Raw genomic sequence first — 1,115,000 nt, 5'->3', positions numbered from 1 at the left:
TAGCTTGGAGGAAAGACGAGACAGGGAGCTATGATATAGACATTTAAATACATAAAGGGAATCAACACAGTAAAGGAGGAGACTTAATTTAAAAGAAGAAAAACTACCACAACAAGTGGACATTATTAAATTAGAGGGCGCTAAGGATTAAAAATGTTTCAGGAAGTATTACTTTACAGAGAGGATAGTGGACGCATGAAATAGCCTTCCAGCTGAAGTGGTAGAGGTTAACACAGTAAGGGAGTTTAACCCCTTCAGGACGGAGTCAATAGTGCACGTTCTGATCAAAACAAAACGTAAACAAAAACTGGAATTTGCGCTATATGTCTGTTCACCCGTAGTTCCCCTCTTTCAAATTATATGCACCCACACTTATTATATATCATTTTGTTCAGGAGAAACAGGGCTTTAATTTATCATTAACTATTCATATATGGAACATAATTTATTATGAATAAAATAAAAAAAATGTGAGAAAATAAGAAATTTTTTTTAAATTTGCATTTCCGTCTGACATTTTAACTGTGAATGTCATAACACTGTTAGGTTTTACTGCAAAAAAATGCACATATTTGTAATCAGCGATGTCTCACGAGTACAACAGTACCCCCCATTAACAGGTTTTATGTTGTTTTGGAAAGTTACAGGGTCAAATATAGAACCATTTTCAAATTGAAATTTTCCAGATTAGTAATGTTACCTTTGAGACGGTGTGGAAGCCCAGGAATGAGCATTACCCCCATAATGGCATAGCATTTGAAAAAGTAGACAAGCCAAGGTATTGAAAGTGGGGTATGTTTAGTCTTTTTTAGTAGCCACTTAGTCACAAACACTGGCCAAAGTTAGCGTTCATATTTGTTTTTGTGTGAAAAAAGCAAAAAACAAATATTTGGCCAGTGTTTGTGACTAAGTGGCTACTAAGAAAGACTGGACATACCCCACTTGCAATACCTTGGGTTGTCTACTTTTGCAAATGGTATGCCATCATGGGGGTAATTCTCATTCCTGGGCTACCATACGCTCTCAAAGGCAACATAACCAATCTGGCAAATTTCAATGTGAAAAAAATGAAATGCAAGCCTTATATGTGACTCTCTAACTTTCCAAAACACCATAAAACCTGTACATGGGGGGTACTGTTATTCTCGGGAGACTTCACTAAACACAAATATTAGTGTTTTAAAACAGTAAAACATATTACAACAATAATATAGACCATAAAAGTGCCGTTCGCTTGTAAAAAATGCGAAAAACATAACTTTTACTTAAAATATCATCGTTGTAATACAATTTACCAGTTTGAAACACTAATATTTGAGTTCAGCGAAGTCCCCCGAGTAAAACAGTACCCCCTATGTACAGGTTTTATGGTGTCTTGGAGAGTTACAGGGTCAAATATAGTGCTTGCAAATTAAGTTCTCTGCACTTTCTCCCTGTGTTGTCAGGCATGTCAATCAAATTTTAATTAATCAAATCACATAATTACGTTAAAAGATTATTTAAATATACACGTAGAATTTTAATATATATGCATTTATAGGTATTTAAATTCTACGTGTATACTAATGTAATCTTTTATGTAATTATATATATTTATCTATATATATATATTTGCGGTTATTTGTAATTAGATACATATATATATAGATAGATAGGAGGTAAGAATCAGGAGCACTCGCTTGGATTTTTCAACAGTGGATAAAGTGTTTAATCACAACTTCAACATCAACGTTTCGACCCTTCAGGGTCTTTATCAAGATAGTGATAATGCACATAACATACAAATATATACACAAAAGTAAGTAGTTAACTTACCCCACCTGTGGACTAAATATATAGATAGATAGATATATATATATATATATATATAGAATGTCATTCTAAGTGTATTTTGTTACCGATATATATATATTAATAACAAAATACAGTTAGAATGAAATTACATATGCATATATAATTTATATTACATTTTGTTTCAATATTTTATTTATTTATTTTATTTTATTTATTTATTATTTTAATTATACATATTTATATATAATATATATGTACATCTATTATATATATAAAATATATATACATATTATATATATGTAACGTCATTCTAAGTGTAGTTTAATATTAATATATATACTTATATTAATTTGAAAATACACTTTGTATGACGTTACATATATATAATATGTATATATATTATATATATAATATATATATATATATTATATATATATAAAAATATATTTAATTTCTTTTTAAACATGTTTATTTTATTTTTTTTACACCTCCTACCAGCAGGGGGACTGTCTGATATTTTAGACAGTCCCCCTGCTGGCAGATCCATAGCCAGCTATAGGGGGCCATGTGATCGCTCTTTGAGAGCGATCACATGTCCCCCGGGGGCCTCATTTGCCGGAAGGGGGCTGCCTGGGCTCTCAGGCAGCCCCCCAGAAGAGGATCGCGGCGGAGGTAAGTACACCTCTCTTCTTGGGGGCTTAAGCCGTTACGGCGTACCATGCCGTCGCAACGGCTTTAAAGCCCATTTAATGCGTGACGGCATGGTACGTCGTAACGGCGTTAAGGGGTTAAGCATGCGTGGGATAGGCACAAGGCAACCCTAGACTTAAGATACGACCAGGGACTAAAAAGTATTTCGAAAAAAAATTGGGCAGATTAGATGGGCCAAATGGTTCTGATCTGCCGTCTCATTCTATGTTTCTATGTTCCAAGTTCAAACATTTCAAATGGGCAAAGAGGGACACTGTTAATTTATGGGTGTGTGTGAAAGGAAACAGGCGGGGGTTATTAGACATTTTAGGTGACTTACAAATAATAATTGCAACTAAAATGTAATTTAAAACAAGGACTGTGTATCTTATTTACGCAGACTAATTTCTAATCACATTTATTGTAGTTTAAAGGCACATTACTGTAAACCAACAATATAGAACTCCTAGATAAGAGGGGCATTAAGAAAGTCCAAATTAGGGACTGTCCTGCCAAAATAAGGACACTTGGGCGGAATGCAGTTGGGATGAAGAAACCATGAACTACATCATAGAGGACATTGAATATGGACTATACAAATGAAAAAAATATCAGGCACTCACTGCGATATCTTCAAGGCAGTTTTATTGGATCAGCAAAGTTTCGACCTGCAACCAGGCCTTTATCAAGCTAACACCACAGTGACAAGAAAGCTTTTTTATACACACATAAAAATCAATTAATGTGAAATTACAACATTCATTAACATACAAAATAAGAAACAGATGCTTAATTAATTTGATTAATACACTCATAAAATCTATGCATAAATACCTTAAAAAACATGGGAAAGAAATTAGCAAGTACAAGGCATATAAAAGATTTAAGTGAAAGAATGATAGGAGAAGATCCATGTTTTAGAGCAGACCAAACCAGGCATTATAATTAAAACACACCTCTTCTTTGTGATAGGAAGATATAGGTAAGTATCACATCTGTAATAAATCATATCAAGAAAATTAAGTAATTAATGACAAGTGTAAATACCTGGATACAACACCCAAGCTATTATACGGAAGCCTTTAATGGCCAAAAAAATATATAAATGTGCTCGAAATCAAAGCGCATGTGTGAAGAGTGTAAATCTATCAGACAGTTTTGGTATGGTATAGAGACAGTAGATAGTGGTTGTGTGATTTTATCAGATGTGCTCTTGTGATGAAGTTTGGGGATTTATTGTTAGTGGTGGATTCTCTGGGCCGGAGAAATCTGTAAAATGCTAAATAGATGGCAGTTTTGATCACTTGATTCGTATGTGTTTCAAATGGTGAGGTATCTAAAAGGTTTGAAAGTGACTGGAACAGGTGATTGTGAATGGGTAGTCTAGAAGGCGTGAGTGTAGGTGTAGAGTCCTTGATACCTTTAATATGGTTTTCACCTGGTAAGATGATAGGAAGCGTTGCTTATTAGGCCAAGTGGTAAGGATGTGGTGTTGAATACCGGTGATATATAATTTAATAGTGTTGAAGGATAGCTTTAGGTGAAGGTGGCAAAAGGAAATAAACACAATCAAAGTTTCCATAGAGAATTTGTCAATGATGTGGAAGTCAAGCAAAAATCTGTTAAAAATATGAAAAGCCCTCTCATATGCTTTCCTAGTGTTAACAGAAAGACCCAGTTGTGAGAGGTGACGCCTGTGAGTGAGTAGACTATCTAGTCTATAACCATGTCCTGCCACCGTGGTGCCGGGGTAGGTATTAGGGCTGCTGTTGGTAGTGCCGCCTGGAACTCCTGAAATCGAGATCGGGATAAATGATCAGAATGAGGTAAAAAGTATAATCTTGATCATTAACATACAACAATAGATGTGTGTGTGTATGTATATATATATATATATATATGTATATATATATATAAAAGAGTGTGGAAACAGTACAAGTAAGCATGAACTAAATAATAAATGTAATATATAAAAAAACATTGATGGGAGACCTAAAAAAAGTGTGATACTTGTGGAATGTTATAAAGTTCACCGTATCCCTAGGGGAATGAGGATGAACATTCAACCTATTCTCTTTAGAGAAGATGATGACTATTGCACACGCCTTGAATCTATACTCAATAAGTGTTCCATGGATTGGATCCTATTGAACTTGGAATTTTTACAAAAATCAATAAGTAAGACAAAGGAAGAAAGTGACAAATTAGAAAAGGAACTTATTGATTCCTCAGAAGGTATGGGATTCTGTGAAATAAAGAAACAAATTTGCACAAATGTTGATTCACTTAAAAAAAAACATTGAAGAGCGCAAAAGAACCAAATTCCACAGAGATTTACTGGATTACGAAATGGGCAATGTCTACAGATGGCAATCAAAAAGACAGATGAATTTCGGAACTTCGGCACTTCACCCCTTCGGAATTTCGGTAACTTCGGCACGTCGACACTTCGGAACCTCGGCACTTCTGTTTCAGCCGCTTGGTAGATAACTCCCTAATTCCCACGGTATTAGGGAGTTATCTACCAAAAGGCTGAAAGACCTAAATTGGTCTTTCAGCCAAATTTACTAATACGAAGTAAAGATTACTTAGTATTAGTAAATTATGCCCCTACTCGCTATACCGCGAGTAGGGGCATGTCTATTTAAAAATATATTTTTTTTTAAAAAGGGTACCCCTTCCCGAGCCCCCACCCCTGAGCGGCGGGTGGGGGCCCTAAATTAGAATAAGGGGGACCTATTGCCCCCCTGGCCCCCACCCCTGAGCGGCGGGTGGGGGCCCTAAAGTAAAATTATGGGGGGGGACCTATTGTCCTCCCCCCAGGCCCTAAATACTAATTAGGGGGGGAACCTCCCCCCTGCACCCCCCCAAACCTCTAGTCACCCTCCTCCCCTAAAAAATGAACCCCTACCTACCCCCCTCACCCTACAAATAATGAGGGGGGACCATTTAACTAAGTACCTGAAAAAAATAAAACTTACCATTTGATGTTTTCTTTCTTCTAAAATCTTATTTTTTCAGCCCCCAAAAAGGTCGAATAAAAAGCCATAATAACCGACGCACTTAAAAAATAAACAAAACAAAACCAAGCGCAAAAAAAAAAAAAAATCACCCGGCGAGGGCTCTGCGCAGACTGACTTATAAAGCCTTGCCCCGCCCTGCAATTAGGCTCTGAGCACTCTTATTGGTGGGTTTAAGCCATCCAATCAGAGTGTTCTGACAGGTAAATGAAGAGACTGACAGGTAAGTCTCTACATTTACCTGTCACAGCACTCTGATTGGTTGGTTTGAAATCCACCAATCAGAGTGCTCTGTGTCATTTTACACAGCAAGGGAAAGTTCTTTGGAATTTTCCCACGCTGTGTAATTTGACTCATAACTCTCTGATTGGTGGATTAAGTAACCAAAGAGTTATGAGTCAAATTACACAGCGTGGGAAAATGTCCCACTTATACTCCTAATTGAGTTGATATTACTCATTTTTTTTCGTACAGTTAGATTAAGAGTATTCTTTTGTAAAAATGTATTCCCTACATATGAGGAGCCTGTAAGAAATATGGCCATAAAGCTAGAGGATGTTGATCTTAGGAAAAATAGCTAATTTAACCCTTCATGTAATGATCACTCAGTGGAGACATTTGTCAATTTGATACAAAGAGATGTGAATCTTTTGTTCTCTAGATCTAAACACAGACACAACCAAGACTCTTTAAATTTAACAAAATCTGAATTCAAATCGTTGAATTCACTGAAAAATAACAGGGACCTGATGATTAAACTGGCTGATAAGGGTGGTACCATTGTGGTTCAGAATAGAGGTGACTATGTACAGGAAATTTTGAGACTTCGGGATAATGAAACCTATAGGAAGCTTGATTATGATCCTACTAATATGTTACAAGTAAAAATCAAAAGTATCCTTAAATCAGCTCTGGATAAACAAATTATTGATAAAGATGCATATGGGTTTCTATATGAAAAATTGGCAATTGTACCGGTAATCTATGTATTACCTAAATTTCACAAAAGTTTGATACATTGACCTGCTAGACCCATTGTGGCTGGTATTGGCTCGGTACTTTCATCTATTGCACAATTCTTAGATTGTTTATTAAGACCTTTTTTATTGAACATTAAATCGTATGTTAAGGATACCACAGAGGTATTGACTAAGTTAAAGACGGTGAGCAATGTTGAGGTATACACTCTGGTTTCTTTTGATGTGACCAGTTTATATACTTCTATAGAGCATCACTTGGGTCTTTTGTCAGCTAAAAATGCTTTTGAAACACTAGGGTTTGAAGGTGAGACCTTACTCTTTCTTATGCAATTGCTTGAAATGGTAATGGTAATGAGAGATAATTATTTTCTTTTTCAGCAAGATTTTTATTTACAATTAAGGGGGACTTCTATGGGCTCCAATGTGTCACCCACATACGCCGGTATATATATGTCTGAAATTGAAGAAAAACTCATTTACTGCAATGAATTATTTAAAAGACATGTGGATAAATGGATTCGATATATCGATGATATACTGGTGTTGTGGACTGGCACACTGGAGTCCTTAGAACAGTTCTTTTCTTTTTTGAATACCTGCTCCCAAATCATTAAGTTCACTATGACATACAGCGAAAGTTCACTATGACATACAGCGATAGTGAACTTCCATTTTTGGATATATTGATTACAAAAGGTCGTGAGACCAATGTATATAGGAAACCTTTTGACAGAAATACCCTATTACATTTTAACAGTTACCATCCTCCAACGGTAATTAAAGCTTTACCGAAAAGCCAGTTTATGAGGGTTAAAAGATTGGTCTCGGATACAAACAAAGTTGATTTTCAATTAAATAACATGGTAGAGAGATTCCAAAAATGTGGTTATCCTAGAGCTCTCTTGACGGAGCGGTTGGGTCAAGTCAAGAATAAGAGCAGAGACGAGTGTTTACTTTCAAGACAAAAAGATGATAAAGATTGTAGATTAAAATTATCGACCACTCTAAATAAAATTATCTTCAAACATTGGCATGTTCTATCTGAATGCCATCCCGATGTCCCTGAATTCACTACGATACCTATGATTGCCTACAAAAGATGTCCCTCTCTAAAATATAAATTGGTTAGAGCAGAATTACCATCTACCAAACCTAACACTACCAAAAAGGGTAATTTCCCATGTTATTGATGTGCAGCATGTCATTATATGATACAAGGCCAATGGCTTTACCACCCATATAGTGGTAAAAAATACCTCACAAAACGCTTTATGACGTGCAATTCTTCCTATGTAGTTTATATCCTCAAATACCCTTGTGTTTTTTTGTATGTGGGACAGACCTCACAGAAAATGAAAGAGAGCTTCTCTAAACACAAATCTACTAAACGCACCAAAATGACTGATCTGCCTCTACCATTTCACTTCTCTGAGACGCAACACAATATCTCTCAATTAAAATTTCAAATTATAGAACATGTCCCTGAAATGCTCCAGAGGCGGGGTATGGTTCAAAAATTGCTAATGAGGGAAGCTTTTTGGATCAGAGAACTTGATACACTATCACCAAAAGGACTTAATCAGGAATATGATGTATTACCTTAAATCGGAATATTATGTTTTTATTACTTTACTTGTTTTTAACAGTATTTTGTTAATTTTTTTTTCTATTTTTTCACAGGCTATTTGTTGGCTTTGCTGGTTTGGGATATATCTTACAATCACCCTCTTAAGAGACCTTCCTTAGACCATCTGTTGGGTATCATGAATTTCTACATATGCTGATATTCTAATTCACATTCCTTTTCACTTATTATACTATGTGTTTTATATTATATATAGGCAATTAACTGTATACATGTAAGAGATTAATTATTTATAATTTATAGCTTAATAATGTTTGATTTTTACCGTTTTGTAATAGATTGGATGGTAGAAGAATATTCTTCTTCACATACACTAACCCATCCATTGCACTTGATTGTAGCACTTTATTAGAGTACAGCGCTTTGTTATCTTATGCACTTTATTGAATTTATGCACTTTCTTAAATTTATGCACTTTTGTAAATTTTGCACTTTAAGTAGTATGAATATATATAGTATCAATTTTACATGATATTAATATACCACTTAGTGAGAGTCTCCTTACACATTGGCTCTAAAACTAATTTCCTTTCCTTAGGAAATTGTTAAAATTGAGACTTTAGAATAGACATTCACACACGTTACTTTATATTATACACCTGTATCTTTCTCATATATTTTTATATAAGGAATGTTGGAATCTCAAAAAGTAATCTTTGATTCCTTATTTCAGCTTTATTTAATATGAGGAGAGCAAAAAAAAACAGAGCGCAAGAGAATACTGAGAACGGGCAGCAGCTGAAATAGCCTGCCCTTCGGTGGGTCCCCGCTCAGATCTCAAGCTTGTTTTAGCATATATTGTGCCATTACAAAGAGAACATCTCTGAAACATATCAGACTGGTCCCACCCATACGGGCAGTCCAGATCAGAAATGCCAGGAAGTTCCCTCTGCACAAGAGACATAGCAACCCCAGACGATCGTTTCAGCCTTGATAGGCATCATCAGTGAGGCATAGCTGATATCTCTCTAGGCACCATGAGCAAGGGGTCCACATCTGGATTACCCTTTAAACTTGTGAAGAGCAAAAAAAAAACAGGGCGCAAGAGAATCACTGTGCCTAGGGAGATATCAGCTATGCCTCACTGATGATGCCTAACAAGGCTGAAACGATCGTCTGGGGTTTATTTATTATTTTTCTTTATTTTAGTATTTTTTATATTTCATTTTTATTTTTTATTTACATATTTTCATATATATATATTTTATTTATATTTTATATTCATTATTTTTATTTTTTTTATGGATTTTTTCTTTATTTTATTTTTGTACTTTTTTAATTTTTTCATGTTTAGTCTGTTTTATTTTTCTTTTCTTAATTTTTTATTATTTGTATTTCTCTATATTTGAGCATTTTAGTTTGATTTTTGCATTATTTTTTCTATTTTACTCTCCTTATATCTTTGCTCATTCCTTTCTATATGCTCATCCAACTTTCCATTTTTTCTCTCTCTCATTCTTATTTCATTTTTTGTTTCATCGTTTATTTCCCTGCTTTTGCGCCAGACCACTAGTATTGGCATCTATACATGCCTGTGACCCTTGGATTACCGAATGTGTTAAGTGTTCGTTAATTCTAAGGGCTTCTTCACACAATTCTGCCACGGACGCATGCGCACTACAGTGCGCCAGCCGTTTTTCACACATGCGCTGTGTGCACTGTTGAGCGGTGTACACATGTTCGGTCTGATAGATTTACACTCTTCACACATGTGCTCTGATTTTGTGCGCATTTATATTTTGTTTCGGCCATTAACCCCCTAAGGACACATGACATATGTGACATGTCATGATTCCCTTTTATTCCAGAAGTTTGGTCCTTAAGGGATTAAAGGCTTCCGTATAATAGCTTGGGTGTTGTAATCACGCACGTAACGTGCGATAGGTGGTTCAATTTTCTCCGCATTTTTTTTCAAAATGTTAGTGGAGTAGAGTATCCAGGTATTTACACTTGGCATTAATTACTTAATCTTCTTGATATGATTTATTACAGATGTGATACTTACCTATATCTTCCTATCACAAGGAAGAGGTGTGTGTTAATTTTATCACATGACAGGAGGCTTCATATTTTGCATAACTTTCTTTACTTTATGCCTCCAGCAGCACAAGTCAATCAGAAAAAAACTTTAAACCAATCAGTAACAGGCATCACATCCATATATAAAGCCCTGACAGACACATGACTTCCTCTTTCTTTGCTGCTTACCAGCCAAGGCACAGGTCAGAGTATTTTGCTCCAAACAGTTTTTAATTTATATTACATTTATCATTCTATTTGAATGTTTATGGTGTGGTATTTGTCCCCTGCTACCCTCTCCCTTCTCTCCCTGATAATTTGCTAAGCTGCTTTTACATTTTGGTATTAGATTTGCTTTTCTACCCTGATAATTTGCTAGTTGCCTTTACATTTGGTATTAGCTTTGTCTTTCTAACCTGATATTTGCTGTTGCTTTTTTGTTTTTATATTAGACTTGTCTCTGCTGGTACTTTGTTTTATCACGTTCTCTGCTTTAGTCTCGCGCGGATCACAGCGTTTTACCGCAATCGCATTTGGTTTGCTCTGGTGCCAGGACTTCAGGGCAGGTCTCTGGGGGTAGGGGGTTCCGGGGGGGACTCAGTACTGCACCGGCGGGCCACGATCGCTGTAGCGATCTCGGGCCGCACGGCGCATTTGCGCGCGAACGGTGGCCATCTTGAATCTCGCGGCTCTCGCGAGATTCACGTCGGCCATTTTGTTTCAGCCAGTTCGTGATTCCCACGAACTGGCAGCCTGATCTGTACTGTCTAAAATAAGTTTCCTGTTAAATAAAGTTCTCCAAGTCCTTTTCTGGGAGATTATGTATGGAATGTTCACTGCTGAAATCAATACTGGTACATAGCACGGCAGGTGGAATAAAGTTTTACAGGTACTTTGCTGGAGGATTATGCATGGAGTGTCCACTTATGTAGGACTGATCCCTGCTGTGTGCATATAGTGGATGCAGTAATCATGTCTGCTGGCAGTTTGCTCTATAATGTTATATACAAATGTCATGTTGAATAAAAGTTTTCTTGTACATCTAGAGGATTATAAAGACCGTTCCCTGCTGTGGGCATATAGTGGATGCATTACTCTATCTGGGGGCAGGGAGATTAAATAGAGACGCTAATTTACCCAGCTCCTTACTCCCACTGGACCTCACAACCACCGGATACACCCCTTCCCCACAGGGATACACCTCCCAAGGACATAGTAGTGGAGGCGCATAACAGAGTGATTATCAGGGGTGACCCCCCTTATGCTGGGTGAACCCCAAGCGTGGCAGACACCTGTCCAAGGACATTGTGGTACAGGGGTGACCCCCCTTACAATGGATGTACCCATAGCGAATCTGGTCCCTGTCCTAGTGACATACATATACTGGGGTGAACACCCTACGCTGGGTGACCCCCAAGCGAATCTGGTTCCTGTACTACTGACATACATATACTGGAGTGAACCCCCTGCGCTGGGCGAACCCCAAGAGAATCTGGTTCCTGTACTACTGACTTACATATACTGGAGTGAACCCCCTGCGCTGGGCGAACCCCAAGCGAATCCTATTCCGGTACTAGTGATATATATATAATGGGGTTAACCCCCACACCCTAGGATGGGCTCATAACCACAGAGTCCAATCTGTTACTGTATACACAGACCAGAACACACTGGATACATGTATGTCGACAGAACCAGGTAGGAGAGCTCACGGTGCTGTCAAATCTCCACAGTACTATATCCAATAAGGGTGACCCCTTGGATAATTTGGAGGCTACCATACCTCCCCATATACGGGCTACGTCCCGACATTACTGACCGCTCATCCTGGTCTTATTGAGGGTGACCCCCTCCTCAGACCACTCCCAGGAAATCTCTAAGTGGTACTGTTTGAAACAATTCTGGATGACCCCCAGTCATACGTGGAGGTCCACTAGTGGCAATAAATGTGCTACCGTACCTGACACCTGTTCGGTATCCCACAGACCGAAAGAGTGTCCTAACATGCCATAAGAGACACACATACAGGGGTGACCCCCCCTATGCTGGGTGACCCCCAGGCGAGTCTTACTCCGGTGCTAGTGGCACAGGTACGAAGGGGTGACCCCCCGCGCCATTTCTAGGGCTTCTACCTTCAGAGTACGCTCTGTCATAGTATGCACAGACCAGGGCGCACTATATGCATGTATTCCGACACCTCTATGCTTCAACTGGAGGATCCGTACGCCCTTCCTTTAACCGGGAAGGAGAACTCACAGTGCTGCCAAACTCCACAATTCTAGACCATATAAGGATTATACATATTGAGGCTTTTATGTCTCCCATACTCGGGCTACGTCCCGACATTGCAGACCACTCATCCCGGTCTTACTGAGGGTGTCCTCATTCCCAGACCACTCCCTGGATCCTGCGAAAGTGGTACTGATTGATTGAAATTCTGGGTGACCCCAGTCATACACGGAAGCCCACTGAGTGGCAATAAGTGTACTGTTGTACGATCCTGTCCCCCACAGACTGAAGGGTGTGAACCAACAGGTCGGACTTCCCTCAATATCCCCGACCGATTTTCAGGCGAGGATTAAGGTCACCAGGGCAGCTCCGGGGGAAGAAGTCCTCTCCAATATGCTGGCTAACAACCCATACGACAGAGCGGGTGCAACGGCACCAACACCAATGGAAGCGAGAGATACCGACAACGTTAGGTCAGACACCTTATCATCTAAACACCATTGGAAGGGCTCCAACGCGGCTTCCCCAAAGGGGAAAGAACACCCCGACTTAGCGGAACCGTCTCTCAGAACGTCCTGTCCATTAATCATCTCAGGCTCCATCATCAGGGGACGAAAACTTCATCCCTCCCCCTTCTCTGGAGATCATGAGAGAATGGAGAGCAGAAGAGTCTCCATCTGAAGAGGTAAAGTGACAAGACCCGCCTAGCAAGAAAGGTTTTCTTTGGCACACTGGACACTCTCGTTTGACTCACGCTCCATCCGATACCCAGGGTCATCCGAATGGATGCCCACTTCGGGGAAAAGAAGTCCGAGACAAGCTCAGGGTGGAATGCCCACGCCCTCTATGACCGAACAAGATATTCTTCACCAGGGAGCTCGGTATCACTGTGGTGATATTTATGTCCCGATCAGGCCGGGGTCCATGTAAACATGTAGGAGAAGGACTCAAAACTAGTTAGGATGAAATACTGGACATGATCAGCCCCGAGTAAATATTCTATTCTTTGTGGAACTGACCCCACCCAAGACTCACCTCTAGAAGCTCACGATGTGAGGGAATGGGTGCAAAGGGCAATATGTAGGTTGGGGAACGCAAGGCAGACAGGGGCACAGAACGGCGCAAAGCAGCCCAATTAAAGATGGATTTTAAACCATTGAAGTTAGGGACAAAAGAGCGAGGACCTCAGGCGGACGGACTATCGTTTGGAGAAACATTTATCTCAGCAACGGTTTGGTAATAAGGAAGAAGACAGGAGACTATCGCCCATTCATCAACCTATGCCAACCCAATGGTTTTGGGGCGTACCGACAACTCAAGAAGGAAGGTATCCATCTCCTAGGGGACCTACTCCTCGAAAGGGGTACGCAATGTTGGATTTGAAGGACACTTACCTACTGGTTCACATGGCGCCTCATGAAGTTTCTGAAGCCGGGCACGGCGCACTGAAGAGCAAAGGGTATCCGCTGTCGCATACCTAGATGACTTACTGACCTTTTGCAAGTCCAATTCCTGACTACGTTCACAAAACGAGATTTATGTTACAGTTTCGTGAATTGTTGGGATTCATAGTGAACAGAGAGGAGTCGGTTCGATCCCAGTTCTGAGTGACTCTGTTCCTCTACTTCAGAATAGATTCCACCATGGGCGGATTACACCTTCCAACATCATCGATAGCGACAATTCGTGAGAAAATGCGACGGGTACGGCGGAAAGGCACCATAATCCTTTGACTATTGCCCAGGACCACTTCACTACCGGGCCAGACATTGGCTGAAAGCTCACTGCCTGAGATCCGGGCACACCTATGAAATTGGGATCAGAATAGCAAAGACTTCGATAGTACTCATTACCGAGGTAAAGGAGTCAAGCGTGACACCCAGAATGATTGTCCTTAATTGGGATCATCCTCAGCTTCTTCAGTTTTAACTTGCCTTCGGGCATATCCAAAAGGAGAACATCATCCATTGATAATGCAGGAGCGTCTGGAGTTGGTAGATTAGTGTCTTCCAAGGGAGACTGGTATGTCAAGGGACTATCGCAACCAACTAGAGACCTATTACACCTGGAGTTTGCTGGTGTATGGAAAGGGACTGCGATCCTTTTATTACCCCTATCTCCTCGATGTTGAATCTTTTGGAACTAGTCAGATAACATGAACCTATCCCTCCGTCAGCCGTAGTCACGTTACTTTTAGGTTTTTTCGTCGGGTGTCAGATGTACTGGAGTTCGACGTAGACTGTCTTTTCGGTATCACCAGAAGGAATGATTTCTACGGTGTCTCGTAGAACTAAATCTTATTCGCGTCAGTATCTTACCCTGTTCCCGGCGGTTCCCCAGTCTTTGCACAGTTATAGCGGTATTTTGTTATACGGAGATCACAACAACACTTAGATTGTCACATTCAGGACATCTGCTGGTCTTATACCAACCTTACAAGCCAGTTACCATGAACACCACCTAGATGAGTTCATTGGTTGTTATCGCTAGCGGGGGTGGAGACATGTTTTGGGTACTCAATCGGTACGAGGCGCGGCTGCTTCTCTGGCCTTCACGCGTGGGCCTCTATATTTTACAGGCAGCGAATTGGACACGGCAAGGCAACTTCCGTATATTTACAAGTGAAATTTACTTTGCAAGACACATCACAAGCTTTAGTAAGACCTAGATTGACGAGATTTCAGAAAATGTGCCTGAACGAAAGCAGACAAAGCAAGACCTTGTACTCTATTTACAAGCTCCTGCTAGAGTCAGATGGACCTTAACGAGTCACTCACATGTGCAGCAGAAGGCAGAATATACCACTCATAAAGGCAACTCTGCATGCTCCTCTCACATTGAACTCGCAAACTTAATCGAAACGAGCACGATGAAACAGGCACGTTTCATGTGTGGTGGACATGTCATATTATTAAAAAATATTGGGAAGAGGTGCAATCAATAGAAAATAGGACTTTTTGCCTTGATCTGGAGCTGAAACTGTCTATTGTTTATAGGCTTGGATATGGTTCCGAAACTAGATTGCTGTGACGGTAGTCACTATCACTGGGGATGGAAGACAGACACTATGTGTGGGTCCCCAGATTCCTCTTGTGTTTTAGCACCCTGTACTTAGTATTGGCGCGAGGTATGTTGAATGTATTAATTGTCTGTGCCTCTCCCCTTCCCCTTTTTCCTGTCCTATTGTTTCCCCAGCAAGGCATTGTCCCAGGGACACTAACAGACCAGTTTAAACTAGCTGCCCTGTCCCTCCTCAATATCACATTAGACTTTGCTATTGTCTAGCCCCTTTCTTGTACTATAGTGCTCTATGCACCGTATTGTATGTAAATGAGGCTTTTGGGGGCATAACTATGTGTGCTATGTCTATTAAAGCTTAGTTGCCGTTTTAAGCTTAACCAAGTGCTGTCTGGTGTTTGGGGAAAGCGATATTTTCTGCTGATGAAAAGGGTTGCCTGGTACACAGTAGCCTGGTCCAGGATGGAAAAGGCCCTCAGTGATCACAGTCAGCCTCGGTGACTGGGTCTGAAGTGCTCCAGGATCCCTGATGGCTACGAGGAAGCAGATTCGGCAGAGATACCCAGCCGGGGTACAGGCAACTCTGCTACAATTGCAAACTGCTATTTCGCATACTAATAGCAGCTAACACACTGATAGCTTGAGCATGGAAAAACAAGACAGCCGTCTATAAATACAGACATGGAATTATCATTACTATTTTAACCATGCTCATGATTTCTGTTCATTTTACGCATTGTACATAATGAACATACGTATAAATAACTTAAGAATAGCTTTTTGTATATATGAACAAAAGCAAGCACTTTTTCTAATCCTACATTGCAATTAAGTTTTCTCATATATTTAAAGTAAGAGAATTAAATGGTTAAACAATTTATTTTGATACAAAAAGAGAAGTCCTGCGCTCACTCCCATCACTACTGGGCCGGCAGCAATGACTACAGTACACATCAGCCCCAATATATAGTAAAAACCAAAGAAAAGAAAAAGTTACCTGCGCTCTCTCCTTCATCCCTATGTATATTTAGACAAATGAAGGTCATTTAGTTGCTCCAATGGCCATTGGAGGGAATGCCCGCCTGCCAACGTCAAGGCAGACCCCCCCTAAGCAGGTCCTAACACTGACCCTTCAGCCTGCTTCCTTGAGCTTCTGGCAAAGATATCTCTAATGAGACAGAGAGGGGTATTTTTTATATACACCCCTATATACTTATTAACCCTTAATAGGCATAGGGCGTGCAGGCCCAGGGGCACAAAAGTCAGAGTGACCAGCAGAAGGTAATGCCTGTTATTTCTGGTAATGCGGCCGCCTGGCACATGCGCAGGGGGGCCAGGGTAGGAGCTCTGCTCTATGTCTTCTCTTCCTGTATAGCTTCCTTGTGCCTGGGTCTGAATGTGGGAGGGAGCAGCGCACAATGCTCCTCTACTGCCCGTTATTTCTGGGAACGCGGGCGAGCGCCAGTAGCTTGGCTGCCCAGCACTAGACATGTGCACCAGTGAAATTTTCGTTTCGTACGAATGATTCGTACTAAATAAAAATTTAATCAATCCCGAATTTCGTCCACAAACCATTCTTTTTTTAACAAAATTAGTTCAAAAATAATTTGTTTTCGTCAATTAGGACAAAAAAATATCACTGCGCATGCGCAATAAAAAAAAAACAAGGAGGGAGCCGACTTGTAATAAACCATTCCTACCCTCCCCCCTGCAATAAAACCTATGGGGGTCACTATGACACCCTCCCCCCTGCATTAAAACCTATGGGGGTCACTATGACACCTTTAATAATAAAAGGGAGGTTAAATCCTCCTGCATGCCCCTACTCGCAGCAGGCCGCGAGTAGGGGCATGACGCCTAAACAGCGAGCAGCCAGTGACCTGGGGGGCACTAGGTCCCCCCGTTTATATTAATCGCCTCCACCCGCGGGGCACAGGTGAGGGAGTGGGCACTATGCCCCCCCATTTTAGTTATTCGTGTTCTCCACCATGGGGAAACGGGGGGACCTATGCCAGGTCCCCCCTTATTACACTAGTGACTGGGTAGCAATAGCTGCCCAGTCACTAGAAGTTTTAGATTTGTTTAGGCGACATGCCCCTACTCACGGTATGCTGCAAGTAGGGGCATGAGGGAGGAATTAACCTCTCTTTTATGAATATGAGTGTGATAGTGACCCCCATATGGATTTATATCCAGGTTTAAATGCAGCACTTTTAAATGACACTGGCTGCTCGCTGTTTAGGCGACATGCCACTAATCACAGCATGCAGCGAGTAGGGGCATGCGGGAGGATTTAACCTCACTTTTCTTAATATGGGGTCATAGTGACCCCCATAGGTTTTAATAAGGAGGAGGGTAGGAATTGATATTATTACAAGAAAGGAGCTGGTAGAGCTGCCGGCTCTTTGTTTTTTTTTGCGCATGCAGTTATTTTCTCTGTGCTGTGAGGGTTAAAGGACCACTCTAGGCACCCAGAACACTTCAGCTTAATGAAGTGGTCTGGGTGCCAGGTCCAGCTAGGGTTAACTAATTTTTTTATAAAAAATGTTTATCAATTAGTTAAGCCTTCCCCTATTTCCTCTAGTGGCTGTCTCACTGACAGCCGCTAGAGGCGCTTGCGTGATTCTCACTGTGAAAATCACAGTGAGAGCACGCAAGCGTCCATAGGAAAGCATTATGAATGCTTTCCTATGTGACCGGCTGAATGCGCGCGCAGCTCTTGCCGCGCGTGCGCATTCAGCCGACGGGGAGGAACGGAGGCGGAGAGGAGGAGGAGGAGAGCTCCCCACCCAGCGCTGGAAAAAGGTAAGTTTTAACCCTTTTCCCCTTTCCAGAGCCGGGCGGGAGGGGGTCCCTGAGGGTGGGGGCACCCTCAGGGCACTCTAGTGCCAGGAAAACGAGTATGCTTTCCTGGCACTAGAGTGGTCCTTTAATTCCCCTGCAGCATGGAGTCCATTAAAGGAACAAAACAAAATGAAAAAGTAATGCATTCAGCATTTGTCCTTTAGTTTTGTTTATCTTTCGTATGTGGTGCTTTCGTTTACGATTTAGTAAACAAATAAAAAACCAGAAAAAAATATTTTCGGCCAAAGTCGTATTCATACGAAAATGAATGCACATGTCTACCCAGAACAAGCGCAGGGGGGCCAGCATGAGAGCTACACTCTATATCCTCTCTTCCTGTATAGCTTCCTTGCGCACCACACAGTGGTGCCTGGGTCGGAATGTGACATCACATTCTGGCTCCCAGAACCTCTACAGGGCGCAAGAGGGTACAAGAAATGCTGATATACAGCGGAGCTTCCTCGGAGGAGCGCAGTGCTAGCCCTTTGGACTCCAGGATCCACTCCAGTTCTCCAGAAAAGAGAATCTATTATGAACCCCTCCCTGTCATAGGTGCCTCAGGTCCTATTTAGCCTTGTACTGCACAGCGCCCCAGATGAAATTTTTTCCCCAAGTAAGTTGGTTAATCGCACAAAAACAGACATTAGGTTGTTAGAGTAGGACCTGCCAAAGATGGGGTACATTGTCGTTGTGGCAGGCTAATGGAAAGTATGATCATATAATGTAACTAAACCCCATTATTTTTGCCTAGATTAGAGGTTTAAAAAACAAAAAAAAAAAAAAAAAACTAATACAATCTGTCAACATTGAAGTTGCTGTTTAGTGGATAGGTGAGTGTGCTGGATCTGGTGTATTGTATAAATTGGCCCCTAGCAGCACCCCATTTCTGCATGTTCAGGTGAGTGCAGCCGCCTGGTTTCACGTATATATATATATATACTATATCAATATGTAAACTGTTATATATATATATATACACACGTCACAATATCTGTTCCTCTGCACTGTGCAATCACAGAAATTCTATATTGTCTGAGTTCTGATGCACACCAACTCACGCCTAGCTTTCTAGTGCCTCATTATTACATCATTTAATTTAAACCCTCCCATTGGTCTCCTTTTATGCTGTCAGCCTATGTGTCCCTTTTTGATGATGTATACACAATTGTGACATCATGGCCCTCTGTAACCAATCACAACCCAGCATAGGGTATATATACTTCCTGGTTGTCTTTGTTTCTATGCTTGGCTGTCTTATCTGAGAGTGTGTATTGGATGTTTTTGACTCTGACTGTGGTTTGTTTGACTATTCTTGCTCTGTTAGTCTGATTTTAGTCTAGCTATTGAGTCTGTGTATTTCTGTTATCTTGATGTTAACCTGTCACTTGCAAGCATTTATTTTATCTGTCTCAGGCACTAACCCAGCCACTCTAAGGACTGGTATGTGTACCTTTACTGTTTCCTCTAGTTTTGTGTTGGGTTATCCCAATTACTGACCACATACTATGTGCTCACACACACTGTTTATGTCAATATATAAAATGATCATATCATTGCACACAGGCTATGTACAATATTCCCATATATGTATGCACTATATGGCTTTTATTGTCTAACATAATTCAGTAATAGTGCAAGCTTTATTGGTTATCTGTATTGCTTTATTGTCCAAAAAAGGTGGATGCTTGGATGCTTAAGTGTTCTGCCACTTTGTGTCAGTTCCACTGCTCCTGGTAATGGATGTATTATGTAGGCAAGACATTGCACCTCTACTTTCCCAGCTTGAATAACACTGTTACATCCTGGCTCTTGCTAAGGCAGCAGCTCCAGAGTGAGGCGCTCTAAAGGCTATTGGAAAGGTATACCAGGTTCATGCATTTATAGCCGACTGCCATGCTCTACCAGATGGCACTGGCAAACTGTGGACATAGATGGATGTGACAAGCTGTTAGTGTATCGGTGACATATTAACACACAATTTGGGGACAAAAGACACAGAAGCTGGTTGGAAACCAAGCTTGCACTGGAATGTTTTGGGACAAAGTTGGAAATAGAAACCTCTCTGATGGCAAATATTGCTTTCATAAGCTGTCTGAAAATGGATTCAGAGGAAAAGGTGGAACCAAGATTGGGATTGGGGTTGGGGGTGCAGCATAGGTTTAGTCACGGCTTGGGCAGCACAAAATATACCACTGCCTTGGGTAGAGCCTACATTATAGCTTCACTAGCTTGAAACTCCTTTAGTCACCACTGCAAAACCATTCCTTGTCTAAATTAAAGCAATATTACTATAATCTATTAAGAGTGAGAATGTTGAAATCCAAAATACATTGAGAATGTGAGCAATGGAAAACATATGGGTGGGACCCAGGTAAACTGTGAAAACCTTTTTCCCAAAAAAATATTTGGCACTCCTGATGGTGCTTGGAGTGTTATTTTTTATTTTTTTGGCCACTTCTTTTCACCAAGTTTGCCTGTGTTTAAGCCAGCCCTTTAATTTTATTTAATTTGTATATTATGTTGGCTTGTGTTCCGAGCTCCCACAGTCTGCTGAATTATTGATCCTGCCAGTAATATGTAGTATCATACCATTTTTTTTTTTAAACCCTATAAAAGACCACCTGATGCTCTTCTCACTAATGGCTTACTACCCCTTGTAGGATAGGTTGGGTGTATCCACTTCCCACTGAGAATAGTGAATGCACACTTGCAATTACTTCAGTAATGCTCTGCTCGCACTTTATTTAAAAACAAACAAAAAAAAACAAAAAACCTTTTCACTTACTACGTACAGTTTTACACTCTACACAGCTGCACACTGCATTTTTTTTCTTAAGACAACTGGCAATTTGACAGAGCAGGTGAAGAAAACAAACAGTGCCCTATTGGCTTCTTGAAACATCTTCACTACATAACATTTTAGAATACTTGTATATTTCTTAGACCAGGGAGGGGAAAGATCTGACACTTGGTGCAGGGATCAACACACAGCCACTAGATTACCAGGGAAGAAAAGCAGAGGCAGAACAGCTGATGGAGAGAATTTTTTTGGCTAAATATTTATGGGGAAACCAGTAATTTTATTGGATGGTGGTAATACTAATTCTATTTGAATGAAGCATTAATGAAATGCACAAAAACTAAATGATCGTGCATGAAGTTTCATCCATGTACTTCGTTGATTCTGCATTTGGTTAATTACTACAGACTCCCTCCTTGTAATAGAAGCGGCAAAGATTTGGTTTGAGCCACACTGCTTCCTTCTGCCAGTGGGCTACCTCTAACCATGGAATCATAGCCTATGGGGTCAATATGACCCATGTTAGTATACGTGAGCTTTATAACCTGTCATGCTATGGCTAGGGGCACATCTACTAAACAGCAAGCAGCTGCCCAGTTGCTAATACAAAGGCAAGACTATAAAAAACCGAATCGGGTGGGCATAGTGTTCTGTGCCCTAACCATGGCGAATAGGTTGGGGGTGATATTAAATAACATGAATGGGAGACCTAGTGTCCCAGCCCCCACCCATGAGCAGTGGCTGAAAGTGCTCATGGGGTCCCTACAAACTAGAATAGCAGGCAGCCAATGGTCTCCAAAATGTATATTAGTCTCCTTCATCCCCCCCACCCCTCCACTGGCCCAAATCTTGATCACAAATTTAAAATCTCCTGTTCTCCAGCAGCATTGAACTTCAATTGAGTTGCAGGAAGCTGCTGGGCAGTGAAACCACTGATTGGCAAGAGTGGGCAGTTGACGCTCTAAGCGCTTCAGAAGCTCTCCATTCATAAAGGTAAATGTAGATAGTTATGGTGTGCATACAGCTACTTGAACTTGGCACCATCTATGAACAAACACAATTTTGTGTAATAGGTTACAGTAAGTGGGGAAAAAATATAAAGGAATAAATCAAAGGTCAAAGTAAACCGTATTCAAGAGTGTGTGAAATTTGTATCAAACATCAAAGGCACAGTATTACACTGCAGTTTATAATCTCTAATTATTGGAAAAATAATTTCAAATGCCCTATCAACCCACACTCTTCATGGAGTTCATTCATTCCTTGGCTTGTTTTTTTGTAATTGCTTGTTCTTTTCAGGCTGATATACATTTCTTGTATATTTGTGTATTTCTTTTTGGGTAAAAGGCTCGCCAGGCTGAAATACATCTATAGTAACCAAATACTAATATGTAATCTGACTTACGGTTTATTCTTAGTTACTGATACACAATAAAACAGCCTGTTACAGGATAATGGATGTTACAGAAGATGGTAATTGCTGGACTCCTGAAGGGAGTTAGTCTACATAGCTAGAGAAAAACCCCACGCAACAATAAGTGTCCTTATTTTCTATCTTGTACTTCTCATGTTCCTAAAAGTTAAAGATCATTCTTCATATGCTCCAATTTCTGTTGCACTTTTGTATGTCCACAAAAGTGAGCTGTTGTCCTAAATGTTCACTTCCTTTGCACACGATCTCCTGATCCACCTGTTCCTCATCCAATTCAAAAGGAACATGCAATGCTTATTGAATCTTCCTTCTGATTCAGAGGAGCATTCAGAATTCACTAGATTTTGTTGATGAATATTCATCAGTATCCTCATCTTGCTCATGTGGTAATGAAACTTGCTCACCTGAGTCGTCATCTGATGGATTCTCAAGAATTGTATTTAGAAAGCCAGACACCCATTCCAGTTCACACTCAATTCTTCCTTATCAGAATTAATATTTGCAGGAAAAGCAATTCACTTTAATTGTTCCTTGATTCATGTTGACGGGTACTGCTCTACAAAGCAGTCCTCTGGAATATCTCATGTTCAAAACTGGCTCAGTCAAAAATCTCCAAACCCGGTTATGCAGTCTGAAACCATATAAATTCTGTTTCAATATTGTATGGGGCCCAGGCTATAAAGAAGAGAATCTAAGGTGAGAAGACATTGTGGGTGGAGAATCATTAAGGTGTTAAAAACAAAATCAAGGAAAAAGCAGATGAAAGGGAATTTAAATTTAAGGATATGCGGTAATGGCAGTGAACAGATTGGTAAAAGTCACAAATAGGGAACATCATAAATTAATGAAGCTTAGAGTGCAATAACGAACCCTAGCAAAACAAACATGTAACTAAACATAGAAAGAAATACAATTTAAAACAAAGAAAAAAAGGCCAGGTAATCTCCATGTGGCATAATGTAGGAACTGTAAACATTCTCTCAATGAGCTATGCTGTCAGTTTGGCTGAAGTGTCTCCTGTTAGTGATAGGTGTATTGTCTTGCCTAGTGGTGTCCCCCTGATATTTGCTTTGCTTGTATTTGGATGTATTTTCCCTGCACATGGTGTGTTTCTATTGTAAGAACAAAGGATTTGGGGGGCACATGCAGAACTCATTTTACAGGAATGGTGCTGCTGTAGTGACCAAATATCATATGAAGATATAGTGCACACTTTTTAACTTTTTATTTTTATTTTAAATCTTAAGACTAATTAAAAAAAAATCACCTCTTAGCAAACATGTGGATTCAATTCCACCATATGGCCATATTGTGTTAAGCCCACCACTACTTTACAGTACCTCGTGAAAGGGTTATTGCTGTAATGGACTCAACTCCCCTCGGTTCTCGATCCCTCGGTCACCAAAATCAACATTGATGGAGAATCATTGTCAGCATTAAAGACACGGACAACAGGATGCTTTGACAAGATTTCTCGCTCTGTATTACTTCGAAGCTAGCATTTATACACAGTTTCTCACGTAAGCTGTGAAATTTATCGTTTCCTTGTAGTTAATAGTACATACTTGTCTGACATTAAAAGATAAGCATTTGCATAAAGACTGGACAGGAACATCCGGAGGTCAAGCAAGGTCGCACATCCTCTAGAAGGAAGACCTTGGTACAAAATACATCTGCCAAAGTCAGCATAATTATTTCAAACATTATTTTAAAGCATACAAAGCAAGGAGTTTAACTGTTTCATATCCTTTCAGTCAGCAATAATGATTATAAACCTTATCTAAGCATAAAATACATATGAACAAGAAAAGTTAAATACTTCATATTCCTACACCTCGATAATGTTAATATTATATTGGGAAACTAGTGGTGGGCTTAATACAATATGTCTATAAGGTGGAACTGACTCCCTATATTTGTTCAGATAGCAGATTATATGTAGCCTTATAAGATTTAAAGTATCTTTGTGCTATAACTTAATCCGTATGGTCTTATCTCTTTTTTCCATAATAAGCAAGCAAGATCTTACAGCCAGCTCTGCTTCCTTCCATTGCTGTGATATAGTGCGGGATATGACTTTGTTCCATCACCGCTCCCAGCACCAGTCTCTTCTTTAGGGGCAACAGTCGATCACATGCTGCTCAGCCAGACAGCCACCCTGTTAAGCAGGTATTGGGAGAGAGCGAGGCCTGAAGTGTGAGGAAGAGGGAAAATTAAGAAAACTGAAGCTGTGGGTAGAGAATATGGAGAGGGTGAAAATGGGGGGTTTAATATAAAGATAATGGGGTAGAATATAAAGAGTTAGAAGGTGGGTGGACAATATGAAAGGGAATAAAGAGAGCTGTAGGTGTGGAGAGAATATGAAGAGACTGAAGATAAAAGGGGATTATATAGACAAAGTAAGGGATACTATTGAGAGAGAAAGGTGGGGAGAATGTTGAAGGACCCTGTATGGAAATGGGCACATCACTGTGGAAAGGGGTATATGATGAGAAATATGAGGGGCAGATGGAAAGAATTTCCCATGTAGGTTGTTTTTGTGAACCTGCTATGGACTGATACACATTAATGAACCACTGAACAATCACATGCACAGTGGTTTATTCACTAACCTCTAAATTTTAGCAAACTGATATTCAAATTACAAAATAAAAAATTCAGGCCCCCTTTATTTTTAATAAACAGGGAGCTACTGATTGGCTCTAGCTAATCAGTGGTGCCCCTGTGCTGCGGTACTCAGCCCTTCCTCTAACTTCAGAAGACGGATGGCTTCTAGGGAACCTGAAGACTGGTGCTGGAGGCACCCTTTGGTGTGAACACCCCTTAGAGTAAGTGCCTGTGTCTCCTTTCATTAAGATGGCTGTTATGGTGCCTTAATGTATTCTTTAAGGCTAAAGACTAGATATGGCTATATAGTAGTGGAATAAAAAAAATCAACTAAAGACATTAGTCTTAAAATGTCAGTTTAATTTGCTTTGATCTAACACTTGGTTATGGGTGTCCAGTGCCCTTCCCTGTTGCTGGTCTCACATTGAGATTAACAGTATAGACTAATTCTCCAAGAGACACCAGTGCTAGGCTTACAGCATTAGCTGATTCTCTCAGCCCATCACTGGCTAAACCTTCCTTATACTGTAGAAGCAGAGTGGAGGAGGTCATGCGGCAGTAATGTCGGGCGCTAGTAAGGTTGCAATCCAGTGTAACCCATCAAGGGAAGACTGTCTAGACCCTGCAATAACAATTTAAAAGTACTTATGTTACTGGAGTGGGAGTGCTGCTAAAAGTATTTAAACATTAAAAAATAAACTTCATATGAAAACTACTGGATACACATCCTAATATGTGCTGTAAAATGCCTATAATCAAGGAATGGAGATTTACCTCAATGGAGGTTTTACCCAAGTTCATGTTTCATGTGTCTATAGGCTTATGGTGTTGAAATGGGCCTGATGCATGAGGAGGCCTGGTTGTTGGTAGTAACATTCCTGGGTCAGATCTAGAGACTCACTAGCTTGAAATTCCATCAGTCACAACTGCAAAAGAACTGGATTGTCAATACATGCTTACATGGATACTTGCTGTGGGACAGTGCCAGGGCACTCCTGATATGGTTCTTGGAGTGTTCCTTTAACTGTTTTTCTAAATTTCTTCTCGCTGATTTCCTCTGAGCCTGTCCCTTTTCTTTAAATGTGTAAATCATGTTAGCTTGTGTTACAAGCTTCCAACCTCCTACTTGTTTTGCATTATTGTTCCTGCCAGTAATTTGTAGCTATCAATTTTAACCCTATTGATACCGGAGAAACTGACGGAAGCAAAGCACAGAGAGATGGACACGGGTTTCTTCAGGAAGGAAGAGATTCTTTATTCGATTCACCGACTGGGACTCAGAGGGACTAATGTCACCAAAAAAACAGCAAAGTCTGAGCCCTGATCATACAGTGTAGGTCCCTTTTTTTTATATAGGCATGTAGCTCCTCCCATAATCAGTTCAACCTACACATACTCTTATCCATCAACCGAATAGACTACATTCCTGTTTGACCACATGGCTTGCCCAGCACAATGGAGGGAAAATACTCATATATCCTGTATTCCTACACATGCTCCTTACACTACTGATTGTATCTTAGCTATGTGTAACTGACTGATACATCAACATATGCAAGTGCACATAACACGTGGCAATCTCTTCCTAGTAAATTTATTTTTACTGAGATTCCACCACATTCCCCCCTTTGATGCTTCTGATATTTCACAATTCCAGATGCATCACTTAACCATAGTTTGCTTACACCTCAGGTTGCCATGAACCAGACCAGACTTTGCGACTCCCTAAGGACATGAATCTCTCAACATTACTCTTCCTGTACTAGTTCTCCCTGATTTAGAGCATCATACCTATATAAAGCCATTATCTGTGCAGCAGCCTTTCTCTCTGCTATATTCTCTATAATGCTCTGCACAGACCTAACTACCAAAGGAATCAGACATGGTAGGAGAAGGCACAGCATCAAAATTAGCATGACTCCACCTACCAATGCCTTAAGTCCTCCAAACTGCTCATACCAATTACCAAACCAACTACTTGGATTATACCCTTTTCCATACCTGGGTAGGCACATGCGCTAGTTTAACCATATGGCTAGTAAGCTCAGCTATTGCTTGCCCTTCATCTATTTGAAGACAACAATTGCTTAGGTTAAACTTCCCACATACACCTCCCTCTACTGCCAATAGGTAATCCAAAGCTAATCTATTTTGGTAAACGGCTGTCCTCATCCTAGTATTATGTTTCGCTAGAAGATTGAGCGCTTGCGATGTTTCATTGGTAATTATCTCAACCACTGCCTGTAACCTTATAATACGGTTGAGCATATATATTGGGGTTCTATATCCAAAAGTACCATCCTCTGCCCATGTAGCTGGCCCATAATAATCTATAATACGCTGGGGAGGCCATTCATTATCTTCCCAGGTACCTATCTCTAGGGGTCCTCTTTTCTTTCTATGATTCACATCATATACCTTAACTCCCAAAGTCTCTCCTGTTTCAATAGGCAACAAGAAGGATGGTTTGAGCATACCTAACACACATGCCCCTTCCCAGTCCTGTGGTAACTCTGAATAGGCTTTCTTACCACAGATCCAGTACAAATTTGCTGGGGCTTTCCAACTCGATGTAGCAGGTCAAACCACACATCCTTTTAAATTGGTATAACTTGTAAACGGGTTAGGTGGTTCTGAGACATTTGAAGCTGACCACCAAGTTGTATTCTTTGTATCATCATAAGCTTTTTGCCCTAGACAAGTCAATTCTCCTACAGATGTATTAAACATTATTCCTTTCCTTGCTATGCAAACATAACCTATAATGGAGGTCTTTAATCGCCACTCAGATTTACCTCTAACACTCATTTGATAATCGGCTTGAGAAGATGTTATCTGTTCAATTGTCTCAGAACCGGAATACATTACCTCCTTTACTTCCCAGGGCCATTGGTCTCCCATATTAGTACCTCCACACACATAGCAGTTGGTTACATTAAGACTACCAGCAATACTCTCGGCTAGATCAATAAACAAGTTCTTAGCATTATGGGGGATCTTATTCTCTACACTCATCTCCTCGTAGAAAGAATGGAAAACCTTATGAGTCTGGGTTGCCACAGTATCGGTCTCTATCCCTATAAATAATATTGTCCCAGGATCCAAACCGGTCCCATATATCTGGAACCCTAATAAGTTTCCGAACTTATCTATAAACTGTTCAGGATTATTAAGTATATGGACTGGGTTACACTCCATAGACTTACAATATGGTTTGGTAGGCAACTTAGTAACAATCATATCCTTATCTACTGTCTGTCCCCAAGTTGCCCACCCTACACAAGGCCAATATGGACAATAATTATAATTCTTATTTGGGCATTTTGGATCTATATACTTGTTCTTACTACTGGGGCAAATATACTTATCATTAGACCCATACGTTCTTTCCCATTTAAGATCCCCGCATACATTCCACGGTTTTCTACCACTTGATATCGCCTTACATGCATCAAATAGCAGAACACCCAAAGAATGTACGGTTTCTAGTATTCTTATTTATTAGGGTCCCCTGTGAGTCTCCATTCCGGAGGGTCAACCAAATTGTATGGGGTTGATACTCTGGATTGAAGCACTTCTCCTACTCCCAAATGGCATACACTATATTCTATACCTAGGTATCTACACCTAGATACATATCCTTTACACTCATATTGTGAATGCCAAATTAGGGTCTGGGAAATATGATTACCTGTTTTGTAGTCTTAATGCAAACCTCACAGCCAGGTGTGTCTGTACCTCTACCTTCCTGAATAATTAAAAACACAAATATACACATTATCAAATGCATTTCTCCTGACATCTTTATCCTAATTCTTCGTCCGTGCGATGGCACCTCAGCTTCCAGGTGTAAGGGCTGCAAGGAATGGAGTCCTTCAAGTCCTCTCTTCCCTTCACAGAGGTCCCTTCAAGACACTCTGGCTATGTAACGTGGGTAGGTGGTCAGGCTTTATTATGGCCGTCAAAACACCTACTTGCTGATCTCTTTAATTACGCTTGAAGTTCCAATATCTCCTCGTCACTCCGACTGAGTTACACGCTTTTAACCGGATCTTGCAGGGATTCTCTGGATCTGGTGTAGCTTGCCAAGAATCTACTGCTGCTGCTGGTTTAACCCTGGAGTGATGAATCCACGGAGTCACTTCAGCCACCTTTTATAGCTGTAGGGGTAGACAAAAGAACAACATAAGGACCCCTCCACTTTGGCCCCAACGGTACACTGTTCCACTCCTTTATCCAAACTTGATCTACTGGATGATAACAATGGACAGGTGGATAAATATTCACAGGTAATCTATCTTGTACCCATTTCTGTACCTCCTCCATAGTTTTACCCAACTCTACAACCTGTTGCCGGGTAATTCCTTCTCCCAACTGACTCAAATCCCCCCTTAAGTTACCAAGTATGGGAGGTGGTCGCCCATACATGATTTCAAAAGGTGAGACCCATCCTTCTGGTAGGTGTACTACAAATACGTAACAGAGCTATAGGCAAAATAACATTCCACTTAAGTTGAGTTTCTTGACACATCTTTGCCAATTGGTTCTTAATAGTTCTGTTCATCCTTTCCACTTTCCCAGAACTCTGAGGTCTATATGCCGTATGAAGCTTCCACTTAATACCAAGCATATGAGTCAGTTGTTGTAGGCACTGGTGAACAAAGGCTGGACCATTATCCGATCCTATAGAACATGGTAGTCCATATCGGGGTATTATTTCTCGTAGCAGGAATCGCACAACTTATCCTGCTTCCTCTGTACGAGTAGGACATGCTTCTACCCAACCTGAGTAGGTACACACAACTACTAGTAGGTAGCGATGTCCGCTGGATTTAGGCATTACCGTATAGTCTATTTGGAGATCGGACATAGGGAGTCCTCCCATATACTGGACTCCCGGTGGTTTCACTGGACCTTGCTTTGCGTTGTTCTTAGCACATATTACACATCTTCGTACAATGGCTTGAGTCAAGTTGGACAATCTTGGTATGTAGAAATGTTTCCTGAGAGATTCTTCCACTATCTCTTCCGGAATGTGTCCCGTTATGATAATTCTGGACAATTTCTACAGCTAGCGATGCTGGAATAACTATTCTTCCATCTTCTAACTGATACCAATTGTTCTCCAGGTACTTCCCAGTTTTGGTCTTTAACCATCCTCTTCTTGATCTGTATAAACTGGAGTCCATTGAGACAGAGGGGTCGATATGAGAGCAGATATATGTTCCACATACTCCTGTTTTCCTGATTCAGCGGCATGCTTGGCTGCATTATCTGCCATCCGATTTCCTTTTGTTACATCATCACCACCTTTCAGATGCGCTCGACAATGTATGATACCAACTTCTTTCGGTTCCCACACGGCTTCCAGTAGTTGTAATATCTCAGCTGCGTACTTGATTTCTTTACCCTCTGAGTTCAGTAGTCCTCTTTCTTTATACAAGGCTCCGTGGGCATGAGTGGTTAAAAACTCTTTTTTCTTGGAGTCCGTGTAGATGTTCACCCTTAAATCTTCAGCCAATTGTAACGCTCGTGTGAGTGCAATTAGTTCTGCCTTCTGTGCCGATGTTCCTTTTGACAATGGCCGTGCTTCTATCACCTTGTCTATGGTTGTCACTGCATATCCTGCATAGCGAATCCCTTCTTTCACATAACTACTGCCGTCCGTATAGTACTGGACATCAGGGTTCTGGATGGGAAAATCACGAAGGTCTGGTCTACTTAAGAACACTTCATCCATCACCTCCAGGCAATCATGTTGACTCTCAGTAGGTTGTGGCAAAAGGGTAGCTGGATTCAAGGTATTAACAGTCTCTAGATGCACTCTAGGGTTTTCACATAACATAGCTTGATACTTGGTCATGCGGCTATTGCTAAACAAATGATTGCCTTTATAGTCTAGCAACGTCTGTACTGCGTGTGGGACTCGCACGTTCCTGACCCACATTGAGCTTATCAGCTTCGGCTACCAGCAGGGCGGCGGCAGCTACGGCTCTTAGACAAGGTGGAAGACCACTGGCCACTGCATCCAGTTGTTTGGACATATATGCAACAGGTCGTTGCCATGATCCCAAGTACTGTGTCAATACTCCCACAGCCATTCTTCTTTGCTCGTGTACATATAAGTAGAATGGGTGTGTATGATCAGGTAGACCTAATGCTGGAGCGCTCATCAATGCCTTCTTCACATCTTCAAATGCCTCTTGCTGTTCGGGGGTCCACAGGAAGGGATCGTGTTCTGTACCTTTTATAGCCACATAAAGAGGTTTCGCCAATATCGCATAACTGGGAATCCATATCCTACAGAAGCCTGCTGCCCCCAAGAACTCCCGCACTTGTCTTCTATTCTTGGGTATTGGTATTTGGCATACAGCTTCTTTTCTCTCTGGCCCCATTATCCTTAGACCATCAGAGATATAGAATCCCAGATACTTGACAGTTGGCTGACACAACTGGGCTTTCTTCCTGGATACCTTGTATCCTGCCTTCCTAAGAATGTGTGCAGTAGATCATGTGTTGCTTGCTGACATATTTCTCTTGTAACTGCCGCTATCAACAAATCATCTACGTATTGTAATAGTAGACATTCTCCTGGGATGGACTTGAAATCCAGTAAGTCTTGACTTAAAGCTGATCCAAATAGGGTAGGGGAATTTTTAAACCCTTGGGGCAGCCTTGTCCAAGTCATCTGGCGTTTCGAGCCCATTACAGCATTTTCCCATTGGAATGCGAAGATACACTGGCTTTCCGCAGCAATTCGTAGGCAAAAGAAGGCATCTTTGAGATCCAAAACTGTGAAGTAGGTAGCCCCGCCCGGAATTAAAGCAAGCAGGTTATATGGATTGGGCACAACTGGATGTATACTTACAACCGCATCATTGACTGCTCTCAAGTCCTGCACAGGGCAATACTCATCTGTACCGGGCTTTTGAACAGGCAACAATGGGGTGTTCCAGGGGGAAGTACAGAATTTTAGGATACCATACCTTATGAACTTATCCAAATAAGATTGTATATTCTTCTTGGCCTTTTGTGGAATGTGATATTTTCTCAGGCTTACTGGATAAACCCCAAGCTTTAGTTCGATACGAATTGGTGGGATATTACGAGCAAGTCCTGGTGGGTTATTCTCTGCCCACACTCCTGGTATATTGAACAAGGATTCATCACTCTTAGGGTTTTGGCTGGTCAACACTGTATAAAGTCGCCACTCTTGTTCCTTTGGTACAGATATTGTCATTATACCTGAGGGTTCATTGAACTTCAAAGATGTTGTTCCGTTAGGTAGAAATGTTATCTGTGCTTGTAATTTCGACAACAAATCCCGTCCTAGCAGTTGGACTGGACATTCAGGCATATAAAGGAACTGGTGTTTCACTATGTGGCCTCCCAATGTACAGAGTCGACTTTTAAGAACCGGTTTAGCGGCACTCCTTCCAGTTGCTCCTATTACGGTGATAGTTCTTCCTGAAGGAGCGACTAGGTCAGTCACCACCGAATGTTCAGCACCAGTGTCAATCATGAAAGCACTCCTTTTTCCCCCTATTGCTACATCGACCATAGGCTCCTCTCGGCCAAGGGGGATGGAGCCCGGTCGGTATCAATAGTCCTCCATGACTGTGTCAGTCAAACCCACAAAGTCCCTATCCTCTCTCTCGCGGGGTCTCTGCGCTGCTGGGTAGTATCTATCTCCACTATTTCCTCCAGGACCTCCTCTACCTCTCGCTCTACCTCTATAATTACTGCTATATCCTGCCCTAGGTCTGTCTCTCTCATACTGTTCCCTTCGTGGACACTCACTTCTCCAATGCCCTTCTTCCCTACAGTACGGGCACTGATTTCTACTCAGGGGTTCCCCATTCCACTTATTCTCACCTTTATCCGTTCCCCTATATACTTCCTTTTCCCTTCTATCCACGCCTGCGATGGCTACTGCTAGCATATCTGCTTTCCTACGCATCTTTCGCTCTTCCTCTTTCTTATTCTCTGATTCCCTGTTCATGTAAACTTTATTAGCTACCTCCATTAGTTGGGTGATGGACATTCCTACAAACCCTTCTAACTTTTGTAGCTTGCGCTTTATATCTCCGTAGGCTTGGGTGACAAAGGCAGAGTTAACCATTCGGGAATTCTCAGGAGCCTCTGGATTAAAGGGGGTATACAAACGGTATGCCTCCAATAATCGGTCATGAAAGACACTGGGCGATTCATCACATTTCTGTAATACCTCAGCCGTCTTAGACATATTAATCGCCTTTTTTTTCTCCGGCATTCATGCCAACAATAATGGCGTCCCTGTATGCTTTTAAATGGGCCATATCTGCGCCATTGACATTCCACTCCGGATCAGTATTTGGATAATGTGCTGCAGCCCATGCTGCTGGGTTGGCCTGATTTTGTGTACGGGCCACTTCTTCCAGCGCTTTAATTGCCGCTTGGTTTATCCGTGTCCTTTCCTCGTTATTAAATGTCATAAGCAATTGCTGGCAATCAGCCCAAGTGGGATTGTCTGGACTATGGAGGTAAACAAATCCGTCATGGCTTGAGGCTTTTCGGTGTATGAGGAGTTATGGGTCTTCCAGTTAAATAGATCAGTAGTAGTGAACATAGACGAATACAGGATCAGCGTGTTGTAACTGGCCGTCACCGTTAATGTGTGTCGGGCCTGGTGTCAGTCGGAGAGGCATTTGATAATGTCGGGGTTGGAGGGTACCGGTCAGTTGTCGGGTTAGTATGGGGCTTCGTTTAGATACGTCAGTTAGGGGTTCCGGTCGAGGGGTAGTAAGACAAGGGGAAGGGGACGCTTTACTGAGGGGGAGATCAGTGAGTAAAATATTCCGGGCTGGGCTAGGAGGAGCCGGACCAGGAACTAGATATGACGTCAAATCTGGATAGGTGGGGTTAACGGAGGTAGGTACCGGAAGGGGAGGGTTTAAAACAAGAGGGCTGGGCTCTGAGCTAGAGGAGGGGGTAGGTGGGGACAACGGGGCAAGGGGAGTAGCGTTACCAACAGCACCTCCTCTTCCTCTTCCTGTGGAGTAGGAGTGAGGGGGCGGCATGGGGATCTCGGATTCAGGAGGCGTGTCCAAAATGGGCGTAATTACGGCCTTAATGGACAAGCGTTCTGGCCACCATGAGGCGACATTGCTCCTCGTGGCATACCCGGATCCATTTTGGCAAGTCATTTACGGCCTGCTTCCAACAGTCAATATACGGAAACTGGCCGTAAAGTTCAGGCCTACCTGATACAGCCACGTGTACACGCTGTACCAGATTAGGATCCAAACTGCCACGTGGTGGCTATGCAGCCACCAAAGTAGGCCATTCCCTACTACATAAAGTAGTCAGGCGTGTTGGAGACAGTTTTACCCCAAAATCATATACAGTGTAACCCTTTTTAAAGTTTTTTTTCAACATACATCCTAAGGGATCCATAACCGTTGAATCTGACGCACCCATACTAACAATGAAGCGTTGTCTCCAACAGAAACTAAACAAACACACTTCCAACGGTCACACCCGTTCCCTTGGCAACAGCACCACGTGGTAGTTACTAGGTGAAACGCACACAACAAATCATGCAGGGAATTCCCGTACACACAGCTGTTACACCAGTCACTAAATAACTATTACTGCGCCCTTTGGCGAAACTATACAGTCACCCATGCTATAATTCCCTATATCTGAATTACCCGTCTATAACATACCCCAGTAACATCGTCTTTACAAACAGTATTTATAGTATGGTTAGCATTGGTTAGAGTGCAATTTAAAGTCACAGTTCAATTAGTAGTGGATATGGTTTTAAACATACAACATAGACGACAGTTATTAGTAGTTATTTACAGTATCGGTAATTATACATGGTTATGGTACCGTGCGCTATAATACAGTTACACACTATTCACACTCTCGCTAGACGGCAGAGCTCACGCTATCTAGCAAGATATACACGCTACTACAACAATCTTTAACACATATACAATTCCCAACTAATCTATTGGCCAGTACCTCGATGGACTACCTAAAACTATCTACATACGTTTTGGTTAGCCACACTGCCCAATCACCACATATAGCGAACTAGAGGGCGGAATTTACAACAGAACCCTCTTAGTCTATCTACTCTATCAAAAGTCTAGTGGGTTCCAAATTTACACGCCTTCCCACTTAGCCAAGATAGGTTGAGATCTAGCGGACTGAATTTACACAGACGCCGCTTAGTCTCCCGGTCCCTCCGACCTAGCGAATGTAATATACACCCTAGAACGCTAGTCTAGACAAGACACCGGTGTCCGGCTTGGGCTATTTACACAGAACCCAGCCTGACTCCAAACCAAAATTAAACGTGCTGACTACAGGGCGTTTAATTGAGCGGTGCGCCTTCGCTCCTTCCCTCCACTGGAGGGGGCAGATTCCAAATAACCCCTTATGGGCCTACCGCACAATCGGTATCCAATACCCCTAGTGGGTCCACCGTCTAAAACAGCGGTCGTCTTAGCTCCTCGTTCCTGAACCTGAGTTCACACTCATCAACGGGGACACCCCAGCACTTGCTACGTAGAGGCCGATGATCTCCTGGACAACAGACCAGTGGCGCCGAGACGAAGGGAGGTCCACGCAGAAGTTCAGGGGTGCAGCCGTAGGGAACGTGGGCAAAGAGAGACCGTCTCACGCCTCTGCTTCTCAGCTACCGTTGAACGATGAGCTTCCCGGCCAATTGCACCAAATGATACCGGAGAAACTGATGGAAGCCAAGCACAGAGAGATGGACACAGGTTTCTTCAGGAAGGAAGAGATTCTTTATTCGATTCACCGACCGGGACTCAGAGGGACTAATGTCACCAAAAAAAACAGCAAAGTCTGAGCCCTGATCATACAGTGTAGGTCCCTTTTTATATAGGCATGTAGCTCCTCCCATAATCAGTTCAACCTACACATCCTCTTATCTAATCAACCGAATAGAGACTAAATTCCTGTTTGACCACATGGCTTGCCCAGCACAATGGAGGAGGGGAAATACTCATATATCCTGTATTCCTACACATGCTCCTTACACTACTGATTGTATCTTAGCTACGTGTAACTGACTGATACATCAACATATGCAAGTGCACATACCACGTGGCAATCTCTTCCTAGTAAATTTATTTTTACTGAGATTCCACCACACTATGACTCCTCCTAAAGGCGTTTTCTGACCCTCCGAGGTTAGGATGGGTTCATCCCACTTAGACTAGTAAATGCACACGTGCAATTACTTCAGTAATGCTATATTCACACTACTGTGTGGACAACAGGAGTTTTGTGTGTATATAAAATTCAATATTTGTATTAATCCCTGAATGATGAGGGATAGGACTTTCCCTGTCGACTACTGGCACTATCCTCCCCATCCCAGAGCATAAAGTAACCATACCCCTGTACAATTCAGAAGTGCACCGCATGGGAAAACTTGCACACACCACCTCTTGTCCATGCACTTTGTTGATTTGGCTAATTACTACTGACTCCCTCCTTGTAATTAAATCACGTAATAGAAGCGGCAGAGATTTGCTTTGATCCACACTGCTTCCTTATCCCAATGGGATAGCTTCCTAACTAAGCATGGAATCATAGCTTATGGGGATCAAAATTTCCCCCATAAACAGCAAGCAGCTGCCCAGTTGCTAATACAATAAAGGCAAGGCTATAAACAAAATGGGTTCCACCAGTGCCCTACCCATGGCCAATAGGTTGGGGCTATTAAATAAATAAATAGGGAGATCTATTGTCCCAGCCCCTAACATGAGCAATGTGTAAGGGCTTGAATTATAACACTAGGTCCCCACAAGCTATTATAGCTAGCAGCTGATGCTCATGGGTCCCCTAATTTTTATCGGCCCCATCCACTGGCCCAACTCTAGTTCATGACGCAAGTTTACCCTACTCATTTTTTTATTTTTTTTTGCCACTTTGGATGAAGCAATACAAAAGCAAACAGGGAGGTGAGTGTACACTTGCTTTATGAAAAATACTGGGCTGCTGCCTGTTATCTCCAGACTTGTAATTCAGTTGAGTAGCTCCTGAGCCAGAGGTAAAATTGGCAGTGGGACACTCCAGGCACCCAGACCACTTCTGCTCATTGAAGTGGTCTGGGTGCCAACTCCCACTACTCCTAACCCGGCAAGTGTAATAATTGCAGTTTTTTATAAACTACAATAATTACCTTGCAGGGTTAGATAACTCCACCTCTAGTGGCTGTCTACTAGACAGCCACTAGAGGTCACTTCCTGATTTATAGCAAGGATTTTCCCTGCTAGAGCGTCGCTGGACGTTCTCGCGCTGTGTGAGGACCTCCAGCGTCGCTCATTTCCCCATAGGGAAGCATTGAAAATCTTTTTCAATGCTTTCCTATGGGGAGCGCGCATGCGCGGCATTGCCGTGCATGCGCATTAGGTTTCCTCGGCCGGTGGGCGGGATCAGTCTCGCCCACCGGCCGATGGAATCACGGGAGGAGCATCACGGAGGAGGCAGCGACGAGGGACATCGCCGCTGCCTCAGGTAAGTGAGGTTTTCACCCCTTCAGTAACTGGGGATTGGGGGGTGGGAGGGAGAGGGACCCTCCAGTGCCAGGAAAACGGATCGTTTTCCTGGCACTGGAGTTTCCCTTTAAGGGGTTAAAGGAACTGTATGGACACTAACCACTTCATCAAAAGTCCTTGGCACTCTCTTACCGGAAGGTTAAACATTCTCTCATGGTTTAACTCCAAAGGTGGCTCTCCAGCGCCAAATCGGACCTCTTCAATTGAGTTCCATGAAGCTTCCTGGTAGTAAAACCACTGATTGGCTGATGCTCAAAACAAATCTGTGGCTCCCCATTTAAAAGGTAAATGTAGATAAAGTTGTTTGCATACATTTACTTGAACTTGGCACCATCTATGAATAATCATTTTGTGTAATGGGTTACAGTAAGTGGGGAAAATATTAATGAATAAGTCAAGGGAAATAAAATTTTAATCTAACATCAGGCACAGTGTGTGTGTGTATGTATATATATATATATATATATAAAATATTCTAATAGACCATTTCAAATGCACTTTATATCACCCCACTCTTAATGGAGTTCATTTGTTCCTTGGCTTATTTTTCTCAAGTGTCTTTATTTTGTATGTTGTATTTCTCAAATGTTCCTAAAACATTCAAGATGTTTCCTCATAACCTTATGCTAACTTCCTTTGCACTCTTGCATGTCCACAAAGGAGAGCTGTTGTCCTAAATGTTTACTTCCTTTGCACACAATCTCCTGATCCACCTGTTCCTCATCCAATTCAAAAGGAACATGCAACGCTTATTGAATCTTCCTTCTGATTCAGAGGAGCATTCAGAATTCACTAGATTTTGTTGATGAATATTCATCAGTATCCTCATCTTGCTCATGTGGTAATGAAACTTGCTCACCTGAGTCGTCATCTGATGGATTCTCAAGAATTGTATTTAGAAAGCCAGACACCCATTCCAGTTCATACTCAATTCTTCCTTATCAGAATTAATATTTGCAGGAAAAGCAATTCACTTTAATTGTTCCTTGATTCATGTTGACTGGTACTGATCTCCAGCCTTGGCATGTTAATAATATACTACCATGCAGGAGTCATACAGTGATGGTGTAAGAAATTATGACCCTCTTACAAGGATATTCTTTTAGGGAATGTGTGACAAATAAGACACAAACACAAGTGTATAATAAAATGTATTGTTAATATTATTTTAAGGATACTGTTAGATTTTAAAAGGATATACACATTACACATTATAGCCATAGTCAGTCCAAAACCAAGATACATAATAAAAGGGCAATAATTAAACATTTCAATGGAGGTCTTCCCCTTGCGCCTTCATCTTGGGTAATCTGGGACAGACTATCAGTTCACCATGGCCCTGCTTGCTGTGCTGTCCTCTCCAAAGAGACAAAGAGAAAAAAGAGAGCCTTCCTTGGATTCTTGGAGTAATAAACTACAAGTCCCAGAATTCCTTTTCCCTCCCAAAAGTGGTTTATCCCGCCCTCTTTCTCCAGAGAGTTCTGTCTTTCCCTTTGATCTCTTCCCTCCAGCTATACTGTAACAATGTGAAAGAAGTCATTAGTTAGGGTTGGTTTCTGGGTAGGTTAGACAGCTTGGGAAAACACACACAATTCCATGGTTACACCTAGATGTTAATTACTCTGATCTCCTGATAACATACATGGAATACTGGAGGGATGTAAGCTTTTGTTTTAGCTGAATGTTGTACAATGCAATTGAAAGCTTTGATCCTTATCACACTGTTTTTAAGTAGATGACCCCCAAGTTGTGAAACCAGTCACATACACAGAAAGTTAGATACAATATTGCAGTTTGGCATATCAATTTCTTACAGTCCCCACCTAGAGGGCGAATGACTCAAAAAGAAAATGAGCCCTCTCAAAGAAATACAGTATTTTATGTGTGTTTTAAATGATTATGTGTTTAACTGAGACACAAATGACCGGACAACCACAGATATTTATAATTTAGGGTACTGCGAGGCATAATTTAGCCAAATCATTGAGGCACTCAGTTATCATATTTCACCAATAATTTGAACTCCTTCAGCCATATTCTTAAACTTCCATTACCCTCATAGGGTCAGCATCACTGCAGCCATTAGATTTCACTCCCATCACGCTCAGTTACCTGTGCCACCAGCACGGCTTCCACCACACTGTTCCTTTAATCCTGGCCCTGCTTACTTCGGGCTATTAGGCCCCTGACCTCTGCCCACCATGACACCTGGTGTATTTTCACACCAACAGCAGTTAATTTACTGTTCACTTAGTGTATTAAAGAGCCCACAGAAGGGAGAAACAGTTTATTGTTTGGAGTGGGGATCTGAGTGAAGGTGTTTGTGTACGTTTATTGAGAGTTTATTAAAAGTTGTTGTATAGCTGGAGTGGGTTTGAGCCCTTGAGGATTTTAATAATTTTTCGATAGGCCCTTGGCTTCCGGAAATTTATAGATAATTAGCACAGAAAGTGCGCAGTGTTAGATTATGCAAATCACTAGTGGCTTGATTATCATCCTTGTCTCAGTATTACCGTCTGGATTCGCAAGTGGTCATCTAAAACATTGTAAACACAAATATGAGCAAAATTCAACCAGTATTAATGTGTACTAAGGAATACGTCCTCATAACAGTATAACATTATTTACTATAACCTTACTAAAACCATAAATATTTAACCCCTTGTGGATAACCAAATAGAGCAAATAGAAAATGCAAAATCATATACTGTCACTCACCCCACTTTGACCCAAGACAATACAAAATACACAATTTTCTAACTTGCCCATATTCTATACCCCACCTTGAGTATAAATTAAACAAAAACAAAAACAAAAAGCAAACAAAGCATAACCACTATCATTCCATTGTTCACCCCACCTTGACTCAAGGCAATCTACCATATACCCTTTAGAGTGTTAAATACAATAAAAAGCATAATAAAACAAAGTCAAAGGAAATGGAGAGATAAAAAAAAGTAGATTAAATGCTACCATCACCGTAAGTCATTGAACTGTATACAAAGTTTGGCAGCGTGCAATCTAAAGAAAACTGACAATGGTCTGTTGCCTTTTAAAGATAAAAAATCAAAAATCGGCTTGAGGCTATTTTTGTTGGTAACCAAACGAAAAAAGACAAACAAAAATATTTACTGTTGTGAACCAACAGACAGTTACACTATCACATCTCTCCAGTGTGATCAACGTATAAGCCTAACCGTGGCAACAATTCACCTAATCTAGAAATATATAAAATTAGTAATCCAGCATGAAAATACAAAAATAAAACATAGCTGGCAGTGCAGGCGTGCTAAACTAATAAAAACAAAAATAATTTGGAATTTGGACCACCTGACTGTAATGAATGAGTTTAGAGGCTTATCCTTAATATGAAAAAAATATATAAAAATACATATTAAGGTCCTCTATAAACTGGAACTGTATTTTTCCTGAAATAAATAAACATGTTAAATGGTTGGTCTTCTCTCAGGTCTATATTTTTCTTCCTTCACAATTGGCCTCATCTCCACATTTTTCTAAAAAAACTAACTTTAAGAGTTAATATCAAACAAAACAGAATAAGTCATTCAACAGCGGCTATATCTGTCCTACTTGTTTAACAGATTATTTGTTTACCATCTCCTGTAATATACTTAATTGTGCCTTGAGACAATCCAGTTTTTCTATACATTCACTTCGTTCAACTTTTAGAGAAATATTTTCTGCTTTTAGTTGTCTATTCTGTGCTTTAAGCACATGATAGGGAACCCAAGGTTCTGTGGGGGGTTTACTGTTATCTCTTATCTGTGATCTCCATCTAGTATTAATTTGATTATTTTTATTTCCCTGAGTCCATCTATCACACATGGGCCTTTCATGATGAATATGCACATCTGATTTACAGAATTTTTCTATATGTCCCATCCTACCACACCTAAAACATTTAATGTTTTTTATATGTGGGGGCTTTCTCTGATTGATATATCTGTGAGGTTGGGAACTTTGTAACAATGACACTTGTCTTTTATTTACTTTTTCTTGATTTAGTAGAATTGCTTCAGCCCTTTTTAAGCAATTCAGTATATTTACAAAGGTGTCCTGTGGGGACACAGTTAAACCACGAACTCTCGAATATCTGGCAGTGTCCTCTTAAGTAATGCTTTCTTATATGCATATTCATTCTGATCAGCATGTGCTCCAGGTGGAACAGTCAGTTTGAAAAACACAATCTATTTACAAACCCTTGAACAGACTCCCCTCTCTGCTGAGCAAAATTATGATTTTTTTTCCCTCTAGACCAAGAACGTTTAATAACTCTTTGGCAAGTTGTTGCTTGGTTCTAGGTTCTATAAAAATCTCATGTGGCAGACTTGCTCTTAGTGACTGGTCTGTACTTGCAATTATAACATCAAAAATATCCAATTCATTTAAGTTTCTGTGGATTTTCTCAAATTGATCAATGTTTAACATTAAAACTAATGAATCACCATCCAAGCTTATACATCCCAGTTGTTTGCTCAGTGCAATAACCTCTGTACGTTTTAAGGAATGGGTCACAGTAGTTTCATGTAGTACAAGTCCCTGTGCATCCACCATGTGCTCTGTAGAGACTGGTGCCATTTTAGCAGGAATACTGCACTCACAATCGCTTTCCTTATTATTAAACGCCTCCACCTTTGTTGCACACAAATCTCCATAATAGGTTTTCAGCCCATATTTTGTAGCAGCAAAACAATTTCTTTTTCTTAGTTTTAAATAATCAATTTCTTCAAGGCAGGCAGAATGATCAGCCTCTTTCTGGCTTCTGGAAGCAATGATCCTAAAAGCATCCTCTGCATCCTTCAGCCTTTCTACAAGCTGCACATTACTACTGCGCAATTCCTCATTTTCAAGACGCATTTGCTGACTACCTACACACAAAGCAGCAGCATTTTGCGCAGACAGTTTAAATGCTTCCACATCATTCTTTAAACTCAAAACATCTGCCTCTAATTTCTCTTTCTGCCTATTTAAAGATTTATACTTCTCCGCAATCCAACGGGCAGCATAAATCAAAGCAATTTTACCACTAGATTTGGACAATTTATTTTCAATAATTGCCCTGGCCACATAATCCTGAGCATTAAGCCACGGATCTAATGCACCATCCATACATTTAATTATTGCTTCTGGATTAGACTCCTTAGCAATCTTTCAATAAATTCTCCATCATTAACGCACAATTCACTGAAATGTCTATACACAATATCTGAACAGTATCCAAAAGTAAATATACAATCTATACACTTATGAATATGCTTATAACTCACACTAAATCCCTCCTACCTCAGCTCGCCAATTTGTAAGAAATTACAGTTTACCCTTCCACACAGGGTCCTTGTTCTTTGAGGAAGGTGCAACAAATAAAACACACGAACAAGTGTAATAAAAGAAATACCCTGGTAATACATCAGGTTTAATAAAAAAAAGTATTAATTATTGAGGTTTCTATGTTTAACATTCAAGTCACAGTGTATCACAGAAGAATGGAATAATCACAACACTTTCCATAAATACAATATCTCAAATAATCAATTAAAGCAACCACAATATATATTGATTAACTTGCATCAGAATAATAAACAGTTCATATACAAGCTACAAAACAAAGACCACTCATAGATATATAGTAGTAAATGCATTAACGATGTGCTCTAAAGTATAATACACAGCACATATACAGTATATGCAATAATTCAACCTGCTCTATAATAATACACAGCAAATATAGTGAGGTTAAACCAAACACACAATGATATAAAACAATACAGTACCACAACTATCACAGAAAACAACCAAGTATCCCAGTCAAATATAGTTACCAACAGAGTGTAGATCTGTATATTAAAAGAATATACAAAGGAGGACGATCTAGAGAGAGATATGGAACACCTAAACTCAACCCCAGACTGCCCAAGGTAGGAAACCCCTTCCCTTCCTAACTGTAATGCTAAAACTTAACCTTTAATTCGGATATAATAAAACAATGTGAATACTAGTAGAAAAAAAAAAAATAATAACGGTGAAAACTAAAAATAAGGAGTGGAGCCCTAATAAATGTGGTAATGGACAATAACAATGTTAGAAAAATCAAATGGTCGTCCTGAAAAACCACCTATGAGGCGAGATCTAATGTCAGGACTAGTCACAACTAAAGGAGGAAAAGGGGGGAACCAGAATAATACTGAAAAAGCCTTCCAAAAGCTCCTATATGGGAAGGCTAGAAAATCTGGAAGAACTGGTGCTAACAAGCAACAAAGTTGCGTAAATATATAAAGTAGTATCAGTCCTGTAACAAAAAAATCGTATGTCTATAGAGATTCCCATACAGGATAAATGCTGGAGACCACCCACATTCAGCAGAGTGAGTGTATCTAAACTAGGCTAAAATAAAACGCCAAATAGTTCGACTACATACATAATTCCCTCCTAGTACACCTCCAAAAACTCAGGATCTAAAGCTTGTAATCTAACCTGACTAAGATCTCAAAGGCTGTAACCACTCCAGACTAAACTACCTAACCTACCTAACGCGCGTTTCAGCGCTTCTAAATGCGCCTTTGTCAGAGGTAAAGCGTCGTGCTGTCCCCCTGCCTGCTCTTTTATATGATCCGAGCCGGCAACATGCAAAGGGAGTTGCGGACCCGTTCGCGCAAAAAAAACGGCGTTCAAGTCCGTACCGCCCTTCTGAATACGTCACTGGATGATTGACAGGGTATGCTAATGTGTCTCCGGAGTCCCATCACCTAAACACTTGTTCCTCCTGGTTTGCATGACACTTGTAGCATCTCTTTATTGATATTAAAGGTCCAAAGGTCAATCATACAGATCTACATTCTATTTCTTAAACTTGATTTACCTTCTAATTTGATTCTAATTCATCATTTCTTACATATCCCCACCTAGAGGGCAAAAGGAACTTAGTGAATGAGCCCTCTCATTTAGATTTGTCGATAAGCAATGTTCTCAAGAGTTCTTAAGGTTGATCGCATTTTGCAAAACACAAGGAGTCCAAAAACAATAAGGATAGTTTGAAAAACCAACAGCATTTTAAATGTTAGGCGGAGAATTGGATGTTGGGAGACATTGTATACAGAGTCCCACCATGTTGTCTTAGTTAATTCTAATACTGAGTCTCCGGCTATTTGTGTATTGTTTCATCTGAAGAATATGTTCAGTATTTCTTTCCATTAGCATATGTACATCAACAGTCAATGGTGGAATAGGAATGCTAAACTCTGGGATGGATTGTTTAATTTCTTCCTCATATCTAAGTTTTACTTTGACGTTTGAAATGTTATGGAACACTGGAACTGGGAATATAGTGTGACCGTTGATTCTTAAGACTTTGTTAACCATGAGACAAAAATTTGGATATTGACATTGATTATTTCCATACCAAAATATGGAGCCACTTGCTACTATACAGAATCTACCATCTCCCACATAAACTATTTTTGTCATCTCTTCATGCCACTTTGTTAGTTTTACTGCACATGTTTTAGAAGACCCCTTTGTGTTAAGTTTCTGTTATTTGGGATTCCACAGGTTGTAGTCCACATGTAGAATCTGTTGTATCCAAGGCATTACACGTGCAAATATATTGTTCGTTTTGTTTAGTGCAGCAAGACAATTGTGGAGTTATCCATTCTCCTGAGTTTTTGTTAATCATAAGGTGTGGAGGATCCTTGAATTCCTTAAGTATGTGACCCTCTAGGTTACCCAAATAATGTACGTTAACTAGTCTTTTAAATATTTCATCGGTGGGGATAATAGGCAGAGAAATAGTGATTGGTATGTAGAGATTTAATGGATCATCGCATGGAATTGTATGCTGTGTAATCTTTCCAAGATCACGAATTCTGCACATGCTCACTCCTATTTCAGTGTTTTTATACCATTCTCGTATTTGGTCATCTTGGATAAAATCAAAAATACGTTCCAGTTCAATGTCTCTTAATACATCAGTTAGTTTACTGAGTAAATAGTCCCCATAGGCTACACATGCAATAGCTTTGCCCATCTTATTTTCTTGACTTTCCAGATTAAGTGAAGCAATAATATCATTGATCTTGTTTTGTATGTCAGAGAAAATAGTGCCAATTGTATGCATATTGTATACTGTAACAAGTTCTTCATCTTCTAATGCTGACTGGCTGTTAATTATTGGCTTGAGAAGCTTTTGTTGTAGGGTATTTCTAAGTTTCTCAGTGTTATCATATAAGGCCTCTATATCAGCTCGGTTCCATACAGACATCCCTGATCCAAATAATCCAGATATAGTTCCAACCCATCCCTCTACACTCCTTTTTAGAACGTACACTGTTAAGAGAATCTGGTAAAACTCTGGCATTTCGTTTCCAAAAAGGTTATTTTATCCTGCATAAAGGTATTATACACTCTAGTCATTTTGGGGCTGCATAGGTCATTGGGCAATACCCAATCATTAAAATCCAAAATAACGGGTACATGTATATATTTTACATTATATAAAACACCAGGGACTTTTTGTGCAACTAACCCACTTAGGGGCGGGGGTGTAATTTAAGGAAATTTTTCAGAATACTTAATTTCAATTATAATACCTTCCCCCCAGTGGGCTTCAGCCCATGTACTTTCAGGTGCACATGCTGCCATACCATCTTGTACTAATGTAATATTCCTTTCAAGATGTATTCGTAAATGGGGCCCATCTGTGCTATTAACCGTCTCTACTTCTGTGGTCTTGTGAAGTGTACTACCACCTGGGAAAATCCACCTTAGAAATTTGTCAGTGAGATTCATCAAAGGTATCGTTACATTACATTCAATAACTACCCATTCACCTTCTGAGCCACTTACGATATTGTTAGTGGTATTAACAGTGACAGATTTATTTATAATACCCAGATTAATTATAGCAACTGTAGCACTATCAGCACTTCTCTTTTCTCTGTTAGTCTGTTGAATATATGGATTATTGCTTAAATTACCCTCTCGATTTTGACTCAGGAAGATCATCAACCCAGATAACACTGTCAATACCACTGAAAACCAAAATATAGCCTTTTTTTGAACCGGACACTCTTCCAGAATTCTCTGAATGCTGGGTCTTTTCCCAAAAATGTGGAGTTTTATTTCTGTAAAAGAGCAAGCATTTGTAAGTGGAGTTTATGTACTTTTTAGCGGATTGATATACCACTTAAGGAGTGGTTTCCCTTTGTGTCCCGTCATTTTAAGCAAATAAACAGAAGGACTTGCCTTGTCTACTATATTAAATGGCCCTCTCCATACAGGAGTGAAAGAGTGTTCTTTCTTTCCGAAGTCACGTACCATAACAGAATTCCCAACCTCATATTCAAAGGGTCTGACTTTTTTATCAAAATACTTTTTGATCTGCTTTTTACTGCGCCCTGAATTTTGTGCTACAAACATGTTTACTTCCTGAATGTAGTCTGCCATCTTTTTCACCCATGTTTCAGTCACAGCTCCTAACAAATTGGGAGTTATCGTGGGGAGCAGTGAGAGCCCAGGGGTTCGCATAAGTCTCCCAGTCATTGCCTGGTAAGGGCTAACCCCAGTTGTAGAATGAGGCATAGACCGTATTGCCATTAAGCACAATGGTAACATGTCTTTCCAAGATGTAGGTTTTCCTAAACAAAACTTTGTTAACATTGTCTTAAGGGTTCTGTTTCCTCTTTCCACAGCTCCAGAAGATTGAGGATAAGCAATATGAAGTTCATGCTTAATTTCTAGTAATTTCTGTAACTGTGTAAAAACCTGTCCTGTAAATGCAGGACCCCTGTCACTTGCTACTACTTTAGGAATTCCCCACCTGGAAAACAACTCAAAGTAAAATTTTGGCAGCTGTTAGTGCAGTTTGATTTTTTTTTTTTGTAGCAAAAGTTTCTAACCGTTTGGAGAACACCTCAATAACCACTAAGCAGTACATATAACCACCAGGGGTTTTGGGTAGGGGTCCAATAAAATCAATCTGAATATGGGTCCATGGCCGTTCTGGGGGGGGAGCAGATTGCAAAAATGATCGGTTTGTGGAAGCTGGAGGATTTACTTGCAAACAAGGGAGACAGGTGGAACATTTAGATTGGATGTCCTCTTTAATGGAGGGCCACCAGACTGCAGTATCTTTTCCTGTGTTTTTTCAACTGAATAATGACCTCCAATAGGATGGGCATGGAAAATTTTGAAAAATTCATCAGCACAATCAGGGGGAACACACACTACGGGAGAACCCACATCTTTTGTGTACATAAGAACTGTATTTTCAAATGTATCTGACCTTAATTTGGTATACTCAGCCCATGCTGTAGGTGTGGGTAAAGGCTGGCCTGCTTCATGCCATTCCCTTACAACCTCATAAGGGGCATATGTTTTCTGCAAAGAAAGCAAGTCAGGTGGAGTACTCACTTGAAAAGCTGAGACCCCGGGTACTCTAGGAGTACTCCATAGTTCAGCTTGTTTGGCTGCCTTTGTAGATTTATCAGCCAGACTATTTTTCTCTGAATGCACAGTACCTTTTGAATGCCCTTTAACCTTTATAAGTGCACATGGAAATTTCCTTTGCTGCAGCAAATCCCAAATATATTTCATTAAATTTGCATGCACCAATGTTTTACCATCGGAGGACTTAAAACCATTTGAAACATATAAAGGTAGCATAGTTAGAGTGTTTACCACATAGGTGCTGTCACTATAGATATTGATCGCTGTCTCGCGGCATTCCTCTAAGATGCAAGCAATCACAGCAAGTTCTGCATATTGGGAAGAGTGAGGAATACAAGAATGCATTATTATGTGATCAGGTAGGACAATAGCAAATCCTGTGTATGCCATACCCTGGTCATGATAAGAAGAACCATCACAATATACATCTATGCCTTGCACCGGTTTATCTGAGAGAGGATTAGGAGGGAAATTAAGGTTAGAGGGAAGGGGACAATCATGTGGTTCACCTGGGTAGAGCAGTAAGGCAGGTGGAAGAGTGGTCTGCTTTGGTGTGATATTCAAGTCTCTTTGCATTAATGTTAATGTCCATCTTGATAAACGAGCTGAAGAAATGATAGTCTCTCCTGGTTTTAGCAGCAAGTTCAAAGGAGTATGGGGGCTGTGTATTGTCAAGCTTTGAAGTCCAGTGATGTAGGTGAAGTGGTCTATTGCCCAGAATGTTGCTAGAAGATGTCTCTCACAAGCCGGATATTTCTGTTCCACAGAAGTCAGTACACGTGAAGCATATGCAATTGGGCGCAGTTTCCCATATTTCTCTTGGCACAGAACAGCAGCTAAAGCAATATCTGTGGCAGCCGCTTCCATGTGAAAAGTCTTAGAAGGGTCAGGTGACATCAGAGTTGTAGCTTCCATTACAGCTGTTTTTAAGTCAGTGTGACAGCTTTGGTGTGTTTTTCAGTCCATTCCATTCTGATGCTGTCATCGGGTACATCTTTCTTTAAAAGGTCATACAGTGGTCTAGCCATGTCAGCAAATTGTGGAATAAAGTCTTTTTGGTATCCCACAAGTCCCAGAAAGGACCTTAATGTTGTTTTGGATACTGGCATGTTAAGTCTCTGGATAATGTCTACTTTGTGTTTGTCAGGAAGCTTGCCCTCTGGTGTGATTAATACCCCCAGAAAGGTGACTGAGGTTTGCATCAGTTGGCATTTCTTTGGATTTACTTTCAGTCCTGAGGCAGCAAACAGTCCCAGCAGCTCTCTTAGCAAAGTAAGGTGTTCTTCTTCTGTCTCTGTAGCAAGCAAAATATCAACATATTGCAGTATAGCTGAAGGCTTGGAGAAATCTTTCAAAAAGGCTGCCATTCGCTTATGGAAGATGGTGGGCGAGTTATGAAATCCTTGTGGCAGACATGTCCATGTGTACTGGCGATCTTTCCACCTGAAGGCAAATTTGTATTGGGAGTCTTTATCCAATTTGATACTCCAAAAGCCATTACTCACATCCAGCGTTGAATAGAACTTGGCAGAGGGAGGGATAAGGGAAAGAAGGGTAGGGGTTTCTCTGACAACTGGTGCACAAGCAGGGGTTACAGCATTTAATTTTCTATAATCTACACAAAGACGCCATGATTTGTCTGGCTTCTGGACAGGCCATATAGCTGAATTTGTGGTGGATTCACACTCTCTTATAACACCTTGCTCTAATAATGAATCAATAGTTTGCTGAATATGGGGTTCGCTATCCTTTGCAAGGGAATATTGTTTTTGCGCAATATGCGCCCTTCCAGGAATAGTCTCTTCCCCAGCCATTCTACCACAGTCATGTTTATGTCTGGCAAATGCCAACACATGTTTTTGTATTATTTCAGATACCCTGCGGTCTGGGTGAGTCGGAGGAGCAATGTATTCTGGCCTCTTTATAGCATAGACAGCAGCAGAATCAGAAATAATACTATGTTCACCTTTCTCTTTAAACCATATTTTACCATTTGCAAAATCAATAACTGCACCATGTTTTCTTAGAAAGTCAGACCCTAGAATAGAGACAGTCAGGTAAGGCCATCAAATATGTATGAAGATCCAATGCAATATTTGATATCCACAGCTGATTTTTCCTAGCTCGTATCGCTTCTGTTTATGACCCCTGAAAAGCTTCTAAAACCAAACGTTTACCAGTAGACAAAGGATGAGAATTAGGGTGGGAGGTGTGGATGATTGATACCGAGGCACCAGTATTAATTAACATATTCTGCTGTGGACCTCCCTCAACAGCAGCTGTTATCACAGGTCTATTGCATCCATCGCGTCTGAACTCCACAACAGGCGAGAGGGATGCTACAATTTCCTATGCAGAAAAATTAGAGCCAGCAATTTGATTAGTAATTTGGATGGCTTTTAATTTATCAAGCTCTTTCCCAATTTTCACCAATTCTTGCCTCAACTCTGCATAAATTGAAGCAGCAGGCATTGCAGGGGCACTGGCATTTGAAAAATTTAAAATTTTTGGAAAAATGTCCAGTTTGTCCGCATTTAAAGGCTTCTCCCTTTACAAAGGGTCCTTGATTTCTATATGAGGGCTTACTTACATTCTTAATCTCTGGTGGGGGGGGGGGGGGGTCTCCTATTATTTCTAATCTGATCTTTAAGAACTGCTTCAGCCCTCTACAAGCAATTCATGATCAGCAGGAACAGTGCCAGAAGAGAGAGCAGTTAAAGATGTGTGTTAGGGTAGGCACAAGACAAGGGGAGAGAGATCTGATGAGGTGAGATGGGACAGGATCGAGCGGGCAAGTGGTGGGGAGAGAGGAATGGAGAACTGCAGCCACCTCTTGTTCAGTAGCTGGGGATAATTTCTGGAGGGTAGGGAAAGCATGATTTATGTGTGGTTGAGAGAATTGCAAGGAGGGGAGAATTGTTTCCTTAGCTGTTCAATCTTGTCAGTAAAGTAGCATGCAAAGCTTTCACATGTAAAGTTAGTTTGGGGGTGGCCACAGCAGGGCGGAGAAGGGAATTAAAGGTGTCAAAGAGACGTCTGGGATTGCGGGAGCATGAACTAATGAGAGAGGAAAAGTAGGACTGTTTGGCGAGGGCAAGGGCTGCGCTGTGTGAAAGCAACATGAATCTATAATGGAGAAAGTCTGCCTTGGTGCGGGACTTCCTCCAGGAGCGTTCACCACAACAGGAGCAACTCTGCAGATAGCATGTTGACTTAGTTGGGGTTGTGTCCTCTTCGAGGTACATGTTTGGCGTGGGGCTGCAGCGCTCAAGGCAGATGTGAGGGTAGTGTTATATGTGGAGATGGCCAGTGAGGGAAGGGAGAGGGAAGGGATGGATAGCAGTTGTGAATCAATGTCAGCTGACAGCTGCTGTAGATCAATAGAGTTAAGGTTCCTCCTGAGCTGAGGGGGGTTAGGCTGAGGTTGTTGGGTGAGGGGGTAATTAAGAGCAAACGATAAGAGGTGGTGATCAGAGAGAGGAAATGGAATGTTGCAGATATTAGATACTGTATATGAAGAGAAAAAAAGGTTGAGGGTATTGCCAGCTACATGAGTGGGAGAATTAGCCCACTGCAATAGTCCGAGGGAGGAAGTAATTGAAAGTAGTCTAGAGGCTGCTGGGGTTAAAGGTGGGTTAATGGGAATATTGAAGTCTCCAAGAATTAGGGATGGAATGTTAGAAGAGAGGAAGTAGGGAAGCCAGGCAGCAAAGTGGTCAAGAAAGAGGAGAGGGGAACCAGGGGGACGATACATAATGGCAATGTTAGCAGAGAAGGGTTTGAAAAGGCAAACTGAATGAATTTCAAATGATGGGGAAAGAGAGGGAAGGGGGGGAGGGGGGGCAGGGTTTTAAAGGAGCAGTGGGGTGAGAGATGAAAACCTCCACTTTTAATCTCTGCTTGTCTTGGATTGTGGTTAAAGTGAAGACAACCAAAGGACAGTGAGGCAGGGGTAGCAGTATAAGAGGGAGAGAGACATGTTTCTGTTAGTGCAAGTAGGTTTAGGGAGTGTGAGATAAATAGGTCATGGATGGAAGTAGATTTAAAGTTGCTGCACAAAGAGCGTGCATTCCAGAGGGCAGCTTTAAAAGAGGAACTATAGTGAGAATTACATGGGATGGGTTTTAGGTTGTTGTGGTTTCTGGTGTTTGTACTAGGAGGCTGAGTAGTGGAGGGACCAGGGTTGGAGAGACATCACCAGCTGCTAGGAGTAGTAGGATGGAAAGGAAGAGAAGGTGGGAGTAAGATTTGAATGTTGGGGATGAGAGCTTGTATTTAGGAGGGGTGTGTGGAGAAAGGCTGGATAAATATGAGTAAAGTGCGTGTGATGAATACAGAGATGAGGGAGCAATGAAGATGATGTTAGCAGGAACAGGTAAGTAAAATGATAGAGATTCTAATGATGAGGGAAGTGAGCGAGAGTGAAAAATAGAAGTTACATAGTTACATAGCTGAAAAGAGACTTGCGTCCATCAAGTTCAGCCTTCCTCACATATGTTTTTTGCTGTTGATCCAAAAGAAGGCAAAAAAACCCAGTTTGAAGCACTTCCAATTTTGCAACAAGCTAGGAAAAAAATTCTTTCTTGACCCCAGAATGGCAGTCAGATTTATCCTTGGATCAAGCAGTTATTACCCTACATTGAAAGATTATATCCTTGAATATTCTGTTTTTGCAAGTATGCATCTAGTAGCTGTTTGAACATCTGTATGGACTCTGATAAAACCACTTCTTCAGGCAGAGAATTCCACATCCTGATTGTTCTTACAGTAAAAAAACCTTTCCTTTGCCTTAGACGAAATCTTCTTTCTTCTAGTCTAAACGCATGACCTTGTGTCCTATGTAAAGTCCGGTTTGTTAATAGATTTCCACACAATGGTTTGTATTGGCCTCGAATATATTTGTATAATGTAATCATATCCCCTCTCAGGCGACGTTTTTCTAAACTAAATAGGTTTAAATTTGTTAACCTTTCTTCATAGTTATGTTCCATTCCTTTTATTTATTTTGTAGCCCGCCTCTGCACTTTTTCTAGTGCCATAATATCCTTCTTTAGAACAGGTGCCCAAAATTGCACAGCATATTCAATGTGTGGTCTTACCAGTGATTTATAAAGAGGCAAAATTATATTCTTGTCCCGAGAATGAATGCCTTTTTTCATGCATGACAATACCCTACTGGCCTTGGCCACTGCTGATTGCCATTGCACATTGTTACATAGTTTGTCTAGAACAATTCCCAAGTCCTTTTCGTGTGTTATCCCTAATTCGCTTCCATTAAGGGTATACGTTGCTTGTGTATTCTTTACGCCGAAGTGCATAACTTTGCATTTTTCAACATTAAATTTCATCTGCCATTTGAGTGCCCAGTCCTCCAGTCTATCTAAATCCCTCTGCAGCAAAGTAATATCTTGCTCACATTCTATTATTTTACAAAGTTTTGTGTCATCTGCAAACACTGAAACATGACTTTCAATGCGGTCTTCAAGATCATTTATAAAAATGTTAAATAGAAGGGGTCCCAGAACAGACCCCTGAGGGACACCACTTGCCACCTCTGTCCAGCTTGAAAATTTACCATTAACGACAACTCTTTGTACTCTGTTTTTAAGCCAATGTTCTACCCAAGAACGAGCATTTTCTTCTAGACCGATTTCCTTGAGTTTGAACACTAATCTTTTGTGTGGAACTGTATCAAATGCCTTGGCAAAGTCCAAATAGATCACATCCACTGCAACACCCTGATCTATACTTCTACCTACTTCTTTGTAGAATTTGACCTGGGCTTCATAAAACGTGCTGATTTTTTGCCGATAACCATGTTCTTAAGGAATTCTTGAATATAATCCCTTAATAACCTTTCAAATATTTCACCAGCCACAGAAGTTAAGCTCACAGGTCTATAATTTCCAGGCAAGGATTTTGAACCCTTTTTGAATATAGGAACCACATCTGCCAATCCTCCGGAACACTTCCTGAAAGAAAATCTTGAAAGATTAAAAACAGAGGTTCACTTATTTCTACACTTAGTTCCTTAAGTACACGTGGATGGATACCGTCAGGCCCTGGAGCTTTGTTTATATTAACTTTCTTTAGTTCCTGCAGCACCTTGTCTTGAGTTAACCAATTACAATTATTCTGGAGGTTTTTAGTAGCAATCATTTGCACATCTATTGCCATTGGTTCTTCCTTAATATATACAGAGGAGAAATAGTTGTTTTCCTGGTCTTCATTGACTAACACCCTCGTTTCAGTTTTTAGTGTGCCTACACTTTCATTTTATTTTTTTTAGAATTTAGGTACTTAAAAAATGCTTTAGGGTTGGTTTTGCTCTCTTTAGCTATTATTTTTTCATTTTGAAGTTTAGCAAGTCTAATTGCCTTTTTGCACGCATTATTTGCTTCCTTATATCTTTTATAGGATGCATCTGATTTGTCCGATTTGAAATGCCATTTTCTTATTTTAAATCTCTTGTTTTACTTTTCTAGTAAGCCACATTGGTTTTAATTTGTTTCTTTTATATTTATTTCCCAATGGTACATACTGAGGAATGTACCTTTCTAATATTTGTTGGAAGATGCTCCATTTATCCTCAGTGTTCTTTTCACTAAAGAGTTTATGCCAGTCAATATATTGTAAAGCTTCCCTTAACTTATTGAAATTGGCCTTTTTAAAATTATATGTTTTAGTATACCCCATGTGCTTTTGTTTTTTTTGAGTTTATTTCAAAGGACACTATATTGTGATCGCTATTTCCCAAGTGCTCACCTACTTGAATGTTGGTCAAAAGATCAACGTTGTTTGTTAAAACCAGGTCCAGACAAGCATCCATTCTAGTTGGTGCTTGTACTAGTTGTGACATGAAGGTGTCATTTAACAAGTTTAAAAAGCTAATTTCCTTTGCTGAGCTACTAGCCCCTATGTCCCAATTAATGTCCGGGTAATTAAAATCTCCAATAATTAAATTGTTACCCAGATTTGCAGCTTTCTCAATTCGCTCAAACAGCTGTTGTTACTCGTCAATATTAACATTAGGTGGTTTATAACATATCCCAACCAATAGTTGGTTTCTCTTATTTTCCCCCAAGCAGATATTTACCCATAAAGCCTCCACATTTTCCTCATCGCATTCTATTTGCTTAAGATTTGGCTTTAAATCATGGTTGACATACAAACATACCCCACCACCCTTCTTGTTTTTGTTTTTTTTGCCTCTAGTTACCCCATTTTGTTATTTAGGCTCCTTGCATTAGTAAGCATACATTTAATATCATGCATCACTTGTATATTTTGTGAATTATCAACATTACATAGCTTCTCTGTTCTGAGCTTGCCCCTCCCCCGTCTCCACCCTCCTTATACTGTGCTAAAGCCCATCTCCTTTCTGTCCTATCTCCATTTTGTAAATTGCTATGACCCATCTCCTCCAACCTTCTAGCCATCCTATCCCCCAGCACTGCAGACCCTCTCACGTTTAGGTGCAATCCATCACTACTATAAAGGTTGTACCCAATCGCAAAGTCGGCCCAGTGCTCTAAAAACCCCAAACCCTCCTTTCTGCACCAAGACTTCAGCCACGCATTAACCTCTCTAATCTCCCGCTGCCTTTCCACTGTAGCGCGTGGCACAGGTAATATCTCAGAGAATACCACCTTGGAGGTCCTTTTCTTAAGTTTGCTACCTAATTCCCTGAAATCATTCTTTAGGACCTTCCATCTTCCTCTTACTTTGTCATTGGTACCAACATGGACCATGACCGATGGGTCATCCCCAGCCCCTCCCAATAATCCATCCATTGGGGGTGTCTTTTTACTCAGAAGACTTAGCTGAGCATAATTTAGGGGTTTTGAACTTAGTGGCACATATGAAATATACAAAATGCCCAGCAAAAATGCAATCTGTATGTAAAAAAATGCCCAAAATAATTTACCACATACTTTGGCATATATTGGTGGAAAAATGGGGGCATGTTAAGGCACAATATGCACCTTATGAGATACCCTGGAGTGTCTACTTTTACAAATGGTAGGCCTTTGTGGGTTTTTATGAACAGTCAAACTGTTATAATACCCCAAATGGAAGCATAGGCTCATTAAATCCGTCTCTCAAAACTCTACTGTGAATACTGAAAAGGGCAGGTCTCCTGTATGGCACTGTAGCTTCACAAAATAGCGAAATAGTGCCAAAGACATACAATGGGGGTGTCCTTTTACTCAGAAGACTTAGCTGAGCATAATTTGGGGGGTTTGAACTTAGTGGCACATATGAAATATACAAAATGCCCAGCAAAAATGCAATCCATATGTAAAAAATGCACAAAATTATTTTTTACCACATACTTTGGCATATATTGGTGAAATAATAGGGGCATGTTAAGGCACAATATGCACCTTATGAGATACCCTGGAGTGTCTACTTTTACAAATGGTAGGCCTTTGTGGGGTTTTTTTTTTTTTTTGAACAGTCAAACTACTATAATACCCCAAATGGAAGCTTAGGCTCATTAATTCCGTCTCTCATAATTCGACTGTGAATACTGAAAAGGACAGGTCTCCTATACGGCACTGTAGCTTCACAAAATAGTGCCAAAGACATACAAAGGACGGTGTCATTTTACTCAGCAGATGTAACTGAATACAAAATAAAACTTTGTACAGGAATAGCACACACCAACTTTACAAAATACACATGAGAAGTTCTTTGTTATAAGTTTGTGTGCCAAAACCCCCCCAAAAATAAAATTTTACTCCAATATTTAGCAGAGGTTGGCGGTAAAATGGCTACGTAGAAAGTGTCAAAACAACCTTAGGTAAATAGCCTGTGGTGTCTACTTTATATAAATATATACTTTTGTGTGGCAATTTTGTTTTCTTTTATGGCTATTAAGCTTACAAGACAAACATACCAAATTCTAAAATCGCTCCACATTAAAAGTTTATTTTACTCCTTGTGCTTTGTGACCTGTAACTCCCAAAAAAAAAACTGAAAATCACAGACACATTATATATTCTGTAAATCAGAACAACTAAATGAATTTTTTTTAATTACTTTCCTTAACCTGCACTAATTGTGCACACATTATTATTGCAAAAACTTAAAAAAATCAAACTTTAATTTTTCTGTATTTTTTTAATAATAAATAAGCATTTATGTATATATGTTACATCAAATGAAAGCCCATTCTGTCCTTTAAAAAACAGTATATAATATGTGTCGGTGCAATAAATTAGTAAAATGCAATTTGCAGTTGAACGCAAACAGCAAAAAATGCCGTTGTCATTAAGTGAAAGACAAGCTTCAGAAGCTCTGTCCTTAAGGGGTTAAAAAAAATTTTTTTTTAAAAAATTACTTTTTTTTAAAAAAATCTAAAATAAAAAAACACAGCATTACTTTACAGTTTATGATCTCTAAATATTAGAAAATGACCATTTCAAATGCCCTATATTTCACCCCCACACAAACATATTCTTCATGGAGTTCATTCGTTCCTTCGCTTGTTTTTCCAAAATGTCCTTATTGTCTCTCTTGTACTTATCAAAAAAGTTCCTAAAAACCTCAAGGTCTCTCCTCATAACTTCTTCCCAATTTCCATTGCATTCTTGCACATCCACAAAGGTGAGCTGTTGTCCTAAAAGTTCACTTTCCTTACACACAATATCCTGACCCACCAGTTCATCATCCTTTTCACAGGGAACATGCATTTTTTTTATTGTCAAATCTTCCTTCTCTGATTCAGAAGACCATTCATAATCACTAGATTTTTCAGAGGAGTATTCATCATCAGCATCCTCATCTTGCTCTCGTGGTAATGAAACCTGTTCATCTAAATCATCATCTGACGGATCCTCAAGAATTTTATTTAAGAATTCAGACACCCATTGTAGCTCATGGTCAAAGAATTCTTCCATATCAGAGTCGACGATACATGGACAGCAATCCTTCGTTTTGTTAATTGTTCCTTGATCCATTTCTGATTTATGCTGCTTTTCAAAAAGTCCTCTGGACATCTCGTATGTTCAGAACTGGTTAAAATCTCCTAACCTGGTTATGCAGTCTGAAACTCTTTATATTCACCAATATCTAGTCATGTGAATTCATAGGGGTCCAATTGCGGTTGGTTTAAGCCACTAAAAGAAATAAAATAAAACTCTTAGTGATTTTCATTGATCATTTCAAATGTACCAGAATGAGTTTAATCTAAGAAAAACATACATATAAAATGTGTCACTTTATCACTCTGCATCTCAGTCTTCAATAATGCTTAAAATATGTAGATCAATGCAAATGAATGGCTTGTGAACAGAAATGTTGAATAAAGGTTATATTGTTTGATCTAAACTGGACTGTATCATGACTAACAGCGCTCATATACATCAAAATGGACACAATTGACAGAAATTGACTTAAGGACCACTTTAGGCACCCAGACCACTTCAGCTCAATGAAGTGGTCTGGGTGCCAGGTCCATCTAGGGTTAACCCTGCAGCTGCAAACATAGCAGTTTCAGAGAAACTGCTATGTTTACATTAGGGTTAATCCAGCCTCTAGTGGCTGTCTCATTGACAGTCGCTAGAGGTGCTTCCGCGCTTCTCACTGTGAGAAGAAGCTGCCGTCTATAGGAAAGCATTGAGAAATGCTTTCCTATGGACTGATTGAATGCGCGTGCAGTTCTTGCCGCAAATGCGCATTCGGCAGCTGACGTCGGAAGAGGGAGTCGAGTCCACAGCGCCGAGGGAGCCGGCGCTGGAGAAAGGTAAGTGATTAACTCCTTAACCTCTCGAGCCCGGCAGGGGGACCTATTAACACTATAGTGCCAGGAAAACGAGTTTGTTTTCCTGGCACCATAGTGGTCCTTTAAAGGAACACTATAGGGTCTGGAAAACAAAATGTATTTCTGACCCATGGGCCCTCTTGCCTCCCTAAAATCGTAAAATCCTACTTGTATGCAAGTCTGCAGCTACTGCCTCTGTCCCTGATCTGTCTGCTTGGCTGACATCATCAGACGTGATTCTCTGAGCCAATCACAATGCTATCACATGGGATTGGCTGCGACTGGCAACGCCAGCACAGACCAAACATAGCCCTGGCCAATCTGCAACTCCTTATAGAATCAATGCATCTCTAAGAGGAAAGTTCAGTGTCTCTATGCAGAGGGTGGAGACTGCAGCATTGCCCCATGAAGCACCTTTAGCAGCCATCTGAGTAGGGGCCAGTGGAGTTCTCAGTGGGGTACCTCAGGGATCTGTACTTGGACCCATTCTCTTTAATATTTTTATTAGTGATATTGCAGAAGGTCTTGATGGTAAGGTGTGTCTTTTTGCGGATGATACTAAGATATGTAACAGGGTTGATGTTCCAGGAGGGATAAGCCAAATGGAAAATGATTTAGGTAAACTAGAAAAATGGTCAGAGTTGTGGCAACTGACATTTAATGTGGATAAGTGCAAGATAATGCATCTTGGACGTAAAAACCCAAGGGCAGAGTACAGAATATTTGATAGAGTCCTAACCTCAACATCTGAGGAAAGGGATTTAGGGGTGATTATTTCTGATGACTTAAAGGTAGGCAGACAATGTAATAGAGCAGCAGGAAATGCTAGCAGAATGCTTGGTTGTATAGGGAGAGGTATTAGCAGTAGAAAGAGGGAAGTGCTCATGCCATTGTACAGAACACTGGTGAGACCTCACTTGGAGTACTGTACACAGTACTGGAGACCCCATCTTCAGAAGGATATTGATACCTTAGAGAGAGTTCAAAGAAGGGCTACTAAACTGGTTCATGGATTGCAGGATAAAACTTACCAGGAAAGGATAAAGGATCTTAACATGTATAGCATGGAGGAAAGACGAGACAGGGGGGATATGATAGAAACATTTAAATACATAAAGGGAATCAACACAGTAAAGGAGGAGACTATATTTAAAAGAAGAAAAACTACCACAACAAGAGGACATAGTCTTAAATTAGAGGGACAAAGGTTTAAAAATAATATCAGGAAGTATTACTTTACTGAGAGGGTAGTGGATGCATGGAATAGCCTTCCAGCTGAAGTGGTAGAGGTTAACACAGTAAAGGAGTTTAAGCATGTGTGGGATAGGCATAAGGCTATCCTAACTATAAGATAAGGCCAGGGACTAATGAAAGTATTTAGAAAACTGGGCAGACTAGATGGGCCGAATGGTTCTTATCTGCCGTCACATTCTATGTTTCTATGTAAAAAGCATTGCGGTCTACTAACACCTCTAGTGACAGTCACTCAGACGGCCACTAGAGGGGATTCCTAGTCTAGTGCGCAGCACCAACATTCAGCATCTCCACAATCTGCATTGAGGTGCTGAATATTCCCCATAGAGATGCACTGATTCAGTGCATCTCTATGATGCTTATCATATTGTCGCACATATGCAATAGCCTCACAAAGCTTTCATATGGGAAAGCATTGGCTTGGCTGAGATGAAGGAAAAAAAAAAGAGGAAGAAGAGATATATTTATAGATATATATTTATAATGTTGTGCTAAATGTATTTTAAATATATGTATATTAATATCAAAAGTTATAACAAATTAAAACTGGTATATAATTTTTTCAATTTATTTATTGATTATTTGTAATATATATATATATATATATATATATATATATATATATAATTAACGGAATTATGTGTGTATTTTTTTTAATTTAAATATATATGCACAAGCACATGCATAAACCATTAATAAAAGTGTATTTTAATTATATATATATATATATATGTGATCCAAGTACTTTTATTTACTTTATTAAACTTTTTATTAACTTTATAAACATTTTTGCAGGCATTAGGGGGACTGCCTGAGCGCAGGCCCCCTGCAGGCACTGCATAAGCCGGCTATTCTGGCCATGTGATCGCAAGGACCCCACAATCACATGACTGGAGGGGGGGGGGGCAGATCAGGCAGAGGGGGTTTGCCTGAGCTCCCAGGATCGTGACGGTTGTCGGACCCGATAAGTACAAAGGATGGCGGGGACGTCCTATGCCGCCCGCCAGCGTTTAGGACTGCCCCCCAAAAAACGGCATAGAATGCCCGCCGTCCTTAATGAACACTATAATGTTTGAAATAGAAAAACTTATTCCCAACACGACCATGTTCCTCAGCCCCAGCGGGCTTCTTCCCTCCTACCACTCCCCCTTGATTTTACATTTCACTTACCAAAATCCAGTGCACTAGGTTGCATTCCACCTTCTTAAACATCAGGCATTGGAAAGGAGGGAATGCAAGTATTAGGCATTCCCCATAGGAAAGAATTGCCTGATGCAGGAAGCACATCTAATGGCTGTCTGGTAGAGAGCCTCTGGATGCAGTCTTAGCACTGCAATGTAAACAATCCAGTTTCTCTAAAACTGCAATGCTTTACATTACTGGACTAAGGGGGACAGTGCAATTAGATTAAGTGGTCTGGGTGTCTATAATGTCCCTTTAAGAGGGAGTCAAACAATGTCTCCTCATTATACATATAAAAACACAAAATAATTTTTTCCTACACTTTGCAATCGTGACAAAAAAATGGAGTTTATGGCAAGCTTCACCTTTTGTTGGCTTGACAGAGGAAGTGGAGCTTGCCTTGAGTTTCACCCTTCTGTCTCTACTTTGTTTTATAGAGAACTAGATCAGAAATTAAAAAAGAACAGACTCTGAAAGAGGAAACAATTGGACACAGGCAAGTTTGAGGTGACAGAGCATACTTTTTCTTAGTCCATGAAGGTTCAAAATACAGATGTCAGTATAAACCAAAACTACATGGAGCTCTGCTATGTGTACAGACGAGCACAACTAAGTTACTCACAAACTTGTAATGCATAATATCATCACATCCCATTATCTTGCTCCTTTACATTATCTTGCTCCTTCTACATATCAGCTGAGCTGAGCTGATATGTAGAAGAGGTAACCACTCCCTTGGGCTTTGCTCACACCAGGGATGAGGCAACTACCATGTGGTAAGAGCAAGTAAACAGGTTGTGGAGCTCATTGACCGAAAACACACACACACACACACACACTCTCCACAAATCTGTTTCCAAATTTAATGTTGGCCTAAAATGTGCAATTCTTTTGTCAACTCTGCACAGTCCCTGGTTTAAGGAATAGTGGTTTGATTCTCTTTCCAAATGTACAGTATTTCCTTTTTGTAATTTTGACTGTAATGTAAGCTATATGTTGGCTAGCATTAGTACACTTTAAACATGAAGATTTAAAAATTATATATATATATATATATATTTTTTTTTTCAACTGAACTACTAAAATTTTAAAGTGTTTGCAAAATGTATTACATGTTAAATTTATGCCAATAGGTGTGAATGTCCAAACAGTTTAAGGTAAATGAGACTATGCAATGCAATCTCAGAACTAAAATGGTTGAGTCAGTAAGGTGTAAGGTGTTTTCAGCTTAAAATTTACAATTTAATTGTCCTTTTCTGACAATCCTATTTTAGTGGATAACCCTGTGACTTTTTCAGGGTTATTCACTAAACACTCAGAACTAAAATGGTTGAGTCAGTGCATTTGGTTAAACCTCTCTTTACCTACAAGGCGTGGGAGAGGGGGAGGGGATTTACAAAAATAACCAACCATAGAAAGCATATCAGTTAAACGGTAAGCAGGTTTTTATCCCCTACCCCCTTGACTCCTCTCCTGCAACTGTCAAAAATGACTTACTAAGCCCTCAATTAATATTTTTCTAACAACCTACTTTGTACCCCTACTTTTACCCTTTGTGTCACTATACCCCACTCCCTCTAGAATGTAAGCTTATTGAGCAGGGCCCTCAACCCCTCTGTTCCTGTACGTCCAATTGTCTGGTTAAAATTACATGTCTGTTAGTCCACCCAATGCACAGCGCTACGGAATCTGATGGTGCTATATAAATAATAATAACCACCAACACTTGTGTTACCAAGGGACTCTAAATGCCAATGGCCGTAAACAGAATTAACCAACCAACATCAAAATGATAGGTAGGCATATTCAGGGTTTAAAATGGACGCTCTAGGGTTATGAAACTCCACGTTTGGCACAGTTTTCAGCTTACAATTTGCAATTTTATTGTCCTATTCTGACAATGCTATCGTTAGTGCATAACCCTGTGATTTTTTCAGGGTTATTCACTAAACACTGGGAGATTATAGATTTCCTTCCTCATTGTCACTAAAATCAAAATGTGTTGGGAATTTGGTCATTCATACAAAGTACATTGTCTATAAAGGTCAATGATAATACATTTAAAAATGATATATATATATTTTTTTTTTCCAGATTTAGCACTAAAATTTAAAAACAGTTTGCTAAAAATATTTAAATCTTAAATTGATTCCAATAGGTATGAATATCCAAACAGCTGAAGGTAACTAAGATGATGCAGCACAATCTCAGAACTAAAATGGTTGAGTCAGTGAAACTGGAAAAACCTCTCTTTACCTACAAGGCCTGGGGAAGGGGGAGGGGAAATTACAAAAATAACAACTAATACTTGTGTGACTCAATGCTTATTCCATAAACCGAATTAACTACCCAACATCAAAGTGATAGGAAGGCATATTCACCCTCACCATGGCATTGAAATATAGAGAAATTGATTAAATATTATATTGATTTTAAATACTTAAAATAAATGTTTAATATATATATTTTTTTAATACAACGTTAAACAAAAATCTGCATACCAGTCTAGCCATAAGACTTGCTTAACTGGTGTGCAGATTTTTGTTTAACATTGTAATATATATATAGTTCCCGACGGTCACACTTTTCAAGCTTTCGTTTTTTAATCAGATGACATTCTTGGATTTTCTGTAACAAATTATTCAAAGGCACCACAAAGGAAATCTAATGATCAAGGTAGTCAATTCAGAACTTTTCATGTACAGCCCATCAGCTGATAATGATGTCTAGGAGAATATGGTGGATCTGGTAACTCATGTTACAAGTGAAATGTGAAAATAAAGGTCTCCCTCTAACAAACAAATATGTTGTATCTACAATAATATTCTGTGTCCAAGACCTAACGATACATTATCTTAAACAATACCCTCACCAATATACACCTCTTTTTTAAAGGAAGACCATACTCACCCAACTATTTCAGAGACTTTGTTCAACTTTGAGTTCTTCCAGCAATTGTTTATTGGAATGATTCAATCCCACCCTTTGCTCTGCTTCTTTTCAAACTGGACTGACTAACCCTTTGGAGATGGTATTGTTTAACAGACTCAAGGAGGAGTCTCCTTTTGGTGGGGGAGGCCAGGTTGCCATGGGAATTAATGCCTGGGGGAGGTAATTTACCCACTTAGCATTTGAAAGGTTAAGAAAAACAGTAATACATTAGAACTTGTAATTTGCACTAGTAGATTGTCCATAACAGTATGCTATTTTTGGAAAATTAATACATCCTTCATTCCCCCCCCCCCCCCCCATATTTACAAATGCACCTGTGTTACCCAGTATGTTGACCTGGTTGCCTATTTTTATTGTACAATGACATCTCAGGGGTTTATTCAATACACTACAAATTATTGTACATTGAAATCAGAATCGCAAAATAGAGGATAAAAAACATAAAAAAATAAAAAAGGCAAAATCTGCATTGCACATTTTAGTAAATTACAGAATTTCGTCAAAATGACCATTAGAAGGTATTTAATAAATGCAGTTTAATTGCAAATATTGAGATAAACCTAAAGTTTGCTAATCACCTTTAATGTCTGGAGGATGGGGGGCCTCTAAGGTGGCTTGCCAGTGATGCAAGTGTATTACTATTGATGACCAAGAGAGGTTCAGCCTGTTTGAAAATGGGGAATATCAGTCTGACATGAAGGTGGTCCGACAACAGCGCTGGTCCGCCCCACTGATGGCTGCTTATGCGTAGAGTGCTGTTAAAATGCTCTGCATATGGACTTGCAGTTTGCACAGCATGGTTGCTTCTAATGATGTGCTTGTTCTGTGCCTTGTGTGTACACAGAGGATATATATAAAACTACTTTTCAATTTTACGCCACAATTTTTTGAGCACGTCAACTTTTATGTATAAAACCCATTATCACACTTTCCAAATTTAGCTTTTTCTCCCCAGTTCTACCACACTATGGAGTACTAAAATAATGGAGTAAACAAACACCTAATTTGAATACAGGAAAACATTTCTGTCCCACAAAAAGTTGTAAAAATTATAATACTGGTAAATGCGCAAACAGCAAAAAAAGACAAAATAAAAATGCAGCACATTTTTTATACTACTTAGTCTCTGCTGGTCTAATGCGGGACGGTGAGACTGGATCCCGACTATGGGACTTTTGGGAGTTAGGCATTTTCAGCTTAAAATTTACAATTTAATTGTCCTTTTCTGACAATCCTATTTTAGTGGATAACCCTGTGACTTTTTCAGGGTTATTCACTAAACACTCTGAACTAAAATGGTTGAGTCAGTGCATTTGGATAAACCTCTCTTTACCTACAAGGCCTGAGAGAGGGGGGAGGGAAAATTACAAAAATAACCAGCCAACACTTGTGTTACCAAGAGACTCTAAATGCTAATGGCCATTAACATAATCAACCAACATCAAAATGATAGGTAGGCATATTCAGTCTTCAAAATTGACTCTCTATGGCTATGAAATATAGAGAAATGCATTAAAAACGACATTGATGTAATAATAAATAAAAATAATAGCAATATATATATATATATATATATATATAGTTCCTGGAAGTCACACTTTTAAAGCTTTTCTGTGGATCAGATCTGTCATTCTTGGATGTATATCACATTGTTATACTGATGGGCAACACGTGGAAAGCTATATCCCATAGCATAAAGAAGTTCTAGGCACCAGAAAGGAAAACTAACGATCAAGGTGGTCAATTCAGAATTCATTTTTTATTAATAAACTGATTTCCTTTAATGCAACATATGAATAATAGATACTGCAAGGCAGAACTTTTCATGTGCAGCCCATCAGCTGATGTCCAGGATAATATGGTGGATCTGGTAACCCATGTTCCAAGAGAAATGTGAAAATGAATGTCCCCCAATAATAAACCAATACATTAGTCTGTATCTATAATATTCCGTGTTCAAGATCTAAAGACAAATAGTCTTGAACAATTCCTTCACAAATATACACCACTTTTTAATAGCAGACTATACCCACCCAACTACTTTAGTGACTTTGTTCAACTTTGAGTTTTTCCAGTTGTTTGGAATGATTCAATCTCACCCTTTGCTCTGCTTTCTCTAAACTACATTTACAAACCTTTTGAGATGGCATTGTTTAACAGACTCAAGGAGGAGTCTTCTTGTTGTGGGGGAAGCCAAGTTGTCAAGGGAATTAATGCCTGAGGGGTGTGAAACACCCACTAATCATTTGAAAGGTTAAGAAAACAGTAATACATTAGCCCTTGTAAATTGTCACTATAACAGTATACTATTTTTGTAAATCCTTAATTTTTTCGCAAATGTACATTTATTACCCAGTAAGTTGGCCTTACTGATTGCCTGTTTAACTGTACGGTAACAACATTTTGCAGATTTAATCATTAAACTTTAAATTACTGCCACCTTGTATATTTGGTTTGATTGCCACATATTGTTAAAATTTACTGGTATCAGATATTGTCATTTTATATACAAGTGGCTATTTAATATCCCCCTGGTTTATTGAAAGGTTTTAACTTTGTATATTCAATTCTGATTAGTTTTATAATTATTGATTGTTTATCCCTTGGAAAACAAGCATACTCACACCACAAGACTCAGCCAGGCAGAGTGAAACCACTACAATAAAAAGTATTTGCAAATAGGGGAAGGAGCAGCAGGAGTAATTTTTTTTTTTTTTTTTATTGAACCGTTTTTTTTTTCCCAATCCTGAAGAAGAGTCACTAATGCTATGGGCCGATTGTGTGGAAAACCTTTGCTCTTCTTGGAGTGGAATTGACATCCACTCACTTTTTAGTGACTGTGTTGACATCTCTTTTCTCTTGCTCCTGCCTCAAGAGTTAGCCAGGCTTTATACTCAAGTGGAAATGCCTGGCAATACTCCTACAACGATTAAATATGGTTGCCCCCTTTGAATTGCCTTTGGGAATTGCAGAAGCCACTACAAGATGAAAGGTGTGTGCAGAACAGGGGCACACCATCTTCCGGAACTTTAATCAGGTTAACAGTGACCATGAACCCAACGAGAACATTGATTCAACCAATTTGTCATCATTCATCTGATTGCCTGTAAGATTTTTGAAGTGTTATTTTGATCGATCGATTCAGCATGTAGCAGGGAAGACCAATAGTCTTGCTGCCCTACAGATCCACTCCCAGTCTGTCATGCTGCTAAAGTTGAACCTCCACTACCACCACCATTTCTGCGCACCATTGGCTGCCATCAGTGTACTGTCATGGAGAAAAAGGCCTACTGACCAGGAGGTGCACTACAAAATCCTGTGGTAAAGTACTCTGACTGACAAACAGCCATAGCCAGCTATTATACAACCATGCAGAGGCTGTACAGAAATGGGACTATGTTTCTGCTGGAAGTGGATTGCAAAGGAATGACATTGTTGACCAGTGGCCTGTATTAGCCATTAAAGTACTCCCCTTCTATCAATGAATTCCAACAAAATGTTAAAAAGTGGGCTGGTGAACACCTCTCTGAAATATGGAGTTTGACAGTTCCTGTCCAGCCTGCCGCTGTAGATTACTGGCACTATCCTCAACATTCCAGAATCCTGCCACACAATTCTTGGAGACACTGAAAGTGATCCAGAACCTTGCTTCGGTGAAAGCACCCTTCGACTTACAGCTGCTGAATATGCATGTGGATTATCATTGGTGGCAGTGGAAGTTGTCACAACACAAGCATGTTAACTAATACGAATGGAAAGGGTGGTGATGATAACGACAGTGATGAGCTACATGTGGCAGTGGTAGCAGATGAAGTTGCAATTGTCTCCATTGGAGATTCCAAAGCACATTGACTTTGACAAGGTGGAGAAGATACAGGATGAGAGAGCACACCAGTTGGAGACACTCTGCACATCATATTTGGGGGAAATTGCAGAGGCCAACTGACCTAGAGTGCAATGAACTAGCCTCGCTCTGGAAGAGCCAACCAAGGCAGATAGAGAAAAGGGTAGTCCGACAGGCTGGTAGAACATTAACAAGGAGGACACGAAGCAGCCTGGGCAGCACCAGAAGCAGGGTACAGAGATTTCCAGCAGCCCATGTGGACTCAGACTCAAGCCTGCAGCATGAGTGGTCTCGCAATGTGAAAGGAATACAATAGCTACCCAGGCTGGCAGAATCAACAGCAGCCGAAACACTGAGGGAGTGGTGAGTGAGCTGGGGTCTAACCATTTGGCCATATGGGAAGCCCCTGCACAGCCACTCTTTGGTACCTGGAAAAAAAAATAGCATCCAAAAAAAGAAGAACCACAGGTAGACCCAGGGGGCCTAGAAGTAGCTGCAGCTGCCTGCACTAAAGCTGCCATAGCATTTATGGCAAAGAGGGAGAGACTGAAAGAAATCTGCCTTCAGCTGATGATCTTCAGGGGAAATACAGTTTGTGCAGAGATAACTGGAGGCTTAGGGGGGTGCAGGAGAGTTGAGGTCAGTGGTATAAAAAGTATAGTTAGAATAAGTCGATAGAAGGAGTAGATACAGGAGAGGGTAGATTAGATAAGGAAATAGTGGGAGAAGGAGATTAAATAGACGTAGGATCGAAGACAGACATAGAGGAAGAGGATAGAAGAGGGGAATGAATTTGAACAAGAGCAGAAGGGAGAGAGGAGACACACAAGATGAACAGAAATAGTGGAGATAGGGACAGCAAACAGGTTAGAGAGAGGTTTGAATGGATAGACATCAATCCTCTTTTTCCATTCCAGAGCAACAAGGAAGAAATGAAGAGGAGTCCTTGAGGGCAAACTGTTCACCGAGCTTGATTCATGCTGGAAACCTACATAGAGTATCAGGAGACAGATGACATTACAAGCTGGAAGTGTCCTAAGGTAAGAGAAATCCCATCCCCCTTGGCTGCTATGCAAGTATTTAGTATACTTTCCTCCAAGGCGACACCCCCTTAATACATTACTTGCCCACTTTGGGGGCCCTTTACTTCCTGTGCAGCCTTCTGTAGTGCTTATGAAGCCAGAAATGTGCATCCTCACATTTTAAGTAAACCGTTTTGAGACAGTTTGACTTCATGCCTGGAGTCCACACCTCCTTTCTGCAGCCGCTTTGCAGAACCAGCTCTTTGACTGAGAGCTTCGGCTTATCACTCTCAGCCAATGAACTAAGCCCTGCACTGCTGGGCTTAGCTCACACTATTTATATTGGACGGGCACCAGACAAGCCTGGACTTGCCATCGGGCAAATGCTTGATGGGCCGCAATGGCCAAGGCCGACAGGGAGATCAAGGGATCTCCTTGGTCGGCCCCTTGAGGGCTGGTGCTGCCTTACCTCCGGCCCATACAGGGAGCTCTGTGGCCCTTCCTTCATGGCCAGTGAGGAGATGAAAGATCTCTCTCACCAGCCTGCACACACATGCTCCAGCACAGCGTGGGCCCAGTGCACATGGTCTACACCTAACAGGAGCCCCTCGAAGACTGTAGTGGTGGACAAGAAGTTAAGAAGTTAAACCATTCTAAAACAGTTTGCCTACTTACACTGTGAGGGGGTATGCTGTAGTGGTTATGATGCCAGGAGTGACCTGGTGCCCTTCTAATATAAATAGTAAAGCCATATGCCAATGGTATGACACCTTATCTGAGGTATGCCGCACAAAGATCACCACTGCGAGAGGAAGCTCCTGCATGGAGCTTCCGTCACTTCTCCCCTAAGCTAAGCCCTGCTATTTTATTGGCTGAGAGAGTCCCCTAATCATTTTCAGATCATGAGTCTTGCACTATTGGGTTAGCTTAGAGCAGGTGACTGGCACACTCCAGGTAAGTTGTCTAAACAATAGCAACCAGTTTGATTACTTACATTGGGAGGGGCACTCCTGTCACTATAACCACTATAGTGCACTGCAGCAATGGTGGTGCTTAGAATATTTCTTTAAATGCAATGCTCACAATTATTCAAAAAGTGGTAGAAACGAAGGATTGTATTAACCCGTTTAGGACAGAGCTTCAGACGCTTGTCTTGCACTTAATGACAACAGCATTTTTTGCTGTTTACATTCAACTGTAATTTGCATTTTACCAATTTATTGCACCGCCATATTATATACCGTTTTCTAAAGGACAGAAAGGGCTTTCATTTGATGTAACACATACATATACATATACATATACATATATATATATATATATATATATAATATATAATATATATATATATATATATACATACATACATACATACATACATACATACATACATACATACATACATACATACATACATACATACACACTTATTAGTTATAAAAAAATACAGAAAAATGCAAAACAAAATTGTGTTTTTTTTACAGTTTTTGCAATAATAATAATAATGTGTGCATAATTAGTGCAGGTTAAAGAAAGTAATTAAAAATAAATTCATTTAGTTGTTCTGATTTACAAAATATATAATGTGTCTGATTTTCAGGTTTTTTTTGGTAGTTGGAGGTCACAAAGCACAAGGAGTAAAATAAACTTTTAATGTGGAGCGATTTTAGAATTTGGTATGTTTGTCTTGTAAGCTTAATAGCCATAAAATTGCCACACAAGAGTATATATTTATTTATGTAAAGTAGACATCACAGGCTATTGTCCTATGGTTGTTTTGACACTTTCTACGTAGCCATTTCACCGCCAATCTCTGCTAAATATTGGAGTAAAATTGTGTTTTTTTGTGGCACACAAACTTATAACAAAGAACTTCTCATGTGTATTTTGTAAAGTTGGTGTGTGCTATTCCTGTACAAAACTTAATTTTGTGTTTAGCTACATCTGCTGAGTACAACGATACCTTCATTGTATGTCTTTGGCACTATTTTGTGAAGCTACAGTGCCATATAGGAGACCTGTCCTTTTCAGTATTTACAGTAGAATTTTGAGAGACAGATTTAATGGGCTTATGCTTCAATTTGGGGTAGTATAGCAGTTTGACTGTTCAAAAAAAAAAAAACCCACAAAAGGCCTACCATTTCTAAAAGTAGACACTACAGGGTATCTTAAATGGTGCATATTGTGCCTCAACATGCCCCCATTTTTTCACCAATATATGCCAAAGTATGTGGAAAAAAGTCATTTGGGGCATTTTTTACATACACATTACATTTTTGCTGGCCATTTTGTATATGTCATATGTGCCACTAAGTTCAAACCCCCCAAATTAGGAGTAAAACAATATGCCCAATGTATGACCTAGACACTATTTTGTGAAGTTACAGTGCTGTAAAAGAGACGTGACAAGTTCAGGCTTTTAAGTGTGAATTTTCATGGAGGGTTTTGATGCGTCCGTGTTCCACTTTGGAGCACTTGAGCAGGCTACATATTACAACTACACCAACTTAAATCTTATAGAAATTGAACAAACATCTGGACCAGATTACACAGACATGGTTTCACCAGAATCTTTCCGAACTCTCAGACTTAAAAAAAAAATTTTTATACTATACCATGTTTTTTTTAGGCATGGCAAACCTTAGACCGGTCAGTCTCCAATAGCCTTGGTAAAACAGGTAGAAACCTTTGTCCATGATTTCTAATCCAGGCTATATACCACCATTTAAAATAACACATAGTGAGACATGGACACAAGCAGTAGTTATTGTACTGGATCATCTGTAGCAATAAAAAGGTTATTTTACAGCACAAAATAAAGCATGTGTTGGACCACTGAAAATGCAAATGTTGCTCTGTTATTTTCAAACCTAAATCATGTTTACAGTATGGATCCTCTGCAACAAACACACAGGGCAGGGAAGATGTGCCGATTGGTGCTCTATACAATTAATCCCATATGGGGAATTAACTTTCAAATACTAATGAAGTGCCTCTTTTGTCTCAGTATAAAACTACTGAGCTCATCATTTAAACAATGTAACTCATTTACACTTATCCCACTCTCATAGAAAGTGTAGTGGGCTTATGGTATTTTAAAGCAACAATCATACCAGGCACACAGATCCCATGTGAAATAACTTACAATAAAACAGAGTAATAAACTTATACTTCTATGCAACAAAGAATAAAGCAAAAATATTTAAGTAGGTCTATCAGGTACAACCTGTGAGTCAGTTCTTTTCTAATGCAGTACTGCTATCTTGCAGAAAGATGAGTCCTGCAATCACTACTGGGTGGCTGCAAGGACTACAATACACATCAGCCCTAATATATAATAAAAACCAAAGAAAAACAAGTTACCTGCGTTCTCTCCTTAATCCCTATGTATTATTAAAACCTCCATTTGTTTAAAAGTACTGCTATCTTACACACACACACACACACACGTACACATATTGGTCACTCAGGACCTGAACTCACATTTCCCATACTGCTGACTCAGTGGGGACACTACTAACTTACCAAAGTGTGTCCCCAATATAGACAATCACCCACAAGGAACACTTAAGACAAACAAAGGTGACCGGGAGAGAGAAGTTTGGGGTATACTTATAGATCTATAAACTGTGCTCCTCAGAACACCTATAGTCTTAATAAACCGGAGACCTCTTTTGGTCTCAAAAACCTGTATCTATCTTAGATACTAACCTGGGTTACCAAAACCCTATAAATTTAGACCAAATGTCTAATAAACCGGAGACCTTATAGTCTCAATATAAACCGGAGACCTCTCATGGTCTGAATATAATTAAAGTCCTTACACCTTTCCTATCTACTGGATACAGGCTTACTGAACCAAAGGGGGTCATAGACAATCAGCGTCAAATAAGACACAAAAAGGCTACTCACCGCAATGGTTTTGCTGATCCATCCCACTTTTAGACACCAAACTTAAACGGGTTATTGCTGTAATGGACTCAACTCCCCTCGGTTCTCGATCCCTCGGTCACCAAAATCAACATTGATGGAGAATCATTGTCAGCATTAAAGACACGGACAACAGGATGCTTTGACAAGATTTCTTGCTTTGTATTACTTTGAAGCTAGCATTTATACACAGTTTCTCACATAAGCTGTGAAATTTATCGTTTCCTTGTAGTTAATAGTACATACTTGTCTGACATTAAAAGATAAGAATTTGCATAAAGACTGGACAGGAACATCCGGAGGTCAAGCAAGGTCGCACATCCTCTAGAAGGAAGACCTTGGTACAAAATACATCTGCCAAAGTCAGCATAATTATTTCAAACATTATTTTAAAGCATACAAAGCAAGGAGTTTAACTGTTTCATATCCTTTCCGTCAGCAATAATGATTATAAACCTTATCTAAGCATAAAATACATATGAACAAGAAAAGTTAAATACTTCATATCCCTACACCTCGATAATGTTAATATTATATTGGGAAACTAGTCGTGGGCTTAATACAATATGTCTATAAGGTGGAACTGACTCCCTATATTTGTTCAGATAGCAGATTATATGTAGCCTTATAAGATTTAAAGTATCTTTGTGCTATGACTTAATCTGGTCTATTTCTCTTTTTTCCATAATAAGCAAGCAAGATCTTACAGCCAGCTCTGCTTCCTTCCATTGCTGTGATATAGTGCAGGATATGACTTTGTTCCATCACCGCTCCCAGCACCAGTCTCTTCTTTAGGGGCAACAGTCGATCACATGCTGCTCAGCCAGACAGCCACCCTGTTAAGCAGGTATTGGGAGAGAGCGAGGCCTGAAGTGTGAGGAAGAGGGAAAATTAAGAAAACCTGAAGCTGTGGGTAGAGAGTAGTGGGTGAAAATGGGGGGGGGGGGGGTTTAATATAAAGATAATGGGGTAGAATATAAAGAGTTAGAAGGTGGGTGGACAATATGAAAGGGAATAAAGAGAGCTGTAGGTGTGGAGAGAATATGAAGAGACAGAAGATAAAAGGGGATTATATAGACAAAGTAAGGGATACTATTGAGAGAGAAAGGTGGGGAGAATGTTGAAGGACCCTGTATGGAAATAGGCACATCACTGTGGAAAGGGGTATATGATGAGAAATACGAGGGGCAGATGGAAAGTATTTCCCATGTAGGTTGTTTTTGTGAACCTGCTATGGACTGATACACATTAATGAACCACTGAACAATCACATGCACAGTGGTTTATTCACTAACCTCTAAATTTTAGCAAACTGATATTCAAATTACAAAATAAACAATTCAGGCCCCCTTTATTTTTAATAAGCAGGGAGCTACTGATTGGCTCTAGCCAGGGCCGGCCTTAGGCATTTAGACGCCCTGTGTGAAAAATCTTCACAGCGCCCCCCCTCCCCCCCCGTCATTCATGTATGCTGTAATGTTTGTGTTGTCTGTGTATGTGATAGTAGGTGTGATGACTGTGTGTGATATGTATGCTATGTGTGATATTTGTAATGGGTGTATTAACAGTGTGTGATATGCGTGTATTGGTTGTATGTGACACACACACACACACACACACACACAAAGGCAGACAGTCTCACACACACAGGCAGAAAGTCAGTAATACACACAGACACAGACAGTAATACACACAGACACACACAGAGGCAGACAGTAATACACACAGACACACACAGTCACACACACACACACAGGCAGTCATACACACACACAAACACACAGTGGCACAGTCATATACACACACACACAGGCAGACAGTCAGTCATACACACAGACACAGACACAGAGGCAGACAGTAATACACACACAGGCAGACATTCATACACACACACACAGGCAGACAGTAATACACACAGGCAGAGAGTCACACTCACCTGACAATCCCACAGTTACCTGTGGAGTTCATTGTGGAGGCAGTGCAGCTCCTGGTGACTGTTTGGTGGGGAAGCAGGGACTCCTTCCTGCTTCCCCTGCAGCAGTTTTCCGACGCTTTTAGCTCCGCCCCCGCCGCACGGTAAGCTCCGCCCCCGCCGCACGGTAAGCTCCGCCCCTGCCGCACGGTAAGCTCCGCCCCCGCTGCAAATTTGAAGAACAGAGAAATTATTATTATTTTTTTTTAATCCCGGCCGGCTGTGCGGCTGCACGGCGCCCCCTGCTACATGGCGCCCTGTGCGGCCGCACAGCTCGCACACCCCTAAGGCCGGCCCTGGCTCTAGCTAATCAGTGGTGCCCCTGTGCTGCGGTACTCAGCCCTTTCTCTAACTTCAGAAGACGGATGGCTTCTAGGGAACCTGAAGACTGGTGCTGGAGGCAACCTTTGGTGTGAACACCCCTTAGAGTAAGTGCCTGTGTCTCCTTTCATTAAGATGGCTGTTATGGTGCCTTAATGTATTCTTTAAGGCTAAAGACTAGATATGGCTATATAGTAGTGGAATAAAAAAATAATCAACTAAAGACATTAGTCTTAAAATGTCAATTTAATTTGCTTTGATCTAACACTTGGTTATGGGTGTCCAGTGCCCTTCCCTGTTGCTGGTCTCACATTGAGATTAACAGTATAGACTAATTCTCCAAGAGACACCAGTGCTAGGCTTACAGCATTAGCTGATTCTCTCAGCCCATCACTGGCTAAACCTTCCTTATACTGTAGAAGCAGAGTGGAGGAGGTCATGCGGCAGTAATGTCGGGCGCTAGTAAGGTTGCAAACCAGTGTAACCCATCAAGGAAAGACTGTCTAGACCCTGCAATAACAATTTAAAAGTACTTATGTTACTGGATTGGGAGTGCTGCTAAAAGTATTTAAACATTAAAAAATAAACTTCATATGAAAACTACTGGATACACATCCTAATATGTGCTGTAAAATGCCTATAATCAAGGAATGGAGATTTACCTCAATGGAGGTTTTACCCAAGTTCATGTTTCATGTGTCTATAGGCTTATGGTGTTGAAATGGGCCTGATGCATGAGGAGGCCTGGTTGTTGGTAGTAACATTCCTGGGTCAGATCTAGAGACTCACTAGCTTGAAATTCCATCAGTCACAACTGCAAAAGAACTGGATTGTCAATACATGCTTACATGGATACTTGCTGTGGGACAGTGCCAGGGCACTCCTGATATGGTTCTTGGAGTGTTCCTTTAACTGTTTTTCTAAATTTCTTCTCGCATATTTCCTCTGAGCCTGTCCCTTTTCTTTAAATGTGTAGATCATGTTAGCTTGTGTTACAAGCTTCCAACCTCCTACTTGTTTTGCATTATTGTTCCTGCCAGTAATTTGTAGCTATCAATTTTAACCCTATTGATACCGGAGAAACTGACGGAAGCCAAGCACAGAGAGATGGACACGGGTTTCTTCAGGAAGGAAGAGATTCTTTATTCGATTCACCGACTGGGACTCAGAGGGACTAATGTCACCAAAAAAACAGCAAAGTCTGAGCCCTGATCATACAGTGTAGGTCCCTTTTTTATATAGGCATGTAGCTCCTCCCATAATCAGTTCAACCTACACATACTCTTATCTAATCAACCGAATAGAGACTAAATTCCTGTTTGACCACATGGCTTGCCCAGCACAATGGAGGAGGGGAAATACTCATATATCCTGTATTCCTACACATGCTCCTTACACTACTGATTGTATCTTAGCTACGTGTAACTGACTAACTGATACATCAACAAATGCAAGTGCACATACCACGTGGCAATCTTGTCCTAGTAAACTTATTTTTACTGAGATTCCACCACATTCCCCCCTTTGATGCTTCTGATATTTCACAATTCCAGATGCATCACTTAACCATAGTTTGCTTACACCTCAGGTTGCCATGAACCAGACCAGACTTTGCGACTCCCTAAGGACATGAATCTCTCAACATTACTCTTCCTGTACTAGTTCTCCCTGATTTAGAGCATCATACCTATATATAGCCATTATCTGTGCAGCAGCCTTTCTCTCTGCTATATTCTCTATAATGCTCTGCACAGACCTAACTACCAAAGGAATCAGACATGGTAGGAGAAGGCACAGCATCAAAATTAGCAAGACTCCACCTACCAATGCCTTAAGTCCTCCAAACTGCTCATACCAATTACCAAACCAACTACTTGGATTATTCCCTTTCCATACCTGGGTAGGCACATGCACTAGTTTAACCATATGGCTAGTAATGCCCTTCATCTATTTGAAGACAACAATTGCTAAACTTCCCACATACACCTCCCTCTACTGCCAATAGGTAATCCAAGGCTAATCTATTTTGGTAAACGGCTGTCCTCATCTTAGTATTATGTTTCGCTAGGAGATTAAGCGCTTCGATGTTTCATTGGTAATTATCTCAACCACTGCCTGTAACCTTATAATACGGTTGAGCATATAAAAAACAACAAATACAGGGTGCGCTGGATAAAATAAACGAAAACGATAACACAAAAAGGAAAGTCTCTATAGGTACAGTGTAGACCTTGAGTAAATGTTCTTCTGTTCTCGCTTTGGAATCGCAGTGGTTGGATATGAAACACAAAAGCAGAGAAGGGGGGGACCAATAGTGCAAAACCGTATGGTAGAGAGGATCACGAACAACACAGACGTAGAGAAATGCCAACTTACAATTTTTAGAGCTAAGCCCAGCTCTAGGTAAAACAGCTTACAGTGGTATTTGATACTCCCCACATGTAGGATATATTGGAGTCTCCACACGATTCTTTAAAACTTCTGAGACAGACGTCAGCATATAAAATATATAAAAGAAAAAAACCCAATGGTGCAATAACTTAGGTACTACTGCAACAACAGACAACACAGAGGTCCTAAGAGTGCCAACTTACAATTTAGAGAGCTATAACCAGCTCTGAGTAAAACAGCATACAGTGGTATTTAAACTCCCCACGTGTAGGATATTCCTCTAGTGATGCTTGTAGTGCCGGTCTTATGAAAAATAAAATCACAAGAGAGGGCCCATAGTGTTTTCCATATGTAAAAATGACAAAGTGATAAAAAGAAACGTACTTACAGTGTTCAGAGCAGCCACACTGCTCTATGAACCAAGCGTAGGTGGAATAATCCCCACCAGGGATTTCTTTTGCAGTACTGGATCTTGTTAAAAATGATGATAAAAAGATCAGCCAGGATAAAACAGCAGCATATAAAGTAAATGAACTAACCCAAAGTAAAAGGTAGTAACAAAATACTTTAATATAAAACAGAGTAAAAATACACAACGCGTTTCGCTAAACAGTAGGCTTTTTCAGCATATATATTGGGGTTCTATATCCAAAAGTACCATCCTCTGCCCATGTAGCTGGCCCATAATAATCTATAATACGCTGGGGAGGCCAATCATTATCTTCCCAGGTACCTATCTCTAGGGGTCCCCTTTTCTTTCTATGATTCACATCATATACCTTAACTCCCAAAGTCTCTCCTGTTTCAATAGGCAACAAGAAGGATGGTTTGAGCATACCTAACACACATGCCCCTTCCCAGTCCTGTGGTAACTCCGAATAGGCTTTCTTACCACAGATCCAGTACAAATTTGCTGGGGCTTTCCAACTCGATGTAGCAGGTCAAACCACACATCCTTTTAAATTGGTATAACTTGTAAACGGGTTAGGTGGTTCTGAGACATTTGAAGCTGACCACCAAGTTGTATTCTTTGTATCATCATAAGCTTTTTGCCCTAGACAAGTCAATTCTCTTACAGATGTATTAAACATTATTCCTTTCCTTGCTATGCAAACATAACCTATAATGGAGGTCTTTAATCGCCACTCAGATTTACCTCTAACACTCATTTGATAATCGGCTTGAGAAGATGTTATCTGTTCAATTGTCTCAGAACCGGAATACATTACCTCCTTTGCTTCCCAGGGCCATTGGTCTCCTATATTAGTACCTCCACACACATAGCAGTTGGTTACATTAAGACTACCAGCAATACTCTCGGCTAGATCAATAAACAAGTTCTTAGCATTATGGGGGATCTTATTCTCTACACTCATCTCCTCGTAGAAAGAATGGAAAACCTTATGAGTCTGGGTTGCCACAGTATCGTTCTCTATCCCTATAAATAATATTGTCCCAGGATCCAAACCTGTCCCATATATCTGGAACCCTAATAAGTTTCCGAACTTATCTATAAACTGTTCAGGATTATTAAGTATATGGACTGGGTTACACTCCATAGACTTACAATATGGTTTGGTAGGCAACTTAGTAACAATCATATCCTTATCTACTGTCTGTCCCCAAGTTGCCCACCCTACACAAGACCAATATGGACAATAATTATAATTCTTATTTGGGCATTTTGGATCTATATACTTGTTCTTACTACTGGGGCAAATATACTTATCATTAGACCCATACGTTCTTTCCCATTTAAGATCCCCACATACATTCCACGGTTTTCTACCACTTGATATCGCCTTACATGCATCAAATAGCAGAACACCCGAAGAATGTACGGTTTCTAGTATTCTTATTTATTAGGGTCCCCTGTGAGTCTCCATTCCGAAGGGTCAACCAAATTGTACGGGGTTGATACTCTGGATTGAAGCACTTCTCCTTCTCCTAAATGGCATACACTATAATCTATACCTAAGTATCTACACCTAGATACATATCCTTTACACTCATATTGTGAATGCCAAATAAGGGTCTGGGAAATATGATTACCTGTTTTTGTAGTCTTAATGCAAACCTCACAGCCAGGTGTGTCTGTACCTCTACCTTCCTGAATAATTAAATACAAATATACACGTTATCAAATGCATTTCTCCTGACATCTTTATCCTAATTCTTCGTCCGTGCGATGGCACCTCAGCTTCCAGGTGTAAGGGCTGCAAGGAATGGAGTTCTGCTCTTCCCTTCACAGAGGTCCCTTCAAGACACTCTGGCTATGTAACGTGGGTAGGTGGTCAGGCTTTATTATGGCCGTCAAAACATCCACTTGCTGATCTTTGATTACTCTAGACGTCCCAAGAGTTACACACTTTACACACTTTAACCGGATCTTGCAGGGATTCTCTGGATCTGTTGTAACTTGCCAAGAATCTACTGCTGCTGGCTTAACCCTGGAGTGATGAATCCACGGAGTCACTTCAGCCACCTTTTATAGCTGTAGGGGTAGACAAGAGAACAACATAAGGACCCCTCCACTTAGGCCCTAACGGTATATTATTCCACTCTTTAATCCACACTTGGTCTCCTGGATGGTAACTATGTACAGGGGGATAAAAATTCACAGGTAATCTATCTTGTACCCATTTCTGTACCTCCTCCATAGTTCTACCCAACTCTACAACCTGCTTCCGGGTAATTCCTTCTCCCAACTGACTCAAATCCCCCCTTAAGTTACCAAGTACGGGAGGTGGACGCCCATACATGATTTCAAAAGGTGAGAGACCCATCCTTCTGGTAGGTGTACTACGAATGCGTAACAGAGCTATTGGCAAAAGAACATTCCATTTAAGTTGGGTTTCCTGACACATCTTTGCCAATTGGTTCTTAATAGTTCTGTTCATCCTTTCCACTTTCCCAGAACTCTGAGGTCTATATGCCGTATGAAGCTTCCACTTAATACCAAGCATATGAGTCAGTTGTTGTAGGCACTGGTGAACAAAGGCTGGACCATTATCCGATCCTATAGAGCATGGTAGTCCATATCGGGGTATTATTTCTCGCAACAGAAATCGCACAACTTATCCTGCTTTCTCTGTACGAGTAGGACATGCTTCTACCCAACCTGAGTAGGTACACACAACTACTAGTAGGTAGCGATGTCCGCTGGATTTAGGCATTACCGTATAGTCTATTTGGAGATCGGACATAGGGAGTCCTCCCATATACTGGACTCCCGGTGGTTTCACTGGACCTTGCCTTGCGTTGTTCTTGGCACATCACACATCTTCGTACAATGGCTTGAGTCAAGTTGGACAATCTTGGTATGTAGAAATGTTTCCTGAGAGATTCTTCCATACTATCTCTTCCGGAATGTGTCCCGTTATGATAATTCTGGACAATTTCTACAGCTAGCGATGCTGGAATAACTATTGCAATTCCATCTTCTAACTGATACCAATTGTTCTCCAGGTACTTCCCAGTTTCAGTCTTTAACCATCCTCTTCTTGATCTGTATAAACTGGAGTCCATTGAGACAGAGGGGTCGATATGAGAGCAGCTATATGTTCCACATACTCCTGTTTTCCTGATTCAGCGGCACGCTTGGCTGCATTATCTGCCTTCAGATTTTCCTTTTGTTACATCACCATCACCTTTCAGATGCGCTCGACAATGAATGAAACCTTCAGCCAATTGTAACGCTCGTGTGAGTGCGATTAGTTCTGCCTTCTGTGCCGATGTTCCTTTTGACAATGGCCGAGCTTCTATCACCTTGTCTATGGTTGTCACTGCATATCCTGCATAGCAAATCCCTTCTTTCACATAACTACTGCTGTCCGTATAGTACTGGACATCAGGGTTCTGGATGGGAAAATCACGAAGGTCCGGTCTACTTGAAAACACTTCATCCATCACCTCCAGGCAATCATGTTGACTCTCAGTAGGTTGTGGCAAAAGGGTAGCTGGATTCAAGGTATTAACAGTCTCTAGATGCACTCTCGGGTTTTCACATAACATAGCTTGATACTTAGTCATGCGGCTATTGCTAAACCAATGATTGCCTTTATAGTCTAGCAACATCTGTACTGCGTGTGGGACTCGCACGTAGAGTTCCTGACCCAGAGTAAGCTTATCAGCTTTCGGCTACCAGCAGGGCGGCGGCAGCTACAGCTCTTAGACAAGGTGGAAGACCACTGGCCACTGCATCCAGTTGTTTGGACATATATGCAACAGGTCATTGCCATGATCCCAAGTACTGTGTCAATACTCCCACAGCCATTCTTCTTTGCTTGTGTACATATAAGTAGAATGGGCGTGTATGATCAGGTAGACCTAATGCTGGGGCGCTCATCAATGCCTTCTTCACATCTTCAAATGCCTCTTGCTGTTCGGGGGTCCACAGGAAGGGATCGTGTTCTGTACCTTTTATAGCCACATAAAGAGGTTTCGCCAATATCGCATAACTGGGAATCCATATCCTACAGAAGCCTGCTGCCCCCAAGAACTCCCACACTTGTTTTCTATTCTTGGGTATTGGTATTTGGCATACAGCTTCTTTTCTCTCTGGCCCCATCATCCTTTGACCTTCAGAGATATGGAATCCCAGATACTTGACAGTTGGCTGACACAACTGGGCTTTCTTCCTGGACACCTTGTATCCTGCCTTCCAAAGAATGTGCAGTAGATCATGTGTTGCTTGCTGACATATTTCTCTTGTAACTGCCGCTATCAACAAATCATCTACGTATTGTAATAGTAGACATTCTCCTGGGATGGACTTGAAATCCAGTAAGTCTTGACTTAAAGCTGATCCAAATAGGGTAGGGGAATTTTTAAACCCTTGGGGCAGCCTTGTCCAAGTCATCTGGCGTTTCGAGCCCGTTACAGCATTTTCCCATTGGAATGCAAAGACACTGGATTTCCGCAGCAATTCGTAGGCAAAAGAAGGCATCTTTGAGATCCAAAACTGTGAAGTAGGTAGCCCCGCCCGGAATTAAAGCAAGCAGGTTATATGGATTGGGCACAACTGGATGTATACTTACAACCGCATCATTGACTGCTCTCAAGTCCTGCACAGGGCAATACTCATCTGTACCAGGCTTTTGAACAGGCAACAATGGGGTGTTCCAGGGGGAAGTACAGAATTTTAGGATACCATACCTTATGAACTTATCCAAATAAGATTGTATATTCTTCTTGGCCTTTTGTGGAATGTGATATTTTCTCAGGCTTACTGGATAAACCCCAAACTTTAGTTCGATACGAATTGGTGGGATATTACGAGCAAGTCCTGGTGGGTTATTCTCTGCCCACACTCCTGGTATATTGAACAAGGATTCATCACTCTTAGGGTTTTGGCTGGTCAACACTGTATAAAGTCACCACTCTTCTTCCTTTGGTACAGATATTGTCATTATACCTGAGGGTCCATTGAACTTCAAAGATGTTCCGTTAGGTAGAAATGTTATCTGTGCTTGTAATTTCGACAACAAATCACGTCCTAGCAGTTGGACTGGACATTCAGGCATATAAAGGAACTGGTGTTTCACTATGGGGCCTCCCAATGTACAGAGTCGACTTTTAAGAACCGGTTTAGCGGCACTCCTTCCAGTTGCTCCTATTACGGTGATAGTTCTTCCAGATGGAGGAGCAACTAGGTCAGTCACCACCGAATGTTCAGCACCAGTGTCAATCATGAAAGAACTCCTTTTTCCCCCTATTGCTACATCGACCATAGGCTCCGCTCGGCCAAGGGGGATGGAGCCCGGTCGGTATCAATAGTCTTCCATGACTGTGTCAGCCAAACCCACAAAGTCCCTATCCTCTCTCTCGCGGGGTCTCTGCGCTGCTGGGTAATATCTATCTCCACTAACACTTCCTCTATTATTCAGGACCTCCTCTACCTCTCGCTCTACCTCTATAATTACTGCTATATCCTGCCCTAGGTCTCTCTCATACTGTTCCCTTCGTGGACACTCACTTCTCCAATGCCCTTCTTCCCTACAGTACGCGCATTGGTTCCTACTCAAAGGTTCCCCATTCCACTTATTCTCACCTTTATCCGTTCCCCTATATACTTCCTTTTCCCTTCTATCTATGCCTGCGATAGCTACTGCTAGCATATCTGCTTTCCTACGCATCTTTCGCTCTTCCTCCTTCTTCGTCTCTGTCTCCCTATTCATATATACCTTATTTGCTATTTCCATTAGTTGGGTTATAGACATCCCTACGAACCCTTCTAACTTCTGTAGCTTGCGCTTTATATCTCCGTAGGCTTGGCTGACAAAGGCAGAGTTAACCATCCGGGAATTCTCAGGAGCCTCTGGATTAAAGGGGGTATACAAACGGTATGCCTCCAATAATCGGTCATGAAAGACACTGAGCGATTCATCACATTTCTGTAATACCTCAGCCGTCTTAGACATATTAATCGCCTTTTTTTTCTCCGGCATTCATGCCAACAATAATAGCGTCCCTGTATGCTTTTAAATGGGCCATATCTGCGCCATTGACATTCCACTCCGGATCAGTATTTGGATAATGTGCTGCGGCCCATGCTGCTGGGTTGGCCTGATTTTGTGTACGGGCCACTTCTTCCAGCGCTTTAATTGCCGCTTGGTTTATCCGTGTCCTTTCCTCGTTATTAAATAATGTCATAAGCAATTGCTGGCAATCAGCCCAAGTGGGATTGTGTCTGGACTATGGAGGTAAACAAATCCGTCATGGCTTGAGGTTTATCGGTGTATGAAGAGTTATGGGTCTTCCAGTTAAATAGATCAGAATAGTGAACATAGACAAATACAGGATTAGCGTGTTGTAACTGGCCGTCACCGTTAATGTGTGTCGGGCCTGGTGTCAGTCGGAGAGGCATTTGATAATGTCGGGGTTGGAGGGTACCGGTTAGTTGTCGGGTTAGTATGGGGCTTCGTTTAGATACGTCAGTTAGGGGTTCCGGTCGAGGGGTAGTAAGACGAGGGGAAGGGGACGCTTTACTGAGGGGGAGATCAGTGAGTAAAATATTCCGGGCTGGGCTAGGAGGAGCCTGACCAGGAACTAGATATGACGTCAAATCTGGATAGGTGGGGTTAACGGAGGTAGGTACTGGAAGGGGCGGGTTTAAAACAAGAGGGCTGGGCTCTGAGCTAGAGGAGGAAGTAGGTGGGGACCAACAGCACCTCCTCTTCCTCTTCCTGTGGAGGAGGAGTAAGGGGGCGGCATGGGGATCTCGGATTCAGGAGGCGTGTCCAAAATGGGCGTAATTACGGCCTTAGTGGACAAGCGAGTTCTGGCCACCATGAGGCGGCATTGTTCCTCGTGGCATACCCGGATCCATTTTGGCAAGTCATTTATGGCCTGCTTCCAACAGTCAATATATGGAAACTGGCCGTAAAGTTCAGGCCTACCTGATACAGCTACGTGTACACGCTGTACCAGATTAGGATCCAAACTGCCACGTGGTGGCTATTCCCTACTACATAAAGTAGTCAGGCGTGTTGGAGAAATTTTTACCCCAAAATCATACACAGTGTATCCCTTTTTAAAGTTTTTCAACATACATCCTAAGGGATCCATAACCGTTGAATCAGACGCACCCATACTAACAATGAAGCGTCGTCTCCAACAGAAACTAAACACACTTCCAACAGTCACACCCGTTCCCTTGGCAACAGCACCACGTGGTACAGTTACTAGGTGAAACGCACACAACAAATCATACAGGGAATTCCCGTACACACAGCTGTTACACCAGTCACTAAATAACTATTACTGCGCCCTTTGGCGAAACTATACAGTCACCCATGCTATAATTCCCTATATCTGAATTACCCGTCTATAACATACCCCAGTAACATCGTCTTTACAAACAGTAGTTATAGTACGGTTAGCATTGGTTAGAGTACAATTTAAAGTCACAGTTCAATTAGTGGTTATGGTGTTAAACATACAACATAGACGACAGTTATTAGTAGTTATTTACAGTATCAGTAATTATACATGGTTATGGTACCGTGCGCTATAATACAGTTACACACTATTCACACTCTCGCTAGACGGCAGAGCTCACGCTATCTAGCAAGATATACACGCTACTACAACAATCTTTAACACATATACAATTCCCAACTAATCTATTGGCCAGTACCTTGATGGACTACCTAAAACTATCTACATACGTTTTGGTTAGCCACACTGCCCAAGCACCACATATAGCGAACTAGAGGGCGGAATTTACAACAGAACCCTCTTAGTCTATATACTCTATCAAAAGTATAGTGGGTTCCAAATTTACACGCCTTCCCACTTAGCCAAGATAGGTTGAGATCTAGCGGACTGAATTTACACAGACGCCGCTTAGTCTCCCGGTCCCTCCGACCTAGCGAATGTAATATACACCCTAGAACGCTAGTCTAGACAAGACACCGGTGTCCGGCTTGGGCTATTTACACAGAACCCAGCCTGACTCCAAACCAAAATTAAACGGGCTGACTACAGGGCGTTTAATTGAGCGGTGAGCCTTCGCTCCTTCGCTCCACTGGAGGGGGCATATTCCAAATAACCCCTTATGGGCCTACCGCACAATCGGTATCCAATACCCCTAGTGGGTCCACTGTCTAAAACAGTGGTCGTCTTACCTCCTCGTTCCTGAACCGGAGTTCACACTCATCGACGGGGACACCCCAGCACTTACTACGTAGAGGCCGATGATCTCCTGGACAACAGAACAGTGGCGCCGAGACGAAGGGAGGTCCACGCAGAAGTTCAGGGGTGCAGCCGTAGGGAGCGTGGGCAAAGCGAGACCGTCTCACGCCTCTGCTTCTCAGCTACCGTTGAACGATGAGCTTCCCGGCCAATTGCACCAAATGATACCGGAGAAACTGACGGAAGTCAAGCACAGAGGGATGAACATGGGTTTCTTCAGGAAGGAAGAGACTCTTTATTCGATTCACCGACTGGGACTCAGAGGGACTAATGTCACCAAAAAAAACAGCAAAGTCTGAGCCCTGATCATACAGTGTAGGTCCCTTTTTATATAGGCATGTAGCTCCTCCCATAATCAGTTCAACCTACACATACTCTTATATCTATTCTCTCTATTAACTCTATTAACCGAATAGAGACTAAATTCCTGTTTGACCACATGGCTTGCCCAGCACAATGGAGGAGGGGAAATACTCATATATCCTGTATTCCTACACATGCTCCTTACACTACTGATTGTATCTTAGCTACGTGTAACTGACTAACTGAAACATCAACATATGCAAGTGCACATACCACGTGGCAATCTTGTCCTAGTAAATTTATTTTTACTGAGATTCCACCACACTGACTCCTCCTAAAGGAGTTTTCTGACCCTCCGAGGTTAGGATGGGTTTATCCCACTTAGACTAGTAAATGCACACGTGCAATTACTTCAGTAATGCTATATTCACACTACTGTGTGGACAACAGACAAGAGGAGTTTTGTGTGTATATAAAATTCAATATTTGTATTAATCCCTGAATGATGAGGGATAGGACTTTCCCTGTCGACTACTGGCACTACCCTCCCCATCCCAGAGCATAAAGTAACCGTACCCCTGTACAATTCAGCAGTGCACCGCATGGGAAAACGTGCACACACCACCTCTTGTCCATGCACTTTGTTGATTTGGCTAATTACTACTGACTCCCTCCTTGTAATTAAATCACGTAATAGAAGCGGCAGAGATTTGCTTTGATCCACACTGCTTCCTTATCCCAATGGGATAGCTTCCTAACTAAGCATGGAATCATAGCTTATGGGGATCAAAATTTCCCCCATAAACAGCAAGCAGCTGCCCAGTTGCTAATACAATAAAGGCAAGGCTATAAACAAAATGGGTTCCACCAGTGCCCTACCCATGGCCAATAGGTTGGGGCTATTAAATAAATAAATAGGGAGATCTATTGTCCCAGCCCCTAACATGAGCAATGTGTAAGGGCTTGAATTATAACACTAGGTCCCCACAAGCTATTATAGCTAGCAGCTGATGCTCATGGGTCCCCTCATTTTTATCGGCCCCATCCACTGGCCCAACTCTAGTTCATGACGCAAGTTTACCCTACTCATTTTTTTATTTTTTTTTGCCACTTTGGATGAAGCAATACAAAAGCAAACAGGGAGGTGAGTGCACACTTGCTTTATGAAAAATACTGGGCTGCTGCCTGTTAACTCCAGACTTGTAATTCAGTTCAGTTGCTAGCTCCTGAGCCAGAGGTAAAATTGTTGGCAGTGGGACACTCCAGGCACCCAGACCACTTCTGCTCATTGAAGTGGTCTGGGTGCCAACTCCCACTACTCCTAACCCTGCAAGTGTAATTATTGCAGTTTTTTATAAACTGCAATAATTACCTTGCAGGGTTAATTAACTCCACCTCTAGTGGCTGTCTACTAGACAGCCACTAGAGGTCACTTCCTGATTTATAGCAAGGATTTTCCCTGCTAGAGCGTCGCTGGACGTCCTCGCGCTGTGTGAGGACCTCCAGCGTCGCTCATTTTCCCCATAGGAAAGCATTGAAAATCTTTTTCAATGCTTTCCTATGGGGAGCGCAAATGCGCATGCGCGGCATTGCCGTGCATGCGCATTAGGTTTCCTCGGCCGGTGGGCGGGATCAGTCTCGCCCACTGGCCGATGGAATCACAAGGAGGAGCATCACGGAGGAGGCAGCGACGAGGAACATCGCCGCTGCCTCAGGTAAGTGACTGAAGGGGTTTTCACCCCTTCAGTAACTGGGGATTGGGGGGTGAAAGAGGGACCCTCCAGTGCCAGGAAAACTGTTTTCCTGGCACTGGAGTTTCCCTTTAAGGGGTTAAAGGAACTGTATGGACACTAACCACTTCATCAAAAGTCCTTGGCACTCTCTCTTACCTGAAGGTTAAACATTCTCTCATGGTTTAACTCCAAAGGTGGCTCTCCAGCGCCAAATCGGACCTCTTCAATTGAGTTCCATGAAGCTTCCTGGTAGTGAAACCACTGATTGGCTGATGCTCAAAACAAATCTGTGGCTCCCCATTTAAAAGGTAAATGTAGATCAAGTTGTTTGCATACATTTACTTGAACTTGGCACCATCTATGAATAATCATTTTGTGTAATGGATTACAGTAAGTGGGGAAAATATTAATGAATAAGTCAAGGGAAATAAAATTTTAATCTAACATCAGGCACAGTGTTATATATATATATATATATATATATAATATTCTAATAGACCATGTCAAATGCCCTTTATATCACCAACTCTTAATGGAGTTCATTTGTTCCTTTATTGTTCCTTTATTTTCTATGTTGTATTTCTCAAATGTTCCTAAAACATTCTTCAAGACTTTTCCTCATAACCTTATGCTAACTTCCTTTGCACTCTTGCATGTCCACAAAGGAGAGCTGTTGTCCTAAATGTTTACTTCCTTTGCACACAATCTCCTGATCCACCTATTCCTCATCCAGTTCAAAAGGAACATGCAACGCTTATTGAATCTTCCTTCTGATTCAGAGGAGCATTCAGAATTCACTAGATTTTGTTGATGAATATTCATCAGTATCCTCATCTTGCTCATGTGGTAATGAAACTTGCTCACCTGAGTCGTCATCTGATGGATTCTCAAGAATTTTATTTAGAAAGCCAGACACCCATTGCAGTTCATACTCAATTCTTCCTTATCAGAATTAATATTTGCAGGAAAAGCAATTCACTTTAATTGTTCCTTGATTCATGTTGACTGGTACTGCTCTACAAAATACTGACTGATCTCCAGCCTTGGCATGTTAATAATATACTACCATGCAGGAGTCATACAGTGATGGTGTAAGAAATTATGACCCTCTTACAAGGATATTCTTTTAGGGAATGTGTGACAAATAAGACACAAACACAAGTGTATAATAAAATGTATTGTTAATATTAATTTAAGGATACTGTTAGATTTTAAAAGGATATACACATTACACATTATAACCATAGTCAGTCCAAAACCAAGATACATAATAAAAGGGCAATAATTAAACATTTCAATGGAGGTCTTCCCCTTGCGCCTTCATCTTGGGTAATCTGGGACAGACTATCAGTTCACCATGGCCCTGCTTGCTGTGCTGTCCTCTCCAAAGAGACAAAGAGAAAAAAGAGAGCCTTCTTTGGATTCTTGGAGTAATAAACTACAAGTCCCAGAATTCCTTTTCCCTCCCAAAAGTGGTTTATCCCGCCCTCTTTCTCCAGAGAGTTCTGTCTTTCCCTTTGATCTTTTCACTCCAGCTATACTGTAACAATGTGAAAGAAGTCATTAGTTAGGGTTGGTTTCTGGGTAGGTTAGACAGCTTGGGAAAACACACACAATTCCATGGTTACACCTAGATGTTAATTACTCTGATCTCCTGATAACATACATGGAATACTGGAGGGATGTAAGCTTTTGTTTTAGCTGAATGTTGTACAATGCAATTGAAAGCTTTGATCCTTATCACACTGTTTTTAAGTAGATGACCCCCAAGTTGTGAAACCAGTCACATACACAGAAAGTTAGATACAATATTGCAGTTTGGCATATCAATTTCTTACAATGGGACTGTGTCCGTGTTGTAAGTGTATTGTGAGTAACCTATTGATGAGCAAGTGCCTGTTTTTGTTTAAAGGGATCTCTTATCAAATTCAAACAAAATGTTCAAAAGTGGACTGGTGAACACATCTGGAATAATGAGGGTTTTGACTGTTACTGTTCAGCCTGCCACTGTAGATTACTGATGCTATCCTCCACATTCCTACTGCATTCTTATGGTCCTGATGGTTGGTGAGAACTGCACAGAATCTGAAACCTTACAAGTGGACCTGCTATCTGCCTTAGTACTTCCTTATTCTGCTTCTTCTCTCAGTATTACAGACTGTTGGTGTCTACAGATCTAGGTTCATACTAGCACCAGTGGGATGCCTTACCACTCTGCCCCCTTCTCTCTTCCTGTCACACGATTTGTTATTTGCAAATCGTCTATCTTGGAGCCAATGAAAGTGATCCAAAACCTTGCCTCGGTGAAATATATTTGCATTTACCCTTCAACTTACAGATGCTGAATATGCATGTGGATTATCATTGGTGGCAGTGGAAGCGGCCACAATACAAGCATTTACACTGGCGCTTGACAGATGATGGTAAGGGTAATGATGGTGGGAATGACAGTGTGAGCTACATGTGGCCGTGTTTGCAGATGACACTGCAATTGTCTCCACTGGAGATTCCAAAGCTCTCAAAAACTTCATACTTCAAATCACTAAAGCAAACTAGTAAATATACCCAATGAATACATGCATACATGTTTGTTATTAAATTGTAATATGTGTTGGGGAGGTTCTGTGTGTATGTGAGCGGTGCAGTGTGTGAGTGCTGTGGATGATGTGTTTTGTGTGTGTGCTGTGGATGATGTGTTTTGTGTGTGTGCTGTGGATGATTGTGTTTTGTGTGTGCTGTGGATGATGAGTGCTGTGGATGATGAGTGCTGTGTGTAAATGTTAGGGATTGTGTGTTGGGGTAAATAAACAAATAAAAAAATATCTAAGCATGCATTATATCCCCCCTCCCGTCTTACCTTTAGTCTGGGAGAGGGGTCCGGCACGGTGGTACTTGGGAGGTGGGTGGAGAGGCACTCGCACGCAATCCCTGGTGGTCCAGTGGTGAGTGAACTCTAGCCTGCAGGCTAGAGTTCACTCACGCGAGATCTGGTCATTGCCATGGCAACAGTCCCGATCTCACGAGAGGAACCTGGCTGAGCTGAAAGAGCTCTGCCGGGTCCTCTCCCTCCCCAGCCGCAGGTCTATTTAAGTGGGCCGGTGAGGGAGATCTCTGATCTCCCCACCGGCCTGTCATGGCACACAGTGGGGCTGGCGCTAGGACAATGCCGGCCCTGCATAGACCGGCAGGGGAGATCCTGGGACTTTGCCCAGTGTGCCCGATGGCCAGTCGGGGCCTGGTGTTCCGCATCCAGAAGGAGCGCTGGTCTGGGAAGAGGCAGGCATGCTCAAGTAGAGCTTATTATTATTTATATAGCACCAACAGATTCCGTAGCGCTTTACAATATTATGAGGGGGGATGTAACTATAAATAGGACAATTACAAGAAAACTTACAGGAACAATAGGTTGAAGAGGACCCAGCTCAAACGAGCTTACAGACTATAGGAGGTGTGGGGTATTAGAAACGTTAGGACAGGAAATATCAAATAGGGTGTGAGTGAAGCAGAGCCCTGTCCTATAGGAGAGATCAAGAGACATGAGTATGTAAGGTATATTACTCTGGGAGGCCATAAGCTTTCCTGAAGAGATGGGTTTTAAGGCCCTTTTTAAATGATTGAAGACTAGGGGAGCGTCTGATGGCAGTAGGCAGGCTATTCCATAGGAAAGGAGCCGCCCGCGAGAGGTCCTGCAAGTGCGAGTTGGCTGTAAGGGTGCGAGCAGCGGTCAGGAGGTCACGGGCAGAGCGGAGGGAACGAGGAGGGGCATACCTATGGATCAGTGAAGAGATGTAAGAGGCTAGAATTGTTCAGTGCTTTAAATGTATGGGTCAGCACTTTGAATTACAGGGAGCCAATGTAAGGACTGGCAGAGGGGTGAGGTGTGAGAGGACCGACTAGAGAGGAAAATCAGTCTAGCTGCAGCATTCATTACAGACTGTAGCGGGGCAATACGGCTTTTGGGGAGACCAATCAGGAGAGGGTTACAGTAATCCATGTGGGCAATTACTAGAGCATGGACAAGCTCCTTGGTAGCATCTTATGTAAGAAAGGGGCGGATGCGGGCAATGTTTTTGAGTTGGAACCTACAGGACCTGGCAACAAACTGGATGTGAGACTCAAAGGTGAGACCATAGTCAAGTATGACGCCAAGAACACGCGCTTGCAGGGATGGACTTATGTGGATATCACTGACTTGAAGGGAGAGCGAGAGAGGAGGATCAGTATTAGGAGGAGGAAAGACAAGCAGTTCAGTTTTAGAGAGATTGAGTTTCAGAAAGTGTGAGGACATCCAGTCAGAGATGGAAGAAAGGCAAGCAGTGACACGTTGCAAGACGGCAGGGGAGAGGTATATCTGAGTGTCATCAGCGTACAGGTGGTAGTGGAATCCAAAAGAGGCAATAAGTTTACCAAGAGAGGCAGTATAAAGAGAAAAAGGAAGGGGACCAAAGACAGAGCCTTGGGCAACTCCAACCGAGACAGGGCCAGGGGAGGAGGTATCATAAGAAAAGGATACACTGAGCGTTGGGGGAGAGAGAGGAGGAAAACTGAGAGGACAGTCAGAGACCGAGTGATTGAAGATTTTGAAGGAGGAGAGCATGATCAACGGTGTCAAAGGCAGCAGAGAGGTCAAGGAGAATTAATATGGACTAGTGACCTTTTGGATTTAGCAGAGATTCGGTCATTAGTAACTTTGATAAGAGCAGTCTCAGTAGAGTGGAGAGGGCGGAAGCCAGACTGAAGAGGGTCAAGGAGAGAGTTGGAATTAAGGAAGTGAGATACATGGGTAATGACAAGTCTTTCCAAAAGCTTTGAGAAAGGGAGCAGGGATATGGGACGATGGTTAGAGGGGGAGGACGGATCAAGAGGTGTGTGTTTTTTTTTTTTTTTACTTTTTTTCAGGATGGGTACTACAGTGGCATGTTTAAGGTCAGCAGGAACAGTGCCAGAAGAGAGAGCAGTTAAAGATGTGTGTTAGGGTAGGCACAAGACAAGGGGAGAGAGATCTGATGAGGTGAGATGGGACAGGATCGAGCGGGCAAGTGGTGGGGAGAGAGGAATGGAGAACCGCAGCCACCTCTTGTTCAGTAGCTGGGGATAATTTCTGGAGGGTAGGGAAAGCATGATTTATGTGTGGTTGAGAAAGAATTGCAAGGAGGGGAGAATTGTTTCCTTAGCTGTTCAATCTTGTCAGTAAAGTAGCATGCAAAGCTTTCACATGTAAAGTTAGTTTGGGGGTGGCCACAGCAGGGCGGAGAAGGGAATTAAAGGTGTCAAAGAGATGTCTGGGATTGCGGGAGCATGAACTAATGAGAGAGGAAAAGTAGGACTGTTTGGCGAGGGCAAGGGCTGCGCTGTGTGAAAGCAACATGAATCTATAATGGAGAAAGTCTGCCTTGGTGCGGGACTTCCTCCAGGAGCGTTCACCACAACAGGAGCAACTCTGCAGATAGCATGTTGACTTAGTTGGGGTTGTGTCCTCTTCGAGGTACATGTTTGGCGTGGGGCTGCAGCGCTCAAGGCAGATGTGAGGGTAGTGTTATATGTGGAGATGGCCAGTGAGGGAAGGGAGAGGGAAGGGATGGATAGCAGTTGTGAATCAATGTCAGCTGACAGCTGCTGTAGATCAATAGAGTTAAGGTTCCTCCTGAGCTGAGGGGGGTTAGGCTGAGGTTGTTGGGTGAGGGGGTAATTAAGAGCAAACGATAAGAGGTGGTGATCAGAGAGAGGAAATGGAATGTTGCAGATATTAGATACTGTATATGAAGAGAAAAAAAGGTTGAGGGTATTGCCAGCTACATGAGTGGGAGAATTAGCCCACTGCAATAGTCCGAGGGAGGAAGTAATTGAAAGTAGTCTAGAGGCTGCTGGGGTTAAAGGTGGGTTAATGGGAATATTGAAGTCTCCAAGAATTAGGGATGGAATGTTAGAAGAGAGGAAGTAGGGAAGCCAGGCAGCAAAGTGGTCAAGAAAGAGGAGAGGGGAACCAGGGGGACGATACATAATGGCAATGTTAGCAGAGAAGGGTTTGAAAAGGCAAACTGAATGAATTTCAAATGATGGGGAAAGAGAGGGAAGGGGGGGAGGGGGGGCAGGGTTTTAAAGGAGCAGTGGGGTGAGAGATGAAAACCTCCACTTTTAATCTCTGCTTGTCTTGGATTGTGGTTAAAGTGAAGACAACCAAAGGACAGTGAGGCAGGGGTAGCAGTATCAGAGGGAGAGAGACATGTTTCTGTTAGTGCAAGTAGGTTTAGGGAGTGTGAGATAAATAGGTCATGGATGGAAGTAGATTTAAAGTTGCTGCACAAAGTGCGTGCATTCCAGAGGGCAGCTTTAAAAGAGGAACTATAGTGAGAATTACATGGGATGGGTTTTAGGTTGTTGTGGTTTCTGGTGTTTGTACTAGGTGGCTGAGTAGTGGAGGGACCAGGGTTGGAGAGACATCACCAGCTGCTAGGAGTAGTAGGATGGAAAGGAAGAGAAGGTGGGAGTAAGATTTGAATGTTGGGGATGAGAGCTTGTATTTAGGAGGGGTGTGTGGAGAAAGGCTGGATAAATATGAGTAAAGTGCGTGTGATGAATACAGACATGAGGGAGCAATGAAGATGATGTTAGCAGGAACAGGTAAGTAAAATGATAGATTTTAATGATGAGGGAAGTGAGCGAGAGTGAAAAATAGAAGTTACATAGTTACATAGCTGAAAAGAGACTTGCGTCCATCAAGTTCAGCCTTCCTCACATATGTTTTTGCTGTTGATCCAAAAGAAGGCAAAAAAAACCAGTTTGAAGCACTTCCAATTTTGCAACAAGCTAGGAAAAAAAGTCCTTCTTGACCCCAGAATGGCAGTCAGATTTATCCTTGGATCAAGCAGTTATTACCCTACATTGAAAGATTATATCCTTGAATATTCTGTTATTGCAAGTATGCATCTAGTAGCTGTTTGAACATCTGTATGGACTCTGATAAAACCACTTCTTCAGGCAGAGAATTCCACATCCTGATTGTTCTTACAGTAAAAAAACCTTTCCTTTGCCTTAGACGAAATCTTCTTTCTTCTAGTCTAAACGCATGACCTTGTGTCCTATGTAAAGTCCGGTTTGTGAATAGATTTCCACACAATGGTTTGTATTGGCCTCGAATATATTTGTATAATGTTATCATATCCCCTCTCAGGCGACGTTTTTCTAAACTAAATAGGTTTAAATTTGTTAACCTTTCTTCATAGTTGATATGTTCCATTCCTTTTATTTATTTTGTAGCCCGCCTCTGCACTTTTTCTAGTGCCATAATATCCTTCTTTAGAACAGGTGCCCAAAATTGCACAGCATATTCAATGTGTGGTCTTACCAGTGATTTATAAAGAGGCAAAATTATATTCTTGTCCCAAGAATGAATGCCTTTTTTCATGCATGACAATACCCTACTGGCCTTGGCCACTGCTGATTGACATTGCACATTGTTACATAGTTTGTCTAGAACAATTCCCAAGTCCTTTTCGTGTGTTATCCCTAATTCGCTTCCATTAAGGGTATACGTTGCTTGTATATTCTTTACGCCGAAGTGCATAACTTTGCATTTTTCAACATTAAATTTCATCTGCCATTTGAGTGCCCAGTCCTCCAGTCTATCTAAATCCCTCTGCAGCAAAGTAATATCTTGCTCACATTCTATTATTTTACAAAGTTTTGTGTCATCTGCAAACACTGAAACATGACTTTCAATGCTGTCTTCAAGATCATTTATAAAAATGTTAAATAGAAGGGGTCCCAGAACAGACCCCTGAGGGACACCACTTGCCACCTCTGTCCAGCTTGAAAATTTACCATTAACGACAACTCTTTGTACTCTGTTTTTAAGCCAATGTTCTACCCAAGAACGAGCATTTTCTTCTAGACCGATTTCCTTGAGTTTGAACACTAATCTTTTGTGTGGAACTGTATCAAATGCCTTGGCAAAGTCCAAATAGATCACATCCACTGCAACACCCTGATCTATACTTCTACCTACTTCTTCGTAGAATTCGACCTGGGCTTCATAAAACGTGCTGATTTTTTGCTGATAACCATGTTCTTAAGGAATTCTTGAATATAATCCCTTAATAACCTTTCAAATATTTTACCAGCCACAGAAGTTAAGCTCACAGGTCTATAATTTCCAGGCAAGGATTTTGAACCCTTTTTGAATATAGGAACCACATCTGCCTTCCTCCAATCTTCCGGAACACTTCCTGAAAGAAAATCTTGAAAGATTAAAAACAGAGGTTCACTTATTTCTACACTTAGTTCCTTAAGTACACGTGGATGGATACCGTCAGGCCCTGGAGCTTTGTTTATATTAACTTTCTTTAGTTCCTGCAGCACCTTGTCTTGAGTTAACCAATTACAATTATTCTGGAGGTTTTTAGTAGCAATCATTTGCACATCTATTGCCATGGGTTCTTCCTTAATATATACAGAGGAGAAATAGTTGTTTAAAATTCCTGCCTTTTCCTGGTCTTCATTGACTAACACCCCCGTTTCAGTTTTTAGTGTGCCTACACTTTCATTTTATTTTTTTTAGAATTTAGGTACTTAAAAAATGCTTTAGGGTTGGTTTTGCTCTCTTGAGCTATTATTTTTTCATTTTGAAGTTTAGCAAGTCTAATTGCCTTTTTGCACGCATTATTTGCTTCCTTATATCTTTTATAGGATGCATCTGATTTGTCCGATTTGAAATGCCATTTTCTTATTTTAAATCTCTTGTTTTACTTTTCTAGTAAGCCACATTGGTTTTAATTTGTTTCTTTTATATTTATTTCCCAATGGTACATACTGAGGAATGTACCTTTCTAATATTTGTTGGAAGATGCTCCATTCATCCTCAGTGTTCTTTTCACTAAAGAGTTAATGACAGTCAATATATTGTAAAGCTTCCCTTAACTTATTGAAATTGGCCTTTTTAAAATTATATGTTTTAGTATACCCCATGTGCTTTTGTTTTTTTGAGTTTATTTCAAAGGACACTATATTGTGATCGCTATTTCCCAAGTGCTCACCTACTTGAATGTTGGTCAAAAGATCAACGTTGTTTGTTAAAACCAGGTCCAGACAAGCGTCCATTCTAGTTGGTGCTTGTACTAGTTGTGACATGAAGGTGTCATTTAACAAGTTTAAAAACCTAATTTCCTTTGCTGAGCTACTAGCCCCTCTGTCCCAATTTATGTCCGGGTAATTAAAATCTCCAATAATTAAAGTGTTACCCAGATTTGCAGCTTTCTCAATTCGCTCAAACAGCTGTTGTTACTCGTCAATATTAACATTAGGTGGTTTATAACATATCCCAACCAATAGTTGGTTTCTCTTATTTTCCCCCAAGCAGATATTTACCCATAAAGCCTCCACATTTTCCTCATCGCATTCTATTTGCTTAAGATTTGGCTTTAAATCATGGTTGACATACAAACATACCCCACCACCCTTCTTGTTTTTTTTTTTTTTTTTTTTTGTCTCTAGTTACCCCATTTTGTTATTTAGGCTCCTTGCATTAGTAAGCATACATTTAATATCATGCATCACTTGTATATTTTGTGAATTATCAACATTACATAGCTTCTCTGTTCTGAGCTTGCCCCTCCCCCGTCTCCACCCTCCTTATACTGTGCTAAAGCCCATCTCCTTTCTGTCCTATCTCCATTTTGTAAATTGCTATGACCCATCTACTCCAACCTTCTAGCCATCCTATCCCCCAGCACTGCAGACCCTCTCACGTTTAGGTGCAATCCATCACTACTATAAAGGTTGTACCCAATCACAAAGTCGGCCCAGTGCTCTAAAAACCCCAAACCCTCCTTCCTGCACCAAGACTTCAGCCACGCATTAACCTCTCTAATCTCCCGCTGCCTTTCCACTGTAGTGCGTGGCACAGGTAATATCTCAGAGAATACCACCTTGGAGGTCCTTTTCTTAAGTTTGCTACCTAATTCCCTGAAATCATTCTTTAGGACCTTCCATCTTCCTCTTACTTTGTCATTGGTACCAACATGGACCATGACCGATGGGTCATCCCCAGCCCCTCCCAATAATCCATCCATTGGGGGTGTCTTTTTACTCAGAAGACTTAGCTGAGCATAATTTAGGGTTTTTGAACTTAGTGGCACATATGAAATATACAAAATGCCCAGCAAAAATGCAATCCGTATGTAAAAAAATGCACAAAATTATTTTTTACCACATACTTTGGCATATATTGGTGAAATAATAGGGGCATGTTAAGGCACAATATGCACCTCATGAGATACCTTGGAGTGTCTACTTTTACAAATGGTAGGCCTTTGTGGTTTTTTTTTTTTTGAACAGTCAAACTACTATAATACCCCAAATGGAAGCTTAGGCTCATTAAATCCGTCTCTCAAAATTCGACTGTGAATACTGAAAAGGACAGGTCTCCTATACGGCACTGTAGCTTCACAAAATAGTGCCAAAGACATACAATGGGGGTGTCATTTTACTCAGCAGATGTAACTGAATACAAAATAAAACTTTGTACAGGAATAGCACACACCAACTTTACAAAATACACATGAGAAGTTCTTTGTTATAAGTTTGTGTGCCAAAACCCCCCCAAAAATAAAATTTTACTCCAATATTTAGCAGAGGTTGGCGGTAAAATGGCTACGTAGAAAGTGTCAAAACAACCTTAGGTAAATAGCCTGTGGTGTCTACTTTATATAAATATATACTTTTGTGTGGCAATTTTGTTTTCTTTTATGGCTATTAAGCTTACAAGACAAACATACCAAATTCTAAATTCGCTCCACATTAAAAGTTTATTTTACTCCTTGTGCTTTGTGACCTCTAACTACCAAAAAAAACTGAATCACAGACACATTATATATTCTGTAAATCAGAACAACTAAATGAATTTTTTTTAATTACTTTCCTTAACCTGCACTAATTGTGCACACATTATTATTGCAAAAACTTAAAAAAATCAAACTTTAATTTTTCTGTATTTTTTAATAATAAATAAGCATTTATGTATATATGTTACATCAAATGAAAGCCCATTCTGTCCTTTAAAAAACAGTATATAATATGTGTCGGTGCAATAAATTAGTAAAATGCAATTTGCAGTTGAACGCAAACAGCAAAAAATGCCGTTGTCATTAAGTGAAAGACAAGCTTCAGAAGCTCTGTCCTTAAGGGGTTAAAAAAACATGTAAAAAATTACTTTTTTAAAAAAAATCTAAAATAAAAAAACACAGCATTACTTTACAGTTTATGATCTCTAAATATTAGAAAATGACCATTTCAAATGCCCTATATTTCACCCCCACACAAACATATTCTTCATGGAGTTCATTCGTTCCTTCGCTTGTTTTTCCAAAATGTCCTTATTGTCTCTCTTGTACTTATCAAAAAAGTTCCTAAAAACCTCAAGGTCTCTCCTCATAACTTCTTCCCAATTTCCATTGCATTCTTGCACATCCACAAAGGTGAGCTGTTGTCCTAAAAGTTCACTTTCCTTACACACAATATCCTGACCCACCAGTTCATCATCCTTTTCACAGGGAACATGCATTTTTTTTATTGTCAAATCTTCCTTCTCTGATTCAGAAGACCATTCATAATCACTAGATTTTTCAGAGGAGTATTCATCATCAGCATCCTCATCTTGCTCTCGTGGTAATGAAACCTGTTCATCTAAATCATCATCTGACGGATCCTCAAGAATTTTATTTAAGAATTCAGACACCCATTGTAGCTCATGCTCAAAGAATTCTTCCATATCAGAGTCGACGATACATGGAAAGCAATCCTTCGTTTTGTTAATTGTTCCTTGATCCATTTCTGATTTATGCTGCTTTTCAAAAAGTCCTCTGGACATCTCGTATGTTCAGAACTGGTTAAAATCTCCTAACCTGGTTATGCAGTCTGAAACTCTTTATATTCACCAATATCTAGTCATGTGAATTCATAGGGGTCCAATTGCGGTTGGTTTAAGCCACTAAAAGAAATAAAATAAAACTCTTAGTGATTTTCATTGATCATTTCAAATGTACCAGAATGAGTTTAATCTAAGAAAAACATACATATAAAATGTGTCACTTTATCACTCTGCATCTCAGTCTTCAATAATGCTTAAAATATGTAGATCAATGCAAATGAATGGCTTGTGAACAGAAATGTTGAATAAAGGTTATATTGTTTGATCTAAACTGGACTGTATCATGACTAACAGCGCTCATATACATCAAAATGGACACAATTGACAGAAATTGACTTAAGGACCACTTTAGGCACCCAGACCACTTCAGCTCAATGAAGTGGTCTGGGTGCCAGGTCCATCTAGGGTTAACCCTGCAGCTGCAAACATAGCAGTTTCAGAGAAACTGGAGAAAGGTAAGTGATTAACTCCTTAACCTCTCTTGAGCCCGGCAGGGGGACCTATTAACACTATAGTGCCAGGAAAACGAGTTTGTTTTCCTGGCACCATAGTGGTCCTTTAAAGGAACACTATAGGGTCAGGAAAACAAAATATGTATTTCTGACCCATGGGCCCCCTTGCCTCCCTAAAATCGTAAAATCCTACTTGTATGCAAGTCTGCAGCTACTGCCTCTGATCTGTCTGCTTGGCTGACATCATCAGACGTGATTCTCTGAGCCAATCACAATGCTATCACATGGGATTGGCTGAGACTGGCAACGCCAGCACAGACCAAACATAGCCCTGGCCAATCTGCAACTCCTTATAGAATCAATGCATCTCTAAGAGGAAAGTTCAGTGTCTCTATGCAGAGGGTGGAGACTGCAGCATTGCCCCATGAAGCACCTTTAGCAGCCATCTGAGTAGGGGCCAGTGGAGTTCTCAGAGAAAAAGCATTGCGGTCTACTAACACCTCTAGTGACAGTCACTCAGACGGCCACTAGAGGGGATTCCTAGTCTAGTGCGCAGCACCAACATTCAGCATCTCCACAATCTGCATTGAGGTGCTGAATATTCCCCATAGAGATGCAGATTCAGTGCATCTCTATGATGCTTATCATATTGTCGCACATATGCAATAGCCTCACAATGCTTTCATATGGGAAAGCATTGGCTTGGCTGAGATGAAGGAAAAAAAAAAAGAGGAAGAAGAGATATATTTATAGATATATATATTTATAATGTTGTGCTAAATGTATTTTAAATATATGTATATTAATATCAAAAGTTATAACAAATTAAAACTGGTATATATTTTTTTCAATTTATTTATTGATTATTTGTAATATATATATATATATATATATATATATATATTATATATAATATTAACGGAATTATATGTGTATTTTTTTTAATTTAAATATATATGCACAAGCACATGCATAAACCATTAATAAAAGTGTATTTTAATTATATATATATATATATATATATAGATATATATATATATAGATATATATAGATATAGATATATATATTGATATATATATATATATAGATATATATAGATATATATATATAGATATGATCCAAGTACTTTTATTTACTTTATTAAACTTTTTATTAACTTTATAAACATTTTTGCAGGCATTAGGGGGACTGCCTGAGCGCTCAGGCAGGCCCCCTGCAGGCACTGCATAAGCCGGCTATTCTGGCCATGTGATCGCAAGGACCCCACAATCGCATGACGGGGGGGCCGGATCAGGCAGAGGGGGTTTGCCTGAGCTCCCAGGATCGTGCCGGTTGTCGGACCCGATAAGTACAAAGGATGGCGGGGACGTCCTATGCCGCCCGCCAGCGTTTAGGACTGCCCCCCAAAAAACGGCATAGAATGCCCGCCGTCCTTAATGAACACTATAATGTTTGAAATAGAAAAACGTATTCCCAACACGACCATGTTCCTCAGCCCCAGCGGGCTTCTTCCCTCCTACCACTCCCCCTTGATTTTACATTTCACTTACCAAAATCCAGTGCACTAGGTTGCATTCCACCTTCTTAAACATCAGGCATTGGAAAGGAGGGAATGCAAGTATTAGGCATTCCCCATAGGAAAGCATTGCCTGATGCAGGAAGCACATCTAATGGCTGTCTGGTAGAGAGCCTCTGGATGCAGTCTTAGCACTGCAATGTAAACAATCCAGTTTCTCTAAAACTGCAATGCTTTACATTACTGGACTAAGGGGGACAGTGCAATTATATTAAGTGGTCTGGGTGTCTATAATGTCCCTTTAAGAGGGAGTCAAACAATGTCTCCTCATTATACATATAAAAACACTGATTTTTTCCTACACTTTGCAATCGTGACAAAAAAATGGAGTTTATGGCAAGCTTCACCTTTTGTTGGCTTGACAGAGGAAGTGGAGCTTGCCTTGAGTTCCACCCTTCTGTCTCTACTTTGTTTTATAGAGAACTAGATCAGAAATTAAAGAAGAACAGACTCTGAAAGAGGAAACAATTGGACACAAGCAAGTTTGAGGTGACAGAGCATACTTTTTCTTTAGTCCATGAAGGTTCAAAATACAGATGTCAGTATAAACCAAAACTACATGGAGCTCTGCTATGTGTACAGACGAGCACAACTAAGTTACTCACAAACTTGTAATGCATAATATCATCACATCCCATTATCTTGCTCCTTTACATTATCTTGCTCCTTCTACATATCAGCTGAGCTGAGCTGATATGTAGAAGAGGTAACCACTCCCTTGGGCTTTGCTCACACCAGGGATGAGGCAACTACCATGTGGTAAGAGCAAGTAAACAGGTTGTGGAGCTCATTGACCGAAAACACACACACACACACTCTCCACAAATCTGTTTCCAAATTTAATGTTGGCCTAAAATGTGCAATTCTTTTGTCAACTCTGCACAGTCCCTGGTTTAAGGAATAGTGGTTTGATTCTCTTTCCAAATGTACAGTATTTCCTTTTTGTAATTTTGACTGTAATGTAAGCTATATGTTGGCTAGCATTAGTACACTTTAAACATGAAGATTTAAAAATTATATATATATATATATATATATATATATATATATATATATATATATATATTTATTTTTTTTTCAACTGAACTACTAAAATTTTAAAGTGTTTGCAAAATGTATTGCATGTTAAATTTATGCCAATAGGTGTGAATGTCCAAACAGTTTAAGGTAAATGAGACTATGCAATGCAATCTCAGAACTAAAATGGTTGAGTCAGTAAGGTATAAGGTGTTTTCAGCTTAAAATTTACAATTTAATTGTCCTTTTCTGACAATCCTATTTTAGTGGATAACCCTGTGACTTTTTCAGGGTTATTCACTAAACACTGGGAGATTATAGATTTCCTTCCTCATTGTCACTAAAATCAAAATGTGTTTGGAATTTGGTCATTCATACAAAGTACATTGTCTATAAAGGTCAATGATAATACATTTAAAAATAATATATATATATATTTTTTTTTTTCCAGATTTAGCACTAAAATTTAAAAACAGTTTGCTAAAAATATTTAAATCTTAAATTGATTCCAATAGGTATGAATATCCAAACAGTTGAAGGTAACTAAGATGATGCAGCACAATCTCAGAACTAAAATGGTTGAGTCAGTGAAACTGGAAAAACCTCTCTTTACCTACAAGGCCTGGGGAAGGGGGAGGGGAAATTACAAAAATAACAACTAATACTTGTGTGACTCAATGCTTATTCCATAAACCGAATTAACTACCCAACATCAAAGTGATAGGAAGGCATATTCACCCTCACCATGGCATTGAAATATAGAGAAATTGATTAAATATTATATTGATTTTAAATACTTAAAATAAATGTTTAATATATATATTTTTTTAATACAACGTTAAACAAAAATCTGCATACCAGTCTAGCCATAAGACTTGCTTAACTGGTGTGCAGATTTTTGTTTAACATTGTAATATATATATATATATATATATATATATATTAGTTCCTGACGGTCACACTTTTCAAGCTTTCGTTTTTTAATCAGATGACATTCTTGGATTTTCTGTAACAAATTATTCAAAGGCACCACAAAGGAAATCTAATGATCAAGGTAGTCAATTCAGAACTTTTCATGTACAGCCCATCAGCTGATAATGATGTCTAGGAGAATATGGTGGATCTGGTAACTCATGTTACAAGTGAAATGTGAAAATAAAGGTCTCCCTCTAACAAACAAATATGTTGTATCTACAATAATATTCTGTGTCCAAGACCTAAAGATACATTATCTTAAACAATACCCTCACCAATATACACCTCTTTTTTAAAGGAAGACCATACTCACCCAACTATTTCAGAGACTTTGTTCAACTTTGAGTTCTTCCAGCAATTGTTTATTGGAATGATTCAATCCCACCCTTTGCTCTGCTTCTTTTCAAACTGGACTGACTAACCCTTTGGAGATGGTATTGTTTAACAGACTCAAGGAGGAGTCTCCTTGTGGTGGGGGAGGCCAGGTTGCCATGGGAATTAATGCCTGGGGGAGGTAATTTACCCACTTAGCATTTGAAAGGTTAAGAAAAACAGTAATACATTAGAACTTGTAATTTGCACTAGTAGATTGTCCATAACAGAGTGCTATTTTTGGAAAATTAATACATCCTTCATTCCCCCCCCCCCTAAAGTTTGCTAATCACCTTTAATGTCTGGAGGATGGGGGGCCTCTAAGGTGGCTTGCCAGTGATGCAAGTGTATTACTATTGATGACCAAGAGAGGTTCAGCCTGTTTGAAAATGGGGAATATCAGTCTGACATGAAGGTGGTCCGACAACAGCGCTGGTCCGCCCCACTGATGGCTGCTTATGCGTAGAGTGCTGTTAAAATGCTCTGCATATGGACTTGCAGTTTGCACAGCATGGTTGCTTCTAATGATGTGCTTGTTCTGTGCCTTGTGTGTACACAGAGGATATATATAAAACTACTTTTCAATTTTACGCCACAATTTTTTGAGCACGTCAACTTTTATGTATAAAACCCATTATCACACTTTCCAAATTTTGCTTTTTCTCCCCAGTTCTACCACACTATGGAGTACTAAAATAATGGAGTAAACAAACACCTAATTTGAATACAGGAAAACATTTCTGTCCCACAAAAAGTTGTAAAAATTATAATACTGGTAAATGCGCAAACAGCAAAAAAAGACAAAATAAAAATGCAGCACATTTTTTTATACTACTTAGTCTCTGCTGGTCTAATGCGGGACGGTGAGACTGGATCCCGACTATGGGACTTTTGGGAGTTAGGCATTTTCAGCTTAAAATTTACAATTTAATTGTCCTTTTCTGACAATCCTATTTTAGTGGATAACCCTGTGACTTTTTCAGGGTTATTCACTAAACACTCTGAACTAAAATGGTTGAGTCAGTGCATTTGGATAAACCTCTCTTTACCTACAAGGCCTGAGAGAGGGGGGAGGGAAAATTACAAAAATAACCAGCCAACACTTGTGTTACCAAGAGACTCTAAATGCTAATGGCCATTAACATAATCAACCAACATCAAAATGATAGGTAGGCATATTCAGTCTTCAAAATTGACTCTCTATGGCTATGAAATATAGAGAAATGCATTAAAAACGACATTGATGTAATAATAAAAAAAAAAATAGCAATAAAACTATATATATATATAGTTCCTGGAAGTCACACTTTTAAAGCTTTTCTGTGGATCAGATCTGTCATTCTTGGATGTATATCACATTGTTATACTGATGGGCAACACGTGGAAAGCTATATCCCATAGCATAAAGAAGTTCTAGGCACCAGAAAGGAAAACTAACGATCAAGGTGGTCAATTCAGAATTCATTTTTTATTAATAAACTGATTTCCTTTAATGCAACATATGAATAATAGATACTGCAAGGCAGAACTTTTCATGTGCAGCCCATCAGCTGATGTCCAGGATAATATGGTGGATCTGGTAACCCATGTTCCAAGAGAAATGTGAAAATGAATGTCCCCCAATAATAAACCAATACATTAGTCTGTATCTATAATATTCCGTGTTCAAGATCTAAAGACAAATAGTCTTGAACAATTCCTTCACAAATATACACCACTTTTTAATAGCAGACTATACCCACCCAACTACTTTAGTGACTTTGTTCAACTTTGAGTTTTTCCAGTTGTTTGGAATGATTCAATCTCACCCTTTGCTCTGCTTTCTCTAAACTACATTTACAAACCTTTTGAGATGGCATTGTTTAACAGACTCAAGGAGGAGTCTTCTTGTGGTGGGGGAAGCCAAGTTGTCAAGGGAATTAATGCCTGGGGGGGGGGGGGGGGTGAAACACCCACTAATCATTTGAAAGGTTAAGAAAACAGAGTAATACATTAGCCCTTGTAAATTGTCACTATAACAGTATACTATTTTTGTAAATCCTTAATTTTTTCGCAAATGCACATTTATTACCCAGTAAGTTGGCCTTACTGATTGCCTGTTTAACTGTACGGTAACAACATTTTGCAGATTTAATCATTTAACTTTGAATTACTGCCACCTTGTATATTTGGTTTGATTGCCACATATTGTTAAAATTTACTGGTATCAGATGTTGTCATTTTATATACAAGTGGCTATTTAATATCCCCCTGGTTTATTGAAAGGTTTTAACTTTGTATATTCAATTCTGATTAGTTTTATAATTATTGATTGTTTATCCCTTGGAAAACAAGCATACTCACACCACAAGACTCAGCCAGGCAGAGTGAAACCACTACAATAAAAAGTATTTGCAAATACGGGAAGGAGCAGCAGGAGTAATTTTTTTTAATTTTTTTTATTGAACCGTTTTTTTTTCCCAATCCTGAAGAAGAGTCACTAATGCTACGGGCCGATTGTGTGGGAAACCTTTGCTCTTCTTAGAGTGGAATTGACATCCACTCACTATTTCCTGAAAAAAAAAAAAGTAGTGACTGTGTTGACATATCTCTTTTCTCTTGCTCCTGCCTCAAGAGTTAGCCAGGCTTTATACTCAAGTGGAAATGCCTGGCAATACTCCTACAACGATTAAATATGGTTGCCCCCTTTTGAATTGCCTTTGGGAATTGCAGAAGCCACTACAAGATGAAAGGTGTGTGCAGAACAGGGGCACACCATCTTCCGGAACTTTAATCAGGTTAACAGTGACCATGAACCCAACGAGAACATTGATTCAACCAATTTGTCATCATTCATCTGATTGCCTGTAAGATTTTTGAAGTGTTATTTTGATCGATCGATTCAGCATGTAGCAGGGAAGACCAATAGTCTTGCTGCCCTACAGATCCACTCCCAGTCTGTCATGCTGCTAAAGTTGAACCTCCACTACCACCACCATTTCTGCGCACCATTGGCTGCCATCAGTGTACTGTCATGGAGAAAAAGGCCTACTGACCAGGAGGTGCACTACAAAATCCTGTGGTAAAGTACTCTGACTGACAAACAGCCATAGCCAGCTATTATACTACCATGCAGAGGCTGTACAGAAATGGGACTATGTTTCTGCTGGAAGTGGATTGCAAAGGAATGACATTGTTGAGCAGTGGCCTGTATTAGCCATTAAAGTACTCCCCTTCTATCAATGAATTCCAACAAAATGTAAAAAAGTGGGCTGGTGAACACCTCTCTGAAATATGGAGTTTGACAGTTCCTGTCCAGCCTGCCGCTGTAGATTACTGGCACTATCCTCAACATTCCAGAATCCTGCCACACAATTCTTGGAGACACTGAAAGTGATCCAGAACCTTGCTACGGTGAAAGCACCCTTCGACTTACAGCTGCTGAATATGCATGTGGATTATCATTGGTGGCAGTGGAAGTTGTCACAACACAAGCATGTTAACTAATACGAATGGAAAGGGTGGTGATGATAACGACAGTGATGAGCTACATGTTGCAGTGGTAGCAGATGAAGTTGCAATTGTCTCCATTGGAGATTCCAAAGCACATTGACTTTGACAAGGTGGAGAAGATACAGGATGAGAGAGCACACCAGTTGGAGACACTCTGCACATCATATTTGGGGGAAATTGCAGAGGCCAACTGACCTAGAGTGCAATGAACTAGCCTCGCTCTGGAAGAGCCAACCAAGGCAGATAGAGAAAAGGGTAGTCCGACAGGCTGGTAGAACATTAACAAGGAGGACACGAAGCAGCCTGGGCAGCACCAGAAGCAGGGTACAGAGATTTCCAGCAGCCCATGTGGACTCAGACTCAAGCCTGCAGCATGAGTAGCCTCACAATGTGAAAGGAATACAATAGCTACCCAGGCTGGCAGAATCAACAGCAGCCGAAACACTGAGGGAGTGGTGAGTGAGCTGGGGTCTAACCATTTGGCCATATGGGAAGCCCCTGCACAGCCACTCTTTGGTACCTGGAAAAAAAAAATAGCATCCAAAAAAAGAAGAACCACAGGTAGACCCAGGGGGCCTAGAAGTAGCTGCAGCTGCCTGCACTAAAGCTGCCATAGCCTTTATGGCAAAGAGGGAGAGACTGAAAGAAATCTGCCTTCAGCTGATGATCTTCAGGGGAAATACAGTTTGTGCAGAGATAACTGGAGGCTTAGGGGGGTGTAGGAGAGTTGAGGTCAGTGGTATAAAAAGTATAGTTAGAATAAGTCGATAGAAGGAGTAGATACAGGAGAGGGTAGATTAGATAAGGAAATAGTGGGAGAAGGAGATTAAATAGACGTAGGATCGAAGACAGACATAGAGGAAGAGGATAGAAGAGGGGAATGAATTTGAACAAGAGCAGAAGGGAGAGAGGAGACAGACACAAGATGAACAGAAATAGTGGAGATAGGGACAGCAAACAGGTTAGAGAGAGGTTTGAATGGATAGACATCAATCCTCTTTTTCCATTCCAGAGCGACAAGGAAGAAATGAAGAGGAGTCCTTGAGGGCAAACTGTTCACCGAGCTCGATTCATGCTGGAAACCTACATAGAGTATCAGGAGACAGGTGACATTACAAGCTGGAAGTGTCCTAAGGTAAGAGAAATCCCATCCCCCTTGGCTGCTATGCAAGTATTTAGTATACTTTCCTCCAAGGCGACACCCCCTTAATACATTACTTGCCCACTTTGGGGGCCCTTTACTTCCTGTGCAGCCTTCTGTAGTGCTTATGAAGCCAGAAATGTGCATCCTCACATTTTAAGTAAACCGTTTTGAGACAGTTTGACTTCATGCCTGGAGTCCACACCTCCTTTCTGCAGCCGCTTTGCAGAACCAGCTCTTTGACTGAGAGCTTCGGCTTATCACTCTCAGCCAATGAACTAAGCCCTGCACTGCTGGGCTTAGCTCACACTATTTATATTGGACGGGCACCAGACAAGCCTGGACTTGCCATCGGGCAAACGCTTGATGGGCCGCAATGGCCAAGGCCGACGGGGAGATCAAGGGATCTCCTTGGTCGGCCCCTTGAGGGCTGGTGTTGCCTTACCTCCGGCCCATACAGGGAGCTCTGTGGCCCTTCCTTCATGGCCAGTGAGGAGATGAAAGATCTCTCTCACCAGCCTGCACACACATGCTCTAGCACAGCGTGGGCCCAGTGCACATGGTCTACACCTAACAGGAGCCCCTCGAAGACTGTAGTGGTGGACAAGAAGTTAAGAAGTTAAACCATTCTAAAACAGTTTGCCTACTTACACTGTGAGGGGGTATGCTGTAGTGGTTATGATGCCAGGAGTGACCTGGTGCCCTTCTAATATAAATAGTAAAGCCATATGCCAATGGTATGACACCTTATCTGAGGTATGCCGCACAAAGATCACCACTGCGAGAGGAAGCTCCTGCATGGAGCTTCCGTCACTTCTCCCCTAAGCTAAGCCCTGCTATTTTATTGGCTGAGAGAGTCCCCTAATCATTTTCAGATCATGAGTCTTGCACTATAGGGTTAGCTTAGAGCAGGTGACTGGCACACTCCAGGTAAGTTGTCTAAACAATAGCAACCAGTTTGATTACTTACATTGGGAGGGGCACTCCTGTCACTATAACCACTATAGTGCACTGTAGCAATGGTGGTGCTTAGAATATTTCTTTAAATGCAATGCTCACAATTATTCAAAAAGTGGTAGAAACAAAGGATTGTATTAACCCGTTTAGGACAGAGCTTCAGACGCTTGTCTTGCACTTAATGACAACAGCATTTTTTGCTGTTTACATTCAACTGTAATTTGCATTTTACCAATTTATTGCACCGCCATATTATATACCGTTTTCTAAAGGACAGAAAGGGCTTTCATTTGATGTAACACATACATATACATATATACATATACATACATATATATATACACATACATACATACATACATACATACATACATACATACATACATACATACATACACACTTATTAATTATAAAAAAAATACAGAAAAATGCAAAACAAAATTACAGTTTTTGCAATAATAATAATAATGTGTGCATAATTAGTGCAGGTTAAAGAAAGTAATTAAAAATAAATTCATTTAGTTGTTCTGATTTACAAAATATATAATGTGTCTGATTTTCAGTTTTTTTTTGGTAGTTAGAGGTCACAAAGCACAAGGAGTAAAATAAACTTTTAATGTGGAGCGATTTTAGAATTTGGTATGTTTGTCTTGTAAGCTTAATAGCCATAAAATTGCCACACAAGAGTATATATTTATTTATGTAAAGTAGACATCACAGGCTATTGTCCTATGGTTGTTTTGACACTTTCTACGTAGCCATTTCACCGCCAATCTCTGCTAAATATTGGAGTAAAATTGTGTTTTTTTGTGGCACACAAACTTATAACAAAGAACTTCTCATGTGTATTTTGTAAAGTTGGTGTGTGCTATTCCTGTACAAAACTTAATTTTGTGTTTAGCTACATCTGCTGAGTACAACGATACCTTCATTGTATGTCTTTGGCACTATTTTGTGAAGCTACAGTGCCATATAGGAGACCTGTCCTTTTCAGTATTTACAGTAGAATTTTGAGAGACAGATTTAATGGGCTTATGCTTCAATTTGGGGTAGTATAGCAGTTTGACTGTTCAAAAAAAAAAAAAAAACACAAAAGGCCTACCATTTCTAAAAGTAGACACTACAGGGTATCTTAAATGGTGCATATTGTGCCTCAACATGCCCCCATTTTTTCACCAATATATGCCAAAGTATGTGGAAAAAAAGTCATTTGGGGCATTTTTTACATACACATTACATTTTTGCTGGCCATTTTGTATATGTCATATGTGCCACTAAGTTCAAACCCCCCAAATTAGGAGTAAAACAATATGCCCAATGTATGACCTAGACACTATTTTGTGAAGTTACAGTGCTGTAAAAGAGACGTGACAAGTTCAGGCTTTTAAGTGTGAATTTTCATGGAGGGTTTTGATGCGTCCGTGTTCCACTTTGGAGCACTTGAGCAGGCTACATATTACAACTACACCAACTTAAATCTTATAGAAATTGAACAAACATCTGGACCAGATTAAACAGACATGGTTTCACCAGAATCTTTCAGAACTCTCAGACTTAAAAAAAATTTTTTTATACTATACCATGTTTTTTTTAGGCATGGCAAACCTTAGACCGGTCAGTCTCCAATAGCCTTGGTAAAACAGGTAGAAACCTTTGTCCATGATTTCTAATCCAGGCTATATACCACCATTTAAAATAACACATAGTGAGACATGGACACAAGCAGTAGTTATTGTACTGGATCATCTGTAGCAATAAAAAGGTTATTTTACAGCACAAAATAAAGCATGTGTTGGACCACTGAAAATGCAAATGTTGCTCTGTTATTTTCAAACCTAAATCATGTTTACAGTATGGATCCTCTGCAACAAACACACAGGGCAGGGAAGATGTGCCGATTGGTGCTCTATACAATTAATCCCATATGGGGAATTAACTTTCAAATACTAATGAAGTGCCTCTTTTGTCTCAGTATAAAACTACTGAGCTCATCATTTAAACAATGTAACTCATTTACACTTATCCCACTCTCATAGAAAGTGTAGTGGGCTTATGGTATTTTAAAGCAACAATCATACCAGGCACACAGATCCCATGTGAAATAACTTACAATAAAACAGAGTAATAAACTTATACTTCTATGCGACAAAGAATAAAGCAAAAATATTTAAGTAGGTCTATCAGGTACAACCTGTGAGTCAGTTCTTTTCTAATGCAGTACTGCTATCTTGCAGAAAGATGAGTCCTGCAATCACTACTGGGTGGCTGCAAGGACTACAATACACATCAGCCCTAATATATAATAAAAACCAAAGAAAAACAAGTTACCTGCGTTCTCTCCTTAATCCCTATGTATTATTAAAACCTCCATTTGTTTAAAAGTACTGCTATCTTACACACACACACACACACACACACACACACACATATTGGTCACTCAGGACCTGAACTCACATTTCCCATACTGCTGACTCAGTGGGGACACTACTAACTTACCAAAGTGTGTCCCCAATATAGACAATCACCCACAAGGAACACTTAAGACAAACAAAGGTGACCGGGAGAGAGAAGTTTGGGGTATACTTATAGATCTATAAACTGTGCTCCTCAGAACACCTATAGTCTTAATAAACCGGAGACCTCTTTTGGTCTCAAAAACCTGTATCTATCTTAGATACTAACCTGGGTTACCAAAACCCTATAAATTTAGACCAAATGTCTAATAAACCGGAGACCTTATAGTCTCCATATAAACCGGAGACCTCTCATGGTCTCAATATAATTAAAGTCCTTACGCCTTTCCTATCTACTGGATACAGGCTTACTGAACCAAAGGGGGTCATAGACAATCAGCGTCAAATAAGACACAAAAAGGCTACTCACCGCAATGGTTTTGCTGATCCATCCCACTTTTAGACACCAAACTTAAACGGGTTATTGCTGTAATGGACTCAACTCCCCTCGGTTCTCGATCCCTCGGTCACCAAAATCAACATTGATGGAGAATCATTGTCAGCATTAAAGACACGGACAACAGGATGCTTTGACAAGATTTCTCGCTTTGTATTACTTTGAAGCTAGCATTTATACACAGTTTCTCACATAAGCTGTGAAATTTATCGTTTCCTTGTAGTTAATAGTACATACTTGTCTGACATTAAAAGATAAGCATTTGCATAAAGACTGGACAGGAACATCCGGAGGTCAAGCAAGGTCGCACATCCTCTAGAAGGAAGACCTTGGTACAAAATACATCTGCCAAAGTCAGCATAATTATTTCAAACATTATTTTAAAGCATACAAAGCAAAGAGTTTAACTGTTTCATATCCTTTCAGTCAGCAATAATGATTATAAACCTTATCTAAGCATAAAATACATATGAACAAGAAAAGTTAACTACTTCATATTCCTACACCTCGATAATGTTAATATTATATTGGGAAACTAGTGGTGGGCTTAATACAATATGTCTATAAGGTGGAACTGACTCCCTATATTTGTTCAGATAGCAGATTATATGTAGCCTTATAAGATTTAAAGTATCTTTGTGCTATGACTTAATCTGGTCTATTTCTCTTTTTTCCATAATAAGCAAGCAAGATCTTACAGCCAGCTCTGCTTCCTTCCATTGCTGTGATATAGTGCGGGATATGACTTTGTTCCATCACCGCTCCCAGCACCAGTCTCTTCTTTAGGGGCAACAGTCGATCACATGCTGCTCAGCCAGACAGCCACCCTGTTAAGCAGGTATTTGGAGAGAGCGAGGCCTGAAGTGTGAGGAAGAGGGAAAATTAAGAAAACTGAAGCTGTGGGTAGAGAGTAGTGGGTGAAAATGGGGGGGGGGGTTTAATATAAAGATAATGGTGTAGAATATAAAGAGTTAGAAGGTGGGTGGACAATATGAAAGGGAATAAAGAGAGCTGTAGGTGTGGAGAGAATATGAAGAGACAGAAGATAAAAGGGGATTATATAGACAAAGTAAGGGATACTATTGAGAGAGAAAGGTGGGGAGAATGTTGAAGGACCCTGTATGGAAATAGGCACATCACTGTGGAAAGGGGTATATGATGAGAAATACGAGGGGCAGATGGAAAGTATTTCCCATGTAGGTTGTTTTTGTGAACCTGCTATGGACTGATACACATTAATGAACCACTGAACAATCACATGCACAGTGGTTTATTCACTAACCTCTAAATTTTAGCAAACTGATATTCAAATTACAAAATAAACAATTCAGGCCCCCTTTATTTTTAATAAGCAGGGAGCTACTGATTGGCTCTAGCCAGGGCCGGCCTTAGGCATTTAGACGCCCTGTGCGAAAAATCTTCACAGCACCCCCCCCCCCGTCATCCATGTATGCTGTAATGTTTGTGTTGTCTGTGTATGTGATAGTAGGTGTGATGACTGTGTGTGATATGTATGCTATGTGTGATATTTGTAATGGGTGTATTAACAGTGTGTGATATGCGTGTATTGGTTGTATGTGACACACACACACACACACACACACACACAAAGGCAGACAGTCTCACACACACAGGCAGACAGACAGTAATACACACAGAGGCAGACAGTAATACACACAGACACACAGTCACACACACACACACACACGCGCAGACAGTCATACACACACACAGACACACACATGCAAATAGTCATACACACAGACACACAGAGGCAGACAGTCATACACACAGACACACAGTGGCACAGTCATATACACACAGACACACAGTGGCACAGTCATATACACACAGACACACAGTGGCACAGTCATATACACACAGACACACAGTGGCACAGTCATATACACACAGACACACAGTGGCACAGTCATATACACACAGACACACAGTGGCACAGTCATATACACACAGACACACAGTGGCACAGTCATATACACACAGACACACAGTGGCACAGTCATATACACACAGACACACAGTGGCACAGTCATATACACACAGTGGCACAGTCATATACACACACACACACAGTGGCACAGTCATATACACACACACACACACACACACACAGTGGCACAGTCATATACACACACACAGTGGCACAGTCATATACACACACACACACACACACAGTGGCACAGTCATATACACACACACACACACACACAGGCAGACAGTCAGTCATACACACAGACACAGACACAGAGGCAGACAGTAATACACACACAGACAGTAATACACACAGGCAGAGAGTCACACTCACCTGACAATCCCACAGTTACCTGTGGAGTTCATTGTGGAGGCAGTGCAGCTCCTTGTGACTGTTTGGTGGGAAAGCAGGGACTCCTTCCTGCTTCCCCTGCAGCAGTTTTCCGGCGCTTTTAGCTCCGCCCCCGCCGCACGGTAAGCTCCGCCCCCGCCGCACGGTAAGCTCCGCCCCCGCCGCACGGTAAGCTCCGCCCCTGCCGCACGGTAAGCTCCGCCCCCGCTGCAAATTTGAAGAAGAGAGAAAAATTATTATTATTTTTTTTTAATCCCGGCCGGCTGTGCGGCTGCACGGCGCCCCCTGCTACATGGCGCCTGTGCGGCCGCACAGCTCGCACACCCCTAAGGCCGGCCCTGGCTCTAGCTAATCAGTGGTGCCCCTGTGCTGCGGTACTCAGCCCTTCCTCTAACTTCAGAAGACTGATGGCTTCTAGGGAACCTGAAGACTGGTGCTGGAGGCAACCTTTGGTGTGAACACCCCTTAGAGTAAGTGCCTGTGTCTCCTTTCATTAAGATGGCTGTTATGGTGCCTTAATGTATTCTTTAAGGCTAAAGACTAGATATGGCTATATAGTAGTGGAATAAAAAAAATCAACTAAAGACATTAGTCTTAAAATGTCAGTTTAATTTGCTTTGATCTAACACTTGGTTATGGGTGTCCAGTGCCCTTCCCTGTTGCTGGTCTCACATTGAGATTAACAGTATAGACTAATTCTCCAAGAGACACCAGTGCTAGGCTTACAGCATTAGCTGATTCTCTCAGCCCATCACTGGCTAAACCTTCCTTATACTGTAGAAGCAGAGTGGAGGAGGTCATGCGGCAGTAATGTCGGGCGCTAGTAAGGTTGCAAACCAGTGTAACCCATCAAGGAAAGACTGTCTAGACCCTGCAATAACAATTTAAAAGTACTTATGTTACTGGAGTGGGAGTGCTGCTAAAAGTATTTAAACATTAAAAAATAAACTTCATATGAAAACTACTGGATACACATCCTAATATGTGCTGTAAAATGCCTATAATCAAGGAATGGAGATTTACCTCAATGGAGGTTTTACCCAAGTTCATGTTTCATGTGTCTATAGGCTTATGGTGTTGAAATGGGCCTGATGCATGAGGAGGCCTGGTTGTTGGTAGTAACATTCCTGGGTCAGATCTAGAGACTCACTAGCTTGAAATTCCATCAGTCACAACTGCAAAAGAACTGGATTGTCAATACATGCTTACATGGATACTTGCTGTGGGACAGTGCCAGGGCACTCCTGATATGGTTCTTGGAGTGTTCCTTTAACTGTTTTTCTAAATTTCTTCTCGCATATTTCCTCTGAGCCTGTCCCTTTTCTTTAAATGTGTAGATCATGTTAGCTTGTGTTGCAAGCTTCCAACCTCCTACTTGTTTTGCATTATTGTTCCTGCCAGTAATTTGTAGCTATCAATTTTAACCCTATTGATACCAGAGAAACTGACGGAAGCCAAGCACAGAGAGATGGACACGGGTTTCTTCAGGAAGGAAGAGATTCTTTATTCGATTCACCGACTGGGACTCAGAGGGACTAATGTCACCAAAAAAACAGCAAAGTCTGAGCCCTGATCATACAGTGTAGGTCCCTTTTTTATATAGGCATGTAGCTCCTCCCATAATCAGTTCAACCTACACATCCTCTTATCTAATCAACCGAATAGAGACTAAATTCCTGTTTGACCACATGGCTTGCCCAGCACAATGGAGGAGGGGAAATACTCATATATCCTGTATTCCTACACATGCTCCTTACACTACTGATTGTATCTTAGCTACGTGTAACTGACTAACTGATACATCAACAAATGCAAGTGCACATACCACGTGGCAATCTTGTCCTAGTAAACTTATTTTTACTGAGATTCCACCACATTCCCCCCTTTGATGCTTCTGATATTTCACAATTCCAGATGCATCACTTAACCATAGTTTGCTTACACCTCAGGTTGCCATGAACCAGACCAGACTTTGCGACTCCCTAAGGACATGAATCTCTCAACATTACTCTTCCTGTACTAGTTCTCCCTGATTTAGAGCCTCATACCTATATATAGCCATTATCTGTGCAGCAGCCTTTCTCTTTGCTATATTCTCTATAATGCTCTGCACAGACCTAACTACCAAAGGAATCAGACATGGTAGGAGAAGGCACAGCATCAAAATTAGCAAGACTCCACCTACCAATGCCTTAAGTCTTCCAAACTGCTCATACCAATTACCAAACCAACTACTTGGATTATTCCCTTTCCATACCTGGGTAGGCACATGCACTAGTTTAACCATATGGCTAGTAAGCTCAGCTATTGCTTGCCCTTCATCTATTTGAAGACAACAATTGCTAAACTTCCCACATACACCTCCCTCTACTGCCAATAGGTAATCCAAGGCTAATCTATTTTGGTAAACGGCTGTCCTCATCTTAGTATTATGTTTCGCTAGGAGATTAAGCGCTTGCGATGTTTCATTGGTAATTATCTCAACCACTGCCTGTAACCTTATAATACGGTTGAGCATATATATTGGGGTTCTATATCCAAAAGTACCATCCTCTGCCCATGTAGCTGGCCCATAATAATCTATAATACGCTGGGGAGGCCAATCATTATCTTCCAAGGTACCTATCTCTAGGGGTCCCCTTTTCTTTCTATGATTCACATCATATACCTTAACTCCCAAAGTCTCTCCTGTTTCAATAGGCAACAAGAAGGATGGTTTGAGCATACCTAACACACATGCCCCTTCCCAGTCCTGTGGTAACTCCGAATAGGCTTTCTTACCACAGATCCAGTACAAATTTGCTGGGGCTTTCCAACTCGATGTAGCAGGTCAAACCACACATCCTTTTAAATTGGTATAACTTGTAAACGGGTTAGGTGGTTCTGAGACATTTGAAGCTGACCACCAAGTTGTATTCTTTGTATCATCATAAGCTTTTTGCCCTAGACAAGTCAATTCTCTTACAGATGTATTAAACATTATTCATTTCCTTGCTATGCAAACATAACCTATAATGGAGGTCTTTAATCGCCACTCAGATTTACCTCTAACACTCATTTGATAATCGGCTTGAGAAGATGTTATCTGTTCAATTGTCTCAGAACCGGAATACATTACCTCCTTTGCTTCCCAGGGCCATTGGTCTCCCATATTAGTACCTCCACACACATAGCAGTTGGTTACATTAAGACTACCAGCAATACTCTCGGCTAGATCAATAAACAAGTTCTTAGCATTATGGGGGATCTTATTCTCTACACTCATCTCCTCGTAGAAAGAATGGAAAACCTTATGAGTCTGGGTTGCCACAGTATCGTTCTCTATCCCTATAAATAATATTGTCCCAGGATCCAAACCTGTCCCATATATCTGGAACCCTAATAAGTTTCCGAACTTATCTATAAACTGTTCAGGATTATTAAGTATATGGACTGGGTTACACTCCATAGACTTACAATATGGTTTGGTAGGCAACTTAGTGACAATCATATCCTTATCTACTGTCTGTCCCCAAGTTGCCCACCCTACACAAGACCAATATGGACAATAATTATAATTCTTATTTGGGCATTTTGGATCTATATACTTGTTCTTACTACTGGGGCAAATATACTTATCATTAGACCCATACGTTCTTTCCCATTTAAGATCCCCACATACATTCCACGGTTTTCTACCACTTGATATCGCCTTACATGCATCAAATAGCATAACACCCGAAGAATGTACGGTTTCTAGTATTCTTATTTATTAGGGTCCCCTGTGAGTCTCCATTCCGAAGGGTCAACCAAATTGTACGGGGTTGATACTCTGGATTGAAGCACTTCTCCTTCTCCTAAATGGCATACACTATAATCTATACCTAAGTATCTACACCTAGATACATATCCTTTACACTCATATTGTGAATGCCAAATAAGGGTCTGGGAAATATGATTACCTGTTTTTGTAGTCTTAATGCAAACCTCACAGCCAGGTGTGTCTGTACCTCTACCTTCCTGAATAATTAAATACAAATATACACATTATCAAATGCATTTCTCCTGACATCTTTATCCTAATTCTTCGTCCGTGCGATGGCACCTCAGCTTCCAGGTGTAAGGGCTGCAAGGAATGGAGTTCTGCTCTTCCCTTCACAGAGGTCCCTTCAAGACACTCTGGCTATGTAACGTGGGTAGGTTGTCAGGCTTTATTATGGCCGTCAAAACATCCACTTGATGATCTCTTTGATTACTCTAGACGTCCCAAGAGTTACACACTTTACACACTTTAACCGGATCTTGCAGGGATTCTCTGGATCTGTTGTAACTTGCCAAGAATCTACTGCTGCTGGCTTAACCCTGGAGTGATGAATCCACGGAGTCACTTCAGCCACCTTTATAGCTGTAGGGGTAGACAAGAGAACTACATAAGGACCCCTCCACTTAGGCCCTAACGGTATATTATTCCACTCTTTAATCCACACTTGGTCTCCTGGGTGGTAACTATGAACTGGGGGATAAATATTCACAGGTAATCTATCTTGTACCCAATTCTGTACCTCCTCCATAGTTCTACCCAACTCTACAACCTGCTGCTGGGTAATTCCTTCTCCCAACTGACTCAAATCCCCCCTTAAGTTACCAAGTACGGGAGGTGGACGCCCATACATGATTTCAAAAGGTGAGAGACCCATCCTTCTGGTAGGTGTACTACGAATGCGTAACAGAGCTATTGGCAAAAGAACATTCCATTTAAGTTGGGTTTCCTGACACATCTTTGCCAATTGGTTCTTAATAGTTCTGTTCATCCTTTCCACTTTCCCAGAACTCTGAGGTCTATATGCCGTATGAAGCTTCCACTTAATACCAAGCATATGAGTCAGTTGTTGTAGGCACTGGTGAACAAAGGCTGGACCATTATCCGATCCTATAGAGCATGGTAGTCCATATCATGGTATTATTTCTCGCAACAGAAATCGCACAACTTATCCTGCTTTCTCTGTACGAATAGGACATGCTTCTACCCAACCTGAGTAGGTACACACAACTACTAGTAGGTAGCGATGTCTGCTGGATTTAGGCATTACCGTATAGTCTATTTGGAGATCGGACATAGGGAGTCCTCCCATATACTGGACTCCCGGTGGTTTCACTGGACCTTGCCTTGCGTTGTTCTTGGCACATCACACATCTTCGTACAATGGCTTGAGTCAAGTTGGACAATCTTGGTATGTAGAAATGTTTCCTGAGAGATTCTTCCATACTATCTCTTCCGGAATGTGTCCCGTTATGATAATTCTGGACAATTTCTACAGCTAGCGATGCTGGAATAACTATTCTTCCATCTTCTAACTGATACCAATTGTTCTCCAGGTACTTCCCAGTTTCAGTCTTTAACCATCCTCTTCTTGATCTGTATAAACTGGAGTCCATTGAGACAGAGGGGTCGATATGAGAGCAGCTATATGTTCCACATACTCCTGTTTTCCTGATTCAGCGGCACACTTGGCTGCATTATCTGCCATCAGATTTTCCTTTTGTTACATCACCATCACCATCACCTTTCAGATGCGCTCGACAATGAATGAAACCTTCAGCCAATTGTAAGGTCGTGTGAGTGCGATTAGTTCTGCCTTCTGTGCCGATGTTCCTTTTGACAATGGCCGAGCTTCTATCACCTTGTCTATGGTTGTCACTGCATATCCTGCATAGCAAATCCCTTCTTTCACATAACTACTGCTGTCCGTATAGTACTGGACATCAGGGTTCTGGATGGGAAAATCACGAAGGTCCGGTCTACTTGAAAACACTTCATCCATCACCTCCAGGCAATCATGTTGACTCTCAGTAGGTTGTGGCAAAAGGGTAGCTGGATTCAAGGTATTAACAGTCTCTAGATGCACTCTCGGGTTTTCACATAACATAGCTTGATACTTAGTCATGCGGCTATTGCTAAACCAATGATTGCCTTTATAGTCTAGCAACATCTGTACTGCGTGTGGGACTCGCACGTAGAGTTCCTGACCCAGAGTAAGCTTATCAGCTTTCGGCTACCAGCAGGGCGGCGGCAGCTACAGCTCTTAGACAAGGTGGAAGACCACTGGCCACTGCATCCAGTTGTTTGGACATATATGCAACAGGTCATTGCCATGATCCCAAGTACTGTGTCAATACTCCCACAGCCATTCTTCTTTGCTTGTGTACATATAAGTAGAATGGGCGTGTATGATCAGGTAGACCTAATGCTGGGGCGCTCATCAATGCCTTCTTCACATCTTCAAATGCCTCTTGCTGTTCGGGGGTCCACAGGAAGGGATCGTGTTCTGTACCTTTTATAGCCACATAAAGAGGTTTCGCCAATATCGCATAACTGGGAATCCATATCCTACAGAAGCCTGCTGCCCCCAAGAACTCCCGCACTTGTTTTCTATTCTTGGGTATTGGTATTTGGCATACAGCTTCTTTTCTCTCTGGCCCCATTATCCTTTGACCTTCAGAGATATGGAATCCCAGATACTTGACAGTTGGCTGACACAACTGGGCTTTCTTCCTGGACACCTTGTATCCTGCCTTCCAAAGAATGTGCAGTAGATCATGTGTTGCTTGCTGACATAATTCTCTTGTAACTACCGCTATCAACAAATCATCTACGTATTGTAATAGTAGACATTCTCCTGGGATGGACTTGAAATCCAGTAAGTCTTGACTTAAAGCTGATCCAAATAGGGTAGGGGAATTTTTAAACCCTTGGGGCAGCCTTGTCCAAGTCATCTGGCGTTTCGAGCCCGTTACAGCATTTTCCCATTGGAATGCAAAGACACTGGATTTCCGCAGCAATTCGTAGGCAAAAGAAGGCATCTTTGAGATCCAAAACTGTGAAGTAGGTAGCCCCGCCCGGAATTAAAGCAAGCAGGTTATATGGATTGGGCACAACTGGATGTATACTTACAACCGCATCATTGACTGCTCTCAAGTCCTGCACAGGGCAATACTCATCTGTACCGGGCTTTTGAACAGGCAACAATGGGGTGTTCCAGGGGGAAGTACAGAATTTTAGGATACCATACCTTACGAACTTATCCAAATAAGATTGTATATTCTTCTTGGCCTTTTGTGGAATGTGATATTTTCTCAGGCTTACTGGATAAACCCCAAACTTTAGTTCGATACGAATTGGTGGGATATTACGAGCAAGTCCTGGTGGGTTATTCTCTGCCCACACTCCTGGTATATTGAACAAGGATTCATCACTCTTAGGGTTTTGGCTGGTCAACACTGTATAAAGTCACCACTCTTCTTCCTTTGGTACAGATATTGTCATTATACCTGAGGGTCCATTGAACTTCAAAGATGTTCCGTTAGGTAGAAATGTTATCTGTGCTTGTAATTTCGACAACAAATCACGTCCTAGCAGTTGGACTGGACATTCAGGCATATAAAGGAACTGGTGTTTCACTATGGGGCCTCCCAATGTACAGAGTCGACTTTTAAGAACCGGTTTAGCGGCACTCCTTCCAGTTGCTCCTATTACGGTGATAGTTCTTCCAGATGGAGGAGCAACTAGGTCAGTCACCACCGAATGTTCAGCACCAGTGTCAATCATGAAAGAACTCCTTTTTCCCCCTATTGCTACATCGACCATAGGCTCCGCTCGGCCAAGGGGGATGGAGCCCGGTCGGTATCAATAGTCCTCCATGACTGTGTCAGCCAAACCCACAAAGTCCCTATCCTCTCTCTCGCGGGGTCTCTGCGCTGCTGGGTAATATCTATCTCCACTAACACTTCCTCTATTATTCCCACTATTTCCTCCAGGACCTCCTCTACCTCTCGCTCTACCTCTATAATTACTGCTATATCCTGCCCTAGGTCTCTCTCATACTGTTCCCTTCGTGGACACTCACTTCTCCAATGCCCTTCTTCCCTACAGTACGCGCATTGGTTCCTACTCAAAGGTTCCCCATTCCACTTATTCTCACCTTTATCCATTCCCCTATATACTTCCTTTTCCCTTCTATCTACGCCTGCGATAGCTACTGCTAGCATATCTGCTTTCCTACGCATCTTTCGCTCTTCCTACTTCTTCGTCTCTGTCTCCCTATTCATATATACCTTATTTGCTATTTCCATTAGTTGGGTTATAGACATCCCTACGAACCCTTCTAACTTCTGTAGCTTGCGCTTTATATCTCCGTAGGCTTGGCTGACAAAGGCAGAGTTAACCATCCGGGAATTCTCAGGAGCCTCTGGATTAAAGGGGGTATACAAACGGTATGCCTCCAATAATCGGTCATGAAAGACACTGGGCGATTCATCACATTTCTGTAATACCTCAGCCGTCTTAGACATATTAATCGCCTTTTTTTTCTCCGGCATTCATGCCAACAATAATAGCGTCCCTGTATGCTTTTAAATGGGCCATATCTGCGCCATTGACATTCCACTCCGGATCAGTATTTGGATAATGTGCTGCGGCCTATGCTGCTGGGTTGGCCTGATTTTGTGTACGGGCCACTTCTTCCAGCGCTTTAATTGCCGCTTGGTTTATCCGTGTCCTTTCCTCGTTATTAAATAATGTCATAAGCAATTGCTGGCAATCAGCCCAAGTGGGATTGTGTCTGGACTATGGAGGTAAACAAATCCGTCATGGCTTGAGGTTTATCGGTGTATGAAGAGTTATGGGTCTTCCAGTTAAATAGATCAGTAGTAGTGAACATAGACAAATACAGGATCAGCGTGTTGTAACTGGCCGTCACCGTTAATGTGTGTCGGGCCTGGTGTCAGTCGGAGAGGCATTTGATAATGTCGGGGTTGGAGGGTACCGGTTAGTTGTCGGGTTAGTATGGGGCTTCGTTTAGATACGTCAGTTAGGGGTTCCGGTCGAGGGGTAGTAAGACGAGGGGAAGGGGACGCTTTACTGAGGGGGAGATCAGTGAGTAAAATATTCCGGGCTGGGCTAGGAGGAGCCTGACCAGGAACTAGATATGACGTCAAATCTGGATAGGTGGGGTTAACGGAGGTAGGTACTGGAAGGGGCGGGTTTAAAACAAGAGGGCTGGGCTCTGAGCTAGAGGAGGAAGTAGGTGGGGACCAACAGCACCTCCTCTTCCTCTTCCTGTGGAGGAGGAGTAAGGGGGCGGCATGGGGATCTCGGATTCAGGAGGCGTGTCCAAAATGGGCGTAATTACGGCCTTAGTGGACAAGCGAGTTCTGGCCACCATGAGGCGGCATTGTTCCTCGTGGCATACCCGGATCCATTTTGGCAAGTCATTTACGGCCTGCTTCCAACAGTCAATATATGGAAACTGGCCGTAAAGTTCAGGCCTACCTGATACAGCTACGTGTACACGCTGTACCAGATTAGGATCCAAACTGCCACGTGGTGGCCATTCCCTACTACATAAAGTAGTCAGGCGTGTTGGAGACATTTTTACCCCAAAATCATACACAGTGTATCCCTTTTTAAAGTTTTTCAACATACATCCTAAGGGATCCATAACCGTTGAATCATACGCACCCATACTAACAATGAAGCGTCGTCTCCAACAGAAACTAAACACACTTCCAACAGTCACACCCGTTCCCTTGGCAACAGCACCACGTGGTACAGTTACTAGGTGAAACGCACACAACAAATCATACAGGGAATTCCCGTACACACAGCTGTTACACCAGTCACTAAATAACTATTACTGCGCCCTTTGGCGAAACTATACAGTCACCCATGCTAGAATTCCCTATATCTGAATTACCCGTCTATAACATACCCCAGTAACATCGTCTTTACAAACAGTAGTTATAGTACGGGTAGCATTGGTTAGAGTACAATTTAAAGTCACAGTTCAATTAGTGGTTATGGTGTTAAACATACAACATAGACGACAGTTATTAGTAGTTATTTACAGTATCAGTAATTATACATGGTTATGGTACCGTGCGCTATAATACAGTTTCACACTATTCACACTCTCGCTAGACGGCAGAGCTCACGCTATCTAGCAAGATATACACGCTACTACAACAATCTTTAACACATTTACAATTCCCAACTAATCTATTGGCCAGTACCTCGATGGACTACCTAAAACTATCTACATACGTTTTGGTTAGCCACACTGCCCAAGCACCACATATAGCGAACTAGAGGGCGGAATTTACAACAGAACCCTCTTAGTCTATATACTCTATCAAAAGTCTAGTGGGTTCCAAATTTACACGCCTTCCCACTTAGCCAAGATAGGTTGAGATCTAGCGGACTGAGTTTACACAGACGCCGCTTAGTCTCCCGGTCCCTCCGACCTAGCGAATGTAATATACACCCTAGAACGCTAGTCTAGACAAGACACCGGTGTCTGGCTTGGGCTATTTACATAGAACCCAGCCTGACTCCAAACCAAAATTAAATGGGCTGACTACAGGGCGTTTAATTGAGCGGTGAGCCTTCGCTCCTTCGCTCCACTGGAGGGGGCCTACCGCACAATCGGTATCCAATACCCCTAGTGGGTCCACTGTCTAAAACAGTGGTCGTCTTACCTCCTCGTTCCTGAACCGGAGTTCACACTCATCGACGGGGACACCCCAGCACTTACTACGTAGAGGCCGATGATCTCCTGGACAACAGAACAGTGGCGCCGAGACGAAGGGAGGTCCACGCAGAAGTTCAGGGGTGCAGCCGTAGGGAGCGTGGGCAAAGATAGACCGTCTCACGCCTCTGCTTCTCAGCTACTGTTGAACGATGAGCTTCCCGGCCAATTGCACCAAATGATACCGGAGAAACTGACGGAAGTCAAGCACAGAGGGATGGACATGGGTTTCTTCAGGAAGGAAGAGATTCTTTATTCGATTCACCGACTGGGACTCAGAGGGACTAATGTCACCAAAATAACAGCAAAGTCTGAGCCCTGATCATACAGTGTAGGTCCCTTTTTATATAGGCATGTAGCTCCTCCCATAATCAGTTCAACCTACACATACTCTTATCTCTATTCTCTCTATTAACTCTATTAACCGAATAGAGACTAAATTCCTGTTTGACCACATGGCTTGCCCAGCACAATGGAGGAGGGGAAATACTCATATATCCTGTATTCCTACACATGCTCCTTACACTACTGATTGTATCTTAGCTACGTGTAACTGACTAACTGAAACATCAACATATGCAAGTGCACATACCACGTGGCAATCTTGTCCTAGTAAATTTATTTTTACTGAGATTCCACCACACTGACTCCTCCTAAAGGAGTTTTCTGACCCTCCGAGGTTAGGATGGGTTTATCCCACTTAGACTAGTAAATGCACACGTGCAATTACTTCAGTAATGCTATATTCACACTACTGTGTGGACAACAAACAAGAGGAGTTTTGTGTGTGTATAAAATTCAATATTTGTATTAATCCCTGAATGATGAGTGATAGGACTTTCCCTGTCGACTACTGGCACTACCCTCCCCATCCCAGAGCATAAAGTAACCGTACCCCTGTACAATTCAGCAGTGCACCGCATGGGAAAACGTGCACACACCACCTCTTGTCCATGCACTTTGTTGATTTGGCTAATTACTACTGACTCCCTCCTTGTAATTAAATCACGTAATAGAAGCGGCAGAGATTTGCTTTGATCCACACTGCTTCCTTATCCCAATGGGATAGCTTCCTAACTAAGCATGGAATCATAGCTTATGGGGATCAAAATTTCCCCCATAAACAGCAAGCAGCTGCCCAGTTGCTAATACAATAAAGGCAAGGCTATAAACAAAATGGGTTCCACCAGTGCCCTACCCATGGCCAATAGGTTGGGGCTATTAAATAAATAAATAGGGAGATCTATTGTCCCAGCCCCTAACATGAGCAATGTGTAAGGGCTTGAATTATAACACTAGGTCCCCACAAGCTATTATAGCTAGCAGCTGATGCTCATGGGTCCCCTCATTTTTATCGGCCCCATCCACTGGCCCAACTCTAGTTCATGACGCAAGTTTACCCTACTCATTTTTTTAATTTTTTTTGCCACTTTGGATGAAGCAATACAAAAGCAAACAGGGAGGTGAGTGCACACTTGCTTTATGGAAAATACTGGGCTGCTGCCTGTTAACTCCAGACTTGTAATTCAGTTCAGTTGCTAGCTCCTGAGCCAGAGGTAAAATTGTTGGCAGTGGGACACTCCAGGCACCCAGACCACTTCTGCTCATTGAAGTGGTCTGGGTGCCAACTCCCACTACTCCTAACCCTGCAAGTGTAATTATTGCAGTTTTCTTATAAACTGCAATAATTACCTTGCAGGGTTAATTAACTCCACCTCTAGTGGCTGTCTGCTAGACAGCCACTAGAGGTCACTTCCTGATTTATAGCAAGGATTTTCCCTGCTAGAGCGTCGCTGGACGTCCTCGCGCTGTGTGAGGACCTCCAGCGTCGCTCATTTTCCCCATAGGAAAGCATTGAAAATCTTTTTCAATGCTTTCCTATGGGGAGCGCAAATGCGCATGCGCGGCATTGCCGTGCATGCGCATTAGGTTTCCTCGGCCGGTGGGCGGGATCAGTCTCGCCTACTGGCCGATGGAATCACAAGGAGGAGCATCACGGAGGAGGCAGCGACGAGGAACATCGCCGCTGCCTCAGGTAAGTGACTGAAGGGGTTTTCACCCCTTCAGTAACTGGGGATTGGGGGGTGAAAGAGGGACCCTCCAGTGCCAGGAAAACTGTTTTCCTGGCACTGGAGTTTCCCTTTTAGGGGTTAAAGGAACTGTATGGACACTAACCACTTCATCAAAAGTCCTTGGCACTCTCTTACCTGAAGGTTAAACATTCTCTCATGGTTTAACTCCAAAGGTGGCTCTCCAGCGCCAAATCGGACCTCTTCAATTGAGTTCCATGAAGCTTCCTGGTAGTGAAACCACTGATTGGCTGATGCTCAAAACAAATCTGTGGCTCCCCATTTAAAAGGTAAATGTAGATCAAGTTGTTTGCATACATTTACTTGAACTTGGCACCATCTATGAATAATCATTTTGTGTAATGGATTACAGTAAGTGGGGAAAATATTAATGAATAAGTCATGGGAAATAAAATTTTAATCTAACATCAGGCACAGTGTTATATATATATTCTAATAGACCATTTCAAATGCCCTTTATATCACCAACTCTTAATGGAGTTCATTTGTTCCTTGGCTTATTTTTCTAAAGTGTCTTTATTTTCTATGTTGTATTTCTCAAATGTTCCTAAAACATTCAAGACTTTTCCACATAACCTTATGCTAACTTCCTTTGCACTCTTGCATGTCCACAAAGGAGAGCTGTTGTCCTAAATGTTTACTTCCTTTGCACACAATTTCCTGATCCACCTATTCCTCATCCAGTTCAAAAGGAACATGCAACGCTTATTGAATCTTCCTTCTGATTCAGAGGAGCATTCAGAATTCACTAGATTTTGTTGATGAATATTCATCAGTGTCCTCATCTTGCTCATGTGGTAATGAAACTTGCTCACCTGAGTCGTCATCTGATGGATTCTCAAGAATTTTATTTAGAAAGCCAGACACCCATTCCAGTTCATACTCAATTCTTCCTTATCAGAATTAATATTTGCAGGAAAAGCAATTCACTTTAATTGTTCCTTGATTCATGTTGACTGGTACTGCTCTACAAAATACTGACTGATCTCCAGCCTTGGCATGTTAATAATATACTACCATGCAGGAGTCATACAGTGATGGTGTAAGAAATTATGACCCTCTTACAAGGATATTCTTTTAGGGAATGTGTGACAAATAAGACACAAACACAAGTGTATAATAAAATGTATTGTAATTTAAGGATACTGTTGGATTTTAAAAGGATATACACATTACACATTATAACCATAGTCAGTCCAAAACCAAGATACATAATAAAAGGGCAATAATTAAACATTTCAATGGAGGTCTTCCCCTTGCGCCTTCATCTTGGGTAATCTGGGACAGACTATCAGTTCACCATGGCCCTGCTTGCTGTGCTGTCCTCTCCAAAGAGACAAAGAGAAAAAAGAGAGCCTTCCTTGGATTCTTGGAGTAATAAACTACAAGTCCCAGAATTCCTTTTCCCTCCCAAAAGTGGTTTATCCCGCCCTCTTTCTCCAGAGAGTTCTGTCTTTCCCTTTGATCTTTTCACTCCAGCTATACTGTAACAATGTGAAAGAAGTCATTAGTTAGGGTTGGTTTCTGGGTAGGTTAGACAGTTTGGGAAAACACACACAATTCCATGGTTACACCTAGATGTTAATTACTCTGATCTCCTGATAACATACATGGAATACTGGAGGGATGTAAGCTTTTGTTTTAGCTGAATGTTGTACAATGCAATTGAAAGCTTTGATCCTTATCACACTGTTTTTAAGTAGATGACCCCCAAGTTGTGAAACCAGTCACATACACAGAAAGTTAGATACATTATTGCAGTCTGGGAGGGGGGTCCGGCACGGTGGTACTTGGGAGGTGGGTGGAGAGGCACTCGCATGCAATCCCTGGTGGTCCAGTGGTGAGTGAACTCTAGCCTGCAGGCTAGAGTTCACTCACGCGAGATCTGGTCATTGCCATGGCAACAGTCCCGATCTCACGAGAGGAACCCGGCTGAGCTGAAAGAGCTCTGCCGGGTCCTCTCCCTCCCCAGCCGCAGGTCTATTTAAGTGGGCCGGTGAGGGAGATCTCTGATCTCCCCACCGGCCTGTCATGGCACACAGTGGGGCCGGCGCTAGGACAATGCCGGCCCTGCATAGACCGGCAGGGGAGATCCTGGGACCTCCCCTGCCGGCCTCGGCCCATGGCCACCGCGGCCCACCGGGCATTTGCCCAGTGTGCCCGATGGCCAGTCCGGGCCTGGTGTTCCGCATCCTGAAGGAGCGCTGGTCTGGGAAGAGGCAGGCATGCTCAAGTAGAGCTTATTATTATTTATATAGCACCAACAGATTCCGTAGCGCTTTACAATATTATGAGGGGGGATGTAACTATAAATAGGACAATTACAAGAAAACTTACAGGAACAATAGGTTGAAGAGGACCCTGCTCAAACGAGCTTACAGACTATAGGAGGTGGGGTATTAGAAACGTTAGGACAGGAAATATCAAATAGGGTGTGAGTGAAGCAGAGCTGGAGGAGAGAGTAAAGCCCTGTCCTATAGGAGAGATCAAGAGACATGAGTATGTAAGGTATATTACTCTGGGAGGCCATAAGCTTTCCTGAAGAGATGGGTTTTAAGGCCCTTTTTAAATGATTGAAGACTAGGGGAGCGTCTGATGGCAGTAGGCAGGCTATTCCATAGGAAAGGAGCCGCCCGCGAGAGGTCCTGCAAGTGCGAGTTGGCTGTAAGGGTGCGAGCAGCGGTCAGGAGGTCACGGGCAGAGCGGAGGGAACGAGGAGGGGCATACCTATGGATCAGTGAAGAGATGTAAGAGGCTAGAATTGTTCAGTGCTTTAAATGTATGGGTCAGCACTTTGAATTACAGGGAGCCAATGTAAGGACTGGCAGAGGGGTGAGGTGTGAGAGGACCGACTAGAGAGGAAAATCAGTCTAGCTGCAGCATTCATTACAGACTGTAGCGGGGCAATACGGCTTTTGGGGAGACCAATCAGGAGAGGGTTACAGTAATCCATGTGGGAAATTACTAGAGCATGGACAAGCTCCTTGGTAGCATCTTATGTAAGAAAGGGGCGGATGCGGGCAATGTTTTTGAGTTGGAACCTACAGGACCTGGCAACAAACTGGATGTGAGACTCAAAGGTGAGACCATAGTCAAGTATGACGCCAAGAACACGCGCTTGCAGGGATGGACTTATGTGGATATCACTGACTTGAAGGGAGAGCGAGAGAGGAGGATCAGTATTAGGAGGAGGAAAGACAAGCAGTTCAGTTTTAGAGAGATTGAGTTTCAGAAAGTGTGAGGACATCCAGTCAGAGATGGAAGAAAGGCAAGCAGTGACACGTTGCAAGACGGCAGGGGAGAGGTATATCTGAGTGTCATCAGCGTACAGGTGGTAGTGGAATCCAAAAGAGGCAATAAGTTTACCAAGAGAGGCAGTATAAAGAGAAAAAGGAAGGGGACCAAAGACAGAGCCTTGGGCAACTCCAACCGAGACAGGGCCAGGGGAGGAGGTATCATAAGAAAAGGATACACTGAGCGTTGGGGGAGAGAGAGGAGGAAAACTGAGAGGACAGTCAGAGACCGAGTGATTGAAGATTTTGAAGGAGGAGAGCATGATCAACGGTGTCAAAGGCAGCAGAGAGGTCAAGGAGAATTAATAAGGACTAGTGACCTTTTGGATTTAGCAGAGATTTGGTCATTAGTAACTTTGATAAGAGCAGTCTCAGTAGAGTGGAGAGGGCGGAAGCCAGACTGAAGAGGGTCAAGGAGAGAGTTGGAATTAAGGAAGTGAGATACATGGGTAATGACAAGTCTTTCCAAAAGCTTTGAGAAAGGGAGCAGGGATATGGGACGATGGTTAGAGGGGGAGGACGGATCAAGAGGTGTGTGTTGTTTTTTTTTTTTTCTTTTTTCAGGATGGGTACTACAGTGGCATGTTTAAGGTCAGCAGGAACAGTGCCAGAAGAGAGAGCAGTTAAAGATGTGTGTTAGGGTAGGCACAAGACAAGGGGAGAGAGATCTGATGAGGTGAGATGGGACAGGATCGAGCGGGCAAGTGGTGGGGAGAGAGGAATGGAGAACCGCAGCCACCTCTTGTTCAGTAGCTGGGGATAATTTCTGGAGGGTAGGGAAAGCATGATTTATGTGTGGTTGAGAAAGAATTGCAAGGAGGGGAGAATTGTTTCCTTAGCTGTTCAATCTTGTCAGTAAAGTAGCATGCAAAGCTTTCACATGTAAAGTTAGTTTGGGGGTGGCCACAGCAGGGTGGAGAAGGTAATTAAAGGTGTCAAAGAGACGTCTGGGATTGCGGGAGCATGAACTAATGAGAGAGGAAAAGTAGGACTGTTTGGCGAGGGCAAGGGCTGCGCTGTGTGAAAGCAACATGAATCTATAATGGAGAAAGTCTGCCTTGGTGCGGGACTTCCTCCAGGAGCGTTCACCACAACAGGAGCAACTCTGCAGATAGCATGTTGACTTAGTTGGGGTTGTGTCCTCTTCGAGGTACATGTTTGGCGTGGGGCTGCAGCGCTCAAGGCAGATGTGAGGGTAGTGTTATATGTGGAGATGGCCAGTGAGGGAAGGGAGAGGGAAGGGATGGATAGCAGTTGTGAATCAATGTCAGCTGACAGCTGCTGTAGATCAATAGAGTTAAGGTTCCTCCTGAGCTGAGGGGGGTTAGGCTGAGGTTGTTGGGTGAGGGGGTAATTAAGAGCAAACGATAAGAGGTGGTGATCAGAGAGAGGAAATGGAATGTTGCAGATATTAGATACTGTATATGAAGAGAAAAAAAGGTTGAGGGTATTGACAGCTACATGAGTGGGAGAATTAGCCCACTGCAATAGTCCGAGGGAGGAAGTAATTGAAAGTAGTCTAGAGGCTGCTGGGGTTAAAGGTGGGTTAATGGGAATATTGAAGTCTCCAAGAATTAGGGATGGAATGTTAGAAGAGAGGAAGTAGGGAAGCCAGGCAGCAAAGTGGTCAAGAAAGAGGAGAGGGGAACCAGGGGGACGATACATAATGGCAATGTTAGCAGAGAAGGGTTTGAAAAGGCAAACTGAATGAATTTCAAATGATGGGGAAAGAGAGGGAAGGGGGGGGGAGGGGGGCAGGGTTTTAAAGGAGCAGTGGGGTGAGAGATGAAAACCTCCACTTTTAATCTCTGCTTGTCTTGGATTGTGGTTAAAGTGAAGACAACCAAAGGACAGTGAGGCAGGGGTAGCAGTATCAGAGGGAGAGAGACATGTTTCTGTTAGTGCAAGTAGGTTTAGGGAGTGTGAGATAAATAGGTCATGGATGGAAGTAGATTTAAAGTTGCTGCACAAAGAGCGTGCATTCCAGAGGGCAGCTTTAAAAGAGGAACTATAGTGAGAATTACATGGGATGGGTTTTAGGTTGTTGTGGTTTCTGGTGTTTGTACTAGGTGGCTGAGTAGTGGAGGGACCAGGGTTGGAGAGACATCACCAGCTGCTAGGAGTAGTAGGATGGAAAGGAAGAGAAGGTGGGAGTAAGATTTGAATGTTGGGGATGAGAGCTTGTATTTAGGAGGGGTGTGTGGAGAAAGGCTGGATAAATATGAGTAAAGTGCGTGTGATGAATACAGAGATGAGGGAGCAATGAAGATGATGTTAGCAGGAACAGGTAAGTAAAATGATAGAGATTTTAATGATGAGGGAAGTGAGCGAGAGTGAAAAATAGAAGTTACATAGTTACATAGCTGAAAAGAGACTTGCGTCCATCAAGTTCAGCCTTCCTCACATATGTTTTTGCTGTTGATCCAAAAGAAGGCAAAAAAAACCAGTTTGAAGCACTTCCAATTTTGCAACAAGCTAGGAAAAAAATTCCTTCTTGACCCCAGAATGGCTGTCAGATTTATCCTTGGATCAAGCAGTTATTACCCTACATTGAAAGATTATATGCTTGAATATTCTGTTTTTGCAAGTATGCATCTAGTAGCTGTTTGAACATCTGTATGGTCTCTGATAAAACCACTTCTTCAGGCAGAGAATTCCACATCCTGATTGTTCTTACAGTAAAAAAACCTTTCCTTTGCCTTAGACGAAATCTTCTTTCTTCTAGTCTAAACGCATGACCTTGTGTCCTATGTAAAGTCCGGTTTGTGAATAGATTTCCACACAATGGTTTGTATTGGCCTCGAATATATTTGTATAATGTTATCATATCCCCTCTCAGGCGACGTTTTTCTAAACTAAATAGGTTTAAATTTGTTAACCTTTCTTCATAGTTGATATGTTCCAGTCCTTTTATTTATTTTGTAGCCCGCCTCTGCACTTTTTCTAGTGCCATAATATCCTTCTTTAGAACAGGTGCCCAAAATTGCACAGCATATTCAATGTGTGGTCTTACCAGTGATTTATAAAGAGGCAAAATTATATTCTTGTCCCGAGAATGAATGCCTTTTTTCATGCATGACAATACCCTACTGACCTTGGCCACTGCTGATTGCCATTGCACATTGTTACATAGTTTGTCTAGAACAATTCCCAAGTCCTTTTCGTGTGTTATCCCTAATTCGCTTCCATTAAGGGTATACGTTGCTTGTGTATTCTTTACGCCGAAGTGCATAACTTTGCATTTTTCAACATTAAATTTCATCTGCCATTTGAGTGCCCAGTCCTCCAGTCTATCTAAATCCCTCTGCAGCAAAGTAATATCTTGCTCACATTCTATTATTTTACAAAGTTTTGTGTCATCTGCAAACACTGAAACATGACTTTCAATGCGGTCTTCAAGATCATTTATAAAAATGTTAAATAGAAGGGGTCCCAGAACAGACCCCTGAGGGACACCACTTGCCACCTCTGTCCAACTTGAAAATTTACCATTAACGACAACTCTTTGTACTCTGTTTTTAAGCCAATGTTCTACCCAAGAACGAGCATTTTCTTCTAGACCGATTTCCTTGAGTTTGAACACTAATCTTTTGTGTGGAACTGTATCAAATGCCTTGGCAAAGTCCAAATAGATCACATCCACTGCAACACCCTGATCTATACTTCTACCTACTTCCTCGTAGAATTCGACCTGGGCTTCATAAAACGTGCTGACTTTTTGCTGATAACCATGTTCTTAAGGAATTCTTGAATATAATCCCTTAATAACCTTTCAAATATTTTACCAGCCACAGAAGTTAAGCTCACAGGTCTATAATTTCCAGGCAAGGATTTTGAACCCTTTTTGAATATAGGAACCACATCTGCCTTCCTCCAATCCTCCGGAACACTTCCTGAAAGAAAATCTTGAAAGATTAAAAATAGAGGTTCACTTATTTCTACACTTAGTTCCTTAAGTACACGTGGATGGATACCGTCAGGCCCTGGAGCATTGTTTATATTAACTTTCTTTAGTTCCTGCAGCACCTTGTCTTGAGTTAACCAATTACAATTATTCTGGAGGTTTTTAGTAGCAATCATTTGCACATCTATTGCCATGGGTTCTTCCTTAATATATACAGAGGAGAAATAGTTGTTTAAAATTCCTGCCTTTTCCTGGTCTTCATTGACTAACACCCCCGTTTCAGTTTTTAGTGTGCCTACACTTTCATTTTATTTTTTTTAGAATTTAGGTACTTAAAAAATGCTTTAGGGTTGGTTTTGCTCTCTTTAGCTATTATTTTTTCATTTTGAAGTTTAGCAAGTCTAATTGCCTTTTTGCACGCATTATTTGCTTCCTTATATCTTTTATAGGATGCATCTGATTTGTCCGATTTGAAATGCCATTTTCTTATTTTAAATCTCTTGTTTTACTTTTCTAGTAAGCCACATTGGTTTTAATTTGTTTCTTTTATATTTATTTCCCAATGGTACATACTGAGGAATGTACCTTTCTAATATTTGTTGGAAGATGCTCCATTTATCCTCAGTGTTCTTTTCACTAAAGAGTTTATGCCAGTCAATATATTGTAAAGCTTCCCTTAACTTATTGAAATTGGCCTTTTTAAAATTATATGTTTTAGTATACCCCATGTGCTTTTGTTTTTTTGAGTTTATTTCAAAGGACACTATATTGTGATCGCTATTTCCCAAGTGCTCACCTACTTGAATGTTGGTCAAAAGATCAACGTTGTTTGTTAAAACCAGGTCCAGACAAGCGTCCATTCTAGTTGGTGCTTGTACTAGTTGTGACATGAAGGTGTCATTTAACAAGTTTAAAAACCTAATTTCCTTTGCTGAGCTACTAGCCCCTATGTCCCAATTAATGTCCGGGTAATTAAAATCTCCAATAATTAAATTGTTACCCAGATTTGCAGCTTTCTCAATTCGCTCAAACAGCTGTTGTTACTCGTCAATATTAACATTAGGTGGTTTATAACATATCCCAACCAATAGTTGGTTTCTCTTATTTTCCCCCAAGCAGATATTTACCCATAAAGCCTCCACATTTTCCTCATCGCATTCTATTTGCTTAAGATTTGGCTTTAAATCATGGTTGACATACAAACATACCCCACCACCCTTCTTGTTTTTTTTTTTTTTGCCTCTAGTTACCCCATTTTGTTATTTAGGCTCCTTGCATTAGTAAGCATACATTTAATATCATGCATCACTTGTATATTTTGTGAATTATCAACATTACATAGCTTCTCTGTTCTGAGCTTGCCCCTCCCCCGTCTCCACCCTCCTTATACTGTGCTAAAGCCCATCTCCTTTCTGTCCTATCTCCATTTTGTAAATTGCTATGACCCATCTCCTCCAACCTTCTAGCCATCCTATCCCCCAGCACTGCAGACCCTCTCACGTTTAGGTGCAATCCATCACTACTATAAAGGTTGTACCCAATCGCAAAGTCGGCCCAGTGCTCTAAAAACCCCAAACCCTCCTTCCTGCACCAAGACTTCAGCCACGCATTAACCTCTCTAATCTCCCGCTGCCTTTCCACTGTAGCGCGTGGCACAGGTAATATCTCAGAGAATACCACCTTGGAGGTCCTTTTCTTAAGTTTGCTACCTAATTCCCTGAAATCATTCTTTAGGACCTTCCATCTTCCTCTTACTTTGTCATTGGTACCAACATGGACCATGACCGATGGGTCATCCCCAGCCCCTCCCAATAATCCATCCATTGGGGGTGTCTTTTTACTCAGAAGACTTAGCTGAGCATAATTTAGGGTTTTTGAACTTAGTGGCACATATGAAATATACAAAATGCCCAGCAAAAATGCAACCTGTATGTAAAAAAAATGCCCAAAATAATTTACCACATACTTTGGCATATATTGGTGGAAAAATGGGGGCATGCTAAGGCACAATATGCACCTTATGAGATACCCTGGAGTGTCTACTTTTACAAATGGTAGGCCTTTGTGGGTTTTTATGAACAGTCAAACTGTTATAATACCCCAAATGGAAGCATAGGCTCATTAAATCCGTCTCTCAAAACTCTACTGTGAATACTGAAAAGGGCAGGTCTCCTGTATGGCACTGTAGCTTCACAAAATAGCGAAATAGTGCCAAAGACATACAATGGGGGTGTCCTTTTACTCAGAAGACTTAGCTGAGCATAATTTGGGGGGTTTGAACTTAGTGGCACATATGAAATATACAAAATGCCCAGCAAAAATGCAATCCATATGTAAAAAATGCACAAAATTATTTTTTACCACATACTTTGGCATATATTGGTGAAATAATAGGGGCATGTTAAGGCACAATATGCACCTTATGAGATACCTTGGAGTGTCTACTTTTACAAATGGTAGGCCTTTGTGGGTTTTTTTTTTGAACAGTCAAACTACTATAATACCCCAAATGGAAGCTTAGGCTCATTAAATCCGTCTCTCAAAATTCGACTGTGAATACTGAAAAGGACAGGTCTCCTATACGGCACTGTAGCTTCACAAAATAGTGCCAAAGACATACAATGGGGGTGTCATTTTACTCAGCAGATGTAACTGAATACAAAATAAAACTTTGTACAGGAATAGCACACACCAACTTTACAAAATACACATGAGAAGTTCTTTGTTATAAGTTTGTGTGCCAAAACCCCCCCAAAAATAAAATTTTACTCCAATATTTAGCAGAGGTTGGCGGTAAAATGGCTACGTAGAAAGTGTCAAAACAACCTTAGGTAAATAGCCTGTGGTGTCTACTTTATATAAATATATACTTTTGTGTGGCAATTTTGTTTTCTTTTATGGCTATTAAGCTTACAAGACAAACATACCAAATTCTAAAATCGCTCCACATTAAAAGTTTATTTTACTCCTTGTGCTTTGTGACCTGTAACTCCCAAAAAAAAACTGAAAATCACAGACACATTATATATTCTGTAAATCAGAACAACTAAATGAATTTATTTTTAATTACTTTCCTTAACCTGCACTAATTGTGCACACATTATTATTGCAAAAACTTTAAAAAAATCAAACTTTAATTTTTCTGTATTTTTTAATAATAAATAAGCATTTATGTATATATGTTGCATCAAATTAAAGCCCTTTCTGTCCTTTAAAAAACGGTATATAATATGCGTCGGTGCAATAAAATTAGTAAAATGCAATTTGCAGTTGAACGCAAACAGCAAAAAATGCCGTTGTCATTAAGTGAAAGACAAGCTTCAGAAGCTCTGTCCTTAAGGGGTTAAAAAAAATTTTTTTTTAAAAAATTACTTTTTTTTAAAAAAATCTAAAATAAAAAAACACAGCATTACTTTACAGTTTATGATCTCTAAATATTAGAAAATGACCATTTCAAATGCCCTATATTTCACCCCCACACAAACATATTCTTCATGGAGTTCATTCGTTCCTTTGCTTGTTTTTCCAAAATGTCCTTATTGTCTCTCTTGTACTTATCAAAAAAGTTCCTAAAAACCTCAAGGTCTCTCCTCATAACTTCTTCCCAATTTCCATTGCATTCTTGCACATCCACAAAGGTGAGCTGTTGTCCTAAAAGTTCACTTTCCTTACACACAATATCCTGACCCACCAGTTCATCATCCTTTTCACAGGGAACATGCATTTTTTTTATTGTCAAATCTTCCTTCTCTGATTCAGAAGACCATTCATAATCACTAGATTTTTCAGAGGAGTATTCATCATCAGCATCCTCATCTTGCTCTCGTGGTAATGAAACCTGTTCATCTTCTAAATCATCATCATCATCTGACGGATCCTCAAGAATTTTATTTAAGAATTCAGACACCCATTGTAGCTCATGGTCAAAGAATTCTTCCATATCAGAGTCGACGATACATGGAAAGCAATCCTTCGTTTTGTTAATTGTTCCTTGATCCATTTCTGATTTATGCTGCTTTTCAAAAAGTCCTCTGGACATCTCGTATGTTCAGAACTGGTTAAAATCTCCTAACCTGGTTATGCAGTCTGAAACTCTTTTATATTCACCAATATCTAGTCATGTGAATTCATAGGGGTCCAATTGCGGTTGGTTTAAGCCACTAAAAGAAATAAAATAAAACTCTTAGTGATTTTCATTGATCATTTCAAATGTACCAGAATGAGTTTAATCTAAGAAAAACATACATATAAAATGTGTCACTTTATCACTCTGCATCTCAGTCTTCAATAATGCTTAAAATATGTAGATCAATGCAAATGAATGGCTTGTGAACAGAAATGTTGAATAAAGGTTATATTGTTTGATCTAAACTGGACTGTATCATGACTAACAGCGCTCATATACATCAAAATGGACACAATTGACAGAAATTGACTTAAGGACCACTTTAGGCACCCAGACCACTTCAGCTCAATGAAGTGGTCTGGGTGCCAGGTCCATCTAGGGTTAACCCTGCAGCTGCAAACATAGCAGTTTCAGAGAAACTGCTATGTTTACATTAGGGTTAATCCAGCCTCTAGTGGCTGTCTCATTGACAGTCGCTAGAGGTGCTTCCGCGCTTCTCACTGTGAGAAGAAGCTGCCGTCTATAGGAAAGCATTGAGAAATGCTTTCCTATGGACTGATTGAATGCGCGTGCGGTTCTTGCCGCAAATGCGCATTCGGCAGCTGACGTCGGAAGAGGGAGCCGGCGCTGGAGAAAGGTAAGTGATTAACTCCTTAACCTCTCTTGAGCCCGGCAGGGGGACCTATTAACACTATAGTGCCAGGAAAACGAGTTTGTTTTCCTGGCACCATAGTGGTCCTTTAAAGGAACACTATAGGGTCAGGAAAACAAAATGTATTTCTGACCCATGGGCCCCCTTGCCTCCCTAAAATCGTAAAATCCTACTTGTATGCAAGTCTGCAGCTACTGCCTCTGTCCCTGATCTGTCTACTTGGCTGACATCATCAGACGTGATTCTCTGAGCCAATCACAATGCTATCACATGGGATTGGCTGCGACTGGCAACGCCAGCACAGACCAAACATAGCCCTGGCCAATCTGCAACTCCTTATAGAATCAATGCATCTCTAAGAGGAAAGTTCAGTGTCTCTATGCAGAGGGTGGAGACTGCAGCATTGCCCCATGAAGCACCTTTAGCAGCCATCTGAGTAGGGGCCAGTGGAGTTCTCAGAGAAAAAGCATTGCGGTCTACTAACACCTCTAGTGACAGTCACTCAGACGGCCACTAGAGGGGATTCCTAGTCTAGTGCGCAGCACCAACATTCTGCATCTCCACAATCTGCATTGAGGTGCTGAATATTCCCCATAGAGATGCAGATTCAGTGCATCTCTATGATGCTTATCATATTGTCGCACATATGCAATAGCCTCACAAAGCTTTCATATGGGAAAGCATTGGCTTGGCTGAGATGAAGGAAAAAAAAAAAGAGGAAGAAGAGATATATTTATAGATATATATATTTATAATGTTGTGCTAAATGTATTTTAAATATATGTATATTAATATCAAAAGTTATAACAAATTAAAACTGGTATATAATTTTTTCAATTTATTTATTGATTATTTGTAATATATATATATATATATATATATATATATATATATATATATATAATTAACGGAATTATATGTGTATTTTTTTTAATTTAAATATATATGCACAAGCACATGCATAAACCATTAATAAAAGTGTATTTTAATTATATATATATATATATGTGATCCAAGTACTTTTATTTACTTTATTAAACTTTTTATTAACTTTATAAACATTTTTGCAGGCATTAGGGGGACTGCCTGAGCGCAGGCCCCCTGCAGGCACTGCATAAGCCGGCTATTCTGGCCATGTGATCGCAAGGACCCCACAATCACATGACTGGAGGGGGGGGGGGGGGCAGATCAGGCAGAGGGGATTTGCCTGAGCTCCCAGGATCTTGACGGTTGTCGGACCCGATAAGTACAAAGGATGGCGGGGACGTCCTATGCCGCCCGCCAGCGTTTAGGACTGCCCCCCAAAAAACGGCATAGAATGCCCGCCGTCCTTAATGAACACTATAATGTTTGAAATAGAAAAACGTATTCCCAACACGACCATGTTCCTCAGCCCCAGCGGGCTTCTTCCCTCCTACCACTCCCCCTTGATTTTACATTTCACTTACCAAAATCCAGTGCACTAGGTTGCATTCCACCTTCTTAAACATCAGGCATTGGAAAGGAGGGAATGCAAGTATTAGGCATCATTCCCCATAGGAAAGCATTGCCTGATGCAGGAAGCACATCTAATGGCTGTCTGGTAGAGAGCCTCTGGATGCAGTCTTAGCACTGCAATGTAAACAATCCAGTTTCTCTAAAACTGCAATGCTTTACATTACTGGACTAAGGGGGACAGTGCAATTATATTAAGTGGTCTGGGTGTCTATAATGTCCCTTTAAGAGGGAGTCAAACAATGTCTCCTCATTATACATATAAAAACACAAAATAATTTTTTCCTACACTTTGCAATCGTGACAAAAAAATGGAGTTTATGGCAAGCTTCACCTTTTGTTGGCTTGACAGAGGAAGTGGAGCTTGCCTTGAGTTCCACCCTTCTGTCTCTACTTTGTTTTATAGAGAACTAGATCAGAAATTAAAAAAGAACAGACTCTGAAAGAGGAAACAATTGGACACAGGCAAGTTTGAGGTGACAGAGCATACTTTTTCTTAGTCCATGAAGGTTCAAAATACAGATGTCAGTATAAACCAAAACTACATGGAGCTCTGCTATGTGTACAGACGAGCACAACTAAGTTACTCACAAACTTGTAATGCATAATATCATCACATCCCATTATCTTGCTCCTTTACATTATCTTGCTCCTTCTACATATCAGCTGAGCTGAGCTGATATGTAGAAGAGGTAACCACTCCCTTGAGCTTTGCTCACACCAGGGATGAGGCAACTACCATGTGGTAAGAGCAAGTAAACAGGTTGTGGAGCTCATTGACCGAAAACACACACACACACACACACACTCTCCACAAATCTGTTTCCAAATTTAATGTTGGCCTAAAATGTGCAATTCTTTTGTCAACTCTGCACAGTCCCTGGTTTAAGGAATAGTGGTTTGATTCTCTTTCCAAATGTACAGTATTTCCTTTTTGTAATTTTGACTGTAATGTAAGCTATATGTTGGCTAGCATTAGTACACTTTAAACATGAAGATTTAAAAATTATATATATATATATATATATATATATTTTTTTTTTTCAACTGAACTACTAAAATTTTAAAGTGTTTGCAAAATGTATTACATGTTAAATTTATGCCAATAGGTGTGAATGTCCAAACAGTTTAAGGTAAATGAGACTATGCAATGCAATCTCAGAACTAAAATGGTTGAGTCAGTAAGGTGTAAGGTGTTTTCAGCTTAAAATTTACAATTTAATTGTCCTTTTCTGACAATCCTATTTTAGTGGATAACCCTGTGACTTTTTCAGGGTTATTCACTAAACACTCAGAACTAAAATGGTTGAGTCAGTGCATTTGGTTAAACCTCTCTTTACCTACAAGGCGTGGGAGAGGGGGAGGGGATTTACAAAAATAACCAACCATAGAAAGCATATCAGTTAAACGGTAAGCAGGTTTTTATCCCCTACCCCCTTGACTCCTCTCCTGCAACTGTCAAAAATGACTTACTAAGCCCTCAATTAATATTTTTCTAACAACCTACTTCGTACCCCTACTTTTACCCTTTGTGTCACTATACCCCACTCCCTCTAGAATGTAAGCTTATTGAGCAGGGCCCTCAACCCCTCTGTTCCTGTACGTCCAATTGCCTGGTTAAAATTACATGTCTGTTAGTCCACCCAATGCACAGCGCTACGGAATCTGATGGTGCTATATAAATAATAACCACCAACACTTGTGTTACCAAGGGACTCTAAATGCCAATGGCCGTAAACAGAATTAACCAACCAACATCAAAATGATAGGTAGGCATATTCAGGGTTTAAAATGGACGCTCTAGGGTTATGCAACTCCACGTTTGGCACAGTTTTCAGCTTACAATTTGCAATTTTATTGTCCTATTCTGACAATGCTATCGTTAGTGCATAACCCTGTGATTTTTTCAGGGTTATTCACTAAACACTGGGAGATTATAGATTTCCTTCCTCATTGTCACTAAAATCAAAATGTGTTTGGAATTTGGTCATTCATACAAAGTACATTGTCTATAAAGGTCAATGATAATACATTTAAAAATAATATATATATATATTTTTTTTTTTCTCCAGATTTAGCACTAAAATTTAAAAACAGTTTGCTAAAAATATTTAAATCTTAAATTGATTCCAATAGGTATGAATATCCAAACAGTTGAAGGTAACTAAGATGATGCAGCACAATCTCAGAACTAAAATGGTTGAGTCAGTGAAACTGGAAAAACCTCTCTTTACCTACAAGGCCTGGGGAAGGGGGAGGGGAAATTACAAAAATAACAACTAATACTTGTGTGACTCAATGCTTATTCCATAAACCGAATTAACTACCCAACATCAAAGTGATAGGAAGGCATATTCACCCTCACCATGGCATTGAAATATAGAGAAATTGATTAAATATTATATTGATTTTAAATACTTAAAATAAATGTTTAATATATATATTTTTTTAATACAATGTTAAACAAAAATCTGCATACCAGTCTAGCCATAAGACTTGCTTAACTGGTGTGCAGATTTTTGTTTAACATTGTAATATATATATATATATATATATATTAGTTCCTGACGGTCACACTTTTCAAGCTTTCGTTTTTTAATCAGATGACATTCTTGGATTTTCTGTAACAAATTATTCAAAGGCACCACAAAGGAAATCTAATGATCAAGGTAGTCAATTCAGAACTTTTCATGTACAGCCCATCAGCTGATAATGATGTCTAGGAGAATATGGTGGATCTGGTAACTCATGTTACAAGTGAAATGTGAAAATAAAGGTCTCCCTCTAACAAACAAATATGTTGGATCTACAATAATATTCTGTGTCCAAGACCTAAAGATACATTATCTTAAACAATACCCTCACCAATATACACCTCTTTTTTAAAGGAAGACCATACTCACCCAACTATTTCAGAGACTTTGTTCAACTTTGAGTTCTTCCAGCAATTGTTTATTGGAATGATTCAATCCCACCCTTTGCTCTGCTTCTTTTCAAACTGGACTGACTAACCCTTTGGAGATGGTATTGTTTAACAGACTCAAGGAGGAGTCTCCTTGTGGTGGGGGAGGCCAGGTTGCCATGGGAATTAATGCCTGGGGGAGGTAATTTACCCACTTAGCATTTGAAAGGTTAAGAAAAACAGTAATACATTAGAACTTGTAATTTGCACTAGTAGATTGTCCATAACAGAGTGCTATTTTTGGAAAATTAATACATCCTTCATTTCCCCCCCCCCCCTAAAGTTTGCTAATCACCTTTAATGTCTGGAGGATGGGGGGCCTCTAAGGTGGCTTGCCAGTGATGCAAGTGTATTACTATTGATGACCAAGAGAGGTTCAGCCTGTTTGAAAATGGGGAATATCAGTCTGACATGAAGGTGGTCCGACAACAGCGCTGGTCCGCCCCACTGATGGCTGCTTATGCGTAGAGTGCTGTTAAAATGCTCTGCATATGGACTTGCAGTTTGCACAGCATGGTTGCTTCTAATGATGTGCTTGTTCTGTGCCTTGTGTGTAAACAGAGGATATATATAAAACTACTTTTCAATTTTACGCCACAATTTTTGAGCACGTCAACTTTTATGTATAAAACCCATTATCACACTTTCCAAATTTCGCTTTTTCTCCCCAGTTCTACCACACTATGGAGTACTAAAATAATGGAGTAAACAAACACCTAATTTGAATACAGGAAAACATTTCTGTCCCACAAAAAGTTGTAAAAATTATAATACTGGTAAATGCGCAAACAGCAAAAAAAGACAAAATAAAAATGCAGCACATTTTTTTATACTACTTAGTCTCTGCTGGTCTAATGCGGGACGGTGAGACTGGATCCCGACTATGGGACTTTTGGGAGTTAGGCATTTTCAGCTTAAAATTTACAATTTAATTGTCCTTTTCTGACAATCCTATTTTAGTGGATAACCCTGTGACTTTTTCAGGGTTATTCACTAAACACTCTGAACTAAAATGGTTGAGTCAGTGCATTTGGATAAACCTCTCTTTACCTACAAGGCCTGAGAGAGGGGGGAGGGAAAATTACAAAAATAACCAGCCAACACTTGTGTTACCAAGAGACTCTAAATGCTAATGGCCATTAACATAATCAACCAACATCAAAATGATAGGTAGGCATATTCAGTCTTCAAAATTGACTCTCTATGGCTATGAAATATAGAGAAATGCATTAAAAACGACATTGATGTAATAATAAAAAAAAAAAATAGCAATAAAACTATATATATATATAGTTCCTGGAAGTCACACTTTTAAAGCTTTTCTGTGGATCAGATCTGTCATTCTTGGATGTATATCACATTGTTATACTGATGGGCAACACGTGGAAAGCTATATCCCATAGCATAAAGAAGTTCTAGGCACCAGAAAGGAAAACTAACGATCAAGGTGGTCAATTCAGAATTCATTTTTTATTAATAAACTGATTTCCTTTAATGCAACATATGAATAATAGATACTGCAAGGCAGAACTTTTCATGTGCAGCCCATCAGCTGATGTCCAGGATAATATGGTGGATCTGGTAACCCATGTTCCAAGAGAAATGTGAAAATGAATGTCCCCCAATAATAAACCAATACATTAGTCTGTATCTATAATATTCCGTGTTCAAGATCTAAAGACAAATAGTCTTGAACAATTCCTTCACACATATACACCACTTTTTAATAGCAGACTATACCCACCCAACTACTTTAGTGACTTTGTTCAACTTTGAGTTTTTCCAGTTGTTTGGAATGATTCAATCTCACCCTTTGCTCTGCTTTCTCTAAACTACATTTACAAACCTTTTGAGATGGCATTGTTTAACAGACTCAAGGAGGAGTCTTCTTGTGGTGGGGGAAGCCAAGTTGTCAAGGGAATTAATGCCTGGGGGGGGGGGGGGTGGGGTGAAACACCCACTAATCATTTGATAGGTTAAGAAAACAGAGTAATACATTAGCCCTTGTAAATTGTCACTATAACAGTATACTATTTTTGTAAATCCTTAATTTTTTCGCAAATGCACATTTATTACCCAGTAAGTTGGCCTTACTGATTGCCTGTTTAACTGTACGGTAACAACATTTTGCAGATTTAATCATTAAACTTTAAATTACTGCCACCTTGTATATTTGGTTTGATTGCCACATATTGTTAAAATTTACTGGTATCAGATATTGTCATTTTATATACAAGTGGCTATTTAATATCCCCCTGGTTTATTGAAAGGTTTTAACTTTGTATATTCAATTCTGATTAGTTTTATAATTATTGATTGTTTATCCCTTGGAAAACAAGCATACTCACACCACAAGACTCAGCCAGGCAGAGTGAAACCACTACAATAAAAAGTATTTGCAAATAGGGGAAGGAGCAGCAGGAGTAATTTTTTTTTTTTTTTTTTATTGAACCGTTTTTTTTCCCAATCCTGAAGAAGAGTCACTAATGCTAAGGGCCGATTGTGTGGAAAACCTTTGCTCTTCTTAGAGTGGAATTGACATCCACTCACTATTTCCTGAAAAAAAAAAAAGTAGTGACTGTGTTGACATATCTCTTTTCTCTTGCTCCTGCCTCAAGAGTTAGCCAGGCTTTATACTCAAGTGGAAATGCCTGGCAATACTCCTACAACGATTAAATATGGTTGCCCCCTTTGAATTGCCTTTGGGAATTGCAGAAGCCACTACAAGATGAAAGGTGTGTGCAGAACAGGGGCACACCATCTTCCGGAACTTTAATCAGGTTAACAGTGACCATGAACCCAACGAGAACATTGATTCAACCAATTTGTCATCATTCATCTGATTGCCTGTAAGATTTTTGAAGTGTTATTTTGATCGATCGATTCAGCATGTAGCAGGGAAGACCAATAGTCTTGCTGCCCTACAGATCCACTCCCAGTCTGCCATGCTGCTAAAGTTGAACCTCCACTACCACCACCATTTCTGCGCACCATTGGCTGCCATCAGTGTACTGTCATGGAGAAAAAGGCCTACTGACCAGGAGGTGCACTACAAAATCCTGTGGTAAAGTACTCTGACTGACAAACAGCCATAGCCAGCTATTATACTACCATGCAGAGGCTGTACAGAAATGGGACTACGTTTCTGCTGGAAGTGGATTGCAAAGGAATGACATTGTTGAGCAGTGGCCTGTATTAGCCATTAAAGTACTCCCCTTCTATCAATGAATTCCAACAAAATGTTAAAAAGTGGGCTGGTGAACACCTCTCTGAAATATGGAGTTTGACAGTTCCTGTCCAGCCTGCCGCTGTAGATTACTGGCACTATCCTCAACATTCCAGAATCCTGCCACACAATTCTTGGAGACACTGAAAGTGATCCAGAACCTTGCTTCGGTGAAAGCACCCTTCGACTTACAGCTGCTGAATATGCATGTGGATTATCATTGGTGGCAGTGGAAGTTGTCACAACACAAGCATGTTAACTAATACGAATGGAAAGGGTGGTGATGATAACGACAGTGATGAGCTACATGTTGCAGTGGTAGCAGATGAAGTTGCAATTGTCTCCATTGGAGATTCCAAAGCACATTGACTTTGACAAGGTGGAGAAGATACAGGATGAGAGAGCACACCAGTTGGAGACACTCTGCACATCATATTTGGGGGAAATTGCAGAGGCCAACTGACCTAGAGTGCAATGAACTAGCCTCGCTCTGGAAGAGCCAACCAAGGCAGATAGAGAAAAGGGTAGTCCGACAGGCTGGTAGAACATTAACAAGGAGGACACGAAGCAGCCTGGGCAGCACCAGAAGCAGGGTACAGAGATTTCCAGCAGCCCATGTGGACTCAGACTCAAGCCTGCAGCATGAGTGGCCTCGCAATGTGAAAGGAATACAATAGCTACCCAGGCTGGCAGAATCAACAGCAGCCGAAACACTGAGGGAGTGGTGAGTGAGCTGGGGTCTAACCATTTGGCCATATGGGAAGCCCCTGCACAGCCACTCTTTGGTACCTGGAAAAAAAAATAGCATCCAAAAAAAGAAGAACCACAGGTAGACCCAGGGGGCCTAGAAGTAGCTGCAGCTGCCTGCACTAAAGCTGCCATAGCCTTTATGGCAAAGAGGGAGAGACTGAAAGAAATCTGCCTTCAGCTGATGATCTTCAGGGGAAATACAGTTTGTGCAGAGATAACTGGAGGCTTAGGGGGGTGTAGGAGAGTTGAGGTCAGTGGTATAAAAAGTATAGTTAGAATAAGTCGATAGAAGGAGTAGATACAGGAGAGGGTAGATTAGATAAGGAAATAGTGGGAGAAGGAGATTAAATAGACGTAGGATCGAAGACAGACATAGAGGAAGAGGATAGAAGAGGGGAATGAATTTGAACAAGAGCAGAAGGGAGAGAGGAGACAGACACAAGATGAACAGAAATAGTGGAGATAGGGACAGCAAACAGGTTAGAGAGAGGTTTGAATGGATAGACATCAATCCTCTTTTTCCATTCCAGAGCGACAAGGAAGAAATGAAGAGGAGTCCTTGAGGGCAAACTGTTCACCGTGCTCGATTCATGCTGTAAACCTACATAGAGTATCAGGAGACAGATGACATTACAAGCTGGAAGTGTCCTAAGGTAAGAGAAATCCCATCCCCCTTGGCTGCTATGCAAGTATTTAGTATACTTTCCTCCAAGGCGACACCCCCTTAATACATTACTTGCCCACTTTGGGGGCCCTTTACTTCCTGTGCAGCCTTCTGTAGTGCTTATGAAGCCAGAAATGTGCATCCTCACATTTTAAGTAAACCGTTTTGAGACAGTTTGACTTCATGCCTGGAGTCCACACCTCCTTTCTGCAGCCGCTTTGCAGAACCAGCTCTTTGACTGAGAGCTTCGGCTTATCACTCTCAGCCAATGAACTAAGCCCTGCACTGCTGGGCTTAGCTCACACTATTTATATTGGACGGGCACCAGACAAGCCTGGACTTGCCATCGGGCAAACGCTTGATGGGCCGCAATGGCCAAGGCCGACAGGGATATCAAGGGATCTCCTTGGTCGGCCCCTTGAGGGCTGGTGCTGCCTTACCTCCGGCCCATACAGGGAGCTCTGTGGCCCTTCCTTCATGGCCAGTGAGGAGATGAAAGATCTCTCTCACCAGCCTGCACACACATGCTCCAGCACAGCGTGGGCCCAGTGCACATGGTCTACACCTAACAGGAGCCCCTCGAAGACTGTAGTGGTGGACAAGAAGTTAAGAAGTTAAACCATTCTAAAACAGTTTGCCTACTTACACTGTGAGGGGGTATGCTGTAGTGGTTATGATGCCAGGAGTGACCTGGTGCCCTTCTAATATAAATAGTAAAGCCATATGCCAATGGTATGACACCTTATCTGAGGTATGCCGCACAAAGATCACCACTGCGAGAGGAAGCTCCTGCATGGAGCTTCCGTCACTTCTCCCCTAAGCTAAGCCCTGCTATTTTATTGGCTGAGAGAGTCCCCTAATCATTTTCAGATCATGAGTCTTGCACTATTGGGTTAGCTTAGAGCAGGTGACTGGCACACTCCAGGTAAGTTGTCTAAACAATAGCAACCAGTTTGATTACTTACATTGGGAGGGGCACTCCTGTCACTATAACCACTATAGTGCACTGTAGCAATGGTGGTGCTTAGAATATTTCTTTAAATGCAATGCTCACAATTATTCAAAAAGTGGTAGAAACGAAGGATTGTATTAACCCGTTTAGGACAGAGCTTCAGACGCTTGTCTTGCACTTAATGACAACAGCATTTTTTGCTGTTTACATTCAACTGTAATTTTACCAATTTATTGCACCGCCATATTATATACCGTTTTCTAAAGGACAGAAAGGGCTTTCATTTGATGTAACACATACATATACATATATATATACATACACACACACACACACACTTATTAATTATAAAAAAAATACAGAAAAATACAGAAAAATGCAAAACAAAATTGTGTTTTTTTTACAGTTTTTGCAATAATAATAATAATGTGTGCATAATTAGTGCAGGTTAAAGAAAGTAATTAAAAATAAATTCATTTAGTTGTTCTGATTTACAAAATATATAATGTGTCTGATTTTCAGTTTTTTTTTTGGTAGTTAGAGGTCACAAAGCACAAGGAGTAAAATAAACTTTTAATGTGGAGCGATTTTAGAATTTGGTATGTTTGTCTTGTAAGCTTAATAGCCATAAAATTGCCACACAAGAGTATATATTTATTTATGTAAAGTAGACATCACAGGCTATTGTCCTATGGTTGTTTTGACACTTTCTACGTAGCCATTTCACCGCCAATCTCTGCTAAATATTGGAGTAAAATTGTGTTTTTTTGTGGCACACAAACTTATAACAAAGAACTTCTCATGTGTATTTTGTAAAGTTGGTGTGTGCTATTCCTGTACAAAACTTAATTTTGTGTTTAGCTACATCTGCTGAGTACAACGATACCTTCATTGTATGTCTTTGGCACTATTTTGTGAAGCTACAGTGCCATATAGGAGACCTGTCCTTTTCAGTATTTACAGTAGAATTTTGAGAGACAGATTTAATGGGCTTATGCTTCAATTTGGGGTAGTATAGCAGTTTGACTGTTCAAAAAAAAAAACCCACAAAAGGCCTACCATTTCTAAAAGTAGACACTACAGGGTATCTTAAATGGTGCATATTGTGCCTCAACATGCCACCATTTTTTCACCAATATATGCCAAAGTATGTGGAAAAAAGTCATTTGGGGCATTTTTTACATACGCATTACATTTTTGCTGGCCATTTTGTATATGTCATATGTGCCAATAAAACCCATTATCACACTTTCCAAATTTCGCTTTTTCTCCCCAGTTCTACCACACTATGGAGTACTAAAATAATGGAGTAAACAAACACCTAATTTGAATACAGGAAAACATTTCTGTCCCACAAAAAGTTGTAAAAATTATAATACTGGTAAATGCGCAAACAGCAAAAAAAGACAAAATAAAAATGCAGCACATTTTTTTATACTACTTAGTCTCTGCTGGTCTAATGCGGGACGGTGAGACTGGATCCCGACTATGGGACTTTTGGGAGTTAGGCATTTTCAGCTTAAAATTTACAATTTAATTGTCCTTTTCTGACAATCCTATTTTAGTGGATAACCCTGTGACTTTTTCAGGGTTATTCACTAAACACTCTGAACTAAAATGGTTGAGTCAGTGCATTTGGATAAACCTCTCTTTACCTACAAGGCCTGAGAGAGGGGGGAGGGAAAATTACAAAAATAACCAGCCAACACTTGTGTTACCAAGAGACTCTAAATGCTAATGGCCATTAACATAATCAACCAACATCAAAATGATAGGTAGGCATATTCAGTCTTCAAAATTGACTCTCTATGGCTATGAAATATAGAGAAATGCATTAAAAACGACATTGATGTAATAATAAAAAAAAAAAATAGCAATAAAACTATATATATATATAGTTCCTGGAAGTCACACTTTTAAAGCTTTTCTGTGGATCAGATCTGTCATTCTTGGATGTATATCACATTGTTATACTGATGGGCAACACGTGGAAAGCTATATCCCATAGCATAAAGAAGTTCTAGGCACCAGAAAGGAAAACTAACGATCAAGGTGGTCAATTCAGAATTCATTTTTTATTAATAAACTGATTTCCTTTAATGCAACATATGAATAATAGATACTGCAAGGCAGAACTTTTCATGTGCAGCCCATCAGCTGATGTCCAGGATAATATGGTGGATCTGGTAACCCATGTTCCAAGAGAAATGTGAAAATGAATGTCCCCCAATAATAAACCAATACATTAGTCTGTATCTATAATATTCCGTGTTCAAGATCTAAAGACAAATAGTCTTGAACAATTCCTTCACACATATACACCACTTTTTAATAGCAGACTATACCCACCCAACTACTTTAGTGACTTTGTTCAACTTTGAGTTTTTCCAGTTGTTTGGAATGATTCAATCTCACCCTTTGCTCTGCTTTCTCTAAACTACATTTACAAACCTTTTGAGATGGCATTGTTTAACAGACTCAAGGAGGAGTCTTCTTGTGGTGGGGGAAGCCAAGTTGTCAAGGGAATTAATGCCTGGGGGGGGGGGGGGTGGGGTGAAACACCCACTAATCATTTGATAGGTTAAGAAAACAGAGTAATACATTAGCCCTTGTAAATTGTCACTATAACAGTATACTATTTTTGTAAATCCTTAATTTTTTCGCAAATGCACATTTATTACCCAGTAAGTTGGCCTTACTGATTGCCTGTTTAACTGTACGGTAACAACATTTTGCAGATTTAATCATTAAACTTTAAATTACTGCCACCTTGTATATTTGGTTTGATTGCCACATATTGTTAAAATTTACTGGTATCAGATATTGTCATTTTATATACAAGTGGCTATTTAATATCCCCCTGGTTTATTGAAAGGTTTTAACTTTGTATATTCAATTCTGATTAGTTTTATAATTATTGATTGTTTATCCCTTGGAAAACAAGCATACTCACACCACAAGACTCAGCCAGGCAGAGTGAAACCACTACAATAAAAAGTATTTGCAAATAGGGGAAGGAGCAGCAGGAGTAATTTTTTTTTTTTTTTTTTATTGAACCGTTTTTTTTCCCAATCCTGAAGAAGAGTCACTAATGCTAAGGGCCGATTGTGTGGAAAACCTTTGCTCTTCTTAGAGTGGAATTGACATCCACTCACTATTTCCTGAAAAAAAAAAAAGTAGTGACTGTGTTGACATATCTCTTTTCTCTTGCTCCTGCCTCAAGAGTTAGCCAGGCTTTATACTCAAGTGGAAATGCCTGGCAATACTCCTACAACGATTAAATATGGTTGCCCCCTTTGAATTGCCTTTGGGAATTGCAGAAGCCACTACAAGATGAAAGGTGTGTGCAGAACAGGGGCACACCATCTTCCGGAACTTTAATCAGGTTAACAGTGACCATGAACCCAACGAGAACATTGATTCAACCAATTTGTCATCATTCATCTGATTGCCTGTAAGATTTTTGAAGTGTTATTTTGATCGATCGATTCAGCATGTAGCAGGGAAGACCAATAGTCTTGCTGCCCTACAGATCCACTCCCAGTCTGCCATGCTGCTAAAGTTGAACCTCCACTACCACCACCATTTCTGCGCACCATTGGCTGCCATCAGTGTACTGTCATGGAGAAAAAGGCCTACTGACCAGGAGGTGCACTACAAAATCCTGTGGTAAAGTACTCTGACTGACAAACAGCCATAGCCAGCTATTATACTACCATGCAGAGGCTGTACAGAAATGGGACTACGTTTCTGCTGGAAGTGGATTGCAAAGGAATGACATTGTTGAGCAGTGGCCTGTATTAGCCATTAAAGTACTCCCCTTCTATCAATGAATTCCAACAAAATGTTAAAAAGTGGGCTGGTGAACACCTCTCTGAAATATGGAGTTTGACAGTTCCTGTCCAGCCTGCCGCTGTAGATTACTGGCACTATCCTCAACATTCCAGAATCCTGCCACACAATTCTTGGAGACACTGAAAGTGATCCAGAACCTTGCTTCGGTGAAAGCACCCTTCGACTTACAGCTGCTGAATATGCATGTGGATTATCATTGGTGGCAGTGGAAGTTGTCACAACACAAGCATGTTAACTAATACGAATGGAAAGGGTGGTGATGATAACGACAGTGATGAGCTACATGTTGCAGTGGTAGCAGATGAAGTTGCAATTGTCTCCATTGGAGATTCCAAAGCACATTGACTTTGACAAGGTGGAGAAGATACAGGATGAGAGAGCACACCAGTTGGAGACACTCTGCACATCATATTTGGGGGAAATTGCAGAGGCCAACTGACCTAGAGTGCAATGAACTAGCCTCGCTCTGGAAGAGCCAACCAAGGCAGATAGAGAAAAGGGTAGTCCGACAGGCTGGTAGAACATTAACAAGGAGGACACGAAGCAGCCTGGGCAGCACCAGAAGCAGGGTACAGAGATTTCCAGCAGCCCATGTGGACTCAGACTCAAGCCTGCAGCATGAGTGGCCTCGCAATGTGAAAGGAATACAATAGCTACCCAGGCTGGCAGAATCAACAGCAGCCGAAACACTGAGGGAGTGGTGAGTGAGCTGGGGTCTAACCATTTGGCCATATGGGAAGCCCCTGCACAGCCACTCTTTGGTACCTGGAAAAAAAAATAGCATCCAAAAAAAGAAGAACCACAGGTAGACCCAGGGGGCCTAGAAGTAGCTGCAGCTGCCTGCACTAAAGCTGCCATAGCCTTTATGGCAAAGAGGGAGAGACTGAAAGAAATCTGCCTTCAGCTGATGATCTTCAGGGGAAATACAGTTTGTGCAGAGATAACTGGAGGCTTAGGGGGGTGTAGGAGAGTTGAGGTCAGTGGTATAAAAAGTATAGTTAGAATAAGTCGATAGAAGGAGTAGATACAGGAGAGGGTAGATTAGATAAGGAAATAGTGGGAGAAGGAGATTAAATAGACGTAGGATCGAAGACAGACATAGAGGAAGAGGATAGAAGAGGGGAATGAATTTGAACAAGAGCAGAAGGGAGAGAGGAGACAGACACAAGATGAACAGAAATAGTGGAGATAGGGACAGCAAACAGGTTAGAGAGAGGTTTGAATGGATAGACATCAATCCTCTTTTTCCATTCCAGAGCGACAAGGAAGAAATGAAGAGGAGTCCTTGAGGGCAAACTGTTCACCGTGCTCGATTCATGCTGTAAACCTACATAGAGTATCAGGAGACAGATGACATTACAAGCTGGAAGTGTCCTAAGGTAAGAGAAATCCCATCCCCCTTGGCTGCTATGCAAGTATTTAGTATACTTTCCTCCAAGGCGACACCCCCTTAATACATTACTTGCCCACTTTGGGGGCCCTTTACTTCCTGTGCAGCCTTCTGTAGTGCTTATGAAGCCAGAAATGTGCATCCTCACATTTTAAGTAAACCGTTTTGAGACAGTTTGACTTCATGCCTGGAGTCCACACCTCCTTTCTGCAGCCGCTTTGCAGAACCAGCTCTTTGACTGAGAGCTTCGGCTTATCACTCTCAGCCAATGAACTAAGCCCTGCACTGCTGGGCTTAGCTCACACTATTTATATTGGACGGGCACCAGACAAGCCTGGACTTGCCATCGGGCAAACGCTTGATGGGCCGCAATGGCCAAGGCCGACAGGGATATCAAGGGATCTCCTTGGTCGGCCCCTTGAGGGCTGGTGCTGCCTTACCTCCGGCCCATACAGGGAGCTCTGTGGCCCTTCCTTCATGGCCAGTGAGGAGATGAAAGATCTCTCTCACCAGCCTGCACACACATGCTCCAGCACAGCGTGGGCCCAGTGCACATGGTCTACACCTAACAGGAGCCCCTCGAAGACTGTAGTGGTGGACAAGAAGTTAAGAAGTTAAACCATTCTAAAACAGTTTGCCTACTTACACTGTGAGGGGGTATGCTGTAGTGGTTATGATGCCAGGAGTGACCTGGTGCCCTTCTAATATAAATAGTAAAGCCATATGCCAATGGTATGACACCTTATCTGAGGTATGCCGCACAAAGATCACCACTGCGAGAGGAAGCTCCTGCATGGAGCTTCCGTCACTTCTCCCCTAAGCTAAGCCCTGCTATTTTATTGGCTGAGAGAGTCCCCTAATCATTTTCAGATCATGAGTCTTGCACTATTGGGTTAGCTTAGAGCAGGTGACTGGCACACTCCAGGTAAGTTGTCTAAACAATAGCAACCAGTTTGATTACTTACATTGGGAGGGGCACTCCTGTCACTATAACCACTATAGTGCACTGTAGCAATGGTGGTGCTTAGAATATTTCTTTAAATGCAATGCTCACAATTATTCAAAAAGTGGTAGAAACGAAGGATTGTATTAACCCGTTTAGGACAGAGCTTCAGACGCTTGTCTTGCACTTAATGACAACAGCATTTTTTGCTGTTTACATTCAACTGTAATTTTACCAATTTATTGCACCGCCATATTATATACCGTTTTCTAAAGGACAGAAAGGGCTTTCATTTGATGTAACACATACATATACATATATATATACATACACACACACACACACACTTATTAATTATAAAAAAAATACAGAAAAATACAGAAAAATGCAAAACAAAATTGTGTTTTTTTTACAGTTTTTGCAATAATAATAATAATGTGTGCATAATTAGTGCAGGTTAAAGAAAGTAATTAAAAATAAATTCATTTAGTTGTTCTGATTTACAAAATATATAATGTGTCTGATTTTCAGTTTTTTTTTTGGTAGTTAGAGGTCACAAAGCACAAGGAGTAAAATAAACTTTTAATGTGGAGCGATTTTAGAATTTGGTATGTTTGTCTTGTAAGCTTAATAGCCATAAAATTGCCACACAAGAGTATATATTTATTTATGTAAAGTAGACATCACAGGCTATTGTCCTATGGTTGTTTTGACACTTTCTACGTAGCCATTTCACCGCCAATCTCTGCTAAATATTGGAGTAAAATTGTGTTTTTTTGTGGCACACAAACTTATAACAAAGAACTTCTCATGTGTATTTTGTAAAGTTGGTGTGTGCTATTCCTGTACAAAACTTAATTTTGTGTTTAGCTACATCTGCTGAGTACAACGATACCTTCATTGTATGTCTTTGGCACTATTTTGTGAAGCTACAGTGCCATATAGGAGACCTGTCCTTTTCAGTATTTACAGTAGAATTTTGAGAGACAGATTTAATGGGCTTATGCTTCAATTTGGGGTAGTATAGCAGTTTGACTGTTCAAAAAAAAAAACCCACAAAAGGCCTACCATTTCTAAAAGTAGACACTACAGGGTATCTTAAATGGTGCATATTGTGCCTCAACATGCCACCATTTTTTCACCAATATATGCCAAAGTATGTGGAAAAAAGTCATTTGGGGCATTTTTTACATACGCATTACATTTTTGCTGGCCATTTTGTATATGTCATATGTGCCACTAAATTCAAACCCCCCAAATTAGGAGTAAAACAATATGCCCAATGTATGACCTAGACACTATTTTGTGAAGTTACAGTGCTGTAAAAGAGACGTGACAAGTTCAGGCTTTTAAGTGTGAATTTTCATGGAGGGTTTTGATGCATCCGTGTTCCACTTTGGAGCACTTGAGCAGGCTACATATTACAACTACACCATAAAGGCATACCATTTCTTAAATAACACATCCCAGGGTATTTAAAAAAGGCATATTTTGAACCTTAGCGTGGGATAATTTTTCCGCTAGCTTGTACCAAGTGTAGTTGTAATAAGCATTTTTTATGCCTTTTTGACACAGAAAGTGAGTTTGCACAGTATATTTTGCAAATCATATGTGTGCTACGACTGTATAATACTTCATATGTTGCTCAGCTATGTCGGCTGAGTACAGCAATAACCCCGTATGTACCTTTGCCAGTTATATGTGGACATCGGAGGGGCACATTTGGGACACAGCCATTCCATTTTTTTTCAAACTTTAAATTTTTACGCTGTGCCCATGTCCCATTTTAGAGTATTTTACCATGCTATATAATCCAAATACCCCCTAAAGCCATACCATTTCTTAAAGAAGACATCCCAGGGTATTTCAAAAGGCATATTTTGAACCTTAGTGTGGGATAATTTTTCCGCTATTTTTTACTTAAATGTTATCAAAACTTTTTAAAACTTTTTTTAACATTAACCCCTAGTTAGCCTAACACAAAATCCCCCAATTCCCCACTAACTCCCACCCACCCCAGCTAAATATATACATTTAAAAATATTTTAATTAATAAAATAAATTTAAACCCCGGGTTAAAAAAAAATCAAAAAAAAAAAAAAAAAATCAGATGACAGTAAAATGTAATCCCTGCCAATTGATCACTGTAGTCAGTGATCAATTGGCAGGGAAAGGGTTAATTTATTAAAATGGGTAAAGGTGGTGGGATTTTAATTAAACTTTATTTATTTATTTTTTTACACAGGGAAGCGGATCACTGATGATCCGTCTCCCTGCACTTCACAGTGAACCTGGAAGTGCAGGGAGGCAGAAGGTAAGTATACACAGCACATGTGCTTGCTCTGACAGCCCGTCAGAGCAACCACTGCTGTTGGGGCAGCCCGATCGGGTGCTCCCGGTCTGCCTCTAATACAGAGGCAGACCGGAGCACCATTAACCCCGCGATCGCCGCAATCTGGGGTTAATTTTAACGTGTGACAGACGAGGTTCATCACTCGTCGTTAAGGGTCTCCCCTGAGTGACGGACCTGTGTTGTTAAGGGGTTAAACACAGAAAATGAATATTATACTTTTATATACACCCTGTTCCAAATTATTATGCAAATTATATTTTTCATTTACCTAAATAATAGATGTAAATAACAGTCAGCATAATTCTCATGTTATCAACTATTAAGAGTACAATTCAAATTTTATGCCTGTAGCAAGTGTGTTAAAAAATGATAAGCTTAGAGTCATGTCTACAAATGCTCGCAGTTTAGGGAATAAGATCCATGAACTTGTGGCAATAATGGCAACTGATAATGTAGATTTAGTCGCTGTTACTGAGACATGGTATAATGAGAAAAATGACTGGGACATAGCATGACATAGGCACTGTCGTTATTCGGCAGGTGTTATTTTAAATTACCTTTACTAAGACTCGGACACCGGTTATTCTGTTGGAGTATAACGTCCACAGCTTTTATTAACCCCTTCAGGACGGAGTCAATAGTACACGTTCTGATCAAAACAAAACGTAAACAAAAACTGGAATTTGCGCTATATGTCTGTTCACCCGTAGTTCCCCTCTTTCATATTAAATGCACCCACACTTATTATATATCATTTTGTTCAGGAGAAACAGAGCTTTCATTTCATATAAAATATTTGTATATGAAACAATTTATTATGAATAAAATAAAAAAAACTGAGAAATTTATTTTTTTTTTTTAAATTTGTAGTTCCGCCTCACATTTTAGCTGTAAATGTCATAATACTGTTAGGTTTTACTGCAACAAAATGCACATATTTGTAATCAGCGATGTCTCACGAGTACAACAGTACCCCCCATTAACAGGTTTTATGGTGTTTTGGAAAGTTACAGGGTCAAATATAGAACGTTCCATTTTCAAATTGAAATTTGCCAGATTAGTAATGTTACCTTTGAGACGGTGTGGTAGCCCAGGAATGAGAATTACCCCCATAATGGCATACCATTTGAAAAAGTAGACAACCCAAGGTATTGAACGTGGGGTATGTTTAGTTTTTTTTAGTAGCCACTTAGTCACAAACACTGGCCAAAGTTAGCGTTCATATTTGTTTTTGTGTGAAAAAAGCAAAAAACTAATATTTGGCCAGTGTTTGTGACTAAGTGGCTACTAAAAATGACTGGACATACCCCATTTGCAATACCTTGGGTTGTCTACTTTTGCAAATGGTATGCCATCATGGGGGTAATTCTTATTCCTGGGCTACCATACGGTCTCAAAGGCAACATAACTAATCTGGCAAATTTCAATGTCAAAAAAATGAAATGCAAGTCTTATATGTGACTCTCTAACTTTCCAAAACACCATAAAACCTGTACATGGGGGGTACTGTTATTCTCGGGAGATTTCACTAAACACAAATATTAGTGTTTTAAAACAGTAAAACATATTACAACAATAATATAGTCCATAAAAGTGCCGTTTGTTTGTAAAAAATGCAAAAAACGTAACTTTTACTTAAAATATCATCGTTGTAATACAATTTACCAGTTTTAAACACTAATATTTGAGTTCAGCGAAGTCTCCCGAGTAAAACAGTACCCCCCATGTACAGGTTTTATGGTGTCTTGGAGAGTTACAGGCTCTAATATAGTGCTTGCGAATTAAATTCTCTGCACTTTCTCCCTGTGCTGTCAGGCATGTCAATCAAATTTTAATTAATCAAATGACATAATTATGTTAAAAAATTACTTAAATATACGCGTAGAATTTTAATATATATGCATTTATAGGTATATAAATTCTACGTGTATACTAATGTAATCTTTTATGTAATTATATGTATTTATCTCTATATATATATTTGCGGTTATTTGTATTTTATATATAGATAGATATATATAGAATGTCATTCTAAGTGTATTCTGTTTCCAATATATATATATTAATAACAAAATACAGTTAGAATGAAATTACATATGAATATATAATTTATTTTATATTTTGTTTCAATATTTTATTTATTTATTTAATTAATTTATTTATTTATTATTGTAATTATGCGTATATATATATAATATATATATGTAGATCTATTATATATAATATATATACATATTATATATATGTAACGTCATTCTAAGTGTATTTTAATATTAATATATATACTAATATTAATATTAAAATACATTACGTATGACGTTACATATATATAATATGTATATATATTATATATATAATATATATACATATATTATATATATAAAAAGGCATTTAATTTATTTTATAACATTTTAATATTTTTTTTTTTTACACTACCTACCAGCAGGGGGACTGTCTAATATTTTAGACAGTCCCCCTGCTGGCAGATCCATAGCCAGCTATAGGGGGCCATGTGATCGCTCTTTGAGAGCGATCACATGGCCCCCGGGGGCCTCATTTGCCGGAGGGGGGCTGCCTGGGCTCTCAGACAGCCCCCCAGAAGAGGATCGCGGCGGAGGTGAGTACACCTCTGCTCCTGGGGCTGCAAGCCGTTACGGCGTTCTATGCCGCCGCAACGGCTTTAAAGCCCTTTAAAGCCGCGACGGCATAGAACGCCGTAACGGCATTAAGGGGTTAAATCTTAAACAAATTAACAAATTTAGGGTCATTGTCATTTCTGACATTTCGTTACTATCCCCCCATACAATACCCCTGACAATGACCCTAGCACTTAAACAATAAATAACATTTCAATAACATTTAACTTATAACACACGGCCTACCAAAGAGGCCCCAACCAAACGTTACTGTAGGGGTGTACCCAGACACCCCTACCCCCTAGGTTCGTAGCCACCGAAGAGCTTGAACCTACCAACACTCTTATCCACCTGGCCTGCTCCGGCCTAGGCCTTGGCCTATCCACTTCCAATTCCAGCCAACTAACGACTTTACCATGCCCTGTTCCCGCCGCTGTGACCAAACGGGAACACAACCAAACCTAAAGGGAGGGTGGATGGGACAAAGAACAGGTGAGTGAATTTCTGTTAAAATGGCTCCTCTCTAAGATGGCCGCTATTTAACTCGCTCTTAGACCACCCCCACGCTGCATTACCCTAAGCCCATTCCCAAATCTTTACCCTGCCCACTCTCTGGCCCTGTCAAGGCCCACTCCCCCTCTGCGTTGTTCCGTGGGCTTCATGACATAGGCACTGTCGTTATTCGGCAGGTGTTATTTTAAATTACCTTTAATAAGACTCGGACACCGGTTATTCTGTTGGAGTATAACGTCCACAGCTTTTATTAAATCTTAAACAAATTAACAAATTTAGGGTCATTGTCATTTCTGACATTTCGTTACTATCCCCCCATACAATACCCCTGACAATGACCCCAGCACTTAAACAATAAATAACATTTCAATAACATTTTACTTATAACACACGGCCTACCAAAGAGGCCCCAACCAAACTTTACTGTAGGGGTGTACCCAGACACCCCTACCCCCTAGGTTCGTAGCCACCGAAGAGCTTGAACCTACCAACACTCTTATCCACCTGGCCTGCTCCGGCCTAGGCCTTGGCCTATCCACTTCCAATTCCAGCCAACTTCCGACTTTACCATGCCCTGTTCCGCCATAGCACATGCCTTGACCCCTTAAGGACATGCGCGACCCCCACTACACAAAAACAGGGCCCTATCAATACCCTCCTGAAAACCCAGGTTCAGCAAGTCAGTCCCTACATCTGACAAATGAACCCCGTCTCTCCTGAAATAACCGGGCAACATGCCCTCCAACTCCTTGTGTCGGACAACTACTCCCCCCAAACGCCTAATAAATGCTGACATCGCCCTATTCACCTTGCCCCTGCAACGGGCTACCGCATCCAAGTCCCTAGCATGCCTTCACGCAAATCGGGGAACCATCTCCGACCACACCACTACAACGCCAGGGACCAGCCCCACCAGCCGATCCATGTCCCTCTTCATCCACCTCACTAACTCCCTCTGAGGGACAAGCCCCAAATCGTTCCCCCCGCCATGCAACACTACCACATCAGGCCTTGCCCCCCCCATACACTTTCCTGAACAAAACACTGCTCAAACCTTGCCAGCTAAATCCCCTAAAACCAAACCATGAGATCACCACCCGCTCCCGAGGAAAGCCCAGCTGTGTTCCGCTCCTTCTAGCTGCAGCTCTCTTCTGTGCCCAATACACAAACGAATGGCCGATCACCCACACTGTCCAACCTGAAACAAAATAAAAGTTAGTACATCGTCTTCCAAACCACAGTCCCGTCACCAACACCATCACTCAAATTACCTAACTTTCAAAATATTTTTTTTTTTTTTTGAATTTACACCAGCCTGTCGGGCCTCACAAACGATCGGAAACGCAAGGATTCCCACCTACCAATCCTATCGTCACCCAGACCTAACCTCGCCGCCTCTGTCGCGGCCCCAATACGGAATGAATGAGTACCGAACTGCATGGGCTCCAGGCCCATCCTCCCCAGGCCTATCCGGAAGACCCTGGTAAACTGGAAACGTGACAACGCTGACCCGTCAGCGTGTATGAAAAAACAGCCCTTACCCTCCGGCCGGAGCGCTAAATAACTAGCACCCCGCAGCACCGGGCACACCTTGGACCCTGGCAACCCATACAAGACCACCGTGCAGCCTTTTCCAAAAACATCCGTTTTTGACCTGCACAATCTGATACTCACCCTGTCAGCACAGATCACCACGTCTTCTTGTTGCAGACCCCCAACCCCCGCCTTGTTCCCACTCACCAGCTCGCCGACTCTAAAAGCCCCAAAAAAGGCCCACACAAATGCACCTGCGAATAATTCAACCTCGAATGGCGAGCGGCATATCGAGGGTAGCAGCTCCACCAACCGTTGAAGCATCCCGAAAGACACCGGCCGCCTCGAGTCAGCCGTTTTCTTCCCTCTCCTGAAGCCCTTGATAGCCTGCAGAACCAAGAAATGTTTAGTAACATCTTCCCACCCGTTGAACTTAAATAAAAAAGCCAGGGCCGACATATGTCTGTCGACCATGGCCGGAGAGGCCTGCTTAACAAATAATTGGCAAAGAATCCACAACAAAACGTCCAGTCTCCGCTCCGCGGAAAGCTCCCCCCTACCTGATGCACCGTCTCCTCCCATACTTTCCAGACCTTAACATACGCCGACCAGGTGCTTGGCGCCAGCGACTTCCTTATGCACTCCCCAAGCAGGCCATCCCGAGTTGCCACATTTCGACTGGGCACACCCGCCCCACCTTCGCTGCACCAGGAGCCGCTTCCCAAAAACGTTCCCACTGTAAACGAGAGAGAGCGTCAGCCACCACATTCTTACACCCCGGAATGTGCCTAGCCTTAAACACAATGTTAGATGACATACAGAGCAAAACCAACCGCCGCAACAATCGCACCACCGGCGGCGAGCTAGCAGACAGGCTATTAATCGCCTGCACCACTGCCATGTTGTCTGAATGAAATGTGACCCTCTTGTTCGCCAAGCTCCCCGCCCCAGAGCGACACCGCGACCACCACGGGAAACAGTTCCAGAAACGCCAGGTTTCTGATAAGCGGGGATGACAACCACGTTTCCGGCCACCCCTCCGCGCACCATTCTCCCGCCAAATAAGCACCAAAACCAATACTGCCCGACGCGTCCGTAAACAACCCTATAGCCTCAGACGACACAGACAGCTCCCTAAAAAACACCGTTCCATTAAAATTGGTCAGAAAATGATCCCACACCTCTAGATCTTCTCTCATGTCGGCGGCCACTCTAATATAGTGAGACGGCCGCCGCGCCCCGCTGGTTGCCTGAGCCAACCTCCTACAGAATATCCTCCCCATAGGAATGACCCTGCATGCAAAGTTAAGGCTCCCTAGAAGAGATTGCAAGCCCCGTAACGTAACCTTCCTTGCCCTTTTTGCCGCGCCTACCACCTGTTGTAAAGTCTGCAGCTTATCTACTGGCAACCTGCACTCTCCAGCACACGAGTCAATTTCCAGACCCAAGAAACAAATGCACGTAGTGGGGCCCACCGTCTTATCCGCAGCTAAAGGCACCCCGAATGTATGCGACACCCACTGCAGAGTCCCCAGCAGCTGACCGCACCTACCCGAATTTCGAGGGCCGACACATAGAAAATCATCGAGATAGTGCACCACCGATCCCCCCGCCGACTCTTTGCGCACCACCCATTCCAAGAACGTGCTAAACTTCTCGAAATAGGCGCATGACACAGAGCAACCCATAGGCAGGCACAAATCTACAAAGAACCCGTCCTCGAAATGACAACCTAAGAGGTGATGACAATCTGGATGGATGGGGAGCAGCCTAAACACTGCTTCCACATCCACCTTCGCCATTAACGCCCCCCGACCCGCTCTCTGTACCAGCTCGACGGCTTTGTCGAATGATGTATAGGAGACCGAGCACAGGTCCGCGTCAATGTCATCATTCACTGAACCCCCTTTCGGGTGCGACAAATGATGAATCATACGGAATTTACCCGGTTCCTTCTTGGGAACCACACCCAAAGGGGATATCCGCAGATCCGCCAACGGCGGGGCCGCAAACGGACCCGCCATCCTTCCCAAGGAGACTTCCTTCAACAACTTTTCCCCAATCACCCCCGGATGTTCCAGTACAGACTTAAGATTTGCGCTTACCCCACTCGGACCTTTTGCCCTGAAGGGGATCCGGAAGCCCTCCGTGAAACCCTTCCATAAAAACTCTGCATCTTGCTGACTATCGTATTGCCTTATCGTATTGCCTATTGCCAACATCACGTCGACCTTCACCGGGGACCGCCCCAGCGGTAGTCGCTGTAGCAGCAGTTCCTGTCGTACCTCCCCCTGTGCTACTCTTCCCTTTTTTAAAGCATCTACTGACCCCGTGGCTCCCGCCGCAACCGGAACACTCGTGTCTAAACCTACACGAAGCCCCCCATTTACACTGGCCTTCGTTAAACGCCCAGCAAAAACCTTTTTTCGGACCCGCCGACGCAGCGCTCCCAGTGGCCGCGCCGGCTGTCCCTGGAAAGGGAGCAGATTTCTGCGCCATCATCAGCCGCATCCAAAGCGGCAGGTCCATCTGGTCCCACCGCATGGATGCATTCGCTGCTAGCCGCTGACGAAACTGTTCGTCGTACTTCCACCACGCCAGCCCCCCATAAGTCCGGTACGCATCTCCTATCCCGTCGAGATAGCAAAATAGCTGGGAACAGCAATCCGGACGCTTTTTGCCTATAACGCTGGCCAAAATACAAAATGCCCTCAGCCAATTCCCAAAAGTCTTCGGGATCTTCCTATACTTACGCCTCTTTTCCTCCTCCTCTTTCTTGGCGTCTTTTTTGTCCTCATCCTTGAGGTCTAGGAACTCCTCTAGGGGAAGAAGGGAAAAGATTTCTACGAACTCACCTTTCCATATCTTTTCCTTCACCTCCCCTTTTAAATGACAACCAAGGGGACCTGCGAAGGACACGTGCACGTTTTGCCGTGCGGCCTCGGAGATGTCCCCGAACCCTGCCTCCTGTTCCGACGCCCCTTCAGTCGATTCCACCGGCGGAAGCGCGGCACTCGCGTCCCCACCGGCGGAAGCGCGGCACTCGCGTCCCCACCGGCAACCCCCCCGATATCGAACCTCTACTAGTAATTACCTTACCTTGGTCCCCGTCTGTGGCCCATACTCTACCAAACTGCTGTGACTCCCTACCTTCCTCCCACGAGTCCAATAAAGATTTCAAACAGCCTATGAGTGTTCCTGGATGTAATGCAGAGCTCGACTCACCACTGTTGCCCCCGGCCGCCTCAGGCCCAGGGGATGCCGTCCTTCCACCGGCCCTGACAGGCCCCGGAGCTTCCGTAAATCGCCGACTCCTGCTCTCCTGGTCTCTCCTCGGAACCGCGGGCGTGTGACTCCGTGACCTGTAAGGAGTCGACAACCTGGGCAGTCTGTTTGATTGGTCCCCTGCCCGCCTGTGCTCCCTACGCTCTTCCCTTCCGTCCCAATCCCGGCTCTTCCTAGCCGCCCTACCGTCCCTGCTGACAGACCTCCGCCTCCGATCCTGGCCACTCCTATCCGAAGAACCGGATGCACTCAGCCGACTATTCCCCCTCCAATTCCTAGAAACGGACCTCCGCTGCCTAACTCCGCAACCGTGCCTGGAGTCGCTACGCCTGTCCCGTGACGGGCTCCTGCCCTCACTCATCCGACCTCTGTCCACGCACCTGCTTCTGCTGTGCCTGGCGCTAGCGCTGCGCCGCTCTTCGCTCCTTCCCCTCCAAACACTAGGCCTCCCATTCACACCCCCCTGGGAGCTGCCTGCCGGGCCCTCCCGCTCTTCTCTGCCTCGCCTGCTTCCCCCAGCCGTCATGGGCCCCCGCCCATCCCAGCCCGGCTGGCCACTACACGTCGTCTCCTGTCCTCCGCTGACCACTACCGCCTGACTACCAGAAGCATCCCTGGCTGTTGCCGCTTTCTTCGGATTGTGGCTGAGCTCGCAGCGCCCCTTCTCTCCTCCCTCTGTCCTGCTCCCCGACCTGGCCCTCGATAAGGCCGCCCTCTGTCCACTGCTGACCTGATCCCCCTGCTCCTGAGGCGGGACCGCTAGAGAAGATCCAGCAGCAACACTCTCGCCCTGACTCCCCAAACCCCCCCTGGTGTTCGACTCACCGCTTCCTGATAATCCGGCCTCCCTGGCCTCCTGGCCGCTTCCCGACCCACTCTTCTCGACAGCTGTCCTGGACACCGGCTCCGTTCCCGCCTTCCTGCCAACCGCAGATCCGCGGGGCGCCATCGTCCCCCGCGCTCCCTTCGCCGTGGCCTTCCTCGCCTGGCTAGCCGTCCCAGTGACCGGCGCCGCCTGCCTCGACAAACCGCTGCCGGAACCAGTCGCCATCTCCCTATCCTCGACCGACGGGCTCCGACGACGACGAGTTGCGGGTGCCACACCCGGGCTGAGACGCTGTGGTGGCCTCGTCCTCCGTGTAGGCCTCCGCTCCGACTCCTGGGAAGTTGCAGCAGCGCCGAGCTGCTGATGTAGCCACGCCATGCCCCGGTCCCTGACAGCCGCTCGGACTCCCTCCAGGATCTCTTCTAACGACGCCATACCTGCAGAAACGAGAAAACAGAGGAAACCCACAGACCTGACAAAGAACAGGTGAGTGAATTTCTGTTAAAATGGCTCCTCTCTAAGATGGCCGCTATTTAACTCGCTCTTAGACCACCCCCACGCTGCATTACCCTAAGCCCACCCCCAAATCTTTACCCTGCCCACTCTCTGGCCCTGTCAAGGCCCACTCCCCCTCTGCGTTGTTCCGTGGGCTTCAATACCAGGGTACTCTTTATATAGAAAAGACAGGGAAGGCAAGAAAGGGGGAGGGGTGGCCCTGTATGTAAAGGATAGCATAAAATCTAGCCTAATAAAGGTTAGTGAGGCGAACATAGAGTCCGTTTGGGTTACGTTAGAATTTGGTAATCACACAGTAATTCGTGTAGGTGTGATTTATAGGCCCCCAGGACAAATTGAAGAGTTAGATAATCTACTAGTTGAAGAAATAGCTAAAATGACAATGAAGGGGGAAGTTATCATCATGGGTGACTTTAATCTTCCTGATGTGAATTGGAAAACAAAAATAGCTACTTGTGCCAGGAGCACACACATTCTAAACTCCCTACTGGGATTGTCTCTAAAACAAGTCGTTGAGGAGCCAACTCGTAAAGAGGCCATACTAGATTTAGTGTTAACAAATGGAGATTTGGTATCAGATATTACTGTAGGTGAAAGTTTAGGATCCAGTGATCATCAGTCAGTGTGGTTTAATATAAGAACAGCGACTGAGTCACACCACACAAAAACAAAAGTTTTAGACTTTAGAAAAACAGACTTTTCTAAAATTAGAATATGTGTAAAGGAGTCATTATCAGACTGGAGCAATTTATATGGAGTCCAAAAGAAATGGGATTATTTAAAAGTTGCACTACTGAAGGCAACAGAAAATTGCATTAGGCTTGTCAGTAAAAGCAAAAAATTCAAGAAACCACTGTGGTACTGTTATGGTACTTTTTAAAAGTAAACCAAAATGTTTAAATGTCTATCTGTTCCTGTCCGAATTAATAAAATTGAATTGCGTATATACGCTGAAGTAATTAAGTCTGACACACAAGGTTCAGGTTAAAATAACTTCGAGAAAGTTTATTGGCAAGTGATTAAAAAGCGGGCGCGCAGGCCCTTTTAAGAGGCATTTTGCGTCATCATTGATTATTAGAATATCAGCAAATAAACATCATCAATTGGATTAATTGTTAAGTGTCGGGGTTAGTGTCTTACTTATTGGTTCAAAAAATTAAGAGGTTAGTCCCGTGCCCACCCACCAGAGGTGGGATTGTTCTGGACACGGGTGGGGATAAGGGGGTCTTGAGCGTCATTTTACACGGTCAGTGATATCAGGCCTCATGTCCAGGTGCAAGGTCTCTTATGAATAGAACATTTCATTACTACTGTGTTCTCGTGGCCTTCAAACTATACTATCTTACAAGTTTAGGGAGTAGTCAGCAACTCCTGTGTCTTTGCAGGAAATACAGTCTTTGTCTATTATACTAATTGGGTTGGGAAATTCAGTCACGTAAGGTGGTTTTAAAATGAACAAGTTAAGTCATGAGGACAAAATGGAGGATTGAAGAAGTCAGGTTAGGAGGACAAAATGGAGGATTGAAGAAGTATAAAGTTAAAATGGAGTTAGTACAATAATTCAATACAAGTACAATAAAGATTTTTAATAATCCCACATCAGTCCCCCCTATGAAATGTTAGATTCTAAGAGATAAAACTTTATTTGTTAGTATCAGAAGACGTGTTAACCCAAAGGCACAGAAACCCCGTGGCCCCTAGCTAGGTGTTAATGCAAAGTGCAAGTCTGTCCCTAGAGCTGATCCTAATAGGCTAACTCATCCGTCAGTATGGCTCTCGAACACTTCACACCCATGGGTGTCCCATGGCAGCTAACCCACCACTTCTCCACACGGGGCCTTTACCATTCACTGACAGATGCTGTCCCTAAGCTAGTCCCTTCCTAGAATTCCTGCACTTTATCAACAAAAGGGATTGTTTGCAGCGGCAGACAGGGTGAGTTGATGTCTTGGAATTCTTGGTCATCAACTTCGAGATGGGTGAAAGTGGGTGCCGCTTGGTCAACAGTCTTCATGAGGGATTTTCTCAGACATGGGAGGATACAACAAAAGAGAAGAGCAAAGATAAAAAGGAAAATTAGTATAGCCATACCAATATGCATTAAAGCCTTTTGCCATCCTGTCATCCAACCAAACCATCTTTCCCAGGGATCTTTTATCCCAGAATTCCTTTTTAATTCTTCAGACAGGTCATTTAATTTCTCTATGGCTAATGTAACTTTACCATTAGGGCCTGTGTTTTCTGGGATATAGGTACAACATGTCATGGTGTCGGGCAAAATTTTACAAACCCCTCCTTTTTCGGCTAAGATCATATCTAGGGCCATTCTATTCTGGAAAGCCATTTGGGATGTGGCCTGCAGCTGTTCGGCCAACCCCTGGAGGGCGTCTCTGGTATAATTAACAAAACGCTGTTGATTATAATAAATGTAATTTATCCAATTTAAATTCTTGTTTGCGGTAACTATGGTAAAAATTGATTCAAATCCTGCAGCAACTTCATCCCTTGCTTTAAACTCATTGGGCACCCCCCTAGGCACTCCAATGGCATCAATATACACATGAGGATCAAAACTTCCTTTCACTGGGGCGTCACGCTTAACCTTAGTGTGCTTGGACCCATGGGTGTCGAGGTGTGTGTCAGAGATGATATGTATAGGCATAATGGCTTTAGCCAGAGTACACTCCCCCCACCACTGCTTGTCCATTCTGGATCTTAGCTGTAAATCCCCACACAACCAGTAAATATCCCCTAATGACCTGGTGTGAAACTGCAACAAGTCCATAGAGACATTTCTGTAGGTAGCACAATACCCCTTAGAGAAGTTACCCAAGAATTTACCTATTCCATCGTAATTAGCATAACAAGTGTAATTACCTTTATACACGGTAATACCATCTGGGGGTTTGACATCCTGGGTTAGGAGAGGATACTCTTTTGTCCATGCAATACATATGGACCTGTTAAAGTTATAGTGATAGGCAAAAAGGCTTAAAACACATTCTTCTATATCTACTGGTAGGATTAAAGGCACAGTACCCAGGTGAGGCCGGGCACCGCCACACACATAGCATGTGGTCTTATTATGCTTATTAGCATTATATTTCATCCATTCTAACCATAGATTTACATCATTAAAACCTGTTTCAGCGGCCATGGTATCTTCAAAGGTGGGGTTAGCAATGGCCATCATGTCTTGAAAGGTCTGGATATGAGGTTTTAATGGGTTAGGGACCATATGGGTGGCCCCTTGCCACTCAGAAGAGTTGCACATATCTTTGAGGTAGAAATGCCCTAATTTACGGTAGGAACCCTTTTTCCAATACATTCCCATCACATACTGGTCTGCATCTGTTGGGCTTGGATGCTCAATGTTAAAGCGGCACTGTCATGCCGAACTTACCTTTCCTCAATCTCTTCCTCTTCTCCGCCTCTCTCGGGATCTGTTATTCTTTTCTTCCATTCTTCTTTAGTTTTCTTTAAAATTATAAGACAAAGTAGGGACTCTTTGCCTTATGGAGGATTCCTTCGCTTGACCAGCTCTGACCAGCGGAGGAGCAAACTGTGCTTCATTTCCGCTGGTCAGAGCAATTTTCCCATGATCCCTAGCTTTCCTCCCAGTTCCCACAATACTTCCTGTCAGTATTGCCGAAAGTCCTGTCACTTAGACAGAACGCCGGCAAAACTGCCGAATTGCATCCTAACAGAATGAGAAGAGTTTCTCCATTGGTGTTAGGATGCAATTCGGTACTTTGTTCGGATCGGAATTTCATTCTAATGAATGAAACTCCGATCCTATTCATTGCTGTGTATCTACTAAAAGGCTGAAAGACCTGAATTGGTCTTTCAGCCAAATGTACTAATACTAAGTAAAGATTACTTAGTATTAGTAAATAATATGCCCCTACTCGCTATACCGCGAGTAGGGGCATGTCTAGTAAGCAGTGAGCAGCCTGTGGCTGCTCACTGTAAAAAAAAAACAAAAAAAACACCTAATAACCCCCCCCCCCTGCGCGGGGGTTAAAGATGGGGGGGACCTACTGTCCTCCCCCCTGGCCCCCACCCCTGCGCGGTGGGTGGGGGCCCTAATAAAATAATAAGGGGGGGGACCTACTGTCCTCCCCCCCCTGGCCCCCACCCCTGCGCTGTGGGTGGGGGCCCTAATAAAATAATAAGGGGGGGGACCTACTGTCCTCCCTCCCTGGCCCCCACCCCTGCGCTGTGGGTGGGGGCCCTAATAAAATAATAAGGGGGGGGACCTACTGTCCTCCCTCCCTGGCCCCCACCCCTGCGCTGTGGGTGGGGGCCCTAATAAAATAATAAGGGGGGGGGACCTACTGTCCTCCCCCCCTGGCCCCCACCCCTGCGCGGTGGGTGGGGGCCCTAATAAAATAATAAGGGGGGGGGACCTACTGTCCTCCCCCCCTGGCCCCCACCCCTGCGCGGTGGGTGGGGGCCCTAGTAAAATAATAAGGGGGGGGACCTACTGTCCTCCCCCCCTGGCCCCCACCCCTGCGCTGTGGGTGGGGGCCCTAATAAAATAATAAGGGGGGGGGACCTACTGTCCTCCCCCCCCTGGCCCCCACCCCTGAGCGGTGGGTGGGGGCCCTAAATGAACCCCCCCCCCCATTAAGGTGACTAGGGGTCCCAAGCCCCTAGTCACCCCCCCCCCACCCAAAACATTCTATCCCCTACCTACCCCCCTCACCCTAAAAATAGTGAGGGGGGAATAAAATAACTAACCTGTAAAAAAAAAAAAATGAAACTTACCATTTGACGTCTTCTTTTTTCTAAATTCTTCTTTCTTCAGCCCCCAAAAAAGCCAAATAAAAATCCATCATACCCGTCGCACTTTAAAAAAAAAAACGAAAAAAAACCGAGCGCAAAAAAAAATTAATCCATGTTCACCCATGGAGGGCACGCCGCGTACTGAGCTCCGCAGGGCGGGTCAAGGCTTATATAGCCTTGCCCCGCCCTGCAATTAGGCTTAGAACACACTGATTGGTTGGTTTAAGCCAATCAGAGTGCTCTGTGTCATTTTACACAGCGTGGGAAAATTCAAAAGAACTTTCCCACGCTGTGTAAAATGACAGATCACTGTGATTGGATGGTTTTCAAGCCATCCAATCACAGTGCTCTGTGTCATTTTACAAGCGTGGGAAAATTCCAAAGAACTTTCCCACGCTTGTAAAATGACACAGAGCACTGTGATAGGATGGATTTCAAGCCATCCAATCACAGTGCTCTGTGTCATTTTACAAGCGTGGGAAAATTCCAAAGAACTTTCCAAAGCTTGTAAAATTACACAGAGCACTGTGATTGGATGGCTTGAAAACCATCCTATCACAGTGCTCTGTGTCATTTTACAAGCGTGGGAAAGTTCTTTGGAATTTTCCCACGCTTGTAAAATGACACAGAGCACTCTGATTGGCTTAAACCAACCAATCAGTGTGTTCTAAGCCTAATTGCAGGGCGGGGCAAGGCTATATAAGCCTTGACCCGCCCTGCGGAGCTCAGTACGCGGCGTGCCCTCCATGGGTGAACATGGATTAATTTTTTTTTTTGCGCTCGTTTTTTTTTTTTTTTTTTTTTTAAAGTGCGACGGGTATGATGGATTTTTATTTGGCCTTTTTGGGGGCTGAAGAAAGAAGAATTTAGAAAAAAGAAGACGTCAAATGGTAAGTTTAATAATTTTTTTTACAGGTTAGTTATTTTATTCCCCCCTCACTTTTTTTAGGGTGAGGGGGGTAGGTAGGGGTTAGAATGTTTTGGGGTGGGGGGGGGGGGTGACTAGGGGCTTGGGACCCCTAGTCACCTTGATGGGGGGGGGGTTCATTTAGGGCCCCCACCCACTGCTCAGGGGTGGGGGCCAGGGGGGAGGACAGTAGGTCCCCCCCCTTATTATTTTATTAGGGCCCCCACCCACCGCGCAGGGGTGGGGGCCAGGGGGAGGACAGTAGGTCCCCCCCCTATCTTTATTTAGGGCCCCCACCCACCGCGCAGGGGTGGGGGCCAGGGGGGAGGACAGTAGGTCCCTCCCCTTATTATTTTATTAGGGCCCCCACCCACCGCGCAGGGGTGGGGGCCAGGGGGGAGGACAGTAGGTCCCCCCCCTATCTTTATTTAGGGCCCCCACCCACCGCGCAGGGGTGGGGGCCAGGGGGGAGGACAGTAGGTCCCCCCCCCTATCTTTATTTAGGGCCCCCACCCACCGCGCAGGGGTGGGGGCCAGGGGGGAGGACAGTAGGTCCCCCCCCTTATTATTTTATTAGGGCCCCCACCCACCGCGCAGGTGTGGGGGCCAGGGGGGGGAGGACAGTAGGTCCCCCCCTTATTATTTTATTAGGGCCCCCACCCACCGCGCAGGGGTGGGGGCCGGGGGGGAGGACAGTAGGTCCCCCCCCTTATTGTTTTATTAGGGCCCCCACCCACCACGCAGGAGTGGGGGCCAGGGGGAGGACAGTAGGTCCCCCCCCTTATTGTTTTATTAGGGCCCCCACCCACCGCGCAGGGGTGGGGGCCGGGGGGGAGGACAGTAGGTCCCCCCCCCCTTATTACCATTTATGTTTTTACAGTGAGCAGCCACAGGCTGCTCACTGTTTAGTGGACATGCCCCTACTCGCGGTATAGCGAGTAGGGGCATTGGGGAGATTTTAATCTCCCTTGTGCTATTATGGGGGTCATATTGACCCCCATAGAGTGAGGGGGGGACCTGGGGGGCTTATGAAGTGGTGGGGAGCACAGCTCCCCACCGCTTCTGTCTTTACATATTACAAGGAGGGAGCTGCGTGCCGGTAGCTCCCTCCTTGTAATAAACTGAACGAACAAACTAACACTGATACACAGTGTTAGTTTGTTCGTCTGATTTTTTCTATTCATTCATTCGTCTGTCTGATGAATGAATGAATAGATGAAATTCCCGTTCGCATGTCCAGGTGTTTCACTGGGCATGTGCGGGAATCTCACAGTCTGTCTAGTGTGGGTAGATAACGTGTCCCACAGGGACTTCACCTACCCACACAAAGATGGCGGCGCCCTGAATAAAGATCGGGGCAGAAGATACAGATTTAAAAATAGGTAATCTGGGGGGCTTAGGGGCATTTTGGGGTGACTAGGGGGTCAATTGGATGTAGTGGAGGCGGGAGGGGGGTTAAAAAAAAAACGGGATTCGGCATGACAGTGCCGCTTTAAGGATTAATTTCATTGGTGTACTCCCCCCAGGCTTTCTCAAAGTCATTCTCTGGAGAAGGGATCTACCATGATCATCTACTTTAGATACGGCACTTTTTGGTTTGTAACCCCAGGCAGGCCCGGCATTCCATCCCGCCGCCCCCCAATGGTCACAATTGTGCCCCCATTGCTTGTCAACTACACAAACATATGGGTCTTTTGAATGAGGGATATCTCTATAGATGCTCTGGATTTGTGGTGTGGGAAATGGGCATTCTACAATATCACAGTAGTCAAAGGTATAAGTAGCCACCTGGGTGCACGATGAATTATACCAGAAGGTGTACCCACTAACATCTTTGGTAATGGCTACTTGCTGGGCCTTTATGAGGCTAATTAAGGAGAGGGTGTACCAGAGGTACATGCTTGTGCGGTATCCGCTTCCTCTGGGGCAAGAGATTTCTTGCAGTGGGAAGCGTGGATCCAATTTGGCCTACCGGCCAGTTTGACGGAGGTTGCGGTAATCAGGAGAACTTGGAATGGACCGTCAAATCTTGGTTCCAGAGTATTTTTCCGCACAAACTTCTTGACCAGGACCCAATCTCCGGGAAGCAGGTTATGGGTACCTGTATCCAATTCGGGATCTGGAATTGAAGAGAAAACTTGGGCATGTATTTTGTTTAAAGCACTTGCAAGTTCAGTTACATAGTCTACTAAAACATCTGATTGGAGCTGCAACTGCTGCGGATAATAACAACCTAGTCTGGGTGCTGTCCCAAATAGAATCTCATATGGGGACAGTGAATGCTTCCCTCTAGGTGTGTGCCTAACACTAAATAAAGCTATTGGCAGGCTTTCTGGCCAGGGCATCTTTGTTTCTTGTGACATTTTTAACATTCTGGTTTTTAAAGTGCCATTCATACGCTCCACTTTACCACTACTTTGTGGGTGGTAAGGGGTGTGGAAGGCTAGGGTCACCCCTAGAGCAGTCCAAATTTCTTTAGTCACTGTTGCTGTGAAAGCTGGGCCTTGATCACTTTCAATGACTTCTGGGAGTCCGAACCTACATACTATCTCTGTAAGTAGGCGTCTTGCGGTTGTTTTTGCAGTGATATTGGCCACTGGGTAGGCCTCTGGCCATCCTGAGAACATGTCCACTAGGACTAGTGCATATTCATGGGGCCCACTCTTGGGCATTTGGATGTGGTCAATTTGAATTCGCTGGAAGGGGTACATGGGCTTTGCCAGGTGTTTTGCAGGCACCTTGATTGGTTTTCCTGGATTGCATTTTGCACAAATGACACAAGCTTTGCAGAAGCTATTGATCAATGTTGTTACTCCAGGTGCTTCATAATACTTCTGTATGAGGGCGGCCATCAATTCTTTTGACAGGTGTGCAGGCCCATGTGCCCATTGGACAATTGCTGGATACAAATTCCTGGGAAGACAAAATTTGAAGTTGTTGTAATATATTCCGTCCTTTTGGACAGCTCCTTTCTTTTTCCATTTCTGGATTTCTTCAGGAGTGATTGCAGCTTGCTGTTCTCGTAAAATTCGCAAATCAGTAGGAAGAGTTTGCAGAGCAAAAATAGGGACTTCTTCTTCTTCTTGTCCGGACACTTCTTCATCCACTTCCTGCAGATCCCTGGCTGCTAGCTTAGCAGCCTGATCAGCCAAATGGTTGCCCTTTGCTTCATCTGTATCCAATTTCCCATGGGCCTTTACCTTCAAAACGGCCACTTCTTTAGGGAGTAGGAGGGCATCCATTAGCTCCTTGATTGCAGTACTATGTTTGACTGGTGTACCGGCGGTGGTGAGAAATCCTCTTGTCTTCCAAATTAGGCCGAAGTCATGTGCCACGCCCAGAGCATATCTTGAATCTGTATAGATGTTGGCACGTTTTCCTTCGGAAATTTTGCATGCTGAAGTCAGAGCCTGTAATTCAGCTTCTTGCGCAGACATTGCTGGTGGTAAAGATGATGATTTAATAACTTCATCTGTTGTGGTTACGGCATATCCTGTATGGTATTTTCCTTCTTCATCAGCATATCTTGAACCGTCCACAAACAGGGTAAAATCCGGATCTGGTAATGGATTCTCATGCACAGTTGGTAGGTGCACTGTCTCCATTTTCATCTGTTCAAAACAGTCATGAGGTGTTTCAGGGTCATAATCATTCACTATGACCAGATCTTGAAATTCTTTTTCTAGGAAGTGGCGTGGCCATGCTTCCAGAAGGTCAGTTGTTGGGTATTTGACAACACCATTTTCCTGTAACTGTTCTTCATCCATGGTGGCCCATAGCTTTGCCATGGGCCCAAGATCATTCCATGACCTTGTCTTCAACTTGGTAACAGGAATATGTGGGATAGCAGTATCCCAATGGCGGTAGAGGTAGTTGAGTTGTTGAGGTAGTTGGACCAAGACCATGCTATTGCCTTCAGAGTCACAATAGAAGTCTTGAGCAGTGAGCTTTACATCGGTCCAGTGGTAAAGCTCATCTTCATAGCAAGGTTCAGGAGTAATGTTCGGCTTGTACCACATGGTACAGAAGGCGTAATCCGGGCCTTCACAAAGAGGTGTCTCATCTTCATAAAATGACAAATGTGGATGCATGACTTTCTTGATACATCCACAGAGCAGGTAAATGTAGGTTTCATCCGTGATAAATCCATAATAGATACCCCCCTCAGGGAGTGGAAGAAGAGTGGATGGATTAAGCACTTGACATCTCTGGATGGAAATGTTGTCAGGCAAAAGAAGATGACACTGTAGGCGCAGGTGTCTGGCTGGAGACACGTGCTTGAGCTGGACTTGGTTGATGATGGCAGAAATGTCATGAGGGGCCAAAACAACCAGAGGGTGGCCAAGGACCAGGTCTGAGGTTCTTTCTATGAGCTCTCTTGCAGCAAAAACAGCCCTGAGACAGGAAGGGGTCCCTCTGGCCACAATGTCCAGTTGACATGAGAAATATCCAATAGGCCTCTGGCGGCCTCTTAAGTCATTAGTTTGGGTGAGAACTCCTGTTGCATGGCCTTGTCTTTCAGAGACAAATAATTTGAAAGGTTTGGTGTAGTCAGGTAGGCCCAAGGCAGGAGCAGAAGCAATGGCACGTTTGAGAGCATTGAAATTGTCCAAAGCTTCTTTGGTCAGACAGAATGGGTCAGACTTAAGTGCATCATAGAGAGGTTGCATAAGCAGGGAGGCTTCTGGGATCCATGCTCTGCAGTAGGAAATGAGGCCTAGGAAGGCATGAAGAGACTTTGAAGTCCTTGGAGGTGGAATGTCTAGTACAGCTCTTACCCGGTCCCGAGTAAGGTGTCTGGTGCCTTGGGATAGGCAATGTCCAAGGAAAATCACTGAAGATTGGCAGAATTGCAGCTTGATGAGTGAAGCTTTGCATCCCTGTTCTGCCAAATAGGAAAGAAGACTAATTGAACACCTTTCAGTAGTGGGTACATCATCTCCACAGAGCAGTAGATCATCCACATACTGGAGCAAGACAACTTCTGGGTGCTCAGCTTGCCATGGGTCAAGGATGGTACCCATGGCCTTTGCAAATTGACTTGGAGAATTTTGTGCCCCTTGGGGCATGACAGTCCAGGTATACTGTTGCATCTCATGAGTGAAAGCAAACAGGTATTGACAGGATGGGTCCAGTGGGACACTGAAAAGGGCATTGGCCAGGTCAATGACTGTGAAAAATTTTGCAGATGGTGGGACTCCAGAGAGCAGAGTATGGGGATTTGGTACAAGGGGGTGTCCAGGACGGTAGCTTCATTGACAGCACGGAGATCCTGGACCATCCTGTACTTCTCTGGCTCACCTTTTGGAGTTTTCTTTTTCACAGGAAATAATGGGGTGTTGCATTCAGATTTACATTTTACCAGGGCACCCTTCTCTAAGAGTGCCTTGATGTGGATAGAAATGGCAGCAGACTGTGCTGGTTTTAATGGATATTGTGGCTTTCTTGGTAATTTAGCTCCTGGAATAAGCTTTACTACCACAGGGGGAACATTTAGGTGACCTATGTCCTCTGGGCCTGAGGACCATAACTTGGCGGGCACCTGTGTTTTTAATTCCTCTGGGAAATTGGACCTTAATTCTGCTGCTTCCTCGCGGGGCTTTTCTAAATGCAGCATCAGAGGCAAGGAGCACAGGGCTGAGGTGTCTGATACAGATAGAGGTGTAAACATTTCTACCTGTCCATCTGGGGTGAAGGTGATGGATGCTTGCAGGCGTGAGAGGACATCAGCACCTAGCAGGTTAATTGGGCATGTGGAGGATACCACAAAGCGAGCAAGCAGGCTAGAGCCAACTCGTAGTGGAGTTGTTAAAGGGCTATGTCTTGGCTGGCCATCCACTCCAACACAAGAGACATCAATATTTGACAGGAAGGATGGGTCTGGCAGGTCTTGTTCTCGCAGAACACTACGGGCTGCACCTGTGTCAACTAGAAATGTGGTAGGGTGGCCTTCAATGGGTAAAGTCACTGTGGCAAGTGGCCCCCCTTTATCCCCTGTAGACACTGCCATGACAGGGGTTACGGACACAGGCTTGCCAATCTCCTAGTCATCGGGTTCCTCAACTATTGGAACCTGTTTGGTGGATTTGGGAGCCGGGGCAGGCTTGGGTGGCTTTCTGGGTTCCCTTGGCTCCTTTTTTGGTTCTGGACAGTCACTTCTAAAGTGCCCTTTTGCTCCACAATTAAAGCAATGTCCCCCCTCCTCCGGTCTGGTACCTCTTGGGACTGGAGTGGAGCGGGATACCATGAGAGGAGCTGAAGTGGGTCTTCTTGGGGTCTGAACAGATTCCAAACCTCTAGCAACTAAAAGCAGGGTATCCAGGGGAACAACCTTATATTCAGGGCGTGCAGCAATGATTCCCTTGCGTATAGAGTCTTTAACACCTTGGACAAACGCACCTGACAGCATTTGTGAATGAATTTTGTCAGTAAGATCAAACCCCAAATCTGTAAACATTTGATACAGTCTTGCATGAAACCTTTCCACTGATTCTCCTTTATCTTGAATAACATCAGTAAGGCCAGCAGCCTGATCTGCAAGTTTGTCCTTAGCCCATTCTCTTAATTGGGTGCAAAAGGTTACCCCGGAGGGGTAATCAACATCACTGGAAAGCAGATCTGTACTGAGGTGACGGGCCATGCTCGGCCAATATGCATCCCCTGCTTTAATAGCACAAATGCTCAGTAAATCACGCCATGCGGCGGAATAAGTCTTTTGAATTTGAACTATCCCTCGGTAAAAAGGCATAGGCTGTTTTTCTGGGTCAGGGAGCGATTTCATTAATGCACTAGCTTGAGTGGGGTTAAAAGCAACATTCTTAGGAGGGGTCCGTTCTCCCCGACCCTTGTGTCCAAAGGGATCATCGATAGAACGATGAGTTGAGGCCCCTGCAGCGGCTCCTGCAGCCTCCAATGAGTCCTGGGATAGCCTATCCTCCTCTTCCTCATCTAATTCTATGATCTGGGCTCTCTTGCGTGCAGGGCCCGGGTGAGGTGACAGGACCGGAGGATGAGAGGGAGTCCCAGATGCAGGGGTGGCTAGCGAGTCATAACCTGGGGATAGGTAGTCACCGGGGATTACCGGCATCAGGGCTGTACTGGGGGCCGCCATATTGGTGGCCAGAAAAGGTACTGCATTAGGGTTAAGGGAAGAAGTGGTGGCCATGTTGGATGTGGGCACATCCGGGGCAGACTGTGCCGGACTGGGCATGACCGGAACCTGGGGAGTGGCTTGGGGAAGGGGTAGTGGATACCCGGGATAGGGCAGGGCCATGGGATATGGGAAGGGGTAGGGCGTGGGGTATTGGACTGGGATGGAGATGGGAGGGGACGGAGAGGGATTGGTAGAGGTGGGTGTAGAGGGAGGAGCCGGGGCAAGGGGGGAGGAGGTGGTTAGTTGGGCGGATGAAGAGGGGAGGGGATCATTAACGGAGAGAGAATGTAGGGAAGGAATGGCAGATGAGATGTTAGGAGGAGGTACAGCAGGTAGCGTAGGGATGGATGAGGATGATGGGAATGTCAGAGACGGGGAAGGGGAAAAGAAAGATCCATCAGAATTCAGGACCGGGCAGACAGGGGAGGTGATGGGATGGGCGTTAGGAGGATTGGGAGTGGGGAACATAGTCAGCTGGCTATCACTTATTGCTGACTGAACCTTGGGGATAGACATTCCCTGGGCGCCATTTTGGGGCGCTGGCTGAGGGTAAACCCCAGTAACACAATTATTATGATACACAAACAGTTTCCCACCCTTGTGATTTATTTCTTCCTCAACCCAACCTTCTAGCTGAATAGCCTTCGCTACTCTGTACCATGCTTCAGCAGTCTTTAATAAACCATTATCTGTAAGCTTGCCTTTCTTTTCTGTAAGTAACCTACGCCAACTTTCTGGTTGCAATCTTCCACATGTTGGTACAGCAATTTTACATACTTTTGCAATCTTTTCAACACCTTTAACCATCTCCTCGCCCTCTCTGTCCTCAACTAAATCACATGCTAACCAGCCCTTACTGGGCTTGCTTAAATCTTGCCCCATAATCCCTTTCCCCCTATACCAGCGTCCTAGACAGGGAGAGAGAAGGAAAATTGAACAAGAACGTCTACAATGCTCGACTGCCACCCGAGGACCGTAAAACTTTCCTCAGGTGCGTCTTCCCAAAACGTAGACTAGTCACTGGATCCGCCTACCCGGGGTGGTAGACACGGATTGGAGCGAGGTGAGAAGTGTGTGACCAATCACTTCTCTTTTAAGAGAAATGGGAGTGGATAGTATAATAATATAGGAAGTACAGAAAAGATGAAAGGCAAGGAAAAATCCTTAGAGACAGACACAGGAGTTCATGAGACTCCTCATTAAACAAACAAGACAACAATACAGTTGAAATACAGTGCATGCATCACAGTTCAAATGAAATCAACAATAATCCCTTTCCTTTACTCGTGTGCTTACTCCAAAGTCACCTCCCTCAACCCCGTAGTGTCTCCGCTCGGAGAACGACTTTCATAAGTCTCACTACCAGCGGCCACGGAAAACAACTGACACCGGTCCGAATTCCGTCAGCCTCCCTCTACACAGCAGTCCACAAGAATGTGGCCACCTCTATCCTCACTCCCGTAGTGCCCCTATAAAACCCACTTATAAGTCTCACTACTACGTGATGCGGAAAACAAGCAATGCCTACTTGAATCCCCCCAGGAAACAGAGTCCCCTGCCACAAGACTAAGTCCCCTACCACAAATAAACAGAAAACTGGAATTCCACCAGCCCCAGCGCTCGGGGTTGTGGTTACCAAAAGAAAATTGGAATTCCCTCAGCCTCCACACTTGAAGCTGTGGGTTACCACGTGCACAAGGAAGCTAGCTAGGCTCTCAAAGTGAAACAAGAAGGATCACAGGAAATTATGAGTCTACACAAAATCCACAGTTCCAACAATCCCCTTTTTCCTTACAGCCACAGCCACGAGGCTCCTAAAAGAGGTAAACAGGCAAAGAAGACCCCCAGGAACGCATCCACAGGTCAACCCCCCCTTTTCCCTACAACCACAGCACCGTGGTTCCTAAAAGGAGTAAAACAGGCAACAGAAGACCCCCAGGAACGCATCCACAGGTCCACCCCCCTTTATCCCAAAAGGGGTAAAATACAAACAGATAGACAGACAAACTGAAGACCCAGGCAAGTCCCCTCAGGTCCACCCCCATTTATCCCAAAAAGGGGAAAACAAGCAAAACAGAGAACCCCAGGCAAATCCCCTGCAGGTCCACCCCCCTTTATCTCAAAATGGGGAAACAGGCAAACAATTCAAACACACCCAGGCAACAGATAGACTAAAATGCAGGTAAACAAGTGAGTAACGAGACACCGGGCAAGATATTACCTGTCTTTGATGTCCTCCCGGGAAGCAGTCACAGACACGTGGACGGGTCAATCAAAGGGGCCGGAACATACCGGTGGCTCTGCAGAAGTCTCTACCGTGTACCTGGAGGTGATCAATCTCCTTTCCTTCCCCCTGGATTCCTCCGTCCACCCTTGTCTTCCTTAGGACGGCTCACCGGCCGGACATAGCCCGATGCCCCACGTTGGGCGCCAAGTTGTTATGGTACTTTTTAAAAGTAAACCAAAATGTTTAAATGTCTATCTGTTCCTGTCCGAATTAATAAAATTGAATTGCGTATATACGCTGAAGTAATTAAGTCTGACACACAAGGTTCAGGTTAAAATAACTTCGAGAAAGTTTATTGGCAAGTGATTAAAAAGCGGGCGCGCAGGCCCTTTTAAGAGGCATTTTGCGTCATCATTGATTATTAGAATATCAGCAAATAAACATCATCAATTGGATTAATTGTTAAGTGTCGGGGTTAGTGTCTTACTTATTGGTTCAAAAAATTAAGAGGTTAGTCCCGTGCCCACCCACCAGAGGTGGGATTGTTCTGGACACGGGTGGGGATAAGGGGGTCTTGAGCGTCATTTTACACGGTCAGTGATATCAGGCCTCATGTCCAGGTGCAAGGTCTCTTATGAATAGAACATTTCATTACTACTGTGTTCTCGTGGCCTTCAAACTATACTATCTTACAAGTTTAGGGAGCAACTCCTGTGTCTTTGCAGGAAATACAGTCTTTGTCTATTATACTAATTGGGTTGGGAAATTCAGTCACGTAAGGTGGTTTTAAAATGAACAAGTTAAGTCATGAGGACAAAATGGAGGATTGAAGAAGTCAGGTTAGGAGGACAAAATGGAGGATTGAAGAAGTATAAAGTTAAAATGGAGTTAGTACAATAATTCAATACAAGTACAATAAAGATTTTTAATAATCCCACATCAGTACTCCGCAGATGTGGCCAAAATAGTAAAAAACAAAAAGTTAGCATTTAGTAATTATAAAAAAACCCAGAGTGAGGAAGACAGAATGACCTATAAGATTAGGCAGAAAGAGGCTAAGCAAGTTATAAGAGCTTCCAAATCCCACACAGAAGAGAAAATAGCAGAGTCAGTAAAAAAGGGGGACAAAACTTTTTTTAGATACATAAATGAGAAAAGAAAAGTAAAACAAGGATTAGTTAGATTAAAAACAAAAGAAGGAAGGTATGTAGATGAGGATAAAGGTCTAGCTGACTGTCTCAATGAATATTTTTGTTCGGTATTTACAGATGAAAATGAAGGAAAGGGACCTCAGTTAAGAAAAAGGATAAATGAGTCATTTATTACACGTGAGTTTACAGAGGAAGAGGTTCTATTTCAACTGTCAAAAGTAAAGACAAATAAGTCAATGGGACCTGATGGAATACACCCAAAGCTATTAAAAGAGCTTAGTGGTGTACTAGCAAAACCATTAACAGATTTATTTAACCAATCATTGATAACAGGAGTAGTCCCAGAAGATTGGAAGTTAGCGAATGTTGTGCCCATTCACAAGAAAGGTAATAGGGAGGAGTCGGGCAACTATAGGCCAGTAAGCCTTACTTCAGTAGTGGGGAAAGTGATGGAAACCATGTTAAAGGATAGGATTGTTGAACATCTAAAAACACATGGATTTCAAGACCAGAGACAACATGGGTTTACTTCAGGGAGATCATGCCAAACTAATCTTATTGATTTTTTTTGATTGGGTAACTAAAATTATAGATCAGGGTGGTGCAGTAGACATTGCTTACCTAGATTTCAGTAAGGCTATTGACACTGTTGCACATAGAAGGCTTATCAATAAACTACAATCTTTGAGTTTGGATTCCAATATTGTTGAATGGGTAAGGCAGTGGCTGAGTGACAGGCAACAGAGGGTTGTAGTCAATGGAGTATATTCGAATCTTGGGCTTGTCACCAGTGGGGTACCTCAGGGATCTGTACTTGGACCCATTCTCTTTAATATTTTTATTAGTGATATTGCAGAAGGTCTTGATGGTAAGGTGTGTCTTTTTGCGGATGATACGAAGATATGTAACAGGGTTGATGTTCCAGGAGGGATAAGCCAAATGGAAAATGATTTAGGTAAACTAAAAAAATGGTCAGAGTTGTGGCAACTGACATTTAATGTGGATAAGTGCAAGATAATGCATCTTGGACGTAAAAACCCAAGGGTAGAGTACAAAATATTTGATAGAGTCCTAACCTCAACATCTGAGGAAAGGGATTTAGGGGTGATTATTTCTGATGACCTAAAGGTAGGCAGACAATGTAATAGAGCAGCAGGAAATGCTAGCAGAATGCTTGGTTGTATAGGGAGAGGTATTGGCAGTAGAAAGAGGGAAGTGCTCATGCCATTGTACAGAACACTGGTGAGACCTCACTTGGAGTACTGTACACAGTACTGGAGACCCTATCTTCAGAAGGATATTGATACCTTAGAGAGAGTTCAAAGAAGGGCTACTAAACTGGTTCATGGATTGCAGGATAAAACTTACAAGGAAAGGTTAAAGGATCTTAACATGTATAGCTTGGAGGAAAGACGAGACAGGAGGGATATGATAGAAACATTTAAATACATAAAGGGAATCAACACAGTAAAGGAGGAGACTATATTTAAAAGAAGAAAAACTACCACAACAAGAGGACATAGTCTTAAATTAGAGGGACAAAGGTTTAAAAATAATACCAGGAAGTATTACTTTACTGAGAGGGTAGTGGATGCATGGAATAGCCTTCCAGCTGAAGTGGAAGAGGTTAACACAGTAAAGGAGTTTAAGCATGCGTGGGATAGGCATAAGGCTATCCTAACTATAAAGAGTATAAATAGAATAGGATGGCGCAGAAGTATGGAGAAAACAAATTAAACAAATAAATGCAGCAACCTACAAGGGGATCTGATACAATTCACCAAGTAAGACATAAACCATAAAAAGTAGGTGCGCAAAATAAATTTATCACTTCAACAATAAAATGTGCAAAGCATGCAAACTTATCTTACAATAAGCTGTAGAAACGCAGGTATATCCATATATTCGGAAAACACCATATATCAGGTGACCAGCTATAGAATTGCAGGTCTATACATAAATTAGGAAAACCCCATATATTGAGTGATTTGTGCAGAACAATTACACACTGATCAAAAAATAGTGAATAGTAATAAATAATACTTGCACAGGTCAGCTCAGATGGTCCAATCTGAAAATATAAACAGACACAGACCTAGTGCAACACTGTTAAAACGAATAGATATAGCTGAAGAGGAATATTTCAAACTCACAATTGTGGAGTGGTTGTAGTACCACTCCAGACTATCTGGCTCTGGGGGGGATCAGTCCCCTGTGGCATGAGGTGGAAAAGCTAACGCAGAGGGATGTTTTGGAAAAACCTATAAACAGTAGAAAGGACCCCCCAAAAGATTTAATGGTGTTTAATTTTAATTCGGAACATAAAGCAATAAAACGAGTGATTAACAAATCATGGCATATCCTGAAAATGGACAAAGATCTTGGAGATACATTACCTGAGAAACCAAATATCACTTTCAGGGGAGCACCGAGTTTCAAGACTTCATTGGTGAGAAGTTTTTTGAAAGAAAAAATTCCACCGATGACTAATAATGCATTTGGGGACCTAAAAGGTTTTTACAAATGTAGAACATGCCTGGGATGCAGAGATACACGCCGGACTGACAAAGTAGTACACAAATTCCGGTCAACTAAAAACAAAAAGGAATATGACATAAGGGAGCATATTACATGCCGAAGTGCTAATGTAATATACCTCTTAGAATGTCCCTGTGGTCTCCAGTATATTGGGAGAACCACACGGCCTCTCTATGTGAGAATACGTGAACATATATACAACATCCGGAAGGGGGTCACAAGTCATAGTGTCTCAAATCATTTTAAGGAGACACACAATCAAGATCCTTCAGGCCTTTCTTTTACAGGGATAAAAAGAGTGTATAAAGACTGGAGAGGAGGCGATTTCATCAAGAAAATTGGGCAGGAAGAGATGAAATGGGCCTACTATATGGATACATTATTCCCCACAGGACTGAATATCGATTTTGACCTTTTTAACTTCCTCTAGTGCTTAACCCTCTAATTTCCCCTAGTGTTTAACCCTCTCTGGCAGTTATTCGGGACATGCGATCAATATATTTTCCCCTAACTTCCTCTAACGTTTAACCTTCTAACTTCCTTTGGTGTTGAACCCCCTCTGACAGCTATTTTGGACAGAGGATTAATATATTTGGGACATATCAGTATAATTTCCTTTTTTTTCTCTAGTGCTTAACCCTCCATTTTTTTTCTAGAGTATAACCCTTTCTGACGGTTATTCTGGTCATATGATCAGTATGGCTAATGTTCAACATTCATGTAGTTTCTAATAAGGAGATAATAAGGTGTTCAGATGGGTATGTGTTTAGTAGATATCCCCTTCTCTTTTGGTTTTGGGAAATTGGTGATAGCTTAACATTAGTTGGTGAATATATTTTAGGCTGCATTTATTTTCACCCATATCTATGTATATATTTAAATCCCCCCACAGGATGTATTCATTTAACATGTATTCAGACACTATGTTAAGTGATCTTGTTCCAAGAATATTGTTGCTTTTATTTGGTATATATATATTTGCAATATAAATTCTTAAAGCATTAATACATTTTTACTGCACATTTTTTAGATATCGTTCTAACATATGTATGTATCTTCAACTAATTATAACTGGATTAATGGATACATTAGATGCTGGTTTTTTGAAGCACATTTGCACTTTATATGTATGATATGACAGGATCAAGTAATGACACTTATAAAGATGCCAATTTAGCTAATTGGGTAGAGACTATTTAAAGGACATTGGGAGCCACCCACATTTACGCTTGAGAAAGCCCCAAGAGGCGGGGCGAAACGCGTTGCGTGATACCGGAAACCGGAAGCCGGAAGTATCTTCACTGGCTGGGAGAATTCGAAGACAGAGTAAGAGAACTATTGCTTTCGTTTTATGCAGAAAGTGCAACTCTGGACTTGTTGAACTCTCATACTAGCGACAGGAAGACTTATTTTTAACTTTTATGTTATTTTTATACATAATTTTTATGTGGAAATAAAATGGAATTTTAATTGTATACGGACCGGTTACCGAGTGATTGCTTCCAGTTGTCTACCCACCGGATCCCACGATTACAGGGGACTGATCCCCCCCAGAGCCAGATAGTCTGGAGTGGTACTACAACCACTCCACAATTGTGAGTTTGAAATATTCCTCTCCAGCTATATCTATTCGTTTTAACAGTGTTGCACTAGGTCTGTGTCTGTTTATATTTTCAGATTGGACCATCTGAGCTGACCTGTGCAAGTATTATTTATTACTATTCACTATTTTTTGATCAGTGTGTAATTGTTCTGCACAAATCACTCAATATATGGTGTTTTCCTAATTTATGTATAGACCTGCAATTCTATAGCTGGTCACCTGATATATGGTGTTTTCCGAATATATGGATATACCTGCGTTTCTACAGCTTATTGTAAGATAAGTTTGCATGCTTTGCACATTTTATTGTTGAAGTGATAAATTTATTTTGCGCACCTACTTTTTATGGTTTATATCCTAACTATAAGATAAGGCCAGGGACTAATCAAAGTATTTAGAAAACTGGGCAGACTAGATGGGCCGAATGGTTCTTATCTGCCGTCACATTCTATGTTTCTATGTTTCTATGTTTCTAACCTCCAAATGATAACAGTATTTTTTTTTAAACATAAAAAAACTTACAATGCACTGTTCCAAATTATTACGCACAGTAAGTTTCAAAACACTTTATGGGTTGTAAAGAACTGAAAATTGTCATTTGTTGTGTTTGCCGTATGTTTACTGAAATCAAAAGCTATTTCAATCAAACTTATAACAACATTTTAACTTTTAAAACATTTTAACATAGGACCCCTTATTTTATAGCAGCTTCACAAGTCTTGCATCCATTGAACTTGTGTGTTTATGGACAGTTTCTGCTTGAATTTGTTTGCAAGATGTCAGAATAGCCTCCCAGAGCTGCTGTTTGGATGTAAACTGCCTCCCACCCTAATCGAACTTTTGCTTGAGGATGCTCCAAAGGTTCTCAATAGGATTGAGGTCAGGGGAGGATGAAGGCCCCGCCTTGACTTTCTCTCCTTTTATCCCCATAGCAGCCATTGATACAGAGGTATTCTTTGCAGCATGAGATGGTGCATTGTCATGCATGAAGATGATTTTATTACGGAAAGCATACTTCTTCCTTCTGTACCAGGGAAGAAAGTGGTCAGTCAGAAACTCCACGTACTTTGCAGAGGTCATCTTTACACCTTCGGGGACCCAGAGGGGCCGACCAGCTCTCTTCCCATGAGTCCGGCCCAAAACATGACTCCACCAAAGCCTTGCTGACGTCGCAGCCTTGTTGGAACAGGGTGGCCGTCCACCAACCATCCACTACTCCATTCACTCATCAGTGAACTGGACGGTTTGAAAATTAGTCTTCATGTATTTTTCTGCCCAATGCAGCCGTTTCTGCTTGTGAGCATTGGTTAGTGGTGGCCAAATAGAATGTAGCCCATGGAGCAGCGCAGCTAAGGGGAGTGGTCCTTGACATTGCCAGGAGACAGGCAGCTAGTTGTCAGTAGTTGGGGGTTGGTTTAAGGATATGGAGTGGGGAGGAGTTACTAGGGGAGTATAAGTAGCGGCCATTTTAGGTCTAACGGCACTTTTAATCCAAAGTTACACTTACCTGTTCGCTGTAGCAGGATTTGTGTGGCTTTGTTTTCTTTTGTCTCCTCTGCAGGTTGTCAGGAAGATGGAAGATTGACTGGATGGAGTCAGGGCTGCTGTGCAGGAGAGGGGTCTCGAGTGGCTGAGGGACCGTCTTGGAGATGCTCTGCCGTCCGGATCTGGAAGCTCCCAGGGTCAGAGGCCGGTGAGGAGGACGAGGCCCCCGCAGAGACTGAGCCCCAGCGTGGTTCCAGCTTCCCTGCATCCGAGGAGCCCCTCCAGAGGTCATCGGGGCGGCAGTGAGGCTGTTGGCGGGAAGGCCGCAAGTGGAATTGGCCGCGGGCGTCGTCGCAGTGTGGCCGCATGAACCGGCTGTCAGACGAGGCTGGAGTTGCAGGCCTCGGGTTCGGGAACCGAATCGGAGACTGCCGAACGTTCAGGGAGCGAACGTGGAGGTAGGAGTATCGATGTTCGGACGGAAACTGCTGAACGTTCGGGAGACGAAGGTGGAGGTGCTACTACTGCCGAACATTTATTTCCCGGACGGGGAGGTAAGACTACTGCCGAACGTTCGGGAGTTGAGCGTGGAGGTAGCTCTACTGCCGGCCGTTCGGCTGCCGAATGTGGAAGCAGCAAAACTACCGAACGTTCGGTTCTTGTGTCCTCTTTTACAGGAAGGGAAGGAGAAGTTTCTGATGGTGCCAGGAGTTCGAGAAAGCGGCCATTGCAGGCACGGGCCAGCGGACGGAAGAGGAACGGTACGGCAGGCTTGGCAGCAGGTTCTGGGAGCGCTGAAAGTGCTGTTGGAGGAGCAGGAACCACGTCTGCGCATCGCCCGGGTGAGTCGCCCTCCAACGCTACTGCCCCCTCAGTTGCTAGCCCACGGGTTACCCCAGGGGTGGGTCCCAGTACTGGCATGGTTGGTGACGGCAGGGTGGCAGGTGGTAGGCAGGGGACTGCTAGGGCTCGGAGGGGACTGGACGGATTCAGCACTGCGAGACGCCATAGAGAGTCCCCAGTCAGCGGGCGGGAGCGCAGCGCTTCGCCAGGGTCTCCCATGCGACTAGGCCGGGGGCGTAGACAGGCTGGTCGGGAAGTCGAAGACATGTCCGACGGTAGCGCCAGCGAGGGACAGCGCTGGAGATCGGCACCCGCCAAGGGGCTAGCGCGCAAGGCTGGAGCGCAAGTGGATAGGAGACACACGTCTTGGAGCGGCCACCGGAGGGGTACGGAGGCAGACGGCAGGGCCCCCTGCGGGGAGGTCCACACCCGGGGGCGGCGTAGGGTGCCCCCTGTCGGGAATAGGGGACGGATGCAGCGGGACGATAGTTCCATGAGTGGGAGTTCCTCGGAGGGATTGCGGACTGCGGCGCAGGCTCTTACCCCTCGAGGGCGGACGAATAGAGGGGAGTTGGGTGACTGGTCCCAGGAGGAGGAAGGGCAGGGCAGGGTTTCCACGGCCAGCCTACCCAAGATGTCTTCTTCTCCTTGCAGGTATCGCAGACGGTCACCCGCCAAGGGGGTGCGACCCTACGCAGCGAGGACTTCCAGACGGTCGCCGGCGGGCGAGGCGGACCGGGCAGCAGGACAGGAGTCGTCAAGGTCGCCCGCGGACCAGGTGAGACCCAGCACCACAGGCCCATGGCCCGGAGCAGCAGAACGCTTGGGGCAGGACGCACATAGCCGGACGGCAACCCCACGGCCTTCGGCGGCAGGGGGTTCGGAAGGTGAGGCACTGTCATTTCAGCAGTCTGGGGAGCTGTTAGCGGGCATTAGACAGTTGATTGATTCCTGGGGTGAGGGAAAAAGGAAGGAAGGGGATTGTAGTCAGGTTTGGGCTCTGCAAGGGAAGGTCACCGGGTCTAGTCCAGTGGGGGTTTCCGGGGCCGGGGGCGGTGTAGACGGTGACGGGGGCGCGACCCCCGCGGCGGAGACTTCCAGTGTAGGGACCGAGGGGGAGAATTTGCTTGGGGGGGTCCCGGAGGCGGCGAGACAGAACGTCCACGTTTCGTTTGCAGGACCTTTAGGCTGTCACCTCAAGCCCGAGGTGAAGGAGAGGATCTGGAAAGGGGAGTTCGTGGAGCTCTTTTCGCTTCTCCCCCTTGAGGAATACATTGACCTCAAGGAGGAGGATAAAAAAGACGCAAAAAAGGAGGAGGAGGAAAAGAAACGGCGGTACAGGAAGATTCCCAAAACGTTTGGGAACTGGCTCAGGGCTTTTTGCATCTTGGCCAGCGTGATGGGCGAGAAGGTGGCGGAGCGCTGTTTGCAGCTCTTCTGTTACCTGGACGGGGTTTGGGAAGCATATAGGACGTACGGGGGCCTAGCATGGTGGCGGTACGACGAGCAATTTCGTCAGCGACTGCCCGCTAATCCGGGGATGCGGTGGGACCAGATGGACCTACCGCTCTGGATAAAATGGATGATGGCGCAAAAAGCGTCCCCCTTTCAGTCGGGGGCCGGCACGGGCGCTTCTACCGCCGTGTCGGCCAACCAGAAACGGGGCTACTGTTGGTCGTACAATGAGGGGCAGTGCAAGTGGGGGGCCACCTGTCGCTTTAAGCACGAGTGCTCAGGGTGTGGAGGCACTCTCGGCCTCCACAGATGCTTTAAGAAGGGGAAGTCAGCCTCCGCAGCGGGCAGAGGTTCGGCCGCGTCCCCTGCCACTGGGAGCAACGCCAGTGAAGGTCGGCGCGATGCTGCCCTGGCTAAAGCAATACGCTAACAGGGTGGATGCTGGGTTACTGGAAGAGGGGTTTTCCAAGGGGTTTGTAATACCGTTTCGGGACTGGGACGGGGTGCAGCGGCTTCGCAATCTGAAGTCGGCCAAGGAATTTCCGGGGGTGGTTAGGGAGAAGTTGCTTAAGGAGGTACAGTTGGGCAGGGTGGTGGGGCCATTCAGCAAGCCCCCTTACCTAACCTAAGGGTTTCACCGTTGGGGGTGGTTCCTAAGAAGGAGCCCGGCAAGTACCGCCTGATACATCACCTGTCCTACCCCAAGGGGTCGTCGGTTAACGACAATGAAGGGGGAAGTTATCACCATGGGTGACTTTAATCTTCCTGATGTGAATTGGAAAACAAAAATAGCTACTTGTGCCAGGAGCACACATATTCTAAACTCCCTGCTGGGATTGTCTCTAAAACAAGTCGTTGAGGAGCCAACTCGTAAAGAGGCCATACTAGATTTAGTGTTAACAAATGGAGATTTGGTATCAGATATTACTGTAGGTGAAAGTTTAGGATCCAGTGATCATCAGTCAGTGTGGTTTAATATAAGAACAGTGACTGAGTCACACCACACAAAAACAAAAGTTTTAGACTTTAGAAAAACAGACTTTTCTAAAATTAGAATATGTGTAAAGGAGTCATTAACAGACTGGAGCAACTTAAATGGAGTCCAAAAGAAATGGGATTATTTAAAAGCTGCACTACTGAAGGCAACAGAAAATTGCATTAGGCTTGTCAGTAAAAGCAAAAAATTCAAGAAACCACTGTGGTACTCCGCAGATGTGGCCAAAATAGTAAAAAACAAAAAGTTAGCATTTAGTAATTATAAAAAAACCCAGAGTGAGGAAGACAGAATGACCTATAAGATTAGGCAGAAAGAGGCTAAGCAAGTTATAAGAGCTTCCAAATCACACACAGAAGAGAAAATAGCACAGTCAATAAAAAAGGGGGACAAAACTTTTTTTAGATACATAAATGAGAAAAGAAAAGTAAAACAAGGATTAGTTAGATTAAAAACAAAAGAAGGAAGGTATGTAGATGAGGATAAAGGTCTAGCTGACTGCCTCAATGAATGTTTTTGTTCGGTATTTACAGATGAAAATGAAGGAAAGGGACCTCTGTTAAAAAAAAAGGATAAATGAGTCATTTATTACACGTGAGTTTACAGAGGAAGAGGTTCTATTTCAACTGTCAAAAGTAAAGACAAATAAGTCAATGGGACCTGATGGAATACACCCAAAGCTATTAAAAGAGCTTAGTGGTGTACTAGCAAAACCATTAACAGATTTATTTAACCAATCATTGTTAACAGGAGTAGTCCCAGAAGATTGGAAGTTAGCGAATTCACAAGAAAGGTAATAGGGAGGAGTCGGGCAACTATAGGCCAGTAAGCCTTACTTCAGTAGTGGGGAAAGTGATGGAAACCATGTTAAAGGATAGGATTGTTGAACATCTAAAAACACATGGATTTCAAGATCAGAGACAACATGGGTTTACTTCAGGGAGATCATGCCAAACTAATCTTATTGATTTTTTTGATTGGGTAACTAAAATTATAGATCAGGGTGGTGCAGTAGACATTGCTTACCTAGATTTCAGTAAGGCTTTTGACACTGTTGCACATAGAAGGCTTATCAATAAACTGCAATCTTTGAGTTTGGATTCCAATATTGTTGAATGGGTAAGGCAGTGGCTGAGTGACAGGCAACAGAGGGTTGTAGTCAATGGAGTATATTCGAAGCTTGGGCTTGTCACCAGTGGGGTACCTCAGGGATCTGTACTTGGACCCATTCTCTTTAATATTTTTATTAGTGATATTGCAGAAGGTCTTGATGGTAAGGTGTGTCTTTTTACGGATGATACGAAGATATGTAACAGGGTTGATGTTCCAGGAGGGATAAGCCAAATGGCAAATGATTTAGGTAAACTAGAAAAATGGTCAGAGTTGTGGCAACTGACATTTAATGTGGATAAGTGCAAGATAATGCATCTTGGACGTAAAAACCCAAGGGCAGAGTACAGAATATTTGATAGAGTCCTAACCTCAACATCTGAGGAAAGGGATTTAGGGGTGATTATTTCCGAGGACTTAAAGGTAGGCAGACAATGTAATAGAGCAGCAGGAAATGCTAGCAGAATGCTTGGTTGTATAGGGAGAGGTATTAGCAGTAGAAAGAGGGAAGTGCTCATGCCATTGTACAGAACACTGGTAAGACCTCACTTGGAGTACTGTACACAGTACTGGAGACCATATCTTCAGAAGGATATTGATACCTTAGAGAGAGTTCAAAGAAGGGCTACTAAACTGGTTCATGGATTGCAGGATAAAACTTACCAGGAAAGGTTAAAGGATCTTAACATGTATAGCTTGGAGGAAAGACGAGACAGGGGGGATATGATAGAAACATTTAAATACATAAAGGGAATCAACACAGTAAAGGAGGAGACTATATTTAAAAGAAGAAAAACTACCACAACAAGAGGACATAGTCTTAAATTAGAGGGACAAAGGTTTAAAAATAATATCAGGAAGTATTACTTTACTGAGAGGGTAGTGGATGCATGGAATAGCCTTCCAGCTAAAGTGGTAGAGGTTAACACAGTAAAGGAGTTTAAGCATGCGTGGGATAGGCATAAGGCTATCCTAACTATAAGATAATGCCAGGGACTAATGAAAGTATTTAGAAAACTGGGCAGACTAGATGGGCCGAATGGTTCTTATCTGCCGTCACATTCTATGTTTCTATGTCTATGTTTCTATGACATCGACAAGGCCCTCTGTTCGGTTTCGTACGCTTCGTTCGACCAGGCGGTGAGTCTGGTGCAGCGAGCGGGACGGGGGGCGTTGTTGGCTAAGGCGGACATCGAGGCGGCTTTTCGCCTTTTACCAATCCATCCGCAGTGCCATCACCTGCTGGGTTGTCATTTTGAAGGGGCGTACTATGTGGACTTATGTTTACCCATGGGGTGCTCGATATCGTGCGCATACTTTGAGAAGTTTAGCACGTTCCTGGAATGGGTGGTGAAGTTGGAAGCGGGCACTAGGATGGTAGTCCATTACCTGGATGACTTCCTATGCGTCGGGCCTCCCAGATCGGAGGAGTGCAGGAGGGGACTGAGGACTTTGGAATGGGTGGCGCACGTTATTGGAGTCCCCCTGGCGGGTGACAAAACGGTGGGTCCTGCGACGTGCTTGAGCTTCTTGGGCTTGGAGATCGACTCGATTAAAGGGGAGTGTAGGCTTCCGCAGGATAAGTTGGTGGCGCTGCGGCAGGCGGTGGCGGAGGTACGAGGAGCGAAGAAAGTCACGCTCCGGGCACTTCAGTCACTGCTAGGCCGGCTCAACTTCGCTTGTCGGGTGATCCCAGTCGGCAGGGTCTTTAACAGGTTCCTAGCCCGGGCGACAGCGGGGGTGGTGTTCCCGCACCACCTTATTCGGGTCTCGGCGGCCATGAAGGCCGACCTGGAGGTCTGGGGAGAATTCTTGCGGGAGTTTAATGGGAAGGTGTTCTTTCGGGAGCCGATGGCTTCGTCTCAGGAGCTGGAGCTTTTCACGGACGCTTCAGGTAGCGTTGGGTTTGGGGCCTACTTCTCCGGGCAATGGTGCGCGGGGACTTGGCCAGCGGAGTGGAGGGTCAGCCCGCTGATCCGCAACTTGGCATTCCTGGAGTTATTCCCGTTAGTCGTAGCACTGTCACTGTGGGGTCCGCAGTTGAGGGACAAGAAGGTCTTATTCTTTTCGGACAATATGGCAGTAGTTGACGCAGTGAATGGGCTGTCAGCGTCCTCTATCCCGGTGGTACGGCTTCTCCGCCGTTTTGTATTGTTGTGTATGCGTTTTAATATTGTTTTTCGGGCCCGGCATGTGCCTGGTCTGTTGAATGTGATTGCCGATGCGTTATCTCGTTCGCAGTGGGAGAGGTTTCGGCAGGCGGCACCTGGCGCGCAAGAGGAGGGGATGTCTTGCCCGGTCGAGATGTGGCGGCTCGGGACATCATGCTTGGCGGACTGATCAGGGACTCCCTGGCACCCGCTACATGGACGGCTTACAGTAAGGTGTGGGGGGAATGGGAAGAATTGGTGCTACAGTCGGGGGGCCAGCCCTCGCAGGAGGCCCGGTTGGACACGCTGTTGTGGCTCGTGTGTAGGTCGGTTACCACAGGGGCTTCAGCAGCGGTGATAGGGCGAAAGCTGGCAGCGCTAGCTTTCTTGTTTAAATTTAATGGTTGGGAGGACGCCACGAAACACTTTCTGGTGAGGCAGGCGCTAAAAGGGCTAAGGAGGGGGAAAGTGTCAGTGGACTCCAGGAGGCCGGTGTCGTTTGAGTTGCTGCAACGGATAGTGGGGGGCTTGCCCGGTGTGTGTTTTTAAAAGTACGAAGTTAAATTGTTCTCTGTGGTTTTTAGTTTCGCCTTTTTCGGGGCGTTTCGGGTCAGCGAGCTGGTCAGCAGCAACCGCCAAGGGGCGGGGGGGCTTCAGGCAGCGGATGTGGAGGTGTGGAGTGACAAGGTGGTGATCAATCTGAGGCGGTCCAAAACGGACACGATGGGGAAGGGGACCTTGGTTACGCTGGGGGAGCTCCCAGGTGGGGGCACGTGCCTGGTCAAGTGCGCCACGGCCTTCCAGGGAGTCCGGGCGACGGCCGGAGGTTCATATTTTCGGTACGAGGATGGTTCTTCACTGTCGAAGTTCCAGTTCCTCAAGGTTCTGCGGAAGGTTTTGGACAAGTTGGGAGTGGACCCAAGACAGTTTGGGACTCATTCCTTCAGGATTGGCGCGGCTACGGAAGCAGCGAGGCTGGGGTTGGGTGATGACCGGGTGAAAAGGATCGGCAGGTGGGAATCCCTGAGGTTCAGGTCTTACGTTAGGCCAGACAAGTTGGTGTGAGGCCTATGGGTGGTTCAGAGGGGTTTGTTATGTTAATGTTGTGTCGTGGTTGGAATTGTGTTTTTTATGTTTTACAGGTTGGACGGCATGGGTGGTTGGCCACTGATATATATATATACTGGGCACATCGGAGAGCTGCAGTTCGACATCGGGGTCTACAGCTGGGCTTTCCAAGTTCCGTGGTGCAGCTCCGGTGGTTTGGATACCGGGGTTGGGTTTGGAATGCTATCTGTGGGGAGGTATTTCGTAAAATTTTGTTGGGTCAGGTCCCGGACATTGTGGTGCTGCATGCAGGAGGCAATGACGTGGGGTCATTGCCGCAGAAGGTATTGATCGAAAGTATGAAGAGGGATGTGGACAAGTTGCAGGAATTAGTGCCAGGAGTTATAGTGGTGTGGTCGGAAATGGTTCCGAGGTTTTATTGGCGGCACGCGTGGAACCCCTCCGCTGTGGCGAAAATTAAGGGTAAGGTCAACAAAATCATGGCAGCGTATGTGAAGCGAGTGGGGGGGGTTGTAATTAGGCACAGAGAGTTGGAGGATATGCTGCCAGGCTATTTCAGGCGGGATGGGGTTCACCTCTCAGACGTGGGCTTAGATTTTCTCCTGCTAGGTTTCCAGGAGGGCCTCCAGCAGGCAATCTTTTCCCTGGGGGGGGGGGTGTCGCTCAGGAACTCGAGGAGTCGAGCTCTGAGCTGTGGCAGGGGATGGAGAGTAAAGTTGGGGGAGAAAAGAGTGAGAGGGGGGACAGTTTGGAGTTCAGGGCTAATAGGTAGGCCTTTGGACTGGTTTGGTAGGTTCGAGCTCGTAGGTAGCTCCGAACCAGGGTGTGTCATGTAGCCCATGGAGCAGCACAGCTAAGGGGAGTGGGCCTTGACATTGCCAGGAGACAGGCAGCTAGTTGTCAGTAGTTGGGGGTTGGTTTAAGGATATGGAGTGGGGAGGAGTTACTAGGGGAGTATAAGCAGCGGACATTTTAGGTCTAACGGCACTTTTAATCCAAAGTTACACTTACCTGTTCGTTGTCCCACCCACCCTCCCTTTGCTTTCAGGTGTTTCCCGTTTGGTCACGGCGGCGGGGGAGAAAAGAGTGAGAGGGGGGACAGTTTGGAGTTCAGGGCTAATAGGTAGGCCTTTGGACTGGTTTGGTAGGTTCGAGCTCGTAGGTAGCTCCGAACCAGAGTGTGTAGGGGTGTCTCGGTATGCCCCTACACTGGTGGTGCCCTTGGTGGCAATGGTTGATGCCCTTCGGTGGCAATGGTCATGTTTCAGGTTAAGCTAATATGTTACAATGTTGGGGTATTATGTTATAATGTTACGTTGGGGTGGGTCATTGTCAAGGGGTTAAATTGTAAACTAATGTGGTAAACTGTGCAGGCCAACGTGGGCCTGATGTGTGACAATGACCTTTATAATTTATGTTAATAATAAATAAAAGCTGTGATATATTTTTGCCAAAACCCAGGTGTCAGTGTCATTATTATAATTAAGTATTTGGTGGGGGGTTTTGTGCATATGCCGACAAGGACGACTGTGCACGTGTCAGGTTTATGCACAGTTGCAAGACTCTGGAGGACACCTTGATGTCCATGGGGCTCCAGAGGCACCAGCAGCTTCAAATATATGTTTGCTGCTATGTAATGGTATTTTAGCAGCTGCTCTCTTGATCCGATGCATGGATCTGGCAGAAATCTTCCTCAATGTGCCTTTATCTGCACAAACCCATCTGTGCTCTGAATCAGCCACAAATCTCTTAGTGTGATGATCATGCTTAAGTTTTCGTGAAATATCTAATGTTTTCATACTTCGTCCAAGGCATTGAACTATTTCACTCTTTTCAGCAGCAGAGAGATCCTTTTTCTTCCCCATATTGCATGAAAATGGTGCTCTGCTTAATAATGTGGAACGCCCTCCTTTAGTAGTTTTTCCTTAAATTGCGCTCACCTGGCAATCTAATTATCACAGGTGTCAGAGATTGTTTTCAGTGATCAAAAGAGCCCTGAGACACAATGCCATCCACGAGTTAAACTGAAAAACTAAATATTTAATCTTTGCGACACTTAAATAGAATTTGCATAATAATTTGGAACAGGGTGTAGATTAAAAAAAAAAAAAAAAGTTTTAACTCAGGACCAGATACTGAAAAACAGAATAAGAAATATATACATGTTTTATGGTGGATTAAATATAGTGTCATTATACCTGTGTGGTACACTATTTGTGGTGACATTCTGTCATCAAACTAACATGGTGACCAGGGGTCATGTGATCAAGTTCATGTAGATCTTTCTTACAGGGGGATAAGCTTTACCCTTTGATATGTTTAGTAGGTAATTCAATACCTTTACAAGTCAGGAGAGAGATAACCACTCCCCCCACTATCCTCATTCCTCTCTGTTCCTTCTTGGCTGTGCTACTGAGCAGGTGTGCAGACGCCATGTGCTATCTTGGTGAACCATGTTATACTCTATTGCTTCCTTTTCTTCCTTGGTGGATGTGATGTTGGACTTGCAGCAGTGAGCCATTACTAGATGTGAAGGCCTAACCGTGGGTGACATCAAACATGTGGGGAAAGGGATTACTATATAGATATAGATTTAAAAGGGTTTGTCACGTTCACAGTAAATGATGTGGAACACAACTGCAGATTTCTTAGGACTTTGATCTTTTATTAAGACACTTAGATGGAACTGAGACTTCAGTTCCAGAATTACAGGTACTGTTTCTTTAAATAATAAACGGTTTGTTTCATTTAGCAATGACAAGGTTCAGAATTCATTAGAGTCCGTTATTCTTGTTAACAGTTCAAATTATAAGAGATTGTATACATTGGAATTATCAGTAGCAAGACTGGTGCAGCAAAACTTAAATAGTACTTGTTTTGAGGGATGCTGTAGCAGGCTTGCTGGACAACTTGATAGCAGACTTTAGTATGAAGAAATAAGATTATCTGTAGCAAGACAGGTAAAGCTGAACTTGAATAATACTTGATTTGAGGAAAGCTGTAGCAGGCTTGCTGGACAACTTGATAGCAGACTTTAGTAAGTTGAAATGAAGCTTTAGCATTGTTAGCTCTTAACTCAGAGACTGTAAGTTACTTAACTTCCAGAAGTAGAGGGATTGTGTCCCCAGCTCTCCTCTGAGGCGGTTGCTTCAGTGAATGGTTGCAGAGAGTGCTGGCACCTGTCGGTGAAGAGGAGAGATGTTGGGGACTTGAATATTCCTCCAGTCCGGTCCAGTAGCGAGTGGTCGTCTCAGCGAGGTATGTGAGCCGGTGAGTCGGCGCGGTACGCGTTTCAATAATCCAGCGTCTATCAGCTGGTGCGGTCGCATTAAATAGCAGACCGTCAATGGGGGTGTGGCTAAGCTCCATCAAACCCGGAAGCATGAGGAGACATCGGGAGGCTTAAGGCCTGACAGTACCCCGACCTTAATGAGCAACCTCAGGGTGCTATCTCAACATGGTTTAGAAGGGTAGCGTCTGTGAAAAGCGGAAATCAATTTGTCAGCATGGATTCCAGAGGAGTTTTCCCAAGCATCTTCATTAATTCCATATCCCTTCCATCTAATGAGGTATTGTAAAGAGCCACGATGAACCCTTGAATCAAGAATTTTCTGAATCTTGTATTCTTCTTCACCCTGGACTAAAACAGGATCAGGAGAAGTAGTTACAGCTCCATGGAAAGGATGAGGATGATGAGTTTTAAGCAAGGATACATGGAAAACAGGATGAATTTTCAAAGTAGATGGAAGCTTCAATTCAACAACATTACAGTTGATTATTGACTTAATTGGAAATGGACCATGAAAAAGGGAACTTAACTTCTTAGATGGCCAATTTATGAAAATGTCCTTTGAGGAAAGCCAGACAAGATCCCCAATCCCATAATCGGGGGAAGAGTTTTCTTTAATATCAAAATTTTTTCTTTGAGTGGATGATGCAAATTCCAAAAGTTAATGTAAAAATTTGAATAAGGATGACATGTGAGAGATTTGATTCGAAACAGAAGAGTTAGACGAAAGATTTGTTTGAGCAGGAAACAAGGAGGGATGAAATCCATAGTTGGAGAAAAATTGAGTCATCTTGTTATTAGTATGATAGGAGTTGTTGTATACGAATTCTGCCATGGGCAACCAGGTTATCCAATCATCTTGTAAGTGAGAACAATAACATCGAAGATATTGCTCTAAGCATTGGTTGACTCCTTCAGTTTGTCCATCTGTTTGGGGATGATATGCGGATGCCAGTTTACGTTGGATATGAAGTGAAGCACATAATGCGTTCCAGAATTTGGAGGTAAACTGAGTCCCTCGGTCTGAAATGATTTTGTCAGGCAGTCCATGAAGTTTTACAATATTGTCAAGAAATAATTTTGAAAGTTCAGAGGATGATGGTAACATCTTTAAAGGGATAAAATGGGACATTTTCGTGAAGCGGTCCACTACCACTAGAATGGTGGTATGCTGTTGAGAAGGGGGAAGATCCACCAAGAAGTGCATAGAAATGGATTGCCAAGGTTTTCCGAAAATCGGTAGGTTCAATAATTGACTACTTAGGTACGGATGTCCTTGTTTAGATCTTTGGCAGATTGAACAAGTTTTGATGTAAATGATGTGGAACACAACTGCAGATTTCTTAGGATTTCTTAGGACTTTGATCTTTTATTAAGACACTTAGAGGGAACTGAGACTTCAGTTCCAGAATTACAGGTACTGTTTCTTTAAATAATAAATGGTTTGTTTCATTTAGCAATGACAAGGTTCAGAATTCATTAGAGTCCGTTATTCTTGTTAACAGTTCAAATTATAAGAGATTGTATACATTGGAATTATCAGTAGCAAGACTGGTGCAGCAAAACTTAAATAGTACTTGTTTTGAGGGATGCTGTAGCAGGCTTGCTGGACAACTTGATAACAGACTTTAGTATGAAGAAATAAGACTATCTGTAGCAAGACAGGTAAAGCTGAACTTGAATAATACTTGATTTGAGGAAAGCTGTAGCAGGCTTGCTGGAAAACTTGATAGCAGACTTTAGTAAGTTGAAATAAAGCTTTAGCATTGTTAGCTCTTAACTCAGAGACTGTAAGTTACTTAACTCCCAGAAGTAGAGGGATTGTGTCCCCAGCTCTCCTCTGAGGCGGTTGCTTCAGTGAATGGTTGCAGAGAGTGCTGGCACCTGTCGGTGAAGAGGAGAGATGTTGGGGACTTGAATATTCCTCCAGTCCGGTCCAGTAGCGAGTGGTCGTCTCAGCGAGGTATGTGAGCCGGTGAGTCGGCGCGGTACGCGTTTCAATAATCCAGCGTCTCTCAGCTGGTGCGGTCGCATTAAATAGCAGACCGTCAATGGGGGTGTGGCTAAGCTCTGTCAAACCCGGAAGCATGAGGAGACATCGGGAGGCTTAAGGCCTGACAGGGTTGTTGCTCCGTGGGTCTGGGCTGTGTGTTTGTGATACATTTATAGTATTGTGTGTTGCCTTCTAAATAAATACCTTTTAATGTAGACGAACCTTGTGTAATATTTATATTAATTTGGTGATACACCACACTATTCATCCCTTGTTATTAATAAATACATTCTAAAGGAAATCTTTACAATTTTATTATTTTGCCTCAGCAGCAGAGAAAAATTAGAAAATCATCAGTAAAAAACATAACATAGCAACACTGATCCAGGACAGTCCATAAAGTTATGGTACTCCTAGACCCTTCTTTGCTGCTAAGTATTCATTTTTCTAACTGCCATTTGAGAGTGTGTTTTACTGGATTTTATGTGCCATTTGTACAATATTTTATTTATTTGTGTTTTTTCTGTGCTTCTGGGATTGCTGCCTCTACCCGTTTTCTCCCTTTTTGTAATTTAAGGACTTGTTTCCCTGTCATTTCCTTTCTATCTGTATTTGCTGGGTTTCTCCCCCTCTCCCTGGCCGGGCAGCCTCTTACCCGCCCCCCCTGATTGACCACTCACCTTCAGTGTTGGCTTGGCAGTTTGCATCGCAGTGTCCATCTTCTTGGTTTATGTCACCGCGGATGCGCAGTTGTGCTCACAGCGGCCATTTTATTTTGCGCGCACCAGCAAAAGAGCGTGAAAATTATGTTCCTTTTCTCTGAAGCCTCTCCCTGGTGCACTCCCAGATTGAATAGTGGGTTGTTTTGTCAACAGTGAGTAAATTGTGGTATGTGGCTTACTCTATCCTGTCACCACCTTTATTGTTTATTAGTTTATTTCTCTCCTTAAGTCTTTATACTACAGACTTTTGCACAGGGTGACACATTAGCCCTTGTCTACTTACTAGTAGCACTTGCCGAGTACTGTGACTTGTGATCCTGGTTTACCATATAGTAGCACATAAGTATTAGTACTTTATATTAATTAGGTGTTTCTACCTATACTGACTATGCAATTTCAGGGTGATGGGGCTTCTGGCTCCGCTTTTCCGTTGCCTGGGGTTTTCCCATCTGGCGGTCATGTTGGCGATGACACCAGCCTGATGGCATTGGAGAAATTTCAGTCACTCCTCGACTCCACCATGGCACAATCCATTAATAAGGCGCTAGCCTCCGCAATGGGTGTTATGTCATCCTCCATTACACAATCACCCAGGCCTTCATACAGGCACAGGGCAATCAGGCCCCGTTAGCCGCTACTGTAGTGCAACCAGGCCGCAAATCCCAGGCAACATCGTCCAGATCGTGGAAACTGGCACATGCCCACGATAATTCATCCAAATCGGACCAGAGCATGGAGGAGTACTTTAAGGATCCTTATATGGACCACTGTAGTGATGACGGCTCCGACGTTAGCTCGGATTAGAAACTGCCCGCATTAGCACAGAAAGCCAAGGCTTCCATAACGGGGTTATCAAAACCCTTTGGAGCATCGAAGAAATGCCAGGGTCTGGGTTATAAGATTGAATGGAAGAAAGGCGTAATTCCTTCCCGTGGTCCAGTCCTGTAAGAATCCGTATGGACGAGGGCAGCTGTCTCCGGGACCCACAGGCTAATCCCTTGTTTGACCCGGATGATCTGCGCCATCCTCGTTCAGTTGAGTGGGAGCCTCCTGAGCACATTGCTCAATATCTCGCCCAGATGTTGACCTGCAGTTGGTTCAGCTACTGAACAAGTCAGGATATAAACCAAGGAAAGGCCATTATTTCTCACTTAAACTGCCAAGATAAGTTATTGGATACCCTGGGCCCTATTGCTAAGCTTTACGAGCTTCTTGAGTCCACCAAATCAAGTGAGATGGCCTTTGATTTCGAGGTGGCAAAGGGTTGGTTGCAACATTTGGTTTGCATGGTGGGAAACGCGAATACAGCGATGTCCAAGATTTTAGCAGTTATGGCGCATAAGTTTTGGTATTATTGCCTACATCACAACATATCGTGATAGCGGAACATATTCCGGGCCGGGAAAATACTGCAGCGGACTGAAATATTCGATACCTATGAGACGCAGAGGATTGGTCCTACCATCCATCAATTTTTCTATGTCTTTCTCGGCTTTGGGGACCTCTCTACAGAGATCTCTTTGCTTCCCATCTGAATACCCAACTCTTTTGGTTCTTCAGTTGAAGAGCGTACCCGGAAGCACTGGCGACATACGGATTCCTACAGGACTGGACCACGGGAAGGAATTACGCCTTTCCTCCATTCAATCTTATAACCCAGACCCGGGCATTTCTTCGATGCTCCAAAGGGACTCTGGTTTTGATAACCCCGTTATGGAAGTCTCACCCTTGGTTCCCACATCTATTGGAAATGTCAATAGATTTCCGTTCCATAATATCGGACATGCCTTCCCTTCTGACAAATCCATAAGGGATGAGTCATGAATTGATCGACCAGGGCCTGCTTCATCTGATAGTATGACTCATTTCCGGGGACCCTGGGCTGTCGAGGATGTTCCGCAAACAACACTCCATCTCCTGGCGGATGCTTGGGCACCAGTAACTAGACGCTTTTACGATTTGGCTTGGAGAAAGTCGGCTGATTGGTGCGTGGAATGATCATTGGATCCCGTATCGGCTCCTCTTAAAGCAGTTTTACATTTTCTTACTCAGCTCTTTGTACCATAAATCTCTACAGATCAGCGATCTCAGCTGGTCATACAAGCTTGGATGGTGTCTCTATCAGTAGACATTCCTTTGTATGTCCGCTCCTCAAAGGCATTCACTTTTCTTGACCTCCTAAAGCTCGATATTCTTCCTTTTTGGATGTTAACGTGATTTTCAGTTTTTTGGAAGCTTGGTCTTCAAAACTACTGTTTTTTTTGTTTACTTTCATGTTAGCATGTTGCTGATGTCAGATCATTGTTAAATCTGAGTCATGAACTTTCAATATCATCATATTTTTCTTCTCTTTTAGCTTGAATACATCTTATTCACCAGTTTTCGTTGGATTATACAATTCTTAATTAACTTCCAGTTGGTTTTATTTGGTTCCAGTGTTAATGGTGTTAATGGTGTTAATGGTCTTCAGGTGACTACGCAAGAAAGAGGAGTCTAGGAGTACCACACCTTTCTGGACTGTACTGGATCCTGATTGGTTGCAGTGTTGCTAAGCTATATTATGTTTTTTACTGATGATTTTCTCTCATTTTTCTTTGGTGCTGAGGGAAAAATAAAGAAAGAGAAAGCATAATACTCACCTCCGTGTCATTAATAAATTACTTTACATTATACTAATCGTAAAATCTGATAATTTTATTTCAGACAGGAGCCTCACATTATGCTCATTTAAAGCTCATAAATAAAATAAATTATGGCCAACTGGTTATAAAATGCACATTGATCTAAACAATGTTATAAAAATAGAAACAATACACTCACTGCACACCAGTCAAGTCATAAGACTTGCTTTTCCCACAGAAATCACAAATTTGTAGTGATGTTACTACCGCAAAGGATTCTGGGTGGGCATATGCAAATTAGTTAAACAAAGAATCACATTTTTGTCTCATTTCATTTTAAACATTGATTCCTTTGAGTCTATTTGCTGTATACAACAGCTTTGAAACACATATACACAAACAGTACCTCACAAAAGTGAATACACCCATCACATTTTTGTAAATATTTATTATATCTTTTCATGTGACACTGAAGAAATGACACAATGTAATGTAGTAACTGTATAGTCTGTATAACAGTGTAAATGTGCTGTCCCCTCAGAATAACTCAACACAGCCATTAATGTCTAAACCAGGGGTAGGCAACCTTTTAGCAGCACTGTGCCGATATAGGATTGTGATGTCCCGTAGCGTGCTGGTACTATTTTTTCTTTTAATCGAGGTGTGTATGCTGCCGTATTCTGCTTGTGTTATTTTTACTGTAATTGCTTTGTATCGTTGTATTTGTGCGTATATGCAGGGCCGTCTTTAATAGTGACTGGACCCTGGGCAAAGCATTTGCTTGGGGCCCCCTGGAACCTGTCCCCCCTCCCCAGGCATGCAATCACGTCCTCCACCTCAACGCAGTGTCGGACCTAAAGTAGACAGGTGCAAGAATTTTTGGGGGTCTCCCTGTTGCACGGGTGATTAAAAGGTGGGGATCTGTCGTGCAACTCCAGAATGCATTGACAGCTGGGGCTCTACCATTTACCCACGTTTGCAGGTCTGTATTTAGCACTAAGCAGTTTTTGTGTGTTTAAATGTAAACAGGTTTTTGTATGGAATATGTTTGTATGTGGTGTTGGCGTGATTGCAAGCATGTATTTGTGTAGTGTTGGTTTTTGAATGCAGGGGTGTATTTACATATAATTTTGGTGTGTAACACAGACATGTGTTTGTACGTAGTGTTGAAATTTGAATGCAGGGGTGTATTTGTGTGTAGTGTTAGTGTGTGAATGCTGAGATGTATGCACATATATATACACACACACACACAGACATACTGACGCACACACACAGACATACTGACGCACACACACAGATATACTGACGCACACACACAGACATACTGACATACAAACATACTGACACACACACACAGACATACTGACACACATACCGACGTACACAAAGACATACTGACACATACTGAAATACAAACATGCTGACACACACAGACATACTGACCCACAAAGACATACTGACCCACAAAGACATACTGACACACAAACATACTGACACACACAGACTGACACACACAGACTGACAGACATACACTTTAAAACCTACCCTCCAGTTTCCTATCTTTCCTGCTGGTGGCCTAAAGGTGTTGAAAGTTGGGGTCTAGCGCTCTCGACCAGCCCCCCTCCAATCTGCCTACTCTTCTTACCCGCGCGCTCCTCTCTTTGTGGGAGGAAGTGATGCGCGGCCGTCACTTCCTCCCAGCCTGCTGCCGAAAAGCAAGGGGCCCGCTCGCGCTGTTAAAGCGCCTCAGCGTGCGACCGGGTCCCTGCTGACAGAAGCCCACCGGGTGGTCCTTTGTGCATGGGCCACCCGGTGGGCCTCCTTAGTGTGCGGATTACCAGCCAGAGGGTTAGAAATAGTTGAGGCTAGCAGGGCTCACGGTGCAGCTGGCAAGTTTCCCCGCGTTAAAGACGGCCCTGCGTATATGAGCTATTATATTGTATATGTTCATGAGTAGTTTATGTATTGTGTATGATACATATGAATGTGGGCTGTGTATGGGGGCTGCTTGTGGAATTGTGTGTGTGGATGGATATGTCACAGTGTGTGTTTGGAAGTGTATGGGGCTATTTGGGGTATTGCATGTGGGGTTGTGTGCATGTATGTGTTGTTAGTGGTGTTTCATTTATGCGGATTGTGTGCATGTTTGTGTGTGGGCTGTCCGTATTATTTGTATTAGGGGAGGGTTATTCTGCATTTCTGTGTATATCGAGCAGTGTGGGTGGCTTCCAGTAGGGACCCGGCCGGCCAGGTGCATGTCAAGGACAGGAGCTGCAACAGCAACTGCGAGCTGCTCTACTACAGTGTGGATTCCTATTCACAAGTGCTGGGAGGAAGTGATCTGAGATCACTACCTCTATGTGCTGCAATGCATTAATTGAGGATTGTCCTTCACCACCTTTTCGGATTAGCAGATATCTGAAGTTTTACTGGGACTCCTGATAGGCCAGAGCCTGTTTGACTCTAGCAGCCTTGAGTGCCGTGCAAAGACACCTCGAGTGCCGTGCATGGCACTAGTGCCGTAGGTTGCCTATCCCTGGTCTAAACTGTTGGCAACAAATGTAAGTGGAAATGTCCAAATTGAGCCCAATTAGCCGTTTTCCCTCCCCAATGTCATGTGACTCGTTAGTGTTACAAGGTATCAGGTGTGACTCTGGAGCAGGTATGTTATATTTGGTGTTATCCCTCTCACACTCTTTCATACTGGTCCCTGAAGTTCAACATGGCACCTCATGGCAAAGAACTCTCTGAGGATCTGAAAAAAAAAGAATTGTTGCTCTTTATAAAGATTGTCTAGGCTATAAGAAGATTGCCAAGATCCTGAAATTGAGCTGCAGCACGGTGGGCAAGACCATACAGCAGTTGCACAGGACAGGTTCCACTCAGAAAAGGCTCACGCCATGGTTGACCAAAGAAGTTGAGTGTACGTTCTCAGCATCATATCCAGATGTTGTCTTTGAGAAATAGACACATGAGTGCTGCCAGAGGTTGAAGGTGTGGGGGTGTGGGGGGGGGAGGTCAGTCTGTCAGTGCTCAGACCATACACCACACACTGCATCAAATTGGTCTGGATGGCTGTCGTCCCAGAAGGAAGCCTCTTACAATGATGATGCACAAAAAAGCCCGCAAACAGTTTACTGAAGACAAGCAGACTAAGGACATGGATTACTGAAATCATTGTCCTGTGGTCCGGTGAGACCAAGATAAACTTATTTGGTTCAGATGGTGTCAAGCATGTGGGGCGGCAACCAGGTAAGGAGTACAAGTCAAGCATGGTGGTGGGAGTGTCATGGACTGGGCCTGCATGAGTGCTGCGGGCACTGGGGAGCTACAGTTCATTGAGGGAACCATGAATACCAACATGTACTGTGACATACTGAAGCAGAGAATGATCTCCTCCCTTCGGAGACTGGGCCGCAGGGCAGTTTTCCAACATGATAACGACTCCAAACACACCTCCAAGACCACCACTGCCTTGCTAAGGAAGCTGAAGGTAAAGGTGATGGACTGGCCAAGAATGTCTCCATACCTAAACCCTATTGAGCATCTGTGGGGCATTCTCAAATGGAAGGTGGGGGAGCGTAAGGTCTCTAACATCCACCAGCTCTGTGATGTCGTCATGGAGGAGTGGAAGATGACTCCAGTAGAAACCTGTGAGGCTCTGGTGAACTCTATGCCCATGAGGGTTAAGGCAGTGCTGGAAAATAATGGTGGCCACACAAAATGTTGACACTTTGGCCCCAATTTGGACATTTCCACTTCGGGGTATACTCACTTTTGTTGTCAATGGTTTAGACATTAAAGGGACTCTCCAGGCACCCAGGCCACTTCTGCCCATTGGAGTGGTCCGGGTGCCAACTCCCACCACCCTTAACCCTGCAAGTGTAATTATTGCAGGTTTTATAAACTGCAATAATTACCTTGCAGGATTAAGTCCTCCTTTAGTGGCTGTCTATTAGACAGCCACTAGAGGAACTTCCGTGTTCTTAGAACAGGAAAAGTTTTTTTAAACAACGCTGGACATCCTCACGCCATGCATGAGGACCTCCAGCATCGCCGAAATCCTCATGGGAAAGCATTGAATAATGCTTTTCTATGGGGAGGTCTAATTGCCACGCATGCGCATTAGGTCTTCCCCGCCGGCTGACATCGGCAGGGGGAGGAGCGTGGGCGAAGCCTGACCCAGCGCCAAAAGACATCAGCGCTGGATTTATGTAAGTCACTGAAGGGGTTTTAACCCCTTCAGCAACATGGGATGGGGGGTGGGATGTAGAGGGAAATTGCAGGTTCCCTTTAATGGCGTGTTGAGTTATTTTGAGGGGACAGCAAATTTACACTGTTATATAGGCTGTACACTTACTACTTTACATTGTAGCAGAGTGTCATTTCTTTATTGTTGTCACATGAAAAGATATAATAAAATATTTAGTAAAATGTGAGGGCTGTACTCACTTTTGTAAGATACTGTATATATGTATATACCTTATCAAAATATAGTACGTGAACATAAACTAAAGACCTGCCAGAGCTGCTTTTGGCAAAACTTTCTCTTTGAAGTGGCTCTGTCACCTTCTGGGGTTTTTACATTTTTAGGGTGCAGTGCAGGTAGGTTTTACTTAAATGATGCTGTTCCCCCCCAGGTGCCAACATATTCACTGGTGATTGAACGTCTAGGAGCCCACATCAATGCTGTCCTCTTGCTCATGCATTAAACATGCAACTCTAATGTTTACAGAGGACCCCACAGGAGCCCCCATAGAAATTATCTCAGGATGAGTGAGATAATGCCTTATTTCCACAGTTGTCACTAGGAATGACTGGTGGAAACGCGCAACTAGATCCATCAATGTATTCTCTACAGACATCCCAACATCCAGAATCTCATTTCAGGGAGGTGACTGCACCCCCCCCCCTCCCCCCGGCGTGCCTCCACATGCCCCCACCCACACAACATATTACGACTATTTACACACACTATTAAAGGACCATTATAGTGCCAGGAAAACAAACTCGTTTTCCTGGCTCTATAGGGTTTTTAGGTCCCCCCCAACACTCAGGGTCCAACTCCCGCAGGGCTGAAGGGGGAGGAAGGGGTTAATCACTGACCTTTCTCCAGCGCCGGGCTCCCTCGGCGCTGGGGACTCTCCTCCCTCTTCTGATGTCATCAGCCGATGCGCATGCGCAGCAAGAGCCGCGCGCACATTCAATCAGTTCATAGGAAAGCATTTTTCAATGCTTTCCTATGGACGGCAGCGTCTTCTCACTGTGAAAATCACAGCGAGACGCGCCTCTAGTGGCTGTCAATGAGACAGCCACTAGAGGCTGGATTAACCCTAATGTAAACATAGCAGTTTACTAAGCAGAGCTGAAGTGGTCTGGGTGCCTATAGTGGTCCTTTAAGACACACACACACACACACACACACACACTGGTATATACACACACAGATACATGCACTGACACATACACACAAACAGATACCCACACTGGCACATACACACTAGCATATACACAGTAGCACACAGATGCCCACACTAGCACATACACACTGAAATAGAGGTGCACACAATTTGACACACATTGCAGTCACCTAGGACTGTTTCAGTGTCCCCACGTCTCCCAGTTTCCACGTGTCTCAGATGAGTTGCTGTAACTTCCTATCCCTGTCTCTCTCTACACACATGGCCACCTACTGCCCATCGTCTGTATTGCAGTGTAAACTGGTATTACTACAAACCGGCACCGGCCAGGCGGCCTCAAATACACACATTGTATGTTAGATTGTGTGTGTGATTTCCGTGATATTACACATGGTGTGCAGGTGTCAGGGAGTCACATTAAATATGCAGACATCCCAACATGCAAAATTGCATTTCAGGGAGGTGACTTCACAAGATACTGCCCCCCCCCCACACACACATACTGGAACATACAAACACTGACACACAGATATACACATTAAAACACACACTCAAATACAAACACATATTGACATGCACACAATCTGACACTTTACAGATTTGCAGCCACCCTCTTGTTGGCTTACCTTTGTGTCCAGGAAGGTGGCTTGCTTGAAGTTATGGTGCTGGCTGAGGCTGATGGGAGTGAGCATGCAGCAGCAGCTCACCCCAGCCTCTCCTGTACCTCCATGCAGCTCTCGTCTCTTCCCCTCTGCTTCCTGCGGCCACTTCCTGCTCCTTCCAGTCCTCCCGGGCAGCTCTCTGTGAAGCAGGGAGGAAGGCAGCTGATATCACAGGGGCTCAGTCAGCTCTTAAAGGGACAACACCCGACCGGGTACCTGTTTAATGAGTAGTATGGGGGTGTTAGGGGGTGCAAATCATACACAATATAATGGAATTCACACGCACACACATCAGGTTGTGTGTGTGATTTCCAGGATATTGTGTAGGACTTGCGAGTGTCAGGGATCAGCATTCACCATGTGGGAGTCTTCCAAAACTACCGGGAGACTTTGGATGTCTAAATATGCAGGAGTCCCCCGAACCTACCGGGAGAATTGGGATGTCTGTCTCTAATAAGATGGTAGTATAGTATAGCCTCAAATAATGATTGATATCAACAAATCCCTAGATTTCAAAGGTTAGTGGTGTCACTGATAAAAGGTTAAGATGCAAAATCTTATCTATCACATTACTAAAGATTCCACTGATTAGCTACAGAGCTAACTATGCGTGGTGAACGAAATAGAGTTGTCACCTAATTGTCTAACCATAACCAATTCAGAGATTACTATCCGTTAGCCCTGTCAGACACCCACTCCAAGTTTGGCTTATGAGGGACACTCAATTGTTTTTTCAAGCTTTCAAAAGATGAATCCTATATTATTTATACTTTATTAGATAATAGTACATACAGTCTTAGCTAATATGGACCAATAAAAGGTTTAAACCTAAGTGGGTAGAGTTTTAATATATAGCTTACCCAGCAAGACATGTCAATTAAAAGAAAAGAAAAAGGCATTAATTATTGCTAGCTTTCAGTTATAGAACAATTGAAGAAGGGACAGTTCCTATTTAAAGGAACACGCCACGCATCAGCACAGTGTAGTGGTTATGGTTCCAGGAGTCCCTATTATAAGGCATCAAACCGATTTAGAACACTTTGACTGCTTAGCTGGGGTCTGCTCCTCTACAACTTCTTCTCTGGTGCTTTCCAGAGCTAAGCTCTCAAGTGCAGGGCTAGTGCAATGGCTGAGACTGTTAGACTTTCTTTCTCAGCCTATGAATCCCTGCACCAACATGCTTAGCACAGTAATGTAGCCCCATGTAGCTAGAGCGCAGCTAAGCGGAAAAAGGCCTTGACAGGGGTTAGGAGGCGGGCTTAGGAGGAAGTAAGCAAGGGTTGGATTATGGGTAAGTAGGATTGGCTATTTAAATGAGCAGCCATTTTAGGTGAGTCATTCTAACTTTCTACCTGGTTGAGTTTGTGTTCACCTCGGTGTGCGCGGACTTTGCTTGGCGGATTTTCGTTTGTCTCCTCTGCAGGGCCAATGGACGACGTGGAGCGTTTGCTGGAGGGGATCAGGTCGGCAGCACGGCATCAGGGTGTGGACTGGCTACGGGCACAGCTAGGCCCTGCCCTGGCGGAGGCGGCGGATCGGGACGGTGATGGCGCGAGACCGGTCAGGGCCCGGAGGCCCCCGAGGAGGCTAAGCCCGGGCGCGGGGCCCGGTGAAGTTGTCCCCGGAAGCAGTGGGGTTTCGGTTGCGTCCGGCAGCAGGCCCGGGAGCCGCGTGGTCGAGGCCTTGCCTCCCCGCGTGCGGACGGAGCCTCGGACGAGCACTCGGAGGCAGAAGGATGTCGTGGATGGGGGCGCTGCTGCTGTCGGGTCGGAAGTGGCCGGGCGGCCCCCTGGCGTTGCAAGATCCACGGAGGGGAGGTCTGGGCGGGCTTCCCCCCCCATCGGAGAGTACCAAGGATGACGAGGCCGGATCCGGGAGACCGCATGGCCGGCCTGGGAGGCAGCAGGCAAGTGCAGGGGGCTCCGGCCGGGGCCCTCTTGGCGGGAAGGTTGTTAGGGGGAGCTCTGCCACGGAGAGAGGCGGGAGTAGGCCAGCGGGGGGTGCCCAGGCCATAGTCCTAAGGGGGGAGGGTCCCGGGGCCCCTAAGCGTAAACATGGATCGAAAGGTGTGAGTTCCAGGGGCGGGGGGGGTCTCGAGAGGTGGCCAGGTCAGAAAGCGGGTCCCCCGTAGGGGGGGTGGGTAGGTCCGGGCTGTCGGGGTCTAGTCAGAAAGGGGGTAAGGGAAAGGGGGCGGTGGGGATAGGCGCAGGAAAAGGGGTTCTGGAGGCGGTCAGTCGGAAGAATGCAGGAGGTCGGGTATCGGGATCCTCGGTAGTGGTCGGGCGGCGGGAGGGCCCGGATTCTGGGAGTGGTAGCGACAGTCCATCACCCGTTAGATCGCAGGGGTCCCGGGAGGCGCGGGGGAGGTCGGGTCGGCACTGCTCCCCTTCGGACAGCTCGGCAGGGGAATGTGCGGCAGCCCCTAGGTATGGTCGGCAGGGGCGGCCTACTAGTAGAGACGGGAGGAGTCGTAGCCCCAGGGGTTCCAGGGTGCCACGTGGTGGTAGAGGTCAGCGGGAGGCTTCGGTACAGAGCAGGCGCTCCCGGGGTCGTGACGGGAGGGGTATTGATGTCCGTTACACCCTACCCAGGACTTCTTCTCCTTGTCCTAGGTCTCGGAGCCGTTCCGCCTCCTCGCAGGCTGGTCACCGGGTGGGCTCCCCGGTCGGCGAGACAGCAGCGGAAGTTCCTCTTCCTGGATGTCGGGCGATCTGCACTGCAGCCCCCACCGTCCCGGTTTCGGGGGGCTTGGCCGGTGAGTCCAGTGGGTCACTACACTCTAACGCTTTAATTACCACACTTCAGGCACTACTCCACTCATTGGGGGCGGGGGGTGACACTAGCGGCATTGGTCAGGTGTGGGCTCCGGGCGTGGTGGCTTCAGGCTCTCGGGTTGGGAACTCCACAGGGCCTAGTGCGGGCGGGGACATGGTGTTGCCGCAGGACGTAGGGGAGATTGGGAGCGAGAGGGCTGAGTTGATAGGGGGCATTCCCGACGCGGCTAGACAGCACGCGTATGTGTCGTTTGCGGGCCCGTTGGGGGTCCATTTGAAGCAGGAAGTGAAGGATAAGATATGGAAAGGGGAGTTTTGCGAGATCTTCTCCCTCCTACCCTTGGAGGATTTTATAGACCTCAAGGAGGAGGATAAGAAGGACGAGAAGAAGGAGGAGGAGGAGAAGAGGAAGCGGTATCGCAAGATTCCGAAATCCTTTGGGAATTGGCTGAGGGCCTTTTGCGTGCTGGCTAGCGTGCTCGGCGAGAAATCGCCGGGGTTATGCTCCTCGCTGTTTTGTTATTTGGATGGCATTTGGGAAGCGTACCGGACTGGTGTGGTGGCGGTATGATGAGCAGTTTAGGCAGCGGCTGGCGGCTAACCCGGGTATGCGGTGGGACCAAATGGACCTGCCGCTCTGGATGAAGTTAATGATGGCGCAAAAGGCGCAGCCCTTTCAGAACTCGGCCGGCGCTAGGGGGCAGTCCGCCTCGTCGGCCGCCTTACCAAAGGGCTTATGTTGGCTCTATAATGAGGGCCAATGCAAATGGGGGACCACCTGTCGCTTCAAGCACGAGTGCTCCGGCTGCGGAGGCGCTCATGGGCTCAACCGCTGCTTCAAGAAAGGGAAGTCCGGTGGCGCCGGTGCTGCGGCCGCGGCCGGGGGAGGGGGAGCATCCGCTTCCCCTGGGCTTAACCCCAGTGAGGCTAAGCGCGATGGAGCCATGGCTAAGCCGCTACGTTAACAGGGCGGATGCCGCTGTGCTCCGGGCGGGTTTTGAGAAGGGGTTTTTCATTCCGTTTCAGGAGCGGGTGGGGGGATCGGGAAGGCTGCGCAACCTGAAGTCTGTGGCTGACTTCCCGGACGTGGTTAGGGAGAAGCTGGGCAAGGAAGTCGGGCTAGGCCGCATGGCGGGCCCGTTCGCAGTGCCTCCGCTGGAAGGCCTGCGGATTTCCCCACTCGGGGTGGTTCCCAAGAAGGAGCCGGGTAAATTTAGGCTCATTCACCATCTCTCGTACCCGAAAGGAGAGTCGGTGAATGACGGTATTCATAAGGACTTGTGCTCGGTGTCTTATGCGTCTTTCGACCGGGCGGTCGATTTGGTCCGGCGGGCCGGGCGTGGGGCTCTGATGGCGAAGGTGGATATTGAGGCCGCGTTTCGGCTGCTGCCGGTCCACCGGGACTGTCATCACCTGCTGGGGTGTTTCTTCGAAGGGGACTACTTCGTGGACTTGTGCCTGCCCATGGGTTGTTCCATTTCGTGCTCCTATTTTGAGAAATTTAGCACTTTTCTCGAATGGGTGGTACGGGTGGAAGCAGGGAATCGTTTTATTGTACATTATTTAGATGATTTTCTGTGCGTGGGGCCGGCTGATTCCTTGGACTGCCTGCGCCTGCTGCGGACGGTCGAGTGGGTGGCGGGCCACTTCGGGGTTCCGCTGGCGGCGGATAAAACTGAAGGCCCGACCACGTGTCTGAGTTTCCTGGGTCTGGAGATTGACTCCGGGTTGGGTGAATGCCGGCTGCCTCGGGATAAGCTGGACAGGCTTCAAGGGGCGGTGGCTGCTGTGGCGGGGGCGCGCAAGATTACTCTGCGGCAGCTCCAGTCTTTGATTGGGCTGCTCAATTTTGCGTGTCTGGTAATCCCGATGGGAAGGGTCTTCAGTCGCAGCCTGTCGGCTGCTACTGCGGGGGTTCGGTCTTCGCACCATTTCATTCGGGTGTCGGCGGCTATGAAGGAGGATTTGGGCATTTGGGATGCCTTCTTGCGGGATTTTAATGGGACAGTGTTGTTCAGGCAGGAGGGCCAGTCATCGGCCGAGCTTGAGCTTTTCACGGATGCTTCGGGCAGCGTGGGTTTTGGGGCATACTTTGGTGGCTGCTGGTGTGCGGAGAGGTGGCCGGACTCTTGGGGTTCGAGCCCTCTTATGCGCAACTTGGCTTTCCTTGAGTTATTCCCGTTAGTGGTTGCGATGGCACTATGGGGCGACAGGCTACGTGATCGGAAAGTGGTCTTTTTCTCGGATAACATGGCGGTGGTGCACGCGGTGAATCGTCAGTCTGCGGCCTCAAGGCCGGTGGTTAGGCTGCTTAGGCGACTGGTATTGCTGTGTATGTCTCGGAATGTTGTTTTTCGCGCGCGGCATGTTCCCGGTTATTTGAATGAGGTGGCTGATGCTCTGTCTCGTTTTCAGTGGTCCCGATTCTGGCTGGTGGCGCCGGGGGCTTCGAAGGACGGGCAGGCTTGCCCGGACGAGATTTGGCAGCTGGGAACATCCTGCTTGGAGGACTTGTGAAGGCTTCCCTGGCACCGGCCACTTGGGCCTCATACAGTAAGGTTTGGGGCCTGTGGGAGCGGTCGCTGGACGGGCTGGCCACGGACAGCGGGGAAGCCCTGCGGGATGCTTTCCTGTGGTACACTTGTCAGTTGCTGGCAAAAAGGGCGTCGCCTGCCATGGTGGACAGGTCCATGGCGGCGATGGCGTTTTGGTTCAGATGGCATGGGAAGGAGGACTTTACTAAGACCTTCATTATCAGGCAGGCCCTGAAGGGCTATCACAAGGGACGCAGGTCGCCGGATACCAGGCGCCCGGTGTCGGTTCGACTACTGGGGGATTTGGTGGGTTTGTTGCCCGAAATCTGTTTCGATGGGTTCGAGGCTTCACTGTTCAAGGTGGCGTTTATTTTGGTGTTTTTTGGGGCATTCCGAATTGGGGAACTGGTGAGCGCTAATAAGAGGGTGCAGGGGGGCCTGCAGTTTTCGGGGGTTCGCGTCTTGGATGGAAAGGTGGTGGTGCACCTTGGCAGATCCAAAACGGACGTCCGCGGCGTGGGCCGGGACGTGGCACTGGGGGCCTTGCCGGGCTCGGCTTTGTGCCCGTTGGCTGCTACGGCAGGGTACCTGGCGCGGAGGCCAGTGATGGGGGGTTCCTTGTTGGTGCATGCCGACGGATCCTCCCTCTCTCGGTTTCAGTTCACGAAAGTTTTTCGGTTGGGCTTGGGCAAGTTAGGACTTCATGCTGAACGATTTGGAACGCACTCGTTCCGTATTGGGGCTGCCACGGAGGCGGCTCGGTTGGGATTGGGGGACGAGGTGGTGAAGCGGATCGGGAGGTGGGAATCAGTAAGATTCCGTTCCTATGTCCGATTGGGTCTGTTGGAATGATGAGTTTGGGGACCGTTTTATGCAAAAAAAAAAAAAAAAATGTATATATGTTGGGGATGAGAGACTCGTAACTGGCGGTACTGTAACGGTTCACTGTGTTATTTGGGCTGGGGTGGGGGTCTATGTCGGACTTCCCTCATCATTTGTTTTTCCCCCCAGGGCGTGAGGCATGGATCGTGGGCCATTCGTTTGTCTTCTGGGCCGAGAGAAGGGCCGCAGCTCGAGCGCAAGGCCAGCAGCTGGGTTTTCCGAGGGGCCAGTTGGCTGTTCGCTGGTTTGGGTATCGGGGTTTCTGTTGGGGGGATGTTTGTGGTAAACTGTTTGGGATGCTGGCGGCGGGATACACGCCTGACTTACTGGTTCTGCATATTGGGGGTAATGACCTGGGCCTTACGCCGCAACGACGGCTGGTGAAGTGGATGAAGCAGGACATCAATAAGTTGAGGGGCCTGCTTCCGGGGGTCATGTTGGTGTGGTCGGAGATTGTCCCGAGGCGCCGGTGGCGGCACGCTCGGGATCCGTTAGCTATGGACAGGTGCAGGAAGAAGGTGAATAGCTTGATGGCAAGCTTTGTGCGGAAGGTAGGGGGTGTGGTAGTAAGGCACCTTGAGCTGGAGGAAGGGTTGCCAGGATACTACCGCTCGGATGGTGTTCACCTCTCGGAGGTGGGTTGGGACCTGCTCAACTTGGGTTGGCAGGATGGTATACGGATGGCTCTGTTTCTTCGGGGTGGCGGAGCTCAGACAGCTTAAGGGGTCAAGGTCTGAGCTTGTGGCGGGACGGGGAGCCGAAGGAGAGGAAATAGGCTCCCCTGGATGAACGTGAGGTGGAATAAACAGATTGTGGTCATCGGTGGTTGAGAGGTTTCGAGTCCTGGAGGTGACTCAGAACCTGGTGGGGCAGGGGTATCCGGGTATACCCCTGCCGTGGTTAATGGTTGGTTGGCACTTTGGAATGTTGGTGTATGTTATAAATATGTTATAAATATGTATAGGTGTTATTATATGGGGGTCATTGCCTTTTGTATGGTAGCCGAAGGAACAGGATGCGAGGGGGCGGAGTATGGGGGGCAATGACCCATGTTAAAATATGTTAATTTATTATTGTTATTGTTATTATTATTATTATTATTATAATTATTGGTTAATAAAGCTGTGGACAAATTTCCCCATAATACTTAGTGTCCGTGTGTTATTGGGTTAGGTTATGGGGGTGGTTTGTCCTGGATTCCGACTGCCCAAATGGCGACTATACACCTGTCATGTAGCCCCATGTAGCTAGAGCGCAGCTAAGCGGAAAAAGGCCTTGACAGGGGTTAGGAGGCGGGCTTAGGAGGAAGTAAGCAAGGGTTGGATTATGGGTAAGTAGGATTGGCTATTTAAATGAGCAGCCATTTTAGGTGAGTCATTCTAACTTTCTACCTGGTTGAGTTTGTCCCACCCACCCTCCCTTTGTTTGTTATGTGTTTATTTAACCCGTTTCTTTCACAGCGGCGGGACGGGGAGCCGAAGGAGAGGAAATAGGCTCCCCTGGATGAACGTGAGGTGGAATAAACAGATTGTGGTCATCGGTGGTTGAGAGGTTTCGAGTCCTGGAGGTGACTCAGAACCTGGTGGGGCAGGGGTATCCGGGTATACCCCTGCCGTGGTTAATGGTTGGTTGGCACTTTGGAATGTTGGTGTATGTTATAAATATGTTATAAATATGTATAGGTGTTATTATATGGGGGTCATTGCCTTTTGTATGGTAGCCGAAGGAACAGGATGCGAAGGGGCGGAGTATGGGGGGCAATGACCCATGTTAAAATATGTTAATTTATTATTGTTATTGTTATTATTATTATTATTATTATTATTATTATTATTATTATTATTATTATTATAATTATTGGTTAATAAAGCTGTGGACAAATTTCCCCATAATACTTAGTGTCCGTGTGTTATTGGGTTAGGTTATGGGGGTAGTTTTTCCTGGATTCCGACTGCCCAAATGGCGACTATACACCTGTCAAGAGAGCTTTTAACTTCTGCTGAGTCGTAATGGAGTCAGGGAGCAGCATTTATTCCAAAATAGTTGGACTACTAGCAATGGAGGGAGTCACCAAGCCACTCCATGCACCATAGCCACCACAACACACTGGTGCTTGGAGTCTTTTTAGCCATGTTGATCAACCATATTAATTAATAGCCCACCATTATGACCAGCTACACATAAATTAAAAACCTAGACTTGGAGGCAGCTTAGTCCTGTGCATAGGATTGTGTTAGAGGGACAGAAATGCTAACACGTCCTTTTTATTTTATATCACAGAATTCATTAGGGTTGTTCACAAGTGTGAACTATCAGAAACTCAAAAATTCTAATGTATACAAAGCGATGTTACATTTTAGGCCTAAAAAGTCAAGTTGGAAAAATTGTCAGCTATGTTTTCTGTTTGTTTATTTTGGCCTTAAAGCCTCACTTTCAATTTCTTTTAAATTTCATATAATTTACACTTCAGTGGGCAATCTAAATATGTTGTTACAGTGACAAATATATTGTCTTTCCTTTCTGAGATATAATAGTGTAAAACTGTCTTTGATAGGGTATTTTTGGGTGTGATAAATACTATTTGTTAATGAAACATATCTCAGCCAGACCAGTTAAATGAACACAAAACAATTTGTGAAAATTATGTGTGCTATCTACTGACAAAAATCTACTTAGGTAGATAAATAACATATTGCACTCTGGGAAAATGTCTCACGTGCTGATGTCATAATTCACTCAGAATTGTGTGATGTGTATCTGTAGCAACACATAGTTATTTCTTTTCAGCAAGGCTAGAGAGAAAGCGGTAGGAAGAGAAATTCCTGACAAGGGAACAATATGTGATAATTTGGTTTTGGGTGGTAGAAGCTGTCTGGCTGTGTGTTATTGGAGTGGTTAGGTCTGTCAGTGTGTATGTGTTCACCTGTGTTTGAAGGAACACAAGCTAGTTTTGAATACACTTTAAAAGACATTTGTTTGCTACATTATGTTATTGTACACCTGAACGTTTGATCATGTACACAGAGTTCAATGACTTACCTTTCTTAGCTGCATTCAAAATAAACCGTATTATTCACTAAAGTAAGAACTTAATTTGAATTTCAAATTTTAGGACAAATTGGCCAAACTGGACACATTATCACAGTTTGCTATGTTTCAGGTTTGGCTATTTTGGTTTCAAATGTGAATTTCACTTTGAATTGGCTTTGAATTCTCACTTTAGTGATTAACTCTGATAGTGAATAACCCTATCCATACCCATAACCCATGTTATGTTAAAGGAACACTATAGGGTCATTCAGGGGCGGACTGAGAACCCTCAGGGCCCCCGGGCAAAATAAATCAAGGGCCCCCTTACAGGCCCCACGCATACTCCGCAGCAAGCGCCACCCATGTCCTGCCTCCATGCACCGCCTCCAGCCACACCCTACACAATCTTTAGACACAAGGAACAAAAGTGCAATAATCCCTTTAAGGCCCCAGTAGAGACTACAATTGAGGGCTAATGGGCCATGGAAGGGGGTCTTTCTAGCAGAGGCTATCTCAGTGTCCTTTAGAGAGTGTGTTAGAAAGAATCCCCTCCAGGCCCTATTAGAGACTACAATGGAGTCTAATAGGCTTGGAAAGGGGTCTTTCTAACAGAGGCCATCTCAGTGTCCCTGCTGGAAACAGTCACCTCCAGGCCCCAGTAGAGACTACAATTGAGGGCTAATGGGCCATGGAGGGGGGGAGTATTCTAGCAGAGGATATCTTAGTGTCCTTTAGAGAGTGTGTTATAAAGAATTTCCTCCAGGTCCCATTAGAGACTACAATGGAGTCTAATGGGGCCTGGAGGGGGGTCTCTCCAACACTATTCCTATTCACAATATAGCAACACAACATAGCTCGCTGATACCTAGGCCAAGTTGGCTCCTCTTACCTTAATTACTGTTGTTGGCTGGCAGTCTGTGGGCTTGCTGGAAGGCTGTGGGCTTACTGGCTGCGGCTGGCAGGCTGTGGGCTTGCTGGCAGGCTGTGGGCTTGCTGGCTACTGCCGGCAGGCTGTGGGCTTGCTGGCTGCGGCTAGCAGGCTGTTGGCTTGCTGGCTGTGGCTTGCTGGCTGCGGTTGGCAGGCTGTGGGCTTGCTGGCTGTAAGCCTAACTGGTGGCCTGTGGGCTGGCTGGCCACTGGCCAGCCTATGGGCTGGCTGGCCTGTGGGCTGGCTGGCTGGCTGGCCTGTGGGCTGGCTGGCTTACTGGCTACTGGGGCACTTGGAGATTATTTAAAGAAATAATCCATGCACAATAACCACTACTGCTCTGTGTAGTCGTTATGGTGCCAGGAGGGCCGGGCCCCCCTCCCAGAGTAAGTAGTCAAACCGTTTAAGAACAGTTTGACAACTTACCTGGGGTCTGCTGGGATATGAGGCTGTTGTAGGGTATAGGAGCAGTGGTGCAATGTGTAAGGGGTTCAGTGTGTGTGAAAGGTTCAGTGTGTGTGAGGGGGTGTAGTGTGTGAATGTGTAGGGTGTGTGGGGCAATGTGTGTATGAGGGGGCTGTGTATGTGTGTGGCAATGTTAGTATGGGGGGCTGTGTGTGTATGGGTGGGCAGTGTATGTGTGTGTGTGAGGCAATGTGTGTAAATGTGTAAGGTGTGTGTGGGGGCAGTATGTGTGTATGGGCAGTGTGTGAATGTGTATGGTGTGTGGGGGTAGTGTGTTTATGGGGCTAGAGTTCACTCTCACCACTGCAACCACCAGGAATCCCTGGTGGTCACAGTGTTGAGAGTGAACTCTATCCAGTAGCTCCAGGGCTAGAGTTTACTTTCGCCAGAGCCGTAACGTTGCCGTGGTAACCGTGGCAACGATCTGTGCTCGCGCAAGAAGGACCCAGAGGAGCTGCAGGCTGAGCTCCCGGGTCCTCTCTTCCTCCCTCCCTCCCTCCCCTGCCGGCTGCCCGCACGGTGCCTGCGGACAGGGGAGGGGGCAATTGCCCTCCTCTTACTCCCCCCTACCCCTCTTCTTAACCCCCTCCCCCTCTTCTTACTCCTCCCTCCCCCTCTTCTTACTCCCCCCCTCCCCCTCTTCTTACCCCCTTCTTACTCCCGCCCCCTCTCTTCTTACCCCCCTCCCCCTCTTCTTACCCCCTCCCCCTCTTCTTACCCCCCTCCCCCTCTTCTTACTCCCGCCCCCCTCTTCTTACCCCCCTTCCCCCTCTTCTTACCCCCCCCCCTCTTCTTACCCCCTTCCCCCTCTTCTTACCCTCTTCTTACTCCCCCCTCCCCCTCTTCTTACTCCCCCTCTCTTCTTACTCCCCCCTCCCTCTCTTCTTACCCCCCTCCCTCTCTTCTTACCCCCCTCCCTCTCTCTTCTTACCCCCCCTTTCTTTTTACTCCCTCCCCTTCTCTTTTTGCCCCCTTCTCTTTTTGCCCCCCATCCCTTCTCTTTTTGCCCCCCCTCCCCTTCTCTTTTTGCCTCCCCCTCCCCTTCTCTTTTTGCCCCCACTTCTCTTTTTGCCCCCCCTCCCCTTCTCTTTTTCCCCCCTCCCCACCTCTTTTTGCCCCCCCTCCCCTTCTCTTCCCCCCCTTCCCCTTCTCTTCCCCCCCTTCCCTTCTCTTCCCCCCTTCCCTTCTCTTCCCCCCCTTCCCTTCTCTTTCCCCCCCCTCCCCTTCTCTTTTTGCCCCCCCTCCCCTTCTCTTTTTGCCCCCCCTCCCCTTTTTGCCCCCCTCCCCTTCTCTTTTTGCCCCCCTCCCCTTCTCTTCCCCCCTTCTCTTTTTGCCCCCCCCTCCCCTTCTCTTTTTGCCCCCCCCCTTCTCTTTTTGTCCCCCCCTCCCCTTCTCTTTTTGCCCCCCTTCTCTTTTTGTCCCCCCCTCCCTTCTCTTTTTGCCCCCCCTCCCCTTCTCTTTTTGCCCCCCCCTCCCCTTCTCTTTTTGCCCCCCCCTCCCCTTCTCTTTTTGCCCCCCCTCCCCTTCTCTTTTTGCCCCCCCTCCCCTTCTCTTTTTGCCCCCCCCTCCCCTTCTCTTTTTGCCCCCCCCTCCCCTTCTCTTTTTGCCCCCCCCTCCCCTTCTCTTTTTGCCCCCCCTCCCCTTCTCTTTTTGCCCCCCCCCTCCCCTTCTCTTTTTGCCCCCCCCTCCCCTTCTCTTTTTGCCCCCCCTCCCCTTCTCTTTTTGCCCCCCCTCCCCTTCTCTTTTTGCCCCCCCTCCCCTTCTCATTTTGCCCCCCCATCCCTTCTCTTTTTGCCCCCCCCTCCCCTTCTCTTTTTGCCCCCCCCTCCCCTTCTCTTTTTGCCCCCCCCCTCCCCTTCTCTTTTTGCCCCCCCTCCCCTTCTCTTTTTGCCCCCCCTCCCCTTCTCTTTTTGCCCCCCCTCCCCTTCTCTTTTTGCCCCCCCTCCCCTTCTCTTTTTGCCCCCCCCTTCTCTTTTTGCCCCCCCCCTTCTCTTTTTGCCCCCTCCCCTCCCCTCCCCTTCTCTTTTTGCCCCCCCTCCCCTTCTCTTCTTGCCCCCCCTCCCCTTCTCTTCTTGCCCCCCCTCCCCTTCTCTTCTTGCCCCCCCTTCTCTTCTCTTCTTGCCCCCCCTTCTCTTCTTGCCCCCCCCTCCCCTTCTCTTCTTGCCCCCCCCTCCCCTTCTCTTTTTGCCCCCACCACCCCCACCTGTAGCGTGGCCGAGCTGCACTCCGGTCCGCGGTGCCGGCCGGAGTGATAGAAAGGTGCACACTGAGTGTGCACCTTCCTGTCAGTCCAGCCGGGTACAGGAAACAGAAACTCCTGTTCCGCGCGGAACAGAAGTTTCTGTTTCCTGTACCCGGCCGGACTGACAGGAAGGTGCACACTGAGCACCTTCCTATCACTCCGGCCCGCACCGCGGACCGCACAGCTACAGGGGAGGGGAGGTGAGAAGCTGCAGCCGCCTGAGGCTCTTAAGAGAGCGCTCAGGCGGCTGCAGCATTTAAAGGGGCGGCCGGGCCCCCTTATGGCGGGCCCCCCTCCCGGCCGGGCCCTCGGACCATGTCCGAAGTGCCCGACCGGTCAGTCCGCCCCTGGGGTCATTGAATCAATGCATCTCTATGAGGAAAATTCAGTGTCTCCATGCAGAGTGTGGAGACGCTGAATGGAAGTGCTGCCTACTATGCAGCACTGAGCCAGGAAGCACCTCTAGTAGCCATGTGAGGAGTGGCCACTTGGAGGTGTCCCTGGGGACAATGTAAACACTGCCTTTTCTCTGAAAAGGCAGTGTTTGCCTAAAAATGCATAAAAATGCCTGAAGGCAATGTTTATAGTCACCAGAACAAATACATTAAGCTGTAGTTGTTCTGGTGACTATAGTGTCCCTTTAATATTGACCCCCCATATTAATAGAAGTCAACAATCACCTGCTGTTAGTTGCACATAATATAAAATCATAAACCTTGAGACAGTTTATTACAGATTATAGTTCAGTTTCTGCGTTATGGGACAGTTATGCCAAAATAATGCATTCATTAATATATTTAAACAGTCATAACAAGCAGTCTATTAGTGTTATTCAGAAGTGTGAATGATCAGAAATTTTAAACAGTGTACTTAACACAAATTAAAATTTTGAGGCCTAACTAGCCAAATCGGAAATGTTTAAGTTAAATGGGTTTCAAGACTGTTATCTTGACCTAAAATTTGCAACTCACTCTAAATTCTATTTGATTATCTGCTACTCTACAATTTAATGAATGAATATATATATATATATATATATATATATATATATATATATATATATATAAAATAGAAGAAATGAGTGAACTCCGTGGATTCTTCAGAGAAACAAATTGTGTTGTATTGTATAAGATCTTTATAAATACCTGCGGGTCAAAACGTTGATTTTTTTAAAAATACAACACGATTTATTTAATTGGAAAATCCAGGTTGTGCTCTCATTTCTTCTATTTTCTATATTACCTACGCTCTCCAGTACTGTGGTTTATTGGAATTTTATTACATTAAGGTAGAGTGTCAGATTCCCAGTCTTTTTGTTATATATATGTATGTTGGAAGGCCATTTGGCCTGAATTTGTGGGAGGAGTTATGATCCTATATAAACCCTACCCCCTACTTACCTTTGTCGTGCAAGCTGTTTGTCGTCTCCATAGTTACCTGCACTTCCGGTTCGTCGTTCCTGCCAAGTCCTGTCTCCAGCAAGCAGTCCATCGCCAGCAGCTCCTGCCTCCGTCTTCCGTGCCCGTCCACCGGCTTCTACCCGACTCCACCACTTGCTACCCTGCTTCCGGTCACGAGACCCGCACGTCCACGTAAGCATAAACGTGGGAAATGGCGTTTGGCTATTTCCCATGTTCGGGCCTAAAGACGCGGGGATAGGCTCCCTTTATTACTTACCCATTCGTGGTTTTACACCATTCGTGTACTTCTGCATTCGTGCGGCTAACAGCCGACCGCAGAGTACACATTCCTCACGCTTATTTTCGCATAAGCTAACTACCGACCGCACTAAACGAACTTACGTTCGACTATTTCATCCGTTCGTTTGTTCGTTCATCCGACCGCAGGTACAAATGGCTTTCGTTTAAAAATCTGTTTTGTATGCTCCATTTAGCCGAACGCAGGAGTTCTTTCTCGTTACAGTTCTCCTGTTCATTCGTTTACCGCACACAAGAGGCTACAGTGTTTAAATTCACTAATCTACTGTAATAGTATAGTTATGCTTTCAAGTATCTAAGCACTCGCATTATTTATCCTATATGTATTTATGTGTTTTTATTATATGGCTCTTAAAGTCACCACTGGTTAAATAATATGTGTTTCTAATTTTCCGCTATGGTCACATAATTATGGGACACCTATCTTTTACAGGGTAAATCTTCTTAAAGGCACAGTTTGTCCACTTTCTCTTATAAGTTAAGTTATAAAGTCTTCTACGCAACTAAGGTATCCGCTCATAGGTTAAGCCTTACGTTCCTTTTTCACCAGGCTCATTACAGACCATTAGCACGATTTAAAAAAAAAAAAAACTCTGTTCCTTAAAAGTCCTTATATACTGGTTCCTTACACTTAGTCTGCATATGTTTTTTAGTTTTTTTTACTGTATCAGGTAAGAAGGTTTACCAGTTCTCTTTTCCCTCGAGGCCTCATTCTGCCTCCATGGCCTCATTCAGCCTCCCCACCTCCCAAAGTGGGTTCTAAACTTCAAACGGGCCAGATCTGTGTTTCCTCACTGCGATTATTTCATCAATCACACAAACCTACACCACCTTGCTTCTACTTATACTTTTCTTCTAGCAAAGCTCCAAGAAGAGGTTCCTAGTATCCCGCATTTCTGTAACAGGTAAGAAGGTTTACCATTTTACGTTTTCCCTTGAGGCCTCATTCAGCCTCCACGGTCTCATACAGCCCCCCACCTCCCAAAGTGGGTTCTAAACTTCAAAACGTACCTGGTCTAAGATTCCTCACAAATGTCAACAACAATCTCATTATCATAATCCAACGTATTACTACCATATTTAACAGTACATGTTTTTGTCATTCAGTTCTACATATCATTACTCAGACCTGCGTCATTACCACAGCTCGCCAAGTCCTACGCCATCGACAACATACAGGCTACCTTGTTCCCTGCATTACAGTATCAGGTATTGGTAATCTTACTCACTACATTTACGTTTCTTCTTAAGGCCTCACTTCGCCTTCGATTTATTCAAAATATTCACATTTGTGGGAACCCAGGGGCTTGTCTCTAATTTACGGACCTACATTCAGGTCCCTCAGCTTACCCAAGTTCTTACGTTACAGTATCTCTGATACACACCTACCCATACGTTCAAAATTTTTACACTCATTATAATAGTGTCACGCCTCAGGCCCACTAGCATATTTTTCCCCTAAGGTTTCCCGGACCGGGCCCGTTCCCTGCAGAAGCAAGACTATATTGTAATCTTCCTGCGCATTGCCCAAAGAAAGAGGACAAACACTCAAGGTTAAGTATCTACATACGTTATATCACACCATTCTAAGAGACAAGCCCCATCAGGCTAGAGAACTGGCATTGAGGGTTAGGCGCTGGCCTTAGCTATCCTACTACGGTCCCGCGAGGTCTACACCCTCACCTCATACACAGAGGTTCATCCCCACGACCAAATCAAAGTTAGCTACCTCGCTTGCCCTTCTTTAGGGCTACAGTTAGGGCTTCCCAAGTCACGGCCACATGTTTTGAATCTCTTACGGTCACCGAGAGGCCAACACCCTGCCACCACGTTCAAGTGGCCACAAAATTCCCTCAGCCCAAATCATAGGTAGAGCCTCTCCCCGCCACTTGGCACTAGCAGGGCCTCACCTCTCACTTGGTTCTAGAAACATTTTTCGCTTCGGCACTAGCTAGCAGGCCAGTTCTCCGAAGGTCTCATCCACACCTCTAAGACACATTACTTATCCAAATCAGTATTTCTTTTTCATAATGTCACGAGAATCCATCCCAATAATCGATCTGCTGTTGGACGAAATACCCAGCACGCCAGTCAGGCCTGGGTATCCAAAGGAATCCCTCACCCCTTCTACCTTCAGTTACCTGGGATACTGGTACATTCCGAAAATGTCAGCAGAGCTCAGTCACAGGGGTATCCCATCTCCAGCCACTACCAGTAAGGTAGGACTACACAGGCTCACGATGGCTCAGGCCAACATCCCCAGGCCCAGCTCTAGTTCACAAGGGCCATCAGCTTACTCCTCAGATTCCAATCAGGAGACCCTGGTCGCTATCCCGGCCAACCTCCAAACGATCAACAGGACGACAAGTGGAATCGGATATAGCCACACCAGGTGTCTCATTAAGCCCGGCAGGCCCTCACCTGGCGATCTCGGTCATACAGTCTGACTTACCCCTCATTTCCCTCCCCATCCCCCACCATCCACTATCACTACTCCATACGTCTCACCGGCCCACTCTGTTCCAATCACACGGGCCTTATCGCCATTCCCACAGGTACACTCATATGCCCCAACCTATTATCTACATCCATTGACCCTCTTACGGTGGACCACCTTCGGTCCACAGCACTCATACACTGGTTTCACGATCGCCTCTTTTCCGGTCCTCACACTTCTCATCTTGGCGTACCATTCCCATCGAGGTAGCCATTCACAATACCCTTTTATACGCCTGATCATAGTCCCCTTCCGCACCGCACTCTACTTCCATTCCCAGCATCAAAACTCCTCATTCCCGTTAAGGAGTTTTCACTGCACTACACAAATCGACCATGCCATACAAGCTATCACTTCAGCAAGTAGTAAGGCCTGGTTGAGCAAGTCAGACTTATCCAACACCTTTAACCCCTTAAGGACACATGTCATGTGTGTCATGATCCCCTTTTATTCCAAAAGTTTGGTCCTTAAGGGGTTAATCTACTACCTATTCACCCTTCGCAATGGCACCTTGTCTATGTTTTCTCTAGGAGCAGCCCTAAGTATTCAACATCTTTGCACAAACTCTCTGCTGGCCGCTCCTAAAAATATTCAGGTCATCCACTATCTGGATGAATTTTTTGTTGATTTAGCAGGTTCACAAACACCTAACATTGTTCACACCACCACAGCCTCCTTTTCACAACACTCAGGGTCCCTCTGTCACCAGGCAACCTCGGGTTAGGAATGCCTGGCCCACTGTGACGTATGCCTTGCCGGCCTTTAGAGAGACTTCTACTTTGTCAGAGATCTACTCCAAAGTGGTGGCCACCCTCACATGGGGTCATCTTTGGACCGGCAAGGCAGTTAAAAGCTCGCCGACAACTCCGCAGCCTGCGATTTCATTAGCAAGGGCAGTCATACTCGCCGCCACTGTGGCGGATTCGCAGGCTGATTTGACAGGTAGCAACCCCTCAGTTCTTTCTGGTCTACATTTTTATTCCTGGTGTCCACTACACAACTGCTGACACTTTGCATGCTCTCAATTTAAGGTTTTCTTTCAGGCACTCCCTACGATCCACTACATACCATCCAAGATACCACCATTCCATGAGCTAATCTTGGACTAAGCACACAATTTCACCACGTACAGGTGTGCACGCATCATGCAGTTTCACGACTGCTCTATCACTCACGCCAGGGCCTTGTATATTGAACATATCATAATTAGAGTTTGCTTGAATCAAGACTTTTGCAGTTACAATATGTTGTATTTTTTTGCCTCTTTCACCAAACCTACAAATCAAGCATCTTACTTAAACCTCCTATGCTGTCACACTGCTTTATGTCTCTAAGGTCAACCACACACTATCAGTCCTAATCCACTACTCCACGTCTAAACCTTCCATTAAGGTGGAGATACATCATGGCTTCATTCGCTGGTCTTTCTGTCACAAAGTGCTGCATCAGCAGCTTCAAGCTCTTACACCCCAGTCTACATCACTAAGTGATGGGGCCTCGGCTAATCCTCAGCGCAGTTACATATATACCTCAATCAGAGTAAAAGCTCCTTACAAGCTTTCGGTACCCATGCTGTAACTTGCATAAAGTGTGTTTTCTTTAAATCCTCTTTTTTCCCTCTTTTACAGGCCTACTCGTACGTTGGTTTCGGCACACCTCAACCAACTTTGCTTCTCCTTCTACATTCCATTACATATTTAGATAAATTCCGAGCACAATTTGGAAGGCCATTTGGCCTGAATTTGTGGGAGGAGTTATGATCCTATATAAACCCTACCCCCCTACTTGCCTGTTTGTCCCCACTCACCTACACCCATCTATATTAACAATTCACCTTTGTGGGCCCTCTTTTACAGGCCTACTCGTACGTTGGTTTCGGCACACCTCAACCAACTTTGCTTCTCCCATTCCATTACGTATTAGATAAATTCCGAGCACAAATATATATATATATATATATATATATATATATATATATATATATATAGTTAATACATTGCTAAACAAAAATACACACACCAGTCAAGCCATAAGACTTGCTTTTACCCGAGAAATCTTACTTTAACAGTGCTCGCATTAGTGTATGGGATTCTGGGTAGGCATGTGCAAATGAACTCAACAAAGAACAACTTTTTTGCCTCATAATTCCACTTTATTCATGGATTTCTTGGAGTATGTGTCTGCTGTATACAACAGCTTTGAAACACAACTCAGGAAGAGGAGCAAAGCCAGTGAACCACTCATTGACAGCTGTTTCTCATCAGCATGAAGTTGGTTACTGGTTTGCTATGTAGGCTTGACGTTACTTGTAAAGTACAAACCAATAGAGTTGTGGTGGGGAAAAAAGTGTGGATGAAAACCTCTTCCACCTGAAGTAAGTGGATAGTTAATTCATTGCTAAACACAAATACACATACCAGTCAAGCCATAAGACTTCCCCCAGAAATCTCAATTTAACAGTGCTCGCACTACTGCAAGGAATTCTTTGTTGAACTAATTTGCATATACCTACCCAGAACTCCTTGCAGTAATGAGAGCACTGTGTAAAAAGTGAGATTTCTGTGGGTTAAAGTGAGATTTATATGGGAAAAGCAAGTCTTATGGCTTGACTGGTGTGTGTATTTGTGTTTAGCAATGTATTGACTATCCACTTACTTCTGGTGTAAGGGGATTTTTATCCATACTTTTTCCCCACCACAACTGTTCTGGTATGTGTGTATATGTATATGTATATATATATATATATATATATATATATATATATATATATATATATATATATATATATATATATATATATATATATATATATATATATATATATATATATATATATAATGCCAAAATACCAGAGTATTGCAGTATGCAATGATACCTTTTTTATTGGACTAACATAATATTTCAAAGGCAAGCTTTCAAGAGTTTTCCTCTCTTCCTCAGGTCTGAACACTTAAAACAACTGATGTTAGAGAAGGGGAGGGAGAGGGATGAGTGGGGTGTCATCAATAGCAGAACATGTGCCTAAAAGTGAAATGTTCAGGTTGGCTAAGAATAACCAGAAAAGTAAATAAACAGAGAAGAGTCTATAAGCTAGTTAAAAAAAAAAACAACAAAACAAGAAAACACCAGAGCAGGGCATGCAAGTATATAGCTGTATATATGTATGTATATAAATTGATCCAGTAAAGGTGAAACGAGAATATTGAAAAAGAACTATATAAGACATTTAGATGTGTGTTTATAAAAAATTTGGTAGTGTGTGAGAAAGCCAGAGTCTACATTATGTTCATTTCTGGTGTTGAAATGTGTGATCATTTTCATCTCAAATGTCTTTCGTTCATGAGAGTCTTTAAAATTCCCTTTAAGAACTTAAATCCTGAGGTTTTGGATGGAGTGACCAGTCTGGGTGAAGTGATGACCAACAGGGGTACAATATTCATTTTCCTTGTGGTTCTTGATTGACAGTGTAGATTCATTCTGAGATGCAGCTTAAGGCCAGTTTCTCAAATGTAGCAACCTTTGTCACACGCTGTACACTGTATAATGTACACCACATTTGTAGATGTGCACGAATATGATCCCTTAATGTTGTATGATTTGTTATTGTGTCTTGCTGTGTTATTGCCACATATATGTTGACACAGTTTGCAGAGTGATTTGTTGCATCGTACAGTGCCATTCTGTGTGAGCTCCTGTTCTGTGGTAAATTTGCTGCGGACCAATCTCTGTCTCAGGCAGGGCCCGACTGGGAAATAAATTAGGCCCGGGCATTTTTCCAAACACAGCGGCCCCCTGAGAATGGGGTGGGGCCAAAGAGCATGTGTTTTGTCATCACTAATGACAAGCACGCCCCCTCTCAAAGTTAGCATGTTGGTTCAATGCACAGAGCCCCGCTGAAGAGCTCTAGCATGAGAAAAAGTGTGTGTGAGGGGTGCAGTGTGTGTGTAAGAGGGGTGCTGTGTGTGTGAGGGTGTTCTTATCTGCCGTCACATTCTTTGTTTCTAGTTTTCTTTGTCTGTTAACTCAGTGAAGGTTAATATATATATATATATATATATATATATATATATTTTTATATATATGTGTGCGCTGTATGCATGTGTGTGTGTGCGCTGTATGCATGTGTGTGTGTGTGTGCGTGTGCTGTATACATGTGTGTGTGCGTGCGCTGTATACGTGTGTGTGCACCCTGTGTACGTGCGCTGTATGTGTGTCTGCGTGCTGTATGGGCGCTGTCTGTGCCCGGTGTATGGGCGCTGTCTGTGTGTGGGGTACATTGTCTTGTGGCAGGCTTATGTAATGTATGATTGTGGTGGAATCTCGGTAAAAATAAATTTAGTAGGCCGAGATTACCACGTGGCATGTGTACGTGCATATGCTGACGTATCGATCAGTTGGTTGCACGAGGCAAGATACGATCAGTAGTGTACGGAGCATGTGCAAGAATACAGGATATAGTATTCCCCTCCTCCATTGTGCTGGACAAGCCATGCGGTCAAGCAAGAAGTTAATTCTTATTTGTGTTGATTGGTTAAGAGAATGTGCGGGTGGAGCTTAATATGGGAGGAGTTATGTGCCTATATAGGGAGCCTGCACTATTGTCCGGGGCTCAGAACTTGCTGTATTTTGGTGACGTTAGTCCCTCTGAGTCCCGATCGGTGATCCAATAAAGAATCTCTTCCTTCCTGAAGAAACCTGTGTCCATCTCTCTGTGCTTCGCTTCCGTCAGTTTCTCCGGTATCATTTGGTGCATTGGCCGGGAAACTCATCGTTCAACGGTAGCTGAGAGGCAGAGGCGTGAGACGGTCTATCTTTGCCCACGTTCTCTACGGCTGCACCCCTGAACTTCTGCGTAGACCTCCCTTCGTCTCGGCGCCACTGGTCTGTTGTCCAGGAGATCATCGGCCTCTACGTAAGAAGTGCTGGGGTGTCCCCGTCGATGAGTGTGAACTCAGGTTCAGGAACGAGGAGGTAAGACAACTGCTGTTTTAGACGGCAGACCCACTAGGGGTATACCGATTGTGCGGTAGGCCCATAAGGGGTTATTTGTGTATGGAATCTGACCCCTCTGTCGGAGGGAAGGAGCGAAGGCGCACCGCTCGATCGAACGCTCTTTAGTCAGACCGTTTGATTTGGTTAGTCAGGCGGGGTCCTGTGTAAATAGCCCTAGCCGGACACCGGTGTCTTGTCTAGACTAGCGTTCTAGGGTGTATATTACGTTCGCTAGGTCGGAGGGACCGGGAGACTAAGCGGCGCCTGTGTAAATTCGGTTCGCTAGCTCTCAACCTATCTTGGCTAAGTGGGAAGGCGTGTAAATTTGGAACCCACTAGATTTTTGATAGTTATCGACTAAGAGGCGCCTGTGTAAATTCGGTCCTCTAGCTCGCTATATGTGGTGCTTGGGCAGTGTGGCTAACCAAAACGGGTGTACATAGTTTTAGGTAGTCCATTCAAGGTACTGGCCAATAGTTTAGTTGGGAATTGTAAATGTGTTAAAGATTGTTTAGTAAAGTGTATATCTTGTTAGATAGCGCGAGCTCAGCCGTCTAGCGAGAGTGTTAATAGTGTGTTGCTGTATTATAGTGCACGGTACCATAACCCTGTATATTTACTGACACTGTATACAAGTACTAATCACTGTCGTCTATTGCATGTTTAACACCATAACCACTAATAATTGTATTGTGACCTTAAATTGTGCTTTGACCTATGCTAACCGTACTGTAACCGCTATTTGTAAAAGACGATGTTACTGGGGTGTGTTATAGACGGGTAATTCATATATAGAGAATTATAGCGTGGGTGACTGTATAGTTTCGCCAAAGGGCATAATATTGATTATATAGTGACTGGTGTAACTGGTGTAGCTGTGTGTGTACGGGAATTCCCTGAGTGTTTATTGTGTTATTGTGTACATTTCACTTGGTAACCGTACCACGTGGTGCTGTTGCCAGAGGAAACGGGTGTGACTTTTGGATAGTACGCGTGTATAGTATTCGTTGTCAACGACGTTCCATTGATAAGTATGGGCGCGTCGGAGTCAACGATTCCGGATCCCTTAGGTTGTATGGTGAAGAATTTTAAAAAGGGATTTAAAACCTGTGATTTGGGGGTTAAAATGTCTCCTGTACGTTTGGTCACTTTGTGTACTAGGGAGTGGCCTACTTTGGTTGCGGCATGGCCGCCACGTGGCAGTTTGGATCCAACTCTGGTACAGCGCTTACACGTGGCTGTATCAGGTAGGCCTGAACTTTACGGACAGTTTCCTTATATTGATTGTTGGAGACAGGCCGTAAATGACTCGCCAAAATGGATTCAGACATGCCACGAGGAGCAATGTCGCCTCATGGTGGCTAGGACTTGTTTGTCCACTAGGACTGGTGTTAGGCCCATTTTGGACACGCCCCCTGAGTCCGAGATCCCTTTGCCGCCCCATTACTTTCCTTTAAGAGGAAGTGACGTAAATGCAGGAAGTCCTGCACCCCTCCCCTCATTGCCCTCATCCACTTCCGCTTCCTCCTCCAGTACAGAATCCACCCCCTCTCGTACTAAATCTCCCCTTCCGGAACCAGAGCCAACCCCCATTAGATCTGAATATCCTGATTTGGCGCCACTTCAGACTTCCGGTCAAGCTTCTTCTAACTCGGCTCGAAGTGTTTTATTTACTACCTTTTCCCAAAACCAAGCTCCCACACCCTCATGTTTTATTACCCCCCGACCGGAACCTCTAACTGACGCCCCTCCACGTAGCCCCATACTAACCCGACAACTGACCGGTACCCAACAATTAAAACATTATCAGATGCCTCTTCGTCTGAATCCCGGGTCAGCCTATATCGATGCCGCAGGTCAAATGGCACATGCTGACCCAGTCTTCGTATATGTCCCGTTCACAACAACCGATCTCTTAAATTGGAAGACCCACAATTCCTCGTATACTGAGAAACCACAAGCTATGACCGATCTGTTCACCTCAATAGTTCAGACACATAACCCGACATGGGCTGATTGCCAGCAGTTATTAATGACTTTGTTTAACAATGAGGAAAGGACAAGGATTAATCAAGCGGCCATTAACGCGCTAGAGGATAGAGCCCGTGCTTTGAATCAAACCAATCCAGCAGCATGGGCCGCAACACATTATCCTAACACCGATCCCGACTGGAATGTAAATGGTGCTGATATGGTTCAACTCAGAGCCTATAGAGATGCTATAATTGCTGGCATGAAAGCCGGAGGAAATAAAGCCATTAATATGTCGAAGACAGTTGAGGTGATTCAGAAAAGTGATGAAGCGCCCAGTGTCTTTTATGACCGATTATTGGAGGCATACCGCTTGTATACCCCCTTTAATCCGGAGGACGCAGATAATTCCCGAATGGTGAACTCCGCCTTTGTCAGCCAAGCTTACGGAGATATTAAACGCAAGCTACAAAAGTTAGAAGGGTTTGCAGGTATGTCTATCACCCAACTAATGGAGGTAGCGAATAAAGTATATATGAACAGGGAAACAGAAAGTAAGAAAGAGGAAGAGCGCAAGATGCGTAAAAAGGCAGATATGTTAGCGGTAGCGATCGCAGGCGTAGATAGACGGGGCCCAGATAGAGGCGATAGTAGATGGAATAGGGAGCCTTTGAGTAGGAATCAGTGCGCGTATTGCAAGGAAGAAGGGCATTGGAGGAACGAGTGTCCACAAAGAGAGCAGTACGAGAGAGACCAACCCAGGGCAGGTTATGGAAACTTTAGAGGCAGAGCGAGAGGTAGAGGAGGCCCCGGAGGGAGTAATGGTAATAGAGGGAGCAATGGGAACAGAGGAAGTGTTAGGGAAGATAGGTATTTCCCAGCAGCGCAAAGGTCCCGCGATAGAGAAGGCAGGGACTTTGTAGGATTGGCTGACACGGTCATGGAGGACTATTGATACCGACCGGGCTCCATCCCCCTTGGTCGAGCGGAGCCTATGGTCGATGTATCAATAGGGGGAAAAAGGAGTGCGTTCATGATCGACACTGGTGCTGAACATTCGGTGGTGACTGACCTAGTTGCTCCTCCATCTGGAAGGACTATTACTGTGATAGGAGCAACTGGAAGAAGTGCTGAAAAATCGGTTCTTAAAAGTCGACTCTGTACATTGGGAGGCCACGTAGTAAAACATCAATTCCTTTATATGCCTGAATGTCCAGTCCAATTGCTGGGACGTGATATGCTATCTAAATTACAAGCGCAGATTACGTTCCTACCAAATGGAACAACATCCTTAAAGTTTAATGGACCTTCAGGTATTATGACATTATCCGTACCAAAGGAAGAAGAGTGGCGACTTTATACAGCGTTGACTAGCCAAAACCCTAGGAGTGATGAATCCTTATTCAACATACCAGGAGTTTGGGCAGAGAACAACCCACCAGGACTGGCCCGCAATATTCCACCTATTAAAATTGAACTAAAACTTGGGGTTTATCCAGTGAGCCTAAGACAATATCACATCCCGCAGAAGGCTAAGAAGAACATCCAATCTTATCTGGATAAGTTCATACGGTATGGTATCCTAAAATTCTGTACTTCCCCCTGGAACACCCCATTGCTGCCTGTTCAAAAGCCCGGTACAGATGAGTATCGACCTGTGCAGGACTTGAGAGCAGTCAATGATGCGGTTGTTAGTATACATCCAGTTGTACCCAATCCATATAACCTGCTTGCTTTAATTCCGGGTGGGGCTACTTACTTTACAGTCTTAGATCTCAAAGATGCCTTCTTTTGCCTCTGAATTGCCGCAGAAAGTCAATGTATCTTCGCTTTTCAATGGGAAAACGCTGTAACGGGCTCAAAACGCCAAATGACCTGGACAAGACTGCCCCAAGGGTTTAAAAATTCACCTACCCTATTTGGTTCAGCTCTAAGTCAAGATCTACTGGATTTCGAGTCCATCCCAGGAGAGTGTGTATTGTTACAATATGTAGATGACTTGTTGATAGCAGCAGTTACAAAAGAAATATGTCAGCAAGCAACGCACGATCTACTACACATTCTCTGGAAGGCAGGATACAAGGTGTCTAGAAAGAAGGCTCAGTTGTGTTTGCCAACTGTCAAATATCTGGGATTCCATATCTCTGAAGGTCAAAGAATTATGGGGCCAGAGAGAAAAGAAGCTGTGTGCCAAATACCGATACCCAAGAATAGAAGACAAGTGCGAGAATTCTTGGGGGCAGCAGGCTTCTGTAGGATATGGATTCCCAGCTACGCGATACTGGCAAAACCTCTGTATGCAGCTATCAAGGGTACAGAGCACGACCCCTTCTTATGGACTCAAGAACAGCAAACGGCATTTGAAGATGTGAAGAAGGCTTTGATGAGTGCCCCAGCATTAGGTCTGCCTGATCACACACGACCATTCTACCTGTATGTACATGAGCAAAGAAGAATGGCTGTGGGAGTATTGACACAGTACTTGGGATCATGGCAAAGACCTGTTGCCTACATGTCTAAGCAACTGGATGCAGTGGCCAGCGGACTTCCACCTTGTATAAGAGCCGTAGCTGCAGCCGCCCTGCTAGTAGCTGAAGCCGATAAACTCACTCTGGGTCAAGAACTTTATGTACGAGTCCCACATGCGGTACAGACGTTGTTGGATTACAAAGGAAATCATTGGTTTAGTAACAGCCGTATGACCAAGTATCAAGCAATGTTGTGTGAAAACCCAAGAGTGCATTTAGAGACTGTAAACACCTTAAATCCAGCTACCCTTTTGCCACAACCTACTGAAAGTCAAAATGATTGTTTGGAAGTAATGGATGAAGTATTTTCAAGTAGACCAGATCTTCGTGATTTTCCCATCCAGAACCCCGATGTTCAATATTACACCGACGGCAGTAGTTATGTGAAAGAAGGGATCCGCTATGCAGGATATGCAGTAACAACAATAGACAAGGTGATAGAAGCTCGGCCACTGGCGAAAGGAACATCAGCACAAAAGGCAGAATTGATAGCACTGACACGAGCGTTACAATTGGCTGAAGGTTCAAGAGTGAACATCTACACGGACTCCAAGTATGCGTTTTTAACCACTCATGCCCACGGAGCTTTGTATAAAGAAAGAGGACTATTGAATTCAGAAGGCAAAGAAATCAAGTATGCAGCTGAAATCCTACAACTATTGGAAGCAGTGTGGGAGCCGAAAGAAGTCGGTATCATACATTGTCGAGCGCATCTGAGAGGAGATGGTGATGTAACCAAGGGAAATCGGATGGCAGACAGTACAGCTAAGCGTGCCGCTGAATCGGGAAGACAGGAATATGTGGGGCATATAGCTGCTCTTATACCAACTCCACTGTCTCAATGGACTCCAGTTTATACAGCTCAAGAAGAGGAGTGGTTAAAGACTGAACCTGGAAAGTATTTGGAGAACAAATGGTATCAGTTAGAAGATGGAAGAATAGTCATTCCAGCATCACTAGCGGTAGAAATTGTCGGGACACATTCTGGGAGAGACAGCACAGAAGAATCTCTCAGAAAACATTTCTACATACCAAGATTGTCCAACTTGACTCAGGCCATTGTACGAAGATGTGTAACGTGTGCTAAAAATAATGCAAGACAAGGACCAGTAAAGCCACCAGGAGTCCAGTTTATGGGGGGACTCCCCATGTCCGATCTACAAATTGACTATACAGTGATGCCTAAATCGGGTGGACATCGTTACCTGCTGGTAATTGTGTGCACCTATTCAGGCTGGGTAGAAGCATGTCCTACTCGTACAGAGAAAGCAGGAGAAGTTGTGAGATTCCTGTTACAAGAAATAATACCCCGATATGGACTACCCTGCTCTATAGGATCGGACAATGGTCCAGCTTTTGTTCATCAGTGCCTACAACAACTGACTCATATGCTTGGTATAAAGTGGAGGCTTCATACGGCATATAGACCCCAGAGTTCTGGTAAGGTAGAGAGAATGAATAGAACTATTAAGAATCAGTTGGCTAAAATGTGTCAGGAAACCCAACTTAAGTGGAACGTTCTCTTACCCATAGCTCTATTGCGAATCCGCAGTACACCTACCAGAAGGATGGGCCTCTCTCCCTTTGAAATCATGTATGGGCGACCACCTCCCGTACTTGGTAACTTAAGGGGGGATTTGAGTCAGTTGGGAGAAGGAATTACCCGGCAGCAGGTTGTAGAGTTGGGTAAGACTATGGAGGAGGTACAGAAATGGGTACAAGATAGATTACCTGTGAATATTTATCCCCCAGTTCATAGTTACCACCCAGGAGATCAAGTGTGGATTAAAGAGTGGAATAATGTACCGTTAGGGCCCAAGTGGAGAGGTCCTTATGTTGTTCTTTTGTCTACCCCTACAGCGATAAAAGTAGCCGAAGTGACTCCGTGGATACATCACTCCAGGGTTAAACCAGCAGCAGTTGATTCTTGGCAAGTTACAGCAGATCCAGAGAATCCCTGCAAGATCCGGTTAAAACGCACGACTCAGTCGGAGTAACGAGGAACTTTGTGGATTACAAATTTTATTGTTACAGAGATTTGGTGAAGTGAGTGTTTAGACGGCCATAATAAAGCCTGTCCGCTCACCGACGTATAGTGTATAAGCCAGAAAAGTCTCGAAGGGACTCCTGTGAAGACGAGCAGAACTCCATTCCCTGCAGCCCTTACATCCTGGAAGCTGAGGTGCCTTCGCACGGACGAAGACTGAGGATGACGACGAAAGATGTGCTTATAATAATGTTTATTTATGTGTGTTTTTATATTCAGGAAGGTGGAGGTACCGACACTCCTAGTTGTGAGGTATGCATTAAGACTACAAGAACAGGTAACCATATTTCCCAAACCCTAATTTGGCATTCACAATACGAGTGTAAAGGAGATGTATCAAGATGTAGATACCTAAATATAGAATATAGTGTGTGCCATTTAGGAGTAGGAGAACCTAAGTGCTTCAGTCCGGAGTATCAACCTCGTACAATTTGGTTGACTCTCAGGAATGGAGATCCTCAGGGGACCCTAATTAACAAGACGGTGTTAGAATCCGTACATTCTTCGGGTGTTCTGCTATTTGACGCATGTAAGGCGATATCAAGTGGTAGAAAGCCGTGGAATGTATGTGGGGATCTTAGATGGGAGAGGACGTATGGGTCTAACGATAAATATATTTGTCCCAGTAGTAAAAATAAATATGTGAGTCCTAGATGCCCAAATAGAGATTATAACTTTTGCCCATATTGGTCTTGTGTGGGGTGGGCAACTTGGGGACAGACAGTAGACAAGGACATGATAGTGACTAAGTTGCCTACCAGCCCATATTGTAAGTCTATGGAATGCAACCCAGTCCATATACTTATAAATAACCCCGACAAGTTCTTAGATACATATGGTAATTTATTTGGGTTTCAAATATATGGGACGGGTTTAGATCCTGGGACAGTATTGTTTATAGGGATAGAGACTGATACGGTATCCTCCCAAACTCATCAAGTATACCATTCCTTTTATGAAGAGATGAGTATAGATAATAAGATCCCCCATAATGCTAAAAACCTGTTCATTGATTTAGCTGAAAGTATTGCCGGTAGTCTTAATGTTACCAACTGCTATGTGTGTGGAGGTACTAACATGGGAGACCAATGGCCTTGGGAAGCAAAGGAGGTAATGTCCGGTTCTGAGGCAGTTGACCAATTAATATCTACACAAGCCGATTATCATATGAGTGTTAGAGGTAAATCTGAGTGGAGATTAAAGACCTCCATCATAGGTTATGTTTGCATAGCAAGGAAAGGAATGATGTATAATACTTCTGTAGGAGAATTAACTTGTCTAGGGCAAAAAGCTTATGATGATGATACAAAGAATACAACTTGGTGGTCGGCTTCAAATGTCTCAGAACCATCTAACCCGTTTGCTAGATACGCCAATTTAAAGGATGTGTGGTTTGACCTATCCATCACATCTACCTGGAGAGCCCCAGCAAATTTGTACTGGATCTGTGGTAAGAAAGCCTATTCGGAGTTGCCACAGGACTGGGAAGGGGCATGTGTGTTGGGTATGCTCAAACCATCCTTCTTCTTGTTACCTATTGAAACAGGTGAGACTTTAGGTGTTAAAGTGTATGATGTGAATCATAGGAAGAAAAGGGGACCCATAGAGATAGGCGCCTGGGAAGATAATGAATGGCCTCCCCAGCGTATTATAGATTATTATGGGCCAGCCACGTGGGCAGAAGATGGTACCTTTGGTTATAGAACCCCTATTTATATGCTCAACCGTATTATACGATTACAGGCGGTGGTTGAGATTATTACTAACGAGACATCACAAGCGCTCAATCTTCTAGCGAAGCATAATACCAGGATGAGGACAGCAGTCTACCAAAATAGATTAGCCATGGATTACCTTTTGGCAGTAGAGGGATGTGTATGTGGGAAGTTTAACCTGAGCAATTGCTGTCTTCAAATAGATGACGAAGGGCAAGCAATAGCTGAGCTTACTAGCCATATGGTTAAACTAGCGCATGTGCCTACTCAGGTATGGAAAGGGTATAATCCAAGTAGTTGGTTTGGTAGCTGGTATGAGTGGTTTGGAGGGCTTAAGGCAGTGGTAGGTGGAGTCCTACTGATTTTAATGTTGTGTCTACTCCTGCCGTGTCTTATACCCTTAGTAGTTAGGTCTGTGCAAAGCCTGATAGAAAATATAGCAGAGAGGAAGGCTGCTGCACAGATAATGGAAATCTATAAATATGAGGCTCTAGATCAGGGAGAACCAATACAGGAAGATGAGTGTTGAAGATTCACATCATAAGATAAGTCTGGTCTGGTTCAAGGTGACTTGCGGTGTATGCAAACTAAGGTTAAGTGATGCCTCAAGTAATTGTGAAATATCAAGAGGCATCAAAGGGGGGAATGTGGTGGAATCTCGGTAAAAATAAATTTAGTAGGCCGAGATTACCACGTGGCATGTGTACGTGCATATGCTGACGTATCGATCAGTTGGTTGCACGAGGCAAGATACGATCAGTAGTGTACGGAGCATGTGCAAGAATACAGGATATAGTATTCCCCTCCTCCATTGTGCTGGACAAGCCATGCGGTCAAGCAGGAAGTTAATTCTTATTTGTGTTGATTGGTTAAGAGAATGTGCGGGTGGAGCTTAATATGGGAGGAGTTATGTGCCTATATAGGGAGCCTGCACTATTGTCCGGGGCTCAGAACTTGCTGTATTTTGGTGACGTTAGTCCCTCTGAGTCCCGATCGGTGATCCAATAAAGAATCTCTTCCTTCCTGAAGAAACCTGTGTCCATCTCTCTGTGCTTCGCTTCCGTCAGTTTCTCCGGTATCATGATCATATAATGTAACTAAACCCCCATTATTTTTGTCTAGATTAGGTGTTTAAAAAAATAATAATCTGTCAGCATTGAAGTTGCTGTTAAGTGGATAAGTGAGTGCACTGGATCTTGTGTATTGTATGTGTGTGTGTATATATATATATATATATATAATAAACAATACACAAGATCCAGCGCACTCTCCTATCTACTAAACAGCAACTTCAATGTTGACAGATTTTATTAGTTTTTAAAAGGTTTTTTTTTAAAAACACCTTATCTAGGCAAAAAATAATGGGGATTTAGTTACATTATATGATCATACATTGCATAAGCCTGCCACAACGTCAATGTACCCCATCTTTGGCAGGTCCTACTCTCACAGTCTAATGTCTGCTCTTATGAGATTAACCCACTTACTTGGGAAAAAAATTCCATCTGAGGCTCTCTGCAGTACAAGGCTAAATAGGGACCTGAGATGAGGCACCTGTGACAGGGAGGGGTGCAAAACCAAGGAGTTGGCTAGACTCCCAAATATATACATATGGAACATGGGGGGGTGGCTGCACTCACCTGAACATGCTTAAATGGGGTGCTGCTGGGGGCCATATTATACAATAAACAATACACAAGATCCAGCGCACTCTCCTATCTACTAAACAGCAACTTCAATGTTGACAGATTTTATTAGTTTTTTAAAGGTTTTTTTTAAAAACACCTTATCTAGGCAAAAAATAATGGGGATTTAGTTACATTATATGATCATACATTGCATAAGCCTGCCACAACGTCAATGTACCCCATCTTGTGTATTGTTTATTGTATAATATGGCCCCCAGCAGCACCCCATTTAAGCATGTTCAGGTGAGTGCAGCCACCCCCCCATGTTCCATATGTATATATTTGGGAGTCTAGCCAACTCCTTGGTTTTGCACCCCTCCCTGTCACAGGTGCCTCATCTCAGGTCCCTATTTAGCCTTGTACTGCAGAGAGCCTCAGATGGAATTTTTTTCCCAAGTAAGTGGGTTAATCTCATAAGAGCAGACATTAGACTGTGAGAGTAGGACCTGCCAAAGATGGGGTACATTGACGTTGTGGCAGGCTTATGCAATGTATGATCATATAATGTAACTAAATGCCCATTATTTTTTGAGTCACTTCGGCCACTTTTATTGCTGTAGGGGTAGACAAAAGAACAACATAAGGACCCCTCCACTTAGGCCCTAACGGTATATTATTCCACTCTTTAATCCACACTTGGTCTCCTGGATGGTAACTATGAACAGGGGGATAAATATTAACAGGTAATCTATCTTGTACCCATTTCTGTACCTCCTCCATAGTTTTACCCAACTCTACAACCTGCTGCCGGGTAATTCCTTCTCCCAACTGACTCAAATCCCCCCTTAAGTTACCAAGTACGGGAGGTGGACGCCCATACATGATTTCAAAAGGAGAGAGACCCATCCTTCTGGTAGGTGTACTTCGAATACACAACAGAGCTATAGGCAAAAGAACATTCCACTTAAGTTGGGTTTCCTGACACATCTTTGCCAACTGATTCTTAATAGTTCTATTCATTCTTTCTACTTTACCAGAACTCTGAGGTCTATATGCCGTATGAAGTCTCCACTTAATACCAAGCATATGAGTCAGTTGTTGTAGGCACTGGTGAACAAAGGCTGGACCATTGTCCGATCCTATAGAGCAGGGTAGTCCATATCGGGGTATTATTTCTCGTAGCAGGAATCGCACAACTTCTCCTGCTTTCTCTGTACGAGTAGGACATGCTTCTACCCAGCCTGAATAGGTGCACTACTAGTAGGTAGCGATGTCCACCAGATTTAGGCATAACTGTATAGTCAATTTGTAGATCGGACATAGGGAGTCCCCCCATATACTGAACTCCTGGTGGCTTTACTGGTCCTTGCCTTACATTAATTTTAGCACATGTTACACATCTTCGTACAATGGCTTGAGTTAAGTTGGACAATCTTGGTATGTAGAAATGTTTTCTGAGAGATTCTTCTGTACTTTCTCTTCCAGAATGTGTCCCGTTGTGATAATTTTGGACAATTTCTACCGCTAGTGATGCTGGAATAACTATTCTCCCATCTTCTAACTGATACCATTTGTTCTCCAGGTATTTTCCAGGTTCAGTCTTTAACCACTCTTCTTCTTGAGCTGTATAAACTGGAGTCCATTGAGACAGTGGAGTCGGTATAAGAGCAGCTATATGTTCCACATATTCCTGTCTTCCTGATTCAGCGGCACGCTTGGCTGCATTATCTGCCATCCGATTTCCTTTGGTTACATCACCATCGCCTCTCAGATGCGCTCGACAATGTATAATACCAACTTCTTTCGGTTCCCATACTGCTTCCAATAGTTGTAGTATTTCAGCTGCGTACTTGATTTCTTTGCCCTCTGAATTCAATAGTCCTCTTTCTTTATACAAAGCTCCGTGGGCATGAGTGGTTAAAAACGCATACTTGGAGTCTGTGTAGATGTTCACTCTTAAACCTTCAGCCAATTGTAACGCTCGTGTTAGTGCTATCAATTCTGCCTTCTGTGCTGATGTTCCTTTTGACAGTGGCCGAGCTTCTATCACCTTGTCTATCGTTGTTACTGCATATCCTGCATAGCGAATCCCTTCTTTCAAGTAACTACTGCCGTCTGTATAATATTGGACATCAGGGTTCTGGATGGGAAAGTCACGAAGATCTGGTCTACTTGAAAATACTTCATCCATAACCTCCAAACAATCGTGTTGACTTTCAGTAGGTTTCGGCAAAAGGGTAGCTGGATTTAAGGTATTGACAGTCTCTAAATGCACTCTTGGGTTTTCACACAACATTGCTTGATACTTGGTCATACGGCTGTTACTGAACCAATGATTGCCTTTGTAATCCAGCAACGTCTGTACTGCGTGTGGGACTCGCACATAAAGTTCTTGACCCAGAGTGAGTTTATCGGCTTCAGCTACCAGCAGGGCGGCTGCAGCTACGGCTCTTAGACAAGGTGGAAGACCACTGGCCACTGCATCCAGTTGCTTAGACATATAGGCAACAGGTCTTTGCCATGATCCCAAGTACTGTGTCAATACTCCCACAGCCATTCTTCTTTGCTCGTGTACATATAGGTAGAATGGCCGTGTGTGATCAGGTAGACCTAATGCTGGGGCACTCATCAAAGCCTTCTTCACATCTTCAAATGCCTTTTGCTGTTCTGGGGTCCATAAGAAGGGGTCGTGTTCTGTACCCTTGATAGCTGCATACAGAGGTTTTGCCAATATCGCGTAACTGGGAATCCATATCCTACAGAAGCCTGCTGCCCCCAAGAACTCTCGCACTTCTTCTATTCTTGGGTATTGGTATTTGGCACACAGCTTCTTTTCTCTCTGGCCCCATTATTATTTGACCTTCAGAGATATGGAATCCCAGATATTTGACAGTTGGCAGACACAACTGAGCCTTCTTCCTAGACACCTTGTATCCTGCCTTCCAGAGAATGTGTAGTAGATGGTGTGTTGCTTGCTGACATATTTCTCTTGTAACTGCGGCTATCAAGTCATCTACATATTGTAATAACACACACTCTCCTGGGATGGACTTGAAATCCAGTAAGACTTGACTTAAAGCTGAACCAAATAGGGTAGGTGAATTTTTAAACCCTTGGGGCAGTCTTGTCCAAGTCATCTGGCGTTTCGAGCCCGTTACAGCATTTTCCCATTGGAAAGCGAAGATACATTGGCTTTCTGCAGCAATTCGGAGGCAAAAGAAGGCATCTTTGAGGTCTAAGACATTAAAATAGGTAGCCCCACCCGGATTTAAAGCAAGCAGGTTATACGGATTGGGCACAACTGGGTGTATACTTACAACCGCATCATTGACTGCTCTCAAGTCCTGCACAGGGCGATACTCATCTGTACCGGGCTTTTGAACAGGCAGCAATGGGGTGTTCCAGGGGAAGTACAGAATTTTAGGATACCATACCGTATGAACTTATCCAGGTAAGATTGAATATTCTTCTTAGCCTTCTGCAGGATATGATATTGCCGTAGGCTCACTGGATAAACCCCAAGTTTTAGTTCAATTCGAATGGGTGGAATATTGCGGGCCAGTCCTGGTGGGTTGTTCTCTGCCCAAACTCCTGGTATGTTGAATAAGGATTCATCACTCTTAGGGTTTTGGCTAGTCAACACTGTATAAAGTCGCCACTCTTCTTCCTTTGGTACGGATAATGTCATAATACCTGAAGGTCCATTAAACTTTAAGGATGTTGTTCCGTTTGGTAGGAACGTAATCTGCGCTTGTAATTTGGATAGCAAATCACGTCCCAGCAATTGGACTGGACATTCAGGCATGTAAAGGAATTGATGTTTTACTACGTGGCCTCCCAATGTACAGAGTCGACTTTTAAGAACCGGTTTTGCAGCACTCCTTCCAGTTGCTCCTATTACGGTGATAGTTCTTCCAGATGGAGGAGCAACTAGGTCAGTCACCACCGAATGTTCAGCACCAGTATCAATCATGAATACACTCCTTTTTCCCCCTATTGATACATCGACCATAGGCTCCGCTCGACCAAGGGGGATGGAGCCCGGTCGGTATCAATAGTCTTCCATGACCGTGTCAGCCAATCCTACAAAGTCCCTGTCTTCTCTATCGCGGGATCTCTGTGCTGCGGGATAATATCTGTCTTCCCTAACACTACCTCTGTTATTACCATTACTCCCTCCGGGGCCTCCTCTACCTCTCGCTCTACCTCTAAAGTTTCCATATCCTGCCCTGGGTTGGTCTCTCTCATACTGCTCTCTTTTTGGACACTCGCTTCTCCAATGCCCTTCTTCTCTACAGTATGCGCACTGATTCCTACTCAGGGGTTCCCTATTCCACTTGCTATCGCCTCTATCCGGGCCCCGTCTATCTCCGCCTGCGATCGCTACCGCTAGCATATCCGCCTTTTTACGCATCTTGCGCTCTTCCTCTTTCTTACTCTCCGATTCCCTATTCATGTAAACCTTATTAGCTACCTCCATTAGTTGGGTGATGGACATTCCTACAAACCCTTCTAACTTTTGTAGCTTGCGCTTAATATCTCCGTAGGCTTGGCTGACAAAGGCAGAGTTTACCATTCGGGAATTCTCAGGGGCTTCCGGATTAAAGGGGGTATACAAGCGGCATGCCTCCAATAATCGGTCATAAAAGACACTGGGCGGTTCATCACTTTTCTGTAACACCTCAGCCGTCTTAGACATATTTATAGCTTTCTTCCCTCCGGCTTTCATGCCAGCAATTATAGCGTCTCTATAGGCTATTAAATGAACCATATCTCCGCCATTAACATTCCATTCGGGATCAGCGTTAGGATAATGGGCTGTGGCCCATGCTGCTGGATTAGCTTGGTTTAATGTACGGGCTTCTTCTTCCAGCGCTTTAATGGCCGCTTGGTTTATCCTAGTCCTCTCCTCGTTGTTAAACAATGTCATTAGTAATTGCTGGCAATCAGCCCAAGTAGGATTATGCGTCTGGACTATCGAGGTGAACAGGTCGGTCATGGCTTGTGGTTTGTCAGTGTATGAGGAATTATGGGTTTTCCAATTTAAGAGATCGGTAGTTGTGAACGGGACGTATACGAAGATTGAGTCAGCATATACCATTTGACCTTCATCATTAAGGTGTGCTGTGCCGGGAGCCAAACGAAGTGGCATTTGATAATGTTTAGGCTTTAGGGTACCAGTCAGTTGTCGGGTTAGTATAGGGCTTCGTTGAGGTGCGTCGGTTAGGGGTTCCAGTCGAGGGGTAGTAAGGCATGGGGATGTGGAAGCTTTATTGTGGGGAAGGTCGGTGAATAAAATATTCCGGGCCGGGCTAGAGGAAGCCTGACCGGAAGCTTGATATGGCGCCAAATCAGGATATGTGGGTTTAACGGGGGTTGGTACCGGAAGGGGAGGTTTTGTAATAAGGGGATGGACTCTGAACTAGAGGAAGTAGATGGGGACAACGGGGAAAGGGGTGTAGAACTTCCTGTATCACTTCCCCTTCCTCTTCCTGAGGAGGAGTAAGGGGGAGGCATAGGGATTTCGGACTCAGGGTCGTGTCCAAAATGGGCGTAACCATGGCCCTAGTGGACAAACGAGTCCTGGCCACCAAGAGGCGACATTGCTCCTCGTGGCATATTCGGATCCATCTTGGCGAGTCGTTTACGGCCTGCCTCCAACAATCAATGTATGGAAACTGTCCGTAAAGTTCAGGCTTACCTGATACAGCCACGTGTACACGCTGTACCAGATTAGGATCTAAACTGCCACGTGGTGGCCATGCGGCAACCAAAGTAGGCCATTCCCTAGTACACAATGTAATCAAACATGCAGGAGACATTTTAACCCCAAAATCACATTTTGTAAATCCCTTTTTAAAATTCTTTAGCATACATCCTAATGGATCCAAAATCGTCGAGTCCGATGCGCCCATACTTATCAATGGAGCGTCGTTTCCAACGAATACTATACGCGCACTCTATTCAATGATCACACCCGTTCCCTCGGCAACAGCACCACGTGGTACAGTTACCAAGTGAAATGTATACAATAACACAATAAAAACACTCAAGGAATTCCCGTACACACACAGCTGTTACACCAGTCACTAAATAATAGATACTATGCCCTTTGGCGAAACTATACCGTTACCACGCTATAATTCCATATATATGAATTACCCGTCTATAACATACCCCAGTAACATTGTCTTTACAAACAGTAGTTACAGTACGGTTAGCATAGGTCAAGTACAATTTAAGGTCACAGTACAATTAATAGTGGTTATGGTGTTAGACATGCAATAGACGACAATTATTAGTATTCATATACAGTGTCAGTAAATATACAGGGTTATGGTACCGTGCACTATAATACAGCTACAGACTATTAACACTCTAGCTAGACGGCAGAGCTCACGCTATCTAACAAGATATACACGCTACTAAACAATCTTTAACACATATACAATCCCAACTAATCTATTGGCCAGTACCTTGATGGACTACCTAAAACTATCTACATCCGTTTTGGTTAGCCACACTGCCCAAGCACCACATATAGCGAACTAGAGGGCGAAATTTACAACAGAACCCTCTTAGTCTATCTACTCTATCAAAAGTCTAGTGGGTTCCAAATTTACACGCCTTCCCACTTAGCCAAGATAGGTTGAGAGCTAGCGGACCGAATTTACACAGACGCCGCTTAGTCTCCCGGTCCCTCCGACCTAGCGAACAAAATGTACACCCTAGAACGCTAGTCTAGACAAGACACCGGTGTCCGGCTAGGGCTATTTACACAGAACCCCGCCTGACTCCAAACCAAATTAAACGGTCTTACTAAAGAGCGTTCAATTGAGCGGTGCGCCTTCGCTCCTTCCCTCCACTGGAGGGGGCAGATTCCGTACACAATTCAAACCCCTTATGGGCCTACCGCACAATCGGTATACCCCTAGTGGGTCCGCCGTCTAAAACAGCGGTCGTCTTACCTCCTCGTTCCTGAACCTGAGTTCACACTCATCGACGGGGACACCCCAGCACTTACTATGTAGAGGCCGATGATCTCCTGGACAACAGACCAGTGGCGCCGAGACGAAGGGAGGTCCACGCAGAAGTTCAGGGGTGCAGCCGTAGAGAACGTGGGCAAAGATAGACCGTCTCACGCCTCTGCTTCTCAGCTACCGTTGAACGATGAGCTTCCCGGCCAATGCACCAAATGATACCGGAGAAACTGACGGAAGCCAAGCACAGAGAGATGGACACAGGTTTCTTCAGGAAGGAAGAGATTCTTTATTCGGTTCACCGATCGGGACTCAGAGGGACTAGTGTCACCAAAATACAACAAGTTCTGAGCCCCGGACAATAGTGCAGGCTCCTTATATAGGCACATAACTCCTCCCATATTAAGCTCCACCCGCACACTCATAACCAATCAATACGAACAAGAACTAACTTCCTGCTTGACCGCATGGCTTGTCCAGCACAATGGAGGAGGGGAATACTATATCCGGTATTCTCGCACATGCTCCGTACACTACTGATCGTATCTTTGCCACGTGCAACCAACCGACCGATACGTCAGCATATGCACGTACACATGCCACGTGGTAATCTCGGCCTACTAAATTTATTTTTACCGAGATTCCACCACAATTTCATTGTTTTTTTTTGTGACCATGTGCCATGTTTTGTTTTATTATTGTGCCATTCTGTTATAATTTACAGTTAAATATAATCCCATAAGAAATAAAAGAAATGTGTTTTGCCTGCTAACTCATGTTTTCTTTAAAAATTGTACATATATTACCAATTCTCTAAGGGTATGCAAACTTTTCAACACAAGTGTGTGTGTGTTTATGTATGTGTATATGTGTATATATGTACATATACATATACAATCTGGCAAATTTCAATGTGCAAAAATGGAAAAGGTGAAACCCACATAAAACCTGTACATGGGGAGTACTGTTATACCTGTGAGACATTGTTAAATACAAATATGTGTGTCTTATTGCAGTAAAAATTAAATGTTATGACATTCACAGTTAAAATGTCATGCAGAACCTGAAAAATAACATTTCTTAATTTCTCACAATTTTTTTATGTAATATTCAAATAAAATTTGTTTCATAAATAAATATTTGATGTGAAATGAAAGCCCTGTTTCTCCTGAACAAAATTTAATATACGTGTGGGTGCACTTAATATGAAAAAGATGGATTATGCTTGAAAAACATATAAATTCCAGGTTTTGTTTTGATCAGAATTTATACAATTACCTCCTTCCTTAAGGGATTAATGGGGATGCTACCCTAATTTTAGCAGCAGCAGGAGATGATCCATTGGACAACTTTATATGTGCATAACCAAATTTCTTAAAAAATATATACAAATAAAAACTATTAAATTAATGCAATAAAGAAAGTCGTGGTGGTCTTCTTGGTCCAAAACGTGTTTCACCTTGTTAGAACAGCTTTTCAATCGGCAAAGTGCCTGCTGCTCTATGTGCTTTAAATATCCCCATCTGTGTGTTGACCACCAATCACGAATGCAGATTGGAGAGGATGTGCTCGACAGCTGATTGCCCTTAGTAATATGGCCCCAATCTGTGACGTTGCCACGCATTTTTTACAATTACAATATATACATCTCACTGTATTAAACTGTATTACACTATGTGTTTTATTCTTTATAGCATTGCATTGCTGTTTTAACCCCTAGGGACAAGTGTATGTTGTTTTGCACTCTATGTTTGCAACTAGTGGTGAATCTTTTACCACATAGTTTCTATCTTTATCTATTGTATTGTGGTAGGGTTGAGTCCCTATAACTATGTGGTAGCTGCTACTTTATAACTTTATTTGCACTTTATTGTATTTGAAGCACAGAGCACTTTTTCAGTATATGATGTATGTTTTTTTGTTTTTTTAAAGGACTATCCCAAGCACCATAACCACTGCAGTGGTTATGGTGCCTCCCCCCAACCTTTGTAAGTAGTAAATTGTAGATTATGCTAGCTTTAGTGTACCTATAATCTTAATTTTATTAATGACAGGAGGTGAATATTTGCTTAAGTCTCTCTTTACTAGAACTCCACAGCAGCAAAAAAACACAGAGAGTAAACAACCAATCAGAAAATAGTAAGGAGACCATATAACTCCCTTCCCAACATTCCATTTCCTCTTTCGAGCTGCGACAACAAACACAGTCAGGAAAAACATAACACAATATAACAATAACGGTCCATCTTGACAGGAATAACGATTCACGTAGAAACTGTTCAACCGAATCGAAGACCTGAACTTGACCTCATCTTGAGAACTTTACACTGAAACGAGAGAAACAGAGTCGAAAAAAGCGATTAGCCAATGAAATGTACGTCTAAAGTCATGTAGCCACCCAACACAATTTTGTAGGAAACAAACCACCAAGTCTATCGGCCCCGCCCCAGGAATTGAAAATACTGAAATAAATAATCACTAGAGAAACTGACCAGTAGTATAATTCTTTATTCAAATAAACATACAATAACAAAAGAAAAAACAAGGGTCAGGAAACGAAAAGGGTGGGAAATATTCGCCTCCTGTCATTAATAAAATTAAGATTATAGGTACACTAAAGCATAATCTACAATTTTATAACATGACAGGAGGCTTCATATTTGCTGTTTCAACGCTCATTCAGGAGAGCCAACGATGCATGTTCCGCCGGTCTGAAATAGAATCTCCGGAAGGTGTCCTCTCAAGACCAGTCTGCTGAAATTCGAATATTGGATAGGGAAGCACCCGCTATCAGTGCACCTGACGCTGCCGCACCCCTAACCGAGTGAGCACCAAACGATGATTCCACGCCGGACAACGATAGTAGCCATCGGATCCAGCGAGCCAGGGTAACGGTCGAAACTGGTTTGTGTGGGCATACGTAGGATATCAACAGCTGTCCCTATTGAGAGGGTCGAAGCGGTTTGGTAATAGCCACATAACGAGACAGGGTAGAAACTACACAGAGTCTAGAGGCTTCTCGAAAAAAAGGGTAGAAGACTGCAGAAGAGTCAGATTTGGTACGCCTCGAGAAAAAGAGAAGGCGTTAACGTCAAAAGCCCTAACTTCGGAGACCCGACGAAACGACACCAAGCACAACAGAAGTGCAAATTTGGCCGACAGTTGTCGTAGAGAGAGATCCTGATTCTCCGGCCAAGACTCAATGAAATCCAAGACCCGGTGTACGTCCCAGAGCGATGTATATTTAGGAGCTGGAGGACGCAACATTCTGATCCCTCTCAACAATCTACAAACCAAGGGATCCTGTCCAATCGGCGTCCCTTGAAGAGGGACATGAGCCGCCGAAATGGCCGACCTGGCCACGTTCACCGAACTATACGATTTACCTTGGTCAAATAGATGTGAAAGGAAATTCAGTACGTTGGAAACAGGTGCTGTAAAGGGATCAACACTCCGTTCCAAGCACCAACGACACCAAACGTTCCAGGCGGATAGATAACATCTTCTCGTGCCTGGGGCCCACGAGTCCCATAGGAGGTCTCTAGCAGATTCCAATAGTTCATCGACCTTCCAGGTACCCCGGAAAGAGTCCAAGCCACCAAGTGGAGATGGCCCTCTAGAACGAGGGGGTGATGGTTGCCTCGAGTGTCTGATAGGAGCGTCGGCAAGGATGGGAGAAGGAGCGGATCCCGACAAGACAGTTCCAGCAATTCCGGAAACCAGGCCTGGCCCTGCCAAAGAGGTGCCAGCAACACTAACAATACCTGTTGATGCCGTAACTGGAGTAGGACCCTGGAGATCATAGTGAACGGCGGAAAAGCATAGGCTCCCTGTGATGGCCAGTCTTGAAGGAAAGCGTCCACTGCTGTGCACGTCGGGTCCGGGAGCCAGCTGAAGTAATTCGGAACCTGGAAGTTCGTTCTGGATGCGAACAGGTCCACCGTGAATGGGCCCCTTTGCCGTGCCACTTCGAGGAAGACTTGCCGATGTAGTCGCCAATCGCTGGCATCCCTCCAGTGTCTGGAGAACCAGTCTGTCGTCAGGTTCGATACTCCTGGAAGATACTCCGCCTGGAGAGTGATATTGCATTGAAGGCAAAAGTTGGATATCTCCTTCGTGACTTCCGTCAGTGCTCGAGAACGGGCCCCCCCAGGCGGTTGATATACTGCACTGCGAGATATTGTCCATCCTCAGTAAGATGCAGCAATCCGACAGATGACCCGCAAGGCTGCGTATAGCGAACGACCCCGCAATCATCTCTAGGCAGTTGATGTGAAATCCTGCCTCCGTGTTCGACCAGGGGCCTCCCGTGGAGGCGGTCGTGCAAGTCGCACCCCAGCCCCACAGGCTTGCGTCCGACTCTAGGACAAAGTCCGGGGTCGGCCCGAAAATCGCCTTGCCTTTCCAGGCCGACATGTGCAACAGCCACCAGTGGAGCTCGGTCTTGACTTCCTGAGTGAGGGGAATTCGCTGGTCGTATGAGGGTGTCCGGCGCAGGAAGTGTGCTTTCAGGCGCTGCATGGCCCTGTAGTGAAGGGGACCCGGATAGATGGCTTGGATAGAAGCGGACAGGAGGCCCACTACCCGCGCCAAGACCCTGAGGGGGATCATGTCCTGGCGTAGAATTCGTCGAATCTCTTTCCGAATGGCCGTGATCTTCATCTGGGGAAGTCGTAGGATGCACTGAATCGCATCTATCGCGAAAGTCAGAAATTGAACCACCTGCGTCGGCGTCAGGGCCGACTTCTCCTGGTTGACCACAAACCCCAAGGATTCGAACAAGGAGACCGCGAAGGCCGTCTGAGATTTCAGCCTGGAGGCGTCCTCGCAGAAAGGAAGCAAATCGTCCAGGTATATCAGGCATCGAATGCCTCTGGAGCGCATGCATGCGGTCACCTGTTTCAGTAGCTTGGTGAAACAGCACGGAGCCGAGCTGAGGCCGAAGGGGAGGCAGGTGAATTGGCATGGCCTCCCTTTCCAAACGAATCGTAGAAATCGACGATAGTCGGGCGCCACCGGAACGGACAGGTATGCGTCCTTTAGATCCAGTCGAGTGAACCAATCTCCTTGATGTAAGAGGTCCTGTAGGAGATGGATGCCTTCCATCTTGAAGTGGTGGTAAGAAATGAAGGCGTTCAGATTTCTCAGGTTTATAACCGGGCGGAATTCTCCTGTCTTTTTCTTGACTAGAAAAATTGAGCTGAAGAAACCGCCTTCGTCCGGAGCCCACTGAACTGCCCCTTTGTCGAAGAGGGTCTGTATCTCAGCATCCACCAGGGCCTTTGATTCCCTTGATGATACTGGAGTCCGGGGGCGGGACTCCTGAACAGGTGGTGAATGGAAATCTATAACATAACCCCGGACCGTTTGGAGGATCCATGAGATGTCTCTCCACCTGTCGAGACAAAAACATAATCTGCCGGCATGCAAATGCCTTTGATAAACATGTGGTGTCATGTGTCTCACCTGAGGACAATCTGCCTCGACCACGTGCACGGTTTCCTCTGCCACGGTCCGATCTCCAGGAGGTGAAGGACCCCGAGCGGTAGCTGGGGAAGAAGGATGGTGTTCGGGATCGTCGTTGACCCGAAGGTCAGAAGCGGCTGGAGGCACGACCCCTCTGCCTACCAGCCCTGCCAAAAACACGTGCAGACTGAAAACGAAACACCCTTCTCATCGAAGACTGCGCCTTATTCAGGGTAGCATAGAGGTTAACATGCCTCTGGAGCTCCTTGATGAAGGGTTCCCCGAATAACAGGCCCTTGGCCAACGGGCCCAACTCCTTTGAACCCATCTCCGACAACTTAGCGTCCATGCGCATGAGGACCGCTCTTCTCCATTCCGTGCATAAGGCCGAGTTGGAGTTTCCCAGCAGGCAAACTGAGCGCAATGCCCAATCTATGATGGCAGTAGCGTCCAGGGGAGAGCCCTGTGTGACAGCCTCGTCCGCCATGGTAAGGATCCGCCACAGTGGCCCCAGAATGTCCAGCACCTTATTCTGTGCGAGGCGGAGGTTGCGCTCGACCCCTTTCTTGGGATCGCAACCAGTCCGCGTCAAGTAGGTGGAGACCATCAGATCAAATTCGGGTGTCACAGCGACCTTGTCAGGCGAGGTGGGTCTGGGGCATTCCGCCCTCAGCCTCTTTCGAACTGCCCAGTCGAGGGGTCTGCGAACCCAATAATGAACGAACTGGGCCAGATGTTCAGGCAGAGACCACTCGGGAGACCGGGGGTGCCGGATGTTGCGTGGGTCGAAGAGGGGTTCGCCTGTGGCGTCCAAGAACACGTCCTCCCCGAGGGGGGCGTGAAGGTTCTCCTGTCGGTATGCCCATTCCTTCGAATCTTCCCCACCCCACCCGCCTTCGTCCTCCGAGGGGGACTGATCCGCCAGCCATTCATCTAGGACGGACAGAGGCGCGGGGAGGATGAAGGCGGGTGGGGTGGGGAAGATTCTGAGGAATGGGCATACCGACAGGATGCCGGTGAGACCACCTTGGAGAACCTTCACGCCCCCCTCGGGGAGGACGTGTTCTTGGACGCCACAGGCGAACCCCTCTTCGACCCACGCAACATCCGGCACCCCCGGTCTCCCGAGTGGTCTCTCCTCCTCTTCGGGGAAGTATCTTGGGCGTGCTGGAGATGAAGCAGACGCCCGCTTAGGTCGCTTAGCAGGAGCCTTACCCTTCCGGGCAGTAGGCTCAAGGCCTGGCTCCAGTCTGGAGAGTCGGGGTTGGACTCAATCAGCGTGCGCTGAGCCTCCGATATATCCCTATCTTGAGATGACTGGTGTCTAGCGCGTGAGAGCGCTTTCTCCACAGAAGGTGTCAACAGTATGGCCACAGAGGACGCCCGTATAAACACCCCCATAAACAGTTTAGGCCAGCGGCCGTTGGGGGTTAGGCACGGTCAGCGCCGGCTCCGTAATGGGGTATTGACAGGGTGGTCCAATCGTTAATCACAGACAGAGCAGGCCGGTTTAAAAGGCACAGACACAGCAGGACGATCTTATGGGCACAGACAAAGCATTCCAATCTTATGGGCACAGACAAAGCAGGCCAATCTTATGGGCACAGACATAGCAGGCCAGACTTATGGGCACAGACATAGCAGGCCAGAAGTATGGGCACAGACACAGCAGGCCAGTAATATGGGCACTGACACCGCAGGCCAGTAATATGGGCACAGACACAGCAGGCCAGTAATATGGGCGCAGTCTCAACTGGCCAATAATGTGGGCACAGACTCGGCAGGTCACATGTGCACTTGGTGCTATATATGCATGAGCTCTCTCAATAAGATGAAGAGAAAATGAAGAGAAAACCCCCAAACCTAATCCATCAGTAATGATTAAATCCAAAACCATGAGTAAATAGTCATGTATAGGTAAAATTGGTAGAGCAGAAACATATACCTTTAAAAAGGAACCCACAAGGATAAACTGAACTTAGTATATATAGCACAGGGACTGAATACAGCTTTAATTATATGTAGTGTCCTGCACAGTACCAACATAGAAATCCAAAACATAACAGTAAACGAGGGGGGGGGTTCCCAGACCACATGCAGGCCTGCGGTCGCGGTCTATCTGTGTGGGAAACCCCCTCGCCGGAGCACACCAGGGAGCCCGGCATCGAAAGTACTAAACGGGCGGGGGAGGGGGCGAGAGCAATAGGAGCTCCCTTCTCCGCCCGGCGGACACACGCGGCTGCGGATCGAGGTGGCCGCGAGGTGCGGCCACGTGTAGAAAGCTCTGGTCGGCGGGCAGAGCGCTCAAAAGCGAGCGCCCCGCGACCGGGGTAGAAATCACACACAGGACCGCTGGAGACGTACTCCACGGTCCCGGGGGCTCTGGGGGATCGGAGGAGGCAGAATAGACCAGCCTCCAGAAACCCCCGAGCAGGAGAGAAAACCGCACAGAGAAAAAAACGTGCAAGCAGAGGGGACAGTAATAAGGGGAGTGAGATCCCCAGAGAATGCAAGAAAAAGAAACAGAATAGTCCCCAGACAATAATTTACACAATAAGTAAAATGCACAAAATACCAAATACATAAAATATATAGATCCCAAAGCCACCAACTAATAATAGCAGGAGGCAGTGGTGCTGAGGGAGCTGACTGTTCTGTCTCTGCTCCCCCGTAGCGCTTTACAATATTATGAGAGGGGGGGGGATTTGACTATAAATAGGACAATTACAAAAAACGTACAGGAATGAAAGGTTGAAGAGGACCCTGCTCAAACGAGCTTACAGTCTATAGGATTTTTATGAATAATTTTCTAGAAGTCTGTCATAAAAAATGTTTCTCCCCGGTACCTAAAGCTTGCTACCTGTGATGCTAATGTGACAGTGAGGATGTTTCACTTTTATGGTTAAGGGAAATTATTGCCCAAACGGACTTCACTGTGCAAATACAATTAAAAATAATTAATACTTAGGAAACATTCACTGCTTTTTGTAACTTAAGTAAATGTTGGTTTTTTTTTTTGGCTTTTTTTAAGATTGTGTATCAAAATGTATGGACGTGAGCGTCACCCCGGATTTTCAAATGGAGCTGTATTTATACAGGGGTATTTAGACGAACTGCGGACTGAACGGCATCGACTTAAATTATGCCTGGATGATGGGGTAGGTGAAGACTAACGTGTTATAATATGTATATAAAATCTCAAGTTAATTTATTGATACTTGATATATATATATTACGTTATTAAATTCTCCTCAAGTTCTTGCTAAAGTTCCATCATGGGAGAAGCAGATTTTATAACTTATCCTAGACTCTTTCAGTGTGGCATTTTAGTCGTTCGAGAAAGACATGTATGTTATAACACTAATTATAATTCTAGAGGTTAATTATTTGACATAGTTAATAAAAACCCTCTTTCTTTCTGACAGCCAAAAACACCATCTTATTTAAGGCCGCAGTTGTCATCTGCCCGGATAGTTCCTGCAGATCCGTCATTAACTTCTGGTACAGTAGCTCAGCTCCATTAATAATATTTTTCAGTTCACCATATAGGTTTACCACAAGCACCATGACCACTTTAGTGATTTGAATTAGTCATTCATTTATCTTAGCATCAAAAATGTCATCAGATAACAATAATAATAGATAATAGATAAATGAGAACACATTGCACGATTTAAAGAAGAAATAAATATTGATGCTTAATACATGTTGAAGAAAACTTATCTAAAGAATTACGCTATTCACATATTCAAAGAAGTCACTCATTTTAGCTTAAGTTTACCTATAGTTGTTTGTTTTAATGTTATCCTTATTATCATATGATTTCCAGAAAAGATTTGGCCAAGGCCACCTTCCAGAAAGAGAAAGTCTTCACGAAGGGAGATGGTTATTACTATTGACAAGACAAAAGAGCAAATTGAGAGAGAAAGGTAAATTATATAAGTATATATAAAATTGTGTATCATTATGAAAGTATCTGAAAGTATTTTGATAAGTTTTATTGTGTGGGTGCATGGTAAAAACAGGACCAATTTTCTAAAATACAACAAACTGAGAATTGAGTAGTCTTTAATGCAAGGGCAAGTAAGCTACCAGAAGAATTCTAGCAGTTTCATACATTAAAACGATTAGCAAGACTGTTATATTGTTATAAATATATATATATATATATTAAAATAAAAAAAAATATAAATTTGTATATACCGTAACTAATTTTCTCACAATGATAATAAATATATTTTTAAAAATATATATTTCATACAGGTTTTATCCACCACATATGCAAACTCACAAGCAGCCTCCAAATGCCTAGAAAACCACAGGTAGTCTCACCATTCACATGTACATCTCCCAAAGTGGGCATGTCAGTATGATGTCCCTTCAGGCCAGCCCATGCACAGAGCTGTGCTGAAGAGATGTCCCATAGGCAAATTGCCCTATGTTTGTTTAACCCCTTAAGGACACATGACATGTCTGACACGTCATGATTCCCTTTTATTCCAGAAGTTTGGTCCTTAAGGGGTTAATGCAGTGCAAGCAAATATAAGGACATGCTTGCTCTACATTTGCTGGTGACTTGTCTCTGGTGTTCTCATACATGGAATACCATACAAAAGAAGAGGGACAGTGGTGAGGAGAGGATTTTTGGTGTGAGTGTATTTTTGGGGAGGTTGCCTGTGGTTTTGTGTGAGTTTGCAGGATGATTGTGAGGTTGCGTGTAGGTTGGGAGACTGCCTGTGGGGTTGCATGATGATGTTGGCTATGATAGTGTGTGTGTGTGGGGGGGGGGGGGTCTGTTTTTGTGGGGTTGCATGTGTGTGGGGATGCTGCTAGTGGGGTTGTGTGTCTGTGATTGTGGCTGTGTGCGGTGTAATCTGTGTGGAGAGGGTTGTTATTCATGTCATTTTTGTGTATAGAGACTGTAGCATATGGTGTTGGGGATAGCTATTGTAGTGTGTGTGTGTGGGGGGATGGGATTAGGCACTGTACTGTATATGTGAGTTGTTATGGGCTGTGGTGTATGTTTGGAGAACATGTGCTGTAGTGTATGGGGGACTGAGTGTAGTGTGTTTGGAAGGAAAGCAACTGTTTGTGAGAGAGTGGGGCTTTAGTGTGTAGGAGGATAGGGATTGTAGTGTTTGGAGGAGATAGGACTGTAGTATTTGGGTGGGATAGATGCTGTAATGTTTGGGGAGTATAAGGCCTGGTTTATATGGGGGGGGGTAGGGTTGTAGTATGTGTGGAAAATAGAATGCAGTATGTAGGGTAGGGTCTATATTGTGTGGTAATGTAGTAAAAAAAAGCACAAAAACATTTTTTTTATTAATAAAATCAGTTTAAAATGATTTCCTCCTCTCTCTTGCTCACCTAGGACCATGGAGGGGAATGCTGTACCCTGGTTGTACAGTAGGTTATTCAACTTGCCTGCACATCTGAAAAGTGCACAATTCCTATTTCCCCCCCAGCTTGGGGAATATATCAGAGGGTTGCTGTAGAATCCTACAGAGACCCTCTAATACCGCTGACAGAGAACTTGGACTTGGACTAAGCCCAACAAAGGTGCAGTTTCCTGGCACACCTTTCACCCAAGCATTAGATCATTGAGTTTCTCACAAGCTATGCAGCCCCTTCTCTAGGAAGTTACTAATGTAGAGTAAGTCCTGCAGGGACCAGCTAAGGAGAACCTTTAAACTCTCTTGTTGGCCTTCTCCCATGGCCATCATCACCTATTGGGCATTTGCCTGGATTGCCTGATGGTCATTCAGTATCAAGGCAACGCCCCCGCCAGCACACAGCCCCTCCATGACGAGTGCCAGACCAGTCCATCTGTCCCTTTATGTAATTGATAATAATAATTTGCTATTTCAATTTAATAGATAACAAGAGTTTTTAATAATTTGTTTGCAAAGAAAATATAAAAATCCTCTTCACGCACACTAAACTGACAAAGAGAGCAGAACAATAAGCAAACACAATCCAAGCTATCCCTGTCATGATTAAAGGAACATTCGCACCCCCATAACTTGAACTAATTTAAGTGTTTATGGGGGGTAGAGAGCCGGACACTGACTTACCTTCAAGGATTAAAACACTTTGCAACAGTTTAACCCTGAAGTTGTGGCTCCAGTTCCCAACACTATTGCTTTTGGCTACCTAACACGCTATCTCAGCAATACGAGGAAGGTTCAGTCAGGTGGTCAGTGATAGGCCATCAGATAGCTCTCAGACTATCAGTGGCTTGTAATTGAGAGAAATAGAAATATGGTGTCTCTCAGTGGGTGGACAGTGATGGGTTGAGTGCATCAGCTGATGCTCTCAGTTTATCATTTGCTGCCAGGATAAACCTTTCTTATCCTTTGGAGGCAGAGAGTAAGGAAGCCAGGTGGGAAGTATGGTCAGGTGTCAGAGTCCCATCTTCAGGGTTGAACTGTTGCAAAATGGTTTGATTCCTGAAGGTCAGATGAGTTTAAATTGATATGGAGGTGGCACTGTTCCTTTATGGCAGAAAAAGGAATGGCATCCCCAATGTTTTGACATTAAACTGTTGCTTTTATGAAAGGTAAACTGGACTTTATACAAGGCCTTATCTTTGATAAAGGCAAAGTTTGATGCTGAAATATTGGGGAGTCAATTTTTTTCTGTAGTAATCACATGAAGAGCAGGCATTGCTGGTATTGTTTCTTTATCAATTTAATGTATTTTTGTTTAAATAAAGTGAACTTTTACACATTACGCTCCCTTCACAGCTCAAGAATGGGATAATGCATTGCTCTGGCAACATAAGACTTCCACTAGCTCACAATACCAAGAAACAAACTATAAACTGATCGCGCTATGGTATAGGACCCCGACGGTGTTACACAGGATCTTCCCGACAATACCCCCGACATGTTGGAGGAGGAGAGAGGCACGACATTACACATATGGTGGGAGTGTAGCACGATTGTCCCATACTGGGAGATGATTCGGCAGAAAATATCCGAAATCCTGGGGGAGACGCCGAATGGTCGGTGGCCCTGGCGCTCCTACATATCTCAGAGATGTCGATAGCGACATAAAAAAATAGATTTTGCGCCATTTGCTCAACGCGGCAAAAGCCCTGATCCCGGTTTACTGGAAAAAAAAGAGACACCTCGGGTAGAAGAGTGGATCCACAGGGTAGAGGACATTCAGGGGGCGGAGGCGATGCAGGCCTCCTTGCTCGGTAGGGGAGACAAACACATAGAGAGATGGTGACCATGGTTTGTATTTGTGTCCTGCAGCCGTTATGATGGGAGGCGAGCTGTGGGGGGGCACGCGGGAGGGGGCCTGGCCCGCGGGGTGTGACCGGACCTGTGTGCCCTACTTTAACCTATCCATCCCTGACGGGGACCCTAGGGCCATCATGTCCTACCAAAATACATGTGGAACTAGTCTTAGTGCTTTTGCTCTTTCTCTCTTTGCAACCTCACTTAAGACTATAGCTCTTTATCCTTACACATACACGTACATTAAGATTACAAACACGCATATCATGGAGCTGAGCCCACACCCTGACGGGGACCATTATAGGTGTACATAAAAGGAATACACGAAAGCCTCTCACTTATGACAACCACAAACCCTACTCATGTCCCAGGGACACTCACAAACACTCGGAGGACTGAACAACTAGGCGGCAGTGGCCGACGGACACGTAAGCTATAATGCAATTCTCACCCTTATATCTGGGACCGCTTATGCTGGTAGCGAGCGGACCTACCAGGGCCGCAAGGGGTTCGCTGTTAAGCTGGTGTACCCGATCTGGCCAAGACCCTGAAATCACATACCACCAGTCTGGTGGCATATACCAGTGGGTTTGCAGGGATGGATCACACTAGAAGGGTGTGAGGTTCTTCAGAGAGGTCCAATGCCCTATATGTAGGTACCAGTGGGGGATGGGAAAAGCTGTCTTCAACCATATCGAGCTTGTTGATATATGATTGTCTAGGAGAATTAAAATTGCTATGAACATCGGATAGTGCACTTAACATGAATCGGATCTTCATACCTTATATACAAACAGGGCCTGCATGCCCGTAAAATGTTTTTTTGTCTGTATTGACTATTTCTGTTCTTAATCTTCTATAACAATAAAGCAGATTGACAACCAAAAAAAAAAACCTTTATACAGTACACTTTAAATGTTAATCTTATTACTATACACTGCAGGTTTCATAAAGGACTGGCACCCTTATTCATGTTGATATAAATTTAGAAGTAGTGTAATGAGTTGTGTTTATTTTACAAACCTAATATTTCTTTTGAACTTCCTATGTCTTATTTAATTTAGGAGGATTCACAAACTGAATGTTGACGACATGTCTGACAAGCTCCAAGTCACTATACAACTAATAAATGGAGTAACCCGGATGGAAAATAAAGATCTGAACACAACGGTATATTTATATAATATAACTGTGATAATCTGCATGGATGTATACCAGCAATATATGGTCTTTTATAGTGTATACAGTGAACCTGCAATGCCATCTCTGGCTATATATAAATTAATAAGGCCCTGGGGAGTCAGCACAGCTAAACGGACAAGGGCACATGTATGAGTGTGGGGATGGTGCTAGTAATTGGCTATATGTGTTTAGGGGAGTGGTTATGGGTTTATAGTGGGGCAGGGATCATCTTACCTCAGTGCCTTTTGGGATTCTGGCCAGCAAACATCTTCCCTCCCACCCACCCTAATTTTCTGTTTTTGTTCCGTCACAGCTAGCGGGGAGCGTGTCCTTGCCAACAGGGTTGGGGACCAGATGGAATGTCAGGAGATGGACATGGTGGGTCTCAACCTCCCCTGCTCTGTAAGGTAAACTTTTAAGTTACCGAATAGGACGTGCCCACCGAGCAAAAAGCCGGCTGGTGGTAGAGCATTTAAGATGATGGGAATTTTTGGTTTGGACGAGGGGGGAGGCGAGACACCAGTGGGTAAAGTTTTGGTGCATAGGCACCTGGTTAAGTTCGTTGGCAAGGACGGTTATTTAAGTTGGAGGCTGTAGGGCAATAAGTGTAATTTATATGTTAATTATGGTATGTATATGTATATATTTATATGTTTATTTATATTTGAATGAAAGAAAAAGAATAAAGTTCGGATGAGTCCTACAGTTGTAAGTTTAATAAATGCTGTGGCCTGTTTCATCCAATATTCGTTGTTTGTCATTATTGGGGGGAGAATTGGGGTAGTCTCCTTACTCTTAGTCGCACCACATTCCCTGCTACGTACATACATGTGAAATGTATTGTTTTTGAATGTGTCACAGTTCCACAGCACTACAACTCACAGTAATATCCATAGTGTATGAGGATTTAACAGATCTTCACAGCACTAAAACTGTTCTATGCATTGTTTATTAGTATTGCTCATCCCTCCAACTCTTTAACATAAACAAACTTTGGCAATTATGAAGCTGTGCAAAAAACTTAAAGGGACACTATAGTCACCAAAACTACTTTAGCGTAATGAAGCAGTCTTAGTGCATATATCATGCCTCTGAAGTTTTACTGCTCAATTATCTGCCATTTAGGAGTTAAATCACTTTTATTTCTGTTTACACAGTCCTAGCCACACCTCCCCTGACTGTGACTGACACAGCCTGCATGAAAACCAAATGGTTTCATTTTCAATTACACGTAACTTACTTTAAAATGTATTTTTTTTATCTCCTGCTCTGTAAATTGAATTGTAATTACATACAGAAGGCTCCACCAGGGTCTAGATTAGAAAGTTATTAACAGAGCAAGAGATAAGTAATTCAAAATTAAACAGAATTTGCAATAAAGGAAGTGTAAACATTAGATGCCTCTCTTTACAGGAAATGTTTTAGAAGGCTAAGTTACTTGCAGGGAGGTGTGCCTAGGGCTGCATAAACCAAATGATTTACAGTGCTTTGCAAAAGTATTCACCCCCTTGACTTTTTACCAATTTGTCACATTACAGCCTTAAGTTCAGTGTTTTATTAATCTGAATTGTATGTGATGGATCAGAACACAATAGTCTAAGTTGGTGAAGTGAAATGAAAAATATATACATAAAACTATTTTTTAGAAATAGAAAACAGAAAATTGGCATTTACGCATGTATTCAACCCCTTTGTTATGAAGCCCATAAAAAAGCTCTGGTGCAACCAATTACCTTCAGAAGTCACATAATTAGTGAAATGATGTCCACCTGTGTGCAATCTAAGTGTCACATGATCTGTCATTACATATATACACCTTTTTTGAAAGGCCCCAGAGGCTGCAACACCTAAGCAAGAGGCACCACTAACCAAACACTGCCATGAAGACCAAGGAACTCTCAAAACAAGTAAGGGACAATGTTGTTGAGAAGTACAAGTCAAGGTTAGGTTATAAAATAAAATATCCAAATTTTTTATGATCCCCAGGAGCACCATCAAATCTATCATAACCAAATGGAAAGAACATGGCACAACAGCAAACATGCCAAGAGACGGCTACCCACCAAAACTCACGGACTGGGCAAGGAGAGCATTAATCAGAGAGGCAGCACAGAGACCTAAGGTAACCCTGGAGGAGCTGCAGAGTTCCACAGCAGAGACTGAAGTATCTGTACATAGGACGACAATAAGCCGTACGCTCCATAGAGTTGGGTTTTATGGCAGAGTGGGCAGAAAGAAGCCATTACTTTCAGCAAAAAACTAAATGGCACGTTTTGATTTTGCGAAAAGGCATGTGGGAGACTACCAAAATGTATGGAGAAGGTGCTCTGGTCTGATGAGACTAAAATTGAACTATTCAGCCATCAAAGAAAACGCTATGTCTGACACAAACCCAACACATCACATCACCCAAAGAACACCATCCCCACAGTGAAACATGGTGGTGGCAGCATCATGCTGTGAGGATGTTTTTCAGCAGCTCGGACTGGGAAACTGGTCAGAGTTGAGGGAAAGATGGATGGTCCTAAAACATGGATATTCTTGAGCAAAACCTGTACCACTCTGTGCATGATTTGATGCTAGGACGGAGGTTCACCTTCCAGCAGGATAATGATCCCAAACACACTGCTAAAGCAACACTTGAGTGGTTTAAGGAGAAACATGTAAATGTGTTGGAATGGTCTAGTCAAAGCCCAGACCTCAATCCAATAGAAAATCTGTGGTCAGACTTAAAGATTGTTGTTCACAGGCGCAAACCATCCAACTTGAATGAGATGGAGCATATTTGCAAGGAGGAATGGGCAAAAATCCCAGTGTTAAGATGTGGCAAGACTTATTCAAAGTGACTTGGAGCTGTGATTGCCGCAAAAGGTTGCTCTACAAAGTATTGACATTAGGGGGTGAATAGTTGTGCACATTGACTTTTTTCTGTTATTTTGTCCTCTTTGTTGTTTGATTCACAATAAAAAAAAAAAAATCTTCAAAGTTGCGGGCATGTTTTGTAAATTAATTATGCAAATCCTCAAACAATCCATGTTAATTCCAGGTTGTGAGGCAACAAAACACGAAAAATGCCAAGGAGGTGAATACTTTTGCAAGGCACTGTAACTCCTAATTGACAGAGAATTGAGAAGTAACATGCAGGGGAATGATATATATACACCAAAACTGCTTCATTAAGCTAAAGTTGTTTTGGTGACTATAGTGTCTCTCTAAGGGTGTGGACATGCCTCCTGCTGTGGCCTTCATTATAGTGAGTATATAATGCTGAAATCAACCTGGTTGATCATTTATTGATCAGTATTATTTAATAATACCCGTAATTGATGGGCAGGTTTTTGAAAGCGGGACAGATGTTGGAAGAAGAACACAAAAAGTGGGACTGTCCTGCTTAAAATTAGATTGTTGGCCACTGTGCAATAAAACTTTTTTTTTTTTTTTTTTTTTTTTTTTTTAAGTAAATCCTACAGGGTTATTCACTTATGTGAGAATTCAAGGTGAATATCCCAAATGGCAAATTTCTCTAGTCAAATAAGCTTTCAGTTCACAGGAACTCAATAGGTAGAAAAATGCATATCCACTCCCCCCCCACCCCCCCAACAGTAAATGCTTTTCCCCAAAAATAGTGTAAAAATGAGCATTAGAAGAGCCTGTTTTAATCTATACGTTGATCAGATATTCTGCTTCTAGTACTTATCCGTTCCCTGATCTGGCAGGTTAGACACTGTGCCGATGTCAGAAAGGCACCCCCCCTAAGTACCAATTTGGCAAGCAGACTAAGTACCCACATTTTGCGTTCGGTCGAATTCGGGTCTTCGGGTGCTTCAAGGTGACGCCACACAATAGTGTTAGTGCCCTGGCTATATAAATCCAGGGCTTTCTGTAGCAAGCTGCCCTTTTGTGGTTTTTGATTTCTTATTACTGACTTTACCGACTTGTTACTGATGCAAAATTGTACTTTATTGTAGTTTTGGATTTCTTGTTACCGACTTTAAACTGTTTAATTGTCTCTCTGCTTTCTGTGTTCTTGACTTTGGCTTGTTTATCGTTTGTCCTGCTTTCTCCTACACTTTAACTAGGCTTTCTCTCTCACTATTTTATACGTGAAATCCGGCCATTCTAAGACCCAGGAAATACGTGGTTTATATCTCTTAAGCAGATTAAGGGTCTGTGAGTGTTGGGTTCCCCAACATAATCGTGACACTGCTCCTTCTCTGACTGCATGTCATTTCGCCCTTTGCTTTCTCTCTTATTCCTATATTTCAGCTGGACTGTCCACCAGTGGCCATGCTCCTGTGATACTCTGAGAATCAGTAATGACACACCTTGCTGGGAGTGTCTGAGCTTTACTCAGCTCAACACATGCCCACAATGCCTGCTCAAGCCTCCTCAGAGTCCTCAGCATTCATACAGTAGAACTTACATACCACATCACACACAAACATTTCCTCACCACATTAGGTATCATATAGTGTCATATATTTATTATGAATAAATATGAATAGACAGACAAACTCATAAATACCTATAGAGCTTTTTGTTATCTCTCTCTATATATATATCTACCTATCTGTCTCTCTCTCTCCCCTTAGGGAGGTTGATTATCAGAGGCTAGAGGCAGGGCCAGATTAAGAACCCAGTGGGCCTGGTGCTGACAATTATGAGTACAGAATCTTATCGACCAAAAACACTAAAACAGTCATACCTCTCAAGCATCATTATGTATCTAGTGGAGATGTTGCCGGAGGGAAACCCATAGGATGCAGCTATAAAAAAACTCTGATTCTCTTAAAAGATGCTAATCTCTCTCTAATTCATGCTTTCATCTTTCAAGTAAATCCATGCCATCCAACAGCAGTGTCCAGTGAAGCATAAAGTCAATGGGCGGTGTAAAAGGGTGGGCCACTGACGCGGATCATGTAACCAGAACTTCCGAAAGGGACGACCATGCCCAAAAAGGAGTGTCTGCCCAGAGAATTGGAAGGCTAGCCTGGCATGAATGCATGCCAGGCTTCCTGCCAATCATGTAGGCTAGCCACTAAGGGCATACTATGCAGACAGGACCCTGAACTTGGCATTTACACAGGCATTTAAAGATGGGGCTGGTGGATAAAAAGTAAATCTTCTAAGTGTGAATGAAACGTAACATTTTAATATTTAGTTTTTTACTGACATATTCATCTTTTAGAAACGTCTTGATCAAACATACGTGAGAGAACTGATGAGAGACGATCCGTTTGAAAAGAAATTAAGGTATTCATAAACTCTTGTAAAATTGAGGAAGTTACAATTCCAGTGACTGGTTGTTCAGCAGGCATCTGGAGGGCCCCTTTAACTAATATTTTAAATATCTTGATGCATCGCTAAGCTATCTGTATTATTAGATACCATTTAATAACTGCAAGTTATTTGAGGAAGAAATGCCTTCTCAATCATGCCAGTGGTGCCACTGAGGCTTAATTCAGAAAAAGATTTCCCCTGGCGGGTTAAGCCTTCTTTAAGCTGTGTGCCTGTGTAGAGAAGAACCAATGTTTCAGCCCATTCCTTAATATAATTTCTTTATTACAGCTGTAGTGAACAATCAAAAAATAACCAGAAAGAACATTTTCCATCACTTGTGAATTGTGACTCATCAGCTGATTTCACCAAAACCTCAGTCAGCACAAATAAAATACAAGGTAATATGTGCCAGACTAAATAATATCTTGAGAACTGAGAAGGGATTTGACTTCACTTTTCTGTACGCTTCTTTATTTATATAAATTCTAAGTATTTAACTTCAGTTCTGTGCATAAAATGCATTTAGAATTCATAACACTCTGGCAATGGATGTATTGAGCTTCTCCCTTGCAGGCAGAGTGACTGGAAAGGGAAGCTCGCTCACTCTTCCCAGCCTCCATGCGGTCCCTCCCAACTCCCTCAAATAAATAAAGTGTTTTATTTTGTTTTTTAATTTAAAAAGTTTTCCCTCCCTTCGCTGACTATAAGCATGCACATGTGCTCCGAGCCAGCAAAATGGTCCAATCAAAGGCTTCTGGAAGCGCAGAGATTATGTCAGGCGGGGTGTAGAGTTCAAGCAAGGATCTTCACCCAGCACTGGAATTCAGGTAAGTTTTAAAAGTTTTCTTGCAGGTTTTAAAGGTGGGTACAGAGGGGTGCTGAGGTGAGTGCAATGAGGCTGTACGAAAACAAAATGTATAGGGAGCTTACCTGTGCTGTCTGCCAGGCTGCTGCAACACCTTAACTTCCGAGTGCTCTTCAGGCAAGGGCAGGAAGTGATATCACTTCCCGGGTCCGCCTCTTCCTCCTCACACAGCACCGCACAGGGCTGGAGACCTGGCAGCAAGAACTGCAAGAATGCTGCCAGGTTTACCTGAGAAAAGAGAAACTGGTGAACGGGGGAATTACCTACAGAGTGATGTTTCAGGGGGCCTGCAATATATCACTGGAATATGGCAGAAATCATGTTCTGGCTGAGGAGATCTCTGATCTCCTCAGCCAGAGCATGGCTGTGCTGTCAGGCCCTCTGTCCATGACCGATCTGCCCGACTGGTCAGTCCGCTCCTTTTTGCAATGATGACGTGGATCAATCAGTACACAGGAAAGCCTATTTAAGGCTTACTTTGGCCCATATTCTTTGCCCTATCGTGGTTTCTGTTTAGATCCTCATTTAGTGCTCCTAGTGATTCGCTTGTGATTTCCTGTGTTTGACCTCCACTTCGTATTTGACTCGTGATTTCTGGTATCCTGACCCCAGCTTCGTATTTGACTCGTGATTTCTGGTATCCTGACCCCGGCTTTGTTAGACTCTGAGTATTTCTGTTATTCCTGTCCTTGATTTATCTTGACCCTGTTTCTTGTTGTATTAATACGTTAAGTCCGGCTATTCTAAGACTCGGTAATGTGTCTTTCGAATTCAACTTTTGTGGGTTTCCTCTTTCCTGCCTGTTGAGGTACGACTCCCGTGACATGGATACATTCATAAGAATAGAAGGAGATAGTGTATGGTGAGCATAGTTGGATACCAGTTAGAGGTAATGGATTGCAGTTGGCATATTCTATCGCTTTAATGAGTAGAAAGTGAGTAGTGGAAGGATATCATATGAGGACTTGAGAATAGACAAGCCTCAATAAGAACAATGACTCTAGAGCTATTGTCTCTGTGTTCCATGCAGTACTATAAAGGACTGTATCTTGGTGTCTTCTCTCTTTACAATAAAGTTTAATTTTCTGAGTTACACAACTTTGCAGGTTTGACGGGGATGATGTACATTTGCCTTATGCACCATATTATTTCAAAACCAGCCCTGTATTAATTTTCTGTATTTATTTATTAAATTGTCCACAAATGTTTTTTGTTTTTTTTATATGTTCATTTTGTTTAATATGCAATCTGTTTGTTATAGGTTTCAGAAATGGATTAGGCCAACCATCTGAGTAAGTATTAGTTTATAAAATTGTAATGAATTGTTAATGTTAACATTTACTGGTTTGAAATATTTTCATTATGACAATCTTCTATATGTTCATATGTCAATTTGTATATATTGTTGATCATAGAAGTAAGACTCTACAGTGGGAAAGGACTGCACTTTAAAGGGACACTGTAGGCACCCAGACCACTTCAGCTCATTGAAGTGGTCTGGGTGCAATGTCCCATGCCCCTTAACCCTATAGTAGTAATTATTGCAGTTTTTGAGCAACTGCAATAATTACCTCTGCAGGTTAACTCCACCTCTAGTAGCTGTCTACCAGACAGCCACTACAGGGACTTCTTGAATTAAAAACGGACCTTTGTTCCCTTTCTGATGCTGGACGTACTTGCGCTCTGCATGAGGACTTCCAGTGTCAGATTTTTCCCCATAGGAAAGCATTAATTAATGCTTTCCTATGGTAAAATCCTAATGCGAGCGCGGCCATTGCCGTGCATGCGAATTAGGTCTCCCCCACGAATGACGACGGCAGGGAGGAACATGGGTGGGGCCTGACTCAGCACTGAGGGACATCGGCACTGGATTCAGGTAAGTGACTGAGGGGGTTTTAACTTCTTCAGCACCACGAAAGGGAAGGGGGCACTTTAGGATTCTATCGTGCCAGGAAAACGGCTCTCTTTTCCTGGCACTATAGAATTACTTTAATGCATGTTTGCCCTCTTAAACAGCAGATTCCTCCAATAGATAATAAATTAGTTCATTCTTTACATTTAAACATACGGTCACTAAAGATATATCTTTGAGATCAAATTCTGTATTTCAATATAAGAAGAGAATCTAATAATAAAATATATAAATATTGCATTACACATTAAATCAGATAACATAAATATTGTATTAAACTCTGTACTCTATGGTCAGTGCACTCCATTTAATTGTTAAATGTATGCTACATGCCAGACCCCGAGTGGCCATCATACCAGGCAAATGCCCAACTGGCTGACAGAGGGCATCAAAGGATCTCGCAGATTGGCCCCTGCAGGGCTAATGCTGCCTCAGTGCAGGCCTAGAGTGGGTGCTCCGTGGCTGGTGTTATTCTGGAATGGCCGCAAAGGCTATGAATGTGGTTTTCAGGAGCACATGGCGCTCATTGCCCTGATGAGATTATCCATACCAAATCACCTTCCCAGATAGTTTACTCAGTCACAGTTCACATGAAAGAAGATCTGGTGATGTTTATTCGTTGTATGATCTGTATAATGTGCAGTTACAACAGGTAAAAAGAACGATTCTTCCATATAGGTTAGGAGAGATACCACAAGTCACATTGAATGTACAGCATAGAAAACACTAGAACAGGAGAGGGGGAGGGGAATACCTGAAGCAGCATGCAAACTACGGAGTGGCCCAAGAGACAAACTTAGGATGAACATTAGATAAACAGTACATTATAATAAAACAATATCATGTAACATGACAGGTGTGGAGATCAAAAATCTCCCTCACAGGCCAGCCCAAAGTTAAGAAGAGTGTACCTTGCTGCGGTACATTCCACAGTGTTGGCCAAGTGCACACGTGCTGTACCTCTTAGCACAGGACCACCAGGGAAACAAATGCCCACTGTCAAGGCCCAAGGTAAGGCAACGGAAATTATTTTTATTTTTTTGTAATTTATCATTTTATTTTTTAGCTTGCTCCCCCATTCCGCTCACACACTCTGACCCCTCTCACACCTTGTGCCCCACATCACTCTCTCACACCCTGCTGCCTCAAATACCCTGCAAGCCCATATCCCTCTTTCACATCCTCCTATACCCTGCAGCTCCTGTCACTCTCTGACACCCAGCAGCACCTATATCCTACATCTCTGCTTCTTTCCTACTTCAACCTTCAGTAGACATTACATTACATTTTGGATATTACAATACCGTGTTATCCAACTTGGACTGAATTGGGGCTTAACAAACAAATGCTGAAAGTTATCAACTACCACCTAAATGCCACAGATTATTGTACATCAGGCATCTCAAACGATGGCATGCCAGATATTAATGAACTACAACTTTTATGATTTTATATACATTAATTTCCTTCAGATAATTAACAGAGCTCATCATAGGTCATCAATATCAAAGGGGCAATGTTTGAGATCCCTGATACATATCGTGAATTTACTGATTTGGGCCAAAATAGAAAATAAAAATGTGTATAAAAGAGTGCAAAAACTTTTACTATGCAATGTGAAAAAGAAACATTAATTTTAACAGGAGTAATGTTTTACATGTAACTGTACAAAAAGCAGGATTCTCATTGCAGGATAAATCTGCAATATTAATATAGTAACCTGCGGTTAACATGACAGTGTAGGTCTCACATGGAATCGGCATCTATCTAATTAGCAATATAGTGTATTAATATTCTTTGATTTGTGTCTTTAAAATGTCTTTGTCTTGATTTCAGATCTGTGATGTCATTTGACCTGGATTCATGGGCAGCTAAACCAAAAAAGAAGGAAATGTTTTTGGAAGACGATGACCCTCCACCTTGGTTCTTTTGCCTAAAAGAAAAGTGTAAGAAGTCATTGTTGATTTTCAATGGCTACAACCAAGTATTGTCTATTCCTGGCAAATCTGTATCATTACTTTGTGAAAACATTAGCAGCATTCTTGACTAAACTGGCTATTGTGGAGAATTGATCAGGAAATGCGTTTTTTCTTTTAGAAAAACATACCTGAGATTGAAACACAGCTGTGTTGAGGATTTATTTTAAATGTTATCATACATTTATTTTGGTTTAAAATGTGCATATTAATGTGGCCGTTCTCAGAATACTCTTGCGATCCGTTTTTTTCTCTCCATAAGTTTAAAGGGTAATCCAGACGTGGACCCCTTGCTCACGGTGCCTAGAGAGATATCAGCTATGCCTCACTGATGATGCCTAACAAGGCTGAAACGATCGTCTGGGGTTGCTGTATCTCTCGTGCAGAGAGAACTTGCTGGCATTTCAGATCTGGACTGCCCGTATGGGTGGGACCAGTTTGATATGCTTCAGATATGTTCTCTCTGTAATGGCACAAGATGAGCTAAAACCAGCTTGAGTTCTGAGCGGGGACCCACCGAAGGGCAGGCTATCTCAGCTGCTGCCCGTTCTCAGAATACTCTTGCGACCCGTTGTTTTCTCATAATATCCCATGGTTTTCATATTTTAAGGAACACTTCAAGAACCATAACTACTACATATTGTTTCAGTTATTGTGGTGCAGAAGTGTTCTGGCACCCTCCCCCTTCCCCATTGTCACTAGTTTAACCACATTTAACTTCTTATCTGGGTTCTGACTTCTTCTCTGGTTACTTCCTTTAGTCCTTTTGAGCTACATCCATTGGCTCACTGTAGTGGTTGTGGTGCTTGGGGTGTGCCTTTTCCAAATATAGGTTAAATCTACACATATAGGTTCATACAATCATCAATTTATATTTTATTTTCTCTTTCTAGATCTCAAGACCGTGAAAAAACCATCAACGTAAGTAATTAATTATTTTTTATTTATTACAATTGTAATTCTTACCATCTTAACCCTGCTACTTTTTTTTTTATTAATTTTACCTGATAACATTACAGTTCTATATTATTGCATCCCATGACATTGTATGATATTAAAAGGAGATAAAGGGTGATAAACACACAAGTGCTATAATAAGTATTTAGAATTAATATTGGGACAAATTGAGCAAATTCAAATGTGAGAGATCTTTCAGTTGCTTTACAATTATTTAAATTTGCCATTTGAAACCAACAGTCTCTTGTACTACTGTAGGATACCCTTAAAACTGCATATACGTAGTATACAATGCCAACAGTTCCTGGCAGTCCGCAGAGCAGGGAAGATAAAATGTGCAGGTTTTTTCTCTTAAACTGGAAATGTCAGGAACGGACTAGAAAGTTTTCACAAGTTACTTTATGATAGCCGGGTTGAATATTTTATTACCGTAGTTACATAATTTTGGTCAATTTCTGACAAGTTCTAGTTCAGAGCATAACCCTGTGTGTTTGATTGATGCAGAATGCCCAACATTCACTCAGGAAGAGCAGATTAAAACAAAAACTGTTTAGAGAATTTAATATGATCAGCTGAAAATGCTATATGATGATATATAGAACATGTTTTGTACCAGAGCAGTCATAATGGTAAAAGGATTTTTAACATGAAAGCATTACCTTCCATTTTGTGTACTTTTATTATAGTTTAAATGATAGAAGAGCCGTGTTTGATGAACAAAAATCTAATTTTGCAAAGCTGCAAAGGCGATTGGCAAAGAGAACGCAAATGAAAATCCTCGACAAAAAGTCGTATGTATTTTCAGCAGTATCATTTTCATTAAGGCAATGCATAATAATAAAAACATTTAGACCAGGGGTGCCCAAAATGTAAATCCCCAGATGTTGTAGAAGTACAACTCCCTTGATACTTTACATTCCTTTGGAATGATTTTAGAATGACAAAGCATCATAGATGCTGTAGTTTTAAAACCTATACCGTTTGGGCACCCCTGATTTAGACTTCGGCTTAATGCAGTAATTATCTTAACTGTACAATATAACATTTTATCCGGTAGTCGTGCAATAAAATACTTATATGTCTGGGGCCTGCTATTTCAGGTTTTACTTCCCAAACAATTCATAAAATATACTGAAGAACAATAAAAAACAAATGTGAAAATCCACTCAGCAATAAAAGAAACTAAATAATAGCTGCAAAAACTGCCTAAAAACTGTAATTTCCCTACACAGTTATAACAATAGTAAACAACACACGATAGGGGTGCGCATTGAAAAATATGATACTTATTGTTGGGATCCAAAATCTCCCAACAAGTGAGAAGACATGTCAAAATAAAACAAAATACACCACACAGTGCAGATCAAATATGATAATGTGGTATAAAACAAAGCAAAAATAAATCAAATTACTATCATCTGTGACCAGTGGCGTAAGTACCGCGGTCGCAGGGATCACAGCTGTGACCAGGACCATCCTTTCAGAGGGCCCGGCCGTCTTGTAGACCCTGACCGCGCAGTCACTGGGTGACCGGCAAGAGGGAAGCGTCCAGCACAGCTCTCCCCGCCTACCAGTCATTGCACATAGCGCCGCTGGGCAGACCGCGTTCTAACAGGAAGTGCCCCCAGTGAACACTTCTTGGCAGAAAAGGAAGATCCTGTACCAGCAATCCGCTCATTCAGAGGTCAGGAGGGGAGGAGGATGGGAGATGATACATATTGATGTGCTGGGAGAGAGAATGAGAGACATTGAGGGGCTAGGGAGGAGAATGAGGCACATGGAGGGGTTGAGGGGAGGAATGAGGCTCATGGAAGGGTTGTGGGGAGGAATGAGGCACATGGAGGGGCTGTGGGGGGAATGAGGCACATGGAGGGGTTGTGGGGAGGAATTGGGCACATGGAGGGGCTGTGGGGAGGAATGAGGCACGTGGAGGGGCTGTCGGGAGGAATGCGGCACGTGGAGGGGCTGTGGGGGGGAATGATGTACGTGGAGGGGCTGTGGGGAGGAATGAGGTACGTGGAGGGGCTGTGGGGAGGAATGAGGTACGTGGAGGTGCTGTGGGGAGGAATGAGGTACGTGGAGGTGCTGTGGGGAGGAATGAGGTACGTGGAGGTGCTGTGGGGAGGAATGAGGTACGTGGAGGTGCTGTGGGGAGGAATGAGGCACGTGGAGGGGCTGTGGGGGGAATGAGGTACATGGAGGGGCTGTGGGGGGGAATGAGACACATGGAGGAGCTTGGAGGATGAAACACATGGAGGATTTGGGGGGGGGGGTACGGATGAGACACATGGCAAGGCTTGGGAGGATGAGACACATAGAGGGGTTGTGGGGGAGCCAGAATGAGATACATGGGGCGGCCCCATGGCAATTTTCACACGGGAGCACGGTAGTTTCTAGTCACGCCTCTGTGACAATAGATGTAGCAAACACAATTGCCAATTATTTTGTTTTAGCTATATCTTTAAGGAATGCTATTTAAGACTGTGTGATATATTATTAGAATATAAATATCAAATATAGCCAAAAAGATATTTGGTGTGAATAGGTAGGTGGAGGTAATAATTGGCAACAAGATAGAGTATCAGAATAATCTGACACATGATCCAAGATGTTCTGGAGACACTACCTACTTTTGGGAAATAGAGCTGAGACTCCGCTCTAATATATGTGCACACAGCCAAGATTAGCCAGCTTAAAGCTCCTTTATCGCGATCCACCCTGGTGTTCTGTTTCCTACAGCCGATTTCACTGCCAACTCTGTATGAGCTGTGTAAAGTACCAGAGTGAAGGGACAGTAGATGGATCTATTAAGCAATAAAAACATAAACAAATGGTATAAAACCAAATAAAATCCTTAAAATAGCCAGGGGAAAGGAGGGAATTGTGCTACCGCTATATAAATCTAAAATTCGCCTCTTCCTTCCTCCATAGACACTGTGCAATCGAGTGCTTCATTTAGTCGATGCATCATACCGAGTTAACATCGGCAGTAGAAATCAGAATATGATTTGTGATAAATTCGTTTTAAGCCGGCTGATCTTGGCTGTGAATTTCTGTCTGTGCTCTATTTCCCATAAGTGGCTAGTGTCACCAGAACATCTTAGATCATGGGTCATATTATTCCAATTCTTAAAATATGACTGCACAAACAAAGTACAGAAAATAGGCCCAGGACCTTTGAGCTCCACACATATATTAGGTGCAGTGGGTGGTGTCCTAGGAAAACAAATTAAGAGTATTCAGAGATGGCACAAGCATGGCCCTTCTTCTACCTACAGTCCAACTGCAGAGCAATAAAATATGTAATATACATGTAGACGGCCAATGCAATGCCATTGGACCACCCGTTATCCCTTTAACCCCTTAAGGAGCAAACTTCTGGAATAAAAGGGAATCATGACATGTCACACATGTCATGTGTCCTTAAGGGGTTAATCTTGAGTATTTAATTTTAGCTAGAGGGGGCAGAAGATCCCCACATTACTTGACCCATTATGATAGAGACTTGAACATTGAGACTGCAGGGCATGACCTATACACCAAAACCACTCCATTAAGTTAAAGTTATGTTGGTGTTTCTAGTCTACCTTTAACCCCTTAAGGACACATGACATGTGTGACATGTCATGATTCCCTTTTATTCCAGAAGTTTGGTCCTTAAGGGGTTAAATGAATGATGTAGCAAAAAAATATTTTTGTTCTTTTCACTAAAACTGTCAAAAAAAAACATTTCTTTAGCACGCAGTCAACTAGAAAGGACCAGTTCCGTGAGGTTTTGAATGAAAGAACTGGCGATAGGTTACAGTCAATACTGACAGAAATGCGAAAAATAGGCAAATCACTGGAGGCTCCAGAGTATCCAACTGAGTGGTAAATATATGTAGAATGCTAATGCTTGCACTTAAGGATGAGTAGTTGTTTTCTTGCCTTGGTTTTGATTAACGTTTAGATTTGGTTAAATGAAAGCGGAATTGGCTGATGTCACTAATCCCCACTAATATGCAAGGTGTGGGGCTTGGAAGAAAGAAACACTGTGTTTAGATTTCTGCAACTTCCCAGTTTGTCATGACTGGTGTATAGTCACCATATGGGCAGTTGGAACCTTGGACAAAACCCTCCACATACCTATCCCAATAACACGCTGACACTAGGGTATATGGGTCAAATTGTCCACAGCTTTTAATAAACAAATATAATAATCAGGGCCTGACTGGGGATACAAAGCAGCCCTGGATAAAAAATTTATGCCAGCCCCATAAGTCATTGCGCCATATATTGTCGTGTGTAACATGTAAGGCTATGTCTTGCCATGACAGATGATTGAGTAATATATATATGCATGTCCCTACAGGCTTTTCAATGTAAACACTGACTTTTCAGAGAAAAGGCAGTGTTTACATTGCTTCAAAGTGACACCGCTAGTGACAGTCACTCAGACGGTCACTAGGGGTGCTTCCTGTGTCAGTGCACCTACATTCAGGGCCTCCACACTCTGTAGGTGCTGAACGTTCCCCATAGAGATACATTGATTCAACGCATCTCTATGAGGAGAGGCTGACTGGTGTAACGTTTTGCAGCCAATCCAATGGCAAAGCATTGGATTGGCTGAGATCATCAAGCCTGATGATCTCAGCCATAGAGGCAGGGCCAGTCGAGGGGAGACCAGCTCGCTGCGTGGGAAAAAAAAAAGGTGAGAAAAAACACTATTTTTAAACACACATATACACCATGACAGACACAGAAACACACATATACCATGACAGATACACACCCCATGACAGACACACACCATGACAGACCATGACACAGACAGACCATGACACAGACAGACCCACACACACACCATGACACAGACAGACACACACACATATACCATGACACACACACCATGACACAGACAGACACACACCCCATGACAGAGACACACACACCATGACACAGACATACACACCATGACAGACAGACACACACACATATACCATGACACACACACCATGAGACAGACAGACACACACCCCATGACACAGACACACACACACCATGATGGACAGACACACCATGACACAGACAGACACACATGAAACACACACACCATGACACAGACAGACAGACACACACACACACACACACACACACCATACAGACAGACACCATAACACAGACAGACACACACACACCATGACACAGACAGACAGACAGACACACACACACTCACCATACAGACAGACAGACAAACACACCATGACACAGACAGACAGACAGACACACACACACCATACAGACAGACACCATAACACAGACAGACACACACACACACCATACAGATACACACCATGACACAGACAGACAGACACACACACACCATACAGACACACACCATGACACAGACAGACACACACACACCATGACACAGACAGACAGACACACACCATACAGACAGACACCATAACACAGACAGACACACACACCATGACACAGACAGACAGACACACACACACACACACACACACACACCATACAGATACACACCATGACACAGACAGACACACACACCATGACACAGACAGACAGACACACACACACCATACAGACACACACCATGACACAGACAGACACACACACCATGACACAGACAGACAGACAGACACACACACACCATACAGACACACACCATGACACAGACAGACACACACACCATGACACACAGACAAACTCACACTGACACACATTACTCCTACCTGCCAGGGGGTCGTGCAGTGCAGGAGGCTGCTGGGGCAGGGGCACCTGTGCTGGCGGCCGCTGGGAGAGGTCTGCTGGCGGCCGCTGGGGGAGGTCTACTGGCGGCCGCTGGGGAGGTCTGCTGGTGGCCACTGGGGAGCTGCGCTGGCTCTGCTCTCCCGCCCTCGTGCGCTGCTGAATGAGACCGGGGCCGGAATATGACGTCATATTCCGGCCCCGGTCTCATTAAGCTGCATGCTGGGGGAGCAGAGCCAGCGCAGCTCCCCCAGCGGCCACCAGTACAAGTCCCCCAGCGGCCGCCAGCAGACCTCCCCCAGCGGCCGCCAGCAGACCTCTCCCAGCGGCCGCCAGCAGACCCAGGTGTCTGCCCGGCCCCAGGTGCCGACGGCCCACCGGGAAATTTCCCGGTATCCCGGTGGGCCAGTCCGGCCCTGATAATAAAAACGATAATAAATTAATAATAACAATCATAATAATGATAATAATAATTTAACATATAAACATGGGTCATTGCCCCCATACTCCGCCCTTGCATCCGTATCCTTCTTTTAATATAAAAAGCAATGACCCCAACATAACTAACATATATATTTATATATATATATATATATATATATATAACAATTTTCAACCTTACTCCAACATGAACAAATTTAAGTGCCATGCAGAAGTACCCACGGCAGGGGTATACCCGAAGGAAAACAGGGTGTAAATACCCACTCCCCCAACGGAGTCCCCCCAAGGCCCGCACTATTGATCCAATAAGCCCAAACGTACATACGAGCGGAACCAAACCGACTCCCATCTCCCGATCCTCTTGACTAACTCATCCCCCAGACCCAAGCGCGCGGCCTCCGTGGCCGCCCTGATGCAGAAAGAATGTGTCCCGTAGATACCCGTAAACAGCCCCAACCTTCCAGAGGCCCGATCGGAAAACCTTGCCAAATTGGAAGCGAGAGAGCGAAGAGCCGTCCAACTGCACCAATAAAGACCCCCCAATCGCCGGCCTCCGATCCAAGTACTGCGTTACCAACAAGTGAAAGGTGAACCACAGGAAGGCGTCCAGAGGCGGTTCCCCCCTCACCCCTTGGCCCAGCCTGTCCCAAGAACGTTCCCATGAACTCCAGACCTTACTGTAGACGGCCCAAGTGACCGGCGCCCGCGAAGCCTTCACGAGTCCCACAAGCAGGACGCTCCTAGTTGGCACATCTCGTCCGGGCACGCCTGGCCTACGTCCTGCACCTCCAGAGCCACCGTCCGAAATCAGAACCACTGAAAACTAAACAGAGCGTCAGCCACCTCGTTCAAGTACTCTGCCATGTCCTAGGGACATGCACAGCAAGACAAAGCGCCGCAATAGCTTCACCACCGCTCTTGACGCCGCCGACTGGTTATTGACTGCATGCACCACGGACATGTTGTCAGAGAAAAAGACCACCTTCCGGTCCCGCAGTCTATCCCCTCACAGAGCCAACGCCACCATCAACGGGAACAATTCCAGGAAGGCCAGGTTACGCATGAGGGGGCTCTGTCCCCATGCCTCCGGCCTCTGTCCCATGCCTTCCGCACACCATCTCCCACCGAAGTAGGCCCCAAAACCCACGCTATCCGACGCATCGGTGAACAGCTCCAATTCGCGGATGAACACCCTACCCATTGGTATCACTCTGCAGGCGAAATTGAGCATCCCAATCAGCGATTGCAGATGCCGCAGGGTCACCTTGCGCGCCCGCAGCACTGCTGCCACTATGCACCGCAGACCCTCCAACTTAGCCAGCAGCAGCCGGCATTCCCTGAGCACTGAATCTATTTCTAGTCCCAGGAAACTGAGGCACTCGGTCAGCCCTCAGTCTTATCTGCCGCCAGCGGTACCCTAAAATGGCCCGCCACCCATTCGATGGTCCTCAGCAGGTGCAAGCATGCAGGGGAGTCGGCCGGCCCTACGCAGAGGAAGTCGTCCAGGTAGTGCACCACCGCTCTGTCCCCCGCCTAGACCCGCACCACCCATTCGAGAAAATAACAGAATTTCTCAAAGTAGGAGCACAAAATGGAACAGCCCATTGGGAGGCATCAGTCCACAAAGTAGCCTCCTTCGAAAAAGCACCCCAGCAGGTGGTGACATGCCGGGTGAACCGGAAGCAGACGAAAAGCGGCTTCGATATCAACCTTGGCCATCAGAGCCCCACGCCCGGCCCTTTTTACCAGCTCGACCGCCTGGTCAAATGATGCATAAGAGACCGAGCACAAGTCCTTGTCAATATCGTCATTCACGACGCTCCTTTGGGATAGGAGAGGTGGTGAATGAGCCTAAACTTCCCTGGCTCCTTCTTGGGGACCACCCCGAGAGGAGAAGACCGGAGGCCCTCCAATGGCGGTGCCAGGAACGGTCCCGCCATCCTACCCAACAGCACTTCCTTGCCAAGTTTGTCCCGTACCACCCGCGGGAACTCCGCCACCGATTTGAGATTACGCAGACATACCGTACCGCCCCTATCCCGGAAGGGAATAAAGAACGCCTGCCCAAACCCAGCCCTGAGCAGCTCGGCGTCCACCCTATTACCGTAGCAGCTTAGCCAGGGCTCCATCGCGTCTAGTTTCACCGGGGTTAGGCCCCTGGGCAGTGGAAGCCCCCCCCCCCGCCGCCGACCGTGGAAGGAGTTCTGGCTCCCCCCGACTTTCCTTTCTTAAAGCATCGTTGCAGCCCGTGGGCCCCCCCGCAGCCTGAGCACTCGTGCTTAAAGCGACAGGAAGCACCCCACTTGCACTGACCTTCGTTGAAAAGCCAGCATAAGCCCTTCTGCAAGGTGGCCGAGAAGGCGGACTGACCCTTTGCGCCAGCCGTGTGCTGAAAGGGCTGCGCCTTCTGCGCCATCATCAGCTTCATCCAGAGAGGCAGGTCCATTTGGTCCCACCTCATACCCGGATTGTCCGCCAACCGCTGCCGGAACTGCTCATCATACCGCCACCGCCATAGGTGCGGTACGCTTCCCAAATCCCGTCCAAGTAGCAAAACAGGGATGAGCAGGAACTCAGCGATTTCTCCCCTATCACACTGACCAGGATGCAGAACACCCTTAACCAGTTACCAAAGGACTTCGGTATCTTGCGATACCGCCTCCGCTTCGCTTCCTCCTCCTTTTTCTCGTCTTTCTTATCTTCTTCCTTGAGGTCAATAAAGTCCTCCAAAGGGAGAAGGGAAAAGATCTCTTTCCAAATTTTTTCCTTCACCTCCTGCTTGAGGTGAACCCCAAGCGGGCCAGCGAACGACATGTACGCATGCCGTCTCGCCGCGTCCGGCACCCCCCCCCCCCCCAGTTAACTCCGCCCGCTCGCTTCTCGCCTCCGCCACGCTGGGCATCCCCGCTGGAAGCCAACACCACTGAGGTCCCATCACTGGACCCCGCGACCACTGCCCCCTGCACCCATACCTGCCCTACGCCACCCCTTGTACCACCCTCCCGCCTCCAGTGAGTGGAGTAGTGATTGTAGTGTTTGCACTAATGCGCTGGAATGTAGTTATTCGCTGGACTCACCGGCCAAGCCCCTCGATCCGGAAGCACCCGGGGCTGCGCTGTTAACCGCTGCGTGTCCAGGATGAGCGACATCCGCTGATATCCCGCCAACCAGGGAGCCCACCTGGTGCCTTGAGAACACTGATGAGGAGCGGCTCTGAGACCTGAAACGAGGAGAAGAAGTCCTGGGCAGGGTGTGTTGTTCCCCTCCTACCCTCCCATTCTGACCCAGGGAGCGCCTGCCCGCCGCCCTGCTGCTGCGCTCCTGAGGCCTGGACAGCCCCGCCCTGTGGACTACAACTCCTACCATCCCCCCCAGATGCCCGCCCACGTCGACTCTGCCTGGGGGACCCTGACCTAGCCCCAGCCGAACTGCCAGACGTGGACCGGCGGCCAGGGCCGCCACCAGAAATTTTGGGGCCCCTAACTCAGCTCAGGGTCTGGGCCCCCTGGTGCCCGCCTCCAATCCCGCCCACAGGGTCCGCCTCCAAATCCCGCCCACAGGAATACACACACAGACACAAAAACACACACACAAAGATACATACTAACAGACATACATACTGAAACAGACATACACGCATATAGGCATACGTACTGACACACACATACTGAGACATACACACATATACAGACACACAGGCATACATAGTGACAGATAGACACATACTAACATACATACAGACACACATGCATGAGGACTTACACATACATACACCGACATTACATACATACACACAGACAGACATACATTCATTCATACTGGCATACATACATATATACATACATACATACAGACATACTGACAAAAATTCATTCATACAGACACTGACATCCATACACACATACATACACAGACATACATTCATAATGGCATACATTCATACTGGCATACACACATATATACAGACATACTGACAGACATACATACATACATTCATATATACTGACATACACACAGACATACTGACATAGAATACATACATACATTCATATATACTGACATACACACAGACATACTGACATACACACATACATACATACAGACAGACATACTGACATACACACAGACATTCTGACATACACACAGACATACTGACACACATACAGACATACTGACACACATACAGACATACTGACATACACACAGACATACTGACATACATACAGACATTCTGACATACACAGAGACATTCTGACATACATACAGACATTCTGACATACATACAGACATACATACAGACATTCTGACATACACACAGACATACTGACATACACACAGACATACTGACATGCATACAGACATTCTGACATACACACAGACATACTGACATACATACAGACATACTGCCATACATACATTCTGACATAGATACATACTAACATACACAAATACAGCTAATTTTCCTTACCTGTTTTGCAGGTGGAAGGCTGTGGCTGATGGGAGTCGGCGTGGCTCAGGGAGCGCCTGCCCGCCGCCCTGCTGCTACGCTCCTGAGGCCTGGACAGCCCCGCCCTGTGGACTACAACTCCTACCATCCCCCCCCAGATGCCCGCCCCCGTCGACTCTGCCTGGGGGACCCTGACCTAGCCCCTGCCGAACTACCAGACGTGGACCGGCGGCCAGGGCCGCCACCAGAAATTTTGGGGCCCCTAACTCAGCTCAGGGTCTGGGCCCCCTGGTGCCCGCCTCCAATCCCGCCCACAGGGTCCGCCTCCAAATCCCGCCCACAGGAATACACACACAGACACAAAAACACACACACAAAGATACATACTAACAGACATACATACTGAAACAGACATACACGCATATAGGCATACGTACTGACACACACATACTGAGACATACACACATATACAGACACACAGGCATACATAGTGACAGATAGACACATACTAACATACATACAGACACACATGCATGAGGACTTACACATACATACACCGACATTACATACATACACACAGACAGACATACATTCATTCATACTGGCATACATACATATATACATACATACATACAGACATACTGACAAAAATTCATTCATACAGACACTGACATCCATACACACATACATACACAGACATACATTCATAATGGCATACATTCATACTGGCATACACACATATATACAGACATACTGACAGACATACATACATACATTCATATATACTGACATACACACAGACATACTGACATAGAATACATACATACATTCATACATACTGACATACACACAGACATACTGACATACACACATACATACATACAGACAGACATACTGACATACACACAGACATTCTGACATACACACAGACATACTGACATACATACAGACATACTGACACACATACAGACATACTGACACACATACAGACATACTGACATACACACAGACATACTGACATACACACAGACATTCTGACATACACACAGACATTCTGACATACATACAGACATTCTGACATACATACAGACATACATACAGACATTCTGACATACACACAGACATACTGACATACACACAGACCTACTGACATGCATACAGACATTCTGACATACACACAGACATACTGACATACATACAGACATACTGCCATACATACATTCTGACATAGATACATACTAACATACACAAATACAGCTAATTTTCCTTACCTGTTTTGCAGGTGGAAGGCTGTGGCTGATGGGAGTCGGCGTGGCTCCAGCGGCCGGTCTTTCTTCCCTCCCGCGCAGCACGTAGGGGAGGATGGAGCTGGGAGGAAGTGACGGGCACTTCCTCCCAGCAGTACTTTGCGGCTGAGATTATTGCACGCCCGCAGCGCTGACCAGGCCCCTGAAGATACAGGGCCCATCGGGTGGCCCTAAGTGAGTGGGCCACCCGATGGGCCCCATCAGCGGCCCCGGACCTCCTATGAGTCCCACGAGCCCTCGCGTCCCTGACCGGCGAGGGGCTAATGCTGCTAGACCCTGAACCTGACCTACTACCAGGCCTCCCGCCCCCCATACTCGGCCCCCGGACTGACATGGCCCCCCCGCTTCCCCCTCACCGTGCCCAGGGAAGTGGCCCTCACGACCTCCCCAATTTCCTGGCACTGCCTTCTGCACTACCCTCCTATCAGGATCTACTCCTGGCTGGCCGGGACATGGAGCCTTACACCTGTCTCCCCAGCCTTGCCTGTCAGGCCTAAGGACCCTCCCTGCACCCCCTGTGTACCACCTGGCGACCCTTGCCCCCTTGCTGCTGAAATTCGCCCTCCTCCAGCCCTCCCTAAACCCTGAGAGCTACCTGGCGCCCCCTTAGAGACCCCCCCTCCCGCCACTCGCACCCCAGGGTAAACTTGCCCGCTCCCCCTCCTTCCCGCTCGCCAAGAGGGCCCCCTGCACTTGCCTGTCGTGCCTGGGGCCTGCTCCGAGTCATCCTGGCTGTCCATGGCTTCCGGCGACAGGGCGCCCTCCCGGACCGTGACCCCTTCCCGCCAGGCTCCACACAGGGCCGTCCAGCCGGCATCGCGGCCTCCGCTCCAGGCGCCGCCCCATGAGGCACCACGCCGAGGCCCCGGCTGCACGCTGGGAGGCGGGGCCTCGACCATGTGGCCTCCGAGCCTGCCGCGGCCTCCCCCTGCCGCCTCCTGACTGCCAGTGTCGCCGACCTCGGGCCCGGCGCCCAGACTCAAGCGCCTCGGGGGCCTCCTGGCCCATGCCGGGCGTCCACCTCCGCCATCTTGTCCTGCCGCCGCCGTCAGGATCGGTCCCAGCTGGGCCCGCACCCAGTCCGCTCCCTTTTGCCGCACCACCAACCGGATTCCCTCCAGGAGCCTCTCCACGTCGTCCATGGCCCTGCAGAAGGAGACTCAAAAGAAAAAACCCTACCCAGCAAATCTGCGAGCACCGGAGTGCACACAAACTCGACCAGGTAGGAGATTAAAAGTGCTCATTCCAAAATGGCTACCTATTTAAATAGACAAACCCCTTTTCCCACAACCCAGTCCTAGCCGCTTCCTCTTAAGCCCGCCTCCTAACCCCTGTCAAGGCCCTTTTCCGCTAAGCTGTGCTTCGGCTACATTGGGCTACAGTAAAGAGAGAGATATATAATTATTGATGGCAGATGTGAATAGCAGTTGCAGTCTAGAAGTGTGACACCCAAGGCTACCTTTAAAATTTTGGGGCCCCTTACAAACCTAGTGGCTGGGCCTTATTTGACTCTCTCTCTCTCTCTCTCTCTCAGACATGCATGTGCTATCAGACTGCGATACAAACTCACAGTGATACCTGAAGCACATTCATAGATACAGATATAAAAAGATACCAATACAAACTGCCAGATACATACAATCATACCCATGCTACTACACATACACATACATTTGTGCATATAAACACAAACTTGGCCAGTGGCGGACTGGGTCTAAAAATATTATTTGCCAGGAGGCAGGGGGCCCACCCACAACTACAAAAACACAAGTTGAAAAAAGGTACCAATAAAATATATATATTTTTTAGTTGTTACAGTGTTCATATTACTGACAGTATACAGTAGATACTAAATGTAAATACAGATTATTATATTTTAATGAAAATATTTTTTTTTAACATTTTAAATAAATGGTGGTTGTTATTTTTTTATTATAATTTATTTGGCATCTTTATAGCAAATCACAAAAATATAAAAGTACAAAAATTGCCATTTCAAGCTTTTGAAACCTAAATACCAAAGCATTTGAATATTATATTTGACATGTTTACATAACATATGGCCCAATCCTATTTCTATGCCAGCCAATGGAAATTACAGTCTGACAGAAACTAGAAAACCTGGGATGGATATCCTTAATGTGATTTACATAGTAACATAGTAATCTTGGTAAGAAAAACACAAGTGCATCCTTTCTTATGCAAGATGCTACCAAGGAGCTTGTCCATGCTCTAGTAATTTCCCGCATGGATTATTGTAACCCCTCCTAATTGGTCTTCCCAAAAGCCGCATTGCCAGTCTGGGATTTTGATCCCTTCCTCAATAAGGGCTATACATCTACTTTACATCAGACATGCAGCTTGATTTGAAATGAATACAGAAACATAGAAAACAATGGTTCTGCTATTACCACAATAAGCTCATTTGGTACTGGTGGGTGAATACCATCTGGCCACCCATCTTTATTTACATAACTTTAACTTTGCAAGTGCTTTTTCCTTTGTCAGCTGTAGCACTTTTGTAATGGTCATTGGGATATCTACAGCCATTGGTTCTTCCCTTCTGAAGAAAAAATAATAATTAAAGGGGCACTGGCACTGCCCTCCCCCAGCAATATGAGTATTTCATAAAGATAAAATACTGACTGTGGTGGAATTTCACTGAAATTTACTTGAGATCAATTTCAGTTTTCAAAAGTACAACACTTTCAGGGTATATTTATTTTAATCTTTTTGCATTAATGAATTTTGTTTTTGGTATTGGTTTTGCTCTTGTTGGCTGTTATTTTTTAATTTTCTAATTTGTCCACATTTCTGTTTACAACCTCTTTATGTATTTTCTATATGATACATGTGTTTTGTTTATAAGTGATATACATGATATAGACTGATGAATGTGTATAAGAGGCTTAGAAAGAGATTTTAGAAATGTATATACATATTTAGCTGAATATTAATATTCTGTATATCTGCACTTTCCATAAGGTATGACGATCTAGAGGACGAATGTGAGGAGAAATTTGGGAAAACAGGAATCCCTGAAAACATTGCCCAACTTATGAAGACACTGTCCTCCTTTCGTAAACTGGACTTCTTCACCATACCATTTATCAAGGTAAAAGTAAACGTGCAAGAATAATTTGAAAAGCTAAAATATTCTTCTGAGCTGTATGATCTGCAGTATTTCATCCAACGCCATGTTTGTGCTCATACTTTTCCAGGGAAAACTGTGTCTGCTGACTGTGTCTCTCCCAGTCTTTACCCTTTACAAACCAGCAGCACAGAAGGCACTTGAATTTATTCTTGGCAACATACTTCAACAACCCGTCGGCGACATTAGATGCTGGTATGCATACAGAAAAATTCCATCAGTTGCGTTATCATAAGATCCCTCCTTTGGAGACATAATAAAGTCCGAATAGATCAACAAAGTAGTTTTTCAGTTTATTATTTGACAGCTTTGTAATGTTACTGAAACTGTTGGCTTAATAAATAAAGTTTCCTTCTGTGTTGTAAGGGAATAATTAAGAGCACGTGCGTGGTAGAACTTCCAGCCCAGTTATTTTCATTTTTAAGACTTTCTTCCCATCTGTGTATCTGACCAGCGCTGGAACTACCACCGGTGGGACCATCAGGTGCCCTGCGGCCCTTTAACAGTGTGCCCATGCTCCTTTATATTGGCTATGTTAGGAGAAAGTGAGCGAGTTCAGGCTATCCTCACAGCTCTGAGGAGAGCCTGCACTGGTGGAAGAGTTGGCACGCGTAGCAGGGGGTAGAGAAGCAAGAAGGAAGCAGCTCTAGACTCCACACTCTCATCAGCCTCAGACAGAAGAAGAACCCCAAGGAGGCCACCCGTCTGCACATAAAAAATGTGTTAACAGGTTGGCTGCGAATATAAAACTTATAACATGCATGTTTTAGTTTGTGTATATGTCAGTCAGTGTGTGTATATGTCAGTTTGTGCATATGTCAGTCTGTCTGCCAGCTCGTGTATATGCCAGTCAGTTTATCTATGTTAGTCTGTGTTAGTTTGAGTAAATGTCAATCTGTGTGTATATATCAGCCTGCGTATCTGTGTCAGTCTATATCTTTTCAAATAATTTGTATTAAAGTTTTACATATTTGTATAACAACAAGAATATAAACATTGTATTGGGGGTAGGAAGGGAAGGGGAACTTGGAAATTGAAGAGAATAACCATCCAGTATTAAAATAGGCATAACAGTGTATATGGCAAAAAAAAGAAATAAAAAATAATAATATGTTTTTACATCAATGCACTTTAATAACAAATATGTCAAAGACCATATGCTGTTTTGATTTTTTCTTCCCACTTATCCCAATTGTATTTTAATATTGGGAAACCACGCATATTAGCTCTATGTGATAATTCGTGTGCCTTGTTTTCTAGAATCCAATTAAAAACTTCCCTGAGAGATGGCACATCTTGGGACTTCCAATGTCTAGGTAAACAGGATGTAGCAGCGATCAAAATGTGACCTATGATTATTTTGTCTGATCTATTAATGGACTCCGGGAGTTTTTTAAATAAGGCTAGTTCCGAGGTTAAAATGCTAATGGTTCTGTCCACTTTAATAATTAGGTCGTGAATCAATTTCCAATATTTAGTTAATTTAGGACAGAACCACCAAATATGGGCCATATTGCCCACACCCCCACAATCTCTCCAACATCGGTCAGAATACATATTGTTCATGTTGTGCAATCTAGACGGGGCCAGGTACCAACGATATAAAATGTTATAATGATTTTCAAAGTGGTCGGTGCAATACGAAATACCTTTTAAAGCTTTAAAAAAAACGAACCATTCTTCTAGATCGTACTGGGCACCCAACTCCGTCTTCCATGACAACATGTGTTTTAATTTAACTAGGGGCTTGGCGTTATAAAACGAGTAGCATAAGGATATCATGCCTTTACTAGTGGGGCTGCATAAAAAAGCTTTCTCTAATGGAGACATCTCAAGCGTTTTATAGTTTTTATCCGTTTCAGGTACCTTATATAGTTCTTTCAATTTGTCAATGATTACCTTACAATCCAACTCACATACATTCGTTAATCCATACTTAAGTTTCAATTTTTCCAAAGAAAGAATAGCATTGCCGTGAAAAAAATGGTCAAGATTAGTTATAGAGCATTCCTTCAACAGTTCTATTTTTAAGGATGGAATATAATCTTTCAATAACTCAATAGGCATTGCTCTATATAGGCTGGGAGAATGATCATTTTTAAAAACAATATCCCAGGCCTTAAGTGTAGTCTTGGTAGATAAAAATAACTTTGTAATTCCAGGTCTTTTCTTAGAATTTAACTAGGGTAATTCTATTCAATCTAACCGGTAAAATTTTTGATTCTTCTATTTCCATCCATCTGGGTTTATCAACCTGATTATTAAAGCTCACAGCCACTGCAGCGTTAGTGGCGAAATAATATTTGCGGATATCGGGAACACCGATACCGCCATTCGATTTGTGGTGCTGCAAGGAAGTGAGCTTCACTCGAGCAGGCGTATTCCCCCAGATGAACTTCATCATTGTCGAGTGAACTTTATTAAAAAATGATAATGGGATGGACAAAGGGATGGTCCTAAAAAAATATAGAATTTTTGGTAGTATCGTCATTTTAACAGATGCGACCCTCCCCAGCCAGGAAACTTCCATTCCGCCCCATCTCTCCATCTCCTTTTGTAGGTCCGACCATGCTTTCCTCAAGTTGTGATTATGCATATTTACCAAATTTTTGCATAAATTAATGCCAAGGTATTCCATGTAGTCAGCTCTCCAATCAAATAAATATAGTTTCTTAAGGGCAATGGTTTCCGAATTTTTTAAATGAAATGGAAGGGCCTGAGACTTAGACTCGTTTAATTTGTAGTACGATATCTCGCCAAATTGAGTTAAAATGTCTTTGAGGTGGCTCAAAGATTCTTTTGGGTTTTTGACAGCTAGAATTATATCGTCTGCAAACAGGCCAATTTTGTGAGCGGATTCTTTAACAACAATTCCTGCAATTTGTGGGGTTGTTCTAATTAGTTCAGCCAGGGGTTCTATTGCTGAAACAAATAGAATTGGAGATAACGGTCACCCCTGTCTCGTCCCATTGGTTAGAGAAAACGTTTTGGATGTGAAACCGGAAGCTGAGACATAGGCGGAAGGTGCACAATATAGCGCCTTAATTGCTGTGATAAAGGATGATGGTATGTTGAATCTTTCTAACGTTTTCCATAAATATCCCCAATGTATCCTGTCAAACGCCTTCTCTGCGTCTAGAGATAGAAGCAATGAAGGCGTTTTGGTCATATTGATGTGCTGAATCAAGTTTATGAATCTTCTAGTCCCATCGGGCGCCTGTCTATCCTTTACAAAACCCACTTGATCCTTATTTATTAGCAATGGGATTAATTTGGTTAATCTATTTGCGAGAACTTTAGAATAAATCTTTGAGTCATTATTGATTAGAGAAATGGGTCTAAAATTGTGGCATCTATCAGAAGTTTTTCCCGGTTTTGGCAAGGTGACTATTCGTGTGCACAAGGACTCCTCTGGCATCGTTCCCCCGGACTTATAGGAATTGAATAATTTGGTCATGTGGGGAATTAAAATTTCTTGAAAAGTTTTATAGTATAAAATAGTGAATCCATCGGGACCAGGGGCTTTTCCGGATGGCATAAGTGTAATCGCCTCAGCTATCTCTTTTGCTGATATTTCACATTCTAAGCTCTAAGTGTCCTGGAGACAGCCGAGGCAATGTCACTCTGTCTAAAAATTTATCAATGGTTGTTGCAGAAGGCTGGGTAAGGTTCGAATCACATTCTAAATTATAAAGTTTACTATAATACTCTGCAAACATGTCACTGATTTTAGTAGGATGAAACACTTTTCTCCCCTGATCATCAAGTAAATACGCTATTTTTGATTGTGCATTCACATGCCGGAGTTTGGATGCCAAAAGAGTAGAGGCCCTGTTGCCTTTTAAGTAAAATGTTTTCCTGAGACGTCTCACCATAAGAGATGGTACAATCTAAATTAATTTTGTTAATTTTAGCCTTAATTTCTCCTATCATTGCTGATAGGGAAGACGAGGGACCACATTTATTAGCCTGGTTCAAATTGTACAGTTCTTTTTCCAATGTTCTTAAATTATTGCTATTAAGTTTCTTCAGGTGAGACGCTCTAGAAATAAAATGACCTCTTAACACAGCCTTATGCGCATTCCAAGACACCTCGCCAGGAACCTCGGGTGAGGCATTTTCCAAAAAATAATCGCTCAAGGCTTTCTCCGTCAATGATCTGTTCACAACATCGTTTAATAAATAATCGCCTAATTTCCAGGATCTATTCGGGGCTGAAGAAACAATTTCGTCAATATGCATTATGATTGGAGCATGGTCAGACCAGTTAATGTCTAAGATATCAGATTTCAAGATGTGCGGGATTAAAGCGCTCTGGACCATAAACCTGTCCAGCCTGGAATACATATTTTTAGATACAGAATAATACGTAAAATCTCTTTCATTCTCATGCATCAGTCTCCAGGAATCATATAAACCACATTCAATCATGTATCTGGAACATTTGTTTGCTAATCTGTCGCTGTCCCCTCTATGTTGTTGATCATTGTCTTCCCTAGCGTTATCCAATTCACCGTCCATAACAAAATTCGTATCGCCACACATTACCAAGCTGCCTCTCACATTCTCATTCACTAGGTCCATCAATTTCCTAAAGAACTGCAACTGACCGGTGTTGGGAAAATACATGTTCACTATAGTATATTCAATAGTGTTAAGTGAACCTATCCATATTAAATACCTCCCGTCATCATCTGTCATTACTTTGTTCGTCGAACATGCTACATTCCTGTGGAAGAAGATCGATGTACCTCTAGACTTGGATTTATAAGTGCTATGATATTGGACTGGGAAAAGCTTTGACATAATCTTATGTGTTTTATCATTTTTAAAATGCGTTTCCTGTACACAGATGACATCTGATTTGTTGGATTTTGCTTCTTTGAATAGTAAGCGTCTTTTGTGGGCGGTGTTCAGGCCTCTCACATTAAATGACATATATTTTAAAACCATAATTTATGGAACAGCAATGCTTGATAAAGAGTAAAAGAACATTCAACTTTGTGAGAGTCCGAACAACCGCCTTCCAATAAAGAAACATCCAACAATACTGTCACAACAAACTCAAGATGTGTACATGTGTGTACAGGAATAAATAAACAAATTTGTGCAAGTCGCTGATGCCACATAATATGCATTTTTGTATGAGGCATTTGTGTCAGTCTATATCTGTGTGTCAGTTTGTGTATGTGTGTCAAAGTGTACTGTAAGGTGTACTGTAGTGTGTTAGTGTGTGTCAGTGTGTGTATGTATAAGAGTATGTATCTGTGTAGCAGGGTCTGGGCATGTGTCATTGTGTGTATGTTTTTAGTGTGTATCTGAATGTATATTTATATGTGTATCTGTGTCTGTTCATGTGCATGTATATCTGTGTAAGTATGTATCTGACAGTGTTTGTGTGTATATTATTATTATTATTATTATTTTATTATTTATATAGCGCCAACAAATTCCGTAGCGCTGTACAATGGGTGGACTAACAGACACATAATTGAGATCAGACCACTGGACGTACAGGAACAGAGGGGGTTGAGGACCCTGCTCAATGAGCTTACATGCTAGAGGGAGTGGGGTATAGTGACACAAACGGGTTAAAGTAGGGGAATTAAATAGTTTGTTAGAGAAGGGTTTATTGAGTGCTTGGTAGGTCATTTTTGACAGTTGCAGGAAAGGAGTCATGGGGTGGGGGATGAGAAGCCTGCTGACAGTTTAATTGATACGCTTTAACGAAGAAGTGAGTTTTCAAAGATTTTTTGAAGGAGTGGAGGCTGGGTGAAAGTCTGATTGAGGAGGGAAGGGAGTTCCACAGAATAGGTGCAGCCCTAGAGAAGTCTTGAAGGCGAGCGTCAGAGGTGGGGATCCGGGCAGAGGATAGGCGTAGGTCTTGGGATGAGCGCAGGGGTCTCGACGGGACATACTTGTGTATGAGGGAGGATAGGTATGTTGGAGCAGCATTATGTAGGGATTTGTAAGCAAGTGACAGAATTTTGAATTGGGCCCTATATCTAACTGGAAGCCAATGCAGGGACTGACAGAGCGTGGAGGCGTGGGAGGTGCGACCGGACAGGAAAATAAGCCTCACAGCCGCGTTCATTACAGATTGCAGCGGTGCAAGCTGGGAACATGTAAGACCGGTCAGAAGGGGATTGCAGTAGTCGAGGCGAGAGAGAACAACAGCATGAACCAATATCTTAGCCGCGTCCGGCGTTAGATATGGGCGGATGCGCGCTATGTTCTTGAGTTGGAAGCGACAGGATTTGACTATCGATTGGACATGGGGAGTAAAAGAGAGGTCAGAATCGAAAAGAACCCCTAGGCAGCGAGCCTGCGAGGTAGAGGTGATAGTAGCGCCGTTGACTTGGATGGAGACAACAGGAGAAGCAGCACTTGAGGGAGGAAAAACTAGAAGTTCTGTTTTGGACAGGTTGAGTTTAAGGAAGTGAGCCGCCATCCAGTTGGAAATAGCAGAGAGGCAGTCAGAAACACGAGTCAAGGTAGGCGGAGAGAGATCAGGGGAGGACAGGTAGATTTGCGTGTCATCTGCATATAAATGATATTGGAAACCAAAGGAGCTGATGAGTTTACCAAGGGAGGCAGTATAGATGGAGAACAATAGGGGGCCGAGGACAGATGCATACATCTCAGCAATTAAACACCAACGCAAGATGCAAACACACTCCTGCAATCAAACACAATCATTACACCCCTGTATTTAAACTCTAAATTATATAAAAACCCTCCCCTTCATTCAAACACAAATATAACACATAAAAGCGCATCTGCATTTAACCCCTTAAGGACACATGACATGTGTGACATGTCATGATTCCCTTTTATTCCAGAAGTTTGGTCCTTAAGGGGTTAAAAGCCAACACTACATATAAACACACGCCTGCATTTAAATGCAAACACTATACACACGTCCACAACTGCATCCCGATAGAAAACACTACACACAAATACACCCCTGCATGCAGAAACATACTCTATACAAAAACATGCCTACATTGAAACGCACAAACACTGATCACTTAACATAACCCTGCATGGATGGGCAAATGATAGGCCTCCATCTAGCAGAGCATCATGGGAGTTGTATGACAGATGGGGATCTACATTTTGGCCACTTTTGCACTAGAGAGGGGCCCAAAAGAATTTCTTGAACCACGGTATTCTCTCTTCATAAGTTTCTCCATTGTATCTGACTTCTATACTGATGCAATACATTTTAGAGCTGGTTTAAATAAATTAAAAAATCCAGGACTGCTTTTTATTTCCAGTCTGGCCCTGAAAACCACTAAAAGGTTTTTATCACTAAAGTGAGAATTTAAAGTGAATTTCAACTTTAAGGTCATAATAGCCGAACAGGAAAAAAATTCTCAGTCAGCTATGCTGTCAGTTTGGCTGAACGGGCATCTCTAAATGTGAAACCTGTACTTTCTTACCTAGTGGTGTCCCACCGTTTTTATTATTTTGCCTGTATTAGGTTATTTTGCCTGCACATTATTTTGTCTACTGCTTGGTGTATTTCTATTATGTTTTTCCACAATAAATAACCAACTACAAGGATTATCCATGCTCATTACTTTGGAGATGGGAGAGTGCAATATATTACTCATTTTTCATTCATCTGTCAGTTTGGCTACTCTGGCCTTAAATTTGTAATTCAATCTTTAATAAAAAAAAAACATGTGAATCAGCTATGTGACAGGGAGAGACACCAACAACTGAGGGGACAAATATGGAGAACATTTAATGTGTTAAGGAGGATAATATAAAGAGAGAGAAATAGGAAGTGTGAACAAGAGGGAAAATTGAGAAACTTTAAGTTGTGGGGAGAGAATATTGAGTGAGGGAGAAAATGTGATGGAGAATATGGAGAGAGACAGAAGAGGGGAATCAGGGGATAGAATATGAAGAGAGAGATGGTGGGGGAGATGTGGAGAGAGGGACAGGAAATGAGAGGGATAGGGTATATGGAGAATGCTGAAGGTCAGGGGGAGAATGTTGGGAGAGAGACAGAAGATGGGGAGAAAATAGAGAATGGGATAGAAGGTGGAGAGAGGAACAGAGGGTGGAGGGAATATGGGGAGAGGGATAGAAGGTGGGGATACTCTATTGAGAGAGACAAGGAAGAATAAAGAGAACGTGAAAGAAGATGAGGAGCATATGAAGAGAAAGAAGGTGGGAGAGAATATGTAGCCCCATGTAGCCAAAAGCACAGCTTAAGCGGAACAGGGCCTTGACAGGGGTTAGGAGGCGGGCCCAGGAGGAACAGACAGGACAGGTGGGTTATGGGATATGTGGGTTTGGCTATTTAAGGGAGGAGCCATTTTGTGAGGTTCACTTCTAATTTCCTACCCGGTTTAGTTTGTGTGCATCCCGGTGCGCTCTAAACTTGCTGGGTAGGGTTTCTCTCTTTGTCTCCTCTGCAGGGCCATGGATGTCGTGGAGAAGCTTCTGGAGGGGATCAGGACAGCGGCGCGGCAACAAGGAGCGGAATGGGTGCAGGCCCAGCTGGGCCCGGTCCTTGCTGCGGCGGCAGGACATGAGGCCGGAGACTCGCGCCCGGCGCGGGCCAGGAGGCCCCCGAGGCGTTTGAGCCCGGGAGGAGAACCGGAGGTCGGTGGCACGGGAGTGCAGGAGACAGCCAGTGGAAGTCGCAGCAGGCCCAGGAGCTGCCTGGTCGAGGCTCTGCCTCCCAGTGTGCGGCCGGGGCTTCGGCGTGGTGAGTCTAGACGGGCGGCTGCCCTGGACATCGCTGCACCACCCCCTAACACGGATGGGGCCGTGCGCGGAGCAGGATCCAAAATGGCTGCCGGACGGCCTGGTGCGGGGCCTGGCGGGGCGGGGTCTCGGCCCAGGAGGGCACCCCCATCGGTCTTGGCAGTGGACAGCAGCACGCGGACTGGGACGGTCCGCGACGGGCCCAACGTACAGCAGGCAAGTGCAGGTGCCCCTTCCGGGGGTCCCCTTGGCGTGGTGGGCAGGCGGGGAGTGAGGCCCGATTCCAGGGAGCGGGCGGACGGGGGGGCGGGTAGGCGAGCGGCCCAAGGGGAGCAGGGGTCGGGCGGAGGGCCCCTGGGGGGGGTGCGGGATGCTGCAAAGGGGTCTCGCGGAGTGCAGACTGGGCAGGCTTCAGTGGGGGAGGGTGGGGGGTCCCTCGGTAGTTCGCTTGCGGGGCGGAGGGTAGTGCCTGCGGGTTCGGTGGATGTTAGGAGGGCGGTAGAGGGTAAGGGGAAAGGAAAGGCTCCGAGGTCCGGTCGGTCGGGGATAGCTGTCTCGGGGAGCGGGGTGTCACCGTCCGCGTCCGTAGAGGGCCCCGGGGGAGGTGTCCCTGGTCTGGGTTCTGTAGGAGCAGGGGTAGGTCGGGCTGCAGCGGGGTCGGGGCGCGGGGCAGGAAGCGGGGGGGCGGGTCTAGTTCGGAGTCTGGTAGTGCTAGCCCCTCGCCGGTTAGGGCCCCCAGGACGCGCAGACGGAGGCCCCGGCGCAGGCGCGCAACGTCAGGGAGTTCGGCAGGGTCCGGGTCCCCCAGGTTGCATCGACGGGGGTTGGCATCCAAAGGTGACGGTAGGAGTCGTAGTCCACGTGGCAGGGCTCTCAGGGCCTTTGGGGCGCGACGGCGGGAGGATACCCGGCGGGAGGCTTTGGCGGTTGGCAGGCGCTCCCCGGTTCGGGACGGGAAGGTAGTGGGGGAACAGTACGCCTTGCCCAGGACTTCTTCTCCTCTTTCCAGGTCCCGGAGTCGCTCCTCATCTGAGTTTTCCAGGCACCGGGTGGGCTCCCTGGTTGGCGGGACATCGGCGGATGGCGTTCATCCTGGACGGGCAGTGACGGACTGCGCAGCCCCGGGTATCCTCGGCTCCAGGGGCTTGGCCGGTGAGTCTACTGAATCGCTACAGTCCAGTGCACTAGTACAAACACTGCAGTCACTACTCCACTCACTGGGAGCGGGGGGTGGCACACAAGGTAGCGTAGGGCAGGTGTGGACGCAAGGGGGAGGTGAGGCGGTGTCCGGTCTAGGGACCCCGGCGGCAGTTGCGGGCGGGGAAGCTGTGTCGGAGCAGGAGGTGAAAGATAAAATCTGGAAGGGGGAATTTTGCGAGATCTTCTCTCTTCTTCCCTTGGAGGACTTTCTTGACCTCAAGGAGGAGGACAAGAAGGACGAAAAGAAGGAGGAGGAGGAGAAACGGCGGAGGTATCGCAAGATACCGAAGTCTTTTGGTAACTGGCTAAGGGCATTCTGTATCCTGGCCAGCGTAATCGGGGAAAAATCGCCGGGCTCCTGCTCGTCCCTGTTTTGCTACTTGGACGGCATATGGGAGGCATACCGCACCTATGGCGGATTGGCATGGTGGCGGTATGATGAGCAGTTCCGGCAGCGGCTGGCGGCGAATCCGGGCATGCGGTGGGACCAGATGGACCTGCCTCTCTGGATGAAGCTCATGATGGCGCAGAAGGCGCAGCCCTTTCAGCACGCGGCTGGCGCTAAGGGTCAGTCCTCCTCGTCGGCCGCCTCGCAGAAGGGCTTATGCTGGCTCTTTAATGAGGGCCAGTGCAAGTGGGGCTCAGCCTGCCGCTTCAAGCACGAGTGCTCGGGCTGCGGTGGGGCTCATGGGCTCCAACGATGTTTCAAGAAAGGAAAGTCCGGGGGGACGGGAGCCTCTGCCACGGTTGGCGGCGGAGGGTCTCCCACTACCTCGGGGGCTAACCCCGGTGAAACTAGACGCGATGGAGCCCTGGCTAAACCGCTACGGTAACAGGGCAGACGCGGAGCTGCTTCGGGCGGGCTTTGGGCAAGGGTTTGTCATTCCTTTTCGGAAGAGGGGTGGCACTAGGTGCCCTCATAATCTCAAGTCGGTGGTGGAGTTTCCAGAGGTGGTTCGGGAGAAGCTGGACAAGGAGGTGCGGTTGGGTAGGATGGCGGGGCCTTTCTCGGCCCCGCCGCTGGAGGGCCTTCGGGTCTCTCCCCTCGGAGTGGTCCCCAAGAAAGAAACAGGGAAGTTTCGGCTCATTCACCATCTTTCCTATCCTAAAGGGGAGTCGGTGAACGACGACATTGACAGGGACCTATGCTCGGTCTCTTATGCATCATTTGACCAGGCGGTCGAGCTGGTGAAGAGAGCCGGGCGTGGTGCGTTGATGGCCAAGGTGGATATCGAGGCTGCTTTTAGATTGCTTCCGGTACACCCGGCGTGTCACCACCTGTTAGGGTGCTTCTTTGAGGGGGGCTACTTTGTGGATTTGTGCCTTCCCATGGGGTGTTCCATTTCGTGCTCTTACTTTGAGAAGTTTAGTTCATTTCTCGAGTGGGTGGTGCGGATGGAAGCGGGAGATAAAGCGGTGGTGCACTATCTGGATGATTTCCTGTGTGTGGGGCCGGCCGGCTCTCCCGCGTGCCAGCACTTGTTAGGTACTATTCAATGGGTGGCGGGCTGCTTTGGGGTGCCGCTGGCGGCGGATAAAACTGAGGGCCCGACTGAGTGCCTTAGTTTCCTGGGTCTGGAGATCGATTCAGTGCGGGGGGAATGTCGGCTGCCGCTGGCAAAGCTAGAAGGGTTGCGCGGCGTGGTGGCCGAGGTGCGTCGGGCACGGAAGGTGACCCTGCGCCGACTGCAGTCGATGGTCGGTATGCTCAATTTCGCCTGTAGGGTGATACCCATGGGTAGGGTGTTTAGCCGCAGCTTATCGGCGGCTACCGCGGGGATTCGTTCCCCTCAGCATTTCATACGGGTATCTTCATCCATGCGGGCAGACTTGGGGGTGTGGGATACCTTCCTCAGGGACTTTAATGGGACGGTGTTCTTTCGGCAAGGGGGCGTGTCGACAGCCGAGCTGGAGCTGTATACCGACGCGTTGGGTAGCGTGGGTTTTGGGGCCTACTTCAGCGGGAGCTGGTGTGCAGAAAAGTGGCCGGAGGCATGGGGGCGGAGCCCCCTCATGCGTAACCTGGCGTTTCTAGAGCTGTTCCCACTGGTGGTGGCGTTGGCTCTGTGGGGGGACCGGTTGAGGGACAGGAAGGTAGTTTTCTTCTCGGACAACATGTCCGTGGTGCACGCGGTTAATAATCAGTCTGCGGCATCGAGGCCGGTGGTGACTCTGCTGCGTCGCTTTGTTTTGTTGTGCATGTCCCTGAATGTGGTCTTTCGCGCGCGCCATGTGCCAGGGTACTTGAACGAGGTGGCTGACGCTCTGTCTCGTTTTCAGTGGTCCCGGTTTCGAATGATGGCCCCGGAGGCCCAGGACAGGGGTCAGCCGTGCCCGATCGAGATGTGGCAGCTAGGAGCGTCCTGCTTGGCGGACTCGTGAAGGCTTCGCTGGCACCGGCCACATGGGCCGCATACAGTAAGGTCTGGAGTTCATGGGAACGTTCCTGGGGCGGGCTGGGCCGAGGGGTACGAGGGGAGCCGCCTCTGGATGCCTTCTTGTGGTTTACCTTTCAATTACTGGCGGGGGGCGCCTCCCCGGCGGTGATTGACAGGAACATGGCTGCAATGGCGTTCTGGTTCAAGCTCCATGGGGGAGCGGACCTTACCAAGGCGTTTATTGTCCGGCAAGCACTCAAAGGGTATCGGAGGGCTCGGAGGGCCCCCGACGCTAGGCGCCCGGTGTCGGTGCATGTGCTGGAAGGGCTTGTTCAGGTGCTGCCCACCATTTGTTTCAATGCATTTGAGGTGTCGCTATTCCGTGTGGCATTTCTTTTGGCTTTCTTTGGGGCGTTCCGCGTCGGGGAGTTGGTGAGCAACACCCGGGCGGCCACGGGGGGCCTACAGGTGTCCGGGGTACGTATACTGGATGGGAAGCTGGTGGTACACTTGGCTAGGTCCAAGACGGATGTGGAAGGTAAGGGCCGGGACGTTACGCTGGGGGCTCTGCCGGGCTCGGCACTGTGCCCAGTAGCTGCGGTGTCGGAGTATTTGGATCAGAGGCCCGCGGTTGGCGGGTCCCTGTTGGTCCACGCGGATGGCTCGTCGCTCTCTCGCTTCCAATTTCAGAAAGTTTTCAGTCTGGGTCTGGGTCGGATGGGACTGGATGCCGGCACATACGGTACCCACTCCTTTCGTATTGGGGCGGCCACGGAGGCCACACGTCTAGGTTTGGGGGATGAGGTAGTCAAGCGGATTGGGAGATGGGAATCTGTTAGGTTCCGCTCATATGTACGCTTGGGTTTGTTGGAACACTAAGGGGCATTGGGGCGGCCTTGGGGGTACGGGTGGTTTTTATCCTGTGTTTTCTTTCTTCCCCAGGCCGGGTCGCTTGGATCGTGGGCCATTCCTTCGTTTTCTGGGCTGGACGGAGGGCTGCAGCTCGAGCACAAGGCCAGCAGCTGGGCTTTCCGGAGGGCCAGCTCGTAGTGCGCTGGTGGGGGTATCGGGGCTTTTGCTGGGGGGACGTCTGCAGGGCAATATTTGGTATGGTCGCAGGCGGGGCGCGGCCGGATATGCTAGTCTTACATGCAGGCGGTAATGACCTGGGCCTCACCCCGCAGCGGAGGCTGGTTAAATGGATGAAGCAGGATCTTAACCGGTTGGTTGATCTGCTTCCCGGGGTGATGCTGGTATGGTCTGAGATTGTTCCGAGGCGGCGGTGGCGGTACGCACGGGACCCGGTAGCCATTGACAGATGCAGGGGTAAGGTGAACAGCCTGATGGCGAGTTTTGTCAGGAAACTGGGGGGAGTGGTGGTAAGGCACCAGGAGCTGGAGGAGGGGTTGGATGGGTATTACCGCTCGGACGGTGTACACCTTTCGGCAGTGGGTTACGACCTGCTGAACTTGGGTCTGCAGGAAGGGATGCAGAGGGCGTTCCTTCTTCGGGGTGGCGGAGCTCAGACAGCTTAAGGGGTCAAGGTCTGAGCTTGTGGCGGGATAGGGAGCTGAGAGAGAGGACATAGGCTCCCTATGAGGAACGTGAGGAACATGGAGAAATTGGAATTATGGTCAATGGTGGTTTCGAGTCCTGGAGGTGGCTCAGAACCTGGTGGGGCAGGGGTATCCGGGTATACCCCTGCCATGGTTACTTATGGTTGGCACTTGTTCGGTTCAAGTTGGCGAGGTTGGAAAATGTCGTTATATATTTGTATTTGTTATGTTGGGGGTCATTGCCCTCTATTAAAAAGAAGGATACGGATGAGAGGGGCGGAAGGTGGGGGCAATGACCCATGTTTATATGTTAATTTATTTAAAGCAATATTATCGTTATATATTATATAAATTATTTAATAAAGCTGTGGACAAATTTTCCCATATACCAGGTGTCAGTGTGTTATTGGGTTAGGTATGTGGGGGGGTTTTGTCCAAGGTTCCGCCAGCCCATATGGCGACTATACACCGGTCATGGAGAGGAGCACAGAAGGTGGAGAAAATATATTTAGAGAGCGATAAGGTGGGGGAGTATATGTAGAGAGGGAAACAGAAAGTGGGAGAAAATATAGAGAAAGAAAGAGGGAAAAAAACAATACCACCCTGCAGCAGCAAGACAAACCTTTTTAAATTAATTATTTAACTCTGCAACTGCAGAATCATTTGCAATTGTAGACAATGCATCACCAATTGCAGCATTAAAAGAAAGAGAAAAAAAAATCCTTGGTGGTGATTCGGAAATAACAGACATACTTTTTCCAATAATACTGAAGCGGAGTATTACTTATAGTGGTGGTGGCGGTGGCAGCAGTTCTTATGGCCGAGGAAGAAATGTTAAAACTATGACATGCCATGGAACTATTGTTTATGAGGGATTGGGGAGCACGACCCCTACCCTCACTTAATTTCTTCTTGAGATTAGGATGTAACTTTACTGATGGTTGGATTGTTTTCATTATTAAAAAAAAATGGGACATGCATGTGTATTGTGTAAAGTAATACAAATTTATGCCTGTAGTGGTTATGGAGTTTGGAGTGTCATAGCAAGTTTAGAAAAAACTACAAGTCAGAGGTAAACGGGGTTATTCACTAATTTCCAAATGGCACCATACCGAATGGGGCAAAACCATCTGTTGCATACGGCAGGGCAGGATTAAGAGCCCATTGGGCCTGGTGCTGACTCTTACAATGAGCCTAAGTACTGAATCCTATTGACAGAAAACACAAACAGTTATACCTTCCAAGCCTCATTTATCTGATGGAGGTGGTGCTGGAGGGAAACTCACAGGATGAAACACATACCCTCCACGTATGCAGCAGTGTGGGCACAGGAAAGTAAAATACATAGATTATGGTATTGTGGTGGAATCTCGGTAAAAATAAATTTAGTAGGCCGAGATTACCACGTGGCATGTGTACGTGCATATACTGGTGTATCGGTCGGTTGGTTGCACGTGGCAAAGATACGATCAGTAGTGTACGGAGCATGTGCGAGAATACCGGATGTAGTATTCCCCTCCTCCATTGTGCTGGGCAAGCCATGCGGTCAAACAGGAAGTTAGTTCTTATTCGATTGATTGGGTAAGAGAATGTGTGGGTGGAGCTACTTATGGGAGGAGTTACATGCTTATATAAGGAGCCTACACTATTGTCCGGGGCTCAGAACTTGTTGTATTTTGGTGACATTAGTCCCTCTGAGTCCCGATCGGTGAACCGAATAAAGAATCTCTTCCTTCCTGAAGAAACCTGTGTCCATCTCTCTGTGCTTGGCTTCCGTCAGTTTCTCCGGTATCATTTGGTGCATTGGCCGGGAAGCTCATCGTTCAACGGTAGCTGAGAAGCAGAGGCGTGAGACGGTCTATCTTTGCCCACGTTCTCTACGGCTGCACCCCTGAACTTCTGCGTGGACCTCCCTTTGTCTCGGCTCCACTGGTTTGTTGTCCAGGAGATCATCGGCCTCTACGTAGTAAGTGCTGGGTTGTCCCCGTCGATGAGTGTGAACTCAGGTTCAGGAACGAGGAGGTAAGACAACCACTGTTTTAGACGGCGGACCCACTAGGGGTATTGGATACCGATTGTGCGGTAGGCCCATAAGGGGTTATTTGGAATCTGCCCCCTCCAGTGGAGGGAAGGAGCGAAGGCGCACCGCTCAATTAAACGCCCTTTAGTAAGCCCGTTTAATTTTGGTTTGGAGTCAGGCGGGGTTCTGGTGTAAATAGCACTAGCCGGACACCGGTGTCTTGTCTAGACTAGCGTTCTAGGGTGTATATTTTGTTCGCTAGGTCGGAGGGACCGGGAGACAAAGCGGCGCCTGTGTAAATTCGGTTCGCTAGATCTCAACCTATCTTGGCTAAGTGGGAAGGCGTGTAAATTTGGAACCCACTAGACTATTGATAGAGTAGATAGACTAAGAGGGTACTGTTGTAAATTCCGCCCTCTAGTTCGCTATATGTGGTGCTTGGGCAGTGTGGCTAACCAAAACGTATGTAGATAGTTTTAGGTAGTCCATCAAGGTACTGGCCAATAGATTAGTTGGGAATTGTATATGTGTTAAAGATTGTTGTAGTAGCGTGTATATCTTGCTAGATAGCGTGAGCTCTGCCGTCTAGCGAGAGTGTGATAGTGTGTAATTGTAGTATAGCGCACGGTACCATAACCATGTATAATTACTGACACTGTAAATAAGTACTAATAATTGTCGTCTATGTTGCATGTTTAACACCATAACCACTACTAATTGTACTGTGACTTTAAATTGTACTTTAACCTATGCTAACCGTACTGTAACTACTGTTTGTAAAGACAATGTTACTGGGGTATGTTATAGACGGGTAATTCAAATATAGGGAATTATAGCGTGGGTGACCGTATAGTTTCGCCAAAGGGCACAGTATTAGTTACTTAGTGACTGGTGTAACAGCTGTGTGTGTACGGAAATTTCCTGAGTGTTTTGTTGTGTGCGTTTCACTTAGTAACTGTACCACGTGGTGCTGTTGCCGAGGGAACGGGTGTGACCGTTGGTAGAGTGTTTGTATAGTTTCTGTTGGAAACGACGCTCCATTGTTAAGTATGGGCGCGTCAGATTCTACGATTTTGGATCCCTTAGGATGTATGATAAAGAATTTTAAAAAGGGATATAAAGCATGTGATTTTGGGGTAAAGATGTCTCCAGCACGCCTGATTACTTTGTGTAGTAGGGAATGGCCTACTTTGGTTGCCGCATGGCCACCACGTGACAGTTTGGATCCTAATCTGGTACAGCGTGTACACGTGGCTGTATCAGGTAGGCCTGAACTTTACGGCCAGTTTCCCTATATTGATTGTTGGAGGCAGGCCGTAAATGACTCGCCAAAATGGATCCGAGTATGCCACGAGGAACAATGTCGCCTCATGGTGGCCAGGACTCGCTTGTCCACTAAGGCCGTAATTACGCCCATTTTGGACACGCCCCCTGAGCCTGAGATCCCTATGCCGCCCCCTTACTCCTCCTCCTGTCTGCTGGAAACGCTCCTCCCCTTGCCCCGTTATCCCCACCTACTTCCTCCCCTAGCTCAGAGCCCAGCCCCTTTGTTTCAAACCCTCCCCTTCCGATACCTGCTTCCGTTAACTCCACATACCCAGATTTGGCGCCATATCTAGCTTCCGGTCAGGCTCCCCCTAGCCCGGCCCGGAATATTTTACTCACCAACCTTCCCCATAGTAAAGCTTCCCCATCCCCTTGCCTTACTACCCCTCGACCGGAACCCCTAACTGACGCATCAGAGGGTAGTGGATGCATGGAATAGCCTTCCAGCTGAAGTGGTAGAGGTTAACACAGTAAAGGAGTTTAAGCATGCGTGGGATAGGCATAAGGCTATCCTAACTATAAGATAAGGCCAGGGACTAATGAAAGTATTTAGAAAACTGGGCAGACTAGATGGGCCGAATGGTTCTTATCTGCCGTCACATTCTATGTTTCTATGTTTCTATCTCTACGAAGCCCCATATTAACCCGACAACTGACCGGTACTCTCCAACCCCGACATTATCAAATGCCACTTCGACTGACTCCTGGCCCGACACACATTAACGATGACGGCCAGATACAATATGCTTATCCAGTCTACGTCTATGTCCCTTTCACGACCACCGATCTCTTTAATTGGAAGACCCATAACTCCTCTTACACCGAAAAGCCTCAAGCCATGACGGATCTGTTTACTTCAATAGTCCAGACACACAATCCCACTTGGGCTGATTGCCAGCAATTATTAATGACATTGTTTAATAACGATGAAAGGACTAGGATAAATCAAGCGGCAATTAAAGCGCTGGAAGAAGAGGCCCGTACACAAAATCAGGCCAACCCAGCAGCATGGGCCACAGCGCATTATCCAAATGCCGATCCAAATTGGAATGTCAATGGCGCAGACTTGGTTCATTTAAAAGCTTATAGGGACGCTATTATTGCTGGCATGAAAGCTGGAGGAAAGAAGGCGATTAACATGTCTAAGACGGCTGAGGTATTGCAGAAATGTGATGAATCGCCCAGTGTCTTTTATGACCGATTATTGGAGGCATACCGCTTGTATACCCCCTTTAATCCGGAGGCCCCTGAGAATTCCCGGATGGTTAACTCTGCCTTTGTCAGCCAAGCCTACGGAGATATAAAGCGCAATCTACAAAAGTTAGAAGGGTTCGTAGGGATGTCCATAACCCAACTAATGGAGGTAGCGAATAAAGTGTATATGAACAGGGAAACAGAAACGAAGAAAGAGGAAGAGCGCAAGATGCGTAGAAAGGCAGATATGCTAGCGGTAGCGATCGCAGGCGTAGATAGAAGGGAGAAAGAGGTGTATAGGGGAGCAGATAAAGGCGATAGTAAGTGGAATAGGGAACCCCTGAGTAGGAATCAGTGCGCGTACTGTAGGGAAGAAGGGCATTGGAGAAGTGAGTGTCCACAAAGGGAACAGTACGAGAGAGACAGACCTAGGGCAGGATATGGTAATTATAGAGGCAGAGCGAGAGGTAGAGGAGGTCCTGGAGGGAATAATGGTAGCAATAGAGGAAGTGTTAGAGAAGACAGGTATTATCCAGCAGCGCAGAGATCCCGCGATAGAGAAGATAGGGACTTTGTAGGATTGGCTGACACGGTCATGGAGGACTATTGATCTACCAAGGGGGATAGATCTACCGGGCTCTATCCCCCTTGGCCGAGCGGAGCCTATGGTCGATGTATCAATAGGGGGAAAAAGGAGTGCGTTCATGATCGATACTGGTGCTGAACATTCGGTGGTGACTGACCTAGTTGCTCCTCCATCTGGAAGAACCATCACCGTAATAGGAGCAACTGGAAGGAGTGCTGCTAAACCGGTTCTTAAAAGTCGACTCTGTACATTGGGAGGCCACGTAGTAAAACATCAATTCCTTTATATGCCTGAATGTCCAGTCCAATTGCTAGGACGTGATTTGTTGTCAAAACTACAAGCGCAGATAACGTTTCTACCAAATGGAACAACATCTTTAAAGTTCAATGGACTTTCAGGTCTAATGACAATATCTGTACCAAAGGAAGAAGAGTGGCAACTTTATACAGCGTTGACTAGCCAAAACCCAATAGTGCACTTAGAGACTGTTAACACCTTAAATCCAGCTACCCTTTTGCCACAACCTACTGAAAGTCAACATGATTGCCTGGAGGTGATGGATGAAGTATTTTCAAGTAGACCAGATCTTCGTGACTTTCCCATCCAGAACCCTGATGTCCAGTACTATACGGACGGCAGTAGTTATGTGAAAGAATTCGCTATGCAGGATATGCAGTAACAACCATAGACAAGGTGATAGAAGCACGGCCATTGTCAAAAGGAACATCGGCACAGAAGGCAGAACTAATTGCACTAACACGAGCGTTACAATTGGCTGAAGGTTTAAGAGTGAACATCTACACGGACTCCAAGTATGCGTTTTTAACCACTCATGCCCACGGAGCTTTGTATAAAGAAAGAGGACTATTGAATTCAGAGGGTAAAGAAATTAAGTACGCAGCTGAAATATTACAACTACTGGATCCGTGTGGGAACCAAAAGAAGTTGGTATTATACATTGTCGGGAGCATCTGAAAGGAGATGGTGATGTAACCAAAGGAAATCGGATGGCAGATAATGCAGCTAAGCGTGCCGCTGAATCAGGAAGACAGGAATATGTGGAACATATAGCTGCACTTATACCGACTCCACTGTCTCAATGGACTCCAGTTTATACAGCTCAAGAAGAAGAGTGGTTAAAGACTGAAGCTGGGAAGTACCTGGAGAACAAATGGTATCAGTTAGAAGATGGAAGAATAGTTATTCCAGCATCACTAGCTGTAGAAATCGTCCAGAACTATCACAACGGGACACATTCTGGAAGAGATAGTATGGAAGAATCTCTCAGAAAACATTTCTACATACCAAGATTGTCCAACTTGACTCAAGCCATTGTACGAAGATGTGTAATATGTGCTAAGAACAACGCAAGGCAAGGACCAGTGAAACCACCGGGAGTCCAGTATATGGGGGGACTCCCTATGTCCGATCTTCAAATAGACTATACAGTAATGCCTAAATCCGGTGGACATCGCTACCTACTAGTAGTTGTGTGTACCTATTCAGGCTGGGTAGAAGCATGTCCTACTCGTACAGAGAAAGCAGGAGAAGTTGTACGATTCCTGTTACGAGAAATAATACCCCGATATGGACTACCATGCTCTATAGGATCGGATAATGGTCCAGCCTTTGTTCATCAGTGCCTACAACAACTGACTCATATGCTTGGTATTAAGTGGAAGCTTCATACGGCATATAGACCTCAGAGCTCTGCAATAAAGGTGGCTGAAGTGACTCCGTGGACTCATCACTCTAGGGTTAAACCAGCAGCAGTAGATTCTTGGCAAGCTACACCAGATCAAGAGAATCCCTGCAAGATCCGGTTAAAGCGCACGACTCAGTCGGAGTGACAAGGAGATATTGGGATTACAATTGTATTTAAAGAGATCAGTAAGTGAGTGTTTTGACGGCCATAATAAAGCCTGACCACTTACCCACGTGTCATAGCCAGGGTGTCTCGAAGGGACCTCTGTGAAGAGAAGAGCAGAACTCCATTCCTTGCAGCCCTTACATTCTGGAAGCTGAGGTGCCATCGCACGGACGAAGACTGAGGATGAAGAAGTCGAAAGAAGTGTTTTTGATAATGTGTATTTTTATGTTTTTAAATATTCAGGAAGGTAGAGGTACCGACACACCTAGCTGTGAGGTTTGCATTAAGACTACTATAACAGGTAATCATATTTCCCAGACCGTAATTTGGCATTCACAATATGAGTGTAAAGGATATGTGTCTAGGTGTAGATACTTAGGTATAGAATATAGTGTATGGCATTTAGGAGTAGGAGACCCTAAGTGCTTCAATCCAGAGTATCAACCCCGTACGATTTGGTTGACCCTCCGGAATGGAGATCCATAGGGGACCCTAATAAATAAAACAGTATTAGAAACCGTATATTCTTCGGGTGTTCTGCTATTTGATGCATGTAAGGCGATATCAAGTGGTAGAAAGCCGTGGAATGTATGTGGGGATCTTAAATGGGAGAGAACGTATGGGTCTAACGATAAGTATATTTGTCCCAGTAGTAAAAATAAATACGTAAGTCCAAAATGCCCAGATAGGGATTATAATTATTGCCCATATTGGTCTTGTGTGGGGTGGGCAACTTGGGGACAGACAGTAGATAAGGATATGATTGTTACTAAGTTGCCTACCAAACCGTATTGTAAGTCTATGGAGTGTAACCCAGTCCATATACTTATTAATAATCCTGAACAATTTTTAGATAGGTTTGGTAACTTATTTGGGTTCCAGATATATGGGACGGGTTTAGATCCTGGGACAATATTATTTATAGGGATAGAGACCGTTACCGTAGCATCCCAAACTCATCAGGTTTTCCATTCTTTTTATGAAGAGATGAGTGTAGAAAATAAGATCCCCCATAATGCTAAAAACCTGTTTATAGATTTAGCTGAAAGTATTGCTGGTAGTCTTAATGTGACCAACTACTATGTATGTGGAGGTACTAACATGGGAGACCAATGGCCCTGGGAAGCAAAGGAGGTAATGTCCGGTTCTGAGACAATTGAACAAATAATATCTTCTCAAGCCGATTATCAAATGAGTGTTAGAGGTAAATCTGAGTGGCGATTAAAGACCTCCATCATAGGTTATGTTTGCATAGCAAGAAAAGGAATAATGTTTAAGACATCTGTAGGAGAACTAACTTGTCTAGGGCAAAAAGCTTATGATGATACTACAAAGAATACAACCTGGTGGTCGGCTTCAAATGTCTCAGAACCACCTAACCCGTTTGCAAGTTATGCCAATTTAAAGGACGTGTGGTTTGATCTATCTATCACATCTAGTTGGAAAGCCCCAGCAAATTTGTACTGGATCTGTGGTAAGAAGGCCTATTCGAAGTTACCACAGGACTGGTAAGAGGCATGTGTGTTAGGTATGCTCAAACCATCCTTCTTCTTGTTGCCTATTGAAACAGGAGAGACTTTGGGAGTTAAAGTATATGATGTGAATCATAGGAAGAAAAGGGGACCCCTAGAGATAGGTACCTGGGAAGATAATGAATGGCCTCCCCAGCGTATCATAGATTATTATGGGCCAGCCACTTGGGCAGAAGATGGTACTTTCGGATATAGAACCACAATATATATGCTCAACCGCATTATAAGGTTACAGGCAGTGGTTGAGATAATTACCAATGAGACATCACAAGCGCTCAATCTCCTAGCGAAGCATAATACTAGGATGAGGACAGCCGTTTACCAAAATAGATTAGCTTTGGATTATCTATTGGCAGTAGAGGGAGGTGTATGTGGGAAGTTTAACCTAAGCAATTGCTGTCTTCAAATAGATGATGAAGGGCAAGCAATAGCTGAGCTTACAAGCCATATGGTTAAACTAGCGCATGTGCCTACTCAGGTATGGAAAGGGTATAATCCAAGTAGTTGGTTTGGTAATTGGTATGAGCAGTTTGGAGGACTTAAGGCATTGGTAGGTGGAGTCATGCTAATCTTAATGCTGTGTCTTCTCCTACCATGTCTTGTTCCTTTGGTAGTTAGGTCTGTGCAAGGCATTATAGAAAATATAGCATAGAGAAAGGCTGCTGCACAGATAATGGCCATATATAGATATGAGGCTCTAAATCAGGGAGAACTAGTGCAGGAAGAAGAATGTTGAGGGATTAACGTCATTAGTCGCAAAGTCTGGTCTGGTTCATGGCAACCTGAGGTATATGCAAACTAAGGTTAAGTGATGCCTCCGTAATTGTGAAAATATCAGAGGCATCAAAGGGGGGAATGTGGTGGAATCTCGGTAAAAATAAATTTAGTAGGCCGGGATTACCACGTGGCATGTGTATGTGCATATACTGGTGTATCGGTCGGTTGGTTGCACGTGGCAAAGATACGATCAGTAGTGTACGGAGCATGTGCGAGAATACCGGATGTAGTATTCCCCTCCTCCATTGTGCTGGGCAAGCCATGCGGTCAAACAGGAAGTTAGTTCTTATTCGATTGATTGGGTAAGAGAATGTGTGGGTGGAGCTACTTATGGGAGGAGTTACATGCTTATATAAGGAGCCTACACTATTGTCCGGGGCTCAGAACTTGTTGTATTTTGGTGACATTAGTCCCTCTGAGTCCCGATCGGTGAACCGAATAAAGAATCTCTTCCTTCCTGAAGAAACCTGTGTCCATCTCTCTGTGCTTGGCTTCCGTCAGTTTCTCCGGTATCAGTATGACCCCCCATAGGATTTTTTTCCCATTTACAAATGTTATATAGCACATGGATTTTGCACTCCGAATGGCCCTGTACACAGCCGGATGGTTTGCCCCATTTGTTATTGGGCCATTTGGACGTTAGTGAATGACCCTGTTGATCTCTGCCTTTCAGGTTTTTTTCTAAATTTGCTGTGAAATTCATAGTTTGTTAACAAAACACTCCAAGCTCCATAATCATTTAGAACGCCCTGCGATCTTTTGTACTTACCCGATCGCCGGCGATCCCACGCCGACGATCGCGGTATGGGGACTTACCTGGGAGCCCAAGGAGTCCCCCTCCATCCTCTTTGGCCGCCCTGGGCCATGTGATCGCGAGGTCCTTGCGAGGACCCCGCGATCACATGGACAGCATAGCCGTCCAAGGCATTGCCAGCAGGGGGAGTGCCTGTAATGACAGGTACTCCCCCTGCTGCCTGAAAATAAAATTAAAATATGTTAAAACAGTGTAAAATTAAATAATATATACTTAGATCATATATATTTATTCTATATATGATCTAAGTATATATACACACATACATATACACTAAGTGTATTTTAATATTAATATATACATAATTATATATATACGTCCCAGGTCCCAGCACTCAATGCTCCTGGTCTTTTAATTCTCCGGTGCTGTCTCCAACGAAATTGTATACGATACCAGTAGAGAGCACTCAGGAGTCTTTCAAGGTAAATTTCATCTGTTGCTTTATTGAGCAATTACAAATTCACACAACGTTTCAGTCGACGTTTCAGTCTGTAAAAGACTTTTTTCAAGACCATATATATTAATAACAAAATACACGTACAATTATATTGATTAAATATATATATAATTTTCATTATATATATATAGTTATATATAATAAAAAATAAATATATAAATACGTTAAAAAATAAAATAAAAAAGTAATAAAAAATAAATAGATAAAATATATATATACATACGTAATTTCGTTCTAACTGTATTTTAAAATTAATATATATATATTGATATCAAAATACATGTAGAAGAAAATAATATATATCTATATACATAAGTATATACGTATATATCACTATATATATATACCTATATATAAATAATAAAAATATATATATATACACATATATAGATATATACACACACACATATATATATATATATATATATATATAAATAATTCTACGTGTATATTTATATAATAATTTTACATAATTAGGTAATTTTATTAATTACAATTTGCAGGACCTGCCTGACAACCCAAGCCGAAAGTTCAGGGAATTTAATTTAATAGCACTATATTTAACCCTGTAACTTTCCAAGACACCATAAAACCTGTACATGGGGGGTACTGTTTTACTCGTAAGATTTCGCTGAACACAAATATTAGTGTTTCAAAACAGTAAAATTTATTACAACAATGATATCGTCAGTGACAGTGAATTTTTTTTGCATTTTTCACACACAAATGGTACTTACACTGACTATATAATTGTTATGATACGTTTTACTGTTTTTAAACACTTGTGTTCAGTGAAGTCTCCAGATCACAACTTGTACATTTAGCTGCGGTCTTAACCCCTTAAGACCGCAGCCAAATGTACAAGTTGTGAACGAAACAAAAATGTAAACAAAACCTGGCATTTGCGCTATGTCTGTCCAACCGTAATTCACCTCTTTCATATTAAATGCACCCACCCTTATTATATATCATTTTATTCAGGGGAAACAGGGCTTTCATTTAATATCAAATATTTAGCTATGAAACATAATTTAATATGAAAAAAATGGGAGAAAATAAGATTTTTTTTATTTTTTTAGTTCTACATGACATTTTAACTGTCAATGTCATAATACTGTTTGCTTTTACTGCAATAAAATACACATATTTGTATTAAGCGATGTCTTACGTGTAAAACAGTACCCCCTAAGTATAGGTTTTATTGTGTTTTGGGAAGTTACAGGGTCAAATATAGCATGTTACATTTTTCAGTTTTTTCACATTGAAATTCGCCAGATTGGTTACGTTGCCTTTAAGACCGTGTGGTAGCAAATGGCCTAGTCTCACGTGTAAAACAGTACCCCCTATGTACAGGTTTTATGGGGTTTTGGGAAGTTACATGGTCAAATATAGCGTGTTACATTTGAAATTGAAATTCGCCAGATTGGTTACGTTGCCTTTGAGACTGTATAGTAGCCCAGGAAAAAAATTTACCTCCATAATGGCATACCATTTGCAATAGTAGACGACCCAAGGTATTGCAAATGGGGTATGTCCAGTCTTTTTTAGTAGCCATTTGGTCACAAACACTGGCCAAAGTTAGCGTTAGTATTTGTTTGTGTGTGAAAAATGCAAAAAACGCCAATTTTGGCCAGTGTTTGTGACTAAGTGGCTACTAAAAAAGACTGGACATACCCCATTTGCAATACCTTGGGTTGTCTACTATTGCAAATAGTATGCCATCATAGGGGTAATTTTCATTCTTGGGTTACCATAGGGTCATAAAGGCAACGTAAGCAATCTGGTGAATTTTAATGTGAAAAAAATGAAACACAAGCCTTATATTTGATGCTGTAATTTTTTGAAAACACCATAAAACCTGTACATGAGGGGTACAGTTGTACTCGGGAGACTTCGCTGAACACAAATATTTGTGTTTCAAAACAGTAAAAAGTATTGCAGCAATAATATCGTCCGTGTAAGTGCTGTTTGTGCGTGAAAAATGCAAAAAACTTCACTTTTACTGGCGATATCATCGTTGTAATACATTTTACTGTTTTGAAACACTAATATTTGTGTTCAGCGAAGTCTCCCGAGTAAAACGGTACCCCCCATGTACAGGTTTTATGGTGTCTTGGAAAGTTATAGGGTTAAATATAGTGCTAGCAAATTAAATTCCCTATACTTTCGGCATGGGTTGTCAGGCAGGTCCCGCTAATTGTAATTAATTAGGATACCTAATTATGTAAAATTATTACATAAATATATGTGTAGAATTAATATATGTATATATATACATATGTGTATATATACGTATATATATATATATAATTTTTTTTAAATATATATAGTGATATATACGTATATATTTATGTATATAGATATATATATTATTTCGTTCTACGTGTATTTTGATATATATATATATATTAATATCACAATACAGTTAGAACGAAATAAAACATCTATATATTTTTTAATATTTTATTTTTAATTATTTTGTTATTTTATTTTATTTATATTATATATAAATATATATATAACAATAATTACATATATATTTAATCAGTATCAGTCTACGTGTAATTTGATATTAATATATATATATATAATTATATATATATATTAATATTAAAATACACCTAGACAGTGTATGTGTGTGTGTGTGTATATGTGTATATATATACTTAGATCATATATATATAATATATATATATATATGATCTAAGTATATATATATTTTTTTTACACTTTTTTAACTTAATTTAATTTTATTTCTAGCCAGCAGGGGGACCAACTGTCATTACAGTTAGTCCCCCTGCTGGCAATACAGAAGCCAGCTATACCGGCCATGTGATTGTGAGGTCCTCGCAAGGACCTCACTCTCACATGACCGGGGGGGACTGGAGGAGGAAGATCTGCCGCGGGGGGGGGCTCCCCCCAACCGCGATCGCCGGCGACCGGGTAAGTAAAATACAAACGGAGGGCGTACATTTACGTCCTGCGCCGTTTAGAGCCGCTTTAAAAAGGACGTAAATGTACGCCCTCCGGACTTAAAGGGTTAAGGAGTTAACAAGAACCATATGTGGTGATTGTTGATATACAGATGACTAGGATCTCAGTTCTTTGTCTGGTAGTGGTTTGAAATGAAATTAATTTCAACTAATACAAAAATTATATATACATATTACAAAGCTGAAATCCTACATTAAATATATTTCAATGCTCTCATTGATCAGCACAGCGCTCTCAGCCAATGAGAAACACCCTTGACTAGTTACAATAGGAGGGTAAATGCCCTTTAACTGGAATGTAGTTGTTATGGTGCTTGAACCACACAATTTTAAAATATTTGGTATGCTTGTTTAAATGTTCAGTTCTCCATTGATCATTTGTGCATTCACACAGATTATATACAATTTTAGCAAACAAATGCTTCTTTGAACACATTATTGTATTATATAATTAGTCCCATCAGACAACTCTACTGTGGAAAAAGTAAATGTATTCAAAATTACTTTTGTTTAGTTCTTCTAACTCATATGTACCAATTTCCCAGCCGAGCTAGAATTTCATCATGTATTCCTTGACACCAAATTACACATACTAAACAATCTGCCATTTTGTGAAGGGACTAGTTACATGGGTCGTCAACCTGGTCCCTACCGCCCACTAGTGGGCGTTTCAGGATTCCAGGTGGGCGGTAGGGATTTCGGCAGCTAAATCCTCTTTTTGAAAGGATTTCTCCTTTTAAGAGTGGGCGGGTGCGAGCGGCTTGGGGGCGCAAGATTTCAGTGACCGGCAGGAGGGAAGCACTCCCTCCTGCCAGGCCACCTTCTGGACCCCCCGGCGTGGCAGAGTTCTAATCCGAGGTGCAAGGGAGCTCTGACCTCTCTGCTCCCTTGTGCAATGTTTGTGGGAGCCGGAATATGACATCAAATTCCGGCTCCTGGTATCAGTAGACAGCCTGCGAGGAAGCAGAGCAGAGAGGTTAGAGCTCCCTCTCTGCCTCGGATTAGAATTCTGCCGCCCGCTGAAGTTAAGCCCACTGGACCTCAGGGACATTTAATATTAATCATTTGTGTCTGTAAGTGTATATGTGTGTGTCTGTAAGTGTATGTGTGAGTGAGTGTGTGTGTGTCTGTAAGTGTATGTGTGAGTGTGTGTCTGTAAGTGTATGTGTGAGTGTGTGTATGTGTTTGTCTGTGAGCAGAGTACTTGTAGAATAGAAGAAAGAAGGAGCAGAGTATTTGTATAATAGGAGAAAGAAAGAGCAGAGTACTTGTAAAAAGGAGAAAGAAGGAGCAGAGTACTTGTAGAATAGGTGAAAGAATGAGTCATATTTGCAATTTTAACGCCAAATATAAAAGTGCAGACAGCGGGAGGGGGTCACCCTCATTATGGTTATAATGGAACGCTGTAGGTCCAGCAGAGTAGTCCACAGGAGGGGTCACCTTCAGTATTTGCGTCCGGCAGGGCACTGTAAGAACAGTAGGGCAATCAGTGGGAGGGGTACCCTCCTTATGGGTATACTCGGACGCTGCCAGTCCAGCAGTGCAGACTGTAGGAAGGGTTCACCCACGGTATGATAATAATAATAGGACATTGCCAGTGCATTAGTGTAGGAAGCAGGAAGGGGTCACCCTCAGCATTAATACTACAGGGCGCTGTAGGGCCAGCAGGGTACTCATCGGTAGCCAGAGGGAGGGGGTCACCCAGCCCACAATGGTGTCACACGCCCATTATTGGTCCAGTAGAAGGAAGTGCCAGTAGATGGAAGTGCCCCAGAGATATAGTCAGGGGAGGGGGTCACCCCCTGTAAAAACAAGGTTGTATGTGGAGCCAGTTAGCCCCACTGAGGGGTAGAAAGGAGTGCTTCCATACAGATTGAAGCTGACTAAACACATCTACAGACCACTCAGGTGGGGCAAGCAACTAGTAACTTGGTTAATAGTCATTTAACCTCAGCATTTTCCCAGACCACAACCCCACTACTTTGGGGTTGGCTGGCGCACTGAAATCCCAAAGTAACCCAAATGTGGTTGCCCAGTTTTAGGTTTCCTTTGCAGTAACTGCAGGACCACCATCCAAATGGATGGTCCTGGGATTATCAAATGCATACTAAGGAAGTGAGACTAGAAAACGTGGCATCAGAGGTTGCACTTCGCACAGGATATATCCAAGTAAACCTGGTACATGCATCAACACATACAAAAACATATTTATAACCATGAGATGTTGGCAAACTTCCAATCTATAGTAATTCAAAAAGTACGTTGGATATTAATATTTCAATAAACAGTACATCAGTAATGTGGCAATAAGCAAATACTTATGATTACTAAACACATGAATTACAGTATATCCCATATTGGACCATCAATATTCCTTTTCAGGAGTCAGAAGTACATTACCTCTCTCTATAAGAGCTTGTCCTAGCCATGAAAAAGCTTTTAGGGCAAGTCTATCTTTCCTCTATAGGAAGAACAACCAACATATTACCTTCAATGGTAATTATGTAATAAACCCCTCTAAACGATAGGAGTATTTATGCGGATACCAGGTGGATTATTTCTGGATATCCTTGCAAGCATAAACTCTGCATCATGACTGAGAGAAAGGGTATGCTATTTGATCCAGTGACCACAGAAAAGCGTTGGTAGACACATTGCATCAAAATGCCTGTTAATGACCAACTACACGAGGAGAGGGACCATGCTTTGTTATAAGCATGTCCATACACGTATTACAATGCCAGGCTTTCAATTTGTTACCACAAAGCAAAATGCAGTTGTGGATATAAACTCACGACGTATCGTAAGAAAAACAGTTTGAACACCAGACTGAGATTCGAGATCAGTGAGCAGTGGACCAAAATATATAAATGAAATCTTATCAATTGATATACTTTCAATATATTTTCTTTAAATTACTTTATCCTCTGTATTAACTATGAAATATTAAAGTTAAAACAATAACATTCAAAAGCCAACTTTTAGTGTGCATAGGAATTACAAGGCTGTTCATAATGTGAGATAAAGAACAGCTTTTTTAAAATCCGAATAGTCTGTGAACACAATGACCTTGCGCTGAAAATTCACTTGCAGGGGAAAAAAACAATTATTATTTTTTCGTTAGTAAATTAATTAATTAATTAAACGTAGTTAGAACCTCCCTCAAAGTCCCGATGACTTTGCAAGAAACATGTTGTCCTTGAATACTAGGTAAGTCTATTAAACAGTGAAATAGTATTTTTACCCTGTATATAATGTCATAGTTATAATGTGCAGTATAACAAACTATTTTATAAGTGTTGTGCCAACTGTTCACTAAAAGCCAGTGGTCTAGCAAGCTATAGAATATTTATTTATTTATTCTTTAAAGCTCTGACCTCAATCGGCAAAGCAATATTGTAATGGTGTCCATTGCAAACTGCTATCTATACTTGCTGCTCTCAAAAATTCTGAATATGTTCAGAGATTTCTCGGGCAATAATAAATCCCCCACTTTTCATTTATGCTAAACCTGCCTGTTGTAAACGTATTCTGTATATTTCTTGACATAAGTACTTGTACTTACATATGTTTAACAAAGCTGTTTATATTGTGGTGAAAAATATATATATATTCTTTTATTTTTATTTATTTGTTTTAACATTGCTTAATTTTTAAAGATACCTGCATATTTAATTAAATATCCTTTATATGTCTCTAGGGCATAAAATATCTGCAAATTAAGATTATATACAAAAATGCATGTTCTGGATGTTCCCATGATTCCTTTTCTGTAATTTATTTTTCTTAAGTCTGGAATCTGATTCCTTTTAGGATGAGCACCCCTCTCAGCCCCCCAGTTTCAGAGGCTTCTTTGGAGGTGACCACAGAAAAGTATAGATTCTATAAAATAGATGTGAGGGGGCTTTGGACAGTAAAGTTACTTTAATTATACTTTTCATATAGCAGATATATGATATGCAATGTGATTTAATATATCAGAGTATTATCACTTTAATTGACACTGCATTTTTTTATGCATTATTCTTTATGCATTATTATTTTTCTTTTTCTTAAATTTTTATGTCTGTTTATGCATAGAAAATTAAAAACGTTATTGTCCAATACTGGATAAACACATCTAAATATCCCAGACACCAAAAACAAGTGAAAAAATAATAATAATGAAAAAAGGATGATAGTAAGTATAAAAATAGGACCAACTGCTGGAGCTGATGTGTACAAAGTGTACTAATTACGAAATAGCCAGATAGTGATACTGATGAAGTGGAAACCGTATCTAAGGGGAAATATACAGTGTATACATAGGTGGATACAATAAGGTAACCCTAGTCGTACTGGCCAAGTGGCAACAGAATGGGTATATCTTTTAACTAGTCAAGCTCAAAGTAATGTAAATCTGTCTGTGTGGCTCTAAGTACAGCAAGATCAAGTAGGTATATGGCTTGTCAGAGAGTATCTGGGAAGTCCACAGCAGACCCTAGATGAAATAGAGTCATGATTGGGAAAACTATTATGATAGTGTCTGATAGCACCTAAATGTAGGTAACTGAGCACACAGTTGTATCCTGATAGATTCAGGTCATAAGTATCAAAAAGTAGAAAACAAAAAATGGCTTGAATAAACCTATATAGTGTAAAGTATATAAAATCTGAAGTAGATATTTAGTAGATACCTCCCCCAAAAAAACAGGTTCTAGGCTTAATTGGCACGTAAGGGATAGCGGCCAGTATACTACTGCAGATCCCTAAATGGACTCTTAAGATTGATAGTGCACTAATAAATCTCTGGGTCACAGGATAGATTATGCAGTACTGTGCTGGAAGAGTCCCTGGGAAAAAGAGCCCGCTAGAATGGAAAGAGCAACTGAATGCTTATCATATGGTCTGGTATCGCTCAGGTATGCTGTGCTAAGCTTAAGGAGTAGTTAACAACTGAACAACTGAGTGCTTATCATGCTTGTGGTATCCGGTATAGCTCAGGTATGCTGTGTTTCAACTGGAGGAGTAGTGAACTGCCTATCGAGAGCTAGATAAACCATATCTAAGAAAGACCCAGAACCCTAGGCTAAAAGCAGCTGCAGAGCGGTCGAAATCTAAAAACCCACAGAAATGTGGAGTCTACCTCAACCTGTTTCTGCGCTAGGATGCGCCTTTGTCAAGAGTTCGGTGTAGACTGAAAGTGCCGGCTCTTATAACAGGATGTGTACGCCCCTTTGTTTAATGACACTTGTATTGGTAAACCAATTGCATCTTGTTGGGGGCGAGGTATCCATGTAATTGACATGCATAGTTCAGTGTGGGGTGAAGATGTATCGTTAACTCCTTGATCCCCAGAATGTATAGTTTCTCCCCAAATGGGATTGATATTATGTTTCTATTGCAAATGAGTATTTAAACTAAATGTGTTCAACAGAGTATCTGGATGGTACTACCTAAATGATATTGTAAAAATGAATAGATTGCAGAGGTAAGGCAAGTTTTTTATTTTCTATGCATATGTAAATTAGGCACTATATGCCATTTAACTTTTACTCAGTAATTTCCATTAGGGTAATAGGACAAGAATCGGGTATGCCTCTTTGCAGACCTGTTTCAAGCCATCTCTATTATCGTTTCTATTTACCTAATTTATCCTGTGCTGGAAAAAAACCTCCTTGCCAAACCTATTTTCATTTACAAACCGGAGGGCTTGCGTGAAGGTAGTTGGGACTATGTGCCAAATTAACCTTTAACCAAGAACCCTTCCAAATAATTGACACAAGATGGTGGTGAAAATAGGCCACAACAATTATTAAACATTCACCAATAATCCAATTTGTAACTGTATAAAATATAAATAACAGTACATAACTTGTCCTTGCCAATAACTAACAATCCATAAATTATTAACTTAACAGTTCCCCGGGTGCTACCTCTCCCTATCTTCTTACCAATCCTTGACCACACCTCCAGGCTTATAGCCCCCTTAGTGCTGAACACTAGCCGGCTCTTTTAGCTATGTGGGCATGTCTATACCTTATTATTATTATTTGTATTATTATTTTATTATTTATATAGCGCCAACAAATTCCGTAGCGTTGTACAATGGGTGGGTCACACCTCTGGGCTTATCGCCCCTTTAGTGCCTACCACTAACAAGCTCTTTTAGCTCAGTGGGCACGTCCATACCTTAGCCACACCTCAGGGCTTATCCCCCTCCTTGGACCTGACCACTAACCAGACTTGAGCTCAGTGGACACATCCATACCATTTTCAGATTTGGGAGGGGCGAGCACCCCTATACCGTCATACCCATTTAGTTCCTATTCATCCCGATTGGCAAGGGCACACCCCGCCTGCTGTGACAAAACAAATAGTTGGAGACCAACATAACATCATAGATAAACGATTCCAAATCAAAGGGAGGGAGCTGTTGCTGAGCAGATTACGGAAGTAAAATGGTTGAAGTAAGACCTGTAAGACACTGCCTTATATATCCTGAACCTACCTCCCCCTAGCTGTCAGCCATGCACTTAATATTAAGTATTCACGGCCCCACACTCACAAGGACCTAGATCATGCTGTTTGCACAAGCTTTTACATGCTATGTTTACTTATTTGTCAATACTTTATTGGTGATTAATGAAACTCCCCCTTTTTGCGATTTACCTTATAAGCTTTGTTCTTTTTAATAAACTTTGGACATTCTCTGTATTCTACGTCACTGAGTGTCCCCAAGATTTCAGAGGGCGTTCCCTAAGTTTTCAGAGGGCGCACAAGTCTGGATAGACCATAAAGGGACACTATGGTCACCAGAACAACTATAGCTTATCGTATATGTTGTGGTGAGTATAGTCAGTTCCTGTAGGCTTTTTGCAGTAAACACTGTCTTTTCAGGGAAAAGGCAGTATTTACATTACGGCCTAGTGATACTTAACTTTCCTCATAGAGATGTATTGATTTAATGCATCACTATGAGGAGATACTGACTGATCAAGGCTGTGTTTGGCTTTTGCTGGCTCTGCCCCTGATTTGCCTGCTTGACAATCTCAGCCAATCCAATGCTTTCCTATGGCTTTTTGCAAGTCAGTTATTTTATAATTTAGCATTTCTAATTCACTTAATAAACACTCTAAGCGCCATAACCACTACAGCATGCTGTGAGGAGTCAAACAGTTTTAATGTGGTTTGACTTCTAACCGGGAGTCTGCTTGGAGCAGCTCGACTCCTCCACTACTTCTTACCGAGAGTTGGATGCTCTTTATCTCCACTAAACCTGGCTCTGATGCTCTGAAACAATGAGCTAGCCCTGCATTGAAGAGGTTAGCTCCAGACAGCAAACGGAAACCCCAGGTTAGGAACTTTGAGACTTCATAGGAAGTAGTGGAAGCATGGAACGGCACCCAGCAGGCCGATAGTAAGAAGTTAAACCATTCTAAAACAATTTAACTACATACAATATAATAGTGCCAGGGCACGACTGCCACCATAACCACTACAGCAAGCTGAAGTGATGATGGTAACTGTGTTACTTTAAATTTGGAGCTTAGTGAATAAAACTGTCTGTGGGGTTTATTCACAAAACCCAGAATTGTAGTGAATTAAAATCAGAAAGACGAATCAAATCTACATTTAATTAGCAATTTTACATGCATTACATTACTCTAGGCCTCAGCTTTGCTAATAATACATATAACAACATTAATTTACAATGACTGTCCACTAATAGGAGCGTAGTATTAAGATTATCAGGGACACAATTAGTAAAGTTTGTTACTGCTAACACTCAGATAAATCTCTAGTTAATCTGTCCAACAAACTAGGCTAACGCCAGCTCAGCATCGACCAAACCCCCCCAGAGCAGTAAAGATCGACCACTGTATGCTAGATTGTCCCTTCAGCAATTTCCGCATTCCTGCTCTGGGCTGACTTGACTTCCCGTTACTCTGCAAGGCCGCCTAGTTCTAAACTTAGAGCTCCAACTCTTTCAATCCACATTGGTCCAAGTGATGTGGTGGACATATTTTTTGAGACCACGCCTTAGTACGTCGCCAATCAACACCGTCATCAAGATGGCTTCTAATGCGGAAGTAGAATAAAGTATTGTTTAGAACTCCGAGACTGAGCTCTAACGTCATCTTCCGGATCTTCCGGTGTCGTCAGCTTTACGGAGAATACGTCTTCAGCCAGTGCTACGTGTCCCAGTTGTGAGAGACCGCTGTACTGAACGAGTCCACTCAGAGATCGGCAGTGATACCGTAACCGGCAGGTAACTAGCGATGTAGACCCAGTGTTATGTTATATATTACAGTATATACTGATCTGTCATCACTCGAGATTATGGAAATCAATCATTTTAGTGATTTATACTACACATTCATTAGAGGCCATGGTAGGACTGGTTTATGTATCTGTATAATAGGCTAAAATAAGACATTATCAGGGTTTGTACACGTCGTTTTAATCTGTATTCGGTGTTGAACTGTAGTTTGTTATGTTTTATTTTCTGTACATGTATTAGGTTTGAGGTGGCCCATGTGTAATGGAACTAACTTCATAAGAACACAGTTCTATTGTCAGGGTTTTAATTTGTTTTCTTAAATACACTGTTATAAGGCCACCGTAACAATGCTTGTTCAATGTAATGGTTATGGTGCAACAAAGTATTTGGGTACAGTCCCAGTTTATTTTTATTTTTTTGTCTAATTTTGCAACAAAAACGAGGCTCTCCTCTTCCCCTATAGACTGCCTGTTTTTATATAGCATTATCAGTATAAACGTCATCTAGCGATGTGAGAGCGTGTAACTAACCAGCCGCATCTTATATACGCATAATAAATTGAACGGATTAAAATGTTGAATCAATGTATGCATGTTTTATTAATGCATCGTTAGTTTATGCAAACCATGTATTTTATAGTTATTTTAATAGTTGTCTGTCTGTCTTTTTTTTTTTTTTTTTTTTGCAGACATGGACCAGGTAATGCAATTTGTTGAGCCTAGCCGGCAGTTTGTGAAGGATTCTATAAGACTGGTCAAGAGATGTACAAAGCCAGATAGAAAAGGTATGCTCATTTTGAAGCTCTAAACGGCTTATATTCTTCTCAGGTGGATGTTAATACTGTAATAGTTCATTGGTTATATAACTGATTTTGTGTAATGGCTTAGTATATAACTTTAAGCAATTGGTCATTTACTGTACCCACACATCCAGTCTGTATTGTATTTAGAGGTTGCAAATGACCACAAGAAGTGATCTTAATGGAAAATGCACACAAAAAGGAGAATATTTTTCTTCGTTGGGTCAAACTCCTATAAACCAAATGTTATTTTGGAATCTTACGTGTACATTTCTTTGCTATTAGAGGTATTTGAGGTTCCACTAAGGGAAATGATTCACTTGCCCCTCTATTGTGTTTTCTAGTTACCTTTTCCAGTGTATTTAGAAATCACAGAACTCCACTGTGAAACCTATAAAATTTGCATAGTTTTGGGCTTTCCAGGATGTTCTGAAGCAAGTGTCAGACGCTCAAAGCAATCTTTTTAATCTTCATGACTGTGTGTTCCAAAAAAGCATTGAACTGCTTGTGGAAAACAAATTGGGTAACAGTTAAGGGGAGTGCATTCCAAGAACCATAACCCCTACAGCACGTTTGTTCTCATTCCTTTACAGTTGTTATATTTACATTTTATAAATTATGTGAGATTCCGTATGGGATATTTTCAGACCACTTTAACCTCCTTTTTATAAGGGAATATTGAATGGTGACCTCACCAGGGTATCACTGCAGCCTGCACAATGTTCCGCACTAACAGCAGTGTACACTATCAGATCCAAGCTTTGTGAGAGACACCCTTCTTTCTCCCTGTGCTCTTTAACTTGGCTCAATGACAGATTACAGAGCTGCAATAGCTCACAGTGATGGGGTACCAGTCTCAATACTGAGCCCAGTGTCTGATCACACAGTGGCACAGGCACAGGGGATTACTGGTAGACATTGGCAGGGTCTTTTTCAACCAAGTTTCTTCTTTAATATCCTCTACAACAATGGCAATTATATTGAGTGGACATGGCCAGATGCAACTGCACTCGATCAGAGAGATGTAGATGGATTTATTTTTGCGGTCTTCCTCATTCCCTGAAACATATTGTCTATGCAAAACAGATTTAACTTAAAGGTTGTATGCATTTGTTGGGGGGATGTTTGGATTTTCTTTTTGTAAAGTGTGCTGACAAGTCTTAGGTGAACTGTGGAATGTTAACTTATATTACCTATTTTGTAATTCTATTCAAATCAATAATGTGTGTTCTGTAAATTTTGTTTCAGAGTTCCAGAAAATTGCAATGGCAACTGCCATAGGCTTTGCAATTATGGGATTTATTGGGTTCTTTGTAAAACTGATCCATATTCCCATTAACAACATCATAGTGTAAGTGAATATTTTTGTCCTTAACCATAATGTTTAATTTTTATTGTTGTATAACTGTAATTCTACAATAATTGTAACTTTTATTGAAAGGGTAAAAAAAACAACAAAAAAAACCTCACCCGGTTCTAGCATCAATTTCCCTCGACGCTGGGTCTGCACTCTGTCTCCTCAAGTGATTAAGGGGGTGGGCTAATGCGCGACAAGCACTTTAGACCCTCCCCATAGTAAATCATTGCTTCAGTGCTGTCCTATTGGTATTTTACGGATGCTGGGTGTCTTCATGCAGAGTGTGAGCACGACCAAAAGTCAGTTAGCCACCAGGTAGTGCAGTGCATCATATGTGACAGTGATCTGTAATTTATCAGAACAAAAAACACACAGTGGGTTGTTTTGTATAGGAGCTGCATTCTGCTACAGGCCTCCTTACCATGCTGCCTGCTTTTGGAGGCTACTAAAGATGCATTAGTATTACCGAACAATCTGTCCCTGTACACACTCCTTACCTTGAAGGTGATGGTCATTAAAACATTTTTTTGTCAGCTCACACATTGCACCTTTACTTCACAGATCACACACAGCAAACCTCTTGCCATTTCCCACCACATGAGCTGCCCGGTGGTCAGATAGAGCTGTGCAGCACAACTTGTTTATTAAGAATTTAGATTCTCCGCTGTTCGAGGCAAAAGGCAGTTTTGTGGGATTCTTTTTTTTTTTTTTTGTTTACATTTTCCCCACAGACAGAAGGGGACCATTTTTTCCCTTGGGTTACATTAACACTGTTGCCCCTATAACATCAATTTATAGAATATACAACCCTAATGTAATCTGCCCTGCTAGTTGTATAGAAGCAATTATTAGTTGGTTAAGTTTTCAACCAACCCATTCGTTGATGTATTAAACAGATCTAGCTGTTGGGACTTAATTTTTTCTGTGCCTGTGTCAGACTCACTTGATCATTTAGATCAATCATGCATGTCTTACTGATAATTGCCAAATAGTCTGTAAAGATTTAACCCTTTATAATCCAATACCACTTTTGTTTTTAATAGTGGCAGTTAACTTGATCGGTTCCTGTGGAGACCCTGGCTTTGAAGCAATGGCAACTTCTTGGTGGACAAACGCTAGTTTTGTTTTTGTTGTAATGTATATTTTTTATTTGACCCAGTTCATATAATAAAACAAAAAAGTGCTTATTTTGTCTCTTGCTGATTCTTTTTCACAAGCATGTTGCTTTGGTTTAGCCATCTCAATACATTGGATGGAATATAATAATTTTCTAAGGGTAACTGAACTTAGATTACATTTCTTCTTGATAGGAGATTGATATAACTTTAGGCAGATAGAGAGCGATATATATATATATATATATATATTCTCCAGTGTTCCAAAATACAGCTATTTTCCTCCAAATCAAGTACAATTACCATATCACTCACCGTATATGTATATGTTGTGCCTTTTATTTAAATTCCTGGTAAGGGGATTATTCCAGCACCATAACTCCTTATGCTTCTTGTATAGGTTATGGTGCTTTGACTTCTGTAACCCTGTCTCCCTGCTCACATTTTCTTATTCCTGTACATGTTTGCAAAACGTTTTAGACATATACTCTTGTAATAGTTTATAAGTACATTCTACCAAATCAGGTTCTTAATGGCTTTTGCAGGTCTGGGTACAGCTCAGTGTGGCTTGAAACCCAGCACATGCATGAAACAAAATTTCTGCGTGTGTCTGCACATTTTAAATGTACTATCTATATAATGCACTAAACATTGGGCTCACAGCCAGTCTGATTATTTAGGTGACAGGCAGACAGATGCTTTATCAGGATTTACAAGGTGCTCCTACATTTCAATCAACAATATTTAAATGAATGGTGAAATTCTCAGTATTTAGCCACTCAAATCGTCTTCATGTGGCCTTAATTAGGTTCTTTGAGAGAAGCATGACCAACAGATCTCTTAAAATATGGTTCTTGGATGCAGAGTTTCCATCTATTTTACAAGGCATGTATGCAATCCTAATGTTATCCAGCTGACATTGAATGAATAAAACGGAACAGCAGCTAGAAAGCCACATGCATAAAAGCAGGAAATATGGGTCAAGCATATACTTATTACATTTAACTTTATTCAAAAACTTTATTTTTCTTTGTAACTGTTCCTGAATAGACTTTTTCCTTCATTCATCAACTGTATTCTGAATTCCCATTGTCCAGACTAGAGGATTGTCTGTCTCCACTGTGACAACGCCGGTACCATCATAGGTATTTGATGTGCTGACCAAAGTGCCAAACTTCAACACACCTGCAGCTAAAAGGAAAACAAAACTGTTAACATTCAGCTTATCTCTACAACTTTTGTAGTGCCTTATACAGTGAACACTTTAAAAGTTAAATCAAAAAAACCTTTGGTGTATAGCTCATACCCTTGCACTCTCACTGCTCAGTTCTTTGTCATTTAAACTACTTCTACAGCCCTGAGAACACATCCCCTTGGGAGTATGGATGATTTTTCTTAGCTCTCTAGAGCTGTTAAATTATGTGCCCTGTGTCGATGGAGCTTATATGAATTGTGAAGAAAAATTAATTTAGGCAAGAAATTAATTTTCACTAAATTTTAGACAAACACAAAACTGTTAAATGAAAGCTAAAATAGCCAAGCTGTGATTCTAGCCGAGTCCATTTTTTACCAAAATGGCTAATTTTACCCCAATTGGACACTCAAATTTGATTCTTGAAAATTGTAGTTGGTAACCTTGATAATATAAATCTTGTATGTAGACTCCCATGTTTAACCCCTTAAGGACACATGACGTGTGTGACACGTCATGATTCCCTTTTATTCCAGAAGCTTGGTCCTTAAGGGGTTAAGGCAGTGTTTCCCAACCCAGTCCTCAAGGCACACCTACCAGTCCAGGATTTAGGGGTGACCCAGTTGTGTCTAAGGTGTTTTTTCTTTTTTTTTTTTCTAAACACACCTTAGCCACTGCTATGTAATCCCTAAATCCTGGACTGGTAGGTGTGCCTTGAGGACTGGGTTGGGAAACACTGGTTTAAGGTATATATTTGGCCTACAGGCATGTTAGATGGTAATACAGCACTAAACATGGGTAACTGCACAGGCCCTGGGTTTAAGAATAAATGCTTTGTTACACACTATAGTATAAAACTACAAACAAAACAAAAAAGCTCACTGAGCATCTATTACATTCTACACTGTCTGCAGAATCTCCTAAGAATTATATTCTGTGTTTGTCATTCCGCATTATTATTATTGCCATTTATAAGGCACCAACAGATTCCGTAGCACTTTACAATATTATGAGAGGGGGGTTTAACTATAAATAGGACAATTATAATAAAACTTACAGGAACGATAAGTTGAAGAGGACCCTGCCCAAACGAGCTTACAGTCTATAGAACGCAAGAGAGTAAGACCATGAATAGGCTATTTCCAAACAGAACTGATATGACCAGTAACACACAAAAATTGGCTTGTGTTAAACCTTTTATATGCGTTAAAAGATCACATTAAAGTAATTACTAGGGCACATTAAGTTATGTCAAAATATATATGTAAACTCACTGGGGCTAACAATTATGCTTTTGACATGCAAATTCAGTGGACAGTTTGGATTGCTGTTATTGTGATCCAGTTTTAAAGTGTCACAGTGCAACAAAAGCAGGATATACACTAAAGCGAATTAAAAATTTTAAGCCAAAAAAGCTGAGCTGAAAACTGATTACTTGTTTTTGTTTTTTTTAAGTTAGTGTTGCCTAGAATTTGAAATTCACATTGAATTTCTGACAATAGTTTAAATAAACTGTCTTGTGATCTTTTCTGCTATAAAAATGTAGGAGATTAGATTGGGTTAAATTCTGCAAAATGTTTCCCCCCAATATATGTAGACCTGGGCATGTAATATAGCTGCAACAAAAGCTTGCGCCCAGTGTGTCTGTTTACCATGACCTGGGAGGCCGCGCCCTGCTGTGATGCCGGGACATGTCACTTTGAGCCTGGCATCACTAAACCGTGGGTGATGGAGCAGAGTAAGAAGAGCTTGAAGATTACAGCAGCCCCACTGGACCCCAAGGGGAAAAAAAAGTCCAAAGGTAGGGAGGCTAGGAAGATTTAAATTAAAATAAAACAAAACAATGATCTGCGAGTGTGTGTCTCTGAGAGTGTCTGTCTGTCACTGAGTGTCTGTTTAGGTGACCGGCCCCCCTCTGATCACATAAAGCTGTTTTTACAAATTTTTTCCTCACACGGTGCCGGTCTTGCCATGGCTGGCCCCACCTCCCTGGTGGCGGTATTAATCTTGATGATCTCAACCAAGCCAATGCTTTCCTATTGTGTGTGCGCTAATCGTTATCTCTCTGCAGAGTGTGGAGACGCTGAATGTAGGTGCTGCAGACTGTGCAACACTGGACTAGAAATTGCCTCTAGTACCCGTTGTAGTGACTGCCATTAGAGGTGTTACTAGTCAGCACTGTAAACACTGTCTTTTCTTTAAAAAGACAGTGTTTATGTTGAAAAGCCTGCAAGGACAGGCTTCGGACACCAGAAATACTACATTAAGCTATAGGAGTTCTGGGGACTATAGTGTCCCTTTAAGGATTGTATTTTTGCTGTTGCAAATTAAGCTTTGTTAGTTTAAAAAAAAAAAATCTTGGCTCCTAGATTTCAAGCAAATTTCTTAAGCACTGTAGTAAATAAAACCAAAGCTTAAATGTATAACAAATACACAAACCTCCCTATGTAGCCAACTATAATTTATAATTCAGATGTATTTATATGCTTTAGTTTACTGTGAATTCTATTTTCTAACCATTAGGAGGAGCTGTTTACCTTTTTATAACAAATTCAGTTTTCACCTGTAAAAATGCACTCAGCTAGGTGTGTGATATGGAGAAGAAGAAAGACTAAGCTATGTCCAAGATATTTTTAGTCATTGTACCTTGTGGGACCTGACATTGACCTCAGTGGCAGTCTGAGGCTAGTGCAAAAGAGGTACGTGATTAATCATAGTTTGGTACTTTCTTATTCAACATTTAGTCTGGAATTGTTAGATTGTGCATGTATTTGAATTAATAAAATTTGCTACATATCCCTATATAGAAAACTAACTTGCAAACATTATGAAGGAGGATATCACATTTGAAATATATACTACATGTGATATTTTCTAAGCTACTAATCAGTTTATACACTTTAGAGAATAGACGTTTTAGTATAATTTGCTGCCTTCTCATGATCGTGACTTACCTGTGAGGACCTCACGATCACATGGACAAAATAGCCGTCCATGGCAGTGCCAGCAGGGGAAGTGTATTATATATATGATCTAAGTATATATATATATATATATACACACACACACACACACACACACTGTCTAAGTGTATTTTAATATATATATATATATAAATATCAAAATACATGTAGAATGATATTAAATATATAATTCTAAATATATATATATGTAATAAATAATATCAGGTGCCAAGTCCCAATAGTATAAAAAATATAAAAACATTACCGGAACTCTAGTGTTTAGTTCATCCAATTTATTGTTGGTCCATTCAAGCTAGGTCAACGTTTCAGCTCCCGATCGGAGCTTTCATCAGGACACAAATGGGGCATGTCCAGTCTTTTTTTTGTAGCCACTTAGTCACAAACACTGGCCAAAATTGGCATTCAAATCAGTTTTTTGTATTTTATTTTTTTACACACAAACAAATGTTAACTGTAACTTTGGCCAGTGTTTGTGGCTACTAAAAAAGACTGGACATACCCCATTTGTAATGCCTTGGGTTGTCTACTATTGCAAATGGTATGCCTTCATGGGGATAAATCTCATTCCTGGACTACCACACGGTCTTAAAGGCAACGTAACCAATCTGGCGAATTTCAATGTGAAAAAACTGAAAAATGTAACATGCTATATTTGACCCTGTAACTTCCCAAAACACAATAAAACCTATACTTAGGGGGTACTGTTTTACACGTAAGACATCGCTTAATACAAATATGTGTATTTTATTGCAGTAAAAGCTAACAGTATTATGACATTCACAGTTAAAATGTCATGGAAAACTAAAAATAACATTTCTTAATTTCTCCCATTTTTAAAATATTTTATTCATATTAAATTGTATTTCATAGCTTAATATTTGATGTTAAATTAAAGCCTTGTTTCCCCTGAATAAAATGATATATAATAAGTGTGGGTGCTCTTAATATGAAAGAGGTGAATTACGGTTGAACAGACATATAGTCAAATTCCAAGTTTTGTCTAAGTTTTATTTTTATCAAAACGTGCACATTTGGCTCAGTCCTTAAGGGGTTAAAGTTAAGATCAAAATATTCAAATTAGAAAAAAAGTCAACTATGCTTTTGATTCAGCTACTTTGTTCTTAAATTTGAAATTCACTTTAAATTCTCACTTTAGTAAATAACCCCATTATTGCGGCAGCTTTGGAAGGCCAATCTGAGAATAAAGAGAGAGAACAGGCAAGTTTTATTTATCGTAAAGCCAACAAATAGTGTTGTGGATATTTAACCTGTTATGAGAAGCAAGTCTGTTTCCCAAATGGGTATACAGGAGCGGTGTATCTTGCAGCAAGTGTAACACCCACTGAAAACATGATTGATGATCTACAGGGGTAAAGGGAATACATTCAGGTTTAATCTATTACTATTATTAAGAGAAAAAAAAAACACTTCATTGTTTAACATGAGTCAAGCCAGATCATTAGAAAACTGCAAATCTGTATCTGTCATGAAAGGTACACGTTAAATTGAATTTTATATGTTGGGCCAAAATAGCCAAACTGACAGCATAGCTGAGTGGAGGATTTTTCTAATTTGGCTATTCTGGCGTAAAATTCAAAATTTACTCTCTGTTCCTTACAATTTACAGCTTGGGAAATAAACCTGTGTATATTTTCCTAGTGTCCAAAGTTCAGCTAAACAACCTTCAGTGACTTACCTGAAACCACTGCCGATGTCCCTCGGAAGTGGTTTAGGGTCCGCCCACGCTCCTCCCCCGCCGACATCAGCTGGCGGGGGAGACTGATTGTACATGCGCGGCCGCCGGCGGGTTGAGACCTAATAAGACCTCCCCATAGGAAAGCATTGAAAATGCTTTCAATGCTTTCCTATGGGGATTTTAGCGACGCTGGAGGTCCTCACATAGCATGAGGACGTCCAGCGACGCTATAGCACAGAAAACCTGTGCTAGAAACCAGGAAGTGCCCTCTAGTGGCTGTCTAGTAGACAGCCACTAGAGGAGGAGTTAACCCTGCAAGGCCAGGTAATTATTGCAGTTTATAAAAACTGCAATAGTTACACATGCAGGGTTAAGGGTAGTGGGAGTTGGCACCCAGACCACTTCAATATGCAGAAGTGGTCTGGGTGCCTGGAGTGTCCCTTTAAGACTTGATGGTTATAGTATGAAGTGGCTCAGCCTGTTTCTGAGAGGATTCTGTTCTACTAACTTGTGCATGGCCAGGATGACTCCAAAAGATTAGAACATTCAATTGGACTGGGAAACGATTAACAACTTTCTACTGACAGTTTCTCTCTGCCCCCCACATCTGCTTGAAAAAGGTGGCCTAAAGGTAAGTGAGGGAGCTCCTGGCACCATAACAACATAATTTTTTGGGGGGATGATGTTGTTATAGTGCCCAGATTGTTCCTTTAAGTGTTCAGCTTTTTGTGCTGATATTTTTTTCATATGAATAGCAATTCTACAAAAGTAAAGATATCCCCTGGACTGCAAGGAAGGGGAGGCATGACTGCTGCCCTGCAGTAAGGCGGTGGGAATATAAAAGATACATTGTTGCCTATATGGTGGGATATAAGAAGGAGAGCAGAGGGGTGGGACTCACCAGTGCAGAAGGAGCAGTCTGGAACAGTTTCCCGCCCGCCCTCCCCAATTTTCCCATGCTATGTGATGGTTTTTGGCTTGTGGTGTTGTTTGTTTCTGTTCTTGTTTTGTCACAGCTATGGCAGAGTTCCTGGCCAGCGCACGTAATGCACGGAAAGGATTTGGGGAGTCGCAGCCTGCTAGGGCTGATGGCCGAAGGCAGGCTGTTTGAACTCTGGATAAAGACTTGGAGTATCTGTCTGTTTGGTAGTCACCCCAACAGCTGACAGGTGGAAATGATGGCTGTGTTAAATTTTAATAAAGCTGTGGCCATTGCCCTTACCCAACAATCAGGTGTCATGTCGTTATTGAGGTAACGGTTTTGGTATTTGGGTCAGCAGTCATGTACTTTATGAGTTTTTAAAGGGACACTATAGTCACCAGAATAACTACAGCTTAATGTAGTTGCTTTGGTGAGTATAATCATTGCCTTCAGGCATATTCATGCAACACTTTTTACATTGCCCCTAGGGACACCTCCAAGAGGCCACTGGAGGTGTTCCTGGCTCAGTGCTGCACAGTAGGCAGCTCTGCCGTTCAGTGTCCCCATGTGAATTTTCCTCATAGAAATGCATTGATTTAATGCTTCTTTATGAGGAGGTGCTGATTGGCCAAAACAGCATTTGGCCCCGCCCCTTGTAAATTTTAGCCAATCCAATGCTAAAAATCAGCAATTCTGATTATGTCACCAAGGGGTTTGGGCCAGTGCCGGCAGACCCGCACGGCGCTGGAAATAAGGTGAGGTTTTCATGCTTTTATGGGGTGTAAAGGGGTGGAGCAAGTGCAAGTTTTGCACTATAGTGTCAGGAATACATGTTTGTGTTCCTGACCCTATAGTGTTCCTTTAATATTCTTGAGCACAAAAACAACCGAGTCTCTGACTATTCTATGTAAACATAATCACCTTCCCCTCCTTAGAAAAATCAAACATACAATGCACTCATGAAAAGATGAACTAATATCTTTGGAAGGCCATATACATACAATTAAAATGACGATCCTCCCTAACTTACTTTACATTTTTCGCATGTTACCTACTCAGATCATTTTTCAAAACTTCGAGAACATACTTGTTTATTTGGAATAAGAAAAAAAAACAAGGATATCATACAAAATATTGCAACACCATCTCTCATGAGGTGGCATTGGAGTTCCCATGTATATAATTATCTTCGAGTAGCAATGCTGGCACAAACAGTAAGCCTATATGCCCCAATGGGCTGACATGGAAAATTTACAAAATGCCACCCAATCAGTGTGGTGGACGCCTAAATGTCTCATGCCCTACCCACCAATTAATTTTCTATCTCCACATGAGATAATCTAATAGGTAAAATAAGGTCCACCAATCTATTCTCCTCACTGGCATAGTTCATATCTCTTCAAGTGATCAAAAAGTGAGCTGCCAAATCACAGTGGATAGTTACGAGTCTCACCCACATCCATCATCCAATATCTGCTTGTCTTCTTTCAATGGCTAGGTTACCTGTTTTCTGCTGTTATTTACTGAGATGTATCTTCACCTATACAATGTACTCTTATTTGAGATGTTCTATAATTCTGTTGGATTTATTATTCGCCCATTTTGTTACTATTGATTATGAACGCACTACAAACTACAAACGTGTCATATACTGTGTGTACTGCATCTCATCTAATTGCATGTTTTAATTTTGTTATCACTGTCTATGTTTACTTAAATTCCTAATAAAATACAATTTAGAAAAAATAAAATCGTACGCTTTATAAAATGTAAGCCCAGGGTTGCCAATTTAATGGACAGGTGCATTCTCATTAGGAATCAATTCTGCCTTCTGGTTACAAGTTTTTAATTTGGCTTCCTAATGGAAAAACTCAGCTATTCAAACCATTAAATGTTAATAGTGTTTAATGTTCAGCAATATATGAAATGAAAACAATTTACTGAGGATTGTCAAATTGTTGTGCTAGGTTATTAACCCCTTAAGGACACATGACGTGTCTGACACGTCATGATTCCCTTTTATTCCAGAAGTTTGGTCCTTAAGGGGTTAAAGCCTAGCGTAGGGGTGCACAACCTTTTTAGAGAGGGGGGCCAGATGACTGACAAATTCTTACCAGCGACCACTGCTATATAATGTCAATTACATGATTAAGCTTGAGATATAGTGAGCCTACACAATTTTGTGTTTACTAACACTGACACTCTACATAAATTTGTTCCTGCATTCACACATGCACGCACACATACACTGTCTGTGGGAGGAAGATGTACTGGCACTATGTTCCCCTGACGATTTGTGTGGACTGGCTTTACTGCTGCTTTTTGAGAGACCCTCTCACTTCCACCTTCTTATTCTCCTGGCCAGCAACAGCAAGGTTTGTTGTTCAGGATTGAGAGATCATCCTGAACAGCTCAAGTCACATTCCTATTCACGTGGCTTGCACTACATGACTGCACAAGAAGGAGCTTCTCAGGACACCATGCATGTGCCAATCATGAGGCAGCAACTCTCTGAAGCCAGGGAGTCACCAGTGCTGCTTGTTAGCCCTCTCCCCCACCCCTAAGCTGACTATTGCCCAGTGACAAGCCACCCTCCTCCACCGTTGCTATACACATGCAGACCAGTCTTCATGCATTCACAGGACTGGATTTGGCCAGAAGCTTGAGCATGTGCAACCCTAGGATAAGGACATAGATAAGGGAGAGGAGATCGAGATTAGTGGCAAATAAATTTAACTATGAGATTTGGTAAAGCCATACTTAAATGCACATATTACACACAGGCTCTCTATATCAATTTGGTAGAGCTGGTCAGTTTGAATGTAGTATGGCTCCTCATTAAGTGTTAATAGTGCTCATATTGTTTGACAAAACTGGAAGTACTGCCCCTGTTGACTTAGTTATATTAACAGAAGAAACCCAAGTATGATCAAATCCACAATAACTTCTTTCTTAATCATTCAATATTTGAGCAAAGCCAATTCCTAGCAACCTGAAATATGCATAACTATATCTTATAGTATATAGAAAACAAATTATTAACCTCTAGTGATCAGGATACACACTTGAAGAAAACACATCAATGAGCTGAACTTATAGCCTCATTAAAACCTTGCAAAGCGGATTCATGGTTTAAATATGCCAATTCAGCATGGGAACATATTTACTATTTAGATTAATCCATCCTGTGGTCTAATTTATTTAAGGTTTGCAAAGTCAGCAGTAGCAATCTTTGAAGATGTCTTGTGAAGAATGAACCAGGTGCAGGTCCATGCTACAAAACTGCAGTGAAAAGCTACATTACACAGGAGGTTGATAAAAAGTGGTTCTTGCAGAACACATCAGCACTATAAACTGGCTTCAGGTCAGCAAATCAACGCATTACCGCAAGGCTTCATTTAAATTCGATATTTTTTTACAGCTGTAATAGGGATGTATTGCGAAATAAACAGCATAATGACACTCACTAATTTTTGATTCAGAAATGTTTTACTGATTCCTGAACATTTTATAGATACAGAGAAATAGATAGATCGTAATAACTAGAGAGTGTGACTAGAGAGTGGGGAATCATGGTTAATTAGTGCACTGGCAAGTGCATTGTTCTCCAACTATAGTTAATCAAGAAAAGAAAGAAGGAAATATCTTGGGTGTCGAGGCTCTATAGCACATCCAATGTCCACAAGATTATAGATCAGATGTCCAGGTAGAAGAAGGAAGGTCTCTGTTTCCTTATAAATCACTAAGTAAAGAAATGACAAACGAATAATAGCAGCTGAGCCCTTTGACATTTAATGGCCAATTGTAGCTCAATTAAAATTATCTGGTGCTGTGAAGCCGTGAATTAGCCCTAATTTATAAAGCTCCAGATTCAGGAAGAAAGAAACAATAAGCATCTATATTGTATATGAGTTTATGAATTGCACATATACAACTCTGTTTTTTGTTTTTTTTTTAATTCTTTATTTTTGTGGGTTTTCAGCAAAGAACTCAAGATACAACATGTGTATAAAATAATAGGATGTAACAAGTTACATATGCAAGGAACATTACGGCATGTCAAGTTGCACAGGTGCTACGTCAACCCAATTTTAATTTTTAGTCTAGTTAGGTTAAGCCCCTTAGTCTGTGCGGAGCAAGTCTGTATTAATGTCAAGGGGTGTTTAGGTGGGAAGCTGGGTATACCCCGCCAAAGGATATGGAGTGCCACGCATTGCCTAGGGTAGGTGCGTCGGGGAAGTTATAATAATGCGGCTTGTAGATACTCATGACCTTTCGCATGCTTTATGTCCAGTCCCTGGCTGTCTGGTGGTTCGCTTCCCTCGCATTGAGGGCCGTTGTCGGGTAAGCAGGGCCGGTGGGGGGGAGGGGGGGAGATTCGCTTAAGTCTTGTCGTGGGCTGTCCGCTTACGGAGCCAGAATGAGATTATATCTCCTAATCAAAAGCAATATAGGCAATATAACAGTAACTTAGAAGGAACATAAAAGGAAAATAAACATTGTAACATGTGAGTAACATAGCAGAGAGTCCCATAGGTGTGTTTAGGAGTTGGTATATGTTAAGGGCCTGCCCGGCCTTCAACTGGGTATTGTAGTGCATATTTGCAAAGTCCTGTATGATGTGTCTTAGAAGTGGGTATCTGCTCGGTTCATGTCGGTAGGTCTGCAGCCCTCTGCAGCGTTCCTCTGGGCATAAAGGGTGTGATGTCCGCGACGTTCCACTGTGGACGGGAGTCCGTGTTGTTCGCCGGCGCTGAAAGGCCCAGTGTTTGGAAGTAGACTGGAGCTTCTGAAACCCTTGTCAGGAGGTGTATCTTACCAGCACGGTCTACCATCAGCTTGTGGGGACCCCATTTATATGGGATGGAGTTCTCTCGGAGGTGCTGCGTGATTTGGTGGAATGATCTGCGCCACATGATAGTATGTCTTGATAAGTCTCTGTATAGCGTTAAGCTTGCGCCTTCGAAGGAGATCGTGGGGGTGTCTCTTGTGGCAGTCATAAGGGCTCCTCGGTCTGAGTCCCGAACTAGTTTAAGCAGCACATCCCGTGGGGCATCCTGTGGTGCTTTTGCGGCCTTAGGGAGACGGAAGCAAGAGTCTATTCCGACCTGTTTCGCCTGCTTTGGGAGCAGCAGCGTGGCTATAAGCCGTCTGCAGTAATGTGATAATTCTCCTGCATTGATTGTTTCAGGTACCCCCCTTATACGCACATTCCGTGCCTTAGCTTTATCTTCCATGCCTGCTAATTGTGCTGTTAATGTGTTGCACTGTTTCTGTAGGGATCCTATGGTTGTTTCTGTAGCAGTTTGTGCTACCTTGGTGCTTCTGACAGCCTCCTCTGTTGAGGTTACCCTGCCTGCAAGCGTGGTAATGTCTCCCCTAATGAGTGCCATATCGGCATCAAACATTGCCCTGATTTCCTGCATCATAGCTTTAATATCAGCTTTTGTGGATGGTGCCAGGTCGCCTAGTTCTGATGTCTGCGGGGGCTGACACTGTACCTTATGATGTGCAGGCAGGGGGTCTGGCATGCTATCTTCGTCCGAGGACTGCGAGGTGTAGGCCTCAGCCGGCGCCATCTTGGTCGGGCGCATGTAAGCGCCGATATCTTTGGATCCGGAGCCCGGATCAGGTCTGTGCTTCTTAGTTTTTTTCCCCATGGTCTGGGGTGAGTAGTTTTCTCCGGACTCCGACGGTTATTTGCCGCAGATGTGGCCGTTTTATTCGGACGGCGCACGGAGCTACAGGGAGTTGCGACCTTCCCGGTCTGAAGCTGGCTCCGCCCCAGCATATACAACTCTGTTAATACTTGTCCCCTGGATGCATGCTGTCTGACTCCTTGGAGTCCTGTCCTGCAGCCCAGCCCCATCACAGGGCGCCAGCCGCGCTGTGTGGTACATAGGGAGCAGGGATATGATGTCATTCATATCCTCGCCCCCTCCACACAGCCTGCGGCAGACACTAGGGTAGGTGCAGTGGCGTAAACATGACCCATGGGGCCCCAGTGCGCAAATTGATCCGTGCCCCCCCCCCCCTCTCGCGCTTACTCTGCGCGGGCCGGGGCCGCAACACATGGCGGCGGGCACCTGGTCGCAGGGGTTGCAGGGCTGTGCACCCCTGCGACCACGGTATGTACGCCAGTGCATGCAGATGCACACACACTTAAAGGACCACTACAGACACCCAGATCACATCAGCTCAATGAAGTAGTCTGGGTGTCAGGTCCCTCTAGTTTTAACCCTGCAGCTGAAAACATAGCAGTTTCAGAGAAACTGCTATGTTTCACCGAGGGTTAATCCAGCCTCTAGTGGATGTCTCACTGACAGCCGCTAGAGGAGCTTCCGCTATTCTAAAACACTGAATGTCCATAAGAAAGCATTGAGTAATGCTTTCCTATGGGCGGTTTGAATGCGTGCGCGGCAAGAGCATTCGGAGCTGAGAGGCGGAGGGATCCCCAGCGCCAAGGGAGTCCGGCGCTAGAGAAAGGTAAGTGCTGAAGACACACACACACACTCTCACGAACAGATGCATACACACCAGCTAACAGACACACACATTTACTGACAGACACACTCAGCGACAGACAGACATACACACTCACTTACAAAACATACACTCTCACTGACAAACACACACTCACTAACAGACATCAAACAGACTCACTAATACACACACAAACACACTCAGTAAGAGACACACAGTAACACACTCACTGACACTCACTAGCAGACACACTCACTGACACACTAGCAGACACACACACTGACACTCACTAGCAGACACACACACTGACACTAGCAGACACACTCACTGACACTAGCAGACACACTCACTGACACTAGCAGACACACTCACTGACACTAGCAGACACACTCACTGACACTCATTAGCAGACGCACTCACTGACACTAGCAGACACACTCACTGACACTAGCAGACACACACACTGACACTAGCAGACACACACACTGACACTCACTAGCAGACACACACACTGACACTCACTAGCAGACACACTCACTGACACTCACTAGCAGACACACTCACTGACACTCACTAGCAGACACACACACACTGACACTCACACTCACTAGCAGACACACTCACTGACACTCACTAGCAGACACACTCACTGACACTAGCAGACACACACACTGACACTAGCAGACACACACACACACTAACACTCACACTAACACATGTTTTTTTTTTTTATTTAATCCCCCAGCCTCCTTACCTTTTGGAGTGCTGAAGGGATTCCCTGGGGTCCAGTGGTGCTGCTGGGCTCCTGGGCGGGCGGGTAGGCAGGCTGGCCGATCGCCCGGTTCTGCGGGCGCGCGAGGGAGCACTCTCCCATGTGTGCTTCCTCTTCAGCTCCCTCGCGCACCGCGTAGGGATGCCGGCGCCGGAAGATGACGTCGTCTTTTGGCTCCGGTATCAGTATGCGGCGCGCGAGGGAGCTGAAGAGGAAGCACACATGGGAGAGTGCTCCCTCGCGCGCCCGCAGAACCGGGCGCTCGGCCACGCTACTATAGGTCGTCGGTTGGAGGGGAGCGCAGTGCGCTTCCCTCCTTCCGGTCAGCCTGATTTTGCCCCCCCAGGGCCGGTGTGCCCTAAGGCGGCCACCTGGGCCGCCTTATGGTAGCGCCGGCCCTGCCTGGAAGGTAAGTAAAACTAGTTTTACACTTTTTATTATAGTTAGTGCATTCACTAAGCTTAGGACATGGGACATTTAGGGATAATGTTAGGGTTCAAATTAGGGACTTGTTCATATTTAGTGATATTTCACATTAGGAAAATATCACTAAATTGTGCTTTTTCACACTTTATTTTAACCCTTACCCCAAGGGTTAGGGTAAGAATAGTGTGAGTGAGGTTAGAATCACTTACCTAACCCTAATTGAACCCTCACTTAACCCTAAATTTCCCATGTCCTAAGCTTAGTGAATGCACTAACTATAATGAAAGTGTAAAACTAGTTTTACTTACCTACCTGCACCTTGCTGAGGAGTAGCAGGAGTGCTAGCACGTATGTGCAGCACAGGATCCAGCTGATTCCCCTCACCGGAAGTGATGAGGGTAGGGGAATTTGATAGAACAGGCGCAATGTCCAGTTAATAAATACATTATTCTTACTTATATGCCTTCAGGAACCTCCATAGATCTCAATGCAGTACTCTTGTGCATGCAGTACCGCAGTGAAATCGGATCCAGCGGAAGAAGATGGTCGCGCTCATGAGGGACAGATTTAGGTAAGTAGAACTCACCTTTACTTGCACCCATCCTCCTGCGGCGATGTCACTGTCAAAGGTCTTTGCGAATTGTGCAATGTCCTCAGTCGGTGACAGTGCCGCTTTAAGAAATACATATTTCAATCACTTGTAAGCTTAATAATGGGAAAATGCAAAAAAAATTCTTAGCAACACAAGCATTTTTAAGTTGGAGTATACTCAGTTATTCTAAGGTAAATAGCCACAGCTCTGGGTAGTGGTTGTGGTGCTACAAGTCACTTTAACACTAATTATATGTGTATATTTTCTGCAACATAGTAATTATAGTTGAATAAAGCAAAAATACTGAAATATTCTTCACCAATAAATTCAACAATCTGCGAATATTAGAGTATAATGAGCTTGTTATTTACTGTACCTAAACAGTTGATTGACAAAAGAATGGCAATTTTTAGGCCAAACTAGCCAAGCTGGCTAAATTGCAGAATTTTAGAATTGCCATCTGAACCATTTCTCACTTGAGTGCCAAAGCAGTTTTTAGGTTTTTGCAGTTATGTCATTTAAAAACCAGTATCTGTGCTTATTCTGTGAGTTTCCTTTCCAGGTTATTCCTTTTTTTCAGCAGTTCCTACATTTTTTTACTAAATACATTTAATTAGCAAATACATTTTTGTGTGTGATTTTCCTCAGCAATGGTGAGATCACCCAGCGTGTTCAATCTGCAATGAATGGCTTAATGTGAGTTAATTAACATGAAAATCTGCCTCACTCAAAATCCTCAGATTGTAAACTTGTTTGGGCAGGGCTTTCTTCACCACTAAGTATTCCTTTTCTATAACTGAAAAGGCACCGCAAAATATGTTGTAATATGCAATATAATAATAATAATAATATAACTTTGAGTCACTACTCCCTTTCTTTCCCTTGTAACCTGTATGCTGTGTTCATCCAATAAGATATCTTGTCATCAGGAATCGCAGTAAGTAGATATGCCCTCACCTGCGGCAAAATAGGTGGGGGCGTCAACTAGGATAAAAACCTTCCTTAAAGTAATATTGATCCTCATTAGTTTTTTTTTTTTCTATTCACAACTGCCACATGATAAACTCTCTTGCTTCCAGAGGGCAAATAGTACTTCAAATTATCGTTTGCTTCCATCCTGCTGGATGCGTTAATTCTAGGTTTAGTTTCAAACTGATATGTTGTACATATTCTACATCCCATACTTTGAATAGGATTTGGATGCAAAAAGCACTGGTTTTAAACCAGACTTTGAATGCTTATGATCGAATGACACAGATTCGGTTGGATCGCCCTTATTCCAGTCAGTATTGGCATTAGTAAATATGAGAATTGCCAGTCCAGTTGGAAGGCGGCTATTTTCACAGAATATATGTGTGTAACTGTCTTCTTTTAGCAATAGAAGCACAAGTTTATCCTGTACAAGTAGGTGCAGCACAGTCCTGAAATCAGGCAGGGGGAGCGCTTTATTCAAACATAACTAGCAAGCAACATTATAATGTAAGTCTTAAATGTTCAAGCCACGTACTGTAGAGCACAGAATTATTGTCCTGGCTTGTTTAGGCTTGAATAAAGATAAAGAGAAGCTGTAGCATTTCCATTGAATAAAACAGAATCCTTTATCTAAACAGAGACTGCTGAAACCTGGCTTACAATAAGCAGCCTTGCTGTACATTTGACAGCTCTGGAAGCAAATACCCTGGTCTTCAGATGGCCGGTTAAAATGATTATGGCACAACACTTGTTGGGTATATGAATATAACATCAATATTATTAGGCCACTCTTTTAGAATAAAACAGGGAGCCAGTATATATATTAATAGAGCAAGTGGGTATTACTAAATATTTTACAACACTATTTCATTTCCTTTCTTTGTAAGCTTTAAAATGCTGGTTGATCATTATTATTAAAGGCACACTATTGTCACCAGAACCACTGCAGCTTAATGTAGTGGTTCTGGTGTCAATAGCATGTCCCTGGAGTTTTAGCAATGTAAAAACTGCCTTTTCACAATTTGGACAACGTGCTGATTGAAATTTGGACGAAAGAACAAGTCTAATGTTTATTTTACTCTTATAGTGTTCCCTTAACTGAAAATCATCTGTACTTCATAAAAAAATATTTCTGTTTGTCTGTTATCGGCCTTTCGCGGTTTCTTTATTTCTACATCTCAGCCTATTTGTAATTGCTTGTTGATATAAATGTGACCAATGGCAATTCCCCTGATATTTATGCAGATTAATGGTTAGCATATGTTCTTAAAGGGGCACTACTGGCATGAAAACAACTTCAGTGAAATTAAGTTGTTTTGGTGCCAGGAGGCCCCCGGGGGGGACTCTTAACTCAAGGGGTTAAACTGTTCTTGAACTTTTTCAGGGGCGATGTCCACTCCCCCTAGGCGAGAGAGGAGAGCTGACTCTCTCAGTCAATCAGTGACTCCCCATTTGCAAAACTGGCTTGGGAAAGGTATTGTTCTTTTCAAGCCATTTTTGTAAATGGGGAGTCACTGATTAGCTGAGAGGGTCAGCGACCCTACCTGACCGCACCCCGCGCTTCAATAAAGTGACATTTCAGGCGCTGGATGCCGCCTGTGGGGGAGTGGACATCACTGCTGGAGGCGAGAACAGTTTAACACCTTGAAGTTTAATTCCACTGAGGGGCATCCTGGCACTAAACAACTTCATTTAGAAGAAGTGTTTTGGTGCCTAGACTGTCCCTTTAATGCTCTACAAATCAAGCTCTCTCAGCTTAGAAAAAGAAAGCTCCATTAAAGGGACACTGTAGGCACCCAGACCACTTCAGCTAGTTGAAGTGGTCTGGGTGCAAACTCCCATCACCCTTAACCCTGAGCATGTAATTATTGTAGTTATTATAAACTGCAATAATTACCTGCTAGGGTTAACTCCTCTAGTTGCTGTCTACCAGACAGCCAGTAGAGGGACTTCCGGGTGGATAGGCGACTTTTGGTCGCCTAAACAACGCTGGATGTCCTCACGCTATGCAAGAGTACTTCCAGCGGCACCGAAATCCCTATAGGTAAGCATTGACTAATGCTTTCCTATAGGGAAATCCTAATGCGAGGGCAGGCCATTGGCACTCATGACGTCGGCGGGGAAGGAGCATGGGCGGAGCTGAGCCAGCGCCGAGGGACATAGACGCTGGATCCAGGAAAGTGACAGATGGGTACTCAAACCTTCAGTACCACGGGGGAGATGGGCTTGACAGAGGGGGGAGCTATAGTGCCAGGAAAATTTGTTTGTTTTCATGGCACTATAGTTTCCCTTTAACCCCTTAAGGACACATGACGTGTCTGACATGTCATGATTCCCTTTTATTTCAGAAGTTTGGTCTTTAAGGGGTTAAGAAAGTAATGGCAATTAAAAACAAAGTTCAAAAATAAAATACAAAATTTTGTCATCTGAAACATTAGTTCATTCACAAATGTAATCTATTTTAAAAAGAAAAATACAAGCGCCCGAACAGGGACTTGAACCCTGGACCCTCAGATTAAAAGTCTGATGCTCTACCGACTGAGCTATCCGGGCTCATGTTTTCACTTGTGAGGTCACATGACTCACTCAGTGCACAGCGTACGGACTACTTTGTTTCCCCTGAAATTCCACAAATACCACATGCCCACACTCCGTGTTTACCAAAATATGTCCCAGGTTATTACTGAATTACTAACGGAATTAGAAGTACCTTTTAAGAATTTCTTAAACCAAATAATACGAAGTAAATATAGGTTATAAATACATTTATATGGACTACATTGTTACATATGTACAGTATATAGAACTTAATATCCATGAATAACAAGTTAAAAACAACATAACTTAAGTCCACATTGCTACAGAAATAATACAGGTTTTATTTTTTTATTATTATTATTATTATTATTATTATTATTATTATTATTATTATTATGTTTTACTTCTCCTAAATCTGAATGTGTGTATATTTTTATTTCATGAGGTTTAGCTGCATAATGTTTATAAAATAACTTCTGTACAACTGGTACAAAAAACATGGGTTCAAATTATGTTTTTTATTTTCTAGTGTTTTGAAATTAAAGTGTTAATGTGCTTAATTTGTAAAGTGTGAATTATGTTGATATGAAAAATATTGGTCAAAAAGAGAGGGGAAAAGTCGGACTTGTTTTTAATTTCTACAGACAGTGATAGTTGTCAAGTAAGCACAATTCATTACTTTAAAATCAAAAGAACATGTTATGCCTAATTGTCAGCTGTGTTCTTAGGCTAACTTACGGACATCTTGGCTGGTAGGCAGGAATCTGTTAAAGGCAACATTAATTCAATAAACAGAACACATTCACAAACTAACTGTGAGTGAGGTGTAAAAAAGGTATATTTTAAGAGCCCGGATAGCTCAGTCGGTAGAGCATCAGACTTTTAATCTGAGGGTCCAGGGTTCAAGTCCCTGTTCGGGCGAATAATTTTACATATTATACTACATGTAACAAAAATTCTGTGGAAATATATCAACCACTGTGGAATAGCTGATCTTTGTGTAGCAAAGAGGCAGATAATACAACTATGAAATCCTGCTTTTGAAAATAACCCTGCTAAGGAAGAAATTACTCAGAATGTAAACGTGCACAGCCAGATTTCTCTGATCTAAAAAAAATATATTAAGAGCCCGGATAGCTCAAGTAAAAATATACACAAATTCAGATTTAGGAGATCTAAAACATAATAATAATAATAAAAAAATAAAACCTGTATTATTTCTGTAGCAATGTGGACTTAAGATATGTTGTTTTTAACTTGTTATTCATGGATATTAAGTTCTATAGTCCATATAAATGTATTTATAACCTATATTTACTTCGTATTATTTGGTTTAAGAAATTCTTAAAAGGTACTTCTAATTCCGTTAGTAATTCAGTAATAACCTGGGACATATTTTGGTAAACACGGAGTGTGGGCATGTGGTATTTGTGGAATTTCAGGGGAAACAAAGTAGTCTGTACGCTGTGCACTGAGTGAGTCATGTGACCTCACAAGTAAAAACATGAGCCCGGATAGCTCAGTCGGTAGAGCATCAGACTTTTAATCTGAGGGTCCAGGGTTCAAGTCCCTGTTCGGGCGTACATTTTTAAAAGTAAAAACATTAAGTTCTACTTATGAAAAAGGAAGGAATAGCTTGAAGTAGAACTGCCATTTGCCCCTGTACAAGAAATGCATCTTTTGCAATGCAGGAAGCAAAAAAAACAACAACTGTCAATTCATGCTTTATAAAATCACCCTGCTATTGTGATTTACCACAGTCATGTTTGACTGACCAGATAAATGACTGTGGATAGTTAGGACATGTTTTGTTAAGTACTGTGCAAGTGGTAATTTGCATTTTAGTGAAAAAATAAAATAAAGAAATAGTCCATGCAGAGTATACTGCCTGAAACATATGACAATATTTTTGAATGTGTAAGCCCGGATAGCTCAGTCGGTAGAGCATCAGACTTTTAATCTGAGGGTCCAGGGTTCAAGTCCCTGTTCGGGCGTGTTTTTTTTCCCCTTTAATATTAAGTATACAATTCAGGATATTTCAGAAGGCAATAATAGTTTTTTTAAGTGTATTATAAACGTGGAAATTATTATTTTGTTTAGCAAAAAATGCTAGAGGAAAAAACTTCATATATAACTATTTTTTATTATTTTTGAATTCATTTGTCAATTAATCCCTTATAAGGATGAAGCTTATTTTATTTTTTTAACTTAAGAACTAAAACAATTTTTGCTATTTTTCCATGTGTGTGTTCAATAGCAATTTCCCATTGCAGTAAAATACTTTTTTCCAGTCTTTTTTTTATTTTAAATGGCAAATTGAAGATGGGTTTAATATACTACTTAAAAGGACACTTTGCCAATCACAAGAGTTATGTGGTTGCCACTCTAATGCATAAAATGATATGTTAATCGTAAGGAAGCTCTGTGATTCAATTATTTGATATATTAAAGGGACACTTTTGCTTAATGAACAGTTTTGATGTATAGATCATGCACCTGCAGTCTCACTGCTCAATTCTCTGCCATTTAGGAGTTAAATCACTTTGTTTATACAGCCCTATCCACACCTTCTTTCATGTGACTTGCACAACCTTTCTAAACACTTCTTATAAAGAGTCATCTAATGTTCACACTTCCTTATTAGAAATTCTGTTTAATTTAGAATTTATCTCCTGCAGTGTTAATAGCTTGTTAGACCCTGCAGGAGCCTCCCGTATGTGATTAAAGTTCAATTTACAGAGAGGAGATAAAAAGTAAATTACATCTGATTGAAAATAAAACCTTTTTGTTTCCATGCAGTCTGTGTAAGTCACAGCCAGGGGAGGTGTGGCTAGGGCTGCATAAACAGAAACAAAAGTGATTTAACTCCTAAATGGCAGAGAATGGAGTAGTGAGACTGCAGGGGCATGATCTATACACCAAAACTGCTTTATTGAGCTAAAGTTGTTTTGGTGACTATAGTGTCCCTTTAAGCTAAGATTCTAGACAACAATGGTAAGAAATATATATAGAACATTTTTTTTTTATTATTTTTTATTTTTGTTGGGATTGACCTTTTGAAGCAATCAGGTCATTAGCCCTACAAGAACCCAAGAGATCCAAACTTAAATCATTGTAGATAGTTTGTGGTTTTAAAACTTTTAATATTGAACACTGATGATTGAGCATGAGGCGTTTTTCAGCACTAACTGATTTGTAGACAGTGACAGGTGTTCCTGAAAAGCAATGGCCTTACACTGGCAGGAGTTTAAAATATTTATAGTTCTGTAACATATTGACAAAAACTGTAAAATGCTCCAAAAGTTTATAATTTTCTATTCTATTCTAACACTTTTTTAGACTACATTCTGTTATTGGCTTGGAGGTTACACATGAGTTTCTTTTTAACAGGTTCTCTGAAGCAGCTTAAAGGAACACTATAGTCACCAGAACCACTATAGCTTTGTTTTCAGAGAAAAGGCAGAGTTTACATTGCTGTCTAGTTACACCTTTAGTGGCAGTCATTTAGACTGCCATTAAATAAGCTTCCTGTGTCAGTGCTGCACAGGGTGAAGCACTGCTGTTCGTCGTCTTCAAGCTCTGCATGGAGGCGCTGAATGTGCCCCATAGAGATGCAACGATTCAATGCTTCCCTATGAGAAGATGCTGATTGTCCCAGTGCAGCACTGGATTGACTGAGATCATCAAACCTAATAAAACAGTTAGAAATTATATTTATTGTTCTGTAGTTTACATTCCTTTTCTATCTTCATAAAACAGAGCTACAGGGCTCGGGATCATCTTGAGTAATTTGTGGAAAATACTCTGTTTGGGTAAAGACTTACACTTGCTCTGTCTTTTCCTCATTGGAAAACATTGAGAGTCTAGTGCACATGTGCAGCATAATGCCACACTGCGCCAACCAGATGGCTTCTGTGAGCCCATCTGATTAAAAAATTGGGTTGTACTGTGCAATTTGGACAGAAGCACACTGGAGTGACAGCCACTGGAGACATTTAAAGCCTGCACTGTAATGCTTGCAGGGACATGGCACCCATACCACGTCATATAGATGAAGTGATCTGGGTGCCTATAGTGTGTGTGTGGTGAACACCACTAAAACCACTGAAAGACTATAGCACTCCCCTGGTCCTCTGTTCCTCCTCTCCTCCATATGAGCCCAGCAGGTGCTATCTCCTCCTGTTCACAAACTACTTCCCGAACCAGAGCGTACCGAACATGTCAGAGGGACTTATCTAAGTTCACCCTGGAACTCTTGCTCGGCCACCCATACAGCATTGTCCCTGTTTACTTGCCCCTTCGTTTTCACTTCTTTCCCAATACCCCAGGGGAGCGAGCTACAATCTTGGGAGGAACAATCACTACCTATAAGCCAGGTGGAGCACCCCCTTCCAGATCCCATTAAAGGACCGGCAAATACCTATAGTCACCTGGAACTACTTCGACATTAGACCACGCTAGCGGTCGGTCTAAACTTTCACAGCGTGCATTTCTCCAAACCTCTATGTATCAGAGTGCTATTTTGACAGATTGGGGGCTCCACTGAGAGCTATCCAGGGATATATGATTTGTAGGGGTTTACCGTATGTTTTCAGGGTTTTATGTATGCGGCTCTCTGTATCTGGGAGATGATTTACTGACCAAGCTTTGATTTAATTATTCGCAGACACAGAGACGCCTTGGCGGGATCTATGTGTAAGGAATGGAGACCTATTGCCGGGGGTCTGAGCATAAAAGGCTGCATTCTGAGCAATAAATACAGATTACTCCCAGAACTATGTCTCGTCTGGTTACTGGGGGGAACAGAGCTATATTCACCAATGGTTCCAGTCTGGTTGAGAGGAGAGTTTAGCGGAGGTAACCAGTTGGCTTACCGGTGGTCCGCTACAGTGTCCCTTTACCTCTCTTCTTCTATCATCTTCTGCATATTCCCCAACACTGTGTAATAGTACACGCAGACGAGACAACAAAGGATGTGTATGGTCATTTGTAACTTAGAGGTTAATTCACCAAAAGTCCTCTATCAAAAATATACTAATAGCCGCAGGGACCCTCTTCTATAAGCCCTTGTGAAAATCCTGCTTTTTGAGTGTCACTATCTATTGCTTATCTGCCTCATTACTTATTTTAGCACTGGTACAGTGCTTGAACACCCCTATGTCAGAGATTTTAACAGTAGGCATATGGTATGCAAGAGACAGCTCAAATGCAAGCAGAAAGCTTTCTCAAACAGCAAGCTGTGTAGAAATATATGTGACAGAATTGTAATGGGGTTTCATTCCAGAATAGAATCGAAGTGTCACTCAAACTGAACTCAATTACCCACCTCCCACAATAACCCAAGAAGCCCTGCTTTAGTTTAAGCTTGGCTATCTTAAATGCTTAAGAACTTATGATACGCTTTCATACTTAAGTTATCATAAGAAGAAACAATGTCTTTTGGCTGCATTGTATTCATAAAACATGAGTGCATTTAAAATCTGCTTTAAGATGCTCTGAAGAGTTCTTTTTATTGAAATAAAAATAAAACTGTTCAGTTATTTCTAACATGTTATAGTCAAGGTTTTTAACTTTTCAAGTTCAAATCATATTGTACAGATGTCTAAGGGAGTTCTAAAAAAATAGGATATGTAATCGGTATCTAGCAATACAGCAATAATAAGCATGCCTATTATTTGATATAATAGGGCCATACCCAATATCTTATGTACATATTAAACACTGCTGAAAAGTTAATGATTTTAGAGTTTGTAACATACACATTTTTGTTGTCATGTAAAATTACAATTATTTATACATCACTAACATAATATGCAGCCTTACACAATAGGTAAACAAGGTAAACATTTAACCTCTTAAAAGGAAGCTATAGTGCTATAAATACAAAGTTCTATTCCATGAAAAAAGGTTTCCTATAGTGCCCTCTCGCTCTTGCCCCAGCCACGAGCAGAAAGAGTTAAAAACCCTTCTGTCACTTACCTGATTCCAGCGATGACGTCCCTTGGCACTGGGTCGGCACTGCCTCGCTCCTTCTCACCTGACGTCAGCCGATGTCGGGGCCCTAATGCGCATGTGAGGCAACCCCCGCAATCGCATTTGAATCAGTGCTTACCTGTGGGGTTTTAGCTGACGCTGGATGTCCTCATGAAGAGCGTGAGGATGTCCAGCATCAGATAGGCAACCAAAGGTATCTTAATGACCTAAAATAGCCTCTTGTGGCTGTCTGGTAGACAGCCACTAGTGGTGGAGTTAACCCTACAATGTGATTATTGCAGTTTATCCCTGCACCCAGACCACTTCAATGAGCTGAAGTGGTCTTGGTGCCTATAGTGTCCCATTAAGGGTGGAGTCAAATGTATAAGTTCTGAACCAATACAAATGCTTAATGCTAACTGTTAGCCCACACAGTGGGATAAATAAAATAAATTAAACTATTTTCAAAAAAAGACAGTGATTGCAGCCCATTTTTGCTAATTTTTTTCTGTATACATGTACATATTTATATCAAAATACAAAAAGTTGATATTCATTATTTTGATATTGCTATTTCGTTTTATTAATTATATGTTGGGGATCTGTTTGACCCAGGCAGTCCCGCTGCAGTAAATCTAGCAATCCAGACGGTCATGGTCATGTGATTTTGATGTAATTGTGATCAGATGACTTGGATTGCCGGGATTAGCTGCAGGGGGACTGCCTCAGTTGTCAGGCAGTCCCCCTGATCGGATCGTGCATGGTGGTTAAGAATGTGAATCGGAGAGCGGCCCGATCGTTAAGGCATGTAATGCTACCCTAATGGCATTAAAGTTCTGCTTTTGTAGGATGGCATAGCACGCCTTCACATCGGGCTAGGGTTAGTTCAACAAAACATGTATGACACATACGGGAACAGTAGAGTTTACAAGCAATTGAAATCGTTGCTTTTTTTTTTTCTTGATCATTACAACAGGGCTATACAGTATTGCCATACCTAAACAAGCATTCAATGAACATTGGGTAAATAGGGGTAAAACAGCACAACTGGAACACCACCATGTTACTTAATAAAAAGGCAGGGTGTCAGTATTAAATGCTCTGCATTATGAGAAAGAGGTCTACATGCAACTCAATAATGCCTCTGCTTACACTCATTTAAACATTCATTCAAAGTTGTAGCTGAATGAGAATAGAGGTTAGTGATTTTTTTTTTATTGCTTTTATATAACTTAAATGTAAAATGCAATGTTTTAGTATGCATTGGCATTGCGTGAGTTGGCAAATTTGGCTTTGAGCGAGGGTGTCATCAAAAAAAGCTTTTCAAAGGTCCAGAAGAACCTGGACAATATGAGTAAGACAGCCAGTTGTAGCTCAATGAGAATAGAGGTTAGTGAATTTTTTTTGCAGCCTTTAGTTCTATGGTTGCTTTTATATAACTTAAATTCTAAGCATACCTTGACTTTGTTCAAGAGGGCAAGATGGACTGTTGGGAATGTATGGATCACATTTTTTTTATATATTTTAGCATACTACTTTGCTATGATGTGCTTCAGAAGTAGTGCATCTTGCATCCTGGAAAAAACTATTGAACCAAAATATTTTTCATGTTTGAGTCCCAGTTCTACTTCCAAAGGAGTGGGAATGCTATCGGTGCTAAATGTATGCATTCCTTCAAAAACCTATATTTGGTGAGTTGGTGGAAGGATTCCAACATCTTTCAATATAGCCTCGGAATATAGTTTAGTAATCACATATTTTTTTACAAGAGATTTATTGACTGTCTTATTTTATTTCAGTATGGTACTGATACTAGTTGAATCAGTTCATTTCATAGTTAAACAGTAATGACTCCAATATTGTATTTGTCTTCGGTGTAGGAAAAGAGCATTATTTTTTGTGGATTTAATTTAGAGTCATGAAGGTGACCTGATTGTTACTTGTGGTGTCTATAAGAGTGTACAGGGCATTCAGTTCCAGGTGCAAGGTCTAGTCATCCGTGGTATTTAGTTTCAGGAATTCCAACTGAGCAGTTGGTGCATTTACTAAGCTTAAAATATTTCTATAACATTAAAATGAAGAATTAGGGTAAATATCAATGATGCATATAAACTTTGCTTACATTGCTAGGTACTATTTGTAATGCAATAAATGCAATCTCTTGTATTTAGATTTCATGGATTTAAATCACGATTCTAGACACTGATAATGATTATCTAGCTACAAGGAGTGAAAATTCATCTTTTTTATCTACAGGTTTCAAAGTGTTTTAATAAATAAATCAAGTAACTGTACTATATAATTTAAATTTTTTGAATATTGCATTGCTTTTTTCATAAATGAAATGACTTTATAAATAGCACTTGGGCCAGATCCTATTGTATTTGGTAGAAATACATTTTGAATTAAGATGTGTCCAAAATGAATGTCACTTAGTTGCTAGCTTGACATATGAGCTTGTGGTCTTCCTCTGCTACAGCTCTAGTTATTAGTGTCAAGTCATTCTCACTCAGGAAAGTCAACAGCTGAAAAGGTACAAAGTCTAAATTACAATCATTTTAGGACCTGCAGCTTGACTGAAAAAAATAAGCCTTTGCAATCAATATCTAATGATGTTTAACCCAGTCATTGTTTGAAGGGCATCTGAACCAATGATCCAGCCTGACAATTAGTTTTACAGTGAGTGTAGAAAACTCTTTCAGTATTGTTGAAATAACACTGACAGTGCTTGTTACTGTATTATAAATGCAAAGGATATGACAAAATAAGGTAACTTATTAAAACAAAACATAAATATACCACATTAAAAAATAAAATTAAAAAAAATAAAAACACAATTCTGTCTTCTTGACAATCTCAGCCAATCCAATGCTTTTGTACAGGAAATGGCTGAGATCACCAAATCGGATAATGTCAGTCAAGGAGGCAGATCAAGGGCAGAGCCAGCACCAGCTGACTGGAATAAAGCTAAGATTTTATTATATTTAGGGTGGTGTTCCATTACTCATTGTTTTGCACAGGATGCCCAGTTTTCATCAGTGGACAATGATTTATATTTCACTGACCAAGACAGACCGCCAATACTCAGCAGTGGTGAAAGCCTTGATGCTGCTGAAAACATAGTGGTAACTGTATTTCCCTGACTTCTGTGTTTTTTTCTGCTTAATATATGACATTCTAGGCAATTTCATATATTGCAAGATAGGGTTCCAGAGGTCTGGGGCGGCATATGCCAGCACCATGCATTCTCTCCATAGGAATGCCATGGATGATTATGCACCACTTCAAGAAAAGATAGTGAAGTAAAATAACTTGGTTTTTTTTTATTCCTTATTCACTATAGGCACCCAGACCACTTCAGCTTAATGGAGTGGTCTGGGTGCCTGGTCCAGCTAGGTTTAACCCTTTTTGCTGTAAACATAGCAGTTTCATAGGAACTGCTATGTTTATCTATGGGTTAATCCAGCCCCTAGTGGCTGTCTCATTGACAGCCGCTAGAGGCGCTTCCGCGCTTCTCACTGTGATTTTCAGAGAGAAGACGCCAGCGTCCATAGGAGAGCATTGAGAATGCTTTCCAATGGACTGGCTGAATGCGCGCGCGGCTCTTGCCGCGCATGCGCATTCAGCCAGGGACGTCAGAAGAGGGAGGAGAGTACCAGCGCCGAAGGAGACCGGCGCTGGAAAAAAGGTAAGGGATTAAGCCCTTCCTCACCCTTCAGCCCGGCGGGAGGGAGACCCTGAGGGTGGAGGCACCCTCAGGGCAATATAGTGCCAGGAAAACGAGTATGTTTTCCTGGCACTATAGTGGTCCTTTAATGTGGTGAAGAATAGTATGGAGGGAACAATAGGCTACAAGGAGAGAAATCTAGATAAACAGGTTATAGAAAAAGGTTTCAGGGAGAATAAGGAGGTTAGTGCATATCAACCTGGTTCTCCAAGCGGTCTAACAGAATCTGACACTTCATCAAAATGTTAGACATCACATCTCTAAATTACAGCACAATATTTACATACAATATAGTCCATAATATTTCTCACTGCACAGGCTCTTAGTAATGCAGAACTAATGAGATCCAATTCCGATTCATAACTGTTGTTAATGATATGATCAGCGCCCCCCTGTGTATGTTTATATTCAATTGGAGCACATTTATCATTTGACCTTTTTATGGTGTTTGTCAAAAAAGAAAATGTGTCTCTCAGCATACAGCATACATGGGTGCCTGGTAACACATTTCATAAAGTGACTTGGACACAGTGACAGCTGCAATTTATCAACATAAATTACTGTACTTAGCTGAAGAGTTCTTGTCATCTGACTACAGTGAACTCCTAAAATTGGCTGCTGCCCTCTTCAATGAGTATCTTATTTTTTTTAAATTCGATATGTCCATAGATAAAAGACAACCAGCTCAAATAAAGAAGAGGAAATAATCAGGTTCTTTGTAACTGTAGAAAGGCTGGCACACAGCATTGTATTCTATGCACTGCTCTATGGCTGGAATATACTTAAGACCTGTTACAATAATGATTCATTTAGGGAATAGAAAAAAAAAAACCTCTAGTCATAGTAATGCTAGTATCGTACAAATCCTTTAAATTAAAATTCTCCATATATTCTTTTGACAATTCTTTCCTCTAAGTACATGGATGACGGATTCAGAAATTGTGTTTTAGTATTTTGTGTAATTTCTTTAGTATAAGTATCTTTCTAAGATTTCCGTTAACATTGTTTTAATAATGACAATGATGGACAATTTAGCAAGTACTCAAGCATATTTGCATAACTACTGAATGCAGCAAGTATTTAAAGGAATCCTTCCCCCACCAAAAATTGTAAGTGGTTTTCCACTTAAGGACCCATGATGGAACAATTCAGTCATGCAGTATATTACCAGTAGGGACTATTTTCCTCTTGGTAACTGCGAGCCCCAGGTAACATCTGATACATATGGCTCTTCTCTGTCAGCTGGGGCAATTTTTAGTGTCCTCAGACTTCTTGATGAGCTGCATGCAGTGCTGAAAGTCAGCACAGCATGCAGCTCCTTAAATTAAATAGGCATTTAAAAGCCTATAACTAGATCATGATGTGAGCAGGTTAAATTCCTGCTGATACCAAGATGACCCAGGTATTAATCAACACTCCCGCCCCAGCATCATTACAGAGAGTGCGCATGGGAGCAGAGAGAAACTGCAGAAAGATTAGAGAGGAGATCCACTGGACATCAGGGAAAGATCCACTCAGCTCTCCCAAAGGTAGGGAGGCTGGGTGGATTTAAATTAATATAAAAATAGCAATTTGTGAGTGTGTAAGAAAATGTGTGTGTCAACGCTCCAAGGCAAGGCGCCACTATGCTTTGAAGGGACAAGTCTCTCCTTCTATCAGGATCTCACTAGGTCCACACTACAATGTAGAAGATCCCTAAATACAGTAACAAGCCACCTGAGAACATCCGTTGTGGAATACTACTGGAGATCATCCAGGTTCCTAGTGGCCACTCACAATGGGATTGTACATAAAATCTCCTCACTAGCCGAGGCACCTACATTCTTTAAAGCTCTGGGTATTCCGGCCCTGAAGATCCCTCCAGATCGACACCACGTATCGAATAGACGGAACTCTAGAATGGCTGCATCCTGTACATCAAAGGATCATCTGACCCTACACCCAGAAACCTGACTACACAGAGGGACTTAATACCAACCTGCGGCTTGAACTCTTATATTATGTCATGTTTGTTTTAGTTAATCTTTTTACAAGTATTCTTATAAGTTTAATTGGTTGACACATGAACGGAGTACGGTCACCTTAACAATACGCTCCGGCATCCAAATGATAGGGCAACGCCCACAAGCTAAGAGGTGATACCACACACATATCACCACTTAAACTTACACCCCCCACTACCCCCTTGGTTAGGGGGGCCTGACACTATCACCCTGATTGGGATACATTTCTGTTCATAGCCACCATATGGCCGATCTCCCTATGCATTTAGTACCCTCTTGAATAAATGTCGATGTTTAAGTTACTACTGCTGCAACACATACCTCTATCCTGTCAAATGAAGAAGCATGTTTCTCATCTTATTGCAAACCATCCTCTTTATTTCTATATCCCACTGTGCATTGAAATGATAACAAAAACATTTCAATAAAAAGAGATGGACCAAAAAGATGCCATTTTATAAAAATGAAAACATCTAGTCAGAACTATGGAAAGCATACCTCCTCCACTAAACATTATTGTTGCTTATATGCAGCCAAGCAGGTAGAGTTCTATTAAGAGATGTCTTTCAGACTGCCAGATAAAGTCAGTTTTTGGCATGTATGCACGGGGAGAAAAAAATTGGTCCAGTTTTTTTTTTGCAGGTAATTCTGAAATATGTTTTGGCGAAATTCAGTAATTATCAATTTGGAACAAACAGAAATTTCTCTGAAAACTTTCGGAAATTCAGACGTCCATTATTCTCTATAGGGCACTTATTAGTATTTAACTCCTCTAATTTGCCACCCTTCCCGACTTAGCATACCAAATTAGGGTGCTGTCTAGTAGATAGCTAACCTAATTGGATCCTTTAATGTGAGACTGTCTGACATCGGAAACCAAATTAGGGGGCTAAAATGCCAGTTCATATACCTGTGTGCATGTGTACAAATGGTTAAAATGACAATGTATGTGACCTTGTGCATGCATGGGCAACTTAGTGTGCACATGACTTTATGCATGTATGGTTAAATGACATTGTCCACTACTAAACAACACCCTAATTTGATTTGCTATGTTAAGCAGTCCTACATAAATGTACTAAATTAGGGAAGCTATCTACTAATCAGTGCCCTAATTTGGTATCCTAAATAGGGCAATCAAATATAAGTGTATCACACTAGAGAGCTATCTACTAAACAGTTAAAAGAACAAAACGAAGAAAATACATTTTTCTTAAATTTGATAATTATGGAAATACCACATAATGATGCAAATAAGGTAGCTATCTAGTAAACAGCCGACAGATCAAAATTAGAAAACAAAAAAGGACTTTCCTTACTTTTTCGGTTTTAGTTGGTTAATAGATAAGTCTCTCATTTGCTATCCTTTTAGGATTTATTCAGTCAGTTTGCATGTTGCTGAATTCAGAAGCTTCCAAATTGTGGAATTTGATTTGTTCAAATCCGAATGCACATGTCTAGTTTCAACCACTTTTGTCAAAAGAAGGAACCCTCTTCAAGAATTTTAGGACAAGCAAATGTGTTAGGTTTGCTTCTGTGGCTTAAAAACAAATAGTGAATGACAAAGATGGTTCTCTAATTAGGATAGTTAGATGGCAGCCTAAGGTCTGGTATTCTCTGGGGCCTTTCAACCGCCTAACCTAACTTAGGGCAGACTGATAAGTCGGTCCTTGTTCTGTGACTGAGGGCATGGTGGCTTGTCAGACAGAGCCCCTTTACTCAGTACAGAGAGAGAGCCAGCACCCTTCCATTTGCAGCTGCACTGGGCGTAGAGCTCCAGACCACAAACTAGTTGTTCCACGAACTCTGGCAAATCAATCTGCAATCTAACACTTCAAGTGCAGGTGCACTTAAGTCAACTACTTTGTGGTCTGCAACTCTGCATCAAGTGCAGACCGGAGAGCTAGCCTCCTGGACCACCAGGGAGGGAGGGAGACTGGACCACCAGGAAATTGTTTTACTGCAAAACAAAAAAGGTATAGTGTGGGGAAGCTGGACACAGAAAGACACCCATCCTCACCACACACACTATTAACCCCTTAAGGACACATGACATGTGTGACATGTCATGATTCCCTTTTATTCCAGAAGTTTGGTCCTTAAGGGGTTAAGTACCCACACTGTAACCTCCTTCACCCTGTCACACTTACATTAACCCCTCCTAATCTCACCTACTCTCGCACTGTCACATTCAACCCCCAATCTTTTCATACTTATCCCCATCACTCTGTCACACTCACCCTCTTCACCCTGCCACACTCAGCCTATTACATTACACCCCTCCAATCCTGTCACAATCTTCCTGTCACATAATTCACCTTAATGAGCACCCCTCGCCCTGTCACGCTCCCTTTTCCATCCATACCACACTCACCCCTAATCTTGTCACACTCAACCTGTCACTTGAGCACCTCCCAATCATGCCACCTTCACCCTGTCAATTAACACCCCTAATCCTGTCACACATATAACCTCTGCCACACTCGCCCTGTCACATTTATTGTAATCAGGTCCCACTCACCCCCTATTCTCTATGCTTATTTTTTTACATGTTGTTATGGACTGCCAAAGAAGAGAAAAATAGGAAATACAGCAATTATTTTATTCTTGCGGATGTTGGTAAATCTTCAATGTTTTTTCTTTCTGTGCACATTATTTGTTTTACACCCTGGGTGAATACTTTCCCCAGTGCTTATATCCCTGCATTTAAGGTACAGTATTTAACGGAATCAAGGAAAGAATACTTGAAGGAGGTTTTGAATTTTTTATTTTTTATTTGAGTTTATATATTTAGTATTTCATTTATGTTCTGAGATTATATAGATATTCCATAAATAATGGTCCATATTTCTCAGTGTGCACCAGGAATTATTCCAGTCTTTCTTTAATAAATGTGTCTAGATGTTTAAGCATCAAACAAATTATTGCCTTTATCACAGAGTACATTTTCATAGGGGAATAGACATTACAAAAAAAAAGTATATGAAATGAAAAGGTTGAAGAGAAATTAAAAGCAAATTGATGAAGGTTTGCTGGTGATTATCATCTCAGCTGTGAGCAACTGGCTTAGGAATCACTAATTGCTAATGGGAAGGGAGAGAAAATCTGGAGTCATTATTATTAAATGACTGATGGGCCCAGAAAAAAAGCTTTTAATTAATAACAGCAATTCCTACTTGAAGTGCAGTTATGTGTTTTCAAATCTTCTTTAGGTTGCAGATCTGAATGCACCTTAACCAGAGTAGTGTCTTGGATAAACATTTATGAATAACATTCACACATGTACCAAATTACCACAAGTAAAATCCACCCAAATAAACAAAACAAATAACAAAATCAGACACTCTATTGGTGGGTGATTCAAGCTTTATGGTGAGCGGTGGTGGATCTGCAGCACAGGCCTTTATGTGAGCCCTCTCGAGCCGGTGAGGAGATCAGAAATCTCTCTCTCCGGCCTGCTGGCACTTAGTTCCAGCAGAGGGAGGGAAGGACCCGGGAGGCAGTGTGTTCCTCCCGCAAGCAGGTTGGTTGGAGCGTTGCTGCGCATTACCATGGCAACACTCCTCTGCTTGTAATCCAACCAATCAAAGCAATCTAACAGCCAGGGACGTTTTAGCCGCGAGGCAAACAAGGCATTTGCCTTGGGCGGCATTTTCCAGGGGGCGGCAAAAAAATCCGCCCCTAAATGCCCAGGGCAAATGTCTTGTTAGCCTTGCGGCTAACTGACATGCCGGTCGGGCTGATGGGCTGGCTGCTGGGCGGGCGGCACTGGCGGGCGGCTGGCGAGGGAGCACTTCCTCTGAGCTGTCTGCTCAGCTCCCTCGCACGCCGCAGAGTGAGGCTGGGAGCCGGAATATGATGTCATATTCCGGCTCCTGGCTTCACTCTGCAGGCGGCGCACGACGGAGCTGAGCAGAGTGCTCAGGGGAAGTGAGAACCAGGGAGAAAGAGAACCTCCCAGCATTCCCAAAGGTAAGGAGGCTGGGAGGGGGGTTAAATAAAAAATGTGTTAATGTGAGTGTGTGTGTGTGTGTGTGTGTTAGTGTGTCTGTTAGTTTGTGTGTCTGTGAGTGTGTGTCAGTGTGTGTGTATGTCTGTTAGTGAGTGTGTCTGTTAGTGTGTGTGTCTGACTGTGTGTGTGTGTGTGTCTGTTAGTGTGAGTGTGTCTGTCTGTGAGTGTGTGTGTCTGCTAGTGAGTGTGTGTCTGTGTGTGTCTGTTAGTGAGTGTGAGGGTGTTTCTGTTAGCTAGTGTATGCGTATCTGTCAGTGAATGTGTGTGTGTGTATTTAGAAGGTGGGGCGGGCAGAAAGGTTGGGTGGGAGTGGTGCAGGGGGGGAGAGGGGTGCCTGAGTTTTGTCCTGCCTAGGGCAGCACAAAACCAGGATACACCACTGCTAACAGCCATGCCGTGAAAGAAAGTGTGTGTGTGGGGGAGGGACAGGGGACTGGAGGGGGGAGGGGGGGGGGGTGTTGGTTCAGACATTACTCACATTATACTGCTCCACAAAAATCCTGTGACAAGGAACACAATAATTCAAGGAAAGGAGGTGCCAGGCACACAAAAACACATCCAGAAACAATAATTTACAAAGCAATGTTTTGTCCAACAAACTATGTAAATTCATTAACCCTCACTGTGCTGTGCCTGTGCATGGCAATGCAATGAGTGAGAATTTTGAGTGCAACTGGGCATATATGCCCAAGATAAGGTAGGATACGGTCAAATACATGCAATACTGTTAGTGAGAATAATTCCAAACCTGTTTTTTATGAAGGACATAACGCCCAGTCATTAATTGTACTCAGTGCATTTGACATTTTTCACATTTGTCATTGATAGTAGAGTACTCGGATATCATGCCAGTGTGAATTAGACAGCTTCTTTTCATTGTCTTATAAAAGAACTTTCATCTTAGTCAAAGGTATTCAGGCTTTTAAGAAATCTTATCTAGCGTCATGCTAACATTGATAGCTCAAATTGCCTGGAAAACATTACGTTTGAAGTAAAAGGGAAAAAAAAAATTTAAGATGATACATACCAAGGCGTGAATTTGTCCATCAAAAACTCTAAATTCTTTAGTTTTTCGATTTTAAGCATCAGTAAAGCAGCTATTTTATTTGACTTTTTTACAGAATATTACAGAATTTAATAGCAAATATAATCAAACCTTTCCATTTATGATTCCAGGGGTATTTAATAATAAAGTTTTAATTAATAATTTAATAATATAGTTTTGATGCTTACTCTCCCTAAGAGAAACAATAATTTAGTCCCAGGCTCCTTTCTGTTTGCTTGTAAACGCATACAATGTTATTTATAAAACATGTATGTGTACAAATGCATATACAAACATGGATTTTTCTATTCCTGTTTTTTTTTTGTCGGGAAGTTGTAAATGATTGCTAGGTAATTTAATTCATGATCGCACAAGCCACAGCCACATGAGAGAGATAGGGAAAGAGACATAGAGAGATAAGCCAAAGTGTTTTTTTTGAAAATATTATGAAAATTGTATATCACTATTATAAATTAAATATGTTTCGAACTAACATTTTAGTAGAAGGGCAAATCAAATATTCATATATAGATCCAAAGGAAGACAAATATTTGCACAGGTTACTTTCCAACAAATAGTTTAACTATTTCTAAAACTGTTGCAAATGAAATAAAACAAGCAAATATCCATAATTTTTTTTTAAAAAAACTACTTTTTTAAAGCAGAAAATTTTCAATTTATCTACAGTTCTTGGATAGGGGAAATTACTCAAATATGCTGAGTGACTAGAAATTGTTGTTCATAACAGTCTATATTTTCAAGAATGGTCTTACTTTGTAGCATTTATTATTGTAGGAAGTATCAATACAAAAATGTTATTTGATAGATCCATAAATAAGCATTGTTGATGTTTCTTTATGATGTGCATCATAGCTCACAGGCACATCCTGTGGACCAAGTTATTTAAAAGCATATGGTAATTTCTCAAATGCTGGGATGGTATGTTCTATAAATAAAGAGGTTTTTAGTCTGCTCCATCTCAGACATAACCAGCCCCTCTATAATTCTACAGACAAAGTTCAATATGGTTGGACACATACAGTATGTTAAAAGAAACACTATAGGGCCAAGAAAACAAAGCTGATTTCCTGGCACTATAGGTCTCTTACCTGAATTTAGCGCCGATGTCCCAAGTGCTGTGCTCATATAAGGATTCCCTATAGGAAAGCATTGTTTCAATGCTTTACTATGGGAATTTGATTGACGCTGGATGTCCTCATGCAGAAGGACGTACATCATCATTTAGGCAACTTTTGGTCACCTAACCACCCGGAAGTCCCTCTAGTGGCTGTCTGGTGTACGTCAGCACAACCAAATTCACATTGTGAAATCCATCTTCTTGGATAAAAAGGGAAGACTCAGGGTCAATATCATAAATTTGGAGTAGCATTTGTAGGCCTTGAAGACTGCTCAATCCTCATCTCCTGATGATAGAGCTTTTTACCTGCTACGATCCTCCTAAAATAAATTGAGTCAACCAAGACAAAGAAGATTTCTTTGTACTACCATCATCATGAAGGCAGGGTGAAGTTTCCCATAAGTACTGGGAATAGTAAGAAAATCATTGCAAATCAAGTAAAACTTTAGGACAATAGGCTTTTCCTTGGATATCCAGGTTTTTATTGGTGAAGAGCAAAGTACAAAAAAAATCTGAATAACATTTTCATCACATGACCTTCTTCAGACAGGAGTCAAAATATCTACAAGACAGCCATTTCATCACAATACCCGTGTCTCAACCTCCAGTCAGGATTTCCATGCACAGTACTTCTACATCTTGCTAATGCCAGACACATGACTCAACCTTGTTTTGGTGGTGCTGGAGTTATGCGTCATTGGATGCATGGACGTTCCAAATCATAATTTGCACTTTCACATTTTTTGGGACTACTCTTAGACATGGCCACATTATAGGGATCTCTGATTACCCCCTTAGTTGAAAACTCAGTGCCCTATTACGATGTCTTACACCATAGTATGTACCTTGTTACAGCTTGTGTTTATTATCACTTCGGTTTTCTGTAATGCTTGACACTTGTCACTTGACCTTAGCTATTCCTTAACTATATTTATGCAACTGTTCCTTATCTGAGGTTGCTTGTTTTTTCTCAATGAAGTAATCTGAGTGCCATGTCACTCATATTTTAGGTATTCTCTGTACAGTTTCTCCCACATACGGTAATTGTTTTACAAAAAGAATAGGCTAGAGATCCCAAACTGTTCTAATTATTATTATGCCGGTAAGATTGCACAAACAAATTAAATATGACATAAAATTTACCTGTTTTTCTAGTAACAAACCAATTTCTTTGGACTATTTTACTCGTTCACCACTGGATGGCGATATATCCACAGCCATGAACCACAAAAAAACTAAAATAAAAATATATTATTCTGCAACAGCAAAAACAAAAAAAACAAAAACAAAGAACGCAACAAGCAGAATTTACAATGCCAATCATAGCTGTAACTATAATTATTAGGTGATTCATAAAAGATGATCCACTTGTTCTCAGCCTGATAAGGTCAGTCGATAAGATGCTAGACAAGACCTGACAAGACACAGTATCTTCTCACTGTACTTTCCATAACTTTGGCATCTTAGTGTCAACAGCTCAGACTTCTGTATTCATGTATATACATGTTGTCACTTTCAAAAGAATATTGATTTATGAACCATTTGTAGCTTCATGAAGTGTTTTTTTTCCCTTTAAATTAATAAATAACTGAATGAAACATAATTTCAAGGCATATTTTCAGTAATCTTTATTACATTTTTTTTAGCATTTATGTTCTTTTAAATTGTGTCAAAAACATATTTTACTACACTAAGACTATTCAATCAAATGCAACAAAGGGTAGTGTTTTATGTACTAGGGAGATGACATGAGATGACATCCGTTAAGAAAAACTGATAGATATGGGAAAACCGGTCTGTTGAGTCATCCTGAGAAAATTTGAGAGAGTTGAGACTGGTTCTTCATGAAGGTAATTTAAATAATGTTTTAATAAATGTAAATGTCAGCTCATGTAGAAAGCCAACATTTCTGATATTGTAAGTGTTCATATGTGGTTACATGTGTCATGTGTGTGTATATATATATATATATATATATATATATATATATACATACATATGGATATATCTGATATTGTACCCTTACATGTACTAATTCCTACTATTCTAATAATAACTTAACTGACATTTCAAGAAAGGATTTATTTTATTTAATTTAGTCTATATTGATATGTTGGTGAGATAACCAGAGATCTATTATGTATTTTGGCAATTGAGGTAGTAATAAGGTAGCTTTCATTAAGTGTTTTATTTAGTGATTTAATAAAGATATGATGTTATTTTTTGATCTGTTTTAAATTAATATGGAATATTCCCATCCCCATCTTTTTTAATGTGGTACTTCCCTTAATGGACTTATTTATATGAACTGCCAACACAGCTGAAAAAACAGATTGGAATGGATCCATCTTTTCAACGTAACATGATGACATCATCCAAATGAAAGATACCAAAATCTGTAGACGAATGGATCAACCGTGGTGGAACGCATGACGCCACTATGCAGGGGCGTGGTGACGTCAGAAAAGGCGAACCAGGAAATAAAGTCAGACTCCACTGAGAACAGCTGAAAAGACCAAAGGACCTATCGGAAGAAACCTAGAAGCCGGTGAAATTGGTATTTAAGAACTGGGAAAGGGAAATGGTTCATAAGCACTTTGTATTTTGTTTGAACATTGATTTGTCCCTGAAGACGTCCCTGGATGGGACGAAACGCTTAGGACTTAGATTTTTGACCTCATGGTGACAACTACATCTACTTATACTAACTTTGATGTAAGTTAATAAATTTGCATTGTGCACTTTATTTTGGTTGCCTTATAATTGGATTGCACCTTGTCTCTCCTTATTCTGAGATATTCAAAGCTCAAGACTGCGAACTGATCTACATCCGCATCTAATATACTGAAGGCCTTTTTATCTTTTACAAATTGTGAGTGGCCATTTGACACATATTTTGTATAATGTAAACATGCAGTTTTGCACTGTTGCAGTGTTGTGCCATTTCTTCCCTGACAGAATAACCCCTATTTTTACACATTGATAATTCCTGAAGATTCTGTTGAGGAAATCTTCTGGGCTCTCTATTCTTGAAGGGAAGTTTATATATTTATTCATTATAGTAATTGCACTTTGATCACTAAAAGCACTTTATTAATTGTGGAAGTCACTGCTTTATAATACTAGAACTCTTCTGCTATTCACAGATTGTAGCCCCCATCTTTTTTTTTAACAAAATGCTATCCTTTTAGGTTTTGCCACAAAAAAGGTAAAGAAACAAAAACACCATGATCAGCGATTTTGGCTTTTGTTGATGCCTCTGAGAACACTGTGGGGTTTATCCACTAAACACAATATGTAGAGAGTTAAACAACTTTCAAAAAATAATGCAAAATAGTTAACATGGGAAATATGGAAACTTAACATGTGGCTGTTTTGGTATAAATTTTACAATATGGATTTCAAGTCAGTGAAGTTAGTGTTTAAAGGGACACTCCAATGTAAAAAAGAAATGTGTTTCTTTCTAGTGCAGGAGTGTTCTGGTTCTGGTGTAGCTTTAGGGAACCTCACTGTTTCAATAAAAAAAAAATAAGTTACTCACCTTTTATTCAGCATCAAGTCCATCTTCGTAATACAGATGCTCTGCTCTGTCCTCAGGAGTTCATCATTACTGATCCATCTAAGGGCCAATTCAATGCTTCTCAGAGATAAGCATTAGGGTCCTACAATCATGCACGAAAATTGCCATGTTCCGCCAGTAGAAAGCTTTTATTAAATCCACTGCTTCTCTATAAGAAGCCTTCACTACAGCTATGAATTCTCTCGTTTAAAGTGACTAGGAAACCCTCTTAGCTGTCTGATTGATAGATGCAAAGGTAAAACCAAGGATTTTTATAAAAGTGCAGATATCTCTTGAAATCAGACACTTTATAAAATAAGACAAAGGCAACAGCAAGTCAACTCCGAAAGCGCCAAAGCTTTCCTTTACTGTATAGACCCTTGTGAAATTTATTGAGGTGACAAATGACTTGCAAAATGTAAACTTAAATTGGAAAGATGAAGAAAAGTCTCCACCACACTTGATTTTTGACTTGACAATTTTCAAGTCCCTGGTTAGCAAATATACTTCACAGACTATTCTTTCTAAGGCTCCATACCCTTGGAAGCAGTGAAACAGTGTTAAAGCAGACCTTTTTTTTTTATTTATTTTTTCTTTGTGCCACATTTCAGTATCTGGGTGCCTCCATTCTGTTCTCCTCTGTTCTATTTGCAGTCTGCCCTTCTGTGGGATAGATTTACTGATGGATTGTGAATAAACTTGATTGGCTACGGAAACAGACCCTTGTTTTAAGTTCAGGGACAATGATCCGTCAAGCTAACTGCTACTTTTATTTATGTATTTCATGAAAACTAGAGCACTCAGGAAACAAATAAAAGGATATTCAGTCACAGGAAGCTGGACAAAATTGGTACGTTGCGTCATGGTTCTGTTTTGGGACCACTTCTATTTAACATATTTGTAAATAATCTTGAAATGGGCATTGGAATTCATGTTTTAGTGTTTGCAGATAACACAAAACTCTGTAAAGTAATACAATAAGATCAAGATATTACTTTGCTGTAGAGGGACTTAGATTGATTGGTGGACTGGGCACTCAGATGGCAGATGAAATTTAATGTAGATAAATGCAAAGCTATGCACTTTGAGGTAAAGAATGCACAAGCAACCTACACTTTAAATAGTAGTGATTTGGGGATAACATCACACTAGAAAGATTTGGGAATTGTTATAGACAACAAACTAGGCAACAATGTGCTAAGTCAATTGGCAGTTGGTAAGGCCAGTAAGGTATTGTCATACATAAATAGGGGCATTAATTCTTGGGATGAAAATATAGTTTTAATTCTTTATAAATCACTGGTAAGATCACACCTTGAACATACCGTGCAATTTTGGGCATCTGTTCTAAAGAAAGATATCAGGGCACCAGAAAAAGTGTAGAGGCACGCTGCAAAATTTATCATTCCCACTCGGAATAAAATACCGCTCACACTTCAATGCTTTTTGCCCGTGTGACCAGGCTTTCTCAAGATAGTGCTGCAGCCACTAAAAGCGTTCTTATATACGCTTACATAAGTCTGTCTTTAAAGTGCCAGATTGCCTCAAGGAAAGTTTTTACTTTCATCTTTCAATGAAAAGGGCTCTCCCTTACAATACGTATTAAATGGGGGTTTCAAAGGAACATAAGATAAAAAAACTTGTAAACGTATATATGTGATACAAAAACAGTTTTCATGTTTATATATAAATATAACACAGTAAGTTGGTAAAACTTGATAAAACAGACAAAATATAAAAAAAATCATTACATCACTGTAAAAAAGACTTGGCCAAGAATCAAAGACGATAAACAGACTCAATAGACACATAATGTTTGTTTGGAGATGAAATAATTATAATTGAAAAAAAAAAAATATATATATCTGTATATGGATTGTGTGCACCGAATGCTGGTAACGTCTTGGCATCAGATACCAGAGGACACATTCCGATGACTTGTGGAGTCTATACCTCGATGCATTAGAGCTGTTTTGGCAGCAAGAGGGACCTATATGATATTAGGGATGTGGTTGTGGCTCATCAGTGTAATATGAGTTATAATCTGTAACATAGGGATGTGCATTGGCAAAAAATGTGGTTCTGTTCGGCATTTCAGAAATTTGGGACTTCACTGCCCCTAACCCTAACACTACCCCTAACATAACTTCTAATACTACCCCTAACCCTACTAGTGGTAGGGTTAGGGTTAGATTCCTGTCATCATTGCCTTCATTTTCCCTCCCTCTCCTGTTTTGCCACTTTTCAGAAATCGGAAGTACTTCGGCACTTCCGAAATTCGGCAATTCGGGACTTTGGCAATTATGGGGAAATTGGGAAAGATAGGGAAATTGTAGCTCTTGTTTCATAGCACCCTATGTTGGTTGGCCTCAATGACAAGGCTTTACAGAGTGTGTGCTACTGAATTACAAAAACATCACATCAGCATAATGTGTTTAAGAACCAGCTAGTAATAACCCCATACACAGTACATTGGTCTTTAAAGCAGGCTTACCCCCTGCCCAAATGAGTATTTCATAAAGATAGAATATTTATGCAATACTTATAGTGACTGTGTTGTGATTTCATTGACATTCCAACCCAGTCGAGATATTCTGAGACAAAGTAGGGGCTACATTGTCTCAGTATATCTCATACACCTGGCACTTCTAGACACTGGGCGGAGCGATCGCCATCTAGAAGTGACAATCCCCCCCAGCCATCACCAGTGATGGCTGCAAGGAATTGGCTTTATCTAAGGAGGAACGTGCAAAGTATCCTCCATAGACCACAATGCTGTACAAGCTGTGAAGTCGGCTCCTGGTATGCTGAAGAGTACCCACCAGAATAAGATAGCCGCACCCATGATGGATAAGTTCAGGTAAGCAGAATTCACCTTTGCCTGCCACCTGTGGCCACTGGATCCCTAGTGGTGATGTCACTGTTAGGGGTCTTTGCAATTTCAAAGTCCACAGATGGAGACAGTGTCACTTTAAGAGTTAAAATCTTGGCAAAGAAGGATGTCTAGGGCATGCCGTTGACGAACTTATGATGAAACACCAGGTGACTGTCACTGATTATCAAGAATACTGGTAGAAGGGGCCAACTCTCAAACTGTCATATGATGGGAACTTACTGCACATACATGAGATGATCTGGAGAAGGTTTGGTCATTTTGCAGGATCCCCCATAGATCCCCTTCATATCTGCATGTAGCAGAAAAGTAACTGGAAAATGAAAGCTCTGAGGGGCAGAATATGTCTCATTTCCTGCTGTCTTTCATGGCACTAGCATGTAAGTGGACATGGCACTCTACAACTGGCAAAGAAAAAAATAAAATAAAACAGCATCTCTGAAGGATAATGTTTTCTCTTTGACTACCATGTTTGACATGCAAATAAGCACAGTATAATTTTCACAAACTTTACCCTTTAGTATTGAAATGTAAAAAGCTGTGTTTTAAAGCAGTGTTGTTTTGTCAAGCATGTTTGAGGAAATTTGGCTTGGAAGTCCAAAAAAATGACTTGGTGTCTATACCAATTTACATGATGAGCATGGCATTGGGAGTGAGTTATGGAAATGTGATCGCTGAAGGCTGGATACAGATAATTTAGGCTTCTTCCAAAAAAAAAAAACAACAAAAAAAACACATGGAAGTGTCACATGGAAGTGGTTAACTATTAGCATTGCTGGTATAAATGTAGGAAAATGAAAGGAAAGACAATGTTTTAAAACTAACAATTTCTAGTAAAAAAATCCATTATGTCTGAATAGACAGTGTCAAAATGAAAATCACAGCGGCATGTTGATACAGGTTTTTATAAAAAATAATGATTTAAAAATCACACTTACAAAGAAATAGGGATCTCTAATAACCATATATATCCAGAAACCAGGCAATAGCCTCTCACATCCTGCTGATTATTGAATTATATTTTCATCACTTAATATATATTTTTAGTGCAAGTGTGGTTTTAAAAGTTAATCTGAACTCCCATCATCGCTTAACCAAAGCAGAGTTTAGTTCCCAAGGACAAATTAATTTCTCTGCCCAGAAAATGTCTTTGCAGAGGGTTTGTAAATTCATACCGTATTCTACATTTATCCCATGTTTACATGCTATCTATGCAGTCTGTGTTTCAAAGTGTTTCTAAGGCCATGGCTATATTGAGATGCAATGCTTTTGTGACCAAGGCCCCTTCAAAACTTTTGCCATTCATTCATTCTGCCACAATGTCACCCTTACTATTTATGTGTACCCATACATATTATACATAATTTTAAAGGAGAAATTGGTCTCTCTCTTAAAACCCTATATGTGTGCATACCAAAATATTTAATAGGAATATAACATTACAAAATTGAGAATACTTTTTTTTAAAGCTTTTTCCAGTTTCCATTTAATTATTTCTAAACACCAAGTGCATCTACAGAAAACTAATTCACTAACGGGAGGCGGAGCCAGACTTTTAAGCTGACTAGATGCATGGCATTTGAGCTCCTGCATACTTACTTAAAAATCTGGTATTTGTGACTAAGTTGGCCAGTGTTTGTGACTAAGTGGCTACTAAAAAAGACTGGACACACCCCATTTACAATACATTGGGATGTCTACTTTTGCAAATGGTATGCCATCATGGGGGTAATTCTTATTCCTGGGCTACCATACGGTCTCAAAGGCAACGTAACCAATCTGGCGAATTTCAATGTGAAAAAACTGAAACGCAAGCCTTATATACTGTCAGAATAGCTGAATTGCCGAATTTCCAAAGGGCCGAATTTTGGAAGTGCCGAACCGAACTGCCGAAGTCCCAAAGCTCCGAATGTTCGACTAGCCGAAGTGCCGAATTTCAGATTTGCCAAATAGCCGAAGTACTAATATACCCAGTGGAAGAATGAAGAATGTTACACTGTAAACCAGTTTAAATAAAAGTATACACACATAGCCAGGATTCAGCTGTAAGCATTGCAACACTTACAACAATCAAGTAACACGTTCATATAAAATGTAAGTTACTTATCCAGTAAATGGATGGGAATGAGTAAGTAGATGGGGTGGGGCCCATGGCGGTGGACAATAGGTCCCCCCCACGTATTCTAATTTAGGGAAACCACCCGCCGCTGAGGGTTGGGTGCCGGGGGGGGGAGGACGATAGGTCCCCCCTTATTGGTATTTAGGGCCCCCACCCGCCGCTCAGGAGGGAGGACAATACACTTTTTGTTTGTGTTTGCATGTGTGCACATGTTGCTAGTGGCCTTATAACTGCGAATTATTTTTTTTAAAACACTGCTGTTGTCAGTATCTGAGAGAATGAACTCTGGGACAGGGGACCTTCATTACATTGTGAAATAATGCTTTCCTTGAGAACAGACATTGGGCTACTTCACAAAATTAATGATATGTAAAGCCAAATCCAAGATGATTCATCACATTAATAAAAAAAGGAATATGAGGTAATATATCAAGTCTGAAGGCATATTGTGTAGCACCCTAGTAGAATTGGAGTGTGTGTGTGAGTTTCAGCAACAATCAGGGTGAATTAGAAATTACAAGTTTCTTCCATGTTTAAGAAAAGAAAAAAAAAAAAGAATATAGGCCTGATCAGATGAAAAAGTTTGGCTCCCATTTTATGTGAGATTTCTCTTAAAACTCTACAATCAACCAACCATGGTCAAAATAAAAGCTAAAATCTGCATACATCTCTCTTAACAAGTAAGATACATTGTATAGATTAACAAGGAAGGCGAATTGCATTACAATAATGTGAACACTGCATTTCCCTTGAAAAGACAGTGTTTACTGCAAAAAAACTGAAGGTAATGATCCTTCTCACCAGAACAAATACAATAAGCTGTAGTTGTTCTGGTGATTATAGTGTCCTTTATAAAAAAAAAAAAAAAAAAAAAAAAAAAAAAGCATTCTGTGTTAACCCCTTCAGGACGGAGTCAATAGTACACGTTCTGATCAAAACAAAACGTAAACAAAAACTGGAATTTGCGATATATGTCTGTTCAACCGTAATTCACCTCTTTCATATTAAGTGCACCCACACTTATTATATATCAGTTTGTTCAGGAGAAACAGGGCTTTCATTTCATATCAAATATTAATATATGAAACATAATTTATTATGAATAAAATAAAAAAGAATGTGAGAAATGTAAACATTTTTTAAAAATTTGTAGTTCCGCCTCACATTTTAGCTGTAAATGTCATAATACTGTTAGCTTTTACTGCAAAATAAGCACATATTTGGATTCAGCAAAGTCCCACGAGAACAACACTATCCCCCATTAACAGTTTTTACTGTGTTTTGGAAAATTAAATGGTCAAATATAGCACATTCCATTTTTCAGTTTTTTTCAAATTGAAATTTGCCAGATTAGTAATGTTACCTTTGAGACCGCGTGGTAGCCCATGAATGAGATTTACCCCCATGATGGCATACCATTTGCAAAAGTAGACTACCCAAGGTATTGCAAGTGGGGTATGTCTAGTCTTTTGTAGTAGCCACATAGTCACAAACACTGGCCAAAGTTAGCATTCATATTTGTTTTTGTGTGAAAAAAGCAAAAAACTAATATTTGGACAGTGTTTGTGACTAAAAATGACTGGACAAACCCCATTTGCAATACATTGGGTTGTCTACTTTTGCAAATGGTATGCCATCATGGGGGTAATTCTTATTCCTGGGCTACCATACGGTCTCAAAGGGCAGTATAACCAATCTGGCAAATTTCAATGTGAAAAAAATGAAATGCAAGCCTTACATTTGACTCTCTAACAATCCAAAACACCATAAAAACTGTACATGGGGGGTACTGTTATACTTGGGAGACTTCACTGAACACAAAAATAAGTGTTTTAAAACAGTAAAACATATTACAACAATAATATTGTCCGTAAAAGTGCCGTTTGTGTGTAAAAAATGCAAAAACATCACTATTACTAAAAATATCATTGTTGTAAAATAAGTTACCATTTTGAAACACTAATATTTGTGTTCAGCGAAGTCTCCAAAGTATAACAGTACCCCCCATGTACAGGTTTTATGGTGTCTTGGAAAGTTACAGGGTTAAATATAGTGCTTGCAATTCAAATTCTCTGCACTTTCTGCCTGGGTTGTCAGGCATGTCAATCAAATTTTAATTAATTAAATCACATAATTATGTTAAAATATGACTTAAATATACACGTAGAATTTTAATATATCTACATATATATGTATTTAAAGTCTACGTGTGTACTTATGTAATTATATATATTTATCTGTATATATATATTTGCGGTTATCTGAATTTTATATATATATATATATATATATATATATATATATATATATATATACATACATAGACAAAAAAACTCTTGCACTCCAACTCTATAAACTTGTACCAGGTGCTCAGTTCCAAATTTATAAAAGTATCAAAAAATTACCGGCACTCGTGGGTTTCTTTTCCAATTTATTGTAAATAGGTACTGCTCAGTCAACGTTTCAGCTCCCGGTCAGAGCTTTCATCAGGACACCAAAGGCCTTTGGTGTCCTGATGAAAGCTCCGACCGGGAAGCGGAAACGTTGACTGAGCAGTACCTATTTACAATAAATTGGAAAAGAAACCCACGAGTGCCGGTAATTTTTTGATACTTTTATATATATATATATATATATATATATAATGTCATTCTAAGTGTATTTTGTTACCAATATATATATTAATAACAAAATACAGTTAGAATGAAATTACATATGTATATATAATTTATTGTAATTTAAAAAAATATATATTTAATTTATTTATTTTATTATTATATTTATTTAAAATTGTAATTATACGTGTATATACAAATATAAAATATATATAGATGTATTATATATATATATATATATATATTTTATATATATATATATATATATATATATATATATATATATATATATAAATACATGTAATTCATTTTAAACATGTTTAATAATTTGTTTTTATACTTCCCACCAGCAGGGGGACTGTCTGACATTTCAGACAGTCCCCCTGCTGGCAGATTCACAGCCAGCTATTGGGGGCCATGTGATCGCTCTTTGAGTGCCATCACATGGCCCCTGGGGGCCTGATTTGCTGGGGAGGGCTGCCTCCCGAAGAGGATTGCGGAGGAGGGGAGTAAATTTCACCTCCTGGGGCTGCAAGCGGTTAAGATTGACTGGCCTCTAAGCTAAGATTGACTGGTGAAGGGAGGGATGGTAAATATAAATATTTTCTTAAATATCTATATTTGCTAGTAAAGCAATTTAAAGTTGTATGTACCATGACTGGTACACTTTTTGAGTTTTAGTGTTATAAAATAAAGTATCCCACAAAAATGAGCATTGTGATTGGCTCAGACCACCACTTCTGATGATATCAGCAGGCAGGTCAGGGGCAGAGGCAGAAGCTGCAGACTTCAATACAAGCAATATTGTACTATATTTGGCGGGACAAGGGTGGGATATCAGGGGTAGCTGATGGTTTTAACACTATAGTGTCAGGAATAAATTTTTGTGTTCCTGACCCTAAAGTGTTCCTTTAAATTATTTTTTTTAAGAGTAAAAGAAGACAATTAACAAATGATATACATCATCACAATATAACTGATATACATTAGAGATAATTGTATACATTTGTGATACATTTATGTAGAAGCAGACATCAGCTGTCAGCACTCAAATATTCAAGAAAAAAAAGAGTAATTCAATAAATAATAAAATAAACTGGAGAACGGTGGTGATGGGGGAGAAAAGTTTTGTCCCACAAAACAAGCAGGCCAGTCTATAGAATCCCATCTATTAGTTTCCTCTGTAACCTGCCCATGGCTGCAGTACCTTATTAAATGTTTGAAGTGTGTTTCGGAACTGTGCAGTGAGTTTGTCCATGAAATAGTTAACCTTTATTTTAGAAATTCAGTAAAAAATTTCTGGGATATCAATCCTTAACTACATCTTTGCTAAAGCTTGTGTAGCTGCTAGAATTATTCTATTTAACAGCTTTTGACTATGGGAGGGGACACCATCCATTGGCTTTGCCAAGAGGAATGTCCAGCTCAAATATCCTTTTAAAAACTAAACGGAATGTCCTTTACCATTTTCTAATACCTAACCATCCTTTCCACCATTTCCGCCGGCTGTGATAAGGGAGTAATTACATCTGTGAGGAATTACAAAGGGTGGGTTGCCCAGAGATGATCACAATTTGCTGCATTTACCCACGTGACCAGAATTGGTGGTTCAGGGTGTGAGTATAAATATGGATGGACTCCTGTGACACAAACACAGCCAACTATGGAAGCTAAACATAGAGAAATGTCTCATGGCATCTACTATTTATTCGCTGAGATAGTGGAGAACACAGCATGAAACAAGCAACACACACAGGGCCGGTGCAAGGCATTTTGCCGCCCTAGGCAAACAAAAATTTGCTTTCACCCCATATGTTCTGCCCACCATGTGACTTTACAATGCCCCACCCATATGATCTGCCATATGGGTCAAGGCCAGTTCTGCACAAAGTGTATTTTATCTGAAAAGGCAGTGTGTTTACATTAAAAAGCCTACAGGCGCCCAAACCCTGATTGCAGGAGCCCCCAGGACTCCCTTCCCCCTCTACAATGGAACACGCCAGGGCTGCCCACTGTCCCTGCTGCTGTTCGCCCTCTCCCTGGAGCCGTTGCTTCAAGCCATACGCCAACACCCACACATACAGGGGATTAGAGTAGCTAGAAAGACCTTCAAAGTATCAGCATATGCAGACAATGTGCTACTGTATCTTACAGACCCCCTGACCTCCATGGACCACTTGAAGAGCCTTCTAGACACATACGGATCCCTGTCAGGCTACAAAGTGAGTCTCACAAAATCTATGGCACTGCCATTCCACCTCTCAGCCCTAGACATGGCACTAATACATGACAGACACCTCCTTCCTACCACTGCAGGCAACATACCTTACCTAGGGATCAAACTCATAGCGCGGCACACACACCTTCACGAGACCAACTACTCACCACTAATTCGCACACTCTTGAGGGACCTGGAGCAGTGGACAGACAAGCCCATATCATGGCTAGGTAGACTCCACTCGGTTACAATAAACATACTCCCTAGATTGCTGTTCGTGTTCCAGGCCCTGCCCCCCCAGTGAAGAGAGGTGACCTAGCCATGCTCTAAAAAGCCATAAACATGTTCATCTGGCAAAAGAAACACCCTAGGATAGCCAGAAAACTACTGTACCGACACAAGGACAGAGGGGGGCTAGGGCTACCGAACATATACTTGTACTACCTGGCAGCGCAAACAGCGCAAATAGCCTACTGGCACTCTCCTCCAGATACACGACGATGGGTGGAGCTCGAATCCTCACTGATGAGGCAGGACCTACCACAGTTTTATATCTGGCTGCCTAGGACACATAGAGCACTCCCAAAGACAGCATGCACAGCGATAATGAACTACCTAAGAATCTGGGATCAAACAGCGACTAAATACTTCCTGAGCAGGTTCCCTTCCCCAATGTCCCCTGTGCTTAGAAACCGATCCTTCCCACCAGGAATGAAATCAGGTGTCTTTGGGGGACTGGAGAGAGCAGGTCTCCAGAGATACTGTCACCTGTACAAAAACAACCAAATAGTCACATATGAACAACTCAGAGAACCTCTGACCACAAGAGACTTCTTCCGATATCTACAGATACGCGATTTTGCCAGCTCCAAAGGAGTCAAAGAAACAGCCACTCTCCCTCTAAGCTGGTTCGAGAACATATGTTACCAGGAAAGACACCCTAAGGGCCTGATCTCCTTATTATACAATCACCTTAGCGTTGAGGCCAAAGAATGGGGGGAACTTAGATACACTGACCAGTGAGAGGCAGACCTGGGGGAAACATTAGAGGGCACAGATTGGCAGGACATTTGGGAGGCTACAGCCCAATCATCCATTTGTGTAACCCTCCAAGAGCAATCATTTAAAACACTTTTCAGGTGGTACACCACCCCAGTAAAACAGTTCCGTATACAGCTTACCTCCACTGACCTCTGCTGGCACGCCTGCGGAGAATAAGGTATGTACGTACATATGTGGTGGTCATGCCCTTCAGCACAGGCCTACTGGTCTCAACTAATTACCTTAAGCTCGAATATACTGCAGAGACCATTACAGTTAGACCCATGGGCCTTCCTCCTCTCCAGACCAACAGAGGGACTTACACGTCCAGAGCAGGAACTATTGAATATGAGCTACCTAGCAGCCCGCAGAGCTCTGGCAAAAAAATGGCGATGCCAGGAGGTACCCCCTATGACACTGGTTACAACTAAAAAAAAAGACAACTATCTTATGGACTGGCTCACCGCCCTGGTCCGACACACCACTAAAAAATTTAGCTGAGTTTGGGAACTGTGGGAGAAGTATCAGGAGAACGATGGAGACAGAACAGGGAACTAAACGCTCTGTCAGGGTCATGAATAAATTGGAACATAACAAACATTCCGGGCTGTGGAAACCAGATGCATGAATGTACAATATTGATGTTTTCACCTTTTCCTTTTGTTCAGTATGGTTACCGTAATTTTAGTTAACAAATGTTTTTAAATACACCAATTGAAGTGATACTTGATTCTTTAGCTAGCCTTAATAGACAGTCCAGCGTAAATACCATTGACTTACTTCAGGACACTGAATAGACCACTGAAATAATTAGAGGTGTACATTAGCTTATGCTAACTAACAAGTCGTTTCTTCTTTCTGTATACCTGCATTACCTGAAAAGTACCTTGGCTTCTGCGTAAGCCTATATACTGTCACTTTTATGCTCTTCTTTTTGTGAAAAATAAAGAATGTAAAAAAAAAAAAGCCTGCAGGCACAGGCTGTAGACACTAGAACAACTACATTAAGCTGTAGTGGTTCTGGTGACTATAGTGGCCCTTTAATGTGAGGTAAATTAGAGATTAGTGCCACTAATAATATATTGGATTGCCTACTTACCACCAGATGAGGACAAGAGGATGATAATGGGCTCAGGCTGCAGTCTGGCTCCACAGGTCTGGTGTAGAAGAGGCCCCCTGGAAACTGTTTGTAACAGTGCTCACAACAATTAACGAACAGGAAGCAGCTCCATTTTTGGGGCCACTTACACAGCTCAAGGTCTGGGCCCCCAGGGCCTGACCATGAGTATGCCTACAAGGCCCGCCCATAAGTCCACCTACATGGCCCACCCATGAGTACGCTCACAGGTAGTGGATTGTATGTCTTATTGTAGAGGATGTAATGAATGTGTGTTCTTATGGAATGTAGTGTATAGGGATACCAATTTGTGTAAGGGATGTAGTGTGTGTATAGGGGATGCAGTGTGTGTTTGTGTGTAAGGAATGCATTGTGTGTTTCTGGGTGTGTGTGTTTAAGGAATGCAAGGTGTGTTTCTGTGTATATAATTTAATGCAGTGTGTGTCTGTAAGGGGTGCATTGAGTGTGTGTAAGATATGCATTTTGTTTCTGTGTGTGTAAGAGAAGCAGTGTGTGCACGCGTAAGGGATCCATTGTGTGTTTTGGTGTGTCTGTGTGTGAGTAGGAATGCATTGTATGTTTCTGTGTGTGTGTGTGTGTGTAGGGATGCATTGTGTGTTTCTGTGTATGTGTAAGGATGCATTGTGTATGTGTGTAGTGTAAAAGAGAGGGTTTGTGGGATAGGATAGGGGCTAAAAGGGGAGCATATATATATATATATATATATATATATATATATTTTTTTTTTATAGTGCTCTCGCCTCCTATCAATTAGTGATCTCCCCTCCTGTTACTCAGTGTTCTGCCCTCCTGTCCCTTAGTGCACTCTCCCCCCTGATCCTTAGTGCTCTCCCTTGGCCCGCTGCCCCTTAGTGATATTCCTTCCCCTCCAGTCCACTAGTGCTCTCCCCACCCGTCTTGTACCTTAGTTATCTCCCCTGTTCCTTAGTAGTCTCCCCCCCTCTTAGTGATCTCTACCCCTCCAACCTTAGAGCTCTCCCCTGCCCCTGTCCCTTAGCGGTTTCTCCTCTCTCTTCTCTGTCCCTCAGTGTTCCTTTCCCCTCCCTGTCTCTTAGTGGTCTACCCCCCTCTCCAGTTCCGCCTTGGTGGTCCTCTCAATTCCCCCTCTCCCCCCTTCATGGTCGTCTCACTCCCCTCTCTCCCCCTTAATGGTCCTCTCAATCCCCCCTCAGTGAGCACTGTGCGCTTCCCTCCTGCCGGTCCCTTAAATCTGGCGCCCCCTGGGCTGGTGCGCCCTAGGCGACGCGTCGGCCCTGAACACACATCATTGAGGAATTTAATTTAAGAGCCAACTCAGAAAATATCTTTTTCTGATGGAAAAAAATTGTATATTATAAATATTACAGTGTTATGTTACACGTTCAGAAGATCCAATACGACTTAAACACAGATCTCATTAATTTCTCAGGGCTACGCAAACTATACAACACACTGTTATTTCTGGAAAGATGAGTAACAAAAGCAGATATAATACAAAATCTCCCAAATAAGTTTTAGCAAAATAAGCATAAAAAAGTAGAAAAAATAGAATACATTTACCTTCATAACTAAGCCAACATTAATAAGAATTATGAAATGTAGCAGCATTTAACATCTTAAAAAATACTAAATAATAATCTATTTCAAGTATTCAGCATGTTATCACAGATAATTTAATATTTCATACAACTGTACTTTCTTGATAAGTGGTTGGCATGCCTAACCTAAAGAATTAAATGTGTTTATCACAGACATGCTACAGAATTCAGGAAAGACTTGGGGAATGCCAGAGTCTAATGAATGCATTTAAAATCCTCCAAATCATGCTGATTGCATGCCATCTGTCTAGAAACAAAAATGATGTTATAGCAAAATGAGCAATGTGTATGTAGCGAAAAATACAGTAAAACTTGGCTGACCCTTTTAGTGTTGAAAAAAGAAAAACAAATAACATTTTTAGAAAAGAAGCAGACTTAGGTTCGGTCCCATGAACAAATAAAAGACATGTTTAAGCAATATCAAGAAATTTTTAAAAGTAACTTCTAAAAAAAAAAAAAAGTACTGGTTTCTATTAAATTTTTATCTGGTAAGTAGTAGATTTTTTTAGTTCTAATAGGAGGATCATGCTTGATATGTTTCTGTTTTTCAGATACATGACTGGGGGTTCTTGAATAAAAAAAATGCAATCAGTTGAATCATCCTAATAGCACAGAGACAGTACCATTAGAGGGGACAGTCACCATTACACAATGTAATAAATCCCTGAAAATCCCCTATAAATAATGCCTAATAATATTTTTTCATGTAATTCTCTGTCGTTTTTTTAATTTAGAAAAGATTTACCAAATTACATCACAATTCAGTCAGGGCAAGCAATGGAAATGAGGTGACAACATGGAAACATAGGGAGAGATTTCTACAAAATATCATGTTCTAAAAATGATTAAACAAAAAACATATCCAGCACTCTTTATAGTGAAAAGATGATAACCCTTTATTAACAAAACAGCAACGTTTCGACTGTGTGTCTTCATCAAGCAATGTGCTTCAGTGATAAAGACACACATTCGAAACATATTGCTGTATTGCCAATAAAGGGATATCGTCTTTTTTTACAATAAGGAGTGCTGGATATCGTTTCTGTTTATTCTTTGATACTTATCTGGGAAGACGGAGCCAGAGTCATGGCACCCTTAAGAAAAATAAAAGTGAGTGCTCTCACATACCATTGTGTTCTAAAAACTGGTGCGAAGATGTAAAAGGGAGAAGCCACCAATGATAATATTACTGGTTACATTGATAATTGCCCTGTTTGTTTGTACTTTGCACTATTTTTCACGTCAGTTTGATAAATCTCCTGCATTGTTCCTCTTTCGATATTTCAAGCAAAAGGGAAATGTTTGTAATGAAGATTGAGAAAGAGCAAAAATGCAGGTGTCCAGATACTGGATAGCATTAAATACAGCAGTGTGGATTTCAACATTTCTTTTTTAGATTTATATATCTCATAAACCTATATACATACAAAATATAGCTAGCGCTTACAAATATGGATTTGTGTGCATAACATGCAGCTTTCAAAGTGCAGGGTGCTTTCTAAGTGACAAAGAAACTGTTCCCCTTGAGGTCCATAAATCATGTAAATAACAATAAACTCAAAGCATACCATGTAATATTGCATAGAAAACATTTCATTATTCAAAGAACAAGTTAAAATACACCAACACATACAAAGTACATATATGCATAAGAATCAAACAGCCACATACACCCAGGCACTAAAGTGCTCACTGCAAATTCAAAATAAGATCTAGCGTATATTAACCCAGAGCTGGAGACTCACATACACCCCAACGTTTTGGCGTCCAGTCGATTCACACTGAGGAAGTGGGTGTATTTTATCTTGTACTTTGGATAATAAAATCTTTTCTATGCAATATTACATGGTGTGCTTTGAGTATTCTTTTCCTCACAAATGTTTATAGTTGCCAAATATAGGAGAAAAGTAAATATAATATTTGAAATCTTGGGAAGTCACAGTTTCCCTTTAAACTTACATAGGATAGGAACAAAGAAAACAGCTGGCATACTCACAGAGTGACTCGGGTGTCTTGTGTTTCAGTCCTGTCTTAGTATTGAATAATCATTTGAGGGCATAGTTTTACATTCATATAGCGGAACAAAAAGTGCAATTATTTAGAATGCAGGAAAAGATGACTTGGTTTTTAATTTATTTCCTGGATGGGATGCAGTCTGTTCTAATGTTCTGAACACTGCACCTGCTCATTTTCAGCTGTGTGATTTTCCCATACCTGGGAAAAATGCACAGCTGTTAAGAGAAGTATGTAGTCACAGAAGGAGAGGTTTGCAACTAAATTAGCCCGTTCAAAAAAAAGACCTTTGACCCCTGGGTGATATGGACCTCAACTAGGTGCAACACCACACTCTTGGGGATAGACACGGCTTCCACTGAGTAAGAAATAAAGTTAATGTTGGAAGAGCAATAGATTATAGTTAATGAAGAAGGCACCAAACTAAGCAGTATACAGAGACTGACAGTAGCTATTTTCGTTACAACTAGAGTGCCCAGGAATGCCCATTACCAGGTCTGCTTTCTGACCCCTCTCCTCTGATTTCGGGGCCGCAGCATTATTCTATCATTATCAGTTCACCCCCACCTCAATTTTGGCTCTAGTGTGAATGTTTGGTCTCTCTGGTGACAGTAGAAGTTGTGGCTTAATTTTGTGAAGCTTGCATATGTGACAATTGCATTTGATTTACTAGATACATTACCTCTTAGCAACAACATGGCTGCAATTGTTTTATTATGTTGTCTTCTATTTACTATTTCACAATTGTTACCACTTGTATTCCTATACTTATACCATGCAAAGTACATGAATGAAAACGGTAAAACTCTATTAAAAACTTGAACAAGTCAAACAACAATATACAGGTAGTACCAAGAAAAATACAATAGAATATAATAATAAGAACAATAAAATCAATAAGAGCAATAAAAAAAACACAGGATATAAAAAGAGTCCACAATAAAACTGAAAAGAATAAAAAAATACCAAATGGTACGGCACAGTCTCAAAGGTGGCAATACCATATTGCACTATTGCACTACTGTTTTTGCTTCATTTTCATATTCTGCTATTAAGCAAAGCTACCAAGAAAGTCCCATACCAGGACTAGAAGATTTATTGCCACCTTTGAGACTGTGCCATACCATTTGGTATTTTTTATTCTTTTAAGTTTTATTGTGGGCTCTTTTTATATCCTGTGATTTTTGTTATTGCTCTTATTGATTTTATTGTTCTTATAATCATATACTATTGCGTTTGGAGTATTTTTCTTGGCGCTACCTGTATATTGTTGTTTGACTTGTTCTAGTTTTCTTGGGGGTTGATTATAGGATTCCCCTATAATCAGGTGTGCTGTCTCCCATCCTAGTGTTCTTATTTTGTGTAGCGCTGCTCTATTCCTTGTTCAGTTTTCTGTCTAATAAAAATTTGCTTTAAAAAAAAATAAAAAAAAATAATAGTATATGGAGTAATGGTGTTTATCTGATCATAGTCCGTTCTAAGCATAACAAGGCTCCCCTGGTAATACTTTGAGTTCACAGCATTACAAATATATAAAATACTAAGTTGGAGTTCAAAGTTCTATTAAATCACTTTACCAATTATTGAAATATATGCATCTGCAATGCAATTGTTGTAGAATTATGCAAGTCATTACGAAGTAATTAGGCTTATGGCAGTAACTGTCAGGAAATGTTTAAACATATGATTAGTAAGTGGAAGGATTCAGTAAAAGTTCTTTGCATATTGAAATTAGCAATGAATTAAATGTACAAAGTGATAAAAATATTTATTGTTTGCCTGTAATAGTGAAATCTGTGCTTCTAATTAACATATTAATTCTAAAACATACATTAATGTGGTAATTGTTTATTTGACGTAAACAGTACTTAAATCAATCCACTGCCGGGACTTAATCTGAATACAGTTACAATATGTGACTGCATTTCAAAAAACAATGTAATAGACAAATTACACTTTTTTTCCCCACACAAAACACCAATACTAGTTATATTTCGAGAACAAAAACTATTTTCTCTTCTACTTTAAACGGCCAATCTGGGCACAACACAACGTAAAGGGTTACCACTGCCCAAAATAAAAAAAATAAAAAATAAAAATATACATATATATATATATGGTCTGATGAAAAAGTTGATGCTTCTTATTCCGCACAGTTTGAACATCATCGTTTCAGTCCCAACAGACTGTTATCAAGACAAAGTGCTAAGTGCGAAATAACGGTTATATATACATACTGTGATAACACTGGAGGGTGAAAAAAGTGAGAGCGAAACTCGTGATGTCAGCTGTGACGTCCAGCTATTTAAAATACGTAATCTGACCATAATTAACCCTATGAGTGAATACAAAGTATTGGAGTACAACTCCATTAGAATCTGCAAAATATAGAAACATAGAAAATATTGAAAAGTGGAACAATAGACTAAAATTCTATATATACACAGTATGGAGAGAAGGCTATGTAGCAAGAAATGAGCACAGGCATGTGAAAAAGTGAAAAACACCCACATCATGAACATGAAGGAAAGCTATGATAATCATATATCTATTGATGCTCCTTTCAAGCTACCTACTGCAAAGATTCTCTCGCCAATACACATTTCCCTGTATACTTAAGTAACCAAGAACAAGCTACAAATAAAGCAGTATAGCAATAACTAAATGAGTGTAAAGTTTTAGCTACATATAAATGTTACAAAGTTGAAAAATATAAAAAAATGAAAACATGAAAAAATTGATACAAGCAAGTAAGCAGCTGCTGCTACTGAAGTATTATCTTCTAGGTAAGAAGCAGTACAAAGGTTTCTTTTCATTTACTCCGTTAGGGGCCCCAGGCTAAATACCCAGAATGCCTCCCTCCTCAATAGTTGTGCATCGCTGTCACCACCTCTTGGATGGCACTCGTGGCTGGAGGGCTGGGGTTGGCACCGAGGCATACTAAAGACCAGGGAACTTGAGTGCTGGGATCGTGGTTTTATATATATATATATATATATATATATATATATATATATATATATACACACACACACACAGTGGGGGGTGGGGGAGGAGTAAGTGATCCCCTGCTGAATTTGAACATTTGTCCACTGACAAAGAAATGATCAGTATATCATTTTAATGGTAGGTGTATTTTAACAGTGAGAGACAGAACAACAAAAAACAATCCAGAAAAACACGTCAAAAAAGTTATAAATTGATTTGCATGTTAATGAGTGAAATAAGTATTTGATCCCCTATCAATCAGCAAGATTTCTGCTGAGATTGGGAGAACTCTCTTAAAGGGAGTGCTCCTAATCTCAGCTTGTTACCTGTATAAAATACACCTGTCCACAGAAGCAATCAATTAATCAGATTCCAAACTCTCCACAATGGCTAAGACCAAAGAGCTGTCCAAGGATGTCAGGGACAAGATTGGAATGGGCTACAAGACCATCTCCAAGCAGCTTGGTGAGAAAGTGACAACAGTTGGTGCGATTATTCGCAAATGGAAGGCAGAAAATAAAGGTCAGTCTCTCTCGGTCTGGTGCTCCATGCAAGCTCTCACCTCGCGGAGTTTCAATGATCATGAGAATAGTGAGTAATCGGCTCAGAACTACACAGGAGGATCTTGTTAATGATCTCAAGGCAGCTGGGACCATAGTCACCAAGAAAGCAATTAGTAACACACTACGCCATGAAGGACTGAAATCCTGCAGCACCTGCAAGGTACTCCTGCTCAAGAAAGCACATGTACAGGCCCATCTGAAGTTTACCAATGAACATCTGAATGATTCAGAGGAGAACTGGGTGAAAATGTTGTGGTCAGATGAGACCAAAATCGAGCTCTTTGGCATCAACTCAACTCGCCGTGTTTGAAGGAGGAGGAATGCTGCCTATGACCCCAAGAAAACTATCTCCACCATCAAACATGGAGGTGGAAACATTATGCTTTGGGGTCTTTTTCTGCTAAGGGGACAGGACATCTGTACCACATAAAAGGGATGATGGATGCAGCCATGTACCGTCAAATCTTGGGTGAGAACCTCCTTTCCTCAGCCAGGGCATTGAAAATGGGTCGTGGATGGGTATTCCAGGATGACATTGACCCAAAACACACAGCCAAGGCAACAAAGGAGTGGCTCACAAAGAAGCATATTAAGGTCCTGGAGTGGTCTAGCCAGTCTCCATACCTTAATCTCAGCGGAAATCTGTGGAGGGAGCTGAAGGTTCGAGTTGCCATACGTCATCTTCGAAACCTTAATGACTTGGAGAGGATCTGCAAAGAGGAGTGGGACAAAAGTCCTCCTGAGATGTGTGCCAACCTGGTGGCCAACTGCAAGAAACGTCTGACCTCTGTGATTGCCATCAAGGGTTTTGCCACCAAGTCGAAGGGGTCAAATACTTATTTCACTCATTGACATGCAAATCAATTTATAACTTTATGACATGTGTTTTTCTGGATTTGTTTTTGGTTATTCTGTCTCTTACTATTAACATACACCTACCATTAAAATTATAGACTGATCATTTCTTTGTCAGTGGGCAAAAGTTCAAAATCAGCAGGGGATCAAATACTTTTTTCCCTCACTGTATATCAGATATACGGACAATGGAAACATTAATGCATTTAATTATCCCTTTTCTTTTCATTGGGAAATATCTAAAAACAACTTGCAGAAGCTGCAGATCAGTTGTCTGAAGCCTTTGGAAGCTCGCTCCATATAATCCATCCCAGACGTTTCTGTAGCTGTCAATTTATAGGCTGTTTCAAATGAGAAGCCTTTGCAAGGCAGACTGTTTAATGGCAATTCTCTTGCAACACTATATATATATTTTTTTATAGTGAAGTTTATTGGCCTATACAACATAATACAGCAGTAACGGAGCATCCTATGCAGATGTACTACAGCATACCATACAACATTAAGAAAGAAAATGAAGGAAGCAGGAAAAAAAAAAGAATCATATTTAAAAAACTATTTTAATGGTTATGAATGCACAGTTATATTTGTGTGAATGTCGGGGTGTGAATGCAGGGTTGTAATTGCGTGGAGTGTCTGTGTGTGAATCCAGGTTTATATTTCTGTGAACCATATTAATGCATGCGGTCTATTTGTGTGTTGCATGTGACTGTAAATGCAGGCATAAAGCCATTTTCTATTATTGCAACGCTATTAGGTCAACTATTGACAAAAACATGAAATCTACCATTGATTAAAAAGGTCACAGCAGATAAACCAAGATGCAGACGATTTTCAGAAGCTTGCAGTTTTGAGATTTGTTCAATATATGCTACTTGTTTAGTTGTTGGCTACCCTTATAAGATTTTTTGCTGATTTAATTAGAAAAATAATCAGGCACGCCTGATATACATTCAAGGGGTAAATTTCTTAGTAGACAGCAGCATTACATTGAACAATTCTGATTTCAAATCCTTGATTTAGATGTTTATTTGCCAAAGGTAAAATGACTAGATATATGTTAATGATAGCAATTTTGTGATAACAAAGCAGTTATTGGAAAACTTATTTCATTAAAAGGGACATTAGTGTAATGTGATAGTCACACAGATGTTCACTGATATATATTGGTTCAATTACAAAGTAGCATTGCCCAAAAGACATATTCATTATGTGCAAATAAACTAATCACTAAAGCATTTATTTTGTCTTCTTGCTAATGAATCTGGCTGTGTCTGCCCTAGATTCTATGTGCAGGATTTAGTCAGGAGCTTTAAAATATCTAATAAACTTATGGAATATGGACCTGAGTTAATTTAAAGGTTATGTGCACGGTCCAACGGTCCAACGGTCCAGGATTCCTCTCCCTCCCACCCCCCAATCCTCAGTTGTTGAAGGGGTGAAAACCCCTTCAGTGACTTACCTGAGGCAGAGACATGTCCCACGTCGCTGCCTGCTCCTCCCCCACCGCTCCACCTTCTGCCTACGTCGGCCGGTGTGAAAGACTGATCCCGCCCACCGGCCGAGGAGACCTAATGCGCATGCATGCGCATTAGCCTAATGCCGCGCATGCGCATTAGCGCACCCCATAGGAAAGCATTGAAAACGAAAATCGCGCATGCGCATTCAGCTGAGAAGGAGGAGGCAGAGAGGAGGAGGAGAGCTCCCCGCCTGGTGCTGGAGAAAGAGGTAAGTTTAACCCCTTCCACCCCCCCCAGAGCCCGACGGGAGGGGGTCCCTGAGGGTGGGGGCACCCTCAGGGCACTGTAGTGCCAGGAAAACAAGTTTGTTTTCCTGGCACTATAGTGGTCCTTTAAATATTATTATCATATTATTATTTGTAGAATAAGTATTATGAGTAGACTTAATAATATTGTGCAGTCTAATTTACGCATTCCATAATGTTTGATTAGATAAAAGCAACTGAGCAAATAAATAAATAAGTCGGGTTATGCACTTGAAACCTCATAGGCCTTATTGTATGAAAGATAGTTCAATGGCAACAAATTATTCCGGTTCTATTACCAAGCATGATGCCAAGAAACATAAAAAGAAAAAAAAAAAAAAGCGAGAATAAAAGTCTTTAAAAAAAAAAAAATCATACTTTTGACTTGTGAATATGTCTGTAAATTAAATGTTTTGAAGGAAGTTTTTAGCATAAAGCAAAATGGCTGGGAGTAAGGTGGGAGATAAATAAATGAAATTGTAGAGGAAATACGGCAATATATGTATGGAATTGGTTGGTTTGATGTCTCTTTGTCCTGTATACAAACAAATCAGTTCCATCATGACCAGATTTACTGTTTAATACATGAGAGTACAAATGCAGAAAGATAAGTCCTGCGCTCACTCCCATCACTGGGCGGCAGCAATGACTACAGTACACATCAGCCCCAATATATAGTAAAAACCAAAGCAAAACAAGTTACCTGCGCTCTCTTCTTAATCCCTATGTATTTTTAAACAAATTGAGTTTTTTTAGTTACCTCCAATGGCCATGAGAGGTAAAGCCATTTTGTATTTTTGTATCACTCAGCAAGGTGAATGGTTAGAGTTAGGACCCACCTGGGGGGGGGTCTGCCTTGATGTTGGCAGGTGGGCTTTTCCTCTCATGGCCACTGGAGGTAACTAAAAACCCTCCATTTGTTTAAAAATACATAGGGATTGAGGAGAGAGCGCAGGTAACTTGTTTTTCTATGGTTTTTACTATATGTTGGGGCTGATATGTACTGTAGTCATTGCTGCCGCCCAGTGATGGGAGTGAGCGCAGGACTTCTCTTTCTGCATTCAGAATATAGGTTTTGCAGAGTGGCAGGATGCATTATCCTACTTAAAGAAGCCATTGCCATCAGGGGACACCATTGCCATGAAGGGGTGTATGTGATCTGCAAAAATCTCTAGGTAGGTGGTACATGTCAAAGTAGCATCCACATGAATGCCAGGATCCAAGGTTTCCCAGCAGAACATTGTCCAGAGCATAACACTGCCTCCGCCGGCCTACTTTCTTCCCATAGAGCATCCTGCTGCCATCTCTTCCTCAGGTAAAGGACACACATCCGGCCAGCTTTGACATGTGCCATTGTAATAATATAATCAATGTTATTCACTTCACCTGTCAGCGGTTTTAATAGTGGCTGATCAGTGTATTATTATTATTATCACCATTTAAATAGCACCAACAGATTAGGTAGCACTTTGCAATATTATTAGAGGGGGAATTTAAATATAAATAGGACAATTACAAGAAAACTTACAGGAACGATAGGTTGAAAAGGGCCCTGCTCAAACGAGCTTACATTCTATAGGAGGTGGGGTATAAAACATATTAGGACAGGAAGTAGCAATCAAATAAGGTGGGAGTGAAGCAGAGCAAGAGACAGGTATGTGCGGTAGAGGTTAGTCTGGGAGGCCATAAGCTTTCCTAAAGAAATGTGTTTTAAGGCACTTCTTAAATTTTTGAAGACCAGGGGAGAGTCTGATGGCAGTAAGCAGGCCTTTCCATAGGAAGGGAGCCGCCCGCGAGAAGTCCTGCAAGCGCGAGTTGGCCATATGGGTGCGAGCAGCAGACAGGAGAAAGTTACGGGCAGAGCGAAGAGACCGAGAAGGGGCATACCTACGGATCTGTGAGGAGATATAAGAGGGGCTAGAATTGTTCAGTAATTTATCGGTATGGGTTAGCACTTTGAATTGACTCCTGTAGGATAAAGGAAGCCAATGTAAGGACTGACAGAGGGGTGAGGTGTGAGAGGACTGACTAGAGAGGAAAATCAGTCTGGCGGCAGCATTCATTACAGACAGTAGCAGGGCAGTTCGGCTTCTGGGAAGACCAATTAGGAGAGAGTTACAATAGTCCATGCGAGAAATTACTAGAGCATAGAAAAGCTCTTTAGTAGCATCTTGTGTAAGAAAGGGGCGGATGTGGGCAATGTTTTTATGGTGGAATTGGCATGATTTGACAATAGACCGGATGTGAGGCTCAAAGGTGAGATCAGAATCAAAAGTACCATCCAAAACAATGTGCTTGTAAGGATGGGCTGATAAGGGTACCACCAATCTGAAGGGAGAGCGAGAGAGGAGGATTAATATTAGGAGGAGGAAAGACAAGAAGTTTTGTTTTGGAAAGATTGAGTTTCAGAAACGGGAGGACATCCAATCAGAGATAGAAGAAAGGCAAGTGGTGACACGTTGCAGGACATCAGGGGAGAGGTCCGGGGAAGAGAGATATATCTGGATGTCATCAGCGTACAGGTGGTATTGGAATCCAAATGAAGTAATAAGTTTGCCAAGAGAGGCAGTATAAAGAGAAAAAAGAAGGGGGCCAAGGACTCCAACTGAGACAGGACGAAGGGTGGAGGTATCTTTAGAAAAGGAGACACTGAATAAGTGTTGGGTGAGATAGGAGGAAAACCACGAGAGGACAGAATAACAGAGATCGAGTGATTGAAGAGTTTGGTGAAGGAGAGCACGATCAACGGTGTCAAAGGCAGCAGAGAGGTCAAGAAGAATTAGTATGGAGTAGCGACCTTTGGATTTAGCTGTGATAATGTCGTTAGTGACTTTAATAAGGGCAGTCTCAGTAAACCTGTCAGCCGTTTTAATATTGTGGATGATCAGTGTATGTATCTACAGTGTGTGTGAAAATGCGGGTAAGTGAGAGTGTGTGCCAGTTACTGTGTGTATGGATCAGTGAGAGTGCATGTGCTTAAAGGAATGAATATATTTCATTAAAAAAAATATATAGTTTCACTCAATTCACAGTGATTTGTAGTAATATGCATTGTGAAGGAATGCCCCATCACTGTTCGGCTACTTACGTTCGTTTTACATCCTGTTCCAGTTTATTTGTTATTTTGTTCAGTTCCTGAACCGAGACCACCCCAGAGACCAATTAGAACATGGAACGTTATGTATCTTGTATGAAAACCACCAAGATAATCATTAATTGAATGCTCCACTGTGTGGCTGCCATATTGTGAATACGAATACACGTGGTTGGGACAATGGATAGCAGCCATCTTGTCTCCCGAACGCTGCCAGCGGGACCTGGTCATCGAGTGCCTGGAACTCATTTCGGCCAGGCACTCTCACGAACACCGGTCTCTATGGAGCTACGCTACATTCTCATTTCCATTCACCTAGACGAATGGCGTTCGGGAGTTCCAGAATACCGAACACAGGGAGCATTCTCCATGAACCAGCTTGAATTTATCTTATGTGGTTTTCGTGAAAAACCCCACGAACGGAGACCGGCTCTTGCCACACTTTTCATGGAACTGTTTCTGGGCTTCAACCTCGTGGCAGACCGGTCAAATCTTCCCTGCAGTGCCGATCACAAACTAACAAACAGATCTGGGTGATTTTAGGATATATTGTTCCCCCAGATCCAGGCTACCCAGGATTTTGTGGGGTTCCCATGCATTTTGGGGGTACTTTTGGGGTGTTGTAAAATTTAAACTTTTTCTGGACCTGGAGATAATTGAGTTTAGTACATTCTCTGACTCAATTGTCTCCCTGGCTCAGAGGAGGAGTTATAAATTGAATGCCTGTTTTCCATTAAACCAGTCTTATCCCAGCATTAAGCTTTGGCTCATGTGTGGGTTTTTATGCAATACTGGTGATATTGTAACCTGTGGATTATTGGCGTATGATTATTATGGAAAAGAATGTGCATGGCGGTGATACCTTGGCAGACCGTCACATGCATATATCTATGTACATACACAGTACATATACACACGCATGTATTAATAAATGTGTATTATTTTAAAGTGTATATAAATAAGTGTATATTAAAGAGCTTTACATTTCATCTAAATCTAGATATTCATTAAAAGTTCTAATTTAAATATGGTCCACCTTCTGCCTGTCATTAAAATCCTCAACAATAAACCTGTGTGCCAGCAACAATCAAGGCCAATACTCCACACACAGCCAAGTTCCATACACAATCACACTACGCTAACTCCATACATACATATCACACACAGCCATACAACAAAAACACACGCAGACAACCCCTGCACAATCACACAGGCCACCACATAAATCCCACTAAGGTGTATTGTTTAGGGGGAGAAAGGAGGCGTGAAGGGGGATGCTCTACTTTGTTTCTTGCACAGGGGCCCTGTGGTTCCTAGTTATGTCCCTATTTAGAAGGACAATGAAAGCTCGACATGCACTATAGTATTGAAGTGGTTACAGAGCTAAAAGGCTGTTCGTAAATCCTTCTGTTTCTTCACAAAATTGCTTTCAAATAGTTTGAAGAAAAAAGGATACTTTCCAAAGGGACCCTAAACTTACCTCCCAATAGGAGAGATCATAATAAACCTATTGCACTTTCTCGTTATTAGCCTAAATAATCGTATTTTTACATCAGTCCTCACTGTATGATTAACTTAATGTATTCAGGGGATTTGAGTTTTGGGCTACAGCTGTGCTCAATATCTGCAGCCCTTTCTGTCCAGCTGAGTCACATTAACCCTTTCAAAAGGATTAAAATAAAACTGGTTGTACTGAAAGTGCAAATAACTGAGTGACATGTCTGGATCCATCTATTTTACAATGCTCAAAGCTTCTTATTGCACGTTGTGAGCATGCAGCTCCATGCAAATATATAAAGGGGTAATGAGGATGTCTCCTTCAGAAGAGCTGGGCATAAATTGCTGGAAAATCTTTCTTTTTTTTTTTTTTTTTTAAATACTTGGAAATGGCTTGACAAAAACTGTTTAGACATTTAGGCATTCACAGCCTCCTAGTACCATAACTACTACTGTAAGCTATTGTGATTGTGGTGCACAGAGAGACCCTTTAAAGGGACACTGTAGACCCTGTAAGTGCTTCATCTCATTGAAGATTTTCTCATCCATTCAGTTTTCCCATTTTTAATGTTTTAATTGAAGAGTCTACAGAAACCCATCCCCACTGGGCTTATGGTGAAGCATTACACTGAAAAGAAATGTATGGCAGAGAGTGTCAGCTGATTGCTTTCAACCTATCAGAGCACCCATTGCTTGTATAAATTGGTATGGCTAGGAGGAACTCTGCAATCCCAGCCTTAACTATACCTCCAATGGTGGAGGGTCTGTAGATGTCCAGGGACTCTCATTCAGTGTTGAACTGGTTCAAAACAGTATAACACTGAATGGAGAAATAATGCCTTTGACTTATAACGATGAGGTGAAATAGTTATGGTGCCTACAGTGTGAATTTAATATAATTAAATTCTAGTTTATTTGAGGGCGGAGCCTAGTCGCCAAACTGGATAGAAGTGCTGAGACACAGCTCCCGCACATCAGCGACACTTAATGGGGTACAAACCCCGAAAATCATAAGACATACCAGCGAGACAGCATGGGATCAAACCGGGTAACCCAGGGGCACCTGCAGACACGAAACGAAACGAGATTAACAATGCCCGGGAACCCGTGCATGCATATAAGGCCTACCCACGGTCGAACAGAGGAGAGGTGGCCGCTCTCGTCACAGGTGAAGCCTGGGAAAGGCCCCTCAGAAAACATATTGCCTAACCCCCCCCCCCCCCCCCATGGACCGGCGGGGGTTATCCCGGTCCTCACTGGACGTCTGGGGCAGCCAGCCAAGAACCCACCAGTCAAAATGGCGACGGACGGCATTCCAAACAACCAGAGCGGAAGGCCTGTACCACAGCAACAACTTGACTTACCACAGTGCCTAGAGGCCATCTTTAACACATTTTGGGACAAGCTGAGAGAACGTCAAGAGATGATCAGTCCTAAAGTGCAAACACAGCAGCCGACAGAGGAGCAGAGGCGGGAGGTGAGGGGGAGACCCTTGGGCATACCACAGCAGCACCTACTTTTCCACACCTACCCTAGTCCACCCGGGCTGCAGACCACAGGGCCGACGGCCCGGAGGCATCGCCCACACAGACGGAGGCACAAGTCCCCCAAACGACGGAAAACCATCAGACCCCCTGTCACTCCCACAAGAGGAGACACGAGCCCCAGGGGTGACCGAGTTGGTGGTCGACAGATGCTGGCCTGCACACAAGCCTGGGGCTGGAGGGACACTCTCACCCACACCCGTATCGCGGAAGACTGCAGAGACCCTCTGGCGACTCCCCACCAATTCCAGAGAAAAGGCATCCGATGACCGGGTCACTGCCCAAGGCCTCCTGACCACGCTGCAAAGAGGACATATCACAGCATTGGCCGGGTCACGTCGCCTCCCAGAGCCATGGAACATGTAGAACGGCAGGACACTTAAGAGGCCCCCAGACCACAGTGAATACTCACTCTATGACGTATCTTATGCTAGTTAGCTAATATTATATTCTAAGTTGCCTAGCCAGTTTAAAAACATCATAACCAACCAGAGCACCACGCACTCAGAATCAGGCTATACACATATCTTCACTCGCATACATGTGACTCTATGTACTGACATAGTTAGGCGCAACTTGCTTCACTGACACAGAATGTACCCTCATGTAATTGTAATTAAAAGCAACAAGGCTATGAAATACTCAGACAGCCCTGACAGAAAAACTCAGGGCACCGTATAAATGAAGTAAAGTATAGTCTCTTAGCAATGTTAACTACAAACCACATTTTGATGTTTCTCATGTTGTACTAACCATACTCACTAACCTCTGGAATAACACCACACTGCATAACAGGCTGTCATACTAAAGGTACACTAGCAAAGCTCATCTAGTAGTGTTAAATGCTGATTACCTAATTTTAATCTGACGATGTAGCTATCCAGTTAAACTTGATAAATATACAAAAATTGTGCGAATACACATGCCACTGCCTAACCTTTGCAAATCTGGAAGTACGCTGCTGTGGCGTTTGCGATACCCTGTAACTACCTGCACAACAAAAATTTAAAAAAAAAATTGTAAAGTAAAAAAAAAAATACAAAAAAATTCTAGTTTATTTTCTGTAATTCTCTTACTATAAAATATGATATGGTAAAACTCAAAGCAAGAGTTCTATTCAGCTAACAGGATAAAACATGTGACACTTTCTTGATGACAATAAACACCCTCATCATTTATATCCCTCACAGATTATAGAGCAATAGCTGTCGTAAAGATGAATATCTTGTTAGGATGATGTTGTTTATGATAGTATTTAATGATAAACTACTGCATTCTGTCATCAGTAGTTCATCAGTTATAATCACAATTAGCATCCATCTCATGATTCCTAAATTGTCATTTCAGAGTTCTTAAAAAACACTTACAGATTTAAATGAGATAGGTAAGAATATAATCAAGGAAACCAGGCAAAAATGTACTTTAGTTAACAATCACTTTGGAATACATCAAACGTCAATGGAGGATAAATGAGTGTGCACAGAGCATAGGTTTAGTAATAAAGTAGAACACACAGAATTTTGTAGATTAAGATATATTTTGTGTATTTAGTACATTTTGTACTGCTATAACACTTTTTTGTATTTTTTTTATAAAAGATGTGCACACCACTAGGCTAACTAGGCAGCCGCCTATGGCACACCAGCCAGGGGGCGAGAGGGGTCAGTCTAGGGGTTACTCACAGGAAGGGAAAGCACGGCCTGCACAGTGCTCCCCTCCTGCCCAGACCCATCTTTACCCCTTGCAGAGACGGGAACAAAGAGGTTCTGCAGCAGCATTACATTAATTAGCTGTTTCCCATGCAGCCACAGGTGGCGCTGTGCTGGAAGAAGGTGATTACTCTTTAGCCGAGCATGGGAGAGAGAGAGGAGGAGACTCAGAGAAGGCATCTGTGCCCTTACAGAATATTCAGGAAGTATGTCTGTTTAACGTCTGGGGATCAGCTCTGTTTTCAACAGCATCTGCTAGTTGGACTTTTTGTTTACTAAACACTTTATTGGGATTTACTCGGTTTGACTTTTCTATTATTATTGAGGATTGTTTTATAATTAACATCTGTACCCATATTCTTTCACTTTCATCATTCCTTTCTCTCTGTTCCAACTCCTTCATTAGATCCCCCTTCTGACTGGCTGCAGCAGGTGGGGCAGCCTGGAGCAGAAGCTATCAAAACCACTTGGCTGATGGTGGCTAGGTACTGGGCAATGTGGGTACAGGATCCCCATTGGCACAGCAAACAGGGATCCAATGTGTTCAGAAAACGAGAATCACAGTGGTTTTTTTTTTTACAGATTTTATTTCAGTGCAACTCCCATCACCCTCAGTTTGGTGTGGATTGCTGAGGATGGTGAGAGCTGCATTCTTAAATCAGCAGGATAGGCAACTTAATCGCTTACCTGCTATTGCAAACCTATGCCTCTTCATCTCTTACCTGCAGCAAAGGGGCTTATAGGGAGCCCCACCAGCAGAATCTTGACTGTGGCCAAAGAGGCACACATAGGGGCCAGGTGGACTACATGACTACACAAAGAGAGACAGTGGGGCTTGGGTTGAACAAAGGCACACACACACGTTGGAGCTGGGGGACAAAGACACAAACACAGATGGGCTGGGTGGGCAAAGACACACACTTGGGAGTTGGGGGGGGGGGCAAAGAGACACACAGAAGGTCTGGGGGGACAAAGAGACCCACAGAGAGGCTGCGGATGACGACAAAGAGACCCACAGAGGGGCTGTGGGAAGAAAGATGCACACAAAGTTAGCAATTTTTATTAGGGGGGAGCAAGAAACAGGTCTTGCCTAGGGCGCAAAATAGACTTGCACCGGCACTGATTTTTATATAGAGAGGAATCAAACCTTATATGGAGGCTGATCTGAAGAGTGAGGCTGAATTGAATAATAGAGAAGTGGAAGAGGTGAGTAGCATGAGTCCCAGGGTCTCTAAATATTAATGGGTTTGGTGGACCCATAGAATGGATGGGGATGGACAGTAACTATGAAATAACAGAACAAATGAAATAACTATTTTGGAATGTGGCTATAAGGACGTAAATAAGTGTATGACCACATTCCATTTTACAATTATGGGAAACAATACATATGCTTCTATGTGTACTGGGTCGAGAGGTGGTCTTTGAGAAATACTAGAAAAAAAAAAGAATTTAAGAAAAGTGAGGCATTACTTCTATAAACGTAGTGCTGCTAATTTCACCAAAGTGTGATGTCACCTTTTACACTTCTCTAAACTCTATACACAGCATTTATATTATTACCAAATTATGTTGGTTACTGACAATGGTATCAACCTATACATTAAATATACCAAGGCACATCATAATGTAGTATTTGTTTTAATATACATGTGATCAATCCAAATGAAGCACTCACTCTTTCCAGAGCCTATAAAGAGTTGTCTCTAAACTTCACTGGCACAGAAACAGTTGATTCCAGTGATATTCAGCCGGACCAAAATGCCACCTTCTGGTTTTTACCCACTTAATGCTATTGCACTTCTCAAGAAACAGTAAATAGGCAAATACAAATTTATTAAGAAAAAAAAAAGCATAATGACCAAGGTTAAAACACAATTAAGGTGTATGGTCTATGAGAGATGGCAGGTCTAGTTTCAGAAAGCATGTCATAGCCATGGCATACAGATGACAGCATGAGGGGTGTTGCCTGCAGTGTCTGTACCGGGATGAGGTGAGAACATGGGCAGCATGGGGGGGGGGGGGGGGAGGAGGAGTGTGAGGAGGCATGCCTCCATTGGACAGTGGGGCTTGGGTTTAACAAAGACACGCACACATTAGGGCTGGGGGACAAAGACACAGAGAGGCTGGGGGACACAGAGAGGCTGGCGGACACAGTGACCCAGAGGGACTGGGGGGGCAAATACACAATCACAGAGGGGCTGGGTGGGCAAAGACACACACTTGGGAGTTGGGGGGGGGGTAAAGAGACACACAGAGGGTCTGGGGGGGAAAAGAAACCCACAGAGGGGCTGTGGGGGGAGAAAGAAACACACAGAGAGGCTGGGGGAGAAAAACAGACACAAAAAGGAGTTGGGAGAGAAAGTAACACACAAAAGGGCTGTCACTTCCTCCAAGCTTCATGCAGGGAGACAGCATGGACGGGAGAGGAGGCAATTGCAGCATGAGGGGAGAGGAGCACTCCAGGAGCTACTCTAGACCCCTCACTCCCATCAGCCAGCAGGACCAGGACTCCAAGCCACCCTCCTGGACACACAAGGTAAGCTAACAGGAGGGTGGCTGGAACTATAAAAAAATATCACGTGTGTGTCAGGGTGTGTGTATATATGTCAGTGTGCTTCTGTGTCAGTGTGTGTGTCTGTGTGTCAGGGTGCATGTGTCTGTGTGTCAGAGTGTTTGTGTGTGCATATGTCGGTGTACGCATGTTTTAAGGTGTGTATGTGTCAGTGTGTGTGTTTGTGTATGTGTGGTTGTCTATATGTATTTGTGTGTATGTTTTGGTGTATTTATATATTGTTCTGTGTGTTAATGTGCATGTATATCTATGTAAGCATGTATGTATGTATGTACGTATGTAGCAGTGTATGTGCATGCATCCTAGCAAACACCAGCACAACATACAAACACATTTCTGCAACCTAACACAAACATTACATACAAACACACTGCTGCATTCAAACTCCAAAAAGCTATACAAACACACCACTTCACTCAAACACAAATACTTCACACAAAAGTACATCCACATTTAAAAATGAACATTACATTCAAACACAACCTGCAATCAAACGCAAACATTACATACAAACACACACACTGCTGTCTTAAAACACTAAAACCATATACAAGCAGTCCTTCAAACACCAACACTATACATTACACTATAGTGCCAGTAAATGCAGCAGCACTGTAGAAATATACAACCTAGAAATTTTGTCTTGGGGTGCCTTGGAAAAATATTGAAATATTAAGGGCGCCTTGAACCTAAAAAGTTTGGGAACCACTGGTCTATAGAATACCAATGGGGTTATAGGCGAGATCATGTATGTTATATATGTGGTCAATAATATTTTGTCTCTTTGGTGGGTCCTGCAAGACCAATTTTGTTGAAATATTATAGAGACCTGTGAGTCTCATGGATCCTCTATTTTACATATTCCTTCTAAAACCAATAAACTTCTGATTTACCGAAAATTCACACTAACTACCCAGAACTCTTGTTCTGGTCTGGCTAGTGATGCCCTCGGACGCTATTGGAAGTGAATTTATACTGGTTTAAACTCTGTATGTGCACCGTTTCATAGCAAAACTTGGCACATTCAGATTCCAGGCACCACGGTCACTTTAAATCACTGAAGTGATGGTGCTTGAAGTAACCCTTTTACATTCTCTTCCTGGTTCCAATTTTTATTTTCTAACAAAATAGAGGCTCAGCAGGAAAGAGCCTAGAGGTTGTAGGTGACTGAAACAACGTTAAAGAGCATCCTGGATACAAAGTATGGGGCACAGGTAATAAACTAATGTATTCAGATAATGAAAATATGAAAAAGAATACGAAGCAATAAGCCAAAACGTATTTCACCTCTCCACAGTGAGGCTTCCTCAGGTGACAATATAGATCACAAAAAAATCAGCACATATAAAAATACTAATTAATTAGCCATAATCCAATTTATTTTGTTATTTCATTAGAGTAATTAGTTGCAGAAGTGGAGAGGTTGGGTTTTTCTTGAGAAAGAATGAAGGATAATAATAATGATAATGACACTTTTATTAACAAATTAGTAAAACTATAAAAGATCATGACCTATTGAAAAAGTGGCATATAATCAGCACTGCTTGCAGAAGTAGAAGGTCACCTGGAAACAATGGGACCAGATGAGGTAATGATTCAAAATGCTGACACTAGGATAAATGCAGAAAAATATATTTTATACCAAGTCAAATGCTGCAGCTTCGTGCGTTTTTTATTTTTTTTATTTATTTTTTAAATAAAGCTAAATTACATGTGCAGATGTACAGATGGAGACACTATTCATACAGGAATCAAAAATAAAGAAGAGGGTTGTACTCAATCACAAAAATCACAGGGTGCTAACTGAGTATGGGTCAGCATACCCCATAGACTATACATCAAAGAAACAATCTCAGGCATTCACTGTGATACGTTTAAAGCAGCTTTAATTGATCCGCAACGTTTCGACCTGTACCCAGCTCTTTACCAAGCTTGATAAAGACCTGGGTACAGGTCGAAACTTTGCGGATTCATTATTGCTGCACTACAGGAGACATAGGTGGAAAATGGAAAACAATGCAATTAATAGACCAAAACAGGGCTAGGCACACTTCAGCACTCCAGATGTTGTGGACTAAGGTTGCCAAGCACCATGACCACTTCAGTTATTCTAAGAAGTTATGGTGCCTGGAGTCTGTATGTACAGTGTTTTGTTATGAAATGCTACACATACAAAGTGTAAACTCTCTGCTGCCGGAGGTGTAATTTCAAATCAACCTGCGTATAATTCTTGTTGACATAATTAGCCAACAAGAATTATTGCTGGCTAATGTTAATGTTACTAAAAACAGTGTTTAATAAAAATATACTTAAAGCAGTTGGTCTCAAATATTTTCTATTTGGGGAAAGATTTAGAAAGTGTTTACAATGTTACCACAGCCCATCTATCTGTATGTTATCAATAATCGATAGTTACTTGGTAAAATAAATTTACATTCGTTAAAGTATATCCTGTACTTGATTTCTGAAATACATACATTTAGTTATATCTGTATCACAGTTTAAGCAGCTCTAACATAGAAGATTTCAGTCATCCTACACAAATGCCATTTAGTTGTTAAAGGAACACTTTAGTGTTAGGAATGCAAAGCTGTATTCCTAAAACTAAAGTGTTCCACTGCCCTCCCTTCCCTTGCCCCTGCCCTCCCTTCCCTTACACTCACCTTATTCCAGCACTGCTGGGCCCTCGATGCTGGCTCTGTCTCCTCCGACATCAGCGCCGAGGGGGAACCTAGGGCACATGTGCTGCAAGCGCAGAACGTGCATTAGGCCATCTCCAGAGGAAAGCATTGATTTATTACTTTTCCATAGTTGGACTTGAAGAATCTGGATGTCTTGGATTTGCAGACTCTGGATACCATCAGGCAGACAGCCACTATAGGCCCTATATCGCTACTGCCATTTGCCACCAAGATCCTTGAGAGAGTTGTGTATGCAAGAATGACAGACTTCTTCGAATCCAACTGTCTGCTTGACCCGCTTCAGCCTGGATTCTGTTGAAACAGCTCTGACCAAAGTATCCAACAATTTAATCGCTGCTAAATCTCGCTGCCATTACTCCTAATTCTCCGTAAACTTTCTAGTGCCTTTGACACTGTTGATCATCAACAGCTTCTTCTCATTCTCTGTAATCTCGGTCCACGAGATACTGTTCTGTCCTGGTGCTCCTCTTACCTCTCCCAGTCCCTTTTTCAGTGTTTCTTTCTCTGGCTCTACCTCTTCTCCCCAACCCCTTTCTGTTGGCGTTCCCCAAGGTTCTGTCCTTGGTCCCCTATTGTTCTCAGTCTACACTGCCATCCTTGGTAAACTCGTGAGCTCCTTTGGTTTCCATTATAATTTATATGCAGATGACACGCAAATCTACCTGTCCTCTCCTGATCTCTCTCCGCTCATCTTGACTCGTGTCTCTGACTGCCTCTCCGCGATTTCCAATTGGATGGCTGCTCACTTCATTAAACTCAACCTGTCCAAAACAGAACTTCTGGTCTTTCCTCCTTCAAGTGTTGCTACTCCCATGTCTGTCTCCCTCCAAGTCAACGGTGCCACCATCACCTATACCTCGCAGGCTCACTGCCTAGGTGTTCTCTTTGACTTCCGACCTCTCCTTCACCCCTCATGTGCAGTCAATCGACAAATCCTGCTGCTTCCATCTCAAAAACATAGCTCGAATCTGCCTCTATTTAACACCAGACACAGCTACGGTGCTTGTCCATGCCGTTGTTCTTTCTCACCATGACTACTGCAATCCCCTTCTCAGTGGTCTTACGTGTTCCCAGATTGCACCTCTGCAATCTATAATGAATGCAACGGCGAGGCTCATTTTCCTGTCCGCCCGCACCTCCCACGCCTCATCCCTCTGTCAGTCCTTTCATTGGCTTCCAGTTAGATATAGGGCTCAATGTAAGATTCTAGTGTTTGCTTACAAGTCCCTACATAATGCTGCTCCAACCTACCTATCCTCCCTAAAACACAAGTATGTCCTGTCGAGGCCCCTGCGCTCTGCCGAAGACCTACGTCTATCCTCTGGGCTGCACCTTTTCTGTGGAACTCCCTTCCCTTATCCATTAGACTTTCACCCAGTCTCCACTCCTTCAAAAATCTTTGAAAACACACTTCTTCAGGAAAGCATATCATTTAAACTATTAGCAGGTTTTCATCCCCCCCCAATGACTCCTCTCCTGCAACTGTCAAAACTAACCTAAGTTCTCAGTGAATACTTTTCTAGCAACCTATTTCCTTACCCCTACTTATACCCTTTGTGTCACTATACCCCACTCCCTCTAGCATGTACGTTTATTGAGCAGGGCTCTCAACCCCTCTGTTCCTGTACATCCATTTATCTGGTTACAATTACGTGTCAGTCTGTATCTTAACCCTGCAATGTAAACATAGCAGTTTCTCTGAAACTGCAGTGTTTTAGATTTCAGGGTTACTATGAGATGAAGTGATCTGGGTACCTATAGTGTCCCTTTAAATGTGTTTCTTTTTTTCCCATTTGTGATCATGACATAGTATGCCTGTTAAGCACCATTAAGCTGTCAGCTGTGTTGCAAAACCTACTAAAAGGTAAATGCTAAATCTCAAATACCTTTTATATATCATAAGTAGTGTGTAGAATAGTCTTACATATCCTGTTATAGGTGCAGAGATATCATATTTATTAATTGTAAAAATATCTAATCAGTAGATGGCACTGCATGCCAAACAATCCAATACACAACTCAATGTGTTACATTTGATTGTGTCCACAACACTTAAAGAAATCTGCTCTTTCTTTTAAATTAGAGTTTACCCTGCAGTACTAATCTTTTAACACTGCACTGGAGAGTACATTTAATTTGCAATTTAATTACTCTGTTCTCTATGTGTTGCACAAATGCTACACGTCTATTTATTGCACTTCTTTTATGAGCTCGCTGCTGGTAAGTTTCAGGTGCTTAAATATTGGAATTTAACACTGTATTAAGCAGAAGACTTAACGAGTTTACACTGTTCTTATGATGCATTATTCAAGTGATGCAGCCATTGAATATCATCGATATAATGATTATAGGTTTGTGCACTTGCAAAGTCATCCGTTATTGTTTTAGTGTGCCCTGAAACGACACTACATTATGCACAGACTGAATTACACATTTAATGAACAATCAGTAGTTTTAAGAACTAACCCTAAAAAAACACGAATAAGTGAAATATAATTTAAATTGTTTATTTATGAAAGGCATCCACAAAATACAAATGAATCAGATCGTTGATCCAGAAGAGAGATGTCTCATTCTGAAACTCAATAGTGAAATAGTTCAGCTAAGTGATTAAAAGAGGTATAAGAGACGTTATCAGAAACGAGGAAATAGAAAAAGAAAAGATAGAATTAGGAACCACATAAAGAAGTGGGGCTTCTCTGTTAGATATCGATAAGATCACCAATACTTCTTCATTGCCTGAGTGTCTGCATACTCTAAACAAGTAGTATAATCATTATAGAAACCTTTTATTAAATCTCAAATCATGGCGGTCAGTTTATCCATAAAAATATAGTCTGCAATCTTAACCCCTTAAGGACACAGCTTCAAAAGCTTGTCTTACCATTAAAGAACCACTCTAGGCACCCAGACCACTTCAGCTCAATGAAGTGGTCTGGGTGCCAGGTCCCTCTAGTGTTAACCCTGCAGCTGTAAACATAGCAGTTTCAGAGTAACTGCTATGTTTACAATAGGGTTAATCCAGCCTCTAGTGGCTGTCTCACTGACAGCCGCTAGAGGCACTTCTGCGCTTCTCACTGTGAGAATCACAGTGAGAAGATGCTGACATCCATTCAAAGCTGACGCCGGGAGAGGGAGGAGAGCTCCCCAGCGCCGGCGCTGGAGAAAGGTAAGTGTTTAACCCCTTCAGCCTGGCGGGAGGGGGGCCATGAGGGTGGGGGGTACCTAAAGACCCTATAGTGCCAGGAAAACGAGTTTGTTTTCCTGGCACTATAGTGGTCCTTTAAGGACACAAGCCTTTTTGCATTTGTTGCGGTTTGCGTTCAAACGCAATTTGCATTGCTGTCATTTATTGCACCAACACATATAATATACAGTTTTTCAGAGGGCAAACAGGGCTTTAATTTTATGTCACATATACATAGATAAATTCTCATTAATTATAAAAATAATGCAAAAAAATTTAAAAAAAATTAAAAAAATTGTATTCACAGTTTTGACAATAATAGCGTGTGCATAATATGTCCAGCTTAGAAAAAGTAATTAAAAAAAAATTAATTTATGTGTCTTGATTTATAGAGTACATAATATGTATAGGATTTCAGCTTATATTGAAAGTTACAGGTAAGTCACAAAATAAAAGGACTAAAATAACATTTTAATGTGAAACAATTTTAGAAGTTGGTATGTTTGTCTTGTAGGTTTAGTAGCCATCACAGAAAACAAATTTGCCACACAAAAGTATATATTTATATAAAGTAGAAATCACAGGCTATTTACCTAAGGTTAGTTTGACACTTTTTACGTAACTATTTCATCGCCAATCTCTGCTAAATATTGGAGTAAAATTGTGTTTTTTCTCTATTTTGGCAATGGGCATTTTTAATGCATTTTTTAATGTATTTTTTTACTTTTTAAAACTTTTCTTTACTTTTTAAAACTCGTTTTTAAACTTTTTTACTTATTATATTTTTTAAACTTTCAACTTTTTTTACACTTTTAACATTTTTTTATAAACTTTTTTTACCGTTAACCCCAAACTTTCAGTAAGCAGCACTAACAGTAAATTCCCCACTTTCCCATAACTCTCACCCACCCCAGCTAGCAAAATACATAATTTTAAAATATATAAATTAATTCATAAAATAAATTGAACCCCTGAGGGTTAAAAAATAAATAAAAGTAAATCCTCAGGTGTTAAAAAAAATTAAATCACAGTATAATACTGTGATCTGTATTTTGATCACTGTAGGCAGTGATCAACTGGCAGGGAATGGGTTAATTTTTATTTGGACTGGGTAAAGGGGGTTGGATTTTTTTTACAGTTTTTTAAATGTTATTAAAAAAAACTTGAAACTTAAAAAAAAAAACTTTACAACTTTTTTTAACTTATCCCCTAGCTACCCTAACACCAAATTCCCCAATTCCCCACTAACTTCCACCCACTCAAGCTAGCTAAATAAATAATTAAAAAATATTTAAATTAATTAATAAAATAAATTTAACCCTTAAGGATAAAAAAAAAAACACCCTCAGGGGTTAAAAATAATAATCAGATGACAGTAAAATGTATTCCCTATTTCTACTAAGGCTCTTTTTCATCCAGAATATTCTAGTTACCACGTGAATTTCTTTTTTATTGAGACAATCTATAGCATCAGTCTTTTTCACAAGTATTAAGGCCGTTTGGCCTGTATTTGTGGGAGGGGCTTAAATTAATTCACTCCCCTATATAAGGGACACCCCTTACCTGACTCATATCGCTTGAGGTCAGCATCAGAACGAATGATCAAAGATAACATATTTTTCACTAGAAAAACTAGAAGGCAGCTTAGTCTGGTTAACCACTTGGGCGTCCCAGTACCCCATAAGAAACAGAAGGCCCAGACACTATCATCACATTACTGGGCATACGACTTGAGTCGGCATCCATACACGCAAGTTACCACAAGACAAATAGGGAACATTCTCAACTACATCAATCACTTCTTAGTATTTACAACTGCAAAGAACTACAATCCCTTCCAGGTTCCTTAATTTTGCCATGCCAATCATACCACAAGACCACACTTTCACATCCAGAGTACTTTCCTCTTTTTTCCACACTTCCAACATGACGATCAGAGGACGTCCCTAGACACCCCAGCAACATCAGACCTGCAAATGGGGGGGAATTTCTTAACCACTTGGCATGTTAAAAGCATGTTCCTTCCAGGATTGTCTAACACTTCTCCAACCAGATGGTCAGACGCGGCATCTACCACGGGTTTGGCAGCGGTCTACCAGGAACCATTACTTTGGAGCTGTTGGCCATGGCATCCAGGTTTGGAAATGTTTCCACCACCTCAGCCCCTTTGGGGGATCTACCCCATTGTAGCAGCTGCTGTGGCATGGGGTAAATCATGGTCAGGGTCATCAATCCGTTGTTACTCAGACAACTAAGCACATGTCATATCATCAACAAACGCCACTACTCATCCATAAGGTCATGATATTTCTGGGGAACTCACTTGGTTGGCAACTAGAGATGTCGCGAACATAAAATTTTCCGTTCGCGAACGGCAAACGCAAATTTCCACAAATGTTCGCGAACGGGCGAACTGGGTGAACCGCCATAGACTTCAATAGGCAGGCGAATTTTAAAACCTACAGGGACTCTTTCTGGCCACAATAGTGATGGAAAAGTTGTTTTAAGGGGACTAACACCTGGACTGTGGCATGCCGGAGGGGGATCCATGGCAAAACTCCCATGGAAAATTACATAGTTGATGCAGAGTCTGGTTTTAATCCATAAAGGGCATAAATCACCTAACATTCCTAAATTGTTTGGAATAACGTGCTTTAAAACATCAGGTATGATGTTGTATCGATCAGGTAGTGTAAGGGTTACGCCCGCTTCACAGTGACAGACCAAACTCCCCGTTTAATGCACCGCAAACAACCGCAAACAGTCCATTTGCACAACCGCAAACTCCCTATTTGCACAAGGTAGGATACCAAGCTAGCCATGTCCTGTTCCTTGTCCTCACTGATGTCACTGAAGGTCTCTTCCTCCACTCAGCCACGTACAACACCAAGGGTCCCTGAAAGGTGACAACAAGCCCCCTGTATTTTTTTTTTTAAATGTACACTACTGTTACACCAGATATGAGTTGCACTGGTGTGACACTGTTCCCTGGCAGGCCCTGAAACGCACACGTGTGAAGGAAACTGACTGCTATTATATTACAGTCAAAAAAGTTTTGTTTTTTTTAAATGCAAGCTATTGTGACACCAGATATGAGTGGTGGCACTGGGCAAGTGGGCACAGTATACGCTGTGAGCCTGACACACACGCTGGCAGGCAGGCAACTGCAATTAGATTACACAGGAAAAAAAAAAAGCAGACTGATGTTTATAGCCCTAAAAAGGGCTTTTTGGGGTGCTGTCCTTACAGCAGAGATGAGATGAGTCCTTCAGGACTGTAGTGGACACTGAATACACTCGCCTAGTTATCAATTTCCCTATTAAATCAGCAGCAGCTACACTGTCCCTCCTCTCACTAAGAATGCAGCTTCCGGGGATGGGGCCTAGCTGTCATGGAGGAAAGACGCACTTCGTGTGAGCTCCCTCAATATCTCACTTTAAGCAGCTATCAACAAGCAAATTTCACCCCAGAAGGGGATGACCCAGCAATGTTGCTCCTACCTGAATGACCCGACATGATTAATAGCGGTCAGCAACTCGACAGAGTCTTACTTACCTCTGCGTGGCAAGTGTGGCCTGGTGCTCACCGGGCAGGAGAGGCGGCCGATCTCCCGATCCTGGGATGCCCAGGAGCAGCTACTTCCTGGAAGGAGCTCCATAACCCCCCTCCTCAGACCAGTGGGGGTTATCCCGGTCTACCCCTGAGAGGCTGTCTGGAGCTAATGGACGCACAGAGCACAGCCGCCCAGGCTGACATACTCATCTGCGACTCTCCCAATATGGCGGCAACCGCGTGTCCTCCTGGTACCAACAAAGCATGGCACGATATTGAGTCTAAGCTGGACAGACTCTTTAATCAATTTTGGAAGCAAATAACAAGCAGGAAGCCCCAACAAGCTCCACCACAGCCCCAACAAGCTCCACCACAGCTAAGCGAAGCAGCCCCCATTAAAATCCACCAATGCAAAAGGCGTCGAAGACGGGGCAGGAGGCACAAACAGAAATGCAGAGCCTGCCCCACGTCAAGCACTCGCCTCCACCTTAAGCCACCACAATCCCGCACCGGACGTGAAGCACCACCGGGACAGATCCAACCACCCGACAAAACAAGCTTCCACCACCTCAAGCCGTGAACCCGGCCCTCAGCCAGAGACTTGCCTTTGTTGTTCCAGGTATCAGGGACTCCCAGGGTCTGCACCTGGTGCCCAGAAGGGATCAGATGAGCACAAGCAGTAAACAGCAGCCTGCCAAGCATGTCCCACTATAGCCAATGCTCCACACCATGCCTTTGATCACATGAACTGCTCTCTGCACATTAACTAATCGTAAAGTAGCAAGCGTTTAAACATGTCATTATTTCACCTCCTAAAGAGTTTATTGTCATAGTTCCTTACATGCCTTTACCTTAACCGTTCATGTTATTCACTAGTCTCATCTCATGGGGTGACTCACACTTGATTTATAACTAGTGGTGGAGCTGCTGATATAAATACACAGTTGATAACGTGCAAGCTACACCCTAAACATGACAGCCATCTTTCACAACAATGTACTGCTATATACTCATACCCTCAGTGCAACTAGCCATGATATATGCACGTTCAGCCTAGCATGCTCAAATATAACACACTTCTGTCTAAAAAAAAAAAGAAAAAAAAAAAGAATGCAGCTTCTGAATGAATCTAAAATGGATGCTGTCCAGGAGGTCGGAGGGTATTGGAGGGAGGGTCTGCTGCTGATTGGCTGGAATGTGTCTGCTGATTGTGAGGTACAGGGTCAAAGTTTACTCAATGATGACGAATAGGGGGCGGCCGAACATCGTATATGTTCGCCATCCGAGGCGAACACTAACAAGCTATGTTCGCCAGGAACTACCGTTCGGGACATCTCTATTGGCAACTTATCACATTTCTTATACTTTAATGTACCAGGCGGGGGTATACATCCCTGCCGACAATTGTCTCATTTATATTCCAGGCATGTTCATCATACACTTCCTACAGCCACCCATACAGTCAGGGCCACTCTTTCGTTCCAGACACAAAATCCTGGATTAGACATACTCATGCAGCATAGCATGCACTATCCCACCTAGCACTTTCGTCGCATACTTGTAGAACGCATAACACAGCTTTTCACTTGGCTTAAAGAATCTCATTGGAACACAACATAGCTCAACCTGTGTCATAACATTTCTCCTAGGTTTTGCTTCTTTTTGCCACCTTAAACTATCTCACACACCATTAATTATATATTTTACAGGCATTCAACAACACAGGATAACCTATGGCCAAAACTACCATAACTTCATGCTATCATACCAGACAAGAATATACTTAGAGGTTTTCAGGAATCCGTTCCCCCATGTTCCTCTCAGAGATTACCAATAGCCATTCAACTTTTCATCCTTATCGGACCTATTAGATCTACAACCATTCAATTGTACTACAAAGTCGGCCATTACCAGCCATGCACATTGTCTTTTATGCCTTTCTCAGGCCAGAGAATCCACTACCATCACCACCACTCAGACAGATCATTGTCTTTAACGATCCCACGTACGTAAACACATATATCATTACCTATTGGCTCTACCACATTCCGAAACGAGTCAACACACACCAACAGTTGAGATAACCTACTATCCTACCCACAACAAATGGTGTCCACTTTCGGTCCTAGATTCCTACCTTCAAAATCCTTCCAGGAATTAAATACTGTAATGCATTTAAGGAAATGTCTGGTTAATTTTATATATTTGTTGACAGGTATTAAATCTTTGATTATTCATTTTTGCCCTCTTTATTTACAGGCCTACCGTATCGTCGGTCTCGGCACACCACAACCGACTTGCTCCCTTTATACTATGCTACGCTTATGCTGGATCCTTACTCCATATACGGCTATTTGCCCCTTACACAAGTATTAAGGCCATTTGGCCTGTATTTGTGGGAGGGGATTAAATTAATTCACTCCCCTATATAAGGGACACCCCTTACCTGACTCATATCGCTTGAGGTCAGCATCAGAATGACCCTCCCACCCACTCCTCATTTTAACACTTTCTCTTTTCTTTCCATTTACTTTACTTTCTTACTCCTTGGTGGGCCCTCATTTTTTACAGGCCTACCGTATCGTCTCCTATGCTTATGCTGGATCCTTACTCCATATACGACTATTTGCCCCTTACACAACTATAACATACAACAAATGGCTGATGTGTACTATAGTCATTGCTGCTACTGCCCCAGAGTTGTGGGAGTTTGAGTGCAGGGCTTAATTTTGAATGTTTGTATTTGCTTTTGTATTATACGGCTATGTTATAGTGCTGCCGACCACCCGACATGTTCCCTATTAAGGGTTAATAAATATGTAGGGGCTTAGAAAAATACCTTTCTCTGTCTCATTAGAGATTTTACATTTTAGCTGAAAGCATCAATGTGAATACTTGGTATACGTTTATGATGAGTATAAGCAAATTGATAAGCATTTTTTTAAATTCACACTCGGGGTGTTGTAAGGCAGGTGTACTAAAAATCAGTGCATATTGCAGGCAGCAATGTTTCACCCTTATGCTGTGGTCTTTAGCAAGCTTGATCGTCCCAATCTCAATCATGGCAAGATGGTGGTGCCTAAACCTCGATGACCTGTCTATGTAGCTTTCTCTGGAGAATATATTGGCACTACATAAATGGCAATTATAAAAAAAAGTAGGAATGTGTATTTTATACTTACCTCTGTCGCACAAATTATCCCAATAAACGTAAAAGGCTAACAGTATTTATTGTGTTAATGAAAATGGTAATTGTCACTCTTAGAAAAATGACAGTTTTCCTTTATTTCTTAAAATGAAAGCTGCATTTCTAGGGCATGTAATCACTTTAAAAGACAGAGGTTTCTTTCTGTTCAAGTGAAAATATATAGTGGTTTACCCTGTTCCATAACAAGTGCCTGGAAACAGTCAAAATAGCACTTCACTTCATAAAAATTATTTAGCAGGATTGTCTGGGATTTTTTACTGGTGTGATGACATCAAATGCTTGCTTACATCCTTCACATACAAAAAGCAGAGTAATTTATAGTGTCTGCGATTAGCTTTGTAACACACAGTAAATCAAGCGTTGTCCTGCGCAGTCAGCATAGTTGGTTAGCACAGTTTATAGACAATTTCACTGAGCTATGTGAGCTGTTTCCAGGGCCCCTTTAAAAGCATTACAAATCCAGCTGTCTTAGTGCGATAAGAAAGCTATAAGTGAGGTGTGTTTATGATTGGTAACCTATTTTCCAGCAAATACGTAAGATTAACCCTTCCTTAGCAACAACATTCAAATACAGTGTTGGTTTTAAAGGGTACTGCCACTTCTCTGGGAAAACACCATATTAAATAAAAATAGTGAAAATTACCTATAATTTGTCTTAACCTTTTAGTATGTAATGCTCCATTTTGTTTACAATTTATCTTAAGGATTTAGGAAATTATATCACAATCCAATTAAGTCTGGGTACAGCCAAGGCAAAACATAGCAAATAAGGAGTAAAAATCTCTTATCTATACAGTCTCATTTCTAAACACATTTATTGCAGTTTAAAGACACATTACTGTGAGTATTATTGCTGTGGAGCTCTATTACACTCTCAGACACACCAACAATATTGAGCTCCTAAAAAAATTAGGACAGAAAAGAGGGACAGAGGGATTTAGATCCAAAATAAGTACTGTCCCTCCTAAATAAGGGCAGAGACTCCAACCCTCTTCCACACCACACTGCAGTCTGCACTGATTACATCTAAAGGACTGCTGTATATCTAGGGCAGAGAAAGAGATATGGGGAGCTTAGTGCATAATTCAGAACATTCTCCTTGTAACACATTTGCAGGATAAATCCAGGCAATTGTTTTAATTGTACTCGGGCAATACACCTGCATGTAATATGTGATTTTTAAAATATTCAATTAATTATCATTATCATGGCCATCTATATAGAACCAATCAGCAGCACTTTACAATTTAACAGTCAGGATATAAATATGCCATATACCAGGAAAGGCCCTGCAAACACTCATGGACTGGGTATCTGAGGATTTTTATTAATGCTTATGTGAAATTTATTATATATATAAAAAATATAGTTCACTTTCTACATTATATTTTGGATCTATAGTTAGTATTGAAAGATCAAAAGAATCAATAAAAGCTATCATTTTATATCCTTCATAAAATTACACAATTTAATTTTATGGAAACTCTGAACACAAATGTACACAAGGAATATTTTTTACTAGCTATGATCCCTTGTTTCAAATAAATGTTCATTTAACCAGGTTATTCACTAAATTGAGATTAAAAGTGAATTTAAAATTCAAGGTAAAAGGAGCTAAACTGGAAACATTTTCTAAGTCAGTTATGGCTACTTTGGCCTTAAATTTGAAATGCGCTTTGAATTTTTACTTTAGTGAATACCTATGTATATGAAAGAAAGAGAGTTCTTTTTTAAATACCATTAGGCCAGCTAAGTATTTCCCCTACTTCTAATTTCAAATGTAACTTGGGTTTAAGGTTTTTTTTTTTGCCTAGTTAATATTTTCCTGTTTTCTGTACTTTGTGTTCTGTTTCCTTATTTTTCCGCTCCCTCCCTTCTTTTTTTGGGAACCTTCCTTGCCAGCAGCTGTGACTTTCTGCAATTCTCGTGGTCCGCCACATGTACATTTGTATTCACGCTGGGCCTTTTTTTGCTCAGCTTTAAACTAGCATAATAGGAGCCTCTGTGTGTTTAATAAAATCCCTAGGTTTTACAACTAGCATGACATAAAGTCATCATTTTTTATGAATGACACAGAGGCTAGAATTATTCCCTCCCATCCTAGTGACTTTATTTATTTGTTTACTGTAGGGATCGCATCCTATGTTGGGTAAGTTCAAGTTTCTCTCTTCTGTGGCAAACCATTCAGCTGATTGCTTTGTCAAGACATGGGCTTATATTGATATGACATAGTGTGTTTTACATGACTGGGTTTGCTTATTATGCTCTTGAACATTACCATAATATGATATGATAATATTACCATATATTTTTCTCTTTTGATTTTAGCTTGATGCATCTTTCACCTGGATTAGTTTACCTTTGTTAAATCTGTTCATTGTTGCATCCTATTTGTTAATCCTGTTCTGATGGCTCCGCATGGTCTTTGGGTGAGCAAGAAATAGGGATTGAGGGTATTGGGTCACTCCTTTATGGTCCCAACTTTAAGAATCATTGTTGTGTTTCTAATCCTTCTAATCCGAATGTTTTTGCATTCATGTTTGTTGCTCAGGGAAATAAAAAAAGAGAATAGCATATTACTCACTTCTGTGTCAGTAATAATATCATGACTTTATGTCATGCTAATAGTAAAATCTGTGAATTATGCCTTTTTTTCATTGGGGTATGTATACAACTCTGTACCTTCTAACCCAGCCACGACTTTCAGTGTCTGTTCAATCCCAGACTTTCCAATGCAGCTCAATGAGAAGTGTTTGCAAGACAGGTGCTTTGGGGAGGTGCCTGCCACTTAAGTTTAGCTCCACTGAGCTTAACAACCAAGAAGAAAGAGGCCCCACAATCTTTGTGACTGAAATCCTGGTGAGTATAACAAGGTAAATTTACAAAAGTTCCAAGGTGGTGGGATTGTGCCCTTGCTGGAAATAGCTTTCGATGCACATTTAATTTAAATATGCCATTGTGTTTCAAAATCCTTAATTTTATGTCAAGACACGGAGGCTCATATTACTTAACCCTTTCTTTACTGTCCACCAATAGCAGCAAAGAATACAAACAGTAAGAAAAAATGGTAACCATAGTGAAAGACCACTCCCATACCAAGCCTCCCCACACAATTCCTCTTTCTTTGCTGCTACCAAACAGATAAGTACATGACTAACTTTTCTCCAAATTATCATTGCCTTATGGTTATGTATACTGTTTTATTTGCATTATTGACATCATCTCAGTTGGTTTCTTATACCATTCAATTGTCTTATTGCTTGCAGTTTCATGGTTTTCTTATTTGTTTTCCATATAATATGCTTCTATCATATTGTGGATTTTATTGTGTATGTTATCTTTGAGCCCAGGGTTCCGACCCCTTTTGGCATTATTTTCTGTATCACCTATTACTTGAACTTCAACTCCGTTTTCACTTACATTCCTCAGGCTGTTTGTGCCTCCATTACTCCTTCTCCTGTCTCTTTGGTGCCCTTTGCGCCTATTTTTCTTCATGTATGTACCTTGCCGTTCGGCTATTCTCACGAATACCTTACTATTCGTTTGTTTTCCTCATTCACTACCTGGTTCGCCTATTGCCGCGTTCGACTTTTCATACGAACGGTCGGCTATTTTCGTCTGTTTTTCCCCTTCTATGGTTTTTCATCTATTTTACCACTCAAATTCGCTTCTTTCTGCCGAACGTTCACCCTTTATTAAGCGAATTGTTAGAATTTTGCCGGGAATCTCGCGAGATTGCCGGCGGCCATTTTCTAACATCCTGTTTCACAGTCTTTTTGCTATTCCTCGTGTCCTCTTCCTGTCTGCCGGTCTGGAACTTGGTGAGCTCCCTAACTTTACCCTCCTATAAAGTATAGCTAGCCTGGGGTGATTAACTCCTGCTAGTTGATGCTATCTCTGTCAGTTTAAAATGTTATCATTCATTTCAGCAGCATATATTAATATATTTATACCACTTACTTACATTTGTGTAATTGGGATTATTCTCACAGCTTTTATTATGCCCAAGTCTAAAGGGTCTGCCACCCCACTCTCCCCTGGGGAAATGGATGTACCCCATGTGCTGGATAACCCCAACTCGGCCAGTTTAGCCCCCCTTCCTCTGCAGTTGACCCTATGTCGGTACCTGTTGATGCCCAAGCCCTGGCATTGCAACGCTCCGTTACGGACGCCATTATGGCCGCCATGGGATCTATATCCTCGGCCTTTTCCCAGACTATCTCTCAGGCCTTACTTGTCACGATTCGGGGAACCCAACACGCTAACATACACACAGACACACACACAGAAAGTGTGCAGTACCGGTCCTTAGAGTGGCCGGGCTAAGCACACACAGAATAGTCAGGAGACAAGCCGAGTAAGGGGAACCAGAAAACAGAATAACGAGAAACAAGCCGAGGTCAAAGGGTAGGAGAAAGTCACAAAGTCAGTATAACAAGCCAGAGAGTACGTAACCAGAAATCACACGTTCAGAATCAATACTATAAAGCAAAGACCCCAACAGGGCAGGGAGGAACAGGAAAGGTAAGTATTTAAACCATCAGGTTAATTCTGATTGGATACTTTCCAATCAGAATTAACAATCACACGTGGGAGATATCTAAACCTCCCACTGTGATTGAGGCACTGTGCCTTTAATGCCGGGTCAGGTGACTGACCCCGGCGTGACATATCTTGGACAGTCTTCCAGCGTGCAGCGTCATGCATGCTGCCGCTGGGGGGCGTGGAGGAAGACGCGGGCGGCATCCGAGGCTGGAGGGATGCCGCTCGCCGAACCCACGTGGAGAAGGGGACCACGGACGGCTGGAGGGTGAGTGCCGCGATCGGACTGCAGCCTCCCCTTGCAGCCGCCCGCGGGATCCTGACATTACCCCCCCCTCGAAGACTGCCCAGAGGGCGGGAAGCAGAAGGCTTCAAAGGAAACCGGGCATGAAAGGAGCGGACCAAAGAGGGAGCGTGCAGATCAGAGCACGAAACCCAAGATCGCTCCTCAGGGCCGTACCCCTTCCAATCCACCAGATATTGCAGCCGACCCCTAGAAACACGAGAGTCGAGAAGGGCAGCCACTTCGTACACATCACTGGGGACAGCGCGAGGGGAAACAGGCCGCCCGAGGGGACGAGAGAACCGGTTGCAAAGCAAGGGCTTCAAAAGCGAAACGTGAAACGTGTTCGGAATGCGCATGGAAGAGGGCAAGTCCAGGGAGTAGGAAACGGGGTTAACCCTACGTAACACCTTGTAGGGACCAAGGAACCTGGGAGCGAACTTCATCGAGGGAACCTTGAGGCGGAGGTTCCTAGAGGACAACCATACCCTATCACCCGGAACATAGGAAGGGGCCGCACCCCTATGGCGATCAGCAAACTTCTTCTGAGCAGCCGCTGAACGGGACAGCGCAACATGGACCTGATCCCACATCTTCCGCAAAGAGGCGAGGTTCTGGTCCAAAGCGGGCATTCCCTTGTCGGAGAACGCACCGGGAAGGACGGAAGGCCGAAACCCATAAGCAACCTCAAAAGGACTTAAGCCAGTAGACGAATGAGACACCGTATTCCTGGCAAATTCAGCCCACGGAAGGAGGCGAGACCAGTCATCCTGGTGCGCATTAGTGAAGCAGCGCAAATACAATTCCACAGACTGATTAGCACGTTCGGCTGCACCATTAGATTGCGGGTGATAGGAGGAAGTAAACGACAAGGAGACCCCCATCTCAGCACAAAAACCCCTCCAAAACCGAGAGACAAATTGAGGACCCCTGTCAGATACAATATCCTCAGGTACCCCATGCAAGCGGAACACTTCCTTGGCAAACACCTGAGCAAGCTGAATCGCAGAAGGCAGTTTCTTAAGCGGAATAAAGTGCGCCATTTTAGAGAACCTATCCGTCACAGTTAATATCACTGTCTGACCATCGGAAGGAGGAAGGTCTACAATAAAATCCATGGATAAGTGGGTCCATGGTTTCTTGGGTATCGATAGAGGCATCAGGAGACCCTGGGGTCTCACAGTAGGGGACTTACACTGCGTACAGACCCGACAAGCCTGCACAAAATCCACTACGTCTTGCTTGAGTGAAGGCCACCAGAACTGTTGAAGGAGGCCCTTATAAGTCTTGGTAACCCCCGGATGACCAGCAGTTTTGGCGGTGTGAAATAAAGTTAACAATTTCTTTCTGTCATTCACTTTAACGTATAGTCTGCCAACAGGCGTCTCAGGGGGTGCTTGAGTTTGGTATGTCTTAATATTATCAAGAACAAGAGACGAAACAACCAAACGGGTAGCAACTATTATCTGAGACGCAGGTACAATAGGTTCAGGGGTCGGGTTAACAGTTTCTAGAGGTTCATACTGTCGAGAGATAGCGTCAGCTTTGGCATTACGGCAACCAGGTCTATAGGTAATCACGTATTGGAAGCGTGAAAGAAATAGAGACCATCTAGCCTGCCGGGCGGACAACCTTCTAGCATCAGCTATATAGGAGAGGTTCTTATGATCAGTTATGACCATAACTTTGTGTCTAGAACCCTCTAATAAGTACCTCCATTCCTTAAAAGCTAACACAATAGCTAATAGCTCCCTGTTCCCAACATCGTAATTCTTTTCTGGATCAGATAACCTTTTTGAAAAGTAGCAACAGGGATGGAGGGGTTCGTCATACGATGACCTCTGTGACAGTACTGCTCCCACGCCTGATTCAGAAGCGTCCACTTCCATAACAAAGGGAAGGGAAGGATCAGGGTGGCGTAGTACTGGAGCAGAGGCAAATGCCTTCTTGAGAGTGTCGAAGGCCTTAAGGGCTTCAGGAGTCCAAACCCTAGGGTGTAGACCTTTCTTAGTTAGCTTCGTTATAGGGGAGATAAGTGGTGAAAAGTTTCTTATAAATTTCCTGTAATAGTTGGCAAATCCTATAAAACGCTGGATAGCCTTAAGACCTTGGGGAAGCGGCCAGGATAGTATGGCTTCTAACTTAGCAGGATCCATACTGAAACCCTGTTCGGAAATTATATATCCTAGAAATTGCACCGAGGTCTGATCGAACAAACATTTTTCTAATTTACAATACAGTCCGTTCTGTAATAACCTTTTAAGCACCATCCTAACATGATTATGATGTGTCTGCAAATCAGGGGAATATACAAGGATGTCGTCAAGGTACACCACGGCACAGACATGCAATAGATCCCTGAGGACATCGTTTATGAGGTCCTGAAACACAGCGGGAGCATTACACAGTCCAAAAGGCATGACTAGATACTCGTAATGTCCGCTACGTGTATTGAATGCTGTTTTCCACTCATCATTCTCCTTTATACGAACAAGGTTATAAGCCCCCCTGAGGTCTAATTTAGTGAAGTATTTAGAACCTTTGACCCGGTCAAACAACTCCGTGATGAGGGGAATAGGGTAGGCGTTTTTAATCGTTATATTGTTCAGGCCCCTGTAGTCTATACAAGGCCGTAGGTCACCCTCCTTTTTGGCAACAAAAAAGAAACCAGCCCCAGCAGGAGAGGAGGACCTTCTGATAAAACCTTTACTTAAGGCTTCCTGTATGTACTCCTCCATTACCTGGTTCTCTTTTTCAGAAAGAGGGTATACCTTACCCCTAGGCGGCATAGTACCAGGTAAGAGGTTTATGGCACAATCATATTCACGGTGCGGGGGTAGTTTATCTGCCTCCCTTTTTTCAAACACCTTAGCTAGGTCCGCATACACAGGAGGAACATAAACAGAAAGTGGTTTGGCTGTGGGTACATTAAGCAAGCCAACAGGACAAACACGAGTCATACATTCCCTTTGACAAGATTTCCCCCAGGAGAGAATCTCCAAACAACCCCAATCAATCATCGGATTGTGGTTAACCAACCAGGGGAAGCCCAAAACGACAGAGGCTGTAGGGGAGTTGATTATTTGAAAGGACAATCTTTCCTTGTGCAAGGCACCCACAGACATAACCAGTTCTTGGGTCTCATGGGTCACCAGAGGTTTCTCCAATGGTCTACCGTCTATGGCCTCCACGGCCAAGGGAGTAACCTTTTGGATCAGAGTCAACGATGTGGTTTTAGCAAAACTCTCATCCATAAGATTGTCAGCAGCCCCTGAATCTATCAAGGCTTTGGTAATCACGGCAGAATTTCCAACAAAAAGGGTGACCGTAATAAACGGTCTAGTAATGGGAACGTGAGGGGTAAACGACATAACACCCGAGGCCGACCCCTCTATAGGCCTTGGGTGCTGCAGTTTTCCCCGCAATTCAGGGCAGGTCCTTAGAAGATGTCCCCTTTTCCCACAGTAAAGGCATAACCCTTCCCTTCTTCGGTATGATTTTTCTACCTCAGTTAACCCAGTAACACCCAATTGCAAGGTTTCAGGGGGAGGTTGGCTAGAAGGGGGTAATGCCAGTAACGCAGTACTGGGTAAAGCAGGTAACATCTGTGTATACATACGCCTCCGACTACGTCTCTCTCTAATACGATTATCAATACGGATGATATAATCTATAAGATCGTCCAGAAGGACAGGCAATTCCCTGGACGCTATTTCGTCCAGGATGTAAGCGGCCAAACCCTCCTGAAAGGCTGTAACGAGGGCATCATTATTCCATACCACCTCAGCTGCTAGAGTGCGGAATTCGATAGTGTAATCCGCTACAGATCTGTTAACCTGTCGGACCCTAAGCAGAGCTTTGCCAGCAGAAGCAACCCTACCGGGTTGATCAAACGTGCGTTTGAAAGCTGTCAGAAAATCTGCGAAGGACATAGGAGACGTATTCTCCCACATGGGGTTGGCCCATGCTAAAGCTCTCCCAGACAAGTGGTTTATCAAAAAGGCAATTTTAGTTCTGTCAGTGGGATAGGAACGTGGATTCATTACCAAATGGATGTCAATTTGATTGAGGAAACCACGACACAAAGCTGGGTCACCACTATAGCGCTGTGGCGGTGTCATATGGACTACATGAGCAGAAACGGGTACTGGAGTGGCAATGGGTTCGGACACAGCAGCAGCCACCTCCTGGACGGCAGGCTGCAAGTGTGCAGTATGAGCCAGTATGGTCTGTAAGGCTTGAGCAAACTGAACCATACGGTGGTCCAAGCCATCCATTCTAGCCTCCTGATTAACTAAAAGCTGGGGTATGTCAGCAGGTTCCATTATGGCCCTGTTGTAATGTCACGATTCGGGGAACCCAACACGCTAACATACACACAGACACACACACAGAAAGTGTGCAGTACCGGTCCTTAGAGTGGCCGGGCTAAGCACACACAGAATAGTCAGGAGACAAGCCGAGTAAGGGGAACCAGAAAACAGAATAACGAGAAACAAGCCGAGGTCAAAGGGTAGGAGAAAGTCACAAAGTCAGTATAACAAGCCAGAGAGTACGTAACCAGAAATCACACGTTCAGAATCAATACTATAAAGCAAAGACCACAACAGGGCAGGGAGGAACAGGAAAGGTAAGTATTTAAACCATCAGGTTAATTCTGATTGGATACTTTCCAATCAGAATTAACAATCACACGTGGGAGATATCTAAACCTCCCACTGTGATTGAGGCACTGTGCCTTTAATGCCGGGTCAGGTGACTGACCCCGGCGTGACATATCTTGGACAGTCTTCCAGCGTGCAGCGTCATGCATGCTGCCGCTGGGGGGCGTGGAGGAAGACGCGGGCGGCATCCGAGGCTGGAGGGATGCCGCTCGCCGAACCCACGTGGAGAAGGGGACCACGGACGGCTGGAGGGTGAGTGCCGCGATCGGACTGCAGCCTCCCCTTGCAGCCGCCCGCGGGATCCTGACATTACTGGCATGCCCTGTGCCCGCAGAGGGATCGGCCACACCAACACGCTTAGCGCGTTCTGCTTTAAACCCTACAGGGGAAATTCCTAGAAATGCTACGGCCAAATCCAGACACTTAAGCCCCCCTGCCTCCAGAACCAATACGACTGGTGTGAATATATCCACCCATGACAGCGTGCCTATGTCACGCAAGAGAGCCTTTGGAAATGTGCCAGAGCACATGCAGAGAGCGACTCAGACTCAGAAATTGGGTCTTGTGAGGAGGCTGAAGCTGAGTCCGTAGATGACTCCAATGATGAAACTGGCGGGCAGGACACTGACCCCTATGCCCCTGCCCTATCAAGGTTGGTAATGAGTGGCTTTCGCAGCGACTCCCCCGCTACCGCGGGTTACACCCTCATGGATCCGTCTGGGGAACCTATGTTTGACCCGGATGCTCTCCATCACCCGAGGTCGGCAGAATGGCTCCCAGCCGCCCATGTAGCAAAGTACCTTGAGAACTGGGTACGGCGCCCCCTTAGTAAGGCGGTGCGCAACAAACTCAGGGCAGAATGTCCTAGAACCCTGATTCCCAGTAAAGTCTGTGAGACCCCCATTGTTGACCCCAAGATGACACAGTTTCTTTCTAAAATGGGTTGGAATCCACGCAAGGGATTGGATTCCGCACTAAAGTCCTGCCAGGACAAACACCTGGACATCTTTGGTCCTTTGGCTAAATTATTTGACCTGGCTGAACTAGCCAGAGCCAAGAACAGGCAGGTTGACCCAGAGGAACTCCGCGGCTGGGTACAGAGGGCGATCTGCATAGCAGGCAGTGTAAACGTATCCCTGTCCATAGAGCGGCGTAAAGCCATCCTCTTTAAAATTGAGCCCAAATTGGCTAACCTTGCCCTCTCTGAGGCGGGCAAAGATACCCAGGGCCTGTTATTTGGAGAATTCTTTATTAAGGATCTGGGGCGCTGTATGGGTGCTTTCACAGCTCTGGACAAGGCCCAATCCTCTATGAAGAGGGTATTTCAGGGACGGGTCTCTACCAGGGCTGGCAGATTCAGGGGCCGTCTGTCCGGCCGGTCAAACTAGCATGCCCGTGGATCGGGACGAGGCTCCTACAACCAGAGACCACCTTATCAGGAGACGAGACACCAGTCCCCTTTCTTCCCCTCTCGTGGAAGACCATGGCGCTCCAGAGGCTTCAGAGGGAACCCCGGTTCCAGACGTCCTTATGGTAAGCTTACACCTACCTCAGCTTTGTTCCAATATCTGTGTAGGGGGCAGACTCATTTTTTCCATGCCTGGTTAGACATCACCTCAGACGCCTGGGTTCTGTTCACAGTGAGGGGGTTTCACATAGAACTGGTAGACACCCAGTGTCATATTCCTCCCCCTCACCCTATTGTACTTTCAAGGGCAGACCGCGCCTTAATAGACGAGGAGCTATTGGCCCTCCTCACGAAGGGAGCGATAGAACGGGCCCCGATGGTGTTCTCAGCAACATCTTCCTTGTGGAAAAGAAAGGCGGCCAGATGCGCCCAGTTATCAACCTTCGGGCCCAAAACACCCTAGTACGCTACCGCCACTTCAAGATGGAGGGCATTCATCTCCTGCGGGATTTACTCCTACGAGGAGACTGGATGGCGAAATTAGACCTCAAAGATGCTTACTTAACGGTCCCAGTGACCGAGGCACCCAGGGACTTACTACGCTTCCTCTGGAAAGGTGACACTTGGCGATTCACATGCCTCCCCTTCGGGCTCTCGTCAGCTCCGTGGTGCTTCACCAAATTGATGCGCCCTGCCATGGCTTGGCTGCACAGCCGAGGAGTACGACTGATAGTCTATTTGGACGACATCCTCCTCATGGCACAGGACCGTGTGGTCCTCCTGAAGCACCTACAGTGGACGATGGATCTACTCTCTCGCTTGGGTTTCCTCCTCAATTGGGAAAAATCCTGCCTATCCCCTTCCCGATGCATGGAGTTCCTCGGGTTCACAGTGGACTCAGAAGCTGAATCTCTCAGCCTCCCTCCGACCAAAATACGCTCCATCTGCAAGGAACTACGCCGCGACCTTGCGCGCCCCCAGCTGTCGCTGCGGCACCTGGTACGACTCATTGGTCTACTGGCCTCCTCAATCCAGGCGGTGTTTCCAGCCCCTCTCCATTATCGTGCTCTCCAACGCCTGAAGATAGCACATCTTCGCAACGGGGATTCATATGCAGACTTGGTTTCCCTGGATTCGGAAACCTGAGACGAATTGACCTGGTGGATCCACAACCTATCCGCTTGGAATGGCAAGGCTATCTTCGGCTTACAACCGGAATTCACGGTGGACTCGGACGCAAGTCTCCACGGTTTAAGTGCCCACTGCAACGGTGTGACTACCAGAGGACGCTGGTCAGAGGCCAAATCCCGGCTCCACATCAATGCCCTGGAACTCCTGGCCAGCTCCTTCGCGATCCGGAGCTTTGAGAACGGGACCGCCAGTGCGTGCATCAGACTGCGCATGGACAACATCTCAGCAGTTCGCTATGTCAACCACATGGGCGGCACGCAGTCAGCTATGCTGGCCCGCTTGGCGAAGGACTTCTGGGCCTATTGTTTGGCCAGGGATCTGATGGTCCAGGCGCAATACCTCCCCGGTCTCCACAATACCCATGCGGACTGGAGCTCACGCCATATGTCAGACAGTAGCGACTGGAAATTGGATGTAGGGGCGTTCTCAGCTATCTCGGCCCTCTGGGGACCTTTTGCCATCGACCTCTTCGCTTCCAGGCTCAACGCCCAAATGCCCCGGCTCTACAGGTGGCGCCCAGCCGCGGAAGCAGTGGACGCCTTCATGCAAGACTGGTCCGGCTCACCCCTGTATGCCTTCCCTCCATTTGCCATGATCCCTCGGGTTCTACTCCAAGTACGACGCCAGATGGTCGACTTGGTCTTGCTGACCCCATTCTGGGGTACCCAGTCATGGTTCCCACAACTCCTGGAACTGGCGATAGATGTGCCCAGACTTCTACCATCCTACCAGGACCTTCTGCTGCATCCATTGGGCCAACGACAACCCCTCCTACTGGATGGTTCGTTGTGGCTACTCGCATGGAGGATTTCGGGGGCCCCTGGGAAATCCAAGGTGTTTCGGACGCGACTCGACAACTCCTGGCAGATGCATGGGCTCCCGGCACAAGACTATCATATGGGACCGCTTGGAGAGCTTGGACTGGCTGGTGCCTGGCTCGGGACAAATAGGCTGCCCGGCAGGTCAACACCCCTTGGTGTGCTGCTTACTTCGGGGTTCACGTCTGTCGCGTCCCCCCAGACCTCGATACACGGCTACATGGGACGTCTCCTGCGTCCTGTCACTGTTTACTTCCTGGCCTCCTAATTCGGAACTCACCCTGTGACAGCTGTCGGCCAAATTGGTTTCCCTGTTCTGCCTCATTTCGTGCAAAAGGGTCTCGGACGTACGGGCCCTGGACCATGATGCTAGGTCTTTCACCCCGGACATGGTGACATTTAACATCTCCAGACGGACTAAGACGGCTATACGCTCAGTCTGGTATCCGAGTTTTACGACTACCCCGATATTATGCCCAGTGACCTGTTTGAGAGAATACGAACTTCGGACGAAGGCCCATAGGTGGGCATCGTCCCCTCAGCTCTTTTTTATCTATTCGTCGACCCTTCGCACCAGTATCAAGCACTACCTTGGCACGTTGGGTGAAATGGATAATGTCCCTGGCTGGCGTGGATACATCCACCTTTAGCGCTCACTCCACGCGTGGGGCATCAGCCACATCTATGGCATCTTCGGGAGCATGCCTGGAAGACCTGATGAGGATGGCGGACTGGTCCAGAGAATCCTCCTTCAGGGAATTTTACTTTCGGCCACATATTTTCTCTTCGGTTATTGCTCCAACACCTGTATTCAAGCCCCCAGTGGGAAGACCTCTCCTCCAAGAGAGTATAGCTCTATAGCAAGTGATTATAGCAAGTATATCTTTCCCCCACATACATTTAGTCGAGACTGAATGCTGGGGATAGTTTGTTTTATTTATGGCCACACACAGCCTTTTATGCACAAGCCCATGCAAAGGGTTTCTCACACAAAATCACAGGGTAACCCCTCCCCTGTGCCTGAGAGATAATGGAGTCAGGAACTGTACTAACTCAATTATCTCTAGGTACAAAAAACACACAATTTACAAACACCCCAAAATACATAAAAATTCATAAAACCCTACCGATCTAGGTGACCAACATATCCAAAAATCACCCAGATCGGTTCAGGGGTTCGGGTTTCTCATGGAAGTCACTTTTTTGATCACCCGCACATGTGGCTTAAGAGCAAAATAGTTCCATGAGAAAAGTGTGTGGTCAATTTCGGTAGCATAAAAACAAAAGACCTACCGAACGTAGTCTATATTTGAACTGTGGAGTTTGTTCCCCTCATCCTGATGAACAATTCCACAGAACCGAATGCAGGATATACAGAACCGAATGCAGACGATGATGGAAGTCCAGCGGTTTTCGGGAGTTTCAGTGTCCCATTTTAGTTCCATGAACTTGACAACCAAACACTGCTGCCTGTGTTTATGCAAACAAGATGGCCGCCACCTGGTGGTCATTCATACGAATTGCGGCCACCCAGAAGAACAATTAGAACACTGAGGTGAGAACCATTACAAGGTGTTAATAGGGTTTAACAAGCTCCCGGGTGGTCCATAATTCTTGCGTCTGTTCAAATATACATATTTCAAACATTGTGCATACAGAATCAAGGATTTAAAACATGTTTTCTCTTCTTCTTTTGTGATATCACTATATCATATAAAAATGTATTGAAAGTTTTACATTTGCATATAGTTACATAAAACGGGCAGTGCCAATATTATGCATATATTTGCATTAAATTCTCGTAGCAGAATGTATTTTACAGTGTTTATGGTCCACATTTACACATCAGCAAAGTTTATATGACATATTCCACTTAATTTAGCGCAACCAGATGTCCCTTTTAATCCTGGATGGTTAAAGAAATATATAATGGAGGCGCATTAATATTATTACAGCAAGATGCATTTTATTTATAGTATCATTTGTGAAAAGAACGACATTGTCACCCTTTTATAACCTCTAACATAAATAACCAGTCAATACAAAGTACAGAACAAAAGGTCTCTATCCACTGAAGGTCAATATTTTCAAAGACCCAATGTATGAAAAAGGTAAATTAAAAGAGGCATTGAATTTTTTGTTACAACAAACAAAAAAAAAGGTGTTAGTCATCATAACCTGAGTCTCTGAGGCAGATTCAGCGAGTTTTACGCATTCCTCTGAAAAATAGAAGGATTCTAGGAACATTAATTTATTTCCAGTTGTCCCTGGTTAAGCATAGTGGTGATAATAGCATCCATCTTGGCAACTGGTTTGTCTTTAGGGCACAAATATCCCTAAAAAAATCTGCAACTGCCTCCTCAATCACACCTTTCCGGTTGAAAAAAATGAATCAGTGTAGGTACATAATTTAAATACTGACAACCTTGCCTGAGCTGAATTGGTCTGATACCGTGGTAGATACACTAAACTAAGTCAAGGCTGCCATCGGAACTCTTTGTTCCAGTTACAAACTCAATGGCCCGGCCCCCCAATACACAGTAGCAGATACTAATGTGCACATACCCCATTTATAAAAATAGATACTCAAAGACACAAACACACAGAAGCACATTCCCACTCTCACGCTTTCTCACGGATACACAATGCCATACAGAAACATAATATACACACAGTAGCATATATGATGGCACACACACATACATCACCAAGGGAGCTCTGTTTTAGCCCTCTTCCTTTCCTTACTTTATGCTGGAGACTTTTGGCTTCCCTGTGGTCCAATGGGACAGTGAGATGTTCTGGATTGTAGGCAGTGCTGGGCTTTCCCTGGGATTATTTTTGTAGCACTGGGAGGAAGTGATCAGACATTACTTCCTCCCAGTGCTGCCAAGCAGGAGAGGAATAGGTAGGCTGCTGTACCTCAAATCTTGAATGTAGTCTGGGTAGGAGAGAGATGTATATAGCTGGGCTATTTAATGGAGTATCGTCTGTCACACCCTGATGGTGGACCCTGAAATCTTATAAACATGGCATTTACTATGACAGTTTGCAGGCTTGCATTCGAATATATCTGAGTTCAGCCAGCAAATCTGTTTCCCTAGTATAACTGCAAAAAGAAAAATGGGGGGTGCCCTGTGACTCTCAAAAAACCCAGCAAGTGGCCTCTCCACTTTCTCTATACCATGGCCAGTGGGTTGTACAGCAATATAAAAATGGCTTAGGAAATGCCAAGTTGTCTGGTCCACATACAAAAAAAAAAAAAGGTAATCCCACTGGGTGGATAGGAGTCTCCAGGTCCCTAACCATCCACCTCACAATATGTCTATATCCTACCTCACTCACACTAAGAATGGATGAATGGCCAAGAATATAAAAAAATAATAGATATACATCTTGCATTAGAGTGCTGTCAAGAAATAAAATTGAAGAAAATATATTTACAATTTCAAATAGTGAGTATTGCATTTATTTATACTGGCTCATTTATTTATTTTCTTTTTTTTCATATATATTTTTATTACAGCATGTTATTAATGCATATAATATCAAAACTGTAACGTTTTCATATAACAGAGTAAACAATTGCTATACGAAAATGTACAACTATTTTTCCTAGATTGACATCAAAGCTTTGCTTAAACGTATTATGCTGTTGTCCTCCAGTAATTGTAGCCTTATTAGCTTCATTAAAACATAAGAATACCATAGAAAGATAACATAGAGGGAGGGGAATACAGAAAGGAAAAAGGGGGGTGGGAGGGTTGGGTTCACATTATGCAACAGTTCTTGTGACACATACCCTGGCCTTAGAACCCTAGAGCCTGGCCGGACATTCAAGTCACACAAAAGTAGTGCCCTATAAGCTATTTATTCCTATCAGTTTCCTCATTGTTAGCGTTGCTATCCTGTGCCTTTCCAATATTTGTGGTCCAGCATTCCCAATCTCTCACATACCTACTTACACATCCCTGTGTTTTGCTAACCATTCTCTCATAAATACTTATCGTATTCAACCTCTGTATGAGAGTATCTAACGAGGGAATCGTCGTGCTCTTCCAGTGGAACACCAAGTTTATCTTCGCTACCATGAGAATGATGAACAATACTTTGTGGCTGGGGTGGTGTATCAGCCCGGGGATCAGGGGAGTATTAGCCGCGAGGCAAACAAGGCATTTGCCTTGGGCGGCATTTTCCAGGGGGCGGCAAAAAACGCCGCCCCCAAATGCCCAGGGCAAATGCCTTGTTAGGCATTGGCGGGCGGCTGGCGAGGGAGCACTTCCTCTGAGCTGCCTGCTCAGCTCCCTCGCGCGCCGCAGAGTGAGGCTGGGAGCCGGAATATGACTTCAGGGACAGCTCAGGGGGAGCTCTCCCTTGCCAGCCGCCCGCCAGCAATCAGCCCAGCAGCCAGTGCCACCCGCCCAGCAATCACTGGACCACCAGGGAGAAAGAGACCCCCCCATTCCCAAAGGTAAGGAGGCTGGGGGGGGGAGGTTAAATAAAAACAAAAATGTGTTAGTGTGTGTGTGTGACTGTGTGTGTGTTTGCCTGTTAGTGTGAGTGTGTGTGTCTGTTAGTGACTGTGTGTGTGTCTCTGACTGTGTGAGTGTGTGTGTCTGTTAGTGAGTGTGTGTGTCTGACTGTGTGTGTCTCTGACTGTGTGTGTGTCTGCTAGTGAGTGAGTGTGTCTGTTAGTGTGTGTGTGTCTGTTAATGTGTGTGTGTCTGTTAGTGTGTGTGTGTGTCTGTGTGTGTCTCTGACTGTGTGTGTGTTTGCCTGTTAGTGTGAGTGTGTGTGTCTGTTAGTGAGTGTGTGTGTCTGCTTGTGAGTGTATGTGTCTGCTTGTGAGTGTATGTGTCTGCTAGTGAGTGAGTGTGTCTGTTAGTGTGTGTGCCTGTTAGTGTGTGTGTCTGTTAGTGTGTGTGTCTGTTAGTGTGTGTGTCTGTTAGTGTGTGTGTCTGTTAGTGTGTGTGTGTGTGTGTGTGTCAGTGTGTGTGTGTCTGACTGTGTGTATGTGTCTCTGAGTGTGTGTGTTTGCCTGTTAGTGTGAGTGTGTGTGTCTGTTAGTGAGTGTGTGTTTTTGTTAGTTAGTGTATGCGTATCTGTCAGTGAATGTGTGTGTGTGTATTTAGAAGGTGGGGCGGGGGGAAGGGTTTGGTGAGGGGGGGGGGGTGGCGCCTGAGTTTTGTCCTGCCTAGGGCAGCACAAAACCAGGATACACCACTGCCGGGGATGATATGCAGAAGGTAACTGGTTGGCTTCTTTAGTATTCTATAGAGTGTGGTATCAGAGATAAATTTCCGCACCCAGTCCCAGTATTCTCCCAGGGCCGGACAATCCCAAAATGTGTGTAGCATAGTGCCTATCTGTGTAATAAGTTCAAAGAAATGGGTGTGGCAATATATATATATATATATATATATATATATACACATTCACATACACATGGAGCCATTTTCTGTTACCCTCAGCCATCTTAATTATCCGGCTCGGGAACATCTTCCCACCCTCCCTTTGTTATGTTCTGTGATGGAGTTCTGTGCCAATTGTATTTTCATGTCACAGCAGGTGTATGAAGGTCCTTGCCAGTCACGGTTGGACCAGAGGTCCAGTGGAAATGGTTCAGGGCTGATCCCTCCCCTAGCCTCGGGATTAAGTTATGATGAAGGACGTGCCCACTGAGCCAAAGCCAATGGTTAGGATGGATGGCATGGTTAAGTTATGATGCAGGACGTGTCCACTGAGCAAAAGCCAGTGGTTAGCATGGATGGTATTGGAAGGTCAGTTGGAAGGGCAATTGTGGTGTATGAACGAGGGGGGAGGCAAGCACCCAGGTTATGTTAAATGGTTGGCAAGGATTTGGTAAAGGGAGTTGTGGTTAATGAATGTCATGTTAATGTGTTATGTTAATAATGGTATTGTTTTAAATAAAGCTATGGCCTGTTTGTCACCGTTTACGTCTTGCGTAAAGTTATTCTGGGTAAGCTGTTATAAGTATTAGGGATTTCTTCCTACACTATCCCAACTACCTTCACACATGGAGTTTGAGTGCACTCACGATTATTGCTGCCCTTTAACACTTCGTTCTATTTATATTATCAGCACTATTTTGTATCAAATCTTTGTGAAATATACACTACAGGAACTAGAGATGTAATAATGTATACTACAAGAACTAGTGATATAATATACTACAAGAACTAATGATACAATAATGTGAATTGGGGGGGATTCTAACACAAGAATTTATGTTTGCAATCTCCTTTGGAGGATTTGCTATTGAGATTGGGTTTTCTCATTCTGGACAAATTTACACCCTAATCATTTTATGCATGCTTAATTGCTATTTGATTCAAGTAATTTTCTGATATATATGCATATGTTTATTTGACAAGGGTTTTTATTTATAAAGGTTATTAATTTTCATATAATAGAGTGTGTTTTTATAGCCATATATTAAATTATGTTTATAAAGTATATTTCTGATAGTCACCCTGAGTCAGGTAAACTGCTGCTTTTTTATTTACCTTGTATATATTATTCCCCTGTTTTATTGTTTGTTTGTTTTTTTTGGGATAGCGAATACTTATTTTCTTATGCATATAATTTCATACATGAAAACACATTTAATGATACTTAACCCCTTAAGGACACATGACATGTCTGACATGTCATGATTCCCTTTTATTCCAGAAGTTTGGTCCTTAAAGGGTTAATTAACCTTGAAAGTCTGCTGTTAAAAATATCCACCCGACCAGTATATTACAGCTTATGTTAAATATCATGGAAAGAAAAGGCTATACATTTATGTTTGACATCAGTTAAGTAATCTTATTACGGATTCTTGAATTCAAAACAGGATTTTGCTTGACAATTAATGAAACATTCCAAGCACCATTAATAATTGTAATCAGAAAATGTCCAAAAATTATCTAAAAAAAAAAAAGAAACAGGGTAGTATCTTAATTGTTCAAACAAAAGTACAAACAATACTATTTTGTAAGAGTTTCTCAATAAAATTTCATACAATCTAATTTACTAAAGAAACATTCTAGCATTAGGACTACAAACATGTATTCCTTACGCTATCCCAGTCTTTAGGGCCCCTGTGAATGCTATTTAAAAAAAAAAAAAAAAAAGGAATTGTTCTTATCTATTTTCCAGCAACGAGACTCACTTGTTGCTGATGCCCGCTCCTCCTCTTGGAACGTTATTCATCATTTGTCATTGAAATGCTCATCATAAAAAAGCATTGGGGATGACAGATGCACATGTGAATCCAATGCTTTCTTATGATGAGCATTTCCTGGCATTCAACATCCTCATGCAAAACATAAATAAATAAATATTGTATCTATTATTTTTCAGTCATGAAAAATGTAAGTATTCACAATAGATTTTGGCTTACAATATTTGTGCATTCATAATAATCTAACAAGTGGAATCACCCAAAAAAAAAAAAAAGTTGCATTGCGAAATATATTAATGGAATCAAAAGACCATAACAACTACAGGTCATTGTAGTGGTCACAGTATAAAGAATGCCACACCCCCTCCTTTAGAGGAGTTTGACATAAAACTTGGCTCTCCTTGCACCTTGCCTGGCATCTGATGTATTACCCGGATAATGTGGAAGTTCTGCATTCCTATCCAACCGTGGCTTTATTTCCTTCTTGAAAACAGACTCAGCTGTCTTAGAGCTTCTGCTAAATGCAGCATTAAAGTTCTATTTTTTTAGTCTTTATTGCATACTTTACACGGAGCATTTTAATTTAAAAAGAGGAAATAAACACTCTTTCCAAAAACGGTCTTTATTAACTTAATATGGTTGATTTGGTTAACTGTGAATCGGGTTAAAAACCAGATGTTAACAAGCTCCAACAGTCCAACAAATCCTTCTATAGACTCTTAGCATTCAGAGTTCTGTTTTACTGCACATAGGAAAGAAACATGGCTTAGTGTGTTGCATTCTGGGAATCAATGAAAAACAGGTGTAGAAGGAGGCATTAAGGAGAACTGGTTTGTAAAACAATAAATCATTTGCAAATCCATTAAGCTTTTTTTCATTGCAACACAAATGATACTCCATTTAACTTCTGTAAAACTTACAGCCATAAATATTGCTTTTATCATCACCCTCTAGTGAAAAAGATCCTTACCTCCTGTGCTATAATAATTTTAATTGTCTTACTCTTACAGCGTGCTCTATACCACTAAAGAAAGCTATGCAATTTCTCACATTTCCTCAGCTGTGTAGCAAAACAAAACGTCTCTGTAAAAGTGAGGTATTGAAGCACCAGGTTTTCGAAAGATTTAGAGAAGCTTTCCTGCTTTGACTATGTTAATGTTCCTCAAGGGCCTTTGGCCACCATTCCAGTTATTTGTAGGCCTATAAATTTATACTCCCCACAGAACTGTTAAAATGAACACAAAACACCAATGGCAAGTAATTCACAGAAGGGTTTCATCCGGACACCAACTTTAGATACATAACAATGCAATAAAAAATAACTTTCACAGAAAAGGGGATAGGGTTTATTTCTACAAAATCATTAAGCATGCATCCCGTGTTAATCCTTTAAACTAAAATTGTAGAATGTTCTCAGTTTTTAAAGATGTCAAAAAATGCAATGTTGTTTCTTTCCATTGTAAAGGCATTAACGGGACAGTCGAAGTATTAAAATCACTTCATGTTAATGGAATTGTTTATATTTTGCAGTTTTCACACCTGCTAGTGGTTGTCAGACCTATGCACTTTGGACTAAAAATGTTTTAATTATTGAATCATTTTGATGTTAAATGTCGGCATGCAAAGTATGCTAAGCTGAATGTTGCATTGGTTTAAAAGCTTGCTATGAAAATCATCTAACTGGACAAAAGTCACTACGGTGGACCAAGCTATAATGAAGGGACTTTTTTTTAAGGTGATCCTAACAAATGATAATGTTTATCTAGCAAAAAAATTCTTTATAAAAAAATTGTGCAGAATTGTCAAATGCCATATCACTGTATTGTTCTGTAACACGTATTACCTGCACAAAAAAAAAAAAAGTAAAAATAATAAAAATCTAATAAAAAATAATTGCTTCATTTTTAATTAGACGGTTAATTTAGAGTAGTTTTTCCCATTGTACTGCTTTGTGGAAAATATTGTTGTAGTATAGATAATTGAGTCACAAAAACTGACATTTTTTTATTAAAAAAAACTATGCCCTGATATACTGCCTGATCAAACTATTTTGGTGCCGTAAGATACTTTTAATAACACTTAAAAAGTTTTATAGCATTTACTTTCAGAGGTTAATTTGCTAAAAACCATATTAGAAATGCAACCATCCGGGGACTGGGGGAGCATGGGCTAATCTTGGGTACCACAAAAGTGCATTTATCTCTAGTTAAGAGTGCTTTCTGACATCACACATACTTGCCATTCTGAAGGTGGGCAGGGGAGGTGCGCAAGCTGTACAGATTACTGTGCATGGTGTGGGTGGGCCTGCACATCAGGAGGTGAGTCCACCCATCAAGACCGTGGGTCTGTCTGGTAAGTGTCCATAAAGAGGGTGGGCGAAGACAACTGGCAGCCTGACCTTCAAGAGTGCTGCTGATGTGCTCTATGCATGGTTCTAGTGCCCAGTCCCCTCCTGCATTTTGAAATTTGCCGGCAGACTTCAAAATGTGGGACAGATCCCTAGGACCTGTTTTGCTTGGACAGTATCCCCAAATGTTTAACTATTTCCCAAAAAATTGGGACTGTTGGCACCAGTGGTTTATCTTCTTAAAGCAGGTCCAATTTCCCTTTACTTAAGAAATAAATAAATAATCAACTATAGCTATGAGTACATTTGGCATTAGTCGACTAGTCCTATTAAGGAACATATTACATGTATTACCTTCAATAAAATAGTAGTAAAATAGCCTCCAATAGATTTAACAAGTAAGGGAAACATCTTTTTGTGGGCAGACTACTACTATTAATATGTTACTGGTTATATAAATGTGGTGTCTTCTTGAAGACTAAGTTACAATTGCTTCAAAATCCCCCTCGTGCTGCCAAAACAGCTCTTATGATTAAAGGAATGGACTCTACAAGACCTCTGAACATGTCATGCTTACATCACCACTGAAGGCAGGGATCAACATGGGTACTCTGACCCATCTGCTACTATGCATCCCTATTTGCAGCAAACTGCGATGCACTGTGTGTTCTGACTCCTTTCACTCATGGTCAGCATTACGTTTTCCAACAATTTGACCTACAAGGGCTCTTCTGTGATCAAGCCATATGGGACAGCCTTCCACGTGCATCAATGAGCTTTGGACATCCATTCTCTTGATGGCAATTCACTAGTTATGCTTCCTTGCGCAACATTTGGTATGTACAAACCACGGGATACCGGGGACACCCCAAAGACTTGCTGTTTTTTAAATACTCTGACCAAGTCATCTAGCCATCAGTATTTGGCCTTTGTCAAAGTCACTCAGATGTTTTCGTTTATCCATTTTTCCTGCTTCCAACACATGAATTTCAAGAACTGACTGTTCACTTGCTGCCTAATATATTCCACCCCTTGACAGCTGCCATTGTAACAATATATTCAATGCTTTTCACTTCATCTGTCAGTGGTTTTAATGAAGTGGCTGATCAGTGTATAAACATGTCAAACATTCATGCTAAAATGTCATGTATTAGCAAGAGTAATTACATGTTACCCAAAAATCTTCAGTGACATGTCAGGTTTGTCAGATACACTGCTACAATCTTTATATTTACACACTTATAGATTGCTTGTTTTTTATGCTATGTATATTTCTTAAGGCATTCGACTATTTTAACTGCCAATTATACACTGTAAGAAAATACGTATCGTGTGAAATTGATGGAACACTCCAGAGTTGCAAATAAATTCATTTATTATAACACTGGAGTGTTGAATTGTTGCTGTAAATTTCCGGGCTACCAACATTCGCCCAAAATAGAGGTTATGTATCTATCATCCAGTGGCAGGGCTTACTCACTAGAGTTCCACTCCAGTTTTGAGAGATCTTCATTATTGAGTATGTTTCAGGTCAATTCAATGCTTCACAGAAAGAAGAATTAGAGTCCCATAGAGCAGTCACAGCAATCACTATGTTGCGCTAACAGAATGCTTCTCAAAGCGAAGCACTAATCCAATGCCCCTCTAAGAGAAGTTCTGCCTTCTATTTTGAGTGAGTGCTCAAAAGAGAATAATGAAGAGGAGCACCCTATAGCTGGTAGGGTACAACCTATTAGCTTTATAAAAGTTTTTCTTGATATCAGCACTTTTATAAAGTAAGACAGTGTGGACACCCTGTTAACCTGTAAAGCACTTCAGCAAGCTAAAGTGCTTTAGGTATTTGAATTGTTCCTTTCATCACAGAATATAATACTCTTTTCATAAATTCTTGTTTTTTCCCCCATTTCATCATTATAATCTTTTTGATCCAGGAAATATGAGATTCTCCTTCATACTTTATCATACTCTTTTTGAATATTTATTGGTTGATATTCACTAAACAGTAAGTTGTTGCAACCTGACAACAACGTAGTCAAACAAAGCATAACAAACTAGAAGAGATGGAAAAAAAGTCATGTAAGATAACCACAAATACCTCCTGCAAAGGACATTATTAGCAATTTTCAACCCATTAACTTCTTATCTGCTTCATTGCGTGCAGTGACTTCAATAACAAACAAGAATTCAATGAACACCTAGGAGCACAGTTTTCTTTAGATTTGGATAATGTTTCTGCATTTTGACATGTCACATTTATTATGGCTGATTCCGGGCAATGGAAAATGAAAACAATTAAACTATATTTACAGGAGAAATGACAAATGAGTACATATAGATAGGTCAATTATTCACTGGCTTCAGAAATGTCAGGATCATTTCTATATTTTCAGCGTGTCACCCAGGTTGTCAAAATAAGCTGATTTAACAGTTTTCATGCGGTGCGGCTGAGTGATAGGACATAATTATGCTTATAAAAAGTTGTTCTTTGGAGAGTACCAATTGAAGCTGAATGTAGGATAGGATGCATTTATCTGTTCTTTACAGAATATTATAGTGTGCTCACTGCCAACGTTACACTTATTAGAGGAGAAAATTGTAAGTTATATTTCTTAGCCATTGATGGTTGATCGTGGCACTGTAGATGTTTGGGATCATAATTCCCATCAAGTTGAGCCATCACCTTCAAGTTGATGAACAAATATATTTCACAATCATTTTGCATGCCAAGATTAGTAATCACTGTTCTGGGACATATTGTACCTACAACACAGAAGCAGGCCTACGAGGTGTATTGGAGAATCAAATTGATGGTCTTCCCCAAATGAGTAAGATGGTGTATCATTTGTGGGTTGGAAGTCTAGCCAGTTATGAAGATGTTCAATTAAAGTGTTACTCCAATTAAAACACAGTGTAAAAACACTGGTTTGGTTAAAGAAAATCTTCCTATGCAGGTATCTTTCCCCCAAAAGACAAAAAAGAATGTACAGTGGATTCAGACCACTTTATTTTATTACTCTGTTTTTTATTTCACATCAATTTACACTCAGTACCCCAGAATGTCAAAGCAAAAAACTGATTTCTAAAACCTTTATAGACTTATTAATAAGAAAAAACGAAAATATCACATTGACATAAGTATTCAGACGCTTTGCTAAGACACTTGAAATTTAGCTCAGATGAATCACATCTTCATCTTGTTTCTACACTTTCAATATAGTGCACCTGAGGCAAATTCAATTGATTGGACATTATATGAAAAGGAACACACCTGTCTATACAAGTGTAATTACCAATTGCCACTACCAAGGCTCTCGTTTCGCTGCTCCAACAGATGGACATCGCATGCAGCTCGTGCACTTCCCATTATGTTTCTTTGGGATCCAAAATGACGCCAACCAATTACAGTTAAACTTGGGCTATATATTTATTTATATATATATATACACATATATATATATATATATATATATACACACATACACACTGCTCAAAAAAATTAAGGGAACACAAAAATAACACATCCTAGATCTGAATGAATTAAATATTCTTCTGAAATACTTTGTTCTTTACATAGTTGAATGTGCTACAACAAAATCACACAAAAATTAAAAAATGGAAATCAAATTTTTCAACCCATGGAGGTCTGGATTTGGAGTCACACTCAAAATTAAAGTGGAAAAACACACTACAGGCTGATCCAACTTTGATGTAAAGTCCTTAAAACAAGTCAAAATGAGGCTCAGTAGTGTGTGTGGCCTCCACTTGCCTGTATGACCTCCCTACAACGCCTGTGCATGCTCCTGACGAGGTGGCGGATGGTCTCCTGAGGGATCTTCTCTCAGACCTGGACTAAAGCATCTGCCAACTCCTGGACAGTCTGTGGTGCAACGTGACGTTGGTGGATGGAGCGAGACATGATGTCCCAGATGTGCTCAATTGGATTCAGGTCTGGTGAACGGGCGGGCCAATCCATAGCATCAATGCCTTCGTTTTGCAGAAACAGTTGACACACTCCAGCCACATGAGGTCTAGCATTGTCTTGCATTAGGAGGAACCCAGGGCCAACCGCACCAGCATATGGTCTCACAAGGGGTCTGAGGATCTCATCTCGGTACCTAATGGCAGTCAGGCTACCTCTGGCGAACACATGGAGGGCTGTGCGGCCTGCCCCAAAGAAATGCCACCCCACACCATTACTGACCCACTGCCAAACCAGCCATGCTGGAGGATGTTGCAGGCAGCGGAACGTTCTCCACGGCGTCTCCAGACTCTGTCACGTCTGTCACATGTGCTCAGTGTAAACCTGCTTTCATCTGTGAAGAGCACAGGGCGCCAGTGGCAAATTTACCAATTATGGTGTTCTCTGGCAAATACCAAACGTCCTGCACGGTGTTGGGCTGTAAGCACAACCCCCACCTGTGGATGCCGGGCCCTCATACCACCCTCATGGAGTCTGGTTCTGACCGTTTGAGCAGACACATGCACATTTGTGGCCTGCTGGAGGTCATTTCGCAGGGCTCTGGCAGTGCTCCTCCTGTTCATCCTTGCACAAAGGCGGAGGTAGCGGACCTGCTGCTGGGTTGTTGCCCTCCTACGGCCTCCTTCATGTCTCCTGATGTACTGGCCTGTCTCCTGGTAGCGCCTCCATGCTCTGGACACTACGCTGACAGACACAGCAAACCTTCTTGCCACAGCTCGCATTGATGTGCCATCCTGGATGAGCTGCACTACCTGAGCCACTTGTGTGGGTTGTAGACTCCGTCTCATGCTACCACTAGAGTGAAAGCACCGCCAGCATTCAAAAGTGACCAAAACATCAGCCAGGAAGCATAGAAACTGAGAAGTGGTCTGTGGTCACCACCTGCAGAACCACTCCTTTATTGGTGTGTCTCTTGAGGGTTTCTTGCTAATTGCCTATAATTTCCAACTGTTGTCTATCCCATTTGACCAACAGCATGTGAAATTGATTGTCACTCAGTGTTGCTTCCTAAGTTGACAGTTTGCTTTCACAGAAGTGTGATTTTATTAGTCCCTGGCCTTATCTTATAGTAAGGATAGCCTTATGCCTATCCCACGCATGCTTAAACTCCTTTACTGTGTTAACCTCTACCACTTCAGCTGGAAGGCGATTCCATGCATCAACTACCCTCTCAGTAAAGTAATACGGATATTAGTTTTAAACCTTTGCCTCTCTAATTTAAGACCTGTTGTCTATCCAATTTGCACAACAGCATGTGAAATTGATTGTCACTCAGTGTTGCTTTGTTTAAGTGTTCCCTTTATTTTTTTGAGCAGTGTATATATAGCAAAAGATCTTTCAGATAGCACTCTCAGGACTATAAAAAAGTGTAAAACTTAACTTTTAATGAACCTTACAAAAAAATCGACGTTTCAGTCTGTTATAGACTGATGAAAGCCTGTGTATAACAGACTGAAACGTGGATTTTTTGTAAGGTTCATTAAAAGTTAAGTTTTACACTTTTTTATAGTCCTGAGAGTGCTATCTGAAAGATCTTTTGCTATACCTCGCTTGACAAGCACCGGGCAAGTACAGTTTCATTACATGGAGTGCAAGATTATTTTCCTTTATATATATATATATATATATATATATATATATATATATATATATGTGTGTGTGTATTTTTAGTTCACATCGCCCTTGTTGTGGTCTTTGTTTAGCCCAATATGGCATTTTCTCTTCTGAGTTATCTTGTTACTGAACTTGGCTTGTTTATAATTTATTCTACTCTCTGTGTTCCTGGTTTTTGGTTTGTCTATCGTTTACCCTGTGTTTTCCTTCCCTTAACCTTGGCTATAACTTTCAGTATTCTATATGTTTAGTCTGACCACTCTAAGGCAGGGTAATAAGGCATCTATGGCTTTGTTGTAATTTAAGGTCTGTGTGTGTGGGTTCCCTGATACATATCTTGACAGGTCCTATAGTTGTAAATGTATATCAAAGCAAAAACCAGGCCATGAGGTCAGCGGAACTGTCTGCATAGCTCAGAGATGGGATTGTTTTGATTTGGGGAACAAAAAAAAAAATCTCACCTGCATTAAAAGTTTTCATGAACAAAATTTGTCATTGAGCTGTCCACCCAGACGAACTGAGCAATCAGGTAGAGGATCTTGGTAAGAGACGTGACAATGAAGCAGATGGGTGAGCTCCAGAGATTATGTGTTGAGATAGAAGAAAGTTGCATAAGGACAACCATCACCTCTACACTCCACCAACCTGGCCTTTATGGCAAGCTGGTCAGACAGGAGACTCTCCACACTACAAGACCCATGAAAACCTGCATGGAACGTACAAAAAAAAACACCTAAACAACTCTTAAACTGTGAAAAACAGGATTCTATGGTCTGATAAAAAAAAAAAAAAAAAAGAATTGAACTGCTTGGCCTCAATTCAATAGTCTTAAATTAGAGAGGCAAAGGTTTAAAAATAATATCAGTATTACTTTACGGAGAGGGTAGTGGATGCATGGAATAGCCTTCCAGCTGAAGTGGTAGAGGTTAACACAGTAAAGGAGTTTAAGCATGCGTGGGATAGGCATAAGGCTATCCTAACTATAAGATAAGGCCAGGGACTAATAAAAGTATTTAGAAAATTGGGCAGACTAGTTGGGCCGAATGGTTCTTATCTGCCGTCACATTCTATGTTTCTATCATGTCTAGATACAACAGACACCAGTCAACACCCATGCTTCACCATCTGAATTGTAAAGCATCATGCTTTGGTGGTGGTTTTCAGGGCAGGTACTGGGAGACTAATCATTGTTGAGAGAAATCTGGATGTGGCAAAATACAGAGATATCCTCAATGAAAACCTGGTCCAGAGTGCTCCGGGCCTCAGATTGGGCCAAGACAAGTCAAGAGTGGCTCAAGGACAACTCTGTTAGTGTCCTTTAGTGATCCAGTCAGAGCCTGGATATGAACTTAATCAAATATCTCTCAAAAGACATAAAAAAAAAATATCTGTACCTCAATGGCTCCCACCCAACCTGACAGAGTTGAGAGAATCTGCAGAGATGAATAAACTACCCAAATCCAGGTGTGCAAAGCTTGTGGCATCATACACAAAAAAAACATGATGTTACAATTGCTGCCAAAGGTGCTTCAACTAAGAGTTCAGGGTCTAAATGTCAATTTAATATTTTCAATTTTTTTCTGTTCAATATACAGGTAGTTCCCGACTTTACGAACTAATTGGTTCCGAAGCCTAGTTCATAAAGTGAGAGTTCATAAAGTGAGAACTAATTTCCCATAGATCACAATGTGTTAAACACGGGTTCCGTTCCTGACCAACAAATTTTACCATTGAAAACCTAAATTATTAAGTACAAATACAAAATGAAAGCATAGCAAATACATGTATGTTGTAGGAATTTTAAAGGCATGCATACCATATTGAAATACCCATCAAATTATCATCAATTCTCACACTATTCAATTAAGAAATAGAAAATGAATCCAGGCACTCCAAATGAATTCCAAGAGAAAGGCAATTTATTGGAACCAGCAGCTACAAAGCGACGTTCCAACCCCTAAGGGTCTTTATCAAGCTGATAAAGACCCTTAGGGGTTGAAATGTCGCTTTGTAGCTGCTGGTTCCAATAAATTGCCTTTCTCTTGGAATTCATTTGGAGTGCCTGGATTCATTTTCTATTTTTACTATTATATTTGGTCCATTTTGGTACTGGGACATATCCAATGAAGCACCCTGGATTCCTTGGCAAGGGGTGGAGTGCACTTCCATCAATTTTCTACTATTCAATGAAGAGACATGCTGCACTTGTTGAACGGGGAACCTCTCTTAAGCCCTCCTACTTATTCATTTTCTTCATTATCAGCTTCCCCCTCTCCTTTATCACATTTCTTTTACTCCTTTTATTTTTACAGCTCTCAAACTCTCCTCCTTCTCCTCTCTTACTTTTAAGCTTGCATCTCTTTTTTAGCACTTTTCTATTACTCCTTTTATTTTTACAGCTCTCAAACTTTCTTCTTTCACACCTTTTTTCAGGCTTTTCAGCCCTCCTCCTGCTCCTTACTATTGCTGCCTGTCAAAACATGGCACAATGGCGAACACACAGACACAGACAGCTATGTCAGAAACACACAGACAAATAAAGTCAAATATCTACTCACTAGCACACAGTGCAATAATATTACAGGATCTGTAATTTATGCCAATGAAAGCACAAAAAGAATACAGTACAATCTAAACCTGTATTTTAGACTTCCCTTTATCTTCAGGAACTGTGTTCCTGATCCTCATCTCTCTTGTCTACTCCTGATCACAAATTCTTCTTCTACTCTTCTTGTTTGTGTTCCAAAGCACTCTTCTCGATCCTGATCCATGGACCACTGACCACTGACACAAAATGGCAGTGAAACAAAATGGCGGCACATCCAGAAAAAAGTTCATAAAGGCGGGAGTTCATAAAGTAAGAGTTCATAAAGTGAGAAATGCCTGTATTTGCAATGGTGTATAAAAATCAGTTGTTTGCTTTGTCATTATAAATTATTGAGTCTACAGTGATGTAAAAAAAAAATAATAATTTAAACAATTTAAGCAGAAGGCTGCAACATTAAAACATTTTAGAAAATGAAGGAGACTGAATACTTTCTGAATGTACTCTAACTACAACTCACCTCTCTTCCAGTGCCAATGCCATGTCCTCCCTGAAACCTGATTCTCCACTGTGGATGTCAGGGATGTCAGAGATATTGGGCTGAGGGGAGAACATTGGCATCATGGAGACCAATGGCTGTCTGGCATCAGCATGCTGAGCGTTCTGGCATCATATGCCAAATATGGCCTGAATTGACATTAACCAGCCTTGAAGTCTAGGTCCAGCCTGGCTAATGACAGCCCAATGACGCTGCCAAAAGAAGAGTTACACCTCTGGCTGCAAAGGGGTTAAACTACTTTTATAGAGAAACGCTGCACATACAGACTCCAGGCACAATGACCACTTCAAATCAGTGATGGCCATGGTGCTTGGAGTAACCCTTTAAATATTCTATACTATTCTAATGAAATAATCCATGACTAATGTCTGGACCCATGGTACAGAAGATGACTCTTCTGTATACTTTTTCTCTTGTAGAGTTTCATTTAAAGTTTTATCATCTGATTACAACTTGCTGTTAAGTCAGTGCCCTTTCTGCTTTATAATATATATTATATATCATATATATCATATCATACCACAAAAATCTTTCACTCCTTTATGGCAAGCTGGTCAGACAGCAGACTCTCCACACTACAAGACCCATGAAAACCTGCATGGAACGTAAAAAAAACCCCACATAAACAACTCTCAAACTGTGAGAAACAGTATTCTATATATAAATAAAATTATATATATAGATAGATATAGAGATAAACACACACAATTTATATTATAAATAGCAAGAAGGTCATATATATATATATATATATATATATATACACACACACATTCACACACCACACATACATATACCCTCAAACCAATAACACTCTTTTAACGCTATTTTGTTTATAGCCCATGAGAACATATCTGATTTTGTCAACCTATCATCCAAAGTTGTTTTGTCTGTAATTGCAAATAAAGCATGGGTATTAGTTCAGCTACAAGCCTGTCACGTTTTTTTTTTAAATCTGCCAGCAAAACAAAAACACTGTACTCAAGGGATTTACACTGGGCTTTGGTAAGGAAATCTAAAATGAGTTGTGTCGTATAGTAGTATTTCAATTTCCATGGTGAGCAAAAGTTCCTGGAACTAGCTGCTGATGTCCCCAAAGATTCAAATAAAGAAAGTCAAAGGAACTTGTAAAAGAAATGCAATACAATGTGTGCTTCAAAGGTTATGTGATTACAACAGCAATATGTATTATATTTTCATTTGGTTATAACAACCAAACATTTAACAAATATATAAAAAAAATATTTCACAGCAACTTTGCATGAACATTAGAAGTGTAGAAGCTTGTTAATCTCCAGCCGACCTGGTGATTACGTAGGAACGTGACATGAGCGTTGCTGGTGTAGCTGTTTGGTGAGAGGAGAAGCGAGGCGAGTGAGGAGAGAGAGCCGTATGAACCGCAGAGAAAGCTAGGGTCTTGTGATACACTTTGTTGTAAACTTACATATCCTTTATTGCAACTGCATCCTATTTGAAGACAGAAGCAGTCTGTCTCCTGACTGTTCCGGAGGCAGAGGCTGGTCGTCTGGGGTTCTGGAGCCCCAAGTTCTGTGAGCTGCCATTCAGAAGCAAACCGACTGGAGTGAGTGAGTTTGCTAATGAGTTTAATATACGGAAAAGAGTAAGTAGCTATCCACCCGAAGAACAAAATGTTAAGAACAAATTATTTCCTTTTTTCTTTTCTCAAAAAAAAGATTTGGCTCTATATTTTGGTCCTTTTTTATTTCTATGTCATCCCCTTCTACTCTCTCCCTTTTATTAAGATTTTAGTGTGTTTTTTAGCAATCTGGAAACTTTGCTTAAATATTTTTGCTTTGATCTTTAAAACATGCCTCCCAAAAAGCCTCCAACAGCAGGAAACATTGAAAAATATAAACCTATAAATGTGTACTAGTCCCATATTCAGAATCTAGCAAATCACTATTTTTTTAGACAATCTATATCCCTTCCTTTGGAGGAAGCTTAGGCAAACAAATTACTCCCGGAATCTTCCCCAGAGCTAATAACGAACCTAAGCCTTACAAAGATGATGAATGATCTTTATAAAAAGATTTAAAAAGATTTAAAACAAATTCTAGCAGAAGTAATTAAACAGATGTCCATCCTTAATTCTAAACTGGTAGAGCAAAATAGCGAACTTGAAAAAATACGCCTAGAGGTTATTTATCTTCCGTCTCAGAATATAGCCTTAAAAGATCAGTTAAAGGAGATGGATAACAAATTAATACAGTTAGAAGATAGGTCTTGTTGAAATAATGTAAGACTTAAAGGTATATTGGAGGATATAAAAAAAAATTCTGATTTATCTGGATATGTTACTGAATTTATTGCTTAATTTATTGACGCACGCCAGTTGAATTTTTTCCCTCTCAAAATATGCCACAGAATTTATAAAGAAAGGATTCTTCGTCACCTAAAGCTCGTCTGTAAAATATTTATTTCTTAAACAATTGAGACTTAATCCACAGAGACAAGAAATTTGAAGGCATATTGGTATTCCCAGACCTTTCGTTGGCCACTAGAATGGAAAGAAAACGTTTTAAAGATTTAACATCACAGCTCAGATCAAAGAATATAAATTACAGATGGAGATTTTCCACTAAATTGTTAATTTGGTACAAGTGGAAAAACGTAATTGTTGAAGATCCTTTGGAATATATCCCCAGATTGAAAAGTATAGGAATGCTGGATTAGATAATTATAGTCCATCATTGTCCCCTCCCCCTCCCCTAATCTCTCCCATCTTCTTAATTAAAGTTTCTTTCACTTATAGAATCATATCACATATATTATGATACATTGTTATGAAAATATTTCACGGTTTAGATTATATGGGAGAATCTTTAGGACTTTTTCTGATAGATTAACAATTAGCACTTTACATTTATCTAAATAATGCTTTATACTGTTTTATGGACATATTATCACATAGGATACTGTATCGATTGCATTGATAATGCAATATCCAAATCTTAAACACTTCATTTATGACAATCTGACTCTTTATTATTAATAATTTACACATTTAAGAAACACTTCAACACTTTTGACTTGATGTCACTTTTAGATTATATAGATTTAAGGAGATTCTTAGATTTAATTTATTTTTTATTTTCTCTTGTTTTTCAATTAAATGCTGTATAAGAATTATCTTTGTAATATTAGAGAAGGGGGAAGAGAGAGAGTAGCTTAGGAGTGACGACAGGCAAATATAATTCCCTTTCTCAAGTTTTTCTTCTTTTTCCTTTTTCAAATTTTTGTTTTACGTTAGAAGGTCTGCAATGGAGAACATTAGATTCTACATATACTATTGGAAAGGCATTATTGGGGATAAATGATGAGGTCTCCCCTCTTGGAGTATGCGTATTATATTTATTTTTATTTTCTAAATTTTTCACCATATTAACAGACATCAGTGACTGTATGTTCCTGAGATTTTTTTTGTGTTTGTGTTGACTATTCCTGGTTTGATTTTGGGATGGTATTCTCAGGGCAGCTACCGCAGGTAATTCCCGTAATAGTAGCATATTTAGTGTTTTATTTGTGTTTGTTTAGTCAATGTGTTATGCCACCTGTGAAGGGCAGTGAAGATCCAGCCTATCTGAGCTTAAAGGGATCTATATCTGGGATAATAGGAGACGATATCATAAAATAATGTCAATAAAGATAGCTTCCATCAATGCACAGGGCTTACCGTATATACTCGAGTATAAGCCGAGTTTTTCAGCCCATTTTTTGGGCTGAAAAACCCCAACTCGGCTTATACTCGAGTCAGAGTCTGTATTATGGCAATTTGCATTGCCATAATACAGACTGGGGGGAGAGGGGGGCTGGCAGAGCTGTACTTACCTGTTCTGCAGCTCCTGTCAGCTCCCTCCTCCTCCGCGCCGTCCGTTCAGCACCTCGGTCAGCTCCCAGTGTAAGTCTCGCGAGAGCCGCGGCTCTCGCGAGACTTACACTGTGAGCTGACAGAAGGAGCTGCACGGACGGCGCAGAGGAGGAGAGAGCTGACAGGAGCTGCAGAACAGGTAAGTACAGCTCTGCCAGCCCCCCTCTCCCCCCACTGAACTGCCACTGGACCACCAGGGAAGGAGAGCCCCCCTCCCTGCCATATATCAAGCAGGGAGGGGGGACGAAAAAAAAAGAAATAAAATAATAAAAAAAATAATAATAATAAAAAAAAAAAGGGGTATAAGGACCACTATGGGAGGGGGGGGGGGTATAAGGACCACTATGGGAGGGGGGGGTATAAGGACCACTATGGGAGGGGGGGGGTATAAGGACCACTATGGGAGGGGGGGGTATAAGGACCACTATGGGAGGGGGGGGTATAAGGACCACTATGGGAGGGGGGGGGTATAAGGACCACTATGGGAGGGGGGGGTATAAGGACCACTATGGGAGGGGGGGGGGGTATAAGGACCACTATGGGAGGGGGGGGTATAAGGACCACTATGGGAGGGAGGGGGGTATAAGGACCGCTATGGGAGGGAGGGGGGGGTATAAGGACCGCTATGGGAGGGAGGGGGGGTATAAGGACCACTATGGGAGGGAGGGGGGGGGGTAAGGACCACTATGGGAGGGAGGGGGGGGATAAGGACCACTATGGGAGGGAGGGGGGGTATAAGGACCACTATGGGGTGGAGGGGGGTATAAGGACCACTATGGGAGGGAGGGGGGGTATAAGGACCACTATGGGAGGGAGGGGGGTATAAGGACCACTATGGGAGGGAGGGGGGTATAAGGACCACTATGGGAGGGAGGGGGGGTATAAGGACCACTATGGGAGGGAGGGGGGGTATAAGGACCACTATTGGAGGGAGGGGGGTATAAGGACCACTATGGGAGGGAGGGGGGGTATAAGGACCACTATGGGAGGGGGTGGGATAAGGACCACTATGGGAGGGAGGGGGGTATAAGGACCATTATGGGAGGGAGGGGGGGTATATGGACCACTATGGGAGGGATGGGGGGGGGATAAGGAACACTATGGGAGGGAGAAGGGGGATAAGGACCACTATGAGAGGGAGGGGGTGGGATAAGGACCACTATGGGAGGGGAGGGGGAAGTAAGGACCACTAGGGGAGGGGAGGGTAAGGACCACTGGGGGAGGGGTGAGTCAGGACCACTGGGGGGGGGGAGTGAAGGAACACGGGGGTGGGGAGGTAAGGACCACTGAGGGAGGAGGAGGGGAAGTCAGGACATATGGGGGGGGGGAGGGGGCGGCAAAAAAAATTTTGCCTACGGCGGCAAATATCCTTGCACCGGCCCTGCACACACTGCATTCACACACCGCATTCATGCACACACACACTGCATTCATGCACACACACACTGCACTCATACACACACACATACGCACACACTGCATTCATTATACACACACTGTAAATAAATATTCAATTAATAAATTTTTTTTAGGATCTAATTTTATTTAGAAATTTACCAGTAGCTGCTGCATTTCCCACCCTAGTCTTATACTCGAGTCAATAAGTTTTCCCAGTTTTTTGGGATAAAATTAGGGGCCTCGGCTTATATTCGGGTCGGCTTATACTCGAGTATATACGGTACATTCTCCAATAAAGAGGGGTTTTCTCTATAGAATGTTGATTGATGAAAAAATAGATTTGTGTATCGTGCAGGAAACTCACTGGAGTAAGGATGAATCCTTTTGGAAATTTACTAAATTTCTTATTGTGAATTTCTCAGATTCCAAGAAGAGAGGAGTGGCCATTATATGCTCAGCCAGGAATACAATAAATATGGTACAATAAATATGGTATAAAAAAAATGATAGGAGGAGATCGAATCCATCTGTCACTTCAAAATATTGGCAAGGCTTTTGCAGATTATTATGCCTCTCTTTACAATTCACAGAATAATAGAGTTTCTCCTACTGATTTAAGTTCTTTCTTTGCTAAAATCAATTTGGAAAAACTGAATACTCTGAACAAACCCATCACGCCTGAAGAAATTAAGAGTTATTATGAATCTTAAAAACAACAAGGCCCCCGGCCCAGGTGGCTTCACAGCACATTTTTTATAAAACATATGAACCAATTATTACTCCCCTATTATGCAATTTGTTTGCTGAAAAGGAGAATTACAGAAGCTTTTCATCAGATATGCTGAGTGCAACAATTTCAACAATCCCAAAATCAAGTAAGGACCCATGTTTTATAAGCAATTATCGCCTGATCTCGCTTATAAATCATAGTTTGGCTATTTCTGACCTAACTCATATAGATCAGTCAGGATTCCTCAAATCGAGATCGGCATGCGATAATGTCCGTAAGATTTTAAATTTAATGACTGTTGTCAATAGAGACCTTCTTCCATCAGTCTTTATTGCAGTCAATGCCGAAAAGGCATTCGACAGAGTAAATTAGAAGTTTTTGTCAGCTACCCTTTCAGCTTTCGGAATTGAAGCAACATTTTAAGTCCTTGCACTGTCACTTTATTCTAGCCCTACAGCAAAAGTCTACAGTAATGGCTTAGACTCTACCTGTTTTCCTATTAGAAAAGGCACTCAACAAGGCTGTCCACTAGCGCCATTACTTTATATTCTATTTATAGAATATCTGGCAGCATATATTAGACACTCTAGAAACATCTCAGGTGTCTACTAAGCTAATCAAGAACAGAAAATTACGCTGTTTGCGGATGATATCATCTTGACTGATGGGATGGGATGAATAGAGGAATCCAGTAATTTTTCTAATTATAAAATTAACATTCATAAGACTCAAGTAATTCATAATAATATTTTTCATCTACAGAAGGCTTTCCTTTTGGAAGCCTTTAGATTCAACTAGGCTAATAAATCTATATCCTATCTTGGCATAAAGATCAATTTTAATATCAGCTCCTGGATTCAGGAAAATACATTCCTCCTAGAGCTTAAAAGCTTGACAGATAAATGGAGTAAAGTTTAACTCTCATGGCTTGGAAGAATAAATACTTTAAGATCTTATTTGCTTCATAAACTGGAGTACCTTTTTCAAACAATTACTCTCAGAGTCCCCAGGGAAAAATTAAGGTCCTTTCATAGAATATTCACCTTGTATGCTTGGGTAGGCAAGAAACCGAGAATTGCATTTAAAACAATGACACTTAGATCTTCAGAGGGAGGACTATCTTTTCCCAATGTTTTTCTTATACACGATTCTGTTATGTTCTCCCATTTTCTTGAATGGGGAAACTGAAACTCTAGTACAAAACCTTGGTATATATATACAAAAGAAATGTATGTGGTAAATTTGACCCTTTTAATTTTTTGAGATAGATAAAAATATTTTCAGAAACCTCAATATAGAGAATTTAGTAATTAATCACGTTTTCCAATCGATAGATCCTATAAAGAAACGCTTTTTTTCTAACACTCAACTCTAAAAACATACTCTGCTGATGGTCTTGAAATTTTTCAGTCAAGATCTTAATTTAACAGGCTGGCTAGAGGTAGGCCTAGTTAAAATAAAGGATATATACTCTGCTGAGAGTTTAATTAAATTCCCAGATATCCAATCAAGATCAGGTCTCCCTAACAAAGAATTATTTAAACTGGACTTTCTTCGTAATGTCCCGTATTAAATGATTCACCTTTAGATAAGCTTCTATTGGGCGAACAAGGAAATATTTCTTCCAAGATTAGGAAAGTTATATATTCTTTGAATCAGGATATAAAATTTAGATCTATCATAGAATGGGAAAAAGAAATAGGGAAAACGTTTCCTTTGCAGTCATGGACAAATTATTTCAAACTACTTATTGATTGACTGATTTTTTTTTGATTGGGTAACTAAAATTATAGATCAGGGTGGTGCAGTAGACATTGCTTACCTAGATTTCAGTAAGGCTTTTGACACTGTTGCACATAGGCTTATCAATAAACTGCAATCTTTACGTTTGGATTCCAATATTGTTGAATGGGTTAGGCAGTGGCTGAGTGACAGGCAACAGAGGGTTGTAGTCAATGGAGTATATTCAAAGCTGGGCTTGTCACCAGTGGGGTACCTCAGGGATCTGTACTTGGACCCATTCTCTTTAATATTTTTATTAGTGATATTGCAGAAGGTCTTGATGGTAAGGTATGTCTTTTTGCTGATGATACTAAGATATGTAACAGGGTTGATGTTCCAGGAGGGATAAGCCAAATGGCTAATGATTTAGGTAAACTAGAAAAATGGTCAGAGTTGTGGCAACTGACATTTAATGTGGATAAGTGCAAGATAATGCATCTTGGACGTAAAAACCCAAGGGAAGAGTACAGAATATTTGATAGATTCCTAACCTCAACATCTGAGGAAAGGGATTTAGGGGTGATTATTTCTGATGACTTAAAGGTAGGCAGACAATGTAACAGAGCAGCAGGAAATGCTAGCAGAATTCTTGGTTGTATTGGGAGAGGTATTAGCAGTAGAAAGAGGGAAGTGCTCATGCCATTGTACAGAACACTGGTGAGACCTCACTTGGAGTATTGTACGCAGTACTGGAGACCGTATCTTCAGAAGGATATTGATACTTTAGAGAGAGTTCAGAGAAGGGCTACTAAACTGGTTCAAGGATTGCAGGATAAAACTTACCAGGAAAGGTTAAAGGATCTTAACATGTATAGCTTGGAGGAAAGACGAGACAGGGGGGATATGATAGAAACATTTAAATACATAAAGGGAATCAACACAGTAAAGGAGGAGACTATATTTAAAAGAAGAATAAATACCACAACAAGAGGACATAGTCTTAAATTAGAGGGACAAAGGTTTAAAAATAATACCAGGGGGGGGCGGAGCCAAGCAGTGATCCGAAGCGGACGCACTTTCCCGTAGCTCCGTGGCTAGCCACGAAAAATCGCCAATAACCGGGAAAATAAGCGCAGAGACCGGGACACAAATACCTCCAACCAGCAGAGGAGGTACCCACGAATACCCGGATGCCCTTCGTTTGTCCCGCGACCGCCAAAACCCGGCGCCGAGGCTCTCGGGCCTACCACGTGGGAAATTTACGGCTGCAAAGCGACTCATACTGGCTCGGAGCGGGCCTAACAAGGGAAGCAACCCTAGAGTGCCACAGCCAAACCTCATTGATAGGAGATATGGTGCGCAAATCCCAGAAAACGACTCAACCCTCAGCCAGAGAGAGCCAGGACATCGGCCACATGCTGACCTCCAGGACCAGGGATGCAATACCCCCAGGCCCTGCTAAAGCACCCGACCAACCTGCTGCACAGCTCTCTATGCCGGAGGCCCCGGCGATCGCAGATGGACATGCACCGTCCACTAAACAGGACATTTACAACCTGTTGGTACACATCCAGCAAACATTTTCAGCGGAACTCAAAACAGTGCAGACGGAGGTACAAGCAGTAACAAACAGGGTCCTACAGGCCGAAGGGGATATTGCAAGCCTGCAACAGGGCATGGACACAATTAATGACACCGTACAACTACTACAAACAGCACAGGTTCACCAAGGCATCCGGATGGCCCAGCTGGAGGATAGAGAGCGGAACAAGAACATCAAAATCCGCGGAGTAGCAGACACCCTCCCGCCTGAGGAACTCCCTCACTTTGTGAGGCGCCTAGTCTCCTCCATCATGCCCGCAAAAAATGCTAAACAAATAGCCTTCGACGGTATGTACCGCATAGCAAAATCCTCACAAGCCCCAGCTCAGGCCCCACGAGACATTATTCTCTGCTGCCAAACCCTAGCCGACAAGAACAGACTCCTTAACGCAGTAAAGGGCAAAACCCCATTACAATTTGAAACGCACACTCTCACGTTTTTCCAAGACCTCAGCAGGGCCACCCTGCTTTGGCGGAAATCTATGCAGCCGATCACGAAAGCCTTGCAAGGAGCTGGGCTACCCTACAGATGGACTCTCCCCAGAGCTCTCACAGTCACCAATAATGGACAGACATACAAGGCAACGGGACCCTCAGAAGAAGCCATGTTCCTCCAGACGCTTGGACTACAAGCCCGGACCAGTGCGGCGGGTACAAGACACTCCTGGGATGCCTCCAGAATCAACCCTTTTGTGCCCAGCAGTACCGACGACTTAGTGACCTGAATCAGATCGGGACTTCCAACTATGTTATAATTCTGTTATATTTCTTTCATATTCCCTTCTCTCTCACAGTTTCACACCTTTAATTGTTACTAAGCCGACCGTTTAACTTGCATGCCTCGGACAGAACGCCATGTTTAGACATGGTACATATGTTTATATAAATGTTTTTTCATTCTTCCTACTAGCTAGGGCAGACTGACATCCCTAGACCACCAGAGCCAATGTACCAAGCTATATACCTCCGGGACCCCCACTTACGCAACCTACGTAACTAATCGACATAGGGATCAGACGCACAAAGCGACAACCCCCTCCCTCCCCCCCCCATGGCCCCATAGGTTAGGGGGCAACAACACCACTACCAGGAGTTACACCTCATACCCATAGTCACCCACGGCTTGACCGAACCACCTAGTAGACTGAGGTATATGATGTTAACAAACCTGCAATCCAACACTCCTATGTGACTTTAGCCATCACCTAGATGTATAAAATTTTAAAAAGGGGCCACCGCGTAAAGGACACCACCACTTTTGTACATCAATATTGTTTCATTATCTATTGTCTTTTGTATTGCACAATTGTATTACATCACCCGAACAAAATAAAGAATTAAAAAAAAAAAAAAATAATACCAGGAAGAATTACTTTACTGAGAGGGTAGTGGATGCATGGAATAGCCTTCCAGCTGAAGTGGTAGAGGTTAACCCAGTAAAGGAGTTTAAGCATGCGTGGGATACTCATAAGGCTATCCTAACTATAAGATAAGGCCAGAGACTAACAGAAGTATTTAGAAAATTGGGCAGACTAGATGGGCCGAATGGTTCTTATCTGCCGTCACATTTTATGTTTCTATGTTTCCATGTTTCTATGTTATAAAATCTACTCATTGTGTTAACATACAGGAGACCTTTCTTAAACTTACTCATAGATGGTATGTGGTCCCTACTTAGCTGTGTAAATTTCAACCAAATACCTCTAGCTAGTGTTGGAGATGTAATAGGAATCCGGGGTCAATAAAACACATCTGGTGAGATTGTGATAAACTGAACATCCTTAATTTACAAGTAACTAAAATCTTAACAAATTTAAAATTAAATGCTGCTTTAACCTTAAAGAGATTCTGCATTCATTTGAACTTTCCTTCTTTGTCAAAACCATCTCTTTATCTTACTGTACATATATTGATGGCTGGTAAGCTTTATATGGCTAGATATTGGAGAAAAGAGGAGCTCCCTAATATATATGAAATGAAAGCTCAGAATAATTACCAAGGAGTGATGGAGAAAGCAATATATTATAGCGATAACAATTTATCCAAGTACAACAGGAGTTGGAATGTTTGATTTATATACTATAAGAGTTGTTCAATACATATGTTATATATTACCCTGGTTATGATGGTTTGCATCTTATTTCCTTTACTTTCTTTTCCCAGATGATTATTTTGTAATTAAGGATGCTATCTTGGATAGCTCATTATTAATATTCCTCTTATATAAGGCTAGGATTTAACTGACTGAGTTTTAGTTTATGTTTTTCGCCACCTTCCACAGGTGTTTTTTTTTTTTAATGTATTCATAATTATTGTTGTAGTTTCTTTTATGTTAATGTATCGATTTAAATGTTCACAAATTTGTAACGCACGTGCAATACTTTTATGCAAATTAATATATGCACCTAATATTTGGATTTGAACTTTTTGATCTTTGTTTTTGTGTGTAGAAGCTTGTAAACACAACAGCTGAACTGCAAGCAGACAACCTGTGTTTTTTTTCAGGTTCGGCTCCATTTTAAAAACATGTAAATATATATATTTTTAATGTAAAATAGCAACTGACATAATCCATTTCTGTCCAGGTACAGCCAGGGTGAACATTACATTGTTTCTGTTTCTCTACCAAATACTGTTTAGTAATAGAAAGTGGCAGAGCTTTTAAAAATGTTTGACAGGAAGCTGTTTGTGTGGTGAGGTTGTGTGTCTATGTGGAGGGAGTCGTGGGTTGTGCGTTTCTGTTGGATGTGTATGCCGTGAAGAGTTTGTAGGTGTGGTCAGCAGGTCTCCCAACTGTCCATTTTTTTTAGGACAGTCCTTATTTTAAGGATCTGTCTCACCATCCCAATTTTTGTCCCTCACCGAGGCCATCAGAGAACTGTGCTCGGCCAGTACAGTTTGAGTACATCATTAATTGGGATCATGTTATTCAACAAGTACTAGGACAATGCAGAGAGCACTTTGCATGGTCAGCCTGAGTGGAGCTGCCTGGGTGGCTGTCAGCCTGGAGTATCAGCCTGGAGTATCAGCCTGGAGTCCATTGGCACCAGGATAATGTGTTCCTTCATAGGGCAGACTGCTCCCCTCTTTCAGGATGGAACACTCCGACCCTAGTGCTATGCCAACATCTCTTGAGATCCCATAACGCTAAGTGTTGGCAGGAATGGGTCAGGCAGTGTGTGGTACTATGGTGTGTTGTGATTTCAGTCTCATCACACATTTAACTACTTCTTAATAGAAGAAAATTGTTCTGCTCCCCCACCGCTTAACTTTCAGGCTTCTGGTGGAAATCAGGATCCCTGGCGGGCTAGTGTGGGAGCTTATGGTCTGCACCACCGGCATATGCAGATCACTTTAAGGCGCTCCTTCAGACACAGCATGCAAGAAGACTCAGAATGTTGGCTGGATATTTAAATTACAAGAGTTGTATGTCAATGACGCAATAAAGGCGATCTGTATCCTACAGAGATGCAGACTACAAATTTCCTTGTTATAGTTAAGGGATGCAAAGCTGTCCATATAACCTTATGTGAGTGCGAGCCCCTGAAAATGTTATATTCAGGCAGCAAGGTGGACCAGCATCTTTATCAAAATGTTGTTTAAAACATTAGAAAGAGGTGTGTTTGCATATCACCTCTTAATTTAAAATTTAAATTATAAACACACAAAATTGTGACCTAACTTAAACTCTTCTAATATAGTTAAAGAATGACCTGCCCAAAGTAGTTTTAGTTGATATATATCCTGAGCATAACGATAATCTTTTTTAACTTGCACATCATTTTGTATATAAATGTAATCGATATGCTTCTTTTAATAGATGTTTAACACATTTAGCTCCATATTTTATTTTAACTCACCCATTAGCAATATGCTGGGCTAGCGGCTAGTGTGTGTATAAAATTCATGGTTATATCTGTCACAATAAGAACTTCAGAATGGTCTGTCTGAATGATGAATTGCTAAGATGGAAACTTTCTTACTGTCTTTTTCAATAGAAATCTAATTTCACAAACTGTTTTGTGTCGATTCTACATAAGGACTAATTTTTACAATGCTGGAGGTTGGAATAAATTATGCATGTGGAAGGCATATAATGTTGAGCACCATAAAGCTGGCTGTTCTATTAACTCTTTAACCCCTTAAGGAAAACTGATGGTCTTTGTCATGTTCTGTAAGAATCATATTCAAACCTAGAATAACCTATTCTAATTAATTCCAATTAAAAACAGGAGGCCGCATGAAGTTTGAAATTGTACAGTCCGTGCTTTTTTCTGACTTCCCTATTTGGATCAAACTCCTGCCACACCGAAAAAAAAAAAAAAAAAAATTCAAACATTTTTATTATATACAGTTAGGTCCAGAATCATTTGGATACCGACACAATTTTCATAATTTTGGCTCTGTACACCACCACAATGGATTTGAAATTAAATAACTGAGATGCAAATGAAGTGCATATTTTCAGCTTTAATTCAAGGGGTTGAACAAAAATAACGTATAAATGTTTAGAAATTCACCAGTACATTATTTTTTTCTCAGAATGTACCAAACTGGCCACTCCTAATGTTCCTGCTATCTCTATAAAAAATTTTTTTGCAACATAATGATGGCCCTTTTTACTTGCATTGAGAGCTCCTTTGGCTGCACATTGTGGGTTCACAATAACAGCTAGCAAATGCGAATGACACACATGGAATCAACTCCAGACCTATTAACTGCTTAATTGTTGAAGAAATAAGGAAGGAATAGTCCACAACTGTCCATGAAAAAGCATTTGAGTCAACTTTAAAGGACTACTCTAGGCACCCAGACCTAATGAAGTGGTCTGGGTGCCAGGTCCAGCTAGGGTTAACCCATTTTTTATAAACATAGCAGTTTCAGAGAAACTGCTATGTTTATTAATGGGTTAAGCCTTCCCCCAAATCCTCTAGTGGCTGTCTCACTGACAGCCGCTAGAGGCGCTTGCGTGATTCTCACTGTGAAAATCACAGTGAGAGCATGCAAGCGTCCATAGGAAAGCATTGTAAATGCTTTCCTATGCGACCGGCTGAATGCGCATGCAGCTCTTGCCGCGCGTGCGCATTCAGCCGACGGGGCGGAACAGAGGAGGATCGGAGGCAGAGATCTCCCCGCCCAGCGCTGGAAAAAGGTAAGTTTTACCCCTTTTCCCCCTTCCAGAGCCGGGCGGGAGGGGGACCCTGAGGGTGGGGGAACCCTCAGGGCACTATAGTGCCAGAAAAACGAGTATGTTTTCCTGGCACTAGAGTGGTCCTTTAAAATTAGTTTTGGTCTCTTAAAAAGAGGGGGCTACTTATTAAAATGTGCTGTAAATCCTAAACCCTTACTCCAATTCAATTTGGATGTGAATACCAAATTAGAGGTGGATACTGCACTTTAAGTCCATATTCATTATGTAACTTGAATTTATTTTCATTATATAGATGAAGCAAAAAACAGAACTATTATAGTGGGGGGAAAAACAACCTGAAATCTGTGGACAGTTAATACAATGTTAAACAAACATCTCAATAGCAAACCAGTAACCAACCTCATGCTGATTAACAATGCATTAACATTGAAACAGCTGTCCATGAGTAATTTGATGGCTTCTAATCTTTTCCTAAGTTGTGTTTCAAAGCTGTTGTCCAAGATATATGTAGAAATGCAATTTATTCCCCCTCATAACAAACATTGACATAAATTGGTGAAAAAATGGTGACAAGTTAAGGCACATTTTAAGGCACTTTATCAAATGAAAGTCATTTGTGGGGTTATTTGAACAGTCACACTGCTATAATACCCTAAAATGAGACATAGGCCCGTCAAATCCATCTACGAAAATTCTAACTATAGAAACTGAAATAGCCTTGTCTATTATATTGCAATGTAGCTTTACTGAATAGTGCCAAAGGCATACAATGGGGATATCGTTATACTCAGCAGATGTAGCTGAACACAATATGGGGTTCTGTGCAGGAATAGCACACACCAGCTTTACGAAATACAATTACAAAAACCTTATTATATGTGTATATGCCAAAATAAAGAAAAAACGAAATTTTACTCCAATATTTAGCAGAGATTGGCAATGAAATGGCTATGTAAAAAGTATCAAACTAACCTTAGGTAAATAGCCTGTGATGTCTACTTATATAAAATATATATACTTGTGGCAATTTTGTTTTCTGTGATGGCTACTAAACATCCAAGACAAACATCCCAACTTCTAAAATTGTTGCAAATTGAAATTTTATTTTAGTCCTTTTATTCTGTGACCTGTGACCTTTCAAAATAAGCTGAAATCCTATACATATTATGTACTCTATACATCAAGACACATAAATTAATTTATTTTGAATTACTTTTTCCAAGCTGGACATATTATGCACACGCTATTTTTGCCAAAACTGTGATTTTCTTTTTACATTTTTTGCATTTTTTTTATAATTAATGAGAATGTATCTATGTATATGTGACATCAAATTAAAGCCCTGTTTGCCCTCTAAAAAAACGGTGTATAATATGTGTTGGTGTAATAAATGACAGAGATGCAGATTGCGTTTGAACACAAACAGGAAATAATGCAAAAAGGGCCTGTGTACTTAAGGGTAAGACAAGCTTTTGAAGTTGTGTCATTAAGGGGTTAATGGGCATGCTACCAGTTGTGGCATGGGGGAACATCCCTTGTACTAATGTTGTGGTTATAGTGACCCAACACACTTTTTTTCAAGCAGTTGACCTATTTATTGGGTTCAGCTGTTGGAAGTTTAGCAGGCAATAATAAATTGTCACTAAAATGAAATCTAAGCCAAAGAAAGCAAGAGAGGTGTTCTTGTTGCCTAAAGGAACACTATAGCATTCATTAACTCTATTTCCAGAGCAGATACTCATTCCATATAGCCAGCTGTTCTGCCTCTGTTGATGTCATCCCACAGGCAGTCTCATCTTTGTCTTCTTGTCCAATCCAATGTCTCTCATAGAAAAGCACTGGGGACCAGAAGTGCATTGTCCGAAGGCCATTGCCCATAGACCACATCACAGAGGGGGATATAAGCCAGCACAGTCAAAATTAAAAAAATATATAGACTGTAAGCTTGTTTGAACAGGGTCCTCCTCATCAACCTTTATTTCCTGTAACATTTTTAAAGTGTCTCATTTATTGTTAAATCTCCCCCTCTTATAATATTGTAACGTGCTACAGAATATGTTAGGACCAGTGGCGTACTAAGGGGGAGGGTGGTCCGCCCCGGGTGCCACTCACTAGAGGGGTGCCGGGGCAGACTGCAATGCCCCTCCTGCGCCCATCGCCGAGACCGGTCTGCAGCTCCTCAGAGCTGCAAACCATGGATCTCGCGTGCACTGCCCAATCAGAGCGTTGCTGCGGGGTACCACGGCAATGCTCTGATGGTCTCGCGAGATCCATGGTCTGCAGCTCCGCCGGAAATGATGGCCACCGGACCACCAGGGACCCCACTGGACCACCAGGGATTGAAGGCAATTGTTTAGCCCCCCTGCATCACCCCCTCCCTCTACTCATCACCCCACCTCCCTCTACTCATCACCCCCCCTCCCTCTCCTCATCAACCCCCCTCCCTCTCACAATCACTCCCCTCTTTCCCCTCATCACCCCCACCCCCTCTCACAATCACCCCCTCCCTCTACTCATCACCTCCTCTCCTCATCACCCCCCCTCTCCTCTCACAATCACCATCCCTCCCTCTCCTCATCACCCCCTCCCTCTCCTCATCAACCCCCTCCCTCTCCTCATCAACCCCCTCCCTCTCCTCATCACCCCCTCCCTCTCCTCATCAACCCCCTCCCTCTCCTCATCAACCCCCTCCCTCTCCTCATCACCACTGGTCCCCTAGTACGCCACTAGTACGCCACTGGTCCCCTCCCCCTCCTCATCACCCCCCTCCCTCCTCATCACCCCCCTCCCTCTCCTCATCACCCCTCCCTCTCCTCATCACCCCCTCCCTCATCACCTCCTCTCCTCATCACCTCCTCTCCTCATCACCTCCTCTCCTCATCACCCCCCTCTCCTCATCACCCCCCTCTCCTCATCACCCCCCTCTCCTCATCACCTCCTCTCCTCATCACCCCCCTCTCCTCATCACCTCCTCTCCTCATCACCCCCCTCTCCTCATCACCTCCTCTCCTCATCACCCCCCTCTCCTCATCACCCCCCTCCCCTCATCACCCCTCCCTCTCACAATCACCATCCCTCCCTCTCACAATCACCATCCCTCCCTCTCACAATCACCATCCCTCCCTCTCCTCATCACCCCCCTCCTATACTCATCACCCCCTCCCTCTCACAATCACCCCCCTCTACTCATCAATCAGCCCCCTCCCTCTACTCATCACCCCCCTCCCTCTACTCATCACCCCCTCCCTCTCACAATCACCCCCTCCCTCCCCTCATCACCACCCCTCCCTTCCCTCATCACCACCCCTCCCTTCCCTCATCACCACCCCTCCCTTCCCCCCCTCATCACCCCCCTCCCCCCCCTCATCACCCCCTCCCTCTCACAATAACCCCCCTCTCCTCATCACCCCCTCCCTCTCACAATCACCATCCCTCCCTCTCACAATCACCCCCCTCCCTCTCACAATCACCCCCCTCCCTCTCACAATCACCCCCCTCCCTCCCACAATCACCCCCTCCCTCCCCTCATCACCCCCTCCCTCCCACAATCACCCCCTCCCTCCCCTCATCACCCCCCTCACTCCCCTCATCACCCCCTCACTCCCCTCATCACCCCTCCCTCTCCTCATCACCTCCCCTCCCTATCACAATCACACCCTGCCTCTCACCCCCCTCCCTGAGCTCCCTCTCACTTCACCCCCCCACACCATCACCCCCCTCCCTCCCCTCATCACCCCCCTCCCTCTCACAATCACTCCCCTCGCTCTCACAATCACCCCCTCTCACAATCACCCCCCTCCCTCACAGTCACCCCCTCCTCTCACCGCCTCCCTGAGATCCCTCTCACTTCACCCCCCACACCATCACCTCCCTCCCCTCATTACCTCCCTCTCACAATCAGCCCCCCTCTCACCCCCCTCCCTCCCCTCATCACCCCCTCCCTATCACAATCACCCCATCACAATCACCCCCCCCTCTCACAATCACCATCCCTCCTCCCTCACACAATCACCATCCCTCCCTCTCCTCATCACCATCCCTCCCTCTTCTCATCACCATCCCTCCCTCTCCTCATCACCATCCCTCCCTCTCCTCATCACCATCCCTCCCTCTCCTCATCACCATCCCTCCCTCTCCTCATCACCATCCCTCCCTCTCCTCATCACCATCCCTCCCTCTCCTCATCACCATCCCTCCCTCTCCTCATCACCATCCCTCCCTCTCCTCATCACCATCCCTCCCTCTCCTCATCACCCCCTCCCTCTCCTCATCACCCCCTCCCTCTCCTCATCACCCCCTCCCTCTCCTCATCACCCCCTCCCTCTCCTCATCACCCCCCTCCCTCTCCTCATCACCCCCCTCCCTCTCCTCATCAACCCCTCCCTCTCCTCATCACCCCCTCCCTCTCCTCATCACCCCCTCCCTCTCCTCATCACCCCCTCCCTCTCCTCATCACCCCCCTCCCTCTCCTCATCACCCCCTCCCTCTCCTCATCACCCCCTCCCTCTCCTCATCACCTCCTCTCCTCATCACCCCTCCCTCTCACAATCACCATCCCTCCCTCTCCTCATCACCCCCTCCCTCTCCTCATCACCCCCCTCCCTCTCCTCATCACCCCCCTCCCTCTCCTCATCACCCCCCTCCCTCTCCTCATCACCCCCTCCCTCTCCTCATCACCCCCTCCCGCTCCTCATCACCCCCTCCCTCATCACCTCCTCTCCTCATCACCCCCTCTCATCACCCCTCCCTCTCACAATCACCATCCCTCCCTCTCACAATCACCCCCCCCTCTACCCCTCTACTCATCAATCAGCCCCCTCCCTCTACTCTTTACCCCCTCCCTCTACTCATCACCCCCTCCCTCTCACAATCACCACCTCCCTCCCCTCATCACCACCCCTCCCTCCCCTCATCACCACCCCTCCCTTCCCTCATCACCACCCCTCCCTTCCCTCATCACCCCCTCCCTCCCCTCATCACCCCCCTATCACAATCACCCCCCCTCTTCTCATCCCCCCTCTCCTCATCACCCCCTCCCTCTCACAATCACCATCCCTCCCTCTCCTCATCACCCCCTCCCTCTCCTCATCACCCCCCTCCCTCCCATCACCCCCCTCCCTCCCCTCATCACCCCCCTCCCTCCCCTCATCACCCCCCTCCCTCCCCTCATCACCCCCTCCCTCCCCTCATCACCCCCTCCCTCTCCTCATCACCCCCCTCACTCCCCTCATCACCCCCCTCATCACCCCCCTCACTCCCCTCATCACCTCCCCTCCCTATCACAATCACCCCCCTCTACTCATCAATCAGCCCCCTCTCTCTACTCATCACCCCCCTCTCACAATCACCCCTCCCTCCCCTCATCACCCCCCTCCCTCCCCTCATCCCCCCTATCACAATCACCCCCCCTCTTCTCATCCCCCCTCTCCTCATCACCCCCTCCCCTCATCACCCCCCTCCCCCCTCCCTCCCCTCATCACCCCCCTCATCACCCCCTCCCTCCCCTCATCACCCCCTCCCTCCCATCACCCCCCTCATCACCCCCTCCCTCCCATCACCCCCCTCATCACCCCCTCCCTCCCCTCATCACCCCCCTCCCTCCCCTCATCACCCCCTCCCTCTCCTCATCACCTCCCCTCCCTATCACAATCACCCCCCTCCCTCTCACAATCACACCCTGCCTCTCACCCCCCTCCCTGAGCTCCCTCTCACTTCACCCCCCACACCATCACCCCCTCCCTCCCCTCATCACCCCCTCCCTCTCACAATCACTCCCCTCGCTCTCACAATCACCCCCTCTCACAATCACCCCCCCTCCCTCACATTCACCCCCTCCTCTCCCCGCCTCCCTGAGATCCCTCTCACTTCACCCCCCCACACCATCACCTCCCTCCCCTCATTACCTCCCTCTCACAATCACCCCCCCTCTCACAATCACCCCCTCCTCTCACCCCCTCCCTCCCCTCATCACCCCCTCCCTATCACAATCACCCCATCACAATCACCCCCCTCCCTCTCACAATCATCCCTCCTCACTCACACAATCACCATCCCTCCCTCTCCTCATCACCCCCTCCTCTACTCATCACCCCCTCCCTCTCACAATCACCCCCCTCTACTCATCAATCAGCCGCCTCCCTCTACTCATCACCCCCTCCCTCTACTCATCACCCCCTCCCTCTCACAATCACCCCCTCCCTCCCCTCATCACCACCCCTCCCTCCCCTCATCACCCCCCTCCCTCCCCTCATCACCCCCCCATCACAATCACCCCCCCTCTTCTCATCCCCCCTCTCCTCATCACCCCCTCCCTTTCACAATAACCCCCCCTCTCCTCATCCCCCCTCCCTCTCACAATCACCATCCCTTCCTCTCCTCATCACCCCCCTCACTCCCCTCATCACCCCCTCCCTCTCCTCATCACCTCCCCTCCCTCTCCTCATCACCTCCCCTCCCTATCACAATCACCCCCCCTCCCTCTCACAATCACACCCTGCCTCTCATCCCCCTCCCTGAGCTCCCTCTTACTTCACCCCCCACACCATCACCCCCCTCCCTCTCACAATCACTCTCCTCGCTCTCACAATCACCCCCTCTCACAATCACCCCCCCTCCCTCACAGTCACCCCCTCCTCTCACCCCCTCCCTGAGATCCCTCTCACTTCACCCCCCCACACCATCACCTCCCTCCCCTCATTACCTCCCTTCCTCTCACAATCACCCCCCCTCACAATCACCCCCCCCTCCCCTCATCAACCCCTCCCTATCACAATCACCCCATCACAATCACCCCCCTCCCTCTCACAATCATCCCTCCTCCCTCACAAAATCACCCCCTCCTCTCACCCCCCTCCCTGAGCTCCCTCTCACTTCACCCCCCCACACCATTACCCCCCCATCACCTCCCTCCCCTCATCACCCCCCTCCCCCTCACAATCACCCCCTCCCTCTCATCCTCACCCCCCGAGCTCCCTCTCACTTCACCCCCCCACCATCACCCACTCCCCCTCACCATCACCCCTTCCCTTGCCCCATTATACACTATACAAGAACACACACTGCATTCACTATACAAACAGACACAGACACACACTTATACATGTGTGTCTGTGTATCTGCATGTGTGTTGGTATATGTGTATCTGTATCTGTATGTGTCAGTGTGTGTCTGTGTATCTGTTTGTGTGTCTGTGTTTGTATCAATGTGTCTGTATGTGTGTGTCTATCTGTATGTGTGTATGTGCCTGTGTGTCTCTCTCTGTGTCTTTATGTGTGTGTTTTTATCTATATGTGTGTATCTGTGTCTATCTGTATGTGCCAGTGTCTTTATGTGTGTGTTTTTATCTATATGTGTGTATCTGTGTCTTTTTATCTATATGTACCACATCTGTATGTTCCAGTATGACTGTTTCTATGTAACTGAATGTGTGTACCTATGTGTCTGTGTATGTGTGCCAGTGTGTGTATATGTATGTATGTATATGTGCATACATCTCAGCATTTCGCCTACACTACACACAAATACAACCCTGCATCCAAATGTCAACACTACAAAAAAAAAAACACCCGTACATTCACTCACACATACTCCTTACAAAAACATGCTTACATTCAAACACACAAACAGTGCTTGGTCCTAAATACATAAAAATAAAAACACTGATCAGTGCTAAAGACATTTAAAGACATTTTAAAAAAATGATGGGGGGGTGCCAAATATAGGATCCGCCCCGGGTGCCAAATGCTCCAGGTACGCCCCTGGTTGGGACTATATTAATAATAATAATAGTATGAGTCAATAATCGAATGGTTGCCTAGGGCAACACACCTCTGTCAAAAAAGACAGTTTAGTGGGTAAACAATTTCCACTATCTTGGATATTTGCATATATATGTCTCTTACCACACCAATTGCAATAACCATCTCTCCTTTCAAAGAGTCTTAATTAGATCAGTTTGAAAATAATAAAAAATAATCACAAAATTGTTTACAAGTGAAATTCATTTCAAGCTTAATCAGCACTTTTTGAACAGCTCTCATCAAAGACTGAAGATTGGGCAAACCACTAAAGGTACACAGCCTTGCTGCATGCCACCATGTCCTACATAAAATTAAAAAAAAAAACCTGTTTTGAAGAGGTGCAGGAGTGGGTCAGATGCAGTAAGCCAAACAACATGACTGAAGGTTAATCTATAGTTAGTGAATCAATATGTGAAAAGCTACCTTTCAAGTCCATTCTCTCTGCTTTGGCACTCTGTAGCCACAGTAACTAGGTTGATGATAGTGACCAAAAGGGATCCTGCTATCGGGCCACCGTTGTTATTGCTCCTCACTGTAGTCTAGGTCGATTTGAATTTGGGCCGTAACCATGGAGATATATAGTGTGGTTTAAAGATGGCATAGAGGAGGCTTCCGGTTCCGCCGCCATCTTAGCTGGTCATGTTTTTACTCACCTCCACTCGGGATAATTCCATCTGACTCCATCCAACACTTGGGTGCTGTGTGGGGCTGCTCCAAACGCTGGGCTTGCATCCTTACATCCTCCCCAACTCCCTTGGAGGAACCACTTGGAGGTCTGCTCGCTGCTCCGCACATCGAGAGCCAAGGCCGGAAGTTAAGGCCTTTGAGATAGGCCGCATCACCCGACCGCAGCTGTTGGGGAAATATCACATCCCTGCTACTCTGGGATCTGGCGAGGCTGGAGCTTATGATCTCCGATACCAGGGCACACACATCACTCACTGTGGATACCGTGACAGGTACCGTATCACCTCTTAAAGCTGTACCTCATTCTTGCCAGTACACACCTGTGCAGCCCCTTGTAGACCACACACAGCTGAGCTACAGCCACACACATTGCCTCTGAAGGGAGACACACTGACAAGTTGGAGGCTGCCGGTGTACGCAGTCTCTCAGCTCAGACCTTGCACCAGGTGGCACCTATTCACATACCTCAACTCTAAACCCAGGCTGCCACATAGCTGCTTATACTGCTTATACTTAAATTGGTTATAAATTTATTTATTTTTTGCATTTTCCACTTATTTGCCTCAGGCCTGTGACACTCTAAGGAACAGTGGCAGGCTGTCACCTCATTTGTACTGAATGCATCAATACTGAATGCATCAATACTACCAAAACAAGAGTATTTTAGAATACCTCTTCCCTGTCATTATTTCTTCCATCAATGAACAACAACCACAATGATGTGGCGCTGATGACTGACAGACACTCTCTGTGTACATAGTGCGTCTAGTTCACAAAGAGGAGAAGGAGAAAAGGGGCAGAAAAAAGGGGAGCGATAAATGAAGGAAAGAAAGGGGAAAAGCCTTCAGACAAGCCGTAAATGTCCACTCACATTCTATGTATATACCTCGGTTGACTTTTGTTTTTGTTTTTCATTGTTGGCTGTCGAAATATATCAATTGTGGTTGCATGTTATCCCTTGCTATATTCCGCTACAATCTTGGCCACTGCAAGACTGTCAAGTGCTACTCTGAGGATTCCCATCTCCCCTTCCTTCCTGACATAATAAGTCTACCATCCATCACACTGAAGATCCAAACATATCCAGACAAGAATACAAACACATACTTTCTCATTTTTGTTGAATTTAAAATTTCTGTATTTTTTTCTGTTTTTCTTTTTTTCCACCTCTTACCACTGGCTGAAATCTATTTCACAAGTGGGTTCGACTCAACAACAGCCATAACGCCTACTCACAAGTACTGTAAATATCTTGGTTGGATATTTTTTCTCTCCCCCCCCCCCCCTTAATTTTCAACTACCACTGTGATATACCATTCACCTCTTCTGTGGAAGAGGAAGATACTTTCACCGGATATTTACTGAGTCCTGTTTTTATCTACCAAGAGAGATACAGCAGGAGCTTCTTCCTATTTTGTCAGGAGACTTGGAGCCTGATCAAGACATCATTAAATATTCCTAACGGTTATCAGACCTAACTGTACTCATTCCCCATCTCCATCACAACATCGTTCCTCTTTACTCTTCGCACTCACTAACACTCTCTCCATTGCTGGGCCATATACCTCCACACATACCACAAACTAAAACTGATATTTCTGTTCACAACACAACACTACTAACAGTCACTTCCTCACTCCCTCCACTTCCTTCACGCTCCTACAGCAAGATTGACGCTTTCTTTTATATACAATCACCCCTTGTTGGCTCTAATTTCCCTCCTCCTCTCCATTATGGATAAATACATCAATAAATCCTCCTCTAAACGACATAGCAGCAAACCTCAAATACCTGCAAAGAAACAACACCACAGAGAATCTACACAGACCCTTTCCCCTACTGGTTCTGTTATGGATGGGGATCTCTCCCCACCCCTCACTGCATCTATTCTCATCTCAAAGCATCTGAGAAACAGCCCATAAGGTGTCTGTCACGTCTAAACATTTGTTATGAAGGAACACAACTGCAGATTTCTTATAGTTTGAATATTTATTATAAAAAGTAAAAGGTATTGACTTTAATTCCAATTTACAGGTACTGTAGCTTTAAGTAATAAACGATAACTGAAGTCCACAATTATAGGCACTGTAGCTTTAAGTAGTAAACGATAACTGAAGTCCACAATTATAGGCACTGTAGCCTTAAGTAGTAAACGATAACTGAAGTCCACAATTATAGGCACTGTAGCTTTAAGTAGTAAACGATAACTGAAGTCCACAATTTATAGGCAATGTAGCTTTAAGTAGTAAACGATAACTGAAGTCCACAATTATAGGCAATGTAGCTTTAAGTAGTAAACGATAACTGAAGTCCACAATTATAGGCAATGTAGCTTTAAGTAGTAAACGGTAGTAATTAGCAGACACTGAATCAGAAAGAGTCTCTTAGTAGTATTAATGAATTAGGTGATAAGAAGTTACAATAGCTGTTCCATAGACTTTAACTGAAGCAAGACAGATGCAGCTAACTGAGACAAAGTATGAGTTGAAGTTAGCTGTAACGGGTTTCTTTTATCGAAGGACTTTGGAGACAGGAAATAACAGCTTTGAGATGCAACGCTTATCACAGAGGTTTTACTTATCTTCCGGCACATAGAACACTGGTTCCCGAGATCTCCTCAGAGGCGGTTTATCCTGAATGGAGAGAGTTCAGCTTTAGTCGTGGATGAGGAAAGGTGAAGGGAACTTGAAGTCTTCCAGTCCGGTCCGGTAACAGAGGGCTTTCACAACGATGTTGCAGCCGGTTCGTGAGTACGGAACGTAGTTCAATAATCCAGCGTCGATCAGCTGGTGCGGTCGGATTAAATAGGGAGACCGTGTCATAAAGAGGTGTGGCTAAGCTCCGTGGAACCAGGAAGTAAGAGGATACCATAGTTAAGGCATGACAGTATCCCCTCCTTAATGAGCAACCTCTGGGTGCTATTGACTTGGCTTAGAAGGGTAACGCTTGTGAAATTTGGAAATCAATTTGTCAGCATGAACGACAGAGGAGTTTTCCCATGTATCTTCATCAATTCCATATCCTTTCCATCTGATGAGGTATTGTAAGGAGCCACGATGGATCCTAGAATCCAGTATACTTTGAATTTCGTATTCTTCTTCACCCTGGACCAATATGGGATCAGGAGAAGTAGTGACATTTCTTTGGAAAGGGTCAGGATGATGAGGCTTCAACAAGGACACATGAAAAACAGGATGTAGCTTTAAAGTAGGTGGAAGTTTCAATTTAACAACATTACGGTTGATAACCGATATTATTGGAAAAGGACCAAGAAAAAGAGAACTTAACTTCTTTGATGGACGATTTGTAGAGATGTTCTTTGAGGAAAGCCAGACAAGATCACCGATTTTATAAGAGGGTGAAGGTTGTCTTTTTGTATCAAAAAACTTCTTTTGATTGGAGGAGGCCAACTCTAGATTCTCATGCAATTTCTTGAATAAAGAGGACATATGAGAGATTTGATTCGAATCGGAGAGATTAGATGAAGAAACTGTCTGAGCAGGAAATGAGGAAGGATGAAATCCATAAGTGGATAGAAATGGAGTCATTTTGCTGCTGGTATTAAAAGAGTTATTGTATGCGAATTCTGCCATGGGTAACCATGTCATCCAATCGTCTTGTAAGTGAGAGCAATAACATCGTAGATATTGCTCTAAACATTGGTTGACTCTTTCAGTTTGTCCATCTGTTTGAGGATGATATGCAGATGATAGTTTACGTTGGATATGAAGAGTAGCACATAATGCATTCCAGAATTTGGAGGTAAATTGAGTTCCTCGGTCTGAGATGATTTCGTCTGGTAGTCCATGAAGTTTAACTATATTGTCAAGAAATATTTTCGAAAGTTCAGAGGATGAGGGTAACTTCTTCAAAGGAATAAAATGAGACATTTTCGTGAAGCGGTCCACTACCACTAAAATGGTGGTATGATGATGAGAAGGAGGTAATTCCACCATGAAGTCCATAGACATGGATTGCCAAGGTCGTTCAGGAATTGGTAAATTCAATAATTGACCGAATGGTTGATGATGGACATGTTTTGATCTTTGGCATACAGAACAAGATTTGACATAAGATTCAATAGTTTGGTCTTGACGAGGCCACCAATAGTATCTTTTAGACAATTCAAGGGTCTTTTTTATACCTGGATGACCTGCCAAAGGAGAATCATGAATAAATTTGAGTACTTTAATTCTGAAAGAGGGAGGTACATAAATCCGGTCTTTAAAATAGTAGAGACCGTTTTTCTTGGATAATTTAATTGATTTAGGAAGTTCAAGAGCATCTTCACTGAGATCTTTAATGTCATCAATAAGAGAAGATAAGATTCCAATGACTTTAGGCGAAGGAGGTTCAATTTTAGTGTCTTTATGGATCCTGGAAAGGGCATCAGCCTTTTTGTTTCTAGACCCAGGTCTAAAGACGATTTGGAAGTTGAACCGGGAAAAAAAGAGATTCCATCTTACTTGTCGAGCAGACAATGTTTTATTGGAGTGAAGATATTCGAGATTTTTATGGTCAGTATATATGATTAAAGAGTTCTGAGCGCCTTCAAGAAGGTGTCTCCAGGTTTCTAAAGCCACTTTGATACTTAATAATTATTTTTCTCCTGTAGGATAATTATTTTCGGCAGGAGATAATGATCGTGAGAAGAAGGCGACAGGATGAAGAGGTTCGTGAGGAGTTTTGTGTTGAGAAAGGACAGCTCCAATTGCAATTTCCGAAGCATCCGTTTCAAGGACATAAAGATATGAAGGATTTGGAAGTTGAAGAATAGGAGCTGTTGTAAACTTTCTCTTTAATTCATTGAAGGCAGTTTGAGCCTTCTCGTTCCAATTGAAGGGATGTTTTTTACTGTTAAGTTGATTGAGTGGGTGAGCTATCTCAGAGTAGTTTTTAATAAATTTTCTGTAGAAGTTGGCGAACCCTAGAAATCGCTGTAATTCTTTTACTGTAGAGGGAACAGGCCAGTTGATGATACAATCGACTTTTGAATTATCCATACCTATTGAATGAGGGGAGATAACATAACCTAAGAAGGTTATTTCTTTGACGTGAAAAATACATTTTTCGGGTTTAGCAAATAGTTTGTGAGTTCTGAGTCTGGATAACACCCATCTGACATGTTTTCTATGTTCCTCAGGAGTGTTGGAGTATATGAGAATATCATCTAAATAAATGATGACACAGACGTCCAATAGGTCTCTAAAGATATAATTTATGAAATGTTGAAAAGTTGCAGGGGCGTTGCAGAGGCCAAAAGGCATCACCAGATATTCGAAGAGGCCATATCTTGTTCGGAAAGCAGTTTTCCATTCATCATTAGCCTTTATCCTGATGAGATTATATGCCCCGCGAAGGTCAAGCTTAGTGTAGATGGTAGCAGTTTTCAATCGTTCAACCAGTTCATTGATGAGGGGAAGAGGATAACGATTTTTAACTGTTATTTTGTTTAAGGCTCTGTAATCAATGATAGGACGTATAGTCTGGTCTTTGTTTCTTACAAAAAACATACTTGAGGCAGCAGGTGAACTAGAGGGTCTAATGAACCCTTTCCGTAGATTTTCATCTAGATATTCTTTGAGAATTTGCAATTCAGCCTCAGAGAGAGGGTAGATGTGCCCAAAAGGTACTGGGGCACCAGGTATGAGGTCTATAGGACAATCGTAGGAACGATGAGGTGGGAGCGTTTCAGCTTCTTTTTTACTGAATACATCTGAAAAGTCTGAATAACAAGAAGGTATAGTTGGTTCTTTGGAGATCTGAAGAATAGGAATTTGCTGTAAACATGTTTCTTTACAATAATGTGAGTTAAAGGTGATAGAGAAAGGAGACCATGAAATTTGGGGGTTGTGGTTCCTTAACCAGTTGATCCCTATTATAACGGGATAGAGAGGTGATGGAATAACATCAAATACTAGAAATTCAGTATGAATATGATTGGTGGTTACCTTTAGAGGGATGGTTTCATGAAGAATCGGTCCCGAGGAGATAAAGGAGCCGTCAATCACTTTAATAGGAACAGAAATGGTTTTTCGAACACAAGGAATTTTATTCTTTGTTACAAAGGTTGAATCGATGAATACTCCATTTGCACCGGAATCGATGATAGCTTCAGTAACAATTCTCACCTTATCCCACTGTAATACAAGAGATATAGGTGTGAACGGAGTGGTCGGTGTAGAGGGGAGTGCACTGAAGATCGCAGAGGTATAGGCTTGCCTACCGGCCTTTGTCCGTTTTAATAAGGGACAATCAGAAACCAGATGATCTTGAGAGGCACAATACATGCATAGGTTTAATTGACGTCTTCGGTTCTTCTCTGCAGGAGTGAGAGGACTTCTTATTACCCCTATTTCCATAGGTTCACTTGGTAAGGAAGTCTTTTCTGGAGCTTTTGAGGGAGTAAAAGGTTTACGGTCTTTAGAATGTAAAAGGGCTTTTTCGGCCTTTCTTTCTCTTAATCTTCTGTCAATGCTGATTGATAAGTGAATTAGAGCGTTCAAAGTAGTAGGGAGTTCTGTTCTAGATAGTTCATCTTTTACAGCTTCAGATAAACCAATTCGAAATTGGTTGCGCAATGTGATGTCATTCCATTGCGTTTCTACTGCCCATCTTTTAAATTCAGCAATGTAATCTTCAACGGGTCTATTTCTTTGCTGTAGAGTTCTGATTGAGTTCTTCATAGAGAAGAGACATGGCTTCAAAAAATTCATCCAGTGAGTCTAAGATGGGGTCATCGTTTTCCAGAAAGGAATGGGCCCATGACATAGGTTCACCTCTTAGAAAGGAAATAACCGAACAAACTTTAGTTCTTTCTGTAGGATAAGATCTAGGTTTCAAAGCAATTAATAGTTTACAAGAGTTGAGGAACTCCCTGTATTTTGAACGATCTCCAGAGAACTTTTCAGGGTTACATACAGCAGGATCACTAGCCGAGTGCAGAATAGTATGAGGAGTATGAGTTTGTAGATCTCTGACATAAGTGAGAATTCTTTCGTTAGTAACTTGCAGGTCTTGCACACCTTGGGCTAGTGTATCAACTCTTTGATTCAGCGTAGTTATAGTAGAATCGAAATCTGCTGGTTCCATTACAATGGCTGGATTATTCTGTCACGTCTAAACATTTGTTATGAAGGAACACAACTGCAGATTTCTTATAGTTTGAATATTTATTATAAAAAGTAAAAGGTATTGACTTTAATTCCAATTTACAGGTACTGTAGCTTTAAGTAATAAACGATAACTGAAGTCCACAATTATAGGCACTGTAGCTTTAAGTAGTAAACGATAACTGAAGTCCACAATTATAGGCACTGTAGCCTTAAGTAGTAAACGATAACTGAAGTCCACAATTATAGGCACTGTAGCTTTAAGTAGTAAACGATAACTGAAGTCCACAATTTATAGGCAATGTAGCTTTAAGTAGTAAACGATAACTGAAGTCCACAATTATAGGCAATGTAGCTTTAAGTAGTAAACGATAACTGAAGTCCACAATTATAGGCAATGTAGCTTTAAGTAGTAAACGATAACTGAAGTCCACAATTATAGGCAATGTAGCTTTAAGTAGTAAACGATAACTGAAGTCCACAATTATAGGCACTGTAGCTTTAAGTAGTAAACGGTAGTAATTAGCAGACACTGAATCAGAAAGAGTCTCTTAGTAGTATTAATGAATTAGGTGATAAGAAGTTACAATAGCTGTTCCATAGACTTTAACTGAAGCAAGACAGATGCAGCTAACTGAGACAAAGTATGAGTTGAAGTTAGCTGTAACGGGTTTCTTTTATCGAAGGACTTTGGAGACAGGAAATAACAGCTTTGAGATGCAACGCTTATCACAGAGGTTTTACTTATCTTCCGGCACATAGAACACTGGTTCCCGAGATCTCCTCAGAGGCGGTTTATCCTGAATGGAGAGAGTTCAGCTTTAGTCGTGGATGAGGAAAGGTGAAGGGAACTTGAAGTCTTCCAGTCCGGTCCGGTAACAGAGGGCTTTCACAACGATGTTGCAGCCGGTTCGTGAGTACGGAACGTAGTTCAATAATCCAGCGTCGATCAGCTGGTGCGGTCGGATTAAATAGGGAGACCGTGTCATAAAGAGGTGTGGCTAAGCTCCGTGGAACCAGGAAGTAAGAGGATACCATAGTTAAGGCATGACAGTGTCTAAACTCCTCAAACCGATATTTGATTCCCAATTCTAGGACCTTAAAGAATCTATTGATAATGCAGTCCATTTACTCCAATCCCATTCTACTCAAATTACTCTACTAGAAACCAGACAAAGCACAACTGAAGATGAACTTCACCAACTACAATCAACAATAAGAAGACAAAATTATACCTTAACATCCCTACAGGATAAATTAGATGATCTTGAAAGCCGGAATAGGAGAAACAATCTAAGATTTGTGGGCTTGCCTGAATCCTTGAGCTCGGCTGACATTCTCTCCACTCTTCAAAGTTTGCTACAAGATATTCTAAAATTGGGCACCTCTACCTCCACTCCCATTGTTATTGAACGGGCACAAAGATAAGGCCCTGAATGGCCCGGTGACACCACCAAGTCATGACCAATAATAGCAAAATTCCTGAATTTCAATGGCACTGTTCGCATCCTTACAGCTTATAAACAACTTCCCCGAGGGTCATTGAGACTATAGTGTTAGGAATACAGATTTGTATTCTCAACATATTTTTTAGGAAATGTATTGATGAAAGAGGACATATAAATATATAAATCAAGACAAAAGAATACTAATTTTCAAGGATTACTTTGCACAAGTTACACAGATAGAAGATCCTTCAGGCCCATCTGTTCAGAGTTACACAGGAAAGACATAAGATTAGCTTTTTTGTACCCTGCCACTCTACACCACCTTTCTCTAGAATGTTCTCCCTTGTTGGGGGGCATCATCACCAGGCCTTTCTGCCAGATCCCAGCCACCCAGGTAGGAGATATAAACCTCCTCAACCACATGCTTCTTGGTTCATCTAATCACCGGATCCGTTGGACTCCTTGCTTGCCGCTAACTCGGATTTTACGTCTGTTTGAGCTGGACGGACGGAGTCCCCTGCCATGCTACCAATCTCTGTTCTACCACCTCCCTCACCGAGGTATTGGCTAACTTATCAGTGTCTTCTACTCCAAGGACAATCTCTACCTCCTCCATCAAATTCTTATCCTTGAATGTAAAAGGGCAAACACACCCATCAAAAGAAAATTCTGACATATCTAACTTAACAACCACCACACATTACCCTCCTACAGGAGACCCATTGGTCACAGTTGGCTGATACGCAGCTTAAAGCTCCCTGGATCCAATAATGTATAGCAGCCAAATATAATTCCAACGCACGAGGGGTGGCAGTCTTGTTGCATTCCAGCCTTCAATATATAATACACAGCTGTGATGTTGACTTGGAGGGTCGGTATGTTATACTATGTCTGTTAACTCAACTTGTTACTGCATTGTTAATGTATATGCTCCTAACTCGGCCCTGGGTCCTTTCTTTATGAAGATTCTGGCTTTGCTCACTCAAATAGATATAGATCAAGTGATTTTAGAAAATTAAAGTGGAAGCCTAGTAGAAGGTGACATGGTAGGGCAGTGAAGGGGTTAACCCTAAATAGAATATGGAGAGAAAGGAGAGGAGGAACACTGCCGTGATTAAAATAATTAAAACATAACTTTTAATAGTGAAAGAATACGATGGTGATAGTTATATAGAAAATTACTCTCAATAGACCTCAATGTACAGAAAGGGAATACGGGGAGAAAATATGTGAAGTTTAACCCCTTAAGGACCAAACTTCTGGAATAAAAGGGAATCATGACGTGTCACACACGTCGTGTGTCCTTAAGGGGTTAAAAACGTATTAAATTAGTTGATATCAGTTAGAATGTCAAGATAGACAGATATAATGAAAAATAGAGGGAAGTGCTCATGCCATTATACAAAACACTGGTGAGACCTCACTTTGAGTACTGTACACAGTGGTGTATCCTGGTTTTGTGCTGCCCTAGGCAGGACGTCATATTCCGGCTCCGCCTCCCAGCCTCACTCTGCGGCTGGCGAGGGAGCTGAGCAGACAGCTCAGGGGAAGTGCTCCCTCGCCGGCCGGCCGGCCGGCCGCCCGCCAGGCAGTGCCGCCCGATCGCCCAGCAGCCCGCCGGCATGTCTGTTAGCCGCAAGGCTAACAAGACATTTGCCTTGGGCATTTGGGGGCGGCTTTTTTTGCCGCCCCCCTGGAAAATGCCGCCCAAGGCAAATGCCTTGTTTGCCTCGCGGCTAATACGCCCCTGACTGTACACAGTACTGGAGACCATATCTTCAGAAGGATATTGATACCTTAGAGAGAGTTCAAAGAAGGGCTACTAAACTGGTTCATGGATTGCAGGATAAAACTTACCAGGAAAGGTTAAAGGATCTTAACATGTATAGCTTGGAGGAAAGACGAGACAAGGGGGATATGATAGAAACATTTAAATACATAAAGGGAATCAACACAGTAAAGGAGGAGACTATATTTAAAAGAAGAAAAACTACCACAACAAGAGGACATAGTCTTAAATTAGAGGGACAAAGGTTTAAAAATAATATCAGGAAGTATTACTTTACTGAGAGGTTAGTGGTTGCATGGAATAGCCTTCCAGCTGAAGTGGTAGAGGTTAACACAGTAAAGGAGTTTAAGCATGCGTGGGATAGGCATAAGGCTATCCTAACTATAAGATAAGGCCAGGGACTAATGAAAGTATTTAGAAAACTGGGCAGACTAGATGGGCCGAATGGTTCTTATCTGCCGTCACATTCTATGTTTCTATGTAAAATTTTAATATCCAGCTCTAAGCAGAGAATACTGTGACTGTAGAATAAAGTTGGTCACTAAACAATGTAGCAGGAAAAGATTACTATCAAATGTTGCAATATAGCAATTGTTACAGCCTAATAGACCTCAGAGTGTGTGGTACCACACAGCAGGGTGTCAATACACTAACATAAATTAAAACAGTATACTCTGTAACGTGCCTGAAAGTATAGGCAAAGCTTAGAAAAATATAGTACATTTTATCTCATCTGTCTCTTATTTACAAACATTTCCTTGCTTTCTAGGAAATGTAAGAAAGTCTGTTATATGTTGTTCAGCAAATTGCAAGAGAAAAAAGGGAAAGGATATAAATATCTGGTCCTTCAAGGGCACCTTTCGCCAAATAATATTAACAAATGCAGGACTCAAGTTAGTAGTGAGTAACTTTCGTCTAAAGCAACTGTAAGAACAATCAGGATGTGGAATTCTCTGCCTGAAGAAGTGGTTTTATCAGATTCCATACAGATGTTCAAACAGCTACTAGATGCATACTTGCAAAAACAGAATATTCAAGGACAAGGATATAATCTTTCAATGTAGGGTAATAACTGCTTGATCCAAGGATAAATATGACTGCCATTCTGGGGTCAAGAAGGAATTTTTTTCCTAGCTTGTTGCAAAATTGGAAGTGCTTCAAACTGTTTTTTTTTTTTTTTGCCTTCTTTTGGATCAACAGCAAAAAACATATGTAAGGAAGGCTGAACTTGATGGACGCAAGTCTCTTTTCAGCTATGTAACTATGTAACTATGTAACTATGTGACTTCTACAGAAATATATAAATCTCTGTGCCTTCAGGGGCACCTATCAGGTAGAGGAACTAACTATAGTAACTAAGCAGATTAGAGAGAAAAAAAAAGTATGGAGATTAGATAATATAGTCAATGTATAACTGTGCCTTCAAGGGCACCAATATAAGGTGCTGAACTAGCTAGCTAACAGACAAGAAAACCCTGCAAAGTGTAATGTTAGTAGAAAAGAGATTATCTATATTGATTCCTAATCTCTATGCACTATGTGCGCGATTGCCTTAGATTGCAGGCAGAAATTAAATCCCCCAGCCCAAATCACCAGAATCTTGAATAAATATACAGTGATAATATAGAGAGAGAAGGGTTGGAGATCTCTATTCAGATCTCCTCAGCCTTAGCCTTCCGTCCCTTTGCTATTCATTTTCTAGCTTTGGGACTCTATTATTATTTGGCGAAAGGTGCCCTTGAAGGCACAGATATTCATATGCTTTCCCTTTATTTTCTCTTGCAATTTGCTGAACAACATATAACAGACTTTCTTACATTTCCTAGAAAGCAAGGAAATGTTTGTAAATAAGAGACAGATGAGATAAAATGTACTATATTTTTCTAAGCTTTGCCTATACTTTCAGGCACGTTACAGAGTATACTGTTTTAATTTGTGTTAGTGTATTGACACCCTGCTGTGTGGTACCACACACTCTGAGGTCTATTAGGCTGTAACAATTGCCATATTGCAACATTTGATAGTAATCTTTTCCTGCTACATTGTTTAGTGACCAACTTTATTCTACAGTCACAGTATTCTCTGCTTAGAGCTGGATATTAAAATGTTTAATTATATCTGTCTATCTTGACTATCATTCTAACTGTCTATCATTCTAACTGATATTAACTAATTTAAACTTCACATATTTTCTCTCCGTATTCCCTTTCTGTACATTGAGGTCTATTGAGAGTAATTTTCTATATAACTATCACCATCGTATTCTTTCACTATTAAAAGTTATGTTTTAATTATTTTATTCACGGCAGTGTTCCTCCTCTCCTTTCTCTCTAGATCAAGTGATAGTCAATGGGGAATTCTAATGCGGTATTGGAGCTGAGTAGAGACAGATCCTGGTGAGGCGTAACTCCTCCCACAGACAGAGACCGCAGTCTATCCCACCTCATGTCCTCCTATAATCTACACGATCCTTGGAGGATACTCCATGGCGGTGAAAGAGACTACACCTTCCACCCTCTGGGGCACGATTCTTTTTCCAGAATAAAAATGTTTTTAGTGACCCCAACACTTTAACCATATATTTAAGAAAGAACCATTGAATCGATTGCGATATCTGACCACGCACCTATCACAATGGTGATATCCACCCTACCGTCCCCTACACATACTAGACACTGGCACTTCCCTCATATCTCACTAGTCAACCATCATTCCAGACTCACAGACTCACTGGGCGAACTTCCTAGATCACCATCTAAAACATTTGGAAGAGCCAAAATTACTCTGGGAGATGTCCAAGGCAGTCATGAAGGGACAGAATTTCCTATAATTCATCTGCTAAGAAAAAATGGCAGAAGGACTATGCGGTATTAGAAATAGACCTTAAACAATCTCATACAAGGTATTTGGCTAACCCATCTGACGAAAACAAACAAACTTATCTTGACGCTAAATCCACTCTAAACATTTACATAACTAACTATGCACAATCAAAATTAGACTTTCAGAAACATTTTTTTCAGATTGGGGAGAAGGTCTGAGAAGTTGTTGGCCCATGTGGCCAACCCTAAAACTGGGTTCAAACCAGCAACGGCAAGTAAAGTGATCATCATGACCATGGTATGGCTTTCCTAAAAAATCTGAACCTACCTCACTTAGACGGGGACTCGAGGGAACTCCTTAGCGAAAATAACACTGAAAAAGAAATCCATATGGCCATTGTGTCCCTTAAATCGGGTAAAGCTCCGGGCCCAGATGGAATACATTGCCGAATATTATAACACTCTAAAAAAACCAATTCAGTCCCACGCTTAAGTTCTTTTTTAACCAGATCTATTTAAACGGACTCTCATTAGATTCCCTTAATCAGGCACATACGGTACTATTACTGAAACTGGGTAGAGAAGTGGAATATTTGGCATCTTACCGTCCTATATCGTTACTCAACTTGGACCTTAAAATCCTCGCTAAAATCATAGCCTTAAGAGTTCAATATTTCTTGCCCAGGATTCTTATAAGTCACCAACTGGGGTTTGGGATGGGAAGGCAGGTGGTCAAGGAAGTCTGGAGGGCGTTGTCTGCTGATGTGGGGGCTGGGGTGGGTGAGATCTCCCTCCTCTTTCCTCATCAGCCTTGATATAGAAAAGGCATTTGATAGTATCACCTAGCAACATCTCACATACGTACTGAAACTATGCTACTTCGGCACACCTTTGTGGCCTTTGCCTAAGGCAGCACAAAACCAGGATACACCACTGGGCGGGGGTCCAGGCTGAGCTTAACTAAGCTTTATCAAACAAAATCCAATGGAGGACTTAATCTTCCTAATGCCAAAGAGTACAGTTTGGTAACTTAGCTCCGACACATGCTTGACTGGTTTCAATTGTAATCCAGATCCTCAGACCTGGCCTTGGGCTCCTTTCTAGCACTGCCAGATTCCCTTCCGACTCTCCTACTCAGACCGCAAAACCTACTCCTAGACAACATTCTCTCCAACCCCCTGGTGGCCATCCCTATTAAGGCTTGGAAGTTGGCTCATGCTAGGTTGGGGGCGAGCCCACTGTCTTCTCTACATTTACCTTTGCTCTGGAACCCTGAGTTCCAAAGCAGATCCAATACATACCTATTCAATCCTATTCAATCCTAATCAAGGCACGGTCTCGTGTTGTTGAGTTCCTTCTTAGATTTTGACACACACATTTTTTTACCATAGGTGGCCTCAGAGAACGCTTAACGGGACCCTGGTTCGCCTACTTTCAGGTACGGCACTACTTTGGCACTTTAAGCCAGCACCTCACATCCTCTGACTGGAGTAATTCGCTGGATTATCTGTTATAAACCACAAATTCAGCCTTTTACTTCATATCCACTCTCTATGCCCTTCTGCGATACACACCTACTGGAGCACACTACAAACGGGTCTAGGGAAGTGGAAGATTAATTTCCCTGACATTACACATCCTAAACGCATACTACGCCTAGAGTCAACTGCTCCCCATGGTTGCCTATCATGACATGCTAGAAACCACACACTATTCATATTTTATACTGCATAGACTTCATCTGATGGCAAGGAAAGACTCCCCTACCTGTTTCACATGCACCCACACAATGCGGACCTGTATCACTGTCTGTGGGAGTGCCCCCTGATACAGGACTTCTAGAGGGAGGTTGCACAATACTTAACGAACAACAAAATTATGCCATTGCCATTAAACCCTAGTTTCCTATTGTTGGGACCCACCCCTGGCAACCCCGTACCTAATAGATGTTTTGGCATGATCATAGCAGCGGTGGGCCGCAAGACCATTCTTTAGGCATGGAACCACCCTGGTACTCCACTTAAGGCCGTTGTAAGGATTTTTGCAGCCTTAGGCAAAAACTATTTTGCCACCCCATTTGCTCCACCTACTCATGCAGACTGACATACACTGACCCAAGTAGACTGACGCGCACACACGTACTGACACACACAGACTGACGCATACACACTGATCCATGCAGACTGGCGCACAAACTGACCCATGCAGACTGACGTACATACACACTGACCCATGCAGACACACACTGACCCACACAGAAACACTGACCCATACAGACATACACAGACCCATACAGACAAACAGTGACCCAGACAAACACCGACCCATACAGACACACACTGACCCATACAGACATACACAGACCCATACTGCAAACAGACACTGACCCACACTACAGACAGACACTGACCCACACTACAGACAGACACTGACCCACACTACAGACAGACACTGACCCATACAGGCACACACTGACCCATACAGGCACACACTGACCCATACAGGCACACACTGACCCATACAGGCACACACTGACCCATACAGACATACACAGACCCATACTGCAAACAGACACTGACCCATACAGGCACACACTGACCCACACTACAGACAGACACTGACCCACACTACAGACAGACAGTGACCCATACAGGCACACACTGACCCATACAGGCACACACTGACCCATACAGGCACACACTGACCCATACAGACACACACTGACCCATACAGACACACACTGACCCATACAGACACACACTGACCCATACAGACACACACTGACCCATACAGACATACACACACCAATACTGCAAACAGACACTGACCCACACTACAGACACTGACCCACACTACAGACATCCACTGACCCATACAGACATCCACTGACCCATACAGACACACTGACCCATACAGACACACACTGACCCATACAGACTGACATGCACAAACACAAGTTCTTCACAAACACACATTGTGATGTCACTCTTACCTTGTGTTCCTGGCAGCTTCCCAGCATCTGGCCACCTTCATTCCGTCTCAGCCCTGCTATGCTCCTGCCCATTTGTCCCCACATACAGTGCAAGGGGTTGGAGAGAGAAATGAAAGCACCCTCACTCTGTTGCGGCCATGGCAGTCTTTGTGGGAGGCCTGGCTGAGCAGACTGAAGTGGATGCCGCTGGACCAGTATTACCCTGGGCGGTAGTCAGCAGACATGTAAGTGCTCCCTAGCGCCCGGTAACATGGCCGGTGGCACGATTTGTAGAACTTCTCCAATGGGGCGGCCAAACGAGCAGAGTGCAGAGCAATAAAGATCCATGGCTGGCACCCCCCTATAAACAGGGCCCCAGGCGGCTGCCTAGTTGGCCATGTGTTTAACATGGGTTGGCTTTATACTTTAACCAACAAGGAAATCTTGGTCAAAAAATTCTTCATTACATGGAGGTGGTATATTTCCACAATGGATACCTCCTTTCAATCTAAAATCACAACAACACTGGAGTGCACGGCTTGGTTCTTGGCTGAGATGGTGGCCGGGCGGGATCCTATAAGTACCCTATCCAATGCTGCCCTACCATAACTTTGTTCTTAATGTTCTTTTGGATTGGTGGGCAGGGAGGTTCAATGGACTGGTGCCTGTATATAGTTCTCGACCTCGAAAAAGTTTCAGGTTAAACCTAGATTGATTCTATTATGGAGCCAAGATGGGTCTGTCCAAAATCTGTCAATTTTGATCCTGCAGACCCTTGCTACACCTACACGGTCTGATGAATCTTCATCAATGTACTATACCTGACAAATGTTAGTTATCTTTTACCTGTGTTTTACTGTTAAATGCAAAGAAGAGAAAAGAAAAGAGAAAAAAGTAAATGTGAATGCTTCATGTACACTCCTGATACTGTATCTAGCATTCAACATATTTCACGTGGCTGAGATTGCACCTATGCTGTTTTTAACATTCACAATAAAAAAGTAAAAAAAAAAAAAGATGACATAGAGATTGATGTTTTACCGAGCAATGATTGGGGGTGATTCATGAGTAAATATGCATACCATGTTTCAAATAACGTTACATCTATTTAAATGTATTTATATATTGTTTAACAAAAACAGTTAAAAGTTAAAAGCAAATGGTAAAATGCAGGTTTTGTGTTTTTTTTTTTTTTAAAACAAACTATGCTTAAAGGAGCACTATAGTGCCAGGAAAACAAACTAGTTTTCCTGGCACTACAGGGTTATTAGGTCCCCCCTCCTGCTGGGCTGAAGAGGTTAAAACCCCTTCAGCCACTTACCTTAATCCAGTGCCGGGCTCCCTCGGCGCTGGTGACCTCTCCTCCCCCTGCCGACGTCAGCTCCAAATGCGCAGGCGGGGCTAGAGACATGCGCGCATTCAAACCGCCCATAGGAAAGCATTACTCAATGCTTTCCTATGGACGTCCAGCGTGTCCTCAATGCGATTATCGCATTGAGGATTGTGGAAGCGACCTCTAGTGGCTGTCAGGAAGACAGCCACTAGAGGCTGGATTAACCCTCAATGTAAACATAGCAGTTTCTCTAAAACTGCTATGTTTACAGCTGCAGGGTTAAAACCAGGGGGACCTGACACCCAGACCACTTCTTTAAGCTGGAGTGGTCTGGGTGCCTATAGTGATCCTTTAATATTTAGCTCTCTTACACCCTAGCTGATAAGACACAAGTTGAAGAAGGTGTCAAAATGTGTCTATATCTCATGTCGTTAGAGTAAAAAGACAGCAATATAAATGTAGCTTCTTTCTCACATGTAGCATAAAGCATACAATCTTCCACTCATAATGTGCTCCCAATAGATCAGAAATGTTTAATAAGAGAGCTATACACTTATGAGGAAAATAAAAAAGGGAAAGGTAATTAAAATATTACAATGCCAGAAAATATATTCTCTACCCCACAATACACACAAACATTTGTATTAGGGTTTACAGATGCTCAAATCGCATCTCTCTAGAAACATGCTGTTAAGAAAACATCCTCCTGGCACCATGCTGTGTGCTACTTACAGTATCTGATGAGAAAAGCAGAGCATGGTATAATGACTTCAACCAGACGGAGGCACAAAATAAGGGAAAAGAAAGTTTAATATTTACTGCGCTGAAGCGTGATTGGATTATATGACAAACAATGGCTATTTGGTAATAAGCTAATTTGATGCTATTTTGCAGTTTTATCCTCCTTCAAATCTTTACCCCTACATGGGAAAAAAAGTTAAATCACAGAACAAAACGTCCTCCAATACCAGGTTGATTTGCTAAATGCCAGAAAAATGAAGTAAAATGGCTTATGCTCAGATGTAATTTAAAAGATCCATGATCTATGCAAATCCCATTGTATTAGGGTATGCTATCTAAATTTCACTTTTGTGTATGGGTGAGAGATGTATGTATTGTGTGTTATGTATGAGTGGCTGCACATTGTGTTTATGAAATTGTGTGTGTGGATGGGTTCACTTGTAGAGGTTTGAGTAGGAATGTGGTCTATTTGTGGAGTTGTGTGGATGAGTGCATGTGGCAGAAGCTGTTTGTGGTATTTGTGTTTGTATGTATATGTGAGCTGCCTGATGTGTAAAGTATGTTTTGTGTGTGCGCTGTCTCTGATAAGTGTGTATGTGTGAGTAAACTGAAGTAGTTATGTGTAGTGAGAGCTTTTTACCTATGGTATAAACACGTTATGGACTCTTGACTGTCTTGACTCGGCACTTGTCTTGGACTTGCCTGTATTGACTCGGGACTTGAATGCAAAGACTTGAGACTTACTTTTGACTTGCAAAACAATGACTTGGTCCCCCCTCTGCAGGACACCAACTGTGTAGCATAAAAAACCCCCAAAAAACCCTAGGTATCTGTGGGGATAGTAGAATAAAGTTAAATGATAAACAAAGACTCTTCATCTTCAAGGCAAGCATGTACTTGTTTGTTTTTTGTCACAAGATTTCATCATTATGTGATAATTCCACAACAAATGAGAAATTTCCTACATTCTTTTAAAACACTATGGCCTCAATTATAAACCAATCATAACGTTGTTAGCTCCATATAAGTATTTATTTAGTTGAAAATCACTTTATTCCTACCATTGAAGACTTATCGGGAACTGATAACTATTGCTTCAAATAATACTGATTTTCAAAAAATATCAATTATATTATACATAGCATTGGAAATTCTGGATTCAGTGATATAATGTCATTTGTTTTTGAGAGGAGTATATAGGGACTTGGGGAGGTGGGAATAGCTGGGGGGAGGAGGAGTGCAGGTGGACATACTTTTTTGAGTTTTTGAGGGGTATGAATAAAAGCATGTCCAACCCTCCTTCTACATTTAATTGTAGTCCCCACCTGCTGCCCATGGGTAGAGGTTTGGGGAGTCATAAGGTCAATAAAGCACAAGCCAAGAACTGGCATCTAGTGAAGTTTTTATGGGCTCTTTCCATCTGGAAAAAAACACATTTAGTCTTGCATTCTTTGGAAGTTAAGAACCGATGATAAATTATATGTAGTATTACTAATACTACATCTAACCCTGTGGTGACTGGCAAATACATCCAGGGGCATCATGCATAATTATTATAGCCTGGCCAGATTCGGTTACTGCAGATCACAGAGAAACATCCCAGTGGAGAGCAGAGAGAGAGAAAACAAACTCATTCACAGAATATCAAAACTTCTGTGGTTTATTTATATGATTTGGAGTATTTTGAAGCTGCCTTTTCCTGTGCTCCTTGGTCAGCAGTAGTGTACATCTTGGAGTTTGCGCATGGAAACGTTCTGCATTTAGTACACGCCTTACTGTGCTCACTGAAACCTCAGTACCTGTTGCCACCAAGTCTTGCTGACGGTCTTTTGCAGTCACTTAATAATTTTTTACAACCTGCCTTTTCTGAAATATGGTTGTAGTCTTACATAGCTTCCTTATTCCAGTTAGTGCAAACACTGTTCCTTCAACTTGCAAACTATGCTTTCAACGCTGTCTCTAGGAACGTTCAGTGACTTCGCTATCTTTTTGTATCCTCTTCCTTGATTGTGAATGGTGATGATCTCTTCTCTTAACTTTGTGGCCCATTCTTTTGACTAAGCCATATTTCTAACATGCAGTCAAACGTGACACTAAACAAACCCATAACCAGTTCAGGTATTCAAAGTGTTCCAGCTCAAGCACATCTGGTTCAACTAATAAAGCCCTTGTTTAGTTGCATCAGGTTTGCTTGAGAGAACACCTGTTTTGCACATTTGTGCTGTTGTGAGTGATTCTATTCAGGGGTTGAATAATTTTGAGCCTGGATAAGTCATTATTAGTTGCATTTTCAGTTTAATTTGGGACAAACACTTGAAGTATTTGTTGTTTTAAACTATTTCAATTGCTTTTGTCTGATTTGTTCATTGCAAACGGCTGAAATTCTGTAAATATTGACAATAAACCTGATTTGCAATGGGAGTTGAATAATTTTGATTCCATCTTGATAAAGACCTAGGAGGGTTAAAACGATGATGTAAAACTTTTGAATTGTTTGAATACATATTGGAAAAACCGAGCGTGCTCCTGTCCTTACTTTGTGTGTAAATATATATATATATATATAATTTTTGTTTAAAGCAGTGCGTGCAATCTTTCCAAGGATAGTTTTTGGAATTTGAAAAATAGTAATTCTACAGATGCCAGAGAGATAATAACATTTGTACTCTGATAAAATAGATCTGGGTATCTCTCTAGGTAGCTCCAAATATTTTAGGTAGTGATTTGCAGTAGTGCCAAATATTGTATCACCAGTATTTGAAGTACATACCTGACCACGATAAGTTGTTTCCTGCAGTGATTTGACCCTTCCCGGTATATGTAAAAGTTGACAGTGGAAAGTGCCTATTTTATTGACTTTGCAAAATGTATTTTAAATATAATTTTATCTCACTTCAAGCCAATTTTTCAGTTGAAGAATTGGTCACCAGGCTCCCTCCATGCGTACAATTTAGATCTCTGACAAAAAATAAAAGGTTTAGAACTGACCTAGGTTTATGGCACCCCAAAATGTGCTTTAATTAGATAAACATAGCACACCGAACTATGAGGGAAGTGTACGGTATAGATCTATAAACGTCCCGAAAAATTGTGGTTTTAGATTTATATCATCCCTTTAGCAGTCCTGAAGAAGCTCGTACCTTCATCCTTTCCTCTTATGTAGAACGGCCAAACAACGAGGGTCACCCTCTTTACACGTTATATAACAACAAGCAGTAATATTCATATGGCAAATTGCTATAAATAAAATTATGTGTTATATTGCCAATTTGTCTTTTTTAATTCACCTTCCCTCGCAGAATATCCAGCGTCTCGCTCTCTCTCTCTCACCTTCACTATTTATTTGCTACCTCTCCGCTGGGGATAGCGACATAAAAGCTGAATTTCAGAGTCATTGCATTCTATTTTAACAAGTACTTTTCTCTTAGTCAGCAGACATTTTGCTAAATTACTTACAAGAGCAATGCAAGAACATGGACTTTGTGATTTAAGGACAAGATATCATTCAGTTTTCAAAGGCGATTTATGGCAAAATATTTTTTCATGTATTTAAAATGTAATGAAGTGTCACACACTAGTGCAGTGGCACATTTAAGCTCAGGACTTTAACTTCTTAAAGTCCTGAGCTTTTTGTGGAGATGCTGTATTTTTACAAGGAGCTATGGATTTATAATACACTTTTATAAATTAATGTGCAGTTTTCAATGTACACTATATTTTCTCTCTCTGATAATTTCTGCCATGCTTTGACAGCATTAGCATAATTTTCTTGTGTCATTTATTATTATCTCCAAGCTGCACTTATTCAGTATTTTAATACATATATAATATACATTGTATTTACATTTATATCAAATAATTTACATTTCATATGTTTTAACATTTAGACCGTTGGTACTGTGGTTAAAATTTTATTTTTTTTTTAAATTATAATTGCAAATTGAACCATTTTTTTGTGCAAATTGTACCATTTCATTCAAAACATATTTAATTTGTGGTTACTAGCCCCTTTAGGTGTACTAAACAATATATTATTTGACTTTTAATTAAAAACAAGACAAAAAAAAAAAAACAGCTATATACAAAAATTTCTCCTAACAAGTGCTAGGTGTTTTTTTTTGTTTTTTTTTTACTACTAAAACCTTACATGGCAGTGTAGAATGACCTGTCAAATAAATCATTTTTTTCTTACAACTTAAATTACAAAGTCAACATAGGCAGCCACAAAAGAGGAGGTCGTCAGGGTTGCCGTTATATTTCATTTATTCATACTGTGTAGCGGAGAGTAAAAAAGGGCAATTTAAAGGATGACTTCCAATAAAGGGAGTGTAATCCCTTTCCATCACTAAGGTTAATTTAACAGATTTGGCACCTTTTCAGAAAACTCTTGGGATTAGTGGATACATTTTCAGTAGATACAGCTGAGCTTTGTATACATCTTTAGTTCCTTTTTACCCTAGTGATTAACCCTTTAAGGACACACCTTCTGGAATAAAAGGAAATCATGATGGAATATTTCCGTCATGTATCCTTAAGGGGTTAAGTTATAGGACACCTGGTGTTGAATGCCTTATAAGGGCATAACATGTTGTATTTCTTTTATGATTTCTTTTGTTAATTCACACACAAATATTCCTTTATTTGAGATCTCACATGTAGTAAATATATTCACTGTATTCACACAATAGAATAATACAATATACATATATGACATTAGAATAAAAAGTTATGAATATGATGCACTTAGGAACAAAGAATGTAAATTGGAGGAATGAATGAGCAAAGAAATAAAACAAAAAAACAACACAATGCACAATTTGATCTCACACTTTTTGTGTTACAGGCCCAGGGTTCTATCTATAGGCTACTAATAAAGGAACACAAACATGTATTCCTGACCCTATAGTGTTAAAACACCATCTAGTCCCTTTGGCCCCTGTTTCCCCCCATAAATATAGTAAAATCTTACCTTTATTGCAGTCTGCTGCTGCTTGGCTGGCTTTGCACCTTCACATAGGAAAGCATTGGATTGGCTGAGACTGTCAAGGAGGTAGATCAGTGTAGATCCAGGACAAGCCAAACAGCCTTGGCCAACCAGCATCTCCTCATGGAGATGCATTGAATTAACACATCTCTATGAGGAAAGTTCAGTGTCTCCACACAGAGGGTGGAGACACTGAATAGCAGTGCTGCACACTGTGTAGCACTCCCCCTTGAAGCACCTGTAGCAGCCATATGAGGAGTGGATGGTGGAAGTATCCCTAGGCTGTAATGTAAAAACTGCATTTTCTCTGAAAAAAACCCCACAGTGTTTACTGAAAAAAGCCTACAGGAACTGATTACACTCAGCATAAAAAAATATAATAAGCTGTGTTTTTTTTATTGTGACTATAGTGTCCCTTTAAGTATTTATTTACAAAAAATAAGTTGAACTACTATACACAGGAAATCAAAATCATATTGCACTGCATTACATTACATAACATTAAAGATTACAATTCACTTGAAAATGCCTGTTTTATTTGTAAAACACTTAGGGAATATAATTGGAAACAATTTTTTTATATTTTAGGTATGTTTTAATTTTAATTTTTGCAAGTTTTTAGTTTCCTTGTTTTTGGCACCACTACTACAACTAAACATTTGCCGGATACCTTCCAATCCTCGGTGGGAATCATACCACCAATGTTGGTTAATTTGAGCAGATTCCACAATAATGTCAGTCTTAACATGGGAAATATATATATAGAAGGACAAGAATGACCTGATGGAGTGCTACCCGAGGTGCCCCTACAGACAAGCCACCACATTTTTCAGGCCAATAATTCCACATTTTTATTGTGGTTACTGTGATTAACCCTTTGCTTTTCTTAAGGAAAATATCCCTTTTAAGTCTAAATAGGGAGCCTCTTGTCCTTTGTACAGTTCTGTTATTGAACAGATTACTAGAAAATTAAAGTACTATATTTGCATATTTTATTTTGTTATCATATCCCCTCTGAGATACTTTTTTTTATAAAGTAAACATTCAAAGTTTCTAGCCTTTCTACATAACTAAAATCTTCCATACCACTTAAATATTTTAGAGCTTGTCTGCACTTTTCCAGTTAAAGGAAATTATTTCCAAAAATGGTCCACAATTTCCATGGTCTTACCATTAATTTATACAAAAGGTTCCGTCAAGTAAATTATTACTCAATTTATGCCTGACAGTACCTTATTGTCATTTGCAACTGCTGACTGACACTGCACATTGTTGCCTAGTCTGTTGTCTATAATTATTGTCAGGCCCTTATCATTTATCATTTTTCCCTAATTCAGACTCATTTAGAATTTAAAGAGGTACAGACTCTGTTGCACATTTAGCACAACCCAATAGCTAGCTAAATGTTAGTTATTAATTGTGCTTAAAAAACAATCTTTATAGATAAGTTTCTATTTTGATTTAAATGCTTTGCATATGCACATACAAATTAGTTACCCCCTGCAAGGCTCTATGTACAGCACTGCTGTAGAATATGCTAAATGTGCATGCACTGGTATGGAAGGTCTTCTTACATTTCTTAGTGAACCTTACTTTTCATGTGACGACCGCAGCTCAGAATAAACTAATGCAGTGGATGTAGGCATATATTGTAACTACTTCCTCTACTTTATTCACCCCAGTAAGTGCTCTAATAAAATAATAATGTGGTGAAGGAACTTCCATATTTTAAAGAGGTGACAATTCCTTTTTAAATTGATTGTGCGTGCCTCCACCCAAAATGCATTTGTTGGCTGACAGCATCAACTGATATGCTCAGCCAATTAATGCCATTCAAACTTGGATACATTTTACATTGCTAATGTAGTGTAACTAATGATTTGTAACTTGTGCATCAGTCATATATCAATACAGGGAACTCTTATCAAAGGTCTTAGAAAAATAAGATTTATGTATGTGATATGCACTACAACATCCTGATAGATTAATAAGTCGATAGCAAATCTTAACTTGGTTTTAAGACAGACAGATCATGTCACACTAGCTTGATAGCAGTCGGGTTAAAGTGACATAACCTGTCTTTCATAAAAGCAAGTTAATGCTTCAACAAACAGTGCCCAGTGCGTTGCTATTATTAAGAAGGTTACATTGTTTCAGGGACTCCCATGCTGTAGCTGTACAAAATAAATTGTTTACTTAGCAAACAAGAAACCACTGACTGGCACTGGGGAACCCCTCGTACCAGCGGCATTGCTAAGTTCCAAAAACACCTGGGGTTTGAGACCAAAGTAAAATTTGATGACTCTCTATGAGTCATCTCCTAAACTTTCAAGTCATGCACCTTCCTCTCAATCCATGAATACCATGCTAACGATGCGCTCCCAGATTTGAAATAATGCATAACCAGAACAAAAAACACATGCTGCACAGCCAGATATTCAATGCAATCCTTTCATGATATGTAACTAATAGAGGGATGCGCACCCTATCGCAACAGGCACTTGGGGCAACATCCCCTTCCTCTAATTAACCTGATGCCGCACTATACTACTGATCTTTCTTTTTATATCCAGTAGGTACTTTTAGAAAAAGCTGCCTAATGTAAAATTAAAGTAACAACAATGCATGGAGAGACAAAACAAATCTAACTGAAACATTAGGTGCAATCCTCACAAGCACTCACTCTGGTGCCTCCAACAAGTCTATTATATACAAAGATACAAAATACACACGATAAGAGCCACATTTAAATACATAAACCCTTCATTCAAATAAGTTATGCTGTAAATACATAAAACAAATGGACAAAAGAACAGAAAAAAAGGCAAATAGTGTAATACAAGGTAATTACCTAATTTCCACAAGCCTAATAAGACAGAAACACGAGCCACCAATACCCCCCAACGTTTGGGCAGAAACTGGCTGCCCTTTTGACCGACATCCTTGAAAAAGACAAAGACAGACAGTTGGTGTTGAAATGTTGGGGGTATTGGTGACTTGTGTTTCTGTCTTATTAGGCTTGTGGAAATTAGGTAATTGCCTTGTATTATACTGTTTGCTTTTTTTGGTTGATTTGTCCATTTTTTTAATGTATTTACAGCATAACATGTTTAAATAAAGGGTTTATGTATTTAAATGTTATAATGTAAAATAAAAAAATGAAACACTTATCCTCCTGACTCCTCCATCACGTGTTAATCTGAAGCTAAATAGCCACATAACAGGGGCTTCAGACCCCAGAGCCTACCCCAACAACACCTATTTATAGGTTACCTTTCGCTATGCTAACGTAACATCATTATAGTTCTTAAGGATTTTTATCTCAATTTCTCTGACAGCCCTTTATACTCATTTTATAACATGTCTATAAATGTTTTTTGCAAGACCAGCATCACATAGAAAAAGGTTTAAACATTTAGAAATTAAGCAAAAAGGTGTAAAACAGTACAGAAGATCATATAAATACTATAGTCTATAATTTAAGTAGTAAAGGGAAACTAATAAATGCTTACACGATCTATCAGGGTTCAAATATATAAAGTGTTCTTTCGAAAACAGTCTGTCTGCATTTCTTGCATCACCGTATCATCATTCAAAAACTAGGTTTAACTTCTATGCTGACATTTTTATAGATTTTTTCTTAAATTAAATCATAAAAGCTTTGATTTTTATAAATTAAGATATCATGTTATTAGTAGCTGTGTGCAAGGATTGTCATAAATTATTATTTTATTTACATTTTAATTGGCTTCCCTTTACTATAAGATCTTTTTTTATTTGTATAAAAAGATAATTATTTAATTTTTTCACCAAGCATTATGTTTCTAATGACACACTAAACAGTAGTTGCAAACACAAGCAATAAGTGTTACTTACAAAGATTCCATTTTAGCCCAGTGGTTGTTACAGAATTGCACTCGGATCCTACAGGTATCAGGCCACACCATTTCCCCTCTTTTCCAGTTGAAACGTGTAGCTTGTGTTTTCCCTGTGGCACAGTAAAAACATAAATGGATGTTTCTGAAATTAATATAGAACTGCTAGCTTAAAGGCATATATGTCCACAAACTCAGTTGTCTCAATTCAAGTTTTAATTGAAAAAATATATATAAATAAGTACTAAAATCTGTATTTTATGTTTTTTTTCTACTACCCTGTTTCTCTGAAAATGAGCCCTAGCTTATTTTCGGGGGATGCCCGCAAGATAAGCCCTATCCTGAAAATAAGCCCTAGTTGCTAGTTTGCTAATCAAAGTTTTGGGAATTTTTGGGATTTCATTCGCGAGTAAGCTAATCTATGCTTGGGGAAGTTTCCTTAAACATAGATTCATAGGATTCTATTTGCGAGTAAGCTAATCTATGTTGGATAAAGATTCCCCGAACATAGATTTGCAGGATTCCATGCCCTAGTTAACTGGTCCCCTGAACGCACACCTGTTTTCTAGCTCATGCTTGCTACCATTTTTCCCCGAAATAAGACATACCCCAAAAATAAACCCTAGTGCGTTTATCATTGGGAAAATGAATATAAGACACAGTTTTATTTTCGGGGAAAGACAGTAGTTAATTAGTTAAAAAGAACCAATGGAAACAATGAGGTAACGCGTCAAATAGTACTCTCAATAAATAGATGCTCAAAGCACCATAACCACCTTTACTCCTTACCTATGCAGCATGGAGTGCCAATGTCCAAACTGCCTCCAACCTGTTAAATATTTATAATCCTAATCATCTCAATTTAGTAATGTTACCAGGGAGCAATGCCTATTCGTTGTCATAGAAGTTCGCAGGCACCCTAAAATTTTTAAAGGATACGGTCATCCAGACCACTTGATCTCAATGAAGTGGTTTGAGTGCAGTGGTCCTACCATTTTAGCCCTTCAACATGTAATGTTGCTATTGTGTAGAAACAGCAATGTTTACATTGAAGGGTTAATTGCACCTTTAGTGGAGCTTCCTCCTCCAGAACAGAGTTTAAACAAGAAGGGACAGGGACAGAGGCTTTTACAATTGGTAAATTGGAAACTCAGTGTCTGATTGATAGTGCTAATTTTTTTTTTTTATCAAAAAAATAAAAAAACACGGTCCCTCCATCAAATACTGCTCATGGCAACATTTGATTGGAGGAGCACAGTTTTTGACCACCCATGTGTATCTCCTACACCAAAGCTTCTGAGAAAAATTACATTTGACGAGATTACAGAAGATATCAGCAAGCATGCTGACATCTTTGGAGTCATCTAGGTGCTGGAAACAAAGTGAGTAATCTTTTTTTTTTTAGAAAAACAAGAGAGAAATCTGTCCTATAACGCATATACAATTGTTCGGATTATGCAAACTAAACCAGGTAAAATATTAAACTTTATTGAATAGATAATTTAAATAATAAATCGATAAATCAATATATACAGAAAAAAACTTAAACAGTGAGGTGAGACACACCAAAGTGAAAAAGTGTAAATCCCTAAATGGGTAACATAATGAGGCTATGCTGCCTAGAGGGTGCCTATAGTGGCAGTCCCGTCTACCTGACGAGGTATGTAATTACACTAGCTGCCGATCTAGCAGGGTGAAACTCTGATAAGAGAGCACAATCAAATAGATTGCTACTGCAACAAGACAGAGAGCCCAATCCTAATCGGCAACAAAAAGGCAATACTAGATAGCCACGTGTAGGGATGGCAGCAAACCACTTCAGTACATCCAAATGCCACAAAGAGTTACAGGGTCTCTATAGAGTAAAACGAGCAAACATGTAATGGTGGACAGTGGAGGAACTGAAAAATCAAAGGAAAGTGAGTAATGTCACTTTGTTGAGTGACATTACTCACTTTCCTTTGATTTTTCAGTTCCTCCACTGTCCACCATTACATGTTTGCTCGTTTTACTCTATAGAGACCCTGTAACTCTTTGTGGCATTTGGATGTACTGAAGTGGTTTGCTGCCATCCCTACACGTGGCTATCTAGTATTGCCTTTTTGTTGCCGATTAGGATTGGGCTCTGTCTTGTTGCAGTAGCAATCTATTTGATTTTGCTCTCTTATCAGAGTTTCACCCTGCTAGATCGGCAGCTAGTGTAATTACATACCTCGTCAGGTAGACGGGACTGCCACTATAGGCACCCTCTAGGCAGCATAGCCTCATTATGTTACCCATTTAGGGATTTACACTTTTTCACTTTGGTGTGTCTCACCTCACTGTTTAAGTTATTATCTGTATATATTGATTTATCGATTTATTATTTAAATTATCTATTCAATAAAGTTTAATATTTTAACTGGTTTAGTTTGCATAATCCGAACAATTGTATATGCGTTATAGGACAGATTTCTCTCTTGTTTTTCTCATTTCATACTATTAGGGTTACCCCCTGTTCTGTCCTCCAACAATCTATTTTGGCCCCCTTTTTCTTTTTTACTAATCTTTTTTTTTTACTTTTATTTTCATCAGCAAAGGGGGTGAACAGTGGTCACAGTGATAGAAGGGAACATATACGCTTGGGAAAAAAGCCTATTGTTATAACATTTACAGGCTCTATTAGATTTTTTTTATGGTAGGCTGTACTGTACCTGCAGAAGCAAATAACTTCATTAAATAAAATATATTAATTAAACTATTCCCTTAGTTATCAGATGGAACAGTACAGCATTACTAAGCTGTATGCATCACTATAATTACTTAAGGCCGCTACAAATCCCATAAACCCCTTTGGGCATACGAATATGGGTTTTGTAATGTGCTTCTGCTATATTCAGCAATAAAATTAGATTATCTACAGTCTGGAGAATGCCACTAAACATGGAATTGAAATGTTAACCAAAGGAATGGCTCTGCAGATTGGAACCCATTTAGACCTGTGACCCATTGAATTTGGAATATTTTGCAGGATAAAAATTTAACAAGCAAATAGAGACAAAAAGCCTCAAGGCCTACTAACACTTTAAGAAGTTGTTATACAGAAAAAAACAATACACTTTCTTATTTTCAATATGGTATTGTTTGCTTAACGCTGAGGTGCAGACACATTTTTTTTTAACTGTGAATAAACTAAAAAGGTAAATTCCACAGCCTCTACATTAAGCTGGTGCTTGGTTTGATCCTTTAAACTACATTTTTAGAGCAACATTTATGTAACAATCCAAGTGTCGATTGTTTGCTCTAAGATTGTTTAAAAAAAATATTTTTATATGTGCAAATGATAACATTTAAGCTTGTGACGCCACAACAACAGTAACAAGCATAGTGATATCTAGCATGCACAATTTATAGTATAATTAATATTAACAATATATGCAGCAGAAATGGGTTACAAAATCGAAAAGACAATGCACTTTTCTGCACAAACAAACACAAACAAATTGCCACTGGGCGGTGACATAATATACTGATATCTCAGTTTCTCCAAACTATCGGAGAGGGGACGGGAGAATACATCTTTGATATGTACGTGCTATGTCCATTAATGTGTTGCAGCCCACGCGTAAATCTTCTCACGGCTCTTTGTTCCTCCGGAGCGGACACTGCAAATTCCCGAGCCCGGAGATTCCCTGTGCAACAGACCTGCCTGTCAGTGCCCTCACCTTCTGGCCTTAAGGTCTGTCTGGGTAGAGGTCTCTTGTTCCTATAGATCCTCATTTTGCGAGGAGAGGCAGAGAACTCTGGCTGTGTTTTGGCCCTGGGGAATGCAGCAGTATGGGGGGAGAGGGGGCAGCGTAGGTGCCCACCTAGGGACAAGTGGTAGGCCATGAGCTACACTGCGATCACTTCAGGCCTCCAAAAGTGTTTAACCTGCTTCAAGGTTAGTTCCCCTTTCTCAAGACCGATATTTCTGAAACTGAATAACAATCTTCGATTTATGAGCTTAATAGATGTCAGGCCTGGGAGCTCATTCAACCTGCATCCAGCTCTCTCAGTGGTCAGGCCCCATCCTAAGATTTTATTTTTAATAATGTCAAGGATCTTTGAAAAGAAGTTACTACATTTTATACTAGTATATTTTTTATTGTGGATTGTTATGTTGAGATAACCACGTTGTCGGATATATGGCGCATATTATATTAGTTGTTTGTTTGTTTGTTTTTTTAGAAATCCCCCTTTAACATGTGAGTGTATCAATACATTTTAGTACTCCTAACTGATGTGTTCATTGCTTTATATATTGCAATGCAGTAGTAGATTTTGATGGAATATTTTCAACCCTAGATACCTCATTACTCATAAACGTCATGAATCATGAAGGATGATTAAGTGCTAATCAAAAATCCTCACCTAGTGTACTTGTCACTTTTTATAAGTTCTGTTTGTTCCCCAGCTTGCAAATATTTACTTCTATATTAACTGGCAGGCCATAAGGTGAAAAAAAAATACTGCATTGTGTGTTTTTTCTAATTACATTTTTTACGTTTTTTTTCTAAATACATTCCCAGATTCTATATTGAACAGACCATCAATTAGATCAAACAAACCATTGCATAATAAGATAGTGTTGTAAAAGACAAATGTTTAGAGGTTGATTTAAAAAAATATTTTAAAGTAAAACCTGTCAACCACGAATTACGGTAAGTGGTTTATCTTATCACATTAAGTAGATACAAAACTATACAGTAATCTATACACTGTGCTTATTAATTCATCAACAAAAGAAACTAAACCTTTTCTCCCAAATCAACATGACATTCCGACATGGATTGAACTCTGGAAAAAAACACCTGAAGAAGTGGATATCATTAAATGATTCCTAGTGTATACCTCCAAACACTGGGAGATTTGAGATCAGGACAGGTGTGTGGGCACTAAATTGGCATTGTTAGTTTCTTTTGAGTACCTGGGACCACAAATCCCATCTCCATACATGGAGAATTTGGTGTCTGGAATGACAGGTGGATCCCTTTCATCCCCTGTAGTGGCAGTTTTCAATTTCCTGTCTTGTTTTCTTAAATGAAATCTTATCTCGGTTTTTATTTATTCAGTTCTTCAATCTCTACATGTCCCATTGCAAAGTGTTTGTATTGGCAGAGATCCTTTTGCTTGTCATCTCCTGGACCTCCTACCTCTGGGTATAGCCATTTATATGACTCCTCTATTTTTTCCTCTATGATTTGCGTGAGGGTGATTCATACATTTGTCAGCTCTCTGGAAAATTAGATATTTTCCCATGTCCTGATTCATTTCATTGAGTATTCGCTATCCATGCTTTGGATAAATACACTCTCTCTCACCCCAAGGGTGTTTCCTGTGTCATTTGTCACAGTATGGTGTGTAATTCCACTTATTTTTTCTATCTCTATTTTTCACTCCATCCTAAACTCTATGTAGTCTGTTGTATTCAAATATATTTTTTGGGCTACAGATTCCCTCAAATTTTCCTCCACTTGCCCTCTCTTGATTTCCTATGTCCAACCTCAACAACCAGTATCTACTGTAACCGTATCTCATTGGATATGCTAACTTCTTTCGCTAGCTGGGATTGATCACTCTTTTCTGCTGGGGGTGTTGTGGCTTCTTCAGCTTTTGAGGCTGGCAGCACACTTTCTTTACTTTTGTTTTTGTGTACAGACTTTCATGGCCTCCTAAAAGACAGGAGCAAATATTTTCCTACCTTTCTTATAATTTTTTTCTCTCCATGTTCTCAAGCTTATGTTGGCTACTGTATTGGTCTTGCCTTCTGATGTTATGTCACTGCTGTTATTATCGCGTAACTGTATATTTACTTATGATTTTTTTTTCTTGTTCTTATTGCAGTTTGCTTTCCAGTATTTTCTCATTTTTGTTGTTGTTGTTGTTTGAAAACTTCCTGCAGGTTCCGTCGTGCCGGAGTTGTGTGACCGTTTCTTGTTTCTTTTGAATTACCTACAATTGTTGCATGGTTCATAGACTTCCAGTATTGCCATTTACAACAACAAAAAAGGATGTGAGAGGGATCTTCTTTATTCTTTATTTGTTTGTTCTTTTTTATGGTTTGTTTTTTTCTCTTTTCTTTATTATTAACCTCTTCTTCGCTGTTGGGAGGTATCCGTAAAAAAAAAAAAGCACAATTTGTGTTTTGTTTTTATTAACATTTAAATTCTACTTTCATCAAGGCAGGGGTAATTCCTAATTATTCTTAACATGTGGTAATCTACTTGAGGTCAAATTATTTCTATACAATAATATAAATGGGGTTGTTCACTCCAGATTTTGTTTCTAAACGTCATCCAACATGATTACTATTGTAATCCAAGACAATTAGTAGTGCAAATAGTTGAACAACCTTGACCTGCAGTTTATTCTAAAGAAGCAGTGTAAGCAGTTTGTTATACTTTCAATAGATCTTTCTTTTCCTGTTACAATACTCGTCTGAAGACTATGCCTCTTTTCACCCCACATAATCATTTGTGGCATTGTTTTTATAAGAAACAAAGATCTTTATTTCCCATTTTTTTCTCATGGGAAAAGGGCTGACTACAATTGTTCTCTTCAGTGTAAACAATTTTGTCTTCTGCTGTCAAGTTTAGTCCACAATTGGTGAAATGTCACAATGGTAACTCTAATGAGCCTCCCATCCTTTTGGGAGAGAAATTCTGAACCATTATATTGGAGAATTTAAACACAAAAGAAGACATCGAATTTTGAAGGAAAAAAAAAAAAAACCCCACACACACACATATATATATCTATATATAGATATATATATATATATATACAAAATAGAAAAGCTTGGCACTCTCCTTACTCAAAAAGTTTGAAAAATATCTTGCCTAGGTGCTACCCGCGTTCAAAATATAAAATATAAAATAAGGGGTGCACTCACAGGTCTTCGATGAAGTAAAAAACTGGTTTATTGGGTGAAGAAAAACATCAGTACATCTGTGAACAAAATCAACGTTTCGACCCCTAATGGTCTTTTTCAAGATCACTGTACATACACACAAGTGACATTATATACATATAACAATTAAGTGACTTACCAATGGAGTGAGCAGAAAACTTGTGAACCTGCATGCCGAGATGAACCCGGAAGTGCTGGAAGCCGCGATTGCGTCATAACGTGATGACGTGACACAGGGGAAGACGTGGTTGCTAGGCGACCAAATGCCGCCGTGAATAGTGAAAAGAGAATCCCAGATCGGGATCTAAATATAGAACCGGACACTGAAGGTGTCTAGAAGGAGGGATATGTATGTATATATCGCTATAGGACAAACTGAGATCTATAGAGAAGTAGGAAAACTACAAGGAGAGGACCCACTGTCAAAGTGCATATAATGTGGGAGAATAAATATATAATAGTGATTGACAGAGAGACAGAGTCTCCAAATAGAGAAGTCCCACCAAAACCATACGTGCAAAATGCCTATAGCAAATACAGCTAAATACAGAAGTCCGCTGAAAATGAAATACAGTTCAAAAGCATTGCTATGTTTTTCTAAAGTTTATACTAATAGGTAATACATAAATAAGGTCATAATAATACTCTGAATGATAATAATGATCTAATTAGAAAGATTCAAAAATAATAATAATCATAATAATAACTGGAGTGAGCAACACTCGCAATAATAATTTGTAGCGAAACAACCGAAATTGATATGGTTGGATCCTAGGGTGATGTACATATGAAAACAAATTAATGAATATAGTGAAACCTGTACTGAAAAATATATATGTAATGAAAATAATAATAAATGTGAAAATAATAAAAATATATGTAATATATATATATATATATAAATAGTCCCAGATTAGGAAAATATCATCCACATACCGGAGATATTTCACAATCTTGTGTTGATATACAGGTAAGATGTACTTATTTTCAAACCAAAACATGAAAGAGTTTGCATATGAGGGCACCATAGCTGCCCCCATAGCAGTACCAGCTATCTGGAGGAAAAACTGTTCTGTTCTTCAAATTTAAAAAAATTGCAAGTTAAAGCAATAGAAAGAAACTCCATAAGATATTCTATGGGGGAGGGGGGGGGGGGGCTTTATACATATCTGAATTGCATAACATCTCTCGGACCGCTTGAATACCCAGTTCATGGGGTATAACAGTATATAAGCTTTGTATGTCAAGTGTGACGAGTAAGGTGTCGCCGTCCTCTGGTAGGTGGATTTGTCGAATATGTTCTAAAAATTCAGGTGTGTCTTTCAAACAAGTCGGGAGATCCTTGACAAGATTTTTGATGTAGAAATCCACATATTGAGCAATTGGTTCAATGATGCCTTCTTTTGCAGATACAATCGATCTGCCCGGTGGATTTTCAGAGTCTTTGTGTAGTTTCGGGAGTTTATACAGAACTGGATGTTTGGGATGAGGTACATGTAAAAAGGTGGCCGTCTTCTGATCCAAATATCCTGAATGTAGTCCAAAATCAATATGGTCATCAATAATTTTTTGGAACTTGTTTAGTGGATCAAACACTAGTCTACGATATGTTGATTCATCGTTCAGCTGCCGAAGGATCTCCAGTTTGTATTTTGTGTATGAAAATAGGTTGGTCTGGTATGCCTAAAGCAACACTCAGGGATGAGGGAGTCTGACTTGGAATGGAGTGCTCAAAAACTGGGTATAGGCAGAAATTTCACCAAAAAACTGCCCCAAAATGTAGAAATACAATTATATCATTACAGGTGCAATGATATGGGTGAACCCAGGAGCTAATTCCACTTAGAAAGGCTTGAGTCACCAGTATGGATATGTAGTGTGAATACCAGGCAACTACTATGTATATAGTGTGTATACCTTTAAATCTGTCAAAAGACAGGATAGGGTTATGACACACCAATTGCTTATATTAAAACATATAACTAGTGTGTATCCCTTTAAATCTGTATAGGCCTTAAACAGTATGCTCATCAAGATAAAACTTCAAAATATATCAAAATATATGGATGATTGTATTCTATATGGAAAATTAATTACCGGAATCCAATCGGTTAAAATTAATATAAAATTTATTAGAGAAAAAATAATAACAATAGTTGTAACTATGTCAAACCATAAATGCAGTATAGAATGACAACGAGAAATTTAAAATATATATTGATATCGAAAAATATAAAAATGGGACCGGCGCGCGAGACCACCCTTTCTGTCCTCGCGGCGGCCAGTCAGATGCGCGGGAGCGGACTTACGTCATGCACAGGGCGTCCTGTGCATGACGTAAGTCCGCTCCCGCGCATCTGACTGGCCGCCGCGAGGACAGAAAGGGTGGTCTCGCGCGCCGGTCCCATTTTTATATTTTTCGATATCAATATATATTTTAAATTTCTCGTTGTCATTCTATACTGCATTTATGGTTTGACATAGTTACAACTATTGTTATTATTTTTTCTCTAATAAATTTTATATTAATTTTAACCGATTGGATTCCGGTAATTAATTTTCCATATAGAATACAATCATCCATATATTTTGATATATTTTGAAGTTTTATCTTGATGAGCATACTGTTTCCGTCCTATACAGATTTAAAGGGATACACACTAGTTATATGTTTTAATATAAGCAATTGGTGTGTCATAACCCTATCCTGTCTTTTGACAGATTTAAAGGTATACACACTATATACATAGTAGTTGCCTGGTATTCACACTACATATCCATACTGGTGACTCAAGCCTTTCTAAGTGGAATTAGCTCCTGGGTTCACCCATATCATTGCACCTGTAATGATATAATTGTATTTCTGTATTTTGTGTATGTCTGAATGACAATAGCACCACCTTTATCCGCCGGACGGATGACAATTGCAGGATCTCGCATTAGATCAGTCAATGCTGATTTTTCTTCTTTCGTTAAATTGTATCTATGTTTAGGTGGTCTTTTGGATATTTGTACTGCATCTTTATGGACCGCTTGCGTGAATGATTTGATCAAATTATTACTATAAATATCTTTCTTGCTTCTAGGTCTAAACGGATGATCCTCGAACTGCTTCGTGGTGTCTTTCTTAATTTCATTAATACATAAGATTCTCTGGAGTTTGTACATTTCGATTTCAATTTGGAAGGGGTCTGGTTTGCATACTGGAATGAACATCAGTCCTTTATTAAGAACTGATAAATGATGTGAGTTTAACTCTTTACATGACAAGTTATATACAGGTGTCATCGTTTTTTCATCGGAGGTTTGGCATTGTCATTTATATTTCTTCTGGTTCTTCTGCCCTCTTCGTATAAGCTTGTTCCTTTTGCGCCTTGGGTATGTGTCCCGGATTCCACAGGTGCATCTTTGGAATGCAAGTCTTTGTCTAAAAAAGCCACAGTTTTCACTGAATGTTGTCCCTCCTTGTTCTCCGCATCTGAAGCTGACTCACCTGAGCTCATGTCTACCGTTTGGAGAGAAGGTTTACGTATACGTGGTTTAAACCTGGGATATGTATATCTGTTGGGTTCCGAACCACTAAGCCACCGGTATACTTGGTGGTATTTGTAATCGTGGTTAACCTTCTCCAATTTTTGTTGTTTAAATCGGATAAGATCATTTTGATATTTTATATTTTATATATATATATATATATATATATATATATATATATATATATATATATATATATATATATATATATATATATATATATATATATATATATATACAGGGAGTGCAGAATTATTAGGCAAGTTGTATTTTTGAGGATTAATTTTATTATTGAACAACAACCATGTTCTCAATGAACCCAAAAAACTCATTAATATCAAAGCTGAATATTTTTGGAAGTAGTTTTTAGTTTGTTTTTAGTTATAGCTATTTTAGGGGAATATCTGTGTGTGCAGGTGACTATTACTGTGCATAATTATTAGGCAACTTAACAAAAAACAAATATATACCCAATTATTTATTTTTACCAGTGAAACCAATATAACATCTCAACATTCACAAATATACATTTCTGACATTCAAAAACAAAACAAAAACAAATCAGTGACCAATATAGCCACCTTTCTTTGCAAGGACACGCAAAAGCCTGTCATCCATGGATTCTGTCAGTGTTTTGATCTGTTCACAATCAACATTGCGTGCAGCAGCAACCACAGCCTCCCAGACACTGTTCAGAGAGGTGTACTGTTTTCCCTCCTTGTAAATCTCACATTTGATGATGGACCACAGGTTCTCAATGGGGTTCAGATCAGGTGAACAAGGAGGCCATGTCATTAGATTTTCTTCTTTTATACCCTTTCTTGCCAGCCACGCTGTGGAGTACTTGGACGCGTGTGATGGAGCATTGTCCTGCATGAAAATCATGTTTTTCTTGAAGGATGCAGACTTCTTCCTGTACCACTGCTTGAAGAAGGTGTCTTCCAGAAACTGGCAGTAGGACTGGGAGTTGAGCTTGACTCCATCCTCAACCCGAAAAGGCCCCACAAGCTCATCTTTGATGATACCAGCCCAAACCAGTACTCCACCTCGCTGGTGTCTGAGTCGGACTGGAGCTCTCTGCCCTTTACCAATCCAGCCAAGGGCCCATCCATCTGGCCCATCAAGACTCACTCTCATTTCATCAGTCCATAAAACCTTAGACAAATCAGTCTTGAGATATTTCTTGGCCCAGTCTTGACGTTTCAGCGTGTGTCTTGTTCAGTGGTGGCCGTCTTTCAGCCTCTCTTACCTTGGCCATGTCTCTGAGTATTGCACACCTTGTGCTTTTGGGCACTCCAGTGATGTTGCAGCTCTGAAATATGGCCAAACTGGTGGCAAGTGGCATCTTGGCAGCTGCACGCTTGACTTTTCTCAGTTCATGGGCAGTTATTTTGCGCCTTGGTGTTTCCACACGCTTCTTGCGACCCTGTTGACTATTTTGAATGAAACGCTTGATTGTTCGATGATCACGCTTCAGAAGCTTTCCAATTTTAAGAGTGATGCATCCCTCTGCAAGATATCTCACTATTTTTGACTTTTCTGAGCCTGTCAAGTCCTTCTTTTGACCCATTTTGCCAAAGGAAAGGAAGTTGCCTAATAATTATGCACACCTGATATAGGGTGTTGATGTCATTAGACCACACCCCTTCTCATTACAGAGATGCACATCACCTAATATGCTTAATTGGTGGTAGGCTTTCGAGCCTATACAGCTTGGAGTAAGACAACATGCATAAAGAGGATGATGTGGTCAAAATACTAATTTGCTTAATAATTCTGCACTCCCTGTATGCTAGTAAGCCAAATGTGAATATATAGACCAGTGAGTATAGCATATACTTGTATACATGCAAATGTATTTTCAAATGTTTTTTTTTATTGTTTTTAAGAAATAATAATATAAATAACAATAATAATATATATTTGTCAACATTTTAAAACATCAATAATATGTAAGCAGTATAGTATGTGGACATTGATATGACAAAGAAAAAGGATCTTTTATACAAGAAAATTCCTCTAACGGAACTCCCCGTACTCCGACCGAGTACCTTCCGTTGATGGACTCTTCCTAGCTTGCGCCGAGGACCACAAGCACCGCACTGGACACCACAACCACCACAGACTCCACAACCACAGTAGCTTCACTTGAGTCTTGCCGTCTTCCTTCCACCCTGGATCAGCCTCTGTCCTCCAGGACCGTGTGGTGAAGACCTCTCCTCCAGGAGAGCGTATCAGTAACAAGCTCTTAAAAGAGCTAAGTAATTAAAGCTTAGGGGAGTATGCAGAGCGTAGCAATCCCCAGTGTGAGTATAGCTGTCCCCTCCAATCACGAGACAAGACTACGTGTTGAGGGTCAAGAAGAACTGACTCCACTGAGCATTCATTGCTGCTTTTATGCAGGATTTTACATGTTAGACACCACCCACTGGACCTTGTGGGGCACCAACAATACAGTTACAGCAACCAATCATACACAAGATGACAATAGAGCACACCCAGCAGTTACAGTGAATTCCTCCCCTCTGCTTAGGAGATAATTGAGTTAATTAACTGTATCTACTCCATTATCTCCAAGCTGAAAAGTTACACTTTTTATATATTTTCATAACTTTGTGAGTTTACATGCAATATCAATAAAACTTATATTTTTATAACCAGCATAATTGGGGGACAAAATATCCAAAATTCACTTGAATCGGTTAAGTGGTTCAGGGGATAGGTGGAAGTCATATTTTGACAGAGGAGGGACAAAACAGCCAGTTCCAACTTGTTTGGCAGTGTCCCTGGGACAACGCCCTGCTGGAGAACAATGGGACAGGGTGAGGGGAAGAGGCACACCTTCCCATGGATTCAAAGGGCAGAAAAAGTGTCCCAAAAGATTCAATATGCCCATACACTGTTTTTAAAGGTCCATACACTCCAGGGCCATAGTCATGTGGCAGGAGGCTGGCAATCAGTCCTCTCTGATGCCCAGTGGCAAATGGCAGTTTGTCACAATGCCAATAAGATATGTAACAATATTAAGATCAGAATTTAAAAAAACATAAAAACTAAAAGGAAAAAAAGGGGAAAAATTAATAAATTTCACATCCATAAAATATTGAATATAAATAAATGAATGTATATGCATAGATGACATTTTTTTTTTTTTTCAATTTATGTTTTTATTAGAATTGGATATTCATAATATAACTTTGTCATAATATGAGAGTAGTATCAAGAATTAGGTAACATAAGATTATAACAATAATAAGAAATAGGTAGCACAGTATTATAATGATGTCTCAGAGATCGCTAAGCTATAGTGTAACATATATCAACCTGACAATATCTACATTTAATGTCCGGTTACAATAACAAGTCGTCTGTTGGGGCTGTAAGAGGTATATTGAAGAGTAGGTGACGCTCAGGTGAGGTTTCAGGTGGTGACTGATCTCGCGCTACTTGCGCCACAGCTGGTCAGCTATACGGGATCTGAGGGTATGAGTGCCGCCACTTAGTGGTGAGGCTTGTGAGTGTCTCTTGGGCAATTTCGCTATATACATGTTTGTCTTCGGACCCAGATTGCTTTTGGGCGTACTTTGCGCTGCGGTGTCTTCTTCTGTGGAGTCTGGCCCCCCGGGCTCCGGAAGGTGCAGCTGATTGAGAAACTCCTTTTGGTCGTCCATAGAAGTCAGGATGAGCGTCTGGTTTCCCCGTGGTACCTCCAGGGACCCGTCTGCTCCCCATCGGTATCTGACTCCTGCACCTCGCAGTCGTTTGGCAACTGGTGCAAGTTGCCTCCGTTCCGCAAGTGCTGCGAATGGTAGATCCCCATATAGGGCCACCGTGTTGCCTTCCATTTGCACAGTGCCCAGGTCTCTTGAGCGGGACATGATAGCGGTGCGGGTTGCCATGTCCTTTGTGACCACTATAGTGTCTCTGGTCGCGTTTTCCGGTGCCGTTGCCGCTTTCCTGATTCGAAACGCTGAAAGTATTGCGGCGGGGTCAGCGCCTCCTTTAAGGCCCATTGAAGATAATAGGCGATGTATATAGGGTATTAATGCCTCTCCTTCCACATTTTCTGGAATCCCTCTGAGGCGTATGTTCCGCCTTCTGTGTCGAGCTTCCATAGTGGTGACAGTCCGGGTTAGTTTCTGGACTTGTGAGGAGAGAGTCTGCATTGTGTCTTGGGAGTTCTGCATCTGATGGTCTCTTGCCTTTTCTCTAGTTTCCATTGCTGTTAGCCTTTGTTGGATGTCCCCCACCTCTTTCTGTGTGTTTAAAATATCTGCCCTCCACACTTCTCTCATTTCTTGTAAGAGATCCCTGATGTCTCTTTTCGTGACAGGGGATGATTCTGCCTCTGATTCTGTGTCAGGACATGGGAGTTCAGACTCTGCTGTATGTGAGGTAAGACTTTCCCTGTCGTCCTGGGAGTCTTCCTCTGCACTACTAACTGCGGCCGCCATCTTGGCAGCTGCCTGTGGATTAGGCCTTGTAAATGATAGCCGGATATCGGCTAATTTGGGTGTTTCTGGCTGGCGGTTTTTCTTATTTTTGCGCCCCATTAGTGTCTCTAGTCGAGGGGCGTGTGTGTGGCCGATTTTGGGAGCTGGATGTCGGGTGAGTGCTTACTTTTTTTGTCTGCTGATACGGAGCTCCACACACTTGCGTCCTGATCGCTCGGCAGCCGGCCACGCCCCCCAGATGACAACATTTTTTAAGGTATATATATTTACATAGATTTCAGATTGTAGGTGATATATACGGTGAATAATAAGTCAAACATATAATAAAAGGAAAAAAAAAGTTATTCGGTCAGGTGGAAATATTGTCAAGCTTGTACTTACCGTATATACTCGAGTATAAGCTGAGTTTTTCAGCACATTTTTTGTGCTGAAAAACCCCAACTCGGCTTATACTCGAGTCAGTGTCTGTATTATGGCAATTTGCATTGCCATAATACAGACAGGGGGGAGAGGGGGGCTGGCAGAGCTGTAACTTACCTGTCCTGCAGCTCCTGTCAGCTCTCTCCTCCTCCGCGCCGTCCGTTCAGCACCTCGGTCAGCTCCCAGTGTAAGTCTCGCGAGAGCCGCGGCTCTCGCGAGACTTACAGTGTGAGCTGACAGAAGAGCTGAATGGACGGCGCGGAGGAGGAGAGAGCTGACAGGAGCTGCAGGACAGGTAAGTTACAGCTCTGCTAGCCCCCCTCTCCCCCCTACTGAACTACCAATGACACTGGACCACCAGGGAAGGAGAGCCCCCCTCCCTGGCCAGCTAGCAAGCAGGGAGGGGGGCCGAAAAAAAATGTATATATATTAATAATAATAAAATAATACAAATAAATAAATAATAATATTACAAATAATAATAAAAATAAATATTAAAATAATTTAAAAAAATAGTTAAATAAAATAAAATGATAAAAATATTAAAATCAGTATAAAAAAATAATAATAAAATTGCCCACCCCCCACCAAGGCTCTGCAACACACACACACACACACACTGCACACATACACACACACACTGCATTCATACACACACTGCACTCATATACACACACTGCATTCACACACACACTGCATTCATACACACACACTGCACACATACACGCACACACTGCACTCATACACACACTGCACACATACACTGCATTCATACACACACTGCACACATACACACACTGCACACATACACACTGCACTCATATTCATACACACTGCATTCATATACACACGCTGCACTCATACACACACTGCATTCATACATACGCTGCACTCATACATACACTGCACTCATACATACACTGCACTCATACACAAACGCTGCACTCATACACACACACACTGCACTCATACACACACGCTGAACTCATACACACACACACTGCACACATACACACACACTGCACTCATACACACACACTGCACTCATACACACACACTGCATTCATTATATACACACTGGAAATAAATATTCAATTAATATAATTTTTTTAGGATCTAATTTTATTTAGAAATTTACCAGTAGCTGTTGCATTTCCCACCCTAGTCTTATACTCGAGTCAATAAGTTTTCCCAGTTTTTTGGGGTAAAATTAGGGGCCTCGGCCTATATTCGGGTCGGCTTATACTCGAGTATATACGGTACTCCTTATAGCTTTCTCACACTTAGAGCAGTCATGTCTGAGCAGTACATTGGTTGCAGATGGTATTCGAAGAAGTAGCTTGCATCTTTTATTTTCAAACAAAACTAGTAAAGCATCTTTGACAGACGGAATGATAACAGATTTCCAATATCTTGGTATGATTGAAGTAACCGAGATAAGGAGGTGGCCTAACATTTTTTTTTTAAGCGCAGGTAAATTGTCGGGGAAACGTTTTAGTAAATATAATCCAGGTGTTAAGTCTACAGGAAATTCAGTGATGGTTATGATTAATTCTAATATTTGTTGCCAATAGTTAGTTAATTTTGGACATGACCAAAAAATATAGTATAAAGCACCAGTCTGTCCACAGGCTCTCCAACATATATTAGATGTGGAGAGGTGTAGTCTGAAAATTTTAAATGGGGAGAAATACCAGCGATAGATTAATTTCAAATGGGTTTCCAAATGTGAAATACAACGAGTAACGCCTTTCAATGCTAGTAATGATAGATGCCAATCTTCCACTGTGAATACCTCACCCAGGTCACTCTCCCACTTTGTCATATACGGTAGTTTTAAATCTACCTCGTCTGCAAAAAAAGGGGTAGCACAAAGAAATGGTTTGTTTTCGGCCAGGATCTGATATATAAACCTTTTCTAAATTTTCTAGAACTCAGATCCTGGTTGGAAATCCCGAAATGCTCGCTATTCTTTTCAACCAATTTTGCATGTGCAGGGGCGTCAAAAATACTCAAATCAGAATTTCTTTTGTAGCTATTCAAACGGTAAAAAGTTGGAAGCCAAAAACAGGTCGTTAATATACTTAATAGAGTTAGAGGAGCAATATTATACATTCAATTCAGGAATGGTCAATTTTAATACTGACAGAGGAGTGGCTCTAGACCAGACAGCAGAAGGGTGAATTTTTCGATATAACATTTTCCAAGCCTTAATAGTGGTCTTGGCCATAAGAAACATGTCCGCCAACCTTGTGTACTGAGATGGAAGCAACCATAATATATCTTGAATTAAATGTGGAAAGAATTAGCTAGCCTCCATCTCAAGCCAAAGGGGACGGTCATGCTCTTCGTTGAACTTCAGTGCCATCGCTTCATTAGTTGCATAATAAAAATGAATAAAATCCGGCAAACCCACACCCCTGCTAACCCTGAGCTTTTGGAGTATGGCTAATTTAATCCTAGATGTTTTTTATTCCAGATAAGTTTCAAGAGAGCAGAATGTACCTTTCAAAAAAAAAAAAAAAAATAAGGGAATCGAAAGGGGGATGGCTCTAAGAATTTTTGGAAGGGAGTCATTTTCACCGAATTAACCCTCCCTAACCATGAGATTTCTAGACTACACCACCGCTCGAGATCATTCCTAAGCTCGGACCAGAATAAGAATGCATCTTGGACAGGTTCTTGCATAGGTTTATGCCCAGATAAGAGATATAAGTGTCCCTTCAATCGAAGTCAAACAGACCTTTCAAAATATCTAGTTCACACCAAGTTATGAAGAAGGAGAGAGCTTGAGTTTTGGCTGTATTCAATTTATAGAACAAAGGTTTAAAGCGATAACATGATGTCTTCTGCAAAAAGGCCTATTTTATGTTACTTTCCCCCTACTGCAATACCTTTGATATCTGTGCTGCAGCGTATCAACATAGCCAAGGGCTCCATTGCCAGCACAAACAGGAGTGAAGACAATAGGCACCCCTGTCTGGTCCCATTGGACAATGTAAAATTTTCGGAAACAAAACCAGTCACAGATACTCTGGCAGTTGGTTGTATAATGTATAACACAGTTTTGATGTGATGTTAAAACGCGACAGGAGTTCCCTCAGGTAATCCCAGTGGATCATATCGAACGTCTTCTCTGCGTCCAATGAGAGGAGCAGAGAAGGCATGCGAGTGGATTTCAGATGATTAATCAAATTAATGAAATGCCTGGTGCCATCCGGAGTCTGACGGTTCATAATGAAACCCACCTGGTCTTTGTAAATTAGGGATGGAAAAAGTCAATTAAGGCGATTAGCTAAATTTTTGAGTGATTATTAGTATCATTATTAATTAATAAAATGGGGCGAAAATGTGAGCAGACATTTGGTGTCTTACCAGGTTTAGGTAACGTGACTATTTGTGCACACAAAGCCTCTCCCGGCATTCCACCTGTATTCCAATAATGAATGAATAAGTGAGTTAAGTGAGGGGTAAGAATACCAGAGAAAGACTTGTAGTACGTTCTGGTAAAACAGTCAGGGGCTTTGCCTTGTGGGATCATATTGATGGTGTTTATAATTTCTGTTGAGGTGATAGGAGAATTTAGGGTATCCAATTTATCCATAGGTATCTGTTTTAAAGAGACCTTGTCCAGAAAAGAGCGCAGATGTGTATTAGATGTGGGCTGTATCGTATTGGGATCGGAAACCAAATTGTATATATTTTTTTTTAATACTCCGCGAACATATTGCTTATCTTAACTGGATGAGTAACTTTAACTCCACTCTCATCCAAAAGGTGCTCAATTCTGGATTGGGAAGCCCTGTGGCGTAATTTAGAGGCTAACATTGATGAAACTCTATTCCCATTAGCATAAACAACCTGTTTCAAGCTCCTGAACATCAAGGCGGTGTGTTCCAACTGCAGAGTGTTAGTTTTAAATTTAACATCTGAAATTTTTGCAGCAAGGAAGAGATAAGTTTATTAGCCTGATTCAAAGTATAAAGTTATTTTTCTAAGACTCTTAAATTTTTAGATGAAATTTTTTCTAAGTAGGAGGCTTGTTGTATAAAGTGTCCCCTAAGAACCACTTTATGGGCGGTCCACAACGAGGTGTCCTGTAAATATAGAGCTGCATTTTCCTTTAAAATAATTATTGATCGCTGATTCAGCCAATATTTATTCTCAAGCTCAGTGACTAAATAATCACTCAGTCTCCACTGTCTGTTTGGGTTCGGCTGGAAAAACTCCTCTATACACAGTTATGGGGGCATGATCGGACCAAGTAAAGTCCGAAATTCCAGAACGCAAAATAAGCGGTATGGCATTCTCACCCACCAAGAACCTGTCGATCCGAGAGTACATTTTATAAGCTGGCGAGTGATAGGTCTAATCTTTCTCTCCTTCATGCTATATATGCCAACAGTCGAATAGGCCCTGGGAAAAAAGAAATTTAGAACAGATATCAGCCAATTTTTCACTATTATGATTTTTAGCAGCACTATTTGCATTTCTAACAATATTGTGTTTGCAATCTAGGACAAAATTGGTGTCGCCACCCAAATTCAATCTGCCTTTGACCCCATCTGAAACTTTAGTAACAATAGATTTCAAAAAGCAAAATTGTCTAGTGTTAGGGGAGTACAGATTTACCAGAGTGTACTCAATACTATTCACTGAACCGTTCCAAATGAGATATCTGCCATCCTGATCTAAAGTCAAGTCATGTGTGTGGCAAGCATTTTTTTTTACTAAAAAATACGGAGACGCCCCTAGATTTCTTACGAAATGCAGAGTGATACTGGGTAGGATAGTCTTTCTTCAGAATATTAGGTACATTAGCTGTTTTAAAATGAGTCTCTGGGATAAACAATATCTCTGTTTTGTTCTGTTTCACCTCTTTAAATAGATGTCTGCATTTGTGTGGGGTGTTTAGTCCCCTCACATTAAATTATAAAACTTTTAAAAACATTCCTATCGCTCAAAAGGAGAAAAAATGAAAAAAGAAAAAATTGGTGAAGGGATTTGAACACGCCGCACAACCCAGAGCATATTTTCATATTGATCAATCCTACCTGAGTGAATAAGGTCCACCTGACCGATTTATATTTGACTCCATGCATCACTGAAATATTATGCAAGGTTATTGCATCAAAAACGTAAAACACACTATTTTGTTTAAAAAAAATTTAAGACAGAAAATAAAATTGAACAAACAAAAAATTCAAATTCAAATTAATAGTAATAAAAAAATATATTTTTTCTTTTTATAAAAAACAAAAAGTAAATCACAAAAAGAAAGTTAGAAAAATGTGCAATGTATATGATAAAAGTAGACTAGTCCAGGATCAAGATCTGGGTGCATCAACCAGGAACTACAAAAGGCAGAACATCGTAACGAAGTCCAAGGAACAGGAACCATCTCACAAAATAATTATTAATTATGTTAAAAACCCGAACCGATCACCATGAAGCATTATTCTGGAACCGCAGAATAAGAGCAGGAAATCAAGAATCAGGAACGAAGGATGAGACGTCATCTCATGCTGGGAGCCAGGAACAGCTGAACATACAACGGAATCAGGGTTTTTCGTATGCGTCATGCTTACTTCTTTTACTGGTGCAGGTGTAGATGGAGATAAGATATGGAATGGGGCTGAGGAACGCCTATTTATGTGTTGCAGAAGTTCCATACTCTCTTCTGGAGAGGTAATAATGTAGTTTTGACCATCCAACTGAAAGAGCACTTTGACAGGGAAACCCCATCTATACCGAATATTTCTGCGACGTAGCTCAGAAGTAAAGGGCTGGAACTCCCTTTTCCTTTTTTTTTTTATTGATAACGCCGAGAAGTCAGGAAAGATCTTAATATTAGTGAATTCCTCAGGTAATCCCGACGTACGTGTAGCTCCCAGCAATTATTCCTTAACGTGATAGTAATAGAATCGAACTATAACATCCTTGGGAGCCGCTGCAGGTGCACTGTTGGGTTTGGGTAATCTATGGATACGGTCCAAAATCAGATCAAAATTTGTAGCATTAGGCTTCATCGCCTTCTCCATAGACTGAAAATAGGTGGGTAATTCCACATTGTCAATAATTTCAGGGATTCCCCTGATACGGAAGTTGTAGCTTCTGCTCCTGTCCTATGCGTCTGCAGATTTTTCCGCCTGTTGGTTAAGTTGTTTTTGCAGGCTGTTCATCTTCTCTTCTAAGTCCAAGTGTGACTACTCCTGGTAGTGGAGTCTATTTTCGATAGCTTCTGTTCAAGAATGAATGCCCTCCATAAATCTATATATTGTATCAATCATCAATCATTTGTGATTTCCACACTTGATTTTTTAATAAGATCAATCAGCATTTCAGCAGAGACTGATAAACCTGTAGCCATCTCAGGAGGCATGTTTGGATTGTAGGCAGCTGCCCTGCCTGAAATGCCTACCTCTGTTTCTACAGTAGTCATCTTACTTGTGGCTGTTGCTTTCTTTCATCTTTCATCTTGGTGGTGGCAGTAGGCAGTATAATACTGGCAGCCATATTTGTTGTGGAAGCTGTATCCTGTACATTATATATGTATGGATCTTGAATTACATTAATATTGCCCCCCTCCATAAGTTCTTTCAAGCCTGGGCTCTCTATGCCCTCTTCAGCACCAGTTATATAGTCTGGTGCCTCTTTAAATTTTTCAGAGGTGAGTGCAGAAGCTCCTCCCACCGGGACCGAGAGCTTTAAGGCAGAGTGCTCCGACTGACTGGGAACCGGGGCCGCATATCGCCCATCGATCTACCAGCAGCCCGATTGCTTTGATAAGTGAGCAATTGTGCTGCTCTCCCATGTGTCTGTTGTTCTAGGCACGCTGGACTGCTCACTGGAGACCCCAAAAGCTGCCCAGAGGAGCGACTGAAGTCCCACTCCCCCCCACCCTCCGTTGTGGCTGTTGCGGTCGTAGTCCCGCCACCGGGGAAGTTTAGTGAGCAGGCCTCGGCCGCACTTGCATAACAGCAAGGATGGGTAAAAGGGTGGGAGGGAGTCACTGATGTTCCAGGGGATGAAACCAGTGGCGAAAGAAGCCACGGTTTTCTTTGGCTCCGATGCACTGCTGTACTCTTGCGCATGCACAAGGAGCCTCAAAGCCTTGCAGGAACCCAGGAATAGGGCAAACCCTTTCTAAACAGCTTGTCCCATTGAAAGGGAACTGGGCCAGGGTACTCTTGCCATCAAAACTGCTACAGTAGAGTGTAGCAGTTATGATGCTTGGAGTAGCCCTTTACTGAAATAATAATACAATATGCACCAAAACAACTTTAGCCTAATAAAGCCGTTTTGGTGTATGGATCATATCCCTGCAGTCTCACCGTCATTTAGAAGTTACATCACTTTGTTTATGCAGCCCGAGTGACACCTCCCTGCAAGTGACTTACACAGCCTTCCTAAACACTGCCTGTAAACAGAAATCTGTTTAAACTTGATTGCATACTGTTCAATTTGGAATTTCTTAGCTCCTGTGCTGTTAATAGCATGCTGGACCTTGCATGAGCCTCCTTTTGTAATTAAAGCTCAACTTACAGAGAAAGAGATAAAAACTTCTAAAGTAAGTTAAAGGGACATGCATCACTATGAGACCACAGTCTCATTCAAAAGCTTTCGCTTTGAATCAGACAGTTGCCTTACTCTGCAGGCTGAGAAAAGCAATATGATTGTTTTCATATTTACCTGCTTCTTCTTTTTTCTGCTTTCCATACCTAATCCAGGTGGGACACTGAACTATGCAGTCAGTGTCCTATCCCTAGGAATGCTGGAAAAGTGCACTGCTTGACAGATTTATACATGTGCAATTGGAAGATCGCTTTATCTTGCATCATCCTGACAAGGGGAAAAGAAAGGGAGTCTGATCATTGTGATCATGCAAAGCAGACTCCGAGAATGTCAGGACGAACCAGTGGCCCAACATGCAGAATTAAGTAAAACAAACAAAACAAACAAACAAAAAACAGTAACAACGTATTACCGGGCCTTAGAATGGGCGGAATTAACGTAATAGAACAAACAGTCATGAGCTGAGATCTGGAATACAGAAAGGAACAAATATGGTAAGAACAAAGCCAAAGGGTCAGGGATACCAGAAATACGGGAAGTCAAGCCAAGCCAAGATCAAAAAACAATAAACAGAATCAGGAACTCGCTCTTGGATAACCAACAGGATGGAAACCACGAAAGGGCACTGAACAACTGCAGGTTTGGGTTTAAATAACCCAATAAACCCTGCTATTGGCTGATTTGGGTCCTATGACCCCAGAACATGCGTGCACAGAGAAAACGTGATGCTGCACACATGTTCACGTCACTAGTGACATCATTGTGGGCGCTGTTATTATATAGCGCTGCCTTGAAGTGGCCGGCATCCTTCCCAATGCTGGATCCTGCCGTAATTTTATAAATGTTTAGCATATACTTTTTAAAGTTTCAGTTGATGCATGCCTCCTTAATACTTGATTGAAATTGAAACATTATTTAATGCAAGTTGTGTCAGTCACAGCCGGCGGAGGTGGGCTAAGGCTGCATAAACAGAAACAACTTTAACTAATAAATGGCAGATAATTGAACAGTGAGCCTGCAGGGGTATGACCTATACAACCAAACTGCTTCATTAAGTTGTTTTAATGTCTGTAGTATCCCTTTCAAGATAAAAGCAGCAAAGACAGAAAAGGGAAGTATTGAAAAACACCAAGCAATAATGTAGAAATGGAAGCAATTGCCTCAAATGTTGATCCATCATATTCACTATTTAAGTAAAATGGGATAGGATAATGGACCTATACTGTCCATTGAGGGATGGTGATTAGCATCCTGCCTTTCACAACTGCTACAAAGTACTGTGACAAACAGCCTTGTAACCTAAGCCTGGTACATGCCTCCCAATCGCCACCTCCCCTCCAAAAGGACAAGATCATTTTAGTTGACTAGGATTTATACCCAGTGCTGTGGAACTGAGTCGAATCGGAGAATGGTTGTGGCCTGCTAAAATCGTCAGCTTCCATCTAACTTAGGCTAGACACAAATCCGGGCATTTCTTGGACAGATTGGGTACCCAGACGAGATCTTTTTGGGATGGCCCTGTTGTGGGGATGTGGGCATGGGAACCCCAAGTTTTATATGGTTTTGTTAACCAGGTGCCAAGACCTCTTGTTGAGGCCCCAGGTATAAAAGTGTGACCTGTGTGACAATAAAGTCAGTTCTTCTTCACCCTTCACTAAGCCTCGACTAGTGTTTGGGTAACACAGTGATAACACAGTGTCAGGGAGCTTTAATCACAAAAGGGAAAGGGGACTTGGCGGTAACAGCTCAACTACTCGTGAGTATACCGCCACAAGTACCAATTCTAATGCCCATTTATTTTATTGCAGGAAGGTTTGGTCTACTGTGGATAAGTTCCATTCCAATGGCTGCAAACATTTTTAGCATGGGATTCTTTATAATCAGCTGTATGAATCGCGGGGATTCAATGGGTAGATAAAGGTTATTCAAGTAAATTTCAAAAAGCCATAATTATTTTGTCAGCAATATAAGTAAAGACATAGCATCTACCTCATTATATTTGTGAACTTACATTTAACTTATTACTTCCCATTTATGGAAGCTGTGACAACGTTTAATGTAAGGCAAATCATAGAAATTCAGGACAGGGAAGTTAATTTGTACCATAGCTGAAATGTAAAATCTATATAGATGTAAAATAATCACATTTTTCAATAAAAATCTCTGAAAACTAATTGAAGACAAAAGCATTGAAATAATTACAGAAATGCTAAATGATGGCAAAATGAATGTTGGTGTCAGACTCCGTGTTAGAGACTGCTCAAGTCAAATTCATTTCCCTGCTCGGCTTATACATCTCAAGGCCAATTGAAAGAGTTCCACAAAATGATCTTTAATTTTGGAAATATTTTGGCTAAAAAGTATACTGTTAAATTATTGAAAAGGTAGTTATATGTTATACAAAATATTGTAGATTCTATATTTTGTTTTTTTTTCTTTTGGTCCATGTAAAATTATATACATGAAGGTCAGAATGGAATGAGACATGCCAAAAAATTATTCAACCAAGTGCATGTAATTAATTAGTAGATGAATACATGACATTTTTTCATTGAACACCTTACCTCATAAATTTGAAAATCATCCTGTGTAACATAGGGCGTGATTGTAACTAATGAGAATATTATTTTTATACATAATCATTATCTGCTCATTATTTGACTGAAACTGTGCAGTGCACAGGTCTCAACTCTGAAGGCCAAACAGGGAAAAAGATGTCACGCCTGCATGACATCAGTGGAGGTTAAACTCTGCAACTGTTATACTATATCCTGTAGCTTATATCCCTCACTTAGTACCGTCGCCAAAATGAAGATATCTGGAGAGGAGTTATTCTACCAACATATCACTAAAGGGAGAAGGGGTTGAATAAAAGTAGTCACAAACACAAACTGTTGTCCAAGAGTGTAACTAATCTCATATACTTTGTTTAAGTATCTCAAATCTGCCAACAAAAAAGAGAGACTCCGGACTGAGTTGTTGAGCTGCATCTTCTATCCCGCCAATACAGTTGAAGCACTGAACCGCCACATGCACACTTTATTTTCAATATATTACATATTTTTAATATGTAGGCTTTGATGGATATTTGGCTGTTAATACACCACTCACTCATATGGTCCAATCCTAAATGTTTATGATATTAATTTTTACAGGATAACTCTTTTAGCTTTCATTATTCTCCTCATATAATAACATTTTTGTTATACATCATAACCAAATTCCTTTAGCCTAGACAGAACATAGGAAGGGAGAGTGCGAGACAGACAGCATACATGTCTGATGTGGTTTATACTTATTAAGTGCTTAATAATAAAATAAAGCTAAAATCTGCAAAAAAAATATTGGAAATCGAATGATGTGAAAAAATACTTTTTACTTTAGATGTTTACACCTCAAATTTTTATTTCTCACATTTAATCAAAATTAAAGTTAAAACTCTTCTTAGATACAATAAATCTGAGATTTTAGAATCCCTAAAACAAACCGCCAACATACTATAAAGTACAAAATAAAATATTTTTCTTTTACCAAAAAAAAAAAAAAAAAAAAAAAAGGTATATTTGAGTAAAAAGCTATATTTTAAAGAAAGCAAAGAAATTCATACAATGCTTTGCTCTGAATGTGTTGAATGGGTACTTTTGTGCAGGGGCTAGTCATTGTGCAGGAATCATTAATACTACTTATATCATCTGTCATAGCACCATCTAAAAGTGTCTGTCTTCATAAAACACCTTGATGTGCTGCTTTTGACCTCCAACAATATGCCATTCAATTTAAAGAGTATTTTCTGAAAGGCTACTTCACCCCCTGGGACTGTCATATCAAATTATATCAGTGGCATGATATTCCAAGAAAAGAGGGATTTTGTTTCATAGAGAAATAAGGACTACATGCAGACTTGTGTCTTTCAGATCTGAAGGATCTTGTCACACACAGCGGCTAAAGTCCTGTCATGTTTTTATATTAAGCCTCACAGTCTATAGAGACATTTCCTTAAGATTTACTTCAACAGGAACAGAATTGAATGCAACACTTACAATGTAAATATAAAACATCAATGAAGATGTTAAACTGAGAAAAGAGTTCTTTGATATGTCATAAATTTAACAGATTTTCCTTTTCATCAAAAAGTGTAAGCCTATAAAACAATATATGTAGAGTGTGAGAAATTGCTTCACACCAAAATGCAAGCATTTTGACTGGGTAATTTCCAGTATTAGAAAATTGAAGAATAGGTTTGTCAATTTTGGACTGTACATCTCAGTAAAGGGATTGAATGAATTGCTGTGGGCTGTTTTGACGTTAGAAATGTATGTGGTCACTGGTTAAATGAATGCTTTATAGATTCAGTTTTCTCTAGAATAACTCAAGCTGTAGTTTTTAGGGTAGGGTAGCTATTTTATAACATGCTGATAACAGCAAACACATTCCTGCCACCACTGCATTTCCATTTTAATTAAAATTAAAGCACAAAGAAAGAAGTATCAGTCTATGGATGATTGGTTCAATGTCCAATATCGCCTCCATATTTAGGGCAGGGCTCTCTAGATTCAAAACCTTGATTAACATATTATTAGTAGTAGTAGTATTTATACAGTATCAACATTTTCTGCAGCTCCTTACATCTATAAAGAGGTGACATCTAACCGGTATTATGGATGTTTCCATTATATCCAAAGCAGGCCTCTCTCAGACCTTGCCTAATACAAATTGCTTTTCTGTATCAAGAGTAGGACATTAAGCTTCAAATGTGGGCAAATGAAATGATGCAATTACATGCCTCTGTGATGGAACCAGGGTAAAGCCAGCAGCTACAGCGACCCAAGCTAGGTTGGCCTGCAGTAGGGCTTGTCCTCCCAGGCAGGTACCGACCCCTCTACCTGTCCTGCTTCCAATTACTGCCTGTACAAAAGTATTTGTGCCTCTCAGGCCTATGTCTTTCTTAGTAAGTCCCCAGGACCAGAGAATAGGGCAGCCAACAAGCAGGTCCAAAAACACTACTACTGGATTTCCTGAACTAACTAGACAGGACACACAGTTCCCAATGAAACAACCACACAGTACATTATTTTTGGACAAGGACTAGCCTTTAGTGACTTGCCCTTAAACATGCGGTGAAATACACAAATAAATAAGTACTACAAAGTTGAGATAATAGGTAATAAACAACATAACTACTGTCCAAACAACCCTATTTTAGTTGCCTGGTGTCCTTAATTCAGGGACACCAGCTAACTGTTCCCTGAAAGCTCAGCATGAGTGCATTATTATAAACGCATTTTTGCAGCGTGCATTATGCAGTGAGCACTTCATAGAAACATTGAAACATAGAATGTGACGGCAGATAAGAACCATTCGGCCCATCTAGTCTGCCCAATTTTCTAAATACTTTCATTAGTCCCTGGCCTTATCTTATAGTTAGGATACCCTTATGCCTATCCCACGCATGCTTAAACTCCTTTACTGTGTTAACCTCTACCACTTCAGCTGTAAGGCTATTCCATGCATCCACTACCCTCTCAGTAAAGTAATACTTCCTGATATTATTTTTAAACCTTTGCCCCTCTAATTTAAGATTATGTCCTCTTGTTGTGGTAGTTTTTCTTCTTTTAAATATGGTCTCCTCCTTTACTGTGTTGATTCCCTTTATGTATTTAAATGTTTCTATCATATCCCCCCTGTCTCGTCTTTCCTCCAAGCTATACATGTTAAGATCTTTTAACCTTTCCTGGTAAGTTTGTCAGCGGTAGAGCAGTTGTCCAGGGGCTGTCTGCAAGCCAGACAAACTTGATATCAAGCTCACATACCCTATTTTCTCTGTGGGTCCACCCACACATCATCATTGACACAATCTGTGTCATTATTGAGGCCCACTCGGAATGTTCCATTGCAGAGGTGCATAGCATATATTTAACCCCTTGCCGACTGCAGACGTGCCAGGTACGTCCGACAACCAATGGCTGTTAACGACCTTGGGCGTAACTGGTACATCCGTGGCAATCCCGGTCAGGGGGGGGGGATACTGCCTGAGACCCAAGCAGTCCCCCTGGAGCAGGTCTGGCCACCGCGGCCCTCCATGAAGTATAGCATGCAGAATCCCATGGTAATTATTACTTACCACTAGAGTAAGGATAATCCCATAAATATTTGCTGTGCAAGGAAAAACATATAATAAATGAAGAAATATAACATAAGGCCATGTTATAATTTATGTCTTTAGACTTATTAGCCTTAACCAAAACATGTCTCTCACCCTCTGACTACCCCTGAATCTTTATCCTTCAGTGGTCTTCAACTTACCCACACTCAAGACACTCTGAAAGTAAAGGTGGTAGTGTAGGGTTTCTGCACTTTCCTCAATGCTCCTCAAACCTCTACCCACCCCCCTTTCCTCTCTTTCTCCTCATTTGAAATTCATTCAATTCACCTTTTCAAACCCATCACTGCTAACATTGCCATTATTTATCGCCCCAAGTTCCCAACTCTTATCCATCCCTACCTTCTCCTGTCCTTTACTGGCTATCTTCTCATTTAACACTACCCTCACCTCTGCCCTGGACGCTGCAGCCCCGCTCCAAACATGCACCTCAAGGAGGGCACGCCCACAATCGAGGCACACTATATCAACTGGCTACCTACAGGGATACTACAGTTCTGCTGAACACTGCTGCAGGAAGTCTCACCCAGTGCTAGTTTACCCTGATAAATTAATCTTTCATTCATACAGCGCAGCCCTTGCCCTTGACAAACAGTTATACTTTTCCTCTCTCATTAGTTAAAGCTCTCACAATTCCAGGCATCTCTTCGTTTTCTTTAACTCTCTTCTTTGCCCTTCTGGGGCCATCCCCCAAACTAACCTTACAGCCAATGGCTTTACATGCTACTTTACCAACAACTAACAAGAAATAATTCTACCCAACTTGCCCCTCTCTTTCTCAACCACACCTAGACATGCCGTTCTTACCCTTCTGACTTTGTCCCAGGATACTGAACAAGAGGTGGCTGCGCTTCTTCTTTCCTCTTGCCCCACAACTTGTCCACTTGATCCTGTCCCGTTTCCCCTGGTTATATCTCTGTTCCCTTCTCTTGTGCCTTCCTTAAGACACATCTTTAATTGCTCTCTCTCTTCTGGCATTGTCCCTGCTGCCCTTAAAAATAATACTGTAGTACCCATTCTGAAAGAAAAACATTTCTTGACCCATCCTCCCCCTATAACCATCATCCCATATCCCTGCTCCCTTTTTCCTCAAAGCTGCTGGAAAGACTGGTCTTTAATCATATGTCTCACTTCCTCAATTCAAACTTTCTCCTCGACCTTCTTAAATCTGGCTTCCACCCCCTCCACTCTGCTGAGACTGCTCTCATTAAAGTAGCTAATGACCTAAATACAGCTAAATCCATTGGCCACTACTCCATATTAGTGATGTACCGAACTGTCCGCCGGCGAACAGTTCCCGGCGAAATTAGCGTGTTCGCGTTCGCCGCGGCGGGCGGACACATGCGCAGTTCGATCCGCCCCCTATTCGTCATCATTGGGCAAACTTTGACCCTGTGCCTCTCGGTCAGCAGGCACATTCCAGCCAATCAGCAGCACTCCCTCCCTTCCACACCCTCCAACCTCCCTCCCAGCATCCATTTTCGATTCATTCGGAAGATGCATGCTTAGTGAGAGGAGGGAAAGTTTAGCTGCTGCTGATTTGATAGGGAAATTGATAGCTAGGCTAGGGTATTCAGTGTCCACTACAATCCTGAAGGACTCATCTGATCTCTGCTGTAAGGACAGCACCCCAAAAAGCCCTTTTTAGGGCTAGAACATCAGGCTGCTTTTTTTTTTTTTTTTTCCTGTGTAATGTAATTGCAGGTGCCTGCCTGCCAGCTTCTGTGTGAGGTTCACATTGGATACTGTGCCTATTTGCCCAGTGCCACCACTCATATCTGTTTTAACAATTGGTTAAGCTTTACATTTAAAATAAATAATTTGTTTTCACTGTAATAGAAGAGCAGTTGCCTGCCTGCCAGCTTCTGTGTCAGGTTGGATGCCTTGCCCATTTGCACAGTCAGTGCCACCACTCATATCTGTTTTAACAATAGCTTAAGCTTTAGATTTTAAAGAAATCATTTTTTTCACTGTAATAGAAGATCAGTTAGTTGTCTGCAAGCGTCTGGGTGTCAGGCCTACTTCAGCGTGTGCTCTGCAGACCTGTGCCAGCGTGCTTTGACAGTTGCCAATCATATCTGGTGTCTCTTTAGCGTGCTTTTACAAAGAAAAAAGGTTTCCAGTGTAAGCTAATAGCAGACAGTCAGTGTCCTTCAAGCGGCTCTGTCAGGCCTTCCTTCAGCGTGTGCCCTGCACAAACCTGCCAGCGTGCTTTGACAGTTGCCACTTGTAGCGGAGAGCTGATTTCTCGCAGCTATTCTCCACTTTAGATCCAAGGAAGGCTCAGGAACAAGTCATTAGTAAATCCACAGCAGAGTTTCCAGCAGGTAAAAAGGTACAGCAAAATCCCCACAGCACTCCCAATAACTGGACGACACACAGTTTCAGGAGTAGAACTGACAATCGTTTATTCCAAGGTTTCTTATAAAGCCTGCTCCCATGCAAGGGAGGGAACTACAGTAATTATGACAGTAACCAATGCAGTGCTTGTTACCTCCCACACATCTCCTCCCCTCAGAGTGAGTCATAATCCCCTTAACTTGTACAGTACTTTACCCCAAACTTGGATGTACCCCTAAACCATCACATATCCTTAATATTAGGGTACCGCTAGGTAGCCCTGATCTGGGTGAATATAATATCCAAAATTCACCCAGATCGGACCAGTGGTTCGGCAGTTCCAGGAAGGTGAAGTTTGACCGACCGCACACGAGTTGGTATCCAAAAAGGGGTCCATGAGAATGGGCCCTGCGGTCGGTCTCCGTTCGGCAGTTAAAACAGACATTTATAATTGCCATCCATACTTTAATTCACCTAGATAGTGATTCCCTCATTCGGTACTTTGTAACTACCGAATGGGGATTCGTTAGGTCTCTCCGTTCGGCAGTTACGGAGCTCTGGAGGTCTCAGCGGTGTTTGGTTGTTTGAGTGTCCGATTTGAGTTCCAGACACTCGACGACAAAACACCGCTGAGATTTTCATGCGTAAGATGGCCGCCGCCACGTGTACGCATGCCGAATGGCGGCCACCCAGACACAATGTTAATGAGCCGGTTAACTTGCGGTTTGGAAAGAATGTGAACCTTAATTGCTGGCACACTTCTCTCCGGGGTGGTCCCTCTGTTCGGTAGTTTCCATAAGCATATAGTACGGATGGAAACTACCGAATAACATACAATTCACATATTAAATAGACGAATAGCAATTTCAACATAGGTAAAAATATAACGAATACAGTCACACAGGCATTTTGCAGGACAGGCTTACTGCATTCCGCTACACTGCTCCCCCTTGCCCACAAGCCGGCATACACAGTCTGATCCCACACGGATCGGCTTGGGGATGACCGGGGTGCTCACGGATTATTTCTCCAGATCAGTTTGTCGTGACAACCCGTCGGCGTTTCCATTTTGCTTACCCGGGCGGTATTGAATGTTAAAGTCAAAGGGCTGCAGCGCCAAACTCCAGCGCAGCAGCCTGGCATTGTCCCCAGCCACCCGGTTCAGCCAGACCAACGGGTTGTGATCCGTGAGCAAAGAAAAAGCCTGTCCATACAAATAGGGTTGTAATTTCTTCAAGGCCCACACCACAGCCAGGCATTCCTTCTCGATGGCGGCGTAGCTTACTTCCCGGGGTAAAAGTTTGCGACTGATGTAAGCCACTGGATGTTCTCCGCCATCGGCCCCGACTTGGCTCAATACTGCCCCCAATCCAAACATAGAAGCATCTGTGTGAACAAGAAAACATTTAGTTGGATTGGGAGCGGCCAAGACAGGGGCATTAACAAGTGCATCTTTCAAGTGTTGGAATGCCTGCTCACACTCCGGGGTCCAGGTTACTTGGCGGGGAAGGTTTTTACGTGTCAGGTCAGTGAGGGGTTTGGCCAGGGCACTATAATTGGGCACAAACTTCCGGTAATACCCTGCTGTCCCTAGGAAGGCTAACACCTGGGTTTTAGTTTTCGGGGTAGGCCACTGTGATACTGCCTCTACTTTGGCTGGTTCCGGCTTTTGTTTACCACAGCCTACTCTGTGGCCCAGGTACTGTACCTCGGCCATCCCAATACTACATTTCGCTGGTTTTAGGGTCAAACCAGCCTCCCTGATCCTGTCTAGAACCGCTCCTATATGGGCCAAGTGTTCCTGCCAGGTATCGCTAAATATGGCAATATCATCGAGATATGCGCAGGTATAGTCTTGGAACCCATCTAGGAGGCGGTCCACCATCCGCTGGAAGGTAGCCGGCGCGTTTTTCATCCCAAACGGCATGACCTTAAATTGGTACAGGCCGAATGGGGTGACAAAGGCGGACTTAGGGATGGTGTCCGGGGCCAAGGGAATCTGCCAATACCCTTTACACAAATCAATAGTGGTAAGGTATTGACCCCTGGCCATCCGGTTCAGCAACTCATCTATCCTCGGCATCGGGTATGCGTCGGATACGGTCTTCTCATTCAATCTCCTGTAGTCCACGCAAAAGCGGGTCGTGCTGTCCCGCTTTGGTACGAGGACTACTGGAGAGGCCCAGGGGCTATCTGAGGGCTCAATGACTCCTAACTGTATCATCTCTTCAATCTCTTTGCGCATATTCTCCCGTACCGCTTCAGGGATGCGGTACGGAGTCTGGCGCATGGGAAGTTGACCAGGGGTTTCTACTCGGTGGGTAGCCAGAGGGGTGTATCCAGGTACATTAGAAAAGGTCTCCTGCTTTTCTTGCAGTAGTTGTTGTACCTCGATACGCTCCTGTGGGCTCAACCGATCCCCCAGTACAACTGCTCCTAAATCCCCAGCCAGCTGTCCGTCTTCTAACAGATCGGGGAGGGGTAGGCTGTCGCCTTCTTCAGAGGTGGGGGCGCAGATAGCTGTCACCTCCTCTGATCGTTCTTGGTAAGGCTTCAGCATGTTCACATGGATCATGCATCGCCCCCCATTCCCTGCGCAGTGGCCAATTATCTAAGTGGTGTCACATCGTTGTTCTACCACTTTATAAGGGCCTTGCCAGGCGGCCTGTAGCTTATCGTGTCGGACAGGTTTTAAAATTAAAACTTTCTGTCCGACCTGAAAGCTGCGGTCCCTGGCGCCTCTATCGTACCAGGTGCGCTGACGCGTCTGAGCTGCCTGTAGGTTTTCCTTTACCGTCTTTGTGAGTGCTTCCAGGCGGTCTCGGAGGGCCAGCACATATGGTACAATAGGGGTGCCGTCAGCGCTACGGTCTCCCTCCCAGTGTTCTCTAATCAAGTCCAGGGGTCCCCTTACTCTCCTCCCGAATAGCAGTTCAAAGGGGGAAAATCCCGTAGATTCCTGCGGCACCTCCCTGTAAGCAAACAGTAAGTGCGGCAGGAATTTTTCCCAGTCTCGGTGAGTCTCTGCGAAGGTTCGGAGCATCTGTTTTAAGGTGCCATTTAACCGTTCGCAGAGCCCATTAGTCTGGGGGTGGTACGGAGCACTAATTATGGGCTTAATTTTACAGAACTTCCAGAGCTGTTGGGTGACCTCTGCCGTGAACTGAGTGCCCTGATCCGAGATGATCTCCCTGGGTAACCCCATCCGGGAGAAAATCTGCATCAGCGCCTCAGCCACTGTCTCTGCATGTATATTAGTTAAGGCTACCGCCTCGGGGTAGCGAGTCGCGTAGTCCACTATGGTCAAAATGTACCATTTGCCTGATGGGCTAGGCTTCCGGAAGGAGCCTACAATGTCTACTGCAACCCTATGAAAGGGTTCCTCAATTATGGGTAGGGGGTGCAGCTTCGCCTTACGCTTATCCCCCCTCTTTCCTACCCTCTGGCACGTATCGCAGGTATTACAATACCTGCGCACCTCCTGGCTAATCCCTGGCCAGAAGAAACTTTGGGTCAGCCGATATCTGGTACGGCTGACCCCCAAATGTCCGGATAGCGGAATATCGTGCGCTATCCGGAGTAATTCGGTTCGGTACCTCTGAGGTACCACCAGCTGTCTTGCAGTAATGGGGTCTGACCCAGCTATCTCTTTACTCGTTTCCCGGTATAATAACTGCCTGTCCCATACAAATCTTTCCCCCTCCGCCCCCGGTTGGATAGAGGTGACCTTGTCTCGGTATACTTGTAAGGTAGGGTCAGTGATCACCTCGGCTACAAACTCGTCAGGAGGGGCCCAAGGGATACAGTCTAGGGAAGGGGAGGAATCTCTTACCTGGACCTCCGGCAGTGCGTTGTTGTGTTGGGTGCGGGCCTGTTGCCTGGTGACTACTGGGTGTGCTTCCTCAGTAGTTTGTGGTTCAAATGCGGAGGTGAGTTTGCCCAGATCATTCCCTAGGACCACCTCAGCAGGTAATTGCGGCATTAGTCCCACTTCCACATTCCCGAACCCCGCACCCCAATGCAAGTGTACCCTGGCTGTGTCTAGCCGATACACGGCTCCCCCTGCAACCCTGACAGCCACAGTCTTATTCAGTTTGGCTTTGTCAGAAACCAAATGACTTTGCACCAGGGTGATGGTGGCTCCCGAGTCTCTGAGCCCCTGCATAGGCTTCCCTTCCAGATACACGGTCTGCCTATGGTGCTGTCGATTATCCGCCTGTGCTTGTAAGGGGTTGGCCTCATGCAGCACTTCCCACTGTTCCACAGTCGTGACTGGAACGGCAGAGCTGTAGGGAAGTGGTACCTCGTCCTGGTAGTGATGCACTGCTGCTCTCGGTGGTGGTGGTGGAGGCCCTGGTCGGATCCAGGTGGTGCGGTCTCTAGACTGCGGACAATCTCGTTGGAAATGTCCCCACTTCTGGCATCGGTGGCATTGCACAGAAGCAGGTGTGCGGTATCTCTGCTGCGCTGCTGCTGGTGCTGGTGGAGGGAGTTGTCTTGGTGGGGGTTGAGGGTTAGGAGAGAAGGAATTCCCCCCTAGTGGCCGCATGGCAGGTTTGGTACTCACTGCCTTTGTTTGTCTGCGAGCGTCCATAAAATCATCTGCCTTTTTGGCAGCCTCGGTGAGGGTGGTGGGGTTACGATCCCTCACCCATTCCTGTAGTTCTGAGTATATCCCCTCATAAAACTGCTCCAACAGCAGCATTTGTAATAAGTCCTCCATGGACCGCGCTTTACTCGACTGCATCCACCCAAGAGCTGCCCTTTCTAGTCGGCAAGCCCACTCTGCGTGCGAATCTTTGTCCGCCTTTTTCAATTCCCTGAAGCGCCTCCGGTATGCCTCTGGTGTTATTGCATACCGGGCCAGGATAATCTCTTTTACCCGGCTATAGTTCCTAATTTCAATATCAGGCACAGTGCGGTAAGCTTCAGCTGCCCTTCCTGACAGCCGTCCTGCTAATATGGGTACCCACTCTTCCCTTGGTATGTTATGCAGCGTACACAGTCTCTCAAAGTCTTGGAGGAAGGCATCTATTTCCTCCTCTGCTTCCACATACGTTTTAAAAGCTTGATAGGGAATTTTAGGCTTACCCTCTTGTGTCACAGCTCCTGCTGCACTTCTTTCCGGTGTTTGTGGTCTCCTGTTTCTCATCACAAACTCCTGCACCTCTGTCATTGTTTTAGAGATGATCTCTGTTGGTGGGTTTTCCCCATAAAAGGCCAGTCTGAATTGTAAATGCCTTTGGAACTCCTCCTGTTCTGTTTCAGGTCTTTGTTCCGTGGCCTGGACCTCTTCTGCTCTGTACTCTGCCATTACTTTGGTGATAAGCGTTGCTTTGGATTTGCTGCTGGCAGAAACACCTTTCGCTTCCAGAAGGTCTTTCAATGTGGTTCTCTTTAGCGTAGAAAGGTCAATCTCCATTAATCCTTGTTCCTCTGTGAGTCTGGATCCCAGCGCTGCCAACCAATGTAGCGGAGAGCTGATTTCTCGCAGCTATTCTCCACTTTAGATCCAAGGAAGGCTCAGGAACAAGTCATTAGTAAATCCACAGCAGAGTTTCCAGCAGGTAAAAAGGTACAGCAAAATCCCCACAGCACTCCCAATAACTGGACGACACACAGTTTCAGGAGTAGAACTGACAATCGTTTATTCCAAGGTTTCTTATAAAGCCTGCTCCCATGCAAGGGAGGGAACTACAGTAATTATGACAGTAACCAATGCAGTGCTTGTTACCTCCCACACATCTCCTCCCCTCAGAGTGAGTCATAATCCCCTTAACTTGTACAGTACTTTACCCCAAACTTGGATGTACCCCTAAACCATCACATATCCTTAATATTAGGGTACCGCTAGGTAGCCCTGATCTGGGTGAATATAATATCCAAAATTCACCCAGATCGGACCAGTGGTTCGGCAGTTCCAGGAAGGTGAAGTTTGACCGACCGCACACGAGTTGGTATCCGAAAAGGGGTCCATGAGAATGGGCCCTGCGGTCGGTCTCCGTTCGGCAGTTAAAACAGACATTTATAATTGCCATCCATACTTTAATTCACCTAGATAGTGATTCCCTCATTCGGTACTTTGTAACTACCGAATGGGGATTCGTTAGGTCTCTCCGTTCGGCAGTTACGGAGCTCTGGAGGTCTCAGCGGTGTTTGGTTGTTTGAGTGTTCGATTTGAGTTCCAGACACTCGACGACAAAACACCGCTGAGATTTTCATGCGTAAGATGGCCGCCGCCACGTGTACGCATGCCGAATGGCGGCCACCCAGACACAATGTTAATGAGCCGGTTAACTTGCGGTTTGGAAAGAATGTGAACCTTAATTGCTGGCACACTTCTCTCCGGGGTGGTCCCTCCGTTCGGTAGTTTCCATAAGCATATAGTGCGGATGGAAACTACCGAATAACATACAATTCACATATTAAATAGACGAATAGCAATTTCAACATAGGTAAAAATATAACGAATACAGTCACACAGGCATTTTGCAGGACAGGCTTACTGCATTCCGCTACACCACTCATATCTTGTGTCTCTATAGCGTGCTTTTCCAATCAAAATTTTGTTTCCACTGTAATAGAAGAGCAGTTGCCTGCCTGCCAGCTTCTGTGTGAGGTTCACATTGGATACTGTGCCCACTAGCCCAGTGCCACCACTCATATCTGTTTTAACAATTGGTTAAGCTTTAGATTTAAAATAAATAATTTTTTTCACTGTAATAGAAGAGCAGTTGCCTGCCTGCCAGCTTCTGTGTCAGGTTGGATGCCTTGCCCATTTGCACAGTCAGTGCCACCACTCATATCTGTTTTAACAATAGCTTAAGCTTTAGATTTTAAAGAAATAATTTTTTTTCACTGTAATAGAAGATCAGTTAGTTGTCTGCAAGCGTCTGGGTGTCAGGCCTACTTCAGCGTGTGCTCTGTAGAACTGTTCCAGCGTGCTTTGACAGTTGCCAATCATATTTGGTGTCTCTATAGCGTGCTTTTAAAACCAAAATTAGTTTTTCACTGTTATAGATTGAATAGCAGTTACTTGTCTTCAAGCGGGTGTCTCAGGCCAACAGTGTGTGCTCTGCAGAACTGTTCCAGTGCACATTGCCAATCATATCTGGTGTCTCTATAGCGTGCTTTTACAAAGAAAAAAGGTTTCTAGTGTAAGCTAATAGCAGCCAGTCAGTGTCCTTCAAGCGGCTCTGTCAGTCCTTCCTTCAGCGTGTGCTCTGCAGACCTGTGCCAGCGTGCTTTGACAGTTGCCAATCATATCTGGTGTCTCTATAGCGTGCTTTTAAAACCAAAATTTGTTTTTCACTGTTATAGATTGAATAGCAGTTACTTGTCTTCAAGCGGGTGTGTCAGGCCTACAGAGTGTGCTCTGCAGAACTGTTCAAGTGCACATTGCCAATCATATCTGGTGTCTCTATAGCGTGCTTTTACAAAGAAAAAAGGTTTCTAGTGTAAGCTAATAGCAGCCAGTCAGTGTCCTTCAAGCGGCTATGTCAGTCCTTCCTTCAGCGTGTGCTCTGCAGACCTGTGCCAGCGTGCTTTGACAGTTGCCAATCATATCTGGTGTCTCTATAGCGTGCTTTTAAAACCAAAATTTGTTTTTCACTGAATAGCAGTTACTTGTCTTCAAGCGGGTGTGTCAGGCCTACAGTGTGTGCTCTGCAGAACTGTTCCAGTGCACATTGCCAATCATATCTGGTCTCACAGTAGCTTGCACGCATAGTACCACTAATCCCCAAAAAAATGACAGGCAGAGGCAGGCCACCCCGCAGGGGCCGTCGTGGTCGTGGTGCTGTGATTCCCTTTTGCCCTAGAATAATGCCCAGTTTTCAGAAGCCACGTACCCTGAACTTGAAAAGTTCTGAGGACTTAGTTGACTGGCTAACACAGGACACCCAATCTTGTACAGCCTCCGCTCGGAACCTTGACGCACCATCCTCCTCCAGCTTAGCTTCAGGCACCTCTCAAGATAGCACTCACCCGCCTGCCGCCACCACCAAAACTAGCACCACAGCCGCTTTACTTGGTATGTCAGAGGAGTTATTCACACACCCGTTTGAAGAAATGAGTGATGCGCAACCATTATTGCTAGAGGATGTAGATAACAGGGATATGTCTCAGGCAGGCAGCATTAAACACATGGAGGTACGGTGTGATGATGATGTTGTACCCGCTGCTGCTTCCTTTTCTGAGTTGTCAGATACAAGCGAAGCGGTTGATGATGACGATGCGTCCATGGATGTCACGTGGGTGCCCGCTCGGCAAGAAGAAGAACAGGGCGAAAGTTCAGATGGGGAGACAGAGAGGAGGAGGAGGAGACGAGTTGGAAGCAGGGGGGGGTCGTCGCAAGGAGCTAGTGGCACAGTCAGACAGCATGCATCGGCACCCGGGGTCAGCCCGACAGCACGCCAATCAACGCATGCTGTGTCCACCACCAGAATGCCGTCATTGCAGAGCTCAGCAGTGTGGCATTTTTTTTGTGTGTCTGCCTCTGACAACAGCGATGCCATTTGCAACCTGTGCCAAAGGAAACTGAGTCGTGGGAGGTCCAACACCCACCTAGGTACAACTGCTTTGCGTAGGCACATGATCTCACATCACAAACGCCTATGGGATCAACACATGAGTACAAGCAGCACGCCTTCTCTAAGCCGCCATCCTCCTCCTGGTCCAGCATCTTCAGCCACGTCAACCACTGCTGTCCTTCTTGCCCCCTCTCAACCATCCACCACTCCGTCTCCCGCCTTGAGCAGTTCCCGCTCATCTGCCCACAGTCATGTGTTTCTGTCAAGGACATGTTTGAGCGTAAGAAGCCAATGTCACCAAGTCACCCCCTTGCCCAGTGTCTGACAGCTGGCTTGTCCGAACTATTAGCCCGCCAGCTTTTACCATACAATCTGGTTGAGTCTGAGGCGTTCAAAAAATTTGTAGCTATTGGGACACCGCAGTGGAAGGTACCCGGCCGGAATTTCTTTTCACAAAAGGCAATCCCCAACTTGTACTCGATTGTGCAAAAGGAAGTCATGGCATGTCTGGCACACAGTGTTGGGGCAAAGGTCCATCTGACCACTGATACCTGGTCTGCAAAGCATGGTCAGGGCAGGTATATCACCTACACTGCGCATTGGGTAAACCTGCTGACGGCTGACAAGCAAGGAATGCGTGGCATTGCAGAGGAGTTGGTGACACCGCCACAAATTGCAGGCAGTCCTGCTGCCACCTCCTCTACTCCTCCTACTTAATCCTCTTCCATAACCTCCTCGGCTGAGTCCTCTTGTGCCGCTGCTTCTTGCTCCACATCAACGGCACCCCCCCAGCTCCCCAGGTACTATTCCACATCCCGGATACGGCAGTGTCACGCCGTCTTGGGTTTGACTTGCTTGAAAGCAGAGAGTCACACCGGACAAGCACTCCTGTCCGCCCTGAACGCACAGGTGGAAAAGTGGCTGACTCCGCAGCAACTGGATATCGGCAAAGTGGTGTGTGACAACGGAAAAAATTTGATAGCGGCATTGAAGTTGGGCAAGTTGACACATGTGCCGTGCATGGCACATGTGTGTAATCTGATCGTACAACGCTTTGTGCATAAGTACACAGGCTTACAGGACGTCCTGAAGCAGGCCAGGAAGGTGTGTGGCCATTTCAGGCGTTCCTACACGGCCATGGCTCACTTTGCCGATATCCAGCGGCGAAACAACATGCCAGTGAGGCGCTTGATTTGCGACGGCCCTACACATTGGAATTCAACACTCCTAATGTTCGACCGCCTGCTCCAACAAGAAAAAGCTGTTAATGAATATTTGTATGACCGGGGTGCTAGGACAGCCTCTGGGGAGCTGGGAATTTTTTTGCCACGTTACTGGACGCTCATGCGCAATGCCTGTAGGCTCATGCGTCCTTTTGAGGAGGTGACAAACCTAGTCAGTCGCAGTTGTGTGTGTGCGTGTGTATGGCTGTCTGCCTGTGTGTGTGTGTGTGACAGGGTGAAGATTTCTTGCACATGGGTGTGACAGGGTGAACATTTCTTGCACAGGGCGCCCAAAGGCCTAAGGCTGGCCCTGCGCATGGGTCAGTGGCTCTGCACCAGACTTCCCTCCAATTGATCAAAGTTAAAGGATTTCAAGTGGACTGATTACAATTACAGGGCCTCTAAAGAGTCCTGTATTGTTATTTGTTGTCACTACCTTCCCGCGTCGGGAGTGGGTAATTTGCGCCCCTGCTGCCTTCCTTGCATGTGGTAGCTGTTTGTCAGGGATTTGTCAATCCATATCTGCCAAGTGACCCTATGTAGGGGTAACAGTCTCTGTGGACAGGGAACAGTCTCTATTCTGCTCTGTGTCAGTGTGTATCAGGGGTTTTGAGGACAGGTGTCAATCCATATCTGCCAAGTGACCCTATGTATATCTGCTGTCAGTACACAGGAAAAGTTTAAATATTTCTTGTTCTACGTTCTCTGCAACTCCACGCACCGACTCATCCAATACGTGAAGATCTGGGGTTTCTCTGACTCTCCTCAGTAGTGTATCAAACAGAGTCTGCACTGTGGTAACACGGACATCTTCAGGACATAACTCAACTATTTGCAGATAGGCAGTCTGCAGCTTCTCTTTTTCACCTGTTCTCTTCTTTCTCTTATGCGTATTCTTGTCTATATGCAGGTGGTCTCTTGCCTTTCTTTAAACCAATTCGTTCCTTCCATATGGTTTCAAAAGATCTCTGGCATCATTACTTTCAACGCAAATAACGTCATCATAGTTAGTCTCCTCATTATTCACCGGGAAGAGAGTGTTTGCACTGACTACCCACAGCATGCTCTTGCCATTGCCTACTCCACCTTCAACGACAGGGTGCAAGTCCCAAGGAGAAGGATCATTCACTTTATTATCTGTCTTTATTTCACAAGTAGTGCCTGGAACATCCTCATGGGTCACAAGATGTAAATCTGGACTAATGTCAACCCCAGGGTCTGGAAAATCATCAATTTGAAATTTTTCGAATAATCCCAGTGGGCTGCCACATTCTTCCTCCTCTGATGGTATTAAAGTTTGCAGAGATTCACTATGGGGTGGTGTCAAGCATTTTGGAGAACAATTAAGCATCTCCATCCCAATATGTTTCAGATGTCCTATCAGCTCTTCCACCCTATGCGATACTATGGGCAGGCTACCCGTGACGTCATTACTCACGGCCCTATTTCACGCGGACACTCTGTGTCAGTGTGTATCATGGTGTCTGTGGACAGGGAACAGTCTCTATTCTGCTCTGTGTCAGTGTGTATCATGGTCTCTGTGGACGGTGAACAGTCTCTATTCTGCTCTGTGTCAGTGTGTATCAGGCGTTTTGAGGACAGGTGTCAATCCATATCTGCCAAGTGACCCTATGTAGGGGGAACAGTCTCTATTCTGCTCTGTGTCAGTGTGTATCAGGGGTTTTGAGGACAGGTGTCAATCCATATCTGCCAAGTGACCCTATGTAGGGGGAACAGTCTCTATTCTGCTCTGTGTCAGTGTGTATCAGGGATCATTAGGATAGGTGTCAATCCATATCTGCCAAGTGACCCTATGTAGGGGGAACAGTCTCTATTCTGCTCTGTGTCAGTGTGTATCAGGGGTTTTGAGGACAGGTGTCAATCCATATCTGCCAAGTGACCCTATGTAGGGGTAACAGTCCCTATTCTGCTCTGTGTCAGTGTGTACCATGGTCTCTGTGGACGGTGAACAGTCTCTATTCTGCTCTGTGTCAGTGTGTATCATGGTCTCTGTGGACAGGGAACAGTCTCTATTCTGCTCTGTGTCAGTGTGTATCAGGGGTTTTGAGGACAGGTGTCAATCCATATCTGCCAAGTGACCCTATGTAGGGGGAACAGTCTCTATTCTGCTCTGTGTCAGTGTGTATCAGGGGTTTTGAGGACAGGTGTCAATCCATATCTGACAAGTGACCCTATGTAGGGGGAACAGTCTCTATTCTGCTCTGTGTCAGTGTGTATCAGGGGTTTTGAGGACAGGTGTCAATCCATATCTGCCAAGTGACCCTATGTAGGGGGAACAGTCTCTATTCTGCTCTGTGTCAGTGTGTATCAGGGGTTTTGAGGACAGGTGTCAATCCATATCTGCCAAGTGACCCTATGTAGGGGGAACAGTCCCTATTCTGCTCTGTGTCAGTGTGTATCAGGGGTTTTGAGGACAGGTGTCAATCCATATCTGCCAAGTGACCCTATGTAGGGGGAACAGTCCCTATTCTGCTCTGTGTCAGTGTGTATCAGGGGTTTTGAGGACAGGTGTCAATCCATATCTGCCAAGTGACCCTATGTAGGAGGAACAGTCCCTATTCTGCTCTGTGTCAGTGTGTATCAGGGGTTTTGAGGACAGGTGTCAATCCATATCTGCCAAGTGACCCTATGTAGGGGTATCAGTCCCTATTCTGCTCTGTGTCAGTGTGTATCATGGTCTCTGTGGACAGGGAACAGTCTCTATTCTGCTCTGTGTCAGTGTGTATCAGGGCTGGGCTTTGAGGACAGGTGTCAATGTTAGGTGATTTCTGCCCTTTATGGATTAAAAGCAGACTCTGCATCAACTGTGCAATTTTCCATGGGAGTTTTGCCATGGATCCCCCTCTGGCATGCCACAGTCCAGGTGTTAGCCCCCTTGAAACAACTTTTCCATCACTATTGTGGCCAGAAAGAGTCCCTGTTGTTTTTAAAATTCGCCTGCCCAATGAAGTCAATGGCGGTTCGCCGGTTCGCGAACATTTGTGGAAGTTCGCGTTCGCCGTTCGCGAACCAAAATTTCGGGTTCGCGACAACACTACTCCATATTAATTATTTTTGACCTCTCTGCTACCTTTGACACTGTTGACCATGTTCTCCTTCTCCAAACTCTTCAATCACTTGGTCTCTGTGACACTGTCCTGTCATGGTTTTCCTCCTATCACACCCAATGTTCATTCAGTGTCTACTTTTCTAATGATATCTCCTCCCTTCGTCCTGTTTTGGTTGGAGTCCCCGAGGGCTCTGTTCTTGGTCCCCTTCTATTTTATCTTTATACTGCCTCTCTTGGCAAACTTATTACCACATTTGGATTCAACTACCATCTGTATGCATTGGCATCCGCATTGAGGGCAAGAGGGGGCCACTTTCTCCCCCCTGAATTTTTCACCACGCCCCCTCCCCACAAGCAATTTTCCCTCGGATTGTGACAGCTCAGTCTGAGGGAAAGAAAGAAGCAGGTGCTGGGGGCTGGAGAGAGGTGCTGGGGGCCGCATTTAGGCTGCCAGGAGGACGGAGGGAGCTTTTCTGCAGTGAGCATGTGTGTGTGTCAGTGAGATTTTCTGTAGGGAGCATATGTGTGTCAGTGAGCTTTTGTGTAAGCGAGCTTGTATGCGTCAGCTAGCTTTTCTGCAGTAAGCATGTGTGTGTGTCAGTGAGCATGTCTGTAGTGAGCATGTGTATATGTGTCAGTGAGTTTGTCTGTAGTGAGCATGTGTGTCAGCAAGCTTTTCTGTAGTGAGCATATGTATATGTGTCAGTGAGTTTGTCTGTAGTGAGCATATGTGTCAGCGAGCTTTTCTGTAGTGAGCATGTTTGTCAGTGAGTTTGTAGTGATCATGTGTGTATCAGTGAACATTTCTGTTGTGACCTCTCTCTGTAGTGAGCATGTGTGCAGTGAGCTTCTCTGTAGTAAGCATGTGTATGTGTGTCAGTGAGCTTGTCTGTAGTGATCATGTGTGTGTGTGTCATTGAGCTTGTCTGTAGGGAGTGTGTGTGTGTGTGTGTGTCAGTGAGCTTGTCTGTAGGGAGCATGTGTATGTGTGTGACAGTATGCTTGTCTGTAATAAGTTTGTGTTTGTATACCAATTACTTTGTCTGTAGTAACCTTGTGTGAGTGTCAGAGTTTGTACTAAGTTTGTGTGTGTACCAGTAAGCTTATCTGTGTGTGTCAGTGAGATTGTCTGTCATTGAGCCTATTTGTGTGTATCAGTGAGCTTGTGTTTTTATGTCAGTGAGCTTATGTGTATCAATGAGATTGTTTGTGTGCTTGTGTCAGTGAGCTTGTCTGTGTCTGCTTTTGAGTATGCTTACATTTATAATTACATTTTTTACACTGACAATTTTTTTACACTGACAGAACCAATATTTTGAATTAGAAAAAGAAACATACCACATACCAATAATATATATATAATTTTATGTATCTGAGCTCCCTGTACCCTGGCTAGGTACTTCCGCCAAAGACCGCTTCCTAGCTGGAACAGGGGACACACAGCAGCACTCTAGCGCTCAGTCACCGTGGCTTGACTGGGGCCCTGAAACCGTTCCTTCCCGGAGCCGAATTGGGAATTAGCTCTAGTCCTTACAAGGACTTTCCCCGTTGAATCCCCTGCCAGCTGAAACAGCAGACACAGGAGTAAATCTTCGTTCCCTCCTTAACAGGATGACACACCGTTTTGGAGTGTAAGCTGGAATAGCCCTTTAATGGAGGCACACTGGCCTTTTATGCAAGTTTCCCAACAAGGGTGACACCCAGGTGGACCTTGTTGGGCACAGGGACACAACGTTCCAAACCAATAACAACACACTTACAATGTAAGGCACTCCCACACAAGGCAAACAATCCATCCCCTCTGCTTGGGAGATAATTGAGTTAATTACTGTATCAACTCAATTATCTCCAAGCAGGAAAAACACACATTTCTTAAAAGTCCCAAAAGTACCCCAAAACGATCTGGGTGAACAACATATCCAAAAATCACCCAGATTGGTTCAGGGGTTCAGGAATTTCCTGGAAGTCATAGTTTTGACCGACTGCAAATATGGCCCCATGCCCAAAACACTTCTAGGGAAATCAGTGCCAACAGTCGGTCAAGTTCAGTAGTCTTTTACAGATTTCCCTGCATGGTACAATTACTAATGGGGCTGGTATACATTTTTTTTGAATCCCCAATCCAGCACTGTACAAAAATGGTCGAGCATAGATGATATTACAATTATGTCCCCCCCACCCCGCGGAAAAATTCCTGCGGACGCCCATGCCTGTACGCCGATGACACCCAAACATATTTCTCCTTCACAGGCCTCTACCCTGCTGTCCTGCAACGTGTCACTGCTTGCCTTTCTTTCATCTCTGATTGGATGTCCACCTGCTTTTGGAAGCTCAATCTCTCTAAAACTGAACTTTCTTCCTCCTAATACTGTACCTCCTCTTTCACTCTCCCTTCAAGTTAGTGGTACCCATATTAGCTCATCCTTGCAAGCGTGCTGTGTTGATGTTATATTTGATTATGGCCTCACATCCAGTCTGTTACCAAATCCTGTCGATTCCATCTTAAAAACATTGCCCGCATCCGCTCCTTTCTTACACAAGACGCTATTGAGGAGCTTGTTCATAAAGACCGTATTGCCCCTCTACAGTCTGTAATGAATGCTGCCGCCAGACTGATTTTCCTCTCCAGTTGCTCCTCTCACACCTCACCTCTCTGTCAGTCCTTACATTGGCTTCCTGTATCCCAAAGTGCTAATCCATAGGTATTCCCCTTCTCAGTCTCTCCACTCTGCCCATGACCTTCTCCTGTCTGCTGCTCGCACCTGTACAGCCAATTCATCCTTGCAAGACTTCTCATGGGCCTCTCCTTTCTTTTGAAATAGCCTTTCTATCACCATCAGACTCTCCCCTAGTCTTTAATCATTTAAGTGCCTTAAAATCCATCTCTTAAGGAAAGCTTATGGTCTCCCAGAGTAACCTCTATCTCATATATCTGCTCTCTCCTAAAAGGCAGCACTCTACTGTCTCCTCTAGCTCTGCTACACTCCCGCCTTGCTTGATTGCTATCTCCTGTCCTATTGTGTTTTATACCCTACCTCTTCTAGACTTTAAACTTGTTTGAGCAGGGTCCTCTTCAACCTATTGTTCCTGTAACTTTTTGTAAAACGTAATATATAATATTGTAACATAATATTGTAAAGTGCTACGGAATATGTTGGCACTATATAAAAGGCAGTAATAAATTATGCCATATATTGCTTAGCCTACCACAACTATTTGGGTGGGTCATTATTAATGGGTTAATTATAATGCAATATCAGAATTTGAATGATTATGTTGACTAGATTGTGGGCAGAACAGCATGTTTTCAACACAATCACAATTTAAAAATTTCACAAACTTTTTTTGCCAGTAATGCCAACGTTAAAAATAAATTACATTGTTATAATTAACAAATAACAAAATGGTTTCATTATAGAATGACCTGACCTGCCACTAGTGCAGTGGTGACAATAGGTGACATGATTTTAATTAGTCTCCTGTGTTCTAAATTGACATTGATTTGCACTTTAAAGGACCACTATAGGCACCCAGACCACTTCAGCTCAATGAAGTAGTCTGGGTGCCAGGTCCAGCTCGGTTTAACCCTTTTTTCTATAAACATAGCAGTTTCAGAGCCTCTAGTGGCTGTCTCATTGACAGCCGCTAGAGGCGCTTCTCACTGTGATTTTCACAGTGAGAAGACGTCAGCGTCCATAGGAAAGCATTGTGAATGCTTTCCTATGAGACTGGTAGAATGCGCGCGGCTCTTGCCCCACATGCGCATTCAGCCGAGGAGGAGGAGAGTCCCCTGCCCGGCGCTGGAGAAAGAGGTAAGTTTAACCCCTTCCTCACCCTATAGCCTGGAGGCAGGGGGACCCTGAGGGTGGGGGCACCCTCAGGGCACTATAGTGCCAAGAAAACGAGTATGTTTTCCTGGCACTATAGTGGTCCTTTAACCATGTTGACAATGGACATTTTGTGTTTAATCTACATGTGTATTTGTTACTTTATCAATGTTCATGTTAATTTTATATTACTATAACAGCACTTGTATGTAATTTAACTGATTAATCAGCAATCATTTGTATAAGTCTGGTAATGTTCCTTCAATATGTCATTAAGTGATTTTACTCTCCTTTATTCCAGCACCACGCAGGTCTGTTGAGATAATTAAAACTGACGATCTTAGCCAATCCAATGCTTTCCCATAGGAAACCATCGGGAGGCTATTGCGCATGAGCAGCAAAACGCGGTGCCGTGACGATCAGCATCGCTTGATAAAGATAAATTGAAACACTGCATCTCTATGAGGAGCGTTCAGACCACGGAAGCACCTGTGGTGGCCGCCTGAGTGATGGCCGCTATAGGTGTTAATAGGCGGCAATGTAAATACTGCCTTATCCCTGAAAAGGCAATGTTTACATTCAAATACATGCAGGGATAGACTGTATACACCAGAACAACTGCATTAGGATGTTGATATTCTGGTAGCTATAGTGTCCCTTTAAGCTTAATGAAAATCTTAGTCCACTTTTCTTTTTTATTGTGTTAAAGCATACTATTGTTTGTGTACAAGAACAAATTCCAGAATTTGAGAGTGATTTATTGCTTGCAGCTTGTGGTTACATAGTACACTGTTACATGCTGTTTACTTCTATTAGCCTAATCAATATTTGTTATATGAACCATTCTATTTGTTGTGTTTTTTTATTCCTATCATTATTTTAATGTATACTGATCTTTTGTCTTAAAAAGGTATTTTTTTTCTGCATGAAGCTTGCCTAAGCTTATTTGTTCTTCATTTAATGTAATAACAAGGGGAATAATTTAGATGAGCATTGCCATATATCAAAACAAATACAGTAATGTGTTTTTTATACTCTACCTTGATATATGCTTAACACTTTTGTAAAATTTTAAATGTTGAGAGTCGTCAGAGTGATACTGTAATTGGTGTACAATAAGAGTGCAAAATTGTTCAAAACAGATCTGTTCTAAATGTTGCTATTAGGGTCAGGGAGTACATTATTAGAGGAGTTTATGGAGTGTCTTCACTCAAGATGTGATGTAATTCCAGTAAAATACAAGTTTAGCAGGCTAAGATTGCCACAAGGCATATGTATGTATATGTGTTTGTAGTACACGTAGCTAAGATACTGTTATCACTGTACTGACCAGGTGCAGGAATGTAAGAACTGGAATTACGCGTCCCTCTCCTTTGTATCAGATGAGCCACGTGGTTAGACCGGATGGATGAGTTTAGACTCTATTTATTAAATAGGTTAAGGGTATGTGTGGGTGTAGTTAATTGTGGGAGGAGCTACAGTGCTATATAAGGAATGTACTCTATGTATTCAGTACTCAGACTTTGCTGTATTTTGGTGACGCTAGTCCCTCTGAGTCCCGATCGGTGATCCAATAAAGAATCTCTTCCTTCCTGAAGAAACCTGTGTCCATCTCTCTGTGCTTGGCTTCCGTCAGTTTCTCCGGTATCATTTGGTGCATTGGCCGGGAAGCTCATCGTTCAACGGTAGCTGAGAGGCAGAGGCGTGAGACGGTCTATCTTTGCCCACGTTCTCTACGGCTGCACCCCTGAACTTCTGCGTGGACCTCCCTTCGTCTCGGCGCCACTGGTCTGTTGTCCAGGAGATCATCGGCCTCTACGTGAGAAGTGCTGGGGTGTCCCCGTCGATGAGTGTGAACTCAGGTTCAGGAACGAGGAGGTAAGACAACTGCTGTTTTAGACGGCAGGACCCACTAGGGGTATACCGATTGTGCGGTAGGCCCAAAGGGGTTTTGAATCTGTGTATCTGCCCCCTCTGTCGGAGGGAAGGAGCGAAGGCGCACCGCTCGATCGAACGCTCTTTAGTCAGACCGTTTGATTTGGTTAGTCAGGCGGGGTCCTGGTGTAAATAGCCCTAGCCGGACACCGGTGTCTTGTCTAGACTAGCGTTCTAGGGTGTATATTACGTTCGCTAGGTCGGAGGGACCGGGAGACTAAGCGGCGCCTGTGTAAATTCGGTTCGCTAGTTCTCATCCTATCTGGGCTAAGTGGGAAGGCGTGTAAATTTGGAACCCACTAGACTTTTGATAGTGCGACTAAGAGGCGCCTGTGTAAATTCGGTTCTCTAGCTCGCTATATATGTGGTGATTGGGCAGTGTGGCTAACCAAAACGGGTGTATATAGTTTTAGGTAGTCCATTCAAGGTACTGGCCAATAGTTTAGTTGGGAATTGTAAATGTGTTAACGATTGTTTTAGTAAAGTGTATATCTTGTTAGATAGCGCGAGCTCAGCCGTCTAGCGAGAGTGTTAATAGTGTGTTGCTGTATTATAGTGCACGGTACCATAACCCTGTATATTTACTGACATTATATAATAAGTACTAATCATTGTCGTCCATTGCATGTTTAACACCATAATCACTAATAATTGTATTGTGACCTTAACTTGTGCTTTGACCTATGCTAACCGTACTGTAACCGCTATTTGTAAAAGACGATGTTACTGGGGTGTGTTATAGACGGGTAATTCGTATATAGAGAATTATAGCGTGGGTGACTGTATAGTTACGCCAAAGGGCATAATATTGATTATATAGTGACTGGTGTAACAGCTGTGTGTGTACGGGAATTCCCTGAGTGTTTATTGTTATTGTGTACGTTTCACTTGGTAACCGTACCACGTGGTGCTGTTGCCAGAGGAAACGGGTGTGACTGTTGAATAGTACGCGTGTATAGTATTCGTTGTCGACGACGTTCCATTGTTAAGTATGGGTGCGTCGCAGTCAACGATTCCGGATCCCTTAGGATGTATGGTTAAGAATTTTAAAAAGGGATTCAAAGTTTGTGATTTTGGGGTAAAGATGTCTCCTGTACGTTTGGTCACTTTGTGTACTAGGGAGTGGCCTACTTTGGTTGCGGCATGGCCGCCACGTGGCAGTTTGGATCCAACTCTGGTACAGCGCTTACACGTGGCTGTATCGGGTAGGCCTGAACTTTACGGCCAGTTTCCTTATATTGACTGTTGGAGACAGGCCGTAAATGACTCGCCAAAATGGCTCCAGACATGCCACGAGGAGCAGTGTCGCCTCATGGTAGCTAGGACTTGCTCGTCCACTAGGACTGGTGTTAGGCCCATTTTGGACACGCCCCCTGAGTCCGAGATCCCTTTGCCGCCCCCTTACTTTCCGTTAAGAAGAAGTGACGCAAACGCAGGAAGTCCTGCACCCCTCCCCTCATTACCCTCATCCACTTCCGCTTCCTCCTCCAGTACAGGATCCACCCCCCCTCGTACTAAATCTCCCCTTCCGGAACCAGAATCCACCCCCATTAGAAACGAATATCCTGATTTGGCGCCACTTCAGACTTCCGGTCAAGCTTCATCTAGCTCGGCTCGAAGTGTTTTATTTACGACCTTTTCCCAAAACCGACCTCCCACATCCCCATACCCTATCTCTCCCCGACCGGAACCCATGACTGACGCCTCTCTACGTAGCCCCATCCAAACCCGACAGTTGACTGGTGCCCAACAATTAAAGCACTATCAGATGCCTCTTCGTCTGAATCCCGGGTCAGCTTATATCGATGCCGCAGGTCAAATGGCACACACTGACCCAGTCTTCGTATATGTCCCATTTACCACAACCGATCTTTTAAACTGGAAGACCCATAATTCCTCGTATACTGAGAAACCACAAGCTATGACTGATCTGTTCACCTCAATAGTACAGACGCATAATCCGACATGGGCTGATTGCCAGCAGTTACTAATGACTTTATTTAACAATGAGGAAAGGACAAGAATAAATCAAGCAGCCATTAAAGCATTAGAGGATAGAGCCCGTGCTTTGAACCAAGCCAATCCAGCAGCATGGGCCGCGACACACTATCCCAACACCGATCCCGATTGGAACGTAAATGGTGCTGATATGGTTCAACTCAGAGCCTATAGAGACGCTATAATTGCTGGCATGAAAGCCGGAGGAAAGAAAGCCATTAACATGTCGAAGACAGTTGAGGTGATCCAGAAAAGCGATGAAGCGCCCAGTGTCTTTTATGACCGATTATTGGAGGCATACCGCTTGTATACCCCCTTTAATCCGGAAGACGCAGACAATTCCCGAATGGTTAACTCCGCCTTTGTCAGCCAAGCATACGGAGATATTAAGCGCAAGCTACAAAAGTTAGAAGGGTTTGCAGGTATGTCCATCACCCAACTAATGGAGGTAGCAAATAAGGTCTATATGAACAGGGATACAGAAAGTAAGAAAGAGGAAGAGCGCAAGATGCGTAAAAAGGCTGATATGCTAGCGGTAGCGATCGCAGGCGTAGATAAACGGGGCCCAGATAGAGGCAATAATAGATGGAGTAGGGAGCCTTTGAGTAGGGATCAATGCGCGTATTGCAAGGAAGAAGGGCATTGGAGGAACGAATGTCCGCAAAGAGAGCAGTACGAGAGAGACCAACCCAGGGCAGGCTACGGAAACTTTAGAGGTAGAGCGAGAGGTAGAGGAGGCCCCGGAGGGAGTAATGGTTATAGAGGGAGTAATGGGAACAGAGGAAGTGTTAGGGAAGACAGGTATATTCCAGCAGCGCAAAGGTCCCGCGATAGAGAAGGTAGGGACTTTGTAGGATTGGCTGACACTGTCATGGAGGACTATTGATACCGACCGGGCTCCATCCCCCTTGGTCGAGCGGAGCCTATGGTCGATGTATCAATAGGGGGGAAAAGGAGTGCGTTCATGATCGACACTGGTGCTGAACATTCAGTGGTGACTAATCTAGTTGCTCCTCCATCTGGAAGGACTATTACTGTGATAGGAGCAACTGGAAGAAGTGCTGAAAAACCGGTTCTTAAAAGTCGACTCTGTACATTGGGAGGCCACGTAGTAAAACACCAATTCCTTTATATGCCTGAATGTCCAGTCCAATTGCTGGGACGTGATATGCTATCAAAATTACAAGCGCAGATTACGTTCCTACCAAATGGAACAACATCCTTAAAGTTTAATGGACCTTCAGGTATTATGACTTTATCCGTACCAAAGGAAGAAGAGTGGCGACTTTATACAGTGTTGACTAGCCAAAACCCTAGGAGTGATGAGACATTGTTTAACATACCAGGAGTTTGGGCAGAGAACAACCCACCAGGACTGGCCCGCAATATTCCACCAATAAAAATTGAACTGAAACATGGGGTTTATCCAGTGAGCCTAAGACAATATCACATTCCGCAGAAGGCTAAGAAGAACATCCAATCCTATCTGGATAAGTTCATACGGTATGGTATCCTAAAATTCTGTACTTCCCCCTGGAACACCCCATTGCTGCCTGTTCAAAAGCCCGGTACAGATGAGTATCGACCTGTACAGGACTTAAGAGCAGTCAATGATGCGGTTGTTAGCATACATCCAGTTGTACCCAATCCATATAACCTGCTTGCTTTAATTCCGGGCGGGGCTACTTACTTCACAGTCTTAGATCTCAAAGATGCCTTCTTTTGCCTCCGAATTGCCGCAGAAAGCCAATGTATTTTCGCTTTCCAATGGGAGAACGCTGTAACGGGCTCAAAACGCCAAATGACTTGGACAAGACTGCCCCAAGGGTTTAAAAATTCACCTACCCTATTTGGTTCAGCTCTAAGTCAAGATCTACTGGATTTCGAGTCTATCCCAGGAGAATGTGTATTGTTACAATATGTAGATGACTTGTTGATAGCAGCAGTTACAAAAGAAAAATGTCAGCAAGCAACGCACGATCTACTACATATTCTCTGGAAGGCAGGATACAAGGTGTCCAGGAAGAAGGCTCAGTTGTGTTTGCCAACTGTCAAGTATCTGGGATTCCATATCTCTGAAGGTCAAAGGATTATGGGGCCAGAGAGAAAAGAAGCTGTCTGCCAAATACCAATACCCAAGAATAGAAGACAAGTGCGAGAATTCTTGGGGGCAGCAGGCTTCTGTAGGATATGGATTCCCAGCTATGCGATACTGGCAAAACCTCTGTACGCAGCCATCAAAGGTACAGAGCACGACCCCTTCTTATGGACCCAAGAACAGCAAACGGCATTTGAAGATGTGAAGAAGGCTTTGATGAGTGCCCCAGCATTAGGTCTACCTGATCACACACGACCATTCTACTTATATGTACACGAGCAAAGAAGAATGGCTGTGGGAGTATTGACACAGTACTTGGGATCATGGCAAAGACCTGTTGCCTACATGTCTAAGCAACTGGATGCAGTGGCCAGCGGACTTCCACCTTGTCTAAGAGCCGTAGCTGCAGCCGCCCTGCTAGTAGCTGAAGCCGATAAACTCACTCTGGGTCAAGAACTTTATGTACGAGTCCCACATGCAGTACAGACGTTGTTGGATTACAAAGGAAATCATTGGTTTAGTAACAGCCGTATGACCAAGTATCAAGCAATGTTGTGTGAAAACCCAAGAGTGCATTTAGAGACTGTAAACACCTTAAATCCAGCTACCCTTTTGCCGCAACCTACTGAAAGTCAACATGATTGTTTGGAAGTAATGGATGAAGTATTTTCAAGTAGACCAGATCTTCGTGATTTTCCCATCCAGAACCCCGATGTTCAATATTACACCGACGGCAGTAGTTATGTGAAAGAAGGGATCCGCTATGCAGGATATGCAGTGACAACAATAGACAAGGTGATAGAAGCTCGGCCACTGGCGAAAGGAACATCAGCACAAAAGGCAGAATTAATAGCACTAACACGAGCGTTACAATTGGCTGAAGGTTTAAGAGTAAATATCTATACGGACTCTAAGTATGCGTTTTTAACCACTCATGCCCACGGAGCTTTGTATAAAGAAAGAGGACTACTGAATTCAGAAGGCAAAGAAATCAAGTACGCAGCTGAAATCCTACAACTATTGGAAGCAGTGTGGGAGCCGAAAGAAGTCGGTATCATACATTGTCGAGCGCATCTGAGAGGAGATGGTGATGTAACCAAGGGAAATCGGATGGCAGATAGTGCAGCTAAGCGTGCTGCTGAATCAGGAAGACAGGAGTATGTGGGGCATATAGCTGCTCTTATACCAACTCCACTGTCCCAATGGACTCCAGTTTATACAGCTCAAGAAGAGGAGTGGTTAAAGACTGAACCGGGAAAGTATTTGGAGAACAAGTGGTATCAGCTAGAAGATGGAAGAATAGTCATACCAGCATCACTAGCGGTAGAAATTGTCCAAAATTATCACAACGGGACACATTCTGGGAGAGACAGTACTGAAGAATCTCTCAGGAAACATTTCTACATACCAAGATTGTCCAACTTGACTCAGGCCATTGTACGCAGATGTGTAACGTGTGCTAAGAATAATGCAAGACAAGGACCAGTAAAGCCACCAGGAGTCCAGTTTATGGGGGGACTCCCCATGTCCGATCTACAAATAGACTTTACAGTAATGCCTAAATCGGGTGGACATCGTTACCTGTTGGTAATTGTGTGCACCTATTCAGGCTGGGTAGAAGCATGTCCTACTCGTACAGAGAAAGCAGGAGAAGTTGTAAGATTCCTGCTACGAGAAATAATACCCCGATATGGACTACCCTGTTCTATAGGATCGGACAATGGTCCAGCTTTTGTTCATCAGTGCCTACAACAACTGACTCATATGCTTGGTATAAAGTGGAGGCTTCATACTGCATATAGACCCCAGAGTTCTGGTAAGGTAGAGAGAATGAATAGAACTATAAAGAACCAGTTGGCTAAAATGTGTCAGGAAACCCAACTTAAGTGGAACGTTCTCTTACCCATAGCTTTATTGCGAATCCGCAGTACCCCTACCAGAAGGATGGGCCTCTCTCCTTTTGAAATCATGTATGGGCGACCACCTCCCGTACTTGGTAACTTAAGGGGGGACTTGAGTCAGTTGGGAGAAGGAATTACCCGGCAGCAGGTTGTAGAGTTGGGTAAGACTATGGAGGAGGTACAGAAATGGGTACAAGATAGATTACCTGTGAATATTTATCCCCCTGTTCATAGTTATCATCCAGGAGACCAAGTGTGGATTAAAGAGTGGAATAATGTACCGTTAGGGCCCAAGTGGAGAGGTCCTTATGTTGTTCTTTTGTCTACCCCTACAGCGATAAAAGTAGCCGAAGTAACTCCGTGGATACATCACTCCAGGGTTAAACCAGCAGCAGTCGATTCTTGGCAAATTACAGCAGATCCAGAGAATCCCTGCAAGATCCGGTTGAAACGCACTACTCAGTCGGAGTAACGAGGAATTATTGTGGATTACAAATTTTATTGTTACAGGTGTGAGTGAGAAGGCCATAATAAAGCCTGTCCGCTTACCAACACATAGTGTATAAGCCAGGAAAGTCTCGAAGGGACACCTGTGAAGACGAGCAGAACTCCATTCCCTGCAGCCCTCACATCCTGGAAGCTGAGGTTCCATCGCACGGACGAAGACTGAGGATGACGGCGAAAGATGTGCTTTTGATTGTGTTTATTTATATGTGTTTTTATATTCAGGAAGGTAGAGGTACCGACACTCCTAGCTGTGAGGTATGCATTAAGACTACGAGAACAGGTAACCATATTTCCCAAACCCTAATTTGGCATTCACAATACGAATGTAAAGGAGAGGTATCAAGATGTAGATACCTAAATATAGACTATAGTGTGTGCCATTTAGGAGTAGGAGAACCTAAGTGCTTCAGTCCAGAGTATCAACCTCGTACAATTTGGTTGACTCTCAGGAATGGAGATCCTCAGGGGACCCTAATTAATAAGACGGTGTTAGAATCCGTACATTCTTCGGGTGTTCTGCTATTTGATGCATGTAAGGCGATATCAAGTGGTAGAAAACCGTGGAATGTATGTGGGGATCTTAGATGGGAGAGGACGTATGGGTCTAATGATAAATATATTTGTCCCAGTAGTAAAAATAAATATGTGAGTCCTAGATGCCCAAATAAAGACTATAACTTTTGTCCATATTGGTCTTGTGTGGGGTGGGCGACTTGGGGACAGACAGTAGATAAAGACATGATAGTGACTAAGTTGCCGACTAGCCCTTATTGTAAGTCTATGGAATGCAACCCAGTCCATATACTTATTAATAACCCCGACAAGTTCCTAGATAAGTATGGAAATTTATTTGGGTTTCAGATATACGGGACGGGTTTAGATCCTGGGACATTATTGTTTATAGGAATAGAGACTGATACGGTATCCTCCCAGACTCATCAAGTATACCATTCCTTTTATGAAGAGATGAGTATAGATAATAAGATCCCCCATAACGCTAAAAACCTGTTCATTGACCTAGCTGAAAGTATTGCCGGTAGTCTTAATGTTACCAACTGCTATGTGTGTGGAGGTACTAACATGGGAGACCAATGGCCTTGGGAAGCAAAGGAGGTAATGTCCGGTTCTGAGGCAGTTGACCAACTAATATCTACACAAGCCGATTATCATTTGAGTGTTAGAGGTAAATCTGAGTGGAGATTAAAGACCTCCATCATAGGTTATGTTTGCATAGCAAGGAAAGGAATAATGTATAATACTTCTGTAGGAGAATTAACTTGTCTAGGGCAAAAAGCTTATGATGATGATACTAAAAATACAACTTGGTGGTCGGCTTCAAATGTCTCAGAACCATCTAACCCGTTTGCTAGATATGCCAGTTTAAAGGATGTGTGGTTTGATTTATCCATCACATCTACCTGGAGAGCCCCAGCAAATTTGTACTGGATCTGTGGTAAGAAAGCCTATTCGGAGTTGCCACAGGACTGGGAAGGGGCATGTGTGTTGGGTATGCTCAAACCATCCTTCTTCTTGTTACCGATTGAAACAGGTGAGACTTTAGGTGTTAAAGTGTATGATGTGAATCATAGGAAGAAAAGGGGACCCTTAGAGATAGGCACCTGGGAAGATAATGAATGGCCTCCCCAGCGTATCATAGATTATTATGGGCCAGCCACGTGGGCAGAAGATGGTACCTTTGGTTATAGAACCCCAATTTATATGCTCAACCGTATTATAAGATTACAGGCGGTGGTTGAGATTATTACTAATGAGACCTCACAAGCACTCAATCTTCTAGCGAAGCATAATACCAGGATGAGGACAGCAGTGTACCAAAATAGATTAGCCTTGGATTACCTTTTGGCAGTAGAGGGAGGTGTATGTGGGAAGTTTAACCTGAGCAATTGCTGTCTTCAAATAGATGACGAAGGGCAAGCAATAGCTGAGCTTACTAGCCATATGGTTAAACTAGTGCATGTGCCTACTCAGGTATGGAAAGGGTACAATCCAAGTAGTTGGTTTGGTAGCTGGTATGAGTGGTTTGGAGGGCTTAAGGCAGTGGTAGGTGGAGTCCTACTGATTTTACTGTTGTGTCTACTCCTACCGTGTCTTATACCCTTAGTAGTTAGGTCTGTGCAAAGCCTGATAGGAAGTATAGCAGAGAGGAAGGCTGCTGCACAGATAATGGCGATATATAAGTATAAGGCTCTAGATCAAGGAGAACCAATGCAGGAAGATGAGTGTTAAAAGATTCACATCATAAGATAAGTCTGGTCTGGTTCATGGTAACCTGAGGTATATGCAAACCAAGGTTAAGTGATGCCTCAAGTAATTGTGAAATATCAGAGGCATCAAAGGGGGGAATGTGATGTAATTCCAGTAAAATACAAGTTTAGCAGGCTAAGATTGCCACAAGGCATATGTATGTATATGTGTTTGTAGTACACGTAGCTAAGATACTGTTATCACTGTACTGACCAGGTGCAGGAATGTAAGAACTGGAATTACGCGTCCCTCTCCTTTGTATCAGATGAGCCACGTGGTTAGACCGGATGGATGAGTTTAGACTCTATTTATTAAATAGGTTAAGGGTATGTGTGGGTGTAGTTAATTGTGGGAGGAGCTACAGTGCTATATAAGGAATGTACTCTATGTATTCAGTACTCAGACTTTGCTGTATTTTGGTGACGCTAGTCCCTCTGAGTCCCGATCGGTGATCCAATAAAGAATCTCTTCCTTCCTGAAGAAACCTGTGTCCATCTCTCTGTGCTTGGCTTCCGTCAGTTTCTCCGGTATCAAAGATGTGGATTGTAGCTCATACTTTTCTTTTTAAAGTAACACTATGGTGTTAGGAAAACAAATGTGTATTTCTTATGCTATAGTTTCCTGGTTTCTGTTTAGGAGACTTGCCCTTGCCTGTCTTCACAGCTGGTTCCACCTCATGAGCTAAGTTCATCGAGATCGTATATTTCCGCCAACCCAATGCTTTTCCATAGGAAAGCTTTGGGACTCAAGTGTGCATGTGTAGCAAAACGCCACACTTGGAAAACAAGATAGAAATAGCAGAGTTTTACTCTATTTCCTCTGAAGCACCTCTAGAGGCTGAGTGATAACCACCGGAGGCATTTAAACACTGCAATGAAAACACTGCCATTCTGCAATTATTTCAGCTGCATGGTTACTATGTGGGGCATAATTACTAGACAACTTAATTGAGATGAAGTCCTCTGGAAGCCTATAGCGACCTTTTAAGGCCTTGTTGTTGTTCCTCACATAGGGCTTCAATATTATTCTTCCTAAAAGTGCATAACCTGAGGTGTGTGTAGGTAAACACAGTTAATTAGACCACAGTGACCAATATGTATACCCCAGCTAAAGAACCACAACTTGTGGGACATCTCAGATTTAGTCCAATTCCTTCCTAAAAAACCCTGAATATATTCCCCATAACAAATTAAACCATCATTATACAGTAAGAATTGTCCACTTTTGCAATTACATTAAATGATGACTGGTGCTCTGAAGTGCTGAAGGGCTGCACAATAGTAGAATGCACCTGCCCCCTTCTCAATCAGCTTTATTGAGAAGCATAGGAAAGCCATGATCACCTGTGGATTCGTGACTCCAGCATGGCTTTCCAATGAGAAGACTAATTGGTGTATTCCCTGGCACATAATGATAGTCTGTGCTGGTGAAAGAGGGAAGGACTTGCAAAGGCTTCAGATAGCAAGTCTTTATCTTACACCCCAAAGGAAACATGCAGACAAGAAAACATGCATGCGTTATTGAACTTTGTTTAACTAGTTAGTAGATATATCCCCAAGAAGAGCGTTTATTTAAATATGATCCCACCAACACAGATACAATATTCTATGAAACTTGTTCAGGTACAATAATCACTGAAACGACATTCAAGGCGTCAGCTCAAAAACCACATCATTTGAAAATACATTAGAAAATACAGTCACATTAGCCCATTGAAAAATACCAACGTTGGCATTACCTGTTGCTACGGTAGCCGGGTTCAAAGAACGTGATACAAAAAGGAAATTATGTAGAGATTGCAAGCCTGACATTGAAATAGCTGAAAGGATTTCCTACCCGATCAACCCCCTACCTATGCTGCTGCAGTCTCAGGTGTCATAAAATGACAGAAGTTAACAAGAGAGATACACATATAAAATATGTTTTAGTTGCAATTTTACTGGTCTTTATCAAACGAACTGAAACAGCTAAATAATACAATTCATTTGCAATATAGAGATACATCTGATTTCAAAAGACAGTCAAATGAAACTACATAGTTACATAGGCTGAAAAGAGACATGTGTCCATCAAGTTCAGCCTTCCTCATATTTAAAAATAAAACCATAAAAAACTGTTTGAATCACTTCCAATTCAGCAACAAACTAGGAAAAAAATTCCCTCTTGAATGGCAGTCAGATTTATCCTTGGATCAAGAATCATTTACCCTACATTGATTATTTACAAGAATCATTTACCCTACAAAATTATATCATTGAATATTCTGTTTTTTCAAGTATGCCTTTGGTTGCTGTTTAAACATCTGTGTGGAGTAATATTTTGTTGAAATATCTGAATTTGCCTTTGACGAATAACTGAATGGGTTAGAACAGCCAAACTTAGCTTAGTGAATACATCCCAATGTGCATATAGTAAAAGGAGAGATTTTTAGAAAATTGGTAGAAACAATATTAATACTTAAAGGGATCCGAGAGTGCCAGGAAAACAAAGCCATTTCCCTGGCACTATAGGGTTAATAGGTCCCCCATGGCGCTCCCCCTTCAGCTACTTACCTGAATCCAGCGCTAATGTCCCTTGGCGCTGAGTCAGGCTCTGCCCACACTCCTCCCCCGCCGACGACAGCCAGCTGGAGGAAACTTAATGGGTATTGCGCGGCAATGGCCGCGTGCGCATTAGACCTCCCAATAGGAAAGCATTAGACAATGCTTTCCTATGGGGAAAATCTGAGGCTGGAGGTCCTCATGAAGAGCGTGAGGACGTCCAGCGTCAGATAACGGACCAAAAGTCTGTTTGGATTCTGGTAGACAGCCACTGAGGAGAGACTTAGAGCTGCAATGTAAACATCGCAGTTCTCTGGTACTGCAATGTTTTACATAGCAGCACTAGGTGCAAAAGGGACACAGCACCCAGACCACTTCAATGAGCTGAAGTGGTCTGGGTGCCTACAGTGTACCTTTAAAGGATTACTCAAAGCAACATGACCACTTGACTGATTTGTAGCTAATGCAAAAGGGTAATAAGCGCTCTCTTCTCAAGGGTGAGCAGCAGTTCACCAACAAGGTGTTCCCTCTACCTTGTGATAAATGGACAGATAAAATAGAAAGGTGAACAGCGCTAAAAATCAGAAATTGTACATACGTTTAGTAGAAATACTGGCCAGCAGAGTAAACTTTGAGGAGCTATATCAGCTCGGTGTTAAGAGCTTGGACGGAATAATCCCCGTCTATGGATTTCTTGAGGTTCCAGATCGTTGGTGAGTAAGTATTCGTTATATGAAAGACAAGAGTAAAATACGCCACATGGTCTAGTACGTAAAATAAAATATTGTAGTAAGAGTAGATGATCCTACTTACATATACTAGAGCAACGACCTGCTCTAGTTTGGAGAATTTCAGGTGGAATAATCCCCACCTCGGGATATAGTGGACCCAGGTATAGCAGCAAAGCAGTATTAAATAGGAAGGAGGACAAAAAAAAAAAAATGACTGGATGGTTTAAAAATTATATATACTTTAACCCTTTCACGACCGCGGACGGTTCAGGACCGTCAGCGGTAAAACGTGCGTTTGGACCGCTGACGGTCCTGAACCGTCATAGCGGAAAACGGGCTGCAGGAAGCGATCAAAGATCGCTCTTGCCCGTACAATGATGTAACTATCTGCCAGACATCCCAGGCAGATAGTAACATCCAATTACGGTGTGTGAGCGATCCGCGATCGCTCACAATTGGCTGCTGTCAAAGTGGGTGTTACAAACACTCACTTTGACAGTGATCTCTGCCCCTCTCTCCTCTGTAGCGTTTTGTGAGGCGAGAGAGACAGAGATCGTGATAGTTTGTTGCAGCAGAGTGTTCCAGAGAGTTGTAAAAAGTATCAGCAGTGAATTCAAAATCCATTTTAACCCCTTCCCTGCCAGATCTGTTTCAGCAGTGCATTTGTACTGTCTGTCTTTTTTTTTTTGCCCTTAACCCCTTCAGGACGGAGTCAATAGTGCACGTTCTGATCAAAACAAAATGTAAACAAAAACTGGAATTTGCGCTATATGTCTGTTCAACCGTAGTTCCCCTCTTTCAAATTATATGCACCCACACTTATTATATATCATTTTGTTCAGGAGAAACAGGGCTTTAATCTATCATTAACTATTCATATATGGAACATAATTTATTATGAATAAAATAAAAAAAAAAGGTGAGAAAATAAGATTTTTTTTTTAATTTGTATTTCCGTCTGCCATTTTAGCTGTGAATGTCATAATACTGTTAGGTTTTACTGCAAAAAAATGTGCATATTTGTAATCAGCGATGTCTCACGAGTACAACAGTACCCCCCATTAACAGGTTTTATGGTGTTTTGGAAAGTTACAGGGTCAAATATAGAACGTTCCATTTTCAAATTGAAATTTGCCAGATTAGTAATGTTACCTTTGAGACAGTGTGGTAGCCCAGGAAAGAGAATTACCCCCATAATGGCATACCATTTGAAAAATTAGACAAGCCAAGGTATTGAAAGTGGGGTATGTTTAGTCTTTTTTAGTAGCCACTTAGTCACAAACACTGGCCAAAATTAGCGTTCATATTTGTTTTTGTGTGAAAAAAGCAAAAAACTAATATTTGGCCAGTGTTTGTGACTAAGTGGCTACTAAGAAAGACTGGACATACCCCGCTTGCAATACCTCGGGTTGTCTACTTTTGCAAATGGTATGCCATCATGGGGGTAATTCTCATTCCTGGGCTACCAAACGCTCTCAAAGGCAACATAACCAATCTGGCAAATTTCAATGTGAAAAAAATGAAATGCAAGCCTTATATGTGACTCTCTAACTTTCCAAAACACCATAAAACCTGTACATGGGGGGTACTGTTATTCTCGGGAGACTTCACTAAACACAAATATTAGTGTTTTAAAACCGTAAAACATATTACAACAATAATATAGACCATAAAAGTGCCGTTCGCTTGTAAAAAATGCAAAAAACTTAACTTTTACTTAAAATATCATTGTTGTAATACAATTTACCAGTTTGAAACACTAATATTTGAGTTCAGTGAAGTCTCCCGAGTAAAACAGTACCCCCTATGTACAGGTTTTATGGTGTCTTGGAGAGTTACAGGGTCAAATATAGTGCTTGCGAATTAAATTCTCTGCACTTTCTCCCTGTGTTGTCAGGCATGTCAATCAAATTTTAATTAATCAAATCACATAATTACGTTAAAAGATTATTTAAATATACACGTAGAATTTTAATATATATGCATTTATAGGTATTTAAATTATACGTGTATACTAATGTAATCTTTTCTGTAATTATATGTATTTATCTATATATATATTTGCGGTTATTTGTATTTTATACAACGATAGATATATATAGAATGTCATTCTAAGTGTATTTTGTTACCGATATATATATATTAATAACAAAATACAGTTAGAATGAAATTACATAAGTATATATAATTTATATTAAATTTTGTTTCAATATTTTATTTATTTATTTTATTATTTTATTTATTTATTATTTTAATTATACGTATTTATATATAATATATATATGTACATCTATTATATATATAATATATATACATATTATATATATGTAACGTCATTCTAAGTGTATTTTAATATTAATTTATATACTTATATTAATATTAAAATACACGTTGCATGACGTTACATATATATAATATGTATATATATTATATATATAATATATATACATATTATATATATATTAAAATATATTTAATTTATTTTTAAACATGTTTATTTTATTTTTTTTACACCTCCTACCAGCAGGGGGACTGTCTGATATTTCAAACAGTCCCCCTGCTGGCATATCCATAGCCAGCTATAGGGGGCCATGTGATCGCTCTTTGAGAGCGATCACATGGCCCCCGGGGGCCTCATTTGCCGGAGGGGGGCTGCCTGGGCTCTCAGGCAGCCCCCCAGAAGAGGATCGCGGCGGAGGTGAGTAGTTGCTGGCTCCTGGGGGCTTAAACCGTTACGGCGTTCCATGCCGCCGCAACGGCTTTAAAGCCCATTTAAAGCGCGACGGCATGGAACGCCGTAACGGCGTTAAGGGGTTAAAGGGTTAAATTTGTTTTAAAAATATTTGTCTTAGTCTGTCTTAGTCTGTCGTAGTCTGTCGTAGTCTGTCGTAGTCTGTCGTAGTCTGTCGTAGTCTGTCGTAGTCTGTCGTAGTCTGTCGTAGTCTGTCGTAGTCTGTCGTAGTCAGTCAGTTTCCTTCCCCCAAATCTCCATTAGATTTTTGTGACAGGAGTTAGTTTAGGGATTGCTGTTTAGTCTGTTTTAGTAAAAAAAAAAAAAAAAAAAAAGTATAAAAAAAAATTTGTGTGTTTGTAATTTGTTTTAGTCGTGTGTAAAACATGCAGCGTATGTATAACTTGCAGGAGGCATATGCCTTCTTGGCGTCAGACTCTGACGCCACTGACACTGCGTCAGATTTTGACCCAGGTCAGTTTTCTGACATGTCTAGTCAAGACGACATGTCATCTGTGTGTGAGCCGGCTGAAGAAAGAAGCTGTGCTTCCTCTGCTATGCCAAATGTGGAGGAGGACTGGGTACCTCCACAGTTAGCCGAGCCCAACGTCCCCCCTTTTAGTGCCAACGCAGGCATTAATGTTAAAGTGGATGGCTTCTCCCCAATGCAGTATGTAGAACTATTTTTAGGGGATACCATCTGGGAGGAGATTGCTTCCCAGACTAACTTGTATGCTACCCAATTTATTGACAACAATCCAGGTAGCTATACAGCCAGGGAGCATGACTGGCATCCCACAGATGTCCCAGAGCTTAAAAAATTCTGGGCTCTCACAATGCTCATGGGGATTATAAAAAAGCCATCGATTCGCTCATACTGGAGCACCAACCCAATAATGTCGAGTCCAGTATTCTCCCAAACCATGCCTAGAGCCAGATACGAGTTACTGCTGAGATTTTTACATTTCAGTGACAATACCCTCTGTCACCCTAGAGATCACCCCCAATACGATAGGCTTTATAAAATACGCCCACTGCTAGACCATTTTCAGGACAAATTTTCGGATGTTTATACCCCCCAACAAAATTTATCCATAGATGAATCTCTAATGAAATACAAAGGGAGATTAGGGTTCAGACAATACATCCCCTCAAAGCGCTCTAGGTATGGCATTAAACTGTACAAACTGTGTGAGAGCGAAAGCGGATACACATTTGCCTTTCGTGTATATGAGGGGAAAGATGGTCAACTGGACCCTCCTGACTGTCCTGACTCCCTGGGGACAAGTGGGAAACTTGTATGGGACCTACTAAACCCCTTGTTTAATAAAGGTTACCACCTTTATGTGGATAATTTTTATAGTAGTGTCCGTCTATTTAAAACCCTTTATGCTTTACAGACACTGGCCTGCGGCACTGCCAGAAAAAATTCCAAAGATTTTCCACGATCTCTCATAGATGCAAAATTAAAAAAAGGCGAATGTAAAGCACTTCGGAAAGCTGAGGTGCTTGCACTAAAATTTAGGGACAGGAAGGATGTCCAAATGCTCACCACCATCCATGATGAACGCATGTCCGACGTCTCTGTCCGGGGCAGAGTAGAGTCCAAACCGGTTTGCATCAGGGCGTATAATAAGTACATGGGTGGTGTTGATTTGGCTGATCAGCTTATGCAGCCGTATCTTATTTTACGAAAAACCAAAGCATGGTATAAAAAGGTGGCTATATATCTGATGCAAATAGCAACCCACAACTCATTTTTACTTTTTAAAAAAAAATAATCCAGGGAAAATCACCTTTCTCCAATTTCAATTGAAAATAATTTCTTTAACAATTTATGGAGATGGACAAGTTCCAACAACGGTGCAAGCTGAGTCCAGACATTTTATTTTTAAGTTACCGCCAACTGCTAGAAAAAAAACCCCCCAGAAACGTTGCCGGGTCTGTTTTAAAAACGGGAAAAGGACAGACACCCCTTTTCACTGTCCTGATTGTCCTTCGAAACCAGGACTCTGTGTAGGAACATGTTTCAAGCAGTACCACACAGAACAGTTGTAAGAAGTGTTCCTGAATTTTTATTTTATTTTCTGTTTCTTTGGAAAGCAGCCATTTTTTTGTTAGTCAGTTTCCTTCCCCCAAATCTCCATTTAGATTCTATTTGCAGGAGTCAGTTTAAAGATTGCTGCTAAATGTACATTTGCTACCTGCACATTTGGCCTAACAAGTTTTCTGGCAGTAACACATAACCAGCTGTCCAAAACCAGATGACGTGTGCATAAAAACCAGAATAAAGAAAATACCACTACACTTTCTTTGGGGGGCAAAATGGTTGGGGGAAAGAAGTCAAAACACCCCATCCTCTATAACATTTGATGTCTACTTTATAAAAATATATACTATACATATTGGCATGATGGTAACATTAACTGGGGGGTACAAAAATATGTCAAACTGAAGATAGACCAAGCATACCTATATATCAAGTTGAAAAACTGACATGTACAAGTTCTGATTGTTGCCTTTTGGCCCCCAAACAACCCGGCAACCATATACATGGGGGGTATCACTGTACTCAAGAGATGTTGCTGAACATATTGGGCAGTGTTTGGCAGTGACACGTAACAGGATCTGTTAATTCATGCCTAAAGTACAATGTGTGTGACAAAGAAACAAAAAAAGATTACTATCCAAAAGTTTGACAAAGGCTGGTGGTAGAATTCAGTGCATGAAAAGTGTTAAAATACCACAATTTAAAATGCCCTGGGTTGTCTACTTTTCAAAAATATATGGTTTGATGGGGGTAAAATACATTGGCTCAAATGGGACATGGGCGCAGGTTGATTACATGTCAAAATTCCAAGTTGGGAAACTGATAAGCGCACCTGCCAAACGTGGCCTTTTAGCCCCCAAAGAACCCGACAAGCCTATGCATGGGTGGTATCACTGTATTCAGGAGATCTTGCTGAACACATATTGGGGTGTTGTTTGGCAGTGACACATAACAGGATCTGATAATTCAGGACTAAAGTACAAGGTGTGTGAAAAAAACTGAAAAAAATGTACTAACTCAATGTTTGACAAAGCCTGGTGGTAGAATTAGTGCATGGAAAGTGTAAAAATTCCACCATGTGAAATACCCTAGGGTGTCTACTTTTCAAAAATATATGGTTTGATGGGGGTAAAATACATTGGCCGGCTTCAAAAATGTCCCAAATAGGACATGCATGCAGGTTGACTACATGTCAAAATTCCGAGCTGGGAAACTGATATGCGCACCTGCAAAATGTGGCCTTTTAGCCCCCAAACAACCCAAAACACCTATACATGGGGGGTATCCCTGTACTCGGGAGATGTTACTGAACACATATTGGGGTGTTGTTTGGCAGTGACACATAACAGGATCTGTTAATTCATGCCTAAAGTACAATGCGTGTGAAAAAAACAGAAAAAAAATTACTAACTCAATGTTTGACAAAGCCTGGTGGTAGAATTAGTGCATGGAAAGTGTAAAAATTCCACCATGTGAAATACCCTAGGGTGTCTTCTTTTCAAAAATATATGGTTTGATGGGGGTAAAATACATTGGCCGGCTTCAAAAATGTCCCAAATAGGACATGCATGCAGGTTGACTACATGTCAAAATTCCGAGCTGGGAAACTGATATGCGCACCTGCAAAATGTGGCCTTTTAGCCCCCAAACAACCCAAAACACCTATACATGGGGGGTATCCCTGTACTCGGGAGATGTTACTGAACACATATTGGGGTGTTGTTTGGCAGTGACACGTAACAGGATCTGTTAATTCATGCCTAAAGTACAATGTGTGTGAAAAAAACTGAAAGAAAATTACTAACTCAATGTTTGACAAAGCCTGGTGGTAGAATTAGTGCATGGAAAGTGTAAAAATTCCACCATGTGAAATACCCTAGGGTGTCTACTTTTCAAAAATATATGGTTTGATGGGGGTAAAATACATTGGCCGGCTTCAAAAATGTCCCAAATAGGACATGCATGCAGGTTGACTACATGTCAAAATTCCGAGCTGGGAAACTGATATGCGCACCTGCAAAATGTGGCCCTTTAGCCCCCAAACAACCCAAAACACCTATACATGGGGGGTATCCCTGTACTCGGGAGATGTTGCTGAACACATATTGGGGTGTTGTTTGGTAGTGACACCTAACAAAATCTGTGAATTTATACCTGAATTGCAATTTATGTGAAAAAAATAAAAAAAATAAACTACCTATGCAAAGTTTGACAAAGGTTTATGGTAAAATGGCTGCATAGAAAGTATCAAAATATTCTTAGATGAATACCCTGGGTTATCTAGTTTAAGAAAAATATATACATGTGGGGTGTTTTTTGGAGATTTATGACATAACAGTGGTACAATGTCACTATTGATACATTTGAAAAATGTAAATTTTGAAACCGCAATTTCCTACTTGTACTTATAGCCCTATAACTTGCAAATAAAAGCAAAAAAACACGTAAACATTGGGTGTTTTTAAACTAAGGACAAAATGTTTAATCTATTTAGCAGTTTGTTTCATTCGATTTTGTAGATCAGTAAAATATTTTTTAAGTAGAAGTCAAAAAACACGTTTTTTTGGGTTTTTTTCACCATATTTTACTATTTTTTTTAAAGTAAATGATATGAAATGATACAAATAATGGTATGTAAAGAAAGCCCTTCTTGTCCTGAAAAAAACAATATATAACTTGTATGGGAACAGTAAATGAGAGAGCGGAAAATTACAGCTAAACACAAACACCACAAAAGTGTTAAAATAGCTCTGGTCCTTAACGTACAAACATCGCAAAAACAGTCCGGTCCTGAAGGGGTTAATACAATAAGTAAAAAGTGAATAATACACTATAAAACCAGTCCTGTATAAAAGTCCAAAATTCTTCCTCACTTGACGCCTTTCGCCGAAGCTTTCTCAAAAGTGAATGCTTGCTGCTTGGGGTCCTTGAGATTATATACCTTCTCTGATGATGAAAATCGATTCTGCTGTGCATATTTTATTGATGTAAATAAATTTATAAGAAATGCTACTTTGAAAAGATTTTATGCATCTAAAAACTTAGAAGAAAATAAAATTATAACTGAAATTGATTCAAATACAAATATTTATAAAAATAGTCTTTTAAAAAAAAGATCAACTTTTTATCCATCCTATTACAAATCTGGGGCATTAGAAATTTTTGAAAAGAAGGTAAATACTAGACCATGTGGCGTATTTTACTCTTGTCTTTCATATAACGAATACTCACTCACCAACGATCTGGAACCTCAAGAAATCCATAGACGGGGATTATTCCGTCCAAGCTCTTAACACCGAGCTGATATAGCTCCTCAAAGTTTACTCCGCTGGCCAGTATTTCTACTAAACGTATGTACAATTTCTGATTTTTAGCGCTGTTCACCTTTCTATTTTAACTGATTTGTAGCTGACTGTAGTGGTTATGATGCTTAGAGTAACCTTGTAATATGAGGGGTGGACTGACCACACGGGCACATCGGTCATGGACCGAGTGACGGTGGCAGTCAGGGGCCCGGAGCTGCTGTGGCTGAGCTGGGTAGACCAGAGGATCTTCCAAACCAGCCCAGTGTCAAATAAGGCAGAAATGCAGTGTGAGACCGGCAGGAAGCTCTCCTTACCTGGTCTATGATAAACTTCCCTTTAGCTGCCGGTCCATAATCCAAAGGTAGCAGGCGGGCAACCAGGCTCCTCCAATGCAATGTGGCGAGATTGGTCTCGTCACATGTACTATTATACTATACTCATCTAAAGAGGAGATGAAAATTAGATGTCTCAGGTCACAACATTTCCACTGGAAGACGGTGCAGAGGCTCTCTCTCAGAGACCATATTATGACATGCACGGGTCGTCACTCACATCACCAGGTCCTAATATACATAAATATAACATTGAGGCCGTTAGCCACCCGAACAGATATCTCGATATCTACCCCCCATGGCCCCGCAACTAGGCGCCATGACCCCAAAAGGGGTAAGTTGTAAAGATCCAAGTTATATCCCCTCCGGTCATCCGTTGTTTTCATATACTCCCCAACTTCCCAGTACACACGTTGCTCCTAACTCTGGAGCGATACGTAACAAAAACCTAAGAACACCATCTCAGACACATTTGTGGGATGTTGACCTACAGAAGATAACATCCCAGAGAAACATAGTAAAGGATTGTAATCAAATTACAAACCTCATAGGCGCTACTTTACTACTAACAAATGAGTATGAACATACAATCTCATAATGTAAGGGGACTTAACACCCCGCACAAAAGAAGAGTACTTCTGGAGGCCGTGAAACAAGAACACATTGATGTAATGTGCATACAGGAGACACACTTCAAACACAACAATATCCCAGCTTTTGGCAGCAAAGATTTTCCCACTCAATATCATGCAACCCACTCCTCCAAATCTAGGGGAGTATCTTTCCTCTTCCACAAATCCCTCACGTTTGAATTATTGCAAGTTAAAAAAAACCCACAAGGACGCTATCTTATTATTTACTGCAGTATTAATACAGTTAAATACACACTAGTGGGGATCTATAGCCCAAATGTGAGTCAGAGGAACTTTTTACTTAAAGTCCTCAATAAAATCCCAGCCACACAAAAAACATCAATGATACTATGTGGAGATGTGAATCACGTATTGCACCCAGTAGAAGACACATCACTCGCTCATGGCACTCCCAGGACAAAACTCCTTACACAGCAATGCAAAACACTAAATAAGCTAATATTAGAACACAATATATATGATGTATGGAGAATACACCACCCAACCGAAAAGGGATACACATACTTTTCACAAGTCCATAAATACTACTCCAGAATAGACATCATTCTAGTCACTACCGACATTCTACAAAGAGCAACAAATAGTGAAATTGGGGATATAGTGTGGTCTGACCACGCCCATAGGCGTGCGCACGGGGTGTGCCGGGTGTGCCTGGGCACACCCTAATCCCCGCGGCACGCCAATGTATTGAGACCGGCAGGGGAGATCTCAGGATCCCCCGTCGGTCCATGCAGAGCCGGCGCTATCCAAGCGCCGGCTCTGCTCTCAGCCTCCCCTCACCGGCTCACAGGCAGTGAGGGAGGCAGGAGAGGACCCGGGGAGCTCTTGCCAGCAGCTCCGCCGGGTTCCTCTCGCGAGATCTGAGCGTTGCCGCGGCAATGCTCAGATCTCGCGTGAGTGAACTCTAGCCCTGCGGGGCTAGAGTTCACTCTCCACTGGACCACCAGGGATGGATGGCGGCAGCAGGATCCCCCCTCCCAGGCATAAGGTAAGAAGGGAGGGGGGATAACTGATCTGCCCCCACCTCCACTGGACCACAAGGGAAAGCAGCAAGGAAATATCCCCCCTCCCTACATAAAGTAAGAAGGGAGGGGGGATATTGAGTAATGTACCTCCACCCCCCACAATCACCCACACACACATATACACAGCACCAACACACATACAGCACCCACACACACACACAGCACCCACACACACACACACAGCACCCACACACACACACACAGCACCCACACACACACATACAGCACCCACACACATACAGCACCCACACACATACAGCACCCACACACATACAGCACCCACACACATACAGCACCCACACACATACACAGCACCCACAGACATACACAGCACCCACAGACATACACAGCACCCACAGACATACACAGCACCCACAGACATACACAGCACCCACACACATACACAGCACCCACACACATACACAGCACCCACACACACATACAGCATCCACACACACAGCACCCTCACAAACACTACACAAACAGCACTCTCACAGCACACTAACAGTACCCTCACAAACACAAACAGGACCCTAACAAACACACACAGCACACTACCAGTACCCTCACACACAAACATCACCCTCACACACAGTACATTTACAGCACCCTCACAAGTGCACACACACACACAAACAGCACCCTGACACACAGTACATTCACAGCACCCTCACAAGCACGCACACACAAACACCCTCACCCACATAGTACACTACCAGCACCCTCACACACACATCACACTAACAGCACCCTAACACAGCACACACACAGCTTTGTGTCTGTGTGTGTATATATGTTTATATACATATACATATATATATATATATATATATACGCCGCGTGTGCTTGTGCTTTAGGGTGCACACCCTAATGCAATAGGCTGCGTACGCCTATGACCACGCCCCAACGTTTGTATCATTACAGGCCAAATTTGACCATAGGGGGAAAGCCCCATGGAGGTTAAATGATACTCTAACCAACCATAAGGACTTCTGCACACATTAACTAAACCGTGACATCAGTGAATACTTCAACAACAATACACTACCTGAACTAACACCCACAACCACATGGCAAGCCCATAAAGCAGTAGGGATTTTCATAAGTAGAGCATCCCATCTTAAAAAAATTAGAGAACAAAAATATCTTGAATCACTGAAAAAGCTAAGAGATCTACAAAGCACCCAACACTCCAACCCTACAATAGAACAAGCAAAGGAAATAGTCCAAATCACAAAACAAATTAACGAGATACTATTAGAAAAAACAGCACACACACTTCAAAAACTAAAAATGCGCAATTATACGCAAGGCAATAAAGCTGGAAAGGCTTTGGCATCTCTCTTGAGGCAGAAACAAGTCCAATCGAAAATCCCCTACCTGCGTAATCGTATAGGGGGAAAAAATATATGACCCACATGTAATCCTTGCAGAGATGGCTAACTTCTATAACTCACTATACAACATACAGCAGGACTCCCAGACACACCATCCATCCACACAGGAAATCCAAGGCTTCTTATCAAAAATATCTCTACCTAGTCTAACAGAGGAGCAAAAAAAGGTACTAAGTGACCCCATAATCCTGACTGAAATTCTACAAGTAATAAAATCACTGCCTCACGGCAAATCGCCAGGCCCAGATGGTCTAACTAACTCGTACTATAAAACATTTAGCCACATCATAGGACCACATCTAGTGGACACATTTAATCATATAGTATCTACAGGAACTATTCCTTAAGATATGCTGATGGCACATAAAGTTATGCTGCTAAAGCCTGGCAAACCACCAAATAAACCACAAAACCTACGGCCCATATCCCTGTTAAATACAGATACCAAAATATTGGCCAAACTATACGCTACACGAATCGCAGACATGATACCCACAATAATCAAACAAGACCAAGTGGGCTTTGTAAGAGGCAGACAGGGGGCAGAAGGTACAAGAACGTTATATAACCTACTATACACAAAGCAACAACAAGGGGAGCCCAGTGTATTCCTATCATTAGACGCGGAAAAAGCGTTTGACAGGTTGCACTGGTGCTTTCTAAGAGAAACACTGCAGAAATTTAACTTCCCACAACAATTCTTAAAATTGATAGCGGCACTATACTCCAAACCCTCGGCTAGAGTAAAATGGAGGCTTTGCATCATTGCCCTTTAATATTACTAACGGAACAAGGCAAGGTTGCCCACTGTCGCCACTCCTTTATATCCTAGCCCTGGAGCCACTGTTGCAAGCCATCAGGAACGAACCACTAATCACTGGCATCACAAGAGAGGGGAGGGAATACAAAGTAACAGAATTTGCTGACGATGTAATTTTATCATTAACTAACCCGCTAACCTCTATCTCAACCTTGAATGATATACTAATGAAATACAGCGCTTGCTCATATTACAAGTTAAACGTGACTAAAACACAAGCAATGTGCCTACATACAACACCAGAGGAAGCCAAAACACTACAACAAACCACCGCCTTTGAGTGGACACAAGACCACCTTACATTCTTGGGCATCAAATTCACGACCCATGCACACAAACTGTTCAAAGCCAACTATACCACACTCTTCCACACTATCAAAAATCAACTCACAAGCTGTAAAAATAAATATATCTCATGGACAGGCAGAGTGGCTGCTGTGAAAATGATGATTCTCCACAAACTCCAATATTTATTCCACACCCTACCCATACAATTACCTACAGCATACATTAGAGACGCACAGAAAATACTTAATTCCTTTGTATGGGCTCATAAAAGACCTAGAGTCGCGGCAAATATACTTTATCTAACACATACAAAAGGAGGTATGGGACTCCCAAACCTAGATCTATACTATAAAGCGGCAATTATAAGCGCGTTAGTAGCAGCATTTCACTCACACGCCACGCCCCCCACGTGGGTACACCTAGAAGCGTCGTACACAGAGGGCTATGAAATTACGACAATAGCAGGAATAAAGAAAATACATAGAAGAAAATTCCATAATATCCTTCCCATAACTTCCTTGACCCTGAAAGAGTGGGATAAATACACAAAATTCCTCAACCTTAATAAAGAGCTACTTCCAACAATGCTACTACGCTCTTTCGAAATCCTGATCCCACAACTAAATATTTGAAGGTGGGCCAACTTAGGCCTAACACATACACACCAACTCATAAACAAAGGTGAATACATTACCTTTACCTCACTACAAAAATAGTATAAACTTCCACCCACGGCTGAATTTGCATATAGACAGATAATTTCATGGATCAAGAGGCATAGTGGGCCAACACACACAGCAAACACAAAAGGGAATATGATAGCACTGGGACAACTATGTAAAAGGGCTAATTAAACGCCCGGCATACTCTCCAAAATATACGGCAGTTACTTACCCATAAAAGAGATACAAGGTATGACTTTCATAAAAAAGTGGAAAAAAGATATAGGAAGGCAATTACCAGAAGAAGAATGGCGAACAAACTTTGTAGCCCACAAACACTTAACACTATGCACATCCCAGATAGAAATGTCTAGAAAAATGCTTTACAGATGGCATATGGTGCCCACCAGGTTGAAACACATTGACCCGACGCAGACAGGAGCTTGTTGGCGATGTGGTCACGACACAGGTGATGTTCTGCATATCTGGTGGACGTGCCAAGTCATCGCCAAATTGTGGGAAAATACAAAATCCCTCATACAGAAAATAGGGAATATAGACATATCGTTGACTCCAGAGGTATTTCTTCTGCAACACATACCACAGAACCTACCTAAATCCCCAAAATATCTCATTTTCCATGGCTACAAAAAGACCCACCACTATTAGACACGATTATATCACAACTAGATACCACCAAACTCTATGAATGCACCATCAGAGCATATAGGGTGCCACAAAAATTTTGGGTGGAAGCATGGAAAATGTGGGACGCATATAGATATCCCACGAAATGAAACACACAGAAATTGCAAGACGCAATAAGGGCAAGAGCCATAGAAAAGGCATAGGAGACCAGGCCTGTTCTAAAACCAAACCAGCCTGCAAGAAAGCATAAACAGCATTCCTACAGACCCTAAACACAATATCACTAAGCTTAAACAAAAGATACCGGGAAACTATGTTCCCCCTCCCTCCCCTATTTCCCCACCACACCTATCACCACCCCTCCACCCCAAAGTTTTAAGGTTTTGTACACATAAGGTAAAAACAGGTGCGGACAGACGAACATACATAGGCAAGATTATCTAGGTGCATCAACAATGCCCCAGGTCAATGAACAATATAAACAACAGGCAAATGAGCAATGGAACACTATGCTATGAAAGGAATAGCCATTAAAATTACAAATTACATACATAGCACTTGGTTCCATCTGCAGGGATATATGGCTCAATTGCATTACAAACACTACTACGATTGGCGATAGCACGTTACTATTCCTAGACCAACATGTAAGGTAAAAGGTAGCTTTGCATAATTTATGTACCCTGTGTACTTGGAATTTTTTTTAAATATTGTGACATGTGTAGATACTAGGAAGACTAATTGCTTGTTTGTATAATAGAAACTACGGGCAATTTGGAGTGAAATGGAAATTGAATATGCCAACAATGTATGTCTGATGTTTGTACCTTATAAACTGCAATAAAAAGCAAACAAACTCCTATACTGTGTTAGCCTCTACCACTTCAACTGTAAGGCTATTCCATGCATCCACTACCCTCTCAGTAAAGTAATACTTCCTGATATTATTTTTAAACCTGTGCCCCTCTAATTTAAGACTTTGTCCTCTTGTTGTGGTAGTTTTTCTTCTTTTCAATATAGTCTCCGCCTTTACTGTGTTGATTCCCTTTATGTATTTACATGTTTCTACCATATCACCCATCCTCCAAGCTATACATGTAAAGTTCTTTTAACCTTTCCTTGTAAGTTTTATCCTGCAATCCATGAACCAGTTTAGTAGCCCTTCTCTGAACTCTCTCTAAAGTATCAATATCCTTCTGGAGATACGGTCTCCAGTACTGCGTACAATACTCCAAGTGAGGTCTCACTAGTGTTCTGTACAATGTCATGAGCACTTCCCTCTTTCCACTGCTAATACCTCTCCCTGTACAACCAAGCATTCTGCTAGCATTTCCTGCTGCTCTATTACATTGTCTGCCTACCTTTAAGTCATCAGAAATAATCACCCCTAAATCCCTTTCCTCAGATGTTGAGGTTAGGACTCTATGAAATATTCTGTACTCTGCCCTTGGGTTTTTACGTCCAAGATGCATTATCTTGCACTTATCCACATAAAATGTCAGTTACCACAACTCTGACCATTTTTCTAGTTTATCTAAATAATTTACCATTTGGCTTATCCCTCCTGGAACATCAACCCTGTTACATATCTTAGTATCATCACCAAAAAGACATACCTTACCATCAAGACCTTCTGCAATATCACTAATAAAAATATTAAAGAGAATGGGTCCAAGTACAGATTCCTGAGGTACCCCACTCGTGACAAGCCCATGCTTCGAATATACTCCATTGACTACAACCCTCTGTTGCCTGTCACTCAGCCACTGCCTTACCCAATCAACAATATTGGAATCCAAACTTAAAGATTGCAGTTTATTGATGAGCCTTCTATGTGCAACAGTGTCAAAAGCCTTACTGAAATCTAGGTAAGCAATATCTACTGCACCACCCTGATCTATTATTTTAGTAACCCAATCAAAAAAAAATCAAAAAGAATAGTTTGGCATGATCTCCCTGAAGTAAACCCATGTTGTCTCTGATCTTGAAATCCATTTGTTTTTATATGTTCAACTATCCTATCCTTTAACATGGTTTTGATTACTTTCCCCACTGAAGTAAGGCTTACTAGCCTATAGTTGCCCGACTCCTCCCTACTACCGTTCTTGTGAATGGGCACAACATTCGCTAACTTCCAATCTTCTGGGACTACTCTTTTAATAACTTTGGGTGTATTCCATCAGGTCCCATTGGCTTATTTGTCTTTACTTTTGACAGTTGTAATAGAACCTCTTCCTCTGTAAACTCACATGTAACAAATGACTAATCTGCTATATTTCCTAACTGAGGCCCCTTTCCTGCAATTTCATCTCTAAATACTGAACAAAAATATTCATTGAGCCAATCAGCTAGACTTTTATCCTCTTCTACATACCTTCCTGCTTTTGTTTTTAATCTAGCGAATCCTTGTTTTACTTTCCATTTCTCATTTATGTATCTAAAAATGTTTTGTTTTTACTGACTGTGCTATTTTCTCTTTTGTGTGTGATTTGGAAGCTCTTATAACTTGTTTAGCCTCTTTCTGCCTAATCTTATAGATCATTCTGTCTTCCTCACTCTGGTTTTTATATAATTACTAAATGCTAACTTTTAGTTTTTTACTATTTTGGCCACATCTGCGGAGTACCACAGTGGTTTCTTGAATTTTTTGCTTTTACTGACAAGCCGAATGCAATTTTCTGTAGCCTTCAGCAGTGCAACATTTAAATAATCTCATTTCTCCTGGACTCCATTTAAATTGCTCCAGTCTGATAATGACTCCTTTATACATATTCTAATTTTAGAAAGTCTGTTTTTTTTAAAGTCTAAAACGTTTGTTTTTGTGTGGTGTGACTCAGTCACTTTTCTTATATTAAACCACACTGACTGATGATCACTGGATCCTAAACTTTCACCTACTGTAATATCTGATACCAAATCTCCATTTGTTAACACTAAATCTAGTATGGCCTCAGGTAAGTGGCTGAAGTGGTTTTAACCCCTTCAGCCCTGCAGAAGGGGGGGGGACCTATTAAACCTATAGTGCCAGGAAAATGGGTTTGTTTTCCTGGCACTATGGGATCCCTTTAAAAAGACTGGAAACACTCCATTTTAAATACTCTGGCTTGTCTTTTGCAAACGGGGTTTATTTTCATTCCTGGGACACCATAGATCTCAAAGGCAACAAAGGCCCAGAAAGACAAACTAACAAATTTCAAAGTGTAAAACTGAAATGGACAAGCTATAGCTTTCCAAAACACCATGGAACCTGTACGTTGGGGGCACTGTTGTATTTATGGGACATCACAGAATTAAAAAAAATGTGTTTTGTTACAGTAAAAGCCAACAGTATTATGACATTCACAGTTAAAATGCCATGCAGAACTTCGAAAATAAAAAAAATATTTATTAATTTCTAGCAGATTTTTTTAAAAATTTTATTCATATGAAATTATGTTTTGTATATAAATCTGATGTGAAATGATGTGAAATGAAATCACTATATCCCCATAACAAAATAATATATAATAAGTGTGGGTTAAATTACGGTTGAACAGACATTTAGCTCAAATTGCAGGTTTTGTTTTCGTCAGAACTTATATAATTACCACCGTCCTTAAGGGGTTAAATGTTCATGTCCAAGTGTTGATATGTGAACCAACCTCAATGCTAAGCCAGCAATAGGTCTGCATGTGCATGACAGGAGCTGATACAAAACAGGTTGTGCCAGATACAGAGTATAACAAGTCCAATATTTAAAAGATTCTTGGGAAAATCCCTGGTTTTAAAATCTTCCAGGCTTCAGATTGTAGTAGAAATATGTAATAAATCATACAGATTTTCTGATATTAGGTGTAGCTTGCAAAAAATAAATAAAAAATTGATCAATACTTGATAAAGGCTCAGAGATGAGCTGAAACATTGTCTCAACCTTGTTTCAGAAAAAAAAAAAGACTGCCATTTAGAAGAAACCTCAGGTGTGCCTGGATATTTATTTTCTTCCATTTGATATTAGTTGTAGGACACACAACAAGTATGTGTGGACTCTCACTCACATTTGATAGAGCTATAGACCAGCTCTGAGTAAAACAGCATACAATCCCTGCTGATAGATATGTAGCTCTTGAGAGTTAGTGTCTTAGCATCCAGATGAATGTAGGGAGTAAAATACAAGGGCAAACAATAGTGCTTACTGTGATGAAATCAGATATGAATAACATAACAATGGTAATTTACTTACACTTGCTAGAGCAGTAACACTGCTCAAATAATAGTGCTTCAGTGGTATGATGTCAAGTAAATTTTCCAGAAGATAATCCTTGCCAGGGATTAGGTGTAGAGTAAAGAGTAAAAGAGGATGTGATATTACAAAATGACAAGGAATCTACGTTAGGGGTCTAGAAATACAATTTATTTTTTTTATTGTTTTTTTAAAATACAAGTATTACATATACATATATATTTAGATATGTATACTTTTTGTGTTATAAAAACACACACATATGCGTATAAAATATTAAATTTTTCCCTTTTTGGCATGTAGCGACCATGGAATTTTGTCTCGTTTTATTTTATTTTTTTCATATAAAAGATGTAGTACTGTTTTCCAAAACCAATTATGTGCATTATTATCAACTCAAACAGATAGACATTTAAAAAAACTGTATGAATTGAGAAAATATTTTACTAACAAACTGAGCAGAACATAAAATAGCCAACAATTCAAGCACTTTTACAGTAGAAACACACATTAAACAACATTCAGCACTTCCCTATCATTCATATAAAGTACACAGAAATGTTCTCACACAATAGAAGATAGAAAGTTTGCAAAAGCCATTTTAAGTCCATTAGTTACCAAGGCCAGCATTATAGAGAAAGTATATTTATTTCTACGGAGCAGGTTTTGCCTTCAGTGCAGACAATGAGTAGATGATGTTCTAAGAAAGGCATGTTTTTTTTTTCCTCTTATCACACATGACCGAGAAAAAAAGGTCATTGTTCACATAATTTTTATAGTCTTTAAAATTGAATTTGATATTTCACATGTCTGTGAACAGGAATTACTGTTAAACCACCTTAGGCTCTTATCCCAGCTCCCCATTTCTAACTCACATCAGCAAGGTTATGTGAAGGTCAAAAGAAATAAGAGTCATCACATCTCTTCATGCGAGAGCATTTTCACTGAATGAGACAAATCTCAAAAGGGTTTTACAATCTTTTTTTTTTTTACTTTGTCTTCTATATAGTTTAATAACATTGTATATATGTGTACATTGGATTTCTGAGAGAAGACAAAGTTCAATAGAGTGTTAGCAGGTCATCAGAGGTGACCGAACTTTAATAGTATGGGATTTACTTATTTGGCTGTCTCCGTAATGGGCTCTACTACCTTATCAGCATGGTGTTAACTACAATGTCAGCTTGAGAAAGCAGCTGTAAATAAGTTACATCCTTTCACTCTTGCGTCATAAAAGGACACTATAAGCACTGAAGCAGCTTGAGCTTAATGGAATGGTTTTGGTGTATATATCATGCCTCCACATTCTTACTGAATAATTCTCTATTTAAGGGTTAAATCACTTTGTTTATTAGCCACACCTCCCTGCAAGTGACCTGCACAGTCTCCTTACACATTTCCTTAAAGAGAGATTTAATGTATAAACTTCCTTTATGACACAGTCCATTTAAATAAGAATTTCTTATCTCCTGTTCTGTTAATAGCCTGCAGGAGCCCCCTTTGTGTGATTAATGTTAAATTCACAGGACAGGAGATTAAAAAAAAGAAAAAATCTAAAGTAAACACACTGCGCTGTCAGATATGAATGAACATGAAACACGTTTTAATTTTGGCTGTGGGAATCATAGCAAGGGAAGATTTTATTTTTATTTATTTTATTTATAAAATATTTTACCAGGATGGATACTTTGAGATTTCTCTTGTTTTCAAGCATGTCCTGGGTCCACAAAACATTGCATTGTTACAATCTGATACAATATTACAAAAAATACAATATACAAACTATATATAAGAAAGTAGAAAACAGGGGGGCGGGGCCGGACTGCCAGGCTGAATGGTCGCACACTGGTGTGGCTCCTGCGAAAGTCTCCACTTTTAAGCCCCTAAATACCAACCAAACGCTTACTTGGAGACCGGCAGCTGTTACCCGGCGTGAGAAGCCACCCTGGTCCCGGGGAGAGGCTCGCTGCAAAGTTTCAGTCCCTCGGAGGGGCGATCCCTGTCGCACAAGATGGGGGCCGCTCGGGCGGTGAGCGGGGTGGACAGCCGCCGCCCAGCTATCCTGCCCACCGGTGGTAAGGCAAAAACGCGAGGCTAGGCGGGTCTGGCCCTGTTCCCCCCCCTCTGGACCAGCGGGGGTGATCCCGGTCCCCACCCTAGAGCCCATCGGAGTGCCACAACATCAGCGCTCGGAGCAGACCCAGTACATGGCGGCCACTTCCAAAATGGCGGGGACCTCATGGCAAGTGCTGGATGCACCCATCTACCCAGACGCCGCACAAGCGGATTGCAGACTTGATCTCAGCGGGAGCAGCGCGTAAGTGCCGAGACCTCACATACCTGACCAACGAGAAGCAGCACGAACGCCTGGCAAGCCGGGGACTAGCGAGAACAGAGTGCGACAACCCTACCGCACACCGGCCTAACCTGCCACACCGCACAGCTCACCACAAGGGGGCCGCAACAAGGACTGACCGCACATAGCCGCCATGCTGCTCCTAGCAAACTGCTGGGACATCCCAAAGCAAGCACCCGACTGGACTACCCACAACGAGACCATCTCCCTCCTCCATGAGCACTCAAAGAGTCTGCAAGTATTAAAGCAGTCACCTAACCGTTGATCCTGGAAAAATTACCCTCACTGTATATGAAAAAGGAGGACCTGGCATATACACGCTGATCCTCACCTGGCTGACATGGGATCTCCTTGGGGTGGAAACTTTAAAATCTACCCTTTAGAGCTTATTGTCTGTTGCTAATGCCTTTATGTCTCTCACGTGTTTTAAGTGATTTACACCCTAGCATAAATGTAACATAACATAGCATGCAACATTGCCAAACTCAGCATGAACCTAATTGAATAGCTTTGCTAAAATTACGATTGCACATGTCCTGTCTGCACCCTCAGTCACTCCTCTGCATACTCTTTCCAGACAAGTGCATTAGGCTAACTCAACACCTAACTTAACAATATGTGCAGTAACTATCTATGCCATAAGCCTGTTAAACGTTGCTTTTTACCGTACTTGTTTCTGCACTAAAGCAAGAATTCAAACAATTATAATCCTTGCATATGGATAAATGTTACTACCCCTCAGGAATGTAACACCATATACTCTACATAATCTTAACATAACGAAATCAATCATAAGCCTGTCTAGTAAGCTGTTAAATATAAAAATTGTGCACATTTTCATGCCACTGTATACCATGTAAGAAACTTGAAATACGCTGTTGTGGCGCTTGTCGAAATATTGTGTCTATCTGCACTACTAAAATAAAGAATTTAAATAAAAAAAAAAGAAAGTAGAAAACAGAGCAGTCCTTAGGGAATTTTTCCAATCATGAATTTAATAAACAATCAACGTTCGACCCTCCTGGGTCTTTATCATGACACATATACACACACACACACACACACACATTATATATATATATATATATATGTAACATATAACAGGTGATAAATATATTAAACTATGACAGGTGCATTCTGTGCTGAGGTATATTGCCATAGATCTCTTAAAAGATTTTAGATTGAATGAAGATTTGACTGTGTCCCTGAGGTTATTCCATAATTGCGGTGCTCTGTAGGAAAATGAGGATGAAGCCACTTTATTTTTGTATTGCGGTATGCTAAATATTGTGCTAGTACTGGATCAGAGGTTATAGGACAGTGATGGCGAACCGTTTTGAGCCTGAGTGCCCAAACCGCAATACATGTCAACTTTTTTTTCCTCAAAGTGCCAACACGGCATTTAAACCTGAATACTGAGATTTAAGTTCAGAAAAAACAACTCGTACAGTTGTCCGAACTAGTTAACATCTTTTGTTTTAAAAGACACAACAGAGAGTTCAATTATACAAATTTTAAATAATGATATTAATAGATAAAATTAAGCACATATTTATTAGTATCTCCAACAAATGCAATGCATACACACAGCTGAACATATTCACACACCGACTGTGTAATACATACACCCAGACCACTAAATACACACACAGTCCGTTAAATACAAACACACACACAAATATACACACAGTCCGCTGAATACACACACACACTGCTGAATACATACACGCAGTCAGCTGAATACACACACAAACACTGCTGAATACACACACATATAGGGGTGCAGTTTATGTGTGTGTGTGAGAGGGGGAAGCGGTGCTGTGTGGGGTGGGGGGGGGGTAGGGGTGCTGTGTGTGGGGGTAGGGGTGCTGTGGGGGTCGGGTAGGGGTGCTGTGGGGGTCGGGTAGGGGTGTTCTGTTGCGGGGGTAGGGGTGTTCTGTTGCGGGGGTAGGGGTGTTCTGTTGCAGGGGTAGGGGTGTTCTGTTGCGGGGGTAGGGGTGCTCTGTTGGGGGGGTAAAGGTGCTCTGTTGGGGGGGTAAAGGTGCTCTGTTGAGGGTTACGGGTGCTCTGTTGAGGGGGGGTAAGGGTGCTCTGTTGAAGGGGGGTAAGGGTGCTCTGTTGAAGGGGGGTAAGGGTGCTCTGTTGAGAGGGGGTAAGGGTGCTCTGTTGAGAGGGGGTAAGGGTGCTCTGTTGGGGGGGTAAGGGTGCTCTGTTGGGGGGGTTTAAGATACATTAAAAATGTTTTTGTTTAAAAAAAAAAAAAAAGCATACTGAATTAATACTGAGCATACTGAGTTAATGACACAAGCAGTGACCTTTGTGCCTTCTTTTAGATTCTGCTGCAGGCATTCTAATTTTTATATAACACATGTGCAGAAATTAAGCTAATGTGACCGGGGCCTATATAAACTTATGTTCGATAATATGCCTTGCAATCCTTTCCTACTCCTTTCCAGGGCCCAGGCCCAGGCCCATGGAATAGAGTACTCTTGGGTTTGCCACCTGACTGGTATTTTACCAGCACAGCCAGTAATTGATGCTGCCTGGCAATACAAATGTATAAATGGAGATTACTCTACAATACCAGCACCAGCCAGTAGGGATCACTGTGTGTGGAGAGAGGAAGGGATAGGAAGTTACAGCATATCCTTCCCTGACTCTCTCTGCTCACTGATCTAGGAGGGAGCAGCTACACAGCACAGAGAGTTCAGACAGCAGCTTCCAGCCTGCAAAGACAGACTACAGCTCAGGGAAGTGAAGCAGAAAGGCAGCAGGGAAACATGGGGACACCGACACTAGGGGACACATGGGGACACTGAGGAACACTGAGACACTAGGGGACACTGTGAGACATGGGGATGCTGAGACACATGGGGATGCTGTGAGACATAGGGACATTGGGAGACACATTGGGAAACAGACACTAGGGACACAGTGTTTCCATGTCTACCAGTCAGTGTCCCTAGTATCTCAGTGTCCCCATGGCTACCAGTGTCCCCCAGTCTCCCAGTGTCCACATGTCTTCCAGCCAGTGTCCCTAGTGTCTCAGTGTCCCAGTGTCCCTATGTCTCACAGCCAGTGTCCCTAGTGTCTGCGTCCCCATGTCTGTGTCCCTAGTGCCCCCATGACTCCCAGTGTCCCCAAATTTTTAAGTGTCCACATGTCTCCCAGTGCCCCAGTCTCCCAGTGTCCCCAAGTCTATGTCCACAAGTGCCCCCATGTCTCCCAGTGTCCCCAAGCCTCCCACCTAGTGTCCCTAGAGTCTGTGTTTCCATGTCTCCCAGTGTCCCCTAGTCTCCCAGTGTCTGTGTTCCCATGTCTTTCAATTTCCCTAGTGTCTTAGTGCCCTCAAATGTCTCTGTGTCCCCATGTCTCTGTGTCCCCAAATGTCTCTGTGTCCCCAAATGTCTCAGTGTCCCCAAATGTCTCAGTGTCCCCAAATGTCTCAGTGTCCCCAAATGTCTCAGTGTCCCCAAATTTCTCAGTGTCCCCAAATTTCTCAGTGTCCCCAAATGTCTCAGTTTCCCCATGTCTCCCAGTGTCCCCATGTCTCCCAGTGTCCCCATGTCTCCCAGTGTCCCCATGTCTCCCAGTGTCCCCATGTCTCCCAGTGTCCCCATGTCTGTATCCATAAGTGCCCCCATGTGTCTCAGTGCCCCCATGTCTCCGTGTCCCCGGGTCTCTTAGTGTCCCCATGTCTCACTGTGTCCCCATGTCTCACTATGTCCCCATGTATCCTAGTGACACGGGAAACACAGACATGGGGACACAGGGAGAAATGAGGACACCAACACACTGGGAGACTGGGCGATATTGGGACTCTGACATTGTCATACATAGTTACACTGATGCCAGGCTGGCCTTCCAATTCTTTGGACAGACTTGCCCCCTTTTAGGGCATGTTCGCCCTTTTGGCAGTTCTGGTCACGTGATTTGCGTCAGTGGCCCACCCTGTTACCCCGCCCATTGTCTTCCTGCTTCACTGGACACTGCTGTTAGGGGGATGGATTTACTTGAAAGATGAAAGCATAAATTAGAAAGACATTAGCATAGAGTATGTGTTTTCTTATAGCTGCATCGTTTGAGTTTCCCTCCAACACCATCTCTATCAGATACATGACGCTTGGGAGGTATGACTGTTTTAGTGTTTATGGTTGATAAGATTCTGTAAATAGGCCCCATCATAATTGTCAGCACCAGGCCCACTGGGCTCTTAATCTGGCCCTGTTCCTACTGTGCATCTGGTTAGGTTATATCTTGCAGAGGATCCTTGTGCATTCTGACATTGACACTGCAGGACATAATCTATATATTATGTATCAAAAAATACATAATTCAGCTAAATTTGTTTTGGTGCTTATAGTGTCCCTTGATGTCTAGGTCAGCCTGGGTGAAGGCCTGGTGTTATTGCTAGGTGGATTAGGCATCCACCTAGGGTGCACTGTTCCAGGGGGCACAATGCCCAGGGGTGACCAGCAGGAGAGGAACGCACAGCGCTCAACATTTGTAACTTTACACAAACCAGTTAAAATTAAAATCAGGTTTTGTGCATCTTGTGATAGGCGCACGTACTGCAGGGTATTAAAAGAGCAGGGTAAGAATATTCTACGAGGGTAAGAAAATTCTATGAGGGTGTGCAAAAAACTGTTTGCACAGATTCAGTGTCCTGGGCACAAGGAAGGGGCTAGTTACATGAGGCCATAGAGTGTGTAATATATATATATATATATACACACACACACACACACATACGCACATAGCGCTTTATTTAGTGCAAGGCTGACAAGGCATTTGCCTTGGGTGGCACTTTCAGGCAGATTCCCTGGCAGATGCCTTGCCAACCTCTTGTCCTGTAGGGCTCAGGAGCTGGCTGGCTGGCTTGCTGTGCCAGCTGAGATGCAGCCAGCCCCACTGGACCCCAGGGAAGAATCCACTCCGGCACTCCCAAAGGTAGGGAGGTTGGGTGGATTAAAATGTTAAAAAAAAAAAAAATTGTGAGTGTGTTAGTGAGTGTCCCTCCTGCCAGGCCACCTTTTGGACCCCCGGCGCAGCGTGCAGTAGTGGTATAATCAGGGGCGGCGAGGGAGCTTGATTCACTCTGCTCCCTCGCGCGCCGTTTGCTGATGCAGGGAGTCGGAATATAATGTCATATTCCGGCTCCCAGCATCATTAGACAGCCCACGAGGAAGCAGAGCAGAGAGAATAGAGCTCCCTCGCCACCTCTGATAATACCACTGCCGCACGCCGACCAGCAGCCCCACTGGACCCCATGATTGTCTTTGGTTTAGCTTGCATTAGGCAGAGTAGGACCTGCCAGATATGGGTTACATTGGCGTTGTTGGCAGGCTTATGCAATGTATCATCATATAATGTGACTAAATCCCTATGATTGTCATATATAGTACTTAGTTATTTCTCCTCTTGTTTTGCCTATCATATCGTGTCTTGTTTTAGTTTGTATTCCCAGTCCATGTACAGTCCTGTCCTCCCCATGTTATGTCTATGTTTCCCTAATGCATTGTGTACATGTTCTGGGTTTAGCTTCCTATCCTTCTCTGGTTCTGGGTTCTATTAGTTCTGTCTTGTTTTTCATGTTTGGTGCCTTTCCTAGTCTTTACTTGTTTCTGTACTGGATACATATCAGCTGCAGTACCTCCCTATTCAGCTCTGGGAGGTCTGCTTCATTCCTGCTCCTAGTTCCTGGTATCTGCATAAGCTGAATCAGGGTTCTGGTATGTGGCTGCACAAACGCTGGTGCTCAACACCAGGGGGCGTGCGGTTACTCTGCACCAGACCCTGAACTATCCACTCTCACGCTGAAGACTCCCACTTATCAGGCATACTGGGTCTCGGTCCTCGCACCGCCGCCCGGACAGTGTCTGGGTCCCGGGCACTGGACCGCCACCCTGACAGTCTGTTATTGAATGCATGTGTCTGACACTGAGTGTATATATGGCTGTCAGTGAGTGTGTATGACAGTGAGTATATGTGTGTCTCAGTGTGTGTGTGTGTCTGACACTGAGTGAATGTGTGTCTGTCAGTGAATGTGCGTGCATTTCTGTCAGTGAGTGTATATGTGTGTCTTGTCAGTGAGAGTGTATGACTGTCAGTGAATGCATGTCTATGAGTGTATATGTGTGTCTGTCGGTGAATGTGAGTGTGTGTGTAACTGAGTGGGTGGAACTGTGAGTGAGTGTGTATGTCTGTGAATGTGTATGTTTTAGTAAAAGTGTGTGTTGGTTAAACAGTGTGTGTGACAATGACTGTGTATCTGTCAGTGAGTGTATGTCAGTGCATGTATCAGTGAGGGCTTGTCTGTCAGGAAGAGAAATTTGGGCTGCTGGGCTGCTGGGCTGCTCCCCCCCCCCCCCCAAGGTTGAAATTTATAAGGGTAGAGCAACGGGTTTATACATATGGAAATGCATACTCCCTAACATTTCAAATACAAGGAAGGGACACTATAATTTTAGGGGTGCGAGTGGAGGTGTGGCCAATGTTAAGTAACTTACTAATAAAAATTGATACAACTAATAGGAATTTAAATCCAAAATAGGGAATGTCCTGACTAAATAGTGACACTTGGGAGATGTAGAAATGGCATTTGTGAAAAGCACCCTCTTTTATTTCACCAATGATGAAATTTCAAGTTACAAAATTAATCTACACTGCTGTTCTGATCCCTGTCAGAAGTCCATTTTCTCATTTTTAAATTGTATTCCACAAAGCCTCACTGACTGGCTAATATGCTTTCAGAAAATGAAGAAAGCTCTTATTAAAATGGCACCCACCATACTATTCTGTAATGAGCATAATTACTGAACAGTAGGGAATTATACATGAAACTACATTAGTTGCATCTTGCATTGCTCTGTGTCACAGAATATGACAGAACATAAGAGAGATCCTGTCAGTGAAGATGTAATGCTTTCACAAAGTCAATCAATTGTTTGCATCTTCATGCAGATTTCTATCTAGTTACACAAAGTAATTTAAAGCTTTAGTGAACAGCTGTCTTTCTAATAGGTAACAAGAAGCAATGTGTTCTGAATATACTAAAACAATAAAGTTATTTCCTTTCCTACTTCAACATTATGCAGATTTCTTTTCTGTAATTCTACTTTTTTTATTTTTTATACATATGTTTTATTTGTAGCATTAATAATTGAGCAAGAATACATTTTACACAAAAGGAATGCTCTGACAAAAAGATAGAGATTTTCAACTTTAACTGTCACCTGTGATTTTATTCTAAGTGTCTTGGAAACAAGTTGAAATGCAAGAAAATATAAACAAAGAAGAAGTTTAAAGGAACACTATAGGGTCAGGAACACAAACGTATTCCTGACCCTATAAGGATAAAACCACCATCTAGTCCCACTTGCCCCCTTGCCCCCTTGCCTCCCTAAATATAGTAAAATCTTACTTGTATTCTTGTATTACTTGTAATGTAAACATGGATTTCTTTCTAAAAAGACAGTGTTTACCGCAAAAAGCCTGAAGGGAATGATTATACTCACTGGAACAAATACAATAAGCTGTAGTTGTTCTGGTGACTATAGTATCCCTTTAACCCCTTAAGGACACATGACATGTGTGACATGTCATGATTCCATTTTATTCCAGATGTTTGGTCCTTAAGGGGTTAAAGTCCCTTCCATACACCACTTCCATGACAATAGTGTATTCTCAGCATTCTCAGGGACATTCCATGTAGCCCCATTTTACGGTTTATAATAGAAAAAAATATTGTATTGGTACAATATACAATATTGCAAACATTTTTGTCAAGCTGCTTTTAAGTTGCTTTTTTTGTCATTTTTTTTTTAAGCAGTCAAAATCCAGCCTCAATACTAGCACTTAAATAATCAGGAGCCCCTATTAGAGACTATTAGAGCTTCATTTTAGATAAAGTTCCACTCATTTCATTTAAAGGGAAACTCCAGTGCCAGGAAAACGATCCGTTTTCCTGGCACTGGAGGGTCCCTCTCCCTCCCACCCACCAATCCCCAGTTACTGAAGGGGTGAAATGTTTGTGACTAAGTGGCTACTAAAAATGACTGGACATACCTCATTTGCAATACCTTGGGTTGTCTACTTTTGCAAATGGTATGCCATCATGGGGGTAATTCTCATTCCTGGGCTACCATACGGTCTCAAAGGCAACATTACCAAACTGGCAAATTTCAATGTGAAAAAAATGAAATGCAAGCCTTATATTTGACTTGCTAGCTTTCCAAAACACCATAAATCCTGTACATAGGGAGTGCTGTTATACTTGGGAGACTTCACTGAACACAAACATAAGTGTTTCAAAACAGTAAAACATATTACAACAATAATATCGTCAGTAAAAGTGCTGTTCGTGTATGAAAAATGCAAAAAACTTCACTTTTACTGAAAATATCATCGTTGTAATACAATTTATCATTTTGAAACACTAATATTTGTGTTCAGCAAAGTCTCCCGAGTAAAACAGTACCTCCCGTGTGCAGGTTTTATGGTGTCTTGGAAAGTAACAGGGTTAAATATAGTGTGCGAATTAAATTCTCTGCACTTTCTGACTGGGTTGTCAGGCATGTCAATCAAATTTTAATGAATAAAATCACATAATTATGCTAAAAGATTACTTATACACATTACATTTATATATATACATATATATGTATTTAAATTCTACGTGTATACTTATGTAATTATATATATTTATCTATATAAATATATTTGCGGTTATTTGTATTTTATATATAGATAGATATATATAGAATGTTATTCTAAGTGTATTTTGTTACATATATATATATATATATATATATATATTAATAACAAAATACAGTTAGAATGAAATTACATATGTATATATAATTTATTTTAATTTTTAAAAATATTTTATTTATTTATTTTATTATTGTATTTATTTATTCTTGTAAATAGACTTGTAAACGCCTAAATAATATGGATTTGCAAAGTCTAAAAAATGAAGTAAATTTTTTAAACTCACATCTCTATTCTGCAACTAGATGTTATCCATCTTGGCGTAATGTCAATTTTAATTATGAATTCTGTTGTTAGCACCTGGCAGTTAGTATAGAGAAAACATAACAAGAAGGGGAGAATTAAAACAATAGAGTTTCTATTTATCCTCTCCATTTGCAATATTAGCCATAATTTTACTGGATTGCTATGCAATTTGCCATTAAAAAAAATAATATTTTAATACAAAATGGAGCATCAAGTGAAAAAAAAAAATTAATACTAGTTATATTAATTTCAATGCTTGATTATGACCTTTTGGTAATTTTCATCATGTTCAGGGCAAGGCCTTGTGGTTTTCCAGTGGTTGGCATTCTACCAAACGCCATTTCGGTGGAAAGCAGCATTTAGAGCTTACTGGATGGGGATCCACTGTGAGGTCAGCAAGTTTGAGTATTAATATTTTGACCGCACCTATTGTGCACGACTAAGACTTGACACTCCATCTTTTGCCACCTCCGTCTTAGGTCAACAAGTATCTTCCATTATATGAGATGACAGCTTCCATCAGATAATTTCTAATGTATTTCAAATAGCTCAACAAATCCTGAGCAGAGTACTTAAAATTGAGAACTGGTGAAAGGGTTATACTGCAGATAGAAAGAAAACTATTCCAGATCTAAAATATAGACATAATACATCTAAATATTAAATAAACTCTTAATGTAGTTGTTCTGTTGAGTACACTCATTCCCTGCAGGTTTTTTCCTGTAAACTTTTCAGAGAAAATACAGTGTTTACATTGCCCACTAGGAACATTTCCAGTGGCCACTTGAGGTGCTTCCAGGAGCAGGGCGTCAAGGTGTGCAGCACTGCCGTTCAGCATCTCCACGCTGTGCATGGAGATAGGGAACTTTCCTCATAGAGATGCATTGATTAAGTGCATCTCTATGAGGAGGTGCTGATTTGCCAAGCTGGAGTTTGGCTCCGGCCCCACCCAGTCCCACCTCCTTGCAAATTTTTAGGCCAATCTAATGCTTTCTATATGGCTGAACTCATACATTCTGATGATGTCAGCAAGGAGGTGGATCAGAGGTGAGGTCCGCGCAGGCGGACATGCACAGTGCTGGAAATAAGGTACATTTTATTATCTTTTAAAGGGTAAAAGGGGGGCAAGCCACCTAAATGGTGGTTTTAACACTATAGGATCAGGAATAAATTTGTGTTCCTGATCCTTTAGTGCTTCTTTAAAATAATTATAAACCAAAATGTACTCAAGATCAGAGTAGAAAGAGGACCGTGTAAAGTGGTTTCTATAATAGACCCTTAATTTTACAATGAAAGGTGATATACTGCACAGAAGTAATAAGAAAAGCTGATTTTGAGATCTTTTTCCAAAATCTTTTTAGCCTACACTTTGAAAATAAGTATGCATTGGTCTTAAAAACTACGTATTTGTTGAGAGATTACATAGTGAGTTCATTGCAATCAGATCCGTGGCTAAAACTAGGTCACTTCTGATAAAAAAAAAACAAAAAAAAAAAACCTTCTTCTTGTGATGTACAAGCTATAAAAAGCAATGGTACTGAAAGTTTATGGCCTGTTATATTGTATTATGATCAATTTTATACACTTCTTTGCAAGTCTAATATTCATAATTTTTCTAATAACACCCCAGACTTGCAAAAAGAATTAAATCAGCTCTCACTCCAAAGTCAAAATTTATATAATCTTATACTTTAAGTACAACTACACTCAAGTCAACTCCCACATCTCTGTATTAGAAGCCTGCATGAAAAAAAAGCTAAATCCAGTTCAGTATAATGTATAAGACATGCCTCATTACCTCTTGGACATCTTCTCATTTCTTGGTCATAAATCCTATTACCTTGTATTACAAACTGCCATAAAAATCACAGATAAAATATAATTTATGCCTAGTGTACAGAAGCTAATGTTTCTACACTCCCGAGAAGCAGAGTACCAGAAAATGAGAAAGTATGTATGCGAGACCTGAAGCTTTTTATAGGGAGCATGTTTGGCATAATAAACATACTAGGGAGGGACCCATGGCATAAAGCACCGTAGATAACTGTTAAGCTGTATTCAATTAAAAACAGTTTTCTTATCAGATCCCACAGAAGCTATTAGTGTACTGAAAAATAGCACCTGCTGAGTGTTTCAGATGTCCTAAGAGAATCTGTATTTTTGACTCCTTGTCCTGTGTTGACCTGGTATGCATTCTACATTTTTGTTTTAAACGTTTTTATCCAAGGGGCACAAGAACCGTAAATAAAGATAAAGGTCAAAAATGTCACAATAACCGTGCATTGCTTAACACATAACTAGGCATACAAAATTTTACTCTGATACTGTACAAAGTAAAGGTTATGTCTGCAAAAAGTTTATTACAATTATGGTATATGTGATTTTAAAGGAACTCGTCAGAACATGTCATTGTTTAGAACAGAGATCTTAAGCTGTAAAATAGTGTCCGTGAATTATTGGATGCACTTTGGATTTTAAATCCCTAAGGGGAGAAGAGCGTTTGTTGTTTTTTAGTACTTGAACTCCAGGAGCTTGTTTTCTATTATAATGGACCCTTGATCTGACAGATTTTGAAAAAAAGACTTTGAGAAACGGGCATCACAACGTCAGTGTAAAAATAAAAAATCTTGATAAAAATAAGATGATGTATCAGCCGTTAAGGCCTTAATCACATATATGATCATAATAAAATTACTTGGATGCAAACCCCACAAATTATTGATTGGTTGATAGGTGGGTCACATGATTTCTAATTTTGACATAGTCTCCATGATGTCATGTAATGGACCAGATAGCTTATAGAACAGGATTTCTTTTTCTGGGTTCCTTAAAAAAGGACATGCAAGGTATTTTTTCACTTATGGAAGTTTGGCTTTTCTGAGTTACAGTCAAGAGTTGAAAACTTATTCTGTGCTCTCAAAATCCTCCTCAGATATATCTGAATGTGTTTCGTTCTCAAAAGGTGATGCCAATATATTTTCAGGTTTTGATCTTTTTTTTTGGAAGAGAAAATAATTGATGATGCAAAGTAATGAAATGCATGGCTTTAGGTTGAAGGGTGAAGATCCAGCTTGTTGCTTAGGCTCTGGGTGCCTTATGTTTCACTCACTTTTCCCTCCTAAAGGCTAATCTGTTTGAAGTAGGTGTAGAAAACAAACCAGTAAGCAATTTAAATAATACATTTGAACATCAGTCTCACTGTATATTACTTAATTCTTATAACCTGAGACAAAAGAGGCTACTTCCTTAAGTTCCGGTCTCCAGGAGTCCCTACACATGTAATGAGCAGTATTCCACATGTTGAGCACGAAGTTTAGCATTGGAATTCAACAACTACTGGAACACACCGTGTACCGACAAGAACTACACCGGTGCTCCTGTACATACCTTTTCTAAATGAGAGACAGTGATAGGCTGAGAACATTAGTAGGCACTCTCTTTTTCCATGTAGGAGAAGGCAGAGGAACTGGGAAGATGGGTGCCGTCAAGAGAACTTTGGAGTTAAACCATACAAAAATGGTTTCCTCTTAAGATAACATGGTGCCCAAAACATCCAGACAATAGAATGTAACACCAGGAAACAAACCCAGGATGGTCGGACAGGTCTCCGAAACCTAGATAGTTCTCTGACATTTAGAAATTTCAACCTAAACAAAGGGACATTATTTATAGACATAATGTACATATATGAAACAGATCACATGTGTAAATGCTACTGTTTTCTAACTGCACTCCATATTCAAGATGCATTATGCCACAACAAGTCTGGCTTCTAAAAATGAAACCATGAAACTTAATTTGAGCTTTTTTAGATCACACATAAAATGACAACATTATCAAAGCATCTGTGCACACATTCTATGTTTATGCTATCATTACTTAGTTTTAAAGAAATGTATTGATTATCTTGTCTATACAAACAAAGCTCTTACATCCAACTGCTGACACTTCAGAGAAAACTTTCATTTTATATCAGCAAACAAGAAATTGCTCTCCTTTACGCTACTAAATCAATCATCCATTATAAAGCCTATAATTATACTACCGTCTTCTCATTTTCAATATGACAGCAAAAAACCTCAGGGGACATTTACCGATCATATTTACTGCAGGTCTCACTACACCTACACAGCAAGAAATGAGGATAATGGAAAATAATAAATAATCAGTTTGCTGTATTACAGAATGATTGGTGAAATATATATTAAAACTGCATATGTAGAAACCTCTTGTATTTAATTATTCATAATATATATGGCATCAACATATTCAGCAACTCTGTAAAATTATCAAAGGAAACACAAGTAATTGTGAAAAAGCAAGTTTATCAGACAGAAAGTGGGGATCAAGGCTCCATTAAAATGAGATTGAAATGAGCTGAATTAAAGAATGAGAAATAGGGTTATTACAAACCATGTGGAGAAGCTGCTTAAAGGGAATCTGCAGACCCCTAAAGCACGTTAGCTTGCTGAAAAGCTATAAGTGTGAAGCGTGTGTCTTTTTTCTATTTTGCAAAACGTGCAGAATTTAATACAAATTGACACTTCTGTAAATTAAACTGGTTACTCCCCCTTGACTTTCAAACAGACAACAGGTCCTTTTGCTTCCTGGTTTGGTTAGCTCAAGACGCAGCAACTGCCCAGAATATCTGCCTTGCAAACACAGCCACAGAGAGTCTGGGCAGGGTTAGAACAGGGGAGGGGGGGGGGGGGGGGGTTGCAGCAGACAAGAGAACTGTTTAGATAGTCCCCAATAAAAATGCATTATTAAAGGCATGCAAGTTTTCATTTGGGGTATATCTACTAAATGGTGATTATTTTGTATTTGGGCAGTGACAAGTCCCTTTAAGGCAAGAGGGACTGAGTGCAACAGGGAGAGGAATTAATCTGTTTCACAACATGCTTCAAGACAGATATGTGATTTTCTTGAGGAGGAGGATCTTAAAAGAATGAGGTATGTTACAAGTCCCCATATTGATGGCCATATCTGCCTAACATTACCTAGCTATACTCCCTTGGAACTGCTGTGCCCTTTCATTTGTTTAGATTCTGTTTTCTTTAGAGTTTAGCCTAAAACTTATTTAGTGTGATGCTGTAAGCCATAGTCATCGCACTTATGACAAATCACGGCTTGAACTATCTTGCTTTGTATGTAATGCATCTATCTCATATATTAGTTTCCCCTTTTACGTTGCATGAAATAAATGAACTTTTGAACGATATTCTAATTTTTTGAGTATCACCTGTACATTTCCAGAGTTAAAGTGGCACAGACCATGAACTCGCACAGTTCCTCCACGGTGACAACGCCACTGAGAGTCTGGTGGCCGAACTGGGGCAGGTATATCATACTTACCTGAACCTGTCCTTCGCGGGCGCCAACCATCTTGGTCCAGCATGGTCTTTCTCGGCGCCAACATCCCTGCTATACTCTCGCACATGTGCAAGAGTACAGTATTGAGATCTATCGAGGAGCCAATGTCTTGCTGCTGTCACTGATGACGGCTGCAGGGATTGACACTGTAGCTCTGCTTTGTGTCACAAAATTCCAACTCAGTCATGATGAATATTTTATAAAGGTGGTGACAGTGCCACTTTAAAGTTCCTCTTTAAAAGTGGAGAGGATGACAACATTTGTAGTTACCTGGCTAGTACTTGTATGTACGTAGTGGGCATTGGATAGCATTCCCTTCATCCCCCATAAATCCATAAATTACCCCTTCAAATAACGACAGACAACTTCTTGGAAAAAACAGGCCACAGCATTTATTAACACAACCAAATACTGTATAACTCCTTTAACATATAACGAAATAATAAATATCATAAATTAACATAAACAATTTGCATATAGTCATACAGCAACCGAAGAAACCGTCCTTGCCAATCTAACTTCCCCAAGGCTCTCACCTTCCCCCCTTGGCATAATAAAAACATCTTCCTTTTCAGGGCTCCCACCAACTCTGTGGGGCCCAACCATAATGCTCCCCACTGGTCGACTTACAACCCAGTGGGGACACGTCCAACCTGGTACCTCCTCCAGGTTCACCATAAGAGACAGGGGGAGGAGGAGACCAGAGCATTATCCCCCTTTTTCATCTAATCTAACAAACCATCCCTTATTTGGCAAGGATACACCCCTGCCACAACCTCGCTGTTTTAAGCCTAAAATCAGCAGGGGACCCCAAACCAACCAACCATGGCCTGTTCCACCGTCTATCGAATGGCCAGATTAAAATGGTCGAGCCCGACCTCAGTCAAATGAACCCCATCCGGCCGCAACAAATCCGCCGCCTCCTTCTCAAAACCTGATGAAATGGGCATCCCCCAAAACCCCTATAATGAACCGCAAAACTCAACGGTTGAACCTTCGCGGCAGCGCTCCAACGCACTCCAGATGTGTGCTTGCCGCCAATAGTTCCTCGCCACAACCTCTGACCACACCATGCAAAAATCCCCCGGAAATGACATAAGGATCTAGGACAAGTCCCGCTTCCCTATGTCCACCAAGTCTCCGAGCGGCACCGTCCCCAGGTCAGTACCCCCCCAGGGGGAATGACCAGAACCAATGACACCCCCCGCAAGCGAGAGAACCTGACCACTTCCGGGAGGAGCCAGACCCACTTCAGGTCCCACCGGTGCTGAACCACCGAACATCCACCTTCAAGTGCTCAATCATCCGGCTCGAGAAGGAAAAAACAATCAACGGAGCAAACCAGCATCCCGCACACCGGAACAAATCTCCTAGAGTCCCACCTTCCTATCCTCCGCACATCACGATTCAGCATATCCAGCCGAGAGGCCTTCGTCGCAGCGCCAATGCAGAAAGAATGACCGCCAAACAAATCAAAAAAGGGAGAGGAAGTTCCCCTCCTCATATACCATGATCGGGCCAGCCAGGTATGGCTCTACCACGGACTCCCTGATCACCCAGACCAAACAAGCATCTAATCATGGGACTGCTGCCAGCGGGACCCACCTGCCCTTGCAAAGGATGTCGGTCTTGTATGGACGAGTCTTGAAGGACACCAGGTCCTGACCATCCCAGACATCCGCAAACAGAATCCTCCCCTACCGGCTGACCAGTTCGGACCCACCAATACCCCAATCCTCATGGCCCCAAAGAAATGAAGAAACGACGAGGCATACCTCTGGGAGCACCTGGCACAATTGTGCCCATAGGGCCCCCAAAACCGGCCTCTTTGGATCCACAGAAACCAACCCCTGCACGGGCCCTACACCGCATGCCATACCAGAAACTCCTTGATGACAGCCACCCAACCCTGGGACTTAACCAGAAAACTAAACTGGACACGCGCAAGGACACCCCGGAGGGTGACATATCCACTGAAACCCAACGCTCCAACAGTCACAACAGACCTTGTAACGAGCAGGCGAACTCGCAAATACACCCACGTCTGACTCCCGCGACTGCCATTCCACCCCTACCCTGGAGTACTTTGGCCCAAGAGGAACCGGACCTACACGACACATGAAGACACGGGCACCGGAGCACCAGTCGCTGGAGCAGGGGAAGTACCAAAAAAGAAAAGGGGGGCCGAGAGCTGGCTAATCACCTGGACAACCCCGAGGTTGGCACAGTGAATAACGACCCGATGGTCCTGTAGCTTCCAACCCCACAAATTCAATGCCACAACAATCGGAAAGCTCCAGGAAGGCAAGATTCCTGGTCAAGCCAGATGTGGACCACGCCGCCGACCATGTCAGCACACCAGCGCGATCCCAGAATTGCCCCAACCAGACAGAGCCAGCCGCATCTGTATAGAGGGGAAAGTCCGAACTGGACACCCCGGTGCCTGCCAAGATGACCTTCCAATATACTCGGTCAGGAAGGAAACCCAGACCTCCAGAGCCGGATAAAATGCCGCGGGACAATTGCTCCATGGGCCTGATCCGGCAGTGGAAGGTCAACCTCCCTAACAGGGACTGCAGCTTGCACAGCTGCATCCTCCTCAGACCCCTGGCCATCGCCACACCCTCTCAACCTTATCCCGCAGCAGCCAGCACTCCATGGCCACAGAGTCAATTTTGATACCAAAGGAGCTAAGGCACATCACTGGGCCCCACTGTCTTATCGTGCTCTAAGAGGACCCTAAAGCTCCACTGAGTCGAGCAAGAGTCGACAAGTCAGCGAAGGCCCACACACAAAGCAATCAAGGTAACGCAGCAACGAGCCAATCCTTGCCTCCTGCCACACCACCCACTCCAGGAAAGCGCTGACGCACTCAACGTAAAAGCAGGATATGAACAACACATCGGGAAGCACGTATCCACATAATACCGACAACAAGCCCACCACCCAGGAGTTGATGACAATCCATATGAACTGGCAACAAGTGAAACACGGCTCCCAACATCTTTCACCGATACCCCTTGAGGGCAGGGCAAACTATGAATCAGATGAAAATCCCCTGCCTCCTACTTGGGCACCCAGCCCAAGGAGGACCTGCAACTTGGGGAGCGACGGGGCCACAACTGACCCCGCGAAACACCCCAAAGCTACCTCCCGCAGGAGCTTATCCAGCACCATCTGCGGGAAGTCGAGCACAGATTTAGAAACATAACATAGTATGTGACGGCAGATAAGGACTATTCGGCCCATCCAGTCAGCCCAATTTTCTAACCACTGACATTAGTCCCTGGCCTTATCTTATAGGTAGGACAGCCTTACGCATATCCCACACCCACTTAGACTCCTTTACTGTGTTAACCTCTACCACTTCAGCTGGAAGGCTAGTCCATGCATCCACTACCGTTCCGTTAACGTAATACATCCGGGTATGATTGTTAAACCTTCGCCCCTCTAATTTAAGACTATGTATTCTTATTGCAGAAATTTTACTGCTTTTAAACATAGTCTCCTTCCTCCTGTATTGATTCCCTGTAAGTATGTAAATTGTCTAACATATCTCCCCTGTCTCGACTTACACCGAGCTATACATACGAAGTTCTTGTAACCTATTCTTCAAGGTCCGCACCGCCCTGAAGCCGGGCGCTCCGAGAAAGGGATCCCGAAGCCTCGGGTGACCCCCTCCAGCAGGAGCCCCATGGCCTGCCGATTCCAGTAGCGGTCGAGCCATGGGCTTACAAGCACTGGCGTCACCGCCCTGCGCCCCCACGTCCCCTTTTCCCCTGTACTTCCCCCCTTGAAACAGCAGGAAGCAGAGTGAGCCCCCACCACGATGGGAGCATTTGAGCTTAAAACAGCACGACCCACCCCACTTACATGGGCTGATGTTCAACTCCCCGCAACAACCTGGCCATTGCTGCGAGGCCGCTGGGGCGGAGCCACCCTCCCAGGAAAGGAGAACAAACCCCCTTTACGCGCCGCCGGGTGGGTTACGATGGAGAGCCAGGGGCCGAAGTCCATCTGATCCCATGCTACAGAGGGCAAAACCGCGAGGCGTTGACGAAATGTTTTTCATAGTGCCACCAACCCAGGCCACCATAAGTATGACATGCATTCCAAGTGGTGTCCTGGTAACAAAACAGCGCCACACCGCGCAGCCCTCTCCCCAACCACGCTCTCCAAAATAGCGAGGGTGCACATGGAGGGTGCACATGGAGGGTGCACATGGAGGGTGCACATGGAGGGTGCCATGAAGGGTGACACAGGGAGGGTGCACATGGAGGGTGCCATGAAGGGTGACACAGGGAGGGTGCAAATGGAGGGTGACACAGGGAGGGTGCCATGAAGGGTGACACAGGGAGGGTGCACATGGAGGGTGACACAGGGAGGGTGACACAGGGAGGGTTACACAGGGAAGGTGCCCAGGGAGAGCCAGACCGCTGGGGAGGGGAACCTCAGCTCCAGGCTGCTGGGGAAGGAGGAGGCCACGGTCTGCAGCAGCAGCAGCACCATTACCAGCCCTGAGGGCAGACATCCAGGATACCCACAGGCCGACAATCCGACAATCCAGCAAGCCCAGCAACAGGAGGAGGCAGGAAACTTGTTGCTGGCCCGGCTCCTAAGTGGCACTGAGGTCAGTCTGATCTGTCACCACCCACTTCCCCACATCTCACAGTCCCACATGTAGCATATGGCCAATCATGCATCATCCATCCCACACTCATACATGTGCCCCTGTCCGCTAAGCTGCACACTCTCCCTGGGGCCTAGTCGTTTGGGGCATAGTTGTAAAAAGCTTTGTGTGCATGCACTTCTATTTTGAACTTAACCCTAAAGGATGCAGGGACCCAATTTAAACATTGACAAAAAGGTAAAAAGTAAAAAGAGATGGCTACAAGTAACATATGCCTGTTAGCAGCTTTCATTTTGGAATGCAAGGGCGCTATATACAAGTGCAAGTCCAAAGATCCAAGAATGAGTTAACTGCAGTAATTGAGACCGAAGATAATCAGAGCATTTCAGTTGACCTTGTGCTATAAAGGAGCTATTATATTGTGCAAGTGTGATAACTGAAAGAAGTCACAGTAAAAAATAAAGCAAAGGCAAAAAGTCTGCAGAGCAGGGCTCATGGTTGCATTAATGAACTGAAGGATGAATGATAATGGAGGCTAAAACTACATTTTGTTTCAGACACTGTTTTTGGAAGCAGTCAACTAATCACACAATCGAGGAGTTAAAGGGACACTAAGCACCATAACAACTTCATGTTACCTAAGTGGTTATGGTACAAAAATGCTATGCCTGCACCCTTTCTTTTTCTGGAAAAAAAATATATATTTTTTTGTGTAGAGTGACCTTCCTGAGCTGTCAGTTGATCAGCTGGAATACTCACGTCCTGGTTAATATTGTCAGTTTTTGTAAAAAATTGTGTCTGACATTAGCACACACAGCATGCTAACCACGGCTGTTGTGGACAAGCTGCCCATGATTGTGAGGGTTACATACAGACTCATAGCTCCTGATGTGCTGAAACTTTCTGATAAACTAAAAAACATACAAAAAACAAAAACAAGTTCATCTCGTTCGCAGTTCCGATTCCAGAATGAGGTGCCCGGGGAACAGGAGGCTGGGGATGACTGCCGGGTGGAGATGTGGCAACTCGGGACGTCCTGCCGGGTACCTGGGCGGCATATTGTAAGGTTCGGGATGCATGGGAATGGTCGCTAGAGGGTTTGGATAGGGTCGTGGCAGGTGGCGCTGGGCTGGATGCGTTGCTTTGGTACACTTTTCGACTGCTTAGCAGGGGCTCCTCCCCGGCGGTAGTGGATAGGCACATGGCTGCGCTGGGGTTTTGGTTTAAACTGCGGGGGTGTGTAGACTTTACTAAGCACTTTGTGATAAGGCAAGCACTCAAGTGCTTATGGAAAGGCAACACGACCCGGGATGCCAGGAGCCGGTTTCCATTGCACTCCTGGAAAAGCTGGGGTGGTCCCTCCAGGACATCTGCTTCAATGCTTACGAAACAGAGTTATTCGAAGTGGCCATTTTGCTGGCCTTCTTTGGCGCTTTCCAGATCGGGGAGCTGGTCAGCGCTAACAGGTCAAGGGGGGGATATTGCTCTCGGACGTTTGTGTGGAGCCCGCGTCGGTGGTAATCTACCTTGCCTGGACTACGACTGATGTCAGGGGAAAAGATGTTGAAGTGGTGCTGCATGCTTTTCCGGGATCCCCCTTGTGCCCGGTAGTTAGTATGTCTCGATACTTGTCTCAGCGTCCAACGACTGGTTCGTTTTTAGTACACACTGATGGTTCCTCGTTCTCCAGTTTCCAGTTCCTCAGGGTCTTTCAGATGGGGCTTAGCAGGTGGGGCCTCTGTCCGAGCCAGTTCGGGACACACTCGTTCAGGATAGGGGCCGCGACGTAGGCTACATGGTTGGGCCTGGGGGATGAGCTTGTTAAAAAGATCGGGAGGTGGGAATCCGTCCAGTTCCGGTCTTAGGATCGCCTTGACAAACTGGTGTGAGGGCTGACTTGGGGGTCAGGTTGGGGGACGGTGCCTAAGCTGACATGTTTCTCTTGTTCCTGTAGGTCAAGTGGCTTGGATCGTGGGCCATTCCTTCATATTCTGGGCCAAAAGGAGAGCTGCAGCTAGTTTTCGGGGTCAGCAGCTGGTATTCCCTGAGGACCGGATGAGGTTGCACTGGTTTGGCAACACGGGTTATGGGTGGCAGGAGGTGTTCAGGATGGTGGTCTTACACGCAGGTTGTAATGACCTTGGGCTTATCCCTCAGTGTCTCTTGGTTAAGCAAATGAAGCAGGATATTAACTGTATTAATGCTCGCGACACAGCAGTTGTTGCTGCCAGGCAAAGTTGAATGGGTTGATGGCTAGCTTTGTCAGGAAGGTGGGGGGAGTGGTGGTCCGGTACAGGGAGCTGGAAGGTGTGTTAGCAGGCTATTTCTCTCCTAATGGGGTCCATCTCTCAGATGTGTAATTTAGGGTTGCAGGAAGGCTTGGCCACAGCATTATTTCTGTGAGGTGGCAGAGCTCAGACGGCTTAAGGTTTCAAGGTCTGAGCTTGTGGCGGGGTGGGGTAAGGAACATTAAGGATAATGGGCCTTAGTTGATATAGGAGTAAGGAGAGTTAGTTGATTGGTTAAAAGGGTACACTGTTTGTACATGTTTTGGTAGGTTTCGAGTCCATTGGTGGCTCAGAACCTTGGTGGTGTAGGGGTATCTGGGTATACACCTACGAGGTGAAATTGATCAATGTTGGCACGTTACATGTTATATTATATGGTTGTCAGGGGTCAAGTCCTGGGGAAAAAAGTGTGGGAACTCACCCAAGATTCCTATGCATATAGTGCAGTGCAGGGTGTGTATAATGAATGTAGTGTTTGTAGTGAATGCAGAGTATGAATAATACATGTAGTGTGTTTGTAGTGAGTGCTGTGTGTAATAAATGTAGTGTGTTTGTAGTGAGTGCAGAGTGTGTATAAGGAATGTAGTGTGTTTGTAGTGAGTGCAGAGTGTGTATAATGAATGTAGTGTGTTTGTTGTGAGTGCAGTGTGTGTATAATGAATGCAGTGTGTTTGTAGTGAGTGCAGTGTGTATAATGAATGCAGTGTGTTTGTAGTGAGTGCAGATTGTGTATAATAAATGCAGTGTGTTTGTAGTGCGTGCAGATTGTGTATAATAAATGTAGTGTGTTTGTAGTGAGTGCAGAGTGTGTATAATGAATGTAGTGTATTTGTAGTGAGTGCAGTGTGTTTGTAGTGATTGCAGAATGTGTATAATGAATGTAGTGTGTGTAGTAAGTGCAGTGTGTATAATGAATGTAGTGTGTTTGCAGTAAGTGCAGAGTGTGTATAATGAATGCAGTGTGTTTGTAGTGAGTGCAGAGTGTGTATAATAAATGTAGTGTATTTGTAGTGAGTGCAGAATGTGTATAATGAGTGTAGTAAGTGCAGTGTGTATAATGAATGTAGTGTGTTTGCAGTGAGTGCAAAGTGTGTATAGTGAATGTAGTGTGTTTGTAGTAAGTGCAGAGTGTGTATAATGAATGTAGTGTGTTTGTAGTGAGTGCAGAGTGTGTATAAGGAATGTAGTGTGTTTGTAGTGAGTGCAGAGTGTGTATAAGGAATGTAGTGTGTTTGTAGTGAGGTCAGAGTGTATATAATGAATGCAGTGTGTTTGTCGTGAGGGCAGAGTGTGTATAATTTAATGTAGTGTGTTTGTAGTGAGTGCAGAGTGAGTATAATGAATGCAGTGTATTTGTAGTGAGTGCAGAGTGTGTATAATGAATGCAGAGTGTGTATAATGAATGCAGAGTGTGTATAGTGAATTCCGTGTGTGTAGTGAGTGCAGTGTGTATAGTGAATGTAGTGTGTTTGTAGTGAGTGCAGAGTGTGTATAATGAATGTAGTGTGTTTGTAGTGAGTGCAGAGTGTGTATAAGGAATGCAGAGTGTGTATAATGAATGTAGTGTGTTTGTAATTAGTGCAGATTGTGTGTAATGAACGCAGTGTGTGTGTGTGCTGGATGAAGTGTGTGTGTGTGTGCTGGATGAAGTGTGTGTGTGTGTGTGCTGGATGAAGTGTGTGTGTGTGTGTGTGTGCTGGATGAAGTGTGTGTGTGTGTTGGATGAAGTGTGTGTGTGTGTGCTGGATGAAGTGTGTGTGTGTGTGTGCTGGATGAAGTGTGTGTGTGTGTGTGCTGGATGAAGTGTGTGTGTGTGTGTGCTGGATGAAGTGTGTGTGTGTGTGTGCTGGATGAAGTGTGTGTGTGTGTGTGTGTGCGTGCTGGATGAAGTGTGTGTGTGTGTGTGCTGGATGAAGTGTGTGTGTGTGTGTGCTGGATGAAGTGTGTGTGTGTGTGTGCTGGATGAAGTGTGTGTGTGTGTGTGCTGGATGATGTGTGTGTGCTGGATGATGTGTGTGTGCTGGATGATGTGTGTGTGCTGGATGATGTGTGTGTGCTGGATGGTGTGTGTGTGTGTTGGATGATGTGAGTGAGTGTGTGTGTGTGTGTGTGTGTGTGTGTGCAGGATGATGTGTGTGTGTGTGTTGGATGATGATGTGTGTGTGTGTGTGTGTTGGATGGTGTGTGTGTGTGTGTGTGTGTTGGATGATGTGTGTGTGTGTGTGTGTGTGTGTGTGTGTGCTGGATGATGTGTGTGTGTGTGTGTGTGTGTGTTGGATGATGTGTGTGTGTGTTGGATTATGTGTGTGTGTGTGTGTGTGTGTGTTGGATGATGTGTGTGTGTGTGTGTGTGCTGGATGATGTGTGTGTGTGCTGGATGATGTGTGTGTGTGCTGGATGATGTGTGTGTGTGTGTGTGCTGGATGATGTGTGTGTGTGCTGGATGATGTGTGTGTGTGTGTGCTGGATGATGTGTGTGTGTGTGTGTGCTGGATGATGTGTGTGTGTGTGTGTGTGTGCTTGATGATGTGTGTGTGTGTGTGCTGGATGATGTGTGTGTGTGTGTGTGTGCTGGATGATGTGTGTGTGTGTGTGTGTGTGTGTGTGTGTGCTGGATGATGTGTGTGTGTGTGTGCTGGATTTTTGTGTGTGTGTGTGTGCTGGATGATGTGTGTGTGTGTGTGCTGGATGATGTGTGTGTGTGTGTGCTGGAGGATTTGTGTGTGTGCTGGATGGTGTGTGTGCTGGATGATGTGTGTGTGTGTGCTGGATGATGTGTGTGTGTGTGTGCTGGATGATGTGTGTGTGTGCTGGGTGATGTGTGTGTGCTGGGTGATGTGTGTGTGTGTGTGCGTGTGCTGGATGGGGTGTGTGTGTGTGTGCTGGATGGTGTGTGTGTGTGCTGGATGGTGTGTGTGTGTGTGTGTGTGTGCTGGATGGTGTGTGTGTGTGTGTGCTGGATGATGTGTGTGTGTATGTGTGTGCTGGATGATGTGTGTGCGTGTGCTGGATGATGTGTGTGCGTGTGTGTGTGTGTGCTGGATGATGTGTGTGTGTGTGTGTGCTGGATGATGTGTGTGTGTGTGTGTGTGTGTGCTGGATGATGTGTGTGTGTGTGTGTGCTGGATGGTGTGTGTGTGTGTGTGCTGGATGGTGTGTGTGTGTGTGTGTGTGCTGGATGGTGTGTGTGTGTGTGTGTGTGCTGGATGATGTGTGTGTGTGTGTGTGTGTGTGTGTGCTGGATGATGTGTGTGTGTGTGTGTGTGCTGGATGATGTGTGTGTGTGTGTGTGTGCTGGATGATGTGTGTGTGTGTGTGTGTGTGTGTGTGTGCTGGATGATGTGTGTGTGTGTGCTGGATGATGTGTGTGTGTGTGTGCTGGATGATGTGTGTGTGTGTGCTGCATGATGTGTGTGTGTGTGCTGTATGATGTGTGTGTGTGTGTGCTGCATGATGTGTGTGTGTGTGTGTGCTGCATGATGTGTGTGTGCTGCATGATGTGTGTGTGCTGCATGATGTGTGTGTGCTGCATGATGTGTGTGTGCTGCATGATGTGTGTGTGCTGCATGATGTTTGTGTGCTGCATGATGTGTGTGTGCTGCATGATGTGTGTGTGCTGCATGATGTGTGTGTGTGTGTGTGCTGCATGATGTGTGTGTGTGTGCTGCATGATGTGTGTGTGCTGCATGATGTGTGTGTGCTGCATGATGTGTGTGTGCTGCATGATGTGTGTGTGCTGCATGATGTGTGTGTGCTGGATGATAGGGGGGAGCATTTTTTTTTAAACTTTATGTGTTTATGTTTTTTTTTAGTTTATTCCCCCCTCCCTGCTTCTTACCTTGTCAGGGAGGGGGGAGATCGCCTGGTGGTCCGGTGGAGGGAGGCAGCCGCTGCACACAGGGGCCATCACACGCCGTGTTTCCTCTCCAGCTCTAACTCTCGCGAGACTCGCCTGTGCGGAGCGTTGCCATGGTAACCCGTGGCAACGCTCTGACAGCCGCGGGTCTCGCGAGAGTTAGAGCTGGCGAGGAAACACAGCATGTGAAGGCCCCTGTGTGCAGGTAGCAGGGCCGGTCCTGCAGGACTGGTAACGGGAACAGCGTTCCTGCTTTGGAAAAAGTGCAGGAACGCCGTTCCCATGCGTTCCTGCAGGACTCGAGCCCTGATGGTTGTTATATATTGGAAAATGTGTTCTGTTGTGGGTCATTGCCTTGATGTAAATATGGGAAAGACGATATGATGTTGGGGATGTGGCAGGTAATGACGCTTATATATAATTGTAAATCACAAGTTATTATTATTATCTTTATTATCATTAAAGCTGTTAAAAATTTTGACCCATATCTCTGAGTGTCGGTATCTTATTGGGTAGATTGGGTTCAGGTCATATATCCCTCCCCCTGCCCATATGGTGACTATGCACCTGTCAAGAGAAAATTCCCAGAACATGGATTAGAGAATTAGCAACTAGTGACTAGGTCTTATTTTCGGGGTAAGGCCTTTATTACGAGCAGCCCTGTCTTATTTTCAGGGAAACAGGGTATATGTACATTTGTGCAATGATTATTTATATGCATTAAAAATATTTATGTATTGATCTCTTTGTGGATAGAGATCAAGGAGAGAGGTACCTATAGGTGATACTCAAATTCAAAGGAGTATTAAGTTGCAGCAAGAAATATATTGTATAGTAAAAACAGAAAGGGACTCCAAGCAGAACACTGAATTCCACATAAAATATGGAGAAAGGAATATGTGGCTAAGAGTGGGGAGGGGGATTAAGGGGGCAAGATACCTAGATGGTGGTTTAAACACTAGAGAGTCAGGAATACATGTTTTTGTTTCTTACCCTATAGTGTTTATTTAAGGAGTCACTAAAACCATACATTTTAATGAAATCCTATCCTCTTCCTGGGTGATGATTCGCATAAAGTGTGGGAATATGTCCAAAGTGATGTGTGTTTGAAACTTTTCTACATGGATCTTCAATTACTTTTTAAGTCCATTCTGTGGAAATTCTTTTAAAATGTTATTTTTATCAAGGAGTATCTTTTTATCCTTGGAGTGTTGGTGCTCTCTATACAGGATGCTATTGCATCACAGAAAATGAATTACTGATTGTCAAAAGAGAGAGTTATCTTCTTTAAAAGGCTCCTTGTCTAAAGTAGTGGTGTCTGTTTCTGCATGCCATTAATGATTAGACAGCTTATAATATTCCCTAGCTTATTAACATTGGCACAACATTGTCACTCCTGGGTGATGATGCAGGATCATGTCATAAACTCCTATGAGTCACTTAGGAGCGCTCTCCTTTATACACAGCTGGGGGCAGGGGCGGACTGAGAACCCTCAGGGCCCCCGGGCAAAATAAATCAAGGGCCCCCTTACAGGCCCCACCCATACTCCGCAGCAAGCACCACCCATGTCCCGCCTCCATGCACCGCCTCCAGCCACACCCTACACAATCTTTAGACACAAGGAACAAAAGTGCAATAATCCCTTTGAGGCCCCAGTAGAGACTACAATTGAGGGCTAATGGGCCATGGGGGTCTTTCTAGCAGAGGCTATCTCAGTGTCCTTTAGAGAGTGTGTTAGAAAGAATCTCCTCCAGGCCCTATTAGAGACTACAATGGAGTCTAATAGGCTTGGAAGGGGGTCTTTCTAACAGAGGCCATCTCAGTGTCCCTGCTGGAAACAGTCGCCTCCAGGCCCCTGTAGAGACTACAATTGAGGGCTAATGGACCATGGAGGGGGGGGAGCATTCTAGCAGAGGCTATCTCAGTGTCCTTTAGAGAGTGTGTTAGAAAGAATTTCCTCCAGGTCCCATTAGAGACTACAATGGAGTCCAATGGGGCCTGGAGGGGGGTCTCTCCAACACTCTGGTTCCTATTCACAATATAGCAGCACAACATAGCTCGCTGATACCTAGGCCAAGTTGGCTCCTCTTACCTTAATTACTGTTGCTGGTTGGCAGTCTGTGGGCTTGCTGGAAGGCTGTGGGCTTACTGGCTGCGGCTGGCAGGCTGTGGGCTTGCTGGCAGGCTGTGGGCTTGCTGGCTACTGCCGGCAGGCTGAGGGCTTGCTGGCTGCGGCTGGCAGGCTGAGGGCTTGCTGGCTGCGGCTGGCAGGCTGAGGGCTTGCTGGCTCCGGCTGGCAGGCTGCACCTGGCAGGCTGTGTGCCTACTGGCTTTGGCTGGCAGGCTGTGTTGTTGCTGGCTGTAGGCCTGTGGCTTGCTGGCAGGCTGTGTTGTTGCTGGCTGTAGGCCTGTGGCTTGCTGGCAGGCTGTGGGCTTGCTATAGGCAGGCTGGCTGGCAGCCTGTAGTGGCCGGCTGCTGGGCTGTGGCCGGCTGCTGGCCTGTGGCCGGCTGCTGGCCTGTGGCCGGCTGCTGGCCTGTGGCCGGCTGCTGGCCTGTGGGCGGCTGCTGGCCTGTGGGCGGCTGCTGGCCTGTGGGCGGCTGCTGGCCTTTGGGCCGGCTGGCTTGTGGTGGCCAGCTGCAGGGCTGTGGGTGCCTGTGGCCGGCTGCTGGGTTGTGGCTGGCTACTGTGGCCGACCTGTCGCCGGCTGCTGGCCTGTCGGCGGCTGGGTAGTTGGCCTGGGGCCTGTGGCTGGCTGGCTGGCTAGTTGGCCTGGGGCCTGTGGCTGGCTGGCCTGGGGCCTGTGGCTGGCTGGCCTGGGGCCTGTGGCTGGCTGGCCGGCTAGTTGGCCTGGGGTCTGGGGCTGGCTGGCCTGGGGCCTGCTGGCTGGCCTGGGGCCTGTGGCTTGCTGGCTGGGCCCTGTGGCTTGCTGGCTGGGGCCTGGGGCCCTGTGGCTTGCTGGCTGGGGCCTGGGGCCCTGTGGCTTGCTGGCTGGGCCCTGTGGCTTGCTGGCTGGGGCCTGGGGCCCTGTGGCTGGGGCCTGGGGCCCTGTGGCTGGGCCCTGTGGCTTGCTGGCTGGGGCCCTGTGGCTTGCTGGCTGGGGCCCTGTGGCTTGCTGGCTGGGGCCCTGTGGCTTGCTGGCTGGGGCCCTGTGGCTTGCTGGCTGGGGCCTGGGGCCCTGTGGCTTGCTGGCTGGGGCCTGGGGCCCTGTGGCTTGCTGGCTGGGGCCTGGGGCCCTGTGGCTTGCTGGCTGGGGCCTGGGGCCCTGTGGCTTGCTGGCTGGGGCCTGGGGCCCTGTGGCTGGGGCCTGGGGCCGGGGCCCTGTGGCCTGCTGGCTGGGGCCTGGGGCCTGCTGGCTGGGGCCTGGGGCCTGCTGGCTGGGGCCTGGGGCCTGCTGGCTGGGGCCTGGGGCCTGCTGGCTGGGGCCTGGGGCTTGCTGGCTGGGGCCTGGGGCTTGCTGGCTGGGGCCTGGGGCTTGCTGGCTTGGGCCTGTGGCTTGCTGGCTGGGGCCTGTGGCTTGCTGGCTGACCTGGGGCCTGTGGCTTGCTGGCTGACCTGGGGCCTGTGGCTTGCTGGCTGACCTGGGGCATGTGGCTTGCTGGCTGACCTGGGGCCTGTGGCTTGCTGGCTGGCCTGGGGCCTGTGGCTTGCTGGCTGGCCTGGGGCCTGTGGCTTGCTGGCTGGCCTGGGGCCTGTGGCTTGCTGGCTGGCATGGGGCCTGTGGCTGGGGCCCTGTGGCTGGCTGGCCTGGGCCCTGTGGCTGGGGCCCTGTGGCTGGCCGGGGCCCTGTGGCTGGCCGGGGCCCTGTGGCTGGCCGGGGGCCCTGTGGCCTGGGGGTCTGTGGCTTACCTGGCTGGTTGCTGGGCCTGGGATGTGAAGATGACCGACCCATGTGGATTCCTGTCCCGTGCAGGCGGCGCCCGTCGACGTCATCACGTCACGTAGTGACGTCGACGCGCCTCCGCGCACAGGACCGGGCCCCTCCTCCTCCTCCTCCTGATACAGCAGTAAGTGGATATTACAGCGCCGGCCCGGGCCCCGATCTCCCCGATCTCCCCACTGAAATAACTTTGCAGCCATGCACATTATGTGCACGGCTGCGGCGGGCCCCCCTCCCGGCCGGGCCCTCGGACCACGTCCGAAGTGCCCGACCAGGCAGTCCGCCCCTGGCTGGGGGTTGTCTATATGGACAGGTGATGTAGAGCCCTATTCGTTTTGTTGCAACATAAATAAATACATAAATTAAATTTATATTTTATTTTTAATTTTCTGCTGGGCAGTTTAACTATTTGGGGGGGTAAACTTACATCTTTTGAGATATGCCTATTTGATCAAACATGTGCTGTTTCTGCCCACATAATTAGTACTGCAGTTTCCCCTTGCTAATGTCTCTGTATTAGTGGTACAAGGAGTAAAAAAAAAAATTATCCGATATTTGTTCATTTTTGTAAAAACAAATGCATCTAATGAGAAATGTTTAAATTACCCTCATTTGGCTGCCTGGCAGCCACCTGATGTTCCTAATGTCTCTGTTTTTAGGTGGCAAATATGCATGCCCTAAAAGACAAGCCTGTCTTTTATGGCTGCTGGAACTAAGGGATGGAGTTTACATACCTCCATTTCCCTTGGCGCAGTCTCCATTTTGGCTCTATTTACCAGATGTTCCACCACTCTGTTTCCTAGGCATACTTTCTATGTTCCCCTTCCATCTCTTTGATTTATCCCTTTTGTTCCCCAGTTTTACCACCGCACTGTTCCCCATGCTTAAAAATCACCCGCATTCCTCATGAAATGTCACCTCTGTTCCAGAGCTCCTATTCCCTCACCCTCCACATTGCCTGCACAGTAATGTTAGATAGTCCGCTGCTCCAGACATTCAAGTTCCAGCACCACAGCTTCCTGCTTTTTCAATTTGTAGCCAGAAACATGGTCTGAAAGGCCAGCTTACAGTCATACAGCAATAAAGACACCCTTTCATAGGAAACAGGGGCTTATGATGGGATACAAGAACATCAGGAGGTGGGAGGCTAATAGAAGCATCTCATTAGGTTAAATCATCTAAAAAGGAAGGGGGAATGCAAGCAAATTGTGAGGGCAATTGAAAACTCTAATGGAGACTTAAAGATAAACTAATGATGAAATTAAGAACATGCAATAAGGTAGATGTAACGTGGGAAAGGGTGGAATGTGGCTTATACTGGGGGCAATGGGAGCTCTTGTGGGGCAAAGTCGACCTGGTATGGAGTCTGTAATGAGATAATGTGATCCTCTAATGAGTGCATTGACACAGTAACCGCCATATTTAATTATAGCAATTCCATCTCATGCACCCACTGTATTAAGAACTGTATTTATTTATTTACAACTTAATTTACCAGTAAAGGATACATTGAGATTTCTCTAGTTTTCAAGTATGTGCTGGGAAATATACACATAACACAAATATACATCACATATATACATTAACACAATACAGGCATGCATTCAAACCCTGCACAAAGCCACAATTAGAAACCACAGGCATGGTTTTTATTTTCATTATCTAATAGTTAAAGAGAGAGATATTGGTTCGAGTCTGGAGGTGGAGAATACATGATGGATGATGGCTGAATTTTACCATCTCTTCACTCAGTCAAAAAAAAAAACCAGCAGGGGGAAAGAGAGAATTAAATTAATTGCTCATGTATATGTGAGTCTGTATGCATGTTATGAGTGTGTGTGTTATCAACTATGTATTTATGTGTATAGGTTTGAGCAATGGGATAATTATATATGTGTGTATGTCTTCATATATATGAGCAGCAGTTTGCATTTGCAGTTAGTTTGTGTTATTTAGAGAGTGACCTAATGTGTGTGTGAAAGTATGGCTCTCTACGTTTGTGAACATGTGTGTGTTGCTTATTTACTCATTCTTTAATTAAAATATTGCATATCTCCTAAACTTTGGATATGCAATTATAAAAACAAACATTTGGTAACCATAATGTCCAAAATCTTGCAATATGCAATTTAACCTACAGAGTAAAATAAACATACATTTTCTCGGTATTGTTATTTAGACTGTAGGAAAGGGACAATGAAATCAAACAGTATGACTGAGAATGCAGAATTTATTTTTACGGGCCCTTAATCTCTATATTTTATAGATGAATACCCACAGAAAAATGTTTGCATTCCATGCAATTTCTCTGAAAGTTAGGTTACAAAATCAAGCTTCCATGAAATAAATTAAACACTACAGCTGCATATTGTCTGTATTATTGTTATTTCACGGTAAGCCCATGAGCTTAAATTTCATGGATGAGAAATGTATTGTATCAGCCAATACAAAATGTTATGCATTTGGTTGATTTATATTCAAGGACTACAAAAATTAAAATAAATAAAATTACATACATATATATATATATATATATATATATATATATATATACACACACACACACACACACACAAATACACAGTATCTCACAAAAGTGAGTACACCCCTCACATTTTTGTAAATATTTTATTGTATCTTTTCATGTGACAACACTGAAGAAATGACACTCTGCTATAATGTACAGTAGTTAAGTGTACAGCCTGTATAACAGTGTAAATTTGCTGTCCCTTCTAAATAACTCAACACACAGCCGTTAATGTCTAAACCGTTGGCAACAAAAGTGAGTACACCTCTAAGTGAATATGTCCACATTGGGCCCACTCTCACCTTCAGGGGTTAAACCGTTCTCGAATAGTTTAATACCAAAGTTGCCTTCAGCAAAGTTAACCTCCCCCCTCCCGGGCGACATCTGGCTTATGAAATTTCTGTTTAAGGAAGATCAAAGTGCCGCTGCATAGGCAGCATTTGGCACTCCAGATGCTTTGGGCTACATCTCCCATGATGCTTTGCCAACATTATGGGGGATGTAGTCCACAACATCTGGAGTGCCAAAGGTTGCCTATCCCTAGAATAGATCATGCCTCTCAGGTTTTACTGCTTAATTCACTGCCATTTAGGAGTTAAGTCACTGTTTCTGTTTATGCAGCCCTTGCCACACCTCCCCTGGCTATGATTGACACAGCCTGCATGAAAAAAAAACTGGCTTCACTTTCAATCAGATGTAATTTACCTTAAACAATTTTATCTCCTGCTCTTGCAGGGCCTAGCAAGCTTTTAACATAGCAGGGGATAAGAAAATCTAAATTAAACATAACTTGCAATAAAGAAAGGATAAACTTTAGATGACTCTTTACAGGAAGTGTTTAGGAAGGCTGTGCAAGTCACATGCAGGGAGGTGTGACTGGTGTTTCTAAACAAAGTTATTTAACTCCTAAATGGCAGAGAATTGAGCAGTGAGACTGCAATGGCATGTTCTATACACCAACACTGCTTCATTAAGCTAAAGTTGTTTTGGTGACTATAGTGTCCCTTTAATTATTATTATTATTATTATTATTGCCATTTATATAGCGCCAACAGATTCCGTAGCGCTTTACAATATTTTCAGAGGGGGGGATGTAACAATAAATAAGACAATTACAAGAAAACTTACAGGAATAATAGGTTGAAGAGGACCCTGCTCAAATGAGCTTACAGTCTATCCCATAGGAGAGCAAGAGACAGGTATGTAAGGGAGAGATTACTCTGGGAGGCCATACGCTTTCCTGAAGAGATGGGATTTAAGGCCCTTCTTAAATGATTGAAGACTAGGGGAGAGTCTGATGGCAGTAGGCAAGTTATTCCATAGGAGAGGAGCCGCCCGTGAGAGGTCCTGCAAGCGTGAGTTGGCCGTACGGGTGCGAGCAGCGGTCAGGAGGTGGTCGCGGGCAGAGCGGAGGGTACGAGGAGGGGCATACCTCTGGATCAGTGAAGAGATATAAGAGGGGCTGGAATTGTTCAGTGCTTTAAATGTATGGGTTAGCACTTTGAATTGACTCCTATAGGATAGAGGGAGCCAATGTAAGGACTGGCAGAGGGGCGAGGTGTGAGAGGACCGACTGGATAGGAAAATCCTCCTTCCTCCAGGAAACACATTCCCGGGGACGCAACGCTTTCCCACAGGATTTCCCACAGGATTTTTTGCGAATCATCCAGATGCAAAGTGGGCGGGGGTAGCCAACACGATTCCCTTCCAACATCTGACTGACCTGGCTGACCTGGGGGGCCGCTACCTGTTCTTGAAAGGCACGATCGCTGGACGTCTCTACACCCTGGCAAGCATCTATGCACCTAACGTCGGACAACACAAGATCCTGGTGCGCACCCTCTCTGCCCTGGAACGATTCAGAGAAGGAATACTTATCATGGCGGGAGACCTCAAAATAGCGCTGGACCCATGCATGGATAAATCCAGGGGCTCCCGCTCACTGCCAGCCACTTTCTGACACAGGGCTCTCACAGCACTCCGGAACTCTGGCATAGCCGATACCTGGGGGGTAGCCCACCCAGAAGATCAAGATTTCTCTTTGTACTCTGGATTGCACCGTCGCTATAGCAGACTGGACTACATTTTCATTTCCAAGGAATACCTTACGCTTCTGAAATCGAGCAACATCCTGCCAGCTACGTGGTCCGACCACTCAACCGATCTTGATCAGCATACACTCCCCATTGTTCAAACCGAAGGACAGGCAGTGGAAGCTAAATGAACAGATCCTCGAGGAGATGGAAGCGTTGGCAGAGGCCAAGACAACCTTGCAACTATACTTCGAGGAGAATGACATGCCGGAAATGGACACGCTACTCACATGGGCAGCGCACAAATGTGTAATCCGGGGCCAGTTCATTCGCTACTGCTCTCAGAGGAAAAAGGCTCAGAGGCAACAGGTTACAGAGCTTGCACAACGAGTAGCCACACTGGAAATCTCACATAAGAACACACTATCAACAGATACCTACAAGGCTCTCTTAGAGGCGCGGCGACCATAGACATTTCTATGAACACAAATGTGGGAGATTGCTGGCCAGGATGCTACAGCGGAAGAGGCGACTCCCACATCATTAAAATTCGGGAACAAGGGGATTGTATCACGCAACTTCCTGACAGAATTGTAGACGCATTCCATCGTAACTACACCGACTTCTATAATATACCGACGTGCTCGGACGAAGTTACCCAGACGAGACGCACGACTAGATTGACCGCATATCTTGAGCAACATGTGTGCCGAACCTTAACCAGAGAAATGAGGGACGAACTGGAAGACCCTATTACCATGGGTGAGCTCCAATCAGCATTAAAGGCCTCTAAGGCGCACAAGGCCCCGGGCGCGGATGGCCTCCCAGTTATGGATTACAAAACGTTCCAAGAACTCCTGCTACCACCCATACTGAAGAGCCTCAACCTCTTCCTGGACTGTGGTCAACTCCCAACGGACACCCTGGCCGGGACCATCACTTTGATCCCGAAGGACCCAGCCAACTGTTCAAGCTACCAGCCGATCTCCCTCCTTAACGCGGATCTGAAGCTGTTTACCAACCAACGCCACACGTGCACACGTCAAGGGGGGGAAGGACTGGGGGGAGAGAAGAGAGGGGAGGGAAGATGGGAAGAGAGAAAAAAAAAAAAAACCTCCATCCACCACTTATATTCGATCTGTTAAGCTCACACTGTTACTGCTTGCATCATCTACCCCATAAATTTGCTCACATGTTCTCTGTACTTGTCAAAACCATGACCCACTAAAAAATAAAGATTTCGGAAAAATAAATAAACTCATACTAGGACACCAAACCTTTGATTGAATTCTGAGTATTACATGAATCTATATTTATAAACTCCTGCTTTACTAACCCAACATCATGCTTTATTAATCCTAACCCCACTTCATTAACTACTGCACCCAAAGCAACACCCCCTCCCCCTTATGTAATTGGATGGGTTATTTATCACTTAGCATTACAGGGGTCTTGGGGTTGGCAATAAAATGGTGTCTGAATAAGACTTTGTGATTTTTAAGACCCCACTTGGGTGTTCCAACTTCTGACAACCCCACTCCCAGCAATGACCCTGTTTGTACCATTGCAGCTCAATGTATGTTGAAAATGAAAGTTAGACATACCGTATATACTCGAGTATAAGCAGAGTTTTTGTGCTGAAAAACCCCAACTCGGCTTATACTCGAGTCAGTGTCTGTATTATGGCAATTTACATTGCCATAAGACAGACTGGGGGCTGTGGGGGCTGCAGAGCGTTTACTTACCTCTCCTGCAGCTCCTGTCAGCTCCCTCCTCCTCCGCGCTGGTCCGTTCAGCACCTCTGTCAGCTCCCAGTGTAAGTCTCGCGAGAGCCGCGGGGTCATAGTGCGGCTCTCGCGAGACTTACACTGTGAGCTGACAGAGGAGCTGCACGGACCGGCGCGGAGGAGGAGGGAGCTGACAGGAGCTGCAGGAGAGGTAAGTGCTCTCCGCCAGTCCCCCTACCCCCCACTGAACTGCCTATGCCACTGGACCACCAGGGAGTGAGAGCCCCCCTCCCTGCCATGTATCAAGCAGGGAGGGGGGATGAAAAAAAATAAAAATAATAAAATATTAAAAATAATAAAATAAAAAATAATAATTAAATAAAATAAAAAATAATAATAAAAAATAATTATTAAAATAATTAAAAAAAATTAATAAAATTGCCCACCCCCCACCAAGGCTCTGCAATACACACACTGCATTCATACACACACACTGCACTCATACACACACACACTGCACTCATACACACACACGTTGCACTCATACACACACACGTTGCACTCATACACACGCTGCACTCAACACACACGCTGCACTCATACACACACGCTGCACTCATACACACACGCTGCACTCATACACACACACTGCATTCATACACACACACTGCATTCATACACACACACTGCATTCATTATATACACACACTGTAAATAAATATTCAATTAATATAATTTTTTTAGGATCTAATTTTATTTAGAAATTTACCAGTAGCTGCTGCATTTCCCACCCTAGTCTTATACTCGAGTCAATAAGTTTTCCCAGTTTTTTGGGGTAAAATTAGGGGCCTCGGCTTATATTCGGGTCGGCTTATACTCGAGTATATACGGTATTTTCTGCAATGTAATTAAACGTTTTAGAAATTGTTTCCTATCTGAATATTCAGTTTGAATGTTGAAGTTCCTCTTTAAGCCTATTTATTAAATTATTATGAGTATGGCTCTCCAGAAATAAACGGATAGTTGTGGACAAGATAGGTCACAGATATCCATGCCATCCCCTGATACAAAATGGCAGATCTGTGCTACATAGAAACAGAATGTGACGGCAGATAAGAACCATTCGGCCCATCTAGTCTGCCCAATTTTCTAAATACTTTCATTTGTCCCTGGCCTTATCTTATAGCTAGGATAGCCTTATGCTTATCCCACGCATGCTTAAAGGCTATTCCATGCATCCATTACCCTCTCAGTAAAGTAATATTTCCTGATATTATTTAAGACCCTCTAATTTAAGACTGTGTCCTCTTGTTGTTGTAGTTTTTCTTCTTTTGAATATAGTGTCCTCCTTTACTGTGTTGATTCCCTTTATGTATTTAAATGTTTGTACCATTCTCGTCTTTCCTCCAAGCTATACATGTTAAGATTTAACCTTTCCTTGTAAGTTTTATCCTACAATCCATGAACCAGTTTAGTAGCCCTTTTCTGAACTCTCTAAAGTATCAATATCCTTCTAGAGATACGGTCTCCATTATAATAACTAGCATTTCTATGGCGCCTTTCTCCCAGTGAGACTCAAAAAGCTTTTCAGTGCATGCTCTCGGAATTATCAAAATCAGAAGCTGAATAGTTTAATAGATGTTATTATTACCCAATTGATGGTACTTATTTTATCAACCTTGGAAGGATGAGTTGATCCTGCTGGGATTTAAACCTGTGACCTTGCATTTTTGAACAGGCTTTGCAGTCAGGGAATTTACCAACTGAGCTACCTCATTAGTTGGAAACTGCAGTACTGATTTTATGAAGAGTCTCTCAAATAATTACAAGACATTGAAAATGATTTTAAAGAGACTGGGATGTCACACTGCAGCACATGACTAGGCACCCATAATTCTGTGTACGATGAACAGATGGTAGAACAGACATAGTACAGATCTTATGTAACAGAGCAGACTGTAACAAGATAAAATACCACATATAATTATAGATTTTTTTATTAAAACATCACATAAAATGCTATATGTTTTTAAAAATTATTTTAACTTCTCTTTTCTCGCTCTTCTTTATCCTGGTTTCACCTTACACTGAAACATGATTTAGTTTTTCTCATAAACTCACTAACTTATTGACAAGAGCCGGCCGCACTGAAGCCCCACTGGACCCCAGGGACAGGTCCACGCCAGCTCTCCAGGTAGGGAGGCTGGGTGGACATTTTTTAATTTAAAAAAAAAAATACAAATAATTTTTGTGTATGTATGTGTCTGTGAGTGTATGTGTGTGTGTCTGTGTATGTGTGTGTGTGTGTATGTGTGTGTGTGTCTGTGAGTGTATGTGTGTGTGTCTGGGAGTGTGTGTATGTGTCTGTGAGTGTATGTGTGTATGTGTCTGTGAGTGTATGTGTGTGTATGTGTCTGGGAGTGTGTGTGTGTGTGTCTGTGAGTGCGTGTGTGTCTGTGAGTGTGTGTCTGTGAGTGTGTGTGTGTATGTGTCTGTGAGTGTGTATGTGTCTGTGAGTGTATGTGTGTATGTCTGTGTGTGTATGTGTGTATGTCTGTGTGTGTATGTGTGTGTGTCTGTGAGTGTGTGTCTGGGTGTGTGTGTGTCTGTGAGTGGATGTATGTGTCTGTGAGTGTATGTGTGTGTGTGTATGTGTCTGGGAGTGTGTGTGTGTATGTGTCTGGGAGTGTGTGTGTGTGTGTGTCTGGGAGTGTGTGTGTGTATGTGTCTGGGAGTGTGTGTGTGTGTCTGTGAGTGTGTGTGTGTCTGTGAGTGCGTGTGTGTCTGGGAGTGTGTGTCTGTGAGTGTATGTGTGAGTGTGTGTGTGTGTGTCTGAGTGTATATATGTGTGTGTGTGTGTGTGTGTGCACCTGAGTGTGTGTGTACGTGTTTATATATGCATGCAAGTTTTGTTTTTTCTGGTGGTGGGGTGAGGGTGGAACTCGAGTGAGTTCCCACACTTTATTCCCCAGGACTTGACCCCTGGGAGGGACAGTGTAGTTGCTGCTGATATGATAGGGAAATTGATAGCTAGGCTTGTGTATTCAGTGTCCACTACAGTCCTGAAGGACTCATCTGATCTCTGCTGTACGGACAGCACCCCAAAAAGCCCTTTTTTAGGGCTAGAACATCAGTCTGCATTTTTTTTTGTGTGTAATGTAATTGCAGTTGCCTGCCTGCCTGCCAGCCTGTGTTTCAGGCTCACAGCATATACTGTGCCCACTTGCCCAGTGCCACAACTCACTCACTGGTGTCACAATAGCTTGCATTTAAAAAAAACAAAACTTTTTTGACTAATATAATAGCAGTCAGTTTCCTTCACTAGTGTGCGTTTCAGGGCCTGCCCAGTGCCACCACTCATTCACTAGTGTCACAATAGCTTGCATTTAAAAAAAACAAAACTTTTTTGACTGTAATATAATAGCAGTAAGTTTCTTTCACGCGTGTGCGTTTCAGGGCCTGCCAGGGCACAGTGTCACACCAGTGCAACTCATATCTGGTGTAACAGTAGTCTACATTTAAAAAATAAATAAAAAAAATTTGACTGCAATAGATTGAATAGCAGTTAGTTGTCTGCCAGCGTGTGTGTCAGGCTCACAGCGTATACTGTGCCCACTTGCCTAGTGCCACCACTCATATCTGGTGTCCCAATAGCTTGCATTTAACAAAAAAACAACCTATTTTGACTGTAATATAACAGCAGTCCGTTTCCTTCACGAGTGTGCATTTCAGGGCCTGCCCAGTGCCACCACTCACTCATATCTGGTGTCCCAATAGCTTGCATTTAAAAAAACTAAAAACTTTTTGGACTGTAATATAATAGCAGTCAGTTTCCTTCACGCGTGTGCGTTTCAGGGCCTGCCAGGGCACAGTGTCACACCAGTGCAACTCATATCTGGTGTAACAGTAGTGTACATTTAAAAAAATAAATACAATTTTGACTGTAATAGATTGAATAGCAGTTAGTTGTGTGCAAGCGTTTGTGTCAGGCCTACAGTGTCTACTCTGCCAACTTCTGCCAGTGCACAGTGCCACTCATATCTGTTGTCACAGTAGCTTGCATGCATAGTACCACTAATCGAAAAAAAATGACAGGCAGGCCCTAGAATAATGCCCAGTGTTCAGAGGCCACGTACCCTGAACTCGAAAAGTTCTGAGGACATAGTTGACTGGCTAACACAGGACACCCAATCTTCTACAGCTTCCGCTCGGAACCTTGACGCACCATCCTCCTCCAGCTTAGCTTCGGGCACCTCTCAAGTTACCACTCGCCCGCCTGCCGCCACCACCAACACTAGCACCACAGCCGCTTCACTTGGTATGTCAGAGGAGTTATTTACACATCAGTTGGAAGAATTGAGTGATGCGCAACCATTATTGCCAGAGGATGTAGATAACAGGGATATGTCTCAGTCAGGCACCATTACACACATGGACGTACGGTGTAATGATGATGATGTTGTACCCGCTGCTGCTTCCTTTGCTGAGTTGTCAGATACAAGTGAAGCGGTTGATGATGACGATGCGTCCGTGGATGTCACGTGGGTGCCCGCTAGAACAGAAGAAGAACAGGGGGAAAGTTCAGATGGGGAGACAGAGAGGAGGAGGAGACGAGTTGGAAGCAGGGGGAGGTCGTTGCAAGGAGCAGTCAGACAGCATGCATCGGCACCCGGGGTCAGCACGCCAATCAACGCATGCTGTTGCCACCACCAGAATGCCGTCATTGCAGAGCTCAGCAGTGTGGCATTTTTTTGGTGTGTCTGCCTATGACAACAGCGATGCCATTTGCAACCTGTGCCAAAAGAAACTGAGTCGTGGGATGTCCAACACCCACCTAGGTACAACTGCTTTGCGAAGGCACATGATCGCACATCACAAATGCCTATGGGATCAACACATGAGTACAAGCAGCACACAAATTCAAAGCCGCCATCCTCCTCCTGGTCCAGCATCTTCAGCCATGTCAACCACTGCTGTCCTCCTTGCCCCCTCTCAACCATCCACCACTCCGTCTCTTGCCTTGAGCAGTTCCTGCTCATCTGCCCACAGTCAGGTGTCTGTCAAGGACATGTTTGAGCGTAAGAAGCCAATGTCACAAAGTCACCCCCTTGCCCGGCGTCTGACAGCTGGCTTGACTGAACTCTTAGCCCGCCAGCTTTTACCATACAAGCTGGTGGAGTCTGAGGCGTTCAAAAAATTTGTAGCTATTGGGACACCGCAGTGGAAGGTACCCGGCCGAAATTTCTTTTCACAAAAGGCAATCCCCAACCTGTACTCGATTGTGCAAAAGGAAGTAATGGCATGTCTGGCACACAATGTTGGGGCAAGGGTCCATCTGACCACTGAAACCTGGTCTGCAAAGCATGGTCAGGGCAGGTATATCACCTACACTGCGCATTGGGTAAACCTGGTGACGGCTGCCAAGCATGGAATGCGTGGCTCTGCAGAGGAGTTGGTGACACCGCCACGACTTGCAGGCAGGCCTGCTGCCACCTCCTCTACTCCTCCTACTCCATCCTCTTCCATAACCTCCTCAGCTGAGTCCTCTTCTGCTGTTGCGTCTTACTCCACATCAACGGCAGCTCCCCAGGTACTATTCCACATCCCGGATACGGCAGTGTCACGCCGTCTTGGGGTTGACTTGCCTGAAAGCAGAGAGTCACACCGGACCAGCACTCCTGTCCACCCTGAACGCACAGGTGCTTAAGTACCCAGGCTTACATGACGTCCTGAAGCAGGCCAGGACGTGGTGTGTGGCCATATCAGGCGTTCCTACACGACCATGGCGCACTATTCCGATATCCAGCGGCAAAACAACATGCCAGTGAGGCGCCTGATTTGCGACAGCCCGACACATCGGAATTCAACACTCCTAATGTTCGACCGCCTGCTCCAACAAGAAAAAGCCGTTAACGAGTATTTGTATGACTGGGGTGCTAGGACAGCCTCTGCGGAGCTGGGAATTGTTTTGCCACGTTACTGGACGCTCATGCGCAATTCCTGTAGGCTCATGCATCCTTTTGAGGAGGTGACAAACCTAGTCAGTCGCACCGAAGGCACCATCAGCGACATCATACCATTTGTTTTCTTCCTGGAGCGTTCCCTACGAAGAGTGCTGGATCAGGCCGTAGATGAGCGTGAAGAGGAAGAGTTGTGGTCACCATCACCACCAGAAACAGCATTATCAGCATCGCTTGCTGGACCTGCGGCAACGCTGGAAGAGGATTGTGAGGAAGAGGAGTCAGAAGGGGGAATGTGGCTTTGAGGAGGAGGAGGAAGGCCAACCACAACAGACATCCCAGGGTGCTCGTTGTCACCTATCTGGTACCCGTGGTGTTGTACGTGGCTGAGGGGAAGAACATACCTTCAGTGAGATCACTGAGGACGAGGAACGGGACATGAGTAGCTCGGTATCCAACCTTGTGCAAATGGGTCTTTCATGCTGTCGTGCCTGTTGAGGGGCCCTTGTATAAAAAGGCTGAAGGAGAACGACCTGTACTGGGTGTCCACGCTACTAGACCCCCGGTATAAGCAGAAAGTGCCTGAAATGTTACCGAATTACAGCAAGTCGGAAAGGATGCAGCAGTTCCAAAATCAATTAAAAAGTATGCTTTACACAGCGTATAAGGGTGATGTCACAGCACAACGGGAATCTAACAGGGGAAGAGGTAAAAGTAATCCTCCTCCTCCCACGACCACGCCGGCAAGGACAGGACGCTTTACAGACGTGTTGTTGATGGAGGACATGCGGAGCTTTTTAAGTCCTACGCATCGCCACAGCCCTTTAGGGTCTACCCTCAGAGAACGACTCGACCGACAGGTAGCAGACTACCTCGCCTTAATTGCAGATATCGACACTCTGAGGAGCGATGAACCCCTTGACTACTGGGTGTGCAGGCTTGACCTGTGGCCTGTGCTATCCCAATTTGCGATAGAACTTCTTGCCTGCCCCGCTTCAAGTGTCCTGTCAGAAAGGACCTTCAGTGCAGCAGGAGGTATTGTCACTGAGAAGAGAAGTCGCCTAGGTCAAAAAAGTCTAGATTACCTCACCTTTATGAAGATGAATGAGGGATGGATCCCGAAGGGACTGACAGTGGGCGATACATTCGACTAAAAAAGGCCTGATGAGGGAGACGTAATAGGGTGTCGCGGCTGCCGGCCCGCTGCGTGATATTTAAATCCCTAGCTCACCCCAGTACCTTGCCCTGTCGCGGTTTCCTGTTCCTGGTTTCCTGAGAGTGCTTTATCATTGTGAATCTGATTTCCTGGTATCCTGATCTTGGCTTTTCCCTGGTTATTCTGAATTCTGGTTTCCCTGACTTGGCTTGTGTAAACGGTATTGTGTATTTTCTGGCTTCCTTGACCTCGGCTTTCCCTTTGACCATTCTCTGTCTCTAGCGTATTAGTCCAGCCATTCTAAGGTCCGGTTTCCGCTCTGTCCTTTTATTTCCCTTTTCTTGCTTATGTATATGCTTATGGACTGTTTGCGGTGCGTTAAACGGGGAGTTTGGTCTGTCACTGTGAAGCGGGCGTAACCCTTACACTACCTGATCGATACAACATCATACCTGATGTTTTAAAGCATGTTATTCCAAACAATTTAGGAATGTTAGGTGATTTCTGCCCTTTATGGATTAAAACCAGGCTCTGCATCAACTATGTAATTTCCCATGGGAGTTTTGCCATGGATCCCGCTCCGGCATGCCACAGTCCAGATGTTAGTCCCCTTGAAACAACTTTTCCATCACTATTGTGGCCAGAAAGAGTCCCTGTGAGTTTTAAAATTCGCCTGCCCATTGAAGTCTATGGCGGTTCGCCCGGTTCGCCCGTTCGCGAACATTTGCGGACGTTTGCGAACTGTAAATTTTATGTTCGTGACATCACTAGTCAGAAACCCTGTTAACTAGAATTTATTGGAGTGAAATACAGTGAGCAGACGATGTCAAAGAAGCAAATCTGTCCACCTCTGCTTAGGTTATTGCCCAGGAGAGTTCAGCCTCTCTCTCCTGGAAGCCATTGGGCCTTCTACTTGTCAGACATGGAGATACTCCTAACCGCTGTGATCTTTAAATGTAGTGGTATATGTGTGATATATACTTACTATTGAATAAATATCTGCAATGATCCTTTAAGTAGCGGCACTATAAAGTGGTATATATTACTGTGGTAAACTATTTCCACTGTGATCCTATGGGTAGCAGTTATTATGTGTGACACACGGCATAATATTCAGCCTCTCGCCGATGTGATCCTATGGGTAGCGGTGCATGGTGTATACACATTCTTCAACTAAGATAAATCCGCTGTGATCCTCTGGGGAGCGGTAAGCTGCAGAGTACACGTATATAGATTTGGATGTATGCCGCTGTGATCCTTATGGTATCGGTAATTTGATGGTACCTGCACATATTTGGAAGCATGTAAGCCACTTGCCAGCTGGGCAGTATGAGGTACATGTGTTTGGATTAATTTCTATGGGGGACCTCCTTAGGGCATCACATTTGGTTTCTGGCAGGCACTCACCTTTATCATAGGCTTCTTTCGGTTGTTTTTGCGCCATTTTGCTATCTTGGTCGGCGTTCTCTTTTATGTACTCTGATCTTGTTCGTGAGTTTGAACGGTTTTCGTTCACATGAATTTCACGTTCATTTATTTTACAGTTCGGGAATTAATTCCTTTCATGGCACAAATTGACCATTAGTTTCTTTCAACTTAAAATTAATATCTTAATTTAAATTTTGTCACATTTCGGCTATTTGAGCATGCACGTTTGCACAAATTTCCTGTGGGAGGTCCTGTATTGTCAGGCTTCCTATTTAAAGGTACTGTTTTCACTCTCCTTTGAGATTTACTGACTTGGAGTGAAAGTTTGTTCTCGTGCTCTGGCAATTATAAGTGTTAGTGCAGATTGGTTATTCTCATTTATCTTTATGAGTGTTTATTTATTTATTTTCTTCCTCTCTCTTATTTCTTTTGTTTCTTTTTTACTTAGCTGCCCTTATGTCTGCGTCTAGATCTTCAAGGGGGTCCCATTCTAAACATTCGAGGTAAACTTAGTTATTTTTGTTTCAAGCTCTTCTCTTCTCGCTTCTTTCAGTGTCTGTGAATTTGGCACATCTGAGAGATCGGGAGGTGGAAAGAAATCGCATAAATCTGATAGATGTATGGCCTGTGATGCAAAGGCTCTGGAAGGGAAGAAGTTATGTAGTAACTGCCTGTCTGAAGCAGCTGGTTTCAAATGGTAGTAGATAGTCTGAAGCAGTGGATTCAAATGGTAGTAGATAAATCTATGGAGCAGCATAAGTCTTGCAAACACCCAAGAATCTCTTCTCAAAGAGACTGGGAAGATTCTGATACTGATGTCTCGATTGCAGAGGTACAATTAGAAGAAGGTGAAGGAATGTATTCCTCAGATGAATCAGATTCTGTGGAGGATCATATGGATATTAAGACTATTGAGAAGCTGATCAAAGCTGTTCGATATATTCTAAAGCTAGAAGATACGGATCAGTCTAAGCCATCCTCTTCTAGTATTTTTCCAGAGCTTGTAAAAAAAGAGACTTTCCTTTCCGGTCCATGAAGCCCTTAAAGGAATTGTTTGAGACCGAATGGAAAAAACAAACAAAATAAGGTTTTGGTTTAAGGGAGGTTAGCTAAACTGTATCCTTCACTTAAGAGGATTCTGCAGTTTGTAATAATGCACCCAAGATTGATGCAGATTGATGCTTTTTCTTTCAAAAGAAAGAAGAGATCGCATCATGACTAAGGTACAGATGGTGATCAACTCGAGATGGGTCTCTGCGGAAGCATTCATGAGCATGCTGGGCTAATTTTCATCAACCATCGGCCTTGTAAAGTGGGCTCAGTGGCATCTTCACTACCCCCAGATGTATTTTTTTAGAAGATTCAACCAGAACAGAACAAATGGTCCAAAAAGATCCTCATTACAGACTTTCTTCGGAGGACCTTGAACTGGTGGCAAGACCCTGCAAATCTCTGCAAAGGTTTTCCTCTGGGGGAGGTATAATGGATGACATTGACTACAGACACCAGTGGTCTAGGTTGGGGAGCTCATCTTCTACATTGGAATGCCCAAGGCAAATGGGAAAACAAGGCCTCTCACATTCCAGCCAACCTCCTAGAGCTACGAGCAGTTTTCTTGGGTCTGATTCACTTTCAAGACATTTTAATGGGGAAATAGGTAAAGATTTGCATGGACAATCGAACAGCGGTATCCTACATAAACAGGCAAGGTGGTACCAGAAGCAAGAATCTTCTTCAGGAACTGGAGCCCATTATGTTGTGGGCTCAGAAGAGGGTATTGGGACTGTCTGCAATTTATATTCCAGGTCCAGAAAACTCGAGGGCCGACTTCCTCAGCAGGCATTATCTGGATCCCAAGGAATGGCAGTTGAATCCCAAGATATTCCAACAACTAGTTTTGCATTGGGGAATTCCAGAAGTGGAATGGCAACCATAACAAACTCCTGTTGTAGAATTATTAGGCCCCTTTAAATCTATACCCTTATATTTCTTTCTCATGCTCTCATAGTCTTATAAGAATGCTTTGTCCATAGAAATTGTGTGTCAGCAGGAAATGTTAGGTTCCTGCTGAGTGAAACATTCTAGCAGCTAGTCTTAATAAAATGTGAAAGTTACTAAAAGCCTTGAGAAACTAACCTTGAAAACTAACAGTGCCAAACTATTCAAAATGGCTTCCAAAGCACCCCTCCCATCGAGTGAACACCTTGTGCTAGCAAGATGGTGCTGGAATCCGGAGGAGAACTTTATGACGACAGTAATGACATAAGATGGCACGCCCAGTAGGGAGGGCATTTGAACTAACCACTTAACACTTAACCAATTACTGATTTATAATTCTATGTTATCTTGAATTCTGTAGTGATGTAATAATGCCTTTATAAGGGTCTGCGCACCCATTTTCTGTGCTCTTGCCATTAAATTTCCTGAAGTGCTTTCATTTAACCTGAACCTCGTGTCAGTGTGAATTTACTTCTGCGTGCACGCAACTTTATTATTTCTAATTTGGACAGGAACAGATAGTCATTCAAACTTATTGGTTTGCTGAAAAGAAATCTATATCACTCCAAACTTCAGACATTTTTCTCAAGGACATTTCATCCCAGGGCCTTGGCCACAGACGTCCTGTCCAACATCAGGCCTTTCAAGATGGTCTATGTCTCTCCCCCATTTCCTCTAATATGGAAGACCTTGAAGAGGATCAAGATGGAGGGGCTCCTGTTGGCGATAATCCCGTGTTGGCCTCACAGGCCATGGTTCCCTTTCCTCAAATCTCTGTCAATTGTCCAGCCATGGAAATTACCAGACATTCTGAATCTTCTAATTCAAGGACCAGCGCTTCACCCATCTCCAAAGACACTCCATTGGATGGCATGGAAACTGAAAGGAGGAGTTTAGCTAACAGGGGTTTTTCTCAAGCTGTGATCAGCACACTTTTACAGTCCAGGAGAAGATCTACTTCCTCTACTTATTATCGCATTTGGACAGTATTTGCTGATTGGGCAAAAGATAACAATGTATCCTGTCTTTCTCCTACAGCCTCCAACATCTTGGATTTTCTGCAGACTGGCCTGGATAGAGGGCTAAGCCTAAGTTCCCTGCATATGCAAGTTTCAGAGTTATCTGCTCTTACAGGTTCCAGGTGGACTTTGGATAGCATGGTGGCCAGTTTTCTGACAGCAGTAAAGAAAGCAAAACCTTCTATTAGGTCCCTGTCTCCTCCCTGGGACCTTTCTTCAGTTTTAAAGGTGTTGTCTCTTCCTCCCTTTGAACCTCTTTCGGATTCCACAGACCGGCTGCTTTCCTTCAATGTTCTCCTTCATATTGCTATTACTTCAGGCAGGAGGGTGTCTGAAATTCAGGCTTTATCTGCGGAAGGGTCTTGTATGATGTTCTACCCTGATCGAGTTCCATCCTAAAGTGATGTCAGAGTTTAATTTTATTGAGGAGATAGTTCTTCCATCCTTTTCTCAGTACCCTTCAAAACCAGAGGAAGAGAGATGGCATACCTTAGATGTCTCCAGGTGTCTTTCTATCTATTTGGATAAGACGGCTAGTTGGAAAAGGTTATCTAGGCTCTTTCTGAACTTTGCTGTGCATCGTAGAGGTTTTGCTGCATCAATACCTATTTTAAGCTATTGGCTTGTTACGGCCATCTCTTCTGCATATCAGGGTCAGGAGACAGGTCCCTTCGGGCTTGAGGGCTCATTCTATGAGGTCTCTCTCTACATCATGGGCAGCTGCAACTAACACTCCTATAGAGAGCATTTGTAGTGCAGCTACATTGGCCTAAGCCAACACCTTTAATAAGCATTATGCCTTGGATGTAAGGTCCCGAAAGGCCACAGAGTTTGGAAGGAATGTCCTTTCCTCAGTTTCGTGATTCTGAATAATAACATTTTTTTATAGTGCATTATAATTTTGTTTTCGTTTTCATTTCCCTCCCCTGAGTTGAGTGTTGGTATTACTCTATCGTGATGCTGCCATGAATTAGCCATGAATTCAGAAAATGTCCTCATACTTACCGTAATTTTATTTTCCTGGATAAATACATCGCAGCATATAAAAATGTTTCCTTCACAATTTTTAGATCCTTCGAGCGTATTACATGACTGATGATACCAGGTAAAGAGGGTCTATTTGTAAAGTGTTTTCTGTCCTGAACAGCCAAGGGGGAGGAGCTAACACTATCGTGATGCTGCCATGGATATATCAGGGAAAAGAAAATTACAGTAATTATGAGAACATTTTCTGAATTATGCTTAGTAGAGAAGTAAAACAACAGATTAAAAATAAGAAAAGGGCATTTAAAGCATTTAAATCAGACAAATCAGAGGCTTCCTATTTAAAATATAAGCAATTGGCAATTAAAGTGGCTAAACTAGAAAATGAGACATTGATAACTAAAGAATGCAAAACCAACCCCCAAAAAATCTTCAAGTACATCAATTCTAAAAAAACAAAAAATGAAAGTGTAGGTACACTGGAAACAGAGTTGGGCTTATTAGCTAATGAAGACCAGGAAAAAGCAGACATTTTAAATAACTATTTTTCTTCAGTATATATTAATGAGGATCCTATGGCAAGAGATATGCAAATTATTGCAGCAAAAAACTTGCAAATAACTTGTTATTGGATAACTCGAGACAAGGTGCTACAGCTATTAAAGAAAATGTATGTAAATAAAGCTCCGGGGGCCTGACGGTATTCACCCACGAGTACTTAAGGAGCTAAGTGGGGAAATAAGTGAACCTCTGTATTTAATTTTTCAAGATTCTTTTGTTTCATGTGTTGTACCGGAGGATTGGAGGAAGGCAGATGTTGTTCCTATATTTAAAAAGGGTTCAAAATCCTTGCCTGGAAATTATAGACCTGTGAGCTTAACTTCTGTAACTGGGAAAATATTTGAACGGCTATTAAGGGATAATATTCAGGAATTCATTGGGAAGAACTTTGTTATTAGCAATAATCAGCATGGTTTTATGAAACATAGGTCATGTCAAACTAACCTAATTGCATTCTACAACAAAGTAAGTAGAAGTATAGATCAGGGTGTTGCAGTGGATGTGATCTACTTGGATTTTGCCAAGGCATTTGATATGGTTCCTCACAATAGGTTGGTTTTCAAACTAAAAGAAGTTGGTCTAGATGAATATTCTTGTTCTTGGGTAGAACATTGGCTTAAGGATAGAGTACAACGAGTCTTAATTAATGGTAAATTTTCAGGCTGGACAAAAGTGGTAAGTGGTGTCTCTTAGGGTTCTGTTTTGGGACCACTTCTATAGTGGTTAACATATTGATAAATTATCTTGAAATAGGCATTGAAAGCCATGTATCAGTGTTTGCAGATGACACAAAACTTTGTAAAGTAATAAAATGTGAGCAGGATATTGCTTTGCTGCAGAGGGATTTGGATAGATTGGGGCACTGGGCACTAAAATGGTAGATGAAATTTAACGTAGAGAAACGCAAAGTTATGCACTTCGGGGTTAAGAATGCACAAGCAACTTACACACTAAATGGTAGTGAATTAGGGATAACCACACACGAGAAGGATTTGGGAATTGTTATAGATAACAAATTAGGCAGCAATATGCAATGTCAATCTACAGTTGCAAAGGCCAGTAAGGTTTTGTCATGTATAAATAGGAGCATAAATTATCGGGATGAAAATATAATTTTGCCTCTTTATAAATCACTGGTAAGACCATACCTTGAATATGCTTTGCAATTTTTGGTGCCTGTTCTAAAGAAAGATATCATGGCACTAGAAAAAGTCCAGAGACGAGCTACAAAATTGAGAAAAGGAATGGAGCATTTTAGTTATGAAGAAAGGTTAAATAAATTAAATCTCTTTCGTTTGGAAAAACAGCACCTGAGAGGGGATATGATAACATTATACAAATATATTCGGGGCCAGTACAAACCTTTATCTGGAAATCTATTCATAAACAGGGCTATACATAGGACACAAGGTCACACATTTGGGCTGGAAGAAAGGAGATTTCATGTAAGGCAAAGAAAAGGTTTTTATACAGTAAGAGCAATAAGGATATGGAATTCATTGCCTGAAGAGGTGGTTTTGAGAGAGTCACTAAAGATGTTTAAACTGCAATTGGATAAATACTTACAAAAACATAACATACAGGGATATAATTCTAATTAGTGGGGTAATAGCTGCTTGATCCAAGGAGACATCTGACTGCTATTTTGGGGTCAGGAAGGAATTTTTTCCTAGTTTGTGGCAAAATTGGAAGCGCTTCAGACTAGGTTTTTTGCCTTATTTTGGATCAACAGCAACAACATATGTGAGGAAGGCTGAACTTGATGGACGCAAGTCTCTTTTCAGCTATGTAACTATGTAACTATAATTGTCTATTTTTAATTTTTTTTTTTTTTTTTTTAGACATCTATAAAAGCCAAATATTTGATTACATAAAATGATTTTGGAACAAACCTTTATAGAACATAAGTGTCTACTTCCATAACATTCATATGTTTTATTTTATTTTGTAAAGGAACGGTTTGTTGAATTTATTAAACCTCCACCCAACCCTCCCCCACACACACATACATGCAAAAATGGCAAGATAATTATCATACTAATTACAATTTATGTATGAACTGTGTAACATTTGGCCTGGGTGTTTTGCAAAAGCTGAAGGGCATGGAACAATTTGCACAAAAAGAGAGAGTATTAAAACACATCCATATTCATAAAACTACTCTAAATCAACATTAAACTCATTGGAGTACATACATTTTATGATGCATTTCCTGCATTTAAACATTATCACAAATATTTCATTAACCTAGAGGTCTTATTTACATCATAAGCCTTTGTTTGGTTAACATATTGTAGATATAGACAAGCTCTTAATCCATCTTTCAAATTACATAGCTAGCTGATTGCATGTTTTTATTTCTATCAAAAGACAGATAGTAGATTTTCTGGATAATCTTGAATAAGTACGTGTAAATGTTTTGGAAGAAAAAAAACTGTGTTTTTCATGTGTTTATGATACAGTTTTATTAGTTTTCTAAGAGACAAATTTGCAATTGTCAATGCAGTATGATATAGCTTGCATCACAATAAAAAAAAAAAAAAAAAAGCAGACAGGATTATAAAATTGAGGAAATGGGTCCAACAAGTTATGGAACCAAAGCAGAAGTCACTTACATGCTTTAGGTAATCTGAAAGCTAAAACTGAATTTGTGTGTTTCTTGAAATATGCTAAGGTGCCTAGGCTTAGCATTAGAAGACAAGAGGGGACGATATGAAAAAAAGCAGGATAAGGGGCAGGGGGAGGGTGCAGAAACTATTCTGTATTTTTTTTTTTTTTTTTATGCAAACTTAAGTGAACAATGACATGCCAACATACCTAAACACAACTAGACGTTTTCTGATACTTACCACCTATTTGCCTCTTAAAGGGATACTATAGTGCAGGAATACAAAACTATATTCTCTCCCACAGTCTCTCCCCTCCATCGTACCTCCTCCCTGGCTCAGGCGAATAAAGGGTTAAATACACTTTATTTACTCGCCTTTTCTGACGGCTGCACGCGCATTGAATCAACGCTTTCCTATGGGGAAAAATCTGATGCTGGAGGCCCTTATGCACAGCGTGAGGACGTCAAGCGTCTGTTACCAAACCAAATGTTCGATTCAGGAAGCCCTCTAGGGACTGTCTGGTAGACAGCCACTGAGGGCAGACTTAGAGCTGCAATGTAAACAATGTTTTACATTGCAGCACTGAGTGCAAAATGGACACTTGACCCAGACCACTTCAATGAGCTGAAGTGGTCTGGGTGCCTACAGTGTCCCTTTAACATTATTCACTACTGAGCTACTGGTGCTACATTACAAACTAGGGGTCAATATATGGAGTATCAACTGAAAATGATGTAATGTTTACTTAATTTTACAAGATTAAATGGAGGGTAACAGATTATCAGGGGAAAAAAAATTATATATATATAAAACGGCCCAAGTGTAAACTGCAATTTCACTTTTAATAATTATGCCATAGATAGACTGTAACCTTCAAGCTATAATCAAAATGTTAGCAAATGTAAAATTTTTAGGGGTTAACCTTATGATATCGGCCTCTCAGTGTCACTGCAAAATTAAAGGATTACTCCCAGCAACATGACCACTTACATTTTTCAAGTGGTCACGGTGCTCAGAGTTTGTGTTTCAATATGAAATGCCACACATAGTGATATAGCCCTTTGATGCCAGAGGTGCGTGTAACTCCTTTTCAAACAGCTTAACTACAGCATCATTAGCCGATGCAAGTAAGGGTTGCTCTGACCAAAAACAGTGTTTAATTAATACACTGTTTTTTGGTTGACGTAATTCCTTGATTAAGTAAATCACAAGTAGGGTTGCTTTTTTAAGGTTTCAGACTTTGACAGCATTACCTTGTTGTAAAATTATCTGTTACTTTTGGATTGTGTTGTTCTGAAAAAAAGTCTTGTGATTCTGGCTGACTGCTTGCTATTGAACTACCAATGTTTTATTGTAATATAACTCCCAGTTATTTATGCAAGTTGATTTTCAAGTCTGTGCAAATCGCAGTTTGGTAAATAAAACTGCTACATACGTTTTTTAATATTACAGAAATTATAGAAAATTTGCTTACATGTTTTTGTTCTATTAAATTTATATTGCATGGGTGGTTAATATAAAATTGTTTTCAGTTAATGCCCAGAATTTATGTTAGAACGATGTGCAAAAATCTCAAAAAGATTTTTCTCTATCAAGGTATCAATGACCTGCTTGATTAAATTACGTGTCCAAAAATGACTAAAAGCACTTGCTTAGTTTCTTTTCTTTTCTGTTTTGTAGGGTATGTTTTCCAAATCACAGTAGTGTAAAATCATGTTTCTTTTTATGAGACTTTTGTAAGTTCTATCGGCATCCTTGTAATTTATATGGTGCTGCGGACCCATCTCACGCATCAATCTAAGTTTGCATTATTGAAATGATGATAGTGCATAGTGCACCCTAAGACAGCTCTCATCTCCGTGATTTGCTTAGATCGACAGCAATTTGGAAAATGTGCTGCAGCTCTAAGGAAGCCTCTTAGGGCTGTAAATCACACAGCGGGAGTGCTTAGTTCCACCTGCACAATGTCAGTTTTCTCAAAGTCTTGCTTGCTGTGTCTGCCTGCTGCAAATATAAACTGTGCTGAGCTCGCTTTTTTTTTTTTTTTATCAGAAAAAAAGAGTCATCTCATTTACTGTGCACACAAAGGCACTGAATAGTGAACAGAGCTATTCAATAAACAGTGATCCAGGCTGTGTGTAAACTGATCGCAGATGCAGTATGACTGCAATCAATTTACAGATCAATTCTACTCATCCTATGCGATGAATGGAACTGGGGATAAACTACATATCCCATAAAGCCCTGCTGTTGAGAAAAATAACCCATATACAAGAATGACATGCTCCACATTGGAGGTCTCTTCCTGGTTATGAAGGGTCTGTCTGCAGCTGCATCAGACATAATAAAAGCGATTTGGCTGGGTTATCTTGGTGGCAAGCATATTTTCCTGTTAATATTTACTTTGAAAAACTATAGATAAGGGAAGTAGACCACTGCCATGCAGCGCGTTACAAAGTTGGCGTCACTGGTATAGGTAAACTTACCCAGTACCTAATGGAGACTCCAAAAGTCTCCAGGGGCCTAACCCCAGGTAATATAGAAAAAGAAAAAAAACACAGAAAAAACAGCTGCAAAAAGCAGATGTATCAGACTGTATATATCTGGATGTGATCAAGTAGTCAAACAAAAAATAATAATAATATAGAATTAACAAATGCTAGATATCCCAGCAGTTTTTTCTGTGTTTTTTAATATTTACTTTGTATTTTGCATTTTCTTAATATGTCACTTAAATATACCATGACTTTGCCCTGTTAACATATATATTTTTTATAATGAAGTAGTTTTGCTTAGTTGTAAGTATGTAAATTGATCTCAAACTATAACATATTTTTTTCCCTAATAAAGCCCAATTTCAATGCTTACAGATATAAAATAGGATGTAGTTGAGGAGGCCAAAATTCGTAATATGCATTCCATCATATACAGAAGATTTTTTTTAACACTTGGCTTTAATTCAGACTTATTCTAAATACAAAAATATAAATAATAAAATAATAATCAAAAATATTACACCCCCTGCTTTCCTATATGTTCTATCTTTCCTAAACCATGTAACCCATTTAAATTGGCATCCTATCAATGTGTTCCATCCCACCATGCCTTAGTTATAGCTACAGTGATATATTCTTCAACAATTTCTAAAACCAAATTTGCTCCCATTAGCCAATCATTGCAAGCAAGGTGAAACAGAATTGATAATGCAGAAACAGAAATTACACATCCTCAATGTGACTGAAGAAGAGGAGAGCTCTAGGTGCTGTGAAAAGCCCCTTATTTTGAAAAACAGCTTTTAAGTGGTTTGACGAAAAAAAAAATCTTACACTAGAATGACAATATTGAGCTGTAGTGGTTATGGTACTGACAGTACCCCTTTACGTTAAAATACATACTACAATTCAAAACTTCATGAAAAATTATTTTTGGTTTACATTTTACAATTCACCTTTGTGGAATACAAAATACAGGAATGATTTACATCTTTATGGAAACTAGTCAAAACTATATTTGAAACAGCTTCATCAGATACTCACAGGCTGGAGGAGGTAAATAAGAGAAGTGTCTTGAATGATGATAACTGGATAAGGAGTGATGTTGACTGCATGGTAAAGAGTTTCCACTGAAGCCATAATCTGGTCAAATCGACCACCAAGTCCACCCAACACTACTATAGTCTCCACCTAAATAATATAAAAAAGAGCATTTGTAAATAAAAATGCCTAGATACCAAATCCTATATATTACACATTAAATGTACAAGTTAAATGGTTTCACACACCAATAGATTCCCAACAAAAACCATGATACATTTTGTTCACGTTTTAACATAGTTGCAAAGCAATTCATTTTGGTTTACTATGTGTTAAATTGCATAGATCTAGTTAGGGATTTAAAAAAAATATATACATTTTTTTAGATCTAGATTTGTATTTCTATTACATGAAAATAAAACTGAAACGACTTGTATTATGTTGTTTGGGGTTACTTTTCTATACTTGGAAACGGGGAAACTCCTGGGACCTTTTCATGCTAGTACAGGAGACAGAAATGTTAAAGTAAATGTAAAATTTTAGGCAAAAAAATGTTTCAGTTTGGATACTATATGTACAATTCACATTCGAGGTTATTCACAATACTCTGAACTACAGTAAACTGAAATCTGATTGACAACACAAATAAAACAGAGATATAAAAAAGAAAATACCAACTCAGTTATATCTAATGCATATTTTGCAAAAATTTCAGTTAGTGAATAAATCCCTTTATTATTATTATTATTATTATTATTATTATTATTATTATTATTATTTTATTTATATAGCGCCAACAAATTCCGTAGTGCTGTACAATGGGTGGACTAACAGACACATAATTGAGATCAAACCACTGGACGTACAGGAACAGAGGGGGTGGAGGGCCCTGCTCGATGAGCTTACGAGCTTTAGAATTTCTACCTATTCATACAGTGATTTGCACTATGGGGGTAGGAGATAAAGATTAAACATTTAAAGCAAGCTTACTGTATTATCTCCTCCCAGAACTGTAAACATAACAGTCAACCACAACATTAAATATTTATGCTTAATATTGTATAGGTCCCCCTCATGCTGCTGAAACAGTTTTGATGCAACAAGACCTCTGGACATGTCATGAGGTATCTGGCGCCAAGACATTAGAAGCAGATCTTTTAAGTCCTGCAAGTTGCGAGGTGGGGCCTCAGTGGTGGATCCAGAGCACGATCTCGGGAGGTGCACTTGTAGAAATGATCCATGCACAATAATCACTACAGCTCTGTGTAGTGGTTATGGTGTCAGGAGTGCCAGGACCCCCTCCCAGAGGAAGTAGTCAAACAGTTTAAGAACAGCTTGACAACTTACCTGGGGTCTGCTGAGATATGGGGATGTAGTAGGGCATAGGAGCAGTGGTGTGTGTGAGTGGTGCAATGTGTGAGGGTTGAAGTGTGTGTGAAAGGTTCAGTGTGTGTGTGTGTGATGTAGTGTGTGAATGTGTAGGGTGTGTTGGACAATGTGTGTATGGGGGGCTGTGTGTGTGTGTGTGTGAGGGGCAGTGTGTGTAGGGGGCAATGTGTGTATGGGGCTGTGTATGTGTGTGGGACTGTGTGTGTATGGGGCAAAGTGTGTGTGGGGGACAGTGTGTGTGTGTTGGAGCAGTGTGTTTATGGAGATGCAGTGTATGTGTGTGTGGGGGGAATGTGTTTATGGGGGGCTGTGTATGTGTGTGTGTGGGGGCAATGTGTGTATGTGACCATGTGTGTATTGGGGGCTGTGCGTGTGTGGGGGGGGCAGTGTATGTGTGTATGAGGGCAGTGTGTGTAGGCGGGAAGTGTGTGTATGTGGGGGCAGTGTGTGTATGGGGGGCAGTGTATGTGTGTGGGGCAGTGTGTGAATATGTATGGTGTGTGTGTGTGTGGGGCAATGTGTGTGTGGGGGGCAGTGTGTTTGTGGGGGGCAGTGTATGTGTGTGTGCAGTGTGTGTGTGTGTTGGGGCAGTGTATGTGTGTGTGGGGGCAGTGTATGTGTGCATGGGGGCAGTTTGTGCATGGGGCAGTGTATGTGTGTGTAGGGCAGTGTATGTGTGTGGGACTGTGTGTGTATGGGGGGCAGTGTATGTGTGTGGGGCAGTATGTGAATGGGTGTGGTGTGTGTGTGGGGCGATGTGTGTATGGGGGCTGTGTGTGTGGTGGCAGTGTGTGTATGGGTGGGCAGTGTATGTGTTTGTGGGGGGCAGTGTATGTGTGTGTGCAGTGTGTGTGTGTGTTGGGGCAGTGTATGTGTGTGTGGGGGCAGTGTATGTGTGTGTGGGGGCAGTGTGTGTATGGGGGGCAGTTTGTGCATGGGGCAGTATATGTGTGTGTGGGGCAGTGTGTGTATGGGGGGCAATGTGTGAATGTGTGGTGAGGAGGGTAGTTTTTTTATAATTTATTTTAATAAAAATAAATAAATGGATGTCCTCCCTCCCTTCTTATCTTACGGAGGTGGTCCATGGGGAATCCATGGTGGTCGTAGAGGAAAGAGTGAACTCTAGCCCGTAGTTCCAGGGCTAGAGTTCACTCTCGCGAGATCCAGAGCATTGGAGGCTGAGCTCCCGGGTCCTCTCTCCCTCCCCTGCCAGCTGCCAGCACGGTCCTGCAGACCAGGGAGGGAGATCTCTGATCTCCCCTCCGGTCCTTTAAGGCACATTGCAAGGCTGGCACTTGGACAGTGCCAGCCTTGAATTAGCCCCCTAGATCGGCCATTGTGGGCCCTCCATAAGTCATGTCATATTGAGTCTGGGGAATTCAGAGGCCAAGACAACACCCTGAACTCTTTGTTGTGTTCCTCAAACCATTCCTAAACAAGTTTTTCAATGTGACAGGTTGCTTATCCTACTGAAAGAGGCTACTATTACGCAGCCCATACTCAAAAAAACTGCAATAAACTGCAATGCACAATGTGTTCTGATACATTTCTATCATGGTCAGCTTTACATTTTTCAGCTGTTTGAGCAGCAGTAACTCTAACGGGTGATCAAACCAGATTGGCTAGCCTTAGCTCCCTACTTGCATCAATAAGCCTTGGGCGCCCATGACTCCAACTCCAGTTCACTGGCCGACCTTCCTTGCACCACTTTTACTAACCACTGCATACTGTAAACTACACACAAGACTTGCCATCTTGGAGATGTTCTTACTCAGTCTGCTAGTCATCACTGTTTGGCCCTTGTCAAAATCACTCCGATTTTTTCGCTTGATCATTTTTTCTGCTCTCAACACATGAAATTCAAGAACTGACTGTTCACTTGCTTCGTAATATATCCCACCCTTGACAGGTGCCATGATCATATGTTTTCAATCAGGAAAAATGAATTTAAAAGAGCCACTTGTCTGGTATTTAGTTTTGTCCTGTCCAGTGGCTTCTTAATGGGTGCTTTCATGTTCAGATCATCATTGTGGCAAACGTGCCTATGCCACAAGCTCCTGAAGGATCCTGCTAGCAAGCCCAAGGACTATGGGCCGTATCCAAGGACCCCATTTGGGAGTTAACCTGCCCGACATCCCCCAGCAGCTTTCCCTGGGTGCCCCTGATTCGGCACTTTCCATTTTTTGGAACTGAACTGAATACTAGCTCCCTGGTGGCCATTTGCATGAAGAAACCCACAAATTGTCCCCAGCAATACTTAGCAGCATTATGGAACAAAATTTGTCATGAGGAGTTTATGGGTACCCGGTCACCTCAGAGGTACTTATCCGCAAATGTTATGGAACGGTATTCGGCATGAGGTGACCGTGCGTTTTTTTACTGACAACTTGGTCCGGGGTTTTGAATGACTTTGCAACCCGCCAGGAGGGAGCTTTTTGAAGGGAAGGTGCCTGAGACTAAGGGGCACAAACGCTACCTGAGAACCAGGTAGAGCACCCCGTATTTCAGACACAGGAGCTCCAGAAATTTGACCGGCCAAAGCACCAAACACCCTGGAACTATTTTGGGCATAGGACCAGAACTTTAACACGGTGGCGTTTCCCCTACATTGCATGGATCTGAGCGCTATTTGGTCACAAAATTCAATGTTCTGGGAGAACGGGAAGCAGCTCCATTTTTTGGGGCGCCTTACACAGCTCAAGGTCTGGGCCCCAGGGCCTGACGGTGAGTATGCCCATAAAGTCCACCCATATGTTTGCTCACAAGAAGTGGAGTGTGTAGGGGATGTGTTATGGTAGAGGATCTAATGTGTGTGCTTATGGAATGTAGTGTATAGGGATACCAGTTTGTATAGGTGATACAGTGTGTTTGTGTGTACTGGAAGCAGTGTGTTTTTGTGTATAAGGGATGTATTGTGTGTTTCACGTTGTGTGTAAGGGATGCATGCATGCATTGTGTGAATCTGTGTTTGTATGCATAAGGGATGCAAAGTGTGTTTCTGTGTATGCAAGGGATGCAGTGTGTGTGTCTGTAAGGGGTGTGTGTAAGAGAAGCAATGTGTGTTTGCATGTGTGTGTAAGGGATGCAGTGTGTGTCTGTAAGGGGTGCGTTGAGTGTGTGTAAGATGCATTGTGTTTCTGTGTGTGTGTAAGAGAAGCACTCCTCCTATATGGCACCCTAGGCGGCTGCCTAGATCACCTTATAGGAAGCGCCAGCCCTGACTTGAAGCTGTAGCCAGGACCCTATTCCAGGGCGGAATGCGATGGAGAGACACCATCCAAGCTGTGGCGGCTAGGGACTGAAGCCCTAGTGATGTCCCGGTAGAGAGCTAGGAAGCGAGCTTGACGGAGGTATCCAGTCAGGGTGCCAGGCGGTCCATCACAATCACGTACATACTGTCATGCACAATACAATATTCTTAAGTGGGCAATGTATTAAATCTATTAAACTCACGTACAGCCCGGTTACTGTTGCACTGTTTTTATCAGTCCATCCCGAAATAAACATATATGTAATTGTATGTGTGCATAGTGCATATATTGAGAAGATATATATGTCTTAATGCCTGTTTACATGGGTGATTATTTCTAGAATCATGAGTTTAGTTTCATATAGTGTGTCATGATCGCCACCGTGACATCCCGACTGCCAGACGTGGTCACCCCAGAAGCGGCCAACAGGGGATTTGAACCATGGTTCTTCTGGACTGTATCCTGCTATGTTACCTCTGAGCCATTTCAGGACTTTGGATAACTCCTGTTTATTCTTGAATTGCCTGCAGCACTAGGGGGCTAGACTTCACAAGGCTCAGACCTGTCAGCAACTCTCCAGCTGAATCTGATACCTGATTAACAAGGTATAAGACACTGCCCCTCCCTAAGGGCAGTGTCAGTTCATTGACTCTGGTTCGAGTATTGCTGTTCCGTGTTATAGTAATTGCGATGTTCCCCTGATTGGGATTGCTGCAGTAGGTAAGTATTTGCACCCGTTGGGGCTGCAAACTGTTACGGAGTTCTATGCCACCTTAACGGCTGTTAAGCCCACTTAGTGTGGACGGCATAAAACGCCATGGTGGCATTAAAGGGCTAAAGAACAGATTTATTATAAAAGCAATATTCACTGTACATTAGCATTCATACCCCAGTTTAAGGACACTTAACAAGTTATTCAGAAAAGCTATTCTTCTTTGTAATTTACATGGAAATGACTTAGGAACATGTTAGAACAGCGTTAAGGAAAGCAATCCACAGCTAAAAGACTGTTCTGCTTTTATAGCATGCAGAACTTAATATGAGGATGTGTGTGTTGCTAATTCCAATGATTTTGTTAACAGACTGTAGCAATGTAAGGTTTTAGGTGATTTCTGTAATGTGCTGTTCCTTCGATAAAAGAAAACAAAGGTATAATTAAGAGTTATTTTTCAGAAAGAACTTCTATATAGTTTATGAAAATAGGTTTAACTCAGGAGACATGAAGTTTAGTAGGTCATTTACAAAATTAAGTTGTTATCGTGCCAAGAGGTGCCTGGTGCTAGCTTAGCACCCAGACCACTTCATCTCATTGAAGTGGTGTGGGATACCTGTCACTGTTCATCTTCTTCAAATAGGAAGCCTCGGACTGACGTAGCAGGGGCATCAATGATCTAAGCCAGTATAGTAGCTGCCTATTCATAACAATCACTTGAGAAAAAATATGTATGCTTCTCAAGCTATTTTGTGAATTAAAAACTACTGATTGGGTTAGAGTCATCTGACACTCTTAGCCAATCAGCTGCACCCCTGTACCCACAGCAGTTTGAGGCTGTTTGAAGAACCTCAGAGAAGCGGAAGGAGAGGGGCAGACAAAACACAGTGGAGGCGAGAAAACATTGGGGATAAACCATTAATGAATCACCATAACAAATCATTATGATGAAGTGGTTATGGTTCCTGGAGTGTTCCTTTAATATAGTTTACTTTGCACTAACATCATATATTTGTTTTTGTATTTTTAATATTATTATATTTGTTTTTGTGTTTTTTATTATTTCAGAACAACTTTTCTCCAAGAGTGTTAAATTACTGATTGTTGAATAGTTAGAGTAAGCGAAACAGATAAAACAAAATCTTGGAAAAGCGTTTAATGCATTAGAAGACGTTCTTGGGCCATGTGGTAGTTAGGAAACATTGTACGTAGTGCTATCTGTGGATGGCAAACTTTTCTTCAAATTTACCAAGACAAATTATATGCAACGTAGCTGCATGTGTTGGTCAATTTATTACATGTGCCAAATGCAAGTCAACATTTCAGAAAAGAGAACAAACTCCATATTTACCAGTATTCAGTGAAGATACATGCAGCAGTGTACATACACATATATCAAGCGATTTAACAAAAACATTTTTTTTTCCATATAAAATAAGAAATGGTACAGTTTTTTTTAAAAGAATGGTGGATAGAATAAGGGAAAGCAGAAGAGAGGTTCAACACTACACTGTATATTATAAATATTCACTAAGATTGCTGCCTAAAATTGTAACAAAGTTATTAGAAAAATAATAATAAAAAATATGCATTATGTATCTGCCTGTCTGTAAAAAGTCATAAAACCAGTTCAGCAGAAAGTCTAAATCTACACAATCTTCATCTGACTTAATCAAGCAATTACTGTAAGTTTTATTCTGTTTGCATAAAGAGGAAAGGATGTATACAGAATATAAAGAGACTGATTAAAACATTTTGTGGCTGACTCTGAACAATGAATTTCTGTGGTCTAACAGTTTGATAATTTAATGTAAAGTAAAGGGACCCCTTCTAGGCTGGTGAGGAAAAAAAAATATATCAGATCTAAGTAAAAACAAATGATCTGACAAAAGCAATAATAGAGAAGTACATTTTAATAAGCCTGTAAAATATAACCCCAGTGAATGGAGAAAAGTACAACGAGCGATTGGAGAATAGAGCTCTGAAGTTTTATATTCCTTCCTGGTAGTAATAAAAGCAGCAGAAAAAAAAACCAACAAAGACTTTGTTCGGTTCTTGACAGCTTGTGTAAAATATCCTGTTGGGAATCCCTATGCTAAGTCATATTAAAATTTCCATACATGACTAATGAATCCTATCTAAATGGAAGCCTGCATTACCACCGAAGGAATAATGGCTGGGATTTCTGATGGGACAAAGTAGAGAAACAGGTAGTCGCTCTATTCTGACTGATCGACCCAAACGGTGCTGCAATTGTACATTTGAATGCTCATACAGCTCTTCTTAATATTTGCATTTTTGGCATAATAGGTCTATTATTAAAAACAACTCTGACAGCAGGAGGTAATGTGACTGTACAGATGAATATGAAGTTGCTGCAAACTATTATTGAGTGAAGAATAGAACGTGTGTGTTTATCAATATTTGTAATGGAAGGTGTATATTTGCCAAATACGGCAGAATATGTTGGTTTGGAAATAGCTAAAAATATAGTGATTTAATTCAATACTAAATGTTGTAGTTTAGTGCGTGCGTCAACTTAAAATATATATATATATCTATATATATATATATATTAAAAAATAAATCAGAAAGAAAACATGGTAAATATCATTAACCATTCAGTGCTATGTTTGGGAGACTTTAAGAGGAGCGTACTGTTTCTTTCTAAACAGCAAAGCATAAACAAAATAGGCCAGTGGGTCATAAATCAGAAAAGCAAAGTGCACTGCAGATACTCACAAGAGTTAAATCATTGCTTAATGTCCCTCTAGGTTTACTATATTACTTTCCTGATACAGGAAAGATAGTAGTTTACTGTTCCAATAAAAGAAATACAACTACTCAAAACCCTCATGAAAGTGGACAGGCATAGTTTTACCCTAATTGACAGCCTTTACTGCCCTTATAGTGAAAAATCCACAAAAACAGGACAGGGTTGGGATCCACAATTGGATGTCATTCATTGGCCAAGCATGTCCAAAAACAGACTGTGCCTGTAGCCTCTGCAATGCAGAGAAGCGGCCGCGTTTACATTGTCTCCTAAGACAATGTAAACTCTAATGGCGGACATTCAGACTGCCACTAGACGTGCTTCCTAGTGGGGTTCTGCAAACTGTGCATTTCCACTGCTCATCATCTTCATGTTCTTCATGAAAACTCATCCCCATTGAGATCCAACAACCATCAAAGATCCCCATTGAGATGCATTCAGCTAATGAGCATCGCAATGAGGATATCCTGATTGGCACAGAATGGAGATTGCCATGCATGTGCGATACCCCCTATGTAACAACCAATGAGCAAGCTTTGGATTGGAGATCATAATGTTTTTGGGAAGTGTGCAATCATCTAAAGAGTTAGGAAAACACTAACATTAGAAATGCAGGTTTGTATTGCTAATTTTAGAGTGGTATTTTAAGGCTAAAATAGTCAAATTGGAAACATTTTCCAAGTCAGCTTTGCTTCCAGTTCAGCTAATTTGGGCTTTCATTTTAAAATCTCTTGAAATTCACTTTTTTGAATAACCCTGCATATGTCGATTACGTCTTGGAAAAGCATTATTGCAAAGCCACTGACCAAGGCAATACATTTTTCTCAATTATTTGCAAAGACCAGATATTTATAGAGGATGTTTTTTTTCCTTCCAATTACCTTTTGTAGTAGACACTGAAAACCAAAAGGTGTTTTTCAGGTGGGTAATGTCACTATGGTGTGCTAGGTACTGAAGTCCACTTTCATTAGATTTATGAGGTCTCCTGCAAGGACATCTATTTTAATTTGGAAATTGGCAAGGGAATCAGTCAAGGGATAAGAGCAGAAGGAGTCATCTGATTTAATGATGTACACATCCTTTGTAACTTATAACGAAGCTAATTAATTAAAGCATCTGTAGTATTAATCGTTTTATGGGTAAGGTGAGAACTAAACGCATGACGATTTATCATATAGGGAGTTCTCCTTTAGTTCTCCCCCAGTACATGAGTGAATGTTCAATGCAAAGACATACAACACATGCTTATTGTGCATTCCAATACAATAGCAATGCATGTAACAATCATGCACTGCAAAATAATAATCTGTAGGAATCTGACGCAAGACTCGGGCACAAAATCATCTAGATGCACACGTTTTATTTTGTTAGCTTCTTTCCTTCAAACCTGTTCCTATTAACAAGTGCATTTAGGTTTCAGTAAGGATAAATACTATAGTTTTTTGATTACTGAACAGCTGATTTAAATCCACAGTATGCAGCTCTGCTTAAGATATTTGATTGAGTAGAAATGGCAGATTTTGGTGGTTCAGGTAGCGTGCCAAATGACCACTTATGAGTAAAGTTCCCTATCAGGATGTCTTGAATGCTTGCCTGTTATAGCGTGGATAAAATGTATAGTCTCTGGATCAGCTTCGGTAAGCTTTTATTTATGGACATTTCTTGACTACATTTGAGTATACTGCTGCCTGAAATAGAGTTTGGCCAACTGGTTTGCAGCCATATTCCATCAAATGCCATCTGTAAAATTAGCTTCATAGAATTTTCTGAATGGTTAAAAGGCACACTCTAAGTATCAACATAATGCTTATGCATGTTATAGTTTTAGGCCTGTATTATTAGATGCATGCTCAATTTTAGCATGCTCAATTTTGCAAAGTTTTTGTAAAATAACAATAAAACATTTCTTATCTTATCTCTACCTCCTTTCTCCCATTCTAAAATGCTTTTCTCTTGCTGAGTACTGTCCCTACTATGCAATGTCACCGCTCAATATAAGTTGCAGGTTAAATATTCTCGGAATGGCTACTTACATTTCTGATCTTTGCAAATAGAGTTAAACAGATAGTGCCCAAACTGCACTTTAACTCTTATGATGAAGAGTGAAACATGAATAAGAGGCTCTTGATTGGTCAACTACCTCAAGGAGCAGGCAGGGCCGAGAGCTGATTATCTAACACATGAACTTTAAAAGTATATATTTGTTACATTATTATTTGAAAACTTTATAAAGTAAATTAAAGCTGAAGTTCCTTCCAGCTTGGCTTGTCCTTTTAAGCCAATGAAATGCTTTTTTCAATATGGTAAATGAGAAATGACACTGCGATGAAGAAAGGAGTTCGTCTATGAGTGGCATTCCTCTTATTTGCATGCAGTGTAGGGACAACATATCCGTATTTTAGGGCCTTGTCTTATGCATGAAAAAAAATTATAGGACAATTACAAAAATAGAAATAAATAAAATAAAAGGAGTAGCAACTAATCTTTGAATTTGAATGTATTTAGTTATTTTTTATGGGACACTGTAGGTACCATAACCATTTCATCGAATTGATTATAGTGCCTGGAGTCCTCTGGCTTATAGTCCCTTCTGTCCTAGACTCACAATTACATAAACCACTCGATGGTACATGAAACCAACACTTACATTCAAACTCTTTGATCAATGTCCAAAACTACTCTGTGTATAGAAACTATATTGTTTGACCCATGTCTATAACTTTTTGTAGCAATAATGTAAGCAAACTATTTATATATATATATATATAATCAAATACAATCACCTGCAGGTTTTGTTGGACAGCTTTTTCCTGAAAAATTGAAAGGCACTTTGTGAAATCAGTGAAATCTTGATCTGGAGTTTCTATAAGGTTACATCCCTGTACAGAAAAAAAACAACATATTTAACACAGTCAGTACTAGTAATAATTTAAATGATGCTGTATAAAATGTATTTAGATCAGGGATTATCAAAATATAGCCCTTGTGACGAAGACGAGATAAACAATACAATTCATCTCAAACACTGCAATGAAGGCTTACATGCCTTGGGCATTAATGCCGTTAAGGTTCAATGTTACACATTGTTGTCATCCTCGTTGGGTCCTAAAATAATTTATACATGAATGGAATGCCATTCTTTTTCAGCTACGACATATCCATGGAGTTCAGTTACTGTTCATTGAGCGAGGCACTCCATTGTGAAATATGATAAATATAAAGAATCTACTACTATGACCTTACAGACTGTCTTATGAATAAAGATCATCAATATGTAACATTAGCCTCTATAGATATTTTTCTGAAATTTGAAAATAAATTTGTGTTTTCCACACAATCCAAAAATGTCTGAACTGCTTCATGGCAGTAATGTTGCTTTTGACTTGTTATCAATTTAAAATTGGTCATTACATTGTCTTTGGTAATTGGATTTTGAGATTAATTCAAATTGTGCATTGTGCACTTTGGATTCACAGGTTGAAGGCTTTCTACAGTCAATCCAATAAACTGTATTAATACACATGGGGTGGTAGTTAGATTGACAGTATATATATTAAAAGGAGAAATGTTTTGAGTGTTGAGGTCTGAGTGGAGCAAGCTGTGCTGGTGGATAAAAGAATAGAGTGTGTAAAATATGAAAGAGAAAGTGAGAGTACTGGAGACAATACTTGGAAGTTAATTAACTCTGAGTTAGTTACTTGCAAAGTGTAGTCATTAGTTTATCAAGACCATTTGACTGTTGAATTGTACAAGGCAAAAATGTCCCTGTTAACATGATAGTAAATCTTACATGGAGCAAGTTGTGGAACTACAAATGGTGAAGCATGTGCAACTGCACCAGGGCCCAAGTGGGTCAAGGAGCCGACAACACCTGTCACTCTTGCAGGCACCATGGGACCCTTTCTGATGGCTCTGGTCCAGCAAGTAGTTCCTGCTATGAAATAGAAGTAGGGAGGGCTGCAAGGAGGCTCACCATTTACCAGAGGAAACATTCAAAGCACACACCGCAGGAGAAAGAGTTAGATTCAGAGTGAGGGTTAGTGTATCTGTGTCTGTCAATGTATGTATCTGTTTTGTGAATCTGTATGTGCGTGTGTGTCTGTGCATGTGTATCTTTGTATAGCTGTGTGCATATCTGTGTGTGTTGGTGTCTTTGTGTGTGGTATTGTGCATCGGTATGTGTGCATGACAATATATGTGTAAATGTATGCAAACATCAACAACGCAGCGCTGCAAACTGCAACACTAAACACAAACACACCACTGCATCAATCCTATGCACAATAAAAATCTGCATTCCAACACCAGCACTAAACAAAACATACCCCTGCATTCAAACACTAACACTACAAAACACACTCCAGCTTTCAAACACCAACACTAAACAAAAACAGACCCTTGCATGCTGCTCCAACATTACATACTCAACCACAATAACATTCAAATGCTAACACTGTACACAAAAGCAGTACTGTGGGCAAACACCAGCACTACACAAACACAACCCTGCATTCAGACACCAACACTACACACCACTACACTACAAAACACTACAAATACAGCCCTGCATTCGCACACCAATACTGCACATAAGTACACCTGTGCATTCAAACATCAGCATTGTACAAACACAAAAACATCAGCATTATACACAAACATTCACATAAACATACATCAAAAGAAAATATGCCTACATTCACACAAAAGCACTGCACAGGTGTAAGGATGGGTGAACGTTAGATTAACAGCTAGAATAGCATTGTGGGAGGTGTATGGCAGTAGAGGGTCTGCCTTGTGCCTATGTTTTTCCTTATCAATGTTTTATGTATAGGAACATATAAAATTTTTACTATTAAATATATGTATAAAAATATACTGTCAAAAATCTAAATATGGATCTTCAGTATTATTATTTTATTATTATTATTGCGATTTATATAGCGCCAACAGATTCCGTAGCGCTTTACAATATGCCTAACATACTTCATGTTTCTTGACAAGCATATTTTTTTTAAAGTTTATGTACTAAAGACGCTAGATCATAAATGCATGCCTTTTCTAAGAATGCTCTTTTTTTCTATTCAATACTTCTGTGACTTTTCAGTAATTCTTTAAATTTAATGGATTTGCGTTCTAATGAAAAGAAAAAGCAACAAAAAACGAAACTGTTCAGTGGTTTAGACATGATTTTATTTACTTGGCCGACTTTAAAACGTGATAATCCATTTAGTGTAAACTAGAGCATGTCTGGGTTACTTTATAGTATACCGACTTCTAGAATGTGCTCTTCCTTTGAGATATGTCAAATGAGTGCTTCCTTTTGTAGGTCAGTGCTGTTTCTTCTATAGAAAATTTCTCAGGAGAAGAACATTCAGTCTGTGATGTTTTTTTAAGGTTCATTAATTTTTTAATCACTTGGTAAATTGATTTAACTATACAAGTTTAACCCATTTAAAATGTTAAGTAAGATCATCTAGCATCTAGTGTAATCTAGATAACTCTATTAAATTCCCTTGGTAGATTAAAACTATCTCCTGAGCAGTTTCCTGTCTTTAATTACTGAAAATTGAATGTTTTCAGATTAGGAGAAACATGTGAAAATAAGTAAATACAACCTGCACAAAGAAAATGTGTGTTATTTATACGTTGGTTGATATGAATACACTATTGAACAAATGGCATAATAAACTCCAGCAGTTAACAAACATGCCATAATTGACAGACTGTAAAGTAAAAAAAAAAAAAAAAAAAAAAAAGATAAGACTTTTGGCATTAAATGGGAAGCAAATTCAAACTTACCCTTACTATTTTTTTACACTGTAAATTAAGGAGATCTATAGCAATGATGTAAAACAGCGGTTTCAACTGGGGCGCCACAAAATATTCCCCAGTACTATGATCATATGGTCATAGCAATGGGAACTGTCCGTGCCATGCTCCGCCGGGTTCTCCTCTAGCGAGCTTGGAGCGTTGCCGCGGTTGCCATGGCAACTCTCCAAATCTTGCAAGAGTGAACTCTAGCAGCTCCTGAGGCTGCTAGAGTTCACTTCCACCACTTGGACTACCAGGGCTTCTCCACCAGACCACCAGGGATTAGTACTGTCCCCCCTCTCAGGCAGAGGTAAGCAGGAAGGGGGATGTGAAAATAATTATTTTTAATGAAAAAAATAATAATTATATATTTATGAATTTGCCCTCTTACCCCCTACAGACCCACAATAACTCCCCCAATACACACACACACTGCCCCCTCCATACATACACACTGTCCCTCCATACACACAAACTGTACTCCTCATACAACCTGCCCCCCCCACACTCCTCACGCACAATCTGCCCCACAGATACACACACTGCACCCCTCACACACACACTACATCCTTCACACACACATACATACACTACATCATTCACAAACACAATGCACCCCTGTACACACACTGCAACCCTCTCTCTCACACACACATTGCAGCCCTCACGCACTACTGCCCCTATCCCCTACTTGTGCATGGTTAACAAAATAGGTAATATTGTCATAGATACTGCACTTTTTTTTTTTAAGGTATATAAATCATATTTGAACAACACAGTATGGCACTAGAAGTAAAGGGATAGAAGATAAGTTGATATTAGATAAAGCATGCCATATCAACCCCCGAGCCCTCAGAAACATACAACCAGCTATGAGTATTAGTAGCCACTGGATTAGCTGCATGGAGAGTCACCCCACTTGAGGGTCAACTTGGCCTTGTGCTGGAGACCGTATCTTCAGAAGGATATTGATACCTTAGAGAGGGTTCAGAGAAGGGATACTAAACTGGTTCATGGATTGCAGGATAAAACTTACCAGGAAAGGTTAAAGGATCTTAACATGTATAGCTTGGAGGAAAGACGAGACAGGGGGGATATGATAGAAACATTTAAATACATAAAGGGAATCAACAAAGTAAAGGAGGAGACTATATTTAAAAGAAGAAAAACTACCACAACAAGAGGACATAGTCTTAAATTAGAGGGACAAAGGTTTAAAAATAATATCAGGAAGTGTTACTTTACTGAGAGGGTAGTGGATGCATGGAATAGCCTTCCAGCTGAAGTGGTAGAGGTTAACACAGTAAAGGAGTTTAAGCATGCGTGGGATAGGCATAAAGCTATCCTAACTATAAGATAAGGCCAGGGACTAATGAAAGTATTTAGAAAATTGGGCAGACTAGATGGGCCGAATGGTTCTTATCTGCCGTCACATTCTATGTTTCTATGTCATTGTCATGCTGGAAAGTCCAAGAGCATCCCATGAGCAGCCTTCGTGCAGAAGAATGCAAATTGTCTGCCAGTATTTTCTGATAGCATGCTGCATCTAGCCATCACTTTTCACAAGATTACACTTGCCTTTAGAGCTCACCCCCCACCCTCCCAAAAAAAAAAAAAAACATCAGTGAGACACCACCATGCTTCACAGTGGGGATGGTGTTCTTTTCACTATAGTCCTTGTTGACCCCTCCCCAAACATAGTGCTTATGGTTGTGACCATAAAGCTCTTTTTTGGTCTCGTCACTCCAAATTACAGTGTGCCAGAAGCTGTGAGGTGTGTCCAGGTGTTGTCAGACATAATGTAATCAGGCTTTTTTTTGGTGCAGTAAAAGCTTCTTTCTGGAAAGTTGACCATGCAGCTTAGTTTTCTTCAAGTATCATCGTATTGTGCTCCTTGAAACAACCACACAGTCTTTTTCCAGAGCAGCCTGTATTTCTCCTGTGGGTTTTTCTCTGTATCCTGAACAATTCTTCTGGCAGTTGTGGCTGAAATCTTTCTTGGTATCAAGAGATCCCAAAAGTGTCCACTTCTTAATAAGTGATTGAACAGTACTGACTGGCCTTTTTAAGGCTTTGGATATATTTTTCTACCTTTTTCCATCTTTATAAAGTTTCAATACCTTGTTACACAGGTCTATTGACAGTTCTTTTCTGCTCCCTATGGCTCAGTATCTAGCCTGCTCGGTGCATCTACATGAGAACTAACACACTCATTGACTATTTATACACAGACACTAATTGCAATTTAAAAAGCCACAGGTGTGGGAAATTAACCTTTAATTCTCATTTTAACCTGTGTGTGTGTCACCGTGTGTGTCTCTAAGGCCAAACATTCAAGGGTACTTTTGATCAGGGCCAAAAAAATGAGCAATTTCGCACTTTCTGCCAGGGTATGCAAACTTTTGAGCACAACTGTGCACGTATCACTTGAAAGTCAGATTAGTCTTTAAGATAACAATATATAATATGGTTGGAAGCACTAAGAAGGAGGAGAAATATGAATTGATGAATTACGCATTTTCCTTCATTAAAGGTAAAATAGTCCTCATCATGAAGGGGTCACATGTATGTAAGTTAGGTTGCAGTTGGCATGGGTGTGTGTGTGTTTTGGTTCATAATACATTTTTCCACTCCTCTCCTCTGGGAGTATTTATTTTTGATTCAATAATAGAGTACTACATCATTTCATCACTTGAAGGGTTACTCCAAGCATCAAGTGAAAGTGTATCTGAGGTTTACCAGTACAAAGCACTGCACATACAGAGGTGTTTGATTATGCTGCTTGAGTTGCAACTCACACTTTGGCAGCATAACAAGCATTTTTACAATTTTTCCGAACTGCTAATGTGAATTCTGTGCATAGAACAAGTCTGTTGTCTGCATGCTGGCGATAGACATCCAATGGTGGGACATCCCTCTCATCGTGCCATAAATATTTCCTCTGCGCCATGCCTCTGAGACATATTTTTTCCTGTAGTGAGAGTGACTGATGTGAGGATTGTCAGTTCTCAGAGATAATATGGCCTCGACACAGGATCACAGGTAAGTTTAGTCTTTTATGCCACCATGCCAAAAAGTTTGATTCCAACCAGAAACAAGTGTCTGGCTGTTTTAGCAAAGTATTAGCAGTTTCTAGAATAAAAACTGAAATTGGAACAGGAAATTCTAGAATAACAAAGCGCAGGCATAAAATGTTCAGAAAGCATTACAAAAGGCTGAGACAAATCTCGATCATGACAACTCACTTAGGAAGTCCATTACAGCAAATGGAAGTTTAAATGTGAGCAGCTCTTTAGCTTTTTTTAAGCATACACATTATTATTATTATTATTATTTTTTAAATGACACCTATTCTTAATGCATTATCTATAAAATGCATTAAAAATGGCTCACCTCAGCCTGGAGTTTCTTGCTATCTTTTATGCAGCATATCAATGTGTCTATATTCAAGGTTTCAAAAATTATATGCGAAATAGACCATTTCGTAAAAAAAATACAAAATAAAAAAGAAGGCTTTTATCAAATGCATCTGTATATTAACTTTAATCCCTTTTGTGAGCTCAGTTAAATATGATACATGGTTTAGGGATGTGGCTGCTAATTCACATTTATACATTCTAAAAATGGGGAGATGAATAACATTATTAATATGTAGGGAAAGAAATGTGACATAAGTAACTCAATTTGTAGAAAAATGAAAGATCAGCCATGAACAAAGTGTCTAATATTTTGTTTAAAAGTGAAATTCCTGAAGGTATAAAAATGTAGTTTGCAAAGACATAGTGCAGAGTCATATAACTTAATCTATATACAAATAAGATATAAAAATTATATGGGATTCTTTTGGGGGGGGGGAACGAGCTTGTGTTATCCTTAATCCAAGGTGGATTTGACAGCCAATATAAAACAAGCTTTGTCTGTTCATAATACTTAATGAAGGAAGCCTTTTGATTGGTAAGTTCTTAGCACCGTAGGGAATGTCAGTATTGCATTATGTGCAGCAATCCAAATGGGCTGACTTCACATGAGAAGTAGCGCTATTGGAAATGTCCCTTGGGGCTGGGTCAATAAGTCTTATTCTAGTAATTCAATGTGACTAGCTAAATTACAGTATATTTGGCTTTGAAAGCGGTCGGTTCTTTTATTTCAAAGAAAAGAGGAAAGGGAAAAAAAGATATAAACCTGCAAATAGTTTTACACATAATTTATCATTCTAAAATATTCAAGCAAATGTGTGTGTTTCATTTTTTTCATTCAAAACATTTAGAATTATTATTTAGGCAACCTATTCAACACATCTTTCTATCTCAGTTTGAATGTCTAGATTATGTGGCATGCCTCTCTGCCATTATTGGAAGGGAATTCTATACCTAAGAGGCTTCTATATTCATGGTAACAAACCATGAATTACTCATGAGCTACTTGAATTGAACTGGATAGATTTTGTGTGAAAGGCAACTGACTTGTATAAAAAGGAACTAGGAAATCTCAGCTAATTTTAGTTTATTTTGCGGCATACAAAGCCCGGTACCTCAGTCATAGATGTGATAATGCTATCCACCATAACTGCTGATGGCCTAACACTGTACTCTATGTTGGACAGGTTTGTAAAATTCTGAATTTTTTTCTGTGTAGGATTGAATTTCTCAGGCTGGGTTTGGGTGCTAGGACAGCCTCAATTTTAGTCAAACCACACTTAACGTGCCTTCCTACATGTAAACAAAATACGCAGAAAAAAGGCATTCAAAACTCCAGTGATGAATTCAAACATTTAGGCAACCTTCTCCACTGGTGTTCCTAGATAGGTCTTTTAAAACACTGCACTGTTCCATTGCATTTGAAAAAAACGTCAGTCCATGTGTATTAATTAAAGTAGCAGAAGTATCTGGAACTTGAGGAAACTTTGTAACAAAATATTAAAGTGGCAGCTTGTATCAAAAGTCTTCTTTATTGAATCAAATCATAAATCAAACACATGCCATGACCCTTCCCTTCACCCAATGCGTTTCACGCTGAAGTTTGCACGTAATCATACGTCGGGGGAAAGAGAGTCTTGACGTGTGTCTTATTTATGATTTGATTAAATAAAGAACACTTTTGTTACAAGATGCCACTTGGATATTTAGTTACAAAGTTTCATCACATTCGAGATACTACTATATAATAAAAGTGATAATTACATATGCCTTCTTTAAACTTCCCTATAAGTGTTTTTACTCTTTTTAGCTTCATTAAAAATCTTTGGCAGCCTGTGCTTAAACTTGCTTTGGAAGACTTAGACAATTGAATTTTGACACATAGCGATCTCCTGATATTCAGGTTTCCATTGTAACCATTAGTCTATGACTGGTTTTCATTTTTGATATACAATGTACCAGCTGTCAAATCAAAAATAAAGAATTAAACAAAAATAGTGCTGTGAATTATTTTATATAGCCGCAACCTGATTAGTGCAATAACCCAGAACACTAAAATGTTTCATACAAAATAACCCTATAAGGTGCACTGTGCTTTTTAATTAATTAGAAATGTATCCGATTTTTTTTTTTTATTCTTTATTTTCAGTTTGACATTTGCAACAGCGTAGCAATTGACATTCGCATGTATGTTGGTCAAGTTGTGATATGAATATATTATGCACATTTCATATATAAACAGACTTGTTTTTTACATTTGTTCATTTGTCCAGCCGAGCAATGTCAATTTTCTCACATATCATAACATCATAAAATCATAAACGCAACATTAAAGGGACACTATAGTCACCTGAACAACTTCAGCTTAATGAGGTTGTTTAGGTGAGTGCTACAGCTACCCGGAGCCTTTTTCTTGTAAGCACTGTATTTTCTGAGAAAATGCAGTGTTTACATTGGAAGCTTGGAACACCTCTTGTTGCAGTCAATCAGACGGCCACCAGAGGGACTTCCGAGTTCAGAGGCCCTAAAAAGGCCTCTCGTCCGATGCATTCTGGGTGAATGCATCAGACGGGCTATCAGCACACAAAGCACTGTGAACGCGTTTTGTGTGCTGACAGCCTGTCAGCACTGCTGTGGGCATGGCTTCAGCTGACAGCTGAAGCCCGAACCCACAGGGATGCTGTCTGGCCACAATAGTGGTTGAAGGGGGGGGGGAACGGGGGGGGACCTACTCTCCTCCCCCCCCCCCCCGGCCCCCACCCCTGAGCGGTGGGTGGGGGCCCTAAAAATAAGGGTGGCACATACTGCCCCCCCCGGCCCCCACCCCTGTGCGGCGGGTGGGGGCCCTAAAATTATCAATAAGGGGGGACCTATTGCCCCCCCCCGGCCCCCACCCCTGTGCGGCGGGTGGGGGCCTTCAAATAAAAAATAAGGGGGGGACATACTGCCCCCCCCGGCCCCCACCCCTGTGCGGCGGGTGGGGGCTCTAAAATTCACAATAAGGGGGGGAGCCTACTGCCCCCCCCCGGCCCCCACCCCTGTGCGGCGGGTGGGGGCCCTAAAATTCACAATAAGGGGGGGGACCTACTGCCCCCCCCCCGGCCCCCACCCCTGAGCGGTGGGTGGGGGCCCTAAAATTATCAATAGGGGGGGACCTATTGTCCCCCCCCAGCCCCCACCCCTGAGCGGTGGGTGGGGGCCCTAAATACAAAGGGGGTGGGGACCCTAGTTAACTCTCTCCCCCCCCCCCCCAAAAAAAAAACTTATCTCCCTACCTACCCCCCTCACCCTAAAAATAATGAGGGGGGACCCTTTAACTAAAAACCTGTAAAGAAAAAAAAAATAAGATAAAAACAACTTACCATTCGATGTTTTCTTTCTTCTAAAATCTTCTTTCTTCAGCCCCAAAAAAGGGCAAATAAAAATCCATAATAACCGACGCAATAAACAACAAAAAAAAAAAAAACCCGAGCGCCAAAAAAATAATCCATCTTTACCCATGGAGGGCTCCGCGCAGACTGAGCTCCGCAGGGCGGGGGAAGGCTTATAAAGCCTTGCCCCGCCCTGCAATTAGGCTAAGAACACTCTGATTGGTGGGTTTAAGCCAATCAGAGTGCTCTTCATTTTACAAGCGTGGGAAAGTTCTTTGGAATTTTCCCACGCTTGTAAAATGACACAGAGCAATGTGATTGGATGGCTTGAAATCCATCCAATCACAGTGCTCTGTGTCATTTTACAAGCGTGGGAAAATTCCAAAGAACTTTCCCACGCTTGTAAAATGACAAAGAGCACTGTGATTGGATGGATTTCAAGCCATCCAATCACAGTGCTCTTTGTCATTTTACAAGCGTGGGAAAGTTCTTTGGAATTTTCCCACGCTTGTAAAATGACACAGAGCACTGTGATTGGATGGATTTCAAGCCATCCAATCACAGTGCTCTTTGTCATTTTACAAGCGTGGGAAAGTTCTTTGGAATTTTCCCACGCTTGTAAAATGACACAGTGCAATGTGATTGGATGGCTTGAAATCCATCCAATCACAGTGCTCTGTGTCATTTTACAAGCGTGGGAAAATTCCAAAGAACTTTCCCACGCTTGTAAAATGACAAAGAGCACTGTGATTGGATGGATTTCAAGCCATCCAATCACAGTGCTCTTTGTCATTCTACAAGCGTGGGAAAGTTCTTTGGAATTTTCCCACGCTTGTAAAATGACACAGAGCACTGTGATTGGATGGATTTCAAGCCATCCAATCACAGTGCTCTTTGTCATTTTACAAGCGTGGGAAAGTTCTTTGGAATTTTCCCACGCTTGTAAAATGACACAGAGCAATGTGATTGGATGGCTTGAAATCCATCCAATCACAGTGCTCTGTGTCATTTTACAAGCGTGGGAAAATTCCAAAGAACTTTCCCATGCTTGTAAAATGACAAAGAGCACTGTGATTGGATGGATTTCAAGCCATCCAATCACATTGCTCTTTGTCATTTTACAAGCGTGGGAAAGTTCTTTGGAATTTTCCCACGCTTGTAAAATGACAAAGAGCACTCTGATTGGCTTAAACCCACCAATCAGAGTGTTCTTAGCCTAATTGCAGGGCGGGGCAAGGCTTTATAAGCCTTCCCCCGCCCTGCGGAGCTCAGTCTGCGCGGAGCCCTCCATGGGTGAAGATGGATTATTTTTTTGCGCTCGGGTTTTTTTTTTTTTTTTTTTATTGCGTCGGTTATTATGGATTTTTTTGGCCTTTTTTGGGGCTGAAGAAAGAAGATTTTAGAAGAAAGAAAACATCGAATGGTAAGTTGTTTTTATCTTATTTTTTTTTTCTTTACAGGTTTTTAGTTAAAGGGTCCCCCCTCATTATTTTAAGGGTGAGGGGGGTAGGTAGGGAGATAAGTTTTTTTTTTTGGGGGGGGGAGGGTTAACTAGGGTCCCCACCCCCTTTGTATTTAGGGCCCCCACCCACCGCTCAGGGGTGGGGGCCGGGGGGGGACAATAGGTCCCCCCCTATTGATAATTTTAGGGCCCCCACCCACCGCTCAGGGGTGGGGGCCGGGGGGGGGCAGTAGGTCCCCCCCCTTATTGTGAATTTTAGGGCCCCCACCCGCCGCACAGGGGTGGGGGCCGGGGGGGGGGACAGTAGGTCCCCCCCCTATTGTGAATTATAGGGCCCCCACCCACCGCTCAGGGGTGGGGGCCGGGGGGGGACAGTAGGTCCCCTCCCTATTGTGAATTTTAGGGCCCCCACCCACCGCTCAGGGGTGGGGGCCGGGGGGGACAATAGGTCCCCCCCTATTGATAATTTTAGGGCCCCCACCCACCGCTCAGGGGTGGGGGCCGGGGGGGGCAGTAGGTCCCCCCCTTATTGTGAATTTTAGGGCCCCCACCCGCCGCACAGGGGTGGGGGCCGGGGGGGGACAGTAGGTCCCCCCCTATTGTGAATTTTAGGGCCCCCACCCACCGCTCAGGGGTGGGGGCCGGGGTGGGGCAGTAGGTCCCCCCTTATTTTTTATTTTAGGGCCCCCACCCGCCGCACAGGGGTGGGGGCCGGGGGAGGGGGACAGTAGGTCCCCCCCTATTGTGAATTTTAGGGCCCCCACCCACCGCTCAGGGGTGGGGGCCGGGGGGGGACAGTAGGTCCCCCCTTATTGATATAGTTTTAGAAAGCGAGCTGACAGCTCACAGCGAGCTGAAAGCGAGTCAGACAGCTCAGCTCGCGAACGCGCATTCCGCGCACATGCGCGGTAAAGCGCTCAGGTTCTTCATAGGGCGGCTGTCAATGCCGCTCTATGAAGAACGCGATTGGTGCAGCGCAAAGCCGCGCATGTGCACCACATCGCCCTGACGCTTCTCTCAGAGAAGCGTCCGATTGGGCCCCGCGATTTCGTCATTTTGACGAAAAAGGGGGCGCGGCCTGGCTGGGAGCTCGGCGCTGGAACGGAGGTAAGTTTTTAATATAAAAACACCTCGAATTTTTTTTTAATTAAATGTAAGTTCATATAAAAGCAAGAAGGAAGGCTGGGGGACCTGTCTTTCTTGCTTTTATATGTAGACTATAGAGTCCCTTTAACGCAAGATTAACATGGGTACTAATGCCTAGGTTAATATCCCTTTATCTGTAGGTGCGTATGGGTTGGGCAACTATGTGGTTATAGCCTGCCTCAACAGGGTGACTTTGCATAGGAGTGTTCATGTGATGTATACTCTTTGGCTTCCTATCAGTTTCGAGTATCTGTAGCTGATTGGTTTGGGTACTACCTCCTTTGCGGTGGCATGGTGTGTTTTATCCCTGTTATCGAGGGAGGGGTCGTATTCTGCGCAGCAGGGCGCATGGACATGGTTGCCTTGCTTACCTACATGTTGGTTTTGGTGGGGGCAGTAGGGGTGGGGCGGGGTGGGGTGGCAGGAGGGGAGAGCAGATTCATCCGCTGGGATGGGGGAAGGGGGAGGGGGCACGCTGTGGCATCAGTCCCTGTCAGTTCTTTTGGTCTCATCCTTGAGTGTTTGTGTAAGTCTCAGTCATTCAGGTAGTCTTCCCAGGGTTGAAATGTATCCGATTTTGTTAAAAAAAAACTAAAATTATGAAAACCAACAAGTACATCTTCAAATACACACATATGCTGAATAAAGTGATTTGTACCAACGTGATCACTACAAATCCTTAGGATTAAACGCTTACATAAGCAGTAACATCCATAATATTACATATAGAAAAAAAGAGAAAAGTAACATATATTGTGTAAAACAGTATATACAAGTGGGTAGTAAGGAAATCTCTCAATGCATTCACAAGTAAAGAGCAGGTAGAGACTGCTCAAACTGAAAAGACTCCAGAGGTGATGTTCCATACAACACATACAGAAGTGATGGGTAACTTGAAAGAGGATTATTGATAGATTAAAATGCACAACCAGAAAACGGCACTCTGATTGAATCCTCAGAGTTGATATCTAGCTTCCAAACACACAGAGTTGCTCAGCGTACTTCCTAGGACTAGGACATCTAATGAAGCCATAGTGATGGCAAAATGTGTCATCACGCACACACACGTTTGCATATATCTTAGGATGTCCCGCTCTCTGTAAGTGCAAACTCAGCTCTCTACTTTCAACAAACAAATCTGTTGTACTCACTGTCAATTTTAAGAACAATACATGGCAGACACATAAAATATTGCAGTCAAAACTGGGGAGGGGACACTAATAATTTCACCACTAAATCATGGTAGTAGTGGTTGTAGGGGGATCGAAGCTGTGGTAGGTGCAATGGCATAGAGGCTGCACTGGGTGCAGGGGGGTAAAATCTGTAGTGAGTGCAGGGGGTAATAGGAACTTTAGTGGGTGGAGGGTGTATAGCGGCTGTAGTAGATGCAGGAGGGATAGGAGCTTTAGTGGGTACAGAGGGTAATATGGGATTTAGAGGGTGAATGGGGAATAGAGACTAATGGGTGCAGGGTGCATAGGGGCATTATTGGCTGTAGTGGGTATAGAGTGGTAGGGGCTCTAAAGTTGGATGATAGAGGCTGTAATGGCGGGATAGGTTCTGTGAATACAGAATGAGGGCTGTGATGTGGATAGGGACAGTAGTGGGGTGGAGGGACAAAAACAAGCAAAAATCCTCACTTTTATTCCCCTCTCTCGGAGGCCTACCTTAACAGGGCGAATCCTGATCCCTGGTGGTTTGATAGAAGAATCTGCTTGTCTGCACAGTGGGTACAGACAGCTCCTTCCAGCTGATGTTGGGGAGTGTATCAGAGCATTGCCGTGAAAATACTTGTCAATGCTCTGATAACATACAAAAAGGGAGACAACGTTCTCCCTTCTCCCACCCTACACAACTGGGTAGCCTGGCTGGTGAGAGACATCTTTATTCTCCCCATCAGCCATGTAAGTTTGGAGAGGGAGGCACATGGGGGGGGGGGAAGGAATTTCCTAGGGGGGGTAATTGCCCCCATCACCTCCCTGTAGTGTTGCATATGGTTGCACAGCTGTTTAACACATTCACTATAGGTATGGAAAGTCTATCCTCCTGAAAATAGTTTTAAATAAACTTGAAATGTTGTCCACTTTCAATATACATTTTTATTTTGTTAGGCTTTTCTATAGAAAGTGGATTTTTTTTTTATATTTCACATTGTATCAATGTGTTTCTATACAACCATGAACAGTTAATCTATGTAACTAAACAAATATATATGTCTCAATAAACTTGAAAAATTCCAATCAAACCTCCTGTTTAAAATTCTGAATGTAAATATAGGTCTTACGTGTGACGTTATATATGAAATAGTTTTAATTGTCAAACTATATTAATATTTAATTACTTTAAATTATCAGTATCGTATGTTCATAGAGATTACTGCAATGACAGTGACAATGTCGTATAGATTTCTAGACTGAATTAGTACCACTAATTAGATTTTCTAATGCACTGCTTTATTTGTTTTAACTTGCTCTTTGACCTTTTCAGTCTACATTCATCATTATGTGCTATTTATATTTAAATACACTCCATGGTGATGACAACCCTTACAAATTTGTATAGCTTTCAATACCAATAAAGATATTTATTTTGTGCTACATTTGGGTATATTGATTAAGATACTAATACCCACTGATAGAAGGGTACTGTGATTCAGTGGTGGGCTTAACATGACATGGCCCTATGGTCTAACTGGTCTAATTATAAAAATATAATAATATAAGACAGAAAACATTGGCATTTCGAAAATGTTATTGATAAACATTTGCAATTCTCTTAGGCCTGCCGTTTTTATGATTTCATCTCTTTTTTTTTTTAATCTCCATTATCTTCTTTGTTATTCTTATTATTTTCATGTAAGATCCTTTAAAATTGTTTTTGGATAGATATAATGTTAAAAATGTTAACAATATAGCACACAAATACATGCGAGAGTGTCTTACAGAAACACAGTTAAGAGTAAATAGTAGAGGGAGTAGGAGTAGGAGTGGATAAAAAGTAATATGAGATATATGAAAGAATGTATTCCCATTACCATAATTTCCTTTTCTGCGTAACAGGCCATGGCAGAGCAACAGTGGGTAGCTCCTCTCCATTCCTAATCAGACAAGAACCTAATAAAAATAAAAGGTATAAATACAACCTCCTACTTCTCGTCCCTTCTCCCAATCTTGTTTCCAGCATTATCCATGGACAGGATCAATGTGCTGCCATGGCCTATGATCAGGATAAAGAATATCATGGAAAGTAGGAATACATTTTATTATTTTCTGGCCATATCCATTTTAGAACAGCAATGGGTAATACCCAAGCAATAACCAAGGGAGAGATAAGAAAACTCAAAGACTCCAAATTACTGAATGCAAGTGTGTTAACACAACCAAACTGAAAAAACAATCATAATAAAAAAAAACTTAATTACAAATAAGTTAAAGAGAGAACAAAATTATACAATTATAAAATTGCCCCACCCTGACATCCAACTGGTAGTGTCTAATGAAAATTTTGACAGAGGCCCAAGTAGCTGTTCTGCATATCAGTTCTGAAGAAAATGTAGCTTCTGCAGCACAAGGTGATAAAAGAAACCTGGTAGAATGAGCCTTATGTCCATCAGGGACAGGGACTCCTGATGCCTTGTAAGCCTGTATAATGGCCAAAAATAATCCACCTACTGTTGTATTCTTTAGAAGCTTGAAGACCTCTCCTAGCCCCATTAGGGATGATAAATAGACTTTGAGACGAACGCCAGTTAGATGATCTATCAATGCAGATCCTAAACATCTCACCAAGTCAAGTGCTGAATTCATTTCTTCATTATAATCTTGTCAAATAGGATGCAAAACTGGGGGACACAATTTCCTTGTTAAGGTTCCCTGCATAGGCTCAGAAAAAGAGGAAACCATGGTCAGGTTCTAGCAGCTCAGAACTCAGAAGTGAATGTGGAATTGCAAGGAGTATGTGGAAATGCATATCTCAGGTTAAATTGCCACCTGTATGAAAAGGCATCCTTTCCTAGAGCCCGAGGGTAGAGATTTTGCTGTTGCGGCAAGTTGCCATTGGTTCACTTGAGGAATGCCACATTTTTCCAATATCATCTGAAAGACTTTGTCTGATAGGCACCATTCCACTGGATCTATCCATCCACCTGAGAAAGTCTGACAATGTATTCTGCATTCCCAGAAGATGAATAGCTATCAGACCTAGAAGGTGCAATTGTGCCCAAGACATCAGAGGTGTCATCAGTTTGAATATTCAGTTACTTCCAGTAATTGTGCACAGATTGATGTTGAAAATGCTTTAGGGCTCTGAAGAACAGCCAGCAGTTCTAGAAGACTGGAGGGAAGATCTTTTGTAGAGTATGTCAATTTCCCTTGTGCAAAGTTGTCCTAAAGATATGCTCCCCAGTGGCTAGCCTCTGTAGTAACTACAGTCCAAGGAGTATTACTTTTGTAACCACCACATTATGGACTGGTGTACATAAGATGGAATCCTGATAGGGAACTTCCTAATCTAGAACTGGAGAAGAAAATTCCTTGGAAATATCCTCATCCTCCACTGTGCCCACCTTGTCAGTCCTAGGAGGCTCATCACATTCTCTGCTGAAGTTACATTGACAGCCAACATTTTTCTGACTTGAGATATGCCTTTTTCCCCTTTCTTGAGAGAGACAAATTGTGCTTTGTTCTCTGTTGAAAAGGGCACCCAGATATAACATGGACTGGGAGAGAAATTATGACATTTGGTGGCATTGATCTTCCAGCTGTGCAGCTCAAAGAACTGATTTCAAAGATGACCATCGTCTATCAGAGTGCTCTTGTAGTGTACCAGGATACTTATATCATCCAGATAATGGTAAATAGCAACGCCCTTTTTTCTCAGTTATGCTATAAAGAACACTCAAACTTTGGAGAATGTCCGATGTGCAGTACTTAGACCAAAGGGAAGGACTATGAATTGAAGATGCCCTTCCTCTATAGCAGGGGTGGGGAACCTTTGGCCCTCCAGATGTTCTGCACTACATTTCCCATAATGGTCTTACAGTCATAATGCTGGCAAAACATCAATGGAGATGTAGTCCATAACATCTAGAGGGTCGAAGGTTCCCCACCCTTGCTCTATGGCAAAATCTGGGGAACCTGCAAGTCTACAGACATCACCCATGGCACTTTTACAATGAACTGCACAGATTCCACCTTGAACTTGTGAATACTTAAATATCCGTTGAGTCTGTGGAGATCCAATATGGGTCTCCATCTTCCTGAGCCTTTCCTGCTAATAAACAGATGGAAATAGAGGCTGTTCCTGAAGCCATAAACACTCGGAAGAATGCTGAAAATGCTGTAAATCCCCCAAAATACTCCTAAAAAGAGTTAAAAGACTATGTTTGAGAAGCTAAATCACCAGAAAGACCCCCAAAGCAAATATCAAAGTTGATTGCCCACATAACATGTAGCAGGATAAACCAGGTCATACAATAAAACATGTATGTATATATATATATATATATATATATATATATCAATAATTTATGTCAAAAAATCTCAATATACACATAAGGTAAAAACTATAGGTAGGAGAGTGTTATGTGTGCCAGACCAATTCTGCTAACCCTGCAGAAGCAAGGGTAATGTCACATAATGCTTGATACTCTCAGACTCATTGCAAGTAACCGCCTGGTCACTAAAGCCAAAAATAAAAAGTTGTAGGACAGGAACAGAAAGATTAAAGGCTGGGAGGGGAAGAAGGGGGTATTTATAAATTGTATTTTTATTAGGTAAGGTCTAATTAGTGATAGGGAGGAGCTAACCATTATTGTGCTGCCATAGATAGAGGGATCACCCCCATGGGTGGGGTAAAGCACAGTGCACGGGTCCACAGATTATCTAGGAAACAACATATCCACAGGGGCTGATACCTATCTCTGTAGCTCAGCAGTTTCATTTTCTTTTCCTCCCTTCACTTCTCTTTGATTCTTTAAGTTAATTTCTGTTTGTACTATAACATAAAAAGTATTGGACAGTGGGTAATTGAACGAGGGCTCTAAGGCACATTTGATGCCCCACCACTCTCTTAGAACATACCTGGAACCTTATAACTGTTGGCATAATTTGAATCAACTGTTATCAATGTTATCACTTATGCTGTAACAAATTGTTACCTTGAATGTACCTGCTGTCAATACACAAATAAAGAATTAAAATAAAATTAATTAAAATGTATAAAACATAAAATAGTATCTTACCTTTTCCTTGTAAAATTCTTTAACCTTTGGCTGTATTGAATCAAAATCACCACTAATATAATCGGGTAAATACCTAAAAAGAAGAATATATATATATATTAAATTTTTTTTAAACCTTGACTATACTTATAGACTGCAAGGGTTTGTGCACAGAGGGTGGGTTGTGGAGTTAAAGTACTGACATCTATCCTTCTCACATGACTAATTTGCACACTATGCCTCAGAGATGTCACAAAATGTGCTTATATATATATGTATTTGTTAATTTATTTATTTGTAATTTTTTCAGTAAACTCGACTCAGTTACTGATCAGCATGCAAAGTAAATGTACATTGGATTACGTGAATCCAGTGAGGACCATCGAGTTTGTCAGATCGGGGTGATAGTTGCACATGCGCTGTGTGTCGTAAAATTTTATGAGAAGCATCTGATTAGCTTGATGACCTCACAAGGGAAGGAACAGACTGCAGTGAGGGTCTGCAGTGTCCTTGTGTTGGCATAAAGATATGTTTAATTGCAATTTTAAAACTTAGCATTTTCTAGAGAAGCACTGGGTTAGCAAATTGTAGCATTTGCTGCTCTTGCACAGTGTGTTCAAAATGTTTCTCTATTTTTTTATTCTTTATTTTTATTGTGCAGGTGTGTACATAGCTTTGTCATGATGCCACAACAGCGTATTCATACACTTGCATGCAGATTGGGTAGTGGCATGTATTTTTGCATTTTTTTTTTTAATGTAAGTTAGGAAGCTTAACCTCATGAGTGGCCGGTAATGTTTCTGAGAGCCCTTTAATCATGCTTGTGGCGCAGAAAGACAATGCTGGTTAAGTCAGGTGCATTACAGGCTGAGATAAACACTAAACATAAAACAAATTAAATAATAACACGTGGAACAGACACGATAGATTGCTGCATTGCCGTAAGTTACTGCTGTCTAACCTTGCCTCTGTGTTATAGATAGGGGATTTCAATCAGCAGTATAGTGTTAGTCAGAGCATATCCATAAGGGGGTTAGCTGCGTTTAGTATCTGACATTGCTGTGAGAGAGTTCTGCGTGACCTACTTCCATCTTAACATTAATTGGTTGTCACTGAAGGGACATTTACGTAAAATGAACGATTATAACAGTTTAGCAGTTAAGCCTCTTCTATGCGTGAATAGTCCCATTGCTGGGTTTGCATTTATGAGGTATAGCGAGGTCTGGCATTGGAGACTTAATACCCAGCTAAGATAGTGTGTGAGAAATGTGAGAATAAGTGGTGAGAAGAGCAAAAGCTTGTGCTAGTAAAAACATTTAAACATCAACTGATAATAGTGGTAGATAAGCTATGTTAGATATTCGTTATTTGTGTGACTTTGTTAGTTATGTTTAAGCTTATGGTACAGTTTGCAAAGTACAAGCTAGGAAATAATAATAATAATGGCAAAATAATAATGGCAAGAGTATAACATTACTGGATGCTTAACTTCTCAAAATGTTTCTCTATTTTAAGCATCTGACTGGATACAGATAATCAAGTTTGAGGTCCTCACAGAGGATAGTGCTTTTCTTAAAGATTTACTATTTTCTTTTTTTTATTTGAAATATGGGATCCAGTAACTTAAATCAGTAAAAAGGAAAAACATTTAAAAAAAAAAATATATATATATATATATATTTATTTTTTTTCCAAAGGTGACTAATATGAACACTTCACACTATTACATAGGAAGGCATCTAAATCTATTGTTGCTTCTATAAACTAACAAAGGTAATATTACTAAAGTCAATATACAGTACATCCTGATTAAAGATCAAAAATGATATTCGGGCTATGTATTTCTATTTTTTCTTAAGGTTAGCGTAAGGTTAGAGTAAAGTGACCTGTGCTTTCTTCTCAAACAGCTGACTACCATGGAAAACTAGCCTCTGATTTCAGTAGTAGAAAATGATAGGCTATGTATATTTCAATTATGGTAAATTGTTAGATGAACCAAATGCTCTGATTACTTAATCTACTGAACAATACCCTCATTTTATCTCATTGGATTATATTTGTATCTTACAGAGACCACTGCAATCAAGAGACATACAAAATGATTTGATGATGCAGAATCTGGAACAAGCTGTGCTGGACTCAAACACAAACCTGCATTTCACTCATCAATTGAAATAATAATGAGTCATGAGAACATGAAATAAAATCCATCCTCATAGAAAAAAAACAGCTTACATTTCTATTATTTCAGATGTATTTTGTATAGTAATTGCACCTTCCACTGTTCCGGTATGTAAAGTCTACACTTTCTGCTAACTTTTTTTGTAGTGTATAACCATTATATCAAAATATAATATGTTGATATCCATATCCAACTATCAATTATATCGGCATATAGGAAGCCAAATCTAGACTGTAGAGGAAAAAAGAGATTCAAATTTAATGAGCTTCAAATTTAATCTATACATTGTGCTAGAAGTTTTGCTTACAAATGTATAGATAGGGAGAAAAACCTATTCAAAATAGGTATATCTCCAATTTTTCTCTCAATTCCTTGGAAAACACTCAAGGTCAAAGAATTAAGAAACAGCAGAAGAAAGGTGGTCCCTCTGCTCTCCACCCATTGCAACCACAGTGCATACTGGCTAGAATAACTCCCTAGCCAGTATTGCTAGCGCTGGCTAGGCAGTATAAAAACAGTATGACATGAGCAAATCAATGAGGAGCTGAGGAAGAGCATTGGTGTTACAGGTGGTTACATGAGTGTAACACCCACGTCTCTAAGGCGATCATGGCAGGGAAGTGGAAAGCCACAGAAGTGGTGACAGTTTCCCTTTAAATTTGATATATTCAGTCTTCGAATTGCGTCACGAATTGGGAAGCTTACTTTAAAATGTTGATGAGATGGTATTTGGTCCCGAGCAGAATTCACAAAATTTACCCCGAGTCCTCCTCATTAAGTTGTAGATGCAAAACTGAAATAGGCTCTATAGAGCATATATTTTGGTACTGTGATAAAATAAAAGCTTTCTGGCAGGAGATTCAAAAAAACCATTCGCGCACTCTGTAAAATTAAGTTCCCATTGACACCAGAGATTTACTTACTCCATATCATTACGGGCCTAAGAGATATACCGTCTAGAGATGCGGTGCTAAATGTGCTCTTAGCGGCAAAAATTAGCGTAGCAGCCCATTGGAAAAGTGTCACAAGTCCTACATTAATAGAGGTCCTCCGCAGAGCGGATTCTACATACCACCATGAATACGAATGGGCAAAGAGGGGTAATATGACCATCTTCCTGGTTCGATGGCAAAATTGGGTACCATTTATGGAAACTAATGCAACGTCATAACAAGTTACATCTGTTTCTAGATTTCCCATGTTCCTAATCAACACACCCTTACCACATTAGTCAACGGCCAAGCTTCTGATTGCAAGGTCACGTAATCCAGAATAAACATGATATTACTTCTTCCTTAGGGTAACTAACTAACTAACTAACTCCTACGTCTCATTCCCCCAGCCCACCTTCTCGTTCCTACCCTTCACCCACTATGTTTATATCCATTTACGTTATTTCTATGGTATACACGTTACTTAACTACCTGGCCTTTGGCCTAATACAACCTGGTATGGATCTGATCACTATCCATGTGCACTATTTTGATAAGACATTATAAACTCTGTGAAATTTATAATACTATTATAACACCTGGTACCTATATCCTGATACCCGTTCAGACCTGAGAAACGATGTCATAGCACTGTCTAGCAAACTCGCATGCATTTTGTATCACATTTGTCTCTACTCCACAAAGGTTACAATAGGCACAAGTAATGTAATGTTGTATATGGAATGAGACCATTTTGTTCTCATGCATTGCCTTTATCAAAACACCTAGCAACATACTATTATTGTGACTAAATGTTACATTCATATATATCGAACCGGTAGCATTGTTTTACATTATTTGCTCTAGCCGTCTTAACTCTATTACTTCAAAGCTCTGACCCGTGTATTACCATGTATTACCACGCACTACTATATATTACCACGCACTACTATGTATTACCATGCATCACCAGGTATGTCTATGATTGCGGTATCATTGTATCACCATGTCTTCTATTCTGTATTACCTGTTTATTTTATGTTATTTCTTACATACAACCAATAAACACTATATATTGAAAACAAAAATATGATATATTCCAAGTGTTACAACTAAAATCACAATTTTTTTTTCCCTGTGGTAAAGAATTTTGTTCTGATTTCCAGGAACAAACACATGCATATACATATAAGCAATAAATGTTTTCTATAAATTTTAGTCATTCTGCATATATTCTTGTTATCAATATATCAATATTTTAAAAACAATGCGGAAAACATAAAGTGTCCATGTCAAATATATCTGCCTCTTTTTTTTTCCTTTCTTATAAATGTATCATATTTTTTGGAGTTTTGTAAGAATTACTATATACAAATACAAAAGTCTTAATACATATACAAAATACATGTGTGATGCCTATCTTCATGCCCAAGAGCGATTGTCATCACTGGTAGAACATATCTTTCATCGAGCTGTATACAAAGGTTAAACAGTAACAATAAGGGGTATCTAGACAGACACATTTATCAGTGTTATCAGTTTCCATGCTTTATTTGTTAAAACCTTGCTTTATCAAAGGTAAGCATTGAGCCAGGAAATCTGTATAACATCTCTTCATATATACGACTTCCAAACAACCTTTTCATGACTGCAGCCACTGAAGGGAGTTGTGATAATTTTCATCCCTGACAAAGCTACTTCTGGTCATAATAATAATGTGCATAACCATACTTCTTTCTGTTTTGGTAAATCTAACAAAGATCAAATAAGGATAAAGGGAGTGCAGTGCCCAAGTAATGTTTGAATCAGGGACTAGTAATCTGCCAGTGGTGTACATGACCAGAAAGATGTGGGACAGGGTACTAATCTCTCTGTGGCAATGCCAACACATTGGAGAAGATCTGGGATAAACGTGTTCCACACAGTGGATAGTTAAATACAACTGCAACATTAATTTCCTTTGGACTTTAAGATGATTGTGACTAGTGGGCTGAATGTTCGAATGGCAGAAGCCCATTGAGCAGAAGCTAATTGTAGCCTTAGCTCCCTTTTCCATGTGGCCATGTAAGGTTGCTTAATGGGCCTGGAAAAGTCTGCCAGACACACATAGCACAACAAGAAAGGCTTAATACAACATTTGTTACTTCAACACACCTGTCCAAAGGTAGGTGCAATCTAATTTTTTTAGCAGCATTTAAATAAATTAGATTTGAAAATTCTATATATGAATAGAACTCTGGTAGGTAATGAAAATTATTTTTGCAAACTGGCAAATGTTATTTCCTGACAAAAGTTGTAATACTCTTGTGACTTCAGCTATCAGCCACTCAACTAATGGAAAACCAGGTGACAAGCAGTTTTGGCTTATCAAGGTGGCTAAAGGAACCATAGAAGAGGGATGAAGAATATTTGTAAAGAAAAGTGTGTGGTCGCTAACTACATGAGTCATGGGGATGTAGGGAACATGTCACCTAAAAAACTGCAGAAGGAAGAAAGGGATTAAGCTTGAAACACAAAGGGTGTGCATCAGATATGATAAGTGATTGAGTTTATGCAATAAGTCACTTTATAGTATACTTCTGTATGTGGGATTCCCAGGCCTCCAATCTGATCTAGAAGCCATATAGATTTATGGTCGATTCTGGGCGGAGGGGTGGAGGTGTACAAGCCAGGGGTGAGTCTTATTTTTGGCACCCCGCTCCCCCTACACACACTTTAAAATGCAAAAAACACCCGCAGTTTAAAAAAAAAAAAAAATACCACTGAACAGTGTATGTGTGCATGAATGTAAGTATTTTTTTGTATGGAGTATGTGTGAGCGAATGTAGGGGTGTTTGTATGTAGTTTTGGCATTTGAATGCAGTCATGCATTTGTATGTAGTGTGGATTTTAAATGCAGTTGCGTGGTTATATATCATGGTGGCATTTTAATACTGAGGTGTGTTTGCATGCAGTGTTGATGTTTGAATGCAGTGGTGTGCTTGTACGTAGTGTTAACATTGGAATGCAGGGGTGTATTTGTGTGTGGTGTTGGTGGGATGCTGATATGTATGCACACAACATACACTGACACACATGCAGATACCTCAACACCCAATATCACACAGATACACTGACACACATGCAGCTACACAGACACAAACACAGATACACATACAGATACACAGGCACACCAATACAAACACTGATACACATACAAATACACATATACATTCCCTTATTTGTTATCCTCATGTGGGATTGACATAGTTAAGGACACTAAATAATGGAGCTATCTGCTAAACAGTGTCCTAATTTGGTATTCTTAAATATGGCAATCTCACATAAGGGTACTAATTTAGGAAGTTATCTACAACAGGTGAAAGATCAATATTAAGAAAAGCGGTTTTCTTAATTTTGATATTTCAGTTGTTTAGTAGATAACCGCCTTATTTGTTATCCTTATGTGGGATTGCCATATTGAAGAATACCAAATTAGGGAGCTATCTACTATACACATACACATTTATATACACACTCAACCACAGATATACACTGTGATAGACTGCACATCATTGTGGCTGTGCTGGGAATTGTGGGAACCGCGAGGGAGCATTATAGAGAGACATGCTCCCTCCATCAGTCCTTCTATGCTGACAGCTCACTGCTGTCAGCATTAGTGAGTGTGCCATAGGAGAAAGGAATGAGACACACAGGGGGACGGGAAATAGAGGCAGAGGGGGAGAGAGGCACATAGGGGAGGGGGAGAAAGAAATAGGGGGAAGAGAGAGACACAGGGAGAAGGGAAAAAGAGACAGAGGGGGAGAGAGACTGGGAAGAGAGAGACTAGGAAGGAGAGGGAAAACATGGACACAGAGGAGCAGTGAGGGGGAGAAAGAAACATACAGAGGGACTGGAGGTAGAAATAGACACACATAGGGGATATATAACATGTATATTAGTGTATTAGTTATATATATAATTATGCCTAAAATATGTACACATATATTAATGTACATTTACATATGCATAACACACAGAGAAATGTCATTAATATGTACCATATGTAATGAGCAGATATTGGCCCAGTCTTGTTGCTAGGTGCATGCTCCAGCACAATAACATATTTAAAGTGAAGAGCACACCCACAGGACTTCAAAATAAACAAGATAACGTCATTTTTTACAGTTGTGCACTACATACATTCACCATTTCAGTCAGATTACTAAACTTTCCTTAATATGTAAAGGTAGTTGGACTTAAACATTGATTACATGCAAAGGCATGTGTGCTTAAAGGACCACTCTAGTGCCAGGAAAACACACTCGTTTTCCTGGCACTAGAGTGCCCTGAGGGTGCCCCCACCCTCAGGGACCCCCTCCCGCCCGGCTCTGGAAAGGGGAAAGGGGTAAAAACTTACCTTTTTCCAGCGGTGGGCGGAGAGCTCTCCTCCTCCGATCCTCCTCTTCTCCTCCCCGTCAGCTGAATGCGCACGCGCGGCACGAGCTGCGCGCGCATTCAGCCAGTCACATAGGAAAGCATTCATAATACTTTCCTATGGACGCTTGCGTGCTCTCACTGTGATTTTCACAGTGAGAATCACGCAAGCGCCTCTAGCGGCTGTCAGTGAGACAGCCACTAGAGGATTAGGGGGAAGGCTTAACCCATTCACAAACATAGCAGTTTCTCTGAAACTGCTATGTTTATGAAAAAATGGGTTAACCCTAGAAGGACCTGGCACCCAGACCACTTCATTAAGCTGAAGTGGTCTGGGTGCCTAGAGTGGTCCTTTAAAATAAATCTTAAATACATTTTTAGTGAGTGCTTTTTTTTCATGTTGGAGTCATAATTTTTAATTTTAAGTAATCCTTTCTAACTCTGTATCAGCATACTATGCTAGCGCGATGCATTATTGGCCTGGTAAATAATTTTTTTCCAGGGCTGCTTTTAGTTCCCAGTGCAGCCCTGATCACAACATGGGGTCATCAAACAAAACAATACAAGACACTTAAAGTCTTGGTGTCTAGGACAGAATTAGGTCAAGAGTCCATAACTGAATTAACACACACACATAATCACAGACATACACAATCACATTACTGACATACATACACACACAAAAATCTAATTTATACACAGTTAGTACATAAGAGGCCCACCCTTCCTCCCTACCTTGCTCTGGCAGGGTTGGAGTGGATCGTCGGTCACTGGTGGCCAGATTTTTGCCTCCCTAGGCAAAATAAAAATTTGACGCTCCCCTCCCCCCATGTGACATCACAATGCCCCACTCATATGAACTAATGCCAGTGCTGCACACAGTGTTTGTTTATATTAAAAAGCCTGTAGGGACAGGCTATAGACACCAGAGCCACTTGATTAAGCTGCAGTGGTTCTGGGGACTATAGTGTCCCTTTAATGTGAGGTAAATGAGAGATTAATGTTCTGGGATAACTGGAAGCAGTTGAATTTATTGGGGCCCCTTACACAGCTCACGGTCTGGGCCCCAGGGCCTGACTGTGAGTATGCCCACAGGGCCCCACCCATAAGTCCACCTACATGTACCACCAATGAGTTCGCTCACAGGGAGTGGAGTGTGTAGGACAAGTTTTATGTGTTATTGAAAAACATTCAAGACAGTTGCCAATCTTCCCAGGAGTGGATGTCCTGCAAATTCATATTGTACAATTAAAAATATAAACAACAAAAAGGTGTGGAAATGTATGGCGCTTAGTAAGAGATTTTTTAGTTTCAGTAATTTTAGCTGCTGTGAACACTCTGTGGGTATTCCCAATATCCCACCATAAAATAACACCAAAGCAAACGAATAACTTGGGATCTGGTTAGTGTTTCCACTCACCAGGTCTCAAATTGGAGTGCAGCGCTTAATATATAGTGTACATAACTTAACCCAGTGTTAATAACTTGAGGGGGTATATATGAAAAACAAAAGAGAAAAATACAGAATAATGGTGCAATATTGTATGTACAAAGTACAAAGTATATTGTGTTTGATGTGAGCCTTTTTAGTTATTAGGCTCTAAACGTCCAGGCTTATGTGTCTTTAAGGTAGACAGCACAACCCCTCTTTTTTTCTTTGGATTCTTTTTCCTATTTATCTCACCACCATGTAGGTACAGAGAAGAGAGAGAGAAAAACTGAATTCTGGGTGTAGTATTTCAACAGAAAATCCCTTTAAATGATGTCCAAATATAAGCAAATGTGCTCACCTTGTTTAGAGCCTATTCGTCCTCGGCTCTTTGTAGTTTGTAGGCCTAGTGTCAAATTGGGGTGACATATTGTACAATGCTCGAAGAAATTGCAAAACCCAAGAGTTACAGGTCAGACTCAGCATGTTAAATGTTAAAGTCCATGACAGTATAATTACAAAAATAATGATAATGGTTGGCAGGAGAAAGCCTCTTCTCTCTAAAAAAAGAGAGCATGGCAGCATGGCTTAGGTTTACAAAGTTGCATCTGAAGAAACAGCAAGACTTGTGTAACAATGTCCTTTGGACAGACTAGACCAAAGTGGAGATGTTTAGCCATAATGCACAGCGCCACATTTGGTGAAAAACAAACACAGCACATCAACACAAACACCTCATACCAGTTGTCAAGCATGGTGGTGGAGGGGTGGTAATTTGAGCTTGCTTTGCAGCCACAGGACCTGGAAACTTTGCAGTCATTGAGTCGACCATGAACTCCACTGTATACCAAAGTATTCTAGAGTCAAATGTGAGGCCATCTATCTGACAGCTCAACCCTAGCCAAAGTTGGATCGTGCAACAGGACAATAATCCCAAGCACACCAGCAAATCTACAATAGAATGACTGAAAAAGAAAATAATTAAGTGTTGCAATAGCCCAGTCAAATTCAAGACCTCAACCTGATTCAAATGCTGTGGCAGGACTTGACCTGTGGCAAAATAAAGAAAAAAAGGTCCAGGCACTCCTTGGTTCAAGATAGGCACTTTATTAGCTTGACAAAGACCTAGATGGTCGAAACGTTGCTGTGGTTCTAATAAAGTGCCTATCTTGAACCAAGGAGTGCCTGGACCTTTTTTCCTTTATTCTACTACTTTGGGAATCTGGTGTTTGGTTCCGGTACAGTTAAAGCACCCTGGCTCAGACTGATGGGAGTGAGTGCAGTTCCGTACACACACTATAAGGATTGGCCTGTGGTAAGACCTGCTAAGGAACAGATGATTATTACGTCCTGATATGTAAAACCATAGAATTTAAACAGGATGTGCTTTCTTTTTCCCTTAACTGTATGTGGAATATTATGATTTTGGAGGGACACTTATCCTACACAAATCCTACAGATAATTATTTCCTGTGAGGGAGATCTTCCTCTCATGCTACAGTCCCTGTATGCTGTCCCTGCTGATCACTATGTGAGCTGTGTGGGCAAAAGGCAGATCCCAGTACTGATGACTTTCGGCAAAGAGGCATACAGGAATCTTACCTGGGTCTTTTCAGAACCTAGGGTTCTACCTCTTTCTGGGGAAACATCAGAATCCTTCATAATTTCTAGATAATCACTGATTGTTCAGCCACAATGATTAAAAAAGCTATATGAAGCACTCAATGTAAGCACTGGATATAACTCATCTGTAAGTCTGGGCCTAGCGGACATATGGGAGCCATGGTATTGTCTTGATATCTGGGTCTCCCCGATACGAGCAGGGATTGAACCCTTCTTGTAATTCTAAGTCATCCTAAAGGCTTTAAATCCCACTATTTTCAGCACATTGTTGGGAGAGATTAATATATCAGGAAGTAAGTATTTTATCACTTTTGTGAATGCTGCCTCAGCTGATTGCGCAAGGCAGTCCTAAATGTGGAGTTTAGAGGAACTGATTGGAATTGTGTGGAAAGGCACCTATACATAAGAAACGGAGGAGAAACAAAAAAGTAATAGGACAAAGCCCGTGTATATTATAAGCAATGATTTCTAGTTATTAAAATAAATATAAAAAATTGATCGCCATTCCCCATGTGTTTAAAAAAAAAACAAAAAACAAACAAGCACAATTGATCAAAAATTGCAGTCATTAATACAAAGTGCAATGAAGCAAAAACTAGCTGAAATATTGTTTTAAAAACTGAAGCTGCTTAAATGTGATCAGCAACAAAACTATCCAGCTTTGGGGAACACACAGAATGTAAAAACAAAACAAACAAACATTTGTAACAAGTACCACGGAGGATAGTTTTAGAATTAAAGTAAAAACTGGGAGGATTAAGAATAAATTGGTAATTGCTGTGGATGGAAAAATACTGTCTGGGGAATTTCAATTAGATGACAACAAGCCATACGTTTAATTAGAATGGGGAAACATTTCAAAGTCTACAGTGTTTACATAAATAAGACGTAATCCTTATTAACCTGCAGAGAGTATAATGGGCATTCCACCAATATCCTGCTGAATACTCATGCATTAATTTACGCTGCACATTTCCAGTTGGGAGCTATTAACAGTAACGTTCGTACATACTAAACACTATTAAGCAATAAAGGTATTTTTTGTATTAACCATTGCAATGCAGTGTATGCTTCTAACATACTGGTTTTTAAACTTACCGTTTTCCAAATTAATTTAGGTATATTTTATAAAAAAAATGGTCAGTGCCTTTCAACTGAAAATTTATGTGCAAGTTTGAGATTGATAATGATCATGGTTTTAAGACTCCAAAATTCGAATAGTACATTTTTTTTTTTTTTTACGGGAACTCACATTATGCTCAATAGTTTGGTCACCAATCATTCAATATTAACATTAGGCTGTTGTCATGTAGCAATATGTTGTACAATCAATTTGCTAAGGGAGTTTTATTAGGCAAACAATAAAATCATACAGGAATTGTTATACCATGGAATTCTAAATAATAAAACAATATATATTTTGTCATGTTAAATTTAATAAATCTCTTATAAGACTCATTGAAACAGCTCTTCTGTTGAATACATCATAATATATACTAGAATACACTCTGCAAAATCACTTATTTGAATACTTCTAATTGTCAAAGAAGTCTCTGTTTCATTGAAGAAAAGAGTTCTGCTAGATGAAATAATTTATCCTGGGTATGTTCCTGGTTCCTAATGAACGTGATGTATCTATCTCAACCCATAAAATAGGATAGGGGTCCAGCTTTATGTCACGATCAAGAGCATATTTTTTTTTTCATTATCATTTCATCATTATTTAAATTACATTTTAGGGTTTATTACACTTTTCAACACATAGAGTACCTTATTAACCCCTGTTGAAAAACAAAAAAATAGATACATAAATCTGTATGGTTATAATTGCACTGGGGTAATGTGCCATCTGAACAAAATGTTGTACTGGGGGGGACCCTTCCCTCTTTCCAGGAAGTACCCTTCAGCTCTAAGCCCAGATCAGTCTCCCATTAGTGAATATCGTGTAGGACACCCCTCTCATTAGAATGTGAACAAATATAATTGTAAATACAAAACATTAACCCATTACTATACAAGCCCCACAAACAGATGTTCAAAAAAAATGAGTTCCTGCCTCAGTAGCCTCTTTAACCCCTGCAGATTGGGTAATGTCCTTCAATTGGAGATATCAAAGGAAATATTTATTAGACAAAGGGGAGTAGACTGCATGTACGTGAAGTTTTGTAGTATTTTCATATGCACAGTTATTGTCACCATGGATGTCATGTCATTGTACTCAGTTATGTCACACAATTTGGTTCCCACGCTATATGTAACCATCTGGATAGACATAGTGGTTATACATTTGATTGAATTTATTATGATAACCATTCAATAGTTGCATAATTGTTTTCTAATTAAACAGTTCATACTACCTATTTAGATGCGGGACTTCGATGGGTGCGAAATTTGTACCATTGTATGCTCATCAGGGCCGGATTTTCCTATAGGCTAACTAGGCTTCAGCCTAGGGCCTCAAGATCAAGAGGGGCCTACATTCAAATTGTTAGAAAAATTAAAATTACACTATTCTAAAAACCGTGAACACTAAAACACTAAACCGAAAATGAGAAGAAATTCTACGCAAATGATATGACCAGTGGCGTACTAAGGGGGATCGGGGGGGCGGTCCTGCCCAGGGAGCCACTTACTAGGGGGGTGCCCGGGGCAGGCTGCAATGTCCCTCCTGCCACGATCGCCCAGACCGGCGGTCTGCAGTGTGCGCTGCAGTGTGAGCTGCAGACCATGGATCTCGCGTGCACTGCCCAATCAGAGTGTTGCCGCGGGTTACCACGGCAACGCTCTGATTGGGTCTCGCGAGATCCATGGGGTGCAGCTCTGCGGAGCTGCAGACCGGAAATGAGGGCCACCGGACCACCATGGACCCCACCGGACCACCAGGCAGCCCCCACTGGACCACCAGGGATTTAAGGTAATTTTTTTAGTCACCCCCCCTCTCCTCATCACCCCCCTCCCTCTCACAATCACCCCCCTCTCCTCATCACCCCCTCCCTCTCACCACCCCTCACAATCACCCCCTCTCCTCATCACCCCCTCCCTCTCACAAACAACCCCCTTCTCCTCATCACCCCCCTCCCTCTTACAATCACCCCCCTTCCTCATCACCCCTCTCACAATCACCCCCTCTCACAATCACCCCCCCTCTCCTCATCACCCCCTCCCTCTCACAATCACCCCCTCCCTCTCACAATCACCCCCTCCCTCTCACAATCACCCCCTCCCTCTCACAATCACCCCCTCTCCTCATCAACCCCCTCCCTCTCACAATCACCCCCCTCTCCTCATCAACCCCCTCCATCTCACAATCACCCCCCCCCCCCTCCTCATCTCAACTTTTTTTTAATTTATCATCCGTGCCACATTTTTTATAAAGGTTAGTACCAATCACAACATGTTTCATTTAACATATTGATATATATCACAGTAATGATGTATTTTATCGTCTCTCATGTAATTTACAAACTTAAAAATAGGAGGTGAAAGGGCCTCATAAGTGGAATAGCCTAGTGCCTCTTTTCATCTAAATCCGGCCCTGATGCTAACCCATATATGAGTTGGTGGAGAGAATCCCACATCTGTGTAGACAGCAACTACCATCATATAAGTATAACTTTAGACAAAAGTAAAAACACATAGGAAAGCATTGGACTGGCTGAGATCATCAATTCTGATGATCTCATTTAAGCAGATGGGCCGGGGGATGGAGCCAAACGTCGCCCTGGCTAATCAGCATCTCCTCATAAAGATGCATTGAATCAATGCATCTCTATGGGGAAGATTCAGCATCTCCATGCAGAGCTTGGGACACTGAACGACAGGTCTGAACACTGTGCAGCATTTCCCCAGAAAGCACCTCCAGTGGCTGTCTGATGGGTGGCCACTGGAGGTGTTCCCAAGCTGTAATGTAAGCACTGAATTTTCTCTGAAAATGGGAACCTGAAATTATTAACTAAGCACTTAGGTCATTGTGGAGAGTCCGTACGGAAATTCACATGGGAAGGAAGTTTGAGAGAAGGCCATTCCACTTGATCCAATTAAAAAAATTAGAGAAAGAATCCCACCTGCCAGACCAAGTCCAGAACATGTCATGTATTCTCACACAGTGGGAAAATATCCCACACAGTGGGAAAATATCCCACATGAGTGGACAGGGAATTCTAAGAAGAGAGTTTCATTCAAAGAGACTCAAATATGATGCATCCCGAGAAAGGCAAAAATAAAGAATTAATCAAAGCTTCACCATAAGAGCTATTACTAGCAAAATTAATTCCTCTAGTATTCCCTGAATGCACTATCTAGTCTGGGAAAGTAACCAGTGCACCTCTGCTATCTCTAACAGCAGTTAAAGGCGTTGCTCGAATGTGCATCTAGATTCCCTGGCTAGTTACCTATCCATTTATTTGCCTTTTCATACAAAGATGCCTGGACCACAGCATTTCCCTAGCAACATTGTTCAAGAGAAGATTCTTAACGTGTGACCTAAGGACTCTAAGATCTACTTAGGTTCTCAGGGGTGGGTTTGTTTTATGTTTGGTTTCACCCTTCCTAAGTGCTTTCTGTAATTCAAAGAGGGTATTCAATTTCAATTTCGGTGTTTTCATGGATATGGATAGGAGGTGTTTTTTTTAATAGATATAAGAAGTAAGGGTCTGGGATATCTCCTCCACTGTCTATTTTAAAGGATAAGAATTGAGGTGCCAAGCTGGTGAAGGGGGAAAGCGGAATGACGTTTGATGTATACTGCTATATCTGTGTGATCATACCAGGTAATGTTATTATCTAAGCTTGTGATCAACAGGAGGGGCATGTAGTTAACTATAGGAAAATAAGTCTACATGATAATGTAGCAGAGCTCCAGTACTCCAGCTGAGTACATTTGCTATAAACCTCTCCCTGACCCCGCAAAGATATTGGTGATTACAGTCCTTACCCAAACATTAGCCAAGACTTGATAAAGGGTGAAAATAGTGAACACTTTATTGAGTTAAACACAGGTTTATCTACAGAGACCCCCCAGCATGGGTTCTCCAATAAAAGAATAGGTAAGCCCACCCAAGATTCAAGCCAAAAAAAAGAGTTCCACAAGGCCGGCATGAAAGTAGCGCTAGTTGCCCCTTGAGGCTTGGTCGGCATTTCGAGGGTGCCGGGTGGGTTGTGGTCAGGGTGTTGATCCCTCTAAAAATTTACTAACCCATTGAGGTATGGTAATCTCATGAAGACTTTCCCCTGCCCACCCAAGCTCTGTGGAGGGTGCCTTGAGAACAGGACCACCCCAGTATAGAGATCCTGTCAGAAGCTGGACAAAAGACAGCAATGCAATCTCTCCCCACAAACAGACATTTAGAATCCAACAGGGAACAGCATCCCCCAGCCCCTCACAAAATGCTTGATCCATGACTGTGGTGGAAGAAATAGTATATAAATAAAAAGTAATTGAACCTGCCATGTCCCTCCAATTTTAACCATGAAGCCGAATATAAATTAGAGCAAGGTAATGCCACTGCTCCTTGCCAGACATGAGGCCCGTGAAAGTTTCCCAGTAAATGTCCCCAGCTTGGCAAAGTAAATATGCATCATTAAAGGGACACTATGGGCACCCAGACCACTTCATCTCAATGAAGTAGTCTAGGTGCCATGTCCCTCCCATTTTAACCCTTGAGATGAAAACCTTGGGGTAGCATAAAGTCCACTGCACCATTCTGTCTGGCCAAATGGACAAAATCCAATATTGCAACTCAGAGTTCAACCATTGGAAAATGAAAAGTCATAAGGATATATAAAAGAAGAATAAATAAAGCTTGGGATCTGGCACACAGCAGAAGTCATAAAAGGACAAAATGTATGCCGAACCTAAAAAATAAATAAAAACATGGAATCAAATAGAGTTCAGGACACTTGAGGTAAGTGGAAAGAGGGCCAAATGACAATATAATTATCCATATAGCGAGGATTCCAGGCCAAATGACAGTGAATAATGGATTCCTCTGCTAATATGCATTCCAGCAGAAAGCATTCCAGAACCAGAGAGGCCTGATACATTAAGTTCTATGGAATAGAGATTCCAAGGGAAGGGTACCCCTTAGGTAGCAAAGCAATTATTCTGCCACTCAGGAAAGCTATAAGTTTAAAGGGGTAGCCCAATGCAAATGGCATGTTGTGGGAGAGCAACAAAACTGTTGTGGGAGAGCAACAAAACGGGTTTCCATTCTATGCATTTCATTTAACATTGGGGGTGGGGGAAATCTTGAAATAGACAGTGTCACTCCTTGATAGGAGGTCTCAACACCCCTAGTGGTAGAAAAATGTCATAAGGTTGCTGTATTTCCTTCCACTGGGCCCTCAGGGCCCAATCTCTCACATGGCCTCTGGTATGTCAGTGGGCAAAAGATTTCCAGAACAACTTTCCCCTGAATGTGATTATTATTGCGATAGGACTGATTAGACAGCTACTCATGTATGGTCTCTGTCATTAATGTGGTCTATGGCCGCAATATGGGCTACCACACCCTCCACCCTGCTCTTGAATTCTGCTGTGCGCATATCAAGCACATAGATCTCTGTTTTTTCTCAGTCACACATGTCTTAATCTTTTGGGCAAGATATGAACAATCCACTCTCCTTTGGTGCAGGATGCAAGTGGCGTTGACGGAGCAGATAAAGGATATCAAGGACCGCGTTCTTCTGCAAATGCTAACAGACTGGCTTGAGCACAGCGGGCCACATTAATCCTTTTCGTTTAGATTTTTGTGGGACAATTTGATGTTGTAGGTAGGTACTTGTCCAAGTGCCCCTGTGGCAAAAAATAGAGGTAATTAGCCTGGTTAAAACGTGTTTTGTACCATAGTGGCCAGAGCTCAGCATCTAGATGTCTTTTCCGGTCTACATAAAACCACACCACACCTTATGATATCTTCTCATTACATTGAAATTGCAATGAAATGCAAGTGTTTAAGGATATCTCCATGAAATATTAAAAAGTGACAGTGTTTCTTTAAAGATTTCCTGAAAAATGTGTATCTCTTAGAAAAGTGGATTACGTTCTATTGGGAAACAACATATGACTGAAAGAAAATTTCAGTTCTTTGGTTTAAGAAAGGAAGTGATTATTTTATTTTTAGAAGTCAAGTGAAAGATCGTGGTCCCTATGCTGCTAAAGAGATTTGCAGTGCATTACTGAGAACTTTGTCAAAACCCCTATGGAAATCACTTCCCGTTCATACTTGTTATGAAACGGCATCAGATGAAAAGCCAATAGAGAGAAGCTTTGGCAATCAGACATTTAAAGCAAAATCTAAGTTAACATTTCAAAATCTGTTTTATAGAATTTAAGAATCATCACAATGTATGGATGGCAGAGAATCATACAGCAACTGTAATCATAGCAATTAAGATGTTTAACTATGAAATTATTTTATTTACGGAAATTGTATTTATTATGACTTAAGAAGACAGATGTGCTATTAGAAACATGCAACTAGCAGTTAACAATTTATAAACTGAAGCCAGGTTAGCGGGTGATTAGTGAAGAGCTGGTGGAGAGGTATATACAAGGGAAATGGACCCACAAGAGGTTATGCTCTCACAGACAAATGGTTCTCCTTTACTACTGTCAGAGGTAATTGTATAGCATGTGTAGACAACCCTTAACACTCCAGATATCATAGACTATATCTCCTATCATGCTCTTACAATATTAAAGCGGCACTGTCATGCCGAATCCCGTTTTTTTTTTTAACCCCCCTCCCGCCTCCACTACATCCAATTGCCCCCCTAGTCACCCCCAAATGCCCCTAAGCCCCCCAGATTACCTATTTTTAAATCTGTATCTTCTGCCCCGATCTTTATTCAGGGCGCCGCCATCTTTGTGTGGGTAGGTGAAGTCCCTATGGGACACGTCATCTACCCACACTACACAGACTGTGAGATTCCCGCACATGCCCAGTGAAACACCTGGACATGCGAACGGGAATTTCACCTATTCATTCATTCATCAGACAGACGAATGAATGAATAGAAAAAATCAGACGAACAAACTGACACTGAGTATCAGTGTTCGTTTGTTCGATCACTTTATTACAAGGAGGGAGCTACCGACGTGCAGCTCCCTCCTTGTAATATGTAAAGACAGAAGCGGTGGGGAGCTGTGCTCCCCACCACTTCATAAGCCCCCCAGGTCCCCCCTCACTCTATGGGGGTCAATATGACCCCCATAATAGCACAAGGGAGATTAAAATCTCCCCAATGCCCCTACTCGCTATACCGCGAGTAGGGGCATGTCCACTAAACAGTGAGCAGCCTGTGGCTGCTCACTGTAAAAACATAAATGGTAATAAGGGGGGGGGGACCTACTGTCCTCCCCCCTGGCCCCCACCCCTGCGCGGTGGGTGGGGGCACTAATAAAATAATAAGGGGGGGGACCTACTGTCCTCCCCCCCGGCCCCCACCCCTGCGCGGTGGGTGGGGGCCCTAATAAAACAATAAGGGGGGGAACCTACTGTCCTCCCCCCCGGCCCCCACCCCTGCGCGGTGGGTGGGGGCCCTAATAAAATAATAAGGGGGGGGGACCTACTGTCCTCCCCCCCGGCCCCCACCCCTGCGCGGTGGGTGGGGGCCCTAATAAAACAATAAGGGGGGGGACCTACTGTCCTCCCCCCCTGGCCCCCACCCCTGCGCTGTGGGTGGGGGCCCTAAATAAAGATATGGGGGGGGACCTACTGTCCTCCCCCCTGGCCCCCACCCCTGCGCGGTGGGTGGGGGCCCTAATAAAACAGTAAGGGGGGGACCTACTGTCCTCCCCCCTGGCCCCCACCCCTGAGCGGTGGGTGGGGGCCCTAAATGAACCCCCCCCCCATCAAGGTGACTAGGGGTCCCAAGCCCCTAGTCACCCCCCCCACCCAAAACATTCTATCCCCTACCTACCCCCCTCACCCTAAAAATAGTGAGGGGGGAATAAAATAACTAACCTGTAAAAAAATAAAAATAAACTTACCATTTGACGTCTTCTTTTTTCTAAATTCTTCTTTCTTCAGCCCCCAAAAAGGCCAAATAAAAATCCATCATACCCGTCGCACTTTAAAAAAAAAAAAAAAAAAAACCGAGCGCAAAAAAAAAATTAATCCATGTTCACCCATGGAGGGCACGCCGCGTACTGAGCTCCGCAGGGCGGGTCAAGGCTTATATAGCCTTGCCCCGCCCTGCAATTAGGCTTAGAACACACTGATTGGTTGGTTTAAGCCAATCAGAGTGCTCTGTGTCATTTTACAAGCGTGGGAAAATTCCAAAGAACTTTCCCACGCTTGTAAAATGACACAGAGCACTGTGATAGGATGGTTTTCAAGCCATCCAATCACAGTGCTCTGTGTAATTTTACAAGCTTGGTAAAGTTCTTTGGAATTTTCCCACGCTTGTAAAATGACACAGAGCACTGTGATTGGATGGCTTGAAATCCATCCTATCACAGTGCTCTGTGTCATTTTACAAGCGTGGGAAAGTTCTTTGGAATTTTCCCACGTTTGTAAAATGACACAGAGCACTGTGATTGGATGGCTTGAAAACCATCCAATCACAGTGATCTGTCATTTTACACAGGTGGGAAAGTTCTTTTGAATTTTCCCACGCTGTGTAAAATGACACAGAGCACTCTGATTGGCTTAAACCAACCAATCAGTGTGTTCTAAGCCTAATTGCAGGGCGGGGCAAGGCTATATAAGCCTTGATCCGCCCTGCGGAGCTCAGTACGCGGCGTGCCCTCCATGGGTGAACATGGATTAATTTTTTTTTGCGCTCGGTTTTTTTTTGTTTTTTTTTTAAAGTGCGACGGGTATGATGGATTTTTATTTGGCTTTTTTGGGGGCTGAAGAAAGAAGAATTTAGAAAAAAGAAGACGTCAAATGGTAAGTTTATTTTTATTTTTTTACAGGTTAGTTATTTTATTCCCCCCTCACTATTTTTAGGGTGAGGGGGGTAGGTAGGGGATAGAATGTTTTGGGTGGGGGGGGGTGACTAGGGGCTTGGGACCCCTAGTCACCTTGATGGGGGGGGGGTTCATTTAGGGCCCCCACCCACCGCTCAGGGGTGGGGGCCAGGGGGGGAGGACAGTAGGTCCCCCCCCTTATTATTTTATTAAGGCCCCCACCCACAGCGCAGGGGTGGGGGCCAGGGGGGGAGGACAGTAGGTCCCCCCCCCTATTATTTTATTAGGGCCCCCACCCACAGCGCAGGGGTGGGGGCCAGGGGGGGAGGACAGTAGGTCCCCCCCCCCTTATTATTTTACTAGGGCCCCCACCCACCGCGCAGGGGTGGGGGCCAGGGGGGGAGGACAGTAGGTCCCCCCCCTTATTATTTTATTAGGGCCCCCACCCACCGCGCAGGGGTGGGGGCCAGGGGGGGAGGACAGTAGGTCCCCCCCCCCTTATTATTTTATTAGGGCCCCCACCCACAGCGCAGGGGTGGGGGCCAGGGGGGAGGACAGTAGGTCCCCCCCTTATTATTTTATTAGGGCCCCCACCCACAGCGCAGGGGTGGGGGCCAGGGGGGGAGGACAGTAGGTCCCCCCCCCCTTATTATTTTATTAGGGCCCCCACCCACAGTGCAGGGGTGGGGGCCAGGGGGGGGAGGACAGTAGGTCCCCCCCCCCTTATTATTTTATTAGGGCCCCCACCCACAGCGCAGGGGTGGGGGCCAGGGGGGGAGGACAGTAGGTCCCCCCCCTTATTTTATTAGGGCCCCCACCCACTGCGCAGGGGTGGGGGCCAGGGGGGAGGACAGTAGGTCCCCCCCCATCTTTAACCCCCGCGCGGGGGGGGGGGGTGTTATTAGGTGTTTTTTTGTTTTTTTTTTACAGTGAGCACTGCTCACTGCTTACTAGACATGCCCCTACTCGCGGTATAGCGAGTAGGGGCATATTATTTACTAATACTAAGTAATCTTTACTTAGTATTAGTACATTTGGCTTCAAGACCAATTCAGGTCTTTCAGCCTTTTAGTAGATAGCTCCCTGATACCGTGGGAATTAGGGAGTTATCTACTAAGCGGCTGCAAGATGCAGCCACAGCAATGAATAGGATCGGAGATTCATTCATTAGAATGAAATTCCGATACGAACAAAGTACCGAATTGCATCCTAACACCAATGGAGAAACAGTGCTCATTCTGTTAGGATGCAATTCGGCAGTTTTGCCGGCGTTCTGTCTAAGTGACAGGACTTTCGGCAATACTGACAGGAAGCATTGTGGGAACTGGGAGGAAAGCTAGGGATGATGGGAAAATTGCTCTGACCAGCGGAAATGAAGCACACTTTGCTCCTCCGCTGGTCAGAGCTGGTCAAGCGGAGGAATCCTCCATAAGACAGAGTCCCTACTTTGTCTTATGATTTTAAAGAAAACTAAAGAAGAATGGAAGAAAAGAAGAACAGACCCCGAGAGAGGGGGAGAAGAGGAAGAGATTGAGGAAAGGTAAGTTCGGCATGACAGTGCCGCTTTAATGATGACTAAGTATCAGGGGAGATAAAGTTCACAACATCTGGAGTGCCAAAAGGTTGCCTACCATTGCTTTATAGTGTTAGTTTTGATGATTCTCCTTTATAGGGCATGATTCAATGATACTGGAGTGAATAGAATGATGGCTTATGGAGATGATTTGATGATACTATCAGGGAGAGGGTGCACTGGATAAAAGACAACTTGTTTGGTCAGCATGTTAAAAAAAGACAACTTGTTTGGTCAGCATGGAAGCTGTACCTAAACTGCATGCTTATCGACAAGGTCCCATTTTAATTTGCCAACAAATAAAATACTATTTGTAAAAAAAATTTCTTTCCCACTCTTTATTTTTAGTGTACAAAAAAAGAAAACATACAGCATTGCGTTGGCGTTTTAGCATGGATATATGCAACAATGATAGGATGGATATGGTATAAAATGTTGACGACACTGCACATTTTTATGTATATAAAAGACAAATAATAAAAGAAAGACATGCAAGAATAAAACAATAAGACAATCAGTCTGGTACAGTTATAAGAATATCGGTTTTGATGCAAAATACGCTGGGTGACTTAACTGGGATTAGCAGTTTACATCTTAAATAGTACATGTCCATAAAAAATACATAACTTCCACACTATACATGAAACTGCATAGTGGCCAGTTCTGAGTCAGCTGTTCAACCCCTGGCAATCTTCCTGGATCGGGCCCTACACCCACTTGCCTGGGAATCTGGATAATTTATTCTTGACAGTAGTAATGTTCTAAGGTGATTACATACAGTTGATAACAGCAATTCCAGTGTGTTTAATTGAAATGTGACTACTCTTTATATTTTTATCCCCCATGAGGGGGTATCTTGGCAGTGAAATAATTACTTGAGAGACACAACTTTGAACAGAATACAGTTGTATTCTTGATGGCAGTACTACGACTTATCCTCACGCTGAACTATTTTCTTATTGAAGATGACTTGTAAAGACAAGTGAAAGGGATTGCCAAGGGGTCAAATATGGCTCCATTGTACACCAATATTTTAATTAACAAATTTGAGGAGGCATTAATTTACACTCATCCCCTATTTGTTGTGCATACTAAGATTTGGTGGCACTACCCTGACATTTTCTGTATTTGGGAAGGCCCTGTGGCGTCTCTTATATTATTTAAAGACTTCAACATAGCTTGTCTTGACGTAACATTTCTTATGAATTGGCACCAACAACTTCTTAGACTTATTAATATAGAGAGATGATTATGGCCTGAACACCAACATTTACTCTAAGTCTACATATTGTAACAGTTTGTTACACTTTACCAGTTTTCTCCTGGAATGGACCATTCGCTCACTTCCACATTGCCAATTCATGTGGGTTAAAAGTAATGTGTTAGATTCAAACAGTGTCAATAGATATTAATTAAGGGGTCATTCACCAACCTCCTCAAAGAGGAAAAATATAAAATGTTGAACCTGGATAGAGGGGAGACCCACAGATCTGTGCCATTCAGTTCCATCAGTAGGGGTGGTGCCCATACCATTCGGAAACACTGGGTAATTATGTCCAATACACTCCCCAGAATCACAAACAACTAGAGGAGAGGCAGGAATGTCAGGGACATATTGGTGAAGGCTGACATTTGGACATCTAGGAGAAAGAGGCAAACTGTTTTTTGACTACCTCTAGATTTGGCACATTTCCTTGCCTCATTTGGGCTTGATGGAGTAATTAGAGGTGACACATTCAGTAACCCCAGGACTGGCTGTAGTTTCAAAATCAATGACTATTTTAGATTCCAGGTATCTTATATACCTGCTTAAATGCCCCTGTGGGCTGATCTATATTGGTGAAACCACAATGAGGATGAAGGATCACCTGACTAGCCACAAATCGATGATTCACAATAATAAAAAAAAATGCTGTGGCCACACTATCCCCCAATTAAGGTACCAAGATACCAAATAATTGATTCTGTTAAACCTCTCAGATGAGGTAGGAATTGGGAGAGATTGTTACTGAAAAAGGAAACAATTTGGGTATATTCCCTGGATTGTTTAGAACTGAATGGCTTGAATAGGGAATTCGACTGTTTTTAATTACCTCTGATCTGTGTGATTAACTTCAGGAAATGTTCTCTTGTCTGCAGTAATATAATAGGTGGAATCCATTTGATCCCTCCTGCTGGTTGCTTATATGTTATTTTTCCTCTATGTCATTTTATTTTCATTATTTTTTCAGTTTATTTCACGTATTTGTTTGACCATTGGGTTAGACATTAATTTAATGGATACCCATGTAAAATGCTTACTTCTTTGCTATTGTACATCATGCTGATCTGATATGTGATCTGAGTTTTATCTACTCTGAACCACTCATAGTACTTTATCTACTATGAGATTGCTATATATAATTTGACTAGAGCTATTTTCTCAATGATATCTATTTTATTATAATTATTTTCATTTTTTTTTCTTTTACTTTTATTTTTATTTTCTATCCTTTTTTTAATTTAATTTGTTTACATTTTTTACCTTTTAATCTTTTTTTGTTTTTATTTCCTTAATTTTACTTTTTATTTTCGGTTTATTTTACAATTTTAATTATTTTGTATTTCTCATTCTTATTCTTTATTACTCATTTTTTTTAAAAATTATATATTTGTTTTTCTTTGATCTGGATATCCCCAATAGTCGATTCTCTACGGGATGTGTGTTGCCAGTTTAATTATAATGTATTCAGTGCTTGTTACTGTATCTATACACACCACACTTCATATCTTCGTACAATATACATTGTACTTTATTTATCATACAGTTGCATTTTGACAAATGCACTGTATTTGCCATCACATATACTCCCTAAAAATGACTATATTCCACATGCTTATTTGCCTTAAATAGAAAGCTTTCATTGCTTCCTATCTATCCAGGGTTAGCTTATCACTCCTTGTGGCCACTCATGCATCTGCTTCGGTTTCGAATTAGTCTCTGCCCACAGGGGTTACCACAGTAACACGATGCCTGGCATGCATGAGGCTTTGAGGGGTAGTGATACTGAATGGCAAAGAATACTTGGCTTGAGCTTTTTCCATGTTTAGGGCATGACTTGTAGTATGCTCTATTTTAAATTAAGCAAATCACTGATTTGATCTGGGTCACTTTATAAAGTATTATTGCCATACCAGAGATTATACCAAGCTTAATTACAGTATGTAGTATATAGGCTCCTATCATTACATCTTACTATCTTGGCTTGGTAACGTATGACAGCATATGTTTTGCTAGAAGTGTAATTGATTCCAAATTTGTGCTCTAATTTTTTTCTGTTTAAACTGACAGGGGGTCATGCGACCTGATCACCATGAATCATTGATATGTTACATGTATCTTTTTTGCCATTATGTTATTGCTTTATCTAGTGCTAATCTAACTACAATAAATGATTGTTTTCTTATTTTGATTTGATGATGATTGAGATATTTAATAAGCATGGATGTCATCACTATAATTGTATACTATCTTGCTGATTTGTTACACCATGGTTACTACATACACCTCCTTTGGAAGGAGTACCCAATTTTGGTTTCACATTTTCACACAAAACATTTTCTTTTGTGTCCCTATCTTTAATCAATCTCTCTTTTGCACTTAACCTGTTGAATCTGTAGACTCTATACTTGGATGCATAAAACAGTAAAGATGTAGAAAATTGCAACAGCAATATAATGGTCCTGAATAATGAATAAAGGTGCAAAAAATGGTTTTATTTTGCTTGATAATTAAACTTTTCAGGTTGCGAATTAAAATATGTCAGAACAAGAGGAACTGGGGACTCCGTGTGACATGCATGCTGCACATACATTTAGATCAGGGGTCCTCATCCCAGTCCTCAGGACCCCCTACCAGTCCAGGATTTGGGGATTACCAGGGTGTGTCTAAGGCGTTTAGAAAAAGGGGGAAAAAACACCTTAGACTCTAAGGTGTTTTTTTTCTTCTTCTTTTTCTAAACACCATAGACACACCCAGGTAATCTTTAAACCCTGGACTGGTAGGGGGTCCTTGAGGACAAGGTTGAGAACCCCTGATTTAGATGATTCACTGATGGAGTAGTAGGATTACTGATATAAGCTTAAGAGGGCACAGAGGAGAGCACACATTGCATAGAAAGGTAATGAGCTTCCTTTTTGTAAAAAGCTATTACTTACCAAACATTTATGTCTGATATATAGTTGTCCCATTGGACTTCACCTCAATCTTTGAAATGTCTTTCCTGGATAGTCTTCATTTCAAGATATTCTACTTGTAAGGTGACATGATAGCCAGTGACACTCTTAAAATTGTCATCAGAAGCCCATATTGAAAGTGGGAAAATAGGTTAAGCTTTGCTTTCCAAACTCCAGCAATTATAGCCTTTCACTTTACGGTCATAATGGTAAGTTCCTTTTTCTACTTTTAGAGGTACTAATACTTTCTAGCATGTTACATATGCAAAACTACCATTTGGGTTCAGTGTAGAATTTCTAAACAACGTAATTTGTTCCCTGCATGCTTTGTTTTAAAAGATATGGAGACACGGTTTAAACCTTAATATGATGACAACCACACTTCTTATGATCTGATCTAAATGGCTGGTGAAGAGAGATTTAAAGATTGCTTATGTACTGAAAATGAAGAGATGTGATCTATTAAAGACATTTAAAAAAATGTGGCTCTTTTTCATACTGTATAAATAAGTGTTAAACAGTATTTCTATCCTAAGTGGTTTCACATACAGTTGTAATCAAAATTATTCAAACCTCATTGAAAATCCGGTTTATTGTAAAAATATACAGACTTTCAATTGTTTGCAACAAACAAATCAAACAAAAACATTTGAAACAGCTTGACACAATCAATGCTTTAAGTGGTTTCCTCAAATTCAACTGAAAATGCAACTTATGACTTCTCTAGTCTCAAAATGTTTGGAGGCAGAGTTTGACATCCTCAATCTAATACAATACATATATGCATTTTAATACATAAGCCCTATCCAAACAATCTACACCTTTTGTGTCACCATATCCCACTCCCACTAGCGTGTAAGATCATTCAACAGGGCCCTTATTCCCTCTGTACCTGTGTGTCCAACTCGTCTGGTTACAAATACGTGTCTGTTAGTCCACCCATTGGACAGTGCTATGGAACTTGTTGGTGCTTTAATAATAATAATAATAATAATAATAATAATAATAATACTATATTTTGTTGGTTTACAAATATGTATAAATAAAAGGTTCAATGTTTAGACATATAATGTGTAATAACTGTTATTAATTAAATGTAAGACTTGATTAACCCCTTAAGGACACACGACATGTCATGATTCCCTTTTATTCCAGAAGTTTGGTCCTTAAGGGGTTAAATAAATATATTCCATGCACTCATGTTAACAGTATAAACAAACTTCTCTTCAAGCTAGATTCTATACATCTATGTAATTGAGCTCCTGTACTCCAGCTCATCACCAAATTTGCTTCCTAGCTGCAATTAAGGACCTTGGAGCACTTCAGACGCAGTCGCTGCAGCTTGACTAAGGTCTATGTGCAGCTTTGCCACCTTGGACCAAGCTGCTGTGTTTATAGCTCTCTGCAGTGGTTATAGCTCTTTGCAACAGTTGTAGCTGTCTGCAGTGATTAATGCTCCGGAGACCCTTTGTCCTGTGAAGCCGTGATTATAGATAGTGTTCCCCACATATTAGTCGAGACTGAATGTAGGAGAGTAGAGAACAGCTTTTTAAGCACAGAAATGTGACTTCACACACCAAGTGGCCCTACATGCAATGCAATGGCTTTTACAAGAGTCCTACTCTGGTGCCACACTGTCTGGGGTCTTGATTACAAAATCTGGCAAACCACTTCATAGTGTTTCAGGATACCTCCCAGTCAGGCGTTCAATGTGCAGGACAAGTCCAGGCAATCCCCCAAGGCCCTCAATTTCAGCTGAACATAGCTCCTTTTAGTGGATCTGGGGACCAGGCTCATAGTCTGTGGGCAGGAGGCTGGCCTTCACACGTCTTCAAAATGCCGTGGCCTGGAAGCATCCGTCACAATCTACAACTCTTTATGCAAGTTCAATTTAATTTAAAAAATATCTATATTTCCCTGTCAAAATTCATTGAATGTTCTTTTATTCTACCTATTCACATTTCTATAGAAAGAGTAAATCTGTTGGTCTTCGTTAAATGACTAAATCTAATTGTAAGTTTCTATCCCATGACTCCAGCTGGTACTCCGATACAAGTCATGCAAAACAGATCTTGCTCTTCGCCATTAGTTAGATTAAGAACTTCCTATGCAAATCCTATTAATGTAGCTTTCTGTGCAGCATCGTTTTTCATATTTAATATTTCAGAGGGTACTTAATAGATACTTCTTCCCATATGTCAAAAGATTATCTTCATGTATCGTAACAGAGGTATAAGTAATTTTACACTGCTACCCACAAGGTAAGCAATAAAATTATAGGGACAACCAGGCAGATTTATAACAACTGCTAAAATCCACGGAAATAAAAAGAATACATTTACAGACGAGATCAAATTTTCTGAACAGTACTGTATCATGTGCCATATACTTCATGTCTTCTCATTCATTACTATTTAATTACATCATAATACCTTTCCTTCAGTTTTAATTAACCTTTCAGAGGAAGTAGGTGACCTTGGGCTCCAATGTACATTTCAGATGATATTAGCCTGTCAGGAAACTTTTCATCTTATATGGATATTTAATGAATACAAAGATTGTATTAGGTGTAGTGAATCCTGAGATGTAATGCTATGGTATTTTATTAACTCTTTAAAGGGATAGTAAATTGCAATAATGATGTTCTGACTGTCATGCAAACTCGTCCTGTCATTCTTAACCTTTTATGACAGGAATTAAAATTATGTACATGATGTAGCAGGGGTCCAGCATGTAACTACATAAGTGTTTATTATTTTATTTTTTTCCCCCATTTTTTATTATCTGTATAATGCATTAACTCCTTAAGGAAGTGGACATACTAGATACGTCCGACAAAAAAACATTTCTTAAGGACTGCGGATGTACCTAGTATGCCTTCCGCAAATATATTACTTACCCGATCACCGCCGTTCCCCCCTCTGGCGATCGGTGTTGCTCCCAGTCTGGGGGGACTGCCTGACAGCCCAGACAATCCCTCCTCGGCAAATTAGACCCCCGCGTGCAATGTGATCGCTCTGAGAGAGTGGTCACATGGCCGCAACAGGTGTCTGCCTGCAGGGGTTTTATTCTTTCTTCTTTAGTTTTATTCTATAGATATTTATATCAAAATACAGTTATATATATATATATAGATATATTTATATCAAAATACACTTAGAAGGAAATTATATATATATATATATATATATATATATATATATATATACACTGCTCAAAAAAATAAAGGGAACACAAAAATAACACATCCTAGATCTGAATAAATTAAATGTACTTCTGAAATACTTTGTTCTTTACATAGTTGAATGTGCGGACAACAAAAATCACACAAAAATAAAAAAATGGAAATCAAATTTTTCAACCCATGGAGGTCTGGATTTGGAGTCACACTCAAAATTAAAATGGAAAAACACACTACTGGCTGATCCAACTTTGATGTAATGTCCTTAAAACAAATCAAAATGAGGCTCAGTAGTGTGTGTGGCCTCCACGTGCCTGTATGACCTCCCTACAACGCCTGTGCATGCTCCTGGTGAGGTGGCGGATGATCTCCTGAGGGATCTCCTTCCAGACCTGAACTAAAGCATCTGCCAACTCCTAGAAGTCTGTGGTGCAACGTGACATTGGTGGATGGAGCGAGACATGATGTCCCAGATATGCTCAATTGGATTCAGGTCGAGGGAACGGGCGGGCCAGTCCATAGCATCAATGCCTTCATCTTGCAGGAACTGTTGACACACTCCAGCCACATGGGTCTAGCATTGTCTGGCATTAGGAGGGACCCAGGGCCAACCGCACGAGCATATGATCTCACAAGGGGTCTGAGGATCTCATCTCGGTACCTAATGGCAGTCAGGCTACCTCTGGCGAGCACATTGAGGGCTGTGCGGCCCCCCAAAGAAATGCCACCCAACACCATTACTAACCCACTGCCAAACCGGTCTTGCTGGAAGATGTTGCAGGCAGCAGAACGTTCTCCACGGTGTCTCCAGACTCTGTCACGTCTGTCACATATGCTCAGTGTGAACCTGCTTTCATCTGTGAAGAGCACAGGTTGCCTGTGGCGAATTTGCCAATCTTGGTGTTCTCTGGCAAATGACAAACGTCCTGCACGGTGTTGAGTTGTAAGCATAACCCCAACCTGTGGACGTCGGGCCCTCATACCAGCCACATGGAGTCTGGTTCTGACCGTTTGAGCAGACACATGCACATTTGTGGCCTGCTGGAGGTCATTTTGCAGGGCTCTGGCAGTGCTTCTCCTGTTCCTCCTTGCACAAAGGCGGAGGTAGCGGTCCTGCTGCTGGGTTGTTTCCCTCCTACGGTCTCCTCCACGTCTCCTGATGTACTGGCCTGTATCCTGGTAGCGCCTCCATGCTCTGGACACTACGCTGACAGACACAGCAAACCTTCTTGCCACAGCTCGCATCGATGTGCCATCCTGGATGAGCTGCACTACCTGAGCCACTTGTGTGGGTTGTAGACTCCGTCTCATGCTAGCACTAGAGTGAAAGCACCGCCAGCATTCAAAAGTGACCAAAACATCAGCCTGCAACTCAGACGAACGGCGTTCGGGAGTTTCAAACTACTGAACACAAGGAGCATTCTCCATGAACCAGATAGACTTTGACTATTGCGGTTTTCATATAAAACCTCAAACAGAGACCGGCTTCTTCTAGTACTGTTTCACGGCTTCAGACCGGTCAACTCTCCGTGCGGTGCCGTTCGGTAGGGGTAGGGATACAGAAGGAAAAAAGGTGGAGGGGGGGAAGGAAACGTAGTTATGACATATCATACTAGTGCAACAGTGCTTTATACAGGTCGATTGTGTTGGTGAACAAATGCTTTGTTTAGTGGTGTTTAATTAACATAGGTTGCCTTCACTTTCAGTGGCCCATTAGGCGAAGACATGTTGGCATTGAAGCATACACATTGTTGCCTTAATTTACCCCGAGCCCCCGCCCCCACTTTTTGTATAACCTTGGATAGACCTACTTGGTCTTGCTTGTAACGGCGTGGTGGGGGTGGGGGGTGGGGGGTGGAGGGCCGCCTCTGGCCGGAATTGTTCCGGTCCTCTGAGTTTCCCTCTCAGTGTCGAAGTGGGCGAGACGGGGGGGTGGAGGGAGTGTACGGGAGGAGGGATTTGGCTGATTTTTTCATATGTTGGGGATCTAGGGATGTGATTTGTGTGGGGTTCTTATGTGTTTTTGGGGTATTTCCAGAAATTGTGAAAAATGTAATTGTTTCTGACCAGAAGATAATTGAGTTTAGTATGTTCTCTAAACTCTATTATCTCGCTGGCTCAGAGGAGGAGTTATGTACTGTATAAATTGAATGCCTGTGTTTTCATTAAACCAGTCTTGTCTCAGCATTAAGCTTTGGTTCATCTGTGGGTAATTATGCAACACCAGCGATATTGGAGCCTGTGGATTATTGGCGTATTATTTTATAGGAAAAGGGTATGCAAGACGGTGATACCTACTCAGACCGTCACAGACCTCTTAAAGCATTTTAGGCCTGGGGAAGATTTGAAAGTGTGCGGGAGATCGTTCCATAAATGCAGTGTAGGAGGTGGGAACAGCCAGGGAGAGCATTCTGCTCAGGTAGGGTGGGAGCTTCCTAGAAGAGCTCTTAAACGCAAGGCTGGAGATGAAGGGTGTGCCTGGATTCCAGCGACAGCCAGTTTAATTATTTTAGCATGTCACAATAGTGAGTTATATATTTACTTTGTAGCACAAAGTGGCAGAACGAGTTATACAATGTATTAAGTTTGTTAAGGTGGATTTGCGGTGCAGGTGCATATACTACATCTCCATAATCAATGATTGGCATCAGGATTTGCTGTACAATCTTTTCCTTTACTGTAAGGCTTAGGCAGGATTTGTTTCTGTATAGGACACCTAGTTTTGGATAACGTTTAGGTACACATAAGTTTTTCTATGTGGAGGCCAAAAGATAGATTGGGGTCTAACATCATACCCAAGTATTTAAAAGAGTGGACCGCGGTCAGTTTGCTTTTTGATTTTGTTTTGATGGATAGGTGGTAATTGTGGAATTTGTGTAATTTAGGTACTGTTCCAAAGAGCATTGTGACAGTTTTGTCAGTTTTTAGGAAGAGTTTGTTTTTTTTGTGATCCACTTTTCTACCTCTGTAAACAGGTCTTGGAGCACAGCCTCAAGCTGCAGTAGATTGGATTTGCTTGCATAGATTACTGTGTCATTGGGTACATGTGTACATTTGAAGATTTGCAGACATTAGGCAGATCATTTATAAATAATGTGAATAGTTGGGGGCAAGAATGGAACCTTGGGAACACCACACCTGACTGGGAGAGGGAGGGAGTCGCTGTCAGAAATGGACACATATTGTGAGCAATCTGCTACATGTGACTGAAACCAGGTTAGCGAACAATCACCAAAACCGGAGTTTTTTTATTTGTGCAGTAGAATGTCGTGCTCTACTGTGTGCCTTTGCAAAATCAAGGTTAGGTCTCCTTGTTCCATGACAGTTTTTATGTCATTGCAATTCGGGTGAAAACTCAATTGATCAGGGGTCACTGCTAGATTGTTGGTAATACTCACATAAGAAAAAAAAAGTTACCTGCGCTCTCTCCTTAATCCCTATGTATATTTAGACAAATGGAGGTAATTTAGTTACTCCAATGGCCTTGGAAGGAATGCCCGCCTGCCAACGTCAAGGCAGAACCCGTAAGCGGGTCCTACACTGACCCTTCACTTTGCTTCCTTGAGCTTCTGGCAAAGATATCTCTAATGAGACAGAGAGGGGTATTTTTTATATACACCCCTATATACTTATTAACCCTTAATAGGGAACACATGGGATGGGCGGCAGCATTGTAACAAAGCTGTGTGATACAAAAAGTGAATACAAATACAAAAAGATAAGTCCTGCACTCACTCCCAACTCCTGGGTGGCAGCAACGACCACAGTACACTGCCTTGGACTAGCTTAACTCTGTCTCTGCCACCACCCTTTTACCAAGTTCAGCGCACCCTCTCGGTCTAGTTTATAGACCCCTCTCCAACCCAACTCAACGTTCCCACTCAGCCCAGTGTCTCTTTTTCTGCCTTACTGAACTAGCTTGGTGACCATTGTCCGACCCTCTTCCAACATCCTCAATGCTCAATTCACCCTCTCCTACAAGCTCAATGTGCTCTCCTCTGTCTGTCTCAGATATGTTTCTGTCTCTTATAGAAATCTAAAATTAAATCTAGCAAAGTAATTGAGATGCCAGTATAGGTTAAATTGATTTGAAATATTCCCACGCTGACAGCACTCCTTCAATATTTCTACTAAAGTTACCATTGATCATATATTCAACATAATATGGCTGCAAAGTTAAAATAATATAAAATATATACAATTACTGTAGGACAAGCAGCTACATAGTTTCATTATGATTCAGTATCAATCTCTTAATAGTCAGAATACATGTAAAATATTCAAAACTATCCTAATGTGGGACATTATCTAGGAAATCTATGGAACATGGACTACATACATAGAACCTAAACCTAGATGTTCGAAAGAAGGCAAACCTGAAATCTCTTAAAAGAGGAACAATGGATTTCACACTGCCATGCCTATTAATCTGCTGAGAGCTGTAAAGTGTGTCCTCTCAACTGTTTTGGTCCTGATCTGACCTTACAGGAAATACTCCTGAGATAAAGTTCATAAAAATAGTGATAGCATCATAGAACATGTTTTGGATTTCAACATTTGGTAGGAATAATCAGAAGCTATTTCTAAATTCAAAAGACATTATACGGAAACAAAATATGTTTCATAAAACAAAAGATTCTCTTGAATAGTCACGTTATCCCATGTAGCGTGATGCATCAGGCATAGCTACATTTTATAAACTGCCATAATTACCAAAGCCCATTATATAGATGTCATGCTGTCATTCTTACAGTGCTTGGACACAGAAAACACATTACGGCTGATTTTTTACATTGTAATGCAAAATACATAATATGATGGCAATTCCCAACAATAGTAGCTTGCAATGTATCTAGATACTCCATATAAAGAACAAGGAATGGTGATATATGACAGCAAGAAAACTTTTTATTCTATTGTTCAGAGACTGATTTAATTCAGACCCTCCACAGGTTTAAATTCAGATTTTAGAATTTAAACATAACACACGTGGATTTATTTAATTAAAAGAAAAATAATGGTGTTTTTTAATTCGACATGTTGCATTAAATAGAAACAAGATAAATTATTTTACCATATAAAACTCATACCACTTGACATATTGTTTCTTAGACCTAAAAACGTTTAGCACTATTGTTTAAAATAATAACTACATCAGAAACAACATCATGTTTGAATAGATCACTCTGGAAACTACATAAAAGAATCTAGAAAATAAGATAAAATATGTCAAAAGAATTTCTTGCCAAACTATAGACTTATTCTATATCAATGACTGATTATAAAACAAAACAAAAAATTGATGCATAATTATTATGTAACACCAATATGATTGATAGGAATAGAACTTCAGATATTCTTTGAAAACCGTTAGTTGTAGCTGCATTGTAGCAAGTATGTCAAGTGGTTTCTTAATTTACAGAGAAAATTACACTCATGCCCCTTAAAAATTGATTTTTCTTCTACTATCCAAAATGCATTCTGGATTAATTCCAGACAATTTAAAATGGTATTCTGCCAAGTCTTCAATGCAGGTTACCTGCCAAACAAGAGCTATGAGTTCTAATTCTATCTCTTTCTCCCAAATCATTAAGTACACTTCAGAAATCCCATCAGAGACTTTGATTTAGCAAATGCTTAGTCTCGGTTCTAGCAACCCAGAAAATAATTAAATGCAGTTTTCATGGTTAGTCAAAGTGTGATGATATGTAGTAATACAAAAATATGTTGAATATATCAACAATGGTTTTAGCTTGTTACAACAGTTTTATATTGCTGGTGAGTTGTAACATCTTATTCAGAATCATATGTAAGAAGATGAATCCTAGCATTAGTATTAAAAACATCCATGTAAAGTAAAACAAAGGAGGGAACAAATTGTCTTGACATGTTAGGCATATTTCTCATATGTCAAACAATCTTGATTAGTAACTTCGGCAACTTCGGAAATTTGGTAATTTCGTCACTTCGGCAATTCAGCTTTTCGGACATTCGGAAGTATCCGAATTTCCCGAAATTCGTCCGAATTAACATTCAGAATGAAATGAATTGCACATGTCTAGTGTGATGATATTTGTGTAAGGTAAGATGATTGTGGAATATGCAGTGTATAATGAGTATGTCCGTATGTGGGGGGAGGAAAAAAAATATATAAGTATAAAAATACAAAAATAATATTGTACTTTGCCTTTTTTTTTCTTATATCCTTCCCTTAATATGTATTGCAAAAAATAAAATAGAAAAATAGTGCGTGCTATAAAAAATGATGTAGGTCAAAATCTGATTAAGCTTTAGATGCTAGGGTTTTACAATTGAATATCAATAGAATTTATTTTTGACCTATAATTTTGATTATATTGCTGTCTCGCCATGGAACAAGAATTTTGGCGATGGCACAATTTTAAAATAATTTGTTTTTTTTATTGTGTATTAAAAAAGTGTTTTGATACACTGTGGTTTAAAAAAACCATTTGATATAGAGGTTTGTTCATAAAAAGTCCAGTCATTGTTAATATAATGAGAACAATTTGCGCGATATTGACGTAACCTGGCAGCCAAGGAGAGTGGACTTAAATGCGCATGCGTGAACAATGATTACTTCACTGTACTGGTCAGTGTAGGTGCTAGACGCCGTTTACTGTGTACTTTTGTACTGTACGATTACCCAGTTTTAGGATTGTGAAATGTACCCTTTATGATATTATCTGACTTGGGATCTATATTCCTCTACTATTTGAGTATTACTATCGACATTTATTAATTATTATCTGTGAGTTTACTGTAGCTCCTGGTACCTTTTCATCTTATCTTATTTTAAGTAAGTGATATTTGTGATTTTCTTTGTACATTCAGAGGTTTGGTGACACTCTTTCCAGTTTTCAAGCTACTTTCTCTCAATGTTCTATTTACTCCTACTCCTTCTACTTTTTAGCCTGACTACTCTGTATTGTGTGTTTGTAAGACACTCGTGCATATACTTTTGTGCTATACTACTGTGCGCTGTGTGTCCAAGTGAGTAAAGCAACAAATCTGTATCAAAGCTAGAACATTCCTTCCTTGAAACTATTCAGATGATTCAGAAGACACTTGGGGATGCATCTCGTGAGGGAGACAGACACGGGAGTAGGGAGGAAAGACTAGAAGTTCTGTTTTGGACAGGTTGAGTTTAAGGAAGTGAGCAGCCATCCAGTTGGAAATCGCAGAGAGGCAGTCAGCAGAGACATGAGTGAAGAGGGCTGAAGAGCGATCAGAAGAGAAGTAGAGTTGCGTGTCATCTGCATAGAAATGATAATGGAAGCCAAAGGAGCTGATGAGTTTACAAAGGGAGGCAGTATAGATCGAGAACAGTAGGGAACAAAGGACAGAACCTTGGGGTACACCAACAGAGAGGGGTTAGGCAGAAGAGGCAGAGCTGAAAGAGCACTGGGAGAGGTAGGAGGAGCACCAGGGGAGAGCAGAATCCCATAGACCAAGATTACGAAGCATGAGAAGAAGCTGTTGATTATCAACAGTGTAAAAAGGAGCAGAAAGGTCAAGGAGAATTAGGATAGAATAATGGCCACGAGATTTAGAGCGATTAAATAGTTAGATACTTTGGTCACAGACGTTTTGACAGAGTGACAAGCACGGAATCCAGTCAGAAGTGGGTCAAGCAGAGAGTTGGATTTGAGAAAGTCTGTCAATCCCGCATACACAACACTCTCTAGGATCTTGTAGGCAAATGGCAGTAGTGAGATAGGGCAGTAGTTGGATGGGGAGTTGGGGTCAAGGTTGGGATTTTTCAGAAATGGGTTACAGTTGCATGTTTGAAGGGTGAATGAAATATTCCAGAGGAAAGGGAGAGATTAAACATTTTAGTGACAGGCAGAGTAAGAGAAGGAGACAGAGTGAAAAGGAGATATTAGGGAACAGGATCCAGGGAACAGGTGGTGGGGCAGGAGGACCAAAACAGAGCAGAAACCTCTTCTGCTGTAGTGGGTGCAAATAAGCATAGAACAGCAGAGGGAGTGGGGATGGGGAAGTATTGATAGGGGTTTATAGAGATCTCTTCACTGATTGTAGAAATCTTCTCAGATAAGTGAGTTGCAAAGTTTGTGACGGAGAAGGTGGTAGGAGGAGGGGGAGCAACAGAGAGAGGAAGTGCATTAAAAGTGTCAAATAGGCATTTGGGTTTGCGGGAGAGTGTGCTTATGAGGATGTTGAAGTAGTTTACTTTTGCCCAGGAAAAAGCCAAACTGTAGGAGCGCAGCATAAATTTATAGTGGAGGAAGTCACATGCAAAGTGAGATTTACTCCAGCAGCGTTCAGCACTTCTGGAACATTTTTGTTATTGGGTCAGCTTGGTGTGCCAGGGTTGTAATTGACAGCACTTTCTGCATTTAACTGTAGGAGGTGCCATGATGTAACGACCTGGATGTAAGTGCATTATTCTACAATATCATATATATCCACAGTTCTACTATACACTACCCTATATATTGCATCTAATGACCCAGAAGTCCCTCTAGTGGCTGTCTGGTAGACAGCCATAGAGGTGGAGTTTGTCAGGGTATTTCTACTGGCAGACATTTTGTGTTAAGATAGAAATTAAAAATGTATTCTTTAAGTCACCATTAAGCAGAGGTGACTCCATTTTTGTAAAAAAAGGCAAAGACAGACACATTTTTACTAGCATAAACATTGTCCAGAGATAAGGCTCTTTCTTACAAGACCTTATGTCTGCAGCAAGGGGGGCTGAAACAGCCCAGAAAGACACACACATATTTTTATATATATATCCACATATAGACTAACTATATTTTTAATACTATATAAATAGTACCTATGTTGATAATGTTGAATATTTATGGAAAGAATATCAATGAAGAAATTTCATATTATTAAACTAATATTAGCGGAATGTGTGTAAAAAACGTGTGTGTATATATATATATGGGGTACATTGACGTTGTGGCAGGCTTATGCAATGTATGATCATATAATGTAACTAAATCCCCATTATTTTTTTTTGCCTAGATAAGGTGTTTTTAAACAAAACCTTTTAAAAACGAATAAAATCGGTCAACATTGAAGTTGCTGTTTAGCAGATAGGAGAGTGCACTGGATCTTGTGTATTGTTTATTGTATAATATGGCCCCCAGCAGCACCCCATTTAAGCATGTTCAGGTGAGTGCAGGCACCCCCCATGTTCTATATATATATATATATATATATATATATATATACATACATATAGACTAACTATATTTTTAAAACTATATAAATAGTACCTATGTTGATAATATTGAATTTATATGGAAAGAATATAAATGAAGAAATGTCATATAATTAAACTAATATTAGTGGAATGTGTGTAAAAGACATGTATACATAACATGTCACATTACTAAGTGCTACACACAAATCTTCATACAAAAACCAGACACAGGATTACAAGAAACAGATAACACTAAAAGTAATTAATTTGACTTTTTAAAGTTAAAGAATTGATAAAGAGCTCCATTATTAGAGAAGGTGAACAAGGGTTCAGTGGTGTCAAAATCTATTTTTATGACCCAAAAACCAGACGGTAAGTCTGCTAAAAAGAAAGAAAATTCTTTGAAAAATTACAGGTTTTTGATGGACCATAAAGATAAGGATTTGGGACGTCAAACGCATCACGAAATACAGTTAACCCCTTGTACAAAGTGGTAGGTGAATTCCTGACGAGAATTTCTTGTGGTGTTACTACACCATCTATTGACCAAAGTCTAGATGATAGCCTGTAAGGAAGACACGCCCACCTTACTTGATTGGCCACTTTAAACTAGTGACCTAAAGAAATTGTAAGGAAGCTTCTCCTTTAAAAATCGAGTATAGCTCAAGAGAAGAGGTCAGAAATCTGGAGCAGGACCTGGACACACATAACTCTCTGTATCTATTCCAATTAATTCTGGGACTCTGAAAAATCTTCTCCAAATGAAACTCCTGAACTGAAATTCTTTAAAAAAACAGAACTCTGATAAATTTCTTATTTCCCACAATTTTCTCTACTCATACTTGCATACACAATTTGTGGAATACCTCCAAGCCTACAAGAAAATTCTACCAAGAAAGCTGGTAAATATGCTAGTTTTATATATTCAATTTAATTTAAATTAATTATTTTTTACTAAAAGCAGAAATATACTTGGATAAAGGTTTGATCAGATTTCTAACTTATAAATCATAATTAGCTAATGAAATATAGTGCTCCAATATTCCTTACTGCAGGAGGAATAAGTGAACAATATATTTACTGGTAATTTGCCAGGTTTAGCATATCAAACTTTTATCCAGAGATATTGACTTATCTGAATTTAGGGATAGTAATCTTTAATCAGGAAAGGTGAATCTTCTGCAATTGTAAAATCTGGTTAGAATTATTCTTATTGGTTATTGGATAATAAGGAATGGTTAACTGATCTGGTATGAGAAATATTGTATTTGTCAATTGCAATATAAAATATATTTTTCCTGTGAGAATTGTAGCCAGCAGTGAGTGAGTTAACTCAGTGTGTTTAAAACTGTCAGCCAAAGTTTTTTTTAATTGCTGTAAGTTGTGCTGGCATGATGCGATGTTTTCTGTGTAAAGGAATTTTCAAAACTGTGTTAAAAATTGCCTAGCTGATTTCAAAGAAAGTGTCCGGTCATAAATCTGTTAAAATTTGCATCTATGTGGATATAACGTTGCTATATGAGCTATCTGAAATTGTGTCTAAACTGTTGCCATATTGTATACATATGTTATACCTAAATATTCACTGAATATTGTCACGCATATTACATATTATCATTATCATTGTCACAATAAATCATATTTTTATAATTAGTTTGTGATTGTGTAAAATACAAATTCTCTAATAAAAAGGTACACCAGGGTCTATAAGTGTTAAAATAGTGGGTAGCTCTTAGTTTTAAATCAATCAAGGGGAGCAGTGCCAATATATAAATTTTTGATATAATAAAAAAATTATGAAATTAATTTTTGAGAATTTTGATGAAAACATTATATTAATATTTATGACCCCATAAATATCCTCACAAGTTAACCCTGACAGGTAATTATGACAGTTTATTAAAAACTGCAATAATTACCACTGTAGGGTTAAGGGACCTGGGGCACTGCACCCAGACCACTTCAATGTGCTGAAGTGGTCTGGGTGCTTATAGTGTCCTTCTAACTAATGAAAACAGACATTGTATCATGATGGCATTTTTATCACACATCTGTAGTAATAGACTTGAGCCCATAAAAGTTATGAAGTCATCAAAAATGTCACACCTTCCCTTTTTGTAAGCTTAAATTTAAGGCATGTAATCCACTGGAGGGTTGACAATTGCCTTCCAGGCCGTAGTGGTTATGGTGCCAGATCGGCTATCCCTAACTAAGAAGCTACATTATTTTAGAACTGCTAGACAACTTACCCAAGTCAACCGGATCCCCAAATCAGTTCTTTCTTACAGGGATTTAGAAGACACTGGATGCCCTCATGCAAAGGATGAAGATGTCTAACGTTGTTTCACTGGGTTAAATTTCATGAAACAGCAGAAATCTAGTGACTGTCTGCACTAGAAGCAGTCATAATGCTCTCAGCCGATCAATGAATCCCCATTCATAAAACTGGCTTGAAAAGGGAACGTTTTATTTCGATGAAGCTGTTACTTTAACCTTGCAATGTAAACATTGCAGTTTCTCTTAAAATGCAATGTTTTGCATTGCAGGGCTAAATTGACAGGGACACTGCACTCTGACCACTTCAATGAGATTTAGTGATCTGGGTGCCTATTGTGTCCCTTTGAAATGTATTTATGGGTTTACATTTGTGCTGATTATTTCCTCTTTAGTTAAACAGAGAAAGCTTACTTACAGAAGCTAAACAAACAACAGCATTACCAACGTATTATTGCAAAGGATATTGACAATAAGAATACATCATGTTCGATACAGAATACAACGTCACTATGATTTTACCGGAAAATAAAAAATAAAAAAGAATTATTAGCTTCAAAGCCCAAATCATTAATGTGTTTAAAAGCAAAGCCAGAATTTGAAAATGGTATTAGTCTCGAATTACCATTTATACGATTAAAGATGGAATTGTGAAATAATTTGTTCGTGCAACTGACGAATGGAAGCTGTCAGTGACCCACTCAGTTAGATGAGCAATCTGCAAATAGCATATTCAGTTGGTTTTCTGCCTATTTTTAGGATTGCATTGTAAATCACAAATTAACTATGCATGCAAGAGGACAAACTCACTTTTTCAAACTGTGGAGCAGTCACATCGGTTATTATTCCATGAAAGAACCAAAACATAGAGAGCCACGACTGTAAAATGACAAAAAGTAATTTGCAACCAATTTCAGCTTGTTCTTTGTTACTTTTATCCATTCTTACAAAACATGGAATATTCCTCAATCTGGGAGAGATGCTGAAAATCAGTTTGGCATTATTCTTACTGCTCCTTGTAATTAGGTGTTCCAAATTAGTCTATTTATTACATAGTATTTTATTTGCAAACATATCAGCTTAACATTTATTTGAAACATCTGATGCATTAATATATCATAAACCTATGAGAAAACATAAATTGTTGGCTGATGGCTGTTGAGAAAAATAAAAAATAACATGATGTAAATGTATGCAATATTTAGGTTGCCTTTATTATTCATTGTTTATATAAAATACACAAACATTATAAATACATATGTGAGAAGGACCACCATTGCACTGAACCCAAGCTGAAACCCTCAGGTACAGCTCTCCAGAAAACCCTCAATCCCCTCAAATGAAGCAGAAACAATAAAGTTGCAAAACTGGGTAAAGTTGCAAGAAATGGATTTATACCATAAGTGTGGATCCAGCAATGTTTTTGTCAAGCCTTGTCAGACAAAAATAGCAGAGTACGGTAAACACAACTTGTTAAGATGGCACTTAAAGGCACCATAACAACATCATCTAAATTAAGTTATGTGCCAGGAGACCACTGGGCATACTCTTGCCTCGAGGGTTTAAACCATTCTCAAATGGTTTAACCGTAAAGTTGCCTTCAGCGCTGATTTTAGATTAAGTTATTATGAATTGATGCCTCAAGGTAACTAAACTGTCCCTTTAAGACAAAATACCTAGAATATACCTAACTTCCTCCTACTATAACATCTAGCAAGTAAACAACCAAAGCCTCTGTGCAAGATCTTTGCAAGAAAGTCAGAATCACTAGCGTTCACACCTTGACTTTTGGTTGTGCCCTCTTTCTACTCAATATATACTGGTACTATATAATACTTCCATTTCATCTTTAGCAACCTATGTTCAGGTACTTTCTGCTGAACATTTCATATCAGGCAAAGTCATTTTTTTCTCAGGAGCTTGCACTTCGTAGATAAATAAAAAGCCATTAATATGTCAGAGAAATTCTTACACAAGGGCATTTTAATACACCATTTTCATAGAATGGCATATTATTTTGTCACTAGCATTTAAGTAATATCACTTAGCTAGAGTTCTCCTTTAAGTTTGATTTATGATTTCCAAGACTGCTTTCGTGGAAGGCACATTATCTTGCTAATGAAGGGTGAATGATGAATAGAAAACAAAGCAAAGTTAATTTTTAGGAGATGGCTGTACAAATTGTATTTAACTAAATAAAAACATTAAAATGGTTATATGCCGAAATAAGTTATGATGTAGATTATTGTTATTATTATACCAAAATGTATGTCGATAACACAGGTAGCAAATATTACATCTTCCCCATTAATTCCACATAGCAAAATTAACCTCATATTGAACATCATTGTTGCATTGTTATGGCAATCCCACAAGTATTAGCAAACTATCTACTAAAAAGCCAAAAGTCTAATGCTATGAAGAGACATTTATTTTATTAATTTTGGACTTTCAGCCAACTTTACTAATACAAAGTAAAAAAATACTTAGCATTAGTAAATTAGGGAGGTTAAATTCTCCTTCTTGCCCCTACTCACCGTGCAGGGGGCAAGAGGGAGAATTTATCCTCCCTAATTTACTAATGATTAGGGGCATGCCTAATAAACAGCGAGCAGCCTGTGGTTTTATCAGAGTCTGTACAGATGTTTAAACAGTAACTGTATGAATACTTGCAAAAACATAGTATTCAGGGATATAATTTTTTAATTAGTGGAGTAAGTTTATTGACTCAAGGACTGCCATTCTGGGGTCAAGAAGGAAAGGAATTTTTCCTAGTTTGTATCAAAATTGGAAGTGCTTAAAACTGGGGGGTTTGCCTTCTTTTGGATCAATAGCAAAAATAAATGTGAAAAAGGCTGAACTTGAATTCTTCTCAGCTATGTAACTATGTAAAAAAAAGAAAGACCATCCACAATCCAATAAAGAGAAACCTGGCACAGATCCCCCATGCTCCCATGGTGGGGTACCTATTAAATTAAATAACAGGGAGGACATAATGTCTCTCTCCAGCTCTCACCCGTGTCCTGTAAGTGGGAGCTATTGAACAAAATGGGGACCTAATGTCGCCCCACCCATTAGCAGTGGGTTGGAGCCCTAAGTGATAATAGGGGGACCTAGTGTCAAACCTCACTCAGTAGTGGAAGGTGGGGGCCCTAAATAATAAAGAGGGGGCTTAGTGTCCCCTCCAGCCCCAACCATTGGTGGCGGGTGGAGGTCCAAAGTGATAATGAGGGGACCCCATTGTCTACCCTAGCTCCCACCCTTTGTTGGTAGGGCGGGTCTAGTCACAAAAATAACATGCCCCCAGTGACTAGGGCTCCCCAAGCACCTACCCTCTTATTCTTAATATATTAAAATGAGAGAGGCAGGCAGAGTAATTGTTTATTGGGGGTGACAAGGGGTTAGGGATCCTTCGTCAATGGGGGGGGGGGGTGATTAGGGGCTAAGAGACTGCTAGTCATTGAGAGGGAGATTTCTTTTAGAATTAACACCAGCAACCAATGGGTGGAGTCTAGGGGGGGACACAAGTTCCCCCCTTATTACCATTAGGGCCCCCATCTGCCACCAATAGGTCATCCCCATTATTACCTAGGGACCTCATCTGCCGCCAATGGGTTGGGTGGGGGTGGTCAATAGGTCCCCCTTCCATTATCACTTAGCACCCCCCTGCAGCCAATGTGTGGGGCTTGAGGGACATTAGGCCCCCTTTCATTATAACTTAGGCACCCCTGCAGCCAATGGGTGGGGGCTGGGGGGACGATAGGTCCCCTCCCCATTATCACTTAGAGCCCCCAACCACCGCTAATGAGTGGGAGCTGGGAGGAACACTAGGTCTTACTCCCCAAAATTCCTTAGGGCCCTAACCTGGCGCTAATGAGTGGGGGCTTGGGGTGGCGCAATAGGTCCCCTCCATTATCACATGAAGGGAAAATCAAAAACACAAAAACAAAAATAGACGTGGTGGCCAAATCATACGCTTGGTCCTGGGAAGGTGACAACATTTTCATTATTCAAGCTATGATGGTAAAAGTGCAGACCACAAAAACAGTCACTAATCATAACTTATTTTAGAACTGTAATATGTAGTTTAACATATTCTAAGACTAATTTTTTTTCAGGGTCAGCCAAATTTCATAATTCGCAATCTTTTTTTTACCATCCAGTCCTGAATATACAGTTTCTTCTTCTTTTTGCCATAAAACATATTGATAAAACTGCAAAAGTTTCTGATAAAAGTCTCTCACTCACCTTCTGTGTTTTTTACATATATTGCAAAGACACCAATTATGACATTGCTCCTTGGGGATCGGTGGCCCAAGGAACTTTCTGATTTGGTTAATTCCCTAAGTACCAGCTGTTTCATGACATACAGCCTAAGTTTTCCTTCTCTGGTAAAGCACAAGCAACATGGCCTGACTGTAATTGTATTTCTGTATTTGTCCCACGTGACCCTATTTAGGAATAACAGTTTGAGCCAAAATCCCTCTGTCCCTTTTTTCTATACTTATGTCGCTCTATTTTAGGAGCTCAATATTGTTGGTGTGCCTGAGTGTATAACAGAGCCCCACAACAATAATACTCACAATAATGTGTCTTTGTGTATTTAAACTACAATAAATGTGTTTCTAAATGAGTCTGAGTAAATAAGACACATTGTTTTTGTTCTAAATTAATTACTTTTTAATTGCATAAATTGTTATTAGCAAGTCTCTAAAAATTCTCAGTATAGCTCAGACCCTGGCCACTAACATCCTTCTTTGTGCATTTCAAATGTTGGGAGGTATGCTGTTGTGGTTCTTCTATGCCTGGTAGCATTATCATTTGTGTGTTTCCTACTAACTTATTTGGACGTTTTCTGGTTTCCATGACTTCACTTCTGAACTTCTTGATCACAGCTTGCACTATACAATTCTCATCCTTTCCAATTCTGCCTTTTCAAGTTTCTAGTTATTGTGTCAAAAATTGTAACGTGAAGTGGCACTGTCACTCCCCATTTGTATTTCAGCAAGATAGATTCAATTCCCCCAGTCGTCACCAGTGATCGAGCAGTGACGAGTTAAGTAGTGACATTGGCTCGAAGACCCTCTGGGAAAAGATGGCCGCACCCATGAGGGACAGTTTCAGATAAGTAGAACTCACATTTTCCTGCCCCCCATCCAGGCCACCAGACCCCCAATTTCTGCAAAATCCTAAGAAAGCGACAGTGTCACTTTAAGAAGAAGTAATGTCCTTCTTACATGTGAATATAAAGAGTTGTCTATAATTAGGCATTTCCTATAAACAGCCATAACACCAAGCTTAACTTGTGACGGTCCGAGATTGGTAGGAATTGATATTCGACTGTAATTCAATCAATTCATATGCAAATGTTTTGGTTAGCACAATGCACACATTGTAACTTGCTATATAACTTTTTCCTACAGCATTTTCTTTGAGCTGTAGATGAAAAATTCCAGTTTGGCAATATGAACACTATATTTTTTTGAATATGACTATACTTATTGGATAATGCTCAGGACACATGTTGATCTTAAATAATTTCATATTAACCTGTGAAATATTGGAGAAATCTGGCGATTTCCAGTCGTGTATTCCCACTTTAAGATAATTGGTTAGAGCATATTTTAATTTACACTTCAAGAAGATTATTCTCAGCAGGTTACTATGATTTATGATTGTTCTACTTATCTTCCTGAAACTAAATAAATGCAACAATGTACATTATAATTTAAGAAAACTCAAAACCATATGTTTAATCATTCACATTTAATTTGAGGATGTAATTTGTCAGTAAAACTTATTAATAATCAGTTCTACTCACAGATAACATATCTAAATGTTTCCCACTAACACAATGAGCATTTAATGAAAATTCCACTTACATAAACAACCACAGATACTATTTTTATATCTATATCTCAACAAATTGGTAGCACTTAAATGACTCTAAACAGTGACATTTAAATTGTCAAATAAAGAGTATGACACCAGGAAACAGTCCAACTGTTTGACCTTACCAGATCATAATCAAGATAAACACAAGCTATTACAATTTGCAACTATATAGATTAATAGATATTTAAAAAAGTAAAATGTTTGAGTCACCTTCCTTGTGGTCCAGTGGCTGGCTGATGCTGTTGGGAGTCAGACGCTCTCACTCTGCACTCCCATCATCTGATCCTCCTTCACATCTGTGTTTTAGCTAGTAGGAAGTGACCGGCTGTCACCTACTGACAAATCTCTGTGCGGTGCCAATGAGTATCTCCTCATAGAGATGCATCTATTTAAAGTACATAGCAATCTTTGCAGGTCTGAACCACGAAAGTGTATCTAGTGCCTGTCGGGGTGACATCAGCTAGAGGTGGTAGTAGGCAGCAGTGTAAATACTTCCTTTTTGAGAAAAGGCAGTGTTTACATTGGTCATTCTGCAGGGACAGGCTCTTTGCCCCAGTACCATTAGATTAAACTGTAGATGTCCTAGTACCTATAGTGTCTTTTTAACCTTTTTTTAATAAAATGTTCAATTCTCTTTTAAATTTACATTAAATATTCAGAAAATTAAATCATAATTAAGTTCAGACGAAGCAAAGCCAGGGCAAACATTGGCAGTGAAAAGAAGAAATCAAAGCATTGTTTCATTTCTCTTTTTCTCTATATGATTTGTCTGTGCTGACTTCCAGGAACAAAGGACCATTAATTAAACCAAATGACTGAAAGGAAGTTAAGACAGAGGCGCCAAGTTGCAACATAAAGAAGTGTAGATTTTTACATTCAATTTTATCTTTCACGTCTCAAATGCATATTTGTTAAATATTTGGCTAAGTAAACTACATATTAAAATTCTGGTAAGTGAAAAGGCCTCTTTAACCCCTTCAGGACGGAGTCAATAGTGCACGTTCTGATCAAAACAAAACGTAAACAAAAACTGGAATTTGCGCTATGTGTCTGTTCACCCGTAGTTCCCCTCTTTCAAATTATATGCACCCACACTTATTATATATCATTTTGTTCAGGAGAAACAGGGCTTTAATCTATCATTAACTATTCATATATGGAACATCATTTATTATGAATAAAAGTAAAAAAAATGTGAGAAAATAAGATTTTTTTTTTAATTTGCATTTCCGTCTGACATTTTAACTGTGAATGTCATAATACTGTTAGGTTTTACTGCAAAAAAAATGCTCATATTTGTAATCAGCGATGTCTCACGAGTACAACAGTACCCCCCATTAACAGGTTTTATGTTGTTTTGGAAAGTTACAGGGTCAAATATAGAACATTACATTTTCAAATTGAAATTTGCCAGATTGGTAATGTTACCTTTGAGACGGTGTGGTAGCCCAGGAATGAGAATTACCCCCATAATGGCATACCATTTGAAAAAGTAGACAAGCCAAGGTATTGAAAGTGGGGTATGTTTAGTCTTTTTTAGTAGCCACTTGGTCACAAACACTGGCCAAAGTTAGCGTTCATATTTGTTTTTGTGTGAAAAAAGCAAAAAACGAATATTTGGCCAGTGTTTGTGACTAAGTGGCTACTAAGAAAGACTGGACATACCCCACTTGCAATACCTCGGGTTGTCTACTTTTGCAAATGGTATGCCATCATGGGGGTAATTCTCATTCCTGGGCTACCATACGCTCTCAAAGGCAACATAACCAATCTGGCAAATTTCAATGTGAAAAAAATGAAATGCAAGCCTTATATGTGACTCTCTAACGTTCCAAAACACCATAAAACCTGTACATGGGGGGTACTGTTATTCTCGGGAGACTTCACTAAACACAAATATTAGTGTTTTAAAACAGTAAAACATATTACAACAATAATATAGACCATAAAAGTGCAGTTCGCTTGTAAAAAATGCAAAAAACGTCACTTTTACTTAAAATATCATCGTTGTAATACAATTTACCAGTTTGAAACACGAATATTTGAGTTCAGCGAAGTCTCCCGGGTAAAACAGTACCCCCTATGTACAGGTTTTATGGTGTCTTGGAGAGTTACAGGGTCAAATATAGTGCTTGCAAATTAAATTCTCTGCACTTTCTCCCTGTGTTGTCATGCATGTCAATCAAATTTTAATTAATCAAATCACATAATTACGTTAAAAGATTATTTAAATATACATGTAGAATTTTAATATATATGCATTTATAGGTATTTAAATTCTACGTGTATACTGATGTAATCTTTTATGTAATTATATGTATTTATCTATATATATATATTTGCGGTTATTTGCATTTTATATATAGATAGATATATATAGAATGTCATTCTAAGTGTATTTTGTTACCGATATATATATATTAATAACAAAATACAGTTAGAATGAAATTACATATGCATATATAATTTATATTAAATTTTGTTTCAATATTTTATTTATTTATTTTATTATTTAATTTATTTATTATTTTAATTATACGTATTTATATATAATATATATATGTACATTATATATATAATATATATACATATTATATATATGTAATGTCATTCTAAGTGTATTTTAATATTAATATATATACTTATATTAATATTAAAATACACTTTGTATGACGTTACATATATATAATATGTATATATATTATATATATAATATATATACATATTATATATATATATAAAAATGCATTTATTTTATTTTTACACATGTCTAATTATTTTTTTTAATTCTTCCCACCAGCAGGGGGACTGTCTGATATTTCAAACAGTCCCCCTGCTGGCATATCCACAGCCAGCTATAGGGGGCCATGTGATCGCTCTTTGAGAGCGATCACATGGCCCCCGGGGGCCTCATTTGCCGTGGGAGGGCTGCCTGGGCTGTGAGGCAGTCCTCCCGAAGCGGATCGCGGCGGAGGTAAGTATAACTTACCTCCTGGGGCTGCAAGCCGTTACGGCGTGCTATGCCGTCATAACGGCGTTAAAGCCCACTTAACCCGTGACGGCATAGCACGCCGTAACGGCGTTAAGGGGTTAAAATCTCAGTCTAATGAATGTACTTCCACCCTCCCTGGGGCTTATAGCTTCTGGCTCTCGATAGAGGGTAATGGAGGCAGGGAGCAGTACTGAAAGACCCCAGACAAGAAATAAGGGTTAGTGCCAGGGCACTTCTGGCACTATAGCCATTACAGTGAGCTGACACAATTAATGTGCTTGGAGTGTTTCTTTTAACCTATACTAGACATGGTATTATAGAATAAGATCAAAACATCACATACCTTAAAGGGACACTCCAGGCACCAAAACAAATTTATCTAAATGTTATAAGCACTCTTACCTCAAGTGGTGATGTCCACTCCCCCCTAGGTGGCATTCGGTTTATGACATTTCACATTCAGGAATCGAGGAGTGCAGCTGGGCTGGGGTGCTGCTGATTGGCTGAGAGTGGTCAGCTGATGCTCTCAGCCAGTGACTCCTCATTCACTAATCTGGCTTGGAAAAGGTGCGTTTCATTCCAAGCCAGTTTTGTGTATGCTCACCAATAGCCTGGAGTGTCCCTCTAACCCTCTAATGGCCTGGGAAGTGAAGAAACCCAAATTAACGTGGTAATTCAGGTATACCTTTCTCTTAACCCCTTAAAACCGGAGGGCGTACTATTACGCCCTATCCTAAGTGGCTCTAAATGCCGCAGGGCGTAATAGTATGCCCTCTGTTTTTTTTTTACTTACCCAGTCACTCTCAGGGAGCCGCCCGCGGCGGATCCTGCATCCTGCAGCCTCCCCGGCCATGTGAGAGTGAGGTCCTTGCGAGGACCTCACAATCACATGGCCGGGTTAGCTGCCTGCTGCATTGCCAGCAGGGGGACTGCCTGTAATGACAGGTAGTCCCCCTGCTGGCTGGAAATAAAAAAACACTTAAATAAGTGTAAAAAAAAAATATATATATATATATATACACATATACACACACACACATACACTGTTTAGGTGTATTTTACTATTAATATATAGATAATTTATATATATATATATATATATATATATATATATTAATATCAAATAACACGTAGACTAATACTGATTAAATATATAATTATTGTTATATATATATTTATATAGAATATAAAAAAATATGTAAATACGTTAAATAAAATTACAAACATATTTAAAAATAAATAAAAAATATATAGATGTGTTTTAATACGTTCTAACTGTATTGTGATATTCATATATATATACATATTTATATAAAAATACATATAGAACGAAATATATAGATCTATATACATAAATATATACGTATATATCACTCTATACTCTATTTCTACTATATATACACATACATATATTATATATATATATATATATATATATATATATATATATATATATATACACACACACACACACATATATTAACTCTACATATATATTTATGCAATATTTTTACATAATTAGGTATCTTAATTAATTACAATTAGCGGGACCTGGCTGACAACCCATGCCGAAAGTATAGGGAATGTAATTTGCTAGCACTATATTTAACCCTATAACTTTCCAAGACACCATAAAACCTGTACATGGGGGGTACTGTTTTACTCGGGAGACTTCGCTGAACACAAATATTAGTGTTTTCAAAACAGTAAAATGTATTACCCCATTTGCAATACCTTGGGTTGTCTACTATTGCAAATGGTATGCCATTATGGGTGTTAATTTAATTCCTGGGCTACTATACAGTCTCAAAGGCAACGTAACCAATCTGGCGAATTTCAATTTCAAATGTAACACGCTATATTTGACCCTGTAACTTCCCAAAATACCATAAAACCTGTACATAGGGGGTACTGTTTTACACGTGAGACTTTGCTGAATACAAATATGTGTATTTTATTACAGTAAAAGCAAACAGTATTATGACATTGACAGTTAAAATGTCATGTAGAACTAAAGAAAATAACAACATTTCTTATTTTCTCCCCTTTTTTCATATTAAATTATGTTTCATAGCTAAATATTTGATACTAAATGAAAGCCCTGTTTCCCCTGAATAAAATGATATATAATAAGTGTGGGTGCATTTAATATGAAAGAGGTGAATTACGGTTGGACAGACATAAAGCGCAAATGCCAGGTTTTGTTTACGTTTTGTTTTGTTCACAAAGTGTACATTTGGCTCAGTCATTAACCCCTTAAGGACAGAGCTTCGGAAGCTTGTCTTTCACTTTATGACAACGGCATTTTTTGCATTTTTTTCTGTTTGCGTTCAACTGCAATTTGCATTTGACTAATTTATTGCACCAACGCATATTATATACCATTTTTTAAAGGACAGAAAGGGCTTTAATTTGATGTAACATATATATACATAAATGCTTAATTATTATAAAAAAAAATACAGAAAAATGCAAAAAAAAATGAAAAATGTGTTGTTTTTTTTACAGTTTTTGCAATAATAATGTGTGCACAATTAGTGCAGGTTAAGGAAAGTAATTAAAAATAAATTCATTTAGTTGTTTTGATTTACAGAATATATAATGTAAAAACAAAGAAAGGTTGCGCCAAAATTAAAAATAAATAAATCAATAAAAGATAAACGATAATAATAATAAAAAATAAGTAGAGTTAAAAGTAATAATAGATAAGTTCCAATGAGTATCAGGAGATCAGATGATTCTAGTCTCTAATTCCACTGTGGGGGTGAATTCTCTTGTTGTAGTAGTTCACACCGTCTCGTGATATGGAAAACACAAGAAGAGAGGACCAATCGTGCAGAGTGTTTTCAGTTAATATAGCAGTATTAAAACATAAGTATTACACTCACATTTAGATGAGCTATAGCCAGCCTGCACTTTTCTTGTGAGTATATTTTATTTTATTTTATTCACCACCTCAATAATATCATCAGAGAGCACTATCTGCTGTTTTATCTCCTTCTGAGAGTTGGACAAAACCCCTGGAGGACAAGCACCAATACATCCTGTAAGCGGGAATTATTCCGCTATATGCCTACAAACCCTGAGCTGGCTATAGCTCATCTAAATGTGAGTGTAATACTTATGTTTTAATACTGCTGTATTAACTGAAAACACTCCGCACGATTGGTCCTCTCTTCTTGTGTTTTCCAGATCACGAGACGGTGTGAACTACTACAAGAGAATTCACCCCCACAGTGGAATTAGAGACTAGAATCATCGAATCTCCTGATACTCATTGGAACTTATCTATTATTACTTTTAACTCTACTTATTTTTTATTATTATTATCGTTTATCTTTTATTGATTTATTTATTTTAAATTTTGGCGCAACCTTTCTTTGTTTTTACTGTGTATTCCTTATATAGAGGGTTACCCTCTATAAGGTCGCTGCCTGTCCAATATATTATTAGCGCTAACCTACACCCCTTTTTTCTGCAGAATATATCATGTGTCTGGGATTTTAAGTTTTTTTTGGTAGTTACAGGTCACAGGAGTAAAATAAACTTTTAATGTGGAGCGATTTTAGAATTTGATATGTTTGTCTTGTAAGCTTAATAGCCATAAAAGAAAACAAAATTGCCACACAAAAGTATATATTTATATAAAGTAGACACCACAGGCTATTTACCTAAGGTTGTTTTGACACTTTCTACGTAGCCATTTTACCGCCAACCTCTCCTAAATATTGGAGTAAAATTGTGTTTTTTGGGGGTTTTGGCACAAACTTATAACAAAGAACTTCTCATGTGTATTTTGTAAAGTTGGTGTGTGCTATTCCTGTACAAAGTTTTATTTTGTATTCAGTTACATCTGCTGAGTAAAATGACACCCCCAATTGCATGTCTTTTGCACTATTTTGTGAAGCTACAGTGCCATATAGGAGACCTGTCCTTTTCAGTATTCACAGTCGAATTATGAGAGACGGAATTAATGAGCCTATGCTTCCATTTGGGGTTATATAGTGGTTTGACTGTTCAAAAAAAACCCACAAAGGCCTACCATTTGTAAAAGTAGACACTCCAGGGTATCTCATAAGGTGCATATTGTGCCTTAACATGCCCCCATTATTTCACCAATATATGCCAAAGTATGTGGTAAAAAATAATTTTGTGCATTTTTTACATACAGATTGCATTTTTGCTGGGCATTTTGTATATTTCATATGTGCCACTAAGTTCAAACCCCCCCAAATTATGCACAGCTAAGTATTCTGAGTAAAAGGACACCTCCATTGTATGTCTTTGGCACTATTTCGTGAAGCTACAGTGCCATACAGGAGACCTGCCCTTTTCAGTATTCACAGTAGAGTTTTGAGAGACGGATTTAATGAGCCTATGCTTCCATTTGGGGTATTATAACAGTTTGACTGTTCAAAAAAAACCCACAAAGGCCTACCATTTGTAAAAGTAGACACTCCAGGGTATCTCATAAGGTGAATATTGTGCCTTAGCATGCCCCCATTTTTCCATCAATATATACCAAAGTATGTGGTAAAACATTATTTTGGGCATTTTTTTTTACATATGGATTGCATTTTTGCTGGGCATTTTGTATTTCATATGTGCATCTAAGTTCAAAACCCCCATATTATGGTCAGCTAAGTCTTCTGAGTAAAAAGACACCCCCAATGAATGTCTTTGGAACTATTTCGTGAAGCTACAGTGCCATATAGGAGACCAAGCCATATCAGTTTTTACCGAACTTTGAATTTTGACGCTGGGCCTATGTGCAATTTCCAAGCATCTTCGCAGGTTTTAAATTCAAACTACCCCACAAAGGCCTACCATTTCTTAAAGTAGACACCCCAGGGTATTTCAAAAGGCATATTTTGAACCTTATCATGGGATCATTTTTCCGCTAGCTTGTACCAAGTGTAGTGGTAATAAGCGTTTTATCTGCCTTTTTGACACACAAAGTGAGTTTGCACAGTATATTTTGCAAACCTTATGTGTACTACCACTGTATAATACTTCATATGTTGCTCAGCTATGTCTGCTGAGTACAAAAATACCCCCGTATGTACCCTTTCCATGTATATGTGGACATCGGAAGGGCACATTTGGGACACAGCCATTCCATTTTTTTTTAAACTTTAAATTTTTACGCTGTGCCCATGTCCCATTTTAGAGTATTTTACCAGGCTATATAATCCAAATATCCCATAAAGCCATACCATTTCTTAAAGAAGACATCCCAGGGTATTTCAAAAGGCATATTTTGAACCTTATCATGGGATCATTTTTCCGCTAGCTTGTACCAGGTGTAGTGGTAATAAAAGTTTTTTCTGCCTTTTTGACACACAAAGTGAGTTTGCACAGTATATTTTGCAAACCTTATGTGTGCTTCCACTCTATAATACTTCATATGTTGCTCAGCTATGTGGTCTGAGTACAGCAATACCCCCGTATGTACCTTTGTCAGGTATATGTGGATGTTGAAGGGGCACATTGGAGACGCAGCCATTCAGTTTTTTTCTAACTTTGAAGTTTTACGCTGTGTCCATGTTCCAATTTGGAGTAGTTTAGATGGTTGGTTATTGAAACTTCCCCACAAACACATTCTATTTATTAAAGAATACACCCTGGGGTAATTCAAAAGGCATATTTTGAACCTTGGCGTGGGATCATTTTTTCTCTAGTTTGTTCCAGGTGTAGTGGTAATGAGCGTTTTTAAATGTATTTTTTAACTTTTTAAAACTTTTTTTACTTTTTAAAACTATTTTTTAAACTTTTGTTTTGATTATTAATTTTTTTTAAAGTTTCCTAAACTTTCTTAAAACTTTTTTTTACAGATTTAAAATTTTTCTAAGCTTTTTTTTTACAGTTAACCCCTAACTAGCAGTAAGCAGCACTAATAGTAAATTCCTAATTTTCCTATAACTCCCACCCACCCCAGCTAGCAAAATATTTAATTATACAATATTTAAAATTAGTTAATTAAATAAATTTAACCCCTGAGGGTTAAAAAATAAATAAAAGTTAATCGTCAGGGGTTAAAAAAAATTAGATCACAGTATAATACTGTGATCTGTATTTTGATCACTGTAGGCAGTGATCGACTGGCAGGGAAGGGGTTAATTTTTATTCGGACTGGGTAAAGGGGGGTGTTTTTTTTTGTATTTTTTACTTAAACGTTATTAAAACTTTTTTTAACTTAATTCTTTAACTTTTTAAAGCTTATTTTAAAACTTTTTTTAACGTTAGCCCCTAGTTAGCTTACAACTAAATCCCCCAATTCCCCACTAACTTCCACCCTCCCCAGCTAGCTAAATTTATAATTTTAAAATATTTAAATTAATTAATTAAATAAATGTAACTCCTGAGGGTTAAAAAAAAAAAAAAGAATTAACCCTCAGGGGTTAAAAAAAGTCAGATCATAGTAAAATGCAATCCCTGCCAATTGATCACTGTAGTCAGTGATCAATTGGCAGGGAAAGGGTTATTTTTTTATTAAACTGGGTAAAGGGGGGTGGGATTTTAAATTTGACTTTTTTTTTTTTTTTTACAGGGGGCAGGATCAGTGAAGATCCATCTCCCTGCACTTCACAGTGAACCCGGAAGTGCAGGGAGGCGGAAGGTGAGTATACAGAGCACATGTGCTCGCTCTGACATGCTGTCAGAGCAGGCACATGTGGTGGGGCAGCACTATCGGGTGCTCCCGGTCTGCCTCTAATACAGAGGCAGACCGGAGCACCATTAACGCTGCGATCGCCGCGATTGCGGCGATCTGGGGTTAATTTTAACGGGTGACAGACGAGGTCCGTCACTCGTCGTTATGCCAATCCCCTGAGTGACGGACCTCGTCCGTCACTCGTCATTAAGGGGTTAAGGGGGGGTTAAGTACTGTTCCAAACTATGGGGCAGTTTGGTTAATATCCCTTTCAATTTAGCGTTTTTACTTATATATATTTACTTATACTTACTTTCTCCTCCCACTGTTTAACATGCAAATACTTGTGGCTTTCTAAAATAAATCATATAGTGATTTGCCATAAATATACCCGGTATATCTTGTGCTAGTGAGGATAGCTGAAGACTACGGTATGTATTTTGCTGCAGGAAATCACTGTCAAACCTATATAAAAAGAGGGCAACACTGAAAAAAGAAAAAAAAAAGTTCACTGAAGCTATAACCAGTTATCTTTAGCAGAAACCTTTATTATTGCAAATGACAAATATTGTACTATATCCCAACCTGTTCCCTTCAACCTACTGTAGAATCAGAGAACAGGAATATATCTTCTTTGTAATAATAGTGCAGAGGAAGGCTGTTACTAGTTTATATATTTTCTTGCAGAGCTTTCATTATTTTAAAGTCAGAAGACCAAACTACATGAATTTCGCTGAGGTAAGGTATCAATCACTGGTAACTGAGACCAGACAATGTATAAATACATTTAATGTAAGCATTCCTTGCAAGAAATACTGAGCATATGATGCGTGTTATTTCAAAATCTTGTGCTTCATTGTACATCAGCGCACATATATTCCTTTTTCTGTAATAAGAAAAACTTATGAGCACACAATGGCTCAGAATCCCTGGGTACATTCAATGATCTTAAATCATCAACCTAATTTTCTGTAACATTTTTTAATTGTCTCATGTATTCCCCCCTTATACTATTGTAAAGTGCTGTGTGATAGTCCAGTAGGCGCTATATAAATGCCAATTATAAGAATAATAAATATAGCTAGCATTCCATCAATATATATTAGCGTACAATACACAGAGGTGAACATCTCTACAGACATTGTCTGTGTACCTGCATAAGAAGCAAACATACACACGCGATAAGATTATGATAGACAAAACCTAATTAAAAAAAAAAAAAAAAAAGATTACGACAGACCACCATTTTTTGAAGCTAAATTGTCATACTTTTACTATTTGTAGATATTTTAACAATTTAAAGTTTTTTTTGCATCAATTTCATTGTAAAACACATGTAACAGTATTTCTCAATAATGCTTGATTGGAATGTTGGATTTCATATCATTGAGAACCGCTGCGATTCAGATGTTATTTTTATAAAATGCAAGTTGTTATTCGGTAAATAATGTAGTCTTGCCAGAACCTATGTGAAAATCTTGCAATATGTTTTTTTTTTTTTTTTCTTCTGAACTGAAAACATTTTTGTCCAAGCAAATCCTATATTTTTGGAACAGGTGTGGAAAATTCTAAATATGGTGGGACAAGTTTGTTCCAGGGACTCCAGTTTTGGCATGATCACAGTTTTATTCACAAAAACAACCATGGATTAAGTTGGTTAAACACATGAAATTATATATATTTTTTGTAGTGCAATTATCCTAAATACAATTATTTATACGTTTTATGTGCACTTACACACAATTATACATTAACAATATAGTAACAAAATAGAGTTTTGCTGGAAAGCATTATAGGTTAGTACAAATAATATGAGCACAATTTAATCCCTTAAGGATGGAGGCAATTGTACAAGTTCAGATCAAAACAAAATGTAAATAAAACCTGGAATTTGCACTACTCTGTTCATCCATAATTTACCTCTTTCATATTAAAGGAACACTATAGTCACCTAAATTACTTTAGCTAAATAAAGCAGTTTTGGTGTATAGATCATTCCCCTGCAATTTCACTGCTCAGTTCACTGTCATTTAGGAGTTAAATCACTTTGTTTCTGTTTATGCAGCCCTAGCCACACCTCCCCTGGCTATGATTGACAGAGCCTGCATGAAAAGAAAAACTGGTTTCACTTTCAAACAGATGTAATTTACCTTAAATAATTGTATCTCAATCTCTAAATTGAACTTTAATCACATACAGGAGGCTCTTGCAGGGTCTAGCAAGCTGTTAACATAGCAGGGGATAAGAACATCTTAAATCTATATAGGGCTCTCTTTACAGGAAGTGTTTATAGAAGGCTGTGCAAGTCACATGCAGGGAGGTGTGACTAGGGTTCATAAAAAAAGGGATTTAACTCCTAAATGGCAGAGGATTGAGCAGTGAGGCTGCAGGGGCATGTTCTATACACCAAAACGGCTTCATTAAGCTAACATTGTTCAGGTGAATATAGTGTCCCTTTAACCCCTTAAGGACACATGACATGTCTGACACGTCATGATTCCATTTTATTCCAGAAGTTTGGTCCTTAAGGGGTTAAGTGCACCCACACTTATTATATATCATTTTGTTCAGGAAAAACAGAGCTTTCGTGTCACATCAAATATTTATATAAGAAACAATTTAATATGAATCAAATCTAAAACAAGTTCAGAAATTAGGAAATGTTATTTTTTTTTTTTAGTTCTCCATGGCAATTTACCTGTGAATTTCATAATACTATTTGCATTTACTGCAATAAAATACACATATTTGTATTCAGTGAGGTCTAACGAGTACAACAGTAGCCCCAAATGAACAGGTTTTATGGTGTTTTGGAAAGTTACAGGGTCAAATATAGCACATTCCATTTTTCAGTTTATACACATTGAAATTTTCCAGATTAGCAATGTTGTCTTTGAGACTATCGTATGTACGTATCGTAGACCAGGAATGAGAATTACCCCCATGATGGCATACCATTTACAAAAGTAGAGAACCCAGTATATTCAATATGGGGTATGTCCAGTCTTTTTTAGTAGCCACTTAGTCACAAACATTGGCCAAAGTTCATATTTGATTTTGTGTGAAAAACGCAAAAAACTAATTTGAACGCTAACTTTGGCCAGTGTTTCTGACTAAGTGGCTACTAAAAAAGACTGAACATACCCCACTTGCTATGCCATGGGTTGTCTACTTTTGCAAATGGTATGCCATCATTAGGGTAATTCTCATTCCTGGGCTAGCATACGGTCTCAAAGGCAACATTACTAATCTGTCAAATTTCAACGTAAAAAAAAAATGAAATGCAAACTGTATATTTTTTTTTTTTTGTTGAAATTCTTTATTTTTGTTGTGCATATTTTTGGTAACATCCAGCATAATACTCTGCTGCGCCTCAACAGCTGAAGCAAAGTTTGATCAACATAAAACATTTGCATGGTTGAAACATACATAACGATGCTTATCGTGCACTTTTTAATTGTTTAAGCGTGTGTGAGTTAGTGTCTCAGAGATGGGTTGTAGAAGTACTTAGTTGTGTGTGTGTAATTTGTGCTTGTTTGGTTGTTAATTTAGATTGATATTAGGGATGTGTCAGCGTCCTGGACTATAGACTCTTAGGGTTTCAAGTCCCCGGGTCAGTAGCCGGTTTGGCGGCAGGAACAAATGGTGCGGCTCGGGAGGGGTTCCAACTCCGGATGTTCGCCCATCTGTCTTCATGTGTGTTCAGGGGTGGTAGGCCCAGCGCCGTGAGGAGGGTCGGGGCCTCTGTCATCGATGATAGTTTATGTATTGTCCCTTTATGGTTTACCACCAGTAGCCTGGGGGACATCCACCTGTATTTAATGCCAGCTGATCTTAGCTGGCTTGTGAGGCGCTGCAGAGATCTCCGCCATTGTAAGGTGGACCTCGTGAGGTCCTGATAGAAGGTGAGGCTGGCGCCTTCAAAGATGAGCGGTGTCTTGCCTTGCAGTGCTGACCAGGTGGATATTTTGTCGTGGGAGTGTGAGCATCGCACTATGGTGTCCTGTACCGCCATCGATGGGGCTCTGCTGGATTTAGGCAGGCGGTAGGTCCCATCCAGGGTGACTCTTTTGGCCTGTGCTGCCAGCAGAATGGTGGCCACGCGTCTCACATAGTGGGGGAGTTCTTCTGGGGTCACCGTGTCCGGTATTCCCCTTATATTTAGATGGTTTCTCCTTGACCTGTCGTCCAGTGTGGCCAGGTGTATGGAGAGCGAGGTTTCTAGGTTTTGGATGGCTTCGTGTACGGTTTTCAAACCTTGTTTTAGGTCAGCAATGTCTCCCTCTGTTGTTTTCACTCTATCATTAACTTTCTGTACATCTGCTTTCATAGCTGTCACGTTAGCAGCCAGCACATTTTTGATTTCCCCCACCAGGTTTTGGAAGTCTTGCTGGGTGACTGGGGCTGATCCATCTCCTGCAGCCTGTGTGGTATACCCAGTGTGAGGCTGGACAGGCTGTGAGGGGCTCTCTGGGGGTTCCGCGGCCTTACTGTTCCCATACGGTGCCATTTTAGGCAGAGGCTGACACTGGAGCATGTGTTCTATGTTCTGCGTCTCTGTAGGAGTATGTGCAGGTGATTTGTGGGGTCTGCGTCCCGTATTGGCGGCAGTTGCGGTATGCTGTGCCGGCCGCTCTCCGGACCCACCTGGCGGTGTGAAGGCGCTGAATAGAGGAGGAGCCGCCAGGTCCAGGCTTTGGGTGGTGGGGTAGGCCCCGGTTTTCCGTTTCTTTTTTGGCGTCTTGGCCGCCTGGAAAAACGGCATGTGGTGTGGCCGGGTCTCACCCTCGTTGTTGACAGGTAGGGCACCCGTGTGTGTGGGTGATTTGGGGTGATTTTGTTTTTTTTTTCCGCCGATGTATGTCGGAGCTGCTGTGTCTTGCGTCCGCTCCCGTTCATGCGCAGGCTCCGCGCCCGCAAACCGTATATTTGACTCTCCAGCTTTACAAAACACCATAAAACCTGAAGATGGAGGGAGTACTGTTATACTCAGGAGACTTCACTGAACACAAATATTAATGTTTTAAAACAGTAAAATGTATTACAACAATAATATTGTTAGTAAAAGTGCAGTTTGTGTGTGAAGTCCTTTTCACTGACAGTATCATCGTTGTAATACAATTTACAATTTCGAATCACTAATATTTGTGTTCAACAAAGTCTCCTGAGTAAAATGGTACTCCCCATGTACAGGTTTTATTGTGTCTTGGAAAGTTACAGGATTAAATATAGTGCTTGTGAATTAAATCCTCTGGACTTTCTGCCTCGTCGTCAGGCACGTCCCTCAAATTTTAATTACTAAAATCACATAATTGTGTTAAAAGATTACATAAATATACACATAGAATTTTACATATATATTTATTTAAATTCTACGTGAATACTTATGTCATTATATATATATACTTATATATCTATATTTGCAATTATTTTTATTTATATATATATATATATATATATATATATATAATTGAAATACAGTTAGAATGAAATTACACATGTCTATATATATATATAAAATCAAAATACAGTTAGAATGAAATTACATATGTTTAGTACAGAACCATCTACTTCCAGTTCAAAGGTCATCAACACAAACTGCCTAAACTCCAAACAAGCTAGTCTTGGCCTAGTGTGGCCCACGCAAGTATTTTTTTTTTTACCTCACTCTACACCCTTTTCCAAATTATTATGCAAATTATATTTTTCTCATTTACCTAAATAATTGATGTAAATAACAGTCAGCATAATTCTCATGTTATCAACTATTAAGAGTACAATTCAAATTTTATTGAACAAACCTCCTAATGATAACAGTATTTTTTTTTTAAACATAAAATAATTACCATGCACTGTTCCACATTATTATGCACAGTAAGTTTCAAAACACTTTATAGGTTGTAAAGAACTGAAACTTGTCATTTGTTGTGTTTGCAGCATATTTATTGAAATCAAACGCTATTTCAATCAAACTTTTAACAACATTTTAACTTTTTAAACATTTTACCAGGTCACGTTACATTTGAACATAGGACCCCTTATTTCATAGCAGCTTCACAAGTCTTGCATCCATTGAACTTGTGAGTTTTTGGACAGTTTCTGCTTGAATTTGTTTGCAAGATATCAGAAAAGCCTCCCAGAGCTGCTGTTTGGATGTAAACTGCCTCCCACTGTAATAGATCTGTTGCTTGAGGATGCTCCAAAGGTTCTCAATAGGATTGAGGTCAGGGGAGGATGCAGGCCACACATGACTTTCTCTCCTTTTATCCCCATAGCAGCCATTGATGCAGATGTATTCTTTGCAGCATGAGATGGTGCATTGTCATTCATGAAGATGATTTTATTACGGAAAGCATAGTTTTTCCTTCTGTACCAGGGAAAGAAAGTGTTCAGTCAGAAACTCCACATACTTTGCAGAGGTCATCTTTACACCTTCGGGGACCCTAAAGGGGCCGATCAGCTCTCTTCCCATGAGTCCGGCACAAAACATGACTCCACCACCGCCTTGCTGAACCGTTGGAACCGTTTCTGCTTGTGAGCATTTGTTAGTGGTGGCCGAATAGAAGGTTTATGCACAGTTGCAAGACTCTGGAGGACTCTACACTTTGATGTCTGTGGGACTCCAGAGGCACCAGCAGCTTCAAATATCTGTTTGCTGCTATGTAATGGTATTTTAGCAGCTGCTCTCTTGATCCGATGCATGGATCTGGCAGAAATCTTCCTCAATGTGCCTTTATCTGCACAAACCCGTCTGTGCTCTGAATAAGCCACAAATCTCTTAATAGTGTGATGATCACGCTTACGTTTTCATGAAATATCTAATGTTTTCATACCTAGTCCAAGGCATTGAACTATTTCACTCTTTTCAGCAGCAGAGAGATCCTTTTTCTTCCCCATATTACATGAAACTGGTGCTCTGCTTAATAATGTGGAACACCCTCATTTAGTGGTTTTTCCTTAAATTGGGCTCACCTGGCAATCTAATTATCACAGGTGTCCGAGATTGTTCGCAGTGATCAAAAGAGCCCTGAGACACAATGCCATCCATGAGCTAAACTGAAAAACAAAATATTTAATCTTTGTGACACTTAAATAGAATTTGCATAATAATTTGGAACAGGGTGTAGTAAACATCCGCCTCACTAGAAGCTCATTGGGCACTGCCACGCCCAGCCCAGCCACGGCTTCTATAACTGTTGGTTTTTTCAACAAAACTGTAAGTTTGTTTGTTCAGCTATTTGGATATTGCTAATTTTATTAGTAATGTAAATTCAGCCTATTTCAATCGTAGATAGCATGCCTAATTCTGCTTACTGTATTTGGCCCACACTAGGCCATATCGACTTTTATCATATGCATTTTAGTTAGTCAACCTGCAATTTAAAGGGACACTATAGTCACCTGAACAACTTTAGCTTAACCCCTTAAGGACAGAGCTTCGGAAGCTTGTCTTTCACTTTGTGACAACGGCATTTTTTGCATTTTTTGCTGTTTGCGTTCAACTGCAATTTGCATTTGACTAATTTATTGCACCGACGCATATTATATACCGTTTTTTAAAGGACAGAAAGGGCTTTCATTTGATGTAACATATATATATATACATGCTTATTTATTATAAAAAAATACAGAAAAATGCAAAATAAATGAAAAATTTTGATTTTTTTTTACAGTTTTTGCAATAATAATGTGTGCCTAATTAGTGCAGGTTAAGGAAAGTAATTAAAAATAAATTCATTTAGTTGTTCTGATTTACAGAATATATAATGTGTCTGGGATTTTCAGGTTTTTTTTGGTAGTTACAGGTCACAAAGCACAAGGAGTAAAATAAGCTTTTAATATGGAGCGATTTTAGAATTTGGTATGTTTGTCTTGTAAGCTTTATAGCCATAAAAGAAAACAAAATTGCCACACAAAAGTATATATTTATATAAAGTAGACACCACAGGCTATTTACCTAAGGTTGTTTTGACACTTTCTACGTAGCCATTTTTACCGCCAACCTCTGCTAAATATTGGAGTAAAATTGTGTTTTTTGGGGGTTTTCGCACACAAACTTATAACAAAGAACTTCTCATGTGTATTTTGTAAAGTTGGTGTGTGCTATTCCTGTACAAAGTTTTATTATGTGTTCAGTTACTTCTGCTGAGTACAACGGTACCCCCATTGTATGTCTTTGGCACTATTTTGTGAAGCTACAGTGCCATATAGGAGACCTGTCCTTTTCAGTATTCACAGTAGAATTTTGAGAGACGGATTTAATGAGCCTATGCTTCCATTTGGGGTATTATAACAGTTTGACTGTTCAAAAAAACCCCACAAAGGCCTACCATTTGTAAAAGTAGACACCCCAGGGTATCTCATAAGGTGCATATTGTGCCTTAACATGCCCCCATTTTTTTACCATTACATGCCAAAGTATGTGGTAAAAAATAATTTTGTGCATTTTTTACATACGGATTGCATTTTTGCTGGGCATTTTGTATATTTCATATGTGCCACTAAGTTCAAACCCCCCAAATTATGCTCAGCTAAGTCTTCTGAGTAAAAGGACACCCCCATTGTATGTCTATGGCACTATTTCGTGAAGCTACAGTGCCATACAGGAGACCTGTCCTTTTCAGTATTCACAGTCGAATTTTGAGAGACGGATTTAATGAGCCTATGCTTCCATTTGGGGTATTATAACAGTTTGACTGTTCAAAAAAACCCCACAAAGGCCTACCATTTGTAAAAGTAGACACCCCAGGGTATCTCATAAGGTGCATATTGTGCCTTAACATGCCCCCATTTTTTTACCATTACATGCCAAAATATGTGGGATCATTTTTCCGCTAGCTTGTACCAGGTTTAGTGGTAATGAGCGTTATTAAATGTATTTTTTTTACTTTTTAAAACTTTTTTTACTTTTTAAAACTATTTTTTAAACTTTTGTTTTGCTTATTAATTTTTTTAAAGTTTCCTAAACTTTCGTAAAACTTTTTTTTACAGATTTAACATTTTTCTAAGCTTTTTTTTTTACGTTAACCCCTAACTAGCAGTAAGCAGCACTAACAGTAAATTCCCCATTTTCCCATAACTCCCACCCACCCCAGCTAGCAAAATATTTAATTATACAATATTTAAATTAGTTAGTTAAATAAATTTAACCCTTGAGGGTTAAAAAAATAAATAAAAGTTAATCGTCAGGGGTTAAAAAAAAAATAAACCCTTTACCCAGTCCAAATAAAAATTAACCCCTTCCCTGCCAGTCAATCACTGCCTACAGTGATCAAAAATTATTTTGATCACTGTAGGCAGTGATTGACTGGCAGGGAAGGGGTTAATTTTTATTTGGACTGGGTAAAGGGTTTATTTTTTTTAAATTTTTTACTTAAACGTTATTAAAACTTTTTTTTAACTTAATTTTTTAACTTTTTAAAGCTTATTTTTAAACTTTTACCCCTAGTTAGCCTAATACTAAATCCCCCAATTCCCCACTAACTTCCACCCTCCCCAGCTAGCTAAATTTATAACTTTAAAATATTTAAATTAATTAATAAAATAAATTTAACCCCTGAGGGTTAAAAAAAATAATAATTAACCCTCAGGGGTTAAAAAAAAAAATCAGATCATAGTAAAATGTAATCCCTGCCAATTGATCACTGTAGTCAGTGATCAATTGTCAGGGAAGGGATTAATTTTATATTAAAATGGGTAAAGGGGGGGTAAAGGGGGGTGGGATTTTAATTAAACTTTATTTTTTTAACACCAGGGGGCAGGATCAACACTGATCCGTCTCCCTGCACTTCACACTGAACCCGAAAGTGCAGGGAGGCGGAGGTGAGTATAGAGAGCACATGTGCCCGCTCTGGCATGCTGTCAGAGCGGGCACATGTACTTGGGCAGCCGGATCCGGTGCTCCCGGTCTGCCTCTAATGCAGAGGCAGACCGGAGCACCATTAACCCCACGATCGCCGCAATTGCGGCGATCTGGGGTTAATTTTAACGGGTGACGGACGAGGTCCGTCACTCGTCGTTAAGGCAATCCCCTGAGTGACGGACCTCGTCCGTCACTCATCGTTAAGGGGTTAATGAAGCAGTTTTGGTGTATAGAACATGCCCCTGCAGCCTCACTGCTCAATCCTCTGCCATTTAGGAGTTAAATCCCTTTGTTTATGAACCCTAGTCACACCTCCCTGCATGTGACTTACACAGCCTTCCATAAACACTTCCTTTAAAGAGAGCCCTATTTAGGCTTTCTTTATTGCAAGTTCTGTTTAATTAAGATTTTCTTATCCCCTGCTATGTTAATAGCTTGCTAGACCCTGCAAGAGCCTCCTGTATGTGATTAAAGTTCAATTTAGAGATTGAGATACAATTATTTAAGGTAAATTACATCTGTTTGAAAGTGAAACCAGTTTTTTTTTCCATGCAGGCTCTGTCACTCATAGCCAGGGGAGGTGTGGCTAGGGCTGCATAAACAGAAACAAAGTGATTTAACTCCTAAATGACAGTGAATTGAGCAGTGAAATTGCAGGGGAATGATCTATACACTAAAACTGCTTTATTTAGCTGAAGTAATTTAGGTGACTATACTGTTCCTTTAATGTCTCACACAACATTTAAACGTTTTTTTTTTTTTGTTTTTTGTCTGTCCTGGGTATTCATGCTCTTTTTAAGCCTTCATTGTTTAGTAATTAAGTGGCTAGGTTTTGCAACTGACTGTCTAAATTTATGTCAGGCCCAAAGTTTTGCCTATACATGTGTTAAAGGAAATAAAATCTAAACTTGTATATACATTCTCAGTACACATAAATGTAAAATTCCTTATTTTCTGTAAAGAGAATATCTTCTAAATGTCTTAAATCTTCTAACTAAATGACCTCAAATTCATAAAACTGTATCATATGCATTTCTGTAAGTCACCCTACATTTTAATGTTTGTTTGCCCTCTGGGTATTCAGGTACTCATTGGGCCAACATTGTTTGGTAATTTGCTGTTTAGTGGATATGCCCGAAGGGACAGCTTGCATTCATTTAATTATGTAATTTTCATTGGGGTATAATCTAAAACAGCTAGCTAAACCCACAGTTCTCTTGTCTGCTGCTTTTGCATTCCCTCACTTTATAACACCACCCAGACTTTCTGTACGGTCTATATAAATTATGAACATCATTCAGTCATGTTCAGTTTAAGCAATTAAGTTTTATATATGATGCTAATATTACAGATATATTCTAGCATTATTCTAGCATTTCCTGTTGCGTTCAACCCCAATCTTCCATGCCAGCTGTGTATGCATAAGTATTTATCATCCTCCTAAGCATTCCCGATGTAGGTCTTTTTAATGTTCATCTTATATCTCCTGTCTTTTCCTATGTATTATGTATGGCCACTAGACTGTTCAGCCACTGTGGCATTCTAGAGGCCTCTGTTCCCATTTTGCTTCCGTCTTCCAACACCTCGTTTTATTAAGGTCAGTGCATATGTATTATATGATGTTTGATAAGTGTTTATATACAGTTTTTGTTCTTTTCACCATTTCATAAACGTGAGGATTATTAGTAATTATCGGGTTCTCTACCATCTCATCACCAACATGTCTTAGTTACATACACAAACTCCTCCACAACCATTCTCTGATTCACATCCTACCTTCACCCGCATTAATTCCAAAACAGTCCGCACAGCCACCCTGAAACTCGGGATACAAAATCGGGATACGATTATTTCCTACTCCTGGCATCACTATGCCTTTACAATGTGTGTTCATATGCCCTGTAATGGGCAACCTTCCACAAGATAACTCGGCACCTTGTTTGGGCAATTCATTGAAAACATTTATAGATTTTGGATTAAGAATATAATGACTTGTTTTAAGTTCTGGGTAGTACATTTATAGGCACCTAGTATACGGATATCATTTTTCAGTTATGTAGCGGTAATATTTCCTCAATCTGATTTGCATACTGCCACACACAGGTATTATCTTCGATTTGGCATATTAGAGGAGTTACGATAGACGATACGCCTTGGGCCACACTGTCTATATTTACATATGCATTTCTGCACAGTCTAAGGTTTTGATTACAAACATATTTATGTGTCCTGTCAAATCAAATTTTGAGATTTCCCTAAATATGATTGCATGGTTTAACACTACAGTTCCCGCCTGCGGGTATTTGGTCCTGTGGCTTTCCGGGACGCCATGGGACCTGTACAAGGTCTTGCCAACATCCATTTCCTTATGTCTTATCAAATCATATTCTTTTACAGGTTATCAATTCAGAGCATTATTTGCTCTTCAGACCTCGCACCCATTTGTCAGATGGCTCCGCTGCAATATAGACTTTTGTAATGCGTAGGTTTTACTGACTTCTAGGGATCTAGGTGACCAATAGATGTTAATTTTCTGGCATCTCTGTCTTGGAGTTAGTGGTCCTGCGAGGCCAACAGCCATCCTCCACACATGAGGTATTATGCCCTGCGGGCCAAAACATAGTTAGCCGCCTCGCACAGTGGCATAGAGAGGGCCTCACTTGTCATACCCAATCTATTGCATGTTTTAAATGTCACAGAGGCCAAAACCCTGCTATAACATTCGGTGGCCACGAATCCGCTCACACCAAAGCATAGATATAGCCTCTCAAGCCATTCGTCAACAAGCACGGCCTCACCTGTCACCAGCCTAGTGAATTGCTTCGCCACTTGGCACTAGCTAGACAGCCAGTAAAACGATCCTGATCCAAGCTAATTATTAATATATTGTAGTATGTCTTAGATCATTGTAAGAAGGTGATGACATGTCAATCCCCAGTATTCCAGTCTGGTCCACTACACCTACACGAAAAGGTGACAGCTATCAGGTTCTATCAGGTCACTGACCATTCTTTGTATTAAGGCTGAGCTACGCAGAGGCAAAGTTCTTTTCCCAGCAACGGCCAAGAAAGTGGAACTGTTCAGGCTCATGCGTACCAATACGGACAATGCTGATGCTGGAGCAGGCACGAGTTGCTCGAGCAACACCAACCTCCACGCAACGTTCTCAGCACTTGTGTCCTCTAAGGGGTAAATAAATGAGAGACTGCAAAGACTATAAATACGTTGTGTCGAACCATGCCGTCAACAGGACGCTGACCCTTGCAGGGTCCTCTGTACGCATATGATCATAACACAATTCGATATTGAGCACGTGCGCCTGTACGTTCAGATATCCAATGAGATATTGACTTTCTGTCATGCTACCCGACTTTCTGTCTGAAAGTTTTTACACTAATAAGTTGTGATGCCACACCTATCAGACGTATTGTGACAACATCATTATTGTACTAAAACATGTCATTAAGTTGAGCCGGCCCTACCTCATACTCCTAAAAGTCGCCAGGGCAGGCCTGCCATGGCTGATTTAATCGGTTTCTACTAACTGTATGTTTGTTCTTTCAGGGTGAATTTCACTACTTCACAGCGATGCCTTCTTCAGCTTCTGGTATTAGGCTTGTTACTGTAACATATCAACTTATATTATATGTCTTGGCACCCTACATGGCTAAGTGTCGCTATTGACTGGATCACTTATGTCAAGCCCAACTTGGGCCTACACATATGGTTCACTAATATAAACTAACTTGTATATACAATCACTATACTTACATGAACTACCACCCTCATGGGACTCATTGACTAACAAAGGTTTACTTTGGTTTAGTTATACTAACGACGGGTTGTTGGTTTGCTTCTCATACACTTGTTAGCTTGAATTGTCCACCGTTATGGTCCTTGTAGATGCTTTTCATTGTACATTCTTGTTGATACCGATTCAAGTTACCTATGCTATTCTTTTGGTTTTCTTCAGTATTGATACAATTCCAGTTCTCAACCCATTCTACTCTATTATGTCTCCTATATAAGTTGGTTTTATCAACTTGGCCCTCGCTATATTAATCACTTATCTACGTCCATCACTTATCTGTCTCCGGGTTATCGCATTATTTTCAGGCAACAGGGGCCTTTACATGTGACAGGTTCATGATTCACTGACTTTCCAGAGTTTATGCATTATTAGAATTTTGCTATATGCCTCAATGCTATTAATTTAGGGTTGACCTCATATGCTGATATTTTCATATTCATGCCACCTGGTTAAGCCCAAGACGCTTGTGTTACCCCTCAATTGTTTGCAAAGTATATATTGGTTGTCACTTACATGTTTACAACAATTTCCTAAGCCCTCATAGGGCTCATGAGTCTGGCAGATTCCGCTATTTCAATGTACACGGTATTACTCCTCCAGGTTCTGAGGCATTTCAAGTTGTGCCCCTAGTGGTCTCCCAGCAATTGCGGTCACCAAGTCTCTCCATTACTATTTATGTCAGAGGTAAGTGGTCCTTCATTACATAATGTTGGTTATTAGGTCTCTGGTTGTTTTTGCTACTTTTTTTTTTTGCCACCTTCAATTTAGGCTAGCTCACTATACCATGAAGTTATGACTGACTGGCATCCAAAATCACATGTTTCTCTACTTTCCCAACAACATTAGTTTCCTTTCATCCTAAACAATCAGACTATACTTAAGGGTATCAAAAATATGTCTGATTTGCTAAGTTCAGCCCTTTCAACCCCCTCACTAACTCGGTCATTAAAACCGATATTTACCTGGCCTTTTACGTCTTCCTGAGGCCAAGATAATTCACCATCAGTGGCCAACACAATGCACAAGGTTGCCTTCGAAGCTCCTACCTATCACTCATCAAGATCATTACATACGGACTCTACCCATGACCAAAACGAGTCAACTGGGTCAAGGCATCCACATTCCATACTATCCCACAAATAATATATGGTGCCCAGTGAAGGTTTTCGATTCCTACCTCCGCACCATGCCAAATGTAGTATATCTTCCGCTACTGTCACTTCACGGTGCTATCCTCACTACCTCTAAGTTCATTTTATACGTACGGTTATTGTTAACAAGGCTCGGTAACCTAGGTGAACCCTAGCCTTTATTTAGGACACTCATCTAGAATAGGTGGCACATCTATGGCATTGAGCTAGGAAGTTCCAGTCCATGTCATTAAAACTCTAGGTTGCTGGAAGTCATCAGCATATACAATATATATACCCCAACCGGTACAGGAAATACAAAGGGCATTCGTTAAAATGTCATCTTAATGTACTTACGTTGTATTATGTTCTTTACTCAATAAATGTATTTTGAGCATGATATGTATTCCTTTTTGCCCACTTTATTTACTGGCCTACAGCATACGTCGGTTTTGGCATACTAAAACCAACTTTTTCCTATCACAGCAGCAGCTAACGCATCAATCCAGTGTGTCAAGGAATGCAAGTGCCACACTGCATTCCCCATTAACAGATGATGCACCAAGTGTTTATTTGGAAAAAAATGTCCACCCAAAGTAAGCATGACCCTATGTGTTCTGCCAAAACTTAGGTTGACTGGGGGTTCCAGATTTACCCTCATATGATTTTGCCTTCATTCTCTCTGAAACCAACGCTTTATTTAAATCCATAACATGGCCCCACGCACTGTGTCAATCTGGTGCTTTTGCTCCCTTCTTATATAAACCCTCCTTTTTTTTTTTATAAGACATACGTTCTGCAGCATTTAAAATTATTCAGTAAAGCTAACACTTCAAATGATTCTAGCAGTAAAGATACATTTCTCTAAATAGCTCATCTGATGTCCATGATTTATAACTCTTTGCAATAAACACTGAACAATGAGGAAATTACACACAGAATAATGAATTCCAAAGAGGAGTCCAACTAGGTCTTCCAAACTGAGATTCTTTCTACAAGAAATCATGCATGGCCTCCCTTAGCCTTCCTTGTTCCACATCCGCATCCGCATTTGTAAATTAGTGTTTATCTGTACACAGTAGACATGTGCAATTCGTTTCGTTCCAAATGTACATTCGGCGGAATTTTGTGCAATTCGGACATTCAAATGCTTATAAATGTCCAATTGCCAAATGTACGAAGTAGGTTAGTGGTTAGAACTTGGGGTTAGGACTTGGGGTTAGGGGTTAGGTTCTGAATTACCGAATTGCCTAAATCCTGAATTTAGGAAGTGCCGAACCGAATGTCATTGGTCCGAATTGCCGAAGCAGACACATTTTGTTTCTTACCCGAATTTCCGAACTAAACCAAATTTTTGCCCATGCACATCCCTAGTACACAGGCATAGAGTTCTCCGTGTTTGTTTTACATCAGGCATCTAAATAATCTATTGCTTGCAATTTGTATGAAACAGGGTAGGCAACTTTCGACACTGCATATATTGTGGACTACGTCTCCCCTGATGCTTTGCATTAAGAGCATTATAGAAGAGGTAGCTCACAACAATTGGAGTGCAGAAGGCTGCCTACCCCTGGGACTCTGAGGTATTATAGTACTGTTGCACAGATTAATATATTTTTACAATGTATTACACCTTTGTTCAAATACATTGATTTGCATATGCTCACAGGTATAATTTTTTTAGCATACACTGAAATTTTTTTTTTAACAACCACATAATTTAAATAATAATATTTTCCCCCATTGCAGTTATAGAGAGATAGGTAGACACAAAGTAACACAAATATATAAAACAAATTACATTTAAAATACAACAAAAACTGAAATGAATGAATATTCAGTAATAAGGATATGCTGGAAATGTATTTATTAATTAAATATTTTACCAGGTAGGATTCATTGAGATTTCTTTTGTGTTCAAATTCTGTGCCCACAAACACTGCTTTTTTACAATATTATATTAAAAATACAAAATAATATTAATGCATAACATATAGAAATTTAACAAAGAAAAGGTAAAAAAAAAAAGATAATCAACCATGATACAGGTGCATTCTGTTTTGAGATATAAAGAGAGGAATCTCTGAAAATAAGTTTAGGCTAGGGGTAGATTTTAAAGTGTCTGGGAGGGTATTGCATAATTGTGGTGCTTTCTTTTTGTATTGTGTTAGACTAAATAAAGGGTTTACCGTATTTTTTGCTCCATAAGACGCACCACACCATAAGACGCACCTAGTTTTTAAAGGGGGTAACCAAGAAAAAAAATTATTCTAAACAAACTGCCCAAGAGTAGTTATGTACCGAACTGTTCGCTGGCGAATAGTTCCTGGCGAAGCATGCACGGTTCGATCCGCCCCCTATTCGTCATCATTGAGTAAACTTTGACAGTGTGCCTCACAGTCAGCAGACACATTCCAGCCAATCAGCAGCAGACCCTCCCTTCCAGACCCTCCCACCTCCTGTACAGCATCCATTTTAGATTCATTCTGAAGCTGCATTCTTAGATAGAGGAGGAAAAGTGTAGCTGCTGCTCATTTGATAGGGAAATGTATAGCTAGGCTAGTATATTCAGTGTCCAATACAGTCCTGAAGGACTCATCTGATCTCTGCTGTAAGGACAGAACCCCAAAAAGCCCTTTTTAGGGATAGAACATCAGTCTGCTTTGTTTTCCTGTGTAATTTAATTGCAGTTGCCTGCCTGCCAGCTTCTGTGTCAGTCTCACAGTGGATACTGTGCCCACTTGCCCAGTGCCACCACTCATATCTGGTGTCACAATAGCTTGCATTTAAAAACACAAATTTTTATTTCACTGTAATAGATTGAATAGCAGTTCGTTGTCTGCAAGCGTCTGTGTGTCAGGCCAACAGCGTGTACTCTGCAAACCACTGCCAGTGCACAGTGCCACTCATATCTGGTGTCACAAAAGCGTGCATTTAAAAACCCAAAAACGTTTTTTCACTGTAATAGATTGAATAGCAGTTAGTTGTCTTTAAGCGGGTGTGTCAGGCCTACAGCGTGTACTCTGCCAACCTCTGCCAGTGCACATTGCCACTCACATCTGGTGTCACAATAGCGTGCATTTAAAAACCAAAAAACTTTTTTCACTGTTATAGATTGAATAGCAGTTAGTGTTCTGCAAGCGGGTGTGTCAGGCCTACAGCCTGTACTCTGCCAACCTCGGCCAGTGCACATTGCCACTCATATCTGGTGTCACAATAGCATGCATTTAAAACCCAAAAACTTTTTTCACTGTTATAGATTGAATAGCAGTTAGTTGTCTTCAAGCGGGTGTGTCAGGCCTACAGCGTGTACTCTGCCAACCTCTGCCAGTGCACATTGCCACTCATATCTGGTCTCACAGTAGCTTTCACGCATAGTACCACTAACCCCCCCAAAAAATGACAGGCAGAGGCAGGCCACCCCACAGGGGCAGTCGTGGTCGTGGTGCTGTGATTCCCTTTTGCCCTAGAATAATATCCAATTTTCAGAGGCCACGTACCCTGAACTTGAAAAGTTCTGAGGACATAGTTGACTGGCTAACACAGGACACCCAATCTTCTACAGCTTCCGCTCGGAACCTTGACGCACCATCCTCCTCCAGCTTAGCTTCGGGCACCTCTCAAGATACCACTCACCTACCTGCCGCCACCACCAACACTAGCACCACAGCCGCTTCACTTGGTATGTCAGAGGAGTTATTTACACATCCGTTTGAAGAAATGAGTGATGCGCAACCATTATTGCCAGAGGATGTAGATAACAGGGATATGTCTCAGTCAGGCAGCATTACACACATGGACGTACGGTGTGATGATGATGATGTTGTACCCGCTGCTGCTTCCTTTGCTGAGTTGTCCGATACAAGTGAAGCGGTTGATGATGACGATGCGTCCATGGATGTCACGTGGGTGCCTGCTCGCCAAGAAGAAGAACAGGGTGAAAGTTTAGATAGGGAGACAGAGAGGAGGAGGAGACAAGTTGGAAGCAGGGGGAGGTCATCGCAAAGAGTTAGTGGCACAGTCAGACAGCATGCATCGGCACCCGGGGTCAGTCAGACAGCACGCCAATCAACGCATGCTGTGTCCACCACCAGAATGCCATCATTGCAGAGCTCAGCAGTGTGGCATTTTTTTTGTGTGTCTGCCTCTGACAACAGCGATGCCATTTGCAACCTGTGCCAAAAGAAACTGAGTCGTGGGAGGTCCAACACCCACCTAGGTACAACTGCTTTGCGAAGGCACATGATAGCACATCACAAACGCCTATGGGATCAACACATGAGTACAAGCAGCACACAAACTCAAAGCCGCCATCCTCCTCCTGGTCCAGCATCTTCAGCCACGTCAACCACTGCTGTCCTCCTTGCCCCCTCTCAAGCATCCGCCACTGCGTCTCTCGCCTTGAGCAGTTCCCGCTCATCTGCCCACAGTCAGGTGTCTGTCAAGGACATGTTTGAGCGTAAGAAGCCAATATCAGAAAGTCACCCCCTTGCCCAGCGTCCTACAGCTGGCTTGTCTGAACTATTAGCCCACCAGCTTTTACCATACAAGCTGGTGGAGTCTGAGGCGTTCAAAAAATTTGTAGCTATTGGGACACTGCAGTGGATGGTACCCGGACAAAATTTATTTTCACAAAAGGCAATCCACAACCTGTACTCGATTGTGCAAAAGGAAGTAACCGAGGAGTTGGCATTTCCCTATTCTTCTCTGTGTCAGTGTGTATCAGGGTCCCTGAGGACAGGTGTCAATCGATATCTGCCAAGTGACCCTATGTAGAAGGAACAGTCCCTATTCTGCTCTGTGTCAGTGTGTATCAGGGTCCCTGAGGACAGGTGTCAATCCATATTTGTCAAGTGACCCTATGTAGGGGGAACAGTCCGTATTCTGCTCTGTGTCAGTATCAGGGTCCCTGAGGACAGGTGTCAATCCATATCTGCCAAGTGACCCTATGTAGGGGGAACAGTCCCCATTCTGCTCTGTGTCAGTGTGTATCAGGGATCCTTAGGATAGGTGTCAATCCATATCTGCCAAGTGACCCTATGTAGGGGGAACAGTCCCTATTCTGCTCTGTGTCAGTGTGTATCAGGGTCTCTGAGGACAGGTGTCAATCCATATCTGCAAAGTGACCCTATGTAGGAGGAACAGTCCCTATTCTGCTCTGTGTAAGTGTGTATCAGGGTCCCTGAGGACAGGTGTCAATCCATATCTGCCAAGTGACCCTATGTAGGGGGAACAGTCCCTATTCTGCTCTGTGTCAGTGTGTATCAGGGTCTCTGAGGACAGGTGTCAATCCATATCTGCCAAGTGACCCTATGTAGGGGTAACAGTCCCTATTCTGCTCTGTGTCAGTGTGTATCAGGGTCCCTGAGGACAGGTGTCAATCCATATTTGCCAAGTGACCCTATGTAGGGGGAACAGTTCCTATTCTGCTCTGTGTCAGTGTGTATCAGGGTCTCTGAGGACAGGTGTCAATCCATATGTCAAGGTGTCAATCCATATGTCAAGGTGTCAATATGTCATATGTCAGGTGTCAATACATATCCATTGTGATTTAGGAATGTTAGGTGATTTATGCCCTTTATGGATTAAAACCAGACTCTGCATCAACTGTGTAATTTTCCATGGGAGTTTTGCCATGGATCCCCCTCCGGCATGCCACAGTCCAGGTGTTAGTCCCCTTGAAACAACTTTTCCATCACTATTGTGGCCAGAAAGAGTCGCTGTGGGTTTTAAAATTCGCCTGCCCATTGAAGTCTATGGCGGTTCGTCCGGTTCGCCGGTTCGCGAACGTTTGCGGAAGTTCACGTTCGCCATTCGCGAACCGAAAATTTTATGTTCGCGACATCACTATCCAAGAGTGTTTATTAACACCCCCCTACCCTGTCCCATAGTGTTCCTTACCACTCACTCCACTCCCCTGTCCCATACTGATATTTAACCCCCATCCCACAGTGTTCTTTAACCCCCCCTACCCTTGTCCAATAGTGTTCTCCCCCTTGTCCAATAGTGTTCTCCCCTCCTCCCCTTGTCCAACAGTGTTTTTTTCCACCCTTCCCTTGTCCCATAGTGATCTTTCCCTCTTATAATTTCTCATTAGTTTCTTACATGTATTGTAGCGTGGGCCGGCAGAACAGCGCGCACCGCGGTACATGAACTTAAATTTCAGTTTTCGGACGGACTGAAAGGAAGTGTGCACACTGAGTGCGCACTTCCTTTTGTTCTGGCCGGAAACTGGAAATTAAGTTCCTGTACAGGAGTGCGCGCTGTTCTGCCAGCCCACGCTACAATACAGGTAAGTAAACCTTCACATTTGCTCTGTAAGATGCACAGACATTTCCCCTTACTTTTTAAGGGGAAAAAAGTGCTCTTATAGAGCGAAAAATATGGTAGATCTGATGTTATGGGAGGTGGGAACAGCCGCAGAGAGCATTCCGCTCTAGTAGGGTGGGAGCTTCACATAAAATCTCTTTAACAAAAGGCTGGAAAGATGAAGGGTGAGCCTGGATTCCAGCGATAGCCAGTTTATTTCTTTTAACATGTCACAATGGTGGATTATGTAATTGCATTGTAGCACAAAGCGGCAGAAGTTATACAATGTAGTAAGTTTATACCTGAATTAGATAATTATTTTAAAAATGTGACATATCAGTTTTAGTGAAATATATCCAGCTCAAGTCGCTCTGAATTGTTTGTGGGTGTCCTAGTTTGTACTGACTCATGTACTTGACTTGACAGCTATTGTGATCTAATAAATAAATATGTAACAAATTGTACTTTAGTGGATATGAGCCTTAGCAAAGTCCTCAGATCCAAGTTAATATGAAACCATAAAAAGAGGCCAAAAAAATGGAATTTAGTAAGTTGATTGTAAGTTAACTGATTGTAAAAATAAAAAAATGGGGGGAGGGGATTGTGCTTACAATGTGTGGAGCTATTACTTAGCTCCAGTAGATGTGTTTGGGTGGTATTGTCCCCACTTGTAGATGTTGACTTGGTATCTTGGACTAAAACAGGTGGTCCACGTGTATAGAAATAAAATATGTGTATAAATACTAATATAGTGTAGTATGTCTGGTATCTTAGCATGGAGTTAATATTGTACAAAGTGCACACTCATATTTAATAAGCTTTCAGGTGGCTCCTAGTATATAGCATGGAGTGGAATGATCCCCACTCTTGGATATATGTAGATTAAAGTGTTTACCGTGGTATATTAAAAAAAAAAACCTTCCCTCCCTGCCCCGCCCCCCAAAAAAGTAAAGTGTTCACTGTTTAATAAAATAACCGGCAATATACTCACGGACAGAGCAAAAAGTGGTTTTGCTCAATCAAAAGCAAAACCACATTGTGTAAAACCACTTTTTGCTCTAGGTCAGTGAGTACAACACCTGTTATTTTATTAAACAGTGAGCACTGTAATGGATCACCTGGCACCCCGACTGTTGAAGGATGCTCCTAGCGCTTCCTGAGGGCTCCAAGCACTCCAGCCAACACCATAACCACCGTAGACTCCTTCCGAGAGCAAGACAGGAACAAGCTCTTAAAAGAGCTTAGAAGTGATTATCCAAGGGAGCATGCAAAGCATAGCAATCCCTTGTAGTGATATAGCAATTCCCCCAATAAGAGACAGGACTCTAGATTGAGGGTGAAGAAAGTAGCGGAGCTGCAATATTAAATCCCAATATCTCCGCTGGTAAAAGACAGTAATACGAGAAAAGCGCTGAAATGAAGGCAATATCCCAAATCCCCCAGTAACCGGATGAAACACAGTTCTGGGAGTCAACTGAGGTTTTTATTCACATGCTCCAGTATTTATGTGGTTCCCCATGCAAGGGGTTTCCTTAGTCCTTTTACAGGGGTTATACAGTAGGGGACTACATGGGGAACTGAACATGCAAGACATTTTTCCCACCATGCACTGCTGTACGAGAGAGATATTCCCACGGAATATCCTGTTAAGTGGATTATCCCTCCGTACAGCAGAACCGGGCTTTTCACTCAAAAATACATAACTGGCACCTTATTCGTGCTGTTGTACCGAATGACCTATAGGTAGATAGCTGGGATCTGAGCGCATACTTCAGTAGATTACCACTCAGATCCCAGCACAATCAGACGAACGCCACACAAAATAAATTTTAACATGAATTCTCAATAAAACACACAAATGCACATTTTAAAGAAAAGTACCAAAAGACCGGTGTTCCCGAACGGTCTGGAAGTCCAGCGGTGTTCGTGCTGTCGAGTAGACGATTTTAGTTCCAGGCACTCGACGACCAAACACCGCTGGGCTAAAAGTGAATCCAAGATGGCCGCCGCTGCGTGGTTGGTATCCGAACGGCGGCCACCCCACGAATCAATTAACTGGGGAACGCTACAATGTTGCAATCTGTTAATGGAAGCCACACGACCTCCTGTGGTGTGTGGTCTCCCATTCGGTACTTTGTTCGTTTCATGAACAGTGTTGAAAGTCACTGTTCGTGAAACTAGCATATGAATGCTAGCGGCTTTCACGCCCCTAGCATACGAATGCCCTCTATCACCTTTATAAGCGAACACATATAATCACATAGGTTAAACAGCTTTTCTAGGACAACCCTTAGATATATAAAAGAATAGTCTGAAGTGGCTAGGTTTGCCACAAAGAAGAAATTAACTTTTAATGAAACACTCTGCTTTTATGCCCATTTTACAAACATAGTACCGCCCACAGGGTTTTGTAAACCAACCAATAAAATACGTACATTACAGTAAAGCACTCCCAGCAATTACACACAAACACTACCCTCTGCCTGTGATATAATTACTGAACACAATGGGCTAACGTAATTATCACAGGCAGGAAAATACACAGTTTTACACAATATTCATCACTTTAAAAATATACATTCACATAAAACATTTTCAGAATCAGCATACTCCAAATACAAACATACTCAAAAATCAGGCAATTCCTTCCATTGGTTTAAAAGTTAGGTCCAAGTCCTTTGTGACCAACTGAAGCATGGCTTTCCAGCCCAAAACTGTTCCACAGAGTCCTCTATCCTGGAGATAATTGGCTTAACTGGGTGTGGTAAGCCAACTATCTCCAGGTACAGAAAATATCTCTATTTACAACAACAGTAAAAATACACAAAAATACATAATTCCTATCATTCTGAACAGAACCCCCACATTCAACCTGTCCCCAGATGGCTTGTATCTGAGCGCTCAATATATCCAAACAGCGCTCAGATGCCACAAACACAGTGAAATTGCCATGGGGTTTAGGTTTAGCATGGGCTGATGAGAGGGGCCATAGTCATGAGGAAGGAGGCTGGCAATTAGGCTTCTCCATAAGCCAAGGACACAGGGCAATTTGTCACACAAAAAGTTACAAACGGCAGTTTGTAACAAGCACTATATTTTATTTCTTGTCTTTTATGTATATATCAAGGCGAGGCTTTTAATCTACATATATTCAAGAGTGGGAATAATAGCCCCACACATTGTAAGTGCAATTCCTCCCTCCCCCCCCCCCTGGTTTTTTTTTTTACAATCAATAATGAACACTATGCTACTTTTTTTCTGGACTTTAGACCTTGTGAATAAATGTATTTCTTTGGAATGACTCTCAATATTCAAAGAAAGTTCTCTAAGTCCCACCTGCTTCCTATTTCCCTGGATCTGTTACAGATATTTTATAACACTTTAAGAATGCAACCTATATTTTACTATTGGGGCACTTAGATACACAATTTCAAATACGTTCAGTCTTAATCAAATGAAAATACTAATTTGAATAAATGTCTTTCCTATGTTATAAAAAAAATTGTAAAAAATATATTTAAAAAAAAGAAATGTAAAGATTGGATGCAGATCAGACCAGTAAGACCATTGAAAAAAAGACAGATGACAGTGTTTTTGTAGCAATTTTGTGAAATTATGCCAGATACAAATAGGAATTCAAGACTCAAAACACACTTGAATGCAAATATGTAACAGCATGACACATACCATAGCAATTATCGCTGCATTTAAACATAAATATGATTAAACAATAATTTGATTCACTTCAACAATCTTCCTTGAATGTAATTGTCAACATAAATTACTGACATACATAAATTGGCTGTTAGATTTTTTTTTTTGTCAAGCATTGTTATATAGTAAATTAGAGCAAAGTGCATCTCTACTTACTGGTCTTGTTCTCCCGCTGTGCTGACATATAAACGGTTTGCACCCCCATCTGCGCAGGCCTTTAAGACAGCTGATGGAAAGAAATTAAAATAATAATATTGACATTTAAATCTTTTACTGCAAACACATTTCACTCTACAAACTCCTAAAAGTAAATAAAATACTATACCCATAAGTGTAAATAAGAAGGGTGGTGGGGTATGTTTGTATGTCAAGCATGAATTAAAGTCAAATCTTAGGCATATGGAGTGTGACGAGGAAAATGTGGAAGCTTTATGGGTAGATATCTGCTTGGGGCAAACAAAGGGAAATTCGTTATTGGTTGGGATATGTTATAAACCACCAAATGTAAATATTAATGAGGAAGAACTGCTGTTAGAGCAAATTGGTAAAGCTGCAAATCGGGGTAAAACATTAATTATTGGAGATTTTAATTACCCGGACATAAATTGGGATAGAGGGACTAGTACTTCAGCTAGGGGAATCCGGTTTTTGAATGTGTTAAATGACACCTTTATGTCACAACTGGTACAAGCACCAACTAGAAATGATGCTTGTCTGGATCTCGTTATAACAAACAATGTTAATCTTTTAACCAACATTCAAGTAGAGCATTTGGGAAATAGTGATCACAATATGGTAACTTTTGAAATAAACTCAAAAAAGCAAAAGCACGTGGGGTTTATTAATACGTATACCGTATTTATCGGCGTATAACCTGAAAATAGGGGAAAAATCGTGGGTGCGTGTTATACGCCAATATCCCATAATTACTTACCTGTCCTGAAGCGTGGGCCGGCTTCACAGCTTGCACCGCGGTACAGGAACTTTAATTTCATGTTCCGGTTTCCGGCGGGACTGAAAGGAAGTGTGCACAATAGTGTGCACACTTCCTTTCAGTCCCGCCGGAAACCGGAACATGAAATTAAAGTTCCTGTACTGCGGTGCAAGCTGTGAAGCCGGCCCACGCTTCAGGACAGGTAAGTAATTATGGGAGGGGAAGTACACTATGGGAGGGGAGGGGAGGGAAGTACACTATGGGAGGGGAGGGAAGTACACTATGGGAGGGGAGGGGGGGGAAGTACACTATGGGAGGGGAGGGGGGGAAGTACACTATGGGAGGGGAGGGGGGGAGAATACTATGGGAGGGGGGGAGAATACTATGGGAGGGGGGAGAATGGGAGGGGAGGGGGAGAATACTATGGGAGGGGGGAGAATGGGAGGGGAGGGGGAGAATACTATGGGAGGGGAGGGGGAAAATACTATGGGAGGGGAGGGGGGAGAATACTATGGGAGGGGAGGGGGGGAGAATACTATGGGAGGGGAGGGGGGGAGAATACTATGGGAGGGGAGGGGGGGAGAATACTATGGGAGGGGAGGGGGGGAGAATACTATGGGAGGGGAGGGGGGGAGAATACTATGGGAGGGGAGGGGGGAGATTACTATGGGAGGGGAGGGGGGAGATTACTATGGGAGAGGAGGGGGGGAGAATACTATGGGAGGGGAGGGGGAGAATACTATGGGAGGGGAGGGGGGGAGAATACTATGGGAGGGGAGGGGGGGGAGAATACTATGGGAGGGGAGGGGGGGGAGAATACTATGGGAGGGGAGGGGAGAATACTATGGGAGGGGAGGGAAGAATACTATGGGAGGGGAGGGAAGAATACTATGGGAGGGGAGGGGGGGAGAATACTATGGGAGGGGGGGAACACTATGGGATGAGGGGGGAATACTATGGGATGAGGGGGGAATACTATGGGATGAGGGGGGAATACTATGGGATGAGGGGGGGGAATACTATGGGAGGGGGGGAAATTTCCTGGAATTTCTTTCTAAAAATGAGGTGCGTGTTATACGCCGGTGCATGTTATACGCCGAGAAATACGGTAATTTAAAAAAAGCCAATTTTAATAAGATTAGGGAAGCTCTACAACATATCGACTGGCATAAACTCCTTAGTGATAAAAACACTGAGGAAAAATGGAAACTATTCAAACAAATATTAGAAAGGTACATTTCACAGTATGTACCATTGGGTAATAAATCTAAAAGAAACAAATTAAAACCAATGTGGCTTAGTAGAGAAGTAAAACAAGAGATTAAAAATAAGAAAAGGGCTTTTAAAGCATTTAAATCGGACAAATCAGAGGCATCCTATATAAGATATAAGGAAGCCAATAATACTTTCAAAAAGGCAATTAAAGTGGCTAAACTAGAAAATGAGAAATTGATAGCCAAAGAATGCAAAACCAACCCCCAAAATTCTTTCAAGTACATTAATTCTAAAAAAACAAAAAATGAAAGTGTAGGTACACTGAAAACAGAGATGGGTCTGTTAGTCAATAAAGACCAGGAAAAGGCAGACATTTTAAATAACTATTTTTCTTCAGTATATATTAATGAGGATCCTATGTCAAGAGATATGCATATGATTGCTGCAACCAACTTGCAGATAACTTGTGATTGGATAACTCGAGACAAGGTGCTACAGCTATTAAAGAAAATTAATGTAAATAAAGCTCCGGGGCCTGACGGTATCCACCCACGAGTACTTAAAGAGCTAAGTGAAATAAGTGAACCTCTGTATTTAATTTTTCAAGATTCTTTTGTTTCAGGTATTGTACCGGAGGATTGGAGGAAGGCAGATGTTGTTCCTATATTTAAAAAGGGTTCAAAATCCTTGCCTGGAAATTATAGACCTATGAGCTTAGCTTCTGTGACTGGGAAATCATTTGAACGGCTATTAAGGGATAATATTCAGGAAATTATTGGGAAGAACTGTGTTATTAGCAATAATCAGCATGGTTTTATGTTGCAGTGGATGTGATCTACTTGGATTTTGCCAAGGCATTTGATACGGTTCCTCACAATAGGTTAGTCTTCAAACTAAAAGAAATTGGTCTAGATGAATATTCTTGTTCTTGGGTAGAACATTGGCTTAAGGATAGAGTACAACGAGTTGTCATAAATGGTAAATTTTCAAGCTGGACAAAAGTAGTAAGTGGTGTCCCTCAGGGTTCTGTTTTGGGACCGCTTCTATTTAACATATTTATAAATGATCTTGAAATGGGCATTGAAAGCCATGTATCAGTGTTTGCAGATGACACAAAACTTTGTAAAGTAACAAAATGTGAGCAGGATATTGCCTTGCTGCAGAGGGATTTGGATAGATTGGTGGACTGGGCACTAAAATGGTAGATTAAATTTAACGTAGAAAAAGGCAAAGTGATGCACTTCGGGGTTAAGAATGCACAAGCAATTTACACCCTAAATGGTAGTGAACTAGGGATAACCACACACGAGAAGGATTTGGGAATTGTTATAGACAACAAATTAGATAGCAATATGCAATGTCAATCTGCCATTGCTAAGGCCAGTAAGGTTTTGTCATGTATAAATAGGGGCATAAATTCGAGATGAAAATATAATTTTGTCTCTTTATAAATCGCTGGCAAGACCACACCTTGAATATGCTGTGCAATTTTGGGCACCTGTTCTAAATATGATATCATGGCTCTAGAAAATGTGCAGAGACGAGCTACAAAATTGATAAAAGGAATGGAGCATTTTACTTCTGAAGAAAGGTTAAAACATTTAAATCTCTTCAGTTTGGAAAAACGGTGCCTGAGAGGGGATATGATAACATTTTACAAATATCTTCGGGTCCAGTACAAACCATTATCTGGAAATCTAGTCATAAACAGGGCTATACATAGGACACAAGGTCACACATTTAGGCTTGAAAAAAGGAGATTTCATCTAAGGCAAAGAAAAGGTTTTTTTACAGTAAGAGCAATAAGGATATGGAATTCTTTGCCTGAAAAGGTGGTTTTGTCAGAGTCTATACAGATGTTTGAACTGCAATTGGATAAATACTTGCAAAAACATAACATACAGGGATATAATTTCTAATTAGTGTGGTGATAGCTGCTTGATCCAAGGAGACATCTGACTGCTATTTTGGGGTCAAGAAGGAATATATTTCCTAGTTTGTTGCAAAATTGGAAGCGCTTCGGACTGTTTTTTTTTGCCTTCTTTTGGATCAACAGCAAAAGCATATGTGAGGAAGGCTGAACTCGATGGACGCAAGTCTCTTTTCAGCTATGTAACTATGTAAGGTCCCGGATATCTGGGAATAATACTTAAAGGGACACTATAGTCACTAAAACAACTTTATCTCAATTAAGCAGTTTTAGTGTCTAGTTCATGCCATTTAGGAATTAAATCACCTTTGTATCTGTCTATGCAGTCCTAGCCACATCTCCCCTGACTGTAACTCACACAGCTTGCATAAAAAAATGTTTTCATTTTTAATCAGATGCTAATTTACTTCAGAGGTGTTTATCACCTGCTCCAGAACAGGAGATAATACATTCTAAATTAGACCGAATTTACAATAAAGGAAGTGTAAACAGTAGATGACTCTTTACAGGAAGTGTTTAGGAAGGCTGTGCAAGTCTAATGCAGAGAAGTGTGACTGGCACATAAACAAAGTAATTTAACTCATAAATAAATAGAATTGAGAGAATTGAGACGTGAGATTGCAAGGGCATGGTCTATACACAAAAACTGCTTTATTAAGCCAAAGTTATTTTGGTGACTATAGTGTCCCTTTAGACATAGGGAAAATTAAGAGCCAAAGTAAGGATGTTTAGAAGCCTAATGCACATTTTTTTTTTTAAAGGATCAATCCACTGATGCATTAATTTTCAGTGTTTGTTTGTAGTGGCAGATAACCTTGGTGTTGCATCAGGAAAGTGAGAACTATGGTTTGTGAGGACAAAGTTTTATCTTGGCATGTTTTACTAAACTACAGCATGGGCAGTATTATGTTTTACTTTTATTCTATGCTATGGTGCTTTCCAAAAGAAAGCTGGGAACCAAGAGGGCTATGCCACCTGAAGCACAGATCTCCCATTCCCTGTTAAAAGAGCAGTCGCTTGTGTTGTAGAGATGGGGATTTGAAGAATGGTGGCAACTGCAATCCTCGTGACTCATATTGAGAAGCCAGTGGTTAAGATGTAAATGTAACCTTAGTGGAATGGATTAAATGCAGGATTCAATTTCTTGAGCAGGAGTATACATTTTACGGTTGCTACAACATGTCAAACTAGCTATGGAGAAAACTATGATGATAATTATTTATATGGCTCTTTACTATGAATCAAGGTTCAAAGGGCTTTCCAGTTCAAAATGACAAGATTAAAACAAAATGGTCAAGAAAAAGAAAACCAATAAGAAAAAAACCAAAGACTCTCAAAAAGTAATTAGGAAGGAAAGTGGTAAATGAGAACATGTAGAACAGGGATGCTCAAGAATATGTTGTAGAACTACAGCTTCCATGATGCTTTGCATGCCTTTAAAATGACAAAGCATCATGGAAGCTGTTGTTCTACAAATTTGGCGGTCTGCCTTTTGAGCTCCCCTGATGTAGAAGATAGATTTATAAAAAAAAAGAAATGGGATATAGGAGACAATAGAGCAATGGTAGGATGGTATGGACAGGGATCCAGTGACCCATTCACCTATGAAGGAAAGAATGGGGTTAAACATAAACTGTGATTGACTCCACAGTGATATGGAAAAATCTTGGAACAGAACAGAATAAGAAAGGTCAATGTTATAATTCACGTGTAACAGGAATATACAGATAGGTCAAGGAGGGTGGGTGACAAAGGGTCTAACAGAGATTGTAGAAGGAGTCTGTCTGTTTTACGTATGAATATGTTGAATACACAGGTTCTCCTACACTAATAATGTAAGACATTGTTCTCAGCTGGAACGTTTGATGGCTTACAGAGTTTTCATTGATTTCCCATACTATACATGTAGGAAGAGAAGATTTTATATTTTTGCCTGACTGATGCTTTGCTTTATGTCTTCACTTTGCAAGCAGCACGCTGTGATTTATAAATTAGACTCCAAGTGAAGGTACACTGATAGCACAGCATTTGATTTTGCTGTTAAATGTAAAATGTTTCCAACATTCAAGTAGCTCTGAAACGCAACTTTAATAAATCTGTCACAATAAACAAAAACTGATGTAGGATAACTTCATGTCACTTTCTTCTTTCTTTCTGCATTGAAAATGCGGAGAATAATCAATTGATGCCTGACAGAATGAAACCAAGCAGACAAATGCATAGAGCATTATTTTTTAGAACTGATGAAAATGCTGCGTACACTAGAATATTGTGGCCTGAGACAAGATCTATATCTCATACTATGCAATTCCTTCAGCATGGGGAAATTATCAAAATAAAGACGTCAGCCTGACAATTTGTTTTCAAACCACATTTCATTCAATTTACCACAATATGGTTTTATTTAACTAATCTACAGATTATAGTCCCTATTCTTTAGCCATGTTATCAATTTTTTCCCCTCTCCAACTGAACAATGGAGCTCAGATCCTATTGTAGTTTTTCACTCTCAGACATATTCAAATAAATATTAGAGTAGAAGGATATGTTCTTATTGTGTACATATCGCTCTTTTATTTGAAGTGAGGGTATATCTCACTAAAAGGGAACATAAAAGCTTCAAAAGACCAATTAAATGAACAATAATTGAAATGAAAGAGCACTGTGCATTTTGAATGGAATGTAAACTTAAATACGAAACTCACTATGTGGATAAGGGAAGCAAGAGACATTTGAGATGTGTTATTTCATCCAAATATAAATACACATCAAAATCACTCTACAGAATAAGGAGAAAAACAAAATATCAGTACGTTTTCAAGTATGTTTGCCATTATTATTATTATTATTTATAAAATGCCAAAGTTTTTAGCAGCTCTGTAAATTGAATTGTGTAACAGGAATTGGGCTTTGTGTAAACGGATTGCAGCCGAATTCATAAAGCAGGTCCACTCAAACTACGTGAGGGCAACTCGACTTGAAAAACAATCTCATATGAAACAAGTGGCTTTTTCCTTTGTGCACTAAATAATTGTAAAAGATTTCTTGTTTTTTAGACATGTGCAATTAGTTTCGGTCCGAATAGGAAGTCAAAGTGTCAAAGTGTCAAAGTGTCGAAGTGTCGAAGTGTCGAAGCACAGTATTGCCTAAGTACTAATATACTTACCCAGTGAAAGAAGAAGAATGTTACATTGCATACAATTTTAAATAAAAAGTATACAAACATAGAAAGGATTCAGCTGTAAGCATTTGCAACACTTACAACAATCAAGTAACACACATTCATATAAAATGTAAGTTACTTGGCCAGTCAGTGTAATGACAGGAATGAATAAGTAGATAACTCCCTAATTCCCACGGTATTAGGGAGCTATCTACTAAAAGGCTGAAAGACCTAAATTGGTCTTTCAGCCAAATTTACTAATACTAAGTAAAGATTTCTTAGTATTAGTAAATTCTGCCCCTACTCGCTATACTGCCTGAGGCTGCTCACTGTAAAAAAAAACAAAAAACCTATTGCCCCCCCCCCCCCCCCGTCCGGCCCCCCACCCGCGCTATACCGCGAGTAGGGGTATGTCTATTAAACAGCATGTCTATTAACCTGAAGAGTGGCTCAGGGGTGGGGGCCAGGGGGGGGGACAATAGGTCCCTCCCTTATTCTAATTTAGGGCCCCCACCTGCTGCTACCCATTTTTTTTATTTTTTTTTTAACAGTGTCACTGTTTAATAGACATGCCCCTACTCGCGGTATAGCGGGTAGGGGCACAATTTACTAATACTAAGTAATTTTTACTTTGTATTAGTAAATTTGGCTGAAAGACCAATTTAGGTATTTTAGCCTTTTGGTAGATAACTTCCTAATACCGTGGGAATTAGGGAGTTATCTACCAAGCGGCTGCAAGAGACGCTCCCGGAATTCGGAAGTCCTGAAGTCCCGAAGGGACACTACAGTCACCTGAACAACTTTCGCCAAATAAAGCAGTTTTGGTGTATAGAACATGCCCCTGCAGCCTCACTACTCAATCCTCTGCCATTTAGGAGTTAAATCCCTTTGTTTATGAACCCTAGTCACACCTCCCTGCATGTGACTTGCACAGCCTTCCATAAACACTTCCTGTAAAGAGAGCCCTATTTAGGCTTTCTTTATTGCAAGTTCTGTTTAATTAAGATTTTCTTATCCCCCTGCTATGTTAATAGCTTGCTAGACCCTGCAAGAGCCTCCTGTATGTGATTAAAGTTCAATTTAGAGATTGAGATACAATTATTTAAGGTAAATTACATGTGTTTGAAAGTTAAACCAGTTTTGTTTTCATGCAGGCTCTGTCAATCATAGCCAGGGGAGGTGTGGCTAGGGCTGCATAAACAGAAACAAAGTAATTTAACTCCTAAATGACAGTGAATTGAGCAGTGAAATTGCAGGGGAATGATCTATACACTAAAACTGCTTTATTTAGCTAAAGTAATTTAGGTGACTATAGTGTTCCTTTAAGTAGCTCATTTATAAATATATGTTTTGTTTCTGCATATTGGCCTGTTAACCACAACCTGTCCTCAAATTCTTGTCTTAGCTCTATGTCAGCTCTAACCTAGACAGTATCACAATAAAAAAAAAAAAAATCTAAAGCGGCTCTGTCATGGCCGCATCCGTTTTTTTTGTTTTTTTAACCCCGCTCCCAACTCCACTACATCTAATCCCCCCCCCACACTAGTGACCCCAATACGCCCCTACGCCCCCCTATTACCTTTTTTCAAAATCTTTATTTTGTGCCCTGACCTAGGTCCGGGGCGTCGCCATCTTTGTGTGGGTAGATGAAGGCCCTGTGGGACACGTCATCTGCCCACACTAGATAGCACTGTAAAATTCCTGCGCATGTCCAGTTAAACACTGGGGCATTCGCTATTGTCCAAAATTCGGATGGGAATTTTGTCTATTCATTAATTTGTGAGAAAGAAGAATAATTAGAAATGTCAGACGAAAAAACAAACACTGAAAATCGGTGTTCATTTGTTTGCTGTTTAGTTTATTACAAGGAGGGAGCTACTGACGCGCAGCTCCCTCCTTGTAATATGTAAAGACGGAAGGGGCAGGGAGCTCTGCTCCCCACCACTTTCTAAGCCCCCCAATGTCCTACCGCACTCTATGGGGGGTCAATATGACCCCCATATTAGCATAAGGGATATTGAAATCTTTACTTAGTATTAATAAAGTTCTTCTGGTAGATAGCTTCATAATACCGTGGGAATTAGGGAGCTATCTAGTAAGTGGCTGCAAGATGCAGCCACAGCACGAATTGTATCAGAATTTCATTTGTTCATTTCAAACTGACCTAAAAGTACTGAATGTCGTCCTAACATGAATGAACAAACTGTTCTCATTCTGTTAGGATGAAATTTGTTAGTTTTGCTGGTGTTCTGTCTAACTGACAGGACGTTCGGGAATATTGAAAGGAGGCATCGCGAGATCACGGAGGAAAGGTGAAAATTGTGTGAATTTGCTCTGACCACAGGAAAAGGAGCACACTTTGCTCCTCCGCTGGTCGTAGCTGGTCAGGCGTAGGAAATATACATAAAACAACGTAGTCCCTACTTGGTCTTATATTTTAAAGCAAACTAGAGCAGACATGAAGAAATAAATAAAGAACAGATCCTGAGAGCGGAAGAGAAGAGAAAACGATTAGGAAAAGGTAAGTGCACCCCCAGGCATAAAAGGGGTTAACAGCCATTTAGTAGATATTCCCCTTCCAGATATACAGGCAGCTACCAAAGACACCAATCAGCCGAACAGGAAACCATATGAATGCCGTAAACAGCCAAATAGGAAAAACCATACGAATAGGTTTACACTCCTAGCAGTCGAACTGGAACAGCATACAATAAATCCCCCCAAGAACGAGACAAAGCTCCGTGTTGAGGGTCAAGCAGTGAACAACCAGAGCTGTGGGTTTATTGTTCTTATATACACATTAGTACCACCCACAGGGTTTTGGAAAACAACCAATAAACACGTACAATACATTCAGACACTCCCACACAAAATCCTCCCCTCTGCCTGTGATACAATTACCTTACACAATGGGTAATGTAATTATCACAGGCAGAGAAATACAGTTTTTCCACATTATTCATAACTTTAAAAGTATGCATCACATTCACATAAATGATTTAGCATACTCCAAATACAAACATACGTCAAAATCATACAAATTGCTCTAGTGGTTCAAAAGATAGATCATAGTCCTTTGTGACCAAATGAAGCATGGCTTTTCTGCCCAAAACCAGTTCCACAGAGTCTTATATCCTGGAGATAATTGGGAAGTAATCCAATTATCTCCAAGGACAGAGGCAAAACTACATTGAACACATGGCAGCAAAAGACAAAAAAATACATACAAATATATAACTGTACAGCCATTGCATAAAACAGGTACATTCAACATATATGGGGTATCACCGCTCAAACAGGGCAAGCACCGAATGACCCGGCTTTCGTGTCTTTGCAGGGGAAAATCAAGCGTTTCAACATGGAGCCATAGTCTAAAGGCAGCAGGCGGGCAACCAGGCTCCTCCAATGCACAGTGGCGAGATTGGTCTCGTCACAGTAAGATTGGCATGAGAGTGCCATTTTAAGTATGTTTGGTTACCACTGCATTGTGGAAAGCAATGTTGAGTTGAGCTGTCCATGAAAAGGAGACATAAGACCATGTAGTTATCCCGATATTGTGATGAAAAAAATAAAATTGAGGACTGACTTTTAAAGGGTTATTTTGATAAATCGAATTGTCTGCAAAAACACAATGGAATTTAAACAGCCCACATAAATTGAAATCTTGCAGAAACTTGAAACCTACATGCTTAAAAACTCTCTCAGAAATGTGGTAGATATAAAACAAATACATTTCACTAAATATTGTTTCAAGCTATTATTAAAAGAAAAGAACTGAAGGCATGTAACAATATTTAAAATATTCTTAGACAATTTCAGATATGGGATTTTAATAATGGTGGGATTTCAGAATCTATTTTGTATAAAGCTACTTTAGATCAAATTTTAAGCAACACGGTTATAGAAATAAATGAGGTAAAAGAACCCCTGGGAAATATAAACTATATCACAATTGATTTTGGCATTATGAAAGGAAAAATCAAAACATTACAAACCTAATTTAGACAGATGGCTATTATGTGTGTGGCCTGGGATAAAGTGTACAAGAACACCAAAAATAAAGATTCTATAGTTATATTATGTGTTCACCCTTTAAATGCAGGGCTATTTTTTTCCAGCTGTCAATCACAAAAATAATTTTATTCCTTGCCTGATTAAATTCTGTTCTATGTGGCATCACTGGTGGCCTTGAGACTCGAAACCCAGTCAACCTAAAGCCCTGTTGTCTAATGGATAAGAGTATGCCCTCCATTCCTCACCTATCAATTGTTTTATTGGGAATGCATGTGCACATTATAGTATATATGGTTGTTAGTTTGTATTTGAGCACTAATAAAGGTCTCATCCCAGTGAGTGTCTAATATGGACGAATAACAATGTACAATGTTTTTAAAGTATGGTAGATACTGCGCTGCAAGATAGTTTTACCTGTTAAAATGTGCATGGTAATAAATACATTTTTCTAATAAAAAAAAAATAAAAAATCACAGGTAGGCTCTGTACCCATAGTGATAGTAAAAAAAAAATTTTTTTTTTCCTGACACACACCACAGTGTCAAAACAATCAGTGCCAAACGTTTCCTCTGGATGCTTAGACGCAATGTCAGTGGCTGCATAGGCATAACAACTTTCATTCAGGGCCAGGACAACAGAAAAAAAAGCTTAAGAATTTCAGAATCTTTAAAAAAAAAAAAACCCTAACTCGATATTATATTATGTGTAATTAGAAGTGTGATAAAAAAATAATAAAGTGCTGCCAAGAAGATTGAATTGCCTCTTTCAGTTCAAAGTGTCAAACATATATAGTGTTTCTTGCAGACACAAAAAAAAATGTTTATGTGCAAATTGGTAACCAATTGTCACACAAACGTGCAGATGCAATCCAAATATGGTATATTTACCTTATGATTCATACAACCACTCACAATAGAAATAAATAAATAAAAACAAGGACACTTATAGTGTAGTATTTAATGTAACAGGAAATATTAGAAAATAAAACCAAGGCGCGGCAGTCACAAAAATACTGCACATAAGTTGTGCTAAAACTGCTTTACCCTTAACCCCTTAAGGAACAAACTTCTGGAATAAAAGGGAATCATGACATGTCAGACATGTCATGTGTCCTTAAGGGGTTAATGGGCACTTATCTCCAGGTAGTCCCCCTGTTATATGTCCATAAGGTCTCCAGGTATAAATGAACGAGAACCAACACTGGCGTTCAAGTATAGATCCAGCAGAGGGTTCTTATAAACTGGGATATAACAAGATAAACCTGTATGTTAAGACATTTGTTTGATGTGTTTTGTCTATATTATGGACTTTTTAAACAGCTGTAATTCTCCCTCTTCTCCTCCACTTCATTATGTCGTCTTTGATTGAAAGTGCTGCCACATCTACTTTCTGGGGTGACCCGCTTCAGCAGATGATGTCACCGCAATCGATATGGTATACATTCAAACGCATCTTCGACCCCATACTATTCTGGGGATAAAGACACTGTTCAAAGGGGGGAAAATGGTATACAAATTTTATTAATATAACAAAAGGGCAAACAAGAGACAAACAGTCTCCTTTCATATAGTAACCATAAAAAGGTTAAATGGTTAAATGGATGTATGCAATATTCAGAGAACTGGGGGCTCATAATTGCCTCATGTTAAAGGGACACTCCACTGACCAAATACAATTGAAAAAAAAAAATCAGTTTATAGGTTTATCCCAAATAATAATTTATCCCAAGTATGCATTTTATTTTTTCATTTTTTCATTGGCAGTATATTTCAAAATAGCTTAGTAAACCTGCAGTTCTCTTGTTTGCTGTTATTGAAAGCGATACCCTTCTAACCCTGCCCAGACTTTATGGGGCTGTCCAATCACATACTTCCCAATGCAACTCAAAGAGAAGTCTTTGCTAAATTGCTTTACATGTCTGGACCGTGTCACATTTGTAACTGTTTAATTAAGTGCAGGTTTCGCTTGTATATTTGGGGGGGGGGGGGGATCTCCATGACTGTCCCTTAGAAAGGGAGGTTCTCCTCTGCTCCTGTTGGCTGCTTGGAGCTAACGGATGTGGAAGGCGCTCCGTGCTAGTGTATGCCTGCCTTCTCGAGCAGAAGGCTTCCCAATAAGAATTGAAAAGAACTGAAGGTCTATGCTGGCCAAAAAATGAAAACCTAAAAATCACAGTATAGAGAATATACCCCGAATGAAAAAATGCAGAATTATATATACCTCTGTAGTTTTATTTTTTTTTTTTTTTTTAAAGGTACACTCCCAACCCATGCTAAAGTGCTATATGGGTTAACAGAGTGTCACCTTTTTCATACTTTATAAAAGTGACAATTGCAATATAAATGTCATTTTTATAAAGGCATTAGTTTGCACCCTCTCTGCTACCCCCCTGGTTGGTTTATGTTGCAGCATAGACTGATTCAATGCTTCTGTGTGAGAAACATTGCTAAAGTGACACAGTGTTGCCATGTTTGTATAATTAGTTGCCCTTTCAATGCTTCTCTGTGAGAAGTACTGGATTGGTCAGGAGATCATCAGTATTGATGATCGCCCAAATGCCAAGCAAATGGAGCCGCAGCGAGGTACCATCACATCAGCAAATTAGAGATACATTAACTCTTTACTAAGGGCAACTCGGATGGCAGCATGATCTTAACAGTATTCTCCATTTGGTTTTTATTTATAACACTGAAGTATTCCTTTAATTGACAATCACCTTGTGAAAATTTGGCGCAAGTAGTATAATTGGGAAAAAAAAGCTGCAGTTCAGTTTATTAGCATACATTCAAGTAATTTATCAACTCAACGTATTCTGTTGGTTAGTGTAACAACCTCTTATTTTTTGTTTATTTTTAATTTTTTTTAACTTGTGCTATAAAGGCTACACAAAATTAGCAAATACGCTTTATTCTTATACAATTTTGATCTGAATTAACAATTACACACATAATTTCTCACGTTTTCATTTCTTGCAATTTTATGCAGATGTCATTAAGGATTCCTTAAGATTGTAGATACCAAAATAAACATGAAAGGCAACTTATGGAAATAGTCCTTCAACAATTAACAGTGCACTTGAAATTAAAGTACTGCATTGAAAAAAAAAACCATAATACTCAAGAGAAATTTTCTGCAAGAGAAAGCAGAGTTATTAGTGCCCAAAACAGATAAAACTGAATTAACGTAAAACGACATTACAGAGACTGCTAGCAAAATGATTTTTCCTATTTTGTGTTTTACAGGAAGCAATTTATCAGTTTTGCATTTGCTGGGCTTACAAACTTTTCTAAAGACATCTTAATTGCAGTTCTTGGTCTACTGGAAAAGTAAAATTACACTGCTTCCTTTAGATATGTACACAGAATTAATAGACAATGGTGTCTAAAGGTTAAAGGTTTACCATACCAGACCACTGATGAAGCTATATTTTAATGGAAAGTTACAAATACTCTTTAACCCATTTTAGCAAACCGACAATTATTTTTCCTAAAATCGATAATTAGAAAAACCATCTTAAAGGGTTACCTCAAGCACCATGACCACTTCAGTGATTGCATGTTATCATGGCGCCTGGATTCTGTATCTTCAGTGCTACGCTATGAAATGCTGCACTTGCAGAGCTTAACCCCCTGGCTCCTGGAAATTTAACTCCTCCTACAGCAACATCATCGGGGCATCATGAGCCGAATTGGAACAAAAGTTCTTGACTGGTTAATGTGAATTCTGTGCATGTTGGAAGTATAACATTAGCATGCATTGCAGTCTGGCAACAGGTGCCCAATGGCAGCATGGTTCCCTCCCTTAATTTCCGACCATGTACTTCCCTCAGCCTGCACTCCTATGGGAGCGATGTCATTAAAGGAGGATCTGGCAGCAGGGAGAATTTGGCCTGGGTGTTGGAACAGAGGTAAGTTTTAGCTTTAATTTTAATTTTTTTATTTTAGGGGTTGACAATCACAGCACAGCTGACTAATACAATGTTTAATGAAACTTTCTAGCAGAGGGTAGAAAACTTAGCTTGATATTATAACCATGTAGCACAAACTTAAAAAGGCAAGCTACACCAAAAAGAAAAATACAGCCAGGTTGTTATATAGTGTCCAAATAATTTTATTTCTCGCATTGCGATAAATTTACTCCAATATGCTGTTTACTAGTTACTACATCTGATAGAAAAGGGGGGGGGGGGGGGGGGGGGACAACCAAACAACCAAGACTATCATTGGAACAAAACAATTACATTTAAAAAGATATAAACTAAATTGTGTTTGTGGTTTTATTACACAACATCAAAATGGCATGGGTTGCTTTCAATTAAAGGGACACTATAGTCACCTGAACAACTTCAGCTTAATGAGGTTGCTCAGGTGAGAACTATAGCTCCCTGCAGCCTTTCTCATGTAAACACTGTATTTTCTCAGAAAATACAGTGTTTACAGTGAAAGCTAGGAACACCTCCAGTTGCAGTCACTCAGAGTGAACAAGAGGGACTTCGGAGTTGATGGAGGCATAATATGCCTCCATCCACTCAGATCTGCTGTCAACAGAGCACAGGGCAGCACAGTGCACAGCATCCTGTGATTCAGTATCTCCTCCCTCTGCATGCAGACACTGAACTTTCCTCATAGCGATTCATTGATTCAATTCATCTCTATGAAGAGATGCTGATTGGCCAGGGCTGTGTTTGAATAATGCCTTTTACTATATTTATTAGGCATGAGTGGCCCAGGGGGGCTAGATGGTGGTGTTAACACTATAGGGTCAGGAATACGTGTTTGTGTTCCTGACCCTATAGTGATCCTTTAATAATCATGTACCATGGAATAAAAAAAACAAAAACAAACACAAAACAAAAAACAAAAAAAAAACATAATAAAAAAAAACCCAAATGAAACTTACTACATAATACAGAGATCTTTAATTTTACATTATTTAAATTTGACACAATCAAATATTGGCTTTTACACTGAGCCTGTGAATAGTAATGCTGAAAATAACTTGCTAAGCATATAAAACAATATAAAAGTTTACTTAATTATAAAGATAAGTTAATGAAATGTATCAGCAAACAGGGAGAGGAGACACAACTGACACAAACCGTACAGCATACTTCAGTGGATATGGTGCTTTGAGAATTCCTTTAGTGAAAATAGTAAAACAATTAAAGGGACACTCTAAACACCATAACCACTACACCATGATCAGTGATGATGGTGCCAGGAGTACTAAGGCTCTCCTTACAATGTAAGTAGTCAAAGCATTTTAGAATGTTTTAACTTCTTGCTTGAAATCCATAGGGTGCCTCTCTCTGCCTCCAGTCCAGCCTTTACTACAACTGCAAGCTCTCTGTCTGAGCGAAGGTCGGCAGTGCTTGTGTAGTTATGGTGTCTTGAGTGTTCATTTAGTAGTTTGTTTTACCATTTGCATTAAATGAACACGGAAAGCACTACAACCATTAAAGTCTACTTTAGTAGTTAGTGTGTCAAAAGTGAACTCTTGCCCTACTAGGTTATAAGCTTGTTTGAGCAGGGTCTTCAACAACCAAATAATTTGTCTTATTTATCAAATCCCCCCCTATAAAGTTCAGAATACGTTGGTGCTATATATTAAAGCCACTAAAAATAATAATACTACTAGAGTACATTATCAAAGCATTTCAAAATGGTTTTACAACTTACTTAGGTCTCACAAGGTGCCTGCAGCAGCACTGCTTCCCTCAAGATCTGGTTAAATTTACTGAGCTAAGCAAGGCCATGAAGGGTAGTTCTGATTGGCTAAGAATCATTTTTCATTTGCTGAGGGCCAATGAGCACTGTCCTGTATGGTACCTGCTTATCTCAGTGAAGACATTCAGCAAGAGAAGCCAGATGAAGCTTAGGTACCTAGAGATCTATATAAGTTATCAAATTGTTATATAACAGTTTGACAAAATACTCTGGGAGGCGCTGTAGTGATTACAGTTTTTTGACTGCTCCTTTACACTGCTAAATTTAGGCTAAAAGTTTGAGTTTAAAAAAAAATAACAATTTGATTCTCATACCACCAACCTTTATGGTTTAGTGTTTAAAGTTTAAACCACAGTGTTTCAATGAGAAACATCTAAGCTTCTTTTCTGCTCTCTTTTCACTGTTTTAAAGTGAAAATATCACTTCTCTGAAATTGACAGTTCCTCTTTCTCTTAGCCTAGCAAATGCCGGAATAAGTATTGCATTGATAACATACCTCCGCGGCGTCTCTCTCTCTCGGGAGCTATAATTACTCTGTGATGCTCAAAGTATACTCATACACTCTTGGACACCTGCAGAAATCCTGTACGCACACATGCACCTCACTGATGACCAGGGCCGCCATCAGGCCGTGACAACCATGATGGTTGCCACGGGCCACCCTGCCCTCCAATGTGTGTATATATATATCAGTACTCAAAATATATATTTAGAGTACTGATATTTATTTTTATATATATATATATATATGTCAAATGTTAGAAAGGGCTGCACTCACGGTCATGTTGAATAGTATAAATGTCTTTCTTGAGGGTCCTTGGATCAACGTGGAATGTATGGATCGCTCCCCCCTCAGTAGTGACACGGTATGTGCACCATGATGTCACTACTATCCACACGTATGCACTGGGCACAGACTGACACCGGGCATCGTACTGAGCACACCAGTGGTAAGTTAGACTTTTGTTACTGTTCCTATATAAATGTTTGAGTTGTATTGTAATGTTATCCTGATCCTGATAAAGTCCCAGTATGGGACTGAAACATTGATCCCTGGACCCTCAATAAATACATTTATATTATTCAACAAGACAGTGAGTGCAGCCCTTTCGAACATTTGATCATTATGCTAGTTGTCCCCCCACCCAAAGAAAAATGAATAAAGACCTACCTACCCCCCTCACCCTAAAATAGTGAGGAGGAACAAGAAAACTAAATACCTGTAAATAACAAATACCTTACCATTTGATGTTTTTTTTTCTAAAATCTTCTTTTTTCAGCCCCCAAAAAGGCCAAATAAAAATCCATAATACCAGGCGCAACTGTAAAAAAACAAAAACAAACATTATGCCCCCCCCCAAAAAAACCAAAAAATCTTCACCCAGGGAGGGCACCGCGCAGACTGAGCTCCGCAGGGTGGGGAAGCCTTCCCATGTCTTGCTATTTGACTTAGAGCACTCTGATTGGTTGATTTCAAACCAACCAATCAGAGTGCTCTGACAGGTAAATGAAGAGACTGACAGGTAAGTCTCAACATTTACCTGTCACAGCACTCTGATTCGTTGGCTTGAAATCCAACCAGAGAGCTCTGTGTCATTTTACACAGCGTTGGAAAGTTCTTTGGAATGTTTCCATGCTGTGTAATATGACTCATAACACTCACAGCCACTGGTTGCTCACCAGTGTTTAGTAGACATGCCCCTACTTGCGGCATTGCTAGTAGGGGCATTCAGGATATTTTAATCTCCCTTATGCCATTATGGGGGTCATATTGACCCCCATAGATTGAGGGAGGACATTAGGGGGGCTTAGGAAGTGGTGGGGAGCACTGGTCCCTGTCTCTTCTATTTTTACATATTACTTGCGCACCGGTAGCTCCCTCTTTGTAATAAACCAAATGAACAAACGAAGAGGTCTTCGTTTATTTGTTTTAAATCTCTATTCATTTATTCATCTTTCTAATGAATTAATGAATAGATGAAATTTCTGTTTGCATGGAATTTCATAGTGCTATCTAGTGTGGGCAGATGACGTATCCTACAGGGACTTCATCTACCCACACAAAGATGGCGGCACCCAGGACCTAGGTCCGGGCACGAAATAAAGATGAAAATATAGGTAATAAGGGGAGCTTAGGGGGCATTTGGGTGTGACTAGGGGGACAATTAGATGTAGTGGAGTTGGTTGGGGGGTTAAAAAAAAAAAAAAAAAGGGATTCGGCCATGACAGTGCCGCTTTAAATTTGGTGCATGTTATGCTCTAGCCAGGGCCGGTTTGGAATAGGCCCAATAATAAAAAATAAAAAATATTATTTATATATTTATCTTTTTACTTTTCTTCACATGCTCTTGCTTTGTCAGAGGGAATTAAGTATAGAAACTTAAGATGGATGTAGGGGGGAAAAAAAAACAAGTGTGGACTGGAGGACAATAAAATTAGTTGAGGTAAAGCTGACTCCGCATATAGTGCAAATGCTTTTCCTGCTTCGGTCTCTCTAACTCTGGAATGTTCCTTTTCTTCTACACTCACCACTACATTCACCTTTTTTCTGGCCCAGACAGTATAACGGGAGCTTCTGCCTGATAGTAAGAAGGTAAGGAGAAGAGTGGACATGTGAGTGCTAGGGAAGAGTCCCTAGAAAACATAGAGCGAGCGCATTAGATGCATTTGTGCCAAGTTCAGGCCACTGTTTGCATAGTATGTCCTTATTTGGCCAGCGTACATGGTTAAAGAAACACTATAAAGAAACACTATAATCATCCACGCCACTTCATCTCATTAAAAGTGGCATGGATGCAGTTTCCTGTCCTCTTAACCCCGCAATGTAAAACATTGCAGTTTTTGAGAAACTGCAATATTTGTATTGCAGGGTTAATTCCATATGTAGTGGCTGTCAACAGGGCCGCAATCAGGGTGTGACAACCATGACGGGCCATTCCTAATATGCAAACATATATATTGTAATTATCGCTACATATATGTGTGCACTGCCTTGCGCAGTGGTGGAACTACCACCGGTGCATTAGCTTAGGGTCACCTAAAGGACATAAGTCTTAAGGGCCCAGATCAGCAATGTGGATATCCAATAGTGCGACCAGGCCTCTTTAAAGATCACGGCAGTGCTAGGAGAAAGTGAGCGCTGACTCCCACTAGCCCTAGCCAGCAGATACCACCATACTGCACTCAATAGGTAAGTAACAGTAGTGTTGCTAAAAAATGGCCTTGTGTGTCAGCGTATGTATCTGTATCTACCTGAGTGTGTGTATGTGTAACTGTCAGTGTGTGTTTCTGTATGTCAGTGTGCACCTGATTGTTTGTGTACAGTGTATCTGTCAATGTGTGTAACTGTGTGTGCATCTGTGTATTTGCATGTATGTCAGTGTGTGTGGTAGTGCATGTGTATGTGTATTAGTGTGTGTGGCAGTGCATACACTACCCACAAAGGCACACCTGCCTTCAAATACTAACATACGCATACTCCATACAAAAAAATGCTCCCATTCAAAACACACAAACACTGCTTAGTGCTAAATACAACCTGCAAGGATGGGCAAATCCCTAACTGGCAAAGCATTATGGGACTTTTACAACAGATAGGCATCCACATTTTGGCCACTTTATCACACACTGCTTTCACTATACAAATAGTCCTTGAGGGTGGACTCGGGGGTGGGCACTGTGGGCAAATTCAGGGGCAAGACCTATAGGAAAATTCCGTGTGTCACAGGGGCTGTGTCAGGGGCACCAAAATTTCTGATGGCAGCCCAGGCCGTCAGTAGGACAGCCACTAGAGGTGCTGCTGCTGCACCTAGTAAAACTCAGTCACGTGATGCAGAGGGCCCATAGGAAAGCATCGATTCATGTGACGTGCAATCACATTAGGTGCCCAATGCTTTTCTATGAGGAGAAAGCGGTGAGGGAGCATACGCTCTGCAATGTTAGGAATACAGATGTGTATTCCCAATGCTATAGTGTTCCTTTCAGGACACAACTGCATTCAATAAGTACACACATTATTTCCTGCAGTGGATTCATTTGGATAAACGATTACTTTAGACCCTGTAACACTGTTCCGTAATGAAACAAAACTGTTGCTTTAAATCAGCATATGCGTATGCGTTGTTCTTAATGAAATGTTCAGAAACACATATTCATACACACACATTGCAGATAGACAAAAAAGGGAGTTCTGCGCATCAAGTAGGTAGTGCACACCCAGGTGCTACTGCAGTTTATTAGAGGACACAATATAAACTGCAGTAGCAACTGGGTGTGCACTACCTACTTGATGCGCATAACTCCCTTTTTTGTCTATCTGCACGTTACACTGTTGGAACTACAGTAAGGAGACCCTGCAGCTCGGATTTAATTGTTCATTTCTGTGTTCTTTATCTTTGATAATCGGTGGGTATCATTGATGCCTCTGCCTCATCCTATGCATAGTGGACACACACATTGCTATTCAAACTTTTTTCCAGAGACATTCCTCCACCAAACTACATCCGTTAACTTATTTGTACTGGCAAGTAAAATCTATTATATAGCAAATAATGTATAAGAGTGGGCAAAAGAATAATGTATTGAGATAATATCCACTGTGCTTCACAAGGCAGAAAATGAAGCAAAAATAAATTACAAAGCATGGCCTATAACCTGCTTTTATGGCGAAGTTTAAATTTCTACAATTAAATAATTATTTACAAGTACAATTGGTTTTCAAGATGAAAATGGGTCAGTAGTGACAGGTAATTTCTTTAAATGGACAGTGAACCATGATTATTAAGCTAAAAATGACATTCTACCACATCACATTCTTCTTAATATTTGATTTCTTTTATTAACTCCATTGACATCCACAACCTTTGCCTCTGAGATGAGAAAAAGATATTGTAACTGAAAAATATGCACTTAATGGAACAATGGGCTTTTAGTCCAGAAAAGTATAGTGTGAAATTTTAAATGAACCTAATTATGATTTTTCCCTTTATTAAGTTCTGCATCTTTGCTCTCAGAACTTTATTTCAGCATGGGTTAGACACGTTTTTATCTTGACATTTTGTGTATATAGAAAGTTTCTCTGTAAAGACTTTTGGTTACTTTTATTTCAGTAGAGAACACTCTCAAGTGAAAACGTTTGTCACTATTTTGAACTAATTAGTGTAGTGACCAAGTTCTTTCCAACTGACACTCATTTGTCAAAATGTACATCTCCCTGATCATCAGAAGCTCTTACTGGAAAGTTTTGTGGATATTACTGCTTTAATAAAGTATATGCATTTATCGACAGGAAAATCACAATGGAGCTCGCTACTGAATTAATATATTAAACAAAGGTAGAAACGGCTTCTCACCAGAAGGTAAATAAAGGATCTTCTTCACTGGTCATTTAGCGCTGTAAACCATTGAGGTTTGGTGTGCAAGACGTATGTAGATAAAGAATAGATAAAGAAACCCTAAGCATACCAGAATCAATTTGTACATAAAAAGTCAATTTTATTTGTTTATAAAGTGAAAAACATGGCTAATGTAAGAGAAGTGCAGTAAACAGTACAGGTATGTAACTATTAAACAGCATACCATTAAATCATTTTAACATGCAATAGAAATAAGTACGTGTCAGGTACTTTAAAGGTACATTCTAAGCACCAACACACCTTTAGCTTCAAGAAACACATTAAACATTAGGAACACATGTTTATTTGTTTTATGAGTGTTATACTAGATGGTTAGATTCAAGGCCCCCCAAGGGCTACTGTACATCTCTGTGGGTAGTGTTCACTATCTCCTTGCAAAGTGTAGAGATGCCCAAAATCTGTTCTACATCCAGGAAGCTCTTCTTGTGGCTGTCTGAGTGGCAGCTATTAGAGGTGGTAGTAGGCAGCAATGTAAAAAAGGCAGTTTTTACACTGCTTAGTCTGCATTGACAGTCTTTTTCCCAAAACCACTAAATTAAGCTGTAGTGGTTCTGGTGCCTAGAGTGCCCCCTACAAATGTGTATTAATTTAAGTTAACAGTCCCTCACTGCCAGGGTTAGAAAGGCGAGTTTTACTTACCTGTTCTCCCTCGCAGCACTGGTGTAAGGCTTTCCGCTCCATCTCTTTGGCTGAGATCATCATTTCCTATAGAAAAGCATTGGGAGACTAGTGAATCTGCTCTGCTAGCTAAAACAGTGAAATAGCAGAGCAGTAACCAGGAAGACAGTCAGAGGCAGGTTAACCCTGCAATGAAAAGATTGATATTCCTGCAGGAGTGGGTGGACATGGCAGCTTGACGACGTCATTGAGTTGAGGTTGTCTGGGTACCTAGTGTGTATATTTAATAATGTGCTTTTGGAGCATAGATCTGGTTCCTGGACTCTCACTGCTCAGTTCTGTACCATTTAGGAGTTAAATCACATTGTTTGCCAAAAAACAAAACAACAACAACAACTGAGCAGCTTAGGGGGGAGTATTGGACATGCCAAAACCAAAATTAAAAAAGAAAAAAAAAAAACTTTTTACCAGGTCCCAGCAGCTCAAAAGATTATAATCTCCAAGTCAGTTTAAATACTAGTTATTCTCCTACCCACTTTTATATGGCTATACTCATAAATGGGCAACCTGTTGATAGGTTGTTTTTTTTACAGGTTTGAAGCACATCTGTAATTGAACATATGATGCTGTACAGTAATTACTATAAAATGGTTATAAAAAGGCAAAAACTCAGTTTCCAGTTACAATATTCGTTATTTATAGAAACAAAATCACATATGTTTTATTATTAGGTCTCAAAAAAAAAACTTTAACCGTAGAAAGGAGACTATTTTCTGGACATGAAATAATTAGATGCAACCTAACATATCAAAGACACCTCATCTACTAAATGTAAAAAAATAAATAAACTATATGGTGTTTAACAGATTTAGTCTATTGGTACAAGCAAATTTCAGTTGGGCAGGAAAGCAAAATTCAATGAGTGTGTAGACTGTGAACAAAATCTATGTCTACAAAATGATGCCAAATAAACATAATTAAAGCAGATACACTGTACGTTCGAGAAAGACATTACTTTAAAGCCTTTCAGATTTCTTTAGTGAATTCTGGCCCACAAAGTTAATAGCTTGTTGCTGTGCAATATAAAATGGCCATTTCTATCCCGGTTAATTAAGTGAAATTAATTTGTTACTCCTTACAGTATTTATAGAATGGTTTTCTTAAGACACATTTTCATTTCTCTTGGGATGAGTTTTTAAGATATCTGGAAGCAAGACAAAATAATCCCAGCTCTAATTTAGCTTCTTAAATAGATGCAAATTAATCTTGCACCTGAAAAGCTAGATTATTTAGACGTTCTGATGAGTACGTGACCACAGAGAAATGGGATTACAGAATAAAGTTTTAAATTGACTAAAAAATAAATTGAAGATATAAAAAAAATGTGCTGTACGTAAATGACCAAGCAAATTCAGAAAATTATCATTAGTCTTGTGATTGCTTTTTTTTTCCAGGATCCAATAGGGAATGAAAATGTGTTTCTTTGTGCTGAGATTTTTGTTTCCTTCTTGGCATATTGCTTTGAAAAGTTTATATAAAAGAAGTTAAGAATGGAAACTAACTTATGTTATACTTTTTTAAGGCAGAAATAATTAATGGCATTAATAAATATGGAAGCAAATAAATCATTACTAGGACTTGGAGATTAGTTTTGGACCAAACTGCAATTCAGCTGAATTCAGGTCAATTGCATGATCAGAAGAAATTCTGATTTCTGAACCACCGTGCGCCAGAGTCTCAGGGGAACCCGCACCTTTGTTTTTTGTTTTTTTTATTCATAGTGCTATTCCTTGCACAAGAAATAAAGGAGGATAGAGTGGAAAAGAGATGTTTTCTTTCTTTCTTTTATTTGGTGGGGCAAATAAACTACTTAGTTTCCCATGGTAAACAAGAGGTCTACCCAATTATGTGGGCTGCCTGTCCAATCAAGATTAAGCCAAAAATGATTGATGGTTATGAGACAGCAACTACATTGATTTTATTCATAGATTTTATGTATAGGAAAAAAAAAAAAAAAGAGGACAATAAAACAAATAGACTTCCAAGCAGGATTCTTCAAGACACTGACGTCAGCTATTGTGGTAGACAAACCATCAGTGATCTTGTGTGTTTACTCTAGCTGTGCCTGTGTTGGATTGAAAGATAGCTTGGATAGCTTGATTCTATTATGAGACTAGGTTAACCTAGCAATTAGTACTACCAGGAGTTCAATAAGAAATTTGAGTGGGAGATAGGCAATTGGCACTTGGCAGGCATTTTGTCATTAATCCTAGTGTGAAACTAGCTTACCAATATACAGTTGTTAAAGGTTTTCTTCTTTCTTGAATATGGTGGACTTTTTTTTTTTAAACAGTCCATCAACATGACATATCTCAACAAATAAAACATCCTTTATATTTGCAATTTTTTGTGTGCAAATGTATTTGGCAACTGCTCTTACTGACTCTTCTTTAAGATGTGGTGTAAGATATTGTACATATAGGTTCTATTTAATTTCTTGTACAAAAATTAACAAAGTGCAGCTTTCTTGATAAAACATGTTTTATCAAACTGCTTTCCAATAGAATCTAATTCAAATAACATCAAATCCAAATGTTTCTCGAGGTCTCCTCCTTTAGACAATTTCATGTTGAGCACTTTTGGTAAATAAAGCAATTTAAACTGCTACTTCCATACAATCATTCTAAGCCTTTCCATAGCTTCCTGTTACGCACATATGTGAAGATCTCAGCTCTTGTTATTGTTATTCTGTCCTATTTCTCCCACTGGATTCTTTTGCTTCAACTCCTGCTGTGAACTCTTTCACTGTGTCCCAAAGATCATTTCACAAAAGCTAATTCTGAATTCTAGATGTTTAAACTCGCACAGCAACTTCATTCACAGCTCAAGTGCACATTGCCATCCTTGTAGCTTTTACTCTGAGCCCCATAACCCAAATGTTGAAATTTAGCCGAGTTGTGTTAGCACAGTAGCAGCATGTACAAGCCAGAGCAGGGCAAACATGTGAAGCCAAGAAATGAAAAATCCTCATTCAGTGGTTTGCCTAAACAGGAACATACGTATAATAACACAACTTTGTTACAACTCAAAGGTATGAGTTAGTGAAGAAATACAAGATTACATATAAAAAAAAGAAAAAAAAAAAGGGAAAATGACTGCAGGGTCCATATGGAGATGTTACTGTATGACAGGAGCATTCGCATTACCTGCTACTTTCAGGTCTCACATAATAATGCTCTGCTTAGTTAAATACTGAATGGGACTCACATGAAATAGCTTAGTGGTCTGCTACAAGCCAGCTATTTCCCATAATAAAAATATGTGCTTGAATATCAGAAAGCAAATGTAACCCCCAAATTATGGACCAGATGGTTACTTCTTACTGATGGTAAATGTAATAGCAGTTTTCTGTGCTTTGGAACATAAAAGTGTAGAAAACAGTGGCATACTCACATGCCCTAGACACCAATTGAAGGGGGCCCCACATCAGAGACGGATGGAACTTCGACTCTGATTGGGTCCCACTCGAGCCAGCAAGATCCCCACTTGTGGCCCATAGATCCTAGTGGTTCTGGTGGTCTGTGAGGAAGTCACCTCCCCACAGACTGCCCCTTTCCCCATGTATACAAAGCTCCCATATATTGTCACCCCCTCAGTCATCCTGTCACAGTCACTGACCCTCCTAACCTTGTCACACTCACCAACCCTCACCCTGTCACAATCACTCCCTCATACTTTCAAACTCACAACCAACTCAGTCACACTCACTTAGCCACCTCCAACCCTGTCACACTCACATACTCAACTGTCACACTCACACTCCTCATTATATTACACTCACCCCCAAAAGCTGTCACACAACACACAAAAATCCCAAGTAGCTCCCCTTATAAACACAGTGCAAGCAAATATCCCCCACACATAATTCACAGACACAGACATACACATGCACTTGAAACTGAGACATATTCACACGCATGTTACGCACAGGTACACTGTGCCAGAAACACAGACACACTCAGTCAGGTATGCAAACACATACATGTACATAATGCTACACACAGAGACACACTCAGTCGCCCCATACAGTTCTTAGTCTCCTCTACACACACAACATTCAGCCACTACAGACACTCTCAGACATAGAACACAAACAGGCACAGAGCAAGGACTCTAAGGGAGGGTCCCAATCTTGTGCCCTGCCTAGGGCCCTTGGCATCCTTAATCTGTCTCTTGTGCCACTGAGCAGTGGCAGTGTTGGCTGTTAGTTTTATTCTTTTAGCTTTTTACTGGTAAGTGGCAGGGCTGTTTTGGTGAGGGATATCAGAGATGGCAGCATTTGCATATCTTGCGGGTGTAGGCCTTTTGGGTTCCGGTGATCTCTAGTGAGTAAGAACGCAGCCACCGGATGTTCCCAGGTTCCACTCTGACATGTTGAGTGTCTAACTGTGAGGGAGCAATTATTGAAGTCTGTATCTGCCAGTGTTTCAAACCTCATGCTTCCCTACTGGACCATCAAAGACTCAGGACCCCTAATGGACCACCAAGCAGAGCTAATCCCTGCAGGTCCACCAGGGATCATAGTCCCCCTTCCTTGAAAAACAAAACAAAAAACAAGCAAGAGGGAGCTACACAAAGCACAGCCACAAACATTATATACAGCCAGCTCACCCCACACATTAATCATCTCACCCCCCTTCCACACATACACACACACACACACACACACACACACACACACACTACATACTGTCAGCGCACCCCATATACACATAGATGACATACTGCCAGCTCACCGCACACATTACATACTGCCAGCCCACCCCATACACACATCACAAACAGTCAGCACACACCACACAGACACACACATTATATACAGCTTGAATTTTTGATATTAAAGTTGTCAGTTGTTTGGACAGGGGTCATGAGGTGCGCAATTTCAGTGCTTGCCATAGGTACAATCCTCAGGTAAAATTTTGCTGAGGATCTATAAGTTTCAATAACTTGATCAAAAAGAGATAACTTGTTTAATTAAGTTTAAAAAAACAAACAAAATATAAAGAGTATGATTAATATAAATTCCCAATGATTAACTTACAGGACAAAAGTTTGTTTTTCAAGGAGGACAACATTACCATCTCTCCATTAAAATGATTTATCCGAACAAACTGGAGCTGACTGATTTAAGTATTCCGTTATTAATAAATAAAAAGAAAAATAGCTCAGCTGGGCCTTTAGCCAGGATAGAAATAATGATAATTTAGGTGTCTGTACTGAGAACATAAATCAAACTTCCAAATTCCTCATTCCAGATTTTTTTCTTAAATTATTATTATTATATATATATATATTTTTTTAAATTATAAAGCAGGATTGCTAGCCATATGTGCGAACAGCTATCAAATTGTTGTTGTTTTGAATGAGATATAATATAATAAAAGTGTCAAAACTATACCTTTGCAAATTAATAAAGTTTAAGAGGCGAGTCCTAGTCCCTGGAGTGTCCTGGTTCTGCTAACATGTATAGTAAATATCCCTAAGCTTTACTAACTAAAAGGAAAAAAAAAATATTGGAAGTTACGAATATGACATACATGCATTATTTAAATCTGCTACATTTTCTTAGTCATCACAGTCACATGAACTAATGGAAATCACCATCCCTGTATATGTTAATCATAGATGATCTGCGACCAGGTCTGATCCTGGGCGGTTGCACAGCGCCCTGGTGCTCTGTAGCTAAAGGTGCAATATGGCATTAGGTCATGCCCCTCACAATAGGGCCTCTTGAATTAGGCTCACTCGGCTCATGGGACCTCCAGTGATCAGGATTCTCCCCATCCCTGGGTGGGCCTCTGAGTGGAGGGGGCTAAACTATTTTATTTTTCTTCAGCTTAGCCCTACTACAGCTACTTACTCCATTTACAGTCCCAAAACCCACTACTACAGTCCCTAACCCCACTATGAGCCACCCATACTATGGCCCCTTATACTCTACTACAGCCCCCTAACCACCCCAATTGCTGCCCCTATACCCTACTACAGTCCCTAACCCCCATTTGCTGCTTATATACCCTACTACAGCCACTAACCCCCTATATTCCTCTCCTATTTAGCATCTAAAGCCCCTACTAAAGCACTTTCAACTCAACAGCAGCCACTATTTCACCACTGCAGCCCCTATCCCTAGTAAAGACCCCAATCCCCATTCTATAGTCCTTTATTTCCACTGCAGCCCCTATCCACAAATGCAGCCCGTATCTCATACTACAGTCCCTACCACAAATATAGACCCTCTCCCCACTACAGTCCCTACCTCCCATACGAAGCCATTATCCTTCCACTACAGCCCCTATTACCCCAATTTCAGCCTTTACAGCCTCTATTCCTCCAACTACAGAACGTTTTCCCAAAGTACAGCCCCGATTCCTCCTTTTACACCCCTATCTACTAAAGCCCCTATCAGCCCATGACCAGTTTCCCTCCAGAGATTATATTCTGAATCTGCCCCTGCCCCTTTGGGCACAAAGATGGAACTAATAACTAATGAGTGCAATTTTTGTGTCCAATAGCAAATGTTGAGACAAAGATGGCAAAAAGTAGAACACAGATAGCTCTGAGTTGCTGTATAGGGACAGAGAAAGCACTGGGAAGCTGGACACAAAGCTGGCACTGTAGGAAGTGGGTGACATTGAGTAGCATAAAGAGTTGTAATGGTTTCCATAGGAAATGGGTGTGGTTAAAAAAGTGTTGTTTGTGAAGGGGAGAGGTTAGCGATACAGCCACGCCCACCATGGGCACCAAAAATAATATTGCACCCAGGCATCAGTGACCCTTCTTAAGAAACAGCAGGTCACAGTTGGTAAGAGACAATACACACTTTCACAAACAACACTACATCTTGCCAACTCTATAAGCTCTTACTGTTAACTATTTGGCTTTACAACATCTGTGATTCTCATGGACCAGCATCTGATGAAAAACATGCACACATAGCCCTACAAATAGGACAGACTGCCTCAAATTAAGTAGATTACAAAGACGACTATGTTAACCAGAATTACAAAAAAAATGGACAATGTACAAAATGTACAAGAGAAGAGACAAGAATACATGTTTGGAAAGCAACTATCCTTTATCCAGATACACATTTTACTCTAACATTTTCAAGTAAACAAACACGACTCTTAAGTATCATTTCCTACCCATCTTGTAGGGTTGTAATTTCATCTTGACTCTTTGTTGGCATATATGCTGCCCTTTACCCATATCAGTGCAAATAATAGAGGAGGAGACACAGAAACAATTAGGAACATTTATCAGTTGTCAAAAGTTCTACAAGTATGGAAATCATCATCAAGGAAACTAGTGGACTAGTGAAACCAGTAGACAGATTGCATTGATAACTCCTCTTTTTTCACCACATTTTAGAACATAGCACCTTGACAAATCTCCCCCAACGAAGCAATATCCGCTCTTCCTATTTAATGTGTGCACTGGCTATATCTGCACTGCACTGAGATATTAAATGGCAAATCTTTAATATATATATATGTATTAGAAAATGGAACATCACATTCAAAAGTTAACACAAGCTATAAGAAATCTTCAATGTTTTATTCAATGGTGTCATATCCACAGAACGGACAGTTCACATTTATTAGGTTTACATACTATATCATACAGTGGATAACAGAGAATGTGAAAATTAGGTAGGGGTGTTATTTCACTGAGAAACAAAATAACGGATTAACATAGCTATGATATGTAACCTTCAATGTCTAGTCACCCGATTTTCAGGATTCTAGGTTGCATTGTATATCTAACCTATAATAACCTATATCTAACATATCTACATATCTAACCTATTTAACCTGTATCTAACAGATCTACAGTAAAGGCAAAGGAACTGAATTCTAGAATAATGTTTTACTAATATATGAGTTGCATCTTATTTACGTCACCTATGAACAGGTTTAAATGCAAATGCTAAAATGTGCCGATGGTATAATACAAACAATGAAATATCTAGAAATCAGTGCATTTATAAAAGTTGCAAGTACACGTTAAAGTGCAAGTAAAACAAGTGTAAACTATTTTTTTTTTTATTTATAAAATAAATGACCAAGAATGATACATTGATATTTTTCTCATTTTCAAATATGCCCTGGGGCCATAAATATTTCATTGTTACAATAATACTGTATATTATATATACCCTTAGTTTTGCGTAGAAACAAAGTCTTACACGCTTTAAAAAACAAAACAAATTAAAACACAATGTCAGTAGACGAAGCAGTGAATTTCACAATGGCAGTAAACTAAGCAGTAAATTGTATTCAGCATACTGGACAAATGCACTCACAAAACCTAGACATACATGTTCCCTTCTCATATGAAATGACTATTGGGATTTTGTTCCCTTCCAAAACAAAAGATGGAGACTTTGATCCAAATAGATATTGCTCTATGCCATGGGACTAAAATCAACAGATCCTATACAGAAAAAGGCACAATGAATTGATTGTTACAAGATCCAGATTACCCATTAGGCGGTCAAGGTGGTCACCTAGGTTCCAGACTCAGTGGAGCTGGGACTCTGAGTGGTCTCTCCTCGAGCTGGCAGGGAGATTAAAAGATCTCCCTGCATAGCCCTGCGTTGCCTCACTTCTATAAGGGAGCATGGTTTATACCAATAAAAGGCACCGGCCACTTTATAAGTACCCTTGTGGTTCCCCCGGCATTTCTGGTTAATTTAGAGCATGGCTGCTGGCAATAAGAGTCACTAGCTGAGCACCAGAACCATAAGGGTGCTCTTTAAGTGGTCTGTTTATAATATTGGTATATATGATGAGCTCCCACACCAGAACAACAGGGAATAGTAAGTAGGAGAAATGAGGGGATACATACATACCATTAAAGGACGACTATAGTGACAGGAAAACAAACTTTTTCCTGGCACTATATAGTCCTCAGGTCCCCCCCACCCTCAGGGCCCCCCTCCCGCTGGGCTGAAGGAGTTTAAAACCCCTTCAGCCACTTACCTTAATCCAGTGCCGGGCTCCCTCAGCGCTGGTGACCTCTCCTCCCCCTCTGACATCAGCTCCCGAGTGGAGCCGAATGCGCATGCGCCGCACGCGCATTCAAAAACGCCCATATGAAAGCATCACTCAATGCTTTCCTATGGGCGTTCTGTGTGCTCAATGCACCTCTAGCAGCTGTCAGGAAGACGGCCTCTAGAGGCTGGATTAACCCTGCAATGTAAACATAGTAGTTTCTCTGAAACAGCTATGTTTACAGCTGCAGGGTTAAAACCTGGGGGACCTGGCACCCAGAGCACTTCATTGAGCTGAAGTGGTCTGGGCGACAATAGTGGTCCTTTAAGACACACAGACTTCTTTGCTCACCAACACAATTCAGCCATCACACATACCAACACTCAGCTTGCCTTTTAACCCCTTAAAGACATATGACGGAAATATTCCTTCATGATTCCCATTTATTTCTGAAGTTGTGTCCTTAAGGGTTAAAAAGCTCTCACCTCTCTTCCACACACACAACACTGAGACAGACAGACAGACACAGTGTCTAGGGCTCTAAAAAGGGTCCCCAATCTGGCACCCTGCCTAGGGTCCTGGGTAACCTTCATGATTTTTACATTTGTAAGACTTTTGGCTGGCACAAGTATAGACAGAATTAGAAAAACTGAGGAATATGATCACTATTTCTCTTTTAGTGTATGCTATTGTAATGTAACCCATTGTAAAAGTAATTATATCTCACATGTAGGAACTGTTTTGGTCTGCAAATGCAATGAGCAGCAGAGTACACTCCTTTCCATCATCTACCATGCCAAAGATATTTTTCATGATATCCTTTCTCATGCCTAACCAGGACTTTTGTCATGTAAAATCGAATTAAGAAAACAATTCATAATAGCTAAAATTCAATAAACATACCTTTACTCCACAGCTGATCTAACAGATGTCTGTCCAGCTGTTGATTCAGAATTATAAGACCATATTTACCATTCCCTGCAAAGAAAGTAAAATGGAAAAAAACAACTTAATTTTTCACTCAAACCAAGAGTATAAAAATGATACATTGCTAGTTGAGGACAAAGAAAATATACACTGATCAGCCACAAGATTAAACCTCTGCCAACTGAAGTGAATAACATTTATAATATCACTACAATGGCACCTGTCAATGGGTGGGATATATTAGAAGGCAAGTGCACAGTCAGTTCTTGAATGTTATGTATTAAGCAGGAAAAATGGGCAAGCGAAAAGATCTGAGTGACTTTGATAAGGGTCAAATAGTGATGGCTAGATGACGGAGCCAGAGCATCTCCAAAACAGCAAGTCTTGTGGGGTGTTCCCAGTATACAGTGGTTAGTATCTACAAAATGTGGTGCCAGGAAAGACAGCAGATAAATTGGCATCAGGGTCATGGGTGCCCAGAGCTCATTGATGCATGTGGGGAGCTAAGGCTATAAACATCTGGTTCAATCACAAAGAAGAGCTACTGTAGCTCAAGTTGCTGAACAACTTAATGCTGGTCATGATAGAAAGGTGTCTGCACACAGTGCATAATAGTTTTCTGCGGAGGTGCAGACTGATCAGAGTGTTCAAGATGACCCATTTCCACCATCAAAAGTGCCTTCAATGGGGACATTAGCATCAAATCTGGAGCACTAAGAAATGGAAGAAGGTTGCCTGGTATGAATAATGTTTTCATTCAGATCAGGTGGATGGCCAGGTGCATGTGCATCATTTACCTGGGGAACATGGTAGCAGGATGCAATATGGGAATAAGGTAGGCCGGTAGAGGCAGTGTCATGCTTGGGGCAATGTTCTGCTGAGCAACCTTGAGTCCTGGCATTCATGTGATGTTACTGTGACACCTATCACCTACTTAGAGATTGTTGCAAACCACTTAAACCCCTTCATGGCAATGGTGTTCCCTGATGGCAATGGCCTCTTTCAGCAGTATAATGCACCATGCAACACTTCAATACATTTTCAGGAATGGTTTGAGGGATGTGACAAAATTCAAGCAGTTGACTTGGCTTTCAAATACCCAGATCTCAATCCGATGGAGCATCACTGGGATGTGCTGGAACAACAAATCAGATCCATGGAGGTCCAACCTTTCAACTTGCAGGACTTAAAGAATCTGCTGTTGTTTTGATGTCAGATACCACAAGACATGTTCAGATGTCTTGTGTAGGTAATGCCTCGATGCTTCGCAGTTGTTTTGGCAGCATGAGGGGGACCTACACAATATTAGGCAGGTGGTTTTAAGGCTGTAGCTGATCAGTGTACCTATATATGTGTATAACATGCAGTAAAACAGTCTGCCCTGTTATAGAGCCTAACTGTTAATGCCATCAGCCATACAATTATTTGTTTATCTTTGATCAAGTGAGGAGATAAATGTCAATATGAATTCATAGGTGTGAAACATATAACAAAATATATTTAGGTTTAGAAGATATAACACATTTTTATAAAAAGGTTTTAAAAATGTTTCTCCAAGCACCAAGGCCACTTAAATAATTCAAAGTGGTCATGGTGCTTTGAGTCTGCATGTGCAATGTTTCAATTAGACAGAGATAAAGCACTTTCCTGCTGGAGGTGTAACTGGGCTGCTGATATTAAATGTATGCATTGTTTGTGTCCATCGTGAGCACACATAGCATGCTAGCAAAGAATGACCAATGGCAGCTTGTACCCTTGCACCATGACATTCTTCATTCTTCATGAAAGACTCTTTCTTCACCAGCCAGGTTTCTTTCTTTACATCCTTTGCCCTGCATGGAAGAAGTATTGGGATGCAGGGAGAAAGTAAACTTGCTGTAAGGTATTGTAGTGAGTTTTGTTTTTTTTCCTTTATTTTTTTTAATATGGATGGGTGGGGTGGGATAGGGGCAATACCAGCATGCATAACTCCATCCAAGAATAAGGTTTTATTAAAACATTGTTTTGGTAGGAGTAATCTTTAATTCAAAAAGTAAATACAGGTATATTTAAAACAGATAAACCAATTATCTGCAATCAAATCTTCCTTTGAGACGGATTAAGGACTTCATAGCAAACCATATTCAATTGCAACTGGTGCCCGTTTTACAATATAAAGAACTATATCTACATATAGACATGATGATCTTAATTTAATGGCACATACAATAAAAAGCATTGGATCAGCGGAGATCAGTACTGGAATGGCCATCGGCCAAGGCCGACAGTGGAGATCACAGAGTTTCCCTTGCTGGCCCATAAAGGGCCTGCACCAGCCTATCTTTGTATATGCATTGCCAGCGGGCAGATCAGCAGGGCCAGAGTGGCACTAACCTGCACCTTATCTGGGTGCAAAGTATTCCACGTTCGACCCTGACAGATCATCATGATATGCCTTTAGTGGTCCTTTAAGTAAAAAACAAGAAAATGGAAGCGGTGTTAAAAGTTTTGGCCACAGTTATGGACAGGTAAGCAGGGGACTTAGGGTTAGGAATAACTTAAAGTAATACTCTGGGCACAATAATAAATTAATCAAAATTAAGTTGCTACAGTGCCAGGACGTACCAAGGTGCTTTCCTACCTAAAGGGGTTAAGTTGTTCTCAAATGGTTTAAACCCAAAGGTTTCATCCAGTGCCGGATCTCCAATAACCCAAGCATCTGGCTTCTGAAATGGACAGAAAGCAGGTAAGGCAGCAGGACAAGGGCACAGATGATTGACTAGAGAGGTCAACTGAAGCTCTGAGTCAATCAGTATCTCCCAATTCAGGAAACAGTTATTCCCAGAAAATATGGTGGATCTGGTCATCCTGAGTGCATGGCAAGCTCAGTGACATTAGGTTAGCTGAGGCAGAGAGTCACAGGCCAGCACCTGGTCGACCCCAGGTAAGAGGGCCAACCATTAAACCCTTAGAAAATGCTGTAGTGTTATTGGTGCTTGAGTATGTATACAAAAATCAACACATTACAAGATGATGCATGCCCTTTAGTCATCTTCTCAACAAAACTTAAATAGCAAAGAAGCGTGTGTAAAATAGCATCTCAAATAGGTTCCAATCAGAGATGGATGTATACTGCATTAAAGGCAAACGGTCGTGCACATTTCAGTTTCTATTTCCTGAGTAATTTAAATCTCTAGATTGTGCTTGCAAAATCACTTGCAAATGTATAGATAGTTGTGAAAATTTAATATCACACACCCGCCCCCACATGACAGACTATTGCCATAATCTGCATGTCTGTCATGCAATGAGTTGACCTGCAGCCGTCCACGTAACTCATCCAGCTGTCCTCATGGCCTCCTCCTGCACTGCTGCTTCTTCTCTAGGCTGAGCACAGGTCTGCGATCTTGGACGAATAGCTGGCAAATTACATCTTGCCAGCAACATAGTTATCATGAGATCTTTAATTAAATGTTGTACACTTTATATGCCATTACTGACCTGCCAAGCCAAACCTTGTTCCTTGTCCCTGATCAATTGGTACAGTAAGGTATTTTTACATTTTTTATTACTGATTTTATTGAAAACTGTTTGTTTTTATACGGTTGTGCATAGCATGAAAAGTGCTGCTCTTCACTATTAGTGTGGCATCCCTTTACACACCTTTGCACATCAGGGCACAAAAGGGCTGCAAGGCCAATAATAGTTTGCAAAGTGAAGAAGGACAACAATTTTCATGCCTTGCACAACAGTATTAAAAAAATAAAAAAATTTTTTTTTCAAATAAACTATGAAATCATGCAGCTAACTGATGTACAGGGTGTGAAAATTGTAGCCACGCCAATAGTTGTTTGCAAAGTGAAGAAGGCCAGCACATTTTATATATACAAAATAAATCCCTGTGCTCAAACTCCCACTGCTCCTGGGCCGCTGCAATGACTATAGTACACATCAGAAAACAACTGATGGTATAAGCAAAACCTATACCCTTAGTGGAGTGTCTTAAATAAAGGGGTAACTTACTCCACGTTATCTTGTTATAACCATGTGTATCAGATATATTAAAGATAAAATAATAAAATATATTGTAGATGGCAGCAAAAATTTTAAATTATTTGGGAGAAAAATGGATCACTCGCATTTAAAAGAGCATATATATATATATATATATATATATATATATATATATATAAAGGTAAGAAACAGGAGCACTCGCTTGGGTTTTTCAAATGTGTATTAACCGTTTAACCACAAATCAACATCAACGTTTCGACCCTTCAGGGTCTTTATCAAGGGTCGAAACGTTGATGTTGATTTGTGGTTAAACGGTTAATACACATTTGAAAAACCCAAGCGAGTGCTCGTGTTTCTTACCTTCATATCTACTGGCCTGGAGGCACCCTGGTAATATTTTTATATCATATTTTTGGGGGGTTGAGTGCCAGAGTCTGGTCTGTTTATTTATATATATATATATATATATATATATATATATATATATATATAAAATGTACAGTACCTTGCACTCAGGCTGCCAGTGGATTCCAAAATTGTCCAAAAAACCGGGTGCATTACCAGGGCTGTGTATCCATATATCAAAGAGATGTGGCTGCACTCACGGAAGTTTCTTAAAACGTAACTTTTATTCAATCCATAAAACCGATCGACGTTTCAGTCCAGCATGTGGACTTTCATCAGGATCATATGAACATTAATACAGATATCACATATATATGAATGCATTAATTAATTAACTCACCCCAGGTGCTGTAAGTGGGTGCTACCGGCGTCCTCCCCAGCTGTGTGCGCATGTGCCGCGGTCTCCCCGCCCCTTAATATGACGTCATGACGCTCGTTTGGCGTCGTTGCTATGGGGACGCGGTTACACAAAAGTGCCGTGGTCTCCCCGCCCTTTAATGTGACGTCATGGCACTCTTATGCCGTCGTTGCTATGGGGACGCGGTTACACAAAAATGTAACCATAACATTATCGAGCACTCAGCAACCACCCGTGTAGTAGCATACTAAACCAGCTACTGCTAATACAGTGATTATATTTATCATCTGAACTTGATAACGGAATAAGAAAGTATATAGTGTAGCATCAATTACCATTCTATGCTGTCATTAAAGTGGCTAGTGCATAGATATCAAGTAGTGTAGTGACTATAGTAAAGCAACACATTAACGTTGCTATCAAAGTGACAAGTGTCACCTAATCATATAGTGTCACATCTTAATGTGATAAGTGGTGTAAGGCAACATGAGTTGCATCAAAGTGACAAGTGCATATTCTAGAGTGTGCATTACACTTCACTGTGTCTTCAAGTGTCAAAGTGAAAAACCAAATAAAAATAAAAATAAAGTGCAAGGTGCCAAAAAAGTGCAAAAAACGTGCAAACCATTCAACATTCTATATATGCATATTAATAACTACATATTAAAAATTTCATTATACATATTGCATACTGTAGAGGATCTGAAACGGTCTATATATATTTTTTGTTACTAAAACAAACTATAAAGTCCAGTTCAATATCATCAAAGTAAATCCTGTTTTGGGGTATTTCATACCCCTATATCTTGTTCCATTTCAATATGATTCATACTCTAAAAAAACACACTGTGTGCTGGCACTCAATTACGCAAGGTGCAGGTATTCGAGGCTTAACCCCACAACAACCTCCTAATCATAATCATAAACAAATATGAATACCGCACTCAAAAAGACCTTTGGGCAATAAAGCTTATTGCTAATCACGCTTTTAATTCAAAATATTTATTGTGTAAGTTTTAAATAAATTCATAAAGGTAATAGTATATCCTCATAGTGACACTCATTTCAAACTATTTACATATATACACACACACAGGACCCTCCTTCGTCTGTAATAAAGTTCATAGTATATACACGTCAATGTACAATAGGTAATGATCCAAAAAAAACACTGAGAAAAAATTATAAGAAAAAATTATGAAAATGATGAATAATAAAAAAGGAGAAACAAAATGAAAAAATGAAAAAATAGAAAAAATCTAAAAAGTAGAAAAAAATAGAAAAAAGTAGTGATGAAACAAAATGAAAAAAAGGTGTTGAAACTTTCCTGGCCGCCAATTTCAAACACATATAAACCATTATACCTGCATTCTCAATAGGACGGAGAGAACAGGGGCCATCGAAGGGACACGTACGTCCCGAGCGCGCAGCCCATTCAAACCCATCCAAAGGATTACCCGCCCATCCAAAGATTACCTAGTGACCTGCCTATCTGACCGGATCACACAGCAGTACATTCAAAGGAGTACCTAGTGACCTGACTGGCTGACCACTGATGCCGGAGTGATTACTGTGCATCGAGCAGGAAACTTTCAACACCTTTTTTTCATCCCCTTTCAGGACATTACTATCTGCAATCTACAGCATCCTCCTACCACGGACACCATACAGCTACTGACACATTGGTGAGATCCATCCATTATAAAGTGATACATATAGTGCACTATATTCTGGACTACTATCTTGTTAGGACTGCATTATTTTTTCTATTTTTTTCTCTATTTTGATTGTTTCATCAATTTTTCGTTTCATCACTACTTTTTTCTATTTTTTTCTACTTTTTAGATTTTTTCTATTTTTTTCATTTTTTCATTTTGTTTCTCCTTTTTTATTATTCATCATTTTCATAATTTTTTCTTATAATTTTTTCTCAGTGTTTTTTTTGGATCATTACCTATTGTACATTGACGTGTATATACTATGAACTTTATTACAGACGAAGGAGGGTCCTGTGTGTGTGTATATATGTAAATAGTTTGAAATGAGTGTCACTATGAGGATATACTATTACCTTTATGAATTTATTTAAAACGTACACAATAAATATTTTGAATTAAAAGCGTGATTAGCAATAAGCTTTATTGCCCAAAGGTCTTTTTGAGTGCGGTATTCATATTTGTTTATGATTATGATTCATACTCTATACTGTCCTGCAATTATATAAAATATTCTATACATAACTTCATCTTAAACTATATACACTAAAATTATAGTACAAGTCGGGCTTTCAAAATTCACAGGAAAGAATGCAGGGATAGTGATTCATTGAGGCCTCTTGGGGAGACAGTATCTAGTTCATCTATCCAGAATGCTTCTTTGTTTAGAAGCATCTTCCCCCGGTCACCTCCTCTCCTTGACAGTGGAATATGGTCAATTGCCACAAATTTTAACGTGGCCAAGGTGTGTTTCAATCTTAAAAAGTGATTAGCTACCGGTTTGTCCGAGTGGCCATCCCTATACGCCAACCGGATGCTGGACCTGTGTCCTCTGATGCGCTCACATATAGCTGTTTCGGTTTTACCTATGTAGCAAAGACCACATGGACAGCTCAGTTTGTATATTACATGTGTGGTTTTGCATGGTATAGTGAACTTAACCCCTTAAGGGCCAAACTTCTGGAATAAAATGGAATCATGACATGTCACACATGTCATGTGTCCTTAAGGGGTTAATAGGGTAAACCTTGTTGTTGTGCGGGTTGTTAAATGTCTTCGCCGGAATCATGTGGCTACATGTGACGCATCCCAAGCATCTAACTGATCCCCTAATTTGTACTTTTGTGATCTTCTGATAGCTGGCTATGGGGTCCGTGTGGACCAAAAGGTCCTTAACCCCTTAAGGACCAAACTTCTGGAATAAAAGGGAATCATGACATGTCACACATGTCATGTGTCCTTAAGGGGTTAAGGTTCGTATTTCTTCTATAGCAAACCAATGGTGTTGTTTTAAATTCACTTGAAAGTGTTTCATCACTTCTTAAGATCTTCCAGTTTCTCACTGCAGATGCAACTTGAGGGGATACTGTTTGATACAGCATAGGAAATACCAGTTTCGAGGGTTGTTTCTTATCTTCGTGAGCGCGTGCACTACGTGCTTCTTGGAGCGCTCTCTCAAGGTTTCTGCTGTTATAGCCCCTTTGTAGGAATTTAATTTTCATCTCTGTAATCTGGTTTTCCATGACATCTTTATCCGAGTTATTTCTGATCACTCTTAAGAATTGCGCTTTCGGTAGGGAGTCTTTGAGTGACTTGGGGTGTGCACTCTGGTAGTGCAGCATCGTATTCCTATCTGTCGGCTTAGTATATAATGAGTATCGGAGACTAGTGGTGTCCACTTCTATCTGGAGGTCCAAGTAGTGAACTTTATCCACACTTATGTCTGCTGTAAACCTGACCGGTAGTGGTACTTGGTTAAGGTATTGGACCATCTCCTGTGCTTTTTCCACCGATTCATTCCATACGATGAACACATCATCGATGAATCTGTAGTATGCTCTGATGCTGCTGTTATATCGCTCCAGTATTTGACTTTCCTCATAAATAAACATATACGCGTTTGCGTACATAGGCGCTACTGCTGACCCCATGGATGTTCCCGCCACTTGGAGATACCATGTATCTTCAAATCTGAAATAGTTGTTCTGTAAAATCAGAGTAAGGAGTTCTAATACGAACTCAATGGGCGGGCCTTGGTATACCGTCGATCTTGTCAAGACTTGCCGCATTGCCTCCACACCCTCATCATGTGGGATAATAGTGTAGAGGCTCTGTACATCCATGGTTATGAGGATGGGTTTCTGTTCTTCATATTGTATTTCTCTAATACTGGAGAGGAGTGCCGGAGTGTCTTTGATGCAGGTGTGTAGTTGCTTTACTGGACCCTGAAATAGGTCGTCTAGCCATTTGGCGATGGGCTCTAAAAACCGAAAGGGTCCACTTACGTTCCCAACACTACCCACTGTTGCATCACGGGGGTTAGAAAAATGGTCTCTAAGTCTCAGTGTTCTGCCGAACTTATGTAGCTCAATTTTCCATTTAAATTGCTCTGGTCTTGGTGTTGGCACAAACGATAGGCCCTTACTCAGGAGGTCTATTTCTGCTACACCAAGTGGTCTCTGTGATAGATTAAATACAGGGATCATCTCCTGCGTGGAGGTCTCCCCTGTACAAATCTGTTTCCCCTTGTGGCCTCTCCGTGTCCTAGTTCTGCGCCTCCTCTGTCTCGGCTCCTCGTCACTGCACCGCTTCCCGTGCTGTCTAAAAAAGGTGCCGCATTGGCTTGAGTGGAATTATTAGCGTCAGTATCTGAGGCCGATTCGCCCAAAGTGATACCCACCGTGGGTATCTTGGGTCGTTGAATCCTCCTGCGCGGTCTCCTAGGTCTCTGTGGGTTGGCTCTGCCCGTTAGCCACCCATACACCCTATGATCAAGGTAATCCTGAGCTACCTTATCAAATTTCTGTTTTTTGAAGTGTATAAGTTCCATTTTGTATTTCAAAATCTCCTCTTTAAGTTTCTGTGTTGCCTTCATACCTTCTGGTGATGCTAATAGCATTGCATGTTCTGTTTCCAATGCTGTAATTTTAAGGTTAGTGTCGTTTAGATCTGTTTTGACATCTTTAATAATAATAAGCATTAGGTCCAGTGATGCTTTATTGAGGACATGCGTCCAGTCTCTGCAGACCGTAGCTTTTGCCCGTCCAATTGTTGGAATGTTGTGTATTCTGAACCCCCTTGGGATTCTCTTAGCTTTAAAATAGATAGAAAGATGCCATGTAGGTCTAAATCGACTTGTTTCCTATATAGGCGTAGGAGCTTGAAATAAACATCTTTCACTGTCAAATTGTGGGGAAGTCAGAGCCAGATTGTTGCCACAGGATGGTGTCAGCATCTTCCTGAGAAAAATATAGTGTTTCTGCTTCAGTGCAGTATGCCCCTGCTTGTACTAAAAATTCGTCCATGATGAAAAAATATTACAAAAAGGTTACAAAAAATATCATCCAAAAAATCGCTACTAATGGCCAATCTTCTAGTCCTGCTAAAAATACTAGCAAGAAAATATGTATATTTTAAATAGCCGGTGCATAGGTTGGAGTGAAAAAGCCCACACTCCTAAATATAGAAAAAAATGTACAGTACCTTGCACTCAGGCTGCCAGTGGATTCCAAAATTGTCCAAAAAACCGGGTGCATTACCAGGGCTGTGAATCCATATATCAAAGAGATGTGGCTGCACTCACGGAAGTTTCTTAAAACGTAACTTTTATTCAATCCATAAAACCGATCGACGTTTCAGTCCAGCATGTGGACTTTCATCAGGATCATATGAACATTAATACAGATATCACATATATATGAATGCATTAATTAATTAACTCACCCCAGGTGCTGTAAGTGGGTGCTACCGGCGTAAGTGGGTGCTACCACTCAAGCCAATGCGGCACCTTTTTTAGACAGCACGGGAAGCGGTGCAGTGACGAGGAGCCGAGACAGAGGAGGCGCAGAACTAGGACACGGAGAGGCCACAAGGGGAAACAGATTTGTACAGGGGAGACCTCCACGCAGGAGATGATCCCTGTATTTAATCTATCACAGAGACCACTTGGTGTAGCAGAAATAGACCTCCTGAGTAAGGGCCTATCGTTTGTGCCAACACCAAGACCAGAGCAATTTAAATGGAAAATTGAGCTACATAAGTTCGGCAGAACACTGAGACTTAGAGACCATTTTTCTAACCCCCGTGATGCAACAGTGGGTAGTGTTGGGAACGTAAGTGGACCCTTTCGGGTCAAATCTACGTTTGACCCTATATCAAATAAAGCGTCCATAAAATCATTCTTGTCAGTTATGAATAAAGATGCAGTGAGGTATATGCAACAAGATCACAGAAAGAGACAAAACATCTCAAGACAGCAAAGGAAGATTATCACAGACTTGGCAAAGGACTCCATGATCATCATACGATCAGCGGATAAAGGTGGCGGAATTGTGATAATGGATTACACCTATTATGCCACAGAGCTGAAAACGCAATTAGCAGATCGGAACACCTACATGCCACTGAATGGAGACCCTACAAGAAATATCCAGAATAAAATTGATGAGATCCTAACCATGGGTCTGAGAGCTGGGTACATAGACCTAGAACTATGCCAATACCTCACCAAATCTTGTCCAAGAACACCCATAATTTACACGATTCCTAAAATACACAAGCATCCCACTAGACCACCAGGACGCAATAGGAGGCAATAGGAGGCGTCCTAGAGCCCATCGCCAAATGGCTAGACGACCTATTTCAGGGTCCAGTAAAGCAACTACACACCTGCATCAAAGACACTCCGGCACTCATCTCCAGTATTAGAGAAATACAATATGAAGAACAGAAACCCATCCTCATAACCATGGATGTACAGAGCCTCTACACTATTATCCCACATGATGAGGGTGTGGAGGCAATGCGGCAAGTCTTGACAAGATCGACGGTATACCAAGGCCCGCCCATTGAGTTCGTATTAGAACTCCTTACTCTGATTTTACAGAACAACTATTTCAGATTTGAAGATACATGGTATCTCCAAGTGGCGGGAACATCCATGGGGTCAGCAGTAGCGCCTATGTACGCAAACGCGTATATGTTTATTTATGAGGAAAGTCAAATACTGGAGCGATATAACAGCAGCATCAGAGCATACTACAGATTCATCGATGATGTGTTCATCGTATGGAATGAATCGGTGGAAAAAGCACAGGAGATGGCCCAATACCTTAACCAAGTACCACTACCGGTCAGGTTTACAGCAGACATAAGTGTGGATAAAGTTCACTACTTGGACCTCCAGATAGAAGTGGACACCACTAGTCTCCGATACTCATTATATACTAAGCCGACAGATAGGAATACGATGCTGCACTACCAGAGTGCACACCCCAAGTCACTCAAAGACTCCCTACCGAAAGCGCAATTCTTAAGAGTGATCAGAAATAACTCGGATAAAGATGTCATGGAAAACCAGATTACAAAGATGAAAATTAAATTCCTACAAAGGGGCTATAACAGCAGAAACCTTGAGAGAGCGCTCCAAGAAGCACGTAGTGCACGCGCTCACGAAGATAAGAAACAACCCTCGAAACTGGTATTTCCTATGCTGTATCAAACAGTATCCCCTCAAGTTGCATCTGCAGTGAGAAACTGGAAGATCTTAAGAAGTGATGAAACACTTTCAAGTGAATTTAAAACAACACCATTGGTTTGCTATAGAAGAAATACGAACCTTAAGGACCTTTTGGTCCACACGGACCCCATAGCCAGCTATCAGAAGATCACAAAAGTACAAATTAGGGGATCAGTTAGATGCTTGGGATGCGTCACATGTAGCCACATGATTCCGGCGAAGACATTTAACAACCCGCACAACAACAAGGTTTACCCTATTAAGTTCACTATACCATGCAAAACCACACATGTAATATACAAACTGAGCTGTCCATGTGGTCTTTGCTACATAGGTAAAACCGAAACAGCTATATGTGAGCGCATCAGAGGACACAGGTCCAGCATCCGGTGGGCGTATAGGGATGGCCACTCGGACAAACCGGTAGCTAATCACTTTTTAAGATTGAAACACACCTTGGCCACGTTAAAATTTGTGGCAATTGACCATATTCCACTGTCAAGGAGAGGAGGTGACCGGGGGAAGATGCTTCTAAACAAAGAAGCATTCTGGATAGATGAACTAGATACTGAGAGGCCTCAATGAATCACTATCCCTGCATTCTTTCCTGTGAATTTTGAAAGCCCGACTTGTACTATAATTTTAGTGTATATAGTTTAAGATGAAGTTATGTATAGAATATTTTATATAATTGCAGGACAGTATAGAGTATGAATCATATTGAAATGGAACAAGATATAGGGGTATGAAATACCCCAAAACAGGATTTACTTTGATGATATTGAACTGGACTTTATAGTTTGATTTAGTAACAAAAAATATATATAGACCGTTTCAGATCCTCTACAGTATGCAATATGTATAATGAAATTTTTAATATGTAGTTATTAATATGCATATATAGAATGTTGAATGGTTTGCACTTTTTTTGCACTTTTTTGGCACCTTGCACTTTATTTTTATTTTTATTTGGTTTTTCACTTTGACACTTGAAGACACAGTGAAGTGTAATGCACACTCTAGAATATGCACTTGTCACTTTGATGCAACTCATGTTGCCTTACACCACTTATCACATTAAGATGTGACATTATATGATTAGGTGACACTTGTCACTTTGATAGCAACGTTAATGTGTTGCTTTACTATAGTCACTACACTACTTGATATCTATGCACTAGCCACTTTAATGACAGCATAGAATGGTAATTGATGCTACACTATATACTTTCTTATTCCGTTATCAAGTTCAGATGATAAATATAATCACTGTATTAGCAGTAGCTGGTTTAGTATGCTACTACACGGGTGGTTGCTTGTATGTACGTAGTGGGGAATCGCGATGCAGCCTAGAACAAAATCTAACCCCATTAAACCCCCCCAATAACGACAGACCACTTAGTATGGATGAAACAGGCCACAGCATTTATTATCACAACTAAATTACTGCATAACACATCCATAACTTTATTTATTAAATCTCTTCTTTTCTGTAACCAAAACATTAGACATAAATAAGCATAAATTAACATATATACATATATAACTCCACCCATAGTGTTATACAGTGACCCAACCGTCCTTGCCAATAAAAAACATGGAGTGGTTCCTAATCACCACTCCCTCTCACCTCCCCCCTCGTCATAAAAAATCCTTCCAATGCCTGCCATCAGCCGACCTTATCCACGCTCGATGGGCACGAGACCTCAGGCAACCTAAAGTTAAACCTTTAGAGCAGGGGAGGTTTGAGACCTTAAAAAACTTGTTCATCTCATTCCATCTACTTAAACGTAACCTCAAACTCAATTGGCAAGGACATACCCCCGGCTAGCTGCGACAAAATATAGTAGAGGGTGGGCGGGAGGGAAGCTGTTTGCTGGCCCGAATCCCAAGTGGCACTGAGGTAAGACCTCCCCCACACTGTCTTACACAGAACATAATCACACCCACAGATTCTTCACAACCAATCCCATGCATCTATCCCCACACTCCTACATGTGCCCTTGTCCGCTTAGCTGCGCTATCTCCCCAGGGCCTTGTATGTACGTAGTGGGGAATCGCGATGCAGCCTAGAACAAAATCTAACCCCATTAAACCCCCCCAATAACGACAGACCACTTAGTATGGATGAAACAGGCCACAGCATTTATTATCACAACTAAATTACTGCATAACACATCCATAACTTTATTTATTAAATCTCTTCTTTTCTGTAACCAAAACATTAGACATAAATAAGCATAAATTAACATATATACATATATAACTCCACCCATAGTGTTATACAGTGACCCAACCGTCCTTGCCAATAAAAAACATGGAGTGGTTCCTAATCACCACTCCCTCTCACCTCCCCCCTCGTCATAAAAAATCCTTCCAATGCCTGCCATCAGCCGACCTTATCCACGCTCGATGGGCACGAGACCTCAGGCAACCTAAAGTTAAACCTTTAGAGCAGGGGAGGTTTGAGACCTTAAAAAACTTGTTCATCTCATTCCATCTACTTAAACGTAACCTCAAACTCAATTGGCAAGGACATACCCCCGCCACAACCCCGCTGTTTTACGCCTAAATCAGCGGGGGACCCCACCACAACCAGCCATGGCCTGTTCCACCACTTCACGCAGCGCTAGAGTAACAGAGGTCAAGTCCGACCTCCAGCAAGCGCACCCCTCCCTTCGAGATACCCAGGCCACCTTTGGCCAAACCCAAAATGCGAACTGGAAGTGTTCATGTTTTAGTTATACATTTTGTCCGTCATACGTTTAGTCATTTTTTGGTATGGCCATGACAAACCTAGAAACCCATCTATTCTGATGACCGACGGCAGCGCACCAGGGCACTCACATTGCGGAGTGCACTGCCAACAGGAAAGGGCGATAGGCGCAGCCTAGCCCCTGGGAACCTCAGGGAAGAAACAGAATGCGTAACATGTCCCGATCGAAGAGCACCCAAGTCCTAAACCACCACCGACCCACGTCATTCCACCCAGGGATGACAAAACCCCTGGTACCCCATGAAGGCGGGGCAGCTGACACCGTATGAGGAGGAGCCACACCCCCTTCACGTAGCCGGAGCAAGACCACCGAACCTCCGCCATTCGAGCCCTCTGAACCATCGGCGCAGGCACGCCCAGCCTGGCGGTGTCTGTAGCCGCCCCCAACCAAAATAAATGCCCTTTGAATTCCCCACCATCCTTATCCAGGAAGTCGAGCCCCCAAGAGGAACACCCCAACTAGATGGACGCGGGGGTGAAAAACCCATCTCCGAGAAACAAACCGGGGAGGAGGCCGAACAATCCCAGGGACGGAACAGTACTCCCAACGAAAACAGGCAAATGACGGAACCCTGCACCGCCCCCGATCGGAACGGTATATTACAGACCATCCTGGAAACCCATTACAGCTTGCTAGGACAAAATACAAACAGTATATCTACATATGATACCTCCAAATTAGTGACAATGGCATCTAGATAAACCCACACTTATCTGGTGTAGTTACAACAGCCTCTCAAGGTCGTGCCCAGTTCCTGACCTTTTACAACATATACATAGACACAGAGGGGAATGAGATACGGCTGCACATAATCTAAAACAGGGACAGAAAAAAAAATAAAAATAAATTACATAGTGTAATACCGCAAAAGAAAAGATAATGCGCTGATACAAGATTGTACTCACAAGATCAAAGTGAATAAATCACCAGAACAAGTGCCTGCCCGGATAAGCTTGGGCGGCTGGACGTCTCCACTCTCCACTGGAACTCCAAGCGGACCAAAAATGGAATGAGACTTCAATAGAGGTAGGTAGAGACTTCCACAGCTTGGTAGGAGCCCAACCATAACCCCTGCAACACCCAAGAATTGCACAGATTCTATCGCTGAAACAGCCAACCTCAACCAACTTACCCTCCCCATTGACAACAGCCATCGAGCTGCGAAACCTGAAGGAAGTCCATTCCAACGCTTACTCAACGGAACCAAACATGTATATTAGCAGTCAAATCCCGGAACCCAAAAAGAAACGTACCCATCCGTCCCGAACCTTCCAATCTTACTGGAGCGGGCCCCACGCCGCCCCAGAGATTGCCTACAGACCAGCTTCAGCAGACCGCTGGACCAAGTGACCACACCTCCATTGCCATACAAATCGACCCCGTGACACCTCCACCCGAGTACGCTCTATAATGAACAAGACAGAGCATCGGCCATCATATCGGTAACCACCGGACAAACCCTGACCAGCCGCCCCTAGCCTCAAACAGCACCGAGCCAGAGTACCAGAGTACCTCCGGGGTATAGGGTACTGTAACATGTGAAAGACAGCCAGCATCACCCCACGATGGTCCCCAAGGAAAACCCACCCCCTTTTTCGTGAGCTGGGTACCACATGCCTACCATGCCACCAGAAAGGGGGACCTCCAAGAACACCAGAGTCCGTCAGAGCCAGCGTATTGGGCAAGAGGCAGCACACCACCGAGACCCAACTCCCCAAAACCTACTGCGGTGGCAAAACAGTTGGAAGCCAGCGGAAAGGACTCAGGGGCCAGATTGCACAAGCCAGCGTTAAAAGAGGCCCAGCAGGAACCCCATACAGTCCCAAGGGCAACCCCAACAGGCAAAGCCCAGCATTCCCAGGAGAGCCCCTGAGTAGCGCAGCCGAAACCCACAACGCCCCTCCAAACCACAAACGCCTCCTGCCTGATGCCCCAAACCGCAGCCAGGGGCACCGACGTTCCCCTTACAGGAATTGATCCCACTATCCAGGAGACAAGAGCACACATCCCGACCCACGGATAAGGCCCGGGCCACGGAACTCCGAAACTCCAATCCCAAGAAAACACTGTAGCAGCAGAGCGCGTACATGCACCACTGACGGTCCCACACAAGCGACATCGGGAACAACTCACGTGGAGGCACATAGCCACCTAATCCTGACCGTCAGAAAACACAGCCCGAAACAACAACCCGACGGGCGTACCGGCAGCAGCCGGAAAACCGATTCCACAGCCGCCTTCGTCAGAAAGGCCCCAGGGCCCCGCAGCCCTACCCACGCAGACCGCTGTGGTGAGCCACCAACTCAAAACCCAGCCCCGGAAAGAAACGACAACCGAGTAAATAAGGAATCAGGCTACATCAACCCTGTTCCTCCATGGGCACCACATCCCCAAGGGGGGACCCGCAAAGTGGACCCCAGGGGCCCACAAAACGATTGGGAAGTAACTAATCGAGCGTTCTTGGTAAACTGGACCCACATCACCCGAAGGAGCTCTCTGAGGGTCCTGCACCGAGAGCACCCACGTCCCCACCCCGACAGATTGCAGAGAGGACGAGAAAAACGCACCGTTTTAGGCGAGTCCTAAGTATAACCAGAGGCCGAAGCCCATCCAGCCCCAGGCCAAGAAGGGTCGCACCGCCAACGAAAGTGCAAACGTACCTCCACCAACCTAGCTCCTCCCAGGGTCGATATGCGCCCCGAGAGGGACCTGACAGCAGCGCATTCTCGGGGAGCCCTCTCCCCGACCATGCTATCCAGAACACAGGGTGCATTCGAATATGCGCCATGGGGCGCTACCGTCCACGGCACGTACCCCATGACCCACCCGGAACCCTTAATGTTCCTTTTTAGTCAAGGCACCCCCCGAGGCAGGAGGGAACGTCCCTGCAGTAAAAAGCCCCTCCCCCCATCTGCACCCTAGCATTGCGCGCAAGCCAAGCGAGCCATAGTAGCTCAGCAACACCCAGAGTCACGCGAACCCTGGACGCTGCAGGAAAGCGCACTTAAACATACGATACATACTGAAAATTAAGGGGGAGGGGGAAGCGGCGTCCATGCACCCAAGTACTTGGATTATATTTCAGTTTCTCTTTTCTTTTTTTTTTTTTTTTTTTTTTGTGTGAACGTTTAATCTTCTTCTTGTATTTGCCATTGTATTTTTATCTCTCATTTTTTTTTTTTTTTTTTTTTTGTGATTTATTCCATGTGGCAATTTACAGTTTATTTCTGTCCTGTAATAATTCGTTTTCATCTTTTTTTTTTTTGTGTGTTCAAAGAGAACTAGACTGAATAAAGGAAGGAACAACGTAGGTACGCAAAGCGCTAAAAGAGGGGAGAAATTTACTCACCGGTCGCAGTCTGGCGATCCAAGCCCGGCACTGCGCTCACAGAAGGCTGAGGAAAAGAAACAGCAGTTCCAGCATCCACAGAAGACATCAGCCGTGATCCAGGCGCCACCTGCTGGATGGATCCAGGAACTGCAGCAGTGTCCTGAGAAGGAAGCAGCAGAGAGGACGTGAGCCTACGCCCCAGAGGAGACGGCCAAGGTAAGTGACCTGCAGGGGGGGGGGGGGCAGGGGGAGGGAGGCCAGGTATAGGGGGCAGGGGAGAACAGAGGGGACCCAGATAGAGCAGGGTAGGCACTAGGGGTTAAAGGGCAGAAAAAAGGGGGAAAAGGCAGGAAAGGAAGAAAAAGGGGGGGGGGCAGGAAAGGGGGGCAAAGAGCCGAAAGGGGGGGGTAGGGGGTAAGAGGAGGACAGTAAGGGATGAGAGGGTCCCGGGGGCCCTGTCAGTGGGAAGCTGGGCCCCCCAGGGGACCCCTCTCGCAGAAACCACATGGGAGGGGGAGGAGACAGGGGAAAAGCATACCGGGAGCCTTCCTCACCGGCAGAGGAGGCTCCCGACCCACAAGGGGACCCCCCACGCACCCCAACGGCGGTACCACGGTACCCCGCGCGGCCCACAGGGGCCCCAGCGGCAGCCCCACACCCCCGCCGGCTGCGGGGGACCTGGCACATTGCCGGGCGGCCGCCTGCCGCCCGGAAGTATTCATGGGCCTCCCACCGCCCCGGACCGCGTTCCCACGCTGGCGGCCGGGGCGGGAGTCAGGGGAACCGGCCGGGCATGTGGAGCCCGCCGGGTAGGCTGCGCACCAGGCCTCCGGGCCGCAGGGCGCGCAGCAGATGAAGGCCTAACCTCAGGCCTTGAGGGAGCAGGCTGCGCCACGCGCGCAGCCACGGAAGGCCGCAAATCACGGCCACAGGACCCAGGCCGCGTGTCTGGAGCCCCCAGACACGCGGTCCTGGTGATGCCTCGGGCCCAGGCTCCTGCTCCTACCCCGGGCCCGAGGAGTGGGGTTTGGAGAGAGCCTGGCAGGCGGGTGGGAACGCCTGCCAGTGCTGGAGCGGCCCCCAGGGGCAGGGGCCACATGGAAGGCAGCAGGGGAGACCACAGGGGGTGCTCCAGGGGGAGGTAGGCCGCGGGGGGGGCCCACACCGGTAGCCATACCTCTCTTAATGTGCCCAAATCTCTCCACAGGTGCCGGCCACCATCCATGCTGCAGCAGCCCTGAGGGAAGCCAGAAGCCTCAACCATCAGGCTGTGTCAATCTGCAGGCCCAGGCAAACAGGAGCAGGAGGACAGGAAGCTGTTTGCTGGCCCGAATCCCAAGTGGCACTGAGGTAAGACCTCCCCCACACTGTCTTACACAGAACATAATCACACCCACAGATTCTTCACAACCAATCCCATGCATCTATCCCCACACTCCTACATGTGCCCTTGTCCGCTTAGCTGCGCTATCTCCCCAGGGCCTGAGTGCTCGATAATGTTATGGTTACATTTTTGTGTAACCGCGTCCCCATAGCAACGACGGCATAAGAGCACCATGACGTCACATTAAGGGGCGGGGAGACCACGGCACTTTTGTGTAACCGCGTCCCATAGCAACGACGCCAAACGAGCGTCATGACGTCATATTAAGGGGCGGGGAGACCGCGGCACATGCGCACACAGCTGGGGAGGACGCCGGTAGCACCCACTTACAGCACCTGGGGTGAGTTAATTAATTAATGCATTCATATATATGTGATATCTGTATTAATGTTCATATGATCCTGATGAAAGTCCACATGCTGGACTGAAACGTCTATCGGTTTTATGGATTGATTAAAAGTTAAGTTTTAAGAAACTTCCGTGAGTGCAGCCACATCTCTTTGATTATATATATATATATATATAGATAGGCTGTTTAAGTAAGACTTGTATGCTCTTAGGGCAGCATCACACCACTCATCCACTTTGATATTCCCTCTGGTAAAGTTGAATAGAGATAGACATCCGATGTGTAGTATAATAAAGTGAAATACCATACAAGTTAAAAATAGGTATTGAGTTGAGTTTACCTTGTTTAGAGTCTTAAAATCCTGTCTCTAAGGTTAAAACTGACCGAGGAAGCTCCAGGCTACTTTTGGCTACATTCAGGGCTTTTTCCTAAGTGTATACTCTATTTGCACATTTTATGGTTTATTTTATCGGTTTTAAAATATTAAGTGCTATGAAATATTTTTTTGCACAAAAGTATATTTTATATGCTTAAGTGCTGACATGGTTATTGAAGTTTCAATAAAAGCTGGAGCCAGTGCCCTTATCCACATAATTATGTCTCTGTTTGTTATTTGGGCAACAAGCATAATGTGGTGTTCTGGGATCAGCAATCATGGTCTTAGAAGAACTACGCGATACAATTTATTTTGGGCAGAAACCAATTTTGTGTCCTAAACCAATTATTGAGAAAAATAAATAAATAACTCTATAAAACTTTCATACACAACATATTCATGAAATAATAACATAATTCTACAATGACAATGTGAAAAACATGATTTAAATAGTTAAACAACATGCACAATATTTCAGTTAATTAATTTTTTTAAGGCTGGACATTCACATTTCAAATAATGTTCCTTTTTATCTTTTATTCTGTGAGATTAAAACATTATTAACTATAAATTCATTTTGATTTAAGCAATTTGCATTTGCATGCTAAAATGCACTTCAATATAGGATATATTTAGTTTGTATGATAAATATTTAGTGCTGCTTGTAGCAAAAGATAAATGAGCCTTTAATTAAATGAATGTCCCACTATTTCAAATGATTAGTAGCTGATTAGCAATTCCCAACAAGAAGAAAATTAAACATCAATTTTCAAAGCTTTTTCAGAAGTGTAGCTAAAGATTTTACAATTATTTTTTCTTCATATTAGAATAGATGGTTTAGTGCAGTCTCAGTCTAGAAATAAACAAATGTGTTTGTACTTTATTGCATTGCAAGTCTGTTAATATGCACTATGTAAAATAGATTTTAAATGTGATTCATTTTTAGACTAATTACGATTCTATAATCAACTCATTTACGCTTTATGCAGCTTTATAAATTGTTACAAGAGCACTTAAAACACTCCAAGAATACTCTGTACTGGCGTGCAAAATCGACAGAATCTTGCAAAAATTATTTTAAGTCTTTTGCTTCCCTAGTGAAATCAATTGGAGCCTTGCATGTTTGACAAAAAAAAGTCCAAGGTGGTAAAAGAAAGATAGATTTTTAGCACAGAAACGTTTGCCTTTGCATTTCCACCACTTGCACAAAAGGACAAGTGACAAATATTGCCCAGGGACAATAATTTTTGTACCGCGTAGATGTCTACCATCACATAACATTGTGAAGCACTTTTACTCTTTAAATAAACTGTATTAACTAGAAAACGTCCACAGAACTCATTGTAATGGAACACAGCTGAAACTTTCAGCCAATGAGTTGGCCCTGCACAGCAGGGCTTAGCTCAGGAAACCTAACAGAAGCTCTCAGCAGGAGAATCCACTCTCCACACCAGTAGAGGAGAGTTGCCTGTTGCATTTATATCATTTAGGTGCAGGCAAAGGAAACAAACAAAAATAACAAAAACAAACCAAAACAGAAATAACTTTAGCCATTTGTAAGCCATTTTGGTTAGCTTTGTTGTGATTATCTTCTTTGAACATCTCTTAAAAGCCACAAGTATATAGAGAAGTAGATGGGAACTTACTAATTATCTGTCTCCAATAAAGTAGTCAGGTATGCATACTCCTCATGGTCTAAAGAGATCACCTGTGCAGTCAAAATGACAATAAGATGCTTTCAAATTGTGTAGCGATACAGAGATATTCATAGGTAGTAGGGTCAATGGCACACTCACAAGCAGTGGCGTACCTACCACGGTCGCAGGGGTTGCAGCTGCGACCGGGCCCATCACCCCAGGGGGCCCGGCCACAGCTGCGATCTCTGCAACTGTGGGCCAGTCAGGGCGTACAGCAACTTCACTTGTAAGTGAAGTCTGTCTCCTTGCAAGCACACAGACCCGGTAAGGGAGATCTTTTGATCTCCTTCCCCAGGTCTTTGCCGAGTTTGAGCAGCAGGAAAGGGAGGAGGCTCTCTGCCTTCACCTCCGCACTGAGTTCCGGTGTTCTATCAAAATTCCCTTCCCCGTGAAAATCCCCTACCTTTGTCATTTCCGGTGAGGGGAATCAGCTGGAGCCTGTGCTGCACATGCGTGCAAGCACCCCTGCTACTCCTGCTTGTCACATACTTGTCATAGGCAAGTAGATTAGAAATATTGAACCCCGTATTGCATTAAATATGTTATGCCAAGTAAAAGTTAAAATAACTACAGGTATTTCTTTAATATAGTTTAAACTAAAGTAAGCGGCATTAATAACACTACAAAATAGCATGCATTATTATTCTTATTATATAGGCAGTAGGGTTATCTAAGGATCATGTTATAGCCAAACAAATTAAAGGAACTATATAAATATACAAAATGTATACGTACACAATGGTGGTAGTGGTCTCTTTTACAATTTTGACCTCAAAAGGCAAAGAGCATACAAAATAATAGTGCAGTGTATCAAGTACAATGGGTATGTGGATAAATGGTTGTAATCATTTTTCCCTCTTTTACATTTTAAATTGCTTAATAAAATTTAGTTTGTTATAAGATAATGTTATTTTTTAAAATTGGTTATATGCACTATATATATATGTTGCTTAACGCTCTAGTGGGACTACAGAATGATTATAACTCTTTAATTTGCTTGTACAAAGGATGGGTGAATTAGGCGCTCACTATATAAAACGATCGGCTGCAGTGACCAATACAAGGAAGCCCAACCTTGTAGAAAAGTAGCGTGAACAAAAAAGAGGAAGGAAACCGCGCCTTAGGTAAAAAGAACTATATAAATATACAAAATGTATACGTACACAATGGTGGTAGTGGTCTCTTTTACAATTTTGACCTAAAAAAGAAAAGAGCATACAAAATAATAGTGCAGTGTATCAAGTACAATGGGTATGTGGATAAATGGTTGTAATAATTTACACTCACATTTCCCAGAGCTAACTAAGAGCTCTGCTGTTAGTACGCGTGGACGGAACAATCCCCGTCTAAGGATATATGCGAAGTGATAGATGATCTTTTGTACAATTTGTCCTCAAAGAGAAAAGAGCATACAAGATAATAGTGCAGTGTATCCAATCCAGTGGGTATGTGGATAAGTAATTAAAATAATATTCACTCACATTTCCCAGAGCTAACTAAGAGCTCAGCTGTTAGTACACGTGGACGGAACAATCCCCGTCTAAGGATGTATGTAGAGTAATGGATGTCTCGACCGTCTCAAAATGAAATAATATGTGGAGAGACAGAAGAGTACAAATAGTGCAATATGTACTAATAAAATGAATAAATAAACAAGATGATAAAAATTCAGTACTCACATTTACTAGAGCAAAACTTGCTCTAGTTTCTACAGCGTAGGTGGTATAGTCCCCACCAAGGAGCCGGATGATAACCAGGAGGTAAAAAAATAAAATTTAAATGTATATAAATAAAAGGTATATTTATTAACAAAGAGTAAATAAAATGAAAGTACTATATAAAAAGTCTTTTAAAGTCCACTTAACGCGTTTCACCTGTCAAAGAGGCTTCTTCAGAAGTGTGGATATGTCCTGGAAAAGTTCGTTTATATAGGGGATTCATAAATGTTAATTCCGTCCTGGTGTGAGTTGATTGGAGTTTCCTGTTTCCTGTAACCATCAGTGAACCACACGCGTCATACCGGAAGTGGCGCGGCATTCAATCACTGTGGTTTCGTATGTGTTTCATGAGTGGAACGCAAACGTTACCAAAATAGTAATGTTGCGTTCTAGTAGAACGAGATGGTAGAGTGCATATCATTATACATGTGTAAATAAAAAAAATAAAAAAACAAAGTGGATATAACACTGTATGTATATAATGAAAACGGCTCTATTTGGCGCGCTGGAAATGACGCGATATCATGAGGACATGGATAGCTATGCGTTCCACCTATGGAACGCAAATATGATCGCTGGAGTAATGAGTAGAAATACTAAGTGAAATAAAAATAAACAGAGGGACTTCAATAGAGCTGGAAAGATAATAGGAATGGCCATAATAATAAAGGGGCAGACACACTGTGTGGATGTAATCAGACACAGAATGCACAGCTTAAAAATACAGCAGTATAATAACAAAAGATAATAACAAAGAAGGGGTAAAGTATCATAGTAAACACTATTAAAACATACAGTGTGGAAGAAATTATTTTTTACAATAGCTCATAGCTTAAAACAATAGGTAATTTTACCACATGCCAAGAGGCTTCCTATTTTGCATTAAACTCTCTTTACTAACTCCACATAGCAGTAAAGAAAAGTGAAAACATTAACCAATCAAAATGCAATAGGAAGTATAGTATTCACAGTGATGAGGCTACTCCCTCTCTTTCTTTACTGCTCCATCAAGCAGACAGGTCAGAGTATTACTCTTCTCCATTACTTTATGTTCTTATTGCCTCTTTGAGGTTGTTTCTATATTATATTTTTTGATATACTTTGCTTTATGTTCTTGCTGTGCTTCTGTACTATGTGCAGCTGTGTTTTTTCTGTTATTTATTGTGTTTGTACCTTATTCATGGTTTCTGCCCTCTCCCCTCCTTGCTCTCACTTCTCTGGGGTTTGAGGTCTTACTGGGGTTACATGTTAATATTGAATTACCATATATACTCGAGTATAAGTCTAGTTTTTCCGCACATTTTTTGTGCTGAAAAACCCCCACTCGACTTATACTTGAGTCAATGTCTGTATTATGGCAACTTACATTGCCATAATACAGACTAGGACCGCCGGACTCATTACAAGCCCTGCGGTCCTGTTGGGGGCTGGCAGGAAGCATTTACTTACCTTTCCTGCAGCTCCATTCTCCTGCATTCTGGTCAGCTCCCCTGTAAATCTCGCAAGAGCCGCGGAGTCAGAGCGTTCCCACAGGTTACCGTGGCAATGCTCCGCGCGGCACGCAGACCGCGAGACTTACAGGGGAGCTGACCGGAACGCAGGAGAAGGGAGCTGACAGGAGCTGCAGGAAAGATAAGTAAACACTTCCTGCCAGCCCCCCTCCTGCACAGTACACACCACTGGACCACCAGGGACAAAAAAAAAAAAAATAATAAAAAAATAATAATAAAATAAAATGGAAAAATGTAATAAAAAAATATTAAAATAAAAAATTATATTAAAATAAAAAAATAGAATATTTAAAATAATAAAAATGCCCTCCCCCCACACACTACACACACACACACAGTCTGCATTATATACACACACACGCATACAAACACACACTCTGCATTCACACAAACACACAGAGTGTGTTTATATAATGCAGAGTGTGTGTTTGTATGAGTGTGTGTGTATATAATGCAGAGTATGTGTTTGTATGAGTGTGTATGTATATAATTATAAAAATCACAGAATTTCATAGCCCCAAGTTTTACCCTCGACTTATCCACGAGGCATAGCATATTTCACAATTGTTGGTCACAAAACTGCACTCGACTTATACATGAGATCGACTTATACACGAGTATATACGGTAAGCCATTTACATAAACTGTTTAAATGGATTTCACCCATAACCCTGGATTAACTATTAGAGCATGGATTGGTGCTCTCTGTCAGGAATGTGGCCTGCACTCAAAGGGTGAGCCCCCTGCTGTATTTATACTGCACTCTGCTACTGAGTGGAGACAGGCTGCTACAGCCTCTATTAACTGTGGACAGGATTTCCAGGACATACTGCTTAAAGGACCACTCTAGGCACCCAGACCACTTCAGCTTAATGAAGTGGTCTGGGTGCCAGGTCCTTCTAGGGTTAACCCATTTTTTCATAAACATAGCAGTTTCAGAGAAACTGCTATGTTTATGAATGGGTTAAGCCTTCCCCCTATGTCCTCTAGTGGCTGTCTCATTGACAGCCGCTAGAGGCGCTTGCGTGCTTCTCACTGTGATTTTCACAGTGAGAGCACGCCAGCGTCCATAGGAAAGCATTATGAATGCTTTCCTATGTGACCGGCTGAATGCGCGCGCAGCTCTTGCCGCGCGTGCGCATTCAGCCGACGGGGAGGAGAAGAGGAGGATCGGAGGAGGAGAGCAGGAGGAGATCTCTCCGCCCAGCGCTGGAAAAAGGTAAGATTTAACCCCTTTCCCCTTTCCAGAGCCGGGCGGGAGGGAGTCCCTGAGGGTGGGGGCACCCTCAGGGCACTCTAGTGCCAGGAAAACGAGTATGCTTTCCTGGCACTAGAGTGGTCCTTTAAAGGAATATCTCACATTCTCCCATAACCTTGTTTTAACTATTAGAGCATGGATTAGTGCTCTCTGTCAGGGCTGTGGCCAGCCCTCAAGGGGTGAGCCCCCTACTATATTTATACTGCACTGTGATATTGTATGGAGACATGCTGTTACAGCCTCTGTTAACTACTGGACAGGATTTCCAGGACATACTGCTTAGGAATATCTCCCATTACCTTGTATTAACGGTTTGAGCACAGGTTAGTGCTCTTTGCCAGAGCTGTGACCTGCACTGAAGGGTTCATGCTCTGTGCACCTGGGGTGATACCCCTACTATATATTTCACTACACTGTACTACTGTATGGAGACAGGCTGCTCCAGCCTCTGTTAACTGCTGGGCAGGATTTCCAGGACATACTGCTTAAAGGACTGCAGACAGGTCAGAGCTTTTTGGCTCTTCCCTTTATTTTATTGTTTATAGCGATTTTGTGTATGCTTCTTTTCATATATATATACACACTGTGTTCTCTCTATTTGTCTTAGGGATTCTTTCCCACATTAGTATACTTTTCTTCAGGGACTCTAACTTCCCTGCTCCCTATCTATTTGTTTTTGGCGCCAATCCGACCCGTCGGTCTTTATTTTCACCGACGGATATTTTGTGCTTGCCTCATTCTTTTAGGTTTCTGAGGGTAACGATCACCCTCCTCCACCCGTTCTCTCCCTCGCGGCTCCACAGCCGCACTCACGCCAGCCGGCATAACGGGAAGCTTTTTTCCCGTCTCCGGCGGCCATCTTGGGTCTCGCGAGACCCACGGCTGCCATCTTAGTAGACCCACGATCTCCGTTATTCAGGCTCCTGATCGCTCCGCAACCGGACACATACTTCTCACGTTCAGGCAGGGGTCACCAGGTCAGTTGCCTAGACTGTAGCCTGCACTATAGGGCATGCTAACCCTGTGCATTTGGGGTGAGGCCCCTATAATATTGCTGCTGTCAGGTGGATTTCGTGCCACACATATACATACATATATATATATATATATATATATATATATATATATATATATATATATATACAGATGAAAAGAGTGCACTCGGAAGGTCTTCTTAAAGATATAAACAATTTATTGTGCCAAACTTCAAAGACATACAAGTCGACGTTTCAGTCCTCGTGGGACTTTTTTCAAGACAATGAAAGGCGGAAAAAAGTGATTTAAATATACCTTGCAGGTGATTTGATTGGAGAGTAGGTTATATGAAAGAGAGGCTGTGCAAACGTGAAAGTGATTACTCAACTTTGAAATAGAGATTAACCCCTTGAGTGCCTAATGAAAAAAGGCCTGAAAGTGAGTGTGGTTACGGCCAAATATCTAATAATCTGCACTCGCAGACATATTAAAATTCAAGGATAAGAAATATCGAAGCCACCTTAGAATGACTAAGTGTTTACGAATCTATTTGAATATTTAAACAAATTTGTTAAACAAAGTTAAACAATATCTTACGATTGCTACATTTTTAAACAATATCGTAAGGTGGCCACGTTTAAATTGGAATTCCAAGTGCCAAGTGATTGCAGACCTAATAGATACATTATAGAAAAAACTTCAAAGTATATGGGGGGACGACCGCCAAGGAGACGCTAGTTAACCCTATCATTAATCTATCCACTAGAGTCCTCACCACTACAGAAATTAGGCTTCTAAATAAAGGACTTTCATTTGTTCCGACTGCTAATATTAACAAATTCCAATGGGAAATTGAGCAATTTCGATTTAATAGAAAACTCCGTTTAGCAGATTTCTTCAAAAATTCTAATCAACAACATCAAATTGAGGAGAACAGAGAAAAGTTTAAAATGAGAAGTACCTTTGACCCCTCCAACTTAAACCCTACATTAAAAACATTTTCACAAATGTTAAAATTTGATACAATGAAGGTTACAACTACCCGGAACCAAAGACGTCCGAATTTATCTAAAGATGAAAGAGAAGCCTTAAACAGCCTGGCTAAAGATATGTCCATTACCATACGTCCAGCGGACAAGGGAGGCGCTATAGTCGTCCAACAATATGACGACTATAAGGAGGAAATCCTTAAACAATTAAAGGATACCAGAGTCTATGAATACACGCTAATAGATCCCACTTATGAATTCAGTAAAATTGTCCAACAGACACTGCAAAGGGGCTTAGAAGCAGGTTTCCTTACTACTACGGAATATGAGTACTTATTTGAAACCCATCCTCGGTGCCCGATCATATACACAGTGCCTACGGTTCACAAAAACCTAGAGCGCCCACCAGGACGACCGATAGTATCGGCGATCGGGGGATTGTTAGAACCCATAGGAAAATGGTTAGACACAAAATTTAAAAAAACGGTAATGTCACTACCTACCTATGTTAAAGACTCGGCGCAAGTCATAGCAGCCTTAAACTCTATAGAACTCCCCCCACAAGGAGTCTTCTTAGCAGCCATTGATGTAAGCAGTTTATACACCATAATTCCCCACGAGGAGGGAATTCAGGCGATGCGCCAAGTACTAACACAGTACCAAGAACGTATAGAGCCCCCGATTGAATATATACTTGAATTATTGGAATTATGTCTTATACTCAATTATTTTCGATTTGAAAAAGCATTCTACATACAAATATCCGGGACATCGATGGGTGCCCCTATGGCACCAATGTATGCTAATGCATACATGCATGTATATGAACAGGTACATATTCTCCAAAAATATGGTCATCATATTCTGAAATATCTGAGATATATCGATGACGTGTTCATCATATGGACGGGCGAAGAACAAAGTCTCCATGACATGATAGGGTCACTGAATCAACTGGATTTACCAGTAAGACTTACCTATCAAATTAACAACAAACAAATTGACTTCCTGGATCTTCGTATCTTCATAGAAAATAACAAGCTGGGGTATACTTTATTTGCAAAGGAAACTGACCGTAATACGCTACTACATGCCAGCAGTCACCATCCACCCAACCTCATAAAATCTTTACCGGTATCTCAATTTATGAGAATACTGAGGAACAACTCTGATTCTATAAAAGCAGCAAACCAGGTACAAGAAATGTTTGAAAAATTTTCACAACGTGGATATCCAAGACAAATGCTGGAGGGTGCATATTCAAAAGCACTCAAAAACTACACTGATGGCCCTAAAATTAAAAGCAATCAAAATAGAATGATCTTCCCCCAAACGTTCCATTCACTATCGGGCGAGATGTCCCAGAAAAAAAGACACAACTGGGAGGTTCTTAAAAAAGACAAGACACTACCGACGATATTTCAGAATACGCCTATGATCAGTTACAGGAGAAACAGGAACCTGAGAGATTATCTGGTTCATACAGACATATCTATGGCACACCAGTCTGTTCAAAGTCCAGGCTGTTATCGTTGTCTGAAGTGCATGGCTTGCAATAGTATGACACCGGGCAAAGCGTTCTACCACCCTCGCTCGGGTAAAGAATACAGGATACGGCAAAGGATCACGTGCACCACTACACACGTAGTATATCGCATCACCTGCCCATGTGGACTCATGTACATCGGCAAAACGTCTAATGACCTCAGGGAGCGCATGAGGGGACACAGATCTACCATCAGGACTGCGTTATCCAGCGGCATAGCAACTACCCCCATAGCTAAACATTTTCTGGAAAAAGGGCATACACTGCCCACATTGAAATTTATGGGCATTGAACATGTACCGGCCCCGAATAGGGGGGGTGACAGAGACGTCCTACTTCTTCAAAGAGAAGCATTTTGGATCTTCACATTAGGAACTTTGTCCCCGGGGGGACTTAATGAAATCAACCCACTCAGCTGCTTCATCCCGAAAAGATAAAGAAGCCATAGTTTCGTAAATAATTGATATATATCTGGACTAAAGGTCACAGAAAAACCATTATTGGTGATAAACTCATGAGATTTTTTGTTAAATCAATCATATATTATTCATATACGTATTTGTATTTTCATTTAGCTAGGTATGTTAGCTTATGGATACCCCTGTCATATTCTATAGACTGTATGGCCGTTAATATGTAAAACAATTAAGTATATATATAGTATCCCTAGGGTTATTCAAATATACTTTGAAGTTTTTTCTATAATGTATCTATTAGGTCTGCAATCACTTGGCACTTGGAATTCCAATTTAAACGTGGCCACCTTACGATATTGTTTAAAAATGTAGCAATCGTAAGATATTGTTTAACTTTGTTTAACAAATTTGTTTAAATATTCAAATAGATTCGTAAACACTTAGTCATTCTAAGGTGGCTTCGATATTTCTTATCCTTGAATTTTAATATGTCTGCGAGTGCAGATTATTAGATATTTGGCCGTAACCACACTCACTTTCAGGCCTTTTTTCATTAGGCACTCAAGGGGTTAATCTCTATTTCAAAGTTGAGTAATCACTTTCACGTTTGCACAGCCTCTCTTTCATATAACCTACTCTCCAATCAAATCACCTGCAAGGTATATTTAAATCACTTTTTTCCGCCTTTCATTGTCTTGAAAAAAGTCCCACGAGGACTGAAACGTCGACTTGTATGTCTTTGAAGTTTGGCACAATAAATTGTTTATATCTTTAAGAAGACCTTCCGAGTGCACTCTTTTCATCTGTATATATTGAAGGCTGAGGCAGCACCGAGGCAAGCACAAGACCGGTACATTGAGTGCGGGACATTTGCAGTTTATATATATATATATATATATATATATATATATATATATATATATATATATATATATATATATATATATATATATATATATATAACTGGGGTGAGGCCCAGTACAAAGCCCAATATACCCTGCTGGGGTGACTGGTATTGCTGATACCACATACATTGAAATTACATATCCACCCTGCTGGGGTGTCTAATACTGCTGGTACTACTACACTATCTACCCTGCTGGGGTTATCCTGTTGGTACTGCTGTTACCACTATTATATATATTATATATTTACACCCTGCTGGGGTTATTTGGGTACTGCTGGTACCATCACTTACTGTGAATTACGCTACAGACTGACCCCTAGCCAAATAATTACGCCCTGTGCCATCATCCAATATAGTAATTTGATTTATACCAGTCCTGCTCCTAAACATTATGGAAGCATCCCAGCACCCTGCGGACTTCCAGGCAATGATTACTGAAGCCATCTCCACCTCAATGGAGAAAGCGCTTTCCAGGGTAATGACGGCATCTGCTGATCAAACCAAGAAAGTCACAAAGCCCAACACCATGACTACGATTCTGAAGCTTCAGAATCGCACGCACAGTCCGATACACGGCCACTGGAAGAGCGAAAAGGGGAACGACAACCCTGGCAAAGGCAAGGCACCAGTCACAAGCCGACCCCACCTACCCCTGCCCCACGACACCATTACTCCTCGAATGAGGGGGCCGACCACACGCGTTCCATGGCCGTGTTGGATGAGTGGCAGGCCGCGGATTCTGATTCGCAGGACGATGACTGGGGCTCAGATACCGGATCCCACACTGGGTTTTTACACAGCACTTTCTTGGACGACATCCAACTGCCGGATGACCTTACACCCGCCCAAGAAGAAGGGGAAACCATCCTGGACCCCATGGGACAATGTCTTTTCGACCCTCGAAATATCCAACACCCACGTTAAGGGGACTGGACTCCCCCGAACACCTCTCTAAATTCATGCATCTGTAGCTCCGCAAACCGCAGGACAAAACAGTGCGCAACCTCCTACGCTTCGAATGTCCTCGCCCTTCACTTCCCCACCATGTGGCTCAGTCTCCGGAGTTCGACCAGATCATGACCACCTTCATGTCTCGGGGTGGCCGTGACCCCCGGAGAGGTGTGGAGAAAGGATTTCACGGAGTTCAGGACAAGCTACTGGACTCCATTGGTCCACTTTCCCGCATCATGTATTTGGCGGACGACGCATTTGCAAGGGCTGACCAATTAGATGCCAGCATGGTAAAAGAATGGGCGCATGACATAAGAGAATGGGCACAAAGGTGCTTTTGTTTCGTTGGTAACGCCAACGTAGCCCTCTCCTCTGAGAGGCGTAAGGCAGCATTGCTCCGCATAGACGGAAAGCTGGTGGAATTGGGCACCAAGGAGTTAGGACCGCTGGCACAGGGCAGACTGTTCGGGGACGCCTTCCTAAAAGAACTGAACAAACACGTCAATGTGTTCACGTCCCTTAACAAGGCTCAGACTTCTATGAAACGAGTCTTCAGGGGCTACCCCAGTCGGGGTGTTTTTGGACGGGCTGGCTGCCAAAGGGGCCGTGCAGCCAGCCGCTTTTGGCCTTCAGGCCCCCGCTCACAAAGACCTCAACCCTTCTACCCAGAAGTGGCCTACTGGCAACCCTTCCGGGTAGACACCAGAGGAGCTGACAGAGATCAAGGACCACGTGGCCGTGGCAGAGCACGCTTCCCCACAGATAAGCAAACCTTTCACTCAAGTACCACTTACCCCCACATATTGCAGGTCGTATCACTCTATTTTTCAGAACTGGACAACCATCTCCATGGACGCATGGATCCTCGATTTCGACTACATCATCAATTTAGTGGACCCCCCGCACCAGGCAGTCCCCCCGCACCCCATACAGTGCTCTGCAGAGGACCACCAGCTCATCGACGGCGAGTTCCGAGAGCTCCGGTCAAAAGGGGCGATCAAATCCGCTCACGATCAAGGGGGTTTCTTCAGCAGTATATTTCTGGTGAAAAAAGAATCCGGGGATTTTCGGACCCGTCATAAACTCGAGGAGACTCAATGCTTATGTGATGTACAGGCATTTCAAGATGGAAGGCATTCATCTTCTAAGAGACCTCCTCCAAGATAGGGACTGGTTCACAAGATTGGACCTCAAGAACGCATAATTGTCAGTACCCGTCCACCTCACCTGCCGCCAATTTCTAAGGTTCCGGTGGCAAGGCCTACCCTGGCAATTCACGTGCCTTCCCTTCGGCCTCAGCTCGGCCCTCTGGTGCTTCACCAAGCTGCTTAAGTCAGTAGTTGCACATCTACGAGCATGAGGAATTCGGTGGCAGCATTTCTCCAACCATGGCCGACCAGGGGAGCATACGCTTTTCCCTCATTCGCCATGATAGCGAGGACGATTTAGTACTTGAAGACTCAACGTGGGTCTCTGCTTCGAACGCTCCTCACAGATCCGAAAGGGAACCCGCATCCTGGAAGACCGTCTCGCCTTGCTGGCTTGGACTCTTTCAGGGACGCCTGGCGGACCAGCTAATTATCGCAAGCAGCTAGAGATCTCATATGGAATTCATGGGCACCAGGAAACAGACAATGCTACCTATCGGCTTGGAGCTCCTGGTCCTCTTGGTGCAGTGAACGGAACCTCGATCCCTTTACTGCACCTATAACGGCCATCCTGTATTGTCTTTCCTATCTTTTCTCCTCGGGTCACTCCTCCCAATCGCTCAACGTCGTGCACTCCGCGATTTTGGCAGCCCACGTACCAGTCATAGGGGTACCATAGGAAAGGACCCACTGGTATGCCGACTCCTGAGGGGCATTCGATTACAGAGACCTCCGAGACCCAAATACTCTCGCTTATGGGACGTCGAGGTTGTCTTACAATTCTTGAGAGACTGGCCGGATAATGGCAGACTCTCTCTCCGACAACTCTCAGCTAAACTGACGCTCCTGCTTTGCCTAGTCTCGTTCCGTCGGGTTTCGGATGTGTGGGCGTTTGACTTCAACACTTTTTCGGTCTCCCCTGAGGGTGTTCCTTTCAAGTATTGCAGCATACGATATCGGACTCTACGTCGGTCTTCTACCCGTTTTTCCCTACCGATCCACAACTTTGCGTGGTGTCTACCCTACGTCGGTATGTGGAGGTCACATCCCCGCTTCGGGTCTCCACTTCAGGACAACGTTTTTGGTGTCTTCTGTTAGACCACATGTACCCGTCTCGGCTACCACTCTCGCCAGATGGATAAGATGGATTCTATCACTGGCGGGGGTGGATGAGGTCTTCGGAACCCACTCAGTTCGCGGGGCGGCGGCTTCTTCGGCTTTCACGGCAGGGCGCTTCGCTGGCGGATATCCTATGTTCCGCGGACTGGTCGCGAGAATCTACCTTTCGGATATTCTACTTCCGCCCGAGCTCGGGGGCGGCCACTTTTCTCCTTCATCAGCGTTAAAAAATGCAAAATAGGAAGCCTCCTGTCATGTGGTAAAATTGAAGATTATGCTAGCGTTAGTGTACTTATAATCTTAATTTTAGTAATGACAGGAGGCAAGTATTTTCCCACCCTTTCCCACCCTGGGAAGAGAGGTCTCACGTAAGTATATTTGTCTTCTGTCTACTTCTTCCCTGCATTGGTCTTTGATTGCTCCTCCTAGGTATGGGGTTTGTTCTGATTATGTTTGTTTATAACATTTTACTTGCCGTTTGTAGTCTGTCGTTTATAGTCAATAATATAACATCCCTGCGAATTTGTGTTGGGTTATTACCATTACTTCATACAGTTTCCAGACCTGTACCTAACCTATTTCATGTTCTCTTTCAGTGTAAATTCGAGGTGTTACAGTTTGTTCTCAGGATGGACACCTTGGGACCTTCCTTCATCCCTTGAGGTTTCGTTTATTGGAGAGTCACCCTTTGGTGCATGTTACAAGACTTTGGACTTTTTGGAACTTTATCCATTATGATGTCGCTTTGAAAGAGGGGGAGTAGCCTCATCACTGTGAATACTATACTTCCTATTGCATTTTGATTGGTTAATGTTTTCACTTTTATTTACGGCTATGTGGAGTTAGTAAAGAGAGTTTAATGCAAAATAGGAAGCCTCCTGTCATTACTAAAATTAAGATTATAAGTACACTAACGCTAGCATAATCTTCAATTATCTATATGAAAATAATAAACCTATAAGTATATGGTAAACATATGGACACATAGATGTGGTGATTTAAGAATACATACATATATGTACAAAAACCAATATATGTGAATGAGTGTAGGGGATATGATCAAAAGTAGGACAAAAAAAAATAATAATATATGTGAAAAGTAATAAAACAAAATAAAAGAAATGGAATAATAAATGAAACATATACAGAGGGCTAAGACATATAAAAAATATATATGAGTAATAAAAGAATAATTTATTTAAAAAATAAAAAAGAGTTACAAAAAATTAAAAAAGGTCGAATTCGATATTTAGCCCATTCGGATGTAAGGTGCCCATATTGAAAACCCACTCCATTTCTTTTTGTCCTATTTTTTTGATAATATCTCCGCCTCTCCAGTGATTTTTTTTTTACTGTAGCTATGCCCATAAAGGTCAGATATTTAGGGTCATTGCTATGTTTGCAGAAGTGTGATGATACGGAATGATTAATGTAATTATTTTCTATGTTTCTACAATGTTCAGCTATTCATATTTTTAATGATCTTATTGTGTGTCCAATATACTGAAGGCCACATGGACATTCTAGTAAGTAGATAACATTTTTGCTTTCACAACTAATGGTTTCTTTAATTGTGTATGTTTTGCCTGTGTTGTTTGATTTGAATGAGGTTCTTCTTTTTTCAGTAGGGTTTGTTTTTTTACAGGCTATACAGCTATTGCATTTATAAAAACCTTTATTCAGAGATAAAAAGTTAAGATTATGTTTTGTATCTTTAGTATAATTCTTTGTAAGGTGCATTTTCAAATTAGGTGCACCCCTAAATATAATTTTTGGTTTTTTGGGGGCAATATCTTTCAAGATGGGGTCCTCTTTTAGTAGGTGCCAATGCCTATTTATAATTTTTTTTAGATGTTTGTTTTTATCGTTATAATCTAATATTATAGGGAGTATTAAGTCTTTCTTTTGTTGTTGTTAGTGTTGTCGCGAACCCTAAATTTTCGGTTCGCGAACGGCGAACGCGAACTTCCTCAAATGTTCGCGAACCGCGCGAACCGCCATTGACTTCAATGGGCAGGCGAATTTTAAAACCAACAGGGACTCTTTCTGGCCACAAAAGTGATGGAAAAGTTGTTTCAAGGGGACTAACACCTGGACTGTGGCATGCCGGAGGGGGATCCATGGCAAAACTCCCATGGAACATTACACAGTTGATGCAGAGTCTGGTTTTAATCCATAAAGGGCAGAAATCACCTAACACTGACACCTGTCCTCAAAGCCCCTGATACACACTGACACAGAGCAGAATAGAGACTGTTCCCCGTCCTCAGAGACCATGATACACACTGACACAGAGCAGAATAGAGACTGTTACCCCTACATTGGGTCACTTGGCAGATATGGCGGGGTCTTCGGAGGGGGAGGATGACTTTCACCTCTTCCCCTGTTAGATTCCCGTTGTGCTGTGACATCACCCTTATACGCTGTGTAAAGCATACTATTTAATTTGATCAGCATGGCCACTTGAGTTTTCACGCTGCTTGTAGTTTATATATGGTTCACAAAAATCAAACAAACGATAAAGTAAACATGTAAGGATTCAGAATATTCTTTCAAACCCTTACACATTGTGTGTACTTACTTTTTGTCTTAAGTTTGTGGCTTTAAAGAGGTTCACGTTGTTTCTATGATGTGCATAACATGTTCTTGTAAATGTTTGTTAAATTTTTCCTGGAATTGTAATTTTTGAATCTGAATAAAGATAGTCAAATCCCTGATACACACTGACACAGAGTGGAATAGAGACTGTTCCCCCTATATAGGGTCACTTGGCAGATATGGATTGACACCTGTCCTCAAAACCCCTGATACACACTGACACAGAGCAGAATAGGGACTGTTCCCCCTACATAGGGTCACTTGGCAGATATGGATTGACACCTGTCCTCAAACCCCCTGATACACACTGACACAGAGCAGAATAGAGACTGTTCCCCCTACATAGGGTCACTTGGCAGATATGGATTGACACCTGTCCTCAAAACCCCTGATACACACTGACACAGAGCAGAATAGAGACTGTTCCCCATCCACAGAGACCATGATACACACTGACACAGAGCAGAATAGAGACTGTTCCCCGTCCACAGAGACCATGATACACACTGACACAGAGCAGAATAGAGACTGTTCCCTGTCCACAGAGACCATGATACACACTGACACAGAGCAGAATAGAGACTGTTCCCCGTCCACAGAGACCATGATACACACTGACACAGAGCAGAATAGAGACTGTTCCCCCTACATAGGGTCACTTGGCAGGTATGGATTGACACCTGTCCTCAAAGCCCCTGATACACACTGACACAGAGCAGAATAGGGACTGTTCCCCCTACATAGGGTCACTTGGCAGATATGGATTGACACCTGTCCTCAAAGCCCCTGATACACACTGACACAGAGCAGAATAGAGACTGTTCCCTGTCCACAGAGACCATGATACACACTGACACAGAGCAGAATAGAGACTGTTCCCCGTCCACAGAGACCATGATACACACTGACACAGAGCAGAATAGAGAATGTTCCCCCTACATAGGGTCACTTGGCAGATATGGATTGACACCTGTCCTCAAAGCCCCTGATACACACTGACACAGAGCAGAATAGAGACTGTTCCCTGTCCACAGAGACCATGATACACACTGACACAGAGCAGAATAGAGACTGTTCCCCGTCCACAGAGACCATGATACACACTGACACAGAGCAGAATAGAGACTGTTCCCTGTCCACAGAGACCATGATACACACTGACACAGAGCAGAATAGGGACTGTTCCCCCTACATAGGGTCACTTGGCAGGTATGGATTGACACCTGTCCTCAAAGCCCATGATACACACTGGGGGGAGCTACTGTCCTCCCCAACCCCTGCGCGGTGGGTGGGGGCCATAAATCACAATGGGGGGCCAACTTTCCTCCCCCCCGGCCCCCATCCCTGCGCGGTGGGTGGGGGGCATAAATCACAATGGGACGGACCTACTGATAGGAGTGGAGTATTGTTCATATCAGTTTAATACCTTCCGCGTCTCCTATCAGTGGACGTGTATATGGCAGCCATTTTAGGGACCGCACACCTGGGACCCGAGCAAGGTCACCTCGTTCAAGCTGCTCTGGTTCCTTGATGAGCCAGCTGCCCGTGAGTTAACATGTCCCGTGGAGAAGCACTCTGTCCTGTAAAGTCTCACCACAAAAAATTTAAATAAATAACAGCACTCGGAGTGGTGAGTTTAGTACATGTTCATATCAGTTTAATACCTTCCGCGTCTCCTATCAGTGGACATGTATATGGCAGCCATTTTAGGAACCGCACACCTGGGACCCGAGCAAGGTCACCTCTTCAACAGGCGACAATATTTGGCCCTGTAAAACTCTCCTGGATATTATGTACAATTTCTATGGATATGGCATTGATTTATGTAACAGGGAGATGGAAGAAGATGCTTGGTCGGTCCTCTTACTTGAAATTTGGGGCACTGCGCGGGCAAGCTAATGTGCCACCAGATAGGATTGGTGAGTTTAGTATTGTTCTGATCAGTTTAATACCTTCCGCGTCTCCTATCAGTGGACGTGTAAATGGCAGCGATTTTTAATTGTGGAATCACCTCCCCTTTTTAGGCCAAGGTGGGCAGATGCTTAGACCACTGGTATATTGGTGCCATCTTGGAGGATTTTTTTTTGGTTTGGTTTTTGAAGCCACAGTGCTGCACACATGCCTGAAAAATTTGGTATTGTTGCAGCCACTGTAGCAGCGGCCAGAAAAATTGATGTTTGTTTCACAGGCAGAAAGTGCCCTAAAACATGGCGGCTTGAACCCTAGTTGGTGGCGGATAAGTCACGCAAGTCAAACGTCATTCAGAGCTAAAATACAGCAGCGTGTGGACCATTTTTAGCCCAAGGCAGCTCATCTCATCAGGCCTTTTTTAATCGAATGTATCGCCCAGTGTCAGTCCCTTTGGGATCCATCCCTCATTCATCTTAATAAAGGTGAGGTAATCTAGACTTTTTTGACCTAGGCGACTTCTCTTCTCAGTGACAATACCTCCTGCTGCACTGAAGGTCCTTTCTGACAGGACACTTGAAGCGGGGCAGGCCATAAGTTCTATCGCAAATTGGGATAGCTCAGGCCACAGGTCAAGCCTGCACACCCAGTAGTCAAGGGGTTCATCGCTCCTCAGAGTGTTGATATCTGCAGTTAAGGCGAGGTAGTCTGCTACCTGTCGGTCGAGTCGCTCTCTGAGGGTGGATCCCGAAGGGCTGTGGCGATGCATAGGACTTAAAAAGGTCCGCATGTCCTCCATCAACAACACGTCTTTAAAGCGTCCTGTCCTTGCCGGCGTGGTCGTGGGTGGAGGAGGAGGATGACTTCCACCTCTCCCCCTGTTAGATTCCCGTTGTGCTGTGACATCACCCTTATACGCTGTGTAAAGCATACTTTTTAATTTATTTTGCAAATGCTGCATCCGACTTGTTGTAATTCGGTAACATTTCCGCCACTTTCTGCTTATACCGGGGGTCTAGTAGCGTGGACACCCAGTACAGGTCGTTCTCCTTCAGCCTTTTTATACGAGGGTCCCTCAACAGGCAGGACACCTTTTGCACAAGGTTGGATGCCGAGCTACTCATTTCCCGTTCCTCCTCCTCACTGATGTCATTGAAGGTATGTTCTTCCCCCCAGCCACGTACAACACCACGGGTACCAGATAGGTGACAACGAGCACCCTGGGATGCCTGTTGTGTTTGGTCTTGCTCCTCCTCCTCCTCCTCAAAGCTACAATCCTCCTCTGACTCCTCTTCCACACAATCCTCTTCCAGCGTTGCCGCAGGTCCAGCAAGCGATGCTGATAAGGCTGTTTCTGGTGGTGATGGTGACCACAACTCTTCCTCTTCCTCTTCACGCTCATCTACAGCCTGATCCAGCACTCTTCGCAGGGCACGCTCCAGGAAGAAAACAAATGGTATGATGTCGCTGATGGTGCCTTCGTTGCGACTGACTAGGTTTGTCACCTCCTCAAAAGGACGCATGAGCCTACAGGCATTGCGCATGAGCGTCCAGTAACGTGGCAAAAAAATTCCCAGCTCCCCAGAGGCTGTCCTAGCACCCCGGTCATACAAATATTAATTAAAAGCTTTTTCTTGTTGGAGCAGGCGGTCGAACATTAGGAGTGTGGAATTCCAACGTGTAGGGCTGTCGCAAATCAAGCGCCTCACTGGCATGTTGTTTCGCCGCTGGATATCGGCAAAGTGAGCCATGGCCGTGTAGGAACGCCTGAAATGGCCACACACCTTCCTGGCCTGCTTCAGGACGTCCTGTAAGCCTGTGTACTTATGCACAAAGCATTCTACGATCAGATTACACACATGTGCCATGCACGGCACATGTGTCAACTTGCCCAACTTCAATGCCGCTATCAAATTTTTTCCGTTGTCACACACCACTTTGCCGATATCCAGTTGCTGCGGAGTCAGCCACTTTTCCACCTGTGCGTTCAGGCCGGACAGGAGAGCTTGTCCGGTGTGACTCTCTGCTTTCAAGCAAGTCAAACCCAAGACAGCGTGACACTGCCGTATCCGGGATGTGGAATAGTACCTGGGGAGCTTGGGGGGTGCCGTTGATGTGGAGCAAGATGCAGCAGCACAAAAGGACTCAGCCGAGGAGGTTATGGAAGAGGATGGAGTAGGAGGAGTAGAGGAGGTGGCAGCAGGACTGCCTGCAATTCGTGGCGGTATCACCAACTCCTCTGCAATGCCACACATTCCTTGCTTGTCAGCCGTCAGCAGGTTTACCCAATGCGCAGTGTAGGTGATATACCTGCCCTGACCATGCTTTGCAGACCAGGTATCAGTGGTCAGATGGACCCTTGCCCCAACACTGTGTGCCAGACATGCCATGACTTCCTTTTGCACAATCGAGTACAAGTTGGGGATTGCCTTTTGTGAAAAGAAATTCCGGCCGGGTACCTTCCACTGCGGTGTCCCAATAGCTACAAATTTTTTGAACGCCTCAGACTCAACCAGATTGTATGGTAAAAGCTGGCGGGCTAATAGTTCGAACAAGCCAGCTGTCAGACGCTGGGCAAGGGGGTGACTTGGTGACATTGGCTTCTTACGCTCAAACATGTCCTTGACAGAAACACATGACTGTGGGCAGATGAGCGGGAACTGCTCAAGGCGGGAGACGGAGTGGCGGATGGTTGAGAGGGGGCAAGAAGGACAGCAGTGGTTGACGTGGCTGAAGATGCTAGACCAGGAGGAGGATGGTGGCTTAGAGTAGACGTGCTGCTTGTACTCATGTGTTGATCCCATAGGCGTTTGTGATGTGAGATCATGTGCCTACGCAAAGCAGTTGTACCTAGGTGGGTGTTGGACCTCCCACGACTCAGTTTCCTTTGGCACAGGTTGCAAATGGCATCGCTGTTGTCCGAGGCAGACACACAAAAAAAATGCCACACTGCTGAGCTCTGCAATGACGGCATTCTGGTGGTGGACACAGCATGCGTTGATTGGCGTGCTGTCGGGCTGACCCCGGGTGCCAATGCATGCTGCCTGACTGTGCCACTAGCTCCTTGCGACGACCCCCCCCTGCTTCCAACTCGTCTCCTCCTCCTCTCTGTCTCCCCATCTGAACTTTCGTCCTGTTCTTCTTCTTGCCGAGCGGGCACCCACGTGACATCCATGGACGCATCAGCATCATCAACCGCTTCGCTTGTATCTGACAACTCAGAAAAGGAAGCAGCAGCGGGTACAACATCATCATCATCACACCGTACCTCCATGTGTTTAATGCTGCCTGCCTGAGACATATCCCTGATATCTACATCCTCTAGCAATAATGGTTGCGCATCACTAATTTCTTCAAACGGGTGTGTGAATAACTCCTCTGACATACCAAGTAAAGCGGCTGTGGTGCTAGTTTTGGTGGTGGCGGCAGGCGGGTGAGTGGTATCTTGAGAGGTGCCTGAAGCTAAGCTGGAGGAGGATGGTGCGTCATGGTTCCGAGCGGAGGCTGTACAAGATTGGGTGTCCTGTGTTAGCCAGTCAACTATGTCCTCAGAACTTTTCAAGTTCAGGGTACGTGGCTTCTGAAAACTGGGCATTATTCTAGGGCAAAAGGGAATCACAGCACCACGACCACGACGGCCCCTGCGGGGTGGCCTGCCTCTGCCTGTCATTTTTTTTGGGATTAGTGGTACTATGCGTGCAAGCTACTGTGAGACCAGATATGATTGGCAATGTGAACTGTAACAGTTCTGCAGAGCACACACTGTAGGCCTGACACACCCGCTTGAAGACAAGTAACTGCTATTCAATCTATAACAGTGAAAAAAAAATTTTGGTTTTAAAAGCACGCTATAGAGACACCAGATATGATTGGCAATGTGCACTGGAACAGTTCTGGAGAGCACACGCTGAAGGAAGGACTGACAGAGCCGCTTGAAGGACACTGACTGGCTGCTATTAGCTTACACTAGAAACCTCTTTTCTTTGTAAAAGCACGCTATAGAGACACCAGATATGATTGGCAACTGTCAAAGCACGCTGGCACAGGTCTGCAGAGCACACGCTGAAGTAGGCCTGACACCCAGACGCTTGCAGACAACTAACTGCTCTTCTATTACAGTGAAAAAAAATTATTTCTTTTAAATCTAAAGCTTAAGCTATTGTAAAAACAGATATGAGTGGTGGCACTGGGCAAGAGGGCACAGTATCCACTGTGAACCTCACACAGAAGCTGGCAGGCAGGCAACTGCTCTTATATTACAGTGGAAACAAAATTTTGGTTGTAAAAGCACGCTATAGAGACACCAGATATGAGTGGCAACTTTCAAAGTACGCTGGCAGGGTTGTGCAGGGCACACGCTGAAGGAAGGCCTGACAGAGCCGCTTGAAGGACACTGACTGGCTGCTATTAGCTTACACTGGAAACCTTTTTTCTTTGTAAAAGCACGCTAAAGAGACACCAGATATGATTGGCAACTGTCAAAGCACGCTGGCAGTGTTGTGCAGGGCACACGCTGAAGGAAGGCCTGACAGAGCCGCTTGAAGGACACTTACTGGCTGCTATTAGCTTACACTGGAAACCTTTTTTCTTTGTAAAAGCACACTATAGAGACACCAGATATGAGTGGCAATTGTCAAAGTACGCTGGCAGGGTTGTGCAGGGCACACGCTGAAGGAAGGCCTGACAGAGCCGCTTGAAGGACACTGACTGGCTGCTATTAGCTTACACTGGAAACCTTTTTTCTTTGTAAAAGCACGCGAAAGAGACACCAGATATGATTGGCAACTGTCAAAGCACGCTGGCACAGGTCTGCAGAGCACACGCTGAAGTAGGCCTGACACCCAGACGCTTGCAGACAACTAACTGCTCTTCTATTACAGTGAAAAAAAACTATTTCTTTTAAATCTAAAGCTTAACCTATTGTAAAAACAGATATGAGTGGTGGCACTGACTGTGCAAATGGGCAAGGCATCCAACCTGACACAGAAGCTGGCAGGCAGGCAACTGCTCTTCTATTACAGTGAAAAAAAATTATTTCTTTAAAATCTAAAGCTTAATCTATTGTAAAAACAGATATGAGTGGTGGCACTGACTGTGCAAATGGGCAAGGCATCCAACCTGACACAGAAGCTGGCAGGCAGGCAACTGCTCTTCTATTACAGTGAAAAAAAATGATTTCTTTAAAATCTAAAGCTTAACCTATTGTTAAAACAGATATGAGTGGTGGCACTGACTGTGCAAATTGGCAAGGCATCCAACCTGACACAGAAGCTGGCAGGCAGGCAACTGCTCTTCTATTACAGTGAAAACAAATTATTTCTTTTAAATCTAAAGCTTAACCTATTGTTAAAACAGATATGAGTGGTGGCACTGACTGTGCAAATGGGCAAGGCATCCAACCTGACACAGAAGCTGGCAGGCAGGCAACTGCTCTTCTATTACAGTGAAAACAAATTATTTATTTTAAATCTAAAGCTTAACCTATTGTTAAAACAGATATGAGTGGTGGCACTGGGCAAGTAGGCACAGTATCCAATGTGAACCTCACACAGAAGCTGGCAGGCAGGCACCTGCAATTACATTACACAGGAAAAAAAAAAAAAAAAAAAAGCAGCATGATGTTATAGCCCTAAAAATGGCTTTTTGGGGTGCTGTCCTTACAGCAGAGATCAGATGAGTCCTTCAGGATTGTAGTGGACACTGAATACCCTAGCCTAGCTATCAATTTCCCTATCTAATCAGCAGCAGCTAAACTTTCCCTCCTCTCACTAAGCATGCAGCTTCAGAATGAATCGAAAATGGATGCTGGGAGGGAGGTTGGAGGGTGTGGAAGGGAGGGAGTGCTGCTGATTGGCTGGAATGTGTCTGCTGACCGAGAGGCACAGGGTCAAATTTTGCCCAATGATGACGAATAGGGGGCGGATCGAACTGCGCATTTGTCCGCCCGCCGTGGCGAACACGCTAAGTTCGCCGGGAACTGTTCGCCGGCGGACAGTTCGGTACATCACTAGTTGTTGTTTTTCTTTGTGTATAAGGTCTTTTTGGCTAACTTTGAGTGACTGTTGTATAGTTGATTCTATTAGTTTCTCATCGTATCCTTTATTCACTAAGCTGTCTTTTATTTTATTTGATTGTTCTAAAAAAATCTTATTGTCGGAGCAGTTTCTTCTTAGTCTAGTGATTTGGCTCTTAGGGATGCTGTCCAGCCAAACTTTGTTATGGCAACTTTTTGTATCTATGTAATTGTTAACATGTACATTTTTAAAATGAGTTTTCGTATTAATAATATTGTTTTTAATATAGATATTTAGATCCAAGTATGTAACTTCACTATTGCTAATCTCTGAGGTTAAGACAATGCCTTCTTGATTAGAGTTTAAAAAAGTAATACATTTTTTTGCATCTACGATAGAACCTTTCCAGATAAAAATGAGGTCATCGATGTATCTTGAGTAGGACACCAGATTCGCTACCCAGCTGTGATTGCTCCAAATATATCTTTCTTCCCATTCTGCCATATATAGGTTGGCATAGCTTGGTGCGAACCTGGTGCCTATAGCTGTCCCTCTATTTTGTAAATAAAACGAATCTTTAAACCAAAAATAATTATTATTTAAAATCAGTTTAATACCTTCAAGTAGAAAGTCAATTTGACTTGCATCATAAATTCATCTTTCTCTAAAATCTTTTTAACTGCTTCACATCCTTTGTCGTGTTGGATAATGTTATACAGAGATTGCACATCACATGTGATGAGCAGATAATTTTCTTGCCAAGTGATATTTTCTAATTTTTTTAGGAGGTCTATAATATCTTTGAGGTAGGATTTTGTTCTAACAACATAGGTTTGGAGTAAAATGTATTTTTTTACTCCATTTTACTCCAACCCTATGTTGTTAGAACGAAATCCTACCTCAAAGATACTATAGACCTCCTAAAAAAATTAGAAAAGATCACTTGGCAAGAAAATTATCTGCTCATCACATGTGATGTGCAATCTCTGTATACCATTATCCAACACGACAAAGGATGTGAAGCAGTTAAAAAGATTTTAGAGAAAGATGAATTTATGATGCAAGACCAAATTTACTTTTTAATTGAAGGTATTAAACTGATTTTAAATAATAATTATTTTTGGTTTAAAGATTTGTTTTATTTACAAAATAGAGGGACAGCTATGGGCACCAGGTTCGCACCCAGCTATGCCAACCTATATATGGCAGAATGGGAAGAAAGATATATTTGGAGCAATCACAGCTGGGTAGCGAATCTGGTGTCCTACTCAAGATACATCGATGACCTAATTTTTATCTGGAAAGGTTCTATCGTAGATGCAAAAAATTTTATTACTTTTTTAAACTCTAATCAAGAAGGCATTGTCTTAACCTCAGAGATTAGCAATAGTGAAGTTACATACTTGGATCTAAATATCTATATTAAAAACAATATTATTAATATGAAAACTCATTTTAAAAATGTACATGTTAACAATTACATAGATACAAAAAGTTGCCATAATAAAGTTTGGCTGGACAGCATCCCTAAGAGCCAAATCACTAGACTAAGAAGAAACTGCTCCGACAATAAGATTTTTTTAGAACAATCAAATAAAGTATAAGACAGCTTAGTGAATAAAGGATACGATGAGAAACTAATAGAATCAACTATACAACAGTCACTCACAGTTAGCCAAAAAAGACCTTATACACAAAGAAAAACAACAACAAAAGAAAGACTTAATACTCCCTATAATATTATTTTATAACGATAAAAACAAACATCTAAAAAATATTAAAAATAGGCATTGGCACCTACTAAAAGAGGACCCCATCTTGAAAGATATTGCCCCCCAAAAAACAAAAATTATATTTAGGGGTGCACCTAATTTGAAAATGCACCTTACAAAGAATTATACTAAAGATACAAAACATAATCTTAACTTTTTATCTCTGAATAAAGGTTTTTATAAATGCAATAGCTGTATAGCCTGTAAAAAAACAAACCCTACTGAAAAATGAAGAACCTCATTCAAATCAAACAACACAGGCAAAACATACACAATTAAAGAAACCATTACTTGTGAAAGCAAAAATGTTATCTACTTACTAGAATGTCCATGTGGCCTTCAGTATATTTGACGCACAATAAGATCATTAAAAATACGAATAGCTGAACATTGTAGAAACATAGAAAATAATTACATTAATCATTCCGTATCATCACACTTCTGCAAACATAGCAATGACCCTAAATATCTGACCTTTATGGGCATAGCTACAGTAAAAACAAAAATCACTGGAGAGGCGGAGATCTTATCAAAAAAATAGGACAAAAAGAAATGGAGTGGGTTTTCAATATGGACACCATACATCCGAATGGGCTAAATATCGAATTCGACCTTTTTAATTTTTTGTAACTCTTTTTTATTTTTTAAATAAATTATTCTTTTATTACTCATATTTTTTTTATATGTCTTAGCCCTCTGTATATGTTTCATTTATTATTCCATTTCTTTTATTTTGTTTTATTACTTTTCACACATATATATATATATATATATATATATATATATATATATATATATATATATATATTGTCCTACTTTTGATCATATCCCCTACACTCATTCACATATATTGGGTTTTGTACATATATGTATGTATTCTTATATCACCACATTTATGTGTCCATATGTTTACCATATACTTATAGGTTTATTATTACCTATTGTTTTAAGCTATGAGCTATTGTAAAAAATAATTTCTTCCACACTGTATGTTTTAATAGTGTTTACTATGATACTTTACCCCTTCTTTGTTATTATCTTTTGTTATTATACTGCTGTATTTTTAAGCTGTGCATTCTGTGTCTGATTACATCCACACAGTGTGACTGCCCCTTTATTATTATGGCCATTCCTATAATCTTTCCAGCTCTATTGTAGTCCCTCTGTTTATTTTTATTTCACTTAGTATTTCTACTCATTACTCCAGCGATCATATTTGCGTTCCATAGGTGGAACGCATAGCTATCCATGTCCTCATGATATCGCGTCATTTCCGGCGCGCCAAATAGAGCCGTTTTCATTATATACATAGAGTGTTATATCCACTTAGTTTTGTTTTTTTTATTTACACATGTATAATGATATGCACTCTACCATCTCGTTCTACTAGAACGCAACGTTACTATTTTGGTAACTTTTTCGTTCCACTCATGAAACCACAGAGATTGAATGCTGCGTCACTTCCGGTATGACGCGTGTGGTTCACTGATGGTTACAGGAAACAGGAAACTCCAATCAACTCACACCAGGACGGAATTAACATTTATAAATCCCCTATATAAACGAACTTTTCCAGGACATATCCACACTTCTGAAGAAGCCTCTTTGACAGGTGAAACGCGTTAAGTGGACTTTAAAAGACTTTTTATATAGTACTTTCATTTTATTTACTCTTTGTTAATAAATATACCTTTTATTTATATACATTGAAATTTTATTTTTTTACCTCCTGGTTATCATCCGGCTCCTATGCTGTAGAAACTAGAGCAAGTTCTGCTCTAGTAAATGTGAGTACTGAATTTTTATCATCTTGTTTATTTATTCATTTTATTAGTACATATTGCACTATTTGTACTCTTCTGTCTCTCCACATATTTCATTTTGAGACGGTCGAGACATCCATTACTCTACATACATCCTTAGACGGGGATTGTTCCGTCCACGTGTACTAACAGCTGAGCTCTTAGTTAGCTCTGGGAAATGTGAGTGAATATTATTTTAATTACTTATCCACATACCCACTGGATTGGATACACTGCACTATTATCTTGTATGCTCTTTTCTCTTTGAGGACAAATTGTACAAAAGATCATCTATCACTTCGCATATATCCTTAGACGGGGATTGTTCCGTCCACGCGTACTAACAGCAGAGCTCTTAGTTAGCTCTGGGAAATGTGAGTGTAAATTATTACAACCATTTATCCACATACCCATTGTACTTGATACACTGCACTATTATTTTGTATGCCCTTTTCTTTTTGAGGTCAAAATTGTAAAAGAGACCACTACCACCATTGTGTACGTATACATTTTGTATATTTATATAGTTCTTTTTACCTAAGGCGCGGTTTCCTTCCTCTTTTTTGTTCACGCTACTTTTCTACAAGGTTGGGGTCCCTTGTATTGGTCACTGCAGCCTATCGTTTTATATAGTGAGCGCCTAATTCACCCATCCTTTGTACAAGCAAATTAAAGAGTTATAATCATTCTGTAGTCCCACTAGAGCGTTAAGCAACATATATATATATATAGTGCATATAACCAATTTTCAAAAATAACATTATCTTATAACAAACTAAATTTTATTAAGCAATTTAAAATGTAAAAGAGGGAAAAAACAAAAAATAAATGCACAAATGTTGCCAGGTGAATCAGAAGGAAGTGTGAAAGAATATTGTGAAGAATACGCACAATGTCAAAACTGTCTAGAAATATGTAAAAATTCAAGAACACCAAAGCATTAGTCAGAGTACAAAACATTTACTTAGTAGGGTAGCAAGGACATGATGCACCAGAGAGCAAGTCTTCTACCTTCACAAATACAACCATAGTCCCGTGCCCTCAATTTGCAGGTTTCTTGACTAACCTACTATTAATGTCTGAAAATTATAAAACATTTTAGTGGCAGTTGTAGAGTATGCAACATCTATATTATCCTAGTAGTCACAGAAATTAAACTTTCATATTTTCAAAGTCAATTTCATCCAATCTAGAGGATATGGACTGGCTGAGAGTACTCGACTGGCACATCACAGCATTCTCAGCCAATCAAGATTATCATTCAGAAAAAAGTGACAGTGAAAACATCAAAGTGTAAATTTAGCATTATTAGTATTGCTAGCATGGGGGTGGCCACTAAGTGTCAGGAAGACCATTGTTTTCCAAATCGTTCTTTAGCAGTTTGATATTAAACCAGGTGACATCACAGGGACAGGGACAGCCTTACAGGTGTGCGAGCTGTGTGGCAGCACAGGGCGCCACGGTAGCTGGTGCGCCATATGGCCGACATATCTCACACATACCCCAAGTGACAGTGTGAGAGGTTGCATAGAGCACTTCTATAAAGCCGATGACGCTTTGAATATATATATATATATATATGTATATATATATATATTCACAATGCTAATGTGAAACATCTTATTCATTAAACTTGCAAGGTCAACTGGTAATTGCATATGGCTAGAATGTTTATTTTATTAATATGTGATGTTGTTGCCATTTTGGACTTCAGAAACTCCATCTTTGAATTGGGCAAAATCCGGACGTTAGTAGGTCCCGCCCCCAATATGTACGCCACGACGTCAGCACGAAGAGAACGTTGTGACGTCATAAGTATGGGACACGGAAGGATGCGACCGGAAATGGTAAACGGCAACCGGAATCAAGAAACAATTAGGAAAAAGAGCGCCAAAAGATTTCATTTAAAAGAGCAACACCGAAGATGAAAACAGAACTCTTGAGAAAGGCCATCGGCCGAAACGCGTTGAGTTTGTGTCCAGAGGACTTTTATATTTATATGTTTTGACTTTTTTATGTCCAGCTACCCTTAGTGTGTTAATAAATTCCTTTTATACATTACCCCTTGCATCCTGGAGTAATTGAAAGAGTAAGGAGAAAGGACCTCAGAAGGGAACAAGCTTGGAGCTAAAGAAAATTCACGCAGTGCTGATATGCTGATATGCGGTTAGTCTGAGACAGCTTTTTGAAGTGACTCATGACCATGTGAGTTTTTCCAATAACTAATTGGATTCATTGAAATATGTATATATATATATATATATATATATATATATATATATATATATATATATATATAACAATAATAAATGAATAAAATAAAACATTTACAATAGTTGATCCAATAAACAATGTAAAGCAATCAGAAAGATCTACCTGCTCTGGTACAGTCATGTCTTTGTAGATAACAAAATCAAGATGATAACTTTCTAGATAATAATTGTGTATCACTATCATATTCCTAATAAAGACACATATAACAAAGTATTTACCTGATATTACTAAAGTACTAATACATGTATTACTATAATATCCTGTCCAATTATATTTCCATGAATCATATGGTTTCTAGCAACCTTAAAATCTTTAGGTCATTTGTAATCATGAATTACATCCCTATACCATTAATACCATCTAGTGATTATTGTATCAGTACTTTACAATGATAGTATTTATTTGTATATTCAGTAGGCTCTCACTACCTAAAATATACCAACACTACTTATAAGACTCATTCAAAGGATGTGTTATCAACCATGAAGTTCTACAATAATTCTTCAAATAATGTTCATGGTGTAGACAATACGTATTGTTCTAGAAATTCTCCACCCAGAAATATTTCTTTCATAGATTTGTTTACATAATTATAATTTTCACTAAAATTCCACCTTGTAGTAACAACTTTTCATTCAACAGAAACATGGTTTACTTTAAAAGAACTTGGAAAGAATAATTTAAATTCATTATCATCACTCTCTTCATTGGCATTGTGATGACTTATTAATGTAATACATCTCAACATAAAAGTAGGATTGTCTAAATATTACCTAAACATTTGTTCTGACCTATCCGTATTCCTTAGTACACTTCAACTGACTAAAATAAAATAAACAAAACTTGGGGTCAAACTGCCCAGAAACTCTTATTCCTAGTCTGTGTCTAACAAACTCAGGGTAATCAAAAAACAACGTATAACAACTTATTCAATTCATTGGATACCGTCATATCCAGAAACCTATTCTCCCTAGTCCATACCTTTATAGAATTAGGTCAAATCTAATTGTGTACTAAACTCAATTCAATTCCTCTTGGATCCCTGAACTCTTATATCCAAGGCATTCTTAATGTATATAATTACTTAATATTAATCAATATAAATTATCCTTCCTTAGTTTTCTTCCTTATGTTACCATTGTTTGTTACACACACACACACAGTAACACACACACACTGACAAAAAAACACTCACATTTTTTTAAAAAAAATTCAATCCCCCAGCCTCCCTACCTTTGGGAGTGCTGAGGGGATTCCAGATTTCCCTGGGGTCCAGTGGGGCTGCCCGGCGGCTGGCTGGTGACTGCAGGCGGCGAGGGAGCACTGATCCTCCTGTTCAGCTCCCTCGCACGCCGCTTACTGAAGCTGGAGCCGGAATTACGTCATAGTCCGGCTCCAGCATCACTGCAGTGCGCGCGAGGGAGCTGGGCAGAGAGCGCTCAGGGGAGAATTCTCCCTCGCGCGCCCGCTGACCGCACTGCCAGCCTCGGGGGGCCCTCCAAGGCCCCCCAGGAGAAGAGGCTGGCAAACTGCCGTACATACTGGATTGCAGGGTGACCGGGCCCCCTGGTGGGACGGACCTGGTCGTAGCTGCGACCCCTGCGACCGCGGTATGTACGCCAGTGCACTATATACACACTACATCATTATACATGCACAATACGTGGATGAGTGGATGTAACAAGAGAGGGGTGCAGTGAAAAATTTGCGCACAGGGCACCTAAATGCCTAAGGCTGGCCCAGAGAGTGCATATCTGTATTTGAGTGCGGGGGTGAAATCATGTGGAGGGTGTGTGCAAACTAAGCTTGATTGTAGTAATTCTGCAATGAGAATGACATAGCAGTGGAGGTTTGTCCATAGGGGCACGTGTGTAAAAAAAACAAAAAAAAAAAACATTTGCAGTAGTTTAAAAACACAAAGATTTCTGGAAGGGAGGGTGGTAAGCCAAAGAAATATAGGATAAATTATGTCTCTTTAATTCTGTAATACGTTTCAGCTATGCAGGGCCCCTCATTGACATCTATTTGGAAAAATATACTTGAGAGCATCTAGGCATGTCAAAAATGGGGTTTGAAATCTGCCCTATTTAAGCAGGTTTTGCACATGCCTAGTGTCCTTCAAGAAGGAATTTCAGGAATTTCCATTAGTTGCCACTTGGGAAGCAGAGCCAGCTGTCCATGAGTGGAGGCATGCCATTGGTCTCTCTATTCAGGGGCCATCATTGGCTGATTGCACCAGAGGATGGGTTACAGTGCCCACAGTTTAACAAAGCAAGAAACCATCTTGAAAGTAACACAGAAGGACAACAGCAGCAGAAGCTCCTGGCCCCTGCAAAATGTAAATATATAATATATTCCCCCCCCCCCCCCCCCCCCCCGCCCCCCTGCCAAATAGTGACTGTCTGAGGGCTGATTAAGCAATGGAATTTACTGTGAGATATATATATTAGGGAAAATGTATTCATACTTACCGTAATTTTCTTTTCCTGGCTATTATTCATGGCAGCATTTAACATATGGGTTAGCTCCTCCCTCCAGCCAATAGGACAGGAAAAACAATTAAAGAATCCAATTATCCCTGAGGTATAAGAGATCCCAGAAGACTAGGTTCCTCAGTCTAGTAGCAAGCTGATCCGACATAATAAAAATGGGTGGGCAACCCAAATGCTGCCATGAATAATAGCCAGGAAAAGAAAATTACGGTAAGTATGAATACATTTTTCCTATTCCTGGCTAATCATGGCAGCATTTAACATATGGGGAATACCCAATCAGTAAATACCACAGGGAAGGAATAGATGCTCAGAAATATTTATTTGCTTTGAGAAGAACAATAATTTAGGACCGAAACGCCAAATTGCAGATTAGAATCTGAAGAAAAATCCAGATTGTAATGACTAATAAACGTCCCTATAGAAGACCAATTAGCAGCTCTGCAAATGCTCTATGGTGATACTCCAGACTCTGCAGCCCATGAAGTGGCAATCGATCTGGTGGAGTGTGCCCTTATATTCTTTGGAACAGGAACTCCTCGGACCTTATAAGCCCTTGAAATAATGGAGACAGTCCAGGAACGGAGAGTAGAAACAGAGGCCGCTTTGCCCTTACGGGAGCCCCAAGGGACAATGAAGAGTTGAGGAGACTTCCTCCATGCCTTAGTCCGTTGAATGTAAATCAAAAGACACCTCTTAAGGTCCAGCATGTGACACTTTTCTTCCATCTTGTTCGACTCGTTCGGATTCTCGTTCGGATTCTGAAAGTAGACTGGAAGAACGATCTCTTGGTTCAGGTGGAAAGGAGAGACCACCTTAGGCAGAAATTCCGGTCTGGGATGGAGAACGACCTTGTCATGATAGAAAGTGGTATAAGGTTCTTCTACCGAAAGACCTATTATGTCTGCCATTCTTCTAGCTGAAACCAATGCCAATAGAAGCAGGGTCTTTTGAGTCAGGGATAACATAGGGATTTCGTCCAATGGTTCGAAAGGTTGTTCCATCAAGGCCTGTAGGACCAAAGGTAAATCCCAGGGACACTTGAATGCCCGGATCGGTGGTCTGATCCTAAGAACGGCTTTCATAAAGCGTATTACCATGGGGTTTACAGCCCATCTGACACCTGACATGGCAGAGATAGCAGAACAATGAACCTTGAGAGTGTTCAGACTTGGACCTCTATCCAACCCGGCCTGTAAGAATCCTAAAACCTGAGAAATAGAAAGTGACTTTAAATCCTTCACATCTTCATGAAGCCATTCCGTGAAGGCCCCCCATATCTTATAGTATGTAGAAGAGGTAGAAATTTTCCTGGAACACATCAAGGTGGAAACAACATCTTCAGGAAAACCCTGTTCGCTTAAGGATTTCCTTTGAAGACGCAGCTTGTGTGGCTCCGGGTGTACTAGAGGTCCTTGGGACAGAAGATTCCAGAAGACTGGAATTTCCCATGGTTTGTCTATCAACAGACTCTTCAAGAGGGGAAACCATGGATGACGGGGCCAGACCGGGATGATAGCTATTATCTTGCATCGTTCTTTGGAGATTTTCTTCAGGAGGGCGGGAATGAGCTGGATCAGAGGGAAGCTGAAACGGCCATCTTGATGATAGGGCGTCTTGAGCATATACCAGATGGTGAAATCTCCTTGTCATGAAGCATGGAAGATGAGTATTCTGAGCAGTAGTCATTATATCCACCTGTGGGAGCCCCTACTTCATTACCAGTTGTTGGAAGGCCAAATCGGATAGCTTCCATTCTGTCTCCTTCACTTTATGTCTGCTCAGGAAGTCTGCAATCGTATTCTCCTTCCCAGGAAGGTATAGGGCAGAGAGCACGGCTAGAGTTTTCTGTGCCCAACTCATGATTGGCTTGATCTCCTTAATCAGTGCATAACTTCTGGTACCTCCCTGATGGTTGATGTATGCAACAGCAGCCCTGTTGTCTATCATCAGTTTCACCCATTGATTCTGAATGAGAGGCTTGAAGTGTAGAAGGGCCAGGATGGTTGCTCTCAATTCCCTTATATTGGAAGGAAGATGACTGGTGTGCAGGGGCCATAGAGCCTGAACAAAATGGTCTTTCAGATGTGCACCCCAACCATCCTGACTCACATCCGTGGTGATCATCATCCAGTTCACCTCCCTCAGAGGGAAACCCTTGGATAGGTTTTCCCAAGAAAGCCACCAGTTGAGGGACAACTTTATGTGATCCAGAATGGACATCTTAATTTCCCATTCCTGTGAGCCTGAATCAAACTTCAGAAGGAAGTATTCTTGTAGAGGGCGGAGGTTCCACTGAGCCCATCTCACTAGGTCAATCGTGGAGGAAAGGGAACCTATGATTCTCATACATTTTCTTGCTGTAGTAGTCTTTTCGATTTGAAATTCTCGAATGCGTGACAGTATACTCAGTTTTCTGTCGTGGGCCAGAGACACTAATGCTGACATGGTGTTGAATTCCGCTCCCAAAAACACCAGCCTTCTGGCAGGCAGAAGTTGACTCTTCTGGTAGTTGATTAACCAGCCAAAGCGTTCTAGTGTCTGGAGTACCCTCAGTCGATGTTTAGCAAAACCTCGCATGTTGGAGCGAATATCAGGATATCGTCGAGGTAATGGAATACTGCTATTCCCTTCTTTCTGAGTAATGCGATAACCGTCACCAGGATCTTCGAAAAGGTCCTTGGGGCTGTGCTGATTCCAAACGGTAGAGCCTGGAACTGGAAATGTACATTGTTTATGCAGAATCTGAGGAACCTCTGGTGATGAAGAGCTATTGGCACATGGAAGTAAGCATCCTTCAGATCTACTGAAATTAGCCAATCTCCTTGACGTACCACTGGTATCATAGAGCGAAGAGATTCCATCCTGAATTTTCTCACCCTCAAGTGAATATTGAGTTTATGTAAGTCCAGAATGGGTCTCCACTTTCCTCCAGGTTTCTTCACTAGGAAGAGAGGGGAATAGAAGCCCTGAAACATTTGTCTGTCTGGAACAGGAACAATCACCCTTTGATGCAGAAGATCTCCAGTGTACTGAATTAACTCTTCTCTTTTGTGTGAATTCAGGGGCAAACTGGTCCTCATGAATCTTGATCTGGGAATGTCCATAAACTCCAGAGAATAGCCTTCTGTAATCATGGACTTCACCCATTTGTCTGGGATCTGTGCCCAAACCCTTTGGAAATGCATAAGTCTTCCTCCTACCAAAGGTGCTTGGCCGTAGTAACCTTCAGAATTGCTTGGAAGGACGAAAGGAAGAGGTGTTAGCCTTTCCTCTGGTGGACTTGTTGGTTTGACTACTTCTCCAGGAGTCAGGTCTGTAGTATTCACGACCTGGCCTATAAGCCTACTGTCTCTATAGGAAGGGTGTTCCCTATATGAACGACGTTCAAGTGGAGGTCTTCTTGGACGTCTATCTTGTGGAAGCAGAACCTGCTTGACATCGAGTGCTCTCTTGATGGCTTCTTCAAGGGGTTTCCTAAACAATACCTCACCCGAAAAAAGGAAGGGAACAGTTATGTTTTGAGGCCATATCAGCCCCCCATGATCTGAGCCACAGTGCACGCCTGGCTGCAACCGAGAACGCCATAACCTTCTACATGACTTTAATCATATCCGTAGAGGCTTCCAAGAGCCATTCACTGGCTAGTCTGACTTCCCTTAAGGAATCTGCAATGTGTTGTCTTCTGGCCCCTTTGTCCAAATTATCTTCTATGTCCAGGATCCATACTCTCATAGCTCTGGACATAGCAGAAATAGAAACCGCAGGGTGACATCCAGTACCAGCTGCTAAAAACATTTTGAAATGTCAGCATCAATTCTTTTCTCCATAGGGTCTCTCAGCAAAGCATTGGAACCTATCGGGAGAATAGAACGTTTAGCCACCTTAATAACTGAGGCATCAACCTTTAGGTTAGAAGTCCAAAGTCTGGAATCCTCCTCACGTATGGGGTATAATTTTGGCAGACGGTTTTGCAGAGAAAGTCTCTTTTCTGGAGTCTTCCATTCATTACCTATAAGATCCTTAATGGACCTGTGTACCGGAAATGAAGGTTTCCTTTTACTGAGATCCCCGAAGTGTTTGTCCGCTGCTGAGGATTCTTGCACCTCGTCAGGTAATTCCAGTGTTCTTCTCACGAGAGAGATCACACGCTCTATTGCTTTAGAGTCTAGGGGTCAGGAGTATTCCTCATCACTGGAAGACATCTGTTCAAAGTTCAGGGAACCTGAATCCTGACCGAAATCTTCGTCTGAAAAATCATGATTTTCATGAGGATATTCACATCTAGGACGTTTGCCTTTGTGTGATTCAGCAATGCCTTCCGCCACTGCTTGTTTTATCCATGAGGCTATATCCTAGGCAGAGGTGGATGCTTGTGGAGGCTGCTGGAATTCAGATTCTCCTGCAACTCGAGTCAAACATCTTTTACATAGCCTGCAGTTATCCAAGGGTCTGGAGCCACATCCAACGCAGGCTGACTGTTTATCCCTTCGCCTGGAAGGAGATCTAGGGCCTGTCCGGTCTTGAGGGCTGAAATTACAGAAGTCAAGAGACTGTACCCTCTATTGCACTCTTTATATTATGAAATTTTTTTTTACATAAATCAATGCTCACCTATGACCTAGAATCGCTGATTTAGCTGAAGTGGGAGAGTGATCCATTATAAGAACACAAGTTCAGGCTGAGAGGAAAAAAAAAAAAGATTGAAGAAAGGATATTTTAACAGAAAAAAACTAATTTATACCAAAGGTATCCTAAAAAGGGAAAAAATGTAATAAATAAATACCTGCAGAGTGAGGGAGCTTGATTCCCAGAGTGCAGTAAGTATTTCTTGAGGGATTTGAATTTTGCGTCAAAATTTAAACCGCACTTTTTCCCTTTAAATAGAAAAGGCGCGCTGTGTCTTTAATCGCGCATGCGCGATACGCCACGAGCGCCCGGAGCCGCCATTTTTTATACTGGCGAACAAAGGGCTACTCGCGTCCACTTACCATTGCGGCTGTGCGGGCGTCCTGATCCGCCGCACCGGAAATCTGGTGCCAGAATATGAAGATTCACCTGCAGGAACAGGCATTCAGCAGCTCTCAGGAGGATACCAGAGGAACACTAACTCCTCTGGCTACCAGGGGTCCCCAGCTACTAAGAGGTGGGTTACATGTACCTGGTCTACCTCTAGAGGGAGGCTGACCTCTTACGGAGTAAAGGCTGAAGGACATAGCCAGGAGAGCATAAAAGAAATTATCCTTGTAATAAATACAAACTGTCCTGTCTGGCTAGGAGGAGAGGAAAAAAAAAAAAAAGACTGTGGAACCTAGTCTTCTGGGATCTCTTATACCTCAGGGATAATTGAATTCTTTAATTGTTTTTCCTGTCCTATTGACTGGAGGGAGGAGCTAACCCATATGTTAAATGCTGCCATGATTAGCCAGGAAATATATATATACCAGGAAATATATATATATATATATATATATATATATATATATATATATATATGGATATATTTTGCGGTACTAACATCCCTGCAGATTTGTGATTACGGCTTGACTGGTGCCCAGATTTTGGGCAGGGATGTTACTACCGCAAAATATTCTGGGTGGGCATATGCAAATTAGTTTAACAAAGAATCACATTGCCTCATTCTATTTTGAACATGGATTCCTTTTGAGTCTGTGTTTGCTGTATACAACAGCTTTGAAACACAATTTAGGGAAAGATGCAAAGCCAGTGAACCACTCATGGACAGCTGTTTCATTGTTAATGCAAACCACAAGCATGAGGTTGCCTACTGCTTTGCATATTGAGGCTTGGTAGTGCTTGGGAAACAAAAACCAAAAAGGTTATGGTGAGGAAAAAAATTGTGATTGAAAACCCCTTCCACTTTAAGCCTGTGGATAGTTCATACAATGTTAAACAAAAATCTGCACACTAGTCAAGCCATAAGACTTTCTTTTCCCACAGAAATCACAAATTTGCAGTGATGTTACTACCGCAAAAGGATTCTGGGTGGACATATGCAAATTAGTTTAAGAAAGAATCAAATTTTTGCCTCATCTATATAAATAAAATAGATTCTCACCCCTCCTAGGTGGTATGTTTATTCCTAATTTTCGGGTCCTCTACCAGAGGCTTAGGAGTTTGAGGGTTCTGCACAATATCTTAGCTGTTGTCACGTAGAACTGTATCACACCTAAGACTAAAAGGTAACATCTTACCGTGCCTTAGAATGGCCGGACTTAACATACCAAAGAATAGTCAGAATGCTTGCAGAGGTCGGGGACACAGAAAGGGACACAATGATGAAGGAAAGCCAAAAGTCAGGGGTACCAGAATACAGGGAAGTCAAAACGAAGCCAATGTTAATGACCAGAAATAGACGTTCAGGAACACACTCTCGAACACTAAGGGAAACCACGACAAGGCAATAAGGAAAAGTAAAAACGCATTTAAATAAGCCTTTTACAATTCTGATTGGCCGAAATCAGCTTTTGACCCCAGAACGTGGGCGGACGTGGGGCTACAATTTGCTGTGGATCCGCAGCAACGTGCGTCCACCAACATGTTGCAAGAGTCAGGTACACTGACGCATGGCCGCTGAGCGCAGATACCGCAAGGTGAGGATGAATACGTTACATTATCCCCCCACCTGAAGACTGCCCACCAGGCGGACAGGACCAGGTTTGAGAGGAAACTTGGCGTGTAAAGAACGAATCTTGCGGCCAGCATTAAAGTCAGAAGCCGGAACCCAAGAACGCTCGGCAGGCCCATACCCCCTCAAATCAACCAAATACTGAAAAGAACCATGAGAAAACCTGGAATCAGTTATGGAGGAGGCTTCATACTCCTGTCCAGAAACAGGGAAGTCAAAATGAAGCCAAAGTCAATAACCAGAAATAAACGCTCACACACTCTCTGACAACCACTAAGGAAACCACGACAAGCCTTTTAACAATTCACGACAAGCCTTTTAACAATTCTGATTGTCCAAAATCGTCTTTTGACCCCAGGAGGTGTCTCCCGCGTGACGTCATACGCACGCCAACGTCTCCCCCAACTTGGGAGTCACAGCCCCAAGTGATCCTATAACAACTGGGACTACTACTGCCTTCACTTTCCACATCCGTTCTTGTTCGTTCAGTCCTTGATATTTGTTCACCTATTATTATTATTATTATTATTATTATTATTGCAATTTATATAGCGCCAACAGATTCCGTAGCGCTTTACAATATTATGAGAGGGGATTTAACTATAAATAGGACAATTACAAATAAACTTACAGGAAACAATAGTTTGAACAGGACCCTGCTCGATCGAGCTTACATTCTATAGTTCTCATGTTCCTTCTTCCTGATGTTATAGCCACTGGGTATTGCCACATTCACCATGGCTTCAGTCTTTCGTTCCTTTTCTACCACCACAATGTCTGGTTGGTTGGCCAGCACTTGTTTGTCTTTATCTCTAAGTCAACTACCCTTTGTGGTATCTCTCATCTGGACTTAGGCAGGTACAATCCATATTCTGTGCAGATGTTTCGGTACACAATCCCAGCAACTTGGTTGTATTTCTCCGTGCATGCTTTTCCTGCTAATATCTTGCATCCGGCTACTAGGTGCTGTCTTTCTGTCCTGCCTTTTCCAACCACTGGTAGGATTTTGGCACGTGTGCCAGTGGTACACCAGATGGAGAGGTTTGTCTTGCCAAGGAACCTCCTCTTTTTCTGCATCCTTGATCTGTGGAAGTCTCAGGCATTCCCTTAGCAGCTCATCTTCTCTTGGCCAGGTTATTATTCCAGCTGTGTACCGGATGACTGGTAGGGCAAATGTGTTGATGGCTTGGATCTTGTTCTTGCCATTGAGCTGGGACATTTAGGACCTGACTCTTTGGAGGTACTTGGATGTTGCTATCCTTCTTGCCTCTTCCTCATTGTTGTCATGAGTTTGTCCCAGGTACTTGTAACTGTTCTCTAAATCCTTTATTTGGCCTTCTGGAACTTTCACTCCTTCTGTCCTGATCATCTTCCCTCTTTTTGCTATCATCCGCCTGCACTTCTCTAGTCCGAAAGACATTCCGATGTCCTTGCTGTATATTCTAGTAAGGTGACTGCTTGGTCTACCAGTAGTTGGTGTTTTGATCCTCTGGTGTTGTTTCCAATCCCCTTCTGAGTATTGCTCATGTATTGACTCATATGCCCTTGGATCTTGGAGGCCTAACAGGAGTTTCCATGTTGTGGGGAGGCAGGTTATTTGGTCGGTAGTTGGTGCGGTTCCCTTGTGAGGGTTCTTCATGACCAGTATTGTTCTGCTAGGCGTTCATGCAGCGCTGTTAACTTCGTTATCCAGTAGTTGTGGATCATGTCAGGTCTCTTGATGACAGTCTGTCTGCTTTCAGGTTTAGATATTCTTCCAATACTGTTCAGTCACAGCTCTGGGTGGGTCTTGTAAAGAGGGCATTGATTCTCTTAGCCTCTGCTTCTCTGGTGTATCTGATTGCCAGCTGTCAGTCTTTGCTTAGCTAAGTTAATCCAGCTTACCCTGTCTTTATCTTGGCTTCCAGTCGTAGTCTTCATGGCGTGCATTGCTTCTCTTTGAGCCTGATCTTGTAGTCAAGTAGCTGGAGGACCACTATATGAACCTGTTCGTTTCTGTGATGCACCTGTTCGTTTCTGTGATGGTGCAGGTTGGGATTGTGGACAATGCTTCATTAACGGCAGCTAGTCGCTTTCCAGTGATCTGTCTGCAGGTTAACGACTGCTAGTTTTTCTAGGATCATTTCCCTCATATCTGTTGTTATGCCATCTTGGGGTATGGATTGAGGTTGACAATTCTCTGCTGGTAAGAATGTGGGTATGGGAATTTCTTCCTCCTCATGGTGTATGGTTGATTTTTTCTGTAGTCCATTTATTTCCAGTTGTGACACTAAATTTCTCTTGAAGATGTTCAAACATTGTGTAACCAGCTGTTTTGGTGTTAGGGTAGATGATGGTCTCTTATTCATCCATAGCTCCCACAAACGTTTCATGTAGCCTCTCTCATTGGGTCTGCTGTTGTAGTAGCATTCAAGCAGGTCTAGGTTCTCTCTCTCCGTGTAAAGGAATTTTTTTGTTCCAGTAGCCCACTTGTCGTCAGATTGCCCTGGCTCCCTAGCATCTGACACGGACCTTGTTAATCCGGGTGATGCCTGCGCCGGTATGACTCTTTTGGTTTGTGTTGCTCTCATATTATTGAGGTGGGCAGGGTATATATCATTAGGTGTCCTGCCCAGGGACACTTACTGGTGCAGTGGTCGAACCGGGATTCTGGACCTGTGGTTCCCAGTTCAAAGTCGGTGACATTACCACGGTGCTATCCAGTCGATGTATATGTGTATGTATATTTATATATATATATATATATATATATATATATATATATATATATATATATATATATATACACACACACACACACACACACACACACATATGTAGAGATTGTAGCAATATTAGTCCAGTGATGTAGATGTAAAAAACAGATACAATTTGCATCTTGTAATACCTTTTTTTATTGGACAAACCAAACTTTGTAATGACAAGCTTTCGGGAGAACCTCCCTTTCTCAAGTCTAAAGCATTTCTGAGCAAGACGGCACATAGAATTCAAAGTTGAGTTCTGACAAGGGGTTAAAACCAAGTGCAGATAAAACACAGGTTTGATAGAAAATAGAAAAAAAATATATATATCCACTGTGTCCGAAATGTTACCTCTCCTTTTCACCACTGAACGTCACTGACATATTCACCACTGAACGTCACTGACATATATATGTCAGTGACGTTCGGTGGTGAAAAGGGGAGGTAAAATTTCTGACACAGTGCACATTGCTGCCTGGCACTAATGGCACATACCTATCATTTTCTATAAAGTGCTCTGTCACTCTACATCTGAGACCTGAGACACTCATGCTGTGGCTAGTTGAAAATGTATAACGCTTCAAAGTACAGAATTGGGGCTATGATTCTGAGGACTGATCATATACCAATCAGTTTTAATCTGTAATGATTGTTAACCATGTCAGCTAGTTCTTGGCTCCATATTATCAGCGCAGATTAATTATAATGCCAGCTGTTCAATCATTATCTTGCAGCTTTGACCCTGGTACACTGTGTGCTGAAAGCTAATAGTGAGTCAGGAGTAGCTGAAATGCTTGGAGTCTATCAGTATCTTTATGCTTTGCAGTAATACTATAGTGTTAGGAATACAAACCTGTATTCCTAACACTATAGTTCCCTCTGCCTCCTCCCCCCGATGTGCCCCCGGCCTGCCCCAAACCTGATTCCAGCACTAATGTCTCTAAGTGCTGGATCAGAGCTTCACCTCCTCAGACATAATCCGACAGGGAGAGCTAATGTGCATGTGTGCTGAGCAGCGAGAGCACATTAGGCTATCCCCATTGGAATGCATTGAATCAATGCTTTCCTATGGTGTTTTCACTGGTGCTGGATGTCCTTGAGCCTTAGAACATCCAGCATCAGTTAGGCGGCCCAAAGTCTGGTAAAATCCCAGAAGCGCCTCTAGTAGCTGCCTGGTAGAGCGTTTTACATTGCAGGACAATGGGCAATAGGGACACTGTACCCAGACCACTTAAATGAGTTGAAGTGGTATGAGTGTCTATAGTGTCTCTAACCATGTGCACACTTTGTGTTGAGAACTAGTGGAGTAGCTGACGTTTCATAATAGCAGCAATATTTAAAATATAGCTAGTTAGAAGCACTATATTATAAGGGAGAGCTAAAAGAAGGTTTGGGAGAAAGAGAGATGGTGCATTAACCAGAGACATGTACTGTGCAGATATCTCTGTATTTATTTTAGAAAATTCTTTATTTTTAAAGTTTTTGTTTTTCATACAAGCCACGCATCACAACATTTTGGCAATTCATAAGTGTACAGCCAACATGGATACATCACATTTGAATCACAGCAAATGTAATGCAACTGGCAGTGGTCTTCATTTGTGGAGGTGAGTTGTGCTAGGGGAATCCTTTTGGTGATAGACCAAGTGGTCAGTGTGCGCAATGTGGTTCAGTTGGGGAGTTGTGGACATCATCCACTTAGGGGCATGAATTGTGTCAGTTAAATGCAGATCCAATCGAGCAGTGCCCATGTATCTGGTTGGGAGTTTGTGAGCCTTACGAGGGTGGGGTGGTTGGAGTTCCCTCTGTGTTAGGTTGTTGTGTAGGCGTGGGTGTTGTCCTGGTTGGAAGAGAGTGATATCTCTGAAATGCAGTTTCTCCCCATTCCTCTCATTATCGCTGTTCCCTTGTTTTCTCCACACATGTCACCCTTTTCATTCTACAATTCTACAATTCTGTTCCCACCTGGCGTGTTCTCATCCCAAATGAAACACAAATGTCAGAAGAGCCTGTTAAAATACTGCATGTTAAAGTGCTTGAACCTACCATAAAGTGAGAGACCATGGTTTTCACTGGTGCCAGCCACTCAGTCAGCAACATAAATTAAAGAAAATCATAGCGAACTGACTGAAGTGATAACAGATATCCCAGTCAGCTACTCAAATGCCAAGGGCATTTGTTGTGTGTGCCATCCAGGAAATGTAACTAGTAGATGTATGACTGAGGGGTTATCTGCCCCATTTGATCCCCCTCATAAATATATCTAGGGCGATCTATCACCCCATCCCCACCAGTTTATACGTCATAACATTTGCTAATTATTTATATTGCTGATCTGCATTATTTTTACATTTTTGGATGTTAAATAAAGGTTTATTTTTTTTTATTTTTTTATTACAACTCCTGGTATTGCTTTCCTCTTTGGCGTGCTCGGATTTGTAAATTTTATTTGCTATACACAGATCAAATTAAACTCCTATATAGCACACTACATGGAGACATGGTTAACCGATTTCCCTGATCAAATCTGACAAACCTGGCTTTCTAAGACAATCTCCTTACTGTCATTTTAACATCGTACTCCAGTGAGCTGCATGCGTCAGAACACAGCTTGACAATAGTGCAATGAGCAAAAGTTTACAAATAAATGAAAAATAAATAACAAAAAGTATATATATATATATATATATACACACACACACACACACACATATATATCCCACTCCTGATACCTAATACTCCACATTGATACCTTATGAAAAATATATAATAAAAAGGCAGAAAAATGCTACATAAGTGTAGACAAATTTAGTATAAAACATAAAAAAATAAACAACAACTTTAAATTTAAAAAATATTCAACTCGAGATTAAAGGAAAAGAAAGAAAAAAAAATACAGAAGAGCTGGACAAGATTCACATCTTTTTGTTTTTACTTCAGCAACAGTGGTATACAAAATAATTAGAAATGTTTAGCTACTTGTAATGATCAATTTGATGGTTGATTTTACTTTAAAGAAAGTCAGTACATTTATTTACTGTGTTAGTGTATATAGTACTTTACAAGCTGTGAGGAGTCTTTCCTTGCATTACTTATAATTAATAGAGATGTTGCGCTCTTATCCCCTGAAAATACAACACACCAGTAAATAAAGACTATATATAGGTCTTTAAGGAATTGTTCTTGTTTGCAGTCTGTTTTTTTAGCCAGATCCTTTAGTCACTAAAACTGTCAGGCTTAATTAAGAATTATAGAGAATAAATATTTCAATCCTATAAATCTATGTTTGGCAAAAGTAACTCGGTGTCTGAGTGAACATTTCTTTTTAAAGAAGCAATATCTTTGCTAGTGAAACCTAATATAAACCTTTATGCTATAAGTGGCCTTGTAACTTTTCCCTTACAAAACAGCCCTTATCACATAATTTTGATTACACATTCTGGTTTATTATGGCACTTAGAATAGACTCTGGTGCTTTTATGATTGAAATGTTATTTGGCAGCAATTTTCATACATGTAGCCTCTTTAAGCAGACTCATTTCTAAATATTAGTCTATAACACCTGCTGTTCCGATTTAGACCAAGAGAAATTATCGGCATCAATAAAAAAAAGAAAAATGATTAGTGGCTATTATTTTTGTGTAGTCTGAAAGCCTTGCACTTCAATGCTTTTTACACACAAGTAAAACGATATACATGAAGATAAAAATAAAATTAAAAAAAATGTATGATTATTAAGTACTACTCCATAGTGATCATTAGAATGTTCTGCTATACTGTACTCATGGGTGGCTGCTTAACCCCTTAAGGACACATGACGTGTCTGACACGTCATGATTCCCTTTTATTCCAGAAGTTTGGTCCTTAAGGGGTTAAGCATCTTTTTGATTGATCACATGTACCAAAATTGTCATTATTTTTTGGAATTATAAGTATTTTTTAAAAAAATTAAAAATTATGCACAAGTACTGCTAAGAGTCCCATTATATTTCTTCGTGAAATAACAGTAGTTTGTCGCAAGCAAGGTCGGCTTGAGGTTCCTATGAGTTAATTGTACCTAGTCTGCACCTGAAATTTCGGGCTGCTTAAAATTTTGCCGCTAGTGTTTCCTACTGCCTCAGCAGTATAATGGCATCTAGATGTCTGTTTATACTGTGTAGGACAGGGGTAGTCAACCTTTTAATACACACCGCCCACTTTTGTGTCTTTGTTGATGGTAAAATTTCCTTACTGCCCACCAGTGCCACAGTAACTAATTTTATAGTGCAAGTGCATTTTTTTTTGTATTTTTTTTTTTTTTTAAAAAGGAGGGTTTAAAAAAAATAAAATAAAAATATGTACTTAAATGTATCTATTTTTTTTCTATTTTCTATTATACTTCTTTTCCATGTTTGTCTGTGAGGTACTGTGTGTGTGTGTATGTATGTTTGTGTGTGAGGGGGCAGTGTGTGTGAAGGGTGCAGTGTGTGTGACGGGTGCAGTGTGTGTGTGATGGGTGCAGTGTGTGTGTGATGGGTGCAGTGTGTTTGTGTGTGTGCCAAGAGTGTAGTGTGTGTGTGAGGTGCAGTGTGTGTGTGTGTGAGGATTGCTATGTGTGTCTGAGGTGTAGTGTGTGTGGGGGGCAGTGTGTTTGAGGGGGCCACTGTGTGTGTGTGTGTGTGTGTGTGTGTGAGAGAGAGAGGTGATGTGTATGTATGAAGGTTGCTGTGTGTGTGTGAGAGGTACAGTGTGTGTGTGAGTGTGAGGGGTACAGTGTGTGAGGGTTGCACTGTGTGTGTGTGTGTGTGTGTGTGAGTTGCGCTGTGTGTGTGAGAGGTGCTGCATATGTGCGGGGGCAGAAGGTGTGTGCAGGGGGCAGTGTGTATGATGGGTGCAGTGTGGCGGTAGTGTGTGTCAGGGGGGCACTGAATGTGTGCGAGTGTGTGTGTGAGAGGTGCTGCATATGTGTGGGGGCAGTGTGTGTATGTGTGGGCGGGGGGCAGTAGGTGTGTGTGTGCGGGGGCAGTAGGTGTGTGTGGGCGGAGGGCAGTAGGTGTGTGTGGACGGAGGGCAGTAGGTGTGTGTGGGTGGAGGGCAGTAGGTGTGTGCGGGGGCAGTGTGGGGTAGTGTGTGTCAGGGGGCAGTGTGTGACAGGGGGCAGTGTGTGTTTATGAGAGTCAGTGTGTGTGTGTGTGTGTATGTGGGGTAGGCAGTCTGTGTGTTGGGGTAGTTTCTGTGTGTGTGAGGGGTGCCGTGTGTGAGGGCAGTGTGTGTGAAGGGTGCATAGGGTCTATGCTGGGTGTAGATGGGTGAGATGTGAAAATCTATCTTAAAGGAACACTATAGTCAACAGTGCAACTACATGTATTCCTTACCCTATAGTGTTAACATGACCATCTAGACCCCCTTGGCCCCTCATGCCTCCATAAATATAGTAGATATAGAAGCTGTAAATCTACATGCTGTTAGACTCTGGAAAAACAAGCAGTCTGCTGACATGTGATAGCCTGATCCAATCACAGTGCTTCCCTATAGGATTGGCTGAGGCTGACAAGGAGGCAGATCAGGGGCAGAGCCAGCATGATTTAAACACAGCCCTGGTCAGTCAACATCTCCTCATAGAGATGAATTGAATCAATGAATCTCTATGAGGAAAGTTCAGTGTCTGCATGCAGTGGGAGGAGATACTGAATCACAGGATGCTCGTGCACAGCGGATCTGAGTGGATGGAGGCATATTATGAGCATATATTCACTCTGAGTGCTGGAGGTGTTCCTAGCTTTCAATGTAAACCCTGTATTTTCTCAGAAAATGTTCAGGTGACTATAGTGTCCCTTTAATGTATCTACCTCCCTTCTTACCAGGGAGGGGGTGGCCCTGGTGGTCCAGTGGTGGCATGTTCACTTTAGCCTGAAGCTCCTCTGGCACAGCACTGTATCAGAGTGTTGCCATGGTAAAGCATGGCAATGCTCCAACCAGCCTGCTTACAGGAGGAACACATAGGGCCTCATAGGGCCTCATAGGGCCTCATAGGGCTTAAAGCAAGGCTGGCTTTGCATGGGCAGGCAGGGAAGATGGTCCACGGCCATCGAGGCACAATGGCTGTTTTCTGCAGAACACACCACTGCCCGCCCGAAATCCCAAACCGCCGACTGGGACCAGGTAGACTACCCATGCTGTATGCTGATATGCAATATAAACTGCTGGATGCCTGAAACACCAATGTGGTAGTGCCACTAATCCCAGTCACAAATGTACTCAAATACATGAGTGTCAGGGTGTGAGGTCAAATCATTGTGCAAACTTCCAGGTTAGCAAAGATTGAGGAGGTGCAAAGATATTTTTTGATACTTTAATATTTAGCAAAAAAAATGTTTTAAACCCCCCTGACTACTGACCAAGCTAGCACTCAAGAATCTGCAAAGATTTCTTTGTTTTGTTGCGCACTCATCTTGATTTTTTCTTATTTTTCTTTTATTTTGACTATACTGGATTTATTATTTTATTATTATTTATATAGCGCCAGCAAAATTCCATACCGCTGTACAATGGGTGGACTAACAGACACGTAATTGTAACCAGACAAATGGACGCACAGGAACAGAGGGATTGAGGGCCCTGCTCAAAGAGCATACATGCTAGAGGGAGTGGGGTATAGTGACACAAAGGGTATAAGTAGGGGTAATGAAATAGGTATTCACTAGGAGTAGTTTATTTTTGGCAGTTGCAGGAAAGGAGTCATGGGGGGCTGAAGAATGAAAATCCTCTAACAGTTTAAATGATATGCTCTCCTGAAGATTTTTTTGAAGGAGTAGAGACTTAGCGAAAGTCTAACAGAGAAGGTAGTTCCACAGAAATGGTGCAGCCCTAGAGAAGTCTTGGAGGTGTGCATCAGATGTGGGAATACGGACAAAGGATAAACGTAGGTCTTCGGCAGAGTGCAGGCGCCTCGACGGGACATATTTGTGTATTAGGGAGGATAGGTAGGTAGGAGCAGAATTATGTAGGGACTTGTAAGCAAGCACCAGAATCTTATGTACAAGATTCGTGCACCAGTTTCTTCAAGACGCTATGCTGCATACACTGGACAAGTTAACTTACAAACGGAATATGGAAATGTACTTGTACCATAGATACACAGTGCCTTGGATTTACGAAGGCCCGTAAAGCTTTCGGAAGGACTGTTCTTCGTTTATCAAGAACTCAACTGGCACATAGCTCAGGAACTGATACTGCACACTGCAATTTGATCTATCCCTCTCTTTCTGAGAGTCAGTGATCGACCAATATTTCAGTATTTCAGGTTCGGAATGGGGGGGGGGGCGGGGAGTTAATGTGTCCTGGGCGCCCCGCTGGACCGGAGGACCACCCACTTCTACGGTGCTCCTTGGGCTCATTAGGACTGGAATTTGGGATGATATAAATCTATTCCATGTTATTCAAATTTGTGCACCTCCACAGACAGGAGCTTAGGTACTGTATATGAAACTATGTAGGGGGAGGTTTTCATGAGGTGGGACAGGATTTTGTTCCTCCTGCTGGGCTGGGGGTCTGCCCGAGATATTGGGGAACCTCCAACTCACCAGGACTGGTTGCGGGGGCATGCCGATATTACTGCGCTCCAGGATATCCTCTTAACCGTCATGCCTATATATAGGGATGTGGACAAAAAGGAAAAATAATCTAATGTCAAGTATTGTGGGACTCCCCAACTGTCTCACAGATACGTAACCTTGAGCCGCAGCTGTGGAAGGAGAGTTCTGAGCTAGCTTGCTCTTACACTCTAGTATACATACCACCGAAAAGTCTTATTTACGGTTATAGCAAGTTATACTTATTCTTGCAACGCATAACCTATTTGCTATTTGAAGTTTTATTTGTACATAGTTTAGTTTGACCTTATAGGTCACTGATTTCTCCCCACCCCCATTTTTTTAGACTGACTAACCACATCACCTTTACTACATACATGGCACAAATCAACATAATATCAGTTAATGCTAGAGGTTTAACTATCCCTGAAAATAAATCATGAACTCGGCAGGAATTTCCCACAGCCAAAGCTTTGGTGGTTTATATACAGTAAATCAACTTCAGGGATCCGAAAGCCCGGTGCGTAATGATAGATAGCCCACAGGGTTTTATAATAACTTCTTAAAGACTTTCACCTTAAAAGTGGAGTGCAAAACAATCAATATATTTAACAATGAAACAGAAATTACCCTTTCATCAATTGTAGATAAAAACCAAGGATTCATCTAAGTCCACAAACAGAAACTACACATATATAGGGGCGCTATAAAACAAGTAAAACGGCCAAATAGTGTAATAATGTTATAACACTTGAATAAAATTAGGATTAAAGGTTAGACTCACAAAAGAGCAGAGGTAAACAGGCACATCAAATGTATGTGTTCTTTCTTCAATCGGGTCCTCCCAGAAATCAGGACTATATGTGGAAATAAAATATAAAAACCATAGTGCAGTATTGTCTAAATAAAATCAGTTTTATTATATTGCACTTACAAGAAGTAAAAGTATTAAAGTCCATCAATAAAAAATCTAAAGAGTCAGTGGCTGGATACCAGGGAACAGCTGACCTTCTCCTTGTGAGTAAGAGAATGTAAAATGGAGCACTCAAAATACAATACAGCAAGTATGAAGTTAAGCCCTACGCATTTTGTCTATTAGCAAGACTTCCTCAGGGTCACACATACCCAGCATTATACACACCACAGAATAAATACACAATATATACCCAGTTAGGTCCATCTTGGATTGCCATCAGCCAATCCTCTGTCCTTCAATTCATCTATTGAAAGAGAACGGTATAGACTATATACCAACAAGTGGAGCGCTATAACAATGTGAATGATAAAGGGGTACACTCACCCCTTTAGTACAGTGACAATCGTGAAAACACACACTTAAAGGTACATACGGGAGAAAAAAAAACAAAGAAAATATAGTGCAGCTGGTTTAAAAATAGGGATGAGTGATAGCAATAAGTGACTAGAACCACTGACATGGACTGGAGCCTATGAGGTATTGGCTCCGTAAATTAATCCTTGTTGCTCTTTATGTTCTTATGTATACTGAACATGTTGGACAAGAGTTTACACCTTCTCCTTCCTTCCCACTTTGTCTGTGTTTTTTCACTCTCATCACATATATTACAACTACATTAATTCTTTGGTTGAGATTTTTTTTTTATTAGAAGGTCTAAGTATGTGTTGTGTGTTCTTTATATTTATTTTTGTGAAGACAAATTGCTTTAGTATGGTCTCTCGCTATGTACAAATTGTGTTCTTTTTTTATACCTCTCATGAACTTATGGAATATTTTCACACATTGAGGAAAGCCTGATATAACTACATGGATTTTTTAAAATTTTCCCTATATTGAATAATCTCGAAGGATTTAATGAAGAACGTGGGAACTGATTTCCTCCACATATCTTTGTGATGACCGCACAAAATGATTAACAGGGAACGTACACTACATATGGGTTCCACATGTCGCGAATGCATTCCACTGAACAAGAACTGAAAGTGACATAAGTGGAATGCATTTGCGTTCCACTGAAGGGGGAAGACTAAACTTTCAGGCGGGAACCTCAATCAAAGATGAAAAAAATAAGACTGGCTAATGGTGAGCCAAGATGGACCTAATGGGGTAAATACGGTGTATTTATTCTGTGGTGTGTATAATGCTGGGTATGTGTGGCCCTGAGGAAGTGTTTCTAATAGACAAAACGCATAGGGCTTAACTTCATACTTGCTGTATTGTATTTTGAGTGGACCCCTTTACATTCTCTTACTCACCAGGAGAAGGTCACCTATTCCCTGGTATCCAGCCACCGACTCTTTGGATTTTTTTTATTGATGGGCTTTGACCACTTTTATTTCTTGTAAGTGCAATATAATAAAACTGATTTTATTTACAAAACTGCACTATGTTTTTTATATTTTATTTCCACATATACTCCTGATTCCTGAGAAGACCTGATTGAAGAAAGAACACATACATTTGATGTGCCTGTTTACCTTTGCTCTTTTGTGAGTTTAACCTTGAGTCCTCATTTTATTCAAGTGTTATAACGTTATTACACTATTTGTCAGGGCTCCGCGGGCAGCGGTGAGGGGAGGCTGCAATCCTCTCGCAGCACTCACCCTCGGTCCGTCGCCGCCCGCGGTCCCCTCTCCCCTTACCGTTAAGCGAGCGGCGTCCTCTCCTCCTGACACGCCGCTCGCGTCCTCCTCTCCTCCTCCCAGCGGCAGCATGTCTAACGCTGCACGCTGGGAGCCGGCACTATTATCTAAGCGCCGGGGTCACTCACGTGACCCGGCGTTAAAGCTACAGTGCAACAAACACAGTGGGGGGTATAGATATCCCCCACGTGTGTTTGTTAATACTGATTGGTGGTTAGCCAATCAGGATTCAGGCTAGGATTTAAATACTTACCTTTCCTGTCTATCTGTGCCCTGTTGTGGTCTTTGCTTTATAGTATCGATTGTGAACGTGTGCTTTCTGGTTACGTACCCTCTGGCTTGTTATACTGACTTTGTGACTTTCTCCTACCCTTTGACCTCGGCTTGTTTCTCGTTATTCTGTTTTCTGGTTCCCCTTACTCGGCTTGTCTCCTGACTATTCTTTGTGTGCTTAGCCCGGCCACTCTAAGGACCGGTACAGCACACTTTCTGTGTGTGTGTCTGTGTGTGTGTTAGCGTGTTGGGTTCCCCGGGATCGTGACATTACAACAGGGCCATAATGGAACCTGCTGACATACCACAGCTCCTAGTTAATCAGGAGGCTAGAATGGATGGCTTGGACCACCGTATGGATCAGTTTGCTCAAGCTTTGCAGACCATACTGGCTCGTACTGCACACCTGCAGCCTGCCGTCCAGGAGGCGGTTGCTGCTGTGTCCGAACCCATTGCCACTCCAGTACCCGTTCCTGCCCATGTAGTCCATATGACACCGCCACAGCGCTATAGTGGTGACCCAGCATTGTGTCGTGGTTTCCTCAATCAAATTGACATCCATCTGGTGATGAATCCACGTTCCTATCCCACCGACAGATCCAAAATTGCCTTTTTGATAAACCACCTGTCTGGGAGAGCTTTAGCATGGGCAAACCCCATGTGGGAAAATATGTCTCCTATGTCCTTTGCGGATTTTTTGTCCGCATTCAAACGCACGTTTGATCAACCCGGTAGGGTTGCCTCTGCTGGCAAAGCTCTGCTTAGGGTTCGACAGGGTAACAGATCTGTAGCGGATTATACTATCGAATTCCGCACTCTAGCAGCTGAAGTGGTTTGGAATAACGACGCCCTCGTAACAGCCTTTCAGGAGGGTTTGGCCGCTTACATACTGGATGAAATAGCATCCAGGGAACTGCCTGTCCTTCTAGATGATATTATAGACTATGTAATCCTTATTGATAACCGCATTAGAGAGAGACGTAGTCAAAGACGGCTGGATACACGGGTGTTACCTGCTCTACCCAGTACTGCATTACTAGCGTTACCCGCTCCTAGGCAACCATCCCCCGAACCCATGCAATTGGGTGCTACGGGGTTAACTGAGGCTGAAAGAACGTATCGTAGAAGGGAGGGGTTATGTCTCTATTGTGGAAAGAGGGGTCACCACTGTAATACATGCCCTAAATTACAGGGAAACTCCAGCACCTAAGGCCTAGAGAGGGGTCAGCCTCGGGTGTTATGACTTTGTCCCCTCATGTGTCCATCTCCAGACCATTTATTACGGTCTCTCTTTTGGTCAATAAAACCACCATAACAACTAAAGCCTTGATCGATTCAGGTGCGGCTGACAACCTTATGGATGAGACCTTTGCCAGAACCGCAGCCTTGACTTTGATCCAAAAGGCCACACCCTTGGCCGTTGAGGCCATAGATGGTAGACCCCTTGAGAGACCTCTGGTGACCCATGAGACCCAAGATATAGAGATGTGTGTGGGTGCTTTACACAAGGAAAGGTTAACCTTCCAAATAATTGACTCCCCTACTGCTTCCATAGTTCTGGGTTTTCCCTGGTTAGTGAAACACAACCCAGTACTTGATTGGGGTTGTTTAGACATACTCTCCTGGGGGGAATCTTGTCAACGAGACTGTATGGCCCAAGTACGTCCCATTTGTTTACTTAACGTGCCCACGGCTAAACCGCTTTCTGTTTCTGTCCCTTCTGTGTATGCAGACCTTGCTTTGGTTTTCGAAAAAAGGGAGGCAGATAAACTACCCCCACACCGTGAGTATGACTGTGCCATAAACCTATTACCGGGTACTATGCCTCCTAGGGGTAAGGTCTACCCTCTTTCTGAGAAAGAAAACCAGGTCATGGAGGAGTACATACGAGAGGCCTTAAGTAAAGGTTTTATTAGAAGGTCCTCCTCTCCTGCTGGTGCTGGTTTCTTTTTTGTGGCAAAAAAGGAGGGCGATTTGAGACCGTGTATAGACTACAGAGCCCTAAACAATATAACGATTAAAAATGCCTATCCGATTCCCCTCATTACCGAATTGTTTGATCGTGTCAAAGGTTCTAGATATTTTACTAAACTAGACCTCAGGGGGGCTTATAACCTTGTTCGTATTAAGGAGAATGATGAATGGAAAACGGCGTTCAATACGCGTAGTGGGCATTACGAGTATCTGGTCATGCCTTTTGGATTGTGTAATGCTCCTGCCGTTTTTCAGGACCTCATAAACGATGTCCTTAGAGATCTACTGCATGTCTGTGCTGTAGTCTACCTAGATGACATACTTGTATATTCTCCAGATTTGAAGACACATCATACTCATGTTAGGATGGTGCTTAAAAGGTTGTTGCAGAATGGTCTTTATTGTAAATTAGAGAAATGCTTATTCGACCAAACCTCTGTACAATTCCTGGGTTATGTTATTTCTGAACAAGGATTCAGCATGGATCCTTCAAAATTGGAAGCTATACTGTCCTGGCCCCTTCCCCAAGGACTTAAGGCAATACAGCGATTTATAGGGTTTGCCAATTATTATAGAAAGTTTGTTAAAAACTTCTCATCCATTATTTCCCCTATCACTAAACTGACAAAAAAGGGTTTACACCCCAGGGTTTGGAATCCTAATGCTATTGTGGCCTTCGAGACTCTAAAAAAGGCATTTGCCACTGCCCCTGTGTTACACCATCCTGATCCTTCCCTTCCCTTTGTACTGGAAGTAGACGCCTCTGAATCAGGTATAGGAGCAGTGTTGTCACAAAGACAATCGTATGACGAACCCCTCCTTCCCTGTGGTTACTTTTCAAAACGCTTGTCAGAGTCTGAAAAGAATTACGACGTTGGGAACAGGGAATTATTAGCTATAGTGATGGCATTTAAAGAATGGAGGTACTTGTTAGAGGGAGCTAGACACAAGATTTTGGTTATAACCGATCATAAAAATCTATCCTATATCGCAGATGCTAAGAGGTTATCCTCTCGTCAGGCTAGATGGTCTTTATTTCTCTCACGTTTTCAGTACATAATCACATACAGGCCTGGTTATCGAAATGTCAAGGCTGATGCCATCTCCCGCCAGTACGAACCTGTAGATTCTATTACCTCCACTCCTGAGCCCATTGTACCCACAACTAATATAATAGCTACTACCCGTTTGGTTATCTCGTCTCTTTTTCTTGATGGTATCAAGTCATACCAACCCCAAGCACCCTCTGAGACACCTACTGGTAAGCTGTACGTGAAAGTAAAAGACAGAAAGAAGTTGTTGACTTTATTTCACACAGCCAAAACGGCTGGTCATCCAGGGGTTACCAAGACTTACAAGGGTCTTCTCCAACAGTTTTGGTGGCCCTCACTCAAAAAAGACGTGGTAGATTACGTGCAGGCTTGCCGTGTCTGTACACAGTGTAAGTCCCCTAATGTTAAACCCCTGGGACTCCTTATGCCCCTATCTGTACCCAAGAAACCGTGGACACACTTATCCATGGACTTTATTGTGGATCTTCCTTCATCTGATGGGCAGACAGTAATTTTGACTGTAACGGATAGGTTCTCCAAAATGGCGCACTTCATTCCGCTTAAGAAGCTACCTTCTGCGGTTCAGTTGGCTCAGGTGTTTGCCAAAGAAGTGTTCCGCTTGCATGGTATACCACAAGATATCGTATCTGACAGGGGTCCTCAGTTTGTCTCTCGGTTTTGGAGAGGCTTTTGTGCTGAGATGGGGGTCTCCTTATCGTTTACTTCCTCCTATCATCCGCAATCTAATGGAGCTGCCGAACGAGCAAATCAGTCTGTGGAGTTGTATTTACGCTGTTTCACGAATGCACACCAGGACAACTGGTCCCGTCTCCTTCCCTGGGCTGAGTTTGCCAGGAACACTGTGTCTCATTCTTCTACTGGCGCAAGTCCTTTTATGGTGGCTTATGGGTTCCAACCCGCTGTCCTTCCCGGTGTATTCTCCGACAAGGGAATGCCCGCTTTGGACGAGCACCTCGCCTCCTTACGGAAGATGTGGGATCAGGTCCATGCTGCTCTTTGTCGTGCTGCTGCTACTCAAAAGAGGTTTGCTGATCGTCGTAGGTGTGCGGCTCCTTCTTATGCTCCGGGTGATAGGGTTTGGTTGTCCTCTAGGAATCTCCGCCTTAGGGTTCCCTCGATGAAGTTCGCGCCCAAGTTCCTTGGTCCCTATAAGGTGTTGCGTAGGGTGAATCCTGTATCCTACTCCCTGGCCTTGCCCCCTTCCATGCGCATACCTAACACCTTTCACACCTCCCTTTTGAAGCCCTTGCTCTGTAATCGGTTCTCTGGCTCTCTCAGGCGTTCCGATGCCCTCCGCGCGGTCTCTAGTGACGTATATGAGGTGGCTGCTCTCCTTGATTCTCGTTTCTCTCGAGGTCGGTTGCAGTATCTGGTTGATTGGAAGGGTTATGGCCCGGAGGAGCGGTCGTGGGTTTCTGTCTCTGACTTGGACGACCCCTCCTTGATCCGCTCCTTTCATGCGCGGTTTCCTTTGAAGCCTTCGGCTTCCCGCCCCCTGGGCGGTCTTCGAGGGGGGGGTTATGTCAGGGCTCCGCGGGCAGCGGTGAGGGGAGGCTGCAATCCTCTCGCAGCACTCACCCTCGGTCCGTCGCCGCCCGCGGTCCCCTCTCCCCTTACCGTTAAGCGAGCGGCGTCCTCTCCTCCTGACACGCCGCTCGCGTCCTCCTCTCCTCCTCCCAGCGGCAGCATGTCTAACGCTGCACGCTGGGAGCCGGCACTATTATCTAAGCGCCGGGGTCACTCACGTGACCCGGCGTTAAAGCTACAGTGCAACAAACACAGTGGGGGGTATAGATATCCCCCACGTGTGTTTGTTAATACTGATTGGTGGTTAGCCAATCAGGATTCAGGCTAGGATTTAAATACTTACCTTTCCTGTCTATCTGTGCCCTGTTGTGGTCTTTGCTTTATAGTATCGATTGTGAACGTGTGCTTTCTGGTTACGTACCCTCTGGCTTGTTATACTGACTTTGTGACTTTCTCCTACCCTTTGACCTCGGCTTGTTTCTCGTTATTCTGTTTTCTGGTTCCCCTTACTCGGCTTGTCTCCTGACTATTCTTTGTGTGCTTAGCCCGGCCACTCTAAGGACCGGTACAGCACACTTTCTGTGTGTGTGTCTGTGTGTGTGTTAGCGTGTTGGGTTCCCCGGGATCGTGACACTATTTAGCCTTTTTACTTGTTTTGTAGATATCCTATATATGTGTATTTTATAATAACTTCCCTGACTCTAAATAAAAGGGCACTGCGATCCTCTTCTCCAATGCATCCGATAGCATGCATTACAGACTCCAATGGGCTATTCACATTAGTAAAAGGTCTTATTACAGGCCAACTATACACTTTTGTGAACATGCATCTCCCCAACCACAAACACAATACTTTATCAAAGATCTTATCCAAACTGAAAGACTTTGCGGAGGGCATTTTAATTGTGGCAGGTAACTTGAATGTCACACTAGACCCCAGACTAGCCAATACCACAGGTGACATACATTCAGATGCAAATTAAGAACACTACTCCACGATTATCAGCTAATAGACTGCTGGAGGATTCAGCACACAAGAACTAAAGATTACACATACTACTCTCATGTCAAGCAGTCATAGGATCACATTTTTCTCTCCCATAGACACCTTCACAAACTTAAGGACACCTCAAACCCAAACCTAAATGAGCAATGCTCCTCACACGACATGTATTCCATCAACATGGAAACAAATGCGTAAAATTCTTAGTCAAAGCACTTAAGTAAAGACAACAGATGACCTATATATCTAGCATCTAACTCTGTTCGCCTGGTACACAAATCCACAGACATTGAAGGCAAATTTCATAAATACTACACCCAACTCTATAACATCTACACGCATAACACAGCAAAGGTTAGGCTTATGGACATTATCACCACTAGCTCTCTGCCAACACTAAACTCCTGCCTGCGACACAGGGACCCATCATTTGTGGATATATTTAAGCACCATTAACTCCTTCATTACTTAAGTTCTATACCAGTACCGGACCACACACCTAGACCTCTCACTAATTTTGAACTGGCATGCACCTCAAACACTAGACCTAAAAAAGCCCTGTCAGAGGCTTACAAACTTCTACAAACACTATTATGACTTTCATTCCCTTTTTATACTACTCTGTGGGAAAAGGACTTGGGCATCTCACTCACACTACACCAAAAGATATGTCAGCTCACATACTCCGTAAATACGAGCGCTAAATCTCTTGGTGGGTCTAAAATTGCTTACCAGATGGTATACACCGGGCACATTACACAAATGGAACCCAGCTATCACTGACACCTGCTTGCGCAGTGACGCCGACAGAGGCACAATCATACACATATGGTGGCAATGCCCTCCAATCAAGACATTTTAGGATGAGCTACTCCCTATAATCAGACAGGCCAGCAATATTAAAATCTTGAATACACTGGCAAAAATCCAGTCCCTACACACTGACAGCCGCACTTCGTAAATCTTGTCTCCCACTGTTACAGATAGCAGCCAAATCTCGAATACCCCTCCACTGAAGATCTCCACAGGTCCCCACCATAGCAGAATGGAGGAACAAAATGGACAATATTAAGAAATTAGAAGAATGAACAGCTTTCTCTTTGAACTGTCACACCAAAGTCATGGCCAAACGGCTCTCTTGGGACACACATACCTCCAAAAGCAATAACACCAACCTCGAGTACACCTCTAATGTCAGCACAAAACACACATACCAGTGCATAACAAATTCTATTTTATTTTAGTTCATATTACTTTTACAATGTCAGTCTATGACCTACCACTATGAGCCAATAGCCATTTGATTTGAATCAAAGCATATAATATGTGGCTCTTCACTATGCTTGAACAATCACCCTTTTAATGTTTAATGTTTTCTGTTACTTGCCTACCATGCCTTAAAAATGCATACCAACATGTAATGTCCTTTTCTTTGCAAATATCATTATATCATGCTTCATACCATTGAAATGTTCAATTATCTTCAAATGTTATCGTATACTTATGCTTTGTGTTTCTGTAATGCTTAATAAAACTTTATATATATATATATATATATATATATATATATATATATATATATATATATATATATATATATATATACAGGGAGTGCAGAATTATTAGGCAAGTTGTATTTTTGAGGATTAATTTTATTATTGAACAACAACCATGTTCTCAATGAACCCAAAAAACTCATTAATATCAAAGCTGAATATTTTTGGAAGTAGTTTTTAGTTTGTTTTTAGTTATAGCTATTTTAGGGGGATATCTGTGTGTGCAGGTGACTATTACTGTGCTTAATTATTAGGCAACTTAACAAAAAACAAATATATACCCATTTCAATTATTTATTTTTACCAGTGAAACCAATATAACATCTCAACATTCACAAATATACATTTCTGACATTCAAAAACATAACAATAACAAATCAGTGACCAATATAGCCACTTTTCTTTGCAAGGACACTCAAAAGCCTGCCATCCATGGATTCTGTCAGTGTTTTGAGCTGTTCACCATCAACATTGCGTGCAGCAGCAACCACAGCCTCCCAGACACTGTTCAGAGAGGTGTACTGTTTTCCCTCCTTGTAAATCTCACATTTGATGATGGACCACAGGTTCTCAATGGGGTTCAGATCAGTTGAACAAGGAGGCCATGTCATTAGATTTTCTTCTTTTATATCCTTTCTTGCCAGCCATGCTGTGGAGTACTTGGACGCATGTGATGGAGCATTGTCCTGCATGAAAATCATGTTTTTCTTGAAGGATGCAGACTTCTTCCTGTACCACTGCTTGAAGAAGGTGTCTTCCAGAAACTGGCAGTAGGACTGGGAGTTGAGCTTGACTCCATCCTCAACCCGAAAAGGCCCCACAAGCTCATCTTTGATGATACCAGCCCAAACCAGTACTCCACCTCCACCTTGCTGGCATCTGAGTCGGACTGGAGCTCTCTGCCCTTTACCAATCCATCCATCTGGCCCATCAAGACTCACTCTCATTTCATCAGTCCATAAAACCTTAGAAAAATCAGTCTTGAGATATTTCTTGGCCCAGTCTTGACGTTTCAGCTTGTGTGTCTTGTTCAGTGGTGGTCGTCTTTCAGCCTCTCTTACCTTGGCCATGTCTCTGAGTATTGCACACCTTGTGCTTTTGGGCACTCCAGTGATGTTGCAGCTCTGAAATATGGCCAAACTGGTGGCAAGTGGCATCTTGGCAGCTGCACGCTTGACTTTTCTCAGTTCATGGGCAGTTATTTTGCGCCTTGGTTTCTCCACACGCTTCTTGTGACCCTGTTGACTATTTTGAATGAAACGCTTGATTGTTCGATGATCACGCTTCAGAAGCTTTGCAATTGTAAGAGTGCTGCATCCCTCTGCAAGATATCTCACTATTTTTGACTTTTCTGAGCCTGTCAAGTCCTTCTTTTGACCCATTTTGCCAAAGGCCAAAGGAAAGGAAGTTGCCTAATAATTATGCACACCTGATATAGGGTGTTGATGTCATTAGACCACACCCCTTCTCATTACAGAGATGCACATCACCTAATATGCTTAATTGGTAGTAGGCTTTCGAGCCTATACAGCTTGGAGTAAGACAACATGCATAAAGAGGATGATGTGGTCAAAATACTCATTTTGCCTAATAATTCTGCACTCCCTGTATATATATATATATATATATATATATATATATATATATATATATATATATATATATATATATATATATATATATGCATTTTACAAGCTTATCCAAAAATATTAAACCTTTAAAAAGCTTAAACAAACATATTAAATTGAGGCCTTTATTCACTAAAAACGGAACTGCAAAAGTTGGGTAACAAAAAGCATAGTTGGAAAATATTTCTACAATACACACTGTCTTAGGAAATGACTGTAAGAGAAAGATCCTGGTCTCTGTACAGGCAGTGTTTCTTTATATCTATGTTGCTTCTATGAAAAGAATCAACCTATAATTTATACATAAATTGAGTGAATTCAGCCTTCATCCCAAAAACATTGGAGCACTGTTATAGGGGACATGCTAAGCAACTAAAACCATTCCTTAATTTTTTAGTGGTTTTGGTGTATAGATGCTGACCCTCTATTCTACCAATGTAGTGCCATACTAAGGAACAGCAATGTTTACATTTTACCTTAAAACACATCTATCAAACAGAAGGAAAATCTCTGATTTTTAAAGGACTTCATGTACTGAATCATCACATACAACATAATGACACTGAAGATCATCGATATATGATCTCATGGTTGGTGGATGTGGTTGCAGCAATGAGACTGTGTCGCTATTGGATTACAAATAAGACTAATGGCTTTTTATAGGGGTTTTTTTATAACAAGGGAGTAGCACTAGTAATCAAGTAATCTAAAGTTAAAAAAAAAAAGGAACACAAACGTAAATAGAATTCCTCTTACCATTAGAATGTTCCTTTTAGTAATTCATCTCCTTTAACAAGTGTGGACTTTTATGTATAGACAAATGAATGTTACATTGAAAACACTTTAGCCCAAGGGGAATATGTGTTTAAGATTAATAGATGTACTATACCATTTTATTTTGAAGTCAATATTTCAATTGGTAAATCTTTGAGTAGTATTTATTCTGACTGCTCACTAACACATTTTAATGAGAGCAGCTGAGATAATCAATTTTGCGGTTTGATTCAATTAACTAGCCCTCACATTACTTCACCAGATGGCTCAAAACATTTGACTTTTATGAGGTGTCTTCTACGGAGCATAAAAGTAATTGAAAGGAACTTACTGGCATGCAGTTGATGTATACAAACATAAAGTTGAAACAATCAGAAGAGTATCTGTTAAATGCTCAGATAAATTCACACAGCTGCTATGTAGAAGGTAAAATTCTTCTGGGTTACCAGAAAATATAAAAAAATATATAAAACTTGCTTTAAAAATGTGAGTAACATAGACAAATAACCTCTTTCTGGTTACTGGATGTAGATGTTCAAATCAATACTTGATTTACCAAGTACTTGAATACCAAGTATTCAGGAATTATCTAATCAAGTGTCTTGTGTGTGATGAACATTGCTGTGAAAGTCTAAAACGTTTTATGAAAAGACGGCCTGGCTACCTTGTAATAACCATATATATTATTATGCATACACATTTGAAGTCCTACAAAAACATGACTACCGATCCTATTATGGTACTGATCTCTAGATTGCATTTCTTTAAGGAGGCCTTACTCTTGATGAAATATATTGTCCCTCTGATGCTTTTTCTGGCAGCCATCCCACAGGCTTGTGGGAACCCATAGAGTGGCCCTCACACTAATGATTACCATGAGGGCATGAGGGCTCTTTCTCTGATTAGGGACTTGTTCTCAGGGGCCTGGTCAGTGCTGTGGCCCTTTAAAAGCACGACTGAGCCCCCTGTAATGGTGTCAACGCGAGAGGAAGGTAGAGGAGGGGAGCGGAGTGGGAGAACCTCCTAATTCCAACAGCCTCAGGCACCAGACCCCAGGGAAGCCACCCCCCTGCATCCAGGGCCGGTGCAAGGCAAAAAAAGTTTGCCCCTCCCCCATATGTCCTGCCCACCATGTGACATCACAAGGCTCCGCCCATATGCTCTGCCATATGGTTCAATGCCAGTTCTGCACAAAATGTTTTTTTTATCTGAAAAAACAGTGTGTTTACATTAAAAAGCCTACAGGCTATAAACACCAGAACCACTACATTAAGCTGTAGTTCTTCTGGTGACTATAGTGTCCATTTAATGTGAGGTAAATTAGAGATTAGTGCCACTAATATATTGGATTGCCTACTTACCCTCCTCTCCTCTCCTTAGTGGTCCTCTGTTCTTAGTGATCCTTCCCCTCCTTTGGTGGTCCTTACTCGCTTTGCCCCCCCACCCCCCCCTTAGTGGTGCTTACACTCTTCCCCCCCATTAGTGGTCATCCCTCTCCCAAAGCCCTTAGTGGATCTTACCCTTACCCTTACCCTCCTCCACCACCCCCTTAGTGGCCCTTACCCCTCCCTTCTCCCTCAGTGGTCCTTACCCTCTTCTCTTCCCTCTTCTTTGGTGCCTCCTACCTATGTAGCGTGGATGGGTGGCGCAGACCGCAGTACAGGAATGTCTGTTTCCTGTACCCAGCTGCCGGCGGACTGAAGGGAAGCGCTCACTAAATGAGTATTTCCGGTCAGTCCGACGGCGGCCGGGTACAGGAAACAGAAGTTCCTGTCCCGCGGACCACGCCGCCCGACCACGCTACATTGAGTGACCGGCAGGAGGGAGCGCTGTGCGCTTCCCTCCAGCTGGTCACCTAAATCTAGCGCCACCCGGGCTGGTGCACCCTAGGCAACTGCCTAAGTTGCCTATAGGATGCGCTGGTCCTGCCTGCACCTTAAAGGTGAGAAACAGGAGGGTGGCTTCAAATGTGTAAATTTTGTATGCATGTGTGTCTGCATGTGTGTCGGTGTATGTATCTGTGTATCTGCATGTGTATCTGTTGGGCCAGTATGTGCATCCGTGTGTCTGTTTGTGTGTCAGTGTGTGTCCCTGTGTATCTGAATGAGTGTCATTCTGTACATCTTAATGTGTCATTCCGTGTGCCCCTGTATCTGCATGTGTGTCTGTTTATATGTATGTGTACTAATATGTGTCTCTGTATCTGCATTTGTGAATCTGTGCATCTGTCTATCTGGATGTGTGTCAGTGTGTGCCCCGTTATGTCTGTGTATCTATGTATGTCTTTGTGTGTCTGTGTATCTGCATGTCTGTACCTTTGTATGTGTGCATCTGTGTGTCAGTACTTGTGTATCAATGTGTATATCTGTGTCTGTATCTGGATGTGTTGGATGTATTGTTTTGTTATGCATTTAAATGTCAACACTACATACAGATACACTCCTGCATTCCAAGGAAAATACTACACACAAGAAAACTACAGTTTTCAAATTGCTACAGTACATAAAAACACACAACACTACATACAAGCTCCTGCATTCACTATTGTGGGAGTTGTACGACAGCTAGCCCAATTTTTGGCCAACCTTGTGATAAAGGGGGCCCAAAAATTCTTGTACCAGGACCCTCTCTACTTTAGATCTGCCACTGGGCAAAATCATGGACCTGCACCAGTGCCTTTTCCCCAGACCTCTTCCACTGGATAGTCTGTATACATCTGAGTGTGTGTCTGTGCACATCTATGTGTGGAAGTGTATATATGGCTTTGTGTAGCAGTGAGTTTATGCATACCTCCCAAGTGTATTTTCGAACCAAATCCCTCTTTCTTAGGAGCTTCACATTATTGGTTTGTCTGAGTGTATAACAAAGTTCCACAGCACTAATACTCACAGTACATCTTTAACCACTTCCCGACCTCGGATATACCAGGTACGTCTGCCAAAAAACGTCAGTTAACAACCTCTGACGTACTTGGTACGTTCAATAGTAAATCCACATTTACCTGATCGCTGGTGATCCCCTGCCGGTGATCACGATCATGGGGTCTGCCTGGGAGCTCAGGCAGACTTCCTCTGCCCGATCCGGCCCTCCTATGCAATGTAAACGCGGGATCCTCGCGATCACATAGCCGGCTTGTGCAGTGCCTGCAGGGGGCCTGCCTGAGCTCTCAGGCAGTCCCCCTAACGCTTATGCAAAAGGTTTCAAAGTGAATAAAATGTGTTAACATTTTAAAAAGTAAATAAAAGAAAAGAATATATATATATATATATATATATATATATATATATATATATATATATATATATATATATATAACCTCCAAATAAAAAGCTAGCACTCAAGGACTTCAACAAAAATATAGGCATTTAATCCAAATGGTCAACGTTTCAGTTCACATTTGGCTGTTAGTGTAGGACCTGCCAAAGATGGGGTACATTGACGTTATGGCAGGCTTATGCAATGTATGACCATATAATGTAACTAAACCCCCATTATTTTTGCCTAGATTAGGGTTTAAAAAAAAAAAAAAAAATCTTTCAACATTGAAGTTGCTGTTTAGTGGATAGGTGAGTGCGCTGGCTCTTGTGTATTGTGTATGTATATATATATATATATATATATTATTAATATAAAAATACACAGTAAAATTACACGTGTGTGTGTGTATATATATATATATATATATATATATATATATATATATATATATATAAAATTGTATATATTATGACAAATAAATAATTAAAAATAAACTGTAAAAATAATGAAAAAAAATGTATATAAATGTCATTTTATTCTCACTGTATTTGATATATATATATATATATATATATATATATATATATATATATATATATATATATATATATATATATATATATATAATTTCCCCTTAACGACCAAGGACAAACTAGGTACGTCCAACAAAAAACGGTCGTTAAGGACATCCACGATAAGAGCCCTGGACCGACGTTCTGCTGCGATCATGGTCGGGGAGGAATGCCAGAGACCCCAGCAGTCCCCCTACAGCAGCTCCGGCCACCCCGGCCCTCCATGGCCATGCCAGCAGGGGGACTGTCTGAGCTTTCAGGCAGTCCCTCAGGCTGCAAAAAATTATAAAATAAATCTACTATACATATACAGGTGGTCCTCATTTAACGACCTACCTGTTTTACCACGGCTCGCACTTACGACCAGGCGTTAGTGCAAGCCGTCATGTGGATTCCCTGCTCTGGTTTGTATGTCTATGTTCCCCGAACATAGATTAGAGGGATTCCCTGCTCTGGTGCGTACGTCTATGTTCGGGGAAGTTTACCCGAACATAGACAAATGCACCAGAGAAGGGAATCCCTTAACTCCTCATTTACCGACCGATTTGTTCTACGACCAGGTCATAGGAAGGCAACTCTGTCAATAAGTGAGGAGTGTCTATATAACATATGTGTAATATATTATAAAACAATTAAATCATTTTAGAATATATTATACATATATAATGCATCTATATGATTTCATTATAAGTGTACTTTGATATATATCTCAAAATACACTTATGATGAAATCATAGATGCATTATATATGTAGAATATATTATAAAATGATTTAATTATAATATATTATACATATATAGGAAATAAAAGTGTATATATATATATATATATATATATATATATATATATATATATACACACACACACACACACACACACAGACACGTATTATATAAATAAAAAATAAAAATAAAAACATTTATACAAAAACCAATAAAACCGCTAACTTTGGCCGGCGTTTGTGACTAAATGGCTACTACAAAAGACTGGACGTGCCCCATTTGGAATACCCTGGGTTGTCTAAATTTGAAAATGGTATGCCATGATGGGGTTAATTTTAATTCCTGGGCTGCTATATAGTCTCAAAGGCAACATAGGTCCAGCAAACCAATCTGGCAAATTTTAATGTGCAAACATGGAAAAGCCCTACATTTGACCCCTGTAAGTTTGCAAAACCCCATAAAACCTTTACATTGGGGGCACTGTTGTACTCGGGAGATGTTGCTGAACACATATCGGGGGTTTCTTTGTCAGTAACACATAAACGGAACTAAAAATCCATGCCTAAAGTACAATGTGAGAGAAAAATAACAAAAAAATGACTACCCAAATGTTTGACAGAGACTGGTGGTAGAATTAGTGCATGGAAAGTGTTAAAATAACAGACAACCTGACACACATATACATGGGTGGTATCCCTGTACTCAGGAAATGATGATGAACATATATTGGGGTGTTCTTTGGCAGTTACCCTTAAAGTTCTCAGTGCATATATTCTTAAATTGCTATGTGTCTCAAAAAAAATCACCATTTTTTTTTTATTTGGCATAGATTGGTGGTAAAATGGCTGCATGAAAAGATTCAAAATACCCCAAGTTTAATACCTTAGGTTGTCTTCTTTTAAAAAAATATATACATGTTATTCGGGGATTCCTGACAGATAGCAGTGTTACAATGTAACTAGCGTTAATTTTGAAATAAATTAGTTTGGAAATAGCAAAGTGCTACTTGTGCTTATAGCCCTATAACTTTCCAAAAAAAAGCTAAGAACAACCTAACATTGGGCATTTCTAAGCTCAGGATTTTTTTTGAGAGTTGTAGATGCGTAACAGATTTTGGGGGTCAAAGTTCGAAAAGTGTGTTTTTTTCAATTTTTTTATCAGATTTTATAATTTTTATAGTAAATTATATGATATGATGAAAATAATTGTATCTTTAGAAAGACCATTTAATGGCGAGAAAAACAGTATATAATATGTGTGGGTTCAGTAAACGAGTAAGAGGAAAATTACAGCTAAACACAAACAGCAGAAATGTAAAAAGCGGCAAGAATTTTGAAAAACGGCCTGGTCACTAAGGGGTTAAACAATATTTAAAAAAACAAACAAAAAAAAACTTTGATTCTTACTTATTCACCTTGTTAGAGTAAAATTTAGCTTGATAAATTTAACAGCTTGGAGACAAATAATAATAATAAAATAAAATATAAAAAAATGTAAACATGAAAAAAAAACAGAAAAAAGGTGATCTTGACATTTTCTCATTTATCATGAAATCTCTTAAGTATGAACAGAACTACTTTAATTAAACAGATAGTACTTAAGACTAATCCTCTGTTGGATACCAAGTTGTGCAGATAGGAAATAAAAATGCCTGTGTCTGAAAACAATATAAGACAATAAAAATCAATGAAGGAAAGAAGCTTTAGAACTTAATATCTCCTGGTTGCTTCAAGTTTCACTAGAAGAGTTTAAATTGTCACAAATTTGTATAGGAAGATAATGAAAGCATTGCTATGTGTTGAAATGTCACATTACATTTCAACTGAAGAAAAATTCTGCTTTATCAAGGACAAGCATCTTAGAAAAAGCAAATTTAACATGTCTATTCTTGTGATGTCCCTAACCTCACAAAAGACAATAATTATTATTGATGTTTAAATACACGTGGTTTGGCTTCAGTTGAAAATGTGGTGACCCTCGTTAAAATAGTCCAGTTCTTTACCGTATTCTTATACAACATATTTTGAACCTTCTATTTTATGTTTAATAGTGTTGTTTTGTTACACCATGCTAAAAAACATTTCCCTAATATTGATTTTCTTATGATGCAAATTTGAGCAGAAGTATAAATATGGGATAACACATTGGCCAGGGAATATAGCTGTGATGTGCAAAAAAAAGGTTGTTGTGCTTCAAAAAATGGGAAGTGGTTAAAAGAACATGCAAAAGCACTGAAAATGTACATTTCCACCAATAGGGCAATATAAAAATGTTATGAATCAACCTGGATGGAAATGGGTCTCTAGAGTGTCTCTGTGTCTTCGGGTTCGTACGAACATTATGTTTTTTGGACCCCGGACCCGAACACTGACATTTCAGTGTATGTTCGGGTTTGGAGTTCGGTTATTTAATGGTGCATTTTGAAAGGCTGCAGGGCAGAAAATCAACAAGCTTTTAACTCGTTTGCCCTTACAAGCCATCACAGCCATGCCTACTAATGGCATGGCTGTGATTGGCCAGTGCAGCATGTGACCCAGCCTCTATATATAAGCTGGAGTCGCGTAGCGCCGCATGCACATGAGCTCTTATTAGTGTAGGGAGAGGATGCTGCAGTTGTGAGGGACAGATTAGGAAAGAATTCTGGTATTGAATCTGCAGACTACAGCGATTATTCAAACTACAGCGATTATTTTTGTGGGTGGTATAATACTACATTTTTGTACCCTGCCCTGAGCCCAGTGCCACAGAGTGCAGTGCACTTGCAACTGCATGTGTGCCATGCACATTACTTTAATCCTGTTCTGGTAGCTCAGTGGGCAACATCTAGGCATTTTTAAATACAGCACTTTTTTGGTGCTAAATAGTACATTTGCGTACAGCATTTCTTGCAGTCCAATAGAATCCTTAACCCCTTAAGGACCAGACTTCTGGAATAAAAGGGAATCATGACATGTCACACATGTCATGTGCCCTTAAGGGGTTAAATACTACTGTTACATTGTTGGTTTAAAAAAATCTAACTTTTTGGTGCTAAATAGTACATTTGCGGCCTGCGGTGCACTTCAAATCTTAGAGTCAAATAGAACCATCAAATATTGTGCTTATATTGCAGTTTTAAACATTCGAATTCTTTAGGTGCTAAAAAGTCAATTTGGTGTCTGCACTTCATATCTGAGAGTCAAAAAGAACTGTCAAATACTGTGCTTACAGCGCATTTTTAAACATTCAAATTCTTTAGGTGCTAAAAAGTCAATTTGGTGTCTGCACTTCATATCTGAGAGTCAAATAGAACCATTGAATACTGTGCTTACAGCGCAGTTTGAAACATTCAATTTTTTTTGCTGCTAAATAGTACATTTGCGGCGCACTTCATATCTAAGAGTCAAATAGAACCACCAAATACTGTGTTTACAGCGCATTTTTAAACATTCAAATTCTTTAGGTGCTAAAAAGTCAATTTGGTGCCTGCACTTCATATCTGGTGTATGTGTGCAACACTGGCTAGTTACCGCTTCTCGTCTGAAAACTTTTTAAAAATAGTGAAAAATAAAGGTTATTGTGATTGCTTCATATACAGAAGCATTAATGTACATTTCTATATTGTGTAAAGACACAACTACAAAGTTAAAAACCAAACACCAAAACAACGTGGAATGAAGGTCATGCGAGTGACGTGTGCAGTTTAGAGGAACCACAGGCACCTTCACAGTATAAGAGGGAGCAGGGTGCAAAAGCGGAGCGGCCGTCCCCTAGCGCTCGTCGGCATGTATTATCTTTAGAATTCCCACAGTTATCCAAGTAACAGATGGAGCGATAAAAGGAAGCATAACAGATTTAACAAGCCATTCACAGTTTCGCAGTCCGGTGACCGGGACCCAGACACTGTCTGGGCGGCGGTTGGATGACCGGGACCCAGTATGCCTGATGTTGAAGTTAGTAGTCACAGTGTGGAATGGATTAGCAGGGTCTGGTGCAGGGTAACCGCGTTTGCGGCCACATACCAGGACCCTGATGCAGCTTCAGCGAGCAGCAGCAGGCGAGAGTGGAGTTTCAGCTGCAGCACGCACGGGTCAGTCACTCTGCACCAGACTTGCCCTCCAACTTATCCAAGTTAAAGGATTTAAAGTGGACTCATTACAATTACAAGGCCTCAAAAGAGTAGTGTATTGTTATTTGTCGTCACTACCTCCCCGCGTCGGGAGTGGGTAATTTGCGCGCCTGCTGCCTTCCTTGCGTGTGGTAGCCGTTTCTTAGGTTCCCTCTCTGGAATTGAACCCTGATTCCTTGTTACCCGTGGTCACCATGGTAAGCGCGGAAAATTGAATCGAAAGTTGTTACGGCAGACATCCAAATGCATTGTCCCCGTCACGGGGACGTGAGATCGGCACAAGGTTATCACAGACAAGCGCAGCCGCCTGTCCACGGCCAACGTGGATAAACTCACGTTTATTAAAATGAACCAGGCATGGATCCCAACAGACTTGTCTGTACCTTGTGCAGAATAGACATTTATACCGTCCTCACCCAGCCATTGTTATACTCAAGTGCACTTTTTTTTTTTATATGTCCCAATATTTTGGGGGCTTCCCCAATTAAAAAAAGAAATAAATAAAAAAAACAGTGTTGGCTACCTCCTCCATCGCTTCCACCTAGCGGAGTTTCAGCTGCAGCACGCATGGGTCAGTCGCTTTGCCGAACAGCACCACTTCACCACCAATGAATGGACATCCATGCGAGACCTGTGTGCCATGTTGTGCTGTTTCGAGGAGTCCACCAACATGGCCAGTGCCGCTGACGCCGTTCTCAGCCTTACTATCCCGCTTCAATGTCTCCATGAAAAAACGCTTTGAGCGATAATGGAAGAGGATGTGGCACAGGAGGAAGAGGAGGAGGAAAAGGGGTAATTTCCACGGTTATCAGGCCAGTCATTCACAAGTGGCTCGGAGGGTGGGTTCCTGCACCAGCATAAGCCAGGTACACAATTGTCCAGCATCTCCACACTGTCCCATGGAAGCGTTCAGATGTCCATCTCCCAAACACTGGAGAGAAAGGGGAAGTACCCCCCTACCCACCCGCGATCCCTGGCCCTGAATGCCAGCATTTCAAAATTTCTGGCCTTTGAAATGCTGTCATTCCGTCTGGTGGAGACGGACAGTTTTAAAAACCTGATGGCGTTATTGGACTGCAAGAAATGCACCGCAGGCCGCACATGTTTCTTTTTTTATATGTCCCAATATTTGGGGGGCTACCCCAATAAAAAAAATAAAAAAATAAAACAGTCTTGGCTACCTCCTCCTCCTCCACCGCCGGTTCTACCTACATCGCCACGGTCACCGCCTCCTCAACCTATGGGTCACTTAGTATAAACTTTGTACACAATAGCAGAGGCTTGTGAAGGCCTTTTTTCCAGGAGTTGAGCTCAGTTTGAACAAGGAAAGAGAATACCCTGCACTACAACCCTCTGTCAAATGGATAATTCTGGTGATCCTCCTTACAGCCATGCTTTAGATTTTGATTGATGTTCTTCCAAAGCTAAAATCAGAGATTCCATCTAGTGCTATTTTATGGCTCAGCTGTATTTTGAATGTTTATGTATTTTATGTTATTTTAAGTGATTTCCCTATCCACATTTGTTTGCAGGGCACTTGTCCTACTCTTACCCCCATTTTACTTCCTTTTGCAGCCCTCTAGCCCTTTCCAGGACTTTTTAAAAGCCATTTTTGTGCCCAAAAGTTCAGGTCTCCATTGACTTAAAGGGCGTTCGGGGTCAAGTTCGAGCCCAAACCCAGACTTTTTTCCGTAGTTCGGCCGAACCCGAACATCCAGGTATCCAACTCAACTCTAGTAAGGAACACAGCAGAATAATTGCATAAGTTAGTTGTGTCTTGGGGTCAGAAAGTCTCCAAAACGAAACTCTCTCACCTTCATTACCACTAGGTGTTTAGAAGGGTTTCAAGAAAAAAAAACTCCTACTCTCATCCCAAACAAACTCAAGCATCATGAGTGTGCCAGACACTACTGAAATTTCAAATGGGATTGGGTTCTATGGTCAGATTAAACCAAAATAGAGCTTTTGGGCAATAAACTCCAGAGGTGGATATGGCACACACAGAGAGGTAGCCATATGGAAAAGTACCTTATGCCTATAGTTAATTATGGTGGTAGGTAGCTCTTTAATGTTTTGGGGCTGTTTTTCTGTCAGAAGAACTAGACATTGTGTTAGGATACGCTATTACATGAGAGACTACCTCAGCCAGAAAGCTTAAAATGGGCCATGGTTGGATCTTTAAGCATGATCCAAAATATACAACAAAATCAAGACAAAAATGGGTTACTTACTGACCACAAATTCAAGTTCCTGTCATGACCATCCCAGTCCCCTGATTTGAACACCATTGAAAACCTGTGAGGTAAACTCAAGAGTAGAGTCCACCAGCATCAACCTTAAAATTTGAAGGATCTGGAGAGATACTGTATGGTGGAATGGTGTCAGATCCCTTGCCATGTATTCTCCGACCAGGGCTTGACAAATCTCAGATGTCAGGTCTCCATGGCAACTAGGAATTTTGTCATGGCATCTGGGAGTTTGCCAGCCTGTTAAGTGGAGATGGCCGGCTGAGGGAGCAGGAATCTTCCTGCAGTTCTTGGTCTGTTCCCTCGTTTGTTGTTTAGTAATGCCAAACATCACATCACATGACGTCACTCCGGCCCTGGCATCACTAAACAGCACATGAGGGAGCAGAGCAAGAAGATTGAGCTTGAAGATTTCAGCAGCCACACTGGACCCTAGGGAAGGGATCCACTCCAGCTCTTCCAAAGGTAGGGGAGGCTGGGTAAACCTAGATTAAATTATAAAATACCAACAAAATGTATGTGTCTGTCAGAGTGTGTGTCTGTTTCTGTCAGAAAGTTTGTCTGTGATTGAGTGTATGTGTTCATCCGTCAGTGAATGTGTTTTTATGTTACTAGCCTCTTTCAATCGCATGGGAAAGACCCTACCATTTACAATTCTGCTTTTACTCACTGGGGAGTATGTCACTTTTTTTTTCAGATCACTACAACTTTAACAACACTTAGCTTTTTTGCCATGCACACTATGAAATGGAAAGGTCTTTTTTTTTTCCTTTTGCATTAAACCAGAAACAGAGCTTATTTTTCATATTAAAAACAATCACAATTTTAAAGTTATTCATTTCTGCACATTCAGTAGAGCACCGTCATGCAGAATCATCTTCAAAAGAACTTGACATATTTCTTCAAGGCCACAATATTGAAAGCTGGAAATAGTGATGTCCTGAACGGTTCGCTGGTGAATAGTTCCTGGCGAACATAGCGTTTGCCGCGGATGGCGAACATATGCGATGTTCGGTCCGCCCCCTATTCGTCATCATTGAGTAAACTTTGACCCTGTACCTCACAGTCAGCAGACACATTCCAGCCAATCAGCAACAGACCCTCCCTCCCAGACCCTACCACCTCCTAGACAGCATTATTATTATTATTTTGTGTGTTTATTATACATTATCCTCCATAGCCAGTAACCTGTGTTTATTATACATTATCCCCCATAGCCAGTAACCTGTGTTTATTATACATTATCCCCCCATAGCCCCAAATAAAAAGTCATCATACCCGACGAACTTAAAATAAAATAAAAAACCAGAGCGCAAAAAAATAATCCATCTTCACCCATGGAGGGCTCCGCGCAGACTGAGCTACGCAGGGCGGGGGAAGGCTTATAAAGCCTTGCCCTGCCCTGCAATTAGGCTAAGAACACTCTGATTGGTGGGTTTAAGCCAATCAGAGTGTTCTTTGTCATTTTGCACAGCGTGGGAAAATGCCAAAGAACTTTCCCACGCTGTGTAAAATGACACAGAGCACTGTGATTGGATGGTTTTTAAGCCATCCAATCACAGTGCTCTGTGTCATTTTACACAGCGTGGGGAAATTCCAAAGAACTTTCCCACGCTGTGTAAACTGACAAAGAGCACTCTGATTGGCTTAAACCCACCAATCAGAGTGTTCTTAGCCTAATTGCAGGGCGGGGCAAGGCTTTATAAGCCTTCCCCTACCCTGCGTAGCTCAGTCTGCGCGGAGCCCTCCATGGGTGAAGATGGATTATTTTTTTGCGCTGTTTGTTCATTAGTTTTGAACAAAATTTTTGTTCTGCAATTTCATACGGACGAGCAGCTGCTCGTGGTTATAAAAAAAAAAAAAAGACTAGCAACTCGGCAGCTATTGCTGTCCAGTTGCCAATTCCATGGAGCTATTTTCTGAACAGATTTCTAACGAACAGTCGGTGAAAGACTCTTTAGCTCCACTGCGATTTGACTGTGTTTGTGGGATCTGTTTGTGAGCTCTGTTCGGCTATATTGAGCGCTCAGCCCAAGCTATCTGGGAATATGTCGAATCCAGGGCTTCCATTTGGTAAAATATAAGATTGATTTTAATGCATTTTGTTACAGTTGTAAAATGGAAATAATTTCTCTACCTGGAGATAATTGAGTTTACTACAGACACTTAACCCAATTATCTCAGTGATAGAGAGGAGGGATTTCAATGTTTATGTGGGAGTGTTTTATGTTGTACTGAATAATGATTGGTTACTGTAACTTGTGTTTCAGTCCTCCACAAGGTCCCTGTGGGAGTATACCTTGCTGGAGGACGTGCATAAAAGGCCAAGCTGTGGCCGTCATTAAACAGATCGTTTTACCTCTTCATTAAGTCTTGGCTCATGTTTGGGGGATGGGGAGCTATAATTCACTACACCTTCTATACTACTTGGATTTCGGGAGACGCTGTACGGATTTACTCAGCTGGAGTATAGAGGATTCGTTACAACTGCACGCTACATTACCTTTTGGCAGTACATTACCACCCACTGCCAAAAGGTTGGAGCTTAGGGGCACAATAGGTCCACTCCTTTATTATTTAAGGCCCCAACCTTTCACCAATAGGTGAGGGCTGAGAGTGACACTGTGCCCCTCTCATTGGTTTTTTTAGAGCCCCCACCTGCCACCAGCGGATGAGTGCTGGTGGGATACTATATCCCCTCCATTAATTTGATTTAATATCCCCCAATTATGGCCATAGGTGAGAACTAGAGGGGGACTCTAGGTCCCCCATTTATTTTGATTGACCCCACTCTCGGGGCATGGAGAGGACACTATGTCCTCCCACCCATTTTATTTTAGTATGTGCCTCACCATGGGGTATGGGGGACCTATGCTATGTCCTCTTTTTTTGACTAGAGACTTGGCAACAATAATCTTTTCGTATTACAGTGAGCAGCCACTGGCCAGAGGCATTTGAAGAGTAATTTGGGGTCATTGCTCTAAAAGGGGCTCTATCACAACTGAAACCTATGAAATAGTCCATAGGATTGCTTTATTGTGCAGATCTTTATTTTCTCTTGTATGTATGAAAGCACCAATTTGAAATCTGGAATAATTTGAGACACTAACAATTATGTAAGGCAAGAAATCAGTGTGATTACAATATGTTTAAAACAACAACTTTATGTAGCAAGGTTAAATATTTTCTAGAACCACTTGCCCTACCTTAAAAGTACTAGTCATAATGAGAACTGTTAATCATAATCAGTAAAACCTCTTCTGCCAAAACCTTAAGGCATTTGGAGACACCATAGAGCCAAGTTGATTTCATTTACATTTTTAATCAACTGTAACTCTTACAGGGATAGTTTTACTTGTAAATTAATTCCTTTTTTCAGGCAGTGATAAAAAAAAAATGCTCGAGGCATTTAGTTTTGACAATGACATTACTTTCATATTTTTTTTTTTACTAATTCTAATAAATTTTATAACTTATTGAGGTTGACTATTAGAGTAGTACATCTTAGACGTGATATTGATATACGGAGTCCAACATGTGTCTCCATTTGTATCCAAGTGTGCCCTATTTAGGAGAGTCAGACCCCTATTTTGAATCTTAATCCATACGTCTCTCTTTTCTATCTTAATGTCCCTTTTTTCTTGGAGCTCCATATTTTTGGTGTCTGAGTGTATACCAGAGCTCCACAACAATTATACTCCCAGCAATAGGTCTTTAAATAATGATATGTGTAAATAATATACATTGATTTTGTTCTAAACTACATTTTAGTTGCATAAATGAGTAAATTACCTAAAATTTCTTAGAATAACCCAACCCACACCCCTATTCATTTCCTAAAAATAAAGTGTCATCCTTTGTACATATGAAATGTTCAGAGGTACGGTCCAACGTTCCAGATTTAAATTTTAGCTGTATAAAAATGTATTTAAACAATTACATAGTTGCTCACCTTTCACCTATTGTTTCTGGCAGAAAATACATACACTGATCTGTCACAACATTAAAACATTACAATGGCACCTGTCAAGGGGTATTCGGTAGCAAGTTAACAGTCAGCTGTTGAATTTCAAGTGTTGGAAGCAGGGCCGCCATCAAGGGGTAATGATGGTTGTCACGGGCCCAGCGGTCCTGGGGGGCCCAGACTGCTCTGGCAGTCCCGGGCCCCACATTCCCTCTCTGCACATATATATAGCGAATATCAGCTACCTGTTAGTGCAGAGGGGGCCCAGCACACTGCGTCTGCACATTCAGCTCCTCTCCTCTCACATTAACTCTTGCGAGACCCGCACCCGTCAGAGCATTGCCATGGGTTACCATGGTAACGTTTCACACGACACGCAGGCCACTCTCGTGAGAGTTAATGGGAGAGAGGAGCTGAATGTGCAGACGCAGTATGCTGGGCCCCCACTGCAGTAACAGGTAGCCAGGGATCCCACTATGCGACTGGACCACCAGAGAATGGAATCTTCCCCCTCGCTGGTCACAGGTAAGAAGCAGGGAGGGAGGAATAACATTTAATTAAATTAAATTTAAAATTAATGTGAAAAAAAAATGCCCATTTCCTCCCTTGCAGATTGCAGGCCCTAGTTTGCACATTTACCCATAATCTGCATACACTAGTACAACACACACACTGCAGCCACTGCCCTAACACACACACTGCCCTAACACACACACTGCATTCACTGCCCTAACACACACACTGCATTCACTGCCCTAACACACACACTGCATCCACTACCCTAACACACACACTGCATCCACTACCCTAACACACACACTGCATCCACTACCCTAACACACACTCTGCTCTCACTATACACACACATCCACTACACACATTCTGCATTCACCATACTCACACTACATCCATCATATATTCAAAGACTCTGCAGCCACTACACAAACACAGACACTGGATCCACTACACACATTGCATCTACTACACAAACACACTCTGTATTCCCTGTACACACTACACAAACACACACTACACAAACACACTCTGTATTCACTATACACACACTACATACACTAAACAAACACACACACTGCATCCGCTGCACACTGCATCTAATACATACAAACACTACACCCATTACACAAATGTAAAATCTGCATCCACTATACACACTGCATTCATTAATACACACACTCTGCATCCATTACACACATTCTAATTCTACATCCACTATACACACACACACCACATTCAGTCCTGCATCCTCATGGGCGGACTCAGAACGAGCCCTGTGGGCGGACCCAGACCTTGAGCTTTGTTAGGGGCCCCCTAACTTTTTTTCCTGGCACTACAGGGTCTTTAGGTCCCCCCCCCCCCCACCTTGGTGGCCCTCCTTCCACCGGGCTGAAGGGGTTAAACTCGTACCTTTCTCCAGCGCCGGGGGGAACTCTCCTCCCTCTCCGTCAGGTTTGAATGCGCATGCACGCGCATTCAATCAGTCCATAGGAAAGCATTTCTCAATGCTTTCCTATGGACATCAGCGTCTTCTCACTTTGATTTTCATAGTGAGAAGAGTGGAAGCGCCTCTAGCGGCTGTCAATGAGACAGACACTAGAGGCTGGATTAACCCTAGTGTAAACATAGCTGCATGGTTAACCCTAGATGGACCTGGCACCCAGACCACTTCATTGAGCTGAAGTGGTCTGGGTGCCTATAGTGGTCCTTTAACTAAGCAGTAAAAAACCCCAGGAAGCCCCCTATGAGGTCAGAAAGCTAGCGCTCTACCAGAAACATTGCAAATGAGCAGAGATGTGAGTTTTTTATTCAAAAGAAACATGCAACCCTAAAGTAAGGCAAGTGTACAACTGATGGCAATAAGATCGGGGCACAGTGCCAGGGTGAGTCTTACTTCTGATCAACCTACACCCTGTAGAGGCCATGCAAAGTCCCGCTCTGGTGTTCTCCTGTTTGGGCAATATAGACCTCTTGGAAGCCTGCGCTGGATCTCTGGTTAGGTTGGACTTGAGCTCGCCAGCAGAGTTGCTCTGAGAACCCAGTGAGCCGATCTCAGGCAGCTATGTCCCCATGAGGACCATCTTTTCCAATTCCAAGATGGACATCTGCCATCTGTCCTGATAAGCCTGCTTGATAGAGGTATCCACAGTCATCTGTTTAGCCTCTTGCAGTGGACTCTGAGGTGAGTTGTTAGTCAGGTCCTCTGGAGCTGTAGGGCGCAAGTGAGCAGCCAGCTTGTCCCAAAAGAAGCTGAAGATTTTGTCTAGTCGACGCTCCACATCAGACCTCTCACTGTTAATGCTGAAGGAACATACGGCATTTGCCATATTAGAGGTACTGCTTAGTCTTGTTTCAAGTGTCAGCGGTAGTGCCGTGCTCTCACAGTGTAGCGGGGAGTCTCCGGAGGGTAGACCGAGATCACCCCCACGGGCCAAGAGGGGAGAGGGCGAACAGTGTGCCAACTGGCGCATTACTCTACTTGGGTTGCTCCAGGTGGGAGAGCGGCTGCCTCTCCCCCTCTCAAAGCGCACCAGGCTGCAGACCAGATAAGCCTGGCAGTAAAGATGTGACCACACTAGGTACACTAAATTTAAAAGTATGCCCCCCTAAGGCTAGAATTGCCTAGAGGCTTGTTGTCACTGCAGATATATCAAGAGTATCACCAATTTCCAGAGTTAGTAGAGCAAAAGCTTGGAGCTCCTGCTAAACACGTCTAGCAGTCTTGGCAGTCAGGCACTGCCTCCGCCCCCGCACTGGATTTTTTAAAAAACTTTTTATAGAAATGAAACCATTTTTAAATAAAAAGTGTTTGCCAAGTTTCATGCATGTACTAAAGCTTTTGTACATTACCTATGTATGAGTTTTTTTTACAATAATCTTTACATATTTGGATACCTTGTTTACATACTTGTGGACCCAGGACATACTTAAAAACAAGATAAATCTCAATGTATCCTTCCTGGTAAAATATTTTATGAATAAATAAATACCACATTGGGACTTAAACCCTTTCCTAATGTTAGGACGTTTCATGCTTCAAAGAGTGGGCTTTAACTCTGTTTAACTCCATACACAAGGTGATGGTAAACGCAAGGACCCTGCACAGTACTACCAGGGGATGTTGTGTCCCCCCTCCCTGACCACAGGTAAGAGTCAGAAAATCGCAAATTAAGCTGCAAAAAAATAAAAAATGCAAAAGGAGTCCTTACAGTGCTCTCATTTGAACGTGTTTTATATGCATTGCAAAGCAGCACATGCCTTAGAAACTTTACTAACCTGGAATAAGTATACATATATATACACACACACACTCACACACGAGGTCTGTCCAGGAAAAGTCCAGTCATTGTTAAAGTATCAATGAGTTTGCATGACATTGATGTAACCTAGCAGCCAAGGAGAGTGGACTAAAATGTGCACGTGTGAACAATGACGACTTCACGGTACTAGTCAGTGGGGGCATTAGATGCCGTTGAGTGAGCATGTGTACCTTGTGGCCATCTCAGTCAAAATGACTGAACATGTAGTGTTGGCATTTGAATGCAGTTATGCATTTGTATATAATGTTGCTGTTTAAAAGCAGTGGTGTACTTGTGTTTAGTGTTTGTATGTAGAGTTGATGTTTGATTGCTGTGATGTATGCACATATATTACCCGGCGCACACACAGATGCATACATTTACACTGACACTGGGCAGCTTTAAAATTACCGCGGAAAGTCCTCCCAGAACAGTCAGTCGATGCAGGAGTAGAAGAGTATACTGCCAACCCAGAGTTAAAAGCAGGTGTAGTAGGCTCATTTAAAAGCAGGTGTAGTAGGCTCATTTAATGAATGTGAGTGCAGTGTGTGTGTGTGTGAGTGCAGTGTGTGTGTGTGAGTGCAGTGTGTGTGTGTGAGTGCAGTGTGTGTGTGTGAGTGCAGTGTGTGTGTATGAGTGCAGTGTGTGTGTATGAGTGCAGTGTGTGTGTGTATGTATGAGTGCAGTGTGTGTGTGTATGAATGCAGTGTGTGTGTGTATGAATGCAGTGTGTGTGTGTATGAGTGCAGTGTGTGTGTGTGTGTATGAATGCAGTGTGTATGAGTGCAGTGTGTGTGTGTGTATGAGTGCAGTGTGTGTGTGTGTGTATGAGTGCAGTGTGTGTGTGTGTATGAGTGCAGTGTGTGTGATGCAGAGCCTTGGTGGGGGGTGGGCATTTTTAATATTTTTTTTATTATTATTATTTTAAAAAAAAATCGTTATATTATTATTTAATTATTTTTATTATTAGTTTTATTATTATTTTATTATTATTATTTTTTTTTCACCCCCCCCCCCCCTCCCTGCTTGATACATGGCAGGGAGGGGGGCTCTCCTTCCCTGGTGGTCCAGTGGCATTGGCAGTTCAGTGGGGGGAGGGGGCTGGCAGAGAGCACTTACCTCTCCTGCAGCTCCGGTCAGCTTCCTTCTCCTCCGCGCCGGTCCGGGCAGCTCCCCTGTCAGCTCCCACTGTAAGTCTCGCGAGAGCCGCACTATGACCCCGCGGCTCTCGCGAGACTTACACTGGGAGCTGACAGAGGTGCTGAACGGACCGCCGCGGAGCAGGAGAGAGCTGACAGGAGCTGCAGGAGAGGAAAGTAACCGCACACAGCCCCCAGTCTGTATTATGGCAATGTAAATTGCCATAATACAGACACTGACACAGAGTATAAGCCGAGTTGGGGTTTTTCAGCACAAAAAAAATTAGTATACACGGTACCATAATATTGTATAAAATTGAGGCATATTTGTGGATACAATGAAAGAAAATAATAAAATAATAAAGAAAATAATAAGAAAATAATAAAAAATGATGGTCATGTGGTCAACGGCCATATTTAATTATGGGCTGCACCACGTGCCCTTTAGCAATGGTTTATGGGGCTTAAGTTGTTGAGTCCGCATCCTTAATATCGTGTGGCAAAATAGAAATGTATATATTTAAAAGTCTGCTAGTTAGCCATTTTACTTTTTTTATATCTTTTTTTTTTTTATTTCTTTTTATTGTTATTATCACCATCCTTTTTACCTGGTACCAGATCCTTTTAATTTTCAAGTGAGGATATTACTTCAAAGATTAATAGGTGGGGATTATACCACTCTAGCCGTATTAATTGAGCAGTTAGCCTGCTCAATAAAATGTGAGTACCCATTGGGTAATTTATGATTACACCTCTCGTTTTTATACTGTAAGCAGTATTGCTATTTTTTATATTTTCATATGGTCCCTAGATCAAGCAAGACTACAATACTTCACGTATCCCATACGTGGGGATTGTACCACTGTACGCCATTCACACTAGAGCTAAGTAGTGAGTAGGACCATATAAATCTTCTATACTGCATCCAGCCCCTACATGGGACATACTGCACCATTAGTTTTCTTTTATCCATTTCATATGAACTTCAAGGATTTACCTATGTCAATTTGAGGAATACTCAAAGACTGTTTCCACCTTCTTATATACAGGTTTCACTTAGGACGTCCCTACCCCATCTACTATACATAGACTTTTTCCAGTCTTTCTTGGGCATTTACATATTGTGTATTTATCCTGATACTTAATTTTGTTTTATTTGAAACTAGTCTATTTAATTTTTCTTATTTTGTGGCGCTACCTTCTGCATCCCATGAAATAGTCACAATATCCTGTTTTAGAAGCCGTTATAATTAGGGTAGACAGAGTGATTTATCTGCATATACACAAATGTTTAATTCTGTTATGTTTTTCAGACAAGAGTATTATAATTCACGATTTCTAAAAATCTTCACATCACGTTTTTGATCTATGTACCATCACTACATTTTGCAATTGCACAAGAGGTGTAATGCCACATTGATTAATGGGCACTGCCCTGGCATATGTTCCAGCTTATTTTAGGATGCTAACCTCTACTATTAGTGGTCTGGCAACAGATAAACCTCCCTTTAATTACCTTTTAATATAGGTCACACTTCCCCTCATACCGCATTATTTTGTTATATTGACACATTCTCTTATACATGCTGTAATAAAGCCCACATTTTCCCTCACAATATTATTTATTTTCAAATATTCTTTGTTCCAATAATATCTTGCCATCGTTTTGTCTGGTTTGCTTGCAAAACAAAATATGTAATTTTACAGTCACTATACACTATACTTATTACCATGAATTCCGCAAAAACCACAAAACAAAACACAGAGCCAGGGAATTTTAGGGTCCCACTCAATGATTCAGTCTGGGTCACTTAAATCAAGGTGAAGATGTACATGTTTGCAACTATGAGTTCAGTGGACATATGAATGCCTGGGAGAATGCGTGCATTTTTCAGATGACAAAGTGAATATATGTGCGTGTTCGCATGCAAGAGGCGAGGGTATTCAGAAGCTCGAACTATATTCACTATTCTATTATTTATGAATGACTACTATAACACACCTGGCAAAGTTCTTTCATGGATAACTATAAAATAGGAAGGAAAAAGAAGAAAAGAAAAAATATGTAATTGCTAAGGTAGGTTATGGTCATTAAAATGGAATCCTTCCATCACTTCAGCATTGTAAAAAACCTGCTTTACTGTCCTTTTGTAGAGGTAATAATATCCTAAACAAAAAGAGAATGTTAATGTCTGCTCCATTTTATGTTGCATTTAATTGTGTGATAATCTGCATAATGTTGATTGGAAGTGATTTTGTGGAAAAAAAAATGCAAATTGCATTAAGCAATCATTGAATCAGCTTTTTTTTTTAATGTAAATGGGTAAAATGAATTGGGTTTGAGTACCATTTATGTCAGGGATGGATATAGGTTGTGCAATTTAGAAGCAAAACAGACTTATGAGCAAAGGATGTAGTAGAATCAGATATGTTCTATAAAAAAATAAATGTTTTATGAGAGCAGTATTAGTCTAATGATGCAGTATTGCTGTACCTTGTAATATATATATATATTGGACGGGCAGGGATTTAGAACAGCAAGCTTTAGATTAAATTAAGGGGAGACTCTTCTGAAAGCTTTTTTTTTTTTTTTTTTTTTTTTTTTAAACTGTCCAACCAAAAAATGGAAAGTTAGTCAAAATATGCAGAGTACTTAAAGGGCCCTATAGTGTCAGAAACATAAACATGTATTCCTGATCCTATAGTGTTGTCATGGGAAAGATGGTTTGGATGGATGTTTGGATGGCAAGGTGCTCTGGCCCAAATAGGTGTTGCCATTTTCATAACGATAATCACCCTCGCTCTTCTTGTTTGTTGTGTGTTACCCTGTCTTAAGAAATGCCTACAAAATACATTTGAATAGACAATCGACCAGACCACCCTGACCTTCCTTCACCAAGAGATAAACGACAGACAGTGATACACCACATACACCCTTACAGTCCCACCGCACTAAATCAACAGCTACTTCCTCTTAAGGACATTCAGGGATAGCGTCTGTCTCTACGGGTAGAAGTCTATCAGCTTGAACTCAGACTTTATAAACAGGCAGTGACCTGTGTTTCCCTATTTGCTCTTGGTACCAGAATGCTAGAGCATAAAATTATTGTGGCAACTTTGCCAAGAAGTTCTAGAATCAAAGTGAAAAAATGTGAGGAAGATAGAAATTACACTTCTTCCAAGTTTTGTCTTGCTAGACCTATCTATCTAAAACGATTTCTTTATTTCGATTAGAATAAATATAATTAAATGGATGTATAAAGCCAAAAGGTTTCCTCTTTAAACTCCAGTAAAAAAATTTACTGAAGCTGTAACATTTTGTGCTGCAAATTATATTTTAATTTCTATATGATTTGTTGTATATAGATATTTTTCAAATGCCTTTTCAAAAAACTGTACAAGGAACTAGTTTTACAAGGCAGTGTGCCAGGACATAGGGCTTTTGGACATTTCTTTGATTATGCTATCCATCCAAGACATACTGTGCTTTGTTGATAAGGTATAAAATGCATAATTTTATCACTTAAGAAGAGATTTGGAGAAGCTCTACTGAAGCTCCACCTCTACTGAATAAACTATGACATTAAACAGCAGCAATAATCATGCGTTCATTTGGTCTAGTATTTGTGGATGTAATGATATAAACTGTAAACCTTGTACAGTGTAGATCATTCAACAGACATCTTACATATTTGTATTATTACATTCTGCTCATGAATCAAAAGGTTTGCTAGACAATGCTCTAAAAAGAACACTATAGGTACAACATAGGCACAGTTTTATTAGTTTTATTATTATTTTATTATTATTTTTTTTTTTTTTCACCCCCCCCCCTCCCTGCTTGATACATGGCAGGGAGGGGGGCTCTCCTTCCCTGGTGGTCCAGTGGCATTGGCAGTTCAGTGGGGGGAGGGGGCTGGCAGAGAGCACTTACCTCTCCTGCAGCTCCGGTCAGCTTCCTTCTCCTCCGCGCCGGTCCGGGCAGCTCCCCTGTCAGCTCCCACTGTAAGTCTCGCGAGAGCCGCACTATGACCCCGCGGCTCTCGCGAGACTTACACTGGGAGCTGACAGAGGTGCTGAACGGACCGCCGCGGAGCAGGAGAGAGCTGACAGGAGCTGCAGGAGAGGAAAGTAACCGCACACAGCCGGTACAACATAGGCACATCTAAATGTAAAGGCAATCCCCCCTATATTTGGGCATAAATGGTTTACCTCCGGCTATAGACTAACACCATCTGTCTGGTACCGGAGAATACTGCCACTAAGGAGCTCTTCTCCTGCAGTTTGCATGGTACTTACCTGCACCTGGCGCTCGTCTTGCTCCCATTGTTGGTTTGCGCAAACCAAATTCCATGCACAGTTACGCTGCTCCCCTCCTCAGGTCACGCGGCTGTGCAATCTGAACAGGTAATATTCTTCTTACCATTTGGCCCAGCGAACAGCTCCCTCTACTGGTTCGCATGGGCTGAAATAAATTCAGCCATTTCTTCCCTGTAGAATCTCAGATGCTGCCCACTTGAATGGCGCGTCTTATGTATTAAAATATGTGACGCCCACCCTTAAAGTGAACGCGTCATCTAGGCGACCCTATATGCAATCAATTTTGAGTCACAGAGATGACGTGGACCAATCAGAATGTGTGTTAGCCTAATTTGGGTCCTTGTTGCCTTATCGTGGTTTCTGCCTTGATACATGTTTGTGCTTATAGCAAGTCTCTCTTGATATATACATTATAATTTTGACCTAGGCTTGTATTTGACTTTGTGTATTTCTGGTATCCTGAACCACACAGTCAGCATGGTATAGATTTTGTAACAACAACTCGTCCTAAAACATCAACTCCATTTTAAAAACGAAGTCTTACCAGTGGCGGATCCAGGGGGGGGGGCAACGGGGCAATTGCCCCCCCCGAGATTCTCCCCTGCCGGCTAATGCAGGGCTGACATTGCCCAAGTGCCAGCCCTGCATTGTGCCTGCAAACCGGGGAGGGAGATCAGTGATCTCCCTCCCCGGTCCGCAGGCACATTACTGACAGCCGACCGGAAGGGGAGGGAGAGAGGACCCGGGAGCTGTTACCAGCAGCTCCTCCGGGTCCTCCTCTCGCGAGATTTGGAGCGTTGCCGCGGTTACCACGGCAACGCTCCAAATCTCGCGAGAGTGAACTCTAGCCCTGGAGCGCGGGCTAGAGTTCACTCCTACCACTGGGACCACCAATGAACCCCACTGGACCACTAGGGAACGAAAGATGTCCCCCCTCCTCCCAGTAAAGGTAAGAAGGGAGGGGGGACATAAAGTATATATTAATTTTTAATTAAATGTAAAAAAAAAAAAAACCACACACATTAAAAAAAAGCCCCCCCCCCATCCTTCTTCTACACACACATTGCCCCTGCCCCCCATACACACACACACACACATTGCCCCTGCCCCCCATACACACACACACACACATTGCCCCTGCCCCCCATACACACACACACATTGCCCCTGCCCCCCATACACACACACACACACATTGCCCCTGCCCCATACACACACACACACCCACATTGCCCCTGCCCCCCATACACACACACACACACACACATTGCCCCTGCCCCATACACACACACACCCACATTGCCCCTGCCCCCCATACACACACACACACACATTGCCCCTGCCCCCCATACACACACACACACACACACACACACACACATTGCCCCTGTCCCCCATACACACACACATTGCCCCTGTCCCCCATACACACACACATTGCCCCTGCCCCCCATACACACACACACAGCCCCTGCCCCCATACACACACACACACATTGCCCCTGCCCCCCATACACACACACACACATTGCCCCTGCCCCCCATACACACACACACACATTGCCCCTGCCCCATACACACACACACCCACATTGCCCCTGCCCCCCATACACACACACACACATTGCCCCTGCCCCCCATACACACACACACACACACACACACACACATTGCCCCTGTCCCCCATACACACACACATTGCCCCTGCCCCCCATACACACACACACAGCCCCTGCCCCCCATACACACACACACACATTGCCCCTGCCCCCCATACACACACACACACACATTGCCCCTGCCCCCCATACACACACACACACACATTGCCCCTGCCCCCATACACACACACACATTGCCCCTGCCCCCCATACACACACACACATTGCCCCTGCCCCCCATACACACACACACATTGCCCCTGCCCCCCATACACACACACACACACACACACACACACATTGCCCCTGCCCCCCATACACACACACACATTGCCCCTGCCCCCCATACACACACACACATTGCCCCTGCCCCCCATACACACACACACATTGCCCCTGCCCCCCATATACACACATTGCCCCTGCCCCCCATACACACACATTGCCCCTGCCCCCCATACACACACATTGCCCCTGCCCCCATACACACACATTGCCCCTGCCCCCCATTACACACACACATTGCCCCTGCCCCCCATACACACACACATTGCCCCTGCCTCCCATACACACACACATTGCCCCTGTCCCCCATATATACACATTGCCCCTGCCTCCCATACACACACACATTGCCCCTGCCCCCCATATACACACACATTGCCCCTGCCCCCCATACACACACACACATTGCCCCTGCCCCCCATAAACACACTGCCCCCCATACACACACTGCCCCCCATAAACACACTGCCCCCACACACATACATTGTCACACACACACACTGCACCCCTGACATATACTGCCGCCCTCACGTACACACTGCAACCTTCACACACACACTGCTAATACACTGTCCCCCACACACACACACACTGCACCACTCACACATTGCACCACTCACACATACCACTGCTCCTCTGCCCTACTACAGCCCCATTTCCCAGAGGACCTCAGGTAAGTTGTCAAACAGTTCTTAAACAGTTTGACTACTTACTCTGGGAGGGGGTCTTGGCATTATTGGCACTATAACCACTACACTGAGCTGTAGTGGTTATTGTGTCTGCATTATTTATTTAAATAATCTACAAGTGCCCCTCCCGAGATCAGGCTCTGGATCCGCCACTGAGTCTTACTAGCATATTTGACAAACTGGGCATTTTATCAGAAACTATAGTGCTTTAGCAAGAACTCTTCAAACTGTGAACACTAAAATTTCAAAGCCTTTTATCATAATCGGTGAAATACAGGGAAATTTAAATGGCCATTCATGATATATAGGCTAGCCTAGATTGTTATCACTGACTTAATCTGTGTAGAATAACCAGCTCTGTGCAAGTGACTTATTTGGTTGTCCATTTGGTTTATGGAGGCCATATGTCTCTAACAAGAGTTTTATTTTTAATTCATGCCTTATGGACATTTATGTTGAATCTATGGTTTCTCCTTAAAACATGCATTTTTCAATAGAGTATGACAGTGCTGTTATGAGAATTATTGTCACCTAAAAGACAGCAACTTACATCTATACTTAATTGATATTATTTGCACAGGTTATACTAGTTGAACATTTTAGTTTCATTATATCTCTCTTTCTTTTTTTTTTTATATAACTTAACCCCATACGGACTGAGTCAGTTGTACACGTTGTGATCAAAATAAAACGTAAACAAAAACTGGAATTTGCGCTACAGGTCTGTTCAAGCGTAATTCACTATTTTCATATTAAGTGCACCCACACTTATTATATACATTTTGTTTTGGAGAAACAGGACTTTCAATTCACATGAATTATTCATATATGAAACATAGTTCATTATGAATGAAATCTAAAAAAAATGTTTTGTTCTGTGTGACATTTTCATCTGTGAATGTCATAATACTGTTAGCTTTTACTGCAATAAAATGCACATATTTGTATTCAGCAAAGCCTCACAAGTACAACAGTACCCCCCATGTACAAGTTTTATGGTGTTTTGGAAAGTTGCAGGGACAAATATAGCATGTTTCATTTTTCAGTTTATATACATATTTAGTGTTTCAAAACAGTAAAACGTATCACGACAATGATATCATCAGTGAAAGTGCAGTTTGTGTGTAAAAAAATGCAAAAAAGTCACTTTCGCTGACAATATCATCATTGTGATACGTTACTGTTTTAAACACTAATATTTGTATTCAGTGAAGTCACCCGAGTAAAACAGTATCCCCAGGTTTTAGGGTGTCTTGGAAAGTTACAGGGTTAAATATAGTGCTAGCAAGTTTAATTTTCTGGACTTTCTGCCTGGGTTGTCAGGCAGGTACCTCAAATTATAAATCAATAAAATTACTTATGTAAAATATTACATAAATATGCTCGTAGACTTTATGTAACATATTCTTCCTAACCTTGCGGTATGTGCGCCCAGCGGCCGTGCGTCTGTACAAATGAATCTTGCAACATGTTAATGGACTCCGGCCACTGTGGATCCATGCCAAATATACCCCCACATCCGCCCACGTCAATGACGTTGTCGTTGTGCACGTGACGTGACATGGGAGACGCGTGCGCACGTTTTGGGGTCAAAGGCCAATCAGAAATGAACAGCACTTATTTAAGCTCAAAATTACTTTTCCTCATTGCCCTGTCGTGGTTGTCATATAGTGTGTTCCTGAGCGTTTAAATTCAGTTTTTTGACTTTGGCTTTCTTTGACTCCCCTGTATTCTGATATCCCTTACTTCTGGCTTTCCCTTATCATTGTTTCTCATTCTGTGTCCCCTGACCTCGGCAAGTATCGAGACTATTCTTTGGTGCGTTAAGTCCGGCCATTCTAAGGCCCGGTAATACGTTACCTATTAGTCCTCTGTGTGACATGATCCTACGTGCTGGATCAACTAGTAATCCTGACACTTTAAATATGTATACATATTTATATATTGGAAGTCTATGTTTATATTTATGAAGTTATTTATGTAATTATGTATATTGATATATTTATATTTTTTTATTATTTGTATGTATTTATATATACATAGATTGAATATATATATACGGTAGATATATTTTCATTCTAAGTGTATTTTGAGAAATATATATATATATATATATATATATACACACACACACACACATTTTCATATCAAAATACAGCTAGAATGAAATTACATATTGTATATCATTTTTTTTTTTATTTATTTAGATTTACTTTTTATAATATATACACTATATATATATATGTGTAATTTTATTCTAAGTGTATTTTTTTATTAATATATACATATATTAATATAAAAATACACTTAGTATGACATATATATATATACACACACACACGATCTCTCTCTCTCTCTCTATATCTATATATATATATATATATATATATTTTTTTTTTATTATTTATTTCTTTTATCGAATATATATTCTTTTATTTCACAGGCAGTCCCCCTGCAGGCAGACACAGAGACACCTATTGCGGCCATGTGGCCCATGTGCCGAAGTGGGACTGTCTAGGCTGTAAGACAGTCCCCCCAGACCGGGAGGAACGCAGATTGCCAGCGGGGATTGGGTAATTGAATAGGATGGCGGGGACGTTCTATGCCGCCTGCCGGCGTTTAAAACCACCCCTTCAAGGACGGCATAGAACTCTCGCCGTCCTTAAGGGGTTAAAGGAATAAAGTAGTACTGAATGCCAGCAGCTTTCTGCGGTCAGAATATGGGTGGCTGTTGATAACTTAAGACCATGGATAAATATTTTTATTATCAATAAGAACTAGGCACACATATAGATGTGTCTCTGGAGGGCATGCTGATGTGTAATGATACAGAGACACAGCTCATGAAGTCAGCAATCAAAAGCAGGACACTCTTCTACTAAAACCAATAGTTAGAATGATGAAGATAGTTTACATAAGGCAAAAGCAATCTCCAATAACACAGCTAGAATTACAGACGCAAAAAACACAATTAAAATAAAGCTGCTGCTTACAAAATAGGAGACCCACTACCTGTTGATATTGGTAGACAAACCAGCAACTAATTATAAACTAACTAGAAAGGTATGCTGCTATGTGAGTGTAGCGAACCACGGGTAACCCAACTGGTTACCTCCGCTAAATCCCTTCTTTCAGCCGATCAGGAACCATGTATGGGACAAATAGACCCATTTCCCCCCAATTACTGGACGACACACAGTCCTGGAGGTACAACACAATTTTATTGTCCACAAATGCCTTTTATGCATAACCCCCTGGAAGGGGTGGATCAGAAAAAACATACAAGGTTCTCTCCCAGGATCCTGCCCCTCCCTGTGTCCCTTTGTCCCCAAAGCCCGCCACTATAGACACAGGGTTTCCCACACCAACCGCCAGGGGTCTTCCCAAGAGCCTCTATGCCTGGGAGTCTCGACGCAGGCTCAGAAAAGCCCGCCCGTGGGAAAAGAGCTGGTCTCTTTGTCCCTCAGGCTCAGAGCCCGCCAAACTCGCCATTGCCCCAGAAGTGCCCACACCAATCTCAGGGCCCCTCGCCTCGGCCCCAACACCGACTAATCTACATTCACGAGGTCCTGGGGTGAAACTCAAACAAGGGAAGCGTATCCTTTGGGGTATGGATGCTCCCCCTGGCCACCGCTCGTCTCAATAATTGCTTCCCTTGCGGTTTAACACCTATGTGGTGAGTTCGAACGTTCTGATTAATTGGTGTGAACGTTTATTGGGGCACCAGGGAGGCAATCCACGAATGCTCCCCCTGGTGGCGTTTGACTGTACGAATGGCGGCCACCCAGGGAAGCACTCATTAACAGTTTCCCTTTGCGGTTTGACACTTATGTTGCGAGGTGTGAACATTCTATCCTAACATATTAAATGAGGGATTGGGGGTTCCCCGTTCGGAAGGTGAATGGATTCCCTTCATGGAAGACCTCCCAAATGGAAAGTGGGCACAATAACAAAAAGAATGGAGAAAACACACAATGTAAAGACAGGCAATTTACAGACAATCAGTGGGTCCGCCACAGTGAGTGTAACAGTAAAAAGTATCAAATAAAACATTGCAATAGTAGTAAACAAAATCTGAGTGGTATATAGATATACATTAATAATAAATACACAAAACCATGGAAATAAGAAGGTAAACAATGATACTCTAATAAATTCCACCTTCTGTATGCACTACATCAGTTCGAAAAATACGTGTGCCGTTATTCATATGAAGAGGTTTACCCAGTTGGTAATGGAGTTAAAAACCTGAAATGTGTCTTGCAAAAGGAACACTATAGTGTCAGGAACACAAACATGTATTTCTGTCAATCATTTAAAAAGCAAAGTGTCAGCGCTATATACGATAGCCTTGCATTTAGGCAATCTATAAGAAATGTGGAAAATCAAAAACTTATCTCTGTGAATTAGTGGTATATGTATATAAACACCTATATCTCACAGTAAGTTAGATCATACACACAGAAGATGTTAAAACTTGCTTAAGAGTCCAAAAAGTTCTGAATGGGAGTCTTGAAAGGGTTAATCTTGTATTGCAGCAGGAAATGTAGCATCCATGGATACACTGTAGCTTTTTCTGTAGATTGTACCTTAAAAGGATACAAAAAAGCCTTGCATAGTGTAAAACTGCTTTTAATAATAAAAAAGATACCCTTCCCCCAAATAGAAACCCTTACATTAGCAAGTGGTGATACTTGTCTCCAAGATATCACAAACACATTTTTCAGAATCAGAGGCTGAACAGCCGTTTACTGTCCACTGTTCTCAGCAATTCAAAACTCCCGCCCGATGTATTTCTGACAATATAGTGGTAAAATAACGGTTTAGGTCCCAGGCTCCCCTTGCAACCCTTTGAAAAGGTGATTTTACTCATGCTCCCTTAGTTGGCCCCACCTCACTCCGACTCAAAGGCAAGATCAAACTTGATGATCTCAGCCAATCCAAAACGCCATGCAGCAGCTCCTCATAGAGATACTTTAAATCAATGCATCTATATGGGAACATTCAATCTGCCTGACTCCCTTTCATTGGACTCTCACTTTATTGCTGCACCCGGTTCTCCTCTCTGTCACTTTGGATTCCCTTAAAACATATCCTCAACAAATCATATTTTAAAAAGATAAGATATATGGTGTTTTTAAAAGTAATATATTCAGAACATATTCAGACAATTTTTAAAGACTTTTTTTTCTTTGTTTTGTTATTGTATGTATTGTGGCTGATTTGTTTTATTTTCATAGTAGTGTTAATTTGGGTGCAGGACTTATTTTTGTGTATTTGTATTCACTTTCGTATCACACAACCACATTACAATGCTGCCACCCATCAGATGTGTTCCCTATTAAGGGTTAATAAGTATGTAGGGGTTTAGAAAAATACCTCTCTCTGTCTCAGGAGATTTTTTTTTGGCCTAAAGCTGAAGCAAGCAAGGTGAATGGTTAGTGTAGAACCCACCTAAGAGGTTTGCCTTGATGTGACTTGTGGACTAACATCTAATGGAGTTCCTAAATAACCTCCATGCATTTAAATATGCATAGGGATTTAGGCTAGTGTGCAGATAACTTTTTTCTTTGGTTTTTTTATTGTATATATTGGCCTGATGTGTGCTATGGTCGTTGCTGCCGCCCAGGAGTAGAGTGAGTCTGAGCATAGGACTTATTTTTGTGAATTTGTGATGAGTGATCAATCCAGTGAAACCAAAAAGGATTTAACTGTGATTCAATGTGGTCAAATGATGCTAACCCATACATACAAATACACTCGAACTGCACCTATAACCTCCTTGAACCACAATAAATTGTAGTAAAGTTGGTGCTTAGTGTCCCTTTATAATGTAAATAAAAAAAAACAAGTTCTTCCAACTAATGTGTAGAATAATCATTTTATTGCACAGTACAGACTATACAGCTTGCTGCTCTTTTTCCCCATTTTTGAAGCACCAACCCATATTATAAAAAGTAAAGAGGCTCTTTGAAAATTAAGTAATCTTTTTAAAGCTCAACAATGCCGTACAAATAGGTTTACTTTAATTTTAAGTTTTTAAATGAACTAAAATAACAATAAAAATTCTAATCAAAGTTTGGGGTTAGAATAACAACTTAACATCACTGCATAGGCAGGAAATTAATTCCGTAGATGGCCTGGAAAGAATGGCTTATAAAGTTAACGAGATATTACTTAAGGCAAAAAAAGAGATACAATTAGACTACTCAACGGAGAAGACAAACCAAACATTTTGCCTTGAAAAAATAATGAACCTAATTAAAATGAAAAGAAAGCAGAGTGAGATGAAAGTAAGGCAGGAGGTTACACGCAAAGTCTAATGAAACAACAGTTATGACTAGAACATGAAGGCAAATATTATCTTCTTATATACAAAAGATGTCAACATTTGTGGTGAGATGAACTATATCAATAAAGACATTTTTATCTTTATATGACACAGGAAGGGATTTGCTTAATAAATATAACTGTGTTTCTGAATAAAACAAAATACTCTAAATAGTTCTAGGTCAAAATAGACTAGCAATAAAAATAAATAGTAATGAAAATGAATACACTTCAAGAATGCAAATATATATAATTTGTTTAAACTAGAACTAAACTTTATTACATTGAAAAAAAAAATTCTTAAAGGAATACTCTAAGCAGCAATAACTTTAGCTTAAAGAAAAAAAAAAATTACAGCCCAGTTCCCCGGTAATGGGGCAAAATGTTTATTTAGCAAATGTTTGCCCCTTTACCTAGGTTATGTCTGGCTTCGAGCCTACTTGGTGTTCCAGTGACATGCTGCTGGCTTCTGCAGAGCTACATCTGTCAACATTCATTAGCTGAGAGCGTCAGCCAATGACTGACATGCTGTGCAATGAAAATTGCACAAAATCGACATTGACCAGCCTGGAATTCTAGTTTAACCCCTTAAGGATGGCGTGCGTGCTATGCTGTCCTTAGGGACCCGGCTCTTAATGCCGTTGGGGGCAGTATAGCACAACCCCACCGTCCTTTGTACTTACCCGGTCCCCGACGATCCCAAGCTGGCGATTGCTGTGCGGCGACTCGCCTGCATCCCAGGGAGTACCCCTCCTTCCGTTCCGGCCCACCTGGGCCATCTGATCACGAAGTCCTTGCAAGGACCTCACGATCACATTGATGGCATAGCCATCCACAGCAATGCCAGCAGGGTGAGTGCTTGTAATAACAGGTACTCCCCCTACTGCCTAAAAAAAATAAATTAAGTTTAAAATCAAATTGATTATATATATGATCTAAATTACACACACACACAGACTGTCTAAGTGTATTTTAATATTAATATATATATATATATATTATAATCAAAATACATGTAGAATGATATTGCTTAAATATATGTATATAATCATATATATATATATATATATATATATATATATATATATATAATATAAATATGTAAATACTTAAAAAATAAAATAAAAAAAATGAATAATATATATATATATATACACATATATACATATATATACACATATATATATATATATGTAAATTCGTTCTAACTGTATTTTAAAATTTATAGATATATATGGATATCAAAATACATGTAGAACGAAATAATATATATATTATTTTTTTTCACACACAAATGGCACTTATACGGACAATATAATTGTTGTGATATGTTTCACTAATATTTGTGTCCGGCGACGTCTCCAGAGTATAACAGTACCCCTCATGTACAGGTTTTATGGTGTTTTGAAAAGTTACAGAGTCAAATATAAGGCTTGTGTTTCAGTTTTTTCACACTGAAATTCGCCAGATTGGTTACATTGCCTTTGAGACCCTATGGTAGCCCAAGAATGAAAATTACCCCTATGATGGCATACCATTTGCAATAGTAGACAACCCAAGGTATTGCAAATGGGGTATGTCCAGTCTTTTTTAGTAGACACTTGGTCACAAACACTGGCCAAAATTGGCGTTTAAATTCGTTTTTTGCATTTTTCACACACAAACAAATATTAACACTAACTTTGGCCAGTGTTTGTGACCAAGTGGCTACTAAAAAGGACTTGACATACCCCATATAGTATGCCATCATGGGGGTAATTCTCATTCCTGGGCTACCATACGGTCTCAAAGGCAAACTAACCAATCTAGCAAATTTCAATTTGAAAAAAATGAAAAATGTAACATGCTATATTTGTCCCTGTAACTTCTCAACACCCCATAAAACCTGTACATAGGGAGTGCTGTTTTACAGACGAGACATCGCTGAACACATATGTGCATTTTATTGCAGTAAAAGCAAACAGTATTATGACATTTCCAGTTAAAATGTCAAGTAGAACTAAAAGAATTTTAAAAATTCTTATTTACTTCCATTCTTTTATATTTTATTCATATTAAATTATGTTTCATACCTAAATATTTGATGTTAAATGAAAGCACGGTTTCCCCTGAATAAAATGATATATAATAAGTGTGGGTGCACATAATATGAAAGAGGTGAATTACGCCTGAACAGACATATAGTCAAATGCCAGGTTTTGTTTACGTTTTGTTTTGATCACAACGTGTACATTTGGCTCAGTCCTTAACCCGTTAACGCCGTTACGGCGTTCCATGCCCTCCCGCATTTAGTGGGCTTTAAAGCCGTTGCGGCGGCATGGAACGCCCTAACGGCTTTGAGCCCTGGAGCGCCCGGGATACTCACCTACCCGGCGCTCCGCTTCGGGAGGACTGCCTGACAGCCCAGGCAGCCCCCCCATGGCAAATCAGGCCCCCGGGGGCCATGTGATCGCTCTCAAAGAGCGATCACATGGCCCCCTATAGCTGGCGGTGGATCTGCCAGCAGGGGGGCTGTCTAAAATATTAGACAGTCCCCCTGCTGGTAGGTAGTGTGAAAAAAAATATTAGACAGGTTATCAAATAAAATAAATATATTTATAACATGGGGGGTACTGTTATTCTCGGGAGACTTCACTAAACATAGTGTATTTTAATACTAATATACATATATTAGTATTAAAATACACTTAGAATGACGTTACATATATATGTATATATATTATATATATATACGGCGTTCCATGCCCTCCCGCATTTAGTGGGCTTTAAAGCCGTTGCGGCGGCATGGAACGCCCTAACGGCTTTGAGCCCTGGAGCGCCCGGGATACTCACCTACCCTGCGCTCCGCTTCGGGAGGACTGCCTGACAGCCCAGGCAGCCCCCCCATGGCAAATCAGGCCCCCGGGGGCCATGTGATCGCTCTCAAAGAGCGATCACATGGCCCCCTATAGCTGGCGGTGGATCTGCCAGCAGGGGGGCTGTCTAAAATATTAGACAGTCCCCCTGCTGGTAGGTAGTGTGAAAAAAAATATTAGACAGGTTATCAAATAAAATAAATATATTTATAACATGGGGGGTACTGTTATTCTCGGGAGACTTCACTAAACATAGTGTATTTTAATACTAATATAAGTACATATATTAGTATTAAAATACACTTAGAATGACGTTACATATATATGTATATATATTATATATATATATATAATAGATCTACATATATATATTATATATATATATATATATATATATATACACACGTATAATTACAATAATAAATAAATAAAATAATACAATTAATATAATTGAAACAAAATTTAATATAAATTATATATACATATGTAATTTCATTCTAACTGTATTTTGTTATTAATATATATATACTGGTAACAAAATACACTTAGAATGACATTCTATATATATCTATCTATATACTAACGGAAAACAAAAAATAGCTACTTGTGCCAGAAGCACACATATTCTAAACTCCCTACTGGGATTGTCTCTAAAACAAGTCGTTGAGGAGCCAACTCGTAAAGAGGCCATACTAGATTTAGTGTTAACAAATGGAGATTTGGTATAAGATATTACTGTAGGTGAAAGTTTAGGATCCAGTGATCATCAGTCAGTGTGGTTTAATATGAGAACAGTGACTGAGTCACACCACACAAAAACAAAAGTTTTAGACTTTAGAAAAACAGACTTTTCTAAAATTAGAATATGTGTAAAGGAGTCATTATCAGACTGGAGCAACTTAAATGGAGTCCAAAAGAAATGGGATTATTTAAAAGCTGCACTACTGAAGGCAACAGAAAATTGCATTAGGCTTGTCAGTAAAAGCAAAAAATTCAAGAAACCACTGTGGTACTCCGCAGATGTGGCCAAAATAGTAAAAAACAAAAAGTTAGCATTTAGTAATTATAAAAAAACCCAGAGTGAGGAAGACAGAATGACCTATAAGATTAGGCAGAAAGAGGCTAAGCAAGTTATAAGAGCTTCCAAATCACACACAGAAGAGAAAATAGCACAGTCAATAAAAAAGGGGGACAAAACTTTTTTTAGATACATAAATGAGAAAAGAAAAGTAAAACAAGGATTAGTTAGATTAAAAACAAAAGAAGGAAGGTATGTAGATGAGGATAAAGGTCTAGCTGACTGCCTCAATGAATATTTTTGTTCGGTATTTACAGCTGAAAATGAAGGAAAGGGACCTCTGTTAAAAAAAAGAGTCATTTATTACACGTGAGTTTACAGAGGAAGAGGTTCTATTTCAACTGTCAAAAGTAAAGACAAATAAGTCAATGGGACCTGATGGAATACACCCAAAAGCAATTAAAAGAGCTTAGTGGTGTACTAGCAAAACCATTAACAGATTTATTTAACCAATCATTGTTAACAGGAGTAGTCCCAGAAGATTGGAAGTTAGCGAATGTTGTACCCATTCACAAGAAAGGTAATAGGGAGGAGTCGGGCAACTATAGGCCAGTAAGCCTTACTTCAGTAGTGGGGAAAGTGATGGAAACCATGTTAAAGGATAGGATTGTTGAACATCTAAAAACACATGGATTTCAAGATCAGAGACAACATGGGTTTACTTCAGGGAGATCATGCCAAACTAATCTTATTGATTTTTTTGATTGGGTAACAAAAATTATAGATCAGGGTGGTGCAGTAGACATTGCTTACCTAGATTTCAGTAAGGCTTTTGACACTGTTGCACATAGAAGGCTTATCAATAAACTGCAATCTTTGAGTTTGGATTCCAATATTGTTGAATGGGTAAGGCAGTGGCTGAGTGACAGGCAACAGAGGGTTGTAGTCAATCTAGTATATTCAAAGCTTGGGCTTGTCACCAGTGGGGTACCTCAGGGATCTGTACTTGGACCCATTCTCTTTAATATTTTTATTAGTGATATTGCAGAAGGTCTTGATGGTAAGGTGTGTCTTTTTGCGGATGATACTAAGATATGTAACAGGGTTGATGTTCCAGGAGGGATAAGCCAAATGGCAAATGATTTAGGTAAACTAGAAAAATGGTCAGAGTTGTGGCAACTGACATTTAATGTGGATAAGTGCAAGATAATGCATCTTGGACGTAAAAACCCAAGGGCAGAGTACAGAATATTTGATAGAGTCCTAACCTCAACATCTGAGGAAAGGGATTTAGGGGTGATTATTTCTGAGGACTTAAAGATAGGCAGACAATGTAATAGAGCAGCAGGAAATGCTAGCAGAATGCTTGGTTGTATAGGGAGAGGTATGTCAGGATCGGGACAGGGATCCAACACGCAGAGTACAAACAGTAGCCAGATACGTATACCGGACCTTAGAATGGCCGGACTAACGTAAGTAGTACAGTATAGAATGGTCAAAGACAAGCCGAGGTCGAGGGTAACAGAAGACAGGTAAGCGAGAGACAAGCCGAATCAAGGGTAACAGAGATAAGCAGAGTAAGGTAAACAAGCCGGGTCAAAACCAAAAGGGATAATAGAATACACAAGCACTGAGTGACTAGAACAAGCTAGAACCACGACAGGGCAATGAGCTAATGAAAAAAGCTCTGTTAAATACCCTGTTCAGAGCAGTAACCACGCCTCCGAGGCGTCCTGATTGGTCCTGCAGCAATTGACTGACAGGTCGTTCCGGGAGAGTGTCCTGATGACTACTTCCTGCCTAGATGCTGTAAAAGGCAGTCACTCCCTCGCGGCCGGCCTAGCATGACCGGATAGACCGCGGGGAAGGGAGCCATCAGACCGTCTGCATGGAGGAACAGCTAAGTCTCTACCTCTTTTGGAGGTAGAGACCACAGGTACCCTGACAGTACCCCCCCTCTCAGATACGCCCACTGGGCGGAATGAACCGGGACAAGATGGGAAGCGAGAGTGATACGCCCTGCGGAGACGGGGAGCATGAACATCCTCCTGAGGTACCCAACTCCTCTCCTCAGGACCATATCCCTTCCAATCAACCAGATATTGTACTCTCCCCCGGGAGACTCGGGAATCAATAATAGAGTTAACCTCATACTCCTCCTGACCCTCCACCTGAACGGAGCGAGGAGGGGCTATTGTGGAGGAAAATCTGTTACATATGAGTGGTTTCAGCAATGAAACGTGAAACGAGCTCGGGATGCGTAAGGTATTAGGAAGAGCTAAACGATACGCAACTGGATTGATACGGGTCAGCACCCTGTAGGGTCCAATATAACGAGGAGCGAACTTCATGGAGGGCACTTTTAAACGGATGTTCCTCGTGCTCAGCCATACCCTATCACCAGGAACAAAGACCGGAGCCGCCCTTCTACGTTTATCAGCGTGTTTCTTGACCAACATAGAGTTGTGCACAAGGATTTGTCGAGTTTGATCCCACAACTTCCTCAAATTGGCAACATGAACATCAACCGACGGTACCCCCTGGGAAGGAGAATCCGAAGGAAGAATAGACGGATGAAAACCATAATTCATGAAGAAGGGGCTTGAATGAGTAGAATCACAAACGAGATTGTTGTGTGCAAACTCCGCCCAAGGAATCAAACCGACCCAATCATCCTGGTGTTCAGAAACAAAGCATCGTAAATATTGTTCAATTTTCTGGTTGGTACGTTCAGCAGCTCCGTTAGACTGAGGATGATAGGCAGAAGAAAAGTTTAATTTAATACCAAGTTGAGAGCAGAAGGACCTCCAAAAGCGGGAAACAAATTGGGAGCCTCTGTCCGATACAATTTGAGAGGGTATCCCATGTAGGCGAAAAATCTCCTTAGCGAATATCTCTGCCAATTCGGGAGAAGACGGGAGTTTAGGCAGGGGAATGAAGTGTGCCATCTTAGTAAACCTGTCAACCACGGTGAGGATAACAGTCTGTCTTTTAGAGATAGGTAGATCGACAATAAAGTCCATGGCCAAACAGGACCATGGTCTTTCTGGAACCTCCAAGGGTTGCAGGAATCCACATGGAAGCGTATGGGGTTGTTTGGTTTTAGTACAAACTTCACATGCAGCGATGAACTCCTCAATATCCCTCCGTAAAGCAGGCCACCAGAAGTCCTTAGAGATCAACGCGTAAGTCTTGCGAATACCAGGATGTCCCGCCATCTTGCTATTATGTAAACACTGTAAAAGTTCCAGTTGAAGAGCAGGAGGAACAAAATGACGGCCCGCAGGAGTCTGTTTAGGTGCTAGATGTTGCAACTTAATGATCTCGGCCAATAATGGAGAATGAATCCTGAGATTCGTATTAGCAATGATATTGCATTTCGGAACTATAGAAGAAAGAACTGGTTCAGGTACAGTAGAAGGTTCATATTGGCGAGATAATGCATCGGCTTTAGAGTTTTTAGAACCAGGTCTGTAAGTCAGTACATAATTGAAGTGAGTCAGGAATAAGGACCAACGAGCCTGTCTAGAGGATAAGCGCTTAGCCTCCCCAATATAGGACAAGTTTTTGTGGTCCGTCAAAATCGTAATAGGGTGTAGGGTCCCCTCCAACAAATGTCTCCACTCCTTTAAGGCTTTAATGACTGCTAACAGTTCCCTTTCCCCGATGTCATATCTGCTCTCAGGCCCAGAAAATTTCTTAGAGAAGAAACCACAAGGGTGTAACGGTTTATCCACCCCTAACCTTTGAGACAGAACAGCCCCAACTGCTGTCTCAGAGGCATCGACCTCGAGCAAGAAAGGCAGAGTCGTATCAGGATGGACTAGAATGGGAGCCGAGGCAAAAAGTTCCTTGAGAGTCTTGAAAGCACCCAGAGCCTCCTTAGACCAGAACTTAGTATCAGCCCCTTGTTTGGTCATATTGGTAATAGGCGCAATGATAGAGGAGTAACCCTTAATGAAGCGCCTATAGTAGTTGGAAAAACCAATAAACCTTTGGATAGCCTTGAGTCCTTTGGGCAAGGGCCAGTCTAAAATAGATTGAAGTTTTACAGGATCCATTTTAAAACCTTCCCCAGAAATCACGTATCCAAGAAAGTCTACCTGAGACTGATCAAAACTGCACTTCTCCAATTTGCAATATAGACCATGTTGCAGCAGCTTGTGTAATACCTTTCTGACCTGTCTATGGTGAGTCTCAATCTCCTTAGAGTGTATTAGTATGTCGTCCAGGTAAACGATAACACAATCATGCTGAAACTCCCTAAGTACCTCATTAATCAAATCTTGAAATACTGCAGGAGCATTGCATAGTCCAAATGGCATAACAGTGTATTCGTAATGGCCATACCGGGTATTGAATGCCGTCATCCACTCGTGACCTTGCTGGATTCTCACCAAATTGTAAGCCCCTCTGAGATCTAACTTGGTGAAGATTTTGGAGCCCTTAAGACGATCAAATAACTTGGTAATCAGTGGGATAGGATAGGCATTTCTGACAGTTATTTTATTCAAGCCTCGGTAATCGATACAAGGTCTCAGCGTGCCATCCTTCTTCTTAATGAAAAAGAACCCAGCCCCGGCCGGAGAAGAAGAACTCCTGATGAATCCCTTTTCTAAATTCTCCCGAATATACTCCTCTAGAACCGAGTTTTCTGAACAGACAAAGGATATACATGGCCCCTCGGAGGCATAGTGCCGGGTAGAAGCTTAAACTTACAGTCAAATGACCTGTGTGGAGGCAAAGAATCGGCATTCTTCTTGTCAAACACTGCCCTTAAGTCTAGGTAAAGGTCTGGTATTTGTCTTTCTGTGGACTGAGTAGGATTCTCCGGTATGTTAATATTAGCTAATGGAGAAACCTTGCACAAACACCGATCCTGGCAGCCCTGGCCCCACTAGAGTATCTCTCCTAACTCCCAATCGATAATAGGGTTATGTTTTTTCAACCATGGGTACCCCAGAACTATGGGAACGGAAGGAGACGAAATTAGCAGAAGAGAGAAATTCTCCACGTGTAGGATACCAACATTTAAATTAATGGGTATGGTCTCACGAAAGATAACAGGGTCTAGTAGTGGTCTACCATCTATGGCCTCAACGGCCAAAGGTGTCTCCCTTAGCTGGGATGGGAAATTGTTCTTACTAGCAAAGGCTTGGTCGATAAAATTCTCAGCAGCACCGGAATCTATCAATGCCATAGCCCTTACTACTTCCTTCCCCCAAGTTAAGGAAACTGGTAGCAGAAGCCTGTGATCTTTATAATCAGGAGTAGAGGACAAAATAGAAACACCCAAGGCCTGTCCTCTAGAGAGACTTAGGTGCGAGCATTTCCCGGGCGGTTAGAACAGTTCGAGAGTAAATGACCCTTGGCTCCACAATACATACACAAACCCTCTCTTCTCCTGTGCTGTCTTTCCTCCTCAGAGAGGCGGGTATACCCTATCTGCATAGGTTCAGTAAGCAAAGATATCGTGGAGTCAGGACTTGGAACAGCGGGAGCTAACCTAAAAGAAGGTCTCTGGTTCCTCTCTCGAGTGTTCTGTCTCTCTCTTTTAGACGTTCATCTACACGAGAGATGAACGAAATTAAATCCTCTAAATTCTCAGGGAGTTCTCTGGTAGCAACCTCATCAAGGATTACATCAGATAGGCCATTCAAAAATACATCCATATACGCCTGCTCATTCCACTTGATTTCTGCCGCCAGAGACCTGAACTCTAGTGCATAATCCACCAGTGTTTGGTTCTCCTGTCTCAGGCGCAACAGTAATCTGGCTGCATTAACCTTTCTACCTGGAGGGTCAAATGTTCTTCTAAAAGCAGCTACAAATGCGTTAGTTATAAACTAATGGATTATCGTTCTCCCATAGTGGGTTGGCCCATCTCAGAGCTTTCTCAATGAGTAGGGTGATAATAAATCCTACTTTTGCCCTATCTGTAGGATAAGAGCGAGGTTGCAATTCAAAGTGGATACTAATTTGGTTTAAAAAACCACGACACTTCTCAGGAGCCCCACCATAGCGTACTGGGGGGGTAATGTGAGAAGAAGCACCCACTGTGGCTACCTCTAGACCTGAACCGACAGGAGAAACAGGGGTATTACGTATCTCCTCTGGTGGGTTATTGGCACAAGCTAATAGAGCCTGTAGCGCAAGCGCCATCTGATCCATTCTGTGATCCATGGCTTCAAACCTAGGATCAGGAGCAGCCAGCTGACTGTTTGTACTTGCAGGATCCATTGGCCCTGTCGTAATGTCAGGATCGGGACAGGGATCCAACACGCAGAGTACAAACAGTAGCCAGATACGTATACCGGACCTTAGAATGGCCGGACTAACGTAAGTAGTACAGTATAGAATGGTCAAAGACAAGCCGAGGTCGAGGGTAACAGAAGACAGGTAAGCGAGAGACAAGCCGAATCAAGGGTAACAGAGATAAGCAGAGTAAGGTAAACAAGCCGGGTCAAAACCAAAAGGGATAATAGAATACACAAGCACTGAGTGACTAGAACAAGCTAGAACCACGACAGGGCAATGAGCTAATGAAAGAAGCTCTGTTAAATACCCTGTTCAGAGCAGTAACCACGCCTCCGAGGCGTCCTGATTGGTCCTGCAGCAATTGACTGACAGGTCGTTCCGGGGGAGTGTCCTGATGACTACTTCCTGCCTAGATGCTGTAAAAGGCAGTCACTCCCTCGCGGCCGGCCTAGCATGACCGGATAGACCGCGGGGAAGGGAGCCATCAGACCGTCTGCATGGAGAAACAGCTAAGTCTCTACCTCTTTCGGAGGTAGAGACCACAGGTACCCTGACAAGGTATTAGCAGTAGAAAGAGGGAAGTGCTCATGCCATTGTACAGAACACTGGTGAGACCTCACTTGGAGTACTGTACACAGTACTGGAGACCATATCTTCAGAAGGATATTGATACCTTAGAGAGAGTTCAAAGAAGGGCTACTAAACTGGTTCATGGATTGCAGGATAAAACTTACCAGGAAAGGTTAAAGGATCTTAACATGTATAGCTTGGTGGAAAGACAAGACAGGGGGGATATGATAGAAACATTTAAATACATAAAGGGAATCAACACAGTAAAGGAGGAGACTATATTTAAAAGAATAAAAACTACCACAACCAGAGGACATAGTCTAAAATTAGAGGGACAAAGGTTTAAAAATAATATCAGGAAGTATTACTTTACTGAGAGGGTAGTGGATGCATTGAATAGCCTTCCAGCTGAAGTGGTAGAGGTTAACACAGTAAAGGAGTTTAAGCATGCGTGGGATAGGCATAAGGCTATCCTAACTATATAATAATGCCAGGGACTAATGAAAGTATTTAGAAAACTGGGCAGACTAGATGGGCCGAATGGTTCTTATCTGCCGTCACATTCTATGTTTCTATGTTTCTATATATAAAATGCAAATAACCGCAAATATATATATAGATAAATACATATAATTACATAAAAGATTACATTAGTATACACGTAGAATTTAAATACCTATAAATGCATATATATTAAAATTCTATGTGTATATTTAAGTAATCTTTTAACATAATTAGGTGATTTGATTAATTAACATTTGATTGACATACCTGACAACACAGGGAGAAAGTGCAGAGAATTTAATTTGCAAGCACTATATTTGACCCTGTAACTCTCCAAGACACCATAAAACTTGTACATAGGGGGTACTGTTTTACTCGGGAGACTTCGCTGAACTCAAATATTAGTGTTTCAAACTGGTAAATTGTATTACAACGATGATATTTTAAGTAAAAGTGACATTTCTTGCATTTTTTACAAACAAACTGCACTTTTATGGACTATATTATTGTTGTAATATGTTTTACTGTTTTAAAACACTAATATTTGTGTTTAGTGAAGTCTCCCGAGAATAACAGTACCCCCCATGTACAGGTTTCATGGTGTTTTGGAAAGTTAGAGAGTCACATATAAGGCTTGCATTTCATTTTTTTGACATTGAAATTTGCCAGATTGGTTATGTTGCCTTTGAGAGCGTATGGTAGCCCAGGAATGAGAATTACCCCCATGATGGCATAGCATTTGCAAAAGTAGACAACCCAAGGTATTGCAAGTGTGGTATGTCTAGTCTTTCTTAGTAGCCACTTAGTCACAAACACTGGCCAAATATTTGTTTTTTGCTTTTTTAACACAAAAACAAATATGAACGCTAACTTTGGCCAGTGTTTGTCACTAAGTGGCTACTAAAAAAGACTAAACATACCCCACTTTCAATACCTTTGGTTGTCTACTTTTTCAAATGGTATGCCATTATGGGGGTAATTCTCATTCCTGGGCTACCATACCGTCTCAAAGGTAACATTACCAATCTGGCAAATTTCTATTTGAAAATGGAACGTTCTATATTTGACCCTGTAACTTTCCAAAACACCATAAAACCTGTTAATGGGGGGTACTGTTGTACTCATGAGACATCGCTGATTACAAATATGTGCATTTTTGTGCAGTAAAACCTAACAGTATTATGACATTCACAGCTAAAATGTCAGACGGAAATACAAATTTAAAAAAAAATCTTATTTTCTCACATTTTTTTTTAATTTTATTCATAACGAATTATGTTCCATATATGAATAGTTAATGATAAATTAAAGCCCTGTTTCCCCTGAACAAAATGATATATAATAAGTGTGGGTGCATATAATATGAAAGAGGGGAACTACGGGTGAACAGACATATAGCGCAAATTCCAGTTTTTGTTTACGTTTTGTTTTGATCAGAACGTGCGCTATTGACTCCGTCCTGAAGGGGTTAAGAGGTTAAGGCTGGCTGATAACAATGCAATGACATTGCCAGAAGTGGTTGGCAGCAGAGAGGTTCAACTCTGTATGTGCAGAGTTTCAAAGCTAAACGCTTAACATACAGACCTCAGGCATCACGACCATTTCAGATCACCGAAGTGGTCATGGTGCTTGGAGTAACCCTTTTAGTGGTTTTGGTGTATAGGTTATGCTCCTGCAGTCTCGCCGCTCAGTTCTCTGCAGTTTAAAACTTTAATCACCTTGGTTAGGCCCTAGTCATTCTGTCTGTGACTCACACAATCATGCTGATAAATATAATTTTTCAGGCAAGACCCACACACAGTAGTGTTTCTGAAGTACTCTCTGCATGGTACTAGTGATATCATAGGTAGATCACGTTTAATAATGCACTAATGCTCTGCTATGTTGGAAAATTTCCCTAGTGTCACCAGATGCTGACCAAATCGGGACAGCTTATAGAACCTTGAAATCAGGAGTGTCCTGACAAAAAACACTTGGGATGCTTGCAATGTGTATGCATTGTAAGATAGAAAAACACTGATTATACATTCCTGCACATCTTCAGCAAACTCTCCCAAGACTAGTAAGTAGCTAATTTTTCTTACCCATGCTTCCAGTGGTTTCTCAAATACATGCTCGATGCTTCCATGTTAATAAATGTAGTCATTCCGGACCACATGGAAGGTTGAGCACCGAAAACAATGTATTGATATTTTTTCTGCCTGTTCTATTTAAAAAAGGCTATTGAAGTCATATTGCATATACAAACATGCATCCCACAGGTTCCCAGTGGTCTATCAGTTTCATAAGAATATCACATTGCAGACTGTGCAGAAAACCAGACTGTGGAAGCACAAATGTGAAATATTTTACAGAAAACAGTGAATATATTTTCAAACACTTCCCAATTTATGACATGTTCAGGCATTTCCTGTGGAGCTTTGTTACAGTTTAAATAGAAATAAATAATGTACACTGTTTATACAAGGTGTATAAAAAATGAAAAGGAAGAAAAAAATAATAATGCACACACACACACACACACACACACACACACGTGTTTCTTGAATATATATGAAATCTAAACACCACTTAATACACAAATTATTTGTTCTGGTCAGTGACCGTGTTTATTAAATTAAAATCTTGTAGAACTGAATTTTGTTTACACAAGCTAGTCTACGAAAGCTGTATAGAAGTACATTGATTTACAAAATATTTATCTATAATATATTGTACTGGCAAAGAAAAGAGACATTTATAAATATAATTTCTTTGTTATAAGTTATAGTGAACCTTTTATTTTTTTTATATATATAGGCCTACATTTAAAAAGCTTTCCAAGTGATTCAATAATCTTAGAAAAAACTTTCCAAAATGACTTATTTACAGAAATACCCATAGACTTTAATGGTGGCTTCCATAGATAAATAATTTGGAAGGTTTTAGTAACAGTACTGAATCATTAAATTGAGGCCAAAGCTTCCTGAATTTGAGAATTGTTAAGTATTGGGTATTACATCCCCTAGGGCCAGACTGTTAATACAATTAAATGAAAGATAACATAAGAGCATTGTCAGGATCGGGACAGGGATCCAACACGCAGAGTACAAAGAGTAGATAGATACGTATACCGGACCTTAGAATGGCCGGACTAATGTAAGAACTACGATTAGAATGGTCAGAGACAAGCCGAGGTCGAGGAAACGAGAGGACAGGTAAGCGAGAGACAAGCCGGGTCAAAGGAACACAGAGAGACAGAGTAGTAACAACAAGCCGGGTCAGAACCAAAAGACAATCAGAATAAAAAAGCACTGTGCGACTAGACTGGCTGGAACCACGACAGGGCAATGAGCAAATACTGAAAGCTCCATTAAATACCCTGTTTAGGTGAGTAATCACGCCTCCGCCGAGTGCTGATTCGTCTCCGGAGTTTGATTGACATGTCGGACTGGATTTGCGTCATGACGTCGACTATTGAACGTCACGTCACAAAACGGCGTCCTCCCTTCGCGGCCGGCGTGTAAACAAGCGGAGGGACCACGAGGAACGAGGGGAACATGCTGTCTGCAGGGAAAAACGTCTAAGTCTCTGTCTCTCTCAGAGACAGAGACCGCAGGTACCCTGACAGTACCCCCCCTCTCAGAAACGCCCACCGGGCGGAAGGAACCGGGACGAGATGGAAAGCGGGAGTGAAAAGCCCTGCGAAGACGAGGCGCATGAACATCCTCCTGAGGTACCCAAGTCCTCTCCTCAGGACCATATCCTTTCCAGTCCACCAGGTATTGAACCCTCCCGCGAGAGATACGAGAGTCGACGATGGAGTTGACCTCGTACTACTCCTGGCCCTCAACCTGAACAGAGCGAGGAGATGAGACCTCGGAGGAGAATCTGTTACAGATTAACGGTTTCAACAATGAAACATGAAAAGAATTAGGGATACGCAAAGCAGGGGGAAGCGCTAAGCGATACGCCACAGGATTAATTCGAGTCAGGATCCTGTAGGGCCCAATGTAGCGAGGGGCGAATTTCATAGAAGGTACCTTCAAACGAATGTTTCTAGTGCTCAACCATACCCTATCCCCAGGCACAAAACTTGGAGCCGCCCTTCTGCGTTTATCAGCGTGTTTTTTGTACAGTACGGAATTATGTAGAAGAATTTGTCGCGTCTGATCCCACAACTTCCTCAGATTGGCAACATGAACATCAACCGACGGTAACCCTTGGGAAGAGGGGACCGAAGGAAGAATGGAAGGATGAAAGCCATAATTCATGAAGAAGGGGCTAGAGTGAGTTGAATCGCAAACGAGATTATTGTGTGCGAACTCTGCCCAAGGAATCAGACCGACCCAATCGTCCTGATGTTCAGACACAAAACAACGCAGATATTGCTCAATTTTTTGATTGGTACGTTCAGCAGCTCCATTAGACTGAGGATGATAGGCAGAAGAAAAATTCAATTTGATGCCTAATTGAGAACAGAATGATCTCCAGAAACGTGAAACAAATTGGGAGCCTCTATCAGAAGTAATTTCAGAAGGTATCCCATGTAAGCGAAAAATGTCTCTTGCAAATATTTCCGCCAATTCAGGAGAAGTCGGAAGTTTAGGTAAAGGTACGAAATGTGCCATCTTGGTAAACCTATCAACCACAGTGAGGATAACAGTCTGTCTTTTAGAAGCAGGCAAATCCACAATAAAGTCCATAGCCAAACAGGTCCAAGGTTTCTCTGGAATCTCCAAGGGATGTAAAAGACCATAAGGAAGCGAATGAGGTAGTTTGGTCTTAGTACAGACCTCACAAGCTCCGATGAAATCCTTAACATCCCTCCGTAAAGAAGGCCACCAGAAATCCTTCGAGACCAAGGAATATGTTTTGCGAATACCCGGATGACCAGCTACCTTACTCTCATGAAGACACTGTAAGAGCTCCAGTTGGAGTTCAGGAGGAACGAAGTGTCTTGACGCAGGAGTCAGTTTGGGTGCCAGATGCTGCAACTTCATGATTTTGGCAAGCAGCGGAGAATGGATTTTGAGAGTTGTGTTAGCGATAATATTACACTTGGGTACTATAGAAGACAAAACCGGCTCCGATACAGCAGCAGGTTCATATTGGCGAGACAATGCATCGGCTTTAAAATTCTTAGAACCAGGTCTATATGTGAGTATGTAATTGAAGTGAGTAAGAAATATAGACCAACGAGCCTGCCTTGAGGATAATCGCTTAGCCTCCCCAATATAGGACAAGTTCTTATGATCCGTTAAGATAGTAACAGGATGCAAGGTCCCTTCCAATAAATTTCTCCACTCCTTCAAGGCCATGATAACCACTAGAAGTTCCCTGTCACCAATGTCATATCTGCTCTCAGTACCGGACAATTTTTTGGAAAAATACCCACATGGATGTAATGGTTTATCCACACCTAACCTTTGGGACAGGACAGCACCTATCCCCGTCTCAGATGCGTCAACTTCGAGTAGGAAGGGTAGAGTAGTATCAGGGTGAACTAAAATTGGTGCGGAAGCAAACAATTCCTTGAGAGTCTTGAAAGCAAGAAGTGCTTCAGTAGACCAATTCTTAGTGTCAGCCCCCTGTCTGGTCATATTGGTGATAGGAGCAATAATAGAAGAGTATCCCTTAATGAAACGTCTATAGTAATTGGAGAAACCAATAAACCTCTGAATGGCCTTGAGACCCTTAGGTAAAGGCCAATCTAAAATGGATTGGAGTTTCTCCGGATCCATCTTAAACCCCTCCCCAGAAATTACGTAACCAAGAAAGTTTGTCTGGGATTGGTCAAAGCTACATTTCTCCAATTTGCAGTACAAGCCGTGTTGAAGGAGTTTGTGCAAAACCCTTCTGACTTGTCCGTGGTGAGTCTCAATCTCTCTAGAGTGTATAAGTATATCATCGAGGTATACAATAACACAGTCCTGTTGAAACTCCCTGAGAACTTCATTAATTAGGTCCTGAAACACTGCCGGAGCATTACAGAGACCAAAGGGCATCACAGTATACTCATAGTGCCCATAACGAGTATTGAACGCAGTCATCCACTCGTGTCCCTGCTGAATTCTGACCAAGTTATATGCCCCTCTGAGATCTAACTTAGTGAAGATCTTGGAACCCTTTAATCGATCAAAGAGCTCGGTGATCAATGGAATCGGATAGGCATTCCTAATGGTTATCTTGTTCAAACCTCGGTAGTCAATGCAAGGTCTTAAAGAACCATCCTTCTTTTTAACAAAAAAGAATCCAGCCCCAGCAGGGGAGGAGGATCTCCTAATGAAACCTTTGTCTAGGTTTTCACGAATATACTCCTCTAAGACTAAGTTCTCATTCACAGACAAAGGGTAAACATGACCCCTGGGAGGCATAGTACCAGGAAGTAAATTAATTTTACAATCAAAGGACCTGTGTGGAGGTAAAGAGTCGGCTTTTCTTTTGTCAAACACTGCCTTTAGATCCAGGTACACGGGCGGTATCTGTACCTGAGTAGGATCGGTAGAGTTAGTAAGTGTGTTAACTAGACCAAGCGATGACACTCTCTTTAAACACCTCTACTGACAATTCTGACCCCACGAGATTATCTCCCCTAACTCCCAATCAAAACTAGGGTTGTGTCTCCTCAGCCACGAGTATCCCAGGACTATGGGAACAGAGGGAGACGAAATGAGTAGTAGAGTTATCTCCTCCTCATGTAGGATACCAGTAGTTAAGTTGAGAGGTGTGGTTTCACGAAAAATCACAGGCTCAGTTAAAGGTCTACCATCTATGGCCTCAACGGCCAGAGGTGTCTTCCTTAACTGGGATGGGATAGCGTGTTTAGTGACAAAAACCTGGTCGATAAAACTCTCAGCAGCCCCGGAGTCTATCAATGCCATAGTCTCTAGAGTTCCCTTCTCCCAAGTTAAAGAAACGGGTAATAGAAGCCTGTGATCTTTGTAATTATGAATAGAGGACAAAATAGAAACACCCAAGGCCTGTCCTCTAGAGAAACTTAGGTGCGAGCGTTTCCCGGGCGATTGGGACAATTCAACAGTAAATGACCTCTGGCTCCACAGTACATACACAGTCCCTCCCTTCTCCTGTACTGCCTCTCCTGCTCTGAGAGGCGAGCATGGCCTATCTGCATAGGTTCCGGAAACAGTGGAGTTTTGGTCTCAGGACTTTGGAATGATGGAGCTAGTCTAAAGGGAGATCTACAAGTTCTATCTCGAGTGTTCTGCCTTTCTCTTAGACGTTCGTCAATGCGGGAGATAAAAGAAAAATCCTCTAAATTCTCCGGAAGCTCTCTAGTCGCTACCTCGTCAAGTATTACATCGGATAATCCGTTTAGAAATACATCTATATAAGCCTGTTCATTCCACTTAACCTCTGCCGCCAAAGACCTGAACTCTAGTGCGTAATCCACAAGTGTTCGGTTATCTTGTCTAAGGCGCAACAGTAATCTAGCTGCATTGGCCTTCCTGCCAGGAGGGTCAAAAGTTCTTTTAAAAGCAGCTACAAAGGCATTATAATTATATACTAACGGGTTATCATTCTCCCAGAGCGGATTAGCCCATCTCAGAGCTTTCTCAACGAGTAGGGTGATAATAAATCCCACCTTTGCCCTATCAGTAGGATAGGAACGAGGCTGTAACTCGAAATGGATACTGATTTGGTTTAAAAAACCACGACACCTTTCAGGAGAACCAGCATAGCGTACAGGTGGAGTAATTCGGGAAGAAGCACCTACAGTAGCTACCTCAAGACCAGAAGTCACCGAAGGAATAGAAGGATTACGCATCTCCTCTGGTGGATTATTAGGACGGTATAATAACGCCTGTAGTGCTAGCGCCATCTGATCCATTCTGTGATCCATGGCGTCAAACCTAGAATCAGAAGAACCAATCTGACTGTTTGTACCTGCAGGATCCATTGGCACTGTCGTAATGTCAGGATCGGGACAGGGATCCAACACGCAGAGTACAAAGAGTAGATAGATACGTATACCGGACCTTAGAATGGCCGGACTAACGTAAGAACTACGATTAGAATGGTCAGAGACAAGCCGAGGTCGAGGAAACGAGAGGACAGGTAAGCGAGAGACAAGCCGGGTCAAAGGAACACAGAGAGACAGAGTAGTAACAACAAGCCGGGTCAGAACCAAAAGACAATCAGAATACAAAAGCACTGTGCGACTAGACTGGCTGGAACCACGACAGGGCAATGAGCAAATACTGAAAGCTCCATTAAATACCCTGTTTAGGTGAGTAATCACGCCTCCGCCGAGTGCTGATTCGTCTCCGGAGTTTGATTGACATGTCGGACTGGATTTGCGTCATGACGTCGACTATTGAACGTCACGTCACAAAACGGCGTCCTCCCTTCGCGGCCGGCGTGTAAACAAGCGGAGGGACCGCGAGGAACGAGGGGAACATGCTGTCTGCAGGGAAAAACGTCTAAGTCTCTGTCTCTTTCAGAGACAGAGACAGCAGGTACCCTGACAAGCATAAAGGGCACAGGGTACCTTGCTTTAATGTGTTCTTGATTATCTAGTTTATTAAAAGTTAATTGCTTCTGATATATATGATTTTACTTTGCAGCCCTTATCCTCTACTGTAGTCATTGGGTTATTTAAGAACATTTGGATGTTTAGACCTTTTTAAATTTATTCTTGTAAAGATTGCCTTATTTCAACCCTTGCAAGATTACAGCATATTGTGAGTATAACCTCAAGGCAAGAAGAAGGATCTATTCGGGGGATGGAGGGGGGAAAAGAACACTGGCTTTGTGTAACTTTTTGCTGTCTGTTTCAGTTTTGTATTTTTGAAAACAATGGGATATCTTACATCAGCTTGAAATGACAGATTGCAGATTGGTTAGAACCCATTATTACGGTTCTAACCAAATGGTATAGAAAATACTGGCTTTTTTATACTTTCTTCCCTATACCATTTGCAGTAAAGCTTAAGAAAGTCCATAGAAGAACACAACCAATTATATTTATAATGTTACATATTTCTCAAGTGTTTCAAGAAACTGAGAATAAACATGCAATTCTATGGTAATTTTATGTGTATTATATACCTTGCTGCCTGGAAAAATAGCCAGTGGTTATTTCACACTCAGAATTATTTGCAATAAAATCTTTTCATTATTATTATAGATCATATTAGAATTGTGTTTGTTTGGTTTTTAAACTCGGAATTTCTTTGGAAAAAATATACATGGAAAAACAAAGTGTACTTTTACAGATAAAATTTTTGTTAAATGGAAGCAATTAATTTTTTAATGATTCTATAGGTATAATAGCACAGCAGTGAAGATGGTTTTTCAAGGACATCAATACATTTTATTATTTTCATAGAAGTTCCCACTATTATTTGGAAAGATATAAAACAGAGAGCTCTTGTGCATGAATTAAGTCAGCTGATCTTCCTCAACGTCATCCCACAGATTATTTGCCTTGGTAGGCATGACAACATCCCAAAGGCTAAATGCTTCAAATATAACAAATCATGCAAGTTACCACTTGGGAAATCAATATTTAATACATGTGCATCTACAAAAGAAAGAGGATTTTCGCACTTTAATAGCACTCTATCGAAGCTAGGCTTGGCAAATCCTGCACTTATTCCTTTTTTTGATAAAAGGTAAAAAAGACTTTGACCTATTTTTAAGAGTTAGCTATTTGTAGTGTGATTGGTGGAGTCACATTCTATTTCAGAGAAAACTCCTGGCTCTGTAGAAAATTAGTAGTTAGGAAGGTAAAATAGATAATGAATGCAATTTTACCTTTGAGAAAGTAAAATGCAGTATATTGGATCAAAGGATTCTTACGTGGCAGAACATAGAAGGCTTTTTCCCCCCTGATATTACAGAATTTACAGCAAAGGAAGACAAGAATTTGTAAAGAAAGAAGGGAAAAAAATGGAATGTTGAAAGAATTTTTTTTGGGTGATTGATCCTGTTCTTTAGGAATTCCATATTTTGTAGTAAATCATATGGATTTGCAAATCCTGGAGATTTGCAGCTTTTGCAGAAAGCTCTCCATGGACCAAGAAGTAGTTTAAACCTCCCAGACAATCCTTGCTTTATTCTTAATGAGAACAGTGAGCTTACTCAATAAACCCTTATTCAAGCTTTATTAATAAAAAATAAAAATAAAACAATAACAAACCCACCCAAGTCAGCTTATAAATGTGGTACAGCTTCTATCAAATTGTCAAATAGCTCAATACAAATGGTTTTCTCTCCCTATGAAATGAAGACACAGTGGCCATGCACAGAATAAAACAAGAACAAAAAATAGTATTGGTGATAACTGTATAGGATAACGAAAAAGGGTATATTTCACGCTTTCAGGACAGTAAGGTCCCGTCAAAAAAACATGTTTATAATAATTATTACTACAGAAAAAAAAAAGAAAACAACAATACACACAAATACACAGACATTAGGATGAAACAGTATGTTTGTGAAAGGAAATGATCAATGTATTTGAAATTATTTCACATGGATGTATGAAGTTTCCTTTTGGTTAGTTTGGGTATCTCCAGATCTTTTGTATATTGAGGGAATTTAAGATACACTAGACTAGGGCACTGAAGGGCCTCTGTGTCAATTATAGAGGCCACCCATGAACCTATGCCTGATACTTAACACAGAATTCAGAGCGTCAGACATTTATAAATTTGAATTCCCACATCCTTCTTTTAGTATGTGATGTGAAGTTGTCCTTTACGGAGCTTAAACAGCATGAACAAATCATACAAAATTATTGAAGGGCAGAGAAAGCCACTATGTCTGTATGTAGGAGGAGAAGACTTCTTTCAAGGATAATAGTAAATTGTGTCCCATCTCTTTCTCTCTAACCAGGGATATACAAAGTCACACAAGGAATTGCATTTAAATCCATAGAATACATTACCTTTCAAAATGTCAGAATATACTTTAAAACAGTTTTGGCAAGTGTTAAACTCCCTGACAATGGCTGATATGTAAACACATCAAGAAAACAAGTGACAGTCCCATCACATCATTGGAGACTGAGGCATGTGCATTTTCAAGATATGATTTCCAGATAAATGCTGATACTGGAAGCTCTGAGACCAGAGACAAGCCTGATGGTATGTATAGTGTGACAGAGTGTTGGGGATGGTGGTCAAGGGTGTATGTCTAGCACCCAGACTTTTGCACAGCCACTATCCTGACATGTGGGTAAGCACATGCAGCCCCAGGGAAAGTTAAGTTTAAATGTAGTTTTTTTTCCCTCTGTTATTTGGGTCCCTGGGGTGGAGTATTCGGAAGAGCAGGGTGGGCCGATTCTCCACCCACTGTCAGAGTGGCTGTGCATAAGTCCAGCCCAGGTTTTCTGGCTCACTGCCTAACAAGGTCATTAGCCTCACCTGTATGGTCTGTGAGAAGCTATATAACTGCAGTTAAAGCAGGGTGGGGAGGGAGAAGTGTTTGGAGGAGAAAGAAAGTGTTTTGTGGAGAAAGAAGGTTTGCTGCTTGTTGTATCCCGTTACTTTTTAACATCAGAAAATAAACAGGCCAGAGGCCTTTTTGAAGCTGGACTTTATCTTGACCTGGTTTTCTTACCCTAGAGGGCTGTGCAGTTGCCAAAAGATCCTGGACAAACACACACAGGAAAGTAAGTTTGTCACATATGGTGGAGAATGCGGGCACTGCACTGAAGAAGCCTGTGGGTATTAACTGGAAGCCAAACAAGCCTGGAGGAATATGAAGGAAGTTGTGAAAGTTTTGTTGCAAACTACAGCGGCACAGCAAAAGGCTACAGCCGTACAACAGGAAAATATTACAGCCTTACAGCAACTGGTCCAGCAGATTATGGCAGCCCAAGCTGAGGCAAACCGCCTGCTCAGGGAGGAGCAACATCAGGCCACCAGTATGATACAGAAGGAGATACAGGCTTTGACCAAGGGACTGACCAGAGTTTCGGATGGGACGCAGTCATAGGTTAAAATGATCAGAGCCAGCCATTACCTGCAGAAGATGAAACCTACAGATGATTTGGAAGCATACCTTCTAGCTTTTGAGAGGACAGCTGAGAGAGAAGAGTGGCCAGTGAGTGAATGGGCAAGCATACTGGCACCTTTTCTTATTGGAGAACCCTAGAAGGCTTTCTATGACCTGGAACCAGCACAGGCAGGGGTCTACTCCAAACTGAAGGCTGAGATCCTTGCACGACTTGATGTGACTATGGCAGTTCGTGCCCACATATTTCATGCCTGGACTTTCAACCAAGAGAAACCTATCCGCTCCCAGATGTTTGACCTGATACATCTTGCTAGAATGTGGTTACAACCAGAAACAAATACGGCAAGCCACATCATGGAACTTCTTGTGATGGACAGATTCCTGCGGGGCTTGCCAGCTTCACTGCATCGATGGGTCAGTCAGAGTGATCCACAATCAGCCGATGAGTTAATTGGTTTGGTGGAAAGATATGTTGCTGCGGATGACAGACAGTGGCTTAACAGAACAAAGTCTATGCAGAGAGTTAAGACTCCAGCTGCTGAAAGACCTGGTAAGATTTTTCAAGGTTTCAGAGACACAGAGGAACAAGAGACATATTCTCAGAGACCCCATACATTTTTGCCTACAAATGTTAATCCTGAAAAAGGGTCTAGGTGGGGGACAGTTGATAATATTAAATATGTTTCCGGTGTAATGAACTTGGACATAAAGCTAGAGACTGTCCCTTGATGGATGAACCTATGAAATGCAATATGATTAATCAGGATGTACAATTGTCTTGTTTGCTGAATTATATGGAATCTGCTGTTGCCAACTGTAGTCACAATCCACAGATATGTTCCATAAGGGTGAATGGGAAAGAGTTTACAGCTCTATTAGACTCCGGAAGTATGGCGACATTGATAACAAAATGCCTTGTACCTGAAGCCGATGTTGATGCATTTCAGAAAATTTGTATAATATGTGTTCATGGTGACAAACGGGAATATCCTACAGTTTTGCTAAAATTTAAAAGCCTTTTTGGTACTGTTAATCATAAAGTGTGGGTGGTGGATAAATTGGCTTACGATGTGGTGTTGGGGAGGGATTTCCCCCAATTTGTAGACTTATGGGGGTCTCCAGGAAAAGTAGCCCCTGATTGTATAGCAAATGATGATGATTCTGGAAATGTGTTCCCTTTTTCTGACATAGAATGGGAAGGACTAGGCATAAGAACAGAGAAGGCTGAAGCCTAACGTCACAGGCCAGCTTTAGTAGGAGATGACCCGGGCCACGATAGTCCGATAACGATCAGGATCAAGGCAGTAACTTCCCTGAATTAGAAGTCAGTCCTGTTAACTTCAGGAAAGCACAATGGGAAGACCCCACTCTTGCAGAGGCCCGTAAAAATATCCAGGTTTCTACTGATGATCCAGTACAACTAGATAGAGCCCCTTCTTATCCTTACTTTCAGGTACAGAATGATTAAATTTATAGAGTAGAGAAAAAGGGGATGGATGTTGTAAAGCAACTACTTGTTCCTAAGCCCTTCAGACATACAGTCCTAAATCTTGCACACAGCCATATACTGGGGGGACATTTAGGCATAGAAAATACAAAAGAAAGAGTCTTACAGAGGTTTTATTGGCCTGGGGTATTTGCTTCAGTTGCAAATTATTGTTCTTCTTGTCCTGAATGCCAACAAACCGGCCCTTTTAAGGCATACCGCAGTCCTCTGGTACCAATGCCTATAATCGAAATACCTTTTGAGAGGATTGCAATGGACTTGGTAGGTCCTCTGGTAAAGTCTGCAAGGGGGCATCAGTATATATTGGTGATTTTGGATTATGCTACCAAGTACCCAGAAGCAGTACCCCTACGTAACACGTCTGCAAAAACAATAGCGAGATAACTCATGCTCATGTTTAGCCGGGTGGGCATACCAAAATAAATTTCGACAGATCGGGGTACACCATTTATGTCTAAAGTTACAAAGGCGTTATGCAAACTACTTCAAATTAGACATCTTAGGACCTCTGTTTATCATCCCCAGATAGATGGACTGGTACAACGGTTTAACAAGACCTTAAAAAGTATGTTAAGGAAAGTAATTGACAAGGATGGTAAGAATTGGGATTGCTTACTACCCTATCTAATGTTCTCCATAAGGGAGGTGCCACAAGCTTCTATGGGCCTCTCTCCTCTTGAGCTTCTATATGCCCATCATCCCAGAGGTCTGCTAGATATAGCAAAAGAAACCTGGGAACAGGAGTCCAATCCGTACCATAGTGTAATTGAGCACATAGCTCAAATGCAAGATAGGATGGCGGCTGTCATGCCAATAGTTAAAGAACATATGCAGAAAGCCCAAGAGGCCCAGAAAAACAGTTATAATAAAAATGCCAGACTGAGAGTTTTTCACCCAGGAGACAGGGTACTTGTTTTGGTCCCTACAGTAGAAAATCCATTTCTAGCATCTTGGCATGGCCCATATGAGGTTATTGAACAAGTTGGGGAAGTTAATTATAAAGTGAGACAACTCAATAGGAGGAAACGCGAGCAAATATATCATATAAATTTACTAAAACCCTGGAAGGACAGAGAGGTCTTAACTACTTCAATTGTCACTAATAAGACTGGTAGTGAACTTGAAGTAAATATACCAGACACCCTGTCCCCCCCACAAGAAACAGGAAGTAAGGGACTTTATTGGTAGAAACCGGGATGTATTTTCTGTAGTTCCGGGCAGGACTAACGTTATCAAGCATGATATTGTTACAGAACTAGGGGTGAAGATAAGTCTTAAATCATACAGAATTCCAGAAGCACAGAAAGAGGCTGTAACTGCTGAAATTAAGAAAATTTTTAGATCTTGATATTATTGAGGAATCACAAAGCGAGTGGAACAGCCCTATAGTACTGGTGCCAAAACTTGATGGCTCGTTAAGATTTTGTAATGATTTTCGTAAATTAAATAGTGTATCAAAGTTTGATGCTTATCCAATGCCTAGGGTTGATATACTTATAGAGAGACTGGGTAAGGCTACTTTGGACCTGACAAAGGGTTATTGGCAAGTACCTCTTACAGACAGAGCAAAAGAAAAGACAGCTTTTTCGACATTTGGGTTACATGGGGCCCCTGCCACTTTTCAAAGACTGATTGATAGGATTTTGAAGCCTCACAGCCGTTATGCGGCCGCATACTTAGATGATATAGTCATTCACAGTTCTGACTGGTCTTCAAATCTTCCCAAAGTGCAGGCAGTACTGGACTCTATCCGCCTAGCTGGTTTAACTGCTAACCCATCTAAGTGTACTATAGGTTTGGAAGAGGCAAAAATATCTGGGTTATTCGATTGGGAGAAGGATAGTTAAGCCCCAAACAGCAAAAGTGAAGGCCATACAAAATTGGCCACGCCCCCTCACTAGAAAGAAAGTCAGGACTTTCTTAGGACTTATTGGGTATTATAGGCGATTTATTCCTGATTTTGCTACATTAGCAGCTCTTTTAACTGATCTCACAAAAGGAAAAGCCCCACTAGTGGTGAAGTGGTCATTAGAGACAGAAAAATAATTTGTAAATTTGAAAGAGGCTTTGTGCACCCAACCAGTTCTGGTAACCCCGGATTTCACTAAAGAGTTTATTGTCCAAACCGATGCATCAGAGATTGGGTTAGGGGCTGTTCTGTCTCAGGAAATTCACTGACTCCCGCTGAGAAAAATTATTCTATAGTGGAAAAAGAATGCCTTGCCATAAAATGGGCCTTAGACTCACTAAAATATTATCTGCTGGGCAGAAAATTTAGGTTGGTCACAGACCATGCTCCCTTAACCTGGATGAGTCAAAACAAAGATAATAATGCCAGGGTGACAATGTGGTTCCTCAGTTTACAACCATTTCATTTTACAGTTGAACATAGGCCGGGTTCTAAACATGGTAATGCTGACAGTTTGTCATGAGAAAATTTGTTTTCTGTGGTCGCTCACCCCAGTAGGTCTGAGTTGGGGGGAAGGATATGTGACAGAGTGTTGGGGATGGTGGTCAGGGGTGTATATCTGGCACCCAGACTTTTGCACAGCCACTATCCTGACATGTGGGTAAGCACATGCAGCCCCAGGGAAAGTTAAGTTTAAATTTAGTTTTTTTCCCTCTGTTATTTGCGTCCCTGGGGTGGAGTATTCGGAAGAGCAGGGTGGGCCGATTCTCCACCCACTGTCAGAGTGGCTGTGCATGAGTCCAGGCCAGGTTTTCTAAGGAGTTCTGGCTCACTGCCTAACGAGGTCATGGCCTCACCTGTAGGGGCTGTGAGCAGCTATATAACTGCAGTTAAAGCAGGGTGGAGGAAGTGTTTGGAGGAGAAAGAAAGTGTTTGGAGGAGAAAGAAAGTGTTTGGAGGAGAAAGAAGGTTTGCTGCTTGTTGTATCCTGTTACTTTTTAACATCAGAAAATAAACAGGCCAGAGGCCTTTTTGAAGCTGGACTTTATCGGGACCTGATTTTCTTACCCTAGAGGGCTGTGCAGTTGCCAAAAGATCCTGGACAAACATACACAGGAAAGTAAGTTTGTCACAATAGTTACTGATCTGATCATACATACATAACTGCATGCAAGCAGGAAGAACAGGGCCTCTTTTTAACCCCTTAACGCCGTTACGGCGTTCTATGCCATCGTGGCTTTAAAGCCGTTGCGGCGGCATAGAACGCCGTAACGGCTTAAGCCCCCAGGACCTCGGCGGTACTCACCTCCGCCGCGATCCTCTTCTGGAGGGCTGCCTGACAGCCCAGGCAGCCCTCCCCCGGCAAATATGGCCCCCTATAGCTGGCTGTGGATCTGCCAGCAGGGGGGCTGTCTGAAATGTCAGACAGTCCCCCTGCTGGTGGGGAGTGTAAAAAAAAATAATTAAACATGTTAAAAAATAAATTAAAGTATTTTTTGGAATTTGTTGGCACTTTTATTTTAAATTCTTTATTTTTGAGTGCATAAAGAAGGTTAACATTCACAAATGCGTGTGCCATGCCCCAACGGCAGGCACCCACTATATAACAGTAAACATCATTGCTGTGTGGCATAACATAGAAATACAATGCACAATTTTTTTGTTGTTGTAAGTGACTCTTGAAAAAGACATCGCACAATTAAGATGCAGAACAAAGTCAAGTGTAAACGGATATAAAGTAGTAACTCGAATTGTTATGATTGCAAAATAAATTCGCCAGCAGTGATATATTAAAGACAGCTTCTAAAAATGAAACGTTCAAAGCTTTAACAAGACAAAAGTATTTATATATATATATATATATATATATATATATATATATATATATATATATATATATATATATATATATATATATATAGATATAGAGAGAGAGAGAGAGAGAGAGAGATAAATACATATAATTACATGAAAGATTACATTAGTATACACGTAGAATTTAAATACCTATACATGCATATATATTAAAATTCTATGTGTATATTTAAGTAATCTTTTAACATAATTATGTGATTTGATTAATTAAAACTTGATTGACATGCCTGACAACACAGGGAGAAATTGCAGAGAACTTAATTCGCAAGCACTATATTTGACCCTGTAACTCTCCAAGACACCATAAAACCTGTACATAGGGGGTACTGTTTTACTCGGGAGACTTTGCTGAACTCAAATATTAGTGTTTAAAACTGGTAAGTTGTATTACAATGATGATATTTTAAGTAAAAGTGACGTTTTTTGCATTTTTTACAAACAAACTGCACTTTTATGGACTATATTATTGTTGTAATATGTTTTACTGTTTTAAAACACTAATATTTGTGTTTAGTGAAGTCTCCCGAGAATAACAATACCCCCCATGTACAGGTTTTATGGTGTTTTGGAAAGTTAGAGTCACATATAAGGCTTGCATTTCATTTTTTTGACATTGAAATTTGCCAGATTAGTTATGTTGCCTTTGAGACCGTATGGTAGCCCAGGAATAAGAATTACCCCCATGGTGGCATACCATTTGCAAAAGTAGTCAAACCAAGGTATTGCAAATGGGGTATGTCCAGTCATTTTTAGTAGCCACTTAGTCACAAACACTGGCCAAATATTAGTTTTTTGCTTTTTTCAAACAAAAACAAATATGAACGCTAACTTGGCCAGTGTTTGTGACTAAGTGGCTACTAAAAAAGACTAAACATACCCCACGTTCAATACCTTGGGTTGTCTACTTTTTCAAATGGTATGCCATTATGGGCGTAATTCTCATTCCTGGGCTACCACACCGTCTCAAAGGTAACATTACTAATCTGGCAAATTTCAATTTGAAAATGGAACATTCTAAATTTGTCCCTGTAACTTTCCAAAACACCATAAAACCTGTTAATGGGGGGTACTGTTATACTCTTGAGACATCGCTGATTAGAAATATGTGCATTTTATTGCAGTAAAAACAGTATTATGACATTTACAGCTAAAATGTGAGGCGGAACGACAATTTTTTTTTAATTTTTTAAATGTCTCAGTTTTTTACATTTTATTCATAATAAATTAGTTTCATATATAAATATTTGATATAAAATGAAAGCCCTTTTTCTCCTGAACAAAATTATATATAATAAGTGTGGGTGCATTTAATATGAAAGAGGTGAATTACGGTGTAACAGACATATAGCGCAAATTCCAGTTTTTGTTTAAGTTTTGTTTTGATCAGAACGTGTACTATTGACTCCGTCCTGAAGGGGTTAAATAAATGTATTTATCTCAGTACAGCTTTAGAGAAAAAAAAAAGTATTGCACATTCCCAACACTTCTAACTGAAGTAGGACAGGAAAAATAAATAAAAAAAAAGTGCCCCAAATGTGGAGAGGTCTTTTATGCCTCCTGCTCTACCTTTGGCAGCAGAGATAATTTCATTGTGGTAATTTTGGTAATTAAATAATGGTCTAACATGTCATCAGTCTCTCCATATAATCAAATAAATGATGTGGTCTTACCTGTTGGTTGAAAACATTCAAGAGGTGTAAACTCTTTTTCCATGATAGTGATTATGTTTTCAACTACAAATAAAATCGTGATATTATAAATAAATTAAATTACATAATTGCAATAATATAGATTACATTTTCTGTTGTGTATCACCTGTTTATCTCAAGTTGGAATTTGGCAAATACCCCTTGGGCAAATAATCTCGACAATTCATTTTCCACAACTATCACAGAGTTTCCAACTTGACATGCAATTGAGCACGGTGTTTAGGATATCATCCTGCATTTCTTCACAATAGACATGATTTTAAAACACAATTTCATGATTTTGTTGAACCATAGCATTGTTGCTGATCCAGAAAAAACAGTGACCAGAAACCAGCCATGAACTGGATAGTTTCGACCTTGTGGATCTCATCAGCATGGCACCAGATCTGGTCTGAAATTTCCAGTCTCTCTTAGAGCGTATAGCTATTTTCTTAAATATATACAATATAAAAATATATAAAAACACATACTACACACCAATTTCAAATTATTCCCTTAAAGGGACAGCACCAGCTACAGTTTAAGTTAGTGTTTTTAGTTAAAGGCCTGTCCCTGCATGAAGACGCTGAATGTGGCCATAGAGATGCATTAGTATATAAATAAAGGGCCGGCGCATCCATAAGGCGCACAAGCTGATAGAGCACTTCCTGTCACTACGGTCGCATACAGGAAACGGATAAAGCTCTTGTACTGTGGTCTGCTCCACTCGGCCACGCTACAAGAAAGGTAGGAGGCATGCCGGGGAGGGGACCAAAGGAGGGAGAGGGGCACTAAGGGACAGGGGGAGGGGGGAACACTAAGGAATAGGGGAGGGGGGCGACCACTAAAAGAGAGGGAGGGGAGAGGAATATTAAGGGGGAGGCACTAAGGTACATGGGAGGGAAGGGAAAAGGAATACTAGGGTGGGGGGGCACTAAAAGAGAGGGAGGGGACAGGAACACTATGAGGGGGGGTGAAAGGAACATTAAGGGGAATGGGGGGCACTGACAGGTAAGAGGGGGAAGAGGAACAATAAGGGACAGTGGAAAGAAGGTAAAAAGAACACTAAAGGGGAGGGGAGAACACTAAGAGATGGAGGCACTAAGAGAAAGGTAAGAGGGGGAGAGGAACACTAAGGAACAGGGGAGGGAGGGGTGAGAAACACTAAGGGACATCGGAGGTAGGGGAGAGAAACAATAAAGGACAGGGGAGGGAGGGGAGAGGAACACTAAGGGACAGGGGAGAGAGGGGAGAACAATACTAAGGGACAGGGGAGGGAAGGGAGAGGACCACTAAGGGACAGGGGAGGGAAGGGAGAGGACCACTAAGGGACAGGGGAGGGAAGGGAGAGGACCACTAAGGGACAGGGGAGGGAAGGGAGAGGACCACTAAGGGACAGGAGAGGGAAGGGAGAGGACCACTAAGGGACAGGGGAGGGAAGGGAGAGGACCACTAAGGGACAGGGGAGGGAAGGGAGAAGACCACTAAGGGACAGGGGAGGGAAGGGAGAAGACCACTAAGGGACAGGGGAGGGAAGGGAGAGGACCACTAAGAGACAGGGGAGGGACAGGGTAGAGGACCGGGGAGGGACAGGGTAGAGGACCGGGGAGGGACAGGGTAGAGGACCGGGGAGGGACAGGGTAGAGGACCGGGGAGGGACAGGGTAGAGGACCGGGGAGGGACAGGGTAGAGGACAGGGTAGAGGACCGGGGAGGGACAGGGTAGAGGACCGGGGAGGGACAGGGTAGAGGACCGGGGAGGGACAGGGTAGAGGACCGGGGAGGGACAGGGTAGAGGACCGGGGAGGGACAGGGTAGAGGACCGGGGAGGGACAGGGTAGAGGACCGGGGAGGGACAGGGTAGAGGACCGGGGAGGGACAGGGTAGAGGACAGGGTAGAGGACCGGGGAGGGACAGGGTAGAGGACCGGGGAGGGACAGGGTAGAGGACCGGGGAGGGACAGGGTAGAGGACCGGGGAGGGACAGGGTAGAGGACCGGGGAGGGACAGGGTAGAGGACCGGGGAGGGACAGGGTAGAGGACCGGGGAGGGACAGGGTAGAGGACCGGGGAGGGACAGGGTAGAGGACCGGGGAGGGACAGGGTAGAGGACCGTTAAGGGACAGGGTAGAGGACCGTTAAGGGACAGGGTAGAGGACCGTTAAGGGACAGGGTAGAGGACCGTTAAGGGACAGGGTAGAGGACCGTTAAGGGACAGGGTAGAGGACCTTCAAGTGACAGGGTAGAGGACCTTCAAGTGACAGGGTAGAGGAGAGTGGCATATTGGGGGGCCTGAGTGAGGATAAAGACACACAGAGGGAATGAGGGGGGAGTAAGACACACAAAGGAGGGTTGTAAGAGATACACAAGGGAGGTGTAAGACACACAATGGGGAACAATAGGAGATAAGATACACTAAAGGGGGTAAGATTTTAAAAAGAGGATAAGAAACAAAAGGCGGGTTAAGAGGCACACAGGTGAAGATGCTTTTTTTGGTGGTGGGGAGGGGGCGGGGTGCAAAATCATCTTTGCCTGTGTACCCAAAAACCCTTGCACCAGTCATGTATATATTAAACCAAGAGGGCTGCATAAATTATAGGGTGCTGCTGAGGCCAATGTATAAAAGATACAAAATCCAGTGCACTTGCTCATTCACTAAACAGAAATTTCAAGTCTCACAGAATGTAAATAGTGTTATTTAAAAACACCTCACCTAGGCAAACAATAATGGGGCTTTAGATACAGTATATGATAATGATAGTAAGTGGATTAATCTCAAGAGCAGGCATTAGTCCGCTAGAGTAGGACCTGCCAAGAATGGGGTACATTGACGTTGTGGCAGGTTTATGCAATGTATGATCATACCAAACCCACATTATTTTTGCACTCATCATATTTGTCACATTCCTTATGACTGTACAAATATAAGATAATTATTGTTGCTAAATAAGAACAGTGAAGACTTTATTGATCTTGTTTTTTAAATTCTAATTGTTGATCATTTCTTCCCTTCCCTAGGTCCTACACAGTAGATTCTCCTAGTAGGTTAATGGTGCTGCCACTTGCCCTACATATGTTATGGAATCTCTTTTAAAAATCAAAATAATTTAGGGATGTTATATTTGTTAGGGGCGTTTTTTCTTAATGTTTGTAGGTTTAATTCTTTTATTTTTGTAACAACCATTTTTAGAAGTCTTGGATTCTACTGAAATAAATTGCATAAGTGCTTTCGAGAACACATTTAATCATAAAAAAAAGGAAAATAGAAGCCTCAACTAAAGAAACTATGTGCACAGTAGTCCTGACACAAGAACAATGACAAAGATGTAGATTTACATGGATGGTACCACACTGGCAGAGCCTGCAGCGTGAACCGCAGAACCGGAATCAAATCAACATCGGTGCAGTCTTTAATCATGATGAGAAGAGGCGGATGCTTTTCTCACCAAATTCCATTCTCTTGAAGGTATTGCAAGTAGAGTTGAGTGAACCCGAACCGCAAAGTTCGGGTTCGTACCGAACATTACGTTTTTGGACCCCGGACCCGAACATTTCAGTGTATGTTCAGGTTTGGAGTTCGGTGTTCGGCGATTTAATGGCGCTTTTTGAAAGGCTGTAGCGCCGCATGCACATGAGCTCTTATTATTGTAGGGAGAGGATGCTGCAGATGTGAGGGACAGATTAGGAAAGAATTCTGGTGTTGAATCTGCAAACTACAGCGATTATTCAAACTACAGCGATTATTTTAGTGGGTGCTATACTACATTTTTGTACCCTGCCCTGAGTGCCACAGAGAGTGCAGTGCACTTGCAACTGCATGTGTGCCAGGCACATGACTTTAATCCTGTTCTGGTAGCTCAGTGGGCAACATCTAGGCATTTTTAAATACTGCAATTTTTGGGGTGCTAAATAGTACATTTGCATCCTGAGGTGCACTTCATATCTGAGAGTCAAATAGAACTGTCAAATACTGTGCATACAGCGCACTTTCAAAAATGCAAATAGTTTTGGGTGATAAAAAGTAAATTTGGGGTGTGCACTTCATATCTGAGAGTCAAATAGATCCATCAAATACTGTGCTTTCACAGAATGTGACATTCACTGTAGCGGCTGTGCATGCTTTCCACGTTCTCCCCCTGCTGCTCGCCTGTCTGCGCTGCAGCGTAACTTTGGCCTTCCCGCTCACCGCCTCATATGTGACGTGCCCACAAGGTGGAACTCCACCTTGCACATGCTGGAGAGACTGTGCACAATTGTCCAGCATCTTCACACTGTCCCATGGAAGCGTTCAGCTGTCCATCTCCCAAACACTGGAGAGAAAGAGGAAGTACACCCTAGCCACCCGCGATCCCTGGCCCTGAATGCCAGCATTTCAAGATTCGTGGCTTTTGAAATGCTGTCATTCAGTCTGGTGGAGACGGACAGTTTTAAAAAACTGATGGCGTTATTGGACTGCAAGAAATGCACTGCAGGCCGCAAATGTTTCTTTTTTTTATATGTCCCAATATTTTGGGGGCTACTCTAATTAAAAACAAACAAACAAACAAAAACAAAAAAACAGTGTTGGCTACCTCTTCCTCCTCCACAGCCGCTTCCACCTACACCGCCATGGTCACCGCCTCCTAAACCTATGGGTCACTTAGTATAAACTATGTACACAATAGCAGAGGCTTGTGAAGGCCTTTTCTCAATGCATCAGAACTGCAGGAAATGCACTGCAGGCCGCAAATGTTTCTTTTTTTATATGTCCCAATATTTGGGGGGCTACCCCAATTAAAAACAATATATATATATATATATATATATATATATATATATATATATAAAACAGTGTTGGCTACCTCCTCCTCCACTTCCACCTACACTGCCACGGTCATTGCCTCCTCAACCTATGGGTCACTCAGTATAAACTATGCACATAATAGCAGAGGCTTGTGAAGGCCTTTTCTCCATGCATCAGGAGTTGAGCTCAGTTTGAACAATGAAAGAGAATACCCTGCACTCCAACCCTCTCTCAAATGGATAATTCTGGTGATCCTCCTGACAGCCATGCTTTAAATTTTGATTTATGTTCTTCCAAAGCTAAAATCAAAGATTCCATCTAGTGCTATTTTATGGCTAACCTGTATTTTTAATTTGTATGTATTTAAATGTTTTTTTAAAGTGATTTCCCTATCCACATTTGTTTGCAGGGCACTTGTCCTACTCTTACCCCCATTTTACTTCCTTTTGCAGCCCTCTAATTCAAATTCGGGGGTCAAGGCTTTAACAGGGTGGGTCAATAACCCCCAGTGACTGTAGGAATTTTCTGAGGTCATCAGAGAGCAAAATGCTGTTGTTTAACCACAGCAGAATGTCAGAAGCTTAAATGAATGGGCCAAGGCAAAACGCACGTGGAGAAGGCGATTTACTAGGTTTGCTGATCAGACCTCTAGATTCATCAGTCCATACAGTACAAGGTTCAGATGACACCCCCTTACATGTTTGTATATTTAACATTAGCATTAAATTCATTAAATTGTAATCAGTTATATCTTCTGAGTACAGAATTAATCTCTTAATATACTCTTTTCACGTTTTTGTGAAAATACAGGGCTGAATTTATAACATGCCCAATGCAGTTTAAAAAATAAATGTCAAATTGAAGATGGGCCTATGGTGCAATTCAGGGCATTTTAGTAGCTCAAATATTTAAATTACTCCATAATTGCATACCATTTGCAAAAATGAACACATAATATAATTTAACCCCTTAACCCCTTAAGGACCAAACCTCTGGAATAAAAGGGAATCATGACATGTCACACACGTCATGTGTCCTTAAGGGGTTAAGGACATATGCCGGAAATATTCCGTCATGATTCCCTTTTATTCCAGAAGTTGTGTCCTTAAGGGGTTAAGCTTTATCGAGGTGCCATTTTGTCACCATTTTTGTGATATGCATTTCTATTTAAAAAATGTACATGCACATTGCTGCTTATGTTTTAAATTTCATGTGTTCGGCTGTAACAAAATTATCTTAACGGCATAATTATCTTAACGGCAAATTATCTTAACAGCAACATCTGAATATAACAATACCAGGTATGACTTTGCAAAGTAATAATCTTAATCTCAATCTAAACCACATCCTAATCACAAATCTAACCCTAAATCAAATCATAAACTTCACCTTAATCCTAACCCTTATCCTAATCCTATGCCTACCGCAATTATAACTTTAATCCTAATTTTAATCCTATAATTAGTGTTAGAAGAATTCCCTCTATTGATCCTAGGCCGAATCCTAGTCCAGAGCCTAATCTAAATCCATCAGAAAACAAATTCTAATTCTAACCCTAATACATATTCAAAAACATAATGTAATCTATAATCGTAATCTTTAATCTAATTCTAAACCCAAGGGTTTGTCCTCTACTAATAGCAATACTGATAGGGATTCTGAACTAAATGGAGAATGGTATTTCCAGTATGGCAAGCATCTCCTGATACATTGAAAATAGTATACCTAATACACTACGATCGGTGCTCAGGAGCTAACAATGCGCAGCACTGATCAAAAAGGCATTGGGGCATGGAGCGAGACCTTCCATAGTCAATTCAAACCCTGGGTTCTCCCAAGCAACAGATCCACTGAGATAATCACTGTGGCTGAGTTTGATCACTCAGTTGCGGTGTTCTCTATTGATTTAGATGGCTGTGTGCAGGACTGACTTCCAGCACTGTATACAGCTCATCAAAAAAGTCCCTGGCTGACAAAGAGGAGCCGCAGATATCTTTGGATACCTTGGACTCCCTGGTGTGAGTGGAGATTTAACCTTGCTCTCTCTGCAATCTAGCTATAGTCGTTTAAATGCCTATTTAATGAGCTGCATGTAGTTCTGAATTTCAGCATGGAATGCAGCACATCAAAAAATCTGAAGCCATAAAACTATACAGCTAGGTAAATATGTTTGACAGTGGAGCAACTGGGGCAGCCACTTGGCATGCTAATCTCAGCACTTAACTTGTTCTGCTGCAAGAATATAATGCCATGCTAATAAGTAACGAAACAGAATCCAAGTTGTCTAACTTACAGCAGGTTTAATCGGTTATGTTGTACTCATGAACAATACCATTTGAGTAATCAGTAATTTCCCCTGCACCCATTGCCTAAACTATTGTTTGTTATTATGTTACACTTAATCAATATAAAACGAGTCTCTCTCTCTCATAGGAGATGTTGCGTTGTGTTATGTGATCCCAATCTGTATGGCAAACGTACATCCCCTCTTTATTCTGTACCCCATTTAACACCTGCCTCAATAAAAGAAAGATTGACAAAAAAAAATCTGAAGCCACTAAAAATAATCCCAGCTGACGAGGGGAATCCCCAGGTATTGATTGATAACTGAGATTCCTTGGTGTGAGCAGGGATTTAATTCTGCTCACACACCATTGTTTCCATTGGGTTTTAAATCCCCTTTTAAATGCCTGATTTCAGTGCTCAAATGATACTGGTCAGGGCCTGACTGGGGAAAAAAAAAAAATTCAGCCCAGGCATTTTTTTTAATCACAGCGGCCCACTGGAAAGGGGGCAGGGCCAGAGAGGTTGAGTTTGGTCATCACCAATGACAAGCATGCCCCCTCTCAAAGTGAGCATGTTGGTTCAATGCTCTTCCAGGGCGGACCACGCACAGAGCTCTGCTAAAGAGCTCTAACATGAGGGGGGAAAAAATCACTGTATGTGTTCTTAATATTTGTATTAAGTTTATTAACATGCTGGCGCTGTGTTTGCTTGTAACTTGTCTCTGGTGCCTCCATAAGTGGGATCCGTGGCTAAGGGCTGTAGAGAGTGAGTGAGTGTGTGTGTACAGGGAGCATAGTGTGTATAGGGAATGCAGCGAGTGTTCATACAGGCTGTAGTGTGTGTGTGTGTGTAGGTGATGTAGTGAGTGTATGGGTTTTAGAGAGTGTGTGTTTAGGGAATGTAGTATGTGTTTGCTTACAAAGAATCTAGTGTGTGCATAGGAGATCCAGATCCAGTGTATTTCAGAAAGGTTATGTGTGTAGGTGGTGCAGTGTGTGCTTGAAGGACCCAGAGCATGCATAGGAGATCCAGTGTGTGTGTGTGTGTGTGTGTGTGTGTATAGAGGATTCAGAGTGTATGGAGTGCTGTGTGTGAGTTGTGCAGTGTGTGAAGATATTTGGAGGGATTGTGGGTGTGTAGGGGACAGATTAATGTAAATATAAAACATTTAAAAACGTTTTTTTTTTTTTTATTAAAATATTTACACTTTATATCCCCCTCCCTTTATACCTTTTGCCTCAGAGGGGGGATCTTGCTGCAATCCCTGGTGGTCCTAGTGGTGAGTTAATTCTACCCTGTGGGGTTTACTCTCGTGAGATCCGGAGTGTTGCCATGGTAATCATGGCAATGCTTTGACCTCGCAGACGAACCCGGCTGAGTGCCTTCTCTCCTTCCCCCGCAAGCCGCGGCTGCATATCAGTGCTGGTGGACCTGTGAGGGAGATCTTGGATCACCACCAGCCCATGAAGGCACATAGCTGGACCGGCGCTCGGATAGTGTCAACCATGCATGGGCCGGTAGGGGAGATCTCTTGATCTTCCCTGTTTGCTTTGGCCCATAGCCATCGCAGCCCACTGGGCATTTGCCCGGTATGCCCCGATGGCCAGTCTGGACCTGATACTTGGGGTTCCCAGTTACAAGCAAGGAAAAGCTACCTGCTGGTTAAATTTTGCATGATGGAATTATTCTGTCATACGTCATTAAGGGGTTACATTAAAACCTCTGCATTAAGAATAAATAAACTTATTTATAAAACTTGAGTGCTGGTGATTCTATAGTCCCCTTCTCCCAAGGACCAGTATATAAAGAGTTAATTTGCCAGTTATCCAGTAAACAGACTTACTTTATCGGACCTCCGTTCTGCCTGCTGCAAGATCATCAATACTAATGATCTCCCTGCAAATCCTATGAGAAACATGGGACACAGGACATGCTTGGCAATCGCTGCACTGCTTCTTATAGAGAAGCATTTGTTCTATGTGAAGTATATTCGTATGATTTGTGCTGGGGCACAAGGTAATCAGGAAAAGACACCTCCTGGCTATTTGATTTACACATGGGAGCAGCAGTGTAACTACAAACCATGGGGCTCCGGTGTGTAAATTGCCATGGGCAGCCATTTGTCTCATTCACGCTCCACCGGGTGAGTATGGGATGGTTGGGGGTGGGAATGAGTATTATTGAATTGGAGAGGTTAATGTGATAGGGTGAGTGTGGCAGGATGAAAGGGGGCCTGTGGCAGACTGATGAATAAACAGTGTATGGCAGAGCGATGGGAGAATGACAGGATTGGGGGAGTTATTGTGAGTGTGGCAGGGTGAAGGGGGTGACTGTGTGTGTGGGGGAGTCAGATACACAGACACACACAGGTGCATACACTGACACACATACAGATAAACAGACAAACACACTAACGTACATGCTGATACACATCATATAACATACAGTCAGATACATACCCGGACACACATGTGGATACACAGACACACATACAGATACAGACGCGCAGATACACACACTGACATGCATGCAAATACACAGACACACAAACTATGTGTCGCACCACATTGCCAACAGTTGCAGGGGTCAGCAGGATGGCTGGACCCCCTGGAGCGAGGGGCCCGGTCACAGCTGTGATTGTGGTAGGTAAGCCACTGCCTGGAGGGTGCAAATTTGTCATATTATAATTCACTAAAGTGATAGAGAATGAGAGAACACGTGTAAACCCCCCAAAGCAAGCTGAAATGCTTAAGGGGTAGATTTATATACATAATAATAATTCACCACTGCATGACAGACAAATAATCCCATCCAAAACTCACAGCACAACCAAAACAAACGTATCTTTCAAATACAATGCACAGCAGCTCTTTTAAAAGGATCAGGAAATAGAGCTGTCACACACACATCATTGATAATGGGGCAAAAGAAACAGAAAGCTTAACAAACAGTAAGTTTATTTCAGCAAGTAGCCTTTTTAAATTGGGTTACAATGTAGCAGTTCTGCATCCTCTATAAACAAACCCATTAAAGACTGAAACAGAAATATTATCTATAGTTAAAAACAACCCATATTTATTGAAAAGAAACACTGTCTGCACTGCAGCTTTGAGAAACTGATTAAATAAACAGAATTACTGAATGTTGAATGATATAACTAAATGCATTTGCTCAGCTCCCTGCAAACCTATATACTATATTAATTATTTGGTGAAACTGCATCCTCACTTGTTTGTCAGAAATCAGAGGAAATGATTTACATATGCTGTATAGAAATTAAATATGATCATATAAGAGGGTGTCTGTATACCTGTCAATGATAGGAGACAGCGCACATGTGCAGATCACTTTGAATAGAAGCAGCTAGTCACTTGAGCTGCTAAAAGGACTTCCTGGTACCGTATATATTCTAAAACAGTGTAAGCGTGTGTAGAGAACCATAGGGCTTCAATGAAAAGTGACTACTTTATATTCTGTGAAAGTGGGTATCTTTTATTGACGATTGCATTTTTTTTTACTGCACACAATGTGCTGACAGAGATGTCATGGAGCATGGTTCATACACAGGCAGAAGAGTAATAATGAGAGTGCCTGTCTAAATTAGCAGGCTGTCGTTCACTTTAGTAGTTATAAGCATCATGCAGGTAATGCATAAAAATAAATACATATATTATTATTATTATTATTATTATTATTGATATAGCACCAGCAACTTCCATAGTGCTGTATTATATATTTATGTATATAAGTGCATATATGTATCACGCACACACACATAAAAAAAAAGCTGCTTGTGATCATGCTTAAGAATCCCATACATGCAGTTGGGAACCCTAATCACTGGCAGATCCTTACATGTCTCAACCTGCCCAAGATATGTGAGAGTTGCATTCCAAAGTGGCACAAGCTGCTATTTCAGGGCAGCTGAAATTTCTCTTCCTTGGGATCGTAACTCCTACTAATATGCCACTGCTTCCTGTACAGTGAGGTTTTTCTCTTAACTCCTACACTACCATGACACAATAAACTAGAAATTAGCCATACACTTCACTATTATAATTATGATTCTTAGTATGTATATGTATATATATATATATATATATATATATATATATATATATATATATAGTGCCAACATATTCCACAGCACTTTACCATTATAAAATGGGATATCTGACCCATATTTTACATATGGAATATAACAAGATGATAAAGAAGGCCCTGCTCGAACGAGCTTACAATCTAACATTATCAATTAACTTAAAAGGAACGCTAGAATCTTACTGATGTGGTTATGGTGCCAGGAGTGCCCTAGTGTCCCACCATCCTCCATTGTATGAAGTCAAACAGTTTTTGAGAAGTTTGACTTGTTACATGTGGTTGGATGGTTCTGTCCTAAACTCATTGGCTGAGGGTAACGAGCAGACCTTTGTATTCAGTATTTAGTTGATACACCTAAAAAGCGCAAAACAGAAATAAAAAGGGCTTCTATGGTGAAGTACATTTATTTAAGATAAAACCAAGTGCAAATATAGTAAATAAAAATATATAGTTAAATACAAATAAAAACTAAGAGAAATACAAAAATACAAAGTATTGTATTAGGTACAAGAAAATCCCCTCTAGTACAATCCCATCCTCCCCATGTAGTGTACTCACAAGATAGCATGAGTCAATAGAGACCACGACACAATGTCTCCCACCGTGAGTGGACTATATCCACAACAGATGAAGCATTCTACAATGGTTTCAAACCCTCTACCATGTTAACTGTTTACTCATTTTTCAAAAATGGTTTCGCTAACAAATAAGTACATCCAAGTTTGAGATGATAAGCATGATAATGTAAGAACTGCAATGCATGTGATATTTGTACCCACAGCTATAAATGCATGTACTATGTAAGGCTTACATGGTTACCAAGATGTAAAGCAACGACACGCCAAAAATAAAGAATTAAAAAAAAAAAGATAGCGTGAGTCAATTACGAAGATCCTGTGTACTGCAAAAATAATCGCTGGATGCTTGCTGTCTGGTGCTTATCCTGGATCGCAATAATAGGATCACAGGGAAGGTAATATTAGAGTGTAGACTCCATAGGCACTGCAGTTAGTATTGCGTGAGAGGGTGCTGAATATCATTTTCAAAACAGTGCGCCTTACCATACCAGTAACTGAGGGTACGGTATACCACAGGGGAAAACTTGTGTAGAGAGATCGGTGATTGTTCGCTTCTTCGCATTTCGTGAGTATGCACTCACTTCTTGAACTATCACTGATTGTCACATATCATTATGTATACTCACAGGGCTTCAATGATTAAGTTTCTTAAAGGGATATGAATATCCAAAAAAGGTAGTGTAGGCATACAATAGATATAGGTAATATTTCCAAAACTACATATAAGACATACTGTTATAGTAAAATTAAATGTAAGTCATAATCATAAGTAGTACTTTTTATAATACATAGAAGATAGTGTGTGTATATATAATCCAAAATGTAAAAATATTACGTTAAAAGATAATATTCTGAAGGGGCGGAGCCACACAGTCAAACCGAGCAGATGCACGCTTGATGGGCTCCAAGACTGAAAGCACTAAAACAGCAATTTTCCTTGCAAATCAACCTGAAAAATTGGAGACTGCAGCAAATACTTACCATGGGTCGTAGATCCAAAAAAAACAAGGGCGGATAAACCCACGGAGAGCAGAAACATTAAAGATTTCCTCCATTGAGCGCACAGCGCTTATGGGCCTAAGATGGCCGCTGACACGGATGGCTACTCCGACTCTTATGAGGTGATACTACAGAGCAGGGAGCAGCAGACTTACTGCCTCCACCACAGTCCTCGATGATCCCATGGAGCTCAGACTCGACGCCTGTAACAGCAACCACGCAAAAAGAGATATTGAATGACCTCCGGAAGACAATCCAGGTGGAAGTAGCTTCACTCCATGCCGATCTCTCAGGCATGGTCGGGCGCCTAAAGACAATGGAGACAGTGTCAGAGAGCCAGGTGCAGAAACTCGGGACCCAGGAAATAGAGGTCCAATCTCTGAAAAAACAACATGCAGCCTTAGAGCAACACTTTGCACAGATGGAAGATGCAAGACACCGCACTAATCTTACCAGAGGGGATCCCAAGCGCGGAGCTCCCGCACCTCATGAGAAGGATGGTGGGTTCCTTCCTACCACCCAAACAAGCCTAGGGTATCACATTTGAAGGCTTGTTTCGGATCCCGAAGCCAAGAGGAGCCCCAGAATTAGTAGAAGAAAATAGAAGTTAAACCACTATTTATATGCACTACACCCTGTGCTAAAATTTAAGGAAAACATTTACATATATATACTTAACAGTATTGGACACAATGTTCAATAATATGGGAATATTGATTCTAAAAAAGATAAATAATAAAAAAATACATAGTGTAACAATTACGATACAATGTACACCCTGTTCCAAATTATTATGCAGATTCTATTTAAGTGTCACAAAGATTAAATATTTAGTTTTTCAGTTTAACTCATGGATGGCATTGTGTCTCAGGGCTCTTTTGATCACTGAAAACAATCTCGGACACCTGTGATTATTAGATTGCCAGGTGAGCCCAATTTAAGGAAAAACTACTAAAGGAGGGCGTTCCACATTATTAAGCAGAGCACCATTTTCATGCAATATGGGGAAGAAAAAGGATCTCTCTGCTGCTGAAAAGAGTGAAATAGTTCAATGCCTTGGACGAAGTATGAAAACATTAGATATTTCACGAAAACTTAAGCATGATCATCACACTAAGAGATTTGTGGCTGATTCAGAGCACAGATGGGTTTGTGCAGATAAAGGCACATTGAGGAAGATTTCTGCCAGATCCATGCATCGGATCAAGAGAGCAGCTGCTAAAATACCATTACATAGCAGCAAACATATATTTGAAGCTGCTGGTGCCTCTGGAGTCCCACGGACATCAAGGTGTAGAGTCCTCCAGAGTCTTGCAACTGTGCATAAACCTGACATGTGCACAGTCGTCCTTGTCGGCATATGCACAATACCCCCCACCAAATACTTAATTATAATAATGACACTGACACCTGGGTTTTGGCAAAAATATATCACAGCTTTTATTTATTATTAACATAAATTATAAAGGTCATTGTCACACATCAGGCCCACGTTGGCCTGCACAGTTTACCACATTAGTTTACAATTTAACCCCTTGACAATGACCCACCCCAACGTAACATCATAACATAATACCCCAACATTGTAACATATTAGCTTAACCTGAAACATGACCATTGCCACTGAAGGGCATCAACCATTGCCACCAAGGGCACCATCCATTGCCACCAAAGGGCACCACCAGTTTAGGAGCATACCGAGACACCCCTACACACCCTGGTTCGAAGCTACCTACGAGCTCGAACCTACCAAACCAGTCCAAAGGCCTACCTATTAGCCCTGAACTCCAAACTGTCCCCCCTCTCACTCTTTTCTCCCCCCAACTTTACTCTCCATCCCCCGCCACCGTGACCAAACTGGAAACACCTGAAAGCAAAGGGAGGGTGGGTGGGACAACGAACAGGTAAGTGTAACTTTGGATTAAAAGTGCCGTTAGACCTAAAATGGCCGCTACTTATACTCCCCTAGTAACTCCTCCCCACTCCATATCCTTAAACCAACCCCCAACTACTGACAACTAGCTGCCTGTCTCCTGGCAATGTCAAGGCCCACTCCCCTTAGCTGCGCTGCTCCATGGGCTACATGACATGTGCACAGTCGTCCTTGTCGGCATATGCACAAAACCCCCCACCAAATACTTAAAGGGACACTGTAGGCACCCAGACCACTTCTGCTCATTGGAGTGGTCTGGGTGCCAACTCCCACTACCCTTAACCCTGCAAGTGTAATTATTGCAGTTTTTCATAAACTGCAATATTTACATTGCAGGGTTAACTCCACCTCTAGTGACTGTCTATTAGACAGCCACTAGAGGTCACTTCCTGGGTTCTAGCACAGGTTTCCTGTGCTAGAGCGTCGCTGGACGTCCTCACGCTGTGTGAGGACCTCCAGCGTCGCTCAAAACCCCATAGGAAAGCATTGAAATGATTTTTCAATGCTTTCCTATGGGGAGACGTAATGCGCATGCGCGGAATTTCCGCGCATGCGCATTAGGTCTCCTCGGCCGGTGAGCGAGATCAGTCTCGCCCACCGGCCGACGTAATCACTAGGAGGAGCGTCGCGGAGGCGGAGACAGCGGCGAGGGACATCGCCGCTGTCCCAGGTAAGTCACTGAAGGGGTTTTCACCCCTTCAGTAACCGGGGATTGGTGGGTGGGAGGGAGAGGGACCCTCCAGTGCCAGAAAAACGAATCGTTTTTCTGGCACTGGAGTTTCCCTTTAATTATAATAATGACACTGACACCTGGGTTTTGGCAAAAATATATCACAGCTTTTATTTATTATTAACATAAATTATAAAGGTCATTGTCACACATCAGGCCCACGTTGGCCTGCACAGTTTACCAAATTAGTTTACAATTTAACCCCTTGACAATGACCCACCCCAACGTAACATCATAACATAATACCCCAACATTGTAACATATTAGCTTAACCTGAAACATGACCATTGCCACCGAAGGGCATCAACCATTGCCACCAAGGGCACCATCCATTGCCACCAAAGGGCACCACCAGTTTAGGGGCATACCGAAACACCCCTACACACCCTGGTTCGGAGCTACCTACGAGCTCGAACCTACCAAACCAGTCCAAAGGCCTACCTATTAGCCCTGAACTCCAAACTGTCCCCCCTCTTACTCTTTTCTCCCCCCAACTTTACTCTCCATCCCCCTCCGCCGTGACCAAACTGGAAACACCTGAAAGCAAAGGGAGGGTGGGTGGGACAACGAACAGGTAAGTGTAACTTTGGATTAAAAGTGCCGTTAGACCTAAAATGGCCGCTACTTATACTCCCCTAGTAACTCCTCCCCACTCCATATCCTTAAACCAACCCCCAACTACTGACAACTAGCTGCCTGTCTCCTGGCAATGTCAAGGCCCACTGCCCTTAGCTGCGCTGCTCCATGGGCTACATGACATGTGCACAGTCGTCCTTGTCGGCATATGCACAAAACCCCCCACCAAATACTTAATTATAATAATGACACTGACACCTGGGTTTTGGCAAAAATATATCACAGCTTTTATTTATTATTAACATAAATTATAAAGGTCATTGTCACACATCAGGCCCACGTTGGCCTGCACAGTTTACCACATTAGTTTACAATTTAACCCCTTGACAATGACCCACCCCAACGTAACATCATAACATAATACCCCAACATTGTAACATATTAGCTTAACCTGAAACATGACCATTGCCACCGAAGGGCATCAACCATTGCCACCAAGGGCACCATCCATTGCCACCAAAGGGCACCACCAGTGTAGGGGCATACCGAGACACCCCTACACACCCTGGTTCGGAGCTACCTACGAGCTCGAACCTACCAAACCAGTCCAAAGGCCTACCTATTAGCCCTGAACTCCAAACTGTCCCCCCACTCTTTTCTCCCCCAACAATGTGTCACCCTGTGCAAAAGTCTGTAGTATAAAGACTTAAGGAGAGAAATAAACTAATAAACAATAAAGGTGGTGACAGGATAGAGTAAGCCACATACCACAATTTACTCACTGTTGACAAAACAACCCACTATTCAATCTGGGAGTGCACCAGGGAGAGGCTTCAGAGAAAAGGAACATAATTTTCACGCTCTTTTGCTGGTGCGCGCAAAATAAAATGGCCGCTGTGAGCGCAACTGCGCATCCGCGGTGACATAAACCAAGAAGATGGACACTGCGATGCAAACTGCCAAGCCAACACTGAAGGTGAGTGGTCAATCAGGGGGGGCGGGTAAGAGGCTGCCCGGCCAGGGAGAGGGGGAGAAACCCAGCAAATACAGATAGAAAGGAAATGGCAGGGAAACAAGTCCTTAAATTAAAAAAGGGAGAAAACGGGTAGAGGCAGCACTCCCAGAAGCACAGAAAAAACACAAATAAATAAAATATTGTACAAATGACACATAAAATCCAGTAAAACACACTCTCAAATGGCAGTTAGAAAAATGAATACTTAGCAGCAAAGAAGGGTCTAGGAGTACCATAACTTTATGGACTGTCCTGGATCCTGATTGGTTGCAGTGTTGCTATGTTATGTTTTTTACTGATGATTTTCAAATTTTTCTCTGCTGCTGAGGCAAAATAATAAAATTGTAAAGATTTCCTTTAGAATGTATTTATTAATAACAAGGGATGAATAGTGTACCACACAGGTATAATGACACTATATTTAATCCACCATAAAACATGTATATATTTCTTATTCTGTTTTTAAGTATCTGGTCCTGAGTTAAAACTTTTTTTTTTTTTAATCTACACCCTGTTCCAAATTATTATGCAAATTCTATTTAAGTGTCGCAAAGATTAAATATTTAGTTTTTCAGTTTAACTCGTGGATGGCATTGTGTCTCAGGGCTCTTTTGATCACTGAAAACAATCTCGGACACCTGTGATAATTAGATTGCCAGGTGAGCCCAATTTAAGGAAAAACTACCAAAGGAGGGTGTTCCACATTATTAAGTAGAGCACCATTTTTATGCAATATGGGGAAGAAAAAGTATCTCTCTGCTGCCAAAAATAGTGAAATATTTCAATGCCTTGGACTAGGTATGAAAACATTAGATATTTCATGAAAACGTAAGCGTGATCATCGCACTTTTAAGAGATTAGTAGCTGATTCAGAGCACAGACAGGTTCGTGCAGATAAAGGCACATTGAGGAAGATTTCTGCCAGATCCATGCATCGGATCAAGAGAGCAGCTGCTAAAATACTGTTACATAGCAGCAAACAGATATTTGAAGCTGCTGGTGCCTCTGGAGTCCCACGGACATCAAGGTGTAGCATCCTCCAGAGTCTTGCAACTGTGCATAAACCTTCTTTTCGATCACCACTAACCAATGCTCACAAGCAGAAACGGCTGCATTGGGCAGAAAAATACATGAAGACCAATTTGCAAACAGTCCTGCTCACTGATGAGTGCCGTGCAACCCTGGATGGTCCAGATGGATGGAATAGTGGATGGTTGGTGGACGGCCACCCTGTTCCAACAAGACTGCGACATAAGCAAGGCCGTGGTGGAGTCATGTTTTGGACTGGTTTCATGGGAAGAGAGCTGGTCGGCCCCTTTAGGGTCCCTGAAGGTGTAAAGATGACCTCTGCAAAATATGTGGAGTTTCTGACTGACTACTTTCTTCCCTGGAACAGAAGGAAGAAGTATGCTTTCCGTAATAAAATCATCTTCATACATGACAATGCACCATCTCATGCTGCAAAGAATACCTCTGCATCAATGGCTGCTATGGGGATAAAAGGAGAGAAAGTCATGGTGTAGCCTCTATCCTTCCCTGACCTCAATCCTATTGAAAACCTTTGGAGAATCCTCAAGCAAAAGATCTATGAGGGTGGAAGGCAGTTTACATCCAAACAGCAGCTCTGGGAGGCTATTCTGACATCTTGCAAACAAATTCAAGCAGAAACTGTCCATAAACACACAAGTTCAATGGATGCAAGACTTGTGAAGCTGCTATCAAATAACGTGACCTGTTAAAATGTTTAAAAAGTTAGAATGTTGTTAAAAGTTTGATTGAAATAGCTTTTGATTTCAGTAAATATCCTGCAAACACAACAAATGACAATTTTCAGTTGTTTACAAGCTATAAAGTGTTTTGAAATTTACTGTGTGTAATAATTTGGAACAGTGCATTGTAAGTTTTTTTTATGTTTAAAAAAAATACTGGGGGCGGGGCCTGGCAACTGACTGAGCAGGATGCAGGGAGAGGGAGCTCCTCAAGCTAAACGTCCTTTTTTGCCCAAAAAGAGACTTTTTGCCTCATAATTCTGCCTAAAACGGGCATACCTCAAGTTGGAGACACGTAGGCAACCTCTTGAAGCGAAATTCCGATGGCAAACCACACTCATGAAGACAAGGGCCCCCTGAGGCCTGCAAACTGTTACCGGGCGGGAGATGCGGCCGATCTTCCGTCCATTACTCGAACAGCAGACAGCGTGGGCCTCGCTTTCCCCCCCTCTGGGCCGGTGGGGGTTATCCCGGTCCCCGCTGAGCCACACGGCGGGAGCCCCGCAGCAGGCTGTGAGCTACCCTCACGATGCACGGAGCACAAAGCAAAGGCACGCAAGATGGCGGACGAGCATACAACACAAGACACAGTGCAGCGCAGAGGCGATATGCCCGACCCGCTCGAAATCTTTGAAGCGCGTCTGGAGGCAGCCTTTAACACATTCTGGACTAACCTGAGAGAACGCATGAAGCAGGCGCCTCAGACAACAAAACCGCAGGTGAGAAAGCGGAAACCCGACAGGGCAAACCCTGAAAAACTCCCCAAAGGCAACCCGACCGCACGGCCAGCACGCCATACCACTAAACGCCTTCCTGGGACTGGGGCCATCAGGGGTAACTCCCACAAGCGGCGACCACACACGCAGAAGGGTCCACACCAACAAAAAGCACCCTTACACGGCAGAGAAGAGAAACACTCACCTCCTGCTGCGAGGCAAGCCACACAGCCAGTGCGTCCCCGTGCACCCCCTCGCGGGCAGCCGGAGCGCCCTCGTAAAGCAAGAAAGCCGCAGGAGCGGAGAATCAGTGCACAAACCAGGCGGTGGAAGCGACGCAAGAGCACTGCTCGCCCACAACCGACAAACGATGCCTGGGTAACAGCGCCGAAGCCGCACATGAGAGGGTTAAACAGACCCCCCTCACACCGCAAGAAGTCACCTGCCCAATGTGCCATCAGTCCCGTCACAACAGACAGGAGGGGCAGCCGTCTAAAGCAACACACGGCATACCAAATAACCAACCGCTCCTCACGGCAGCCCAAACCAGAGTCAGAGGGGTTGAGGAACACCCACCCACACGAGACCCAGCATCAACCGCAGAACACCAAGATGGCGCAGGGGGAAAAAGCCCAAGAGGCCTCCACACAACCCCAACAGATAATCAGAGTAGGCGTTGGCTGACTACCGTCAACTCAGTGGACTGAGGCCGAGACACCTCACCCAAGCACTGGAGAAGGCCCTGCGCAGCACCATGGACTCCCAGTATCATACAGCCCCACTGTTTAACTATATTATTATTATTATTTTTTTATTTTATTTTTTCTCCTTGCCTGTGACCCTCCCTCAGAGGGGCATAGGATGAGGATGGACAGAGTCTCCAGATGTTGGACGCACTCCAGCCCTGCAACCCTCAAACTCGAAGTTATTAAGCTTTACCTGTCTGATTTTTGTTCTTGATAGACAAAATGCATGTCTCCCAAATAAGTACAATCAAATATAAACATAGAGTTTTATTTAGCTAGGTCTAGCATGTTTATCTGTAGCGCAGACATGTCAAGACCACTGTTGTGGATAGGTTTGTTTTATCTAGATTACTGGCACTCAGCTTGTAATAACTCCCCATGCTAGCCAGGATCCAGAGGCTTTGATAGAAACCTATCACAATGGGCTATCACGATTATTAAATGACCCTCTAAAATGTGCATCTAAATTAGACTCTCAGAGTTTTAACCACAGTAATGTTAAATTTGCCTAGCCTAGCATGTAACTTAAACAGTAACTGTACCACATGCTAATTGCTTTCCTCACTGTACTCGATGATACCAAATATAATGTTTTAACTGTTAAAGACCCGGCATGTTTCTCTCACTAATGATACGTAACTACATTATTTAGAATGTTCATAACCTAGTTCTCATATCGACTTCAATGCTTTATACTTTAAAACCGTGTTTAAACCCAAATGTATAAGCCTGAGTAAAATAAAAAACTGTGCATGTTATTCATATGCCCCGCATGTTACGCGAGGGAATGACCAGAGGATTGCCTTTGGGGTACCTCTCGTCAGTCTGTACTTTATATCTGCACTACAAAAATAAAGAATAAAAAAAAAAAAAAAAAAAAAAAATACTGTTATCATTAGGAGCTTTGTTCAATAAAATTTGAATTGTACTCTTAATAGTTGATAACATGAGAATTATGCTGACTGTTATTTACATAAATTATTTAGGTAAATGAGAAAAGTATCATTTGCATGGTTGAACTCACAAATATGGAGCCATGCCAGGCTCTATGTTAACAACCTCAAGGTGCCAGTACTGGCTTCGGTAGATGTCCACAGCTAAGACAAGCAGGTGAAGCTCGGTATCCAAAAACAATTTATTAACGAATATAAAATCAGGACATGAGTAAATTAGCAGTGTGTAATGACAAGTATATAAACTACTGCACAAAGTCCTTGTAAATACAGCATAAAAATACAATATACTCGTTTCAACATAAAAGTCTTCCTCAGTGCCATGTTGATAGGTGCTGTGTATGCTCCTTTTGTATGATTAAAACGGCACTGTCATGCCGAATCCCGTTTTTTTTAACCCCCCTCCTGCCTCCACTACATCCAATTGACCCCTTAGTCACCCCCAAATGTCCCTAAGTCCCCCATATTACCTATTTATTATTCTTTATGTTCTGCCCCGATCTTTATTCAGGGCGCCGCCATCTTTGTGTGGGTAGAGGAAGTCCGTGTGGGACACATCATCTGCCCACAGTAGACAGACTGAGATTCCAGCACATGCCCAATGAAACACTTGGACATGCGAACGGGAATTTAATCTATTCATTCATCAGACAGACGAATGAATGTATAGAAAAATCCGATGAACAAACTAACACTGTGTATCAGTGTTCATTTGTTCGTTCAGTTTATTACAAGGAGGGAGCTGCCGGAGTGCAGCTCCCTCCTTGTAATATGTAAAGATAGAAGCGTCAGGGAGCTGTGCTCCCCGCCACTTCCTAAGCCCCCCATTTCCTCCCTCACTCTATGGGGCTCAATATGACCCCCATATTAGCATAAAGGAGAATAAAATTTCCACTAAACAGTGAGCAGCTTGAGGCTGCTCACTGTAAAAAAAAAAAACTACTATCCGGCCCCCACCCCTGCGCGGCGGGTGGGGGCCCTAAATAACAATAAGGGGGGTCGGACCTATTGTCCTCCCCTCGGCCCCCACCCCTGAGCGGTGGGTGGGGGCCATAAATTAAAATGGGGGGGATGGGGAACTACTGTCCTCCCCCCCGGCTCCCATCCTTGAGCGGCAGGTGGGGCCATAAAGATAATGGGGGGGACCTCCTTTCCTCCCCCCAGGCCCCCACCCCTGGGCAGCGGGTGGGAGCCATAATGATAATGAGGGTGGGGAGGGACCTACTGTCCTCCCGCCAGCCCCCACCACCCCCAGGGGCGTATTTGCCGCGAGGCAAACAAGGCATTTGCCTTGGGCGGCATTTTCCAGGGGGCGGCAAAAAAAGCCGCCCCCAAACGCCCAGGGCAAATGCCTTGTTAGCCTTGCGGCTAACAGACATCCTGGGCTGGTGGCTGCTGGGCTGGTTGCTGGGCGGGCGGGCGGGCGGGCGGCTGGCGAGGGAGCACTTCCTCTGAGCTGTCTGCTCAGCTCCCTCGCGCGCCGCAGAGTGAGGCTGGGAGCCGGAATATGACGTCATATTCCGGCTCCGCCTCCCAGCCTCACTCTGCGGCGCGCGAGGGAGCTGAGCAGACAGCTCAGAGGAAGTGCTCCCTCGCCAGCCGCCCGCCCGCCCAGCAACCAGCCCAGCAGCCCGACCGGCAGCCCCACTAGACCCCAGGGAGAGGGAGAACCCCCCCCAGCATTCTCAAAGGTAAGGAGGCTGGGGGGGTAAATTAAAAAAAAAATGAGTTAATGTGAGTGAGTGTGTCTGTTAGTGTGTGTCTGTTAGTGTGTGTGTGTGTGTCTGTTAGTGTGTGTGAGTGTGTCTGACTGTGTGTGTCTGTTAGTGTGTGTGAGTGTGTCTGTTAGTGAGTGTGTCTGTTAGTGTGTGTGTGTGTGTCTGTTAGTGAGTGTGAGAGTGTGTGTGAGTGTGTCTGACTGTGTGTGTCTGTTAGTGTGTGTGAGTGTGTCTGTTAGTGTGTGTGTGTGTGTCTGTTAGTGAGTGTGAGAGTGTGTGTGAGTGTGTCTGACTGTGTGTGTCTGTTAGTGTGTGTGAGTGTGTCTGTTAGTGTGTGTGAGTGTGTCTGTTAGTGTGTGTCTGTTAGTGAGTGTGAGTGTGTCTGTTTGTCTGTTAGAGTGTGTGTGTGTGTGTCTGACTGTGTGTGTGTATGTCAGTGTGTGTGAGTGTGAGTGTGTGAGTGTGTCTGTTAGCAGCTAACAGACACACTCACACACTCACTAACAGACACTCACACACACTGACATACACACACTAACAGACACACTCACTAACAGACACACTCACTAACAGACACACTCACTAACAGACACACTCACACTCACTAACAGACACACTCACACACAGACACACTCATACACTCACACACACACACTGACAGATACGCATCCATTAGCTAACAGTTAGCTAATGGATGCGTATCTGTCAGTGTGTGTGTATTTAGAAGGCGGGGGAAGGGTTGGGTGGGGGTGGCGGGGGGGGGGGGGGGGTGAGGGGGGTGCCTGAGTTTTGTCCTGCCTAGGGCAGCACAAAACCAGGATACACCCCTGACCACCCCCCCACTGTTTACTAGACATGCCCCTACTCGCGGTATAGCGAGTAGGGGCAGAATTTACTAATACTAAGTAATCTTTACTTAGTATTAGTAAATGTGGCTGAAAGACCAATTTAGGCCTTTCAACCTTTTAGTAGATAACCCCCTAATACCATGGGAATTAGGGAGTTATCTACTTAGCGGCTGCAAGATGCAGCCGCGGCACAAATTGAATCGGAGTTTCATTCATTCGAATGAAATTCGGCTAAAATGACAGGGAGCATCGCAAGATCACAGAGGAAAGGTAAGAATTGTGGGAAAATTGCTCTGGCCAGCGGAAATGAAGCACACTTTGCTCCTCCGCTGGTCAAAGCTGGTCAAGCAGAGGAAACCTCCATAAGGCAAAGAGTCCCTACTCTGTCTTATGATTTTAAAGAAAACTAAAGAAGACAGGAAAAAAAGAAGAACAGATCCTGAGAGAGGGGGAGAAGAGGAAGAGATTGAGGAAAGTTTGGCATGACAGTGCTGCTTTAAGTTGATTGTTAGAATCAATTCACCTGCCGATATGCCGCTTTACTTCCAGGTCACGTGTCACTTCGGGTCACGTTTGTGCGTTGGATTGCCGTCGTGATGACGTCACTTCTGGTCCGTTATTGAATTAGTCTCTCTATAATAGGAAGTGCAGTGATGTCCATATTGTGAGTGGGCGATTGGATGAAGTAATGCATTGTTTACAATGTTCTGTGGACTTAGACACTTAGATTAGGTACTGTTAACATATTAATCCCTTAAGGACTGACGGCATGCAATGCCGTCCTTGGGGACCCGGCTGTTAATGCCGGGGGGCGGCATAGCACGTCCCCGCCATCCTATGTACTTACCTGGTCACCGGCGATCACGGTGGGGGGACTAGCCTGGCATCCCAGGGAGTCCCCCTAATGCCGATCTGGCCCTCCTGGGCCATGTTATCACAAGGTCCTTGCAAGGACCTCACGATCACATGGACGGCATAGCCGTCCACAGCAATGCCCGCAGGGGGAAAAAATAATAAAAGTTAAAACACAGTTCAAAATCAAATATATATACTTAAATATTTATTATATATATATGTGATCTAAATATATATATACCGTATATACTCGAGTATAAGCCGACCCGAATATAAGCCGAGGCCCCTAATTTTACCCCAAAAAACTGGGAAAACTTATTGACTCGAGTATAAGACTAGGGTGGAAAATGCAGCAGCTACTGGTAAATTTCTAAATAAAATTAGATCCTAAAAAAATTATATTAATTTAATATTTATTTACAGTGTGTGTATATAATGAATGCAGTGTGTATATGAATGATGTGTGTGTATGCAGTGTGTATATAATGAATGGAGTGCAGTGCGTGTATATGAGTGCAGTGTGTGTATATGAGTGCAGTGTGTGTATGAGTGCAGTGTGTGTATAATGAATGCAGTGCAGTGTGTGTATGAGTGCAGTGTGTATGCAGTGTGCATATAATGAATGGAGTGCAGTGCGTGTATATGAGTGCAGTGTGTGTATATGAGTGCAGTGTGTGTATGAGTGCAGTGTGTGTATAATGAATGCAGTGCAGTGTGTGTATGAGTGCAGTGTGTATGCAGTGTGCATATAATGAATGCAGTGCAGTGTGTGTATATGAGTGCAGTGTGTGAGTGCAGTGTGTATATAATGAATGCAGTGTGTATGTATGAGTGCAGTGTGTATGAATGCAGTGTGTATATAATGAATGGAGTGCAGTGTGTATATGAGTGCAGTGTGTGTGTATGAGTGCAGTGTGTATGCAGTGTGTATATAATGAATGCAGTGCAGTGTGTGTATATGAGTGCAGTGTGTATATAATGAATGCAGTGCGTGTATGAGTGCAGTGTGAATGCAGTGTGTGTATGTGTGTATGTATGAATGCAGTCTGTGTATGAATGCAGTGTGTATGCAGTGTGTGTATATAATGAATGCAGTGCAGTGTGTGTATGAGTGCAGTGTGAATGCAGTGTGTGTATGTGTGTATGTATGAATGCAGTGTGTATGCAGTGTGTGTATGAATGCAGTGTGTATGCAGTGTGTGTATGAATGCAGTGTGTGTATATAATGAATGCAGTGCAGTGTGTATGAGTGTGTGTATGAATGCAGTGTGTGTGAGTGCAGTGTGTGTGTGTGTGAGTGCAGTGTGTGTGTGTGTGAGTGCAGTGTGTGTGTGTGTGAGTGCAGAGCATTGGTGGGGTGGGCATTTTATTAATTATTATTATTTAATTATTATTGTAATATAAATTTTTTGTTTATATATTATTTTTTGTATTATTATTATTTTTTTATTTTATTATTATTATTTTTTATTAAATTTTTCGTCCCCCCTCCCTGCTTGTTAGCTGGCCAGGGAGGGGGGCTCTCACTCCCTGGTGGTCCAGTGGATGGGCTGTAGGAGGGGGGCTGTCAGGAAGCTGTAACTTACCTTCACCGCAGCTCCTGTCAGCTCCCTTCGAGAGAAGGGAGCTGACAGGAGCTGCTGTGAAGGTAAGTTACAGCTTCCTGACAGCCCCCGGTCCTTGTCTGTATTATGGCAATGAAAATTGCCATAATACAGAGAAGACACACAGTTCCAGGAAGGAGACCATGATGGGTGCCCTGCTAGTATGGAGTCTCTTGCTGTGCTCCCTGATCCAGCCAGACTCTGCTTTAATAAGGATTCCCCTAAAGAAGTTCCAGTCAATTCGCCGTACAATGTCAGAAGCAAGTGGGGACTTGCGGAAATTGATTGCTGACCAGGCGAATCAAAAATTTATCTCTGCCTTTCCCCAGGCTGGTAGTCCCACACCAGAAACCTTGCTGAACTACCTTGATGCACAGTATTATGGAGAGATTGGAATCGGGACTCCTCCCCAGAAATTTATGGTGATATTTGACACGGGATCTTCTAACCTGTGGGTACCATCAATACACTGCTCAATACTGGACTTGGCCTGCTTGGTGCATCATAAATATGTTGACACTAGATCCTCCACCTACGTGAAGAATGGCACAGAATTCTCCATCCAGTACGGCAGTGGAAGCCTCTCTGGGTACCTGAGCGAAGACACTGTGACGATCGGTAACCTGGCTGTAAAGAAACAGCTTTTTGCCGAAGCCATCAAACAGCCTGGTATCACATTCGTGGCAGCCAAGTTTGATGGCATTCTGGGCATGGGCTACCCTCGGATCTCTGTAGACGGTGCCCCCACTGTGTTTGATGACATCATGGAGCAGAAACTGGTGGACAACAATCTATTTTCCTTCTATCTGAACCGTGACCCGGCTTCTCAGCCTGGCGGAGAACTGTTACTAGGTGGCACAGACCCTAAATATTATACCGGAGACTTCAATTACATGAATGTGACCCGCAAGGCATACTGGCAGATACGTATGGATCAGGTGGCAGTTGGAGATCAGCTCACTGTCTGTAAAGGCGGCTGTGAGGCTATTGTGGACACGGGAACCTCCCTGATTGCTGGGCCAGTGGAAGAAGTGAGAGCAATACAGAAAGCAATTGGAGCCATCCCATTATTCAGTGGAGAGTACATGATTATTTGTAGTAAAATTCCATCACTACCTGCGATCACCTTCAGCTTTGGAGGGAAGGCGTACACCTTGACAGGGGAGCAGTATGTACTGAAGCTGAGCCAGGCTGGCCAAACCGTGTGTCTCAGTGGACTTCTAGGCCTTGATATCCCACCTCCAGCAGGACCCCTGTGGATAATCGGGGATGTTTTCATTGGACAGTACTATACAGTCTTTGATCGGGCAAACGACCGTGTTGGGTTTGCTAAAGCCAAGTGATCCATGATCTCCACCTAGGAGCAGTAACCACTGCAGAGCCTTCGCATCCTCATCGATGTGTAAAATCTAGACATTTTCATTTCTCTACATGCACTTATCACTGGGAGATTTGCTAATACTATTTCAGACACAGAATAATTGTCATAGAAATAAGTTGCCAATGTGGTTTACTCACTAAACACAGAGTTGCAGTGAATTGAATACACCGCTTCAGGCTAAAATCCCCAAACTGCAACTACAGTTAAAGCTGAATCCGTATTGGCTTTTGATTGCTATATTTTGCAATTTGATTTTCTATTTACTACATTTTAGTGAATGAAACCCCATTATGATTCCATACTTATTTAGTTCACTGCATTAATCAATAAGGCTCCCAACTCCAACTTTTTTATCTCTCTGCTGTGGAAACTGATAAAGGAACATTATAGTGTCAGGATACAAACACTATAGCTCTAATAGTGCCGCTGAGGTGGCCGGCCCCGCTCTTCCGGAAGTTGAAAAGTGTTTTACTCACCTTTTTGCAGCGCTGTGCGGGTCTTCTTTTGTATGGCTCAACCCCCAAAATTGACAATCTCAGCCAATCCAATGCTTTCCCATTGGAAATTATGGGAAGGTTATTGTACATGCGCAGCAAAACACTATCTTCACCAATCAGCATCTCCCCATAGAGAAGTATTGAATCAATGCATCTCTATGTGGAGTGTTCAGCGTCTACATACAGAGCACATTGTGCAGCACTGACCCAGAAAGCACCTCTAGTGTCCGTCTGTGTGACTGCCACTAGAGGTGTTACCAGGCAGTGTTTACATTAAAAAGCCTGCAGGGACAAGCAGTAGACCTCAGAACAACTCAATTAAGCTGTATACTATATATTAATGTGTATAGTTCCATTAAGCTGTATACTATATATTAATGTGTATAGTTCCATTAAGCTGTATACTATATATTAATGTGTATAGTTCCATTAAGCTGTATACTATATATTAATGTGTATAGTTCCATTAAGCTGTATACTATATATTAATGTGTATAGTTACATTAAGCTGTATACTATATATTAATGTGTATAGTTACATTAAGCTGTATACTATATATTAAGCTGTAGTGGTTCTGGTGATCACAGTATCCCTTTAAACACATGTTCACTTTTCTTTTTCTCCGAACTCACTAATTCCTTTCTGACCAGAGATTGCTGCAACTTTGCTTAGTTGTACTGGTCTTAAAGAACCTCTGTACACCAGGATACACATGATTTGTGGTAAATTAATATTTAGGAATTGCTAAACTGATGATTAAGCAATATATTATGTCTCCCTCTCAGGGAAAGAGTTCATTTAGCTACCGGCAGAAATCTAATCTTAGCCTGATAGAATTTTCTGTGTGGTCACCACAACGAGCGTTCTGTAATATAATTAGTTCTGATCGCTCCAGCTTTATCTAGGAGACATTTTACCAATAACTTAACTCTTTGTAGTATTTGTTCTCGCAATCTGTTACAAACCTGTAATTCACCTCTTCCTGTTGTCTTTCTCTGACCTAAATGTGAACGTTATCTCTTTGTAACTGAGGACAAACACATTTATAAATTGTTCCTTTCACCAAATGTGTAAATCTGAATGAAAGATGCACTCAAGGCTGCAAATGAAAACCATCCCCTATAATGATTTTGGTCGAAAGCCATTAGATTTGTAAAAGTTGTTTTAGTGACAAGAGTATCTTTTAAGTTGATTAAAAAAAACAAATAACGTCCCAAATGTTAGATTAAAGACGGAGTTGTTTCTTTAAGTTGCTGAGTACAATAACCCGAACGCCTTTTGGTTAAAGCACTACCTGTTATGCATTGTTAGTAGAATTTTTAGGAAAATTTCCTGATTTATTTTAAGATTGTGAAAATCTGTTTTGATGTTCTTTTTTATGTTTGAAGCTGAAATTGGTATTTTATTTTAAGAAAAGCTACAAATAAAATTTGCTGACTAAAAATAACAATCCTTTGGGGATGCAAAAAAAAAAAAAAAAAAAAAAAAAAAAAGAAAATTGCCATAATACAGACAACTGACTCGAGTATAAGACGAGTGAGTGTTTTTCAGCACAAAAAATGTGCTGAAAAACTCGTCTTATACTCGAGTATATACGGTATATATACCTTGTTGGAAGTGCACTTACAGGACTCAATACTGTTGCCAATAATGTGGCATTTATTCAAGCTTCAAAAGTTAATTACATAGTGTCAACGTTTCAGTCCACTAGGGAACAAACATTTTTGGCAACAGTATTGAGTCCTGTGAGTGCACTTCCAACAAGGTATTTTATATTTTGAGGTCGGAATGGCACCTAGGCAATAAACAAGACTGGGAGCAGGAGTGCGGGACCCAGTGTGAATTTTATATATATATATATATATATATATATATATATATATATATACACATATACTGTCTAAGTGTATTTTAATAGTAATATATATATATATATATATATATATATATATATATATATATATATATATATACATATATACATATATAATTGAATCAATACAATGATATTGATTAAATATATATAATTATAATGAGTCGATACGATGATCGCTTAATTTTTCACGAATATAACTTTGAAAAAATCCACTGAGTGCTCTCTCTTCATTCATTTTTTCTATAATTTTGTATATATATATATATATATATATATATATATATATAAGTTGAAAAACCTCTTGCACTCCAACTATATCAAATGGTACCAGGTGCCAAATTCCAAATTTATAAAGTATCAGAAAATTACCGGCACTCGTGGGTTTCTTTCATCTGATTTATTATAGGTAAGTACTGCTAGGTAAACGTTTCAGCTCCCGGTCGGAGCTTTCATCAGGACACCAAAGGCTCGCGATCACATGGCCCAAGAGGGCTGGAATAGCAGCAGGGGGACCACCTGGCACCCCGACTGGGTGCCTCTGCAAACCGATGCTCCTAGTTGTCACCAAGAACTCCAAGCATTCCACCTGACACCATCTACACTGTAGTCCCCACGTCCAGCTTGGTTGGGAACGCGCCATCATCCACCCACCCTGGACCCAAGACCAAGATCCAGCTTCACGTGGGCAGACCTCTCCTACTCCAGAGAGTATAGCAGGAACAGGTATTAAAAGATCTAGTGATTATACCACTCCAAAGAGCAATCCCAAGAGCAGGGATTATAGTAGGTATAGCGATTCCATCAATCACGAGACGAGGCTCTGTGTTGAGGGTAAGCAGTAACTCAATTTTAATGGTGCTAGACAGGCCTTTTATGACAAACCCCATGCAAGGAGTATGCCCACATGGACCTTGTTGGGGACTCCAACACAAAGACACAGACCGATAAGAACAGTGATTAAATGCATGACACACCCATATACAAACACACAATCCCTCCCCTCTGGGAGATAATTAGATGAGGAACAGCACTAATCTAATCCAATTATCTCCAAGCACAGAAGAAAACATACATTTTTACAAACAACCTTAAAACACACAAAATCCCCACAATAGTTACATCCCCTGATAGCCCTGATCTGGGTGACCAACATATCTAAAAATCACCCAGATCAGTTCAGGGGTTCAGGAATTTCCCTGAAGTCTTATTTTTGACCGACCATGCACATGGTCCTATGTCCAACACAGTTCCAGGGAATCAGGGCTAGCGGTGGGTCTTTCTGTCTGGAGTACAATAGTACATACCTCACATGAACAGAGCTTTTTCAAGTGCATTGGGCAAGGCGTATTGCAGGATCCATAGTCCTGAGGCAAGAGGCTGGTCAGCAAGCCCTTCCGAGAACCAGTGGCGAGGTCACTTTCACCACAGGGACTCCCTGGGATGCCAGGTGAGTCCCCCTACCGATAACGCCCTTGTGGGATTGCCGGCGAGCGGGTAAGTACATAGGACGGCGGGGGCGTTTAGAGACGGGTCCCCAAAGATGGCATAGCACACCCGCCGTCCTTAAAGGGTTAGTAGTGCACAAACACTTGTTTTGAAATGGGTTGAATTGTTTTGAAAATATGTAAACATTTTGTTTTTAAAATAGCAAATGAGCAGCCAGTTAGGAATCAGGCTTGATATGCAAGTCTCACTATGTTAGATCATATTAAACATTTCACATTTCATTAAAAGAATTAGCAATATGTTTGCAATTTACTAGTAACAAGAATAGTTACTAGTGCTCTGCTATGCTATTGCATACAAATTAATTTGTGTGTTTATACATACATATGTTACATGGCATGCATTGATTGTAAAATGATGTGCAAGAAACTGAACGGAAAATCTACAATTATCTTTATATCTGCTGATAATCACTAAAATGATTTTAGTATAGAAATAAAACAATTTAAATATTATAGAATGTTTTAACTAGATCATTCTAGACCAGTGGTTCCCAACCCAGTCCTCAAGTACTCCATTATATTCCAGAATTTAGGTATTACCCAGTTGTGTCTACGGAGTTTTTATAAAGAAAAAACCCCAAAATACTTTAGACACAGCAGGGTAATCTCTAAATATTGGACTGGTAGTGGGTGCTTGAGGAGTGAGGACTATTTTTTGTATAAAATTGGTCTGTATATTTAAAGGGACACTATAGACACCAAAACAACTTAAATTTCACGAAACAGTTTTGGTGTATAGTTCATGCTCTGCAATCTTGCTGCTCAATTTCCTGCTATTTAGGTGTTCAATCACTTTGTTCATACAGCCATAGTCATACCTACTGTCATGTGAGTTGCACAGCCTAAACACTTCCTGTAAAGAGAGATCCAATGTGTAAACTTTATTTATTGGACATTGAGTTTACTTTATAATTTTCTTATCTCCTGCAAAAGCCTTCTAGACCCTGAAATGTGATTAAAGTTCAATTTACAGAGCGGGAGAAACAAATGTCTAAACAAAATTAGCATCTGATTAAAAAAAAAAAAAAATCACAGCAAGGGGATGTGTGGCTAAAGCTACATAAACAGAAACAAAAGTGATTTAACTCCTAAATGGCAGACAATGATGGCATTATCTATACACGACAACTGCCTCATGAAGGTAAAATTGTTTTGGTGCCTATAGTGTCCCATTAAAACTTGGAATAGGAAGAATGTTTCTTGCAGCAAAACGGTACATGTAAATCAATAGTATGTGGCTGATAATAGGTGTAAAATAGTTGGAAGAAAACTTTGCATGGAATGCTTAGGAGTTAATTATTTAAACAGTGAATCGTGGTGTTTTGTAAATGACTACACATAATTAAGGCAAAATAAACAGTACACAAAGTCCTCAGTTCTAACACAGCTTTTTTGATTAATTTTGGAAGTACAGTTTTCTAGTCATAACAACTGAATATTCAGTGCAGTGCAGATTTTAAAACCTGCTGATAAGAGTTCGAGTAGAAAGCATCTGATTTAATTTGAAACTAGATTAACGTATATTACAAATTTAGCTACTAAATTCTGCCAGTTTTTAATTCATAGTAATTTGTTGGGACTATGGAGTTTTTTTGCTAAAATTAAAATTGTAGTGAATGGTAATCCAAATGGCAAAATATAGAATTTAACAGTCAAGTTTTGTGACAATAGCTGAATTATAGATTTTGCCAGAGCATCCATTTTTTTTTCATTTAGATTTCAAGTCACTACAATTTAGACTTTAGTAAATAAATCTGCTTTATCTTCCAAGAAGCAGTTAGTCCATAAGGTGGAGTCCTATAGAGCCAATGACATAGTTTCTGATTAATAAGGTCGCTAGAAAGCCCACTTGTTTTTATAATGTGTTTTAAATCAAAGGAAGCAAAGATATTTAAATGTTTTTAGTCTAATCTAGTAAATAATCAAATGCCCTTACATGAGCATCTTTCTCGATGAAACCGTTGCCTTGCTTGGGTTTAGTTTCCATAGTTGGTAGAAAACTCAAGACTATCAGCTTGTAGTGACATCAAGTGGCTGTTATTTGAAGTACTCAAATTAAGTTCTCAAACATCATAAATAAATAGGACTGTTTTGAATAAAATTGGATGGAAATATTCTAGTAGGTGTAAGACCAGGACCAGAACCAACACTATCATTCATCATGTGAAACTCAGTACCTTCTGAAGGACAGCCTGAGCAAACAGCGACATTGAGAAAGACACTTATGAGATGGAAATGTTCCATTGCGCTTTCAATCATGAAAATAATTGATGCAAATTCACTCTAAGGAGTGCGGATGTTATATAGCATATATAACTGGTTTTCTTTATTTGTTTGACAGAAACAGCATTCTCAAATCCATCTGATTAATAAGTTATTCCCTTTTTCTGTGTACATTCAGAATCCAGACCAGATTCCTTTCGAATTGAGCACATCACCACTCCACTATAGGTGCCCTTTCAAAGGTAACCACAAGAAAGCATACATTTGAGGAGAATCTCTGGAAGCAATTCAAATTACTATAGGCATCAAAATTACTTTAGCTTAATGAAAATCACTATGATCTATATACCAAATCTTTTTCCTTACGCTAAAGTTGTTTTAGTGTAAGTTCAGTTAGCATGTCTATCTCCCATGTTAATATAAGCGTAGAACCCTCTGACGTTGGGGTACTGTGATGTAGTGTTGTGCCTAACAAAATATGGCTATATAGTATAATTGAATCCCTGTATTAGTCTGTTACATTTGGTGATTTGAAGTAGCTTCATAAAATGTAAATTTGTGTGTGTGTGCATTAAATTCAGTTTGCATTCCTGACATACAGTTGCGCGCACACACACACACACACAGTGGCATACAGATATATATATATACACACACTGACATACAGATATATAGACATATATACATGCAGGTCAAAATATACACTGTTAAAGCTACCCTCCAGTTTCCTACCTTTTGGTGGCTTCGCTGATGTCCACTGTTGCAACCTGCAACCCTCCTCTCTTCAGGGCCGGCGCTACCGTAAGGTGAATAAGGCATTCGCCTGGGGCGCTGACCTGCAGGGGACGCCCACTGGGAGGTTTCCAGGTGGGCTGTTCTGCTGCTGTCTAGGTCTTGTGTACTGGAAGAGCGGCTCCTTAGCCACTCCCCAGCGCAGCCACTTACGTGTTGGGGTCCTCTCTACTGTTTGCCTGCTCGGGGAGTGGAGCACTCTGCAGGCAGGGAAACACAGAGACATGACCTGTACCCCAGCTGCCCCCTGCCTGTGAACACCGGAACTCTGAGGGGAACAGGAAGCAGCCTGTGCTCACAGTGCACAGCTCTCCTTCTCCCCCAGCAGCAAGAAGAACATCTTTCTGCAGGATGGACCCCTCTCCTCTTCTCAGCATCCAGGTAGGCCAAGGGGGATTGTTTATAGTATGAATGGTTGGTTGTGTGTGTGTGTGTGTATGTGTGTGTGTTAAATTGCTGTATTTCTGTGTGTAAATAAAGTGTGACTTTATATAAAGTTGTGGGAGTTTGTGTTTGAGTAACAGTGTGTGTGTTAGTGAGAGTGTGTAAGTGACACTGTGTGTGTGTTAGTGAGAGTATGTAAGTGGCACTGTGCATATCTGTGTGTGTGTGTGTGTTAGTGAGAGTGTGTCTCTTTTTTTCTCTAAATATGTGCTTACTATGTCTCTCTCCTAAATGTATCCCAGTCTCTGTTTCCTAAATATCTCAACAGTCTCTCTATCCTTTCCCTAAATGTCTCCCCAGGCTATTTTCGTCCTCTCTCACTGTGCGTCTGCTTTCACTGAAATGGACACTATAGGCACCCAGATCACTTCAGCTGATTGAAGTGATCTGGATACACTGTCCCAGGGCCCCTAACCCTGCAGAAGTAATTATTGTAGTTTTTAACAAACTGCAATGATTACTGTTCAGGGTTAACTCCACCTCTAGTGGCTACTCATGGGGACGCCCAGCGTCATGCAAAACCCTTTTTGCACCTTGACAGAGTAGGAAGCTATAGTGCCAGGAAAACAAGTTTGTTTTCCTGGCACTATGGTTTCTCTTTAATGTCTACTCAGTGTGTCTCTTTTCCTAAATGTCTCTCCACTGCAATTTAGAGTTTAATGAAAGAAACCTCAGAGAGAATTTATTTGCCGTTATGAGGGGGCAGCAAATTGGATTGTTGCCTAGGGCGGCAAGAATCCTTGCACCAGCCCTGCCTCTCCTGCCTTTTTCTCCTCTGCTTCCTGTTTATCCCACCCTTCCATGTGGCTCCGACCTCTGGGTGGAAGTGACTCCCAGCTCACAGCGCTCGACCGGTCCCCTGCGGACAAAGGCCCATCAGGTGGCTCTAATTGCAGGGGGTCACCCGATGGGCCTTCTTAGTGAGCGGGGCCACACAAAATGCTTTGGCTGGCCGTATGTTGTGCCAGCACGCCCTAACGAATAGAAAAATAGAGTAAAAAATAGGGGTAGGGGAAAGGGGAAAACAAGAAATGGAAAAATCTCAGACTTGTCATAATGTTTACAGAACACACTTCTTTACATGTCAAGTCTGCACACAGACTGAGGTCACCTAGAATACTGCTATTGGGAAGGTAAACTTTTATGAATATTTGTGTGGTTACAACTATTTGCTATTTTGCTTTTTTTGTATCTTTATAAAGATCCTGAGGGGTTAAATTGATTATCTTATGTTATTTTATCTATTTCTCTAATAAGATTTTTGAATTATGGAAAATACCAGTAAGTGCTCTGCTTTTTTAATTTTTGTTTTAAATGCCAAGAGGCTCAGCCGTCCCATTCTTTATTTGTGGTTGTGATGCCAGACTTCTTAATATTTTTATATATGTAAATAAAACATGCAATTCTTGTTTATTATAAGATTTGTATTTTTTTCATTTTTTTTTATTTGCTCATTAAAAATATATCTAAGTTATACACCTATAGAAACAAACAAAACATATATAATGTGGTTTTTAACTGTTGCAGTGTGTCTATTTTCTTTATTGTGTTTGTGCATGTATGTACATACATATTGTACATTGCTCCTACACAAGTGAAAATTAACCAACATCCAATATAAACAAGCAAAGCCTCACACACTACATAGATAAGCACCATCAAGAGTAGTATTAGGCATTTTTAATTTTCTTAAGAAAATTGACATGTTTACAGAAAATTAATATTCAGTCCAGATTCTAAACTGGCAAATACATTGTGCTTGGTTTGCTATCCTAGAAAGCTATGATAATGTGATAGACAGCACAAATTCAATTACATTAGTATAACTAGCTCACAAGTAGAAATAAACACTGTGACATGTAGAGTAGCACAGTTACAATTATACACTGTGAAAAAAACTGCCCTAACACATGCGATGTCCTTCAGCTCCACTCGATTTGACCTTTTGCAGTTAAATATTAACCGATGGTATGGGAACAAGTAGAACCATAGAAAGCTTGGCATAATCAAGACCCAGAGTTCATTAGTTCTTTAGTCCATAATTCCCAACTCAACAGCCATGAGACATGCGTTTTAAATCTGTTAACAGTCCTTCATCTTCAGTAGGTCAGTGCTTAGCCTGGTTTGTAGTGCCAATTAATGGAATTATCTGACTTTGTTAAAATAGACTAGATGCATACATGTCAGTGTGTGCCTGTATGTCTCTCAGTGTGTGTGTATTTGTATGTCTGCCCTTGAGTATGTATCTGTATGCCTCTCCGTGTGTGTATCTGTAAGTGTGTATCTGTATTTTTATAAGCAATTTTATACCTTTTACTTGGAAAGTGAGGCGCTTAAATCCTATCTGTGACCCAAAGAAGTTTATCCAATTTTGGTTTTGGCCCCTACCTACTGCCAAGTTGTGCAGGTCTGCCTTAGGGCATATTTGTAACACACATATTACCTATGCTTCTTTATCTCACATTCCCTTTTATTTAATTTGGACACATTTTCGTGACATACACAATTATAATCACATGTTCGTTTTTCAATTTTTCTATTTTTGCAGTTTGATATTTTTTTACACAATTGCATCGTACATATATTCTGCTCACATACCACATTTATTTTTCTTTCTTTATCTTATTTAAGCTTTTTTTATTGTTTATTTTTACTTTTTGATCTTTCGCACTTTATGTTGATATATGTTATTAATTCCTTTTTTAAATATGTTGTTACTTTTTTCATAAATGATGATACAGGACATCATTCATTCACCATAGATCCATTACTTTCTTCTTATGGTTTTTGTCTTTATGTAAGTAAGCAAAGTTGAATCTCCTTGTATGGGTACTAAAGATCAATTAACTTAATTTACAGTATCTTTTTTGGTGTTGGATGCATGTCTAAATCACTTGCACATTGAAAATATAAACCAATGAGATACATTATTTGGGAAGACCACAGTTTAGGATTGGGTTCAATGTCGAAACATTCAAGGAACATGCCTCACTACACATCGCTGTGATTCTGTGCACACTGCTAGGGTCACTTAGAACACTACTATACGCAAGCTACTATTTTACAAATATTTGTGTGGTAAAATATTTGTCATTTTACTTTTTTGGCATCTTCCTAAAGACCTTGGAGGGTCAAAACATCATTCTTTTTGTATTTCTCTAATACATTTTTGCATCACTCTTCCTGAACCAGGACTTGGATAAGATTCCTCAAAAACAGTTGTGCAGCAGCAGTTGAAAATAAAAAATATAAACAACAATATATATATATCAAAAAAAAAATCAGACACTATGTGAGTCTTTTAGCCCTATGCGTTTTATACAATGCAGGACTTCCTCAGGAAAATCTGAAGGGTGAATGAAGGTCCTCTCGTCTAAGTGATTTAACCCCTTAAGGACACACGACATGTGTGACATGTCATGATTCCCTTTTATTCCAGAAGATTGGTCCTTAAGGGGTTAAAAAACTTGTTTTCATGCCATCCCGAACTGCGATAAGTCAATAGGGATCTGCGACTTTTTGCGAACATCGCTGTACTCAATGATTGCGTCTCAAGCCCCGGTTTCTGCATTTCTGGTCCAGTGACGTATTTCCGGGATCGTGGGGATCGCTCAATGCATTCCAACTTGCGTTCCAAATAGTACTTTCCATAAATTCATTGTTGTGAATGGAAAGTTCGGTAATGTTCAGCAATCATTCACAGCATAATAAGCATATGGGAAAATAAATGAACATCTATTAAAACCTCACTTATCCTATAAATGCACAGAAAAGACATAGTAATATGAAAAATAAAAATTTAAATAAATATAAAACAATATAAAAGATACATTAAAATTTTAATTTATATGACTTCCTTGCAGCTGAGGAGCTTCTACAGGGCGTGCAAAGGGGGATTTTTTGGTGCCTCATGCAAACACAGTAAGTTTAGGTCACATTCTAGAGGTACAAGGTATATCAAATATTATTTCCATTACTGCCTTCTGTCATTATGTTATTATGTCAGTTCCCTCATGTCTCCAATTAGATCCCTGGTTTCACCTGCAGACAGGAGAACAAGGTTTAATAGGTGCAATGCATGTGATGATTTATTTTCCCTCCTTTTCAAAAAAGATACTACAATTACAGATATTGGTTGCAGCGGTCCTGTCTTTAAAAACCAACTCTGCAATTATTCAAAGAGGTAGGCCTCTAGATTAATATCTCCCTACCCCTATCTCTTTTCCTTATAGTCTTGTTTCTAGTATAACCAGGACTACTAATTAGAATAAGTTATGGTTTGTTTCCCTCAAACAATAGTTCAAGTGACCACGCTTCTGAGGACAAATCCAAGCTTCCCCAATTCTAACCAAATAATAAATAAGTTAGTATTTAGTTTCTTTCCCAGTTATTGTTCTTTTCAATTTTCTACGAATACTTTCGGGGGTTTAGGTTATAACTCATTCATTATGACTTGTTTAAGGAACAAGTGGGGGTTATTCTTACCAAATACGTCCTAACGGCCCAATAGCAGGTATGTATAATAAAAAATAAATTATAAAAAAAAACCAGATCGGTAGTAACTTTAGTATAAAACCCTCGCCAACCAGGTATAATTTCCATAGGCCTCTTCACCTTTAGTTGAGTGGTCGCCAACTCCCATCCCCACGATCAGAGGTACAAGCCCAATCGGCCCAACGCATAGTTATCGCCTTGCATCAGGTTATAGTTAGGGCCTCACTCGTCACAGCCAATCGATATTAAAATCTTATAAGTATCACCGAGAGGTCAGCACCCCGCCGCCTACCTCAGTGGCACAAAAGCCCCACGAGCCAAATCAGAGGTAGAGCCTCTCAAAGCCCTTGGCAAGTAGTAAGGGCGTCATCTGTCACCTAAGTTAGTTAGAATAATATAATTTCACGTTCGGACATTAAACTAGGGAGCTGGGTTACTTCATATCCACCCGGATATCATATTAACTAAGTCATCTGCCTCACACCCATAGCATGTCTAACGCTTCCATACAAGGAGACGACCTGTCGGTTGACAGCACCCCAACCAGACCCAGTTCACAGACGAGGCAAACCGTATTGGCCAGCACAGCGTCCAGCTACAGATCCTGGACAATACCTAAAATTACAGCCGAACTTAAAAAGAAAAATATTCCCTTCCCTGCCAGGAAAGCCAAACTTTTTTGCCTGTTAAATACACACGATGATAATGAAAGACCTGGCCCTAGTTCCGAATATAATATCCAAAATAGTTTAGCAGAACTTCACAACATGCTGGCCTCTATAGTGACTTCCGTAGCCACAATAAATAACCAGCTGGATAATTTGGAGTCCAATAATCGACCAACCATTCCGGAGGCTCAAGTGCCCATAGCCCAGCCAGAGCCTAATCCAGGAGGTAATGTTAACCCTCTAAAAAGTACTAATCTCATTCCACAAACATTAAACGGGGCATTATAGAAGGGAAATAAATTAATCTGGCTTCTCTGCTCATAGCATCACAAGACATATAGGCCTGTATAGGGACATTATCTGTTCTGCTTTTCCCCACCCTAGAAAGGAACTTGACTTATACTTACATAAGCTGTTAGACTTCGCCTATAAATACAGAGGCTAGGCCTTATATGACTACCACAAGTACATAGCTTCTAGATCTGCTGCGTCACTGGCCCAATATAATACTCCTACCGACTGGGGCCAGTTAGACACAGAATTATTTTGCGAGTCTTAAAACACTGTCATGTGCAATATGTTCCTCAGCTGCTCATACTGTTCACTTCTGTCCCAGTAACGTGGCAGTACCTTCCACCACCAATGCCAACCCATAATTTCAACCCAATATGGCCCAAAGAGAAATGAGAGATAAACTAGGCAGGCCTATCATTTTTCTTGGCAAGGCTCAAGTCTGTAATAACTTCAATGCCGGCGGATGTAGTTACCGTGCTTGCAGATTCCTTCACACGTGCTCACTTTGTTTCAGAGCACATGCTAAAACAATGTGTCCAAACAGATTGTACCCAAAAAGATCTTCTACACCAATAAACAGTACCTGACTGATTATCCTTCTTCAGATCTAGTAAAATTTCTCACCTCTGGTTTCACTAATGGGTTTCACATGGGTTTTGTTGCACTTCCCACATGAATTCTGTAATTCCCTAACCTACAGTCTGCACTCACTGACCCAAGTAGTCTGCAGGAACTCCTCAATAAAGAAATCGAGAATGGTTTCATGATAGGGCCCTTCACTACCCTACCTTTCACCTCCTGGAGAACAAATCCTCTAGGCATAGGTACTGGGAAATTTAATAATAAAAAAGACTCATCATCGATTTTTCAGCACCTCACTCTTCTACTACACCTAGCTTAAATGCACTAATAGCGTCCGATGATTTCTCATTACAACATGCAAGAATAGACAACGCCATAAAAGCTATCATTAACTCCGGCAAGGCAGCTTGGTTAAGTAAAACAGATATTATAAATGCATTTAAACTACTACCAATTCATCAATCATTCTGGCATCTGCAGGGCGTTAAGTGGGAAGACCAATATTAAGTATTAATTCTAGGGGAAACTCTGTCACATATCTATAATCATGCATATGGTATATAATGCATGTGTACCTGTCTGGATACATCAATAGACCTCAAATTTAGGTATTCATGTCAAAATAAATGAAAAATAAGTAATAAATAATAAGTAATAGAGCAAAAATAACTACAAATACTATCTTACATAATTTACAAGTGTATCAGGCATATATACAAATTTACATATATAGAGTGTAATCATATATATATATATATATATATATATATATATATATATATATACATGGTGTATATAGTAGACTTTCATTACGACCAAGTAGTGTAAAGCTATTATACATTATAAAGGACGTATATGAGAAACCCTCGTTGAAACCAAGGGGTGAGAGAGTTTTAAGCTTATATATCCAAAAACTCTCTCTTTGTAAGAGTTTTTTGTCTAAATCACCTTGCCTTGGTCCCAGCGTAACCTTCTCAATGCCACAAAATCTAATCCCGTCTGATGACCACCATGATGTAATTTTAAATGTTTAGAGACTGGGGTGTCTATCAGTCTTTTGGGGTTCACTGAGTTGACATGTTCCCTTATTCTCAACTTAAAGTTGTGGGATGTTTTGCCCACGTATAGTTTGTTACAAGAACATGTAAGTAAGTATACGAGGCCTTTGGATGGGCAATTGAAAACGTTTTTAACATTAAATTCCTGGGTATATGTTGAATCTGGAAAAGTTTTAGATGGTCGACGTATACATTTACAGGCTTTACACCTGCCACACTGATATGTGCCTATGACTGGAGATTTCAGCCATGTTGGTTTCTGAGGGGTATTCTTGAGATGGCTGGGGACCATGATATCCTTAATATTGCGCCCCCTTCTTGCTGTCACGGATGCATGAGGTGTAATCACCCTATGTAAATGTGGATCCTGGTGCAATAGGGGCCAGAATCTTTCCAAGATCTTCATAATTTGATGCCAACCGGCATCAACATTCCCTATGCACCTAATGATTTCTTGTGGTGATTTTGAATTAAGGTCTTCAGCTATAAGATCTTTACGGTCTGCAAGTAATGTGCATTTATATGCATTTTACAGGGTTAAATATAGTGCTCGCGAATTAAATTCTCTGGACTTTCTGCCTGGGTCGTCAGGCTCGTCTTTCAAGTTTTAATTAATAAAATCACATAATTATGTTAAAATATTACATAAATATTACTCAGGAGACTTCGCTGAACACAAATATTAGTGTTTAGAAATGGCAAATTGTCTTGCGATAATATTGTCAGGTTTTATAGTGTTTTGGAAAGTTAGAGAGTCAAATATAAGGCTTGCATTTCAGTTTTTTTTACATTGAAATTTGCCAGATTGGTAATGTTGCCTTTGAGATCATATGGTAAACCAGGAATGAGAATTACCCCCATGATGGCATACCATTTGCAAAAGTAGACAATCCAAGGTATTGCAAGTGGGGTATGTCCAGACTTTTTTAGTAGCCACTTAGTTACAAACACTGGCCACTTTCACACAAAAACAAATATGAATGCTAACTTTTGCCAGTGTTTGCGATTAAGTGGCTACTAAAACAGACTGGACATACCCCATGTTAAATGGTATGCCATCATGGGGGTAATTCTCATTCCTGGGCTACAATATGCAACATTACTAATCTGGGACATTTCTATGAAAAATGGAACGTGCTATATTTGACCCTGTAACTTTCCAAAATACTATAAAACTTGTTCATAGGGGTACTGTTGTACAAATGATATATAATAAGTGTGGGTGCACTTAATATGAAAGAGATGAATTATGGTTGAACAGACATATAGCGCAAATTCCAGTATTTTTGTTTAGTTATTGCTTTGATCAGCATGTGTACAATTGACTCCGTCCTTAAGGGGTCAATATATTTACATTAATCTGCCTCCCCCACACACACAATCCTTCCAAACATATTCATACACAGCACCCTCACACACACACATACATTGCACCCTCGAACTCACTGCACCCTCACACACATACACTGCACCCCTCATACACACACACACACTCAGACACACAGCACCCACCTCACACACACATACTGCACCCCTCTCACAAACAGCACCCCTCTCACACACTGCACTCCTCACACACACACTGCACCCCTGACATCCACTGCATCCATGCACCCACAGCACCCCTCTCTCATGCACACACAGCATCCCTTTCACACACACACACACACACACACACACACACACACAGCACTCCTCTCACACACACACTGAACCCACACTCAGCACCTTTCTCACACACCCACAGCACCCATCTCTCACGCACACACAGCATCCCTTTCACACACACACACAACACCCCTCTCACACACACACTGCACCCACACACAGCACCCCTCTCACACACAGCACCGCTATCACACACACAGCACCACTCTCACACACAGCACCCCTCACACACACATGCTGCACACCTCACACATACACACAGCAACCCTCACACACAAACACTGCACCCATCACACATACACACAGCACCCCTCACACACTCACACACACAATACTTCCAATACTATACATACTACAGCACCCCTTGCACACACTGCACCTCTCACACACATTACATTCCAGATACACACTAGATTTCTTACCCAACTCTAGATCATACAAACACACACACACTGGAGCCTTATATACACTCTAAATCTTCTACACATACACACTAGATCCCTTACACACACACTGCACCACCTACACACACACTACATTCCTGATATACACACTCTGAATCCTCTATGCACAAACTAGATTCCTTGTAAGCAAACGCATACTACATTCTCTAAACATGCTCTCTACAACACCTACACACACTATGTCACCTATACACACCTTACAGCCCACATACTTGCTACATCCCCTATACACACTATGCCCCCTATAAACACACTCGCAGGGTTAACCCTAGAGGGACCTGACACCCAGACCACTTAATTGAGCTGAAGTGGTCTGGGTGACTATAGTGTCCCTTTAATCTTTTTAACTTGATAGCCACAACAGTTTTATTTTGACTTTATGCATGTATTTGTTGCACGCATAGAACATGAATTTACTTTGATTTCTTTCTTATTTTATTCCAGACTGTGACAATGTAAAAAAAATACCACACACACACAAAAACAAGAAGAATAATCCAAAACAAAAGGAAGATTTTACCTAAGAAGAATGGTTAACAAATTTAAATCTCTTTAGTTTAGAAAAATGGCACTTCAGAGAGGATATGATAACATTATACAAATACAAACCATTGTCTTAAAATCTATTTACATACAGGACTATACATAGGACACTGTATCTGTAATAACAAGGTCCTCGTGCCGGCCGGGGTCCTCCTGGAAGAAAGGAGATTTTGCCCAAGGCAAAGAAAAGTTTTCTTTTTACAGTAAGTACAATAAGGATGTGAAATTATTTGCCTGAAAAAGAGGCTTTACCAGAGTCTGTACAGATGTGTAAACAGCAACTAGATGTATACTTGCAAAAACATAATATTCAAGGATATAATTTTTGAACTTGAACAGCCTATGTAACTATATAAGAAAGGGTGGGATAAACTAGCCTAAGGTTCACAATTAAAAGTGAGACACCAAAACAAATTACAGGAAAGTATGATCTATGGGTGAGATAGCTAATGCATTTCCAGCCAGTAAACCAACTTGTCCTTATACCTATATAAACAATGTCTTGCTAGGATTGCCATATTACAAAGCTATTTGTCAAGGAGCAGTTGGCAATCTAAATGGTCCTGTCCTGAAATCGAAGTGGTGTCAAAGTCTTATTCACCATTCTATGTTTTCCAGTGGGACCAGCTAATAATATACAGTAATATACTATTCTGGGTGGAAAAAAATACTCAGGCTCATAATGTTTAACCTCATGACAGCAGAGCAACCCTGCACCCTCTTTAGTTCTTCTCATTACCTGCTATTCATACCATTAGGACGCCACATTACAGCTAAGGTCATTGGTTTCTTCATGCATGTGTTTTAAGAACATATATATTTTCAGGAAGGGAAAAATTCACGTTTCTATTGACCAAGTGAGAAAGACAGTTCTTGTATAGCACCATGATCGACAAAGTTTAGACCTGGATTGCTGCAACCACATAAAAAAATGTAATTTGAAGCATTCCCAGTTGGATAAATTGATTTACCCTGAATTCATTAATTAAATAAATAAATATGAAAATGAATGTTATAAATGCTATTTCAAAGAGATATTTTACTCAGTTTATGGTTAGTTTAGACATTTATCAATAAATATTGTTTTCTTTCAATCTATTTTACCCTTGCTTTAAATAGATGAGCAATATAGAAAATCTCCTATGTACGATTCCACTTCATTAAAAACATATAAAAATGGAATATAGCACAATATTTATAAGATCATATTTGCAGTAGAATCCCTGAAGGAATTCAGGATATCTGCCTTTGTTTCACTGCTTCATGAAAAAATATAGAAAATATAAACTGAAAAATAAAATCTCTCTCTCTATATATATATAGATAAATATATATAATTCTGCTTCCCTGTCAGTGGGTTGCAGCCTTTATTTTAAATATTTATTTAGAACTATATTTCTCTAAGTATTTCACCCACATGTAACTAGTGATGTCGTGAACATAATATTTTCGGTTCGCGAATGCGAATGCGAACTTCCACAAATGTTCGCGAACCAGCGAACCAGGCGAACCGCCATAGACTTCAATGGGCAGGCAAATTTTAAAACCCACAGGGACTCTTTCTGACCACAATAGTGATGGAAAAGTTGTTTCAAGGGGACTAACACCTGGACTGTGGCATGCCGGAGGGGGATCCATGGCAAAACTCCCATGGAAAATTACACAGTTGATGCAGAGTCTGGTTTTAATCCATAAAGGGCATAAATCACCTAACATTCCTAAACCACAATGGATATGGATTGACACCTGACATATGACATATTGACACCTTGACATATGGATTGACACCTGTCCTCAGAGACCCTGATACACACTGACACAGTACAGAATAGGGACTGTTCCCCCTACATAGGGTCACTTGGCAGATATGGATTGGCACCTGTCCTCAGAGACCCTGATACACACTGACACAGAGCAGAATAGGGACTGTTCCGCCTACATAGGGTCACTTGGCAGATATGGATTGACACCTGTCCTCAGAGACCCTGATACACACTGACACAGAGCAGACTATGGACTGTTCCCCCTACATAGGGTCACTTGGCAGAAATGGATTGACACCTGTCCTCAGGGACCCTGATACACATTGACACAGAGCAGAATAGGGACTGTTCCCCTTACATAGGGTCACTTGGCAGATTTGGATTGACACCTGTCCTCAGAGACCCTGATACACACTGAAACAGAGCAGAATAGGGACTGTTCCCCCTACATAGGGTCACTTGGCAGATATGGATTGACACCTGTCCTCAGGGACCCTGATACACACTGACACAGAGCAGAATAAGGACTGTTCCCCCTACATAGGGTCACTTGGCAGATATGTATTGACACCTGTCCTCAGAGACCCTGATACACAATGACACAGAGCAGAATAGGGACTGTTCCCCCTACATAGGGTCATTTGGCAGATATGGATTGACACCTGTCCTCAGGGACCCTGATACACACTGACACAGAGCAGAATAGGGACTGTTCCCCCTACATAGGGTCACTTGGCAGATATGGATTGACACCTGTCCTCAGGGACCCTGATACATACTGACACAGATCAGAATAGGGACTGTTCCCCCTACATAGGGTCACTTGGCAGATATGTATTGACACCTGTCCTCAGAGACCCTGATACACACTGACACAGAGCAGAATAGGGAATATTCACTAAAAGCCAAACATTGTTATACAGGGGAATATTCAGTAAATAATGATAAGGGGGGGTGGACCTACTGTCCTCCCCCTGGCCCCCACCCCTGCGCGGTGGGTGGGGGCCATAAATCACAATGGGGGGGACCTACTGTCCTTCCGCCCGCCCCCACCCATGAGCGGTGGGTGGGGGACATAAAAATAATGAGGGGGGGACCTACTCTATGATGTTGTATCGATCAGGTAGTGTAAGGGTTACGCCCGCTTCACAGTGACAGACCAAACTCCCCGTTTAACGCACCGCGAACAACCGCAAACAATCCATTTGCACAACCGCAAACTCCCCATTTGCACAAGGTTGGATACCAAGCTAGCCATGTCCGTTCCTTGTCCTCACTGATGTCATTGAAGGTCTCTTGCTCCACCCAGCGACGTACAACACCAAGGGTCCTCGAAAGGTGACAACAAGCCCCCTGGGACACCTGCTGTGTTTGGTCTTCCACCTCCTCAAAGCCACCTTCCTCCTCTGACTCCTCTTCTTCAGACTCCTCTCTCTGCTTTATTATAAGGTGTGTTAAGTAGTACTATTCTTATCAGTTTAATCCCTGTTACGAGTAGAGGACTATTTCCTTGTTTCACCAAACCCCTTCAAAGATGGAAAAAGCGATATGAGTGGAAGAAACGAGGAAATGTGGTCAGGTGGTGGTGCCAGCCCCACCGAGGGCTTGTACCCGGGTATGCTAATAAACTGAAAAAATAAAAAATCTCCCAAGAAGGAGATCTAAAACTGGCATAGGAAAATGTTAGACAACTATAATAAAGTGATACCTACAAATCCTAGTGAGCATAGGTGTATAATAGAGGGAGAAAGGGAAAACAGGAGTAATGCTTCCTAATACCGTGGTTAGTACCCTTTGTTAAAGTAAATTGAGTAATGGACAAAAGTCTTTATTGTATCATTTATAAATAACAAAGGGATACTATACTCATTCCCCTATAGTGGCTAATTGTGTAATAATGGTAATACTATTACCTATTATATAATATTGCCAGGGGCAAGGAAATTCCCTCTAAATAGATGGGTATAGGCAGAGAGTATGGAGACGGGAGTGATGCTGTCATAAAAAGTGTCAATAAGGTGATATAAAGTTAAATGTATCACAGACACACAGCCACCCTTTCTCTTAGCTAGTTTTCAGCAATGCTGGATAGGTAGAAGGGCTAGAATCAGAGAGGTCTAAGAAGATTCCTCTAAACTAGCCCTAATCTCCTTAAACACCTTCAAGGGTGTTCTAAGCTACAGCTCAATCTAAACGTTTAGATGACTGCCTGATTTCCCATCACAGATGCTGACTAGGAATAACACTATGCAAGACAAAGAGTGGGTCTAAGTGCCCATAGTGCAGTAAAGTGTCCCTAGTGAAGTAAAAAAGAGAATAACGAGCTGTCGCCCAAGAGAATAACGAGCTGGCGCCCTATCAGGGGACGTGTATATGGCATCGATTTTAGGAACCGGGAGATTTTAGGAACCGGGAGATGGAAAAAGATGCTTGGTCGGTCCTCCTACTTCAAATTTGGGGCAGTGCGCGTGCAATCTAATGTGCCACCAGATAGGAGTGGTGTGTTAAGTAGTACTATTCCTATCAGTTTAATCCCTGTTATGTGCCTTTATTTGGTTTTGGTTTTTGAAGCCACAGTGCAGCACCAGAGGCCTGAAAAATTAGGCATGTACACATGCCTTAAAAATTAGGTATTGTTGCAGCCGCTGCTGTAGCAGCGGCCAGAAAAATTGATGTTTGTTTCCCAGGCAGAAAGTGCCCTAAAACATTGTGGCTTGAACCCTAGTTGGTGGCGGATAAGTCACGCAAGTCAACTGGCATTCAGAGCTAAAATACAGCAGCGTGTGGACCATTTTTAGCCCAAGGCAGCTCATCTCATCAGGCCTTTTTTAGTCGAATGTATCGCCCACTGTCAGTCCCTTCGGGATCCATCCCTCATTCATCTTAATAAAGGTGAGGTAATCTAGACTTTTTTGACCTAGGCGACTTCTCTTCTCAGTGACAATACCTCCTGCTGCACTGAAGGTCCTTTCTGACAAGAAACTTGAAGCGGGGCAGGCCAGAAGTTCTATCGCAAATTGGGATAGCTCAGGCCACAGGTCAAGCCTGCACACCCAGTAGTGAAGGGGTTCATCGCTCCTCAGAGTGTCGATATCTGCAGTTAAGGCGAGGTAGTCTGCTACTTGTCGGTCGAGTTGTTCTCTGAGGGTGGATCCCGAAGGGCTGTGGCGATGCGTTCCGCATGTCCTCCATCAACAACACGTCTGTAAAGCGTCCTGTCCTTGCCGGCATGGGAGGAGGAGGCGTGGGAGGAGGAGAATTACTTTCACCTCTTCCCCTGTCAGATTCCCGTTGTGCTGTGACATCAGCCTTATACGCTGTGTAAAGCATACTTTTTAATTTATTTTGCAAATGCTGCATCCTTTCCGACTTGTTGTAATTCGGTAACATTTCCGCCACTTTCTGCTTATACTGGGGGTCTAGTAGCGCGGACACCCAGTACAGGTCGTTCTCCTTCAGCCTTTTTACATGAGGGTCCCTCAACAGGCACGACAGCATGAAAGACCCCATTTGAACAAGGTTGGATGCCGAGCTACTCATTTCCCGTTGCTCCTCCTCAGTGATCTCAATGAAGGTATGTTCTTCCCCCCAGTCACGTACAACACCACAGGTACCAGATAGGTGACAACGAGCACCCTGGGATGCCTGTTGTGGTTGGTCTTCCTCCTCCTCCTCAAAGCCACATTCCTCCTCTGACTCCTCTTCCTCTCAATCCTCTTCCAGCATTGCCGCAGGTCCAGCAAGCGATGCTGATAAGGCTGTTTCTGGTGGTGATGGTGATCACAACTCTTCCTCTTCCTCTTCACGCTCATCTACAGCCTGATCCAGGACTCTTCGCAGGGCTCGCTCCAAGAAGAAAACAAATAGTATTATGTCGCTGATGGTGCCTTCAGTGCGACTGACTAGGTTTCTCACCTCCTCAAAAGGACGCATGAGCCTACGCATGAGCGCCCAGTAACGTGGCAAAAAAATTCCCAGCTCCCCAGAGGCGGTCCTAGCACCCCGGTCATACAAATATTCATTAATGGCTTTTTCTTGTTGGAGCAGGCGGTCGAACATTAGGAGTGTTGAATTCCAACGTGTCGGGCTGTCGCAAATCAAGCGCCTCACTGGCATGTTGTTTCGCCGCTGGATATCTGAAAAGTGCACCATGGCCGTGTAGGAAAGCCTGAAATGGCCACACACCTTCCTGGCCTGCTTCAGGACGTCCTGTAAGCATGTGTACTTATGCACAAAGCTTTGTACGATCAGATTACACACATGTGCCATGCACGGCACATGTGTCAACTTGCCCAACTTCAATGCCGCCAACAAATTTGTTCCGTTGTCACAAACCACTTTGCCGATCTCCAGTTGCTGCGGAGTCAGCCACTTTTCCACCTGTGCGCTCAGGGCGGACAGGAGGGCTTGTCCGGTGTGACTCTCTGCTTTCAAGCAAGTCAAACCCAAGACGGCGTGACACTGCCGTATCCGGGATGTGGAATAGTACCTGGGGATCTGGGGGGGTGCCGTTGATGTGTAGCAAGACGCAGCAGCAGAAGAGGACTCAGCCGAGGAGGTTATGGAAGAGGATGGAGTAGGAGGAGTCGTGGCGGTGTCACCAACTCCTCTGCAGAGCCACGCATTCCATGCTTGGCAGCCGTCAGCAGGTTTACCCAATGCGCAGTGTAGGTGATATACCTGCCCTGACCATGCTTTGCAGACCAGGTATCAGTGGTCAGATGGACCCTTGCCCCAACACTGTGTGCCAGACATGCCATTACTTCATTTTTCACAATCGAGTACAGGTTGGGGATTGCCTTTTGTGAAAAGAAATTTTGTCCGGGTTCCTTCCACTGCGGTGTCCCAATAGCTACACATTTTTGGAATGCCTCAGATTCCACCAGCTTGTATGGTAAAAGCTGGCGGGCTAAAAGCGCTCAGGCGGCGCAGCATGAGGAGCCACACCAGGCACAGGGTTCCGGCGCCCCCTGCTTAGTTGCGCCCTAGGCGGCTGCCTAGGTCGCCTTACAGGTGGTGCCGGCCCTGCATGCGTTGATTGGCGTGCTGTCGGGCTAACCCCGGATGCCGATGCATGCTGTCTGACTGTGCCACTAGCTCCTTGCGACCTCCCCCTGCTTCCAACTCGTCTCCTCCTCCTCTCTGTCTCCCCATCTGAACTTTTGCCCTGTTCTTCTTCTTGCCGAGCGGGCACCCACGTGACATCCATGGACGCATCGTCATCATCAACCGCTTCACTTGTATCTGACAACTCAGCAAAGGAAGCAGCAGCGGGTACAACATCATCGTCATCACACCGTACGTCCATGTGTGTAATGCTGCCTGACTGAGACAAATCCCTGTTATCTACATCCTCTGGCAATAATGGTTGCGCATCACTCATTTCTTCAAACGGATGTGTAAATAACTCCTCTGACAGATAAAGTGAAGCGGCTGTGGTGCTAGTGTTGGTGGTGGCGGCAAGCGGGTGAGTGGTATCTTGAGAGGTGCCCGAAGCTAAGCTGGAGGAGGATGGTGCGTCAAGGTTCCGAGCGGAAGCTGTAGAAGATTGGGTGTCCTGTGTTAGCCAGTCAACTATGTCCTCAGAACTTTTCAAGTTCAGGGTACGTGGCCTCTGAAAATTGGGCATTATTCTAGGGCAAAAGGGAATCACAGCACCACAACCACGACGGCCCAATTATGAGTGGCACTGTGCACTGACAGAGGTTGGCAGAGTACACGCTGTAGGTCTGACACACCCGCTTGAAGACAACTAACTGCTATTCAATCTATAACAGTGAAAAAAGTTTTTTGTTTTTAAATGCACGCTATTGTGACACCAGATATGAGTGGAACTGTGCAGTGGCAGAGGTTGGCAGAGTACACGCTGTAGGCCTGACACACACGCTTGAAGACAACTAACTGCTATTCAATCTATAACAGTGTAAAAAAAATATTTCGTTTTAAATGCACGCTATTGTGACACCAGATATGAGTGGCAATGTGCACTGGAAGAGGTTGGCAGAGTACACGCTGTAGGCCTGACACCCGCTTGAAGACAACTAACTGCTATTCAATCTATAACAGTGAAAAAAGTTTTGGGGTTTTTAAATGCACGCTATTGTGACACCAGATATGAGTGGCACTGTGCACTGGCAGAGGTTGGCAGATTACATGCTGTAGGCCTGACACACAATTATGAAGGACACTGACTGCTATTATATTACAGTCAAAAACTTTTTTGGGTTTTTAAATGCACGCTATTGTAACACCAGATATGAGTGGCACTGTGCACTGGCAGAGGTTGGCAGAATACACGCTGAAGGCCTGACACCCGCTTGCAGACAACTAACTGCTATTCAATCTATAACAGTGAAAAAAGTTTTTGGGTTTTTAAATGCAATGTCTTGCGACACCAGATAAGAGTGGCACTGTGCACTGGCAGAGGTTGGCAGAGTACACGCTGTAGGCCTGACACATACTTATGAAGGACACTGACTGCTATTATATTACCGTCAAAAACTTTTTTGTTTTTAAATGCAAGCTATTGTGACACCAGATATCAGTGGTACTGTGCACTGGCAGAGGTTGGCAGAGTACATGCTGTAGGCCTGACACACACTTATGAAGGACACTGACTGCTATTATATTACAGTCGAAAACGTTTCTTTGTTTTTAAATGCAAGCTATTGTGAAACCAGATATGAGTGGCACTATGCACTGACAGAGGTTGGCAGAGTACACGCTGTAGGCCTGACACACCCGCTTGAAGACAACTAACTGCTATTCAATCTATAACAGTGAAAAAAGTTTTTTGTTTTTAAATGCACGCTATTGTGAGACCAGATATGAGTGGAACTGTGCAGTGGCAGAGGTTGGCAGAGTACACGCTGTAGGCCTGACACACACGCTTGAAGACAACTAACTGCTATTCAATCTATAAGAGTGTAAAAAAATATTTTGTTTTAAATGCACGCTATTGTGACACCAGACATGAGTGGCAATGTGCACTGGAAGAGGTTGGCAGAGTACACGCTGTAGGCCTGACACCCGCTTGAAGACAACTAACTGCTATTCAATCTATAACAGTGAAAAAAGTTTTTGGGTTTTTAAATGCACGCTATTGTGACACCAGATATGAGTGGCACTGTGCACTGGCAGAGGTTGGCAGAGTACATGCTGTAGGCCTGACACACAATTATGAAGGACACTGACTGCTATAATATTACAGTCAAAAACTTTTTGGGGTTTTTAAATGCACGCTATTGTGACACCAGATATGAGTGGCAATGTGCACTGGCAGAGGTTGGCAGAATACACGCTGTAGGCCTGACACCCGCTTGCAGACAACTAACTGCTATTCAATCTATAACAGTGAAAAAAGTTTTTGGGTTTTTAAATGCAATGTCTTGCGACACCAGATAAGAGTGGCACTGTGCACTGGCAGAGGTTGGCAGAGTACACGCTGTAGGCCTGACACATACTTATGAAGGACACTGACTGCTATTATATTACAGTCAAAAACTTTTTTGTTTTTAAATGCAAGCTATTGTGACACCAGATATCAGTGGCACTGTGCACTGGCAGAGGTTGGCAGAGTACATGCTGTAGGCCTGACACACACTTATGAAGGACACTGACTGCTATTATATTACAGGCAAAAACGTTTCTTTGTTTTTAAATGCAAGCTATTGTGACACCAGATATGAGTGGCACTATGAACTGACAGAGGTTGGCAGAGTACACGCTGTAGGCCTGACACACCCGCTTGAAGACAACTAACTGCTATTCAATCTATAAAAGTGAAAAACGTTTTTTGTTTTTAAATGCACGCTATTGTGAGACCAGATATGAGTGGAACTGTGCAGTGGCAGAGGTTGGCAGAGTACACGCTGTAGGCCTGACACACACGCTTGAAGACAACTAACTGCTATTCAATCTATAACAGTGTAAAAAAATATTTCGTTTTAAATGCACGCTATTGTGACACCAGATATGAGTGGCAATGTGCACTGGAAGAGATTGGCAGAGTACACGCTGTAGGTCTGACACCCGCTTGAAGACAACTAACTGCTATTCAATCTATAACAGTGAAAAAAGTTTTTGGGTTTTTAAATGCACGCTATTGTGACACCAGATATGAGTGGCACTGTGCACTGGCAGAGGTTGGCAGAGTACATGCTGTAGGCCTGACACACAATTATGAAGGACACTGACTATTATATTACAGTCAAAAACTTTTTTGGGTTTTTAAATGCACGCTATTGTAACACCAGATATGAGTGGCACTGTGCACTGGCAGAGGTTGGCAGAATACACGCTGTAGGCCTGACACCCGCTTGCAGACAACTAACTGCTATTCAATCTAAAACAGTGAAAAAAGTTTTTGGGTTTTTAAATGCAATGTCTTGCGACACCAGATAAGAGTGGCACTGTGCACTGGCAGAGGTTGGCAGAGTACACGCTGTAGGCCTGACACATACTTATGAAGGACACTGACTGCTATTATATTACAGTCAAAAACTTTTTTGTTTTTAAATGCAAGCTATTGTGACACCAGATATCAGTGGCACTGTGCACTGGCAGAGGTTGGCAGAGTACATACTGTAGGCCTGACACACACTTATGAAGGACACTGACTGCTATTATATTACAGTCGAAAACGTTTCTTTGTTTTTAAATGCAAGCTATTGTGAAACCAGATATGAGTGGCACTATGCACTGACAGAGGTTGGCAGAGTACACACTGTAGGCCTGACACACCCGCTTGAAGACAACTAACTGCTATTCAATCTATAACAGTGAACAAAGTTTTTTGTTTTTAAATGCACGCTATTGTGAGACCAGATATGAGTGGAACTGTGCAGTGGCAGAGGTTGGCAGAGTACACGCTGTAGGCCTGACACACACGCTTGAAGACAACTAACTGCTATTCAATCTATAAGAGTGTAAAAAAATATTTCGTTTTAAATGCACGCTATTGTGACACCAGATATGAGTGGCAATGTGCACTGGAAGAGGTTGGCAGAGTACACGCTGTAGGCCTGACACCCGCTTGAAGACAACTAACTGCTATTCAATCTATAACAGTGAAAAAAGTTTTTGGGTTTTTAAATGCACGCTATTGTGACACCAGATATGAGTGGCACTGTGCACTGGCAGAGGTTGGCAGAGTACATGCTGTAGGCCTGACACACAATTATGAAGGACACTGACTGCTATTATATTACAGTCAAAAACTTTTTTGGGTTTTTAAATGCACGCTATTGTGACACCAGATATGAGTGGCACTGTGCACTGGCAGAGGTTGGCAGAATACACGCTGTAGGCCTGACACCCGCTTGCAGACAACTAACTGCTATTCAATCTATAACAGTGAAAAAAGTTTTTGGGTTTTTAAATGCAATGTCTTGCGACACCAGATAAGAGTGGCACTGTGCACTGGCAGAGGTTGGCAGAGTACACGCTGTAGGCCTGACACATACTTATGAAGGACACTGACTGCTATTATATTACAGTCAAAAACTTTTTTGTTTTTAAATGCAAGCTATTGTGACACCAGATATCAGTGGCACTGTGCACTGGCAGAGGTTAGCAGAGTACATGCTGTAGGCCTGACACACACTTATGAAGGACACTGACTGCTATTATATTACAGGCGAAAATGTTTCTTTGTTTTTAAATGCAAGCTATTGTGACACCAGATATGAGTGGCAGTATGAACTGACAGAGGTTGGCAGAGTACACGCTGTAGGCCTGACACACCCGCTTGAAGACAACTAACTGCTATTCAATCTATAACAGTGTAAAAAAATATTTCGTTTTAAATGCACGCTATTGTGACACCAGATATGAGTGGCAATGTGCACTGAAAGAGATTGGCAGAGTACACGCTGTAGGCCTGACACCCGCTTGAAGACAACTAACTGCTATTCAATCTATAACAGTGAAAAAAGTTTTTGGGTTTTTAAATGCACGCTATTGTGACACCAGATATGAGTGGCACTGTGCACTGGCAGAGGTTGGCAGAGTACATGCTGTAGGCCTGACACACAATTATGAAGGACACTGACTGCTATTATATTACAGTCAAAAACTTTTTTGGGTTTTTAAATGCACGCTATTGTAACACCAGATATGAGTGGCACTGTGCACTGGCAGAGGATGGCAGAATACACGCTGTAGGCCTGACACCCGCTTGCAGACAACTAACTGCTATTCAATCTATAACAGTGAAAAAAGTTTTTGGGTTTTTAAATGCAATGTCTTGCGACACCAGATAAGAGTGGCACTGTGCACTGGCAGAGGTTGGCAGAGTACACGCTGTAGGCCTGACACATACTTATGAAGGACACTGACTGCTATTATATTACAGTCAAAAACTTTTTTGTTTTAAAATGCAAGCTATTGTGACACCAGATATCAGTGGCACTGTGCACTGGCAGAGGTTGGCAGAGTACACGCTGTAGGCCTGACACACACTTATGAAGGACACTGACTGCTATTATATTACAGTCGAAAACGTTTCTTTGTTTTTAAATGCAAGCTATTGTGACACCAGATATGAGTGGCACTGTGCACTGGCAGAGGTTGGCAGAGTAAATGCTGTAGGCCTGACACACACTTATGAAGGACACGGACTGCTATTATATTACAGCCCAAAACTTTTTTGTTTTTAAATGCAAGCTATTGTGACACCAGATATGAGTGGCACTGTGCACTGTCAGAGGTTGGCAGAGTACACGCGGTAGGCCTGACACATACTTATGAAGGACACTGACTGCTATTATCTTACAGTGAAAAACTTTTTTGTTTTTAAATGCAAGCTATTGTGACACCAGATATGAGTGGCACTATGCACTGGCAGAGGTTGGCAGAGTAAACACTGTAGGCCTGACACACGCTTGCAGACAACTAACTGCTATTCAATCTATAACAGTGAAAAAAGTTTTTTGTTTTTTAAATGCAATGTCTTGCGACACCAGATAAGAGTGGCACTGTGCACTGGCAGAGGTTGGCAGAGTACACGCTGTAGGCCTGACACACACTTATGAAGGACACGGACTGCTATTATATTACAGCCAAAAACGTTTTTGTTTTTAAATGCAAGCTATTGTGACACCAGATATGAGTTGCTCTGTGCACTGGCAGAGGTTGGCAGAGTACACGCTGTAGGCCTGACACCCGCTTGAAGGACACTGACTGCTATTATATGACAGTCAAAACGTTTTTTTGTTTTTAAATGCAGGCTATTGTGACACCAGATATGAGTGGCACTATGCACTGGCAGAGGTTGGCAGAGTACACGCTGTAGGCCTGACACCCGCTTGCAGACAACTAACTGCTATTCAATCTATAACAGTGAAAAAAGTTTTTGCTTTTTAAATGCAATCTATTGCGACACCAGATAAGAGTGGCACTGTGCACTGGCAGAGGTTGGCAGAGTACACGTTGTAGGCCTGACACACACTTATGAAGGACACGGACTGCTATTATATTACAGTCAAAAACTTTTTTTGTTTTTAAATGCAAGCTATTGTGACACCAGATATGAGTGGCACTGTGCACTGGCAGAGGTTGGCAGTGTACATGCTGTAGGCCTGACACACACTTATGAAGGATACTGACTGCTATTATATTACAGTCAAAAACTTTTTTCTTTTTAAATGCAAGCTATTGTGACACCAGATATGAGTGGCACTGTGCACTGGCAGAGGTTGGCAGAGTACACGCTGTAGGCCTGACACACACTTATGAAGGATACTGACTGCTATTATATTACAGTCAAAAACTTTTTTCTTTTTAAATGCAAGCTATTGTGACACCAGATATGAGTGGCACTGTGCACTGGCAGAGGTTGGCAGCGTACACGCTGTAGGCCTGACACACACTTATGAAGGATACTGACTGCTATTATATTACAGTCAAAAACTTTTTTTCTTTTTAAATGCAAGCTATTGTGACACCAGATATGAGTGGCACTGTGCACTGGTAGATGTTGGCAGAGTAGACGCTGTAGGCCTGACACACCCGCTTGAAGACAACTAACTGCTATTCAATGCATAACAGTGAAAAAAATGTTTTTGTTTTTAAATGCACGCTATTGTGACACCAGATATGAGTGGCACTGTGCACTGGCAGAGGTTGGCAGAGTACACGCTGTTGGCCTGACACACAGACGCTTGCAGACAACTAACTGCTATTCAATCTATTACAGTTAAAAAATGTTTTTGTTTTTAAATGCACGCTATTGTGACACCAGATATGAGTGGCACTGTGCACTAGCAGAGGTTGGCAGAGTAGACTCTGTAGGCCTGACACACATGCTTGAAGACAACTAACTGCTATTCAATCTATAACAGTGAAAAAAAAATGTTTTTAAATGCAAGCTATTGTGACACCAGATATGAGTGGTGGCACTGGGCAAGTGGGCACAGTATCCACTGTGAGTCTGACACAGAAGCTGGCAGGCAGGCAACTGCAATTAGATTACACAGGAAAAAAAGCAGACTGATGTTCTAGCCCTAAAAAGGGCTTTTTGGGGTGCTGTCCTTACAGCAGAGATCAGATGAGTCCTTCAGGACTGTAGTGGACACTGAATACACTAGCCTAGCTATCCATTTCCCTATCAAATCAGCATCAGCTACACTTTCCCTCCTCTCACTAAGAATGCAGCTTCAGAATGAATCTAAAATGGATGCTGAGGTGGGAGGGTCTCGAAGGGACTGTCTGCTGCTGATTGGCTGGAATGTGTCTGCTGACTTTGAGGCACAGGGTCAAAGTTTACTCAATGATGACGAACAGGGGGCAGATCGAACCGCACATATGTTCGCCCGCCGTGGCGAACGCGAACACGCTATGTTCGCCAGGAACTATTCGCCAGCGAACCGTTCGGTACACCACTACCTACTGATAAAATAAACCTAATTTGATTGATAACGTGTTACAGATGACAAAGAAAGTGGGATTATTTCTGCAAAAATTTAGTTTTAAAAAGAATAATGTGAAATTGAGTATGACTGATTATGTTAAAAAAAGAAAACTTGACTAAAGAATTCATAGAACTAATGGAAACAACCTGTATAATCTAAAACTGTGATTTTAAAGGTCATAACATAGCATAAATTAAGACAGAGTTTATTGGTAAAAAAATAAACCACTTTAGTTTGATTGACACCTGTATAAAGGATGTCAGAAGCAATGTATTAAATATATAAATTCAAGATTATTTGGAAAATTTCCTAACCCAATCAGCATCTGTACACACTTTTGTAGCCTATCTTTATTTGTGAGAGATTCTACGTTTTCTTCCAAGTGCACACAAAAGGATCATTTACAAATTTCTCATTATTTTTTTAGCAGTCAGCAATTACTCATTACCATGTCTTTCACCACTGTTAGCCAGTAGTGGTTGCACAATTTCACAGGTAACGATGGGGGTTTACCATCTTCTGAGAAAGCCTGTTGCTATGTAGTGAAATTTCTATGGTGGCTTCTAACTACTACGTAGTGGATGATTTATGACTAGTTTCCAACCCTGAGCCAGGTGTGAAAGATAAATACAACAATTTCTACATAAAAAGTTGTTTTCTTTTTAATTTTTCTTATTTTTATACATCTCTGTGTATTTCCCTAAAGTGCAAATATGCCAAGCAGGAGACTGGGACTGGTAGGAAAAAGATGAATGACAGACAGGGCTTGTTAAGATAAAATAATTCCAAATTGCAACTCAAAAGGGCAATCCAAAGACAAAGTCAAGCTTGGCAGAGGAAGGCTCAGCCAGCAAAGGTTTATGGTACAGAGCAAGTCAAAGGTCAATGTAACAAGGAACACATAGTGCAAATCATACATATGAACAGTCATGCCAAGCACTGCTTATTAAAAAAACAATTAACAAACACTATATAAGGCTTGTATAAGGCTACATTATTAGGACATCACATTATTTGTCCCTGAAGACTTACTAATACAACCCATTTGTGCAGGTTTAGCTTTCAAATGATCAAGGGTGCAACTTAAAGGGAAGTGCACTGCCACTTCCACCTTCAAACTGTTAATGTTATGTCTATGTATGCCCTATGTATAACTCATTTGTATTTGTGAAATGTGAAAAATAAAATTACATTTAGAAAGCAGCACATCTTTATCCTGCAGCTGCCAATCATTACTTAAAGTTCTATCGATTGCATCTGTTAGACAGCATATAGAAAACGCATAGGGAACAGGGAAAAAACATGTTTACATCTATCCTCCTCATTTGCACTATAGCTCACTATAGTAGTTATGTTGCATACATTATCCTGATGCTCTATCCAGTTTACTGTGAAAACAGTTAGATTTGACCACTCACTTTGTTAGAAAATTGACCCCAGCACTCTTAGTCCATCACCTACATCAAGTGTATAAAGGGCATAAAGAATCTTGGTTTAAAGTGGAAGACATTGCTAGGGCACTAAGCAACATCAATACAGCAAATGTGGAATGTACCTTTAAATAAATTATTTAGTTCTTTACAATTCTTTAATTCTTTAAATTCTTTAAATACAATAATAGAATAACATAATTTAAGTATACAAAACATTTCTTAAACCAGTTCCTGTTTCCAAACATAATTTCGCTAAATTAGCGGATATGCCTAAACCCTAGTCTGACCAGGAACACTGAGAAATCCTTTATTGGCTCCTTGTCATTGAATGATGTGTTTTTGTTTTTACTGTATCCTTTGCCAGTCAACTTGGACACTTTTAATAAAGAGATGATGCCAAATAAGTTATTTATGTTAGCTCGAAGAACATTATTGTACTAGTGTTTAAATCTCAAGCTGCTTGTATACAAATATCACAATATTTATATCAAAGTATTGTCTGTTACCCTCAGTGTTAAAGATGCAGCCTTGAGCAAAATGTTGAAAATATATGAATATTTTGGGCAGTCTATTTTAATGGAACAGCTGGATGTTACTAATAAGCATGTCGTTACTGCATGAACAAGCACTTTTTTTTTTAAATCCCTCTCTTGCTTACACAACAAAATAGTTCTCTAATGTGGCTGCAGAGCACAGTTTTGGATTCACACTGGCCCTTTTACAAACTCTCTCAGTTTATAAACAAAATATGTAAAGTAATGTAAATGCTACTCTGGGCTCTGACTCTTAAGGTGCCAGGATATTGGTTCCCAAATCAATTTGTTACACCCATAGGGTTCGATTTACTTGGAGATCTTAAAACAAGCATAACCAGCTCATAAAATTAGTTATGTTCATAAGTAAATAAAAAAAAAATCTGTACTTTTTAGTGGCATGGCTCCTGTTCTGCCTTTTCACTGAGAATTACCATTGCCTGCATTTTTGTTTTCCATCAACAAAATTCTTAGTTAGAAGGTAACTTGGTAGAAAAGGTAAATTACAAACATAAAAAGAAAATAAACATTGTTTCTGTTTTTCCCCATAATCCAGCTCAATGAAAATAGGGTGTGACCCCAACATTTTACTCAAGTTCTTTCATCCCCATTCAATACGTGGGAGAGTGGCATTTAAAAACAACAATGTGTGGTAAACACACCAAGGGTGTCCAATGAGAGTCCACTCGCTTCCTCCACCCATTAAGAAGGGGTATAACGAAGTAAGTAGCATGTATGTGCCTGGCAAATAGTCCTACCTTTTCATCCACCCCAGGAGTGTAGAAGGGTAATAATAAGGCTGGTCCCATTTCCTCATATTAAAGCTCTTGGGACCATAGGTGTGTGGAACTTGCAATAATGCACCTGTGTTTCTTCCACAGAGAAACATTCCATGCAATAATACTCTATTGAAGAGGGTGACAACTCTGTGCATCTGCTATGGTTTGAGAGCCAGGAAGCAACAGCCCTGGCTCTCATAACCAGAGGACTTGAAAGCATGACTTCAAGCCACACATGCTGTTTAGATGATTTATCAATGGAGAGTCCTGTAGCCAACAGAATCATTTACATTTACAATGCATGCCAGGCCACATCTCATTCCCATAAAACTTGCATGTTAATGCTTTTGAAGCAGACTTGATTAGGAATATAATTAAATAAAAGCAAAAGAAAAAAGTAGAACCAATAGATACAGTGCTTGGTCCTTAGAGCTCCAACGTAGTATAGCACAGAAAAAAAGATACAGGGACAGAGATGGTGAAGTATGTCAAAGCAAAAAGTAACAAAGTACTTAAAATGTATACTCACAATTTTTAGAGCTCATCATTGCTCGTAGTTAAGCATCAAGTGGTACAATCCCCACTCTGGCATATATAGCAGATGGTCTTTATTTTGGAGAGCTATTATCAGCTGTAAAAAAAAAAAAAAAAAGCTTGGTTATAATATAATGGTACAGTGGATGCCAATGTGCAGAAAGAGCAGGCCAAATAGGAGCAGGAGGCATGAAATCAAAACACTATAACAAAATATATTCAATTAAAAAAATATTTTTAAAAATGAAAAGCCAACAATATAAACAAGTACAGTTCACCTCTGATGGAGACAGGGGCAGACCAACAGCCACAAACACATCAAAAAACATCCTACTAACAGCCTACTTGCAATCTTTTGGCTACAATTCTGTTCAAGGGAAAATCATCTATACTTACTTTAGTACCTAGTAGGTTGGGGATAGTATCTATGCATGGATGACCATAGGCTGCTTTACTCTTGTCCCCAGGTAGACTTGGAGATTTGTTTATTTACAAACTGCGTGATTGTACATATTTCTAAACTACATTGCTGAATTATGAACCAAACAAATCATAAAATGAACAAGCATGTTTTTTTTTTTTTTTATATTTGTGATTTGGAATTCCACCCGTGGCACCAAAAAGAAGGACATTTTTGACAGGGAAAAAAATGATTGATGGCTAGGGACAGCAACTAAATGTTGATTTTATTTATATATCAAGTAAGGAGTGACCAGTAGAAGGAAAAAAAAAGATGCGGTAAAAAAAAAATCTATATTTATAGATTATATACTTAACAAATATGTAATCTATAAATATAGATGTTTTACTGCTCCTCCTCTTTTTCACACTATTGGCTTTTGTTTCTCACTTGATCTGTGAAACAAAAGGCCGGAAACTGTATGTAGAGTGTATATTTTTCAGTACACTGATCTTTCTGACATTTTGATTAGTGTCCCTGAATCTTTTTTCGTTAATTAAATTCAGACAAGTCAAACCACAATATGGCTGAAATGTAGCAATCCTGAAATATTTTTTTATTTTTGAATGAAGTGATTCAGCAGAAATATTTTTTATCACCATACACAATCGGCTGGGGAGTCTGGGAGAAGAGCAGTGGAAGTCACGCCATCATCAGGAGAGACTTCCTTTGCTGCTCTGTGCTCTCTGCAGGCTCCTGCTCCAGGCTCCTGCTCCAGACTCCTTCTCCTGCCCACCGATTCTTGTGGGGGGACACACTTAGAATATTTTTTCTTCTGTCAGCCCCTCTAAAGCCTTTGCCCACTCCCTCTAAGCCCCTGTTTCCCTTTCTATAGCCCTTGCCCACCCCTTCATTAGCCCCTGTGCCCCCTCTATAGCCCCTGTTCCCCTTTTTATAGCCCCTGCCCACCTCTTCTTTAGCCCATGTGCCCCCTCTACAGCCCATGTTCCCATTTCTATAGCCCCTGCGCCCCTTTTACAGCCCCTGCCCACCCCATTTGTTAGCCCTTGTGCCCCCTTTACAGATCCTATGCCCTTCCTTCTACAGCCCTTGCCACTCATTCTATTGCCCCTGCCCACCCCTTCTATAGCCCCTACACCCCTTTACAGCCCAGGTGCCCCCCACCACAGCCCATACCCCCCTCTACAGCCCATATTCCACTCTCTACAGCCCCTTTCCACCCTTTCTATAGCCCCTGTGCCCCCCACCAAAGCCCATATCCCCCTCTCTACAGCCCATATCCCCCTCTCTACAGCCCATGCCCCACTCTTCAGCCCCTGCCCCCTTTACAGCCACTGTCCACCCCTTCTATAGCCATGTGCCCCCCTACAGCCCCTATGCAACCCCACCACTCAAAGCCCTCTGCCCCCCACCACAGCCCTCATGTCCCCGCACCACAGCCCCTGTGCCCACCCACCACAGCCCTCATGCCCCCCCACCACAGCCCTCAGGCCCCCCCCACCACAGCCCCTGTGTCCCCCCATCTACAGCCACTGTGTCTTCTCCCTCTACAGCCCCTGTGTCCCCCCTCCCTCTAGAGCACCTGTGTCCCCCCTCTACAGCCCTTGTTTCATCCCCCCTCTGCAGCTCCTGTGTCCCCCCTCTGACACACAGTCATGAAAGGCACACAATCAAACAAACATAGTTATACAATCTACACTGTCATACAAACATAGACTTACATTCATACAGACACAGGCACACAGAGAAATACAGACACAGACACAAAGAAACATAGAGATATGCATATTGAGACATACATACACAGTGATAAAGAGACATACAGACAAGGCATACAGAGACATACAGACAAACAAAGGACTCTGCACACTGATACCATGTAAATGCTCCAGCCATCCACAGTGGTGGATGCTCCGTGTCAGGCAGACATCGCTGGATCCAAAAAAGTAACAAACGCAGGCAACACTCCAATAGTAAGGATGGTATATTTATTGATAGGTGAACCACCCCATAGAAAGTGATGTTTCGGCTGAGCCGAAACATTGCACTTTCAATGGGGTGGTTCACCTATCAAAAAATATACCATCCTTACTATTGGGGTGTTGCCTGCATGTCTCTGTATGACTGTCTGTGTATGTACACAGGGTGGCTAAAAGATAGATCCCCATCTGTTGTGCGACTTTAACAATGCTTTGAAAGCTGGGGCTCTATCGATTCCCCATACTTGCAGGATTGTTTTTAGCACGGAACAGTATTTGTGTGTTTGACTGTAAGCATGTGTTTGTATGGAGTATGTTTGTGTGAATGTAGGGGTGTGTTTGCATGTATTGTTTGCGTTTGAATGCAAGCATGCATTTATGTGTAGAGTTGTTTTTTGAATGCAGGGGTGTGTTTATATATCATTTTGGTGTCTGATACAGAGGTGTGTGTGTATGTAGTGTTGACATTTGAATGCAGGGGTGTGTTTGTATGTAGTGTTGATGTTTGCATGTAGGTGTTTATTTGTGTGTACTGTTGGCGTTTGAATGCTGAGATGTATGCACATATACACATACACTGCAACACACACACACTGTGATACACATACACGAAGATACACACACTAACACACATGCAGATACAGATACAAATATACACAAACTGATACACATTCAGATAGACAGACACACAGATACACACATATACAGATATGCACAAACACTGACAGACATACAGATACACACTGACATACAGACACACTGACAGACACACAGATACACACTGACAGACATACATATACACACTGATAGACATACAGATACACACACACAGACACACTGACAAACAGACATACACACACACACACGCACAGACACACTGACAGACAAACACACAGACACACATGCACACACACACTGAGAGACATACACAGACACACACAGATACACACACATGCTGGTCAACATACACACTTTACTTTCCACTCTCCTGTTTCCTACTTTGGGGGTTCAGGAGGGTGGCTTACCTGGGATCCAGAGTGCTGCCTGAGGTCGTTGGTAGTTGGAGGAGCTGGCCCTGCCCAGCCTTCCTCCTCTCTGCCTTGTCTTCATCTCGCTGCTCTAGTCTTCTTGGGAGGTAGTCCTCCCATGCTGATGAGAAGGGGGCCGGCGGTAGCTCCTCCCCTGCTGGGCACCAGCCGCACTGTGTGCTACAGAGGGAGCAGAGATATGGCGTGTTTATATCCCTGCCCCCTCCACACAGTCCGCGTCACTGCAGGTTGGTGCTCAGCCATGCTACAAGAAGTGACCGGCAGGAGAGGGGCACTGTGTGCTTCCCTCCTGCCGGACACCCGGACATTTGCGCCCCTGGGCCGCTGCGCCCTAAGGCTGCCTTATGGACGTGTCGGCCCTGCATATACAAGTTTATTCACTAAATTAAGAATGCAAGGTGAATTCAAATTGAATTTCAAATTTAAAGTAGTAAAACTGCAAATATTCTTTAAGTCAGCTAGAACTGAATACTTTTTTGTGGGATATATAGCACATTATAGTCATACAGCAGCAGCAGTCTTTCTCCATTTATGTTAAAGCTTACTAAATTCAATTCACAATTATTCATACTATTGTTCAACAATACTTCTGCGGAATATTTGTAATCATAGTATGTGATTATGTGATTTGAGTATGTGTATAGTATACATATACATATACACACACACACTTTCCGTTATCCATGAATTTCCCTTTTTCCCTGTTTTAGGTTATGTCCTCAGCCTAGCTACCTTCTTTGAATGTGTTTTTTTTTGTTACTTTATCAGAAACTGCAGGATTAACACATGCTTTTAAAGGAAGAGAAAAGAAACAACATATACTCTACATTCATGAAATAAAGACAGATGATCAAATGCACATAAAGATGAGATGAAAGAAGCATCAACATAGCAGTACAACAGTACAGTTCCTTTGTACACAGCTCAAAATAAGTAGTCAAAAAATGTATCCCTCAGCTGGTGTTAAATCAAAGTAGTCATAGAAGTCAGAAAAGAAAGTAAAGTACACCAGTGTAAAATGAAACAGTTTATTCATAAAAGGATGTTCCATGATAACCAATGACAGCTAGAAGGACAAACATTTGAAACAACATGCAGCCAAAATAAATATAGAGCAGACTAAAAATAAGTTGCATTTCCTAAAAGAGGCATGTGTCCATCAAGTTCATCCTTTCTCACATCTGTTCTTGCTGTTGAATTCAAAGAAGGCCAAAAACCCAGTTTGAAGCACTTTCCAATTTGAAACAAGTTAGGAAACAAATTCTTTTTGACCACAGAATGACAGTCAGATCTCTCCTTGGAGAAGCTGTTACCCCACAAATTAAAAGTGATATCCCTATTTACTTCAAAATGATTATTCAAACCAGTGTTAGGACCCGCTTAGGGGGGTCTGCCTTGACGTTGGCAGGCGGGCATTCCCTCCAATGGCCATTGGAGCAACTAAATGACCTCCATTTGTCTAAATATACATAGGGATTAAGGAGAAAGCGCAAGTAACATTTTCTTTTCTTTGGTTCTTACTTATGCATTTGTTTTAACGTTTTATGGTTCTAACACATATCATGATATCTACTTATTGAACGTCGGCACCAGAAATGTAAACACTTTAGCTCAAAATTACTACTGCAAAATAGTATGTGCATGTTGATGACTTTGTTATGGCAACATGACTCTATGTTCAATTCATTCTTATTTTGTAAAAAAAAAACATAACTATAAATAAAGAAAATTATATCCCTGAATATTATATTTTTGCAAGTGTTCACCCAGTTGCTGCTTAAACATCTGTACAGACTCTGATAAAACCATCTCTTCAGGTAGATAATTCCACATCCTTATCCTTTACTTTAGACTAAATCTCCTTTCTTTTAGTCTAAATGTGTGACCTCATGTATAGTCCGGTGTATGAATAGATCTCCAGACAATGGTTTGTATTGGCCCCGAATATATTTGTATAATGCTATCATATGCCCAATGAGGCGTTATTTTTCTAAACTAAACTGATTTGAATTTGTTAACCTTTCTTCATAACTAAAGTGTTCCATTCCTTTTATTAATGTTGTAGCCTGCCTCTGCACATTTTTCTAGTGCCATAATATCCTTCATTAGAAAAGGTTCTGAAAATTGCAGATGATACACGTAATGGTCTTATAAGTGATTTATAAAGAGACAAAATTATATTTTCATCTGATTAATTAATAAATTTTTTATATATGACAATACCTTACTGACCTTAGCAATTGCTGATTGCCATTGCACATTGTTGCTTAGTTTGTTGTATATAACAATTCCCAAATCTTTCTCATGTGTTGTTATCTCTAATTCACTACCGTTTAGGGTATACGTTGCTTGTGTATTCTTTACCCCGAAGTGCATAACTTTTAATTTGTCTACATTAAATGCCAGCTGCCCTTTGAGTGCCCAGTCATCTAACATAACTAAATCCCTCTGCAGCAAAGTACCGTATTTATCGGCGTATAACACGCACCGGCGTATAACACGCATCTCATTTTTAGAAAGAAATTCCAGGAAATGTCCCCCCCTCCCATAGTATTCCCCCCCTCATCCCATAGTATTCCCCCCTCATCCCATAGTGTTCCCCCCTCATCCCATAGTGTCCCCCCCTTTCCATAGTATTCCCCCCCTCCCATAGTATTCTCCCCCCTCCTCTCCCATAGTATTCTCCCCCTCCCCTCCCATAGTATTCTCCCCCCCTCCCCTCCTCTCCCATAGTATTCTCCCCCCCTCCCCTCCTCTCCCATAGTATTCTCCCCCCTCCCCTCCCATAGTATTCTCCCCCTCCCCTCCCATAATATTCTCCCCCTCCCCTCCCCATAGTATTCTCCCCCCCCTCCCATAGTATTCTCCCCCCCTCCCCTCCCATAGTGTACTTCCCCCTCCCATCCCCTCCCATAGTGTACTTCCCCCCCTCCCCTCCCCTCCCCTCCCCTCCCATAGTGTACTTCCCCCCCTCCCCTCCCATAGTGTACTTCCCCCCCCTCCCCTCCCCTCCTGTACTTCCCCCCCCTCCCCTCCCCTCCCATAGTGTACTTCGCCCCCCTCCCCTCCCATAGTGTACTCCCCCTCCCCTCCCATAGTGTACTCCCCCCCCCCTCCCCTCCCATAGTGTACTTCCCCCCCCCTCCCCTCCCATAGTGTACTTCCCCTCCCATGATTACTTACCTGTCCTGAAGCATGGGCCGGCTTCACAGCGCGCACCGCGGTACAGGAACTTTAATTTCATGTTCCGGTTTCCGGCGGGACTGAAAGGAAGTGTGCACACTATTGTGCACACTTCCTTTCAGTCCCGCCGGAAACCGGAACATGAAATTAAAGTTCCTGTACCGCGGTGCAAGCTGTGAAGCCGGCCCACGCTTCAGGACAGGTAAGTAATTATGGGATATCGGCGTATAACACGCACCCACGATTTTTCCCCTATTTTCAGGGGAAAAAAGTGCGTGTTATACGCCGATAAATACGGTAATATCCTACTCACATTATATTACTTTTCAGAGTTTTGTGATATTTCCAAACAATGAACTATGACTTTCAATGCCAAACTCAAGATTATTTATAAATATGCTAAATAGAAGCAGTCCCAGAACAAAACTCAGAGGAACACCACTTACCTATTTCATCCAGCTTGAAAAGTTACCATTAATGACAACTCTCGGTACTATTGAAGCCGATGTTTTACACAAGACAAGAATTTTTAATTAAGACCAATTTATTTTAATTTGATAAGTAACTTATTTTGTGATACCGATAAAGCCTTTTCAAAATCCAAGTAGATCACATCCACTGCAACACTCTGATCTATACCTTTACTTACTTCTTCGTAGAATGCAATTTTTTTAGTTTTAAATGACCTGTTTCATAAAACCATGCTGATTTTTGCTAATTACAATGTTCTTCCCAATGAATTCCTGAAAATTATCCATTAATAACCCTTCAAATATGTTCCCAGCCACAGACGTTAAGCTCCAATGTCTATAATTTCAGGCAAAACAATCTGAACTCTTTTTTGAATATAGGAACCACTGCTGCCTTCTTACAATCCTCTAGTACAATTCCTGAAAGAAAATAATCCTGAAAGATTAAAAACACTTAGCTCCTTAAATGCTTGTGAGTGAATACTTTCAGGCCCTGGAGTTTTTTTATATTAACTTTCTTTAGTTGCTGTAGTACCTTGTCTTGAATCATCCAATCACAATTTTTCTGCAAGCTTTTTTGCTGCAATCATTTGGATATCTCTTGCCATGGGTTCCTCCTTAAAGTTATTTAAAAGTTCTGCCTTTTCCTGGTCTTCATTAACTAAGACACATATCCTGGTTTTCAGTGTACCTACACTTTTATTTTTTATTTTAGAATGTATGTGCTTAAAACTTTTTGTTTTTTTTCTGTCTTTGGTTATCACTTTCTCATTTTATACTTGAACCAATCTAATCGACCTTTATTGCATGCGTTTTTTGGATTCCTTATATCTTGTATAGGATGCCTCTGATTTAAATGCTTTCAACTTCCTTTTCTTATTTTTACTTTCTTAGTATACCTGTCCCTTTAAGCCACATTTATTTCAGTGCGTTTCTATTCTATTTATTACACAATGATACATACTATGAGTATATTTCTAGTATTTTGTTTTGAAGATGTTCCATTTATCAGTGTTTTATTCACTTAAGAGTTCACCCCAGTCAAGGGGTTGTAAAACTGCTGTTATCTAATTTACATTTGCCTTTTTCAAATTATATCCTTTAGTATACATCACTTCCATTTGCTTTTTTGAATTTATTTCAAAATACACGATATTGTAATCACTATTCCCAAGTACTCCCCAACATTGTTTGTTATAACCAAATCCAGACAAGTTGGTCTCTAAAGATGACTTTATCATAGAAGTCTTTACAGCTGTTCTTGAACAAAATGACCCCCATTAACTGGGCACAGCTACTCCCATCACACTGAGTCACATCTCCCAACCTTGTAAAGTAAAGGTACTTGCTCCTTATGGTGAGTGTAATGTAGACAGCAAGGATCTTTGATGTGAGGTCTGTAGCTAAAGTGGCCATTCTTAATGGCCATATATGTGTGTAATTAGGAACTAGAATATATTTTGCAATTTGGCTACTTTCTAAATACTAGGGCTAGCCAGCCACGCAACAGACAAGGGGAGAAAACATACAAACTATATACATACTCCACCATTGGACTTATTGTCCTCCCCACCGGCCCCCAACCCTGAGCGGTGGTGGGGGCCCTAAATAAAAATTGGGGGGGACCTAATGTCCTCCCCCCTGGCCCCCACCCCTGAGCAGTGGGTGGGGGCCTAAACAAAAATAAGGGGGGGGACCTATTGTCCTCCCCCTTAGCCCCCACCCCTGAGCGGCGGGTGGGGGCCCTAAATACAAATGGGGGGACCTAATGTCCTCCCCCCTGGCCCCCACCCTTGAGCGGCGGGTGGGGGCCCTAAATACAAATGGGGGGGACCTAATGTCCTCCCCCCTGGCCCCCACCCTTGAGCGGCGGGTGGGGGCCCTAAATCCAAATGGGGTGGACCTATTGTCTACTTGTGTTAGGGGCAAAAGGACCTATATGGAGTAATAGATAAGTATAAGAGTAGTTAGAATACAAGGGCAAGTTGTGTGCCAGAGGTAGGGCCTGTAAATAAAAGAGGGCAAAAATAGATTTGTGCAATTTACGACAGTCAACAATATACATATCTTATCCCGACATTCTTAAAGACATTGCAAATGTCTTTAACTGGTTTGGATAAACCTGCTTGAACCCATGGAAGCCACCCTTAGAGAGTGACCAGAATAATGGAAGGGTTAAAGGGACACTATAGTCACCCAGGCCACTTCAGCTCAATGAAGTGTTCTGGGTGCCAGGTCCCTCAGGTTTTAACCCTTCACATGTAAACATAGCAGTTTCAGAAAAACTGCTATGTTTACTTACCAGAGTTAATCCAACCTCTAGTGGCTGTCTTCCTGACAGCCGCTAGAGGCGCTTCCTGACAGCTGCTAGAGGCGCTGATAAATGCCTTCCTATGGACTGTTAGAATGTGCGCGTGGCTCTTGCCGCGCATGCGCATTCTGCTCCACTCAGGAGCTGATGTCGGCGGGGGAGGAGAGGTCACCAGCGCCGAGGGAGCCCAGCACTGGATTAAGGTTAGTTGCTGAAGGGGCTTTAACCCCTTCAGCGCCACAGGAGGGGGACCCTTAGGGTGAGGGTTCCCCAAGGATGACATAGTGTCAGGAAAACAAGTTTTTTTTCCTAACACTATAGTGATCATTTAAGGTCTATTGATTAATATTCTGAAATATTTAATGAATGAGATATATTTGTGGTTTTCTAATAATTAAGTTTGAGGTGGCAAAAGTAAACCGTAGTAACAAAATTATAGCAAATGTCATTAATGGTGTACTAATACTTGGGCAGAGAATACGTAAACAAAAAGGGGGCGTACGTGAGTGCCCTAAACACCAAGAGAATAAAGTTAATGTACCTTTCCCTCCAGTGACAAGTTTTCTAACACCACTGCTCCACTCCACCCCTGGGAGACTGTAAGTGATGAAAGCCTCCCTTTATGTCTGGGTGAAATTGACACACATGCGCCAATCAAATTTGTCAAAGACAAGATGCAATGCTTTTTATAGATTACATATTTTCCTTAGTTAATTAATAAATGTGCTAATTGCTCATTAAATCTGCACTCTTATGAATTGGGACAAGGAGGCATGCAGTTAACCCGTAAGGCACTTCAGCAAACTGAAGTGCTTTAGATGTCTGGAGTGTCCCTTAAACTCTAACAATTTTACACTATTTTTTTATTGCTGTACCCACACATTGAAAATGTTTCTGTGCATATAAACTTGTGTTGCTAGTTACTTGTATGCTATGCCCGTACATTGGGCACATTTTGAATTATGATAGTGCTGCTCTAAAACTAAATTTTATGCCAATGTTATATACTAGGAAAATAAATGTTCATCTAGGGCTGTGTACATACAACATTTTCTGATATACCATGTTTTATTATGTTTGGTATTTATTGATGGCAGCAGGTAAAAAATGTGCTGTATGATCCTTTGTTACTTCTAAAAGCTTTTTTTTATGTTGTATTAGGATGCCCAGCTCAGAAAGTACAGAATAAAGCTTCACAATTTGCTTGCGAAATGACCCCATTGATCATCTTCAAAAAGAAATACACTTCAGTTTAAGCACTGCTCAAGCAAGAAAGGCACGTGGCAGAATTTGCTTTTTAAAGCAATTTAATCACTATAGCAGCTGCATTCTTTCAGCTGTACAGAGACACTGGCATATTTTATGACTATTTTTCTTCAATAATAAAAGTATTTCTTATTATAGCTCAATACACCTGATATGAGTCATAATTTGGCTGTTGAGAATGTCAGTAGCTCTCGAACATCACTCATTACAATCTCTAATTCCTCCCCCAAATATAAATTTTAAATAATACACTAAGGATGTAATTTACTAAGCTTCGAATGTGCTGTCAACTTGTCAAATTTAGGAATAATAGTTGAATTGGGTGCAAAATTAAATGTATTTTTTTTCTAAAGCAAAAGTTTCTATGCAAATGTATTTACAGTCCTTTAATATGGAATATGCCACTTTTACGCCCCTGCTGATACCATGCCTCCTCCCATCCATATTTCATGGCTGTAAAAATTGGGATTTATGTGTCTGCAAAAACCCAAACAAAAACAGTGGAAATTTGTTGAATATTTAGGGAGAAGTGTTGTTAACTTTGTAAATTTGTATTCCATAAACAAAGCAACCAAAAAGCACCTCAGCTCTCTGGTACAGGAAAGAGAAAATTACATTGAACATTGGTCAACAAGACTCAAAGCTGTGACGATTCATGCCATGTTTTAATGCTGCTCTGTCACTTCTGAGTATTTCAGAAAGATAACATCTTAATATAACATATTCATTTTAACTGCATTAGAATTTTGCCGAACTTTAAACGCAATCAAAAGATATCTTAGGACAAGGTAGGGACTATTTTGCCTGAGACAGAATGCAGTAGTTGCCAAAAGCAATTTGGCAGTTTCCAGCAGCCATGGCTAGCAGTAACTCATTGCGGTCATGGGCAAAGCGGGCTAACGTTGGCTGGAGACCTTAGTTGGCTCCAAAAAGCCAGAGTGTGTTTATTATCGGCATGGCTCTCATGAGCTCTGGCTGTTCAGAGCATTCCTGTGGGTTATCTTGACAAAGCTCCGAACAATGGAACTTGCATGAGAAACCCACACTATAAGTGTAATTGTAGCTGTAAGTATGTGTAACAGATTGTGTGTATCTGTGTTTAAATGTGTATATCTGCAATATGGTGTGCATATGTGTAACAGTGTGCATGTGTATCTGTGAGTATGTGCAACAATTTGTTACACATGTAACAAATGTTATACAATTTGCTAGTCGTAACAAATTTTTCATATAATGTATGAGTGTATATGTGTGTGTTTGTATGTGTATATATGTAATATTGTGTGTGTAATATTGTATGTATGTATAGGTGTGTGTATATATATACATATATATGTATTATACACACACACAAACATCTATACATACATACATACAATATTACACACATACACACAATATTACACATATACACATACAAACACACACAGATTAACACAAACTGCTGTATATATGTGTATATATGTGTATATATGTGTGTATATATATATATATATGTTTTGAGTGTGCATGTCTGTAATAGCATAAGTATATTTTGTAAAGTCTGTGTTTGTATGTATCTGTGAGTATGTGCAATAGTTTGTGTATATCTTAGTGCATAAGTGTGTATATGTTTAACTGTGTGTATTTGTGAATGTATGATTGTGTATATGTGTAACAGTCATGAGCATCTGCAGAAAAGGGACAGGGGGGGTACTTGCCCCTCACCCCTAGATTTTTAAATTTGTGCTGGTGTTTTCCTCATGAGATTGAGAATACTGTGTAATACCGGCGCTGTGTATGGAGAAAGGCAGGGATATGAAGCTACATCTTATCCCTGCTTCTCTCTCCTGGCTGAATCCGCGGGGGAGCATCACATAGTGCAGCCAGCAACTACCAGACTGCAAAGACAGCCTACAGATCAGGTAAGTGAGGGCTCATGGGGGGGCAGCCTACAGATCAGCTAAGTGAGGGATCATCGGTGAGCAGCCTACAGATCAGGGAAGTGAGCCATTTGGAGGGCAGCATAAGATCAGGTGAGTGAGGGATGGGGGGCAGCCTACAGATTAGGTAAGTGAGGCAAGGGGATTATAAAAAATAATTCAGGACTTCATTTATGAAGTCAGAGTAGGAGCATGTAGTCCCTATTTTTTTTTTATTTTATTTAAAGTTTCATCTTTATTGTATGTCCCATGTAGTCAGATTCACTATTACAACATTTGTGGACTATGATACATTAGCGAAAAGGGAAATGGCTACAGCCACGGAAGGGTTAAACTAGGTGCATTACTGCTGGCCCATGCCCAGTGCCTTTGGGGCTGCACAAAGCATTCAAAATACATTGGGAAAGGACAGTATACCATTTCCTAATGTCCAACATGTCAGAAACCTGTCGTCTTGCTCCTAGACTGCAGCTGTGAGTCATGAGACATCTCGTCTTTCTAGCAGGTCATATCAAACTTCTCTCTCTCTTATCTTAGCCTTTAATAACTTTATAACCATATCCTAGCCTTTGAAAAATGTCATGACATGCGCACAGTCGTTATTCGGCTTGTGGCATTTTCTTTCCCATAACCCACCAATAAACACAGACACCAAGTTTCTGTTGGAAAATAAAAGTCCACAGCTTTATTTAAATATTTCAATAAACAAGATAACAAATTGGGGTCATTGCCAAATAAATTAATTTACCCCCACCCCCATCCGTACAGCATTAACCCAGACAATGACCCCATACCATAAACAATATATAACAATATAAATAACACATAAATATAACACACAGCCTACCAAAGAGGCCCCATAATTGTAACTTTATTAACTGTAGGGGTGTACCGAGACACCCCTACACCACCAGGTTCGGAGCCACCGATGAGCTCGAACCAACAGACCACTTCCAACTCTGGCCTAATTCAACTTAAGCTTAGCCTAGCCACTTGCTAATCCACTTCCATCCCAATTACCCTAGCCCTATCCCGCCGCTGTGACAAAACGGGACCTGCTAAAAAACCTAGGGAGGGTGGGAGGGACAATTAACAGGTAAGTGCGGATTCTGAATTAAAATGGCCGTTTGCTAAAATGGCTGCTTAATATACTCGCACTTTTCCACACCCTTTTAGCATGCTCCACCCTAACCCCACCCCCGAATCTATAGCTCCACCTGCCTACTCCTTGGCTCTGTCAAGGCCCATTCCCCTGACTGCGCTGATCCATGGGCTTCATGACATGCGCACAGTCGTTATTCGGCTTGTGGCATTTTCTTTCCCATAACCCACCAATAAACACAGACACCAATTTTCTGTTGGAAAATAAAAGTCCACAGCTTTATTTAAATATTTCAATAAACAAGATAACAAATTGGGGTCATTGCCAAATAAATTAATTTACCCCCACCCCCATCCGTACAGCATTAACCCAGACAATGACCCCATACCATAAACAATATATAACAATATAAATAACACATAAATATAACACACGGCCTACCAAAGAGGCCCCATAATTGTAACTTTATTAACTGTAGGGGTGTACCGAGACACCCCTACACCACCAGGTTCGGAGCCACCGATGAGCTCGAACCAACAGACCACTTCCAACTCTGGCCTAATTCAACTTAAGCTTAGCCTAGCCACTTGCTAATCCACTTCCATCCCAATTACCCTAGCCCTATCCCGCCACAGCCCGAGACTTGATCCCTTAATGTCTCGAGCGCCCCCCACCACACAGAAATAGGGCCCGGGAGATCCCTTCCTGAAAACCGAGGTTTAGCAAGTCACAACCTACCTCTGAAAGGTGCACCCCATCCTTACGATAATACCCAGGTAACATACCCTCTAGCTCCCAATGCTTTACCGGGACCCCGCCTGACCTTCTAACGAAAACTGACATGGCCTTATTAACCTTCCCCCGGCATCTCGACACCGCCGCTGTGTCCCTGGCGTGCCTCCAATTAAATCTAGGAACCATCTCAGACCACACTATAACCACTCCCGGCACCCGCTCCCGGATGCGATCCAAATCCCGCTTCATTCTCCTAATTAGCTCCCTCTGAGGGATAAGCCCCAAATCGTTACCCCCACCATGTATCAGTATTACGTCCGGGGAATTTCCTTCCAACAATTTACCAAAAATCACTCCGCTAATGCTCTGCCAACTGAAACCACGAAAACCAAACCATTGTAACTGTACAGTGTCCTGAAGAAAGCCCAGTTGTGCTCCATTCCTCCGAACTGCGGCCCTCTTCTGCGCCCAATAAACGTAGGAGTGACCCACCAACCATACAACCCGACCTGGAAAGAAACACAAGTTATAAACTAGCAGAGCATCGACACCACAACTCAAACCCAACCAGACACCCCCTTCAAACCAACTTATCTGTTCGTACATAAGTCCTAAAACGCGCGGACTCCCACCGACCTATCCGTTTAATCCGTTCATCCCCGAGTCCGAGCCGTGCTGCTTCCGTTGCAGCCCCTATGCGAAATGAATGAGTCCCAAATTGCATGGGATGCAAACCCAGTTGTTGCAGCCCCATGCGGAATACCCTGACAAATTGGAAGCGCGACAGCGCAAGGCCATCCTCGTGAACGAGGAAGCACCCAGAGCTTGGAGGGCGCACGCCCAAGTATTTGTGCCCACACGCTACTGGGCAGACTACCGACCCCGGCAATGCAAACAAACTTATCGTCTTACCTCGCCCCAAGACGTCCGTCTTGGAGCACCTCAGGCGTATCTCGACTTTGTCCTGTCCCAGCAACACATCCCTGAACCGGATCCCAGTCGCCCCGGACTTATTAGAACTGACCAGTTCGCCGATGCGGAACGCCCCAAAAAACGCCCAAACAAAAGCTACGGTAAACAAGAGCACTTCAAACGCAGATGTACAAACGTCATGCAGCCTGTCAGCCAGGCCTTGTAGAATGTTAAACGACACAGGCCGTCTCGAGTCTACAGACCTACGTCCTCTACGAAAGCCTTTCAACACCTGCTTCACCAAAAAAGTCTTTGTGATATCCTCCTTACCCGTGAATTTAAACCAAAATGCTAATGCTGACATGTAACGGTCCACCTTCGCGGGAGAGGCCCCTCCCGCGAATAACCGACACAATAACCACAAAAGCGTGTCCAACCTACCTGCCGGCGAATTCGCCCCTCCAGACTGCCCCATCATCTCCTCCCATTCATGCCATACCTGGGTGTACGCAGTCCACGTTCCGGGCGCCAGGGAACTTCTTATAAAGCCCCCAAGCAAGACGTCCCGAGCCGCCACATCTCCGCCGGGCATGACTGACCTGTCTCCTGAGCTCCCGGCGCCGCTGCCCGAAAACGTTCCCACTGCGAACGAGATAAGGCGTCAGCGATAACATTCAACAATCCCGGGACGTGTTTCGCCCTAAACACAATGTTCCAAGACATGCACAGCAGCACCAAACGCCTCAACAACCATACCACAGGCAGCGAAGATGCCGAGATATTATTAATTGCCTGCACCACCGCCATGTTATCAGAATGAAAGATCACCTTCCTGTTCGCGAGCTCTTCGCCCCATAAAGATACCGCCACTACCACAGGAAAGAGTTCAAGGAAGGCCAGGTTCCTGATCAAGGCGTTTTCCTTCCACGCCACTGGCCACTCTTCCGCGCACCATCTCCCAGCCAAGTAGGCCCCGAAACCTACGCTCCCGGAAGCGTCTGTATATAAGCCTATCGCTTCTGATGACGTCGCCTCCTCCCTAAAATATACCCGACCATTGAACTCCTGTAAAAAACACAACCAAACATCCAGATCCGCCTTCATTGCAGCGGAGACTCTGATATAATGACCTGGCAATCGCGCCCCGCAGGTTGCTCGAGCCAACTGCCTGCAAAAAACCCTCCCCATAGGGATCACTTTACAAGCAAAGTTCAAGCTCCCCAGCAGGGACTGCAACTGCCTCAAGGTCACCTTCTTCGAACCCCTGACTACCCCCACCCGCTGGCGGAGCGCTGTCAATTTATCCACAGGCAACCTACATTCACCCTTCACCGAATCTATTTCCAGCCCTAGGAAGCTCAAGCATACCGTCGGGCCTACCGTCTTCTCAGCTGCCAACGGGATCCCAAAGACCTGCGCCACCCACTGCAACACCCCTAGTATTTGCCCACAACGATCGGACCCTGCCGGACCTACGCACAAAAAGTCGTCCAGATAGTGCACTACTGCACCCCCAGCCGACTCCAGACGCACCACCCATTCAAAGAAAGAGCTGAACTTTTCAAAGTACGAGCAAGAAATAGAGCAGCCCATGGGCAAACACAGATCCACGAAAAAACCCTCATCAAAGAAACAACCCAATAAGTGGTGACATGCCGGGTGAATAGGAAGCAACCTGAAAGCCGCCTCCACGTCCACCTTCGCCATCAACGCTCCCGGCCCCGCTCTCCGTACCAACTCCACCGCTTGATCGAATGACGCGTATGACACAGAGCACAGGGCCGCGTCAATGTCGTCGTTAACAGACGCCCCTTTTGGGTAAGACAAATGGTGTATCAACCTAAATTTGCCTGGTTCCTTCTTGGGGACCACCCCCAACGGAGACACCCTCAAGTTCGGCAAAGGTGGGACCGCAAAGGGTCCCGCCATCCTGCCAAGCCGTACCTCCGCCATCAATTTGTCCCGCACCACCCCTGGGTGATCCCGAACGGATCGTAAATTCAAACATAAAGTCCCTGACCCTGTCCCTTTAAACGGTATCCTAAACCCCTCCGTGAATCCTTCCCTCAGAAATTCCGCGTCAGCCCGATTAGCGTAGCGCTTTAGCCATGGCAGCATCTCGCCTACCTTCACCGGAGTTGCCCCCAGAGGCAGCGGCAGGGGCCGTGGCGCCACTGGGACCTCCCCCGCTAGTCGATTTGCCGCTCTTGAAGCACCTATTGACTCCATGTGTACCGCCGCAACCGGAACACTCGTGTTTGAATCTGCACGACGAGCCCCATTTACATTGGCCCTCGTTGAAAAGCCAGCAGAAACCCTTCTTTTGCCCGGCCGGCGCCGCTCCTCCAGGTGCTGCACCGGCCGCCCCGTGAAAGGGCGCAGCCTTCTGCGCCATCATGAGCCGCATCCACAGGGGCAGATCCATCTGATCCCATCTCATGTTCGGGTTCGCTGCTAAACGTTGGCGGAACTGCTCATCGTATTTCCACCAAGCAATCCCACCATACGTCCGGTAAGCGTCCCCTATCCCGTCCAAATAGCAAAAAAGTTGCGAACAGCGATCGGGAAACTTTTCCCCGATGACGCTGGCCAGTATGCAAAAAGCCCGCAACCAGTTCGCAAACGTCTTTGGTATCTTCCGATACCTACGCTTCTTCTCTTCTTCCTCCTTCTTCGCATCCTTTTTATCCTCATCCTTTAGATCGAGGAACTCCTCCAAAGGAAGGAGAGAAAAAACCTCTACAAACTCACCTTTCCAAATCCTGTCCTTCACCTCAGACTTCAGGTGACATCCCAAGGGGCCCGCGAAAGAGACATGTACATTCTGCCGCGCCGCGTCAGAAACCTCCCCTCCTCCTACCGAACTTAAGCCTGTCCTCTCGCCTGGTTCGGGCGTGCTCCGTCCGGAGACACCACTCACCGCCCCCTTCGCCTGCCCCGACGTCCCGGAACCTACTTCCGGAACCCATACCCTCGAAAATTGCGGTGAAGCCCCCTCCCCACCGCCCCATGAGTCTAACAATGATTTTAGGCAAGTTAACATGGAATCAGAATGTGATGTAACAGGCAACTCACCGCCAGAGCCTCCGGCCGCGGAAGGCCGCGGGGTCGTTTACCTTCCCTCCGCCGCGTGCGGCTCCGGGGTGTCCCTTTGACGCCGACTCCCTTCCGCCAGATCCCTCCGTGGGACCGTAGGTGTACCGCTCCGCGACCTGTAGGGAGAAGAACACCTGGGTAGTCTGTTCGAGTGCCCATCTACCCGCCCTTCCTCCATACGTTCCCTGTCGTCAACCCTGCGCCTCTCTCGCCTAGTAGCCAGGCCCTCTGGGCCGTAAGAACTATCCGGCCGTCCTTGAGCGCTCCCGTCGGAGGACCCAGACTCGCAGCGCCGTTCCCCTCTCCTCCTGGCCCTGCAGACTGATCCCCGCCTACTGCACCCGTCAGTAGACGGGCTCCTCTCCCTGACACACCCTGCCCGGTCTTGCCTGGCGCTTGTCCTGCGCCGCCTCTTGTACTCCGCAGGCCTAGGGTTGTCTCTGTAATCATGCCGTCCCCGGGAGCAACATTTATGGCCCTCCCGTACACTCCTAACCCCGCTGTCAGAGTGTGTGTCGTACCCCTGGGACAATCCCTCACTGTCCGCTCCTCTGTCCACTGGGGAAGCGCTGCGCTGGCCCTGACAAACAGAAGCCCCTTCCGTTGTCGCCCTGACTCGGTCCTGCTGCCCTAGCTGGGTGACCTGTCCTGCCGTCCCCCCGCTGCCTTGCCTGGGCCTTGTCTCGCCCGCATGATCAAGTCTCCCTCCGCTGGAATCCCTTGCTGCCCTCTGAGGTGGTGTCAGCCCGTCCTTCCCAATCCCCAGCGCCTTTCCTTGCCGCCCGGTATTTAAACCAGCGGCAGACTCACCGGGACGTGTCTGGGCTCTATCCACACCTCCGACATCCTCTGCGGTCCCGGTCTCCTCGGAGGCCGTCGCTACTTTTGCCGCCTTGCCGCCCGCCGTCCTGCGAGCAGCGCTCCTCGTGGTAGGCCGCGACACCGTGCCAGGCCTACTCTCCGCCCTTGCCTTACCGGCACCACGTCGCACAGACGGGGCCGGCGGCGTTTGCGTTGGCTCCGACTGGCCAGCCTCCTTAACTGATGATCCGCTCGCCTCTCTGGAAGGACTCCGTCTCCGACGCGCTGCGGGCATCACGCCCGGGCTCAGCCGCTGGGGCGGTCTCGCCCTCCGCACCGATCGCCTTTCCACAGCCGCTGGGGGGTTACCGCTGGTCCCAGGAACCGCCAGTTGCTGCTGCAGCCAAGCCATCCCCCTGTCTCTCACTGCTGCTCTCACACCGTCCAGGATCTCTTCAAGCGAAGCCATCTGAAAAACAGAAGAAAAGAAACCCCACAACCTGCCAAAACAATTAACAGGTAAGTGCGGATTCTGAATTAAAATGGCCGTTTGCTAAAATGGCTGCTTAATATACTCGCACTTTTCCACACCCTTTTAGCATGCTCCACCCTAACCCCACCCCCGAATCTATAGCTCCACCTGCCTACTCCTTGGCTCTGTCAAGGCCCATTCCCCTGACTGCGCTGATCCATGGGCTTCATATTGAACCTACTGCATGCAGGGACGTGTCTTCCACGAGGCAAACAAGGCATCTGCCTTGGGTGGCACTTTGCAGGGGGCGGGAAAAAATGCCGCCCACAAATGCCCAGGCAAATCCCTTGCTTGCCTCGCATCCAGGGGGGCTCAAGAGCTGGCCGGCTGGCCACTTTTGAGCCCCCCCGAGGCAGGCAGCGGGCAGCGAGGGAGTATACTTACCTGAGCTCTTGCTGCTCAGCTCCCTCGAGCACCGCTTAATGAAGCCGGGAGCCGGAATATGACGTCACTCCGGCTCACGGCATCACTAAGCGGCGTGCGAGAGAGCTGAGCAGGAAGATCAAAGCTGTGTCTGTAAGTGTGTATGTGTGTGTGTCTGTAAGTGAATGTGTGTGTCTGTAAGTGTGTATGTGTGTGTGTCTGTATCTGTGAGTGAATGTGTGTTGGTCAGTGAGTGTGTGCTTCTGTCAGTGCGTGTGTGTCTGTCAGTGTGTGTCCAAGTAATAGTGTGTGTTTGTCATTGTTTGCCTAGGGAAGCCCAAATCCTAAATACACCACTGACTGCATGGACTGGATCCTTGGTATTGCCAATGAATGAGAGAGGGCTGCTTGCTGTGTGTGTTTGTATGTTCAGCAGTGAGTGTATGTATTCAGCAGTCTGTGTGCATGTATTCAGCAGTGAGTGTATATGCTCATCAGTCTATGCGTGTATTCAGCAGTGTATGTGTGTTTTCAGCAGTCTGGGTGTGTATTCAGCAGTCTATGTCTGTGTGCATTTAGCAGTAGTGTTGTCGCGAACCCGAAATTTTCGGTTCGCGAACGGCGAACGCGAACTTCCGCAAATGTTCGCGAACCGGCGAACCGCGCGAACCGCCATTGACTTCAATGGGCAGGCGAATTTTAAAACCAACAGGGACTCTTACTGGCCACAAAAGTGATGGAAAAGTTGTTTCAAGGGGAATAACACCTGGACTGTGGCATGCCGGAGGGGGATCCATGGCAAAACTCCCATGGAAAATTACACAATTGATGCAGAGTCTGCTTTTAATCCATAAAGGGCAGAAATCACATAACATTGACACCTGTCCTCAAAGCCCCTGATACACACTGACACAGAGCAGAATAGAGACTGTTCCCCATCCTCAGAGACCATGATACACACTGACACAGAGCAGAATAGAGACTGTTACCCCTACATAGGGTCACTTGGCAGATATGGCGGGGTCGTGGGAGGGGGAGGATGACTTTCACCTCTTCCCCTGTTAGATTCCCGTTGTGCTGTGACATCACCCTTATACGCTGTGTAAAGCATACTATTTAATTTGATCAGCATGGCCACTTGAGTTTTTATAGTTTTCACGCTGCTTGTAGTTTATATAACAAACGATAAAGTAAACATGTAAGGATTCAGAATATTCTTTCAAACCCTTACACATTGTGTGTACGTATTTTTTGTCTTACGTTTGTGGCTTTAAAGAGGTTCACGTTGTTTCTATGATGTGCATAACATGTTCTTGTAAATGTTTGTTAAATTTTTCCTGGAATTGTAATTTTTCAATCTGAATAAAGATAGTCAAATCCCTGATACACACTGACACAGAGCAGAATAGGGACTGTTCCCCCTACATAGGGTCACTTGGCAGATATGGATTGACACCTATCCTAATGATCCCTGATACATACTGACACAGAGCAGAATAGAGACTGTTCCCCCTACATAGGGTCACTTGGCAGATATGGATTGACACATGTCCTCAAAACCCCTGATACACACTGACACAGAGCAGAATAGGGAATGTTCCTCCTACATAGGGTCACTTGGCAGATATGGATTGACACCTGTCCTCAAAACCCCTGATACACACTGACACAGAGCAGAATAGAGACCGGGGGTCTAGTAGCGTGGACACCCAGCACAGGTTGTTCTCCTTCAGCCTTTTTAAACGAGGGTCCCTCAACAGGCACGACAGCATGAAAGACCCCATTTGCACAAGGTTGGATGCCGAGCTACTCATTTCCCGTTCCTCCTCCTCACACAGAGCAGAATAGGGACTGTTCCCCCTACATAGGGTCACTTGGCAGATATGGATTGACACCTGTCCTCAAAGCCCCTGATACACACTGACACAGAGCATAAAAGGGACTGTTCCCCCTACATAGGGTCACTTGGCAGATATGGATTGACACCTGTCCTCAAAACCCCTGATACACACTGACACAGAGCAGAATAGGGACTGTTCCTCCTACATAGGGTCACTTGGCAGATATGGATTGACACCTGTCCTCAAAACCCCTGATACACACTGACACAGAGCAGAATAGGGACTGTTCCCCCTACATAGGGTCACTTGGCAGATATGGATTGACACCTGTCCTCAAAACCCCTGATACACACTGACACAGAGCAGAATAGAGACTGTTCCCTGTCCACAGAGACCATGATACACACTGACACAGAGCAGAATAGAGACTGTTCCCCCTACATAGGGTCACTTGGCAGGTATGGATTGACACCTGTCCTCAAAGCCCCTGATACACACTGACACAGCGCAGAATAGAGACTGTTCCCTGTCCATAGAGTCCACGATACACACTGACACAGAGCAGAATAGAGACTGTTCCCCGTCCACAGAGACCATGATACACACTGACACAGAGCAAAATAGAGACTGTTCCCCCTACATAGGGTCACTTGGCAGGTATGGATTGACACCTGTCCTCAAAGCCCCTGATACACACTGACACAGAGCAGAATAGAGACTGTTCCCTGTCCACAGAGACCATGATACACACTGACACAGAGCAGAATAGAGACTGTTCCCCGTCCACAGAGACCATGATACACACTGACACAGAGCAGAATAGAGACTGTTCCCCCTACATAGGGTCACTTGGCAGGTATGGATTGACACCTGTCCTCAAAGCCCCTGATACACACTGACACAGAGCAGAATAGAGACTGTTCCCTGTCCACAGAGACCATGATACACACTGACACAGAGCAGAATAGAGACTGTTCCCCGTCCACAGAGACCATGATACACACTGACACAGAGCAGAATAGAGACTGTTCCCTGTCCACAGAGACCATGATACACACTGACACAGAGCAGAATAGAGACTGTTCCCCCTACATAGGGTAACTTGGCAGGTATGGATTGACACCTGTCCTCAAAGCCCCTGATACACACTGACACAGAGCAGAATAGAGACTGTTCCCTGTCCACAGAAACCATGATACACACTGACACAGAGCAGAATAGAGACTGTTCCCCGTCCACAGAGACCATGATACACACTGACACAGAGCAGAATAGAGACTGTTCCCCCTACATAGGGTCACTTGGCAGGTATGGATTGACACCTGTCCTCAAAGCCCCTGATACACACTGACACAGAGCAGAATAGAGACTGTTCCCTGTCCACAGAGACCATGATACACACTGACACAGAGCAGAATAGAGACTGTTCCCCGTCCACAGAGACCATGATACACACTGACACAGAGCAGAATAGAGACTGTTCCCCGTCCACAGAGACCATGATACACACTGACACAGAGCAGAATAGAGACTGTTCCCCCTACATAGGGTCACTTGGCAGGTATGGATTGACACCTGTCCTCAAAGCCCCTGATACACACTGACACAGAGCAGAATAGAGACTGTTCCCTGTCCACAGAGTCCATGATACACACTGACACAGAGCAGAATAGAGACTGTTCCCCGTCCACAGAGACCATGATACACACTGACACAGAGCAGAATAGAGACTGTTCACCGTCCACAGAGACCATGATACACACTGACACAGAGCAGAATAGGGACTGTTCCCCCTACATAGGGTCACTTGGCAGATATGGATTGACACCTGTCCTCAAAACCCCTGATACACACTGACACAGAGCAGAATAGAGACTGTTCCCTGTCCACAGAGACCATGATACACACTGACACAGAGCAGAATAGAGACTGTTCACCGTCCACAGAGACCATGATACACACTGACACAGAGCAGAATAGGGACTGTTCCCCCTACATAGGGTCACTTGGCAGATATGGATTGACACCTGTCCTCAAAACCCCTGATACACACTGACACAGAGCAGAATAGGGACTGTTCCCCCTACATAGGGTCACTTGGCAGATATGGATTGACACCTGTCCTCAAAACCCCTGATACACACTGACACAGAGCAGAATAGAGACTGTTCCCTGTCCACAGAGACCATGATACACACTGACACAGAGCAGAATAGAGACTGTTCACCGTCCACAGAGACCATGATATACACTGACACAGAGCAGAATAGGGACTGTTCCTCCTACATAGGGTCACTTGGCAGATATGGATTGACACCTGTCCTCAAAACCCCTGATACACACTGACACAGAGCAGAATAGGGACTGTTCCCCCTACATAGGGTCACTTGGCAGATATGGATTGACACCTGTCCTCAAAACCCCTGATACACACTGATACAGAGCAGAATAGGAACTGTTCCCCCTACATAGGGTCACTTGGCAGATATGGATTGACACCTGTCCTCAAAACCCCTGATACACACTGACACAGAGCAGAATAGAGACTGTTCCCTGTCCACAGAGACCATGATACACACTGACACAGAGCAGAATAGAGACTGTTCACCGTCCACAGAGACCATGATACACACTGACACAGAGCAGAATAGGGACTGTTCCCCCTACATAGGGTCACTTGGCAGATAGAGACTGTTCCCTGTCCACAGAGTCCATGATACACACTGACACAGAGCAGAATAGAGACTGTTCCCTGTCCACAGAGACCATGATACACACTGACACAGAGCAGAATAGAGACTGTTCACCATCCACAGAGACCATGATACACACTGACACAGAGCAGAATAGGGACTGTTCCCCCTACATAGGGTCACTTGGCAGATATGGATTGACACCTGTCCTCAAAACCCCTGATACACACTGACACAGAGCAGAATAGAGACTGTTCCCTGTCCACAGAGACCATGATACACACTGACACAGAGCAGAATAGAGACTGTTCACCGTCCACAGAGACCATGATACACACTGACACAGAGCAGAATAGGGACTGTTCCCCCTACATAGGGTCACTTGGCAGATATGGATTGACACCTGTCCTCAAAACCCCTGATACACACTGACACAGAGCAGAATAGGGACTGTTCCCCCTACATAGGGTCACTTGGCAGATATGGATTGACACCTGTCCTCAAAACCCCTGATAGACACTGACACAGAGCAGAATAGAGACTGTTCCCTGTCCACAGAGACCATGATACACACTGACACAGAGCAGAATAGAGACTGTTCACCGTCCACAGAGACCATGATACACACTGACACAGAGCAGAATAGGGACTGTTCCCCCTACATAGGGTCACTTGGCAGATATGGATTGACACCTGTCCTCAAAACCCCTGATACACACTGACACAGAGCAGAATAGGGACTGTTCCCCCTACATAGGGTCACTTGGCAGATATGGATTGACACCTGTCCTCAAAACCCCTGATACACACTGATACAGAGCAGAATAGGGACTGTTCCCCCTACATAGGGTCACTTGGCAGATATGGATTGACACCTGTCCTCAAAACCCCTGATACACACTGACACAGAGCAGAATAGAGACTGTTCCCTGTCCACAGAGACCATGATACACACTGACACAGAGCAGAATAGAGACTGTTCACCGTCCACAGAGACCAGGATACACACTGACACAGAGCAGAATAGAGACTGTTCCCCCTACATAGGGTCACTTGGCAGGTATGGATTGACACCTGTCCTCAAAGCCCCTGATACACACTGACACAGAGCAGAATAGAGACTGTTCCCTGTCCACAGAGACCATGATACACACTGACACAGAGCAGAATAGAGACTGTTCCCCGTCCACAGAGACCATGATACACACTGACACAGAGCAGAATAGAGACTGTTCCCTGTCCACAGAGACCATGATACACACTGACACAGAGCAGAATAGAGACTGTTCCCCCTACATAGGGTAACTTGGCAGGTATGGATTGACACCTGTCCTCAAAGCCCCTGATACACACTGACACAGAGCAGAATAGAGACTGTTCCCTGTCCACAGAAACCATGATACACACTGACACAGAGCAGAATAGAGACTGTTCCCCGTCCACAGAGACCATGATACACACTGACACAGAGCAGAATAGAGACTGTTCCCCCTACATAGGGTCACTTGGCAGGTATGGATTGACACCTGTCCTCAAAGCCCCTGATACACACTGACACAGAGCAGAATAGAGACTGTTCCCTGTCCACAGAGACCATGATACACACTGACACAGAGCAGAATAGAGACTGTTCCCCGTCCACAGAGACCATGATACACACTGACACAGAGCAGAATAGAGACTGTTCCCCGTCCACAGAGACCATGATACACACAGACACAGAGCAGAATAGGGACTGTTCCCCCTACATAGGGTCACTTGGCAGGTATGGATTGACACCTGTCCTCAAAGCCCCTGATACACACTGACACAGAGCAGAATAGAGACTGTTCCCTGTCCACAGAGTCCATGATACACACTGACACAGAGCAGAATAGAGACTGTTCCCCGTCCACAGAGACCATGATACACACTGACACAGAGCAGAATAGAGACTGTTCACCGTCCACAGAGACCATGATACACACTGACACAGAGCAGAATAGGGACTGTTCCCCCTACATAGGGTCACTTGGCAGATATGGATTGACACCTGTCCTCAAAACCCCTGATACACACTGACACAGAGCAGAATAGGGACTGTTCCCCCTACATAGGGTCACTTGGCAGATATGGATTGACACCTGTCCTCAAAACCCCTGATACACACTGACACAGAGCAGAATAGAGACTGTTCCCTGTCCACAGAGACCATGATACACACTGACACAGAGCAGAATAGAGACTGTTCACCGTCCACAGAGACCATGATACACACTGACACAGAGCAGAATAGGGACTGTTCCCCCTACATAGGGTCACTTGGCAGATATGGATTGACACCTGTCCTCAAAACCCCTGATACACACTGACACAGAGCAGAATAGGGACTGTTCCCCCTACATAGGGTCACTTGGCAGATATGGATTGACACCTGTCCTCAAAACCCCTGATACACACTGATACAGAGCAGAATAGGGACTGTTCCCCCTACATAGGGTCACTTGGCAGATATGGATTGACACCTGTCCTCAAAACCCCTGATACACACTGACACAGAGCAGAATAGAGACTGTTCCCTGTCCACAGAGACCATGATACACACTGACACAGAGCAGAATAGAGACTGTTCACCGTCCACAGAGACCATGATACACACTGACACAGAGCAGAATAGGGACTGTTCCCCCTACATAGGGTCACTTGGCAGATATGGATTGACACCTGTCCTCAAAACCCCTGATACACACTGACACAGAGCAGAATAGAGACTGTTCCCTGTCCACAGAGACCATGATACACACTGACACAGAGTGTCTGCGTGAAATAGGGCCGTGAGTAATGACGTCACGGGTAGCCTGCCCATAGTATCGCATAGGGTGGAAGAGCTGATAGGACATCTGAAACGTATTGGGATGGAGATGCTTAATTGTTCTCCAAAATGCTTGACACCACCCCATAGTGAATCTCTGCAAACTGTAATACCATCAGAGGAGGAAGAATGTGGCAGCCCACTGGGATTATTCGAAAAATTTCAAATTGATGATTTGCCAGACCCTGGGGTTGACATTAGTCCAGATTTACATCTAGTGACCCATGAGGATGTTCCAGGCACTACTTGTGAAATAAAGACAGATAATAAAGTGAATGATCCTTCTCCTTGGGACTTGCACCCTGTCGTTGAAGGTGGAGTAGGCAATGGCAAGAGCATGCTGTGGGTAGTCAGTGCAAACACTCTCTTCCCGGTGAATAATGAGGAGACTAACTATGATGACGTTATTTGCGTTGAAAGTAATGATGCCAGAGATCTTTTGAAACCATATGGAAGGAACGAATTGGTTAAAAGAAAGGCAAGAGACCACCTGCATATAGACAAGAATACGCATAAGAGAAAGAAGAGAACAGGTGAAAAAGAGAAGCTGCAGACTGCCTATCTGCAAATAGTTGAGTTATGTCCTGAAGATGTCCGTGTTACCACAGTGCAGACTCTGTTTGATACACTACTGAGGAGAGTCAGAGAAACCCCAGATCTTCACGTATTGGATGAGTCGGTGCGTGGAGTTGCAGAGAACGTAGAACAAGAAATATTTAAACTTTTCCTGTGTACTGACAGCAGATATAAGAATAAATACCGGATCCTCCTTTTCAATTTGAAGGACCCTAAAAATCAGATCCTGTTCCGTCGTGTGGTCCTTGGTGAAATCACCCCACAGTGTTTGGTTCTAATGAGTGCAACGTAAATGGCTGCACAGGAGCTGGCCAACTGGAGAATTCAAAAGAGAAAACATGCACTGGAACTAATCGAGAAAGAGGAAAGACAGCCATACCAGATTCAGATGACAAAGCTGACACACAAGGGGTTAATTGAAATTGATACCGTGCCCGATCAGAACTTGACCCTAGAGGATCTGTCTGATTCTGTGTGGCAGCCTCAGGATTCTCAGCAGGATTGCATCTCAGAGAAAAGGGACACAACATCCCAACACAAGAGCCACCTTTTAGATCAGGACTGCCTTATATGCAAAGGGCTGATAAACCCCCCAGGTGATGCTGACTTAAGCCAATGGGTAATTACCAAGAAACCAGAGAAAATATGGAAACACCATATAACTAATGGCAATCAACATTCTTCATGCATTGAAAAGAAGAACAAGAAATTATATGATCCAGATACTAGACTCACAGATCCAGCAGACTCAAGTGTGTGGAAGGGATTCCTTCACATGTTCTCTGTAAAGCAGTTTAAAGTTACAGCCACGCCAGAGTCTGGTTATAGCAGTCATCTTTGCCAGGATTTACCAAAAGTGTTAACATCCGAAGGATGCATTTTGCAAGAGTCTGTTTGGGAATATGTGGATCGTATCTGGCCAGAGTGCACCAAGGACATGTGTGTGATCCGACTGAATCAAAGAACGTCAAGTGATGCAGTTTCATATGCTCGGCTGTATTCTTATCTTAATCGGAAGCTGAGATATGCAATCATCAGAAGTCATGGCATGGAGGCGTTCCTAGTGCCTCTACCTGCCGGCCAACCCATCCCTCAAAGATTGCGTCCTTTGGGAGGTCCAGGTTTGGAAGACAACCATCCTATTCTGCTTCTGATCTTGCTTCTTCCAAGCCATCCTTCCTGGACAGCTTATCCCAAAAAATCTTCCAAGAAACATAAAGAAGGTTTGGATATCCCAGATGATATTTTCTCTGACATATTAGCAGATGTTGAACGAGAGGAGAGACAAATGGCCGAGCAAGGGCTCCCTCCTCCAGGTTTCCCAAATTATGAGCAGTGGAATCAGAATTCTGAGGATACAGGAGAGGAAGTTGGCATGCCTGAGATCATGAATATGCTCCAAAAATGCTCCAGGAGAATTCTCTGTAATTATAGGAGAGAGTCAGGGTGCTAATATTATGCCACATCTCCATGTGCCAAATACTGTTCCAGCAGGTCTCCCATATCCATCTTTTCCATTGTATCCAGAAGCAGCCTACCCTGGCTGGCATGGTATGTTGCCCCCTACTCATGCAGTAAATCCATTGTCCATTGACCCAGCCAATCTCTTCTCTTACCCGCTTTCACAAATAATACCACCTAACTTCTTATCTGATCAACATTTTACTGCAGGACCTCAACCTTTTGCATAAATGTTGTAGTTTTGTTATATTTACGTTTTTTTTAACTGTTATGTTTTAGCGAAATATTGAAAAAAATACATGTAATGTGCTGAACATCAAAGCTGAAATTTTAATTTGTCTCAGTAAGTTGAAAGCCATACTTTCTATGGGAGTTTCAAATGTTCAATAATTGTTTTCTGAAGAAAGCATAACTGTCTGTTTTTAGCAAGCAACAACCCCATATTAAGCTGTTTATTCACTGAACATCTATTTGTACTGAATTGAAAACTGAATGACAAAATGTAGGCAGAAAACGAATGATTTGAATATATTTTTCAAATACCAGAATTTTTTAATTTGTTTTTTAGTTCACTACTATTCTGTGTTTAGTAATGTATAAGTGTGCCAGATGTGACAAGTTTACATAGGTTAATTATAGCCACTGTTATATCTGGGCTACAAATACATGCATTTTGGCAAACACCTCAAAGCCCATGTAAGCTTTGTGTTGTTGAATTTCAGTGATTTCTTTTCTGTTGCATGTGTACAGTTGTACTGTAAAATGGGTAAAGCATGGGATATGTTTTTACATTTGTATACTAAAAATTTTAATATACGTTGAAAAAAAAAAAAAAAAAAAAAAAAAAAAAGGACACATGAGCCTACAGGCATTGCGCATGAGCGATCAGTAACGTGGCAAAAAAATTCCAAGCTCCCCAGAGGCTGTCCTAGCACCCCGGTCATACAAATATTCATTAACAGCTCTTTCTTGTTGGAGCAGGCGGTCGAACATTAGGAGTGTTGAATTCCAACGTGTAGGGCTGTCGCAAATCAAGCGCCTCACTGGCATGTTGTTTCGCCGCTGGATATGTGTCAACTTGCCCAACTTCAATGCCGCTATCAAATTTTTTCCGTTGTCACACACCACTTTGCCGATATCCAGTTGCTGCGGAGTCAGCCACTTTTCCACCTGTGAGTTCAGGGCGGACAGGAGTGCTTGTCCGGTGTGACTCTCTGCTTTCAAGCAAGTCAAACCCAAGACGGCGTGACACTGCCGTATCCGGGATGTGGAATAGTACCTGGGGAGCTGGGGGGGTGCCGTTGATGTGGAGCAAGAAGCAGCGGCACAAGAGGACTCAGCCGAGGAGGTTATGGAAGAGGATGGAGTAGGAGGAGTAGAGGAGGTGGCAGCAGGACTGCCTGCAATTTGTGGCGGTGTCACCAACTCCTCTGCAATGCCACGCATTCCTTGCTTGTCAGCCGTCAGCAGGTTTACCCAATGCGCAGTGTAGGTGATATACCTGCCCTGACCATGCTTTGCAGACCAGGTATCAGTGGTCAGATGGACCCTTGCCCCAACACTGTGTGCCAGACATGCCATGACTTCCTTTTGCACAATCGAGTGCAAGTTGGGGATTGCCTTTTGTGAAAAGAAATTCCGGCCGGGTACCTTCCACTGCGGTGTCCCAATAGCTACAAATTTTTTGAACGCCTCAGACTCAACCAGATTGTATGGTAAAAGCTGGCGGGCTAATAGTTCGGACAAGCCAGCTGTCAGACGCTGGGCAAGGGGGTGACTTGGTGACATTGGCTTCTTACGCTCAAACATGTCCTTGACAGACACATGACTGTGGGCAGATGAGCGGGAACTGCTCAAGGCGGGAGACGGAGTGGCGGATGGTTGAGAGGGGGCAAGAAGGACAGCAGTGGTTGACGTGGCTGAAGATGCTGGACCAGGAGGAGGATGGCGGCTTAGAGTAGGCGTGCTGCTTGTACTCATGTGTTGATCCCATAGGCGTTTGTGATGTGAGATCATGTGCCTACGCAAAGCAGTTGTACCTAGGTGGGTGTTGGACCTCCCACGACTCAGTTTCCTTTGGCACAGGTTGCAAATGGCATCGCTGTTGTCAGAGGCAGACACACAAAAAAAATGCCACACTGCTGAGCTCTGCAATTACGGCATTCTGGTGGTGGACACAGCATGCGTTGATTGGCGTGCTGTCGGGCTGACCCCGGGTGCCGATGCATGCTGTCTGACTGTGCCACTAGCTCCTTGCGACGACCCCCCCCTGCTTCCAACTCGTCTCCTCCTCCTCTCTGTCTCCCCATCTGAACTTTCGCCCTGTTCTTCTTCTTGCCGAGCGGCCACCCACGTGACATCCATGGACGCATCGTCATCATCAACCGCTTCGCTTGTATCTGACAACTCACAAAAGGAAACAGCAGCGGGTACAACATCATCATCATCACACTGTACCTCCATGTGTTTAATGCTGCCTGCCTGAGACATATCCCTGTTATCTACATCCTCTAGCTATAATGGTTGCGCTTCACCGCTTGAAGACAAGTAACTGCTATTCAATCTATAACAGTGAAAAAAAAATTTTGGTTTTAAAAGCACGCTATAGAGACACCAGATATGATTGGCAATGTGCACTGGAACAGTTCTGCAGAGCACACGCTGAAGGAAGGACTGACACACCCGCTTGAAGACAAGTAACTGCTATTCAATCTATAACAGTGAAAAAAAAATTTTGGTTTTAAAAGCACGCTATAGAGACACCAGATATGATTGGCAATGTGCACTGGAACAGTTCTGCAGAGCACACGCTGAAGGAAGGACTGACACACCCGCTTGAAGACAAGTAACTGCTATTCAATCTATAACAGTGAAAAATAAATTTTGGTTTTAAAAGCACGCTATAGAGACAGCAGATATGATTGGCAATGTGCACTGGAACAGTTTTGCAGAGCACACGCTGAAGGAAGGACTGACACACCCGCTTGAAGACAAGTAACTGCTATTCAATCTATAACAGTGAAAAATAAATTTTGGTTTTAAAAGCACGCTATAGAGACACCAGATATGATTGGCAATGTGCACTGGAACAGTTCTGCAGAGCACACGCTGAAGGAAGGACTGACACACCCGCTTGAAGACAAGTAACTGCTATTCAATCTATAACAGTGAAAAATAAATTTTGGTTTTAAAAACACGCTAAAGAGACACCAAATATGATTGGCAACTGTCAAAGCACGCTGGAACAGGTCTACAGAGCACACGCTGAAGTAGGCCTGACACCCAGACGCTTGCAGACAACTAACTGCTCTTCTATTACAGTGAAAAAAATATATTTCTTTTAAATCTAAAGCTTAAGCTATTGTAAAAACAGATATGAGTGGTGGCACTGGGCAAGAGGGCACAGTATCCACTGTGAACCTCACACAGAAGCTGGCAGGCAGGCAACTGCTCTTCTATTACAGTGGAAACAAAATTTTGGTTGTAAAAGCACACTATAGAGACACCAGATATGAGTGGCAACTGTCAAAGTACGCTGGCAGGGTTGTGCAGGGCACACGCTGAAGGAAGGCCTGACAGAGCCGCTTGAAGGACACTGACTGGCTGCTATTAGCTTACACTGGAAACCTTTTTTCTTTGTAAAAGCACGCTAAAGAGACACCAGATATGATTGGCAACTGTCAAAGCACGCTGGCACAGGTCTGCAGAGCACACGCTGAAGTAGGCCTGACACCCAGACGCTTGCAGACAACTAACTGATCTTCTATTACAGTGAAAAAAAATGATTTATTTAAAATCTAAAGCTTAAGCTATTGTTAAAACAGATATGAGTGGTGGCACTGACTGTGCAAATGGGCAAGGCATCCAACCTGACACAGAAGCTGGCAGGCAGGCAACTGCTCTTCTATTACAGTGAAAAAAAATGATTTCTTTAAAATCTAATGCTTAAGCTATTGTTAAAACAGATATGAGTGGTGGCACTGACTGTGCAAATGGGCAAGGCATCCAACCTGACACAGAAGCTGGCAGGCAGGCAATTGCTCTTATATTACAGTGAAAAAAAATGATTTCTTTAAAATCTAAAGCTTAAGCTATTGTTAAAACAGATATGAGTGGTGGCACTGACTGTGCAAATGGGCAAGGCATCCAACCTGACACAGAAGCTGGCAGGCAGGCAACTGCTCTTCTATTACAGTGAAAAAAAATAATTTCTTTAAAATCTAATGCTTAAGCTATTGTTAAAACAGATATGAGTGGTGGCACTGACTGTGCAAATGGGCAAGGCATCCAACCTGACACAGAAGCTGGCAGGCAGGCAACTGCTCTTCTATTACAGTGAAAACAAATTATTTATTTTAAATATAAAGCTTAACCAATTGTTAAAACAGATATGAGTGGTGGCACTGGGCAAGTAGGCACAGTATCCAATGTGAACCTCACACAGAAGCTGGCAGGCAGGCAACTGCTCTTCTATTACAGTGAAAACAAATTATTTATTTTAAATCTAAAGCTTAACCAATTGTTAAAACAGATATGAGTGGTGGCACTGGGCAAGTGGGCACAGTATCCAATGTGAACCTCACACAGAAGCTGGCAGGCAGGCAACTGCTCTTCTATTACAGTGAAAAAAATATATTTATTTTAAATGTAAAGCTTAACCTATTGTTAAAACAGATATGAGTGGTGGCACTGGGCAAGTAGGCACAGTATCCAATGTGAACCTCACACAGAAGCTGGCAGGCAGGCACCTGCAATTACATTACACAGGAAAAAAAAAAAAAAAGCAGCCTGATGTTATAGCCCTAAAAAGGGCTTTTTGGGGTGCTGTCCTTACAGCAGAGATCAGATGAGTCCTTCAGGATTGTAGTGGACACTGAATACCCTAGCCTAGCTATCAATTTCCCTATCTAATCAGCAGCAGCTAAACTTTCCCTCCTCTCACTAAGCATGCAGCTTCAGAATGAATCGAAAATGGATGCTGGGAGGGAGGTTGGAGGGTGTGGAAGGGAGGGAGTGCTGCTGATTGGCTGGAATGTGTCTGCTGACCGAGAGGCACAGGGTCAAAGTTTGCCCAATGATGACGAATAGGGGGCGGATCGAACTGCGGACAGTTCGGTACATCACTAATTTTTACAAACCCCAAAAAGTACATCAAATTACAACATCTGCCCACAAAAGTCAAAATACAACATATTCAAAAATCACCCAGATCGGTTCAGGGGTTCAGGAATTTCCTGGAAGTCTTTTTTTTTTTTTTTAAGCTTTTGTTTTAAATATGTTTATTTGTTTCATAACATATTCCAATGCAAACGTATTAATGTTAAAGCGGGTTAGTGCCTGCGCAGAGTCCTGATTTTCAGTGCATGAATGGATATTCAAATCATTGCCTGCGCAGAGGCTCATCAGTCGTGTCTGTTGTTCTACAGCGTTTAATATAATATTACATTTGAGCGTATTTTGTTGTCTTTCTTATTAGGGCAATGTTCAAACTTTACAGTATCCAATAATCATTTGGCATTGAATGATAACATATCATTAAGCTCTTGCTGCCTGGCCTGATTCTTATCTGTCTATCTTGCATATTTATAGCCAAATAAAATATATTAACATGTAAGCATGTAAATGCTCATTTAAATGGGGGCGGAGCCTGGGAGCCAAGCAGCCCAGACGTGTTCAGCACAAGCTCCCACGTCTGGGGACGGAAAACGGGGAGTTTCACCCAGAAATTGGCACCTACGGGCCGCAGCTTATAAAGATTCAACCTGGGGGAGGCTGCTGCACCAGCCGGTACCTCTCCCGAACCTCTACGACGCCGGACCGACCAAACGAGGCTTGCGGCCTACCAAGGGCTGAGTCCGGGAGAGGTGGCCGCTCTCCGGGATCTCAAGCAGAAGGTGGACACCCTAAGCAACACACCCCCCCCCCCCCCGAACCGGCGGGTCATCCCGGTCCACATTCAGCACAGGCACTCACCTTCTGGACAACGGGCAGCCGAAACTGTGAGAGGCTGTCACACGGCATTCCTCCTCCAAAATGGTGGATACACCTTCCACAAGCGACACGAGGCAGGCCAAGCCGGACGGCTGCGCCACGATTGATCGCATGCTGCTACACCTCGACGGGATCTTCACCCGATTCTGGGAGCAGCTGGAATTACGCTCAGCACAGGTGATGGGGGGACAGAGGAGCGGACGGAGGCAATCGGGAGAAGGGGTGCATGGGGCCCCGTCAGGCACAGCTGCACACCCAGCATCCAGCCTGCACACACATGGTCCGCCTGGGCAGAAAGCCAACAGGGAAACCATCCCGAAGCAACAACCGACGCACCGAAAAGCACCGCAGCAGCCGACAAAACACCCCCCTCTCAAGCGGAATACAACCCTGCAGCAGCAGCCCAAGGCCCCAGCACCGAGGAAGGCCCCAAAATGGCGGCGAGTAAAGAGGCATACTCCGCATCAGCAGCGGGCGCCACACGAGCGGGCATTTTCAATCCTTAGACCAGTCGACGCGCCAGAGGTAGAGGCATCGACCCCGGTGAGTGGCTCTCCCCTACAACCCACTCTGAAACCTGGAAGCGCAAGACATCTTTCCCAAAGACTGGACTATGCTCTGCCCCTCGAGGGCATAGGCTAAGCTGAGCTGACAAAAAACTCACTGGGACTAATGACCAAATATTGTTTTTCTTTTAAGCTATGATTGTTTCCTATTATCTTTATTTTTCCTTTCAGATGATTATCCCAGCAGTCCTGATAGCCGACATACTAGTTTTAGGCTCTCAATTAATAATGCCTTTCTCTACCACCCCAAGGAGGTCTCCTAGGGGGATAATGCTGACAGACCAGCAATAAGTTTTATAGTTATCTTCACACACTGTTTCAATGTCCCAGCACTGCTCTAATGTGGTCATCTCACTGCAGCTCCAGACTACAGTGCTACATAAGCCCAAGAGTAACCTGCCCAGACACATTATGCTTTAGCCACATACAAGCCTAATTGAAAGTATGACTCTACTGTAGTTATAACGCAAATTCCCTCGTTTTACAGCACTCAAGCCTGCACCAGTTTTATTAACCTCTCGCAACCGGTTTAGCCTGGGTTAGACCCACAATTAGCTGTCCACCATTAAGTACCAGGATTTATGCATGTCTCACTGTGAATGCCTCGAAATAAGCTAAGATTAACAGATACTACCCGCTACTAATCAAACTAAAGCTGAACACGACTTCATCTCCTTACAAAAAATCTTAAACATCTAAGTTAGCATGTTACACAACACAACTATAACTACGTATTTATCTTGCAATACTTCTTGTTTAATTTGTGTTCCTACTCGACAAAAAAAAAAAAAAGTGCAGCACCTCTTGACTATATATACCAAGTGTTTGCAATCATATTGTATACTAAACGTGTCACCGATTACGCTTGTCATTATCTCTGCACTCAAAAAAGAAAAAATTAAAAAAAAAAAAAAATGCTCATTTAAATAACGTAATTAACTTAACATACGTCCGAGGCATGTACCCCAAAGCGTATTATTGATCAATTAAAACAGTTAATGCCCGGTAAGGCGGAAAGGTTAAAGCATGTGAAAAAAAGTTGCGTATGCTTAGCGGTACTCATAATATGAATTATCTGCAAGCACGTCAATAATCATCATCAATAGGTACATTTGCGTGTAAGACTTTGCAAGCGAAAAGTGCATGATGGAATTGTTGCTGGTAGGATAAACTAAACTATACGGTAAACACTAGGAAACATTAAAACAGATATCGACACTCATATCTTGTGTCTAAACCTTCCCTAGTAGGGACTGGGAGAATAAGGGTAAGGCCTTTTACGTGAAGGTCCTCTTGTGTGCACCAAGTGGGGTACCACATGGCGTCCTTATGGACCATTTTCGTAGCATGTTTGGCCAGTTATCATATGGTAAAAAAAAAAAAAAAATACATTTTAAGAGTGGTATTGATTTGTGACACCGGGCATGGCGATTAGCTCCATATTTGCTGATGTAGAAAGTAGAGGAGAGCGTTAAATCTAATTTAGCGCGTTTTGAACAGCATTAAGGCTGTATAATTCAGGTTTCCGCCATACTTTTGTTTCATGCGGACCACACAAAAAAAAAGGGCGGGGGGGAGTGGGCGAAATAAATAAAAGCAGATAGATCGCCACAGAGGACTTTGTAATAGTCGAATTAGGGCGTCTATGGCACAGCAGCAATATGTCCCCCAGTGCGTCCGGCCCCCATCTGTCCTCCCCAATCAAGTCCTACCCACCAGCAGGGCTCTTCGTGGCCCTGTGTGCACTCAGAGGCAAGAACTGTCCATAGGACCCCCACACCTAGAGTCCAAGAACTGTCTGCCTCCTGCACCTCCCCAGCACCTCTCAAGCCTCTGTGGAGCGTGTGCCTTCATGTCTCTCCCAGCGCCAGCCACATGCTTGGGGATGGTGCGTGCCACTCACGAACATCGGTCCGTCGGAAGGCCCGCATCCGTCTGGTCCACAGGACTCACAGCACCAGGGACAAGTCTCTACAGGGACCCCCACAGACCCGGAGTGTTAGGGCACTCGCTCCTCCAGTGGGCAGGTAGCTGTAGAGTCTATCTGGTGGCCGGCCGCACCCAAGGCCACCCGAGCTGTCCAAGCCAGCCTCTCAGAATTGGTGAGTATTCCTTCTCATGTCTCCAATTTGGATCGGTCAAGCGTGCGGTCAGAGGAGATTTTCAGACAGCGGGTTACGTCCTCACCAAAGTCCTCATCTTCTGCAGCTTTGCGTGTCCATTGCAGTGCTGACTCTTGGGCCCCCACCACCTGGAGAGGGGGGTGGCGGGACCGGACCACCCGTATCTCCCAGCGCCGGGCAATGTAGCTCCCGGCTGCAATCCCGTGACCAGTCATTGGTGCAAATCTTCCCCGCCGCACCGCATTTTAGCGTGGCACGGCCGAAGAGTAGGCTGCAGAGTAGGCCGCATGGTCGGCGGCTCCGGTAGCATGTAGCGAGCGGAACCGGACTCGGGTCAAACAGCAGCAGTTGAGTTCCTGTGGTAAGTGCCGGTAGTTTCTCGTATTGTAGAGGCCGCGGGAGAGGTTTATTAGCCTTTTTTGGGAGGCCCGATGTCAGAGCCCGTGGTGATAGCCGCTCAGCTCGGCGGTCCGGCCCCGCCTCCTGGATCACTTATTTTTGCCCCACCGTGCACATGGTCCCATGTCCAAAATAGTTCCATACACTCGACGACAAAACACTGTTGGACAATTTAAGATGCCCCGCCACATGTTTGAAAGGGGCATTGTGCTAAGTACCAATATTATTATTATTATTTTGCCTCAAATAGTGTTTTTTTTAAAGGACAATACACCCCAGGGGCCATACACACAGGGCAAGAGGCTGGCAAGCAGGCCTCTCCAAAACCCAGTGGCGAGGTTACTTTCAGCAGTGTGTGTATGTGTATTTAGCTGTGTGTGTGTATTAAGCAATGTGTGTGTGTGTATTTAGCAATGTGTGTGTATTTAGCAGTCTGTGTGTGTATTTAGCAGTGTGTGTGTGCATTCAGCAGTCTGTGGGCATGTGTTTAGCAGTCTGTGTGCATGTATTTAGCAGTCTAGCGGTGGGGAGCAGAAACACAGAGGGAATGGAGAAGAAAACAATGGCAAAGAGAGGGGCTGGGGAAGAGGACAATGACACACTGAGGGGCTGGGAAGCGCATAGGAACACAGAGGGCTGGATCAGAGGACAATGACACATAGAGGAGCTGGGTATGGGGGCAGGGACACAAGAAGGGCTGGGGAAGAGGTCAATGACACACACTGAGGGTCTGGAAATTGGACAATGACACACTGAGGGGCTGGAGAAGGAGATAACGACACACAGGAGCTGGCGATGGGGACAGGGACACACAGAGGGGCTGGAGAAGGGGACAATGACACACAGGAGCTGGTGATTGGGACATGGACACATAGAGGGGCTGAGTAAGGGGACAATGACACACACACAGAGAAGATGGCGAAGGGGAAGTGAAACAGAGATATTGGGAAGAAGATCAAGAGACACACAGAGGAACTGGGGAAGGAGACAATGACATACAAAGTGGCTGGGTAAAAGTAAAACACACAAAGGGGAAAGTAAGAGACACACAAGGGGGGTGCAAGACACAAAGGGGAAAATGGCAAGTAAAGTAAACAAAGAGGGGTAGATACACTAAGAGGGGTAAGACATTCAAAAGATGGAACAAGAAACACAGAACGGGGGTTAAGAGACTCTAACAGAGTCTCTAGTGGATGCTGAGATGGCACCTGTTAGAGGGCCCTCTCCAGGGACCTTTATTATTATTATTATTATTACTGGAATTTATAAGGTGCGGGAAGTGTTGTGGGTGCAATCTGGTACTGCGGGCACATTCTGGTGCTGTAGCTACTGCTGTGAGTGCCTCCTTGTACTTTGGCAACTGCTGTGCATGCTACCTAGTGCCGCAGTGGTAGCTTTGTGTGCAGTCATTTTTGTTTTTATAATTCAGTTATAGTGCCTTGATCGTGTGTGTATGACTAATGTGGTGCATTGTATAGTGTTAACATTAAAACAGATTGAAATTGCAACACTCAAATAAGACAATGGCAACTTGATTCTTTTATTAAGCTTTTGCATCAGGTTTCTCAAATCTTTTGCATGCTTTCGCTTTATGTGATAATGACTATGCCCCTCCTCTTCATGACACTGTCGAAAAGGGGCTCAGGATGGATGTCATTACAATTATGCCTTCCCTGGAAAATTTCCTGTGGGTGCCCATGGTAACAGTGTGTACATTTGTAGTTTTAACATTGTCTGTTCATGTGTGCGTGAGTCAGTTAGAGCATGTGCATCATTGTGTGTCAGTTGGCACTTTAATTTTATATACATAAAAGTGCCAGGTACCTGCCCTCTAAGGACAAAAATGTGATGACTGGTGCTTGCTAAGCATAATATAAAAATATATATCAACATTTCAGTTTGTAAACAAAACAAAACATCTTTGTCCTGATCATTGGCGGATCCGGGGGGGGGGGGGGGGCAATGGGGCAATTGCCCCCCCCCCCCCCGAGATGCCCCCCACATTCCCCAAGCGCCAGCCCTGCAATGTGCCTGCGGACCGGGGAGGGTGATCAGTGATCTCCCTCCCGGTCCGCAGGCACTGTGCTGACAACCGGCAGGGGAGGGAGAGGGAGGAGAGAGGACCTGGGAGCTCAGCCCGCAGCTCCTCCGGGTCCTCCTCTCGCGTGATTTGGAGCGGCAACGCTCCAAATCTCGCGAGAGTGAACTCTAGCCCTGGAGCGCGGGCTAGAGTTCACTGTAACCACTGGACCACCGGGGATTCCCCACTGGGACCACCAGGGATCCTGAAATCCTCCTCCTCAATAAAGGTAAGAAGGGAGGGGGGACATAAATATATTTATTTTATTAAATATATATATTTTTTATTTATTAAAAAGCCTCCCTTCCCACCTCCCCCCCATACACACACTGCCCCACATACAAACACTGTCCCACATACACACACTGCCCCACATACAAACACTGTCCCACATACACACACTGCCCCACATACACACACTGTCCCACATACACACACTGTCCCACATACACACACTGCCCCACATACACACACTGTCCCACATACACACACTGCCCCACATACACACACTGCCCCACATACAAACACTGTCCCACATACACACACTGCCCCAAATACACACACTGCCCCACATACACACACTGCCCCACATACACACACTGCCCCACATACAAACACTGCCCCACATACAAACACTGCCCCACATACAAACACTGTCCCACATACAAACACTGTCCCACATACACACACTGCCCCACATACAAACACTACACACACTGACCACATACTCACACTGCCCCACATACAAACACTACACACACTGACCACATACACACACACTGCCCCACATACAAACACTACACACACTGACCACATACACACACACTGCCCCACATACAAACACTACACACACTGACCACATACACACACTACACACACTGACCACATACACACACTGCCACACATACAAACAATACACACACTGACCACATACACACACTGCCCCACATACAAACACTACACACACTGACCACATACACACACTGCCCCACATACAAACACTACACACACTACACACACTTCCCCTTTACACACACTGACCCCACACACACACTACACACACTTCCCCATACACACACTGACCCCATACACACACTACACACACTTCCCCATACACACACTGACCCCATACACACACTGACCCCATACACACACTACACACACTTCCCCCCTTACACACACTTCCCCCATACACACACTGACCCCATACACACACTGACCCCATACACACACTTCCCCCATACACACACTACACACACTGACCCCATACACACACTGACCCCATACACACACTGACCCCATACACACACTTCCCCCTTACACACACTGACCCCTTACACACACTGCCCCATACACACACTGCCCCATACACACACTGCCCCCATACACACACTGCCCCCATACACACACTGCCCCCAAACACATACTGACCTCATACACACACTACACACACTTCCCCCTAACACACACTGACCCCTTACACACACTGCCCCCATACACACACTGCCCCCATACACATACTGCCCCCATACACACACTACACACACTCCCCCCTTACACACACTGACCCCATACACACACTACACACACTCCCCCCTTACACATACTGACCCCATACACACACTACACACACTTCCCCCTTACACACACTTCCCCCATACACACACTGACCCCATACACACACTGACCCCATACACACACTGACCCCATACACACACTACACACACTTCCCCCCTTACACACACGTCCCCCATACACACACTGACCCCATACACACACTGACCCCACACACTTCCCCCATACACACACTACACACACTGACCCCATACACACACTGACCCCATACACACACTGACCCCATACACACACTTCCCCCTTACACACACTGACCCCTTACACACACTGCCCCATACACACACTGCCCCATACACACACTGCCCCCATACTCACACTGCCCCACATACAAACACTACACACACTGACCACATACACACACACTGCCCCACATACAAACACTACACACACTGACCACATACACACACACTGCCCCACATACAAACACTACACACACTGACCACATACACACACTACACACACTGACCACATACACACACTGCCACACATACAAACAATACACACACTGACCACATACACACACTGCCCCACATACAAACACTACACACACTGACCACATACACACACTGCCCCACATACAAACACTACACACACTACACACACTTCCCCTTTACACACACTGACCCCACACACACACTACACACACTTCCCCATACACACACTGACCCCATACACACACTACACACACTTCCCCATACACACACTGACCCCATACACACACTGACCCCATACACACACTACACACACTTCCCCCCTTACACACACTTCCCCCATACACACACTGACCCCATACACACACTGACCCCATACACACACTTCCCCCATACACACACTACACACACTGACCCCATACACACACTGACCCCATACACACACTGACCCCATACACACACTTCCCCCTTACACACACTGACCCCTTACACACACTGCCCCATACACACACTGCCCCATACACACACTGCCCCATACACACACTGCCCCATACACACACTGCCCCCATACACACACTGCCCCCATACACACACTGCCCCCAAACACATACTGACCTCATACACACACTACACACACTTCCCCCTAACACACACTGACCCCTTACACACACTGCCCCCATACACACACTGCCCCCATACACATACTGCCCCCATACACACACTACACACACTCCCCCCTTACACACACTGACCCCATACACACACTACACACACTCCCCCCTTACACATACTGACCCCATACACACACTACACACACTTCCCCCTTACACACACTTCCCCCATACACACACTGACCCCATACACACACTGACCCCATACACACACTGACCCCATACACACACTACACACACTTCCCCCCTTACACACACTTCCCCCATACACACACTGACCCCATACACACACTGACCCCATACACACACTACACACACTGACCCCATACACACACTGACCCCATACACACACTTCCCCCTTACACACACTGACCCCTTACACACACTGCCCCATACACACACTGCCCCATACACACACTGCCCCCATACACACACTGCCCCCATACACACACTGCCCCCAAACACATACTGCCCCCATACACACACTTCCCCCTAACACACACTGACCCCTTACACACACTGCCCCCATACACTCACTGCCCCCATACACATACTGCCCCCATACACACACTACACACACTCCCCCCTTACACACACTGACCCCATACACACACTACACACACTCCCCCCTTACACATACTGACCCCATACACACACTACACACACTTCCCCCTTACACACACTTCCCCCTTACACACACTGACCCCGTACACACACTGCCCCATACACACTACACACACTTCCCCCATACACACACTGATCCCATACACACACTGACCCCATACACACACTTCCCCATACACACTACACACACTTCCCCATACACACAATACACACACTGACCCCATACACACACTGACCCCATACACACACTTCCCCCTTACACACACTGACCCCTTACACACACTGCCCCCATACACACACTGCCCCATACACACACTGCCCCCATACACACACTGACCCCATACACACACTGACCCCTTACACACACTGCCCCCATACACACACTGCCCCCATACACATAGTGCCCCCATACACACACTACACACACTCCCCCCTTACACACACACTGACCCCATACACACACTGACCCCATACTGTCAGGATCGGGACAGGGATCCAACACGCAGAGTACAAACAGGTGGTAGGCACGTATACCGGACCTTAGAATGGCCGGACTTAACGTAAGGAGTAAGTAGAGAATGGTCTAGGGACAAGCCGAGGTCGAGGGAACGAGAGGACAGGTAAGCGAGAGACAAGCCGAGTCAAAGGGTAACAGAGATAAACAGGGTAGTACAAACAAGCCGGGTCAGAACCAAAGAGACAACTAGAATACAAGAGCACTGAGTGACTAGACAGGCTAGAACCACGACAGGGCAATGAGCAGATGCCGAAAGCCTTACTTTATACCTTGATTCTAGAGGGTAATCACGCCCCCGACGAGTCCTGATTAGTGCTCGGGACTTGACTGACAGGTCGACCCGGGTTGGCGTCATGACGTCGACTACTGAGCGTTGCGTCATATAAGAAAGTGGATCCCTCGCGGTCGGCTTGTAAATGGCCGAGAGGACCGCGAGGAACGGAAGAAACAACCCATCTGGGAGGATAAACGTCTAAGTCTCTCACCTCCTCTGAGGTAGAGACTACAGGTACCCTGACAGTACCCCCCCTCTCAGAAACGCCCACCGGGCGGAAGGAACCGGGACGAGATGGAAAACGGGAGTGAAAAGCCCTGCGGAGGCGAGGAGCATGTACATCCTCCTGAGGTACCCAAGTCCTCTCCTCAGGACCATATCCCTTCCAGTCAATAAGATATTGTAACTTCCCCCGGGAGATTCGAGAATCGATGATGGAGTTGATTTCATACTCCTCCTGACCCTCAACCTGAGCAGAGCGAGGAGAGGATATAGTGGAGGAAAATCTGTTACAGACTAACGGTTTCAGTAAGGAAACATGAAAGGAGTTAGGAATGCGTAAGGCAGCTGGAAGAGCTAGGCGATACGCAACTGGGTTAATTCGAGTCAGAACCCTGTAAGGGCCAATGTAACGAGGAGCGAATTTCATAGAAGGAACCTTTAAACGAATGTTTCTTGTACTCAACCATACCCTATCACCTGGAACAAAAACCGGAGCCGCCCTTCTGTGCTTATCAGCGTGTTTCTTGAACAACATGGAATTATGTAGGAGAATTTGTCGAGTCTGATCCCACAACTTCCTCAAATTGGCAACATGAACATCAACCGACGGTACCCCTTGGGAAGGAGAAACCGAGGGAAGAATGGAAGGATGAAAGCCATAATTCATGAAGAAGGGGCTGGAACGAGTAGAATCACAAACGAGATTATTGTGTGCAAACTCCGCCCAAGGAATCAAACCGACCCAATCGTCCTGGTGTTCAGAAACAAAACAACGCAAATATTGTTCAATCTTTTGATTGGTACGTTCAGCAGCTCCGTTAGACTGAGGGTGATAGGCAGAAGAAAAATTCAATTTGATGCCTAGTTGAGAACAGAAGGATCTCCAAAAACGTGAAACAAATTGGAAACCTCTATCGGAAACAATTTCGGAAGGTATCCCATGTAAGCGAAAAATCTCTCTCGCGAATATCTCCGCCAATTCAGGAGAAGTCGGGAGTTTAGTTAAGGGCACGAAATGAGCCATCTTAGTAAACCTATCAACCACCGTGAGGATCACAGTCTGTTTTCTAGAAACAGGCAAATCTACAATGAAGTCCATAGCCAAACAGGACCATGGTCTCTCTGGAATGTTCAAGGGATGTAACAAACCACATGGAAGCGTATGAGGTTGCTTAGTCTTCATACAGACCTCACATGCTCCGATGAAATCCCTAATATCCTTCCGTAAAGAAGGCCACCAGAAATCTTTAGAGATCAAGGAACATGTCTTGCGAATACCCGGATGCCCAGCCGCCTTACTGTTGTGAAAACACTGTAAGAGTTCCAGTTGGAGTTCAGGAGGAACGAAATGCCTTGCCCCAGGAGTCTGTCTAGGCGCCAGATGCTGCAACTTCATGATCTGACCAAGCAACGGAGAGTGAATCTTAAGACTCGTGTTGGCGATAATATTGCACCTGGGTACTATAGAAGACAAAACCGGCTCAGATATCACAGAAGGTTCATATTGGCGAGACAAAGCATCGGCTTTAGAGTTCTTAGAACCAGGTCTATAAGTGAGCACATAATTGAAATGCGTGAGGAATAAAGACCAACGAGCTTGCCTGGAGGACAAGCGCTTGGCCTCCCCAATATAGGACAAGTTCTTGTGGTCTGTCAAAATAGTAACAGGATGTAAGGTGCCCTCCAATAAATGTCTCCACTCCTTTAAAGCCATGATAACTGCTAGTAGTTCCCTGTCACCAATGTCATATCTGCTCTCAGGACCTGATAGTTTCTTGGAAAAAAAACCACATGGATGTAAGGGCTTATCCACACCTAACCTTTGGGACAGGATAGCCCCTTTACCTGTCTCTGAGGCGTCTACCTCGAGTAGGAAAGGCAGAGTCGTATCAGGGTGAACTAAAATTGGTGCAGAAGCAAACAGTTCCTTGAGTGTTTTGAAGGCAAGAAGGGCTTCAGTAGACCAGTTCTTAGTGTCAGCCCCCTGTCTGGTCATATTGGTAATAGGAGCTATCATTGAAGAGTATCCCTTAATGAAGCGCCTATAATAGTTGGAGAATCCAATAAACCTCTGAATGGTCTTGAGGCCCCTGGGTAAAGGCCAATCCAAAATGGACTGGAGCTTATCCGGGTCCATCTTAAACCCTTCCCCAGAAATCACATAACCAAGAAAGTTTATCTGGGATTGGTCAAAGCTGCATTTCTCCAATTTGCAGTACAGGCCATGTTGAAGAAGCTTGCACAATACCCTTCTGACTTGTCTGTGGTGAGTCTCAATCTCTCTAGAGTGTATAAGTATATCATCCAGATATACAATAACGCAGTCATGTTGAAATTCCCTAAGAACTTCATTGATCAGGTCCTGAAATACTGCCGGTGCATTACAGAGACCAAAAGGCATTACTGTGTATTCATAGTGCCCATAACGGGTATTGAACGCCGTCATCCACTCGTGTCCCTGCTGAATTCTCACCAAGTTATACGCCCCTCTGAGATCTAACTTGGTGAAAATCTTGGAGCCTTTTAGACGATCAAAGAGCTCGGTAATCAAAGGAATTGGGTAGGCATTTCTAATGGTTATTTTGTTCAAACCTCGATAATCAATGCAAGGTCTTAGTGTACCATCCTTCTTCTTAACAAAAAAAACCCAGCCCCGGCAGGAGAGGAGGATCTCCTAATGAATGCTTTTTCAAGGTTCTCACGAATATACTCCTCTAAGACTAAGTTCTCTTTAGTGGACAAAGGATATACATTACCCCTGGGAGGCATAGTACCAGGTAGTAGATTAATCTTACAATCAAAGGACCTGTGTGGAGGTAAAGTATCAGCATTCTTTTTGTCAAATACTGCCTTTAAATCCAGGTACAGGGGCGGTATTTGTACCTCTGTAGAGTAGGTAGAATTAATCGGTGTGTTAACTGCGCAAAGCGGTGACACTGTCCGTAAGCACCTGTCCTGACAACCCTGACCCCATGAGATTATCTCCCCTAATTCCCAATCAATAATAGGGTTATGTTTTTTTAACCAAGGATACCCCAGGACTATGGGAACAGAAAGAGACGAAATAAGCAATAAAGATATGTCTTCCTCGTGTAAGATACCAACAGTTAATTTAACGGGTATGGTTTCACGAAAAATAACAGGCTCAACTAAAGGTCTACCATCTATGGCCTCAACGGCCAAGGGTGTCTCCCTTAACTGGGATGGGATAGCGTGTTTGGTAACAAAAACTTGGTCGATAAAGCTCTCAGCAGCTCCGGAATCTATCTATCTAGTACTCCCTTCTCCCAAGTTAAAGAAACGGGTAGCAGAAGCCTGTGATCTTTATAATTATGATTAGAGGACAAAATAGAAACACCCAAGGCCTGTCCTCTAGAGAAACTTAGGTGCGAGCGTTTCCCGAGCGATTAGGACAATTTAGGCGTAAATGACCTCTGACTCCACAGTACATACACAACCCCTCCCTTCTCCTGTACTGTCTCTCCTCTTCTGAGAGGCGAGTATTGCCTATCTGCATAGGTTCTGGAAAAAGTGAGGTTGTGGATTCAGAACTTTGAAATGAAGGAGCTAGTTTAAAGGTCTACGGTTTCTCTCTCGAGTGTTCTGCCTCTCTCTTAAACGTTCATCAATGCGAGAAATAAAATAAATTAAATCCTCCAAATTTTCAGGAAGCTCTCTAGTAGCAACCTCGTCAAGGATTATGTCTGATAACCCGTTTAAAAATACATCTATATAAGCCTGTTCATTCCACTTAACTTCTGCCGCCAAGGACCTGAACTCTAGTGCATAATCCACAAGTGTTCGGTTATCTTGTCTAAGGCGCAACAGTAATCTAGCTGCATTGAACTTTCTACCTGGAGGGTCAAAAGTTCTTCTGAAAGCAGCTACAAAGGCATTATAATTATATACTAACGGATTATCATTTTCCCACAATGGATTGGCCCATCTCAAAGCTTTCTCAACAAGTAATGTGATAATAAATCCAACCTTCGCCCTATCTGTAGGATAGGAGCGGGGTTGTAATTCGAAATGGATACCTATTTGGTTTAAGAAACCACGACACTTCTCTGGAGAACCACCATAACGTACAGGTGGAGTGATACGGGAAGAAGCACCTACAGTGGCTACCTCTAGACCTGAACTCACAGGGGAGATAGAAGTATTACGCATCTCCTCTGGTTGATTACTAGAACGAGATAGTAACGCCTGTAGTGCTAGAGCCATCTGGTCCATTCTGTGATCCATGGCGTCGAACCTAGAGTCAGAAGGACCAACCTGAGTGTTTGTACCTGCAGGATCCATTGGCCCTGTCGTAATGTCAGGATCGGGACAGGGATCCAACACGCAGAGTACAAACAGGTGGTAGGTACGTATACCGGACCTTAGAATGGCCGGACTTAACGTAAGGAGTAAGTAGAGAATGGTCTAGGGACAAGCCGAGGTCGAGGGAACGAGAGGACAGGTAAGCGAGAGACAAGCCGAGTCAAAGGGTAACAGAGATAAACAGGGTAGTACAAACAAGCCGGGTCAGAACCAAAGAGACAACTAGAATACAAGAGCACTGAGTGACTAGACAGGCTAGAACCACGACAGGGCAATGAGCAGATGCCGAAAGCCTTACTTTATACCTTGATTCTAGAGGGTAATCACGCCCCCGACGAGTCCTGATTAGTGCTCGGGACTTGACTGACAGGTCGACCCGGGTTGGCGTCATGACGTCGACTACTGAGCGTCGCGTCATATAAGGAAGTGGATCCCTCGCGGTCAGCTTGTAAATGGCCGAGAGGACCGCGAGGAACGGAAGAAACAACCCCTCTGGGAGGATAAACGTCTAAGTCTCTCACCTCCTCTGAGGTAGAGACTACAGGTACCCTGACACATACACACACTACACACACTTCCCCCTTACACACACTGCCCCATACACAAACACTGCCCCCATACACACACTGCCCCCATACCCACACTGCCCCCATACACACACTGCCCCCATACACACACTGCCCCATACACACACTACACAGACTGCCCCCATACACACACTGCCCCACAAACACTGTCCTCATACACACACTACACACACTGCCCCCACATACACACACTGCCCCCACATACACACACTGCCCCCATACACACACTGTCCCACAAACACTGTCCCCATACACACATTGCCTCACAAACACTGTCCCCATACAGACACTGCCCCATACAGACACTGCCCCACAAACACTGCCCCCATACACACACTGCCCCCATACACACACTACACACACTGACCCCATACACACACTGCCCCCATACACACACTGCCCCACAAACACTGCCCCCATACACACACTGTCCCACAAACACTGCCCCCATACACACAGTGTCCCACAAACACTGTCCCCATACACACACTGCCCCCATACACAGACTGCCCCACAAACACTGTCCCCATACACACACTGTCCCACAAACACTGTCCCCATACACACACTGCCCACAAACACTGTCCCCATACACACACTGCCCCACAAACGCTGCCCCCATACACACACTACACACACTGACCCCATACACACACTGCCCCCATACACACACTGCCCCACAAACACTGCCCCACAAACACTGCCCCCATACACACACTGTCCCACAAACACTGCCCCCATACACACAGTGTCCCACAAACACTGTCCCCATACACACACTGCCCCCATACACAGACTGCCCCACAAACACTGTCCCCATACACACACTGTCCCACAAACACTGTCCCCATACACACACTGCCCACAAACACTGTCCCCATACACACACTGCCCCACAAACGCTGCCCCCATACACACACTACACATACTGCCCCATACACATACTGCCCTGTACAGACTGCACACCCATACAGGGGTGTATCTATCACGAGGCAAACAAGTATATCTTTTTTATACATGTAAAGATTGTTTAATACTGCCCTTCACTCCCCCCCCCCCTTCTCCAACAGCACAGAAATTAGCACAAATACATTAAATAAAATGGCTGCCTGTATCATTATTCTAAAAATTAAAAAAGCACAACTTTGTATTTACAGATTACTTTTTATATATTTGTTATGCATATGCAAGTAATCTCCAAAATAAAAAATGTTTGCAGACGCTAAAAATCAAACTAGGAATGTGCATAGTTTTTTTTTTTTTTTTTGTTAAATAACTTTTAGATGATACAGACATTTTATTTATTTGTGATGATTCTTTTTCTTCTCTATATTCAAGGGACACTATAGTCACCAGAGCCACAACAGCTAAACGTAGTAGTTCTGGTGTCTATATCATGTCTCTGCAGGCTTTTTAATGTAAACACTTGCTTTTCAGAAAAAAGGCAGTATTTACATTTCTGTCTATGAATAACTCTAGTGGCCACTCATCAGACGGCAACTAGAGGTGCTTCCTAGTCCAGTGTTGCACAACGTGTAGCACTGGCATTCACGCTGAACACTCCTCATAGAAATGCATTGATTTAATGCATCTCTATGAGGAGATGCTGATTGGTGCAGCGCAGTGTTTTGCCACGCATGCGCAATAGCCTCCCAATGCTTTCCTATGGGAAAGTAGTGGTTGGCTGATATATACTCAGACACTGCACATTTTTGTGTGGGAAGCCGGGATCCAGGGGGCCCAAGTAAATTCTTGCCCAGGGTCCAATCAATATTAAAGACGGCCCTGCCCCTCGCACTTGCCGCTCTCTCTCTGCTCTGTCCCTGCTTCCTGATTAATGTCTGACTGTTGCCACGGAGAGCAGACAGCAAGCCGACCTCCCACAAGAAGCGGCATGCTCCTTCAGAGCCTCCTTATATTATAGCCGGGCAGCACGTGCTACGTCTGTTGATTTTCACTGACGCTATTAGGTTTATTTTCACTGATGCTATTGCGGTTGATTTTCATTGACGCTATGCCGTTGATTTTTATTAATACGATGCCTGTTGATTTTTATTGACGCTATGGCGGTTGATTTTCATTGACGCTATGGCGGTTGATTTTCATTGACGCTATGGCGGTTGATTTTTACTTATGCTATGGCGGTTGATTTTTACTGATTCTATGCCGGTTGATTTTTACTGATGCTATGCCTGTTGATTTTCATTGACGTTATGTCGGTCGATTTTTACTGATGCTTTGCCGGTTGATTTTTACTGATGCTATGCTGGTTGATTTTCATTGATGCAATGCTGGTTGATTTTCATTGACGTTATGTCGGTCGATTTTTTTTTTTTTTTACTAATGCTATGTCGGTTGATTTTTACTGATGCTATGTCGGTTGATTTTCACAGCATTGGTACTATCCTTAGCAGCCATGAGTGACGGGCGAAAAAGGCTAAGTGGAGCAGGTTACCGAAAAAATGCAAAAATTAGGCGTGAAAAACAAGCCAGGGAGCTTGAACAGACAGGAAAAATTGAATTATTTTTCTCAAAACCTGTGGCTTCTTCTAATACTGAGCAGGGTGAGGAGGTAGTTGAAGATTTAACTGCTGACATCTGTGAAACTGATGTAGTTGCTACATGCAGTTATGATACTTCACTAGCTACCAGTAGTTCTAGTATTGCCAGAGAAACTAAGACTTCTGAATCAGGTCCTTCGAGTTCAGTAGAATTTGATGATCCTGTTGTACAAATAGGAGTGAGCTCTGACCCTGCTGAATGGGTTTTAAATGATTGCACCAGAGACCATGTGGCTAAACATGGAATAATTCAAAATGAGAATCTTGACTGGTGTATAGTCGCCATATGGGCAGTCGGAACCTTGGACAAAGCCCCCCACATACCTTCCCCAATAAAACACTGACACTAGGGTATATGGGTCAAATTGTCCACAGCTTTTATTAACTAATTATGATATATATATGTAATAATAATAACCATACTATTATAATAATGATAATAATAATAACTTAACATAGAAAACATGGGTCATTGCCCCATGCCCCGCCCTCTCATCCGTATCCTTCAGTTTATATACAAGGCAATGACCCCCATGTAAATAACACATCATATATATATATATAACATTCTTCCAACATCATTTCAACATGAACATAACTTAAAGTGCCAAACATAATTAACCATGGCAGGGGTATACCCGGATACCCCTACCCACACCAAACATAATTTAACCATGGCAGGGGCATACCCGTATACCCCTACCCCACCAGGTTCTGAGCCACCGACAGGACTCGAAACCTACCAACTTACCAATCACCACCATTTTTCCATTTCCATCAATCTTCCTAATGGGGAGCCTATTTCCTCTCCTTCAGCTCCCTATCCCGCCACAAGCTCAGACCTTGAACCCTTAAGCCGTCTGAGCTCCCCACCCCAAGGAAACAGCGCCTTCAGCAGCTATTCCTGCCAATCCAGAGCCCGAAGGACCCACCCACGTCGGAGAGTCGAACTCCGTCCCCCGAGAAAACGACTGGGCAACCCCCTTCCTGACTACCATGTCTCGCCACCATGCCGCCCGCGTTACCAACAAATAGCTACCGCCATTCGGGGAACCGTTTCCGACCACCACCAACATCCTGGGAAGCAGGCCTCCCAATCCTGAAAACCCGTACCAAATCCGTCTTGTCCGCTGACCCTGCGGTACCGGACCCAGATCTCGCCCCTACATGTGGGACAAGAAATTCGGGCCGACTCCACGCCAGAGCCTCCGAAACACCGCGTGACACACGTCCCCCACCGACACCCCGTAACCAACCACTGGAAAGCCCAGCTGCTGACCCTCACCTCAAGCTGCAGCCCTCCTCCTGGCCCAGACAACGACGAATAACCAACCATCCATGCAAGTGGCCTGGTGAGACAAGCCGACATTAACCCCGACCCTTCGGACCCTCAGGGGTCCCCCGACTCCATTCACCCGCTCCCAAACATACATGCGAGCGGGAGCTCAAAGGCTGCCATCACCTTATCGCCTAGACCAATGCCCCCCCCAGACTGTACCATGTCGTATCCAAAACCGCCCCAAAGCAGATGGATAGCAACCATAACTCACCCGATCATAACCCCAGGCTTGCCAAGCCTAAAGGAAAACCGTAATAACCAAAAGAGAGACTGGGAAGAACCGTCCAGCAAGCACCAGAGAAAACTCCCCTCCGCCAACTGACGGACCCCCTGCCAGAAACTGCGGCGCCGTGGCACCCGCACCCAGCGCTGAACCTGGGAGTTCACGCAGCATCGTGTCCCAGCCCCAACCCCTGATACTGGTCGCGGACCAGGCCAAACGACGTGCGTGCCTCAGACTCCCTAACACCTCCCATGAACCCCCGACTGGAGCTCACCCGTTCCCCCAATCCGAAAAGTGCCAACTTCGCATACAGAATTGCCGCACAAAACAGTGGCCCCCCGGTCAACCTTCCAGGCCAACATCAGGGAACCCCCAAATAAGATCCCCCGACACCCACGGACCCCCGGCCTCCTAGCGCCCAGACCCCAGCGCCATATCGGACCTCTGGAGCACTGATACAGCAAGAAGATCCACCGAAGGTCTCCCCAACCATGTGAACCGAAACCCAAGGAGAAGTGCCCCCGGAAAACCTGCTCACCACCGCTGTAAAAGCCCCCGGCCAACCGCCGGAGTGTAAATCATCGATCATCGTACTGCATCGCACCGCAAGCCACCCACCAGAGACAGATCCAATTCAACCCATGAGCTTTTTCCACGCTCCCCAGCCCTGTGCGTGTGCGGCCCCAGGCACCCGGTGCCATGAAGCTCCCCCGCATACTTCTAGCATGACGCGCCCCGCAGCCCGATCACTGCCGAAGCCGCCCGTCCTAAAAGTGTGACCTACAAGTACCACCAGCCAAGACCAGGACCATTACCCACCACGAGAAAGCAGCAACCACCACGTTCCAGAATAACCACGCACCCGCTGCACGTGAAAACGCAGCCGAAACCGCCCGTCCGAAGTGTGACCTACAAGTGCCACCGGCCAAAACCAGGACCATTACCCACCGCTAGAAAGCAGCAACCACCACGTTCCTGAATAACCACACACCCGCTGCACGTGACAACTACCTGGAGGGACCAACATCCCTGAGTGAGGCGCCGTAAGAAACGCACCACCGAATCAACGACACAGATGGACATTGACCATGTGCCCCACCGACACGCTGTCTGCCAGGAAGATCCGTGTTAGGGGGCCTAAAGCCCGTCACCCCCTACACGCCAGCGCCACCCCAATAGGGCATAACTCCCAAATATCTGGGTCTCGAGGAGGGGCCTCCCCTGAGACCGACAACCACCACCCCGCACCTTAGCAGATCAGCTAGCACTGGTGACAACACAACGATGAATTGGTGAGGCAACCGCACCCCTGCTGAAGCCCCAGCCCGGCTTCCGCTAAGGGGGGGGGAGAATGTGCCGCAAAAGTGTCACCTCCCGCGCCCGACAAACCTCAACCACCACGCCCTGCAGCCTTACAAGCCTACCCGGAGCCGGCCAACACCCCCCAGAATCAGAACCAATTTTCCGTCCCAGAACGGATACACTCCATTTAGGCCACTCCTTCCCCTGCTGCCAGTCTCCTCCAAAATGCCCCGCCACCGATTCGCTGGTGCACCACCCGTGGGGGCAGGCAGAGGAGTCCGCCGGCTCCCCACCAAAATCCACCCTCAGTGCACAACCCACTCATCCCTTGCCACCATCCAAAGTACCCAGCTACACACCAACAAAAGTTCCGCGAAGTACGGCAAGGAGTTAAACCGCTTGCCCGTGGACACAAGTCCGCCACGTACCCCCCTCCAAAGAGACAGTCCAGCAAGGGATTGCTAACCAGGCGAACGGGAAGCTAGAGATACGCAGCCTCCACTTTCCCGTGGCCATCAGAGAACCCCAAGGCCCGGCCCACTTAACCAACTCGACTGCAAGGTCAAATGATGCGCACGAGACCGAGCATAGCTCCTTATCGATGGCGTCAAGCAATGACACCCCTTGGGTAAGAGGCGGTGCAGGAGCCGCACTGCTCCCGGTGCCCACATGCTGGGGACCACCAAATTGATAACACCCGCACACCCGCCAGAGAGGGCACGCCGAAAGCGGCCCTCCATCCTGCCCGACCGCCCCTCCCCTTCCAGCCGTATCCGAACCGCCACAGGGAACCCCCGTAACCCCTCCATATCCAGAAGGGAAGAAGAAGGGAACCCGCTTTAAGTCCCCGTGCCTCAACACCGTAACCACCCCAACACCGTATCGGCGCAGCCCTGGCCCTGTCCCCTCCAACCTCACCAGGGCGAAGCCCGTGACAGCAGGCGCAACACATGTCGACGCCAACTCCCCCCTTACCTCGTTAGAAAACCCCTTATGCAGGCTGTAAGTGCCCCCTACACCCAACCGCTCACGCTGAAACAAACCGCAGACCCCCAGATTGCGCCAACCCATCTCGAAAGGCCGTTAGCCAAGTTCCCAAAGGCTGCGCCTCCGCCTCCGCCTCGGTTTTCAGCCGCCTCCAGCGGGTGGGTTCGATGGAACCACCGCACACCTGGAATTGCCACCTCGGCCGAAACCGCCCAGCACCCCCCACCCCGCGAGTCCGTCGTAGTACCGCCTTAGCATTTGAATCCCCTATTCCTTCCAGAGCGCAGAGCTACTATATACACAGGCCCGGCGAGTCCTCACCGAGGACACCCCAGGATGCACAACGCCCGCGCCCAGTTGCCGGCGGCCATATCTCCCACCACATCTTACTTGCCCCCCCCCCGCCTCGAGGACTAGAAAGCCCACCGACTGGGAACGCTGAAAATTCTGGCAAAAACCCGCCACCAAGCGCTCAGCTCTGCCCAAACCGGGATGCACCCCCCATTCAGAACCCCCCGCCAGATCATCCTCTCGCCCCTGGCCTCTGCTGATCCCCTCTGTGATACCTGGGCCGCCCCCCATCGCGCCACCTGCACCCGACCCTGCGTGTGCCTCAACAACTGCCCTTTGCGTCCAGACCGCCCGCACTCGTCCCCATACACCCCCAGCCCTTAACGAAGTAAGCGATAACTGCTACTTGCTCAATAAGTGTGAAAGAGTAGTGCCATGTGGGACTCACCGGCCAAGCCCCTCTCCCCAGGGCTGCTCCACCCGGTCCAAGGGCTCTGGGATGCTCGACATCTGCCGCCTGCACGCCAACCGGGGAGCCCTACCCGATGCTGAAAACGACCATTGGCGGCTCGGAGACCTGTAACAAGAATGTGAAAAACCTGGGCAGAGTGCCAGCACCCAGGCTACCCTCCCGTCCTTCCCGTGGAAGCACCTGCCCGCCACCAAGGCCTCCCGTGGCGACCCGACAGTCCTCCTCCGGCTGGAGGGTTAGGGGGGGGTAGAGCTTGATATCAGCGTGGTACCCACTTCCGCCCACCCGGATGACCAGCCCCCCACTACGTGCCAGGGGGCGCCAGAACGATCCACCCTCCAAGCTACCGGAGCCGAACCGGCGCTGCCAAGAATATTGAGGAGGGGCCCGCCCACCCCTGCCCCCAGCCGACCTGCCCCTCTTCCCAGCCACTGCCCCCCCAGACGACCGCCTGTCCCACGCCAAAGTGTGACCGCTAGGGACCACCTGCCGCCACAGTTCCACTTGGATGCACCCCCCGAGGCGCGGTCCGAGCAACCCGCCTGCCTGCCATCCCCGTAGCACCACGGGCCCCCGCCCGCGACACATCGGGGGGGGGGGGTGGAGGGGTCCGCCAATCTCCTGCACCAAACCAGGCCGATGCCTGGCTGCAGCATATCCCTTATGCTGTGGGGGGGGGGGAGGGGGGAGAGATGTGGAGCCAGCCAAGGGGGAGGGGTGGGTGGGGGGGAGACCCAGTGGCACTGCCCCCTGAAAGGCCCCAGGAAACCTCTTCCACAAACTCCGAAGGGGCCCATAGCCTAACCCCCTGCCCAGTCCTCTGAAGCCGTAACCGCCGGTTCCGTGGGGGCCCTGGAGCCGGATGGACCGCCACGTGCAGTGCTCCCGCCTGGGGCCACCCTCCCGCCCGGCGGCCCCGTCACTTACCCAGCTCCCGAGGGATCGCCGCCGCCCGCGGCACCCCGCTCCAAGCATGGCCCCCCTTTCCGCCTGGGGACCATGCTGCCAAATCTCCGGGCTGCCGCCCACGACCACCGACCCCAGAGTCTCCGACCGCGCGCCGGGAGGCAGAGCCTCGACCATGCGCCATCCATGCTTGCCTCCCGGTTTGCAGCCAGCCGCGGCCACCTCGTGACCCTCCTGTCACCCTCACCAGAGCCTCGGACCGTGCTCCGCCGATGATGGAGCCTCCCGGCTCCTGCTGGATGCCGCCATCTTTGCCACCGTCTGCATGCAAGTGATCTGTTCCATCTTCCAGCCGGACGGACGACCCACCGCTGTCCTGGACCCCAGCATCCACTCCGACTCGCCCAACCTGCAGAAAAACAAAAGAAAGAGACATCTACCCGACTCAGCCAGCGCACACCTAAGATGCACACAAACTCAGCCAGGTAGGTAATTAAAAGTGCTGATTCCAAAATGGCTGCTTATTTAAATAGCCAAACCCCTTACCCACAATCCCACCAGTCCTAGCCGCTTCCTCCTAAGCCCGCCTCCTAACCCCTGTCAAGGCCCTTTTCCGCTGAGCTGCGCTTTGGCTACATGGTGCTACAGGATTTTACACAGTCGAGAAGGCTTTATGCTGACCATTCTAGATTGCTAACCAGACACCTTTTTGAAAAAGAAAACTTTAATGGAGAGAAACAAAAAAGGAGCTATTTGGTTTACTCCAAAAGCAAAGGAGTAGTGTTTTGTGCTCCATGTCGTTTATTTGGTGGCAAATCCCAGTTGGCAGAAAGTGGCTTCAATGACTGGAAAAATGGCACGGCTCGATTAAATGAGCACGAGCGTTCAGCTGAACACAAATCCTGCGTGCTATCTTTAAAATCAAGAGCATGTACACTGGGGAGAATTGATGAAAGTCTTACCAAGCAGCGTTCTGATGAAATTCAGTATTGGAGAAATGTTTTAAAAAGAGTTGTTGCTGCAGTTAAGGCACTTGGCACTCGAGGACTTGCTTTCAGAGGGAAAGATGACCGTTTTGGTTCCACACACAATGGAAACTACATGATGATGTTCGAATTTCTGTCAGAATTTGACCCATTTATAGCAGAACACATTGCCCGTTACGGCAATGCAGGAAAAGGAGTCACATCTTACCTCTCATTCGCTACCTGTGAGCAGTTTATTCAGCTTATGGCAGATTCTGTTACAAAGCAGATAGTTAAGGAGGCAAAGGCTGCTAAATATTACTCTATCAGTGTTGATTCAACACCTGATAGCTCCCACACGGATCAGCTGGCCTTCATCTTAAGGTATGTCAAGGAAGATGGCTTACCGGTTGAGCGCTTTATACGTTTTATTCCAAATCCTGGTCATAAATCGGAACAACTGGCTGAAGTGGTCCTCACCACTATGAAGTCATATGATCTTGATATTGCCAACTGACAATGCAAGCAATATGTCTGGCCATTATAGAGGATTGCAAGCCAGAATTCTGGAAAGAAACCCACTTGCTGTGTATATTCCATGCTCTGCACATTCTTTAAATCTAGTAGGGAAGCATGCTGCTGAAAGTTGTCCGGAAGCCTGTTCATTCTTTGGTCTCCTACAATACCTTTACATTTTTTTTTACTGCTTCCACTCACAGATGGGAGATTTTACAAGAACATCTATCATCTGTGCCAAACACTCTAGCGGTCAAGAGATTATCTGACACACGGTGGTCAGCCAGGGAAGATGCCTGTAGAAGCTTGAATCGAAATTGGACTCAAGTAATCGAAGCCTTAACAAGAATTAAGGAAAATACCGCAGAGGCACCAGGAACATGCAAGGAAGCTGAAGGTCTTCTGAATAAAATACGACGTCTGGAGACTGCACTTATGAGTGGTTTGTGGGGTACTATCCTGGATAGATTTGGTGCAGTTAGCAAAAAACTCCAAAGCATTGGCATTTATGTTGGAATTGTAGGGGAGCTGTATGAGTCACTGATCCAGTTTGTTCGAGAAACCAGAGATATATTTCCGACTTTCGAAGCTGCTGCAATGGAAAAATCAGTTGTGAAGGATTATGAGACTAAGAGGAAAGGTGCACAAGCAAGGAAAGGTTCAGCAACTTCCAGCAAGACACAGGCAGAGGAAGCCCAAGAACATTTTCGCATTAACACCTTTTATGTTATTTGTGACAACTTGGTTGCTAAACTTATAAGAAGAAAAACAGCATATGACTCTTTCTTTGGAAAGTTTAAATTTATTACTGATTTATCAAAAACTGAGCCATCAGCAATATTACAGTATGCAAACAACCTTTGTTCTTCTTACAGCAAAGACTTGGAACAGGAGTGTTTTTTTGATGAGTGCCTCCACTTTCGTTCATACCTAATAAGTTCTTCTGCAGAAGATACCTCTGTTCTGGCGATGTCCCGAATGATAAGGGAGAGAGGATTGCAAAGTATTTATTTAAATGTGGACATTGCTCTCAGAATGTTTTTGTGTACTGCAGCAACTAATTGCTCAGCTGAGCGTTCTTTCTCAACTTTGAAGCGAGTTAAGAACTACTTACGATCCAGACTGGGATAGGAAAGATTGAACTCCCTGGCAGTGTTGGCAATAGAGTCTGAACTCACAAAATCTTTGGACTATGAAGAGCTCATCAACAGCTTTGCCACACAGAGAGTTCGGCGAAAGCCACTTTAGTTTAGTTTACAAGTATGATTTAGATCTAATATTCAACAGTTTGCACTTATTTAAGTCAGAAATGTTTACAGTTTTATTTGTTGTATTCAAGTTGCATTTCAGTTTAATATATTTATATATTTAATTAAAGTTATCTAAGTTATTAAAAACCTCATCGTGTCAGTTTCAGGATGGATTGATGTAAGTAAATGGTGTGTGAAAGTCTGTGCTATGGCTAAAGTAGTGTAATGGACTGGATGTGTTGATATGTACAGTGGCATTGTCTTGTATGAATGACACAAATTGTGTATGCATGTCCAGTAACAGCTGTTGAAGCCTTGGTGCTGTTACTGCTATTATATGTAAAGATTCTCTTAAAATAGATGCAACATTTGAAATGGTACAGAAAACACAAAATATTGGCCTTCGTTATTCACTTTTAAATACAGAAAGGAAGAGGGTGGAGCCTAAAGAGGAAGGGGTGGGGTTTACACAGGAAGGGGTGGGGTTTACACAGGAAGGGGTGGCTCTTAAACAGAGGGGTTTGGCCTTGACAGGAAGGGGTGGGTCAAATTTATATTAGGGGGGGTGCCTGAGTTTAGTCTCACCTAGGGCAGCACAAAACCAAGATACACCACTGCACCCATACACACACAGACACATACAGTGCCCTACACACACTGCTGCCCCCCATACACACATTGCCCCACACACACACACGACCCCCCTATACACACAGTGCCCCCCATACACACACTGCCCCACAGTGCCCCCCCATACACACACTGCTCCACACAGACATACAGTGCCCCCATACACACACTGCCACCCTCACACACACACTGCCCCTAACACTCACACTGCCGCCCTTACACACTCACACTCACTTCACCGCTCACACACACACTTCACCCCTAACACACACCACTTCTCCTATGCCCTATATCCCAGCAGACCCCAGGTAAGTTGTCAAACTTTTCTTAGACGGTATGACTACTTACTCTGGGGTGGGATCCTGGCACTACTGGCACCATAACTACTACACTGAGCTGTAGTGGTTATTGTGCCAGGATTATTTTTTTTTTAAATAATCTATAAGTGCCCCTCCCGAGATCAGGCTCTGGATCCGCCACTGGTCCTGATGGATGTTTTGTTTAGAAACTGAAATGTTGACATTTTAAGGCAGTTTTAAAATAAAAGCATGGTTTTATTTTTAAGCAGTCTTGGAGTCACTGTTGCACATAGAAGGCTTATCAATAAACTTCAATCTTTAAGTTTGGATTCCAATATTGTTGAATGGGTAAGGCAGTGGCTGAGTGACAGGCAACAAAGGGTTGTAGTCAATGGAGTATATTCAAAGCATGGGATTGTTACCAGTGGGGTACCTCAGGGATCTGTACTTGGACCCATTCTCTTTAATATTTTTATCAGTGATATTGCAGAAGATCTTGATGGTAAGGTATGTCTTTTTGCTGATGATACTAAGATATGTAACCGGGTTGATGTTCCAGGAGGGATAAGCCAAATGGCAAATGATTTAGGTAACCTAGAAAAATGGTCAGAGTTGTGGCAACTGACATTTAATGTGGATAAGTGCAAGATAATGCATCTTGGACGTAAAAACCCAAGGGCAGAGTACAGAATATTTGATAGAGTCCTAACCTCAACATCTGAGGAAAGGGATTTAGGGGTAATTATTTCAGATGACTTAAAGGTAGGCAAACAATGTAATAGAGCAGCAGGAAATGCTAGCAGAACGCTTGGTTGTATAGGGAGAGGTATTAGCAGTAGAAAGACGGAAATGCTCATGTCATTGTACATAACACTGGTGAGACCTCACTTGGAGTATTGTATGCAGTACTGGAGACTGTATCTCCAGAAAGATATTGATACTTTAGAGAGAGTTCAGAGAAGGGCTACTAAACTGGTTCATGGATTGCAGGATAAAACTTACAAGGAATAGTTAAAGGATCTTAACATGTATAGCTTGGAGGAAAGACGAGACAGGGGGGATATGATAGAAACATTTAAATACATTAAGGGAATCAATACAGTAAAGGAGGAGACTATATTTAAAAGAAGAAAAACTACAACAACAAGAGGACATAGTCTTAAATTAGAGGGGCAAATGTTTAAAAATAATACTCGTAAGTATTACTTTACTGAGAGGGTAGTGGATGAATGGAATAGCCTTCCAGCTGAAGTGGTAGAGGTTAATAAAGTAAAGGCGTTTAAGCATGTGTGGGATAGGCATAAGGCTATCCTAACTATAAGATAAGGCCAGGGACTAATAAAAGTATTTAGGAAATTGGGCAGACTAGATGGGCCAAATGGTTCTTATCTGCTGTCACATTCTATGTTTCTATGTTAGCGTAATTTTTTATGGATATCTTTATATTAGGTTTGACAAGCAACAGGTTTCATATTTTTGTGTGGTATTGGCTGAAGACAGGGCGGGCTTATGTCTAAGCATTGGCATCAAGAAACAGTGGTAAGTAATTCATTTTTCTACTCAACCAAACATTTAAGGGTGATCAACACTGGATAGTAAGCGTATTGACAGAGGAGATGGGTCAATAAATTTAGTTATGTTATCTGTCTACTCGTTCTACATGAAATAGAAACACATTGAAACTTACCAGGTTTTCAAGTACATCCTGGGGTTGTTACTATTACCCAACTTAATGGTATGCATTTTATCTACCTCGGAAAGATGAAGGGCTGAGTCAACCCTGCCAGGGTTTGCACCTGAGACCCAAGGGTTGAACAGATTCTACTGATGATGCATTAGTCCACTGAGCTCCCTCACCCACTAGATTCTTTTTTAGTTGAGCACCCCACCGAGACCCCCAGTTTCAGAAGCCACTTTGGAGGTGACAACAGCGAAAACCAACCCCAAATTTTTTTTCAAGTACATCAATTCTAAAAACACAAAAATGAAAATATAGGTACACTGGAAACAGAGATGGGTTTGTTAGCTAATGAAAACCAGGAAAAAGCAGACATTTGAAATAAATATTTTCTTCAGTATATATTAGAGTGGATCCTATGGCAAGAGATATGCAAATGATTGCTACAAAAAACGTGCAGATAACTTGTGATTGGATAACTCGAGACAAGGTGCTACAGCTATTAAAGAAAATTAATGTAAATAAAGCTCCGGGGCCTGACGGTATTTACCCACGAGTACTTAAGGAGCTAAGTGGGGAAATAAGTGAACCTCTGTATTTAATTTATCAAGATACTTTTGTTTTGTTTTAAAAAGGGTTAAAAATCCTTGCCTGGAAATTATAGACCTGTGAGCTTAACTTCTGTGACTGGGAAAACATTTGAAGGGCTATTAAGGGATAATATTCAGGAATTCATTGGGAAGAACTTTGTTATTAGCAATAATCAGCATGGTTTTATGAAACATAGGTCATGTCAAACTAACCTAATTGCATTCTATGAAGAAGTAAGTAGAAGTATAGATCAGAGTGTTGCAGTGGATGTGATCTACTTGGATTTTGCCAAGGCATTTGATACGGTTACTCACAATAGGTTAGTCTTCAAACTAGATGAATATTATTGTTGTTGGGTAGAACATTGGCTTAAGGATAGAGTACAACGAGTTGTCATTAATGGTAAATTTTCAGGCTGGACAAAATTGGTAAGTGGTGTCCCTCAGGGTTCTGTTTTGGGACCGCTTTTATTTAACATATTTATAAATGATCTTAAAATAGGCATTGAAAGCCATGTATCAGTGTTTGCAGATGACACAAAACTTTGTAAAGTAATAAAATGTGAGCAGGATATTGCTTTGCTGCAGAGGGATTTGGATAGATTGGGCGACTGGGCACTAAAATGGCAGATTAAATTTAACGTAGAGAAATACAAGTTAGAAATACAAGTTATGTACAAGTGCATAAGTTATGCACTTCAGGGTTAAGAATGCACAAGCAATTTACACCCTAAATGGTAGTGAATTAGGGATAACCACACACGAGAAGGATTTGGGAATTGTTATACACAACAAATTAAACAGCAATAAGCAATGTGCAGTTGCTAAGGCCAGTAAGGTTTTGTCATGTATGAATAGCGGCATAAATTCAAGGGATGAAAATATAATTTTGCCTCTTTATAAATCGCTGGTAAGACCCCACCTTGAATATGCTGTGCAATTTTGGGCACCTGTTCTAAAGAAAGATATCATGGCACTAGAAAAAGTGCAGAGACGAGCTACAAAATTGACAAAAGGAATGGAGCATTTTAGTTATGAAGAAAGGTTATAAATTGTAAATCTGTTTAGTTTGGAAAAACGGCGCCTGAGAGGGGATATGATAATATTATACAAATATATTCGGGGCCAGTACAAACCTTTATCTGGAAATCTATTCATAAACAGGGCTATACGTAAGACACGAGGTCACACATTTAGGCTGGAAGAAAGGAGATTTCATCTAAGGCAAATAAAAGGTTTTTTTTTTTTACAGTAAGAGCAATAAGGATATGGAATTCTCTGCCTGAAGAGGTGGTTTTGTCAGAGTCTATACAGATGTTTAAACTATAATTGGATAAATACTTGCAAAAACATAACAAACAGGGATAACATTTCTAATTAGTGGGGTAAAAGCTGCTTGATCCAAGGAGACATCTGACTGCTATTTTGGGGTCAAGAAGGAATTTTTTTCCTAGTTTGTTGCAAAATTGGAAGCGCTACAGACTAGGTTTTTTTGCCTTCTTTTGGATCAACAGCAAAAACATATGTGAGGAAGGCTGAACTTGATCTTTTCAGCTATGTAACTATGTAACTATGTAATTATGTAACAGAAAGGTATATATTTGAGGAGGTCTTAGATAGTAATGTCACTTTGATTATAATTTTTATAGATCAGATATATTACATGCATTGTGAGTATATACACATCAAAGCACTATCACTTTGATTGTTTAGTTTTGACTCTTTTTTTTTTAAGACTGATTTCTTTTGTGTTTGAATTAGTGAAGGACCCACCGATATTTGGGTACTGTGGAGTAGTAGTGAGCTTAACACTATATGACCATATGGTGGAACTGAATGCCCATATTTGTTCGCTGAACTAGGTGATGTTAAGCAGTCTTACAAAATTAACCCCTTAACGCCGTTACGGCGTTCCATGCCGTCGCGCTTTAAATGGGCTTTAAAGCCGTTGCGGCGGCATGGAACGCCGTAACGGTTTAAGCCCCCAGGAGCCAGCAACTACTCACCTCCGCCGCGATCCTCTTCTGGGGGGCTGCCTGAGAGCCCAGGCAGCCCCCCTCCGGCAAATGAGGCCCCCGGGGGCCATGTGATCGCTCTCAAAGAGCGATCACATGGCCCCCTATAGCTGGCTATGGATCTGCCAGCAGGGGGACTGTCTGAAATATCAGACAGTCCCCCTGCTGGTAGGAGGTGTAAAAAAAATAAAATAAACATGTTTAAAAATAAAATAAATATATTTTAATATATATGTAATATGTATATATATTATATATATAATATATATACATATTATATATATGTAACGTCATGCAATGTGTATTTTAATATTAATATAAGTATATAAATTAATATTAAAATACACTTAGAATGACGTTACATATATATAATATGTATATATATTATATATATATAATAGATGTACATATATATCATATATAAATACGTATAATTAAAATAATAAATAAATAAAATAATAAAATAAATAAATAAAATATTGAAACAAAATTTAATATAAATTATATATGCATATGTAATTTCATTCTAACTGTATTTTGTTATTAATATATATATATCGATAACAAAATACACTTAGAATGACATTCTATATATATCTATCTATGTATAAAATACAAATAACCGCAAATATATATATATAGATAAATACATATAATTACATAAAAGATTACATTAGTATACACGTAGAATTTAAATACCTATAAATGCATATATATTAAGTCTACGTGTATATTTAAATAATCTTTTAACGTAATTATGTGATTTGATTAATTAAAATTTGATTGACATGCCTGACAACACAGGGAGAAAGTGCAGAGAATTTAATTCGCAAGCACTATATTTGACCCTGTAACTCTCCAAGACACCATAAAACCTGTACATAGGGGGTACTGTTTTACTCGGGAGACTTCACTGAACTCAAATATTAGTGTTTCAAACTGGTAAATTGTATTACAACAATGATATTTTAAGTAAAAGTGACGTTTTTCGCATTTTTACAAGCGAACGGCACTTTTATGGTCTATATTATTGTTGTAATATGTTTTACGGTTTTAAAACACTAATATTTGTGTTTAGTGAAGTCTCCCGAGAATAACAGTACCCCCCATGTACAGGTTTTATGGTGTTTTGGAAAGTTAGAGAGTCACATATAAGGCTTGCATTTCATTTTTTTCACATTGAAATTTGCCAGATTGGTTATGTTGCCTTTGAGAGCGTATGGTAGCCCAGGAATGAGAATTACCCCCATGATGGCATACCATTTGCAAAAGTAGACAACCCGAGGTATTGCAAGTGGGGTATGTCCAGTCTTTCTTAGTAGCCACTTAGTCACAAACACTGGCCAAATATTAGTTTTTTGCTTTTTTCACACAAAAACAAATATGAACGCTAATTTTGGCCAGTGTTTGTGACTAAGTGGCTACTAAAAAAGACTAAACATACCCCTCTTTCAATACCTTGGCTTGTCTAATTTTTCAAATGGTATGCCATTATGGGGGTAATTCTCTTTCCTGGGCTACCACACCGTCTCAAAGGTAACATTACTAATCTGGAAAATTTCAATTTGAAAATGGAACGTTCTATATTTGACCCTGTAACTTTCCAAAACACCATAAAACCTGTTAATGGGGGGTACTGTTGTACTCGTGAGACATCGCTGATTACAAATATGTGCATTTTTTTGCAGTAAAACCTAACAGTATTATGACATTCACAGCTAAAATGACAGTCGGAACTACAAATTTAAAAAAAAATCTTATTTTCTCACCTTTTTTTTTATTTTATTCATAATAAATTATGTTCCATATATGAATAGTTAATGATAGATTAAAGCCCTGTTTCTCCTGAACAAAATGATATATAATAAGTGTGGGTGCATATAATTTGAAAGAGGGGAACTACGGTTGAACAGACATATAGCGCAAATTCCAGTTTTTGTTTACGTTTTGTTTTGATCAGAACATGCACTATTGACTCCGTCCTGAAGGGGTTAAAAAAATTGTTTTTATATGTGTGCTTTTTCATAATCTGTTGTGTGTGTGTGTGTAACCAACCTCATGCTGATGAGTTGCATTAAAAACAAAACAGCTGTCCATGAGTGGTTCACTGGTGTTGCTTCTTTTCCTATATTGTGTTTCAAGCTGTTGTATACAGCAAACACAGATTAAAAGGAATCCATGTTTAAAATGGAATGAGGCAAAAATGTGATTCTTTGTTAAACTAATTTGCATATGCCCACCCAGAATCCTTTGCGGTTGTAACATCGCTGCAGTTTTGGGATTTCTGTGGGAAAAGCAAGTCTTATAGCCTGACTGGTGTGCAGATTTTTGTTTAACATTGTGTTAACTATCCACAGACTTCAGTTGGGAGGGGTTTTCAATCACAATTTTTCCCCACCATAACCTATTTGGATTTTGCTTACCAAGCACTACCAAGCCTCAATAAGCAAACCAGTAACCAACCTCACGCAGATGAGTTGCATTAACAACGAAACAGCTGTCCATGAGTGGTTCACTGGTTTTGCATCTTTTCCTATATTGTGTTTCAAGCTGTTGTATACTGCAAACACAGATTAAAAGGAATCCATGTTTAAAATGGAATGAGGCAAAAAATTTGATTCTTTGTGATTCTTTGTTAACCCAGAAAACCCAGCATAAAAAAAACAGACATGGAATAGAAAACCAGAAAAACCCAGAAAAACTAAACAAGAATTGTAAAAAGAGTTCTGGATGCCAGAAGTCATTGCCAGAATGATCCGCAGCTAGGAACAGGATGTGAAAGGCCTATAGTGAAACCAATACCATCCCCACTGTGAAGCATGGTGGTGGCTCACTGATGTTTTGGCGGTGTGTAAGCTCTAAAGGCATGGGGAATCTTGAGAAAATTGATGGCAAGATGAATGCAGCATGTTATCAGAAAATACTGGAAGATAATTTGCATTCTTCTGCACGAAGGCTGCCCATGGGACGCTCTTGGTCTTTCCAGCATGACAATGACACTAAGCACAAGGCGAAGTTTACCATCCAGTAGTTACAGCAAGGTGAAGTTTCTGGAGTGGCCATCACAGTCTCCTGACCTGAATGTCATCACGCTACACTGGGGAGATCTCAAATGTGCTTACAAAAGACTGCCCGCTGTCATTGATGCTAAAGGGGTGAATATATCATATTAAGAACTTAGGGTATGCAGACTTTTGAACAGGGGTCATTTCATTTTTTTCTTTGTTGCCATGTTTGTTTTAGGATTGTGCCATTCTGTTATAATCTACAGTTGAATATGAATCCCATAAGAAATAAAAGAAATGTGTTTTGCCTGCTCACTCATGTTTTCATTAAAAATGGTAAATTTATTACTAATTCTCCAAGGGTATGAAAACGTTTGAGCACAACTGTTGATAATTGTGCATGCCTAAGTGTTTACCGAAATTTCAATCTCTCACTTAAACCCACTGCATATATCATGCATATTTATCCTAGTGTGATAGCCTACAAGGCCTGCATACTGCATCCTCCCAGGAAATCTCCCAATAGACCAGACTAGGTCTGTGCATCAATGAGATTGCAGACCAGCATCCCTAGCAGAAACCCACAAAGCATTGCATGAACACCAGCCTGCTGTCTCACTTCTTCAGTACTATGTCAAAATCACAATACACCTCTACTTGCTTTGGTCAGCAGCAGAATGATGCTGTGATGCTACATACACCAAGCCCTGTATACTAAAGGCCCGGGGCAATTTTCTCTTGCTCCCTTTGCTTGCTCTTCCCTGTATTAATTTGGTGCCCTAGCAGATAAGGAGGACAGTTAGAAGGTATGGGAAATTAAATACAGTAAACATAAACTAAGCAATAAATAAAAAGTGCATAATGAAACATGTTATTAACACTTAAGGATCAAGGTTAATGGGAGTTGCAATCCAATAATAAGTGGGTAAGATGCAGTGTAGGAAACCATATTATTGCCCATAAATCTTTTACAGTACTTAATTCTAATTGAATAAAAATTGACGTTCCCTAAATTGAACATGTGCCCTCTAAAACATCATAATAGTATGTAAAGTGTCATATTAACTAAAAGTAAAGTGTCTGGCTATTGTTTTATTCATTAAATTTGTCCCTTAATAATTTAATTTAGCCTTCTCATCACAAATCCCAGAAGATAAGGGGATAACAAGAATAGCACTTAATCATTTGCTGAAATGTTCTTATTAATTTGGCTAACTAGGTTAAAAACCTGCTTTTAAAAATTAATTAACCTCTTCATAAAGTAACACTTACGAGGACCATGATGAAATAAAGAGATTTGTCTAACTGCTTGTTATAAAGAGGGTTAATTGTATTAACAGTTCATTTTAAGTACACATACACCAGTTCTAAGAATATGCTTAAATAATCTTTCCTATAATATTCTGTCATTTATTTTGGAGAATGTATTTTGGGGATTATCAAAAATGTACTTTCACAAGGATTGAGAATATTTTTTTTTCTTATGAACAGAGTGTGCGTTACATTTAAAGAGAAACATTAAAATGAAGATGCAAACATCAGTCCTGAAGAACCATAAAATGTAGTAACTCTAGTGTCTGTCTGAGTGACTACCATTAGAGGTGTTCTTATGGACTGTCTAAACACTATCTTTTATGTAAAAATTCAGTGTTTGCAAGGCAGAGGCTGCAGGATCATGCTCTTTACACCAAAACCACTACTTGGTAATGGTTCTGACATTTAAAGTGTCCTGTTAAAGTTAAATATTGCTTCTGCACTACTTAACTTTACTTACTTAAAGTTACCTTTATTCCCACACCATACTGATGTCTCAGTGGCCACTGCCGTGCCTCTGCCTGAAATCATCAATGATGGTCTCAGCCAATCCAATGCTTCCTCGTAGAGAAGCACTGAGGGTGGCCTACCTTGCAGCCACAGGAATCACTTAGTATCTCTATATGTAGTATATATATTGCTGTGATTGTAATAGCCTGTGTGTGGATTATCTGGTGTTGTAAGAATGATATCTGTTATATTTTAATATTATGGGTGCAGTCTAATATGTTTGGATAAAGAGGGGTAGTAATGAGGAATGAGACACAGGAAGGGAAGGGGGGAGAGATGAAGGGTATGGGACACAGTAAGGGGAGGCGGAGAGATGAAGGGTATGGGACAAAGGAAGAAGTGGGGGTAGGAAGGGAGGGTATGGACACAGGGAGGGGAGAAGGAGGGGCTGGGAGGGAGGAGGGTATGAGAAACATGGAGGGGCTAAGATAAGAGGTAATGGGATACATGAAGGGGCTGGAGGAGGGAGAGGGAATGGGACACATGGAGGGGCTGTGGGGCAGAGGGAATGAAGCACATGGGGGATGCCTGGGCATGTGAATGAGACACCGAGGGGGGGGGGGGGAATGAGACACAGGGGGGCTCCATGGCAATTTTCGCACCGGGGCCAGTGGATTCTAGTTATGCCTCTGTGTCCACCCAGGTACTGCTAACACATTTCTAAAGATCACGCTTATTATTATGCAAATTCTATTTAAAGGGAAACTCCAGTGCCAGAAAAACGATCCGTTTTTCTGGCACTGGAGGGTCCCTCTCCCTCCCACCCACCAATCCCCGGTTACTGAAGGGGTGAAAACCCCTTCAGTCACTTACCTGGGACAGCGGCGATGTCCCTCGCCGCTGTCTCCGCCTCCGCGACGCTCCTCCTTCTACTTACGTCGGCCGGTGGGCGAGACTGATCTCGCCCGCCGGCCGAGGAGACCTAATGCGCATGCGCGGCAATGCCGCGCATGCGCATTAGCGCTCCCCATAGGAAAGCATTGAAAATGAATTTCAATGCTTCCCTATGGGGAATAGAGCGACGCTGGAGGTCCTCACACAGCGTGAGGACGTCCAGCGACGCTCTAGCACAGGAAACCTGTGCTAGGGACCAGGAAGTTCCCTCTAGTGGCTGTCTAATAGACAGCCACTAGGGGAGGACTTAACCCTGCAAGGTAATTATTGCAGTTTAAAAAAAACTGCAATAATTACACTGGCAGGGTTAAGGGTAGTGGGAGTTGGCACCCAGACCACTCCAATGGGCAGAAGTGGTCTGGGTGCCTAGAGTGTCCCTTTAAGTGTCACAAAGATTAAATATTTAGTTTTTCAGTTTAACTCATGCATGGCATTGTGTCTCAGGGCTCTTTTGATCACTGAAAACAATCTCGGACTTCTGTGATAATTAGATTGCCAGGTGAGCACAAATTAAGGAAAAAAACTACTAAAGGATGGTGTTCCACATTATTAAGCAGAGCACCATTTTCATGCAATATGGGGAAGACTTGTGAAGCTGCTATCAAATAAGGGGTCCTATGTTAAAATGTTACATGACCAGTTAAAATGTTTAAAAAGTTAAAAAAGCCCTGGGGAGATAGCGCAGCTAAGCGGACAAGGGCACATGTAGGAGTGTGGGGATAGATGCAGGGGAGGGTCTTTGATAGTGGGTGTATTGTGTGGGTGGGGGTTAGGGCTATGTGAGCTAGCAGGGGGGAGGTCTTACCTCAGTGCCACTTGGGATTCGGGCCAGTGAACAGCTTCCTGTCTCCAGCTCCTGTTTGCCTGGGCCTTTAGTCTCCACAGCTTGAGGGCAGGGCCGCCATCAGGGGGTGACAACCGTGACAGTTGTCACGGGCCCGGCGGCCCTGGGGGGCCCGGACTGCTCTGGCAGTCCTGGGCCCCACTTTCCCTCTCTGCACACATAGATAGCGAATATGTGCCATCCGGGCGGCAGGCGGCCGCCCGGCAACGATCCAGGTCCCCCCGCGGCCGGCGGGGCAGTAGGGCGGTGAGTAGGCCCTCGCGGGCCGCGCGGGGTACCTCTGTGCCGCCGTTGGGGGTCCGTGGGGGGTCTCCCTGCCCGTCGGGAGCCTCCTCTGCCAGTGAGGAAGGCTCCCAGGGCTCTGTCTCCCCTGCTCGTTCTCCTGTATCTTCTAGGGGGCCCAGCCTACCCTTTCCTGGGCCCCCTGGGCCCCCTCCCTCTGGCCCGGTTTCTGCCCCCCCTTTCCTCCTCTGGGGGGCCCCCTCCCCCTCTCCCTTCGTTTCTTACCCCTCCCCCCTCTTTCCTTGCTCCTCCTGTCTTTTCTTCCCCTTCTGCTGGTCCCCTTTCCTCCCTGTCTACCCCCCCTCCTTTCTATCCTGCCTCCTCTGCCCTGCCTGGCCCCCCTCCCCCCCCTGCAAGTCACTTACCTCGGCCATCTCCGCTGGGGCATGGGCTCACGTCCTCTCTGCTGCTCTCTTCTCAGGATACTGCTGCACTTCATGGATCCGTCCAGCAGGTGGCGTCTGGATCCCAGCTGACGTCTTCAGTGGATGCTGGAACTGCAGTTTCCTTGCCTCAGCCTTCTGTGAGCGCAGTACCGGGCTTGGATCGCCAGTCTGCGACCGGTGAGTACCTTATTCCTTCCGTTTCTGGCGCTGCGGGTCCCGGGTTGGGGGGGTTCCTCTTAGGTCTTAGGGTTTTTTTGGATCAGTGGGAGAAGGGGGTGGCGGTTAGCGGTAATGCTATTGATGGTCAGCTCCGGTCAGTGTGGTCCCCTGCCCTGCTCCCTCCTCAGGTTAAGTCTTCTCCTACTACTGGGCCCCTTCCCGGGTCGGGTGGCGGTGCGGTACCCCTGGGCTCCCCGGCGCCCACGGTGGCCAGTGTTGGTTCCGCCGCGGACGATGCTTGTCTCGCGGTCGCAGACGTGGCGCGAGGTGCTGCTTACATGTGCTGGTCTGGCCCCCTGGGCTTGCACTTGAAGCAGGAGACTAAAGAAAAAATTTGGAAGGGGGAGTTTGTAGAGATATTTTCCCTTCTGCCGCTGGAGGAGGCTCCTCCAGTGGCGGACAAGGACAGCAAGGAGTCAGAAAAGGATAGGGAGAAGTACCGTTATCGCAAAATTCCCAAAAACTTTGGGAACTGGATTCGGGCTTTCTCTATTTTGGCCAGTGTGGTGGGGGAGAAGTCTCCCCAGAAGTGTTCCGCTCTGTTCTGTTATCAGGACACGATTTGGAACGCTTGTCGCACCTATGGGGGATTAGGTTGGTGGAGGTACGACGAGCAGTTTCGACAGCGGCTGGCAGTGCGTCCCTCGCTGTCGTGGGACCAGATGGATATCGGTCTGTGGCTCTCCATCATGACTCGTCCTGCCCCTCAACAGGGTGCTTTTTCGTCTTTTCTCGGGGGGGCCGGTGGGGGCGCATCCTCCTCCTCATCGGCCTCCAGTCCGAGGTCCGGCTGTTGTTGGAAATTTAACGACAGTCTCTGTAAGTGGGGGTCCTCGTGCCGGTTTAAGCACGAATGCTCCGGCTGCGGTGGGGCCCATCCTGCCTCCCGCTGTTTCAAATGGGGCAAAACGGGGGAGAAAGGGGACATGGGGGCAAAGGGCGACGACGCCGGTCCTCGTAAACGCGATGCGCCCGTGGCTCGACCTTTATGAGAATCGGGCTGCGGCGCGTATCTTAGTGGAGGGGTTTGAACAGGGGTTTTGGATCCCGTTCACGGAGCGCCCTCCTATGCTCACCGTACGGAACCTCAAGTCCGTGCGGGCTTTTCCCCAAGTGGTGCGGGAGAAATTGGATAAAGAGGTTTCCTTGGGTCGGATGGCCGGCCCTTTCTCCGCCCCACCGATGGCGAATTTGCGGGTTTCTCCCTTGGGTGTGGTGCCCAAGAAGGACCCCGGGAAATATCGTTTGATTCACCATTTGTCATACCCTCGTGGTGGTTCGGTGAATGACGACATTTCCACGGAACTCTGCAGGGTTTCCTACGCATCCTTTGATGCGGCGGTTCGCATGGTGAGAGCAGCGGGCCCGGGGGCGCTGCTAGCTAAGGCGGATGTGGAATCCGCTTTCCGGCTGCTCCCGGTGCATCCGGATTGCCATCATCTTTTGGGGTGTGCCTTTGAGGGCCAGTTTTTTGTGGACATGTGCCTCCCCATGGGTTGCTCGCTATCCTGTTTTTATTTTGAGTGCTTTAGCACTTTTCTGGAATGGGTGGTGCGGAGGGAAGCGGGGGTCGCTTCCCTCCTGCACTACCTGGATGATTTCCTGTGTGTAGGCCCGGCGGAGTCGCACGTCTGTGCTCTCCTGCTGCGGGTTCTCGGGGAGGTGTTTCAGCGCTTCGGGGTCCCGCTGGCGCACGACAAGACGGTGGGTCCGGTCACGTGCTTGAGCTTTCTGGGCATCGAAATTGATTCGATGGCTGGGGAATGTCGGCTGCCGCCCGATAAGGTCTTGGACCTGCGCCTTGCGGTGTCCCGTGCACTGGGTCGGCGTAAGATCCAGCTGCGCTGCCTGCAGTCTTTGCTGGGGAAATTTAATTTTGCCTGTCGGATCTTGCCAATGGGGCGGATCTTTAATAGGCGCCTGGCGGCGGCGACATCGGGGGTCGCTCATCCGCTGCATTTTATCCGGCTTACCCGGCCCTTGCGGGCCGATTTGGCTGTCTGGGACTCCTTTTTGGCCTCCTATAATGGCAGGTCTTACTGGCAGGCACCGGAGGTCTCTAATGCGGACCTCCATTTGTTTACCGATGCGGCGGGTTCTGCCGGTTTTGGAGCCATTCTAGGGGCTAGGTGGTGCGCTGACTCGTGGCCGGAGTCCTGGTATGCGGCGGGGCTCACTCGGAATCTGGCGTTTCTGGAGCTCTTCCCAATCTTGGTAGCATTGGAGGTATGGGGTTCCCTGCTGGTGGATAGGCGGGTGGTTTTCCATTGTGACAACTTGGGGGTAGTCCAGGCTATCAACCAGCTGTCTGCATCTTCCCCCCCCGTGGTTCGCTTGCTCCGGCGCCTAGTGCTGCGCTGTCTGGAGCTGAATGTGTATTGTAGGGCTGTGCACATCCCGGGTGTGCGTAATGTGATGGCCGATGCTCTCTCTCGTTCACAGTGGGACGTGTTTCGGGCCGTGGCTCCACAGGCCGAAATGGAGGGTGTCCCGTGTCCGGCAGAGATGTGGTCCTTGGGTCTGGCAGACTGATGGAGCTGGTCCGTGGGTCGGTCACTGCGGCAACATGGGACCGCTATAATAAGGTTTGGCGGGAATGGGAAGGGTGGGAGGGAGCCCACGGGGGCTTCCAGGACTCATCCTCTCGTCTGCAGGGTTTGGTTCGGCTCTTGGGGGATTGGGAGGCCGCAGGACTGTCGCCCTCGGCCATTTCGGCTCGCTTGTCAGGACTCAGCTTCCTGTTTAAGTTACGGGGTTGGGAGGACGCTACTAAGGCGTTCATTGTGCGGCAGGCACTAAAAGGCTTGAGACGGGGGAGGGTGTCTGTGCCGGACTCAAGGCGTCCGGTCTCGGGCACGCTCCTGACTGCTTTGTGTGAGGCGTTGCACGAGGTTTGCCATTCGGATTTCGAGGTTCGGCTGTTTCGCCTTGCCTTTTCCCTGGCATTTTTCGGCGCCATGCGGATTGGGGAGCTAGTATGCCCCAGCCGGCGGCAGGTAGGGGGGGGTGCTATTTGGTGACGTTTCGTGCGTCACTGATCAGATCTCGTTCCGAATACGCCGCTCTACGACGGATGTCTTGGGGAAGGGCAAGTGGGTCCGTTTGGGGGCTGTGCCGGGTTCCGGCATTTGTCCCGTGTGGTCCTTTGGGGAATATTGTGCTGTGCGCTCTTCTCCTGCGCTGCCTCTCCTGGTGCATGGGGATGGTAGTTTCCTTTCCCATTTCCAGTTTGTTAGAGTGTTTCGTTTGGGGCTGGAAGCAATGGGGTTGGATAGCAGGGAGTTCGGGGGCCATTCCTTCCGTATTGGGGCGGCGACTGAGGCCTCTCGGCTAGGCATGCCAGCGCAGGTGGTTCAGAGGATTGGTAGGTGGGACTCAGGGCGCTATATTTCCTATGTTCGTCCGGCCGGTTTATTGACGTGATTTCTTTCCACAGTTTCTGTTCCCCCCAGGATCTGGATCGTCGGACACTCTTATGTTTACTGGGCTGGGCAGCGGGCGGCGGTTCGGCCTGGAGGTTTGAGGTTGGGTTTCACGCCTACCGAAGCGGAAGTTCGATGGCTCGGTGCGCGGGGTATGAGGTGGTCACGGCCATTTTGGAGTTGCTCTGACCCAGGCCTCTAGCCATTACTATTTGGCCCTGGTCAAAGTCAAAGTCAAAAAGTCAGATCTTTTAGCTTGCCGACAACACCTGAAATTCAAGACCTGACTGCTCACTTGCTGGCTATGATATCGCACCCATTGACAGGTGCCATTGTAATGATATAATAAATGTTATTCACTTCACCTGTCATTGGTTTCAATAGTGTGGCTGAACAGTGTGTGTGTGTATATATATTGAGTTAAACCAACACAACCAAGGTCAAACCATGAATGCTGTTTGCAGAGTATGAAGTGTTTGGAGAAATCTTCTGATCAATGTGGCAGTGCTGTGAATTGGGAATAAATGTTATTGATAATAATAATTTGTGTCACCCACATATTTATAGTACATGGTATGTAGCATCTTTAAAAGCCACATTTCCCCACTCTCAACAGCCACTCTGCCCACTAATTTATAATTGCTTGTTAATTGTTTTAATTATATTAGTAAAACCTGTTTTTCTAGAACTTGGTATTTATTTAATTATTTATTTTACAGAATCCACTTAATAAGAGAGTTTATTATAACATAAGTTGTCTCTTTATTCCCCTAAGCTCTCTAATTGATCAGGGATCAATAACACTAATCTCTACTAAGATCTGTCTCAATGAAAATGACATGACAACATGAAGCTGATGTTTATTCAGTGGTATAGCAATATACTAGTGGTAGGATGAGGTGAACAAATCCAATATTTTATTCATATTGACTTAAAACATGCAAAACTTTAAATCAATTTATTCAGCTATCTGCAGATTTATGAAAATATAATGATGCACTGTTATTTATTTAGATATCAAGAAACTAGTTGTTTGTTTAGAAAAAGCTGCAATAATAGAAATAACTGTGAAAGTAATTTATACATTTTCTACTAAAATGCCTAGTCCAGAACTCTGTGTTCATCAGGTAGAATACATACAGAGCTGTTTGAATGAAAACGGAAAAATAAACTTTGAGAAATATATACTTCACTGCTCAAAAAAATAAAGGGAACACTTAAACAACACAATGTAACTCCAAGTCAATCACACTTCTGTGAAATCAAACTGTCCACTTAGGAAGCAACACTGAGTGACAATCAATTTCACATGCTGCTGTGCAAATGGGATAGACAACAGGTGGAAATTATAGGCAATTAGCAAGACACCCCCAATAAAGGAGTGGTTCTGCAGGTGGTGACCACAGACCACTTCTCAGTTCCTATGCTTCCTGGCTGATGTTTTGGTCACTTTTGAATGCTGGCGGTGCTTTCACTCTAGTGGTAGCATGAGACGGAGTCTACAACCCACACAAGTTGCTCAAGTAGTGCAGCTCATCCAGGATGGCACATCAATGCGAGTTGTGGCAAGAAGGTTTGCTGTGTCTGTCAGCGTAGTGTCCAGAGCATCGAGGTGCTACCAGGAGACAGGCCAGTACATCAGGAGACGTGGAGGAGGCTGTAGGAGGGCAACAACCCAGCAGCAGGACCGCTACCTCCACCTTTGTACAAGGAGTACCAGGAGGAGCACTGCCAGAGCCCTGCAAAATGACCTACAGCAGGCCACAAATGTGCATGTGTCTGCTCAAATGGTCAGAAACAGACTCCATGAGGGTGGTATGAGGGCCTGACGTCCACAGGTGGGGGTTGTGCTTACAGCCCAACACCGTGCAGGACGTTTGGCATTTGCCAGAGAACACCAAGATTGGCAAATTCGCCACTGGCGCCCTGTGGCCTTCACAGATGAAAGCAGGTTCACACTGAGCTCATGTGACAGACTTGACAGAGTCTGGAAATGCAGTGGAGAATGTTCTGCTGCCTGCAACATCCTCCAGCATGGTTTGGCAGTGGGTCAGTAATGGTGTGGGGTGGCATTTCTTTGGGGGGCCGCACAGCCCTCCATGTGTTCGCCAGAGGTAGCCTGACTGCCATTAGGTACTGAGATGAGATCCTCAGACCCCTTGTGAGACCATATGCTGGTGCGGTTGGCCCTGGGTTCCTCCTAATGCAAGACAATGCTATATTTCATGTGGCTGGAGTGTGTCAGCAGTTCCTGCAAGACGAAGGCATTGATGCTATGGACTGGCCTATTTGTTTCCCAGACCTGAATCCAATTGAGCACATCTGGGACTTCATGTCTCGCTCCATCCACCAATGTTACATTGCACCACAGACTGTCCAGGAGTTGGCAGATGCTTTAGTCCAGGTCTCCCTCAGGAGACCATCCGCCACCTCATCAGGAGCATGCACAGGCGTTGTAGGGAGGTCATACCGGCACGTGGAGGCCACACACACTACTGAGCCTCATTTTTACTTGTTTTAAGGACATTACATCAAAGTTGGATCAGCCTGTAGTGTGTTTTTCCACTTTAATTTTGAGTGTGACTCCAAATCCAGACCACCATGGGTTGAAAAATTTGATTTCCATTTTTTTTATTTTTGTGTGATTTTGTTGTGAGCACATTCAGCTTTGTAAAGAACAAAGTATTTCAGAAGAATATTTAATTCATTCAGATCTAGGATGTGTTATTTTTGTGCTCCCTTTTTTTTTTGAGCAGTGTATATATGATGACACTTGCACGGTTATTCACTAAAGTTCTGCATATATGGTCATTCAGGCTGTAAAATCCAGACATTGTTTATGCAATTCAATTAGATCCTGAATGCCACCGAGCAGCTGAAATTCAGACTCGAATGCTTCAAATCCTGTCCTGGATGCTTCAAATCCAGGCCTAAATTTAAAAAAATCTGAACTATTTAGATAACTTTCAGCAGTATGTGGGTTAATCATGTGGTTGCCGGCCAGTGCTTGCTAGCCAGACACCACGATAATTGGTCAAAAAATAAATAAATTAATGAATAAATAAAACACCTCCATATTACTATAAGCGTATAAGTAGATATGTCCCGAATAGTTCGCTGGCAAATAGTTCCTGGCGAACATAGCTTGTTCGCGTTCGCCACGGCGGGCGAACATATGTGATGTTCGGTCCGCCCCCTATTCATCATCATTGAGTAAACTTTGACCCTGTACCTCACAGTCAGCAGACACATTCCAGCCAATCAGCAGCAGACCCTCCCTCCCAGAACCTCCCACCTCCTGGACAGCATCCATTTTAGATTCATTCGGAAGCTGCATTCTTAGTGAGAGGAGGGATAGTGTAGCTGCTGCTGATTTAATATGGAAATCGATAGCTATGCTAGTATATTCAGTGTCCACTACAGTCCTAAAGGACTCATCTGATCTCAGCTGTAAGGACAGCACCCCAAAAAGCCCTTTTTAGGGCTAGAACATCAGTCTGCTTTTTTTTTTAATCTAATTGCAGTTGCCTGCCTGCCAGCGTGTGTGTCAGGCTCACAGTGTATACTGTGCCCACTTGCCCAGTGCCACCACTCATATATGGTGTCACAATAGCTTGCATTTAAAAAAACAAAAAACTTTTTTGACTGTAATATAATAGCAGTCAGTTTTCTTCACACGTGTGCATTTCAGGGCCTGCCAGGGCACAGTGTCACACCAGTGCAACTCATATCTGGTGTAACAGTAGTGTACATAAAAAAAACAACACTTATTTGACTGTGAAATAATAGCAGTCAGTTTCCTTCACGCGTGTGCGTTTCAGGGCCTGCCAGGGCACAGTGTCACACCAGTGCAACTCATATCTGGTATAACAGTAGTGTACATTTAAAAAAAAAAAACTAGAAATTGGACTGTGAAATAATAGCAGTCAGTTTCCTTCACACGTGTGCGTTTCAGGGCCTGCCAGGGCACAGTGTCACACCAGTGCAACTCATATCTGGTGTAACAGTAGTGTACATTAAAAAAAAAAACTAGAAATTTGACTGTGAAATAATAGCAGTCAGTTTCCTTCACACGTGTGCGTTTCAGGGCCTGCCAGGGCACAGTGTCACACCAGTGCAACTCATATCTGGTGTAACAGTAGTGTACATTAAAAAAAAAAAACTAGAAATTTGACTGTGAAATAATAGCAGTCAGTTTCCTTCACACGTGTGCGTTTCAGGGCCTGCCAGGGCACAGTGTCACACCAGTGCAACTCATATCTGGTGTAACAGTAGTGTACATTAAAAAAAAAACTAGAAATTTGACTGTGAAATAATAGCAGTCAGTTTCCTTCACACGTGTGCGTTTCAGGGCCTGCCAGGGCACAGTGTCACACCAGTGCAACTCATATCTGGTGTAACAGTAGTGTACATTAAAAAAAAAAATATAGAAATTTGACTGTGAAATAATAGCAGTCAGTTTCCTTCACACGTGTGCGTTTCAGGGCCTGCCAGGGCACAGTGTCACACCAGTGCAACTCATATCTGGTGTAACAGTAGTGTACATTAAAAAAAAAAACTAGAAATTTGACTGTGAAATAATAGCAGTCAGTTTCCTTCACACGTGTGCGTTTCAGGGCCTGCCAGGGCACAGTGTCACACCACTGCAACTCATATCTGGTGTAACAGTAGTGTACATTAAAAAAAAAACTAGAAATTTGGCAGTGAAATAATAGCAGTCAGTTTCAACTGCTTTGCGAAGACACTTTATCGCACATCACAAACGCCTATGGGATCAACACATGAGTACAAGCAGCACACAAACTCAAAGCCGCCATCCTCCTCCTGGTCCAGCATCTTCAGGCACGTCAACCTCTGCTGTCCTCCTTGCCCCCTCTCAACTATCCGCCACTCCGTCTCTCACCTTGAGCAGTTCTTGCTCATCTGCCCACAGTCAGGTGTCTGTCAAGGACATGTTTGAGCGTAAGAAGCCAATGTCACAAAGTCACCCCCTTGCCCGGCATCTGACAGCTGGCTTGTCTGAACTCTTAGCCCGACAGCTTTTACCATACAAGCTAAAGGAGTCTGAGGCATTCCAAAAATTTGTAGCTATTGGGACACAGCAGTGGAAGGTACCCGGCTGAAATTTCTTAGCACAAAAGGCAATCCCCAACCTGTACTCGATTGTGCAAAAGGAAGCAATGGCATGTCTGGTACACAGTGTTGGGGCAAGGGTCCATCTGACTACTGATACCTGGTCTGAAAAGCATGGTCAGGGCAGGTATATCACCTACACTGCGCATTGGGTAAACCTGCTGACGGCTGCCAAGCATGGAATGCGTGGCTCTGCAGAGGAGTTGGTGACACCGCCACGACTTGCAGGCAGGCCTGCTGCCACCTCCTCTACTCCTCCTACTCCATTCTCTTCCATAACCTCCTCGGATGAGTCCTCTTCTGCTGCTGCGTCTTGCTCCACATCAACGGCACCCCCCAGCTCTCCAGGTACTATTCCACATCCCGGATACGTCAGTGTCACGCCGTCTTGGGGTTGACTTGCCTGAAAGCAGAGAGTCACACCGGACTGCACTCCTGTCCGCCCTGAACGCACAGGTGGATCAGTGGCTGACTCCGCACCAACTTGACATCGGCAAAGTGGTTTGTGACAACGGAAGAAATTTGTTGGCGGTATTGAATTTGGGCAAGTTAACACATGTGCCGTGCATGGCAAATGTGTGTTATCTGATGTACAACTCTTTGTGCATAAGTACCCAGGCTTACAGGACGTCCTGAAGCAGGCCAGGAAGGTGTGTGGCCATTTCAGGTGTTCCTACACGGCCATGGCGCACTTTTCAGATATCCAGCGGCGAAACAACATGCCAGTGAGGCGCTTGATTTGCGACAGCCTGACTCGTTGGAATTCAACAACCTAATGTTCGACCGCCTGCTCCAACAAGAAAAAGCCATTAACGACTATTTGTATGACCGGGGTGCTAGGATAGCCTCTGCGGAGCTGGGAATATTTTTGCCACGTTACTGGACGCTCATGCGCAATGCCTGTAGGCTCATGCGTCCTTTTGAGGAGGTGACAAACCTAGTCAGTCGCACCGAAGGCACCATCAGCGACATCATACCATTTGTTTTCTTCCTGGAGCGTGCCCTGCGAAGAGTGCTGGATCAGGCCGTAGATGAGCGTGAAGAGGAAGAGGAAGAGTTGTGGTCACCATCACCACCAGAAACAGCCTTATCAGCATCGCTTGCTGGACCTGCGGCAACGCTGGAAGAGGATTGTGAGGAAGAGGAGTCAGAGGAGGAATGTGGCTTTCAGGAGGAGGAGGAGGAAGACCAACCACAACAGGCATCCCAGGGTGCTCGTTGTCACCTATTTGGTACCCGTGGTGTTGTACATGGCTGGGGGGAAGATCACTGAGGACGAGGAACAGGACATGAGTAGCTTGGCATCCAACCTTGTGCAAATGGGGTCTTTCATGCTGTCGTGCCTGTTGAGGGACCCTCGGATAAAAAGGCTGAAGGAGAACGACCTGTACTGGGTGTCCACGCAACTAGACCCCCGGTATAAGCAGAAAGTGCCTGAAATGTTACTGAATTACCGCAAGTCGGAAAGGATGCAGCAGTTCCAAAATAAATTAAAAAGTATGCTTTACACAGCGTATAAGGGTGATGTCACAGCACAACGGGAATCTAACAGAGGAATAGGTAAAAGTAATCCTCCTCCTCCCACGACCACGCCGGCAAGGACAGGACGCTTTACAGACGTGTTGTTGATGGAGGACATGCAGAGCTTTTTAAGTCCTACGCATCGCCACAGCCCTTCGGGGTCCACCCTCAAAGAACGACTCGACCGACAGGTAGCAGACTACCTCGCCTTAACTGCAGATATCGACAATCTGAGGAGCGATTAACCCCATGACTACTGGGTGTGCAGGCTTGACCTGTGGCCTGAGCTATCCCAATTTGCGATAGAACTTCTGGCCTGCCCCGCTTCAAGTGTCCTGTCAGAAAGGACCTTCAGTGCAGCAGGAGGTATTGTCACTGAGAAGAGAAGTCGCCTAGGTCAAAAAAGTCTAGATTACCTCACCTTTATAAGGATGAATGAGGGATGGATCCCGAAGGGACTGACAGTGGGCGATACATTCGACTAAAACTGGCCTGATGAAGGGGACGTAACAGGGATTAAACTGATAAGAATAGTACTACTTAACACACCACTCCTATCTGGTGGCATATTAGATTACACGCGCAGTGCCCCAAATTGGAAGTAGGAGGACCAACCAAGCATCTTTTTCCATCGCCCGGTTCCTAAAATCGATGCCATATACATGTCCCCTGATAGGGGACGTAACAGGGATTAAACTGATGAGAATAGTACTACTTAACACACCACTCCTATCTGGTGGCACATTAGATTACACGCGCAGTGCCCCAAATTTGAAGTAGGAGAACCAACCAAGCATCTTTTTCCATCTCCCGGTTCCTAAAATCGATGCCATATACACGTCCCCTGATAGGGGACGTAACAGGGATTAAACTGATAAAAATAGTACTACTTAACACACCTTATAATAACGCAGAGAGAGGCAATGCAGAGAGAGGAAGTCAGAGGAGTCAGAGGAGGAAGGTGGCTTTGAGGAGGTGGAAGACCAAACACGGCAGGCGTCCCAGGGGGCTTGTTGTCACCTTTCGGGAACCCTTGGTGTTGTACGAGGCTGGGTGGAGGAAGAGACCTTCAATGACATCAGTGAGGACAAGGAACGGGACATGGCTAGCTTGGTATCCAACCTTGTGCAAATGAGGAGTTTGCGGTTGTGCAAATGGACTGTTTGCGGTTGTTTGCGGTGCGTTAAACGGGGAGTTTGGTCTGTCACTGTGAAGCGGGCGTAACCCTTACACTACCTGATCAATACAACATCATACCTGATGTTTTAAAGCATTATTAAAAACAATTTAGGAATGTTAGGTGATTTATGCCCTTTATGGATTAAAACCAGACTCTGCATCAACTATGTAATTTTCCATGGGAGTTTTGCCATGGATCCCCCTCCGGCATGCCACAGTCCAGGTGTTAGTCCCCTTGAAACAACTTTTCCATCACTATTGTGGCCAGAAAGAGTCCCCGTGGGTTTTAAAATTCGCCTGCCTATTGAAGTCTATGGCGGTTCGCCCAGTTCGCGAACATTTGCGGAAATTCGCGTTCACCGTTCGCGAATGGAAAATTTTATGTTCGCGACATCTCTACGTATAAGCTTTAAAACTACCCTATGTACACACCTGTAATGCATATCTGGTAAATGCTTGTAATAAGCAACTAGGCATCCATAACTGACTTGATACTAGAAAGGCCCTGTCCCATTGGGATGGGGCTTGTTAAATAACAGGGAGAACACAGTCCCCTGTATAATAAGGGGCAATAATAAATAAATAATGGTATCTGTGCACCCTCTGCCCTCAACCATGGCCAGGGGACTATTTAATAAGAAATGGAGTGGATATCGTAATGCCTCCCTGTGCCCACACATGATTGATGGTCAGGGGCTACTGGAATTTAAGGTGGGAACCCCCCAAGCCCCTACCCATCCGCCCCTGGAACTTAGTGTGGCAGTGGTTGGGGGCTCTAATTATTTAAATAGGTACCTAGTGTATAATATTTATATAATAAACAAATATTTATACCATTGTCCACCCTCAATTAGTGGCATGGCCACCTCCTACCCCACCGAACCCCATTAAAATGGAGTAAACCTACCTACTTAACCTCACCCTAATAATAGTGATGAGGGTGTTAAAAAATACCTGTAATATAAATATTTATACCTAGCATCAGAAGCCTTCTTTCATCTAACTATTCTGTTCTTCACCCCCAAAAAGGGGCAAATTAAAATCCAAAACTCACGACTCAACTAAAGAAAACTGAAGAAAAAATGATTAAAAAAAAATGCAACACATCTTTACCCTTCAAGGGCTTAGCTTGTAAGCCAACTAATCAGAGTGCTTGGTTAGGCAAGTCGCACTTCTCTCTGTATGGCAGGTTGGGCATTGAGGGTTATTTAACTATCAGCTTGCTGGCTGCTAGCGACTTAGATTTTATAACATGACAGGAGGCTTCTTATTTGCTTAAGTCTCTCTTTACTAGAACTCCACAGCAGCACATTAACATAGGGAGAAACAACCAATCAGAAAAAAGTAAGGAACCATAAAAGACCCCTCCCAACAAACTACTTCCTCTTTCTTTGCTGCTCCACATCAAGCACAGGTCAGAATACCACTGCCTCATATTCCCTTGTGGGTGGCTGTGGACTTTAATGTTATTTCTTGTTGTTTATTTTATGCCTATTTGATATTTGTTTGGTATTTGTTTGAGGGTGTTTTTCTTGCTATTTTGCTTTTCTGTAGCTGTCTGCTTTAGCTTAACCCCTGTGGGGATTCCTTTGGGCTATCATGTCCTCCCCTTATCTTTATTCTTTTCTTTGCCTTTCTTGTATCATCCTTACTCGGGCATCTAGGAGACGGTCATCTCGCTGCCTCCCCGATCTACCGGCTACCGGGGCCGTGGAGTACATCTATGGCGGCCCCACATGTGGAGTCCCGCAGCTCGCTGGCCTCGTGCCAATGCATGGGACCCCTTCATTTGTCCACCCTCTCTCTCCCCGTTACCTTTTTCCCGTCACCTGACCGCAAGTAGCTCAGATCGTGGCCCACGGTTGACGGGGGCGGAGAGAGGAGTGCAGCCTACCACATTGCAGTGGTAGCTCCTAGTCTCTTCCTGATCTCCCCCCACAGCCTAGGCGTTCCTCTGACAGAGTTTGGTCGCTTGTGACAGGTATTGGGGGGGTTCTTGGGGTGCCTACAGCCTTCTGGTTTTCCCTTGCTCCTCCAAGGGAGGGGTGTCACTGGGCTGCCACTCAGGTGGGAGGATCCTTATTCAGATGGCCTGCATCCCCATCACTGAGGCCTCTCCTAACCTACCAGCTTACCCTGGCTTCCACTTCTAAGCTGGTGAGATAGTTCAGTGGACTATTACATCATCTGAATTCAGTAGGGAACAAATCAACTCTTTAGATCTAAATATATTTATAAAAAATGGGCAACTACATAAAAAAAGTTTTGTTTTTTTTTAAGTTTGTGTTAATACGGCTATTGATAAATCAAGTTGCCACCTACGCAGAAACTGTACAGAGTTAAAATAAAAAACAAATTTATTGAAAAAACTATCCAGATACAGACTTAACAGACACTATTAAAAACATCAAGCACAGAAACAGAAATGAGCTTCCAACATATTTAACAAGAACAAGCAACAAATCCATATCTCTCCCTATTACTTTTAATTATAATAATGAAAGTGGTAAAATTAAAAAGATTATAAAAAAAACATTGGTATATCCTAAGACATGATGACAAATCATACCTGAAAATCCAAATGTAGTTTTTTGAGGAGCTCCTATTTATAGATCAATTTTAACCACCAATTTTACTAGGGAAATTATACATAAAAACACTGTATCTTTCTTCCCCCAAGTAAAAGGTTTTTATAAATGCAGATCCTGTATAGTATGTAAAACTGCTGATTCTACGATACCTTCTAAAATAACACAATTTACCTCAAATAGGACAAAAAGACTTACAATATCAAAGAGTTTATTAACTGCAATATAAAAAAAATAATTTATCTGCTTAAATGCCCATGTGGCTTCCAATATGTTGGAATGACCAAAAGGTGCTTAAAAATTTGATAAAGTGAACATTGCAGAAATATCAAAAATGGATACCTAAATCACTCAGTATCCAAACATTTTATTAACCATAACAAAGACCTTAAAATGTTAAAATGTATAGGTATTAAAAAATCTATTTTACACTGGAGGTGATATAAAAAATGTCTTAGGAAAAACAGAAATGGAATGGGTCTATAAGTTACAAAGTCTTATACCCCAAGGTTTAAATGCAGACTTTGACTAGTTAAATTTCCTGTAAATATGTATATGGATACCTACACTGCTATACTTTGTTATTGATATTTCATGTCTTTTATTCTGTTTATATTTTATCCTGCATTTATATGCATTTTTTATATGTATGTATATGTACCTTTATCTCTATGAATGCTCAGATAGTCCCAATTACCCCCCGCCCCCTCATATATTCCCTTTATTGTTGTTTCTTTCACCCTTCCCCTCCTAATATGGCCACAATAACCCCTATCCTGCTCCCCTCCCAATATGGCTCCAATCCCTATTCAGACGGCACAACCATTACATACTCCTATCGGCTGAAGCATAAACACTCGCCGAAAACTACCTCTCCCATAGGTAGTCGCGTCCCCCTTCAGCCCATCACGTCCCATGCCGGCAGGCGCATTTACGTGCGCCAACTACATTTTCCATGGGGCTTAGCTCCAATCACGCCGGTCACGTGATTTTTTTACTTTTATCTAATACTTACCACAAAACCCTCATTTTATATATTTATTTATACCACCATGCTCCTATTTATTCACTTAATCTAGTCATATTGTTTATACCCCATTTTAATATGTCACATTACGTTTTTTGTAATATGTTATTTGATTGGCTGACCCGATTTTTGGCGCCAATTTTAATCAAACATATCCCTATTTAAACTCCTTATGCCAGGTATGATGTTCTATTCAATTTTGAATCAGCCTTGATAGGTGAAACGCGTTAATGGTTTTATATGTGTATTTTAGCATTAAAAGTTTTTTGGTTGCTTAAAGCTGTACCAATTCTCTTTTTATTGTGTTTTATATGCACTTTTTTATATAATTTGTTTTCTAACTATTTCTGGCATTTATAACTGATCCTGTACTCAAAGAAATCCGAGGTGGGGATCATTCAACCAACGCTTTATCAATAGAGCAGTACCTTCTGCTCTACACTTGTGAGTATAATTTTATTTATTTTATATCTCATTCTTTACAAACTGAGAGCTCTATTGCTGTTTTTTTATATACCTTGGAGCTTTGGATACTCAGACAGGATTGGCTGACGCACCTCTCCACTATATCCCTTAGCGGGGATTATACCGCTATACACCCTTCACTCCAGAGCTGGTGAAAGCTCTTACAAATGTAAGTTTACTACCTTCTTTTTTTTTAATCAATTTTACCCTTGGATCTTGGCTTATCACACTATTGGCTGTTTGTTGTATCTCCCCTTTGTCTCTCCACATATACGGATATTTTAACCATCCGGACGGATCAACTCCTGAGGATTGTACCCCTATTTTATCCGGTTATATTAGTGAGACATTTATATGAATATTTTACCACCCGGACGGATCAACTCCTGAGGATTACCCCTTTTTATCCTGATATTTTAGTGAGACCTTTTTATTTTCCATCATTTTCTCTATTTGCACAGCCTTACTTGTTGTTGTATTATCAACTAGACCATTTGGTCTGTTTCTTATTGTATACTTATTGTTACGAGACTTTGGCGCAGCCCTTACCTCCTTATTGTTCTTCTGACAGAGTTTGGCCGCTTGTAACAGGTACTAGGGGGGCTTTTTGGGGTGCCTACAGCCTTCTGGTTTTCCCTTGCTCCACCAAGATGAAGTCAGAGTTTCACATGAACTTCCTGGAACTGATTGTGGTCTCATTCGCTATCCGGAGCCTGGCGAACCACCTTTCCACCTTTCCGATTGCTGTGTGCTTCTCAGGATGGACAACATCTCGGCCGTACAATACATCAACCACCTGGGAAGAGCCCGCTCCAGGATACTTCCGGAGGTGACAAAGGAAATCTACAGTTTCTGCTTCAAACGCAACATCCCTCTCCAGGCGGAATATCTTCCGGGAGTGTCGAACCTGACGGCGGACTGGTTCTCCAGACATTGGAGGGACACCAGCGACTGGAGGCTCCTTTGTCCCATTTTCCTCGATATCGCGGACTGGAGAGGCCCATTCAAAGTGGACCTCTTTGCCTCCAGGACGAACTATCAGGTCCCAACCTACTGCAATGGCTTCTGGACCCTGTTTGCACGGCGGTGGATGCTTTTCTTCAGGTGTGGCCGTCTCGGGGAGCTTATGCATTTCCTCTAATTGCTATGATCTCCAGGGTCCTACTACAGGTACGACGTCAACATGTAACATTGGTATTGCTGACTCCTCTAGGGCAGAGTCAGACCTGGTTTCCGGAACTTCTGGATCTATCCCATTGGGATCCACTCCTTCTACCATCCCCATGGACTCTCCTCTAGGACTTCCGAGGCAATCTTCACCCGCTTGTGGTGGACAGCCACCTCTGCTTAGTGGCCTGGACTCTTTCAGAGGAACCTGGAATGTCGAGGCATTATCCCAGTCTGCTAAAAACCTCATCTGGGACTCCTGGGCTCCCGGAACTAGCAGATGCTACTTGTCAAGCATGGAACTCGTTGTGTCGTTGGTGCCTGAAACGGGATACCGATTCCTTTATGGCCCCTGTAGCCAGTGTTTTGAACTTCCTCTCGCACCTGTTTGACCAAGGGCACTCATTTTGCTCAGTTAACATGGCAAGGTCGGCGATTTCGGCAGCTCACGTACCACTCCGAGTTTCCCCATTGGTCAGGACCCGTTGGTTTGCAGACTTCTTTAGGGCATGAGATGATCGTGACCTCCGATGCCTAAGTATTCCTCCCTTTGGGACGTATGCACGGTATTGTCGTTTCTCCAGGACTGGCCTGATAACCAGGACCTTTCTCTTTGTCAGTTTTTGGCTAAATTTGCTCTCCTACTATGCCTAATTTCCGACGGGTATCCAATGTCTGGGCTTTCGATGTCAAAGCTTTTTCCTTCCCCCCAGAGGGGGTAACCTTCGCAATGTCTAGACATATTAAGTCGGACTCTACGGCTATCTTCTACCCGTATTTCCAGTCAATTATTGATTTCTCATGTTGGACCTCACAAGCCGGTCTCTTCTACTACCCTGTCATGGTGGATTACATGGTTGTTGTCCTAGACAGGTGTGAATTCAACCTCCGGAGTGCATTCACGCGGCAGCCTCTGACACCTTCTTTACGGACGCCTCTCTCCAGGTCATCCTACGTTCGGTTTACTGGTCCCGGGAAGACAACTTCCGTCAATTTTATTTCAGACTGGCGGATCATGCTTCTTTTGCCTTGATGTCTGAGCATTAAAACAGCAAATATGAAGCCTTCTGTCATGTTATAAAATTGTAGATTATACTAACTTTAGTGTAACTATAATCTTAATTTTATTAATGACAGGAGGCGAATATTTCCCTCCCAGTTTCACCCTACCCTTGTTACTTTGTCTGATCATTTTATTTTGACCGCCTATGGTTGATAGTTTTCTTCTTCTGACTTATTATAGGAAGAAAATGAAAAAAAAAAACCTAGGGCCACAATTTAGATATCACAAGGTAGAGGGCACAAAAAAGGGGGGTAACCCCTAAATGGTGAATATCATAGAGAATAAACAAAAAAAAGAAAAAATGCCATTCTACCTGTGTATGATTTGCTGAAAAGATTATAGGCTTAAAAAGTAACTTTTAATAAATAAATCTAGAATAAAAATATAGAAAAGAAAAATAATATGAACAGCAGGAGTGAGTGGAGACTATACAGCGAGTAAAAGTGTAAACATAATAACACTAATGCTGAAGCAATACTGTTTTGCTACAATATAACATCAGTGTATTCTCAAGTAATAGAAGTAAAACTGTATTATATATCACTAATAGCCAGGGGCGTACCTAGAGCATTTGGCACCCGGGGCGGACCCTGAGTGTGGCACCCCCCCCCCCCATAATAAAAATTTAAGAAAACACCCACAATTTTTTGCTTTCCTATGGACTGTTTGAATGTGCGCGCAGCTCTTGCCGCGCATGTGCATTCGGCTCCACTCGGGAGCTGACGTCGGCGGGGGAGAAGAGGTCACCCCTTAAAACCCATTCAGCCACTTACCTTTATCCAACGTCGGGCACCCTCGGCGCTGGTGACCTCTCCTCCCCCTGCCGACGTTAGATCCGAATGCGCATGCGCGACAAGAGCCGCATGTGCATTCAAACTGCCCATAGGAAAGCATTACTCAATTGCGGAAGCGCCTCTAGCGGCTGTCAGTGAGATTAACCCTCAGTGAAACATATGTTTTCAGCTGCAGGGTTAAAACTAGAGGGACCTGGCACCCATACCACTTTATTGAGCGGATCCTTAGAAATAGCATAGGAAAGGGATTTGAGTTCAAAAGATGTAGCGGCTAGGGCAGAGGTTTTGTAGAAGGGGGCCAGGGCAGGGATTTTGTATAAATGCGCCATTTTTGTAGAAGGGGGAAGACCAGTGCTTTTGTAGAAAGGGGCTGGTGAGAAACTTCTAGAAAACTCCTCCCCTGACCCTTTCTACAAAGCCCCTGGTCTCGCCCTTTCTAGAAAACCCCTGCCCTTCGCCCTTCATTTAAAAACCCTGCACACTGATCACATAAATTTTATACACTCCCTACACATAAAAAACCCTGCACATCCCCCTTAATTAAAAAAAAAGCTGCACACCCCCTTAAAAAAACCAAAAACCTGCACAACCCCCTTTAATTAAAAAAATCCTGCAAACCCTTAATAAAAACCCTGCACACCCCCTTAATAAAAAACAAAAACTTTCACAACCCCCCTAACAAAAAACATGCACACACCCCTTAATAAAAACCCTGCACACCCCCTTAATAAAAAACAAAAATCTGCAGTGCACATCCTCCCTTAATAAATAAAATACTGCAACCCCCTTAATAAAAAAAAACCTGCACCCCCCCTTTAATTAAACATACACCCTCTAAATAAACTTCCCCCGTGCTGCACCCCCTTTAATTAATCCACCCCTCTTTAATTAATCCACCCCCTCTTTAATTTATCCACAACCCCTCTTTTTTTTTTTTTTTTTTAATTTTTTTTTTTTTTGTAGTGCATAGACATAACACCCCAAAGGCATTCCTCCAGCTTTTCCCACGCGAAACAAGCGGGCATAAGAGTAACATGCACAATTTATTGTAGATTCTACCCTTTAAACTCTACACCTTCCGGTGGCAAAATTAGCCAATATCGAGAAGGAGATAGGCGAACACTAGCAACCTCTCAACTCTCTCTCAAACAACTGTTGAGAATGTTAGGCCTTCTACCGGCATCTATACAGGTCATTTTTCCAGGTCTTCTTGGCTATCGAGCCCTACAACGATTACAAACTTTATCTCAAGGGCAGCGCATCATACACAGATATGGTAACTCTGGACTCAGAAGCGGAGGGTGAACACCAATGGTGGCTTCTTCACATAGAAGCTTGGAATAAGCGCACCATATTTTGAACAGCTCCAGATTTGATAATCAAATCCGACGCAAGTTTGCATGGTTAGGGTGCTCAATGCGGAAATAGTTCCACCAAGGGCAGATAATCAAACCTGGAATCAACACTCCACATCAATTGTTTGGAACATCTGGCCGGTTCCTTTGCAGTCCACAGTTTCTCCCCAACTCAAGCCCAATGCGCTATCATTCTGAAGATGGACAACGTGTCAGCAGTCCGCTACATCAATCACTTGGAGGCACAAAATACCTAAAGGACCACCGCTGCGGCCGCTAGCCGTGCAATACAGGACTAAAACCTCAGTGCAACACAACCCATCTTTAATGAATCCACAACCCCTCTTTAATTAATCCACCCCCTCTAATTAATCCACCCCCCTCTAATTAATCCACCCCCCTCTAATTAATACACCCCCCTCTAATTAATACACCCCCTCTAATTAATACACCCCATCTAATTAATACACCCCCATCTAATTAATACACCCCCTCTAATTAATACACCCCCCTCTAATTAATCCACCCACCTCTAATTAATCCACCCACCTCTAATTAATCCACCTCCCTCTAATTAATCCACCCCCTCTAATTAATCCACCCTCCCTCTAATTAATCCACCCCCCTAATTAATCCACCCTCCCTTTAATTCACCCCTTCTAATTAATCCACCCCCTCTAATTAACCCACCCCTCTAATTAATCCACCCCCTCTAATTAATCCACCCCCTCTAATTAATCCACCCCCCTCTAATTAATCCACCCCATCTAATTAATCCACCCCCGCTAATTAATATACCCCCTCTAATTAATACGCCTCCCTCTAATTAATACACCCCCTCTAATTAATACACCCCATCTAATTAATACACCCCCTCTAATTAATACACCCCCTCTAATTAATACACCCCCTCTAATTAATCCACCCCCTCTAATTAATACATTATACACCCCCTCTAATTAATCCACCCCCTCTAATTAATACACCCCCTCTAATTAATACACCCCCTCTAATTAATCCACCCCCTCTAATTAATACATAATACAACCCCTCTAATTAATCCACCCCCTCTAATTAATACACCCCCTCTAATTAATACACCCCCTCTAATTAATACACCCCCTCTAATTAATACACCCCCTTTAATTAATCCACCCCCTTTAATTAATCCACCCCCCCTCTAATTAATACACCCCCTCTAATTAATAAACCCCCCTCTAATTAATAAACCCCCTCTAATTAATACACCCCCTCTAATTAATACACCCCCTCTAATTAATACACCCCCTTTAATTAATCCACCCCCCCTCTAATTAATACACCCCCTCTAATTAATTCACCCCCTCTAATTAATAAACCCCCCCTAATTAATACACCCCCTCTAATTAATAAACCCCCCTCTAATTAATACACCCCCCTCTAATTAATACACCCCCTCTAATTAATACACCCCCCTTTAATTAATTCACCCCCTCTAATTAATACACCCCCTCTAATTAATACACCCCCTCTAATTAATACACCCCCCTCTAATTAATACACCCCCCTCTAATTAATCAACCCCCCTAATTAATCCACCCCCCTCTAATTAATACACCCCCCCTTTAATTAATTCAGCCCCAGACATAAAATAACTACTTTATACTTACATTTTGATGATGCCTTGCTTGCCCGCCGAGTCCGACCACTGGGTGCCTCACCGCCCGGAAATGGATCCTTCCGCTGAAGATCCGTGAAGGCGGACTGACGGCGTTGCGCACGTCGTCATTACGTTGCGCGACGCCGCGGCCCGCAACGCTCCTCCCCTCCTCCTCATAAAGAAGGAAGTCCTGCCGGTATTTGGCCGCAAAGGTGCTGCGGCTGTGCGCAGCGTAATGATGGGGGGTGACACATGACACTGGAAGTCATGGCACCCCCCTAGTCAGTAGCACCCGGGGCGGGCCGCCCCCCCCCCCCCCACCCCCCCCCCCCGCCCCCCCTTAGTACACCACTGCTAATAGCTGTAACAAGAGGGGGGAGATAAGATGACTGCTAAACCAGTGCTGTCAATAGTTAAAAGATTTATGGAGAAGTAAATCCATACATGATAGTACAACTAACGACATGGGTTAGCTCCACATACAAAAATATAACATCAGTGTATTCCCAAGTAATAGAAGTGATACTGTATTATATATCACTAATAGCTGTAACAAGAGGGGGGAGATAAGACAACTGCTAAACCAGTGCTGTCAATAGTTAAAAGATTTATGGAGAAGTAAATCCCTACATGATAGTACAACTAACGACATGGGTTAGCTCCACATACAACAATGGGTGAGATTGTTATGGATATTGTACTGTCTGTAGTTGATTATGGGGACTTCATGTTTTCACAGTACATTTAATTCACTAACCGGAAGTTTCAAGTCTGTTTATGTTTAATGTTTCATCTACGGATCCGCATTCAAGGTCTTCTTCAGGATTAGGTTTAATGGTTCATCTACGGATCCACATTCAGTTTTCTTCTCCTGGAGGAGGGTCATCGGTTGGCTTAGTTTGGATTCTACTACTACTGCTATATGGATTAGTTTGTTCTTTGTTTTTTGTCGCAGCTTGAAAGAGGAAGTAGTTGTTTGGGAGGAGTATTTTATGGTTCCTTACTTTTTTTTGATTGGTTGCTTCTCTTTATGTTAGTGTGCTGCTGTGGAGTTCTAGTAAAGAGAGACTTAAGCAAATATTCGCCTCCTGTCATTAATAAAATTAATAACTAAAGCTAGTATAATCTACAATTATCATTCACTTGCAAGAAAGCAAGTGAATGATAATTTGCGAATGTGCATCTTGCCGTACGCATTTGTTTCCAAATTTTAGTAAAACCAGTGTTTTGTGAATCTTCCGAATCCTATACTTTGTAAAAAAAAAAGTATTAATCCGGACACTCAATGCATCTGGGCGATTGCTGCAAATCCACTTGTCCCAAACACATTTTTACTGTATTTGGCTTCAGTAAATATGAAAATATTCCGTAATTTCTAAAATCTGGTTTTAGTGAATAAATCCTTAGGTCTGAACATACCCTGTCAATCTTTTATAATTATTTGCTTTCTATCATTTTAAATACATTCTAGAATTTAGCATCTGTATATGTGCTGAAAAAAAAAACAGTTTTAATCCTATTAATTTGTTAATAAGTGAAAGTTTGGGAATTTCAATTATATACTGATATGCAGCCTTAAAGGGAAACTCCAGTGCCAGGAAAACAATCCGTTTTCCTGGCACTGGAGGGTCCCTCTCCCTTCCACCCCCCAATCCCCGGTTACTGAAGGGGTGAAAACCCCTTCAGTCACTTACCTCAGGCAGCGACATGTCCCACGTCACTGCCTGCTCCTCCCCCGCCGCTCCACCTTCTGATTCCGTCGGCCGGTGGGCGAGACTGATCCTGCCCACCGGCCGAGGAGTCCCAATGCGCATGCGCGGCAATAGGAAAGCATTGAAAATGAATTTCAATGCTTCCCTATGGGGAATAGAGCGACGCTGGAGGTCCTCACACAGTGTGAGGACGTCCAGCGACGCTCTAGCACAGATAATCTGTGCTAGGGACCAGGAAGTTCCCTCTAGTAGCTGTCTAGTAGACAGCCACTAGGGGAGGACTTAACCCTGCAAGGTAATTATTGCAGTTTATAAAAAAACTGCAATAATTACACTTGCAGGGTTAAGGGTAGTGGGAGTTGGCACCCAGACCACTCCAATGAGCAGAAGTGGTCTGGGTGCCTGGAGTGTCCCTTTAAACAGGCAGAAATTTGGAAATTAAATATTAACTCCATACCATGAAGCTATGCAAGTCTTTTAATAGTCTTTTAAGCAACTCATTTAAAAAAGGTACTTGTGAATTAACTACAAAACTGCAAACCTTTACTAAATGCAAGGACACACTGCAACTATTATATTTTATTTATTTCAGAGTAGATGGTCACATTAATGTTAGGAGGTGCACTGACTGATGTTGTGCAAAAGATTGTGGAAAAAAGTATTGAGTTTCTTTTAAATATTTCTACCAAGGAATATTTGATTGTCCCAGTGAGAGTGTTCCTCAGTGATGGAAATAATTGAGTGCCAGATAATTATATACTAATATAAGTTGAAAAGGAACTCAAGTCCATTAAATTCAACTTTTCAAGCACTACTTTTTGCTTGTTTTAAAAAAACAAGACAAAAATAAAACGTATTTGAAATGATTTCCAACTGTGCTACAAAGATGCAAAACTCCTTCCTAAAGGGAAACTATGGCTTTCCATGATTTTAATATTATGTTTACTTATCACTATATTTAACAAATACATATTTGTATGATGTGAAAAAATAAAATGAAATGTAGAAAAAAAAGCCACACTTCTTTATACAACAACTGAGCACCTCCATCTGGTCATCCTTGTTTCCCTTGCACCTGGCAGTCAAAGCAAGCTCAAGGGCAATAAAAGCATGAACCCTCTGCACCAGGAATACAATGTTTAATAAAAAGTTACACTTAATTAAATATGTAAACTATAAAAAGCTTGGTTTTCTTGCTTGGGAAAAAAACTTTAAAAATACATAGAAACAGCAGTATTTTTGAACAACTCTGCAGTAGATTTGTTTGGGCAGAATGCAATTCATCCAAATTTGGGTAGGTCCGGTGATTGGATAAAATTAAGTTTTCCAAAACACCACTTGCCAGAATATCTTAAAATAGGACTCATACAAGCTTGAATCATGATTCGGAGTGCCATTCTTGGTTTCAGTAAAAGGGGGGATGGGATGGAAAAAAATTGCTTTATTTTGTTCAGTTTTGTTTTTGGTAGGGGGAAAACTGAGTTTTTTGTCCATGAAACCACAGTACCTGCTTTAGGAGAAGAGGTCTGCTCAATCATGTTGCCTGTATCTCATCTCCAATCAAAAGGTACAAACAAAAAAAGATGATTGCTGGTTAGGAGACAGACACTACCATGTTTATTCACTAAAGACCATATGGCCCTGAAATGAATGGGGCAAAACCATCTGACTGCATAGTGGACAATGTGGACCCCAAAATTCAGCCATTGTTGATGGAATTCATCAAGGTTCAGATATTGTAAATCAGTCCTCAAACAGGCCTGAATGTAGTCTGGGTTTCAGCATGGCTGAACTCTGCCAGACAGCTGAAAACCAGGCCAAATGCAGAAAATCCAGGCTTTGAGAATTCACCAGCAGGCCTGGATTAAAAAAATAAATAAAAAGATTTGCCCGATGGCAGTGCTAGGGGGCACTATCCTGTGCCCCCACCCATGGGCATCAGGTGAGGGATACTTTAAATAATAGGAATGTAGTCTCCTAACCCAATGGCCGCCATCTATACCAGCAGGTGGGGGCCCTAATATTTATAACAGCCCGCAATTTGGAGCATGACCTAAAGTAGTATAAGTTAGAAAAAAATCTCTGATACGAAAATACAACATAGATTTTGTTGTAAAGTGTTCTGAAATAAGTTGGAAACTGTAGCTTTAGCTGTGATATTAGCTATAGAAGTGATATTAGTTTTTTTTTATTTGTTTGTAGAAAGAAAACCCTTTCTTGAAAAATGGTGTGTGCTGTGCAGAAGAGCACAGTGAGTGACCATGTTTCTTGAAGTCAAACACAATAGCATCACAGTAGTAAATCCACCAAGCACCAACCCATTTTGTAGCACAAACACCTATTTTCTCTGAATTTCACACAATAAACAACCATTCATATCCCAAATTGAGGAAGGTTTTCCAAAATCCACCATCAGCAGTACTCTCATGGCCTCAGAGAGTTTGAAAATCTATTCCTCAACAATGAAGACTGCTGAAACTTCCTCCATTGCTGCCTCCATTACAACTGGATTTATGGCCCCCACCCGCCGCCCAGGGGTAGGGGCCGGGGGGGGTGGGGGGTGGGAAGGAGAGTCGGTCCCCCCCCCCCCCCCTTCAATCACTATTGTGGCCAGAAAGAGTCGCTGTGGGTTTTAAAATTCGCCTGCCTATTGAAGTCTATGGCGGTTCGCCCGGTTTGCCCGGTTCGCCCAGTTTGCGAACATTTGCGGAAATTCGCGTTCGTAGATCGCGAACCGAAAATTTTATGTTCGCGACATCACTAGTAGAGAATGGCATTGATAAGCTTTCCCCTTAGATGGGATCTTTGGTGCTAAATGCAAGACGACCATACCCTGTTAAAAATTAGTGAATGGGGGTTCACAGGACCAAGCCTGGAGTTCATGCATTCTCCTTGCTGAGGTACCAGCCACCAGCATCAGCACTTTCTGTGCTACCACCATGCAAGCTCCTGCCAGAGGTTCGAATTATGGTTTAGTCAGAGCCCATGAGACCAGTGGTACGTCACATATTGGCTTCAACACCCTCAGTGGAGGCTTAGTTTAATCGCTGCTTACATGAAGCAAAGCACCAGAGGCTCCAATGCTCAATGGGCACCCATCAATGTGGAAAGTGCAGATATGTGCTCCTCTAGAGTGTTATAACTCGGACCCTTTCTAGGCCTGATTGAGGAGTAAGTCCAAACTCTATTCTTGAGACCAACAGACAAATGCATGTGAAGTTTTGTAAAGTATTTATAGGACTGTAAGAGGATCTCAATGACCGTTTCAAGGATGCCTATACTTATAGAGACTGCATAATGTACTACAGTTTAAAGACATCACAGTGTAAAGGCATCATAGTATAAAGGCATCACAGCCTAAGGCACAGATGCATAATGAGCCACTGTTTAAAGACATCACAGATTAAATGCATCACAGTTTAAATGCATCACAATATAAAAGCATTACAGCATAAGGGACAACTGCATAATGCATCACAGTTCAAAGGACCATTCTAGGCACCCAGACCACTTCAGCTTAATGAAGTGGTCTGGGTGCCTGGTCCCTCTAGGATTAACCCTTTTTTTTTTTTATAAAATAGCGGTTTCAGAGAAACTGCTATGTTTATACTGAGGGTTAATCCAGCCTCCAGCCTCCAGAGCCTCCAGAGCCGCTAGAGGCGCTTGCGTTCTTCTCACTGTGAAAATCACAGTGAGAAGACGCCAGCGTCCATAGGAAAGCCTGCTGCGCATGCGCATTCAGCCGATGACGTCGCAAGGAAGGAGGAGAGCAGGAGCAGAGCTCCCCGCCCGGCGCTGGAAAAAGAGGTAAGTGTTTAACCCCTTCCTCTCTCCAGAACCCGGCGGGAGGGGGTCCCTGAGGGTGGGGGCACCCTCAGGGCACTATAGTGGTCCTTTAACCCCTTAAGGACTAAACTTCTGGAATAAAAGGGAGTCATGACATGTCACACATGTCATGTGTCCTTAAGGGGTTAAAGATATTACAGCATAAAGCACAGCTGCATAATGCACCACAGTTTATCACCATTTAAGGGAATCACAGTGTAAAAGTACCATAGTATAAAAACACCACAGTATAAAGGCACCCTAGTATAAAAGGCACCATAATATAAAGGCACCACAGAAAAAAGGCACCATAAAATAGCAAAAACAAATACAGTCATGAAGAGAAAAAAACATACATGTCCATAAGTAAAGGGAGCAAAGTGCTCACAATCCTAAGGGATGTAGGACAGGGAAAAGACTGAGGACCTTAGGAATGGAGCCTCCTTTTAAAGCCTTAGGTGTTTTTCCTGTCCTATCGGCTGTAAGGGGCAGTCCTAACCCATGTATATATAAAATATGTGTGTATGTGTATATATGCACAAACATAATATGTGTGTATGTGTGTATGTATGTATGTATGTATGTATGTATGTATATATATATAGAATATATACGTGTGTATATAATTTGTGTGTGTGTGTATGTATATGTATAATGTATAATATAATTAAAGCATTTTATAACATTCTACATATATAATGCATATATATGATTTCATTATAAGTGTATTTTGAGATATATGTGTATATATCTCAAAGTACACATAATGAAATCATATATATGCAATATATATGTATAATATATTCTAAAATGTTTTAATTATAATATATACATATTTGTTAATTGATAAACTTTATTTTATTTATTTTTTTAACTTTTTGTAAAACTTTTTAAAACTTTTCCCACCTCAGGGGGACTTTCCCACCCCAGGGGGACTTTCCCACCCCAGGGGGAGCGATCACTCGGGTGCCCGACAGTGAGGGGGGGTGGGGGTATTCCACGATGCCTCAATATCAATGCATTGTGTAATACCCTTAGAGTGGCTGGAAGCAATCACGATCGTTTTGGCCGCAGACGTACAGGGTACATCAGCAGTCGTTAATGACCGTTTTTTAGCTGACGTACCCTGTACGTCCGCAGTCACTAAGGGGTTAAGATGTCCCTCTCTACATATATAAAACAGAATGCACATGTCATGGTTGATTATATATTTCCTACCTGATCTATGTTAAATTGTGTATATATTGTGTATTAATATTGTTTTTGTATTTTATTGTACCCTGTTGTATCAATGCAATGTTTCGTAGACCCAGGACATACTTGAAAACAAGAGAAATCTCAATGTATCCTTCCTGGTAAAATATTTTATAAATAAATAAATATCCATTGCAATGCAAGTGAAAAATTATTTAGAGCTGGATATATTCTAAAGGGATCAGTTAATCTTTGCATTTACTGTCATCCAGAAATAATACTTGCAATTAGCAGGGATCACTTTCTTTAGTAAAAAAATAAAATAAAAAATAATGACACTGATGCTAATGCTGTGACAATTGAGTCGGGCAAGAAACTACACAATATCAACTGATACCATGTGTCTCATAAGGGGATATTTAAAATGTATCTACTGTTATTGCCGATGTGTTTTGTATCTCTATTTTGTATTGCCTGACTACTCAATAAAATTTTTATAAAAAAATAAAAATAAAAAAACTACATTACAAGTAACTATTTGTTTTCTTTTTTTTATTCAATTGATTTTTAAAAAACTAGACTAAATTAAATACAGTTTTGCTGATTTAGAATAAATCATCAGTTTTTTAGATCATGATACAAAACACAGTTTTGAAAATCAAATCGTGTACTCTTCTATTGTCAACTAAACTTCATTTCCTAGCGGATATTTTAAGAGCTGTCAAATGGCTATTGAATTCCATTGTGATGTCTCATTGTAGGAATAATCTGTGCCAAGAACGCCCATGGTTCAAGTGTAAAGAACAATATCCACACATAATTTGACAATAATTGCATTTTATATGCTGCAGTACTTGCTGTTATCGCTTCTTAATTTATTTTTAAGTATTTTTTTTTTTTGACAAAAATACTTTTGAATTGACAGCAATGTGGTATTTCATGCGTGCTTTTAGTGTATTATGAACATGTCCAAACCCATTTATTAAATCTTTTATTTTCAGGTTTTCCATTATACCATTATGGGTGGTTTGTACAATAACAGCAATGCCAGGATTAGAATTCAATTACTGAAATGCCTTGAGGAGGTGTTATTGACACAGGTTGAGTTGGCCATGTATCTGATACTAACTACAGCTGTTGCATGACAGAAAATCTGGCCACACAATTATGGTCTATTTAAGCACCATATGTGGTAAAATCATTCAGCTTAAAGTTAGCAGAGTTACTGCTATATAACCACAAAGCTACAGATTTTGGGCTGTAGCTTTGTGATGTATAGATAAAGTATAAGTTATTACAACCTGTTAAAATATGATATTTTAGAAGTTGCATTAAAACATTTTAAAGCAATTTACTTCAGAATACTGCTACCTATTGATGCTTTCCACTATCAGTACACCGTCGAGAGTAAAGCCAAATTATAACGGGCTTACATTTTTTTAAATCTTTAGTTTTATCACACATGGAGATAGGCCTCATACAGCTGTAGTGTAACCATCTATGTGAAAGTGGATTCAAACGTATTTGCTCAGTATTCCACATCAGGGCCTTAGACCTCTACTTCACAAGTTCTATTCTACTAATTGAATATCCCACTTTTCCCAATTCATAAAACTGCTGACAGTTTGGAAATTCACCCACTTCCCAACTATCAAGCTGACAGCTGACAGACTTTGTGATTTACTCCGTTTGAAGAATCATTGCCTAAGAAATCTCTAATGCTTCCTGTCAGTATAAAAAGTAGCCCAAACTCGCAGAATAGTCACACAGGACATATTACCGTACCTTAGAGTTGCTGGGCGTAAAGTAAAATACAGTAAGCAAAATGCAGTAAGCAGCCAAAGGTCAAGAGAAACAGAGGTACACTAATTTGATAAGACAAGTCAAGGTCAGAGATACAGAAATCAGAGAAATTAGCATAAAAAAACAGGTAATAAATCAAAATTGAGAGCTGTTGGAGAACCACAACAGTGCACTAAACCGATCTAAAGCTCAAGTATTTATAGGCCAAGGGCATTTCCTTGATAGCCACCACCCTAAAACATGAGTGGGCATCTACAGTGTAGTGATTTGATGTCAATGACATTATGAAATGGGCGTAGCTACAACATCTGGTGTCAGAAATGTTGGTAAATGTGTCTGAGGGTGTGAAACTGATGTTGTGTCTACTTGCAGAGGAAGGGGCACTAGGCGAGTGGGGCAGCACAAGGGTATGTATCCTTGCACTCTATTGGGTTATTTCTGCATTTCATTGTCTAATTAAGCATGTACCAATTTTGCTTTATAATTTAAGAAAAGTGTGTATATTTACCTATGAAGCTCTATGTTGAAGGTCTGATATTTCACGAATACTAAACTTCTTTACAAAGGTTTCAGCACCGACATAAGTCTGCCTTCTTTGGCATGTGGCCTCTTCTTAAATCTGCTTCTTTTTGGTAAGCCAGAGATGGCTTCTGCATGCCTGGCACAGACCCACCTGATAATGCTGATGTACTGGCTTTATTGCTCACCAAGGAAAGAACGTGCACCACTATTTTGCTAGCATACCAGTGGGACCTACAGGAACTGGTAGCCAGTAGAGTGGGAGCCTAAGAGAGTGACTCCAGCTCACAGGCAATCACTATCCTCTTATTGTTTGTAAGCCTTCCCCTTAGGATGGCTTTGAAATGCTATACCACTAATAAGAGGACATTGATTGGCTGTGTTGCGGAGTAATGTCAGCTTCTCAGCTCATAAGGATTTCTCATTACCTTTTAATACTGAATACATTTTGTGAAAAAGTGGTTTGGGCAAAACATTTATTAAACATTTATTAAAATATGGATAAAAACAGGTGGGTAGGTGCAGCGCTTCAGTAATCAAAACAATAAACAAAAACAATAAATGCAGTTGAAGGGTTACTCCAAACACCATGACTACTGCAGTGTTGTGAATTGACCATGGTGCCTGGAGTCTTAATGTGCAGCATTTCACAATGAAACAATACACCTATTGCCTCATTCTTTCTATGCACAGAATTGCATTCATGGTCTGAGAGCGGTCAGATAGTGCACTCAGCCAATGAATGGCCAGCAGGATTTGCATCTGGCGCCTGCAGCTCTTAGAGGACCCTCTACACCCAGCGAAACACTCAGGTAAGAGGGCAAACCATTGCCGGGAAGTAGGGCTAGGTTACTCCTACTATCATGGCGGTCTTTAATACTGATTGGATCCTGGGCAAGCATTTGCTTGAGCTTCCTGGAGCCTTCCCCATTACTCCCTGCCATGCAACCACACCCTCCACTCCAATGCAGTGATTAAACTAAAGTAGAAAGAGCCCTTGTGCAAAAAAAGTTTTGGGTTAACTAATCGCAAGGTTGGCCAAAAGGTAGATCCTTATCTGTTGTGCAACTCCAACAATGCTTTGACAGCTGGAAATCTACCATTTTCCCAGGCTTGCAGGGTTGTATTTAGCACTGAGCCATGTTTGAATGTAAGCATGTTTTTGTATGGAGTATGTTGTTTTTGTGAATGCAGGGCGGTGTGTGGGTTTTGTGATGTTGGCGCTTGAATGCAAACATGCATTTACATGTAGTGTTGCTTTTTGAATGTATGGATGTGTGTCACACATAGGTGTGTTTGTATGTAGCGTTGATGTTTCAATTCAGGGGTGTTTTGTATGTAGTGTTGGTATTTGCAGGGCCGCCATCAGGGGGTGACAACCATGACGGTTGTCACGGGCCCGGCGGCCCTGGGGGGCCCGGACTGCTCTGGCAGTCCTGGGCCCCACTTTCCCTCCCTGCACACATAGATAGCGAATATCGCTATCTATGTGTGCAGCCGCGGGCCCCCCCGGCTTCCCGGTTACCACAGAGGGGGCCCAGGCAGCACACAGCCTCTTCTCTTCGCTCTCCTCTAATAACTCTCGCGAGACCCGGTTGCCATGGCAACGCTCCGCGGGTCTCGCGAGAGTTATTAGAGGAGAGCGAAGAGAAGAGGCTGTGTGCTGCCTGGGCCCCCTCTGCGGTATCAGGGAACCCGGGGGGCCCCACCATGCCACCGGACCACCAGGGATGGAATCTCCCCCCTCCCTAGACACAGGTAAGCAGGGAGGGGGGAGAAACAATTTAATTAAATGTAATTTTTTTTTATTATGTTAAAATGCCCCCCCTCACCCCAGATTGCACATTTACACACACACACTGACACAACACACACACACACACACTACATACACTGACACAACACACACACACTACATACACTGACACAACACACACACTATATACACTGACACAACACACACACACTACATACACTGACACAACACACACACTATATACACTGACACAACACACACACACACACTACATACACTGACACAACACACACTACATACACTGACACAACACACACACACACACACTACATACACTGACACAACACACACACTACATACACTGACACAACACACCCACACACACACACACTACCTACACTGACACCACACACACACTACATACACTGACACAACACACACACACACACACTACATACACTGACACAACACACACACTACATACACTGACACAACACACACACTACATACACTGACACAACACACACACACTATATACACTAACACAACACACACACACTACATACACTAACACAACACACACACTACATACACTGACACAACACACACATTACATACACTGACACAACACACACTGCATACACTAACACAACACACACTCTGCATACACCAACACAACACACACACGGCATACACTAACACAACACACACACATTACATACACTGACACAACACACACACTGCATACACTAACACAACACACACTCTGCATACACCAACACAACACACACACGGCATACACTAACACAACACACACTCTGCATACACCAACACAACACACACTGCATACACTAACACAACACACACTATGCATACACTGACAACACACACTCTGCATACACTGACACAACACACCCTGCATACACTGACACAACACACACTCTGCATACACTGACACAACACACACTCTGCATACACTGACACAACACACACTCTGCATACACTGACACAACACACTCTGCATACACTGACACAACACACACTCTGCATACACTGACACAACACACACTCTGCATACACTGACACAACACACACACACACTGCATACACTAACACAACACACACACACACTGCATTCACTAATACAACATGCACTCTGCATACACTACACACTAACCGACTCACTGCATCCAATATACTGACACACACTCTGCATCCGCTACACACTAACACACTCTCTGCATTCACTACACATTAACACTCTGCATTCACTACACTAACACACACTCTGCATCCGCTACACACTAACACACTCTCTGCATTCACTACACATTAACACACTCTCTGCATTCACTACACATTAACACACTCTCTGCATTCACTACACATTAACACACTCTCTGCATTCACTACACTAACACACTCTCTGCATTCACTACACTAACACACTCTCTGCATTCACTACACATTAACACACTCTCTGCATTCACTACACATTAACACACTCTCTGCATTCACTACACATTAACACACTCTCTGCATTCACTACAAATTTACACACACTACATTCATTACACTGACACACTCTGCATTCACTACACCCTAACACACACTCTGCATTTATTACACACTAACACACACTCTGCATTCACTAAACTATGCACACACTCTGCATTCACTATACTAACATACACTCTGCATCAACTGTACACACAGCATCCACTACACAAACATCTTGTATTCACAGTACCCACACTACATCCACCACAAATTAAAACACTCTGCATTCACTATACACAGACACTGCATCTAATACACACACTACATCCACTACAGACACTGCATCCACTAAACACATTTCATCTAGTACATACAAACACTACATCCACTACATCACTGTACACACACTACATCCACTACTCAAACACTCTCTGCATTCACTACACATTAACACTCTGCATTCACTACACACTAACACACCCTCTGCATTCACTACACATTAACACACTGCATCCGCTACAAACTAACACACACTCTGCATCCGCTACACACTAACACACTCTCTGCATTCACTACACATTAACACACACATTTTCACACACTCTGCATTCACTGCACTAACACACACACACACTACATTCATTACATTGACACACTCTGCATTCACTACACACTAACACACACTCTGCATTCATTACACACTAACACACACTCTGGATTCACTATACTGACACACACTCTGCGTTAACTGTACACACAGCATCCATTACACAAACATCCTGTATTCACAGTACACACACTACATCCACCACAAATTGAAACACTCTGCATTCACTATACACAGACACTGCGTCTAATACACACACTGCATCCACTACAGACACTGCATCCACTAAACACATTTCATCTAGTACATACAAACACTACATCCACTACACAAACACACACTACATCACTGTACACACACTACATGCACTACTCAAACACACTTTGCGTTCACTATACACACTGCATCCGCTACACAAACACACACTCTGCATTCACTGCAAAAACAGTATCTAATACACACAAACACTACATCCATTACACACATTCTAATTCACTTCCACTATACACACCACATTCAGTCCCGCATCATTGTCAGGGGCCCCACAATTTCTGATGGCAGCCCTGGGTATTTGAATGCGGAGATGTATGCAATACACATATACACTTACACACACTGAAACACATGCACTGACAAACATACTGACAAACACACAAATACATACACTGACAAACATACTGACACACACAGATACATACACTGACAGACATACTGACACACACACACACAGACAAACATGTAAAATTAACCTTTTTAAGCCCTAACTTTTGATGGAGGGTGGCTTCCCTAAGGTCCAGTGTGGTGCCAGAGGCTCCTCCCTCCCATGCTGCTCTGTAATCTCTGTGGGAGGAAGGGACTTGCGGCTGTCACTTACTCCCAGCACTACAAAAAAGCACGGTGCACGGTCGAACTGTTAAAGAGCCACAGTGCCCAACCAGCTGATACAAGCCCATCTGGTGCCCCTAAGTGCATGGGCCACCCGATGGCCCTCCTTAGTGTGCATGCCCCTGGCTGCACTGGCAGGCCCATGGTGGAAAAAAAATTGTTGAGGGATCCTGGAACATGAGGCAGCTGCTTTTGGACCCTCAGGAGTGACTGGGCCTGGGACACCTGCCCTGTTTGCCCTGAGTTAAATACAGCCCTGCATAATATCATAACTACTACAGCGGGCTGTACATAGTGATTATGATGCTTGGAGAAACCCTCTAAGTTGTGTTGGCACCCAGTGTATTCCTTTAACCCCTTAGTGACCAGACCATTTTTCAATGTTCTTACCGTTGAGAACCAGGGCTGTTTTTACATTTCTGCGGTGTTTATGTTTTGCTGTAATTTTCCTCTTACTCATTTACTGTACCCACACATATTACATACAGATTTTCTCATCATTAAATGGTCTTTCTAAAGATACCATTATTTTCATCATATCATATAATTTACTATAAAAAAATATAAAACATGATGAATAAATTTCAAAAACACACTTTTTCTAACTTTGACCCCCAAAATATGTTACGCATCTACAGCTGCCAGAAACACCCGTGCTAAATAGTTTATAAATTTCGTCCTGAGTTTAGAAATACCCAATGTTAACATGTTCTTAGCTTTTTTTTTGCAAGTTATAGGGCTATAGTAGTATACAGGGGCGGACTGACCACTCGGGCAGATCGGTCATGGACCGAGGGCCCGAGGCAGTAAGGGGCCCGGCTGCCTGAACAGTCATACTCTCTCTGGCTGGGGAGTTCAGAGATCTCCCCAGCCAGAGAGGCACAATTTAACATGATATGTGTTCCCCCTCACCTACTGAGATCTGGCAGCAATCCTGCTCTTGCCAGGTCTCCTCCATCCTCTCTGTGCGGAGCGTGTGAGGGGAGGAGGCGGAGCCCAGGAGAGGGGAAGTGACATCACGTCCTGCCTCCTCCTCTCCTCTCCTCCTGCAGAATATACGGAGTGAGCAGCCTGGCACAGTCAGCAGGTATGTAAATCTCCCATGCCCCCTCCACCCACCACAGCACCCACTTCATCTCCCATGCCCCCTCCACCTCAGCCCCATGCCCCCTCCACCCACCACAGCACCCACTTCATCTCCCATGCCCCCTCCACCTCAGCCCCATGCCCCCTCTACCCACCACAGCACCCACTTCATCTCCCATGCCCACTCCACCTCAGCCCCATGCCCCCTCCACCCACCTCAGAACCCACTTCATCTCCCATGCCCCCTACACCTCAGCCCCATGCCCCCTCCACCCACTTCATCTCCCATGCCCCCTCCACCTCAGCCCCATGCCCCTCCACCTCCACCCCATGCCCCCTCCACCCACCTCAGCACCCACTTCATCTCCCATGCCCCCTCCACCCACCTCAGCACCCACTTCATCTCCCATGCCCCTCCACCTCAGCCCCATGCCTCCTCCACCCACCTTAGCACCCACTTCATCTCCCATGCCCCCTTCACCTCAGCCCCATGCCCCCTCCACCCACCTCAGAACCCACTTCATCTCCCATGCCCCCTCCACCTCAGCCCCATGCCCCCTCCACCCACCTCATCACCCACTTCATCTCCCATGCCCCCTTCACCTCAGCCCCATGCCCCCTCCACCCACCTCAGCACCCACTTCATCTCCCATGCCCCCTCCACCTCAGCACCCATGTCCCCTCCACCCACCTCATCACCCACTTCATCTCCCATGCCCCCTCCACCTCAGCCCCATGCCCTCTCCACCCACCTCAGCACCCACTTCATCTCCCATGCCCCCTCCACCCACCTCATCACCCACTTCATCTCCCATGCCCCCTTCACCTCAGCCCCATGCCCCCTCCACCCACCTCAGCACCCACTTCATCTCCCATGCCCCCTCCACCTCAGCACCCATGCCCCCTCCACCCACCTCATCACCCACTTCATCTCCCATGCCCCCTTCACCTCAGCCCCATGCCCCCTCCACCCACTTCATCTCCCATGCCCCCTCCACCTCAGCCCCATGCCCCATCCACCCACCTCAGCACCCACTTCATCTCCCATGCCACCTCCACCCACCTCAGCACCCACTTCATCTCCCATGCCCCTCCACCTCAGCCCCATGCCTCCTCCACCCACCTTAGCACCCACTTCATCTCCCATGCCCCCTTCACCTCAGCCCCATGCCCCCTCCACCCACCTCAGAACCCACTTCATCTCCCATGCCCCCTCCACCTCAGCCCCATGCCCCCTCCACCCACCTCAGAACCCACTTCATCTCCCATGCCCCCTCCACCTCAGCCCCATGCCCCATCCACCCACCTCAGCACCCACTTCATCTCCCATGCCACCTCCACCCACCTCATCACCCACTTCATCTCCCATGCCCCCTTCACCTCAGCCCCATGCCCCCTCCACCCACCTCATCACCCACTTCATCTCCCATGCCCCCTCCACCTCAGCACCCATGCCCCCTCCACCCACCTCATCACCCACTTCATCTCCCATGCCCCCTCCACCTCAGCCCCATGCCCCCTCCACCCACCTCATCACCCACTTCATCTCCCATGCCCCCTCCACCTCAGCCCCATGCCCCTTCCACCCACCTCAGCACCCACTTCATCTCCCATGCCCCCTCCACCTCAGCCCCATGCCCCCTCCACCTCAGCCCCATGCCCCCTCCACCCACCTCAGCACCCACTTCATCTTCCATGCCCCCTCCACCCACCTCAGCACCCACTTCATCTCCCATGCCCCTCCACCTCAGCCCCATGCCTCCTCCACCCACCTTAGCACCCACTTCATCTCCCATGCCCCCTCCACCCACTTCATCTTCCATGCCCCCTCCACCTCAGCCCCCATGCCCCCTCCACTCACCTCAGTGCCCACCTCATCTCCCATACCCCCTCCACCTCAGTACCCACCTCAGCACCCATCTCCCCCTTAACTCACATCAGTGCCCACTTCATCTCCCATGCCCCCCTCCACCCACCTCAGCACCCACTTCATCTCCCATGCCCCCTCCACCTCAGCACCCACGTCAGCCCTAGGCCCCTCTCCAACTCAGCACCCACCTCCCTTAGCCCCATGCCCCCCTCCACCCACTTCAGCACCCATCTTCTGCTTCACTCACCTCAGCCCCGATCAACCTTTGCACCCATCTCATCTCCCATGGCCCCCTCCACCTCAGCACCCATCCCCCTCCACCTTCACTCACCTCAGCCCCCCTCTCACCCAGCATCCACTACATCTTCCATGCCCCCTCCACCTCAGCACCCATCTCCCTCCACCTTCACTCACATCTGCCCTATCTACCCCAGCACCCACTTCATCTCCAATGCCCCCCTCCACCTCAGCACCCACCTCAGCCCCATGTCCCGCTCCACCTCAGCACCCATCTCCTGCTTCACTCACCTCAGCCCCGATCAACCTTAGCACCCAGCTTATCTCCCATGCCCCCCTCCACCTCAGCACCCATCCCCCTCCACCTTCACTCACCTCAGCCCCCCTCTCACCCAGCACCCACTTCATCTCCCATGCCCCCCTCCACCTCAGCACCCATCTCCCTCCACCTTCATTCACCTCTGCCCCCATCTACCCCAGCACCCACTTCATCTCCAATGCCCCCCTCCACCTCAGCACCCACCTCAGCCCCAATGCCCCGTTCACCCACCTCAACCCCTATCCATCCCTACACCCATCACAGCCCTCACTGGACCCACTACAGCCCCTATACCTTCCTGCACCCAGTATACCACCTATCACTCTTCCATTCTCTACAGCCACTATCTCCCCATGCACCTACTACGGTCCCTATGCCCCCCTGCACCTACTAGAGCCCATATCCCCACACGCACACACTGCAGCTACTATCCACACACACAGCCTTAAAGGGACACTCCAGGCACCCAGACCACTTCTGCCCATTGGAGTGGTCTGGTTGCCAACTCCCACTACCCTTAACCCTGCAAGTGTAATTATTGCAGTTTTCATAAACTACAATATATACCTTGAAGGGTTAAGTCCTCAACCACAAGAGGACACTTCCGTGTTCATAGAACACGAAAAGTGTGCTATAACATCGCTGGACGCCCTCACGCTATGTGAGGACCTCCAGCGTTGCTGAAATCCCCATTTGAAAGCATTCAATGCTTTCCTATATGGAGGTCTAATGTGCATGCACATTAGGTCTCCCCGGCCGCGCATGCTCAATAGGTCATCCGGCGGGGGAGGAGCATGGGCAGATCCTGACCAGGAGCCGAGGGACATCGGCGCTGTATACAGGTAAGTCACTGAAGGGGTTTTAACCCCTTCAGCAACATGGGATGGGGGGTGGGAGGGAGAGGGGACCTGCAGTGCCAGGAAAACGGTTTGTTTTCTTGGCACTGGAGCGGCCCTTTAATATCTATTATCCATACAAACACACATTACAGCCCTAGTAAACCCCAGACGCCTACTACAGCCCCTACCACACACACTGCAACACAACCAGCTGTCTCAACTCACATACTACACTGCAAACAGACTCATTCACACACTTAAAATCCCCAGAAGCCTCACTGTATGCACACAATCCCACAAGCAGCATCCCCACACATGGAAAACAACATGCAGCCTCCCTATGGACAGTTATCACAAGCAGCATTCCTACCATTGCAATACTGCATACAGCCTCCTTACACAAACACTCACACACACACCATAATTACAACCATCTATATAGCACAAACATATTCTGCAGTGCAGTACAATAGGTAAAAGGCAAAAAAATTTACACAACACGTTAACATACAGGAACACATCACAAGCAGCATCCCACACACTGAACCCCACAAGTCGCCTACAAACGTTTGCAGGCTACTTGTATGGACTTGTATGATTGAAAACAAATGTGCGGGATGCTGCTTGTGATGTCACCAGCAAACACAGGGGAAAAAAACTTTTGCACCAGAAGGGGGCCCTTGGTCTCCTATTGCCGAGGGCCCTGTGAGTTGTCAGTCCGCCCCTGGTAGTATAAGAAGTAGGACATTGCTGTTTCAAAATATATATTTTTAAAATGTATCAATAGTGACATTGTAATACTGTTATCTGTCATAAATCTTTGAATCACACCCCATATGTACATTTGTTTTTAAAGTAGACAACCCAGGGTATTCAATATGGGGTATGTCCAGTCTTTTTTAGTAGCCCTTAGTCACAAACACTGGTCAAAGTTAGCATTTATATATGTTTGTGTGTTAAAATGAAAAAAAACAATTATGAATGCAAAATTTGGCCAGTGTTTGTGACTAAGTGGCTACTAAAAAAGACTGAGCATACCCCATTTGCAATACCTTGGGTTGTCTTCTTTTGCAAATGGCATGCCATCATTGGGGTCATTCTCATTTCTGTGCTACCATACGCTTTCAAAGGCAACATACCGAATCTTGCAAATTTCAATGTGAAAAAATGGAAAATCAAGCCGTTTATTTGACCCTGTAACTTTCCAAAACCCTATGAAACCTGTACATGGGGGGTACTGTTAAACTCGGGAGACTTTGCTGAACACAAATGTTAGTGTTTCAAAACAGTAAAATATATTACAACAATGATATCATCAGTAAAAGTGCAGTTTGTGTGTGAAAAATGCAAAAAAAAGTCACTTTCACTGACAATATCATCGCTATGATATGTTTTACTGTTTTGAAACACTAATATTTGTGTTCAGCAAAGTCTCCCGAGTAAAACAGTACCCATGTACAGGTTTAAGGGTGTCTTGGAAAGTTACAGGGTTAAATATAGTGCTAGCAAATTAAATTTTCTGGACTTTCGGTAAGGGTTGTCAGGCAGGTCCTCCAAATTGCAATCAATAAAATTACTTACCGTATATACTCGAGTATAAGCAGAGTTTTTCAGCAAATTTTTTGTGCTGAAAACCCCCAACTCGGCTTATACTCGAGTCATTAGTCTGTATTATGGCAATTTGCATTGCCATAATACAGACAGGGGCCGTGGGGGCTGTCAGAGCTGTAACTTACCTGGACGGCGCGGAGGAGGAGGGAGCTGACAGGAGCTGCAGGAGAGGTAAGTTACAGCTCTGACAGCCCCCCTCTCCCCCCCACTGAACTGCCAATGCCACTGGACCACCAGGGAAGGAGAGCCCCCCTCCCGGCCATATATCAAGCAGGGAGGGGGGACGAAAAAAAATAATAATAATAAAATAATAATAATTAAATTAAATTAAAAATAATAATAAGAAGTAATAATATTAAAAAAATTAAATAATTAAAAAAATAATAAAATTGCCCACCCCTCACCAAGGCTCTGCAACACACACACTGCATTCATACACACACTGCACTCATATACACACGCTGCACTCATATACACACGCTGCACTCATATACACACGCTGCACTCATACACACGCTGCACTCATACACACGCTGCACTCATACACACGCTGCACTCATACACACGCTGCACTCATACACACGCTGCACTCATACACACGCTGCACTCATACACACGCTGCACTCATACACACGCTGCACTCATACACACGCTGCACTCATACACACACTGCACTCATACACACACTGCACTCATACACACACGCTGCACTCATACACACACGCTGCACTCATACACACACGCTGCACTCATACGCACACGCTGCACTCATACGCACACGCTGCATTCATACGCACACGCTGCATTCATACGCACACGCTGCATTCATACGCACACGCTGCATTCATACGCACACGCTGCATTCATACGCACACGCTGCATTCATTATACACACACTGTAAATAAATATTCAATTAATATATTTTTTTTAGGATCTAATTTAATTTAGAAATTTACCAGTAGCTGCTGCATTTCCCACCCTAGTCTTATACTCGAGTCAATAAGTTTTCCCAGTTTTTTGGGGTAAAATTAGGGGCCTCGGCTTATATTCGGGTCGGCTTATACTCGAGTATATACGGTAATTATTTAAAAATAGTACATAAATATGCACATAGAATTTAAATATATATCAATCAAAATACAGTTAGAATAATATTACATGTATATATATATATATAGAGAGAGAAAAAAGAAAAATCTCTTACACTCACGCTACAGTGGTCCCTTGTTTGCTAGGAGCTAAGCCAGGGCTTAGTTATCCAGAAATCCAAAAAGGTGTCAGCACTCACGGAATTAAAAGTTCTAATCTTTATTTAGTCATATTAAAAATCAACATTTCAGTCCTCTGTATGGGACTTTCTTCAGGATCAATACATTTACAAAATCAAAATTCAAGCTTAAATAAGCAAATACATTAAGGAAATTGGATTAACCCCAGGTGAGGTGCATCTCAGATCGGCATTCTACTGGGGCCAGTGCGCATGTGCAATGAAGCTCCGCCCCCCACGTGACGTCGCACCGTGCCGTCATCGCGTTCGTTGCTATGACGACGCAGCACACACGGCGTCACTATGGAGATAGAGATACTATTGTATTAGCTGTGTGCAATGTGCATTTGCTCGATCTAAGACGAGTAATATGGAGGCAGGATGAAGTGCTATATTAAGTGCCAAGTGTTTAGTAATGAAATAAACAATAAATTACTATGTGGCAATGAAGTTAAGTTGTTAATTATCTCTAGATGAGAGAGTCTACTTAATTATTAAAAGTGGCAATGTGCATAATTGAGGGTCATAGTACCTAGTTGTACTTTTACCAATGAAGTGCATATATTGGGTAAAACAGTGCCTAGTGCTGACAAATAAAGTGCAATCAGTGTCTATGTTAAAAAGTGACAAAAGGACCCCAATTATACAGATTAACCTTGTGTAACAGGATGGACCTCATGCATATAAGTAAAGTGACTACCATGAGATATTTACAAAAAGTGAACAGTGTATAATACAAAATTCATGTAAAGCTTACTGTATAATATAATGGATTTATCAATCCTTGATAAAAGAACCCTTAAACAAAGGTGCTGAAAATCAAGGATTATGACGAGGCTACCAAAGAAATGGTATACAGTTATAAATTGATTGATTTTGGTATAGGCCTATTACCATATAATAACTCAAATATATAAAATAATAGCTAGATGTTGTTGCCATCAAGAGAGACTTAATAATAAGCACATTATAAACAAAAAAAGTAATACATAAAATAAAAGCTCAGCTGGTTTCATAGAAAGGAATGAAAATAAATGGTTTCATTAAGTCCCTTGGGTGACACAGTATTGAGTTCAAAAATCCAAAAAGCTTCTCGGTTCAGAAATATTTTTCCACGATCCCCTGCTCTTCGTGATATGGGTACATGATCTATGCCCAGGAATTTCAAGGAAGTCAGCGGATGCCTCTGTTGCAGGAAGTGTTTAGCCACTGGTTTATCAGATGATCCGTCCCTGTAGGCTAACCTGATACTGGAATGGTGGCCCCTGATTCTTTCACATAGGGCAGTTTCGGTTTTACCGACTTAGACCAGTCCACACGGACATGTAAGTTTATATATTACATGTGTGGTTCTGCACGTGATGGTGTGTTGTATAGTATATTTCTTATTAGTGTGTGGATGGTTAACATTTTTTGATGGAGTCATATGTCCACATATCCTAAACAACGTACAGATCCACGGTTCTGGATAGCAATCTTCTCTGCATAACTTTTAATCGGGTCTGTGTGTACCAGCATATCTTTCAAGTTTTTGTTTCTCTTGTAGCAGATCAGCAGAGTTTCACGAAAGACTTTGGGGAGCGTGTCGTCTGTTGCTAACATTCTCCAATTTTTTCGAATAGTTGAAGAAATCTGTGATGCTGAGTTATGGAAAGTCATGGGAAAAACTAGTCTTTGAGTTGGTAATGCCACCCTTGTTGCTTGGGACGCCTTGGCCTCTTCTAAAGCTTTGCTGAGGGTATGGCTCTGATACCCACGGTTCAAAAACTTCCCAGTCATTTCCTGTAATTGCATTTCTTTCACAGTTTCATTTGAGTTATTCCTTATTACTCTTAGAAACTGTGCTTTTGGTAAAGATTTCTTCAAAGCTTCAGGATGTGCACTTTGGGCATGAAGTAAAGTGTTACAATCTGTGGCTTTTGTAAATAGACAATACTCAATGTTGTTCTTCCCAATTGATAATTCAATGTCCAGATATTGGACTTTATCAGGACTGATGTTTGCTGTCAATTTGATTGGAGTTGGGAGAAGGTTCAGTTGTTCAACCATGGAATCTGCCTCTGTTAATGTACCGTTCCAAATGATCAAAAGGTCACCAATGAAGCGGTAATATCCCCTTATCAAGTGACCATATGGTGTTAAAATGTTGTTCTTCTCATATACATACCTGTATGCATTGGCCATCGCCACCCCCATGGATGTACCCGACACTTATAGAAACCATTCATTTTTTAAACGGAAATAGTTATGCTCTAACGTAAGTATCAAAACTTCCAGCACAAATTCAATAGGAGGACCTTTGTAGGCTAATGACTGGAACAGTACTGTTCTCATGGCCTCCACCCCTCCACTGTGAAGGATGACCGTGTATAGACTCTTTACGTCCGTAGTGATCAGTATGGGTTTATTTTCTTGAAATCTGATGCCACTTATTCTTTGCAAAAGTGTTGCCGTGTCCTTTATACAGGTTTCTAATGCTTCAATTGGTCTCTTGAAGAGTGAGTCCAACCACTTGGCCAGAGGTTCTAAAACACCATTAATTGCAGACACTATGGGGCATCCTGGAGGTCTCTGAGTCTTTATTTTGGGTATACTGTATATGATTGGGCGGCGTGGATGTTGTTGGTTTAAGAATTGATATAATTCAAGGTCTATGAAACCAGCTCTTAATCCCATTGAAAGTGTTTCTTGAATAATAATCTGTATACTTTTAAAGGGGTCTCCATCCAGTTTTCTATATGTGTTGGTGTCATACAGTTGTTGCTTTAACTCATCAGCGTAGTATTGGTAGGCCATCAGGACTATCCCACCACCCTTGTCCACAGAGCGGATCACAATGGAGGGGTCATCCCCTAGTTTTTTGAGTAATTGTCGTTGGTGCTTAGTGATGTTATGTCGTTTGCTGCCACGTCTAGACATAATTTCCTGAGCATCCCTGTTTGTCATAGCTAAGAAAGTTTTAATTGAGGATTTGTTAGTTGCCGGATCAAAAGTGGATCTTAATCGAAATGTCTCTGTTGCTTCAATATTTGATGGTGTTGGAGCTCTTGATGGTTGATGAAAATAATCTTTTAAGCGCAGGTTCCTGCCAAGTTTATACCATTTGATGTACCATTGAAATCTATTAGAGTTGGTCATAGGGGCAAAAGACAGTCCCCGGCTCAATAAGTTGATTTGCATCCGCTAACTTCCTTGTTATTCCTGGGCATAGATCATGTACCCATATCACGAAGAGCAGGGGATTGTGGAAAAATATTGCTGAACCGATAAGCTTTTTGAATTTTTGAACTACTGTGTCACCCAAGGGACTTAATAAATACTTAATGTATACCATTTCTTTGGTAGCCTCGCCATAATCCTTGATTTTCAGCACCTTTGTTTAAGGGATCTTTCATCAAGGATTGATAAATCCATTATATTATACAGTAAGCTTTACATTACAATAAATCCACTATATACACAGCCAATATGTGATAGTGAGAGTGTGTAGCGCTTAATAATTAATCACTTACTCCCCGGCAATTTCTCAAGGGTATGTAAGGTATCTGAGTAATATCCAATCCTTTTGTTGTATGTTCCTCAAGAAAGAACAAAAAGAGAGAACAGGGAAAATTCGCCCTGGTGTTGAAATCCTTATAACTTTAGGTATCAGAAATAAAGGTGGAGGTATTCTTCTCACCTGAATAAGAGCCTGTAACCTGGCTCTGAGTATAATGGCCCGTGAGTCCTTTTTAGGGATGACTCTTTCCCCCTTTCCAGCAGGATAGAAGATATACCAGATGCATGTAACTTGATAAAGGTTTATTCATACGAACATTTAAAACCATTTAAAATACATACAATATCCTGGTAGTTGTCCAAAACGCGTTTCGCCGATCTCACCCGGCTTTCTCAATTGGTGACTTCCATCCTGGTTTGTTATACTTAAATATCCCTCCTTCCGTCCTGATTGGAGGAAACGGACCGCATTCCAACCAATCACGGGCGTTCTTATGGGGGAGTATGAGGAAATTCAGCTGAAGGTACTCTATCCCTTATTGGTGACGTCATCGCGCACGCACGTAAAAACGAGCGCGTGATGTCACTTCCGGGAATCTGAATAGTCTCTATCCATCCCACTACTTGATAATGCCTCCTTCCCGGTCACGTGGGATCCAGCTTCCTCTTCTGTGATGTGGATTCGTGTTCAGGTTTCCATACTTGTAGAGGGTAATTTCGCCATTTTATTCGAGGGCAAAGTGTTGGCAAAAGAATGTCCTTAATAATGTCCACATAAAAGTCCATATTCTTCCCTTTATTTGGGTGGTATGCCCATATTGGAGCATTGTAAACACATAGATAAAAAGATACAAAGTATTAGTCAATCCCAAAAGCATTAAAAATAATTTTATCATCTCCACCAAAAAGCAACCCAAAACACTGTGCAAAAAAAGCGAGGGAGGAGGGGGGGTCTTTCCATAATGGTTACCATGATGATTTCTCCACCTCAATTTATAACATTAAAATGCACAAAGTTATTATATAGATTAAAAAATAATAAATAGATAAAAAATATTATAAAAATCTGTAACCAATAATTTTGTTAAATATATATAAAAAATATATATATAAAAAATATAGTAAAAAGGAGTTATAAGAAGTGGCATATTTCAAAATCATCATTTAGACCGTAGGGTTGCATAGTGTTTAAATTAAAAATCCATTTCATCTCTGCTTGTCCAATTAGTTTTATGGGATCCCCGCCTCTCCAATTTCCAATTACTTTTTGTATTCCCATAAACTCCATTAGATGTGGATTACTATTATGATAATTTTTAAAATGTAAGGATACACTATGTTTTAAAAACCCATTTTTAATATTTCTGATGTGTTCCTGAATTCTAGTTTTAAGGGTCCTAGTGGTCCTCCCTATGTAGGCTAACCCACAGGGGCATGTAATCATATAAATTATCTTAGTAGAGTGACAGGTAATGACTTGTTTTATTTTAAACTTAGTGTTCTTATCTTGTGGGTGGCAAAACTCTCTTATTGCTCTTTTACTGCTTTTAGAATTTCTGCAAGCCCCACACATCCCGCACCCAAAAAAAACAAACTTTTCTTTAAAGAACTGGTTTGTCAATTTTCTTGTAGGTAAATGGTTCTTGACTAAGGTGCTTTTAAGGTTTGGTACCCCTCTATACACTATGTCTGGTGTGTTCGGGAGTATCGAGTTTAAAACTGAATCATTCTTTAGTATTGGCCAATATTTTCGGATAATCTTCTTGAGGCGTCCACCACTATAATTAAAATCGCAGATAAACTTTACGTTTTGTGGTTCTGTACTGTCCTTAGTGTCTTTATACTCTATTAGTTTCATCCTGTCCTCATCCACTACTTCAGAAAGGGCTTTCTCTAGGATACCATCGTTGTACCCTTTTTCTTTAAAATCATTAATGATTTTTACCGCCTGTTCATGAAATTTATGTTGATCAGTGCAGTTTCTTTTAATTCTAAGCAGTTGTGCCTTCGGGGCGTTTAGTAGCCAAGGGGAGAAGTGGCAACTATTCTCCCCTATGTAACTATTTACGTCAACCTTTTTAAAATGAGTGCAGGTTTTGAATACATTTTGCTCCACATAAATATTAAGGTCTAAAAATTCCACGGAATTCTTGCTAAAATTACTTGTAAGTTTAATGCCCCATTCGTTTGTATTAAGATGATTTAAAAACACTTTTAGTGATGTCTCGTCTCCATTCCAGATAAAAAATATATCGTCTATATATCTGCGATAGGTCACGAGGTTCGCATCCCATCTACGGTCATTCTGGATAAACTCCAATTCCCAATTTGACATAAATAAATTCGCATAGCTGGGTGCGAACCTCGTGCCCATCGCCGTGCCGCAGATTTGTAAGTAAAATTCCTCCCTATACCAGAAATAATTATTGGTTAAAATCCAGTTTATCCCCTCTACGATAAAATCAATTTGTGATTGATGAAATCTTCTGGAACATTCTAGAAAGTGCTTAGTTGCATTACACCCTCTTGTGTGTGAAATAATTGTGTATAGGGAGTTTACATCGGCAGTTACGAGGTAGTAATTATCATTCCATTCTATATCTTTAATCACTTGTAGAATGTTGATAGTGTCTTTGAGGTAGCTAGGGCATGTGCGAACAATAGGCTGTAAGCATCTGTCGATATATTGAGATAATTTACTAGAAATGGAGCCTATCCCGGAGACTATGGGTCTTCCGGGTGGTTGATCTTTATTTTTATGTACCTTAGGTAAATAGTAAAATACAGGAACTTTAGGGTGTTGTATATTTAGAAATTTATATTCTTTCTGATTTAAAATATTTAAAATCTTGCCTTTCTCAATTAAAATGTTATAACTTTTTTTAAAATCTTTAGTGGGATCAGTTTTTAGAATACGATATGTTTGCTCATCTCCTAACAGTCTCTGTGCCTCTTTATTATAATCATCACAGTCTAGAACGACAATCCCCCCCCCTTATCTGCTGGTTTAATTACCAGGGACTCATCTTCTCTTAGTTCCTTCAAAGCCTGTCTCTCATGAATATTCAGATTGTAATTACTTGATTTGGGTTTATTAATTTTATTAATGTCATTCATTACCATTTTTTCAAACGTCACCATTTCCTCAGAAATGAAGTGGCGAGGGAAAAAGGTGGAATTCTCTTTTAGGTCTGTATGAATAATGTCAGAATTATGTTCACCTATAGAGTTATGGATGGCAGGATGTTTCAAAAAAAATTTTTTTAAACAAAGTTTACGTTTAAAACGATTTAAGTCTAGGTAAACGCTGAACCTGTCTATTGGTTTCGTTGGGGCAAATTTCAAACCCTTCGCCAATAGGCTCATTTGAGATTTAGTCAGTTCCTTTTGTGAGAGATTGAAGATTCCGTTCTGTTTGGATATCTTTCTCTTTTCTTTTTTGTACATATGTTCCTCCTCTAGCTCCCCTTCTTCTACACTGCGTCCCCGTTTCCCTGGGGATAACCGGGGTAATGGGGATTCCTTGTGACGACCCCTCACCTGTCTGTGCCAAAAATCCTCATCTACCGAGGGTGCGGAGAGAACCTGAAATCTATTCCGTAAGGTGACCTCATTATCGTTACTTTGGTGTGGTCTGCGTGTGGCCCCAGATTTATTTCTCGCAGTAATCTCAGATTGGTCTTTCACAATAGTCAGACCAGATCTGGGTGGTCTTGTCCCCTCCTTTACTGGGGACACAGGCCGCTTTTTCTTAACCACTGGTTCCCACCTTCTATTGTCACGTCTTGGTGAGTTCCCAACTCTCCATGATGACCTTTCTCTTTGGTTATACCCCCTATAGCCATTATGGAAAGACCCCCCTCCTCCCTCGCTTTTTTTGCACAGTGTTTTGGGTTGCTTTTTGGTGGAGATGATAAAATTATTTTTAATGCTTTTGGGATTGACTAATACTTTGTATCTTTTTATCTATGTGTTTACAATGCTCCAATATGGGCATACCACCCAAATAAAGGGAAGAATATGGACTTTTATGTGGACATTATTAAGGACATTCTTTTGCCAACACTTTGCCCTCGAATAAAATGGCGAAATTACCCTCTACAAGTATGGAAACCTGAACACGAATCCACATCACAGAAGAGGAAGCTGGATCCCACGTGACCGGGAAGGAGGCATTATCAAGTAGTGGGATGGATAGAGACTATTCAGATTCCCGGAAGTGACATCACGCGCTCGTTTTTACGTGCGTGCGCGATGACGTCACCAATAAGGGATAGAGTACCTTCAGCTGAATTTCCTCATACTCCCCCATAAGAACGCCCGTGATTGGTTGGAATGCGGTCCGTTTCCTCCAATCAGGACGGAAGGAGGGATATTTAAGTATAACAAACCAGGATGGAAGTCACCAATTGAGAAAGCCGGGTGAGATCGGCGAAACGCGTTTTGGACAACTACCAGGATATTGTATGTATTTTAAATGGTTTTAAATGTTCGTATGAATAAACCTTTATCAAGTTACATGCATCTGGTATATCTTCTATCCTGCTGGAAAGGGGGAAAGAGTCATCCCTAAAAAGGACTCACGGGCCATTATACTCAGAGCCAGGTTACAGGCTCTTATTCAGGTGAGAAGAATACCTCCACCTTTATTTCTGATACCTAAAGTTATAAGGATTTCAACACCAGGGCGAATTTTCCCTGTTCTCTCTTTGTTCTTTCTTGAGGAACATACAACAAAAGGATTGGATATTACTCAGATACCTTACATACCCTTGAGAAATTGCCGGGGAGTAAGTGATTAATTATTAAGCGCTACACACTCTCACTATCACATATTGGCTGTGTATATAGTGGATTTATTGTACTGGATTATAATAGGATTGGAGAGTTCCTATTTTTTGTGTGTGAGCTGCTGCACTAAGAGCACCTTATTTTGGAAATTATTTTAAGCGCCTGTTAACACAGATCACTTTGTATACTAGTAAGCTTTACATGAATTTTGTATTATAGCACTGTTCACTTTTTGTAAATATCTCATGGTAGTCACTTTACTTATATGCATGAGGTCCATCCTGTTACACAAGGTTAATCTATATACTTGGGGTCCTTTTGTCACTTTTTAACATAGACACTGATTGCACTTTATTTGTCAGCGCTAGGCACTTTTTTTACCCAATATATGTACTTCATTGGTAAAAGTACAACTAGGTACTATCACCCTCATTTATGCACATTGCCACTTTTAATAATTAAGTAGACTCTCTCATCTAGAGATAATTAACAACTTAACTTCATTGCCACATAGTAATGTATTGTTTATTTCATTACTAAACACTTAGCACTTAATATAGCACTTCATCCTGTCTCCATATTACTTGATTTAGTCTTAGATCGAGCAAATGCACATTGCACACAGCTAATACAATAATATCTCTATCTCCATAGTGACGCCATGTGTGCCGTGTCGTCATAGCAACGGACGTGATGACGGCATGTCGCGACGTCACGTGGGGGGCGGAGCTTCATTGCACATGCGCACTGGCCACAGTAGAATGCCGATCTGAGATGCACCTCACCTGGGGTTAAGCCTATTTCCTTAATGTATTTGCTTAGTTAAGCTTGAATTTTTATTTTGTAAATGTATTGATCCTGAAGAAAGTCCCATACAGAGGACTGAAACGTTGATTTTTAATATGACTAAATAAAGATTAGAACTTTTAATTCCGTGAGTGCTGCCACCTTTTGGATTTTTATATAGAATATATATATATATATATATATATATATATATATTATTATTATTTTATTATTTATATAGCGCCAACAAATTCCGTAGCGCTGTACAAGGGGTGGACTAACAGACACATAATTGAGATCAGACCACTGGACGTACAGGAACAGAGGGGGTTGAGGGCCCTGCTCGATGAGTTTACATGCTAGAGGGAGTGGGGTATAGTGACACAAAGGGTTAAAGTAGGGTAATTAAATAGTTTGTTAGAGAAGGGAGTGGGGTATAGTGACACAAAGGGTTAGAGTAGGGGGATTAGATTGTTTGTTAGTGAAGGGTTTATTGAGTGCTTGGTATGTCATTTTTGACAGTTGCAGGAAAGGAGTCATGGGGTGGGGGATGAGAAACCTGTTGACAGTGAGTTTTCAGAGATTTTTTGAAGGAGTGGAGGCTGGGTGAAAGTCTGATTGAGGAGGGAAGGGAGTTCCACAGAAGAGGTGCAGCCCTGGAGAAGTCTTGAAGGCGAGCATCAGAGGTGGGGATCCGGGCAGAGGATAGGCGTAGGTCTTGGGCTGAGCGCAGGGGTCTCGACGGGACATACTTGTGTATGAGGGAGGATAGGTATGTTGGAGCAGCATTATGTAGGGATTTGTAAGCAAGCGCCAGAATTTTGAATTGGGCCCTATATCTAACTGGAAGCCAATGCAGGGACTGACAGAGCGTGGAGGCGTGGGAGGTGCGACCGGACACGAAAATAAGCCTCGCAGCCGCATTCATTATAGATTGCAGCAGTGCAAGCTGGGAACATGTAAGGCCGGTGAGAAGGGGATTGCAATAGTCAAGGCGAGAGAGAACAACAGCATGAACCAGTACCTTCGCTGCGTACGGCGTTAGATATGGGCAGATGCGCGCTATGTTCTTGAGTTGGAAGCGACAGGATTTGGCTATCAATTGGACATGGGGAGTAAAAGAGAGGTCAGAATCAAGAAGAACCCCTAGGCAGCGAGCTTGCGAGGTAGAAGTGATAGTAGCGCCGTTGACTTGGATGGAGACAGACACAGGAGTAGCAGCACTTGAGGGAGGAAAAACTAGAAGTTCTGTTTTGGACAGGTTGAGTTTAAGGAAGTGAGCAGCCATCCAATTGGAAATAGCAGAGAGGCAGTCAGAAACACGAGTCAAGGTGGGTGGAGAGAGATCAGGGGAGGACAGGTAGATTTGTGTGTCATCTGCATATAAATGATATTGTAAACTCAAAGGAGCTGATGAGTTTACCAAGGGAGGCAGTATAGATAGAGAACAGTAGGGGGCCGAGGACAGAACCTTGGGGGATGCCGACAGAGAGGGGTTGGGGATAAGAGGCAGTGTCAGAGAAAGAAACACTGAAAGAGCGCTGGGAGAGGTAGGAGGAGCACCAGGATAAAGCAGTATCCCGTAGACCAATGTTACGGAGAATGTGAAGAAGCTGTTGATGATCAACAGTGTCAAAGGCGGCAAAGAGGATTAGGATAGAGTATTGGCCGCGAGATTTAGCAGCAATTAAGTCGTTGGATACTTTGGTCACAGCAGTTTCGACAGAGTGACCAGCGCGGAATCCAGATTGAAGGGGGTCAAGCAGAGAGTTGGATTCGAGAAAATCTGTCAATCTGGCGTACACAACTCTCTCGAGGATCTTGGAGGCAAATGGCAGTAACGAGATAGGGCGGTAGTTGGATGGGGAGTTGGGATCAAGGTTGGGCTTTTTCAGAATCGGGGTTACAGTTGCATGTTTGAAGGGTGAGGGAAATGTGCCAGAGGAAAGGGAGAGATTGAAGATGTTAGCGAGAGGTAGAGCAAGAGAGGGAGACAAAGTGCGGATGAGATGCGAGGGAATAGGATAGAGGGAGCAGGTGGTGGGGCGGGAGGACAGGAGCAGAGCAGAGACCTCTTGTGCTGTAGCAGGTGCAAATGAGCATAGGATGGCAGGGAGAGTGGGGTTGGGTGTATTGATAGGGGTAGGAGAGAGATTAGAGATCTCGTTCTTGATTGTAGAGATCTTCTCAGTGAAATGAGATGCAAAGTTTGTGGCGGACAAGGTGGTGGAAGGAGGGGGAGTCACAGGGCGAAGAAGGGCATCAAAAGTGTGAAACAGGTGTTTGGGTTGATGGGACAGTGTGCTTATGAGGTTGTTGAAGTAGTTTACTTTTGCAGAGGAAAGAGCCATGCTGTAGCCATGCGCAGCATAAATTTATAGTGTATAAAGTCAGATGCAAAGTGAGACTTTCTCCAGCAGCGTTCAGCAGTTCTGGAACATTTTTGGAGGTAACGGGTCAGCTTGGTGTGCCAGGGTTGTAATTGGGGGTGCTTGCTGCGTTTAACTGTAGGAGGTGCCATGATGTCAAGTTGAGAGGAGAGAGTGGAGTTGTAGAGTGTGGTTGCAGAGTTAGGGCAGTTGAGATTTGAGATGGGTAAAAGGAGTGTTTGGAGTTTGGTGGAGAAGTGCTGGAGATCGAGGGACTTGAGGTTTCTGCGAGGTTTGAGAGTTGATGGTGGTGAACTTTTGGTATGGGGTATGCAGATGTTAAATGTTAGCAGATGGTGGTCAGACAAAGGAAATGGAACAGTGGAGAGATCAGAGGTGGTACAGAGATTGGTGAAGGGGGTGGGGGCCAGGGGGGAGTACATTAGGTCCCCCCCAATTTGTATTTAGGGCCCCAACCCACCGCTCAGGGGTGGGGGCCAGGTGGGAGGACATTAGGTCCCCCACCCTTATTCTTGTTTAGGGCCCCCACCCACCGCTCAGGGGTGGGGTCCGGTGGGGAGGACAATAGGTCCTCCCCTCCTTTTTTTAAACTGTGAACAGCCACAGGCTGCTCACTGTTTAACAGACGTGCCCCTACTCGCGGTATAGTAATTTACTAATACTAAGTAACGTTTACTTAGTATTAGTAAATTTGTCTGAAAGACCAATTTAGGTCTTTCAGCCTTTTAGTAGATAGCTCCCTAATACCGTGGGAATTAGGGAGTTATCTACTTATTCATTCCTGTCATTACACTGACTGGCTTAGTAACTTACATTTTATATGAATGTATGTTACTTGATTGTTGTAAGTGTTGCAAATGCTTACAGCTGAATCCTGGCTATGTTTGCATACTTTTTATTTGAAATTGTATACAATGTAACATTCTTCTTCTTTCACTGGGTAAGTATATTCATACTTAGGCAATACTGTGCTTTGGAACTTCGGCACTTTGACACCTCGGAACTTCGGCAACTTTGGAACTTCGGCACTTCAGCAATTCGGCACTACTACACTTCAGAAATTCGGTAATTTCGGCACTTCAGCAATTTGGTTACCTTCGGCAATTCAACTATTCGGAAGCACCCGAATGTTTGAATTACCTGAAATTCGGCCGAATATTAATTCAGACCGAAATGAATTGCACATGTCTAATATAGATGGATGAAAAAAGCCAGCACTCTAGGTCTTGTAGATAAAAACTTCTCAGGTTTTATTCCAACAGTCAACGTTTCAGTTCCAATAGAACTTATGTCCTGAATTATATTTGTATTTTTGTGGACTGTTCTGGGCGTGTTTTCATACCTCCTGATTTTTTATATAAGTGGTCCAGTTGGCCAGATTAGAGACATTCATTTCTACCCTTCATCAAATCTAGACTGATGTTTGGGGAACTTGGGCTTTAATCACTACTGCTCTTGGTACTCGGGAGATTAAGAACGTATATACTCAGCCGAAGTACAGGGGATCCGTTACATTGATGGCAAGCAGCAGGAATTTTCTCCCAAATGGATATCCCAAGCCAGGAAATACAGTGAAGAGTCCAGCAGCATCCCTGTCTGGAGAGGAACTCGGGAGATGGAGCGAGCTAGTCCCGGGCAGCATCTCCATATAAGGAAGAGTTCCAAAAGAGACTACAGAATGCCTTGGCCCAGAGCATGCCCCTGTTTCAGCGGAGAGACAGCTGATATGGAGAGATGTGTTACTGTGAGAGCTCTGGCATGAGGCTCTGGAGTGAACATGAGCTTCATGGGGAAGAAGACTCCCCAGTCCAGAACAGCGCCAACGGAAACAAGAGACACTGATGATGCCCTTTCTGGGAAATCAGCCTCTTAAAGAGTGGGTCATGGAACTCTGGCTAGAATTGTGGCTGGACGAGGCATACCGGGTGCTACGGTGGTACTCAGTCCAGAGGGGCCCTTGGATGACTGAGGGTGATACGCCAGAGGGAGATGACTACAATGACCCTGGTCTGCTATGGGAGGCATTGGAGGAAGACAGTGACTTTGGCAGCACAAAGGAGTCTTGGTTTAGGAACCACGAATGGATGCACTGGAGCTCACTGATACTATCGGGCTGGTCATGGTGGAATGGAAAGTGGAGCAAGACTACCAAAACCTACTAGATTTGGTTCAGCAGCAGCAGCAAGCATCCCTGGGAGAGGAGATTGCCAGTCCCTCACCCCATCAGCAGCAAGCATTCCTGGGAGTGGAGATAGTCGGTCTCACTACCCAGCATCAGGCAGCATCACTG

At 42.5% G+C, this 1,115,000-nt stretch overlaps 4 protein-coding genes and 4 non-coding genes across 8 annotated transcripts; 6 read left to right on the top strand and 2 right to left on the bottom strand.

Annotated features, from left to right (window-relative positions):
- The first annotated feature begins 259,800 nt into the window (after positions 1-259,800).
- LOC134609434 (uncharacterized) lies at positions 259,801-291,510 on the top strand. Its single transcript, XM_063453110.1, has 13 exons — positions 259,801-259,914; positions 260,182-260,257; positions 260,586-260,685; positions 265,068-265,173; positions 270,374-270,438; positions 270,754-270,863; positions 272,592-272,622; positions 275,079-275,188; positions 276,112-276,139; positions 276,862-276,966; positions 279,914-280,045; positions 291,110-291,239; positions 291,346-291,510. The coding sequence occupies exons 1-13, from the start codon at positions 259,801-259,803 to the stop codon at positions 291,508-291,510; spliced, it is 1,272 nt and encodes a 423-aa protein (XP_063309180.1).
- Positions 291,511-326,828: 35,318 nt separating this feature from the next.
- Positions 326,829-330,311, top strand: SEC61G (SEC61 translocon subunit gamma). The gene is made up of 4 exons (XM_063450651.1): positions 326,829-326,956; positions 327,657-327,752; positions 329,016-329,118; positions 330,168-330,311. The coding sequence occupies exons 2-4, from the start codon at positions 327,659-327,661 to the stop codon at positions 330,175-330,177; spliced, it is 207 nt and encodes a 68-aa protein (XP_063306721.1). The 5' UTR covers positions 326,829-326,956; positions 327,657-327,658; the 3' UTR covers positions 330,178-330,311.
- Positions 330,312-331,264: 953 nt separating this feature from the next.
- TPK1 (thiamin pyrophosphokinase 1) lies at positions 331,265-933,170 on the bottom strand. The gene is made up of 9 exons (XM_063450652.1): positions 933,100-933,170; positions 922,706-922,768; positions 777,252-777,326; positions 744,432-744,501; positions 662,995-663,067; positions 644,331-644,426; positions 633,426-633,572; positions 496,318-496,429; positions 331,265-331,430 (listed from the first exon to the last, which is right to left on the bottom strand). Exons 2-9 carry the CDS (start codon positions 922,746-922,748, stop codon positions 331,300-331,302), a joined length of 747 nt encoding a protein of 248 aa, XP_063306722.1. The 5' UTR covers positions 922,749-922,768; positions 933,100-933,170; the 3' UTR covers positions 331,265-331,299.
- TRNAK-UUU (transfer RNA lysine (anticodon UUU)) lies at positions 348,759-348,831 on the bottom strand. Its single transcript has one exon. It is a non-coding gene; the product is annotated as a tRNA-Lys (tRNA).
- On the top strand, positions 349,665-349,737 carry TRNAK-UUU (transfer RNA lysine (anticodon UUU)). The gene has a single exon. It is a non-coding gene; the product is annotated as a tRNA-Lys (tRNA).
- Positions 350,325-350,397, top strand: TRNAK-UUU (transfer RNA lysine (anticodon UUU)). Its single transcript has one exon. It is a non-coding gene; the product is annotated as a tRNA-Lys (tRNA).
- TRNAK-UUU (transfer RNA lysine (anticodon UUU)) lies at positions 350,738-350,810 on the top strand. The gene has a single exon. It is a non-coding gene; the product is annotated as a tRNA-Lys (tRNA).
- A 15,882-nt stretch (positions 933,171-949,052) lies between the features above and the next one.
- Positions 949,053-951,116, top strand: LOC134608892 (cathepsin D-like). The gene has a single exon (XM_063452117.1). The coding sequence runs from the start codon at positions 949,074-949,076 to the stop codon at positions 950,271-950,273; it is 1,200 nt and encodes a 399-aa protein (XP_063308187.1). The 5' UTR covers positions 949,053-949,073; the 3' UTR covers positions 950,274-951,116.
- The last annotated feature ends 163,884 nt before the right edge of the window (positions 951,117-1,115,000 follow it).

This window comes from Pelobates fuscus, chromosome 4 (genome assembly GCF_036172605.1).
Source record: "Pelobates fuscus isolate aPelFus1 chromosome 4, aPelFus1.pri, whole genome shotgun sequence".
Lineage (NCBI taxonomy): Eukaryota > Metazoa > Chordata > Amphibia > Anura > Pelobatidae > Pelobates > Pelobates fuscus.
The sequence above is the reverse complement of the archived record's forward strand: the minus strand, read 5'-3'. Positions and strand labels throughout refer to the sequence as shown.

Bases quoted from the DNA above. Each gene is read 5' to 3' on its own strand.
- LOC134609434 (XM_063453110.1), top strand. From the start codon at position 259,801: ATGTATGGACGTGAGCGTCACCCCGGATTTTCAAATGGAGCTGTATTT. The intron at 260,686-265,067 runs GTAAATTATATA...TATTTAATTTAG, and splicing joins GAGCAAATTGAGAGAGAAAG to GAGGATTCACAAACTGAATG. The intron at 291,240-291,345 runs GTAAAAGTAAAC...ATACTTTTCCAG, and splicing joins TCACCATACCATTTATCAAG to GGAAAACTGTGTCTGCTGAC.
- SEC61G (XM_063450651.1), top strand. From the start codon at position 327,659: ATGGACCAGGTAATGCAATTTGTTGAGCCTAGCCGGCAGTTTGTGAAG. The intron at 327,753-329,015 runs GTATGCTCATTT...ATTTTGTTTCAG, and splicing joins TACAAAGCCAGATAGAAAAG to AGTTCCAGAAAATTGCAATG.
- TPK1 (XM_063450652.1), bottom strand. From the start codon at position 922,748: ATGGAAAAAGAGTTTACACCTCTTGAATGTTTTCAACCAACAG. The intron at 644,427-662,994 runs GTAAGATACTAT...TTTTCTGTACAG, and splicing joins AAGAATTTTACAAGGAAAAG to GGATGTAACCTTATAGAAAC. The intron at 331,431-496,317 runs GTAAGTAACACT...TTTTCCTTTTAG, and splicing joins TGGGCTAAAATGGAATCTTT to CTGCAGGTGTGTTGAAGTTT.
- LOC134608892 (XM_063452117.1), top strand. From the start codon at position 949,074: ATGATGGGTGCCCTGCTAGTATGGAGTCTCTTGCTGTGCTCCCTGATC.